The sequence below is a fragment of the Equus przewalskii genome, chromosome 17, assembly GCF_037783145.1.
Source record: "Equus przewalskii isolate Varuska chromosome 17, EquPr2, whole genome shotgun sequence".
NCBI classification, from domain to species: Eukaryota; Metazoa; Chordata; class Mammalia; order Perissodactyla; family Equidae; genus Equus; species Equus przewalskii.
Window position 1 is genome coordinate 48,322,376 of NC_091847.1, and position 875,973 is coordinate 49,198,348.

General features: G+C 37.9%; 12 protein-coding genes, 2 long non-coding RNA genes and 2 other non-coding genes across 47 annotated transcripts; 8 read left to right on the forward strand and 8 right to left on the reverse strand.

The window, feature by feature from the left end:
* Positions 1-5,465: 5,465 nt before the first annotated feature.
* Positions 5,466-203,062, reverse strand: LRP2 (LDL receptor related protein 2). Its single transcript, XM_070580081.1, has 79 exons — positions 202,745-203,062; positions 166,809-166,916; positions 164,912-165,031; positions 161,276-161,392; positions 149,666-149,776; positions 149,221-149,334; positions 147,918-148,034; positions 146,252-146,404; positions 144,548-144,667; positions 138,613-138,741; positions 136,764-136,933; positions 135,267-135,490; positions 133,654-133,860; positions 130,085-130,287; positions 128,229-128,369; positions 126,315-126,518; positions 119,789-119,981; positions 117,758-117,883; positions 116,770-116,900; positions 113,787-113,924; positions 113,148-113,429; positions 111,717-111,959; positions 110,452-110,571; positions 110,235-110,351; positions 107,394-107,771; positions 105,966-106,214; positions 104,515-104,726; positions 103,534-103,718; positions 102,285-102,513; positions 101,140-101,317; positions 98,917-99,045; positions 93,427-93,593; positions 92,309-92,452; positions 88,349-88,458; positions 86,647-86,824; positions 84,018-84,231; positions 82,749-82,988; positions 80,279-80,467; positions 77,446-78,366; positions 77,147-77,312; positions 76,607-76,765; positions 74,758-75,047; positions 73,802-74,005; positions 72,615-72,857; positions 68,744-68,869; positions 67,252-67,371; positions 65,618-65,749; positions 64,191-64,392; positions 59,594-59,889; positions 57,773-58,289; positions 54,687-54,839; positions 54,002-54,172; positions 50,479-50,702; positions 49,096-49,273; positions 47,876-48,072; positions 46,913-47,158; positions 45,797-45,925; positions 44,696-44,815; positions 43,441-43,557; positions 42,595-42,711; positions 41,623-41,760; positions 39,068-39,190; positions 35,203-35,331; positions 30,445-30,576; positions 29,202-29,333; positions 27,319-27,462; positions 25,141-25,306; positions 23,349-23,477; positions 22,027-22,247; positions 21,086-21,262; positions 18,204-18,323; positions 15,911-16,001; positions 14,994-15,061; positions 14,686-14,803; positions 14,044-14,173; positions 12,917-13,024; positions 10,181-10,288; positions 7,227-7,298; positions 5,466-7,049 (listed from the first exon to the last, which is right to left on the reverse strand). The coding sequence occupies exons 1-79, from the start codon at positions 202,821-202,823 to the stop codon at positions 6,882-6,884; spliced, it is 13,971 nt and encodes a 4,656-aa protein (XP_070436182.1). The 5' UTR covers positions 202,824-203,062; the 3' UTR covers positions 5,466-6,881.
* A 79,706-nt stretch (positions 203,063-282,768) lies between these two features.
* LOC139076626 (uncharacterized) lies at positions 282,769-286,739 on the reverse strand. 2 transcript variants are annotated; one of them, XR_011528398.1, is made up of 3 exons: positions 286,246-286,739; positions 285,908-286,108; positions 282,769-285,404 (listed from the first exon to the last, which is right to left on the reverse strand). It is a non-coding gene; the product is annotated as an uncharacterized lncRNA (long non-coding RNA). The 2 variants fall into 2 exon arrangements; XR_011528399.1 differs by having other exon boundaries at positions 286,393-286,697.
* On the forward strand, positions 286,704-313,803 carry BBS5 (Bardet-Biedl syndrome 5). 2 transcript variants are annotated; one of them, XM_008525182.2, is made up of 12 exons: positions 286,704-286,918; positions 289,060-289,142; positions 291,525-291,590; positions 292,286-292,335; positions 300,084-300,211; positions 302,457-302,592; positions 305,582-305,677; positions 308,483-308,545; positions 310,290-310,424; positions 312,192-312,275; positions 313,218-313,241; positions 313,392-313,803. In XM_008525182.2, the coding sequence occupies exons 1-12, from the start codon at positions 286,704-286,706 to the stop codon at positions 313,491-313,493; spliced, it is 1,182 nt and encodes a 393-aa protein (XP_008523404.2). In that variant the 3' UTR covers positions 313,494-313,803. The 2 variants fall into 2 exon arrangements, with proteins under 2 accessions (XP_008523404.2, XP_070436192.1); XM_070580091.1 differs by lacking the exon at positions 308,483-308,545 and having other exon boundaries at positions 286,762-286,918.
* KLHL41 (kelch like family member 41) lies at positions 313,423-331,536 on the forward strand. The gene is made up of 6 exons (XM_008525185.2): positions 313,423-317,473; positions 320,863-321,020; positions 321,144-321,251; positions 324,927-325,112; positions 326,997-327,143; positions 330,897-331,536. Exons 1-6 carry the CDS (start codon positions 316,364-316,366, stop codon positions 331,006-331,008), a joined length of 1,821 nt encoding a protein of 606 aa, XP_008523407.1. The 5' UTR covers positions 313,423-316,363; the 3' UTR covers positions 331,009-331,536.
* Positions 331,537-332,335: 799 nt separating this feature from the next.
* On the reverse strand, positions 332,336-368,727 carry FASTKD1 (FAST kinase domains 1). Of its 9 annotated transcripts, XM_008525180.2 has the most exons (16): positions 368,145-368,682; positions 367,392-367,461; positions 365,866-366,382; positions 363,231-363,299; positions 359,510-359,635; positions 356,415-356,813; positions 354,552-354,662; positions 353,458-353,589; positions 349,352-349,838; positions 348,146-348,260; positions 343,436-343,564; positions 342,490-342,621; positions 342,005-342,118; positions 337,081-337,219; positions 336,396-336,510; positions 332,336-335,577 (listed from the first exon to the last, which is right to left on the reverse strand). In XM_008525180.2, the coding sequence occupies exons 3-16, from the start codon at positions 366,198-366,200 to the stop codon at positions 335,482-335,484; spliced, it is 2,499 nt and encodes an 832-aa protein (XP_008523402.2). In that variant the 5' UTR covers positions 366,201-366,382; positions 367,392-367,461; positions 368,145-368,682; the 3' UTR covers positions 332,336-335,481. The 9 variants fall into 9 exon arrangements, with proteins under 9 accessions (XP_008523402.2, XP_008523400.2, XP_070436189.1 ...); XM_008525178.2 differs by lacking the exon at positions 367,392-367,461 and having other exon boundaries at positions 368,600-368,727; XM_070580088.1 differs by lacking the exon at positions 367,392-367,461 and having other exon boundaries at positions 349,445-349,838; positions 368,600-368,716.
* LOC139076901 (small nucleolar RNA U13) lies at positions 351,063-351,165 on the reverse strand. Its single transcript, XR_011528934.1, has one exon. It is a non-coding gene; the product is annotated as a small nucleolar RNA U13 (small nucleolar RNA).
* An 11,141-nt stretch (positions 368,728-379,868) lies between the features above and the next one.
* On the forward strand, positions 379,869-420,234 carry PPIG (peptidylprolyl isomerase G). Of its 2 annotated transcripts, none has more exons than XM_008525175.2 (14): positions 379,869-380,167; positions 395,303-395,350; positions 395,663-395,740; positions 395,835-395,909; positions 396,320-396,427; positions 397,074-397,118; positions 399,089-399,176; positions 404,242-404,271; positions 404,363-404,502; positions 411,624-411,831; positions 412,624-412,791; positions 414,456-414,543; positions 418,562-418,698; positions 418,897-420,234. In XM_008525175.2, the coding sequence occupies exons 3-14, from the start codon at positions 395,680-395,682 to the stop codon at positions 420,005-420,007; spliced, it is 2,259 nt and encodes a 752-aa protein (XP_008523397.1). In that variant the 5' UTR covers positions 379,869-380,167; positions 395,303-395,350; positions 395,663-395,679; the 3' UTR covers positions 420,008-420,234. The 2 variants fall into 2 exon arrangements, with proteins under 2 accessions (XP_008523397.1, XP_008523398.1); XM_008525176.2 differs by lacking the exon at positions 379,869-380,167 and adding an exon at positions 380,209-380,531.
* Positions 420,235-428,003: 7,769 nt separating this feature from the next.
* On the reverse strand, positions 428,004-468,619 carry CFAP210 (cilia and flagella associated protein 210). 6 transcript variants are annotated; one of them, XM_070580095.1, is made up of 10 exons: positions 468,395-468,537; positions 453,093-453,319; positions 449,618-449,801; positions 447,639-447,812; positions 447,348-447,541; positions 437,392-437,548; positions 432,929-433,068; positions 430,693-430,885; positions 429,828-429,992; positions 428,004-428,484 (listed from the first exon to the last, which is right to left on the reverse strand). In XM_070580095.1, exons 4-10 carry the CDS (start codon positions 447,807-447,809, stop codon positions 428,140-428,142), a joined length of 1,365 nt encoding a protein of 454 aa, XP_070436196.1. In that variant the 5' UTR covers positions 447,810-447,812; positions 449,618-449,801; positions 453,093-453,319; positions 468,395-468,537; the 3' UTR covers positions 428,004-428,139. The 6 variants fall into 6 exon arrangements, with proteins under 6 accessions (XP_070436196.1, XP_070436194.1, XP_070436198.1 ...); XM_070580093.1 differs by lacking the exon at positions 449,618-449,801 and adding an exon at positions 462,323-462,351; XM_070580097.1 differs by having other exon boundaries at positions 453,093-453,267; positions 468,395-468,516.
* On the forward strand, positions 468,557-485,621 carry PHOSPHO2 (phosphatase, orphan 2). 5 transcript variants are annotated; one of them, XR_011528401.1, is made up of 6 exons: positions 468,557-468,871; positions 469,348-469,381; positions 473,357-474,235; positions 480,816-480,866; positions 484,456-484,649; positions 485,442-485,621. XR_011528401.1 is itself a non-coding variant. In XM_008525170.2 (3 exons), the coding sequence occupies exon 3, from the start codon at positions 473,383-473,385 to the stop codon at positions 474,106-474,108; it is 726 nt and encodes a 241-aa protein (XP_008523392.1). In that variant the 5' UTR covers positions 468,626-468,871; positions 469,348-469,381; positions 473,357-473,382; the 3' UTR covers positions 474,109-474,119. The 5 variants fall into 5 exon arrangements, 4 of the variants coding, with proteins under 4 accessions (XP_008523392.1, XP_008523393.1, XP_008523395.1 ...); XM_008525170.2 differs by lacking the exons at positions 480,816-480,866; positions 484,456-484,649; positions 485,442-485,621 and having other exon boundaries at positions 468,626-468,871; positions 473,357-474,119; XM_008525171.2 differs by lacking the exons at positions 480,816-480,866; positions 484,456-484,649; positions 485,442-485,621 and having other exon boundaries at positions 468,649-468,750; positions 473,357-474,119.
* Positions 485,622-488,635: 3,014 nt separating this feature from the next.
* Positions 488,636-503,738, forward strand: KLHL23 (kelch like family member 23). Of its 2 annotated transcripts, none has more exons than XM_070580092.1 (4): positions 488,636-489,294; positions 490,225-491,439; positions 494,528-494,680; positions 501,639-503,738. In XM_070580092.1, the coding sequence occupies exons 2-4, from the start codon at positions 490,227-490,229 to the stop codon at positions 501,947-501,949; spliced, it is 1,677 nt and encodes a 558-aa protein (XP_070436193.1). In that variant the 5' UTR covers positions 488,636-489,294; positions 490,225-490,226; the 3' UTR covers positions 501,950-503,738. The 2 variants fall into 2 exon arrangements, with proteins under 2 accessions (XP_070436193.1, XP_008523391.1); XM_008525169.2 differs by lacking the exon at positions 488,636-489,294 and adding an exon at positions 489,621-489,943.
* A 10,594-nt stretch (positions 503,739-514,332) lies between these two features.
* On the reverse strand, positions 514,333-539,229 carry LOC103554214 (uncharacterized). Its single transcript, XM_070579465.1, has 5 exons — positions 538,491-539,229; positions 537,704-537,871; positions 529,686-529,762; positions 519,996-520,123; positions 514,333-515,956 (listed from the first exon to the last, which is right to left on the reverse strand). The coding sequence occupies exon 1, from the start codon at positions 539,227-539,229 to the stop codon at positions 538,492-538,494; it is 738 nt and encodes a 245-aa protein (XP_070435566.1). The 3' UTR covers positions 514,333-515,956; positions 519,996-520,123; positions 529,686-529,762; positions 537,704-537,871; position 538,491.
* Positions 538,629-548,669, forward strand: SSB (small RNA binding exonuclease protection factor La). Its single transcript, XM_070580098.1, has 12 exons — positions 538,629-538,771; positions 540,482-540,556; positions 542,988-543,091; positions 543,179-543,353; positions 543,998-544,105; positions 544,193-544,293; positions 545,743-545,814; positions 546,382-546,424; positions 547,013-547,153; positions 547,504-547,690; positions 547,826-547,957; positions 548,277-548,669. The coding sequence occupies exons 2-12, from the start codon at positions 540,491-540,493 to the stop codon at positions 548,363-548,365; spliced, it is 1,218 nt and encodes a 405-aa protein (XP_070436199.1). The 5' UTR covers positions 538,629-538,771; positions 540,482-540,490; the 3' UTR covers positions 548,366-548,669.
* METTL5 (methyltransferase 5, N6-adenosine) lies at positions 548,366-559,566 on the reverse strand. Of its 2 annotated transcripts, XM_008530807.2 has the most exons (7): positions 558,887-559,566; positions 556,871-556,985; positions 556,329-556,510; positions 555,471-555,553; positions 550,476-550,527; positions 548,894-548,943; positions 548,366-548,468 (listed from the first exon to the last, which is right to left on the reverse strand). In XM_008530807.2, the coding sequence occupies exons 1-7, from the start codon at positions 558,993-558,995 to the stop codon at positions 548,430-548,432; spliced, it is 630 nt and encodes a 209-aa protein (XP_008529029.1). In that variant the 5' UTR covers positions 558,996-559,566; the 3' UTR covers positions 548,366-548,429. The 2 variants fall into 2 exon arrangements, with proteins under 2 accessions (XP_008529029.1, XP_070436201.1); XM_070580100.1 differs by lacking the exons at positions 548,366-548,468; positions 548,894-548,943; positions 550,476-550,527 and adding an exon at positions 554,102-554,332 and having other exon boundaries at positions 558,887-559,385.
* A 17,430-nt stretch (positions 559,567-576,996) lies between these two features.
* UBR3 (ubiquitin protein ligase E3 component n-recognin 3) lies at positions 576,997-796,532 on the forward strand. Of its 9 annotated transcripts, none has more exons than XM_070580101.1 (40): positions 576,997-577,606; positions 615,794-615,933; positions 618,686-618,844; positions 621,063-621,206; positions 621,775-621,824; positions 633,576-633,642; positions 637,687-637,817; positions 638,994-639,222; positions 645,237-645,416; positions 646,266-646,399; positions 656,945-657,031; positions 660,429-660,494; positions 660,591-660,680; positions 661,820-661,948; positions 662,597-662,649; positions 662,751-662,884; positions 663,254-663,339; positions 664,899-665,040; positions 667,671-667,767; positions 679,707-679,848; positions 683,472-683,576; positions 684,629-684,802; positions 684,978-685,010; positions 686,622-687,082; positions 695,646-695,734; positions 708,982-709,131; positions 716,455-716,588; positions 718,529-718,639; positions 728,831-729,043; positions 730,251-730,387; positions 736,835-736,920; positions 749,206-749,311; positions 759,812-759,915; positions 768,724-768,848; positions 774,999-775,106; positions 775,235-775,360; positions 787,971-788,150; positions 792,903-793,112; positions 793,688-793,827; positions 794,135-796,532. In XM_070580101.1, exons 1-40 carry the CDS (start codon positions 577,059-577,061, stop codon positions 794,250-794,252), a joined length of 5,718 nt encoding a protein of 1,905 aa, XP_070436202.1. In that variant the 5' UTR covers positions 576,997-577,058; the 3' UTR covers positions 794,253-796,532. The 9 variants fall into 9 exon arrangements, with proteins under 9 accessions (XP_070436202.1, XP_070436204.1, XP_070436205.1 ...); XM_070580103.1 differs by having other exon boundaries at positions 728,831-729,031; XM_070580102.1 differs by having other exon boundaries at positions 577,007-577,606; positions 618,689-618,844.
* A 31,415-nt stretch (positions 796,533-827,947) lies between these two features.
* Positions 827,948-860,873, forward strand: LOC139076627 (uncharacterized). Of its 2 annotated transcripts, XR_011528402.1 has the most exons (3): positions 827,948-828,121; positions 840,613-840,658; positions 860,707-860,873. It is a non-coding gene; the product is annotated as an uncharacterized lncRNA (long non-coding RNA). The 2 variants fall into 2 exon arrangements; XR_011528403.1 differs by lacking the exons at positions 827,948-828,121; positions 840,613-840,658 and adding an exon at positions 856,315-856,980.
* LOC139076886 (U6 spliceosomal RNA) lies at positions 829,343-829,445 on the reverse strand. Its single transcript, XR_011528922.1, has one exon. It is a non-coding gene; the product is annotated as a U6 spliceosomal RNA (small nuclear RNA).
* Positions 860,874-875,973: the final 15,100 nt, after the last annotated feature.

The window sequence follows — 875,973 nt, forward strand, 5'->3', positions numbered from 1 at the left end:
GGCCTTGAAAGGTGACTGGGGCATTTCCTGCTGGGTGGGGCTGAGTTGAGTTGTGGTTCCTGCCATCTTTTCATGGGGATTAGAAGGAAATACCATGCCTCAGGGATTTTCAAAGCCATTACCGGCAGCCTTCTAAAGCCATCTTGGAAAAACAAAAAACAAAAAAAGCCCCAGATGTCAGGTTGATGATTAAAAATTCACGTTTAAAATTTTATATGTGTTTTACCACAATTAAAAAATAAATTCAAGTTTAACTTTCCAAGAATGGAAAATCATGATTCATTTATTTTCCCTCTAGGTTCATTTGTTCTTTAATCAGAGACCACTCACGGGCCTGGCACGTATCACAAGTCAGCAGGACACCATTTGTTCTTCACAGGTGACTGCCTGCTCCTCCAGCCAGCCTCACTCTCTGGCGAGGGGCCCTTCATGTGCCTCAGGAAATTCAGTGCGGGCTCGGGGCCCCGTGAAAGTCTCCTGCAGCCCTGGATCTGTAGACGATCCCCCAACGGCAACTTTCAGCCCTGAAATTGACAGGCAGCCTTTCAGATACTTCAATAAAAGGATTTTCTAAAACACTTCTCTCTGATACTCACCTAGAGAGGACAGCATTTGAGAATAAAAATTATGATGCTATAACTGAATCTGCCTTCTTTGAAGCTGCTATAATGAGCTTAGAACTTACTGAAACAGCTGCCGTGAGTTTCAAATGAACTAAATTCCAGATGAAGACTGAAGTAGAGGTAAATCATTGAACCACAGCACTTAAAAGCTAGAGGAGAACTTAGAGATAACCTTTTCTGGCCCCTTCACTTTCCAGATAAAGCTGCTAATCTGGAGGAAGGTGAAACGACTTACCCACAGTCACATGGCCAGTTAGAGCTCCGCTTGCTCTGGGAGAAGCGGCACCAGCCGTTTACACAAGGCCATTGGTGAGGGCCAAAGACAGACACATGGACTCCCTGCCCGAAGCCTTGGTACTACCGCCATAATGTGAGCAACCGTTTTCTGTGCTGCCAGCAAAGCCTCCATTGCCTCCACCGAATGTATCTGGTCCCTTTAAGGTTTGGAAAATATCAGCCAGGCACTTTGCCAAGAACAGCTCAAGGTTACTTATCTTCTAAAATGGAAGTACGGCTCTCAAATGCTTTATTCTTAGAAGTTTCCCCAAAATAAAAACATAAAAACTCAACAAATGAAGATGTAGAAGCAATACATACACAATTGCATGCTTGCAAATGGATCGCATCCTACCCGTCTTGCAGTAAAAGTCTCTTTAGTGTCAGGAAGCCTTGGGACTTTCCAAAGTCTACTATTCCCCTGGCCGCCGAAAGGCTTCCTGAGGTAACGACAGCCACAATGGGGCTAAGGAGAACTAACAAATAGAGCATAATGAAAGAGAAGTCCCACGGAGTTGAGTCTGGAAACACGGGAAGGGACTGAAGAAGAAATTCCTACATCAACTTGTTCTTTGTCAATGAAGGTCTGGGTGCTAGACACTGGGAATTTTGTGGACGGCCCTAGCCCTGGCTTGTTGAAATGTGGATCTGTCCCCCATGCTGGGACCTGAATATGTACTTTACCTTTCTCCGCCTTGGTTTCCCATCTTTCGTGTTCAGGGCTATTTATTGCTTTCCCATCGCCCTTAAAGGACAATAAAATGAGACTCAATATTTTATCATCTCTACTCTAGCCTCACTACAGGCAAGGTACGTGCATTCTCCCAAAGGGCTGGATAAAATCTTGACTACCCCCATAACATCTTTCACTAAAAAAAAATAAAATAAAAGATTAGGCACTTCTATTTAGATTTGTAGTTCCAACCCTGGCTGTACATTAAAATCACGTGAGGAGCTTTTAAAAACATGTTTCCTCTTTTTAAAAACACGTTTCCTCTTTTTAAAAACCTCTTCCCTTCCCCTCCACTTAATAATCACAGCTACCACGGATTGAAGGCTTGCTTTGAGCCAGGCATTGGGCTGCATCCGCTCTTTATATACCTTTCCACATTGGACTCACACAGCCAACCTCCCTGTTTTATAGAAGCAGCAGCTGAGGCTCAGAGATTAACGGCAGGAGGATGGTCTAGCCCCCGTGATGAAAGTAATTGGTTGCATAGTTGTTTTTGTTGACCTAAATAAAGAGGTAAACTAAGGCAAGCTCAAAAAGATAAGTTTATTTGGGAATAGCAGAAGAATTGCAATTCAGGACAAGCAAACTGTAGCAAGCTACAGGCAAGTCCGTTGAGGGTTTGGGGCAGGTTGTATTTATGGGCAGGGAATGTAAAGAGGTGAGAGCCCAGTTAGAGTCAGTTAAAAGTAAAAACAAACGGAGACCAGCCTCAAAAACTTTCCCAGCAGACGAAATCAGTCCAGTCACACAAACAAAGCTCCATTCAGCCCACTTTGTGAGACTAACCCGACCTAGGGCATCTCCCGTCCATGCCTCTGGCAAAACTTCACAAGTTGATATGAGGCAACGTCTGATCAACTCCCCATCATCCAAGAAAATTCCAACACTATCAGTTTTCTGTAAATCAGGCATTTACAGGAAATCCTTAAATTTTGTCATTCCGAGGGCACGTGCAAGAGATTCTTCATTTTATATCCTCCGGTTCCATTTTAGATTGAAATTCTTTCACATCATCTTCGCAAATGACTATCATTAGGCAACACTAGTTATCAGAGGAACAGGAATATGTGCCCTTTTCTCTGGTCTGCGTAAGCCAGGGACAGCATTCAATGACCGGCCATATTGTAGCTCAATGGGGCTCAATCTAATAGTTTCTAGAGACCTATATGATTTGTTTCCTATCACTTATTCCAGAATATCATGGACACAAACAAAGTAAATGCAGACGATTATTGATTTTCAAAGAAAATGTTCTGGATTTACTTCCCAGAAGGAGTGGTCCAGAATTGGTGTGACCAAAAGCACTTAAAACGACAAGGGGTCAGCAAGGCTGGTAACTTTCCAGAATTGACACTCCCAGGCACTTTTTTTTTGTGATCCACCCCTTGCAGTGGCTGTGGTGAGGGTCACTGGTGGTGCGAAGCAAGACTCTCCCACGCTGGCCTTCCTCCCCGGAGCGTTAGAGATCTTTCACAATACCAGCACATCCTGCTGCCTTTTAAGCTACATTTGTGGCCACCACATCCTGTCCTCTATGCTTTCAAGCCAAGTAGTATCCCATCTATCAACTTTAGACTGCTTGCTCTCCCCAAACACCTGTGTCTTTTCCTACCATCCCGTTTTTGCTGAGGCTGCCTCCCCTCGTCCTTGAACTCCTTTGCTGGCAAAATTCATCTTTCCAGGTCGAATCTGAAGATCTGTGATGAGCGTTGCTTGGTCTTCTGTTCTCCCACACCACATCTTAATGGGGTTGGTTTCCTCCACTAGACTATGGGCTCCCTGAGAGAATTGGCCACAGTAGTGGGTTGAAAAGCACCAGGTGGGTTTAAATTCTAGCCCTACCACTTACTAGCTGTGCGACTTTGGGAAAGGTATGAAACCACTCGGTGCCTCAACTGTAAAATGGGGATAATGGTACTTACCTCATAGGATTCTCATGAGGAGAAAAAGAGAAAAAACACAGGAAGAGCACAGAACTGAACCCGGCATGAGGTAAACATGCCACTATTATTATTTGTATCCCTGGTGCCTAGAAGACAGGGAAATAGGAATATTGAACTGAGTGTGATGGTGGCAATTTGTGAATGTGGATTATTTGGGTCCTGGGGGAAGAGATTCATGTGTGATGACTGGACAAGTACAATTGAAGGATCTGAGTATTTAACTTATTCAGGAAATTTTCAAACATACATGAGAAGAGGGAGAATAGTATAATGAACTTGTGTACGCAATGTCTAGCTTCAACGATTACTGATTGTGGCCGATCTTTCTGTACCTATATCCTGCTCCTCGCCCTTTCCCCAACACACACACACTGGGTTATTTCAAAGCAAATCACATATGTAAAGAAAGCAATTTATACTTTTAAAGGAGCTTTCAAACAGGAAAAACATAATCATATATTTTCATTACTACTTGTGGCTTATGACCGAGATGAATGCAAAGGGGAAGGTTGAAGAGAGGCTGTGAGGTCGAGGGCAGCCCAGGGCTCCAAGCTGCAAGTCAAGGCTCTTTCCAGGACATCTGGGAAAGCTTGTGCATCTCCAACAGCTTCCCCAGAGCCCTCCCTCACCGAGAGCCTAACTAGTTCTTAAACATCTTTGAGCTAGCCCGAGATATTCCACCTCAAAAAGCAAATAATAGTGGTTTTTTCCCAATTCAGAGAAAGAATCAAGTTAATGGATGGAATTCCCAATTGAAAGTCTCACATATTTTCCTGAAACCCATGGCCTCTGCATCCATTTGTCTGCAACCGAGTGCTGGGAGACCACAGTGAATAAACAAATCAATAGTAAGAAAAAAAAAGATCAATGGGAAACCCCAGAAACAGCAACCAGTGTGATTTGACAGCTTGCTGTGGACACATCTGCCTGTGGTTGTGACTGCGTATTGTGCGGAATAATACATGCTCTACTAGTAAAACTGCTCTGCTTTATGTGATGAAATGATGAGCACCATCAGCTTTTCAGTCCTGTAATTAGCGACCCGTCTCTTGGGTGCTCCTCCACCTGGCAGAACTCCCCAACAGCTGCTCCAGCTGTAGAGAGCGAGGCAGGGACAGAACTGGGGCTGGCAGAGCCCACCAGGAGGGGCGACGTGTGTCTCTCACGCTCCAGTGCCCAAGTGCCAGCATATGGGAGAGGACGGGACACAGCAGCAGGCTTTCTGGTTCCTTTCTGGGGTAGACTCAGAAATGAAGCTAAGCAGGAAACTAATTCTCATAAAAGAAACTCCCCAGAATAATTTCTTATTGAGCTTAAGACCCAAGACAAATATCACAGCTGGAAATTACAACCCTTTCCAAGCACAGGTGATCTTGGCTCGCTTTTACTCCTGGTATTCACACTTTCTCTTGGCTCACATATCCCAGAGTTAGGACATCAGATACACCCCAGTAAAGCTCAAATCCCAGTTCTGAACAAAACCCTCTCCCGCTGTGACCATTCTTGCCGTCTTCAGTCTCAGCATGAGCAGCAGTGTGATCCCTCAGCAGTGGGTACTTATGCTAAACTCTGAAACACAATTAGATCCAAAATGGGGAACTGGGCTCAGGGCCTAGGATGTAAGGAAGGAAAAGGGGAAGTGGAAATTGACTTTGAAAGGCAATTAAGGGGGCTTCCTGCCCAGAGTTCAGGTGGGAACCTAAAGGAGCTTACTCTTCTCTCTGAGATCACCCCACTGGGTCAGTCAGGGCTGGGTGTGCTGTAAGTTCCTCCCCACCTCCCCGAACCCTGGGTATCCTTGGTACCCAGGTTGCCTTACATTCAAAGCCCCAAGCTCCGCACAGCAATATACAACTTATTCGTGACCTGGGCTTCAAAAGCACACAGAAGTCTGATAAAATACACATTTATTAGAAATTTTTCAGCAGCATCATTTCCATTTGCTTTTCTAATCAAAGTACATTTCAAAGTAATTACAATAAGCCTCAAAATATGAGCAAGAAATATTTTGAGAACTCAGGAATAAAATAATCAGTAGTATATGTTTCATCCATCCATCCATCCATTCATCCATTCATTCATTGTTTTAAAAATGTGCAATATTAGCACTGAGAGCCAGGAATGCTACTTAGCATGGAAACTGTATATTCCTGCCATGGTTCCCGTGGAGACTATACTGACTATTCAAGATAAGAGCTAGGCTCTACAGTATATTCTGATACAAATGTACAGATCTAGCCAAAAGACATAAAAAAGGCTCAATAAGAATGGTTTCCCTTTCTATTCATGTTCAACTTAGGAAATAAATAGTCATAATAACGATATTTTCACATACAGAAACAAAACTTAGTTGAGGCTTTCCTTAACCAGTGTTTGTTTTGCACCTTACTTTATGAAGACACAGATTTGGTTTTAGTAATTCAGCTACCGAGCTCCAGTTTCTAGGATAGGTGACCACCCGAGATGCCAAGGCAAGGAAGTAAATTGCCCTACAGCCCATCAAGCGAAAGGGTTCATTCGATTAAATACAAACTCTTTGCAGGATACTTGCACTTAATGACAGGGTATGTTCTCACAGACATTGCAAATAGCTATGTTGACTTGACAGCTAGAGAGAGAACACACAGGAAGCAGAGTGTAGTGTTTAGACAACACAAACATGCAGAAGAGTGAGACTGAATTGCTTTTCTACCTTCTGCATTATCTGAGGCATCTACAGTCAAATCCCAAAGTCTGTACAACACACAGTGCTCTCTATCAATATGCCTATTAACCGGGTTACATGAAAGAGTGAACATTAATTAAGTGCTGATGCGTAAAAATGGACCCAAGAGTGGGGCCTGGATCCCTTTCCTGGATAATTCTATAGGAGACATGAGTGGTGCCTCTTCTTCAGACACGGCTAAAGGCCCCAAGTCAACTCCTTTCCTCACTGGATCATTTACTGCAATGATCACCAACCAATTCAGCAGATTCTTTTATTAGCAAATTTAATGATGTGATAATCTTTCCAAAATTTACAAATGTACAATATATTTATAGCCTTACCTTCAGATAGCTTCAGTGCAAAGATATACATATAGTACATGGTGATAATTATTTGTAAAAATATGAGACGGCATAATTAAAAAAAATAAAAAAGACACGCAAGGCATAGTTTCCACAGGCAGTTCCAGCTACAGGTGAACAGGGGAAAAATATTCTTTTTTTATTATAAAGTACTGAATGTTAACTTTTTTCCATCTGTTTGTAAAAAACATATGTGCAAAAGTGTGTTTCTAATTGTTCCCTAGCTTGCTGGCGTGGCTATACCTCAGAGTCTTCTCTAACAAGGTTTGCAGTGTCTTTAAAAGTGTCTTCCGTTGCAGTGTAGGTTGGAGCTGAGCTTCTTTTGGAAGGGATTTCGGCAGCGGGAGAAGGTGATGGCAGTGGGACGACAGCGGTGGGACCACTTTCTTTTTGGTCGTCGTCCATCTAGGACCACAACAAAACATGAATCAGCCATTTATTCCCCCAACAGGAATAGTTTTGCGTGAAGAAGACACATCTTTGCCACTTTGCTCAGAATAATCTGAGTGTATGTCCAATTTAACCAGGGAAGTTATTTCTAAGAAAGGATGCTGATGTCAAGAAAAAAATGTGAAAAATTACCTCTGCATAGATTGGATTTTCGAAATTGGTAGTTTGTTTTGGTTTTCGTTTGAAGATATTCCATTTTGTTGCCTAGATGAAAAAGGAGAAATAGAACACCTTCAGGAATGGAACTTTTTTTTTTTTCTGGTGAGGAAGATTTGCCCTGAGCTAACATCTGTTGCCAATCTTCCTCTTTTTGCTTGAGGAAGATTGTCTCTGAGCTAACATCTGTGCCAATCTTCCTCTATTTTGTATGTAGGATGCCGCCACAGCATGGCTTGATGAGTGGTGTATGGGTCCACACCTGGGATCCAAACCTGCGAACCCCAGGCTGCTGAAGCAGAGCACACAAACTTAACCACTACACCACCTGGCCAGCCCCCTACAGTTTTCTGATTTAATCTTCCCAACAATTCTGTGAGGGAGATGCTCTTATTATCTCTATTTTACAGATGAAGAAACTGAGTCACAGCAAAATTTTTATAACTAAATTGTAGGTAGAAGAGTAGGCAATGACTATAGGACTCAGGGGACGTAAACTGAAAAGTCCAAAGAGAAATCAACCTAGACTATGGTGGGTGGCTCCTCTCTTGCTGAAAAGTTGCTCATGGTGGCAGTGCTGGCCACAGCTCGGGCTGCCGCATGGAAACCTTGCAGGAGACAAAGGCATACACAGTCTGCTCTAGCAGGTAGCTGAGAGAGCCCACATGTCTTCTGGGGTATCTCTTGCTCTGTGAGTAGGAGGCCAAGATGTAAAGGAGAGGGGAGTACACGCCTATAGGAGAAGTAGAAGAGGCCATTCTCTTTAACCTCTATTTAAGTGAGCACCGACTCTGTACATGGCCACCACCAAGAGGGCGATGAAGACATTCAGGTCAGAGCCCGGCCTCTGGAAGCTTATACTTGAATGGGAAAGGCCAAAACTCTTCAAAGTCATTGCTTCAGTATAGAATGACTACTTGCGGTTAAGCAGTTATTACTAAGAGAAATGGTGGTGACTCATCTTCTTGGGAAACCCAATGCATTTCAATGAGACTTTCGGAAAATGACAGAACTGAGTCACAGGAGTTTATCTTTTCACTTTGAGTCCTTTGAGTAGATTGACTGATGAAAGATACATTTGTGAGACTCCTTGGCACAGTAATGTCAACCAAGGGTGATCCTCACCGAGTGCGTCCACTGCTGTCAGCCACTCCTGCCGTTATCTCACTGCCCAGGAGGCAACAGACACAGCAAGATCCCTGGGTATCCAGGGAGGACAAACCTTAAGAAAGTCTCAGCCTTGAATGATTAAAAAAAGTAAGAACAAGAACCAACGTACTGCAAAGATGGAGGTGAGAAAGAAAGGGACTCTAAGTGGTGCAGATCTGCTCCCCTTTGAAAGTCTTTCAGCGTGCAGTTTGTTCCTGATGACTGCTGTTCAGGTCAGAGGTTGTGGCATCCCCACCACACTCCTCTTCCTGCTCAGCTGGGAGAGAGCCCTGTCTAGGCAAGAGCATCACTAGACTCCAGATGGACCAAGAAAAAAATGTCGAGAATATAAAATAAATCTGGCACTGCCTTGGAGTTGAGTCAGACTTGGGGAACCACAGACCTGACATTCAAGTATTCTAGTGTCTGTGGAAAATCAATCCTCAAGATCCATTTTCTAATGTAGCTTAAATTAAAAAAATTCAGTCCCTTGAAAAATATGAAAGTGAAAATCCTTTCTAAGACAATATTCGTGTGTGTGCACGCACTCGTATGCATGATGGGAGAAGGGCTTACTAAATGGAATATGAAAGGTGGACAAAGAGACCTTTGGTATAAGATCTTCTCATTAGCATCTATTTAGTTCAACTTTTATTTTGACCCAAAAGAGCAGAACAGGAGGCCCTGAAAATCCAATATGACTTCCAAGGTAACTTTGCAGATGCCAATTCTGCTTATAGATTAGCAATGTGAGAAATGAGGATTGTATAGATGGTAAGATTTCTAACTACCCTTAGACATTTGTTGCTTTACATTACTTCACAGAAGGAGTCAAAGAACCCTAAACTGAGACATCTCAGATCCTACTGTTCTCAGCTGGGAGTGTGTGAGTGTGCAGGGGGATGGTTTCTGGGATCACAGTGCATCGGAGGAGACATTCCTGAATATTAACATGTGCTGCAATGCACAGGATACTTCTATACCACAAAGAACCGCCCTACCCAGTCTAGCACCCAGAGGTAAAATAGTTTTCCCAGAAGCAAACAGCTAGATCTGGAATAGCTTCATATGTGTCCATTAAAACTAGCTGTATATTATCCATCAATACAGTTTTATATCAATTTATTGAATTTCTCTCTGTAGACCAAATAGCCTACAAATTGCAAAGGGCCTGCAGTCATGGTAGAGAAGCTCCATCCAGTGGCCCTTTTTTCTTTTAATCTCCATTGTTAAACACTCTGCCTGGCACAATGAGGGCAACAACGGTTAAACGGTTAGATGGATGATGAACACACGGATTGATGGACAGAGGAAGAGCATATGAATTAGTGCCATCTAGTGGTGAACATAGGTAGCAACATTACAGCTAAGAAAAACATTAAGGGAACAATGATGTACACAGTACAGAAATCACATTACACAGGGAAGGGAAAGGTCTTCTATGTGTATTCTTGACACAGTAAGCTCTTTATTCACATAAAATCATTCTTTCAAAGTAAACGCCTCTGGTGTGAAGAGGCTGCAGAAATCTGTTGCCCTTCTATTCCTCATGGTCCCCCATGTCACAAAGGACATCATTCCCATCACAATCTTAGAATGTAGCTTTGCTTTGTGGAAAGTTTTTCAATTTGTGATTTTTTTAAATTATCTTTATTAACTGCCTATGTATCTGGGGATCTGTGAGCCTATCAGGGTCTTTCCTAGTTTGCCGAGGATTAACAAACCCAGCAACTCCAAAGTCCTTTCCAAATCCCCTATCATTTCAGCAGTCAGCCAGTTACCTGAGTTCCATCAGCAGTTGGAGAAGCTGGCTGTGTGTCTGGAACTATCTCAGAAGGGTTTATGGGACTTCCATAGTTCCTGTTATCCACATTTCCGGATACAGTTACCTGTGCGCATATTGAAGGCTGTTATCCAGTTTTGAAATGATTTGGTAATAAATAAATTTGCTACAAAGTTTCTTATCAACTCTTTGGTCCTATTTACCACCTCGCTGTCTCACAGACATGGTCAGGCACCATTTTTACTGTAGGAGACCCACCTGGTGGCCCAGGACTAAACACCACTCCCATTTCCCCAAAATCAGGAGCACCAACCACTAAGTCATCTTTCTCATGCCTGAATCCTGGGAGGCAAAGGCAACCCCACTGGTCACACTCTCACTTAGTAATAGCACATTCCACTGTGTTCTCTATTTCCCCTTACTCCCACTGTTGACCATATTTTTGGATAAAAGATACTCTGGTTGTATAGTGGCAGCCAAATCCTAGAACAGCATGAGTTATTCCTAAACTCACTGGCAAATTGAGAATCTTACCTCTGGATATTTAGAATAAAATTAGCAATTTCAGAGGACTGCTTAAAAGAGGTTGAATTTTTGAAAAAACAGGCGTAATGGAATAAATACTCTTCTAGACATTTTCTGTAACATTCATAGGATTCCAAGGTTCCCACTCGAGCCCAAATTACAATGGATATATAATTAATAAATTACAGAGTAGAAATTCACTCTTTTTCCTATATATCCTGAGAAATGCATCGTTAGGTGATTTCATCATTGTATGAACATCATAGAGTGTATTGAAGAAGAACAAAATTTGCCAGCCCCAAAACATATGTCTTTAACATGAAGATTATTTTAGGCTGATTATTTTTAAGAAACAAAAGACTCAGGAAGTTTTTCTTGTTACCTCCCCCTTAAGTGCCTAAAAGAATTAAGATAAAAACACCTGTCTCAGGAAGTAAGCTATCACCTTAGCACAACATGAACTAGATGGTGGACAGGGAGGAACCCAGACAGCTTGCTTATTGAGCTCCCTTCTGTGTTCTTCTGTTTCTGTGTGGCCAAACACTTGTTTTCCAAACATTTGCTCCTTTTCACCTACCTGTGAATTGCCTTCCTTTCCCTTTGAAGTCCCTGGCTCTCCCCACCCCCAACATCTTCTTTTCTCTTTAGCGGAGGACAGTATTTTTTTTTTTTGAGGAAGATTAGCACTGAGCTAACTACTGTCAATCCTTCTCTTTTCACTGAGGAAGACTGGCCCTGAGCTAACATCCACGCCCATCTTCCTCTACATTATACGTGGGATGCATACCACAGCATGGCTTTTGCCAAGCGGTGCCATGTCCACACGCGGGATCTGAATCGGCGAACCCCAGGCTGCCGAGAAGCAGAACATGTGAACTTAACTGCTGTGCCACCAGACTGGCCCCTGAGGATAGTATTTAAGGTGAGACTTTTGGCCATTTTGGTGAGTTATTCAATTTTCCTGAGTTTCTCCCATGTACACGTGTTATTAAACTTTTGTTTGTTTTTCTCCTGTTAATCTGTCTCATGTCAGTTTAATTCTTAGACCAGCCAAAAGAACCTAGAAGGGTAGAGGAAAATTTCTTCCTCTCCTGCAGGACTTACAGAAATCTAGACGGTACTGCCTACTACACATCTCGGCTATATGGTACTAATCTTATGAGACCAACATCATATCTGCGGTCCATCATTGACCAAAAGGTCATTATGCAGCACATGACTGTATTTTTACCATTCACCACTTCATTTCTTCTAGAACTTGGACATGTGTTTATATATATGGCCTCATTTTATTTCAAGTGAAAATGCCAAATAAAATGTCATATCTATTTCATCATGTGATTAAAGTTTTGCTATCTGAATATCAAAGGATCAGGCAAAATGCTTTCACGATTCAAATATTTCTGGTCCTAAGAAAGCCATTCATAAAATAAACACTTCTATCATATATTAAAATATGCCTTAGCATGTGAGTTCAAAGGAAGTTTAGGTGTTAGCAATGAAAGCGAATTTCAGTGAGGCTGTAGTTATTCCGGCAAAGGAAGTACAGGCCAACAGGTGACAGGCATGGGGAGTGGTGTTGGAGCTATTGATCCAGACCTAATGAAAGCTCTTTCCCTTCATCCCTTCTCCTCCTCATCTTCACGCTCCTCTCAAAGATGAGTGAGTAATAGGGCCGTACCAAAGGAAATACAGGTAACTGCCTATCAACTTCGGAGAACTTTCTACTTTTCTGAACAGTATGGGAAAGACTAGCATAGGGAGGTCACCTCAGATCACACCCTTATGATACCAACAAGAACCCAGAGAGTAGACCCACTCCCAAAAGTCTCTGCAGAATGACCTGATGATCATTTGCTCATTCATTTCACAAAGGTTTATGGAAAGCTTGTGCATACCAGGCACTGTGTTTGCCAAGCCTCTGAATGGACTCCTACCTCTTGCTCTGACCACTCGGAAGGAAAAGGCTCTTGGTCAGTGCCCCCAGAATGGTTGTCAAACCTCAACAACTGTGCAACAAAACAGGATTCTGATCATCTTCACGTCTCTTTTTCTTGGGTCTGTTACTGCAGAGAGTGAAGCTGAGGAATGGACCACTGTGTTTCCTTCCATTTGAGGGAAGGTGAGGAGGACCCTGAGAGGACATTATTCAATGGAACAAGATCCAGCAACAGCAGTACTTGAAGGAAAGGACTGCGTGATTCCTCACCTGAGTTGGCTGAACGACTTTGACAGCACTGTCCTTCTCCTTGGCTGTATACATTGGGTTTTCAAATATTATGGGCTGCTTCCCCATCTCCATAGCAAAGTGTTCACTCTGATGGGGAAAAAAAAGATCATAATGTACTGACCTGGTTCACACACAGAGCAACTTACCCCCCTCACACCTGGAGGTAAGCTAGGCACTATGCTAAATTTACCCAGAAAGAACGTGCAACAAAAAAAGCCAGCAGAGACCCAAGGCCTCCATATGGCAAACCATCATGTAAAATAACATGAATGCCCTCGTTCACTAGCACAAGAAAAGAGAAACACTCTTCCTATATTTGAGTTCTCCAAAATAAGTCACCTGGGGACTGGGGTTGGACAGAGAAAAGGATGTGATGGAAGAAGAGCAAAGAGAACAGGGAGAGGGGGAAAGAAGAAAAAATGGATATTATTGTATTTTCAGGCAGGGGAAAAATGAAAGATTTGAGGGAAAAGCAAAATACTGAAAGCGATTCCCCAATACTGATTATAGAGACTATACATGTCTCCTCATAAGGTATCAATTTGGTCCTCACAGGAGGTATTATTATACCCACATTACAGATGGGAACAGTAGGGTCAGAGAGACCAAGCTCCATGCCTATTACTACATAATTAGAAGGTGCCAGAGTTGCTATTTGAACCAACCACTAACTCTAAAATCACTGTTTATTCCATCACTATCCATCAGGGGGAAAATAGATGAGACTAGTAAACACTTATTTTCATCCTCCTCCCTTTAAATATACAAAAAGTCACCAAATAAAAGCAGAATATTATGCACTCTCTCTCCTACTCCCTAAAAAAATAAGACTAATTTAAGATTCCAGTTAAACTTAAGACTGTTTATGATTCTAATTCAACAGTGTGGCTTCAAGCAGAGACAAATTTTAATTTTACTACTAATATTTTTAGATACGTTTCTGCAACAAATCTAATGTTTTCTAACTTTGTCTGTATAGTGAAGACTATTCTGAGAGGCATACAGTCTTTCGCTTTTTTTCTAGGTTAATTTTATTCTTAAAGTGTTTCTTTTATAAAACAGTAAAAATGGTAACGTTCAAATAGTCATTTTGAAGCCACACTCACCATCACCATTGATCTGTCAATAGCAGATTCAGGCCCAAAACCAGACACTCCAATATCCATGTTAACATCCGCCCCTGATCTGAAGGTCACTCCATTTCCATTTTCCGAGGATTTGACAAGACTGCTTAAGCTGCAAAGAAGTAAATGAAAGTCATTATTTTTTTAATAATCTTTTGCAATAGTACTCTTTCCTCCATATCGCTAAATCTTACTTAAATGAAATGCTCAATTCACACTCTGAATTTACACATCAAATATGGTGGTAAGTTCTCTTAGCCACCTGGAAGTGTTAAAGCACGTTCCCAAATGCTTGAGATCTAAGACAGGGCCAGTTTGGGACTTGCAGGAATAAAGTCTGGTCCATCCCACAGCCAGCTCTGTTCTCCAGTCTAACCTGAATGCCCACCAATAGGCACCAACCATTTGGACTATCAAACGTGCTTTGCACTCAGGCTTCAAAGAAGCACTTGATTAAGAAGTTGTGATTTGAAGGGACTGCTTTCAGTTCACTACTTTTTGTGTCTGCAGAATAGGTGAACTGTGTAGTGTGCTTTTTTTTTAACTTAAAAAAAAAAACTAAGTTATTCACATGGGCACATTACACAGGTTGCTAAAATCAATATTCTACATAATGAAACTGACCTTGGCAGCTTGGGCAGAGCAGGCAAAAGGGAGCCGGTTCTCCTATAGTGGAAAAAGGCTAACATTGCCAAAGCTCCAATTATGATGATCAGGATGACTGTCAACAGCACGGCCACCGCTGCCATTGAAGAGGGGGGGAAAAGCGAACATATCAACATGCAGAGAAGGAAAAGAGCCAACCGACTTAGCAGTAGAGGCTGGGGTCCACAACCATTCATTCTTCAAAGACTGGGTTAAACAGAACACAAACAGCATTCAATTTAGAGGCTATGAAGTATTTTCAGGTTGCTTATGTTCTCAAAACTTACTTGTTCCTGGAGGGACGCCTTTTGAAAGCCCTGCTTCACAATATTTTCCCATGTAGCCACTCAGACACCTGAAAATAAAAGAAGACTTGTTCACGAGCTGTCGCCTTCTGAGGCTTCTACTGCAATTTTGTAAGCACACCTTGAAGGAGAGAGAGGTTCGACTGAGTAAATTACACGTTGAACAGACAATGTATCCTGTATGACTTTTGTTTATTCCACCAAGAAATAAACAAGCAGAAAGAACAGTAATTTGACTTTGTGGAAATTCACTTTCAGTGGAGTAGCTGTGACGCCTACAGGGTCAGCCTCATCAAAGAAAACCTATTGATGTGTTCTCTAATCTATGGAATTCTGCCTTAGAGAGTAAAAATGGAAACCATGATTGTGTTCTTTCCTTTGATATGTTTTCATTAAATTTTTAAAAGACCTCCATTCATCTTGCTCTGTGATAAAGCTTTCTCAATAATTCTTTTCTTTCCAAATCGTAGGCCCAGTCTCTGCTCATCATGAGTGCCTCGTACTGAAGCAGCTCTGCTGCCAGCTGCTCTCCCACAATCCCATTGTAATTAACCATGCCAGGTGTGTAGGAAAATGCAGGTGCCGTTTCTCTAACTCCTTGCTCCCCAAAGCGTGGCCCACAATTCTGTGGCATCTCCCGGGACCTTGTCAGAAATGCAGAATCCCTGTGCGTGAGGTGGGCATTTGACCCAGATCTCAGGAGGTTCTTAGGCACATTATAGTTTGGGAAGTACTGCTTTAGTTCTCTATGGACTCCCCCAAGGGAGGGCAAGCTGGTTAAGATGTGAAAATTAGTGAACAGGCAAGGTTCCTGTACTTGTTTTTCTAGCTACTTTAAGGTCTTGAATTCCCCCAGAAGAGGCAAGGGCTACAGCTTGGACCTCAACATTTAGACTTACTTGCATTTGGGGAGGTCATTCTCATCAAAATAGCAATTTCCTCCGTGCATACACCTGCATGGGGGGGGCATCATGATGGGACTTTCGATGGCTGCAGAAAGGGAAAGCCATGCATGCGTTAGTCAGCCATACTCAGCAAAGCACCCATACCATGCAAACCTGCTTCAGACCCAGGGGAGTGGGGGAGGGGGTGGACGGGGAAAGGCCAGCTAATTAGTCTTCCTATCAAAACATTATCTTCCCCTTAAGTCAGATGAATTTCCTTATCAATAAGGTCTTGGAGAGTAACATCCATTTGGTGGAAAGATCGAGACAGTTTATAGCATCCCCCACCCCCAAAACAGTGGAGAGATGCTAGACTCTAGAACATACGTTAATAGTTAAAAGAAACTTGTGGTAAAGGAATCTCTTAGGACATTCACGTCCTCATTTGAAGCTGTCAGAATTCTCCGCTGTGAATCCAGTTAACATCAAGAATTCAATTTAGATGCACCTCAAACCTCAATTAAAGGCTCTGAAGCATCAGCGATCCCTCCATCAACAGACAGACACATAGATGCAGATACACAGATGCTTAGTGGACAGTCGGGTAGAGATCGCCTCATTTTTAAGTCCTACAAAACTGTGCTTGCTCTGGGTCCCTGCTCCAGCTCAGCCCCCACATACTCTCTGGATGTGCCTGAAGGGTCATTCGTGTTTCCATGTCTTACACCTAGAAGATGCTCAAAAAGTATTTATCCCGCCTGTGTTTATTCAAGGTGTTCGGATACGCTTCTAGCTCAGTCCCTCAATTTGAGTCTCTACTCAAAGTTCACTTGATCAAGGGGCCTTCCAGGAAATGTCTGTCTAAAAAGGCAACCGACTCCCACCCCACCCTCATCCCTCTTACCTGCTGTAGGTTTCTCCTCTTATTTTTACCACCTAATGTTATATATTTATTGGGTTCTCTATTTATTGTGCTACTAGAATATAAAAGCCCCACAAGAGCAGGGTATTTGTCTGTTTGCTCCCTTCTGTTATCTCCAGCACTTAGAACAGTGCCTAGCACATAGCAGGCACTTAATAAATACTTATCAAATTAATTGATTAATTGATATACCAAACCGAGACCGTATATGGAATGATTACCATCATTAACGTGCTTACTTTGGTTAATGTCTTTTTAAACAGAAATCTTAATATGATCCACTTGGCAAAAAATGTAAATGAGGAAGTAGATTAGATGACAACTTGCACAACACGTCTCCTTCAACATGAAATTGTAAACAAACGTCAGAACGATCCATCTACAGCACAGAACGAATCTCAAAAGCTTGAAATTGTCCTTTTGTTCAAAATATCGCTAGGTATTGTCATCTTGCCAATATTTCCCCCGTGGCGCTAGGATGAGAGTGGGGATAGGGGAAGGGAGGCGGAGGAAACAGTTTTTTATCCCCGATTTCATTCTCTAAACCTCCCAACTTTTCAGGCTGCCTGGGAAGTCAGAAAGTGGTGCCTTGTTTAACCACTTGCTCCACCTGGTGGTAGAAGGTGGTTAAGCCTCTTCATTTCTCTGTTAACTAAAACTGGGGGAAGGCTGCTAGTGAACCACAGGATGATTTTTTTTTTTTTTTAACGTGCTTATCAAGCATCGGATCCTAGTTAGGGACACTATTTATTCCCCATGGCTTATTAACTCCTTAATTTAAGAGTCACTGAAGAAAGGTCTTGCCAAGAATAGATCATCCACAGCATTTGGGATGAGAATTAAACCACTGCTTCCTTATTCCAGACCTCATCTCCCAACAGCATAAGGCACCTCCTGAAATGTGGCCCTTCTTCAGTTGTCAAAACTTTGAAATGAGCATGTGAGGAAAACATGAACTCCTCTAGCCCTCCCCTCTGTACTTCATAAGCCCCCCACCTCAGGAACCTGGTTCTCACCTCGAGGAACTCCTGATAAGGCTGAATGGATTCTGGGGTGACAGGAATCCAGTATGGGGAAGAGAAAGGAGGAAGAGCCCTTATAGAAAACTCATTCTTCAAAATGTCTTTACAAAACAACATAACAGATCTTAGCAAATAATTCCCAGAAAGCCCTGGAACACAAGATCTGTTTGGCCCCTCACTCAGCTCTGTGCATATTTCCCACATCTCTCCTCTCTCCTTCTAGCCATCCCCACTCTATTCTGTAAAGAACCCAGCAGGCAGGGCTCCTCAGGCTCCTGAAGAATGGGAAGCACAGGTAGGGAACTGACTGCAGAAGGCAGAGTAGCTCTCCCAGGCCCCGTGGCTGCCCAGGCAGTGCTCCTACCTGCATTACACTCGGTGATGCTCCCCGCTATAAAGGTGGAGCCTTGGGGACAGGCACAGCTGTAGCCTCCAGGTCTCAGGAGGCAGAGGTGGCTGCAGACCTTTTTACAGCGGTTGGGTACTGGAAAGCAGATAAGAACAGTGGTTAGGTGCTGAGGAGGAAATGAAAACCCCCAACCAAGGATATGCCCATCAACTGAGCTGTGCACCGGCCAGGTGATAGGAGAGACCAGGCAGCATCCCAACACTCCTAAGCCATGTGCAGCTTGGACCTGGCTACTCACCCTCATTTAAACTACCGTCCCCTGCCACCCCACCAAGTGGCACAGTCTCTCCCTGTGCCTTCCATGCCACTCATTTTCTACTGGCATCGCTTATTTCCTCTATTGCCCTGGCAGGTTTGGAAGGTAGGTGTGTGTATGATTCACTGAATGACCTCAAAAACTAATCAGTGCTAAGCAATCTGAGATGGTTCAAAATACCAGCAAGAGCCCATTATTACATCAAGATTTGTCATTGCCCAAATTCGGATAGCTCATAATGTGTGGTCCCTCCAAAGCATACATTGGACGTGATTTCCAGTCCCACCTTCCAAGGAGAACTTTTCCTGGGCTTCAGTTTCCTAATTTTCAAGATAAGGGAATTTAGAGCTATGATTATCAGAATCACCTGGGAGCTATTCACAACTATTGATGCCCAGTCACAGAAATTCAGATTTAAATTGGCCTGGGATGAAGCTCAAGTATTACTGTTAAAAGCTCCTTAGGTAATTCTAGAGTCTTCTGAATTCTACCTTAGCATATATTATGATTTATCCAAGGAATAAATGATCTCTAAATTGCTTCCCACACTAACATTCTGTGATCCTGATACTCTGTCATCCAAAATATAACCATAGGCAAGGCATGGCTATAAAATAACGACAGATTCCAAAAGCCTCACTCCAAATCTGTGCCATTAACATTTCTTCAGCTCTCTAGAGCAGAGCTTTTCAAACTTCAATGTAATAAAAATCACCTGGGGAATCTGATTCAAAGGGCTAGGGTGGGGCCTGAGGGTCTGCATTTCTACCCATCTCCCATAGGATACTAGTGCTACTGGTCCACACTCTGAGTAGGACCTGGAGCAGGGATTCTCAAAATGTGGTCCCTGAACCAGCAACGTCAGCATCACCTGGGAAATTGTTGGAAGTGCAAATTCTTAGGCCACCTCAGGCCTGTTAAGGCAGAAGCCCTTCAGGTGGGAGCCAGCCATTTGTGTTCAACAAGCTCCTAGATGATTCTGATGTATCCTAAAAATTGAGAACTATTCGTCCAGAGTAAATGCTAATCTGCCACAGCTGGGCTGGGTCTAGGGCCTACACGGCATTCAGTACTTTCCAAAGGGGGCCCAGAGCATCAGCTGGCTGAGATGCTTTTCAGGGGATGTCTCCAGATCTTCCTCTGCCTGACTCCTAACCTGCTCTCTCTCCAGGGGCCAGAGGGGGCTCACCCGGTGTATTGTGCTCTCCCCTCCTGCCTTTAAAACTGCCAAGCATGAGAGCCACAGGAGCATTTAGGACACAAGACCTATTATATTGTGGAGTCCCGAGTGTTTTGGAGAGGGGGCTGGAGAATGGCAATCACTACCAGCAACATAAGGGAGAGAGGACCTAGAAAAGGTGTTTGCCGCCAGTATAACCCCCTGGGAATCTCAGCTCTGGGTTCCAACTAGCCAAGGCTGATCAGGGTCTCCGAGTATCAGTGGACTCAAGGGGACCTCAGGCTCCACCTTGGTTTCACAGAACAGGGATAGAAATGGAGGTGACTTGTCACACACGGCCAAAGAATTCAGTCTGGAACTAGGTATAATGATGATTGGAACAGAACAGAAAGACCCTGAGATTTGGGGTTGAATGGAATTAAATTTAAAAATCATGTCTGAGTTTAAAACTCATCCTGTGGTTGTGTGACTTAGGCACACGGGTTACTAAATCTCTCCTATCCACAGTTTCCTTATTTGTGAGAAGAGAACAAAACCTCTTTAAATAGTTTTGGAGAAGATTAATTGAAGTAACAGATGTCTGGGTTAACACTGAAGAGAGAACCTGACACAGAGGACTTAGTCCATTTCCTTCCCTCACTTCAAAAACTTCCCTTCCCTTTCAGCTTACTCCACACAACGGTGAAGGATGACTTAGAACACAGTTAACCTGATGAAGGAGGACTCAGAACTAAGAAAACGAGAAAGAAGGGAGGGGGCAGAAATGCATCTGACTGACAATTTTAAACTAAGGCTCACGTAGCTCAGGATAACTTGACGAGCCTGGGCCTTGCAAATGCAAGAGTGGGTAAGACTTCTGATGTCCATGAAACCCATTTTGTGACCTGTTAACCCAACTCACATTTTGCAGAGGTCTGATGACTGCTGGATTCTGGAGCCTAGAAGTACGTACCCATAACTCCAAACCCAATGAAGACTGAATTTTTTTTTTTGGCTGAGGAAGATTTGCCCTGAGCTAACATCTGTTGCCAATCTTCTTCTTTTTGTATGTGAGCTGCCACCACAGCATGGCCACTGACAGACAAGTGGTGTAGGTCCACGCCTGGAAACCGAACCTGGGCCACCAAAGTAGTGTGCACCAAACTTAACCACTAGGCCACTGGGGCTGGCCCAGGATTGAAATATTTTTACTTCATATCTGCTGGTACTGCACACAATTTCATTCACCCTCCAGTTTTATCTTTCTTTGGTCAAAATGGTTTAAATACACACACACCTCTTTCATGCACTGAGAGATCAGCAGATTATTATCCACTACCATTTTCCAACAATAGAGCCATTAATTTGAAAGAAGTTTTCCCCAGATAATAAGGAACATTGTCTTCCAAGGTTGGCGATTACCTGATTGATTATATCTGTACTGCTGAAAGATTCGAACTTGAGTGAGCCAAGGATTCACTACCAGCATTTTCTCTTTCTCATCTCGCCCAAATTTATCCTGCTTCCATACTTCTCCTTTATCCTTAGATATCCAGTATAACTCGCCCTCGAAGATATCCAGACTATAAGGGTTCACTGCTGCTTACCCCCAGGGGAAAAACAAAACAAAACAAGGTTATTGAAAAGAAAATACCCTAGCCCCACTTTTATGTCAAATGTCACTCTGCTTGAATTAATCCCTAATGCAACGCCTTGAAATCCCAGAAACATTCAGGAAGACTTTCTGTACATGTGACTGCGAAAGTGTCCTGCCTGGGAGATCAGGATGACAGAAATTACACTACTGGCTGACCTCAATTATAGTGGACTTCCTCAATTTCAAGTTGCTGATTTTATTTTATTTTTCATAAACAATTTGTATGGCAGAGATTTTGTTTTTTTCTTTGAACATAAGACACCACTTAGGAAACCTGCTATGTGCTGGATTGTTGCAGTTCTGCAGAGTCTAGATGAGAAAACAAAATGCTTCTCTCCTTCTAGACATTTCCAGTTGGACAAAATAAACTATCTAGCATATTAAAGACTAATGTGTCTAGAAGTGGCTAGACATGGATTACCATTGGCACACACGAGCGCCATCTCTGTCCAGGCAACCTCACAGGAAACTCAGTTATTTCAATATCTGCTGCTGAGAGCACTTAAAAAAAAAATTATGTAAAAAGAACAAAAAGGACTTAATTATTGCTAATGGGTCCATTTTAATTTAAATCAGCAGCTAGGAGTCCAGCAGAGTGGTTTCTAACAATATAAACCATTTTCTAAGATCAGGGATCCTTCTTGAGAAAATGGGCAAAGAGAATGGGAAATATATTAATCGATCATTTAATATATTAAATTCTAACCTGCATTTACAACGGTTCTCCTATCAGTCCCATCATGTTTCATGGTTTCAATAACGTTCTCCTTGAAGTCACTCCAGTAGATCTGGTCATTGTTCAAATAATCAATAGAAAGGCCAGTTGGCCAACCAAGGTCCTCTTTAACCAGGATGATCCGATGCTGCCCATCCATCCAGGCAGACTCGATTTTAGGCTCTTTGCCCCAGTCAGTCCAGTACATAAGCCTGTAACAGAAGGTTTTCCCATTGCAGCTTCATCTAGTGGAGCTTCTCCACTAAAGCAGAGCACGGACTTCCAACAGGGAAATCAGCTGGTTTTCACGGAGTCCTGGGTACTAAGTGATGCTGTTTTTACACTTTACAGAAGACAGGGAAAGAAAATGGGGAGCTGGTGCATCTGTGGTCTACCCTTTCTGAAAACTAGACTTCCTCAATAGAAATTGGCCAGCCCTGTCCAAGGATATACATTCAGACCCTTTAAAACATATAATTACAATTATTGAATGCCAATGTGTGGGAGGCAGTGTCCTGTGTTTGGGATGTAACAGAGAACAAAACAAAAATTCCTACTCTCGTAGAGGTAACATTCTAACTTTTTAAAAATGTATTATTTTTCACCCAGTTAATACTTATGTGTAGAAGAATCAAGTAGACCAAGGATTGCACCACTTCAAATACCTAGAAAGGACCAGGCAGGCAAGATAAACGAGTGGAGCAGAGCAGTTATGAACGTCGAGTGACGGGGAGAGCAAGGCTCTGTCTGAAAGGTCCAGGCAATAGTGCATCAAGGAAGGCATCCCTACCCAGTGTTATCAGTTCTCCTGATTTTTCAAGCCAAAAACACAGATATTTTTAAAAAAATTTTAAATGTTAGCAACTAAGTAAAAAAAAAAATTTAAATAACTTAAAGCTCTGTATAGTTCAAGTCAAATATGTCTATGGGCCATTTTAGTCCACTAGCCACCACTTTATAGCCTCTAGTCCTAATCAGATATAGACCTAGACCTGATAGACCAAGAGGTCTATCCCTAAATTCCTAAATAGAATCCTTAAATTCTATTGAAAAAATGCGTGAATTTTAGACAAGCTGGACTGTGGAAAAAATGTAGCCAGAGGACTTCCCCTCACACAGCATTGGTCTGAAGCCTAGTTGCTCCTAAATGATCTTTAGAGTATATTACAATTCTTAAAAATAGTCACAGAAACCACCCAAAAACAGTCCAAGAACAATTTGAGTAGAATGGGGAGAAAATAATGAAAGACATGTAATTTTTTGAGAATCCAGTGGAAAATATCTAGAACATTAAGATCCCTTCAAGTACTTACCCTAGTTTGGGATTCACAACCACTGCCGCTGGTTGATCCAGTTGGGTGGAAATCAGCCACTTTCTGTACCTTCCATCAAGTTTAGCCACCTCAATCCGTTGACTCTTGGCATCTGACCAGTAAATATGCCTGAATTTAGAGAGACAAAAATGTCTGAAAAGTCTGGACTGGTCACTTCTGGGAAGGAGGTTTGAAGATGAGAGCAGATACTTTGGCAGTTCTGGCCGGCAAGACAGCTACTCAAATACCAGTGATTGGAGCACAATCTCCCTCGCTCAGAAATGCCCCATGCCAAGGGGACATCTTTGGAAGGTTACAAGTGGAGGAATGAGGAATGGAGGAGACTCCTGCCTGATCAGGAAAAGCAGCTGAATCATCCAGGATCAGTAATGACGGTGGACCTCACATCTGGCATTATTATATGACACAGCCCTCCAAGTAGAAGTCTTAAGGCACTATTGGGTCAGCCCTTTAAATTCTGAATGCCCGTGAGTTGGCTTCCTCCTCAGCCAAGAGCCCCGTTGGAATCAACAGGAAGCTGGCATCCGTTCCAAGAATGAGTAGAAATAGCCTTTCAAAATAACAAGCTCAGCCAGGCCATCCTGCCCTTATTCCATCCCTAAGGCTGCAGGTCTCAGTCTCTCCCAAGCGGAAAGAGTTCCATCAGTTTCTAAATTCACTCATTCGTGAAGGCTGGGAGAGAGGTAAAACTTCAAACAAGAAGACAGATCTGCCATCGCCTGGTTGGTTTTCAGGAAGGAAGTGTTCAAGTCTAGAGTTTCAAGTTCTTGACTCTCTGAGGCCTTGTTTCCTGACAGAAAATGCTAAAATGAGTCTCCTGTTAGCCTGCGGGCACAGTGGGGACCTAATTAACTTCTTCAGAGATGCTCAAGTTTTCCAGGAACACCAAACAAGTTTGTTAAAAGGTGAAAATTGATTTATACTGCCAAGACTCTGCATTCTCCCAGGGGGCAGCAGGCCCCTGAGCCTTCCCTCTCAAATGTTTTTCTATTATTAATTCATTTTCAAGGACATAGGCGATTCTATGAATGCTTGAGCTCTGATTCCAACCTAATGTAATCACTTTCTACAAATGTGACTCCAATGCAAGGCTCTTCCTTGAAGAAGGAGCTTACTGACTTTTCCTCATCAGTTTGTATTTCATGCATCTACTGATAAACCTACTTACGGTTCTTACTTAGGAATCATCCAAAATGTGTGGCTCTGGTCCCTGGGGATCTAGAAGGTCTAAAAAGAGCAGAATAGAGCCAACACCTCTACTAACAAAAAACCCGAAGATTAAACAGGAAAGTCAAATTTCCAATCGGTTCAGATGACATAGCCTGCTAAAAACACAAGATGTGGATTATTTCTCCCTGAAATAATTATCAGAGAGAAAATATTTCATCTCAACTGCTTTGCTGGGAGAACTGTGAGGCTGGCCCATTTCTTCACAAAATGAACAGTGCCACCATACTGAAAGTTAATTTTGGAATCCAGAACTCTGTTGGCAAAAATGCTCTCCTAGATATAACATAGATTCTTGACCTTGGTGCTTTCCCAAACTTTTCCATGGCACACAGAGAATATAGGAAATGATCATGTTTATATGACATGCTGGGGTAAGCAGAGATGGTTGCTGGGGCTAGAGCAAGACCAGGCAACACTCAGCTGCATCAGTGGCTGAGTATACCCATATCCAGGTCCAGCTTAATGCATATGCCCAAGCAAGCAGTAGGGAGCTCCAGCCAGGAAAATAGAACAGGCAAGAGGGGAATATGGCTAAACTAACCTTCCAACCCAGTCCACTGCTAATCCATCTGGCTGCGCTATGTATTTCAGGTCCAAGTTAACTTCCTGCACGATATTATTGTTTTCAGATTCGAAGTTGGGGATGTAGGCACGTTTGATAGCACCAAAATTAGAGCCATGTCCTAGCACAGTGTAATATACGACACCTGCAGAGACAAGAAACGCAGGTTAGCTTCACATCAAGAACATCAGGTAAGGGGGGAAGCGGGGTCTAATCAGGTGAAGTGCTGTACACATCTCTACCTTCTTATTGTTCCTATAATACTAATAATTCAATTACACCAATATGATCAAACTTCAAAACCAATCACACTTAAGCTATTAGCTACAAATGCTTCAATTTATAACTAATTGATACTGACTTAGTTGTCTCTATTTGAAGGTAATTTATTAAAATATATTTCAGCCAAGAGCCTATTTACTCTGTTTGGGATCAAGTTCTGGTTTCCAGCAATTCTACTTTTAGGAATTTATGCTTCAAGTACACTCAACTTGTGCAAAATGATACATACACGATGCCCACTACAGCAGTTTTTAAAAACCGAAACGTTATTAACAATGAAATGCCCATCCATAAGAAATAAGTTAAAGAAATAAACTGTGGCATATCCATGCAGTATAATACAGTGCAGTGCAAAAAGAATGAGGAAGCTCTTTACATCCTAACATAAAAATGTCTTCAATATATTGGTGAGAGAAAAAACGAGGATGCAGAACAGCGTGTATGGCATACTCCACTTTGTGTCTGAAAAGGGAGGGAGAATATATTTGTATGAACAGAATATGTATATATTTCCTTATAAATGAATAAACTATCTCTGGATAGTAACTGAATGGCTGGGTTCAGCAATGGGAAGGAGATGTTTCACTGTATATCCTGTTTTGTTTTTTTTAATATTGGACTATGTGAAGTATTATCTACTAAACCTTTTAAAAATGGAAACTAATTAGCCAAAAATTACAAAATAAAAAACTTTATAAAACAAACAAACAAACAAAAAGTTTTGGTTTCCGAAACAAAATGTATAGATAAACTAGGGGCAGGCTGTTGAGAATTTGAAACCATACACAATAACTGGCAATAAAGAAGCCAGAAGGATGAGAAGTCCTATTTTATGTACAGACTAAAGAATAGTGGACAGCAGGCATTTTTAAAAGCATAGGAAGACTGTGACTTTTAAGTAGTATACTTTCTTAGGTATATACCATTCTTGAAAAGCTTATTGTATTACATAACTAAGTGTGAAAACATAATAATAAATCTTACATTGCATAGTTATTGATAGTTTGCAAAAGCATTTTCACATCTTTTCTCTCTTTTGATCTTCAAAACAACTCTCAGAGGTAGGCAAGCAGAAAAAGATTACTGCTCCTATTTTCAGATAAGAAATGGAGATCCAGAGAATTGCTACAATTATTTAAGGTCATAAAGCTAGTGGATGAGGGAGACAGGCATAGAAGACAAGTTTTCTGATTCCTGCTCACTACCATCTTCTACATACCATTCAGAGCCATGAGATACTCAACGGCAAGCATTACTCAATTTTTCATTCATTGAACTAAATTTTTTGAGCACCCACCACATACACTGTACTAGATGTTGGGTCAGGTGCTGGGCACAAAGTCATAAATTAGACAGTCTCTAGTTCCAAAAAGCACATGGTTATGGGTAGGGAGAAAAATATGTGGACAACTAGCTGTAACTCAATGTAACACGTGCTTTAGTAAAAGCATGTATAAAGTGCTACAGGATCATGAGTGAGCAATCATGGGACTGTGCTGGGAGGCATTAAAGAAGATGTCACAGAGGAGGTGACATTTGAACTGGGTCTTTGAAGTTTGAGTAGAAATTTTCCAAGTGTACAATGGTGGCGATGAACAAGATGTGCATGAGCAAAGACAAGGAGATGAGCAAAAACAAAGGGAGAGGAGGTGGTCCCAAAAGGATAACCCCCGGAGACGGAAAAAGGTTTGGTGAGAAGTCAGGAAAGGTTGGCTGGAATCCATAGCCATGCTAAGGTGTCTGAAGCATGGTAGATAGGAGGGACTTCCTCTTCCACTCATGCAACAAAATTTACTCATTACAAAATAAATTCCCAAAGTTCAATATCTTATAATTCAATTAATATCAATGACAGATGCCAAAGTTCATACTCACTGAGATCTATGCCGTCGGGATCCCAGTCATAATCAATAGCCTGAATATGCTCCTCATCTTCAAGATAATCTGCGTACTTCTCAGATGAGAGATTATATTTTCGAATTCGCACATTTTCAGCCAGCAGGAACAAAGGAGGATTACCTGGAAACAAACAAAGGGAAGCTTTACTGTTTGAATTCTGGCTGAATTTTTTTTTTTTTTGGTATACAGTAGGATATAAAATAGCAGGAATCCTCTCCCTCTTTAAACAAAAATGAGTTTTTATAGGAGTCTGACAATCTCTGCTAATGAAGAGAGCTAACTATCCAACTGGGTTGCAAAATCCATAACTGTGGACATTCTCATCTCCATTTCAGGTGGAAAGCTAACATTTCTCTTAGGGATCTTCTCAGTTCTTTATTCTCTGTTGTCAGTGGGAAAAAGTTTAGAGCAAGGAAATGCTGAGACCCCTAGATAGCATCCTCTTTTCCGTTGATTTTTCTCTTTATTCACTGACAATAAAATAGACACGATTGTAGACATTCGGTCTCACAGTAGAAATGCAATATGTATAAGCTTACTAAAAGTATTCCAGAAAGTCTACATTCTTTACTCTGTCTTAATGACAGATTTTATGATTCTTAGAGCAGGTAATCAGCACCACGACCCAATTTAGCTTCTAGCTAATAACAAAAAACAGCTTGCTCTTGGTTTTTTAAAAATTTTTTTACTTAAAGCAGCTATGTAAATGGTGACTCATCCTGGGATGCATTATCTAGAATTATTTAAATTTAATTTACTTTCATAATGTCAATCAAATCCAATTTAAGTAGCTTTTGAAAGTTCATTTTATACATTTCTTCTATCTTGACATTATGTTTTATATGAATATTCTAATTTATTTCAGTTATCTTAGTTAAAAGATTTAAACCATTTTTAATTTGCGGCTTAATCACCAAGCCAACTGTTCAAATGCCTTTACCCTAGTTTTCACTCAGTGTCAAAAATGTTTGGACAGTAAAATATTTAAGTATGCCAATCAAATGTATGCTTTAAAAGTCCAATTTGTATGAAGAAACTGAACAGCTTTTTTACTCTTAATTTGAAAAATAAAATGCTATTTTCTTATCAAGTTCCTTAAACTCTAATACAAACTTAAAATTCAAATCTGTAAGATCATTAAGACCTATACATTTTAACTGAGATATGCTGGTTTAGGTTAGACCTCTGGAAATTTGGACTGTAAGACTTCTAATTTATAGTCTTTCTCTTTTGTCATTTCTATCTAATGCTAACTACTGCTTTCTATCAGGCCTGATTCTCAGATACTGGCATTAACTTAAAATGTAGAGCTAATGACTGAAGTTACGAATAAGCCAAGCTCTTTCTGTCTGTCATCAGTAGTCCATAAATGATATAAAGGGATATGTCAACAGCATCTTTGATTTGGCCCAATTGAGTGTGACTGTTGTTTGTGGCCCACCTTGGATTAGAGGGCCTCACACCTTGATGGCAGTGCAGTGGGAGCCAGAGGGATTCATCAACTGCCTTCCATTGACAACCAAACTATAGGCAAGTTTTCTTGTTTGAATCTTCTGGAGAGTGTCGTCTTGTCCACTTTCTGAAGTTTTTACCAAGGTGGACAAGAGGCTAAGGCCAGAATAATAAGCTCTATAACATCTAACTCTTGTTTTAATTCATATGTATTTGTTGGGGGATTGTAGTTATTGTTTTAATCTACCAGAGGAAGAGAAAGAGGAGACTGGATGAGTGTTGAAAGAAAAGTAACTGGTGAATTAAAAATAAGACTCTGAGAGTCTAAAGTTTGTTTTCCGGTATATTGTACTCCTCAGCATTTATTTCTCCGAAAGTCAATTAATCACGACATGAACCCATCATACCATCAGCTGCGCACCGTTTTCCATAGTCATCACCCATAGACTTGAAGCCTTGGGCACAGGAACATTCATAACTTCCTTTGGTATTGTGGCAGTTCTGGGGACAAACCCCAAATTGCTCACATTCGTTGATGTCTGTAGGCAAAATAAAACCAAATATGCAACATCTGCTTCCATCCATTCCTTAGAGACCCTGCTTCTATTTAAATCCACATTCATAAGCAATTAGGACCGAGAAGATTGCAGATGAAAATAAGCAATGATACCAACATTTGTGGAACACTTACCAACTTTCAGATACTGTTTCACATGCTTTTCATGTCTTTTCCTCATTTATTCTTCCAAAAAGATCCTATAAGGTATGGACTACTATTAAACCCTAAGTCCCAAAGCTGGTAAGCGATGAAGACAGAGTTTACACTGAAATAGTTTGACTCTGTACAACAGCAGAACAAGATTGCCCCTTTCAGGAAGCAGCTGTTGTGTTGTTGTTTGAAACCAATTCCCTTCTGCTAACTAGCTTCAGGAAGGGGAGTCATTGCTCTGGTTTTTCAACTGAGTTCTAAAGCTTCAGCTTCCAAAAGAACTGTTCCAGTCATCCGAGTATAGCACATAATGAGTTAGAAACAGTAAATTCAAATAATAAAAGACACTGAAAAGCATACTCATCACTTGCTCTCTTGATTAGATACCTTCTGACTCCATACCTTAGAACGCACTTACGTCTGACATAAGTAGATGCGTAATAAATATGTGTTGTTTAGCTTCAGATGAAGAAAGTTAGACTCGTGTTTGTTAAAAAAAAAATTCCATCTCACACATTGATACAATAAGCAGCCATCAGCACCGAGACCTTCATAAATCATATCAATTCCACAGACATTACAGATGATGGGCTATCTGCCCATTGCTCTGGGAGGCAGTGGTAACATAGCATGGAAAATAAGCAATTGGCATCCAAGTGTTTTGGTTTTTTTCATGACCCAAGAATTTAATGAGGAAAATAGATCTTGATACTTGCCATCATTGGTTATAGACATCAGGAATGTATAGCTAACAACCTCATTCAGAACTGATCATCACCCTCTAACATTAAATTATTGGTGTACCTGAGTATTTTAATGAACTAGAACCATGAGTTTAGCCCCATTAAGAGAATTAAACAGTGGTTTAATAAAAGCGAATGAGTGGAGAACCTAAAAAGTACAAGGTTCTCCTAACAGAAATTGGAGGAAATGTACTCTACCATCACAAGAGTTTCTGTCCAAAGTACTGGCTTTGAATCCAGGTCTACAGGTGCAGATAAATCCTCCTTCCTTTAATTGGGTACAATTATGTTCACATAGATTCTCAGCACATGATCTTTCTTTTCCTGTATCTGAAAAACAAAATTCCAGCATTACAAATGAAAGGTATAAACCAAGTCAGCCAAAAATACAGTCAGGTGGTGTATCAGAAGGAACACCTACCCACAGCCAACTATAGGAATTCTTGAGATGACCCCTTTCCATAACCCTATGTAGAGGATCAGGGGCCTCTCTATTCAGATATCTGGTAATGGCCTGAACGCCATTTACACAACTGTATGTAATGTTAGATCTTTAAGGCAATTTTCTCATTATACTCAGCACTGTCAGGCTCACCCTCAGAACATCCAATTCTGGACTCCAGGACTATGAAGCCAGAGGCTCTGTACAGCTGTCATCATCTGCTCCACTATCTTTAATACTAATCCTATTGTGTGTGTGTGTGTATGTGTGTGTGTGTGTGTGTGTGCACATAAAGGACAGTGATACAGGTTAGAACAAAGTAACAAATACGAGGAGACTATAAAGTTAAAGAAGAGTATAATTTGTCTGACACTGACCAACTGAGATGGATAGATAGATAGAGATAGAGATATAATCAAGTGTTGGCCACGTAATCGTAAGTCATACAACTGCTATTAGAACCATAAACTGGCATACCTGGAAAGGAATTTTGCAACAAGTACGTATCAAGGACTTTGAAAATATTCATACTCTTTTACCCAGTTATTCCGCGTTAATAAATTTTCCCTCAAGAAGGAATAAAAACTGTATGTTATGATTTATGTTTAAGGTATAACATTATTAATAATGAGAAAATTTTTGAAACATCTTGAATGTACATTTAACAATAGGAAATAAATTATGGTATACTGTATTTTATCAAATCTAAGATGCCACTGATGTACTATTTTTATGTAACACTAAAATAGAAAAACTTTAGGACTTACATACAACACGTTATCAATTGTAAGATGCATCCTGATTTCAGAGATGTTAAAATGTGAAAATAAATATGTATCTTAGAATCAATGTTATGATTATCTACATAATTAATTGCTGTGTAATCATTAAATTCATGGTCTCAAACAATACTTTAACATGGGAAATATCTAAAGTAAAAACGGAGAAAAAAGATTGTAACACTATTTAGTATAGAATATTTCTTTAAAATTTTTTTAAATATTAAGAAATATTTTTGCACATTTATGTGCAAAAAATACAACAGAAGTACACCAAACTTTAAGATTAGTTTTCACTTAGTGATGTGATTCAAGTGATTTTTACTTTTGAGTATTAATATATTTCCTGGATTTTATAACTTTTCTCATAAAAAAAATAATTCAACCAATAGTTTATTTTCGCAGAGCCCATATGAATGACCCTTGTTATCTCTGTTGTTCTGGTGTCCAGATGCTCCAGGGCAGACTTTTAATAGCTCAGACTCCACCCAGACACTTCATTTGCTCATCATTGCCCCAAGTTCTTGTCTCTGCCAATATCTGTCCAAACCATCTGCCTTTCATTCTTGTCATTCTTGTCAGTTTTCTTCTTTTATCCTGAGTCTCCATCTACCCCTAAACCTAGGTCTTACAGGAAAGCTGACAAAGATGAACATAGATAGCGAGTGATAATGGGGGTAGCGTTGGGGGTGGTGGTTATCTCCGTAAGGAATTCAAGCTTCATCTATCTCTCAAATGAAATATCCCTTGGTCACAGCCTTCTGAATATTTTAGCTAAAGAGACTGTGGTATCTCCTGGCTCAATTCTTTCAAATAAAAATATATTTATATCTATCTGTCTTCTACAGTAGGCAATGAGGTGAACTTAGTCACTTTTCAGGGTCTCTTAGGGTACAATGATGACAAAAGTATATGTAGTTTGGACTAAAAACACTGAGTTTCGAAAAAGAAAAATAACCACAAAATAAAGCACAATGACATTCAATGGAATGCTCCCCTTGCAGTTCATACTTCAAAGCCATATATGGCCCCATGGCCGAGTGGTTAAGTTCGCGCACTCCACTGCGGTGGCCCAGGGTTTCGCTGGTTCGGATCCTGGGCATGGACATGGTGCCACTCATCAGGCCACGTTGAGGCGGTGTCCCACGCACCACAGCTAGAAGGACCCACAACTAAAATATACAACTATATACTGGGGGGATTTAGGGAGAGAAAGCAGAAAGAAAAAAAAAGAAGATTGGCAAGAGTTGTTAGCTCAGGTGCCAATCTTTAAAAAAAAAAAAAAAATCCATATACGTAAAAGCCTTATAATAAAGGTTTAGTCTGAGCTCTTAACAAGGACATATTGCTAAATAAGTCTATTAAGATTTTCTATTTCTTCTTGAGCCAGTTTCAGCATTTTGTCTTTCTAAGAATTTGACTATTTCACCTAAAGTGTCTAATTTGTTGGCATAAAGTTTCTCATAGCATTCTCTATCATCTTCTAACTTTCTGTAAGGTTGGTAATGACGTCTCCTATCATTACTCAATAAATGTGAACTATTTTTATTAACCTGAATAGCCTTGAGCCAGTCAAATAACCTCTCTGAGTCTCATGTGCGTAGTTAGGCTCTGTAATCTCCTCCCAGCTCTAAAATCTATAATATGATTAGAGGTCTCAGGAGGTAAAAATTTCTGGACCAAGTGCTCTGCTGAGTGAGGTGTACTCTTGTAAAGCAAGAGTCCTTAACAAGAGCAGAAACCACACAGTATTACGAGCTTCTTCCTCAAATTTGAGGACTTCTTTCGTTTGAAAACAATCAGCATTTTAATCCATATAACATCAGATTCCCTCAACCCAGAGATACTCTATTTATAAAAGAGACACTTTATATTCATTTTACGAAGAAAGAATAAGAACTACCAGAGAAACAGCAAGTCAATCACCTTTATAATCACATAAATCATATTTGCAATCTGAAGTTAACTTCTTTCCTTTATACCTCAATGCTGCTAGAAAAACAGTTAATATCTTTCCTTTCCTGATTTTAAAATATTTTTTAAAAAGCAAACATTTTTTAAAAAACAAACAACCTCAGTGATCCTGTTTAAAAGAAAAAGGAGAAGAAGGAGGAGGAAAAGGAAAAGAAAAGAAAGGCAAGTGGATTAGCAGCACCCAAGAATTGGTATTTTAAGTAAGAATTCTATGTCTCGGCCAAATTATTAGCCCACTGCAGTAAGACTGAAGTCCATATCACATTTCCACTTATCTGAAATGTGAATATCTGAAAAGAAATGCTGCTTCCATACCTAAATTAATGTCTGTGCTACTTGTTTCCTTTAAATAAACCCTGCTTTTAATTAAATGTAATTTGAATTAAAAAGCACTATAGTCAATTTTAAGCCTTTTAATTGGCATGGGCAGCTAAAAGACAAACCAATGTTTGACCCGAGCCCAACTTGGAAACACTCCAGACACCTGGAACCAATCATATATTAGTCTCTGGGCATCAGGACCCAAATCCACCATCCAGTTTTGCAAATCCTGTCATGTTCAAGCTTTTTAAATATTTAATTAACTCACTTTATTATGTCAAAAACTCCAAGCCTTGCTGAGAAAGTGTGTGAAATAAATGGCAAATCAATTCAATATGGCTGGGTATTCATCTTCCTTTGTAACCCACAGGAGAAAAGTTGCCAGGAAATCCCTGGGATGCCTCAGAAAAAAAGTGATTAAAGCCCAAGAAGTTGAAAGCACATGGAGCTAACTAAAGCAACTAAGTCACAGGCTCCTCGAGGTAGAAGAACTCCCTCCTTTTTCCTGTGAAGAGACTGAGGGCTAAAGACATCAGTACGCACCCAAAGTGGCACAGCTCGTGGCAGAGGAACTAGAGGCCAGCTCTCCCAGCCTGGAGTCACAGGACTGTTCAAATTCTGCCTCTGCCACTCTGTGTGACCTCAAGCAAGTTACTTGAGCTCTCTAAGATTTATTATTATAAAGATAGGCATAATAACAGTGATCCACTGGGGCTAAGCTGGGTGACAAATCAGATAACGTATGTGAAAGCATTTCATAGGAGCTATAAAGGACTATAAAGGTGTGAATTTTTAGCATGTCATTCCAACACTTCCATCACAGAATTGAGCTAGAATCATCCCTTGGTTATGTTCATCATCCTTTTCCTACACAAAGTCCCCCCTCTACTTTAAACATAAAAATAAATGTTCCTTCCAAGGTCCACTGTGACATTTCCATCCCTTAGACGCTCTTCCCCTAAGTGCCAAGGATACTGCATTTTGCTTAAGATGAAAAAATGTGCAGACTAATAGACAAAATACATAGCTTTAAGGTCCCAAGAGGCACCTAGTAAACTGAGAAGGGGATGTGCTCTGCAGCGAGGTAGGTGAGAGCTCAAATCCCGACTCAACCTCTTAATGGCAGAAAGACATGGCCAATATATTTAACCTCTAAGCCGGCTTCCTCACGTGTTTAAGAGAGAGCATGCATGCGAGAGAAAGAATACCTAACTCATAGGATCATTACAAGGATGAAATGAGATACCTTATGTAGTGTTTAGCACAACTTCTGGTATAGAATAAGTGCTCAATAACAGGTAGTTATTGGCTGGACTGCACTTCAGAGCACAAAATAAATTAAAGAGAAATATGTCATTATCAACTACGTTATGTTATTGCGTGCTGTCATTAGGTAAATCTGAGTCACTACAACAAAGTATGAACAAAGCATTTACTTACTGCAACCTGTTTCATCAAAATGGTCACCACAGTCATCAAAATCATCACACACCAGGTGCTGTGAAATGCAATGTCCATTGCTACACTTAAATTCATCTTCTTTACAAGGTCTAGGGGTCGGATCTGCACCTATAATTTAAGAACAAGTTAAAGTCAAACTTATTCTTCTGTGAAACAAGATGCTTCGCTCTGTGGCAGAGACACTTATTTCTCCCAAATAAGCCTGTGTTTCCCTGCATTATCCAGTCTCCCTTGCAGTTAGGTTGGGACCACGTGACTAGTTCTGTACAATGCATTATGAGTTGGAAGTGATATCGCAGGCTGAAGCAATTAAAAACCCACGTGCCTTCCTGCTTTGGCAACCTTGGAAGCCATGTGTTCAGGTGGCTGAGCTACAAGACGAAGGAGAGCTGTGCAAGCTGCATTGGCCTTCACATGAGTGATAAATAAGTCTCTGTTACATCACATCGCTGAGAGTTTGGAATTTGTTGGCAGCTAATATTAATTACCCTGGGTAATATATAAGTAGGGCACTTCCATAAGAAAACCTAAAACATTTGGCACTGGTTTCACAGTGAGGAGGCAAGTAATAAGGAAAGCGCTATTGGAGGCAGGAAAGACAGAGACCTGTGTTATGTAATGGCAAAGCATCTGGCAAAGCTTGGAAAAATTGGAAAGTAGACCACTTGCTTACCGAACTTCCAATCTAGGGAAAGAGACTGGAAAACAGAATGTTAGTAAGTGTGCATTGCTTGCCATTACCTGAGTTTGGCAAGATCTATAAGAAAGAGATAAGCTCAGGGAAGAACTGGTTGATTTACAAGTAGAAATTAAAGAAAATAAAGTCCATAAATTTGCAGCATGGGAAAAGCCAGTTGCATTTAGATCCCAAACAGTAAGAGTCGTGAGTTTAAAAGGCTTTGAGACACAAAGGCCCAGTAAAACCTCTTATTTGGATGAAATGACTGCCCATCAATTTTTCTAGATAGCCTGAATGTAACTGACAATCAGTTGAGACAAAGGTGCATGACGAACCGCCAGTCAGTATGCTTTTGAGAGTGAAAGCAGTACTATTAATAAAGCCACCAGGGCAACGGACATAAATCAGGACTGTCCTGGGACAACCTGTGTCACCTTATCCCAGTGGCATTTCAGAATTGCTGCAGACTGGTGATTGCAATGTCTCTAATTCTTTCTTCCCCCACGAGAATTATGCTTCCCCAGTTCTACCAATGTCTCCTGGGGTCAGGGGGCATAAATAAAGCTAGTCTATTAGTTTATGGGTCTCCAGACCAAGAGGAACCACATCTGGAACGGATGGCATGACTAATGCCTATGATCCAGAGTTCCAGATTTCAGTTACTGAATGGGACTATTAGTTACGTCCCTTGGGAAGGGGTTAAGGGTCTTCTAAGGATGGGAAGATAAGTGTAAGGAGATGTTTAGTGACACAAGGGTAAATTGTGGTAGAAATAATTGGTATTCACTATGTTTCCCAGTCTCCCTTACAGTTAGATTGGGGCCATGTGACTAGTTCCAACCAAAGGACTGTGACCTGGCGCAGCGTCTGTCACTTCCAGGCCCAGGAAGTTAAGAACCTGTGTGCCTTCTCCATTTCTCTCTTCTCCTGTCCCGGCAACCTTGAAGACTACGTGTTCCAGATGGCATAATTACAGGACAGAGGAGGGCTACCTGACCTTGATCAAACTTTACGTGAAGGAGAAATCAACCTCTGCTGTCTTAAGCCATTGAAATGTTACAGTTTGTCCATTGTGATGGCTAGGAGTGCTTTCTCTAACTAACATCCCGCTCCTTGGGAAGAATAAAAGTGTACTACCCCTTCTTTCCACTCTCAGATTTGACCACATGCTACAATTGTCTTGCTCCATAAAAAAGATGAAATCTTGACATTTGTGACGACATGGACGGACCTTGACGGTATTATGCTAAGCAAAGTAAGTCAGACAGAGAAAGCCAAATGCCATCTGATTTCACTCATATGTGGAAGATAAACAAACAAACAAACACAGAGACGCAGAGAACAGACTAGTGGTTACCAGAGGGGAAGGGGACAGGGGGAGGGCAAAAGGGGTAAACCGCACATGTGTATGGAGAAAGACGGCAACTAGACTTTTGGTGGTGAACATGATGTAGTCTATGCAGAAGTCAAAATATAATGATTTACACCTGAAATTTATATAATGTTACAAGCCAGTGCTACCTCAATAAGAAAAACAAATACAAAAACAAAAAAATGGGTATTAAAAATGACAAATGCAATTCTATGCAACTTAAATTTTTTTTAAATATGTTTACAAGGCAATATGTATAATAGATTCCATATATACATATATCCCTAAATTGATATCATACACATGAAGATTTAAGGATGTAAATGTTAGCAGTATTTTCTCCAGGTGGTGAGATTTCAAATCAGTTTTTTATGTCTATCTGTATCACCTTCGTGTGTGTGTGTGTAAGCACATACAACCTTTTTCTAAATTTTTTTTTTTAAGATTGGCACCTCAGCTAATATCTATCGCCAATCTTCTTCTTTTTTAATTTTCTTTTTCTCCCCAAAGTCCCCCAGCACACGGGTGTATATTCTGATGTAGGTCCTTCTGGTTGTGCTGTGTGGGACACAGCCTCAGCATGGCCTGATGAGAGATGCCATGTCCCCGCCCAGGAACCGAATTGGTGAAACCCTGGGCCGTGGAAGCTGAGTGCGCAAACTTAACCGCTCGCCATGGGGCCAGAACCCTACCCTTTTTTAAATTAAAGAAAATTGTGTTTAAAAAATGGCATTAGTAACAGGGGAAATGGAAAGAGAGGAGGGGAAGGAGAAACCTGCTCAAATTTTTTTTTGAGGCTTTATTTCTGGGTTTTCATCCTTTTGTGCTATGCCTCAAATAAACCTATTAACAATGTTATATGAACTACAGTTTCATCTCCGACAAAAAGAAGGGGAGAGGGGTACAAACGTGAACACTGCAATAGTGTCAAAGACCTCCTGACACACAGCCCCCTCAGAGATGAGAGTTGGCCTTGAGCAGTCTAAGGCCACAACAATACAAGAGATGGAAAAGAGAAGATTCAGACATTTATCTAAATTTTCCCAGATAATATCCTTATGGGAAAAAAACGGGAATTGGAGTCAGGGAAAATAATTTTCCTAACAGACTCTTTCTGGGTAAATTCAATTGTCCAGAAAATTAATCAACTCTCTCCTTCAATGGACAGATTATAAAACATTCTCAAAATGGAAAAGCACAGATTTTTCAATATCTAAAACATTAAATGCAGCCTGTTTGAAACTTCTATCTTAAAATAATCCATCATTTTTCTCTTCTAGGAAATGAAAGTTCATTTTGAAGAAGGATATTAGACAAGCTCTGCTAACACCAGTGCTGCCTTACTTAGTGTGATCTTTTCATCTGGGCATTGAGAAGTTGACATCCCTAGGTTAACAATTAGTAACTCTAGGCTGAAGAGGGACCAAACCCCATCTTTGAAAATAAATAAACCATTAATTTGTAGAGTGACTCAACCAGTATGTAGTGTTTGTTTTCATTTTCTTAAGAGAAAAGAGGAAAGAAAAGCTTATTGAATGCTTAAACCAAGACTAAAAATGGAGGAACCTGCCAACATCTGGCTCAAGTGAGATAGGAATAAGCAGGGAAGGGTTGCATCTGAGTCAATGTGTGTGTTTATAGAGTCTTGTAAAGAATTATGTCAGCAGAGATCTGCAGCCACAGGTACAGTGTGAGCCTCTATAGAACAAACTGTAATCCCAGAGGTCCATTTTGCAAACAGCAAACAATTTGGGGCCCTTAGTTTTCCCTTCTCCCTTTTGACTTTCGCTTACAGTTCTCCTTTTTCTCATCACTTCCATCTCCACAGTCATCGATTTGGTTACAGAGCTCATGACTATAAATACAGCGATTGTTGTCACACCGGAAACGGTTTGGTGATACACAGGTAACATTCACTGAAAGGAAAGATGGAAAAACAAAAGCACAAGTTAAGAGGAGAACATAAGTGTCAATATCTAAAACACTCACAAGCCAGTGCTAGGCTTGCTTCATTCATCCTTTCATTTGCTCATTTGATTAACCAATCCACAAATACATCTTGAGTATCTAGTACACACCACGGCACTGTGCTAGGCACCAGGTACAATGCAGAACAGGAAAGGTACAGTCCTTGTCCCCAGGGAACTTTCATTCTAGCAGAGAGGCAGACTTTGCAAATCAACCATTCAGTTACAACAGTAATATGAGCCACAAAGGAGATGTGCTATGAAAGCATCCACTGGGGGAGCCTGATGAAGATCTGGGGGAGGAGGGGTCAGAAGAGGCTTCACATGGGAAGATTCTGAGTCAGGAAGGAACATGGCAGGCATTTGGACCCAAATAAAGGTCTCTGTGGCTGACCACGGAATGAGGACAATGATGGCCATGAGGCTAGAGAGGATCATGAAGCTGGAGAAGCTGGCAGGACCACACATGGACTCTTATCCTAATAGCCAAAAGACCATTGTTTGTCCCTCTGACTGCAGTTGTCACTAAACCTCTAGAGCATAAGGTTTTACACCATGATGGACTTTCATTCCTGAATTCCCTCACCTCTTACATTTAAAGTTGATTTCTCACAATCAAACCCTGACTTACCTGTTGTCCAGAGTTAGATCTCTAGCTGATGCTTGTGCACCTGCAAGGAACCCAAGGGTAGAACCCAGCTCCCTTACTAGTTTGGTTCAGGGACCTGGTCCTCTATGCGTGTACCATGAATTTGGTAAACTGAACACACATACGTGTTCTTTCTTCTTCCACGTGGAGAACTTTAGCTGTTTGATTTTCCTTCTGCCTTTGCACCACACACAGGGAGCAAGAGGAGAGACTTGTAATGAGGTTGGTTGGAGTAAAAAAGTTAGATCCAAGAGCTGGTTGTTCAAAGTATTGTTTATAGGACTACTGCAAGAATTATTTGCTGTGAAAGGCAAGTGCAACATTATGAAACCGTGTTGGTCACTTTCTAATGTGGCTGTGTCTCTGCCTCTCCAAAGTTTAATTTTATTAGCTATGGGCACTTTGTCTTAGAGAGGGAAGCAACTTCCTGAGGACTTCTTTGAAAGTTACACTTGCTTAAGATATTTTTCAAGATGCCTCAAGTTAAGAACAAGACAAAACACGGTTAGTTCCTAACAAGAAAAGAGGTGGCAAGAAAAAGGTTGGGATGCCACTGTGAAAATATAATGTACGCTAATTAAAGTTCTCTGAAAGGAAGAAAATACTCTGATACAGTATTTTCTAGAGTCAAACCCCCAGGCTAAAAATGAGTAGCGATGAATCTAAGAAACAACGGAATAGGCGACGTGAACTTCAGAAGCAAATTGCAGCTGAGTCAGACTGAGAGATAATCAAGAGCTCCAGCAGGGATGGTTCTGGGGGTGATTTCTCCTGTGTTGAGGGCTTTTACTTACACAAAATTCTTAACCTTTAGCTTGCATCAGGACCACTTGGAGGACTTGTTAACACAGAGATTTCTGGGCCCCACTGCGAGAGATTCAGATTGGATAGGTCTGGGGTAGGCTCATGAATTTGCATTTCTAACAAGTTCTCAAGTGATACAGATTCAACCAGTAGAGCAATGACACTTTGAGAACTACATCCTAGTGTCTCTCCAATGACTCAAAGCATGTGGCTTTGATCAGGATCGAAACAAAACCCAATCAGTAGTTCTCAACCGGGAGACTAAATTGAAGCTAAGGAGCTTTTCCAATATATGTTTGTCCAGGTCCCATCCCTGGGGATTCTGGCTCATCACGTCTAAGCCTAGGGTGGGGCCAGGGCATGTGATTTGAAACACCTCTCCCCAAGTGGTTCTGATATATACCCAAATTGAGATTCACTGGTTAAAAAAAATAAACATGCATCATACAACAGAAGGGAATTAGATGGCCTTGAATTACAATGTAAAGGGAAGTGACTTTATAGATTAACTACTCTTGAAATTTCCTAAAGGTGTTCTAAGAAGCTGTAGGGGTTTGGAGGAGGTGCTTTGAGGAGCACGGAAAGTAGACCGGAGCAGGAGAAGTGCAACAGCTCTACCCCAGTCAGACCTCAACCACGACAGATCTGCCTCTATGCATGCACGTTGGATTTCCAAATAAGAGTTCTTTTGAACAAATTGTTTTCTAAGGCCATAAAATGTTTAAAACCATGGATGTTTGCCCAACTTTCCCATGTTCCAAAGAAAGAACTAAGCTAGAAGGCCAAGTAAAATCACAGTCATGCAGATCATGTGTCCAGTACTCAAAAAGTATACAACTGCCCTACAGGATCACACGCTCCACATAAGAAACACTGAGATTTTGCCAGACAACGCTATTCCCATTCACTCTCTCTCTCTCCCACTTACAGCACAGATGAAGTTCTTCATCAGAGCCATCACCACAGTCGTCGTCCCCATCACATTTCCAAGATAACTGGACACAGACATGATTTTTACATTCAAATTCAGTAGCCGGGCAGTAGGCACCATTGGGAAAGCGAGTGGCTGTTGGTGGGGAGAAAACATATTCAAATTATTAGAAAAAGTTACTAGTTTTGGAAAGCTAGCTAGCTTTCCATTTCTCCTTTATCACCTGCTCTTCCTTATTCATTCAGATGTAGTGTGGCCTTAAACTGTCTGAAATTCCGATGGAATATTTCTTAAGACAGTGGTCCAAGCTCAGTTTTCAATGACGTGAGTCATTCTGTGGATAGCACTGGACTTCCTCTTTATAGGCAAGTGCAACTCTTCAGCTGTATCAGCACTGGTTTTACCCATCATCCATTTATATAGACTCTTTAAAACCAGGTTTTAAGATGTGGCAACCATATCATCAATGATATCTGCCATGGATAATCATCAACAGTTAATATTTATTGAGTGATTCATAAAGATTAAAATGTGAATGATCATGTTGACTTTACATTTTTAAATAACTTTTCATATGCAATGATGCAATTCAGAAAACTTCTAATGCTGTAAATTCAGTACGTTCTAATACCCCATCCAAGTTCTTCATATCCCTATATTCATTGCTCAAATATCCTTCTTTTATCCACAATGTTTTTATCCAATTAATGATTTGCATAATAACTGATAATATACAAATACTTTGGTTAGTCCATATACTTAATATATTCTCTATGCACAATATTGTTAACGAAAAGCGCTTGAATGACTATTGTGAAATATATGGACATGGTGACTCAAATCTCGGGTGAACTGGTCATTATCAATGAATGCTGAAGAGAAAATACCTATGGCCTTTTAATCGAAGAAGTGGTGGCTGATGGGGGAGGTGGTTCAGATAAACAGTGCCACAGGTATCTAGCAACTTACGACAAGCGGCTTCATCAGAAGAATCAAAACAGTCGGCGAATCCATCACATTTCAGCTGATCAGGCATGCAGTGTCCACTATTACACTGAAAATACCCAGGATGGCAGGTTCTCATGTCTGAAGAGAAAAGATTGGCATTCTCAGAAGGCCTTTCCATTCTCAGACAGGCATTAGCTCCATGGAGTGTTGTAAGTACTCCATCACATTCCTGTCCACACCCCGTGACTGGCTCACAGCAAACCCACAACTTGTCGTTAGCGAGTAAATGAACTCTCAAAATTCACACCTTCCCTGTTAAGATATGGAGATGGAAGTACCTATTTCTCCACTATTAAATAATCTTTAGCTCTTAAGTTTTTCCTCAGAAATCTCAATCCCCCAACTTTGAATGTTTGCTGATTTTTCTCAGATCCAACCCTTAATCAGTCAAGAGTTATAAAAATTACTTGGAGTTTATGATTACTATTCTAATCCTGTGACCTCTACACCAGGGAGCTACTAGGGCCACTTTCTGGGGAATAGTAGGAAGAGCAATGTTTTTACTTTCTTTTGAAGGGCAATGCAGATTAAAGTCTGCTCCTAGGAAATCTTTAAGTTCAAATGAGATTTTTTAAAAATCTCTTGCTATTTTCCACTATTACTATTGATCTAGACTGCTATGAGTTAAAGATAAAGCATAGAAAATACAGAGCAGAAGGTACTGTTTAATGCTATGGTTTATATATTAAACAAATTACACAAAAATCACGTTACTCTAGAAAACCTTACAAACACAATTGAAGTACAAATATGCTGATCCTAGTACATGACTCTATGGAAAGCCTCTCAAAAAACTTCGACAGTTACCGCAATCCCGCTCATCTGAGTTGTCCCCACAGTCATCAAAATGGTCACAGATCTGTCGAGAGGGAATGCAGCTCTGATCACCACATCGAAACTCACTCTCTGTGCACTCTCGGGGGACTGAAAAGGAAAGCCACGTGGCCATCAGTGGGCACCAGGAATCATACACAGGAGACAGGCTTGTGAGTTAGCTTAAGTGCCCTCAGCACCCAATGCCCTCTTGTATCCCAGAGACCTGCTTGGGCAGGCTCTCCATCCTCCAAAAATAGACCTTCCACCTCAACTTTAAGTCTGTAAAGAATGGCCTTTATTAAGAGGTTTGTCCAAAGGTGATTTAATCTCAAGATAACTTGATTTCATGAAACTCTAGATAACCTCCTATAGGATTCAACATAAACTTTCTTATAAGCAATAAACTGCCAATTAGATTGCCCTTTTGTATAAGAAGTTTTTAGGTGATATTGGCAGGTGTAATCAGCATCCTGATTCTCTCAATTTTCTATTCTCTCATTTTTTACATCCAAAAGCTGACTAAAGTTAGAATGTATTTCTTTTCAGTCCCTCTGAATTTGACATATATCATGAGTCAATGATGTATGTTCAGGCCTAGGCCTCATTAAAGTTGTTTTCAAAATACACTCAATTATTCAGGACTAAGTATCTAACCTTTGACTGTCTTTCCAAGACCTCCCTGTCCAATTCCTTGTAGTCAGCACCTTCACTGGGAGAGAAGAACTAAAACCTGACCTGTCATTTGACCATTAGACCTCTTAAAATAGTCAGCTATTCCAGGAAGGATGACAATCCAAAATACAAGTTCTCTTTCATCTGCTATTAAGGCCATTTTGGGGCAAGAGCTTAAAAAGCAGGGTCTTTGGGTTAGCACCTTTCCTTTCTGTACTTCTCTTGGTCCTGATTTTCTGCTTCTATTCTATTTATTTTACTATATTTGCCCTTTATTGTAAGTCAGCTCAAGTTCTTTTTGGAAAAAAAAGTTGGGTGTAAACAAATTCAACAGACAAAAGACATACTTGGGCAAACATCTTCCTCCCAAAGCTTGATTATAAACATCTCAGAAGGAGATGCTTATGTCTTTAGTTAAAGAAAAAGTAGAAATGTACCAGTCAGCAGAAAGCAAGATGTCAAGTAGCTGTCGCCGTACCCTTTGAGGATGAATGGCATAGACAGTTGAACTAAGGACAAAGAGCAGACATCACAGCTCTGGGAGCACATAAGGATGAGAGAATCCTGAACTCACCACAGTCTTCCTCATCTGAGTGATCTCCACAGTCATTGTGCCCGTCACATTTCCAGCGAAGAGGGATGCAGCGGTGATTTTTACAGCGGAAATCTCCCACAGGGTTACACGTCATCTCCTCTGCAGAGTAGTCATTGCAAAGACTTCAGAAGCCAATGGTCAAGAAATACCAAAGTAGTACTGGCTTCCTTGTAAGACAGTCTGAGAATTATGCTACCGTATTCTCAAAACTCCCAGAAAGAGGAATGCCAGCACTATTCACTGCCAAATTCCTCTTTTTGCTAACCTGAACCTATCCTAATGCTTGAAACTAGACCCACTCTCTTTTGTAGAAACTGTTCAAAAAATGAATTGGTATCTGGCTTGTAATTCACAACAAAGGCATAGAAAGGAAGTTAAGTGATGCCACCAGCGAATACAACATTTCCAACACATTGTCTTTAGCTGATTAGATTCAGTGTTATTATTAAAATAACATTATTTTCCTTACCTCTCTCCCAACTAAATCTAACACACATATTCATAGACGTTTTGATTTCAAGTTAGCGTATGCCTAATCTTGACAAATTCCATTAATTTGTTTGGCCTTTTATCCATAAATTCTTTCCTAGTTGCCAGAATGACTACAGCTGTCCAATAGATGATATGGAAAGTCAGAGAGACATTCAGAATATGAAAGTCTCCAAATAAAAAAATTCTGATTTTGAAATATTCTCTTTAGCAACAGACACCAAATCTTTTCTCTACTCCTCCTATCAATTTCTATCAGTCTATAAGATCAGACAAACAATTTAAACTTGTCAAGTATAAATAAGATTCTACCTTCGGGAGAAATTACACGTTCCTAATATCTTAATAATGTCTTCCCCACTATAGTATCCTTTGGGATGAGATTTTGGGTAAGATGATATAAATTAAACTCCCACAATAACGTGTAAAACGCTATAAAAATATAGCATAGTATTAGAAGAATCAATAGATGGCCCTTTTTCAGAGGTAAACAAAGAAAGATGACATGCAAATCCACTCTCATCCTCTAATAATGGCACTTGACACTTAAGTTTTCTTGTCCCTTCCCAACTCCCCTGCAGCCTCTCCTACCACAGCCTTGCTCATCACTGTTGTCCCTGCAGTCATTGAAACCATTGCACACAGCCCACTGTGGGATGCAGCGGTAGTTCGTTCTACAGCTGAATTCCGTATAGTTGTCACAGCGATGGGCAGCGCTCACTGAAAAGAGAAGAAGTAGCAAAGTCAGGACTAAAGCCTCAGTCCTCCCAGGAAATGCCACCAAAAGACATCTTTCCATTGTCATATTTAGCATGTGGTGCTGAGTAACAATTACCCTGTCACCAGCTAAATTGATTTTGGCAACATGTGTCTGTTTTAGGTGTGATCTGTTCACCAAGAGCAGAAAGATAGAGTCCTAAGTACTTTTCCTGGAAGATTGGCCCTGAGCTAACATCTATTGCCTCCTCCCTTTTTTTTTTTTTCCTTTTGTCCCCAAAGCCCCAGCACACAGTTGTATATCCTAGTTGCAGGTCATTCCAGTTTCTCTATGTGAGATGCTGCCACATCATGGCTTGATGAGCAGTGCATAGGTCTGCAACCAGGGTCCAAACTGGTGAACCCTGGGCCACCAAAATGTAGCATGTGAACTTAACACTCAATCACTGGGCTGGCTCCAATAGAGTCCTAAATTTTCTCACTATATCAGTACCACTCACTCATGTCGCAGTACAAAATTGGGGTGGGGGGTGCTGGGGGAGACTAGGTTTGAAGTAAAAAAAAACCTGGGTTGAAGTATCCGCTCTGCCACTAAACAGAAATGTGACCATGCACTTAAGGTGAGCCTCAGTTTTCTCATCTGTAAAATGGGAATTGGTAACACTCACCTTCCCTACCTGATAATGTTTCTCTGAGGCTCAAATGAGAAAGTACTAGATATACAAAATGTAAGTTCTTGTTGGCATATTCTGGACAGTTAGACATTCAATGTATCAAGAAAAGGAATCACCCATTTCAGAAAAAGGGTCTGGTTCAACCTACAAGCCATATAGCTATATGTTGCCTGCAGTGCCAGAGTTAGGAGGGAGAATCAAGAAGGAGTACCCCGTGGGGCTGAAGCAGAGGACTCCACATCCTCTCTCAGTCCACACAGAGGTTCTTTTTGTTTCCTGCTCCTGGTGAGGCCACGCTCCTCCCACAGGAACTTACTGCATTCCTGGATGGGCTCATCTGAGTAGTCTCCACAGTCGTTGTCTACATCACACTTCCAGTTCTGAGGGATGCAGCGGCCATTGGCACACATAAAATAGCCCGGCTGGCAGATCCTCCTGGCACAGTGGGAACTGTCTTCATCTGAGTTATCCTCACAGTCGTTCTCTGAGTCACACTGCCAGGCTTCTGGGATGCAACGTTTGTTGGCACACTGCCATTCATTGGACTCACACTGGTGATGCTCTGCAAGCAGGGTCATTTGGTTATCAGCCTCGAAGTTGTCAGGAACAGAAGCTCCTAATTTACACCAATCAATCCTGGAGAACTCGATGGTAATTTCTTTTTGGAGGATTTATGTCCTAATGCACTTTTATCGGCTAGTTAGCACATGGGCACTTATTCCTTTGACTATTACTGTCTCCTAAATTCTTAAATATCTTTTTCTTGCATGCAGTACTAGAGGATAAAAATTGAATCACTGATGGCCTACTAAATTCACCTTCTCCTGTCCCTTTTCTTCTAATGGACAATAGTTTCCAAACTTTGGTTTGTTGCTGTTGTTGATATGTTGTTTTTAGTTTGGAGGGTTTTTGGAGGGGAAGCTTTTTAAAAGTGGAAAAATAAGTAAATGCTACAAGAGAGAGTCTTTATTTAAAATGAGGGTGGGAAACCCTCATTTTGCCCTCAGCATTAGCTCTCAAGGAGGGTTCTATGTATCACATATGGTAAAGAACCACCAATATAGACAACTTATGATTTACCTCAACCATTTTCCTTGTAGAGACCTTAGAATTTCAAAAAATACTTTATAAAAATAGATATAGGATGAATTCTGAGTTTTCTCCTAGGACTTTGGATGGGTTTTTGGTTTACGATATTCAGGAATATACCCACAAAATAATGATTGTACACAATCAACTATAGAGGTGGGCAAAGAAGGCATAAAGCAATTCAACACACCACAAAGAATATGGTCTTCATCAGACCCATCAGGGCAGTCTTCGTGAGCATTGCACAGGAAGTGGGGGCTGGTACAGTTGCCATCCTTGCACTGGAACTGTCCTAACCGGCAGTAGCGCGGTGGGCAAATGGTGGGTTCATCAGAGCCATCTGAGCAATCTCTCTGCCCATCACATTTCCACCAGATAGGAATACACCTGCACAGAGAAAATAGAGCACTTCTCTTAGCGAAGCACTACGGGTAGAGAAGCAGGCAACAGCCATCTGGAAAGATGTCAAAACCGAACTCCAAGTAATGACATGCATGAGCTCTTTCACGGCCCTAGAAGAGGATCAATTAACCTTGGTTCCTGTGGTGTATTTTCAGAGAAAACATTAATAGATGAGACAGAACAAGTCTGTTAAGACCCAAATACATGCTGAAAAAATGCTTTGAATATGATGATAAAATTCCTGCCACAACAAACAGCGGCGTGTGTGTTTGGAGCCGTGGTTCTGGAAGCAGAGATTGGTTGGGACTGTCTGCTAAGGTGATATAAAAGAAACACTCATGTATTAGCTGGGAAGCAGAGGACACTCATGTTTGTTGAGAGCCTATGTGATAAGTGTATGCTAGATTCTTAATCTAAGATATCTATTTAATCATCAAAATAATCTGCCATTGAATCTTAGATGCTATGATTTGCATTAATGCCTCTCCCCACTCCACTCTGTGATTCATTCCCCTTAGTCATCAATGGCCTATGGCCATTGTTAGGGAAATAACCTGTGGCCATGTTTCATAGCAAACACAAATGATCAAAAGTAGATTTGAATGTGTACCTGGATCTCTGACATAGTAAGGAGCTATGCCAATATATGTGCGGAAAAGACAGAGAAATTCTATCACTCTTGAGGGCTATTTTTCAGTATACACTTACATACACTCTGGCCCTGACACTTAGAACAATTTGTTAAAAATTAAAAAAACACATGGTTTGCTTCCTCTCTAGAGATATAAAAACTTGCATACATAAGCATAACCATTTGGTTAACAAATTCCACCTATTCATGAAAAAATTATCTGAAGCTGGAGACTGAGAGTCTTGCTACATTCCAAATGAACCAAATTAATTAGCCAAAATCTTGGTTCATTGGAAAGCTCCCACCTCCTGAAGCCTTGAAGGTCTGTATGTCCAAGGGACAGAGAGGAATTGTGGAGAGAGAAGAGAGAACCTTACTTTTCATTGTTAGCACACAGGAATTGGGTACTAGAGCACAGGGGCAGGCAGTGGGTTCTGTCATCCAGCCTGAGGGCTTGGAAGCTATCTGGACACTCACAGGTGAATCCCTTTCCTCCTGCTTTGATGAGGCAGAGATGCGAACAGCCACCATTGTTGGTACCACAAGGATTGTTCACTAGTGAAAGGAGAAGAAACAGATATGTTTATTCAGGTTACTAAGCACAAATGAGCTGATCACCCACCTCATCAAACTTATCACCTCTTTAAGAGTAAGAAAAATCCTAGTTTCATGCTTCTTCCAAGTCATAAATAGGACAGATGGTAGAGCTGTATAAGCAATCCTGTGCTTTGAGAAAACAGATGTATGTGCTGCCAGAAGTGAGGCATACCCACTTGTGTTTAGGGCTAAAAAAATAGCTGTTTCTCAAAGTCCTTAGAGAGGAGGTTGGAAACTTAGCTTACGTTCACGTGCCCAGAACCCAAGTTAAAGTTTTAATTTCCAGCAGATACTATATTCACTCATTTTAAGGATACAGGCAACAAAAGTATGGCCAAGAATGAGGAGGATGGACAAACTGAGCAATTCTCTGGGCTGCCACTTGGAGGGGAGGATTAATTGAATCCATCCTCTCCCCAAAGTGTACTCCAGACCTTTGCTAGATTACCTATAAATCATAAAATGGCTTTAATTGCATGAAAGGAAATAAAAGTTCACAAGCAAAAAAACACATTTCCTAACTTATGAAACACTGAAATGTGATCCTCTCAACATTATTACCTTCTAGAAAATGAAAATAACATATATTTAATATACAACACAATATCATATGCAAATAACATTTAATAAATCTTATACTGATTGTAATCTTCTTTTAAACATTTCTTTTAAATCAATCATTTCAATAGATTAATCTTAACATTAAGGAATGATCGTCAATCTCTTAGGTGTTATAATTTATTGTGGTTGTATAGGAAATCTCCTTATTTTTCAAAAGAGCTTTCTTATTTAGGGCTGAAATGTCATGATATTTTTAACTCACTTTAATATACTTCAGTCCTCCCACTAAAATAGATGAAGTAAATATAGAAACATGACAATTGTTAATTCTTATCAAAAAATAAAAATAAAAAACCCAGACTGGTCTTTAAGAATAGAGCAAGCTTTAAGAAAAAGAAGAGTTATAAGCAGCCTTTCCCAGGAGTAGGAGAATGAACTCTAAAGATACTTCCATACCCTCAACTCTCAGCATATGTTTTGTAGAAAATATCAACAAGTAAAACCAATCCCTTTATAAATAATGACATTTATGCTTAAAAACACAAGAAAGGCATACGGAGAACCTAAAGCAACTGTGCCAAACTTCTGAATCGCCTACTCACCAATTGGCTGCCTATATGGATGATACACATGGATGTCAAATGGTTTATGTGTTGTGTTCACCAGCACCATCCTATCTGATCCATCATATTTGTTTCCCTTTTCAACTGTCCTTGTATTCCAATCTGTCCAATAAATAGTGTCTTCAAAAATGGTAATAGCAAAAGGGTGAGGCAGCATCCCATCATACACAGTGTGCCGATGGTTGCCCTCCAAATCAGAATACCTGAGGTAAGAGGAAGAAAGAGTTACTCAATGAAGATAATGCCTCTCCCCTAATGCCTTTAACGACAGATGAACTGACAAATCAATTAATACCATTCCACCTTCCAAAGGAAACTGAAGTTCAGATCCTCCCCAAAGTTCCTAGTCTTTAAATAAAATAAAAGCTAAACTTAACGTATATTTTGACTGAACAAAAGAAGTAAAAGTTTGCTTTAAAAAAGCGATGCTTAAAAGATAGGAATAGCCACAGGAGTTTAAACAATCACTAATTCCTAACCACAGCTGCTTTCCTGCAGATGGTTCAGCTGTCATAGGCTTATAACCTTTTACAACGATGTTTTCCATTCATCATCTTTTTGATATACTGGGATGAATCCCAAGTTACTGGAAGAAATCAGAGAATCACAATATAAAGCTGGAATTCTGCCTTCTCCTGAACACTTCTCAGAGGAGAAGCTGTTCTAGGAGATAGCTGAATTCTCAGTATAATCTGAGAGGAATATACTAGATGAGTCAAATTATAGGCCCGCAGGCTTAACTTTGCATACACTGGCAGCACATTTATTATTAATCATGCCCTGGGCACTATTGATGAATACTTCTCCAGGTGAATAAACCTCCAGAGGAAGTTCTCTGATTTCAAGATGGTACAAAGCATCCACAGCCAAATTTCCAGGTCCTCCTAGTTCCAACGTGTCATTCATTACTATGAGTCTATGTCAAATAATTGATATTTTAATATTTTTAAGTTTTGGAGCAGCCCCTAAAATTCAAACAGGAGGTAGAAGGAGCTAGCAACTAAGAAACTTGGTAATGTTAGCCATGCAATATTAAAAATATTTTCCAAAATATTATAATTTACAGTAACTTATAGAAGTCAGGAAAACCTGAAGACCTTCTTGGCCTCTGTTGATAAAACTGCAGGTAAATGACCAGAACTTAGTCACTATCTGCTTCTTTAAAAAAGTCATAGACCAGAAAGTAGTCTCGAGATCTTCCTTTTTGGTTCTTGCGTGATCCCGGTATAAAGATCTCAGACACACTTATTTTTGGTCAAGTGTAGAATCACAGGGCATAGCTACAAGGATTTATTTGCACATCCCAACAAGTACAAGAAATGGATTGGATGCTCTATAAAAATGTATTGCTTTACATAGTCTATGAAATCTATTTCTGAACATAGGCATTGCTACCCCTCCAACAGCTGATCAAGTCAACATGGCTACATGAAAATTAAAGTTTCATTCATTCTCAGATCACAGTGCCTGATACTATGCTTGGATTTTTATATGGTAACTTATTGCCTGAATTTTAAAATCCAGCTACACAAATAATCTATAACAGATTTTATCAAAAAGTGAACAGAATATTAACTAGCTAGAAAATTCCTTTTTGCTTCTAATGTGCCTTAAAACATTATCAATGCTGCCTATTTCATCAAACCTACTAAGCTTTCAAGACCAAGAACAATCTATAAGTCCTGAAGGACAACAAAAGTCCGACAAGAAAGTTGTTGAAGCTTCTTTGAATTCTTTGATGCGTCTATGAATTCAAAATAGGATTTTATGGAAAGCTAACTAAGCTCTATGATGTCCCTTCAAAGAGGGGATACATACACTGTAGGAAGGGCCAAGGATGTCACCACCTGAATATTACATTAAAATGGTACAAATAATCTGGAAGTAATATTCTACTTCTTCTGACCAAAGTTGGTCTCTACCTAAGAGTGAGTTAGCATCTGCTATGGTAAATTCTGCAAAGAGAACACTAAAGGATTGCCTTAGTATGTCAAATGAACCAGGACAAGTAAGTATTCCCAAAGCATCACATGCCAAAATCCTTATAACCTTCAATTTTCCAAAGTCTTCTTTCCTACTTACCCTAAACATATCTTAAAACTAACATCATACAACATGGTAACTATAGTTAATAATACTGTATTGTATATTTGAAAGTTGCTAAGAGAGTAGATCTTAAAAGCTCACATCACAAGAAAAAAATTGCAGCTGTGTGGTGATGGATGTTAACTAGACATACCGTGGTGATCATTTTGCAATATATATATATTAAATCATTACACTGTAAACCTGAAACTAATGCAATGTTATATGTCAATCATATCTCAATTTAAAAAGAAAAAAAAAAAACAACACTAAGATCATGAGGTAATTCCAAAAGGCTGAGCTCAAAACAGACGTTGGAGAGTAGCAGAGGCTGATGGCATAGCCGGGAGAAACAACCCAGTATCTTCTGCTTTCCAGGCCAGGGGTGGGAAGGAGTCCTCATCACATGTGTTAACTGGAAAGGATTCCGGGGAAGCGTCAGTTCAACAGAATAGGGCTCTGGGATTGATTAACAATGTCTGCCATGAGCATAGGAGGAGAGAGCACTAGCATGTGTGCCCAGTATTCCTTCTTTCTCAGTGGCATGTTCCCAAGAGAGCATAAGATTAGAGAACTTCAAAAATTTCTACACTGACTTTGGCAGCAAAATAAATTTAACAGAATGAAAGAAATTTCAAAGGCCTTTGAAATAGCTTTGCTGAATTAATGGCAATTCCATGCTTTTGAATGCAACAGGTTGTATATCTGGGTATTTTTTCATAAATAATTTCTTAGAAGACCTTACTGCAGACCAACTAGGCCATAACTAGCAGTGCCCCAAAATAAACATGTTCTAGTTGGTTAGTAATGTGTATTATCTTTTTTACAATGAGTATTTTTCATTGAACAGTATAATTTTTAACACACTTTTAAAAAATTATCCTATTACTAGAATGATTTAAATGCATTATCATATGAATAAATGTTAATACACTCTACTGCTACATAAAACGCTTCATTGTACTTATCAATAAATGCACCAAAGTATTTTAGGGAAAACCTTTTCAACACTTTTGCTCTTTTTCTTTTTTCAAATTCTAAAATCAATTAATCATATATTTGGGAGGGATGGGAAAAGTAAAGGGATAAAGAAATTAAGATGAGTTGAGCACTAAGCTGACTACCACAGGGGAGAGATTACTAGCTCCATTTTTGAGACCAAAAAAACAATAAGAAGTGAAAGTACCTGGATAAAAACCTAATCTGTATGATTTCAAAGTTCACGCTCTTTCTACTGCACCATACTATAGACCTCAGCGAACTGCCTATAAGCAGTGTCAGATAGAAGTGATCTTAGAGTGACTTCCAATACATAGGCCAGTTAGAAGCTGCATGGGAATAAAACACTGGCAACACAAGCCCTGGTGTTTGGAATCAACAGTTACCCAGTTTGTTTCATTCTTTTCTAGGTACGTACTCAATGTAACCCAGGTGAGCATCTGCCCAGTAGAGTAGATCATTGGTGTAATCAATAGTGATGCCATTGGGCCACACTATCTTGGTAGAGATAATCACAGACTTGTTGGTTCCATCCATGCCTACTCTCCCAATGTACGCTCGGCTAGCCCAGTCTGCCCAGTAGACATACCTGTTGGAGCAAACACAAAGGGTCAGTTCCTAAAGCCAAGAGAAGTCAGTAGCCAAAAGACATAATTCTTCTCCAATTAGAGAAACAGAGTTTACATTCTACAGAGACTCTGGGAAAGAAAAAAGAACTAATAGAAAATAATCTAAAAGAAGATGAGGTACAAGAAATCCTCAAGAATAAACATGATTAACTGGGGATTTCAGTAGATTTGACATGGAGAGTCCAGTAAAGGTGGGTTATTTTTTTTTAACCGTAATATTCTTTACATGCAGCCAAAACATGTGACTTGAAAGTGAAATGGTGTGTCATGGCAAAGAAAATAGAATAGCTGATGAATATCATTTGAACAAGCCATGTTTCTACCCATTATACTAAACCATTTAGCAGGTAGGAAAAGCAGAAGACAAATCCCAGCAAAATACTGGCCTTGAGATAACTACGTGAACAGCCTATTTGGTAACAAATGCAGAATTAGGGCAGTATAGAAGAGCCCAAGATTACAGGGAGACAATACCCATATTGAGGGTGAAGGACAATTCCTCTGGGATTTTCAAAGCACAAGGTGTTGTTGGCATCCACACAGTGCTCAGCCAGCTTGCGGCGGTATTGACCATTCAGCTCAGAGACAGACAGGCATTTCAGGTAGGTATCTAACCAATAAAGCTTTCTGAAATGGAGAACCAGAAGTTACCGATACAACCATTTTGCTTGTGAAATTGCATTTTTAGCCACCCAATTTCCTATGCAAGTTACTTTGGAATCACACCAACAGCTGTTAGAAGGTACTTCTCCCCAAGCAAACAAGGACAAGGGAAAATAGTTGACCTTCCTGCAATGGAAGATGCAAGAATGTGTGCTATAATTCCTACTTGAAAGTGATGCCACATAGGGAATTCTGGGGCCACACCTCACACAGGATTCTGGCTTTACTTTCTTCATGCAGCATAAGGCATCCTCCCTAGGCAATGCAAAGGCTTAGAGGAGCAGGGAAGGGGGAGTGAGAGCAATGAGTGTCATGAACTAGAGTTTAAATGGTCGAGTTGAGGAAACAGACTTGTCTGAATGTATCAGTGAGACTGCACAAAGAAACTGAATCACGGCATCCTTAGGATAGAGAAATCTTACTCCTCCCTGGCTCCACCAGACTAGGCTGGCAAAATGAGTTTCTTATCCTGTGCTAGGTTTTATTTAGTCAAACTTAAAAAGCTATAAAAATGTGTTAGAATCTCTCAGAAATTCCTACCTCAAGGATATTTCAGTTCTAAATATATTGCTAGTCAATAGGAGCCATTTATTTTCTCTAAGGCAGGGGTTCTTAATTGGGGTCCCTAACCTGACATCAGGGTAGCTTGGGCTTTGGGAGGTCTGTGAATCCTCTAAAACTGATGCAAAATTGTGTGAGCATAAAATGTGTTAAGTACTTTTATCCAGCAAGGGGTCCACAACTTTCACCAGAGACCTAAAGTGTCCATAACCTTCCAAAGAGTTCAATGCCTCTAGAATCTGAGTGTCATTTAGGCTCTGATAGTCAATTCCAACTGGAAGGAGAATGATTTCCCTTCCAAAAGGACCAAATGTCTCCTTGCGAAAGGTAAGCACTGATCCAACCATCCTGGGTGTCAGAATATTTAGCTTAGGACAGCAGCATCCTTATTAGGCTTGAGGATGAGGGAATGAGTATGCATAAATGTACAAGCCTTGCCAGTTCATTCAGCTGAGTAAATCCTGATGAATGAGATGGCCACAGTCTTGGATTCCATCAATGCAGAAGCAAAGAATAGCAATAATAATAGCAGCTATTTGTTGAATACTTACTAAATCTCAGACCCTAGGCTAAGGACTTTTTAAAACATTATATTATTTAAGATCACAACAAGTCTAGGAGCGGGTGCTATTATCATCCCTATTTTCCTGATGAAGCTGCTCAGGTCCTGAGGTTGTACAATTAGCAAGCAGGTAGAGCAGGAATTCAAGGTTGGCTACACCATAGGGCACGTCACTCTATTGAGCTTACTGCCAACTCATTAATTTCTCTTCATTCCACAGTCGAAAGACTGGCCTTGTCAGCAGACTCTTTTTAAGAGACACTCCATCCCCACTAATGGAAAAATTAAGAGGACTAAGAGTCAGCACAATCTTCCAACGTACATAACGGTGCTTTTAAAAACTAGTGTATCAAGAGTAAGGACTTTGGAAACAAAACACCCTTAGGTTAGCAGTGGCTATCTTTATTGATGTTGGGGAAATGTTTCCAATTTCAATGAAGTTAATATCTTAGAAATCTCCCCTACGCACTTAAATGTAACTGGGTGCTATTCTTCCTCTGTGTTTTAAGGAATGTTTAGCCTAGTTTTGCTCCTTCTTGAACATCTGAGAAAATACTTTGGTCATAGGATATTTTATCCTACCCTCAGCCTAGAGTTTCTTGCTCTAGCTTCCCTGCTACCACACATGTACCTAGTTCTCTCCTGTGGTCAAGAACATGCCTACATGGAGAGGAAAGTAGCTAAAATCCAGGGGAAAATATCATCCTACCAGTTTGAGGGAGAGAGGGCTGAATGACAATATCTCAGGGTTAAAATATTTTTTTCCCTGCATTGGAGCAAAGGATGGGGCAGGAACAGTACCATATTTAGTTCTCTTCCTGTAAATCATTAATCACTATGCTTTTTTACACCCAGTAGAGCCACTATAAATAAAATGCTCATATTCTCATAGTCAATATTTTATTCACTACTCAGCAGGCACTTATTGAGTCCCAGGGCAGGCCAGCTACTATTCAGGCAGAACTAGGAAGCAAACTTTCCACCTCCCCATTTTTGGATCTTTACTCTTAAGATGGTCAAATAGGGAAGCTGTGGAAGAGTCCTCTGTAGGTCTGGGCCGACTGCAGCAATAATATGTGGAGCACAAGTGCCTGCAGCTTCATGTCCTTTAACCACAAAGCCAACTACTTTATGCTGCCAAGTATCTGATAGATTCAATATTCAACAGCGATGTTAAGAGGTGTTGTTGATCTGGTAAAGTTCAATTAAAACACCACCTGCCACCTTAAAGACCCTCAGCTTCTAGAAGAACTATCTCAAAATAAAACAGCTTCAGTTTGGCTGTCCTTTATTGTATGACCAGCCCAGGCTGGGAATGACTAGCGTTGTAAGCAAGGCTGTGAACTCCAGGAAAGCAGGGGCTGAGTCTGTCTTGCTTACCTCTAGCCCCCACGTGCCTGGCACAGCCTGTAGGAGGCACTTAGCAAGCAGTTTTAAATGACTGAATGCACCAACGAATTCATGAATCACCCTTAAAATCATCTCTAGTTCACTGAATGGCCAGCAATAGCAGAGCTCTTTCCTCCTTTGTGATGCCCCCTCCCATAAAAATTATACCGTAAATTCTTAAAATCGCTAGATTTTAGATTCTGTGGTATCCTATTTGAATATTAGGTACACAGCAGGAAAAAAACATGCAGAAGCATTAAATATATCCACATATTAACTCAGGTTGAAAAGATCAATTCCCTGTTAAGAAGAAAACATGGTTAGAATATTTTTTAAAAAACAGAAAACTTTTTAACTTTTAAAAAGCTCTTTGGTGTTTTCTTACCTAGTAACCCAGTCTACAGCCAGACTTTCAGCAGCTGGTAGTCTATGGTTTATGACTGTCTCTCTGTTTGTTTTATTCAGAAACATTCTCTCAATGACTTTATTCTCTCTATCAATCCAGTACAGTCTCTTTTCTACTCGGTCAAAATCCAGGGCCACAGCATTGCCCAGTCCTTGCAAAATGAGGGAGTAATAATGGCCATCTGTAGTTAGATTTCTCAAATAGTAACGGTTGCTAAAAATGAGATAGGGCTCGATGTCACTGTTCTGCCGGCAGTTCTTTCCATTTGGTTCTCGAATGTAGCCCGGGGCACACTTACAGATGTAGGAGCCTATTACATTCTCACACTTCTGGCTACAGACAAAGGGTGTCTCTTCGCATTCATCAATATCATTACAAGTCCGCTTGTCAGACATAAGCTTGTAACCAGGATGACAAGAACAATAGAAACTGGTTAAAGTATCTGTGCAGTTTTGGTCGCAGCCACTGAGTGAAGCGTCATTGCACTCATTAATACCTGTAAGTTAAAGACAAGTATTAGAGAACCTAAAATGGCAGCAATGGCAGTCAGCCCCGTGGCATAGTGGTAAAGTTCATGTGCTCTGCTTCGGCAGGCCAGGTTTTGCAGGTCCAGATCCTGGGCATGGACCTAGTGCTGCTTGTCAAGCCATGCTGTGGCAGCATCCCACATGAAATAGAGGAGGATTGGCACAGATGTTAGCTCAGTGACAATCTTCCTCAAGCAAAAAGAAGAAGATTGGCAACAGATGTTAGCTCAGGGCCAATCTTCCTCATAAAAAAAACAAAAGCACTGAAAAACTAAAATGGCAGCAATGGATCCACGATAATGATCTATAGTCAGCACTTCCACTCTACATCATCAATCCTTAATGAATCATGCTGAAAGTAGACAGACAATAAGGGATTTCTAAAGGCCATAGATTACTCAAAAGTCACTGTTTTTCAAACTTTCTCCTCAACTTACTCTTTCACCAGTGGTTTGAATATCTAATAGAACTAACAAGCTTAAGTTTGACTTTGAATCCTATACCAGCCAATCTTCTTTTAAACAATAATTTAAAAAGTAAAATGGCAGGAGAGAGAAGGAAGAGCAGTACAAAGAGCGTGGCCAGTAATGTGCTGGTAAAACTGGTCTCTGGGGGAACAAAATGCTCTCACTGGTAGCATCTTCCATTTCAGTGGTGCAAATACACCATGACCAATTTCAGACTACCAGTGTGACATCACTGATCACAGATATACATTTGGCTCTCACAAAGTGGGATGAGCCATCCAGCACTCTACCTCTGGCTGGTTCTGTGACACATGGCCAAGCTCACCCAAAAACTATACACAGAGAGAAGAGAACACATTCTTACTAATTGTGTGTATTATAAATTCTACACTGGTTTGCTTGTGGAGGTTGGGGTGAGGGGGAGGTTAAAACTGTCCCCTTCAAACACCTGAGGATGAAAATGAAGAACAGGCGAAGGAATTCTAGCAGACGGACAGTCCAGGTAACAAGTCATTCCAAGCGTTCAAAGAGAATCAGCATTGTTTGCCTTGTTTAACAATGTTGTTGGGTACTGATGGCCTGAATATGCTCATCCTCCGTTCTCTGTAATGAACTGCCTAACTGACGAATTAGTCCAAAAATGTTTGTGTACTAACCTCATATACCAAGAAATCCTTGTCCTTTGGTAGACAAACAATAGTAATCTGGTAATTTTCTACTCAGAGGACAAACTGGAAAGTCATACAGAGTTGAGAATCCACAAGCAGTCTCCCGTTTTCCTTCTCCCAAATCTTCCGCATACTCACCACATCCTTTCTCGTCACTGTTGTCTAAACAGTCATCTAGGTGGTTGCAGACTTTCACCATCTCAATGCAGTTCCCGTTGTCACACTTGAACTGATGGGGGTGGCACGTGGTTTCTGGGGTGTGGCACAGGTGCTCCAGCTCATCAGAGTCATCTCCACAGTCATTTTCCCCATCGCAGGTGTAGACCTTATAAATGCAGATCCCATTCTGACAGGTAAACTGGTTCTCATTGCAGGTGGGGTAGGAGCATTCCCTCTCATCACTGTAGTCACCACAGTCATTGCGCCAGTCACATCTGTGTTAGGAGACCGAGTATCACTCTTGGAGAGGTTGACAACAAGTCTCAACTATCACCCACTTGGGGCTTTGCTTCCTCCTCCATCTACCTGAATGCCAGGTCGACTATTTCAATACCAAGATCATCACTGTCCTTAAGTCCTCTCTCCCCCAGAATCCTCTTCCACCCCACCAATCTCTAGCTCTAGATGAATCTAATATTTAGCATTCCATGCAACTTCCCCAGGTGTTGGTTGATACCATGGAAATGTGGGTCTAGAGCTATTAAAAATAATTGCATTCCTTTTTTTCCCCAGTTGATAAATTAATTAAATACAGCTTTTATAATTTTGTTGTTCATCAGATCTATTCATCGGATAATGAGACAGTTTATCAACACTGGCAATATCTTTGGTAGCCATATGATAGAAGTGCCCATACTCAAGTGGAAATTCATAGGGTAAGTACTATATATTATAAATGATAAGATTATTAGATGTGTCCTCCATGAACACATATCTTCCAATTGGAGTAATGTTTGCAGTAGCAGTCCTGTTCCTTCCCTTTTTCATTATAACACTCCTGCTACCTACCATGACATGTGAATGGTTACAGTGTTGAAAAGGATGGAAAACTAGTAGATTAGCATGGACAATCGGCAAAGGAAGGAGGCATTTCATAGTTCTAGGAGGTATTTGGGGACCTAACGTTCCCAGGCATCCTGAGGACATTCCTGAAATTGTGTGAGCCAGACTAGTCTTTCTTCTCTACATTATTCCAAGATCCCATGAAAGTCATGATTACTGAAGGGAGGGGGGGAGGGCGGTCCTGCTAACAGTAACAGTACTCATCCTAAGTATAAAGGAGTCTTGGATGGGAACAACTAATGTTTGACAATTCGTAAAATAATTCACTACGGAAGGCATGGGAACTAGAGGCAGAGAATTAAAAAAACATTAAGATTTCAAAGTTGAATGTGGTCAATTTTACAACTGACCTGTGGTCAGTTCTTCTAATCAGCACTCCCACCCACAAACCTAGGGTACTTCCAATGTGATTTATACCAAAATGCATGCAAGTAACTGTAAAGAGAGCTGTGATCAAAGCAAGCTGGCTCAGCCCCATTTGGTCTCCAGATCATTTCCAAATGATTTGAGATACCAATGCTTTCTTTCCTCTAGTTTAGATTCAATCCAAGAGGAAAAAAAAGTCAATTAGGCAAGCAAATCACTAGGTTTTTAGACACAATTGCACGTCAGTATTCCAGCGAGCTGCTCACAACTCAGTCTTATCCAGGTTCTTCAGGAGCGTCAGTAATAAGCCCAGAGAGAAAAAGTCAATAGGAAAAATGACTCCTTGTACCATTCTATGAAATACAGGAGCACACATTCTGCCAAGCAAGCAAGAGGGTGCACATTAACAGCGCACTTAGTGGTGGCTACTGGCACTCCGGGCAAACAGAATTTGGAGTTATTTTAGACCCCATACCAGAAAAACAGTAATTTTTTCTCCTCTGTCATAAACCCTTGGCAAAAGCAATTCAGAAAGCTCACCGAAAAAAAGAAGAAGAGAGAGAAAGGAAATAAGGAAGGAAGAAAGGAAGGACAAGATGAATGAAATCCGTAAAAGTCTGGCAGGGCTGCAAGATCATAGTAATAATGTAGGCAGAGCTCAGAAAGCTCAGAAAGCTCAGAAAGGGAGTGAGATAACCTAGAGTCTGATCAAAATCAAGACCTGATATAATTCTATTCCCTAGATCCTATGTCTAGGTTTTCAGAATAAATCCGACTGATGGTATTAAATATTTACGTAATTCAGAAGAACCAAATTGCAGTACAAAGTAATAGAACTCTTGAGCAAGTAGGGAGAAAATACAGATAAAGATTTATTCCCTTCCACTTACAGAGAATAAAAATCTACAGATCACATCCATATCAGGTAAATATAGACTAAGCATATTTAAATGCAAGTTCACCACAAAAGGAGACAGCTCGGTCTCCCGAATGTCTTCAGGTTGTCAATACTCAAGCTACCACCTCTCATCAATGTCTACTTGGGCTTCATCAGGGGACGACTCATCCCACAGCAGTATATTTTCTAGACAATATTTATCTACTTCTTTAATCACTACTATTTTTTGGCCATAATGCCACATCCCTGCTCCTTTTGTAGCCTTCACAGGACATGATCTAGCCTTCTCTGACTTCCTCAGGACCACCGTCATGAACACATAGTTCTGTACCACACTATATGCCACCAGGACCTCAGGGCCTGTTGAGGAGCTGCCTGCCCCTAAGCAAATGGCCCCAGAAGCTCTGCTGGCTGCTCTTGTGACGTCTTCCTATATCTTTTCCATCTCCTTCCCTAGCAGACTGTAAACTAACAGTTCTTGTTCTCTCCATATGTGTGTATGCCCTTTAACAGTCCTCGGCACATGCAATATCTCTTCTTATCTCCAGTTCCATGTATCCAAATGCCTCATACATATTAGGCATACCAAGAAGTCCTACTACATCAAACTCACCCTCCATCTTGAGCAGACTCCCTCCTGGACTCACTATTTGTGTTAATGTCCTCCTACTCTCCTATTCCATCAGGATTGAAACTTACATGTCATTTTCCTTCTCTATGGTCCCGAAATCCAAATTTGCTAAGTAGGGATAGTGAGAAGTTGGGGCACTAAAAAAGTATAAACTTTTTGAAATACTGCATGTGGAGAAAGTAATAAGAAATCAAACATACGAACAGACATTTTTCCAAAGAAGATATACAGATGGACAACAGGCACACGCAAAGATGTTCAACGTCACTAATTTATTAGGGAAATGCAAATCAAAACTACAATGAGATATCACCTCACATCCATCAGGATGGCTATAATTAACAGGATGAGAAACAATAAGTGTTGCACAGGATGTGGAGAAAAGGGAACCCTCATACACTGCTGATGAGAATGCAAACTGCTGCAGCCACTATGGAAAACAGTATGGAGATTTCTCAAAAAATTGAAAGTAGAAATACCACATGACCCAGCCAGCTGTCTCACTACTGGGTATTTATCCAAAGAACATGAAATCAACAGTACAAAGAGATCTATGCACTATGTTCACTGCAGCATTATTCACAGTAGCCAAGTCGTGGAAGCAACCCAAGTGCCCATCAACTGATGAATGGATGAAGAAGATGTGATATATATATATATATATATATATACAATGGAATACTACCCAGCCATAAAAGAGACAAAATTGTCCCATTTGGAACAACATGGATGGACCTTGAGGGTATTATGTTAAGTGAAATAAGCCAGAAAGAGAAAGATAAACACCATATGATTTCTCTCATATGTGGAAGATAAACAAACACATGGATAAAGAGAACAGATTAGTGGTTACCAGAGAGGAAGAGGTGGGGGGGGGGGTTGGGGGGGAAGGGGTAAAGAGGCATGTATGTATGGTGATTGATAAAAACCAGATTATTGGTGGTGAGCATGATGCAGTCTATACAGAAACTGATACATAATAATGTACACCTGAAATTACACAGTGGGAAACAAAAAAAAAGAAATCAAACAGAATATCACAGGAGAGGTCCCCCAAAACTGGCAAGGTGTGAACTGAATCTGTTTGACCAATCAGTGTTCTTAGAATTTTAAAATTTGTTTCCAGCATTTAAAATCAGAATATTTCATATGAAAATCCAGATTTCCAATATCTCTCAAAAAAAGAACACTCTTGCATGATGCTGAGCAGCATTTGCATTTCTTATCTGGAGCATGCACTCTCAGTTCACCTGCCTTTCCTTGTGTCTCACTGACTCTGAGCCTAAGTGCCAAGCTCCATTTATCATCATCAAGTATGACGCTTGTTATTTTTCTTATAGCAGAGAGAAGTGAAGGATTTCTTGTACCCATGCCTCTACTCCAAGTGGAAAACTGAAAACTAAGAGGATCACTTGCTTCAACAAAGAATTTTCTTATATAATAAGCCCACTTCATTCATCTCCCTGGCCTTTTACGCAAGGTCACATTGTGCCTTTCATAAGTCCAAGGCACTTTTGCCTTCATGGGCCCCTTCCTCCATAAAAATATTTAAAACTATATTTAATGACTACACTGGTATAAAGGCAAATATATTAATATTAAATACTTTCTTTACCCTGAAGTTTCTTTTTCTTATTTAAAAAAAATCTAAACATTTTCATAAGCCACTAAAAGTACCATGGCACTAGGCACTGTGACCACCATGCCTAACAGATAAGTCCGCCCTGCCCCCATGGATATTTGAGGTTTTCTGGGAAATTTTTAAATCCCCAATTCACCTGTAAGAGTGTGGGACACACAGTCCATTGCTACAGGTGAACTCATTTTCAGAGCAAGACCTCCTGGTGCAATTCTGATGCTCATCATAGCCATCAGCACAATCTGCGTCGCCATCACAGACCCAAGATTGGGGTATGCACCTCCTGGATGGAGGTGTGCTATGTACACAGTGAAACTGAGAGCCGGAGCAGCTGCGATTCTCTGAAAGCAAAGCACACAAGAATCAGAAACATGAGAGCTCATCTACAGTCAAATTCATTCTGAACCATTATTTCTCTTGCTTTATGCTACTTAACAAAATGAGGGGAAAACAGGTAGACAAATTATGTTGCTATGGTAACAATAGATCATAATAAAAACACCAAAATTCCATTTCAATTGCTTTAGACCTTAGATTTTTTTTTCAAAAGGAAGAGATAAGCATTTTTGTTCACAAAGTATAATCACACAAACAATGTAAGATAGGCATTTTTATGCCAGTTCTACAGATGAGAAAATTGAAGCTCAAAATGGTTAACTAGACAGCTCAAAGTCATAGAAATTTCTAAAGAGCTAGGGCTTCAAATCTAGGGTTTTTTTCCTCCAAATTTAGTGCTTTTTCAACTACATTATAGCTATCACTTCAAGTAGAATTAGGGTATACAAGAGTTGTCAGAAACCATGACACTGTTAGGAAAGAGATGAGATGCTAATACATAACCATTAATGCCCGCAGAATAACAGAACAGATGTATTATTCAATCTCACTGTGAGTGTATGGGAGACAAAAGGAGGGAGGTCCTGGCGAGGGCCGGTGGGAGAAAGTACATGCTACAGTTCATGTTTGTGCAGCTGCCAACAACCCATTTTAAGGAATAGAGTATGTGTGGAGCTATGGCCCATCACCAAAGTCACAGATATATGAGATTAGATCAAATGCAAACATCAGGGAGCCATTGTTTTTTATTGTTCCACCATGGAAAGACGCTTCTAAGACACCTTAGCTAAGAGTTCCATGCTCTGTTGGTCTGTTTGTTCCATAATCCAATGAAAAGGCATAACCCTCCTCTCACCCCCTCCCCCAAATTAGGGGCCTAAAGTATTAGATGAAACTATGGGCACAGTTAATTACTACTCTGTTAAAGCTGCTATTAAGAGTGGCCAACTGAGATCTCGTCGTCTGCTCTGGAAAAGTAGAACATTATTTCCATTAGCTAAATGCAAGAGAAAAAGAATAAACATTAAAATCATTTCTTATCATTTTAAAGCATTTAAGCAAATGATAGCAAACAATTCCAGAGTGGAAAAATAAAGGTAGCATTCTATCCGTGTGCATTCAATTAAAGAGGAATCTGCCTGATAATCATACTCTCCAAAGGCAGAAAAGTAAATCGACTGAGTTTCCCCGGAATGTGACTCTGCTGAGGAATTAACTGGTTTCACTCACCACACTGGTGCCTTTCATCTTCATCACTCATGTCCCCACAGTCATTATCACCATCACAGATCCATTCTCTTTGGATGCACCTCCCACTGTCACACTTGAACTCATCGCTTAAGCATGTTGGTTCATCGTGCACTGAAAAAAAATTAAAAGCACTCTTGGTGAAGAGTGGTTTGCAGTCCAGAAATCTTGAGAGAGGCCTGCCATACATAGCCTGGGCTGTCTAGCAGACTGATTCAAATTCTTCAATCATATCCCTACATGTCCCTATTCAACTAATCAAGTTTTCTTAGGCCCACAAACCCAGGGACTCCTCAAAATTAGCCTAGGGGGAAAAGAAAATTTAACTATTAAAAATACAGCACAATGATATCAGTAAGGAGAAGCAGTACCTCTCATAAGCTGGTAAGAAAAGAGTATATATTGATACAGCCTTTTGAAGAGACATAGCCCCTTTGACACAGCAACACCATTTCTAGAAATCTAGTTCACAAGAATCTTCCCACACGTGCACAAAGAGTTTGTAAAAGGATGTTCATCCCTGTGTTATTTTGCGTAGTGAAACAACGGAAACAATCTAAATGTCCATCAGTTAGGAAAGGGATAAAAACACATGGAACATCCACACTTTAGAGTAATATTCAGTAATATTCAAAGGAATGAGGTAGATCTGTATTTGCTAACATGCTGACAAGACATTGTTAAGCTAAAAAAGAAGGGGGGTGGAGGGCAAATTGCAGGAAAAAATATATATATAGTAAGGTGTTTTAAAATCTACGTATCAGGATGTATAGATAAAGGTAAGAAGAATTCAAACCCACCCTTAATAGTGATTATCTCTGGGGAAGAGGAGATTGGAGAAAGGGCGAAGAAATAGGAATTATGCTTTTTTGTATATGTCTCATTATTTCTTTAAAACAATACATCTGCATTTTAAGAGAATGTATTCATATGTAGATTCTGTTTGTTTTTATTTAAATATGTCAGGCAGTTGGAACTAATTGCTCTCACTATGACTTTGGTTCCCATGGAAATCTTCATATTTTTAAAATTATGTAAAATAATGTGCATGGATATAGATTACAATTAGCAAAGGTAAATAGCAGCCTTCAAATACAAACAAGCACAACTGCCTCCAGGAACTGGAAGGTCCCGGGAAGTTTTTAGGAAACTCGGATGGCCATGGGACCTTACTTCAAAAGCTGGCACACAGACACAACAAGAAGAGGATGTGTGTCCATAATATGCCCCTCTTCCCCATGTCTATGATGATTCCAATCACTTTTGGATCCTCCTACAATGTTACGAGTTTGAACTCAGCCAAATTCAGAAATTCCAATTCAGAGTCAGTTAAAATTGAGTTCTACAAGCCAGGTACAGTATTAGGTGCATCACCAACATAATCTCATTTTATCAGCATCAATCAGCAACCTCCCTATCCTGGTCAGCAACCCACACAGTGCCCTGCACTAAGAGGTTCTTAATGAATGTCTGCTGAGTTGTTTCAGCATCTCAGCTGAAAGAAGGAGCAGGGAGAGGAAACACGCAGCAGTCATGACCCTAGTCTGTATCTGAAGTAGTTGGAAGAGGCTGTCTAGTTGCATCATAATGCTTTTCACGCTTGCTTACTCTCTTACCACAAGTAGAAGGTTCATCAGAGCCATCAGAACAATCTCTTTCTTGATCACAATACCAATGGATAGGAATACAGCGCCCAGAAGTGCACTGGAACTCAGTGCTGCTGCACGTCTGAGAGGCTGGAGGAGAGAAAGAACAAAAGCCATGAGCAAAGCACAAGCTGCTTCCCATCAGTATTAACAATCTGCCTATCTCTCTGAACTGTGTAATAGTTGCCAAGAAAGAAAGACTGAGCCTGGGACATGGGCTTATGTACAAGCTTTCCATAAGAGTATGGTAGAGAAAGAAGGCAGGCGATACTGCTCTAGTTTTCCAGAAGTTTTTTCTAGATTCCAGAAATCCAAAAATAAATTCTATTTGTTAGAAATGCCAAAGAAACATTTTTTGATGCATAAAATCACAAATTATGTGAAAGAAGACTTGGTTCTATGTTTTCTGCTATAACACAAAATTAAACAAATTCCATTGAAATAATAATTAAAAGCAAAAACAACAATATGGTCTGAGTTCACCCTATATACAACCTTTTAGCCATGCTACACCATAATTCTAGAGAGTTAGCAAAGTTCTGCTCTTATTTGTCCTTGTAATATATATGGGATCTTTATTTGAGTAAACGACTCTGCCTATGTGTGAACATTGATTCTTTTCTCACATAACCTTAAGAAGCTCTGGTCAGATGTGTTTTCTAAATTGTTATGTGGGTACAAACCAGAATCAAGTCTCTTAATTCTTCTGGTCTGCTAGGATCCCTTGCTTTGGCCCATGATATCTGACGACTTACCAGGGAAAATCTGGTAAGGAAGCAGAGGTGCCTGAAAGGTTCGCACTAGTTCCAATCTGCCTGTCCCTAGCTAATGGCTGTGTCCTGAATTCTGCTTCCTCTTGTTGCTGTTATTTCAACCAACTCCTGCCCTTGGACTGTAGCCTCACCTGGTGACAATTACTAAACTCTTAAATTACGCATCTATTTACACTAACAGTCTGAAAGTTATCAAGCTTAAGAAAGGCCTTTTAATTTCGATTATAATACAGGAAATAGTTTGATTGAACCAAATTGCTAAATATGAAATAAAAGTTTCTGAAATTCAAACAGACTAAAAAGATACAAAAATTCTTTCAGTTACTAACGGCTACCATAACCCTACTAAGAGTAAATATAAGGGCTTAATGTGCAAATTCTGCCTGGAGTTCCTGAAGACAAAAGGCCTTCAACTCTGAGAGAAATGGCTCTGCCATTGTGGAAGGTTAGGTATCAGAGCTGGTCTCTGGAAGAAATATTTGGATTCGGACATCCAGCCAAGGAACAGAGAAAAGGGGCTTCTTATGCCCCTTCAACCACATCCTAAATTAATGGCCTTCTCCATTTACTTACAAGGTCAACTTGAGATGACGAACTGAAATTAGCCCAAACACCCAGGCTGTATATCTTTGTATTAGCTCAAGACATGCAACCCTGGAACCACAGAAAGAGAGGTAGATTTATCTTACCACAGAAAATGGGACTTTCATCACTCATATCTCCACAGTCATTGTCTCCATCACACAAGTAAAGACGGGGAATACAAATATTTGTAGTCTGACATTTTATGTATCCAGGACGGCAAGTGCGATCAGCTTGAAAAAGACAACCAGATAAACATTGGGAACATACCCACCACATATATATCATAAAGAATGTCCATGCTAACAGATCTATTGCAGAACACAAACCACCAGAAGGAAGGCATTTTCAAAGCTATCACAGAAGCATGATCCATGACACTTATGTTACACCATAGATTCTATAGTAAAGAGATATTTCCAGCTAATACTGGGGGATGAAGGAGGGGAGTGAGGTTACTTTACGTTTAAATCACCTGTTTTCATTATTTAATAGTATCGACAAGAGTCCGACTCTTGGTTAAATAATCTATGACATATCCACACAATGGAGTAATATGTAGCTGTAAAAAGTAACGAAGAAGATCCCTATATGTTGATAAGGAAGAATGGTATGATCTCCAAGATATATTGTTAACAGCAGGAAAGCAAGATTCAAAACAGTAGGCTATCTTATGTGTAAGAAAAATGATGATATGAGTGTGTGTGTGTAGCAAGAGAGATGCTTATATCAAAAACAACAACTACAATGAAAAGATAAACTACTGAAAATTGTCACCCCTATGGGTAGATTCAGAATAGTATGGACAGAGCAGGGTGGAAAGGACAAGGATGAAAGACTTCTGTGACTGTACCTTGTCGCATAATTTTGACTATGGAACCATGTACATTATTTCATAGAAATAAAAACGGAAAAAGGAAAGTCATTCTAAAATTTGGAAATAGTAACAAATAAAGGTAACAGTAAATCAAGTTGATAACATAACCATACAGAGAAAAAAATTCAAATAATTCTAAAAACCAGTATTTTGACTGCCTATTCTTAGCAGGACATAATCCAAGAACAAGAAGGACCTAAAATCTTAAATTACATTTAGTAGATGTATCCGGGGCAGTACTATTTGTGTGGTTATTTTGAAATTATTATGGGCATTCTGAATTCACTGTAGAATAAAGCCAATAAGTAAATATGTCAACATCATTAGAAACCAAGATTTTAAGTATAACAGAAGAGACATGATTATAAAATCTAAGAAGCAAAAAACCTGTCATCTTAAATTAAAATGGGAAATACGACGTAATTTTTTTTTCCTTAAAAATTGTATTTCCTAGGTCTATCCTCTAAAAAGGCCTAGAAGCAACAAAAACCATGTAGGAATGGTCACCCCAATACTGTGGTAATTTCTAAATATCACAAAAGGAATGAGGTTTCCTTGGATAAGTGGCTAATTCCAGGCCTGAGATAGGAAATATACAAGTCTGCACTATGGAAGACTAACCAGGGCCATGTTAGAATAACAGAAGAGCCAACTTAGCAGGGCAGCCACTGACCTAAGATAGGACAACTGAACACAAAAAAGAATAAATGACTTCACTGCATTAAAACACATCACATGTAAAAATCCATGGGTTTAATACAATTGTAAAAACAAAACAAAACAAAAACTTAGTGCTCATTGGTCACCAACGCATTACTCTGAAAACTGACAAAGGGAAAGTATCAAGCATTTATCCTGTAGAATTGTACTTCAGTGTAACAAATAGTTGATAAGGAAAATTTCTTCTTTATGGAACCTCAGCTAATAAATGTGGAAGGAATAACAGAATTTTAAAATGCCTATTTTGTAACCCTTAAAGAAATAATGGATTTATGAAACAACCATCCATGGATGCAAAAACCATTGCATTAAAGGTTGGTGGGGACCTCCTAAGGGAAGATTCAGGCTAACCTCTAAATGCAGTGATTAATTTCATCGTCACTTCAAGTGGAACAAACAAGCATAAGGTGCCTCATGTGCGATGTAACAAGAAACACACAGCTCCACCTATACTGTGCTCTCACCCAAAGAACTGAACCTAATGTAATCAAAACTCTACATCCAAATTCCAGTTAATAGGAAATAAGAGGAATAAAATAACAAATCAAATGGCTCAACTATGCAATTCGTCAAATCCAGAATGTGGGACATTCCACAGGACAAATCAATGGCATTAAAAATAAATAGTGAGGGGGCCGGCCCGGTGGCACAGCAGTTAAGTGTGCACGTTCCACTTCGGTGGCCCGGGGCGCTCGCCAGCTAGGATCCCGGGTGTGGACATGGCACCACTCAGCAAGCCATGCTGTAGTAGGCATCCCACATATAAAGTAGAGGAAGATGGGCACAGATGTTAGCTCAGGGCCAGTCTTCCTCAGCAAAAAGAGGATGATTGACAGCAGATGTTAGCTCAGGGCTGATCTTCCTCAAAATAAATAAATAAATAAATTAGTGAGGGGCCAGCTCAGTGGCACAGCAGTTAAGTGCACACATTCCACTTCGGCAGCCCAGGGTTCACTGGTTCAGATCCCAGGTGCGGACACTGCACCACTCAGCAAGCCATTCTGTGGCAGGCATCCCACGTATAAAGTAGAGGAAGATGGGCATGGATGTCAGCTCAGGGGAAGTCTTCCTCAACAAAAAGAGGAGGATTGGCAGCAGATGTTAGCTCGGGGCTGATCTTCCTCAAATAAATAAATAGTGAGGGGGGGCCAGCCCTGAGGCTTAGTGGTTAAGTTCAGTGTGCTCCACTTTGGCAGCCCAGGTTCAGTTCCCAGGTGCAGATCTATACCACTTGGTGGTGGCCATGCTGTGGTGGTGACCTACATACAAATAAAGGAAAATTAGCACATATGTTAACTCAGGGTGAATTTTCCTCAACTGAAAGAGGAAGATTGGCAACAGATATTACCTCAGGGCGAATCTGCCTCAGGAAGAAAAAAAAAGTGGGCACTGTTGTGGCATCAAAAAGGTTACAGAGTTTTAACAACCAAAATCAGTGTATAGACCTTGTCTGAATCCTAATTTGAACAGACAACTGTAAAATGACATTTTGGGGATAAGTGAGAAAATTTGAATAGGGACTGAGTAGTCAAGGATATCAAATATGTATTGTTGATTTTGCTAGACATTATAATGACATGGTAGTTGTTTTTCAAAATGTCTTTATTGGTGATATGCATGTCTGGGAGTTGCTTTAAAATCCTCAGAAAAAAAGTTGAGGGAAATGGGTGAAACAGATTGACCACTTGTTGATAAATGTTGAGGCTGGGTGATGGATATAGTAAACTATTCTTTCTACTTTGGTGTATGTTTGAAATTTTCCATAAGAAATACTTCTTTTAAAAAGCATACCTAAATAAATATTGTGTATAACTCTACCTACAAAAGTGGCAGAGCAGGTAGATACATCCAAACTGAAAATATATTTGTACTTACGTTCTGCCCTTTTGTTTTCCCAAGATGCTAAAGTGCAAATGCCAGAAATTTTGGAAAAACAAATTAACTACAGGGCAATTTACCAGAAAAACTAAAGAGACAAATCTTTTCAGTCAACATTGTACTGTATAGCTTTTTGCACAACAAAGATTAACCACAACACATCTATGAAATAATTTTTGTCTGCAACTATTGTTAGAGCTTTAAAACAATTGAAAATTTTGTCAAATGAATTTTTAGTCTGGCAGATATATAAACCAAGGATAAAATATTTAAGGTTAAAATAGTCAATGGTTGTATGCATCCATAAATTCAGGTAAATAATTCAAATATTAGGTACAGTTGTTTTTAAAAATCATTTTGTAGAATGTATTAAAACAAAATTTATGTTTTAGATGAATACTTAGTTCTTTTTTCAGAAAGCCTTTCTTTCATATAAAAATTTCATCTCCCATGGTCTAAGACTTCCGACCCGAAAGCACAACAAATACTTAAGGTGAACTTACGGCAGTTTTTCTCGTCTGAGGTATCGTTATCGTGGCAGTTGTTTATGCCATTGCAGACAAACTGAAGAGGTATGCACCTTCTGTTACTGCAAGTAAATTCCGTGGTGGCGTTACAGTCCCTGAACAGGCACCCTGCCTCATCACTGTTGTCACCACAGTCATTGTAGTGATCACAGCGATAATGATATCGGACACATCGCCCATTGTCACAGGTGAAGGCTGTCAGAGGGCAGGTGTGAAACGCTAAGAAGAGGAAAGAACAGTGAAGAAACCTCTTGACTAAAGGATCACTCTAATTGCTAAAAAGATACAATCAAATAAAGTAGACACTTTGAGTTTACCTTCCAAGGCAAAAACAGCTGCAAAACGGACTGCTTGCAAAGTGAGACAACACTAAATTAGTTAGATTAAGCAAATATGTTGGATGCTTTTTTTGCAAATGAAGCATTTTAAGCAAATGAAAATGTCACTCCACTTCTCTATCATCTCAACCTAAAAGTTTACCTCAATCACAGAAAAGCATGAAAATATAATTTATTTGGGAAAAATAAAACTCTTAGCCCCTACACACTGTACTAGAAAAAGGTAACTAACCTCAGAACTTCCTGAGAAATGTCAGTATTTTACTCACCCTATTCTGATGGAAGCTGAATATTCGGAGAGATTTCAATAAAATTATTGAATTAATGATCCTTGAGCTATGAAGATTAATAAAATGCTAACAATCACTGATTGCAACCCCTAGCTCCATGCTAAGTCATACTTAGCATCACCAAGTGCCATGCTGTGTTTTTTATGTATTGTTTTCTCTTACTCCTCACAAGAATCCTAGTAATAGCTCCATTTTACATATGAGGTGTTTGAGGCTCAGAGAAGTTAAGTAACTTTCCCAGAGCTATACAGATTGTAAATGCCATAGCCAGGATTTGAATCCAGCACCTTTACTCTTAACCACTACAGAAGGGCTTCCTAATAAAGTATCATATGCTACTCCACAGCATATACATCAGCTTATATGTGATTTAACAGAAACGCAGTCTGGATTCTCAGAGTAAATGTTTTTCAGTTCTAACAAGATGCTTAGGAACAAATTTCAAACTTATTCATACACAGCAGGATTCTGTACCAAATACTCGGCATAAAGACATTGTTAGCTCCTAACAAAAAGCTCCAAGAGTCCAACTCACCACAGACACTTTCCAGCTCATCACTGCCATCACCACAGTCATTGTCGTTGTCGCATTTCCACTGCTCTGAGATGCAGTGCCCGTTGAGGCAGGTGAACTTGGAACTATCGCACCGCGTACCATTGTCCACGATGCAGTGCTTATTGTCGTTGGCCAGATACCACCGGCCCTCATGTGGACACTGGCACTCAGCACCATTTGGACCTGAAGAAGGGTAGGTCCAGAAAAAGGAAAAGATTTGTGGAGTGAACATTTTCTCCTCTAAAATAGCACTGGCAACAGCTCTGTATTAAATGTGCCATAAGACAAGCCATAGAAACTCTTCCCATCAACCTTTCAACTATATTCTGAGTCATTTTTCCATCAAAAAGAATAACCACCAATTTCTAATAAATGTGTCTAATTCACCCTAATCTTTAAACAACCGCCTCTCATCTACACGGAAACAATAGCCATGATTCTCCCTTCTCAGCAAAATCTGCAAAGCAATGATATCATATCAAAAGGCATATCTTCCTATGAACTTGTTGTTCTCTATAAAACACACTATGAAGCACATACTACATTCTAAAATATCATCAGAAATCTTTCAAGCTATAAATTGTACCTTCCAAGTGGAAGAATGAGATCCTTTTATAAGGAAGGTAAGCTCATTGACGGAATTTGTATTCAAGTCGTAAAGTGCGGTAGACAAACCCTCAACTTTCTTTCTACCTCCATCAAGCTTGAATTAAAAACGCCTTCATAAAAGGGCTCCATGTTGAATAGGAAATAAACCTGTCAGTCTTTCTCTCACTAGACAAACCCCCAAATCTATTTTATGAATTACTCTGAAATCAAGGAGAATTTGGATTCTTTTTTCTCCAGTTAGAGCTGAATATTCTTTCACCTTTTCCTAGCAGTTGTCATCATTATTGCTACTCTGCACGATTGTATCTTCATGGGCAATGCCTTACCTGGTGCACAAATATGGCTGCAGCCCCCATTAAACTCATCACAAGGATTACTGCACTGCCGTTGCTGGTCCTTCACAACAACACGAATACCCTCAGGCTCGAAGCTAAAACGTGTGGTCATTGCCATCTGACCTGACCCATCATATTTGTTAGCTCGGTAAACTTTTTTTGCAGAGAAGTCAGTCCAGTAAATATACTGGCCATAGAGAGTCAAGCCAAAAGGATGAAAGGTTGCGCTGACAATGACCTCACGTTCCAAGCCCGTTAGAGTGCTGCGTTCAATCTTCAGCCTAAAATGAAGTTAAAAAAAAAATTGCTAGAATCCAGAAAGATTGAGTTCCTCAACTGGCAGCCCAATGCCTAGGCCTAACCATTGCTTTACATAAGCCCCCAACTTTCTTTTCAAGTGGAGCATATGACAGCAAAAACCAATATCTGGTTGGTGTAGTCACTGTAATAAACTCTTCTATTGATCCAGTCAAAGGCAATGCCATCAACAGCCCCTATATCTGGACATATGCCAACAAACACACATACAAAGCTGTTAGAGTCTCAATATGCATTTTAGAACCACTGGTGATGGGAGGTCTAACTTTGCTTATCAAACAATGGCCTATATAAATCATAGATTTCCAAATAGTAATATAGCCTATGAGTAATCCTACAAAAGAAACCAGGCTATCATTAGAAACAGGAGAGGGGCTGGCCCAGTGGTGCAGCGGTTAACTTTGCATGTTCCACTTCAGCGGCCCAGGGTTCGCCAGTTTGGATCCCAGGTGAGGACACAGTACTGCTTGGCAAGCCATGCTGTGGTAGGTGTCCCACATATAAAAAAAGTAGAGGAACATAGGCACAGATGTTAGCTCAGGGCCAGTCTTCCTCAGCAAAAAGAGGATGACTGACAGCAGATGTTAGCTCAGGGCTAATCTTCCTCAAAAAGAAAAAGAAAGAAAGAAACAGGAGAATATTATGAAATAATACATATAATGCATAGAACTCGGTCTTTAGAAAATGGTAGTTACTCAACAAAATATGAATTACTTTTCCCTTCCCATTTTCTTCATGACTTTTTTGGTTAGTAATTTACCAAGTACCTTGAGAAATTTACCTAAAATGATCCAAATTTAGACACAAAACATCATCGCTTTGTTTCAAATGAGAAAATAAAGAAAAGATGAGCTTCTTGGGTGCTCAGTGTCACAAGACCAAAATCATAAGATAATAAGCAAGAAAAGTTAAGATTCCTGACATGTAGACACCAGCCATAGCAAACAAAATCATTTCATCTCTTCAACTATTCCATTAGGATGATTGGAATGCGAGTAATTTCAGGGGTACTTGAATTAATATAAAACTAGAGTTGACAAAAATTTATAAGGAAAACATTATGAAATTGGCTGAGACCAAGCTGGCAGGAGAAAAAAGAATCTATTTGAGAAGATGACCAAAAGTCAAAGACTAAAAGAAAATGTTTTTACAAGACACTGAATACTTAAGTCCAGAGAAACCTTAACATCAGTGTACATTTAAAAGTCATTCACATTTTATGGTAGTTACATAGGGCCCACGGATTATAAATTGAATGATTATATTTGTAATTATAGTTGACATTAATTTATGTAGTAAAGCGTATTTAGATGCCCTTTAGTTTACAATTATTCAATTTCATGTTATAGATCAATTTTCACAGGTACATTCACCAAGCTAGAATATAGTTCCCAAAACTGTGATTCTACATTGTGGCCACATCTATATAGCATATTATATTTTTATGGCATTACGCAAATCCTTCTTTTTTGGAAGTGGGAAGAACTCTTCAACACCCACACGAATAACCAAAGACACATACAGACTGGCATCCGCCCAGTAGAGAAGGTCTTCCTCAGTGTCCAGAGCGAGTCCATTGGGCCAGACCAGGCTGCTGTTCACAATAGGTACCCGGAAGTTTCCTCCCAGTGTGGCTCTCTCAATTTTGGCATTAGTATCCCAGTCAGTCCAGTACATGTACCTAGTTATCCAAAAGGAGTCATAATTAATTCAGCACAAGGAACTTCATAATCCTTTTTACTTAAAGAAGAATGGCAGCATTCTTTAACTGCAAATTGACATTAACATGGCAGATGAAAGCCTACTCCATTCCTACCCACACAACTTGCCCATAAGGGATGTACTGAGTCAGAGCATTGATTCCCTAGTATGCTGCCAATCTTTCTAGCACCAACGGGAGTTCCTTCCCAGGTAAAGTCATTCATGCTCTTTCACCTTGAATCTGTAGCTACAGTGTTACAAGTCCATAAAACGTTGGCTCTCTATGAACATAAAATAATTTCCGGCCCCACTCCCTCCAGAAATAAGCAGACAGAAATATGATGAAAAGACCATTGCATACCCACGGCAAGGGTCTAACACAATTGCTCCTGGCTTTGAAACATGGGCTATCACGGTGCGCTTAGACCCATCCTCGGCCACAGAGTTAATTGTCTGGTTGGTGTAGTCACTGTAATAAATTCTTCTATTGATCCAGTCAAAGGCAATGCCATCAGCAGCCCCTATATCTGGACATATATCAACAAACACACATACAAAGGTGTTAGAGTCTCAATATGCATTTCAGAACCACTGGTTATCCACATGTGTTGATCCCTTTGTGTCTATTTCCAAGATAAACTGCACCTGGAGTGCACTTACCTGAAACAATGACAGTGGGAGAAACAATTCCTGAATTCAGGTTGACATAGGAAATCTGACTATGTCTAGGTGATAAGGAATGTGTGAAGTAGATTCTGTTATGTATGCTGTCATAATCCAGGTCCACAGCAATTCCTTCCACACTTATTGCTTGGAAAGGTGGGTTATGGTTTTCAGGGTCCAAGTATAAGCTTCTCAAGGAATCATCCATGGCAAACACAAGGAAATGTTCTGTTGGAATGGCACAGCTCTTGCCATCACTTTCCAGGGTCCCAAAGGCACAGCCACATTTTGGGGTGTGCAATTCAGGCAAAGCAAAGCAGAGATGGGAGCATCCACCATTATTTTCCAAGCAAGGGTTGTTGTTGACTGCTTCTGGTGACCGGGGCTGGACTCGCTTGTCAAAGATGGTCACATCTCTTAGCCAATTGATATTGTCCCTTATCACTGTTGGTAGCTCTGTGTTATCTGGTTCCTTGCTAGCTTTGAAGATTTTTTTTAAATTCCTGTCTACCCATATGATAGAATCTTCAAAAACAGTGATGGCATAAGGAGTTGGGTAACGACTGCCATAACGAATTACTTCAGATTCCTCTCCCTCAATATTGATCCTTGCAATCATATCTAAAGAATCATCAACCCAATAAATGTAGCCATTGTTATGGTCTACTGCCAAGCCCCGTGGTGTGACAATGCCCTCTGACACAAGCACAGTTCGATTGGTACAGTCAAGAAAAGAACGTTCAATCTTTGGGTTTTGTCCATAGTCAGCCCAGAATAGGTATCTGTTCTTGGGGTCTACAACAATATCCCTGGGCATATCCACTATGACTTTAAGGAGAACACGGCGGTAGGTGGTATTGATCCGCAGAACTTCTATCAGCGTTTCAGACAAAAAAGCATTGGTGAAATAAAGATTTCCTGCAGGAAAATGAAAGAGCATGCTGATGAGTGGAAAACCAAGAAGAAAAGAGAGGATGCCTTTTCAAATTCATAACAAAATATGTAAAGGTGGAAGTTTGGGTCAGTATATGTTGTCTTTTCCAAGATGATAAACAAATGTCTCAGTTTAGACTTATAAAAATATATATTTACTCTTAGGAACCAAAGAAATTGTTTCTTCAAATTTAAAGACAATATGCCTTTCTTCAGTCTCTAAAGCAGATTAGAATTCATAGCAAACATTTTACTGAAAGGTCTATTTTCCAGAATGTCCTTCCTCTCCTACCTGAATGTTTACCATCTAAATCTTCAAAAGACTCTAAATACACATTATCATGACATAACTTCTACTCCAACATGAGGAAAGGAGCAAAGAGGGAGAACTAGCAGCATCTCAGGTTATCGACATCATCAAATGCTCCTTGTGATTCGTATTAACATGAGGTCCTTCCCTAGTCTTTCTAATTAGTGTAGAGGTTTTCATCCCATGAACATTGTAAAGCCACTGAAACAGAAGTCCATTTGCCTTCGGGCATTAAAGAACAATGTAAATACTAGAATAAAAAGACCACAGTGCGAGGAGAAAATATTGAAAAGAGAATGATCCCATATTGATTCCATGTAGTCGAAAATCTGTTGTCAAACTATCAATGTACATCTATCAAGGTACATCTGTTTTGTTCCTATATCTAACTCAAAACTGCCTTAGAGAAATCAGGTCAACATGCAATACGTTACTGATCTCTTTTCATTACCTATCTCTAATTGCAACATATGTATATTCCAATCCTACAATCCAGGATTGGCAAACTTTTTCTGTAAAGGGCCAGATAGTAAATATTTTAGGCTTTGTAGAGCATACGGTTTCTTTCACAAGTACTCAACTCTGCCATTGTAACATGAAAACAATCATAGACAATACACAAACAAACGGGCATAGCTATGCACCAGTAGTACTCTACTCACAAAAACAGGCAGTAGGCTGCATTTGACCTAGGCCATAGACTGCTGACCCTGCTTTACCTACACCCTCAGAAATAATGTAGTAAATTTGTTAACGGGGATGGGATTTAGGGACCCAGTTAAAGCCTTATCTAACTATACTACCATACATACTATTTGCAATAAAATCTTATTATAGTACCGAGACTTTCATAATATAATTTAATATTTATATAATATTTACAAGTGATATCTACTTACCAAACTTGATAACACACAATGAAACCTATTTTTATATAATGGGATTATATTCTGAACTTTATAATATATTTAATACATTTGTTTCTCAGCATATCATCAAAAATGAGTGGTAATTCAAAATTAAGTGTGTGAATCAATATAACTAAATTAACGTAATATTGGATCAGGTCAAGCATTTCGATATAACTACAATAGAGAAAGTACCTAACACTCAAAAGTGATTTAGACATTAACAAGAGGAAGCAATTAAGAATTTAGCAACTAAAATTGCTCAGCTTGAAAATAAATGATTATCGCTTCATGGTTTACGTTATACTTTAATATCTCTTTCTCTTTGAAAATTTAGACATTTCCAATTTAGAAATTAGGTGCTAATCTAAGTGTGAAAAAGAACAACTCCATATAATTTAATGTTTCTAGTCATTTTGCCTACAGTTCTATGTTAATAATGGAAGAAAATAAGATAATCTATTATAAATCTGTCAACTGAAAATTTTATCATTAACTTAATAGACATATAGCTTAGTCTAAAAGCACAATTCAATTTATCTTAAATCTCAATATCTGTCTAGAAAAACAGATCTGTAGCATATATAATGTTATGCTAAACTTTCTGGCATAAAAATAAGATGATAGAGATGCAAACAAGAAAAAGCTTTTCAGTAAAATCACTCTACAGCTCACCTACCTGCCACCCAGTCCAGGGCAATACCCCGCACTCCATTTTCTCCTATCCCATGTGTAACGATGTTCATAAAAGCAGACCCATCTGGTTTGATTCTACGGATGGCATTATAATCTGCCACAGAGCTGCTAAAATCACACCAATAAATAAAACCAGAAGATACATCAACATCCACATGCAGTGCATTTCGTCCTGAAACATTTAAGAAAAGATCATTAAACAATGCTCTAGATGGAACTAGAACTTTTAAATGTCTGCCCTTCCTCTCAAACCTTCATTCTCAACCCCCTGCTCTGACCATGACTTCACTACAAAATAAAAATATTTGTTTCCCAGTTGAAACGAAAACACCTGCCCAGGAGAAATGGTTGATTATAGGTTTGGGGAGGGAAGATACGAGGTGAGCCTGGAACATTTTATTATACCAAAAAGCAAGAAAGCATTCAAACACTAACAGGATCGTGTCAAAAGAATAAAGGCAGCCATTTCAAAAAGTTCTTTCTGGCCAAAATGGGTCAACCAGATTACCAAAAGAGTAATTATGGTAAATGGTTACAACACATTGAATTAAAAAATAAAAACTTGAGTTCATGTGATAATAAATTATTTTTAAAGATAAACTTGGAAAGAAAGACAGCTCTCCTTTATAGAAGAATATTATCAATAAATGTAGAAGGAATGATAGAAGAAAATCACCATATTGCAATCCCCGATTAAATAATCATTTTAGACAAGGATCATCACTGGCTGCTCAAACCAATGGGTAAAAGGTATTTGGGGAACAAGATATTCACAGGGGGCCAAAGTGTGACCCCAAAGATTTCATACAAATTACAAAAAGAAAAATATACTGTTAAAAAGCAGAGATTTCACGGTGACCACCTTAACCAAGTGATCAAACTTAAACATCACTAAGACAGGGACAAGCTGACATTATGTCCTTCCTAATGAGATTCTGCATCAAGGACACAGCTTCATCCATGAAGTATTCTTGCCAAGTATGTTCAACCCCAATCCAATCAAGCAGTTAGACCTAACTTTCATTTTATGGGAAATTCAGGGTATAAACGGAATGACAGGTTAAATGACACCATAAGGAAATAATCAGACAAAATCCTCAATGTGAGATTCTGAAAGACCACAGTTGTGTCTCTTCAAAAATCAATATCATAACAAAAAACTGGGGCAACTACTACAGATTAAAAGAAACTAAAGAGACATTCCAAATACAATGCATGAATCTTGATTACATCTTGGACAGAACAAAACAATAGCTATAAAAAATATCCTGAGGCCAAGTGGAGAAATATGAATATATGTATTAGATGATAATACCCTTAGGAGCTGCATGCTAAAGTATATAGGGGTGAAGTGTCATGATATCTGCAATATATTTTCAAAAAGTTCATTAAAAATGTATGTATATACACACAAATACACTCCGAGAGATTGAGAGCTCAGATGTAGCAAAATGTTAACAATTGTTGAATCTAGGTGAAAGGTGTAAGGATGTTCCCTGTACCTTTCTTTGACCTTTTCTGCATTCGAAATTTTCCAAATGAAAGGGTGGGAGAAAAAAATTATTGACTTTATAATATCTTTACAAGATGGTAGCTTAGATCTTTCACTTTTTAAGATCAGAGAAGACAAAGACAATTCATGAGTACATGTGAATATGGTCATCAAGGAGGAGGGTGTGCGGTGCCAGAAGCACGCTCCTTTCACCATATGCAGCCCTGTCTCTTCCAACCATCTCTCCCACTCCTTCATTCCCTTCATCCTTTTTTCTCCCTTTTATTTCTGTCATCAACCTATGATACACTCCTTGTGATGCTAGTAAATGCTTAGTTCCTCCCATGGTTACACACACCTAGAAACCCCTTGGTTCATCCAGAAAGCAAGTGATCATTTTATATGTTCACAGTAGGCAAGCATAAAGTGCTGTAAAAATGTAGTTATTAAGGAGAGACTAATACCGTCAACTTATTTATTTTAACTCATCAAATATCTGTGAAAAAATCAGACTGTGGACTATTTCATTATTATTCTAAATAGTATACCCTCTACCCTACATCTCCATTAACTACTCTTTTGAACACCAACTCTGTAACACTTAGTGCAATCTCATGCTACACTCTATGTTGCTCTAGGCCTCTCATTCTCAATGTGGTCCATGCACCAGCAACAGCAGCATGACCTGGGAACTTGTTAGGAACGCAGATTTTCAAGACCTACTCCAGACTACTACATCAGAAAATGTGAGGACAGGGTCCAGATCTGTGTGTTAACAAGCCCTCCAATTCTGATACACACCAAAGTTTGACAACCACACAAGGCTGAGACACATTATTTAAAGGGAAAGACAAGCTTCATTATGTGCTGAATCCAAACATAGAGAAATGCTTTACAGCACCAAGGATTTCAACATGGCACCAGGTGGAGTCGAATCTTACTTATATTGGAGTTGACGTACCTTGGCCTGCCACTGGCACCATGGCTTCTGAATGATCTGACAAATCCAAGTTAAAGCCTCTGATTGCAGACAGCATCGAAACAACAATGAAAGACTCATATGGAGAGCAGGTCTGCTGATCAGGATTGAGTTTAAATCCAGTGGCACAGGCGCATGAGAACAGTCCTCCTGGTACAGGCAGGCAAATCTGCTGACAGGCATTTACGTTGTTGCTACAGCCATTTGAGGATTCGGCAGCATCTAAATGAAATCAAAATTAGTTTGCAATTTTTTCACTCCACCTACTTGCCACTCAGTCTCAAAGTTTTAAAATTGGGTCACCAAACAATTCATTGTAAAAATTAATCATAAAATATGGTATGTGAGTTAATAACCAAAAAACAATATTGAAGCAACTAGAGCTTATACTGTTAACACCATAAAGGTATTAAAATAGGACCACAACTATCATATAGCAATTAGAGAATGGAGCATCACTTGCTTTTATTCCATAAATCATGCAAGAATTAGAAGAATGAGGGAGGTCAGTATACAAACACTAATATATTTTTTTGCCCTCTTGACCTAAGTTCTGGCATTTAAAATTATATCAGTTTAAACACATGATCAACAACATGATGGACATTTGATTTAAGGTATGTTAAATAAGAATATGTAAAAGTTTTTTTCACAAGCAATAAAAATAAATACCAAATGACAAACCTAGGTTATAGGACAGCAAACAATATTCTTGATAATCTTTGTTTAGAAATTAAAAGCTATAAAATATGTCAAAACTATAAAAAATAAACTCTAGATCATAATGCTAACTTAAAGGGGCAAACCAAAAATTAGATTATCTCTGAAAAAACATGTGGAAAAAGGCAACACCTAAAAATATTCCTTTTAAGATTAAAAATTCTATCTGGCAAAATGCCTGTCCTTATGGAGATTACATTCTAATAAGCAATACAGACAATAAACAGCTAGATATGTCAGGAAGTACTGGGAAGCAAAAGCAAAGGAAAGAGTTTAAAGTGATGAGGAAAAAATGGGAATAAACTCACAGTGAAGTCAATCTGGCTTTTCAGATGCCAGGTTAGTCTTTGACACTCAGCCATGCTTCAGACATGGTTATTATTTTAAACATATTTTGGATAATTTCAATTTGCATGCAGTATATGTACATGGGTTTGTGTGTGGGCATGTGTTTATACACGTAAGTGTATAGACCTGAGAATATACATTGTAACAGCCATGAATGTGTATGTTTCAGTCGTAAACACTTACCACGTTTGTAATAAACTCGAAGTCCCCTCAGATGTGGAATATTATCTCTCAAGACTACTTTGTTGGCCCCAGTGTTCTTGTCAACTCTTTCAATGACCTCGTAGTGTTCATCAGTATAATAAAGAAAGGAACCATGGACAGCAATTCCCCAGGGGTGGGAAAGATAGTTAACCAGGATTGTTCGATCTGTACCATCCACATTTCCTCTTTCAATCTAAAAGATCAGAATGTTCGTTATTGACTGATTCATGGTAAAATAAGAGAAACATTTAAAACTAATATTCTCTCAATAATACTATTTCACATTTATATAGCATTCTATCATTTACAGAGATTTTTTTATATCTATTTTCTGATTTGACAGTCACAACTACATGGAGCTGTAGGTCAGGCAATGTTCACTGATAATGAAGCTGGAGCTCAAATAAGTCAGTTAACTTCCTCAGGTAGCATGGTGAAGAAAAAGGGACTAAACCTCTTTAGTTCCTGCATGCGATATTCTGGTCCAAGGTACACATTTAATGCCTAACTGTGGGCAATTACACAGGAATTGACTGACCATGCCTGTAATATCATCCCCAACAATTTCTGCAATGGGGTTGGAAATGTGCTCCATACAAGCACAGAAGACAGGAAGACTGGACGGGGCAGAAGGTAGTTCTGCTCTATCAGAACAGGTAGTAAGCCTTACTCAAAATGACTGATAAACTGGAAAAGAACTCACAAGAATGAAGGTCCTAATGAAAAATGACAAGTCTACTTCTGGAAGAAAAACAAAATGTAGACACAGCTGGTTTGATTTCATTTCAAGAACTTGTCCCAAGTGCCTCCTCTGTGCCAGGATCTGAGCTGAATACAGAAGAGGTCTGACTCTCTGCCTCACTGGACAAGAGATCCCAGCAGGTATAACAGCAGGTTATGCCCTAGAAACTGACAGAAGTCCCAGAAGGCTAGAGCATAGGGAAGATAAGCTTGAGGGGAGCTGCTGAGGGAGTAAACAGGATCAGATTAGCTGACCAGGCTCAGCTGAAGTGTTTGGAGCTACTCCTCTAGGCTAGGGTTCTGGGGTGAGCAGTGATCAGACCTATTCGTTATAGTTTTATGAAGACAACATGTCTCTCTCATGAAAGCAGGGTTCAGTATCGAGGGCCATGGTCTAGTCAAGGCTAGAGAGAAGTGGCTCAGAACAGTAGAGGCAGCAGAAAAAGGCTGGGCCTGAGAAAAGAGGTAGAGGATGAAAGGCCAGGATTTTGTGATAATTAAAGAAGGACATAGTTACCAGAGCGAAGCAGAAATATGAGAGTTCTAGCCTAGGAGAAATCATAGAGGGTCACTCGGCTAACAAGCTCACAGATTCAGGAAGGCAGAGTAGATGTAGAAATAAGAAGGGAGGGAGATGGAGAGTACTGTCTGGGACATGCTAAAGTGTATGGAGAAATGATACCGTGTGGCAAGAGCTTCCCCATCATTGCACACATGCATCAAAGTCTGCAAAGTGCTTTCACACATGTCACCACTTCAAAGTTTATCACCACTATAAGTACATATTAGGAGCGAAATCAGAACTTGTCGAGCTGATAATGAACTGAAAACCAAACCTACTGCACAATATTACAGAGAGCATCAATATCAAAGACAGATCTGAAATCACTACTGTTTAAAAATCAAGGAAGAGACTAGCACACATTCAATGCAACATCCAAAGCAATATTTTAATTGATGAATAATTATTATTGAGCACCTTCTTTGTGCCTAGTTCCAGCTTAGCTGCATAAGCACAGCGGTGAAGATAAATATTTCTGCAAATGAATGAAATTATATAGTTTCTGCTTCTTATTGCAGAATATGGTGAACTCAACCTTGGAGTTTAAAATCACCAGGAAAGGTAGTTTTCACGTACGCATCTACCATGTTAGGACATTAGAGAGTAATATGTAGCTACGAAGGGATGCTGAGCTCAGAAGCTTGCTATATAGAGGTTTTTTTAATCTCTACAATTGAGGAACCTAATGACCTTTTAAAGAAAAGCATTGAAATCATTAAAACATGAAAGAAATGGCTCTTAAAGGACAAATAAGAAATGAGGAAAGGAATTATTTTATCTTAAAGAAAAACAAAAGATAAAAAAAGTAATAAACAGTATTCTATTAGGAAGTATACATGTACTATAAAGAACTTGACTTCCACTCGGGCAAGATTTGCTCAAGGGAAAGAAGTTATTGGGAGAAAGGGCAATAAAACACTGAGACAAATTGCCAAGTAAGATTGTTCAAGAACCAATGCCAGATAACTCAAAACGATCAGCATCAGCTACACAAGCCCAGCAGTGAAGACCAATACACTAAAAGAATGCTCACAGGAGCCAGCCCAGTGGTGTAGTAGTTAAGTTCATGTGCTCTGCTTCGGCAGCCTGGGGTTCCCAGGTTCAGATCCCAGGTGCAGACCTAACACCACTCGTCAAGCCACACTGTGGTGGCATCTCACATAAAATAGAGGAAGACTGGCACAGATGTTAGCTTAGTGACAATCTTCCTCAAGCAAAAAGAGGAAGATTGGCAACAAATGTTAGCTCAGGGCCAATCTTCCACAAAAAAAATAAAAACACAACAAAAAAAAGAGTGCTCCATACCACTCCCCTGCTGGTAACCGCCCAGTAGATTTTCTGTTCCTGGAGGTCAAGGGTGATAAACTCCACATGTTCAAGGTTCCCAGTGAAGAGAGTTTTTGAAGATGTGCCATCCATGTTCGCACTTGCAATCTTGGCAGGAACACCACTGTCAGTTCCTTGGTCTGACCAGTACAGTTTCCTACAACCATGAAAAACACGAGTATTTAATGAAACAGAAGATTTCATTCAATATTTAAAAGAAAAATGTGTATTTCTTGTCCTTCAGATGTGCACAATTCAATGGAGGAAGTCTGACATATCAATATCTTTCTACATACAATGTGGAGGAGTACTTAACCAGTGATCTATCAATGTCTGTATATTTCCTAGTTATTATTGGGGTAGAGGCCACTTAAAATAGTATCTAAAACACGAGGCTAGCATCTTCCATAGGTGGGTGCTCCTTTAGCTATCTCACCTCCTGCTACAGCCTCAATAGACAATCCTCTTAAACTCTTTTCCCCCAAGTCTTCAAACCCCTTAATTCCAAACATCTTTTTTTTGCACACCTCTCCCCCACCAATCCAATATACCCACCCCATGAACCTCACCTCCAACTCTAAACTTCTCTACCTCTAAGTTCTCAAACTCAGAAATTCTCTGCTTCAACCGAACTCTCCCATCTCTTCCCTGCTCCTATTTTATTTCTCCTATTGACCCTGTTCTTTGCCCTCAAAACTTGCCTGAGCTCCCAAACCTCCAGTCTCTCTAAGCCTGGACCTCATATCTAGCCATTTTGACAATATTGTTTATTCTCTTGACCTCCCATTGCACCTACCTTGCTAATTGCTAACGCTAAGTTCCTGCCGTTATTTTCTTTCTCCACTTCCATTCCAGGCTACGAAAAGTTTCTGGACAAAGTCACAAAACTCTTGTGAACTCTAAGTTCACTAAAAATTCATGCTACCTAACCTTAGCTGGGAAGTCTCATCCCTAGCTGAACCTGTTCTCCTAACCAGCCTCCCTGCCCCTGGCCTCTTCCCCTCCAATCCTGGCCAATCTTTCCGAAACACGGATTCGGTTCTATCACTTTCTCCCTCCAAATTCCCTATTGGCTCTTTATTTCTCAAAAGAATAAAGTACAATTCCTTAGCATGACATTGAAGTCCCTCCATGATTTGACAACAAATGACTTTAGCTGTCGTGTCTCCCACGTGGTCATCTGTCCCCTCCTCTAAGCCTCTGGTTCTAGCCGTCTACACAATCATGCTAAACACTGCCATGATTCTGCACATTCACTGCTCACTTGACCCCAAGTGCCACTCCCAGTTGTGACCCATTCTGCACCTACTGGAAGTCTTCTCATACCCTCAAGGTCCATCTCAAATGTTGTCTACCCCCTTAAAGCTTCCCACATTCACTCAAAGTCAGAATGTATTGTTCATTCTTATAATGCTGTTTTAAAATGCCTGAGATTCTTGTTTGTAATTAATTTTAAGTGCAGTGTTATTAATTTGAAGAACATAGAACAAAACACAAATTATATCCTTCACATTAAATATAACTCAGAGTTATTTCTCTTTCTCACTGAGATCTATATTTTTCAAGTGTTGGCATATGAAATCAGAAAAGGTCCCAAGTTTGAAATCTTCCATTTTATCAGACCATAACATTGACAAGAATGGTGCTGGATAGAAGATGTCTGCCACGTATGAACACTCACCCATTAGCAGGATCAACAGTTATGCCAATTGGAAACCCAACTCCAAAAGCTGTCCCATCATTGGTAATCAGTGTTTTTCTGTATCTGACATTTCCTCGGAGTGTCAAAACCTATAGCATAAAATCACTTATTAGAACTGAGTTTTATAAGGGGAAAACGAAGAAAGCTGAGATGAAAAAGAACTTAAATACACAACAAATCAGGGATGAACTGGAAGGTTTGCGTGAAATTCAGATAATCCCTAATTGCACCTCAGGGCTATGAGGCAATCAGCTCAAGAGAAAAGGAGAATAAGAAAAGCAAAATCATCTCTCAAATTCCTATTTTCAATTCACCTAAGTTGCAAGAGAGGAAATTTATATGAATAAAAGAAAGATTCAAATGAGTGAACATAGAGAACCATTGCCTGAGAGAAATCACAAAAATGTCTTCAGAAAAAGATAAAAGAAAACTTCAGAAGACAAATGGGAGCCCCACAGCTTTCCTGCACTCCAGTGACTGGACCATAGCACCCAGTGGCCCATCAGTGAAAACCCAGTGGATCAAATGGTCCAAATTTACTCAAGAGTTACAGTGAGTTCTGTGCCAAGTTAACAGCCTGAATTAAAACACGTGAGTTCAAGTCCCTGCCTTGCCAGGTCTGACTGTGTGACCTGAGGCAAGTAAATTAACCTCTCTGAACTTAGTTTCTTTCTCAGTAAAATGTGGATGATAATGGCACCATCTGCACAGAGCTCACGGGACTGTGAGATAATACATGTAAAGCCTTCTGCACAATTGTGTTCAATAGATGTTTCCTTTTTCTTATTGATCCATTTATTGGGCACTTAGTATGTAGCAGGCATTATACTAAGCTTTATTGGATTTAATCCTCACAATAATTCTGTGAAATAGATACCATTATTATGCCCATATTACAGATAATGAAAAAGAGGTCTAGAGAGGTTTAGTGGCTTTCCCAATGTTATCCATTTTTAATTATTATTGCCATAATTGTTATAACCACAATGTTAACAGAAACCCTGAAACATCAAAGAGAAATATGGAATATTGGACTAGAAGCAGTTTCTCATAGGAACAAAGCTATTTTAACATGACCTTGAGACAATCAGAGGAGAAACTAGTAAAGAATTAGAAAATGCCTGTTGGTTTGAACAAAGGTTTTTCTATAAAGTTGCTTTTCAAAACAAATAGATTATTGTGTATCTGTGTTTATGTTTCCAACTCTGCCCCTCTCTCTGTCTCTATATGTGTTTTCTCTCTCTCTCTCTCACTTACACAGATAGACATACACAATACACACACACATACCCCACACCCTTCTTTTCTCCCTTACTCTCCTCTCTAAACTTTTCTCTCTCCTATCTGATATCTTTCTCTCCTACTCAGACTGGGATAATTTTTCTCTTTTCAATTTGCCTCTTTCTGCTGCAATTTCTCCCCTTTTCCTAGGCCTAAGGAACTCTTTGGTTCAAAGGAAAGTTCCTTTTCTTGTTTTTTAGAATATATCAGATTCTCTCTCACATAGCCATTCTGTGGGCTTCACTTTTCAGTTATAAAGTTGCTTTCAGTGAATGGGCACACAGCTACCCCTAGTGGAAAACCATTTCTTCAATGATCCTCTTTTATTTTCAAGTTGGAATTAAATGTGAGTTACTCTTATGCTGGAAGGGAGATTGCACAGGTAAACAGTAAGTGAACACTATTCCTGTGTTCTTAAGCAATCTAACATTCACCGGGAAGGGTCACAATTGGTGTCACCAAAGGAGAAAACCAATAAAAAACACTAAAAGGGCAGTTTATCTTTGGATGATTATTCTCACAGGTCCTTTATGGATATTCTAACTATATTGATGATTTGAGGGAAACAGGACTCTGTATTAACAGGATACCTCAGTGTCAAGAAGCGCTTTCACTTACTGAGCTATTAACCCCATTTTACAGATATGGGAGCAGAGGCTCAGAGAAGTCAAATAATTTGTCCAAGTTCAAACACCCTGGAGTAGAGGAAATACAGTGCTGTCCCCAGTCGCAAAATACATTTTCAGATCTTAGGGTCTTTATTCAAGCGTTTTTCTCTGTCTGAGATGCCTTTTCCCTATTTCTTCATTTGGCAGAAATAAATATTGGTCATCCCTCAAGACGCAGCTCACAAATCCCTGCATATAAGAAGCCAGCCATTCTCCCTCCCGCCATTTTACCTCTGCCCCCAATCCCAAGGCACTTTATAGTCACTGCTTGTGTCACACTTATTATACTGGAGCAAAGATATTTATGTTTCTAGCTCTCAGATGTGTGAGCTTCTTAAAAGCATAAAAAATGGATATTTTTATGAATAATATTCTTCTTTAAATATCCAGGAGTAACCGTGAGACTGATTCATAGAAAGCATTTACTAGCGTTTGTTGAATGAATGAATAAATGAGCAAACAAGCCAGACTCAAAGCCAGGTCTTTGGACTCCAAAGCAAATTATCTTTCCTTTGTACCTCACTACATTGGGGCGCAATGACAAACGTTAGGTTTATGTGATTAAAGTGGCCTGACCAACACACACATATGCACACGCACACACTCAGTTACTCTTCAAGTGAAGTCTTTCCATTGTACTTGACACTGATGGAGGAGCATGTTTTCTGCTTTTGGAAAACTATCGGTCTAAAGGGAAGACCCCCATCTACAAAGCGAGAGACCAAGAGACGGAGCAGGAGCATCTAACGGTCATGTGGAATTAGGACAGCTCAGTTAGCGGGTGTGCATACTGGCAACATGCCTCTCATGAATGTTACCACTCCTGCCTGCCCTTGGGGATGTTGTGAGGACTGAAGGAGATGATGTTTGTGGAAGACCTTTGTAAACTGTAAAGCACCGTTCTGATGTTGGAATAAGCACCCCTCCTGTCGAATCTGCTCTAAATTTGCCACGTGACTGCTGTGTGCCTTTCTCATCTTCAGCATCTATCTTTCTGAATGCCCCAAAGAGAACCAACTTACTAGCTGCATGCCTCACCCTGAGCAGTGGATTGTCACTCTACAATCCCTCTCACAAGACCCTCCTTTTGCTTTAGGAATTTTCACTTTCCAAATTATTATCAATTAATAACCCCTTACATGTTTCAACCTTGTTGCAGAGTGGAGCAAACCAATACCAGTCAAGTTACTTCTGATTTACTTCATGTGATTTCATACCTGCACCCCATCTCAAATTTCTTCCGGGAATTAGAGTCAAAAGAACACTTATCACAAAGAGGAGATTATCAAAGGAATTAGACGCAAGTTTGTACTTTCTATTTCACTGTTAGAAAAACTACATTGGAGGGGTCAGCCCCGTGGCCGAGTGGTTAAATTCGCGCACTCCGCTTTGGCGGCCCAGGGTTTCGCTGGTTCAGATCCTGGCGTGGACATGGCACTGCTCATCAGGCCATGCGGAGGCGGCGTCCCACATGCCACAGCTAGAGGGACCCATAACTGAAATATACAACTACGTACTGGGGGGACAAACAGAAATAAAAAAAGGAAAAGAAAAACTGCATTGGAGCCATAGAAATATTTCCATCTTAGAACAGACGTAACCTATAAATTAGGTTTAGAACTGAAATAGCATTGAAGATTTGATGAGGAAAGATAGTGAAAATTCCCACTATAATCTTCCCTTTAAGCTGAATTTCTTACATAATTTTTTATTTGTGTTTTTATATCTTTTTATAAATTACCTATAATTATTTTATATGCATATGTTAGTATTGATAGTTAGAAGGAAACAAAATAGGGCAATAGAAAGTTCCAATAGTTTATAAGTTGGTTTTCTTCCTTAGCTTTAGAGATTTTGATACTTCTAATAAGTCTTCCTTTTGGCTTCCTGCTTAAAAATAATTTCAAAATCCATGAGAGCATTTCCTGAGAATAGATTTCGCATGAATCAGAAACCAGTGCTTGTGTAAATAGTATTATAGAATCATTACCTCAATTGATTGAGCTCCAGGATTGGTATAATATAAGTTTCTTGATATCCAGTCTAAAGCCAGGCTCATAGAAGACCCCAGCCTGGATAGAGGAACGAAGATTGTCCTGTTGGTACCATCTGTTTTCACTCTGTGAATTTCACCCTGGAAAGAAACACAAGGACAGGTGAGCTGTTTCAAGGCTTCTGTGTGAAAACACTTTCTTCACTGCAGCTACTGCCAGTTGCTGTGTTTCTTTAACACTCTTCACCTTTGGAGAAAAGGCAAAGGTTTGGCGCCATTGGGTGGGCTCATTGCGTATAATGGTAATGCCAGCAGCACTTTGAAAACACTGATAAGTGTGTCACAGGAGGACACAAGGATTTCCATTCAGGTTACCTCTGATATTGGCTACAGAGATTTCTTTCTTAACTACCACAGGGCAAAGAGTCATAAAATAACCTAAGTCACAGGTGTGAATCAAGAGGCCAGGAGTATATTTTACATAGACGTGGCAAGCAGTAAACACACAGACCTCTCCTCTCTTCCTCATTTGCATTCTCTTTGCCCCTTCCCCATCCTCACAGGTTTCTTCCCTAAAGGGTGAAGAAAGGGGCCCAATGCGAAGGCAGTTGGTGGAGTGTTCTTTTTATTCTGGAGGCAAAGATTCTGAATGAAGGCCCCAGTAGCCACATCAAATGCTTTCCTAAAAATTCCTTAGGGAACTACTGATTTTTGTCTTGAGTTATGATCATTTTTATGTTAGTCTAATATCTTCTACTAGTTTAAAACTCCTTAAGATCAAGCCTTGTTATTGTTTCTTCATGGCGTATATTCTGCAGTTGAAAGTAGCTAGTTCAGTGTAGGGCAAACAGCAAGCACTTAATAAATACTTGCTGAATGAATACCCAATAGCTTAAATGTGCTTATTATTCTAAAGCTTAAGAGTTTTCTGATCTTTGTTCCAGGCCAACCTCCCATTTATATCCCCCACTGAATCAAAAAACGTGATGGTAAATTAATTTCTGGACGATTTCTCTTTTATCCACCCAGCAAAAGTTTACCTATAAAAAGACAGCAGCATAGATAGGCTCTTGGAGAACAAGTCATATACTTTCAATGTTATTCAAAAAACTTACTGGATTCTCGACCCAATAGATGAATTGCTCTGAGTCATCAAATTCAACATCATAACCATTCATTATCCCTGCTATGGGAATCATAGCATCATTGCTCTTCACCTCAGGATTAAGGGAGATTCCAAAAATTATACTGTGTCTTACAACTATTAAGAAAGGTTCATCATCTGTGAAAATAGCAGAATATCAGTCAAAATCATATCCCACTATTCCCAGACATGGAAAGTAATGGAAGGCAGTGGATTATTACCATCTTATGGGATAAAATGCCACTGCAGCATTGCAGCAACAATATTTCAAACAATCCAGGGCCTTCTATGGGGTTTCAAGGAGTTGCTGGGTCATCAGACCTCCAACTCCACACACAATGATTCTGGGCTTTCCTAGGGCAGATTAGTATTTACCTTACTCTTCCTTAATTCCTTACTTACACCGATAAACCATCCATGTGCTAAGAGTCACAGTCAAGAAGTTCTTCCATTTCTACATGCAGACAAACCTCACTAACACTGAATAACTCACGGGGAGGAAAGTTGGATTTTGCAAAAGATATGAAAGAAAAATTATAGATTATTCTTGGTGAATGGCAGTTTTAAGTATGTTAAGAAAATAAAACAGCATTTCAAGGTATTGCCTAGTGTTTATTAGAGACTATAATATCTAAATAAATCCAATTTATAATCCCACCAATTGTTTTTTGACTAACGTCTGTCTTCCATACAAGATTCCAATTCCCAGAAGACAACGATTGTGTCTGATTTACTATTATGTCCCTAGAGTCTGGCATATAATAGTTGCCTAATAAATATTTGCTAACTAAATGAATGACCACATAAACGAATAAACAAATGGAAATATGTAAATAGTGTCTTCTAAATCTCACAAAGGTATCTGTACAATGTGACTTAAACATCCTCATAATATCTTGTTCAAACTATTAGTTCATTTAATAAGAGGTCCTTTTTCAAAGATAATCTTTACGCTAGCTTTTGTCCCCTTAACAAAAAAATCTAAAATAATGAAATTCAAAAGTGGGGATTTATTTTATAATTCCTCTCTGAGAAAAGGAAAACTTCCGAATGTGAGTTTTCTGTTATTAAGACACACATATGTAACATCTTAAGACAGAATATAAAACGATAAATCATTGCATAATTTTCACGAGCTTTCCATCACCAGCAGGATTATTTTGACACATTTTTCTTTACTTATTTTCACATCTCATTAGCTTTTCTTTATACCTGACATTTCTATTACTGAGAAATAACTCAGCATTTATTTACCTAGTACAAATTTGAAGTAAATTTTGCAACAATTAATGGTTTATATTTTACAAAATTCTACAATATATAGAATTTAGTCTTTCACAACAAGCCTGCAAAATTACTTTCAACTGAGGCCAACGAGATTTGCAGGGATTCCGTGACTTATGTGCCACACAGGATGCACCAGGCAAATATCACTTCACCTCATTTATCTCCTTGAAGTCTCATAACCCAGTTTGTTAGATACTTATCCCCCCTCCCCGCCCCACCAACTTTCAAATGAGGAAAGAAAAAATTAAGCAATTTGACCAAGATCACACAGCCAGGCCTCTTGGACACCAAAACCTATATTCTTTTTTTTTTTTCCTTTTTTTTATAAAGTTTTTTTGTTGTTGTTGTTGTTTTTTAAGATTTTATTTTTTCCTTTTTCTCCCCAAAGCCCCCGGTACATAGTTGTATATTCTTAGTTGTGGGTTCTTCTAGTTGTGGTATGTGGGACGCTGCCTCAGCGTGGTCTGATGAGCAGTGCCATGTCCGCGCCCAGGATTCGAACCAACGAAACACTGGGCCGCCTGCAGCGCAGTGCGAGAACTTAACCACTCGGCCACGGGGCCAGCCCCGCAAAACCTATATTCTTAATCACTACTCTGCAACAAGTGTAGGCTGGGTACTACTGACTGAATATCAACCTACCACCCAATTCATTTGCTTTAACTGCACTAATAAAAACTGAAAACTATATTACGAGTTTCAGATGTACCTTGAAATTATATTGATATTTAATTATTTATTGATTATATGTTATAAATGCTCATTGGTTCCATAAAAACAAGAAATATTTCCTAGTTTCACAAGGGAAATTTTAAATTTTACTTACTCAAAACCTGATACTGCTCATTTTAATAGGTAATTTCCCTTTTGCTTAATTGGAGGAATTCTCAATCAAAGAACTGTTCAGGGCCTAAAAATCTCTGCATTTCTCATCTATCAAACAAGAGCCTTGGGGCCGGCCCCGTGGCCGAGTGGTTAAGTTTGCGCACTCCGCTTCAGTGGCCCAGGGTTTTGCCGGTTCCGATCCTGGGCGTGGACGTGGCAACGCTCATCAGGCCATGCTGAGGCGGCAGCCCACATGCCATAACTAGAAGGACCCACAACTAAAAATACACAACTATGTACCAGGGGGCTTTGGGGAGAAAAAGGAAAAATAAAATCTTAAAAACAACATGAGCTGATTCCTCCAAGGAGCTCTTCTCCTAAGCACTACTCAGCTCTACTCCTTCTCCAGCCATTACTCCTTCCTGGAGTTGTGTCACAGACCCTTTATCTGATCACCACCGGCATATCTGAGAGGGCTGACCACCAACGAATATTCGCGGGCAATGGACCAGAGGGTGGGGCATCATTTAATGCTGCACTGGCAGAAAAATGAGAGAGCCGAGGTGAAGGATGATGCGAGAAAAGCACTAGAAAGCACTAATAGGAGGGTGCATGAAAAGTTCTCTGTGAGAAACAAAAGAAGAAAAGTGATTTTATGACACTATAGACCTATAAATGAGCAAATGAGTGAAAAACACAGGCCTAGAGGAGCAAAAAAGGATATGGGAGGGCTTGTCATTCACTCAGCATTTACTGAGTGCCACTATGTGCCACAGGTAATAAGCATACATCAGTGAAGCCAGTGGAGCCTTTATCCAGTGGAACTTAGAGTCTAGAGGGCAAGACAAAATATCTGGGCCCTTAGGATTCCCGATGATAACAGCCGTAAAGGAGTAGGCACAGAAGCACCTGGGGTTGGATGGAAAGGAGTGCAGGAGGAGGTGGTAATTAAGCTGTCCTAAGTCAGTATGTCTCAGTCTTTTGAAATGAAAGATCATTACTTCATTTTTATTTTTCATGTCATGATCCCATTAAGATTAGTGTTAGCTGAGCAGAGCAGGGAAGAGATGACAGTCAGAAATTGGAAACACATCATAATTCAAGGGCGACATTTATGACTCCCAAACCTAGGTCCTCCTTAAGTTAGAACTTGAACAAACTGATCATCACTGCAAACTTGCTGAGAGTATGGGCAACGAGTGTTTTCTTCTTATATTTTTGTTTTTGAGGAAGATTAGCACTGAGCTAACTGCTGCCAATCCTCCTCTTTTTGCTGAGGAAGACTGGCACTGAGCTAACATCTGTGCCCATCTTCCTCTACTTTATATGTGGGATGCCTACCACAGCATGGCTTGCCAAGCAGTGCCATGTCCACATCCGGGATCCGAACCAGTGAACCCCAGGCCGCGGAGGCAGAACGTGCACACTTAACCTCTGTGCCACCGGGCTGGGGCCTGTTTTCTTCTTATTTTGCAGATAACCACTGAAGCAATTGCCTTGTGTCCCTCAGACTGAGTCCAAAACCTATTTTGGATTTGAGGTTTCTTATTTTAGGGGGTGCTGGGAAGATGGTTTGGTTTGAGTTTAGTTTGTTTATCTATTTGTTTTTGGCATGGTTGGGAACATATTTTCTAAAGGAAAAAAAATCCTACTTCATACAGAGAAAGCTCCCACTTTAAAATTTTATAATATAAAATTAGGAAAAATAGAAATATCCCATAATTCCCCTACTCAGCTGTAACCACTCTTGGCACTCGTGTGTGTTATCTTCCAGAATCTTTTAATGCATGGTTTTACATGGCTGATATTAGACTGTATCAGCTTTTTCACTTAACCTTGTCACATACATGCTTCCAAAGTTATTCCAGACACTTAGTAAACACTATTTTAAAGGCTACTGAACATGTAAATCAAGTAAAAAGTTTTCATCTATAAATGTTCACAAGTCTTCTAAGCTTCTTGTTGAAAGAAAATGTGCAACTATTTTTTAGTTCATATATATTGGCACTCAGTTACTCAACTGATGCTCAGAAACCAGTTGGGAAATACTGTAAAAGTTCCACCTCAGGAAAGTCAGCCCATGGAAAAATCACTATTGGAATTATTTGTGACACATCAAAAGGCACTATTTAGAATTAACTCTTATCAATCACCACCAGATAGTAATATTGATTACACCAATCCCCAATGCACAGTCCAACAGTCTTTGTGTGGTGAAAGAATGCTTTGTATCCAAAATGTCTATAGCCCAGTTTAATCTTCTGCTGAAAGACTCTGAGGACACACTAAATTAAACAATGTCAACAAGGATTAGGTCCGTAATAAGTCTCTGAAGAAAAATGGTAAATGCCAATCCTTTTGTAAACATTACCAAATAATTAAAATCTTTCATCATGAAAGTATCATTGCAAAATATTACATGCTGAAGGAATTCAATTTTCAGTAAACCTTTATCTACATAATCTGTAAACACCGTAAATTTCCTGGATTGAGCATCTATTTTCCATTTGAAAACTAAATTTCCTTCTAAATCAAGACTCTACTTTCTCTTACTTTAGGAATTATTTTATCATTAAACATTTAATTTTAACTTGTCTACAGCAATTTTTATCAGTATCAGAATACATTTACTCCACTGAGAAATGAAAGAAACTTGGGAGTTTAGAATAATTCATTAGATTTTTAAGCACAGGCGAGTGATTTTTTGGGTTTATTATACACCAAGTACATACTCCAGAAGAAATCTCTTTTTGGACTGACTACATCTTTTCCTCCCTTTCTTACTCCCTAACGTACTTAGTGTAACCCTCCATATACTCTTCAATCAACCCAGTAAAATATCTAGGATGAGATGAAGATTAAATTGCTCAAATTATCACTTATAATATTTCACACAGAGAAAACTTTCATTTTGAAAGTATCAGAACACTAAAGGTACTGAAATTGGAGTCAGAAGACCTAAGCTAGAACACTCATGGACTATTGGTTATGAGAATAAAACTTAGATAAGGAACCTGTTAAATGAAGCCATATACTAAGGTCAAGAATTTTTACTCCTTATGTGCAAAATTTGGAACATCCTATTATCATAGCTTGTCTAACTATAACGAGGTAAGAGAAAATGTGAGGTTAAAGATTATTGAATCACATGCATACATAATGTTAACTCCATATACAGAAAATATGTAACTGAAGTGCTCAATTAAATCAGCCCATAGAGCATGCACTCCACAGACACCTGCTGAATCAGAAAGAACACAGCACACAGTCAGCAAGTGCTTTAGAGCTTACATTGCTTCTCACAAACTATGGCAAGCTCCATAGGGCACACTTAAGGGGCACACTGTACCTCTCACGCATGTCGCAGAATCCTGAGAGAGACTCCATCCTGAAGGACAAACACAGGAGTAGAAGTGCGGCCCCTCTGAGGAAAGCAGACATAGATGGCTGCAGGGGGCAAAGGTACATGAATTTTCACCTGTAATAGAAAGAGAAGAAAACATTTGTGAATGGACAACCTCCCACATGAAACTGCACAGGAGGAAAGTATAAGGAAAATGTGGAATATTATTCAGCCATAACAAAGAAGGAATTCTTGCCATTTGCAACATGGGTGGACCTTGAGGGCATTATGCTAAGTGAAATAAGTCAGACAGAGAATGACAAACACAATATGATCTCACTTATGGGTGGAATTTTTTAAAAAATGAAGTCATAGAGAGAACAGATTGCTGGCTGCCAGAGGTGGAGGCTGGGGGTTAGGCGAAATGGATAAAAGTGGTCAAAAGGCTTGTACTTCCAATTACAAGAAACGTAATTTGTGGGGATGTAATGTACAGCATAGTGACATTAGTTAACAGCAACTGTGTTATATATCCGAAAGTTGCTAAGAGAATAGATCTTAAAATTTCTCAACACAAAAAAACGAAAAGAAATTTGTAACTGTCTGTGGTAATTGGATGTTCACTAAACTTATTGTGGTAACCATTTCACAATATATACATATATCAAATCATTATGTTGTACATCTAAAACTAATACAATGTTATATGTCAATTACATCTCAATTTAAATAAATAAATAAATTTTTAGATGTGTAGTCATGCTGTTATTGTCCTCCCAGAGGCCCCTGGTATTTGGAAAGACAGTACGTAAAGTTACCTCTGTTGGTTTGGGGTTTTCCCTAAACTCCTTTACCCTTCTCTAGCATCATGCTTTCAACATAAAATTCATAAGAGGCATAAGGGGGAGGAGTGACTTGCCCAAGGTCACAGATTAATCCAGTCTATAACCGGATTATGAACAAACAGTCACTGAGTAATCTAGAGCTTAGTAATGGAAATACGATGCTAAATAAGATGTGTCTCCTTGCCTGACCTAAAAGAGATCTTTTTACATTAAATGAAACCAAGGTGTGTGTCCCCTATGTGACCTTGACATTTACCCACTGGTGTCCAAGTTTTGGATAGATGATAATCTTTCATTTTGCTGTTAATGACACCTTTGTGTGTCTCTGCTCCTTGAAAAAAGGGATCCTGTGTGTATACCAAGCTCACAGGACGTTCTACGGATCTGATACGTGCTTATTACATATACCTTGCTCGATTCATTAATCCTCTCATTCACTCAAAAAATATTAAGCCTTCACAATATACCAAATATCATTCTAAGCACTTGGAATACTGTATACACGAGGCAGATATTCTAACAAAAGGAGACAAAACTAAACTCATAAATTGTGTGATTTCACAATGTGATGGTAAAAAGCAAAAGAATTATGAGGGGGGAAGCTATTTTAAATGGAGTAGTCAAGGGCCACCCAGAAGCATTTGAGCAGAATTCAAAATGACATAAAGGAGCAACTCATGCAGACGTCTGGAGGAAGGATGTTCCAGGCAGAGGGAAGAGCTAGTGCAAAAGCTCAGAGGTGAGACATAGCCAGGTGTGCTTCTGGACCATAATGAAGGCCAATGTGGAAAGAGTAAGTGGGAGAACAGACCAGGGAGATAGCAGGGGCAGATTCTGAGGTGTGATGAGAAACCATTGCAGGGTTCTGAGAAGAGAAGATTAAGTGACTTATTTCCCCCTCCCACCAGAAAGAACACTACCAAGGCCAAATTTTTAAACCATCTAGCCACCCACACCATATATTCCAAGATGACTTGGAGTGGCCACAGCAGAGCACCTATAGGGCAATGGTGCTGTAATAAATGAGTCCTAAAAATAAGCTGCTTTAAACCTCAGAGTGGTAGTGGTAAAAGGATCTAAGGGACTACCCGGTCTATGCTATATTTGTCAGCTGAGGAAACTGAGACTCAGAGAAAAGTCACAGAGGCAGTAGCCAATTGCGGAATAAAATGACACACTTTAGGTCTGCTGTTGTTACATACGAGGTTTGAGTTTTCCATGGTAAATAAAAGAAATGGAAATGTTAAGACTGGGAATGGTTAGTAAAGAGGTAAGGAACATTTATTGCCCAAACAAACTGGTCCACAACAGTGTACATTTAGCATTCCCAGAATAAGTGTTTTCGAAGCTATTCCCAGGTAGGATGACTCTCTGTGTCACTTACTATGTGGTTGTTTCACTGGATGAACAGCAACAATCCCAAGGGGCTGGTAAACATTGTACATTATGACTGACTGGTTCCATCCATGCCACTTGTTGGCTTGAATAACCTGATGAGTAGCGCGGTCAGTCCAGTACACAGAATCTTCAAAGACAGTCAGGGCATAGGGGTGCCGCAGAATCTGTGAAGCAGGAGAGAACAATGAGACCTCGCCCAGAAATAAAAGCCAAGGTGACCAAAGTAGAAAAGGATATCTGCCCAAGGACATGGTTTCCTTTAGCATCTAATTATCTAATAAAGACTTAGGGAAGTCATTGTTCAAGAGGCATACAGAAAATATACTACTTGACCTGTACCCCACTCTACCACTCAGAATACTTTCACATACATGAATCATTTAGTCTTCATTTTTCCTCTGGAAAATTACACTGAGCATCCATTTTACAAATGAAGGGAAAACTGAAGCACAGAAAGTAAGGTGACTTATCTGGATCACCTATCTAGTTACAGGTTCCTCATCCCCTACTCCCAAACCCTAGCCCTCAGCCCATTATCACCACTCCTTATCCAGTGCTATTTCCGCCATCTTATTCTGCCACTCACTGATCCACATAAATCAATACAGCTTAGATGTCTATTTCCTGAAGGTAGGCAGGGCCTCCCAGAGTCTCTTCAAGCCACACAACCTTACACAACAGTAACAGCTCTTTGGTAAAAATACATATTTTCTATATTTTCCCATTTCACTTGTGAAAATAAACTCACCAGAATTTCCTGCATAAAAATACAAAATATATAACAGGCTATGATTTAATTGAGAAACGTAAATGTAACTAAATTTTCAATTTTTGCTTAACCTACTTTTTAAAGGTAGAGAAGCAAGAGATTAGCACATACAGATCAACTAAATCATACAAGCTATTAATCCTTCCTGGATGTGGCACAATCTGACCACAAACTAGAATAAAAATATTTATATTCTCTTAGTAATAAAAGATGGATTGGCCCTCACTCCTGTTAATATTTCCTGGATTGGCCTTATAATGTCTATCACACAAAAATTAATTTCTTAGTTTTCTTGTTACTCTATCTGCTTTCTACTAACTACTATCGTGCTTTTAGTTTAGTTTTCCTCACTACCAACTTACCAAATCACTGGCGATCACCTGCCTCCGATGCTGTCCATCATAATCACAAAAGTCTATGTAGTCAAGATAGGCATCCATGAAGTAGAGCAGTCTGTTGGGGTAGTCAATTGTTAAGCCATTGGGCCAGAAAATCTTGTCCTGGACAATGACAGTGCGCAGACTGCCATCCATGCTGGCTCGCTCAATGCGAGGGTGATGTCCCCAGTCAGACCAGAACATCAGATGTTCACTGTGAAAAGAAACTAGTTAGAAATTGGAGGGGACATATTTCAATGTGGAAAATAACTGTCATTTTAAGTAATAGAACATCATGTTTATGCTCTGCTTAAGTAAATCATCTCCATTTCAGAATATATACACAGAGCTGATTAGTTCCTCTGTGTGTCACAAAATCAAACTGTAATCATAATGCAAACACAAGCCATCTGGGTGTTTTTATAATGTGCATAAAACATGTAGTACATTATGACATGGAAATGTCTCAACACAAATTCACATTTCTGTATGATCCACAAGAGCTGATCTAGAAAAAATCCATCTGCCCTTGTTTGTCTGCCCTATCATATTTAAGATAAGAGAGTCAATTTATTCATCATCAGAGATTCATCAAAAATTTCTCTGATGTTTAATACCCTACCACGTCTAGGAAGTCTGCATTGCATTGAACATAATTTCCCTAACTCACCATCCTGCAGGAAAGAATCTGTTAGAGAATCTAAATAAATTCAAGGAAAGAAGCCCTCAAAGCTTTCTAAGCACATAGGAGAATTTCTCTTTCTTCCTTTGAAGATCAGCAGGCAAAAGTTTTCTTCCTCACATGACGTAAAAGGGAGCTTTACTAAACAACACGAAATGAAGCAGGAAAATCTGGCTTTTTTGATGTATAACCATGAGGTATTCAAAGTTACAGCAAACTAGCCCATCTATGGAATATTACTCTATGTATTCATTAGAAGCTTAACTATATAATTCCAAAACAATCACTTCAATAATTGTATTGCCAAGCTAATAAATCCATGTGGTCTTAAAATAAAGTAAAAAATCAATTGCTTTTGTGTACTTTATGAAGAAGACTATTCAGAGAAAGGAAGGATAGCAACAACCGGTTGGATTCTTACCACTTTTAGAGAGATGTTTAAACAAGAGATCATTTCAAACTTTGTCACATGTGTATCAGCCACATAATGTTACCGTTATTTTTCCCTCATTATAACCGTGTCAAGGCAACATTAAAAAAAAAAGGTCATACCTAATTCTGGGATCTAATGCTAGTCCCCTTGGATTGGTTACGTTTTCACTAATCAGCACAGTCCTGTGGCTCCCATCCAGTTTACAGACCTCAATTGTTTCCAGAGCATAGTTTGTCCAGTAAAGATGGCGACCCACCCAATCTACCACAATGCTTTCAGTCATGGTGACACCACTGTCAAGAACCTAAGGACAAAAGTGAATAAGGAGTGAATTCTAAAGGGAATAGATGAAGGCAAACATGGAAATTATATGAAAATTTAGAATAAAGCATCTAACTTGTCCTATTATTGCTTGTGAGGATTAGAAAATGTTGTCTTCCCATGTGACTAACCACCAAATCAACAGTAGCGTTTTCCAGGAAAAATATGCAAGATTTAATAAAATTGAATACTCTAGGATAACTCTACAATTGGGTTAGTGTGTAGTTTCATTTTGGTTTCAAAGTTTTGCAATTAAGCAAAAGCTTTACCCATTTGTTAAGCTGGCAACCCTATGAAAATTTATAATGTTCACATGCCAAAATTACTATCTTTATTGGTCAAGCAGCAACAATTACAAAATAAAGTTCTAAAGGGCAGAGGAAACATAACCATCGAGAGTCAAGAAACTGACTCTGGGAGATAGACTGAGAAACATAACTAAGTTAAAGCTAAGAAAAGCAACTCCTTAACTCCCCTGCACTTTTCCCTGCTCTCATCCACTAGAAAAAAAAAAATGAAAAAGGGACCTCAGAGATTTTGTGAAGTCTCTGCATCATGTGACCAGGAATTCAGAATCATGGATCTGCCTTCAGAGGCCACATTTTTATCTGAAACACTCAGATTAGGAGTTATGAATATCCAGGCTTCTTCGGTGTGACGTGGCCAAGAGGGGAATATGAAACCACCGAGGACAGGGCCTTCTCTCACTGGTGAGGAATAGCAAATAGGCCCAAGACAGGGGAACAAGTCAAGCCAAAGGTCAGGAGAAATGTACTTACTACTTTTTTGTCTGTTCCATTTTGAAATGCACTCCAGATTTTACCCTGAGTTCCATCTGACCAGAAGACACGACCACTGACAGAATCAAAATCAATAGCTACAATATGAGAACCATCCTGGATAAGTGAATAGATATTGTGGACCTGGGAGGTGATATTGTCAGCAACAATTTGGTTCCGACTTGCCACAAGTAACAGCAGACTTTCGGATGCTGTCCAAGACGAAAATGCAAAAATGTCAATGATTTTGGGAGAAAACACAATTAAAGAGTCTCCTAAATATTTGATGTAATACTTTTGGTAATAGAATGAAGATGTAATTCCAAACTATAGTAATGGCAAAAACAAACAAAAATCTCTATAAGAACAATTTTAATCATTTCTTTGTTTATCATAACAGTTATCTGATTTTCATCAGTCTTTAAATTAAGCTTTGTCCAAAATATCTTTCCTCCTTGAATTATACTTCAGTGTTTGTCTAAATATTAATCTGGAGTGAACCATACTTGCATTCTTCCTGTTACTAGAGTTACTTTTATACCTTTGTTTATCTTCCTTCCTAGATTGTAGGTGTCTTTATAGCAGAAATCATGTCTTAAATATTTTTCTTTTCCCCCAGGCATCCAGCTGTGGCAGAGACTTCTAATTGTCCCCCAGGATCTCCTCTCCTCTTCTTCCTTTTTAATAATAAGCCATGCCAAGTTTTAACTTGGCACACAGCCATCCAGCTAGAGACATTTCTCTGCCTCCATTTCTGCCTGGAGTAACCATACGACTAAGTTCCAACCAACAGGCCGTGCGTAGAAATGACGTATCAAATTCCAGGTCCCATCCTTAAAAAGAAGCTTGCCTTCCACTTTCCCTTTCCCTTTCTTACTTTCTGAGGGAGGGCAAAGACTGGAGCAATAGCATTGGATCCCTACATGGAAGCTACACAATGAGGATAACAGATCAGCTTTACCCCCCGAATTATCTACCATCCAGACTCTTACTTGAAAAAACAGAAACTGTCTATTTTGTTTTAGCCTCCTTTATTTGGTCACTTTTAAAGCAGCTAAATCAATATCCTAATACACAGTAAAGTCACTTTCACATAGTAGAAACTGGATTAATATCAGTTGAATTGAATTCATTAAACATTATATAATGATTCTCAAATACAATATAGAAATTCTTTTTAAAATAATATAAAAACCATTTTGATATTATTTTAAATAATTTAAAAAATCATCTACCACCTGTATTTTTTAACCTCTATATTTATGTATATTAACTCATTTAATCCTCACAAGAAACTGAGATTTAAGGAGGTTACATAACCTATCCATGATTTGAGTCCATTTGACTCTTAACCAACATTGTCAAATGCCTACATGTGACATCTGATCTTAACCTCTAGGGTGTTCTGTTAAATTAGCTGGAGTTAGTTCACTTTCAAGTTCAGTCATTACCTGTAACTTTGCAGGTTCTCCCATCAGTGTCTAACATATATTCTTTATCACACCAGCACCGGAAAGAACCTCTCATATTGTAACAGTGCTGGCTACAATAGCCTGGAATCTCGCATTCATCTATGTCTTCACAGGTCTTAGAATCATTGGCAAGCAGGAATCCCAATGGACACAGGCATTGAGCCCCAAAGGGCCCTTGAATACACTGGTGTGTACAGCCAGCATTGGAATCTGAGCAGCTCTCCTGGTCTAGAATAAAGAAAGAGAATCATGGAAAAGTAAGGAATCTTTGCTTTTTTGGTTCACTCCATTGTGATATTTGTCAAACAGTCTCAGGCCACCTTGCACATAATTAATACCCAGGTAAGAGCTAAGAGCAACATCCACTTGGATGAGCTCTACAAGCTGTTCAGTGTCTGCTCTGATTTGCCTGAGGATCTCCTATCCTTCATATCCACAGGACTTGGACCACTTTTTTCACTGCATTCCTCTATTATAACTCCATTTAGTGAGATGAGAGAAACTTGGGGAAGTATTGTTGACATCAAGAAACATGACTGTCATTGATAAAACATACAAAAAGACCTAAATTACTTCGCACTTGCTTCCTGTCATTCTTCTACCTACACAGCAACAGAATATATGACTTTAACATTTAAGAGCAAGGGCTGGAAGGTCTATGAAAGTGAATAAATGGAAAGGGAAAGGCAATTGGAACATGAGACGGCATTGATCCACTAGAACGCCATCCTTCCTTACGTCAGGGACAAAACGGCAATGCCAGCTCATACGCCTGAGGATGTCTATTTCTACATTTGCTCTAAATTATTTACGAGAGTCATGATACAAAACATGCACTAGAAGGGGAAGTAAGTCAAAATGATTAGGACATTTTTGGCACAAACATAACACATATAAAATCGTAAGGATCTAAAATACTTTGCAATCATACCTGGCTGGGGTTCATCTGAGAGTGAGCATTGATTAAAAAGGAAAGAAAGAAAGGACAGTAATTAGGATTACATGCCAATCACAAGATTTTAATCACAGCACACACAAATCCCCGGACTTCATTTGTTTTGTGGCAAGTTCTGATTGAAATTAGAAAATATTAAAGTTAGAAAAACTTATGAGCACATTACCAACAGAACCAAATTTAATTTGACAATCTAACAGCCTCAAATTTTCTAAACAATGACATAAAAAGAAGTAAAAACACAGAACCAAGTGCAAAGGATTTAATGAGAAATATTATCCAGTGATGATTTATTTGAATTCCAGGATGATTATTCCTACACAGATTTGAATTCAGAGAGGAATTGAAATCCCTTCCTCAAAAGCTACATGGTGACTGTGACAATGGTGAGGCATAGCAGGCCACTGCTCAGAATGAATTTATGGCCAATAAACTGTGATCAGGAAACTTACTGCAAAGTGGGGACTCATCTGTCCCATTGGGGCAGTCAGAGATGCCATTACACACCGCACTCAGATTCACACAGACGCTATGTCCAGGGCACTGCCATTGCCCAACGGGACAGTGAAAGGCCTGAGTAGGGCAGTCCTTCTCATCACTCATATCCCTGCAGTCATTGTCCCCATCACAGAGCCACTCCTTGTAGACGCAGTTCCCATTGTCACAGAGGAAATGAGATGGAGGACAGGTTCTGGGGGAACAGCCCTGGTGCTCATCAGATCCAGAGATGCAGTCTCGGTGCCCATCACACTCCCAGCTCCCCGGGATGCAGGTACCGTCTGCTTGGCACTGAAATTCATCTGGGTGGCACATACCAGAAGGCCTGGTTGCTAAAAGAAAAGCATGCGGAAAATGGGCTTGCGAATGCAATTCATAATCTCTTTTATATAATTCCTCGGTTCAGAGGAAATGATTTTGGATCAATGGTAGATTTATAATAATGACTAGGACAAATACAATATTAAAATATAAAATGCAATAAGGTCTTCTCTATGTGGTACATAGAAATTTCAATATTTGTCTGATTTGTGGATATGACAACAAAGAAAACAGTACGCAAGACTCCTAAATAGAAGATAAGTTCCTGAGTCAAAAGAAAATTGTTTCCTGCATTTCTAATGTTCATTCTATTACAGATTAAATAATAAAATCTGTCTGTCTTTTTATTAAGAATCACCAGTGCAGGGCTGGCTCAGTGGCATAGTGGTTAAGTTCTCATGCTCTGCTTCAGTGGCCCGGGGTTTGCAGGTTCGGACCCCAGGCGCAGACCTAGCACCGGTCATCAAGCCACACTGTGGCGACATCCCACATAAAATAGAGGAAGACTGGCACAGAGGTTAGCTCAGGGCCAATCTTCCTCAAACAAAAAGAGAAAGACTGGCAACAGACGTTAGCTCAGGGCCAATCTTCCTCCACCACACACACACACACACACACACACACACACACACACAAAAGAATCACCATAGCATTTCAACACAGCTTAAACAGCTTTGGTTACTTTGAATTAACGTGATTAACATCATCTGTTTGGATGTTACAATTTTCCCTCAAATGAATATACCCAATGAAACTCGCACACATTAAATAAACAAAAGTGAAAATAAATCTTTAAATCATTGCAAACTTTCCACTACTCATTGAGCAATACTTGAGAAATACATAAGAATCCTTCCCTATTTCACAGGGGTAAACCCAAACTGCCGCCCAGAAACCTCATCAGGCAACAGCAAGTTAGTGGCCATTGGCAGTGTAACTCCAGATCATCGCAGCAGCATTCCATGTTTTCAATGTGAAACAGGAAAATCAGTGATTAAGAATTTCTGAGTGCGGGGCCGGCTCCGTGGCCGAGTGGTTAAGTTCCATGGCCGAGTGATTAAGTTCACGCACTCCGCTGCAGCGGCCCAGGGTTCGGATCCTGGGCACGGACGTGGCACCGCTTGTCAGGCCACATTGAGGTGGCGTCCCACATCCCACAACTAGAAGGACCTGCAACTAAGATATACAACTGTGTACAGGGGCAGTTTGGGGAGATAAAGAAGAAAAAAAAAAAAAAAAGATTGGCAACAGTTGTTAGCCCAGGTGCCAATCTTTGAAAAAGAGGGAAAAAAAAGAATTTCTGAGTGCTGTATAAACCTATAAAGTATGTAAGCATTTTATTTAACTTTTCTTTTTATGCATAGATTTAAACACTTCTGATTGGGGAGCAAAATTGATAGAAACCTACTTTTTATGATTCAAATATCATTATTCAAACAAATGACCACCTCTTGACATTTTTTACAAGTCTAAAATCTATTTAACACAAAAAGTGGGCAAGAATAAATCATACCCATTATAGACCTCCAGCCTGTGGAGATTATGGGTTCATCAGATTTATATCCTCCTTGAATCCTCAAGCTAGAAGGAATTTCTTTGCTCTGAACCTCCAAGAATTTTATCTGTATCATTTTTAAGGTCCTTGTAACTGTCTACCTTGCTTTAATTGTCTCCTACCTTCTCTAATTCTCTTACCAGACTCTAAGCACAAAAACCATGTATAGCATCTTAGCAGACGTTCAATAAATAATAACTAAAAAAATGAATTCATTAGTATCAATATCAAACACCATTCCATACCATAGCTATATTATGATTTGACCTCCCTACTTAGATTTTAAAGAAACCAGGGGCCGGCCCGGTGGCACAGTGGTTAGGTGCACACGCTCTGCTTCAGCGACCCGGGGTTCGCCAGTTCGGTGGATCCTGGGTGAGGACATGGCACCACTTGTCAAGCCATGCTGTGGCAGGCATCCCACATATAAAGTAGATGAAGGTGGACACTGAGATTAGCCAGGGCCAGTCTTCCTCAGCAAAAAAGAGGAGGTTTGGCAGTGGATACTGGCTTAGAGCTAATCTTCCTCAAAATAAACACATAAATAAAATTAAAAAGTAAAGAAACCATTAAAGTATCTTTATTATGGTAAGCCTCAAAAATGTGAAACCCACTAATTTGAAATGTCCCAGGAAAAACTAGTAGGGAGAACAAAAATATCTAAGAAATATTTAATCTACCTAAGAGACTATTTGAAAGTGCCCATGTATCCAATCACTTATTTCACATATTATAAATCATTATGTAGTAATAGCTGGTCAACTTTATTGCATGTTCCATACTGCATTCTTTTGAGAATACTTTGTAATTTAGGCTGTCTTCCTTCCAGTTTGAGTTAGAGAAAATTTGTGGTAATATCAATCCTAGTAAAAATGAAATGATTCCTTTACCTGAAACACGCTGGGTATATGGTACTTACAACAGTCTGTCTCATCAGAGTGATCAGTGCAGTCAAAAACACCATCACAGTGATACACGTTGCTAATACACCGATTCTCACTGGCACATTTGAACTGAGAAGCAGTACAATTAATAACTAAGAATGAAAGAGAAAAACATTAGAAGTTAGCTCAAGGAGAAAATGACTAAAACCAAGATTTTTCTAAATATGAATAAAAATAAAGCAATCCACTTACAACAAGCCTGCTCATCAGATCCATCAACACAGTCACTGTCCCCATCACAGACGAAAGATAGGTCAATACATCGATGCCCAGGGCAACGAAACTGGGTAGGTAGGCATGTCTCTGGAAGTTCTAATGTCACCCAAAAACAAAACCAAATAACAGTTTATTTCTTGTTCAACGTGTACCAGAGTTAAACTGAAAAATGCTAAGGAAATACGTAAGTTATCTCAGTTGTGCACGTGTTCAAAATTCCTTCAAATCAGCCACATTGCCAAAGTCAGCCAAGCAAGAGCACTCAAAGCTAGGACAGTTTTGGGAAACGGGAATAAAAAGATTACAGGGCAGAGTCAGAAACTGTAATACACCTTGAAAAATACACCACACTTAGAAAGTGAGCCTCACGGGCTTGGACAGGACTACACCACATAAATTCTATTAAGTCCATGACTCTACGCCAGAGCGAAGCAATGGAGCCCAACTAGGCAGCATGGTTGGCACGAGCCACATGCCTGGTAGCAGCAGTGTAGACAGAGATCATGATAACTGGATTTAATCCAAAGTCTAAGCAGAACAATTCTAAAATCCAGGGTCCTACCTTGCTCAAGAGATACAGCTTTAGAGCCAGATGTGTTGGCTGCCCCATCCACAACATGAAGTTATATTAAATACGGACTCATAGAATGTGAAAGCTTGAAGGAATCTTAAAGCTCATCTAATTCCAGAAGAAAAGTGACTTGCCTAGTCATGCAACTGAGATTAGAACTTAGTTCAGGGAACTTTCCTCCACCTTAAACTATTATTGCAGACATGAAAACAAACAACCTACAGGAAATCAGAACTGGCAAGATGAAAAGCAGGTGGGTAAGATTAACGGAAATTTAAGTGTTCTGTGCCTCTTTATTCTATTGCCTTTGTGCCTGTATAATAGGAAAAGAAAAACCAATAGCCATATGTCTAGATGTGTTTATATGATTTAGAAAAAAAAACAAATTTGTTTTAAATATCTGCATAGTTAGTTAAAGCATCTTTTTAAGTTTCTATCTGGATGTTAGACATCAGAGACAGTCTCTGTTTTGCTTCGACAAAACTCATTATTTAGGAGGACTCTAAGTTCCCCTGTCTTTGCTCTTATAGCATATTGATATAGGGATTGATAGACAGAATAGAAGTGGCTAAGATACGATGAAAATTGTGTAAGCCTTAGTGAGCAAGCCCTACTGATTGTTCAAATCTATTTAATAGGCTGACTTAGGAGAAATCAGTTCAAAACTTACCACAATCCTTTTCATCAGATCCATCCCCACAATCATTATCTGTGTCGCAGACCCAGTTCCTTGAGATACAGTGGTGGTTATCACAGGTGAAGGAGGATGCAGGGCAGGAAGTGGGGGTTTGGGTGGGGCAGTTCTGCTCATCACTGCCATCCACACAGTCAGCGTGTCTGTCACAGCGCCAGTGTCCAGGGATGCACTCTCCTCCGTGGCCACAGGTGAATGCTGAAGGTGAACAGGTGTTATCTACAACAGAAACAAATTGGTCATGAAGACACTTGTTTTTACAGCCTTTTAAATGAGTTCTTACTTTGTAAAGGCCTGATTCTTCTCCTTTTTCAATGGGAGCATTATACAAAATGGAAATGTGCAAGTCATTACATCATCATCATCATCATTGACTGGTATTTATTTAACAATTATCATAAAACAGGCAGTTTTCTGAGTGTTTTATATATTTCCTTCTCTCTTGCCCCTCCTAAGAATCCTGTTATGTACATACAATTATCTGCATTTTACAGACAAGGAAACCGAGGCTTTGAGAGTTTTAGGAATCTGCCCAAGATTCAAGCTCTCGTTGGTGTGATTCTAAGGCCCATCCTTTACTTCTAAGCTGTACTTCCTCCAATCACAATTTCAAACTCAGTTTACAGAAATCCTGAAAATACGTCATTTGAAAAATGCAAGTTGATAAAATATTCAGGCAAAAATCTGCACTTTTAGAAACAGAAAGATAATATTCAAAAGGAAGAAAATTTTAGAAATTTCAAAAAAAATGTACAAGTGGGCATTTCTATTTTCAAATCTATCACTCTTCTTTCTCTTCAAAAAGACAGGTTATTATTACTATTAATCTCATTTTAATAGAGATTTCTGAGATTTCAACTGTCCTCTATCTTTTTTTTTTAATGGAATACTTTTTTCTTCTGCAGTAGAATTGATTAAGCTCCAAACTTTACAGACTGGACTACCATCAAAAGAAAAATGTAAAGGTTAAAACCACCATTTCACCCCTAGTTCATTTCACACCAAAGAGGGAAAAAGGAATTTAGTCCACGAGATTTTGAAAAGGTGTTATTGCAAATATCTATTCTGTGATACTATTCTCTCAGATACTAAAGACTATATCCAGTTTATTTTGATTTGACTTTTTCAGGGACTTGACAAGATGTAATGACTGCATTGGTCCAAACAGACAATGTCAGAAAGAAATTTTATTGAAGATAGTCCAAATCAACACTAGAAATCCTTTGTAACATTATCTATGAATGGTATTTATTGTCTAGCTTTCTAACAGCCTTTGGAGTACGCAAACATCTGAAATTTTAAAAGATATTTTTTCCCATCGAGATAACCCAAGATTTTTTTTTTTAAAGCCCACCTCTCCCTGTTCTAGTCATCCCAGGAAGTATCTCCAGTGTATAAGCTACTTACTAGATGTGCCACATAGATGCTCATCACTGTTATCATGGCAGTCATCAACTCCATCACAGCGGTAGTAAGTAGGTACACATCTGCCATTGTTACAGGTAAAAGAAAAAGAGCCACAGTGCTCTATGGGTGGTTCATGGGAGGGGTCTTCCACACATGTCAAGTGATTAGAAGTCAGAGTCATTCCATAGGGGCAACCACAGACCCGCTGGAGATTTGGCACTGGGAAGCAGAAGTGGCTGCAGTCGCCATTCGGATGGGTGGGTCGATTACAGTAGTTAGAACCTGAAAAAGCAACGCCCTGAAATGGTGAGCTACGCATATTTCCATTAGGTTGATCACAGGTTTGGTTTGTGAAGAAAAATAAATGGAAAGGACATATTTCAGACCCAATACTAAAAGATAGCTTCCTCTTGGAAACCAACATGCCAAATATAACATTCGATTTAAATACAGAGAAGTGCTACAATGTGTTTTTCCCAACAACAGTTTTAGAGTTAGCAGAATTTAAGTCTTACACTATTAAACTATCTGAGTGACAGGAATATAAAATTTTCAGGAGCAATATATACTTAAAGGAGAAAAGGAGCCACCATATTAAATAAATACCTCCACGTAAAAGAACTTGGCAATCTCACTCACCAGTCTGGGTGTTAGCATCATATGATTTCACTTGCATTATCTTACTGATGCCACTTCGAATAACTGTCCTGTCTCCACCATCCGTTTTCCTGACTCGAACAATAGCACCCAATCTCCAGTCAGTAAAAAATAAGTAATCTATGAAGAAACACAGGTGATTAGTATTTTTCTCACAGCTCGCTTTTAAATCACTTGGGAAAATGCAATAGATTCGTAATGCTTCTTGCAAATGTGAGAAGCTTCTTCCATCAATATCTGTAATAGGTTTCTGCAATCATTTTCCATGACTTGTTACTCTCTAGAAATGACTCTTTAGAAGCCTATATATTTAATAATACTTGGTTCAGGCAAGCGTGTATGGAGTACTGTGATGGCATTTAATAGCAATTAGGTTTAGACTTTAGTGGTAAAAATAAAAATTTTAAAAATCTCAGGATTCTTCTGTAGAGCATTAGATGGTGTCTCATAAGACTGTGTTCTTATCCCAGCTAAAGCACTAACCTGCTGAAGTGCTCTTAGCCAAACACTTAACTGTGTGGGGGCTCATTTTTATAGTAAAATTAAGGAAATACACTAAATTACCTTTAAGTTCCCTTCCAGGTCAAACATTCCATATATGATCTCTTAATGAGAACCTTAAAAAAATTTTTATACTCAACTTTAATAAGAAGCTGTTGAGAAGGAAAAGTACAGATCCAGTCCAGAAAGGAACTTTCAGTATATGTTTGAGGATCAGGAAAACTATCCTCAGAAGTGTGCCTACACCTACAACCACAGCAATGTTCCATGAAGCTCAAAATAGTAAGATAGTTAAACAGTAAGATAGTTAGAATGAAAGATAGTTAGAATGTAAGAATCTAGACATTAAAAATTTAATCATGGTCCCTTTATACTAGCTACTGGAGCAGGAATGAAGACATATACAGAGTTTTCAAAAGAAAGAATTGAATCAAAGTAGATTATCTCTTTAACAACAGCTTAACTAACTAAAAATTCCAACTAACCAGAAAATGCCTAAGATGTCACACATTTTATCATTGGGCCAGTTTTCCTTATCTATGGTCTAATCAATGACTAATCAGTCACTCACTGAATCTTATCTAGACTGACTGGCAATCTCACTCTCACCACTCACGAAGATATCTTACTAACCTTAAATAGATAAGGAGTTTAATAAACCTTTTAGTCCTGGGTGGTATGCAGACAGCCAAGCAGATGTAGCCTTTCATTAAGAAGATACATAATTTCCACGGTGTTGTGCAATAAAACAACTTTCCATAAGAAATTCATCATGAAGGGCAGTGTTGGAAGAAACAATTATTATTATTTTTGGAAGGTTGTGTTGCTCTCATGGGTGTGCGCTCAAATTTTTTTCATACTGATGAAACCAAAGATACTGAAACTGCATTTTTACCCAATCCCAAAACAGTCCAGCAAAGAGCAGAGAAAATTTAACATTCTTCTAATGTTCCAATGTGACAGCAAATAGTATGTGTCTGACATCATTAGTGAAAAGGGAGTGAATGAATTGGGGGAGGGGGATGAGTATAATTGACTCATCAAAAATCTCACAAGAGCATTTTTAAAATATTTTAAAATACCATGCACTCCTCCACAGATAAACAGAGAGCGGGATGAAATATGCACTATATTTACTAGCTATTCATTCCACACTATAAGCGTGTGAGAAAGTCTTTGATTTATAGTTAGTATCTAGTTTTTTAAAGCACTATGCTAATTATTCAGGGTAGGAGGTCTCAACCAGGGACACAACTATCACATGCACAGAGCCTTTGATGGATCACAAAATGGCAGCCCTCTAACTGGATTAACTATGGTTTGTCAAGGAGAACTGGGGTGGATTTCAGCCTCCCCTCATCCTCTTGGCCTGGCACTTTTATGCAGTGCACAAGCTATACAATCATTCACAGACACCCTGTTTTCAAGAATAAACAAACCACCTGTTTCATGGTGCCAGACTACATTCTTAATTCCAGTAACTCCACTGACAACAGCACGCTTACAGTCAAGAGGGGAGTTGAGAGAAGGAAAACTGATATATTGGTGTGACGGTTGTTGCTGTAGTTTCCCAGAATTCCATGCTCCCAGCAATCTTTACTAGTAGCATTAAATTATTTGGAAAGGTTGATGAAAAAACAACTACATCTTGCTAGTCTTCATAAGCCATATCCTAACATTTCTATATAACAAAGATGATGTCAGTTACCCAACATTGTGACTAAAAAGTTTCAGAGACATCCAGTGAGTATAGAGTTGATGAATATGTATAATAGTTTTTCCACAAGGATTCTAACTAGGTTCTTGCAAACATCAGAGAACAAAACTCTGGGGCTGGCCAATGGCATAGTAGTTAAGTTCACATGCTCTGCTTCAGCAGCCCAGGGTCCACAGGTTTGGATCCCGGGTGCAGACCTAGCACTGCTTGTCAAGCCACGCTGTGGTGGCATCCCACATAAAATAGAGTAAGATTGGCACAGATGTTAGCTCAGCGACAATCTTCCTCAAGCAAAGAGAGGAGGATTGGCAAAAGATGTTAGCTGAGGGCCAATCTTCCTCACAAAAAAAAAAAAAAGTTACAATAGTTACTGGAAACAGCTCTTGCTGTTTTATTCTTGAAAATGATGAAGGCAGTAACTTACTATTTCTTCCTGTGATATTTATATAACAGAAAATTTGGCATGTTCAATTGTATAATATGTGTAATCTACAAAGTACTATACCCATATAAGTTATTGATATTATTATTTAAAAATGTCTAAAACAAAAAAAATATTCTAATGGTCAAATATTCAGTCAACAAACCAAATGTTTTGCCTATACATAATAGCACCGTTTTAATTTTTTGTCTTCTAAAGTGACCAGCTTTTCTGGAATTGTGAGATTGCCAAATGAGGATGAATCTTTACTGTTACAACTTGCAAAGTATAAAAACAACACACACTTTTATTGCTTCAAAACATACCTTGAAAGACAGTAAGTCCAAATGGATGTGCCATCTGCGGTATATGGCCCAGGGCTCTTCTTTCTGAACCATCAAAGGTGCTGTGCTCAATTTTATCAAAAAAGGCATCTACCCAGTACAATCGTAAAGCACTAAAGTAATAAAATAGGGATCTGTTATTCAGAAACTAGCAAATTACCATTTACACTGAGGGCATTCAAAAAACAGTATGTTCAATGACACTTATTAAACAATGTTTTTAAAACTTAAATTATACTCATGAAAAAGTTTAAAGTTTGATGATCCCCCCCAGAAAGATATAGCTACTTTCAAGAAGTAATTTTCAATTAATTGTCTTAGAAAACTCGAAATGTTACCTTCAAGTTAGGAATTTTATTTTTCTCCCTATTAAATGAACATGTTCAGAATAATAGATAGTAATCTATGTTTAAAAAGTTAAATATATTTCTTCCTTTTATCTATCCTATAAACTACAAGGTTATCTACCCCGTTACCTTTTCCTATATTCCTAGATAGATAATCAATTTCTCGAGAACAATATCTTATACTTCAAAAATTCTCCCAGAGTGCACATAGACAACTATACATTTGTTGGTTAATTGACAAGGGCTTTCTATCCTCAACATGCCCCATGTAAAAATGACACATAACCTGCACTTCACCAATCCCTAGCCTACTTCTACTGGAGTTTGGGTCTTGCCTCCTCCATCTTGACCTTCCACGAGGTCCTACCATTCTACTTCTTCTAGCAATTTCCTCAGAATGTTCATGAATCCATTAGTTTTCATCCCAGTGGAAGCTAGCCAACCATGTTTGTGTTCTTTGTGTTCTTGTATCATTCTACATCCTTCTCCCATTGCCAACCAACAATGTAAAAATATCTGAAGGCAAGCAGTACCAGTTTCCTCACTCCTTCCTATTTCCACATATTGCCTCATGTCTTCCACAGTAAGTGGGAACTCAACAATTTGGGATGATTCCTACTTACCCCCAATCAATGGCCAACCCATTGGGCCATCCAAGAGTAGTATTTACTATAGGTACAACGTTAGATCCATCACTCCAGGCTCTCAGAATTTTAGCAGGACGGTACCAATCAGAAAAGAATATATACCTAGAAAAAGAGGTAATAAATCAAAGATGTTAACACTGAGACAAACAACACGACTCAGAGAGGTTTAGCACAAACACAGATTCTCCAGAGACTTGCTGGAACTAATTTCATTTTCTGTATATGTTATTGGGCTTATACAGGAGAAAAAAAACCTGCTTATTAAGGAGATTTAGTGTACAACTGACATAATTTTTATTTATTTATTTTTTTGTGTGAGGAAGATTGGCCCTGAGCTAAGATCTGTTGCCAATCTTCCTCTATTTTGCACATGGGATGCCACCACAGCATGGCTTGATGAGTGGTGTGCAGGTCCGTGCCCAGGATCCAACCTGTGAACCTGGGGCCACCCAAGTGGAGCGCAAGAATTTAACCACTGGGCAGGCCCTGATATAATTTTTAACTAAAAGTTCAGTTATCAACATATAACCAAAGCAATAAATACAAATGCCATTAAAATGGGCATCCAAACCACAGGACCATCGTGTTGAACTTAGGACCTAAAACTATTGTCATCAAGTAGATTCATTAAAAAGACTCAGTTCAGGTTACATTTTAAATACTCCATGTTGTTCAAAGGAAATAATAAACTGTGAACAAGGAAACAGATTTTAATCCCTCTCTTTTTCTCTGGATCCACCAGATTGCTCTTTATTCATCTTCCACAAGGAGCTGAAAAATTTGCACTCAGCTTTACATCTTTGATGAAGAATGCATCCAAATCAACATAACTCTTAAACAATATCTTACCCGAGGCATCTTTTTTATTCTGAGGAGTGACAAAAAGATAAGTCTAGGAAGAAAAAAAACTTCTCTTTCATATAAGCCTTAGGAACTAAAATTAGTCTTTTCCAAAAGGTAACTTTCTGAAATGTGACTTCATATTACTTTAAATGAAGGAGTCATTAGGAAACGAATTTTATGGCTTTTTAAAACCAAATCCCAAAGATTTAGCTTAAGATAAATTCATTAGAAAATCAACTATTTAACTGTCTATAGGGCAATAAAATTTCCTATCAATAATATCGTCAGTTTTAAAATGTTTCTTATATTATTTCACAAGGAGAAAAATAAAATATAAAATAAACACTCCAGAGGTAGCACACAGAGTTGTTAGACACACAGGCTTTGCAGTCAGACAGGCCCGGAATTCGAATACTAACTGTTGTTTAATAGCTGTGTGTCCTTGGGCAAGTTACTTTATCTCTCTGAGCCTCAGATTCATTATCTCTAAAACAGGTATTATATATACCTGGGTCACAAACTAACTTTTGGATTAGATGAGATTATATCTGTAAAGTGCTTACTATGTGTCCTCAGTGAATTGTTTTAGTGAATTACCAGTCATCTTTTTTTAATTACTATTCCATTCAAATACAACTACCTAGCTCAGACTTGTTCTAAATAAACATATTAGCTATTAAACATATTTAAATAAGGAAGGTAAGAACCTGAAAGGAACAGTGTGAACCATTCTGTCTCTTCTTGTCCAACGCTACCAATTATGGAACAGTTAAACAGAAAACTTTGTCTATGGTCTGAAAGACTTTTTATTCTGAAAACTACTGAACAAATTTGCTAAGCTTTATATCAACGTATTAAATCAAGGAAAGAATCTGAGTCTCTCCTGACAATTCTGCTGCGTATTCATTCCTTCCCCACTGAATCTGTAGCACATGCTTTGGTCCTCTGCGATTGTGGAAAAAACCACACCCAGTGAAGACAGGGAAAGCTGAAACTAAGGAGAAAATTTTTTTTGAAGGAGAGAAAGTGGTTACTCAATCTTATGCTAAAGGGATAAAATTTAAGGTGATTTCAATTTGTGTAGTTCAATCTTCTATTTGCTGAACTTGCCAAATCCCTACGGCATTACTTTTCAATAATTTTAAAAGACGTGAACATACTCACCCAGCAATAGGATGAACCACGATTGATCGTGGGTTATTTACATTCTTGATTATTTCACGCCTCGATTTATCAGCCAGCCTCATGACACTGACACTCTTGTAGGAAGCCTCTGTCCAATAAAGATTCTTTGAAATCCAGTCAAAACTCAAACTTTCGACACCTTCCACCATGGACGCTGTGACAACTTCTCTTCCTATGAGTTAAAATATGGACACGGTTTAAACTCAGCTCACTTTATGAGACATACATTTTCCTGATACTACATATTTACATTTTGTGTCAGAATTAGAGCATATTTCATTAATACATGTGGAATTCTTTAAAAAATAAAACAACTGTAAACTGCTCAGCAACAACATCAGATAAACTTAGAATCTATCCATCCCCGCCAAAGTTTGGATCTCAAAGAATAGATATGATGCTGATAAATAGAACCAGGAGTGGTATGGCCTGGATTTACTCCCTTGTTCAACCTTCCAGAAAAAATTCTTATTGCAGAACATCTGAAGAAAAGATACCTGAGTTCACATACTCACAAACACCACCCACAGACAGCCCTGATAAGCTGACACCGCCAGGTACGACTAGGGGGTAGCTCTGAGCTCTGAGCTATTACGCCCAACCCTCTCAGCAGTCTTTCAGAGCCACAAAGTTGCCAAGTTTGGAAAAGACCAGCAAAGATGCTAGAAAGAAAATCAGAACTGGTACAGGAGAAAAAAAGATTACTTTCCTCGTTCTGAAATTTTTATGCCTTTTCGCCTCTTTTTTCTTTTTTCACTAAAGAAAATCTGAATCAGAGTATACAATCACACCTCTTTCTTTTGAAGTAAGAAAAACAATCCTAGTACTTTTTCCAGTCATTTATTCAGCAGATTGTAAAAATAAAGTCCTCTATGTGCTGGATATCATACTAGATATTTAGGAAACATAACATTGCTAATAGTATTAACAATAATAGCTTATATTGAGCCCTTACTATGAGCCAGAAACTGGCCCAAGTACTTTCCATGGATTCGTCCATCCCCATGACAGCTCAACAAGTAGGTACTATTATCCTTATTTTACAGAGGAGGAAACTGAGTCATAGAGAGGTGAAGCATCTTGAAAGAAGTGTGGACACTGCCTTCAAGGTATTTATAATGAAGTAGGAAAAAGAGGAGGAGGTAATTAGGCCAAGAGTCAAAAATAAAAGAGTAATGGGTGCTGTGATGGAGGTATGCACAGGATGGGATGCGAGCAGATTCCGAATGGAGCATATGGCAAGTTTGAGCTGTGGAGAGGTTTCCCAAAGGAGGTAACAAATTGGGGGCTGTAGGAGAGCAAAGACTTGGAAGTGAGAGCAAGAGAGATTAAGAATTCTACATGTTCCAGAGCTTGGCTGAAGATTAATGAGTTAATGACAGAGGGTAAAAGAGTGGGAGAAGTTCAGGGGACCACTAGATTTCTGGGGGTGACGGGAGGGAGAGGAGGAAGAGGTGAGTGGTCATGCTAAGGCAAGACGTCTGTGAGAAATGGTATAAAGGTGTCCATTTAGACATATTGGTTTTGAGGTGGTTGTGGGATATCCAGGTGAGAGATCCAAAAAGCACTTGGCACTATGGGTCTGAACCTCAGAGGGAGAGCTTGGATAGAGATTTTTTTTTTTTTTTTTTTGAGGAAAATTAGCCCTGAGCTAACTACTGCCAGTCCTCCTCTTTTTTGCTGAGGAAGCCTGGCCCTGAGATAACATCCGTCCGTGCCCATCTTCCTCTACTTTATATGTGGGATGCCTACCACAGCATGGTGTGCCAAGTGGTGCCATGTCCACTCCCAGGATCCGAACCCGTGAACCCTGGGCCGCCGAGAAGCGAAACATGCGAACTTAACCGCTGCGTCACCAGGCCGGCCCCTGGATGAAGACTTTTATCATCACCTGCAAGAAGCCTTCCCTGATCTTTCCCTCATCCCCCTGGCTGAGAGGAAAACATTCAGGAAACGCTCTAAGTCTCCCCACACTAACATATAATTGCTATATAGATGGTAACCGAAGACATGGAAGGTACAAAATTATGTAGAATAAGAAAAGAGGACAATGTGGAACACTAGAGATGACAGTTATGTACAGGACAGGCAAATAAGAAAAGACCTCTTGGACCGGCCAGGTGGCGCAGCAGTTAAGTGCACACATTCCACTTTGGCAGCCCGGGGTTCACCGGTTCGGATCCCGGGTGCGGACATGGCCCCACTTGGCAAGCCATGCTGTGGTGGGCATCCCACATATAAAGTAGAGGAAGATGGGCACGGATGTTAGCTCAGGGCCAGTCTTCCTCAGCAAAAAGAGGAGTATTGGCAGCAGATGTTAGCTCAGGGCTAATCTTCCTCAAAAAAATAATAAATAAATAAACAAATAATAAAAAAAATAATAAAGTTTCCCTAATACAAATAAAAAAAATGAAATTTAAAAAAAAAAAAAAGAAAAGACCTCCAAGGAACACTAGAAAGAAACGTTAAGAAATAGAAGGAAATCCAAAGGAGTGTGTTGTTATGGAAGAAAGCATTTAACAAGATGATCAAAGTGCCAAAGATAAGGACTAAAAGTTTATAACAAAGAGATTGGAGGTGACCAGGTGAGAGGTGTTCCATGTGACGTGGGCTGATTGCGTTGAGGTGAGGAATAAGTGAGAATGTGGAAGAAGGGACAGGAAAGTGCTGACCAACCTTTCAAGATGCTTGTCCATGAAATCAAGGAGAGAGGGCTGTAACTAGAGATGGACATGGAACGGAGGGTGGGTTGAATGTCTTTTAGGATGGGAGAGACTTGAGCATATCTGATGGGGAATATTCAGTAGAAATAGAGAAGTAGGAGAACAGAAAGGATAGAGCGAGTTCCCTGAGGAATTTTGACTTTAATTTGGTTTCTGACAACTCATTTTTTGCACAAGTATGCATTGACACAATATTCTCCCTCAAAAAACAGAGCAATGTAATACATTCCTCGCCAAAGCATAGAGTTTACCCACTGACAAGAAGAATTTATTAAAAGGCAACTTGCCCAGCATGTGGACGTGAAATTGACTAAAAGAACACGATGAGAGGGCTGGCCCCGTGGCCAACTGGTTAAGTTCACATGCTCCACTGCAGGCGGCCCAGTGTTTCGTTGGTTTGAATCCTGGGCGCAGACATGGCACTGCTCATCAAGCCACGCTGAGGCGGTGTCCCACATGCCACAACTAGAAGGACCCACAACAAAGAATATACAACTATGTACTGGGGGCTTTGGGGAGAAAAAGGTAAAAAATAAAATCTTTAAAAGAAAAGAAGAACATGATGAGAATTCCAGTTGCCAAAGCAGAAGGAAGCTGACCTGTGGAGGCGCCCACAGGAGACAGCCTGCATGTGGCTTAGAAACCCAATACTGCCTTTTGTGAGAGCGAAGACTGACTGGAGTTCTCCAAGCTCAGTGGACCTAATTCTAGACCTCAGAAAAGATGCACTCTGCAAAACAGCAGCTTGACCACACGTTTATCTCCTCTTCCCTCCAAACTCTATTAAAATGACAGTAAAAGAACAGCAGATGAGAGATTTCCACAAAGTTTGGAAGAGAAAGGGATGAGAAAAGCGGCAACTCTCTGAGGAGAGGGGAAGAGAAAGCTGCAAACTAAGTGCTGACAGAGGGGAGACCCACACCCACACATGCAGAAGCCTCAGCATATTTGCACACAGGCACCAGGCTCTGAAAAAGGCAGGGGCAAGGGACTAAGGGGTTTAGTTAGTTGTTATCAGGAGGGATTAGACTCCCAGGTCCCTCCCAGATCCTGAGCATCCCGGCCACTCCCCTCTATCTCCCTCCTCAAAGAGAGGAGAGATTTTCTTCTCTGGAGGAACTGAAGCAGACTGACTGTGGCCTCAGGACAAAATGCACAACTCAGGGGTAGGATGGACACAGAACTAAGTACAGGGGCATTCTGTGAATACTGATCTGGAGGGTTCTCCCTGTCCTCTGTTCAGCTCCCAGAATACAGACAACCAGCTACTCCCCTCTTATTCCCCACCCCAAGAAGGAGAATGGAAGCATCTATTAAGGAGATGTTGACTATCTCGAGAAAACATTTACTAATACTGACGTTTGGGAGCTCCCCAACAAAAAGGCTGCCTCATCCACTAAAATCCACCAGCTGACGAGATCCATTCATATCTACGGACGTTCAGCTTTTTATAGCTTTGCCCTTAATATCAAACAAGGGCCAGAGAAATTTGAAGAAAGCTTCCTTCATGAAAAAGAAAGTTGAAAACAAACCAAAAGTAAAAAGAAACCCAAAGGAAATGGAAACAGAGGAAGATTAATTTTTTAATGTAATTTATATCTTCATAGAAACAAGAAAAGATATTGAATTTATGAATCAAGAACAGGTTTTATGAAAAAAGAAATAATCATAGAACAAAGAAAGAGCTCTTCAAAATTGAATATATTACAAATAAAATAAAAAATTCAATAGAAAAGCAGAAAACTAAAATGACAAAAAATCTCACAAGAAAGTAGAACAAAATGATAGAGATGAAAACGAGGAAAGAAAAGATAAGAAAAAAATAGGTGATTAATCTAACATTTTACTGTTAAGAATTACAGAGAGAAGAGAAAAAACAGAGGCAAGAAAATCTCCCAGAATAGAAGGACATAAATCTCAAGATTAAAGGGATAACAAAAAGATTCTAAAAGTTTCCAGAAAGGAATGAACACAAAATAACATCAATAGCAACCAAAAAAAAGTCATATACATTGAAATGGTTCTCTGAAGGGCATAGCACTCTCAAAACTGGATACTAGAAGACAGTGGAGCAGTGTCTCCAAATTTCCAGAGTAAAATTACTTTCACCCTATACCCAGCCAAACAGTTAAGATGGAGGGCAAAATAAAAAGACTTTCCGACATTCCAAGACTCAAAAAATACACCCTCCTACTCCTTCTTCTTAAGCCACTATATAATGTGTTTCACCAAAATGAGGAAATAAATCTGGAAAGAGAAATAAACAATGTGCCAGAAAGTGGAGATCCAGCACAGGAAACAGGGAAAGGGAAGTCAAAAGACAAGGGCTGTGCACCAGATCTAGAGAGAAATGAGTCCCAACTGGAGCAGGAGACAGAAGTCTCCAGAGAAGAAACAAATTACAGAGTGTTTGCATTTGATAGATAGATAGATAGACAGGCATTTGATAGATCTGTTGGATCATTTGGGAAAAATATATAATAGCTATATAGAAAACTAAGCAAATGAAGATGGGGCAATTACTAACTCCAGAAGTAAATCAAAAATTACTCAAAAAATGTCATCGCAGAATAGTATTTGGCTTAGCAGTGAACAATATTTATATTTATATTAGGTTAATAATATATACACCTACTATTAATTTAATAAAAAAATTACAGTCTAGCTTTTTAGGGAGAATATGGGGAGAGAAGTTGGAGGAAAGGAATGTCAGAGAGCTAAATCTTTATCTATAACAAGGAAAAAAATGTCTAAAATGACAAATTGAGAAATAGTAATAGAAACAAAGTGTTTAGAAATATGAAGACAAATAATGGAAGAAACAGCTGAAAGAATGGAAGCAATTACCTTGGAGAGCAGGTCTGGGTTGGGGGCAGGGTGGAGCAGAGTAATATGGTTTTGCATTGATAACAGCTAAAATCATAGCTAACATTTACTGAATAGTTACTATTTTCCAGGCATTTTACATGTATTAACTTAAAATTCTCCCAACAACCTTATGAGCTATGTAGTACTTGTATTATTATTCCTATTTTACAGATTTAGGAACTGAGGGATAAAGAAATTAGGTAACTTCCCCAAGATTACAGAACTAGGAAATGGGAGAAGCCACGATTCAAAACTAGGCAGGCTAGCTCCTGAGCTGGACCTCTTAGTTGCTGTGTTATATTGGCTGCCAATATTTTTACAACTGCAGACTAGTCGGTTGTAAAAGGAAAGTACTGGATTATGCCATCATCCAATAAAGTACCCAATGGTAAAGTGTGACTGGCTATAATTTATCTTCCTGTGATGATTATGAAGATTTTAAAGGAATTCCAATCAATTAAAAACTTACAGTAAATGCATATTTACATGTAATTCATGTCTTTTAAAAAATTATTATTCTTCCAAGTCTAGCATTTAGGTATTCCAGCAACCCTAAAGAGAGGTCTTCCATTGGATCAATCTGGCTGCTTGAATATGAGGAACAGGCTCTAGTCAATTAATCCATTAAAGGCTTTCATACACTTGACACTCCTTTTATGGAGTGTTGACTCCTTGTATATGAATATTTGTCATTGTTAAAAACGCACTCTCATTTATAACTTATTTTGAAAATAAAGGAAAAGCATTTGCTTTAACTCAACTCATAAGAAAAGCAATAGATTTCTTTTCTCAATCTAAAAGTATTTAGCAAGCTTAGTAAAGGAGTCTGCTTACGAAGTGAATGCCAAGTTTTACTGAGCAAATTCTTACTATTATTATTGAAAACAGACAAAACATGCAAAAGCCATTCTTACCTGTGCCATCAATCTTTTGTTTAAAAATCATGTCTTTTGATGTATCTGAAAAAAAGATAGTGCTCTCCTGGGCATCAAAATCAATCCCAACAAAGGAAGAAGGATTTCCCGTCATCGGAACCATGACATCCTCCTGGGTGGAGAGGGTGAAGGGGATGCCACGAACAGCCACTTCCGATGAAAAGATCAGGAACTGCTTAACAGCTGGGGGAAAATTACACAGCACAGTCAGCACAGCAGGGTTCTTGCCCTGTTTGAATTCCATCCATAAAGCACATTTGATAATTCTGAAATAGAATTAAATCTGAAATAAATCTGTGGAAAACATAGTTAGAAATAATAGGAGGAAAGATAAACAGTTATGAAGGTGATTCAAGTATTACAATCTTACTTCTTCCTGAGAAGCTTAACCTTAAGACTGATTTATATAAAAGACAGTGTCCATATACTTAATTTCTTTTTTCTTTTTTTAAAGATTGGCACCTGAGCTAACAACTGTTGCCAATCTTGTTTTTTTAATATATTTTTACTTTTTCCCTCTTCTTCTCTCCAAAGTCCCCCAGTACATAGTTGTATATTCTAGTTGTGAGGGCCTCTGGTTGTGCTATGTGGGACGCTGCCTCAGCATGGCTTGTTGAGCGGTGCCATGTCTGCACCCAGGATCCAAACTGGCGAAACCCTGGGCCGCTGAAGTGGGGTGTGCGAACTTAACCACTCAGCCACGGAGCCGGCCCCAATAAACTTAATTTCTAAAGCAGTATTAACTGGACTGCATAGTAATTGCATCAAAATTCTCAAGTTGGATTAACTTTTGTATAGAGATCTATACAGAGAATCCTACTGCAGTTTTTGAAGTATTAAGATCAGTAAAAGAGAAGAATTAACAGCAACCAGTAAATTATTTAGGAAGACATAAAGAAGGGAAAAAAGGAAGGAAACAGGAAAGGAGTGATGTTTAAAATCAAAGAAGGAGACAGTGACAATGTGTCAAAAAGGGAAAGATGAAGGAGTTATACCCAAGACAAAGATAAAAATTGCAGAAGGAGTTTAAAAGTGAAATTATTTGATAACGTAGTGTTAATTTTTTAAGTGAGGGTGATTTTTATCCGAATCTAGGATGACCCACAAAGTTAACAATTCATCTGAGTTAGAATAAGACAATTTACATAGTAAGACAGAAGCAGCCAGAATTTGTCAAAAGTATTAAAAAGGAGAGTTGTCAATGTGAAAATAAGAGAAACAAATATCGTAGGAGTGGATTTCATCAGCGGCTGAGGCTGAGGCAATAGCCTACTGATGAGTAGATGTGTAGGCAATCGAAGAGGAACAGGGGAAAAGTTTACGGTAAAGAATGAAACTCAGACCATAGAGGCAGAAATAAAGAGAAAGTCTGAACTGAAAAGAGAAAAACTAGACAAGGAAATGAGCCATGCCAATGCTTAGGAGTTTACTTTGGAGTATAGCAATACAGACAAGTGGGATCGAGATGTAATTATATGACTCAAAGGGCAAAAGTGGCAGTTTAGGAGAGGTCAATAAAAGTGATGGGAAGTGTTTCCTGGTAACATTAAGGCTTACATCTAAAGAGGAAAAGGTAAACACAGCACAAAAAAGAACTCAAAATTAAACTCTATGGAATTTCAAGAACACAGTTGGAAAAGGAGACACAGATTTCAGGAAGGAGACAAAGGGGAAAGGGAGACCAATTAAACAAAGTCCCAAAGGAGAGAAATTTATGTCTTCAAACACACCTCTGTATAAAGGCAGGGAGTGGTGCCTACTGATGAGGGCAGCTAGTGGGCTACCAAAAGCTTATTCCCAGTGAAGAAGCCAGACAGGCAGCTGGCCCCATCCAAGAACAGCACATACCCCTGTGCTGCCCGCCACAAAGTCAGTCCCAAACCAATTCCTTACCAACGCAGTGGCGTTCATCTGCATCCATGTCAAAGCCGAGTGAGCACTTGCAGCGGTAACCCAAACCATCATTATCTGTTCTGTGGCTGAGGACACAGATCTGTTCACAGCCCCCATTGTTATCTCCACATGGATTTCTAACTGGAGGAAAAAATGAACACGGTTCAATCTCAATTAGAAATGTTTAATCATCTAAGACGTGAAGCCACTTTGAGCCCTGTAGGGGTAATAGAATAATGGGTTTGAAACTCAGAGACATCATTACCAGTTGTTACTGTATAGGTCCACATCTGGCTGCACTGGCTCTCCCAATTTCATTGCAGCTCTCCCATCTACTCTCAAACTGGTGGTGGCAAAAAATAAGATGCCCACAACTGGATAATTTGGGGGGTTCCTTTTCCCCATAAATTATGCCAGACTCTGTCTGCTAACCTCAGTGATTAGAAAATAACCGAAAAACACTTTAGTGCTATTTTACCATTCGTAAGGTATAATAATTAATTATAACTCACTGGATGCTTACTATGCAAGTAAGCCAAATTATAATCAGTGACTCTAAGAGGTAAGTAATATTATCTCAATTTTGCAGAAGAGGAAACCCAGTCTCCTAAAAAGGAGACAACTTGCCCAACATTATTCAGCGGCTAAACAGCTAAACTAGGATTCAGATGCCACTCTGATTCCAAAACCCTACGTCTGCAATACAAACCAGTTTATACTTCCAAAAACCACCCTTGAAGCAGGGACCTCAGGAAACTCACTGGATACAAGGCTGCCACAGCCAAAAACGTTATATCCACTTTTGAAATTGTCTTCTTAGCCTTTGACTTACTCTTTTTTGTTTGTTTTTGTTTTTGCGGAAGATCAGCCGTGTAAAATAGTATTTTTACCTTCTCAGGTGGACTGATTTTGGGAAACAACAGCGAGATGTCATTCTCAGATAAATAATAGAAATAATTTGGATGATAAAATTGGGCAATATTTTTGGTCAAGGGCAGATGTGGATTTAGTAGCTCATGAACTGACTATTCCAAATAGAGATTTCCAAAATGTTTTCAGATACAGTATTCATTTTCGGATACAGTATGTTTCCCAAGGATGACTACATTGAAGGATATTCATCTGAACGTATCAGTTCTAGTGGTTGGGTTTTTTTTCTTGAAAAGTCAACCTAATTACTCTATCGTCTTTCTACATCCTAAAGTCACACCCATCACTTAACATGACAGTTTTAAAGTGAAATCTGTCTTTCTCTGAATTACTGTTCACTAACAGTAAGCTTTCTACCAACATAGTCTAGTTTGCTGTATTTCTTTGATGCACAAGCAAATACAGAAAAGAGCCATACACAGTCCAGATAGTCATACAAACCAATAACAGGTGCCATACATATACAACAGAGATGAAGAAAAACATGGCTATGACACTACCTAAAATGAGCACTTAGGCATGTCATTTTCTTCTGGGCCTCAGTTTCCTCAACTATATTACAGGGTTGAATTAGGAGATTTTTTTCCCAGTAGAATGAGGATAGGTGCTTTGGTCTGGTTTCTTTGCCGTTCTAAACTTAGCATCTAGACAGGTTGGCACATCACAGATGCCAATAAATATCTGGTAAATACGTCTCTAAGTGCCCTGAAGATTTGGTATTTTAACTCTGAAATACATCAACTTCTCCAGAACGCCCATGATCTCCAGAGCCAATTTCAGAGGGTTTAACCCTCTAGATAATTCATCATACATTGGAGAATGCCACCAGATCTCATGAGATCTGTCATCACTAACTTCCTTAACTTTGAGAAAAGCTTTCGACCAAGGCCAGCACCAAGTAGGGTTTCCACTGCTCTGGGGCATACCATAGGGCTGCCTGAGAGGATGGTAAACGGTCACTCCAAAGGGCCTCAGGGAAGTCCGGTAGTAGGTTTCTGGGTTGGTCTCCGTGAACTTGTTTGCCTTCATTACAGCCATCTTTGTCCAATCGGTAAAGAACACATTGTCTTCAAACAAGCTTATTCCGAAGGGATGAGGAACAAGTGAGCCTCCATGAACTACTGTCTTCCTGTTACAAAAGATAAACAATATACAAATTTTTGCTTTACTTTAATTAAAGGTGGAATTTGTTCAAGTAAATGCCTGAAGAGGTAAGTAACTTCTTATTACAAACATAAAATATATAGAATACATTATAAGATGCAGGTATATTTTTATCTACATTTGATAAGAGGATTTTCATGTTGTCTCTTGGAAAAGATCCTTGAAACCTAAATTCCAGTCCCAGTCCTAGATTTTTTTGAAAATTACTGTCTCGCCTACTCCTCATTCTTTTCAGGTTCCCCAACATACAAAAGGGCTAAGGTGTGACATCTCATTTTGAAATCCATAGGCGAAAGAATGTAACAAGGGAGTGGCAGTCTGGTGGAAGATGGCTCCAACACTTACCTCACACTGAACCACTGAGTATTTCTCAACAATTAGGGAGCAGGACAGTGAGTGATAGAGTTCAACCCACAGCAAACACACAGACCTATTCCCAACGTCACTCTAGGGAGAGCAAAAAGCAGTGCTACACCACTATGGCTCTGCTTGATAAAATCGTCAAGCACCAACCCAATTACAAAATGGGCAGGGGACATGAACAGACATTTCTCCAAAGAAGATATACGGATGGCCAATAGACACATGAAAAGATGCTCATCATCACTAATCATCAGGGAAATGCAAATCAAAACTACACTAAGATATCACCTTACACCTGTTAGAATGGCAAAAATATCCAAAACCAAGAGTGACAAATGTTGGAGAGGCTGTGGAGAAGAAGGAACCCTCATACACTGTTGGTGGGAATGCAAACTGGTGCATCCACTATGGAAAACAGTATGGAGATTTCTCAAAAAGTTAAGAATAGAAATACCTTACGACCCAGCCATCCCACTACTGGGTATCTATCCTAAGAACCTGAAATCAGCACTTCCAAAAGTCCCATGCACCCCTATGTTCATCGCAGCATTATTCACAATAGCCAAGTCATGGAACCAACCTAAGTGCCCAGCAACTGATGATTGGATAAAGAAGATATGGTACATATATACAATGGAATACTACTTAGCCGTAAAAAAGGACAAAGTCGTCCCATTCACAACAACATGGATAGACCTTGAGGGTATTATGTTGAGTGAAATAAGCCAGACAGAGAAAGACGAACTCTGTATGACTCCACTCATAGGTGGTAATTAACATACGGACAAAGAGAACTGATCGGTGGTTACCAGGGGAAATGGGGGTGGGGGGAGGGCACTAGGGGTGAAGTGGTGTACCTACAACATGACTAATAATGATGTACAACTGTAATTTCACAAGGTTGTTAACTATCATAACCTTAATTTAAAAAAAAAAATCATCAAGCAAGCACAGCAGTCAAGTGCTCACGTTCTGCTGTGGCGGCCCAGGATTCGTCGGTTCTGATCCTGGGTGCGGACATGGCACCACTTTGCATGCCATGCTGTGGTAGGCGTCCCATGTATAAAGTAGAGGAAGATGGGCATGGATGTTAGCTCAGGGCCAGTCTTCCTCAGCAAAAAGAGGAGGATTGGCAGCAGTTAGCTCAGGGCTAATCTTCCTTAAAATAATTAATTAATTAATTAATTAATTAAATAAAGGGGGCTGGCCCTGTGGCCAAGTGGTCAAGTTCACATGCTCTGCTGCAGTGACCCAGGGTTTCGCCAGTTCAAATCCTGGGTGTGGACGTGGTACCACTCATAAAGCCATGCTGAGGCAGCGTCCCACATGCCACAACTAGAAGGACCCACAAATGAAAATACACAACTATGTACTGGGGGACTTGAGGGAGAAAAAGGAAAAATAAAATCTTTAAAAAAAAAATCGCCAAGTGATCATACTTGTAGTGGTGGCACAGAGTGCCCAGAGTTGCTTAAACAGAAGAAAACAGAAGTAGAAGATGCTAAGCAGGGAGAAGAAGTCAACTGTGACTGCCATGACGACATCTACATAAACAATAGGCCACATGAAAAAAGTGAGGTGGAGCATGGTTCATAAGACAAAATTCATTTTTTTCTTTTGGTATAATAGAAAGACCTCAAAGAAAAATCTTAGTAGCCCCTGAAAACTAAAAAATACAATAGATCTGTAAGCTCTAAGAAAATACTTGAAGATACTAAAGCTTGAAACACACTAACGGTGAAAAAAACAAACAAACCTAAGGTGGCAAGTTAGCACACAATTTGACACTCAATAATGACATGGTACATTAAGATTAGAGAATGGTTTTCATTTTCAGTTAGCAAATTCCAGAACCCTGAATGCCGCCTGCTGCAAAGCAAGAGGCAATGACTTTATTTCAGCTATAATCATGAGCTTTAATATCTCTGACGTTTCTTCACAGCCAGCGAACCACTCACAGACTTTCCGAAATTCCATTTGTTTTTATCTTTTACATCCTACTTGAACTTTAGCATAAAAATATTTACACTATGTAATACAATGCCAAAACACCTGTGAAAGAGAAAAACATCCAGGCATTTATTTTCATTAAATTAATTCATATTCTCACTATGGGAACCAGTTTCAGTGGTAAAAAGTCATAGTCTTAATACCCAATCACTTCATTTAACCGAGGAGTGATTGTTATAAGAATATTGGGAGAAAGTTAAAAAGCTAAAAGAACGTGTTCTTTGGAAATGAACCATAAGGGATCCAGAGAAAAACAGAATCAGAAGTGAATGAAAATATGTGAATCATCTGGGAGTGGGGAAGGGGTTGGAGAATCTAAATCAAAGAACAAATGCTCTAGGTAATATTAATGAGTGTTATTATGGAACACAAGAAAAGTTAACAGAACTCAGAGCAGGTCACTTCACACACACATTAGGGCAAAAGTCATTCAATCTATAATGTCAACCAACAAAGCACCACTTTAATTCTGGTCCTTCGGTATCCCTCTCCGTAAATTTTATGTACTTTCCCTTAAATTATAAAGTTATAAAAAAAATACTTCTGGGGGCCAGCCTAGTGGCATAGCAGTTAAGTTTGCACATTCTGGTTCAGCGGCCTGGGGTTCACCGGTTCGGATCCCTGGTGTGGACCTACATATGCACTGCTTGTCGAGCCATGCTGTGGCAGGCGTCCCACATACAAAAAAGTAGAGAAGATGGGCACGGGTGTTAGCTCAGAACTAATCTTTCTCAAAAAAAAAAAAAAAAATACTTCTGGGGCTAGCCTCTTGGCGAAGTAGTGCTTCACTTCCGTGGCCTGGGGTTCGCACAGCATCCCACATACAAGAACTAGAATGACCTAAATCTAGGATATACAGCTATGTACTGCGGCTTTGGGGAGAAAAAAGAAGAGGAAAATTGGCAACAGACGTTAGCCCCACCAATCTTCCTCACCAAAAAAAAGAAATACTTCTTACCTTTGAATCCCATCATAAGTAACAGTCTCAATGTAATCAAAACGGCAGTCAACCCAGTAAACACGCTTTGATACCATATCCAGAGTTATCCCAGCAGGCCATCCCAGCTTCGTTTTTACCAAGTCTTTACGGTTGGTGCCATCCATGAAAGCCCTTTCCACCTTAGGTCCCCCAGAAAGGCTCTCCCAATCTGAGAAAAATAAATAACTACAAAAGAAAAACAAAAGACAAAAGAGTCAGTTTTTCACAAGTTTACCTAGAAAATATTTTTTTAGATTGTGTGTTTGGATCAATGGAAATTTCCTCCAGTTCATTAGAGAACCATGGGGTATAAAAAAACAGAGAAATGAAAAAGTATTAAAAATCAGAGAGTGTGAGGGCCAATCATGAGAGTCAACAATTCCAAATAGCAACTATTAAAATGTACTAATATGGCAGCCTAAAAATTCATATCTACCTTCTTAACTTTCTCCCCTGTTCCTTGGCTCTGTCGTTTGCTTCTCTTTTTTACACCCAGGAAAACTTAACAAATACATTTTAAAACAAGCTACCAAGCCATCTCCCTCCTTAACTCCCTCATTCTAAGGCACTGTCTGGAGAACATAACCATCATTTTCAAAGATGGGCAGCTGATATCATGAAATAGAAATGAATAATCCCCATTCACCAATACTTAAATAGCCTCAGGTACATCCAATAGTCCTAAGACCCAACTGTGAAAATCTAGGAGAAAGCTGGTCTTCTGTAACTGTTCTCAAATGTGGAAATCAGGAAAATTTGAATTTACACCTGGAGAAAAGTTAGCTTATCAATCATGTTGGGTTGATTCACTCTGAACAACTCGTAATGAGGTATTAGCATTGACATCTCAATCCCAGTCTATAAAAAGAAATCGCTAAAAAGGATAGTTCCAATCTTCTTTCCCCTCTTTAAAAAACTTTACAGCTAATTTATGTTAGAGTAATCATCTTAATAATGGTGAAACAGAAGTAATGTTTAGTTGTAACAATATTATTAGATTGAGTCAGAACACAGAGTCCAATCTCTCAGCCAGGCAAATCTGGCAAACGCTAAGAATAAAATTCATATCCCAAAACACCACATATTCTTATACACCCATAGGTGTGTTTGGATTATATATCCTCAAATGGGATTATATTTAGCCAACTCCTTTAAGCGTCTGTGAATAGAGACATAAAATAAACATGAGTTCCAGGGGCCAGCCCAGCAGTGCAGTGGTTAAGTTCACACGTTCCGCTTCGGCGGGCCAGGGTTCACCAGTTCAGATCCCAGGTGTCGATCTACACATCACTTGTCAAGCTGTGCTGTGGCAGACGTCCCACATATAAAGTAGAGGAAAATGGGCACGGATATTAGCTCAGGGCCAGCCTTCCTCAGCAAAAAAAGAGAGGAAGATTTGTGGCAGACATTAGCTCAGGGCTAATCTTCCTCAAAAAAAAAAAGAAAGAAAAAATAAATAAACATGAGTTCCAGAGTATAGATCCTAAAAGAAATCAGGATTAACCTTCAATTAATCCCATTGATGTTTTATGTATAAGGGGAGAGATAAAACTCCAAAAATACTGGAATCAGTATGTTTTCACATCACTTACCCAACAGTTGGGTCCAGGGCAATTCCTCTAGGATGCCCCAAGTTTTCAGTGATAAGGATAACCCGCTGGCTTCCATCCAAATTTACCATTTCTATGCAGTTGACCCTGGTCTCCACCAAATAAAGTTTATTATTAACCCAGTCCACAGCTAGATTCTCTGGATCATCGACAGAAACGTTAAGAACTTCTTGGATATGTAAACCATTAACGTCAACTGAGAAAACCTGAAAGAAAAACAAAAATGTTATACTTAAGCATAACTAACTGGGGCACTGTTTTCTTATGCTTCATTCAGTGTACCTATCTGTGCTGTATAAATCAGTCATCTGGACTAAAAAAAGAATTTCACTAAAGATTTGCTCTTTTTACATCTTGGGTTACTGGGAAAAAATGTTTCTTTAAAAGCATGTTAGGCAAATATAAAAAATTAGCTTTAAAAAAAGCCTGTAGTTTTAATTCTTAGTATTATCTAAAGTTTAATTTTAAAATGTGGATTTTTTTGGTGAAGGAGGTGGTGGTGGTTTGTTTTGATTTTTAGCTGTAATTAAATCAGAATTGCTGGGGCCAGCTCTGTGACCAAGTGGTTAAGTTTGCACGCTCCACTTCACTAGGCCAGGGTTTTGCTGGTTCGGATCCTGGGCGCAGACATGGCACTACTCGTCAGGCCACGTTGAGGCAGCGTCCCACATGCCACAACTAGAAGGACCCACAAGTAAAATATACAACTATGTACTGAGGGATTTGGGAAGAAAAAGCAGAAAAAAAAAAAGAAGAAGATTGGCAATAGTTGTTAGCTCAGGTGCCAATCTTTAAAAAAAAAAAATCACAATTGCTAATAATACAAACTCTCAATTTTTAAAAATTTTATGCATTATCACTTAACTGAATTAGAATTTTATCATGGTACAAGGAAATGCAAAAGGAAGAAATAAAACTCCATAACTGCTTAGGAGTCTCCAAAATGTGTTTTAAAAATCTCCATTGCATTACTCAAAGTCAAAATTAAATCCATCACACTTTCCAAATAAGACAGCATAATGAAATTTTGGCTGTTAAACAAAATACTGTCAATATTTGTTATCCAATCCTCAATTATGGTTCCACTTAGAAGATGCAGGTAAAATCTGATTTTTATCATCCAGGAAAGCAAAGTACTTTTTACATTTAAATGATCAAGTTTCAAAAATTACTAGCAAATATCTATCCAGTTTTGAAGGAATGTCTACTATTTCTTTTAATTAGGCTTTTGGACTCCATTTCGAATAAAATTAACATTTACTCAAGGCTAATCCATATAATAGACTGCTTTGTTTAATAGGGCACATGTAATAGTATAGCATGGAAAAGGTGCTGATTAACATACAATATCTCAAGGGCCTTTTTTGTTAGAAAACAAAGGAACTTTCCCCTCTACTCCCCCCAAAATGGAAAGCTATCAACACTTTGTGCTTGGGGTTCTATCAGCTCCCAAGCTACACTACTGAAATTTCTATTTACCTTATCTTGCACGGTGTCAGTCCAAAAGACTCTGTGCAGGTGATAGTGAAAATCCACACCCACAGCCACTCCATGATTTTGAGACTGTACTAGCATCTCAAAGGTCCTTCCATGAATATCACCAATTAGCAAATCCCGACCATTGGAGAAGATAACGGAGGCCTCCCCAGCTAAAGGTGAAGAAGGAAGGTATTATCACTCCTTCAAGTGAACAAAGATGATGAAATAGCTTATAGCTGATACACTTTCTGCTTTTTCAAATACTTCTTTCTATGTTTTCTTATTTGATTCTAAAATAAACTTCTGAGGCAGACATATAGCTGCCATTCTACTCATTTTACAGGTGGCCAAATTGATGCCCAAAGATTCTGAATGACGTAGCCAAAATCACAGTAACTTAGGAACAGAGTCTGCCAAGAATTAAGTGTCCTGACTGCTAGTCCAATGCACTTTCAATGGCACCGAGGAGAATATATCAGGTATTTTCAAGAATCCTTGATGATATGGGCACCTTATCCAAGAGGCAATTTTATATTGTGTAAAACACAGATCACACTTTAAGGATTACTGGGAAATAAGTCTGGGAAAAACATCGCAATGGTGGATCCAAATCTGCTATACATATATAGTTACAAGCACACAAAATGAATAAGATTATTCATCACAGTCTTGTTTGCAATAGCAAAAGATAAGAAATGATATTAAAGTCCAACAGTAAGGGACTACTTAAATAAATTATATACACCCAAAAAATGGAATACTATGCCACTAAAAAAATAAAAAGAATGAGGAAGAGCTCTCTGCATTGACACAGACAGCTCTTGAAAATACACTATGTAACATTAGCAAGATGCAGAACTATGTGTATAGTTTACTACCATATATGTAAAAAAGAGTTGAATAATTGTATATTCTTATTTATGCATTTAACAACTGCTAGAATTGAAATAAACCATGATTACCCAAGGGAGAGGGGAAACGGAAACTGGGCAGAGACAGAGGGAGACATTTCACTATGTATCTTCTTGTCACTTAAAATTTTGAATATATGTATTATCTATTCAAAGATCAATAAATTTAATTGTTAAAAATCAGCTGTACCTAAAAGTTAGTACACAGCAAATCAGGTATTTCCACACGAAAACAACTAGAAAATGAGCCATTCATCAACCAGTGATCAGATAAGTTTCAGAAGGCCAGCAAAAGCACTTCAAAATCAAGTGTGCAAAAAACAATTGGAAAAAGGAATAAACTTGAGACCTTCTTACCCAGAAATGAATGGTGAGAAAAATGCTTTGGGGGGGCCCATCTTTTTTCACATATTTTCTCCATGACTTTTCTCTACTACAGTATTCTCAGATTAATTCCACAAAGCATCCCAGAATGAGGGCATTCTCACAAATTGTAACACAAATTTAGTAGGTCCATTTTGAACCATCCCTAAACTTTGCATAAATGATGCCAAAATTATTTCTATCGATTCTTGTCACCTATGTTTACGGTAGGCAAATTAATTAAAAGTTAAATACCCAAATAGGTCAAATTAGGCATAACATTTATTCCATGATTAAATGTGGTAGATGACAAAATAGCCCAGGCCCAAAGTGAACAAGCAACCAATAAAAGAAAACTATTAATAATGGTCATCATTAATACACATATTGGTCCCTAATAAAGCATAAAATTAACGTTGACCCATTCTTCCAGCAGCAGGTGCTCCTCCTGATTTGTTATGATAAAACCCTGCTATCTGCATAAATGCTGATATTTCTTTTATTATCTGCTATGGAAGGAGAATATTAGTCAGAAGCTTACAATTCAGAGATACAAGGGTCATTAATTTACTCACAAGAAGTGTTAGCTTTGCAATGCCGCTGATGCTCCAAGATATAGCCTTCTGCACAATGGCACTGGTGATGGCCAACTCGGTCTTCACACATCTGGTCACAAATTCCCCATATCTCGCAATCATCAAAATCTGCCCCATGGAAAAAAAAAATAACTGTAATCATGTTTACCAGCATTTCTTGAGCACTCTCTGAAAAAAATCTTGGACAAGCTGCACAGGAATATGGTGATGCCCATGTCTAAACAAGCACAGATTCTAAGCATACAATAAAAAATTCAGAACAGGCATCTTCACACCAGGAAAACCTAAGAGCACTTAAGCAGCTTTATAAAAATCGACATGAGGGATAACTTTAAAGAAGATGCACAAAACGGCTTCAATTCATAGCCCTGTGGTATTGCATCTCATTTATTACTGTTGATTTACAACAGATCTGAATTTTCGTGTAAACACTTCCCTCTAAAACTGTGCTTTCCCATACGGTAGCCACTAGCCCTCTGTGGCTTCTTAGATTTATATTTATATTAACTAAAATGAAATAAAATTAATAATTCAATTTCTCAGTCACATTTGCCACGTTTCAAGTACTCAATTGCCACATATGATTAGTGGTTACCATACTGGAGAGGGCAGAGACAGAACATTTCCATCACTGCAGAAAGTTCTGTTGGATAGTGCTACTTCAGAATAAAGTAGGACCTGCCAGAAGACACAAATCTGTGACGACAAGAAAGTATTTGGGAAGATCTATTTACCCAGCTGCCTTTCCTCTGATGTCAAAAAGTCATAACCAAAATTAAATTAAAATTATTTTTAAGACATGAAAAATGTCTTCTCTTCTGCTTATTCATTCACTTATTACTCATTCATTTAATGTGTTTATTCAAAGTCCAATACATTCAATACAATTGATGTATAAATAATACAATACTGGGAGAAAAGAACAACATAAGATATAGTCTTTCTTAAAGATTGTAAAGTTTAAGAGGTACAGAAATTGTCTTATCCTTGGTAGATTGGTACCAAATATTTTGTTTGACCCTCCAAGTTCACATCCATTCTTCACCTCCTTCACCCTGCTCTCTTCCCTGGGAAGAGGACCTCCACAGCCTATACTGACAGGATTCCCATGACTTCAGGCTAGCAAATTCCCAAGTAAATTATAATGCCTGAAACCACTGTACCCTCAGGTCTAGAATTCTCCAGAGATCTAGGATCTGATTACATTTGCAGCAAATGTAGGAGTTGTAAATTGGGTTCTACCACAACTGCTGGATGGCCCACCATCTCATGACTCCCCAACTAAAGAGTGCAAGAAAATCCTGGGATCAAGCTAATGGTTCCAGTTTTCCTCCAGACCAAGTATAACAACATGGGCCAGCATAACTTTCTTTCGAAGGACTGTGACTAGCCAAAGAAAAAAACCAATCAAATTTGGACATAAAAAGATAAAAGGACATGTGGGTGAAAATAAAAGGACTTCATTGATCTATCTCTTCCACGCCCTCACCTCACCTCAGCCTTGAGAAAGTGCCAACTAAGGCTTCGCCTCAGCAGGAATGAAAGTACAGGACATTCGCCCTCAAACTCCCAGAATGTCATGACCTCATTTTGAATGCAAGACCAATAAAACTACGCCTAAGGGTCTGGAGCCACCCTGGGAGCAGTAGTTCTGATGTTAAACAGAAGAAAACCAAAGGTGGGGAAGTCATAACTAGGAATTCTGGGGTGCAAATGCCCTTCCTATCACCTGGGCTACAAGTACTTTCAAGGTTTGAATGGGTGTATAAAATCACTGCCACTTTTAAGGACTGAATAAAATTATACTCTCCATTATGGGGAAAAATGAAGGCTAATTAATATCCATCATCAACCAAAGTGAAGACTAGAAAAAAGAAAGAAGACTTGAGGCTCTTCATGACGGTAGGAAAGGTAGAGGAAACTGTCTAACACACTGCTTTACAATACCCCCTCCCACTCCATTACCTTTTTCTGTTTTTCTTTCTTTTTTAATCTTTGTCCCCTCCTACCAACAACACTGCTTTGAAAATAATTCAAAAACCACTTTTTAGCTTAGACCCCCTCGGACTCCCTCTGAAGCATCTGGCTATGTGAAATCCCACCATGCTGAATGACCTTCCTGCCCTAACTCTGCACCACAATGTCATTCCGTCAACAAACAGCATGTCCTGTCAATCAGAAACAATAACCCCAGTAAACTGCTTCAGCATGCCACAGAGGCTCCACAGCCAGGTCAAGACTACCAGGGGCACATGAATGGTAGAAAGACACAAGATTTCGTGTCAGAATTATTCAGTTTTATTCTTGATTACCACTGAGGCATTCACTGGGGAGCCATGTCTAAGATGATAAATGTTGCGTAGGTTTCCAACACCTGAAGCCTCTGAAATGAGTCAGTCATGCAGAGGATTAGAGCCATACAGAGAGTATTGGTTGAATTGAAATGCCTGAGAGAGCAAACCAAAACAATTCCCCTAAAAGCTCAGCTGAAACAAGTGTAACTGGTTTTATAATGTCATGTATTGAAATGGAGTTCTCCTTAGAAAAAGAGCAAAATCTAGCCTTCTTTGAAATCAGTGTGAAATAAATGTTAACCCGGCTTCAAAACTCAGGAGCGAATGATAGATTCTTGAAGGACAGAGAAGGTCACAGAAAAGGTCTCTGCAGATGTCAGGGGGCCTCACATTCACAAAGGCCCTCAAACATAGACTTTTGAGCTTATCTCTAAATGAGGTTATCTGTACTAAAGTCCCAAGCACATACCAAAGGGATTGAAAGATGCTCCTAATGGAACCAAAAACTAGTGTCCCAGTATCAGACCACACTACTTCCAGTGTGCTATGAAGTGAATGTGTTCTATAAATTCTGAAATTATCTCGTGCACAGAATAATACTGTAATTTTCTATATTACAATCACTAACAGGTTAAATGTAAAAACTTGTTATGATAGGGCTGGCCCCGTGGCTGAGTGGTTAAGTTCGCGCGCTCCGCTGCAGGCGGCCCAGTGTTTCGTTGGTTCGAATCCTGGGCGCGGACATGACACTGCTCATCAAACCACGCTGAGGCGGCGTCCCACATACCACAACTAGAAGGACCCACAAGGAAGAATATACAACTATGTACCGGGGGGGCTTTGGGGAGAAAAAGGAAAAAATAAAATCTTTAAAAAAATAAAAAATAAAAATAAAAATAAAAAAACTTGTTATGACAGTTTTTCATTTCTTATGGGCTGCAAAAAAATTTAAGTGGCCTAGACCTCTGACATATAAGAAGCTCTAGACACTTGGAAATATAACCCAAACCTCATCACAGATTTAGATATTAGAAAAGATGTTGGAAAATGTGCTACCTGGATTCCAGAGTGAAAAAAAAAAAGACTGAGACCAGGTTATGGGGCATCACAAGACTGAACTAGGGATTCTGAAAGAGTAAATCACTTTTACTGAAAAGACTTCATGGCCTATGGAGTTCCAGTGGCCAGGCAGCCCAGCCCCACCTCTTCTTTGGAGATTGAGAGAGAGAAAAAGAGAAAGCTGAGGTAATACTGAGAATGTGGCTTCTGGTATTTCTATGGGAATTCCTTTTCTACTAAAAGAAAGGGAAAATGCCTAGAGAACTAAAAGACTGGAAAAGGGATTGGCAGCAGGGTGGCAGTAAAAGGGAGTGGAGAAAGAAGGCTGACATTTGCCAAAGACAAAGGAGCAGCCTCACACCCACAGATGAGCACCGATCTGAGAAAAATGGGATGCTGCCCTTGCAGCGATGCCAGGAAGCACAGGCAGGGCTTTCAAAGTCAGAAAGCCACCTAACAAATGAAGACATTCATGTGAAAAGTGTTTTTAAATTACCTGAATCTATTCCCAGTGTTATGATGATGATGATGACAATGATGATAAAACACAAAAAGTGTCCTGTAATCTCATTTAATGCCAGTTTCAGATCATAATGTTTTATTTCTAAAATGTTTTGAAATTTGGGGGCGTTCTTTTTTTATTAAAGGTTGGCTGACCTGAGCTAACATCTGTTGCCAATCTTCTTTTTTTCTCCTCCTCCTCCTCCCCCTCCTCCTTCTTCTCCCCAAAGCCCCCCAGTACATAGTTGTACATCTAGTTGTGAGTGCCTCTGGTTGTGCCATGTGGGACGCCACCTCAGCATTGCCTGACGAGCAGTACCATGTCCACATCCAGGATCCGAACCAGGAAACCCTGGGCCACCCAAGCAGAGTGTGCAAACTTAACCACTCTGCCATGCGGGCGGCCCCCAGGGGCGTTCTTAAATAATTCAGAGTTCTCTCTGAGTCTTTAGGATCTCTTGGGTTGACTTGCATAGAGCACTTGATCTTAACATGTCCTGTTGAATGTAGTTACTTAAGAGGAGCAATCTGATCATAGGCAAACGTTGGGACATGGTCATGATGTTAGAAACCTAAAATTACATACTTTGAACACCACAAAGACAACCTCAATTGGATCGCTTTACCAGGTAGAAAAATCCCGTTTTTCTTGGCATGTGACACATAAATGAGCCCCATTATTATAATTCTCAGTAACACTGAGATATAGACTTTCTCAAGAGATCCAAGTTTAATTCATAAACCAGAATTGATTTCTGGGATTAAAAGATTTACTGTCTATGGGTAGTAGCTATTAAGATAGACTATATTTAATGAAGTATAGTTAAGTTGAAAAGCATGAGCTCAGACTAAAGACTAAATAACTTCATTAGGTTTATCCAAATTCAATATTTGGGTCCAAATTATAATAATATTTTATAAATAATTTCAGAAGAAACACTTTTCTAAAACTATTTCTTATGTATGCCATGTTTACTTTTTTATCCAGAAAGCCCTGAAGAATCTCAAATTTCTAAGGATATCAAAAGAACACATATACACTGAGAAAATTCTGAATCATCTATCTTTTAGAGATCCATAAATGACCACCAAACTTAATTTTAATGAATCATTTCAGTTGCCTTCCAGATGCCTTTTCCCAACACAAGTAAAAGCAAAGTTTTTTTTTAAACCTCTATGGTCACTTCCTGTTAATATGTCTGTTGTTCACCTATCAAAAATTAGAAAGAAGGAAAAAGAAATCAGAGAATTAAAAATTCATTGTTCAAATCATGAAAACCTGAAAATTGATGCTACTTGGCTATGTCTAATTGTTCCATCATAAGACCCCATCGTAATCATAGTGGGATGCAAAGCTGGCTCACATCAGAATCATATATTCCCCAGTGGGAGAAATAATTCTTACAATTCAGATAGGAGAGATGTGGGAAATATTTGGTGCGCTAGTGTCTAGTTCAAGTCCAGCCACTAGCTGGAAGCAACATGATAAGCTTTCGTTCTTCTTGAATATTAGCTTTACGTAGAGGTGAAAATCAGTGGGATTAACAACCAGCACAGCATAGCCACTAACTAGCCAATGTAGTCAGCTGAGCAGTGACCTGGTGATCCTCTGCTGTGTCAGGTTAGTTAATTGCTGGATCCTGGGGAGATTTGAACATCCTGGAGAAGAGCCAGGGTAGCAGGATAGGGTACTTGATGGGTTCAATAGCCGCATGGAAGTATTTCAGTATTTAACAACTAGTATGGGCATACCAACCCTGCTTCCAAATACTTAAAAAGAAAACACAAAAGACTACCCTCCATCATCGGGTAGTAGACAGGTATACATGTAGCTAGTAAACTCACTCATCACAGAACTCCTTTGCCTTGTGAATCTCACAAAAGCTTCTCAGAGTTAAAATTTTATATTGTCCAGGTTTTCTGTGAGGACTGTGTTGCTTCTTGTTACACAGACCGTCACTCCTATCCACAAGTACAAAGTCCTTGATGTCAGAGATCATGGAACCCTTCAGTGCCACAAGCATGTGATGAAAGACCAGGCGCTCCGACCTGTCACTTACCGACACAGTTACGAGTGCTGTTTTGGTCGACAATAAAACCTGAGGGACAATAACACATCCCTCCATGCGGTGACATGTGGCATTGGTACTCACAGCCCAAGAGAGGACACAAATTCACATCTAAACAAAGAAAAACACTTTGTTGAATGAATGGTGACCTGTAGATACGAGTGATTTACCTATAAAGTAAGAGCTTCTTTTTTCAAAAGTGAAAGCTAAGTAAACAGAGTAGAACCCCAGGAAGTTTGTCACCATTCAAGCCATACTGCAATATTATGCAATAAAAGCTCAACTCATATTTAAAAAAAGAAGTACTTCTAAAGTTATAACTGTACGCAAGCTGAAGTCATCCTAAGTGCTGTTTATGGAAAACTCAGGTCATAAGCCTATCTTTGTGTCTACCCAGTAGAAGGTGCCAAGAATTCCCAAGTGACTGGATTAAGAATAACACTAAAACTGTTAACCATGGCTAGCTTCAAGTGGTAGAATTTTCAGGTAACTATATTTTTTTCTTTCTGTTAATTTTTATTTTCTAACATTGTACTATGACTATATAGCTCTTGTTAATCTTTAAAGCTTTTTTGAAAGGGCTCCCAAATGAAATGGCAAAAGAAAAGTCATAGAAGTCTCTGCATATTTCAATATTGTAAGTTTTTCCAGAAAAAAAAAATCTTAGGGTTACAGTTACATGGCCACTTCTCGAGAACTACTACCTAACTTAGAGAGGGCACTATTGATGGAATCAAGGGCATAAACTGTATTCTCTTGCAGGATAGTCAGCTATCCACAGAGTTGATGGGTTGATGGTGGGAGAACATTCTACAGCCACAGAAAAAGGGGAAAAAAAGAAAAACTAACTCAAAGTATATATCATAGGAACTAGAATCTTCTTTTTTGAGTATAGGCAGACAAAGCCTTTTTCCCTAAGTATAAGGCAGGGAATAAAATCTCCCGAACACCTTTAGAGTCATCAAAATTGCCATTATTTCCATTAAAACCATTCTCCCTGGGAAGGGAGGGAGGAAGCCACAAAAATTTTGAAGCTCCTCTCATCATGAGATGAAGTCCATTTCCTCAGTCCATCGATTCTGGGCATGGACAAGTGACGTGTTTTGACCAATAAGAGAGTAAGCAAACATGAAATAAGCAGAGGCTTAAAAGAGCTTGTGCACTAGAGTTTGCCCTTTCTACCACTGTGTAAGCAAGCCTGGACCAGCCACAGCTTTTATTGCAACATCCTGACATGTGAGTGAGCCGGTCTAGACCAGAAGAACTACCTAGCCAACCCACAGAACTATGAGAAATAATACGTGTTTATTGGTTTAAATGGACTGTCTTGGTATAGTTCATTATGCAAACATCAACTGATACTCTCTGTATTTGAGAATCTGTTATAGAAAAACAGAAACTTTTTTTTTTCTTTTTGAGGAAGATTAGCCCAGAGCTAACATCTGACACCAATCCTCCTCTTTTCGCTGAGGAAGACTGGCCCTGAGAACATCTATGCCCATCTTCCTCTACTTTATATGTGGGACGCCTACCACAGCATGGCTTGCCAAGTGGTGCACAGATCCGCACCCGGGATCCGAACCCGCAAACCCCGGGCCGCTGAAGTGGAACATGTGCATTTAACCACTGCGCCACCAGGCTGGGCCCCAGAATCATCTTTATCTGAATGCTATCCAGATAAATTTCCATACTCACCACAATTTTGTCCTTGAGTGATGTTGCTTTCATCTTCTCCTGCTGGACAATCCAGAGTCGCATCACAAACTTTTCCAATTGGGATGCATTTTCCAGACCCTGGACAAGCCCATTCACCAGGGTAACATTTATGAATATGATGAGTACTGCTTTCTATGGGGAAAAACAAAAGAGAGAGTTACAGGCCATATGAGAGGTAGAGCCAGCTCTTTTTCAATCAACGGTTAAGAGAGGATATAGATCAGGTAGACAAGAGAAGTCTACAAATGACCTATAATTTACAATAAAATTGTGGTTTCTAACTCTATCATTGGCCTTTTATTGAGATTCCAAGGAGTGGCAAAATGGAATTATTTAAGTTCCACTCTTTGTAGGGCAGGCAATCCTCAGCCAGGTAATAAGAGTAAGATGCAGAAATGGGCTTGAATTTGATCAACAAACTAGATTCATAACTCCTAGGAGAAGACTCAGTTATTTAAATCATGAATGATATAACTAGGACTATCAAGGTCACGTCAAGATTCCTGAGTTTTTACTTTGTTTTTGTATTTTTTGGTTGTTTAATTCATTTTGTTTGTTTACTAAAACGTCAACAGTGTAAGAAAACCTATAACCCAAATGTAAGAAGAATACTTCCTGGAAGACGAAAACGTGACACCAGGGGATCTTCCCAGAACAAGTATCACTCTTATTATACCTGGGGCTGGAACAGTACAGGGAACTTGTTTTATGGTGTGGGTGTTAGTAATTTCTGAACTGTTGGAGGTACTGTTAATGATAACAGCAGAGTGAAGGGGATGGATATCATTGGCAATTTCCTTCTCACAGAATCTTTAAATACTTCCCTGCATAGCAGCCTCTCTTCTGACTACCCATCCCTAGCTCCCTCTCACATGTTCCCATGTGGCCTGTCTTCCACCTCTGGATGTCAGTGACTCATTTGGAAACCAGAATTTCAAAACAGAATGAAACTGAAATGTTACCAAAGTTCCAAATCATTTTTAAAGGTTATAAAGTCTAAGACAAATTATGTTTTTCCCTATTTTTCCTCCTTCCCAGCCTACTTCTTTCATAAGATAAATCTACTTAAAGTAAACAATCTTAAAGGGAAAAAGTCAGAGTGGGCTATAGAAGGGGGAGAGACTGTCCTACCTATTTGCCTTAATGATAGGAGGGAAGGGATTATAATTTATGCTATATTTGAGTTCTAGGTCTTTTTAGAAAAAGCTAGCGGAGTCATTTGCTTCTTCTCCACCCACTAAGTCCCTTAAAACCCAGCCAATTCTGAGACTTGCTTGTCACACAGATAATTTCTTTTCTTTTTTTTTTTTTTTTTTGAGGAAGGTTAGCCCTGAGCTAACAGCTGCCACCAATCCTCCTCTTTTTGCTGAGGAAGACTGGCCCTGAGCTAACATCCATGCCCATCTTCCTCTACTTTATACGTGGGAAGCCTACCACAGCATGTCTTGCCAAGCGGTGCCATGTCCGCACCCGGGATCCAAACCAGCGAACCCCAGGCCACAGCAGTGGAATGTGCAAACTTAACTACTGCACCACTGGGCTGGCCCCTCACACAGATAATTTCTAACAAGAAAAGTAGGAAAAACAAGTTCTGGCAGATACTTTAAGAAAATGCTTTTCAATCAGAATCTCTTCTCCTCCTTACCACATCCATCTTCATCTCCATTATCTGTACAGTCATCCTCTCCATCACAAACCCAGTCTTGACTAATGCAGTAGCCACTGGGGCAAGTGAACTCGTTGCCTCTGCAGGTCTGATAGGCTGGAAGAAAACAAGAGCTGCACTCCAAAGACACAAATCACTTGGAAAAAAACAAAGTGCTCACCTCACTGGCTAAACTGAGATTCTAGAAACTGAAATTTCTATGTCAATTTATCCCTTCAGTATATTGACAAAAGTGATAAAAAGGAGGAAGTGAAAGAAAAAGAACAGGAGAAGAAACAGAAGATAAAAGCAGCTTTGGGTCCTGGAAACAAACTCAGGTGCCAGGCTGTGTTTCTCAAGATTAAAAATAATACAGTATTGCTATAGGTTGACACAGAACAGAGAATGCAGACTGATAATGCCAACGTCCGACATTCTCTTACTTTACCACAAACACTGTAATTGCTATCTAGAACCAAATGATTCTCAGTCACCTATTCCATGATGTCACACTCTCTTTAAATATGGCCACTGAAATAAGCCCAGGTGCCAGAAAGGAAATCAGGCATGGCTCATAGAAAATTAGGGTGATATTGAAAATATTTAACAATCCCTAAGGCATGGGGAACAACCAATCAAAAGAGGTGTGGAGAAAAATCATACATTCTAGTAAATAAATGACCACAAAAACCTGCCAACTTATTGGAATTAGCCTCTCACAGAGACTTCAAACTACATATTCCACCAAAGTGAGTCCAGAGGTGGCAACAACAAGAGAGAGGTGGTTGCACTGCAGACGACAGCATGGAAGGAAAATTAGAGTCAGAGTGAAAAAAAGTGGAGGCAACAAAAGGCACCTGCACCACACTGAAACTCTCTTGACCCTCCAATTTTAACATGCTAAGAATTTCAAAATAAAGAGGAGAGTTAGGACCACTGCTATTAGGGACCTTCTTATCCCTTTCAAGTCCTTCTCTCACTCTACTATCGAGGGTATCAGACTCATTCCCGAGGTACGGGTAATTTGAGAGTCCAATGATACAGTACACCCTGTATCCTTGTAGCCTAAGGAAAGAATGCAAACTGTCCATCAGCAACCCTTCAACGCTACACAGATCCTCAGGAGATAAAGGAGCCCAGGTCCAGCAACACTGCTGAGGTTCATGCCACGGGCCCTAAATAATCTTCTGGCTCCATCTGCCATCAGATAGTAACCCCTTTGTTTGAAAAGAGTGGTACATTGGTAGGAAAGGAAAAAAAAGCACTCCTAACAACATGACTCAGCATAAGGAAATCACCGTACTGCAAGAATTTTCATCACTGCCGTCTTCACAATCATGGTCATGGTCACAGAGGTAAGCATGAGGGATGCACTCCCCACTGCCACATTGAAACTCGTTCTGCGAGCATATCTTAGCTGGGACACAAGGTTAAGAAGAGAAAGAAAAGAGAGAATTTCAATTCCACTATAGCCATTTAATCTCATAAGAAGATTCTGTCTCAAGTTTAAAAAGAGATTCTGATTATGCAGTAGTATGCTGGTAAATGTTTAACAACCAGTTTTCCAGGAACAAAAAGGCCCTAACTTACAGTGTTTGCCAATTTCCATGGTGTAATTACTCCCACCATGACTGACTTCAAGCTACCCACATGAATTCACTGAACACAAACTTAAGAAGAACTGTGCATAATTGGCCATTATAAGCCAGCTTCAGCCCACCACTGCACATCCTGTGCACATTACTTACTGCAATTGTTCTCGTCAGAGGAGTCTCTGCAATCAGCTTTCCCATCACATACTTGACTAATGTTGTAGCAGGCTCCATTGGCACAAGTAAGCTGCGTACACGTTGGGTAATCTGAAAGAATGGAAATAGTACACAAACCTTAAATTAAGAGATTCCTTCAACAAATATTTCTTGAGTGACTACTAGACACTAGACACTAAATGCTGAGCGTATACTGGTAAACAAAAAAGAGACCTGGTCCCTGGCCTCATAGAGATTACAGTTGGATAGGGGAACGAAACATTAATCAAATAATGACACAAATAGCAAATAACAAACTGGATTGTGTGCCAATGGGGGAAGTATAGCGCACTGTAAGAGTGCATAGCAGGGGGGTCTGGGAGCCCAGGGAGGTCTCCCCTGAACAAGTGACCTGTGAGCTCAGAGCTGAAGAATGAGAAGGAATTTAACTTAGTTCAAAATGGAACCTTCTTTTACACAATACATACAACATCGCAGGAAACTAGTGTCCCACCACACATGCTTTGGGAAATGAAGGGCCATTTGCTAGTGAGTTATCACAGGTGAACTTTTTAGTTAAAAAGCTTTTTAAAATATTTTGAGGGGCCAGGCCTGTGGCCTAGTGGTTAAGTTCAGGGCACTTTGCTTTGGTGGCCTGGGTCTGGTTCCTGGGCATGGACCTACACCACTCATCAGTGGCCATGCTGTGTTGGCAACCCACATACAAAATAGAGGAAGACTGCCACGGTTATTACCTCAGAGCAAATCTTCCTCAGAAAAAAAAAAAAACTGAACTTCTCTTTTATGGTCTCTTAATACCCTTTTTCTCACAAGTGTGATATCTTTCTTGGTCTGACTATTTCTTTTCATTAAAGATTGTTTTCATAATGATTCTCAGATTGTCTTCAGATTTCTTTTTTTTAAAGGTATGTCTTAGCTAAGATCTCAAAGACCAGACAGCACAGTCCCACTTGGAGGCTCAATTCTGCATTTAAGAACCTAATTTGAGCTTTTACAGACATAGATACTTCAGATAAGTCTTTGGATAGTCCCAACGTTTCTTTCAAGGAGGAGCAGTGCACAAAATTCTGTGCTGAAACTGTATTAAACTTGTCCCATGTTAGCAACTTGCACTTTAAAAGAAGAGGAATTCTCAAATGATCTTTTTCCATTTTTTGTATAGTGAAGGAATAAGCACAAATATTCTCATCTCCAGCAGTTCAAAACTAGTCTATTAAGTGTCTTTAAATATCTAAATTGCCAAAGTTACATATAGGCAATCATATATTAAAATGGAAGGCATTTTAAAATTGCTGATTAAAATTTTTAATTTCTTCTTAATTTGATTTTATTTTTTAATGGTCTGAGAACCAGCCACTGCTTAGGGTTACTGCTGTCTTTTCATCATTGAGATGGTATGCATCGTAAATGTGCCTTGAAAGGCTCACACAAGTCTGTTTATTAATTCTCCTTTCAAGAGATGCAAGAGGCCAGTTGAGTCCGGTAAGCAGTTCCCTTCTGCTTGTGTGCAGGATAGCACCTAGAGTCAGTATGTTATCCAGCCTTTTAAGAGCATCAGCAAGCAGGAGAGAAATCTTAGAAAACTCAGCTCTTTGCAATAGATACCTGTCAGGAGGAAAATTTATTTGGGCTTAGACTGTGACTACCTCATTCAAGATGATTAATGTAGATATGAAGGATCTGGGGCAAATATGCTGGGTGGATCTTTTGCTGTCCCTGCAGTGCTTTTTTTTTTTTTTTTTTTTTTGAGGAAGATTAGCCCTGAGCTAACATCCACCACCAATCCTCCTCTTTTTGCTGAAGTAGACTGGCCCTGAGCTAACATCTGTGCCCATCTTCCTCTATTTTTTTGTATGTAGGACGCCTGCCACAGCACAGCTTATCAAGCTGCACATAGGTCCGTGCCCAGATTTGGGCCAGTGGACCCCGGCCACCGAAGTAGAGCGTGCGAACTTAACCCCTATGCCATGGGGTCGCCTGGACTCCATCCTGCTTTTTGAGAGCCAGTGCCATAAAACTGAAATGGGAAGAACTAAAACAGTATCTACTGACCTAACTAAAAGTTTACTGACACGGCTCATTCTCCCAAGAAACAACAAGGCCAGCTTGATGTCGTCAGGGAGAGTATTGGAATGGTCAGAGGTCAGCAGTTTGACACTCAGAATGAGGAACGAACAGCTTTCTTGTCTTCATCCACGTGATAATGAATCTCTCTCAGTCACCCCAGGACCTGCCTCAACCCTTGCACACTTTCTGGTCTCTTCTGTGCACAGCTAACCAGAGGCATACGCCCATAGGAACAACTGCACACAGAGCTCCCTGACTCCACTAAATACTGAAAATATTTGGAAATCTGTTTCCAAAAGTTTTTCCCCCTTTGTAGACCCACATAGAGGGAATGGGTCCAAATTGTTCATACTGAGCAAAGTAAGAAACGAGCAGATTCTATTTCCCTTAAAGATTTTAATTGTTAAAGATGTTAATTAATGAGTTTCAATCTACCCTAGGAAATAGGAAGTCACAATACTTTGAGATTCAGGGATATCTAAAATCTTATTTTTTCGTTTATTTGTGTAACCTTGTAAACTTTCTCCCATGGAGCAAATCCATCATGCAGCTAAAATGTCCTGCAGGATCTAAGTAAAGGGAAAGTATAATAAGAGAGGAGACAATACACAAGAACACCAGAGAAATTCATCCTTCTAAGTTTTGTCTTAGTGGAAAGATTGATGAGTAACTATTCACTAAGTCCCAGACCTCTAAAGTTTACCTGACAACAAAAATGAGAGAACACCTTGGCTCACACCACCTCTCCTCTCTCCCTTCCTTACTTTCTCCAAATTGCAAATGATACATGCACAGTTTTGTTACCCCCAAACTGGGAGTTTCCCCCAAATATACATATTAGATTGGTGCTCGAATATTTAAAAAAGGGGTCGGCTCTGTGGCCGAGTGGTTAAGTTGACACGCTCCGCTGCAGCGGCCCAGGGTTCGGATCCTGGGTGCGGACATGGCACCGCTCGTCAGGCCACGTTGAGGTGGTGTCCCACATCCCACAGCTAGAAGGACCTGCAACTAAGATATACAGCTATGTACAGGGGAGTTTGAGGAGATAAGGCAGAAAAAAAAAAAAGAAGATTGGCAACAGTTGTTAGCTCAGGTGCCAATCTCTAAGGAAAAAAAAAGAAAGAAAAGGAAGATTGGCAACAGTTGTTAGCTCAGGTGCCAATCTTTAAAAAAAAAAAAAATTTTTTTCTCTGCTAATGATTTGGTTTGGAGCAAGAAAGTTCCATGCTTTGTTTACATGATCAAGGAGGATGTGGTTTGAGGACCTCGTAGACCTCCCAGAATGAAAATCATTCACAGCAGAGTAAGATACAAATAGTAGACACTACTCTTTATCATCGTGACAGGAAGGCCATTTTCAGAATTTGACAAAACAGCCAAAAGAACACAGAAAAGAAAAACTAGCTGATTATAAAGAAAGAAAAGTCATCTTAAAGGTAGATTATGAAACTTAAGCCAAGATTTAAAGGAAAGCAAGAAGTTTCTGATACAAGTCCTGCCCAAACACCTGGAACTTTCCCAGGTCCCAGAGCCATCCTTTCCAAGTTAATCTATGTGACTCTGGTTCCAAGGTAGGCTAATCCAGTCAAAGGAAGGATTTACCAGAAAAAGCTTACTAGTTTGGACACAAGCACTTAGTTGCAAGTACTACCCATAAAGTTAAATAAGCAATAACAATAATAATCATCAATGACATGTATTGAAAACTTTGTGCCAGAAACTTGTCTAAGTTACTCAGTATGTATGAACTCATTTCATCCTCTTAACAACCCTATGAGCTGGATACTACTATTACTCCCATTTTATAGATTTATATTTTCTAGATTTTATATATGTGCCTCTCAGAGGCACAGAGAGGTTAAGTAATTTGAACGAGGTCATACAACTGGTGAGGTGAAGAGCCAGAATTCAAATTCAAGCAATCTGGCTCCACAAAGCATGTTTCTAACTACTACAACAGATACAGCTACTGCTTATAGGCTTCAGATAAGTAATAAAAAGCAGCAAAAAAATTACAGAAGAAAGAATGAAATTGAATGAAAGGAAACAGAAAATTTTTAAAAGATAATATGAAAAGAAAGAGAACAAGTAACCCAGGGGAAAAAAAGGTTTCCTTTCTTCTATTCAGTTTCCTCTTCCACTTTGGGAAGTCTAGAGAAGTGAGGCCAACTTTAGATTTCAGTAATTTATGGCATATTCTACTAAGGACTTCAATCTGATACAATCTAGGAATTCCAGGAACCCTATGCTAGGAAACAGCTTTCCAGGACTCCCAGGACAACAAGAGAGTCAGCATCAAAAAAAAAAAAACAAAACCAGACCACAAGTAGCAGGGGATCCACCACCTACACCTCAGTCAAACTCAAGTCCGTGAAAAGACTGCCACCAAGGGAATATACAGGGGGACATCGGAGAAGCATTTTCTGCCTCTTTCCAAAAATAATTTGAAGTACCTTTAACTAAAAAACATATACATAAGATTTATAAAATGAAAATAGCAATTCAGCACCTTGGAAAGAGAAAGTAAATATGGTCATCCCAGGAGCTGGGAGAATCAGACTAACGTCCAGTTTAGTCTGAGCAGGCTTTCAGGAAACTGCAGCCAAAAAAGGAAACATGTTAAGTTATTTAGTTTTTCTTATCGTGCTCTCTTTGAACTACTGGGTCTTAAGTCCCAAATCCCCATCCATGGTGACCTGATCTTAGACCTAAATTAGAAACGCGCCTGAGATGCCTGCTCCAAAGAATGTGGATCTCTAAGCCCTCCTTCTTGCCATACTCAGAAGTATCACCAAAATCTGCAAAGGAGGTAAAGACTGACGTAGCTTTAAATTCTTAAAAAATAATGAAAATCTCACATTAGCTCCACTATAGAAGTAATTGGGCAAGAAGATGGAAAATTGTGCATCAAACGCTCCGAGGAACAGTGCGAAGAAGGAAGATGGCTTCTCATGGGTGAACAAACTTCTGTGACGTGCACCAGACTTAGTGGTACTGGTTCTATATAGAAGGAGTTATGGCGCTCTATGTTTTTATTTAGGGCCACAGCACCTTGGTCTCATACTTGTCTCTTCCTTTTGGCTATCCCTAGTGACTCATCTGGGCAGAACAAACAGGCAATGTCCCATGGAGGAGACAGGAAGACTAGCTGCAGCCCAGAATCATGAGAGGGACGACCTTCGAATCACAACTAGAAATGGTGTGGCTCAGTCCCCCTGCTGGGAACCTGCCCCCAGATAATCGCGCACTCATCAGCAAACCACGGCTGGATGAATGCGAGTGTCCTAGAAGCCAGTTATTCTATAGAGCGCTGCCTTCCTCTTCTATTCAACATACATTTTTTGAAATCCACCTTCTTAGACACTGCGCTAAGAATTGGATAAAGTGATAAAATTACAAGTGAAGTAGAAATTCCCGGAGCTTTTTAATATTTTATTCAGCAAATAATTATTGCACACCTATAGGAGTGCAAGGTACTAGAGATAAGGTGATGAACTTCATGAAATCCCTGCTCTCGTGGAACTTACTTTATTTGGGATAGTGGAAGGATAGACATTAAAATAAATGTCACCTAGAAAAAAAATGTTATGGAAATATAGCAGGGTAGAATGCTAAAGAGTGACAGTGAGGAGTAACTCTTTGATAAGGTGACATTTGAACAAGAACTATTAGGTGTAGCAAAACCTAATGGTGGCATTGACAAACATTTCTTTCCAGAGATTGGTGGAGATGAAGGACTCTTTTCACTGAGTTCAAGAAAGAAAGAGAGGGAATGGAGACAGGAATTAAAGACAATTCTAAGTGACTTTGTTGTGAAAGGGAGCAGAGAAATTGGGCAATAGCTGAGAGGGCTCTTAGGGTCTTTGAAAAGATGAGAGATAGAATGTACTCGTATGATGGAGACTAAATAAGAAAGTTTTCTCTTTCCTCGAGGTTTCAGGGCTCTGAATCCTACCTTAATTGTAAGAATGCTAAAAAGGTATGTCTGTGATGTGATACGGAAGATGCAGCCAGTCTCTCTGCTTCTTTCTTACCTGAAGTAGAAAAAGGATAATAAGATCAAGCCTCACAGGGCAGCTTAAATGCGGAACCGAGTTTGAAGAACAATGTGTTCTCCATGTTTGACATGAGTCCAGAGAACAGTTTTTGCCAGCATGTTTATTTCCCTCCAACTGTTCCCTGGTTGGAGTTTCAGCAGTTAGACATATAAAGGAAAACGTGTAAATTCTAAAGTAAAGAAAGTCTGTAGAAATAAAACTTCAGGACAAAGCAGCCCCAGTTACAGGCAGACCAAATACTGCTGATTACCAGCAAGAAAGCCTTCATTGTAACAAGGATTTTACCCTTTCTGTGGCATTCCTAAGGAACAAAAGAGAAGTGCTGCAAACCAATCACAATTAGCAATAGTTTTACTCACACTAAAATCATTCTAATGTGGTATTTGATAAAAACAAAATAATCTGTTTACTTAACCGGGAAGAAAACGTACTATTTTTGAGCAACTGAAAGTCACTGCAATATATTAATTGAATGGCTCATAATTACTGCATTGTTCTGATGTTTATCTTAGACTCTGCATGAGTGGGTTTTCCTTGATGCTAATCCCATTAGAAGTAAAATGGACCGCAGTTTTGAATCTCTCTGTTCCTTAAAATAAGTTAAGTGACAACGTGTTTAATTACAGGTGCCGTTTTACTGATGTCCAGATTAAAGAGTAAAATAACTTAGAGAAAATGAGTTTTCACCTTTTTCACAGCTTTTAATATATATATTCAGAAATAGTTCTCAAATAGTAGAATAACTGAAAATAACTTATGCATATAGGAACACAGCAGACAAAAAGATAAAACATTAAGAAACATTCGTACTACACCAAATTTATTTCAAGGATAACCTTTTTATTGAGACCTTAGTACCCTTGCCTTTCCACCATCTCACCCGTTCTCTTCCCTCCCCTTTCTCTGTCCCCCCAGGAGGACTCTTACATATTATTCTTTGTTCTATAAAAGGAATGTCTGGAATGGACACAAGGTGCTCTATCTGGGAGCTCAACGTCTTGATCTTAGAAGCTTGAAAGGGCAGGGACTATAACATAGGAAGGGATCTGATCTGACAGGCAGGACTATGAAGTACAGAGTCAAGCTTCCTGCTCCTTTTGAATATTTGAGGAAAAGAATCAAGTCCTTGTTTGGAGCTTTTCCAACATCCATTACTATATTTAAGTGGTTTCTAGATGCTTCATGCATTAAGACCTGTACCTACAGACAATCTTATTTCTGAGAAATAGAAAAATAAAAGTCATATTCATAGGCTGATTCTAAGTTTGCCCATAAATAATGATTCCTATGCATCAGGACTGCAGAAATAATGGAATAATGAGTCATGTCTCATGAAAATGATTTCTGGGCAAGCCTTACTTAATCCTTCATCATGTGGGAACACTGTCACTTAAAACAACTAATAAACAGTTGCTATAGATCTGAAGTGACATGTAAAATAGTGAAGTACCTCTATGGCTAAATGGACCTCACTAACAATCTTCAATGGCTGCTAACATCACAAACAGAGAGACGGTTAAACATTGTGTGCCTCCTAATGCAAATACATACCTTTATATACAAAGTGTTGTTGCCCCTCTCCCCCACCCCCACATACAAATCCTTGCATCTGTTCAAGCCAGTAGACTAGTGCTATTCTCAGCTGGAGCAGGGGAGGGAGATTGTGCTCCTGGAGGACATTTGACATTGTGTGGAGACATTTTTGGTTGTCACAACTGGGAGGTGTTGCTGGCTTCTAATGGATAGAGACCAGGGATACTGTTGGATACTCTACAAAGCACCAGACAGCTCTCCACAATAAAGAATTATCTGGCCCCAAATGTCATTAGTACCAAGGTTGAGAAACCTTGCTCTAGATCTAGCTACCAATTTCCAGGAAATACAGGAAACAGGAGAACATGTTAAAGGACATCAGGGGATGCAATGAGCAAAACCCACACTGTAGGAAACTCCAGACAAGTGATGGTTCTTTCAACCAATAAATTGCAAGGGGTAAAAAAAAGAAATGGAAGGCAAACCTACACATTGAAAGACAGCAACCAATTCCAATGTATACATTTTATTTGGATTTTGATTTAAATGACACTAAAAATCCATAACAAGACAATTGGGGAATTTTTAAAACTGACACTATCTGATTATTTTAAATAACAGCTGTTGACTTTTTGGTGTGATCATGATATTCATATGTTATGTTATGTTTTAGTCCTTATATTTTAAGATAAATACTGAATTATTCAAAGGCAAAATTATATGATGTCTGGGATCTGCTTCAAAATAATGGGGAGAAGAATAAAAAGATATAGGTAAGACGAAATTAGCTAGGAAATGATAATTGCTATAACTGAGTGATGAATACAAAGGGATTCATTATACAATTCACTGTGCTTCTGCTTATGTTTAAAGCCTTCCATAATAAAAAGCTTTAAACAATAATTTTTAAAAATAACAAAATAGTTAAGTAAGTTTCAGGCAAAAATAATTTGTAAACTTCCATTACTAAAGAAAGTATTCTGAGGGCATGGGCATAGGGTTTAGGCCTGTGTTAAAACCCTGGCTCCTCCAACCTTGCCTCTTGACAATCTTTATAATCTCTGGAAAGTGGAGAGAGTCATCATACCCACCTTGTAGTATTGATGTAAAAATTGCATGAGATACTGATGGGTGCCCCATGAATGGCAATTCCCTTCCCCACTTCTCACAAGAGCACCAAACAAAGAAGGAAAACAAAATGAGTGCAATCCTGCCCCCACCCCAACTACTTTGATCTAGGCCATTCATTTCTTTCTTGTATGAATTTGGCTGTGGCCAGGAGATCAAAGCACTAACAAGGAAGGATGAAGATTCTTTTCTTAACTTCCCCTGACTTATTAGATTTTTTCACTCTCCTCCATAAACAACACATAGCAATAAATAAACAAGGTAGTGACAAATAGGAAAGAATACTTCATTGTAAAACCCCCTTACATGTGTGAGATTCACTTTAGGGCCATGAACCCTGAAGGATTCATGACTTGTATGATTCCAGAAACAATGAGCTATAAATGTGGTTCTCTTTCCTAAACAAATCCTTGTTTCACCAATTACTTGTACTTAAAAAAAACAAAACCAAAAAAACACTTGATTAAAAATTCCTGCCCAGATATTTCATAAAGCTCACTTCCTTTCCTTCATTCCTTTCTATAACAGCTGCTTGCATGCTCATACCCTGCCAGCTTTTTTCCAGAAGTTCCACTGGCAGTCATGAGGCAGTTGTACTGGTGACTTTAGACTTGGCTGCAGAATGTTCACATGGAATAAATCCAAACAGTCTGTTTTGGCTGCCTTCTATTTTCCCAAAAGTAGCATTTCCTTCAGTCTCATTGCATTTGCAATAAAGCACTCATTTTTATCCACTTGTAAATTAGGAATAAAGACACAGGCTGTTGGCTGGTGGCACAGGCCTTTGGGTCTCTCTTAAACTTGTACAAGGTAAAACTTTCTCCTTCTGTAAATAAAGTCCTTCATGAAGACCAATCACTACACTTGGAACCAGAAAACAGGTTGAGCCCTGGCTCTGCCACACATTACACAACCTCTACCTTTTGCAGTTTTAGTTTCTTTATTCATAAGAAAGTATAATAACACCTGCTCTATGTCCTAATTGAGGAACCTAATGAGAATAACAACTGAAATTTATATAAGGCTTTGAAGTTTACAAAATATTGCAAAATATAATATATGATTTACCAGTATTATTAATCAAAAATATTTTCTTCACTTGCCACAATGAAGTATCTATTGTTTGCTTTACAAAGTACTGAAAGGAGAGTCCTTGAGTCATGGACCTTCTATTTTGTGACATCCAGACCCATAAGACCATCTCTAAAATTGACAGTACTAAGTCCAAATTATCTGCAAAATTTCCAAAGTGAAAGGAGATCCAAAACAGAGGCAACATAATCTCTCTCAAAAGAGAATATTTAAGTCAAAAATTATACCACAACAGAACTGTACCAGGAACTCTGCTAGGAAATGGAGCTACAAAGACAAATAGCACGGAATCCTCTCAAAGAAAAATAACATCCAAGGGAAGAAAGCACTGGAGAAGTGTAGTTTTTTAAAATAGACCATGTGATCATGGTGTGGATGCAGCATGAATCTGGACAAGTCTGGGCCCAGGTCTTTCCTGTTCACATAGACAAGCATTTCTTCCATTAAGAGTACAGTGTGAACAGGACAGTGAACAGAGTACAGTTTGAGCAGGACAGTACTGGAACAATTTGCTCATAACCAGTTTGTGTTAGCTCCCACACTAGGCATGGCACTATATTGCGAAGTGTAGCAAAGTACACAGAAGATGGCTCTTTCATCAAGAAGCATAAAATACATCATTTGGACCAAAGGAAGGAATTTGGAAACAGTCCAGAGAACTAAAACTAAATCAAAATGATCAAACAATAGGCAAAGTGTCCCATGAGAATAAGCCAAAATTTCAATCTTTAGTTGAGGACATAATAACTAAGAAATTTATGATCAAGACTTCTAAGGTATACGAAATCTGTCTACCGATTATTGGAATACTGGAATACTAAAATAACTCCTTGAAGTTTAAGAGCAAAGGAAAAGAAGTACCATTACTTAGCTCACAGGACACTTATGAAATGCAGTATACCAAAACAAACGTCAGGAAAAATGCATAAAAACTCAAGGGAGTTCTGGATAAATTCATAAATGATAGACTTATAAAGACTTTTAAGAGAAACTGGATTTTGGGGCATGTCTGAGACTTAAGACAGAGTTAGATGGACATTAGGACTGACACAGTAGAATAATTTCTTTATTCTTGTATTCTAACAATTTTATATAAATCTCAAGAGAGGCAGATTACTCTTTACTAATTTTTAAGAAGTACATCACACACCATAATTGCACTCTCTTTTTTGGTTATGGCAATACTTAAACATTATACATAGAATACTGTGATTTGTATGCCTTATCATGTGGTAATCAGGTACAAACTGATGTAGCATGCTGCCACTGTAGAGAAAGCCATTTTCAAAATGTAACAGTTTCCCAAAGGTAATCTGGAAAATATAGAGTCCATAAGAGCAGAAAAAATAATGAGACATTTGATCTACAAACTTAGCATAATAATGTAATAAAAGCTAAAATTGACCAAACTGGATTTTGTACTCAATGTATTCAATGACCTTTCAGGATTCTATGTTAATGTTAAAAGTTTCCTACTTCAAAAAATACAGAAACTTGATGTGCTAAGGCAGGACACAGTTAGTATGCCTTGCTGAAAATAGACTCCTATCAGAACATCACCTCTAATCCACAAAAGAATCTGCCAAGTGATTTCAATAACAAGAGGCATATTGTAAGCGTTTCTGTCCATCAACAAATCTAACAAATTGATTAAAATGCCAAAGGGACAAAGGTGAAACCAAATACAGTGCAAAGACTGAAAGGGACTCACGGCAGTCTCTCTCGTCAGTTCCGTCTGAGCAGTCTCTCGTGTGGTCACATCTGAATTCATTCGGGATACATTCACCACTGGAGCATGTGATCTGATCGCTTGAGCAGGTTGTCCCACCTGTGAAGGGGAAAAAATATGACTTTATAATTACTGCCAAGTGCAGACCAATCCACTGACATTTACCAAATATGAATGAAGAAATTTGAAAGCAAAGGCAGGTAGAGCATATATTGAATATAACGTTTACAGGGTCACAAGGTAGAGTACCCAGCTACCCCAAGGTGGAGAGCTTACAATGCAAAAGTAAAGGTATTATTATCAGGGTACTGTCAAAATGCCCATAGAATCATATCAACACTCAAGCACGTTAGTGTACACAATTATATCATCAACATGTGTTGAGAATATAATATAGATTGAAAACCTATATGGTAAAGAGAATGGATGAAATAAGAATTTTGCAGATACAGGTATTAATCAAGGATTGGTAAGGTCCCCTTCACTGAAATCTTTGTTTAAACAAGAAGAAAATATGCCAAAGGGTTAACAATGGTTATTTCTGAGTGGTAGGAATATGGGTGATTTTATTTTTTTCTTTAGAGTTTTCTCTATTATATAAACTTTCTATGTTGAACACTTGTCAATTTCATAAACAGAAAGAAAAAAATTTAAGCTAGCTTGATTTTATCCTATGTTGATTAGGGTAGGTGAAAGCAAGGCATCAGTAGTTTATCAAATTCGCCTCTGGATAAAACAGCTAAAATCAAATGAATTGATGTCACAAGCATCACATGAATGCTATTCTGTAAGTCTGAGACCGGAATTACCATGGGATTTTTTAATTGTCCACATAAAAAGAGAAGCAGTTGGGGAAAATTTGATCCACTAAAAAGTAATATAATCATCAAATGGAAGATGAAATTTTCCCCTGAATTTTTACGGAGTTTCCTAACTTTCACCACTTAGGTTCAGCAAAATTTGGCTTTCTGATGAAATTACATATCTGTTAAGGGATGTGCCATCTAAACTTAACAAGAAAAACTTTTCTAAAAGAAAAGTGGACAATGACAGCAATAGAGTTAGCAATTGAAATTTCAAACATAGAAAGAATACCATACGATAAGATGTAAAAAATTAACCATAATTACTACGCTTTTCCATGTTTAATTGACTACATCTTTCTTGTCACCTTGTTCCTTCTTCCTGTTTAACTAATAAAATGGTTTCATTATGAATGTGTCATGTAATTCTTGAATAGCAAATAAAATTTTCCCAGTCAGCCTATGTCTGACACTTTCAAAGTATGATTTCATATTTTCTCCCAGTACCTTATATCTGTGGGTTAAATTTTACTTCTATTAATAAACTTAGAATAGATCAACTTTTCTAAAAGTCACTTAAACATCTGAATTCTTCCCAAAGCAGAGACAGTATCTGAATAAAGTTAAAAAGATTACTACTTCCTCATTAAATTCCCATATAATTTATTAAGTATGTATTGCCAATTTCCACTTAAAATTAAAGAGCTTTCTTTTATTACTGAAGAGGCAAGTCATGAATAGTCCTAAACAAAGTATGAAAAGAAACTAAATCAAGTGACAATATTATTTTAATTATCTTGGCTTTCTTCTTAAATTCAAGCCCAAATCAATTCTATATATGTACTTAAGATTTCAAAGGGTGTATGAAGAAGCAATTAAAAGCTCATTCAAACATAGAGAAATGACAAATTAAAATTATATAGTTCCACCAACCAATCTAATGCTGGAATTCACTTATTCCTTTGATGCATAAACACCTATTATGGGCCTATCATGTGTCACAAAGTACACCAATGATGAGATTATAAAGATGAATAAGGCACAATCTTTACTTTCAAGGAGCACATATTTTTCTGAGGGAGACTTTAAGAAATAATGGAAAACGATAATGAAAGTGAATTGTAGGCACACAAGGAATTATAGAGGCATCAGGGAGAGGTGCCTAAGTCACTCTGGGATGAGAGTACGGACAAGGATAGCTTCCTTAAGGAGGTAACATCTCACTTGGGTCTTAAAGGAGAAGCAGCCATTAGCTAGGTCAAGAGGAAAGAAGGACTGTCTACCAACAAGCATTCAGGCAGCATGCACAGAGGTGAAAGGCTGGACACAGCATGGTATGCCCAAGGGATCTACAAGCACTGCTGTGGCCCCAAATGGACATCAAGGCGGGAATGGCAAGTGATAGACAAGGAAAAATAAGCACCAGTCACACCTTAGAAGCCACTGTAAACCATGTTAAGGAATCTGAACTTTCTCCCTCAAGTGGTGAGCTACCAAAGGGTTTTAGTTAGATCTTTCCAGCATCAGTGTCAGGGAGAAGCTGAGAAGGCACAAAACTAGATGCAGGGAGGCTAGCCCAGAGGCTGGTGCAGTCACCGGATGAGAGATGTTGGTAGTGATGGCATACATGGGAAAGAGATGAACTTTAGAGATGTTAGGCTGGAGTTTTGGTGATTTAACGTGGGCTGCAAAAGAGAGGAAAGAATCAAAAGAAACTTCCATCTTTCTAGCTTGGGTGCCTAGGGGATTGTGGTATCATTTTCATGCTACTTGAGTACATCTTTAACGTCACCTACAGCCAGCTTTTTTTCCATCCAATAAAATGCTTTCACTCTGAAATATGTTTCATGAAATTCTAAATTAACAGGGAAAACAGCCTCAATCTGCCTATTTCTGATAGTTTGAGACTGATTTTGTACTTTCTGCTAGTACTTTATAGTGGGTTAATTTTATTCCTATAATAAAGATAATACATGTAGACCAGCAAATATAGAAGAAAAAGGTCTATATTTTCCCCAATTCAAGGGGGAATATGATTAACTCCACTTGGGACACCTTGAGTTTGAGGAGTCTTGGAGTATCCAACAGGCAGTTGAATATACGAGACTGAAGTGTAGACAAGATGAATGAAGTCACTGCTCTTCACAGATTCACAGTCTAGCCCCATCCTGTTCCCACTGAGTATCCACTACCTGCAGGTCACCCCTCATTCCCCTGGGACCTTTGAGAGGCCAGCCAGAGAACGCCGTAGCCTAGACAGATTTCCTGTCAACAAGGATTTCTTCTTGCACCCTACTATGCCTAGCACTTTTCCTTCCTCCCTTTAGGACTTTCGAGCCACCATCCCCCATCTCCCTCTTTCAGATCTAGTGGTCTCCTTTTGCCACTCCACCTCAAATCCTGACACATAACTGGACCTTATTGGATATGTCAGCCTCCTGATTGGCTTTGAGTAGCTCCTGTCCATGCCTTCCTCAGGACTGCCATTTGTCACCATCACCACCCTCCACAGCCCTACATGGTGCTCAAAGATACCAACAAATGTTTTCTTTCTTTCTTGAGTGTCACATAATCTGAATTAAATACTGAGAACCTATCCCCTTTCCAAATCGCTGGGGTATATTTCTAATTCTTCAGCACATTCACTCTTTCAGTATCGTCCGACCCCTGAGTGAGATTGCTGGCATACGCTCCCTTGTCATTTAAGGCCCAACTCAGCATTTCTAAGGAATCATTACATTGTGTTTTGCAATTGTAACAGGTTATATGTTAGGTGTCCAAAGAGCCAAAAGAAAATTCCTCCATAAACACTCACGGCAATGCTGTTCGTCTGAGCCATCCTCACAGTCGTGCTCATCGTCACACACCCAGGAGTGGGGGATGCATAGCCCTTCACTCTGACACTTGAACTGGCCTGACTGGCAGGAGGAGGGAGCTAAAACAAACCAGAAAAGCACTCATGTCAAACATCCATCCTATGACATCAATAAGAAATGCTTAATTCAAAGGAATGTACATCAGCTCCTGCTCAATACATTTGATAGCAAATAGTAAACAACCCTATACCAGAGTCTGTGGACTCTAACCAGTGTTCACCATCAAATAATCTGAGTGATGTCATCACAACAAACTGATAATACATACAAAGTTATGACAAAAAGGTATTAAATTAAATTTATTTAAATAAAAATTAACTATGAGTTTTATTAAATTAGTTTAAATGTTTTGTAGTAACTAATCATAAAGCATCTTGATGAATTGGAAAACCCATGAGATCTGGAAAAGAAGGCCCAGAATCAAATAATTATTATTTCCACAATTTACTTGCTTTAGGATCTTTGGCAGGTTCTCCGAGCCTCAGTATGTGCATCATAAAATAGGGATTGTATTTATCTCATGGTTTGCTATAAAAAATAAGTTAAATAATGCATGTGAAGGTGCCATGTAATATTAGTTGCTATCACTATTGTCATTGGTATTGTTGTTATTATCATTGTTACAGGACATTGAAATGTAATAACAATCTCTGAAGAGTTGTTGGTATAACTGTTCATTTATTCCTTCATCCCAGAATACATTGTTCTTGGCTTTCTGGTCCTGGTATTTAATCTAAAATGAACTCAGTAAGCCCAGAGGAGGCAAATACATAGCACATGACCATGTCTCTACACATAGAACTACTCCCTTGCTTAAAGCGTGGTTCATAGACTAGCAGCATCAGCACCAGCTGGGAGCTTGTAGAAATGCAGAATCTCAAGTCCACCTCAAACATATGGAATCAAAATCTGCACTTTAACAAGCTCCCCAGGTGATCCATTTGTGCACAAAAGTTTGAGAAGCACTGTATAGGACCTATTCCCCATACATCATTATCCAAACAATACACCAAAGTTTGTTCTGTTGTGCCATAGGATGGTCAACAATTCAAAACAAAATTAATTTTTCACCTGCTTTCTTGGTTTTTGGATGATAACCCTTGTCTGTTCACCTATCGGAATGAATGACATGGGGTAGTGTGATCGATCACCTACAGCAAGCTGGGAAGGCCATGTACGCAAGGGTTTAGATTCATGCACCAACTGGGAGGCCTTTAATAAATGACAACTTCTCCACACTTCCCAGTTTCCTAATCTGAAACCTACCTCAGAACTTTGTTCAGAGAATTAAATGAAGAAATATCTGTGAAATTGATTTTATAATTAGTTAAATTTGTGGTTGACAATATTATCATGTTTTTAACTATAACTTTTTTTAACATAAAACCACACTAGCCACTTCTCTGATCTCTTTATGGTAATTCACGCAAGTTCCACTACAGCCTTCGCATAAAAACAGACTCCTCCTTCATTTACAAATCACAGAAGTTCAGATAACATTACTTTTGTTTGCTCTTGTTGGTGCACAAAATTTCCGGAGTGAATAATTTGAAATAGTCCCTTACCAGCTTCAGAAAACTTCTCACAAATGTTTCCATATCAAAGTCATGGGGTAAGAGTAAGACAGAAACTGATGTGAGTTGAACCCTTCCTCAAAAGGGGCTGAAACAATTATTAATGCCATCAGTTCTCTATTCAACTGCAGAGATCTCAAAAGACTTAAGCCCAGCCCTGAATCTATCACTAACTGCACCACTCTTTCTCTTTGTGACAGCTGAAATCACCATGAAGCACTCATATTACTCAAAACAGACCTTTGCCTGGCCCCTCACTTACGGCAGCCAGTTTCATCCGAGTCATCCAGGCAGTCTTTCGTTCCATCACACCTCCAAGACGCAGGGATGCAATGTCCATTTTCACAGCGGAAATGCTCACTGTCGCATTCTGCAATCCCACGAGCAAAGAAAATCAGTTTAAAAACTCACCCATACAGATGTTTCACCAAAGAAATACAAATTTTTGATAAAAATAAAAACTTAATTAATTAGTAATCAAAGGAATGTAAATTATAAAATTAGGAAAATGTCTTTATAATGATTATATTCTCTGTTTTGGGGTTTGCAGGAAGAAGGTCATTTTCATACACAGCTGACTAGAGTGTACCTTGATGTAATCAACCTGGAAAGCAACTTCACAGCACATATATTGCCTTTTTTTTTTTTTGTTAGATCAAGCGCCCTGGGTTTGTTTCCTGGTTAAGGAACCACACCATCAAGTCAGTTGACATACTGAAGTAGTTGCATGTTGCTGTGATGCTGAAAGCTATGTCACTGCTATTCAACTACCAGCAGGGTGACCCATGGTGGACAGGTTTCTGCGGAGCTTCCGGACTAAGACAGACCAGAAAGGACCCAGCCTCCTACATCCAAAAAAATGGGCATGAAGACCCCATGAATAGCAGCAGAGTGTTGTCTGATACAGCACCAGAAGGTGAGAGGATGGCACAAAAATCTCAGGCAGGATTCCACTCTGCTATACACAGGGTCACTAAGAGCCATAATCGACTCCATGGCACTAACAAATCTTGCTTCTTGAAAGTGCTTATTCTTTAACTTGGTACTTTTACTTCTAGGTATTTGTTCTCTGAGGAACTAACCAAAGAATTAGACAAAGATTTGTGCATTGAGATTTTCATCACAACATTATCTCTACTAAAGGAAATTGCAAAGCTCCTGGATGTCCAATAATAGGAAAAGGATTAAATTTTCTTATATCTATGTATTGACATATTAGGAACTCATTAAAATGATTATGAAGAACCTCTAAATGATTTGGAGAAATATTTATAATATAATGTAACAAAGACAAGAATGCAAAAGTTTACCTATAACAAAGTCATATATGGAGGGAAAAAAGCGTAGGAAAAAACCAGAATGTTAACAGTGATTATCTCTGATTGATAACATCATGAGTAACTTTTCACTTGTTTGTGCTTTTTTCAGTTCCCCACATTATATTGTTTTAAAGTGCCTTTTTATTCCTAAGTCATATACAGCAATTTATGGTCCCTCATTCTTAGATTCGGACCAATATTTTAGCTTTCTGTTTTTTAACTAATTTGTAAGATGCCAGGTCTGCAAGCTCATCTCTGCAAACAAATTTTTTTTAAAAAAAGTCAAAACAAACCAAAAAAAATCTCTACAGCTAAGCAGAGTGCACAAACTTGCCACATTCCCAAGCAGCAGTGACATGCCCTAGTGATGCCAGACAGAGAATATAACAAACAAGTTCATTTCATTCAACTAATATACCCTGCAATTTCCCTGAGTCTCCCCAAGGGACAAATTCAGCAGTTGGTTCCTCTGAGTTTCCCCAAATATCTGACCAGTGACCTCTCCATGCATTATGTGCCAAGTAGAAAATTTTTTTAAAGAGAGCAGCCAATGCCAGCCCAACTTGGAGAAGACTCAAAATTATTCTTTCACAAACTCAGAGTGGTAGAGGAGTAATTTGGGGGGATGGAAGAATAATTGAATTTTCCCCATGAATTTAAGTAATCATGCTAAATTACCCATTTCAATTTTGGGCTAATTAACCCAAAACTAGGTAAATATACAGATCAATTACCTACTTCTAAAATAAATAAACAATGTGCTATCCTGACTTGTGTAAATGCAGGCATATCACCAGCATGACATAAACATAGTTAAGTGATCTATTCCTAGGGGATATAGGCTACTTTGTTCATGGAATGTTCAAATCTGATTGTCTGGTAGTGACATCCTGATTTATAATGTATGCTGCAAATGGTCAGAAACTTCCCTTGGCTAAATGGTGGTACCGAGTGGTACAGGAATACGTACACCCAAATACCTTCTATAGACTAATGCATGATGGTGGTTGGTGGTGCAGGTCTGGGGTTGGTGGTGCAGGTCTCTTATCAACTACCTTTAAAACACAACAACCTCCCTTGCAAAAATGCCCCTAAGGAATGTACAAATTCACTCTGGAATCCCAGAACTTCTCATTGGATTTTGTTCTACAAAGCAATATTTCCATGGGAGATTAGGGGCTTTGGAGGTTTAGCTATTAACACAACATATATTAAATCACTTTTATCAATTAGGTCTATTGTTAGTAATCCAACATAAAACATTTGTAGGTTCAGTACATTTGTCTCCCTTAGTATCTAATAATTTCTAGTTGAAAAATTATAACAATCTAAAGGTCAGTCTACTTACAAAGAGTTTCATATTGCTATGGGAAAAAGGAAAGCATAAACTTAGAAACTGAGTATACAGAAGAAAATTTTTAGAACAATATGTTGCCTGTTTTTAATGCACATAATTAGTGCCATTTCTTAAGCAACTTTTACGACAAGTCAGATTTTGAGGTGGGTTTTTATTTTTGCTAAAATATGAAGTTAAACACATCATGAAAAGAACACAAAATAGACACCCAAAAGTCCCTGTTTAAAGCACTTCAAAGCCAATTATTTAAAATCACACACACACAAAATGAAACTGAGAGCGGAAATTTTGAAATTAACTTGCTAATTAGCATTTTTCACATTTGATCTCCCAAATACTCAGTTATCTAAAGTAATCTACCAAACCCAGTTTATTCAATTTATCAACAGATCCAGGATAATTCATTTGTCAAATTCACCTTTTCAATTTGAACTTCCATGCCTGTTATAACTCCCAAATGACTATTGTTTGGAAATATCTCTCCAGAAAAAACAAACTGGTACTCTATCATTGCTGGGTGGCCTTCTAGAAATCAATCAAAATGCTCCACTGGTTCCAGAAGCCTGTCAGTCATTCTATTATAAAGGCAATATGTGCTATTTAAAAACAAACTGCTAGTGAAAAGGTCTAGATAAGGTCTGATAACAATTGCAGGTGTCTCTGATTTCAATTGGTCTATATGCACTTTATTTTCTGTGTTCTGTTTTAAACAAGTAGCTTTCACTCACAACCCCTCCAAAGGTTACTAGATATTATCTACTCTTTATTGTTTAATAATTTAACGTTAAAAAAAGGGAGGGTGGATTTCACTGGAGCAAACCACAGAGTTTAAAGAAGAAAAAACATCTAAGTAGAGCAAAAGTTAACACTTTCTTCAACAAACGGTCTCTAAACATCCATATTCAACCAATCCAGTTTTAACCAAGAGGTAATTTTGCAAACAATAACTTTCAAAACTTTAAAATATTTTCCCTCTAATAAAAAACCAAGGAGGAAAACATTGTAATCCACACTGAAATAAAAACCTTTTGTTAAGAACCAGGCAGCCATTGACAAGGAACCACTAGAACCAAATGGATACCCGACCTCCCCAGCACTATCTCCTGCCATTCCCAAGAACCAAAATAGATGGTACCAAGATGAAAAAAAATACTCATATGGTGCTTGAATGACATGCACCATTCTAAGCACTTCCTCAACTTCAAGTCATTTAATCCTCGTAACAACCCTACGAGATAGATGCCATTAGTATGAACATTTTACAAATAAAGAAACTGAGGTACAAAGCAGTTCAGTAACTTGCCCAAGATCAAATAGCAAATATGAACAAAGCAATGATTTGAACCTGACAGTTCTGGTTCCAGCATCTGTGCTATATTGGCTATTGTTCTATGTTCCCTTTCACCAAAAAGAAAATTTTATTCCAATAAACTCAGGAATGAATGTAAAAATTTGATTTTTTTTCCAAAGTTGCTATCAACACTAAGTGAACTCATTGATTGGGCTGGTGTGGAATCCATACCACACCATAAACTCATAGAATTCAATTGGAGAAGAAGAGTAATCTACTTAGCAACAAACAGTACACATAAAAACTCATGGGCTAAGGAGAATTTGCAACAATCAAAAGCAACACAAGGAAATGAAAAAAAGTTTTGATCTCTTCAAGAAAATTTATGTTAGACGTAGGGATAAACCTGTTTTCCAACCTTAGAGAGCCCCAAGCTGGAGAAAAACAAGAGTAATCCTTTCTTCATAAATAGCCATATCCCAAGCTTCCTGGTCTAAGCGGTGGACTAAGAATGTGTTAAGATAAGATATTAGAGCAACAGATAATGCCTAGAGAAGAAGTTGTTTGTTTGTTTTTCCAGGGCAGGGAACAGCACTGGATTGAGAACACCACTTCTGTGTCCTTTACAGCCTCTAGCACAGTACTGGGCACACGTGGGATAGTCAACACATATTCGTCAGATAATGAAGACTCCTCTTGGGGGCCGGCCCCGTGCCTGAGTGGTTAAGGTCACGCACTCCACTTTGGCAGCCCAGGGTTTTACTGGTTAGGAGCCTGGGCACAGACATGGCACTGCTCATCAGGCCATGGTGAGGTGGCATCCCAAATGCCACAACTAGAAGGACCCACAACTAAAATATACAACTAGGTACTGGGGGGATTTGGGGAGAAAAATCAATAATAATAATAATAATACAAAGACTCCTCTTTGTACAATTCAGTTTGTTGGGAACATTATATATCAGAGATATATAAAACCATCAAGGCAAACAATGAGACTTTAGAGTTTACTATCTTAAATCCATAGAAAGAAAAATAAAATCTGGAATAATTTGAAATAAAAGGACTATCCAGAAGTTTAATAAAAGAAAAATATTGAGTTATATTAATAGCAGTTTTATTATTTTACCCTCTCCTTATAAAAGTTTCTTTTCCTGCTCATGAATTCTCTTCTAAGAAGAGAAAGGCAAGTCTTAGTCAATGGAACATTGTCCAAAGTCAACAGAGTAAGGTAATTTCTATGGCAAACCCTATTTCCTGCTGGATCTTAACATGTGCTGGTCCTTCCAGACACTTGGTCTTCCTGAGGAGCTCCATGCTCTCTTGTTAAAAACTTGTAAAACTATGCGACATTTTAATAGTTCTACCTTTGCTGATCTCAAACAAACAAATAAATTTAAGAGGCAATTCCTTAATACAGTCATAATTTTTACTTCACTTTTTCTGTACTTTATTTTTACCCCCTTGTATCAATAGACATACTCCTGATGTTTATACGTTGGGTGATGGTTCACAACAATTCTCATACCTTATCCACACGAGCAAGGCCATTCACCTTCTGAAGATTTAGAATCACTTGCTTCTTTCCAAAACTTTACACTGCAGCCATGACAGCCAAGCGTAACAAATTGTGTGGAAGACACTGCCCTGCCTAATGTCAACTGGTGGAATAGCCAAGGACTCAACTGATGGAACTGAAACAAGACATGCACAGCAAACCAACCTACTAGTCTCTTTCTGTGCAATATTTTAGCTGCCTGTTTTCACAACACATCACCAGATAGGTGGCAGGAATTCTTCTTTTTTCAACCCAGTTTTACAAGCCACTAAATCAACTGCTTTTTCCAAATTATTGTTTCAGAGCCCTGATGTTTTGATAGAGCAAAACAACATTAAGAGGACATTTCAAGAAATCAAAGACTTTGAGGCTTTTTTTAAGATTTTTTTAAGAATCTTTTTTTTTTAAGATTTTATTTTTCCTTTTTCTCCCCAAAGCCCCCTGGTATATAGTTGTATATTTTTAGTTGTGGGTCCGTCTAGTTGTGGCAAGTGGGATGCTGCCTCAGCGTGGCCTGACAAGCGGTGCCATGTCTGTGCCCAGGATTTGAACCGGCAAAACCCAAGGCCGCCAAAGCGGAGCACACGAACTTAACCACTCAGCCACGGGGCCAGTCCCTACAAAGCCAGTTGATGAGTGATCATGTATACACATCAGTAAGTATAATTAAAAAGTAAAAATGACCAAAAGAATATGTCAGATTCACTAAAGCCACAAAAAAATCATATCTACTATGTGCAAAACATCATTCTGGGGTTCATGAAAGAAACAAAGGAAGATAAGATATGGTCCTTTTTTTACAGAGCTTACAAACTTATTGGGGGAAATTTATCTATACATCACTATAAATTAGTCATGCAACAACAATAGCTGCTATTTATTGAGTATCTAATATGTGTCAGACAATATATAGATCTTTATATACATCCATTGGATCCCCTTAGAAAGGTATGAAGTGAGATTTATACCTATTTAATAGAAAGGGAAATTGAACCTCAGGGACATTGCTCAACTTCCCCAAGGCCACAGAGGCAGAATATGTCAAAGTCTGATTCCAAACCAGGACCCTGTTATAATTCCAGAGTCTATGCTCTTTTTCATCCCACTTCCCACAAAACAAACGACAGCTTTCATTTATCCAGAATTGACTATGTGCCAGCAGTATTTTCAATGTTTCCCATAGATTATCTCACTTGTCCTCACAACCACCCTGTGAGATGGTATTAATAGCTCCATGTCATAGATGAGGAACCTGAGTCTTGACCTACTCTCACAGCTAGTAGGTGGCGGATCAGGGATTCACGCCTGGGTAGTCTGACACCAAAGCTGTGCTATGTGACAGTAGATGATTTGGTTCCAAATAAGCAGCAGAGAGGATAAGAACCAACTAGTCTCAGGGAGAAAAAAATTAATACCACAGGCTGGAGCAATCAGAGAAGCCTTTGTGAAGGAGAACAAGACTGCACTGGGCCTTTGTGAATGAGCAGGATTAGGGTCCGTGAAGAGGAGGCACCAGACTTTGTGTAGGCCCCAAGCAATCTGAGAGAAGCCCAGCATGGGTGAGGGCCTAATGATCGGGCCTCCATGGCCCAAGCACAGGGAACCTCTCCTAAAGAGGTGGACAACAAAGCTGTGGAAATAGAGAATAAAGAGCCTTGAATGCCAGGCAAAGTGTGACATGATCAAATGGGTTGAGAGTGAGAAAACTTAGAGAACACTAGTACCGGTAACTGTGTTAAAACTCAAGATCGCTCTGGGTGGATGCAAGCCTGGGCTAGGATATTGACTTTGGCCATGAGAATGGCTGAGGGCTCCACTTTATTCTGCAGAACCCTGCCCAGAGCATGAGCTTGGTAAGCAGGCTGGTGGCTGGTTCACCAAAATGCTGCTAGCCGAGATGGGTCCCACTTTATAGCCCCTCCAGCTGCCCCAGAACTGATCCAAAGCAGCTCCACTTGCATGGCAAATGGCCAACAGGTTCCACAGGTGCCACCAAAAGGTATCCTACTGTATTTTCCCCATCGTCCTCTTCCAGCTGAATGTGTCTGAGCACCCAGACTTTAGAATTCAGTTAGCCCTCAAGATCGTCAGCTGATCTCAAAGATTGCTTAAGTATTTGCTTAATCATTTTTTAAACTGCCTTTTCAGTGATCAAAAGCCAGCAGAATCACGTGATGCACCAATTCTGAGAAGTGGGAAATTAAGGTTCCACCTTTTCTAACCGAGCTACTCCTCTCCATTTTCATTCAAACCCTAGTTACCTGCCTCTTCCCTTCCCCCAATCTCTTATATCCCACTTATTTTTCACTGACCCCCTCCTACCCCTAAAACGAGAGTGCCAATGAGCGCTGCAGAGCATTATAAATAAAACTACACTTCTCAGGGGTTCTCGAAGGACATGACTGGTATTTAGGGTGGGACCTCTTACCACCCCACTTATTTTTCATTGAGGACCTCCTACCCCAACAACCAGAGTGCCAATCAGCATGCAGAACATTATAAATAAAACCACACTTCTCGGGGGTTCCCAAGAGGACACAATTGGCATTTAGGGTGGGACAGTTATTCAACTGCCCTGGGCAAAGCAGAATGTATAGTGTTCCTGGCCCCCATATGTGGAATGCCAGTAGTGCCCATCCCCCAATCACTGTGACAACAAAAAAACACCCTCATACATGTCCAAACACCCCTTGAGAGTGGCGGTACCACCCCCAGTTGAGAGCAACTTAGAATCTCTAAGCAGCTTGGACATTCAGAGCTCAAAAAGTCTTAACCCACATGAAAGAGATCATCTAAGAAAACCCCTATAATAAATTCTTCCCTTCTAAAGATAATAAAATTTCTTAAACAGCAATCCCACTCCCTCCCACTCATCAATAAGAGGGCCTGGGATTGGGCAATATCACGCTGCAGCTGCTAGTACCAGCAACTTGAAATGAACTCCCCTGGGAGGGCGATAAAGAATCTAAGATCCAGGGAGGCCTGCTTTACCCTGGAATGCTCCCCGGTGCGTCCACGGGCTCACCCGTTCAAGGGTGGGGGGAGTCACACAGAAAAGAATAAGCCGAAAATCTGAAATCTTCACGCAGTTCTTCATGAACGTAAAGGATGGTTGCTATGAAAAATCAAGTCATAAACACACCTGATGTATGGTGCGACCTTTTCCCATCTGTATAATTCTCAGAACAAAAAGTAATTTCTTCAAACGTCCTCTCCCCACCCCTGCCAAGTACACTCAAACAAAATAAAAATATAAATTGACAATCACATAAGAGGCTGAAACACTCAAAAGAATCTCCAAGTTTTACCAAGAGCACTCAGCAACGAAAACTTCCTGCCAGCAGGTACCAAACATTGAAACTGTATTTGTATTAGTCTCTTCTGTGCTTCCCCAAATAATTCCTGCAGTGCTTTCTGTATCAGCTAAGTCACCGAGGTTCCTGCAGACGGACTCGCCCTCCACGTGGGAGAAAACTAAGCTCACAACCTTTGTCCCCACTCTCCCCAAGGGACTAGCTAGTTATCCACCTCTTTAATGGCCAAAGAGCTACACGTAGAGGATGCTGAAAAGAACACCAGCCAAACAGAAGAAAATTTAAGATGGTCCGCCCGCTCAGGTAAATAAGGACCCAGTGAATCAAACTACACAAGAAAAAAGTAAAACGCCCTTCAGCACTTAATGATTTAATATGCCTTGTCCAAAAACTATAAATCACCCTCATTTAGGAGCAGATTTCCAACCCCAACTGCCCAAAGTATTTCTTTATGGCTTATTGATTAGCAATATAAATCATCGGAAAATGGTTGAATGGAATCAAACAGTAAAAACGAAAATAGACACTTGTGAGAAATAAGTGACTATACACTTCTCCAGGCAGCTTTCCTGCCTACGGCTTAGAAATGGCGTGATAGGCCCGCTCTCAACCCCAACGCAGTGTTTGTAGACAGCATCAAACCAGGGTTTTTCTGATTCAGTAGGTCCAAGTGTTGAACCATAAATCAAATTGATAGAGATGTGTTAAAGCTGCAAGCATCTCTACTATTTAGGCCATCCTTTTCTGGGAGGGTGTTGTGTTTTTTTTGCAGTAACATTGGTTTATAACATTATATAAATTTCTATGTGGGTCCTCTTAACAAGAAGATTAGATCACTAGGTCATCAACTGAACAATGGCTTGATACTGGAAATTATGACAATAGCAGCAACAGGAGAAGAAATTGACTCCCACCTGGTGGATTTGGTGATTCTCTATACTCATAGGCTAAATCATTTGAAACTACTTCGTGGCTGAACCATACAAATGCCTTGCTGTATTCTTTCTCCTTTACTCCATGTTATTTAGTTCTTGACTATCATAACACTTACACCAACAAGTTCTAAAGACATGAAAAGGGAAAGAAGAGGCAGAAATAGAGTAGAAGAAAGAGAAAGTGAGAGAGAGGAAAGGAGAGATGTCAAGGTTAAAAATCAGTGTCCAGATACCAAATTAATAAGACCCAGCATCTTGCACTCTAACCTCAGTTTGGTACACAATGGTAAATTATTCTTATTTAGCTAAACATGTACATTTTCAGAAAGTAGAGATCAGGTATTTTATATATATTATATATTTTATATATTATATAACCTTATATAATATATACTTACATATTATATATAAACTAACTAATTATATATAATATACAAACATAATTTACTGTGAGGAAACCAATGCTTCCACATCAACAAGCAAGCCTGATGACAACTCTGATCAGGAATGTTGATGCCAATAATGGGCTCATTACATTGTTATTTACACAAATACTGAGCTGTATAAATAGTTCATTTGTTAGGAGACTCACTGAGGTGCACACATGCATGACTCAACCTTGATGATTTCACTATGGGCATGTATGCTTTCTGCCAACAAAGAATTTTCTTAAACTGTTAAGAAATATTGTGCAGCAAGAATGTGAAAAGATTTCCACCAGTAAGTTTAAAGCCTTTTTTGGGTAATAAGTACTGATAATTAATCATCTGGTAAACTGAAGTCAACACACTTAATAAAAATGGATTACGTCATTACCTTTTTCAAAGACTGGTTTTGCTGATGTTTTACACAGTGTGTTTGTATTTTTTTCCTTCTAGTGACAATAATAGCTCAGGATTTTATAGCAGAAGCTCAAAATTCTCCCACCATGATGTGATATACGGAAAATAAAGAACAGTAGGAAGCAGATGAGATTAAGTGAAGAAGAAGAGTGATAAATACCATCATGATAATCTCTACCATGAATAGAGCATTATTCTAAACTGTGAGCTCCTAAGGCAGGAATAAATACCTCTGTAATCCCAGTGCCTAGCAGAGTACCTCCTAAAACTCAGATGACCCTCAATAAATGAACAATATAGATGCATTAAAAATATGGGTGAAGCCAAGATGATTTCCAAAAGATGGTAAAGTCTTCAGATCTTCATGATTTGTGAACTTTATAATGGATCCTACTGCTTAGCGTCACTGTTTCTTCCAATCTAATTAACAGCTCAAGAATCACCTTCCACGCTGACCTGGATGAGAGGCCAGGAAGACTCAAGAAGTCAACCCCAAATCCTTGGGAGCCTCTTTATATGTTCAGATCATTCTCTACTAAATCAACAAAGGATGAGACCTCCCCATGTTATACAAAACATTACATTTATATGCAGCACTATTCTGGAGTGGAGAGAGTACTCTGTACCTCACTCCCCCCAAAAAAGGTTACAAGAAAACGTCTGAGTCCACAAATCAAAATTTGTAATTTTAATTAAAAGCAATTTGCTAACACACTATAATCATGATTTTAGTTTCCCTATACAGAGTCAAAGGTAAAGTTGATTTTGTTAACTTGGGAATCTATAAAATAGGATCTATTACATCTGCAAAGACTTTCATGGTAGAATGACACTAAACTTCCAGTGTCTCCTCTCCCATATTGATTCTAACAGATTGAGCAAAAGAACTTCAGAACATGCCTCACCAGCAGGTTATCTGTTACACAGGGAGTCCTTTGGCCCTGGTTTGTTGTGCCCGGGCTTCAACAGAATTTATAGGTCTCCAAATCACTTCCAGGCTCTGTAAATGTCATTATCTTATGTTATAATGTGAGTATGATGACTTGGAGCAACTCATTAGCTTTCTGACACATAGTCCCAACAACACTGTATTGTTACCAACAGATATCCATGTGTAATGAAATGGTATTTGGGTTTCTGACTATAGATGGTGAATGTACAACATCCCAACATTAAGAGAAGCTCAAATAAAATTACAAATGTATCTGCAATGAAACAGAGACTGTACCACCCTCCTAAGCCTGCTTAGGTTTCCTATTTTCTTCTTTATGCATTTTCTATTTTCCTACAATAAGTATTTTTATTATTTTGTCTATTTTACATCATTCTATCTCAGGTGATCCTCTGGAGTTTTTATGTAGAATAAGTCTATAATTTTAGGGTCTGGCGCCCTGGTGTAGTGGTTGAGGTTAGCACACTCCATTCGGCAACCTGGGTTTATGGGTTCAGATCCCAGGCGTGGACCTACACCACCTGTCAGCCATGCTGTGGCAGCATCCCACATACAAAGTAGAGGAGGATTGGCACAGATGTAAGCTTAGGGCTAATCTTCTTCAAGCCAAAAAAGAGGAGGGTTGGCAACAGATGTTAGCTCAGGGAAAATCTTCCTCAGCAAGGAAAAAGGAAGAAAAATGAGTATAATTTCAATACCAAAAAAAAATTGATGGTAAATATAAAAGCTTTCCCCAAGTTGACCTTAAATCATTATACTGAGACATGGTTACCTTTTTCAGTCATAAAAGCATTCATAGTGACCTCAGCTCATGCTTCAACAGACGGCATAGAATTAGGGACATAAAGAAATTCAGGATTTTAATCAACTGAAACTGAGCTAAAAAGCTTTCCATTTAGAAAATTCAGTAATTCTCCAGGTCCCAGGTTCAAAAGAACGAAATTTCAAATTCTCCTTAAAAATGCTAAGATATTCATTATTTCAGGTCTCTAAAATTTCTCTTACAGAAAAATGCTACAAATGCAAACATCTTCTTTGACCAAAATAATTTGTGATAATGCATTTACAATACATTCAAAGGAAAACTTTATATCTTTTCTGGATGAATGAGAATAGGATTTATTTAAACCTAGACATTCAACCTCTCCGCAAGGAGGAATAAAATATCCCATTGCCATGACCCCAGCCCCAGGCTTCCCTGGTAACGAAACAGAGACCTCACCACCCTCCTAAGTATTCTCCAGCTCACAGAGCAGATGTTCCAAACTCATTCAATCCAACAAAGACGTATTGAAGCTCTGACGGCCCATTTATCTGTGTGCTCTTAAGGAGGCAGAAGAACAAGTGTCAGGTCACTACTGTAAAGAGAACAAGCCCACAACAATTTGGCTGTCTTCAATCAAGCCAGTACACCATCCTCTCTCCTGCCAGAAACTACGTGAAGCCATTCTTCCCCGAGGAGGGTAACGTTCGCTCTGTTTCCTAAGAGCACGCAACACTCCACTAGGTTTGGTGGGCAAAGTTACAAAGAACTTAAAAAAAGGGAAAAGCAACTTAAACTTAAAAGGCTCTTCTGATAGTCCAGGAATGAGGCGATTCCAGCCTTATCTAGTTAAATGTCCCCACCTCTGCCTCATTTTCCCCACTCTGATCTAAAAATCCTTTCCTTCTCTCTCTCTGGGATCCGCACATTGCAGAGTTTTCATGGGCTCTCAACTCTGGCCCCTAAAATCTGCCCCCAAGTGAATTTACTCACACCAAAGTTTAAGTGATTTTCAAAGCCTTCCATGGGTATTCACACTTTCAGCAGAAAATAGGAAGTCCTCAAAGGAACAAGTTTTCTAATTGTGGCGTGTTAGGCATGCTCTAATGCCCACATACCTTCCTCATCAGCTTGATGAGGCAGATCTTAGCGGGACAGAGTATCTTATCAGGGTTCCTAATACCCTACTACATAGGCTGTGGTACACGTACAAGGCCATCCTTGCTGATGCAGAAACCTCATGGGCAGTCAGGTAGCATTTTTCCATAAAAGCACAGGCCAGTTAAAATACAGTCAAAGGGTTTCTCAGGAGAATTGGTGACATCTCTGGATCGGTGTAATGTGTCTTAGATTAATCCAGGCTGAAGAAAAATGCACTAACAAAATATTGCAACAGCAATGACTCCAAAGACCTCAAGAGAATCAAGTAAAGAATGAAAGTGATTTATTGAAACACTGTACTTTTGGTTCTTTTGTAAACTGAAACCACTTTCTCCTACTTTTTGTAACTCAAAAAGACCCTTTCACTGGGAACATGAGTCACCAACTCTACCCCACGTGGAATATATGTGTATATATGCTTGTAACACACACACGCATACCCATAAGGAAGACCAATGTTACAAAGCTTGCTGATCAAGAAATGGATTGCGATGTATTTCTAAAGGTGCACCTCAAATCAATGCATATCAAGTATAGACATCTTTATTTCCCTTCTTCCACACAGCCGAGTATGTCTAAAATCCAACAGCTTTTCCACAGAAGGTTAAGAGACGAAGTCTGAATAACCAGACAGCTCTATGCTCGATATACTACTTTAAAACTTGGGGAGGGGACGGGAGGCAGTGAGGAAGGTGAGGGAGGAAGGGAAGACTGCTTAGAAGCCAAGTAACTTTCCAGAGGTGAGCCCTGGAGTCACACGGCCTGGTTCAAACCCCCACTCCATCTCTTACTAACACTGTGGCGGGCGTGTTACTTAATTTCTATGCCTCAGTTTCCTCATCTAAAAGCGGGGATAATAAGGGTTCCTACTCATAAGGTTAAAATGAAGATAGAATAAGGAGTATGGGCCTGGCACACAGTAAGTGTTCAACAAATGTTAGTATTGTTACTATTTTTAGACAGGTGTTTTCTGATCCTTTAAACTGTATATATTATCTCCCTTTGAATTTTTCAATTTTTTTGGTTTCATATGTATTTGCTTATACTCTAGCATTCTATATTCATAATCTGCAACCCAGTCTGAGAATCGTTTTATTTTTTTTATTTCTTTTGTTTTTTTGAGGAAGATCAGCCCTGAGCTAACATCCTCCTCCTTTTGCTGAGGAAGACTGGCCCTGAGCTAACATCCATGCCCATCTTCTTCTACTTTATATGTGGGACGCCTGCCACAGCATGGTTTGATGAGCGGTGCCATGTCCGCACCCGGGATCCAAACCCACAGACCCCAGGCCACCAAAGCGGAATGTGCAAACTTAACTGCTCTGCCACCGGACCAGCCCTGAGAATCTTTTAAAATTAACCTATTTATATTGATAGCTTGCTTCCCAAAGAGTATACTTAATACAGAAATTTTAGTATTATCTTATTACTATTATCACTTTTATTTTAAATTATACTCTCTCCTTAACTATTTCTTATATTTGAGGTTCACAAGAAAAAAAAGTATATTCAAAATAAAACTGAACTAGAAAAATAGAACTTAATTCACAAAGATAGGCAAGTTTTCAGGCACACACCTATTCTATGCACTTTCAAAAATACACCACTACTTGGTGAAATAATTAACTCTTTGCCAGCTTATTTGTCTGGTTGATAATATCTCTGTTTTTAAGACATTTCAACAATTATATTCAGAGGTGTTTAAAACATTTCATAATAAAAAAGAATTCATGTTTAACTAAATAACATTAACCCATTGCCTAAACACAGATATCTTAGCCCAAAGAAGTTGACAGTGACAGTATTTGCTGAATTACTGAGTTAGATAATATGGAATTACTAAACTCTGATATTAGTGTCTGCAATCTAAGAATTCTCCTCACTTCACCCTAAGTGTGGAAAGTGCTTCTGACTCGATGACATTTTGAAAAAGGTCAAGCACGAAGGAAATAGAGGCCACATCTCACAAAAGGAAAAGTCCTGAACTTTTCAAAATGTAAACTGCTAACGGTATCACTATAGCAGCCATTAATTAAGCAAAGGAGATTCTGCTATAAAGAAACCAGAGAACAAGTAGTATTTCTAACCTCAAAATCAGAGATTCGTGGATGCATAATATGGTATCCATCTCTCCTATATAAGGTCAAAGGTTAAGAGAGAACTTAGAGTCAAATTCCAACATTCTTTTGGTGCATGCTACGTGCCTACGACTTCCTTCCTATCCCTTAGAGTCATTAAAAATAGGCTTTATCCTTCTATATGATGGTCCTCTGAATGTTTGGAGAGCTAGCCTTTGTTCCCCTGGTTCTTCTCTTCTCCAAAAGAAACATCGCCAGTTTTTCCATCATTCCTCCCATAACATGCTTTCCAGTTCTCTCATCCTCCTTGTTTCTCTCCTCCAAATTCAGTTCAAATTAACTGTCTCTCCCAAAACGTGGTCCTCAAAGCTGAACAAATGCTCAGAGTCACCTGACCATCTATGGCCAGGACCACAGTAGTCCACCTCAATATTCATTCCCCCATCCTCTTCAGAAAGAGAATCCCAATTTCATTCAGTGAGCAATGTGTTCAGCTAAAAGGCTACATTTCTCAGACTTCAGCTAAGTGTAGTCATGGGACTAAGTCTTGATCAGTGAGACAAAATGCAAACAGTAATGTGTAGGACTTCTCAGAAGTCTCCTTTAAAGAGAGAAGGCACCCCCTTCTTTTTCCTCCTCCATTCCCACTACCTAGCCGGGCACAGAGATGGGTCTGGCTCTAGCAACCGTTTTGGACAATGACATGAAGTTAGGGATGGAAACCATCAGCAGAGGATGGCGGAGCAGGAAGATAGGTGCCCAGATCCCTAATAATACCATGGAAATAACAAACCAGCCTTCTGCTGCTGGTTATGTAAAAGGAAAACAGACATTTATCTTGTCCAAGCCAAACAAAATCCTCTCTGCAAAGCAGTCCAGAGTAGACCACGCCTGTCACCTCCCCTAGGTGATGGAGTTGCTTCACTACCACTCATGGAGTTCTTTTAAGTTTCCACAAAACAAAGATTTTTGGAGTTCCTCCTTACACATGGCTCTATGCCAGACACAGGATACCAGAGGAGGCAGGCATAACGCTGACGTCAGGGGTCCTATTCTAGAGGAGGAGATAAAATGCATACATAAGTAATTATAATTCACGGCATGATGATAGCTGCTGTAGAGAGGTTCAGATAACATTCAGTGGAGATCAAGAAAGGCCCTGTGGAGGAAGGCACATTTAAGCTACGATATACAAGTCTGAGGGGAGGGTATGCCTGGCAGAGGGAACAAACTGGAACTGGCACAGAGGTGGGAAAGTGTAAGGCCTGTCCAAGAAAGAGCCACATTCTTCATCCAGTGTCAGTGACATGCCTATAAATTACAAAGATCTTGCTTGAGGCAGATTCCCTTTTATTGGAAGCAAAAAACAAATCTGCAAGATCACGGCATCTTCTATGGAGCACCAATTGTTTTGCCATCAAATGAGAGTCTCTCCCAATCCGTAAAGCCACTCTAATTCTAAACAAATGTCAAACATTTTCCATATTTTAAAAAACACTTGGAGGTGATACTTTGCCAATATTCTACCAAACTGTAAGAAATGTTTCCAAGAGGTAGATTGTAAGATTTAATAAACTATAAGTACACGGTGCAAAAGTTTTTCTCCTTTTCCTCTTATAATTGATTAATTTATTTTAGTAAATTGAGTATATGTTCAATAAAAGTTACAGAATCAAGGGAGTAAAGCATGTGGAAATAATAGAGCATTAGAGTTAAGCTTGCAAGATCCAGAACGAAACCCCCTATCCTGCCTCAGTTTGCTCATTTGTAAAATGGGGATAGTAATGGTATTTACCTCCCTGGACTTTCCTAAGGACTAAATGCTATAGCTATGGTGACTATATCCCAGGCATATAGTAAGTTTCAGTAAATGTCATCTCTTACTACCAGTATTATTTATTTTTGCCTCTTTGCTCACTCCCTATTAACCAAGAAGGGCCCTCAACAGAAAAACTATTGGCATTTGGTACTTGACAACTCCTTGTAGTGTGGAACTGTCCTGTGTATTGCAGCTGGCTTAGTATCCCTGTCCTCTTCCCTCCAAATGCTAGCAGTGACACTCAGGCATTGTGATAACCAAAAATATGCTCCTACACATTTCCAGATGCTCCCTAAGGGAGCTGTACCAAGTAGGAATCAATGAGCTAAACCAAAGAAAACATCATACGCCATGCCCAGATGATCAATAAGCTAGAACTTTTTCTGACAAGGGGATTCAAGAAAATACCATCAAGTATTTATTCTTGTAAGTAACATACATTACACTGAACAGACATATCTAATTTTCCCATAAATAAAACATAACTTACAAAACAAATAATGGGAATTATCAAAAATTGCAACAAGGAAATCCTTCCTCTACATTCCATGGTGACTCTCCCCCCTTCTCGTCACCTCCAGGTCCACAAGTTTATTTCGACCCTCGTCATCTGTCACTCAGATAATTACAGTAATTCTCTAATATAACTGGTTGATCTGCTTTTCATCATTGCAGCAAGCATTATCTTTATAAAATGGAAGTTTGGTCATTGCACTTCCCAGCTTATATTTCTTCAAAGGCACCAAACTGCTTAGCTTGACATGCAAAGTCCTCCACAGTCTCACCAGAGACCCCTCTCCCAACTCCGCCTCCTGCTGACACACCTGCCCTCGACACTCAGCTCAAATGGCAAATCAGGGCAGCTTTCTTTGGCTCTTGGCTCCCTCAGGCCTACTTGACTTCCTTACTCCCTTTCCTGTGCTCCTAAACCTCTATTATACACCTGGCACTTTGTAGCGCAATTGTTATTCATCTCTGTCTCCATTTCCGGGAACAATAGGCTCTCAATAAATGTTTGTAGAATAAATACATTAATGATAATATTAACCTCAGTTATTAACCAAATCTGGCTTGACAGCTTTCTCACCTGTTGAGCATCTCACAGACCTTTCTCTAGTTTCCTGAAATATTAGGAAACAATTATAAGAGGAAAAAAACACATTCTTGACTGTTATTCTTACATGTTCTGCCTAAAACCTCTCAAAAAGCTAAGTGTTCACCTTTGAATATACTCTTCCCTCTGGAAATCCTTCTTCTTGACCAGAGGACACACCTGACCTCTACCTGGACCCATGCTTCCATCATTCTTGTTCTCAGAGTCACAGAGATGTTATCAGTAAACTCTGCATAGGACCAAGTTTATAGGAAGCATGTAGAGGACACATGAAATGGAAACACTGGGTCCATCAAGAAGTTTGAAATTCCCTGTAACATGACATTTGGATCTATGCTTTCAAGACCCAAGAGGTGAAGGACCAAACACTCTTGGCTGTAGAAAGGCAAGTTACAAGGCCTGTCTTCTAATGCTTCTTTGTCTGATAGTTTTACCTCCTTAAAAAAGCTATATTTTGGGTCCAGCCTGGTGGCATAGTGGTTAAGTTCGCATGCTCCACTTTGGCAGCCCAGGGTTCATGAGTTCAGATCCTGGACGCAGACCTACACATCAAGCCACGCTGTGGTGGCATCCCACATACGAAATAGAGGAAGATTGCCACAGATGTTAGCTCAGCAACAATCTTCCTCAAGCAAAAAGAGGAAGATTGGCAACAAATGTTAGCTCAGGGCCAATCTTCCTCACCAACAAAAAAGCTATATTTTTTCCCCAGCAAAGTCTATGGATAGAGAACTTGACAAGTGGTTTCTTTATTTCAAAAGACCACAGCATGGTGGCTGCCCTGCTGCATTGACCTAACTGAGAACTGGTCAACTATGAATAACTTAGCAACAATTTCCCTGTGGGGCCAATGTTTACTGAACGCTCACCAAGTGCCAGGACCTTGCAAGTTCACAGTGTCCTTTAAATATTCCCAGAAACCTCTAGGGTAGAAATTACTAACACTCATTGTATATTGCAGGAAACTGAAGGTCAGATGGGTAAGCGGCCCAAGGATACACATCTAGAAAGTGACCGAGCTCAGTCTCCAAGCTCCAACACTAGGAAGTGTCCTAGCAGCAGACAGGGTTTGGCCACAGGTTAACTATGTCCAGGGAAGACCCTGGAGAAGGGGCAGTGCGGGCATGGCCAGAGAGCTTCAATAATAGGCAGAGCCCCAAGTTCTGCTTGGCAGCCAGACCTTTAAATTTATAGCACTGGCTTCAGCTCATTCCCACAATTTAGACTCCCTTCTATACCTTCAAGGAAACTGCAGGAATTTTCTCTTTATAAAATGTGAGTGAATTTAGCATAGAGTTTTTGCAAATATGTAAATATGCACTAACTCCTCGAAAGTTATTCAAGATGCCAAATATTCCTTCTTGAAGCAATCCTGAACAACCCCATATCGTTTGTACTACAATGCAAATCCCCTGAGTGTCCAGTGCCTTTCAGAAAATGCAATGACACATTTGAGAGCACGGGAGATGGTTTTGTAATGTTCTGGCTCACATGTTTCATTAGAGACCAAGACATAATAATAAACTCATGTAAGCAGGAGAGTATAAGGATTTTCGAGTATAAGGATTCTAAAAAGTAGCATTTTAGTTGTATACTTGTACGGTATTTTAAAATGGCAATCAACCTTTACACTCTAATGCAATCAATATTCCCCAACATTTTTATACATTCCCTCTAAATAGAGCCCCTAAAGTTTCCATTAAAGTTTACTTCTAGCTAAAAGCCAAATTCTGTTTCATTTTAGTATATCCTTCACTCAGTTTTAACTGAGAAAAATGAAAGAAAATAAAACATATTAAAATTGATAGTAAAAGCTTATCCTAGAGTGTTTCATCATTGCTTGCCACTCTCATTCTCCCTTAATGTTTTCATGGACACACTTACTTTTAAGTTTCATTTCAGTAAATCGTTCTTTCAAAATGTGCTGAGATGAAGGAGCAAAGGTGTCCTTCAGCCTGACTTTTCCTTAAAACCACATGTTAAAAGTTACCGCAATTTGTTCCTCTCAACCTGTGGCTAGCTTAAGAGTTCTCATTTGTAAGAGTAAGGTTGGCAGGGAGGGAATAAGATGAGAAGGAGAAAATCTCTAATTTGTCATCAATAAAATAAATCAGGAAATAGCCTTTAATCTTAAGAGTACGATTTACTGATTTAGTCATTTATTTACAAAATTGATGGAAATTGTTAACAAGGAGTAAATTGATTTAAGTCACCTGATTACCACAGTTAATTAACCACACTGACTTAATCTTCTTTGAAAACATCAACTAATCATTTCCCAGGTGTCAAGGGGTAAATCGTTAAATAAAAAATAAACCTCTGTCCTCCTCTTAAGGGAGATTTCTCAAGTGTGTTTTCTTTGCAGATTCCGATCTAGCAAAGCCAAGTTTAGGGAACTTTTTTCTTATATGGCTATACTGAAAGAGCTGCCATCTTTCCAGAGTTTATTTTCTCCATTATAAAAAAGGAAAACCAGCCTTGCGAGCTTACCATCTGTGTCATTTTGAATTACTTCAAAAATGAGCTAGGAACACTTCTTGAATAAAAATGAACAAATGAAAGGCAATTGAGACTTTCATATGGGAAAGTGAGTTTTAAAAAAAAAGAATTTAAAAACTTTATTTGGAGGGTGTGACTACAAAAGAATAGCATGAGGGAATTTGGGGGTGGGGGTTGGTGATTGAACTATTTTAATCCTGATTGTGGTGGTAGTTACACAAATATAAACAGGTATTAAAATTTGTAGAACTATACACACCACAAAGTCAATATTAGCCTATGTTAATTTTTAAATAAAATAAAGTACTTCCTTAAAGCCAATACTCAAAGTCTGCCCTTATGAGAATTGTGAAATCTTACTCCCTTTTTTACAGATAGAAAAATTAAGACCAACCATTTGCCCTCCCCCACCTCAAAAAGGGGGAAAGAAGGCCTAAGAAAACCAGCACTGTAAGAGAAAATCAGAAAGAAGACATCCTACATGTCTCGTGTTGATCCAGTTCTCAATTAGTAGATGCACTGCTTCTTTGCAAGAAAAACAGAGCTAATTGTCTTTGATCTACTGGTGCACCCACAGTGCGAGAAGGTTCTGGAGGGAACCAAAGTCCCAGGTCACTGTGACAAATCACACTTAGACCTTCTGAAGGAAAGAGTGCTGGGGCCTTAATAAAACACCATGCCTCTTCCCTTTACTTTCTCATTCCCTCAATCACAGCAAAACGCTTGAAAATAAACCTGGATTAGAGTGGGATTTTGTTGCACATACTCACAATCAGCAACAACTATTAAAGACCTCTTTGATTTCCCCTACAGGGAAGTGAGAGCATTCAACACAAGATGCATCCTTCTTAGCTCAAGTCCCACCTAGCTCAAGTCCCATGTTTTCTCTTGTCTGCCCTGCTGAGTTTAATTATTTATAGTGAGAAGCATCCAACTGACACTATCTCCCAGTTAGTACATTCAATTTTTAAACTGTGCATTTTGTTTTTCACTAGAATCTCAGCTTCCAATGATTACTTAGCAAATTCTTTCAACACCTCACTGCACCAAATACTTGGGAAGAAGTAAATTTTTAGGTCAGAAGTGCACTGGAAAAGTAATTCAGAGTTTTGGTACATAAAAATTAACCATTTAGCAACTGAATTGGGAAATGTATGTATTTTACTTTATTCATTTGCAAATTTGTTTTTTATTACACGGTAACTAGGAAAAAAATACGATTTCCTATTAATAGTCATCATTATATAAGGTCTAGAAAAATTATAACTGCCATGTACATTAAATCCAAAAGCCTCCTCTCAGTCTTACCTGGCACAGATGGATCCACTAAGGAATGATTGATAGAGTCTTGCAACTTTGTTGTTTTTAGGGTTAACCTCTCCTTTGTTCTAACAATCCTATTTCAATCCAACTAACTAGAGGGAGGAGAGCCAGACTAGAAGGTAAGTTCTTTCTTTGAGGTCCATGACAGATTCACAACAGAAATTCTCCATAAAGCCAACCAAAGAAAAAGCACAAGCAAAATATCTTTTTTCCCCAGAAAAGCTAATTTAAGCAAAACAATTAAAGAGACGAAGTTGGCCCCCTTTCAAGACTACCTCTCACCTTCTGGTACCTTCTTCTCTTCTTTTGCCCCCATCAAAATATACCAGCTTGGGGTCTCATTCTCTCTGAACCTTGCTCTGAAAAAGGTTTACTGTGCATTACTATCTCAACTAACTACTTATCCTATAGGGTTAAACATTTCTGCACTTTAACCAGAGTTTCAGGGGAAAGCAATGTCATACTCTAAAGAATTGGCCCCACTGGTGACAGAGCAGACATATTTGGCTAGGGTGAGAGATGCTTTGAGCCCAAGAGACATTTCAGCACTTCCAACCCATAGGCAAATGACTCCCCCATCTCCAGAAGAGCAGCCCCCTCAGACGTAAGAGAAATTCAGTTCCACTTGATTGTTCATTACTTTCTTCTAGGACTCGGAATAAGAGAACTTAGTAGGAATTTTTCCATCAATATTAAACAACTACAGCCTTTAAAAATCTGTACATCACTGCCATCCCTAACGGGAAGTTAGAATAGAACTCTCTGATTGGGTAAGTGTCTTTTGAATTAAAAGACATGCAATTATAGAGAAGAGGACATTTCTGGATAATGGAATGGTAGAACAGGAGAAAGCCAGAAGGCAGAAATCATTCAGTAGCTAAAGAGTACAGAGGGAAAACTAGGTCAAAAGAGAAATGTACTCTTCTCAAGAGTATGCTGTTTTGGATAGGCCTATGTTGCAGGAATATCTCTATTCTTGGTTGTACCTAATTACATCATACCGGAGCACAAGGTCTCGATCAACATGTATTGAATGAATGAATGAATGAATGACTGCCAAAAGCAGCACAAAAATATCCAAGAGTTGGGTTGCAAAGGGACCACCTTCTGAAATGAGGTCACCTTATCATAATATGAGCCATTAAATGAGGCTTTGCTCGATTGTGTACAGAGGCACTATCTTCCACTTGCTTCTACTTATCCATGATAAGAACATGTAGGAATAGGGCTCTGGGTTCAAATCTTGGTCCCACCACATAGTAATTGGATGGATTTGGCAAATTACCTCACCTGTCTTTGCCATGGTCCTTTATCCATAAAATTGGGACTGTTAATGAAGAAGTAGGTAAACTAACACCTGTAGAACACTTAGGACAGTGTCAGGCACGTACAAAGCACTCCAAAAAAGTTTAGCCGTAATTATTTTAGTTCATTCTGACTTCTCTACCCATGTAACTGAGTCATTTCTCTGCTTCTAACTTATTTGGTCATGGTTGTGTATGGAGTCCTCAAAAGAATGGGATTTGAAATGAGAAAGATTGTGCCCAGGAGACAAGCGGCCAGGGGCATTTTTCAGCAGTCTGGGGCCCTCTTTGGTTGGGCCCATTTTTCCTCCATTCATCAGGAACAAGACCCATGAATGTCCTGACTTGACATGCGATGTTCTTTCCACCATAGTCCATGCTGCCTCCCTGAGTCGGGAAACCACTCCCCTTTTCAAAGAGGGGCTTTTGTCTGATCAAGGCTGTTTTCACTGTGCAGTGGTCTCAGACAGCTTTCTTTTGTGTTCTGTTTAAACAGAGAATGACAGTCCACCAACATAACGTCTAAAAACTTTGGCTTATCTTTTTGTAAAAGCTACTGTATCAAATCTGTCCTAGAAATAGCAGAATGACCCATTCTCCACGTACAGGGGATTCTCACAGGGTAACCAAGTGTCTGGGATACAAGTTAAAAAGACTGATATAGAATCAGCTACTCTCAAATGCATTGGGAATCACCAGCAGTTGGGGGGCATGGTGGGAGGGGTGGGCAGCCAGCAGAGGAAAAGGGAGAGTCAAATGGAGAGAAACAGTGTTGCTAAGCCACTTGTTTTGATAGAGACAGCAATTTTCTTTTTTCTCCATCAGGGCCTTGAAAGGGCCTCCAGGAGCCTGGGGGAATTAAGGGCTGGCAATCCCAGTGACATGGTGATGAGCTGGGGATGCCCCTTCCTAGCTTTAGCATCCATGGTGGCATCTATCCAACTATTCATTCAACTTTATATTTATTTATTTAGCCCTATTCTGGACACTAGGGATAAAGCAATGAAGAAAAGAGATTTTAAATCCCTGCCCTCGTGGAATTTACATCTTAGGGAAGAGAAGACACAGTAAATAAATAAGCAAACGAGTTATATACATTATGTCGGATGGTGATAAGTGCAATGGAGAAAGTAAATCAGGAAAGAATCAGAGAAGGCAACACTGAGAAGGCGACCTACAAACAAAGACCTGAGGCAGGAGAGGAAGCAAGTTAGGCACAATCCAGGGCAAGAGCATTCAGGAAGAGAGAAAACAAGCACAAACACCTTAAGGGGCTCACTATGTTGGGAAAAAAGCACGGATATCACAGAGCCTAGAGCACTGTGAATGGGGGAGAAGAGAAGATGTCAGGGAGGTGATGTGGAGGCCAGATGATTGAGATCTTGTAGACTATTATAAGGACTTGGACTACGACTCTATAAGATGGGAAGTGATGGTAGACCCAGAGATGGGCCACCTAGGTCCCCTTCAAGTAAGGACCAGCTGCAGAAAAGGACTTTTTACCTACACTCAGCTCTTTTGGGTTCCACTTCAGTTGTAGAAAGGCACCTTGCCCAAGGTCATGCCCTTCCCAGGGCAGGCTACATCTAATAACAGAGGAAGGCCATTTCAGCCTCACACAGAACACTCTCATGGACAACTCTTGCTCCAGAGTCCCCCACTAGGTTGACTGAGGCCTTATCAAAGTTCAACTTCTTCCTCTGTCCATTCCTGCTTCCTCCCCTTTCCTTTACAGACACTGATCTTAATAGATATTTTGCAGGCCAAACTCCATCTCAGTGTCTGTTTCTGAACAACCCAACTTGTGTGTGACAGAGCCACTGGTGTTTTTGAGCAGAGGAGTGACATGATCTGACTGATGTTCTAAAAGATTATTGAGAGTAGGCAGAAGGGAAGCAAGGTGATCAGTAAGGAAGCTATTGTAATAATCCAGGTAAGAGGTGATTGTGACTTGGATCAGTGTGGTAGCAGTGAAGATGGTGAAAAGTGATTGGATTCTAGATATACTTTGAAGATTAAAACAACGGAATTTTGTGATGGATTGGATGTAATGTATAAAAGAAAAACAAGAGTCAAAGCAGAGTCCAAGGTTTGGAGTCTGAGAAAAGATGGAGCAGCCATTTACTAAGATGGGGACGCCTATGTGGAAAGCAGATTTGGGGCATTGGTGGAGATCAGGAGCTCAGTTTTGGACATAAGTCTGAGATGACTATTGGACAGCCAGGTGGATATGTCAAATAAGCATTGGGTGTACGGGTCTGGAGTTTAGGGTATTGGTATAGATTAGATTCATAAATTTGGAAGTTGTCAGCATAGCCATGAGACAGAATGAGGATACCAAAGAAGTAGTGACATAGATGAAAAAAATCAGGTGGATAGACAGGAACAAGCATGAGTACCAAGGAGACGCCAGCAAAGAAGGAAGGAAACCAGGAGAATGTGGTTTTTTGGAAGCTAAATTAAGTGTTTCATGGAGGAAGGCAGGCTACACTATGTCCGATACTGGTGATCAGTTAAATAAGATGATAGCTTAGAATGGATCATTGGATTTAACAATGTGGAGGTCATCAGTGACCTTGGCAAAAGAAGTTATCTGCCAAGGGTGAAGGAAAAAACTTGAAAAGTGCAGATTCAACAAAAATTGGAGAAGAGTAATTACAGTGGATATAGATAAATCTTCCAAGGAATTTTGCTGTAGAGACGAATAGAGAAAACAGGTGATAGCTCAGAAGGAAATGTGGGAAAAGACAGGATTTTGTAAGAAAGGAGACAATCGGTGAAAGGGGAAAGAGAATGCAATCTAGAACATGAATGAACTTGTTGGACTAAAGAGCACGAAAAGTCCATCCAGAGTAAAAGAGCTGAGGCGCAGGTGATGATGGCTGAGTTACGGGAGTTTGTGCAGTTCTCTCCTGATTGCTTCTATTTTCACATTCATAAGAAATGTCACCTGAGCAGGTGGTGTTGGAGGTTTGAGGAAAAAGAAGATGTAAGGAAGTGGGAGAGTAAAGAGCCTGGCCAGGCAGTAGGTCCTACTCTTGAGATTAGTTTCATGAATTTAAAGTGAGTCCAGTCAGCATAGTTTTGTGTTTTTCTCCTGCCACATTTAGCACAGCAATGCAGATGTGGAGAATTAGATTTAACTAGGACTGAGGTTTTGCAGAGCACAACAGAGCAAGATAAAGCGGTCAGACTGCTGAGGGTGTAGGCAAGGAAGTGACATTAATGATGGGCCATAAAATATAAACTGAGGAAGTAAATAAATGAGGGATTTGAGGAACAGTGAAGAAGTTGTAGGTCCCACCGGGGTCAACAAAGAGTTAGGCTTAGGATATAAGGAAATGAGCTATAAGGTTTTCCAATACTCCCATTCCAACCATGGAATAGATGGCTGCTTTAGATGCCAGGAGGCTCTTTCAGGGATGCTCTGACATGAATCCCTGACTTGGGTGAGAAAGGATTAGAAGACTTCCAACAGTTGTTCAGTTCAAAGAATCTAAGGTTCTTAGAATGGGAGGAAGGTCTTCAAGGGTGTCCAGGGAAAGAGCAAATACAATTAAAACACAAACAGTGGCTATCGGGAGGGACTGTCACATTGTCCAGGAAAGGAGATGGCCAGAAATGGGGGCAGTACTTCACAGTACTCTCAGATGTAAAAGAGAGTTTTCCTCATTACTGTAGCTACCTTGCAGCATCCCCACCCAAATGAGAGAATAGATTTAACAGAGCATACTTAACTGCCACTGGAGGGAATTTGCAGTGGCAAGTTAGCTCATTTCTAGGTTTACACAACTAAAAACTGAGAGAGCTTACCCAGATCAGTTGTTCCCAAATTGTCCAACCCTCAGAATCACCTAGAAATTGTTTAAAAAAAAAAAAAAAACAGATTCCTATAACTCTTGATTTAGTAAGTGTGGATTATTGGCTTAAGAATCTGTATACTTTTTACAGCTCCCCGGGTGTCTTGATGGTATGCCATGTTGGGAGAGCTGGCTGACTTCTATCTAGGGTTCTTAAAATTATAGCATTCTATAAGTTGTGAAGAACTAATGCTTTTGAGAACATAAGTGAAATCTTCTCAAAGTTGAATTGTCCCTAGATATGATCAAGAAAACGTGTAGCCCCATTTGCCCTGGCAGCTATAACATAACAATATGGGAAGCCAGACTGAAAACAAAATTGAAACCTAGAGGGGAGCAGAGTCAAGGAAAACACAAAGAAAGAGAACTGGAGCCCTGACTGCACCTCACCTGAACCCCATTCTGCCTCAGAAGATTTTATTTACATGAGCCAATAAATACCCTTCATTGTTTAAGCCAGTCTGAGGTGGGTTTTCTGTTTCTTTTTTCTTGCAAGAAAAAGTATCCTCCACACTCTCCCCCACAGAAAAACTAAACTAGTGTGGGGCCAGCCCCAATGGCCTAGTGGTTAAGTTCAGCATGCTCTGCTTCAGCGGCCTGGGTTCGGTTCCAGGGTGCTGATCTACACCACTCGTCAATGGCCATGCTGCCATAGCAACCCACAGACAAAAAGATAGCTCAGGGCAAATCTTCCTCAGCAAAAAAAAACACTAAACTAGTATGGAAGTACATGCCAGCATTTTCTCCTCTCCCTTAGTGAGATTAAAATGTGAGTGAGATTGACATATTTCAGATAAAAATACTTCTATTTTTAAATTCAACCTTACTTGAGGATTTCCCTATGAAATAATTGATTTTAATTTTTCAGCCTTTGCTCAGAAAAGCTTCTCCTTGTTGATGAGATAAAAACCAAATAATTTGGCCCAAAGTGACAAGCAAATCTCTGACACTGTAAGACAGGATATTTTTATATGGGAATCCAAAAAAGTTTAGTATAACAGAATTGTAGCTACCGTCTTCCTCCCCTTCTTTAGGTTTCCACAACACTTATTGGACACTCAAATGTAGATACGTTGTTATTTAATGTGAATCAGTAGATCAGTGAATAAAGGCTTATTTTCAAAGTTACAAAGAATCTTCGTGCGTTATTGGCTGATGGTACATAAACTTAAGGAGACCTCTGGTATTGCTTACAAACTTGGATCTCAAGATCTGGACAATAAACAAGCCATTGTATCCATGGCAACAGTGGCTTAACTTTTCAACGCACAGAATGGTAATGACATTTCCTCCTTTCATTCATTTCTCACTGTTTCCAATAACCTTCAAGGTCAGGCCTGACTGAGGGGAATTACCAAAAGCCCGAGATTTCAACATGAATCTTCACATTGTCCAACCTGTCATTTTCTCAGAGAGACTTACATTTCCTTGTGTTATGTGTCAGCCCTGTCCTAAGTCAGAAATACCCTAATATAAAAGTTAACCATCTTACTTTCGGAACAATAATGTTTCCAGTTTCTCAGCACATCCTATTGGAAATAACACTTAAATTAGAGACCAGCAAAATAACCATCAGCATAGGGTGTATACATTTGGCATTTCTGAATTAATCCTGTGAGGAGTAAAAGACACCTGTTCTACTATTTATGGAAGAAGTCCCTCAGTTAAACACTAGGACTGTTAGATTTGCACCGAGATGCATTCTGTCTCCATAGAAGCATCTTAACGTCTCCAAACCCTTCTTCTCTCTTCTTTCTCTCAACCCCAATCTCACAGCCAAGGTCTAGTGCCTGAAAAAGGGACAAAGTCTTAGGAATATAAACAAGAGAGCACAGTTGTTGGAAAAGGAGCAAGGGCCTAGGATTCACAAAAAAATGAAATCATACAGTGCACTCAAGAGCTCCCGTACTCTTATCTCTAAGCTAATTTCCAGAACTTTCCTGTCCATCACAAAAGTCTGCTCCAAATAAGAATCCTTTAGGCTACAAACAAACCTTCTAGCAGTCCTTCTTTCTCCTATTCTGCTTCTAAACTTTAATTTGCAACATGATCACATGAACACCACGCACCATGTCTTTTGCGGTAATGTCTCCAATACTTTTCCCCTTCAATTCATTGAGCTATCCCAAGACTGCGTGCTCTTGAGAAACTTCTACAGTTTTTCCAAGTCTGTCTTCATATATAAAATGAACATAACATTGGTTGGTTTTATCTGATAAGGTGTTCTAGACAACAACCCAGCATCTGTTCACCATTACCCTGGTAGCCTTACCCCAACTCCCCTCTGGGGTTCATCCTCAGTCCATGACTGCTGGGACTGAGAATGTGACCCAAGTGGAAGACATGGGCACACTTCATGACCCTGGATACAGTGACTGGTTCTCCAGTGAGCTTATGATCTAAGCAGAGCCCCTGAGATGCAGCTGAGACTTTTGCAGGGAACAATTAAGACAAAACCTCTTGCTTTTTCCAGTGGACATGACATGAAAGCATGTGGCTCCAGGAGCCACTAACTGCCATCTTATAACACCAGAGGAGAATACATCTGAGAACAAAGTCATGTCAGTGCCAGGAGATACAGAGAGAAACCAGATCAGCATGACACAGGCTGAACTCCCATTTTATATTAGGCTGAACCAAGTGAAATTGCCAATAGTTGATTATTTATGACCTAGAAAAATGGCAATTCCATATGGTTCAACTTAATAGCCGTATCTTTTCAATTATGTATTTCAATAAACTTCCTTTTTGGCGTTACGCAGTTTAACTTAGGGTTCTGTCATTCACAAACAGGAGTCCAGACCAATATGTAAGGTTGTTGTAGACACTAAAATGACATATCATCATGCACAGGTGCATCATTCAAAGGACCACTTGTAAAAAAAGAGATAAAGATACTGCAATATCTTCTCCTAAATTTCTAAAGAGTTAAATTCTTAAAGAGAGTAATAAAAATGGATAGAAATATATGAGACTTCACAGTCTATAAAACACTTCATACTCACCTAGTTTAATTGGCATAACTACCCCATGGGGTAGATATGTGCCCCTTTTATGGATAAAAAACTGATCCAGAACAGTTGAGTGTGTTGTACCGAATTTCCCAAAGAGTAAAGGGCAGAGCCAGGATTCAAAACCAGATCCTCTAAACCCAAAATCTCACACTCTTCCTACTTCGTGGCACAATGCTGAGATTATTAAAAAATTTCTTAGGAAACATTTGCACAGACCCGTAAGGAACACACAAAGCATCAAAGAAATGTCACCAACATTTCAAAACAACTACCAATCTGATCATCTTAAAGAAGTAGCCCAAAACCCTGAGGGTGAAACATGTGAAAGCTTTCTAATGTTGGTGAGATCCTGGACACAGTTACCAGGAACTGGAGAATGACTATGTCAGAATCTGAAATGCAAAGTTGCAGTTCATTTTAATTGTGAAATCTAGACTTCCCTTTTCAGTTCTCATCCTCCTTAACCTTCCTGTAATATTGATACTGACTCACCAGCACACCGTAGACACTTAATATTAGTAAATGTTTGTAGAATATGCCACAGTAGTGACAATTTTTAAGAACTCTTCAAGATCACAAAGTTAATACGATATGATATAACCATATGACATAACCCCCAAAGGCTCCATCAAACTCATTTTCCCCCTATTAGAACAGGGCTTCACAATTAGTACCGTGTTGGTAGTTCTACATCATGCAGTCAACCTTGAAAATCCCTTTCCTTTCCATTCAATAAACTTTTGTCAGCACCCTCTCTCTACTTTCTACATACCTTGTTCTAGCTACTAGAACTTAACAGAAACCTCAATGCCAATATTACAGTGTGTTTCTAGTCACACAGGAACTACATCTAGGTTCTGGATATCATTTCTAAAAGATGACGATGAAAATTTTTAATTAAACATTTTTTAAAACCTGACAGTGTTCTCAGAGTAGCTGCCTAGAGAAGACAGACAATGATTAACCATGACCTAATAATTACCTTGAATAAGACTAAAAACCTAGTCATGTAGCAGCCTACATTACAAAACCCAGAGATCTTCAGGAATGTGCTTTGATGGCCCAAAATTTTGAAAAATGAAGCCAGAGGGATGGTCTTTGGGAGATGGAGCACTGACATGGCATAAGCTCTGGACCAAGCAGAAAGCATATGGCACATGTTCTTATTAATCTATCATAGCATTACTCTTAGGCAGTCCTGGGACAACTGACGCATCCAATTTTTTAAGAAAATTCACCAAGGTCATCTGTTCATTATACTTTGCCTCATCTGATAAGTCAGGATCAACAGAAAAGGAATCTAGAACTCTCCTCAACCAAAAATGCTGGGGACATTCAAAGGACATTTATCTAAAAATGGTCACGTAGAAAGACTGGAGGAGGAGACTTTAGATTTTAGCTTTATCACAGGCCACAAGCCCTTAAGCAAGGCACTTAACCCCCCTTCCCAGTCACTCCTTCAGTCCCCCCACCCCTGCCTCCAGGCTTTAGTTACTTATCTATAAAATAATGCAAGTAGACCAGTTGATATCTAAAGTTTCCTCCAGCTGTAAAAGTCTAAGTTTCTGTTAAAACAGAACAGGCACATGATTGAGGGAGTTTAAGCAGAAGCCATAAAAACTGGTAAGGAAGACCTTCAAGCAGAGAAAGAGAAGTCAACTGCTGTGAAATAGAAGCAGAAGTGAGGTATCAGATGTGTGAAGGAACCATGTGTTGCATGTTTGCTGTTGGCCCCACAATCCTTTTAAACATATAAATTTCACTGGAAGATGTAATTGTCATAAAAGCTGACACTAAACCAAACTTTTATTGGATGAAAGACTATAAATTTGTTTAAGATCAATACCCTTTTCTCAAAAAACTTCAAATCACATCCTGGGATCTGGGAATTCCTCAAAGAAATGTTAGTGAAAATGCTTTAAGACTTTCCTATGTGCATTTGGAAATTGGAAATATGAATAGTAAGCCAAAGAATATGTTACTTTAAGTGTTGGTCAATATAATAAAAACAGCTACTAGTTTATAATCATTGTCTATATGCCTTACACCATGCTAAGCACTTTTATCTCTTTATGTTCATAAAATGCCATGGAATAGATTCTCTTATTACCATGTCAATTTTGCATATAAGTAATCTGAGCCATGCAAAGTTAAGTGACTTCCCCAAGGTCACACACCTAGAAAGTGGTAAAGACAATGCTGGAACCCAGACAGCTTGACTCTAGAGTTCAGACCCGGGGCCAGCCCAGTGGCACAGCGGTTAAGTGCACACATTCCACTTCAGTGGCCCAGGGTTCACTGGTCCAGATCCCAGGGGTGGACACGGCACCACTTGGCAAGCCATGCTGTGGCAGGCATCCCACGTATAAAGTAGAGGAAGATGGGAATGGATGTTAGCTCAGGGCCAGTCTTCCTCAGCTAAAAGAGGAGGATTGACAGCAGTTAGCTCAGGGCTAATCTTCCTAAAGAAAAAACAAAATAGAGTTCAGGCTCTCCCAAATTTTTTCTTAAAAAGCATTATACAAAATATGAGGAAAAAGCAAATAATTTTTAGCTATAGATATGCTATAATTTTTTTTAAAGACTAACCGTAAAACACTCAAAGTTCTTTTCCAATTTCTAATCATGCAAAGTTTGCAGTAAGATCTTACCTAAAATGTGGTGCTAAAATAAGGACATTTAAATTGTAATCATACTTACTTCATCAGTTAAGTCAGAATCAATATGACAGGAATCTAGAAATCTCCTTAACCTTCCAGCTGAGGATATTCCGAGGACACGTAGGTAAAAATGATCAAGAAGGAAGACGGGGAGTGAGAATACTTGGATTCAGGTCATAGAAACCTGAAGAGTTTCTGAAAAAGTATCCGCAGTTATGGAGCAGCAAGCAGATTTTACCTTATGTGGCAAAGACTTGCAAAATGCCCCTCAGCTTCTGTAGTAACCTCACGCATGCGTGGTAACTTAGGGAGCGTGACATTTTTAGTAGAAAAGAAAAGAGACAGAGAAACAGACAGAGAGAGAGCCACACACTACAGTGGTGATATTATAGCCTCTGGAGTCAGAATGTCGGATCTGCCTCCTAGCGCTGCCATTTTCTAGCAGTATAACCTTGGCAAGTTACTTAATTGCTCTGTGCCTTCATTTCCCGTTTGCAAAACAGGCAGAACAAGAGTACTTTCTGGGTCTGCCCGGAGGCCCAGCGGTTAAGTTCGCACGTTCAGCTTCCTCGGCCCAGGGTTCACCGGTTTGGATCCTGGGTGCTGACACGGCACCGCTTGGCAAGCCATGCTGTGGTAGGCGTCCCACATAGAAAGTAGAGGAAGATGGGCACGGATGTTAGCTCAGGGCCAGTCTTCCTCAGCAAAAAGAGGAGGGCTGGCAGCAGATGTTGGCTCAGGGCTAATCTTCCTAAAATAAATAAATAAAGTCATAAAAAAAAAAGAGTACTTTCTCCTTTTTTTCTGCTTTATTTCCCAAACCCCCCAGTACATAGTTGTATATCTTAGTTGCAGGTCCTTCTAGTTGTGGGATGTGGGACGCCACCTGAACGTGGCCTGATGAGCGGTGCCATGTCCGCGCCCAGGATCCGAACCCTGGGCCACTGCAGCAGATCGCGCGAACTTAACCACTCGGCCACGGAGCCAGCCCCAAGAGTACTTTCTTGAAAAGGAAATTATGAAGATTAGATGAGTTAATAAGTGTCAAGTACTTAGAAGAGGGCCTGCCACGTGTACAAATGTATGGTATGCTACAATTACTATACATGCTATTACTATGTATTATCAGAATGGAAGATGGATGGATGTGAACTACCGAGAAGATTAAGTACAGGTCATTCGGTGACTAAACCATCAATCCAGGGGAGAGAACACCTGTTTTGGTTGTATGGGGACAACCCAGGTCTGTCCCAGTTGAATCTGGACAAGATTTCCTTTTGCCAGGCACAGACAGGAACATATAGTAAATCCTGCGGCTATATTTAGGACACAAGATATATATAACCCTAAACGCTGGGGCAAACCCTCCACAATAATAATAAATCCTCTTTCTGTGTTACCAACACTGAGAAAAGGCGTTCAAAGGAAGAATTATTAATGGTCTCCCCCGCCCTCCCTCTCTTTCCAAAGATTTTTACAAGACCAGTGGGGTATGTTGGCGTTTCCGAACTTCTTCCCAGGAAGTCTGAAATGGGTACTGCTAGGAGTTGCAGTATAATTACTTAGCTGATTCCCTCTAAGGAGCTTACGCTAAGAACTGAGGAAAGAAGGCAGATTAACCATTTGAATACATGCCACGGCCCATCCACAAGCCCTCCTCTCTCTCCACCATAAATGGGGGCTTCTACAGTCCCCACCCGTCAACCCCAATATGTGATCCACGGAAATCAATGTATTGCTTTGGCTAATCCTTCAACAATAGGGGTTTCATTTTCATTGTAGGGCAATTAAGTTGTCCGACGAGAAGGAAGGAGCAGGAGGGGAAGGGGGGAGGCGGGACTCTTCCATCCCCACAGACAGATTAGTCCCTGTGGAGGCAGCAGCGTCCGCTCTGTCTGTCTGGTGGTCGGTCACACGCAGCTCCCGGCTGTTACCTAGCAACGCAAAGCCAGGGAGAGAGCTCGCCGGTTCCCCTGCCTCCTTCTCGCCCTTCCCATTCATCCCTGGTTTCTCGCGCTCTCTCTCTCTCTCTCTCCTCTCTCTCTCTCTCTCTCTCTCTCTCTCTCTGTTTCTCTCTCTCTCTCCCCCACTACTTCTCCCCCCCCACGCGCTGCTGTCTTCAAGCTCTCTCCCCTCTCCTCTCCTTTTCTGCCTTTTCCTCTCTACTTGCTCGTCGTCTTCTCTCTCCTCTTTCCCTCTTCTTGTTTTTACTCTCTCCACTTCTTCCTCCCTCTCCTTCTCTACCTCTGTTTCTGTAAAGACGTAAACTCTCCGACAACTTGAGACAAGTTTAAAGAGCTTAATACCAGAAACTTTCTTCATCCGAGCCCTCAAAACTCTGGCCGCGCAGACGGGCTCCATTCATCAACACAAAAGCCCCCACCTCTCCGTTGGAAAAGAAAACCCTTCAAGAAAAGGCTCCACGACATCAGCCTCTCTCCCAGCCAATCCCACCTCCTAGCCTTATCTTGGCTCGTAAATGATCTGTACCAAGATGCGGTCTCTTGAGGGTCACCGCGGGACCAAGTTTCGCCGCTGAAGGGGGTGAGGGGGGTCGGGGGCTCCAGCCGGCAGTCCAGGGCGCGCGCCGGGATCTCCCCAGCTGGGCGCTGCAGGTGGAAAACTGCGCGCCGCGCCGAGGACCGCTCAGCCCCGGAGAGAAGAAAGCAGTGGGGGAACCCGGCTGCGCGCTCGCAGGGGAGAACCTCATTCTCCGGGTTCGAACTGCAAAGTTTTTCCGGAAGAGCCGGACAAACTGCCGTGGGAACAAAGACGGGGTCCCCGTAGTGTGCGCTGTCACCGAAACCGGAGGGGCTGCTTTCTCAAGTTTGCGGCTGCTTAGTTCCCGGGCGGACGAAGGAGGGGCGCTCCCGCTCGCTGGGCAACTTGAGCGCCCCAGGGGGAGCCGCTCCGGCGCTGCCGCCCTGCCCTGGCCCCTGCCGCGCCGCGCTCCCCTCCACCCGCCTGTGGACTCGACCCTGCCGCGGCGGAGAAGTCAGGCGCTCCGCGCGGAGTTCGGGCCGGCGGGCGCTTACCTTGGCCACTGGCCGGCGCCAGGCAGGCGGCGAAAGCCAGCAGCAGCGTGCACGCCGCCGCCGCCGCCCCGCGCTCCATCCCCGCGACGGTCCCGGGCCTCGGCCTCGCCGTTCCTTCCCCGGGAGGTGGGCGCGCGCCACACACACACCCGCAGCGCCTCTGCTCGCGAGCGCTCCTTTCGGCTCGCACCTCGCCGGGCTGCTAGTGGCAGAAAGCCGGGCCCGGCGCCCGAGGCATCCCGTTTTCTACCCGAGCCAGTCCCCACCCTCCAGACAGTGCATAAAGCCCTTTAGACCCGACCGCCCCGGAACTAGCATGCGGGAATCCAGCGGGGCAGGCCCCCTGCCGCCCGGCCCGCCCTCTGCACTTTGCAGCGAGGGAGGAGTGGGGACTCGAACACACCGCGCTCACACATGCACATTCCACACGCGCGCGCACCTACAGTCGTACTCACTCAGTCTCACACAGTCGCACACACTCTTCACTGTCACACAAACCGACACGCACAGTCTCACACGCTCGCTCACGTGCGCGCACACACAATCCTCAGTCACACGCGTGCGCGCCCTCCACAGTCACACTCACAGACACTGACACACACGTGCACGCACACTTCACAGTGACACAGTCATTCATAAGCGCACGCACACTTCTCATGGGCACACACTCACATGCTAACACTCACACGCGGGCACGCGCTGCCCCAGCCTCCCTGCAGGACTTGCCGCCTCATAGAAGTCGGCTAGGAGGTTCACAGAGAAATCAGACTTAGAAAAGAAAAATAAGAGAAGGAAGAGAAGGGGAGAAGTTAAGAGCCTGCTGGAGAGAGTTGTGACCATTCTCTAGTCTGAAACCCCTAGGCTCCCTCAGACACTCTGGTTTCCCCCCATAGAGTCGAGGCGCTGAGATGGGGTGCTCCATTTTCACAAGTTATGGAGAGAGTTGGGTCAACGTGGGGAGAGGGGGTTGGATCCTTGTTTAGCTTTTCTTAAGTACCACATCTACAGGTGGCACGGCCAGATTGCGCTTCTTACAAGTCTGTTCATTCCGAAGCAAAATGGAAAAGAATGAACGTCGTCTTGGTCTTGCTGGCGCCCCGTTACATGAAGGAGAAACGGACGGGGTTCAGAGAACCCCGCGGCTCCCTTCCTTGGGGCAGTGTTAAGCAGGCTGGCGGGGGGCTGGCCCCCAAAAGCACTGCAAGTGAACCTTACACTCACCCTCAGAGATTCGTCCTCAGCCGGTACGTGACACCAGAGCCAACAGAAAAAAAAAAAAGACAGGGATGGTGCAACCTGTTCCCCGACCTTAGGAGCCCTGTGGCGAGGAGGGGATGTTTCTGGGCCTGGAGTCGCCCCAGAATCTCCTGTCCCGGGCCCTGGACTAACTCGGCACCGGCACCCCAGGCGCCAGGTCCTGGTCCACGAAGTCGGGCGCCCTTTCCCTCAGTCAGAGGGGCCAGCCCTGAATCCACGAAGTCCCCGGGCACGGTCCCTCCGCCTCGCCCGCCCTAGGGGCGAGAACCTGCCGGCTAATGTCACCCCTTCTCTCCACAGCACGGGTCGTCTCGGGCTCTGCTGAACCCCAACAATCTGGATCGCGTACCTTCGGTGGGCTTTAGCGGTTGGTGAAGCTTTGCGGGGGGCCAGAGCGGGATAGGTATTACTTTTAAAAGACAAAAAGAGAGAGACAGAAATAGACACAGGAAAAGAAAACGACTTAAAAAGAGTAGGGCTGCGAGGAAGGGCGGCAGAGATTTCGTGACTTTCTTTTCGAGATTTCTGCATTTGGAAATCCAGAATTCTCTGCTCTGATCAAAGTCACTGAAACGCGATTTGCCTCCCCGCAGGGTTTGGAGCTGTGCGGCGCGGAGGAGGAGGCAGGATTGGGGACCTGAGGGGCACGGGGGCTGGGAAGTGAGAGGGACGAGCCGGGTGGGAGGAGGGAAGCGGCGAGGGGGCGAGAAGCTGCACTTTAGTCTCCGCGGGTGATTTATGCCGGTTCCGGGCGGCCGGGGTGATGGTACGAGACCGCGCCGGGGTCAGGCCGTTCCGCCGCCGGCTGGGGCCGCGCTGCATAGTCAATGAGCGTCCCCGCACCGCCGAGTTACAAAGAGCCCCGGCCGGCGCAGGGGAGGCGCGCGGGGGGACCGCGTGCGCGGGAGGGGCTGCGTCCCTCCCAGTGCGCGCGTGGCGCGTGGAGATGCGGGAGGGTGAGCGCGGCCGGGTGTATTTGTGTGTGCGCGTGCGTGCGTGTGTGTCCTTTCACTGTAGCAGCCGGGGCTCCAAACATTCCTTTCTGCACTGAAGGGTTTTCCTCATTGTTGTTGTCTTTGTGCTCCAGTGTTGCCAACTTACTGGAATTCCTGACGTGGTTGCACAGCAGGGCTCAGGCTGACCGTAAGAGCCAGCTGCGTTTGTGTATGGGGCCGACCCTGCAGTTAATCCCAGAATAACGCCGGAGAAGGCAGAAAGAATGGAGGGAGAACGGGAGGGAGGGGAGCAGAGAGAGGGTGGGGACGGGGCATGAGGGACCACTAACGGAGCACAGTCCATCATTCCCAGCACTCTGTGTGTGAACTCACACATCCACACTTTTCCACCAGAAAACCTCATTTTCTCAATGCAGCTCCAACTCGTGCCGCTTCAAAACAGTCATCTTTTTCAGCCTGCCCCAAGCTCGTGTTTATCTCCCATATCTATACCTGAGAATTCTCGTTGCTAGATTTGGAGGATTGGATCTAAGGACCAGCATCTGGGAAAGCCCAGGTTAATGGAGTTGTGATTTAAGGCAGCATTGTTTCTATATAATGCAAAAGTGTAATTTCTTTATTTTCTACATTTCTCTCTGCATATATGCATATAAGACTTTACAGAGTAGTTAACCAAAAGAGACAGGAAAGTGCTGAAATTTATTCTAGTAAATTTATGTTAATTCACTTCCTTGATATATTTTTGACTTGTCTATATTATTTTACTTATGCATCTCAACACCAAATTACTGGAAATATTTTCAGAGCATTTGTTCCTGTCCTGAGCCAACTTCTGCTTCCTGCAGTGGGCATGAAGTTGTAAAATCTCCTTGAGTAAAATCCAACTTCAGTTTGCTATGAATCCGGGCCAGATTTGCCTCCTGAGTGCCATGGAGCCAACTGTTCACTGGACAGCTCTGATCCAATGTCCCTCAGACCACAAACTCAACATGATGGAACCTGAACCATAAAACCTCCGTGTTCTGTATCTCAGTAAGAGGCACCATCCACCCCAGAGGCCGGGGCCATAATTGTCCTTCTTGACTTATCCCCTGTAAGCAATCAATCATGAAATTCTGTTAAATCAGGTTCCTCAATTCACTCACTTCTCTCTCAAACCCACCCACTTCTCTCAACCTCATTGCCAGTAGCCACCAACCTCTCCCATCTGAATTATGGCAAGAGCCTTACAATGGGCTCCTTGCTGTCAGTGTTACCCTCTCCCATCTATCCACCTATTTTCTATTCTGCAAGCAGATGATCCAAAGTGATATTTCCATGAGACTAGTGCTTTCAAACAAAGGTCATTACCCATTGGAGGGTTATGAAATCAATTTAGTAGGTCAGACAGAATTATTTTGATATGAAATAGAACAGAATAGAAACTACAATAACGTTTATATGGAAAAGATATGCATTGTTTCACAAAACTTTTGTTTCAAATATAGATAGGTTGATATGCTGTCTCACCATGTAAAATATATTTCTTATTATGCATCTTGGGCAAAAAAGTTTGAGATCTCTCCCCGCAATCACTTATTAATTAAAAAGAGAAAATAGTAACTATAAGTGGAGACCCTGGCAGATGTTTTAATAGGACTTATTATTATTTAGGTATGTAAGGTCAACAGATGAGGAGACGACTGTCATTGAACAGATAGTTTATTATATTCACAGGTCCCAAGAGAGGGAATACAGGTCACACCTTTGGGGGCCACACAGAGAACCACTGGATTCTTCACTCAGAAAGAGAACGGGGGGATTGTGGGCAAGTGCCTTCTCTGTGATTTCTCTTGAAAGGAGCAGGCAGGCAGGGTAAACAGGCTGAGGATTGGCTAGTCTGCGTTTGAAAAGCACTCGCTGGGGAGAACTCCTGAGGAGGGAGGCAAGAGGTCAAAGCAAGGTGACTGAGGTATATTATCAGGTTGTCCAGAACAAGGTGTGTCCAGCATATGCATGAAGGGCAGATGTTAAAGCATCAAGATCACGGAAGATAGAAACATGGCAAAAACAGCAGATACCACCTGGTATTATGACAAAAATGCCTAACCTGAATCTAATCATGACAAAGCATCAAACAAACCCAAAGTGAAGGTCATTCTATAAAAGAATCAACTTGTATTCTTCAAAAAATGGCAAGGTCATGAAAGATAAAGAAAGGCTGAGGAACTTTTTAGAGATATGATGACTAAATTCAACAGTAGGGCCTTGGGTTGGACTGAGACGGGAAAAAATAGCTCTAAAGGACAATATTGGGAAAATCAGAGGCATTTCAATATGGACTATAGATTGGATAATAGTATCCTATAATGTTAAATCATCTGATATTGGTCAGGAAAGAGAATGTCCTTGTTCTTAGGAAACACATCCTGAAGTATTTAGGGGTATAGGAACATGATTTTGCAATTTATTCTCAAATTTTTTTTATTATTATTTTTTTCCTTTTTGTCCCCAAAGCCCTCCAGTACATAGTTGTATATTCTTCGTTGTGGGTCCTTCTAGTTGTGGCATGTGGGACGCTTGCCTCAGCATGGTTTCATGAGCAGTGCCATGTCCACGCCCAGGATTCGAACCAACGAAACACTGGGCCGCCTGCAGTGGAGCGTGCGAACTTAACCACTCAGCCACGGGGCCAGCCCCTCTCAAATATTGCAGAAAAAAAAATATGTACGTGTGTTTGTATTAGGAAGAGAGAGAGCAAATAAGCAAAGAGTATGTGGGAGTTTCTTGCACTTTTCAGTGAACTTGAAATTATGTTAAAATAAAATGATTCTTTTTTTGTTTGAGAAATTTTGCATTAAATCATAAGTTCCACAAGGATAGTTTCTCTCTTTTCTCTCAGTGTTTGCTCCTATTATTCCCTCTGTCTAGAACATTCTTCCCCTCCCAGTCCTTCATTTGGTTAACTCCTATTCAACTTTCCTGACTCATCTAAAATATCTCTTCTTCCAGGAAGCCTTCCTGAGACCCCATACTGACTTAGGAGGCCCGTCTATATGCCTTCATAGCTCTCTCTATTTCCTTCAGCCCAACTCTGTCACACTTGTTGTTTTCTCATGGCCTCCTCAAAGCTTCTCCCTCTGCTACCAGAATAATTGGGGCAGTCATGCTGACCATGTCAATCACTTGGTTATAACACTTCAATAGTTATCCCATTATTCCTGGAATAAAATGCAAAATTTTTAGCTTGGTCTACAAGCTCTTGCATGATGTAGTCCCTGGCCATCTCTTGAACCTCATGTGACAGTCCAGACACACTGGCCACTGCTTGGTTCCTCAAACATACTATTTGCTTCGCCAGTCTTGAAGATGAGATTCAAAGACCTAGGGGAGAGATAGGCAGAAGTTCATCTTGCTGCCTAAATTCCTGACTGTGCTCCAGGTCTAGTTCCTACTAGTGTATCCTTACAATAATCCTCCTTTGGCTTGAGCGAGCTTGAGCGGATCTCTGCCACTTGCAAAACAGAGCCAGACAGAAACTATTGAAAAAGTACCAAAAAGACATCATAAAGTATCTGACCTTCCAGGCAGGCCCAGTATGCCTCTAATGTAATAATGACTGCAATCTACAAGGGAACTTTATATTTAAGAATGCTCCTCCCCGCCTCCGTTTTTTTTTTTTTTTTTTTTTACAACATTTTGACTTGCCAGCCTCCGAACCAGGTCCTGAGCCATGAGTCAGCTGCATGTTCCTGGTAGTTAGCCAGGGCCAGGAAAGCCACAGCAAGACCTAAAGGGACAACTAGGGCAGCAGCCATGTTTTCCAAACCAAAACTGGAGATGCCAGGTATAATATGACAAGGGAATCCTCCTGATTTGCAAATATAGTCACATGCAAAGTCTCAGCAGAGGTTTAAAGAAACAGTAGGGAATCTAACAAGTGTCACTGATTGAAAACAAGTTCAATAAAATTAGGACTTCCCTGAAAAATTTAGGACTTAAACACATGATGACAGGAAGCCCTGGGAGTCAGACGAGCCTAAGGCAGGCACAAATGTTCTGATCAGGCCAGTATCACAAGCGCCAGGGTGAAGAACCTGTGCAGGGGTACTTCACAGTGCACTGTGAGGAAAGCTAGGAGGACGTAGCAGGGTCAAAGTGGTCAGCCCCATTGCTTTTAAATTCTCCCTTAGGAGCAATTTCAGCAAGCAAAGGTCAGTGAAAACATCTGCCTGGATAATGACTCTTGAGAGCCAGAAGACCAATACAATTCCATCAGTCCCACAGTCCATCTCTTATCTCAGGGATTGTGAAAGGCTGGAGGTTGAAGAAAGGTATGTGATAAGGAGTAGTATATGCATGAAGAAAAGGCCTATATAAAGTCAGGAGCCATATATGATCTTTCAGGTGAAATCAATTAGGACAGTTATCTCAATATCACCATCTCATGTAAATCGAGTCTTCAATGTCCAAAAGTTTGGGGACCTGCTCCAGAATTCAACCAGCCTCCCCGTCAAAGGAGCTGCATCTGTCTTGTTCACTACCAAATCCCCAGAACCTGGCAGAGATCCTGATACATGAGAGGCCCTCAATAAATGTTTGGTGAATGAAGGAATGAAATAAAACAGCATAAACTCTGCATTTGGTTTCTGGCATTTCACCCAAATCAGACCTTACAAAATGCAGTTTATTCTGAAGAGATCTGGAGATCTTGTATACTATGAGAAGCATCCTCAGGGTATTTCAGAGTTTTAGCTTCTCCTTGCCTTGAGGGCCTATAATTAACTTTGCAATCTGAGTCAAAAGGAGCAGTATTTCTCTAAGGTCCTGCAGGGACATGTGGCACTATTTGGAGACTTTTTTGGTTGTTGAGACTGGGGCATTCTACTGTCGTCTAGTGGGTAGAGACCGGGGATGCTGCTAAACATCCTACAATTAACATGACAACCCCTCACAACAAAGAATCATCCGCCCTCAAATTTCACTAGTTCAAGTTGAAGAAACCCTGAAATAGCACAATCAAATGGTTTGTGACAACAAAATCTTTAAGGATTTCAGACCTTTAGATCAAGAACAGAATCATAAAATCTATTTAAATACCACTTCTGCTAGCTTCGTCTTCCTATTAAGCAGACGATCCAGTGGGCAAAGGACTATAATGCCATAGATCAGAGTCCAGTGAAGAGAAACGGAAGTTAAGATGGGGCATGCCAAGAAGAATTTCAAAATGGAGAAGACGCACATCCATTCCTATGCTTGAGCGATGTTTAAGTAAAAGCAAACTAAACAGGAAAAGTACTTACTTCCCCTCTTCTCTCTGGTTGACCAACTGCTATTTTTCCCTCAAGCCTCAGCTCAAATATTTTCTCCTTTGTGGTAAAATCTCCTCCACCCCTCCCAGAGGGCCTCTTTCTCTTCTGTAATCCCATCCCCCATACGCTTACTTTCATTAGGGTTTTCACCGCATGGCATAAATTCTTTGATTACATTCCTATCTCCTCCAGTAAACTTGGTACTCCTCACAGTCTCTTTTTTCAGTAAACTTTGTAATTGTAGAATAAATTTACATAAAAATTGCAAAGAGAGTACCGAGAGCTCCCATATATCCCACACCCATTTTAGCAAATCATTAGCAACTTACATTAGTATGGTACCTTTGTAACAATTAATGAGCCATTACTGACATATTATATAAACTAAAGTCTATACCTTATTCAGATATCCTTGATTTTTACCTAATGTCCTTTTTCTGTTCCAGGATCCCATTCAGGATACCACATTACATTTTTTTTTTTTTTTTTTTTTTGAGGAAGATTAGCCCTGAGCTAACATCTGCTGCCAATCCTCCTCTTTTGGCTGAGGAAGACTGGCCCTGAGCTAACATCTGTGCCCTTCTTCCTCTACTTTATACGTGGGACGCCTGCCACAGCATGGCTTGATGAGTGGTGCTAGGTCCGCACCCAGGATCCCAACTGGTGAAACCCCAGTCTGCCAAAGCATAGCACGCAAACTAACCACTCAGTCATGGGGCCAGCCCTAAGTTATGGTCTTTTAAAGGTTAATTACAGGGGCCAGCCCGGTGGCACAGTGGTTAAGTGTGCACATTCTGCTTCGGCGGCCCGGGGTTCACCAGTCCAGATCCCGGGTGTGGACATGGCACCGCTTGGCAAGCCATGCTGTGGTAGGCGTCCCACATATAAAGTAGAGGAAGATGGGCACAGATGTTAGCTCAGGGCCAGTCTTCCTCAGCAAAATGTGGAGGATTTTTTTTTTTTGAGGAAGATGAACCCTGAGCTAACTGCTGCCAATCCTCCTCTTTTTGCTGAGGAAGACTGGCCCTGAGCTAACATCTGTGCCCATCTTCCTCTACTTTATATATGGGATGCCTACCACAGCATGGCGTCCCAAGCGGTGCCATGTCCACACCTGGGATCCGAACCAACGAACCCCAGGCCACCGAGAAGCGGACCGTGTGAACTTAACCACTGCGCCACCGGGCCAGCCCCAAATGTGGAGGATTGGCAGCAGATGTTAGCTCAGGGCTAATCTTCCTCAAAAAAAATTAAAAAGTAAGTAAATATAAAAGTTAATTGCAAAATGGAATCTGAAACCATGTCAATAAACTTTTCATCCTCAGTTATATTAAAGTCCATTGGTCTATCTTTCATTTTGAATGGATTTTGTAACGTCTTGCACTGGTCACTTGGAAAATATTAGTTCACTGTTATGCAGTTCTTCTAAAAGTTGATATATTTCACTATAGAATTTTTTTAAATCACATTGGTTAATATCAACACAAAATTCATCTAAAAAAAGTCTTTAGGTATTCCTAAGCTATCAAGCTCCCAGCGGCAGATATAAGTTTTCCAACATTCTAATTTTTAAATTGAAAGCATAATATGTTCTGTCTAATGATTGCAGGGCTCTCTATTGTTACAGGAACCTCTTTAGTAACAAATACATCACAAAAAGAATAACTCACGGGGGTGGCCAGTGGCATAGTGGTTAAGTCCTGGCACTCGGCTTCGGCAGCCCGGGGTTTGCTGGTTCAGATCGTAGGCACGATTATCAAGCCATGCTGTAACAGGCGTCCCACATGTAAAATAGAGGAAGATGGGCATGGATATTATTTCAGGGCCAATCTTCCTCAGCAAAAAGAGGAAGATCGGCAGCAGATGTTAGCTCAGGGCTAACCTTCCTGAAAAAAAAAAAAGAATAACTCACTATGTTTGAATATATTGCAAGACAACATTTGGATGATATATCATAAATGGTATGAATAAAAATGTACCTAATTCTCTTCAGAATTTGTCCATTCTATTGACACAAAGATGATAACTTTAGGGGCCGGCTCTGTGGCCGAGTGGTTAAGTTCGCTAGCTCGCTGCGGCGGCCCAGGGTTGGGATCCTGGGTGCGGACATGGCACCGCTCGTCTGGCCACGTTGAGGCGGCGTCCTGCATCCCACAACTAGAAGGACCTGCAACTAAGATATACAACTATGTACGGGGGGTGGGGTTTGGGAAATAAAGCAGAAAAAGATTGGCAACAGTTTTTAGCCCAGGTGCCAATCCTTAAAAAAAAAAAAAGAAGATTGGCAACAGTTGTTAGCCTAGGTGCTAATCTTTAAAAAAAAAAAAAAAAGATAACTTTATAAAACAATATTTAAGCCTAGAAATACAGTACCTCAACCTGAAAGGCAAATTAATCTAAATAGAACAAGTTTGTTAAATTACAGTAAAAATAAAAATACAACCTACCATTAATATGTTTGGGAAGGTGAGTATCAGAGGGACATTGACCCTGCTGCCATCTGGTTTCACTGACCAGGGTAATTGTAGATAAATAGAAAACTTTTTGACCAAGTAGCTCCAAGTAGCAGTCATTCTTTAAAACTAATTTACTATTTATGTGACTCTTTATAATCAAAATCCTTATTATTTCTCAAATTGGGAACGTAGGAGGTGCTTTTCAACACAGGTTTTAGAAGAGAGATCTGAAAATTCTTTTCTTCCAACGCAGCACCTTCCAGGGGCAGATAAAGATAAGGGTATTTTCCATACCTGAGTGCCTTCGCCTCTGTTGCCTCAGAGTTGGCTGATTTTCATCTGGCTTCCTGTCTTCTCTTACCTGTCATGGGAAGGTTTCTCTCTCTTGTCCTTTCCTGTTCATATAGTTGTTTCAACCAATAATTAGATAATTACCTCAGTTATAATAGGAGAGAAAGGGTGTTAGAACTAGGACTTTACAAATTAAAATTAAAAGAACAACTTTAGGGGCCAGCTCTGTGGCCAAGCGGTTAAGTTCGCGCACTCCGCTACAGCAGCCCAGGGTTCGGATCCTGGGCGCAGACATGGCACTGCTCGTCAGGCCACGTTGAGGCAGCGTCCCACATCCCACAACTAGAAGGACCTGCAACTAAGATATACAACTATGTACCGGCTGTTAGCCCAGGTGTCAATCCTTAAAAAAAAAACAAAACAACTTTACGTGCCTTCTTAAAACCCCTTACTTGTAAATTGACTCTAACTTAATTGCCATGTTACTTCAGTTATGAAAAACTTAAAGGATTAGCTTACTATAAATGTTAAATATTATTTTTATCTTTATAAAAATGTTTAAGAGATCAGTTTGCAGAGTAACATTTATTATATGCACTGTTCTGTTAAGCTGCATACGTGTGTGTATGTGTGTGTTGTGTTTATTGAGAAAGAGAGAGAAGACAGATGCATGAGATCAAGAGCAAGCTTGAACTCTGCTCCAAAAGAATGGTCACTGAAGCAGTAAGAGTGTCTACCTTCAAATGGTGGAATTTGGGATGATATTTGTTAACTTTTCTATATTGTTTAAAATATCTACAATGAACACATATTTATGAAAAGAGAAAAAAAATCAAGTTACTTTTATTGGCCATAGTATAGTTTCTGAAGTTTATTTGATTACCTATCTTACTCTTCGTAGCTTAAAAACATTAAGGAAACTTCCTAAAGTCACCAACCAACAAGTCACACAGCTAGAATCCAAATTCAGGTATACTGACTGCTAAACTGGGATCTTAGTATGTACTTACTGGGTTTTTGCTTCTTAGTTTTTTGTTTTCCTTTACACTGGAAGAGAAAATGCAGCAGAAATTGACTTTGCCAGGACTCTTAAGGAAGCTGAAGTAAGCTCTTTCTGCAAAGTCCCTGGGTTGGCATTTTATGATACCACGGATCTTCTCTTGAAAGACTCATAGAATTGACATTTTCTCCTTGAGATAATATCCTGTTTACCAATTTTCTGTCATTTTCCATAAGCCACAAGACCCTTCATTTGAATCCACCACTGAATCCGTCCACTGAATAGGATGCAAAATAGGGTACCTTAATGGAGGGAAAGGGTGAGAATATTCATTCTTTTTGTCACTGGCTAACAGATTGGCACTAGTCATCAGCAATAGTGAATGTAAAAATTGTGAATGGCAAAAATATGGGTTCTCAGTTTAGTTCTCATCAGGCTACAACTAGTCTTGGCACTGAAGTTCCTTTCCCCTCTTCACCTACTTTATGACTGATACGTGGCAGGCCCTCGTATTCTGACTCCGAAATTCATAGCAATAGCAAATGATAGTCACCAAGGGCCCTCACCAGCATGATCTGACTAGTGATCCTTCAGAAACATACTGCTAATCAGGAGAACAATGATTGTTTGCATTGGTGATGTCAGAATGAGTAAAGAATCTGAGGTTTTTAGTAAGTTTGCTCAAGTGTTTTGTCTTGCATTCTACCTGTGTGTGCATTTTATATATTTTCCTGTGGTATAATTTATTTCTTTCAGGAAAAAAAAACCTTAACGATATCTTTATAGACACAAAGACATAGTTTTTCACAGAATACATAAATAAATCCTTAAAGCAAGCCGTGAAGGACTTTTCAGATGGTTAAAGTTGTTATGTCCCGCATTTAGCCTGTATACATTTACCAAATTCCTATATGCCAGGCACTGAAGTTAGAGAAATGAATAAAACTTTGTCCTCTTTTTTTAAGGAATTTAAGATCCAGAAAAGCAATACAACCTGATAAATATTATAATCAATGTATTCACAGAGTGTTATGACAGCACAAAGAAGGGCACACCAACAGTCCTTTGGGCAGGGTAGGGAGAGAATAAGGGTTGGAGAATAAAATAATCTATAAGCTGAATAGAAAAAGATAAGTAATTCATATGGTTGACAATGAGGAATAAGGAATGTAATAACAATCCTTTATTTAGGACATTATAGTTCTCAACAACCTTATGTGATAGGTATTTTTATCTACCCAAGTTTTCCTTATCATGTATTATTTTTATCCAAGTTCTTTCCAAATTGGAAAGGAAGAAGCAAAATTATCTCTATTCAAAGATGGCATGATCTTGTATGTGGAAAACCCTAAAGAATACACACACACACACACACACACACACACACATACACACACAAACTATTAGAGCTAATAAATAAATTCAGGAAAGTTGCAAGATACAAAATCAACACACAAAAATCACTTGTATTTCTGTATACTAGTAATGAACAATCCAAAAAGGAAATTAAGAAAAAATTCCACTTACAATAGCATCAAAAAGAATAAAGTACTTAGGAATAACTTTAAACAAGGGGACAAAAGACTTGTACATTGAAAACTACAAAATATTACTGAAACAAATTTAAAAAGACATGAATAAATGGAAAGCCATCCCATGTTCATGGATTGGAAGACTTAATATTGTTAAGATGGCGATATTCCCCAAAGTGATCCTCAGATTCCATGTTATCCTATCAAAATCCCAATGGCATTTTTTGCAGCAATGGAAAATTCAATTCTAACATTCATATGGAATTGCAATGGACCCCAAATAGCCAAAACAATCTTGAAAAAGAAGATCAAAGTTAGACAATTCAACTTCCTGACTTCAAAATGTACTACAAAGCCGCAGGAATCAAAACAGTGCACTGCTGGCATAAATAAAGACATACAGATCCATGGAAGATAATTGAGAGTCTACAAATAAACCCATACAGCTATGGTCAATTGGTTTTTGACAAGCACACCATAGCCATTCAAAGGGGAAAGAATAGTCTTTTCAACAAATGGTACTGGAACAACAGTGCATCTACATGAAAAATAATGAAGTTGAATCCCTGCCTCACACCACAAATAAAAATTAACTCTAAATGGAGCAAAGACTTAAGCTAAAACTATAAGACTGTTAGAAGAGAATATACGGCAAATCTCCACGACCTTGGATTTGGCAACGGTTTCTAAAATATGACACCAAGAGCACAAGCAACAAAGGAAAAGTTAGATAGGGGCCGGCCCAGTGGCGCAGTGGTTAAGTGCACACATTCCGCTTCTCGGCAGCCCGAGGTTCACTAGTTTGAATCCCAGGTGCGGACATGGCACCGCTTGGCAAGCCATGCTGTAGTAGGCGTCCCACATATAAAGTAGAGGAAGATGGGCACAGATGTTAGCTCAGGGCCAGGCTTCCTCAGCAAAAAGAGGAGGACTGGCAGTAGTTAGCTCAGGGCTAATCTTCCTCAAAAAAAAAGAAAAAGAAAAAGAAAAGTTAGATAAATTGGACTTCATCAAAATTAAAAAACTTTCTGCATTAGAAAATGCAGTCAAGAGAGTAAAGAGACAGTCCACAGAATGGGAGAAAATATTTGCAAGTCATATGTCTGGTAAAACTTTCATATCCAGAATATATAAAGATTTCCTACAACTCAACAACAAAAAGACTAACAACTCAATTTAAAAATAAGCAAAGAATTGAATAGACATTTCTCCAAAGAAGATATTAAAATATCCAAAAACACATGAAAAGATGTCATTAGTCATTAGGATAATACAAATCAAAACTACAATGAGATACCACTTCGCCCACATTAGGATGGTCATAGTAATAAAAACCAGAAAATAGGAATGTAGAGAAAGCAGAACCTATATGCATTGATGGTTGGAAGGTAAAACAGTGTAGCTGCTGTGGAAAACAGTTTGGTGTTTTCTCAAAATGTTAAACATAGAGTTATAATATGACTCAACAATTCCACTCCTGGGTATATAACCAAAATAACTGAAAATAGGGACTCAAACAAACGCTTGTAGTCCAATGTTCACTTTAGGGTTATTCACAACAGCCAAAAGGTGGAAATAACCCAAGTGTCCATCAACAGATGAATGGATAAACAAAATGTGGTATATCCATACAATGGAATAGTTTTCAGCCATAAAAAGGAATGCAGTTTTGATATATGCTACAATATGGATGAACCTTGAAAACATTATGCTTAGTGAAATAAATCAGACACAAAAGGATAAATATTGTATGATTCCGCTTATATGAGGTACCTACAGTAGTCAAATTCATAGAGACAAAAGATACAATGGTGATTAGTAGGGTCTGTGGGGAGAGAGAAATGGAGAGTTATTTCTTAGTGGGTACAGAGTTTCTATTTGGAATGATGAAAAAATCTGGATAATGGTGATGGTTGAGTAATACTGTGAATGTATTTAACGCCACTAAATTGCACAATTAAAATTATGAAAATGGTAAATATTATGTTAAATGTATTTTACCACAATCAAAAAAATTCAAACAATAGGAGAAAAAGAAATGAAAGTCAACAATAGAAAGCCAGCTTTACCCTACCTTCTTTTTGTAGAAAATCTACTTGGTAATCAACATCAATTGAAAAGTACTTTCGGATCTTCTCATGTTTTTGTCCTCCTTAGGGGCTTCAGAATTTCTTGCTCTCTTTCTGCATACTGATACAAACCCTTACCCACTTTTCAAAAGCAAATGTGTAATGTAAAACATTTATACTCCAGATGAACTCAGGAGTTTTTGTAAACTTCCAGGTGAAGGGATTGCTACATTACTCCTTAGGCTCTTCAAGCGGCAACAGTATTTCAGTGGGTTGACTCTGCTCATGTAAAGTTGCACATCGAAATCTATCACTTTTTCATTGGTTCTCCAAACTTTCTTGTAGCTGAAAGAATAAAAGGATAAATGAAATGATCATAAACCACTCAAGTTTTCTGACTTTTTTCAGTGATGCAGGTGTGTCTTCCTTTTATTCCACATCAATTCAACAAATAACAATTAACTTGGCTATTGAAAGATTTTGTGGCAGGCGTTGAATGAGAGAGACACAAAGTTGTCTAACATGTGGTTCTTGTCCTCCAGGGACTAGCAATCTTGAATCTTGAGTTCAGCAAACTTCAGGTCAAATCCACCAGCTGCCTGTTTTTGTACAACTCACAAGCTAAGGATAGTATTTCACAATTTTATATGGTTAAAAAAATAAAAACAGGGCCAGCTCCATGGCCAAGTGGTTGAGTCCGCGCACTCCACTTTCATGGCCCAGGGTATCGCCGGTTCAGATCCTGGGTGTGGACATGGCACCACTCATCAGGCCGTGCTGAGGCGGCATCCTACATAGCACAACTAGAAGGACCCACAACTAAAAATACAAGTTATGTACCAGGGGCCTTTGGGGAGAAAAAGGAAAAATAAAATCTTTAAAAATCTTTAAAAAAAAAAAAAAGAAGAAGAAGAAGAAAAAGAAGAGTATTTTGTGAAGTGAAAATTATGTGAAATTCTAATTTCAGTGTTCAAAAGTCAAGTTTCACTAGAATATGGCTATACTAATTCATTTGTGGATTGATTATGACTGCTTTCATGCTGCAACAGCAGAGCTGAGTAGTTATGACAGAGACCAGATAGTCCACACAGCCTAAATTATTTACTCTCTGACCATTTACAGAAAAGTTTGCCATCCTCTGATGGAGAAAGTGAAGTGAAATGCATATGGAAATAAGAGCAAACTGAGGCGGGATGGGGTAAACCCCATGTGAGTGGCACCCACCCAGCGTGGAGTGCCGCCAGACTGCAATGGAGAGCTGGGTGATCAAAGAAGGCATCATGAAAGAAGCTGCTTCCAGACTGGTCCTTGAAGGACAGCAAGGGTTTCAATAAGCAACAATTCAGAAAATTCTAAGCAAAGGAAAGAGTTTGCACAGAGAAAGGAGAAGGAAAAGTATAAGCCAGAAAAGACTTTGGGGATAAAACACCCCAACTTTATAATCAAGTAATTATTGGGAGCAAAGACTGTGAATAGCCAGTAGTTGCTCCCTCTTTATTACATGCTACAAATCATTAATGATCACAGACATCAAATTTTAAATATGGTAGCATTTTAATTCTTACTCAACTCTCTCATCTGGAATTCAGTGCATTGCAAGAACTGTTAAAGCAAAGTGTGTTAAAAAATTGTGTAATCTGAGAGAGAAGATTCATTTGGATTGGACTGGTCAATAGCCACACTACTGGTGATTTGAATAAGATGGACATGAACTTGTATGATTCTATTCTTCAGATGTGTCACTCTACCCAAAAAATGCCCCAGCATTTTGTAACTGTATTTTAATATGTCAAGTCTACATCTGCATGTCTGGTGGCTTAAAAGTCAGTTAATCAAAATGTGCTAGTCCCCAGAATTCCTGTACGATTGCCAAAGTAGATGAACTGTGTCAGTAATCCAAAGGTCCTGAGCCCGCTGGATTGATGGTCACTAAGTAGTGAATTTTTTACCCCTTTGCCAATGTGTTTTCTTACTTAGGAATCTTTCCAGAACATCATCTCTTAGGAAAAAGCAAAGTTCCAACCTTCGGACCTTAAGATGATTCAGGTAACTGTTTTACTTGATAAACCATGGGGAAGGTTAGAAAAGGAAATGTTTAGCTCTTGCTGCTGCCTTTGTACACATTCGAAGTGTAAGCGGCTTCATGGACAAGCTTGGCTGGGAAGCACTGCCAACCCCGGGGCTAGTAGCACTTCTCAGGGAAGCCTTGCTGGTGTTACAGAAAGAGGTTATTTTCAGCAAGTTCCCCTAGATGGTCCCAATAATAAAATAAAGCCAATAAGCCTATTACAGGCAACTTTCACCACAAAGGCTATATTGCCTGAGTTGAAATCTCAACTCTATTCAGTTCTTATTGACGGCTCCAGTATATGAGTCCTCTAGAAAATTGAGATGCCTGCTCTTCTCTTCCTGTCAAGGAGTCCTGGGTCCACTCTGTTAATGGCCGCATATTTTTCACTGTATAGCATAAACTTCCGTTTCCATGAACCCTCTTTTCTTACCACCATTCATCAGACCCCACTGAGATCCTTTACGAGATGTTAATGACTTCATCCTCAGAAAAGGCCTTCTCTTAATTTGCAAGAAGGATAAAAAGGCTAGAACTCTATTATCAGAGGTATCTATCTATTACTGGATAGTCAAGCTGGAGACCACCTGAACTGTATTATATTTACAACTGAGGTCCCCACAGCTGAGAGTGGGGCCACAGATAACCTTAGATCTTCGAAGGGTCCCCAAAGATCTGAAAGCCCTTGTTGACTAAAGATATTCCTCTAACTCAAGAACTGGGTATATGACTATTAGCATAAGAATCAGTGACAAAAGCCATTAACATTTACTACTCAAGAAGTCTCATAAAAACAAAGTTAAACGGGCAGGGAGTGGTGGCCGGAGCTTGTTGTTGAAGAATTATCTGTGAAAAGTCAGCTCTTTCAAAGGAGCTTCATTAAAGACTGAAGTTTTGTGCTATCAAAGATCTGATATAGTGTCTAATTTCAAACATCTTCAGTGAAATGGTTTGTTTTGTTTTTTGACTTACGAAATGTCGAGATCAACTGGGGTCAATGGATTCATTTCAATGATAAGAGAAGCTCCTGAAAAGCAGTCTCACTTGCTTTGAAAGCTTTCTAGTACTGCACCAGAGTCAATTACAAATGACTAATTTGTGTCTTTTGGGCTGCTGTGGATTCATTAAGAAAAAGGATGCTATATTCTCTTTTTCCATTCAAGATATACAGCCAGGTCTTCATGTTTGAGTTTTGGGTTCCTTTGCCCCAGGAGAGATCGAAGTGTTTTGTGTGTTTTGTAAACTTTGTTTTGGGAAGGCTTAGTCCATGGAAGAAAATGATATGAAAGCTTCTACACTTTCAAGGAAAGGAGAGGGCTCCCTTGGACTCCCAAGTATTGTTGGATCCCTGCAAGACTGGGAGAAGAGAGGGGCAGGGCTCTATTAGGAAGGCTAGCCTCCACTAGGTTCCCTCCAGTGCCCTGGATTTGACAGAGGGGCTGGGCACAGGGATGCCTGTGGAGGACAAGAGCCTTGGGAATAATTATGAGGCTCTCCATGACCAAGCCTGCAGAAATTAGAGAGGACCTCTGTGAAGGATTTCTCTGTGTTCTATCTGGAGCCAAACACTGAAGGACCAGTATGTGACAGGGACATCACAGAGCAAGAGGAGTGGATTAATAACGGTGACCACTGTAGTTCAAAGTCCCAGCCCTCTCCATCCTGTCCATAAGGCCAGGGTTCTTGTGCATTCCAATGGCAGGTGAGTGATTTATATTCAATTGTTTATTGACCTTGGCAAACAGGAATTCAGAAATAGATTCAATTTTATTTCAAAAATCAAAACAATATGACAAGTTGCTATGGAAAAATTCATATCTGTTATGGATTCATTTACTCACCCATAAAGTAGGAATAATAATAACATCCATCTCAGAAGTTATTGGCTGACCAAATGAGATATACTGTGTAAGGTATGAAGTGCACTTCAAATGTTTCTTGCACTGTTACAGCTATCCGTGGACATGTTTAGCATAGACTTTTCTTCCCTTGCTGGAGAATTGAGAGAGTTGACTAACCACTTGCCCTGTCACCTCTCTCCTTTGTACTTAAATAAGTGAACCGGTTCATTGCAACTAGCAGAAATAGTTCTATGAATGTCAGGAATAGGAGATTAGTACTCCAGAGATAGACCTATGGCCAGGTTCTGCTCTTTTGAGAGTTATCTTCCTTTCTACCTTCTAACACCCAGTGCTAACAGAAGGCCATGGAGCAGAAGCTCATACTGATGTCCAGGCTCCACCCCAGACCAATTAAATCAGTCTCTGGGAGTAGAGACCGGGCACTGCTAATTTTTAAAATCTCCCAAGTGATTCTAATGTGCAGCCAGATGGGGAACCCTGACCTTGGGGATGCTATTGCTTAGACAATATTAAGAACTTTATAGATCTGTGCAGACAAGATAATTAAAGGAAGGGTTTGAAGGAGGTTGAATTTTTGGTCAATTATTGTAAGATTCCTGCTGGCCTTGTTAGGACTGTCTTTTGTAAAGTATGTACCTATGAAAGGGTTTTCTAGGTCAAGTCTATTTTTCCAGGCAAGGGAAATTGATTTAACCCTTTTCTGCACACAAAAAAGAAAAGATTCTTAATCCTTCTCTGTGTTTTTCTTCTCTTTTTTTTTTTTTTTTTTTTTAACATTTCTCTTCTTATCCACTCTAGAAACGACGTCTGAAGTTACAGTGACTTTTAAGCATGTCTATGGTGAACACAGAAATCTGGCCAAACAAGGTAGGAAACTTTGTTCAGCTTGAAAGTCACCACTGGGACTCTCTTGGAAGAATTCTATTGAAGGGGAAATGGTTTAAAATTCTGACTTGGAGGGACTGGCCCTGTGGCTAAGTGGTTAAAGTTCCATGTGCTCCGCTTCAGCTGCCTCGGTTCGAGTTTTCGGATCCCGGGTGTGGACCTACTCCACTCATTAGCCATGCTTGGAGGCATCCCACACACAAAAAGTAGAGGAAGATTGGTGCAAATGTTAGCTCAGGGCTAATCTTTCTCAAGCCAAAACAGAGGAGGATTGGCAAGGAATGTTAGCTCAGGGCAAATCTGCCTCACAAAAATAAATAAATAAATAAAATTCTGACTTGGAGACTAAGGGGGTAATCAGACAATATAGATCATATTTAGATGAGTGTCTAAAATATGCAAATGTACCACTCTTCTTGGAATTTTAGTAAATGTTCTGTAAACGATTTCTTAAAAGTAGCTAGGGGATTTCTTGATTCGCAAAACTTTTTGTATGGGAATAATCACTCTCTAATATCCCCTGCAACAACCCTGTGAGGGAGATGTTCTTAGCTCCACTTAACACAAAAGAAAGCAGCTTAAGAACATTTAAGCAATTTGCCCCAAGTTCCAAGATCTAGGAAATGGCAGAGCAGGGATTGGAGCCCATATCTGTCTGAACATAGTCAAGAGTCTAGTCTACGAAGCTCTAGCTGGGGTCATTCTAGCTTTCTGTACAACAGCACCAAAAATCTTTTGCTTCCTTCAAAGTCTTATCTAGCCCAACCCAATTCCTCCCTCAAACAGGGGTCCCAAACTCAAAGGCCTATAGAGCCCAGGCTGGTAAGGCAAATGAGTTAATATGGGTGTTATTTAAGAAAAAACCCAGGGGCCAGCCCACTGGCACAGTGGTTAAGTTCGCACGTTCCACTTTGGCAGCCCAGGGTTCACCGGCTCGGATCCCGGGGGTGGACATGGCACTGCTTGGCAAACCATGCTGCAGCAGGCGTCCCACATATAAAGTAGAGGAAGGTGGGCACGGATGTTAGCTCAGGGTCAGTCTTCCTCAGCAAAAAGAGGAGGATTGGCAGCAGATGTTAGCTCAGGGCTAATCTCCCTCAAAAAAAAAAAAAAAGAAAAGAAAAACCCCACACGTTCTACAGCGTATAACTTAGCTACTGCTCAGCTTCAGCCAATTATTGTCCTGAGAGAAGTGAGTCCTAGTATTACCGACCCCTCATTTTGTAACAGAAACAAGAAATCTGGATTTTTGTGAGAAACACCCCAATTTTCAAATGTTGACAATAAACGTACTTGTTTTTAAAAGAACACTACATGGGACAACACTGAGCAGGCTAAACTAAGTGAGCCACAGTTTGGGGAGAAAAGGGAGACTCAATATTCTTGTCTTTTGATCACTGTTAAACATTAGTTGACTTAGGTACAAATAAATGACTTCCTAGACAACACAATAAGAGAAAGGAATATTGGGCTGGCCCTGTGGCCGAGTGGTTAAGTTCGCGCGCTCCGCTGCAGGCGGCCCAGTGTTTCGTTGGTTCGAATCCTGGGCGCGGACATGGCACTGCTCGTCAGACCACGCTGAGGCAGCGTCCCACATGCCACAACTAGAAGAACCCACAACGAAGAATACACAACTATGTACCGGGGGGCTTTGGGGAGAAAAAGGAAAAAAATAAAAAAATATTTAAAAAAAAAAAAAAAAAAAGAGAAAGGAATAATACCCACAAGTCAGTGGTAGGAAAAAAATAGTCAGCTCATTAGTTAATCAAAGTCTCACTTATACATATACCATGACAATAAGCTTTGGTGAACTTAAATCAGATTTCATTCCTTGACAACATGGGTAAATGTATAAACATGCTGTGTACCAACTACTGAAAATATACATGTTATATGAAATTTATGCATATCTCCTCTGACAGAAAATTCATTGGAGTAAATTTAAACTAAATCAAAATCAACTAATTCCTTTATGGCAAAAGCTCTCTTATCTGCAGCCAGCCAGGGAAGCGTTATCAGGTTTGGAGGTGGTTTTTGTTTTCCCCAAGGAGTGACAACTTAAATGAGAAGCCCTCAGGTTGAATTACAGCAAAAAGAAAAAAAATTCCTATTTTCTAAAATCTTTCTTTCACACTGACTCTCAGATCTCTGAACTAGAGATAGTGCTGGAATGTGGATGCAGACGGGAGTAGTGGTGCCGGACTCTTTTCAATGAATGTGCTTCTGAGCACACTGCTTTTTAAAGAAGTTTCCCAACATCACTCAGAGGAAAAAAATATTTATTTAATCTCTGGGCCTCAAAATAAGTATTGAACCAATATTTGTTGCTCCATTTCATTTACACCAGACATTCACATTAGTAACTATAGCATTTTCATTTGTCTCTTTGTTTTTGTTTTCTCCTCTTAGCTACACACAATTTTTTTTTTAAGATTTTTTTTTTAATTTTTTTCCTTTTCCTCCCCAAAGCCCCCGGGTACATAGTTGTATATTCTTAGTTGTGGGTCCTTCTAGTTGTGGTACACACAATTTTTTAAATAGTGGCTGTGTTTGAAGCTTTGTAATTTGAATTATTTTGAATGCATCATTGCATTTGTAAAGACACAGCTTCCAAATAACATGTACTGCAAGATTGAAAGATCAAAACAGTGAAAGTACAGAACAAAATAAGTCTCAGAGACCCATTTTCTCTTTGAGTTTACATCTAGTACAATGATTTCATTCTCAAGTTGAGGAAGAATCACACCCCTTCTATCCAAATGCAACTTTGAAAGTCATTATTTCTTGTAATGCCCAACATGCAGCTTGATACATAATAAGTAGACCATACGTGGAATTGCTGAACTATAGGGGAAAGATTTTGTAAAATAAATGTTAAACAGCATTAAGTCAAAATGTTTGCTGTTTGAAATTCTGTCTGTTTTTGTTTACTCATGGGTGTCTTTGGTATAGCTTGAGATGCACAGGGCTGAGACCTAGGAGTTTCAACACACCTTTAGGAGGGAGCCAGAGAGTATGCTAAGTGAGATAAGCCAGACAGAGAAAGACAAATATTGCATGGTATCACTTATATGTGGAATCTAAAAAAAAGAGGCGAACTCACAAAAACAGAGAGTAGAAAAGTGGTTGCCAGGGGCTGCAGGGGTGGGGGAAATAGGGAGAAGTTGGTAAAAGAGTACAAACTTTCAGTTATAAGATTAATAAGGTCTGAGGATCTAATGTAAAGCATGGTGACCATAGTTGATAACACTGTATTGTGTAATTGAAATTTGCTAAGAGAATAGAATTTAAATGTTCTCACCAAAAAACAAAAAAAGAAATACGTGAGGTGATGGATTGTTTAATTACCTTGATGGTAGGCATCCTTTCACAATGTATGCGTATATCAAATCATCACATTGTACAGTTTAAATATCTTGCAATTTTACTTGTCAATTACACCTCAATAAAGCTGGGGGAAAAAGATTGGGAGCCAAAGGTAGTAAATGACTATATGAATGAAATTAAAATGTTGACAAGGGGGACTGGCCCCATGGCCAAGTAATTAAGTTCACGTGCTCTGCTTCAGGGGCCGGGGTTTCGCCGGTTAGGATCCTGGGCGCGGACACAGCACCGCTCATTAGGCCAGGCTGAGGCAGCGTCCCACATGTCACAACCAGAAGGACCCACAACTAGAACATACAACTATGTACTGGGGGGACTTTGGAGAGAAGAAAAAGAAGAAAAAATGTTGACAAGGATCTTGCCATTTCTGAATGTTTCAAACTATGTAAGGAGAGCATTTTTCATTGCTAAATATGATATATGTATTTTAAAAATTAACATTCTGGGGCCGGTGGCACAGCGGTTAAGTGTGCACATTCTGCTTTGGCAGCCCAGGGTTTGCTGGTTCGGATCCCGGGGATGGACATGGCAGTGCTTGGCAAGCCATGCTGTGGCAGATGTCCCACATATAAAGTAGAGGAAGATGGGCAAAGATGTTAGCTCAGGGCCAGTCTTCCTCAGCAAAAAGAGGAGGACTGGCAGCAGATGTTAGCTCAGGGCTAATCTTCCTCAAAAAAAAAAAAAAAATTAACATTTTTCTTATTTCAACCAGAAAAGGGAAAGCGAAATTGAAGGAATTTCCCCTACACTTCAAAAGGATTTTTTAGCAACTTTGGATACAAAGAAAAAGAGCAGCTTCATATGATGAGTTATCATATTAAAAAAAAAAAGTAGCTAATGAATGGGAATACAGAGACAACTATCACTATATTTCTAGAAAGCTGATAGTTATTTTACATAGAAAATGGTCTAGGTTTTCTACAATTAATTTAGATTTAAGAAGTCCAGAAAGCTGCAAGAATTGCACTTACTCTGGTGGGCCTATAAGAATGCCGTATTTTCCACAGTGATGCCTTAATTAGAACTTTTAAAGGCGAAAATCGTGGCAAAAGATCAAAGAATGAGAAATAGGTGGCAGGCCATAGCCAGTTCTACATCAACAGCTCTCAGCCACCTCCTCCTCCTATTTCTTGATAAAAACCCATTAATTCCCACTCCCTTCTGTGCTAACATTCATTTCAAGAGAAATATGCTTGGACCTGACTTGCACATGCCTTTCACACAGAGGAGCAGAAGTGTAGAAACAGGCAGAACATCTGAAATAGCTCTGCTCCACTCATGGCTGCGCATCTGGCCCTCTGCCCCTCCTCCACCCACGGACAGTGTCCTTGCAGGGCCGGGAGGAGGAATTATCAGCCCCTTTACTGCCTGAGGTGGAAAGATCAGATAAGGGCACATGAAAAGGTTATACAGTGGCCAAACAGCAGACAAGCATTTCTAACTCTGGGCTCATAGCAGTAATCAGAAACCTACAAACCCCTATATTTTTCCATACAATTTGGGCAAAAGAGGCCCATGGGGTAGATTTTTATCTGTGACATTTCTTAAATAAATTAGCTTATTTTGGTGAAACTGGACTTCCAGGAAATAAGGAAAGGACAAAGGTGGAGGGCTAAATATGAGCATTCTAAAATGTGAACCTCTGCCCTATCACTACCTGTTTCAATTCTTACTTTAATGTGGGTAAAACATAGTCCCTCAAACTCTTAATGTATAGATGGCACCTAGCCAATCTATATCCTTCTAAGTAAACTTTTTAAGTTAAAGAATAAAATATATAATCAATATACAAATCATTAAGTATGTAGTTAGATGAATTTTTCATAAATTAATCCATGTAGCCAGCACCAGATCAGGAAAGAAAACCTTACCGACATCCTGGAAACTCCCCCTCACGACCCTTTGGGTGACTCTCTTCCCCTAAGGGTAACTGCTATACTGACATCTAACGAGATAGGTTCATTTTAGGAAGTATCTATTTTAATGCCATTGAACTGGGTCTTTTTAAATAGTACTTGGCTCCAGATAAAATCTGCAGATATGTATTGGACCAACCCAGCTATCCCAAGCACCCATTGTTTGACTACGCAGCTATGCTGAGTACTACACAATAAACATCATTTTGGAACAAAAGACCCCAGATTTAGTCCCTGCTCTGCCACTAATTAGTTGTAAGATCTAGAGGAAGTAACATCTCCATTTAACATTTCCTTAAATCTCTTTTTCTAAAGTAAGTACATTTAACTAGAAAAGGTATAAGTTCTCTTCTGAAAGAATATGCTTATCAAAATGGAAATATTAAGAATATATACTTTCAACTATGTATCATTTTCAAGTATATATATAATTGTATTTCAAATATAATTTCATATTCATATGAATATATTCAATCATATATAAATACATCATTCAATTATATATATAATTTATAGTTTTATACTGTATAAATACATAGAGAGTTTTATGAAATATTGTGCCTATTTACCTTCCTTCAAAGACAAATATTTATTACAGCATTATGACATTATGTATGCAGTAATAAGAGCATATCTGGGGTCCCTGCCTTCCTACTGTTTTCAGTCTTGCTCTGTCTAACTTAAAGAAATTAAATAGTGATTAATAGTGGAGAGAAAGAACCATGGGACTAAATACATATGGGTCATTAGATGACATTTCTTCCCGAAGAGACACAGAATTCAAGGAAATAGAGGATCTCTATGTAGAACTCTAACGTAGAGGAAGGTTTATCTGTAGCGTCCCAAGCCTGAACAATCTTTGCTTTTCCTCTACTCAGTGGGAACTCTTTCTCTTCCCCAAAGTGCCCTTCTCGCTCCCTATCAAAATCTGTTATTAAGATTAGTTTATTCTCCTTAATGTGTAAATGGTTGCCAAGGCTGAATGTTCTCTTTCACAGAAGTTTTTACACTTACGAAGACATTTTGATTTTAAGGAGCGAATTTCTAGCTACAGAATTTCATGTATCAGAATGTCAGGAGGACAAGATCTCTTTTAGACAAGGAACAACTAAAATCACCCTATTCATGTAACCACTAAAGCAACCTTGTCTCCTAATGTTAGTGGCCACTATTTATTGAGTGCTTACAATGGGCCAACATTGTGCCAAGCTCTTTACATAGATCATCTCTTTTATTTCCACAGGTAGTACCCTTATTATCAGTTTTATTTCACAGATGAAAAAACTATTAGTCCTTAGCCCAAGGGCATACAAGAGATGGCACTAAATCCCCTATTTGCCTTTCTGAAAGGCTAGTCAGACCCTGGGTTTGGCACCAGTTACCAGGCAAAGGCAAAAGTAGAAACTGGAGGCCAAAGTCTTCCAGAGCAGCTCCAGGAAGGGAACTCATTCTTCCGGAACATTGGTGGTGGAGGCCTGAGAGGCAAGGAAACACAACTATTCTTTTTTGTGCTGCTGGCACCTCCTGCCCTCCTCCTTTGCGTTGGACGCTTTCAGAAGCTGCATTAACGCTTTCAAGGCCCTGATAAGTTAAACAGCAGCAAGGTTCTAAAGGTGCATTGAAATACTGCTCCAGAAATCCTACAGATCAACCTACCGGGCTGCCCTAACTTAAAGTCATTCCTGACCAAGGTGTTATGGTAGCTTCTGAGGCCAAAGGGACATCAGCACAAATCAACAGCAGCGTCTGAACATGCTAACAGGGCATAATACATCCAACACTCGCCTCTAGACACAAGCGTCAACTGTTTCTCCTACCTCTCAGAAGGCAGTGCTGCAGAGTCACTCCAAAGGGGCCTGCTTTATACAATTTGTAGAATTATAAAGGGCCATTTACTAACCAAAGGGTCTAAATACTGCACTGACAAGGAGAACACAGCTTAGTAACAGGTATCCCCCAGCACTGAACCCACAGGGTATCTCTAATGATTTCAAGGGATAGGAAGAAATACTCTAAAAGTGCTCAAAACCAAATAAACTCAAAACCTAGATAGACAGCTTCCCATAGTGCTTGGGATGGGAGTGGATGTTGAAACTCAGCAGCAGAGTCCAGCAACTCCAAAAGGTTAGGAATCATTGGCAACCCGTTGAAGCTATATCTCAACACATGATGATTGCATTGGTTTTAGAAAGATTACTGGCATTTTCCCAGAATGGTTTCAATGTCAGTGCAACATAATGGAAGGGTAAATTTGGGGCCACAGCAACCCAAAATCAGAGACTCATTTGGGGCAGCCTTGTTTATAGGATGACATTTAAGTCTCAAACTACTAAATTCGAAGAAATGAAAATATGCTCAATCCAGTTCAATAGCTCAGAAAGTAATGAAATAAAGCTGCATTATTTTAACCCAAATGACAGGTTTTTAAAAAATGTTATTTGCAAATATCCAGTTTTATCTAATTTTATGGTATGCTCTCTTATGGACCCTTACAATGCTATGGTGTGTCTTAGGGGCCATGTTATGGTTGTGGCTTGGCTTAAGTGGACCACCAACTTCTAAGGAGATTTATCAGGGAGTGTAAGATAAACAGAAGTCAGAGGTATGTTCAGGATTGTTGGAGGGGTTTGGAAGGAGGAGGAGGAAAAAGGGCATCAAAGACTTGCAGACCATCAGAGGTGAGCATGTCCAACTTCTCTGCGTTCCATTTCCCCTAATCTAGATTGGCATGTCTGACCAAATTCTTGCCTCCGGTGCCACTTTTAAAATCCTAAGAGATGAGAACATCAGAGCACTATTTATTATCTTCAAAAACAGATGGTCTCAACTCAGTCTAAGGCAGATCTGTATTGACTGACATGAAGCAACTTCCAAAATATATTATTAAATGTAAAAAAAAAAAACAAACGTTTAAGAATGGCATGCATACTGTGCCATTTGTATATAAAAAAGGGAGAAGATATGTATACATAAGTGTTTGTATATACATAGAGTTTATCTAGATTCTAGAAGGATACATTAGAAAGAGGTAAAGATAAAGGTATCATGGAGCTGAGATGTCCCCCTACACTACACACCTTTTGTATTTGTACCTTTTTCTCAGTTTCAAAGGTAATCATGAAATAAAATGCACCATTTCACTAAGAGAGCCATATTTTCCAGGCCAATATTTGACTCCTGGGACCTTGAAATTTTACATAGTCAGAGAGTACTGTGCAGAAATGAAATCATCCAGTGATGTCTTTACGCAGCCACTCAAGCTTCACCCAAGAAGAATGTAAAAGTGCAAATGTCAGTCCATTTTTGTTAAAGCTGCTTCTTTTGCTGCTGTTTTTAGTCCTTCTTTTTCTCCTCAGATTTTCTGAAGATGAAAATCTTCACGGTGCTGAAAGAGAAATCACAAAGACTTTAAAAGAGCAAATGAGTTATTATGTTAGCTGTTAAATAAAATCGTTCCCCTAACTCTCCGGAGAGAGAATTACAAAGAAAAGCTGAAGTCATTTAAGATTTATTTCCCTTTCCTTAACTACTTGTGAATATGGATCAAGATTGACACCCAGTGGCCAAATTCAATCCTTTTTTTCACTGAAATTCCCTTTCTGTGTGATTAGCTATTTTCTAAAATTTCCCTTCATCTGTTTTAGATTGAAAATATTACTTAAATTTATGACTTGTTTACTGAAAGTGAATTGTATCTTATAAAGCCAGGTTAAATTAGTAAGTCTCGTTTCATACATAAGTGATGGGTTTATTTCTACATCCTCTTTGTCTGCATTTTTTACCTAAAATTAAAAAGTAATTTGCCTTCGGTTAACAAAACAATGTATTCAATTTCTAGTAAAACTAATGGAACAAATTGGAATTATGTAGCAAACCTAATTAGACAACAAAATATATCGTTAATTTCTCCTATTTCAAATAGCAAAATTACCTATTTCTGATAAGTTACTTCTAATAATTTAACATTTAATAATTTTGAAAACTTGAGGGTGATATAATTGTTCATGAAATATGCTAATTAGAGAACCCTATCAGAGTTTAATTTTACCTCTATTTAAAGAGAAGGAGGAAAAAAGGCACAAAATGTATAATTTTGTCGAATGACCTCTTATATGAGCACATTGGAAGTTTTGTGATGAGGTTCAAATGAAATATATTGTGGCATCCATTTTAATGGTTCTAAAGAAGAGAAAGAAATCTTTTGATGAAATTAATATTTTGGCAAATACATCTGATAAGTTTAACACAGATTACCAAACAAGAAAGTAGTGAATTTAAGAGCCGGAAAGATCAAAGTCCAAATTCTAACTAGATAATCTTGGGCAAGCCTCAGCATTTTACTAAATTTCAATTCCCTTGTCTATAAAATGGAGCTATTAAGCCTGCCTTGCAGGGCCATTGTGAGGATTTAATAAGATGCAAACTTAACATGCTTATCATGGTACCTGGCACATAATGATATAAACAGTAGCTATTATTATTATCAGAACACCAGAAAAAGCAAAGTTATGAAAGTCAACCCACATGAAGCAGACATCTCTTCTTTTTTTTTTTTTTTTTTTTGAGGAAGACTGGCCCTGAGCTAACATCCGTGCCCATCTTCCTCTACTTTATATGTGGGACGCCTATCACAGCATGGCTTGCCAAGCGGTGCCGTGTCCACCCTTGGGATCCAGGCCGCTGAAGTGGAACGTGTGCACTTAACCACTGCACCACCAGGCCGGCCCCAGACATCTCCTCTTGAATCAACTTTCTAGTATCTGCTTTGATGTAAGAGAACAGTGGCCCCCGACAATCAAAAGTACAAATAGTCTAAGAAATCCAATAATCCAAATAAAACCTTTTACAACTGGGTTTCTATCATACAATATTTTTTATGGCTTCTTTACTTTCACAATCATTCTTTAATCAAAAAATTAAAATTAAATTGAAAATCAGGGCTCTCCAAATGTTTTGCTTTTTAGGAAAAAAACAAGATTAGTGCTTACCCCACAAATCTCCATATATGATGTATAGCAATTAATTTATTCATAAATCATATACATACTATTACACTATTTATTATAAAATACGCCCCCAAAATAGAAATTTTTAAAGTCTGAGATAAATATAAATCCAAGTGGAGACATTCTTTTCTGTTCCCCAGTGAAGTATCTTGCCCATGCCTGAGGGGGTACCCCTCACTCTGGAGGCCAACACCCTAACAGTTCTCTGACTTCTCACCAAGAAGAGGAAGAGAGACAAACTCACTAGTGATCTGGGAGCAGTGGAACCAGCAAGGGCTTTGAGGACCCCAATCCTGCATTGAAAACGCTCTCCCATTTATGGCTGGTGTAGCCTCAGGCAAGTCTCTGCATCTCTGAGCCTCAGGGTCTTCTTTCAAAGGAGAGTGATTATACCTACAAATGATACTGTCTGGAAAACACAGTGCTTGGAGCACAGTATCGTGATTACTCAGAGCTGAAAGAAGCTTTCTAAGGTCACTTAGGACACTAGGCTAGAATGACGCGGTCTCCCAGATTTTTTAAAAGGCCAGGAGACTTATCAACAGCCACATAGCTGGCTGCAGACAAATCCATAGTACATCCTGTTCTCTTTACTGAGCTCAGGCTACCTCAAAAAGGGCACTGTCGGGCCAGGTTTCCCTAGGACTGGGTATTTAAATTTTGCCATAAAATTTCCCATAAATTTTATTCCATGTGTAATCTACATAGAGATATAATGAAAAGTTACCCATATATTGTTATTATTATACAGCTTAAAAAAAATCCCACAAGTCACAGAGGAAAATATATCCTATTACCAGCACTAAAAATCCCTTCAATACATTTTATTTTTACATCTGTACAATGGGAAAAACTCCGGTCTGGAAGAAATGCTACGTAGATCCTAGTCCCAACTGTGACATAGACCATTCACTTGATTACACTATGCCTTGTTTTCCTTCTGTATTAAGCGGAAATGATAACACTCACACGTGTTACAACAATAGCATACAGTAATATAGGACAGTGAAAGGATTCTCGGTATAACAATCATTATTGCTAATGTCCTCTCTTCCCACAACAGTAAAATTGCCACACACACACACAAACACCCATTTGATAATTCAGTATCCTCCCAGACAAAAAGATCACTCCACCAGCCCACAAGTAAGTCCTACCAAGAAAAAGCACTGACATTTTCTGCCTTCTCTGGTTGCTCTTTTTGTCTTCTGATCCGTCTAGGGGCTGGCCTCAGTCCAAGGCCCGTTCTGAGCCATGCCTTATCAGCAACCCCAGGTCTTCCAGCCTGTAGACAAGGTTTACAGTTTGCTATGGATGAGCTTTTCATTCCACGTATCCAGGTCACAGCCTTTCCTACCTGACCTCTCCCGGACCAAGACATCTCAGCCCTTAAGACCAAGCATCTGCCTTGGCTCACCTGTTTGGAGCTCCCGTCCTTTACTAGGTCTGATGTCCTAACCAATGAAGAATAGATGTCGTATTACAGGCCTACTCCCATGCTGGGTATCTACATACAGTGTTTCTAATCCTTACAACAACCTATGAAGGTTTCACTTTACAGTTATGGAAACCGATTCAGAGAGGTTAAGTAACTTGCTGAAGTTACACAACTAGGAAAGGGAAATGTCCAGATAACCATTTCAGTCTCGCTTCAGATCACATGCTCTTTCTAAAATATTTCACATCCTGATTCCCTACCTAGTTCCTGCCTAATCTACCCCTAGATTCTAGATCCTGTTCCCATGCCCTTGCAGGGGTCCTACCAGAAATCACTGGACTAGCATACGCCACCATCTCCTGCTTTTAGACTTACCTACTCACTGGAGCACATATTGGAGCCCACAGAAGCATTCTCTTACGCATGTTATTTACTAATTGCCTGACAAGCTCATATTGCTACACCCTTTAGGCCCAGAGTATTGTGTTGCATGGCTTCCCACCTGCACACTTTCATTTCACTCAACTCAGTCGCAGCTTCCTTCTGTTTCATGCCAGCTGATGTTCCTGAGGTCCCAACATGCTTCACATCTGAACCTGCCTTACTTTTTTTTTTTTTTTTTGAGGAAGATTAGCCCTGAGCTAACATCTGCTGCCAATCCTCCTCTTTTGGCTGAGGAAGACTGGCCCTGAGCTAACATCCATGCCCATCTTCCTCTACTTTATATGTGGGACACCTGCCACAGCATGGCTTGCCAAGCAGTGCTATGTCTGCACCCGGAATCCAAACCAGAACCCTGGGCCACCAAAGCGGAACATGTGCACTTAACCGCTGCACCACCAGGCCGGCCCCCTGAGCCTGCCTTACTTACAACACATACAGCAACTTATTATCTCCCTAGAATGACGACTTAAGGAACTGACAAATTATTCACTACTTTGGAAAATACCATATTTCATTTGGATGAATAATTGTGATTCACTATTAAAAAGAAAAAAACAGCGGACATTTAGACTTGTCTTTTAAATACAAAACAGTCATTTGAATTGAAAACATCTGTGAGTATTGAGAAAGCAAAAATCTTTTTAATCTCTATAGATACACAGGGATTAGAGTGGGATGGCACCCCCCCCCCTTTTTAAAACTCAGGGACATTGACATAAAGCCTTAGTAGAGGCAATAATCCACGTGAAATTTTAATGAGCTCTCCCTAACTCTCCAAGTTCCGAGAAATAGAAAAAGCACTAAAATCACATTTTTATAGGTATTTGAAAAAGATATTTAGAAAGCATAAACGAACTATGATGTTCTGTGAGCCTTGCAGTCTTACCGATGAGGATGATGCCTAACGTTTGCTGCTGGTCATTTTACTGTAGAGTTAACGCCCTGATTCACAGGAAACATCCTGCACTTCTCACACTGCGGTGAACGAAGCTAGCTCCGAAGTTGGGGCTTTAGCCCTGATCCCAATTACATAAATTTAGGAATCAGTTTGCAAAATACAGACCAATAAGCAGAAGGTAGGCACGGGGCTCTTAACAAAGTGGCTTCAACTACTAGATCAAAAAATAAGGGGCCAGCCCCGTGGCTGAGTGGTTAAGTTCGTGGGCTCCGCTTCGGTGGCCCAGGGTTTCACCAGTTCGGATCCTGGGCGCAGACATGGCACCGCTCATCAGGCCATGCTGGCGCGGCGTCCCACATGCCACAACTAGAAGGATCCACAACTAATAATACACAACTATGTACTGGGGGGCTGTGGGGAGAAAAAGGAAAACTAAAATCTTTAAAATAAATAAATAAAATCTGAATGTGTTTCATATGAGGCAACTGTGCAAGAAATATTTAAACAACTATTATCAAGATTAGATGGGGTAACTCTGTTCCCACCACCAAGAACGTGTCCTGAGAAATGTGCCAGGCCCATATGACACCTTTGCTCTAGTTAGACTTCGGGGTGATTGCACACACAGCACTTTCTCTCTTCCTGTCTGGGGACCAAACAAGTATCAAAAGTTGGAATCTGTATGAGGCAGAAGGATTCAGTGAGGCCAGGTGGATGGGGAACCTTAGAACATGTTTATACTTCAACAAGTGACTGGGCTTCACTTTGGTTGGCATCGTTTTCTTCTGCATCAGAAACTGTAATGCCAAGTACTCTACCATATTTGTGAGGAATGGTAGCACATGACCCTGGCAGCACTTGTACAGCAGCCAAATTGCTAAGAGAATCTTAAAGGGTAGAGGTCAGAACTAATCAGTGTCAGGGGCCTAGCAAAGCAGCTAGAGTCTATTCAAAACTTCAGACTTCAAAGAAGACAAAGTTGGTTTCCACACAAGTTCCCATCAACGTTGACAAGGTCATGGATGTCAACCTGTGTCAGAACTTTTTCATGACTTGCTGCTATAATAATATTGTGTGTTTAGAGAAGATTTTCATGCCAAGGAACCACTCTGATTCTTTTAAATTTGCTACCAAAAACATCAGAAGTCTTGTAGTTAAATATAGAATTGATCTTTACATTTTCCTAAGCCTCTAACAGAGATATCTTGGCCAATGTCATCAGAAATGAATTCATTTTGGCTGCCCTGGAGCACAGGGAGGTACAAGTGGCCTTGCATATTATAATTTGATGTTGATGTTTTGGGTTTTTTGTGCTCCTATTGCCCCCTGGTTCATAAAGGGAAGGTGAGTAGAGGAAGTTGCTGAAGGATCCCATATTAGTTTTGATGTCATAGGTCTTGCCCCAGACACCTGCACATTCCTTGCCTTTTTATCTGTTGCCCACAGATAAGCAGCTACACAGCATAATCACCAAAACCACGGATTTTCCAAAGCAAATAACTAAGAAATTCTGATTAAAAACTCATAGTTCCATATCAAACCTCTACTACAATAATCACAGCTTCATGTCATTGGTTAACATCACACGGATTGCCAGACACTAATATTTTGACAACACACTGTTAAAAGATAATTTTCAGGGGCCCGGCCTAGTGGTGCAGTTGTTAAGTGAACACCTTCCACTTCAGGGCCTGGGGTTCCACAGTTTGGATCCTGGGTGCAGACATGGTACGTCTTGGTGAGCCATGCTGTGTTAGGCGTCCCACATATAAAGTAGAGGAAGATGGGGATGGATGTTAGCTCAGGGCCAGTCTTCTTCAGAAAAAAAAAGAAGAAGAAGATTGGCAGCAGATGTTAGTTCAGAGCTGATCTTCCTCAAAAAAAAAAGATAATTTTCAACAAAAGATAAAATCGTGATTCTCACACAGATATAAAAATGAATGTATGTTAAAGATTTTACTTAACTCAGTGAGGAAACTGAGGAGGTGTTAACAACCAATTCAAGGGAGAAGTCAAAAAAACAAATTTACATGAAGTAAAGAAATGTTGAAATGAATGTGCAAATGGAGGCAAAACTAGCTTCTTCTATGGTGGGGGAGGGTAGTCAATTGAGCCTCTACTAGACAGGACAGAATTTGCATGTCTATAGACAAGCATTGTTTTATATTGCCATTAGTATCTACTGTTTTTAGAATTGTAAAAAGCTCCATAGAATCAGAGTCAGATAACATGGAAGTGTGTCCTCTAGATAGTACATAGTTTTTCATTGAAACACAAAATTGTCCTGACAACATCTATATTTATACCAAGGTGAGATTAAGGAATTAATGGATAGGTAACTTTTGTCCAAGTAAATAGTCTGGAAGAATAGTACAAATTATCAAAGATATTTCAAGGTGTGTGGCCAATAACACTTTCCTGGTTTCATATCATTAAAATGTCACTCCATGTTCAACAATAGTAATAAATACTGCTATGTGTCTAATGCTACATATAGTTGGTTCCAGAATGCTGATTGAACCATTTTATTCCATGTTCCTTGAGGAGCTATAGCCCAAAGCTATTTATTTGAGATGTTGTTCTATCTGCACCTAAACTTCACTCACTGTTTTTAACACCAGAGTAGGATCTGTAGAAATGAAAACAAAAAGATCTCCTGGTACCCTAATTGAGAGAATGATGGCTCTTACATACAATGCTCCAAGTTCATACGTGCACTTAGAACTGCCATGTTGATCAATAATGAAGGTCTTCCTATACTACCTCCTCTAGTACCATTTGGCTTTGATTTTACTTATTTTTATTTTATTTTATTTGGCTCCAACAATTGAGATCTCACAAGTCCACAAAGTGAAGCAAATAATAACTCCTCCCTAGTCACCACAATTGCTGAAAGGGAGTCAACCGATATTCCCACACCTGCTTGTATAACCCAGAGACAACCTTATAAATGGCACTCTCTCCCTTGGTACATTATAAGCCAAATGGAGACCAGCGGAAATATATGCCATGAGCCTGCCGAATATTGGGGTGAGGCAGAATAATACTTTTAAAAAATTAAACTGAGGCAGTTTTGGTCTCAAACCACCTAGTAATTCCTAGTTTCCTTGAGGTTTCCTACCTACCCAGCCTAGAACAAAGAAGCCAATCAAGTTGCTTCATCAGCTCACAGAAGATGCAGCAGCTTGAAAGCGAAAGCGAAGGGACTGAGTTGCAAATGCTTGAAAAAGTACAGCCATGGTTTTGTTCTGAATTGCAAGAGGATTTGACTTACAAGATCTCAGCCAAAGCATAAAGGACTATGCATAGAATTTTATATTAGCCATGGCAACAATACCATACTGAAAGCAAGGGCAGTTTTTAACCCCACAAGGAGGATAAAGACTGTCTAAATTGGGAGAAGGAGGGAAGTTCATATGCAAGTGAAGGATCAGCTCCTTGGTTCCCTCCTCCTTTCACCCTGGATGAAATTCAAGCAGTCCCGGACTTTTCCAGTCGTTCTCAGAAAATAAAAAGCCCAAATGGTCACATTGAGTTGCAAAGTCTCAATTCAGGAAAATGAAATTGTGCAATCTCAAATAATTATCAAAAAGTTGAATTTGATTTAACAGTTAAACTTCTTCACTCTTTCAACTGGGGTGTTTGTAGGTAAGTCAACCAACGAGTGGAACAGGATCCTGTTTCCCCACCCTAGGCTCCTATCCCTTCTCTCCTATCTCACTATCTCGCTAGCTGTGTTTTCTGACTCCTCAAAGTCAAAGCAGGAGGAAGAGAGAAGGGACAGGGGAGCAGGAGGGGAATAGGACAATAATTACTTGATTGGGTCTGTCATAAAACTGGCCTTGCCCTCTGGTCTGACAGATGTTTAAAGTTGGCTGTTTAACTTATAGTCCCTCTTGTGGGTCCCTTCAGAAATCCTCACTGGGAACCATTTTGTTTCTAATCCTCGTGGATGCATTTTCCTCTGCCTAGCTGCTCCATCTCAGCATTCCACAGTACATTCTCTCATCACTCAGTCCAGGCTTGGACAAGATTTAACAGAGCCCCAGGCCTGTTCTTTCTCCCAGTGACCACATCTGATAGAGGAAACACGCACATATCATTTGCTCCCATCTTGGATCAGCTGAATAGTCCACATTCCTGCTTTTTACATTTTCAGTCAAAAGTCAGACACCAGGCCGCACTGCCACCCTCTGTCCTGCAACTTCAGGAACCACATATCAAGATTTCTGAGGAACTCTTTTCACCAGGCTTGTGATGAGGGAAAAGGAGACAGCGAGAGCTCACAACAGAGCTCTCTTCAAAGACATCCTGTGTCCAATCCTCTCTTCCCATTTCCAGTCCTACCTTTAGAACTTTCATACGAGAAAGGTTTAGAAACTTCCCTTGAAATTTTACACATCTTCCTGAATGATCTCACAATCCTTTCTGCCATCTGGCATTTGTCATCTTGGGATGTCAGCCTAAACTTCCATTTACAGATCTTGCTACAAGTGTTTCTACTATTAGAGGAAAAAAGGACTCATGAATAAGGTAGACTCAGTTATAGAGACTAAAAGAAAGTTAAATGTTAACACACTAAGTTATGACTAAATGTTGGCCCAGCTTGATTCTTGTTTACCCTCACATGATACATGCATTTAATAGGAGAGAGTCCTAGAAAACTGGGGTCCCTGAAAAACCCAGTAGAAACAGAAAGCAGCTCTCTGGCCAAGAGAGGAAAAGCAATAGAGTGAAGAGGTAAACAAGTTGGCAATCACCTACAAAAAGGTCAAGTTTTCCCCTCCCTCATCAACATCAAAAACATTTGTGTAGGGTCTGGCCCAGTGGAGTAGTGGTTAAGTTTTCATGCTTCACTTCAGCAGCCCGGGGTTCGTAGGTTTGGATCTAGGGTGCAGACATAGCATTGCTTATCAAGCCACACTGTGGCAGCATCCCACATAAAACAGAGGAAGATTGGCATAGATGTTAGCTCAGCAACAATCTTCCTCAAGCAGAAAGAGGAAGATTGGCAATAGATGTTAGCTCAGGGCCAAGCTTCCTCATACACACAAAAACGTTTGTGTACCCATAGCTCTGCAACCCCTGAAAGATGTACATAGAGAGAATAATTTAGTCAGTTGATGGCTACTTGCTCAGTCTGTATCTTCAATGGATGCAAGAGATAAAAATGCTCACAGCCAAAGAGCAAAGACAGCAGAATCAGAAGCAACAGTGGAGAGAGACAATAGTTTGACTGGAGTGAACTTGAATGAAAATTCTGACTTACTAGATTAGCTGCTTGTTGGACATCTCAGGAAATGCTGGGTGACTGAGCACAAACTGAGTGTGCCCAAGGGCTTAAATACCCACCTATAAGAGGAGTTCAGTGGTATTATTTGCAAATTAGATAAATGAGTTGTATAGCTTGGAGTCACACAAGTTCTATGTGAAGTTAGCAGTATAATTGTTTGATATGGTTCCGTTTACTAATCTTCTTAACATAGCTTCCTGTCAGTATTACAAACACTGTTTCAGATGTCACCAAGAGTGCTAAGAAAGGGGAACAATGTCACCCAGCCAATATTCCATGAAAGCTGGGGAAACTCATGAAAGACTGTACAGAATAAGAGAATATTAGTATTTTCATTCTTTCACGTTCTTGTGGTTGTCTGTTAGAGTAACATACATGAAAGACAACTCCCAGGAAAGTATCAGAACGATAAGGACTGTCACAGGACGGCTTACTCATGACCTACCTATGTGTTTAAAAATTTTGCTTCTGCTCAACATAATCATCTCCCAGCCCAGCTTTCTTCCCCTAGAATCTGATAAATCTACTCTCTTTGATCCCTTCTATTTTTAGTTACTATCGCCATGCAGCAAATCACTCCAAAACTTAGCAGCTTAGAACAACCATTTTATTATGCTCATGAATTCTGTGGGTCAGGAATTTCAACAGGGTACAGCAAATATGACTCGCCTCTGTTCCATGATATTTGAGGCCTCAGATGGGAAGACTCAACAGCTGGGATTGACTCTACGGCAGAGGAGAAAAAGATGTGCTGGAACCATCAGGAGGTATATTTACTGATACGTCTTTAGGTAATGCTGCCTGTGAGCTGGGACCTTAGCTGAGGCTGAGCACCTGCATGTGGCATCTTGTGTGACCTGGATTTTCTCACAGCATGGCAACGTGGGAATTTTTTTTAATAGTCTATTAGCATTTTTTATTTAATTTTTTTTTTTTGAGGAAGCTCAGCCCAGAGCTAACATCTGCCAATCCTCCTCTTTTTGCTGAGGAAGACTAGCCCTGAGCTAACATCTGTGCCCACCTTCCTCTACTTTTTATATGTGGGACGCCTGCCACAGCATGGCATGACAAGCAGTGCCATGTCCGCACCTGGGATCCGAACCAGCAAACCCTGGGCTGCCAAAGCAGAACGTGCACACTTAACTGCTACACCACCAGGCCGGCCCTTTTATTATTATTTTGCTGAGGAAGATTCACCCTGAGCTAATGTCTGTTGCCAAACTTCCTCTTTTTTATGTGTGAGTTGCCACCACAGCATGGCTGCCAATGAGTGGTGTAGGTACACGCCCAGGAACTGAACCTGGGCCACCGAAGCAGAACACGCCAAACTTAACCACTAGGCCACAGGGCTGGCCCGAGCATGGGAACTTACATGGTGGCTCAGGGTTTCAAAAGCTGAATCTACATCACCTGTCTGATCTAGCCTCAGAAGTCACACAGCATCACTTCTGCTGTATCTATTGGTCATTAAGTGAGTCACAAGCCAGCTGAGATTCAAAAGGAGAAGATATCTACCTCATCTCTTGATGGAAGTAGTGTCAAAGAAATTGCAGCCAATTTTTTTTTTTTTTTTTTGAGGAAGATTAGCCCTGAGCTAACTACTGCCAGTCCTCCTCTTTTTTGCTGAGGAAGTCTGGCCCTGAGCTAACATCTGTGCCCATCTTCCTCTACTTTATATGTGGGATGCCTACTACAGCATGGCGTGGCAAGCAGTCCCATATCTGTCCCCGGGATTCGAACTGGCAAACCCCGGGCTGTTGAGAAGTGGAACGTGCGAACTTAACCACTGTGCCACTGGGCCGGCCCCAACAGCCAATTTTTTAAAACATAAATATAACAATGTCCTACAGGCATATCTCCCTTTTTGGTCATCCTTCCCCCATTTTGAGTTATCAAGCAATGTGAGGTAAGGCTTCTCTGAGATCTAGCACTCTGCTTTCTCCCCTTCTACCACCTCACCCGGCCAAGTACACACACAAGCTCATGAACATACATACACACCACAGTTATCAAGGAATTAATTATGCAAACAAATTTTCTTTGTTGTGTTTAAGATTCAGGAAAACTGTCAGAGTCAGTTTTAATTTTGGCTGCAAAATTTGCAAGAAAATCTTGAATTGCTCACCATCCACCTAAATTTAGCTTTCATTTTCACCTTTCAGAAAATATTAGTAAGCTTTCTATCAACTCTTTTACACCCATTGATTCAATTTTTTTAAACATAATTAACTTTCACTCTAGCCATTGTTTCATGATATACAATTATATAAGCAATGTTTCAAGGTAAATGTTCTTTCTGGTCCATAACAGAGAAATAAAATATTTAACCTATTAGCATTAAAATAATTCTTATCTTTTTTAAAAAGATAAATTCTTAATAGCCAAGCAAACAATGACTATTGCTAAGGAAGTTGAGAAAAACGTATTCACTTTGAAACATTTTTTCCTTAATCACAACTGTTGATAGAAAGCACTATATTGCTTAGAAACTCTACCATCCTTAAAGGAAAATTTCTTTTTCTGATCATGTTTTTGTTCCAGTTGAGAAACATTTATTCTACATCACACTTTGATACAATGGATGCATACAAATCATTCCAGTTTTCAGCAAGCCTTGTTTTGTGGCCTCTGGGCATATCATTTGCTGCTCCCTGATTATCAGCAGACCCAACACATTGGAGAATACCTACTCTGCCCACAAATCCACGAAAATGCAAAAAGAAAATATCTATAATTTATTTAGTAAATTCACCAAACTATTCTATGGTTGTTGTTACCAGATTATGCAAGGATAATCAAGGAATTTCAACAATGTTTCAGATTAATGAGATTTGACAGTGATAAACAGCATTGACAATAAAATGGAAGAAAGATAAAACGCTCCAGGGTTATCCAGGCTGACTTAGCCCAAGAGAATAAATCCATATCTCATAGGAGAGTTTACATTTATCAGGTTAGTTTAGAGGTAACTGATATAAAGCAGAATGTGAAGGCCATAAGAGAGATTCAGAGTGCTTTGGGGATTAAACGGCTAAAAGCACACAGGTTGGAGGAATCACGAAAGACCTCATAGAAGAAGTGGCTACACACAGACTTCCAAGAAACTGCTTAGGGTTCCACCCTTAAATATAAATGAATGTTCAAGATTTATTAGATATTTCTGGAAGACAACAACATGGAAGAGAGAGAGCAAAACAAGCAAACAATATGAAAAGAAAGGGAGAAAGAAAACTAAAAAATTCAAGGGGAGGGGAGGGAAAAGGAGTAACACATGACAGGAAAGAGAGAAAAATTTACAAACAAACAAAGAATAGCCTCAGAGAAACAAGAGAAGATGTACTCTGAAAAAAAGAATAGGTGCTATGAAAACAGATAATCCAAGAAGAGGAAAGAGCTCTTGGAAATTAACAATTTATGCATTAAAGTTTTTAAAAATTAAATAGAAGAGTTGGAAAATAAAGTCTTCCCAGAAAGTAGGAAAAAGGAGAGCAGGGGAATCAGGGGAAGATAAAAAATACAAAAAATAAGAAAATCAGATAATCTGTTCTGGTTATGGAATATCTGATAGTTCTGAGTGCCAGAAAGAGAAAAAAGACAAAATGAAAGAGTGATACTCTAAGAAATCATTCAAGAAAACCAGTGGAGCTGAAGGACACAAGTCTGTAGCCTGAAAGGACTCACCAGGTGACCCACTCCAAGGACATTAATTTCAAAAGTCCCACTGCAAAAGCACCATTATACGATTAGAGTATTAAGGATAATGTGAAAATCCTTTAAGTCTTCAGAAGACAGAATAAAAGATCACATAGAAATGAGACACACAGAAATGAAAATGGCCTTGAACTTCTCAATAATGACTCTAGGTGAAAGAGAAAAAAGATCAGAAGTCTTAAAAATTTTGAAAGATGGACATCAACATCATGGTGAAATGAGTTGTTCCACTTGTCTCTCCCCTCTATGTTATAATCAGTAGGACACTCATTGACCAACGAAAGATTCCCTACACAGCACACCAGAATGCCTGAGAGATCCAGAAATCTAACCATCTAAAGGTGGTGGGCTGGGCCACCAGGAAGCAGTGGAACTGGGGGAGCAGCCCCCTCCCCCTTCCATGGTAGAGGTGACTCCAACACCAGACTTCCCAGCAGCGGTGGCTGAACCCAAAATGCAGATATCTCCAGCAATTGCAGTGGTGCCCTGACCTGAGATTCCAAAAAGCACACCGTTGCCAGAGACTACAGGCTGCAGGATCAATAGCAGTGTTCATGGCTCAGTCTATCCCTCCCCTGAGCAACGGCAGAGGGCACCAGCAATCTAAGCCTTCTGGAAATGCAGCAGCATTCGTAGCTTAGCAGATACCACTCTTCCAGCAGTGGCAGGTAGCACCTGCAATCTGAGGCTTCAGGAGCCACAGCTGTACCCATGACCCAGCTCCCAGTGGCAGCACCCCCAACACCAGCTCTACCAGCAGCAGGGGATGCATACAACACCCCAGGCCCCTGGTAGAAGCACCAACAACATGTGAACCCAGCACCCCCAGCAGCAGTGCTACCAACACCCCCAGAAAACCTGGGAGCAGCAGCAGAGGTTGTGCACATGGCAGCAGCACCCAAGACTGTGAAGAGCCAGTGGAGGAACATGAGACCAGGGACACAGGGATGGTTCAACAGCTACAAATCAATCAATGTGATACCCCACGTCAACAAAATGAAGAATAAAAATCACATGATCATCTCAATAGATGCAGAGAAAGCATTTGACAAAATACAGCATCCATTTACGATAAATACTCTGAATAAAATGGGTATAGAAGGAAAGTACCTCAACATAATAGAGGCCATATATGAAAAACCCACAGCCAACATCATACTCAATGGTGAAAACTAAAAGCTATTTTTGCAAGAACAGGAACAAGGCAAGGATGCCCACTCTCACCACTCTTATTCAACATAGTATTGGAAGTCCTAGCCAGAGCAATTAGGCAAGAAAATGAAATAAAAGGGATCCAAATTGGAAAGGAAGAAGTAAAACTATCACTATTTGTGGATGAAGTGATTCTATTTATAGGAAATCTTAAAGAATCCACCAAAAAACTATTAGAAATAATTAACAAATACAGAAAAGTTTCAGGACACAAAATCAACATACAAAAACCAGTTGCATTTTTATATACTAACAATGAACTAGCAGAAAAAGAAATCAATGGGGCCGGCCCTGTGGCTGAGCGGTTAAGTTTAAGCACTCCACTTTCAGTGGCCCAGGGTTTCACCAGTTTGGATCCTGGGCATGGACACAGCACTGCTCATCAGGCCACGTTGAGGCGGTGTCCCACATGCCACAACTAGAAGGACGCGCAACTAAAAATATGCAACTATGTTCTGAGGGGATTGGGGGAGAAAAAGCAGGGGGAAAAAAAGAAGATTGGCAAGAGTTGTTAGCTCAGGTGCCAATCTTTAAAAAAAGAAAAAGAAAAGAAAAAGAAATCAACCAAGAATACAATCTCATTTATAATCACAACAAAAAGAATAAAATACGTAGGAATAAATTTAACCAAAGAGGTGAAAGAGCTGTGCACTGAAAACTATAACATATTACTGAAGGGAACTGAAGAAGACATAAAGAAGTGGAAAGATATTTCATGCTCACGGATTGGAAGAATTAACATAGTTAAAATGTCCACATTACCTAAAGCAATCTACAGATTCAATGTAATCCCAATCAGAATTCCAATGATGTTTTTCACAGAAATAGAACAAAGAATCCTAAAATTTATATGGAACAACAAAAGACCCTGAATAGCCAAGAGCAATCCTGAGACAAAAGGACAGAGCTGGAGGTATTACACTTCCTGATTTCAAAATATACTACAAAACTATAGTAATCAAAACGGCATGGTACTGGCACAAAAACAGACACGCAGATCAATGGAAGAGAATCGAGAGCCCAGAAATAAACCCACACATCTACAACAGCTAATTTTGACAAAAGAGCCAAGAATATACAATGAAGAAAGGAAAGTCTCTTCAATAAATGGTGTTGGAGAAACTGGACAGCTGCATGCAAAAAAATAAAAGTCGATCATTATCTTACACCATATACAAAAAATTAACTGAAAATGGACTAAAGACTTGCATGGAAGACCTGAAACCATATAACTCCTAAAAGAAAACGTAAGCAGTATCAATCTTAGCAGTATTTTTGAACATCATGTCTCCTCAGGCAAGGGAAACAAAAGAAAATATAAACAAATGGGACTACATCAAACTAAACAGACATTTTCCAAAGAAGACGTACAGATGGCCAATAGGCACATGAAAAGATGATCAACATGACTAATTAGGGAAATGTAAATCAAAAGTGCAATGAGATCTCACCTCACACTCAGAATGGCTATTACTATAAGGACAAGAAACAATACGTGTTAGAGAGGATGTGGAGAAAAAGGAACCCTCATATACTGCTGATGGAAATGTAAATTGGTGCAGCTTCTATGGAAAACATTACGGAGATTTCTCAAAAAATTAAAACTAGAAATGTCAGAGGCCAGCCCAGTGACACAGCAGTCAAGTTTGCATGTTCCACTTTGGCGGCCTGGGGTTTGCCAGTTCAGATCCTGGGTGCGGACCTAACACCACTTGTCCAGCCATGCTGTGGCAGGCATCCCACATAAAATAGAGGAAGATGGGCACAGATGCTAGCTCAGGGCAAATCTTCCTCAAAAAAAAAAAAAAAATAGAAATGCCATACAATCCAGCTATTCTAGGTATTTATCCAAAGAACATGAAAACACTAATTTGAAAAGGTATATACACCCCTATGTTCATCACAGCATTATTCATAATAGCCAAGACTTGGAAGCAACCTAAATGCCCACCAGTGGGTGAATGGATAAAGAAGATGTGGTATTTATACAATGGAATACTACTCAGCCACAAAAAAGGTGAAATTGTGCCATTTGTGACAACTTGGATGGACCTTGAGGATATTATGCTAAGTGAAATAAGTCAGACGGAGAAAGAGATAAGTATGACTTCATTCATATGTGGAAGATAAACAAACACACACATAGATATGGAGACCAGATCTGTGGTTACCAGAGGGGAAGGGAGTGGGAGGGGGTCAAAAGTGGTAAAACAGCACATGTGTACGGTGAGAGATGGCAACTAGACTTTTGGTAGTGAACACAATGCAGTCTATACAGAAATCAAAATATGATGTGCACCTGAAATTTATATAATGTTACAAAGCAATGTGACTTCAATAAAGTACATACATTTTAAAAAATCTTTGAAAGATAATGACTTTCAACCTAGAATTTCAACCTAGAAAATTATACCTGGTCAAGCTTTAGAGTAGACTAAAAGCATTTGCAGACACACAAAAGCTAAACAAATTTACTTCGTTTCTTAGAAAGCTAATGTGCATCCAGCAAAATAAACAAATGGATCAAGAAAAAGAGAAATCATGGATTCAAAAAAAACAGTGTGTCTAATTTAAGAATAAGTCAAATAGTCGCAGGATGACAGCTGACCTAGAGAATAACCAGCCTAGAGTGATCCCAGAGGGCTCTGGGAGGAAAGCTCCCAGAAAAATGAATGAAGTTAATAAACTATCTAACTTGCTCAGCATTTGAGAAACTACTGAGAGGAGTTTGTCAAGTCTCATGGAAAAAATTAAGGATAAGTACTGAAAAGTATGCAAGTAAAACAAATGTGGCAATCATCAGTTCCAGGAAAAGCAAGCACAAGACTTATAAAAGCAAGGAAATTAGATCATAATACACTATTTGGCTCATGAGTGAACAATATTTATACAGTATGATGTTATCCATAACTACCAAGTGAACCAAAAATTATGATATAATTCTATTATGAGGCTGGAGTGTTGTTGCCTACCCCACATTCCTTCCCTCCCTCTCCCACTTTCCGCTACCTGGATTTTGTTCAGGTATTTACCATTTTCGGTCTGGCAATGTGCTTTGGGGGAGGCTGATACCAACACAGCGCCAGAGGTTAAATCTAATTAGTCCCAATCATGACAATCCCATTCTCTTTAGTTGTGGTAGTTCTAGGAAGAGGCATAGATGCAAGTCTGTTGAGGGCTTCTTACACAGAAATACAAGGAAGAATCAGTCTCCTCTTCTTCCTCTGGATATGTGGAAAAGACAACTAAATTTGCTGCCATCATCTAGCAATCATGAGGGCAGTCAACCTGAAGACAAAGTCAACACCCCAAGGATAGCTGCTCAAAGATCAAAAGTACCCAGGTTTTGATGATGCCACAGAATTATGCAACCTTGAGAGATACTATTTCAGATGTATGTTAAATAAAGATAGTAAATTTCCTTCTTAGGCCAGTAGAGTCAAGGTTTTCTGTAATCCTCACTTGAAAGCATTCTGTTTTGGAGGTCTTTTCGGTGGAGGGTTGGCGGGGGTGGGGGTGGGGGTGAGGGCGTAGCCTAGCAGTCAGAGTGGTAAATTGTTAAATCCACATCTACCATAACAGAGCATATGTAACTTACTCTCTAAAATTGCTAAATCAAGATAGAGCAGTATAAATCCCAAATTTAAAAACATAGAAATGACGTTTTTCACAGAAATAGAACAAAGAATCCTAAAATTTATACGAAACAACAAAAGACCCTGAATAGCCAAGAGCAATCCTGAGAAAAAAGACCAAAGCTGGAGGTATCACATTCCCCGATTCCAAAATATACTGAAAAGCTATAGTAATCAAAACAGCATGGTACTGGCAGAAAACAAACACCTAGATCAATGGAAAAGAATTGAGAGCCCCAGAAATAAACCCACACATCTATGGACAGCTAATTTTTGACAAGGGAGCCAAGAACATACAAGGGAGAAAGGAAAGTTTCTTCAATAAATGGTGCTGGGAAAACTGGACAGCCACATGCAAAGGAATGAAAGTAGACCATTATCTTACACCACACATAAAAATCAACTGAAAATGGATTAAAGATTTGCATGGAAGACCCTGAAACCATGAAACTTCCAGAAGAAAACATAGGCAGTATGCTCTTCAACATCAGTCTTAGCAGCATATTTTCAAACACCATATCTGACCAGGAAAGGAAAACAAAAGAAAAAACAAACAAATGGACTACATCAAACTAAAAAGCTTCTGCACAGCAAAGGAAACCATCAACAAAACGAAAGACAACCTAACAATTGGGAGAAGATATTTCCAAACCGTACATCTGATAAGGGGTTAATATCCAAAATATATGAAGAACTCATACATCTCAACACCAAAGAAACAAACAACCCAATTGAAAAATGGGCAAAAGATCTGAACAGACATTTTTCCAAAGAAGATACATAGATGGCCAACAGGCACCTGGATAGATGTTCAACATTACTAACTATTAGGGAAATGCAAATCAAAACTACAACGAGATATCACCTTACACCTGTCAGAATGGCTATAATTAACAAGACAAGAAATAACAAGTGTTGGAGAGGATATGAAAGAAAGGGAACCCTCGTGCACTGCTGGTGGAAGTGTAAACTGCTAAAGCCACTATGGAAGACAGTGGGGAGATTCCTCAAAAAATTAAGAATAGAACTACCATATAATGCAGTTATTCCACTGCTGGGTATTTAGCCAATGAACATGAAAACAAGAATACATAAAGAGGTATGCATTCCTATGTTCACTGTGGCATTAGTCACCATAGCGAAGACTTGGAAACAACCTAAGTGCCCATCAAGGGACAAATGGATGAAGAATATACGGTATATATACACAATGGAATACTACTCAGCCATAAAAAAGATGAAATCGTGCCATTTGTGACAACATAGATGGACCTTGAGGGTATTATGCTAATTGAAATAAACCAGAGGGAGAAAGTCAAACCCCATATGAGCTCACTCCTAGACTCGGATAAACACCCTGTTACACATCTTTATAACACTCTACCCTTATCACGACAGTTATCAAATAATTATTTCTGAAATGAATTATTTCATGTCTGTCTCTCCCACTAGATAATAAGTACCAGGAGTCACACATTGTGTGTATTTTGTTCAGTTTTACAGTATCCAGCACGATGCATGGCATATTGTACATGGTCAATAAATATTTGATGAATAATTGAAAAAAAAGGAAAACGATTTGTAAACATGTTAAAAGATGTTCGGCCTCATTGATAGATAAAGAAATAAAAATGAAAACATCAATGAAATATTATTTTATTCTTATCAAGTTGAAAAGTTCAAAAAATGTGATAACACACTGTGTTGTTGCCAAGAGTGAAGTATGATAGGTGGTCCCTAGTGGGTGTGCTGTTGGTTGGCAGGCTCTTTGAAACAAACTTAGGAAAATATTTCAAGACTTAAATGTTAATTTGACCAACGTTAATTTGTCAAAAATCCTTCCACCCAACAATTTCACATCTAAAATTTATTCTACTCTTATACTCTCATTTATATTCAGACACATGTACAAGGATGTTCATGATTTTGCTTAAAAAGAAAAAGAATCCTAGAATCATACAATAAAGAAAAAGTTAAATAAATTATTGGTACAGCCATATAATAAACTACAACACAGCAGTAAAAGAATGAGTTAGAGATATATACATATACTGATTTAAAAAAATATGCAAGAGAAATAAGAGAAGAAAATAAAATACAACATAATGTTTATATTATATTCACCTTTATAGTTGTTGCAGTTTTTAAAGGGTATATACATGCCTATAGGGCATATCTGGGAACATATATAAGAAACAGGGAACAGAAGTTGCTTCCAGTGGGGGAAGATGGGAAAATTGGAATCTGGGACAGAAGAAAGACTTTCTTTTTACTCTATACCTTTTGTACTGTTCAAATTTTTTAGCATATGCATTAACACATTTTTTAATAGAACAGCTTGTTTAAAAATCTAATTCTTGAAGGAATATTTTTCTAGACCAGATGAATAGACTTTCTGCTTAGATTTTTTTCTTTTAATCAATTTGCAATTGTAAATATGTAAGATGACTAAATTCTGATTCAGATTATTTTGGAGATGCTCTCCTTAATGTACATTTATTATATGTCTCTGCTTAGAATAAAAGTCTCCCTTATATAGCTAATAATTTTTTCTAAACAGAGAAAGGTAATAAATGTCTACTAAGGAGAGTCTCTCTAAAGTAGCTATAACATATATATATATAGCATATATATACACATATATATAGTATATATATTATATAGCATATAAGTACTTTCATTGAATGTACAAGGTACATTTCTCTTCTGAAGTGGCAGCCATATTCATTCATTCATTCATAAGAATAAATCTAATTTAATTTCTATGGCCATGCATGTTATGAGAATTATATATTTTATGAAATAAATTCCAATGAGTTTTACCCTTAACGTTATTAAGAAAAATAAGACTTATGTGAGACAGTTGCAACTATTGGCTAGTTGATGCCCTGTCATAGCTGAGGATGTAATTTTACCCGACTACAAGTCAAAACATGCATAGCATGGGAGAGCATATCTCACATGCCTGGAATCCTAGTGAGAGAACTGCCAAACATCATATGCATTCACTAAAATCCTGCCACCTTGAATGGGGCGCTCAGAGTCTAAGTACACCTGAGTCAGAGAACTGTCCTGAAGAATATGGAAACTTGTTATCAAAATAACATAACCTGGCATCACAAGTTTGCTATCAAGTAAGAAAACGGCAACTCATTGAGACATTTCTGGCTACCTCCACTTTGAGTAATTAGTTTTGAAATAGAAGTTAAAAGGTCAACGATATTTTAATAAGATCACTAATTTTGCAAGAAGAATGCTTTTATCTAGTTTGACTAATGTATAAAGTGCTGTAGCAGTTTATTTTTAGGTTGTAATATATCACCTAAATAATAATAACATTATAATTCCAATATAAATGACTATTAACCTAATTATAACTTTATATTGACATTAGTTGTAAAAAATATAATTTTTTAAACATTTTTTAAATGCTTAGAAATTTAGAAACTTTCGACCAGGCTGAAAAGGCACAGAGCAAAGGTTGATTCTGCCATAATGTCAGTCTGCTCAAAAATGAAAAACAAGTACCTTAAATTAAAATGTCTTTGGGGAGCAGAGTGATGAGATAAATTTTGTTTAAGGGTACAAACTTGCAAAGAGTGGTAAATAAGCCATAGAAATCTAATGCAGAGTATAATGAATAGTGTACTACAATCATCAAACTTGCTAAGAGACTAAAACTTAATTATCCCAACCACTAAAAAGAAAGAATAATTATGTAATGTGATACAGGTGCTAAATATCACTACAACAGCAATCGTATTACGATACCTAAGTGTATCAAATTAACACACTGTACACCTTAAATTTACACAATGCTATATGTCAAATATATTCAATAAAAAATAAATTCTAAAAAATTCAGAAAAGTCAGTAATCATTTTGCAGTACACACATATATTTTTTAAAAGTCTTACTATGTCTACAGTTAACTCATTTTAGACAGACAAATTTTTTAAGTGGAACTGAAACAATGATATTCATGTAAATAAATGGATAAATATTAACGTGCTAGGAAATTCAATTATCTTCTTAAGTAAGTAGGGTTAAAAAAAATCTACTTCCTTAAAAATATCCACCTTCTTTCTGAAAATTATTAAGGCATGAATAGTCTTACAATTTCTTCAACTCAAATCGAATACTTTTAAAAGTAAATCTTAGATCAGAGGAGATAAATTAAAAGGCCACAGTATATATTCTGTCCTACACAACTGTTCTCAGTCACACAACCAGGAACCTGGTACTGGAACAAGCCAGTGGCCAGCAGAGGCTGCTAAAAGCCGTCACACGATCACGTGACATAATATTTTACAGATTTTCAAGTAGACTCCAATGGTGGCCACACATATAAATCCAGTGAAAAATGACCTACGCTGTCACCAGTGTGGGGCTGCAGGGCCTGTGAGTGTGAAGTAAACCACAGACGGAAGCTCGTTGGTGAGTTGGTGAGTTTGTGGAGTGACACAGACCAGGCAGAGCATAAGTATCCTGCCTGATAAATAGTGTCCTGAAATACTTGGAGCAAACGCTGTTCCTGGCCTTAGGCTCCTCGAGGGACGAACTCTTTCCCAGCCTTCTCACCCCTAGCCTCCGGCAGGAGAAGTGGTATCTGATGACATTTCAGAAGCCACACTTTTTTCTGGATAGTCAACCAAGAAAGAGTTTCTTATGAAAACATGATCGGGGCTCTGCCCCTGCCTCAGGGCTCTAGTGGTCCCCCAGCCCTTTCTCAGTCTGCGAACTGCCCACCCAACTCCAGTGTGTCTCCCGACCCTATCCTGCCACTTCCCAGGTTCTTCACTCCAGAAGGGTAGGGTTTGCTGAAAGGCTTGGCAGCACCTCCACATCTCCAGGCTGGCCCTGGATCCCCCTCTGGGGCTGAGAGAAAGGGCTTCCCATGGAAGCTGTGGAAATCAGGGAAAGCTGAGGCACGTCTTCCAGGCCACCATGGCATGGTGAGGCATGGGACAGAATGGAAGGGCTGGGGAAGAAACCTGGAGCAACCCCCAGAGGGAGGGAGAAGGGGCCAAGAAAGGCCCCTTTAGGAGATTTCCTTCTGTGCCTAAAAGGAGTGGAGTTGCCAGATGATACTCCTGGAGCTGGAGGTGGAGACCCTGCCAAGGTTCCTGAGGTTCCTGGATCCTCATCCTAGATATCCTTCTACAGCTGCTGGGTCAGTGCTGGGGGTTCTAGGCTGTGCATGGGGGATGGGGGGGGGGGGAGGTAGGCACTCCTAGAAGAAAGTCCTAAAGTTGTGTGCTTCCCTAATGCACCGAGACATCCCTCCGTGTTAGGTTTCTCTGTGCGGTATAGACAATAATTTTGGTTATCAGGGATGCCTGAAATAGCATACTCCTCCAGAAAAGCTGTTTACTCTGTCACACGTGCTGCAGCAAGCCTTTGGCTCTGGAAAAACTAGGCCACTCTTCTCTATTTAGTGATGAGTATGTAACCTAAACCCTTTTACAACATTACAAGCCAGGGAGTCGGAATAGCCTCTGGAGGTTGGTTAGAGAGGGATGTGGCTGCAGGAATGGGAGGAGAGGATCAGAGACAGTGTTGTGCATGAACAGAAACATCAGGGTGAAGCTGCTGAGGATCCCTAGCAAGGTCCAGGAGCCTGTTTATCAAAACTTACATATTTTTCCAAGGGTCCAAGAGAAAGTTCTGCATACTAAGAATCTCATTGGCTCTTCAAGGATACAACCATTTGAAAGACACTTCCAAATGCTAGATCGCATGGGATTATCAGTCAATGAGGACGGGCGCTAGCAAATGACCAGTGTCCAGAATCTCGTTTGTCAGGTCTTAGGCTCATAACTGCAAAACTGGGACAGGCCAAGGCCAGAATTTTTCTTGGTCAGGGAGACTTTCAGGTCCTTTTGAGGAATGTCTTCTTCACAACAGATGCTGTGATAAACCTATGTTGAAAGCGGGGTTCTATCCTTTCTGTGCTTATTTCATTCCAAGCAAAACCATTTCTGGTGCTTGATAAGGGCTTAATACTGAGTAACACATCAGACATTGACATTCTTTATTTTAAGGTGCTTTCCTGTCCAAAATAAATTAAAAGAGATGTGTTTTATTTTAGCCAGCAAGAGGAATATAGCCATTAACTGACTTTTTGTGAAAAACTACTGGACTAAAGCTACAGGCTTAGCCCAGCAGAAGCTAAATTAGAATCTTTTTTTTTTTTTTTTTGAGGAAAATTAGCCCTGAGCTATCATCTGCTGCCAATCCTCCTCTTTTTGCTGAGGAAGACTGGACTGAGCTAACATCCATGCCCATCTTCCTCTACTTTATATGTGGGACGCTTGCCATAGCATGGCTTGACAAGCAGTGCGTAGGTCCACACCTAGGATCCAAACTGGTAAACCCTGGGTCATCGAAGTAAAACGTGCCAACTTAACCACTGCGCCACTGGGCCAGCCCCTAGAATCTTGAATTAGAGTTGGAGAATAATAAATTTAGACAATTATATCACTCAGGGAACCAGAAACCACACCAGGTGTTTCAACAGAGAATTTAATATAGGGAATTGGTTCAACAGATCTTGGAAGACTGAAAAAGCAAAAAGGGAAGTCTGAAGCAATATAGAGACAGTAACTGTCAGGAAGCAGCTGTCACCCCTAAGGCTGGGGGAACAAAGGGAAGAGGCTGGAGTCATTAAAACTTAAAAACTCAAAGGAGGGGCCCCATAGATCTGGACTCACATCTCTGAGGAGAAGGTACTACTTACCTGGTACTGGTGCCTTTGAAGTTCTGGGAATGTGATAAAATGCTGAAAACTGGAACCAACTGCTATTCTTTGTATAAGATCCAAAATAATACACCAATTATGGTTTGACTGGTCAATTCACCACAAGAAAGGAATGGATTCAGAAGCAATATCTGTAAGAGGACAACCATTTTTTGCACAAAAGTAAAGCCTGCAAAAATGGCAGGAGACTTAAAACTCTACAATAAAAAGACAAATAACCCAAGAAAAAATGGATTCACATAGACGTTCCTTTGAAAGGAGATATACAAATGGACAATAAGCACATGAAAAGATGCTCAAAATCATTGCCATCAAGGAAATACAAATCAAAACCACAATGACATACCACCGTACCCACTAAGATGGCTGTAATAAAAATTTTTCTGGAAAAAGGACAGGAACAAGCATTGGTGAGGATGTGGAGAAATCGAAATCATCATGTATTGCTGGTGGGAATGTAAAATAGTGCAGCTGCTATAGAAAACAGTTTGGCAATTCCTCAATAAGTTAGACACAGAGTTACCTTATGATCCAGCCATTGGGATCCTGAAAACATTTGGGAATTAGTGGTGATCACTGCATAACTCTGTGAATATACCAAAAGTCACTAAACTGTATACTTTTAAAGGGTGAATTTTATGGGATGTGGACTAAGTCTCAACTTAAAATTTTTTAAAAAATAACTGGAGAGAGAAAAGACAAGAAAAATCGTAGAAAAAAAATAGGGGCAGTTTTTTGAGCAAGATAATACTAGACCATGTATATAAATTTGTCTCCTGTTTCTGGAACATTCTATTCAATACCCTCCCTGATCAAAGTGCATTTTGACTTTGGCATTTGCCATTAAAATCTGACTGACTAATCAAGCCCTCAAAAGAAACAGTAAAACAGTACATAGAGTACTTTCACGATTCACCTCTGGCTCACCCATGCAAGAATGCAAGGACAGAAACCTGTAAACCTTTGTGTCCCAGTGTTCTCCAACCTGTGATCGTGGCTCCTGTGATCTGTGGTCCCTGCTGGTTGGAAAGGGGCACCCAACTTTCCATCAGATTCCTCCTATACCCTACCTGGCACTTGCGCACCAATCCTGGACTCCTACAAGACTCCCACCAGGCCCAGGAAAGACCCCAGTAGCAGATGAATTAGTAACTACTCAACTACCCTACTTGGTGCCCACATTCTACTCCCATCACTCCATAGAATCCTTATCACATATCCTGCCTTGGCTAGAAGAGGACCAGAAACCCAGAGGAGGTAGTGACATCTCAAATGTAGATTTGGCATATTTTAGACACCAATTAGTCTTGCAAACGCTTTCGTCTCAGGGTTTTCCCCCATCCATCTCTTCTCTTCTTTTACCACTGCTTCTTCCAAGTTTATGCCTAGATTGTTGTAATTGTCCCTAGTTTTCTGCTTATAATCTCTCTCATTTCTCATTATCCTGCACACAAATATCAAATAACTTTCCTGAAACATTTTCTCCTTGTCACTTCTCTGAAATCCTTCAATGCCTCCCCACTGTCAATTGAATATTAATGAAATTTAACTTGCGAACCTGGTTTTAGAGGCCTTTATATCTAGTTCCAATCTCTCTTTCCAGATTTACACAAACTCCCAATTTGATTACACACAGCTCTCTACACTCACCCTAAGATAGCCCATTTCCATGTTTTTATATATGCCTTCTCCTCAGTTTCTAATTCTCTCTCCATCACCATCTATAAAAATTCTTCAAGGTCTTCAAGACCTATTCTTCAAGGCTTAGGTCAAATCTTAGCTTTTCCAAGAAGCCTTGATTAACTAGCTGAGTTTAACCTCTCTCCCTGAAACCATCATTATTTTCCCTACCATTTGGCCCTCACCACCCACTACATTGTAACGTCATCACTTCTGACCTCCCCAGCTCCAGGCTAAACTTCAGGAGGACAATGGAGGTTTGGATGCCCTGAAGCGCTGGTCAAATTCAGACTACAGATCCATTCTACACAGTGATTTTAAAACATTCAGATAGTTGTCAACATTTAAAAATTGAGAGATTTCTCATAAAAAGCTGGGTTTCCTGCTTCTCTTGAAAATTCAGTTCACATTGGACTGAATTCAATTCGCACTGGACATGTACTCCTGCTTAGAAGATGCTGAGGCTGAGTGGCGGTCAACTCTTTAAGATGGGGCCTGTGTTCTCCAGTACACCCAAATTCTCATCTTTTATAATTTAAACCTCTTTCATACCCTGGAGGCATTTGAGTTTATGGTCTCTGCTTCTAACATCTCTACAAAGTAAGGGATGCATGGATGGATGGATGGATGGATGGATGATGGATGGATGGACGGAAGGAAGGAAGGATAAACAAAGAAACTACTCTAATGTGTCAAAATTCACATCCTCCACATATCATCCTGCTGTCAAGGGAGCTCGACACTGAATTGTCACAGCTGCCCACTCTCTCACTCTGCTCTTTTCTTGTCCCAGATCATGTTCAGAAAAATTCTGCTCGAAGCCTGAGTGGAGAAAAGAGGTATTTCTTTTTAATAAAAACTTTCTATTTTCCCCTCTCAGAACTTATAATGAGGGGCCAGTCCAGTGGCGCAGCTGTTAATTGGCAAGTTCCACTTCGGAGGCCCAGGCTTCGCTGGTTTGGATCCCGGGTGCAGACCTACGTACTGCTTGGCAAGCCATGCTGTGGCAGGCGTCCCATATATACAATAGAGGAAGATGACCACGGGTGTTAGCTCAGGGCCAGTCTTCCTCAGCAAAAAGAGGAGGATTGGCAGCAGATGTTAACTCAGGGCTAATCTTCCTCAAAAAAAGAAAGGAAGAACTTATAATAAGTGTGAGGCGGCAATCAAGATTTAAAAAAAAAAATCGTTCCTATACCTCTGTGTCTGAAACTGGGAAAGTAAAAACTCAAGAGAGATCCATGCAAGTCACAGCCTTTGCTTTGATGTGCCCCTTGGTGACCCACACTGAGGCAACACATGGCTGTGGGTCCCTATTGTTAGAGTAAATGTGACCTTCCTTACACAGGGGGATTGTGGTTTTGATAGATTGAAAGGACCCCATGGGCAGCCAGGGATCAGCATAAAGGGTGAAAAGGTGAACAATAAATATGCCAGTGCATTAACACAATTAGGTTTATAAAAAAGGCACTGGAGCAAAATGGAACATCGGGGGTTTACAAAAGCAGCTGATGTGTTCTGTGTTTCAGAGATGGATTTATGGCTAATTAACTGTCCAGGACCATTCTAACTCCTGTACATAGGAAAACATGAGCTGAGACAAAGAGTGATTGATTTTAGTGGGAAAGTCCTGTATTGTGAAACGAGAGAGAAAGGGAGGACAGTGTAAGGCAATTATCTGGAAGTATTGAGTTTGCACAGCTTCGATGTGGACTCAGGATTTGTCAAGAGACTGGGTTTTGTTGCTGCTGCTATTGTTCTTATTACTGTTGTTTTAAAGTATCTTGTAGTAAGGTAACAGTTATATCTGTCATGGAAAGATGGCTATCACATGATTTACCAGAACCTTTTGAAGTTACTGGCATTGTAACCCAATAAGAGAAGGTATTAATCAACTCTCATTGTATAGAGATTATCACGCTATCACTACAAGAGAGAAAAGAAGAGCTTTTGGCTTTAACAGTAATTACTTTTTCCACATTTAGAGTTTCATCTGGATTTCAGGGGCACTGAGAAAGTGCCCATAATAGGAATGGTTACTATGATATTTTGAAAATATAAATAATTTCTGTTCAAACATTCTGTGTCCTGAAATAAATCCTTTCCATATGCATCCACTTTCCTAGCCTTGAAACACATTCAAACCAAGAGTGTGTATACTACTAATGAATATCAGTCTAATACCAAATATCTACATTTAAAGTCAGACCTAAGCACAGACAATAACAACAGGAGTGGTCATCTCTCTGGTTCTCTCTTTCCTCCACTCTCTCCAAAGACCAATTGCTCTGACTTTGGTCACCCACTACCTCCTTCCAGAAAAGCTTCTAAGAGAGGTGAGTTCTCTGAGAATATAACCAGAGGAAAACGAGGAGCTAAAGTCTAATAACAGAGAAGACATAGAAAATAGAACATAGAGGGGGCAGTCTATCAAGAGGGAAAACGGGTTGCATGAAGTTTAAATTGGTAGAGAATAGTTAAGATTAAAGATAAACAAATAGCTTGATTTTTGGAAAGGGAAAAACTGGATTCTAGATTCTGTTGATTAGCTGATATCAAGCTCTAGAAAATATAAAGTGCCTTAAACATACAGTTGGTTAGTCCTTAGAAAAGAACCTGGATTAACTCAGAGCAAGTTTCACAAATGAACCTCTTCTTCGTTTCTGATAGGATGTCTACATTGATACATCACTGATGTAAGTTAGGGATTTCTTTTTTTTTTTAAGATTTTATTTTTCCTTTTTCTCCCCAAAGCCCCCCAGTACATGGTTGTATATTTTAGTTGTGAGTCCTTCTAGTTGTGGCATGTGGGACACCACCTCAGCGTGGTCTGATGAGCAGTGCCATGCCTGTGCCCAGGATTCAAACCGGTGAAACCCTGGGCCACCAAAGCAGAGCACGCGAACTTAACCACTTGGCCACGGGGCCAGCCCTAAGTTAGGGATTTCAAAAAGTCATGTGACAAAGTCTTTCATGATAGCCTGGTAGGCAAAATGGAGAAACCAAGGCAATATGATAGCACAGATAAGACTGACAACCTTATGATGACAGGAATTGTCATTGACTTGTTCATTGTTATATCTTCTCTATGCATCACAGCGCCTGACCCAGGCTCAAAAAATTTGTGTTGATTTAGTAAAGTTAGGCATATTCACTGATGATTGAAGAGCAATACCCAAAGCACATTGTTTTCCGGACCTCTGTCAACAGATTTTATTTTATTTGCCTCCATATTTCCAGAGCATTAGAAAGTACCTGGCATATAGTAGGCACTTAATAAAATGTGATGAATGAATGAATAAACTGACAGGTCTTTTATAACATTCTTACAAGGTTCTTTTCTTAGTCTTAACCTAGTCAATATTTTAATCAAATGACTTGGTTGAAGACATATTAAAAAAAAAGATTAACAGTTATTGCAATTATACACATTAAAACAATGAATAGATGAAATACAATGAAAGGAACATAGGTCAATACTAATATGACAAAATTTAATATCACTAAATGTACATTCAAAAAGTGTACAAATGAAGGATGGGAGGGTTCCAAGCATAAAATAATTTCTTTTTATAAAGATATGACAGTCATCAAGACCTGAGCCACACAGCTATAAAATCTAGACAGAACACATGGAGCGCTTATTTGAGAACACTGAGAAGGAAGAGATAGCAGGAAGATTTGGGAAGAAGATCAGAATTGGAAGTATCACCAAACCAGCACTGAGTTTCCCCTTCTATTCCCTCGTATCTCTGGCTTGGACTCCAGGCAGCCTGAAACTGAGAAACAGCACTCAGAAGTGGAAAGAGAGTGCTCCAGAAGAAGTCCTCCAGGTCTGGCTCAAGGAGTAAAAAGGAGATTCCTAACACTCAGCAAGAAAAAAGAAATTCACCACTTTCCTTTGTTCACTGTTCTGTCATGCCCCAGAACCCAGACAATCCCATGGCAACAGTGGCAGCAATGACAGTGGTGGCAGCAGAGGTGGCAGGTGCCTAAAACTATGAGGTATCAAACGTTTCCCTCCTATCAGAGGAAGTGTGTTCCCCCAAAGTAAGGCAAACTCCCATTGTTTTTTTCCCTCTCTCTCCTCCTGCCCCTTGATCCTGGACACACATGCAATCATAGGAAGTGTGAAACTAAAGACCCAACTTTTTGGCTGGAAGATCAGAAAGGGGAGCTCCAGGGAACTGGGAAATTCTGTAGCGATCACAGAGAGAGAGGAGCTAGGAGAAGCAACCCAGTAAAGTAATTGATGGACGTCTGGGCTCATCCTTGAGTGGCACATGCATGATCTGACACTGAACAGCATACCATAGACTGAAAATTGAAATATGGATAGACTACTGCTCAGCTCCTCAGCTGGCCCTTGGGTGACACAGACACGAGACAGATCCAAATAGCACGACTAAGACTTTACGAATTGAACTGACATTGGAATCACAACCCACAGTGGGTTAGTGAGGAATTACAACCTGCATCCAACTGGGTACTCAAAGTTAATGATATGTCTACTTGTTCTATTGATTACTGAAAGGGAGGGATTGAAGTCTCCACCTATAGTTGTGAATTTGTCTATTGCTCCTTCCAATTTTGTCCGTTTTTACTTCATGTATTTTAAAGCTTTGTTGTTAGGCATGTACACGTTTAAGATTGTTATGTGTTCTTGGTGAATTGACTCCTTTTCTTTATGTAATGTTCTTCCTTTCTGTTAGAATGGATGAAAACCAAGATTCAACTATATGTAATCTGTCTACAAGACACTCATTTCAAATATCAGACATATGTAGGTTAACAGTAAAAGGATGGATAAAGATAGACCATGAAAGCACTAACACACACACACACACAAAAAGTAAGAGTGGCTACCTAATAGCAAAGTAGAATTCAGAGCAAAGATGACCATCAGGAAAAAAAGGGGCCTTCCGGGGCAGGCCCGGTGGTGCAGTGGTTAAGTGCGCATGTTCCTCTTTGGCGGCCTGGGGTTCGCCATTTCGGATCCCAGGTGCGGACATGGCACCGCTTGGCAAGCTATGCTGTGGTAGGCATCCCACATATAACATAGAGGAAGATGGGCACGGATATTAGGTCAGGGCCAGTCTTCCTCAGCAAAAAAGAGGAGGATTGGCAGCAGATGTTAGCTCAGGGCTAATCTTCCTTAAAAAAAGAAAGAGATCTCTCATAAAGAAAAACGGATCTCCAAGAACATGTAACAATCCTAAATGAGTATATACCTAACAAAAAAGTTTTAAAATTTATGCAGCAAAAACTGATAAAACTGAAGGAGAAATGAAAAAATCCACAGTTACAGTTGGAAATTTCAACTCACCTCTTTCAGTAATCAATAGAATAAGTAGACAGAAAATCAGCAAGGATATGGAACTGAACAACACCATCAAAGAACTGGATCTAATTGACATTTATAGAACATTCCACTCAACGATATAATACATGCTTTTCATATGCACATGGAATATTCATTAAGAAAGTGCATATACTGGGTTATAAAATAAACCACACCAAATGTAAAAGAATTGAAATCATACACAGTTCTCTGACCACAAAGGAATTAAACTAAAAATCAGTAACAGCAAGAAAAAAAAGTTTCAAACACATGGAAATTAAACAATACACTTCTAAATAATCCATGAATCAAAGAGGAAGTCTCAAGGGAAATCAGAAAATATTTTGAACTGAGCAAAAATTTAAATATAACATACAGGGGCCGACCCCATGGCCGAGTGGTTAAGTTCTCATGCTCCACTTCACGGCTCAGGGTTTCACCGGTTCAGATCCTGGGCGTGGACATGGCACTGCTCATCAGGCCATGCTGAGGAGGCGTCCCACATGCCACAACTGGAAGGACCCACAACTAAAATATGCAACTGTGTACTGGGGGGATTTGAGGATAAAAAGCAAAAAAAAAAAAAAAACAAGATCGGCAACAGTTGTTAGCTCAGGTGCCAATCTTTAAAAAAAAAAAAGAGTCCAGAATTAAAATCACATCTTAATTTTGACAAAGATGCAAAGGCATTTCAATGGAGAAAGGATAGTTTTTTTCTACAAATGGTGTTGGACCAATTGGGTTACATTTGCAAAAAAAATGCATTTCACCCATATCCTGAACCATATACAAAAATTACCTCAAGGGGCTGCCCCGTGGCCGAGTGGTTGAGTTCGCTCGCTCCGCTGCAGGCGGCCCAGTGTTTCGTTGGTTCGAATCCTGGGCGCGGACATGGCACTGCTCATCAAACCACGCTGAGGCAGCGTCCCACGTGCCACAACTAGAAGGACCCACAACAAAGAATATACAACTATGTACCACGGGGCTTTGGGGAGAAAAAGGAAAAAAATAAAATCTTTAAAAAAAAAAATTACCTCAAAACAGGTTATAGCTGTAAATGAAAAACATAAAACTATACAATGTTTAGAAGGAGAAATACAAAAAGAGATTTATGGCCTGGGGTTAAGCAAAGTTCTTGGACATAACACCAAAAACACAATCAACAAAAGAAAAAATTGATAAATTGGACTTCATCCCAGTAAAACTTTTACTCTATAAAAGATATTCACTGTTAAGAGACTAAAAGACAAGCTACCGACTGGGAGAAATTATTTGCAAATCACATGTCTGATAAAAGACTTGTATCCAGAATATATTTTTTTTAATTCTCAAAACTCATTAATAAGAAAACTATTTAATGAAAAAATGAGAAAAAAAACTCAAGCAGACATTTCAACAAAGAGGATATATGGAAGGCAAATTAGTGTGGTCCAACATCGTTAGCCATTAGGAAAACGTAAACATTAAAACCAGGATGAAATATCACTAAATACCTATTAGAATGGCTAAAATAAAAAATATTGACAATACCAGCTGCCAACAAGGATGCAGAACAACTATAACTCTCAAGTGTTGATGGTGCAAATGCAAAATGGTACAGCTACTCTGGAAAGCCATTTGGAAGTTTTTTACAAAGTTAGATGCATCTCAACAATTCCATCCTAAGTACTTAGGAGAAACGAAGACTATGTTCACACAAAAACTGGTACATGACTGGTTACAGTAGCTCTAGCAAAATTGCCAAAAACTGAAGCAACCAAATGCTCTTAAACTGGTGAATGGATAAACAAACTATGGGACATCCATACAATGGAATACTTCTCAGCAATAAAAAGTAATTACCTTTTTTTTTTTTGGTGAGGAAGATTGGCCCTGAACTAACATCTGTTGCCAATCTTCCTCTTTTTTTTTTCCCTCCCCAAAGTCCCAGTACATAATTTTTAAGTCATTCTAGTTCTTCTATGTGGGACGCTGCCACAGCATGGCTTGATGAGTAGTGTGTAGGTCTGCACCTAGGATCCAAACCAGCAAACCCCAGGCCACCACAGCAGATCACACCAACTTAACCACATGGCCACGGGGCCGGCCCCAGGAATTAACTATTAATACATGCAACAGCTTGAATGAATCACAAAGGCACTATGCTGAGTGAAAAAGCCAGTCTCGAAAAAGTTATATACTGAATGATTCCACTTATACAACGTTCTTGAAAAGACAACACTATAGTGATGGAAAACAGACTAGTAATTTCCACAGTTTAGGAGTCAGAGGAATGTGTGATTACAAAGGTGTAATAGGAGGGAACTTTGCAGGGGTGACGACCTGTTCTGTACCCCGATTGTGGTGGTGGTTACACAAATCTATACATGTGTTGAGACGCGTAGGACTGTACACTAAAAAGTGCTAATTTTACTGTATGTTAATTTTTTAAAACTATATAAATTTTTATAGTAAGATATGATACTTTTTGGTGAACACAGCTCAATATATGCCAAAAGTTTGACTTAATTACCAAAAAAAACCCCAGCTTGGGCTGCAATATCAGAAGAATTAAATTCAAATCAAATGAAGTTATAGACCCATTGGAACCTAAACCGATCAGACCACATTTATAGTATTCTGTTCTATTCGGACATTGATAAAATCAACTATCTAGAGGAAGGAGACCAGAATGGTTAGAGGATGGTAGAAATAATTGAGATATTTAGCCTGGAAAAGAGAAGGAATGACATGCTAACTCTCATACCATACTAGAAAATGGCCCAATAGTTTTCTAGGTCTTATTCTATATTGCTCCTGAGGAGAATTGAGTTCCTGGGAAGTAGTTGCAAGAAGGCAGACCTCAAATCACTCTAAAGAAAAGCTTTCTGATAATCCGAGTTGGGAATAAATAAAATGACCTGCCTAGATAAGCAATGAGCTCCTCATCATTGGGAATCATTGAAAATGTTTAAGCAGATGTTAAATAACCATCTATCAAGGTTATTGTCAAAGGGATTACATCACTGAGTAGGAGACTGATCTCTTTAACCTCTAAGGTCTCTTCTACCTCCACTTCCTGTAGTCTAAATTATATAGGATGTTGTAAATCACCCTCACTGTGTGTCTCTCCAACTCCCTACAACTCATTAGCTTGTACATTATATACAGAGGCTCACAAAATCCCCACGGACTCCTTCTAACACTGACGCCTCCAAGTCAGACTTCCAGGCTGTTTTAATGATTTCCAACCAGCAACAGAGAAGATGTGCAGAAGAACAAGGGAAAAATTAAACTTGTGCAGAGAATGGATAGATAACTTCTTCTTTTTTAGTTTTTAAATCTCAACTTTTGCTCTTTGTTTTTGTTTTTTTCCTTTTTCTCCCAAAGCTCCCCAGGTGCATAGTTGTATATTCTTCATGTGGGACGCTGCCTCAGCGTGGTTTGATGAGCAGTGCCATGTCCGTGCCCAGGATTCGAACCAATGAAACACTGGGCCGCCTGCAGCAGAGTGCGAGAACTTAACCACTCGGCCACAGGGCCAGCACCTAGATAGATAACTTCTAACAAGAATGTATAGAGAATGTCTGACCCTGCTCTATGTATGTTTGATAAGTTCTTGTACCATTCTAAAAATGGACTAAAATGAGGTTTGAGACCTATTTTGACTTCCCTGATCTGTTCTTTGCTCTAGTTTAGAAAAGGAAACTGGAAAGTTCCACGTCTTAAAATTTACCAAAAGGCAAAAAGAAATACCTCTATTCTTTCCTGTCCTTTTCAATTCTTTTAATCTTACTCTTTACATTTTACTCTCTGGTTTTCTCAGTCTGAATTATCTAGGCCTACACCTTTCCAAAGTCTGGCTAGGGGCTGGTCCCATGGCTGAGTGGTTAAGTTCACGTGTTCCACTTTGGCGGCCTGGGGTTGGATCTTGGGCATGGACCTAGCACTACTCATCAGGCCATGCTGAGGCAGAGTCCCACACAGAGGAGCTAGAAGAACCTACAATTAAAATATATAACTATGTACTGGGTGGCTTTCAGGAGAGGAAAAAAAGAGGAAGATTGGTAACAGATGTTAGCTCAGGGCCAATCTTCAAAAAGAAAGAAAAAAGTTGAATTTTTTTAAAAAAAGAAGTCTACCTACAAATTAGGAGCAAGAGTGCCTAGTTAAGGTCACAGGCAGCAGGAGTAGCAGACATCAAGCTGACAAGGATTGGAACAAGGAGAAGGCTATAGAGATTACTTTTGTCACAGGACATGAGTCGAGGCAACTGATCAGTATTGGTATATCTGTGTTTGGAAGCATAAGATTTAAGGCAGAGATCAGGCACAAGTTAGACAGGACTTCAATCAGAGGTCAGGTGCCACCCCAATGACTCCAGGAAAGCCAGTTGTGCTGCCCAGGTCCAAAGCCGTAATGATGCCTTCCCACATCAGAGTCCACAAGCCTACCTGGTTGGCCTCATCCCCTTCCTGAAACCCTGGTTGCAAATTCCTTATAACAGCTTTACTCTTTTCAGAGTGCTCATGAAGGTACAATAGTTCCCTTTACAAGTCCATTATAGAATTAAAAAGTCTGTTCGGCAGACAATAATCTATGGTATTAGAAATCAGGTCACTCAATGGAGCAAGTAATCACTGGAAGGGAGCATAGTAGGGGGTTCTGAAGTGCTGGTAATAGTTCTTTTTTTATCTTTTTTAAAGATTGGCACCTGAGCTAACATCTGTTGCCAATCTTCTTCCTCTTTTTTCCTTCTTCTTCTCCCCAAATCCCCTTAGTCCACAGTTGTATATTCTAGTTGTGGGTCCTTCTAGTTATGGCATGTGGGACGCCACCTCAGCATGGCCTGATGAGTGGTGCCATGTCCGCACCCGGGATCCGAACCGGTGAAACCCTGGGCTGGCGAAGCAGAGTGCCCAAACTTAACCACTCGGCCAAGGGACCAGCCCCAGGTAATAGTTCTTGATGTAGGTGCGTTCAGCTTGAAAATTCTAGTTGTATACTTACGATTTGCATACTTTTCTGTATTTATGCTATACTTCAATAAAAATGTTCCAAAATTTAGGAGAAAACCCTGGGCAGTGGCTTCCTGAGGCCATTCTGGCTAGTGGGCAGCCGGCAACGCAATCACTAAGCCTCAGGACTAAGTCTGGACTCTCAGCCCTCTTTCTTTCTTTCCCTGTGTGTGTGCCTGCTAGCATAAGCTCACTCATACATGTGCACACACCCAAACAAACAAGATCTGTTCAGAGGCAGCAAGCACACTCCAGAGGAATGCATTGACCTTACCTCCCCAACCCTGACCCAGGTGTGGCTTCAGGGCTTGGCTGCTCTTACTCTGCACACCAGGGTTTGACATTCTACACCTCAGTGTTGGAAAAGGGGTCCTCCTTCGCTCAGCAGAAATCCAGACCCCCTGAGGTGGAAGAAATAGGATAACTTTAAACCTCAGTTAAATAATGACACCATATGCGTATATTTATGTATGTTTAGCACAAAAGGAAATAGATCAAAATGTTAACAATTATTATTGATGACCTATGGGATGAGTTGGATTTTTTTCTTTATCCTTTTCTCCCATTTCTAAGTTTTCTATGTTGATTGTGTACTACTTTCCAATCAAGAAAAAACGTACTATAAATAAAAATTTGTTTGTATAGTGCATTATCACTTTTGAGTTTATAAGCATAAGTTTTCTCAGTGGATTCTCTGTGTATTTTGAATATAAGTCTTTTATCAGACATGTGCTTTGCAAATATTTTCTCTAGGTCTGTGGCTTGTCTTTTCATTCTCTTAACAGTCTCTTTTGCATAGCAGGAGTTTTTAATTTTAATAAAGTCCAACATCACTTTTTTTCTTTCATGGATTGTACTTTTGGTTGTACCTGAAAACGGATCCCCATCAGTTGTTCTTATAATAATTCTCTGATATTATTATCTCCATTTTGCAGACGAGGAAATGAAGATTCAGAGATTAACTTGACTAAGCTCAGACGGGCAGAAGGAATGGATTTTGGGACTGACATATTCCAATGCTCTTTCCACCACACGGTGTCGCAGTGCTATCTAACCCTATTCTTCTTGCCTTTTTGTTTTCTTTGCCTTTCTTTTGAAGTCTTTTGAAGTTTGTTCTTTTTTTTTTAACTTAGAGTGAACATAGTTTGCCAGAAGAAATGGCAACTTCCAGAGAAAAAGAGATTGATGAAGTTAGTCCTAAGTATATCATAATGGCATTGTTAGAAACATGCTCTAAGGCAGCAATGTCAAGTGTTGTGGGAGCACGGAACCCATGGGAGCATATTATGAAGGTTAAGAGCCCATTTCCCTAGAAACACACATACACACATCGTGCATGCAGTTTTAGGGGTTTTGATGCCATAGCTGCTCTACAACATAGATATATGCAGCATTAGTTGAGCCCCTAGTCATCTGGGAGAAATATAAAATAATACAAAGAAATAATATCTATGAAAGCACTAGCATAGCTCCTGTGCATAGTAGGCACTCAATAAATTCTCTTTTAATCTGAAGTCTGACTAATTTGGTTAACAGGACTTTTGGCCTTCAAGTAGGGAATTCACAGTTTAATATAGTCTATTATAAGAATTTGCCACAGGGTGTCACTATTGTTCTAGAGAAAAGCTTAAACAGAATCCACCTACACCCCCACTCCCATTCCCACCCCACCCCCAACCGGCCCCCCCCCACCCCCCCCACCCCCGGCTGCTTAATTTAGAAAAACTAAGTAACGCCTTTGTGGTAAGGAGGGGGCAGGGGAGGGCATTACTTTTTGTATGTCAATTTTTTTTTTTTTAATAAATGTAATATTAACATAACCCATTGCATTTGAATGTTATAAAAATATTGCATCAACATCATATTTTAGAGTACTGTACAGTTGTCCCAGGTATAAAAAAATGAAAAAGTGTTATTTGGGTTCAGAGACTTTACTCCAACCCAGAGGATCTATGGGGAGTCTCAATCACTCAGTTACCAAGTCATCAAAGATTTATTAAGTATCTGCTATGTGATAGGCATCATGTAAACCACGATTTGCACGAAGCCTATCACGGTGTGCCAAAGGTTTAGGCATATCTGATCACTCTCACAATAGCTCTGGGTAATTAGCCCCCTGCTTAGGATAGCAATAAAATAGAGACTTGGTTCAGGATCCCTATAGAGAACTTGGTCACCCCAAACGGCCTCTCATAGTTACTCAACCCAGAAAATGTCATAATCCTCCTGCATCCTCTAGTGCTGTCTGGTGTAATATTCATCCATCACTCCTAAGGTGAGCAGCGAACAATCATCTGTAAAATATCCACCTGGCCCTTGCCTTCCTCCTGGGCACCATTGAAGGCACAAGAGGCAAAGTCAACAACATTCACATGAGTGGTTTTGTGTTATAACAGCATGTTTGAGATACACATGTACTATAAAATTCATTCATTTAAAGTGTACAAGTCAGTGATTTTTGGCATATTCAGAATTGTGCAATCATCACAACTATCTAATTCCAGAGCATAGCAGTCACTCCCTATTCTCACCTTTTCCTCAGGCCCTGGCACCCACTAATCTACTTTCTGTCTCTGTGGATTCACTTATTTTGGACATTTCATATAAATGGAGTCATAACACAAGAACTGCTTTTAAATGGCAAAGGAAAGCAATTCTTCCATCCCTACTCCACTCACTATGGCTTGATTGGGTGGGTGTCTGCTTCCAGAAGAGTGCTTCAGAGCAGTGCCCAATGTATAAATTTATGAATCTTTATAACATACATTATAAACTCCCTTGGGGGAATTTCTTAACGTCGCTAAACAATACAGCCAAATTGAAGTGAAGTTGGTTTTACTCAAGATAACAGTGGCTGAAATGAATCATCTTCTGAAGTCATTACTTTCTAAGTATGGTCTGCGAGAATGTGAAATCTGTTTGGACACAAGACTTGTATTTATTATCTTATATTCTGAAAGAGGAGACAAGAAAAATTAACTACAAGGCTCTGCTAGTCTCTCTTAATTAATCATTAAATAAACATCCAAGTCCTCCACGCAGGCCCCTAGGAGAGAATGAGCTGACCACAACTTGCCTGGTGGTGGAGAATATCATCCACAGTAAGAAAATCGTGCCGGGGCGTTGTCCTAGCCATTTTCCTCCCACCAATCCTGCAAGATAAGTACTACCAAAAGGAGAAAATGATACTCAGTGAGCTTCAATAACATACAAAAGGAGGTTGCATCCCTGGTATGTGGAAGGGTTGAGTTATGGATGAATCACCAAATCAGGAGCCAAGCTTTCTGGGTTCAAATCCTGAGCACATTATAAGTGTGACCTTGGGCAAGTTCCTTAACCTCCCTCTGTTCAGGTGGCCTCTGTAATGAAGGGACGCTAAAAACACCTACCTTACAGGAGGTTATAAGGTTCAATGAGTTAATACCTAAAGCACTTGGAACAGGGCTGGCATATGGAAAGCCCTACATAAGTATTAAGTATTACTATCATTAGAATCCACATTTAGCTGGATTTAAAGTCCTTGACCTTGATGAAAAAACATGCCTCTCCACACTCAGCTTATATTCTTGCAGGTTAAAAATGGTGGCCTGGGAGCCAGCCCTGATGGCCTAGTGGCTAAAGTTCACGCTAGGCAGCCCCAGGCAGGTTCCCCGATGGACCCCCACCACTCGCCTCTCAGCAGCCATGCTGTGGTGGCAGGGCTCACTTTGAAGAACTAGAAGAATTCACAACTATACACAACTATGTACTCGGGCTTTGGAGAGGGGAAAGGAAGGGAAAATGAGGAAGATTGGCAACAGGTGTTAGCTTAGGGCGAAACTTCCCTGCAAACAAACAAACAAAAAATGGTGGCTTGGGAGGCCTGTGGCCTGAGCTGAACTGGCAGTGCTGCATGATGCGGCCTCTCAGTCAGTATGCGAGCCTGGGACAGTGAATGCTGGGTAGCGCCGTCCCGTTCACACTCCAGACAATGTCTGCTGCATCTTATTCCCTCCACCCATTATACACAAATACCACAGCTCTTGCCTGCATTGCAATACTATGCATTATAAGGATGCAGGCAAAGGTTGTAAAAGGCTGCTGCCTCCTGCAACAGCTCTTTACATCACTGGAGAAACAGACGAATAAAGCTTCACTGACATTTTCCAGAAAAGGGAAGCAAAACCAGACCAATGAAGTGATAACAAGAACTAATGACCGGGAATGTATTTTCCTGCCCGTGTCCCAAAGGAAAGAGGCAAATAAGCGGATTTACGGCAAAAAAATGGGTTACCATTACTGGCTTTGTCAGCAGGTGTCTTTATTTTAAGAGGACTAGGTCCTTTAGTCCTACAAGTCTGCTTAGATTTCCAGGAGAAGGAACTCCAGGAAGAAAAGCTGTTCCCCAAGACATAAGTAAAGAGGGTAAACTTGAATCTTAAGTTTTCTTAATAAAATGTATTCTCTCTTTATCTGTAAAATTGCCTGCTTGCCTCTCTGGAATCATTCTGGAGAAGAATTAGTAGTCAGGAAATAAATAAATCCCTGCTGTTTGCAACCTTGGTGCTGCTGCACAGGGTTGATCAGTAGAAGAATCAGAATCTAAGTAGAAGCTCATTAACAATCCAATACCCACAATTTGGACCACCTGCCACTGCAACTGTGCATTTGAAACCCGTTCCATTATTCTCTAAATACCTAGGTATTCTGTAAATACCTAGGGCATCTTTCTATCAGAGGAATTCTCAACCTTGGTTATATATTGGAATCACACGAAGAGCTTAGAAACCACTGATGATGCTGTGCGCTCAGAGATTCTGATTCCATTGGTCCAGGGTGCAGCCTGGGCATCAGGAATTTCAAAGGCTTCCAAGTCGTGGAGAGCCAAGTTTTAGAACCAGTGCTCGGTTGGTAATCACACAGCCTCTAGTTCTGTCTCAGCTTCAGCTGTTCTGGAGCTACCTATATTTTCAAGTCTCCCTAGAGATTCTCCCACTACCAAGTGAATTTTAATTTTCTATATGCCCCATGATCCGTATATTATGTCAGACCATCCCAACCCAAGCCTTCAGGGCACGTCTCCTAAGTGGGCATGAATTAGTGAGAATTAACTTTCTTACAATCTCCACTGAAATGAACCTGATAGTTACCCAAGTCCAGAGATAAGCTGAGGGGAGAGGTTGACTATAAACTTTGGAAAAGAACCTTAGTTCTGATAATGAGTGTGGATTGTTTAAAAATTATATTCATAAGTTCAATTCTGTTGCTTTTCTTCTTTATAAGCTAGAATTATAGTACTTCAGTATAGGGTGCACTATAAATATGTAGCGTGATTAAAATTTGTAATTTAACTGTAAAGCAGTGTGTTTCCTTTTTTGCTGTCATAGGAAGATGGAAATCAAATGGAAACTACTGAGAAAAACCAGAACATCTCATGAGATGATTGGGCCAAGGAGAATGAATACTGAGTTGAGTATTGAATTATTTCCTTCCACAACAAACATATATAAAGCTTATATAAATGGCTGGCACTGTGCTAGGTACTCAGGATTTTAAAATTCCCCTTGTGAGGCTGACCATCTAGTGAGGGAACAGATAACGTCAATAGACTGTGGTCAATGCTCCCCTAGAAACACAGAGAAGGAGCCCTGAAGTCAAAGAGGAGAATGGGGGTGGGGTAAGGAAACCTGGCAGAGGTGATGCTTTAGCTAAGTTTTAAAAGATAAGTGTTATCCAAGTGAAGCGAAGTATTTGGGTTGAGGGGTAGGGCCTCACTCAATCATATTCCAGCTCCCCCTGGGTTCTGAACCAACTGAGAAATTGACCCATAAGTCAACTACAGATGAAATCCTGGCTTTATCACTGCTACTTTGCATTACTCTAAGAACAACCATGACTTTGCCAGAGAGAGAGTAGGAAACAGCAATAAAAGGAATCCTATGATTTTCAGCCCCTTACACAGTGTGGTTTCTAGTCATATTGCCCAGAATCTATGGTTATATAAACAGGGCAGTTTGTTAAATATGTTCAGATTATTCCTTATCATTCACTAAGCAAAGCAACTTCATCAGCATTCTTAAAGACCTATGAGGAGAACATATTTTTTTTATCACAAATAGTAATTGAAGAAAAACAAATCTTTTTTGTTTTTATTTGAACTCATTCCAGAGTCAATTCTAAACTGTACAGTCTACTTGGCACATGCTCATTTATGGACATTCATTATTTATTATCACACTTGATCCTAAAAACTAAATGCGAAAAATCAAGACTAGCTTCTTGTAGAGCCCAGAGGCCACACAACTGCATAATAAATTTTTTTTTAAGATTGGTACCTGAGCTAACAACTGTAGCCAATCTTCTCCTTCTCTTCCTCCTCCTCCTTCTTCTCCTTCTTCTTCTTCTTTTAGTTGTGAGTCTTTCTGGTTGTGCTATGTGGGATGCCACCCCAGCATGGCCTGATGAGCGGTGCCATGTCTGTGCCCAGGATCCAAACCGGCAAAACCCCAGGCTGCTGAAGGGAAGTGCATGAACTCAACCACTTGGCCGAGTGGCCACCCCTGCAATAAAATTTTAAGAACTATTGCTGCAGCATTTTTTTTAATTTGCATATGTGTGCGTGCATGTGTGTGTGCGTGTGCATAGAGCAAAATTAGACCCAAAGTGATCAAAGTCACAATAAAACCACCTCTACTGGAGTAGGTAAAATTATGTGAGATGTTGAGGAATTCTAATTTTTTGGCTTGTGCTTTTCATCCTTCCTATCCTTTTTTTCTTCTACTTTATTTCCATCTTCCCTAGGTTAAATTTTATGGTTGTCCGCTAATCCTAAAATTACACTAAAGATATATAAAATATAGCACTGCTTAATATTTGGAAAACTTTCATTTAATTTTTTAAAACTATAGCAATTCAATTTTGTAGAAATTGCAGGGGAGGAAGAATACTCCTCTACCCTCTAGGTTCTTCTGGCTGCTCTAACAATTAAATTGACATGAAACAGAATAACAGGAGAAAATCAAACAAATTTAATAACACGGATACATGGGAGAAACCCAGGAAAATTAAGTGACTTGTCAAAGTGGCTAAAGCCACCACCTTAAATACTATCTCCATCTAAAGACAAAGAAGGATGTTGGGGGTTAATGGTTTGAGATTTCAAAGGGGAGGAAGGCAATTCACATGGAGATGGAAAAACAAATGTTTGGTAGACAAATGTTTGTTGGGTCATCTACAGACAATGGGACCCAGAGAGAACTTTGATAAAAACGGGGCCTTGCTAGGTGCCTTCTTATCTGCCACACCTAGAGTTATCTGCAGTGATAGCTCCTTCCTGGGACAGGTCTATTTTAAATTCTTTCAGGCAGTTAGAGGGAAGAGCAAAGTTTCTTTCTGAATCTTTTGTTCTTAAAAATAATAAAGCCAAAGAGACACATTTTGGAGTGGCAAATTCGGATTCCCCACAAAATTCATTTTGATTCACTTAATTGATAAAATGTCCACTAATTTAATTTTTAATTTTAATATTAACATTGCTCATTGGCATGGTGAAATAACAACTGCTATAGCTACTATATTTAAAGCTCCTTACTGTGAATTCAATAGTTGTCTGAAATACATTCCTGCATGTAGATTCAGTTACAAATATAGTTTTGAAAAGCAATGAAAAAATTTCATTTAAAAAAATGAGATACTGGGGCCAGCCCAGTGGCGCAGCAGTTAAGTTCACACATTCCACTTCTCGGTGGCCCGGGGTTCGCCAGTTCGGATCCCAGGTGTGGACGTAGCACCACATGGCAATGCTGTGGTAGGTGTCCCACATATAAAGCAGAGGAAGATGGGCATGGATGTGAGCTCAGGGCCAGTCTTCCTCAGCAAAAAGAGGAGGATTGGCAGTAGTCAGCTCAGTGCTAATCTTCCTCAAAAAAAAAAAAAAGAAGATACTGAAAAAGGCTTTTCTTATCTAAGATAAACTTGTACATTTGTAGCTGAAAAAAAATTATAATCATTTGATCATGTAAAGATTAAACATGGCCAGGGGTCATCAAATGATAAAATTTGTTTCTTTAAAAAAATGCTTTTAAAACAGAAAGTATAATTAGTCTAATTAAAGAAACATGGTAATTTTTGACAAAAGTTGTAGATTCTTTTTTAGCCAATTATTTTTTAGGCAATTTTTCACTTTCATCCAAACCAGTAAAAACATATAGCTCACTGGTTACTTGGGTCCAGCGCTTGAGAGAGGAAGGTTTCATAAACTAGTCCCAGTTTATTATGGGCACCTGGTTAAGTTATTTCTGGGACTTTCGATCAGGATTGGAGAATATTGAAGGGTCAAAAAGTCACTGATATTGTCAATAATAGGTGTTTGGCGTGGGCTGGTGAGGAGCATATAGAGCTCCAACCGCTTGCCCCAAACCCATCTCCAGAGTGCTTAGATTGTGCCTGATACACAGCTCCACCTGACTCTCATTCCATCAGAAGGCAGATGTTAAAAACCAGTGACTCAGTGAAAGAGGAATGAGTAAGGAGCTGAACACATAAATAGAATCCTATTATGCCTGCTCCTCTTTCACATGTGCTTTGGAGTGAGTGAGTAAGTGAGCAAGTTAAAAAGCATTTGAGTTTGAACGACAAAATAAATAACTATAGTATTAGATTATAACCCAAAGAATAAATTAAATATCCATGAGTCCATACTGACATAAATAAATGATTGAATAAATAATGGAAGAGAAGGGAAAATCTTTCTGACAGAATTCCAAATAATATATGTAGATATTTCTCCCTCCAGGATATGGAACTTAATTCTCCTCCCTTTAAGTTTGGGTTGGACTTAGTAACTCACTTCCAAAGAATAGAGCATGGAAAGAGAAAATAGCAACTTTGCTGTGGAGAAACCTGGGGCAGACACCACCTTAACCAAGTGATCAGGTTGACATTATCAGTAATAAGTCATGTTCATACCATGTACCCCCTGATTTGATACCAAATTGCACAATATATATAATACGATCCCTTTACTTCCTTTATACACTTGCCTCAGTTTAGGGATGTGTATGCATGTGTGAGTATGTTCAGGAATATATACAAGAGGTTTGGGAGGAAATAGACCAAACTATTAGCAATACTTAACTTGTGGGGAGAAAAGTGCTATTGAAGAAAGGAGGCAGATGACGGAGGACTTTCATTCTTGATTCTATGTATTTCTTTGTTGTTTTAAAATTTTGTGGCAATCACTTTTGTAATTTTTATTAATTAAAAAAATGTAAATAATCTAAACAAGAGAGAGAGAGAATTCTGGGGAAGATTTGCAACTTTCCACTCCAAAGCTCTGGTCTCCTCCCAAATATGAAGAAGTCTTCTCAAAAGGCATCTTTTGAAGACCTTTTCTGATTAGTCATTGTCTACTTTCACTTATTTTCAAAATACTTGATTCACACCAATATAATTTAATGCTACTCTTAAATTTGAATTCTCATTTCTCATCTCTAAACTTTAGCATCTTTTCCAGCAGGACTGTTAAGACTTAGCTGGGTGGCGAGTGCCTATATGTCTCAACTACTCCACAGGCAAATCCAGGATGAAGTATTGATATATATCAGATGTTGGAGTGTATGTAAGATCTAAATGATGTCAGATGAAAGAAAAGTGAAATATAAATGTAACACTGGCACGTGTGATTATATAACACCAAATTCTATCAATGTGGAGATGGTTAAGTGTAAATTAATGTTTTCCCCTGATGTCATGCAGATATAATCTTTGACTTTCTTCACAAAGCTGAATAAATATTTGTTAATTAATTGAAGAATGATACCACACTGAGTGCAAGATAGTGTTATGCGGCAAACGCAATTGGAAAAGATAAAGAGTAGCTCCCATGGCTCTAGGAAGGAGTCCAAGTCCTAATCTTTGCCCATCTCCAGCTGAGGCAAGTGGCAAGTGTGTGAATAAGAGAATACATGTTTTACAGACCAAAGAATCACTGGAGTTAGAATATGAAGCTGATGAGAATGACTATAAGAAGAAAGAACATTCTATATTCTCATTGAATCTCCAAGATATCATTATTTTCATATGTGAAAATAGGTATTAATGGATAGGAACCTCAGATGTCAGCAGTATCACGTTGCCTCTAACAATAAGATAAGATTGGCTAAAACATCCATTCCACATTCTACGCAACATCCAATAATGTCCCCAAGATGTCAGTGATATCCCAGGGGATTTATCTTCTCATAGTTACCTACAGCTCCAAGCTTTGACTTCCTCTGAATTAACTAGTTCTGATTATGGATGGCTCCATCTTCACAAACCCCCATCCCTGTTCTGAGCCATGAAATTTAGCACCTCTTTCTGATTTCTATAGAGGGGAAAATACTCACACAAAACCTTGTGTTTTAACAGATTTTGCTTAAAGTTTTGTGAGATAAATGGGTTTTACAGCACAATTCTATGGATAACGTAAAATCCAGAGTTAGAAATCCATGCCATTCAAATGACCTTCCACCATTATGTTGACATTGCAATTTCTACTTCAGGTTCCCTCTGGACTCCTTGCCTCTCCTCTCCCTTGTTTCTCCCCTCCCTTCACATTATGAGTATCCTGAAGTATATAAGCTGAGAGCCTTCTGGAAAGCATTTTTCACACTGTTTACTTTTTAGTACAGATAATATTATAGCTTACAAAATGGATTTTCTAAGATTTACTAGTTATGTTACGAGTAGATAATAGAAATTCTAAGAAATAGACAATTTTTTTCTTCTTTCTATAATCTCTTTAATCTTTAAAATTTAACCTGATGGGTAACGTACCGTAAATAGTTCCAACATCATCAGATTGTTTTTGTGTTTTGGATTTGCACGAAAGAATAACAACGATTAAACCCAGTCCATTGATAATGTTTATGTTTAATGCTGTGAGGAGGTGCAATTTTATCAGCCCATTGAACATTGAAGCTCAATTTGAGTGTAAAAATCACATTGTAAAGCAAAATAATAACTTTCTAAATGTGTTACTATGTACTATTAACAGCATACTATTAAAATAACTTTGGGCACCATCGTAATATACTTTGGAGGTATGAGTTGAAAATGTTTTATAAAAGTTATTGATAATGAAATATAAGTAATTATATTTCCCTTGTTCTTTTTTATACAGAAGATACACAGGAGCTATGACATAGTTCAACTTAGATCAAGGCCATGTAATGTGTGTAATACTACAATTGTACTACAATATGGATATAAATGACTGAACTTAGTTTTGGTAGGGTGGCTGCCACAGAAATGTCTATCATTTTGTCAATGATGGTTAATATATAAAGGCTTGCCCATTTTTTAGTGGAGGTTAGGGTAACACAAATATTAATTTAGGAGTATAACTTGACAGTGTGATAGGTTTAGATTGGGGAAGAGGATGTATCCAGGCAGAGAACAGTATAAAAAAAAAAAGCAGCACAGGCACATACTGGGCTGAATCAGGAGTTCAATAGTTCAGAATTCCTAGCCATTGGTAAATAGTGAGACGTAACGCTAGAATTTTGGGGTAATCTGGTTTGATAATGATAATGATAGAGGATTCAGCCTTTTAAAGGTTAGAGAAGAGACACCGAAGTATGGCAAATGGAACTAGGTGATTCAGCTAGGAGTCATTGGTTTGTTTCCAAGTGGACCAGATTGCAGGTCAATAGGGCTGTTAACACTGGGAAGAGAAGAGGCCTGATTCCTATCATTACTAGTAGCACCAAAACACAGGGGCTGCAGCTATTACAAAGAGAACCATGTATCTTGGTAGGAAGATCTGAGGTGATGGGTACACAGCCTTCTTCTCTTCCCCACCCGACACTTCACTGTTCCCATCAAAGCTGGGATTCGCCTCCTCCGCACAATTCACTGCCTACCATATACACTAAAATGTCAACTGAATCTACCTAAGTGAGAACACATTGACTTTGGATGTGGTACATTAAGAAAATGAACCTGTTTTTAAGCACGGTATACTGTTCTTAACAGCATATCTTAATTGCTGACAAGTTTAGTCCAAATTGAGAATTCTTGTGTTTCACCTAGTTGCATAAGCAGCATGTTCCTTTGCAGCGATATAAGAAAACATCATGTTTTTCAAGGATGTCAAAGAAAACATCCCATAGAACATCTTGCACATAAACCATAAAGTTTCATTTTATTTTGCATAAACTTGAAATCTTAAATGGATTCTACAACTTCCTTATAGTAAGAAAATCTCTGTTCAACAAAATACCAAAAAGTTCTATAAATTCAACATTTCAGTACACAGGTTAAGTATTATAAAATAAAATTTTTATAATAACATTAAAACCCTCTAGTAGCTCTTTTATATTTTAAAATAGTTTGCAATAAACCCTACTCAGGAACTTTTGACATTTAATGATTGTCTTCACATAGAAGTTAAGGAATAGATCAAATACTTGGAATAGTACACATATAATTACTTCTCCCCTTAAAGACTTTTTGCTTAGTATCAGTTTTCTAATAGTTTGACTTGGAAAGTTGTTTCTAAGTACAATAATTTTGTTTTAAGATACAAATATATTTCAATCAATATTGACTGCCAAATTGGACAAAGAGTAAAATATTTGCACTGAAGCATATTTTCTTATGTAAATCTAGATTTTAGATTTTTTTTTTTAATCTTAAGGTTATAAAATGCATTTTGGCTTCCTGAATGTCTTCTTAGTAAGATGTATCTTCTTGGCAGAAAGAATAGCAACCAGAGGGACATCCATCATATTGTGGACACTCAATGAAAGGCGAAAGCTGACATCTTGGAGGAAAGATTCTCATTCTTACCTGTGAATGCTCAACATTAATAAAGAAGGTGATCATTTTAAAAAGGAGATGGATAGAGTAGGGAGAAGAAGAAATGACTCAGTGATATAATGATAGCCAGTTTGTATTCTTGTTTTGACTTTACTGCGCTTCTTTGCAATCCAGCCCACGCACTGCCTTTCACTGGGCTCTAAGGTCATCACACATTTCCCTCCTTAAGCCCTTAACTTTGCTTTTAGGGATAAGTATAAATAGGTGTTCTTTTTTTTTTTATTGAGGTGTAATTGACATATAACATTATATTAAAATAGGTGCTCTTGAAAGAAGCAAGCAAGTGAGAACACCACCAACAAATGGTGCTAGAACAACTAAATATTCATATAGAAAATACAGGAACCTCACAGAGGACAAAAATGAACCTCAACCTTCCCTCACACCATCTATAAAAATTAACCTGAAACAGATCATAAACTTAAGTGAAAATCTATAACTGTAAAACTTCTAGAAGAAAATCTTTGTGATCTTGGGTTGGGAAAGATTTCTTAAACAGGACACACACACACAAAAAAACACATATTAAATAGAAAAGAAAAAAAGTGATAAATTAAACTTCATTAACATTAAAAATTTAAAACTTCTGCTCTTTGAAAGACAAAAATTAAGAAATGAAAAGGCAAGCCAGAGACTGAGAGCAAATATTCACAATACATATATCTAACAAAGGACTTTACTCTTACAAAATTCAAGAAAACAACTCCATTAAAAATGTGAAATGACATAAACAGATACTTTACAAAAGTGATTTACAAATGGCAATGAGCACATGAAAAGATGCTCAACAGCATTAGTCATTAGAGAAATACAAGTTAAAACCACAATGAGATATTACACACCCACCAGAACCGCTAAAGTTAAAAAGATTGATGGGGTGGGGCGGGGCCAGCCCCATGGCCAAGTGGTTAAGTTCACATGCTCCACTTTGGTGGCCCAGGGTTTCGCTGGTTCGGATCCTGGGCGCAGACATGGCACTGCTTGTCAGGCTATGCTGAGGTGGTGTCCCACATGCCACAACTAGAAGGATCCACAACTAGAGTATACAACTAAGTACTGGGGGAACTTGGGGAGAAAAAGCAGGAAAAAAAAAAGAAGATTGGCAACAGTTGTTAGCTCAGGTGCCAATATTTAAAAAAAAAAAAAGATTGACAAATGATGGAGATACATTGCTGGTAGGAATGTAAAATGTAAAATGGTACAACTATTATGGAAAACAGTTAGCAGTTTTTTAAAAAGTTAAACATACACCCACCATATGACCCAGCAAGTCCACTCCTCGGTACTTACCCAAAATAAATGAAAATTTACATGCACAAAAAACTTGTGCATGAATGTTCTTGGCAACTTTATTAATGATAAAAACTGGAAATGGGGCCTGGCCCCATGGCCTAGTGGTTCGGCATGCTCTGCTTCAGCGGGCTAGGTTCGCAGATTCAGATCCCAGGTGCAGACCTACTCCACTCACCAGCTGTGCTGTGACATTGTACTGCATGCAAAATAACAGAGGAGGATTGGCACAGATGTTAGCTCAGGGCTAATCTTCCTCAAGCAAAAAAAAAAGAGGAGAATTGGCAATGGATGTTAGCTCAGGGTGAATCTTTCTCAGTAAAAAAACAAAGCAAAACAAAACAAAAAACTGGAAACAACCTAAATGTCCAACAGGTGAAACAACCTGCAATACATCCACAGAATGCAATACAAGACAGCAATAAAAAGGCATGAACTACTGATACACGTAACGATATGGAGGAACCTCAAAACATTGTGCCAAATGAAAGACACCAGATACAAAAGAGTATATATAGTACTTAATTTATTACACAATTTATATGAAATTCTAGAACACTCAAAAATAATTTACAGTATGGCAAATTTTATGTTGTAAATATTTTACCACAATAAAATAATGAACAAGAAAAACAATCTACAGTGATAGAGAGCAAATAAGTGGTTTCCTGGGACCTAGAGTTGACTGCAAAGGGGCACAAGGAAACTTCTTGGGGTGACAGAAATGTTCTATAGCTTCCTTATGGTAGTGATTACATGGATGCATATCCTTGTCAAAATTCATCGAAAAGTACACCTAAAATAGGCACATTTTATTGTTTGTAAATTATACCTCAATAAAATTGATTTAAAAAGTAAAAACACAAACACACACAAACTCTTTACTTGTGAAGGCAGGAGAAAAAAAACGTCTGGGAAACAAAGCATATGAAGGCCCACTTATACACACATTGAAAAATAGGTCTTGAAGTGGCCGGCCCCATGGCCGAGTGGTTGAGTTCTTGCGCTCCACTTTGGTGGCCCAGGGTTTCACCAGTTCAGATCCTGGAGGTGGACATGGCACCACTCATCAAGCCACACTGAGGTGGCGTCCCGCCTAGCACAGCCAGAGGCACTCACAACTAGAAAATACAACCATGTACTGGGGGAGGTTTGGGGAGAAGAAGGAAAAAGAAAGATTGGCAACAGATGTTAGCTCAGGTGCCAATCTTAAAAAGAAAAACAGGTCTTCATTTTAGTCTTCATTTGAAAGGTCCTACTGTGATATCAGTGTATTAATTTAATATTGCTACACAATAAAAGATCACAACATTAGAAGTTTAAAAACAACACATTTATTGTCTCACAGTTTCTGTGGGTCACGAGTCTGGGCTGAGTTCTTTTTCTTTTTAAAGATTTTATTTTTCCTTTTTCTCCCCAAAGCCCTCTGGTACACAGTTGTATATTTTTAGTTGTGGGTCCTTCTACTCGTGGCATGTGGGATGACACCTCAGCATGGCTTGATGAGTGGTGCCATGTCTGCACCCAGGATCCGAACCAGAGAAACCCTGGGCCACTGAAGCAGAATGCACGAACTTAACCACTCGGCCACGGGGCCGGTCCCATAGGGTGAGTTCTTTCCTCACGGTCTCACCTGAAATCAAGGTGTCAGCCAGGATGTGATCTCATCTGAGGCTTGGGGTCCTCTCCCAGGCTCATTCAGGTTGTTGACAGAATTTGGTTCCTTGTGATTGGATGAGTGGAGTTCCTGTTTTCTTGCTGGCTCTCAGCTCCTAGAGGCTGCCCTCAGTTCCTAGCCATGTGACTCTCTCACAACTTGGCTATTATTTCACCAAAGTCAGCAGGAAAATCTCTTTTAAGGGCTCACCTGATAAGGTCAGGCCCACCAAGGATAGTCTCCCTTTTGATTAATTCAAAGGACATTAATCACATCTGCAAAATGCCATCTTTGCCACATAACATAACCTAATCACAGGACTGACATCCTATCATATTCAGATTCTTCCACACTTAAGGGGAGAGAATTATGTAAAGTATGTACAGAATTACGTAAAAGATGCAATTATGTAAAGGATGGGGGAACCTTAGAGGCCATTTAAAATTCCGCCTACCACAGTCTGCCCTCAACAATTTATGCCCCTTCCGGAAGAAAAAAAAATTCACTCCCTCCCAAGGTTCCCTGCTCCTCCCGTTACAGCATCAGCTCAAAATCCAAGACCTCATCATTTAAATCATCCATATCCAGTGCAAACGAGGCTCCTGAATGTATAGTCCCCCCTTATCCATGGGGGATAAGTTCCAAGACCCCCAGTGGATGTCTGAAACTACAGATAGTACTGAACTTAATATATACTGTTTTTTACTATACATACCTATGATAAAGTTTAATTTATAAATTATGCACGGTAAGAGATTAGCAACAACTAACGATAAAATAGAACAATTTTTATAACAACATACTGTAATAAATTGACAGCCTCACTACTCTTGCACTTTGGGGCCCTTATTAAGTAAAATAAGGGTTACTTGAACACAAGCACTGCGGTAACTCGACAGTCCATCTGACAATCAAGATGGCTACTGACTAACAGGCTGGTAGTGTATACAGTGTGGATATGCTGGACAAAGGGATGGTTCATGACCCCAGGTGGGACAGAACAGGATGACACAAGATTTCATCACACTGCTCAGAATGGTGCACAATTTAAATCTTATGAATTGTTTATTTCTGGATCTGTCCATTTATTTTATTTTATTATTTTGTGTGTGTGCATGAGGAAGATTGGCCCTGAGTTAACATCTGTTGCCAATCTTCCTCTTTTTGCTTGAAGAAGATTGTCGCTGAGCTAACATCTGTGTCAGTCTTCCTCCGTCTTATATGTGGGATGCCACCACAGCATGGCCCGATGAGCAGTGGGTAGGTCTGCACCCAGGATCTGAACCTGCAAACCCTGGGGCCACTGAAGTGGAGTACACAAACTTAACCACTACACCACAGGGCCAGCCCATGTAATTTTCCATTTAATATTTTCAATCACAGTTGACAGTGGGTAACTGAAATCGCAGAAAGCAAAACCATGGATAAGGGGAGATTACCTCAATTCATTAAACACTGTTCCTTGAAGTACAATTCCTCTTGGCAGACCTATGAAACGACAAAGACCAGTTGTCTGTTCCCAACACTCCCATCATACAATGGCGGGATAGGCATAGGAGAATAGTTAGAGACATTGCAATTCAAAAAGGGAGAAATGGAAAAAAAATGAGTCACTGGCATAAAACAATTCTGATATCCATCTGGGCAAATGTTGGATTTTTCTTAAGTTTTAAGATCTGAGAATAATGTTCTATGGCTCTCAGCTCTGCCCTTGGGGCTCTTGGTTCTACCCTCAGAGTCATCCTTGCTTTTTCATGAAAGGTAGCACATGTTTGCAGGTGAGTAATTTTATCAGCCTGCTTCCTGACAGCAGAATTTTGCTGGGTCTAACAGCCTCGGCTATTTGTTAAGAGTAGCACACCACCCCGATACCAAAATCTTTATTAGTTTTCAATTGCTGCATATGACAAATTACCACAAATTTAGCAGTTTAAAAACAGACATTTACTATCTCCCCGTTTCTGTAGATCAGAAGTCCAAGCATGGCTTACCTGGGTTTTCTGCTTAGGATCACACCAGTCTGCAATTCAGATATTTCCTGGGGCTAAGGGCTCATCAGAAGTTTTGGTGAGGGCCGGCCGGTGGCGCAGCAGTTAAGTCCGCATGTTCTGCTCGGAGGGCCCAGGGTTTGCTGGTTCGGATCCCGGGTGTGGACATGGCACTTCTTGGCCAGCCGCGCTGTGGTAGGCATCCTGCATATAAAGTAGAGGAAGATGGGCACAGATGTGAGCTCAGGGCCAGTCTTCCTCAGCAAAAAGAGGATTGGCAGCAGATGTTAGCTCAGGGCTAATCTTCCTGAAAAAAAAAAAGGTATTTACTGAGTACCCACTCTGTGGTAGGCACCATTCAAAGCGAACTAGGTAGATGAGGCCCTGTCCTCAGAGTGCCCACAGGACGGCGACAGAAAGATCGGGGACCGCCTCAGTTGACATTTGAGCTAGGACTTAAGTGACAAAGCGCGGGCCATGCAAGAGACCTGGGAAAACAGCATTCCAGAGAAAGGGGGCGCTCCAAAGGCTCTGAGCCCTGCCCGGCTACAATGTAGGCAGAAGGAGAGGGCAGCACGAGGCTGGAGAGGAGGGCAGGGCCAGATCAGGCGGGGCCAGACATGGAATTCAGAGTTTTAAGTCTAAATTTCTTGTCAACGTAGAAAAATGGGGACAGGGTGTGGAACTGCTTAAGGATGTGTGTTTGGAGGTCAGAAAGGTCACTCAGAGGTCAAGGACACGCTCCTGGGGCGGGGCCAGCGAGGCTTCCCCTTGAGCCTCAAATCCGCTTAACGACGCGATGGGGCCGGGGAAGCGCGCACCCTACCTCGAGGAAGCTTGGATCTCGGCGCGCGCCGTAGACGTCGTGACAGAGGAGGCCCGTTGCCTTGGAGCCGGCGAGACGCCGCTCGGCCTCTGCCTCTGGGAAGCGCGCGGCCCGCGGGCCCTGGTCATCATGTCTGTGCTGGACGCGCTTTGGGAGGACCGGGATATCCGCTTCGACGTGTCATCGCAGTGAGTCGCCGGGATCCCGAGGGGCCTGGTGCCTGTAGAGGGCGCCGCAGCGCGATTTCGCGGCCCGCGGGCCGAGCCTGCGCCCCACAGCTCAGGGCCCTCGCGAGGGTGGGAGGCGGTTTGCGCCTGTGGTCCACAATTTGGGGGACCCCCAGACTGGCGCCGGGGCTGCGGCCCTTCTGAGGCCGGCGCCACAGCCCGAACGCGGTTAGATTACGCGGTTTTCGTCCCGTGCGTTTCCTGGCCCTGGGGACCAAGAGGAAGCTGAGCCCAGACACGGCGAGGACCACCCAGGGCTTGGGCGTCTAGTACACCCAAGTGAGACTGGGGCGCCAGTTTGCGGTGGAAGGAACACAGAGCAGGGACTCAGGAAACCGGGGTTTTAAAACTAGCTCTGCAATAGCGACAGACATTGTAGGCCCCTAGACTTCACCATTCTAAGCTTGGATGTCTGTAAAATGAGGGAGGTGGGAGTAAGCATTCTCCAGAATTCCTGACTACACAAGCTTTATTTCCATGATAAGCTTCCATCTAGTTATTCATCTAAATCACCAATAGGAAGAAGGAGCTGCCTTTTGGAGCCTCTCAAACAGAAACCCTGCTTTTGGAAAATTTCATGCTTTAAAGAGAGAATAATTAGAATCCTCCTACCCAAAAGTCCAGGAAAAAAATGCCCATTGGGATGTTAAGTGTTGGAAAACAGTAAAGCTAAGGTTCTTGGGTTAATGGTATGCAGCTTCTTAGCCACTCTTATGATTCCTTATCATGAACAGAACCTTCTTAGGTAGAAAATGAAATATTAATTTCCTAGGTTTAGTTGCGGCTAGGTATCTAATACCAACATGGCCTTAGATCCTTTAAGAAGTTGTGAGGGAAGGGGATTTATAAAATTATAAACCATATTTACATATTGCACATATTCTGTAACTTTCTATTACCCTTGGAGGGTTCTTAATCCAAGCAAAAGTCCATTTCATGAACATTTTCAGTTTATTAAACATTTATCCAATGCTCACTGTGTGCTGATTACTGTGTTGATAGCTAGAGATACGGAAATAATAGGAAATGATCCCCCCCCCTTGTAGTACAGGAGATACACATAGACAAGTAACTATAAAAAATGTAGTTAATACCATCCTGAATAAAATAAAAGCTGAGGGACTATATAAACAGAATAGTTCATTCTGCCCTTGATTTGAGCCCTGAAGAATGGGCAGGGCCTTGTCAGGGTAAGCAGGAGGAGATTATTCCAGAAAAAAGAAGAAATATGTTAGAAGCAGACTCTCGGAAATATAAACCTCATTGGCTGGAAGGCAGAGTCTGGCAAGTAGAGGATGGAGATACAAATAGAAAGGTAGATTAGCCAGATTTTGAGATGTTCAGCTGAGGATTGTGGACTTCATTTTCTGGACAGGGAGATTAAATGGAAGACTTTTAAGCAGGGAAGTGATATGATCACATCTGTATTTTCAGCGGGTAATTGAGTTGGCTCTATGGAAAATGTGTTAGAAGGCTCTACCACGTATTCTGCTAAGGCTTTTTTGACACTCTAGAATACATTCTATCAGCAAACTATTCTTCCTTCTGTAGTCTCCTTTGTCTATCAGTTCACTAGGTCCTGATGATGCTTTGCTTTAACCTGTTCCTCCCATAACTGCCTGACCTCCTCTTCTCTACTCAGATACCTCTGGGGATTCTCCACTGTCCACAGAATAAGGCCTGTACCTATCCGACTGGCATTCAAGGTTCTTCATAATCTGGTTCCTTCTTACATATCCAACTATATTTCCCTCTACCTCTCAATACCCACCTTCTTCTCCAACCACGCCAGTCTTCCCACATTCCCTTATCATTTCTCATTTATGACCTTTAATCATGGACTCCTCTCTCGCTCTTTTACTTTTCCAAATCCTACCTCTCCTTCTAGTTCTGGCTTCTCTTCACGTCTCTGATCACTACAGGTCCCACTGATCTCCGGTTCTTGAAGTTCTTGAAGACCTTATTTTCAAATGCATGAGCATTTGGTGCTGTATCATTTATACTGTTGGCTGTTTTGTATGCTTATGTCTCTTCTCTCCCTAACTAGATTGTAAGCAGGTGTAGTTGTAGCTATAAAATTAAAGCTTTTATATTTATTTTAGACAAATGAAAACAAGACCTGGAGAAGTTCTTATTGATTGTTTAGATTCAATTGAAGACACCAAAGGAAATAATGGGGATAGAGGTGAGTACATTTTCTAATATATTTTATATTTCTGGTTTAATTTACAAATGTTAAATCATATTAGCTAGAGAATAAGATATGGAATAGCATTATATGTAAATGTAGTTGTGAGAGTGGGAGAGTTAAATCTACGTAAGACTTTTCTCAGATTTAAACGGAAGAAAGGCTCAGTATAAACCAGTAGCCAGAGAATACAGGTTCTCCCTCAGAACTTTGGTCCTTCACTAAGTCCTGGTTCTGACATCAGCTTTACGCATTGTAACTGTTAAAACTCCAGGAGCCCTGTTTGCAAGTGGCATGACATAGTTCAGACTTTAGGATCTGCCTCCCCACAAAAAGAATGTGGGGTAGTGGAACATAAGTAGGTCATACCTGGGGCCATGCTTCCTTTTAAGAAATCCAAGAGTAATGCACAATCCCGTAAGACTGACACCTAGAGATGGACATGTGGAGAGCAAATTTAGTGCCGTTTTGTGAAGTCTATTTGTAGGTTAAGTATTGGAAAATCCTGTGAGATGTCTCTGAATGTCACTGAGGAGCAGCCAGGGCTGGACTCTAGAGTCCCTCCCAAACCAAATTTCCCAAGGCTGGAACTTTAAAAAGTCCAGGCTGCATACTGCAACTGTCCTTGGAGCCAGTGTCCAGTGATCAGCGGGTCTTGAGAGCATCACTGCTGTTATTCAAGTAAAAAATTGGGGATGAGTGGGTAGCTTAGTGTATCTAAAAAGGTTTTTTAGGAGAGAGGAGGTTTAGGAGGGTGGGACATAAACCTCTTATTGAAGAGAGGAGTAAGTGGGGAAAAGGAGCAGACTTCATTCAAGTACCAGGATCAGTAAATCCTGGAGAAGGAACAGTAACCGTTATTGGCAGAACATACTCATGCAGCCTTTTAAGTAGCCACTTGCTTAGATCACATTTCTGAAATGCTTCCTAGTGTCAGCCAGGCCCAGGTGACAGTGAGGTATGAAGATCTAGCAGCAAACAAGAAGTCTTAGTTTGTGCCTGTGAGGGTGGAATAATAATCTCTCAGTAGCCACATCTTGACGAAACCTGAGTTAACTTGAGGAAGCCGGGACAAAGTTTGGTTCTCATATGGATTGGCAGGAACTCTTGTGTGACAGTCCGTCCACCAGTCCAAACAAAGACTGTGGGTAAGAGAACATTTTTCAATTCATTAAGTACTCACTGAGTGCAGAATCCTATACCAGCACTTCGGAGTAGGGAGGACAAAACACCTCCCTGGCCAGAAATCTCCATCACGTTGCCTGAAATCTTACTATTAATAAAAATAACTGTGTGCGCAGACACCTCAGAAACAATTCCTGAGCTGAGAGATGTGATGTCTGCTCTTCTCCGATCTTGTGTGAACCTTCCACTCTAGCCATGCTGGGTAACTTATTTTAGTCAAACATACCATGTAATGTTCCTCAGTTTCCCTTGAGAATGCCTTTCTTTATTTTTGGAACCTCCTATCCCATCTCACTCCGGCATTCATACAGGCTTAGTTTCTCTGATTTTAGATACTGCAGGGATTTTCAGGGAGGAAGGAGTATGACCTGGCTGTGGATTACTCATCAAAAGAATTCTATGGTTATAATTTTTTTGAAGAAAAGTTGTGTAAAGCAAAGTTAAGCAAGTTTTATTGTTTAAGGATATCTCAAAGATATCCTAATATGGTAATTGTGTTATAAATCTCTAAGACTCAGTTTACCATGCTCAGATTTACTTGACTTTTTTTTTCTTGGAGCATCTCTAGGAACCACTTATTCCACAACACATGCTTTGAGAAATGAAGTTTATCTAACTTTGTATTTCAGTGTAAGAACATCAATCTGAGGCTAAGAATGAAAAGCATAAAGCTTTAAACAGACTTCAGCCTGGCCATAACTTCATATAAGTAAAAAAGTGCTCACAGCAAAAAAATTGGGTATATAAGTGTATCTGGCTCATTTAAATGAGAACTGCTTAAGAAAGCACTTATTATGGCAGAGATTAGCTTATATATGAGAGTTGTTTGAGAAGTTTGATTTCATTGAATGGCTTTGTAAATGCCGTCCCATACTCATTCTCATTGTATGCATATGACCTGCTGGGTCCCTAGAACAGCTCTCTTCTGTCAGTTTGAGTCAAACTAAGCTGTTGACAGTGAATACCTTCTCCCTTCTATACCTGTCAGATTTTGTTTCTCTGAGATTGTGAATCATACCTTGTATACCTTACACAGGATAGTTATGTGCAATGAATATTTTCAATTAATAAATGTATGAAAAATATCTATGGATGTCGCTGCTGATACTGGACAGAAGTTCCATGTCGACCTCTTTCTTTACTGCAAAAATGAGTCCTTACTTAAGGTAACCTATTTTGTTGGTTTGCTTTCAGGTAGACTCTTAGTAACAAATTTAAGAATTATTTGGCACTCTTTGGCAATATCCAGAATCAATCTTTGTAAGTATCTTTATTAGATAACACTAAAGAAAAGAAACCCTTTGTCAAGTGAACTTACACAGTGGCTTTTGATACCAAACAAGCTATACCATGAAATATGTGGAAAACTTGAATTGATAAAAACTTCAGAAATCCTAGACTAACCACAGACTGCATCATAATGCAAAAAAATGTTTTTCTGTCTGTCCATTTTGTCTCTCATAAGAGAAAGACATATATAAGATTAGTGCTTTTACATTGAATGATATTTGTTTTTGGTTTTTGCTTATTTTTGACAACGTGCTATAACCTGTTTCAAGTACTCCCAAAGAAGGGAGATCTCAATTCTAATGAACGTACAGCCTTTCATTGTGTTAAATTCTGTTTGACTTATTTTTTAAAACTATTTAGATTATCCAGTTAGACTTTTTCTCTTGATGTAATGGTGCTAAGATTTTCAGTAAGTAATAGGTTTTAGAGAAGTAAACTTCCTTTTCCCATGTTATGAATGTTTTTGTTTGTTCAAAGAAACAGAATTGACTTTCTAGTTCTTCTAATTATTTAACTTAAATTTGTAGTTATTTCATAAAAATTTTTAAAAGTTGTATTTTTATATATATTTAATTTTTTAAATTGTTAAAAGTTCTGTATATAGAGTTTTTTTTTTCTCAGTTCATTGTATCATGTTCTTTAAATTCTTTGCTTTTGAATTTTAGCTGTCGGTTACAACTGCATACTAAATATCACAACAAGGACTGCCAACTCTGTGAGTCTGAAAAATCTTATCAAATATGTATATAATGAAGAAACAGATATTTGAGATTGATGTTTGTTTTCACTGTAAATGAGAAATTGCTCTTAAAATTTTACCTTTTTTTTCCCCTCAAAGCATGACATGTTTTTTATTTAGTTAAAATATTGTATGGATACAGAATCATAGAAAGGGACACTCACATGGCTTAGAATTCAAAATATCTCATGTTTGAGATTTTTTTTCCCGATTTTTTAAAAAATCTATTTATTGAGGTCATATTAGCTTGTAACATTGTGTGAATTTCAGGTGTACATTGTTATATTTCACTGTAGACTGTATCACTATAGACTGTATCTGTGTTCACCACCAACAGTCCAGTTTTTATCTGTCACATACACATGTGCCCCTTTACCCCTTTCACCCTCCCCCACTCCCTTTTCCTCTGGTAACCATTAATCTGTTCTCCTTATCTATGAGTTTGTTTATCTTCTCCGTATGAGTGAAATCATAGTGTATTTGTCTTTCTCTGTCTGACTTATTTGGCTTAGCATAATACCCTCAAGGTCCATCCATGTTGTTGTGAATGACACAATTTTGTCTTTTTTTATGGCTGAGTGGTATATCAATGTGTGTGTGTGTATATATATATATATATATATATATATATATATATATATACCACATCTTTATCGCTTCGTCCATTGATGGGCACTTGGGTTGCTTCCAAGTCTTGGCTGTTGTGAATAGTGTTGCAGTAAACACATGGGTGCATAAATCTTTTTCACTTGTTGATTTCATATTCTTTGAATAAATATCCAGCAGTGGAAGACCTGGGTCATATGATATTTCTATTTTTAGTTTTTTGAGAAATCTCCATAGTGTTTTCCGTAGTGACTGCACCAGTTGGCATTCCCACCAGCAGTGTATGAGGGTTCCCTTTTCTCCACATCCTCTCCAACACTTGTTATTTTTTGTCTCATTAATTATAGCCAGGTGTGACAGTGTGTGAGGTGATATCTCATTGTAGTCTTGATTTGTATTTCTCTGACGGTTAGTGATGTTGAACATCTTTTCATCTGCCTATTGGGCATCTGTATATCTTCTTTGGAAAAATGTCTTTGGAAAAATGTCTGTCCATATCCTCTGCCCATTTTTTGATCAGATTGTTCATTTTTTTGTTGTTAAGTTGTGTGAATTCTTTATATATTTTGGAGATTAACCCCTTGTTGGATATATGATTTGCAAATATTTTCTCCCAGTTGATGGATTTTCTTTTCATTTTGTTGATGGTTTCCTTTGCTTTGCAGATGCCTTTTAATCTGATATAGTCCCATTTGTTTGTTTTTTCTTTTGTTTCCCGTGCCTGAGTAGACATGGTATTTAAAAAGATACTGCTGGGGCTGGCCCCGTGGCTGAGTGGTTAAGTTCTCGCACTCTGCTGCAGGCGGCCCAGTGTTTCGTTGGTTTGAATCCTGGGCACGGACATGGCACTGCTCATCAAACCATGCTGAGGCAGCATCCCACATGCCACAACTAGAAGGACCCACAACGAAGAACATACAACTATGTACTGGGGGGCTTTGGGGAGGAAAAGGAAAAAATAAAATCTTTAAAAAAAAAAAAGATACTGCTAAGATCAATATCAAAGAGTGTACTGTTTATATTTTCTTCTAAGAGTTTTATGATTTCAGGTTTTACATCCAGTCTTTAAACCACTTTGAGTTAATTTTTGTGGGTGGTCTACTTTCATTCTTTTCTATGTGACTGTCTAGTTTCCCCAACACCATTTATTGAAGAGACTTTCCTTTCTCCATTGTTATGTTCTTAGTTCCTTTGTCCAAGATTAACTATCTGTAGATGTGTGGTTTTATTTCTGGGCTCTCAATTCTCTTCCATTGATCTCTGTGTCTCTTTTTGTGCCAGTACCATGCTGTTTTGATTACTATAGCTTTGTAGTATATTTTGAAATCAGATATTATGATGGCTTTTGTTCTTTTTTGCCAGGATTGCTTTTGCTATTCAGAATCTTTTGTTGTTCCATATAAATTTTAGGATTCTTTGTTCTGTTTCCATGAAGAATGTCATTGAGATTCTGGTTGGGATTGCATTGAATCTGTAGATTGCTTTAGGTAATATGGATATTTTAACTATATTAATTCTTCCAATCCATGAGCATGAAATATTTTTCTATTTCTTTATGTCTTTGATTTCTTTCAATTAATGTGTTATAGTTTTCAGTGTATAGGTCTTTCACCTCCGTGGTTAAATTTATTCCCAGATATTTTATTGTTTTTGTCGCAATTGTAGATGGGATTGTATTCTGGACTTCTCTTTCTGCTAGTTTGTTATTAGTGTATAGAAATGCAACCGAGGGGCTAGCACAGTGGCATAGTGGTTAAGTTCGCAAGCTCCACTTCTGCAGCCCAGGGTTCATGGCTTCGAATCCCGGGTGCGGACCTACACACTGCTCATCAAGCCATGCTGTGGTGGCATCCCGCATACAAAAATAGAGGAAGATTGGCATGGATATTAGCTTAGCAACAACCTTCCTCTAGCAAAAAGAGGAAGGTAGGTAACAGATGTTAACTTAGGGCCATTCTTCCTCACAGAAAAAACAAAACGCAACTGATTTTTGTGTGTTGATTTTGTATCCTACAACTTTACTGTATTTGTTGATTATTTCTAATAATTTTTTAGTGGATTCTTTAGGGTTTTCTATATATAGAATCAGATCATCCGCATGTAGTGAGAGTTTCACTTCTTCCTTCCGATTTGGATCCCTTTTATTTTTTTTCTTGCCTAATTACTTTGGCTAAAACTTCCAGTACTAGGTTGAATAAGAGTGATGAGAGTGGGCACCTTTGTCTTGTTCCTGTTCTCAGAGGAATGGCTTTCACTTTTCTCCGTTGAGTATGATGTTGGCTGTGGGTTTGTCATATATGGACTTCATTATGTTGAGTTACTTTCTCTCTATACCTATTTTGTTTAGAGTTTTTGTGATACATGGATGTTGGATCTTGTCAGATGCTTTCTCTGCATCTACTGTGATTATCATGTGATTTTTATCCTTCATTTTGTTAATGTGGTATATCACATTGATTGATTTGTGAATGTTGGACCATCTCTTCATCCCTGGAATAAATCCCACTTGATCATGGTGAATGATTCTTTTAATGTATTGTTGTATTCAATTATCTAATATTTTGTTGAGGATTTTTACATCTATGTTCACCAACGATATTGGCTTGTAATTTTCCTTTTTTGTGTTGTCCTTGTCTGGTTTTAGTATCAGGGTAACATTGGCCTCATAAAATGAGTTAGGAAGTATCTCATCCTCTTCAGTTTTTCAGAGTAATTTGAGAAGGATAAGAATTAGATCTTCTTTGAATGCTTGGTAGAATTCACCAGAGAAGCTGTCTGATCATGGACTTTTGTTTTAGGGGAGGTTTTTGATTACTGTTTCAATCTCTTTAATTGTGATTGATCTATTCAGATTCTCTAATTATTCCTGATTCAGTTTGGGGAGATTGTAGCATTCTAAGAATTTATCCATTTCTTCTAGGTTATTGAGTTTGTTTGCATTCAGCTTTTCATAGCATTCTCTTATAATCCTTTGTATTTCTGTGGTGTCCATTGTCATTTCTCCTCTTTCATTTCCTTTTTTTTTTTTCTGAGGAAGATTAGCCCTGAGCTAACATCCATTGCCCATCCTCCTCTTTTTTTTTTCCACTTGAGGAAGATTAGCCATGCACTAATATCTGTGCCAATTCTCTGTTTTTTTGTATGTGGGACACCACCACAGTATGGCTGGTGAGTGGAGTAGGTCTGTGCCCAGGATCTGAACCTGGGCCGCCATGTGAACCTTAACCACTCAGCCATGGGGCTGGGCCCTCATTTCTGATTTTATTTTTCTTCTCTCTCTCTCTCTCTTTTTTTTTTTAGGTAATTTTTTTTTCTCCCCAAAGCCCCCAGTACATAGTTGTATATATTTTAGTTGTGGGTCCTTCTAGTTGTGGCGTATGGGATGCTGCCTCAGTGTGGCCCAACGAGCGGTGCCATGTCTGCACCCAGGATCCAAACCAGGAAACTCTGGGCCGCCAAAGCAGAGCAGACAAACTTAACCACTCAGCCATGGGGCCAGCCCCTGTCTTCTCTCTTTGTTAGTGAGTCTGGCTAAGTTTGTCAATTTTGTTTATCTTCTCCAAGAACCAGCTCTTAGTTTCATTGATCCCTTCTGTTGTTTTTTTAGTCTCTATTTCATTTATTTCTGCTCTGCTTTTTTATTGCTCCCTTCCTTCTGGTGACTTTGGGCTTTGTTTGGTCTTCTTTTTCTAATTCTTTTAGGTATATGTTTATTTGATAAGTTTCTTGTTTCTTGAAGTAGGCCTATATTGCTATATATTTTCCTCTTAGTACCACATTTGCTGCATCCCATAAGTTTTGGTATGTTGTGTTTTCATTTTCATTTGTCACTAGGTATTTTTTAATTTCTCCTTTGATTTCTTCATTCATCCAGTAGGTGTTCAGTAGCAGATTGCTTAGTCTCCAGATATCTGTGACTTTCCCAGCTTTTTTCTTGTAGTCGATTTCTAGTTTCATAGCATTGTGGTCAGAAAAGATGCTTGATATGATTTCAGTCTTCTTAGATTTATTGAGGCTTGCTTTGTTTCCCAGCATATGGTCTATCTTTGAGAATGTTCCATATGCACTTGAGGAGAATGTGTATTCTGCTCTTTTTGGATGGAATGTTCTATATATGTCTGCTGAGTCCATCTAGTCTAGTGTTTCATTTAAGGCCACTGTTTCCTTGTTGACTTTCTGTCTGGATGGTCTATCCATTGATGTAAGTGGGGTGTTAAGGTCCCCTACTGTTATCATGTTGCTGTAAATTACCCCCCTTAAGGTCTGTTAATAGTTGCTTTATATACTTTGGTGTTCCTATGTTAGGTGCATATATATTCATAAGTGTTATGTGTTCTTGGTGGAATGTCCCCTTTATCATTATATAATAGTCTTCTTTGTTTCTCATTATCTTTTTTATCTTGAAGTCTGCTTTGTCTGCCATAAGTGTGGCTGCACCCACTTTCTTTTGCTTGCCATTTGCCTGGAGTATCATCTTCCATCCCTTCATTCTGAGCCTGTGTCTTTAGAGCTGAGATGGGTCTCTGGGAGACAGAGTATTTTGGGAATTTTAATTTTTTTATTTGTGTGTGAGGTTGTGACTAAATATTTGTTTGTGAGGTTGTGACTAAATTGAAGTGGTTATAGTTATTTTTGATGCTTTCTTTCCCCTTATCCTTTTTTATAATTGTTTGCTAACCTGTTCTGATATAGAGCTGAAATTTTCTGATTTTGTCCATCTATTTATCTCCCTGGTCAAAGCTTCATATACTTTTGTCTTTTTGTTCAAGTAGGAGAGCTCCCTTCATCGTTTCTTGTAAGGCAGGTCTGGTGGTGATGAACTCCCTCAACTTTTGTTTGTCTGGGAAAGCTTTTATTTCTCTGTCATATCTGATGGATAATTTTGCTGGATAGAATATCCCTGGCTGATAGTTTTTGTCTTTCAGTATGTTGGATATATCATTCCACTCTCTCCTAGCCTGTAAGGTTTCTGCTGAGAAATCTCCTTAAAGCCTGATAGGGGTTCCTTTGTAGGTTATTTTCTTCTGTCTTGCTGCCCTTAATATTTTTTCTTTGTCATTGACTTTTGACAGTTTTAATTTTATATGCCTTGGAGAAGGTATTTTTTTGCATTGATGTAATTAGGAATTCTCTTAGCTTCATATACCTTCATGTCCAGCTCTAGCCCCAGGTTTGGGAAGTTCTCAGCTATTACTTCTTTGAATAAGCAGTCTGCTCCTTTATCCCTCACTTCTCGCTCTGGGAGACCTGTAATCCTTATATTACTTTTCCCAATTGAGTCAGATATTTCTTGAAGAATTTCTTCATTTTTTTTTTTTAATCCTAGTTCTGTCTCCTCTTCCACCTGGATCATTTCTAGGTTTCTGTCTTCAGGCTCACTGATTCTCTTCTCCATAAGGTCTGCTCTATTTTTTATGCTTTCTCCATTATTTTTTACCTCATTAATTGTGTTCTTCATATCCAGCATTTCTGTTCAGTTTTTTTTTGGACTTCAGTCTCTTTGGTGCAGTATACCTTCTGTTCATTAATTTTAACCCTGAGCTCATTGAACTGTCTTTCTGAGTTTTCTTGTAACTCGTTGAGTTTCTTTATGACTGCTATTTTGAATTCTCTGTCAGTCAGATTGTAATCTTCTGTGACTTCTAGTTGGGTTTCTGGAGAGCTGTCATTCTCCTTCTCTTCTGCTGTGTTACTGTAGTTCTTCATGGTATTTGATGAATTGATCCTCTGCCCCTGCATTTGTGGTAATAAACATCTTTCTTAGTTGAGTACAGCTTTGATTACTTTGGTTCTGAGCTGCTTCTGGTTGTATTTCAGAGACTGTACTTTTGACCCTCCACTGCCTCTGCCAGAGGCATTGTCATTGCCCTTATTATGCTGCTTGTGCCTCTGAGGTTGCTGGTGCCTTGCTGCTTTCGATGTCACCACAGTCTCAGGTGTTGCCTCTGGGGTCACCAGACTGTGAGCACTTCTGCTGCTTTTGGGGTCGCCTGGGTCTCAAGTTCCCACACTTGCTGTCTGCAGAGTCTCCACAGTTTCTGGGTGCTGCTGCCCCATGCACCTCCTGCACTACTGCCCCAGGATTATCTGTGGGTGTTGGCAGCACCACTGCCAGGGGTGCTGGATTCACAGGTGTTGCTGTTGCTATCAGGGGCCTGGGTTCTTGTATGCAGCCCCTGCTGGTGGTAGAGCCAGTGTCAGGTGCCCCACCACTAGGGGCTGGATCTCAGGTTCTGCTGTGTTTCCTGAAGCCTCAGGTTTCAGGTGCCACCTGCTACTGCGGGTGGAGGTGTAGGGGCTAAACCACAAGTGTTGTTGCTGGCTCTGCAGTCTGGTCACGGGTGCCCACCAGTATGCTTTTTGAGACCTCGGGTCAGGGCAGCCTGCTTCTGCTGATGAAATCCACATTTTGCTTACTGTCCCCACTGCTGGAGGGACCAGTGCCATTGCCAGGGGAAGGGGAGGGGGCTGAGTCTCTGGCTTCTCTGTGTCCTGAAGCCTCAGGACATGTGTGCCATCTGCCACAGTTGGGAGGGGCAGGAGCCACAGCCTCTGGTCACTAGTGCTGGTGCTCACACTGATGTCTGCCCTGAAACCTCGGATGAGGGCACCCTGCCCGTGTCAGGCAAATTCACGCCTTGGGTGTAGTTCCCACTGCTGGAAAGACTGGTGCCGCTGTAGGGGGTGGGGGGGGCGGGGTTCGGGTCCCCAATTCCACTCTGTGTCCTGAAGCCTCAGGACATGTGTGCCACCCACCATTGCTGGGGGCAGGGGACAGGGGCCAAGCCACAAGTCCTGTTTGTCCTTGCAGCCTGTGATCACCGGCATGCATGCCGGTGTGAGGATCCATGTTTTAGATCACCACCACTGGGGGGTAGAGAGGGCTGCTCCCCTAGTTCCACTGCTTCCTGGAGATCTAGTCCCCTCACCTTCAGATAGATAGATGCATCTTGGGTCACTCAGGTGTTCTGGTGTGCTGTGCAGGAAATCCTTTGTTGGTCACTGGATGTATGACTGGTTGTAACTTAGAGGGGAGAGACAAAAGGAACGACTCACTCCACCATGATACTGACATCACTCCTTAAAATCTGAACTTTTAAATAAATTTGTTCTTACAGAAATTACGAGGCCAAACTGAAGCTCTTTATATACTAACAAAATGTAACAATACTCGTTTTGAGTTTATATTTACAAATTTGGTTCCTGGAAGTCCTAGACTTTTTACTTCTGTGATTGCAGTACACAGGTATGGTAATACTTTATAGATTATTGACTATTTTTAAGGTAATTCCATGATATAAAGATTTAGAGGATAAAGTTTAGAAATGTGGTGCTATCTTCCTCAAAGCTGTATTGCAAATATCCTGAAGCTGTATTGACACACTGCATTATCATTTAATAGACACTTTGAAGGTAATTATAAAACACACAAGTCTACTAAAGATTCATAAAAATTTCTACTGATTCCATTAAATTAGCTACCAAGATGGTTACAGTGAAATAGAGAATTCATTCAGTGTAGTAACCAAGTTGGATAATTAAATTAATGAATTTAAAAGATTATTTTTCTAACAGTAGAAGGTATATTTGGGTGTTTACTCCAGAGTTTTGTGGTGGTTTTGTTTTTTGTTTGCTAAATTCTTCTCTTTTCACTACTTCAGCTCATTTTTTTAACCATCCCTAAGTACTATGATTTTTTTAAAACCTTGGCTAAGATGACAGGCAAAATATATATATATACACAAATTTATACACACAGAGAGAGAGATATATAATACATATACCATTGTTTTAATCTGCATTTATTTTATTACTAATGATGTTGAAATATTTCATATTTTTTTGGCTATTTATGGTTTTCTACTGTAAATTTCTTAATTATGTCCCCACCTGTAATATATGTTGCAAATGTATTTTAGTTTCCTAGTTTGTTGATTTTTTATTTTGTTGGTGATTTTTTAATCTACATAATGGTTTGATTTTTTTAAGATATAATTCATATAACATAAAATTTACCATTTTAAAGTTTACAGTTTGGTAGTTTTAGGACATTCACAAGGTTGTGCAACTATTGCCACTAGCCGATTCCGGAATATTTCCATCACCCCAAAAAGAAACTCCCACAACAGTCACTCCCCATTTCCTCCTCCCCATAGCCTCTGCAACCCCTGATTTACTTTCTGTCTCTATGGATTTGCCTGTTCTGAACATTTCATATACATGGAATTATACAATACAGTGGCCTTTTATGTCTGGCTTCTTTCACTTACATAGTGTTTTCAAGGTCCATCCATGTTGTAGTATGTATCAGTACTTCATTCCTCTTTACGGGTGAATAATATTCCATTGTATAGATACATATTTTGTTTATACACTAGTTAGTTGATAGACATTTGAGTCGTTTCCAGTTTTTAGCTGTTATGAATAATGCTTCTATGTACATTTATGTACAAGTTTTTTGTGAAAACATTTTTCCATTCTCTTGGGCATATACCTAAACCTTAGCTCTTTATTTCACTTTACTTAGAGAAGTAACATGAAATGGAGTGTGAAGGGAGGATGGAAGCTGCTTTTCTTTAACAGTATAAAAATGTTTTAAGTCTTCCCCCCAAAATAATTTACAGCATAAATGGTTTCCATTTTTTCCACTGGTTAAATATTAATGATTATAGCACAAAAGGAAATTAACATTTATTGGCAAATACTTGAATCCTGCTCTCTCACAATTTATATATTAGAAGATTAATTAGAGTAAAAATCAGAAATTTAGCAATGAACATTGTAATTTCTGTAAATGACTTCTGATGTTACTCAGGCTAAGAAAACCCTTTAGTTTCATTAAGTGGGTAAATTAGCCTATATTTTTGTGGAGTAAAATTAGAATTAACTAACAAAAGTTAAGAATTTTCTTTGTATTTATTACTTATCAATAGGGAGACCTGGAAAGAAAAAGTTATAGGGATTTTGTGTATGTACACACACACAGATACACACACTGTCCTGGGGTCCCTTTTGGAGTTGGTACAGATTCATTCTTATTTTCCATGTAGATGTGAGCATAATGTTTTCAGGTTGCAGTGAGAAAAGTAATTGAACTCCTGTTTGACAAAACAGAGAAATGAAGGGAAGCATTTTGATAGAAAAAATGATTTCCATGTCTATTATATGCAAGCATTATTTGTCAGCTTAGAGAGAAAATCTGTTTTCCTCTCATTTGTGCTAGATGATATATATTGCCTTAAAAATTAGACATCTAAAAAATAGATTAGTGAGACAAACTGTGTAAATATTACACTAAAATGACAAACAAAGTCTACAAAAGACTAATCACCAAAACTTATTGAAAAGCAAAATTTTTTAATTTACTGTAATAATTATTTGAGCGATGTACATAAGTGCTAACAACTGTATATTTTAGTAGATAAGTAAACATAACCTAAGAAAACTGCATTTTCAGTTTGGCTTAATGTTTCGTTTATTCTTTTTTATAGAGCATATGAAACTTCTAAAATGTATCGTGATTTTAAATTGAGAAGTGCACTAATTCAAAATAAGCAACTAAGATTATTACCACAAGAACATGTATATGATAAAATCAGTGGAGTGTGGAATTTATCCAGTGATCAGGTATGGTGCAGAAAACAATGAACCTTTGGGGGCAGTGCTTTGGTAATCATTTTTCCAGTTATCATTGGGTTTGTATAGTCATTTAACTCTGTTAAAATTAGCATTATACCTCTTGATAAATTTAGCATTATAGCTTTTGATATAAAATAATATTCTCATTTGTATAGTTTTCTGCTCTTTTAGCAACATTTCTTCTACATAGAATTTAGAGCCGGCATGGACTTTAGTTATCATCTAGTTCAGTCCCTATTCACTTACAGATGAGAAACTCAAGCCCCAAAGAATTTAGTGGCCTCGCGTGTCTAATTCATCCCAGAGCCATGCTCTTCTGCCTGGACTACAGTACCCTCCATCTTGATAATTTATGCTCAGGGGGGAGAGCCATGGGGTGGACAGTCATGGAAGCCTTTTAAACTGGTTTTTATGGAATTAAACATATACTTCATTTGGTGACTCCTGTATTCATTATTGTAACTTTCTATTTGCCCTTGAAATTATGACCAGTTCACACATGTAAGCAACTAATAGTTGGAACAAGTAACACATCAATTTCTAGAGAAAAATTTGTGTCTAACTAAGAATAGTTTCCAGCCTTTCTGTGTGTTACAACCGAGATTAGAGTGATAATCACTGTGGTAAAGCTATAGCATTTGAATGAAGAGCTGCTTGCTAAACATTAAATCATAAATTGTAAATAAACTTTGCTTATTTGAAAAGTTCTAAATTATGATAAAGCTTCTATAGGATATAGATGGCTCCCCATCTGAATGACTTCTCATCAGGAGTCAGCAAACTCTTTCCTGTAAAGGGCCAGATGGTAAATATTTTATAGTTTGCAGGCAATATAGTTTCTGTCCTAACTTCTCAGTCCTGCCATATAGTTTGAAACCAGCCATAGACAATAAGCAAGTGAGCATGGCTCTATTTAAATAAAACTTTATTATGAATACTGAAGTTTGAATTTCATACAGTATTCATGTGTCATGAAATATTGTTCCTTTGACTTTTCTCCAACTATTTAAAAATATAAAAATTTTCCTGGAGCTGGCCTGGTGGTGTAGTGGTTAAGTTTGTGCACTCCACTTCGGGAGACCAGAGTTTGCAGGTTCGGATCCCCGGTACCGATCTACACACCACTCATCAAGCCATGCTGTGGTGGTGTCCCACATACAAAATGGAGGGAGAGTGGTACAGGTGTTAGCTCAGGGACAATCTTCCTCAAGCAAAAAGAGGAAGATTGGCAGCAGATGTTTGCTCAGGGCCAATCCTCCTCACCAAAAAAAAAAAAAGAAAGAAAAAAAACAATTTTCCTGAGCTTGTAGGGCATACAAAATGAGGTGGCAGGCCAGATTTGGCTCATGGAACATAGTTTACCAACTCCTGCTTTAAAAGCTTCCTTCTGTGTATTCCTTATGTAGCCTGAACTTAATTAGCACTCTATTCCTACTCTAAAATATAGAGCTTGTCTGTACACCCACATTAGATTGCAGGCTTTATAAGGATAGGGGTTTTCATAGTTAGATCCTTACCATGTAGCATGACACCTGGCATTTTTAATTAATTAATTAAGATGTTCCAGGATCATCTGATAAATTATTTTATTGAAAATAGGGATGTTATTGTCAACCTAATTTATGTTTATTGAAAAATAATAAAACAAATAAAATATGCCCTCTTATTTTTAAAAGTCTTTAGGAGTTTTGCAAGTTGTTTTCTTTTTCTAAAATAAGAAGAACAATGACGTAAAGAATTATTTCTTATAAAATTAGTATTGTTTAATTGGACTTAGGCTAGAAATAATGGGGGTAAAATTTTTTGTATAACAATTTCTTGCAAGATGAGAGTGGAGGGGAGAAATATATATACTTAGACATATATTTATTAGTTTAATTATTAATTGGGAAATAGGTGATCTTTTCTGATGTTTCAAACCTGGTCATCCCAGAAGAGGGCTTTTTCGGTTTTGGGTTTGCAAGTTAATGTTTTTCCACAACCTCAAAGTATAAAATAAATTCCTCTGAGTACAAGTGGTGGGGAAGAGGTGGAGAGGAGGTGGAGAATGACAGATAAATGGTAGAGGCAGATAATTTTGGTGCCATCTTATTAGGTCTTGAAGATATTTTTAGACCACTTAGCTATCATCTGGGAGAATTTCTTTCTTCTTCTTCTTCTTCTTCTTCTTTTTTTTTTTTTTGCTGAGGAAGATTCACCCTGAGCTAACATGCATTGTCAATCCTCCTCTTTTTTTTGCTTGAGGAAGATTCGCCCTGAGCTAATATCCATTGCCAGTCTTCCTCTATTTTTTTGCATGTGGGACACCACCACAGCATGGCTGGTGAGTGGAACAGATCTGTGCTTGCAATCTGAACTCACAAACCTGGGCCACCAAAGTGGAACACACAGAACTTTAACCACTTGGCCACAGGGCAGGGCCCTTCTGGGTAATTTTGAGTAGATGTTGTGGAGCCATGTGACTGGAGAACAGTTTTGATCTGTAGTTAGTTTTGAAGAGCCATAAAATCTCTCTTGTGGACCAGTGGGACTTATCACATGTGTTTTGTCATGCTCTTACCACAACTCCGTTGCCTTCACTTATCCCAGGTTTTGAATAATAGTCATAATAAGATCTAACACTTGTAGACTTCTTCCTATGTGCTAGATACTGTGCTAAGGGCTTTATTTACATGGGTTACGTAATCAAATCTCCATTTTATGTTTAATACAACGCACCAAGAAGAAATTTGCCCCTGGTCAGACAACTGGTAAGTACTTATGGTGTAATGATTAGCGTCCAACCCCAGAGTCCAGGCTCTCCATCATCTACTTGTACTGCCTCCAGTGAATGATGAAGTCATCAATAACTCCATAATACTCAATTCTGGTATTTGCTGCTGCTGTGGTAATCAGAATTATTCTGGTGTTTACAAAATAAAGAATAAGGATTAAAACAAATGATCATTGATGTCTCTCTCACTACTCTCTTTCACAGGGAAATTTAGGAACCTTTTTTATTACCAATGTGAGAATTGTGTGGCATGCAAATATGAATGACAGTTTTAATGTCAGTATACCATATCTGCAAATTGTAAGTGCATGCATTTTGGTGACCTTATTTTAATGTGGAATAAATCATTTCTGTTCAAGGGTTAAGACTTTTGGGTTTAGAGGAATGCTCTTTCTCCCTTTTTAAGTGGCAGCAGTTTACCTGAGAGCATACTTTTAAAGTGTTGGTAATTTACTATTTCAATATAGAAAAGCCCCAAATATACTTGCACTCAAGGGAAACAGCACCATTATCAACCTGCTATTAAGACAGAAATATACTGGGTTCTAAAAATTTAAATGGTTATCATACAGATTAAGATGTGTCTTTCTTAGATTCTATTCAGTGGACTTTAGCTACTAGTTTTCCATAACCTTTCCACTAGGCGGTTCCCTGGCATGGCTTTTAGCACACTGATCCACACACTTTATCTTAGTTCTCCTGCCACTTTCTCCTGAAACCCTTTTAGAGCCAGAATTAACTCACCAATTCTGTGAATTAACTGTTTTCATTGTATTCAGATAAAGCATGTAATTGCTTTATTGTTATAGGCTTGGCAAAAGAAATTAAGATGATTTTTAGTGATAATGGTTTTAGTTTAAGTTAAATTAAAGCTGTTAAAATTCAGAATAAGAGACAGATTTGTTTTGGGAGTAGATAAAGGTGGTTCTTTTTACTGTCTGCTGCTGCTATGATAAGAATGTGATTCAGTGAAACAAATAGTAAACTCCAATAAACTAAGGAATTTCATTTTGTATTAAAAGAAACTACTTAGAGGGCTCTAGTGCAAATTAGATGTAACATAAAAATATTAATGAAAATTCTGTGAGATTATTCTATGATAATCACTTAGGATAGTAGTCTTAAGACTAAGCAGTTTCATTAATAAATATTTATTGAGTGGATACAATGTATATGATATCTGGAAAATGTCATTTCTTCAAGAGACTTCCTGGCCTATGGGAAGGATAATTCTTTGCACAATATTCCCAAGCCTATCTTTTACCGAATTGTTTGATTTCTGAATTGCTTTAAAATATCTGATCATTCATTTACCAAATGTTGAGCACCTACTCTATGTTAGGTGCTAGAGATACATCAGGAAAATCACGAACCAGTACACAGTTCCTGCCATCAGGGAGCTTTGTCTGGTGGAGAAAAGCAACACATTAAACAGAAAATCATAGACTCTGATAAGAAGAAAATTCTTTCTGGCTGACTAAAGAAACATAAGAATTTATAATCATGGGGCCGGCCCAGTGGTGCAGTGGTTAAGGTCGCACGTTCCACTTCTCGGCAGCCTGGGGTTCACTGGTTCAGATCCCGGGTGTGGACATGGCACTGCTTGGCAAAAGCCATGTTGTGGTAGGCATCCTACGTATAAAGTAGAGGAAGATGGGCATGGATGTTAGCTCAGGGCCAGGTTTCCTAAGCAAAAAGAGGAGGATTGGCAATAGTTAGCTCAGGGCTAATCTTCCTCAAAAAAATAATTTATAATCATGGGTGGGAAGATGTATGTGGCACAGTTTACACAAGTATTTGATAAATTAGTGTTTGTATTGTTCATTGTTGTTTTATACTGCATTTGCATATGTTATAGCTTGCCTAACTTAACCTCTATTATGCTGAATAATTACTGAATAGTAAACAGCCTTGTGCTTTCTGTTCTTCAAATAGGATACTTTTTGTTATTTAAGAATGCAGTTGCCATATATGGCCTCTGGAATGAATTCAGCCTGGCCCAAACCACTTGCAATCTGATATCATCACAGTCTGTCACTGTGTAGTCATATTCTAACTTCAGCTCTCCGCCTCAGCCATCGCCCTGACCCTACTCCTATAGATATATATCTGTATGTTTCTTCTTGCCAGTTTCTATCTTACCAGCCTGTGTCACCCACAGTCACCTGGCTAGATTACCTGTTGACAACCAGGATGCCAGTGTTCTATGGTTCTTAACCAGGACTGTGTGTAATCCTGGTGAGGTGTGAAGTAGTTCAGATGGAAGGCCAGGTTTTCATAACAATTACCATTTAGTCTCTCTCTGTCTTCTTTCCTCTCTCTCTCCTCATTCTCTTTCTCAACTTCCAGTGCCTATCTGAAAGTGTGATATGCCATCACCCACAGATTACCCTTCTTGGGCTTCTGTCTGCTGGTCATAACATTAGATCCTCCATGGTTCTCTCTAATGCCACCAGCAAACATATTTTGTGTCACTTTCTACAGGTACTACCTGTCATTGTGCTTCAACCCTTCTTCCCTTCTCCAACGCTACTGGTATCGCTGCTCATCTCCTGCTAGCCAAGCTTAATTCTCATGTCACACTTACCTGTTGTTAATTACATTTGACCTATCCCAGACTTCCTTGATAGCCAGTGAGGAATGCTCATAACTTTTTTTTTTAATAAATGGAATAGAGGTTCTTTAATAATTTAGCCCCCTATGATGTAAGAAACAGAAGGCACACATGACTTTTTCAAACTAACCCAGCCTTAAGTGCTACAAAAGACACTGGCTCTCCAGTAACCAGAAGATTACTAGTTATTGGTTTAAAATATTCAGAGAAGTTCTGGACTCCCTGGGGCTAGGGTATATTTGAGTCAGAGAATTTTGTACATATTTCAGAGATGTCTTCTTCCTACTGCCTTAGAACTTTGCTACCTATATCCAGTATGAAAATTTTCATTTACTTGATCTCTGTGGGAGTAAAATAAAGGAAAGAGAGAATTCCGTTCTTTAGACTATGAAAGGCAGTTTCTGTGTAAAAGTTGAAAAACCTTTGTTAAAGAGTCACTACTATCAGATAATAAAATCATGAATTTTTTTTCTTTTTCATTTTATATCTAGCGTTCAATAAAGATTAGAGATTCAAAATTTGGTTTAGCTCTTGTCATAGAAAGCTCTCAGCAGGTAAGACACCTTATATTTTTATTAATCCTTAATAGATTTTTAAAACTATGTGACAGTCTATGTTTTTAATTTATATAGTAACCAGCTTACATCCAAGAAGAATATTAGCCATTACGTGAAGTTATATTGAGTTTGGAGTCATATAGAAATTGTCCCCATAGGAAGAATCCTGCTTATGTTTCTTTGTTGGACAGATGTAATCATTATTATCATTATGATTATCATTTTTAATGACAGAATCAAGCCAGTGTACTTTTCATGCATTATCTCAATCTTTACACAACCCTATGATACAGTTACTATTTCTTCCCCATTTCACAGTGAAAGAAACAGACTTTTAGAAGTTAGGAACCTTGCCCGTGGTCTCACAACTAGTAAGTGTTGGGGCTAGGTTCTTATTCCACATCTGACTGGTGCAGAAGACTGTCTTTGAGAAACACAGATATATACAGATACACACACATCCTCTATTTGAGACTTTATACTCTCTCATCTAATTATAAACTGCTATGTCCCATTATGCCAAGTTTTTGTAGAAATATGTTTAAATAAAAAATTTACTTATGTACAAAATCACTTCTCTTCTAAATTCTAAATTTAAACATGAGTATCTACTTACTCCTTTCCCCTGGCCTATAGATTAGTAGCTGCCATTTATTGAGTACTTATTACATTGCAGGAACTGTACCAGATGTCTTATGTATTTTATTTAATACAACTTGACAGTCATTTTATGGTGAGAAAACTGAGGCTTAGAAAGATAAAGAAAGTTTGTTTCCCAGCATCATACAGCTAGTAAATTTGTTGTAAAGCCAGAATTTGAACTCAAAAGTGTCTGCTCTCAACTGAAAGCATATGCTCTCACTTATTACAGCATGCTACTTAATATTTAACACTCTTCTCCAACCATCTGTCATGGTCAAGTTTCTTTCCTAATTCTTCAAGGAGATAACTTCAGGTAGACCATTCCTTTTCTTCTTTTAATATATAGTCTACCTCAGAGATATTGCAGTTTCAGTTCCAGACCACTGCAGTAAAGTGAACATCACAATAAAGCAAGTCACATGAATTTTTTGGTTTCCCAGTGCATATAAAAGTTATGTTTACACTATACTGTAGTCTATTACACGTGCAATAGTATCATGTCTAAAAAAACCGTGTATGTACCTTAATTAAAAAACTACTTTATTGCTCAAAAATGGTAACCATCATCTGAGCCTTGAGCAAGTCGTCATCTTTTTGCTGGTGGAGGGTCTTATAAAAAACGCAGTACCTGCAAAGTGCAGTAAAGCAAAACGCAATAAAATGAGGCATGCCTGTGTCCCGTTTCAAGGTCTAGCTCACGAAAAACTTAGTTCCCTTGGCCTTCACAATCTACAGTGTATTTCTTTTTTAATTTTAAAATATCAGGTTTGACATTAACAGATGAAATGGTATGATATCTGGATATGCTTCAAAATAATTCTGAGTGGGTGAGGGGAGGAGATTTGAGGGAGGGGGAAGTTACAGATGGAACAGAGTTGGCATGTACTGTTATCTGTCCAAGCTGGATGATGGCTATGCGGACACTTATTGCACTTTTCTTTCTATTTTTGCAGACGCTTGAAGTTTTTCATAACAAAAATTTTAATTAAAAAATCATCGTACATGTTACACTCTGAAATAAGGACAGAGCTATGGATTATCATGTACTGTAAATACCATTCCTCAGGCTTGTTTTTTGTTTTTTCGTTTTTTCTTGCAGAGTGGCGGATATGTTCTTGGCTTTAAAATAGATCCTTTGGAAAAACTACAAGAATCAGTTAAGGAAATCAATTCACTTCACAAAGTCTATTCTGCCAATCCTATATTTGGAGTGGATTATGAGATGGAAGAAAAGGTAATTTGTTCAGTATGTGAAATACAGAGTTTGCTGAATTGCTTTTACACAATCTATCAAATTCAGATATAAACACATTGTGTACCATTTAATTTTAAACTATCTTCTCACTGGCTGCTTAATCATTCATTCCTGCCTTCCTAGGTGAGCAGCCTGTCCAGACAAGCCTCCATATGCAAGGCTCCTCTGATGTAGACAGACTTTAGTCTCTCACTCTGTCAGCTTTATTTTTATTCTACTTCACCCTCCCACTGGCATTTTGGAAAACCTTACAGGCCTCATGGAAACCACTCTCTTCCTCCAGTGCCCCCAGTATAGCAACTCCAGGAGTCTGCTCCGTCAGTATGTCCTGTGTCCATTCCTATTCACCTGTGCCTCTGCAATACCACTTATGGAATATTTTGAATATCACACCCACATGTCTGCTCTTTGCCTTGCTCTTGACTTCTGGTTCCTGCCCCAGTCCATGCTCTCCAGGTACATCAGCTTTTTTTTTTTTTTTTTTAAGATTTTATTTTTCCTTTTTCTCCCCAAAGCCCCCCGTACATAGTTGTGTGTTTTTAGTTATGGGTCCTTCTAGTTGTGGCATGTGGGACGCCACCTCAGCATGGCCTGATGAGCGGTGCCATGTCCGCGCCCAGGATCAGAGCTGGCGAAACCCTGGGCTGCCAAAGCAGAGGGCGCGAACTTAACCACTCAGCCACAGGGCTGGCCCCCATCAGCTCTCTTTTAGCTTTACTCTTCAGCCTCTCCAGCTGGGACCCTTGTCATCTGGTCTATCACTGGTGTCCCTACTAGCCACTCCATTAGAGATGTCCTCATTCTCTGCTCTATCAGCGGTACCTTGCCAGAGTCTCTCTCTCTGGTGCCCTCACTGACCACTCTTATCACATGTTCTCTTGCTGTCTGTTCTTTTGCTGGGGCCCTCTCTGGACACTCTTTTGCTGGTGCCCTTGCCATCCACTTTCTCATCAGTGTCCCTGCTGTTACTCAGCATGTTGAGCCACATCACATCTCACAGAGATTATGTATATCTCTCCTCCTGCTCTTGGACTACAGCATGTGACTAGAGACGATCAGGAAGTAGAGCTGGGCAGCTAAGTGCAAATTCACACTTTCTGACTTCAGCGAGGTCCTTGTTGCATGGTAGTGCTCCTTGTACTTAATTTTTTTTTCTCTGTCAAATTCCATATATATCCCCTAGATTATAAACTTTGTGTGGGTAAGGGCAAGGTCTTTATACCCTGTGCCTAATACCTAATACACCCAAGATATTCAAATATTTGAAAAATGAATTAATAAATATCAGCACTATATTTTATTCTGCTTTACCTTTAGAATATTCCATAGAAATCTTAGTTTTTTACTTTTCACAAATTGTATTTAATGACTATTTTGAGGAAAATTGAAAATTTGCTATTATGCAAGACCTAGTTTTTTTTTAACTATGTGAAAGAAAGACAAAATCCAATAAGAGTTTTTTCTTTAAAGATATATCTAAGTATCATGTTAAGTATGTGTTAATTGGTCATTTTAGTTCTTTTCATGATAGTGACTTCAGATTTAAAAGCTTAGGTTTAAGTGACTCACTTTATTAGTCAAGTTAGTTTTAATAGTGTATAAATTATGCAGTGATTTTTATAAGACTTTAGTTTGTAATTGTGTGATCACAATAAGTATTTACAATTCTCGCAACATATTTTACTAAAATTATTTGTTTAATTAATATTGTCTCTTTGATGCATTTTAACATCTACTGATTTTCAGCCACAGTCCCTTGAAGCTCTGACGGTTGAACAAATTCAAGATGACGTAGAAATAGACTCTGATGATCACACAGACGCTTTTGTGGTGAGCATCACAAAGAAGAGCTACTAAATTTCTTGTGATTTTTTTTTATCTTGTGATTTAATTATCTTGTGAGTCAAGTTTAATTAAGTAATGATTTAAGTGTAAAACATCATAGAAGTTGAGACTTTTGAGTATTTTAAACATTGTTGGAGAGTAATTTTTTTTTAAGTTAGGAATTTTTGTGTGTGTGAGAAAATACTTTTAAATTAACAAATTGGGAAATAGTTTGAGAACACAATTATTCAGAGGATTTCAGACATGAAAAATAGGACATGTTAAATATTATAGTTAATTAAATTAATTTAAAATCTATACTTTACATGCTTAATCTTTATGAGATGGGCCACCCTTCAATTTACAGGTGTATTACCTTTAAAAGGATATCTATTTGAACAATAAACTTTCTTGTTTTTCCAAATTTGTATTATTTAGTTAATAGCCGAAATAATAATAATGCTTTCTGTATGCTGTAGTCTATGAGTCTGACCAGAATACCTCTCAGGAACAAATATTTTTAAACATAAGTGTGAAGTTAGTTTGAAATATTTCATTCTAAACTGCTACTGCCTCAAATTACATTGCTTTGTTTTGTTTTGCCAGCATCTTCTTCTAAACCAAAAGTAGGGATGAAATTTTATAGCTTCTAAGTCATTCTTTTTATCTCCTTTCAAGTAAACAATGCTAGTTATACACTAATTACAAAGTACATTTTTTAGAGCTTAAAGCATAACTCTTGTAGACATTAATAATGATTGTCAGAAGAAGTGAATTCTACCAACGTTGTAAAGATAGGTGAGAAAACCGTTAGACACACAGTAACAGAATGTCAAATTCATTTAGTTACAGAATTGTTCTGTAAATTAATTACCTGTTCCTTAGCCTGCTGACCTATTATAATATTATATGTTGAGTATGTGAAATGTAATTTTTTTTGTTTTATAGGCTTATTTTGCTGATGGCAATAAGGTAAGGACATTTTGCTTATATTATATGAAAATAACTTTCTGTATTCCAACATTTAGTATTCACAAACTTATGTGAAACATATTTTTTGTTTTTTTCTTCTTCCTTGCCCACCTTCTCTATTCCCATCTCATCTGCTTATCTCCCAAAAAGCAACAAGATCGTGAACCTGTATTTTCAGAAGAACTGGGGCTTGCAATAGAGAAATTGAAGGATGGATTCACCCTACAGGGACTTTGGGAAGTAATGAGTTGATCTTGAGTTGAGCTGGATTTCTTTTTAAAGATACGTCAAGATTAAAGATACTAGTCGCCTGCTATAAGGCGTGGAATAGTTTTTACATTTACAGAAAAAGCTTTTAAGAAAGAATTTTTTAATGATTAAGGAAAACCTCATTTATCTAAGATTTACTGCCAGTTTTCTAAAAATTATATTTAAAATTGTAATTGAAATGTATCCAGTTTGTAAATATTTTTATTTTGTACCTAATACTTGTAAATTATTAGTCTGCAGATATTACATGACTGTATCATGTTGGGTTTAATAAAGAATTTATGCAGCACCATTTAACGTTTTGAAAGTATTATTTAAAAGAATAAGACTATTCTTATGGAGTAATTGAAATCCTGCTTTTTTAATTGTAAAAATCTGGTTTAAATATATTATCACATCACTCCAAATGTAAGCCAACTCTAAAAAAATTACAATCCTTAAATTTGTCATTTTTGGGTGATCATTTCTGTGAAAACTAAAAATTATAGCTAACTCTGGAGTATATCAACCACTATGTGAAGTTTTAAGCACTATTTTAAAAATAATTTCAATATAGTTTTGGCAAGAATACATTTATTTTGTAAGGAAATAGTTTTATGTAGTTTGTAAATAAATAGTTTGCTTATTGACCTTCTCCTTGTTTGAATTCATTGAGACTTCTTTGAAGTTTTCAAAAGTAGGATATATTTTCTCATTTCTTGGTTAAATAAGATTTGGTGACATCTCTGGCATCTGTGTTTTTTGCCACTGGTTCAGTATAAAGAAGCATTGTAAGGAACCTGTGTCAAGGCACTGAAATTAGCCAAAGGAGCCCTCTTTCTCCAGAGGGAAGGGAGTGAGTGTGTAAAAACACTTAAAGTAGGATACAACTGTCTGTATAACCAGAGACACATAGTACAACCAAGCGCTAACCTGAATTTAATAAAAATCAAAGAACAAAAGCTATACATTGGTTTCTTCATTTAAATAGGAAAGGATTTCTACATTTCTAAGGGATGAGGTTATAATAACTTATATTAGAAGAAGAAAAGGTTATTTGAAAAATTTATACAGGTCATAAAATGCTGCCAAGAATATTGTCTAAATAGATTTCCAAGCAAAAGAAACTTTATAAAATTGATGACTAGTAAGAATAATCTCAAATGTCATTTCACGGTATTGCATCTGACTCATTAATCTTTTCAAATGTTAGGTGTTACGTGAGAGAGAAATGAGTCATTTATTGTTTAAACAAGGGAGCAGCTGGTGGTTTTTTCTAGTGTGTTAAACCTTTAGTGGCATCTATAAATGGAAAAAGAGTCAATGAGCTCTTCTTTCAGCTGTTGTTTCAGCAGCTGACAGTACCATTGACTTCACCGTGAGGTAAATTAAGAGGAAAAACTTTACTCATGGATAGAGACCTTGAAGTTTAAAAGTACATAATTCCCTGATCTAGGGGCATTCATTCATTCGACAAATATTTATGGAGCACCCACGAGACTATAACACTGAACAAAACCAAAAAAGCAATCCCTGTCTTCATGTAGCGTATGTTCTTTGAGGCATGTTTAAGAATACCAACCTTTAAACTGACAGTATTCCCACAGCCGTGCTGCATTCAGAAAATGTGACAATATAATTTTGTAATAAAATATTTCATGAAGAGGTATACAATGCCATCTGTATATAAACAAAGGATCGATTTTCTTTCAAATCATGCCTTCTACATTCCATAATTAATATGGTGTTCTAGTATAATCAACTTAAATTATGATTCCAGTTATATATTCTCTTTTTGTATATATAAGGCCTGTTTTCCAAATTCTACAGGTGATATAGCATTTCATCCTGATTTTGCTATATTCTGTTGGTAATATTGTTCTCATGAGGTTGCATCTGTTCTATTTTTAACTTTTTATTTAATAAAGATCATCTTCAACACTTAAAATCACAGAATATCTTTAGTGATCATATTGTATACGTGTGGGTTTTTTTCTTTCCCTAGTGTTGACTTTTAACTGTTTTTTTCTGGTCTTGATGATTCCTTTTAATCTTTTGCCTTTATTTTGCTTGTTTTATTATCGTTTGCCACATCCAGTCCTTTGTAGAGCAAGAGAGGGAGTGAATAAATTAAATAATTTTATAATTTAATACTAAGTACACTTTTTCCACCAAGAATAAAGATAATTTAGAATGTCTTAGAAAATTAGCAGTTTCTTTGCATTTATTATTTCAATTATGATGGGGGTATTATTATTATAAAGGTTTCTTTAAAAAAACTATAATTATAGTCCATAAGTAAAAGTCTTTAAGTGTCCTACTTCTAAGAGAAAATTATATATCCCACTGTTTTAAGTAGAAAATAAAAATTTATGTGTAACAGTTACCAGAAAGGGGATCTTAGGAGTATTTAAATGAACTCACCTCATATTCTTGACCTTTGAATCATTAATTCAGACAGTCAAGTAGCTTGCCACTAGACCATTTTTAGCGGACTGATTCATTTTTATGATTCAGTTTTCTGTTTGATAAACATTTTCTTGCGGTAGCCTTTATTAGCGTATCTTCTAATGCTTTATGTATGTTAAGGCTTTCCACTTCATTTAAATCTCTTGTTTCTTAGCTGTTTCCTTAGTGATTAAAAGTTCCAGTTGTTCCTTTCAATCTGTAACAGCTGCAAGAACAACTCTTTCCAAACTGGCTCTCCTAAATTCCCGTTGTTAGAGTTGGTATCTATATATAGCTGGTGGGATTAAATTGCAAAGGCTTCAAGCTGGGCAAAGCACGCTGATCTGCCTTTTTACAGCTAGACCTGTGTGCTGCGAGGAGCTAAGGCCTTCAGTGTCCCCTTCCTTACCCAGGTTGCTCACAAAATGGATTCCCAGCGGGAACTCGCAGAGGAACTGCGGCTTTACCAATCCACCCTTCTTCAGGATGGTTTAAAAGATCTCCTGGATGAGAAAAAATTCATCGATTGCACACTAAAAGCAGGTGACAAAAGTCTTCCTTGCCACAGATTGATTTTGTCAGCTTGTAGTCCTTACTTCCGTGAGTATTTTTTATCTGAAATTGATGAAGCGAAAAAAAAGGAGGTAGTACTAGATAATGTGGATCCTGCTGTCCTGGATTTAATCATCAAGTACCTGTACTCTGCCACTATTGATCTCAACGATGCAAACGTGCAAGATATTTTTGCGTTGGCCAGCCGCTTTCAGATCCCCTCAGTGTTCACTGTCTGCGTTTCTTATCTTCAGAAGAGACTTGCTCCTGGTAACTGTCTAGCCATCCTAAGATTAGGACTTCTTCTTGACTGCCCGAGACTCGCCATCTCTGCCCGTGAATTTGTGTCTGATCGCTTTGTACAGATTTGTAAGGAAGAGGACTTTATGCAACTGTCTCCACAGGAACTGATCTCAGTCATTTCAAATGACAGCCTCAACGTGGAAAAGGAAGAAGCAGTATTTGAGGCAGTGATGAAATGGGTGCGAACAGACAAAGAAAACAGGGTTAAAAACCTTAGCGAAGTGTTTGATTGTATCCGTTTTCGCCTTATGACAGAAAAATATTTTAAAGATCACGTTGAGAAAGATGATATAATTAAAAGCAACCCAGAACTCCAGAAAAAAATCAAAGTTCTCAAAGATGCCTTCGCAGGCAAACTCCCAGAACCTAGCAAAAATGCAGAGAAGGCTGGGGCTGGTGAGGTGAATGGTGATGTTGGTGATGAAGATTTACTTCCTGGTTACCTGAATGACATTCCCAGGCACGGAATGTTTGTCAAAGACCTCATCCTCTTGGTTAATGACACAGCTGCCGTGGCTTATGATCCCACAGAAAATGAATGCTACCTTACTGCACTGGCTGAGCAGATTCCCAGAAATCATTCCAGCATCGTTACCCAACAAAATCAGGTGTACGTGGTTGGAGGACTGTATGTGGATGAAGAAAATAAGGATCAACCTCTACAGTCGTACTTCTTCCAGGTAAGGAAGGCTATTTTTATATAAGTACAGGCATAAAGCGAAGGCTGGCACTCACTATCCAGTTAGCTATTTGTGAATTATTCAGGCTGCTTGCATTTTCTCCTAACTGATGTCCTGTTCCAGTCCTTTGCACTTTCACTCCTTAGAGGGCTGACAGAAATACTTAGATCGGTTAATTTAACTGTTTATTAATATTTAATAAAAGGTTTGGTGAAGAATGAGGTTCTAATTAATGTTTCACTGATGACTCAAGATTTTCTTTACACTCTTTTACCCAAAATGTCATGTTTATAGTTGATGATGACTGTAATCCTTCAAAGCCCAGTATTTTAGTAAAAACTAAATCTTGTCTCCTCTTTCTGGAAAAATAGCCTTAATATAGCTCCCTAAATCAAAGTACTTTACACATTACAAAAAAGTTATGATTGATCAGACTTTCTACCTTTTTCCAAGTTTCCTTGAACTGATTTGAAGTTCTTGGAGGTAGCATTTCATCTCTTATTTATGGCTACTGCCTACAATATAATTTTGTTGAAAATGGAAGAACTTGTGTACATATTTTACACACTTTGGATTAACTTCTAGGAAAAACTATGTACACACGTGTCACTAATTTGAGTTGATTCATTATATTTAGAAATGTTTGTGATAAATTTTTTACTTATGATAAATAAACACATTTATTTGGATCAGAGTTGTACTTCGACATTGTCACAACTTAATCTGTTTTGTGAAACCACAGAAGTTTTCAAGAAAATGAATCCCCCTAATCGATTCTGTTTGAAGGGAGTTTATTTCATATTATCAACACATTATACTCTATCAGTTTATGAAGGAATTAACCTTTGTCTTTAATAAAGCCAATACCAGACTTGTAGCTTACAGTTAGCTCAGAAGAGTTTGTTTAGGTCATAGCTGCTCATGGCCTGGGGTTTATGGACACTCGAGTTGGAAAGGCCAAAGATAAGTAAGTGTTGCATGTCATACCACAGTCACTGTGTTCTCTCAAAGTGTGACATAGTGTGCATTTACAAAATACTACCTTTAACCAGTTTTTCCAATCTTGAAAAATGTAATAATACATGTGAATCATGCATCTCAGTTTTCAAAGTTCCATTGAAGAATGTTAACTATGAAATATAAAAATAAAATAGCTGTAATCACAAGTATTTGAATGTGGGCCAGAAAATTTCCTAAGCCCTAATTTTAAATTCAGATAAATTTCAGAAAGGGCGAATTCAATTAAAAAGGCAATAATTATATCTAGGAAGTAAAAATGACATTAAATCACAGACAGACAGATACCTAGAAATCATAGATCCAAGGAATATTTACAGTCTTATCTTTATTCTGCAGAGGTACTACCCTTACTTTTATTGACATGGCCTCTTATTTCTGGTTCAAGAAACCTGCTTGATGTTCTTTATAGCTACAAAAACAGTTATATAAAGTTAAAAGGGTCAACTCTCTGTCATTGCCCTTGCTCCTTTTAAAAGGCACAAATAGCGGAACAAGATGCCAGGATGAAAACACCTGACTGTAAGAGAGGGTTAGGACTCACGAGAAAATATATGTATGAGAATTTCAGGTTTTGTATTTTCTGCTTGGTCACATCTGTTTAAAATGTATAAAGTTAGGAGTAATATGACCTTTGATTGTATACTATAAATAGATTATGAGAATTTTTTACCTAGGTAAGAGAGGGTTTTTTCATAGAATTAATAGATTCATCAAATCTTTGAACAGCACAGCATCTTAATGTAATCTAAGTCCAAACCTTAATTTTAAGGATGAGGAAACTGGAGCCAGAGAGGTTAAACAGCTTGACAGCTCATCTATAAAAGAGCCGGCAGGCAGGTTTCTATTTCATCTGCTGTAGGAAGTGCCCTGCTGGGGCTGGTGGGGGGATGTAGACAGTACTGTGCAGTGTGGGCAGTTAGCCCTCGGGCTTGGGATTATGACAGCCACTGTTCCCATTTTAAAAAAGAAATTGTGGATTTATAGCTTGCATTTGAATATCACCTAAAAGCTCTGTGAGCTTGGGCAAATTATTTAACCCTTCTGTGCCTCAGTTTCCTCATCTGCAAAATGGAGATGATAATAGTGCCTATCCTGGAGGACTAAAAGAGATGGCCTGTGTAAAACGTTCAGTAAAGCCTATCACAAAGTCAAGACTCCATAAATGTTCATTATTATCTTTACTGTACTACACACTACTTTCTTGATCAAAGGACTTTTTTTTCAAAAATGAAAACATTAGTGATCACAATCTAGCTATTGAAATTAGTGAATGCAAAGCACATGTGGGTATTAAACCACTCATCTCGGTTAGTCTTAACTAGTGCTTTGTTTTAATCAAGGTTACAGATATAGATAGGCTTCCAGAGAGGCCCCTCCCCAGACCACAGCCTTTAATGTCTGCATCTGTTCTTGGTATCCAAATAGTCTTGAGTTTTATTCCCTTTTTTTGTGGCTACATAGAAGTAGCACTAGAGACAACAACAAATCTGTCACTGCACTCCCTCAGAAAGCAGCTTTCTTGTGCCTTGGTGTCCTAAAATGTGAAGTGGAAAATCTTAAAATTACCAGTAGTAAGTGCTGAAACTGATGCCAGTGCTGCCAGAATCCCCTACCCCAGAGCACGGGCACTAGGAGGGCTGTCCTAGGCTTGCAGAAGAAGCAGTAGCAAAAACAAGCAAAGTTACTTCCTAATATAAATTTTAAAAAGAAGAAGTAAGAAGGATATTTCAAATGACTCCAAACAAAAATCTGGGAAATTCACATTAACACCAGCCTATATCAGGTAATAAAGCAAACCATAGAGAACCTAGAAATTTTTGAAGGAAAGAAAAAAGATATTGCCTAACCTCCCAGTTGTCTGTGGCCTGAGTGACAGGTCCAGCTGTCCCAGTGCCGGCTTGGGGAGAGTGTTAAATATAGCATGCGGGGGTCACTCACATGCTGTAACCCTCCCTGCAGTGACAACTTCTCTTTCCACAGTGTCCTGAAAGTATTAAGAGTTCTTGTTAAACATGAACAAGGCAACATAGGAAGAAAATTTGGCAGGAAACCTCACTCACTAAGCTTTGCTGACTCTATTTTATTCTCTCTTTCCTTTGTTGAAGTCCTGCAGATTTTGGTACGTTAGCTATTTTGGTAAGCCAAGTAGATTCTCTCATTTTTCTTGTTAATTCACAGGTAAAATATACTTTTGGATGGTAGTTTTATTTTACTTGCAAGATCTTTGACTATTTCAATGAATTCTAAACAACACATAAAGTATATATTATATGTCAACTATACTTCAAAAAATAAAGTATAGCATATTTTCTGGTACACCTGTAACTTTTTCCTGACAACCTCCACAATTCATATATTTTTTCTTTCAGCTTGATAATGTAGCATCTGAGTGGGTTGGACTTCCACCTCTGCCTTCAGCCAGGTGTCTGTTTGGTCTAGGAGAGGTAGATGACAAAATCTATGTAGTTGCAGGCAAAGACCTTCAAACAGAGGCTTCGCTGGATTCAGTGTTATGCTATGATCCTGTGTAAGTTGGCATGACATTCCCATTTCCTAAGCATTCGGGGATATGAATGCCTATAAAATGTTCATATTTTTAGAACCTGGAATTTACTGACAGCATATAAATTCTATCATCTTCTGATTTTAGGGCTGCAAAATGGAATGAAGTTAAAAAACTTCCTATCAAAGTCTATGGCCATAATGTGATTTCACATAAGGGGATGATATATTGTCTAGGAGGAAAGACAGATGACAAGTAAGTACCCTGAAATATCCTTGTGGTTTATATCCAAATGATTGGTTATTACAAAGTTTCTTTCCTCTTTCATTTGAATCTACATATTGAAATGGGACTTAGTTCTCACCCATATTTTGGAAGTAAAGTTTTAAAATAAAAATTTAAAAAGCTATTGGAGGATATTATGAATGATTTCTGAAGGAAAACTAAATACAATTTAAAAGTTGCTAAAATAAATTTGTAGATGCCCAGCATACTGCTAGGAATGAAAATACCTCCAACATAGGTATTCTTACAGTGGAAAAGCAGCACTTTGGAGCAAAATCAAGTATTTTATTTAGCTAATTTATATTTTACTACATTAAAACCAATGTGCTTTCTTATTCATTTAGCCGTAAGTAGATAAAAATTAAGTGTATCTCTTTAATAAAATACTATTTAAAATATAACTACTAACAATAGCGCACAAAAAATCACATGGATTTGTACTTTAGGTTCACAAGAGAGAATTTAGATAGGTGAGTTTGAAACTGAAAAGTACGGTCAGTGAAAATGGGGCAGTTATTTCCTCAGTAATGTCTCACTTATTTACTCCTGGACAGGGGTGTGGTATTCCAAATATTTAACAAGTGGTCATGAATGGGCACTGATCAGACAGAAGAGATATACCCTGGTATACCCACTAGCATCCAATCTCTTGTGAGAAAAAACAGGATAAAGTTTCATATATAAAGCTAACTTGATTTCTAGGCATTTCTCAAAGGATAGGTAATTAGGAAAGAGATCTTATAATTCAAAGGGAGAAATGAGTTCAGAATACTCCAGAAATCAGTCAGTTAAGCCAGTAGCCTGTCTGGTAAAATGAAGATTTTCAGGTTAAATAGTGAGAACTAATTTCCTGCTCCTGAAAACTCTACCTAATTTGGCTGATCATCATTTGCCCAGGTTGTTTAGTTTATAGAGATGTCCAGTCCTGGAAAGGGAGTCAGAATTAACTTCAAGGGCAAAGTAGGAAAGCAGAGTAAAATGTGGAAATGTGCTAGAAGTAAAGAACTTTATGTTCTGGAGTTGATAATTAATGGTTATTATTCAATTAAAATGACTAATATAGCACAGAAAATGCGGTTTTAAAAGCAACGAGTAGGGGCCAGCCCCACGGCCAAGTGGTTAAGTTCATGTGCTCCACTTTGGCGGCCCAGGGTTTCATCGATTTGGATCCTGGACGCAGACATGGCACTGCTCATCAGGCCATGTTGAGGCGGTGTCCCACATGCCACAACTAGAAGGACCCACAACTAAAAATACACAACTATGTACTGGGGAACTTTGGGGGAAACGGAAAAATAAAATCTTAAAAAATAAAATAAAATAAAATCAACAAGTTTTGGGGTTTTGGGTGTTTTTTTTTGCCTAGGAAGATTCGCCCTGAGCCCACATCTGCCACCAATCTTCCTCCTTCTTTGCTTGAGGAAGATTAGCCCTGAGCTAACATCTCTGCCAGTCTTCCTCTATTTTGGTATTTGGGTCTCTACCACAGCATGGCTATCAAGTGGTGTAGGTCTGGGCCCAGGATCCAAACCCCCGAACCCGGGCTGCCGAAGCATGCCAAACTTAAGCACTATGCCACAGGGCCAGCCCTAGCAATAATTTTTTATGCAATCTTATCTGTATTCAAAGATAACATATTCTGACATTTTGATATCCTCCTTAATCCAAGCTATTACTGTCAAATGAATATTTAAAGGAAAGCTATATTATAAACCCACACAGTGCAAAATCTTATTTTGAGCATTTTTCCCGAGTAAATGGAATGGAAAATCTATTAAGCGGTTTCTGACTTTGGGAACACAGTGACCCTGCCAAATGATTTAAATTGTTTCCTTCAAGTAGTATTAGTGACTAGGAAATTGATATGTCCGTAAGAAGCATACAGGTCTGTCAGTAAGAAAATATTAATCTTCTTGAACACGAATAACCAAGACCACACTGCTTGACAAATGCCAAAGTCAGGGACTTTGAAATGAGTCATTATCTATTTTTTCTTTTTTTGTTGTTTTCTTTTCTTTCTTTGTTCTTTTTTATTTTTTTGTGAGATGTCATTCTGTAAAACTTAACACTGAATTTCACTAGTTATCACCACTGAATTTGCAGAACATGATTTTGTATCATGCCCTTATCAGGAAGTTTTAAAGTAATACTCATAGTCAAATTAAAGGAAATGCTTCTACTCTAGATATCTGGAGGCTTTTATAGAATTAAAACAATTGCCCTCACAAAAACTTGGGTTTTGGTTTGTTTGCTTTTTAGCTTTACCAAATATACCCAGTTAATCAATATTTGGAATTCTGAACTCCCATCAGTAAATTATGGACAACTTTAAGGAGAAGGAACATACTAAGGAGAATAATTCAGATGAGTCCAGGTTTTTCTGGTAGCATTTAGCATATAAGACTGTTCTCATTACTAATCAGCTCAGATGACTAGTTGTCTAATCTATAGTCCCAGATTTCTTGTTTGTTTTTTATTGCAGTGACATTGGTTTATAACATATAAATTTCAGGTATACATCTTTGATAGGGATTGCATTGAATCTGTAGGCTGCTTTAGGAAGTATAGACATTCTAACTATGTTAATTCTTCCAATCCAGGAGCATGGAATATATTTCCATTTCTTTGTGTCTGCTTCGATTTCTTTCAACAAAGTTTTATGGTTTTCAATGTACAGGTTAAATTTATTCCTAGGTATTTTATTCTTTTGTTGCAATTGTAAATGGGATTGTATTCTTAAATTCTTCCTGCTACTTCATTGTTAGTGTATAGAAATGCAACTGATTTTTGTATGTTGATTTTGTATCCTGCAACTTTACCATATTCATTTATTATTTCTAAAAGTTTTTTGATGGATTCTTTAGGGTTTTCTATATACAAAATCGTGTCATCTGCAAATAGTGACTGTTTCACTTCTTCCTTTCCAATTTGGATCCTTTTTATTTCTTTCTCTTGCCTGATTGCTCTGGCTAAGACTTCCAATACTATGTTAAATAAGAGTGGTGAAAGTGGGTATCCTTGTCTGGTTCCTATTCTTAAAGGGATAGCTTTCAGTTTTTCTCCATTGAGAATGATATTAACTGTGGGTTCATCATATATCGCCTTTATTATGTTGAGGTATAAGTCCCCAGATTTCTTAAAATGCATTGGTTTATTAGTGGTAGATTAAAATGAAATGAGCCATCATGTTACATAGGTAAATTTAAAATAGGTACATTCACACCTAATTATTTTTTAAGTTAACTGACTCATTCCTAGGATTTTCAGATAATGAAATAAATGAACTTAACACTTTTGTTACTGAAGCACAATATATTTTTCTTTTACTCTATTCATATCTTCCATTGAATTTAGTGGCAGATAAGAATAAAATCTTCTCTTCCTGGGCTTCTAGGCAGTTGGCAAAAGTAAAGGTACTCTACCTTCCAGTAGTATAATTAAGTTATAAAATAGTTTTGGTCCTCACATTTGGAATTGTCCTTTGCTTGGTGGCATATGTTCAGATTAAGAATACTTCGGAGTTTTTCTGATCCTCTGCTATACTACATATTTCATCTGAGAAGCAAAGCTAAATGATCAGTGAAGTTGCTTCTTTTAAAGAAGGAAGGTTCTAAAAGGACGATTTTGTTCTTTTAATGTTTACAGAAAGTGTACAAACAGAGTGTTTGTCTACAACCCCAAAAAAGGAGACTGGAAAGATCTAGCTCCAATGAAAACCCCTCGGTCGATGTTTGGAGTGGCAATCCATAAAGGCAGGATTGTGATTGCTGGAGGTGTCACTGAAGACGGTCTTTCAGCTTCAGTTGAAGCTTTTGACCTCATAACCAACAAGTGAGTTGCTATATCTTACTACAGCATATGAATCACTATACTTTTTCATTTTCAACTTTGGATAAAAATTAAGCTTTCTAATTAGGACATGGGGAAAGGAAGGCAGCGAGGTAAGGATTAAAGAGGAAATATCTTCATCAAGGTTTCTTTTGTTGTTATTAGGAGTGAAATGACAAACATTTTGATGCATTACATGTGTTTGTAATTTGGAATACATGACCCTCAAGTTAATGTTGGAGTGCCCAATTTGTCCTTATTTGTTATTAACTTTGTGAATTTAGTCATACAAAGGTAATACTTATGAATAATTGTATACACATAGATGGGTATACGTCTCTATAATCTTACTTAATCTGAAATACAGTCATGCACTGCAATAACAACATTTCAGTCAAGAATGGACCACAAATACAATGGTGGTCCCAGATGATTAGTACCATATAGCCTAGGTGTGTAGTAGACTATACTATGTAGGTTTGTATAAGTACACTTTATGATGTTCACACAGCAACAAGATCACACAATGACATATTTCTCATGATGTATTCCCATCATTAAGTGACCCAAGTCTATCAGTTTCTTTAAGGATGAAAAGACCTCCACTTAGCTTGATATTTGTAAGGCATGAATGCTTCAGAAGATTAATTCTTCTATGCTCTTTATAATTTTCTTAAAATTTCCACTTTTAAGCTTTTATTGGCTTAAAGTTAATGTGAAAAGATATTTTATAGCTATTATTTATATAAAATTAGTCTTCTTCAAATTTTTTAGCTCACACATCTGAATGAGAATATTATTTTTATACTCCTAGTTTAGCAATGAAGAAAAAATCAGAGCACTGTTATTACTTTTTTAAGGAACCATGAATGCCTGATTACCAAATAGTCTTTAATATCTGAAAATCACAAGGAACTTTTATGGAATAGGATTTAAATGATCATTAAAAATCATGTTTTTGAAGACCATATAATATGGGTAAACACTTATAAGAAGTTAAAGCAGCAGCACACAAAATTATAAATACTCTGTTTTTAGTTTTGTTCATATGTAGAGATGGAGTAAATGTTTATATTTAAATTTATATGCTTTTTTAAAAATGACAAAATTACACCAAAATATTGCTTATGATTATGTCTGGACGGTATGATCATGGGTGATATGTTTTCTTCTATACCTTTCTTTATTTTCCAGATTTTCTACACTGTACATATATTATTTTTATAATTAGAAAATCAGATAATATATTTAGAGACAAATTATGAGGTCCACTTTTAATGCCAGAGTAATGGAATAGAGAGCTACCAAAATGACTCATTCTAGACTCTTGATGTTTCCAACGAATTTAATTGATTTTATCTTTAGTTGTTCTATTTCATATGGCTGTTAACATTATAAAGTCCCCTTAAATCCTTTATTAAAAAAGATGAAATGTAAATCATTAAAAAGAAAATTTCCAACCCTAGTTTCTAAACCATCCTTATTACATGCCTTCATCGCAGAGGATTTGGAGACTTCTTGAGAAATGATGGAGAACAGAGTTTTTGAAAATTTGTATTAGCATTCAAATGAAATCCAACACAGTAGGGCCTAGGAGCCCTGGAACTGCAAAAACCCCACTGTTTATGGCACTTTGATAACCACTGCTGAAGGTGCTGATGAAGATGAAGGATTCCAGGATGGACATATTGAAGGCTGTATCTCTAATCTGGTTACATCTTTCAAATAATGGAATATTTAGATATTTTTCAGAAGCAAACTTAATCTTCTAATTTTGGATGCCTATGCTACTTGACTTTTTAAATTATAATTTCCTATAATTGTTTCAGTAAATACATTTGGCATTTCTTTAAGTTTTACATTGACTATATTTTCAATAATTCCTAGATGGGAAGTCATGACCGAATTTCCCCAAGAAAGAAGTTCCATTAGTTTGGTCAGCCTGGCTGGATCCCTGTATGCCATCGGTGGTTTTGCCATGATTCAACTAGAGTCTAAAGAATTTGCACCAACTGAAGTCAATGACATATGGAAGTAAGTTTTCTTCACTCCAATTTTCTGAACCAAATATTAAATCAAATAACTGATAAACAAGTTTGAAGTGAACAGTAAGCCAGACTTTCCCAACACGTATGCTACTTCTTGGTAGTAAACACTCTTTGAACCTAATTGAACTTTTGTGCATGCCACTTACTTGATCAAGTACTACTTCTAATTTAGCTGTGAGCTTGGGAAAGAACTTATCTGGGCCTGTTTCTTAATCAATAAAATGAGAGTTGGACTGTTGATCCTTTAAGCTCCATTTCAGCTCTAAAAGTGTAATGCTGTAGGCATCCAGGAGGGAAAGGCTACTTACTTACCTTTCTACCAAAGAGTGCTTTAGTTCCTAAGAAAACAGAGTTCTGAAGAAACATTTAACCTCTTGAGTTTTCTATGAATTCGTTAATTCTATTTTGAATCTAATTTAAATAGTTTTCCAATATTTTGAGGATTCAGTTACAAAAGGTTTTTAAAAAAGAAAAAACTGAAAGGTAGCAGTTCCTTTTACCTCCCAGATAGGTGCCAAATAGGTCTCCCAAGTATGATACTTGCAGTTATTACTCAATTGAACTATTTTAGTTAGGCTTAAAATGAATGTATTTAAAAAGAAGTGGGGGTGGATTTTACCATAGTTCCTAAAGCAGTGAATGCCATATGGAGACCAAGGTGTATCCAGGAAGTCTGAGAACAGAAGTGTAAGTTGTGTCATAGAGAGTCACACGGTCGAGGCAGCCTCCACTCCCAAGGCTGGATGCCCTTACCTGGCCTGTCACCAGATTATCCAGAACCTTGGTACTCAAAGTGCGGTGTGTGGACCAGCAGTGTTGGCACCTCCCGGGAGCACCTTAGAAATTCAAAATCCTAGGCCCCACCCCAGACCTACTCAATTAGAATCTTCATTTTAACAAGATTCCCAGGGGATTTGCTTGTACATTTAAGTTTACAGGTACAGCATTGGAAGAGTGATCAGCGAAGGCATATCACTAAGCCTCACAGTGAAAAGGGAATAGTATTTGTCCTATACCTGAACCAGCACATGCCTTATTCCCAGCTGGTGAACTGGAAGGCTGAAAGGCTAGCAGCTTGACCAAACAATTATCTTGTGCATCAGACATCATTTCCTTAGGTTGTTGTAATAGTAATTAGCTGTGTAAAAGGCAAGAAAAAAGTGGCTATAAAATGTAGTTAATATTACCCCTCTCCCCCTCAAAAAAGAAGAAAGGGAAACAAACTGGAGATTTCCAGGGAGGAAAGAGGACAGGCTTAGCAAGAGGGTGAGATGGGGAAAGGCTGGAAGCAGTAGGAAAAAAAGGATGAAGTAATGGAGGGCTGGGAATGTTACAGTTTTTGGAAAACAGGGATAGGTACCAGGAGTGAATAGGCAGTGATTCTCATCCCTGGCTGCACATTAAAATTGCCTGGGATGCTTAAAATATACCAGTGCCTGGGCCTTAATACAGACCAATTAAATCAGAATTTCTGGAGGCAGGGCCTAGGCATCACTAGGTCCTAAAACCTTCCCAGGTGATTCTACTTTGCAGCCAGGGTTGAGAAACACTGATATTAAGGAATGGTGCTGTCAATCAGCTAAAGCCCACACGAGCCACTCTTGTTCCTAATGGTGGTCAAAAGCTAAGTTGCTTCAGCAGGAGGAAAAGTATAGCATCTCCTGCTAAAAATAGCCCTTATATGATCCTCTCTGATCATGGTTTCTTTTGCAATTAGGGCAGTGGCTCCCAGGCTTGCTTGCTCATTGGCATCACTAGGGAACTTCAGAAAGTACTGACACCTCTATCCCACCTCTATTGATTGTGTTTAATTGGCCTGAGGTATGCTTTGGGCTTTGGAACTTTCAAAAGAGCTCCAGATGATTCTAATGTGCAGACAAGTTTGGGAACCACTGGACTGGGAAAAGGCCAGAGGGGGCATTCATCACTATCTGCTTGGCTGTAAGATTTTAAATTTAGGTTCTGTTTTCCATTTGGGTAATAAAATCTGGAGCAGTAATTCACAAACCTTGCTGCGTATTAGAATCACTTTGAGAACTTTAAAAAATCCTCATGCTCAGGCCATACTCCATACCAATTAAGTCAATCTCTGGGGGAGGGACCCAGGCATCAATATTTTTAATGTCTCCAGGTGGTTCCAATGTGCAAGTCAAATTTGAGAACCAATGATCCACAGTGGTTCCCAAGGCAGCATCAGCAGCACCTGGGGAGTTGTTAGATATGCAAATTCTCAGGCCTCACCTCAGACCTACTGAAACTCTGCGGTTGGGGCCCACCAATCTGTGTTCTGATAAGCCCTCCAGGTAACTCAGGTGTGCCACAGAGCTGAAAGCCACTGATCCATAGAAAGGTGGCTGCCTACTTGCCTTCAACTTCCTAGTGAATCTCTATTCACACATGCAGAGATGAAAATAAGATGAAAATTATCAGTGTACCACATTCTAAACCTATAGACCCTCTTACCATGATGTGTAAAAAAAATTTCCATTCTTGTATTTTTTCTTGAAATCATTCCATTATTTGGATTGGCCAAGCTGAAAGTAAAAATACAACTGCCAGGAAGCAAATGCTTTTAATTTAAGCCTCATTTAACCTCAACCTCCTAATGCTTAAATGTGGTCACTTTTTCATTAGCTCATTTAAAACCCTTCTTTATCTTTTAATTTGTTGCCTCAAGTTTTGTATAGATAATTAAGGTCTTTCCCTTTATGAGTGGTAAAATATTTTTTCTCTACATAAAAATCACTCAGTGCACAGTACAACTCTTAAGACCCATTAATGAAATTAAGTCAGATATTATACAAGTATCAGCTAATTTTAAAAATTATTATTTTAAATCTCATTCATTCATTGTAGAATGGTTTGGCATATTTCCTATGTGCCAAGTATTGATAGCTTCCAGAGGAGGGAAGATGCTAAGGTGAATAAGATATATTATTTGCCCTCAAATACCTTTGAGTTTGTTGAAGACATAAATATAGGGAAAAAATCAGAATAATTGCTACAATAGATACTATATAAAGAACAATGTGAGAAATGAAGAAAAAGTAACGAACTATGCTTGAGGAAGACGAGAAAGGCTTCAGAGAGAAGGCAGCATTTAGGAGTTTCTCATGCAGAGAGGGCATTCCAGGCACCAAGCAGAGGAGAGGCGCACGTTTCAAAGGAATTCAGGTTGTCTTTATCTTTATAACCTTGAATATTGAGAGAGGGTGACCAGTTCTTACCTAACATCAAGTGCAGAGTCTACGAGTCGTACTCATACAGGACGATAAAGGGATGGAAAATATATTCTTATGGAATGACCACTAGTGTCAGGCGCCATGCTGGGAACAACTGAAAGCATATTCAAGGCAACTAGTCCCTGCTCTTCCCAGTTCTTACTCTTAAGGTAAGAGTCTGCTGACCTTGGCTCATAGAGACCAGGCATCTTTATCAGTCCAAAGCTGAATGATTAATTGCTCAACTGTCTATTATTCCTCATCTCTGGACAGCCTTTGATTCCTAGAGAAGGCTTAACTGCCTAAGCATCCAGATTAAATACCATGGCAGTAGTTTGGACATCTGCTCATTCAGAGAATGCATATTTTGGGAGGAATTCAAGCGTTATTCTACTAGTCAGATGCATCCTCATCTGTGTAAGAGCTAGTAGGGTTTTCTTAAAGCTCCCCATTTGAATATTTAACACAGGGAAATCTATTTAAAAACTGCTTATTGATTACTTTTTTTTCTCCATCAGGTATGAAGATGATAAAAAAGAATGGGCTGGGATGTTGAAGGAAATACGTTATGCTTCAGGAGCTAGTTGCCTAGCAACACGTTTAAATCTCTTCAAACTGTCTAAATTATAAACAAGAAGGTGAAAAAATGTAATAGATTGGGAGGTAATTTGTTTGGACAACAGGGCTTTAATTTATCCTGTTTTTTAAAAGCATATACAGAAATTCATGTAGAAATTATTCACTAAGTTATTGTCCAAGAGATTAGCAGTGGGTATCAAAATCTCAAAATCATGGAATCTTCAGTGTAATGATCAGAGCTGAAAACCATTTTCTAATAAGAAATTAAATATTAAGTTGAATAGATAACTTCTTTTGTTAATGTCTCAATTGATTGTAAGGGAGGTTCCTAATTTGAGTTGTTTACTTATCGTTTTATTTGCATTGTCAGGGTACTTTAGACTTGTTTTCTATTACAAATGAAATTGGAGAATGAAATATGTATGTCTATTTTTAAATGTTTAAAATATCAAAAACCTTCCCTCGTGCTTCAAGATATGTCAATAATCCTGTGCATTATGTTAAAGATTTCATGCCTTGAGAAAATTTTGGAAATGCTATTTAAGAAGTTGAATAAATGGGTCTCATTTAAAGGGGAAAGTCTCTAAGTAGTCAAATTCAAGTGGTCCTGCTTTTTTTCTTCTTCTTCTTCTCCCCAGAGCCCCCCAGTACATAGTTGTATAGTTATAGGTCCTTCTGGCTGTGCTATGTGGGATGCCACCTCAGCATGGCCTGATGAGGGGTGCCATGTCCATGCCCAGGATCCAAACCGGCGAAATCCTAGGCCTCCGAAGCGGAGCACATGAACTTAAGCACTCGGCCACAGGGCTGGCCCCACAAGTGGTCTTTCTTTTTTCTCCATTCTTTTTGCAACACTGGTATGTTGTGATTTAAATCAAATTGAAAATTTTTAAAATTTAAAACCAGTAAATCACAGTCTTCAAGCCATTAACTACAGTGTCTGTGGTAGGAGAGTGGGGGAACGTCCATAGGAAACGGACTAATTGTTTAAACTGCTGGGGCAGAAGTTGGGGCCAGTGGGTGGTATGGTGAGGGTGTGTATTCATTGTTTTTTTAATCTATACTTTCCATGAAAGAGGTACCTATTTGCAAATTCCTGATAGGTGACTATACTATTCCATTTTCTGGGATGTGAAACCCTGCATTCAAGCTCTTTGTTCTTAGTGTACACAGTAAGTTGAGGCTTCAGTCTGTCCACAGCCATCACATTCAGCTCACTGCAAGACATCAACTAATCATCACTTCCTTAGAAGTGTCATGTGCTTTCACAGACATGTTTAGCATCTATCCTTACACATGTTATTTTCTGAGAAACCTGACTTGGAACTAATTTGAAATATTCTATTATTACTTGTCAAGCAGTTACATAAAGAACAGATGAATGTTGATACAACTTTATTTTCTCTACCATAAATATGGAAACATACTCAACTAAATTCCGTTTTACCTTGGATCTTTGAAGTAGAATCCTGAGTACTTTTCTATATCGAGAAATACCGCTCTGAACTATACCAGGAGGACACAATCAACAGATCAAGAAGGTGGGAAACTCTACAGGTTGTTCAGCACATAAATTGTTAGAAAGAGAAAGGGATGGGGGGACACTTCTAGACTAACACAGACTTAAAAGGGTGAGGGGGGACAAATTATATTGTCTGAAAATGCACTGCATGATCTGTAAACTGTAAAAGGTAATAAAATTGTAAAAAAGGAAGCGCTTACTATAAGAGCAAGAGAGTGGTTGCTTTGGGGAATAGAGTGCTGAACTATGCAGACATGAAATTAAGTTGTAAAAATAATTCTTTGGGATGATAAAAAGGTTCTGGTATTAGATAGTGGTGATGGTTGCACAGCCTCATGAATATACTAAAAACCACTGAATTGTATATTTTAAAAGGGTGGATTTTATGGCATGTAAGTTAAATCTCAATGAAAAAAAACACTTTTGTTTATAACAACCCAAGTTATTTAGAAAAATCATCAAACAAAAATACAAGAATATATATAAAGAAAACCATTTGAATCAGACAGCCTAGAAAAAGGAGAGAAAGAGATGTGGTACATGAGAAGTCAGATTATGTGTAACAATAAGTGAAAGGTACATCAGGGTCATTTAATCAAGATTTCCATGTATCTAAAGTATACAATAACTGGGTTTTTTCATTTATATACAAAGGAAACAATTTTATAACCCTAATCATCAGCCTAATCGTTTTATTCTAAAAGTTGCATAATAAAATATTTTACCCTATTCAGGGGTTTAATTCTTGGAATCATTTGCTTGGGAAGTAGAACACATTCATGAAAATAGATAAACACTTGGAATTTGGCATTTCAGCCAATACAAATGAATATCATGAGGAAATTCAGAATGAGGGAGACTGGTTACAAGGAGACATCTTTCATTTGCTTACTGTTAGGATTCTGTTTTTCACAAAAGCTTCTGTGAAGTTCACATTTTGGAGCTCAAGTCATGCAAAATAATTTGATATATTAAACAAGTACTTCAACTAAGCCTAAATCAGATATCAATGGACCCAAATACATGCAGGACACACATTTTAAAGCTATTCTTAAGATTCAAGGCACTCTGGCTACCAGCTTATTTTGGAACAGAGTGAACTGAGAGTCATGAAGTCAGAAGATAGCAAGTTTCAGATGGCCAATTAGCTGCACCCAACAGATGCCTGACGGTAGTCACAATATGGCTATCTGCTGAGCACAAATATATCATTCTTGGAAGAAGGGCTGGGGATTATATCACATAGTAGGCCCTCAGTAACTATTTTATTGAATAAATATATTGTAGGACAGAGAGAAAATCATTATTCCCTCAGCATGTGTAGGATCAGACCAGGTCAAGATTGGTCCACTGCCCCCTTAGTTAGCATTTCTTTGCTTCCATTTATAAGAAAACTCCTATCTCCCCACACTTTCTCTTGAACCAGTCAGGTTTTCACACCCACCACTGCACAAAACTACTCTTTTCAAGGTTACAAATGATTTTCACATTACTAAATTTAATGGACATTTCCCAGGCCTCGTCCCACCTGACCCATCAGCAGCATCTGCTCCAACTGCTTACCTCCTCCTCCTCGAAATGCTTTCCCCACTTGGCTTCTAGGAAGGGTTACTGCCTATGACTATTCCTCCCACCTCATTGGCCAGCCCTGCCCAGTCTCCTTTTTGGTTCCTTCTCTTTTTCTAGACCTCATGTTGGGGCACCTGGAGCTCAGTCTTCAGACCTCTCCTCCATTCACACTCTCCTCTAATCACATTTTAGTGATTTCATCTACTCTCATCACAGTAAATACAGCTAATAACTTCCAAATTTATATCTACGGCCTGGACCTCTCCCCTGACATCCAAACTCATTTATTGAATTGCCTGTTTGATGTCTCCACTTAGATGTTTAAAAGGCATCACAATCTCAACATGTCTCAAACCAAACTCGTGATCCTCTCCCCCACCCCCACCTCCCTCTTCCCATGGACTTCCCCGTTTCAGTCAATGCCAGTGACATCCTTTTAGTTGCTCAGGACAAAACTTAGGAGTATCTTTGATTCCTTTCTTTCTCTCATACTTCATATCCAATCAGTGAACAAATACTATTGCCTCTGCCTTCGAAATACATAAAAAAATCTGACCAGTTCTCATTACCTCCACTGCCACTACTCTCCAATCCACCATCCATTTCTTGTCTGGATTATTGCAATGACCTTCTAATGGGTTTCCCTGCTTAAACACCTGCCCCCTGCAGTCTTTTCTCATCTTGATAGAGCAGCAAAAGTGATCCTGTTAAACCAAGAGTTCTTATGCCTTTGCTAGAAACTCCCCAACAGCCTCTCATTTCACTCAGGATAGCCATGAGGTCATATATATCTGACTCTGTTATCTGTCTTACTTTTTATTATACTTCCACCCCCACGTCCCACTTGTTCTGCTCCAGCCACACTGGATTCCTAGTTATTTTCAACATGCCAGGACTATTCCCACCTCAGGACCTTTGCACCTATTGGTCCTTCTGCCTGGAGTATTCTACCCCCAGATAGCTCCTTAAGTCTTTACTCAACTATCACCTCAGTCAGCCACTCCCAGATCACCCTATGTAAAATTACACCCTCCCACAATATTCCTATTCCACCTTCCTCCAAATTTTTCCCCATAGCACTTAATATCATCTAAGGTATAATACATTTTATTCATTTATTTTGTTTGACTCCACTCATGGATGTATCCCCAGCATCTAAAACAGCTGCTGACACATAGTATGCACTCAAACAATGAACTGTAAACTATTTAATTTTCTTAAAAGCTACATGTCTTTTAAGAATTTTAAACAATTTCCCAAGTAGATAGTAGAGAAAGTATTCAATTGTAAAATGTCTGTTTAGTTTAATAGGTATTCAATAGACCTTAAAATCAATCAATTCTACACTATTATTTTTTAATCGAGGTGGGCCACAAGTGAAATAAGTTCAAATAGGACACACCATGATAAATAGTTTTAAATAAAAACTACGATCATGATTTGCCTTCTCCAAATATGTGTTCTCTCAGGTAGTCCATCCGAGCATCCTTTGTCGACAGTGCCATAGAGTTCCACTCAAAGAGTGGGATCTGGAAAACAAGTAATGCAGTCTGAATGAAAGTTTTAAAGCAACAGCAAAAATCATCAGGGCAGACTTCCGAGCATACTGAGCAGAGCTGTAAGAACACTATGAAATTAGTTTACATAAGCACAGCCTTTGAACCCTTTTTGGGAGCCAAGTGGGTCCTTCTTCATGACAAGGCCTAAAAGACCTTTGCCTCTGAGCTCCTCTCAGCTCCTTTCATTCTTCTGTTCACACAGTACCAACAATGGACACTTTTTCCTATGTGCCCACCCTACATGCATGCCCCACCTTTTTCTCTTACAACTCTATCCATCTCCACAGTGCCTCTCTCATAAGATAAATAGAAAAATCAACAGATCTTCTAGAGACAATAAAAAAATGACGATTTTTATTTACTATTCTTCAAAAAGAAAAACAAGGAAGATGTCCTGTTTCAGAGATATTTTAATCCAACCTTTTTTTAATGTTAAAACAAAAAGATGGGCTGGCCCAGTGGCGCAGCGGTCAGGTGTGCACATTCCACTTCAGCGGCCCGGGGTTCACTGGTTCAGATCCCAGGTGCGGACATGGCAGCACTTCGCACACCATGCTGTGGTAGGCGTCCCACATATAAAGTGGAGGAAGATGGGGACGGATGTTAGCTCAGGGCCAGTCTTCCTCAGCAAAGAGAGGACTGGCAGCAGTTAGCTCAGGGCCATCTTCCTCAAAAAAAAAACACAAAAAAACAAAAAGATAATTCTAGAACTTTCAAATTAAAAAGAAACATGTTCAGCCAGTGTCACTGGGTTTTTTTAGAGCCTGAATTACATGAGTATTTCATACCTGAATTACACGATAGCCCAAAATTTCCAAATGTCGTTTTTTCATAGCAGATTTTCCTTTTAAGTGAGGGATGTTTCTACAAAAAGCTCTTGGATCTAAAAACTCCAAAGCAATCCTACATAAGATAAAAATAGATATTTACTTCTGAAATTAAAATGAGAAACTAAATAATTACAAGCCTTTCAAGAACAAGGTTGCATCTTTATAAACTAAAAAAGGCCAAATGAATAAATGAGTATACAAGTCATTTTTCTACTTAAACTAGTAATTATAATGAGTAGACAAATAAGCCTACTCATTAGAATTTATACCAAATTATAGTAAATATCTTCATGCTTTCATCCATTTGTTTCTTTCTTCAATATATATATATATATATGGGCTGGCCCGGTGTCATAGTGGTGAAGTTTGTGTACTCTGCTTCAGGAGCCCGGGGTTCACAGGTTTGGATCCCAGGCATGGACCTAGCACTGCTCATCAAGCTACACTGTAGTGGCAGCCCACATAAAATAGAGGAAGATTAGCACGAACATTAAGGCAGAAGAAACAAGAAAAGCAAAGGTACCAAGGTAGAATGCATGAGATACATGAGGAGCAGATTCTACTACCATCAATCCTTGATAACTGAGTTCATTATGCCAAACAATGTTTACATAACAAAATCTGAAACTAAGAAATACATTACCTTTCAGCTCCTGGTGGCAGCCTTGATCCAACTATTTGGGTATTTGATTCCCAGTGCATTTCTGGCAGTTTTCCCAAAGTTATATTATGGCTTTCATAAGGAAGAGGTTTTTTTCTTTTATCCAAGATACACTCAAAACCTATAAGGAAGTATATCAATCAACAGTATGAATTAGATAAATTCTTACAGGCAAAAGTTTAAGATATATTTTAAATATATATACATAAATATGCAGACATATACATACACACACCTACAGAAAAGAATGATGTACCTCCCTAATTATCCAACTAATTTTATATGATCTGGCCCAATGGCACCTCTCTTTGAAAATCGATCAATAGAAACCAACCAGCAAGTATCACTATAGTACTTAACATGGAGCTATATTTAGCACTGCCAGTAGGCCAGATCACATTAGTTTTATTTTAATTTCCTTAAATCTCTTGGTCACATTTGGAGGACTCTAAACCAACTCATCTGAAACCCAGTAAAGACAAAGATTGAAGCATATATTCTGTCTTTCCTGTATGAAGTGTACATAAGGGTAACTAGTTGATCTGGGAAAGTTCTTTTTAGATAAATTCCAGCAAATGAATGCAAGAGGAATGATAAATGTAGATCACTACTTTGCCACTCCTAATGAATGATGGATTTGGGCAATAAATTTTTTTTTCTGCTTTTTCTCCCCAAATCCCCCCAGTACATAGTTGTGTATTTTTAGTTGTGGGTCCTTCTAGTTGTGGCATGTGGGATGCCGCCTCAACGTGGCCTGACGAGTGGTGCCATGTCCGCGCCCAGGATCCAAACCAGGGAAACCCTGGGCCGCTGAAGCAGAGCGCATGGACTTAACCACTCAGCCACAGGGCTGGCCCCCGGGCAATAATTTTAATGGCTAAAATCAGTAGGTGAAGAGCTGATGGGAGAACTTTCTAATGCATGAGCTAATGATACACAAACCTACTGATGAATCTTAATATAATAAAAAGAAGACAACCAGCATTGTGTGTCTTCTGATACGATGCAATAAGAAGTAGACACCACCTATGAAATAGTCTGGCCAAAAAAAACACTAACCTGAATCTAATCAAGCCTCTAGATTTAACTCCTGGTTTACAGGATAAACAAGGAATGCAGGAACTGTTAAATGACACCACAGGGTTGCAATTGGAAAAGACCAGAATGAAAAAACAATTTTTTTTCAATAAACAAATTGTAAGGGGGAAAAAGAGAGAAAGGTGAAAATTAAAAAGACAAATCAAACAAATGTAATATTTGGAACCCAATTTTAACAAACAGTAAAATAAAACATATAAAAGACAATTGGGATCTGAACATTGACAAGCTATGTGATCTTAAGAAATTACTACGACTGGTTGTAGGGGTGATGATGGTAATGTGGTTATGTATCCTTTTAGATATACATTCTGAAATGATATATTATCTGTGATTTGCTTGAAAAGGATCAGGTAGGACTCTGGTGAGTGAGTATTGATAACTATCGATACAGGATGGGGGGGTTCATTATACTATTCTATCTTTGTGTATGGTTGAAATTCTTTCATAATAAAACAATCATAAAAGTATTTAAACCAAGAAAAAAGAAAAGAAATGAAAAAAGAAACAATGAATAAAAAAAGAGTAGATTTAATTATCTCCTTTTTACATATGAGGGAAACTGGGGCACTGAAGCATTTTCAAGTTAATTATCAAATGTGAAATATAGTTCTCATTAATAGAATGAATTCTGGAGCGAGAATGCCTAGGTCAAATCCTGGCTCTACATTTGCCAACTACAAAACCTTGGGCAAACAATGTCTCTGGGCCTCAGTTTCCTTATCTGTAAAATACAATAATTTACGTACCTTGTAGGGGCAAAATAAATAAATGTATTATATATAAAACCCTTAAAACAGTGTCTAACACATAATAGCAATATATAAGTGTATAAATTAATAGTTATATGAAATTGCAGCATTGTTTGACAGATGCACATACCAGCAAAAAATCTTAAGGACTGATTAAATAAACCATAGCACATTCATTCAATGAAATATTACACTCACTAAAAATAATGTATAATTATATTTGTTGACATAGAAAAATGTTCATAATATATAAACTAAGTTACAAACACTATAAAATAAGCCATTTTTGGTTTTTAAAAAGTCAGTTAGAAATAGAAAAACAGACTCCAAAAGTAAACAGTGGCTGTATCATGGGTGATTTTTCTTTTTTATTATCTATCTTTTCTGGTTTTTCTATAAGCATGAATCCTGACTTTTTAAGTGTTTTTTAATTGCCTTAAGCAATGCTTCCAATCCACAGTTCTTAATCATATTATTATATTCTCTTAATTATACCATATCCTTATATACAAATATTACCAATTAAATCTTATTTTAACGATTTATATACATTTTCACACATAAATAAGTCTCAACAATTGGAGGTACAAATATGAATTGGAAATACAATGGGCTTGGGATATAATAATCCTAGTTTCAATGCTAATTATGTGTTATGCGTAATTTTTTTTTCTTCTTTTTATTTTTTTGTGTCTTCCAACTGTTTTACTATGGATAAGTACTATTTCTACTTTGAAAGAAATGTTAATAAAACAAACAAAAAGAAAAAATTCGGTAGCAGGAATAAAGAACCAGCCATAGCGCCCGTCACAAAGTTGGTGCTCAATAATATTGAATTATATGAGATGAGATTACAGATCATTTTCACATTCACATTTTAGCGCATTTCCTTCTGTGAGCATTACTTTTACAGGAGTATATCTATTTTTTAAACAGTAAAGGTAAACAGGAGTGTATCTATCTTTTAAAACAACCCTCTGGCAGAGACTGCAAGTTGTCCCCCAATACCTAACACTTCCCTTCATTTTTAATAATATGAGTCCCTAAATTCTAGCTGGGTACATGGCCACCCAGAATAAAAACCACATTGTCTAAACTCACTTGCAGCCAAGTGTGGCCATGACATATAATTAAAAACAGTTATGTGCAACTTCAGGGAACTGCACTTAAAGGGACACCCTTCCTTTTCCTTCCCTCCTCCTCCTGCTTGGGTTGTAGATGTGCTGGCTAGAGCAGGAGCAGCCATCTTGGACCATGAAGTGGAAGCTACATGTAGAGGATGGCAGATCATAATAAGATAGATCCTGGATCTTTAATATTGGTGGAACTGGCATCCCAGCCCTGGATACCTCGTGTGTACGGGAGAAGGAAACAAACTTGGTTAAGTTCCTGTTATTTGTGGATTTTTGTCACTCAGAGCCAAACCTAATCCTGACTAAAACAATCAAACCACTGACAGTATGTGTTCTGTAGTGCTAGAGGAGAGTATTCATGACTATCTGGTTCAGCCTCCTGCCAAAATCACTCACTCGCGCACACGCACAAACACACACACACCAACATCATCTGATCATCCAGCCTCTGCCTGAACGTTTCTTCTTCACAAGGCAGCCTATTATATCATTTTTCAACAAGTCTTTCATAAAATTCTCCTTATACTGAGTTAAAATCTGCTTAAATTTTTACCATTTTTTTATCTCTGATAGAGACAGCCAATCTTCTTTCACGTAACAATCCTTCAAACATTTTTAAAGTTATGCTACCCATAAGACTTCTAGTTTTCAGAATGAACATTCCTAGCTTTTTTTTTTTAATAAAATTTATCAAGCACTTACTACATCCAAAGATAGTGCTAAATGCTTTTCATGCAACATGTCAGTTAATCCCATTAAGCAGGCATTATTATCCCTATTTTACAGATAAAGAAACTAATAAGGTTCAGAGGTTTAGGAATTTACTCAAGGATTGAAATCCATGCAGTCCCAGTCCTCTCTAGTTCTTTCTAAGACATGATTTCTAGATCCTTTCTTTCTAGGCCCTATTTGTCATGGTCTCTCATAAAATGCAACACTCAAAAAAAGAATACAAGGGCTGGCCCCGTGGCCTAGTGGTTAAGTTCAAGATGCTCTTCTTCAGCAGCACGGGTTCACGGGTTCAGATCCCGGGTGCAGACCTATACCACTCATCAGCCATGCTGTGGTGGAAACCCACATATAAAATAGAGGAAGACTGGCACAGATGTTAGCTCATGGCTAATCTTCCTCAGGAAAGAAAAAAGAGAATACAATACTAAGATGTGTCTGAAGGACAGAATGCTGTGGGACTACCAACTTTCTTGTTATTAATAATAATATAGTTTATGTTAGTATTTGACTTTTGGCACCCACTTAACATTATTTATATCAAGCTTATAATCCTTTAAAACGTCCTGTATGTATGCAGATGTTTTCTAAATCTAAATTTAGAAAGTTTATGTTAATCCTCTTAATATTTCATCTCTTCATTTAAGTTGAATTTAGCAATTTTTAAAAAATTTTATACTGCCATCCAACATATCAGCTAGCTCACCAGCTTTATATCATCAACAACTAAATCAGAATGCCTTCTCCAACTAGACCACTGAGAAACAAGGTTAACTAGATTTGGGTTGAGCATACACCTATGGAAATCTTTGTCCAGGTTGATAATCCAACTTAACTTAAAACGATGAAACTGAAATAAGAAGTCATTTCCCTGACTTTAGTGCACGGAGTGGAGTGGAAACTTTTGAAGATCCAGAAACGTTCAATGAATTTGAATCTGGGTTTTACTCAGAATCAGTGAAAGGCTAAACTTAAAAAAATTTTTTGAAGAACAGCAAACTGCTGATAGTTATCAAAGCTGGCCCTGGGAACTTGAGGATTCATTGTACCATTCTTTCTACTTTTGTCTGAAAATTTTCAAGATAACTTGAAAAAATTCAAAAAAATTTCTTTTTTAAATTCCAGGTGATGAGATGATTCCATTTAAATTAGCCTAGCCTTCTGGAAGTAGCTAAGAACCTAGCAAAGACTTACCTATTGTGTGGTAATAAGGTGTGAGAACCGAGGCTTTTACAAAATTGATTCCTCCTAGTACCTCTGCTAACATTTTATAAATCTGCTGTTGTGCTCCATTCATGCTGCTGATATCTTTAGGAAAATAAAAATAATTAGTTCACTTAAAATAAGTTAATCAGTTTTTGAATGAAAATCATCCCAAGCCTACAAACTGAAAAATAAAGATTAATGTTTCCAACAAGAGCTCAAATGTAATACTATATGCAATGACATTAAATTCGGTACAAGTTCTTTGCTCTCTACCAAAAGAAGTTTGGTGTCTTAAATATTAAGAAATTCTTATAACACAAATGTCATCTAAAAAGTAGTTCCATTAAACAGGTTATGGCACTCTTGTGAACTCTGGCATCATGATTAGGTTTACCAATAATAACAATGTACGACCTAGTAATTTACTTTAGAATTAAACTTCACTATCTGACTGACCCAAAGAAAACTCACACCTTTACTATACTGTTGTTGACAGAAGCGGTCATGAAACCATGGAATCTGATACTCAGGGCATTCCAAGCAGACTGCTCTATTTAATTCCATAAGACGAAACTGGACCCTCATGTTTAGAGATGAACATAAAACTGGAATTAAAAAGAAAAATAATGGATTTTGATAACTTGGACCTAGCAGAGATGATCCATTTTGTTCACATTCATTTATCCCCACTGCTGGTTGATACTTTTATTCTCATAAAATCATTTCATTTGCACACACATGCTTTGTATTTTTAAATTATTACATTCAGTGGCATGATTAGGACCAACACCAATGTTGTTTTCACTAATTATGAATGTTACAACTACATTTTTAAAAACACTACCAAAGAATTTTCATTCACTTAGTAGTCCACATTTAGGAATCTATCCTAAGGAAACAAAGATGAGATCAATGATTCATGGATAATAATCATTAGTTCTACAAAAGAAGAATTGGAAATGACCTAAAAGATAAATTTTATTACATCCGTATAATGACAGGTTATGTAGACACTAAAAGAATCGTGACATCAAAAAATATTTAACGGCATGGAAAATCGTTAAAAATATAATTCAATGACAAAAGGCAACATATAAAAGCAAATATATAAATAATCCAAAATTTGTTTTAAAATATATGTAGTAATATAAACATAAGAGCAAGAGAGAGACAGAAAAGAAAGAAATACTCCAAAACATTAAAAGTGGTAGTTTTACTTGGTGGTAAGATTATGAGTAATCTTTTATTTTCTATTTTATACTGTTCTGTGTTGTCCAAATTTTCTATGATAAGCAGGAAATACTTTTTTAAACAGAAAAAAACACATTATTATCATTTAAATGCTTCAATATAGGTAGAGCTAAAACTTGAACATAAAGTACAAGTGATAATTTCTTAAATTAAAATGTAGATACATACGTTCAAGTTGAGAATCTAATCTGGCTAAGAATTTGATGTTAAAAATTGCTTTTAGCAGATCTTCTGGAAAATACTGAAGAGTGGCCAAAGAGAAACCAAGAAACACTAATTTGAGAGGATCCAATAAACCTAAAACAAAATTAAGATTTTTTTTTAAAAAAAATTATAATGCACAGCCATCTCACATATACATAGCTCACACTTAGTTCAGGTAAACCCAGGTTTTTAAAAAACAGTACAGGGGCCTGCCCAGTGGCATAGTGGTTAAGTCTGCATGCTCTGCCTCAGTGGGCTGGGGTTTGCAGGTTCAGATCCTGGGCATGACCCTACATACCATTCACCAAGCCATGCTGTGGCAACATCCCACATACAAAACAGAGGAAGATTAACACAGACATTAGCTCAGGGACAGTCTTCCTCAAGCAAAAAGAGGAAGATTGGCAACAGATGTTAGCTCAGAGCCAATCTTCCTCACAAAAAAAAAAAAAAAAGTATAAACACAGCCTTGACAAAATGTATCTATACCATTATAAGTCAGGATAGTAGTAAAGTGGTTACCTTTGGGTGGGGGTGAAGAGGAAAGAGGGACAGGGGAGAAGAGTCCTTGGTAACATTCTGTTTCCTGATCAGGGTACAGATTCTTTGGGTGATTATATCTGTATAAATTCATACTATATACTAAGAATATATGGATGTTTCTATATTATTATTAGTACACTTCCATTAGAAGTTGTTTAACTTGCCTTCAAAAGAGAAAAGAATTCAAAACAAAGGTCAGTTGTGTATGTAAAAAGGAGAAGTGATCCCAGTCTCTATGTACTGATGATAATAATAGTGCTCAAAGTTTGTTAGGTATCATGCTATGCACTTTACAAATATTAACTCATTTAAACCTCACTTCAATATACAGTAGTAACAATTATTATCTCTTCTTTATAAATCAGTGTACTGAGGCACAGAGAAGTTAAATGACTTGCCCAAAGTCTCATGTGAGCAAGTGGAGGGTGAGACTTAACCCACAGATTCTAGCTCCGGAGCCTGGACCACTATACCGTGCTGCCTCTAAGGATCTCAGATTAGCAGGCTGAGTGGAGATATGCATGAAGCTCAGGTTTCCCCTGGCACCTCCCCCCTCACCTGTCACTCAGCAGCATGGCGCACGTCCCAGAGTATAAGGCTTAAGGTTATCTACCTGATTTGCCTCATCCAAGAGACATTTCTATGAGAGGGAAGTGGTCATCTGAAATGCCTGATTGGCAGCAATATTCTTACAAAGGACAAAAAAAGACAATAAATCTTTTCTTTTGGATTTTTTGCTGTGCTTATTTAGTAAAGCAAGATTAAGTCATAAACAAGGTTAATAGTGACGGTCTCTCCCAGCAAAACTGTTCTATCAAAACTAATACTTATTCAAAATAAAATTATTATTCCATTAGTTATTTAAAATTTTACTTATAAAGGTCTCCAAGAATTTTCCAAATAATCTCTCAGTAAGTCTTACAAAATCAAAGCTGTGAGCCAGCCCTGATGGCCTAGTGGTTAAAGTTCGGTACCCTCACTGCTTAGGCAGCCCAGGTTTGGTTCCCAGGCGTGGAACCACACCACCTATCTGTCAGTAGCCATGCTGTGGCAGCAGCTCATATAGAAGGACTAGAAGGACTTACAACGGGATATACAACCATGTACTGGGGCTTTGGGGAGAGGGGAAAAAAAAGAAAATCAAAGCTGTACTTCTTAACCTTTCTTTTCTTACCAAAAAAAGAATGTACTTTCATTTCCTTCTGGTGGCTGACACAACTGAACCACCAGGAGAGCATACTCTAAGTCTCATCATTCTACATATACTTGTGTTACTAACAAGGAGTATATATGAATGCCATACACTCATACATAAATAAATATACATATGTTATATGAATATGTGTATGTTTATTTACATAGGAATGCCACACATGCATGCACCCATACACAAATAAACATACATGTTATATGAATACGTGTATATTTATTTATATAGGAATGCCACACATGCATACGCCCATAAATAAATAAACATATACATATCACAGTCCCATTTTACTTGTCTATTAGAGACAATTAGAGACATGTCTATTAGAGTAATAGACATGGTCAGATACCATCTGGCCCATAGATCCCAAAAAATGTAGCAAAGTCCATGAACATAATAGTGACATAATTAATGTATTTATACCAGTCTCTCACCAGCCTAACTAGAGGTCAATAGGTCTAGAGAAACATACCCTAATATAGAGCCTAACACCTTCTGCCGGATGTGGAAGCTCTCAGTTAAGTATCTTGGTGGATAGCAGATGGTATTTCTTACTCTCCAGACACAGAAAAAAGCTCTGAGGAAACTAGTCTCTGGCTGTCTCTCTAACCTCTTCTCTGACCTACTCAGTCTCCTGCCACTCCTGCCACAATGAATCTGCTGTTCCTGGAAGAAATCAAGCATGTTGTCACCTCAGTGCCTTTGCACTTGCTTTTCTTTGTCCTGGGATCCTCTTCCCCATCCATTGCCATGCATCACTCTCACTTCATTCAATCCATGGTCAAATGACATCTCCTCAGAGGCAGTCCCTCACACCCCTATCTAAAATGGCACTTCATCTCCCCTACCCCTCTATGCTCCATCCTACACACTTACTCTGCTCCAGTGTTCTTGAACACTTTTCACCACCTGATGTTATATATTTATTTACTGTTTATGTTTGTCTCCTCCCACCAGAAAGTAAACTCAGTGATGGTAGAGTCCGTTTTTATTGTCTCCACATCTCCAGTGACTAGAAGACTGCCTGACAATAAGTACTTGGTGAATGTTGACTGAAAAGCAGTAACTACTGGGCTAGATATTTCACTTCTAAAACTTCCACATCACATTGACAAGTAAGAGGTGTGAGTCTGAGAAGAGAGACCCCATAAATCCCTACTCCTTGAAGGCCAAACAGTCCCAAACACAATTCAGGACCCAAAATAAACAATGAAAAGCAAAAAAAGTACTTTCCTACCTCTGCTACCCTCACATACTGCTTCTGCTAAGGCCAACAGTAAGAAGGATTATTTCTGTTGTACTTTTTTCCAGGACTGAAACACTATTTAAAGACTTTTTTAGGAGACACATAATAATCAGCACCAGAGCAGCAATCTTTCTGACAAGAAATATCTACTAAGACCCTTAAGAAATATTTGTTTTCTATTTTAGAAAAACTCAAACTATTAAAATTGACAGAAGCAATCAGATGCTATATGTCTCCAGATGTGACACAAATTTCAAGTACACTGCACCGCATACAAGGCATTTTTGCTGAAAATATTTTATCTGAATCTAATCAAGCGTCTATACCTAACTTTTTTTTTCCTGCTTCTTCTCCCCAAATCCCCCCAGTACATAGTTGTGTATTTTAGTTGTGGGTCCTTCTAGTTGTGGTATGTGGGACGCCGCCTCAACATAGCCTAATGAGCGGTGCCATGTCCGCGCCCAGGATCCAAACCGGGAAAACCCTCGGGTCACTGAAGCGGAGCACACGAACTTGACCACTCAGCCACGGAGCCAGCCCCTATACCTAACTTCTAACGTACTAGAAATACAGGAGATGGAGAAGAAAGTTAAAAGAAAGCACTCAGACAAATCTAGAATGTTGCACAATTAACAATAAATGGCCAATTTCTTGTATAAAAAATAGATATCAAGAAAAAGAAGATAGGGAGAAAGGGACATAATAAATCAACATTGGTTGCCTAAAAAAAATTATAAAAGACACTTTGGTGACAATTGACAAATCTGATTATGGACTGAGTAGGCAGTAGATGGCACTGTTCATTTTCTTAAGTGTGGTACTGGTATTGTGCTAATCTAGGAGAATGTCCTTATAACCTGAAGTATTTAGGGCTGACACTTCAAACGGTTCATCATACATACACACACAGCAAACTGACAAACATTAATCATGACTCCAAAGCTAGACTTTGAGTATCCACTACACAGATGTTTGTTATATTGTTCTTTCAATTTTCCTGTGTATTTGATAACTTAGATAACAAAAAGTTAGAAAAAAACAAAAATCGTTCCCCTAAGTCAATGCCAAGCAAAAAAAACAAAAAACAGAGACTATTCTAGACTACAAGAAACTAACTTGTAAGAAGTAACAACCTAATGCAGTGAGTGAACCTTGATTGGATCCTGAGTCCAAAATAACCACTCTGAAAGGCACTGTGGGAATAACGAGGGAGATGTAAACATGGATGGTGTGTTAGATATTCGGGGGCTATGAATTTTCTTAGGTGTGATAATAGTATTGCAGTGGTACAGGAGAAGGTCGTAACTCTTAGGAGGCGTCTGCCTAAGCAATTACGGGTCAAGGATCACAATGCCTGCAACTTACTGTGAAATGGCTTAGAGAAAAATAAGAGAGCAAAAGAGACAAAGAGTAAAGCAAATATGATAAAATGGCAACAATTACTGAATCTATCCAGTGAGTATATAGGTGCTACCTGTTGGATTCTTTCAATTTTTTCTGCAAGTTTGACATTTTTTGTCAGAAAAAAGTTTCAAAAATGTATCGAAAACGGTTTTTTAAGGTATAGAACTCATGGCTATCGTGGTTACCCTTTAAATGAGGGATATCGCTCAGAGTAGCAGCAACGGTATCCTCCAACCAACTCATTCGACATAATACCAAACAATATACCTACCTAAGTAAGAATTAAGGTGTTGAATGCAAGTTCCGAAAAATTCATCTCTTTGAGGCGGATCATAGTTCAAGATGCTGAATGGAAGAATAACAGCAAGAACTGCAAAAGGATGGATCTGTATACCAGAACAAAAATGTTACTGTTTAAACAGCAGTAAAACAAAACACAACTTAACCTAATTATTATTTTAGGTAGAAGTCTTTATCTAATACGCCTATAGCAACAAACATGCACATAGTTAAATGATAAATCTATCACTCTGTTTATTAAGTTTTCCACCCTGCTATAATCTATCTAATCCCACCACTAATTTCTGGTAACTCGAAGTGTTAATGCAGAAAAAATAAATCATAAAATCTCCAAATTTATTTTTTTAGGCATAAAATTCTGTTCCAGAATTCATTAGTCACTAAAATCACTAGGAATTAGTATCACTGATTTCCAAGATATCAGTGCATTTTATAGATTCATGATACAATAAAATCAAGGAAGTTTCTTTGTTTACAAGGATTAGAATTCATTTTTCTTTCATTCATTCATTTTCTTATTTTATTATTCATTCATTCACCTAAAACTTAACTGTCGGGCACTATGCTAAGCAAAGAAGACAGACGTTTATTTTCATTTGTGAGAAATATTGTCTTCTAACTAAAAGCCTTATCCTGACACATATAATAGATTTTGTAAGTGAGCATCTTCTCACATAATGCAAAAGCAGCATTTTACAAGTTCCAGAAATAAATACATAAAAATACACACTAATAATTTAAAAATACTAAAATACTCATAATTTTCTCAGTTTTCACACTTACCTCACACTTTTGAATATAGTTGTTTTTAAATAGTAAAAGTACTATCACAGGATTATAGAAAACAAGAAAAAAGAAAAACAAAAATCATTCACACTCTACTATCCTAATACAACTAGTATTGTTTAGTATTAAGTATTTCCTTCTAGTCAATGAATTTTGACTATTGATCTTAACAATATTGTAATGAACCAAAGGATGACTGCTTATCTCCCCAAATCCGCACCGCTGGAGGGAGAGGCTTTAAGGGGAGGAAGAACAAATTGCTGAATCAGAAACTAGAGTTTCGTTTTTAAACTTCATATCCCAATCAAGTTCTCAAAGGACTTATGATAAACACTGATGCTTCTAGATGTTGACAACTATATAAAACTAATGGGTGACATTTTCATTTCACCTTTTCAATCTGCTGAATGACCACTGAGGCTATCCTATCAAGTAGCAAAGTACTGAGGTAGTTAGTTCTAGAAATAAAAGATGCAATCCTTGCCACATTTATGTAATTAATTTCATCCATCAAACGCTGTAAAGTAGCAACTGTTTCTTCAAGGAGTGAATCCGCAAACCAGTCTCCTTTTAAAGATCTAAGCTCTTCCCATAACAGATTCAAATCGCTGCAATTTTGCAGTCTCTGATGAGCATAGTGATCTAATTTTTGAAGCAATTTCAGCTGTTTCCCAGTATTACTATCCAGATACATGTGATCATACTCAATCCATCTTAAAACAGATGTGGCAAAACTGTTCAGGTCACTTAGGTCACACTGCGGCAAAACTGCTTCGATTCGAGATATCCCTGCTTCATCTAGGTGAGGAGAAGGAAGCATCGAAATGGCACAAACCAGGATGCAAATCTCACTAGGTATGACACTAATTTTCAAATAACTATAAAGAAAGAGGGAAAAAAGAACAAAATTAATAAATCAGCAACAAAACCCAAAATAGATGTATTAAAATATGAATATATAATTATTATTACACTTAACAGGTGTGATAGGCTTAAAATATATGTTATTTAAGAAGGGTTAGATAAATTCAAAGATGACAGGTCCATAAAGAGTTACTAAGGGAAGCCTTAAGCACATCCTAAATTTTTTTATGCAAAAATAAAAGTATAGTCCCTGGCAAACAAAAGGTCAGTGTCAGAACAATGTTTGCAGTGCTGTTGCTGGAGACAGAATTTGAACTAAATTTCTGATACGACCTGTCAGGAGCTGCTTTGACCCAGTACAGGCCCCGGCAGACAGTGATCACTCAATAATATTGGTTCCCTTCTTACTTCTGCTATTTAAAAAGTCTAACCTTTAAAAAAACCCAAAAAACACAGCACATACAATTGACTCCATTCTCTACTCCTCCTTTCCCAAACCTCTGTGGTAAGAGTCACACCACCAGGGCAGCAATTGTGAAAATACAAATAAAAAACTGGGAGCTTTGAAAGAAGCTTCAGGTTTACAAGCACTGGAAGAGATAATCAAATGAAAACTAAAACAAAATTGAGTTACTTTCTAAAATATTAAATTAGCATACTAAAATAATCATAATATTCGACATTAGCAAGGGTGCATTGATACAGGCATTCTCACTCATTAATAGTAAACCTAAAAAGTTGGTGTAACCTTTGTGGAAAGTAATTTAGCAGTATGGCTCAAGAACTTCACAAGTAATTATATCATTTGATATGATCAATCCCTGTCTAGAAAACTAGCCCAAGAAAATAATCTAAAGTGCCTGCAAAGATTTGTGTTAGTTATTCATTAGAATTTTAATGTGGCTAAAATCTGAAAAAAAATCTAAATACCCAATGATGGGAAATAATTAAGTGAATTACGGTACAGTCATATGATGGGTGATATCCAGTCATTAAAAACATTTACAAATAGTTCTAAATGATGTGGGAAAATGCTGATACAGGTAAGTGGGGAAAAAGAAAACCAAAACTGCTTGTTCATGATTCTCAATTATGAAATAAAAATATACATATATATCTACATATATACATACGTAAGTATGTACCAAAAGGAAATAAACCAAATTGTTGACAGTAGATGAATGGGTTTATTTTCTTCTTTATACTTTTTTCTGTTTTCAAAATGATTTTTTTTTCCATGTCAGATCAGTAATGTGCCAACGTCATAACAGGTCTGAGGGAGGCACAGCCCACACAATAGTGTGAACACCCAATCATCATGCTTATGCACCACAGAAGGATCTCAAAATTGTTTTTATATAACATTTGGCCCATTGTCTGACACAAAGCAGGTACTCAATAAGTACTAAATGAATATTTTATTCTGATAAAAACAAAAAATTAATACACTATTTTATACAAAGAAAAGAAAGCCCCTCAAAGCTGTATCTGTTTGCAGAACTGACCCAAGGGATAGAACTCTCAAAATTTGCCAATCTTGTGATACTTGTCTAAAAATAAACCCCCAACCACACAATTTCTCCAGTCTCCACTTGATGTTTTCCCATCTGACGCTTCCTAAAATTCCAAAACTTACATATGCATGTGTGTTTATTTACAATACCACTATCATGGCTAAAATTAGAAAATAAAAAAATACCAAGTGTTGGCAAGGACGTGGACAACAGGATTGTTCACATTCTGCTCGTGGGAATATAAACTGGTACAGCCACTTTAGAAAACTGTTTTGTGGATCTACTGAAGATGAATATATGTATAACCTATGAACCAACAATCATACTCCTTGGTAAATACCCACAGGAATGCATACATATTTTCCCTAAAAGATATGCACAAGGATATTCATAATAGCCAAAAATTGGAAATAAATCAAATATCCCTCAATAGTAGAATGGATAAAAAAAACTTTGTTGTATTCTTACAAAAGAATACTATACAGCAAAAACATGGGTAAATCTCATAAACATAATATTGAACAAAAGAAGCCAGACACAAAACAGCCAACACTAATCCACGCAGTCAGAAATAGGAATAGTAATTAACCTAGGCGGGGGACGGAGAGGGGAACAGGGTAATGAGGAGGGGATGTATATACTTTACACAGATTATATTTCAATATGTTAAAAAAAAACCAAACCATATTATTCCAGTACATGAACTTGCTGGGTTTCCCAAATGGTTTCAGTAGCTATTTATATCAACACTTATGTGAACTAGTTTAACTAGATCCTGTTCCTTCACACAATCTGCACTAAAGCAGGGGAAAGTGAGTACTCTGAAGCATAAGCACCTATGATTTTATATAACATTTCTCAACTAATTTTGATAAAATTTTAAGCCACAGAGACATGTAAGGGCTGTTGCTACTCAGAATTACTAAACTTCAACATTGTCACGTTTGCTTCAAGTCTTTCTATAAAGGAAGTAAAACATTACAGGTGAAGTGAAATCCCCTTTGATGCTCTCACTTGGGTTTTATTTTTCCATTAGCATAACTATAGGTAAACAGTATTGCACAACTTAATTTTTTAAAAAACACTGTGCAGACCAAATAAATCATTACACTGGGTCGGTTTATAATATCTAATTTAGAATATAAAATTTTTAATTCAGAGGCTATGTGAAAGTCTACACTAAATATGGAAAGGGTAAAGAAACAATAATCCTACATATAAGCACCTTGATAAGAAGGAAGTTCTTTTGTCAAGAAAAGGGTGAACTTTCTTATACCATACCTCACATGCTAAATCGTCATCTGATAAAGTGCCACCTCTTATTCTTCTCTTCACATCCTTCCTTAATTATAACAGTATATCACTTTATTATAATAAAAGTCATTTTTAACTATGTGCCAATCTTTTGATTACAGCATAGAGCCCCATGCCTGGTCTTTCAGAAATCAAAATAAGAAATCAAACTAGCATGAAAAAATGGAGGGTAAAAAAATTAATCTGGCTTTAATTTCATCAAGTCATTATTCTGACCTTTAAAATAAAAATTTCTAATGGAAAACTCCATGTTAGGGTAATGAAAATCAATGGGAAACTGAATAACTTCTTAGCTGAAATATGAATGGTATATCCACAGAAAAGCAGAGAATTTTAACATATAAAGGGGAAATTTTATATGAAAAGACTTTTTCACTCTTATCGTCATATATTTTATTTTAAAAATTACAAATTAAAAAATTTAATATGCCTTAAAACAGGCAAGTAAGTAGACTGAAGATCCCTTAATATGAGCACTCCCAAATGGAGTTTTGCCTGCTTCAGCAGCTCCAATCACTTCCTGGTTATTCTATTCCTGTAGAAAAGGAGAATGGCTTGGCTTTTACTGTTACTCATGCCCTAGGGAACTCACCACCCCACTGCCTCATTTCCATTTCAAAATATACCAAGTATAAGCATTGGCAGAATGGGTATGGGGAGGGATAACCCTCTTGATATTTTCAATAAGAAGCTACCCAATTCTGCCTCCAAAAGTTTCAACAACTCTATACATAATTAAACAAAACAAATATTGAGGCTAGATTATAAAATGAAAGACTAAACCGAACTTCTATTTTAATCTTACCTAAGCAGTAATTCTTGGAGTTTCACAAAAAGCTCTTTACTTCGAAAATGTAGAAAAATCAATGCTTGAGTTATCTTCAGTAACTCTACTGGTTTATAGTTATCCAAATTTTTATGGAGAATTGAAGCAATTCTAAAAAGAATGACAAAACATATATTATAACCAGTTCATTCAATTATTTATTAAACATTTACTCAGGAGCTCTTTCATGCCAGACACGCTCTGTGCTGCAGAAACAGCGATGAATGAGAAAAGGTTTTCTTTTCTTGAAGAACTGTCTCAAGATGGTGATAGAAATGTAAACAATTAAAATAGAATGAGGCAAGAGCTATCAATGAAGTGTGAATGAAATAATATTTAATTATCAATAGTAAGAGGAGAGAGAAGCATATAGTTTTACTTTCTAAATAGAAAAATCTCACAGAACAGCCATCAAATTCCATATCCTCCCCCTCAAAAAATCTTTCCCAAGAATTACTAACAATTAGCAAAACTAATTGTTAGTTTTTTGATTAAATTGTTGATTTAATTTCCTTCCTTAAATCCACTGGCCTTCCACTGGAGATGCTTAAAAGCAATGGGAAATACTAAGAGGCAGAAGTTGGAAGAATTAGGGCAGAAGGAATACTAAAAATATATATAATAGATATATATAACAGATAATGAAAAATAAAGTATGTAATAATCTGAACCATGTATTTTTTGCTTCTTAAATCTCCAGTTAACAAAAAAGCCAATCCATGGTAGTATGACTTCAAGGTAACAACTGTGGTGTGAAACAATTCAAATTCACATAGATGTTAACTGTTCTGCAGAAAATCTGCTTTTTGAAAAACAGGGTCCTGCTCTACACTCTCCACTTTCCTAGACTATGATGCTCTGCTCGAGAACAAGAGCAGCAGCAAATGAAAACTGCTGTAAACAATTTTTAAATTTCTATTTGAAAAGCAAACTATTTAGAAAATAATACCTTAAGTGTTAATTCTTTATTTCTTCAAAACCAACAGCTAGATTATAGAAAAAAACAATTTTTCCTCAAAAACATAACTACTTATGAATGACAACTAGACAACCATAAGTTTCAGGAAAACTACCTTTTAATCAGATGTGAATTTCGGCTTTCCATCTCCTCCATTGCTCCCATCACTGCCAGGGCTTGCTGGCTGGTCAGCTCCTCTGACATCAATAATATAGTTGACTTAAGTCTAAAAGCAAAGAAAAATAATCTTACGTCAAAAAACTGATGATTAGCTTATAAAAATATTTTTAAGAATAGTTCTTAGGTAGCAAATAGAAAATAAATAATATAAACAAAAACTGAATTCAATATATAATTCCAATTTCCTCCCCACATAATTAGGTATAAAATACTGAATTAAGAAAAATACATTGTCTTCTTCAAAGCAATTAAGATATTAGTATAATCTAATCTTAAACTGTCTCAAAAAATATAGACAAAAGGTTTTTTAATTCATTTCCAAATAAGATAAGGTTACAATGGTTATAAAATACAATGACTCAGTAAAATTATTCAGTACTAGAGAGCTAAAGAACTAATAACTGACATTCTAACAATATCCCAATTTTTAAAAATTGAGTAAGATCTGATCAGGAAGTCAATATACCTTCATATTAACAGAAATTTTATATACCAAGTACTTGCTCTAACACTATAAACTGAAAATCTACATTTTGAAACCATCCAAAGTAGTGCAGCAATAAAAGTATCTAAATACGTGTGTCTTTTAGAATAATTTAGAAGGCAAGACCATGACATGAAATCTGGAGATAGCAGCATAAACTAATTTTCTATTCATACTAGACAGTTCCACACCATCTTTTTCACCAGCCTTAACAAACATTTCAAACCCAGCTTCTCTTTTTCCCAACCTCTTACTTCCAAATTTTTCTCTCACTTTCTGGTCTGCGCACAGAATTCACTACCTACATCAGTAATTTGACTACTTATTCCTAAACTATACTGCAATGTCACGGTATCTACATATTTCATTTATATATTTCTATCTTCCCAATTGGAATATAAATTTCCTGAAGGCAGATATCCAGTTAAATCCAACTTTTGTACTGCTTTAGCATACGAGATTTTAACAGTACTTAGTGACAAAAAAAAGAGAAAGATTCCAATAAAAGTTTTCTTAATAATCATCTGGTTCCCACCTTGATACAGTCTCTTAAAATGTACCCTTAAATTTCTTCATATAATTCAAAGGACTCAAAAATAAAACTCTCCATGAAGTTTTTATCAATAGAGTAATGTCAGAGATACCTCTACTATGCAACTCCAGGAACGCTTGCTTAACTGAACCTACTAATCCTACTTATCTGTTTCCTCATACTTAGGAATCATGTATTAATTTAATATTTGCTCATCTTCAATGTCCCAGATATTTCTGTCCACCTCAATACTGGCAAAACTAGAAATTCTTAAAAGATAGGAGACAAATCAAATTCACTCAAACCTGATATATACCATTGGGAATATATATACTGAGAACACATACCAATGTGCATAATAAACGCTTTTGATGATGAATATGAAGACAACAGGGCATAAAATGGTCCACTGTTAGGACTACTATAATTCTGAATATTCCACACCCCATTCCCGGGTCGGGGATCTTCACCCTGTGTAAAACCAGTCACATGGCCTAGGAAGGGAGAATAACAGCACTCCAGTGGTGTTCTCCTTCATCCACTGCTGTGCTGGTCACCACCAGGGGATTACTGGCCCCTTTAGGAACACAGCAGTAGAGTAAGAGTTTGAGATGTAAATTAGAATAGTCATAGAAAAAGTCAAGGAGCAGACCAGGAGATTACTTCCTCTTCCATGGGTGAATGGGGTGATTTTTGTGCCTTCCAGAACTGCAAGGAGATCTAAGCTTGAACGTACCATATATGCTCAACAAGAAAAGTAAAGCATTTTTAGCTAAACTTACTGTTTCTTTTCTTCAGGTCCTGCCAAGGGTCCCAAAGCTACAAACAATTTTACAAAGCTAGCAGGCTGGCTAAACAGAGGAATCATTTCAGTTAGCCTCTTTTTAGCCATTATAATAAATTCAAAACTATGAAACTGTAGAGAGTGGTATAGCGTAAGTATTTTACTGATGGACTCCAAATCAAGGTGGTTCGCATTGCTTAAAAACACTTTATTGCACCTTTCTAATAGTGGGTAATAACTATATTTAATATTTCGAAGAAATTGCACTATTCTTCTTGCAATGATGACCTGGGAAGAATCTATGCTGTCAAAAAGAAGTTCTGTTTTGTTCACTAATTGTTCTTGAAAACGCTGTGATATTAAAGAAGATATGCTGACCATCAAAACAGACAAGGACCTGAAAAGAGAAAAGATGCAAACATTTTTACATTATTTAAGAATAATGAACAATTCTAACACTAAAGGGTTAGATATGGAAAGGAACTGGTAAAAATATTATAGGTTTTATAGCACTAAATTTTTCTTGTTAACACTAGCGGGACTTGAACTCAGATCTCCTAGTAATTGATCTCCTTTAGACAAAAAAAGCTTTGAAATAATACCTTTTATTGAGTGTTTATAATATCTCATTTTATAGATAACTGCTTTGGAGGAAAATATTTTAGTGATGTTTACTCAGAAATCAATTTGGACCAATAGCCCATTAATGCAACATTAGAAGCCTCATTTTATATTTTTGGAAGTAGACTTCACTTTGTTACTCCTTTCTCTGTATATCTATAATTTACGAATAAAAATCTTAGCAAAATATTTCCCACTAGTGAATAATTTCATATATTTTAATGCTTTGTGCTAGATTGATATTAATATATGACAGTAAGATGATAATAAACATGAGGTAGCATTTAATATTTCTTCACTCAATAAACACTTTTAAGGAAGAAAAATCACTTTTATAGGCACTGTGGAGGACATTAACATTACAAAGGTGAGGGTCTTGCTTTCAAAAGACAGTTCTTATATAAAATTTAGAAAACCACAAACACAAGAATGCATCTATAATGAATAAAGAATGCAAACAATCTACAAAATAAAAATAAAAATATAAAACTATCTCAACCATTAGGATAGTGGGACTGTTTGCATTCTTTTGTTCCCAAATTTCTTTAGTCTTTTCAAAAAACATATATATATGTTTTAAAGATTTTATTTTTTATTTTTCCTTCTTCTCCCCAAAGTCCCCTAGTACATAGTTGCATATTTTGGTTGTGGGTCCTTCTAGTTGTGCTCCATGGGACGCCACCTCAGCATGGCCTGATGAGCGATGCTAGGTCTGCGCCCAGGATCCGAACTGGCAAAAACCCTAGGCCACCAAAGCAGAGCGCACTAACTTAAAACACTCAGCCGCAGGGCTGGCCCCTTAAAAAATATTTTTTAAAAAACCCAGCTATACAAGAGTTTGGCTTCTCTAATCAAAATGTTTAGTGTTAATATTAATTAACATTAATTAGTAATCTAACATTGCTACTTAGTTTAACCATAAACCCCCGAAATGATTTTTAAAAATTGTACATGGGCCGGCCCTGTTGCCAAGCGGTTAACCTCAGGGTGCTCTGCTTTGGGGACCCAGGTTTGGTTCCTGGGCATGGATGTGCACCATTCATCAGTGGCTGTGCTGTGGCAGTGACCCACATACAGAATGGAGGAAGACTGGCATGGGTGTTAGCTCAGGGGGAATCTTTCTCAGGCAAAAGAAGAAGATGGGCAACAGATGTTAGCTCAGGTCGAATCTTCCTCAGCAAAAAAAAAAAATTATATTAATATACACACACATATGTATATATTTGTAACTGCAGTGCGGAGTGGGGAAATGTTCAAAGATTTCATTAGATTCTCAAAGGGGTCTATAAGAACTTTTAAAAGTTAAAAAAATTTACTTGAGTGATTTTTATTGTCTCTCCTTTTACAAGCTACTTTCATGTATGTGTGAAAAAATATACACAATGTAAAATTTGCTATTCTAAACATTTTTAAGTGTACAGTTCAGTGGTATTAAGTACATTCACATTGTTGTGCAACCATCTGCAGAACTTTTTCATCTTCTCAAACTAAAACTCCTTACCCATTAAACAATAACTCCCCATTCTCCCCTCCTCCCAGCCCCTAGCAACGACCATTCTACTTTCGGTTTCTATGAATTTGACTGCTCTAGGTACCTCATATAAGTGTAATCATACAGTATTTGTCCTTTTGTGTCTGGCTTCCCACTTAGTATACTGTCTTCAAGGTTCATCTATGCTGCAGCATGTGTCAAAAGCTTTCCTTTTTAAGGTTGAATAATATTCCATTGTAGGTACACACCACATTTTGACCATCCATTCATCTGTCGATGGACATTTAGGTTGTTTCCACCTTTGGGCTATTGTGACTACTGCTGCTATGAACACCGGTATATGTTATAAAGTGAATTGTGTTCCCTCAAAATTCATACTTTTTTTTTTTGAAGATTGGTCCTGAGCTAACATCCGTTACCAATCTTCCTCTTTTTTTTTCCTCCTCCCCAAAGCTCCAGTACATAGTTGTATATCCTAGTTTTAAGTCATTCTAGTTCTTCTACGTGGGATGCTGCCACAGCATGGCTTGATGAGCAGTGTGTAGGTCCACGCCCAGGATCTGAACCCATGAACCCCAGGCCACCAAAGCAGAATGCACAAACTTAACCACTCAGCCATGGGGCTGGCCCCTCAAAACTCATATGTTAAAGCCCTAGTCCCCAGCGTGACTACATGTGGAGACAGGGCCTTCAGGGAAGTAATTAAGGTTAAATGAGGTCATAAGGGTGGCAGGCAAACTTGTTAGCTTGCAAGTAAGGTAAAATCTCAAACCTTTCACGGGTCTCAACAATTCTGTGTTAGACACCATATACTTTACCTCTAATTTCCACAGTAACATTGCAAAATAGCTACTACTATCCCTATTTTATAGATGAGGATAGTGAACTTCCAAAAGTTTAAAGTCACATAGCTGGGAAGTGATGTGCATACAAAGCCCAGAATCTTCCCACCACAACGCAAGGCCCCTAGATAAATTTACCTTAAGTCCTGTATGGCTTCCAAGTTCCTATTTACAATATCAGCTATTTTTCCCATTAATGGACTAAAATATAAGTGTTGATCTGCTAGGCAAGACGAAAATTTTGACAGTACATCGATATCAAACCTGTTAAAGGAAATATACAAAGGAGATCATTAGTATTTATTTCACTTGAAATGGGTATACACAGTTATAAAATAAAAAGCAATCAAAAATACTAAAATATCACTAACATAAAAGGAATTTTTCTAAAATATTGATATTTATTATCATAAAAGTAACTCATGCTAACAGTGAAAAAGTCAGATACTATTGGAAGATTTTTAAAAATGAAAAACCACTCAAAATTATCTGAATCATTTACTTATTTTTTGAGGTGACAGAACAATTTCAATTCAAGGTTATACATTAATAAAATATACAAATAAAATAACCACTACTACAATCAAGCCGTGAAAAAACTTTAGAATTCTATAGGAAAAATGACCAATTTCTTCAATAAGTAAACGGCAAGAAAAAAGAGAGGGAAGGAGAATTGTCATAGATTTTAAAAGGCTTTGAATTCATTAAAAGACAAGCATAAGGAAGTTCACAGCAGCAAAATATATAAAAGCAAAAAACTGCAAACAATCTACATGTCCATCAAGACTACAATGGGTAACTCGCACATATTCACAGATTACCACCCAGTAATCATCGTAGATCAAACTTCAAAACATATTCAACAAACTAAACTAGACATAAGAGTATATACTACAGGATTCCATTTCTATGAAAACAAAACTAATAGATGAGAAGTCAAGATAGTGGTTACTCTCAGGGTGAGGGGCTGTGACTGGAAGAGAGCATGAAGGGAACTTCTGGGAATCAATGATGCTCTGCTTCTTGATCTTGGCGCTAATACGCAGAGGTGATCAGCATGTGAAAATCCATCAAGCTGTACACCTATGATTAGTGTAATTTTGTATCCTTTTCTTCAATCAAATGTTTACTTACAAAAAGAGAGAGAGAACCTTGAGACATAGCTACCAATGTAACATAAACATTGTTTGGATACTGACAAACTGCCTATAAAAAGACATTTAGAGAGTAATCAAGGAAATTTGAACACAGACTGGGTATTAGGTGATATTAAAGAATTACTTTTCACTTTCATAGGTATAATAATGGCATTGTGATTATATATTTTTAAAAGAGTGGATATCTCTCAGAAATACATACTGAGATATTTACAGATGAGATTATATAACAAATTAAAACATATTGAGCGGTAGAAGAAGGGAATGGAGGTGATTTAGATAAAACAAGACTGCTATATAATGGTAATTGTTGAAGCTGGATGATGGGTACACGAGAATTCATTATACTAATCTCTCTACTTTTCTAAAATACTCTATTTGAATTTCAAATATATGTTAATTATCCTTGCCAAGATCCATGGTATAGTGCTAATCCATAATAATCTATCCTATTTGAATCATTACATATTATATGACATAAATTCATAGATATTTTAGCAAAATCATTGATTAACAGCTATTGAACAAAAAATTAACATCAGAGGCCACAACTATAAAAAAAAATCAGAAATTAATGCTTATTCCATGACTTTATTAGAAATACTACATATGGAATACAAATTAGGTTTTTAAAATTTTTTATAATTTGGTATTATAAAAAAATAAAAGTACTGCTACAAATAAAAACCATCACACAGAACAAAGTCATTATCTTCTGAGCTATTTTGAAATGAAGAAAAATTAAAATGAAATGTCTGATTCACTGGGAAGTACAACTGTACATTTGTAATTTAGTAGCTTAACTAGTATACAGTAAAGCCAAAATTTTAAAAAAGCATGTATTTTACAACTAATTTGTTCAAGCCATTCAATGCACATAATACTTAATGCTGCTTTGAAGAAAAATAAAAAGTTTTCAGCTATTATCAACAATGACCAAATTTAACCCCAAAGATCCAGTAGTTTGGATCAGGTAGAGATCCAAAAGGTAGAGAGAGTGCAAAAACAGAAAGGATGAAAAGACAAATGGGTTTAGATAATGAGATGAACTAAAATTACAATTTAGTAAATGAATGTAGAATTTCCAAGCCCAGAGAACTGTTGGGTTCCCAGTTTAATTTAATCCAGCACACATAACAAAGGTCTACAGAGCTCACCCATATATGACTACAATTCTAGGAATTTATTATGGTTTATGTTTAAGAAGCAATATGCTAAGAAAGCTTAACATGGGAATGCCTGCTTCTCTCTATCTACAAATAAATAGCCTGTTGTTTCTTCTTTATGTTAGTCAATCCTTTCCTTTCTGCGCTAGGTCACTATGTGATTTAGAGGGGACCCGCACCGTGGCCGAGTGGTTAAGTTCGTGCACTCCGCTTCAGTGGCCCAGGGTTTTGCCAGTTTGGATCCTGAGAGAAGACATGGCATCGCTTGTCAAGCCATGCTGAAGCGGCGTCCCACATTACACAGCCAGAAGGACCTAGAACTAGAATATACAACTATGTACTGGGGGGCTTGGGGGAAAGAAGAAGAAGGACAAAAAAAGATTGGCAACAGATGTTAGCTCAGGTGCCAATCTTTTAAAAAAAGCTATTTGGTTTAGAGGGAGAGTTGTTCTACGGTTTTTTAAATACCCCTGTTTCTTTCCCACCTTGATTTTCCCTTTCCTCACTACCATTTGCTTTATTCCACTAAGAATGGACCCTGGCTATCCAGAATCCCTAGGTTTAAAAATTTAACATTTCCAGGGGCTGGCCCCGTGGCCGAGCGTTTAAGTTCGTGCGCTCCGTTGCAGGCGGCCCAGTGTTTCGTTGGTTCGAATCCTCATGACACCGCTCATCAAACCACGCTGAGGCAGCGTCCCACATGCCACAACTAGAAGGACCCACAACAAAGAATACACAACTATGTACCGGGGGGCTTTGGGGAGAAAAAGGAAAAAATAAAATCTTTAAAAAAAAAAAAAATTTAACATTTTCAGAAATAGCTGGAGATTCGCCAAAATGAGCTCTGTTATTATCTCAGCTCTTTTCTAAAAGAAGAGCTTCTCACATATTGTTATAAGTATAAATAGTATATTGTAGCACAGACTAGACTTCTCAATACTCATAAGAAGAATCCATCCCCTCAACAAATTTCACATTTTCCTAGATGATTATGGATTATCACAACATGCTGAAAATATAGGTGTATATAGTGTAGGAAATAGATATGCATTGATACTATTCACAGCAGTGGACCTGAAAGTTTCTAAGTCACCTATGAGCTCTGTTCATTGCCACTCCATATAGATGGAGTGAAAGGTAAGTACCTACAGATGCTGCTAAACAGTGTTACACAGCTTTCCTTTCTACTAAACTGGTATCGTCTTTTTCCTCTCTTTATGGCTCCTGAACTTCTAGGTTTTAACTGACAGCCTTTTCCTCCAAGAATCTTTTCTTTCTGAAGCAGAAGTCTTCCAGAAAAGAAGACTCAAAAACTCTGGTCCATGAATAGCTGTGACTCTACCTTATTTATATTTTGATTAATTATATATGTGGAAAAACATACTACGTTCCCTGCTCTTAAAGAAGGAACATTTGAAATGTTGTTCTTTCTCTCTTAAGGAAAAAGCACACTCCCCATTCTTTCCCTATAAGATTTCACTGTGCTAACCGTGAAAAAGACAACCCCAATCTCAGATGAAGATCCAGAGTACTTGCCTTTCCATCCTTCTCCATGCTTCTGTAACTAGTGCTTCAACTAGCGGGTCATGGGCCTCAACTGCAAACCTCAATAAAAACAAGAGAAAATAATTTTTAATAATTAAAAAATGTATGTGTGTGGAAAACATTTGTAGTAAGAATTATAATGCAAAAGTGAACCTTCAGTTAACATACTATTACACAGTCAGTCCTCATTTCTGGTCCACTTCCATTTCAGTATTGATTTCTCAGTACAATCTAATAAACACCCATATGCTATCTCACACCCCTCTCATCCTTTTATCTGTTCATTCAATGCCCTCCACTGAACAATTAAAATGTTTAAAGATATATTTCATGTTAAACATACACATAACATGTATTACTTTGCTCTGATTATAAAAATATTTTCGTAAGAGAAAGTTTGTAAAATAAAAAATTTTAATATGGTAATAAAAATCATTTATAGCTCTGCTACTCATAAACAGCCACCATCATTAATTTAGAGCATTTCTTTCCAGTTATTTTTTCTACACACATATGAAATATGCATATTTCTTTTACATTTCTATATCCTGCCTTTTTCAGTAAGTTAACATTACATTGTGGGCATTTGCCCAAGTCATTATATATTCTTCAAAACATGATTTTTAATGATTGTATATTATTCTATTAAGTGAACATGGTATCATTTAGTTAAACATTCACCTACTATTCAAATTTTAGTTTTTCAATATTATAAACATTGCTGGGATGAATATCCATGTATCCATGTACAAGAATCTTTACATGTATCTCAGATTACTCTCTTGGGATAAATCTTGGCAAAATTATTGGGTCCAAGGATATTTTTAAATTTCTTAATACATACTGTACCACCATCAGCATATAAGAAGAGTTCCTGTTCTGGTATACCTTCACTAACAATGGATATTTATATATATAATTAAGCCACATATATTGCATACTGTATGTATAAAAATCTCTCTTTTTAACCGATTTCATCATCTTTATAAGATTCAGGCTATACTGTTTCATCTCCTAAAAGTCAAAGACTTTCAGGTTGAATCATGAAGCAACATCAAACTACATTCTGTTTAAAAAACTTGAAAACAGGAGCTGGCCCCGTGGCCGAGTGGTTAAGTTTGCGCGCTCCGCTGCAGGCGGCCCACTGTTTCGTTGGTTTGAATCCTGGGTGCGGACATGGCACTGGGGATCAAACCACGCTGAGGCAGCATCCCACATACCACAACCAGAAGGACCCACAAAGAAGAATATACAACTATGTACCGGGGGGCTTTGGGGAGAAAGAGGAAAAAATAAAATCTTAAAAAAAAAAAAAAACTTGAAAACAAAATTACATTCTACTCTTGAAATCCTTTCCTTATTAAAATACGATTTAGAAGGGCAACACAGAAATGCAGTTTTTAAGCAAATCATTACCAAGCAGCCTTTCTCCATCTGTGCCTGACACATATCAGATAACACAATATCTTGTTGTCAAATAAGTTTGGAAAATGCCCCCACTTAGAGATTCACAATATATATTGGCATATTAAAAGGCTCTGAAGAGTTCTGCAATATGGATCTGTTTAATTTTGTCTAATTCAGCATTTTCCAAACACGACCACTGAGAAAGCAAACCTCCTATCTTGCCTGTCATCATTACGTATTCTCTTCATGCACCCCAGAGAAAAAACTGCAATCTGAGAAAGACCACCAAAAAGGGGGAGCCACTCTCTTTTATATAATTATTTTTTAAAATTATTTTACTGAGGTCATACTGGCTTATAACATTGTGTAATTTCAGGTGTATATTATATATCAGTTTCTGTAGACTGCATCGTGTTCACCACCAACAGTCTATCCATCACCATACATATGTGCCCCTTCACCCCTTTCACCTTCCCCCATCCCCTTTCCCTCTATTAACCCTAATCTGTTTTCCTTATCCATGTGTGTATTTGTTTATCTTCCACATATGAGTGAAATCATCCAGTATTTGTCTTTGACTTGTTTCACTTAGCATAATACCCTCAAGGTCCATCCATGTTGTTGCAAATGGAGCCACTCTTTTTTGGTCTAACATCATCCCCAAAATAAGCCTTAAGCCCCATTCCTGAATATGCTGACTCCCTAATAAAAACAACTGTCTCCCACCTTTGTGCAATGCTGACATCTACAGCTACTTAAACAGCCCTCTCAGGTTGGATAATTGCGTGAGAAAACTGCTGTTTTTCCCACAATTAGACTAGTAAACAGACTAATTGTAACTTTTATGTGCTTTTTTCCTTTATATACCTGTCAAATCTTCTATTTAGGGAATCGAGTTCTTCTGAAGGCTGGATTCCCTTGCAAACAATGCAAAATTTCTTTCCTTTTAAATTTTTTCCCAGCTTTATTATGATTAACAAATAAAAACTGTATATATTTAAGTTGTACACCATGATGTCTTGATATTCATATACAATGTGAAATGATTACCATAATCAAAGAATATCCTCTAAACATCTTAAAGATATGAGACGATCAAGAAAATTATTATTTACAGGGAAAAAACCCACAGTTTTTCATTTTAAAGAGATTTTTAGAAAATTAAAATATAAAAATAAACTACAATCATTTCTATAAAACCTAAACATACATTACTTACTTTTGTGTGATGTACAACACATTTACCAGGGTAGAATCTTTCAAGAATTCCATTTTACTTGTAGTTAAATTAAGAAGAGTAAGAAATTGGGGATGGTTTCTGATACATTCAACATTTTTCAATGAGCTGGTCTTCTGCTTTTGAAACTGCCAAAGTATATTAAATCCACATCCCAATTGCTTTTCTGAAAGGATGGCTTTATTTTTTTCAATAAGATCAAATAATTGCTCTTCATCTGTACACTTATTCATTTGGCTAATTAATGGTTCGCAACTGTAGGGTCGAAATTGAAACATTCTCCAGGAGAATGGACAAACAGCCCTTAGGCGAAGCATATTTGTAACAATGAGTCTAGAAAAAAGCTATCTTTTCATTTACATCACAAATGTTCTTAGGTAAAGAAAACCATTTGCAACTAGCAGTCAGGGGCAATATGCTGGTATAAAAAAAACTGTTTTTCCTTCATGTACTTTGCTTCCATTCTGATGACTCCAAATCCCATTCCAATATTCAGCTTCTGTAAAACAATTGGTTTAACATGGTTATGCTTATATTATTAATATCAAATTAATTCAAAAATTCAAATTAAAGTAAGTTTTTTCTGCATTAACTAAAGACTTTGTTCTTAGTTTTGAACCAGATAGCAGGATTTGATCTAAAACTAAATGTTTCTTTCTGACTCCACTTAAAAAATGTTTGTTGGGGCCAGCCCTGTGGCCGAATGGTTAAGTTTGCCCGCTCCGCTTCAGCGGCCCAGGGATTGCTGGTTCAGATCCTGGGCACAAACCTACGTACCACTCCTCAAGCCATGCTGTGGAGGCATACCACACAGAAGAACTAGAAGGACTTACAACTAAGATATACAACTATGTACTGGAGCTTCGGGGAGGAAAAAAAAAAGAAAAGAAAAAAAGAGGAAGATTGGCAACAGACGTCAGCTCAGGGCCAATCTTCCTCACTAAAAAAAAAAGTTTGTTAAATCTGACATTTACATAAAGTTTTCAAATTTGACCACAAAACCAGAAAGGAAAAATATCCCAAACTCAGAAGCGTCTTTTCAAACAAAAGAGTATAACTGTTTGCAATAAATAAATATATTGCGTTTAAAATTTCTACAGGGGCTAGCCCAGTGGCACAGCAGTTAAGTGTGCATGTTCCGCTTCATCAGCCCAGGGTTCACAGGTTTGGATCCCAGGTGTGGACACAGCACCACGTTGCAAGCCATGCTGTGGTAGGTGTCTCACATATAAAGTAGAGGAAGATGGACACGCGATGTTAGCTCAGGGCCAGTTCTCCTCAGCAAAAAGAGGAGGATTGGCAGATTAGCTCAGGGCTAATCTTCCTCAGAAAAAAAATAATAAAATAAAATAAAATTTCTACAAAGAGTAGCCATTAATTCAGAGCCGTAATAAAAATAACATTTCTTTTTCAGAAGGATAGTCTCTGGTATATTTGTTTTCAAGATAATTTCTTGCTCCTTTCTCCTTGTACTCTAAAAGAACTCAAATAACTTAGCCACTACTGACCTTAGATAGGTTTTAACCAATAAGCGAGATGATTTAAAGCTCCAAGCAGGAAAGAGGAAGAAATCAAATACTGTATTAAGACATAATGAGGCAATATAAGAACCAAAGATAATTACAAAAAAGAATAATTTGTTTTAAAAATATATTATTTTATATTTATAGTTGAGAAACAATGGTTAGAAAAGCTGGGGCTAAAATCATATCCTCTAACACTTTTGCAACATTCTACAAAGCACTTTTAAAATATATTATCTCGTTACATTCTCTCAACTAACCTGCCAGGTAGACATTATCATTTGCACTTTACAGATAAGAAAAACTAATTTCAAAAAGGTTAAAACACTACTCTAGTATTAGTGAAGCTGGGACAACCATCCAGTTCTTTCCACTCTTTCAACTTGCACAGCCTCATGACATCAACAAATTAACACCGAAAGCACATCTCAGACTCCTCTCTACGGCTATGCCAAGGTGTCTGTTTACAAGAAAAAGCGATGAGACAGTATTGGCTACTATGTGGCAAAGAAAACAGCATTCTGACCCAAGCAGACCTGGATCACACGCATACTCAAAAAACCCCGCACAAAGCAAAGGCATCTTCAAGATCCTTCTGTCTATCCACAGTTGAAAGTGGAAGCAGTTCACTGGTTAGAATACTAAAGTGTCAAGTCCCCAACTCTGCCCCAGCTAAGTGACCTTGGGGGAAGTCCAACCAAAAGAGGGGCCTTGAGACTTTAAATGAAAAACGTGTACCAGCCGTGAACAGTGCACGGTAATGCACAGTAAACAGAGACATCCTTTGCAAATGTCAGGCATCCTCCGCGCCGGGGACACAGTCGCGCTGAAGGAATGAACGTGGTCTCCCGGTCCCGGCTAGGAGTGAGCTCAGCCCTGCCCTCGTCTTCCGCTCTCCAGACAATCCAACGCCCGGAAGGAGCCTCTGTTCGTCAGCCGAACCCTGTATCCCGGGCCCGAAGATGTGCTGGGTGGAAAAAGAAAACCTGCCGCCGGCACGAGGCCCTGCCTTGCGGGCAGGTTCTTCCCTCAACGCCCGGCAACTTTTCAGGAAGATCCTAGGAAGGCCGGTTACCAGGGCTCAGAAGTCAAGGGTATTCCTGGTCCCCAAGAAGGGACGCACCTGGCTCGGTATTATCGCTCACCCCTCCCTCATATCCCAGAGTTTTTAGCCTTTCCTCGAGAGACATCACCTTTCCTCTGGTGCTGTCCGGCCCCAAAGCAGGAAAAAAGGAGGGACAAGCGCAGCATGCACGGCGGAAGGCACGCACTACATGGTCCAGAAGACGTCGCGGCCAGCTCTGCGGAATAGACGTCGCATACGCATTTGAAGGGAATTCTGGGCATTGTAGTTCTTCAGTGAGGCATACTCTGGAGCAGCACGTATTAAACTAAGTTACAGGTCCTTTAGGTCAGTGTTTCTCAGCTACCTGAGGTTTTCTCCCAGTCCATGGAAGACAGATACTTTTATAAAATACAATAATAATGAATATTTAGAAAAATTAAATTTGAAAATGTAAACACGAAAAAGGCAGGTTTCTGTTACTTACGATATTCAACATATAGGAAATACCTGTCAAATGGCTATAAAAGTATCTAAACTCTTACCTTCAATTTCTGCACTTGCGCCATGGCGGGCAGGTAACAGCACTTAGACCACACTTTTTTTTTTTTTAAGATTTTATTTTTCCTTTTTTTCTCCCAAAGCCCCCCAGTACATAGTTGTGTACTTAGTTGTGGGTCCTAGTTGTGGCATGCGGGATGCCGCCTCAGCATGGCTTGATGAGCGGTGCCCTGTCTGCGCCCAGATTCGAACTGGCGAAACCCTGGGCCGCAGGAGCAGAGCTCAGGAACTTAACCACCCGGCCACCGGCCGGCCCTCGACAACACTTTTTTTTTTTAACAGCTTTATTAAGAAATAATTTACACACCATACAATTCACCCATTTACAGTGTATAATTCAATGGCTTTTCTTAATTCAGAGTTGTGGAACATCACCACAATCAACTTTAGAATATTTTTTATAACTCCAAAAAGAAATCCTGTAACCATCAGCAGTCACTCCCCATCTTCCACCCTCAACACCTTAGGCAACCAATTATCGGAAAGCAACTTTGAGGAGCACTGATTTAGGTTGTTTGGAACTAGATCAACTCATAATAAATTTGAACATTGAGGTTCATCTGAATGCACACAATAGAAGGAGTTTCAGAACAAATGTGAGAAAAAGCGTAGGGATAAAACTGAGCATGACTTGTGTCAATGCCCTTCAGTCAAAGACCACCAGGAATACATCTATAGTTAAACAAAATTGGGATTACTAACTGGTAGGAATGAAGCAGAACACACCCTGAGGAGTGTCAAATTAAGAAGGTGTTAGAAAGAATTTATAGCATTCAGCCTTGAGTTAAGTGATTTGGGGGAGGTTGAAGAGGGACTTTTCTCTAGATTGGATGCTGTCAGGAAGCAGAGGTAATTCCATCATTGGGTATCTTAAACCTTATCTAGGATGCAGAAGGAATGAAGTGAGGTTAAAGCTGTAATTGGTAAAGAAGCAGAAGTCACTCCGATTACCAGGATAGGTGGACATTTGGTCATTTTTTGTGATTTGGACAATGTTCTGTTTTTGTCTGAGTTCAGATATGATTATGGAATGGTCTTGTTTTTGTCTTGATCTATCACAGTCAGAGACTGGCCTTTTCTCATGTCAGTGTTCTGAGCAATTGTTATGTTCAACAGAATACTAAGGCTGAGCTACGTGTGCCAGACCAGCTCCTGGCAACAATAAGTCCTAAATGATACTGCCAGGACAGTTTCTTCACTGCTGGGGGCTGTTTGTTTCCTTCTCACCCTTTTGTGGAATTATAAGGAGGCTGGCCTGAGTAACAAATGCCAGCAGCTTGCCTTCCTCTGGGATCGTCGTTTGTGTAAGAAAAGGAAACCCTTTTTGTTTAGTCACTATTAGAGACTTTTTTCTTTACTTGCGGTCTAGAGCATTCATAAGATATATATTTATATACAAATCACACCTGAGAACAAAATTAAGGTAATAATTTACATCCACAGCCATAAAATTGTATTTTAGCTAATGATGTCAATCATAAGGAAGCATCTTTTAGAAGGGCTAACAAGTGGTTAACAAAGGGTGGCTCTTAATTTCCTTTTAGCAAATGTCAATGCAATTTCAGCCCAAAACCACAAGAAACCTGCAGTTGAGGTTTACTATTTGTTGCAGCTCAGAAACTGAACACCGTAGGGAACCACTGGGCAGCTCAGTGAAAGAGTACTAGAAAGAACCTATTACTGTCATCCCTCAGTATCCACAGGGGATTGGTTCCAGGACCCCCAAAGATACCAAAATCCCAGGATGCTCAAGTCCCTTATATAAAATGGCATAGGATTTGCATATAACCTACACACATCCTCCCCTATACTTTAAATCACCTCTAGATTACTTATAATAATACAATGTAAACACTATGTAAATAGTTGCTATATTGCATTGTTTAGGGAATAATTACAAGAAAGAAAGTCTGCACATGTTCAGTACATGCGCAGCCATTGTAGGCCTTTCAATCCAAGGTTAGTTGAATCCGTAGATGGGGAACCTGTGGACACTGAAGGCCAACAGTACAGGATTTGGGCTTTGATTGGGTAATTTTGGGGGAGGGTCTAAGGAAGAGGTTTGCTCTACCTTGGGTGCTGTCAGGAAGCACAGCAATCTTAATAAATCTTAACTATAGGGAAGGCAGCCTACAGTGGGATAAAGCTGAAATTGGTAAATTAGTAGCATTCACTCAATTAGTGAAAGGGGAATCTTTACTATTTTGTGTTTCACAGTGACCTTATCTGATCCTGATGTTCTGGGAGATAGCTTATGTCCAACAGGAGGAAAGTATGCTTCATGTTGTGTCAGATTAGTTTGAAATAATTGAGGCTTAGCTATGAGCATCAGATCAGTTTTCCCAACATGAAGGACTGCTTTTTTTTTTCCCCTCACAAATTAACTTGAATGCTTTTTCTCCTGGAGTAATTCTACCAGTAAAAAAATGTGTTTGTTGAATATTATACCAAAAGCACAGGCAACAAAAGAAAAAGTAGGTAAATTAGACTTCATCAAAATTAAAAACTTTTGTGCATCAAAGGACACTACCAACAGAGTGAAAAGGCACCCCACAGAATGGGAGAAAATATTTCCAAATGATATATCTGATAATGGATTAATACCCAGACTGTATAAAGAACTCCTACAACTCAATGACGAAAAAAAATTTTTAATGGGCAAAGGACTTGAATAGACATTTCTCCATGGTGCTGGGAACATGAAAAAATGCTCAACATCACTAATCATTAGGGAAACGCAAATCAAAACTACAATGAGATGCCACTTCAAACCCAATAGAATGGCTATTATCAAAATATCAGAAAATAATATGTGTTGGCAAGGATGTGGAGAAATTGGAAGCTTTCTGTATTGCTGATGGAATGCAAAATGGTGCAGCCACTGTGGAAAACAGTGGTCATTCCCCCCAAAATTAGAGAATTATCATGTAATCTAGCAATTCTACTTCTGGGTATATACACAAAAGAATTGAAAGGAGTAACTTGAATAGATAGTTGTACAGCAATGCTTATAGCAGCATTATTTTCAATAGCCAAAAGGTGGAAGCAACCCAAGTGTCCATCAATAGATGAATGGATAAGGAAAATGTCATCTATAGATACAATGGAATTTTATTCAGCCTTAAAAAGGAAAGAAATTCTGACACATGCTACAACATGGATGAACCTTGAAGATACTACACTTAGTGAAATAAGGCAGACGCAAAAGAATAAATACTGCATGATTCCACTTATATGAGGTACCCAGAGTAGTCAAATCCATAGAAACAGGAAGTAGAATAGCGGCTGCCAGAGGATGGAGGGATGGGGTAATGGAGAGTTGTTTAATGGGTATACAGTTGCAGTTTTGCAAGATGAAAAGAATTTTGGAGATTGGTTGCACAGCAATGTGAATGTACTTAAGACTACTGAATGGTAACTTAAAAATGGTTAAGATGGTAAATTTTATGTTACGTGTATTTTACTGCAATACAAAAAAAAAAAGGATTCAAGTCCAGCCCACTCTGCTTCCATGGTCCAGGTTCACAGGTTCAGGTCCAAGGTGTGGACCTACACCACTTGTCAGCCACGCTGTGGCAATGACCCACATACAAAACAGAGGAAGACTGGCACAGACGTTAGCTCAGAGCGAATCTTCCTCAAGCAAAAAGAGGAAGATTGGGGCTGGCCCGGTGGCACAGCAGTTAAGTGTGCACGTTCCATTTCTGCAGCCCGGGGTTCGCCGGTTTGGATCCCGGATGCGGACATGGCACCGCTTGCCACGCCATGCTGTGGCAGGCGTCCCACATATAAAGGAGAGGAAGATGGGCATGGATGTTAGCTCAGGGCCAGTCTTCCTCAGCGAACAGAGGAGGACTGGCAGCAGTTAGTTCAGGGCTAATCTTCCTCAAAACAAAAAGAGGAAGATTGGCAACAGATATTAGCTCAGGGAGAATTTTCCTCAACAACAACAAAAGGATTCAAAAGAAAAATGGCCAACCTCACTGGTAATCAGGAAATTACAAAATAAGATGACACCATTCTCTCACCCATTAAATTGGCAAAGACTAAAAAGTGAAAACAACTTCCATGGGGGAAAACAGCCACATTCATACAACTTGAAGTGCTGCAACCTTTCAGAACACTAATTTGACACTATATGTAACAATTAAAAGTGTATGTATTCTGTGACCCAATAATCTCACTTCTGGCTATCTTTCCTGCAGACTCATAAGCATCAATATATAAGGATATATGTAAAAGGATGTTTATTACAATATTGTTTGTATTAATCAAAATGTTAAACAACTGAAATGTCCAATAAGAGAATGGCTGGATAAATTATGGTGTATCCATACTATGGAATGGTATATAGATATCAAAAAGAGATGTTCATAATATATTTTTATGCAAACAAAAGCAAATTTCAGAGTAATATGTGTGATGTGATTTCATTTTTATTACAGGAAGGGAGGGAGGGATACTAAATGAGGATTTGTTTTTTTGAGGAAGATTAGCCCTGAGCTAACTGCTGCCAATCCTCCTCTTTTTGCTGGGGAAGACTGGTATCTTCCTCTACTTTATATGTGGGACGCCTGGCACAGCATGACTTGCCAAGCAGTGCCATGTCCACACCCGGGATCCTAACCGGCGAACTCCGGGCTGCCAAAGCAGAACGTGCACGCTTAGCCGCTGCGCCACCAGGCTGGCCCCTAAATGAGGATTTTTAATGTTAGTATAGGATTAGAAAAGAGTATATTGGATATCTCAAGGGAATGGAATTGGAAAGCGTTAGGGGTAATTATTAAATTTTAAACCTCTATGGAATGTTCACATTTTTACAATAGCTTATATTACTGTGAAATATGTGTGACAACAGGCTTGCATTTTTATAAAGTTAAACGTATTATTGGTGATATAGTAGAAAATTAGATCAAACAATACTTGTTATTTATCTACGGGTAGAAACAAAAATTTTCATTATTGTAAAGTAAAGGTAAGTTAATCGTAGTATCCCAGACCACCTACTTCCCCTCTTTTGGTATCAGACTCCATTCCTCACACTACAAAGACTGAATTGAGCCAGGCTAGGCCAAACTTAGTACTTCAGGCCCACGGCCTATTAGATGGGTAATGCTATCGGCTATAATGAATAAAGGCAAACGTCAGTGGTTTAACCTATAGAATTTGATTTCTCAATCATATCACATTCCAATGTGGGTATCCCTGGTCAGTGGAGGACTTTTCTCCACACAGAGATTCAGGGAATTAGGCTCCTTCCATAATCCCCAGGGCGTTAAATCCAGCTGGATTTAACTGACAAAAATAGGAAGCGAGGACATGGAGAAGGCATAGCCCTTCATAAACATCTGGCCTAGATGTAATACATGTAATACGCATTATTTTCACTCACTTTCTACTGATGAGAAGAATTCACATATCATTACTTAGACGCAAGGGGACAGCTAGAACAGACATTTCCCAGTGACACCCCTCACTATGTTAGTGGGAGCACGAATTTTGGGGCTGTCACTGCAACGTTCACCAAAGACTTCTCTGGCATTTTATAATTGGAGCTGGCAGAAACTCAGATCATTAAGATGCAAGGTAACCTCTTAAGGAAGTCAGTCTAAAGAATGAAGCCAAAAAACAGATAAGTAGAATTAGATGAGAGAAGAAGTTCCATGACATTCTATTTTTTCTTCTCTGTATTAGTTATCCATTGCTGTGTAATAAATCATCTCCAGACTTAGTTGATGCGGGGTCGGTGAGCCGAGGAGTCGAAAGAAAGATTTCTTAGACTCTCAAGATCTGGCAGTAGTGCTCTTTTATTTAGAGAGTAGAATAGTGTGGAATAGCATGGGGACAGGACCCATGGGCAGTCAGAGCTTCTGCTGCTGCCGCTTCTGCTGCCCCCACTGGCATGGGGACAGAGCCCATGGGCAGGCAGAGCTGCTGCTGCTGCCCCCGCTGGCATGGGGACAGGACCCATGGGCAGGCAGAGCTGGTGCGAGGGGACAGGACCCACGGGCAGTCAGAGCTCCTGCTGCTGCCCCGAGTTGAGGGTTAGGGCTAAATTTAAGGCATAGGTATATGATTCATCTCTTTACAAGACAAAGGAAAGAACATGAGAAAAAAGTTAAAATGGTATCAGTGCAGGTGGGGTCTGGTCATTGGGTGATCCCATGACTTTTAGACAAGAATCAAATCGGATTAAGTAAAGGTTAGAAAGGTTAGATGCCACCACCCTAAACCAGTTACATGAGATTGCCAGACAGCAACCAACTTAAGTTCTTGCCTCTGGCATTGACCAAGAGCCTCTAGAGATAAGACCATCCCCCCCTCTTCCTGGCACAGAGAGGGAGGCATCTTCACAGATAGAGGTTTCCCTTAGAAATGTAAATGTTTCCCAACAAAGGGGCAAACAAATTCCACTCCTTGGAGCCTGAATCTCATCTGTAGTTTTAAAACTAACCAGCCTAAAAATCCTCATCATAAGCCATTTTAAAATTAAGCAGCCTAAAAATCCTCATCATTAGTGACTTAAAACAACATTTATTATCCCACAGTTTCTGTGGATCAAAAATTTGGAAGTAGCTTAGCTGAGTGATTCTAGCTCACAATTCTCATGTAGTTGAAGTTAGATGTCAACAAGGACTGTAGTCATCCGAAGGCTTGACTGGGGCTGGAGGATTGCTTCCAAATGGCTCCATCAGAAAGCTGCAGGTAGGAGGCCTCAGTTCCTCTCTGACTTTTGTCAGGAAGCTTGTTTCTTGCCACTTGGGCCTCTCCATAGTCTGCTTGAGGGTCTTCATGACATGGCAGCTGATTTTCCCTAGAGTGAGTGATCCAAGAGACATGGCAAGGTGGAAATCAAAATGCCTTTTATGACCTAATCTCCCCAAATCACACACTGTCATTCTGCATTATTCTATTCATTAGAAGAAAGTCACATAAAGAATTTATGGACCTATTTTAAAACTACAAAACTGTCCAACAGTTTTGTTTCATAAAACAATACATACCCTATTTTACCTATGCGAGTTCAAACTGGGTTTCTCTTATTTGCAAATCAGACCTTTTACTAACACCGGAATCGAAAGGCATATACAGTAAGAGTATTGTCAGTATCTACCAAAGCTGGTCCTATCTATACCCTAAGATCTAGCAATTCCAAAACCAGGCTGTTTCTACTGAAACTGTGCTAGCCTTTGGTCCAACTTTTGGGCTGTTTCACTGGAACTTGCCTGCCCAGCCTTCGGCCTGACTCCCTTGGGAAAAGCCTGTTCCTTGGCACTGCACTGATCAACCTTCGGTCCAATTCCCTTTGGAACTGAACTGTTCTTTGGAACTGTGCTGATTCAACCTTCAGTCCACTTACTGAAATGGGACTGTTCCATCGTAACTGGCTGGTATTAAGCCTGCAAGCTGTTTAAGCTGTTCAAGCTTTTGAGTTGCAAGCTGTTTGAGCTGTTTAGGCTGTTTGAGAATTATTCTTTTGCTCTAGAAAATAACCTCTAAGAAATGGGATCTCAATTATCTAAATATTTTGAGGGTGCTCCCCCTACAGGGACCCTGGCTGATTTCATGTTTAAAAACCGAGGCCATTCCTCTCGCGCTTTTCTAACCAAATGGACCGATTTAACCAAGAGTAATTTAGAATACCAATGGCCATTATGCGGAACTTTTGAACTCCCCAAACTTACTTTTCTTAAAACCAAATTGGACAACCATAGTTCTAAAATTTCCAAAACTGAACGGAATAACTATTTCAGTTGGTATTTTGAGGCTTCCAAACGTTACCAGGAGTCTAAAATTGCTTCTTTGCAAAATAAGATTTTCAGATTAACTGAGGCAAACAAACAATAAAAGAAACATAATGGCTTCCAAAGCTTCATATTCCTCTTCCCCAGCTTCTTTGTCTCAGGCTTAATTTCCCAAAGATATACTCCAATATTACAAAAACTTAAGATGCTTTCAGAGGAAGCTCTTGATCAAAAGAGGAAAATATGGAAATGAATAAATAGAAACTCATTAAAATGGGATTGGGAGGCCAACAGTGGGAGCTCTTTCACTCTACTTCAATAGCAGAAAACAATAGGAAGAAGAAAGACCTCTTCTTGATCAGCAAGAAGCTCAGCCAATGAAAGACTATCACAACTCAGTTAATGAAAAGCCAGTACACTTTGAACTCTTTGTTTACAATACCCTCCCAACTTCCTCTTCCCCTTAGTGCTTGGAGACTTGCTTGTGGCTCCTCAGGTTTGCAGAGCCTGAATTGCAATTCTTTGCTGATCCCAAATGAACCCATTGCTGCTGGAGGGGAAATAACTGGCTATTTGTTTAAGGTCAACAAAAGCATACCAATTTTTCATTTGTCCAAGTATGGGCATCTAGAGAAAGAAAACAACTACCACATTCTATAATGATCATTTCATAAAAGGATATTTTAACATTAAGAAAAGGTGGCAAACAATTTTTAAAAAGCAAACAATTCTTCCTAGAAAAGAGCAGTGAAAACTTTGACACGGCTCAGGCCCAGCCACCAGTCCCTGAACAGACATTTGTAATGCTGCTTCAAAACTTTTTTCAAGAATCTCCTAAAATCTGACTATTTATAATGCACACTATATCTAATAAGTACTTATTAATATTTTACTATTAAGTAATTCTTTAGTCACCTCATAAACACGTCTATTTCTCTAGGAAGATGGTATATCCTAGAACAAGATTAGTAATGTTAACTTTGTGCAGCTCAGAATGTTAATTATGGCACAATAATCTGTAATAGATCCTCAAAAACGTCTCTGAATAGGTGAGAAAGAGGTAGAAAATACAAATGTTAAGAGTAATGTCACATATTACCTCTACTAGTAAGTAGAAATCTAAGAAACTAATCTGTATATCATAGTTAAATAAAAACAGATTCTGAAGGAAGCTCAACAAACAAAATTCAAACAAACCAAGCTTAAAGAAATCTATCTTAATATAGTGTTTAACATAAATCAGATTTTTTAAGGTATCACAGAATTGCCCTCCTCACTGCAAAGTGTAAATCCACATAACCTCTGAACTGTTCAAAGATCAATGCACTGCTGCTCTCGGGCAATAAAAGCAACGGCTTAAAAGAACCGAATGCGGGTGGTGGGGGGGGGGTGAGAGGTGGGGTGGAGGGATGAGAGATGGGGTGGGGGGGGTGGTGGATTTTCCTCCCAGTTTTGTAACTATGTAAAATTGGTCAAGGCCCTTACATGTAGTGCATGCTCAACTGTTGTTGATGATTAATTTACCTAATGTAAATAAACGAAGAATTACATGATCGAAACTTCCATTCTTTTTATGCAATAATAAAATCTAAGTCCCCTTAGCTAGTTCCTTTAAAACACACTCACCCCACATCTCCACGAGGATTGCCACTGGCTCCCTTTCTCCCAAATAGCAGTGGGCATTTATTTCTAACATAATCTACGCACTCTTACCTCTTAAAACAACTAAATAACAATATATGTCCTATTTTCCCTGGAGAGCACTGGACTTGGAGTCAAAGACCTGCTTTGGTGTTTAGGAACACTATTTGGGAGCGAGGCACTTATCCTCATTGAGCTTCAATTACTTTACTTGCAAAACAAGGATAATAACCTATATCATGAAGTTGCCGTGATAACATTAAAAAAAGAGCGTCAATACCCTTTGCAATTTCCTCCTTTCCTCAAACAGCACTTTGTTCATTTCTGTTTCTTAAAACTTGTCGCGGGGGTGGGGGGGGGGGTGGCCAGTGGTCGAGTTGGTTAAGTTCGCGGCCTCGCTTTAGCTCCACTTCAGCGACCCAGGGTTTCGCGGGTTGGAATCCTGGGCGCAGACATGGAACCACTCATCCAGCCATGCTGAGGCGTGTAGGGGAGGAGGACATTTCCTCTCCCCAAATGGGGGTTCGTCTGGCCGGAGAACGAATTAAATTCACATGAGACAGAATAGCAAGAGAAAATTAAAGCTTTATGAGGAACCATGGCCCGGGGCCTTTCTTCCTGAAGGAAGAAAGGGCACCGAAGAAGTGGGGTGCACAAAGTGGTTATATACCCCCAAACGGGGTGTTTCACATGTGATTGAAATGTCCCTTTTACAACAGTCATGAGGCTGCTCTGTCAGCACAGCGCTTGATGGAAACGGCAGATAGGTCTGCTGTCTCAGTGAGCTTCGCAGGGTGGCAGGTGTGTTGCCTCGGGCTGGGGGGGGGGGGTGTCACAGATGAGCGCTGCAATCGGTTCCCAGCCTAAAGAAAGATGCTTAATCTTTAAGGAGATGCCAACGTTGGGAGGGGGAGGGAAGTCAGTTACAGGAGGTTACCAGACTAGCACAATAAAATGCAGATTTTAAGTCCTTGCCTTTGGTATTGATTACGAGTTTTTAGAGAGAAGGTCATCTCCTTTCTTCTTCCTGGTACAGAGAGGGAGGCAGCTTTTACAGATAGAGATTTACCTTACAAATGTAAATGTGTCCTAAGGAAGGGCACGTTCCATTCCTCAGAGCCTCCTTCCCTGTCCCAGTTTATCAAAAGCAATCAGCCTTAAATAATCCTGATGCCAAAGAGACATATCTTGGGGTGGCCAATTTCAGGTCCCCACAGGCGGCATCCCACATGCCCCAACTAGAAGGACCCACAACTAAAAATACACAGCTGTGTACTAGGGGGCTTTGGGGAGAAAAAGGAAAAATAAAATCTTAAAAAAAAAAAACAAACTTGTGTCATAGCCTTAACTGGAAGCTCCTAGAAAGTAGGGCTCCCTTCCCAACACCCAGGCGGAAGATCAATACATGTTTACTAAATGGAGCACTTCACTTCACCAACGATATGGAATTCTGACGGGTACAAACGTTCCCAATCAACTCACACATAAAGCATAAAGATACTTATAAACTAGGTATCGACCCCCAAATCCTAGATCTCCCTGGAGGGCCGAGGTGACGCAAGCAAGGGAACACCAGGAGATGACGTGAACCAACCCGTGATGTGTTTCCGGCGCGACGCTTTCCCTCCACGCCGGGACTGGGTTGTGGGGGAGGGAGGCGGTTAGTGGGCTTTAGCGCCTTTTTTGGCGGCGGTAGATTTGAAGCGGTTTAAAGGACCGGACCCCAAGAAGAGGAGACCGTACTGGTGCGGGTAGGTGGCGCGAGGCCAGCGTTGTTTCGGTGGCGTCCTTTGCGGCAGTCCCGGGGTACGAGAGCGGGAAGGGCCCGCGAAGAGGGGCGGAGCCGGCGCGATAGGCCGTGCCAGTTAACCGTTTTCCCCTCGAGGTATCGCGGCTGCCTGGTCCCAGAGGGGGCCCCCAAGGACCGCGGCGCAGCCTTTGCAGCTGTTGCAGCTGGAGAACGCTTCCACCCGCGCCTCCGGGGCCTGGGAAACAGTCCTCCCTCTACCAGCCCCCGCCCTCTCCGCTCGGGCGCACACCTCCCTCCCTGACGCATTTTGCCGCACAAGCTGTAATATGGCGGCAGCGACGGCGGCCTGAACTCTGGGGAGCCAGGTGATTTTTGATGCTTCAAAATCGTAGGGCTAAGCACTAATGCGGAGTAGGTGGGAGGATTGGTGGGGAAGGAGGAAGTGTAACCTGACGTCCTGTCAGGTTAGGGTTGGATCCAGTGGCGGGCGAGGAGCCTGGATCACAGGGGTTAAGATTAGACTGAAGACAGGCTTTTCTCCTACTCCGACCTTCTCTCGCAGACGGCGGCGATCGTGCATAGTCAAGTGGCACAGGCCACTTAGTTAAAGCGTTCTGCTAAAACTCAAATTTAGGCCCTTCCTTTCTCATCCCGGAGCTGTCTCCAAGTTCTCTCATGTTTTCGAGGAGTTGCGAGCTGCGCGGGCCTTTTAGGAGGAGGCAATTACTCTTTAGGAGGAAGGTGATGGCTTCGGAGCTCCATATGCCTTGGGGGAAGTGTGCGAATTTGGCTCATCTTTAGTCTCTTAAGAAGCTAAGGCGAGGTCTACGGGAATGGAGAACTCTTAGTCGTTTTGGAAATGTTATAAAAGCGCCGTTTTGTGCATTGATTTTAATTTCTTCCCACAACAGTACTGTCTGTGCAAGACCAGGTTGTTGCAATAGTGATTACAAATACGTCGAAGGAACAACTAAATGTTTTGGAAATTTGGGGGTACGTTAACTTTCAGTAGCTAAAACGAGATAGGGGGGAAATATGTGTGTGTCCGTATGTATTCACGTTTGGCAACGAATGGCCAGTAATTTGCCGGTTCGTAACGGTGATGGGGAGGAGGTGTGTGAACATTTTTGAAATCGTGCCATAAAATCCAGAAAAGGCATAGATATCTACAATGGCTGTCGCTTTCATTCATAGTTTTTCTGTACCCGAAAATTTACCCGTTTTGCCACCACCCTCCTTTTTTTAATTTTAACCATTTGAAATGGGATTATTTCTGTAACAAATTACATACTTCTGTCTTAAACGGAGTTCATTTTACATTGTTTAACATTTTCTTTATGACTCAGGATAATCGGTGCCCTGAGATCCTAGTAGGTCTTCTCTTGTAGTAGGAGTCTGTGCTTTTTGTTTGAATTGCGTTTGCTTTTTAAGATTTTTGTCTTTGCAGGCTGTTGTCAGGGTTGTCTTCCCCTGCTGTCAAGTGTACAAGTATGCAGACATCCTAGGTTAGAAAATTTGGATTTGTTTCTGGCTCAACCATCTTTCTGAACCTCAGTTTCTTCGTCTATAAAATGACATTTTGATTCCAAACTGTCATCAGCTGTGGGCTTCAAAAATAGATATTCAGGTTTGTTAAAATTCTTTGTAAAATCTACTTTAAGTAAGAACTCAGCCGTTACTCCTATGAGTGAAGTGAAGAGCGTATATTACATTTATTGTGACTTATTCAAGTCTGTTAGTTTCTGGTGCTTGTTATTGCGGTCTTGCCAAATAGGTGGTCTCTAAGTAAAGTCTTTGTCCTCTTGATTTTTTGCATATTTTAAATTAGATTTTCAGTCAAGCAGCATCCATTCTTTATTCAAAGGGAAATTGGTAGCCATTTGTGATAGGATGAATTAGTTCTGTTGGTTATCAGGACACCATCTGCAACTTTTTCATTGTTGCTCTTTTAAGAAATACGTATTGATGGTTTTCCTTTATTTTACTAGTAGTATATTTCAACACAATTATAATGTATTATCTATATTTAGTATCCTAATGTACTAAGGTGTCTTACTTATATGCAATAGGAATCCATAGATAATTCATTCAAGTGGTTGGAACGGTTTGTCACAAATCTCTCTGCCACGTTGTGGTATTGCACTTTTTTTTTTTTTGGCTTTAACGTTAGCACCAAGTTTCAGTTTTCATTTGATTTAAGTGTCAATGGTTTTCCCTGGTTTGATGCATATACAGTCTCTATAAGAACACAGTGTGTTTTTATTTCTGTAGGGCAAATCTTGCATCTTGAAATTTATTACAGGCAGTATTATAAATACTTAGAGAAAACTGCTAAAACTGGGACTTTACTGTTAGTGCCAGGCAGGAAATCTTTTGAACTTTGTTTTAGTTTGAGTGCTGATTTAAAATGATCACCAGCCTCTTCTTGAAGTTTAACTACGTCATACTTATGTATAAATATAGGCATCAATTTTTCTATTAAAATGGTTATTTTTGAAACATGAATGATTTCTTAACTCAGTGATTTTTTTTTTTAACTTTTTATTAAGCTTATGATAGTTTTGGGGCTGGCCCCGTGGCCGAGTGGTTAACTTCATGGGCTCCGCTGCAGGCGGCCCAGTGTTTCGTTGGTTCGAATCCTGGGCGTGGACATGGCACTGCTCGTCAAACCACACTGAGGCAGCATCCCACATGCCACAACTAGAAGGACCTACAATGAAGAATATGCAACTGTGTGCTGGGGGGCTTTGGGGAGAAAAAGGAAAAAAATTTTAAAAAATCTTTTAAAAAAAATTGTGATAGTTTACAACCTTGTGAAATTTCAGTTGTACGTTATTGTTAGTCATGTTGTAGGTGCACCACTTCACCCTTTTTGCCCTCCCTGCATCCCCCCTTTCCCCTGGTAACCACCAATCAGTTCTCTTTGTCTGTATGTTTAACTTCCACCTATGAGTGGAGTCATCTGCTTATTTCACTTAACATAATACCTTCAAGGTCTGAACTCATTGCTTTTTTAAAAACGGGGCCAGCCTGGTGGTGCAGTGGTTAAGTTTGCACATTCCACTTCAGTGGCCCAGGGTTTGCTGGTTCTGATCCTGGGTGCTTGTCAAGCCATGCTGTGGCAGGTGTCCCACATATAAATTAGAAGAAGGTAGGCATGGATGTTAGCTCAGGACCAGTCTTCCTCAGCAAAAAAAAAGAAAGAGAGAAGGATTGGCATCAGATGTTAGCTCAGGGCTAATCTTCCTCAAAAAAAAAAAGTGACGCATGTTTGTTTTACATATTATGCTACTGTTAATTACATGTAAACTTTAGTTTAAGGTTTATTCATAATTAAATCATTGCATTTTCGTCAAATGGTGGAAAGTAAAATTAAATAAGCCATTATCAGGAATATTTGTGAATAAGCTAGTTTCTACAGTGAAGCTGTAGCATTCTTTACCAAAAAACTTGCCTTTTTTTCTCTTGTGACCTTGAGCTAGTCACTTCAGCTCTCCAGTCCTCTTGTTCTCAAACTGTAAAATCAGAAGAATGGACTAGATTATCTCTAAGGTTCCTTCAAATTTTAAAAGTCTATAATTGTTTATAATAGTAATTACTGCATTGAATAACATGTTGCTAGGATGGTGTAGGTATATCTCTGGAGACAGTGGGATAAATTATCAGTGTAAGAACTTAGGTAATTGCAGGTACAACATTAAGAATATTAGCAGAGATTTCCCAGTTAGTATATGCCTTTTTAATTCGGTACTAACATAATTGTACTATATTTTTATGTCTCAGATTGTATATGTAAAAAGTATATAATATCCTTATTTAACACTGGACTTGGCAACATGATGGCTTTTCTCTTTTTAAGTATTTTAAAGGATTTAAGAATTTAGAAAGTGCCTATACACTGTTAATCGTGTTTCCACTAGTGCAGTAGTTTATGACTGTAAGAGAACACTAAGGACCTCAGAATGTTAACTTGTTTCTGCTTAGTTCATTAGCAGTCTGGCATTCATAAATGTCTTTAAATGTTTTTGGAGCAATCCATTTTCATTTCTCATTTGATCTCTGTGAACTGCGTTAGGGGATCTGGTGAAGAGGCTGGTGTGAATGTTAGATTGCTTTCTCTGAAAGTAATCTTCAAGATCTGCTATAGTTTTAATTAGTTTAACTTAATATGATTGCACTTAGAAGTGGAAATCTTATGTGAAAATTGTCACCTGTTTTATTAAACTTAAGCACATGAGAACTTCCCATCTTTGTTTCTTGGTCCTGAACTGAAGATGCTCCCTCTTTTAGTGGATTCTGTTTTAGAAAAGACAGAAATGAAAAGAAACACTTTGTTTCTAGAATGCACCCCGACTAGGCAGATCTAGGGAATAGGCTCTGTTTTAGTTGTGGAATGGGCTGAGGTATGTTCACTGGTAGGCTGTGGGAGAATTTACTGACTACAGATACATATTAGCAATACCCCATGTGAGAAGCACACATATAGGGGGAAAGGCACTGAATTGTAATAGAAGAGTCTAGTTCTGCTCATGCCTTGATTAACTAGAATTTTTTTTTTTTTAAAGATTGACACCTGAGCTAACATCTATTGTCAATCTTTTTTTTCCTTCTTCTTTTCTTCTTCTTCTTCCCAAAGCCCCCAGTACATAGTTGTGTATTCTAGTTATAGGTCCTTCTGGTTGTGCTGTGTGGGACCACTGCCCCAGCATGGCCTGATGAGTAGTGCCGTGTCCGTGCCCAGGATCTGAACCAGCGAAACCCTGGGCCACCGATGCGGAGTGTGGGAACTTAACCACTTGGCCATGGGGCTGGCCCCTAATATTTTAAAATTTTATTACATTATATATCTATTACTGACATAGAAAAGTGCCTGTGATATTGTTGATAAACATTTAAAACAACATATTTTAATTGTCTGCTTAGAAAAAAGTAGAATATACACAAAAATATTGGAAGTTATAGCTAAGTGTCAGGATTTAATGCATTTTTGTATGATCTAACTTTTTCAGTGAGTTTATTAGCCTTATTGATTACTTGTTTAAAAAGTATGTCCGTTGTGAATAAAGTAGATGAAATTAAGTGTTGTATACTCAAATTTCTGAAGTGACTCAGGCAAGTGAGATGAGTGCATGAGGTCATGTAGATAACCAATGGTAACAACTGATAGGCAGTAGTGGAAACTAGGTCAAACTGGAACACGTATATATACCTCATCTAATGGAGGCAGACTATACTGAATGTTGAACAGGAATGGGGTATGTTGCTAGATACGGTAATTTTTTTTAAAGAAAAATTCATATTTGGATTTTATAGAAATAGCTGCAACTCATTCAGATGAAACAAATTTGCAGCAGACTACTACTCTGAAAGCTTTCATTAGATACTATTCTTGGAAAATTCGTGAATTATTGAAAATTGCATAGGCTTGATTTATCTCTGACTTTTATTTTTGGTATCTGTTAGCATTGTTTTCTCTTTACTTTTTCTTGAGAAAATGAAATATTGACCAGCTGTTTGTCTTGTGTTTGATTTTAGTATTATTGAGCAATATCAGGAAATCATAATTATGGAGGAAATACTACGTCCCATTTCTGATGAGATAAAATTTGATTTCAGTAATGTTAGAGACATAGTATTGAGCCATCTTTTGTGTCAGCATTGTTGTTCATTAGCTATTAATGTTATTGCATTTACATACTCAAGATTTGCATAGTACTTTTAATAATAATTTGCTGTCTTTTATCTTTCTTGAATTTAAGGCATATTTGATTTGTCATTTCAGGAAAACTAATCTATTTCTATGAAAAGTATCCTTTTCAGGTATACGTTGTATAACCTAAATATAGATAGTAACCACTTAACACACATGTACGTTATCATCTTAGAAGATTGTATGTACATTTTCTTTTTATTATGAAATTTTTCTTTATATAGCAATTCTATTTATGAAAGAAAAGTGGAAGTAGTACAGTGAGGCAAAAACCCTCTTCTGTCTTACAACCAAACACAATAAATGATTATTTCCTTTCAGTCTTTTTTTTTCTTTTTGTAAATCCTTGAATTTGAGGGTTAGTAGTTTATATGATTATAATGATATAGCATATACTGTTTACTTTTACTTTTAACAAATTATGAGCATTTTTCAAATTATTGATCTTTGTAAGCATTGCTTTAACAGCTGTAACATTTTTTTGTTCAACCAGAGGCCATAATTTAACCATTTTTTGTTTTATTGACTAGTTTGCTTTTGATTATGTGTTACTAAAAATATATATATGTATCTAAATGATCATCACAGTAAGTCTAGTCAACATACATCACCTCACATTGTTACAGTTTTTTTTCTTTTGATGAGAACTTTTAAGATTTTCTGTCTTAGCAACTTCAAATATACAGTACAGTATTATGAACTAGTCACCATGATGTACATTACATCCTCAGGACTTTATGAGTTCAGGGTGTTTGTTTTTTAAGATTCCACATGTAAGTGATATCATATGGTATTTGTCTTTCTCTGACTTATTTCACTTAGCATAATGCCCCCAAGGTCCATCCATGTTGTCACAAGTAGTAGGATATCCTCCTTTTTTATGGCTGAATAATATTCCATTTTGTGATATGTGGTGGGCTGTGTGTGTGTGTATGTCAGTCACATTTTCTTTATCCATTCATCCATTGATGGACATTTAGATTGTTTCCATGTCTTGACTGTTGTAAATAATGCTGCATAATTTATAATCAATGTTAATGTTTTGGTGTAAATCCTACCTTTTTTCTTTCTGTTTTATTGAGATATAATTGACATACAGCACTGCATACATCTCAAGTGTACAGCTTAATGATTTGACTTACATACATCGTGAAATGATTACCACAATAAGTTTAGTTAACATCCATCATCTCATATAGATGTCAGGGAAAATAATGTTTTTTTCCCTGTGATGAAAACTTTTAGGATGTATTCTCTTAGCAACTTTCAGATATACCATATGGCAATGTTAACTATAGTCATCTCGTTGTGCGTTACATCCCCTGTACTTATTTATCTTATAACTGGAGGTTTATGCCTTTTGACTACCTTCATTCAATTCCTCCTCCCCCTAACCTCAGCCTCTGGTAACCATGAGTCTGATCTCTTTTTTTTTTTTTTTTTTTTTAAAGATTTTATTTTTTTCTTTTTCTCCCCAAAGCCCTCCGGTACATAGTTGTGTATTCTTCGTTGGTCTTCTAGTTGTGGCATGTGGGACGCTGCCTCAGCGTGGTCTGATGAGCAGTGCCATGTCCGCGCCCAGGATTCGAACCAACGAAACACTGGGCCGCCTGCAGCGGAGCGCGCGAACTTAACCACTCGGCCACGGGGCCAGCCCCCGAGTCTGATCTCTTTCTATGAGTTAGGGTTTTTTTTTTTTTAGATTGCACATATAACTGAGATCATACAGTATTTGTCTTTCTCTGTCTGACTTATTTCACTTAGCTTAATGCCACAACCTCCATTGATATTGTCACAAATGGCAGGATTTCCTTCCTTTTTTTGGCTGAATAGTATTCCATTGTGTATGTGTGTATCTATCTATCTATCTATCTATCTATATGTATGTCACATTTTCTCTGTCCATTCGTCTATTGTTAGACTCTTAGATTGTCTCCATATCTTGGCTATTGTAAATAATACTACAACAAACATAGTACAGTTATCTCTTCAACATAGTGAGTTAATTTCCTATCTTTTTATTTATTTATTTTTAATTTTTTTATTCTTTTTTTTTTTTTTTTTTTTGAGGAATATCAGCCCTGAGCTATCATCTGCCACCAATCCTCCTCTGTTTTTGCTGAGGAAGACTGGCCCTGAGCTAACATCTGTGCCCATCTTCCTCTACTTTATATGTGGGACACCTGCCACAGCATGGCTTGGCAAGCAGTGTGTAGATCCGCACCCGGGATCCAAACTGGCGAAACTCAGGCTGCTGAAGCAGAACTGGCAAACTTAACTGCTGTGACACCAGGCTGGCCCCTCATTTCCTATCTTTTTAAAATGTGCATCTGATTTGTAAAATTGGGATCTTATAGACAGTACTTACCAATGTGCTTTTTTCGTTGAGTATATTATGAATATCCTTTTCATCCATGAGTAGTCTTTGATAATTTTTCTTTTTCAGTTTTATTAATTTTTAGAATTTTTAATAATAATGTAGTCATGTGGTATAAAACTGAAAAGTGTAGAAGGTTATACAGTAAACAAATCTTCTTACGCAACTTCCCCAGCTACCCATTTCTTCTCCCGCCAGATGCCTCTGTATTAGACAAGCAAACACATGCTCTTTTTACTTTTCACATCTTTTAAAAATATACAAAAAGGGGCCGGCCAGGTGGCGCAGTGGTTAAGTTCGCACATTCCGCTTCGGCAGCCTGGGCTTCACCGGTTCGGATCCCAAGTGTAGACATGGCACTGCTTGTCAAGCTGTGCTGTCATAGGTGTCTTACATATAAAGTAGAGGAAGATGGGCAGGGATGTTAGCTCAGGGCCAGTCTTCCTCACCAAAAAGAGGATTGGCGGCAGATGTTAGCTCAGGGCTAATCTTCCTCAAAAAAGAAAAAGAAAGAAAGAAAGCATATCATACACATTTCTATATCTTGCCCTTTTTTTCAACTTAATGAAGTGTTTTAGAAATAGTAGTACATGAACCGCTTCCTTATTCTTTTTTGTACATTGTATGGATGTAATATGTAACCTAGCCCTCCTTTATGGACATTTAGGTTTACAGTCTTCTAACTACTATAAACAATGGTGCCTTGAATAACCTTCTACATACCTTATTTTGCAAATGGATAAGATATATATAAAATAAATTCCTACAAGAGGGGTTACTGAGTCCAAGAGTATTTAATGCATTTGTAATATTGTGTGTTGTCAGATTGACAAAGGATTGCATCAGTTTACCCTTTTACTAGCAACAACAGTGTATGAGAAGATCAATATGTATATATATTTTTTGTCAATATAATAGGGAAAAAATGTTATCTTTGTAATTTTAACATGTAAGAATATGATTTCCAATGGCTAGATGAATACCAACCATTTCATGAGAGTATCACTTAATCAATTTCTATTACTGTATGGCTGTTTTTTTATTTACTGTTATAAAAACTGCTGTAGTGACAGTATATATGAACTTTTTATACTTAAAATCCTTTTAACCATATAATAGTGGTATCTTTTTTCATTTAACAAACATTTTTTTCCATGTTACATATAAAAATCTGTATTTTCCTAGGCAGTGTAATAGTCCATCATATGAACATTTCCTAATTTACTTAACTGTTGTTTTGAACACCTAGGTTGTCTCTAATTACTCACTATTATAAAACCAAAACCAAATAATATTTTATTTAAAATGGTTACTTTTAGAGAGATTCCAAGAGATGAATTACTAAAGTGTTAAGGGTTAGAATGAATATGAATATATTCAGAGTTCTTGGTCTGTAATGCCAAGTTGCTTAGCAAAATTGTTCATGCTGTTTATATTTTTAATTTTACTTTTTGTGAATTGTCTATATTCCTTTGGGTGGCCTTTGTGCTTTTAGTTGTTAGGTACATGGACCCTATAGTAGTGGCTCCCAAAGGTAGGGGTGGAGGGACAGTGAGATGTTTTTTTGGTTGTCACATGGACTGATACAGTCAGGACCAAGGGTGCTTAATGTTCTGCAAAGAGTATGGCGGTCCTATTCAGCAAAGAATTGTCCTAGTGCACCCATGCCTAAGCACTATACTGCAGTAAGAAAATGTATACATCATGTTTGTTGAAAATATTTTCTTCAATTTCCTGCTTTCTAATTTCTCTTTGATAAATAGAAATAATAAATTCTTTCATGAGGAGATCAAAATTGTTTATCTCCATTATTTATTTAATTATTAGTGAACATGAAAAGTTTACTGATATCTAGAGGGTAGATAGATATTCACAGGTGTTTCCTGTTTTCCAGTTGTAGGGGTGCACAGTTTTGTGAGAAGAAAAATGATTCTCTAAGATCTTCTCAACTTAAATGTTAAACAGCAGTAGTTATCATGAAAGTGAGACACTTAAAAAATATATTAAGGGCCGGCCCGGTGGCACAGGGGTTAAGTTTGCACGTTGCACTTCTCAGCGACCCAGGGTTCACCGGTTTGGATCCTGGGTGTGGACATGGCATCGCTTGGCAAAAGCCATGCTGTAGTAGGCGTCCCACATATAAAGTAGAGGAAGATGGTTATGGATGTTAGCTCAGGGCCAGTCTTCCTCAGCAAAAAGAGGAGGATTGGCAGTAGTAAGCTCAGGGCTAATATTCCCAAAAAAAAAAAAAATATAGATTGACTTGTGTGCTCTTTTGAAGAGTTTCTTTTACAGGTCTGTATTTGTTGTAGACAACTTGGGAAATGAAAAAACTAAAATCAAAAATCACCCATGAGGCCTGGCCCCGTGGCTGAGTGGTTAAGTTCTCTTGCTCCACTGCAGGCGGCCCAGGGTTTTGTCGGTTCAAATCCTGGGCACGGACATGGCACCACTCATCGAGTCATGCTGAGATGGTGTCTCACATACCACAACTGGAAGGACCCACAACTAAGAATATACAACTATGTACCTGGGGGCTTTGGTGAGAAAAAGGAAAAAAATAAAATCTTTGAAAAAAAACTCACCCATGAGCTGGGCTTGATGGCGTAGTGGTTAAAGTTTGGACAGTCTGCTTTGGCAGCCCAGGTTCAGTTCCTGGGCATGGAACCACACCACCCGTCTGTCAGTAGCCATGCTGTGGTGGCAGCTCACATAGAAGAATTAGAAGGACTTATAGCTAGAATATACAACTATGTACTGTGGCTTTGGGGAGACAAAAAAAAAAGTCACCTGTCACCCTTTCACTTAGAGATAGACTTTTAACATTTTTGTGTATTTCCTACTACTTTATTTTACTATGCAGGTATAGCTTTAAATTTTATTAATTTTCAATTGAGAAACTAATACATGAATATATTCTCATTGCAAAAATTCAAACTTTATAGTAAAACTAAAGACCCCCATTGACTTCCATCCCTACTCCCAGTCTCCTCTGCAGAGTACCATTAGGAATTTTTGTATGGATCTCTTAAGACCTTTCTCTTTATCTGTAGAAACAAAGTATTATTTTAGGGTGTAAATAGAATACTTAATGTGCAACTGTCTTTTTTTTTTTTTTTTTTTTTGAGGAAGATTAGCTCTGAACTAACATCTGCTGCCAATGCTCCTCTTTTTGCTGAGGGAGACTGGCCCTGAGCTAACATCCATGCCCATCTTCCTCTACTTTATATGTGGGACGCCTACCACAGCGTGGCTTGCCAGGCGGGACCATGTCTGCACCCAGGAGCCCAGCCAGTGAACTGCGGGCCTCCAAAGTGGAACGTGTGAACTTAACCACTGCACCACCAGGCCAGCCTATACAACTGGCTTTTTAAAAAAGTTTTTCAACAAAATAGATTTTTCGGATAGTGTATGTAAAGACTTTTCAAACTGCTGTATAATATTAAATAGCATGTATATACCATAATTTGTTCAGCTGTTCTTTCATCATGGGACATTTTGGGTGTTTCCTTTTTGTTGTTGTTATTACAGTGTTGCAAAAAAGTATTCTCACGCATGCCTATCCTTTCGTGTATAATTAATTCATTTATTAAAATTGGTTTCCTGCCATAGCCAAGCACTGGTTGAGGCACTAAGAATTAAGAGGGAAGCAAGAAGATCTGTCCTATCATGGAGCTTATCCTCTAGAAAAAGGAATAGATAGAAAAACTTGAATTTATAATAAAATAACAAGTAGCAGTAGATGCTGGGAAGAAAAATAAAGCAGTGTAAGGGGATATAAGTGTTGGAGGACAGGGGCTGCTCCTTTCAATATACTAGTGAGGGATGGTTTCTGTGAGGAGGTGATACTTGAGCAGTGATTTAAATTAAGTGAGGGAATGAACCATGTGAAGATCTGAGGTGAGAGCATTCGATACAGAGGGAGCAGCAAATTTAAAAGACCTAACAAGGGAATAGGCCTCGGGATGTTTGAAGAGCAGGAACACCAGTGTGGCTGAAGCAAAGTTGAGGAGAATGTGAAATGAAGTTGTAGAAGTCAGCGGGCGCTAAAGTATTTAGAGCCATGCTGTTCAGTACAATAGCCATGAGCCACAGATGGTTATTTATTGAGCACTTGGAATATGACTAGTCTGATTTGATAAACACTGGATTTCTAAAACTTAGTACCAAAAAAAGAATGTGAAATAGCTCATTAATAACATTTTTTGTTGATTATATGTTGAAATAATATTTTGGACATACTGAGTTAAATAACAGATATTATTAAAATTAACCTATTTTTATTTTTTAAAATGTGGCTACTAAAAAACTTAAAACTACGTATGTGTCTCATTTCTATTGGACCGTGCTAGTTTACAATCTTAAAATCCATGGTAAGACATTTTGATTAAATGTGATAGTAAGACATTGGAAAATACTAGGCAGAGGAATGATGTGATAAGGTTTGAGCTCTTTTTTTTTCTTTTCCCCAAAGATTGGCACCTGGGCTAACAATAGTTGCCAATCTTTTTTTTTTCTTTTTCTGCTTTATCTCCCCAAACCCCCCCTGTACACAGTTGTATATCTTAGTTGCACGTCCTTCTAGTTGTGGAATGTGGGACACCGCCTCAAGGTGGCCTGATGAGCGGTGCCATGTCTGTGCCCAGGATCCGAACCCTGGGCCACAGCAGCGAAGCGCGCGAACTTAACCACTCGGCCACAGAGCCGGCCCCTGAGCTCTTAAAGAATCACTCCATTCTGATTGTTCTGTGAGGAATAGACAGTACAGCGGCCAGTCAGTGGCATAGTGGTTGGGTTCACACGCTCTGCTTCGGCAGCCTGGGGTTTACAGGTTTGCATCCTGGCTGTGGACCTACACATCTCTCATCAAGCCATGATGAGGCGCCATCCCGTATACAAAAGGGAGGAAGATTGGCACAGATGTTAGCTCAGTGACAATCTTCCTCAAGCAAAAAGAGGAAGATTGGCAGGAGATGTTAGCTCAGGGCCAATCCTCCTCACCAAAAAAAAAAGTACAGGACTAAGAGTAAAAGAAGAGAAACCAGCTAGGAGCCTATTGCAGTGGTCCAGATAAGAAATGATAGGGGTAAAGATAGAGCATTTGGGATAATTTTTGAAAGTAGTATAAAACTAACTTTCTAATGGCTTGGATAATGGGCTATAAAGGAGAGTGGACCCAAAGGTGGACTCCAAGTTTTCTGCCTTAGCTGCTGGGTTGGACAGTGATAATGTTTACTGAGTTTTGAGAGATTTGGGGTAGAGAAATAGAGTTTTGTTTTAGTTATTACTTTTAATACAGTAAACTTTTATTGAAATATAACATAGCATACCAAAAAGTACAGTAGTCCCCCCTTATCCGTGGGGGATACATTCCAAGACTCCCACTGGATGCCTGAAATCTCAGATAATACCAACCTCTGTATATACTTTTTTCCTATACGTACATACGTATGATAAAGTTTAATTTATAAATTAGGCACAGTAAGAGATTAACAGCAATAACTAATAATAAATTTGGCTTTGGGGCCATTATTAACTAAAATAAGGGTTACTTGAACACAGACACTGTGATACTGCAACAGTTGATCTGGTAACCAAGAGGGCTACTAAGTGACTAATGGGCAAATAGACACTGCGGATATGCTGGACAGTGAAACGATTCACATCCTGGGTGGAACAAAGAGGGATGGCTGAGATTTCATTACTCAGAATGGCGCCCAATTTAAAACTTATAAAGTGTTTATTTCTGGAATTTTCCATTTTATATTTTTGGACCACGATTGACCTCAGGTAACTGAAACCACAGAAAGCAGACCTGGGAGTCAGTGGGGACTACTGTAGACAAATTCTAAGTGTAGCTTGACGTTTTCCCAAAGTGGACTTACTCATGTAAGCAGTGCTCAGATCAAAAAACAACCTCTATCCTAATAGCTCCCACTTGTGCTCCTAATGGCATAAATTAATGGTGGTGTTCATTGCAATTTCAAAGTCCCAGACTATAGGATTGTTTACATTGTCCCTTAGAATTGAGAAAGTTGGAAATTCGTCAGATTGTGTCTGAAAGTTGAAGAGTAATTAGGGACTTTTCTGAGCTCATAACTTTTGCTTGGTCTTCAAATTTAGGTTGTTTTCAAGACACTGTATGTAGGAAATTAACTGTGATCCTAAACAGTTGGGTATGTTTGAGGCAATACCATACTCATTTGTAAAAATAGAAATCTCCACCTGGGATATTGTAGTTAAACAAATAGCTGTAGAAGTTTTTTGGAGGAAAATAAATCATTAAACTTCCTCTATTCCAAAAAGTAGAGAATTTAAGAGGGCCTACAAAAATTATTTAAGAGATAAAGGATAATATCTGAGGTACTGAGGAGTAATTTAATGTTTTTCTTAAGATTGGATAGTTCCCTCAGATTTATGGATTTCACGTATTCTCAGTTTCACATGTGTAGGAATTGGAATTCTATACAAGTAAAAATGCAACAAACTTAGCAGGATATGAAAATTGCTGAATTTTTTGTTTGTTTGTTTTTAGGGCGTTTAACTTCCTAAAGTTATAGTCTACTGAAGGATTGAAAATACCTTTTTTGCTTTGTTTCATGTGAAACAAATTCTAATATCCATTATATCTGTTAGAAATAAAAAAATGGAGGAAGATATGAGAAAATGGTATTTTTCAAATTATTGGTAATTTGGGCAAAGGAGTTGGTAATTTGGGCAGAGTCTTCCTTTATTTTGTTGAGTGTTCTGATTTGTGGTTTGTGGGGTGTCTAAAATTGATAAGGGCTGGTGATAGATACATGAACCCACATGTGTGATAAAATTGTGTAGAACTAAATAAATGCACAGAAATGAGTCGAGTAAAACTGGAGGAAGGTGAATAGGATGAGTGGATTGTATCAGCATTGTTAGCCTTTTTTATGCTATGGGTGTGCTATTATGCTACAGTTTTTTAAAATGTTACCATTGGAGGAAACTGGGTAAAGTGTACACATTTTTCTTTTTAAAATTCCACCATTTTAATCAAAACTCTCATTTTTGTTTTCTAGGAGTGAAAGGATTGGATCAATTTGTCCCTGATTTTTTTGTCTTTAAAGGTAATCTTCCTGTTGAGTTCACCAGTCGTACAGACTTAATGCAGTTTTCTGTTTGGGGTGGCAATCTACATTTAGTTGTTAAAAGAGAAATTTTATTGTATGATGGCTGAGCCTTTTCTTTTTGAATTACCTCACAAAATGCAGTCTAATCTCTAAAAGAAAATAATTTGATTTATGTCATGGAAGTATATATCACAGCAAATTCAAACTACATTTCTGGTTTATGCTCCACAGAATTTTTTTTTTTTTCCAGAAATTTATGAAAATCTCTGCTCTTTTAGGTGTTTGTCTGAAACTGTGTTTTACTCCTAGGTTGAAGTATTGGAGCCATGGGAATAAAGGTTCAGCGTCCAAGATGTTTTTTTGACATCGCCATTAATAATCAACCTGGTAAGAAAATTAATGTTCCTATTTAACATTTATAAATGAGTACTTAATATTTTGAATTAGTAGAGAAGTTTAAACCAACTACCTTCTTTTTCAGCTGGAAGAGTTGTGTTTGAATTATTTTCTGATGTGTGCCCCAAAACATGCGAGAACTTCCGTTGTCTTTGTACAGGTTTGTTGACATTTTCAGTTGCCCTAATTGTAGTCTCATTTAACTATGGCTTGCTTTAATTTTTTATTTAACATATTTTAGATTTCTTCATGCATATTACTTCCTTCTCTTAACATGCAGATTATGCAGCATTGACTACAATGTGAAAGTAATTCTTAGAAATATTAGTTGTAATGAGACTTTTATCTGAGATTGATGTCTACATTTCTACACTCTCCAGAAAACTATGGGTGATTTTAAAATTAATTTTTAAAAAAATTCCTGAGGGGAGTGAAAATTTTATTTAAAGAAGTCTTTACAGTTCAAGAGAGGTATATTTTACAAAGCAAAAGCTTTCATTAATTTTGCTTTAATAGTACTTCCTGGATTTCCTTTCTACTAAATGGCCTACTAATTTTTCTTCTCTGTAGGTGAAAAGGGGACAGGGAAATCAACTCAGAAGCCATTACATTATAAGAGTTGTCTCTTTCACAGAGTTGTCAAAGATTTTATGGTTCAAGGTGGTGACTTCAGTGAAGGTAAGACTTTGATTCCCACAAAAGAAAATCGTATATTTCTATTCTTTGTTAAATATCATAGATCTCAGAGTTAAACAAATCTTTACGAATGCTAGTCTAGTTTTCTTCTCACTCCGCTTAGTCTTCGGTCAAGCGATTAGGAGTTCTCATGGAAACAGATTAAAGAAAGAAGCACAAAGGAAATAATTCCACCTTCGATGCATGAATTAATTTCGGAAATTTGCTTCTGAATAAAAAACAAAAAAACACTGTATTCATCTCTTAGCAGTGTATGTGTTTGATTTTCTCTCAATTGGTAATCCTTAACTATGATATAGTTTTTACCCATCCTTTTTTATTGTAAAAACTTCAAAACTATTATCAAAGACGCTTTGAAAAAATAACAGTAATTTTTGTCTTCTACCTGCATGATCATTAGAATCTGAACATTCTTTTTTACACCCTTTGCTGCATTCTTACTATTCTATCACGGGGGAAAGAAAGTAATTTGACTTTAAATTAATATATTTATGAAGTGCTGTGACCCTTTGAGTATTGATTTGTAGTCATTCGAGCACCTACCTTGTTACAAGCATTTTGTTTAGGTAGCACCTTAAAGGAGCTTACTGTCTTGAGAGTTCTAAGAGTCCATGTTTTTCATTCTTAGGAAATGGTCGAGGAGGGGAATCTATTTATGGAGGATTTTTTGAAGGTAAGAATGTTCGCATTTAAATTGTGTTTTTAATGTTTTCTATTTTATTCATTTGATTTTTCTCTGTTGAACAGATAAGGCTATTCATTAAACAGTATACTAATATCCAACTACCTTCAGCTAATCGGGAGGTTAATTTTTTTGTGAAAGATTTTATGTGATAGACTTTATAGAGGTAGGATTTTTTTGTGTTTAGGACACTTGTACATCATATATGAAGAGTTTCAATGATCTATAATAAACTCTTAGCATTATAGTACTAGAATAGGAACTTCCATAGCTTGATCTTAATCTTTATTAAAAGAGATTCAGCAGTATTTCTTAGTAACGGTATCCACAGTTTTAGTCCATTTTTCTATGAGGATTTTTTAAAAATCTCTTTGATACTCTGTTTGGCTATAGTAATGTTTTTCCCAAATTTAAGTTTTTTCTCTGGAATTTTTTTTTTTTTGAGAAAGATTAGCTGTGAGCTAACATCTGCTGCCAGTCCTTCTCTTTTTGCTGAGCAAGACTGGCCCTGAGCTAACATCCATGCCCATCTTCCTCTGCTTTATATGTGGGACGCCTACCACAGCATGGCTTGACAAGCGGTGCCTAGGTCCACACCTGGGATCCAAACTGGCAAACCCTGGGCTGCTGAAGCGGAATGTGCAAACTTAACTGCTGCACCACCAGGCTGGCCCCTCTCTGGAATTTTTTATTGATGTGAAGATTATTTGAAAGACCATAAACATATGAATGTCGACATAATTTCGTATTTCCCACCTTTTACTTTTGGGATTCAGTGAAATTTTGTCTCACATTCCACTTGCTTTGTTCTCATATTCGAATCCAAGATTGGAAGGCAAGCTGCTCTCTTTGCAGTAAGTGACACTGTGATCAAGATTGTTAACGAGTGCCTCTCTGTGCTCAGAAGATTATATGTGCTTTTTTTGTGGTCAGAAATGAAACACATGAAATATTTGGATGCTTTCTCCTGCTTTTTTTTTTTCAGTTGAGTTCATAATAGTTTACATCATTGTGAGATTTCAGTTGTACATTATTTCTTGACTGCAATCATATAAGTGCTCCCCTTCACCCCCTCTCCTCACCCCCCACTCCCCTTCCCCTGGTAACCACTGAACTGTTCTCTTTGTCCATGTGTTTGTTTATATTCCACATAGGAGTGAAATCATACAGTGTTTGTCTTTCTCAGTCTGCTTTATTTCGCTTAGCATAATTCCCTCTAGGTCCATCCATGTTCTGGCAGATGGGATGATTTTTGTCTTTTTTTTTTTTTTTAAGATTTTATTTTTTCCTTTTTCTCCCCAAAGCCCCCCAGTACATAGTTGTATATTCTTCGTTGTGGATCCTTCTAGTTGTAGCATGTGGGACGCTGCCTCAGCGTGGTTTGATGAGCAGTGCCATGTCCGTGCCCAGGATTCGAACCAACAAAACACTGGGCCGCCTGCAGCGGAGCGCACAGACTTAACCACTCGGCCACGGGGCCAGCCCCTGATTTTTGTCTTTTTTTATGGCTGAATAGTATTCCATTGTGTATATATATACCACATCTTCTTTATTCAGTCATCGGTCGATGGGCACTTGGGTTGTTTCCATGTCTTGGCTATTGTGAATAGTGCTGCATCTTTCTCTTGCTTTTTAAGGAGAGTTTCATCTTTTGTTTAAATAAGCAAGCAAAGTTGTATTGTCTTTTCCCCAAAAAAACCATGTAAATGACAAACGGAAATGGAAAGAAAGGAGGTTAGATTTTATAGCAAAGGATTGAAAATTAGAAATATTTTAACCCAAAACGATAGGAGACGGAATTCGTTAATATTTGATTCTCTATTCTTGTAACTTGAATTTTATCTAAATTTTGCCTGGACCTAAAGAACACTTGACATAAACACAAGATCTGAAGAGGAGTAAAAATGAATTTTTTGGGAGGTTATGCCTATAATGTAACTAAAAACTTTGCTTCTCTGCAGATGAGAGTTTTGCTGTTAAACACAACAAAGAATTTCTCTTGTCAATGGCCAACAGGGGGAAGGATACAAATGGTTCACAGTTCTTCATGTAAGTAGTTATGATCTGATGATTTAAAATGTCCCTTTTTTGGTGTGTGGTTTCTCTTTTTGCCTGCCATTAATCACTGACAAGTAGGAGAGGGATCTGTAAGGGGGAGAATTTTTGAAGGAGGGAGAACAAAGAATTGCTGGAGGGGGAAATTTTTGAAAGGGGAGTTGAACTGTACTGCTGAAGTTTTCAAATTATGAAGACTTGTCAAGAGGGCACAGGAGCCCACTTGAAGGGGTGGGGTTCCCACTCCCCACATTAGGACAATTTGAGCATCAAAATAAATAATGATAGTATCAGATTATCACATAAAATAGAAATCCAGGATTCCACGGAGATATAAATACTAAATTAATCAATAATGAGAGAAGGAGAAGCTGTTCCTGAGTAGAATGTCAACTAATAAATGTAAAAGGAATAATAGAGTTAAAAAAGTCACCATTTTGCAGTCATCTCAGTAATAATTGATTCAGGAAAGATTTACTCATGGATTGTAAATTTGGAGGGCAAGTTTAAGAAGGAACAGGATATTTACATAGAGTTTCTCTCCATAAATTACTTAATTACAAAGAGTAAAATACAATTGATCCTCCTTATTCAAGGATTCTGTATTTGTGAATTTGCCTAGTGATTAGAATTTGTTTATAACCCCCAAAGTCAATACTGCTAATGTTTTCCAGTTTTGACTACAAAAGAATTATGACCAGGGGCTCTTGTTAGCAGTGCACGTTTTTTTATCATGTCCCATGGGGGTATAGATTTACCCTTCTCTTCAATAGCCTTAAACTCTCTTGGTCTCAGAAGAACTTAATCGGTCAGCACCTTGTGGATTATTCTAGTGTTTTCCTATTCCATGTTTGTAACTCCCTTCTTTAACAGTGAGAAATTTGGTGCTCCCATTATCTTTAAAATTTGTACTCATTTGCTGAATCTTAGAATAAAAAGTGCTGTCCTCTACCACTGTGAAAAATAACCTACTAACTGGAGTTCACTGATTGTTTATAGCTATTTGTGTTTTTAGACTGAGGATATGTAGTTAAAATACCACATTTAAAGTGACTTGGATTAGTACTTATTGGTGTGAATTTTGTGACTCAAAATATGTTAGGTTCATATGTTTTGATTATATTTCATTTGTTCTCCTCACCGTATTGTTTTGATTTGTTTTTGCTTTTTTTAAGTTTATAAAACATTAACATGATTCCACAGTCAAAGCAAAAGGAATACCCTTGAAGTATCACTCCTGCCTAACCCTTCACTCCATCCCCATTCCCCTATCTTTCCCCCCATTCCCACCCATCCATATTAGTAACCATCCCTATTAGTTTCTGGTTTATCTTCCTGTATTTCTTTTTGCAAACATAGGCACAGATAGATGTATATTTCCTTATTCTCCCTGTTATCTTACACAATAGATAGCATACTATGTATAATGTTTTTCTCTCCACTTAATATGGAGTGATAGAAATCACTCCATATCAGTTCATAAAGATCTTTCTCATTCTTTTTTAATGCTACATAGTACTCTATTGTGTGTATATATTTTATTCAACTGATTACCTATATATGGATCTTTCTGATTTTTTAAATGAAAACAACTTAGATCATGTGTGTTGTCGGAAAATTAGAGCACACAGATAAAAAGAAGAAAAACAATGCCATCTCAAAGCATCTTTGTATGCAGTAAAAATGTAGGTAGAGTGTTGCATATATTCTATAATCAACTTTTAGATATATAAATCTCTTTGCACGTCACAAATATCAACATTTTAATAGCTGCATGTTAATACATTGTTTGAATGTACTATGCTTTATTTATTTAATCTCATTTTTGAACATTTGGTTTGCTTCCTGTTTTTCAAACTGCTGCAGTGAAGATTTTTGTACCTATTGTTTGATGCACTGTTATTTCTTTCTTTCATATTAGTTGCTAGAAGTTTATTTAGTGAAATTTTTACACATTTTTAAACCTTTCCATATATATTGCCACATTGACTTCCAAAAGGAAGTATAGGTTTACTCTAGTATCAGCAGTATTTAAGTACCAATTTCACCAGATCCTCAACAACACTGAGTATTATCATTTATTTTCTCTTTTTTAAGTAAAATCCTTCTATACTAACCAAAACCCCTATGTTAAGTTCATGTAATCCTTGATGTATATTCTTAGAAACTTCCCTCTAAGTATTGATTTCTCCTTACCTCTTTCCGTTTCTAGATAAGTGCTCTTTACTTCTTCTGTGTTCTATTGTTTTTTAAAGGGCACAACCTCAGTTTTTAATCTTTAAAAACATTTTTTTTATCCTGGTAACATATAATAGAAAATTTACCATCTTAAGCATTTGTTAGTGTACAGTCAATGGTATTAATTATATTCACAATGCTATGCAACTATTACTACTATTTCCAAAACTATTTCATTATCCCAGGGACTAACCACTTCAGCCTCTGGTAAACCCTGTTCTACTTTCTGTCTCTATGAATTTACTTATATAAATAGAATCATACAATATTTGTCCTTTTGTGTCTGCCTTATTTCACTTCACACATTTTCAAGGTTCATCTGTGTTGTAGCATGTATCAGAACTTCATTCCTTTTTATGGCTGAATATCGCTCCATTATATGTACTTACCACATTTTGTTTATCTGTATTCATCTGTTGGTGGACATTTGGGTTGCTCCAATCTTTTGGCCAGTGTGAATAATGCTGCAATGAACGTTGTTGAGTCTCTGTTTTCACTTCTTTTGGGTATATACCTAGGTGGAGTATATTGCTGGATCATATGGTAATTGTATGGTTAGCTCTTTGAGGAACCACCAAACTGTTTTCCACAGCGGCTGCATCATTTTACATTCTCACCAGCACTGTACAAAAGTTCCAGTTTTTCCACATCCTCATCAATACACTTTTTCACCAATCTGAAAATGACCATGAAAGCACTGCAAGTATTGGTTTAGGCGTTACAAGTAAATTCTAGTGAGCAAGCAAACTTGCAAATATGAAATCTGAAGTGAGTATCTGGATACAGTATACACTGAATGTAACATATAATACAAATACATATATGGAGTAAGCCTAGGTTTTTACATTTCTAGGTGCTTTTAGCAAGTTCAAGTGAACATAGCTGTTACAGTGAGAGAACAATTACGAGTTGTTAGGGGCTTTTTTGTTTTTTCTTTTTAGGATCGGCACCTGAGCTAACAACTGTTGCCAATCTTTTTTTTTTTCTGCTTTTTCGCCCCAAATCCCCCTGGTACATAGTTGTATACTTTAGTTGTGAGTCCTTCTAGTTGTGGCATGTGGGATGCCGCCTCACCGTGGCCTGGTGAGTGGTGCGTTGTCCATGCCCAGGACCCAAACCGGTGAAACCCTGAGCTGACAAAGCAGAGCGCGTGAACTTAACCCCTCGCCACGGGGCTGGCCCCAGGTTGTTAGTTTTTTAAAGTCAAGTGAACTTTTAAAAGTACATGTAAATGTTAGAATTTTTTTCAGTCATATTGTATGTGCTTTAACCAAAGGTTGCTTAAGTTGTGTCCCTTCTTCCAAATTTCTAATGCCTTTTTTGATAAGATTTTTTAAAAATAATAAATCTTATACAATGCCTATCTTCAGTCTGTTGTACCAGTACGTCTTCATTGCTATTCAAATAAGCAGCCTTCTTTTTTTTTTCTTTAGATTTTATTTTTTTCCTTTTTCTCCCCAAAGCCCCCCAGTACATAGTTGTATATTCTTCGTTGTGGGTCCTCCTAGTTGTGGCATGTGGGATGCCGCCTCAGCGTGGTTTGATGAGCAGTGCCATGTCCGCGCCCAGGACTCGAACCAACGAAACACTGGGCCGCCTGCAGTGGAGCGCGCAAACTTAACCACTCGGCCATGGGGCCAGCCCCCTAGCGGCCTTCTTAACTACAAAGCTTTAAGGTTGAAATGGAGGGGGGAAAATGGATTTTTAAAAATTGCTTCATTTGCAAAAAATGACTTGTTGCTTATTTTGGGCTTTGTCCAAAGTTTTAATCTAGATCTCTTTCTTCAACCTGGAGTTTACTTTTTGTCAGGGGTAACAAACTCAAAGGCTTACAAGTCTTAAGCAAGTAACCTAAGCAAGAAAGCCTGCTAGGACAAGAAACTAAACTATTAATCCCAGTATTAAAAAAGACAGGAATACTCAGCCTGAGCAATTATTGATACATGCAATGTATCACATCTTCCAGGGTTCTTAAAAGGTCTGAAATCTGGATTTTTATGTAAAAGTATCCAAAATTTTAAATGTTGGTAGCTAATTAAAAAATTTATAAACACTATATGAACCATTTCTGTTCAGGTTCAACAAAACATGTGTTAGAGCTATCGGAATATAACCTGTGCTTTAACTGTTGAAAATGTTAAGATTCAAAAGCACTATTGTGGGGGCTGGCCTGGTGGCATAGTGATTAAGTTTGCATGCTCCGCTTTGGCAGCCCAGGGTTCGTGGTTTAGGATCCTGGGCACAGACATAGCACCACAAATCAAGCCATGCTGTGGTGGCATCCCACATAAAACAGAGGAAGACTGGCACAGGTGTTCACTCAGCAACAATCTTCCTCAAGCAAAAAGAGGAAGATTGACGACGGATGTTAGTTCCCTCACCAAAAATTAACTAATTTAGAAAGAGAAGCACTAGTGTTAAACCTATGAACTGTGGAATGGTTTGATAAATTATGCTGTGTCCATACAGTAGAACGTTATACAACCATGAATATTCAATAAGAGTCCGGTCACATGCAAGAAATATGGTTGGATAGAAATAACACCAAAATGTCAACTTTAGTTACATGTAGTTTTCAACAATGAGTAGGTATTACTTTTATTATAATAAGAACAATTTTTTGAAAATACATTGTGTGGAAAACATCTTGCATTCTGTTCTACTTAAAGTTAATGTAATAAGATTTCTGTTATGTTAAGATAGCATATGATTTCTTTGCAACTTTGTTTCCAATGCAGTTATTTTCTTTTCCTTTTTAGAGATGCTAACTTTGTTTTTCTCTGACTTTGTTTTTATTCTTCTATCTGATGACTTCCAAAAGAACAACGAAACCAACTCCTCATTTAGATGGGTAAAGATTATTTTAATTTATTTTATGACCTACTTTAAATTAGTATTAAAATAAGAAGCTTTTATTTAATCATCTTTACTTGACTCTTTAGCCATCATGTTGTTTTTGGGCAAGTGATTTCTGGTCAAGAAGTTGTGAGAGAGATAGAAAACCAGAAAACAGATGCAGCTAGCAAACCATTTGCTGAGGTGCGGATACTCAGTTGTGGAGAGCTAATTCCCAAATCTAAAGGTAAGAACAAGTACATATTTCTGTAATTCTTAGGTGTACAAAACAAGTGGAGACACTCTAAATAGTTGACATGAAATTCACACTAAAGTAAATATAGATATGAAATTCTCGTGTTTTTAAAATGTGTTTTATCGTACTTCATACTTTGTGCATTTACCATGGAATTGCTTATCTTTTCCTTGTTATTAATTTGTGGTAATTTGCCCTTCAGCTTCCACTTTTTTGTTTTATTTTTTTTTTAATTGTAATTGTCTAAATAGAATGGTAAATGATCACTTTTCTAGTAGGAAAAGAGACAGTGGGAGGAAGATGACAATTGAAGAGAATAATATAGACTAAGAAACTTTAGGGGAATAAATTATTTCTCTTTCATGAGCTGCTTAGATGCAGAAGTATTGGCATGTTTGAGAAAGTTCTTTTACTTAGATCAGAACATTTAACGTTAACATGACTAATAGTTTGATATGATATCTGAAATGGGTGAGAACTTTAAGTAAATATTTTAAGTCCTTATATATGCAGTTTTAACTACCACCATTTATTATGGATATTTGGTCTGACACTCTAAATGTAATGGGGGCAATTACCTTCAAACATGTATAGAAGGCGATAAAATATTAAACTGACTTTATTCTTACTAGTGTAGGGAATAACACTAGCAGTACTTAGTTTTTGATGGTTAACAAATGTGAGAATCATCTGTAATCTTTTCTGATCCTCACAATAACCCTACAATATTATTTCCTCCATTTTACAAATGTAGGTAGTCTAGGAGATTGTTATTCATCACATCAGACAACTACGCCTCAAACTCAAGTTTGGTGGCTTCAGATCTAGAGATTTTTCCATTATATGTTGCTAACTCATTAAAGTCTTTAACGTTCTTTTTAGAATTGCCCTATGTAGAATATTCTGTTCTCAAGTTTTAGGCATGCTGATTTGTGTACAAATCTGTAACATTTAGAAATATGCACATTTTGTTTTGTTTTAATTTAGAAACACCCAAGATGTTATAGAGAAGGCTTATTTTTAATTTTCTTTCTCTGCATTCCACTTTGATTCTGATGATTTTATTTTCTTCTGTGTCATATCAAATATATACCTTGTAAACTATTGCAGGAATATGCTACAGCTCATAATGGGACTGTTTATATAACTTCTTAGTGTTCGTGAATCTGGCTATCCATTCTTATTTACAGACGAGATATAATGTATGCCTTGTGTTAATGAAGATTCAGTAAAGAATGAGGTATTGTTGAGTATCTCACTTTTTATTTTAAATAAAAACTAAAAGGCGATCTGTATATTAATGTTTGCAAATTTTAGACCCTGAACCCACTATTTAATTCTTCAGAGTGTTGTTGGTACAATTGGAATATTTTGGTTTAAAGCATTATTTCTTCCCACATCATCTAGAAGGTCTTCATCTTTTATTCTCTAATTAACAATTAGGTTTTTTGGGTTGTTTTTCTTATATTTTGTGGTTTTTAAGGTCTCTTGTGTTAGAATCTATTCTCTGCTTGTAGGACTTAAGGATACTCTGTGATTGATATATTTAGAAAGAGATCAAAGTAATAAAAAAGCTTACATTTTAAACCATAAATGGTTATCATAGACTCTGATAATTTGATGTAAAGATTCTTTTGGTACTAAAAGGTCAGTGTTGGAATAATTGCTTTAAGGATGAGAAAGTGAATGAATGTTACTCTTTATGCATTATTATTTATGTCTTTATAATGTATTTCACCTGAAGAGATAAATGGTGATTTTGCCCAGGCCATTGTAGCTAGGAAGTTCTGCTGAAAGTTGATATAGCGTCCTAGTGTGTATTCCTCAAAGTCATGCTAAGGAAGCATACCTTGCCCTCATCAGTTTCACCAGTTGGGGAAGATTTGGCTCTTTATTAGTACCTGTCCAGGAGTTCCTGAGAAGGTCAGATTTGTTTCTAGCCATACTTCCTATGCCTACTCTGTTCTGCATCACATGGTGGAAGAAGAAAAGATCTTTATGTTTGAGATCACACAGTTCAGCACCTGTTACCCTGCAGTCCTTCAGTTACCATTCAGAACATTGATCAGAATTTTGTCATGCATTTATATAACCACTTTTTAGGCAAAGGTGTGTCTTAGATCCAATCCAATTTATAAGTTTCATGGCCTCCTTACAGTTTTAAATTGGAAACAGTCAAAAAGCTTTGTGCAACACTGTGGTGTTCATCATCATCATATTTAAAATTTTGTTTGAGAGATTTACACCTCAGTTTAAAAAGAAATAAATACAGAATCTTTTTTTTCTTTTTCTAACTTCCTGAAAGAAAACAAAAAGACTTCTGAAGAAATCTGACTGTCTGGGCCCACCTGTATATGGTCTTGGTGAGTCTGGGCAATCTTCTTGGGCCTCTCTCCATTTGCTGTTGTGAGATTGGAAATTCTGCTTTTTGTGGCTATTTGAATGTACCTGAGGAGGTTCAGAGTCAGAGAAAAGAACCTTCCAACAGATGCAGACATGAAACAGTGGAGGCTAATAAAAACTGCGTTCCTTAGTGGCTGTGAAGGGGCAGAGTGGAGGATAGAACACAGACCACCAGAGTGAAACCACTACCTTAATTAAGGTACTTCTTGGTTTTTCAAGAGTTGTCATGACCTCAGGTTATGCTGATCTCTTCAGAGTTCACTGCATTTGTCAGAGGTCTGTCCACCTTGCCCATGCAACAAGAGATAGGGCCATTGCTATATTACAGAGTATACAGAAACACAAGTGCTGACTTGTGGCAATATGGCAATAAGTAAAGAGTTATATGGGCAGAAATTTTGCATATATGTGGGAGGAAACAGATTGCCTGGCCATACAGAAAGAGGAGCACAGTAGAGGAAAGTAGCTCGTGAATCTTATATTCAGGAGACAGTGGAGAAGAACACCAGAGGCTCATTTCTGTGGTGACAGTGTCCCATTTCAGTGTCCTTATTCTAGAATTAAGAATTGTGTTGACACTTTTACTGGAAAATAATGGGCTACTCAACTTAGAAACTGTTTAGAAGAGACCAATAATATGAGATGAAAATATCTAAAGGAGACTTATTTTAGGAATAGTTCTATTCTTTATTTCAGAAAAATATTATTTTGGTGATGACCCAGAAGTTTCCTTCAATATAAAGGGTTCATGTGAAATTCATTGGTCTAAAGTATGTATATCTCAAAAAGCTATTAAGGCAGCATTTTTTTACCTTAAATTTTTACAAGTAAAATGTTCTGGAGTTTGTTGTTTAACCTTAATGTGATACTAGTAAAGTCAATACCTAATTAGTAGGATTACACCAGACCCTACCCACTCCCCAGAACAGGTCAGTGAACTGGTTGGGAACTTCTTTTACATTGTGATAAGCAAACTGCATAATCTAAAATAAACTAACCAGAAATGGCCCAAGAGTTGACAGTGTTCCTCTTTGTAATTCCTTTTCGTCCATTATGATTCTTAATTTATTGTGGTTTCGCTTTTAGTACTGTTTTATTTATCTTAAGGATACATGCTTGCAAAAGATACTTTGAAATAGATTTTGTATAAGTGGTTAAGCAGGAAGTACAGTTTTTTGGAAGATGGAGTAAAACTCTGAGGGAAGGGTGCACGTCTTATGAGGTTTCCTATGGAACTTCCCTATTACTCTACAGTTCTTTTCTCTCCATGTCTGGCATCATGTAGAGTATATATTTACATACTGTTCGTATATATACTTGTTGACTGAGAAGAATAAAACTTCAGTCAGATTCACAGTGTGCCTAAATCATATTTTTAAATTTAGGTTAACGCAGATTTTAAACTCAAGCTACATCCTGCTAGAACTAATTTTGATATTGTCGTGTCTCTATTTTTTGCCTTTTTACTCTTTAACTGCCTTTTCTCAATTATTTTCTCTTGTTTTCCTGAGCAGATTCATAGGAAACAGGCACACAGATTAAATTTCACTCATAAAATTATATTAACAAATATCAAAAGAGGGAACCTTTTCAAACTTACAGCTTAGAAAGCTCTCTTCCAAGGCATCTTTCCTAAAACAGCTTATTTTCCTTTTAGAGTTGATGTTATCTGATACTCAGGCAGATTATATTACTATAAAAAATAGTTATAAATCTCTTTCTGGCCTTCCATATTGTTGTGATACCTTGCTTCATTCAAATGTTTTCTTGAAAGTGATGCGTAAACTAACTAATGGTCATTTGAAATATATTTAATACATTCGATGAGGAAAGTGGGCTTGCTTTTTAAAGAAACCAGCTGCAGTATATTTCTCATAGGAAAGAATCCCAGTGCAAAATAAACAGCAATATTTTGTGCTTATGTGGAATACTTTTTACTTGCATATTATGTGGTCTCAGATATTTTTATTTGGAGTTACTCATATGAGTTTATTTTCTTCCTTATGTTTCTTTAAGTTTGATCCTCCCCCGGCTCCCTCCTGCCCACATATCCCTCAGGTTTTTACTGCATATATGTAGATTTTTCAGTTTGTATGTGTTTGCATACCCACTCTGCCTCACCACAACCGTGGTCTTGGGTTCAGGTTAACAACTGGACTCGTGAGACAAGATAGGCTTCACTTGGCACTGTTTATTTACCTTTAAGAAAGGATACAGGATGGGACAATACTGTACAGCACAACTTGGACAGCAACAGCATAGTAGAGATCTCATGATTTCCAGGCAGAGCTTGCATACGTCCCAGACATCGCACACTTAGATGTTCATGGTCCTGAGGAGCATGACCAGGTGAGGAAGGACTACCTTAGTTCAATGAAGCCATTACCTCTGGGATCCCTTCAGTTTTTATACGTTGTTCCCATTCTCCAGCGCAGCAGCATCTCATTCATACTGGAAAAGTAATCTTGACAGTGAACTGCAAGTCTTTGGTCAAGTACATAGTGACTTCAGCCAGATTCTCATTTATCTTAGATGTAATACACTCCTATAAATTCTGAGTTAGGAGTTTCAGGAATGATTTGGCCAAGTGCCAAATCTTCAGGTGTTCGTGAGGCTAAAGGAAACGGTACAGACCAGCTGTTAACCTTTTCAGTTAAGGTCAGTATATAGCCAACCTTCAGTCCAAAGATATATTGTCTTTGTCCTCTTGATTTTTCTTATTATGGAAAATATTAACACGCACAAAAATGATTGAAATTGCGTAACAGAACACCCATGTTCATTATCCAGCTTCAACAATTAATACATGGCCAATCTCATTTTACCTATCCATGGCCAGTTCTCCATTTCCTGTTTTTTTGAAGCAAATTCTAGGCATAACATTTTATTGGTAAATATTTCATTATTTATTGCTAAAAGATGACTCTTTAAAAAAATAACCAATACCATAATCATATGCGCACATATAGACACACATACATATATATTCCTAAATAGCAGAAATCCTGACAATGTTCAGATTTCTAATTGTTTGATTAATGTTAATTTTTTGATATTTGAATGTGAATCCAAATGAGGTTCAAACGTTGGGGTTGGTCTTTGTAAGTTGTTTTTGTGTTTGTTTTTAATGGATTCCCCCACCATCTCCTTTTATGTTTCCTTGAGATTTATTTGTTGAACAGCCTAGGTCATTTGTCATATTTATTATTGCATACACTGGATTTTACTGATTGTGTCCTTGTATTATGTAATGTGTTTGTTCTGAGCTTCTATTTTATATAACTTTGTAGTTAGGTCTAGAAAATTGTTCAGATGCTGTTTTGATTTTTTTTTTTAATTTCTCTTTTCTTTTTTGAGGAGGATTAGCCCTGAGCTACCTACTGCCAACCCTCCTCTTTTTGCTGAGGAAGACTGGCCCTGAGCTAACATGCATGCCCGTCCTCCTCTGCTTTATACATGGGATGGCTACCACAGCATGGCTCTTGCCAAGTGGTACCATGTCCTACCTGGGATCCGAACCAGCAAATCCCAGGCTGCCGAGAAGCGGAACATGCGAACTTACCTGCTGCACCACCGGGCCAGCCCCTTAATTTCTTTTGATGGGAGCACAAGTCACATAGTCTTTGTGCTCTGCAATCGCCATGGTGGCCAGTGCCTCATTAGAAATTTGCAAAATGATGATATTCTAACTCTAATTCTTTCTTCATTTATTCCTGGAATACTTTTGATAAAAAGCACCCTCCCTTCATTTACTATTTGGTTAGGCAGTGGTACAGTTCATATAGGAAAAGCAGGATAGATACTTTCTATCTTATTTACCAATATCATTATGAACCTGATAAATTCTAATATATTTGATGTGTTTCAGTTTATTGATAGTTTTTTGTATATCACTCTTATCCACAACATCTTTGGCCTGAATTTGCTTCTGCAATTCCACCATGGTTTGAGTTAGAATCACCTGTAGATGAGCCAAGTTCTATCTGGTTTGTCATATCTTCCCCCAATTCCTGTTGTATTACATCTGATTAACTTCACTTATTTATGTTAGTTGCCTAGTCCTTAAACCATTTAAGTTTTTGAACCTCTTTTAAAGTTACTTCCTTAACCCAAAATAAAATTTCAATTTGAAATTACTTTTTGTATAGACCCCAAAACATAATTATTAATCATTGGCAAATGACTACCCTCTTTTGTAAGTCTGCTCTTTAACTAAAGCTAAGTTTCTTAGTCATTAGAGGAATGCTCAGGCATTGAAACATAAGCCTATGCCAATGGAATCATGTTTCTTTTCACATTCATGCAAAGTATTTATTCTGTTATTTTTCTCCTCTATTTTTACCTCCAATCTTGATGATAAGAGAACAAGTCAAAAACTACGAGAAGAATAGAATCTGGACTCTTAAATGTTACTTCTATGCTTTTTGAAAACTATGTAATTGAAATGTTTCCTAAAATTCACTTAATTTAATGTTTTAGACTTACCTATTTTCTGGATTCTTTTGCTTAATAGATTCAACTCTGACCCATGAATCTGGAGATTTGGATCCTAATCCTGCCTCTTGACTCCTTTCCTGTATCCCTCAGTTCAGATAACTGGATGCGCTAAGTGTTGCATACTGGACTTAGAATCTGCAGAAAGTCTAAATTTCCACTTAGAAAGTTCGTCTAAAAAGTGTTGACCAAAACCTTTTTGTTTTTTATTAAAGCTAAGAAAGAAGAAAAGAAAAGGCATAAATCATCATCCTCATCATCATCCAGTGATTCAGATAGCTCAAGTGACTCTCAGTCCTCTTCCGATTCTTCTGATTCTGAAAGTGCTTCTGAAGAGAAATCAAAAAAAAGAAAAAAGAAACATAGGAAAAATTCCCGAAAACACAAGAAAGAAAAGAAGAAGCGAAAGAAAAGCAAGAAAAGGTCTTAATTTTACTTTTATTAATACTAGCTTTATATTCTATTTTCCTTCTGTTTATAAATAAATCTATTGGGATTTTGGATCAATTATGTGGTAACATTAAAATAGAAACATTTCATAGCATGAAATGTTAGACTTTTGATATTCTATAGTCAATGGATTAAATTTAGGTACATTCATCTCCATTTTTCAACAAAACCATTCAGTTCATTTTGTTTGAATTCAGTGAAATGATGCTTTTGGTTTTATGGGTTTGTATTTTATAGGAGGAGTATAGGATTAATGAGAATTATAGGAAACAGTTGTTTCCCTTATTTTCTGTAGCAGTCTCTTGCTTTATTGTCCTTTATTTCCTTTGCTCGTATGATAGCATAAACGTAGAAAACAGTACTTTCTCTTAGGTTTTGTCTGAAATAATTTGTTTGTACTAAAACTTGTCTTAATATATCTGTTGCCTCTAAAGCAACTAATTTTTTACCTACATTTTTTTTTAAACCAGTATTTTAAATTTATCAGAGTACATTGCCCACGGAGTTTCATGTTTTAGATCCATTTTTTTGGAAAATATTTTTTGAGAATGTGATAATGGAAGTATTTGGTTTTGGGTTTTGGGTGGTTAGCTGGTTTGTCAGAAGAATGAAGAAAGATTTTCTCCATGTAATCACATCTTTTGGGAGGGACGGGATGGTGTATATATATTGTGACATCTTACAAAGGAAAGAAATAGAACATTTGGAAATTTGAAGTAGGTACATAATAACCAAATGGAACTTGTTTTGTGTGTTTCTCTTAAGCGCATCTAGTGAAAGTGAGGCTGAAAATCTTGATGCCCAACCGCAGTCTACTGTCCGTCCAGAAGAGATCCCTCCTATCCCTGAAAATCGATTCCTAATGAGGAAAAGTCCTCCTAAAGCTGATGAAAAGGAAAGGAAAACCAGAGAGAGGGAGAGAGAGAGAGAGTGGTATGTGAATGTGTCTGTCTCGTAGAGTGTCCTACACTCCTCACCATAGAACTTTTCTCTTTTTAAAAAAGTTTTTACTTATTTTAAGCAAGATTTAATTGGTGACTTTGTCCCAAGATTGAAATCTTCTTTATAGGATAATGTTAGCAAAGCTCCTTTTTGTTACCCACATAGCTAAAAAGATAAGTTGACTGAATTCAAACAGATTTTGAATAAAAATTATTTTAAGAAAATAAGCACTGCTAAAAAGATATGTTAAGTAACATTCCAAACCAATTCCGTTCAAAATGAGATCAGTGTTTTACTATGTTATTTGTATACATTAAACTTTTAAGTGAGAACCTTGGTTTTTCAACTTGTCCAATAGGAAAAAAAAATACTGTTTTCCTTGCCTGACTTATAATATTGTGGTAATGAAAATTGATACCATGTTCAAGTACTTTGGAAATTTTTCTACATAAATACACATTATTAGTATTAGTTCTGTTAGTTCTTAATGAATCATTAATAATTATGTCCAAAAATAGAGAAAAGATTGAAGTCTTTCTCTTATGATCAGAAATATGTTGTTATAACATAAAACTAATAAAATTGTGAGCAGTCCCCCAGTACTTTCACAATACAGTAAAAATATAAAACTAAGTCTTAATTATTTGAAACTTGGGGGTAATTTTGATGGATTGGATTGAGTTTATTTTTCCATAAATATTAGGAAAGGATGTTTCTAAGGAAATAAATATTAAAGACAAAATGTTTGAACTACTTTTCAAATACCCTTTACATGGATATTGTTGGTGCTAATTAAAGATTAACTCATATTATTATTATTGGTGCGGTTTTTTTGGTGGGGAAGAGTCACCCTGAGCAAACATCTGTTGCCAGGCTTCCTTTTTTTTTTTTTTTTTTCTTAGCTTGAGGAAGATTAGCCCTGAGTTAACATCCATGCCAGTCTTCCTCTATGTTTTGTATTTGGGACACCTCCACAGCATGGCTGATGAGTGGAGTAGGTCCACGCCTGGGATCCGAACCCATCAACCCAGGCAGCCAAAGCGGGGCACACAGAACTTTAACCCCTCAGCCATGGGGCCACCCTCATATTTTTTGAAAACAAATAGTTTCCCTTTTTGGTATAAACCAGGATGTAAATGTATTCCTAATTCAGACCAGCTTATCTCTGCTTTAATTCACATTAATTACATTTCTCTGTAGTTTTATTACCAATGAAAGCTGCTTTTAGGATAATAAGGTACTTTGGAATAAGATAGTTTTAAAATTGTTCTCTCAACAGCATATAGCCTACTCTGAGCTCTTCGGTGTTGATTTTCCTTAGCACTATCAAGTTAACTTTGTTGTTGTAATGATTATATAACATTATTTCTCAGCAGGACACAATTGGTATTTTGGGGAAGAATTGTCCTTCATCCTCACGCATTACAAAATTTTCACATTCCTGACTTGTGGGCACTAAGCACCACTAGCACCCTCTAGTCATTGATAGTTGAAAAAAATGCTCCCATATTTTTCCAGATACCTACTGTGATTTGATGACATTCCTGCTTGAGAACCACTGATATGTAAGATTTTAAATTTACCAGCAAAGCTATATTCTCCACATTAATTTTTGAAAAATAACATGTTTTAATTTTCCCTTTAATTCCTTCTAGTAATCCACCTAATTCCCAGCCTGCTTCATACCAGAGGCGACTTTTAGTTACTCGGTCTGGCAGGAAAATTAAAGGAAGAGGACCAAGGGTAGGTGATTCTTTTTTCCAGAAATCTTAATGGTATTACATTGATCTCAGTGTTTCTTAAATATTCTTTTACATATAAGTAACTAAAATTTAGAGTAGATATGGATGTTGAATTATAAGTTCTCTTTTTATAGTAACTTTTTTGTATTGGTACTTCAAACTGAAAATCCGTGACTGTTAGTGGATTTTATATGTACGTGGTATAAAATGAGGTCAAGGTCTTTCTTGTGTTCCCTTGTTACTTCCTGACCACTATATCTCTACTCTTGTTAAAAATTAATAAATAAAAATTAACCCTATTCTTATCTTTCATTCTCTTTATTGGATTCTCCCCGACAGAATTTAAATATCTTCTTGTGTTTTCAAAACTTCTTAGAAACTTGGCTATGCTTAAGTTTATTATTTCTTCACTTCCTGTTCATTCCTCAATGATTTCAGTTTGTCTTCTACCATTCTGCTGAAAACAGCACTTGCCACATGGTCAACTCCATGTCGCAAAATCCAGAGGATCCTTTCGATCCTTGTCTCACTTAATCCCCTTCCTTTAGTACTCCTTCCCCTTTGCTTCCATCATATTTTCTTCCTATCTGTCTGGCTTGTCTCTCGTGAATTTCCAATGACAATTCATTCTTCTGGGTGACCTTTTTTTTTAATTGAAGTCATAATAGTTTATAACCTTGTGAAATTTCAGTTGTACATTATTATTTGTCCGTCACCGTATTTATATGCCCCTTTTTACCCCTTATGCCCACCTCCCAACCTCCTTCCCCTCTGGTAACCACTAGTCTGATCTCTTTGTGTGTTTGTTTATCTTCCGCATGAGTGAAATCATACAGTGTTTGTCTTTCTCTGTCTTATCTCGCTTGCCCAAGTAGACATAGTAGAGTAGCTCGCGGTGTTCAAAAAGATCCTTCTAAGACTGATGTCAAAGAGTGTACTGCCTATAATTTTTTCTAGGAGTATTATGGTTTCATGTCTTGTATTCAAGTCTTTAATCCATTTTGAGTTAATTTTTGTGGATGATGAAAGATAATGGTCTATTTTCATTCTTTTGCATGTGGCTGTCTGGTTTTTAACTATGGTTCTTCTTCCAATCCATGTGCATGGAATATCTTTCCATTTCTTTATCTCATCATCAGTTTCTTTCAATAATGTCTTATAATTTTCATTGTATAGGTCTTTCACCTCCTTGGTTAAATTTGTTCCTAGATATTTTATTCTTCTTGTGGTTGTAAATGGAATTGTATTCTTGAGTTCTCTTTTTGTTAGTTTGTTATTAGAGTATAGAAATGCAATGGATTTTTGTAAGTTTTCCCCTTTGCTTAACATAATACCCTCAAATTCCATCCATGTTATTGCAAATGGGACTGTTTTGTCCTTTTTTGTGGCTGAGTAGTATTCCATTGTGTATATATACATCTTCCTTATCCATTCATCAGTCGATGGGCACTTGGGTTGCTTCCACGTCTTGGCTGTTGTGAATAATGCTGCAGTGAGTATAGGGGTGCATAAGTCTCTTTGAATTGTTGATTTCAAGCTCTTTGGATAAATAGCCCATAGTGGAATAGCTGGGTCATATAGTATTTCGATTTTTAATTTTTTGAGAAATCTCCATACTGTTTTCCATAGTGGCTGCACCAGTTTGCATTCCCACCAGCAATGTATGAAGGTTCCCTTTTCTCCACATCCTCTCCAACATTTGTTATTTTTTGTCTTGGTAATTACAGCCATTCTAACAGGTATAAGGTGATATCTCGTTGTAGTTTTGATTTGCGTTTCCCTGATGATTAGTGATGTTGAACTTCTGTTCTTTCAAGCCCCATTCCCACCATCTTACTGCAGTTTACCATTGTATATTCTCTGAAGTATAAATGGCTTCTTAACTGTTCTCATGGCTGTTTTCAAACTTTTTTGTCTTAGGATCTCTTTATACTCTTAAAAATTGAGAACCCAAAAGAGCTTTTGTTTGTGTGGTTTGTGAGTTATAGCTATTAATATGTACTTAATATTTTAGATTTTAAAACTGAAAAATATTTAAAACACAAGAATATATAAGCACACATTCCATTAGCTGTGAAAGCAAAGACATTAAAACATATCATGTAGTCTCTGAAAAATTCCACTGTACACTAATGAAAGAATGAAAGTGAAAAAGGCAAATAATGTGATATTATGAAAATAGTTTTGACCTCACAGATCCCCTGAGTCTTGGGATCCCTAGACTACACTTTGAGAGTCTCTGATCTAATTCTTTCTCTAAACAGTCTCCAGAATGGTCATTTAAAAATGAAAATCTGATTATGTCACTCTTTTGCCATTGATCTTAGGATAAATCCAAAATTATTACCATGGCCTACAAGACCTCACAAAATCTAGTTCCTGCTTACCTCATCAGTATTATCTAGTACTACTTTCTCTTGCAGTTTGTTTTTTGGGGGGTTTTTTTGGCTGAGGAAGATTCACCCTGAGCTAACATTCGCTGCCAGTCTTCCTGTTTCTTTGTATGTGAGCTGCCACCACAGCATGACCACTGACAGACAAGTGGTGTAGGTCTGTACCCAGGAACTGAACCCAGGCCACCAAAGCCTGCCTAACTTAACCACTATGCCACTGGGGCTGGCCCTTCTTGCACTTTTTATCTTTAGTCATACTGATCTGTCTTCTGATCATTTCTAAAACATGCTGTTTCTTTCTGTTTCGGGGCTTTCAAACATGGTGGGTTGTTTTTTTTTTTTTTTTTAGATTTTATTTTTTCCTTTTTCTCCCCAAAGACCCCCGGTACATAGTTGTGTATTCTTCGTTGTGGGTTCTTCTAGTTGTGGCATGTGGGACGCTGCCTCAGCGTGGTCTGATGAGCAGTGCCATGTCCGCGCCCAGGATTCGAACTAACGAAACACTGGGCCGCCTGCAGCGGAGCGCGCGAACTTAACCACTCGGCCACGGGGCCAGCCCCAAACATGGTGGTTTTTTATGCCTCACATGTTCTTCCTTACCCCCCTTTTACCTCCTTTTTCTCATGCTTGCCTAGGTAACTCTTAATACATATTCTTTAGTTCTTAGCTTTTAATTGTCGTTTAACTGTTTTACCCCTTTCCACATACTAGGTCAGACCTCTTTATATTCTCTGAGCACCTTTTACTTCTCCTTTTGCATTCATTCTAATGATAGCTGCATATATGCTTAATATCTGTGATTACACGTCTGTCGATATGTTCTCCTAGCCCTGTAGAATATAAGTTCCAAGAAAGCAAAATCAGATACGTCTTGGCTCTCTAAATGTTTCCTCAGTTTGTGGTAGAGTGGTTGGACATCCTAAGCTGAGTAAATATTGGTTGAATAAATAAACATCAATACATTTACTCAGTTTGTCTTATAATATGGGAAATGTTTGCTTTGAAACATCAAGAATACATACTTCCAAATTGGAACTTGGCAACTTGAAAGGGTTCCTGTACCTGTTTGCTCTAGCATCACTTAAATAGAACACTTCCATGAAGAAGACATGGGTAGGCTAGAGTTTCTGTAGTTAATGTTTCTTTTTTTCTTGTTTTCATTAAAGATTGGCACCTGAGCTAACAACTGTTGCCAATCTTTTTTTCCCCCCCCTGCTTTTTCTCCCCGAATTCCCTCAGTACATAGCTATATATTTTTAGTTGTGGGTCCTCCTAGTTGTGGCACGTGAGACGCTACCTCAGCGTGGCCTGATGAGCGGTGCCATGTCTGCGCCCAGGATCTGAACGGGTGAAACCCTCGGCCACCGCAGCAGAGCGCATGAACTTAACCACTTGGCCACGTGGCCGGCCCCTGTAGTTAATGTTTCTTATTTGGCACTTAAAGTATAACTGTTTAAAGTATTTCTTCTTCCTCATTGATTTCTTACCTGAAAATTGGAAAATTTTAGTTATTTTAGAGGGCATAGAAATGTCAGACATTTTATTTGAACCTAGAAATATATATTCGTTAGCCATTGTTGTAATATTTTTATATGTTGATTTTTTTTCTCTTTTTATTTTCTTAAGCGTTATCGGACTCCTTCCAGATCCAGATCAAGGGATCGTTTCAGACGTAGTGAGACTCCTCCACATTGGAGGCAAGAGATGCAGAGAGCTCAAAGAATGAGAGTATCAAGTGGTGAAAGATGGATCAAAGGGGATAAGTAAGATTTAACTATATTATTTCAAATGTAGTGATAAGTATTTTGTTTTACTATTGTACATAAAGTTATTTTATTTATAGCCATTTCAAGTGTTTTGAATATCTTAAGGAAAATAGAATACCATTTTAGTTAATAATGGACACCATCCTGTTCCTAATAATATTTCCCAAAATCTTTTTTGTTTTCCTTATTTTTTAGGAGTGAGTTAAATGAAATAAAAGAAAATCAAAGAAGCCCAGTTAGAGTAAAAGAGAAAAAAATAACTGATTACAGGCATGTGTCTGAGAGTCCAAACAGAAACAGTGAAAAGGAAAAGAAAGTTAAAGACCATAAATCTAACAGCAAAGAGAGAGACATCAGAAGAAATTCAGAAAAAGATGATAAATATAATAAAAACAAGGTGAAGAAAAGGGCCAAATCTAAAAGCAGGAGTAAGAGCAAAGAGAAATCCAAGAGTAAGGAAAGAGATACAAAGCATAATAGACATGAAGAAAAGAGGGTGAGGTCAAGGAGTAAAGAAAGGGATCATGAGAATGTTAAAGAAAAAGAAAAGTCTGATTCTAAAGGAAAAGATCAGGAAAGGAGTAGAAGTAAAGAGAAGTCTAAACAGTTAGAATCAAAAAGTAATGAGCACGATCATAATAAAAATAAGGAAAAGGATAGACGCGCACAGTCTAGGAGTAGAGAACGTGATATAACTAAAGGCAAACACAGTTACAATAGTAGAACAAGGGAACGGAGCAGAAGTAGGGACAGGAGCAGAAGAGTGCGATCTAGAAGCCATGACCGAGATCGCAGCAGGAGCAAGGAGTACCATAGGTACAGAGAACAGGAGTACAGGAGAAGAGGAAGGTCACGAAGCCGAGAGAGAAGAGCAACACCAGGAAGATCCAGAAGTAAAGATAGGAGGAGGAGGAGGAGAGATTCACCGAGCTCAGAGAGAGAAGAAAGTCAAAGCAGAAACAAAGAAAAATATAGAAACCAAGAAAGTAAGAGTTCACACAGAAAAGAAAATTCTGAGAGTGAAAAGAGAATGTACTCCAAAAATCGTGATCATAGTAGCTCAAATAATAACAGGGAAAAAAAGGCTGATAGAGATCAAAGTCCATTCTCAAAAATAAAACAAAGTAGTCAGGACAATGAATTAAAGTTCTCCACATTGAAAAATAAGGAGGATGAGAAGACCAGATCCTCAGTGGAAAAAGAAAACCAAAAATCAAAGGGTCAAGAAAATGACCACGTACATGATAAAAATAAAAAATTTGATCATGAATCAAGCCCTGGAACAGATGAAGACAAAAGTGGATGAGTGAATTGTGTAAACTTCTTATTTCCATTCTGTCTCAAATTTTAAGTTTTAGAGACTTGCTCATGAATCTCCTTTTTGTTGTTTTCCTCTTTTCATTGTTTTTGGGTTGTTTTATGTTTGTCCCTTTTTTTTTTTAACGTGAACTTTATTGAGTTGATCTTTTGATAATCTGCAACCTGGATAATTTGTACTGCTAAAGTTTTAATAAACTTGAAATGAGAAAAACACTTTGGTGTAATACTGTGTGCTGTGTTTAACTATTTCATGTATGAATTTTTGTGTTGCAACAATCAGCCAATAGCACATGTGCTGTTTTGCACCCTAATTTGTGTGATTGGCCTGTAAGAAACAAGCATAACTGATTGTTGGAATACATTGTTACAAAAAACTTGTGTTTCTCATAATTAAAGTAACTTTAGAAGCCACTAGATAGAAAAAATCTTGTATAGATTTTCTGATTGCATTTATAATAGAGGCTGGCAGCAGTAGCTTTTAATTACACAGAAGCAGGATCCTAATAACTTGAGATCTTAAATCATCACTTTTGATTTTATAGTAATTTGTGCTTTAAAATAGATCAGTATTTAGTTATTTATATTGCACTTCATATGTTATACTTTATAGTTCCACTGTAGCTTGTTTCATACTAATATTTTTCCTGTCTGGTTTTGTTTTACTTAACTCTATAAAAATAGTTGAGTATTTTTTTCAGTTGATGTACTGATTGAGCTTGACTTGCTGTTATACAGCATCTGACAAGAACTATACCTTGGAAGATCAGATTGTAATTCTCAATTCTGTATCACTTTTGGTCTGAAGAAATGAAACTTTTGCTTTTTGGGAACATTGTTTTTATTATTATCATTATTACCCTTCTCTAAAGTGAAATAAAATATACCACTTGTGCAGGTCTTTAAGTTAGACAGATTCTAAACAAATTGTCAGTATTGACACATTAGCTTCCAGAATTTCTCTTTTTTGGCCACTGACCTATATAGAGTTGAGTGTTAACTCAGCATAGTTGTTGTTTTGTTTTTTAACTTAAACTGACTTCTCTCTCATAGCTGTGAATTTCAAATGGCAAGAAAAATGCATCTTTTCTATATATGTATCACAATAAGCTATAGCATGTTTATGACTCTAGTTTCTTTCTATTCAGGTGGCTTTATACCATTACTGTTGACATTATTTTAACTTGGCATGTATAACATTGCCACATGGAGTAAAAAGTTGCAAAATTTGACAGCTTACAGAGTTAAACACTAAAGGTATCCAAAATCCATTTAGAATTCTGTGTTGTATATTGCTATTTTTGTGATGTGTGGCCTTTTATTCTGTAATTTCTCTTCTAAATAAAAATTGAACATCCAGCAAACACAAAACCTGCCTCATTTGAAAAGAAATTTCAGAATTCCAATGAATAATAGCCTCTAGAGTGTTTTTGTACTTTAATATTTGTGAATATAATGTCAACTCTATTACCAAGGTAGCTTCTTGGTAAACCCAGTAGCTGTTTACTGCTGTTTGTACTGAACAAAGCAATGCTTAACATAATACTTCCCATTATTGATTAATACAGTAATGATTAATTTCGCATTGTGGAAGCTGTTTGTATAATGAATAGGGTGATGATTATAAGACTGTTTGGAATATCTTGAAACAAATATCCACAGTGGGGTCTTTCCAAATTTTTTTTCCTTATGATAAAGGTAATAGATATTTATTATAATCAAGGGTGATTGATTCCTTAGAGACTTTGACCACAAACCCCCCTTAGGGATAATTGAGTCTTGAGTGCCCAAGCTGTATAATTTGTCATGTATTTTAAGTTAGTCATGTTTGTCTTAAATTCAGTAAATTGCATTTTAAAAATCTTTGTTATAAAGTATTTGAGCTTCTAGAAAGGTGCTATTTAAGAAAGGATTTCTAATAACAGTTATATTTTAAAAACAAAACCCATGATAAGGAAAAATATTTCTATGTTGTCTGATCCCAAAGCTTTATCTACTAAGGATTATAAACAAGTAACCATAGGGAAAAAAATTTTGCGATTTCTATAAATAGTATTCTCCTGTTATGGTTACAAAAGAGCAACTCTATGCTAAGCATTATTTATAGGCCCTTTTTTTAAAAAAAGACCTTTGTTAGCTATGTTTACAGTAGAACGGATATAGTAAAGGAGTTGAGGTGAGAGATGGCAATCAGCTAGATTTTATTTTCAGAATATAAAGAACATTTAGAAAATAATTAAACAGCATTAACTGTACCTCAGATCTGCCTTTGCATCTGAATAGCACATAGCTCAAAAGGTCCTTTGATTACCTTTTTAATAGTTTTTCCACCCTTAGTTTTTACTTTGAGCATATTGTTTTCCTAAATATCAGCTATTTCTTTCCTATCATATTGACTTTATAGTTATATCTGAGCTAACAGTTTACTTCAAAGTATATTGGACTTAATATCCTCTTAAAGATACGTAAATTGGTTTTTATTGCTTGATTGGCAGTATCTGAGAAACTTTTATGATTATTTCATGTGAATTCTTTTTCTGGGTAAACCATCTGCCACAGAAATGGACACTACAGAGAGATTACTGTTAATGAGCAGTCGAGAAGCTCCTGGGTCGCTTTAAAACATTTTTAATTCTATAGTTAGTGGGTTCATAGAGTATTGTAATTTCTAAGTTCCTTAATCAAAGCCCTCACCAAAGTTTCAAAGAATTTGTCTGCCAAATCTATCTTTGCACAAGTGTGATACTGATTCATATCGGCTTTGCTGAATGGCCTTTGATACTTGGACCCAGTGGAAGATATGAAACTGATGAGTAAAAAATTGTTAATATTATGGACAAGAACACATTGGGTTTCTGGTATTTTGGATAGTGGTATTAACTGACAATTCTAATTTGTTTTCAAGTTAATATATGGAAAAAGTATTTTTAGTAGTTCATTGTGCTTCACTCTGGGTGGCAGTTTTTTCCATCACACTTTGAACCTTTTATAGTAAATTTCTATAGAAACTTGTTCCCTTTACTGTCACCAGATGATACTTTAAATATACACCATGTAGTTGATTGTTATAAAGAAACATAAAATGGGTATTTTGCTGTCTCCTTTTGGTTGTGTTTACTGTAATTATTCAGTTTGGTATTCTACATTTATGGTTGAGTAAACCCTCCAAGGATTGTAGGTTTATAACCTGTTTATTGTAAAAAGATGTAGTTAGTTATAAATACTTGTTTAAAAACTTAATAAACTTGAGGAAGTGCAGCATTGGCTGACGCCTGCCCATAGTGGGCTTCCCAACTGCCTTTAAAGGATTCAGGTAAATGCAAACTCTGACCTGTGGTGTGACGCAAGAAATAAATATTAGAGGAAAAGAAAAATCATATAAATAAAAAAATTCCATCAGCAAGGTTGGAGAAGGGAGCTTTTGAGGGGTTTTCTTAGTTTTTAGGTACAGGAGGGAGTGGTGGGGTTAATTTGTGTTTCTGCTTTTTATTTTTTTTTTTTTAAGCAAATTCCTATGTTAACAAAAGCACATGCTGTATATTTTGTTCCCCTTTTGTGTGTTTAGTATTTTGAAGGATTGATAAATGAATTGGGTATTTGTATGTGGGGATGTTAAAAGTTGTGGCTGCTCTCTTTGTGGAAGGGAAAAGCAAATGAAGTTAATGCACTTCTCTTCCTAGCTCTGAAGTCACTGTGATGTATATTTTTTTAATGAAATTTAGGAATAAAGCTATTGTCGCAATTGTATAATTAGTTTCAAAATGCTGCTTCTCTTATCATTAGTCTAGTAACTGTTAAACTGTTTTCTGCAAACTGCATTTTACAGAATTTAAACTTGGAAACTGTATCAACTTTTATAGTTAAACATTGTATTAAATAAACTATACTATAATAAACAGTTTGTTTTTGTATTTTTTAAATTGTATTAGTTATTCAAATCTTTATTTTTATTAAAAGCTAAAATAATGAAGATAAATCAACTGAAATATACTTTTATTTTACCCATGGGGATATGGAATTTGTATTAGGAATAAACTGAGCAGAGTTTAACAATAGAGTTTAAGAATTTGGCAGGCAGTGACAATTTCTAGAAGGTTTAGAAATAAGTTCTGGTGTAAATGTTTAATCACGGTCTTCAGATGGCAGTGTGTCTTCTGCCTCAGCAGACCTTTAAGGTTACACTTGGAATTTGCATTACTATCTACTGGAATGCTACCGTTTGCTTTTTAATTCCGCCAAATTTCTCAGCATTGGGAACATGGATTATATCCTGTGCTTGCCAGTTTTAATATAACACTTGTAAAGCCATATATATGTTAATTGACTTTTGTAAAACAAATTGGGTTTTGTGTTCCTGTTTGGTTTTGTTTTTATTTAAATTAGACATATTTAGGGAAAATGCACCTACTTGAGTTAGTCACTGAAAAAATATATGCTTGGGTAAAAACAGTGTGGCCATTCAGTGATTTGCATGTGTTAACAGGTGAACATTATTAATTATTAACTCAAATTCTGGAGTGTTTTTAAATGCTTTAGCCAGGAGAATATATAAAATGTGAGTATTTCATATGGACTTTGCAAATTGTGTATTAAAATACTTTTAGTATCAGTTTGCTTTTTCTATTTTCATTGCTTTCTAGGTTTCTTTCCTAGAGATATTTCCTAACCTAATACTGTATTTATTTATTTATTTATTTTTTGCAGGGAAAGATTCGCCCTGAGCTAACATCTGTTGCCAATCTTCCTTTTTTTCCCCTCCCCAAAGCCCCAGTGTATGGTTGCATATCGTAGTTGTAAGTCGTTCTAGTTCTATGTGCAGTAGCACGGCTAATGGCAGACAGGTGTGGTTCTGTGACCAGGAAGTGAGCCCAGGCTGCGGAAGCAGTAGGAGTGCTGAACTTGAACCACTAGGCCATCAGGGCTGGCTCCCTTTTTAAGTGCTCATTCATATATATATATTTTTTTTAAGATTTTATTTTTTTCCTTTTTCTCCCCAAAGCCCCCCGGTACATAGTTGTATATTCTTCAGTGTGGGTCCTTCTAGTTGTGGCATGTGGGACGCTGCCTCAGCGTGGTTTGATGAGCACTGCCATGTCCGTGCCCAGGATTCGAACCGAAGAAACACTGGGCCGCCTGCAGCGGAGCGCGTGAACTTAACCACTCGGCCACGGGGCCAGCCCCTCATTCATATTTTTTACACTTTTTTTTTTCCCCTCAAAGTCCTCTCAGTGCCTGAAATGTCTTGGTTCCAGTTTACATCTTTGCCATCAATTTTAACCATGGGTTTCTTTTATAAAATTAGCAGAGATTTAGAGCAGTTGTGTGCTTTGCCCACTCAGGTCTTTCCACTGAATTGTTTGTTTGGTGATTCATTTTAAAACTTTGTGTCATCTTTTTGTTTTTAATGTGCTCTTGTAGAAAGCCCAGCCCAACTGAAAGTAAAACAATCAAATTTATATGTAAGGGAGAAAAACTTGTATTTGGTGGCTTATGTTAACCTTCACCTGACTAAGTTGGTTACAAAACATTTGTATAATTAACCATTTTGTAGAAACTCATTTCCTGTTTTACATAACATGGAGATAGCTTTATCCAAAAGTAGTAATCACCCCTACCTAAATAGTATACTACTTAAAACTGAATTTAAAGGAAAGTATATATGGCAGAGTTTCCCAGACTTAGTTCATTGTGCCTTTGCAGCTCAGTAATTTTAATGTGGTGGTAACCCTAGGCCAAAAGAAATGTTCAAATAGCTAAAGTATATCCTACAACTTAGTAGCCACATGAAAAATTTAAAAGAAAATATTTTTTATTTCATTCTTTACCTCAATTAATTACTAATGGGATATGTGTGATTTAGTCATTGCACAACTCAAACCTTGGAACAGATTGACCACCGTCACCCTCTTTTCTTGTACATTGATTTTTTTTTAAAAAAAAAGATTTTTCCTTTTTCTCCCAAAGACCCCCGTACATAGTTGTATATTCTAATTGTGGGTCCTCCTAGTTGTGGCATGTGAGACGCCGCCACAGCACAACTTGATGAGCAGTGCCATGTCTGTGCCCAGGATCTGAACCGGCAAAACACCAGGCCACCGAAGCTGTGCGAACCTAACCACTCAGCCCTAGGGCTGGCCCTTGTATATTGATTTTTGTGCAGTGCTTGCATTTTACCCCAGCAACTGCTGAAAATCCAGGTTTACAAAGATAGCATGTCATCAAAAGGAAGGGCACATTTAATACATTGAACTGAACTAATCTTGAACTAGTAATACCTGTGATGTCATAGATGTCAAACATTGTGTTTCCCTCCAAAGTTTCTACACATCCTACCAGCTATTAGCCCTTTGTGAGTTCACGACAGTTCCACAGAACACCTTGGCACACGATTTTGAAGTCAGTATCTGTAGTGTTCTTTTTATTAATCAGCTACATCACTCCTTTAAAGCAGGGTGAGTGGGTTGGTTGGTTGGTTTAACCTAGGATTCATAAACCCCAAAATAGTAATTCAGAGTGATGGCTTGCTTACCAAATCATCGATGCCATTTTTAAAAAGTATAGGTGGCCAGCCTCATCCCAGATACACTTAATCAAAATCTTGGATATGGGTGAGAGTACTATCCTGGGTCACTTATGAGGGGATGTTGTGGAAGTCCTGAAATTATATACAGAATATAGTGTGTGTGTGTGTGTGTACACCTTACTGCTGAAGGAGCTATATGTTTTTTCATTCTCAGAGAGGATCATGACATCAAAAATTTTTGCTATAAGACTTTGTCCCTGAGAGCGAAACCTATACCCAGCATTCCCATTTGTAGGAACCTATCTATCTCAAAGTTGCAGTGATGAAAACATGAAATGCATAAACCTGTTAACTGCAGGAGTTTTTAACAGCAAAGGACTGGAAACCACTTTATCTGTTGGAATGCCACTGGTTGAATAAACTGGTACATACATGCAGCAGAATACTATGCCAGTTGGAAAAGGAAAGAGGATCTTCAGATACTCCTGTGAAAAAAATGATGCTTCTGTATGATTCTGCTCAATGCGGTATCTAGAGTGGTCAAATTCACAGAAACAGAAGGTAGAATGGGAGGTCCAGGAGTTGAAGGGAGGGGGAAGTGGAGCGTTGTTTAATGGGCGTAGAGTTTGAGTTTTACAAGATGACAAAATTCTGGAGATTGGCTGCACAACAATATGAATATACTAACTGTACACTTAGAAATGGCTAAGATGGTAAAATTTATGTTGTGCATTTTCTACCACAATAAAAAATTTTTTAATTAAAGGAGCAGGGGAATACAATTCATAAAAAGCCACTGAACCTATGTATCAAGTTGGTCGCAAAACCACAGGTAGAAGAATTATTTCAAGTGACTTTAATACATGGTAATTTGCACACGTCTAGTGAGATACACTACAAAATAAACCACAAAGAAGTCATAAACTGTATTCAGTAGTATGTTAGTAATAATATTGGTAGGGTTATTTGAAACTAAATATTGAAGGATAAACCAAATAAGTACATAAATTTATGCTGAAGAGAAAAGAAATACTTCCAATGGAATATTAGTCGCCTGTAAAAAGGAATGAAGTACTGATGATACAAAATGGATGAACCTTGAAACTACACTCAACGAAACAGGCCAGGCACAAAAGGCTACAGTATAATTCTATTCATATGAAATATCCAAAACAGGCAAATCCATAGAGACAAAGCAGGTTAGTGGTTTGCCAGGCGCTATGCAGAGGGGGAACGGGGAGTGACTGCTTAATAGGTGCAAGGTTCCCATTTGGAGCATTGAAAAAGTTCTGGAACTAGATAATGGCAATGGTTGCACAATATTATGAATATACTTAATGCCACTGAATATTTTTAAATGGCTAAAATGATACATTTTATGTTGTATATGTATTTTATCAAAATAAAAGGAATATGAATTAATTAACCTTGGGTGGTGAAAAATCAATTAGATCAGACAAAATTGTACTCAGATGAAGAGCAGCTTTATTATCAAATTATAAGCATATAATTGACTACATTTGTAGTTCATATTTGCTACAACTTAGCATAATATTAGCTACAGCTTAGTCTTCTCAATCTTAAAAATAAACTTTTTTCTACCATGTAAAACCTAGCCTTTTCTTAGACTTTTGGAAATTATTATATTTTGATCCCTGAGAGTTATAAAAAGGGAGCTGGACTCCAGTGGTATCATTTGCCTGATAGCTGGGTCTTACTCCACCTCTGTCCACAAAAACTGGTCCACGGCCACCTCCAGGTCCTTCCTGTGCAGCTTTTACGAGAGGAGACAGATATTTATTTGTTGATTCAGACTCAAGTTCAATTACTTCTCTGGCATAATCCTGAAATTCTTTCTCCTTTTCAGCCACAAGAGCTTCAGTAAGTCTGCAATACTCTAATTCTGCTTGTTTTGCTTGCTTTGCGTTAAACTTATTTTTGGCCTATTTGGGACAGAAAGAAAATACAATTTCATACTGGTAAACAGGATCAATTTTCTAAATATATGTAGCATTTGAAGTTGTAGATATAATTTTCTAACTCATTGATATTTGACAAATTCTGACTTAACAAATATATACTATAATTTATTTCAGAAACTCTCCCATGCTTCTCACAATAGTATCGTGCTCAAAATGTGGTTCAATGAGACTTACCTTAATAGCCTATGTGATGATACATCTTCAAACAAACAATACAGCAAAATAATTGAAAGCATGAAGTTTAGATAAAAATCAAATAGCCAAGTTTAGAATCTCATTTCTACCATTTATGAGATGTATACTTCAGCAGGTGTGGAACACACACCAATCACTGCAGCCTCTCATTCATTCTTCTGAAGGAACTCACTCAAACGCACTGCTCTACATCAGCCCAATAACGCATGTGACCTAGCCACAAAGATTGCATCGGCAATGACTATCTGAGCTAAGGCAAACCAATTACATTCTCTGTTCTCCAAGAATTTGAAGTTGGAACGAGTGACGTTTATCTATGTAGGTTGATCAGGAGCTGGGTGGAATAAGTAATCTACCAAAAGCCGATTTACCAATAATTCATAAAATTTTTTTCTTTTAACTTTATATTTACAAAAGCCTTGTTCTCTTACCTGTATATATGAGGTAATTTTAATGTCTTTTTAAAGATTTCTATGAAGTTTTGGTTGACAACTTTTCATTTCATAAACCTTGCCCACAGTATTGGTTAACTGGCAAACAAGGCAAATACACTGAGGAACCCTAGGGAGCCAGGCTTTAAAAAAGTAAAAGTGAGCAGAGACATTAGAGGCTTCCTATTGTGGTGAAGATGATTTCATAGCTTGAGCCCAGGGAAAGGAATTCTCTATTAAAACAAAAAGTAGGGGCCGGCCCAGTGGTTAAGTTCACGCACTCTTCTTCAGTGGCCTGGGGTTCACAGGTTCGGATCCCAGGCACGGACCTATACAACATTCATCAAGCCATGCTGTAGCGTCATCCCACATATAAAACAGAGGAAGACTGGCACAGATGTTAGCTCAGGGCAAATCTTCCTCAGGAAAAAAAAAAAATTAAAGCACAATTGACACTAAAGAAGGATAAATATTTGTGCAAAAGACAAATACAGTAAGGGAACTTCAATAAAGATAAAAAACTAACTCTGCATTTTTAATATATTTTATTGTGTCATAACCATAATGACCATCTGATCTTATTCAACAAAGGGAACTGCTTGGGAAACAGAAAAACAGCATGAACTCTATATTAAATATTTATTGCTAAACTAAGCATAAATATTTAGGAATAATTACCATTTGCTGAATATTGGTGTCTTGAACTTCTCGCTGTTCTTTATCAGCCTTGCGTTTTTTCTCCTTTTCATGCTCGAAGAAAATCTGATCTGCTTTCATCATAGCCAGCAAATGTTCTTTAGCCTCTATTTTGCTTTGTCTTTTTTCTTCTTCTTTATCTTTCATCTACATGTTAAAAGGCAAAGGAAAAAATTAAAACCATTTTTAGCAACCAGTGCTCTCCAATGAGACATGGAGTTAGAAGGCTCCAGGCAGGTCAGCCAGGAGCAATGCAATGGCATAAAAGTGTATGCACCTGGGCTGATTCCCATGTGGTCAGCTTACTTTGGTTTTGTTCTGTTTCCCGAATATCAGGAAACACACAATGAAAACTTAAGTAGAGTGATACTGGTTTAAAAAAGAAAATACAGGAACAGAAAAGCAAGAGCTTCTCAAGATAGGGAAATATTTGTAGGTAAAAAATTAATTGCTGCAATGTTTATAAATTATCTAATTTAAATGTTATGACAGTCATGCAAGAGATAAATTCTGAAGGATTAAGAAATACAGAAATGCAATAGGGTAATTTTTACTTGGTTCGTCTTAAAAACATTCAAATGAAAAGTATATTCAATGAATAACAATTTTTGCATTTCAGATGGTTCTGAAACAGAAGAGATTATCACTTTGCATCTATAAATACCTTATTTGTAATTGATTGTCATGTCATCTTCTGTTAGAAAGTAAACATAGTTTGATTTCAAGAATACAGGAAGATAATTCATACATTGTTTTTCAAATCTGTGCTAGTTTTTTGTCAGAGAGGCAGAGTGGAAAGGGCTTAAATTTGTTTTTTTATTTTTACTTTCATAATTGAATTGCTTACCACAAGAGTTCTATATTCTGCAATTGCTTTTAATTCTGCTTTGTTTTTTTCATATTTTTCCCTTTCTCTTTTTTCCCATTCAGCCTCAGCTTCTGCAATATCTCTAGCAATAATCAAATCTTCATTGTCAAGTTTCTCTTTCATTAGTTCACTCAGGAAGTTATTTATTCTTTCTCTCCGTTCCTCCATTAGCCTATAACAAAATAACCACTACTCGTCAAATCTTTATGAATAGATTTGTTATGGAGCCAATGTAATTTAAATGGTCAGATATTTTATAATCTTTTACAAGTCTAAAAGGAGCCCCATTGCTCCTTCTATATAGTTACTGTTTTAAGTGGAAATTATTTTTTAACACTTTTTATACTTTATTTTTAGAATGAAACATATTCTAAAAATCCAAAGGGAGTAATGCATATACTATGATCTTCTGTGTGTGTGTGTGTGTGTGTGTGTAGGAAATAAAGTGCTAAAATTCTCCAAAATGAAAAATATTTTAAAATACTTTATCAGACTACCTTACTTACTCTAACATTGGAAGCTTAGGGTATAAACTAAACCAAAGGCCTTTCTTTAAATAAAACCTGAAAGTATCTAGTAATTTTATCAAGATCCTCAGTAAATCCATTCTTTTACTATACTGTCTGCAATTTATTCATAGCACTTTATTGACTTCATCTGTTTATATGAAGATAAATAACTCTCCCTTTACACTGTGAGATTCCTGAGTCAGAGACAGGGTAAGTCCTCTCTAGTTCAGGGCCAAGCACTGTGCCTGGAACATCATCAACAATAACTATTTATTGTTAAAGGAATGGGGCATTTTCATTTAGGAAACTGAGAAAAAAGTACTTTTAAATTTAGTGTGACAAATTCACTAATTTATTGAGTGAATTAGCAAAGCAACATGGGAGAAACAATGAAAAGGACACAGTGCATGCCCCAAGGAAATGACAATCTAAAGTGGAGAAAAGACATTTATGCATATAACTACACAAGGCAAAGGGTAATAAATGCCACGCAAAAGCTAGAAAGTGATAAGGGCAAATGAGAAAAAAAGGACGGCTTCCTGGAAAAGGTGATACTTCATCTAGGCTTTCAAAAACAGTATTTTAAACACTTTTATTGATTGCCTACTATACGCCAGGCACTACTCCAGGTGCTGGGGACATAACAGTAAACAGACACAGTAAAAATCTCTGCCCTCATGGAGCTTTCATTATGGCTGAGGTAGAGGGACAGTAAACAAAATAAATAATTAAAATCATGCTATATCATGCAAGGAGGAAAAAGAAAGCAGTTAAAGAGCTGAGCGCTGTGGAGGGTGCGGTGGTCATTTTAAACAGGGCAGTCAGCGAAGGCCTCAACGAGAAGGCAGTATTTGCGTAACGATGTGAAAGAGTTAAGGGATGTAAGCATTCCCCAGAGAGGGTACAGCAGAAGTCCAGTGTGAGTGACAAAGAGGGAAAGGAGAGAAGAGGAGTGAGGTCTGAGAGACGAGGCTGGGGTCGGCGGGGAATCTGGACGGGTGCAGAGACTTACGGGCTGTAGGAAGATTCTAAGTGCGATGCAAAGCCATCAGAGGACTGTGCCCAGAACAGAGAGGAACACAGTCCAGACAGAAACACGACGTACTGCACTGGCCTCCTACTCTGCTCCCTCACTCCATCCAAAACCGCTCACTCAAGTACGCCAAGACCTACAAATCTGACGGACGCTTCATTTTGAAAAAGCTCATTTAATCCCTCTATTGATCTAACACTGATGACTGCTCTCTTCTTATTGAAATTCTTCTGTGCTGTTTCTCTCATTTTTCTCATCTCTGGAAACTATTCTTTGGTCTTTGCATTACCTTCTTGCTGCATCTGACCCTTAAATATGGACTTCCCTAGGGACTGTGCCACCTGCATCTCTTACCTACTCACCAGAGGTGAGCTTACCTGTGTCCACAGTTCCAACTACCGCTTATATATCAACGGCTCACAAAGCCATCTCCAGCTCACATCCCTCTTCAGAGCAGAGATTTCCAGTGTTGAAAACCATCTACCAGAGAGACGTCCTCAGTATTCCAAGAGAACCCCAACTCACATGCCCCAAACCGAAATCATGTCACCAAACGCCCTAGTCATATATAAAATGAGACCTTTATTCCTAAAGACTACTCTCATATCACAACTTCTGATTTATCATAAATTTCAGATAGTATTTTATTAGGTAAATTATTTTAAAAGCTCACCTGTGTGTTTCAGCTTCTTTTTCTTTCCCCATTTGTGCAAGACGCTTTTTTGCTTTGATAAATTTTCTAATCTTTTCATCTTCCTCCTCTTGCTGCTGCCGTTCTACAGCTTTGATGATATTTTTATCATTCATATGTTCCTTGGTGGAAGAAAACTGTGTATTATCCTATCACAAAGAAAAATCTTTCCGGCCAGCCCCGATGGCCTAGCAGTTCAAGTTCAGCAGGTTCCACGTCGGCGGCCGGGGTTTGGCTCCTGGGCGTGGAGCCACACCACTGGTCTGTCAGTAGCCACGCTGTGGCAGTGGCTCACATGGAAGGACTTACAACCAGAATATACAACTATGTACTGGGGCTTTGAGGAGGGAAAAAAGGAGAGAGAGGAAGATTGGCAACAGATGTTAGCTCAGGGCAAAACCTTCCAACCCAAAAAAAAGGAATCTTGCAGGGTCACTGCTTATTTAAAAAAAAAAAAAATCCTTCAACGTACAAATATCTAAGAAGAATCTATCAAATAGTACAGCTGCTGACTCAGTTAATTCTCTCTTGGAAATTTATCACAAAGAGATAATCAGAGATGTGCATTAAGTTTTAAGTACCATGTACTTCATCTCAAAGCTATTCGTAAGAGCAAAAACTTGTAAACAACCTCTAAATAATTCAATAATGGAAAAACGGTTAGAAATATTATACTCTCAATGACATGAGAAGATACAAATAACATAATTGGTAAGGGGGGGGAAGCATTGCATATTTCAGTTTTGCAAATATATGTAAGTACAAGTTTACAATGTTTATATAACTGGAAGAAATGTATCAAATGTTAACAGTAGTTATCTCTGGGACATGGGATAGGTGACTTTTACACCTAATGCTTTTCTTTAAGAAAATATGTCTTAATGTATTTCTTTTCAAATATCTCATTTTCTTTAAAAATAATTAAAATAATAATTCTATAGTCAGAAAAAAATACATTAAATATATACAATTTTCATTTAGTGTTTGAATAGTTAATATAGTCACATGGTACACAAACTGAAAATATTTAAAAGATACACAGTGTAAAGTGTCCTTCCTACCACATCCACTATCTATCTGCCGATTCCTAACTCCCCCCACCAGACCCAATCACTGGGAAACTAGCTTCTTGTCCAGACTTTCTTTTTGCATATACACAAGAAAACATACAGATGTATACTCTAACAAAACTTTTTAAAATAGGTCATTATTTTTTTTAAACAAAAAATAAAAATCTGTTCATATCAGCATTCATTCCATGATCCAACCCGAGTTAGCCATCATAAAAATAGGTGCCTTTGAACACAATAGCCTGGATATTTAGCTATATTAGTGTACTCTGTTACTATAAGTAGAAACCAATTCAAGGCAAAAATTATTAGATGCAATATTAAATTTCCAATATATTTACAACTCAGGGTCTATTATGTGTCTAATATTCTTAAGTACTCTTCTGGGGTTTTTTTTTTTTTTTAAAGATTTTATTTTTTCCTTTTTCTCCCCAAAGTCCCCCGGTACATAGTTGTATATTCTTCGTTGTGGGTCCTTCTAGTTGTGGCATGTGGGATGCTGCCTCAGCGTGGTTTGATGAGCAGTGCCATGTCCGCACCCAGGATTCGAACCAACGAAATACTGGGCCGCCTGCAGCGGAGCGCGCGAACTTAACCACTCGGCCACGGGGCCAGCCCCAGTACTCTTCTCTTTGATAGCCTATTACTTTTAAAAGCCTGTATTCTGGTTAGGAGATACATTAATCAACATGAAAAGCTAAGGAAAATACCAAGTGTTAAAAGTGATTGTTCTGAATAATTTCTTAAAAGTTTTATTTTGCTGTTTTGTCCCTAAGTTTATTGTAATGTTCATACAGATTTTTTTATAATAGGAAAAGTATAGAGTTAACTAACACAAAGTTAATTCTCATTTTTAAAACTTGAAAGCCTCAGGTCAAGGTCACATAGCTGGTTAAGTGGTGGAGTTAGCATTCAAAACAAGGTCTGGCCCATTCAAAGTGACTTGCAGAGAGCAAAATGCTGCATCCATGAACCAAGACAAAGATTTTATTCAAAAGGAACAAGAAGATCACAAGTAAAACTCTTAGAAATTAAAAGTTTGATGGCTAAAATTAAAAATTCAGGGCCAGCCCCAGTGGCCCAGTGGGTAAGTTCAGTGCGCTCGGTGTCAGTTGCCTGGGTTCAGTTCCCAGGTGAGACCTATACCACTCTGTAAGTGGCCATGCTGAGCTGGCAGCCCACATACTAAAAACAGAGGAAGACTGTATGGATGTTAGCTCAGGGTGAATCTTCCTCAGAAAAAAACAAAAATTCAATAGAAGGCTTAGAAGACAAAGTTGAGGCTAACTCTCAAAATCAAACAAACCCAAAAATGGCAGGAACAATTAATTACCTCCCTCAGATTCTTTCTTCTCTTCAGCATTAATAGCAGGACCCAGATTTTGTTCAGAATGGCAATATGCTGACCTAAAAGACTATATTTTCAAGCTTTCTTTTCAGCTAGGTGTGACTAAATTATAACCAATAAGATTTAATGGAAATTGTTAAGTGGGCCTTCTGGAAAAGTTCTTTAAAAATAGAACAGACACAGCACTAGTTTTGTCCTTCATTCTTTCTCTCTTCTTGCTGCCTGGAATGTGGACATGAGGGTGGGAGTTCCAGCAGCCATTCTGGGCCATGAGGCAACCTCGAGGACAGAAGCCGTTTATGTTCCAAGAAAAGCAAAGCAAAGAAAAGGGAAGCTGTCTCAGTCCGTGTTGATTCCGGAGGTTACCACATCAGCCTTGGAAGGACTACTTCTACACATCACACAAAATTTTAATTTGTTTAAGGTACTAGTATTTTCCGCTTCCTGTTATATGCTTTTGAGCCTTCTCCTAACTAATAAAATGAGAAAAGGTTTTTTTAAATTAGAGCATCAATTCAGAAAGTCCAATATCTACCAGAGGAGTTCTAGAACAGAAGAGAGAAAATGGAAAGGGACAAAATTATACAAGAAATAAAACAAGAGAAGTTTCCAGGATGAAAGGAATACGCATTTCCAGACTGAAAGTATCACTGAGTGCTCAGCAAAATGAACGAGAAACACCTCTACCAGGGTAGGTCACCATGCGACTGTGGAGCTGCAGAGAGAGACAATAAATGGCATCATACTTCCACAGCAACCGTCTTGGAAGCTAGATGATTATGAAACTATGAATACAAAATTCTGAATTCTCAACCCAGAATTCTATATCTACTCAAACTATAAAGCAAGGATGGCTTTAGACGATAACCTTTTCAGACAAGAACTCAAAAATTTTACCTTTTGTGTATCCTCTCTTAGGAAGCTACTCGAAGATGTATTTCAGCGAGATGAAGGAGTAAACCAAGAAAGAGGAACGCATGAGATTCAGGAAATAGGAGCTGTGACCCAGCAAAGTGGCACGGGGAAGTCCTAGGAGGACAGTGGAACAGCAGGCCTAGAGAGCAAGCCATCCAGAAGGAAGAGAGGGATGGAGGACTCCAAGGAAACCAATAACACAGATCATTTACTATTACTATCAATATACGCTTGACAGAACTTATGGAACACACAGAAAAACTGAGGGATATGGTCATCAGAGCAAACGAAAACAAAGAATTATTTTAATCACAGAAAAACATGTATGCAAGCAAAGAAATAGGATCATAGTATATTATTTGGCTCTTCAGAGAACAAAACTTATATAATCATAATAATGATTGAACTAAAATTGTGACATCATTATCTGGGGGGGGGGGGAAATTATTGAAAAAGAGCTAAATCCTCAACTACCAGGGCAGAAGAGACAGAAAATGTCTAAAATTAACAAATCAAGATATGTATCTTTAGAACTTAATATACATTTTTAAAATACATAGATTACTTAGAATATAACTTTATACCTGAAGAAACAGCTAAAAGAACTTGGAACTGGTTGCCTCCGAAAAGCAGAAGGGGGAGGCAAGGAGCCGCTGCTCCTCTTTTAAACCTTTCGGTGTTGTTTGATGTTTTAACTCTGTGCATTTATTACTTAAGGAAAAAACTAACTTTGAAGAAAAGAATGTAAAAAATTACAAAATAAAATAAATTGCAACAGCCATAAAATAACTACTACCATTTACTGAGTGCATATCAACACTGTAGCAGACACTGAATATATATCACCCCATTCATCCTTCACAACAACTCTCATTTTAAGGATAAGAAAATAAATTCATCAGGACAAAATTCTCATTCTCTTCTCTCTTTCTTGTTCATGCGTGAAAGCACATCCACATAAAACCATAGCAAATATAGCTCCCTCAAAAGTATACTTAGAAACTCAACTTAATAGCAACTAGTATTCTACTCCACTGTTATTTATAAAAAATATATCAAAAGCTAGGCATTGGACTTAGTACATTTTTTGAAAAGATGTATTTTCAACTTACAAAAAACAGTCTCCTGCTCTCATTTCTCTCTTCTTTTTTCTTTTCTAGTTTTTTTCTCATTTCTATTTCATACAATAAATTCTGTCGCTTTATTTCCTCAGCATCCTTTTCCTCATGTCTTCTCCTTCTTTCTTCTTCCTCTTCATGTTCCTTTATTCTAAAGCAGAAATAATTATAATTGAGAGCAAAGCAGAAAAATAGATTCTATTTTAAAGAAATGAATTAGATTCTAACCTGGGATGATTTGAAGGTGTAAGGGAGAACGTGTGGATTTCTTTGGGGACAAGAAGAGATACATAAAGAGCAGTGATTAAAACCAAATCCAATCTGGGTTAGCCCAGAATTGTCAATATTTTCCTCTCTTTGAAATCTGTTTCACTCCTCACCAAAATTAAGTCCCACATTAGATTCAAATGTTCCTTTCCTTTAGAAAAGCACCAGTTAACTGAGTGACAGTGTGGTGGAATGGTGACATCATTTCACAGGGAAGTCCCTCATCCCTGGTGCTTCTCAGCACTAGATGAGATCCTACCTCAGCATGGGTCTAGCCCTCAGGAGATGAGGTCTGCTGAAGGAGAGGAACAAAGGTTTCCTGGCCACAGTGGTTGTCATTCTTCCTCCAGCCAACATTGATTAGCTATTCATGCCTTCTGAGCAGTAAGCCACCACATGCTGGTTCTCCCACAGGGCTCACGTGCGCGTTCCTGAGATCCCTGAGCAGAGTTCTGATCTGGGAGATTTAGCTCCAGCTTTACCTCTTCAATCACACCACCCCACCCCGAGCCCTACCCTGTGGCCAACCCCACCAGCATCCCCACCAGGAGCTTCCACTATCAGTAGTCTACTGCAGAGTCTGAGTGCCCTCAGCGGGCAGTCAACCCTCTTCATACCGGCAAGACAGCTCAAGCCCAAGATGTCTGCTCACAGCCAATCAACAAGGGTGCGGGCTGCTTCACTGCCACTCTCTATCTGCTGTCTCTAATTTTTTTCCTTCCTGAACAGGCAGGCACACGGTAGACCAACAACTCACTTAAAAAGACAAAAAGACTAAGGAATAAACCTGTCTTTCACATGCACTCAATCAAAAACAATTTTTTTCTTGGAGTCTCCTCACTCAGCTTCAGGGAGGGGGAAGTTCCCTCCCCCCTGCTGTGGAGGACTATAGAGTGAAGCGAGCCCATAAGGTCATTTCGGTGTTACTAAGCCAGTTCAGGGCAGGAGGTTCCTAGCTGATTCCTTCGTCCAGAGTAAGCAGCTTTCGAGTCACAGTCACTCTCTTTAGGAAGAGTTAAGAAAAAAGTCACTGTCAGCCACAGCTAAACCAGGTATATGACTGCCCTAAAAATACGAGGTTTCCACATTTTTATTTATTTGGTTGGTTGTTTAGTTTGTCAGAACTATTTAATACTTCACCAATCTCTTAGAAGCAAATTCATAAGTCAATAATCAAGATTTAAAGGACATTATAAAAAGAGATGCATCCAATTTTGAGAAAGGAAGTTTCTGAAGTTTTAAAATTCCTACTTTAAGGGAAAACAACAAGATATAAAAAATTTGCAATTTTAACATTCCTTAGTGAATCTGGACGTCACCAACAATATACCTATCCATGTATTGGATAATTTATTGCTTTAGCAAAAAAACCTTCCCTATTCTGAGAGTGAATAAGAACAAAAATGTCTCTAGTCTCAGTGAAGAAGTAATATTGTCAGTGACTTATAACTATTAAATAAAATTTAATTACATGTCAAGCAAGACTTTTACCTTAGTTTGGGTAGACTACTCAACTCTCTGCCACTAATTTGGCTTAATACAAAGTTAACATATTGAAGGAAATCTGAAATCCTCTAGTTCCAGGAAGAAATACATAAGATTCATATCTTTACTTCCAACACCCATGTCCACAATGGACATCAATAATCAATGCATGGGACCGGCCCTGTGGTGTAGTGGTTAAGTTCACACTCTGCTTTGGTGGTCTGGGTTCACGGGTTCAGATCCCAGGTGTGGACCGACACACTGCTCATCAAGCCATGCTGTGGCGGTGTCCCACATACAAAATAGAGGAAGACTGGCTCAGATGTTAGCTCAGGGCTAATCTTCCTCAAGCAAAAAAAAAGAAGAGGAAGACTGGCAACAGATGTTAGCTCAGGGTGAATATTCCTCACAAAAAAAAAATTAAAAAATAAATTAAAATAATCAACACAAAACTCTTTCCTGTCATGTCTTGTTCCTTTTCAACGCAATGAACCTGGGCAGCCTTTGCCAAGCCATCAGAGGAGAATTTGTCATGAAACCTCTTTACTATCCCTGATTCATATTCTGAAGTTCCCAAATCTGTATTTATCTAGCCCAGATCTGACTTGAGCTTATATAGCTGTATAGTCCTCCTATAAAAGCAGGAGGGACCCTTGCCCAAAAGTTGATTTAGGTGACACTCCACACACCAAGAGAATTTGAGAGAAAGTATTACTCACACAAGGGACGCCCAGAAGAGCTGTGTAGGCACAAGTGGTCTGGACTCACTTGGGCAAAGAAGAAGGAATGGGTTTGGGCTGTTAATGTAACTAAGGGGTGGCACTGGGGAAAAGTTCCTGTGCATAGGAGATTTAAATTTCCTGCTGGCACCAGCGGTGGAGGCAAGGCAAGCCCAGGGGACTTCTTATCAACCTGTGCAAATGCTTGGCCAAAGGGAAAGGGAAGGAGAGGCCTAAAATGAAGTCAGCAGTCAAACATCAAAAATGAAGTCTGACTCTTTATTACAACAGGCACACTTGATTCTTGTAGAGACAACCCACTAGGCATCACCACCTGACGATTATATTACATAAGCATCTTACACTCATTATGTCTAAAACCAAATTTATCATCCTCCTCTTCTAAATGGATCCTTTTGGTCTCTTGTCCTTATTTTGGTGGAAAGTACCACCTTCTTTTCAGTTGCCTTACACTAGAGACTTAAGAATCATACTTAATTCTTCTGTAATCTTTAGACTTCTCATTCATTTACTTAACAACTATTTATTGATTTCTACTATAATAGTGAAACAGACAAACATGGTTCCTACGCTCAAAAAGCTTACATTTCAGTGGAAAAGATAGGCAAAAACAAACAAAAACAAGAAAATAGGCAAATAATGTAATTACAAATCCAGGTAAGTGTTATAAATAAAATAAGAGACAAAGAAAAAGAATAACAATTGAGTTATTTATTTCACATAACTTTGGATAGAGCTGTTCCCTAAGACAAGGAAGATCTCTGAGCTGGTGAGAAGCCCACAGATGAAGAATGGGAGGGTAAAATTCCAGACAGAAGAAAAAGCATGTGAGAAGGCCCTGAGGCAAGCAAGGATTTGACAGGTGCTTAAGGAGTGGAAGATCAGTGTGACGGATGGGAAGGAGTGGTCGGAAAGAAGGCTGATAAGTAGATGAGGCCAGATCACACAAGGCCTTGCAGGAGATGGTCAAGTTCCCATTGTATTTTAAATGCATGGAAAGCCATTGGAATGTTTTAGGTAGGAAAATATATCAATTTTCATTTTAATAAAATCTCTCTGGATGATGAAAGGAGAAGGGATTAGGATGAGAGAATAAGAGGCCAGTTAAGAGGTTGATGCTATAGTCCATGGGGCGTGAGGGTGGCCTGGACTAAGACGACAGCAGTAAATTCAAGGTTCATTTTGGAGAAAACATGAACATGAATTACTGATAGATTTGATGTAGGAAATAAAGGAAAATGAGGAATCAGGGTGGATTCCTAGGTGTCTGTTTTGAACAACTGAGAGAATAAGGATGCCACTAGAAAGACCACTGTGGAGGTGGAGACTCAATAATTCAGTGCTAGACATTTTAAATTTGAGATATCTATGGGCCATCCAAGTGGAGATGTCTTGGAGGCAGTTAGATATGTGAAGCTGGGACTCAAGGGAGAGGTCTGGACTAGTTACAAATTTGGAGGTTATCAGATTTGGGATGGCTTTTAAATCAATCAGCATGAATGAGATTACTTAAACCTTCTCTCTTCATAATTTTTCCTAGATGATCTTATCCAGGGAAAGTGATACACACTATCCTATGATGATTTTTCCCTTTTTTTGGAAGCTGATGAGATTACTAGTAACTAGGTAAGCTGTTCTTAAGCAAGGTCTATAGGCCCCTTCCTAGAGAAGGACTTACCTACCAATAGAAGGAAACAGAATTATACACTGTCTATAGATACTGCTAAGTTTCTTTTCAATAATTATGTTTAAGGTTCTTGGTCAAAATCGCTCTATTTGGGAATTCTTGTGTCACTAGGGTCAGTCCCTTATTTGCCCCATCCTCACCGAGCCCACTGGGATGAGAGTTATAGGCAGACTCTTATAAAGCTCAAAGCCCAAGAATGGAATAGGCTGCCCAAGTCTGCAGCCTAGAGATTTTTGTAAAAGTGTGTGAAAAATCTCACTGTCAGGCACGGGGCCAGCAGCTGTACAGTGTGTTTTAGTTATTTATTGCTAAGTAATTAATCACCCCAGAATTTAGTGGCTTAAAACAATAAACATTTATCACCTCACACCATTTCTGAGATTCAGGAATCCAGCAGTGGCTTAGCTGGGTGGTTCTCAAGAGGCTGCAGTCAAGATTAGATGACAAGATTAGTTGGAACTATAGGCATCTGAAGGCTTGACTGAGGCTGGAGAACCCATTTTCACATATCTGTTGGGAGGAGGCCTCAACTCACTGCCACATGGACCTCTCCATAGAGCTGCTTGAGTGTCCTTACAAAATGGCAGTTAGCTTCGCCATGAATGAGCAATCCAAGAGAGGTAGCAAGGAGGAAGCCACAATGCCTTTTATATGCTAATCTCAGGATGTCACAGACCATCACTTCTCTCATTCTATCCACTGGAAATGAGTTACTACATATAGCCCACACCCAACAGGGGGAAGGAATTAGGCTCCACCCTCTGAAGGGAGGAGTATCAAAGAATGTGTGGACATATTTCAAACCACCATCAGGTGATACTTGGGTAGCACTTGGTAATACAATTAATAGGGCATGCAATAGTCTTGCCTCTTGGTCCTGCAATTTCCAATTCTTTGTGATTAAAAAAATTAAAATACGGTCTTCTCTCAAAGAGGAGAATCATTTCCAATTTTGGCAGACCTTAAGACACATGGCCTACATGGCACACCATGATCTGGCCCTTGCCTGTATCTCCAGTCTCATCTTTAACATTGCCCTCTTAGTCCTCTATACTACAGCCATCTTGACTACTTGTAGTTACCCAAATCCACCAGACTTTATCTAACCTCTGAGTCTTCACCCATGTTATTTCCTCTGCTTAAAATATCTCTACACTCCCACTCTTTGCATGTCTTATTTCTACACATTCTTCAGAATTAAGTGTGGGAGCTGATCTCTTCTGAAAAGCTTTCTCAAGACTGGATCAGATGCCCATTTTATATGCTTCCACACACCCTGTACGGATATTTGCCAAAATATTTACCATCATATTCTAATTATTCGTTCCACATCTATAGCCTCCTCCCCAGACTGTGATGTTCTTAAGGAAAAAGACTGTATTGTATTCATCTTTGTATTCTCAATGAGCAGAACAGTGGCTGGCAAATGGAGATTGTTCAATAAACGTTAGTAACAATGAGTGGATGATTGAATGAATAAATAGCTTATCTTAAAATTTTGTCCCTAATAAACTCTTATTATTCAAGAAATGGGGGGGAAAACCCTCTCCTTTTTTCTTTTCTACTACATGGTCCTCTATTTCCACTCAGGTCAATGTTAGTGGCACTATTCTAGCTCTATTGTTGGCTTAGGAAGCTTTTTATGGGCTCGTCACCATTCCTAACAGCATTTTAAACTAACATGCATTCTAAGTTGTACAAAACTGACACATGAATCAACGTTCAACAGAACAACACAAACTGGTGATAATTTTGTAAATTCATATACTTAAAATAATTTACAATAACAGATTTACATTTTCCTTCGTTGTCTTCAATTACAGAATTGAATGTTTCTTAGTTAATTTAAGACGTAGGACTTCTAGAACCAAATTGGCAACCCAAGCTCACATGTCAAACACCGCCCCATCCTAATTCCCTAGATGCAACCAATGGAACAGGGGAAATTGTATAGTACTACTGGAAACTAAAGCAAGGTCTTACCCACATACCTGAATTTTCAATAGATTCCGGGGAAAAACAGGGCAGGTGAGAGTGCAGTGAGGATAAGTAATACTTGGCCACCATCCACAAAGACGGAGCCCACTCTGAAGAGTAAGTAAAGGAATTCATGCTGACCTCAGAGCCTGATGAACATCTCCTACACTGGACTGAAGAGAAGTCAAAGAAACAACTAAAACAAATCCTAAACCTGCCTGAACCTCTGAACTGCTGCCAAAGCCCACATGGAAAGGGAATCCTGTGGCCCAAACACAGCCTACATGCAAAGGCTATAGGTGGGCGGAGAGCGTGGAAGGTGTTAGTACTTGCCAGGTAGCTTGCTGAAGATCAGGCTACCTGTAATTATCTCTGAGCTGCAACAGCCAATATAAGAAGAGAGACTTCTCAAAAGTGACTCACTGGTCAAATATTTGCCTCCCTCTGCCAACAGCTCTGTCCCTCACTTGCACAAACCCTTGGATCTCTACACTGCCAAAGAAAAAAACCACAAGAAATTCAAAAGTTTCCCTTCTCTTTTTACTAAGGGTTAAAAGAACTGAAGAACACATGATTTGGCAACATATGTATCCTGAGAATTGATGTCTATGTCACTTAGACATTTGTGATTTTGAGAAATAAACATATATACAAAAACCAAAACCATAATAATGAAAAGAGACAGATTTGAGTACATAAAAATGAATGTCTTCTAAATACTGAAAACCATTCAGAAAAGATGACAAAAATCTGCAATATCTAAATAATTATAATATTCAACATATATTAAAACTGCTTATTAATGAGTTTTTAACGAATTAATCAACAGCAAACATACATATATATAAATATGAAACAACCTATGCAAGAGCAGTGGAGTAACCAATTCATAACAAAAATCAAAACAAATGAATATTTACACAAGAAAGAACGCTCTGCCTCACTAGAAATTAAAAGAAATGTAAATTAAAAGATAAGATTTTTTTGTCCATTAAATTACCAAAAAAAGTACTATCTAGGATTGGTTACAATATAAAGAAAAAGGTATCAGACATCATTGAGAAATGCATAATTAAAGCCTTCTTAAGAGCAACTTGGCAGTATCTCTCTAAATGTAAAATTCAAGTCCATTGCAAGAAATCTATCACATATAAATATATCTTTGCACAAAAGTTACAAAAGATATATGCTCAAGGATGTTCACCAAAGCATTGTTAAAAATGGGAGGGAGGAAAAATATCCAAATTTCCCTCAATAATAATATAGTTAAATAAGTAATGACAAATTCTCAGTATACAACAATTATTTTAAAAGATGTGACGGGCCGGCCCGGTGGCACAGCGGTTAAGTTCACACATTCCCCTTTGGCGGCCTGTGGTTCACCAGCTTGGACCCTGGGTGTAGACCTATGCACCGTTTATCAAGCCATACTATGGCAAGCATCCCATATATAAAGTAGAGGAAGATGGGCAGATGGGCTCAGTGCCAGTCTTCCTCAGCAAAAAGAGGAGGATTGGTGACAGATGTTAGCTCAGGGCTAATCTTCCTCAAAAAAACAAAACAAAACAAAAAAAATGAAGTCACAAAAAATACATTGTATAAAATCTATGGTAAAAAATATATACACACTTAAATATGTCCTGTATATAAATATTAGTAACTGTAATAAAACATTCTGATGGGATAGTTACAAAACTTTTAATAATGGCTACTTGTGAAGAGGAAAATGGGACTTAGACATTGAATATGGTGGATATCAAGAAGAGCTTTTAAATTCTACTCCAAATTTTGCTGTACTGCCTAAATTTTAAACAATAAGCATATATTCACTTATTATTTGCAAAATTGAAAAATTATAATTTTGAAGAGTAGATGAATCTACAGCCAAATGTTAACAGTGTCTTCTCTGGATCACAGAGATTCTGGTGATTTTTTTTTTTTTATAAAGATTTTTATTTTTTTCCTTTTTCTCCCCAAAGCCCCCTGGTACATAGTTGTATATTCTTCGTTGTGGGTCCTTCTAGTTGTGGCATGTGGGACGCTGCCTCAGCGTGGTTTGATGAGCAGTGCCGTGTCCGCGCCCAGGATTCGAATCAAGGAAACACTGGGCCGCCTGCAGTGGAGCGTGCGAACTTAACCACTCGGCCACGGGGCCAGCCCTGATTCTGGTGATTTTTAATTTCTTTTTCATTTTGTTTAATTGCTTTTGTAATTCTATAATGATCATGTACTAATGATATAATATTTAGTGCAAAAATAATTTTTTCTTTAAAGATGGCAAAAATGTCCACTAATAGAGTATTATTTTAACTTTTTTGAGGGATTTATACAATTTATGCACATTTAAACTAGTGTGAAGAAACTGTGAGTCTCACATTGGAGAAACAAGGTGGCTGGTGGACAAGGAGGAGACGTTTCACTGAATCCTCTCTGTGCCTTTTCCTATTTGCACATATCAGCTATTTCAAAAAGTAAGTAGAATTATACACAGATATAATCTCCCCCATATATATAGTAGCAACTTTTAAAAAAAGATCAGGTTTGGGCTGGCCCCGTGGCCGAGTGGTTAAGTTTGTGCGCTCCGCTGCAGGCGGCCCAGTGTTTCGTTGGTTCGAATCCTGGGCGTGGACATGGCACTGTTCATCAGGCCATGCTGAGGCGGCGTCCCACATGCCACAACTAGAAGGACCCACAACGAAGAATATGCAACTGTGTACCAGGGGGCTTTGGGGAGAAAAAGGAAAAATAAAATCTTTAAAAAAAAATTTAAAAAAAAAAAAAAGATCAGGTTTGATTTCTATTTACTGACATGGCCAGAGGTCATGATACACTGGTAAGTGAAAAAAACATTTAATAAAATGATACTGTTGATGTCACTTCGTTTTATAAAATGTGAGTATATATGCTCAGGAAAAAAAGGCTGCCTCAGTGGATCAATGATTGCCAGGAGCTGAGGGTCGGGGATAGAACTTAGTGCAAAGGGGCCTGAGAGAATTTTAGGGGTGACAGAAGTGTTCTAGTCTTGATTTTGGGGTGGTTATACAGCTATATGCTTTTTAAAAGGTGAATTTTACTAAATGTAAATTATACCTCAATGAATCTGACTCCTTCTACCTCCCCCACCAAAAGAAGTCTGCGTGGCTATGTACCAAAACACTCACAGACCATTGTGGCGGACTAGATCATTACCAGAAAAGGTTCACACTCTCTCTCCGCACTTCCATGGGAGTCTATTTCTCTGTTTCACTGTTGTTGGGCTTGGCCATAGGACTTGCTTTAGACTTGCAGTAAGTCAAGTGTATTTTCTTGACCTTGACTTTGGGTTCAGCTATGTTCTTGCAAGCCTGGGCTCATTCTCTTGCATCTCTGTCAATATCACGAGAAAAGTTTCCCCCAGACGGCTGCTGTCCCTTCATCCAGGACCTCAGAATGAACAATACACATGGAGCAAATCAGAGCCCTCCCCATAGCATCAAGCAAACCCAGCCACTCCCGCGGTTTGCAGAAAGGCTGCCCAGCAAGTCCAAGCAATCCACAGGTGCACGAGCAAAAAACGGTTATTGTCAGATGCCATTAGAGTGTGCGGTTGTTCGCTATGCAGAATTATTGTGACAACAGTAACCAATATATTATCCCTGGGTAAGGGAGTAACAGTAATTTTTTACCTCTTTCTTTGTATTTTTTCTACTTACTAGGTATTTTAGCATGTATTACATTCATAATCATGAAAAAAAAGTTATAGCTATTATGAGAAAAAGCGGAAGGTACAAAAAAGGAAATTTATGTATACATACTGTTTTAAATGATCATTGGCAAGAGCCACTCTATCTCTACGTTGTTTTTCTGCTTTTTCTTGTTCTTCTTTAAAAGCTTTTTCAATGTTGAGTTTCAATTGTTCCTCCCATTTTTTATCTGATTTTATTTTATTCTTTTGGGATTCAATCTGTGCATCACGTTCTTTCATAACTCTACTAAGAAGTAGTCCCGACTACAAAAAAAATTTGACAGTATTTTAAGAAAATAAGGTCTAATTATATATAGATATGTTAAATATATATAAAAATACAAGAAAATCCAAGTAGTACATGAAAGTTTTTCACTCTTTCTGTCTGGTAAAATTGACATTGCTTTGCATATTCGATGGCCTTTTTTCTTTCTCCCTGTTTGTGTATCGCTTCTTCCACATCAAGAATTTGTCTTTCTGCCTCGATTTCTTCGTCGCGCTTCTTTTTGGCTTCAAGTTTCTGTTCTTTCATCCCCTGCAAAAAGACGAAAACAGTCTTCTGTTTTCATTTTTCCATTTAGCTTTACAAAATTTAACATTATAATATGATAATCTGAGTTTTCATTATGATTCTATTGTATTTGCATACATCATTAATAAATAAAGTATGAATTTACACTTACAAGCCAATTTTTTTAATTAAAATTTTTAGGTAGGTAACACATTTACATGGCTCAAAACCCCAAAATATTATAAAGGTATAGAGTGAAACTCTCCCTCCAATCCTAACTTCCATCTGCAACCTCTAAGACGACCACTATTATTAGTTTCTTGTGTTTACTTCCAAAGTTCCTTTCTACATTTACATAGCAAATGTATATATTATTACTTTTGTTCCTTTCCAAAATCAGCAGTAGCACATTTTACTTGCTCTTCTACACTTCTGAGGAGTCTACTCAATGTCTTGTGTCAGATGAAATCTTTCTTCTCCTTTATAAGTCATATTTCTATGTCTTAAGACAATCTTAGTTACCCTGAAATCCTGAAGATATTCTATGATTTACTTTAAAATTTCTCCAGTTTTGCTTTTTACATTTAGGTCTTTAATCCAGCTGAAATTCACTTTGTGTATACTCTACCATACGAATATAATTTCATCTTTTTCATATGCATATTATCTCAAAATCAGTTATTAAATTCCCATCCTTTTCCTTCTGATTTGCAATGAAATTTCTGTCATGTGTCAAGTTCCCATATATAACGCAGGATTCTCCCTAGGCTCTGTTTTCTCACCTATTGTTTTGTTCATCTCTGTGCCTATATTGCAGTTTTCACTACCACATTTCTACTACATTTACTACATTTCTTCTTCTTTAATACTCATGGAGATGTACAGTATTATGTATAGTGTGCTACCTCTGCGTCAAAAGAAAAATGAGTGTAGGGGCCGGCCCTGATAAGTGGTTAAGTTCGCCGGCTCCACTTCGGTGGCCCAGGGTTTCACCAGTTTGGATCCTGGGCGTGGACATGGCACCGCTCATCAGGCCATGCTGAGGCGGCGTCCCACATGCCACAATTAGAAGGACCCACAACTGAAAATACACAACTATGTACCAGGGGGCTTTGGGAGAAAAAGGAAAAACAAAACCTTTAAAAAAAATGATGGTATGTTCCAGTCCCCCATCCCTTGATGGACCAAGGGCTTTTTTAAAATCAAGTTTTTTAGAGCATAATTTACATACTCTCTTTTCGAGTATAGTTTTACAAATACATACAATCACTTACAGAACAGTTCCATCCTCCCAAAAAATTCCCTCGTGCCCTGCTATAGTCAACCACTCCCACCACCTGCGGCGCCTGGCAACCAGAGATCTGTCTTCTTTCCCTATAGTGTGCCTTCTTCAGAAAGTCATATATTACATATATGATAGCAGGCATGATATAATTCTTTCCTCTCCCAGAGAAAAAGAGAATTAATAATGATGAACACTGTTCCTAAATCAAAGTACCCCAAGCTTTCTATGTCCCTTCCCAAAGATAAATAATGTATATTGGCAGCAAAGTAAGGAAACATACAGTGTTTAAAAAAAAAAAAAAAAAGGTGAGAACTCTCTGGACAGATATTATGATTGCATGTAGTTTTAATAATTCTACCAGAAAATAGGAAAAAATCCTGCCTCTCAGTGTCTCAAAAGATATAGGAAAGTGCGGTGGGGGATGGGATCATCTTTTCCCAGCATTTTTCCCCAGGTAAGATGATAAAAGGAGTCAGAGGACACTTCCCCACTTTGAAGTAGTTTCCCACTTACACACATGGAACTAAACTACAGGTTCCTATACCTCTTAGGTAGAGAATCCAGCAGAAGCACAGAGAGGAGCACAGCAAAGACACTATGTAGTTCTAGTGACACGGGCAGGAAGACAGACACATAGAGGCAGATGAGAAGGAGCTGCCTTGATTCTTCATAGTTTCAAGTCCTGTCTTTCCGTGCAATCCTTCATCATAATAATAAACAGCCATACCCTGACACCAAAACCAGATAAAGACATTTCAAGAAAACTACAGACCAATAATCTCTTATGAATATACATGCAAAAATTAATAACATTTTAGCAAATTGAATTTATCAAAAGACTAATACATCATGACCAACAGAGGTTTATCCCAGGAATGCAAGCTTGGTTGAATATTTGAAAATCACTCAGTGTTATTCACCATATAACAACATGAAAAATAAAAAAGACCAAATGATTACTTCAATAGATATACACACAAAAAAAAGCACTTTAAAAACTCCAACATCTATTCCTGCTTTAAAAAATATGCAACAATTTAGAGATAGAACACAACTTCTTCATCTTAATTAAGGGCATCTAAAAAAAACCTTTACCTAGCATTATACTTAAAAGTCAAAGAATAAATATTTAGCCCTAATATGAGGAAAAAGGGAAGAATTTCCACTCTGACTACATCTATTCAACATTGCATTGAAGGTTCTATCCAGTGCAATAAGGCAAGAAAAGGAACTAAAAGGCATCCAGATTAGAAAGAAAGAAGTAAAATTGTCTTTAACTTCTGACATCATAATTGTCTATGTAGAAAATCTGACGGAATCTACAAAAAAGCTACTCTAGAAACAAGTGAGGTTAGCAATTTTGCAGGATACAAGATCAACACAGAAAAAGTTAATTGTATTTCTATAGCTAACAAGGAACAACCACAAATTGAAGCTTTAAAAACATCATTTACAATAGCACCACAAATATGAATTACTTTGGGATAAGTATGACAAAAGATAAATAAGACCTATACATTGAAAACTATAAAATATTGCTGACAGAAATTAAATAAGACCTGGGGGGAGTGACGTCAGCATCATGGTGGAGTGAGCTCTCCAAGTGATCTCTCCTCTCCACAATACAATGAAAAAGACATTTATAGTCCAACAGAGGACATCCACACAACACAGAAGTCGTCTGAGAGACCCACACAGCCATACGTTGGAAGGTGGAGGTGCTGGAGCCCCTCTTGGAGGAGGTGGAACAAGGTAAGAGAAAGTGTTGCTCCCTCCCCAAAGACTATGACCCTCAGAATGCCCAGGGCCTCCAAGAGGGAAGGAAGGGAGGAAGAGCACCCATTCATGGGAACATCAAAGATCACCCAAGTTTCCTCACAGCCTAAGGGAAAGCCCCCTACTGGGGTGAAAGCTATTGCAGGGGGTGACTTCATCAAGCCAACATCCCAGGAGATTGGGTATCGAGGGCAGAGTGAGAAAATCCCCCGAGAGGACGCAGAAGAAAACATCCCTCCCCCTACCTACCCAGGGCCAGCTCCAGTGCCTGGGATCCCCATGGAACACAGTTCTTGAACTCCACCCAGTGGTGATAGGTGGTAACTATGACCAAATAATACCACAATGTGCAAATACAGAGCCACACCCTCCAGTAGTATCAAAAATTATATTAAATCTCCAGACCAGAAAGAAAATGACAAGTACCCATAAATCAATACTGAAGACACAGAAATATGTAATCTAAATGACAGAGAATTCAAAAAAGCTATCATCGGAAATTAAATAAGACCTGAATAATTGGAGAGCAATACTATGCTCACGGGTCAGAAGACTCAGTATTGTCAAGATGTAAATTGTCTCCAAATTGATCTAGAAATTCAAGATAATCCCAATCAAAATTCCAGCTGGCTTTTTTGTAGAAATTGACAAGCTGATTCTAAAATTCATATAGAAATGCAAAGGACCGAGAATAGCCAAAACAACTTTGAAAAAGAACAACAAAGCCGAAGGACTAACACTACCTGATTTCAAGACATTAAATTAAACCCACAGTTCTCAAGACAGTGTGTTATTGTAATAAAGATAGATAAATAGATGAATGGAACAGAAAGGATAGTCCAGAAATTCCTCCGGCACATATATGGACAACCGAATTTTCAACAAAGGTGCAAAGGCAATTTAGTGGAGGAAAGAGTAGTCTTTTCAACAAATTGTGCTGAAACAATTGGATATCTATATGCAAAAAAATAAACTTTAATCCATACTTCGCTTCATACAAAATTAACTAAAAGTAGGTGATAGGCCTATATATGAGACATAAAATCTTAAACTTAAACATAGGATAAAATCTTTGCAATCTTGGGTCAGGCAAAGATTTCTTAGATAAGTCACTAAGAACGATCTAGACAACAAAAATTGATAAACTGGACTTCACTAAAATTAAAAACTCTGCTCTTTGAAAGACACTGTAACAGAATAAACAACCAAGCCACAGACTGGGAGAAAATATTCTCAAATCAAATATCCAATAAAGGACTTATATTCACAATATATTTTTTAAAAGGTCTAAACACAATAATAAGAAAACAAACCTAGTTTAAACATGGGCAAAAGATTTGAACAGACACCTCCCCAAAGAAGATATATAGATAAAAAATAAGTTCATAAAAAGATGTTCAATGTCATTGTAATTACAGAAATTCCTATTAAAACTATAATGAGATACTACTACACCTATTAGAATGTCTATAATTAAAAAGACTGACCACAGCAAGTTGGCAAGAATGTGCATGACACAGAACTCTCATACAGTGCTGGTGGGAATGCAAAATTAAAATTACTTTCGAAAACAGTTTGGAAGTTTCTTACAAAGTTAAATGTACACCTATTATATGATTCAGCCATTCTACACCAAGATATTTACCCAAGAGAAATGAAAGTATACGTCCATACATAGACTTATTCATGAATGTTCACAAGCAGCTTTATTTATAAAAGCCAAACACTGGAAACAGTTCAAATGTCAACATTTGGTTAATGTCAAACCATCAACAATCGAACAGATAAACAAACTGTGGTACATCCATGTAAGGGAATACCATTGAGCAATAAAAATGAATGTATAATTGATACAGACTACATGAAAGAATCTCAAAATAATTGTGCTGAGGGAAATTTATAACAGAAAGTAGATCAGTGGTTGCCTGGAGACAGAGGAGGAAGGGCAGGGAAGAGGGAGAGGGAGTAAAATGCTGTATGAGGAAAGTTTTTGGTTTGAATATGTTCATTATCTTAATTATGATGATGATTTCAGGGGTATATAAATATGTCGAAACTTATCAAATTGTACACTTTAAATATGTACAGCTTATTGTATGTCACTTGTACCTAAAGAAAGTTGTTGAAAATGTGTTTCAATGGATTTTTACAATACTTTTCCTGTAAAAAATATTTATAAAAGGGTACTGAGAAACAAGAGTAAGTCTTCAGTGCATGCATACTCCTAGGTGGTCAGTACTTACTGCATATGTATTAGTCCAATGTTTTACCACTTCTTGGGATCGGAAATGCATTTCTTTCTTTGCCCTTCTTTCTGCACGAAGGCATGCTGCTTCTCTTGTCAAACTGTCAAGGCTGTCTCGAATCCTTTCCCACTCACTTTGTGGAATTATGGTGACCTGCCGAAGATCTACTTTGCTAGGTAGAAGAGGTGGATAGACAACTTGATCTTCTTCAGATTTCTTTTTCTCTAATAAATTTTTAAAAATGAATGTTAAAGACTTTCAACAGGAGTTTAAGTGATATTTTTTCCCAGACATTTCTATATTGGCATGATATTTGGAAATTGTTTCAAATATTAATGTTATTCTTAACTTAAGAACAGCTGGAATTAAGTGGAAAGTATACAAGACCTTGAAATCAGAAGACATAGATTTGAGTCCTCACTTGGTCCTTTCCTTACCGTGTAAACTTGGGCAAGTCATTTAACTTCTTGGAACCTTGGTATCAATATCTTTAAAGTTGAGATCAATAATACCCACCAAAACAGGTTGTTACAAAAGCATTTTTCAAAGGTAATCAAGTAGGGGTTTATAAATGGATAACTTTGGGGCCGTTCATCTTCTGGGGTTGTAGACATTGCGACTGACTCTATTCAACTCCTTCCTAATTGAGTAGCAGCAGAGTTTGGAGAACAGACTACAGTCCCAGGGTGGGCCTGATTAGTTTAAGAATATTTGTATCCCCTTTGCCAATAATTATTTCTGTAATAAGCAAATAAACAGGAGAAGAGGTTTATTTGAGACTTAGAAAAGTCCGTTCTTGTTCTTCTGGGAGAGACATCCAAGAGTGACTTTCAGGTCAGCTCTGGTGGCCTAGTGGTTAAGTTCGGCGTATTCTATTTTGGCAGCCCGGGTTTGGTTGCTGAGTGTGGACCTACACCACACATCTGTCAGTGGCCACGCTATGGTGGCGGCTCACATACAAGAAGAGGAAGATTGGTAGTGAATGTTAGCTTAGGGCGAATCTTCCTCAGCAAAAAAAAAAAGTGACCCTCAAGCTAGATACGAACAAGGAAGCATGAAAGTCAGATAGGCAGTCATCCTATGAGCACAAGAGGAAGCAGCCTTAGGATGAAGCTATAACTGTCAACCACAAAGAAGAAATAAAAGAAGAACCTGGGGCAATGAAGATCTCATTATGCTGCTAGATCATTCAGACCTGTTATAGAAAAAATAAATTTCCTTATTTTTTGTTTGTTGCTTTGTTTTTTTGGTGAGGAAGATTCACCCTGAGCTAATATCTGTTGCCAATCTTCCTCTTTTTTCGCTTGAGGAAGAGTAGCCCTGAACTAATGTTTGTGCTGATCTTCCTTTATTTTGTATGTGGGATGCCTCCACAACATGGTTCATAAGTGGAGTAGGTCCACGTCTGGATATGAACTTGTGAACCCTGGCCGCCAAAGCAGAACATGCAGAACTTTAACCACTTGACCATGGGGCTGGCCCCTAAATTTCCCTATTTTCAAATATAATTGAGTTGTGTATTCTGTTCTATAAATTCAAAAGAATCCTAAATGATACAATGGAGCTCACAACAGCTCTTCTCTGAGAAATACTCCTATTCTTTTAATCAATTGAAGTTCTTAATTAAGAACAACCAAATTCACTCTAGCTAGTTGAAGTAGAAAAGGAATTCATTAAGGGATATTAGGCAGCCTTCTGAATTTCTCAGACAGCCAGAAAGTTATCCTTGGAAGCTATACATGCAAAACATCACAAAAACACATCATGAGCTTCCAGTGAAGGCTCATAGCAACCGGCATTGGGTAGATATGTCAACTTCCCCACTTGCAACTTGCCCCACTGGATACTATGTATCTGAACCTTCACCACTATTGCCTCTGAAACTGGCACACTTTTGTTGCCACTCTCCCCAGAAAATGGATTCGACATGCTGTTTACCCCTCATATCACTCTCTTCAGAATATAAACCTAGCACATGTACAATTGACTGGTTGAGTCTTGGTCCCATGCCTGCACCCTTGCTGCAAGGAGGCAGTAAAAATGCATTCTGCCTTCTACTTAAGGAGGAAGAACTTGTAAAGATGAAATTCACCAAAACGGAAAATGCATTTGAAGAATGATGGGTAGCCACAAGCATAACAAAGGTAGTAATGCACACTGAGTGTGTGGACTCTGACTGAAAAAAAAAAAATAGAAAAGATCAATGAAACTAAGAGCTGGTTCTTTGAGAAGATAAACTGACAGACCCTCAGCCAGACTCACTAAGAAAAAAAGAAAGAAAGCTCAAATGAATAAAATCAGAAATAAAAGAGGAGAAATTACAACAGACACCAAAGAAATACAAAGGATTATAAAAGAATACTATGAAAAGCTATATGCCAACAAATCGGATAACCTAAAGGAACGGATAAATTCTTAGAATGATACAACCTCCAAAAACCAAATCAAGAATAGAGAATCTGAACAGACCAATCACAAGTAAGAGATTGAAACAGTAATCAAAAACCTCCCAAAAAATAAAAGTCCAGGATCAGATGGCTTCTCTGGTGAATTCTACCAAACATTCAAAGATTTAATACGTATCCTTCTCAAACTATTCCAATATATTGAAGACCACTAGATGCTTCCTAACTCATTCTCTGAAGCCAACATTACCCTGATACCAAAACTAGACAAGGAAAACTACTGGCCAATATCACTGATGAACACAGATGCAAAAATCCTCAACAAAATATTAGTAAATCAAATATAACAATACATTAAAAGGATCACACACCATGATCAAGTGGGATTTATTCCAGGGATGTAGGAATGGTTCAACATCCGCAAATCAATCAATGTGATACACCACATTAACAAAATAAGGAATAAAAATCACATGATAGGGCTGGCCCAAGGCATAGCGGTTAAGTTCATGTCCTCCACTTCAGCAGCCTCAGCTTCACTGGTTCAGATCCCAGGCGCAGACATATGCACCACTTATCAAGCCATGCTGTGGCAGCATCCCACATACAAAATAGAGGAAGACTGGCACAGATGTTAGCTTAGTGACAATCTTCCCTAAGCAAAAAGAGGAAGATTGGCAATAAATGTTAGCTCAGGCCCAATCTTCCTCACAAAAAAAAAAAAAGAAAAAATCACATGATAATCTCAGCAGATGCAGAGAAAGCATTTGACAAGACCCAACAGCCATTTCTGATAAAAAACTCTGTATAAAATGGGTACAGGTAACTCAACATAATAAAAGCCATATATAACAAATCCACAGCCAACATCATACTCAACAGTGAAAAACTGAGAACCGTTCCTCTGACAACCGGAACAAGACAAGGAGGCCCACTCTTGCCACTCTTATTCAATGTGGTACTGGAAGTTTTAACCAGGGAAATTAGGCAACAAAAAGAAATAAAAGGGATCCAAATTGGAAAGGAGGAAGTGAAGATCTCACTATTATGGATGACATGATTCTACATATAGAAATCTCTAAAGAATCTATAAAAAATCTATAGAAACAATCAATGAATACAGTAAAGTTGGAGGGTACAAAATCAACATAGAAAAATCAGTTGCATTTCTATACACTAACAAGAAACTAGCAGAAAGAGAATTCAAGAATAAAATCCCATTCACAATCACAACGAAAAGAATAAAATATCTAGGAATAAATTTAAGCAAGGAGGTGAAAGACCTATTTACTAAAAGCTATAAGACATCATTAAAAGAAATCAAAGAAGACATAAAGAAATAGAAAGATACTCCATGCTGGTGGATTGGAAGAATAAACATAGTTTAAATGTCCATATTACCTAAAGCAATCTACAGATTCAATGCAATCCCACTCAGAATCCCAATGACATTTTCCATGGAAATAGAACAAAGAATCCTAAAATTTATATGGAACAAAAGGCCCCAGATAGCCAAAGCAATCCTGAGAAAAAAGAACAAAGCTGGAGGCATCACAATCCCTGACTTCAAAAATATATAAAGCTATAGCAATCAAAACAGCATGGTACTGGCAGAAAAACAGACACACAGATCAATGGAACAGAATTGAAAGCCCAGAAATAAAACCACACATCGACGGACAGCTAATCTTTAACAAAGGGGCCAAGAACATACAATGGAGAAAAGAAAGTGTCTTCAATAAATGATGTTGGGAAAACTGGACAGGCACATGCAAAAGAATGAAAGTAGGCCATTATCCTACACCATATATAAAAATTAACTCAAAATGGATTAAAGACTTGAATGTAAGACCTGAAACCATAGAACTCTTAGAAGAAAATATAGGCAGTATACTCTTTGACATTGGTGTTAGCAGTATCTTTTTGAATACCATGCCTACTCAGGCAAGGGAAACAAAAGAAAAAACAAACAAATGGGACTACACCAGACTAAAAAGCTTCTGCACAGCAAAGGAAACCGTCAACAAAATGAAAAGACAACCAACCAACTGGGAGAAAATACTTGCAAATCAAATATCTGACAAGGGGTTAATTTCCAAAATATACAAAGAACTCATACAACTCAACAACAAAAAAATGAACAACCCAATCAAAAAATGGGCAGAGGATATGAACAGATATTTTTCTGAAGAAGATATCACAGATGGCCAATAGGCACATGAAAAGATATTCAACATTACTAATTAATAGGGAAATGCAAATCAAAATTACAATGAGCTATCACTTCACACCTATCAGAATGGCTACAATTAACGAGACAAGAAATAACAAGTGTTGGAGAGGAAATGGAGAAAACGGAACCCTCATACACTGCTGGTGGGAATGCAAACTGGTGAAGCCAACATGGAAAACAGTATGAAGATTTCTCAAAAAACTAAAAATATAAATACCATATGATCCAGCTATTCCACTACTGGGTATTTATCCACAGAATACGAAATCAATAATTCAAAAAGATATATGCACCCCTGTGTTCATCACAGCATTATTCACAATAACCAAGATGTGGAAGCAACCTACATGTCCATAAATGGATGAATGGATAAAGATGTGGTATATATACACAATGGAATACCACTAAGCCATAAAAAAGGCAAAATTGTGGTATTTGCAACAACATGGATGGACCTTGAGGGTATTATGCTGAGCGAAATAAGTCAGACAGAGAAAGACAAATACCATATGATTTCACTCATATGTAGAAAATAAACAAACAAACACATAGACGAGGAGAACAAATTAGTGGTTACCAGAGGAAAAGGGGGTGGGTGGAGGGCAAAAGGGGTAAAGGGGCACATATGTATAGTGACAGATAAAAACTGGACTGTTGGTGGTAAACAAGATGCAGTCTATAGAAACTGAAATATAGCAATGTACACCTGAAATTTACATAACATTGTAAGGCAATAGACCTCAATAAAATAATTAAAAATAAAAAAAGTGTGTGGACTCTGGAGACAGACTACCTGGACTTTTTCTGCACACACCACATGCGAACTATGCTAACCCAGACAAAATTCCTTAACCCTCTGAGTCTAATTCCTTAACTGCAAAATGAAGATATTAATAGTATCTACTTTAAATGGTTGCTATGAGAATTAAATTAATATATGTAAAGAATTTAGAATAGTGCATGGCACACAATATGTTCTCAATAAATATTAGCTATTATTATTTTTACTATTTTTATTAGGAGAAGAATGAAACAGAAGTAGAGAGAAAAGCAGAAGCAAATCACATGGCTCTCGAAAGAGCGAAGGATAACTGAGGGGAAATCTGCCAAGATCCATTAGATTCTTCTAAGGGTTTGTATTAAGACTGATGGGAGTAAGAAGTTGGTTGTTAAGGTAAAGCTGCCTTTAGAACCACAGGCACCATCTCACCTACCACATACCAAGCCTCCACATGCAGAATAAAGCCAAGCAAAGCTGAGAAGTAGAATAGTGTCCTGGATCGAGTTATACGTAATTCCCAAACACATGAGCCAAAATGTTCCCCTTTTGTTTTAACTACTGTGAATTAGATGAGTGACCTATAACCAAAGAGTCCTGATCAATCCTTAGAATCCTTAGAATCTTGTAACAAATTTCCTTTGTTTTGCCTAAACTGACTCAACTTGGTTTGTATTACTTGCAATTAGAGGCTGACTAAACAAAGGCCACTCAGTTAAACCATCTACATTTTGATTAATATATTGTTAGGCAAATTAATATCTTTCTCTGACCCAAGAGTCATTCTAATTCTTTAAGATGTGAAATAAAAGGGAGAAAACTTAACTCACCAAAATACTAACGAGGCTGGGTAGACCCAACAGCCCACACTGGCAGGAGCTGCTGCCTACAAAGTGTACAGTGGTGAGCAGGAGTTGGCAGCAGTGGCAGGAGAGCAGGATGTCAGAAAGCTGTGTGGTGTGCAACGTGATCCCTCATCTATGACACCTCAATCTTCAGTAGAGTAACTGCACCCATGAAATGCTTTGTTCAAGATCACTTCATGGACTCTGACACAGGAAGAGAACCAAGAGAACCAGCACAAAAGCAGCAGAGAGGGCAACCACAAAGAAAGAAGAGAATCTACAGAAAGTCTGGGAAAAGCTTTTTACTATTTCAGGCCACTGAAGTTGAGCCAAGTTCCCCATATCTTTGAGGATCAGGAGAACCCTGATTGCTATCAGAGCTATGGATGATTTCATATATCCGTGCTTTAATCCACCGGGTTGATGTACAGTTCAGTTCTCAGAGGGCAAACTTATTTCCAACGTTCCTACCTCACAGTGGCTTTCATGCAAGCTAATAGTGGCTGTTAGAAGATTTGAACAGGCCATAGTTGAAAGAAAGGGGAAGAAAGACAGATGGACAGAGACAGAAAGAGAATATGAATAGGCAGATTCTCAAGGAGCAGAGAGAGGAGTAAAGCAGTGGCAGGTGATGTAAGCATATCTAAAATCAGTCCATGTGCCTGTCATTGACACATTTTCTATGCTTTACAAAATCTTTTTTTTTAATTGAGATATAATTCACATATCATAAAATTCGTCATTGTAAAAGGTAAAATTCAGTGGTTTTTAGTCTATTCACAAAGCTGGGCAACCATCACCACCATCTAATCCAGAACATTGTCATCACCCCAGAAACGAATCTTGTACCCATTAGGAGTCATTCTCCCCATTCTCTCCTCTCCACAGCCCCTGACAACCACTAATCTATTTTCTGTCTCTATAGATTTGCATATTCTAGACATTTCATAAAATGGAATCATATAATATATGGCCTTTCATGTCTGGCTTCTTTTACGCACATAATGTTTTCAGGGTTCATTCATGTCGTAGCATGTATCAGTACTTAATTTCTTTTTATAGCTGAATAATATTCCACTGTATAGATGTATCACATTTTGTCGGCATTTGGGTTGTTTCTACCTTTTGGCTATTATGAAAAATGCTGCTACGAACACTCATGTATAAGTTTTTGTGTGGAGGTATGTTTTCAATTATGTTAAGTATATACCTAGGAGTAGAATTATAACTCCATGTTTACCATTTTGAGGAAGTGTCAAACTATTTTCCAAAGTGGCTGCATCATTTTAAAATTCCCACCAACAATGTGGGAGGGTTCCAATTTCTCCACATCCTAGGCAACATTTGTGGGGGTTTTTTCAGCCATCCTAGTGTGTATGAAGTGGTACCTCACTGTGGTTTTGCTCTGCACTTCCCTGATGACCAATTATACTGACCATCTTTTCATGCACTTAGTGGCCATTTGCATATGTTCTTTAGAGAAATGTCAGTTCAAATAATTTGTCCATTTTTAAAATGGGCTGTCTTTTTATTACGGAGTTCTAAGAGATCTTTATAATCTGGAAGCTAGATCTTTATCAGATATATGATTTGCAAATATTTTATCTCATTCTGTGGGTCATCTTTCCACTTTCTTGATAACTATATATATAGAATAGATATGTCACATGTTCACATGTTATCTGTGAATATGGATAGTTCTACTTCTTACTTTCCAAGCTGGATGCCTTCTGTTTTGCTTGCCTAATTGCTCTGTCTAGAAGTTCCAGTACAATGTTAAATAAAAGTGGTGAATGTGGGCAACCTTGTCTTGTTCCTGATCTTCAGGGAAAAGCTTTCAGATTTTTGTGATTAAGTATGATATTGGCCATGGGTTTTTTACAGATGCCCTTTGTAAGGTTAAGAAAATTTGTTTCTATACCTAGTTTGTTGTTTTTTATCATAAATGGATGTTATATTTTTGAAATGCTTTTCTGTGTCTATTAAGATGATCATGTGGTTTTGTCCTTTATTCTATTGATATGGTGCATTAAATTAGTTTTCAGATGTCAAACCAACCTTGCATTTCTAGGATAAATCCCATTTGGTCATGGTGTGTAATTCTTTTTATATTTTGCTAGACTTGGTTTGCTAGTATTTTGCTGAGAATTTCTGCATCTATACTCATAAGGATATTGGTCTGTAGTTTTCTTGTGATATCTTTAGCGTTGGTATTGGAATAATATTAGTCTCATTGAATGAGTTGGGAAGTGTTCCCTTCTAACTTTTTTTAAGAGTTTGTGAAGGAGTGGTGTTACTACTTCATTAAACTTTCAGCAGAATTCACCAGATAAGCCGTCTGGGTTTTTCTTTGTGGGAAGTTTTTCAATTACTAATTCAATCACTTGGTAGAGGTCCATTCAAATTTTGTATTTCTTCTGGAGTCAGTCTGAATGGTTTGTGTCATTTTAGGAATTTTCCCACCTCATCTAGGTTACCTAATTTTTTGGCATACAATTGTTCATAATGTTCCCTCATAATCCTTTTTATTTCTGTAAGTCAGTAGTAATGTCCTCTTTCATTCCTGCTTTAAATAATTTGAGCCTTCTCTTTTTCTTAGTCCACCTTATAGCTTGCCAATTTTGTTGATCTTTCCAAATAACCAACTTCAAGCTTGTTGATATTTTCCACTGCCTTTCTATTCTCTAATTCATATTTCCTCTCTAATCTTTATTATTTCCTTCCTTTGCTTGCTTTGGCTTTTCTTTGTTCCTTTTTCTAGTTTCTTAACGTGTAATGTTAGGTTACTGATTTGAGATCTTTCCTTTTAAAAAATATATTGTGATGGTTAATTTTATGTGTAAAATTGGCTGGACTCTGGTGACCAGATGTTCAGTCAAACGCTAGTTGAGACATGGCAGTAAAGGCATTTTTCAGATGTGATTAGTATTTACAATCAGTTGGCTTTAAGTAAAGTACAGGCATACCTTGGAGATATCATGGGTTCAGTTCCATACTGCAATAAAGCAAATATCACAATAAAGTGAGTCACACCAATTTTTTGGTTTCCCAGTACATATAAAAGTTATGTTACACTATACTGTAGTCTATTAAGTGTACAATAGTATTATGTTTAAGAAAACAATGTACATACTTTAATTGAAAAATACCTTATTGCTAAAAAATGTTAACCTTCATCTGAGCATTTAGCAACTCAATCCTTTTTGCTGGTGCAGTGTCTTGTGAAAAATGCAATTATCTCCATAGTGCAATAAAGGGAAGTGGAATAAAATGAAGTATGCCTGTAGATTACTCTCCATAATATGGGTAGGCCTCATTCAATCAGTTGAAGGCCTTAAAAACAAAGACTGAGGTTTCCCAAAGAAGGAATTCTGCCTCCAGATTGCAACACAGAAATTCTGCCTGAGTTTCAGATTCAAGACTGCAACATCAACTCTTCCCTGAATCTCTAGCCTGCAGATGCCCTGTGGATTTTGGACTTGTCAGCCTCCACAATCAAATTTAAAAATTCCCTAAAATAAATCTCAATCTCTCTCCCTCTCCCTCTCTCTCTTTATATATATATATCTCATTGTGGTTTTGATTTGTGTGATTTCTTCTTTGACCCATTTTTTTATCTAAGAGTTTAATTTCTATATATTTGTGAATGTCTTTATTGATTTTTAATTTTATTCCTTGTGTTTAGAGAATATATATGTATGATTTGTATCATTTTAAATTTATAAATGTTTGTTTTATGGCCTATCATATGGTCCATCCTAAAGAACGTCCCACATGCATTTGAGAAGAAAGTATATTATGTTCTTGTTAAGTGTAATATTCTATAGATGTCTATTAGATCTTGTTGGTTTATAGTGTTGTTTAAGTCTTCTATTTCTTTCTCAATCTTCCATCTAGTTGTTCTAAACATTATTGAAAGGGGGGTACTGACATCTCCAACTATTATTTCATTGTCTAATTCTCTCTTCAATTCTGTCAGTTTTTGCTTCATGTGTTGTGGGGCTCTGTTGTCAGATGCATATATGTTTATAATTGTTATATCTTCTTGATGAATTGATTCTTGTATTGGTATAAAATTTTCTTTGTTTCCAGCAACAATTTTTGTCTTAAAGTCTATTCTGTCTAGTATTAATATAGCCTCTCCAGTTCTCATTTTTGGTTACTACTTACATGATATATATATATATATATATATATATATATATATATATATAATTTTTTTTTAACATTTTATTTTTCCTTTTTCTCCCCAAATCCCCCCAGTACATAGTTGTATATTATAGTTGTGGGTTGTCTAGTTGTGGCATGTGGGACGCCACCTCAGCATGGCATGATGAGCAGTGCCATGTCCATGCCCAGAATCCTAACCGGCAAAACCCTGGGCTGCCAAAGCAGAGCACATGAACCCAACCACCTGGCCACGGGGCTGGCTCCCTACACGATATATTTTTATCCATCCTTTTAATTTCAATCTATTTGTGTCCTTGAAAATAAAGTGAGTTTCCTGTAGACAACATACAGTTGAATAATGTTTTTTTTAAATCCATTCTTCTAATCTCTGTCTTTTGACTGGAGTGTTTAATCAATATTTAATGTAATTACTGGTAAAGCAAGATTTATGTCTGCCATTTTGCTGTTTTCTATTTGTTTAATGGCTTTTTTGTTCCTCTGTTCCTCCATTACTTCATCTTTGTGTTAAGTAGATACTTTCTATTGTACCATTTTAATTCCCTTGTCCTTTCTTTTACTATAATTTTTTTAGTTTTTTTATAGCGGTTACCTTGGGGATTAGAATTAACACCTTAGTTTTACAATTTAGTTCAGATTAATACCATATTATTTTCAATAGTTTACAAAAACTTTTCTTCTATGTAGTTCCATTCTCTCACCTTGCCTTTGCACTACTGTCATACAAATCACAACTTTATACAGTGTATGCCCATAAACACAGATTTATAGTTATTTCTTTTACGGTTGTCTTTTAAATCAGAAGAAAAAAAAGTTACAAAAAGAAAATACATTTATACTTTCTTTCATGTTTACTTATGCAGTTACCTTTATTGGTGCTCTTTATTTCTTCATGTGTATTTGAGTTACACTCTAGTGTCCTTTCATTTCAACCTGAAGGATTCCTTTTAGTATTTACTGTTGGGTAGGTCTGCTAGCAATGAATTTTCTCAGTTTTTCTTTATCTGGAAATATCTTAGTTTTGCTGGATGTAAAATTAAGTCTTTTTCTTTCGATACCTTGAATATGTCAACCTGCTGCCTCTAGCCTCCATAGTTTCTTATGAGAAATCAGCTGCTAACCTTATTGAGGCTCACTTGTATGTAGTGAATCATCTCTCTCTTGCTGCTTTCAAGATTTTCTATCTCTGGATTTTGACAGTTTGACCATGATGTGTCTGGTTCTGGATCTCTTTCAGTTTAGCCTGTTTAGAGGATTAATGAACTTCTTGAATACGTAGATTAACGTTTTTCATCAAATTTGGGAAGTTTTTGGCCATTACTTCTTCAAATATTTTCTTCTACCCCTTTCTCTCTTCTCTTTCTAGGACTCAAATTATATTTATGTTGGCATAATTGCTGGTGTCCTATATTTGTCTGAGGATGTGCTCATTTTTATTCATTCTTTTTTCTTTCTGTTCCTCAGATGGGATAATCTCAATTGACATACCTTCCAGTTCACTGACTGTTTCTTCTGCAAGCTCAAATCTACTATTGAGCCCCTCTAGCGAATTTTTCATTTCAATTATTTTGCTTTTCAACTCCAAAATTTCTATTTGGTTTCTTTCTATAACTTCTCTCTCTTTATTGATATGCTCTATTTGGTGAGACAGCATTCTTTGTTTTGTTTTGGGTTTTTTGGGTTCTTGTTTTTTTTGTTTGTTTTTTGTGGGGTTTTGTGGTGAGGAAGATTGACCCTGAGCTAACATCTGTTGCCAATCTTCCTCTTTTTGCTTGAGGAAGATTGCCACTGAGTTAACATCTATGCCAGTCTTCCTCCACTTTGGATGTGGGATGCCGCCATAGCATGGCTTGATGATCGATGTATAGGTTCACACCCAGGATCCAAACCTGCAAACCCTGGCCACCAAAGCAGAGTGTGTGAACTTAACCACTGCACCACCGGGCCAGCCCCTGAGACAGCATTCTTAATACATTCCTTTAGTTCCTTTGACTTCTTTTAGTTCTTTAAACATATTTACAATAGCTATAAATTTACGAAAGCAAATTGTTTAGTAAGTCTAACAACTGGGCTTCCTCAGGGACAGTTTCTATTAAAATCTTTTTCCTGTATTAGAGCCATATTTTCCCTTTGCACGCCTTGTCATTTTTGTTGAAAACTGTACACTTTAAATAATATGTGGCAACTCTGGAAGTCAGATTTCGCCCACAGCCAGAGTTTGCTGTTGTTGTTGCTGTTGCTGTTTGTTTAATGATTTTCCTGAACTAAATCTGTAACGTCTGTATTCTTTGTTGTATGTGGCTATTGGAATCTCAGCTTGGTTAGCTTCATTGTCAGCTAATGATTGGACACAGTTCCCTTAAATTACTTAAATTTGTTTCCTTAAAGAAGTCTCCCACCCTTTGACAAGGAACTCTCTGTGAGTAGTGCAGCATGACTTTAATGCTCACACAAAGTTTAGAACTCTGTCTTGAGCTCTACTTCTTTCTTGCATAGAGCCTGAAAGTCAGCCAGAGGTGAAAGCTTCAGGCATTCTCAGGTCTTTCCTGGGAATGTGCATAGCCCTATGCATACATTTGGCATTTTGGATTCCCAGGAATATGTAGGGAGCTTTTCAAAGCCCACTATGGACATCTCATGTCCCAGGTATTTCTTTCAAGTTTTTTGGTCAGTTTGTTGTTTACACCCAACTGTTATGACTACCTCAGGCAATCGTGATGTTAAAAAATTGACACTGATTGTTTTAACAACATACCCAGTGAGTTCTGAGTCAGGTCAAACAAAGACAAGCCTTGCAAGTGGGTTTTCCAATGAACTGCCAGACAGGTCAAATAATAACAGTTATCTGGGAAATGGGCTGTGAAGGGGGTTCAACCCTGTTCTGTCCCCTCCACAGGTTGCTAAGCCACTGGATTTCACTGTGATTGCAGTGGTTTTCTAGATTACCACAGGGCTGGGAGAAAAGTATCAGACTAGGGCAAGTTAAAATGCCAAAAAATTCAATGCTGTTACCAAGATTCACCTATTTCACTTGCTAAAAAAATCCCCCAATTGTTGCAAGCCTTTGGTTAATTTCCTGAGTTCTCAGAAAGCTGATTTCGACAATTTTTGCTAGTATTCTTTTTGATGTAATGGAGGAGAGGATTTTTGGATACCTGTGACAAATTGAAATGGCAAGCAATAGGATATATTAGAGTATATGAGGAAGCCATTTGGTATAAACCGAAATTCGGCCTGACTTTGTTTTTTCCAAAAGGGCCTGACTGTGGCCATTGAGCATGCATTGTATATCTGCTTAGACATTTTGAGATAAAGGTGCAACTTCCCTCCCCCTCCCAACGTTGGCATCTCCTTAAAGATTAAACATCTTTCCTTAGGCTGGGAACTGATTGCAGCGCTCATCTGTGACCACCCAGCTCAAGGCAACAGACCTGCCACCCTGCTGTGTTCATCGAGACAGCAGACCTATCTGCTGTTTCCATCAATCACTGTGCCGACAGAGCAGCCTCGTGACTATCGTAAAAGGGACATATCAATCATATGTGAAACATCCTCTTTGAGGGTATATAACCACCCTGTATACCCCCACTTCTTGGGAGTGCTCTGTTCCTTTGTGGAAAGACTCTCCCGGGTTATAATCCTCACATTTTAGCTCAGAATAAACCGACCCAAATTTTCATTTATAGATTGGTTATGGATTATTTTCGTCAACACCTGTATTCTACCATTCTGGCTGATGTCACTCCACTAGATCTTTAGATAATTACATGTTTTACAGATAGCTGTCTACATATCTGAACCTCTCTCCTACTTCACCCTCTTCTAAATGGAGATTATAATTTAACAGTGGGATTCAGATGGAAACTTGTGGACCAACTGCCAGAAAACATTATTTAACACCTATCAGGTACATCTAAGTCTTTTAGTGCAGTACTGCATATACAGGAAAGTGAACATGTAAGAGTGATTGTGTTTTTTCAATACATGCCACATGGGTACACTCTCTCTCCTACATGTCAGGACCCTCTGCTGCTGCTTCCTAAATCCTCACTGCATGAACACCTAGTAGTGCCCACTGGTGGGAGAATGTCTGGCTCTCACTCGGCATCTCGCCCAAGGAGCTCTACTGCTAAAGAAGCTCAGGTAAAAACATGAAGATAGTCTAAATTCCTAAGGTTCTAGTTGTCACCATGACAACATTAAAAATTGGGAATTTACAGACTTAAGAAGTTAAAATCACTGGAATCAATAAAGAGCTCTCTAGATATCCCACTAGGCTACTCCTATTCCAAAACCAAATTTTCCTATCAAGTCATCTAAATTACAATACCTTTAGTAGCATTATTTTTTACACTCGATCAAAGCATTTGTCTTAGGGTGAGACCTCACCTTCTCTTTAGAGATGAGGAAATTGAGATACTTCCCTCAGAGACTTTCCTAAGAGCACTCAGTAGGTTCACAGCAGAGCCAAGACTCTAATGAGATCACTGATATTTGCAAAAGATATTCCCATTCACTTAACGAATAACAAGGCTTAAGCGCGAGAGGATTCAGCCAACACCAGACTCTTAGAGCTGCAACCGCGCAACTTGAGGATCGGACCAGCTGGTTGAGAGTCTCTGACTTATCTTTTCTCCACCCCTGTTTTCTGTAAACTTTTCCCATCTACCCATTCACCTAACAAATCTATCTGATTTACGTAGAGCCCAACGACGCCCCCAGGGCTGCTTGCGACTTGGTGGAGCCCATTTCAGAAGGTAACCAAAGTCCTCGCTTGGCTCCGTCGCCTCTCAACCCATGCCCGGGGGCCAGAAACAATCCCTGTGCCGGGATGGGCCCATTTAGCTCACCTGTGCTTTCCCTCGCCTGTCCACAGCGCCTTCCGAACCGCACCAGCATCTCAGACGAGGCGCCCATGGCGCCCTCAGACTCGGAGAGACCACTCCGGCGCCTAGCGCTGCGGCTCCAGCCCGCAGAATGTTTGCCAAACCGCGCAGTTACTAGGCAACGCCGCCGGAAGTGACGGCAGCGGTCGCCGAGGAACGAAGAACGCGCAGCTCCCGGCCGTAGGGGCTGGGGGAGGGCGGCTGCGCCTGCGCAGGAAGCCGAGGCCCGGCGCGCGAGTGGGGCGGCCCTTGCGGGCAGGCGCGGGGACGGAACTGGAGGACAGAGTACGCGGGAGTGGCGCGGGGGCCGGCCGCCCTGGGTCAGTGAGGAGCCCTGGGGACCCGAACCGGCCTGCTGCTCCCGTCCTCATCCAAGGCTCGCCTCCCCGGGGACGACCCCCGTCTAGGTCCCTGCACCTACCTTCGGGGCGGACCCGGCAGGTGTGTGGGAGAGCGAGGCCTAGGCTGGGTGTGTGCGGCCCGCAGACATCCTCGCGGGTGGAAGGTGAAGGGCAAAGCCCTCCGTAACTATAGAAACCCGGGGGTTGATGACAGAAAACGTGTTTTAAGTACTTTGGTTTCTAAGGCATGATCTGAGATAGATGGGGCTTAGTTTTTTAAAAACTGGAATGTTGAAACTTGGACGTTGTCCCAGAACATTCATTGCTTGGCAAATACATTATAGTAAATTGAATGTATTTGGGGGACCAGTCAGACCATTAAGGACTCAAAAATCTGTTAAGAGTGGATGCAGGCTTGGTTTCAGAAGATCCTTTTCTAGCACGTCGAGGTTCAAATGATTTCATTACAAGCTAGATGGCTACGACAGGTACACGTTAGACACCAAATTGGAAATGTTCTAAATGAAAAGTTTAGATTTGTAATCACTAATACGTGGTTGTACTGTTTTTCTTCAGGTTTTCTATGAGGTGTTTTACCATAATAATGCTGGTAAGTATGAAAGGATTAATAAAATGTTTGTTGACAGAAATTAGTTTTTGCGCATAGAACATTGGGGGGCTTTTTGGAAGCATAGTTTTAAAAATGTCAAGACCTGAGATGGGTGAGAGATTTTCCCCTGCTTGCACGCTAACAATTTAGTCTGCCACAGTTTTGTAGAAGACCCAGACCCCTAGGTCAGAGACGAAGTAGTTACAGCAGTAGCAGTAGCCAGATTATCAGCGGTTTTTGCACCAGTTCCCACAGGATGATTCAGAGAGGGCCAGAAGTGACCTGCTTATGGAGTGTGTTGCATTACAGGATAGGAACCCTGAGCTGAAGGAACCCAAATCTTTATTATAATGGACAATAAGCATGCCTTTCAGGGCTGTTCACCATACATACGTTTTTGAGATAATAGTCCAGAGCGAAGGGCAGTGACTGCCTTGCTTGTAAGACATGCAGAACCACTAGAAACCCATGCAGAATTACCTCCCAACAAACATTCTCTGGAATTTTAACTAAATTGATTATGAAAAATATTGACTCCTATAAGATTTGATGGCAATAATTTGCCAACTTGACATGGTGGTTGAATATCGTTTAATTTGTTTAATTAGAACTGAACATCTGAGCTTTTACTGGCTAAGTAAATAGTCCGTTATCTGACTATCACATACATGTCTTATTTAACCAGTCTCCGATTCTTAGATGTCTATGAACTTTCCAGTTTTTGTTACTGTGAAAAGCACATAGGTTATTGTTAGACTATGGAAACATTGCAGACATACTAAATAAATATATACTGCTCATACTTTCGGTGAGAATAGTTAATAACTGTTTTTGGAATTTTAGCAAATTGTTTTCGAAATAAATTTGTATTCTTAAACCCAAATCTTTGTGCACATCCTTAATTTTTGGAGACATTTTTATTTCAAGTACAGCACTAAACCTTTGAAAGTTTATTGACAACAGAATGTGGTATTTCTCTATCATTTAGCAAGTAAAAGGAAAAAATGGAATCTGGAAATCTCAACATAATCAGCCTAACACTTGTGATTTTATCCACTGGACGAAAACTTACATTCACATAACATTCCCTGTTTTATATTTAAGGTTTTTGTTTAATCAAAATTTTCTTTCTTCCATTGCCAGCAAGTGCTTTTCTGATGAAAGAGAAAACAGCATAATTAGAAGACATAAATTTTGAAATGTCTTAAATACTTTTATTAACTTTAGGAGTTAAGTCTCCATTCCTTTGCTCCAAATCAGAAGACTTTGTTCCCCAATATAGAGTAGGAGCATTGTTGGCTAGAAACTGGCTGGTGTTTAAAACTGAAGGTTGTCAGGACTGTTTAACCTAAGCTGTATGCTGAAGTAAGATTAATTGTCTTGGAAATACTTAAGTTAGGTAAGTATTTTCAATAAAGATTTATGTTGGAGGTGAGAAAAAACTAATAGAAAAAGATCTGAAATTAAGAAAAGTACACTTTTAGATAGAAATTAATAGTCAGCAAGGGAACTATGTCAACTTCATGCTTATGATATTTCTTACTATTTTGAGATTAATAGTTTAGGAGTTTCAGTAACTTGTGGTTAATAAAATCTTGGCTTGAGGTAGTTTTCAGCCAACAATGAGTTACATTTGAAAAAGTTTTAGAAATTATTTATAAATTCAGAATGCTAAAAAAGCACGTTTAATTTAAAATGTGCCTAGCTACAGTACTGATGTGATTGCCAGCTATGCCTTATTGCTGTTTATTATATTGTTTCTATGGGAAAGTGAATTGCGCACTTAAATCTCTGGGAGCCAGTCAGAGACACCTGGATTAGACATTTAGAGATACAAGGATCTAGAGTATCAAAATATTATACACTGTCTAAATTCACACAACAGGAGATACCCTTCTAGCTTAGTTGTTCTCCAGAGAGTCTCCATTGAGAGACACAAAATATGTACTCTTCTATGAGCCGCAAGCTCTATTCTCAGTTTCACCCTCTGGATATCTATTGTTACAAACCAGAAAATACATGTGGTTAAATGCCATGTTTTCCATTTTTAATTGACTTCTGCTTTTTCTCATTGGTAGAGTTCTTCACTTTTCTTTTTAGGATTTCTTGCTAAAACCTCACAATAGTTATAAAGTAGATCACAGATGTGGTATCATGGTTAGTGTGTATTTTGAGACTAATGAATGTTTTCGTGTAATTAAGCATCTTTTTGTCAAAGTGACCTACTTAGTGTTTTATTTTTAAACTGATTAATAGTCTTTAAATATTCTATTTCTTAGGCACTAGAGTCTGATACTTAAAAACATGAACTTTGGAGTCAAGCAGACCTGAGTCCAAATTCCAGCTCTGCCACTTAATAAATTACTTAACCAGTTTAACTAGTACTTAAGCTCCAGTTTACATATCTTTAAGATGAGGATAGTAATTCCTACTTAATAGGGCTGTGACAGTTAAATGAGATGATGAGATTGTAAAGTTCTTAGTCCAGTGCCTGGTGTATAGTGATAACTCCAAAAATGTTAATTACTCTTTAAAAAAATTTTTTTTGTTTATACACACTAATTTTAGCTTTTTATGGGTATTCTGTATAATTATCTTTTTTACTTGATAATTTTCATCCATACCATCTGTTGACCAGTTTATTCTTATCTTTTCTCTTGAGATTTATAACTAATGATCTTCATTATCTTTTAATGAAGGCAGAGATTTACGTAATCGTCATATCATAAGCAATGTGGTTGCTCACATATATCCAGATTCTTTGTCACTCCAGAGCTAAACTATCTAGAGAAAATATAAATAAATGTGGAAATCATTAACAAAAGTTACTTCTAGTCTGGAAGAATTGAATTGACCTCCAGTTCAAGTAATTTGTTTAGAATTTCAAGTACAGCATTAAGCAACTGTTTAGTTATGACATTGGCATTGATGGTTTCAAGCTTAACACGTTTTTAGAAAAATCATTTGAATTTTGCAAGTTTCCTATTATGTTAAATTTGGTCAGAATTTTGATTAGTACACAGAGAATCTATATTACACATGAATTCTTATTTAATAGGATTATTATGAATATTTTAAACTAATAAGTTTGATTGTGAATGGTAATTTAAAGACAGTAAGAATGATTAGCCTACATTTTTTTCCTGTTGTAACTTTCCTAAATTAGACTGTAAGAAAATAATTGTTTCATTACTTCTCTCAATGGATTGCTCTGTAGTTTAATTCTGAGTGCTCAAAGAATCATCCCCACAGGAATGTACTAATGTATCCTTTTTTAAAAGATTTTATTTTTCTGGGCCGGCCTGGTGGTGCAGCGGTTAAGTGCACACGTTCTGCTTTGGTGGCCCTGGGTTTGCCGATTTGGATCCCGGGTGCAGACATGGCACTGCTTGTCAAGCCATGCTGTGGTAGGCATCCCACATATAAAGCAGAGGAAGGTGGGCACAGATGTTAGCTCAGGGCCAGTCTTCCTCAGAAAACAGAGGAGGATTGGCAGATCTTAGCTCAGGGCTAACCTTCCTCAAAAAAAAGAAAAAAAGGTTTTATTTTTCCTTTTTCTTCCCAAGGCACCCCTGGTACATAGTTGTGTATTTTAGTTGTGGGTCCTTCTAGTTGTGGCATGTAGCATGCCACCTCAGCATGGCTTAATGAGTGGTGCCATGTCCGAGCTCAGGATTCAAACTGGCAAAACCCTGGGCCGCCAAAGCAGAGTATTCAAACTTAATCACTTTGGCATGGGGCCAACCCCTGAGTATCCTTTTTAAATATTCTCTTTTCCATTCACTTAAAATACTCAAATATGAACTTTCCTTCTTAGGAAAAAGTGCTTAGGTAGTAGTCTTAAATGCTTGATCATTTTTAGCTTGTTTATATTCACCCTTTGTTTTAGCAGATTAACACTCAGTAATGTTTGTTAAATAAGTGTAATAGATATGTAAAACAGTATGTTTAGGAATAATATTTCTTCTTTTTCAGGGTAACCCAAATCTGTTTCTGGAACCATGAAAATTTTGCTGGTTTTTGACTTTGACCATACAATCATAGATGACAATAGTGACACCAGGATTGTACAATGTGCTCCAGAGAAAAAGCTTCCTATCGAACTACAAGACTCTTATGAAAAGGGATTTTGGACAAAATTTATGGGCAGAGTCTTTAAGTATTTGGGAGATGAAGGTGTAACAGAAGATGAAATGAAAAGAGCAGTGACATCAATGCCTCTCACTCCAGGGATGGTGGAACTTTTAAACTTTATAAGAAAGAACAAGGATAAATTTGAGTGCATTATTATTTCAGATTCAAATTCAGTCTTCATAAATTGGGTTTTAGAAGCTACCAATTTTCGAGATGTGTTTGATAAAGTATTTACAAATCCAGCAGCTTTTGATAGCAATGGTCTTCTCACAGTGGAAAATTATCATACTCATTCTTGTAATAGATGCCCAAAAAATCTTTGCAAAAATGTAGTTTTGGTAGAATTTGTAGATAAACAGTTACAGCAGGGAGTGAATTATGCACGAATTGTTTATATAGGTGATGGTGGAAATGACGTCTGTCCAGTAATGTTTTTAAAGAAGAATGATGTTGCCATGCCACGGAAAGGATATACTTTACAGAAAACTCTTTCCAGAATGTCTCAAAATCTTGAGCCTACAGAATCTTCTGTTGTAGTTTGGTCTTCAGGTGTTGAAATAATTTCTCATTTACTATTTCTAATAAAGGAGTAACATGCCAACAACTGAAATGTGTATCAGTTAAGATGAGGTGCAGCAGCATACAACTAAAACCCCAAATACCTGTGGCTCAAAAAAAAGAGAGATTTTTTTTTTCTTCTCACTTAAAAGAATTCCAAAGGTAAGTATCTCAAGGGTACTGTGTTGCTCTACCAACCTCAGCCTTGGCCTCCAACTCGTGATCCAAGATTGCTGTTCAAGCTCCATCCCTCACATCAACATTCTGGCCAGCAAGAAGAAGGGCAGTGAGTGAGAGGGTTGCACCCTCATTTAAATTTCATTGGCCAAAATTTAAGTCACACTGCCCTCATCTAACTGCAAAGAAGGATGAAAATTAGAGGTTTTATTACAGATGGTCATATGCCTGGGAAAAAGAGGAGTACAGAATTGAGGTCAGAGGTAAGTGCAATTAGTGGTCTCTAGCTGCAAAGGTGGTTAATAGGTAGATTATATTTTTAAATTTATTCCCAGAGGGAGTAGTCATATATTTTACTTTCTTTTTTTTCCTTTTTTTTTGAGGAAGATTAGCCCTGAGCTAACTGCTGCCAATCCTCTTTTTGCTGAGGAAGACGCCCTGAGCTAACATCCGTGCCCATCTTCCTCTACTTTGTATATGGGATGCCTACCAGAGCATGGCTTTTGCCAAGGGGTGCCATGTCCCCACCCGCGATCTGAACCAGTGAACCCCAGGCTGCCAAGAAGTGGAACGTGCGAACTTAACCGCTGCACCACCAGGCCGGCCCCTACTTTCTTAGATAGTTATTTCAAAGGCATGTCCAGTAGTGACAGATCTTAAAAATAAGCCTGTTGCTGTATTCACATAAGCACAAAAGGCCCCCAAATGTATATAATGTCCTACTCCTAAATCAGTGTATTTTAAAAATAGGGATACAGTATTTATTGCCCAAAGTTTGGTCAATTTCAGACTTTCCTTTTGAAATGAAATACAAATTAATGTCCTTCAAATATTTTCAATTTATATTAGCATCACAGACTATAACTCCAATATGCTGGTTTAATCAGTATGTTATTTCTATTTGGCAATGCAGTCTTGAGTAATACAATATATAATTTGTAGGAATATTCAACATATAAGAGACTGTTTCATATAGGGATTTTAGCAAAATTTCTACTCATCTAGAAAGTTTTATAATTCCATGCTAATTTCTAGACTCTCATGTTGTAGAGGCATAAATATCCATTATGTAATCATATTAGGATTTCCTTTTCCATTATGGAAAGCTCCAGAAATAGAAATGTTCAGTATAATTTAATGGGAAAAGAATTGGTACTTTCTAATTTTTTTCTAGATTGAAAAAGTAAATCTTTGTTTTGTTTTAAATTAGTAGGTTAGATTATGTTGAAACACATTGACTCTTATTGATTATCGTTTCTCTACATGTTGAGGCTGGTAACAAATTATAAACTATGGAAGTAAAAAAAAAAATAAGACTTTCATTTATGGTAATGGTAGACCAAGTAATTTAGACCACGTCTTCTACACGGTACATCTAGAAAAGCTGATAGCTGAACAAAATTTTTAGAACTGCTTAAAATTTTGAAAAGCTGCTTAAAGACATGAGAGAGCTGATAACAGTGAACAATTGGTAAGGCAGCTCAGAAACCTAGGGAGGTGAGCTGCTTGTCCGTGGAACAGTTGGCCAATTCTGTAAATGGTGTCTAAGATGACTGAGTGGCTATCTTGACAATGTCATGGGACCAGGAGAAAGAGCCATTGGAATATATGGCCTGCGTTGATAAACCCTTCCGCTTACTTTGAGTGAGAATCCCAAAAGGCTGCCCATTAGGAGTGAGAATTCTTCAGAAGTAAACGCATTCAAAGGGATGGCAGCTCAGCTTTGAATACTCTCAGTCCTTGAGATTGGATTGAGGTTATCTGGGGTGTTTAGAGCTCCCGGGTGCTTGGCAGAAGCAAATCTAAATTCTCTCAAGAGGAAGTTAACATCCTAAGTATAGCAGATAGACTCTAAGATTGCACCCATGATCCCTGTATCCTGGTGTTCTGTGTGTATGAAGGGGTGACCTATGACTTGCTTCTAATCAATGGATTACAACAAAGATGATGGGATGTATGTGATTATGTCTACATGGTTACATTACATAAGATTCTAATGCCCATCTTGTTAAGGAACTCTCTCCCTTGTTAATTTTGAAGACTCAAGCTGTGATGTGAATTGACCTTCAGAGATGGCCACAGGGCAAGCAACTGAGGGTGGCCTCTAGCCAACAGCAAGAAGTAGGCCCTTGGTCCAACAGTGTGCAGGTGACAGAATGCTGCAACCATGTGAGCTCGGAAGTGGACCTTTTCCTAGTGGAGCCTCAGCTGAGACCACAGCTCAGCCTGACACCTTGATTTAGCCTTATGGGACCCTGAAACAGACTGTAGTTGAGCTTGGACTCCTGACCCCCAGAACCTGTGAGATAAATGTGTTTTAAGATGCTGTTTATGGTGTTACTGTTAGGCAGCAATAGAAAATTAATGCAGTAGGCCTCAAATCTATAAACAGTTTTGCCAACTACATTGTAGGGCACACAATAAAAAGTAGCCACACCAAGAGGCATGAATAAATACCAGCAGCATTTAAACAGATCTGCAGGACCTCCAGATATTGGAGTTTTCAGACACAAACTAAACGTGAGAATTTTGAGAAAGAATTGAAAATTACATAAACAATATGGAAATACTAGAACTGAAAATTACCATGACTGAAATTAGAATCTTTTTTTTTTTTTTTTGAGGAAGATTAGCCCTGAGCTAACATCTGCTGCCAATCGTCCTCTTTTTTGCTGAGGAAGACTGGCCCTGAGCTAACATCCGTGCCCATCTTCTTGTACTTTATGTGTGGGACGCCTGCCACATCATGGCTTGACAAGCGGTGTGTAGGTCCAAACGGGCGAACACTGGGCCACTGAAGCAGAATGTGAGAACTTAACCACTGCGCCACCCGTCTTGCCCCTGAAATTAGAATCTTGATGGATGAATTTTACAACAGAACAGGCATAGCTGAAGAGAGAATTAGTGAATGAACACAAGTTAGTAGGAAATACCCAGAATGATGCAGAGAGAGAAGACAAAACAGTGAAAATACAGAAGAGAAGTTGAGACATAAAAGATGTAGTAAGATCTAACAGGAAATTGGTGTCCCAGAAGAAAAGGAGAAAGAAAATGAAACATAAGCAATGTTTTAAGAGATAATGACTGAGAACTTTACAAAATTGATGAAAAACATCAAACCACAGGTTCAAAAGCCCTTATGAACCCCAAACAGGATAAATAAAAAGAAAACCATATGAAATCACACCATAGGAAAACTACCGATAATCAAAGGTGGAAAAAGCATTAAGCATTCAGAGGAAAAGAGATGACATTGAAAGGAGCAACAATTAAACTAACGGGTGGTCTTTCTTAAACGTTTTATAGAATTCAGCAATGAAGCCGTCTAAGCCTTGGAGTTTTTGTTGGAAGGTTTTGGGTATTTTTTTAAGGAAGATTAGCCCTGAGCTAATCTGCTCAGGCATCTGCTGCCAATCCTCCTCTTTTTGCTGAGGAAGACTGGCCCTGAGCTAACATCCATGCCCATTTTCCTCCACTTTATGTGTGGGATGCCTGCCACAGCATGGCTTGTCAAGTGGTGCCATGTCCACACCTGGGATCCGAACCGGCGAACCCCAGGCCGCCGAAGCGGAACGTGAACTTAAACACTGCGCCACCAGGCCAGCCCTGTTGGAAGATTTTTAACCACTAATTCAGTTTCTTTAATAGATATATGACTATTCAGGAATGGTTTTTCTTGAGTAAGCTTTGGTAGTTTGTGACTATTTGTTACCTATTGCTGCATAGTAGATTACCTCAAAATTTAACAGCTTAAAACTAAGCATTAATTATCTCAGTTTCTGTGGGTCAGGAATTCAGGAGCACTTAGCTGGGTTGTTCTGGCTTGGGATCTCTAATGGGTCAAGATGTCGGCTAGGGCTGCAGGATCTGCTTGCAAGGCGTCTCACTCACATGGCTTTCGGCAGGAGGACTCAGTTTCTCACTGATTGTTACCAGAAAGGCTCAGCTTACTGCTGGTTGTTGGCAGGAAGCCTCAATTTCCAACCACATGGGCCTCTCCAAAGAGCTCCTTCAGTGTCCTAAAGACATAATTTCCTACCAGGTGAGTGATCCAAGAGAGAGGGCAAGGAGGAAACCATAGTGCCTTTTGTGGCCTAGTCTCAGAATTCAAATGCCTTCACTTCCACATATTCTATTTGTTAATACAGAACACTGAGTCAAGCCCACACTCAAAGGGAGGGAATTAGACTCCACCTTTTAGGGAGAGTTAAAGAATTTTGGACATACTTTAAAACCACCGTGGTGTCTCTTGAAGACTTTGTCCATTTCATGTAAGCTGTGAAATTTATGGACATAAAGTTTTTACTAATATTCCCTTTAATTTTACAGCAAACATCTATATACGTACTATCTAGATTTTATCATTAACATTTTACTCTACTTGTTTTATCACATATCCATCCCGCTACCTATCCATCTTTTTTTTCCTGTGCCTTTTTAACATGAGCATCATTCTTCCCCTTTCCTTCTTTGTTCCCCACTGTGTCAAACCTAGTGCTTCTCTGGGTCTGATGGGAACTCAGGAATCTTTCTGCTCTGTGTGAACTCTGGGAATTGTTTGATTTATAGTTCCTGGGGTCATTCTCTCCCCAGACTTAGAGAGTTCCAGCCTATGCATGTGTGGCTTAGTATCCAAGCATAGACTTAAGGGGAAATCCCCCCTACAGGTTTCTGGAACTCTTTTGCAGTTTAGCTTCTTCCTGTCTGGTACTCTGCCCTGCAATTTGCAGCCACTTTTGCCTCCCTAGACTTACCTTCATCTCCTCAACCCAGAGAGACTACCATGGTCTGCTGGGGATTCCCCCTCCCTGCACCTTGGCCTGGAAAGTGTCTCCAGGCAGAAATAGAGGCAATTATAGGGCTCACTTCATTTGTTTCTCTTCTCTCAGGGATCATGGACTGCACTGCCTGTTGTCCAATGCCTGAAAACTGTTATTTCATGTTTTGTCCAGTTTTCTCATTGTATACAGTGGGAGGTTAGTCCAGTCCCTGTTCCTCCAGAAGCAGAAATTGTAGTGTCTCACTGTTAATTTCTAATGCAACATGGGTGTAAAAGCTCTGCTCTGGATTAGAAAGACCTGAATTTGAATTCTAGCCCTGGAGTGGGTAAATTGTTAGCCTCTCAATACCCCAATTTCCTTATCTATTAAATGGAGATAATAATAGTACCTGCGTCCTAAGATTGTTGTGAAGATTTACTAAATTAGGCATTGTATTAGTTTACTGTGGCTGTAGCGTGGTATACTCCAATGAGATGCACTTTGTTAAAAATTGTAATGATCTCTTTCCTACAACCCTAAGTAGTAGCAATTCAGAGGTGTTGCGGGTGAGGAGGTGTACTCTTTCCAGAAATTCTCCCAGGGCATGCCTAAGTTCTGCATGTCTACTACAAATACTTCAAATATTTAGATGCCTCTTGATTGCCTAACCTGCTGAATCTAGCACCATTTCCTATAAAAACAATAAAAGCCAGAAAGCAACCTTGCCTGGCCTATAAGTCAAGTCTGAGCGCCATAGAAACAATCTGAAAGTCAATTCAACCCCTAAAAGTGAATCCAGCCTGGCCCCTCCAAATAAGTAGCCAAACATGATGATGTGCAAGCTTACCTGCCACAGAGTAACCTACCCCAGCTCCTGTGCACTTGGTCACCAAAGAGGAATTACTAGACACAGAGATAAACTGCTAGAGTGGGACCTGGTATAGTAAGCGACTTAATGCAGGCTTTCTCAACTTTGGTGCTGTGGACATTTTGGGTTGGATAATTTTTTCTTGGGCGTCAGGGGGCGGAGCAGCTGTTTCCTGTGTGTTGTAGGATATTTAGCAGCATCCCTGACCTCTATTCACTAGATGCCAGTGGCACTCCTCCCTCCAAGTTATGACAACCAAAAATATCTCCGGGCATTGCCAAATGTCTCCTGGGGAATAAAATAATCCCTATTTGAGAACTACTAACTTAATGATTAAAAGTCCATATCTTTTATTTGTGGATCATGGGAAGATACAGCAATTGTACGTATTGTACTAAATACTGCTACTCTTAAAGCCACAGATCCAGAATATCTTTCCCCATATAAAAATTTCCTTCTCACCAAGTCCATCGCCTTGTCACAGCACAGCAATCACCATCTGAGTGTTTAATAAATATTTTTGATACTTAATCACTTCATTCTTCTTGTTAGATACATATTAGGCTTCCTTTCCTGTCCAGGTGTTATATGTTTTGTGGCACACATCTATCAGTTTAAATCTACTTTTGTAGTACAAGTTATAATTATATCTTTATTCTACTTTTTAAACATTGTTATCTCTGATGTGCCCATTTATTCATTTACTTTTACAGCATTTGAATTTTTTAGCTTCTGGTTTATATTAGCCTTGAAGGAGAGTTAGAGAAGATTTTCCTTTATGGTATCATAAGCTGCTTCAGGGGACAGCTGATATATCAAACGGGCAACTGCAGGCAGGCACCAGACAGGGTAGACTAGCTCTGTTAAAAGTGTGAATGGGACTGGAATTTCTAGCCGCTTCCCTACTCATATAATCAGATCTGCTTTTTTTCGGAAGGTGAGAGGAAGAGTCCTTCACTGGCCTAGCAACCCCACGGCACATCTTCAGGTGAGACCAGCTATGGGGAATATATTAACAATAATGAGTTGACTGAACTCTTTTACCTAATATCCTGTCATTTGCGCACCCTGTTGGGTTTCTTTTTTTAGGTGGACAGTGTGATAATTCTGTTGTAGACAGATTTTTCAATGTGCTCCATAAGGGCTTATGAAATAATATATTCTAGGCCAAAAGCTAAGTCATTCCTCCTTGTTTATGTCATACAAATTGATGTCTGTGTGATGATGGTTCATATGGAAACAAAATATTAACATAGATGTTTTCTAACACAGAAATTCTTAGAAACTCCCATTGTTTATGGAAGATGTTACTTAACAAAAAATGTTTGTCTTTTATATTTAAATAATAAATTTTCAGTCGTGTATCTAAACAACCAGTAAAAATATTTACAATTAAACTAAATACCGTTTGCCACATAGGTTTTTTTTTTTCTCCCCAAATCCCCCTGGTACATAGTTGTATATTCTAGTTGTGGGTCCTTCTAGTTGTGGCATGTGGGATGCCGCCTCAGCGTGGCCTGATAAGCAGTGCCATGTCCACACCCAGGATCCGAACCTGGCGAAACCCTGGGCCACTGAAGCAGAGTGCGTGAACTTAACCACTTGGCCACGGGGCCAGCCCCACCACATAGGATTTTATAATCAGTGCAAAATGGAAAACTTGCTCGTATACATTTTTTCTACCACTCTGCAGTCATATTCTGGATTTTGTTACATGTCAAAATCACAACTTTTTTCACAACCTGGTCCAAGCAATATTTTATTATCCTCACTTCAGTATGAAAGTATATTCTCTCAGGGATCCAACGACTTAGCCCTTTTCACATTTAAGTCCAGACAAATATCCTATTGTATATTTTGAGGGGCTAAAAATACTTCATTCAACAAATATTTTGGGAGTGCCTACCATGTTCAAAAAACAAAAACAAAAACCTGTGGAAGTATAAGAGGTGTAGGACTATGTCTTAGAAAGAATGATGCACTTCAGAGAATTTACAATTTGATTGAAGAGGTGGGACATGTACATATGTAATTCATAATACCAAAGTATGCTTCATAAAGCTTCTTAGTAATCAGCATAAAGTACTTAGGTCAAAGAAGGACCAGGTGACCATATAGCATTGTGTTTTGTACTCAGTCCATTGATTAATTATGATATAAGAGAAGCTTTATGAAAGAGATAGACTGTGACCCACACCTTAAAGGATGGAAAGTATTTGGAGAGATGGAAAGGTCTTGCTAGAGCTTCCCAGATGGAGGGAATAATGTGAACCAAGATGGGGGCGAGCACAGCATATTCATGAGGTAGTGATGAGGGGGCTGCCCTGATGAAGTTAAGGGTTTAAACTGGGGAGTAGTGGAATAAAGCTTTGTGAGTGAGATTTGGCTAGTTTATGGACAAGTTTGAAAGTTAATCAATGGAGTTTGAATTTTTTCCAGATAGCCCTTAGGAGCAAGTAAAGGGAAGTGATATGAAGAAATCCGTGTTTGGGTAGTGTGCAGGAAAGGGGAGAGACTGACACAGGAAAATCCTGCAGTAAGCCAGGTGAGAAGTGATAAAGACCTGATAGGAGTGATGTCAGAGAGAGAAGGAAGGGATGGATAAACCAGATGCTTTGAATTTGAAAAGGAAAAAAGTACAAAACTTTTAGACCATATGCTGCAGGAAGGCAATGTCTGTAGATTAAGTCATTGATGTAATTTCTCAGAGAACTATGAGCCCTTGATCAAGCTTTTGAAGAAAATTCTGAAAGTCTTATTCTTAGTCCATTCGTGTCTTCATTTATACAACAAATATTTACTGAGCATGTTTTGTGGCAGGCACCGTTCTCGGAATACAGGAATGAATTGGGGATATAACCATGAACAAAACAGGCCAAAATCGCTGCTTTCATGGAGCTTACATTCTAGTGGGAGAAAGCAAACAATAACCAATAAAAAAGAGAAATATATAATATCATAGATGGTAATAAGTACTATGGATTAAAATAAAGCAAAGAAGAAGGATAGAGAATAGCAGGTGGGGTAGGGAGATAATTTTAAATAGGTTGGTAAAAGAAGGCCTCTCTGGGAAGCTGGTATTTGAGCAAAAATGTGGTGGAGGGGAGTTAACGGGTCATGTAGCAGTAGCTGGGAAAAAAGCAGTGCAGACAAAAGGAATACAGTAGCTAAGCCATAGTAAGGCCCTAAGGCAGCGCCATTCCTGGTGGGAACAGAAGCTGGGTGTGGGGGTCCAGGAGTCATTGTAAGCCCTTCAGCTTTCACTGAATGAGATTGGGAGTCCTTGGAGAGTTTTGATGTGACTTATTTAAGAATATTAGTCTGTCTAGAGGTTTATTTGAGCCAATGCTTTTACTTTCATTCTTTTTCTAGTTGGAAGAATTGGGTTTCTGATGCTTGTAATTGAAAAGTCCATAGTTTATTATCCTCTATCTGAAGGAAATTATCTGAAATTTAGCTTTAACTATGGCACCCAAAAACATAATCTCAATAAACTACTATGTGGGTTTTTTTTTTTTCTTTTTTGCAGGTAAAGATTTGCCCTGAGCTAACATCTGTTACCAATCTCCCTCTTTTCTTTTGTTCCTCCCCAAAGCTCCAGTTCATGGTTGTATAGCCTAGTTGTAAGTCCTTCTAATTCTTCAATGTGGGCCACTACCACAGCATGGCAACTGATAGATGGGTGGTGTGGTCCTGCGACCAGGAAACAAACCCAGGCCACCAAAACAGTGAGAGCGCCAAACTTTAATGACTAGGCCGTCAGGGCTGGTTCATAAACTGCTATTTTTCAAATGACCCTACCCCCAAAGAGAAGTAGGCTGGTTCTTGTTTTGAGAATAGACCACTCCTCTTTCATATATTTTTTGAACAAGTACTCCCAAAATAACTTTGAAAACTATGTAGTCATTTTCAGATTGATATTGAAAACTTTTCATCATAAGTTTAAACATTTGCCAAGATTGTAATTTCTAACATTGTAAATAATGACTTTTTAATAAGCTTTTAAATAACTCTTAAATCTGTTTAGTAAAAGCTAACTGTGGTAATTTGAAACCTACCATCATTCATTTAAAAATACGTAAACAAGTTGTTCTTTACCAGTGGGAAATTTTTCTCTCACTCTTTTTCCTTCTTGAGCTCATATTTCCATTCCACTTCTCCCAGAGAATGCTATCCTACTGAAAATACAGGCAGTCTTCACTTTTTACAGTAGTGCAGGACCGTAAAAGTGACTGTGCAAGATTACTGTGCAAAATAATCTTAATAATCAGTAGGAAAAATTATAATTGTCCTGTGACCTTTAAAATTTTTTGTCAGAACATCAAAAACTGTCAGTTATAAATGTATAGGAAAATGAAAAACATCATAAGACCAAAATTAGTACACTTCAATTATAAACATTAGGAATTAAAGTATTTTATTTCTTTGTGAAAAACTTATTGAGAGTAGTTTGAACAATTCTTGCCTTCCTTTTGTCATATAACTTACGATGCAGAGCAACCATCTTTCTGTGCCTTGGTGAATTCTCATACTTCTTTCTAAGTTTGGGTCAGCTTCCAACGTTTTATCCTTTGCAGTTGCAATGTCCTGAAGTGTCTCCAAGTGTTCCTTTAATATGAAGTTTTTTGCCAGCATCACTTCTCCTGGGGTACCTTCATGCTTTTTGTCAGCCATCACTTTCCTCACTTAAGTCACGAAGTTCACCGGCACCAAGTTCCATTGGCTGCATATCCACAGTCTCTCCAATGGTGGCAGTGTCAACATTTCCACGGTGAGCAATTTCTTCAAGAACTTCATTATGTTCAATTCAAATTTCACTTACACATTGTCACTTTTCAATTCTGTGTTACACTTTCATTTTTGTTGACCAATGCCCTGTTACAATGATCTATTTTTGTAAAATATTACATAGATTTATGATTGGCAGTCAAGGAGGTAAGACAACTACAAGCATTGCTGTCTGTGTATGAAATGAATAACAGATGCACAGTGACCAATCACCAATGACTTTGAAAGAAGAGACATGACTGGTCACTGATTATGATGCTCATCTGTTATTTATGTAGTGATTTGTGGACTGAAGGACTAGTGAGGTGAAATTTGTATTTTATGCAATTACAGTTAATATACCATAGTAATTGAAATTTGAACCCTGTTTAGGGGATTGGTGGTATTTGACTAAACTGCTAACTGAAATTTATGCATATTGGAACCATTCAAAGAAAGGATTGTCTGTATATTTTATACTTGACAATCTTTTATCAATCACCTCTTAAACTTCTCTGTGACAAAAATGTACATAAATTAAAATTTTATCTGTTTATGTCCTTGATTCCTAAGTAGTGAAAAATTCTGGGCTGATTAACATTACAATTATTATTATAATTGATCAAAGAACAAATATGTTTAAATCAAAAGTAAAAATTTATCAAAAATTCTTTCAGTCTGATGCATCAGGCCATTTTCTTTTCATCTAGGCCGTATATCTTTGGCTGAGTATTGCATACTGCTGGCAGGAGACAGAGTTTAGGGTCAATGACATTCTTGTTTTTCATTTCCACAGATATGATCCCTGAGGAAATGTGTTCACATGGACAAGTAGATGAGAAGGACAGGAATTTTATGATAGCAATGCCACTCATTTCGTGGATTCTTTCCAAGTTATTTGTCAAAAATGTTCTTTGACTTTTGCTGAAAACAAGAAATTGGAAACTTTCTGACTTGCAAAAGTTCTTGTCACCCAGTCATTAGAATGTCCACTTTCTCGTTTTTCAGGAAGCATACCGAAAAGGCTTTGCCAAGACATATGAACTCCAGGGCAGCCACATACACCTGTGCTGTCGTGTACAGTACATCACCTGAGGATAGTGTTCACACTGCGCTCTACTTGAGTAGAATGAACTGGAATCGTGCATTGCACAACTTACACAGCTGTACGCGGTGGCCTTATAAATTATACCTACTATTTTTTTACTTAGCAGCAACTTAATTCATTATGTAAATGAAGTATTCAAAATTTCTGTATATACCCACCATTTACACAGCAATGTAATACCCACCATTTATTACATCGATGTGATATTGCCAATAATGATATCACAATTAGCATATCATTTAATAACACAGTTGTACTTAGTGGAAAGATGTACTAATAAGGTAAAAACATAAATAAAAATAGTTATATTTAGAAACCAAGAGTCTGGGGCCAGCCCGGTGGCACAGTGGTTAAGTTCACACATTCCACTTCGGCGGCCTGGGTTCGCTGGTTTGGATCCTGTGTGCAGACATGGCACCACTTGGCACGCCATGCTGTAGTAGGCGTCCCACATATAAAAAGTAGAGTAAGGTGGGCTTGAATGTTAGCTCAGGGCCAGTCTTCCTCAGCAAAAAGAGGATGATTGGCAGCAGTTAGCTCAGGGCTAATCTTCCTCAAAAAAAAAAAAGTAGAAACCAAGAGTCTGTTGAAAAGTGAAGCGTGATGTCAAAAAGCATCTAATGCCATGCCAAGCTCAGTATCTGCCAAGAGTCATTTACGTCTCATCTCTGTGGTGGCTCTTTATTCCCTTAAGACTTAGATTCACAGATGGCACATTTGTTTTCTTGAACAGTGTCATTAATTTATTTAACTTATGAATGCTAATTATATGTTTCTGAGTGCATCAAATCTATTAGCATTTGCAGTGGTCTCTTTGATAACGCATGTGGTAAAGAGGAACTGCTCTTGGCAACTTGAAGCAGTCTAATATATACTGATAAACGCTTTGTTTTCGTCTTTTTAAAATTGAGATATAATTGACATATAACTGACATACATTTTTACACAATAATTCACAACCAGAGAATATCAGGCAATGGAAGCAAAAGTTTTAGTTGTCTCTACAGCAATCTGAAATAACTCTGCATAATTGACAATATAGTGAATTCTATTATTCAAGAATCATTTAACACATGCCATTATGATTCTAGAAGCCCCTACTTTGAGTTAGGCAAAGCCTATAATATTTTCTATACATCAAATTTGCTATCATAGCCACAAACAGCCATCTCCTCACTTCACTGACAAACATGGAAAGAATGCCTCATCCTCGATCGGTCACAATTGTGTCCTAGAATGATAATACCAATAATAACAGCACTATCAGTTATGAAGGACAAACTGTCTGTAATTACAATTAACTACAAAGTTCATAATTTTTTTTTTTTTAAAGATTTTATTTTTTCCTTTTTCTCCCCTAAGCCCCCCGGTACATAGTTGTGTATTCTTCGTTGTGGGTCCTTCTAGTTGTGGCATGTGGGACGCTGCCTCAGCGTGGTCTGATGAGCAGTGCCATGTCCGCGCCCAAGATTCGAACTAACGAAACACTGGGCTGCCTGCTGCGGAGCGCGCGAACTTAACCACTTGGCCACGGGGCCAGCCCCTCAAAGTTCATAATTTTTTGAAGAAATGTTAAGATACTAATTTCCGAATTGAGGCTGTGATGGAGAAATGTAAATATCCTTTGCTTATAAAGCTAACTTTTATATACCACATACCAAGTGCTTTCACATTTGTAGTTTTATCTTTCCAATAACCTTATGCTAGGTTGAGAAAGTACTGATATTTTCTGTGTTTTACAGATCAGAAAACTAAGGATCAGAGAAGGTTGTTAGACAAGTGGCAGAGATGAATCTTAAGCCTGAAACTAAATCTCATATACTTTTGTTCCGTGCTGAACTGTTTACCAGATGTTGAGATAGTAAATCTTTAATTTTCCTTCCATTTTGGGTCCAACATACTTTCCTCTGCTGTGCAAAAGAATCACCTAATGCCCTTGGTTACAAATTCCTAGGTCTCCACCCCAGAGAAGTCTGGGCGGTGGTAGTGTTTGAGGGGTGCCGCATAACCAGCATCCCACATAACTCAATTGCGATGGTCTGACGTGGAACTAAACTAAAACCACCCAAATGAGAAAAAACAGATGCTATTTATTCAGATCTTGCTGTTGCGAGCTCACCACCATCGCTTATTGAAGGCAGGCAGGGGAATGGGAAAGCTTTATAAAAGTGAAAAAAAAGGGAAGGTCTCAGGTGCGCTCTGATTGGAGGTTGCTGCCCTGGGAGAGCAGGCAGCAGGCTACGAGAAGCAGCGAGCATTTTATGTGATGGATTTGGGGAGCATATTTGGCTTTCTCTGGTTGGTCCTGAGTTGGAAGTAGGGGTAAAAATAGGGAAGTTGGCAGTCGTTGACCAAGTCCTCATTCTTCCGGTCCAACTGCTGCAGAGGCTGTGGTTTGGCTTCCTGTGCTTCTTACGTGGTTGGGAGTTCTGTTGTCATATATGGTGTGACCATTGTCCATTTGTATATTCTGTCCCTTAGATGACACTCTGAGAGACACACTGGGGCCCTGGTGTTCCTTTCATCCTGGTCTCCTTCCTCCCTTAAGGCGGCTGGACTGAAGCTCCATGAGAGCTGTGGACCATCTTTCACTGCTCTATTACCAGTCCCATCAGGCACTCAATAAAATCTTGCAAATCAATGAATGAATGATAAATGAAAATACTTGATACTGGCTTTTGCTAGAACAAGAAAATGAACTTTATTGTAAGGCACATGGACATCTTTATGTGATCCGACTGGATATCACCATGAAGAAAGACTGGAGTCTGCTCCTTCCATCTACTCTCTTCTAAATACAGTAACCTGAATCCTTGGCCCTGGCTGTTCCCAATTTTTCTCAAAGCTTCTAGGTTAACCCATAGTGTGCAAATCAGCCCCAAGGACTCCCTCCTGAGTGCTCTGCTGGAGGCGGGATGGCGTTCGTGGGAAAGCGGCAGCTACTTCTAGCATTTTGAAGGCAACCTCACCCCCAGACCTCTAGGTTTGCTGCATTCTCTCCACACTTTCCTCTCCAGCTCTCCATTAGGGCCTGGGCTAGTGAGAGCTACTGAAGGAGGCAAAAAAGCGCACCCCCTCCCAGTCTCCGTATAGGTTCCTAATTCAGGACTTAGAGAGTTTGTCCAGAGCGAAAACGCGGGGCGGGGGGTAAGGGGGGCCGGTGGCGGCGAGAGAGAGAGAGAGAGAGAGAGAGAGAGACAGAGCCAAGAAGAGAGGGGCAAGCCAGCGGCGCGGGCGGTCTCCTCGGGGCAGCCGTCCCACCTGCTGCGGGGGAACCGCCGCCCGCCTCGCCCCTGCCCGCAGCGCGGCCCGCCACCCGGGAGTTCCCGCGAGTGGCCCCGGCCCAGGCCGCGCGGGGGGCTGTTCGGCTGGAGGCGGGAGCAGCCGGGCACCAAAATAGGAGCCGCTGTGGGCTGGAGCTGCACTAGCAGGCAGCCTCCGCCGCGCCTCTTCCAAAGATGGTCAGAGGGTCCGGAGGCGCCCCCGCCCCCGCTCGCCGCTAGCCCGCGGGCCACCCCGCGTCCCGAAGCCGCCGCCCGAGGTAGGTGCGGGCCGGAGCCGCCGCTCGAGGCCAGCCAGCGGGGAGCGAGCGGGGCCGGGCGCGGGAGACCGAGGCCGCGCCGCCTCCCGAGGGGGCCGCGGCAGAGGCGCGGAGACAATGGCCGCGCGGGCGCCGGGCCCGGCCGCGCGCAGGGCAGCCAGCGGCGCCCTCCCCACACCTGTGCACGTCCCGGGGCAGAGGGACGCGGGCACCGGGCCGGGCGGGCGGCGCGCGGCGCCCTCGAGGCGAGTCCCCTCGCCAGGCCCCGGGGCGGGGCGGTCTCCGGGCGGGAACCCGAGCCGGGGGCCCGGGCGCGGGGAGCGCGGAAACCCCTGCGGCGACCGCGAGGGAGGGCGCCGGGGATGGAGCGGCCGCGACCGGGCCCCTCTGCTTTCTCTCCTTCCGAAGCAGAAAGGCACGAGGTTTCCCTTTTCCGAGATTTCTTCCTGTGCAGTTCTATTTCGATCGTCCCTTTCTTGGCATCTCCATGCGACTTGAAAGGGAGACAGAGCTAGAGAAAAAGGTTGAATTGGGGCCAAGCCCAGACGGCCAAGGTCCAGCCTCGAGTGGGGTGACCCCTCAGACTCTTGGTTTGCCAAGTGTGGGATCCCTCTCGGACCGCCAGCTCCGGGCGGATTGCAGAGACTGAGTGAGTGGGGTAGCAAATCAGTATTTCTTCTCGAAAGGACTGCTGAAAAATCCGGGGGCCTCGTTTCGCGTCCGAGCTACCCTGAATTTAAATTGAGCGTCATATAAATTACGAAATAGTCTATCCACATTTTGCATTTGTTGCTTAGAATGTTGAACTTGTCTAGTTTTGGAGTATATTCAATGCTGATGAGTCCTTATAATGATTGGAATATTTAGCCTTGGTTATTTGAGGTAATACGCAAAATTGAAAACACGTTTATTGTTTCATATTTATTGCAGCCATGGCTTTAAAAGGACAAGAGGATTATATTTACCTTTTCAAGGATTCAGCGCATCCAGTGGATTTTCTGGATGCATTCAGAACATTTTACTTGGATGGATTATTTACTGATATTACCCTTCAGTGTCCTTCAGGCATAATCTTCCATTGTCACCGAGCTGTTTTAGCTGCTTGTAGCAATTATTTTAAGGCAATGTTCACAGCTGACATGAAAGAAAAATTTAAAAATAAAATAAAGATCTCTGGCATTCACCATGATATTTTGGAAGGCCTTGTAAATTACGCATACACTTCCCAAATTGAAATAACTAAAAGAAATGTTCAAAGCCTGCTTGAAGCAGCAGATCTGCTACAGTTCCTTTCAGTAAAGAAAGCTTGTGAGCAGTTTTTGGTCAGGCACCTAGATATCGATAATTGTATTGGAATGCACTCCTTTGCAGAATTTCACGTGTGTCCAGAACTAGAGAAGGAATCGCGAAGAATTCTGTGTTCAAGGTTTAAGGAAGTATGGCAACAAGAAGAATTTCTGGAAATCAGCCTTGAAAAGTTTCTCTTTATCTTATCCAGAAAGAATCTCAGTGTTTGGAAAGAAGAAGCTATCATAGAGCCAGTTATTAAGTGGACTGCTCATGATGTAGAAAATCGAATTGAATGCCTATATAATCTGCTAAGCTATGTCAACATAGATATAGATCCAGTGTATTTAAAAACAGCTTTAGGCCTTCAAAGAAGCTGCCTCCTAACTGAAAATAAGATACGATCTCTAATATACAATGCTTTGAATCCCATGCATAAAGAGATTTCCCAGAGGTCCACTGCCACAATGTATATCATTGGAGGCTATTACTGGCATCCTTTATCAGAGGTTCACATATGGGATCCTTTGACAAATGTTTGGATTCAGGGAGCAGAAATACCAGATTATACTAGGGAGAGCTATGGTGTTACGTGTTTGGGACCCAACATTTATGTAACCGGGGGTTACAGGACGGATAACATAGAAGCTCTTGACACTGTGTGGATCTATAACAGTGAAAGTGATGAATGGACAGAAGGCTTGCCAATGCTCAATGCCAGGTATTACCACTGTGCAGTCACCTTGGGTGGCTGTGTCTATGCTTTAGGTGGTTACAGAAAGGGAGCTCCAGCAGAAGAGGCTGAGTTCTATGATCCATTAAAAGAGAAATGGATTCCTATTGCAAACATGATTAAAGGTAAGTGCAGATTATCTTTATTCTATATTCTTTAGGTGTTCGAGGTTGGGCCAACGGTCTCACTTCTCTTGCAAATAATTTTTAAAAGAATTTATCACTTTGGAAAGCTATCTAGGAACTGTTGGGGATTCTACAAATAATGTTGCACAGAGTGTTCAGAGTAAAAATATAGTATAGCAGTCCCCAACTTTTCTGAGAGTTATGTAATTAGAGTACATTACTCAGGCTAGAAAAGAAATATCGTTTATATGTGAAAATAGTATAATTCATTCTACTTACTCTACAGCCTGTTTGGGGCCTCAATCTTGCTTCAAGGCTTAAGAATTTATATTTAAGTCAAAGGCTAAATGAAGAGAGAAAGCTGGGTAGTTTTATTAGGTAATGTTTATTTATTTTTTGGCTTGCTCTTGAAATTGAACCCTTTTAAATTCTGCTTTTAAATGTTTAGCTTTTTTTCCCCTCATCATCTGATTCTCTCTCTTTTAAAAGGTCTTTCATTAAAACCTTGAAAGATTTGATCCCATAGGGTGTAACAAATTACTTTCTCTCAAAAACATTCTCTCAGAAACAAATAGCCTTTGCTTTTTTGATTCAAGTCTTGTCTCATAGGGGAGAGGAGAGGGGCAGATCCCGTACTCTCCCTCATGCGGCCCACACAGCCGGGCACACTATTGGGTCTCAATATCTATCTGATAAACACTGTATTTTCTGCTGTTTGGTACTGTTAGCCTTGCTCTCCCTCCCTCCTACGAGAAAAAAAGTTAAGTGGAATCTTATTTAATTACACTTATTCATTCATCCTGGAGAGTTGCACAAAAACTGGTAGGTTACCAGATTTGTGTCATTCTATCCCAAATGTTTCTTCCCAGGCCTTTCTGTTTCTTTTTTCACACTAGTGAGGGTGTGGGAATCTGACCTGGTCTGGGAATCTGACCCAATATGATCCTTGGATGACAAGCAGGAAGCCTGAGAAGCAGCAATGGTCTTGTGATCAGGCACACTGCTTCTGAAGGCAAACTGCCTGGATCCAAATCCTAGCCTTCCACTTACTTGCTAGTGAGTGTGGGCAGATAATCTCCCTGTGCCCCAGTTTTGCCATCTGTACAATGGGGGTGACAAGCTTACGTAGCTTAGGTTTTGAGAGGTCTAAATGAATGTATGCGTGTGAAGTGCTTAGAAAAGTGTCTGGCACAGAGTAAGCACTCAGTAAGTGTTAGGCGTTATTGTCATGACTGTCATTATACAACAACATGGCTTTGATAGGGCAGCCATATCTTTCACATTAAATCACGACCACTCTCCTGCATCCCTGAAGTTTCAGCAGTAGTTGGTAGGGTGGGAGAAAGTGGCTTAAAGCCCGCTGCTGTTGCTGCTTGGCTTTTCCACTCTGCCTGAGCTTGACTCCCACTTACTGATTCCCAGTCCCCTCTCCAGGCTAGTTCAGAATGTCCCATCTGACTCCTCTGCGATGAAAGACACGGGAAAGTTCAAACATTTTAGCAGCTATTGTAAACCTGGATACATTTCTTCCTCTGCTTCTTAATAATGAGATAATAGTTTCAGTGGTTTTGTAGTTTAGAGTATATTTCTTGGAGGAGGGAAGTTTATGACCTTACTAAAAATTTTTAAACTGTATTTGAAACAATGCTTGCTGAAAAAATGCTGCCGTGGTGTAGCCACTGTGAAAGAAAGCCACTTGTGTTCTTGCCTTAACCTCAGTGGATCGGGAGACCCTCATATGCCAAAGTCTTCCCCACCTCCCAGCTGGGTCTGACATTCCGAAGTTTTCTACTTTTAACTTGAAGTTTTGATTCCTGATTATATCTAATCATCCCAGGGGAAGGTGACACTTGGTCAGTTATGTGCAGTTTTGGCTAGTACTGGTTCTGACGGTAGACTCACACTGAACTTTGAGGTTCCCATTTTTCTGTAGAAAGGATAACATTGTGTTTCCCATTTTGTTTTATTCTGTAGTCTTGAAGTGAACTAGCAGCTTTCCCTGTAATGAAAACTTAAACTGAGTAGAGTCAAATTTCAAATTCATTTCCTTTTTTTGGTCTAGGGATGTACAGAGAAGAAATAAATCCTTAGCTGTTTAGGAACTCCTAATTTTTTTTTCCTTCATCATGACTACCCTGCTTATAAACTCACTTTTGTTTTAGGGTAGAAATGAACAAGGAGATTGAACTGTACCCCGCATGTAACAGTGCTAAGTAAAAGTTGGTTGAAAGACTAAACTGATATTTGCAACTAAAATGAGCCTCATGCTCTTTCGTCCTCTCTTCTTCTCCTGCTAAACCCATTTCCTCTTCCTCCTCCTCATTTTTCTATGGCATCAGTGGTTCCCCATTTTCCAAGCTCAGGACCTCAGCTGTCTCTGATGCAGTCGGTCATCAAGCTTGTCTATTCTACTTGTGTCTCTTTCCTCTGCACCCTCCCCTCCATAGCCAAGGCCCCTTCTAAATCAGGCCCTCAACACTTGGCACCTGACCAATTCTACCTTTCCACCTTTGTAGTCCCTCCCTTCCTCTGTTTAAAAACCTTAAAAATCCTGCTGAATTATGTCTAGATTTCTTAGTTGGGCATCAGGATCCTTTGCCATGTGGCTTCAACTTACCATGCCAGCTTTAATTCCCACATGACAGACCCAGGTATGCCACCTTTCCTTCCGGTGTGTCGGAATCAAAATGGACTACTTGGCATGGCCCAGTTAGCCTTTGCATTTGCCTTTCCCTTGCTTAGTATGGCTTCCTTTCACCTCTACCTGCAAAAGTCCTACCTACTAAAGCCCAGGTCAAATTCTGCCACCACCTGCCGTGGTTTCCCTAGTCAAAAGCAATGTCTCCTTGCTCTGAACATTCACAGTAGTTCTGTTCCCTGTGTTCTAATTAGTTGTGTAAATGTCTCACCCTCTTTTAAAAGAGTGCAAGGAGCCTTTCTTTTTCGTTCTTTTATCTCTCATAGCACCTAGCACAATGCCTTGTATCTGCTAACAGTAATGACAAAAACAATAATAAACTTAGCCCAGTATTCATTGCAAAACAGAGTGAAAGATCAATCTGAAGATGTGATTTTAATTAACACACAGGTGTGGGAAATGCTACTGCCTGTGTCTTACATGAAGTTATCTACGTGATTGGTGGCCACTGTGGCTACAGAGGAAGCTGCACCTATGACAAGGTCCAGAGTTACAATTCGGATATCAACGAATGGAGCCTCATCACTTCCAGTCCACATCCAGGTAACAAAATACTGTCTCAAATAGTACATGTTGTGATACAGCTTATCAGTGTAAGAGATGGGTAAAAGGGGCCAGAAATAGAAAATGCTAAATGTATAGTAGACTATACATGGGTTTAATTATTATTATTTATTTATTTTTGAGGAAGATTAGCCCTGAGCTAACATCTGCTGCCAATCCTCCTCTTTTTGCTGAGGAAGACTGGCCCTGAGCTAACATCTGTGCCCTTCTTCCTCCACTTTATCAGTGGGATGCCTACCACAGCATGGCTTGCCAAGCAGTGCCGTGTCCACACCCAGGATGTGAACTGGCGAACCCCTGGCCGCTGAAGTGGAATGTGTGCACTTAACCGCTGCACCACCAGGCTGGCCGCCTACATGGGTGTAATTAAAAGGCTCAGAATATCTATGTCCATCTAACAACTATCACAATTAGATTAGTCTGATTAGATCTTATCTGCAAATACTTTCCCTGGTGTCTTTACACAACACACATTTTAAGCCTGTGGGGTTAAAAGTGGTAGTTTCTTAAATTTTTTTCACTTAGATTCTTTTTTTATGTTTCCTATTCCTTTGTTATGTGCTTTCTTTCATTTGCACACATTATGTAAAACTCTGTTTTTATAGACAGTTAAAAAGCACTATGTCAAGTTGTCGGAAAGGGTACCTGTCGATTCAGTTCTACAGGAGATGGTTTCCTCTTTTAGAAGCGTGTTCTTTCTGGGTTTCAATAACTATTGAGCACTCACTCCTACAATGTGCAGGGCCCTGTGTTGGCCTTACTTTAAGTCATAAAGCCGATGTGTTGTGTGCCCACAGGAATGGCCTGCCTTCTGTGGTGTGTTTTATTCTTTGGCCTGTCTCTTTGTGGAGAGCTCAGGGGGAAGCATGAGCTATAGCCTCTAACGGTTATGCCACATGTTTAAGTTTTCTGCATTAGGAAAGGTTCATATCACCATATCACCATACTACTTTGAGTCATTTTCCATATAGCATCAGGCTCCTGTGTGGGTCATGGAGAGTGTAATTGAAATTCACAAGCTTGAACCATCTGAGAGTAGTAATAATAGCTGACCTTCTTGAGCCCTTTCCATAGGTCGTGTACTGACTAAGCATTTTGCATGAGCTATTACCTTAAATTCTAACTACAACCCTGTGAATAGGTATTGTTTACCCCCGTTTTACATATTTGGAAATGGAGGCTTAGAAAGAATAAGTGGCTTTGCTAAGGTCACACAGTTTGGAAGTGGTAGACCAGGATTCAAATTCAGGCAGTCTGATGCGTAACTTGTGCTAGAACCCGTAAGCGGTCTGCCTTTCCTTACGGGATCAGGCTCTCCTGCTTTGACCAGCGCAGCTCCTTCCAGCCGTACATCGTGTATGTCATCTCACGGTTCAGGCGGGCCACACCTGAATCCAGTGCTGCATCTCCATGTGCCCTGGGCTTTGCATAAGAAGAAACTTCAGCTGCAGGCTGTCCTGGCTCTGAAGACATCATGGAATGGGTAGCCTTCTGTCTCCTAGTAACCCAGATGTATTATCTCAGACTCCCCACCACTTTCTGTTATGACCAATGAAATTATAACAGAGAGTAATAATAACAGCTCATATTGAGTAATAACTCCTATTTATTCAGTAATTATGTGCCAGGCACTGACTATTCCAATAATTTTACATGTATTCATCTAAATCTCACAACAATCCTGTGAGCTGGGTACTACTATGATCTCATTTTACAGGTCACTGAGGCACAGAGAGAGTAAATTAATTGTCCAAGGTCAGCCAGCCAGTGCTTGTTAGAGGTGGGGTTCACATCCAGGCAGTCTGGCTGGGAGGCCATGCTCTTCACAACTACACTGTTATCTCATTTGATCCTCATGTTAACCTTATGAGTTAGATATTACTCTGACTTAGGTTTACGAAGAAAATCCAGTATGTGAAAAGTCAGATTAACAAATGAGAGGGCAGTTATTTACATTACAAATTTTAACATATTTCATAAAGTGGTTCCTTTAGAAATAAATGTCCCCTAACATATTCAAGTTGTGTATAACTTGTTAACTGCTTGAAAAAGAGTCTAAAAGACAGTGAGACTTAAGCCAAAGTTTGAAAAGCCATGGCAAATTGAAAAATCAATCAGAAATAAATATTAAATTACAGTACAAATCAGGGGGAACAGATAATTCCGTTTGTAAAATTTTGATTTACATTGGACTTTTCCCTGACATAATTTAAGAAACAAAGGTATCAAATTAGCACCCTGCATGCTATGTTCTGGTTGGCTCTTACAGTGTTTAAATATTGTTTAACTGGCATGTTACCAATATTTTAAATCCAGGAGATTTCAAATAAAAATCATGATTTCTGGCTTTTAGAAAAATTGGAAGATCTGGCAGCTTTGGATCATACTGCTTCCTGGCAGCAATCACTGTGGCCATGTAGTCGTCCCCTTTAGATGAGTCTGGTATGCTCTGTCTCACCACAGTCTCTCCCATTCCCATCACATCACAGCCCCAGGGGGCCTGTGTTATTGTTTGTCTTACCCCAGCCTGCTTCGTTCAGCTAGTCTATCATCTCCTTAGCCCTGGAAGGCATTTGGATCTATATCCTCTGAATTATAGCAAGGTATGCGCTTCTTATGCTTTTTAGGAACACCTCCAGAGGAACGTAAAATGTCGGTCTTGAGTCTCTCTTATAGATACGTAGCTTAGACTGCAAAGAAATGACTGCTATTATTTTTAAAGGTAACATAAATGTTATCTTTTGTCTTAATGCCTTAAGGGTGGGAGCTTTGTATAGCTGAAAAACAGAGGACTATAATTCCATTAAATTCAATATAACATTTATTGATTCCTTACCTTGGGGGGAAGATACCATTCTAGTTATAATGTAAGACACAGAGATGATTAAGAGCTAGTCTCCACTGCCACAGGAACTCAGGATCTAGTAGCAAATATACATACATAGTGGGAATACAAGACAGTCTCACAAATAAGTGCTATTGAAATTGAGGGCAGAGAGAGCTTGAAGCTAATTAAGGGGAATCTGGCAATCTTAGAAGGCTTCCAGGAGTAGGCTCTTATGATTTAGGCCTGAAAGAATGGCTGCTATTAAGGAAGGTAGTTTTTGAGACAGGCTTTTCTGGCAGAAAGGTAGCCAATAATGGAAGGCAGAAGGGAAAGTTCCAGATTTATTACAGTACCTGGAAGTAGATATGGATGAATGAGAGGTAAGAGGGTAGAATGAGAGATTCGATGGCAGAGTTCGGTTGAGGGCTTTGAATGGCAGTCAGGAGAATTTAAAAAATGGAGAACTATCAAAGGCTTCAGAGCAAGGGGGTGATGTGTGATCAGTTCCAGTTTTAAGAAGAGAGCTCCTTTTAGAATAGATTGGGAGAAAGACGGCAAGGAGATCGGCTGAAACTATTGTAATAAACCAGGTGAGAAATACTGAAAGCCTGAGGTGGTAGGAGTAGAAAATGGGCAGATGTGAGGAATGGTGTAGATTCAACATCGATTGAATTGGTAGTAATTGCTACTGTGGATAGAAGATGAGGGAGAGAAGGGAGTTGACAGTCGACCAGGGTCTCTGGCTGGTTGACTGGGAGGATGGGGAGCATGGAAGGAGCAGCCAGTAGGAAGGGAGAAGAGGAGAGATGATGAGCGCAGTTTTATAGTTCTATTTGAAGGACTAGTTGGATAACCCAGACGAGCTGTCCGGCAAGCAATGGGAGACAGGGGTCCGCAACTCAGGAGGAAGAAGCAGGTGAATATGGAGATCTGAGGTTGTTTGCTTGGAGAGGATGGCTTTGTCTGTGAGGATGAATGAGATGCCTTAGGAAGGTGGGACCAACAGTACAGCCAAGGACAGAATCTTGGGAAACAGCATTAGTTAAGGGATGAGCTGAGGAAGAAGAGTGTGTGAAGAACAGGAAAGCAGCAGTAAGTGACGAAGGAGAAAAAGCCGTGGACAGCTGCGTCAAATGGGGAGAGTTCTTTCCTGGCTCTGCCATTTATTTACTGGCCTGTTCTTGGGCAGTGGCTTAAGCTGCTGGGTCTTACTTTCCAGTAAAGTAAGGAAGTTAGGTTAGATAAACTTTACAGGTCTTTTCAATGAGAAAAAACTTAGGAAAAAAATTTTAAGTCATTTCGGTAGGTATTGAATACCTGAAAATATTACAGTTGTGTCTGAATCCCGACATGGCTTTGTTCCTATCACTCACGTGACGCTGAATCCAGACTGCCATATGTTTATAGTGAATATTTGTGTGTAAACTCTTTGAGCCGTGACAGATGGTGCCGTTCCCATGCTTGCTTTAAAATTGGTCACTCATTCATTTGTCCAACAGATATTTGCTGAGGGCTTCCTGCGTGTGATGCGCAGTGCTAGGAGCTCAATAAACAAGACACAGTCTCTTAGTCTCAGCAGCTTCGCAGAGTGACCAGCAAGAAAAAAGGCAGTTACAGCTGAGGAAGAAAAAGTTGCCATCAACAGTAACAGAAGATTATGTTATATTTGCGTAACGGGGACAAATATCAGGAATCACTTTATTTTAAACTCCTCTCTTAACTAAGACTCCAAATTGGAGGGTTTTTTTGTAAATTTTGAATAATTTAAGGAAAGCCTAGTAAGCTCATTGTTGAATCACTTACACTAATAGGATTTTTGAATCATCATTAATTTTCACAATAACCATTTGATGGAATAACTCATATAATTTATATAAACAATATTTCACAAGTACTTGAAAGAACTAAATCCTATAAAAATTCGACAAATATATAACTGTAAAGTAACGAATGGGTTTTTCAGAGGTGGAAGAATTCCTATTTTCTTGGATGTCAGAAACTTAAGAATAACAGTATGTGAACTCAACAAAAATGCCCATCTTCTGAGACCTTTTCTTAGCCTTCCGAACCTAGATAACAAGAACTTTAATGATAAGAATTTGTCTTCCATACTTAAGGGGAAATCACATTTCTGATTGTACATTATCTCTTTCTAAGGTGAGGCTTAGAAGCTTTTCTTCCACAAAATAATAGGAGCGCACGTTTGGGTGCAGAGGATACAAGGTACAGCTGATTTGTGGATCCAGCATACATTTACTGAGTCCTTACAAGGTGCCAGACACTCGCCATTCTCCAGTTGGGAATGGAGTGATGGGCAGGACACAGTTCCTGCACTGTTAGAAGGGGGAGAGAGACAGTAAACAGGAAACATATCAGATAATGAGAAGTGCCGCAGAGAGAATTAAAATAGGGTGTTGTGGTACAGATGCCTGACTGGCCACTTGAGGTTGAATGGTCAGGGAATGCCCCTCTGAGGAGATGACAGTAAGATGAGACCTGAATGACAAGGAGGAGGCAGCTGTGCAAACACCTGGGAAAAGAAGAGACTTCCAGGCAGAAGGAACAGCTCAGCGATGGCAAGCTAAATCTTCATTTATTAGCTGTAGTATTAGTGCCACTGACAAATCCTGCTCTTCCTTCAGGTCTGCAGCTAGAAGCATTTAAATGTAATCTTTTTGTTTTTTTTTAAGATTTTATTTTTCCTTTTTCTCCCCAAATCCCCCCAGTACATAGTTGTATATTTTAGTTGTGGGTCCTTCTAGTTGTGGCACGCGGGACACCGCCTCAGCATGGCTTGATGAGCATGTGCCATGTCCGCACCCAGGCTCCGAACCAGCGAAACCCTGGGCCGCTGAAGCAGAGCGCGTGAACTTAACCCCTCGGCCAAGGGGCCGGCCCCTAAGTGTAATCTTGTGGTTGATATTTCCAGAGAATGAACTCACAGGCTAGTAGTGATGTTAGAAATGGGGGCATGGAAGAACCAGGGCGGGGACTAGAGTGAGCAAGGGAGCCGCTTGAGGCACAGAATTGGAGTCACTCAGAGCGGGAGAGCCTGCTTCTGTCTGGGACTCTAGACGCCTCACTTGCCTCACGCTAGTCATAGCACTGGGAAGAAGAGAGAGGAAGTGAAGTTGCACACGATCCAGGTGCCTTGAAGAGCCGGCAGGTTTGGATGTGGAGGGGGAGATAGATAAAAAGGGAAAAATTAAAACAGCCTGAAAGGCTGACCCCCTAGAGGCAGACTCCCAGCTGTGGGAGACAGGCCTCACACAGCGGCCCTCTGCCTTTGAGCACCTCTCACGGCTTCTTAAGATCATAGACTGTAGTTTCCCACTAATCTGGTTGTGGGTTTTTCTAACTTCTTGTGTCTTTAACTTGACCAGCGGTGTGAGAGAGACAAGCAAGGTAATCCATGTCGTATCTGTGGCAGCAGACACTACACGTTGCCACTGGTTACCGGGATAGCTGCTAAGACCTGAAGGAACCTACACCAGTCACCTAGTATGTTTGTGTCAGAGGAACTCTACTGCTACCATCTTTTACACATAGGTGTAATATAAAAGATGTCTGTTGGCCTGCCTGGTGGCATAATGGTTAAGTTCATGTGCTCTGCTTCAGCAGCCCAGGGTTCATGGGTTTAGATCCTGGGCACAGACCTACGCACTGCTCATCAAGCCATGCTGCGGCAGCATCCTACATACAAAATGGAGGGAGATTGGCACAGATGTTAGCTCAGGGTCAATCTTCCTCAAGCAGAAAGAGGAAGATTGGCAACAGATGTTAGCTCAGAGCCAATCTTCCTCACCAAAAAAAAAAAAAAAAGTGTTTTGGGAAATTCCCAGAAGGGTAGTGGTCTGAGGATGAGTTCATCCCTGACATTCTGCAAAGCCAGTTTAAGGATGACCTAAGAGAGAATGACGGGACAGGTAATCTGAATCAGGTGAGAAGGAATGGAATTTAAGGCTCAGTTGCAATAGTGTGTGCTGGAATCAAAATGTCACGACTACTCTATTTTCATACGATAAATTGTAAAGGATTATTACATCACTAAACTGAAGTATCTCTTTTGTTTGTTATCTGAAGAAAAATTTGCTTTTTTCTTTTTAATAGAATATGGATTGTGTTCAGTTCCATTTGAAAATAAGCTCTATCTGGTTGGTGGACAAACTACAATCACGGAATGCTATGACCCTGAACAAAATGAATGGAGAGAGATAGCGCCCATGATGGAGAGGAGGATGGAGTGTGGTGCCGTCATCATGAATGGATGTATTTATGTCACTGGAGGATATTCCTACTCGAAGGGAACATATCTTCAGAGCATTGAGAAATATGATCCAGATCTTAATAAGTGGGAAATAGTGGGTAACCTTCCAAGTGCCATGCGGTCCCACGGATGTGTTTGTGTGTATAACGTCTGATTGAATCCATAGAAATGACCAAGTAGTCACTCTTTCAGGGTGTAGTAAAAAAGAATGCAGGGTTTGGAGTCCCTTACTTGCTTTGGGGCCTGGCACATAATAGGTAAATTCTTAGTCTACACCCCAAGCCAGTGATTAATGGTCAAGAAAAATCTTATGTATCTTTACAATTGAATCAGTAGGGTTAACACCTTTAATCTCTGCTTTTCAAAGGTGATATGGAATGTTGGATACTTGGTAAAAGGTAAAATACCTTTGTAGTGAATTTTTTCTCCTGGTAGCATCAACACTGGGTGTAGGTCAGAATCATTCTGTGGAATGAAATGTCTCTTATGACCCTGTAATGTAATAGATAGTGTACAGTAAGGTTCCATTAGCTAGCAAAGAATTTGAAATGTAAGGAGGAAATCTTCTCTACCTCTACAAAATCAACACTTTAAAAACATTTTTTTTCACCTTTAGAGTTATTTAGTGTGTGAACTTACTTTGTTTTTTTCTTTGCAGTATGTATAATTTATTGTTATTCTTTATTTACTGACTACCAGAGATATAGAAGATACTGTGCAGAAGATTATTACTGTTCAGAGTTTACAAAGTAAATTTAAAAGAATGGCAAATCTGAAAAGTTGCAGAGGAAATAGTCAAACATTTGCTGTTGCTGAGAGCTATTTTTAAGTTTTAGCTTTGCTGTAAATTGCTGGTTAAGGAGTCTTTAGCTTAAGCATGTTAGAAAATCCTCTTTATTCTTAAGTATAGATCTATGTCTGCATATACAGTTGAATTTTAGAGCCAGCAAGCATGTAGAAGAGTTGTGATATAGTAGAAAATGCATTGATGAGAAGAAATTTGCATTCATTTCCCAGCTCTGCCACTAACTAGATTTTGTGACTTGGAATGAGTCACTTAGCCTCTCCTCTTGGGCTTCCTGACTCAGGCCGAGGGGCACTTTGGGTCACAGGTATGCCTAGATATGGATCCCCGTGACCCTTGGGGTGGCCAGAGGTGTTCTGGGTGGCTGGAGCTTCTGGGCAAGAAACACCTTTGTCCATTTTCCCCACTGTGCCTACAACATCACTCTCCAGGTGCGCCATAACTTGAGACGAGATGGGAAGCAATGCTTGAGTTAACTCATCTAAATTTTTAGTCACCTGTTAGACCATCTATCCACACTCTTCATTTTTTTCAAGAGAAAGTAATTATTTTTAACTTTAAATATGGAAGTTTAAAACTACCTAACACTTCTGATTTTTAAAAAAAATTTTAGAAAGAAACTGTTTAAATGCATTCATTTCAGATGGCATTTTAAATTGATACAACCCCTTGGGAATGCAGTGTGGTACTACATAGAAGAGCCGTAAAAGTGACCATATCTTTGCCCCATAAATAATATAAAAATAAAACAAACAGAAAGAAGATAAACACATGAGGATGTTTCTGTCTGCATTATATATAACAGCAAAAAATTAGGAATAATCTACGTGTCAAAGAAGAAAGTGGGCTAATAAAAATAGTAAAGTATTATACTGCCATTAAAATAATTATTTGGAAGACTAGAAACTTGGACGTGTCTGTGATATGGTCAGTAAAATAAGCACAGTACAAAATAGTATGCACACTATGATTGTGACTTTGTAAAATCTTTATGCATGTGTAAGGTAATATGCAAAACTGAAATTCGTTGTGTTAGTGTCTGGGATATGGAATGATTTTTAATTTATTTAAATGTTTTTCTTTAATATTACTTTGTATTTTCAATAAAAATAAATAAATCACTGTATATGTGGTAAAACTGCTTGAGTTTGGGACAGTTGAGTTGAAGGACAGTTGAACTAGTGAAACAACTGAATTATAGACTCTTTCAGTCTATAATTGAATTATAGACTATTTTATTGCTCTCAAGAACATTGATCAATTAATGCTGGACCAATAACATGTTGCGTAGTAGTGCTTTAGAGATCTGTTTTATGGAATAGATGAGAACAGTTGCAGTCACTTTCCCCTTTTTTAGCTTTTCTAGGTCCTATAAAATCTTGACTCAAGTCCAACTTCTGGGAATTCTTTCCTGTCTGTTTCAGCCATAGTAAAACTCCCATTGTCACATTTAAGGAATTCATCATTTATATATGTATAGTATGTCTTGGCTGTTTTGAAATCATGGCTCACATCTTATTCTTAGTATTCTCAGGGTCTAGCCTTCATTTGTATATCCAGCATACTTTTTTGAAGGATGATGGTATCAAATATTTTTACAGAAAAGCATTCTGGAGATGCTTGAAGGATCTTGAAAATAGTTTGTGATCTGAGGCATTTAATTTGCAGCTCCTATTTTCTGTAAAATCATTTTTTGCTATTGCCTTGTGCACACAAGAAAGGATTAAGGATGGTAAACATTTCTGTCAGAATTATCCGAAGTTCCAAATCACTGTAGTATGAATGAAATGTATTTTACTATAATTGAATGCAAGCCATTGCTTTAGGTTGGGCAAACAGTATTTTACAAAATAATTAAAATCGTGGGGATGATTTTAAGCATGACTTAATTAAGAGAACTCTTAAGTATCCAAACTTTAAAAGTTGCTATTTCTCACAAGTCTTAGTTGTTAGCTGCAACTGAAATAGGATCAACAACTAGGTACTTGCTTAAAGGCACATTAACCTTTGTCTTCACATTCAATAAATATATGCCTGTTTTATGGACTGGATGCTTGTGTCCCCCAAAATTCGTAGGTTGAAGCCCTTACCCCAATCTGACTGTATTTGAGATAGAACCCATATGGAAGTAATCAGGGTAGAATGAGGTCATAAAGGTAGGGCCTTGATCCTGATAGGATTAGTGTCATAAGAGACACCAGAGAACTTTCTCTTTCTCCCCACCATGTGAGGACACAGTGAGAAGTTGGCCATCCGCAAGCCAGGAAAAGAACTCTCACCAGAACCTGACCATGCTCACACCCTGATGTCAGACTTCCAGGCTCCAGAATTGTGAGAAAATTCCTGTAGTTTAAGCCGTCCAGTCCATGGTGTTTTGTGATGGCAGCCAGCGCTGACTAAAACAGACTGCAAAGGAGATAGCCCTGTACATGATCCAGTTTAAGTGCTAGATCAGCCAGTAGTAGACAGTCTGTTCCCCAGACTGTCTCCCTTTCCTCCCCTTGCCCCACGCAAAGCAACCAAAAATACCTGGTTGATTAGTCTGAAAATGTCTGAAACTATAAATGCAGCTTCATTGCTTAGGTTATAGTAGATGCAGCTGGGGGTTTCTGTCTGCCTAGTTCTCCCAAAGACCGTATGTGTATGATGACCTAACTCTCTCCCTATGGGACGCTTGCAATTGGGCTATCATAGCATCTCACCCCCAAGCACAGTGCTGAGTCCAGAGCTACAGTTGGCCAAGTTCTCTGCTCTGAGGACTAAGCTGGTTTGAGTGAGGAGAACTGATATATAGAAGGCACAGTGACTATGGAGAAGGGATGACATTGACATCTTTGTTCTAAGCCTTCTCGATGCAATCCCACTCCTGTCTTTTCCAGAGTTTAATTACATGAACCAGTAGGTCCTTTTTTGTTGTGATTGCATTTGTATCTCTTGCAACCAAAAGATCTCTGACCGATATCAAGCAAAGGTAAAAATGTAAATACTTCTTAGATAGCGTATTAGTTTTCTATTGCTGATGTAACACATTACCACAAACTTAGTTGTCTAAAACAATATGAATTTATTGTTTTATTCTGTAGGATAGAAGTCCAACACAGGTCTCACTGTATTGGTTTTAGCAACCTTGATTCCATGTGCAGCCTTTGCCACATAACCTAACATATTCACAGGTTCTGGGAATTAGGACCTGGACATCTTTAGGGGACCATTATTCTCCCTACCACAGAGAGTAATATATTAAGTCTTATTTCAACTTTTGCAATTCCACGTGGTTGAACTTATTCTTTTCTGAGAAGACGTTCTGATAGAAGGAAAAAGAATAAAACATGATGGGTTCCAGGGACCCTTGAGGACAGGAAGGTAGGTGCTAGATTAAAAAAAAAGTTGGTGACAGGGTCATTGACCATTAGACCATTCTACAAACGGCTGGCCTTTCTAGCCTGAAAACAAAATATAATGCAAAAAAAATCACTGTAATTGTGTCAAAGATGTGGATAAGCAACCCTACAGCCTTTCTTTGCAGGCAGAGAAGAGCTCCAGCTCTTTGTATATTAGGATGACATGGACCTTGAATCTTAATTAGTCTAAGCCAATTATAGCTATTCCATCCTATTATAGCCAATTATGGCTATTCCAGTGTTTGGTTTAGGAATATGTTGGAAGCAATTCTAACCTTTAAGACATGAGAAGTCTGCTGGGGGTCTTACAATGGGGGGAGGGTTTGGGGTTTTTTTTTGCCTCTAGGAGATGAATAGGAAGACTCAACATGGTACTTATCTTTCTTGAGGTTAACATACAAAGTCTTTTCTTACAATTTGTTCACTAATTATTATTAACTGTCAGTGTGTATAGGGCAGTCCCAAAGTTCTTCATAATATCAAGTATTTCATAGGTTCTTTAGCTCTAGCAGTGACAGTTAGACAACTAAGAAATAGAGCAGTGTCAGACAAGAACATTATTTTTATAAAATTACAGAATATCAATACTGAAATTAAAGCCTCATTAATTATCACAATAGTTGAGCACATAGCTTACCAATACTTCATGTCCGAAGGGCTCAATATGGAACTAATTCCATTGTCAAGAAGTTAAATAAAAGGATTTTGATTCTTATTGAAGGTGATAAATACAGTGTCACCTAACAATATGTAGTAGGCCAGTAAAATCAGGGATACATAAATTGTAAAAATTCAAGAAATGAGAAAGCAATTTATGACACATTTCATGGAATATGTAGCAATAAATATAAAATTATTATCAGTGGAACTATCTTCTCATAACCCAAGGGCATTATCACACAGTCTTTAACTCTGAGTTCCATGGTATTTTGAAATGGTGAGTTATAAACTGTTAACGCTTACCTTAGCCCTCTGAGTTGATAATATTCTCTTTGGGGTTCACTGGAGTAGTGTTGAGCCTCTTGCTCAAGCCCCCAGTGAATATTCTAGATTCCAATTAGCTGCAATTTAGGGATGTTCTGTGCTGGCTTAGGAAGAGTCATCGCAGATTGTGTCCTGTTGTACACACAAGATTGCCAATATTTTAACTCTTACCTTTGAAATTCAAAGCAGACTACAAGAGTTTACCTCTGGATACCTAAAGTGCCTACAGAGGTTCTTGTTGGGGAATCTGGAATGTCAGCACTGTGTACAGCAGCACTAATAGGAAGAGGCAGAGCCAGCTGTTGCCCACACTACCCGCCCCTCACCTCACCGCCTTTGTTCACCAACATTTATGAGGTCATTGGACATGTGTGATCTATGGATGCTCTTAGCGAAGCCTGCTAGACACTGAAACTTGCTAAATATATCTTTCATTATACGTCTAGAAATGCTGTTTCTAGTTCTTTCCTGTACAAATGTATAAACAAAAGTGGCATTTGTCATTTCCCAAATGTATATTTCTACAGCCCTCTTTTATCCGTTAGATTTTTCCTCCTCACACCCTCCTCACTGAGGAAATGTGACACACTTTCTTGACTTGTGACGCACCTTCCCAGTCAAGAGATTACAGGACCTTACGCACAGGCAGACATTTGAGATTAGAGCTTCACTGGTTTGGGTATGAGTTTTTTAAACTTTATTTTTAACTGTCAAGTATAATACAAATACGGAAAGCCACGTGAAACAAATGTACCGCTTAATGAGTTATTAAAAGGCAAACCCTCTTGTAACTGGCGTCTATGTCAGGAGAGAACCTGCCAGCCACCCCAGACACTCCCCACAGGCACCTCCCACACACAGCCTCCCACCCTGTGAATAACGTCTATCCTACCCATGGTAATTATTTTCCTTCTCCTTTTGGGTAGTATCACCTGTATTACCAGTTTCCTGTGGCTGCTATTAAAAAATTGCCACAAACTGGGTGGCTTAAGACAACAGAAATTCATTCTCTCAAAGTTCTGGAGGCCAGAGGTCTGAAATCCAGGCATCCGCAGGGCTGCTCTCCCCCTGGAGTCTGAAGGGGAGAATTCATCCGCTTCCGGCTTCTGGTGGCTGTCTGTATTCTTTAACTTGGAGCCACAACTGCCCAATCTCTGCCTCCCTGGTCAGAGTGTCCCCTCCTCTTCTGTCTGTGTCAAATGCTCTTTGTGCAACTCTTATAAGGACAGTTGTCATTGGACTTAGGACCCACTTGGATAATTCAGGATGATTTCCTCATCTCAAAATCCTTAATTACATCTGCAAAGACCGTTTTTCCAGTTAAAGTAACATTCATCAGTTCCAGAGAGTAGGATGTGGACGTATTTTTGGAGGGGCCACCATTCCATCCGCTATATCACCCCAGTGTAAATCCCTGCACACTGTACTTAGCGTTGCCTTTATTTTGTCTTTTAGCCCTCTTAATCTGTAGGTTCCCCATCTGTCTCTTCTTTTTTTTTAACCCCTTACAATTTATTTGTTAAGAAGCTGGGTCCTTTATCCTGCTTTCCCAAAGTCAGGATTATACTGATTGCATTCCTGTTGTGCAATTTAGCATGTTGGTCTGTCCTCTGTGTTTCCTATAAGTTGGTAGCTACATCCAGAAACTTAATTAGATTCAGGTTTAATTTTTCTTTTTTGGTCAAAGCTATTCATAGATGGTGGCGTATTGGTCAAAAGACACATAATTGTCTTTCTGATATTAGCAGCCATAAATGCTCAATACCTAGATCCTTAATTCATTAGGGATTGCAAAATGGTGATTCCCAATCCTAGCATGTCTTCTTGATGTATTTGTTGAAATACTTCTAAAGAGAGAAACTTTCCTTCATTTACTAGTTGCTTACCAAGAGGTATGGTTTGTATAAGAAAGGCAGGACAAATGCTTGATTCTTACCTTTGTGTACCAGTTTGCAAAATAAACAGTTGTTAGCGTCCTTCAAAGGTAACTTATTAGGTTTACTGGGTTTTTTAAAATCATTATGAACTCATGGATTTAAATATACTTGGTATTTTTCAGTCCATCACAGCTACTCATTGATGCTCAATTTATTCCATCTTGAGCCAGTGGAAGCCTCTGCAGATTGTTTTGATGACTTGATTGCTATCCCGTGTGACAAGGTGCTCCTGGCTCATCTTGTACATTTCCTGCCTCACACCTGAAATCACCCATTTCTGCAAGCAGCCCTGGTGTCTTTTAGGAGGAATGCTATTTCAAGACTGTAGTCTGGGCACTGGGGATGCTTATTGCTACTATATTTCTAGGCTTGACATTAAAACACATAATAATAATCACACAAAAGACGGGAGAATGGTTAAATTTTTCTAAGGTCCTAGAATTGTCAGGGAAGTGGTAAAAGCACCATAGGGTGTTTACCTAACCTCTTCTATCCTAACATCTGTATCCCCCTTTCCCACAGAAAATATTTTGGTCACCTGGGATAACAGAATTAGAATATCACATTATAACTCATTTGCTTTATCTCACATCTCTCTCTCACACACACACCCCACTCTCAGAATAACAATACCAACATGCAGTTTGGGCATGAATTTTCAATAATTTTGGACTTCTTCAAAATTCCAAACAGAAAGCAGATGGGAAGGTGAGGTTGAAACTGGCTAACTCCCACCTGACACTTGGGTTTTTAGTCAGACAGAAGGAAAGAATGGTAAAGAATTCCAGCCAGGAACTCTAAACTTACGTAAAAAGTAGGAAAGTTTTAGAGGATTACTCCATAATTTTTGGTCTTTAAAACTCAGTCTTTGTTAAAGCTTCCTTTTGCTTTTCCATCTTCCAATTTCTAGCATAAGGCATTTATTCTTGGAGGCTCAGCTAAGATCTTATAAGAGGACTCTTCCAAATAACATTTCCCCCGTCGACATATTAGGAGACCCAATGAACACAAAAGACACATAAAATTATTCTCCAGTGTTTTAAACTAAATACAGAAACTCAAAATTGGTTTAAAAGTGTATTCTCTCTCTTGCCTCTGCTTTTAAAAGAAGTTAGGAAGGCAAGGTAACGGAGTCTATAACCTTCGTCTCCTTGAACAAGAAGAAACTTCTCTAAGAAGGTTTGGGGCAGGAATTGCACACAGTTCAGGAGCTCCATGAGTCCAGACATTTACCCAGTTTCACCAAAATCACAGCACACACCTGGTTTATGAAATTACTGTAAAGTTTAAACCAAAATTGTGCCCAATATAAATTATGATTATTCTCTTCACTGGACACAACTTCAGTCTTCAAGTGCATTTTGTGGCATGTATTCCTTTTTTGAGATTTTCATTTTGCATACCTATAAATATTTTGAAAAGTAGTTCTAACTGGGCGTCTTTCCATAGTGACATCCGCCTTCTGTGAACCTCTGTGTTTTTATTCCATAAGTTATAAACAAAGATGTTCTTGGCCATTGCAATGCATGAGCTGAAGCTTTGAAATCTTTTTCCAATGAGGAAGCTCAAAGTTTTATGAGAAAACAACTGCAAAAATATAACAAACATCTTTGGAAGTAGCACAGCATCCTGTCTCATAAATTCAGGATCAGAAACTTTCTCATCAGGCTCCTTCCCTTTTCTTTCTCCTTCCCTGTTTGTGAAAACAAAACACTTAGAAGAGTTTAAGATGAGGGAAAGGAGAGTCACCCACCCGGTTCGCCAGTGTCCTGGTCTTCTCCACTTGTTAGAGCAGCTTTAGTTCTGGTCTTGGAGGACAGTTTGCAGTCAATTCTTTGATTGGAGAAATGCCTTGCCTTGCACTTTACCAGGCTTTCCTGGTGAGCAAATAAATCCCTGAGGACAGGAGTAACAATAAAGTCTACAAGACGCTGTGATCATGTCACTCTTCTGTTCAAACCCCTGTGATGACTCCCCATTTCATTCAGAGTTAAAGTCAAAGTCCTTACAGCGGGATGCATGTGTGCTATCATAGACTGACGTGAAGATGGACAGCCATATGCTCAGGTAAAACCTCAGCGTCTTGTTACGAACAGGAAGACAGGGTTAATGGATCCTGGGACCATTGACAATCTCTGTCAGATATTAAAATGCTACAAAGCTACTATAATTAAAATTCTGGCGTGTTATATTTCAAAATAAAGAAGGAAGGTTAAAGAAAAACTTGTGAGGTACTGAGATGTTACTAGACAAACAGATAATTGGAAAACCTTTATCTTATATTGCATTTTCATATGTGTTTGAGTCTATATTCACACTCAGCTCACCTGAAAAGAGTTTAAATTGGTACGTTTCTGAGGGCAACAGAGAAAAATTACAAAACTTATCAAAATTACAAATGAGAAATTCTTTTGAAGCAGAAGAGTAGGGTTAGGGTGCGAATGCAGCTCTACTGATTTAACACTCCTGGCTTCTGTTGTTTCTCCCTAGGAAAGGGATGACTTTTCCAATTATTAAATTTGTAAAGAATAAACTGGGAAGTCTCCACTCAGCCCCTCCACTTCCTAAAACCTGTGTGGAGAGGCCTATAGTTGACCAGCATTGCCAAGATTCATGGAAAAAGATTCAGGGCCAGCCCCGGTGGCCTAGTGGTTAAGTTCAGTGCACTCTGCTTTGGTGACCTGGGCTCGGTTCCCAGTCATGGACCTACACTGCTCTGTTAGCAGCCATGCTGTTCTGGCAGCCTACACCCTAAAAAATAGAGGAAGATTGGCATGGACATTAGCTAAGGGCAAATCTTCCTCAGCAAAAAAAAAAAAAAAAGAAAGAAAGGAAAGAGATGCAGAATTAGGAACCTTTCTTATGTGCAAACGAAGTCACATTCTTCAACATCAGCTTTTATCAGTAATAAAGGTTATATTTTGATCACTTATCTGCCTAAGTCTGTTGTCTTATTTCCCAATTGGCTCAGAAGATGGGTGAGGATGAGGAGTGTTATTTACTGCTCTAAGATCCAAACACACATCTAGGAATTTACCCTACAGATATATTTACATATGTGAAAATGACATGTGTACACAGTTACTTATTGCAGCATTGTTTGTAATAACAAAAGACTGAAAACAATCTAAACGTCCATGTAGAAGTATTTAAGTAAATTAAGATACTGCTGCATAATGGAGTACTTTACAGCCATAAAACTTGAGTGAGCTCCAAGATATTTAAGTGAAAAAACCAAACCACAAAACAAAAACAAATTACAGAACTGTGAGTTTAGTGTACTACTAATTGTGTAGGAAAAGGAAAAATACATAAATATATGCCTACATTTATAGAATATTTCAGGAAGTGTGTAGAAGAAACTACTTTATTTTCTTATGTTATTTTGCCTTCGGGGGAAAGGACCTCGGTAGCCAGGTGTATTTTATATTTGTTGCTCCTTAAAGTCACAGAAATAATAGATGAGTGCAAATTCAAAACAGAAATCATACATCTCAAAGTAGCATTAAGTACCTATATCTTTCAAACCTTATTTGTTAGTAAATGGATGATAAATTAATCACTGAATCACTCAATCAGTCAAAATGCACTCATACTTATTTAGACATGTAACTTGAGGCAATTGTTCTAATTTTGCTTTTTAAAAAACTTAATTTAGGGGCTGGCCCCGTGGCCGAGTGGTTAAGTTCGCGCGCTCCGCTGCAGGCGGCCCAGTGTTTCGTTGGTTCGAATCCTGGGCGCGGACATGGCACTGCTCATCAGACCATGCTGAGGCAGCGTCCCACATGCCACAACTAGAAGGACCCACAACGAAGAATATACAACTGTGTACTGAGGGGCTTCGGGGAGAAAAAGGAAAAAAATAAAATCTTTAAAAAAAAAAACAAACTAATTTACGTTTGAATAAATCAGCATGTAATTGAGTGCCTAAATGAAATTTTCAAATAAATGGAATAAAAACACAGGTATATGAAGAGTTGCACTAAATGGCAAGTTTCATCATGAAAAGCTTTCTGCTTATTTTCATTTATTCAGAAACTCCTTATGGAGAGCCTCCTCTGTGGCAGGAAAACGGGAGGCAAGACACTGTCCCTGTTCTTAGTAGAGCCTCCTCTAACAGGGCACACAGGCAATAAACAAGTAAAGCAGAAAATTTGAAAAAGTGATAGAACTAAAAGAAAACAAAATAGGGGCTGACCCCAGTGGCACAGCGGTTAAGTGTGCACATTCTGCTTTGGTGGCCCGGGGTTCGCTGGTTCGGATCCCGGGTGTGGACATGGCACCGCTTGGCAAGCCATGCTGTGGTAGGCGTCCCACATATAAAGTAGAGGAAGATGGGCACAGATGGTAGCTCAGGGCCAGTCTTCCTCAGCAAAAAGAGGAGGATTGGCAGCAGTTAGCTCAGGGCTAATCTTCCTCAAAATAAATAAATAAAAAGAAAACAAAACAGAGTTAAGAGGAGAGAGTGGCTAAAGTGGGAGAGGAAGAGGGATTATTTTTCCCAAGTCAATTTGGAGGGGAGTTAAAATTTATTAAACACATATAGTATGCCCCTCTGTGCCAACTACCATTTGGGAACACTGGGCATAAAGCAGTTAACACAGAAGACACTGTTGCTGCTCTCAAAAAGCTTACGAAAAAAGCTTACGAAAATTGAACATTTACATGTAAAAGGATGAAACTAGACCCCTATCTTAGACCACTCACAAAAATTAACCTAAAATAGATTAAAGACTTAAATCTAAGATCTGAAACCATAAAACTCCTAGAAGAAAACAGGAAAAATCTTGACATGGGTCTTGGTAATGAAATTTTGGAAATCACACTTAAAGCACAAGGAACAAAATAAAAAATAAGTAAGTGGGATACATCAAACTAAAAAGCTTCTGTACAGCAAAAGAAACCATCAACAAAATGAAAAGACAACCTACGGAATGAGAAAAAAAAATTGCAAACCATATATCTGATAAGGGGTTAATGTCCAAAAATACAGGAAACTCATACAACTCAATAGCAAAAAAAACAAAGGCATAATCCAATTGAAAAGTAGGCAAAGGATCTGAATAAACATTTGTCCAAAGAAGAAATACAAATAGCCAACAGGTACATGAAAAGATGGTCAACATCATTAGTCAGCAGGGAAATGCAAATCAAAACCACTATGAAATATCGCTTCATGCCTGTTAGAATGGCCATCATCAAAAGGACAAGAGATGAAAAATGCTGGCAAGGGTGTGGAGAAAAGGGAAACCTTGTTCCTCGGTGGTGGGACTGTAAACTATTACAGCCACTATGGAAAATAGTATGGAGGTTCCTCAAAAAATTAAAAATGCAACTACCATATGATCCAGCAATCCTACTTATAGGAATGTATCTGAAAGAAATGAAAACACTATGTCACAGAGATATCTGCACCATGTTCATTGCAGCTTTATTTATAATAGCCAAAACATGGAAACAGCCTAAGCGTCCATCGAGGGATGAATGGATAAAGAAGTTATGTGAAGGATAAAGAAGGTATGTGTGTGTGTATATATATATGTGTGTTTATATGTGTTATATATATATATAAAACACATATATATATAAAATGGAATATTATTCAGTCATTAAAAAAAACAAGGAAATCCTGCTATTTGTGATAACATGCATGGACCTTGAGGGTATTATGCTAAGTGAAACAAGTCAGACAGAGAAGGCCAAATACTGTATGATCTCACTTATATGTGGAACCTAAAAATAAAAATTAAAAAGACTTCTAGTTATAAGATAAGTAAGTACTAGAGATGTAATGTATAACATGATGACTATAGTTAACACTGCTGTATGACATGTAGGAAAGCTGTTGAAAGAGTAAATCCTAAGAGTTCTCATCACAAGGGAAGAAAGGTATATTTTTTTCTTTTATTTTGTACCTATATGAGATGAAGGATGTTAATTAAACTTATTGTGGTAATTAAACTTATTGTGTCATTTCATGACATATATAAGTCAAATCATTATGGTGTACACCTTAAACTCACACAGTGCTGTATGTTAATTACATCTCAATAAAACTGCAAAAAATAATGTGCCAGATGGTGATAAGTGTTATGAAAAAAAATGAATTAGGATGAAGAAGATGGAGTGAGATCATTGTGAGAGGTACTATTTATAAAGGGTAGTCAGCAAAGGCCTCTCTGATAAGACGACATTGGTGCTGAGGCCTGAAGGAAGAAAGACTAGAACCTTGGAGACATCAAGTGCAAAGGTCCTGAGGCACATGTACCATGAGATCTCTGTACACTTGTTATCCAAAAAGATTTATCCTAGGTTTAATTAATTCTATTAGAATATTTTACATCTACAAAAACAAGGAACAATTATATTAAAATATGTATGTACTCATTAAGCAATCAATTCATCAGAAACGAAAAGGGTGAATTTTCATGAAAGCAAGTTCATTTTCTTCAGATGAATCTGGAATTTAGGATTGTACAAAGTCTATAAGCTGACTCACACGTCCATACTTGGTCTTCACCGTGACACTCCTGATATCCTAAAACGATCAGTTCTCTCTATTTCTATCAGTGGTTCTTTCTAGCGGTCTGACTGTAAGAACCAGAACAAACCTCTTTGCGTCTAATGTGAGTCTCCCAAAGTTTGCCTTGTCCAGAGACGAAGGGGGAAGAGTCCTTTGAGTCGGTAACTCTCAGCTCTGTTTTTAGAGTAAACATATCCATTTAATGAAAACACAATGTGTGTGCACTGAATGCTATTTTAAGGGAAACAGCAGAGGAGGGAGGGATGGGGGAAAATCCAAAACAGATCAAAAGGTTATTTAAAAACGTGGAATTAACAATAATAAGCTTTTTAAAAAGTTTCAAACCAGTGTATCCTGTTTGTTTCCTGTCCACCTTCAATAAAGAAATGGTCGTCAGAGAGAGGCATGGTGAATGTAACTAGACTCCAGACTTTCCTGAGGCAGAAGGCAAAGTCTCTTATTTACTTTTGTATCTTCAGGGCCAAGCACATGGTAGGCACGTCATGTTTATCTGTGGAATTAATAAGTAATGTTAAACTGAGCAATAGCAACATAATTCTTCTACACTGCCCGGTGATACTTGCGTTCAGTTTTATACATGGGTTTTGTATTGTTTTTCCAAGGCCTGCCCATGAAAAACCCAAGAGGATGAAACAGAGAACTCCCAGGCCTTGCCCTGTAGTCACAGAGAACGGGAGACTGCCTGACTGTGGGCATCACAAGAATTTCAAGGCCCAGAACTTGGAAGTTAGGCCTGAAGGGAATGGCTCACAGCATCTCAGAGTGATCACCTTCTACGGTAGGCAAAGTTGTTTCTGAGCTGATGTAATTGGAACTATAGTAGCAGGGAGTCTGTCATTCTATCCTCCTTTGACTTGGGGGAGATCCTGCTCTGCAGAATTGTCAAGAAATGCGAACTTTGGGTGCACTCTGAAAGATATAAGTGCAGCAGTGGGAAGCCACATTCACCCTCCTACATCTGTATCTTCTTTATATCCTTTGCTAGCTTGTTAGCTCATCCAGAACTATACCAAAGTAATATCAACTTGAATGGAAGCCAAGACTTTCTTCTCTCCAGTCCCCAAACCCAGACCAAATTCCGTGGTCTAGTTTTCAGCTTACATTATATGATCCAGCTCCATTCTTACAGTAAGCACATTCAATAAAAGACGACAAATAATTAAAATGCAAAAAAGATGACGATTTGTGCACAGTGAGAATTATTTTAAGAGAAGCCACAGGAATATGCTCCTGCCCTCAAAGAGCTGATTTTCTAGTGAGGGGAACAAAAAGTATAAAAACTATTCCTGTCAAAAGCAATGTCAAGGGGCCGGCCCGGTGGTGCAGCAGTTAAATGAGCACGTTCTGCTTCGGAGGCCTGGGGTTCACCGGTTTGGATCCCGGGTGCAGACATGGCATTACTTGGCAAGCCATGCTGTGGCAGACGTCCCACATATAAAGTAGAGGAAGATGGGCACGGATGTTAGCTCAGGGCCACTCTTCCTCAGCAAAAGAAAGAGGGGGATTGGCAGCAGTTAGCTCAGGGCTAATCTTTCTAAAAAAAAAAAATGGCAATGTCAAAGCTATGGGGTCTAAGACCTATAGTGAACCACAGGATATTTACTTCATTTGATGTAATAGCATGGAAACCTGCCTTTTCAAATTACTTTTTTTTAATAGAATTTTAAAACATAATAAAAGATTATCCAGTATGGAATTATTTAATCTGTCTGAACTAGACCTTCTTTATTAGTACATGATGATACCATACATATTTCTTTGGGATTGGGGTAGAAGGCCACAGTACTTAATTCCTCAGTGGTGTCTTCAGGGGCTCATTAGTCACGTTATAGGCATGGATTCTTTCTCTTTCCCTAGCAGCAACCTAAAATGTCACTGTGGCTTGGATGTGGTATGAGCAATCTCATGGAAACAATGCCCAGAGCCTCTGGTCAGAGTCTTGCTCTTCCAGAGTTAGGAGAGTGGAGAGATAGTGTGCACTTCTGCACTGGGAGCAAGCGTCATCGAGCCATGAAAGCTCAGGGGTTTATACTGAGTGGACGCTGATGTGTTGGTCCTAGAAATGACATCATGCCCTTCAATGGATGGAGGAAGCACTTACGTTTTAGTTCTGATAAGATACAAAGGCCAGAACTAGGACTTGGAGTCTTAATTCACATTCAAAAACAGTAAGAAGTGTTATAATTGTGAAGTATGGGGTACTATGGCAGCATAGAAGAGGGGCAGCTTCCCCAAAAAATGAAATCTGAACTAAGACCTGACAATTACCCATCCAGTAATCCCGTCGTACCTCACCTCCCTCTTTTCTAGTCACCGGAAGCTCAAGCTTCTCTAATCACCTCCTTCGTAAGGTCATTTTCCTTCTGTTTATAGCACAGCTTCCAGTCTAACGAGATCCCCCACCCTTCCAAGCCCTCCAAAACCCTCTCTAGGTGCCTCCTACAACCCTTGAGTTCCAAATATGCTCCCTTTATTCTTAACCTCTTTCATCAAGGTTTTCTCTGACTCCTCGACCTCACTGTGTGTGATCTGTTGATAGGACGCTGGCTCCTCTATAGCCTTGTCAAGTAAGTATTCCTCTCACATCCTGTATACTTCCAGGCCAGAATGAGGGATGCTTGTTTTTTCTCCTTGCTACCCATTGTCACTCAAACTATTCTTCCTTTCTTTCTTCCTTCTTTCTTTCTTCAGCCCCTTATTTCTACAATTGAATAATCTCCCAGTACTCCTCCTCATTCACTGAAGACTTAATACCTAGCTCATTATCTTCCTCTTCATCTATACTCTCATCATCATTTTTGTCCATACAGTCTCCCATCCAACACCCTGCATTCTCCAATTCATTGACCCCACTACATTTTAAAAACTACCCATTATGTTTGTTCTGTCTTCATTCTCCCCCTGATCTATCTTTGATTCCTGGTCTATCATCATGAAAAGCAACTCTACTTCGTTTATACACACCTGCCCTGCTGAGTATAACTCCAGACCTTCTTTGGGCCTGCAGCAGAGTAGCTGAACATTGGAACAGTACCTCAAATATATGACCACAAAATTGAAACGAGCACTCAGTATCTGCTCCATAATCCTCAGATGTTTTCCTAGTAAGGTCAATATTTCACTCTCAGAGTTAACTATTTTATTTTTTTTCTAAAAATTTCAACCCTCCCTATCAGATAATGACCTACCACATACCTTACTGAAAAAACATAGCACTAAACAGGGACTCTATTCCTCTAACCACCAACTCTTCCAGTATCTTTACCAATATTTTCTATCTTCTTGTTACAATACAAGTGCCATCACCCTATTGAAGGCCAGTCCCTTCATGCTCTGGAGTCAATCTTCCCTTGCTTTCTCAAGGACATCATTCTTGCAATTATCTCCTCTCCCATGGACCACTAATTTCTCCTTTTGTTATTATGGAATTTACCATCCTTAAACTATCATCTTTTTAAAAAATCTCATTGTTAAAAAAGTCCTTGGGGGCTGACCCCGTGGCCGAGTGGTTGAAGTCACACACTCTGCTTTGATGGCCCAGGGTTTCACTGATTCAAATCCTGGGTGCAGACATGGCACCACTCATCAAGCCATGCTGAGGCAGCATCCCACATGCCACAACTGGAAGGACCCACAACTAAAAATACACAACTTTGTACTGGGGGGCTTTGGGAGAAAAAGGAAAAATAAAAGCTTAAAAAAAAAAAAAAAAGTCCTCACTTGACCCTAGATCTCCTCCCAGGAGCAGCGTGTTTCTTTGTTCCCTTTCACAGCCAAACTGCTCAAAAGAGTTGTCAACCCTTCTCTGTTTCTGATTCCTCAACTCTCATTCACTGTTTCAACCCACTCAGGGGTGCTTTTCCAATCACATCACTGAAACTACTATCATCAAGTCACCTATGACTTTTATTTTGCCAGATTCAGTAGAAACTTCTCTTTCCTCATTTTACCTGAAGTCTTGTGCAAACTGATCTAAGGCAGTTTGACCTTCTCAATTATTAGGTTCTTTTGTAGGTATCAGTAGCCTCCAATAGATGAAGGTAGATAAGGGCTATAGCTCTCTCCTGATTCTGAACTAGGTACTTTACAGAGGAAATTCTAGCAAACTATTATTTAGCCTCCCCTATAATCATAAAATCTTGAACTTTTATTCCTCTCAATGTAAAAAACTTTCCCCCAAAGCATTGATTCCAATGATTCATTCTGAGGTCCTGGCTATTGCCACCCAAAGTGACCTGGTTGGTCCCTTAACTGTTTCCAGTGTTGCCTTACTTCTCACCGCAGGTCTAGATGTGTTACACCTTGGATTTCTATCTTGGTTCCTCTAAAAATTTTGGGTTTCCCAGAAGAGTTATCACTTGAAATCTATTGTCTATTAATGATGATTCTTTTTGATAATTTTTCAAAAATCAGTGAATTGTTAGGATAGTATATGAGAGATTGTCTGCTGCCCTCCCTCCTCCACTGGCTGAGAGGTCCACCTGTACCTAGTGGAATTGGTTAGCTCAGCAGGTTCCAGAGCAAGTTACCTTCTCAGCTGGTGCTGTTGAGTGCCATCCTCAGCATTGTTGGACTTGCATACAGGAATCTAATCTCAAAACTTGCAGCCAAACTAATTGGTTACTCTTGAAGAATATTAAGAAACCAATTCATTGTTCTGAAAATTGATGAAGAGAAGAAAAATCAAGCATATATTCTGCTTTTCCTGTATGAGCTGTACCACAAGGAAACCAAACTGTGAATGTGGTCAACTTTTTTTTTTAATAAAAGAATCCAAGCTAATGAATGCAGAAGGAATGATAGACTATCACCATTTTGCCACCTTGATAAAGGAATGGATCTTGCCAATGATCATCAACAGCTGCTAAAATCTTTAGATGACAGGCTGATGAGGAAATTTATAATGATAGCTCAGACTGACAACTCTTGAACCCACTGATTGATTTTAAAATTCCAACAAGAGAGACAAACAGACATCACACGCCTCCTGATGTGAAGCAATAAGAACACGGCATCACCTATGAAGTATTTCTCCCAAAATATGGAGCCTGAATCGTACCAAGCCGCTAGACCTAATTTTCAGTTTATAGGAAATGCATCGAACAGAAGAACACTTTAAATAACATCCACGATATAATCAGCCAAATCCAGAATGTAACAAATTCTGCAGGGAAAATGACTTGATTTCATCAACAAATAAATGGTAAGAAAAACAAAAGAAAAGAAACTATAGATTGAAAGAAATTTAAGAGCCATATCAACAATACAATATGTGAATAGCATTTGGATCCTGATTTGAATAAAGAAATGAAAAATATTTATGTGACAACCATGGAAATTTGAATATTGACTGGATATTGATGATATTAAATAATGTTTGTTAAATTTTATTTTTTGAGTATGATAATGGTAAAGATGGCTATAGATTTTTTAAAAGAGTCTTTTTTCTTAAAGATACAGACACAAGACTTTACGGATGACATCATGATGTCTGTCATTTGCTCTAAAATAGTCCGGTGAGGGCTTTGGGGAAGTGGGTGGCATGAAGATAAAACAAAATTGGTCATATGCTGATAAATGTAGAAACTGGGTGATGGATATTTGGGGAGGTATAGTATTCTTTCTACTTTTGCAGTATGCTTGAAAATTTCTAAAATAGAAATGAAAACAAACCAACCAAAACCAAAACCAAATAACTTGCACCCCTCCGAGCTCTTGTCTTAAGAATTTTTGCCAAAGTCTATGAATGGTTTATTAGTAATATCTTTACAATACTTCATCTGATTTCTCTCCTTTGGGGCCCCTGATTCTCTCAAAATTCCCCATGGCTCTTTTGAGTTAATTTATTGCTTCATATCTGTTTTTGAATGAGTAGGATAGAATTCTTTCCCCTGGGATTTTTCTACTAATTGTGGTTTTGCTCCCCATTGTGTGGATTAGAGTCCTCCCAGTAGGAGGAGCTGCGTTCAAAGGATGGTTTCAGCTTGCGCGTGAGAGAAGAGCTCCCAAGCCTTCCCATGACGCTCCAGTCTCCATGAGAGTTTTCCTGGGAGATCTCTGCACGATAGTGAATTTCTTAAAAGTAGCTTTGATTCTAGAATAATTTCCCACCACTTTGCTGCCAAAGTTCTGTGGGTCAGCATTTCCTCCAGAATACAACTTACCCATCTCAGCTGGTTTTGGTTTTTTTCCCCCTTCCTTCCTTAATGAGGTTCCTAGGCTCTTTTACATATATGCCTGTCATCCATCCAGGGGAGAGTGCTTCGTGTTCTAATATAACTTCTGTTGTTATTGTTGAAGTTAGCCTAGTGCCTGCTTCTTTTGTGTGTATTCTGAGCAGGGTCATATCAGAATTTGTGCAGCATGATGCTAAATGCAATTTGGGGGCCCACTTTAAGAAAAAGAATACAAATTAGGTAGGAAAATGAACATCTACTTCAACAGATAAATAAATCACAACAAAGACAAATACCACAAAATCCAGAAAAAAATAACGTTTTAAATTAGTTAACTTCCAGAAACATCTCTATAATACTTTTTTCCTACATGTTTTGGCTGCATAGACTTAGATCACTCTTTATATAATAATAATTCTGTAATATTTTCTCCAGGGAGGATATTTTCTACAGAAAAGGTATAAAGATAATTCAGTTTTTTCTCTAGAATAGTTAGAATTCCTCTAGAATGGTTTTTATTATTGGTTGCTTAGAAAAGTGTCAGCCTATTCTTACTGGTGATGTCATAAATATTTAAGAGTATTATCAAATTTGGGAAAACATCTCATCAGTCTTTTTCACATATGGGCTGTAAGATTTCAGGGTGTGTAAATGTACTTGACAGTTCTCATTAAAACAGTTGGTCATCAATGTCGTTATAATGGTGTATTATAATTTTAGTTGTATTTGTTATTGTCACTATTTTCAAATCAGAAAAAATTTAATTTTTTCCAATGTATTCTTATGATCCTCTCCTCTTTGTTAATTGGATTATAAACAATCCAAGAAGCTTATTCATTTCTATTTTGAAATATATTTCTTTTTCTTAATGGATCACTGGTTATTCATATGATCTGAAAACTTCTTTGTTATAATTTGTTTCTTTTTTTTTCCTGCTTTTTCTCCCCAAATCCCCCCAGTACATAGCTGTACACCTTAGTTGTGGGTCCTTCCAGTTGTGGCACGTGGGACACCACCTCAGCGTGGCCCAACGAGTGGTGCCATGTCTGTGCCCAGGATCCGAACCAGCGAAACCCTGGGCCACCTGAAGTGGAGCGAGCAAACAACCATTTGCCACAGGCCAGCCCCATAATTTGTTTCTTGAAATCAAAATAATTTCCATTGTTTTTGTGATTCTCTTTATCACTTTAGCTTCATACTTCAGTAACCTTACCTGAATTTTTCTCAGTTCTTTAATAAATAAATCAGGAATCTATAATTTCCTCACAAGTTTTATTGAAATGTTCTAAAATGTCTGCTAAAATTATAGTTATAATGGCTTATATTCAATTCAACTTCTCTTTAAACAGATACCAAAAATGCCCCTATCACTCCAGCACCACCTGACAGTAGTGGAAATGGGATGGAGGGAAATTTAAAATGGAGACAACAGCAGTTTTAATGATTTTGGCTAAATTATATTACTTTTGCAAATTTAACAAAAACATATGGTCTTGTGAACATGTTGCTAGGGTTCCTCCCAGGGTCTTGGGAAGGCCCATGCAATTGAGGGGGCCTGAAGCTTAAACTTCATTAGCTTCACTGTAAATCTGTTTCTGATCTTGAGTAATCAATATAGATCTCCTCTTCCTCCTGGAGAGGAGGAAGAATTTTCCTCTACTCTTCTAGGTTCTTCTCACTGGCCTAAGAATTAAATTGACATGAGACAGATTAACAGGAGAAAGTCAAACAAAGTTTAATAACATGTGTATGTGGGAGAGACCCAGGAAAACTGAATAACTCGCCAAAATGGCAGAAGCCCTCACCTTAAATGCCATCCTCAGCTAAAGACAAAAGATGTTGGGGTTAGGGAGAGTCAGGGACATCAAAGGAAAAGAAGGCAATTCACAGGTAAGTGAAAAGGAGAAAACATTTGGAAAACAAGTGTTTGGCCACAGAGAAACAGAAGAACACAGAGAGGAGCCCAAAAAACAGACATTTCTAGGTTTCTCCCTGTTTGCCACCTAGTTCGTGTTATGCTAAGGAGACAGCTCACTGCCTGAGACAAATTTTTTTAATCTGAATTCTTTTAGGAAGTTAAGGGGGAGGTAAAAAGAAAAACTTTCTGGGTTTTTTGTTTCTTAAAAATAATCAGCCTAAAATAATCCTTATGTTAAAGAGACACATTTTAGGGTGGCAAATTTTGTTCCCCTTCACTCCTCTTGGACAAAGTATGTTCCTGTGTTTTGTGTGCTGAATCTTCTGTTTGCCCCTCCAGACCCACTCTCCACCAGCTTCTTTTCTATCCAGGAGGCTAAGCTATATGGACAACATCAATAACTTCTGGTTGGGTTCAGCTGAAGGGGAACACTGACAAAAGATTGGAGGGAGAGGGGCAATTTGCTCGGACCTTTATTCCCCTGGCTCCATCTCTGCAGGTTGGCATAAATTGGATGCATCTTTTGATGGCCCTCTCCCTAAAGTCCTCTTTGTCACCAGTGACCACTCCCTTCTTTTACTTGGTGAGCCCTTCAGATGGTAATAGAGCCCTCAATATTACTAACCCTGAGATACTGCAGTATCCCTCAGGGTTTATATATGCCCTGCCCACACCCTTGTAGAAAGCAGTTTATTAAAGTCTCTTCAAATTACCCAATTTCAGTATATCACTTTTTCTTGCTGGGCCTCTGATACAGTTTGTAACATCAGCTTTGTGTAGGCAGCAAATTCTTCACTTTACATTTAACTTCCTCTCTAAAATCACTCTTTATAAACGTCTTTATTTTCAGGCAATTAGCATAGTCACACTCCCAAGGTGGGTGATCAAAAGAGAATTATCTACCTTTTAGCTGCTTATTACCTGTGTTTTCATGTGTGTGTGTGGTGGTGGGGGGGGGGGGAAGGTAAACTACATATGATACAAAATTTACCATTTTAACCCTTTTAAGTGTACAGTTCAGTGGTGTTAAAGACAAAACCACAGCCCCAAAATGGCATCACTTTTGCTGAATCCCATGACACCAAACCTAGATTTAAGACCTACCCTAATTGCCATTTTGACCTTCCCCAGGAATGTAATCTTAATCAACCAGTCTGGATTCTTCTGGTCAGTATCAATGAGGTAATGTGTCATGTGGGCCCTCTCCATCCCTCCCCCAAGAAGAAGAAGAGGCAATCTGCATGGTAAAACTCTTGCTGTTCCATTCCCCAAAGAGATGTCCTGGCCCAAAACAATCTTTTCTTTTCTTTTCCTAATAACTTCCTTCCCACCCTCCTTCCTATACAAACCTTCCATTTTGTATAACTCCTGGAGTATCTCTCTATTTGCTAGAAGAGATGCTGCCCAATTCTTGAATCATTGAATAAAGCCAATTAGATCTTCAAATTTATTTGGTGGAATTTGCTTTTAACAGTGCTATTAAATACATTCATTCACCCTGTTGTAAAACCATCACCACCATCCATTCTCATAAGTGTTTTCATCTTATGAAACTGAAACTCTATACCCATTAAACAAAAACTCCCCACTCTCCTCTCCCCACAGCCCCTGCCAACCACCATTACACTTCCTGTCTTTCTGATTTTGACTACTCTAAGTATCTCATATAAATGGAGTCATATAGTACTTGTCTTTGTGACTGGTTTATTTCACTTAGCATAATGTCCTCAAGTTTCATCTATGCTGTAGCATATTGCAGAATTTCCCTCCTTTTTAAGGCTGAATTCCATTATATGTCTTCCATCATATGTATTAAATTCCATTCCATTGTATGTATATACCACGTTTTGTTTATTCATTCATCGGTCAATGGACACTTGGGTTGCCTTCTCATTTTAGGTATTACGAATAATGCTGCTGTGAACCTGGGTGTACTACTTGGGTTTTTTAAGTGGCTAGTTTCACTTCTTGTATTTTAAAAAATCTCTTTCTAAATGTGGATAACTGAGCCAGCCCTGATGGTCTAGTGGTTAAAGTTCAGCATGCTCCTCTTTGGCGGCCCAGGTTAAGTTCCTGGGCACAGAACCACACCACTTGTCTGTCAGTAGCTATGCTGTGACAGCAGCTCACACGGAAGAGCTAGGAGGACTTACAACTAGAATATTCAACTATGTACTGGGGCTTCAGGGATGGAAAAATAGACAGAGGAAGATTGGCAACAAATGTTAGCTCAGGGTGAATCTTTCCCAGCAAAAAAAAAAGAATCATCTTTAAAAAATAAATAAATTTGGGGGCTGGCCCCGTGGCTGAGTGGTTAAGTTCACATGCTCCACTTCGGTGGCCTAGAGTTTTGCCATTTCGGATCCTGGGTGCCGACATGGCACTGCTCATTGAGTTGTGCTGAGGCAGCATCCCACATGCCACAACTAGAAGGACCCACAACTCAAAATATACAACTATGTACCAGGAGCTTTGGGGAGAAAAAGGAAAAATAAAATCTTTAAAAAAATAAATAAATTTGGATAACCATTCTAGAACTAGTCATGGTAATAATCTTTTCAATAAATGGTACTGGAGCAATTAATTTTCTATCCATATAGAAAAAAAGGAACTTTATAATCTATCTTATACTGTACCCCAAAATTAATTTGAGATGAATCATAAAGCTAAACATGAAAATAAAACAATAGAGCTTCTAAAAGAAATGAGGGGAGAATATATTCATGACTTTGCAGTAGGCAATGTTTATTTCTTAAACACAATATAAAAAGTAATAATCATCCAAAGACACCAATAGAAGTGTGAAAAAGTAAGTCATAGACTGCGGAAGATATTTACAATACATATATCTGACACAGGATTTGTATCTAGATCATGTAAAGAACTCCTAAAAATCAATTTTTTAAAAGGACACAACAGGGGGCCAGCCCCACGGCCAAGTGGTTAAGTTTGTGCGCTCTGCTTCGGCAGCCCAGGGTTTCGCCAGTTCAAATCCTGGGTGCACACATGGTACCACTCGTCAGGCCATGCTGAGGCGGTGTCCCACATGCCACAGTTAGAAGGACCCACAACTAAAAATACACAACTATGTACCAGGGGGCTTTGGGAGAAAAAGGAAAAATAAAATCTTAAAAAAAAAAAGGACACAACACACAATTTAAAAATGGACAAAACAATTGAATATGTGCTTCACAAAGGAGGATGTCCAAATGGAAAGTAAGCATATAAAAAGGTGCTCAACATTATAAATCATCAAGGAAATGCAAATTAAAGACAAAGGGGATACTGCCACACTATCGTTAGAAGGGCGAAAATTAAAAAGAACGACAGCATGTTGTGCAAGATGTTTAGCAGATTCATTGCTGGTGCAAGTGAAAAATGATATGACCACTTTGGAAAGCTATTTGGCAGTGCATATCAAAGCGAAACACATGCCTGCCCTGTGACCCAGTAATTTCCCTCTCAGCTATACACTTAGCAGAAATGAGAGCAAACATCTACTGAAAGACATGCACGGGAATGTTCAGAGCAGCTTTATTCATAACAGCTAAATGTCCATCAACAGAGGAATGGATAAATAAATTGTGGTATACTCACATACCATATATATATGATTGCATGATTAGCATGATAACAAGATTCCAGTTCTATGACCTTCTAGAACAGGCAAAGCTAATCTATGATAGTTACTTTAAGGAGTATACTGACTGGAAGGGGAGCAAGGGAGAATTTTCTGCAGTGCTGAAAATATTCTATATCTCAATTGGGGATTGACTACAAGGTAGGGTTCATTTGTGAAACTTCATTGAGCCATACACTTAAAATGTGTGCACTTTACTGTTTCTATATTATAATTCAATTTTTTAAAAGTTTACTCCCCCTCTCCCCAAAAAAGGCCCTTTCATTTTGGTTTATGTGTTACAGATATTTCATTTTAGACAAAAGTCTTCGTAAAAAACCGGTGCTGTTTTGTCAACTTCCATGTGTTGTCTCCTATAGAATGTCTGCGTATAATTCATGTACATATCAACCTGTTCACCATCAAATGTAGCAAATTGACCTAAGAAAATTTGGTTATTCCCATTATTAAATAACTTGGGGGGATACTGGAGGCCTCCAATTGTGAGACATAGGGGTAGGCTCTAGGTCTCCCCCCAACAACCTCACACTCAAGTGACCTGTTACAATGAAGGCAGGTCTCACACAAGATTCTCTCATACATTCAAACATCTATCAGCAAGAAGACAAAACACCAGTCCTACAACCTATTTCCAAAGCTCAGGGAAGCACCAGATTTCTGGCTTGTAGGCGCTCTGACATTCATCTTATACACAAAAAAGTAGAAAAGTCTAGCACAGCACAGCAGCCTTCAGAGTGGTGCCCTTGGCCCGGAGCTTTGATTTATTTGAGTATTCTGCCACTTAGTGACAGATCTGTTGCCTAACCCTGACTGAAATGCTAGAATATTGATGTATCTGCCTTGAATAAGCTTTTCAGGCTCTTTTTTTTTCTCTCATTAAAGTCAACTTGGAATGGTAAATCCACACTCTGAGGCCTGGCATGGTGCTCCAAGCAGTCAGGGACTCAGAGTCCTTCCAGCGCTGTTTTGCCACATCCATGGGGTGGCCTTCATTTGCTTGGTCTAATTTTGCTCATGACCACATCCAGACCCAGCTAGTGGCATGAGAACAAACTCATTCTCTTTAAGAATGACCTGGAAGTTGCACATGTCACCTGCAGATCTCATTCGCCAGATATGGTGTTATTGTAAGGGAAGCAAGAAAAATGTAGTTTTTATGTCTGATTGGCCATGCACTTGACTAAAAATCAGGGGTGATTTTATTATTATAGAGGAAGGGGAGAACCAATATTGAGGGATGAGTAACAGTCTCTACCATGATGACAAAATTGGTTTACCAAGGCTGAAACCGTTTTCAGCAGAATTTACTCAGTTGATCATTCCTTCCTTGAAACATTCTCAGTTTTTAGCTTCTATGGCACCCTAATTTCCCAATACCTCTTAGGTTGTGCTTATTCTAGCTCCTGTATAGGCTTCTTTTCCTTTATCTATTATCAAAAAAGTTGGAATACCAGAGGGTTCAGTCTAGCCCCTCTTATCTTCACTGTCTGTACTCTCTCTAGGAGAGCTCATCTAACACCTTGACTTTAAATGTCTCCCATATGCTAATAACTCCAAAATTTGTATCTCCAACCCTGACTTATACCTTAAGTTACCAATTGTCTACTTGACATCTCTATCTGGATGTCTAATAAGTATTTCAAAATAAATGTCCAAAATAGAATAATGCCCTTATCCTAGACTAATAGTTCTTAATATGGGGGGAGGGGCAGGGGTGGAACAATAACCACCTCTTAGTGTTTAGACACGTGGGTGGGATTTTTCATTGCCACAATGGCTGGGGGTGCTACTTGTATTTCTTCTAAAACTTCTTTTTTTTTACTCAACATTATGTTTGTTAATTTCATCAATGTCAATGCATGCAGATTTGGTTTACTCGTTTTTACCACCATATAGTTTATTATTTCATTGTTTAATTACACCAAAATTTACTTACCCATTCTTTTTTGGTGGACATTTAATTGATTCCCAATTCTTTGCATTTATATACCATGCTCGCATAAACATTCTTGAACATGTTTTCCTGTGCACAGGTGTGAAAATTTCCCTAGAATCTATTTTTAGGAGTAGACTTTGGGACCATCAGCTATGCACATCTTAAACCTTAGCGGATACTGCTAAGTTGCTCTCTAAAATTATTATACTAAATTTACACCCAGAGAGATAGGCTTTAGTATATTATCCTACAAAGTTATGCTATGAGAGAGACTGATATCAGAATAAGAGTCCTTGGGCCGGCCTGAGGCCGAGTGGTGAGGTTCGCGCACTCTGCTTCGGCGGCCTGGGGTTTCGTCAGTTCGAAATCCTGGGCATGGACATGGTACCGCTCAACCAGCCATGCTGAGGTGGCATCCCACACGCCACAACTAGAAGGACCCACAACTAAAAATACACAACTATGTACCAGGGGACTTTGGGAGAAAAAGGAAAAATTTTTTAAAATCTTTAAAAATAAAAAAAAGAATAAGTCTTCTTGGTGCTTTACCTGAAAGAATGAAGCTTCCTGGTGTGCAGCCAGGAATGCATTTTCCCAGAGGACAGTGGCTGCATGGAGCTTGGCCCCTGGAGGAGAGAGAAGAAAAGAACACAGGGAGAGTGAAGGACCAGGGACCTGATGGGAACACCAAATAAATGTTTTGCAGTAAGTGTGGTTTCCGGTCATAGACTGTGTCTGCAGTTCCACCCAGACATTGTGGGGCATAAAGGGGCAGTTACATTTGTTTAGGTGCCACTGTCTTAGGCAGAGTCTTGGTCTTGTTATTTCCAGTGCTAAGCTCCAGACCAGGATATTAGTAGTCATGTAATAAATAGTTTGGTTAATGGATGAGTGGGGATACACTGATAGTCATATGACTTGTTCTCTTAAATACCTATATTCTCATTAAATGGTCAAAAAGAAAAGTAAGTTTTTAATTATGTCTGGCATAGAGACTAGATAAGTGTTTGTTGAGTGGATTAAAGAGAACCTGATTAATTTGAATTTAAACTACCTGAGCACAACTCTATTAATTTCTTCTCATTGGCTTGATGCAATGTCTGGATTGACTCTATAACTACATCTTTTCCCAAAATGCTTTCCCTTTCCTTGATCTGTTTTGGGACTGCCAAAAAGCCCTGAGATCACTTAACAGGCTATTTCATCAATATCATTTCAAATTTTCAAGAAAACTGAGGGGAAAATAAAAGATTGCCTCACCACAAGAAAAACTGCTTTAAATTAAGTGAGTAAAATTATTGTGCAAAAAGTATACTAATGGCAAATGGCTCTAGCGAAGGCAATAGGTTTCTGGATTAAATGGCATTTTGTTCTCCTGAAAATCATGTTTTTTATTTGTTTTAAATTAAAATATGCTGGTCCTCTTACTATCTGCTGGTACAGTTCCCACCAAGGTATAAACTGTATCATGTTTAATGCTCACAACAACTGTAAAAAGTAGATGATTTATCATTGGCCCCATTTTACACATAAGGAATAGAGAAGTTGAGTAACCTGCCCAAGGTCACGCAGTCTGTAAAAAGGAGAGCTGCCTGATTCCAGAGTCCCAGCTCTTAAACACTCTACTCTATTGTTTTCTCAACTCTAAGATTCCATGAATCTTTGATTTTTCAAAATTTCACTTGTCATTTTTTCTGAGAACTATTACAACATGATGTAGTTTAGATATATATGGATAGGTGTCAAGATGGAGCTGTAGGTGAACTCTGAACTCACTTCCTCCCACAGACACAACAAACTTACAACTACTCTTGGAACAATTACCCTAAGAGAGAACTGAAAACTGGATTAAAAAAACCCCACAACAAAACAAGGGAGAGTGCTGACTGAGGTGGAAGAGGCAGAAATTCCTTTCTGGAGAGAAAAAGCCACCTGCTAGCTGTGGCCCTTCACAGCCAGGAGTAATCTTAAGGTATGAAGCCTTCCCTGGAGGAGTGGGGGTCTGAGTGGGAGAGCTTTACCACAATAAGCAACTTTTGGACTCAGCACAACCAAAACAAGTGTCATAATATCTGGCTTGCTGGCTATTAAAAACAACAGGGAATACCCCCAGGAAAGCTATCAAACATAAGGGAATGAAAGGCCTGCACTTAAAGGGCCCACACAGAAATCCGCCCATTTCAGAAAGCAACCTAAATCACAAGAAAGAAAGGTGCAGTCCTTTGGTGAAATGTGACTCACTTGATTGGCTCTGGGCACATCTTGGTGAGAGGTGAGACCTCCTCAGGCCGGGAACACCTCCCCAGGGACTGAGGCATTGGCAGCAGCCATTATTGTGACCTAGTACAGGCTTACTGACTCAGAAGCTGGCAGATGCCATTGGAATTCTTCCCCTGGCCTGTCCTACCCACTAGAGCACCCATTTAATCCAGCTCAGCCAGGGCAGACAGCCTACCCTAGGGACTGGCCCCACCCAACAGCAAGCCCTTGGGCAACTTGTAGAACTGCATAGGCCAGGTGTGTGGGACTTCTGCAGTGGGGTGAGCAGGTCTGCTTCAGTGGGTTGGGGTGTGCACGTGGGGCAGGACTGTGTTGACAAGGTGCTTGGGCCTGCAAGTGGTGTGGCTTGTCAGCTGCAGCAGACTTGTGCTTGTCAGCCACATATGGGATCAGCCTTACCTCCCAATGCCTGAAACAATTGGGTGCTCCCATGCCTGGGGCCAGACCCACCCAGCTGCACTACTGAGAGCTGACAACAGCCTTGTAGGCCAGAGGCCTACAGCAACTGTAAGGCCCTGAGCCTAGCAACTGGCAACACTGGGGGACTACTCACTTAACAGAAAAACTGCAGCAGGAATTTGCTATTAGACCTTGCAACCAACTGTGCTGGGGCTCCCCACACCCAATAAAGTGACTGAAGGGACCATAGCAGCCACACACAGCTGAATATTAAAACCAGATGGCTAGGGGGACAGCCTAGCCTCCTGGGGCACCTACAGCAAGAGCAACCCTGCCACAACAGAAGGACACACATAGTCCACACAGGGGACACTCCTGGAACATTTGGAACTGGTGACGAGAGGAAAACACACTGCTGGGCCTCATAAGGCATCTCTTTCATAAGGCCACTTCTCCAAGATGGGAAAGCATAGCTGATCTATCTACTACATAGATATAAGCACAGAGAAAGAGGCAAAATGAGGTGACAAAGGAATACATCCCAAATAAGGGAAAAGGAGAAATCCTCAGAAAAAGAACAAAACAAAACAGAGATAAACAATCTACCTGAGAGAGTACAAACTACTAGTCATAAGGATGCTCACTGATCTTGGGAGAAGAATGGATGAACTCTGTGAGAATTTCAACAAAGGATTGGAAAATATAAAAAAAAAAAAAAATTAGAAATGAAGAATACAATAATGGAAATGAAAAAATCATTAGAGGGACTCAATAGCAGAGTAGATGATACAAAAGAATGGATCAGCAAGCTGGATGAAAGACTAGATGAAATCACCCAAACTGAACAAAGAAAAAAGAATTAAAAAGAAGGAGATCATCACAACTAAAATGTACAACTATGTACTGGGGGATTTGGGGAGAAAAAGCAGAAAAAAACTAAAGATGATCTTTAAAAAAAAAGAATGAGAACAGTCTAAGGGACCTCTGGGACAATATCAAGCATGCTAACATCTGCATTACAGTTGTCCCAGAAGGAGAAGAGAGAGACAAAGGAGCAGAGAATCTACTTGATGAAATAATAGCTGAAAAGTTTCCTAACCTAAAGAAGTAAACAGACATCCAGGTACAGGAAGCAAAGAGCGCACCAAACAAGATGAACCCAAAGAGGCCCACACCAAGACATATTATAATTAAAATATCACGAATTAAAGATAAAGAGAGAATCCTAAAAGCAGAAAAGCAACAAGTTACATACAAAGGAAACCCCATAAGGCTATCAGCTGCCTTCTCAGCAGAAACCTTACAGGCTAGAAGGGAGTGGCACAATATATGTAAAGTGCTAAAAGGAAAAAACCTACAGCCAAGAATACTCTACCTAGCAAAGTTATCCTTCAGAATAGAAGGAGAGATAAAGAGTTTTCCAGACAAGCAAAAACTAAAGGAGTTTGTCAACAAGAAACAAGCCTTACAAGAAATGCTAAAGGGACTTATTTAAGCGGAAAAGAAAAGGCCACAAATAGAAATAAGAAAATTATCAAAAAAAAAAAAGACCCAATAAAATCACAGGTAAAGGCAAATATACAGTAAAGGCAGCAGATCAACCACCTATGAAGCTAATATGAAGGTCAAAAGACAAAAGTACTAAAATTATCTATTTCCATGATAAGAGGGTAACAGATACATGCACAGTCAAAAGAGGTTAGATACGATAGCGAAAACATAAAATGTGGGAGGAAGGGAGTAAAAGAGTAGAGCTTTTAGCAAGAGGTCAAACTTAAGAGACCATCAACTTAATATAGATTGTTATATATGTAGGTTAATTATAAATGAACCTCATGATAATCACAAACCGGAAACCTATAGCAAATACACAAAAATTAAGAGAAAGAAACCCAAACATAGTACTATAGAAAGCCATCAAACCACAAGGAAAGAGAGCATGAAAAGAAGAAAGGAACAGAGAACTACTAAAACACCCAGAAAAAAAAGTAACAAAATGGCAATAAGTACATTCTTATCAATAGTTACTTTAAATGTCAATGGACTAAATGCTGCAATCAAAAGGCATAGGGCTGGGGCCAGCTCCATGGCTGAGTGGTTAAGTTCACCCACACTGCTTCAGCGGCCCAGCGTTTCACTGGTTTGGATTCTAGCCATGGACATGGCACTGCTCATCAAGCCATGCTGAGATGGCATCCCACATGCCACAACTAGAAGGACCCACAACTAAAAATACACAACTATGTACTGGAGGGCTTTGGGGAGAAAAAGGAAAAATAAAAAATCTCAAAAAAAAGGCATAGGGTGGCTGCCTGGATAAAAAACCAAGACCCATATATATGCTGCATAAAAGAGACACACTTCAGACCTAAAGACACTCACAAACTGGAAGTGTAGGGATGGAAAAAGATACTCCATGCAAATGGCAATGAAAAGAAAGTTGGGGTAGCAATACTTATATCAGACAAAATAGACTTTAAAACAAAAACTGTAATCAGAGACAAAGATGGGCACTACATAATGATAAAGGGAACAATCCAACAAGAGGATGTAACACCTGTAAATATCTGTGCATCCAACATAGGAGCAACTAAACATATAAAGCAATTATTAAGAGACATAAAAGAAGAAATAGACAGCAACACAATAATAGTATGGGACTTTAGCATTCCATTTACACCAGTGGATAGATCATCCAAACAGAAGATCAATAAGGAAATATTGGCCTTAAGGACACATTAGACCAGATGGACTTAGTAGATATACATAGAACATTCCATCCAAAAACCACAGAATACACATGGAACATTCTCCAGGATAGATCACATATTAGGCCACAAAACAAGTCTCAATAAATTTAAGAAGATTGAAATAATACCAAACATCTTTTCTGACCACAATGGTATGAAACTAGAAATCACCTACAGGAAGAAAATAGGAAAAGCCATGAATATGTGGAGATTAAACAAAATGCCACTGAACAGTGATTGGGTCAGAGAAGAAATAAAAAAATACCTGGAGACAAAGGAAAATGAAAATACAACATGCCAAAATTTATGGGATACAGTAAAAGTGGTTCTAAGAGGGAAGTTTATAGCAATACAGGCCTACCTCAACAAACAGGAAAGATCTCAAATAAACAATCTAACAGGCACCTAAAGGAACTGGAAAAAAGAAGAACAAAGCACCAAATCCATAGAGGGGGAAATAATAAAAATCAGAGAAGAAATAAATGAAATAGAGACTAAAAAAACAATAGAAAAAAAAAACAATGACACCAAAAGCTAGTTCTTTGAAAAGATAAACAGAATTAACAAATCTTTAGCTAGACTCACCAAGAAAAAAAGAGAGAAGCCTCAAATAAATAAAACCAGAAATGAAAGAGGAGAAATTACAACAGACACCTCAGAAATACAAATAACTATAAGAGAATACTATGAAAAGCTATATGCCAACAAATTGGATAATCTAGAAGAAACTGATAAATTCTTAAAATCACACAATCTTCCAAAACTGAATCAAGAAGAAACAGTGAATTTGAATAGACCAATCACCAGTAAGGAGATTGAAACATTAATCAAAAACCTACCAAAAAACAAAAGTCAAGGTCCAGGCAGCTTCCCTGGTGAATTCTACCAAGCAGTCAAAGAAGACCTAATGCCTGTCCTCAGACTCTTCCAAAGAATTGAAGAGGAGGGGAAGCTTCCTAACTCATTCTATGAAGACAACACTACCCTAACACCAAAACCAGACAAGGACAACACAAAAAAAGAAAATTACAGGCCAATATCACTGATGAACATCGATGCAAAATCCTCAACAATACATTAGAAAGATCACACACCATGATCAAGTTAGATTTATTCCAGGGATGCAGGGATGGTTCAACATCTGCAAATCAATCAGTGTGATACACCACATTAACAAAATGAAGAATAAAAATCACACGATCATCTCAATAGATGCAGAGAAAGTATTTGACAAGATATAGCATCCCTTTATGATAAAAACCCTGAATAAAATGGGTATAGAAGGAAAGTCCCTCAAGATAACAAAGGCCATATATGACAAACCCACAGGTAACGTCACACTCAATGGAGAAAAACTGAAAGCTATTCCTCTAAGAACAGGAACCAGACAAGGATGCCCATTTTCGCCACTCTTATTTAACATATTATTGGAAGTCCTAGCCAGAGCAATCAGGTAAGAAAAAGAAATAAAAGACATCCAAATTGGAAAGGAAGAAGTGAAACTGTCACTGTTTGCATATGACATGATTTTATATATAGAAAACCCTAAAGAATCCAACAATAAATTTTTTACAATAATAAATGAGTACAGTAAAGTTGTGGGACACAAAATCAACACACAAAAATCAGTTGCATTTCTGTACACTAACAACAAAGTAGCAGAAAGAGAAATTAAAAATACAATCCCACTTACAATTGCAACAAAAAGAATAAAATACCTAGGAATAAATTTAGCCAAAGAGGTGAAAGACCTGTACATTGAAAACTATGAAATGTTGTTGAAAGAAATTGAAGAATACACAAAGAAATGGAAAGATATTCCATGCTCTTGGATTGGAAGAATCAACATAGTTAAAATGTCCATACTTCCTAAAGCAGTCTACAGATTCAATGCAATCTCTATCAAAGTTCCAATGACATTTTTCACAGAAATAGAACAAAGAATCTTAAAATTTATATGGAACAACAAAAGACCTCGAACATCCAAAGGAATACTGAGAAAAAAGAACAAAGCTGGAGGTATCACACTCCCTGATTTCAAAATGTACTACAAAGCTACAGTAAACAAAACAGCATGTTACTGGCACAAAAACAGACACACACATCCATGGAACGGAATCGAGAGCCCAGAAATCCAAAATACATAAGGAACTCATACATCTCAACAACAAAAAAACCAACAACCCAATTGAAAAAAGGGCAAAAGATCTGAACAGACATTTTTTCAAAGAAGATACACAAATGGCCAACAGGCACATGAAAAGACATTCAACATCACTATTATTAGGCAAATACAAATCAAAACTACAATGAGATATCACCTCACACCTGTCAGAATGGCTATAATTAACAAGACAAGAAATAAGTGACGGAGAGGATGTGGAGAAAAGGACACCCTCATCCACTGCTGGTCAGAGTGCAAACTGATTCAGCCACTATGGAAAACAGTACGGAGATTCCCCAAAAAGTTAAGAATAGAACCACCATATGGGGGGCCAGGCCGGTGGCCAAGTGGTTAAGTTCGTGCACTCTGCTTTGGCAGCCCAGGGTTTCGCTGGCTTGGATCCTGGGCATGGACCAAGCACTGCTCGTCAAGCCATGCTGAGGTGACGTCCCACGTGGCACAACTAGAGAGACTTGCAACTAGAATACACAGCTAGGTACTGGGGGTGCTTTGGGGAGGAGGAGGAGAGAAGAAGAAGAAGGAGAGTGAAAGTCAAAGGGAGAGGGAGAAGGAGAAGAAAAGACTGGCAACAAATGTTAGCTCAGGTGCCAATCTTGGAAAAAAAAAATTAAGAACTACCATAGGATCTGGCTATTCCACTGCTGGGTATCTAGCCAAAGAACATGAAAACATAGAGATATATGCACCCCTATGTTCATGGCAGCATTATTCACGATACTGAAGACTTGGAAGCAACAGACATGCCCATTAAGGGACGAATGTTAAAGAAGATGTGGTATATATACACAATGGAATACTACTCAGTCATAAAAAACCACGAAATCTTGCCACTTGCAACAACATGGATGGACCTTGAGAGTATTATGCTAAATGAAATAAGTCAGAGGGAGAAAGTCAAATACCGTATGATCTCACTCATAAATAAAAGATAAAAACAACAATAAAAGAGGCACCTGCCCGATGGTGCAGCAGGTAAATTTGCACGTTCCACTTCAGTGGCCTGGGGTTCACCAGTTCAATCCCGGGTGCGGACCTTCTCACGGCTTGCCAAGTCATGCTGTGGCAGGCGTCCCACACATAAAGCAGAGGAAGATGGCCACGGATGTTGGCTCAGGGCCAGTCTTCCTCAACAAAAAGAAGAGGATTGGCAGCAGTTAGCTCAGGGCTAATCTTCCTCAAAAAATAAATTAATGAACAACAACAAAGGAATACAGAGAGACAGAGGTTGGATTGGTGGTTACTAGCATGCAAGGGGGAGGGAGGAGGTTGAAAGGGGTGATTAGGCACATGTGTGTGCTGATGGATTGTAATTAGTCTTTGGGTGCTGAACATGATGTCATCTACACAGAAATCGAAATATGATGTACACCTGAAATTTATATAATGTTACAAACTAATGTTACCTCAATAAAGAAAAATTTAAAAAAGTGAAAAAAAGTTGAGAATTCTTCCTCATAACCACTTAAAATACCTAAAACAAGAAAAACCCAAAACAACAAATTGCTTTCAAGTATTATGTAATTTTTATGAAAACAATGTAATAATTACGAAAATACATATGTTAAATTTTGTAGACATTAAATATTTACCGTTAAAAAAAGATATACATGGATAATTAAAACACTTTTTCTGAAAAGCATAATCTGCAATAAAAGGCCAAACACTTCATTTAAATGGAGAGTCTAAGGAAGAGCTGGAGATACCAATGCTGTCCAAAACTACGTAAAAATAAATATTTACCCTAACACGGTCTAACACCCTGCTGCACTTTGTCACCCAATTTTCTCAGAGCGAGGGCGGGACTCCGCGAGCCGTGGGAGCCCGGGGCCGGCGCGCATGCTCGTAGCGCGGCGCCGGCTTCTGCGTGCTCGAAGCCCCGCCCACTAGTGCCGCAAGGGCTGCCGGGAGGGCCCCCATCTTCTTTACACGCGTGAGGCAAGCCGGCGGCGCTGGGAAGTCTGGACATTGCCGTCGCTGTTAGTGATCCTGTGGCGCGGCTCTGCGGGACCAGGACCTTAAAGGTGAGCGCCTCGTGGTGGCTAATGAGACGAAGGTACAGAAGGGTCTGCTTTGCGTGGTGCGCGTCGGCGCGTTCCCTTTCCTTGCTGCCTGGCGCTGGGTACGTCGGCTCCACGCCTTCCTCACAGTCGGGGCGAGCGCCGCGTGGGCCGCAGCCCGAGGCGGCGCGCTGCGCAGGGAGCGGAGGGGCGCGGGCCGTGGCAATCGCGGACCGGCCTCTGCGAGAACGCGGGAGCTGGGGGTTCCCCGCCCGGGGCTGGGCCCAGGCGCGCCAGTAGTTGCTTTGGGACCAGGCTTTGGCGGGGGTCTGGACGTAGGCTGCCCGCGTCCCCACGGTGTCTTTAAGGTTTCCTCCCTCCACCGCTTTCCAGTGCCTCCGATCGCGGACTTTTCGGGCTACCCCAGTAAGTTTCTGGGGGAGGTTACCACTGGCTAAACGTTGGAGGGTTCCTTGGATCATGCGGGGCAGACTGGAGGCCGGAAAATTGGGGCCTCAGGTGTTCCCTCGCGTCATTCTTGGGTTTTTAGGGTCCTCATTCACTCACATCAAGGCTTCTGTGCGGAATGAGAAAGTGTAAGTAATATTTCACTTCTAGGTGTACGTTCTGGGAAAGTATCTGATGAAACGAAGTTCCAAAATTGGATAGGCCAGTGTCTTGTCGAGACTAAATAGTTCTTTTTCTCACCCTTTGGTTTATAAGGGGCCCTAAATCATGGTAATAATTTAATTATGTAGATCGTGGTCCACAAACCAATGCATAATATTGAGCTAACTTTTAGTGCGAGGTGCACCATAGAAATCCCTATTGGAAGAGCTTCCAGTGTGTGTCCAGGTCATCGTAATCCAGCAATTACAGTGTATAAAGCGGTGCCTCCGAGGAGCGTACCAATGAGAATTCACCGCTAGAGTCAGCTCTTGGCAGATAGGCTTGATGAGTTCTTGGAAATACACTTTGTACAATATGGAGGTGACTAGGTGGTTTAATAGAGCACTGTAGGCAAGTAATTTGAAGTCAGAAGACTTGGTTTGTGATGCCTGCAAACCAGCCTCACAGTCTCATTTTTTTCTGCAGTGTTTATGTCAGGGATGTGAAACAGGAAACTGGCTGTTAGGTTGACCAATGTATTAGTGAATTACTACCCATACCCCCAGTTTAACTTTGTTTCAGTGTCCTCAGGCTCTCAAATTATCATTTTCATATGTTACTTAACATAGGATACCTAATCTGACTGTAATATTTCAATTTTTTCGCCTTAAAGTTATGTTACTTAATCTTTGCTAAGTTTTTGATAAGTCAGCTGTGACTAATTTTAAAAGAAATGAGACCCACACAAAACAATTAGAACTGAGGTCCATAATATACTGACAGATGGTGATCTGCTTAAAGCTGGAAATGGTTGTTAAGTGGTTGAATGGAATTTTTTTCCCCAAAGCTTTCTTGGCCAGCTGAATAAAGATAACCACTCGCTCTGTTATAGAAGATGGAACACTGATTTACTGAAAGGGGTGTAGATTATCGATAGTGTGTCAATTTTCTATCACTTACTCCTAAGTTTTCTTTTGTTGAAATTTGAGAAATGAATAAATTAGAAATTCTTGATTTTTAAGAAAATAATGGGATAGCGATAATTTTAAAACATTCTTTTTCTAGTCTTCAGCTTCATGTGAAAAAAATAATAACCTCTTTATGCCAATTTGGGAAAATTCACAGATAGCCACAATGGCCGAAAATGGTGATAATGAAAAAATGGCTGCTCTGGAGGCTAAAATCTGTCATCAAATTGAGGTATGATTCGTGTTCTATTAAACTGCAAAAACAAGCTCTTTGAAAGGATATTTAAGACCTCAAAACAAATACAGAAAGAACATTTAATTTCAGTATATTGTCCTATTCAACATTTGGTTTGTCTTTGATTCTTGGAATTAGATGAACATAGAATAGTATATAGTTTTATATTGGTGGAGCCAGTTTATGAAATCCAAGGACTGCAGACATTTCAAGAGGTAACACTATAGTGTTGCTTTTGTATTTGCTTTGGTTTCCTAGTCTATCAAGTAAGGATAATAGTAGTACCCTCTTCATACGGTGGTTGTGAGGATTACGCTAGTTAATAAAATGTAGAAGAGTGCCTGGCACATAATAAGATAACATAAAAATCCTTTGGAAAGTCCCTTCTGTATTAAATAATACTTTACGTTCTTGAACATCCTAGTTGTTTTCTCTGCCCAATTAGTTCTTTTCAGCTATTGTAACTTTTACCGGTATATCTGTTTTCAAAGTCTTAAGCGTTTTTTTGAACCTAGGTATTATATTTAAGTTGAAGCTTAACAGTGTCAATAATGGTGGCATGGAAAATTATTCCTTAATGATTCCTTATTTTATATTCTTACTGAGGACCTTCAGATCATGTTATTTGGTGTGTTTTTTTTTATAATTCTCAGAACTGTTTTTTTTTTAAAGTTGTACTTCTCTGTCATTTAAAATTTCCTGTGTTACAACTTTTTGTACTAATTTCTTTGTAATTGTGAAGAAAAATTACAAATTAGTTATTCTGTGCTTAATATTTAGAACAATACAAAGATGTATATAGAAAAAGTTAATGTCCCTTCCACACCTATCAAATCCCACCCTCCTGAGATAGTCAAGGTTAAAAGCCTGTTGAATACTCTTTCACACTTTGGTCACTGCTCATGCTATCATAATTTTTATTTTCTTCTCTTCCCCCCATCAAACATGGGGTGCATTTTAGGGGAGTAAAGTTTTGTGTCGTTAATAATTTACCCAATCCCCTATTTAATATGTAGGATATTACCAGATCTTTTAGCTGTAGCAGTTCTGTGATGAATATCTTTTTACAGTCAAGTGCCACGTAATGATGTTTCAGTCAGTGATGGACTGCATATACAATGGTGGTCCCTTAAGATTAGTACCATGTAGCCTGGGTGTGCAGTAGGCTGTACCATCTAGCTTTGTGTAAGTACACTCTTATGATGTTCACACAATATCAAAATCGCCTAACAATGGATTTCTCAGACTGTGTCCTTGCTGTTAAGTGACATGTGATTGTATATAAATCTTAGTAGACATGTTGACTGATTTCTTTAAAATAAAATTCCTAGAAGGAGATGCACTGGCTCAAGGGCTATGCACATTTTTTAAAACTTTTGATGCTTATTGCCAGTTTACATCTCTACCTACTTTACCATTTCCCTTTGTTCAGGCCAATACTAGTAGGTACTCTTCTTTTTAGAATTTTGGCCAATTTGTTGATGAAAAATGCTATTTCATTGCTTTAAATTGCATTTCTTTTATTAATAATGAGGTTGAACTTTTTTATGTTTATAGTGTGTTTTTATTTTTAGTAATTTCTTTTTAATGACCTTTACCCATTTTTCTTTTCTTTTTTTTTGTTTGCTTTTTTCCCTCCCCAAAGTCCCTGGGTACATAGTTGCATATTTTTTAGCCATGGGTCATTCTAGTTGTGGCATGTGGGATGCTGCCTCAGCATGGCCTTATGAGCGCTGCCATGTCCGCGCCCAGGATCTGAACCAGTGAAACCCTGGGCCACCGAAGTGGAGCACACAAACTTAACCATTCAGCCATGGGGCTGGCCCCTACCCATTTTTCTTTTAGGATTTTAAGGTTTTTCCCTTCCACTTTGATTCATAAGAATTATTAACAAACTTCCATGTTTGTCTTTTACTTTTTATGCTACTTTTGGCATTCTTAAGTAGTCACACCTGGGTCTTTTCATGTATAGTTTTTTCTTTGCTTTTATACTGAGAAAGAGTGCCTCTATGCTTAAATTAGATCAATGCTCACCAGTTTTTTTTAACTTTTAAAAATTAGAGTGGTTAACTAGTTCATTCTAGATCTTTTTATTTAACAATCTATTCTTTTCACACTGATTTGAAACAAGAGGCTTTTCGTATACTAAATCCTTAAATATGTTTTTGTTTTAAGGCTTCTAGTCTATAGACATATCTTTTAATTATATCGTTTCACTAATCAATTTTTAGTGTTATCTTTTTGTTAATTTGTACTGTAAATATTTTATTATAGTATGTTTAGGAGAAAATGTTTATTGCCTCTTAAGTTATGTCCTATATTTTTAAAGAATAGAGCTAGGTGATATAATGGTGGTAAAAAAAAAAAAAAGCCAGGATTGGAGTCAGTATTATATAGTGCTCTGAAATATTTTGTAATTATGTTGCAGTATTATTTTGGTGACTTCAATTTGCCACGAGACAAATTTTTAAAGGAACAGATCAAACTGGATGAAGGCTGGGTACCTTTGGAGATAATGATAAAATTCAATAGGTAAAAACTTTTTAAAAATCATCTTTAGATTTTCTGTTAACAAGTGCTACTACTAAGTCTTACAGTGCTTTTATATATATTCTTCAGATTAAACCGTCTAACAACTGACTTTAATGTAATAGTAGAAGCGTTGAGCAAATCAAAGGCAGAACTCATGGAAATAAGTGAAGATAAAACTAAAATCAGAAGATCTCCAAGCAAACCCCTCCCTGAAGTGACTGATGAGTATAAAAATGATGTAAAAAACAGATCTGTTTATATTGTAAGTGGGCCTTTAATATGCATTTAATTAAATCTTACACTTATTTAGAAAGTACATACGGTAGAGTGGATAAGACTAAGGGCTCAGAAATCATAGCTTCACCACTTACTATTTGTCCTCGGGCAATGTTCTTAACCTCTCTTAAGCCTTTTCTTCAGAAATGGGGATGATAATTTTTACCTAATAGAACTGTTGTGAAAATTAAATGAAAAAACTCATACGCTGTTGGGCAAAATCTTTGGCATATTATAAGCACCCAGTGCATGTCAACTGTTCTTATTCATCAACAGCTAAACTTGATAGAAATTTTCTTTAGTTAATTTTTAAATAGATTTTTTTTTATTCTGGAAAATTTCAGACATACAAAAGGAGATTGAATGTATAATGTACTGTTTATCCCACTTCAACAGCTATTAACAAGTGATTAATCTTGTTTTATTTCTGCCCCAAATGGATTATTTTGGAGTGGAATCCCAGATAAACGAGTCACTTTTATTGCATTGGAGAACAGTGGCTCTTAACCAGAGCTGTTAAACATTTAAGAGCGAGACATCCTGGCTTCATTTCAAGACAAAATGAATCAGAATTTCTGGCAAATTGTTTACCTGAGAAGTCATTTGTACACTTCTTTCTTCCCTTTACAGAAAGGCTTCCCAACTGATGCAACCCTTGATGACATAAAAGAATGGTTAGAAGATAAAGGTCAAGTATTGAATATTCAAATGAGAAGAACATTGCACAAAGCGTTTAAGGTATGGTTGTATGACATTACGGTCTTTTTTATTTGGAAAAGATATGGGACGTAACTTTTGAAAAGACTTTTCTTCTCCTTTTAATAGGGATCAATATTTGCTGTGTTTGATAGCATTGAATCTGCTAAGAAGTTTGTTGAGACCCCTGGCCAGAAGTACAAAGACACAGACCTTCTAATACTTTTCAAGTAAGTCTTTTTGTTGATGTTTCTTCTGGCCACTTAAGTTAAAAGGAATTGCCACATCGGGGTAAGGAGTATGGAATAGCATGCCCTGCAAGGCCAGTATTTTTAGTGTCATTAGGCCTCCTTTGAGGAATGCTTGAAGTTTGCTCAGTGGAAACTTCTAATCCTTTGAGACTATAAGGAAGTGTTTATTAGTACCTTTTTTCTCTTAGCAATAATAAAGGAGGTAAAGGTTTAGTACTTATGTTGCATTTAAAACTTAAAGTCAGGGTGGATACTAAAATTTGGACTTTTGGTGTGGTTGGAGAATAAATCACTGTATAATTCTTATATTTCTCATTGTCTGTATATGCCTGTATAGTACAAAGGATTATTTAATAGAGATTTGGATCACATTCTTTAATATGTTTTTGTGTATTTATTTATTTATTTATTTATTCATTTTTTAAAGATTGGCACCTAAGCTAACAACTGTTGCCAATCTTCCCTTTTTTTTTTAAGGATTGGCACCTGGGGAAACAACTGTTGCCAATCTTACTTTTTTTTTTTTTAAGGATTGGTACCTGGGCTAACAACTGTTGCCAATCTTTTTTTTTTTTTTCCTTCTGCTTTATTTCCCAAATCCCCCCAGTACATAGTTGTATATCTTAGTTGCAGGTCCTTCTAGTTGTGGGATGTGGGACGCCGCCTCAACGTGGCCTGATGAGTGGTGCCATGTCCACGCCCAGGATCCGAACACTGGGCCGCTGTAGCGGAGCACACGAACTTAACCACTCGGCCACGGAGCTTGCCCTCTGTGTTTTTAAAAATTAGGACAAACCAGAGCATCTTCATGATAAAGTTCATTGTAGAGCCCTAGTTCTCTACTTTTACATTACACAATCTTCTAAATGCTTTGTACTAAGCTTGATGGACTTAGGGATACACTGTGATGAATCATGGTATATGTTAAACCTCAAAAGTATTTTTTAACATGGGATTTTCATGATTGCTCTTATTCTTGGGTCTCAGGGATTTTAGAATTTTCTCCATTTCTGAAATGAACGCCATAGAAAACTATGAAACATTAAAGTATTTACGTGACTTCTGTTTTATTATTTTTTTCCTATATTGAAAACCATGAGATTGTTAATGGATATAGGCTTGCTTTGGGGGATCATGAAAATGTTCTGCAATTAGTTAATAGTAATGGTTATACAATTCTGAATATACTAAAAAACATTGAATTGTATGCTTTAAAAGGGAGAATTTATGGCATGTGAATTATTTGTTAGTAAAGCTGTTACTAAAAAGACCATAAGAGTAACTTCTTCTGCATCTTTTAAGTTTTTAGGTAATTGTGTCAATGGAAAATGTAACATTCCTTCCTATGCCACGTCTTAAATCATTCAAGATAATTTGCAATTTATCTTTGGTCTCATGAACTTAGCCTCTATATTTTGTGTCCTTTAGGGAAGACTACTTTGCAAAAAAAAATGAAGAAAGGAAGCAAAATAAAGTAGAAGCTAAATTACGAGCTAAACAGTAAGTACGTTGAGTAACCATAACATTTTCATTCCTTAGACGTTTGACTAGACTAGGAAGTAGAGCTGACGATACCTCTGAAATGAGTAGCAAGGGGCCTTTCTTTTGTGTAACATTGAGGTCTTAAGCAGCCTTGATAATCTTTGATCCACATTGTGTTGCAGTCGAGCATTGGACAGTCAGAAAACCTAGGGCAGCCAGATTGGTGTCATAGCGGTTAAGTTCATGCGTTCTGCTTTGGTAGCCGCAGGGTTTGCCAGTTTGGATCCTGGGCATGGACCTATGCACTGCTTATCAAGCCATGCTGAGGCAGGGGTCCCATGTATAGAGTAGAGGAAGATGGGCATGGATGTTAGCTCAGGGCCCTTCCTTAGCAAAAAGAGGAGGCTTCGTGGTGGATGTTAGCTCAGGCCTAATCTTCAAAAAAAAAAAGAAAGAAAGAAAGAAAACCTACACACTAGCTTTGGTTATTAAGTAGTTTAGTGATCATGATCAAGGTTAACTTTATTAGGATTTAATTTTCTTATATAGTAAATGGAAATGCTCTAATTATATATTTATTTGTAGGGAGCAAGAAGAAAAACAAAAGTTAGCAGAAAATGCTGAAATGGTAAGTATATATTACTGGTATCTAAGAAATCTATCATTCAAAGTTATGAGACTAAAAAGTCTGAGGACTTTTTAAAAAATATACATAAGTAAGCAAGTCTACGGTTGTTATTGCACTAAAATAATAGCAAATAATATTGCCTAGAATTAACCAGATTTATATAATAACTAAATATATAACTAATTAAATATTATTTTGTTGGAGAAATTAAATGAGATAAAAGCAGAAGCCATTGTAGAACAAAGGAAAATGCACCAACTGTTAAACTACTTCAAAATAGCATTTTAGGGGGCCAGCCCAGTGGCATAGTAGTTAAGTTCGCTTGCTCTGCTTTGGTGGCTTAGGGCTCACAGGTTCGTATCCCAGACATAGACCTAGCGCCGCTCATCGAGCCATGCTCTTGTGGCGTGCCACATAAAATAGAGGAAGACAGGCACAGATGTTAGCTCAGGGCTAATCTTCCTCACACACACACTAAATAGCATTTTAGTTTCTAGCTTTTTCCTTTTATAGGTATAGAGTAGTATAAGCCATTTGATTTGTGGTTGGTTTTAAGAAACTTTTTTATTGCCTTGTATATTTTTATAGAAATCTCTAGAAGAAAAGATTGGCTGCTTGCTGAAATTTTCAGGGGACTTGGATGATCAGACCTGTAGAGAAGATTTGCACATCCTTTTCTCAAATCATGGTGAAATAAAATGGATAGACTTTGTCAGAGGAGCAAAAGAGGTTTGGAAACATTTATATGCTTCTTAGCAATCAGTTTAAAAATTCATAGAAACTTTTCTTTTAGAAGATAAAATCAGTAGAAAGAAAGCACTTTTTTTATTAATGTGTTTATGATAATACTTTCGATTTGGTCATTTACTTTGTGTTTTGTCATTGCCCTCACTGGACATGGTGTCTGATATTTTGTGAATTATGCTATGAATAATGGTATCAGTGACTACAAGTTTTGTAAAATTCATTGAAACTGGTAACAGCATAGAAGATTTGCAGGGTAGGAAAAATTACTTTGAGCAAAGGAATCAACTGTGGGACTAAAAACTTAAGGCTTTCATTTTCTATCTTTGGTGTAGGGAATAATTCTATTTAAAGAAAAAGCTAAGGAAGCACTGGATAAAGCCAAAGATGCAAATAATGGTAACCTACAATTAAGGAACAAAGAAGTGACATGGGAGGTACTAGATGGAGATGTGGAAAAAGAAGCATTGAAAAAAATCATAGAAGATCAACAAGAATCCCTAAACAAATGGAAGTCAAAAGGTCATTAGTTCCAATTTTTCTTTGACAGCTTGGATATTTTAACTCATTTGCTTGAGAATAAGTTTTAATCATTATTGAAGCACACTGACAGATTTAAAACATTTCTTTACTGATTTCTCAATTATGTCTCTACAGGTCGCAGATTTAAAGGAAAAGGAAAGGGAAATAAAGCTGCCCAGAGTGGGTCTGCTAAAGGAAAAGTACAGTTTCAGGGCAAGAAAACTAAATTTGATAGTGATGATGAACATGATGAAAATGGTGCATCTAGTAAGTTTTTCTAAAGTCCTTTAGTACTTTCACGAGAAATTATTTGTGGGGGAGAACAGTGATGTCGTTTTTCAACTTCTCTATGGGTGGCATTCTCAGATTGTGATTTACCCTGGCTATGCTGTTTTACAAGTGAAAAACAAGGATTTTTGGAAGATAAGCTTACAGAGTAGGTCTGTACTAAAGGAAAAGCCTTTTCTCATTGGTGTAGAAGTTGTTGCTAATCTTTTTACACAATTATTTTTGATAATTATGCTCAGTATTAAAATAAGTGATGCTTACAGTGAACTTAACAAAAATTAATTTTCTTATTGTATAGGACCAGTAAAAAGAGCAAGAGAAGAAACAGACAAAGAAGAACCTGCATCAAAGCAACAGAAAACAGAAAATGGTGCCGGAGACCAGTAGTTTAGTAAACAAATTTTTTATTCACTTTAATTAGGTTTTAAGCTGCTTTTGTTTTTGGAGGCTTTTAAAAAGAAAAGCGAATTAGGTCCACTTCAATGTCCACCTGTAAGAAAGGAAAATTTTTTGTTGTTTAACTTGTCTTTTTTTGTTATCCAAAGGAGGATTTTTTTTTAATGTATAGTTCTGTTTGTGTTATTTCAGATGATTCAAATATCGAAAGAAAAATTCTTCCACTAAATTGCCTTTGTAATATGAGAATGTATTAGTACAAACTAATAAAATATATACTATATAAAAAGAGCAACAACTTAGTTTATTTTTCCTTTTTTGTGCCCAAAGCATTTGAGGAAGAATTTATGTTAAACCAGAGTACTGGCTTTTAATTATAGGTCCATCCCACAGTTAATTATCCTGTCTCCTAGGCTGGCTTTCTGTATTTATTCATGCAACTTGATAACATTAGAAATAATTACTTATTGCACAGTTTTTCAGTACTGAATATAGATAAGTGAGAATCAAGAGACTTACTGATTTCTTTCTATGAAATTTGTATGATGCTGGCAGGTCGTATCGCAGCTCTATAAAACAAAAACCACCTAAGGATAAGAACTGTATTTCCAAACATTTAGGAACCTTGACTAAAAAAAAAATCAAGTTCTAAATGCAGGTAAGCCAAACATTTTAGACCTGTTACTTTAACTTAACCAAGAACTGACTTGATATATCCCCAAGATTAGCCATGGCATGTTGAGCTTGGCATTTCTGCTATTTTGGTCATTTATACCAAAATTTGAGGTTATGGGGAAGAGTTTAGGACTAGGAGAACAAGTGGACAAAAAAGCATATACTATGAAAATGATAGTACTTTCCTATTTTTAATTTCCTAGTCTACAGCTAGCAATCTCATAATAATCATGCTTATTTTTAAAATTTCTTGTCTGGATTTTAGTAATGGTAGCTAATTGTTTTCCTACTAAGTTCTCAAATGAAAACCCACTTTTCATACTCTTTCCTTCTAAAGAATAATGTAAGTTCTCCAAACTTAACTACTGATCACTTTTAGAGAGATGGCAATCTACCTATCCTTAATATTTTGTAACATAAACTCTAACTTTGTAGGTCACAGCAGTCAAATTTTAATGTGTAATCAAATCACTGTCAAGTCAAATCAAATCTTGTTGAAATGCAGGTTACAATTCAGTAGATCTGGGTGGAGCCTGAAATTCTGCAAGTCTAACAAGCTCCCAAGAGATGTCAATGCTGATGGTCTGAGGACCACATTTGGAGTAGCAAGGCTTTCGCTTGGTATACTACTGAAACTGTTCTAAGGTGTTCTGTGTTGCGTATTAGACCTTAAACCAGGTAAGGAATGACAATACTGAAATATAATAGGAAGACTGATAGAGCTTTCATACCTCACACTACTATTATGAACAGTAATAGATCTAGTTCTATGGTTAACACCACAGTGCTAATCCATAGTTTATTACGTAAAAAACATTACTCCCTTATTAAACTCTTATTTCCAGCTTTTCAGAATTATTTGGATTAAATGTTAGCTTCTAGTTATATGCTTTCTCCATTTTGATGATTGTGTACGTTATCCAATTTACTAATAAAAATATATCAAACATGATTTACTCATAGTGTAGATGATTATATTGTATCTCCTACTAAAGAAAGAAAAAGCTACATGTTATTTTGACTCTAGGGATAGTTAGAGAATTGAAATAGGTAATCCAGGCATAATCTGGCGGTATTGTCTGAATGGATTTCAAACTGAGGTCTGACCAACTCCGTGCCCAAGGTCTTAAGTCACTGTGATGCTATACATGGTTCCGTCTGAGCCTAGAGGGACCAAATACTTGGGTGCTATTAGAAATTTTCAGTAAAATGCACAAATTGGAACAGTCTTAGGCAAACACTGATAGCCTGCCTTTACTCTTATTTCCAACCCGTTATCAACCACATACATTTTGCCACACTGGAAAACATGATCCACAGTATGTTTTCTCAGCACCTATATAAAAATTCTGTTGGGCTAATGTATGGTGGCCTTCATAGATAATTAGAGTTGAGATTTTTTTTGTGAGAAACTTAATTGTCTTACCTGCAATGATATCTATCTTGATTTTCCATTCTGCAGCTTTCTTTTGAATATGCTGAACATAAATAACATGTTAATGTGAGCTGATTTTTAAATTTTAAAAAAGTTGCTTTTTATTAATACTTGACAGTAAGTTTTTAAGCTTTTAAAATTTCATTAGAATTTAGATTAGACCCTTAAAAATTTTTCAACTGGATGGACAGTATTTTGAAAATAAGAAACTAAGCTGGGGCCGGCCGCGTGGTCAAGTGGTTAAGTTCACATGCTCCACTTTGGCAGCCCAGGGTTTTGCCAGTTTGGATCCTGGGCATGGACATGGCACCGCTCATCAGGCCATGCTGAGGTGACATCCTGCATGCCACAACTAGAAGGACCCACCACTAAAATATACAGCTATGTACCGGGGGGCCTTTGGGGAGAAAAAGAGAAAATAAAATTGTTAAAAAAAAAAGAAAGAAACTAAGCCATTTCAATATATTTAACAATCTGAACCAAATTACATAATTAAATCAAAGAAATAAAGCTATTAGTTCAGAAATACATTGAAGTGCATAATGTACTCACATATTTTTATTTTTTTTTAAGATTTTATTTTTCCTTTTTCTCCCAAAGCCCCCTGGTACACAGTTGTGTATTTTTAGTTGTGGGTCCTTCTAGTTGTGGCATGTGGGATGCCATCTCAGCATGGCTTGATGAGCAGTGCCATGTCTACACCCAGGATTCAAACTGGTGAAACCCCAGGCCGCCGAAGCAGAGGCGCGAACTTAACCACTCGGCCATGGGGCTAGCCCCTCACATAGGGTTTCTACAACGTTATTTCATCAATATATACAACTATCCTGGAAACCATTCAGTAAATATCTGTGTCCACAAGCAATTCAGTGGCAGTATGGTATAGTGGTTAAGAACATCGTCTCTGGAACCAGACAGCATGCATTGAACTGCAACTCTGCAACTTACCAGCTATGTAACCCTGAGCAAATTACTTATTCTTTCTGTGCATGTTTCCTCATCTGTTAAATGAGGATAATAATGGTATCTCTGATCATATTGTTGGGGAATATGAAAAGTGCCTTGCCTATAATCCCCTAATTAAGTTAACATGCATAATTTTCTAGAAATAGAATAGTAGAGATATCAATATTTGGTATTATAAGCATTTTGTTCATGTTGGTAGTGTTCATAGTACTTAATTGGCATCAAGCTGATTGATAATAATAGTTAACTTTCCCTCAATTTTAGGTTCAAATATTTGTTATAATCAATACTGACAATATATTTGTGCTTGTAGTTTTTTCTTGAACTTAATAAATAGTCCCAGTTCTGGGCATATTTTTCCCCTACTTTGAGATCTAGACTTTCTGTATAAGGACACAGACTTTAATGCAAATAATATTATAATTTAATGGACTCTTAGGATTATTGAAAACTTTCTGAGAAATAAATTATGATGACATTTCTTTGCTATCTGAGCCCTAAGGCTAGTGAAAGAGGTTTTAGATGTTAGATTATACAGTGGAATGTGGTTGGTTCTGGCAGAGATGTCAAAGAATGAATGGGCTAAGCTTGGGATAAACACTGAAAGAACAGTGCCTGGCTTACCTACTTTGCTTTAACTATGAGCCAAGAACTAAATTCTCACAATGCCTAATGAAGGAAGATAGCACAAGATAGCTTTGAGAGTCACACTGTTTATTAGTATATCTACCTGGACACATACTTTACCTAAATATTTCTATCAAAATACTACTGTAGGGGGCCAGCCCTGGGGCATACTGGTTAAGTTTGGCACACACTGCTTCAGCAGCCCAGGTTTGCAGGTTCGGATGCCAGGCACAGACCTACACCACTCATCAGCCATGCTTCGGTGGTGACCCACATACAAAAATAGAGATGAGAGGCACAGATGTTAGCTCAGGGCTAATCTTCCTCAGGGGAAAAAAAAATTATATAAAATGCTCCTATATTATGAATAGAGGGTCAAGCACTTTTAAAAGATAAGAGTCTATAGTTAAGGGGTGTGGGGTAAGCTTCACTGACAGTGTTACTAATTATATATAATACTTAAAACCAACAAAATTATCACAAGCTTATAGCAGATACATCTACAGCATATAATAGGGACCATCTTAATATTAGAAGTTAATTTCTCCTCATATCTCCTTCACAGTATGCACAGTACACACCAGATTAATTTCTTAAGTTACTGCACTGTCTAAATAAAAATGCACTTGATAAAATATTTGCTTAAAATTCAACTATTAAGCCTGTTAAAGTAAGGGTGATGATACTGCCTCCTAATGGTGGAACATGGAAATACCAAACAACGAAGATGGGAGTTCCTTGGTGATGTGGCTACAGGAATTCATTGAAATAATTAGACTTTGCTGCTTAATTGCATTTTTTACTGGCATATTTTACTTGGTCTGCATGAACTGTATATGAGTAACAAAATTTATGTTATGCCAAGCTGTGCGGAAAAGTTTATAGCATGATTGACTGCTTATCCTTAGAAAGGCCTACATATAAGGTTAGCCCTTGGTTGGAGTATGAGAACTTACATTTTGGGAGGGTTTCCACTCCCCATCCCCTTAATTGGTAACAGTGGTTCACTGTGCTTAAACTGTTTATGCTGAATACCTGTTTTACTACTGGGAGTCTGGAATTTGGGTATGTGCTAGGCAGGGGGGGTGCCTACATGATCAATTCCCAATAAAAACCCAGGGCACTGAGTCTCTTGAGCGTCCCTGGTTGACAACATTTCACATGCCTTGTCACAAAAATTTGCTGCTGGGAGAATTAAATGCATGCTGTGTGACTCCACTGGGAGGGAACTCTGGAAGCTTGTACCTGGTTTTCCCTTTGCTGATTTTGCTCTGTATCCTTTAGCTGTAATAAATCATACCCATGAGTATGACTATATGCTGAATCCTGTGACACTTCCTTGGGAATCATCAAACCTGAGGATGGTCTCAGGGACCTCCTCAGCACAAGCTTTTTACATACCAGTAATTAACTGGTGTTTGGTTTCACACATCGAATGGGGATTTATTTACCAGCAAAGTTATGCTGTGTTCTACTGCTTACCTACACGTACAACTGCTCATTGTTAGAAGTATATATTTTTTAGCCATGTAATTTTATATTTCTTAAAGACTTATTAGATTACCCTATATCCAGAACTTAATGTTTCCAAATGGATTCCAGTACACTGTATTTACACAAAATATTTTTCCTACAAAACTACTTTAAAATCTCTTAATACATGTATGATTTAAAGTAATATAGCTAATACAGCAATTACATATGCCAGACAATTCTAAGTGCTTTGTAAATATTTACTCATTTAATCTTCACAACAACCCTACAAAATATAAGGCATTCTTAGTTCCTTATACTCAAGTGTACAGGTGAGTACAGTATAGGTATGAAACTGAACTCAAGTACCTTGACCACGGTAACACAGCTGGCAAGCAGCAGAGTTCAGATCTGAACCTAGGCAGTCTGGCTTTCAGTCTCTGTTCTTGATCACTATGTTATACTGACACTAAAAAAAATGTACCACCCCATCACCAATTTTCTAGAATATATCTTATACACCCCCCTGTGTTATATCCTGGCAAGAAGAATAGAAGAGATTGGTTCTGAATTCAGAAGAGTTTAGCTCCAGCTTAGTGTTCTTAAAAAACAGGCCTTACTGCCTCCCTTATGCATCCAGGCCACACAGGGACAGTGGAACTACAGGCATCAACCAGGACTTACCCATGCAAACGAGGACATATTGTAACCCTAGTTATACCATGCTTCTCTGCTCCTGAATTATAAGCTCTTTCCTGGTAACAGTTTCTGCCTGAACAAATCTTTGACAAAAGAAGTTAGATAGGCTGGAAGAAAGCTAATCACAAATGCTAGCTAGTTAAAGGGAAGATTCAGTTTCTAAGTGCGATGTTTAAAAATTTCAGGAGAAATAGATACCCTGGTATCTAGTATTCATGGCAAATCCTTAAAACACTGTCATGAATTTAAAAATAAATGACACAGCAAGAAATAACAAGTGTAGGGGTTGGCCCAGTGGTGTAGTGGTTAAATTCATATGCTCTGCTTCAGCGGCCCAGGGTTTACCCATTTGGATCCCGGGTGTGGACCTATGTACCACTTATCAAGCCATACTGTGGCAGGCATCCAACATATAAAATAGAGGAAGATGGGCACAGATGTTCACTCAGGGCCAATCTTCCTCAGCAAAAAGGGGAGTACTGGCAGAGCATATTAGCTCAGAGATCATTCCTCAAAAAAAAAAAAAAAGAACCAAGTGTTGGTGAGGCTATGAAGAAAACGGAATCCTTCTGCACCGTTGACGGGAATGTAAACTGGTGCAGCCACTACAGAAAATAGTATGAAGTTCCCTCAAAAAATAAAAATAGAACTACCATATGGCTCAGCAATTCTACTTCTGAGTATATATGCAAAGAACAAGAAAACACTAATTCAAAAAGATATATACAACCCTATGTTCACTGAGCATTAATTACGAGAGCCAAGATATGGAAACAAACGAAGTGTCCATCAGTGGATGAATGAATAATGATGTGGTGTATATTTATACACTGGAATACTACTCAGCCATAAAAGAGAATGAAATCGCCATTTTCAGCAACATGGATGGACCTGGAGGATATTATGCTAAATGAAATAAGTCAGAGAAAGTAAAATTCTGTGTGATTTCACTTATTGTGGAATCTCAAAAGACAGAAACAAACGAACAAAATAAAAACAAACTCACAGATACAGAGAACAGATTAGTGGTTACCAGAGGGGAAGAGAGTTGTGGGGTGGATGAAATGTGTGAAGGGAGACAACTGTATGGTGATGGATGGTAATTAGACTGCTGGTGGTGATCATTTAGTAGTGTATACAGGTGTAAAATTATAAAGATGTACACCAGAAACTTATACAATAAAAAATAAATGACACAATATCACAATGATTTGAACTTACTTCTCTAGTTGAGGATTTGTGTAAAGAATATACTGCTGTTCTTGCCATTTCCAAGGCAGTCTTCAGAAATGCCATATCTGTCCCTAAGAGTAGAAAAAGTTCCGATTTACATTATATACCTGTTGTCAAAATAGAAGCTTAAATGATTACCAGGTATTTAGAAACATTTTTTCCAAACTCCAAAACAGCCATTTTGAATTCTTTCTGCAATAAGGTAGTGCACAAATAAGTAAAGTATCTAAATACCTTTTAAGGTTGATAAGCTAAAACCAGAATTATACTGCCTTGGTTAAATAAGGCTAAAGTAAACATTTTAGTATCATATTCCCAATTAACGATTTTCAAAGAGGGGAGAAGGGAAAGGACAGAGTAGTAATCAGAATCAGGCGAGAGGTGGAGGGAGAACTTTTAAACTATGCAGGTCTTTTTCCCCATCCTACTGACTTCCTACCCTCCTTGCCTGCAGCATACAAAAAATAAATAGCCACAGTGAGTCACTGATGGACACATGTTGAAACCTTGGGTGTGCTAATGCATTAAAAATAGGTTCTAAAGTATAAAATCCTTTATAGGATTCATCATCATTCATAAGTATTAGGTAAATCATTCTTGAAACCTGATGGAATATAAATAAGTGAAAAAAAAAGACTTTATTCACTTAGAACAAATTTGTGAAAACAAAGACTGAAAAATTCAATTCCCTATCCATGCATTAAACAAATTGAAATTGTAATAACTGTACAGGTAAGAAATTTGTTTATTTAATAAACTATGATAAAATCACTTAACCCAAGGAAAATGATATTTAAAACTTAGTTTTTTATAAATATACCAGTACACCTGATTCTTGTTACTAACCTTTATTATTTTTGGTCCCAAAGGGAGGATTCATAATTACTGTATCAAATGACTTGGACATTCTGTTAGATAATGAGCACACATCACATTGAATCATGTCAACATTTGTTAACTCAAACTCTTCCACATTCCTATTAAATATCTCCAATGCATCTTCATCTATGTCAAATCCAACACACAACCTATAAATACAAAACGCAGAGTGACTACTTATAGCTCCCAAGTCAAAACAACAAAACTAAAACCGTAAACCTTTTTAATCCAACTGGCAAAGTAAGAGTGAGTGTTGCCTTTCAACAGCATGATTTCCCAACTTGGCAGGGGATGGAAACTCAGGTTTGTATAAAAGGGAGGCATCTGACTACTGCTGTTACCGTTGTTTTTTAGTTTGTTTTGATGATCTGCCCATTCAAGATATACTCAGAGAATCTTGCTCCTCTCATCTCATACTGTAGAATCCCATAAATATAATTCAGTTAATCCTATTTAAGTTTCTTATTAAAGCCACCTCATCCCCAAATAGTATATACTGGGTCACCTACCCTGCTCCTAACATTGCAGTGCCGATGCTGAGCACTCCACAACCACATCCTAGATCTGCAACCACTTTATTTTCAATGTCATCATATGTGTTATGGATTGTATACAGCATACATGCTAAAAGATCAAAAAACATATTAGGGAATAAGTAAGCAAGTTGATGACCAAAATCCAATTTGTGCAAATGACTCTTTCTAAAATAATTTCTTGTCTTGCATTATTTAGTCCTTCTCCAAATATTGTTACAGATTATTTTAAAAACATAAGGTATAGTAACTTGGTATGCAGCAAGAGGCCCCACAAAGGCTAGTAACATTATCAGTGGTTCCCAAAAACTTGTCTCTGCTGCCAATGCCAAGAATGACAAAACTTTTAGGTAAAATGGGAAAAATAAGGTCAAAATATTTTATTTTTCCTCAGCCTATTCAAAACATTGCCATACATACATACATATATATATCAGTTCTTTCTTTGATGTTGGAATATTATTTTTATGAAAGGATGGTAAAGAGTATATAGGTTTTAAGAAATCTTTCCTTGTCAGAATATAAACTTGGCAACCCTATTATCAGTCTCCAAAATTGTTTTGAAATTTTACTGATCTGTGAAATCTGAGAGTCTGGGAAACACTAATATCAAACAAGCGTTAACACTCAAATGGCACAGAACTTTTTTGCAATAAGTTTGTCACTGGAACATAGGTGACGTAAGTTCAAGCTAGAATAGGAAAGAAGACCTACATCCACAATATAGCCTTTAGTCACATATATTCAGACATATATTCATGATCTACAGACACATATATTCATAATATACTAATGAGACCTGATAAGAGAACTATTGAGGAGCAGAGCAGAAGCTGCTGAGATTGGAAAGGGATCTTTCAAATACACAAAGGTCTGGGATATAATGAAGGTTAAGCATGAGTAATACCATTGATACTTCCCTGTGGATATCTGAACCCAGCAAGGAATACCAGCCATCACTTATGCCCCAGGATCCAGAGGTTTTATCAAAAATACAATTACAGGGACATCTCAGGCTGACTGTGCTGTCCTGATTATTGCTGCAGGTGTTAGTGACTTTGAAGCTGGTATCTCAAAGAATTACCACACCCATGTGTATGTTACACACTGGGTGTGAAATCTTTTTTTTTTTTTAATTGGATTCCACTATGAAAACCTACCGTCAGAAGACATTAAAGAAGTCATTATCTAAATTGAGAAAACTGGTTTTAACCCAGACACAGTTTTGTACCAATTTTTGGTTGGAATTACGACAATGTTGGAGTCAGGTGCAGATATGCATGTATTTTCCCTGGCTTTCATCAGCAGCTTAGAAACAGAACTACGTTGGAGCTGGGAGGGATTCTTCCTTGCAGGTGTTCCCAACAAATTAATTTCCCTAAGACTCCCCAATGTCTTGGTAATGTTTGTTAAATATGAATAGTTTTTCCTATGTTCTCTCCAGTATTCCCAGTCTCTCCCCTCAAACAACATGCTGATTCTCAGATCATTTCTTAAAAGTGAAATGCATCCTCATCTTTATATAGCCCCTATTCTGGATTTGTTAAACCCAGTCCTTCAGCTACCAACTCTAGTACTAATTTCTAGGGCAGAGTATAGCAAAGGAACCCTTGCAGTGGCAATTCGTTGCAAGAGGAAATTGATCCTTATATTTATAGAGCTCCTAACTAGCACCAGAAACTCTTCTAGGCACTGGGAATTGTGTGAACAAGACCATGAAATTTCTTGCCCTCGGGGGGTGTACAGTATAATGAAAGATGTCTGACAGGGTTAAGGGGTATGCAGAAACCAAACAGTAAAAGGTTCAAGAGGGTGTTTGTGTTTGTGTCGTGTCTTTAGCTGTGGTGTCAAGGAAGTTCTCTCTAATGTCATATGTAATCTTAGAGCAGAATTCCTCTAGATATTCTTTGTATCCAAATAACTGTTCTATTTTGATTACGGAGTAGACAGGACTAACTCGCGAAGCAAGGGTGTGGTCACCAGCCGCCCTACCTGCAATGTGCGGCCTGGTCGGATACTGTTCTAGAAGTAGCTTGGGCTTTTCGAATCCATCCACTTGTTGCAGGCGACTCTCTAATTCCTTAAGCCTTAATTTCTTCATTTTTTAAAGACAAGTGTGGGCTGTCAGGGTTTAAGGGCACTGGATCTGCAGAGAAACCTATTTAACCTGGCTCTTCATCCCCCTACGCTGACCCCCGCCCCCTTTTCAGCGCCGCAGGCCGGGGACCCGGCAGGGGACGCCGGGCGCAAGGGACACACCCGGCCCAGGCTGTTCCCGCACTCCTCCTTGCGCCAGCGGCGGGCGGACTCTTCCGCCCGCCTCTGACGCGCCCCTAGGTATCCCGAGGGGATCTCGGGCTCCTCGCAGACACGCGTCGGCTCCGCCCTGGAGGCCTCGCAGGATTCCACGCGCCGCGTCCCGGGACTTCAGGAGGTTGCTGTCGCCTCGGCCGGGGCCGGAAGTGCCGCTACGCAGTGGCGCAGGCGTCCCGCTGCCCGGAGTCCCTGCGCCGATCTGCAACCACGGCCGCGCGCACAGGTTCCGCTGGCGACCCAAGCGCCTCGTTCACCTGCACCTGGGCGGGTCCGTACCACCGGTATAGCCCGCCCTTCTCGCAGTCCTCGCGCACACCTGTCGCGAAGGCATTACCCTCTAGCTTTTCTTTGAGTACCTGCAGGCCCTCAAAGGATGGGGGAAGAAAGAGGGTGAAAGTGATGGGGGAAGAGAGGATAAAAGTGAGGGTGAAAGTCACGGTTACTTTGTTTTAAATGCCCAGTGTGGTCCTTTCTACCTCTTGTCTCCCAAATCCCCTCTCAGAAGGTAGCGATCTCCACTCACCTTGCCTCCTTGAACACTTGCTTGTCCTACTTTAATATAACTTTGATTCCCTCTTTTTAGGTTACCTGTGTCACTTACCTCAACTCTCACAGGGTGGTGATGTCAGAGAAGCCCAAAGAAGACAGTTTAAATGAAGAAATAGGTGGTAGTGGTGTCACACGCTGGAAGAGGTCAGGCTTTCATGGAGTAGGAGCAGAAACCAAGTTGTAGTGGATTGTGGACAGAAAGGAAGGTGAGGAAGTAGAAAGAGTAAATGTAGCAGAGCCAGAGGGACCTACAACTAGAATATACAACAGTGTGTGTGTCGGGGGGTGGGGGCTTAGGGGAGAAGAAGAAGAAGAAGGAGAAGAAGAGAGGAAGATTGGCAGCAGATGTTAGCTCAGGTGCCAAGCTTTAAAAAAAAAAAAAGTAAATGTGAACAATTTTTTTTTCTTTCTTTCTTTTTTGCTGAGGAAGACTGGCCCTGAGCCACCATCCATACCCATCTTCCTCTACTTTATGTGGGATGCCTGCCACAGCATGGCTTGACAGGCAGTGTGTAGGTCCACACCCAGGATCTGAACCAGCAAACCCCAGGTTGCTGAAGCAGAAGATGCGAACTTAACCCCTGTGCCATTGGGCTGGCCTCTAAATGTGAACAATTCTTAAGAAACACAGCTACTAAAAGAGGAGCGAGAATGGTTGATGCTTAGTAAGGTTGGGGGAAGTTTCTTGTTTTTTTTTTTAATGATTGGAGAAGATGTGAACATACCTAAATTAAGACAGGATAAAGCTAATAGAAAGACAAGAGTTCAAAATACAATAAAGAGGATATTGGACGGAGTTAGGATCCTGAGAAGGTAGAATCCAGTGTTTAAGTGAAAGGATTGTCCTTAATCTGGGGAATGGTCCCTTCTTTTCATTATTAAAGGAAGAAAAAAAGGAGTGCATGGATGAGAATGAAGCAGAGAGAATGGTGTCTGAGGCTGCCACTTCCCGTGAAAAGTAGAAGTCAAAGTTGTCTGCTATGAAGATTAAATGAGTTAATACACATAAAGTTCTTTGCACATAAAATGCTTTGTCACATAACAAACGCCCAATAAATGTTATTGTTGGTGTTAGTGGTGATATCTGTTGAGAGAGAGGTGGCTGGAGCAAGGAGTTTGATCCAAATGGATGATGGAAACTAGCCAGATGTATGGAAGGACAACTGACCTGTCTGAGGTTGAAAGCTTTCTTTTTCTATTTTTAAAAATTAAATTATAATTTTTATTTTGAGATATAGATACATATGTAATCATAAGAAATAGCACATAGAGATCCTGTATATCTTTTATCCAGTTGCCCCCAATAATAACATTTTGCAAAACTACAGTACAGTATCACAACCAGGATATTGACACATACAGTCAAGACATTGCGTTTCCATCACCTCAAAGATCCTTCATGTTGCAGTTTTGTAGCCAAACCCACTTCACTCCAGCCTCCACCCGCTCCTTAACCCATAGCAGCTACTAATCTGTTCTCCATTTTTAGATTCTTGCCATTTTAAGAACTTTATATAAATGGAGGCATTCAGTATGCCAACTTCTCGGACTGGCTTTTTTTCACTCAGCCTGGAGATCCTTCCAAGTTTTATGTGTCTCGATAGTTTGTTCCTTTTTATTGCTGTGATATGGATGTACCACAGTTTAACTGTTTATTGAAGAACATCTGGGTTGCTTCAAGTTTTTGTCTATTACAAATAAAAGTGCTACGGAAATTTGTGTATAGTTTTTGTGTGAACATAAGTTTTCATTTCTCTGGGATAAATGCTTGGGAGTACAATTACTGGGTCATATGGTAATTACGTTTCGTTTTTTTAAGAAACTGCCAAACTGTTTTCCAGAGCAGCGACATCATTTTACATTCCCATTAGTAATATATGAGTGATCTAGTTTCTCTGCATCCTAGCCAGCATTTGGGGTTACCACTATTTTTCATTTTAGCCATTCAGATAGTTGTGTAGGGGTATCTCATTGTGGCTTTAATTTGCACTTCCTTAATGGCTAATGAGGTTGAACATTTGTTTTATGTGCTTATTTGCCATCTGTATATCCTCTTTGGTGAAATGTCTGTTCATTTCTTTTGCCCGTTTTCTAATTGAATTGTTTGATTTTTTTTTTTTTTTGCTGTTTTTGAGATTTCTTTATATATTCTAGGTACTAGACCTTTGTCAGATACGTGGTTTCCAAATATTTTCCCTCATTTTGTAGCTTGTCTTTTCATCTTCTTAACAGAGTCTTTTGCAAAACAAGTTTTTAATTTTAATGAAGTCCAGTTTATCAAGTTTTCTTTTCATGGATCCTGTTTTTGATGTCGAACTCTTTGTCTAGATCTAGAATTCAAAAAGATTTGCTCATATATCTTTTTGTAAAGGTTTTTATAGTTTTCCATTTTCTTTCTTTTCTTTTTTTATTTTAAGAGTGGCACCTGAGCTAACAACTGTTGCCAATCTTTTTTTTTTTTTCCTGATTTTTCTCCTCAAATCCCCCCAGTTCATAGTTGCGTATTTTTTAGTTGTGGGTCCTTCTAGTTGTGGCATGTGGGACATCACCCCAGCATGGCCTGATGAACGGTGCCATGTCTGTGCCCAGGATCCCAACTGGTGAAACCCTGGGCCACTGAAGCGGAGCGTGTGAACTTAGCCACTCGGCCAAGGGGCCAGCCCCTCAATTTTCTATTTAAGTCTGTGAATCTACTTTCAGTTATTTTTGTATCAAGTGTCATGATCAGATATAGGCTCTTTTTTTTTCCCCCATGAATGTCCATTTGCTTCAGCACCATTTGTTGAAAAGTCTATTCTTTCTCCATTATTGCTTTTGCACCTTTGTAGAAAATCAGTTGAGTGTATTTGTTTGGGTCAATTTCTGGGTCTTCTAATCTGTTCTGTTGATCTATGTATCCATACATCATCTAATACCACACAATCTTGATTACTAAAACTAAATAAATCTTGAAGTTGGATAGGCTGATTCCTCCCACTATATTCTTTTTAAAAATTGTTTTAGCAAGGCCAGGCTGTTGGTGCAGCAGTTTAGTGTGCACGTTCTGCTTTGGCAGCCCAGGGTTCACCAGTTCGGATCCCGAGTGCGGACATGGCACTGCTTGGCTAAGTCATGCTATGGTAGGCATCCCACATGTAAAGTAGAGGAAGATGGGCATAGATGTGAGCTCAGGGCCCATCTTCCTCAGTAAAAAGAGGAGGATTGGCAGCAGATGTTAGCTCAGGGCTAATCTTCCTCAAAAAGAAAAAAATTGTTTTAGCTATTCTAATTCCTTTGCTTTTCTGGATAGATTCTAGGGTAATATTGTCTATATAACAGAAAATTTTCTGTTTTTAATATTTTAGTATTTTAATAGAAATTAGGTTAAACCTGTATATCGTTTATGAAGAGTAGACATCTTACTTACATTGAGTCTTCCAATCCATGAGCACAGTGACTTTCCATTTATGTAGACCTCCTTTGACTTCTTTCATCAGTGTTGTGTAGTTTTCTGCATTTAAGTCCTGTACATATTTTGTTAGACTTACACTTAAGTATTTAGTTTTTATTTCGCACAAGAGTTAAGTGGTATTGCATTTAAGATTTTGGTGTCCACATGTTCCTTGAAATACATTTTTGTGTGTTTATCTTGTATCCTGAAATCTTACTAAATGTACTTATTAGTTCTAGAAAGTTTTTTTGTTTTTGGTAGATTCCTTGGAATTTTCTATGTAGAAAATCATGTTTTCTTCGACTAGGAACAAATTTGCTTCTCATCTCCTTGCCTTTTATTTCCTTCACTTGCCTTACTGTATTGACTTGCACTTCTAGTGCTGTGTTGAATAACGTGGTGAGAGTGGACAGCTTTGCCTTGCCTCCAGTTTTAGGGGAAGAGCATTCATTCTTTCACCATTAAGTATAGTGTCAGCTACAGTTTTTTGTAGACATACATCATCAAGTTCAGGAAGTCTCTATTCCTAGTTTTCTGAGAGTTTTGATCATGAATTTTGTGAAAGACTTTTTTTTTACATCAATTGATATCACATTGATATGATCATGTGATTTTTCACCCTCAGCCTTTTAATATGGTGGATTACACTGACTGATTTCCAAATATTGAACCAGCCTTTCATTCCTGGAATCCTATTTGGTCAGGATATATAATTCTTTTTATACATTGTTGAATTCTACTTGCTAAAGTTTTATTAAAGATATTTGCATCTATATTTTGATGGCTATTTGCCTGTACTTTTGTTTTTTTGTTCTGCCTTTGTCTGGTTTTGGTATTAGAGTAATGCTAGTTTCATAAAATGGATTAGAATATGTTCCCTTCTCTTCCATTTTCTGGGAGAGATTGTATAGAATTGGTGTTAATTCTTCTTCAGACATTTGGTAAAATTCTCAAGTAAAACCATCTGGGCCTGGAAATTTTGGAAGGAGGAGTTTTTAAATTATGAATTTAATTTTCTTCTTAGTTATAGGGTTATTCAAATTATCTATTTCATATTGGATGATTTGTAGTAATTTTTATTTTTCAAGGAATTGGTCCATTTCATCCAAATTGTGAAGTTTACGTGTGTAGAGTTGTTTGTAGTATTTCCTTGTTATCCTCTAGGGTCTATAATGATATCCTCTGTTATATTCCTTATTATTGTCAGATGAGAGTGGAAATGTAGGCTCCCTATGTGGTCTCCACTGACATCTAGGGGTGGGAGGAGTGGAGGGTGGGGCGGGGCCCTTAGTTCAACCTGAAGAACGTGGAAGTCTAGGCTCCCCACTGGGACTTTGCTAATATGGATGTAGGTGGGACCACAGTGTTTTCTGTGGTGTTTGACTGGAGTAGAGCAGTTATTGTCTAAAAGTTTTCTATCTTGTTAGGCTGCACTTTCCTTTTTTGTCTGCACCTGTTGGCACTTATAAATTGCTGGCTTCTTAACTCCAAGTCAGGGTTATATGAGGCAAAAGGAAAACCAAGGGAACTTACCCACTGTGTTCTCCCTTTGATCTCAAGGTCTCTAGCCAGTCTGCCTTCTCTCCCTTTTCAGAGTCTTTTTATGTTTGTTTTATATATAATGTCCAGGTTTTCAGTTCTACCCGGGGATAAATAAGGAAAAATATATCTACTTTATCTTCCTGTAAGCAGAAGTACTATAGGCCGCATACGTATTTTTTAATTGAGGTAAAATTTGTCATTTGAAAGTATAGAATTCAGTAATTTTTAAGTATATTTACAAGGTTGTACAACCAACAGCACTATCTAATTCTAGAACATTTTCATCACTCGAGAAAGAAACTCCATACCCATCAGCAGTCACTCTCTTTTCCTCCTCTTTCCCTAGCACTTGGCAATCACTAATCTGCTTTCTGTTTTTATGAATTTGCCTATTCCAAACATTTCATATAAATGAAGTAATATGTGTCCTTTTGTGTCTAACTTCTTTATTTAGCATGTCTTCAAGGTTCTTCCATGTTGTAGCATGTATCAGAATTTTGTTCCTTTTTATGGCTGCATAATATTTCATTGTATGGTTATACCACTTTTGTGTATCCATTCATCAGTTGATGGACAATTAAGTTGCTTTGACTTTTGACTATTATGAATAATGCTGATGTAAACATTCATGCACAAGTTTTTGTGTGAATATGTTTTCAATTCTCTTGAGTATATATCTAGGAGTGGAATTGCTGGATCATATGGTAATTCTATGTTTAACTTTTCGAGGAATACCAAACTATTTTCCACAGTGGCTGCACCATTTTACCTTCCTACAAGAAATGTATGAGAGTTCCTGTTTCTCCATATCCTCACTAACACTTATTTTTCATTTTTTAAATTATAGCCATCCTAGCAGGTGTGAAGTAGTAATTCATTATGGTTTTCTTTTTCATTTCCCTGATGGCTAGTGATGTTGAACATCTTTTCATATGCTTATTGGCTATTTGTATATCTTCCTCAGATAAATGACAATCCAAAATCTTGCCCATTTTTAACTTGTATTATTAGTATTTTTATTATTGAGTTGTGAGAGTTCTTTATATATTCTGGATACTAGATCCTTATCAGATATATGGTTTGCAAATGTTTTCTCCCATTCTCTGGAATTTTTTTTTACTTTCTTGATAGTGTCCCTTAACATCCAAAAGTTAATCTTTTTTTTTCTGAGGAAGATTGGCCCTGGGCTAACATCTATGCCAATCTTCCTCCACTTTATATGCAGGTTGCTACCACAGCATGGCTGATGAGTGGTGTAGGTCCGCACCGAGGATCCAAACCCACAAACCCAGGCTGCTGAAGTGGAGTGTGCTGCATTTAACCACTACGCCATAGGGCCAGCCCCAGAAGTTTTTAATTTTTGATGATGGTCAAATCTGTCTTTTAGATATTATATCTGAGTAACTGTTGGCTAATTGAAGGTCACAAAAGTTTATACCTATGTGTTCTTCTAAGAGCTTTCTAGTTCTGGTTCTTACACTTAGATCTTTGATCCATGTTGGGTAAATTTTTGTATATGGTATGAGGTAGAGGTACAAACTGATTCTTTTGCATGTGGATATCCAGATGTCTCAACACAACTTATTGGAAAGATTATGCTTTCTCCCATTGGACGGTCTTGACATCCTTGTAGAAATCAACTGAGCATAGATGTATGAGTTTATTTCTGGACTCCCAATTCTATTTCATGATCTATATGTCTGTCCTTATGCTATCTTGATTACTATATCACACTGTCGTGATGACTATAGCTTTGCAGTGAGTTTTGAAATAAGCATGAGTCCCTTCAACTTTGTTCTTCCTTTTCAAAATAGTTTTGGCTCTCTGAGTTGCTTGCATTTCCTTATGAATTCTGGATCAACTGGTAAATTTCTGCAAAAAAAAAGCAGTTGGAATTTTGTTAGGGGTTACAATGAATCTTAGATCAATTTGGGAGTATTGCCTTCTTAATGTATTGTCTTCCAAACTGTGAATATGGGATGCCTTTCAATTTATGGGATGCCTTTCAAAATTTAGGTTTTCTTTAATTTCTTCAACAATGTTTTATAGCTTTTAGTGTACAACTCTTGCTCCTCTTTTGTTAAATTTATTACCAAGTATTTTATTCTTTTTGTAAATAAAATTGTTTTCTTAATTTTATTTTCAGATCGTTCATTGCTAGTGTACAGAAATGCAATTGATTTTTGTTATTGATCTTGTATCCTGCAATTTTCTGAACTCATTAGCTCTAATTGTGTGTGTGTAGGTTTCTTAGTATTTTCTGTTTATAATGTCATGTCATCTGCACATAAAAATACTTTACTTTTTTCTTGTTAATATGGATTCTTTTTTTTCTTTTTCTAATTGCTCTGGGTAGAACCTCTAGTACAATATTAAATAACAGTCATGAAAGTAGTCATCCTTGTCTTGTTCCTGATCTTAGAAGGAAAGCTTTCAGCGTTTCACCATTAAGCATGGTGTTAGCTGTGGATTTTCCATAGATGTCCTTTTCATCTTCAAAGGCAATAATTCTAACTCACCATTCTGCAAAGTTGCATTTTTTTTCTCCTGAAATATTGAGGCAGGACCAAGGAAGGGCTGACAGTTGAATAGATTCAAGATAGTAATTTTGACAGAGGGATACAATAGAAGCATGAGAGATAAGAGTAAGGGTGATATTGGCAAGAGAACGGTGAAGTGATGGGCCAGGAAGTCTGTGGCTACATGGAGAAAGAACTGAAAAGGAATGGTGAGATTGAGGGGGACGATGGTATAAGGGTGAGGATTTGATGATGTCAATAATAGGTTTAATGGAAGAAAAGGATGGAGAGATCTAGAAGGATAGAAGTTGAGTTCAAATAATGGGATATTGAGGCTTAAGATTTGTATGTAGTGCACTGGGCTGGAGGTGGGAGCAGTGAAGTGATTGATTGCAAAGAGCACAAGGGATCTTTTTTAAGGTGATAGAAATGTTCTAAAACTGAAATTTGGTGATGTATGCGCATCTCTTTAAACTTACTTAAAATCATTCGTATGCTTAAAAAAAGTTGGTCACTAAAATGTTGTAAAATGGGTACAAAAAATACATTAGTATAGGGATCAGTTCTAAGAGATGATAAGGCTGAGGGTGAGGTCATGAGAATGAGTGGCTGCAGTGGAGCAGGGGGAGGAGAGGATCAATATCTGGTGGATTATCCACATAGACACTGAAATCTCCGAAATGGTGGTAAGAACTTAGGATGTAGAGGAAGGCGACTTTTCTACTGCCAAGTTTTTAAAACAGTGTAGGGACAAGATTGATTTGTAGAAGACATTGATAAAGAGAATTAAAGAATGATTTCAATGAATACCACAAGACTGATAGGCAAGTACTTTCCCCACATCCCCAGGAGACCTGTTTGCTTGACCTTTAGTTGATGGTTTAGTAAAATTTGATATTAGTTCTATGTAATAATTGTAATGTATGCAATACTGTTCTAATGGTAAGTGGGAACTACATAAGATGTGTAATCCCTTCCAGTAGATAGTTGACAATCTACTTGGGAAAACCAAAGATACACATTTGAAAAGTTTAGTAACAACCACTAGCATCTATTGGAGTGGCTATAATAAAACAGGGAAAAAAAGAATAAATTCACAATACCAAGTGCTGGAGAGGATGTGGAGCACCTGGAATTCTCACACATTGCTTGTGGGAATGCAAAATGGTTCAGCCTCCTTGGAGAATAGTTTGGCAGTTTCTTATAAAGTTAAACATACACTTATCATATGACAGAGCAATCTCACTTACAGGTATTTACCCAAGAGAAATGAAGACATATGTCCATATGGAAACTTGAATACAGATGTTTGTAACAGCTTTATTCAAAATTTGTCCAAATGTCCACTGACTGGTAAATAGATAAATTGTGGTACATTCATACATACCATAGAATACTACTCAGCCAAAAATAAAATAAAAGAACTGATAAATGCAACAACATGGATGAATACCAAAAGCATTATGTGAAGTAAAAGAAGGCAAACTCAAAAAGCTACTCATTGTATAATTTCATTTATATGACACTCTGAAAAGACAAAACTATCAGAAGTGAATACAGATCAGTGGATGCCAGGGACTGGGTTGGGGGAGGGATAGACTGTAAAGGGGCATGGAGAAGCTTTTTGGGATGATGGACTGCGGTGATTAGATGTCTATGTGTTTGCCGAAATTTGTAGAATGTACCTAAAAAGGGTAAATTCTACTGCATGTAAATTATACCTTAATAAACATGATTTTACGAAAAAGTTTAATAACCATATCAAACCAGTCATTTCTACATTAATTGTACAGTTTCCAAACTTTTTGGTGTCAGGATAGTTTTATACTCTTTAAAATTAGTAAGGACCTCAAAAAATGTTTGTTTGTGTGGGTTATATCTACTGATACATTTATATGCTGATATATTTATTTTACTGGAAATTAACACTGAGAAAATTTTTTTGAATTCATCTATTAATTCATTTAAAGTAATAATAATTCAATTACATGTTAACACAGAACATATTTTATATGAAAAATAATGCTGTTTTCCAAAACAAAAAACACTAGTGGGAAGAGTAACATTGCTTTATATTTTTGTAAATCTCTTTAAGGTCTGGCTTAATAGCAGACAGTTGGATTCTCAGACCTGCTTTGGCATTTAATTTGTTGTGATATGTTGTTTTGGTTAAAGTATTTGAAGGAAATCCAGGCTGACACAGATATTTAGTTGGAGAAGCAAGGAATATTTTCATTGCCTATTCAGATGGTTGTGGGTATTCTTCTTTGCTGTGACACCACAAGATGAAAGAGGTAATTTCATGAAGTTTAGTTGCAATGTGAAATCTTAAGCCAAATCGGTGAACTTCTTATACTGTTAAACTACAATCCATTAGTCTATCTGGGATTTTGAATAGATTTTTTACCCATACATGATTTTGTAACATTATGTATCGATCATTTGGAAAATATTGATTCATTGAATTTTCCAAGCCTTCTGATGTTTTATCATACAATATCAAAGAATCACATTTGTTGATATCATCACTGATCTCCCCAGAAAAGTATTTTAAGTATTGGAAAGACTGTCAAGCTCACAGTGGCAGATACAAAGTTTCCAAAATATTAATTTTTGCTTGAAAATGTAAACTTTTTTCATTGGCAAAAAATACTGCCAAGTGTTTTCCATGAAATGACAGGCTTCCTTCATTCACTTATCAGAAAATTGCTGCCAAATACCAAGTCTGAATAGCCACAGTTTGTCTGTCAGTCATACTTACAAGTAAAATTGTATGATTAATATCCAAAATATGCAAAGAATTCCTACAACTCAATAACAAAAGGGCAAACAAACCAATTCAAAGGTGAGAAAGGACTTGAGCCTGGCCCAGTGGTGTAGTGGTTAAGTTCGTGTGCTCTGCTTCAGCAGCCCAATATTTGCAGTTTCAGATCCTGAGTGCAGACCTAGCACTGCTTGTTGAGCCATGCTGTGGCAGCGTCTCACATAAAATAGAGAAAGATCAGCACAGATGTTAGCTCAGGGCCAGTCTTCCTCACACATATACAAAAAAAGTCTTTTTTCACTCCACGATCAGAAGTAATAAGAGGCAGCCCTGATCGCCTAGTAGTTAAAGTTTGGTGTGCTCTGCTTCAGTGGCCTGGATTTGGTTCCCTGGTGCAGAACCTCACCACTTGTCTGTCAGTAGCCATGCTGTGGCAGCGTCTCACATAGAAGAACTAGAAGGGCTTACAAATCGAATATACAACTGTGTATTGGGGCTGTGTATTGGGGCAAAAACAAAAGAGAGTAAAATTGGCAACACATGTTAGCTCAGGGCAATCCAGGAAAAAAAAAGGAAGTAATAAGAATCATACTGGGGCCGGCCCGGTGGCGCAGTGGTTAAGTTTGCACGTTCTGCTTTGGTGGTCTGGGATTTGCTGGTTTAGATATTGAGTGTCAACATGGCACAGCTTGGCAAGCCATGCTAATCTTCCAAAAAAAAAACCCCTAAAAAAACCTACCCCCGCCTTCCCCCGAAAAAAGAATCATACCAACAGTAATAGTGTATTTGTGGATTAGGTTACAATTTATAATATGCTTCCATCAGTCTATAAGCTACATGTCAGGACCATTGTATTCTGAATACAATGAATATTGATTGGTGCCCCCTAGGGTTGCACCACACCCAGCCATGCCATGGACCATGTCTGTTTGCTCCACAGTACTGTTCAGCTCTTGTAGAGAGCAACTAACAGGGGCTCAATAAACTTGTTGAAATACTTTATTGCGTGAATAAGGCAGTAAGTGGAAATATTTTGGTCTTTAATGGAGAGGCAGTGAAGGAAACTTTCCTTGGGTTAAAAAAAAGAGAAGGGAAAGAAAATTAGGGCAACTTGTAATCGTATCAAATGATAATAAAAAGATCCCAGCAGGATGTTAAGCATCTATAACCTTGGAAAAGTTGCTCCTATAGAGGAGTTAATATAGGTCAAACCCTTAATGCACTGTCATGCTTTTTTCCCAAAAATATTTCTAAAGCATGAGTTGAGAAACTCACTAAAAATGTCTTTGCTTCAATATTAAACAAATGAGAGAATCACAGTAAGTATAGTTGCAAAATTTTAAAGGATTCAGTTATCAAGGTAGGAAGGAAGGAAAGGTGGGGAGGGGAGAAAGACAAGCACATGCACGAATAATGAATGATTTCTCATCCCAGGTCTTTCTTATGTTTTGAAGACTATGAAATGAAGGGTATCACTGCTGCTTGTGAAATGGTGATAACAATAATTACCTCTCAGGGTTGTTGTGAATCTTAAATATGATCACCAGCAGAATTCCTTGTACACAGCAGGCACAATGTTTCTTATGGTGTGAATTTTAACAGTTGCCATAGAACTGGTGAACTTGCTGTGCACATAGAGAAGGTCTCCTGTGTATCTGGAGGCTAGGCAGAAGTTTAGAAGTTAATACTGTTGTTGGTATCTTGATGTTTATATTCCCAGCAGGTATCTCCTCCTCTCCTTTCTGGTAATAAGGGTGGCATAGACCATCAGCTGGTCAGTCAGAGTTCCTCTCTAGGGTTTTAAATGGATCTGGCAGAGAAGAGACCCTTTTTCTCCATTGTGAAGTTGGGGCGATGTGACCTAGAACTGGGGGTATCCACCAGCAGATAAGCTGTTGGAGACAGTGGAGCCGATGCTGGAAGCAAAGATGGAGATGCATCCAGGTTCATCTCCTCCTTCCCTCCATCGTTCATATGATCTAATATGGGCTTCTTTTCGGCTTAAGCTAGTTCAAGTCGGGTTTTTGTCTCTTGCAACCATGAGAGTCCTGATAAATGCAAAAACAACTTTGCAGTGTTTACATTAATTTTTAAGTTCTCTGTTAAGGGTCTCTAATTTTGGAAGCAATTGTGTTATCTGTCACTTATAGCTTTTACCTTATCTGTGTGATTTATTTTAATTTGAAAAGCCAATTTAGAAATATCACAAGATACTTCTTAACATTAATTAAGATACAATACATAAAAACACACAGCTTTTTAGATACTATTTTGTAGCTTTCTGTAACATCAGTATGTTGCATTATTTATTCAATGTTTTCAGTAGAGTAACAGTAGTATGCTTAAATGTAATTTTATGAGGTATGAGCATTTAAGTGACTGCAGAGTTTTCAGTTGGATTTCAATCTGGCATTCCCTCATGGAAATATGATTGTTGTAGGCATTCCTCATGACACAGCACAGTGATTTGAGAGGTAATTTAGAAGAGTTTTTATATTACACTAAAGAGTTGAAAGAGAAAAATGTCAGACTTCCTGGATCCAAATGATAGAAGACCTGGACATCCTAGGAGAAGCAAAGATTTGAGAGCCTGTCATATTGATTTTGTAAGCTAAAGCAGTAAAATAGTTTCTACCTGGACAGAACTTAATTATTAATTTTAATAATATTTATATTATTAATTATAATAATATTTACAGAATAAATATATAGAATAATACTTATAGAATAATTATAGAATTATTTCATTCAACTCAATAAGTAATATTACTGATCATTGTTATTAACTGTTTTATTCAGATATGCTTTCATACCATAAATTCACCTGTTTTTAGAGTAGAATTCAATGATTTTTAGTCAATTTACATAGTTGTGCAACCATCACCACAGTCCAAATTTAGCACATTTCTATCATCCTGAAAAGACCCCTTGTGCCCGTTCACAGTCACTCCCTGTCCCTACTCTAGCTCCAGATAACCACTAATCTATGTGCTTCTATAAATTTGCCTTTTCTGGAAAGTTGATGTAAATGGAATCATACAATATGCGTTTTTTGTGTCTGACTTCTTTCACTGACAACGTTTTTGAAGTCATCCATGTTATAACATGTATCAGTACTTCATTTCTTTTTATTGTTAAATAGTATACCATTATATGAATGTGACAGATTTCCTTCTCCATTTACAAATTGATAGACCTTTGGACCATTTCTGGGTTTTTTAGGTTATTATGAATAATACTGCTCTGAATACTCACCTACAAGTTTTTGTGTGGAAATATGTTTTAAATTCTCTTGGGTAGCTTCCGAGGAGTGGAATTGCATGACTTTATGGTAAATTTGTGTTTAACTTTTTAAGTAACTGCCAAACTGTTTTCCCAAGAGGCTGTAACATTTTACATTCCCATCAGTGAAGTATGAGTTTCCTCATACTTTGTTACAGTCTCCACTTGTTATTGTCTGTCTTTTTGATTATTGCCCTTCTACTGGGTGTGTATAGTGGTATCTCAGTTTTAATCTAATTTCCTTAATAACTAATGAAGCTGAGCACCTTTTTTGTGTCTATTGGCCATTTATGTATCTTCTCTGGTAAGACGTCTATTGACATTTTTTTGCCCATTTTTAAATTGGGTTGTTTGTACTCTTGTTATTACTGGTTATTATTAATGGTTCTCTGATTGGGACAGGTCTGATATGATCATGAGCAGAATAAGTTTCCTACCTATTCTGGAAATCTGACAAATGTCCAGATTTCTGTACATGTACTGCAATGTCTATGCAACTGAAATAGCGTGTGGCATTTTTTTTTTTTTAAGATTTCATTTTTTCCTTCTTCTTCCCAAAGCCCCCACGTACGTAGTTGTATAATTTTAGTTGTGGGTCCTTCTAGTTGTGGCATGTGGGATGCCGCCTCAGCATGGCTTGATGAGTGCTGCTATGTCTGCACCCAGGATCCGAACCAGTGAAACCCTCGGCTACCAAAGTGGAGCGCATGAACTTTACCACTTGGCCACAGGGCCGCCCGCATGTGGCATTTAAACTTTTCTTTGTTGTTATTACAGAATAAAAGAGGCACTGGTGACAAGTGGTGGAATTTTGTAGAAATTTATAGAAATTTAGGCGTGTATGGAGACCACTGAAGAATGCTGAACAAGGCGGCGTTTGCCAGCATGCATCATCATGGTCAAGCAGGGCAGCCGCCATTGTTATTCTCCACAGGAAAGCACTCCTGGAGAGACACCAGCACACTTTCCCAGCTGCCTTAACCCGTAAACACTGATTAGTGAATACTCACTAGTTCTACCTTAGTTTGAGATATTCCTGAATTTTATTTCGCTTATCATTTGGTGATTCATAAAAAGGATTATTGAGCAACTTTTGAATTACTTATAACTATTAAATGATGATTATTAAATGCTTTATTAATGTAAAGGATCTGGAATGTGAAATAGTGTGTTTTGGTTATGTTCAATTCACACTGGGTTATAGATTGGAAAGACTCTTATTTTACTTCCTTGAATTGCTCCTTCTATAGTTTTTTCATTCTTGGTTGTCCTCTATCATGTGTCACTAAGTGTTTGTATACACATCCAGCTCTCAAAGGTGATCTATGGGGGCAGCCCTGTGGCAGAGTAGTTAAGTCCATGGGCTCTGCTTTGGTAGCCCAGGGTTTCACTGGTTCGGATCCTGGGCGTGGACATGGCACTGCTCATCAGGCCATGCTGAGGCGGCGTCCCATATGTCACAGCTAGAAGGACCCACAAGTGCAATATACAACTATGTACCAGGGGGCTTTGGGGAGAAAAAGCAATTAAAAAAAAAGAAAAAAGATTGGCAATAGTTGTTAGCTCAGGTGCCAATCTTTAAAAAAAAAGTGAGCTACAGAAACTTAATAAATTATAAACTTTTAGTTTTGGAAGGATCATTAATCATTCAAGATTCAGATGTACTAGACAGGGAAGTATAACGTGTGGAGATTTTGATTCCTTAGGTCTGAGATGGGGCCTGGGGTCTGTTTGTATGAGCAGAGTTTGAAGTGAGTCTTAGTATCAGACAAGTGTCGGAACCAGTGGTGTGGTAGACACAGCAGGTCTTTAGGTATCAGTTGGACCTGGGTTCTAGTCACATCTCATTTAATTGCTAGTTGTGTGTTTTTGGGCATATAAACCACCTTCTTAAGTCTTAGTTTTCTCTAATAAGAGTACTTACTTCATAGAATTGAGAGGATTAAAAGAAATTACATACATAAAGAGTGGGCCCCGGGGGCCAGCCCTGTGGCATAGTGGTTGGGTTTGTGTGCTCTGCTTCAGTGGCCTGGGGTCTGCCGGTTTGGATCCTGGGCACAGACCTACACACCACTCGTCAAGCCAGGCTGTAGTGGCATCCCACATGGAAGAACTAGAAGGACTCACAACTAGGATATATAACTACATACTGGAGCTTTGGGGAGAAAAAAATATAAAGAGTGGCCCCATAATAAATATGCAACAAACGTTATCTATTGTAATTATGTTCCATTTAACAACAATAAGCAGACAAATATTTGAAGACTTATGGGCAATGATAAAGAAGACTCGTTCTTTGCCCTTAAGAAATTTACTGATTAGTAATGGGGTAGGGATGAGATTTTTAAAGTGAAGGCACTAAGTTATATCATCAAATAAATTAAGAGCCATTTTTTTGAAGAAAGGCAATGACATGAGCAGACATTGCTAGAATTGGGGTGTTAAGTGAATGTATGGGGTGGAGTAGGGTGTGAACCAGGAAGAATAAAGACCTAGAGGTAAGAAATGATAAATCATCTTCAGCAAACAGTGAACAGTCTCATTGGTCTCTTTCATATGGCAAACTTGGAGTAGTATCAGGAGATAAGGAAAGAAAAATAGGTTGGGTTTTGAGAAAAGATTTAAGGAGTTTTGCTTTTGTTTCTGTTACAGCCCAAGGTGGGGGCATGGGTGGTTGTCTGCCTGCTTCAAGACATGCCAATAGTCAAGAGGCAAGGTGGTAGGAGAGAAAGGACTTTATTACGGATTGCTAGCAAGAGGGAAGATGGCTGACTACTGTCTGAAAGAACCATCTTACACAACAAAGACTACAGGCCAGACATATAGGGAGCTGGTCTCTGAGTGGGGGAGGCACCTGGTCTCCTGGTTCCGGCATTCGTCTGATTTCCGGGTACTGTCAGACATCTGCTCTTAGTTCCTGATAGTCTTTTGTTTTACTAGATGTGCATCAGAGACTGGAGTAAGGCCCTTACACCCTGCTCTTTCAGTTGTCATTGACGATGGCTATCAGTATAGACTCTGCCCAGAGTCATCACATTCCTAAGGAACTCAAAAGAACAAAGGTAGTAATTTATAGCATCTGGGAGGGGCCATAACATGTACAGAACACGTCTGCGTTACTTAATCAGAAGTCATTCAAAGCTGCAATATAATTTCTCTTCTACAACGACTTCCCTTCTGTCAACCTTGTGTTGAGCTGGTATCATTTCCACTAAAGCTTTTGAACAGGAGAATGTTAGTGAGAATATACTTCAATCTTCTAAAAAATGTACTTTATAAGATTAACCTGGTAATAGTGTGAGGGTAAGAACTGATTCAGGGGGAAAATTAGTGCCTCAATAATAACAGTATTTTAATAATAATTAAGGGTTGATAACACTGGCAATCTACATCTCAAAACGAAATGCAGATGCTTAAAGTGCATCTGAAAGAAGCCGTGTACAATTCCTACATTCCGGGTAAATGAAGAAAAAATTGTCCAAATTAAAAATTTTCTAAGGCGAGTCTGTTAAATCCGTAGCTCTCAACTTTGAGGGCCAAAAGGTGGGGGTAGGGAACAGAGGAGCGCCCCAGGCAAGACAGACAAGGAACGGGCACCCCAGCCAGCGGGGGCGTGTGCAGGGGAGGGGACACGGATGGAGGTGCGCGGCAGCTCCGGGGTATCGCGAGAGTTGGGCGGGCCGAGCAATCGCAGCAGTCAATTCCCCCACCCTCCCGGGAGGAGCCGCCGGCCCTGGACTCTCCAAATTCTGAGCTCTCATCATGGCGGCGGCGGCGGCCGCCGCGGCCGTCGGGGGGTCGCAGTCGTCCCAAGCCGAGCTGCCCGCGCCCGGGCTGGCCCTGGACAAGGCGGCCACCGCCGCGCACCTGAAGGCGGCCCTCAGCCGGCCGGACAACCGGGCAGGTGCTGAGGAGCTGCAGGCGCTGCTGGAGCGGGTGCTGAGCGCCGAGCGGCCGCTGGCTGCGGCTGCGGACGGCGAGGAGGCAGCGGCGGCCGGCGGCGGGGGCGGTCCGGGGGCGGCCGAAGAGGAGGCCCTGGAGTGGTGTAAGTGCCTTCTGGCGGGCGGCGGCGGCTACGACGAGTTCTGCGCGGCGGTGCGGGCCTACGACCCCGCGGCGCTCTGCGGCCTGGTCTGGACAGCCAACTTCGTGGCCTACCGCTGCCGGACGTGCGGCATCTCCCCCTGCATGTCGCTGTGCGCCGAGTGCTTCCACCAGGGCGACCACACCGGGCACGACTTCAACATGTTCCGCAGCCAGGCCGGGGGCGCCTGTGACTGCGGGGACAGCAACGTGATGCGGGAGAGTGGGTGAGTGAAGCCCTCCCCCGGGGCGCGGTGCACCGCGGGCAGCGCAAGCCGGGGTCTGGGGAGACTGGGGGTGGGACTGGGAGCCGACCCTGAGCTGTCAAGGGAAAGGAGTGGGGGAGGGTGCAGCCACATGGGGATGGAGGTGACTGAGCTGTCAGCGGTGGAAAGGGGGTGGGGAGGAGGGGAGATCGAAGAGCATGTTTAGAGAACGGGGCTGTGAATTGCAGGGAAGCCAGGGCGAGTGAGTGATAGCGAGAGGAGTGCCAGTGCGTGGGGTAGGACGGCAGGGGGGGGAAAAGGATACTTGAGGAATCTGGTGTCGAGCTGTCAATTGTGTACTTGTTGGGAAAGGCTGTAAAGCTGCCTGATTCTTGGGAAGAAGCTGATGATGTGATTTGGATTGTCTGGGGAGAGGATGGTACTGGACACCGAATTGGGTCGCGGGATGGTGAGAGTCGAGGAGGTGGTCTTGCGACTGCAGGGAGGACAGCTTGGGGAAAAGGACTTCTGAGCTGTCAGTGTGTGTCAGTATGAGGGAAGGAGCTCTTGAGCTGAAGGGAGTTGAGGGAGGAGGGAAGGGGAGGGGCCTGCATGAAAAGTGACTGTTGAGCTGTCAGTGGAGTATTTGGTGTGCTGGAACGACATCTAGAATTGGGCTACTGAGCAGTCAGTTATAGAATACCCTCCATACCAGAAGAACAAACAAAACACTGAGCGAATTAGGAATCAAGTGTTGGGTCTCCAGTTAAAAGGGCACTTTATTCACGGACTTACTATGTGAACGTCAGTCTAAAGGAGACACTCAACAAATGCTTTTTTGATAGGAGTGATGTACCACGGTATTGGGATTCAGGACAAAAGACATTTCAGTGGTTGGAATGAGTTATAGAGTTGGTACGTGTAGTGTCTTGGCTTCGGACATGATGTCAGTGTCTGGGGAAGTCCTGGGAAAAGAAAAATCTTACTGAAAGAGAGGAGATTTTAGCTGGGCAGTAGTTGAAAGAATGTTAGCAAATCCAGTTATTCAAGTTTTTCAACTTTAAAGTCTTATAATTAATAATAGAGTATAACCCCTTTAAAAATGGTCACTATCTTCTTCTTTGGAGTACTTGCAGCTTACTCTTACTCTGGAATGTTTGTATCTACTAGGTGCAAGCAAGGCACCAAGTTCCTAGGATATTAAAAATGAACAAGACATTGACCTACCCCTTAAGCCACTTACACTAGAGTAGAAAATGATAGATTCCTTAAGTAGTCTGGAAGTTAGAGAATGCATCTGCACTGGGAGTAAGAAAAAGGCTTCAGAAAGGAGATATTTTGGGCTTGTTAATAACAACAACAACAACAAACAGTAGTAATTGCAGCTAACATTTGAGATCTTAAAGTGAATGCCTGGCACTTAAAAGTATGTTTTAAAAATTAGTGTTTGAATAGGTAAAATACTGATATAGCTAAAGCAAAAAAATAAAAGATTGTTTGAAGTTTCCCTCCCATCTGCCCAGTTCCTTCCTGCCATGATTAGTTTCTCTTAGTGCAGAAAAGCAAGGATGAATATGTATTTTGACTCTTTTAGTCTCTTTTTATGCAAAAGGTAACATATCATATGCACTGTTCTACACATCTTGCATTTTTCACTTATCTAGGAGGTCTTTCCATGTCAGTGAATCAGTGTATTCCTTCTATTTTTTTTAAACTGCTGCATAGTGTTCCATGTCATGAATTTGCCATTCTTCATTTAATCATCACTTTTGATGGACATTTGGGTTTCTAGTATGAAATAAAAAACCTAGTATAACTGTCTTTTCACACCTGTGCAAGAATATCAGTGGGATAAATTCTCACAAGTGGTATTTCCAAATTGCCCTCCATAAGGCTTAGCACTAAGCAGAATATGAGACTGCTTGTTTTCCAACAGCCTTATCAACAGAGCATTATTAAAACTTTAGACTTCAAATATTAACTGCTTTACATGTTTTGACTTATGTAATCTTCAGTAACTCTGAGATTGTTACTGTTATTATTCCCATTGCACAGAAGAGGAGAGTAGGGCACAGAGTTTTGAAAAACTTGCTCAGGATTACACAGGTTGTAAGCTAGACATGCTGGCTCCAGAGCCTGGCTGCTCAACACTTTTCTCTCCTGAGTCTACAAATAGCATTCTTATTGGTACTTCCGTTCAGTACTGTTTTTTCTTTTTTCTTTTTCTTTTAATATGCCATTCTTACTTGGACCTTTTTTTCTTTTTACAAACTTCTTTTAAATTTAGCAGGGATTTTAGAACATAGAGGAGGTGAAACAATCCTTTACTGATACGGAGACATTTTTGTTTCTTAGCCTTTAGGAGATCCTCAAAGAACATGAAAGTAGGAAATAATATTGATTCTCTTCTGAATTTTGGAACACAGTGGTAGTTATCGGTTGATCTAGATAAGATGTAAATCTAATCTCTAACTGTGATGCTTCAGTGCAGAAGCGGATATATGTCAGTGAGTTTCTCTGAAGTTACTTGTATAGGCTTAGGGCGTCCGGGCTGTAGAAAGCCCACATCCTAATCTCCTAGCATTTGCCTTTACTGACTTCTTCTAGATACTTATTTCCACCCTCAGTCTGACAACCCTCTATGAGTTGATACATAGTACTTAAAGATTTATTATTGTCTTTTTGAAAGGTAGAGCTATTGCCTGTGTGTGCCAGCAGTTTCCATGTCCAATTTCATAAAGGGTAAGAATGAACAATAACAATATTGTGGCCATGTGATTATTCTGAAGGTTTTACAGCTCTTTGGGTTGAATAGAATAATTTTTCTGGGCTGCACACCTAATCTACTGCCTCCAGAGACATGAGTGATGTTAGTCAGCAGTGCAGGTTAAAAGGCTGCCTCTGGAACCTTTTTAAACGAAATCATCAACAACTTAGAGCAATGTTCCTGGTGCGCAAAGCTGGACTACGCTGGCATATATATTTAACTTAAATATATTTAACTTTTCTCAGTTTTTGATATTTCTTAAAATCTTTTTAGGTTGCTAAAGATTGAAGACGTGTTGATTTTGGGGTTGTTATTCTAACTGCCTTAGAAGTTTGTAAGTCCTGTTGTTCAGTCAGTTTTTAAGGAAGGATTCCATTTTTCTCTGTATCTGTATTCTTAGTAAAAGAAGAAATCCTAATGTGCCTTAATTTTTTTCCAAGTGTCTGCCTATTGTGGGTAGGATGTTGTATGATTGGAGATGGAGAGGAATCTTGGATCCATCATGACCTGTATTACTATTTAATTTTCAAATTTGTAATCATAGAAATATGGGGAGAAGATTCAGTGATTTTTGATTAGTAGTATCAGATATAATAAATGTGGCAATATTAGCAGGTATACAAACCAAAGGAAGAAAACTGAATTCATTTGTGGGATGAAATCACAAAGGCTATGGAAACTATATATTAATAACTGTATGTATAACAGCATAGTTTTGCTACTAATGAATAAGTACAGTCGTCACAAATGGTTGATGGATGGATGAACTTAAAAAAAAAGGTAATGAATAATCTAAAATAATGTCTGTGTGGTTTTGGGTTCTGATGGTACTAACCAGGAATTGGAATTTTAAACATTTGGTTCTCAAATTTTCTTGGAGAGGATGACTGTTTTCATGTTTTATCCTGTATTATAGATATTTTTGCCTCCTTGCTTATTCTTTTTCATGGATTCTAAGCTCTTTAAAAAACAGGAACTTCATCTTGCTATTAATAAGAGGCCAGCACAGTCGCTTGTACTTAGTAGGTGCTTAGTAAATGTTGAATTAAATTGGGTAATATAATGGCTGTTATACATGAAAATTTCCCCTAAGACTATATTGCTTTAGTTATTCAGGAGGCAGCATTAATTATTAAATCCATAGCAGCTTTTTTCAGAGAGCTTCAGGGATGATTTCTTTCTTTTTCAATTTCAGAAGTAATACATTTTGGTTATAATATAAAATTAAGTAGATAAAGTAAAAAGTAAAGGTTCTTCTTCCTCTGTCCCCCTACTCAGTGAGAGATTTCCCTTACTTTTTTTTTTTTTTTGCTGAGGAAGATTGTCCCTGAGGTAACGTGTGTGCCAGTCCTCCTCTACTTTCACGTGGGGTACTGCCACAGCATGGCTTGATGAACGATGTGCAGGGCCACGCCTGGGATCTGAACCCATGAACCCTGGGCCTCTGAAGCGGAGTGCGTGGACTTGACCACAACACGGCTCCTCCTTTAACTTTCTTTTGAGCTTAGTTATACATTTAAAAGATGTTAGTTACAAATTTACCCAGACTTTCTAGATGTTTTGTTGTGGAAAGTGTTTATGTTATTTGGTCTGTGGCAATGCCAGAAATGGAAGCAGTGACTGACTGGTTGAATATTGTCATACTCTTCTGTACCTTGCTTTATTCCCCTTAACATATTTATTGAACACAGTCTCTTATTAACATAGAACTGTTTTGTTTTCTTTTTAAAAGTTAAATAATATTCCATTGCATTTTCATATTTTTGTATTTTACTGTTTTTTTATGCAGTCAGTTCCCTACTGGTAGGCATTTAAATTTTGTCTAGTCTGGGGCTATTATAAACATTGTTGCAGTCAGTATGCTTGGATACTCTTCTTTGTGTATGTGTGTGAGCATAATTGTGAGGATAAATTGCCTGAAGTTATATCTTGGTTAAAGGAAATGTACATTTTAAACTTTAATAGAGCCCTCCAAAGAAATTAATTTACACTCCTACCAACAATGTACAAAAAAGTATGTTTCCCCTCATTTTGGCTAATAGTTGTGTTGTTACCAGTATTTCTGATCTTTGTTAATTTGTTAAGTGAAAAGTGTTACTGGGGCCAGCTCCGCGGCCGAGTGGTTAAGTTCGCGCGCTCCGCTGCAGCGGCCCGGGGTTCGGATCCTGGGGGCGGACATGGCACCGCTTGTCAGGCCACTTTGAGGCGGCGTCCCACATCCCACAACTAGAAGGACCTGCAACTAAGATATACAACTATGTATCGGGGGAGGGGGGTGGGGGGTTTAGGAAATAAAGCAGAAAAAAAAAAAGATTGGCAACAGTTGTTAGCTCAGGTGCCAATCTTTAAAAAAAAAAAAAAAAAAGAGGAAGATTGACAACAGTTGTCAGCCTAGGTGCCAATCTTTAAAAAAAAAAAGTTATTTTGTTTCATCTATTACCCTCTCTCCCCAGTGCCCTTTCCTTCCAAACTGGAGTATTTTGAAGCAAATTTTAGGTATCTTATAATTTAATTTATAAATATTTGAGTACATATCTCGGTAAAGAGATGTGAACTCTTAAAAATAAAACATAACCCAATGTCCATTGACCGATGAATGGATAAAGAAAATATGGTATATACATAAGATGGAATATTATTCAGCCTTTAAAAGGAATGAAATTCAAGCACATGCTACCATATGGATGAACCTTGAAGACGTTATGCTAAGTGAAATAAGCCAGACACAAAGGGACAGATACTGTATGATATTTATATGAGGAACCTACAAAAGTCTAATTCATAGAGACAGAAAGTACAATAGTGATTGCCAGGGGCTGGGGTGGGGGTGGGGGAATGGAAGGTTATTGTTTAATGAGTACAGAGTTTCAGTTTGGGAAAATAAAATTCTTGACATGGATGGTAGTGCTGGTTGCACAAGAATGTGAATATACTTAAAGCCATTGAACTGTGCACTTAATAGTGGTTAAAATGATCAGTTTTGTGTTATGTATGTTTTACTACAATTAAAAGAACAACCACAGTACCCTTACCACACCTAAAATAGTCACAATGATTTCTTAATGTCTTCAAACATCCAGTGAGAGTTCAGACTTTTCTAGTTGTTTCATAAATGATTTCTGAGAGTTGATTTAGAATTAGGATCCAGGGGCCAGCCCCGTGGCCAGGTTCACGTGCTCCGCTTTGGGTGGCCCAGGGTTTCACCGGTTTGGATCTTGGGTGCGGACCTAGCACTACTCATCAGGCCATGCTGAGGCAGCATCCCATATAGTACAACCAGCAGGACCTGCAACTACAATATACAACTATGTACTGGGGGGCTTTGGGGGAGAAGAAGAAGAAAAAAAGATGATTGGCAACTGATGTTAGCTCAGGTGTCAATCTTTAAAAAAAAAACCCAAAAAACCCTTAGAATTAGGATCCAAACAAGGTTGTCATATTGTGATATTGTGTTTGGTTGTTATAGCTTTTAGGTCTCTTTTAATTTATAGTCCCCCTCCCCGTTCTTTTCTTCTCTGCAATTTATTAGTTGAAGAAATCCACATTCTGGGTTTTACTGATTGCATCTCTGTGATGTTTAACTTGTTCCTCTGCCCATTATTTCCTGTAAACCAGTACTTGGATCTAGAGTCTTGATCAAATTTTAGGTTGTGTTTTCTTTTTTTTCTTTTTTTTTGGCAAGAAAACTTTATAATGGTATTTTATACTTCCTGTTGCATCATATCAGGAGCCACAGAATGTCTCCTTGTCTCTTCTTTAGTTAATGTTAGGATTGATCAGTGAGTTCAGGTTTGTCACCCTGATCTATTTATTATAAAGATCCCTATCATGTTAAAGATTTGAGTGGCTCTTCATTTTCATTGTCCAGATCCATTATTTTATTAGGGGTTGCAAAATGGTGATCTTCTAATTGTATTATCCTTTCATATTTTAGTGAGAGTTCTCTCTAAAGTGCTCTACTCGTAAAGTTTCAAGGATCTGCCATGCCCACATCTGTATCTCTAGACACGTTTTGCAGAGATCTTCTACTGAAGGGGTGCACTGTGGTCAAGTAAGCTTGGAAAGTACTACACACTCTATCTTCTTGGCTATCTGCAATGCATAACATTTTAAAGAAATCCTATAATAAAGAAATCTGTAACTTTGAAAAATCTGAGGTTCATTGGTTAAATCCAGGAAACTGTTATTTTTGAGTCATACCAATCTGGGAAATTTTGTCCACTTGAACATCCTGCTGTTACCTTAATGTCACACGTCTAAAATTGAATCAATTATATATGTCCCCAAACTAGTTCCAGGTAGATTTGATTTTCCTCTTCCTTATTTATTTACTCATTTTATTAGTATCTTTTTTTCCCCCAGAATCAGAAATCCCAGCTATTACTGGCTTAAACCTTGAAAACATTTACTGTTTTGCAGCTCAGGATTAGTTCAGCAGCTTATTAATGTCATTGGGGATAGGCTTTTTATGACTTTTTGTTCCATCACTTGGTTTGTGTACTTTTGGTCTTTGTTGTCTCATGGTCGGTGGAAAAACAGAGGAATGAATTTGGGTTACATATCTAACAGTGTCTCCTAATGTTGTTTTTGATTCTTCCCTTTCTCTCTGCTTGCGTGTTTGGTACCAAGACCTGTTCTTTTGTTTTGTCTCAGATTTGTCATTTTCATTCTGTTATCACCTTAGCCCACCCTTCATCACATCGTAACCTATTCCATGATGATAATTTACTGTTTTCCTGCCTGTAATAATTTCACAGTCCAGTCTAACCTTCACTCATCTAAAATTCTGCTTTACATGTGTCACTCCTTTGCTTAAAATGGCTTTCCATTGTTTATATAGGCTAAAGTCTAGAGCCCTTAGCCTGATGTCGAAGTTTATCACAACATGGCCTCTACCTACATTGCCACCCTTATCATCTCCATTGCAGTGGAATTCTCTCCATTATTTTTTAGCTCATTGTCTCATTATATATTACTGTCCTTGAAGTCTTATGTTGTACCTTGTCCTCCAAAGTCCAGTGGCAAGTATTAATTTCACTATCAAGCTCTTCTGTAAGAGTAGCACTCCTATAGCATAAGTACAGTGTGAAACCTTTGTACAGGATTGATATTCTGCATTAAGACAATATTCTTCATTTCTAGTTTATATCTGTAGAAATGACAAACTTTCAATAAAGATTTGATGACAAAGACCTGTGCCATGTCTGATTCTTTTATATATATCCTTTTCACATGTATTCAGATATTTAGTGAATTGGTTAATTGTATCATATTTTGTGTTTATTGGCTTTGTAGGGAGGGTGTTAGAGCTAATCTCTTAAAATTATGTATGTATGTAAGTATTTACATGGATTACTTGTGAAATTTGCTCCCCTATGAATCTAAGACTATCTAATTCTCAAGTTACAAGTTCAAATAAAGGAATACAACACTCATGATCTAAGAACTTGGAGGAAAAAGAAAAGTTGAAGAAATTTTTTGTTCCCTTTTCTGTGTTCAGTGTACTTTGTGTTATTGCTAATTTGTTAGAAATAGTGTGGACGTTCTACTTAGTGTAGAAGATTCTACTTCAGCTGGAAGTGTAATTTCTAGTCATCTTCATTGTAACAAAGTTTAACTAGAATAGAGCAATTTGGAAGTCTTGTTATGGTAATTATTTTTTCTAATCATTTTTGTGTTATAAACTCTTTAAAACTATTTTCAGGTATGAAATGTTTCAATATACAGCAAAATACAAGGATGATATAACAGATACCTTTGTACTCACCACTGAGATTAATAGATGTTAACCTTTTGCCATATTTACTTTACAGCTTTTTTGAATCACAAAACCAGAGGCCTTGCTCTTCTCCTTTCCTTTCTCTTTCCCTCCTCAGAGGTTACCATTATCCTGAAATTCCTCTGTCATATCCTGTGTCATATATGACTGCATAACTTTATATATAACTATAAATATACAATTTTTCTACTGTTAAATTTTTATGTAAATGATTTTATATTGTATGACTCATTTTGCAGCTTAGCTTTTTCACTGGTGTTGCCAATATAGACTAATTCATTCATTTCTAACTACTGTTAAGCCTTCTATAGTATGGTTAAACCACAGTTTGCTTATCTAGTTCTTTGCTGATGGACAATTAGATGCTTTATATTTTTTCCTGTTTCCAAAAGGGCTGCAGTGAACATTTTTGCGTGTATCTCTTTGTATAGCTATACTAGAATTTCTTTAGGATAGACTCCTAGGAGAGGAATTGCTGGGTTTTAGACGGTGCTGTTCTTTAGCATTACTAGATAGGTAAGAATCGCCTTCTGATGGTTTATCCCGGTTTACTTCCAATTATACTTCAACCAGAAATTTGAGTTCCTCTTTTTCTACTTATTAAAACTTGGTGAGATATATAGGTATAAATTTTTGCCAATCTGTTGGATATAAACATATTTTTAAAATTTGCATTTTCCTGACTACTAGTAAAGTTGAACATCTTTTCATATGTTTTTAGGTCATTTGTTTTCTTCCTTTGTGAACTGCGGGGTTATATTCTTTGCCGTTTTGTATTTGGGATTTATTTAGTCCATTTGGAATTTATTTTTACATATAATGTGAGCTTGAGATCTAATTTTATTTTTTTCAGTATGAGGATCCAGTTGTTCTAGCACTATTTATTGAAGAGTCCTCTTTTTTCTCCGTTGATCATAGTGCCACCTCTGTCACATACCAACTTCTACTTGTGTCCTAAGCTCTCTGTTGTATTGATGTGTCTCTTGAAACAGTATCATACTACTTAATTATTATAGCACTAGAATAAATCTTAATATGGCAGGGTTTCCCTTATTATTGCTCTTTAAAAGAATCTTGGCTATTCTTGGTCCCTGACTCTTTCATTTGAAAGAGGGTCAGCTTGTCAGGTTCTGTGGAAAATTCCTGTTAGATACTGATTGAAATCATGTTAAATTTGAGCACATTGTAGAAGGAGACATGTACAAGATATTCATTGTAATACTGTTTGAAATAGGCAAAAATTAGAAAAAAGTGAGATTAGTAAATTGTGGTTTAATCATTCAGTGGCATACTTTACAATAGAACACATATACTGTCATCTTTATAGATTAAATCTGCCTATCCATGCGAGTAGTGTAAGTTGTTTTCTCTTTCAATAAAGTAATTTACTCTGTAAATTCCATATCTTTTGTTAGATTTGTTCCTGGGTACCTTATCATTTTTGTTTCTACTATAAATGGTATCATTTTAAAAGTAACTTTTTCTAATTCCTTGTTTATTGATTTTTTCCAGTATTTTATATTATAAAAAATTTCAAATGCTATTGATTTTATGTTGATGGAGCAACCTTCTGAAGTCTCTTTTAGTAGTCTGTAGATTTTCTAATTAGTGAGTGCTTATTATATGTCAGGATTTATATATATCTCACTTAACATTCTCAAAAAGCCCTGGGAATTGATATTATCATCTCTGTAAGTAAAATGTAGTCTCAGGGAAGCAACATGACCAAAGTTACACAGCTGTTATTTTCACCCGTTTCTGTCCACATCCAAAGCCTGTGTTCTTGACCCTTATTGCCTCTGTTGATACTGCATACTAGTAAAGTTAAGGAAATCTTTACAAAGAATTTGTGTTGGATCTGGAAGGAGATTGGGAGTTGAAGGTAGATGTAATGGATAGAGGGAACAGAAAACACACAGCTTCACAGGCTTGAAGGAACATGATGTAATCAAGCAAGAGTAGTTTTCACCCTCACTCTTGAATAATATTTTAACTGGGTAGAGAATTTGAATTGACATTTATTTTGCCTTGCACTTTGAAAATGCTATTCTCTTGTCTTCCAGACTCTGTTGTTGAGAAGTTGTTTGCAATTTAATTGTTCCTTTATAACTAATCTGCTTTTTATTCATTGGTTGTTCTTAAGATTTACTTTTTGGTTATCTGCAGTTCACTATGATGTGTCTAGGTGTGGCTCTATTTGTTGGGCTGGTTCTAGATGAGGACTTGTGTCTCTCATCACTTCTGGAAACTGTCAGCCATTGTTCCTTTGAATTTTAAGTCTCTCCCATTCTTTATTTTCTGTTTTAGAACTACTATAACATAATTGTTGGATCTTTTCATTCGATCTTCTCAATAGAGCTCACTCACTTTCTATCCATTTATCTTTTCTTTTCCCTCCTGAATTGGGGATGATTTCCTCAGATCTGTCTTCTAGATAATTCCTTCTTCAGCTCTGTCTAATCTGCTGTCCAGTTTGTCTATTGAGTTTTTAATTTGAGCGAATGTGTTTTTCATTTCTAGAGAAATCTTTTAAAATTGTCCTGCCGCTTAAACAAAAAAGTCTTGTTCTTTTGTTAGGATTTCAATTCCTTTTATACCTTTAGTAATTTTAAAAATAGTTTTTTGTCTTTTCAGAATTTTTTTGTTCTGTTTTTTGAAGTTTTTTGGAAATGAGCCTGTTATTGTGCCTGCTAACACTCTTGATGGATTATTTCTTTGTGTATTTTGAAATTTTGGAATGTAAGCTCTTTAGTGTTTGTATCTGAGTCCAGGATCAGAGTGGAGTAGGAATGTTTTCTCTGTGAGAATGCCTAGTGGTTTGGGTTTGAAGTGGCCTCTTCAGAGTGATTTTCTGCCAGCAGTCATAGACATCATTGACCCAGTGCCAATTTTAAAAATTAATTTCTGTCTTGAGGAGTTCCAGTACAAGATGAGTAATGTAAATTTAAACCTTGAAGTTGCATGAAACCTAGATTTGGGTTTTGACTTCGCATGGGAATTTTGACCCTTATCCATTGCTCGGGTATAGATGCCCTGCCTGTAGGTGATTTTATTGGGAGGGGTGGGGACAGTTTAATGGAACGTATTCTTGAAAGTATCTCTGGAAATCTAACCTATAATAATGGGAAGAATGTTCTAGAATATGGGTTTATAAGAATATATTAGTATAGTTTTGATTTATTAATTATGATATTTTCATCATCACAAAACTGTTAGCTTATGTCATCAATAGAAAACATCCATTTTTTTTATTGAGTTCATAATAGTTTACAACATTGTGAAATTTCAGTTGTGCATTATTACATGTCCGTCACCGTATAAGCGCTCCCTTTCACCCCGTGCCCACCTCCCAGCCCCCTTCCCCTGGTAACCACTGAACTGTTCTCTTTGTCCTTGTGTTTGTTTATATTCCACACGTGAATGAAATCGTATGGTGTTTGTCGTTCTCTGTCTGGCTTATTTTGCTTAACATAATACCCTCCAGGTCCATCCATGTTGCTGCGAATAGGACGATTTTGACTTTTTTTTATGGCTGAGTAGTATTCCATTGTATGTACATATACCACATCTTCTTTATCCACTGATCAGTCTGTGGGCACTTGGGGCTTCTATGTTTTGGCTATTGTGAATAATGCTGCAATGAACATAGGGTTGCATAAGTCACTTTGAATTGTTGATTTCAAGTATTTTTGGATAGATACCCAGTAGTAGGATAGCTGGGTCATATGGTATTTCTATTTTTATTTTTTTGAGAAATCTCCATACTGTTTTCCACAGTGGCTGCACCAGTTTGCATTCCCACCGGCAGTGTATGAGGATTTTCTTTTCTCCACAACCTCTCCAACACTTTTTTATTTTTTATTTTATTTTATTTTATTTTTTATTAATGTTATGATAGATTACAATCTTGTGAGATTTCAGTTGTACATTTTTGTTAGTCATGTTGTGGGTACACCACTTCCCCCTTTGTGCCCTCCCCCCACCCCCCCTTTTCCCTGGTAACCACCGATCAGATCTCCTTATCAATATACTAACTTCCACCTATGAGTGGAGTCATATAGAGTTCGTCTTTCTCTGACTGGCTTATTTTGCTTAACATAATACCCTCGAGGTCCATCCACGTTGCTGTGAATGGGCCAATTTTGTCTTTTTTTTATGGCTGAGTAGTATTCCGTTGTGTATATATACCACATCTTCTTTATCCAATCATCAGTTTCTGGGCATGTAGGTTGGTTCCACGTCTTGGCTATTGTAAATAATGCTGCGATGAACATAGGGGTTCAACGGACTCTTGAGATTTCTGATTTCAGGTTCTTAGGATAGATACCCAGTAATGGGATGGCTGGGTCATAGGGTATTTCTATTTTTAACTTTTTGAGAAATGTCCATACTGTTTTCTACAGTGGCTGCACCAGTTTGCATTCCCACCGGCAGAGTATGAGGATTTTCTTTTCTCCACAACCTCTCCAACACTTTGTTATTTTTTATTTTAGTGATTATAGCCTTTTTAACAGGTGTAAGGTGCTATCTTAGTGTAGTTTTGATTTGCATTTCCCTGATGATTAGTGGTGTTGAACATCTTTTCATGCGCCTATTGGCCATCTGTATATCTTCTTTGAAGAATGTCTGTTCATATCCTCTGCCCATTTTTTGATTGGGTTGTTTCTTTTTTTGTTGTTCAGTTGTGTGAGTTCTTTGCATATTTTGGAGATTAATCCCTTGTCGGATATATGATTTGCAAATATTTTCTCCCAATTGATGGGTTGTCTTTTTGTTTTGATCCTGGTTTCCTTTGTCTTGCAGAAGCTCTTTAGTGCAGAAGTCCCACTTGTTTATTTTTTCTTTTGTTTTCCTTGTCCGAGAAGACATGGTATTTGAAAAGATCCTTTTAAGATTGATGTCAGAGAGTGTACTACCTATATTTTCTTCTAGAATTTTTATGGTTTCAGGTCTCGCTTTCAAGTCTTTGATCCATTTTGAGTTTATTTTTGTGTGTGGCCCAAGATAGTGGTCTACGTTCATTCTTTTGCACGTGGCTGTCCAGTAGAAAACACCCATTTTTCCCAAGGCACTTTTGAAATTGGTTTTGGTAATTTTCCATTTAGACTTTGTGAGACTATATCTTCCTATAAGGCCATGTTTTGGTGACACCTCAAACATTTGTTATCTATTTCTCCTTGGGTAAATCACTTAATTTTCCTTGGCTTTAGTTTTTCTCACATGTAAAATGGGAATGGTATTTGACTTGCCTGCTTCAATTTTTTTAAAATAAAATGAGACACCACATACAAATATAGAATCGTATTATTCCCACTTACGCGATTGATTGCCCAGGACTATGAAACACATTGGAACATCATATTAATATTCCATTATACTGATGGTCTTGTCTTATTAGAGCATTGGTTTGGAATGCTTGACTAAGGCGATTGTGTATGATTTTGAAGGCAGTTTTTGGAACCACTTTATTGAGGCATAGTTGATTTAAAGTAAGTTGCACACATTTAAAGTGCAGTGTTTAATAAGTTTTTGCTTATGTTTACACCTGTAAAACTATCACCACAATCAAGGTAGTAAACATAGCAACCATCCCCCCAAAGTGTCCTTGCACTTTTTTGTAATCTCAACCTCCTTCCTTTTCCTGTGCCCCTTCCCCCAGCAACCATGGGTCTACATTCCTTTGCTATAGATTAATTTGCATTTCTACAGTTTTATATAAATGGAATTATCAAATATTTTTTAAAAATCTAGTGGCTTTCACTCAACGTAATTATTTTTGAGATTCATTCATGTTGTTGTGTGTATTAGTAGTTCATTCTTTTATTATTAAGTAGTATTCCACTGTATAGATATACCACAATTTGTTTATCCCTTCATCTGTTAATGAACATTTGAGTTGTTTCCGGTTTTTGGCTTTTACAAATACAGCTGCTATGAACATTCATATACAGGTCTTCATGTGGATATTAACAAGTTTTTGTATGGATACTTTCATTTCTGTTGGATGAGTACCTAGGTGTGTAATGAGTGAATCATATGATAGATGTATGTTTAACTTTTAAAAATTAAAATTATTTTTATTGTGTTTATGTTATAAACTTTGACATTTTAATCATTTTTAACTGTACAATTCAGTTCCGTTAATTACATAATGTTTAACTTTTTAAGAAACTTTCAAAATGTTTTCCCATGTGGGTGTTCCATTCTACATTCTTACCAGCAGCGTGTGAGAGTTTCAGTTCCTCTGCATCCTTGTCTGCATTTGCTGTGCTCAACCTTTTAATTTTAGCAGTTCTAATAGGTGTTTAGTGGTATCTCATTATAGTATTAATGTGTATTTCCTTAATGACTAATGATGTTGAGTATCTTTTCATGTGCTTATTTGCCATCTATATTTCTTCTTTGATGAAGTATTGGTTCAAATCTTTTGCCTATTTTTTTATTGGTTTGTTTATTTCCTTTGTTTCTAATTATTAAGTTTTGATAGTTCCTTATCTATTGTGAATACGAGTTTTTCCTCAGATGTATGATTTGCAAATATTTTCTCCTGGTCTGTGGCTTATCTATTAACAATATCTTTTGGAAACCAGAGGTTGTTAATTTTGGTGGAGTCCAGTATATCAATGTATTCTCTTTTGGATGCTGCTTTTAGTGTTAGAGTTAAGATGTATTCCACATCAAGATTTTTTTCCAGAAGTTTTGTAAGTTAGGTCTTACATTTAGGTCTATGATCTATTTTTTTTTTTAAAGATTTTATTTTTTCCTTTTTCTCCCCAAAGCCCCCCAGTGCATAGTTGTACATTTTTCGTTGTGGGTCCCTCCAGTTGTGGCCTGTGGGACACCGCCTCAGCGTGGTTTGACGAGCAGTGCCATGTCGGCGCCCAGGATTCGAACCAACGAAACACTGGGCCGCCTGCAGTGGAGCGCGCGAACCTAACCACTCAGCCACGGGGCCAGCCCCTCTATGATCTGTTTTGAATTAATTTTTATATATGATAGGTATGGATCGAAGTTAATTTTTTTGTATATGGGTTGTTGAAAAGACTATCCTTTCTTCATTGAGTAGCTTTGGCACCTTCATCAAAAATTAGTTGTCCATTTCTGGACTTTCTGTCTTTATACCAATGCCAAACTGTCTTGATTACTGTAGCTTTATAGTATGTTTTGAAATCAGATAGTGTTAGTGTTTTGAAATCAGATAGTGTTAGCCTTCCAACTGTTACTTTTATTTCAAAGTTATTGTGGATATTCTAGGTCCTTTGCATTTATATTTGAATTTTAGAATAAGCTTATCAATTTCTACAAGAAAGCCTACTGGTATTTTGACTGGGACTGAGTTGAATCTGTAGATCAATTTGGGGATAATTGACATCTTAACATTCCTGAGTCTTCCAACCTATAAACATGGTAAATCTATTAATTTATTTAAGTCTTCTTTAATTTCTCTTGGTAGTGTTTTGTAGTTTTCAATGAAGGTCTTGAACATTTTTTTAATGCCCAAGTATTTCCATAGGCTATGCTATTATAAATGGTAGTTTAAAATATTTCAATTTCTGGTTGTTTGTTGCTGGTATTTAGAAGTACAGTTGAGTTTTGTGTATTGATCTTGCAACCTTGCTAAACTTATTCATTCTAGTAGCTTTTTGTAGATTCCATTAGGTTTTCTATGTGTATGAGCATGTAGATTGTGAATAAAGATAGTTTTACTTCTTCCTTTCAAATTTTCTTACTGCCTTTTCTTTCTTTTTTTTCCTTTTGTGCCCGATTGCATGAGGCAGAACCTCCAGTACAGTGCTGAGTGGAAGTGGTGAATGAGGATCTCCTTGCTTGTTCTTGATGTTAAGGGAAAATAAGTCTTTTATCATTAAGTATATTAGCTATGGGTTTTTTGTAGATGCCCTTTATCAGGTTGAGGAATTTCTCTTCTATTCCTAGTTTGCTGAGAGTTTTTTTTTTAGTTTAAATCAGGGATGGGTTGTTGGATTTTGTCAGATGTTTTTCTGCATCTATTAAGATAATAGTGTAATTTTTCTATTTTAATCTGTAGATATGGTGAATTACATGGAATAATTTTGAATACTGAACCAATCTTGCATTCCTGGGATAAACTCTATTTGGCTATCTTTTTTTTTTTTTTGAGGAAGATTAGCCTTGACTAACATCCACCACCAATCCTCTTTTTTTGCTGAGGAATATTGGCCCTGATCTAATATCTGTGCCCATATTCCTCTACTTTATATGGGGGACGCCTGCCACACTTTATATGTGGGACAAGCACTGCATAGGTCCACACCCAGGATCCTAACCAGCAAACTCTGGACCTCCAAAGCAGAGCACGCGAACTTAACCACTGTGTCACCAAGCCGCCCCCAGGCCATCTTTTTCATGTGTTGCTGGATTCAAGTTGCTAGTATTTTGATATGAGAATTTTGATACCTATATTTAAGAGGGATATTGGATTGTAGTTTTCTTCTTTTGTAGTATCTTCTTCTGATGTTGCTATCAGGGTGAAGCTACCTTCATAATTTAGGAAGGAGTCCTTCCTCTTCTGTATTCTTTAAGAGTTTATAGAATATAATTTTTTTTCCTTAAATGTTTGGTAGAGTTTGGCAGTGAAACAATCTAGGTTTGGAGTATTTATTGTTGGAAAGTTTTTAAGTACAAATTCGGTTTCTTTAATGATGTAGTGCTTATTCAGGTTAGCTTTTTTTCTTGTGTGAGCTGTGGCAGTTTTAATCTTTCAAGGAATTTGTCCATTTTATCTAAGTTGGTGAATTTATGGGCAAAACATTGTTTGGAATATTTATTGTTCTTCATTGTCTGTACAGTATGCAGTGATATATTCATTTTCATTCCTTTATCACTGTTGTTGCTCTTTTCAAGGAACCAGCTTTTGGTTTTATTGATTTTTCTGTTATTTTTTCTCTTCCTGCTCTTAATTTCGTTGTTATATGCTTTTTGTTATTTTCTTCCTTCTTCTTGCTTTGGGTTTAATTTTGTCATCTCTTTCTGGTTTCTTAAGGCAGCATTTTAGATAATTGATTTGTGACCTTTTTCTAATGTTAAGTGTTTAATGCTATACGTTTCCCTCTAAGCACAGTTTTAGAGGCATCCCACAAATTTTGATATATTTTCACTTTTATTCAATTCAAAATATTTTCTGTTTTCTGTGATTGCCTCTTTGGCCCATGGTTTGTTTACAAGTTTTGAGGCTTTTCCAGATTATGTATTAGTAATCTCTGGTTTAATTTTGCTATGATTGAGAATGTACTTAGATGACATCAATTCATTTAAAGTTGTTAAGGTTTCTTTTTTTCTTTTTTAAGGTTTCTTTCATAGTCCAAATATGCTCTGTCTTGGTGAATGTTCCGTGTGCACTTGAAAAAAGTATGTATTTTTCTGTTGTTGGCTGTAGTGTTCTATAAATGTCAATTTGGTCAAATTGGTTGATAGTGTTGTCAAGGTTCTCTACATTATTACTGATTTTCTGTCTACTTTGTTCTGTTCATTACTGAGAGAGGAGTGTTGAAGTCTCCAAGTATAATTGTGGATTTGTCTCTTTTTCCTTGCACTTGACAGTTTTTGGTTCTTATATTTTGAATTTCTGTTGTTAGCTGTACACTTAGGATTGTTATGTCTTCTTAGTGAATTGACTGCTTTATCATAATATACTGTCCTCTCTATCCTTGGTCATATTCCTTGTTCCGAAGTCTACTTTGTTGTTACACATATTTTTTTTGGTTAGTATCAGCATGGTATATATTTTTTAAAATCTTTTTTCTTTTAAACTGTTTATGTCTTTTTATTTAAAGCCCATTTCCTGTAACCAGTTGATCTTGTTGGGCCTTGCTTTTTTATCCAGTCTGATAATTTCTGACAGTGGTATGTAGACCACTTACATTTGATATCGTTATTGTTATGGTTGGATTAAATTCTGTCACCTTGCTGTTTTTTTTCTGTTTATCCCATCTATCCTTTGTTTGCTTTTTTCCCTCTTTTCTGCCTTCTTTTGGTCTGAGTATTTTTCATGTTTCCATTTTATCTCCTTTGTTGTTGTTGTTTTCTGCTGAAGAAGATTGCCCTGAGCTAACATCCGTTGCCATTCCTCCTATTATTTTGCTTGAGGAAGATTGGTCCTGAGCTAACATCTGTCCAATCTTCCTCTATTTTTTTTGTATGTGGGACACCTCCACAGCGTGGCTAGTACGTGGAGTAGGTCCACACCTGGGATCTGAACCTGCGAACCCAGGCCGCGGAATCAGAGCACACAGAACTTTAACCACTTGGCCACCGGACAGGGCTCTCCTTTGTTGTTTGATTATCTTGTTATTTTACTGATTGATTTATGGTTTATGGTATGCCTTTAACTTATCACAATCTACCTTCAGTTATGTTGTACTACTTCATGTATAGTGTAAGAACCTTGTAATTGTTTATTCTCTTCCAGCTTTTATCCTGTTGTCATACATTGTATTTTTACGTATTTCATAAACCCCTGAATACATTGTTGTTATTTTTATTTACACAATCAGTAATTCTAAAAGAGATTCAAAAGATTAAAAAAAAAATCTTACCCTTCTAGTTACCATTTCCAGTGTTCTTTATTCTTTTGTGTAGGTGCATGTTTCCATCTGGTATAATTTTCTTTCTGCCTGAGTGACTTCCTTTAACGCATATTGTAGTGTGGGTTTGCTAGTGATAGATTCTTTCATTTTTTTCTGTGTCTAAAAATATCTTTATTTTGCTTCTTTTTTTGCCTTTGGTTTTGAAAGATAACTTCTTGGTATAGGATTCTAGTACTTTAAAGATGTTGTTCCAGTGTCGTCTTGTCTGCATTATTTCCAAGGAGAAATCTGTCATCATTCTTTTCTTTGCCTCTCTGTACCTAACCTGTCTTTCTCTGTGGCTGCTTTTCAGATGGTCTCTTTAACCCTGTTTTTGATCAGTTTGATTATGATGTCCATTAGTGTCATCTTTTCCTGTTTTTCGTACTTGGGTTAGTTGAGCTTCTTGGACCTATGGGTGTATAATTTTAACCAAATTTGGAAAAAATTTGAACATTGTTTCTTCAAATATTTTTCTACCTTCCTTACTTTTGGGGACTCTAATTACTTTCATATTAGGCTCCTTGAGGCATAGCTCACTGATGCTGTTTTCATTTTTTAGAGTCTTTTATTTTTGTTGTTTTATTTTATTTTTTTTTAAAGATTGGCACCTGCACTAGCATCTGTTGCCAATCTTTTTTTTTCTTCTTCTCCCCAAAGCCCCCTGGTACATAGTTGCATATTATAGTTGTGAGTGCCTCTGATTGTGCTACATGGGACGCCACCTCAACACGGCCTGATGTGCGGTGCCACGTCTGCGCCCAGGATCCGAACTGGCGAAACCCTGGGCTGCTGAAGCAGAGCCCACGAACTTAACCACTCGGCTACAGGGCTGGCCCCCATTTTTGTTATTTCTATTTCTATATCTTCAGGCTCACTAATTTTTTCTTCTGCATTGTCTAATCAGTTAATTCAATCCATTGTATTTTTTATGTCAGATGTAGTTTAATTCCTAGAAGTTCAACTTTTTTATGTCTTCCATAGCTCTACTTAACTTTGGAACATGTGGAATACTGTTATTTATAACTTTTAATGTTCTTTTCTGCTAATTCTAACATCTGTGTTAATTCTGGATCACTTTTGATTATTATTCTCCTCAATACAGATTTTTTTCCCTGCTTCTTTGTATTCACATATTGGATGCCTGACACTGTGACTTTTACCTTGTTGTGTGCTTGATATTTTTTCTGTTTATGAATACTTTTGAGCTTTGTTTTGGTATACAGTTAATTTTCTTGGAAACAGTTTGATTTTTTCAGGTCTTGCTTTTATGATTCATTAAGTGGATCTGGAGAAGTGTTCACTCTAGGGCTAATTATTTCCAATTACCAAAGAAAGACTCTTCTGAGTCACATGAGTAGTGTCTCATGAATTATGAGTTTTTCCAGTCTGGCTGATGGGAACAGATACCATTCTTGATCCTCTATGTGTGCGTGTACTAATCCTTTCAGATGTTTTTTGCCTGGCTTTGGGTAGTTTCTTCATACTTATGTGCTGTTCTTCACTCTGGTGAATACTCTGGGGCACCCTGTGTAGATTTCTGGGATTATTTCTCTGTGCAATTCTTTTCTCTTTGGAACTCTGTCCTACCAGCTTTAGTTGCGTAGATTTTCATGGACTCTATGTTCTGTCTCCTCAACTCAGGAAGTTTGCCTGCCTCCATTTGATTCCCCTTCATTGTGTTTTGGCCTTGAAACTCTCTCAAGTCATTAAGCTGTGACACTTATAGGGCTCACATCACTTGCTTCCCATCTATCAGAGATCATTATCAACTTCATTGACTGATGTCCAGCATCTTGAAAACTATTGATTCAGGGCCAGCCCCAGTGGCCTAGTGGTTAAGTTTGGCACGTTCCTCTTCAGCTTCCCGGGTTTGCTTCCCTGGCGTGACCTACACTACTCGCTTGTCAATAGGCATGCTGTGGTGGCAGCTCACATAGAAAAAGAGGAAGATTGGCAGTGATGTTAGCTCAGGGTGAATCTTCCTCAGGAAAAAAAAAAAAAAAAAAAGAGGGGCCAGTCCCATGGCACAGCAGTTAAGTTCGCGTGTTCTGCTTCAGCAGCCCAGGGTTTGCCGTTTCAGATCCTGGGTGCGGACCTGTGTACTGCTTGTCAAGTCATGCTGTGGCTGATGTCCCACATAAAATAGAGGAAGGTGGGCACGGATGTTAGCTCAGGGCCAGTCTTCCTCAGCAGAAAGAGGAGGATAGGTGGCAGATGTTAGCTCAGGGCTAATCTTTCTCAGAGAGAAAAAAGAAAAAAACCCTCAAAACCATTGATTCATATATTTTATCTGGTTTTTGGTTGTTTTGGATAAGGGGGTAAATCCAGTGCCTGTTACCCTATGTTGGGCTGAAGTGCAAAAGCACTGAAGTGCAAGTTTTTTTTTAAAAGCTTTTATTTTGATACAGGTTTTAGTTAATTCACTTTTAATTAATATAGTTTTGGAGTAAAGAATAGTATCATAATAGTGTTTTTTTTCCTTCTTTAGTGTTAAGTAGTACTTTGATTATAACAGATTGAGGAGAAAGTGGTATTACACATCCTCCCTTTTTGAGAGCAAATATATTTTTCAATGAGACGCTTAACTCAGTTACTTATGCACATATTTATAGGACAGTATTATATGCTATATTCTCATAGCTCTATTTGCCTTGGTCAGTCATCCAAATGGACTTTCTTCTGTATATGTGCTCCCCCCAAATCTGTTGCTTTTACCTCTAATTTTGGGAGATTGCTATTTCCTTTTAGAGAAGGAGGACCACACCTGTCAGAACTCTGCTGTCATCTGCTTTCATGGGTAGTTTTTCCTGAAAATGTGTAATGTCAAGATTCTTAGTTTTCAGTTAGGCACTTTTAGTTTGTTATTTATAAGGTTGTTCAGACATTCATAAGTTAGATAGAATATGTATGGTATGTCTCTTTCCATTCTTTTACTTTTAACTTAAATATATCTTTATATCTAAAGTGCATTTTCTTAGCTAGAATTATTGTGGAGATCATTTTGTAATATATACAAATATCTATTATGTTGTATACCTGAAACTAACATAATGCTGTATGTCATTTATGTATCAATTAAAAAAATAGTGTATTTCTCATAGAGAGGATATATTTGGATTTTGCTGTTTTCCAATCCAGTCTGACAATCTGTCTTTTAATTGACATGCTTAGACTATTCACATTTATTGTCCTTCTTGGTAGGGTTTTATTAACATCCCTCATCTTGCTAGTTTCCTATTTTGCATTATGTTTTTTACCCCTCTCCCCCACACAATTTCTGAGGTAGACAGTATTTTCCTCATTTTGTGGAGGAGGAAGTTAAGGGTATGAGTGAGTCTTACTCAGTGAGTAGCAGCTGGCATAGCTGGGATCCAAGTCTTCTGAGTTGGAGTCTGTTGAATAAATATTGGTTTGAAATGTGAACCGCTCTTTTGCTGGGTGGTTAACCATCTACACCAAGACACCTTTTCACAGGTGCTTGTATTGCCTGTAATTTGCCCTATGTAGTTATTTTTTCCTGGAAATTATTTATGTAGATGACAGTGTAGTTTAATGTCTTCAGTATTTAGGCTGCCTATTTGTAAATGCGCATGTAGAATTTTAATGCTAGAATGTACCTTGGAAATTATATACTCCCAACTCTTCATTTTGTAGTTGAGATATACCTTAGATCTTTGAAGCAGTGATTCTGATTTCCGTATTTTAAGTACTTTCCTCACAATCTAAGAGCAGTGACCTCATTTGATTAATAGGTCAATGGATTAATGGATTGATTTGATTAGTGGATTAGGTAGACTTTTGTGTTTTCTATTCTATGGCTGTACATCCTTTGGATCCTTCTAGAATGTGGAGTTAGCAAACTATGCCCAGGAATTGGCTGCTTGTTTTTGTAAATAAAATTTTATTGGAACACAACATATTTATTTACATACTGTTTATGACTACTTTCACTCTACAAAGGTAGAGTTGAGTAGCACCACATAGACCGTATGGCTCTCAAAGCCTAAAATATTTACTGTCTGGCTCATTAAGAAAAATTTTTGGCTCCTATAATAGAACTATGGATTTTTGTGGATTTAGAAATGCCCTTTCTTTCCCAACTAATTAAAATTATTAGCAAACCTGTGAATAATTATTAAATTAAATAATTTGAGATCTCATCTGAACCAAAATACCATGAAAGAATGCAAACTGTCGCTAGATGTGTTTTGGGCTTTCATATTGTCTTTTTTCTGAACATATACTGGTGTATGCATAACTAGCAATCACTTAACCATTTGAAGTCTAGTTCAAAAGGTGAGAGGGAGGAGTTACGAATGAATGCCTGAGAAAATGGTGCCACCATTAGCTGAAATTAGGAACCCAGGAGGGGGAACAGATTAGGTGAACAGAGATCATACAGAACTTGAGCTGGGTCAGAGGCAGACAATTTTTGAGCACTTTCCATTTTATTTAGCAATGACTCATTTATCTGTTGCTGATTAGGGTTTATTATAAACTATGAGCAGGATATTTTTGTGAGGTAATTACAAAGATGTGCTGGTTCTTAAAATGAAACAACTTTTTTTCCCTATAAAGGGACTTAATTTCTTTGAAATCTGCATGAATTTATGTGTTGTTTCTGTGTATATGTATATATGTGTAGGCGGGAGTGATGAAAAGAAAAAATAAAAAGAGAAACCTGTTAAATAATTCTAGTCAAAACGTCCTCTGAATATATAATTTTTTTTAACAATAATATGAAAAAATCTCTAAAGTAAGTGTTCTTCATCTCTGAAATTATTGATTTAATGTGTTATAGTTTTGCTAATTATATTTCTCATCATCTACTCAATTATCCATCTTGTAATGAGATGCTCTAAAAGAAAAGAGGTTTAAGTTTTTATAAACCTGAACTTTAGCACTGGTAGTTAGGGTTAACCCTTCTCATTGAGAAGGTGGGAAGTGAGGCCTTGCCTTAGATTTATTTGGAGTAATATTGAGTAGGGGTTTTAAGTGAGGTTATGAGTTTCTGTATTAGTAAATCCTAAGTGTTTTTATGTTATCAAACTTACATACACAGGAAAGAGTATATAAAGTGTATATGTACAGTTTAAAGAATTTTAGTAAAATGGACATTCATGCACCACTACTCACTTTAGTAGATCATTAGTGATAAATATTGATAGATATTTTATATTATCTTAATCCTTATATAAAATGAATTCAAGCTAATGTAAAATCTTAAGGTGATGAAGGTTTTTTTTTTTTTAAAGACTAAAGAAAGCTTTGGAGAATATTAAGAGATTATGTATTGACATTAGAGAGGTTTAGCTATAATGTTGGTATTAAAAATACTATGTATAATAGATTCTTAAACCCAGATAATTTTTCATTGTCATTTAGTTAGAAGGACTATGCAGCTTGGTTTTCCCCCCCAGCCTTTATTGAGGTCTAATTGACAAATAAAATTGTATAACTGTAAGGTGTACAACATGATGATTTGATATATTTATATGTTATGAAATGATTACCACAAGAAGGTTAGTTAACGCATCCATCACCTCAGATAGTTACCTTTTTTCCCCTTGTGATAAGAACTTTTAACATCTACTTTCTTAGCAAATTTCAAGTATATAATATAATATTGTTAACTGTAGTCACCATGCTGTACATTAGATTCTAAGAATGTATTCATCTTTTAATTGGAAGTTTGTACCCTATGACTTACAACTCCCCATTTCTTCCCCCCGACTCCCCTGCCACCCCCAGCCTCTGACAACCACCATTCTACTCTATTTCTGTGAGTTTGACTTTTTAGATTCCACATATAAGTGAGGTCATATGGTATTTGTCTTTCTCTGTCTGATTTATTTCACTTGGCGTAATGCCCTCCAGGCTCATCCATGTCACAAATGGCAGGATCTCCTTCCTTTTCTATGGCTGAATAATATTCCATTGCATATATATTCCACATTTTCTTTATGCATTTGTCTGTCAGCTAACACTTAGTTTCCATGTCGTGGCTATTGTGTTAATGCTGCAGTTAATATGGGGGTGGAGATATCTCTTTGAGATAGTGATTTAATTTCCTTCAGATGTATACCCAGAAGTGGGATTGCTGGATCATGTGCTAGTTCTATTTTTAATTTTTTTTTTTTTTGTGGAAGATTAGCCCTGAGCTAACATCTGCTGCCAATCCTCCTCTTTTTGCTGAGGAAGACTGGCCCTGAGCTAACATCCATGCCCATCTTCCTCTACTTTATATGTGGGATGCCTGCCACAGCATGACTTGACAAGCAGTGTGTAGGTCCACACCTGGGATCTGAACCAGTGAACCCCGGGCCACTGAAGCAGAATGTACAGACTTAACCGCTGTGCCACTAGGCTAGCCCCCTCTACTTTTAATTTTTTGAAGGCTCTCTATATTGTTTTCCATAATGCTGTACCAATTTACATTTTCACCTACAGTGAACAATAGTTCTCTTTATTCCATATCCTTGTCAACACTTAACTCTTCTCTTTTTCATAAAAGCCATTCTAACAGATATGAGGTGATACCTCATTGTGGTTTTGATTTACCTTTCTCTGATGATCAGTGGTGTTGATCTTTTCAGGTGCCTGTTGGCCATTTATGTGTCATCTTTGGAAACATTTCTCTTCAGGTTTCTGCCCATTTTTTAACCAGATTATTCTTATTTTTTTGCTATTAAGTTGTGTGAGTTCTTTATATATTTTGGATATTAACCCCTTATCAGGTAAGTGGTTTGCAGATATTTTCTGCTGTGTCTTCAGTTGCCTTTTCATTTTGTTGATGGTTTCCTTTGCTGTGCAGAAACTTTTTAGTTTGATGTTGTCCCTCTTGTTTATTTTGCCTTTGTTTTGGATATGGTGTCATATCCAGAAACCACTGCCAAGACCAAGGTCAAGGAACTTTTTCCCTGTGTTTTCTTCTGGGAGTTTTATGGTTTCAGGTCTTAGATGTAAGTCTTTAATCTATTTTGAGCTAATTTTTGTGCATGGTATAAGATAGAGATCCACTTTCCTTCTTTTGACGTGAATATCCAGTTTTCTCAACACCATTTATTGAAGAAATTATCCTTTCCTTATTGTGTATTCTTGATACTCTTGTCAAATATTAATTGACCATATATGTTTGAATTTATTTCTGGGCTCTCTATTTTGTTCCATTGATCTGTGTGTTTTCATGCCAGTATCATTCTGTTTTGATTACTATGGCTTGTCGTAGTTGGAAATCAGAAGTGTGATGCCTCCAGCTTTGCTCTTCTTTCTCTAAGATTGCTTTGGCTATTCAGGGTCTTTTGTGGTTCCACATGAGTTTTAGGATTGTTTTTTCTATTTCTGTGAAAAATGCCATTGGAATTTTGTTATGGATTGCATTGAATCTGTAGATTGCTTTGGGTAGTATGGACATTTTAACAATATTATTTCTTCTTATCTGTGAACATGGGATATCTTTTCATTTATTTGTGTCTTCAGTTTCTTTTGTCAGTGTCTTATAGTTTTTAGTGCACAGACCTTTCACCTCCTTGGTTAAATTTATTCCTGCATATTTTGTTGTTTTTGATGCTATTGTAAATGAGATTGCTTTCTTAATTTCTTTTTCAGGTACTTTATTGTTAATATATAAAAATGCAACTGATTGTATGTTGATTTTATATTCTGCAACTAGTAATATTCGTTCTAACAGTTTTTTGGGGGAGTCTTTAGGGTTTTCTGTATATAAGATCATGTCATCTGTGAGCAGAGACAATTTTACTTCTTTCTTTTTGATCAGGATGCCTTTTTTTTTTTTTTTTCCTTTTTCTTGCCTGTTTGCTCCGGCTAGAACTTCCAGTGCTGTGTTGGATAGAAGTAGTGAGAGTGGACACCCTTCTCTTGTTCCTGATCTTAGAGGAAAAGCTTTCAGCTTTTTACTGTTGAGTATGATGTTAGCAGTGGGCTTGTCATATAGTGTTTATTATGTTGATGTACGCTCTCTCTATACCCAGTTTGTTGAAAGTTTTTATCATGAATCGATGTTGAATTTTGTCAAATACTTTTTATGCATCTGTGGAGATTATCATATGATTTTAATGCTTCATTATGTTAATGTGGTGTGTCACATTGGTTGATTTGCATGTGTTGAACCATCCTTGCATCCCAGAGGTAAATCCCACTTGATCGTGGTGTATGATCTTTTAATGTGCTCTTTAATTTGGTTTGCCAGTATTTTGTTGAGAATTTTTGCATCAGTATGCATCAGGCCTATTGGTTTGTAGTTTTCTTTTCTTCTAGTATCCTTACCTCACTTTGGTATCAGGGTAATGCTGGCCTTGTAAAATGGGTTTGGGAGCATTCCCTTCTCTTCAGTATTTTGGAAGAGCTGGAGAAGGGTTGGTGTTAATTCTTCTTTAAATGTTTGGTAGAATTTACCGGTGAAGCTCCCTAGTCCTTGGCTTTTCTTGGTTGGGACGTTTTTGATTACTTATTCAATTTCCTTGCTTGCTTTTAGTCTGTTCAGATTTTCTGTTTCTTCATTGATTCAGTCTTCGTAGATTGTGTCTTTCAAGGAATTTATCCATTTCTTCTAGGTTGTCCAATTTGTTGGCATATAATTTTTCCTGGTAGTCTCTTCTGATTCTTTGTATTTCTGTGGTATCAATTCTTATTTCTACTCTTTCATTTATAATTCCATTAATTTGAATCCTCATTCTTTTTCTTTTGGTTAGTTTAGCTAAAAATTTGTTAATTTTGTTTATCTTTTGAAAAAACCAACTCAGTTTTCTTGCTGTTTTCTATTGTTTTCCCATTCTCTATATATTTCTGCTCTGTTCTTTATTTCCTTTTTTCTGGCTGAGTAGTATTCCATTGTGTATATATGCCACATCTTTGTCCATTCATCCATTAATGGGCACTTAGGTTGTATCCAAGTCTTGACTATTGTGACTTAAAATATTTTGTAGTTGTAACAACCTTTTTTAAGGTGTTAACAGCCTAAAACTCTGTAGTTTTACTCCCCCCTCACTTTTTAGGTTATTTTTCATCTTTTTTATATTCTGTATATGTTAACAAATTATTGTAGTTATAGTTACTATTAATGTGTTTGTTTTTTAACTTTTATATGAGAATTGAAAGTGATTTACATACCATCTTTACAATATTAGAGAATCTGACTTTGACTATATGTTTACCTTTACTGGTGAGTTTTATAAATTCCTGTTTTTATGTTGTTAATTAGTGTCCTTTCATTTCAGCTTGAAGAATTCCTTGTAGCATTAATTATAAGTCACGTCTAGGGGCTGGCCTGGTGGCGCAGCGGTTAAGTGAACATGTTCTGCTTTGGTGGTCTGGGGTCCGCTGGTTCAGATCCCAGGTGCGGACATGGCACCGCTTGGCATGCCTTGCTGTGGTAGGCGTCCCACATATAAAGTAGAGGAAGATGGGCACGGATGTTAGCTCCGGGCCAGTGTTCCTCAGCAAAAAAGAGGAGGATTGGCAGATGTCAGCTCAGGGCTGATCTTCCTCGAAAAAAAAAGAAAGTCATGTGTAGGGGTCATGAACTTCCTCAGCTTTTTTTGTTTGGGAAAATCTTTATCTCTCCTTCATTTCTGTAGGGCAGCTTTGCCGGTATAGTATTCTTGGTTGACAGATTTTTCTTTCAATGTTTTGAATATGTCATTCCACTCTCCCCTGGCTTGCATGATTTCTGCTGAGAAATCTGCTTAAAGACTTATGGAGGCTCCCTTGTGTAATGATTTGATTTTCTCTTGCTGCTTTCAAATTTCTCTCTGTCTTTGTTAATTTAATCTTAATGTGTCTCAGTGTATCCCTTTTTGAGTTCATCCTATTTATGGACTTTAGGATTCATGTATCTGGATGCCAATTACTTTCCCCAAATTTGGGGAAATTTCCCTGGGCCACTGAAGTGGAGCACACAAACTTAACCACTATGTCACTGGGCCAGCCCCCAGCCATTATTTCTTTAAATAGACTTTCTATCCCCTTCTCTTGCTTCTCCTTTTGTAATTCCCATAATGCATATATGTTTCTTTGAATGGTGTCCCATAAATCCTGTAGGCTTTCTTCACTATTTCTCATTCTTTTTTCTTTTTCCTCTTCTGACTAGATAATTTCAAATGACTTGGCTTTGAGTTCACCTTCTTTTTTCTGCATAGTGAAGTCTGATGTTGAAGTTTTCTATTGAATTTTTTGGTGCAGTCATTGTATTCTTCAGCTCTAGGATTTCTGTTTTTTTTTTTTTTTTAATGGTTTCTTTCTTTATTGAACTGATTTTGTTCATGTATTTTTTTGTATTTTTGCTTATTGAGTGAGATGATATCTATGTTTTCTCATAGTTCACAGAGCTTCTTTAAGATGATTATTCTGAATTCTTTGTCAGTCAGTTCATAGATCTCTGTTTCTTCAGTGTCAGATACTGGAGCTTTGTTAGTTTCCTTTGATGATGTCATATTTACCTGATTCTTCATGATCCTTCTATCCTTGGGTTAGTATATGTGTATTTGAGAAAGTGGTCTCCTCTTCCAGTCTTTGCAGGTTCATTTTGACAGAGAAAGACCTTCTTTAGACAGCCCAGCCTGCGATTCTGGATGGGCCAGCTGGTAGCATCCTCTGACAGACAGCACTTGCTGTCAGGGTGTCTAGTTGGGCAAAGACTGCTTGTGCTCTGAGGTCAATATGGACCTGCTGGTTGAGTTCCATGGTTGAGTCAGTCTGCTGGCTGAGCTCTACATTCAGGTGGGGCTGGTGGCTGGGCTCCAGGGTCAGGCAGGGCCACTGACTCGGCTCTGCAGTCACCTCTGGTTGGCTGGGGTCAGAGGCTGTGTTCCCTGGCTGCGTGGTGCAGCTGGTTGGACTTTGTGATTGAGTGGGGCCACAGACTAGGTCCTTAATCATGCCCAGTCAGGTGGGTCTCTAGGCTGTCCTCCCTGGCCGGGTGCCAGGCTGTGCTTCCCACTGGGTGGGATTATTTGAATTAGCCCTGACTTTAGTATTCCTTTTGATTGTTTCTTGTACCATTGAAAACTATAGAAATTACAATATTTTATTAATTTGGCTAGGCTACATCTTCTACCTTCTCTCTTTCACCTGGACACAATATGCAGCTTCTTTCTTTGGTTTGAGAAATTGCCTTCATAGGTATAGTGGAAAAAGAGTTCTAGATTAGAAATTAGGCAATCATGATTCTAATCTCCCTTGAATTATTGGGTCAAATGGATGTGCATTTATATTTTTGATAGATTTTTGCCAAATTGTCCTCATATATGTTATGTTAGTTTACACTATCTCCATCAGTACAGTAAGACTATGAGACAGTGAGCAGTGGCTTTACTACTTGGCCAGGCCAGGACAGTATATCATCAAACTTTTGGTCTTGGAAAGTATGGTAGGTACAAAAAAGTCTCAATGTAGTTTTATGTCTTCTTTGGTCTGTGCATTGTTTATACATGTTTTATTTAATTTCCAAATTTGGGGAAATTTTTTATATCTGATTATTGATTTCCAATTTAATTCCTTTTGGTCTGAGAACATACTTTGTATAATGTCAATTTAAAAAAATTTTTTGAGATATATTTTGTGAACAATGGAATGAGTATCCAGCTGTTGTAGGGTGTAATGTTCTGTTATTATAAAGTAAGTCTAGTTGGTTGGTAGTGTTTTTTAGTTATTTATTGCTGTGTAACAAATCGCTCCCAAATGTAGCAGCTTAAAGCAACAAACATTTATAATCTCATAGTTTCCATGGATCAGGGATTTGGAAATGTGTAGGAGGGGGTCCTGGCATCGCATCTCCTACAAAGTTGTCGTCAAGATCTTGGCTGGGGTTACAGTCTTCTGAAGGCTTGCTGGGATTGGATGATCCACTTTCAAAATGGTCACTTACATGACTGTTGATGGGAGGGTCAGTTTCTTGCCATGTGTACTTATCATAGGGCTGCTTGAAAAATTTACTGTAATATTTCTTACAGTGCAGGTATGATGGCAATGAATTCTACCAGATGTTGTTTGAAAAGTTTTTATTTATCCTCAGTTTTGATGGGTGTTTTCTCTGTGATAAGAATTCTAGATTCACAGGTTGCTTATTTTCTTCTAGCACTTGGCTGGTTACTCAATTATCTCAATACCTTTTCTCTGAATGAGCCACATTTTCCTCATAGGTTTGAATTCTGCCTTTGTCATAAGTTAAATTCCACACTTATTTGATTCTCTTTCTGGACTCACAATAATTAATTTGTCAATTGATCTGTCTTTTCATGTACTATTACCACATTATTTTCTTTATGCCTTTAAACATTCAATTTATAATTTGTTTATTTTAATAATTTAATACATGTGTATCTCTGTTTTTACTTTCAAGCCTTTTGATTTTATAGGCACTCTGTAATTGAATTTAGAACTTTTAGTTTTCATAAGTATTTAACTTTTGCTCTGCTAGTACTTTAGATACCATCAAATAATCTTAAACCTGTGTAGCTGGAATTTGAAGTTTTCCTTTTATTTCTTAACTATTCATGTAATGTAACAATTTTAAACTTGAGATGAATCTACACCTTAATGCAGCCATTTATATTAGAGATGTAGAAATGTATATCTAGAGAAATGGCACCAGAACACATATTGGTGAATTTGGAACTGACTTCCCCTTTCTTTGCTCTATAGTTTATTTAATTGTATTTATCATTATTGTCTATCTCTGCCTTCTAGAATGTAAGCTCCCTAAAGGCTGGATACAACACTGTTTTGATTATTTCAACTTCAAAATTAATTTTATTTTGAGAAGGTTTTATACTTAATAAAGCAACTCCACTTTCATTATTCTTTCTTTTCAGAATTTTCGTAGCTATTCTTATTCTTCTGTGTACACTTTGGAATCAGCTTCTTTATTCCTTATTGATATTTTTAATAAGGTCATATTAAATACATAGGTTAGTTTAGGTAGATACCATATATCTTTATGATCTCCTTTTGTGATCTCCAGGAGTTTTTTTTAACAATTTTATTAGTTAGGTATGTCATTTAGTGTTTCTGAGATTTCCCTATCTGTAAAATGAAGGAAATAGATTATTTCAGAGGCTTTTAATCTGGGGTCCATGACTCTCCAGGGATCTCCAGGGATAAAATTGTAGGCAGGATGGTTAAGTGTGTAATTTGTGATAAGCTGGAAATAGGATGTACATACCAAGGGGTAATTTGTAGGGAAGCTTCTCTCACATGCTTTTCTAACTTTTGAAATATGTCGTTGAGTTATTTGAGTCGGCCTCTCCTTGTCCTCCTATCCCCCAGCAAGTCCCAGTAGTTTGCAAGTGGGACCACCAGATTCCCTGTCTGTTTTTCTTTCCTCCTCTCCTCCCCTCCTGTTTCTTCCCCGCCCTTCCCTTCTCTTTCAGAGTTCAGGAATTCTGCTTTTAGCCTTTTAAGTTCAGTATCACTAGAGTCACAAGGAGGGTTTCCTGGATACTGGTAGTGTTTTGTTTCTTAATCTGGTTGGTGGTTGCATGGGTGTGTGTACTTTGTGATACTTCATTGAGCTGCACACTTATCTTTTGGGCGGTTTTCTGTCAGTTGTATTCAAAATTTTAAAAAATTGAGGTGAATAAAATTTGGAGTGGTCGTTTTATCAACTGTTTCTATAGTTCTATTTGACTGTTCTATTATTGTCATAACATCTACTAAGGAATCTCTATTAAGGAATATTTAAACTCCTTAATTATTCAAAACCATTGGGTTCCTTGAAGAAAGTGTCCGTGACCTGTGAACTGCTAATGCGAATTCATTACTTCCTGCTTCATTTTTCCTTTGGAACCATACTAGTTGTCTAGTTCACTTGGTGAAAGATCTTTAGTACCTGTTTATGTGCAGTTCCATTTGTCAGGCCTCTTGACAGTGTGGTCTACCTACAGAGCTTTGCATGCCTAGCCTAGCTCCTTCATGTCATTGGGCCTGTAGCCTAAATATCACCTCTTTAGAAAGGCCTTGCCTGACAAACTGATTTAAAGGAGCCTAATGGACACTTTCTATAAATCATGTTGTCAAGTTATTTTAATAGAGCTTATTATTCATATTTATTTGTTTCTCTCTCTCTCCTTTATCTGCCCGCCCCCTGTCCCCCCCACCGCCACCCCCTTGGAAAGTTAGCTCCATGAGAGCAAGGCCCCTGTATTCCTAGGGCCTAAGTGCCAGGCATATAGTAGTTCTCCAAAAAAATATTTGAAAAGCTGGGATTATTAAGTGGGTTCCTGGTTATTCTTTAATTGGATGCCCTTGAAATAATTTTTGGTGTTCTACTATTAGATTAATTAAGTCTTTATTTTATCAAGCCTTTATTAAACACTTCTATATAAGGTGTGTTAGTTCTTATGGTATGTTACATCTGTATTGGACAGTCCTACATTATTTAAATTGGTTCACAGAGCTTGTTCTTTCATCTTTTGGCTATGATGTTTTTCAGTCTATAGCCATCTGATACACTCCTGTATCCCCAGTCCCTCGGTTGCTTAGACCATTCTTGCTCTTCCTTGGGTTTAATTCCAGGGTGAAATTTCACTCCTTGAAGCCACTTGAAACTCTGTTCAAATTGTTTTTCACTCTTTGCCCAGTTGCTCTTTTGAATTGGTTTCTTTCCTTGACAGAAAGTAAGAGAATTTACTGTGCCTTCCTTTATCTAATCCTTTATCTCTTCTTGCTTTTCAGCTGTCACTCCTTTCATTACATCCTTTAGTCTTTGTGCCTCAGTATGTTTTCCCATTCTTCTCTTTTGGCTTTCCTTTCATCTGTTTTCTCTCCTTCACATTTATGCTTGTAGGTACTTTAATTAAATCATCTTAGGTCACTGGTTCTCTAACCTGTCACACAGGCCAGACTCTGTTATCTACAAAGGCTTTTAAAGTGGTAGCATTTTAAAAGTTGGTTTGATTTTACTTAGATTTTGTGTACCCCACCTGAAAGAAGTCCTTAAATTTGTATTTCCCTTTAAATCAAGGTTTGGACCTTAAGGTGTAATATTTCCTAACCTTTTTCATAATACAGCAGATGTGGAAAATGACATTTGGATGGGCCACAGAGGCAACTGGGGAGGCTGCTCAGACTCTGCCCATCTGTCTGCCTTGAGGACTGAGGAAATCCAAAGCTCTATGCCGTAATCTACTGACCTAAAAATTGAAGCTCTGCCTTAAGGGTGGATAGACTTCAGCAGGGTGTGAACAACACTCTGTATATTTATTTTGTGTGTATGTATATATTTTTCTTAAGAAAGAGTTCAAACTTCCATTAGATCCTCAAGGGAGTCCATGGAGCAAAAAAGGTCAAGAATTAATGCTTTAAATAGTGGAAGTAAAACCAAATGAATGGCATAGCTTTCTGTTATTTGTTTGTTTTTAGTTTAAATTTTTTCCTTTTGATTACAAAGTTATACATGTTTATTATGTAAAATTCAAACATTACAGGTAGAATTAATGTAGAAAAATAAAGTATGCTGTATCTCACTCCCAGCTAATTTCCACCAGATTTGATATACATTTCTTTGAATATTTTTCTTTCTCCAAAATTTTATTTATAAAAGAGATTATAATATGTATACTACTATGGAATCTTTTCTCTCTTAATCTGTCTTAAATATGATTCTACTTCAGAACTTGTTGATCCATCTCATTCTTTTTAACAAATGCAAAATATTTTATGGAACTACCACAATTTGGTTAACTTATATTCTGTTACTGAACACAAGTCGTTTCTAACTTTTTTTGTAGTGCCAGCTGTGGTACAGTGAACATCTTTGTAGATAATATTCTTGCAAACTTAAGAGTATTTCTATATAATACATTTCTAGAAATGGAAATGCTGAACTGTGATTATTAACATTTATAATTTTAATGGATATTGTCAAAATGTTACCAAAAACTGGACCTATTTACACTTCTGTGTGTATGGTCACAAAAATTTCTGAACGTGCTTTCCAACAATGAATTAGTAAAGTGAATCTTCCCTATCTGCAAGATGAAAAAAATTTTTGTACTATCAAAATTTTCAAACATACACAAAAGTAAAGGCAAAGAACGTTGAACCTCCATGTACCCATCACTAGACTCAACATTTATCAAGATTTTTACCATATTTGCTTCCTTTGCTCTTTTTTCTCATTTGCTGAAGTATTTTGAAGCAAATCCCAAACATCGTGTCACCTCACCCTGATATACTTTAGTATTCATCTTTAAAAAATATGAATATTTTTTCTTTTAAAAAATTTTTAGCTTTTCAAGTACAGAGAATTTAAAACATATAGAAAAGCAATGAGCATAATGAACCCAACTAGTGTGATCTTTTATTAGGAAAAAACTCACTCAGTGACTTTTTTTATTTAAAGACTAGTTAAAAGTACATTCTTTTCACTTGGTACCTTAAAAATCTGAAAGGAGTAGTTTACTGGCTTTGATGTTGGCCCACATTCTGTTTAATGAGGAAAACATAATGAAATCTCATGTATCTATCTCCCAGTTTCAACAACTAACAACTCATAGCTGGTCTTGGTATACTGCCTTTTATCCCACCAGATGATTTTGAAGCAAGTGCCGTACATTATAGCATTTTATCTGTAAATATTTGTAAAGATATGAAAGACAAGACTTCTCTTTTCAGTGATACCCACAATGCTACTATTGTCACACTCACACAAAATAATTCCTTAATATCAAATATCTATGAATATTTTCTTACATAACCAGAATGCCATTATCACACCTAATTAAATTATCTAATGAACCACTACTACCAGTTCATAATCAGACTTCCCTGATTGTCAAAAAAATGCGTTTTTATAGTTGGTTTATTAGAATCAGTGCACACCTTGCATGTCGTCATTGGGTCTCTCAAGCCTCTTTTAACCCAGAGTGGTCCTTCTACCTCCTTTTTTCCCTGCTAGTGAAAGGTTGCAGAAACTGAGTTCAGTTATCCCATATAATGTTCATATTCATGCTTTGTCTATTTGTTTTTTTTGTGTGGTGTCCCTTAATTTGTTCCTTTATCCTCCTATACTTCTTGTAAATGGAAGTAAGCTCTAGAGACTTGGTGTCATTCAAGTGCAATTTGTTTGATAAGAACACTTCATAAATGGTGCTGTGTGCTTCACATGCACAGTGTCAAATTTTTTTTCACTTCTGGTGATAGTAAGATTGATAAGGATGTAACAGTCTGATCTCTAAGTGGAAAATTTCCCTTCAAGCCTTCCTCTAATGGCTCATGGCATGGGTCACTTATTTCAGTAGGTATCATAAATGGGCATTTTCTAGTTACTCATTTTTTATTTTAAGAAAATTCATTGCTTTGATTATTAGAGAACTTGAGCATCTTTCATACGTTTATTGGCTATTCACCAGCACTTTTGTGAATTGTTCATGACCTTGGCTGATTTTTCTATTGAATTGTTTTCTTTTTCTTATCCATTTTTGAGAGTTTATAGATGATAGATATTAATCTTTTATCTGTTTTACCTATTGTAAATGTTTTTTTCCAGATTGTAATTGTCTTCTGCGTAGAAGCTTTTGATTTATGTAGCCAATTTTTATCTTACTTTTTATGGCTTTTGGTTTCAAGTCCTACATAGTTAGGTTTTCTGTACCCTAAGATAATATAGAGGAAGAGTTAATATTTTTCCTGGTAGCTGTTTTCACTTTTGATTTTTGATCTGTATGGAATATATTTTGTATGTGGTGTAAGAAAAGAATCAGATTTACTTCCTTCATTTAAATAATCAATTGTCCTAAAGCAATTTATTGAAAGTCTTTCCCCCACCACATTGAATTGAAATACCACATTATTATATTAAATTCACAAATTTATGTAGTCTGTTTCTAGACTCCATTGTGAACCATTGATATTATCACATTACCATAAATTTTTAATTATAATAGCTTTGTACTATGTTTTAGCACCTAGTTCACTAAAATTAATCATTTTTTTCAAGTTTTACTGATTTTTTTTTTTTTTTACACGTATGCTCTTCCATTTGAACTTGAGAATTGGTTTATGATGAATCCCATTGGGATTTAAATTTAATGGCATTAAGTTTGGCAGTACTAACTTTACAAAATAAAATAAAATTGGTTTTTACATTTGGGAATGTAGTTTTTCTTTATTCAGATTTTTTTTTAAGATTTCATTTTTCGTTTTTCTCTCCAAAGCCCCCAGGTACATAGTTGTGTATTTTTAGTTGTGGGTTCTTCTAGTTGTGGCATGTGGGACGCCACCTCAGCGTGGCTTGATGAGCGGTGCCGTGCCCACGCCCAGGATCCGAACTGGCAAAACCCTGGACCACTGAAGCAGAGCACGCGAACCTAATCACTCGGCTATGGGGCCGGCCCCTCTATTCAGATTTTTTATGTTTTTCAGCTAAAATAGTTTCTGCACACTTCCCAATAAGTTTATTTCTAGGCATTTTGTATGTTTAATATCGTTATTTTGTGTTTGGTCACAAAATATCTTATTTGTCATTGTTTGGATTGTGAATATAGAATAGTTGACTTCATTTTTGCTCAGTATGATTGATACCAATCATACTTTAAAATAAGTATAGACAAAATTAGAAGGAATGTATATACTTAAGTGTATACACTTTTCAAATAAACTTCAGTTATTTATATCACTTATCCATTAATGCAATAAATTAGAAATAGTTGAGTTAAGGAATGGAAAATGCAAATTCTGGGGAAATGATCAATTTGTACTTAATGATTTACAGAGGGTGGAAGTAATAAAGTAGTACTTGAAAGCAATAAATTGTAGGTAAAAAATATAAATACTGTAATGAAATTTTCTTTTTGTGTTCTAGTTGGAACCTAACTAGAATTGTCTTTGGTTAGGAAGAAATCTCCCTCAGCACCATTTTTGATTTAAAGACTGATTAAAGCTATATTCTTTTAACATGGTGCCTTAAAAATCATAAAAGAGTAATACACTGGCTTTGATATTGGCCTGCATTCTGTTTATGGATATTGTAAATAAAAGTAATATATTCTTGGCAGATTAGACATCACTGTTAATTTTTTTTCTTTTTCATGTTACAGGTTTTGCAAAAGGCATCAAATTAAATCAAGTTCAAATATTCCCTGTGTCCCCAAAGACTTACTGATGATGTCTGAATTTGTTCTTCCAAGATTTATTTTTTGTCTTATTCAGTACTTAAGAGAAGGCTATAATGAACCAGGTATGTTTAATCCACTCTTTGTTAGTAATCTTTTTAAGTTCCCAGTTAACAAAGTTTAGCATTAATAATGAGGTGTATTTTTTCAGATACCATTTTTTTGCTTAACATTTTTTATGAGATGACTATAAAATACAGAGAGTAAATAAAAACACACTAAGTATCACTTATATAATCTCATAGATACCTTGCAGTAGGCACAGTTTGGCACGCTCTTCCCCTCGACTCACATGTTTTTGATCAAACTTACTTGGCCTTTTGCAGATGAGGAAATAATCATTTGATAGAGTGAAAGTGATTTTATTTGCAATTATATTATGATAGAGCAGAATTAAGAAGTCCTGGAAATATTTACATTTAACTTAGATTTTTAGAAGATAAACTACTATTTCACCCATCTCTCTCTCCTTTTTTTTGGGTAGAGGTCTCTGTATATTTTTATTCCCTTCCATATACAATAATTTATTAGAAGGTCAGATTGCTTACTCTCATGTTACTGGTAGAATGTATGGGTGTAAGCATTTTGTTGGTATTGAAAAGAGAAAAGAAACATGCAAATTACAGATATTATTCTTAGCTTTTAAGATTTAGTCACAATGTTGATTAATATAATTTTGTTTAATATTTGGATTTAGATATCTATTAAAGTTCTCAGTCTGACATTGTGAATTATAAATATCAATTAGTGGTATGAAACAAATTTATTAACTTTTTATGATGTCTTTTACTTTTCTAAGAATACTTCCATTTTTATCATATAAGGGACTGCATTTAGTATTACTTTTGGAGGTTTTAAATTATTTAATACTATAAATAATCCTAAATCCAATTTGAAACTATGACACATGTTTTTATCTTATATCTCTAATCCTTAAAGTGTGAGGAAATATTATACAGCATCTTCTTCATTTTTAAAACTTTCATATTATCTTCATTGTGAGCAATGGCGCTATACTTCCTTATTTCTACATTTCAAGCAAAATATACAATCCTTTATTAAGTACTTCTACTCTTTTCAGAGTATATGTCTTAAAATACAAAAAGAAATATTATTTTGATTTAGTCCCAAAATACTCATCCCAAAATACGAAGGAAGCAGAGACCAGCTGGGTTATTGAATGTGCCTTTGGTATTATTTCTCATATAGTAGTTAACAGACTTTTTGGGAATTTACATTTTGTATTACAAGTGTCCTGTGTTAGAAAAGTGATAGGTAGAAATCATTTATTATGAGAATCTTGAAACTGACCATTAGTTTAATCAAAGAGTAATTTGCACAAAAGAGTATTTTATCCATTTTTTCCTTTGGTGACATTTAGTAACAGTTATAAAAGGTAGACGACATAGGTACATATCTTTGATAATTATCTGTTACCATTATCTGAAAACATAAAGGAATGAATGGAAACACTTTTTGTCTTAAGATAAACTTCATGAACTTTAAGTTCATGAATTTTTCCTCTCTATATTACCACTTGTGCTCAGCATTAATTTCTTCTGTCTGTGCAAAAAAAAAAAAAAAAAAATTGCTGCATTTGTCTAGCGATCACTGTTTAAAATTAAAGAAAGAACTTGAAACCATCTAATCGGAGGTAATGGAAGCTCAGTTTGCCTTGAGTGGTTTGACAGTTGCCTTGATTTCCATTTCTCATTTCACCCTACAATCCTCAGACCCGGGTCAGAGCACTTGGAAACCAAGAACAAATATTAATTAAATACTTATTATGTTACTACGTAAGTCATTGGGGAGAATATAGAGATGAATAATATACACTGTTAGCTTTCTACTGAGAAAGTATAGTTTTTTGGTATTGGTCCCAGGACTCAGAGTTATATGGAATTTCATTCACAGATTATCTTTGAACTACGTTGTGAGTTCCTTGTGGGTAGGAACTATGTCTGTCTTAGCTTTGTGTCTCAGTGCCAATCATGTAGTAGATGCTGAATAAATGTTGAGTGAAATTGAAGTCCTCTTTCCTGGACACACAGGCTCACTGTTAACTCCCTTATATGCATTCTTCTTTTAACCAGTATGGTTAAGCTGTAAATCTCTCTATTCACTTCTTACCTTTAGACTTCAGTTTCTCTAAAACATCTTTTTCTTTTCCTCTTAAATATTCTCTTTCAGTTGCTGTCCAAATTTCTTCTCTTTCCCTCCAGCTCTACTAGGCATATCTTGCCTGCTATTTTTAAATTGTTTTAGTAAAAACATTTTTGTTTATGCAAACAGTTATTTTTCATTTTAGTTGCTTTGATCTTCAGCTAACATGAGTCTGTATTTTTGGAATATAATAGAGGATGGGCTATTTGCTACACAGGGTTAAATTTAGAGCTGACTTAATTTGTCCTAATATTCTCACAATACTCTCAATATATTTGAGTTCTGTCTTGTTTTATTTTAGAGAATGATCTTAACTTTTTCTTAAACACTAATTTTGAAATGCTCTTATGATTATGTTTCTATATCTGGAAGGATAGGACCCTCAAACTGAATTCTCCTTACACAAATTAAATGATTCATACCTTATGAAGTCATCTCTTTGCCCCATCAGCCTTTTCTCAGTGGACTGAGTTCCTGAGCAGGTCTGCCCTAGGCTGCATGCTGGGGAGATACCTTTACTTTCTAAACAGAGTTCTTATGTTAACTTTTCTGATTATGAAATACTGTTATCTAAGTCATTATAATTTTAAAATAATAAAATATTGTTATTCTTAGCAAAATGTTTTAAAGAAAGTTAATTATATGTTTTTTTAGCAGCTGATGTACCATCAGAAAAAGACCTTAACAAAGTCCTTCAGCTTTTGGAACCTCAAATTTCCTTTTTAGAAGATCTAACTAAAATGGGAGGAGCAATGAGGTCTGTTCTTACTCAGGTTTTGACAAACCAACAAAACTACAAAGATCTGACTTCTGGTAAGTAAAATGTTAGAAAAGAAGAAAGTTAAAATTTACTTATATTACTATAATCATAAGTTGTGTATTTTAGAACTTAAAAGTCAAATGTAGATTTTTTCATAGGATGCTAAAGCTGGAAGTTATTAAGAGTACTTCTTATTTTATGGATGAGGCAACTGAGCCCAGAAAAATTAAGTGACCTGTTCAAGACCTCACTACTAACTTATTTTTGAATTGGGCTTAGAACTCACATCTCCTAACTGTTGGTGTGACTTATTCATAATTATACTTCACCTTCCCTTCTCCAAACAATAACAGCCAGCACGTCTATGTCTTCATTTTTGGTGTTCTATATGTTTGGGCTTGTATGGCCTAGGATTTATAATAATATAAAGTTTAAGTTATAAAACTTGGAATTGTTGAGGGTTTGTTCATGATATACTGTTACATAAAATTTTAGCTTTTACACCTTTAGTTTAGCTCAAATTTATAGTATAATAAATGATTTGTGGTAATTGTCTTCTTTTATTTCTACAATTCTTTTTAATTCTTAGTTCTTGAAATTAAAAAACAAAGCAACAGGGGCCGGCCCCATGGTCGAGTGGTGAAGTTCGCGCACTCTGCTTCGGCGGCCCAGGCTTTTGCTGGTTCGAATCCTGGGCGTGGACATGGCGCTGCTCATCAAGCCATACTGAGGTGGCATGCCACATGCCACAACTAGAAGGACCCACAACTAAAAATATACAACTATGTACCAAGGGGCTTTGGAGAGAAAAAGGAAAAATAAAATCTTAAAAAAAAAAAAACAAAAAACCAAAGCAACAGAAATCCTTACCTAACTTTTAGTGATGGAGGTCACAGTAGGTTTTGATTCAAAGTTTAAAATTTGTAGTTTGTCTTCACTTCTAGTCGCTGCATGCTTACTCACTGGTTAGCTGTATTATGTTTGCAAGCTTCAGTTTCTTCAGTTATAAAAATGGTGATTATACATTCTGTTTTCTTAGGCTTGTTGTGAGGGGTTGATGAAATACATTTTGTTAATTAAAAAGTATTACAAAAATTTCATTTATTGTTATTGAGATAAATCCATGGCTTTTATTATTCAGGAGACATTTAGTCATTTCTAATATAGGACCTTAGAGGTTCTTTATTTATAGACTAATTGTGGTTGTTTTTAATATTGGACTTGAATTGAAGGATGGATATATTCATATCTGTTTAATTTGTGTTGGTGTTTTTTTTTTTATACCAGTCCAGACAGAGTTTTGACAGAGATTTAAAAAACAGAACAAAACTGTTCTATTGCAGTTATTGAGGCTAGCAAAGGGAAGAAATACAGAAAAGCTCAGCAAATACTAAAGAAACTCATTTATATATTTATAATGAGGAGATTGAGACCTTAATTAAAGGTATATAATCTGCCTAAGAGGTGGCAAATGCTGTGATAATTTGGCTTTCAGACAGAAAATAATTTTTTCTTTTAAAGGACCTCTCAGGTATCAATGTTTTTCTATTACTGTTATTCCATCCTCCATAATATATTAAAAAACAAAAACAAAAAAATTGGCAATAATTAAGCTGAATTCTAAAGTGATAGTTCTAGGATTGTTTAATTCTGGGAATGTTTTTTGGAATAAATTAGTTTTCATTGCTACTTCTGTAGAATTAAAAGCGTAATTCCTTAATTGTGATTAAAACAAGTTTGGTAAAATAGGAATTGAGTAATCTCAGTTATAATATTTGAAAATTACACTCAGGCATTGTCTTCTCCAGAAAGTCTTTCCTAAGTATTCTGCTTTAGGTAAGTCTGGCTACACGGTGTTAACGAGAGCACAGATTGTCAAACCAAATGGTGAAGTCTGCTATGTAATTGTCATTTGCCATATTATCTGCCTTTCTCTACCACTAATTTTCAAGTTCCTTTCAGGCAGGAATCATGACTTATTAATGTTTCCACCTCCAGTGCCTTGCCTATAATCTCTGGCACATTTAAGATGCTCAATTATTTAGTAGATTTCATTATTCGTTATAAACATGCTGTGTATTCTGGGATTGTTAATGCCAAACCTGAGCACAAAAATGTTTTCTGAAGCTATTATATATTATTCTTTTTAGGGTTCCCCCTCCATTAGAATATTCACCTATTTTATATATGTACATGTTAGTTACTGAGATGGCTGTACTTTATTTTGAATGGAATATTTTTTTCTGATTTTAAGTTTGTTTTAAACATTAGGTCTTGGAGAAAATGCTTGTGCAAAGAAAAGTCACGAAAAGTATCTTATAGCTTTGAAGAGCTCTGGACTTACATATCCTGAGGATAAACTCGTGTATGGTATACAGGAGCCATCTGCTGGCACTAGCACTCTGGCAGTTCAAGGTTTGTCTAAATATTTACTTTGAACAATGGTAACTTTTCTGACTTAAAAAAAAACCCCTCAAACCTTACACATTATTGAAGAAATGTAAATAGTGTGTCCTTATTTGTAAGGAAAGTAGTAAAAGTAGTAAAAATTGGAAGCAAGAAAGAATAGATTGGCCAAAGAAGAGAATGCATTTTTCTTAAACGGAATTTGGTTATTTTATTGAAGGTTCTGGTACTCACTCAGCTCACTCAGAATAATGTCGCAGTTACTGTTTAAGAGGAGGCCAAAACTTGAGTAGCTCAGTATTTTAGTTAACCATGGTTTAAAACTAAAAAGAAAGAGATCCTTCTGAGACACCATTTGTGATTATTAAATATGATTTTCACTGGAGATTTCCTGTTGAAGAATAAACTTATTAGCCCCAAATTTATTAAAGATAAATGTTGAACTCTGGCAAGATAATTGTTAGAATGAAGTGTCTTAACAAAACTTAGCCTTTTGGTATTGTTATGCCTCAAAATAATTTTTAAGTGAAGCAATATGTAACAACTGTCAAGGGCAACTTTTTTTTCCTTCCCAAAGGTTTTGCAGGTGCAACAGGAACATTGGGACAACTAGATTCTTCAGATGAGGTGAGATTTAAAATTTAAAACTTTTTTAAAAATAGAATTTTAAAAGTTTTAGAACTATACAGATTTGTGGATATTATCTAGTTTAAATTCTTTGTTTTGTAGACAAGGACACTGAAGCCCAGAATGGAATAACTTAGTTAAGATCATGTAGTTACTTAGTGACAGAACAAGGACTACAACTAGATTTTTCCTTCTTGTTTATAATTCATTTCTCCTTTCACAGTTTAGAAAGGGGAGATAGAGAGAGATTTCTTCTAGGAAGATATTCCCAAATTTATCGAAATTATTGTACAAATATGTATAATGAAATTGTTTTTTAAAAATTAGCTAAGTTTAGAATAATTTATTAAAAGAATATGAAATGTAATTGCTTTTCTAATCTCATAATAAAGTTACATCTTATATGTTAAGGATTATTAAAAACAATGTACTGGTAAATAGGCTGTCAATTTGAAATGTCAATTTTTATAGTGTTTATTAATAATAAATATTTCTAATAAATCCTTTATAACATGCCTGTATTTTATTAGTATACAGTTTATAAGAGACAATTGCTTTTTTACATATATTCATTTATAATCTTGATAGTCTTATAACATTTAAATTTCATATTTTATCAAATTATGCATTTAATGATTGAAATTTTAAAAACTAAGTTGTGTTACATTTAAACATACACATTTTTTTCTTTGAAAACCCATTTTGATTTGATAATATCATATGAACTAAGCCAAATATTTTCCTTTTGAAAACATGATTTCTGGTTATGGGAGTCTTATAAATGACTTACGCCTTATAATTTAAACTTTGTAGTACTGTTGTCTGCCCTAAACAGGCTCCCACAAAATGCAGCATTTTGCAGTCTCATTTTGGACAAACAGTTTTAAAAAGTTTCAACAAATTAGAGAGGCAGTTTAGTATGCTGCGTAGGAGTTTGACTCTGGAATTAGAATGTCTGCCTTTGAATCTGACTCCTGTACCAATTAGTAGTGTGATGTTGGGCAAGTGTCTTTAACTTCTCCATGCCTACATTCCCTCACCTGTAAAATGGAAGTAATAATAGTACTTATTGCCTGGGGTTATTATGAGTATTCAATGAGTTAGTATATGTAAGCACTTAGAGCAGTAGTGTCTGCTGTAGTCTGAACACTATATGTGTATTTGTTAAATAAATTAAAATAAAATCATGTAAAAAATTGGTATAAATGGTTAGCTATAATTTTTTCTTTTTTTCTTTTTAGCTTTAAAGTGTTACTAATAAGAACAATGTTGCTATAATGACAAATGGGGAAAACTTGCTGATATTTAAAATACACTTTCAAAAATATATAAACATTATTTCAACTAAAACAGTAATAATTTCATTTTGAAGCTAGGGGAGGGGAGTGATGGGGGTGAGAATGCTAGTTCTTCATATGTTAAAGAAGGAAGTGATTAGGTAGTAGACATGTGGTTTTAAGCTGCTTATTCTGCTTTGTTTAAGGGCATTTTGTGGAGAGGTGAATGGCCTCTCAAAGGCTGAGATCTGGGAATCCTGGGAGTTGAATATGAATGGATTCATGGGCACTTTCTTGGCTAAAGCCGGCCAGGCAGGAAAGGAGCCTGTGTCTATTGTCAGTAGAAGCTTTTGAAAACTATTACATACTGAAATGGTTTAGTGATGTTACAGAACACTTTATTAAAAATAACCTAAACATCCTGATGTGATCTAGAACCATAAAAGTCTATAGGTTTATGTTTGTTTGTATTTATATGGCAGATTAAAACCTTCATATTATTTTGGTGTACCTGGCATTATACAACCAAAAGCCTTGCCAACAGTTCTACTTTATTTTGATGAATTGAATTTGATTTCTGGGCATGTAGAAAGCTGATCTTCAACGTGGATACTTTCTCCTCTGTCTAGGAAAGAAGTCACAGTCATTTTTGTCTTGGCCTGAGTTCTCCAGATTAGCTTTTAAATTGTTAGTGGAAACTTTAATTATACATAACTGCATTGCAATAATGCTGTATTTTATGGTAGGCTGCTAAGAAGGAGACTCTTTTGTCTGTATGAGTGGTGAAGGGTGCTTTGAATTTGCTCTAGGAGTAATTTCTTGGGGGATAACAGAGGATTTGAAATATGGCCTTTCTTTGTTTATTACCGTTGGTTCTAGTCTGCCCTTCTTAGGTCCTCTTTGCTCTTCTTTCTGTTCATTCCTTTTGGATTCTTTGTTTTGGCAGCTTCTGTATGTAATATGTTTTGTATAATCATTTGTTCCTTAATTATGGTTATGTCCCAGTGTGAAAATCATAGTAAATACTTTTTGATGGTGACTTTAAAATACTTCGTTTCAGCCCCTATCCTCATAATACACTATTTTTGTGATAGTAGCTGAGAAGAGTTACTTCTGGAGCATGTGATGTATAATTATCTTATATGTTTAAAAGTAGCTTAATCTTAAATCATATTTTATAATTAAACTTTTAGTCTATTTAAAAGTACTTTTTATAATTTATTATTTGTCATATTGTTGAATTGGGATAAAGATGGGATCATTTGGGCATTTGAAGGCTTAAGAATTTGAGGTAGAGTTGTTTAGCTGGAAGTGAATTGAGGGAATATCTACTTTAGTTTTTCTGTAAGAGAAATTTGAGCTTTAGATAGGCAGACCTAAGTTTGAATCTTGCCTCATAACATCACTATGGTTTTTCCCTGGTTAAGTTCTGAACATCAATTTCTTCATGAGAAAAGGGAGATAATTCTAATGTTAGGATTAAATGGGATAACACATAAAGTACCTATCATGGACCAGACACAAATTAGGCTCTTGATAAATGTTTTCTGTCCTAGTGCTTTATGTGTAGAAGAGATTCAACTATTTGAAATTTTGAGCTGTTGTGGGTCATATTATAGACATTTCTGCTCATCTTTCCAGAGGAAATGGTTTACTAACGTGTGCTTTAAAAGTAATGAAGTTCATCTTTAGAAATTTAATTAGAAGATTACCTAAGTAACGCTTGAGTACTTTGTAGTTGTTTTGCCAGATAATTCGGATAAAATCAGTCTCCTCTCTGCCCTTTCTAATACTAGCCCCTCCTCTGGGTAACTGCAGTTAGTAGTTTGGATGTTCTTGACAGACCTTTTTCTATGTAATCTATGTGTGTGTATGAGTAAATAAAAAATGTTATACTATTTTTTGTCCTTTTATTTACTTTGTATTGTAAATACAAATCCATCTTTCTCAGTACTCTTTTCCAAACTACAGTTTATCCAATAATTTCCTTATTTTCCAGTTTTTTATTGCAAGATGCAGTGCTTACATTTCTTCTTGTGCAGATATGCAAATAATTTTCTAAGATGTGGAATTTCTAGGTCACAGGGTATGCATATCTTAAATTTTAATGGATTATATTTCTTTCTGATTATAAGTGTGGAAAAGCACAAAGATAAGACTATTTCCCAGGGCCAGTCATAGAAGGGTTTTAGTGATAAAGTCAGGAAATTTTCTAAGTTTGTCATCATAATTTTTTATACAGAAATGTATTTATTTACATTTTATTGATTTATATATTACCAAGTCAAATCTTGAGTTAGGAAAGTCAGGTAATGTAACAAAAATAAAAATAAGAATTAGGAAGAATCAATTTGAAGATTATGAAAGTTAAAAATGCTAGAGTTAAAAGAGACTTTGAAGTTCATCTTGCCTAACTTTCTTAATAAATGAGGAAGCTGAATTCCAGACTTAAGTGATTCACTCAGGCTAGTGAATTTCATCTAGTTAGTGGTGGAGTTGGAAATGGATACTAGGTCTCCTCTTGGTCTAGAGTTCTTTCTGTAAAGTGGAAGCCACTGTTCTTATTACTATTGCTGTGCAGCAGATTTGTCGTAAACATTGTAGCTTAAAATTACCATTTTTTAAACTTACAATTTTATGACTCAGGAATTTGGGAAGGACAACTGGGCAGTTCTCACTGGAGTTATCTCATGCAATTCCAGTTAGTTGTTGGCTGCAACTGCAGTCATCTGAAGTCTTGGCTGAGATGGAGATATAAGATGGCTCACTGACAGGGCTGGCAGTTGATGCTGACTGTCCACAGGGAGCTCAGCTGGCTGTTGACCAGAGTGCCTACATGCGGCTTCTCCAGGGTGGTGGTCTCAAGTTGTTGGACTTCTTACATACTTACTGGCTGTTCCCAGGATGAGCAACCCAAGAGCAGAAGCTTTAGAGCCTTTTCTGAGTTAGCCTTGGAAGTTACATAGTGTCGCTTCCACTGTATCCTATTGTAAGTGAATTGCTAAGATGGGCCCGGATTCAATAGGAGGGGACATAGATTCTACCTCTCAATGGGAGGAATGTCAAAGAATTTGTAAACAGGTTTTAAAACTTCCACAACCAGGATGTGACATTAGTTATTCTTTTCCCTGGGTTCTCTTAATATCCAATAATGACTAGTACTTATTTCTAAATAAAATACCAACAATTGATGATATATTTTTCCATCTATTTCAATGGTACTTGTCTGTTGGGGAAAGCTATAACATGATAATGAGATACCACTGTAGCCAGAAATGTCTATTGTAGGGTTTTAATTAAAACTAAAATTTTCCTTAAGTATAATAGTTATTGTAAACAAAAGAATGAAAGCTTATATTTAAGATTATAAGATATTTTTTAAAAAGCTGATCTTTACCTTTGTAAAGCAAAAGAAAATACATTAAAATTTTACTAGCATTCATTGCTGCTTAAGGAACAAAATATACTTTTTTAATTTAATTAATAATGAAATTATAAAATTATTGTAACTTCTGCTAGTCTCTTCTTGGAGTTTTCTATTTTATTCTGCTTTTATTTCTTAATGGGAAATATTATTTTATTAGGACCAATGACCTACATGGAAAAAAAATTCTGTTTGGGGCTATGCATTGTAAATAAGAAGCAAGTTAACTGAGTTTTAGTGTGATTTATTTAGAGAGACAATATAAGAATTTCTACCCACTTAAAACTAACGACATTAATATTTTAAATTTGTATTGTGTTTTTATTCTTATCAAAGCATTTTTTACCTATATTACTTAAAATGATTAAAAGTGCAAGAAATAGGGGCTGGCCCCATGGCAGAGTGGTTAAGTTTGTGTGCTCTGCTTCGGCGGCCCAGGGTTCCGCCAGTTCGAATCCTGGGTGCGGATGTGGCACCACTTGTCAGGCCGTGCTGAGGCGGCATCTCACCTGCTACAACTGGAAGGAGCCACCACTAAAAATACACAACTATGTACCCGGGAGCTTTGGGGAGAAAAAGGTGTAGGGGAGGAAGACTTTTCCTCTACCTAATGGGGGTTCTTCTGGCCGGAGAATGAATTAAATTCACATGAGACACAATAGCAAGAGAAAATTAAACAAAGCTTTGTGAGGACCATGGCCCGGGGCCATGGAAGTGGGGTGCACAGAGTGGTTATATACCCCCAAACAGGATATTTCACATATGATTGAAATGTCCCTCCCACAATAGTCACAAGATTGCCCTGTCGGCACAGTGCTTGATGGACACAGCAGGTAGTGGTCTGCTGTCTCGGTGGGCACAGCAGGAGGCAAGTCTATTGTCTTGAGCTGGGCGGTCACAGGTGAGCGCAGCAATCAGTTCCTAGCCTAAGGAAAGATGCTTAATCCTTAAATGCCAACGTTGGGAGGGGGAGGGAAGTCAGTTACAGGAGGTTACCAGACAAGCACAATAAAATGCAGATTTAAGTCCTTGCCTTTGGCATTGATTAAGAGTTTCTAGAGAGAAGGTCATCTCCTTTCTTCTTCCTGGTACAGAGAGGGAGGCAGCTTTTACAGATAGAGATTTACCTTACAAATGTAAATGTCTCCTAACAAAGAGCAAGCAAGTTCCACTCCTCAGAGCCTCCTTCCCTGTCCCAGTTTATCAAAAGCAATCAATCTCAAACAATCCTCATGCCAAAGAGACATATCTTGGGGTGGCCAATTCCAGTCCCCACAAAGGAAAAATAAAATATCTTTAAGAATGTGAGCAATAATTTAATAAAGGGTGCAATAGATAAAGGAGAAAGTAGATGAAGGAATAAGATAGATGGAAAGAGTATGATAGAAGAAGAGAACCCAGATACAGACGTTCTTGAGCAAATACTTATTTTATGCCATTTCAAATTTCATTAAGGCTTTTAAAGCCATATTGCATTTTTATTTTTTGCAACTGTAGTACAAATGACATATTAACTCTTAGGATTTATGTTTGAAATTTAATGGAGAGCTGTATATGGCTTAAGAATTGGAATTTCTACACCCGTACCCTACAGGCCCATAGGATTATTGAGCAAACCCTTTTTGTGATTTCATTCTTGTAATTTAACAAATCATATAAAAAGGAAGACAGGATGAGAAGAGGGCAGTGACATCTCAATTACTACTATGGAGAGGGAATTATACCAATTGAAAAAATGTTGTAAGTTAGAATTTATAATTGCAAGAGACCCTAGAGGTAATCTAATCCTACCATTTCATTTTAAAAACAAAGAAACAGATTTGAAACTATAATAGCAGCAAGGTTTCTTTCTATTTCTACAGAGTTTTGTTTGAATGAGCATACGTATTACAGTGTAATTTTTTTCATGCAAGTGTCAGCTATTTGTCCCCACTGTCCCTAGACTAACAGAACATTAGGTACTCACCAGTGCTATTTATACACATGACATTCTTCATACTACTACTTCTTATTTTTTTTGTGTATAGCTCATATGAAATAAGAGTAGAAAATGTTGCTTGTGTTGTATGGAACCAAAAGGAGAATAGAATATGAGCACAATTTAATTTTATGAAATATTTTTAAACTTAAATTTATATTTATTTAAAATTTTTTGTTTAAGTTTATTTATAATCATCAGATAATTCAGTTGAAAAGAAAATTATCTCTAGTCTTATATGTACATGGGTCTAATTAGAGAGTTTCTCAGAGAAAACAAGATCTTTTAGAACAAGATAACTTTTCAAGGAAAGATTGTATTCACTGTGGCCATTACTGTAAGCAGTGTCCATTTATGTGGATGCAATGACCAGATCACTAATGTCTGTGACTTTGAAGTACTTAGCTGTTAATACAAATGAAATCATTTAAAGCACTTTTCCCCCTGTGAAACTATAAAAATATGAATCTCCATTATGGAAGAATTGAGACACAGAAGAAAGTGTAAAAAGGAAGACATTTACCTTCAGCTGATAACCATTATTTATTAATTTTGCTTGTTTACTTTGTCTTTTTTCCTGCATACTCTTACATACTTGAGAAGTAATCACTTAACAAAATAAGTTACTATGTAGAAATGCTCACAGTATTCTTACCTTTATTTAAGGCAGAATCCAAATGAACGGTTAAAACTAATTTTTCAAAATTTGTAGCAAAAGCAGGGTTATTGAAATTGAAAGTCAGAATTGCTTTTCATAAATGAATAGGTAAAAGGAAAAAGTAATTTTATTTTGGAGGTATAAGGTTTACTTTTAATTTATCATAAATTACATTAGTGGTTAAGATGAGGAATTACAGAAACTTTTGGTGGGAGGGCCTTAGAAATATCTAATGTATTTCTTTCCCAGTGCAGGAATTGATTTTACAACATTGTTGACAATTGGTAAGCCTCTCCATAAACACTTTCAGTGGTAGGGAGCTTACCTAGTTTATGAGGTAACTTGTTCCTTTGCTTGATAGCTCTAATTATTAGGAAGTTCTTCTCAATACTGTGATAATATTGTAATTTTCACACATTTCTTATTTTCCCTTATAGAAAGATTTTTATTTTTACTTCCATAAGACACCCTTTTAAATGTTTAGCTTTAGTTATTTAATGTTCTCTGCTGTGTGTACCTCTTTCACCTGTTCAGTCTTAAAATCTGTGCTCTGATTCAGTGCAGAGCGATGAGACATATTTTGATAAAGCGTATTGTGCCTTCGTTAAGGTCCAAGGTTTTTTGTTAGCCTTTTAGCAGCTATGCTAGACTTTTGGCAGGAGCCCCAGTGGTCAAGTGAAACGCCTAGATTCCCTCCACCCGCCCTCAGATTTACAGCTGACAAGTTAGAGCTCCGTCTCTGCTTTGTGCTTGTAGAGTTGATTTAAAGCAAACAATCTCAGATTACAGTGGCTTATATAAATCTTTGTTTCATCTTATTGTTCTAGTCTCTCAAGATTTCTTTCGGATTTTATATAACCTACTATGTTAAATATTCCTTTTGACCTTGTGTATTCTGTATTAACATTCTTTGAGTATTGTTTTAACCAGCTGTGAATTTACTTGGCTTCTTTTTATGGAGCTCACATTCTTTTCATCTGTCTAGTAAGTCTATCAAAGAAAGAAAGAAAGGTTAATTCGAGTTGAGAAACCATCTGTAAATTTTACAGGCTGGGAGTTTGAATCTGTTTTTCTTGAGTCTTCTTATCTCATTTTGGACCTGTATACATATTTTTGTGCCTGAAACACATGTAGCAGTGTTATCTCCTTCTTAGTTTCTGAGGGCTGCGCAAATGCTCTCTGGGTTGAGATTGTACTTGCTTGTCCTTTGTCCATCATTTTCTCCTAGGGTTCTATACGGCTTCCTCGTGGATAAATGGGGAAGAACTATAATGCCCCATTATGAGTTTGGGGTGGGGTGAGGTCTTGTGGTCATGATAACTGTATTGTTTTCATCTTCCTTAATGCCTGAAATTCTCATCACTGAAAGTTATTCCTGTTCATTAAAAATACTATTCTTTCTCAAAATAAGTTATGGAACTTACAATAGGTAACACAGGTTACCCGTGTAACAGGTAACACAGATCTGTTATCTTGAGCAGATTGTTGAAGTTAGGATTGGAAATCAGAAGTAGTATTTAAAACATTTATTAACTTAAAGCTACAATCTATATTCATTGAATAAATAGAAAATAAATATTAACTAAAATAATAAAATTACTACTCTGTCCGTTGGAGGTGAATTACTGTAAATATCTGTATTCTAACAGATTTTATATATAGTATATTTTAATGGTTTCATGCTATATGTGCTATTCTGTAACCTGTTTTTTTCACTAATGGTTATTCTGAACATCTATAACAAGGAGTATATTTTAACAGATTTTATTTGTGTATATTATCAGTGCTTAAAATGGTTTCATACTCCATATGCTACTCTACATAGCATGCTTTTCTCACTTATAGTAGTAGTTTTTGAACATCTGTCTGGTCACAATGAATGGAGAGCTCTAGCGTTGTTTTTCTGCATAGAGTACAGGTGAGCTATAATTTACCTACTTAATCTTCTGCTGTGGAAGCCAAAGATTTTTTTTTCTATTTTAAGTAACATTTATATTATTGATGTGATGAACAGTTATGCATATAGTCCCTTTTCACTTGTCTGATTATTTCTTTAGAATAGATTCCTAGAACTGGAATTTCTGTTTCAATGATAAATATGCTTTCAAGACTTTTGACATGTGTATTGCCAAATTACCATTCAGGAAAGTTGTACTACTATATACTCTTACCAGTGATGTCCAAGAGTACCCATTTTCCCCACAGTTTAGATGGAGATAATCTCCCATCCTAGCTGTGTTTGATATCTATCAAGAAGTCAAGCCCAACTCACTGGTCTGTGTTTCTAGACTTTGTCATTGTACCTTTGCTCATGCTGCCTTCTCTTCTTTGCTTAGCTAATTTTACTGTCCTTTAGAATATAATCTTGGGAAATTTGTAGAACTGTGTATTGCCATCACCATTGTTTGATCAAGGATACTCTTTTCATAGGAAGTTTATATTTGAAATTATGAAGTAATCCTAACATGAGATACAACATATTTTTTCCAAATTTGTCTTTCTCTCAGGGCTGAGAGAACAGTTTCATAAATGGCTATTAGTTAAAATCTCAAACTTTAGAACCCTCTGGGTCCTGTGGCATGATTTTACCTTCTTGTGTCTGTTTTTTGTCTTCTAAGCCTCTAAATTTCATTCTGGCTGAGTTTCTCCAAGGGCAAGGTGAAGGTGGCAGAGGAGGAGGAGAATGTAGGTTGACTGTCAATACTGCTGCTAGGTAGATGGCCATAGAGGCCTGGCAAAAGTGGGGATTACTGTGGAGGGCGTGTTGAAGTGCTCAGTAAATGCTGAATGACTGAGCTAAGTGGTATCTCTAGAAAATGCCAGACTGGCCTTGAGGACTGAAGCTAGACTTGGCAGAAACCTGAAGTTAAGGCTGTGGTATGTAGTCCAAGGAAGCTACATCAGTAGATGAAGCAGCAACATGAAGCTGAGGCTGCTTTTCTGCTTTGGGGATTTGATTGCCTCCAATTGATAGAGTATCTGGGAATTTGTACCGTGGTTCTAACCTGCCACCAACACTGTTGTTAGCATAACAGACTGTATGTCAAAATACTACCACACGTCTTCTTTTTTTTGGTGAGGAAGATTGTCACTGAGCTAACATCTGTGCCAGTCTTCCTCTATTTTGTATGTGGGACAGTGCTACAGCATGGCTTGATGAGTGGTATGTAGATCCATACCAGCAAAGCATGTGAACTTAACCACTGTGCCACCCAGCTGTGCCCCCCCCCGCCCCCCCCCCCCGGCACATGTCTTTTTAATACCAGTTGGCTCGTATGTTTGGAAAATAGGAAATAGATAGCAGTATAACATGAAGTTTGGGATTCCTATGGAATCTTTCCTAGTTTAGGAGAGCTGGGATAATGGAGTAGAAACATATCCTTTAGCTGGAGGGGAAAACCCCTTGAACTCTGCTGTGAAGGCAGCGGGAACCTTTTCAGCATCATTTAAAGAAAATTAGAACTGTGCACCTGCACCCAGGGATCCCTCCTCAAGGGCTAGACCCCTAACCTCACATTGGTTTCACTAGTGGCAGGCTGCTTCCTCTGCTCCTCTTCCCTCTGTGTTGTCTCAGCTGGCTAGCTTCCCACTCTGTTGTCTTGGTGCACTGTTAACATCTCCTGAGACAGCCTCACAGCACTCCAAGATATTTGCCTGGGCATCCAGATGATCTCCCCAGGTACCGATTACTGTTTTTGTTACTTCTTTGCAAACTTGGGTAGGTTGTGAATGGTCTGACCCTCACCCTCTTTTCCCCATAAGTCTTATTATTTTTAATGTGAGGTTTTTTTTCAGGGATGAATATATCACATGTGAGCAGAAATGCCTGTATTTCCTTCTTGGATTTTTTTCCTAAGCATGTTTTAATTTGTTTTTATTATTATTTAACTGTTAATTCCAGCTTCTAAAATGCTGCACTTATTTTTCAAAACTTGGTTTCTTGAACTTGTTTCGTTTGTCTCAGACTCTTCAAAGCCTTTCCTCTATTCGTTGTTTTAGCTCTCTTGCCCTTCTCTCCTTTCTTCCTTTGCTAATTTTCTCTCCCCCTCCCCTTTAGCTTCTTTGTGCATTTGGTATTCTGTTTATGAGGTTAGGAAAATTTTTAATTTTGCATTGGAGGCGGTTTAAGAGTGTTCCATTAGAAGCACAGATTAAGTTTAAGAGCTCTTATATTTTAATACTAAGGATTTTCATTACGTATTTTAATTATAATATTAATTTTAAATTAAAAATTTTAAATTAGAGCCTTTAAAATACGTTATAGCAATACATCGAAGTAAAATGTATTGATGAATAATGTGTAAGCATGCCTATATTATATATTTAATATAATTTATAAGCATATTTAAATTTATGTAAAATATATAAATTCATATATAGAACTATATATAATGCTAATTTTGTTTTCCTCCAGGAGGATCAGGATGGGAGTCAAGGTCTGGGCAAGAGAAAGAGGGTCAAACTAAGCAGTAACACCAAAGGTATTTATATTTTTATTTCCTCATAGAAAAAGCTCCTAAAAAGGTTTAAGCACTAGGAACACTTGATCGGGTAGCCATATTGACATCAAGGCTCTTGGGAGTTATGTTATTAGATTTGTCTGATGATGGAGAGAGTGTTGTTAGGGGGTGATTGTGGGAGACTTCAAAAGCAAGTAAAACCCTTACTATTGGGGCCTGGTTTATTGTTTTCTTCATAAAATGTGCGTTATTATCTTTGAGCCAGAAAAAAAGTCAGTCTTTTCATTGATTCTTTGATTTGGATCCATTGTTTGTGGTATAAAGTTTTAATTTGGTTTACATCTTTTTATAATGTAGGGCCTACGGTTTCTAGAGTGAAAAAGGACAAGCCAAGGAGAGAGAGTGTGTGAGAGGGAGAGATACAGAGCGAGGGAATGAGATGAATGGCGCTTAACATGTGTTAAGGTGACAACAAGGATTCAACACATGTTTTCTCAAAGGAAGCAGTAGATATGCCTATGAGAGAATAGATTAGTCATAATAACAAATAATATTTATTGAACGTTTTGTATGTGCTAGACATTGTGCTAAGTGCTTCATGTGCGTTGTTTCATTTAATTTTGAAAGTAACTGTATGAAGCAGGGTTTATCATTATTACTATTTTATAAATGAGGACATGGAGGCTTGTTAGAGATCACAGCTAATGAGAGGCAGATCCTTGATTCAAATCTCAGAGCCTAAGCTCTTAACCGCTATGTTTTCTTGACCCTCACTAGAAGCTTTTCTAGAGTTCTTGTTATTAGCTGGTCTGGATTTTTGCCGTGGATTTCCAAATCTTAACATGATCTATTTTGTGGGTTAGTGTGGTCTGTTAGAGTCTCCAGAGGTTAAAATATTATTTTGATGAAAAGAAGCTTCTTACTTCTGGTTCCAAATGTATCTTGTGGAATGTTTAGGACTGCTTGGAAAGGGGGAGCAAGCAGGCAGTTTCAGTTGAGGCTCATTAGTAAGTCTGTTCTTAGTTATGCTGCTGCATTTGACTTGTGGGCTGCTAGCAAAGGGCATGAAATTTGATTTGTGGTCCAGGATGCACACATGCTCCCCTTCTTCCTGGCTCAGCAGGGAACTTGTGATGCCTGAAGGAAATTAGAAACCCATATGGCTACCTGGCCCTTTGACCTACCAGAGTTGTCTGTGTGTTTACCTGAGTCCTTAAGATACATCTGAGTTGGAGCAGATTGTTAGGCACACACTTGAGTTTAAGCTTTTGGGATGCCCAGAAAGTACCTGTTATGGTGTAAGAGGTTATTGTTTTCATTCAGCCCAGTCAAACTCTGGCTGAAGATACTTTTTATGCAGATTTGAAGTTTATTTTGTTTTACACCTGAACTTTTTCACATTTGAGATTAGATTGGTTGTGTTTCTTCCTTCCTTCCTTCTTTACTGGTAAGAAGTAGAACAGAGATTTACGACGACTTAATCAGTTATCATTTTTGGTTTAACTATGTACATGGAAGAAATGACTTCCTGAATTAGTAGAACCCCTGTTTTCAAAAAATGCTTGTTGCTTTGAAGATATATGAAGTCCAGGGAGTGGTTTAGTTTTTGTAAGAATTTGGTTCAACAGTTTGAAAGTGAGCTGAAACTGAAATATGTAGTGATAGGCAAGAGGCGAGGCACTGTGCTAAACACACCACTGCCTATTCTCAAAACCTGAATTTTAAAGGTGTAGAAACTGAGGCTTTCGCTAACATGGCCAAGATTATTGAGCTTGTGAGTTGCAGAGCCTGGACTCTGCTGTCTTATTAAAACCTCTACCTTACTCATGCATTTGTACCACATACTGATTCTTTAGAAATCTCTTTTTACAATTTGGCTTAAGGTGGTTTAGGCATTGTAAAATCAAGACGATTTAATCAAAGTTTTAAAGGTAAATAGTCATACTTAACTACTGGAAGCATTGCTAACCACATTTCCATAACATTACACATAAAGCACATAAAATGTGCTTTAAATATCTTGGGAAACTGAAATAACCTATTTTAAGAATAACAGCAATGAAGACATTGTGGGTTCTTTTTTTTTTTTTCTGAAGATGAAAAAATTGAATTGTACATTACTGCAGCTATTTCCATTTTAGTAGATGCCACAGCTTTTCTGGTATCTCCACATTTTTTATTTATTTGAAACAAAGTTAATGTATCTTTCTTTTTAAATGCTTAACATACGTAGCTTCAGGTTTTTCATTTGGCTAATGCAGACTTGCAGAGTCATAGCTATGAATTCTAGGATTAATGCTGCTAGTTTTGTTCAGCTTTGTAAATACTTTCAGAAGCATTTATCTGTGAGGGTTTTATTTTATTTTTTGGTAGTCTGTGAAACTTTCAGTCATGTTAGTGCCAAGTGAATTGTGAGAATTAAATTGACTTCAGGAGTCTGCTGTGGATTATATTCTAATTTTTAATTATAATTCTTATATTCTTGTCACCTAATGCACTTAAGCCCTAATTTTTACTACTTTTTGACTTTGAATCTGTTGGTGTGTGCCTTTGAGTATATCTTCCCTCGTTTCTTGCAAGACTGGTTTATTTCTGTTTTAAATCATTGCCATCCCCTGGGAATGATCTTTTTCAGGAGGAAGAGGTTTCTGTTTTACAAGTAGAAAATTCTGAGATTTGGAAAATAAAGAATTATTTAGTTTTCAATAAGGGGATGTATAGTGTAATTGGATTTATATTTTTACCCTTATTTCATATTGCTTGTGCTGAAGACAGCACTGAAAGGGAGTTAGGTAGGGGATTGGAAAAATTGGGTTAAAGTTATATCTTATTAAAACTGATTCAAGCTTTATTAAACTCAGAATGTTTTATAGAAGAATCGAGAGAGCGATAACATAGTGAACTTATTGTTACTCTTTTAGACCCATTGCCTGAGGAGATGTGGTATGAACACGTTACTCAATAATAGAAGAACTGTGAAACTGGGGTAGGGTTAATTGAAAAAACTCTACAAGGTTACCCTGCAAGGCGAGTTGAACTGTAGTGTAGTTAGGGCTGTACCTGAGTATTTTGGTGCATGTGATACTGTTTGTTCAAATTCTCTCCTCTAACTCTAGTCCCTGCTTAAGCTTTGTCACTGAATCAGTCCATTCACAGTTGACACTTGCTATATCCTCTCTATGTCGTTATATAGAGCTGATGATCCAGAGCAGTAGCCCAAGATCATTTGCTGCAAGAAAGGTTACCAGTCGGAATTTTCTAGTTCATTTTTAGGGCGAAAAATTAGAGAAAGTGAGAGAAAGACATAGGCAGAGTATTAAAAATATTCAGTTCATCATACACACATTGAGACCTTTCTGTTGACTAAGTGTGGCAAGAATGCAGAGATTAGCAAGAGACAGCCTAGTCCTGAAGGAATAGCACTTGGCCGTAGAAATAGTCTCTTCAGAATACCTTTATTCGAAAGGGGCATCCATTTCCTGTTTCCTTTATGCATGAAGAGGGCATCTCGAGTCCATGCAAGTAACTACATCTAACCCTCCGTATAGTTTTCTTCGTATATTCTTACTAGAAAAAGTAAATGCTTCTGTATATTGGAGTAAGCAATGCATTAGTGATTATTTTCTCTAGTGAAGTTAGTATTTCATTTATGAAGGATAATTTTAAAGAAATAGGTAAATTATTGAATGCTATGAAAATTTCTCCCCTGTTTTCTAAAAATGAAAAACTTAGAAAACTTTGGACTTTATGTCCTAATAGTATGTTTTCAGTAGAAATTTTAGATAAATGGCTTGTGTTTAAGAACAAGTAATTACTTATTTTTCTAGTAACTGCTTTATGTTAAAATATAAGGATTGACTATTTTTTTATTTATATACTGTGGAGACTATAGAAACCTAGCTTGATGTCAGTATTATCATTGAGTTATTGAAAGGGTATCCTTAATTTTTAGGCACATTCAGGTGTTTGAGGTTTATGGGTTATTAATTATAGTAATAGATTATAGGTTTAAATGAGATGAGCAACTTATATCATTAGGTGATAAATTTTCTTTTTCTTATGCAGATCAATCTATAATGGATGTTTTGAAACATAAAAGTTTCCTAGAAGAACTATTGTTTTGGACTATCAAGTATGAATTCCCCCAGAAGATGGTAACTTTCTTACTCAACATGCTTCCAGATCAAGAGTATAAGGTATCTACATTTTTTTCCCCTTCCTTTCTGAACCTTGCTCCCCTTTCTTTGCCTTTTCATTAGTAAACCTTTTGTTATATTTCTCGGCTGTGGCTTATTGTGTTGTGGCTCTGAGGACTGATATAACACAATGAAAGAGCATTAGGTTCTTCTTTTGCCAACGCAAGGTCTGCACGAAAAGCATAGTATCATAGAGGCAAAAGCAAACTGAGGCCGAGCACCATTACAGAGCAGAATTCCTTAAGTGTGTTGCCTTTCTGCATGGAACTTGGTCCAAAAGGATTGCTGTGGGACAAACAAAATCACAACTGCACAAATAAATATATAGTTACAAATTGTACTACATTCTCTAAAGGTGAGGTGCAAGGTGCTATGAGAATGTTCAATGGTGGCAACTGAGTTTAGATGAGGGATTAGCCATGGGAAAAGCATGGGGTTAGTAGCTGCTGACCATAACTGTTAGAGAGACACAATAGTTATTGGCTCATGTACATGTGGAGATAGGTGAAGTCTCTAGTTCCTGTTACCACCATATGGTTATGGCAAAGTGACACAGCCTAGTTTATGAAAAGAAGATAAATCATGCTCTAGTTCTTCTTATAGTTTACGTAATAAGGCCTCCTTAGGAGTGACACTTCAATAATGCCGTTCTTTTGTGCCTTTATACCTGCTTAAAAAAACAACAGAGGAAATGTACATGTTACACAGAAAGAGTATTTAGTCAGATTGGTGGTCAGCTTCCAGATCCAATAGGAGAAGGTATTTCTTTCCGAGTCATTACATTGACTCACTTGTTTAGTTATATTAGATCCTCTGTGATAGTTTTTAGCTGAGACTTTAGATTTTGTTGTCAAAGTAGGTAGCACAGAACAAATACACATACTTTGACATTAGAAAATGGATATATTTGTGAGCAAAGTGAAAATTTATATTTTAAAACATTAATAATTTAAAATGCTTATTAAAATTTTTAACCATCAAAGTATTTTGCTGATGTTCCAAAAAAGTGAAAGTATGACTTAAGACAACTGTGATCATTGAAATTACTTTTTCAATTACCTTGGACATCATCACTAATAATAGCTTTAAAGTGCTAATATAATATGTTGGAAAATGTGTTATAAAACTCAAAGTTAAACTAATATTTTTTTTCTTCTTATTTAAAAAATTTTACAGGTTGCTTTTACAAAAACTTTTGTTCAGCATTATGCTTTCATTATGAAAACACTGAAGAAAAGTCATGAATCAGACACTATGTCTAACAGAATTGTGCATATTAGTGTTCAGTTGTTCAGCAATGAGGAGCTAGCCAGACAGGTAACAGAAGAATGTCAGCTGCTGGATATTATGGTAACTGTGCTATTATACATGATGGAAAGTTGCCTTATTAAAAGTGAGCTACAAGGTAAACTCAGAATTATTTTCACTAGTTTTGTTGTTTGTATACTTTGTATAACTAGTGTTAAAAACTCCTTATATGCTTAAAGATAGCTTTAAAAAATTATAAAATAATATGTATTTGTTACAGAAACTTTTGAAAATTTTTAGCAAAATTTAAAGAAAAACTTTAAAATCACCTATAGTTTTGTTGTTTACAAATAATTGTTATTAACATTTTGGGTTATTTCTTTTTGTGTGATATGAATATATTTATGGATAAAAATACATACTTTGAAAATACACTACTATAGTATACATGTGAAGAATATCTTTTTTATGATTGCAGCTATTAATATCATATGGCTTTACCATAATTAATCATTTCCTTATTAGACACGTTCCTGTTTTTTAAATCATGAATTAGTTACTATCAGCCTTAGACATTTCATATGCCTAAACTTTTATAATTTAAAAGTTGGAATAAATCTTGCCTTTTATGTGTTCTCTTAGTGAGATCTTTAATTTTCTTCTTTTGTGCCCGCTATATGCTTGATGCTCCTCAAACTGCCATAATATTTCTAGGACCTCTCCCATTCTCATTTCTCTGTGGTCCTTCATCTTAGCTTTACTTCCTTGTAATAATTTTTATTATTTGAGTATTTGCTATGTACTAGGCACTGTGTTAAAACTATTTATATGTTGTCTCAGTTAAGCTTCTGAACAGCTCTCTGAGATTGGTATTATTATTATCTCCACTTTAAAGATGAGTAAATTGAGACTTAGAGAAGTTAAGTCATTTACCATGGATTATATAGCTAGTAAATGACAGAGTCAAGAAGGACTTCGTATCTCCTGATGTCAGAATCTTTGTTCTTAACCATGACACAGCCATGTCAACATTGATAAGACTGCGTCTTCACCTGTTGGCACATGGAGCTATACTTTAAATATAACAACAAGCAGTACCTCAAATTAAATCTTAAGACCTTTTGATTCTCTGTGGAGGAGTTTGTAGTTGAGACTTGCCTTGTTCCACTGTTGCCTCCATTTGTATATCAGCTCCTATTTTCTCTTTATGCTCATAGTCTGTCTATTCTCACATGTGATACCGTAGCCTGAAAATTGATATATGCTCAGTGCAGGGCATGATGACTTGAATATAATAATAGCTAGCTAATAGTTGTGATAGCTACCATCTTTTGAGCACTCGCTATCTGCCGTACTCTTTTCCCAGTACTTTATATGTATTGTCTCATTTAACCATTGGTAATTCTGTGGAGTAGATATTGTTTTTTCCATTTTATAGATGGGGCAGTTGTAGCTTGGAGTTGAAGTCAGTGATCCATGGTTTTATAGCTATAAGTGGTAAGGCTGGGTGTCTGACTTCAAAACCTGTAATCTTGCCCACTACATGACTCTGCCTTCCCATTGTAGGTATAGTGGGAGCATGATACATTATTTACGTTAAGCAATATACCTCTTTGCTTTTTAAAAGGAAAATTTAAAAGCTGCTTTGTATCTTCGTGTTTTCTGTCTTCATGTAAAATGACCTTTTCTTTCTTAGAGATTTAGCTACATATATTGCTTTTTATTTTCTTTTTTGAAATAGTATGTATCATCATTCAGTTGTATCAATGATAGTCTCATATACAATTATATATTTAGAGAAGGACTTTTCACAAAAATAGTATTTTTAATTTATAAACTAGAAAATTTTTTAAATTTAGAAGTATCTACTCTTCTGAAAAGAATCTGAAGCCTATTTTCTTGACTCAGTGGTTTAGTTAGGCTTATTACATATGGTTTACATTTGGTCTTCAAGGAAGAATATTTGGGAAGAAGATGTATAGTCATGCGCCAGATAACGACGTTTCAGTCAACAATGGACTGCGTATATGATGGTGGCACCATAAGATTATTACCATATAGCCTAAGTGTTAGTAGGCTATATCATCTAGGTTTGTCTAAGATCACTCTATGATGTTCACACAATGACGAAATAGCCTAATGATGCATTTCTCAGAATGTGTCCCTGTTGTTAAGCGACGCATGGCTGTATTTGAATCTGCCTCCCATTTTTTATACAGCCAGCTTTTCTGAGGGAGTTTTTATATTTGTTTCCTTACCTTCCAACCACTCATTAACCCACCAATCTAGTGTCTGCTTCCATCATTCTGTTGCTGTCTCCAAAACTGTCCATGACTCCAGTGTCCACATGTTCTACTTTCCCCAGAACAGCTCCAAGTTATGCCTTTTGTTCTGACAGTTATTAATACAATCCCTTTTACTCTCAAACGTGTCCCAGTTTATACGGTAAATTATCTGGTCACCCTTCCTATGACCTACATGAGGAGGAAACCAGTGGCCACAATTTGGACCTTTTCTTGTGTGATTTTCAGTAGCATTTTACTCTGCTGATTCTCTGCTCTTTCTGTGGCCCAAAACTCTTTTCTACTTATCTTATCAGTGTTTGTGTTTCTTGGCACTTGGTCCTGGTGTCGCTGCTCTTCTCACTTTTCCCATTTTTTGTGAAATCATATTGCATGGTCTTAGTTGCTTTCTACATATACTTCCCTTCTAATGCAGTTAGTCTGTCCTGGAAATTCTTAACACAAATTGAATTTTCCAGAAGCTAAATAGCTATAAGTAGCATTGCTAAGATCTTTAAATAAAAATATATTTTTTCTGGCAGTGAGTTTACATTATTTCTAAGCCAAGGTCTAAGACTGTCCTTAGCTGCTATGGTGTTTTTTTGGTCTTTCAAAAGCAGCATAATATTTTATGATACGTATTTACTGATTTTCTAAAAGCACCATAAGCTTTCTCCATTTTCACATGAAGATTATTGGAATGAGCTTTAAACAGATTGAATTACCCATAACTAGCTACAGATATTACAACAGGATCTCTGTACTTTCTTTTAATATTTTAACACCCTCTGTCTGACCTTTGTATAAATCGTTCATTAGACAATACTTGAAAATTTTGTCTGCACTGTTAGTAGATACAGGAGCTGATACAGTGAGAATTCGCATGGCCACAAGAGTAGCTGAAGATTAAAAGGAAAAAGCATCTAGTGGTAGATGGTCCCTACCTTACACTTTTTCTTTGTTGTATTCGTTTCTACACCATGCTACTTTGTGGTTCCAAACTAATTCGTGACTTTGCATATCCCTGAAATTTTACAATTTATCTTATGAAACAGTCTGTGTAAAATGGAACTTAAAACAACGTGGTGCATAACCATAAGAATGTCTGTAGTTGCTAATAATCCTAGAGTGATCTTCTGTCTTGCATATCAAGCTGTTTATTTAACTATATTCTTTGGATGTCTATAAGCACCACAGACACATAATGTCCATGCCAAAAACTCATTATCTCTCTATCAAGTTTCCTTCTATTCTTTTATTATGTGTGTGCATCTCTGTGTGTGAATGTGCATATGAGCATACCAGTGTGTGTTTTGGTATCACTGTCTAACCATCTGCACAGCTGCCCAACCTAAACACTTAGCAGTCATTTTTGACTTCTTCTTACTCCTTGTAGGTATAGTGGACATCACCAAGACTCTCATTTAAACCTTCTAAACATCTTAAAATAGCCTCTTCTATTCATGTCTGCATCTTCATGCCACCATCATAGTTCAAGCCATTGTTATCTGTTGGCCTCTTACCACTGGTCATCACACTCTCCGTCAGTCACTCTCTACTACACGTTGGTTCATGTCCCCTGTCTTAAATCTTCCCACCCCCAGTGGCTTGCCATTCTCTTCACATAAACTTCAAACTCCTGAAGCTGATTTACAAGGCCCTGTAGCCTCATTTGTGTCACCTGTCCTCTGCGTTCTTTGTCCCAGTGATTCCATTCTTTTTCACACTGTTTCCTCTACCTAGAACACCATTTCCTTCCCATCCCTAGTTTATTTGGCTAATCCTAATTCCTACTTCATTTTGTAGATCTCAGTTTAAACATCACTGCCTAAGGAGAGTCTTCCTAAATTGGAGACTAGTTTTATCGGTTCTTATTGGTTCTTCCTGTACTTTTCCTACTGTAACCTGTTATTTCCTATTATAGCCCTTATCACACTTTATCTTCTTAGATATTAATCTTGGTGGAGAGATAGACTATATAAATCTTGATTTATTTATCAGCGTATTCTCAGAGCTTACAGGACTACCTGACCCTTAGTCGGTGCTCAATAAATACTTGTTGAGAGTGAATATCATTTAACATTGAATCATTGCTCTTTATGTCTGTAGTGAGGAAAGTACCAGTTGGGTAAAAATAGAGATCCACATAATTCTATTTCATTAAAGATTCCAAGGTGTTTTTTGCAAGAACAGTAGTATTTAAAGCAGTGTCAGGAAAATAGTGATTTTGATTAATTATATTCTGCTTATTCATTCTCTGGTTTCAGTTAAATAGAATAGTGATTCTCAATGTTTAAAAAACTTCTAAAATTCCAGCATTCCTAAGCACTGTCCCATCATTATCAATGGCTCACCAGCTCAGAGTGGTGGTAGTTGTCAGGGAGGGCTTTTCTGAATCTCAGGTGTTGGTAATTTGTAAAAGGCCTCTACTGCCACTCCCTCATTGAGTTATACCACTTGTATCCTATAGAGAAGCACTGAAAGAGAGCACACTTAACTTTGTGGGTCCTGTTCTTATATATTGTAAAATTTAAAAGTTGGGTAAAATAATTTCATGGACTGAAACCTAAATTTAATATATGCAAATGGAGAAGTGCTATAGAATCCCTCCTCACTGATGAGTTTGACAAGTAGGTGGTTAGTTGAAAAAGTTGGTTAAAGTGAGGAATCGTTAAAAAATGTATCTTAAACATTGCATTTTAACTTAAAACACAGAAATGCATGTTCATTCTCTAGTCTTTTAGGCGAAGCATTTTTAAGGTATGGTTTTCTTGACTGGAGTTCTCCCTCGTCTTTCTTTTATATACCAAATCTGTAAAGCATCATTTGTGATTTCTAGTTGCATTTTCTTTAGGGTTAGAACTTAAAGGTCTTTGTGAAGCAGTCTGAGTATAAAATCCTTCTAGGCTTTTATGATTTTTCTCCTCTAAGACTTTTTGGCTTTTTCTTAGGCCCTTTTATTCTCTCTCAAAAGTTTATGATCCAGTTTTTGTAATACCTCTCTTTATTTATTCATGTTTTATCAGTTTAAGTACTTTTAATTTAAATTTTATAATTAAAATAACAGGAATAATTAGCATAAACAAATAAAAACTGACTCTGGATAAGCATATACTTCGCCTTATGTGCTAGGGAATAGGCTGCTAGCTTTGAGCATTCTGTGTATTATGGGTATAATTTATTTTACAGCAGAAACGGCAGGGCTCGTTTGTCCAGTGACTCAGTTAAGTTGAACTAGGTTAAGAGAGCTAATGCATATATGCTATGACTTTTAATAGTGAAGATTTTGTACAAGCCTAACTACTCCCCCCGCCATCCTGCCAGATGTATGTAAACTTTGGGTTTTTTTTAAGGCTTAAGAAGTTTATGTGTGTTTTTGTTCTTTCATTTTTGAAATACTGTGTTTGCTAAAAAATTGTGTTTACATATTTGACTAGAAGAAAGCAATTAAAAATATAGATTGCTTAAATCATACAGATTTGATTGATAGGATAGAATGAGATTAATCTAGGGATAAAAATGTTTTATTGATTGGAACTGAAAATACTCCATTATGTCATTAGAATCAAGCAATTAATAAGGTTTTATAAACATATAGCTAGCTCAATATCATGTAATATTGTTAGACATGTGGTAATAATTACTATAATGTGTGCTAAGAGTTATGTGAATGTTTCATTTAATTCCCTTAAGATATGTCTTTTTCCATTTTACAGATGGGAAAATTGATTTGGAGTCTAAGCAACACACCTAAAGCCATATGGGTATTAAATGACAGGCTAGGGTTTGAATTTAGGTGTGTCTGATTCCAAAGTGTATATAGTCTGTATCGTTGGTAAAGTTTTCTTTTTCAGCTTACTTATTTTGGGGCTGTGTGTATTTGTTTTAGATGAAGAAAATAGTTTACATGTTGTAGTGAACTGTGGAGAAGCATTACTGAAGAATAACACTTATTGGCCTCTCGTCAGTGATTTTATTAATATCCTTTCTCATCAAAGTGTGGCTAAGAGATTTTTGGAGGACCATGGTTTGTTAGTTACATGGATGAACTTTGTATCTTTCTTTCAAGGTAAGAATTTTACTTTTTTTTAGTTTCATTTTTAGTATTAGTTTTTTTAGTTTACAAAATGTCTAATGTTAAACTATCAAATACTAATTAAAAGATAATAGCACATCATTCAGGTTATGTGTGACATGTCTCATTTTAATTAATTGATATTTGTAAGTAGTTTTATAAAGTATTTATGAAAACAGAGAGTTATGAAAAATGTCAAACTATTAAAAAGGCAACAGGAGTATAATTTTTTTAGCATTTTAAATCATTAATCTAGAAATTTCTAATCTATTCTCCAAGAGAGATTCATAACACTTTCATAAAAATTTCAACTAGCACCAGTTAAAATAGTTTTGACTTTCTTATTTAATATATTCAATTGTGTTCTATAAGGAAGAGACAATTCACCAGGTGTTTCCAGTTTGTAAAGAATTTCGAAAGGACTAGATTATTTTATTTTTATTTATTTATTTTTAAAAGATTGGCACCTGAGCTAACAATTGTTGCCAATCTTTTTTTTTTTCATTCTTCTCCCCAAAGCCCCTCAGTACATAGTTGTAGATTCTAGTTGTGAGTGCCTCTGGTTGTGCTATGTAGGACGCCACCTCAGCATGGCTTGATGAGCAGTGCCATGTCCGCACCCAGGATTTGAACTGGCGAACCCTGGGCTGCCAAAGTGGATGTGCGAACTTAACCACTCAGCCATGGGGCTGGCCCCTATTTTATTTTTAATAATTTACTTATTTCTAAATGTGTCATTTTTGCCACTTGTGTGCATTACAGTGTGTTTGGGAGTATTTTATTTAATTTTTAATATGAATACTTGCATTTGACAAGGTTTATGTCTATTTTAATTTTTGCAAGGTATGAACTTAAATAAGCGAGAACTAAATGAGCATGTGGAATTTGAGTCTCAGACCTACTATGCTGCCTTTGCTGCTGAACTTGAGGCCTGTGCACAGCCAATGTGGGGGCTCTTATCACATTGCAAAGTTAGGGTATGTTAAAAATATTTTTGTTAATTTCTATATTTACCTTTAAAATAATTTAAGAAAAAGATTTGTGAAAACATTCATTTGTTTACTCACATATAGTAGTGTGCAATATTTGATTCTGAATTCAGCTCTGTGAAAGCTGACCTGAGACAGTAATTATTATTCTTAGGCAGGTTGGAATTCATTTATATTATCAGATCTTTCTAGCCTTCCCTTATTATGAATAGTCTTTGGAACTTTATATGTCTCCACATTCATCTTTATTGTTTCATTTTACCCATTATCGGTTAGTTGCCTAATGCCTCTTGCCTTTCAATGGATGAGAATAGTTCTGAATAAAATCTACACTTTTAACATTCCAGGCATAAAATCAGTATACATTTTATAAAACTTCCAGTTATCTATAAAAAGAATCTAAGAGTAGCATAGCAGCAACATAAATTATTATAATTGGATAATAAAATACTCACTTGTAATTGCATGTATTTATGTCTTTCTATACAAATATATATTTTACTTTCACATTTTTTTTTTTTTTGAGGAAGATTAGCCCTGAGCTAACTACTGCCTGTCTTCCTCTTTATGCTGGGAAGGTCTGGCCCTGAGCTAACATCGTTAGCGTGCCCATCTTCCTCTACTTTATATGTGGGACGCCTACCACAGCATGGCGTGCCAAGCAGTGCCATGTCCGCACCCGGGATCTGAACCGGCGAACCCCGGGCTGCCGAGAAGCAGAACGTGTGAACTTAACCGCTGCGCCACCGGGCTGGCCCCTTACTTTTGCATTTTAAAGTATTGGTTTGATGGATCTCCGGTATCCTTGGACTGTCCAAGAAAATGGAACTGCCTGACCCCACTAAACTAAAGTCTTGACTAAGATTTTGCTGTATGGATCCCGTGCAGCCCAGCCTGCTAGCTTGTACCAATAAGCATGCTGGATAAGATTTGTAGTGGAAATATCTTGAAGCCCTGGATTCTGGTCTTGGCTCTGCCTCTTTCTACTTAGGTGACTTGGTTAACTCATTTAAAACTATTTGAACTTCTCAGTCTTTTTCCTTGTCTTTTAAAAAAGAAAAGGAAACAAAATGGAAATGGGACAGCAAAACCTGCCCTTCCTCACAGGGTCATTATGAGGCTCTCTTCCAGGTACTCTTTAAATGTGTGTGTTCCTTTAAGCAGATTTATATTTTCTCTCATGACTTCAGCCTTCTCCAAGTGCAGATGACTCACAACTTTGTTACAGTCTAGTCAGGTTCAGATTTCTGACAGCTCTGGTTATTCATGCAGATCTCCTTATAGGTACATGAATTTTATCAGATCCCTAACTGACTTTTAAAAGTTGTCTATCCATACTGTGTCCTCTATGCCATTTAATGGTATCTTAAATGACGCAATTATTCAACGTAGAAACCGTCTCGCCTTGATATACCAGCTGTGTTCAACCTGTAATCAGATACCATGAATTCCCTCCTCCGTTCCAGAAATGTCTCCCTACCACTTCTTTCCTCTATCTTAATTTATTTCTTTATATTTTAAAAATCTGGGTTGTTATGGTAATTTCTTAACTGGTTTTCTTGCCTCTAGATTCTTCCTACTCTAAACTGTCCCAATACTTAAGTTACTTTTCTAAGCTCTGTGCATATCTCTCCTTTGCTTAAAAATCATTCAAGTTCTCATCTGTCTACAGGGTAATGTCTGTATTTCCTAAGAGGCATTTAAGATCCTCCACAATTTGCCCTCAGCTTGTCTCTCAGAACTATATCCTCTCTACCTCCGTGCTTTCATTGGATTGATTACCATTTCTTAACATGCAGTGTCCTTTCTTGGTTCCTGTGCTTTTGTTCAAGCTAATCCCTTTTTTGACACATGCTCTCTCTCTCTGTTGTCCAGTGCTTCTCTTACTTGAGGATCATTTGGGAAGCTTTAAAAATATATGTGCCTAAGCCCCACTGTCAGAGATTTTGATTTGTTTGATGTGCAATAGGACCTCAGCAGTGATTCTAACCAGAGTGAAGAACCATTAGCGTTAGCTCTTCAAAAATTCTGCTCATAAGACTCAGCTGATATGTAATCTGCTCATTTAAGTTCTTTCAGTCAGATTTATGATTCCAGTCTCAGTATTTTCATAGTACCTTGTTTAGTCTTCTCTGTAGTGTTTACCAAAAAACTGTCATGTAAAATGAAGTTAGTTTGTTCATTCATAGAATGCTATTCTATGCCAGACACTATCTAGATGCTTGGATTTTTGGTGTTGAAACAAATAGACGTGGTTCTTGCTCTCTTGGAGCTATCTGATAGGGTAGATAGACATTAAGTAAGTAAACACATAGATTTATTTTGTAAGCTTTTGTAAGCATTCTATAGGAAAATATCAAGTTGCTATGAGAGTAATGAGTGTGGAGACTGATTAGATTTGAGGATCAGGGAAGGTGTTTCTGAAGAAAGAATATGAGGGAGTCAGCTATGTTAAGAATAAAAGTGGGGTTAGTGCTGGTAGGGGAGATAGAATGAAATAGACTACCTCTAGTAGGAAAGTGGTTGATCCTTTTAAGGAATTTGTGGCTGGAGCCACAGAATGGAACAAGATGGAGTTAGAGAGAGAGACAGGAATCAGATTATTAATGCAGGTCATTATAGATCATGTTAATGAGCTTTAGATTTAATTTTAAGGAGAAGGCAGTAAAGATTTTTAAGCAGGGTTTAATGTGTTCATATTTACATTTAAAAGATCATTCTGGTTGCTGAAAAGACTGGATTGAGGGAAGCCTGGGGGGCATTAAGAGTAGAAGCAAAATTAAGATGCTGTGACAATAGTCTAAATAAGAAATTCAGGTGTGCAATTAAAGATGCATTCAAGATGCGCTTTGGATATTGAAGATGTATTTTCAAAATAATCAGCAGGTTTAGTGATGGATTGTGTTATTGAGAAGTGAGTGAGAAGGACTTTTGGGTAACTATGTATGGAGGTAATATTTACAGAGGTGGAAAAGATGGATAGCAAAACATGTTTAGAGAGATCAGAGTTAGTTTTAGATATAAGTTTGATATGCCTGTGAAATATCCAAGTGGAAAGAGTGAATAGGCAATTGGATAGATGAGTCTCGTGCTCAAAAGAGAAGTCTGCACCAAGGTTATAAATTTTAGACCTTTGGGAATATAGTTGGTATTATCACCATCTATATGGCAGTGTGGTGAGGTGAAGTAGAGAGAGAAGAGAAATGGACCCTGAAGAAAGAACTAACATTTAGAGGTCAGAGAAAGAGGGAGGAGGAAAACAAGAATGTGGTATCATATAAGCCAACGGAAGACAGTGATTCAGGAGGGAGGATTGATGTGATGTTGATATGAAAAGATCAATATTTTAGGAATATTATTCTGACAAGTATGTTTAGGATGAATTTGGATTGTGAGGCTGGGCTTATGTTTATCCCTGTGACAATGAGAAATCACTGTTTCCAGGCATTAGTTTAATTTTCAGCTTTGAAGGCTAGGGTTGCACTATGTTATGGTTCCTGTAACCATAAGAAGTGAAGAGAACCAGAGAGAAAACAAGCTCATATGGTCCTGGTGGTACCTCAGAGAGTAGTTTCTCAGTTGAAGGATCATCTGGTTCTAAGACAAGACGTTCTCTTGATGAGCACCTGCACTATGCCAAACATTGTTCTCATACTATATTCTTATCTCATCCTCATAGCATCTCTTGTAAAGTAGATAGTATCATCCCTTTCTTTCAGAGGTTAAACAACTTGCTGAAGTTCACATGCCTACAAGTGGAAGCTGAGTTTGGAAACAAATCCATCTGATTTCAGAACCAGTGCTCTTTGCTACTTTGCTATCATTATCTAATAAGCAAGAATGTCTAGAGCTTTTTTAGCACCTGTGTTGTCAGCTTCAGAAATTTAAACTAGAAAAAAAGCTTATTTGAAGTAAAAACAAGCTATTTATATTTATGTTCTCTAATTATAAAATATAAAACTAAAGGGAACTTCACCTGACAGCTTGCTTTCTTTGTATGATTGTCCTGAATGCTGTTTGGTTCTGGAAAATTCTAAGGGCTAGTTAAAGAAGTAATGCTAGATTGGTAAGAGATTAATAGATAGATTGGATAGATTTGATTAAGGGGTGGCACGTTTCTAAAATCTTGTTAATTTTTGTTTTCTGAACAGAACAGATAAGCTCTAAAATGTCCATCTAGTGGCAACTTTAGGTTACTGCAGACTTGACGGAAGTTGTGTCTGACCATGACTCTTTGGAGCACTTAACCACTTGTCAGAGTGCTAGAATATGACATGGAACATTTTACGTACTTTATTTCATTTACTTCTTCGTAACAGTACTAGGGGGTAGGTAGTATTATGCCCATTTTTACACGTGGAGAAATTGAGGCTCATAAAATTTAAGTAATTTGCTCAAGGTCATAAAACTAGTAAGTATTAAGTCAGCATACATACTGAATTTTTTGGAGTGGGTGTGTTGGTGGTGGAGAGAAGGGAAAGAGATGATCTGAACATAATTAATATGCTGTATTTAGGAATGGAATTACCTGGTCAGCTTTTTAAAAACTCTTGATGCCTACTTTTCAGATGGTTCTCCAGAAAGGTTGTATCAGTTTACATTTGTGCCGAGAGGGTATAATGGTACCCCTTTACCCAAACTCTTGATAAAATGGGAGAAGATTTGGTTTTAGGTGTTTCTTTATTCATGAATTATGTGCCACTTTAGCTTGGTTCTGACACATTATTTATGGGAACTTATAAGTGCGATTAAATTTTTTTTAGTAAGAGATAGGGGACAGAATGTGCAAAATAATATTTTTGTAAAGATAACTCTCATAGGATAGATTAAAACAGGATGAGACTGTTGGCAAGGGAACTAGATAAGTAATATTTAGTTTGGATGGTAGCAGAACTAGGAGTGAACCTACATGATAACGAGAAAGACTAGGACATGGAGACTGAGCTGGGTGAAGGAGAAGTCAGCAATGAATGTGAGACTTGTAGCTTTCTTTAAAGGCGCAGAGTAATTTATATATGTAGTTGAAGAGTTTAATCTGTTGGACTTTGATGGTACCTACCCTTTTATTATACATGATGTCCCCAAATGTCTTTTTTTAAAAACTTTTTTATTGAAATAAAATTCACATAATGTAAAATTCACCATTTTAACCATTTTAAAGTGTACAATTCAGTATATTATAGTATATTCACAAAGTTGTGCAACCATTACCACTAATTCCACAACGTTTCCATCACCTCCTAAAGAAACCTTATACCTCCCAATTCCAGCCTCTTCTTGTCCCCTGGAAACTGCTGATTTCCCTTCTGTCTCTATGAATGTAGCTAATCTGGACATTTCATATAAATGGAATCATAAAATACCTCGTCTTTTGTGTCTGGTTTCTTTCACTTAGCATAATGTTTTCATGGTTCAACTATGTTGCAGCATATATTAGTACTTCATTCCTTTTTATGGCTGAATAGTATTCCATTGCATAGATATTCCACATTTTACTTGTCCATTTTTGAGTTGATTCTATTTTTTGGCTACTATGGATAATGCTCCTGTGAACATTTGTATACAAGTTTTTGTGTGAACATATGTTTTTAATTCTATTGGGTACATGAGGATAGAATTGCTTGGTCATATGGTGACTGTATGTTTGTCTTCAAAGTGGCTGCACCGTTTTACATTTTTACCAGCAATGTGTGAGAGTTCCAATTTCTCCACATCTTTGCCAACATTTTTTATTTTACATTTTTAAAATTGTAGCCATCCTAGTAGGTGTGAAATGGTATCTCATTGTGGCTTTCATTTGCACTTTTCTAATGACTGATAGTGTTGAGCATCTTCTGCTTACTAGCCATTTGTAGATCTTCTTTGGAGAAATGTCTCTTCAAATCCTTTGCCCTTTTTTTGGGTAAAGAATTTATTTTTCCTTTTTTTCCCCAAAGCCCCCCAGTATATAGTTGTGTGTTTTTAGTTGTGGGTCCGGCCTGACGAGTGGTGTCATATCCATGCCCAGGATCCGAACTGGCGAAACCCTGGGCTGCCGAATTGGAGTGCACAAACTCAACCACTCGGCCATGGGCCGGCCCCTGCCCTTTTTTTTTTTTTTAAAGATTGGCACCTGAGCTAACAACTGTTGCCAATCTTTTTTTTTTTTTCTGCTGCTTCTCCCCAAATCCTCCCAGTACATAGTTGTATATTTTAGTTGTGGGTCCTTCCAGCTGTGGCATGTGGGACGCCACTTCAGCGCAGCCCAATGAGTGGTGCCATGTCCATGCCCAGGATCCGAACCAGCGAAACCCTTGGCCGCTCAAGCGGAGCATGCGAACTTAACCACTTGGCCACGGGGCCGGCCCCCTGCCCATGTTTTTTTAAGAGATGCTATCATGATTTATTTTTCCATTTAACTTAATACTTGCCCGTCTATTTCTCCATAAAACATTATAATTTTCTTTCACAATACCCTTATTTTGAGTGGCACACACTTAACCTCTCTTCTTGTAAATCCTGTTGCAAGCTAAGATATTCACAGGCTTCTTGTAGTACTGATATGTTCTGCCCTCCTTTTTTTATTTTTTATTGTGGCAAAATATCATAACATAAAATTTACCACTTCAACCATTTCTTGTTTGTTAAGGTGAACCTGTATTGCGCTGTATTTCCCTCTTAGCACTACTTTTGCTGCATCTCATATGCGTTGGTGTGGTATGTTTCCATTTTCATTTGTCTCCAGATATTTTTTTATTTCTCCTTTAATTTCTTCAATGATCTATTGGTTGGTCAGTAGCATGTTGTTTAGTCTCCACCTCTTTGTCCCTTTCTTAGCTTTTTTCTTGTAATTAATTTCTAGTTTCATGGCATTATGGTCAGAAAAGATACTTATTATTATTTTCAATCTTGTTAAGTTTATTGAGGCTTCCCTTGTTTCTCAGCATATGGTCTATGCTTGAAAATGTTCCATGCACACTTGAGAAGAATGTGTATTCTGCTGTTTTTGGATAGAGTGTTCTATATCTATCTATCAAGTTCATCTGGTCTAGTTTTTCATTTAATTCCACTGTTTCCTTGTTGACTTTCTTTCTGTTTTTTTTTTTTTTTTTAAAGGTTGCCCCTGTGCTAACATCTGTTGCCAACCTTTTGTTTTCCTTCTTCTTCTTCTCCCCAAAGTCCCCCAGTACATAGTTGTATATTCTAGTTGTAGGTCCTTCTAGTTGTGCTGTGTGGGATGCTGCCTCAGCCTGGCTTGATGAGCCGTGCTAGGTCCGCACCCAGTATCTAAACTAGTGAAACCCTGGGCTGCTGAAGCAGAGCACACAAACTTTAACCACTCAGCCACCGGGCTGGCCCCTCTTTATTGACTTTCTGTCTGGATGATCTATCCATTGATGTGAGTGGAGTGCTGAGGTCCCCTCCTATTATTGCCTTGTTGTTAATGTCTCCTTTAAGGTTTGTTAATAGTTGCTTTATGTATTTTGGTGCGCCTATGTTGGGTGCATAGATGTTTGTAAGTGTTATATCTTCTTGGTGGAGTGTCCCTTTGATCATTACATACTGCCCCTCTTTGTCTCTCTTTACCTGTCTTATCTTGAAGTTTACTTTGTCTGATATAAGTATTACGACATCTGCTTTCTTTTGTTTTCCATTAGCTTAGAGTATCGTCTTCCAAACCTTCACTCTGAGCCTGTGTTTGTTGTTGGAGCTGAGATGTGTTTCCTGGGGGCAGCTTATTGTTGCATCTTGTTCTTTAATGCATCTCACCACTGTTGTGTCTTTTTATTGGAGAATTCAATCCATTTACATTTAGAGTGATTATTGATATATGAGGGCTTAATGCTGCCATTTTTTCACTTGTTTTCTGGTTCTCCTACATTTCCTTTCTCTTTCATCCTGTATATTTTGGACTACCAATTCTGTTAGGTAGTTTTTTTGTGCTGATTTTCATATTTTTCTCCTTGTTTATTATTTGTGTCTCTGTTCTGCTTTTTTGTTTAGTGATTACCAAGAGGTTTGTATGCAAAATCTCATAGATGAGATAGTTCATTTTCTGATGGCCTCTTATTTCCCTGGACTAAGTTGATTCAGTCCCCTGCCTCTTCCCCTCCTGAGTTGTTTTTCTCACATCTTATTCCATCTTGTGTTTTGAGTTTGTGGTTAAAATGACAAGATTATCTTTGTTTTTGGTGTTTTCCTTCCCTTTATCTTTAATGTTCTACTTGAGTATTTGCTAACCTGTTCTGATAGCTACAATTTTCTGATTTTGTCCACCTGTTTATCTCCTTACTCTGGCCTTTGTAACCTCTTTATTCTTTTTTTTCAGGTATGAGGGCCTTCTTGAGGAGTTCTTGTAGAGGGTGTCTTGTGGCAATGAATTCCCTTAGCTTTTGTTTATCTGGGAAAGTTTTATTTCTCTATCTTATCTGAAGTATATTTTTGCTGGATAGAATATTCTTGGCTGAAAGTTTTTGTCTTTCAAAGATTTGAATGTCATTCCAGTCTCTCCTAGCCTGTAAGATTTCTGCTGAGAAATTGCTGAAAGCCTGTTGGGGTTCCTTTGTAGGTTATTTTCTTCTGCCTTGCTGCCCTTAGTATTTTTCCTTTGTCGTTGACTTTTGCCAGCTTCACTACTATATGCCTTGCAGTAGGTCATTTTACATTGATATATTAGGACTCTGTTGACTTCTTTCATATGGATTTCCATCTCCTTCTCCAGGTTTGGAAAGTTCTCTGCTATTATTTCTTTGAACAAGCTTTCTGCTCCATTTTCCTTCTCTTCTCCCTCTGGAATGCCTATAATCCTTATGTTGCATTTCCTAATTGAGTTGGATATTTCTCGGAGACTTCTTTATTCCTTTTTTTTATTTTTAAAAGATTGGCACCTGAGCTAACAACTGTTGCCAATCTTTTTTTTTTCTGCTTTTTTCTCCCCAAATACCCCAGTACACAGGTGTATATTTTAGTTGTGAGTCCTTCTAGTTGTGGCATGTGGGGCTTCACCTCATCATGGCCTGATGAGTGGTGCCATGTCTGTGCCCAAGATCTGAACCAGTGAAACCCTGGGCTGCTGAAGCAGAGTGTGTGAACTTCACTGCTCAGCCATGGAGCTGGCCCCTTTTCATTTCTTTTTAGTCTTAGTTCCCTTTCCTCTCCTCGTCCATCTGACGCATTTCTATATTTCTGTCCTCGATGTTGCTGATTCATTCCTCTATGATATCAGCTCTGTTTTTTCAGGGAATCCATGTTCTTTTTATCTTATCCATTGTGTTTTTCATTTCTGATATTTCTCATTGGTTCTTCTTTATAGTTTCAGTCTCTTTTGTGACATAGCTCCTGAATTCATTGAACTATCTGCATTCTCTTAACTCGTTGAGTTTTTTAATGATAGCTATTTTAAATTCTCTTTCATTTAGGTTATAGATTTCTGTGTCTTCAGGATTGATTTCTGGATACTTGTCATTTTCCTTCTGGTCTGGAGATTAAATATATTTTTCATTCTGCTAGAGGGCATGGATTTGTGCTCCCAAATTGTGGTGGTATTTGATCACCACTTCCACCTGTCGCCACTGGGTGGGGGTCAAGAGCTGCATATTCTGACCCTGCTGCACTCTGAGGAACAGCTCCCCCATGCTGGGCAGGGGGAGGTGCACTTTCTCTTTCCTGTGGGATCTCGGGGGCTTCTTGCTCTACCCTTGCTATCCTGGAGTATTGGCTTGATGAAGACACCCCTGCAATAGCTAGTCACCTCTGTGTGGGGCTTTCTACTGGGCTGTGAGCAACCTAGGTGAGCTATGGTGTTCCTGCAGAGGGCTCCTGCTCCCTCCCCCCTTTCCTCTCAGTATCCATGTGCTATCCCTGGGTTGCTGCCCTCTGGGGAGGAAGAGAAGCTTTCTCTTACCTTGTTCCACTTCCTCGGGGTTGGGGGCGTGCTCCAGCACCACCACCTTCTGACGTATGGCTGCATGGGTCTCTCAGACATCTTTTGTGTTGGCTGGATGTCCTCTGTTGGAATATGAATGTCCTTTTCATTATATCTTAGAGGGGAGAGTTTACAGAGAGAGCTCACTCCTCCACGATGCTGATGTCACTCTTCCCACTTCAACCATTTTTAGGGGTGCAATTCATGACATTAAATTGATTCTCAGTGTTGTCCAACCATTACTGCTATCCATTTCCACAACTTTGTCATCATCCCAAAAGAAACTGTACCCAATAGTCAGTAACATTAGGGAACTTAAATATTTTTGAGATCTCTTGAAATGGAACTCCCTTTACATCTCAAATCTATTTCAGCTTTAATTCATTTTCAGGAATATATTGAATAAATGGTAGCATATTGTGTTCTTTAATTTTCATAGTTGTCAGTCTTTGTTACTATTTGTGAAGGGATGATTTCTTAAAATGGCAATATGGTTATTTTGAAAATACATATGTATTTTACCAGTATATATACAATGCATATAACTTATTTCTATGTATTAAATATAATTTGAGGTTGGAAATATACATATTTATATACTGTAAAATTTATAAAACTTATTCTTTTAGGAGACTCAAGAATATACCCGAAATGTTGTTAGATATTGCCTTGAAGCTCTTCAAGACTGGTTTGATGCTATTAACTTCGTAGATGAGGTATGTTTATTTTTGATGTATGTAAAGCATTTAAGAAAAGAAGTGTTAGATCTTATTTAACATTGAAAATAATGTATATCATTTCATGGGATAAGGGAAAGAAGTCAGAATGAACATAATATCATTAGACTTTAAAAAGGAGAAGTGGGAGATCAATTCTTTGACATTTAGGAAATTCTACAGTGCACTTATCATATTTGTTTATTTCCTAGGGAATGGCATAATTTCTTTTTCTATTATTAAATGTATATGTGTCAGTATGTCTCAGGAGTGAAAATTAGTTTCATCTGAAGAGGTAAAAGTGACAGTGCAAATGTGAATAGATAGAGGAGTTTAATGGAAAGACTATCATAACTTTATTAATTGGTCAGTGTTCTCTTATAGGCTTGAACAAAGGTAGTTGGTAATAATAATGAGCTGAGAAGCATTGGCACAGAACATGCTCTGTATGAATTAAACAAGGGCTTGCTTTTAATTTGTCAGCCAAGTTTCCTATCTGAAGCCCCTTTTATTCCTCTTATGAATTGGGGTCAAAATATTCCATATGCAGAAGGAAGAGCATGTTTCAGACAGCTGTAGGCCCCCATCTGATTTCTGAACCCTGGACAGATGGAACCTCTGCTGTCTTTTTTGGGGGAGGGGGGAGGACTTTTCTTTCTTTCTTTTTTTTAAAATTTTGATACATTCACAAACTTACTGAAAAGTTGGAAGTAGAGTGCAAAGAACTTTTTTTTCTTAAATCATTTGAGAGTTAAGCTGTTAACTTGATGCTGCCTACCTCTTTCTAGATGCCCTCCTCATCCTGCCTTGGCTCTTATGCCCCATGTTGGGTCCTTTGCACATGTGGCTAATCTCCTCTTCTTGCTTGAATTTTGATTTCCTGTTCCAGGCTGCCTCCCTCTGTCATTGTCCTCTTTACCTTTGTCAGACTAACTCGTCATCCCAGGTCAGCCCCCACATGGATACCCTCCTCATCCTGATTGGCTCTGACATACTATGCTGGGCTGCCCTGCTGTGTGGATGCCATTTTGGCTCTGCTCAGATCTAACTCCCTATGCCAGGCCACACCCCCCTTTGTTAAGCCACACACCCCTTTCTGTGTAGATACTCTTTTCACCCTGAAAAACCACTGGCATCTCATACCACCCCCTGCACACCGTTGCCTTCCTCACCCTGGTCTCTGACATCCCTTTTTGGTCTTCTCACCTGTAGATGCCTATTTTGCTCTATTTCTTCCCTTACTCCGCACCTCCCCCCGCCCCCACCATGGCTTTAGCTCTGAATTGTTCATGAAGAGAGGAGCCCCCTGCTATCTTTAACTCTAATCTTTCATTCCTTAAACTAATTTATGTTCCATCCCTGATCACCTGTCCTTCAACATTTGTGTCTGCTTTTAGCCTTTAATCTGGCTATTTTGTCCATTTGGATTCTGATTCTACCTTTATCAAATCACCGTGATTCTTATCTTGTCTAAATGTTAGTCTTTAAGCTTAAACTTTGTTTATTTAAATGGTGATGAGGCAGTCTTCAGAGAAAACATTCTCCAGCCTTCACAGAGCTCTATCCTACTTTCAACCTGCTTTCCTCCTCCTTCACCACGTCTAGGATTAGTCCCTCCTCTGCAGCTTCAGCTGGAGCTTCTCTTCGATCCAGTTCTCATTTGTATTTAAAACTTGAGGAATTATTGTTGAAATGGTAGCATCACTAAGTTAACAGAAAGGCTGAAGTAGGGGAAAATTATTATTACACACAGAAGGTTGTGCCGTAAGTGTTTGGCATGAAATTAATCCATGGTTGAACTCAGGGGTGGAGTTAAGGACAGTTAGAATCATATATATTATACAGAGCAGCTGAACTCAAGGAAATAGTACCTTTGTTTTTCACACAGAAATATCTTAGGACGATATGGAATGTTGTAAAGAATTTAAATAGGTTTTTTAATAGAAAAGAAAATAAATATAGAACTTAAGGAATCAAGCAATATGGTATGTTTTCTATGGTGTTTAAAAGTACTTTGTTTCTTAAAGTGCTTTGACATATTTGTTCCTCAAAACAACCCTGTGAAGTAGAGAAGATGTTATTATCTCCCCTTTTTTGTAGATGTAAAATGGAGATGCAGAGATATTAAATGACTTGACTATAGTTATATAGCAGATTACTGGTAGTTCTGGGTCCCACGTCTCTCAGCTCCTTATCTGTAGCATTTCAACTACACTGCCTCTTGACAGTGGAAAGAGCTTTAGAGTCAGTCAGACCTGAGTGTAAATTGTGGCTCTTTTACGAACCAACTAGCTATATGATCTTGGACAATTTTTTTTCTAATAACCTTCACAAGGGTGCTAAGGTCCTTGACATATACTATACAGGCATATCTCACTCATTTTATTGTGGTTCGCTTTATTGCACTTTACAGATATTGTGTTTTTTACAGATTGAAGGTTTTTGGCAACCCTGTGTTGAGCAAGTCTGTTGGCGCCATTTTTCTAACAGCTTTTGTTCACTTTGTGTCTCAGTCACACTTTGGTAATTCTCAGATTACTTTAAACTTTTTCATTATTATTATATCTCTTATGGTGATGTGTGATCAGTGCTCTTTGATGTTACTGTTATAATTGTTCTGGGGTGCCACAGACTACACCCATATAGGATATCGAACTTCATCAATAAATGTTGTGTGCGTTCTGACTGCTCAACCAACCAGCCATTTCCCTGTCTCTCTCCCTCTCTCTGGACCTCCCTATTCCCTGAGATGCAACACTATTGAAATTAGGCCAGTTAATAACCCTACACCTGTACTTCAGCTTAGGGCTGTAGTCAGAGCCTCTTATCACCCTGAATATAACAGTAGAGTCCAGACTAGCTCCTCAGTTCACTACTTGTCAACTTTAGAAAGTCACTTAAGTTTTCTAAGCTTGAATTTCCCTATTTATAAAAAGGAATATTAATAGTTCCTACTCTGTAGGGTTCTTGTGAGGATTAAATGAAGTAATGTGAATAAAGTGCTTAACATCGTGAGTTGCACATACTAAGTGCCCAATGAATATTAGCTGTGAGTATTGCTGTTATTACTATTCTCATGTTTGGTGTGCATGCATTTGAAGATTCCCAGTTGGCTTACTGTGAGGGGAATTCTATTCCATCCTTTGTTCTGTGCTAGATGCTTCAGAGGATTCAAAGTTGAGTGGTATACTATTTCTGTCTTCAACGAACTTGCATTTAGGTGCTTAAAATGGAATAATTTTATCTACAGTGATTTTCTTAAGTTATATCTTCTAAAATTTTAAGTTTTGATAAATATAGAAGTAAATCAAGGTCAAAGTGTGGTTTTAGCGTTTTAAAACTTTCTTTGAATTTCTGTAAAACATTTTGACTTGTGGATTTTGTTTTTTCATTCCAGCCAGCACCTAACCAAGTCACTTTTCACCTGCCACTACATCGTTACTATGCTATGTTTTTGAGTAAGGTAAGACTATCGCTAAACAATTCTGGGTTTTTTTTTTTTTTTTGCTTATTGGGAAATAAGTATAGAATAAGTAACTTTTTTGGTCATAATTTTTAGGCTGTGAAATGTCAAGAACTAGATTTGGATTCTGTTTTACCAGATCAGGAAATGTTAATGAAGCTAATGATTCACCCACTCCAAATTCAAGTATGTATTCAGGCTTTTAAAAAATTTTGAATTGAATTCCTTGTTTGAGATGTTCTTTATTTGTATGCCTTTATTATTGTTATTATAGCCAAAATGTTTGAAAAATTGCTTATTTTTAAACTTAGTTCTTATATTTTTGCCAGATTACATTTGGGTATTTTTTGTTCTGTGAGACTTACATTTAGTTATAACTTCCCCAGGAATTCTTTTCACTATATTTGTTTATAGGGGAGTTTTAACATACTACAGCACTGTTTTGGGAGTCAGGAGACCCATCAGATTCTAGCCTTGATGCTACCACTATTTTATTATCTGTGTTGCTTGGGGTAATTCACCTGCTTGATTCTCAGTTCCCCATCTGTAAAATGAGAGAAGAGAAGAGAGAGAAGAATTAGCCTGCACACTAACCACATTGTGGTTTTGTTCAGTTCCAAAACTGTGATTTTGTGGGCCAACCTGTTAGTGTACATTAGAGGGGCTTGCACTTCACTGTCTTTTTCCTGGTGATTTTAGATTTGTTAATCATTATTGAACTTCAACTCTGGGGATTAGGAACAAGTAAGAGATGAAGTTTTATGACTATGCTTAGTTTTGGTTGATACAGGACATAAATACATTGAAGAATTAAATCTTAATATAGTAAGATTTATTCTACTCTGACCCTCTCTTACCTGCCAGTTATTTGGAAAATGACTAGTTTAAACTGAAGGTTCAGTTAGGGTGAATTAAAGATTTAGATTATATTCATTGCTTTGAACAATTAGCTTTGTTTTATGCTTATTCCTGTGTTTCCTTAAGCATTATGGATGGTTTTTCTTGAGGAGGAAAGAATTAATTATGGGTCAGCGATTCCTCAAGAAAGATTTCAATGAAAATTATTATAAATATAATCGAGTCATCATGGAAAACTAACCCGTGTATAAACTCCAAAAGAAGAGACTATATAAAGCATAATCATCATTTTAAAATGTAAAATTATGTATTTGAATTGAGTATCTTTAACATCAGGCAGATTGTCAGGCTTATTCTATGATTAAGTTGTAAAATATTTTGAAATGATTGTTCAGTATAACATGATTTTATGAAGATTGCATTTAGATGACTTCTTTGTCCAAGTCACTTAATTTTTATTTTACTAGGCAAGTCTTGCTGAAATCCACAGCAACATGTGGGTAAGAAACGGTCTGCAAATCAAAGGACAGGCCATGACCTATGTTCAGTCTCATTTCTGTAATTCCATGATTGATCCTGACATTTACCTGTTACAGGTAAGCCAACTTGATAATGCAGAAGTTATACTGTAGAAGTGTCTCATTTGTACCTCTGGGATTTTAATTTATAGAAGTGCCTAAATGATGACCCAGAGAGGTCAATGCTATTGAAAGAAGAATTTATTACTTATAATTCCCAAGAGAAGGGGGCATGCCATGTCACACAGGACCATAGGGGAAGCATTAGACTTTGGTAAGGAGGCAGAAGCAGGAGAGAAGGGAAAGCCTAGAGCAGGACCTTTATTGGGGTTTCCATAGGAAAGGCAAGGCAGAGCAGGGGAAATAGTTTAGGACTGGCTCCTTTGAATAATTCTGGTGGGCTTTGGGGGCATAGGAGCTGTCCCCAGCGATCTGGTACCTGGCCCTGGGTTGATTTAGGGCAGGGGGAATATTGGCTTGGTGTGTGAGAATTAGTTAAAGTAGGTGATTGACTTGTTTGTAAGAGGCTTGCACCCAAGTAAGTTGTTTATTATCCTTAGGAATTAGCTAGCTCTGAGAGGGATAGTCTCTGCCCAGGTCTGTAAGGCCCTCCGAGATGTCAAAACATTATAAGATACAGAAAATAAATAACATGATTAATACAAGAAGTAAACCTGAGTATTGAGAAGTAAAATTCGGTGTTTTTTTGGTTTGCTTTTTTTTAAGGTTTGTGCTTCTAGACTTGACCCAGATTATTTTATTTCATCTGTCTTTGAAAGGTAAGCATAATTTTATTAAGACAGGTATTAGGAAGTGATTGCCATTTAAGTTAATTTTGTTTTAACTTGAAAAAATTTGTCTCAAATATTTCTTATCATAGATTTAAGGTAGTGGATTTGTTGACAATGGCTTCACAACATCAAAACACAGTACTTGATGCAGAGCATGAGAGATCCATGTTAGAAGGCGCTCTTACATTTCTTGTGATTCTTTTGAGTCTTCGTTTACATTTAGGTAAAAAACACTAATCCTAATACTTGGGTGTTAACTATCCTCCTCCTTTTTCTCCCCTCTCCCTGTGGTAGTAACTGGCTTATGGGAAAAAGGAAAGGATGTGGATATATTTAAACATTGTTTCAAGCTCTTGATGTGTTGTACAGTTGACACTCCTTTTAGAATATCTTTAAAAAAACCCTTTACTTAAGGGAACAACAAACAGCACGATTGTTAAACTACATTTATATTTGGGGCTTTGCATTCTTTGCTCTTTAATTTTTGAAGCATCTCATTTTTGGTAAAACAGCTGAATAAAATATGTGGTAAGTTGTTTCTTTCTAATATGTATTTATTCAGATTTATTAATTTTGTTTTGAATTATTTTAGGAATGTCCGATGATGAAATTCTCAGGGCAGAGATGGTAGCCCAGCTGTGTATGAATGACAGAACACATAGTTCATTGCTGGACCTCATATCCTTTTAAAAGTTTAATTTTCTCTTAGTTGCAGGATCTAAATAATAAGTAATTTCTGTGGAATAAAGATATATCACTTTTTTGATTAAAATTTTTTTTTCCTTAAGATTGGCACCTGAGCTAACAACTGTTGCCAATCTTTTTTTCCCCCTCTGCTTTTTCTCCCCAAATACCCCCAGTATATAGTTGTATATTTTAGTTGTGGGTCCTTCTAGTTGTGACATGTGGGACACCACCTTAACGTGGCCTGACGAGTGGTGCCATGTCCGTGCCTGGGATCTGAACCAGCGAAGCCCTGGGCTGCCGAAGTGGAGTGCAGCAACTTAACCACTCGGCCACAGGGCCGGCCCTAAAATTTTTTTCTGAAGTTTTTTTGAAGTTGTTTGTTTAAGTGTGTGTTCAGAGCTAGGGAGATGTTTTTGCCTCTAATTGTTTCCTCTCAGGGAGCTCTTGTTAGACCTCGGTTAGACTTCAAGACTGATGGCTCAGGGTACCCCAGGATCTGACTTCTAGGTCAGCATTAGTGAGAGGAAGCTTGACACTTTGTAAAAGGCAGCGAGGTCTACTTTATCTGTGTAGCCAGGCTGGATGGAATTCATGGTTAAAATTTAGAAGTATATCTTATAATTATTATTACCAGGGTTTTAAACATTCTGAGGATTTTTTCTTAGAGTTCACTCTTGAACCAAGAGGTCTTTAAGAGCAAAGACTGTTATCTACAAACTTTGAAAACTTAGGGTCATTTGTATAGGACTGAGCATACAATGGACACTTTATTATTTTTAAAATTATTCTTAATAAAATTTTAGGCAAAGCGTGTTATTTTATGATAAAAATTTACTTTGACTAAATTTACGTTCTATGTTATGAATGTTTGGAATAACATCTATTGAAATGCCTGTTTGATAACCTTGAAGATTTTCATAAGCAACATCAATTTGATACTGTTTGATGATTTCATTCAATTGTTATACACTGTGTATCAGAGTTGTAACAGAACAGAACTATTCTCTGTAACTTTGAATTTAAAAAGAATTACATACCTTAATGTGAAACCAATGGGAAAGAATCTTTGTGGTTTTCTGGTTTCCTTCTTTGCTTAAATTTGTTTAGCATCTTTTCCTTTTTTCTTTGACGATGACATTTTATGTTTTTTGAACAATAATCTTTGCTCATAAAAATCCTGGCTGATTTTTAGCTTACTCTCCTTGACTTACATTATGTGCAAAATGATGAAAATGGAGATCAGTTTAAGAAAAGTTTTTTTTTTCATTTCCTGAAATTTGATTAATTTGTTTTGGGGAAAATATACTTGCAAACTACTTAAGCATACTATTTATTAGTAGGCTTCTAGATTTAAAAATATTTAAAAATGTCACAAGTAAGAAGTTATTGAACTGTTGTATTATATAGCCCTCTTGTGGCCAACTTTATATCTTACAGCCAATTACTATTTGTGTATCTTAGCAAAAGCAGTTAGAAGCTAGAGTACCTTGGTAAGGTTATAAAGCTGGCTTTTAGTCATTAATATCTTTTTTTCTTGACACACACATCATATTCCAGAAAATCCAAATCCAAAAAGTGGCATTATTCCAGGCAGTTATAGCTTTGAATCAGTTTTATCAGCTGTAGCTGATTTTAAGGCTCCTGTGTTTGAACCTGGAGGTTCTATGCAACAAGGCATGTATACTCCCAAAGGTACGTTTATATGCATAAATATATTCTTTCAAATATTGGTTTTCTGAAGGTGAGTTGTTGTGTATACTGAAAGAAGATGTTTTGCGTTTTGTTTATTCAGCTTGTTATTTTTCCCCTCAGCTTTCTTATAGATGTATGTCTTCTTTTATGGTACACAGTGATATTACTTCCATTTATCTGCAAGTCTATGGTTTTATGTTATAATAAGCCCTCTTATATGACTCTAAATTATGAAAGGAACTTCACATATGAGCTCTAGTTCATTTTTATAAGTAAATGAACTATAAATGAACCCGAAATTATAAAACAAAATATATGCTTAAAAACATCTTGAATGTATTTGCTCTTTAAATTCGATTTTGAAATAGTTCTCACTACCCAGATTTTAACTTAAACAGTTAAAATTAAAATCTATATAGAATCCTGATAACACTTTCTTACACTTTGAACCTATGTAAATACATAGAAACCTTTTCCTTAAGTGGTTGGTTTTCTAAGGTTTTCCCCCTAGATTCATAGATGGTATTCTTGACAAGAGCCCGAAGTAGGTGAAGTCTTGATTCACAGTCTTTTCTTTTTCACTTTCACATTTTCACTATTCTAAGTTAAAATCTTGAAGGAAGTAGCAGTTACATGATTCTTGACTTCTTCAACACTCGTTGTTTAAATGGCAAACTGATGCCCACTTTGAAGTTATAAATAGCATATACTGTGTTTGGCAAGAAACAGCAGAATAAGCCTTATCATTTAGGATTTTTCAGGGAGTTCGCCAAGGTAGGAAGAACAATCCAGAGTTTCTGGTTGGAATGTATTCAATTAAAGGAAAAGCACAGTATTTCTTTATTGCAAAGAACACTTTGTATCTAAAATTTAGGTAAGCTTTGAAGTAGAATGGCGTTCTGGTATAGTGCAGGGCTTATTAAAGTGTGATGTGAGGATTGCTCTGTCAGACTCACTCGCAGTCCTTGTTAAAAACAAAGGTTCCAGTGCCTTAACCCCAATCTGTTCTTATCAGGATCTCTGGGGGTGGATTCTGGGAATCTGCTTTTTTATTTAACAAGATCTATAGATGATTGTCCTACACAATAAAGTTTGAGACACTGAGATGGAGCCCTGGGCATTTGAAGATCAGAGTCAAGAAATTGGGTGTCATCTTCAAATACAGTACTAAATTATATTAGCTAGTTGTGTGATGTTGAAAAAAACAGTTTTTTATCTTTGGATTTGACTTCTTATTTGTAAAATGACAGACTTGGAATAGATGAGCGGCTTTCAAGATTTTTCACAGTGATTGAAATAAGCCGTTAACTTTGGGGAACTGAGCCTTAGGTGAATCTGTTATCCGAAACTGGTCGGAGCAGACCTACTCTTGTTAAAGTGGGTGTGGGTAGTAGACATAGCTTCTCCTCTGTTTTGCCTTCTCCTTCATCCTGAAGTGACCCCTGTTAAATCTCTATGGAAATCCAGTCCCGTGAAACATTGTTTGAAGCCTGCCAGACTAATTAATCACTGAAGTTTTCTTCCATTGCTATGGTTTTATAATTGTAATAAAAACATTGGCATTTTAATTGTACAAATTAGTAGATTTAAAAGTGAAAGACAATAAATGACAGAAATAATAGCAAAGATCTTTGTCTTTGTGTAGGCCTATCTTAAGTCATACTTTTGATAATTTAAGATGAATAACCCTGTACGTGAAAATAGGGAGAATTGTTAATAGTTTCTTATGCCAGAAAGTTGAAATTAGAGTAGAAGTGTAGGAAGAAGTATAAGCTTCTTACCATGTTTTCAAATGTTAAGAATTCTGCAAGAGAGAATGAGACGGGAAAAACCTTAATCTAGGACAGAGACACTCTTAAGGCAATAGTTTCTAAAATTGTTATTCTCAGGCCATGTTGTAGATTTTTGCCACATCTAACTACCATCTCTACTATTATGCACTTAGTCTACTATATTTTTTTAAATGAATTCACTTTTTTAAACTTCGCCTCATCCTAAGCATGATTATTACTTGCAATGCAGAATTTTCTGATACATATTAAAATAATTACATAATTATTAAAATAAAAAGCTTTGTGCATTTAATATTTACAATCATCTTGTATACCACGAATTGTACAAATACCACACATGGGATAGTGATTCCTAATTATGGAGAAGGTAAGGAGATCAATTACCAATTTTAGCAAAAGAGCATAAAATCTTTTATAAACAAGAAATGGTTATAAAGTGAGACTCTTCACAATCAATAGGTCATTAATTTTTGAATCTAGTTTTTGTGTTTTTCTCTTTGAATGCTATTAAAAGTGTTAATACATTGTATTTCTTAACTTTCTAATTGGCACTTTGCCAAGATGTACAATGAACTAAACTTTTATGATGAGGCATTATCCCATTTTAAAGCTTTTTGCTCACTAGTTCTTGCTGAACTTAAGGGAACATTCATAATGATGAAATGACTTTTAATGTAGAAAAGTAGTCACGCCATCAAACTTATTAGGGCAAATAAAGAATCAATTAAACTATCCCATCTTTTAAATTTAAAATATACTTAAATATAATTAGTCATTAGAGATTGACTTTATTCCTAAGAAGTCAGTGTTTTGTTTCTACTTTCTTTTGAATAATAGCTGAAGTCTGGGATCAGGAGTTTGACCCCGTCATGGTCATTCTTCGAACAGTTTACCGTAGAGACGTGCAGTCTGCAATGGACAGATATACAGCATTGTAAGTCTGTTATATTGATTAGTATAATAATGGATATTTTGTATTTATATAGAAAAATTCCAGTTATAACACAGATGTGATATGCTCTGATTAAAGTGTACTCTCAATCTTTAGAGGAGAAAATAATATTTTAAGATTAAAAAAAAATCTGGCTGAGATTTATGTTCTCAAGATCTTGATCCAAAATCTGATGTTAGTCTGATAAAAATAAATTTTATAAAACATGATCACAAATAAACATGTCAAAAAATGAACTTATTTAGTTGCTATTGACCAATGGAATTCAAAGCTTGGTTTTGTGGTGTTCTACTTTTAAACCAGTAGAGGAGGCACAAGTTAAGAGAATAAAATTGACTGACATCAGAGATGATGAGTATCTACAAAAAATGTGGTAATATTTCTATGTTCTTGACACCTGGGGAAATAGCCAAAGCAAAAGGAATTTTATTTGTAACTACTTAACAAGGTAGTTTAAAATGTTGATGATTGCAGAAAATAAAAGTTTTGAAGGATATCTTTTTAATGAAGAATTCAATTTTCTGTTATTGTTGTTGCAGACTATTTTTTAATGTTATTATTTCCAGCTATTTTTAAACCTTAATAGTTAATATTATATTGCTGAACATCATAAGATATCATCTTTTATTTGTGCTTTTCTAAAGCTTAAACATTTTAAAAAACAAGTTTAAAATGATGCAGATGTCTTTGATCTTGAGAAAATTTTTGTCTAAATAACTATCAAAGTATAAACATAGATGGAAACTTCTCTTTTGCCAAGACTTTGCAGTAATAGACTTATGTTGAGTTTAAGATCCATCACAGACGTATCTGAAGAGTTTGTGGTGTAGAATTGTAGCATTACCCACTGCTCCTCCTGCCGCGGCACCGCCCCCCTCACCCCCGTGCCCTGCCCCAAGAGAAAAACCAAAAACCAAAACCAAAACCTAGTACAGCCATCAGCATCTCTCTCTACCTTTCTCTAAAACCCTTGGGGAAATAGTCTGAGGTTTTCTTTTCTCTTTCTTAGCAGTCTCTTTTTGTTACGTTCATGTGCTTTTGTAACTATTTGTTTGCTTGTAGGCTTTTACTAGACTTTTAGCTCCTTGAGGGAAGATGTTTTTGTCTCTATATCTCTTTTACATCTTCAGTATATACATCAGTGCTGGCAAATAGTAGGCATTCAGAATATATTTGTTGAATAAATAAATTTCAGTAGTTCAAGTTGAAAAATGAAAAGATGGGTGGGAGGAAGCATTTGCATGGAAAACCTAATGTGGCCTTTATAAACACTGTTATCTTAAATGGCTCTGCCTTTTTTCAGGGAGTTTTGGTGGTGGTTAGTCATTTGAATACGTAAGAATTAAATATATAGTAAATTTTATTATTCTCTTTTACTTTGTAATTAATAGAAATTTGGATTGGAATTGGGCTGAAACTTTCAAACCTTTGAAGGAGTCATTAAATACCCAATGTAATCAGTTTTAAAGGGAAAATTTTATTTAATAATACACATTTATTGAGTGCTTGTTATATGCCAGGCATTCTGTAAGGCAAACCGAATTGTTCTCCTTTATTTTTTACTTAGCTGACTTTTAGTTGAGCTCCAAGCAGTTTATTTCCTTTGTTTAGACCAGTGGTTTCCACGCAGGGGTGATTTTTGTCCTTCAGGGGACATTTGGCATTGTCTGAAGACTGGGAGTGTTGCTACTGACATCAAGTAGAGGCTAGGTCTGCCCCCTACAACAAAGAATTATCTGGCCCCAAATGTCATTAGTGTCAAGGTTGAGAAACCTGGTTTAGACCTATACTGACATACAGGTAATATTTTCTGTTTGCAGGTATATTGTGTTTTCTAATCAATTCTGTGTTATTAGTTGTTTAGATCTATATCGTATTTTGACTTATAACTACTTCATGTAGTCAGAGAAAACCATTTCCTCAGAGCTATTTTTTATTAGTTTTTCTTCTTTCCTGTTTTGCTCTCCATTTTTCCTAATTCTCTCATTCCCTCCATTTGCTTTTGAGTTGCTGTACAATTTCTTTGTAGTTTCTTAAAAATATTTCTGAAGTGCTGTGATGTTTCTTGGCAGTTTGAAAACTATATTTTAAAAGAAATGTGTATTTAAATAAAGTAATAATGACATGACAAATAAATATACTCTTTAGTTCCAGACTAAAACTTTTTAATCATTTTCTTTAATCTTTGAAATTTTATGTGCAAACTATTACATTCATCTAATAACATTTTGTGTACTTAAAATAAATATCATACCTATGAAGAAATGTGTTTGTTCTTTGTGAGACTTAATTTTTTTGAAATTTATTTTGTATGTGAAATGTAGCATCTGCTTCCTTTATGTGTTATCTTCTATTTGCTGTATATTTGACCATAATTGACTGTTTCCGTCCTTATAAGATTACGACTGGAAAGAAAACCCTAAACTGTAGGACTTACTGGCTTTGGTCATTTTCATTTTCTTTTAGTTTTAAGGGACAAAAAGTGGCTTAACTGAGCCAGCCCTAATGGCCTAGTCATTAAGTTCGGCCCTCACGGCCTCGGCGGCCTGGGTTCACTTCCCAGTCGTGGAACCACAGCACCTGTTTGTCAGTTGCCGTGCTGTGGCGGCAGCTCACATAGAAGAACTAGAAGGACTTACAACTAGGATATACAACCATGCACTGGGGCTTGGAGGAGGGAAGAAAACCCGAGGAAGATGGGCAGCAAATGTTAGCTCAGGGCAAATCTTTCCCTGAAAGAACAAAGTGGCTTAACTAGTTTTAGTGAGTATGATCCATTTCTATTTGCAAGAAGGTAATAGAAAGGCCCTTTGAATAACAGTAGTGAAAAATGGTTGGATAAATTAAAACTGTTGTGTCCTCAGAGTCTAGCTTGGTGCTAGGCACTTTGTAGGCAATCAGTAATAGCTAAAGGAATGAAAAGTAAGTTTCTTTAAATTTTTGAGCTGTGAGTTTAAGTGAAAATAAAACACTTGCTTTTTGTGATGTTTAGATGTTTAGAATCTTTGGATCTTATTGCTGGAAAAGGCCTTCAAGCTCTCCTATCCAGGTTCTATAAAAGTGTCTCAGGGGCCACCACTGGAAGAAGGGGCTGGGCAACAGCAAGAGGCCTGACAGAGTGGAGGGGGCTCATCCTGCTTCCCTCTCCCTCTCACGTACCTCTTAATGAGCAGTTCAGCTTTTAAAAAGAAAACGGAAACAAGACAGCAACAAAAAAGCAAACTAACAGTCAGAAAGCCATTTATTCAATTCAGTGTTGTGTTTTACATTGAGGACATTGTAGCCCAGAGAAGCTCAGTGAAATATGTGTGTTAATGGCAGTGTTGGAACTATAGTCTAGGCCATTTCCAAAAGACTAGTGTGATTTTATACAGTGGCTGTTTTAAATTCAATAGGAAAGCAAATTTTCTTATACTATAATTTCTGGTATTTTTTGTTTCCCATCCCCCACCTTGAAGGTTAATGGCTGCTGCCCCGTGTTTGAAAGTGTGATATATGAGTTTATGTATATCATTTTTGTCTCAAACTAGTCAATAATTAGGTGTCGGTTTGACTCACATAAAAAAATTTTTCTGTCATGTGGCTTTTCATTTGCATTATTCCATTAATGCTTTTGAAAAGAGCAGTCAGAAATGATGTATTACCTGCTGTCTTGAACAAATATGTAACCTTTATTTTGGAATTCTTTATTAATCTAGGTGCTGCATATTTAGGGGCTAGTGCTTAAAGCAAAGAAACAAAATAAAAACTAAAAATTACTTTTCTATGCTAAATGAATTAGAATAGCTGAAATATTTTTTCATGAGCTATTGGGATTGTTTTGAAAATTATGCTTCTATGTAACCACTGTAGTATGATATAGAAACCAATTTTTTTTTAATGCAAACTTTATTTTATGGCATCTTCTTCTTGAATCATAGATGCACCTCATTTCTCTGGTATATCAAGGGTAATTTTTTTTATTTTTAGGATTTTTTTTCCCCTACCTACATAATATGTTTCCTCTAAGTTCAGTTTTCTATTGTTCAGTCTCTAGCTTCCGTGTTAGAGGTGTTCTTTGAATGTCTGATAATTCTGGCTGCTTGTGATTAAGAACTCTTAGTGTGTTGGTGGAGCTTGTAGAGTCTGAGCTTTAATGTAGGGTGATGTGGGCAGGCAGATTTGTTGAGAAGTCCTTATTTTAGTCTCTTTAAAACTCTTCTTTTTGGTCTGATCGGATTCCTCAGAGAAGTATCTTCAAATATTGCCTAGAAAGTAATGGTCTGGCTGCCATTATTCTGTCAATTGAATGGGAGACAAGGCCTAGGGGCTCTGAATCAAAAATGCGTACGACGACTTTAGTCCTCCATCCTTCTCCCCTTACCTATGCTTGTGTTTCACGTTCTCCAGAGATGAATTCTCCAGCCAGAATTCTGTTGGAATGGGGGTGAAGTTTTCATCCTGTCTTCGTTTTAGCTTTCTGCCTCCTCACCTCCAGTTATTGAGGTACCAGGTGCTGCCAGTTTCTGAATCTTTTGAGGATTCTGCAGTATAATTTGGATTGTTTTTCAGCTTTCCCCATTACCTTCTTATGATTTGACTTTCTTAGGTGTACTAGATGAGTTGCTACAAGTCCATTTGCTTTCCAACTGGCAAAATTTTGGGTTTTTCCCCCTTCTTTTCTGATTTTCCCCATTCTTGTGGTTTTTATCCTTTTAAAAATACCATTACTGTAGTTTTATTGGAGTTTTGGATGGAAGTAAAATTAAATACTTATGTTCATTCTGTCATTTGAACTTCCAGTGCTAAATGTATAACTCCTTTTAATTTCCATTTTCTGGATTACTAGGTGAGATGGAGCCTGTAAAAAAATCTATTAGTTTCTCTTCATGTTTCTTACTGTGAGAACTATGTATGGATTATTCCTTGTTGATTTTTCTATTAGATTGTTTAAAGTTTATTAGTTCTGAAGTTTTACTTTTTATATTTAGATCTTTAACCCACCTGGAGTTGATTTATTTGTTTTCTCCCTATTGAAAACCCGTTGTTCCAGGACCATTTATTGAACAATCCATCGTATCTCACTGATGTGTAATGCTCATTCTGTCATATATGGTCGATCCTCATCATTTGCAAATTTTTTTATTTATTTATTTATTTATTGCAGTACCATTGGATTATAACATTATATAGCTTTCAGATGTACATCATAATGTATTTCGAATTCTGTGTAGATTACATCATATTCACCACCCAAAAACTAATTGTAGTCCATCCCCTCACATGTGAGCCTAATCACCCCTTTTGCCCTCCCCCCACTTCTGCCATGGTAACCACCAATCCGTTCTCTGTTGCTATGTGTTTGTTTGTCATTGTTTTTATCTCCTACTTATGAGTGAGATCATACAGTATTTGACTTTCTCGCTCTGACTCATTTCACTCAGCATAATGCCCTCAAGGTCCATCCATGTTGTCACAAATGGCCTGATTTCATAATTTCTTATGGCTGAGTAGTAGTTCATCATCTATAAATACCACATTTTCTTTATCCATTTGTCCCTTGATGGGCACTTAGGTTGCTTCCAAGTCTTGGCTATGGTGTGTAATGCTGTAATGAACATAGGGGTGCAAGTATCTATGCCTTTGTGTTTTCAAGTTCTTTGGATAAATACCCAGCAGTGGGATAGATGGATCATATGGTAGATCTATCCTTAATTTTCTGAGGATACTCCATACTGCTTTCCATAGTGGCTGCACCAGTTTGCACTCCTACCAGCAGTGTACAAGGGTTCCCTTCTCTCCACACCCTCTCCAACATTTGTCGTTTCCTGTCTTGTTAATTATAGCCATTCTGACTGGAGTGAAGTGATACCTCATTGTAGTTTTGATTTGCATTTCCCTGATAGCTAATGATGTTGAGCATCTTTTCATATGCCTGTTGGCCATTCATATATCTTCTTTGGAGAAATCTCTGTTCAGATCTTTTGCCCAGTTTTTAATTGGGTTGTTGGTTTTTTTGTTGTTGAGCTGTATGAGTTCTTTGTATATTTTGGATAGTAACCCCTTATCTGATACATAGTTTGCAAATATCTTCTCCCAATATTTGCAAATTCTTTGTTTGCAAATTTGGCTACTCACTAAAATTTATTTTTAAATCCCAAATCAGTACTCTCCTGGTTATTCAAAATTATGTGTGGACATGCATGGGGTGCATCCAGCTGAGGCTGAACAAAGCAGTGTTCTGCCCTCTTGTTGCAGCTCTCATACTGTAAACAAGTGTTTTTTTCGTGGTCTATTTAGTGCCACATTTTAAAAAATAGTGCAAATGAGTAAAAAATGTTGAGCTTTAGAATGAGATCAAACTTGTTGTTATCAATTTAAAATAGACATTTAGAGATACAAGTTGTTATATGTGAGTTCATGGTGTTTTTGTCCTTTTTGTTGGAGATTTCGCTGTTTAAAATGGCCCCCAAATGTGGTGCTGAGGTGCTCTCTAGTATTCCTAAGGGCAAGAAGGCTCTGATGTGCCTTACAGAGAAAATTTGTTGTTAGATAAAGCTGTGTTCAGGCATGAGTTTCAGTGCTGTTGACTGTAAGTTCAGTGGTAGTGAATCAATAATATGATACCTGCAGAAACAGATAGAGAAAATTCACTGATCTGTTCTTGAGGCCACTCCAAAAAGTGCTGAAGTAACATCTATAATGTGTGATGAAGTTATGGAAAAGGTGAAAAGCTAAGTTTGTGGACTCGTGAGATTACGATTGATAAAAAAGAACAGCATTGTTTTGAGGCTGAAAGTTGAAGAAATTTACTGTTGCGTTACCCAGGGTCAGGAAAACGTTAAACCCTTCTTGGCTAGCGCTGGCTGGCTTGCATGTTTCGAAAAGTAATAAGGTGTGAAAAATGTTCAACTTGCAGGCAAGGCAGGTTCTGCAGATTAGGAGGCTGCAGAAGAATTTAAAAAACACTTGCTAAGTGTTGTACTGGAAAAGGGTTATGTGGAAGAGCAAGTTTTCAATGCTGTTGGGACTGGCTTGTCCTAACAAGGCTTTCAAAAAAGGTTTTCTATGTGGAAAGTTAAATTATCTAGGAATAATGATGGTTTTGTTTTTTTTCTTCACGTATGCACACAAACATTCTTGTCCATCTTTGCCGGTAGGGTCTCTAGTATAGTATTGAAAACGAACCTGTATAATTTTAATGCAAATGGCATTTTGATTCACAAAAATGTTGTGACCCTAGACTTGCAGGAACTTAGCCCTGTATTTCCCCAGGAGCAATAACTCAGCATCTCTGGCGACTTTATAGAACATAACTACTGTGAATAAAGACAATTGACTGTATCAAGTATCTGTATGTGTATAGGTCTATTTCTCTTCTGTTCATTCTGTAGACTAGTACCATACTGTCATGAATATTGTGTCCTTTTTCTCCTCTTCTCCTTCTCCCTTCTCCTACTCCTTCTCTGTCTTCTCTCTTTTGTTTATGAGTTATTTATTATTGGCTCTTTGCCTAGAATTTTATGATGACCATATCAGATTTAACAATAAAACGTGGGATTTTGATTGAAATTGTATTGAATTAATAATTTGTTAGAAATGCCATCAGTAATGTGTTTTCCCATCCATGAACATGGTATATCTCTCCATTTATTTAGGTCATCTTTAATTTCTTGCAATAAAATTAAAAAAAAATTTAATAAAGATTTTAGATATCTTTGTTAGATTTATTCAAAATTATTTTATAATATTTATAGATATTATATGTAGTATATTTCCTAAAATTGTAGTTTCTTTTGTTTTAGTGAACAGAAATGTAGTTGATTTTTGTTGTTGATCTTATGTTCAGCTGGACTGTTATTAGTTGTAGCAATTTGTGGGTTTTTGAAAAGATTTCTTATGTGGAAAGTTAAATTATCTAGGAATAATGATGGTTTTGGTTTTTTTCTTCATGTATACACACACACATTCTTGTCTGTCTTTGCTGGTAGGGTCTCTAGTATAGTATTGAATAATAGCAGTGATGAGAAGCATTCTTGTCTTGTTCCTAATGCTTTCCCACCACTAGATATAATATTTGCTTTAGTGTTTTTGTAGTTACTCTTTCAGGTCTAGGAAGTTCTTTTCTGTTGCATGCTTACCATAGAATTTTTATTATGAATAAGTTTTTGATTTTCTCAAGTGCTCTTCCTTCATTTGTGTGGACGATGGTATACAATCCCAACGTCCTTGCATTATCGGGAAAACCTCAATCTGATCATGATATACTCTTTTTAAAAAAACTATAAGTATTGCTTGATATGGCTTACTAATTTGTTTTAAGAATTTTTTTCCATTATATGCCTGAAAGTGATAGTCGTGTAAATTTTTAAAATCATTCTATCTGTGTATTGGTAACAAGGTTATATTAGCATTATAGAATTATCTGTGTATCTTTTCTCCTTTTGCTGCTCTCTAAAATTATATGTCAGGAGATGGAGATTATCTGTTTCTTGAAGTTTTTTTTTTTAACAGTTTTATTGAGAGATAATTCACATACCGTACACTTCACCTCTTTAAAGTGTACTATTGAATGGTTTTTAGTGTATTCACAGAGTTGTGCCACTATCACCACAATCAATTGTAGAACATTTTCATCACTCTAAAAAGAAACCCTGTATTTGTTAACAGCCATTACCCATTTCCACTCAATACCGCAGCCCTAGACAACCACTAATCTACTTTCTGCTTCTATAGATTTGCCTGTTTTGGACATTTCATATAAATGGAATCAAACGTGGTCTTTTGTGACTGACTTCTGTCACTTAGCTTAATGTTTTCAAGGTTCATCTATGTTGTACCATGTGTCAGTATTTTACTTCTTTTCATTGCCAGGTAATATTCTGTTGTAGGAGTATCTCACTTTTATTTATCCATTCACCAACTTGTTCTTTCTACTTTAGGACTATTATGAATAATGCTACTATGAACATGTGTATATAAGTTTTTGTGTGGACGTATGTGTGCATTTCTCTTGTGTATATCTATAGATGAGTGGAACTGCTGGATCATAATGGTAACTCCATGTTTAATTGTTTGAGGGACTGCCAGTCTGTTTACTAAAATGGCTTCACCATTTTATATATATATGTATTTTTTTTTTGTCTTTTTTTTTTTTTTGAGGAAGATTAGCCCTGAGCTAACATTCACTGCCAATCCTCCTCTTTTTCCTGAGGAAGACTGGCCCTGAGCTAACATCTGTGCCCATCTTCCTCTACTTTATATGTGGGATGCCTGCCACAGCATGGTTTAATAAGTGGTGCATAGGTCTGCACTTGGGATCCGAACTGGCGAACCCTGTGCTGCTGAAGTGGAGCATGCAAACTTAACCACTACGCCACCAGGCCAGCTCCAGTTTTTATATTTTTATCAACAGTGTATGAGGGTTCTGATTTTGCCACATCCTCACAAACACTTGTTATCTGTCTTCTGATCATAGCCATTCTTATAGGTATGAAGTGACATCTTATTGTAGTTCTGATTTGCATTTCCCTGATGGCTAATGATGTTAAATACCTTTTCATGTCCTTATTTGCCTTTTATATATCTTCTTTGGAGAACTATCTAGATCCTTTGCTCACTTTTTAATTGGGTTTTCTTTTAATTATTGCATTTTAAGAGCTGTTTGTTTTGAATACTAGAGTTATCAGGTATATGATTTGCAAATATTTTCTACCATTCTGTGGGTTATCTTTGCACTTTCTTGAGAGTGTCCTTTGAAGCACAAAAGTTTTTAATTTTGATGAAGTCCAATTTATCTGTTTCTTTCTTTTGTTGCTTGTGCTTTTGGTGTCATATCTGTTGCATAATCCAAGGTCACAAAGACTTACACCTTTGTTTTCCTCTAAAAGATTTATAATTTTAGCTCTTACATTTAAGTCTTTGATCAATTTTCAATTACTTTTTGTATATCATGTAAGGTAGAAGAACTTTATTCTTTTTTCATGTGGATGCTTCTTGAAGTTTTGGTAGAATCTGCCTATTCAACCACCTGGGCCTCATGTATTTTTTTGTGTGTGAGTAATTTAAAACTACTGGTGCCATTCTTTAAAGGTTATAGTCTTGCTTAGGATTTTTATTTCTTCTTGAGAGGGATTGCCAAGTTATATTTTTCTAAGAAATCTTCTATTTTGTCTTAAGTTATATACTTATAATGATTTAAAAAATCCCATCTTGGGGCCAACCCAGTGGCATAGTGGTTAAGTTCACATGCTCTGCTTCAGCGGCCCAGGGTTCGCAGGTTTGGATCCCAGGGCTGGACCTAGCACCACTCGTCAAGCCACACTGTGGTGGCATTCCATCGAATGTCAGAGGAAGAGGAAAATTGGCATAGATGTTAGCTCAGTGATAATCTTTCTCAAAGAAAAAGAGGAAGATTGGCAATAGATGTTCTCACAGGGCTGATCTTCTCTCACACATACACACACAAAATCCCATCTTCCTTTTTATTCCTATTATTTATTTGTTTTTACTATTTCTTATTCTTGATTAGTCTTATCAGGGGATTGCCAGTTTTACTGTTTTTTTTAAGAACCAACTTTTGATTTTGTTTTTCTTGTTTTCTATTTCATTCTTTTTTCCCTTTATTATTTGTTATTATCTTCTTTCAACTTAGTTTGGATTTTCTCCCTTTTCTTCGGTGCTTAGTTTTTGATTTTTTAAAAAACATATGCATTTAAGGCTATGAATTTTCTTCCAAGTACTGCTTTCGTTGTATCCCCAAATTTTTTCTACTTGGTTTAAGTTCTAAATGTTTAAAAGTTTCTATTAAGATTATAATGACCTCTGAATTTCTGAGAACACAGTGTTTAAAAATATCTACATGTCTGGAGTTTGGGTTATCTTCTTAGTTGATTTCTAGTTTTATTTGCTTTGTGGTAAGTGGTTGTGGTCTGTATATCAGTTCTTTTGGTATTTGTTAAGATTTACTTTGCATTGTAATATTTCATCACGTTTTATATATGTTCTGAGTGCACTTTAAATTATGTGTATTCTCCAATTACTGAATGTTCTTTGTTTTTGATTCAAGCTTGTTAATTGTGTTGTTAAAGATCTTCAAAATTCTTATCAATTTTTTTTTTTTGGGCTTTCTATTATACAGAAGTATGTTAATATTCTCTGTTAGGGTTGTGGATTTGTCTGTTTGTCTGTGTAATTCTCTCATATTTTGCCTTTTGTGTTTTGAGTTTGCTGTTATTTACACACAAGTTCATAATTAATATCTTCTTGAGGAGCCTTTTGTTCTTCCATTGTTGAAGAGACAGACAAGCTTTCTTATTTCTCCTTGTTGAGTTATCCGTTCATTGAGGGTAAAGCCTTTCAAAGGTGTCAGTTTTATGTGAGATCTCAGTTCCGTCTCTGAGCCTTGTTTGAGCCCAACACCGTGAGATCTGCCTGCTCCAGGACTTTAAAACCATTGGCAAACACAGTTTAGTGCTTGATGTTAATTCCTTCTTTTTTTCTGGTACCTGGGAGAACTCCACTTTGTTTTTGTGTGAGTTTAAATATGCATTCAAAAAATATTTTATCTAGCTTTTCCAGGTGTTGGTAGTGGGAGCATTTTTAGGTTATCTATTTTGTTCAGTTGTTACAACTGGAAATTTCTTTGTTTAGCACTTTATTTTGTATTCTTTTTGTTTATTTCCCTTTGTTAACATCTTCCTATTCATATTTCTTTCTAGTTTTCAGCTTAGCTCTTTCTATTCATTTTTGTTGAATGGGAAGGGAAATAGTAATGTTTATTTTGGAGAGAATAGATATCCATTTGGCATTTTTGAGCAATTTGATTGAAAATAGTACTGCATAGAAAAATGTGACAAAAATTGATAGCTATAAATCACTATTTAAACCACAGTTTAATTTTGAGTCTATAATCTAATTTTAGTTTTGTTTTATTTTTGCAGTTTAAAACAAAGCGGAAAATTCCCTGGAAATCCCTGGCCCCCCTATAAGAAAAGAACGCCACTCCATCCCAGCTATAAAGGTCTCATGAGACTTTTGCACTGTAAAACTTTACACATTGTGCTATTCACTCTGCTTTACAAGGTACAGTAGCAATTTGAGTAGAAAGACTCAGATTAGAATTTATTTTCATAATTTTCAAATGAAAGTTATAAAGGATAATATTTACATAAAAGTACCACTTATAAAGCAAAGTGTATTTATACATTTAAGATGTGAGAGGATATGTCATAATCACATATATGTAAAGTGTAAGTTGAAAATAATGGAATATCTACATCATTCTTTATGGGAAGCTATTCATCCTATTCAGTTTCAGATAGGAATATTTATTTATGGTTTCTGTAGATCAAGAACTGAAATGTTGTAGAACCACAGGAGGAATAGAATGAACAACAGAGACCAAACAACCACCAGAATCCATTAAAATGACGAAACTAAGATGGCAGCCATAGGGGCCAGTGACCCTTGGATTAGGGTTGTTCTCTTGGCTTTTTCCCTCTGATCAGGCATGTGACATGGATGGATTCAAATGGGTTCCTATGTAGCAGCATGAAGAATTTGCTTTTGATAAACACCCTAGAAACTCAAAAGAAGATGTTTCTGTTTTCTTGTTACCTATAATTTGTTTTATTCTTGTGTCATCTCACACAGAACTGACTTGTTTATTTGGCTAACATAAATTGTGTACTCAAAAGTTGTGTACATAATATTGTGGAATCTGTGTGTGTATATATATATATATAACAAGCATATTTATGATTTAATCTGGATAAGAGGTCAAAGGTAAAAGAACTATACTGATAGATAAAATAACTATAGATATCTATAAAATAACTATAGACATGATATTATAAAATTAGATACAAAGAAAATCTGTTGTTTCTTCCTCTTCCTAATTAGAATTTTAAAAATTAAAAAGTAAATGAAAAGAAAAGCCAGTGTATTTGTTATGCAAATTTCCAATACTGCGTACAAATTTTTAAAAATTACTTAACCTATATATTAAATTTTGTTAAGTAGACGTTTTAGTTTTTTTCTTAATGTTTGCTATGTAATGAAATAATGCTTTTAGATTTCTCTGCCCCCCCATCCTTTTCAACTCTATTCCATGACCAGTTTTTCATTTTACTTGTAAAAGTTACTCCTGTTAAAATTTTAGACATTTGCCTCAAAAAAATCTTGAATGGTTTATTTTCATTAATTTCCAAGAGGGTTACTCAGTAAAGTGACTTAAAATGTTCTTTTTCTTCATTAAAAATAGAATTTTTTCTTACTAAAAAGATATTTGTATTTATTTTACAAATAACAGACATTTTTCAATGTTTACTTAATGCCTGATTTTGTTTCAAATGCTTTACATACACTTATATACAATACTTTAATTTTAGCAAAAATCCTCACGAGTGAAAGTTGTGTTATTTTCATTTTCCAGCTATGATTATTGAGTTTTAGAGGTTAAATAACTAGATCAGGTGGTGAAGCTGAGTACTGTTATAATAGTAAGTAATAAGTGAATCATAATCTAAAAATTAAAGAAGGCTTACTGCAAATGATTTGTGTTCTTTTTTTTGAGGAAGATTAGCCCTGAGCTAACATCTGCTGCCAATCCTCCATATTTTTGCTGAGGAAGACTGTCCCTGAGCTAACATCCATGCCCATCTTCCTCTACTTTATATGTGGGATGCCTACCACAGCATGGCTTGCCAAGCGGCGCGTATCTGCACCCGGGACCCGAACTGGTGAACCCTGGGCAGCTGAAGTGGAATGTGCACACTTAACCGCTGCGCCACTGGGCCAGCCCGTGATTTGTGTTCTTTATGTTATATTTTTTCCACCTTTTCCTTTGCTTAATGTAAAAATAGTGTTTTATCAAAAGTAGAAAGACAATGTTTTAGTTGTTAAAGGTTATTATGGACAAATTTTCTAAAATTTCAACTTTATAATAGCTTTTCTGACTTTAATAACAGGAAAAACTTCTCTAATTGACATTGCATTGGCAAGTCAACTTTCTAAAAATCAATTGCAGTAAACCACTTCATCTCTTGCCATGTTTAATGTTAAAAAACATTAATATAGAACATGTTAACAAAACTCTCCAGAAAAATCATTTTTATTTCTTTTTTGCAGCACCTAATTAGGTGACTTTTTTTCTTTAGTTTTTAAAGTAAGTTGTCTAAAGCTATAAGCTGTAACATCACAGGATTTCAAGCCAGAATTTACTTGAATTTAGCTCATAATGTATTTATCAAGAGAAGGCAGTGTGTATTGAGGATAGGCAGTCACTGGGAGTCTGAACCCTGTGTTCTAGTATTGCTTATGCTAGCTGGGTGTGTGGCTGAGCCTTGGTTTCCTCTCTGTAAAGTAGTGGATTAGAAAGGATGACCTCTCTTGCCTCCCAGCCTGCAGCCCCCTCCGACTGCTGCTCCTGCTCCTCACACCATCCATACCACCTACCTACTATTTATTGAACACCAATTGCTAGCAAATTACCGATATTAACTCACAGAACCCTCACAACAATTTCGGACCATTAATTCCACTTTTAAAGATGACAAAACTAAGGCCAGAGTCTGTTGCTGAAGATCAAATATCTAGGTATAGACAGAATTTGTATTAAAAAACCAGGTTTTTAAAAGATTTTGAAAGTCTATGCTCCTCATCACTGTGCCACACAAAAGATGAATGGAAAAGGCCTTTCAGTGGTCAAAGTAAACATTAGAAGATGAGGGAATTGAAGTCCATTCTTTGGTCACAATAGATTGCAGATTTTAAGTGACAAGGTCCTCCTTCCAAACCCCCTCAGCCATTGGGGCAGTTGCTGTGAGGCTCAGCCTAGCCTGTCCTCTTTTCCCCGTTCTGCAATGTCATCCACAAAGCCTCTCCCCTCTTAACCTTTTCATCATTTGGCCAGATGGCTTTTTGTAATGAGGACAACATGATAGCTGCCAGGCCCTTTTTTCCTTATGGTATTTTAGGTATCTTCTGCTTGGTAGTTTGTTGCATTGTATTGAGTGAGTGATGGTGTAGATAGCCCCGAAATCCTATGTTTGATGTGTAAGGCTTGCATTGTATAATCTATGTATAAGGTCAGAGTTATCAGTTTGCTCAGAGAAGCCTGTCTCCTAACCACTTGCATCTTTTTTTTCCTTTCTCACTCATATAAACCACACATTTACACAACTGCAAATACTGAGGCTTAGAACTTTAATTTTAGAGACAGATTTTAAAACATTAATGTTCCATAAACATTGTTGTGTTCCTGGTATGCCAGGTGCTGTGCTAAACACATTTGCATGAATTATCCTATTTGACAAACTTATTTATCTGATATCCTTGTCATCAGGAGAAGAGTGTCAGCAAATTAGGATGTAAAATATTATTTTATTAGATACTAGTGTATTTATATTAATAATTTTAGTGGACTGTTTAATGTGTTAACCTTTTGAAGATCCGCAAACTAGTATTTCTAGATATTCCCTAAAATACTATGTGATCTTGAGAGGGAGCTTCTTTTTTTTGGTTTTAGTTTGTCTTTTCAGCAAGATGTAGCTTTACTTACATATCTGATCATACTATAAATGTTTATATTTATATATACATGATCGTGTTATTTTCATCTGTAACTTCAAAATGTTTTTGGATATTTAAATGAAATATATTTTGTGGAAAAAAGTAATTATGAGGCATTTCTTCCCTTTTTAAAGATTTTGATGGATCATCAAAATCTGTCAGAACATGTACTCTGCATGGTTTTATATCTGATTGAATTAGGACTTGAAAATTCAGCTGAAGAGGAATCAGATGAAGAGGTAAGTAGTTTCTTATATTTTTAAATGTTAAAGTTATGAAATGCCTTAATAAAGGTAGTGTGTCATTTTGAAATTATTTATGGATTCATCATACTCATATAAGATCTTCTTAAGAACAACTGGAAAGAACCCTTTTTGATCTTCAAATACGTATGTTCTTTTAGAGGTTTCACTAATAGATAAAGCTCTATTTCTGGAATTATTGAATTGGAAATCTGTAGTTCATAACATACCGATCTAAGAAAAGTGGTTAATGCATTTTTGGTGTTATGCTGATAACACCAGTTACTGGTAAATAATCGTTGTTATGACTTCAACCTAGAAATTCTAATAATTTGGAGTTTATTTTTGAGTAGCAAATTCTTTCTGTAAAGATTTGAAGTTAATGGAGTACATTTGGTTATATGGGAGAATGTTTAAAGTACTTAAGAATACAAATTGTTAGTATGTTTCAGGGCTTTAGAAGTATCATTTCTGTAAAGCAATTGTTACTACAAATTCCTTCTACAAACGTGAGATTCTCTTCATCCCTTTCTCCAAAAAGACAAAAAACAACATACTATAATAACAGCAAAAAACAAACAAGTAAAAATACTAGGCAGTACTTTGTAGTCTGAGTTGAATCAACATATATTCTTTCATATGTATTAACAGATCATTAAGATTCATCTAATAGTAGGTCATACTTTTGGATGATTTTCAGATTCTCTTCCACAGTTAGTTCAAACTAGCATTGTTTGACTATATTATGTGTTATTACTAATGAGTGATGGAAAAGACTCTGAACTGCTAAATATTTCCCGGTTGAAAAATCTATTTTTCAGGAGACATTTAGCTGATTTCCATTGGACTTACCCATATTAGTTTTGAGAAATTTATTCCTATATTTTGTGTTTGAATTTGGTTTTATTAGTACTTTATGATTTGTAGATGAGCCTATAAGGGCTTCAGGAATATGACAGGTGATAGATGATTATTTGAGCTTGTTACATCTTCATTGTACCTGAGACCTGACTTGGCAAGGTTTGATATTCATTATGTTTATGTTTTAGGCATCAGTGTGTGGACCAGAACGTTGTCATGACAGTTGGTTTCCTGGAAGTAACTTAGTATCGAACATGCGGCACTTTATAAACTATGTTAGAGTGAGAGTTCCAGAGACTGCTCCAGAAGTGAAGAGAGACTCACCAGCAAGTACCAGCTCTGATAGCTTGGGTTCTTTACAAGTAAGTGTAAAAGAGAGAGAGAAAAAAAGGAAGAACTTGGTTATTGTTTAGATCATCGTATGAGATCCAAAAGAAAAATAAATGTGGTTGTAGATAACTTTAAGTTGTCTTTTATTTTCTGTGATATATCTAAGGCAGAAGTTGCCTCACCAGTCTTTTTCCTTTAATCTGCCAGAGTTCACGACGGCCTAAAGTTCTTCAAAGAGAGGTAGATGTGTATGATAATTTGCATTAACTAGCAACATGGCTTTAACTGGAAATGGGGAAAAACCCTGACGTATTTGTGTGAGAATGTGTGTTTAATTAATATGGTTAAAATAAAAAAAAGTGTTTATGTGTGTTTTTTGATATAGTGATTTAGGCTTAATTAAAAAAAATTCATATTGTTGAACTTAATACTGAGTACTTTAATGGTGGGTTTTTGTTATTAGTGTTGGAAGTATTTTGGACCAATTATAAACGACCCATTTGGATCTGTTTACATTTAGCATTGTTACTAACATCTTAAAAATGAATGACTGTTTCCTAAATCTAAATAAATTTAACTTTTAATAGCTGGCAGCATGCTCATTTACAGATTTTTTTTTTTTTTGCTTCTATGGCAATTATTAACTTTGATAAAATAAGCCCTCAAAAATCTTAAAACTCCATATATTGTGTATTTGGACTAGTTCTGAAAATCAGCTCTCTTATTGCATGTAGCTTAATTAACTAATTTTTAGAAAGCAGAAATGAAAAATCTTGAAATGACGTGCCAAGTAACTAAACTTAAGCACCTCTAATGCCTACAATCTAGATTTTTGTGAGTAGAGAACATTGAATCAGATAGTTCTCATAGTAGAGTCCAGTTGTAGGAGCTTTCTTTGCCTTTGACAATATGTTTTTCCTGGGAACACCATAAAAAATTTTGATTAAAACTTTGAAATTTTTGTAAGAGGCAACTTTTGCCTCTATTGCTGGTAGAGAGTACTTTGGGAAACAGCTTGGATGTTAAAAAATAGTGTATACTATAATGTAGTTCATAAAAACTCAACTGATCTTAGAGCATCCTTTCTATGCTTGCTTAAAGAAATTAATGAAATACATTAAGCCTACTTGTATCTTAATTAAAAGATGATTTCTAAGAGCCCTAATGCAGTTTGACTGCTTAGCAAAAAGGCTATTTAGAAGATAAATTATTGAGAAAAATACTTAGTTAAAAAAACTCTGTTCAAATAGCAAATCTCAGTGATATTCATATATGAAACATGTCAATCGGATTTTTCATCTTTATATTTCATGTAGGTAACTAAGTATTTATGATAGTAATTTTGAAACTTTTGAAGTTCCTTAAAAATGAAATTCATTAGCAGTTCAGATGTATTAATTTAGAAAAGAATTTATAAATTTCTCAACTGGAAAATGTAGCAGTCTTCCAGAAGTTAATAAAGTGTAATAGTATTCTTGATGCATGTTGAATAGAACAGCTTTTCTTCCTTTAAATTGTTGAGGAACTTACTTTATGATTCCTCTTTAATATGGCTAGAGACACTCCTCAGACTTTGTCTATTTTCCCTGGTGGATAGGCCCAGGAGGTTGCAGAAGAGGTATTATTGTGGATAATCTCCTTTCTCCTCATTGTTTCCAGATTGAATGAGACTAAGTATATTTGAGAAAGAGAGGTGAAGGGACAGATTTACTTAAAGAGCAAATCTATTGAATAAATCTTTGGATGAAATTTTTTAACATTCCCTTTGGAAAATGTAGTACTAATATGTTTTTAAAGTTGATACTGAATAACTTCTCTTGATTTTTCTTTCTTTCTCTTTTTTAATGGTAGAATTCGGGTACAGCTCAAGTTTTCAGCTTAGTAGCAGAGCGTAGAAAGAAGTTTCAGGAGATCATCAATCGTAGTAGCAGTGAAGCAAATCAGGTGGTTCGTCCCAAAACTTCAAATAAATGGTCTGCTCCTGGTTCAGCTCCACAGTTAACCACAGCCATTTTGGAAATTAAAGAAAGCATATTGTCTTTGCTAATTAAACTTCACCACAAACTCTCAGGAAAACAGAACTCCTACTATCCTGCTTGGCTTGATGACATAGAAATTTTAATCCAACCAGAAATTCCTAAATATAGTCATGGAGATGGTATAACTGCAGTAGAAAGAATTTTACTGAAGGCTGCATTGCAAAGCAGAATGAACAAACGCATCATTGAAGAGATCTGTAGAAAAGTGACCCCTCCTGTACCACCCAAAAAAGTCACTGCAGCAGAGAAGAAAACATTGGACAAAGAAGAAAGGTAATTTTTATTTTTAATGTTTTAAACATGTATGGTACAGTTGAAGATTTAATATTTCCCCCTGTTTTGGCCATCTGAGGCTAGTGACCTGGATGTTTAGCAGCTATAAATCGTAGCTGATTAATTTGTAAGATGAATGGAACCAAACATAGTCAATGCTTGTGTGTGTGTATTAGGCTTGAGTTAGCTGGGGGTGAGAAGACAAGAGTTTCTGACCCAAACATTAAGTTGCTCCCCTAAATTTATAGATACCTTTAGAAAAATAGCTACTTCTGTTATTTCTGTAGAGATCTAATAATTCTCTTGCCATTTTAAAAACTTTTATCAATTTAACTTTAAATGAGACTAGAAAATTTTAAAAAATATTTTAAATATTTGTCAAAATAAAAATTTGACTGTTTTAGTTCCTCTTGGTCTTTTTCAATCTTTCCAACATATGATTACTAATTATTAAACAAGTTATCTTCTTAAACATACTCTAACTTATGGCCCTAGCTTTTGGAACTTTAGGTTGCTTTTAACTTGTTAAATCATAATATTTATAAATTCAAGAAATTTTTTTGACTTTCTTTCTTGGGATGATATTTTTTATAAATAAGATTTGTGAGTCAAGGGCTATGAACATGGTATGGTTTTAGTACACATTGCTTGTCAGAAGAATTATATTACTGTGCTTTGTCACCAGCTGTTTCCCAACAGCCTTGTCAGCATTGCCTATCTTGCTATCACGGATGAGACAAGATGAATCTTGAGAGATTGAAACTCAGCATAGGTGTCAAACCCTTGGAAAGGGTTCAGTGTTTATTTAAAGAAGAGCATACCTTCTAATGAATGTACGTAAGGCTGAAAGACTCAGGACATTGAAAAAACAAAATTATTTCAGATAAAATTCAAGATAGTCATTGTTCAGTTCTCTGAGGTTATAAATAATGTTCATTGGTTTGATTTCTTTAACATTTAAAACAAATTTATCTACTAAAGCAACAATTATGTGATAAGGGTATGTACTTCCAAAGGCATCGTCTCAATATTGTCATAAATTAAGAACCTTGGACTTTATCGTCTCATTCTTTTCCGTGTAGGTAACTCATTGTTGTCTGGACTACTCTTATAAGCAGTATGAGTAGTGCATCATTTAATAGTTAGCTCTGAAGTGTACTTTAGAGATATTTTCTGGAGTGACTTCATCTTCTTAGTTACTTTTAAAATTATGTATAGACAGGCTTATGGATTAAATGATCAGTAGAAGCAAGCCTAAGATGGATCCCACTCTGTTTTATTTATCCAGTCCCCATCCATTGGGCACCAATCACGCAGTTCTCTAGACATAGATTACAAAGAGCTTTTTTTTTAAAGAGAACAAAAATTTAATAAAAAAATAAAAATGGTCAGCAGCAAAATAGTATTCAGATACATAAACTATAGTATCTAGTTTATTTCAAATATTATGTGAACCAACCAATAATAAATATATAACTTTGACCTATTATTCTGTGTGACTGATGTGTTTAAATAAGGAAGAATATAACTTCATTAAATTAATGGTCATTAAATGTATCTAATAAGTGTCAGTGTTGTGGCCAGGAACATATAATCTTTGCTTCAACAATAGACCTAAGCATAGAGAAATGTTTTCTTTCAATCAGATTATTTCCAGTTATTAGGGGAAAACAAAAATTTACATTTCTAAAAGTCAGAATTTTTTCTGAGTTACTTAGAGAAAAAACCCAACTGTGCTAACACCTAAAATAATAACAAAAAAATGATAAATTCTCTTTAAAATAATTATAGTTTGCTGTGTATTTTCCCATCTAATATAAAATTTGATCTTCAGAACAATGCTGTGAAGTAAGTAGGCCAGTTTTATTATCACCAGTCCCCCCCCAACTTTATTGACATATAATTGACAAATAAGATTGTAAGATATTTAAAGTGTACAATGTGATGATTTGATATACATTGTGAAAGGATTCCCCTCATTGAGTTAATTGACACATCCATCACCTCACATATTTACCCCCTTTTCTTTTTTTGGTGAGAGCATTTAAGTTCTACTCTCAGAAAACTTCAATTCTGTAATACGATCCTATCAGCTATAGCCACAATGTTATACATTATATCCTCAGACCTTCTTCATCTTATAGATGAAAGTTTGTACCCTTTTAACCAACTTCTCCCTATTTCTCCACCCCCCCAGCCACTGGCAACCACTTTTCTACTCTCTGTTTCTGCAAGTTTGACTTTTTTTTTAAAGATTTTACAGATAAGTGATAACATGCAGTATTTGTCTTTCTCTGCCTGGCTCATTTTGCTTAGCATAATGCCCTCCAGGTTTATCCGTGCTGTCACAAGTGACAAGATTTCCTCCTTTTTAAAGGCTGAATAGTATTCTATTGTTTATATATACACCACGTTTTCTTAATCCGTCATCAGTTGGTGGACACTTGGGTTGTTTCTACACTTTGGCATAGAACTTTGTCTAACGCTGGACTCCCTGATCTTGAGGAATTGATACTATAGAGGGGATACAGGCTATTAAACACATAGTTGTTAGTGTAATAAATACTATGTTAGGTGCACAGGGTGTTATTGGGAGTAGCAGTAGATAAGGCTAAGATGGTAATCAAATATCATTAACTAGTACTTAGCATATGATGGCTGTAGGGAAGCCACTGAAAGATTTTAGTTGGGGGAACAATATGCAGCGTAATCATATATAGATGGATTAGAGTAGAGTAAGACCGGAAATTGGGAGACTGGGCTAATCAGGAATCAAGGTGGGGGCAGATGTGGTGAGAGTGTAAGTTAAGACAGTGATAATAAAGAGATGAGGAGATGTATATGAGATATTTAGCAGGTACAAAGTATCACGACCTGGTGAGCAATTTGATGTGGGGGGTGAAGGAGAAGTCCTGAATGGTTCCTAGTTTTCGGATTTGGATGATGTTCCTGTTTACCAAGATAAAGGAGTATAGGAGGAAGCTCAGGCTTAGCGGTAGAATTGATCTGCTCAGTTTTGTACATTACTGAGTTTAAGGAGGACATCCAGATGAAGGTGTCCAGCCAGGTACTGGGTTGGAGACTTAGGGGAGAATTCTGAGTTAGAGCTACCGATTTGGGCAAATAGAGAATAGTTAAAGACTTGTATGTGGAAAAGTGTTTACAATGAGAAGATGAGAAGTTTGAACATAGAACTCAAGAAAAAAACACTAAAGGGAATGACTGAGGAAGGAGTACCTACAAGGGTCACTGAAAAGAGGTGGCTAGAGTAGAATAGGAGGAAAACTGCAAAGAGTGGGATTAGAGAAGGCATAAGGGCAGGAGGTTCAGAAAGGAATCTTCTCAAGGTTGTTAATACTGCAAGAGTTCAGAAGGGGTTGGCAGCCACATTTGATTTGCTGGTTAGGAGGTCGTCTTTTGGTCGCTGCGTCGGGAGCGATTTTAGTCACATCTGCAGGTGTACTTCATTTCTGATGTGATTAAGTTTGTTACAGACAGTTTATATTAAAAGTATACACAAAAGCCTTTAGCGTATTAAGAATTTAGGACAGTTCTTATTTCTCATAATACTTTATAAATAGTTATCAATGACATATAATTAGGATGACAGTTCAATAATTTCGCATTAGTAACTGCTGAGAATTTAATACATCTACTGATAAAATTAGAAGGTTGAAAATGAGGTAAAATTTTTATTTTTGTTAACTTCTTCTAAATTGGTGATCTTTCCTTGTGGTTATAGAATGATTTTTTTTAAGGAAGATAAAATTCAGTGAATCAAAGTTTATTTTATTTGGTTAAAGGTATTTTGTAATTATTACTAATAGTAGACGTGATACTGGAGGACGTAGTTCAGATGCTATTTTTACAAAGACTCTAATGCTGTTGTAGTAAATAATATTCCAAAAATTTTTAGAGTCTTTGTGTTGAGCTTTGTTTCCTTTGAGCAGTGATGATATTGACAAGGGTTTGAATCTAATTCTGTAGCAGATAGCTGTGAATTAAGATGTATTTATTTGAATCCCATTGTGCTTCTCACATTGTCTTTTCTCAGTTTATTTTGGATTTTGGATTAAATTTCATGATAAAGGCAGAACAGTTCATAAACGCGTAATAATGATTATTTCCAAGTACTTCACCTATAGGCAAACTTGGCATCACTTTCATAACAGATTAACTCCATAGAAACAAGAAATAGTGGCATCACTTTCATAATAGATTAACTTCCATAGAAAACAAGATACAAACCGGAAACCTTAGATGGTTGTAACAATATGCAACCTCAATGTGTTCACCTCTCTGGTAGTAATGAAAAATTCCGGAGTTGTACTGAATCTGCCAGAACTTGTTTGTCTTTTTGTTAATGGTCTTTATTCACATTTATGCCTAGTTTTAGAAAGGAATAACCTAAATTGAGAATTAATTCATAAGGGAAAAATAACAGTGACAGTCCTTTTCTGGAAATCATAGAAAGCTAGTATAGAAATGCATTTTGTTTTCTTTTTAGCAGCTTAAAACAACACCCATTTATTTACTCACCATTTCTGTATGTTGAAGTCTGTGCATGGTGTGACTGGGTTCTCTGCTCAGAGTCTCTCAAGGCTAAAATCAAGGTGACAACCATAATTATCTGGAGTCTTCCAGGCTCATGTGGTTGTGGTAGAATAGAAATGTATTTTGATACTTGCCAATCAGTTACATTTGAGGGTTTTTTTTTTTAAAGATTTCATTTTTTTCCTTTTTCTCCCCAAAGCCCCCCAGTACATAGTTGTATATTCTTCATTGTGGGTCCTTCTAGTTGTGGCATGTGGGACGCTGCCTCAGCGTGGTTTGATGAGCAGTGCCATGTCCACGCCCAGGATTCGAACCAACGAAACACTGGGCCACCTGCAGCGGAGCACGCGAACTTAACCACTAGGCCACGGGGCCAGCCCCATTTGAGGTTTTTTTATGTTTGACATATGGATTTGTTATTGGAAATATTCCCTTATGAACATATTTATTCTAAATGTAAAAGTAGATGTACATGTTTAAAGGTGTGCTGTAGAGTGGCATAACTGATTGTTTTAATTAAAGGAACATACCAAAGCTTATAAATTTACAAAGTAGTGATATCGGAGACCAAACATGTATTCTATCAATGCTGTTATTGTTTATAGCAGTTTTGGAGGTCTCCTAGAATGCTTTGAGCATCTGTAACACATTTTTGTTTCTTTTCATTTCTTCCATAGTAGCAAATTTTTGTCCTTTGAGGATGGATTTAATTTTTAAAAATTTTTATTTTGAAGAAATCTCTAACTTATAGAAATGTTTCAAGGACAGGACAAAGAACTTCCTGAACCATGTCAGAGTAAGTTGCCTTACCCTGGAATACTTTAGTGTGTATGTCCTAGAAATAAGGGCATTTTCTTACATAATCACAATACAGCTTTCAAAATAAGGATATTAACATTGTATTTGAATGTGATGAAATCCTTAGATCCCAAGTTTTGACAGTTGTCCCCATAATGTTTCTCACAACAAGAAGATCCAGTTCAGAGTCACTCATTGCATTTAGTTGTCATATCTCTTTGGTCTCCTTCAATATGGAATTGTTTCCTCAGTCTTGCCTTTATTTTCTTGACCTTGGCACTTTTGAAGATTACAGGGCAGTAACACTGTAGGATCTCCCTTAATTTGTGTTTGTCTCCTGTCCCTTTGTGTTTACATTCAGGTTATGCATTGTTGGCAGGAATATCAAGGAAGTGTTGCGGTCTTCTTTTGATTGCATTCTATCAGGTGTCACATGATTTCAGTTTGTTTCATTACTGGTGATGAACTTCAATCACTTGATTAAGAAGGTGTCTGCCAGACTTCTTCAGTATCTAGTTATCCTTTTTTTCCCGTTTGTAATTAATGCATAATTTGTGGAGAGATACTTTTGAGATGCCTGCAATGTCTTGTTCCTCATCAACTTTCAGTTTATTCATTTATTTATTAGTGTCAGTATGGACTCATGGATTCCTATTTCATTTTATGGGTTATAATCTCATATGCTGAGAGTCTCAAAAGGCTCTGTGAGACTCTGAGAGAGAGTCTAATTATTCATTTTGATGCTCAGATTGTTCTAGATTTCACCAGTGGGAATCCCTTCAAGCTGGTTTCTGTGTTCTTTTGATTTGTCCCCATGATGCTTTGAGCATTTTCTTATTTTCTGGGCAAGATTATATTCCAGGTTCACCTTGTACTTGGAATTACCCATTTCTCCAAGGAGTCCTGGTTACTTATAGTAGAGTATGGTATTTATAAACCACAATCCATGAGCTCCTTCTAATGAAGTGTATTCTCAGGCTCTCTTAGTGTACAGAGCTAGGGAAAATTTTGTGGATGTGTTTGTGTGTGTCAGCGGGCCAGTAAGGGGAGGAGGAGGGAGGTATTAAAAACTATGAGTTTTTTAAACTCATCAAAAAACTATGAGTTCACCCTGATAATTCCAATTCCAATCCAACACCATAATAGTCACTCATGTTTTCTTTCTTTCTGTGTTTGTAACTCTCTACTTCCACAGTGAGAAACCTGGCACCCATAATTCTCAATCTGTATTACTTTTTTGGTCAGTTGCCTTGCGGGTAACTAACTTTTGTAACCTTGCCCCACTCCTGTGCCAGGCTATTAAGTCTTGACAGTCTGTGCTAGGCCACTGTTGCCACCCCATGTGCATGTTCAGGAAAGGAAGAAAGGGGAAGGGTGGATTTAATTTTTTTGAAATGGCCAATGTAATTGAGAGTTAAATTTGATGAGTAAGGTGAGTGATCAATCTGGATAATAATATTTTGGCTCAAAAACAATATAAAAAATGAGTTGGAGTTTTTTTTGTTTTTGTTGTTTTGGTGAGAAAGATTCACCCTGAGCTAACATCCGTTGGCAATCTTCCTCTTTTTTTTTTCTTTAGGAAGATTAGCCCTGAGCTAATGTCTGTGCCAATCCTTCTCTGTTTCTTGTGTGTGGGATGCCTCCACAGGATGGCTGATGAGTGGAATAGGTCCACGCCCAGGATCCGAACCTGCAAATCCTGGGCTGCTGAAGTGGAGCACATGGAACTTTAACCACTCAGCCATGGGGCCAGCCCCTTAAGTTGCAGGTTTAAAATAATAAAGCGAGTATTCTTAATTAAATCCCAAATTATATTTAATGTTAGAAAAGTAGTATTGAAAATCTTTTGAACATTATTGGCAAAACTACGTAACTTCTGGTAAGGTGGATCATAGTACTTGACTTAATAGATGTTCACGATTATCTCCACTAATTGGATGGGAACAGATGTGTGAATAATCTAAAAATTATATTAGTGTTCCGTTCTTCTAAATTCTATATTCTTGAATCATTTCAGACTAATAGAAAAATAGTTTTAGGTTTCCCAAAGAAATGACTTCATAGAATCTCAGTTTAAGAAAATGCTTTGACTTTTATAGTGTGTAAATATAATAAATGGTCATTAAAAGAAACTGCTGTCTTTAAATAAATAAAATAAATAAATTTATTTAAATAAATATCCCCTTCCATTGCTGGGGGTAAAATTTTATGGTCACTAGCCTATCTCCTTTCTTTATTAGTTTACTTTTTTTCTTTTTTTTGATGAGGAAGATTCTCTCTGAGCTAACATCTGTGTCAGACTTCCTCTATTTTATATGTGGATCACCACCACAGTGTGGCTTGACAAGTGGTGTAGGTCCAGGCCCAGGATCTGAACCCGCAAACCCAGGCTGCCAAAGAGGAGTACACTGGGCTTAACCACTACGCCATGGGACTGGCCCCTTTATTAGTTTTCTTTTCTTTTTCTTATGTTATTGTCCTGATGTATTTGTTTTCTTTTTAATTGGCAACCAGCCTAAAGTTAAAATACTCTTTGGAAGTAGATAAGGGATAAATAATAAATAGAATATAGTGAATTAATCCAAAGGAATATTTATGCTTAGATTTGGAATATAGTTTTATTCTTTTTGTTGCATTTGAGACTTTTTCACATTCTTTTACTTTATGCAAAATAAACCAAACTTGGAATATCTGTTCATAGAAACAGGGAAACTTCCTGGCTTCTGCTTAGGAAAGATCTATTTTTAAGATAACAGTAAAGCTGCCTATTTTTATCTTTTAGATTCTGTTCTTATCTAAGCGTCATAACTTCTTCTAGCAACCAATTTGCTATTATTTGTGCATGGGGGTAAATTTTGAGTTCCTTGCTATAAAGACTTTCTTTTTGCTCTTGCTACCAACTGACGTATACTTAGGAAATTGTGTTGTTGGAAATCCAAATTTTCTATCTACTTTAATTTTTTTTTCACATTTTAAAGTAAATCTTGGCTTTTATTTTTACCTATTTAAGCAAATGATTTTCAAACTTTTTTAAAGCAATGGAATCCTTTTAAGGACAGTCAAATCTTACATTGAATTTAATGCATAGTATAGAAAATAGGTTGTTCTCATCTGTGTGCCAGGGGCTTTTCATACATTATGTATTCCTGAAAGACAGTGGGTAAATCTTAAGCATGTCTGGTACTTATCGCTTTATTTCTGTTTAATCTAGGCGACAAAAGGCTAGAGAGAGGCAGCAGAAATTGCTTGCAGAGTTTGCTTCACGACAGAAAAGCTTCATGGAAACTGCAATGGATGTTGGTAAGTCAAACTTTATTAGTTTAGAACTCTCATAATTACAGTTATTACCTTAGGGGTTAGCTAGTCCAATCTCCCACCAGTTTTAAACATTTCAGACAGATGGCTTTATTCTTTATTTAAACAGAAAAGTGATGGAAGATCAGACCTTTATTATAAGCAATCCATTCTGTTGTTGAGTAGCTTCAGTTGTTAGAAAGTTCTTCCTGATGGTAGCAATACAACGCCCTCCCTCTGTTCTCTTCTGTTAAACTGTCTTTCAGATTGGTGAGGTCCACCAACATGCATTTACTTATTCTGATCTTTTCCTGTGAATTGTCCTAAGATCCTTAAAATAGTTTTCAAATACTTTTAGTACCTCCTTCTTCTGCCACTTCCTTCAGTATTTATTAAAATCAGGTGCACTTCTCACTTTCATTAGGATTTGTACAATGAGAGGGGATACCATTTTCGTGTATGATGGTAGATTGTTAAGAGTAATCTTTTACAAACATGGGAGAAATAGATTAAATCTCAGTCTCAGTCTTCAGTTAGCCAGGATACTCCCTTCCCTGACTGCTTCCTGCATTCCAGTGAAATTTTTTTGCTTTATTTTTTTGACTTGCCTTTTATCAGTTGTTTACTTTTAAATTGTGAAGGTTGCTAACATTTTATTTTGCAGTTGTAATCAAGTTTTCCATCCAAAAGTGACTCTAACAGTTGAAAAGCAATTAATATGACTTTCTGAATGCTGTTGAGTAGAGGACTAAGTAGTGTGCTGAGATTCATTTACTGTTTTTGAGTCTTGTGGCCTGACTCTTAGACCACCTTAACATGACCATGTTTAGTATGTAGCCTTTTTTCTTATAGTCTCTTAGTTGCTGAGAACCGTACCACCCTTTGTTCATTTCTGTTTGGGCCATGACTTTCTTATATTGTCTTTTGTTTTTCCTGAAGTTTCCAACTGCCTTTTTTCTTAATTATTGTGCCTTTGTGCTACCCAGTCATACATACCCAGTACTCAATCATACTGTCCTTTGCATGGAATTTTGTTCCATTCTGGTCCATTTGCTCTGTGGGCATGCTGTGCAGTCATTACCTTGGGATTTTCCTCTTGTTCATTGGTCTGGGGTTTCCTGCGTCTTACCTCATCTGGTTTTTTGGTTTTGTTTTGTTGCAATGCAGTCTCAAGTATATTCCTAACATGCTTATGTGGAGGCTAAACTTTCTGATTCTTTATGTTTCTGGATGGGACTCTAGTCTCCTCTCATGCTTGATTGTACGATTGTACATTTGGATGAATGCAGAATTCCAGATTGATGCACATTTTCTGTCACAACTGTGAAGGCAATACTCCCTTGTCTTTTAGCATTCATCTGATGAGAAGTCTAGTTGTAGTCTGATTCTTATTGCTTTGTAGGTGAGCATTTTTTCCCTTTCCTATGACACTTTTATAATTGTCTGATCCTTAGAGATCTGAAATTTTATGATTTATACCTAGGTGGATCTTTTTTCATTCTCCTTAGTACTTAATGGGCCTTTTCTGTCTGAAGATTCCTATATCTGAAGCTCTGAGAATTTTTTTCCTGATTTCCTTGATAACTAGTGTAGTCATTCTCCACTGTGACCCTCAATGATCCATGCCTTCTGGTATTTATGCCCTGTGTAGCCTCCTCCTATATTGCATTGGAATTGGTGTGTATGAGCACTGGAATATGGCAGAAGTGATGATATGTCATTTCTGCGATTAGGTAATGAAAGGCACTGTGGCTCCTGTCTTGCTTGTTTTCTCTCTCTCTTGGATTACTCATTCCGGGGAAAGCCAGCTGCCATGTTGTGAGCAGCCCCTATGGAGAGGCCTATATGGTGAGGGACTTAAGCTACTGAGTGAGCTTAAATGTGAAACTTCCAGCCTCAGTCAAGCCTTTAGATGGCTGCAGCCCAGCTGTTAGTTTGAAAGTAATCTCATAAGAGATTCTGAGCCAGAACCATACAGCTAAAGTGCTCCCAGATTCCTGACTCTCAGAAACTGTGTGAGATAATAAATGTTGGTTTAAGCCACTGAGTTTTGGGGTAATTTGTTATACAGCAGTAGAGAACCGTTACAACACTTTTCTCCTTATATTTTCTTCATTCTCTTTTTGTGAGACTTTTACTAGTTGGATGTGGGATCTCCTGGACTGATCTTCTAGTTTTTTGTCTTTATCTTTTATGTCATGTGTTTTTTTGCTTTACATGCTTAGAAATTTCCTCTTTAGTATTTTATTTTATTTTATTTTTTGATGAGGAAGATTGTCCCTGAGCTAACATCTGTGCCAGTCTTCCTCTGTTTTATATGTGGGGTGCTGCCACAGCATGGCTTGATGAGTAATGTGTAGGTCCGTGCCTGGCATCTGAACCCATGAACCCTGGGCTACTGAAGCAGAGCGCACGAACTTAACCACTATGCCCCCAGGCTGGCCCCTTATTCTTACCTTCCTTATAGTATTTTTTCTCAAGTCTTTCTGAATGTGTTAGAGGTCTCTCTGTCTCTAAATTATCCTTTACCCTTCTGAATTGCTTTTTAAATTTATGTTGGTCTTTCATGTTTTTAGTTTTCCTCATTTGCGTGATGATCCTTGATTGTCTTAGAAAGATGGTCTGGGTAGCTACTTTTGGTTTACTGGGGTGTAAATAGGTTTAATCCTAGTAATTCTCTCCAGTCTGTGTATGCGGGTGAGATGTGTCAACTGTCAGACTTAGGTTAGAGTGGGAGGACAGCAGACTGCTCTGTTTGGGTCCCCAGATGTTAACGTTCATACTAGAAACCCAAGTGTTCTTCAAGCGACTTGTTCAGTTTCTTTGGAGAAGAATAGACTTTTATTTTCTTCCCCTGAGGTAAATGCCAAGCCATCTGTGTACTCTGTTCAGTCAAGGTTGGGGAGGGAATTGGGGTGCTGAGTAGTGAAGTTCTGCATATAGTCCTTCAATCAACTGTTCTGTTTTCAGAGCCACTTCATACAACTTCTGTCCTTTACCTCACTGGCTGATTCTGAGCCCAGAATTGACATTCTAATGGACAGATCAATTCTTCCTTTTCTGTACCTTTCTCATAATACATAAGTGGTTGCAGCTTTTATAGCTTTCTTTCATCTGTCAGCGTGTCTCCATCTCCTCCAATCTTTCAGAATTTTTTTTGTTTCCTGAGGAAGATTTTCCCTGAGCTAACGTCTGTGCCAATCCTTCTCTGTTTTGTATGTGGGTCACCACCAATGCCTGGCTGCCAAGGAGTGGTGTAGGTCCACGCCCAGGAACTGAACTTAGGCCTCTGAAGTGGAGCACACCAAATTTAGCCACTAGGCCGTGGGGCTGGCCCCCAATCTTTCAGAAATTTTACTGATATTTCTTACTTGTTGGTTGGTGAAATTTTCTTCCACAACTCCATCCTTTTTCTATAATTTTTTTTGAAATATTTCTTCATGTATTCTTTTCACTTGCATTTCAGTGGTTTTTTAGAAGGAATGAGAGACAAAAGTGTGTGTTCAGTCTACAATCTTGAGGTAGATACTTATTAATAATTTATTATTATAACATATCAAGTTAAAATTTCTGTTATTACCAAAGCATTAAATTTTTATTATAGAAACTGAGGAAACACATATAATCAAAAATAAAATATTCTTTTATTTTTACTACCAGATTTCCTAATCTAGGCTGTATCCTTACAAATCTTTTTCTAAGTATATATGTATATAAATATATTTTTTACCAAAATGAGGTAATTTTGCACATGCTATTTTTTCTTATGAAAAATTTCAAACATAAAGAACAACTAAAGGAATAGTATTATCAATTCCTGTATCTCAATATAACCTTCACCTGGTTAACATTTTTCTTTGTTCTCTTGCTCTCTCTCATAAATGAAGTAAGTTACAGACATCTTGGTGTTTACTACTAAATATTTCAGTATGCATGTCTTAGGATTGAGAATATTCTCCTGCTCAACCATAATATCTCATATGTAAGAAAATTACTTTTTCCTACAGAATAAAGAAAATAGCTTCAAAATACCAAACTTGATATTATGTTAAACAATGAAATTACTGAGTTAAAAAATTTAAAATTATTTACAGATCGTTTTCTCGTTCAGTATATGTCACTAAGGTTATATAGTCAGAGTTCTGTGTTCTAAAGTCACTTCAGAACAGTCCTTTTTTTGGGAGGTAGCGTAACCAGTTTGATGTACAGTTCAGTTTGTTTGCAACTTTAGGAACTAAGAAAAAAAGCTAGAAATACTTCTAGAAATTGTTTTTATCTGCTGCCTCCAGCTCCCAAGTGAGATTAGACAGAAGCAGTTTTCTGAGGCATTGATCAGGCAAAGGACCCAGAGGAGGTTAGGTGGTATTGTCTTGACTAGGAGAATGGTCACGTCATCTTCAGAGGAGAGTGGAGGAGAGGAGGAAAGAGTGGATGGAGATAGAGGTAGGTTCCACTGGGGGTAAGGGAAATAGGAAGTTAAGAAAATCACTCGGTAGCTTCAGTTTTCGGGGTTCAGTAAAAGGTGAGTTCTGCTGAGTGAAAAGAATGGCACCTGAGGCTTGGCATAGTTGCTGAGCAGAGTGGGAGATGTTGCTTACTGAGGCTAAGGATAAAGATTGATAAGCAATGCTTAGGGACCAGTTATATTCAAGATCACAAATTTGAATGTTACTAGTCTGCAAAGTTATTGGCTCCCTCTTCTAAATCTTACTACTTTTTGGAAGGTTTGACCTTTTTTGGCAGTAGCCGGGGCACAGGAAGAACAATTGAGGGATCAGGCAGACATGATTGCCAGCAAGCAGGCAGTTCACAGAAGCCATCAGGACAATGAGCTCCACTCTCTCAGTCTTGGTTCTTGCATGCTGCAGTGGTGACAGATGAGGTAATATAGATTCATGAGTACTTGGTTTACTTATGTTGGTCATGGCCATGCCTGTAGGATTCTGGACCATTCAGATTTGTATATTCCTTTTGTTTATAACTCGAGTAGTCCCTTCCCAAAGATTCAACCCTGAAAATCCATTAGAGACCCTATTTTCATCCATTGCCCAAGATAAAAATTGCAAAATCACCTGTTGATCTGCCTCCAATTACTATTTGCTTCATTTGCATATGACATTATGTGTTATAATATTAGCACACAAGGCAGGGCCACACCTGAGGTACCATCTGGCAGTAGTACAGATACAATTTAATCTTAGTCCAGTCCTCTGCTTCATTTGTCAGATACCTTTCGTCTTCTTTCTTTATTTCCCAGCTATGCTGTAAGAATGTAAACAATCTGTAGTTCTGTCTTTCTTATTTTACCTTTATCTTTGTGTATGAGAGATATTCTCCTGAGATGTCTAGTCTAGTATCATAACATACAGAATATTTCAGATTTCTAACACACAGTACTTTACAAATCCTCTAATCAAATATAGTGCGTTACTAGGTAGAAATTAAGAACAAAAGCTTTCTCTCCGAATGTACCAGATCTCTGTGATTAGTACTCTTACTTATCTGTTGTTTAATGCCTTTCTGTAGTATCGGGTTCCTATATGAAGAGACTCACCTCTGCGTTTCCTTCCATCCTACTTTCCTGATCATTATCCCCCATTGTTTATTTTTATTAGCCATCTAGGTGTAGGAATCAAGATGTTAGATTATAACCTTGAACCGTTAAGGTTTATCAGATAGATATGGCTGAAATGCAGCAGAATTGAGTTCCAAGTGAGAATTCCGATGCTTAATATAGAGTAAGAATTTATTTTGGAAATTATTTTCTGATCTTAAACATACTACAGCGCCGGCTCCGTGGCCGAGTGGTTAAGTTTGCACGCTCCGCTGTGGTGGCCCAGGGTTCGGATCCTGGGCGCAGACATGGCATCGCTCGTCAGGCCATGTTGAGGCGGTGTCCCACATCCCTCAACTAGAAGGACCTGCAACTAAGATATACAACTGTGTACAGGGGGGGTTTGGGGAGATAAAGCAGGAAAAAAAAAAAAGATTGGCAACAGTTGTTAGCTCAGGTGCCAATCTTTAAAAAAAAAAAATACTACATTTTTTCATTGAGTTATAATTGACTTTATAACATTATATTAGCTTCAAGTGTACAAGATATGATTGGACATTTGTATATATTGCAAAATGATCACCACAATAAATCTAGTTAACATCCATCACCACACATAATTGCAAATTGTTTTTCTTGTGATGAGAATTTTTAAGATTTACTCTCTTAACAACTTTCAAATATATAATACACTATTAACCGTAGTCACCAGGCTGTTCGTTACATCCCTAAGACTTATTTACTTTATAACTGGAAGTTTGTACCTTTTGACCACCTTCACCCATTTCGCCCAATCCCTGCCTCCTACCTCTGGCAACGTCCAGTCTGTTCTCTGTATCTGAGTGTGTTTTTTAATTAAAGATTAAAGTTATAAGTTAGATCATACAGTATTTGTCCTCATGGTCCATCCATCCAAGGTTGTCACAAATGGCAAGATTTCCTTCTTTTTTATGGCTGAACAATATTCTATTATATATATGTACACCACATTTTCTTTATTCATCCATTGATGGACACTTAGGTTGCTTCTGTGTCTTGGCTATTGTAAATAATGCTGCAGTGAATATGGCGGTGCCACATCTTTTGAGTTAGTAAATACCCAGAAGTAGAATTTCTGGGTCATATGGTAGTTCTCTTTTTAATTTTTTGAGGAACCTCCATGCCATTTTCCATAGTGGCCACACCATTTTCTAGTCCTACCAACAGTACGGAAGGGTTCCCTTTTCTCCATGACCTAGCCAAAACTTGTTATTTTCTGTATTTTCTGAGTTTTTCATAATAGCCATCCTAACAGATGTGAGGTGGTATCTCATTGTGGTTTTGATTTGCATTTCCCTGATGATTAGTGAGACTGAGCAACTTTTCATGTATGTCTGTATGTCTTCTTTGAAAAAAATGTCTATTCAGATCCTCTGCCCACTTTTTAATGAGATTGTTTGGATTTTTAAACTATTGAATTGTGTGAGATCTTGGCAGATATATGATTTGCAAATATTTTCTCCCATTCAGTAGGTTGCCTTTTCATTTTATTGATGGTTTCCTTTGCTGAGCAGAAGCTTTTTAGTTTGATATAGTTCTAGCTGTTTACTTTTGCCTTTGTTGCCTTTGCTTTTGGTGTCAAACTTATTCCTTTTTAATCATAGAAATTGTATGGTACGGGAAAGCATAAAGAAGGACAAATTTTATCCCTAATTCCACCATCTAAAAGGCATGTTCATTACTGATGATACTGTATAGTACAGTTTTGTATCATACCTTTTAATATTTTAGCATAAAAATATCCCTATATTATTACTAAAACTCCTGGTATTTTTAAAGGCTGTACTTCATTGGAGAGGTAGCATAGTGTAGTGGTTGAGCAGGGACTCTGGAGCCTGACTGCCTGAGTTTATATCTGAGCCGCACCATTGCCTGGAGTAATTTAATTAACCTCTCTCTGCATTGGTTTGCCCATAGTTAAAAAGGGATTATTATACGACCTATTTCATAGGCTTGTTGTTAGTATTGAATGTATTAGTATATTTAAAACAGAGTACTTGGCAAATAATAGGTGTTTATAAGCATTGGCTGTTACTGTTATTATTTTTTTTCTACAATTTACTTAGTAATTCCCTCATAATTGGATTTCACTTTTTTTCTAATTTTAATTATTATAAAGGTTGTGTACACAAAACTTTTTCTGTATTTTGGGTCTAGGTGTAAGAGTATGAATTTCAGGGGATGATGATGATGATGATGATATATATTTTTGTATGTTAACTGTGTACCCAGCACTATGCTAAACACGTTCTGTATATTGGCTTATTTGTCCTGACATACGCATGCGATAAGTGGTATTCTCCCAGTTGAAGATGCCTAGACTTAGATTAAGTAATTTCTTTGAGGTTATACAGTAAATGGTAGTGCCTGGGCTATAACTCAACAAAGTTTGTCTGCTCCTTACTATTTCTTCATATTTGAAGCAAATTAAGGGGAGTTAAGTCATCACCTCCCCACCAAGTTGGTAGCCTGGAGATATGAAGGGACAGACATGAGAATAGTTGTGAAGTAAGAATTAATAGACCTGATGATTGATTGATTCAGACAGAAAGCACAAGAAAGAAGGGATATTCAACGTGTTGGGAATGTTTTATTTATTTTTTAGAAAACCAGAATGAAGCACAACCAGAGGCACTCACAACTAGAATATACAACTATGCACTGGGGGGCTTTGGGGAGAAAAAGAAAAAATTTAAAAAAAAAGAAAGATTGGCAGCAGTTGTTAGCTCAGGTGCCAATCTTTAAAAAAAGAAAACCAGAATGAAAAGAATACTGCTTTTCTAATAGCTGAAGCAAAAATTCTTGATGTGCCTCTCTTAGTTAGCTCCCCCCAAAACACGTGAATTAAAAGCAAATGGTGAGGGAGGGGATCATCCTAAACAAAAACTGAGGCCTGTTGTTAGCAGAAGGAGCAAGAGATACTAGGAGAAATGGGATCTGTCCACAGTACCCATCCTGTAAGATTTCTTTTGAAAAGTGGGATAGTCCAAGCAAGAGCTGGCATAGATCAGGATTTGGTTGACTTTTATTGTTAGTTGTGGAGGCAGCTGTTTATTTTGTTATTTAATTATACAGTTCAACTTGAGGTTTATCCCTTTATTTTTTAACAGCATGAACAAATATGCATATATTTACTTATCTGTGCTACCATTTATGTAAGAAGGGGGATTGGGGATATAAATATGTTTATATATTTTATACTGAGATATGAAAATATTTATATTTCCAGTGTCCCCTTCTTAGGTAATTGATAACATTATGTACTCTTTCTCTACCTTGCTCTTTTTTACTTAACATTATATCCTGGAGATCCCACCGTGCAGTGTATAGAGATATTCTTCGTCCCTTATTCTAGCTGTATAGTCTTGCATTTTGTAGATTTTCTGTAGTTTATTCAGATGAGATTGGGCACGTTCAGGGTGGTATGGCCAAGTCTTCCATAGTTTATTCAAATTGTCTTCTATTTCTGGACAATTGGGTTATTTTCAGTCTTTTGCTATATCAATAGTACTGCAGCAAATATCTTTGTGCATATATCTTTCTTTTTTTGGATAATGTATCTGTATGATAGGTTTTTGGAAGTGGGATTGCTGGGTCAAAGAGTAAATGCTTTTTTAATTTTGCTAGATATAGCCAAATTCCCTTCATAGCATTTGTACCACTTTACATTCTCTCCGAGTATGTCAGAGTATCAATTTCCCTGTATCCTTGTCATTAGAATATTTTATCAAATTTTGTATTTTTGTTACTCTAGTAGGTAAAAAGAAAAGGTATTGTGGTCTAGTAGGTTACCAGTAAGTACTTCTCAGTTGTAGGTAAAAATTAAAGTGGCTTAGTGTTCTTAAAACCAAATAAAACACTTATAATTTTGGATCAATTTATTCAATAAAGAAAATTCTCGGTGCTTGCACTGGGCTGCAGACCACACCTTACCCTGTGATATTTGTGTTTTGCAGTTGACTGTTCCCCAGGGGAGGCCTAATGTTTTCAAACAAAAATATATTTCATATGGTTTTGAGAGAATTAAATATATCATCCCTGTCATTATCTATTCTTTCCTCTGTTCATCCACAAAATGCCATAAACACAAAAGCAAAACATGCAGCAAGAAGATATTTGATTGTTTTCCAAATACTTGCTTTAGTTTAAATTAATCCAGTGAATTCATAAATGTAAAAGTTAAAAGTAAAGGCAGATGCTAGTTTGTAATTAACGATTAATTTTATGTGAAAAATAGACTTTAAGCAATTTTAACCAATATTAGAATAAGAAATTTTATGTAATAATGTAAACTCGTGAAGTAGAATTGTAATATTTATGAATGCTGAAGCTTTTCCTTCTGATGATAATTAAAATGCTATTGTTGGAAAATGACTTTTTCCCTTAAACTAAAAATACTCTGAATGGAAACACCTTTATCACTTTGAATGTTAGCTTTCAAGACTCACATAGTAAGGCAGAGTTCTGCAATTCTTTTGGAAGATTACATATTGTAATTAACATACGGTCGAAACATTGTTAGTTAGCAATTGCTATGTGACAAATCACCCCAAAATTTAGTGATATAAAACGATAATCATTTGTTATCTCATGAGTCAGTGGATTGACTGGTAGTTCTGCTGATTTGGACCAAACTTTTCTGCAAGGGGCTTAGCTGATCTCATCTGGGCTTACTCATGGATTTGTGGTCTGCTGGTTGGTTAACTGAGGGCTGGCCTGAGCTGGGGGGACGACTTGGCTCTGTTCCATGTGGGCTCTCTTTCTCCAGGAGGCTAGTCCAGACTTACTCTCCTGTAGGTGGCAGAGTTGTGAGAGAGAGGGAGAGAAAGAGAGAAAGCATGCAAGATCACTTGAGGCCTAGTCTTAGAAAGACATACTGTTATTTCTGCCACATTCTCTTGATTAAAGCAGTGAAGGCCAGCCCATATATAAAGAGCAGGGAAAATAAATTGTACCTCTTGATGGGAGGAGTTGCGAAGTCACATTGCAAAGATCATGGATACAGAAAGAAGTGGAGAATTGGAGCTATTTTGTAGTCATTCTAACACAGTGATTGTAAACAGAACTTTGGCAGATTGAATAGCTTTCAAAAGAATCACCTGCTTAATTCAGATAGATTCTTTTCTGTTCATGTAAAACTACATAGATGAGTTAACTATTGCTTTATTCATCTTTTTTGCCTATTGTGTAATAATATTAATTATGATGATTAAAAATAGGCACTTTTGTTTTAAAAGGGCAAGTGTCAATTTTACACAGAGACACATTAAATTTTAATTGTTTTGAAAGACAAAGTAGGATTTAAGAAATGAAGGGTTATTTATAAGTGTTTTCATTATTAGTATGGTTTCTGGTAGCACTTGAATTTCCCGTCTTTGACTATTACTCTCTCAGTTTTGCATCTGTCTTCATTTAGTTTACCTAGAGAAAATCATTGTAGTCTCTTCATTGCATCAATTTGCAGGACATAACCCTTTTAGATTTTTTTGGTGTGGAAAATGTGTACAGATGTTGATGTGTGCATACAGTTGACAGAATTAAGTATCTTATAATACTGCAGAAAATATCTAGTTGAACTGTTCATTTAATATGCATTAACATTTTTTAATTGAAATATACACAAAGAAAAGTACATTTATCATGATTGTAGAGCTGTTTGAGTTTTTAAAAACTGGCTATCACTGTGTAACCAGCTTCCAGATTGAGAAACAAAACATTACCAGCATCCCATAAATCCCCTTCATGTTCTCTGTCACTGCCTCTTCCCGAAGTAACCAGTATCCTTACTTCTAATAGGATATATTAATTTTGCCTGTTTTTGTTCTTTATGTAACCATTTACATACAATATGTACTCTTTGAGCCTGGCTTCTTTTAGAACAGAGTGTTGTTAATTAATATTTTCCCATATCTTTATGTATAGCTGAGAAACAATAATAGCATTTAAATATAAGCATTTAATTTGGTCATAGGTCCTTTTTAAATCTTAACTAAAATTTCAAAATTGAGTACCAGAATGACAGAATCAATCATAAGTTGCCAATAATATATTTTAATTCATTATAGAATATACAGAAGCGGTGATTTTCCTCATCTTTAAAGAATTAAACCATGATCTTTTTAGTTTCTTGAAGAAAAACAAGGAAGGGACATTAGTGTCTGTAATTATTAAAGTCAGAATTCAAATAAAAATCACTTTGCATGAAAAAGAGGTCATCTATTTTATTTTTGTGCCTTAACCACTGTATCACCATAGAAAATTGTCAAGCCTTTCTTTTCAAAACTCTGGAAAAGGTGACTTAGCAGCCTCTTTGATAATGCGTTTTGGTATTAGGATTTCCTTGGAGTGTTCAAGTTGATTCTACCAAGACCTAAAAAAAGGAAAATGATCTTTGCGTGTGAGATAGAGTTAATGAATTCTAGTTCTTTGGTACTTAAGATGAGACTGTATTATTTTATGACACTTTGTCAGGTGATTTCCGTATTCTCATTTGAACTTGAGAGTAATCAGACACACTCCCTCTTTTCTCTACTAAAGTTTTCTCCCTAAAAAGCAAAGTAATCATATGTCAGATCTTAATGACCTCTGGTACTTTCTTTCTTTTGAAATGTTCTTTTCAGTTTGACCCATTAATCTTATTTTCATAGACATTGAGTTTTCTCGTTCGGATTCCATTCATGTATTGTTTTTTTCTCTGATTTCTTTATTGGCTTCTTTTTTATTTCCATTAATACTGGGCATTATCCAAAGTTTTATTTTAGGTCTCTGCCCCTTTTCCTGTCACTTCTCTTAATAAATATTAAATATATGTTTATCTTTATGAATTATTAAAATATATCTAAACTGTATATCTTTCTTTCCCTATTTCTATGATGTACTTATATATATGCCTCTATCTTTCAAGCATGTCATTAATCACTTCTCCTTCCCTGGTCTTACCAATCCCCTCTACTCGTTTCTTTGCCACTATGAACAACATCACAGCTTCATGAATTTAAAAGTCTATAGGAAAATCATTATTGACTCAATATTTTATTTCTTGCTGTTAATGACATTATATTGCCAGAAGATTACTGTTACTTTCTGTAGTAGTTCTGTTTTATTAATATATATGGTCATATCTAAATGATTTCCTTACATAAATAAATATGTATTGATTATTATTGCTAAGATAAATCACTAGAATTGAAAGTAAAGGAGAAGTAGTTTGTTCCTCTTTTATCTCCTAAGAAATACTGCCATTTCTTTCCAAGGGCTGCCATGTTATTATAAATTTCCCCTATGAGGTACCTCAAAGAAAACTAGAACAAATAATCTCCCCTGTTTCCTTGAATTATAGTATTTTAAAGTTTCCTGTTTTGATACAAATATGTTTGTCTCTGTATTTTTGGTTTCAATTTTATATGTGAATAATACAACATCAGAAGTATGTTTGACCATATATTATTTAAAATCTTTCATTATATCAACTATTTGCATTTTTGTGTCTCTTTCTTAGTAAACATTTTACTTTAGAAAGGTAATTTTTCCATAGTTTTTTTTACTGAATAACTTTATTATTATTGAAGCTCAAAATTATTTGTACTTGTTTTTTTTTCACATTTTCATTGAAGAGAGATTTTCCTCCTTAGGAATTAAGTGCTGTAACTTTTTTCCTCAGATTCTCCTGAGAATGATATTCCCATGGAGATAACCGCAGCAGAACCACAAATTTCTGAGGCAGTATATGATTGTGTTATTTGTGGACAGAGTGGCCCCTCCTCTGAAGACCGACCTACGGGATTGGTTGTATTGTTGCAAGCATCCTCAGGTAAAATCAAAGTAATTTTTCATTGGGAACATTTTAGAGCCAAAGTATGTACAACAGATTAATAAATATCTGTATTAAATGAAAGTTATATCTTTGTCTAGATATAATTATCAATCTATACAAGCATACTTCATTTTATTGCACTTTGCAGATATTGAGTTTTTTACAAATTGAAGATTTGTGGCAAGCCAGTGTTGAGCTAGTCTATTAGCACCATTTTTCAAATAACATTTGCTCAGGTTGTGTCTGTATGTCACGTTTTGGTAATTCTTGCAGTATTTCAAACTTTTTGTTATTATATTTCTTATGGTGATCTGTGATGAGTGATCATTGATGTTGCCGTTGTAATTGTTTTGGGGCACCATGAAGCTCGCCCATATGACAGTGAACTTAATCGATAAATGTTGTGTGTGTTCTGACTGCTCCACCGACATCCCCCGCCATGCCCTTATTTCTTGAACTATTAGAAGCAATTATTCTTGAAACAGGCTGTTGATTGATATGTTTACCAATCCATAGTTAAAAAATATTTTTTAAAGTTGAAGGATTTGTCTGAATGCTCTCCATCCTCTCTCATACTGAAGTATTTTGAGGTTCTGATAACTCTTACACACTCTAGTCTCTATGAATTCAATCTTTTTCAACAGAAGTATGTATGAAGCAAAGAGAAAATAAAATTCTTACATATTTCTTCAGAGCACTTTTTTCCCGGGGTGTTTACTCCCTAATTTAGCATGGTAAATGGAAAGAGATATAAAAGACTCCCTGAGTTCAAATATAGGTATTGCTTGACATAATCTGGCCAAGTTGGTTGCCTTCTTTTAAACATAGAGATAATATTGCCTTCAGAGGATTATGTTGGTTAAGTAATGTGATATAGGCAAAAAGATCTAATATGGTGCCTGGGAAATTAGTGTCTCCTCCTGTTACTCTTCTTGTTTGAAAATGAAATTGATCTGGGAAACCCCAGTGGAGTAGGACATTGGAGTAGAGCTGCCAAGACCAGAAATGCCTACTAAAAAGGAAATGTGTGGGAGTATTGACTACTTTTGCAGCTACTTCTCTGTTTTACTACTGTGACAAAACCAGCTTATTAGATTATTGCTGCTTGACTATCCATAACTTCTTCACCAAATACTTTATAATCATCAACTTAATGTTTTATTTATTCATTCATTCCACAAATATTTATTGAGCACCTAGATGCCAGATACTATTCTAATAAGAAACAAAACAAAATCCCTGCCCTAATGAAGCATATGTTCTTATTGTTTTAAACTTTTATTTGTTCATTATTTTATAGTTTTTAAGTTGCTTTGACTTGTTACTTCATTTAATCCCTTTTTAATAATTTTGTACACTATAAAACTAATTAGTATTGATAATTCCACTCTACCGTAGCTCTTTTATTTTTTAAAGATAGAAGGAAAGGAATAAGAAACTAACATTAAAAAGCATTAAATCTCGAGTGATTTTTATTTTATTTTTTTGAGGAAGATTAGCCCTGAGCTAACATCTGCCACCAATCCTCCTCTTTTTTGCTGAGGAAGGTTGGCTCTGAGCTAACATTCACGCCCATCTTCCTCTACTTTATGTGTGGGATGCCTGCCACTGCATGGCTTGATAAGCAGTGTGTAGGTCCATGCCCAGGATCCAGACGGGTGAACTCTGGGCTGCTGAAGCAGAGCGTGCAAACTTAACTGCTATGCCACTGGCCCAGCCCCTCGAGTGATTTTAATTGGAAACTTTGGGTGTTTCCTTGCTTTCTTTCTGAGCCTCAGTCGGTCACTGATATCCTCCCGCCTTTTACCACTCTTTACTTTTTCCTTACTTCTGACTTCTTTATTTAGATCTCTTCTCTTTTTCTTTTTACGTTTGAATATGGAAAATTTTAATTATATGCTAAAGTAAAGAGACTAATAAAATGAACTTCCACGTCCCCATCAGTCTTAACGGTGATTAACTTGTGGTTAATCTTACGTATTCCCTCTCTCTAGAATTATTTTGAAACAGATTCTAGACATCGTGTAATGTCATCTGTAAATACTTCACTGTTTCTGTTAAAAAGACAGGACTTGTTTTTAAACATAACCACAGTCACCCCTAAGTGATTACTTCCTCAGAACCATCAAACACCTGGTCAGTGTTCAAAATTCCCCGATCATTTCTAATTTACTTTGTTTAATTAATTTATTTATAATTGTAGGGTCCCCGTGTACTCTTTTAATTAATAGATTCCCTTTTTATCTCCCTTGTCGTCGCCCCCCCCCCCCCCCCAATGCATCTTACTTTTTGAAGAAGTTGGGTTATTGAAGAGCATTTTTGGATGTTGCTGAACGTATCCGCTGATGTTTAACATGTTCCTCTCTGTCCACCCTGTTTTCTCTCTGAGATATTAGCCGTGCACGATGATTAGTGCCTAGATTCACCAGTTCATCAAGGATCACAAAATCTCTTTCATGTTTCTTTATTAGCTGAAATGCTTCTATAAAAGAAATTTCACCTCATCAACTATTTGGTTACTCTGAGGTATAGATTGTACATGAAAGGCAGAATACAGAGTGTATTCTTTCCCGTTATTTACTAGTCCTCAAAATATTGAGGTAGTGGTTCTTTAGCACTTTCCAAAAATAATTAATTAGTACTTTTTGTATCATTAAGAACTCTGTTGCAGTTAATTCTTGTTCAGCTCACGTTCTTCCATCTTTGTTCAGTGAGAGCCTCTTCAAGTTATCTCCTGAGTCCTTTTGACATAAACCTTGTAGACTTGAGATTTTACATTTTCTGGTATGGCATGTTATACCATATTTGTCTGATACATTTCCTGCCCTGAAATCAGCCATTTCTCTAAGAGTCTTATTTTTTTTTTTAGTAGAAAATGGTATTTAGAGACCACAGTCTGGGTGCGAGGTGTGATTGTTGCTCTAGATCCTTTTTGTATCCACAGATTCTTTGTTGGCTTGTTCTTGAAACCATGTAGCAAGGAAAAGTCCCATGCTTTCTCCCCTTAGTCTAACATTTGACTTGTGCTGAGTTACAGACCTTAGATTAGGAACCCTTCAGAACAGTGCTTAAATCAAGAGCCTTTATAGCAGTTGTGATAAGGTCTAAAGGTGTTGATTTATATCCCGTCTCACTATTGTGCAGAATGCCTGTTGTAAATATTCGTCATTTTGGGAGCTTCAGTTCTCCATAGGAGAAGAATACAATATTAGTAATCTTTCCATTCTATTAATCCTCATAATCTTTGCAAAATTTAAAGTCCAAAGTTAAAGTCAGTGTTTTTATCTTCATAGTTCTTTAAAAAATAGATGTAGGGGCTGGCCCTGTGGCTGAGTGGTTGGGTCCGCGCGCTCTGCTGCAGGCGGCCCAGTGTTTCGTTGGTTCGAATCCTGGGCGCAGACATGGCACTGCTCATCAAGCCACGCTGAGGCAGCGTCCCACATGCCACAACTAGAAGGACCCACAACGAAGAATATACAACTATGTACCAGGGGGCTTTGGAAAGAAAAAGGAAAAAAATAAAATCTTAAAAAAAAAAAAAAAATATATATATATATATATATATATATATATGTAGTAAGAAGGAACTAAATCTGAAAGAACTGCAGATTGAGATTTTTAAATCAAGTACCAATGTTCTCATCTGTAGAAAAATGCAGTCATTTAGATAAAAACATAAAGGGTGGAGAGGGGAGGGGAGGTGTAGCTATAAAGGAGCAGAGATTTTTGTATACTATTGAAACTAACTTGATGTTAATTCAAACTTGATTGTTAGAAAGTGAAGGTGTTAATTATAATCCCCAAGGTAACCACTTAAGAAAAAATTAAAAAAGAAAAGAAAATGAAAAGAAAAAGAGACAAGCAAGGAATCAAAATGGTATGCTAGAAAATTCAATTAATCACAAAAGAAGGCAGTAATGGACAAATTGAGGAACATATAGAAAATAAATAGCAAAATGACAGAAATAAGGCCTTGTAAATTAGTAATTACTTGAAATATAAATTCATTAAACTCTCCAATTAAAAGGCAGAGATTGACAGAATGGATAAAGAATACTTGAATAGACTCTCTGTAGGAGACATTTTAGGTCCAAAAACACAAATAGGTTGAAAGTGAAAGGATGAGAAAAGATATTCCATGCAAATAGTAACAAAAGAAAGCTGGAGTGGCTATACTAATAGCAGACACAGTAGATTTTAAGTCAAAAATTTTTACAAGAGACAAGAAGGATATTAGTTTATGTTGATAAATGTGTCAATCCTTCAAGAAAATATGACAATTAGAGACATACACACCAGACAGAAGAGACCCAAAATATATGAAGCAAAAATTGACAGAATTGAAGGGAGAAATTGATAGTTTTATAATAATAGGTCGAGACTTCAGTGCCCTACTTTTATTATTAGATAGAAAACTAGACAGAAAGAAGATCAAAAAAAGAAATAAAACACTTGAGCAATACTGTAAATCAATTAGATCTAACAAACTTTTATAGACCACTCTATCCAACAATAGTAGAGTACATATTTTTCTCAATTGTGCATGGAACATTCTCCAAGATAGCCCATATATTAGGCCACAAAACAAGTCTCCATACATTTAAAGAGATTAAAATCATCTCACATATCTTCTTCAACCACAATAGAATGAAACTAGAAATCAATAACAGAAGGAAGACTGGAAAGTTCACAAAGATGTGGAAATTAAGGAACACATTCTTAAACAACCAATGAGTCAAAGAAGAAATTACAAGTGAAATTAGAAAATACTTTGAGATAAATGAAAATGAAAACACAACATACCAAAACCTATGGCATGCAGTGATGACAGTGCGCAGAGGGAAATTTATAGCTGTAAATGCTTACATTATAAAAGAAGTCCAGGCCAGCCCGGTGGTGTAGTGATTAAGTTTGCATACTCTGCTTGGCAGCCTGGGGTTCATGGGTTCACATCCTGGGCTTAGACCTACACACTGCTTGTCAAGCCATGCTGTGGTGGCATCCCACATACAAAATAGAGGAAGACTGGCACAGATGTTAGCTCAGGGTCAGTCTTCCTCAAGCTGAAAGAGGAAGATTAGTGAGAGATGTTAGCTTAGGGCCAGTTTTCCTCATCAAAAAGAGAAGATCCCAAATCAATAACCCAACTTTACACTTGAAGGAACTGGAAAAGAAAGAGCAAGCTGAACCCAAAGCTAGCAGAAGGAAAGAAATAATAAAGATTAAAGCAGAGGTAAATGAAATAGAAAACAGGAAAACAATAGAGAGAATCAGCTAAACCAAAAGTTGACTCCTTGAAAATATCAACAAAATTGACCAATTTTTTAGCTAGACTGACTAAGAAAGAAAGAGACCACACAAATAACTAAAATCAGAAATGACAGTAGGGACATTACTACAGACCTTAACAAATAAAAAAGACTAAGAGAATGTTACAGACAATTTTGCACCAGCAACTTTGATGTCCTAGGTGAAATGGATAAGTTCCTAGAAACACACAGACTACCAAAAATTACTCACAAAGAAATAGGAAATTTGAACAGACTTTAAGTAAGTAAAGAGATTGAATCAGTAATCAAGAACTTCTCAACAAATAAAAGCCCATTACTAGGTAGCTTCATTGGTGATGCTACCAAACATTTAAAGAATTAACTCCAGTCTTTCTCAAACTTGTTAGGAAGTATTCCCTCTCTTTTTTTTTTTTTTCTAATTCATACTGTGAGGCCAGCATTATCGTTATACCAAAGCCAGGTAAAGACATCATGAGAAAAGAAAATGAATGACCAATATCCCTTATGAATACAGATGTAAAAATCTTCAAGAAAATCCTGGCAAACCAAATCCAGCAGCATATTAAAAGGATTATACATCGTAACTAATTATATTTTAGTTGCTAGCATCTACCTGCTTCTGTCTCTTCTTTCTGCTGCTGCTGCTATAAGTCTCTTCAAAAGTTGGGGCCCCCAGTGATCCACCTGATAGTCCCTTCCCTAAGAATGGCTTTTCCCATGCATATTGAGTCTTATAGTAATGTGTGGCACTGTATGTTTATATCCCCACTCCCTTTTTTGTGCTTTGATATTTTACAGTTATAAAATCTTAGGTTTTTATCCCCTTTTGCTGTATACTTTTCCCCCTAGCTTTTCGTTTTGAAAAGTTTTATATATACAGAAAAGTTGAATGCTCTTCACCTACACTCACTTATTGTTAATGAATTGCCCTGTTTGTTTTTCTCTCTCTCATCTACACACACACACACACACACACACACACACACATACTTTTCAGAAGAAAATTGCAGACAGCATGACATTTTGTCCCTAAATACTTCAGAATGTATCTCCTAAGAACAAGGATATTCTTTTATATTGCCACAGTAAATTATCATACCCAAGAAATTTAATATTAAAAGCATCTAATGTTCTATGTTCAAATTCTCCCAATTGTCCCAGTATTTTTTAAAGCAGGTGTTTTCTTTTCTTGATCTAAGAAGCAACCAAAGATCACGTATTGCATTTAGTCATTTCTTGTTGGTCTCCTTTAATCTAGAACAGTTTCTCCAGCTGCTTTTTAAAATTTTGAAGAGTCCAGCTCAGTTTTTCTGTAGAATGTCTCATTTTCTGGATTTGTGTGATTATTTCCTTATTATTAGATTCAAGTTAAACATTTTTGTCAATGGCATTATACAGATGATGTTCCTTTGCATTGCATCACATCAGGAGGCTCATAGAGACAGCTTGTCCCATTATTGGTGATGCCAGCCAAGTTTGATCGCTTGGTTGAGGTGGTAGGTAACCTTTGGGATGATACATTGAGACTCTAACAATTTACTCTTTTACGTGATGTTCATTGCTTGAATGAATGTGTTATCTGTAACTCCTTTAGGTCCTTATGACCTGCTTCCTCAGTGTTTGAATACCTCCTTGCTCTTTATTACACACAGTTCCAGGCTCACCGTGCACTTTTTCCAACCCTGGACTCAGCTTTTTATCCAAGTATCTGTTTCCTTTAAGTAAAAAATAATATATTTAGAAATAAAGTTTATTGATACTGGAGAGTCATACCTTCTAGGCTTTTTTAGTGGACAGATTTTGGAAATCATTCGACATCCATCCATGAGTTTATAGTCATATTTTAGTGTTTTTTTAAAAAATAAATATTGGCGTATTTGAAGCTTTATCTATTCTGTAGGAGAAAACTGGAATACCGTTTTAGTTTTTAGGTCTTTAAAAATATTCTAATAGTGGAAAACTTAATGAAGCTTTGCGAATCGGATATATATGTTGGTTTAATGAGCCCTTCTCTCTGTTGTGAATGTAGTTTTGGGGCAGTGCCGTGACAACATTGAACCAAAAAAGTTGCCTATCACTGAAGAAGAGCAGATTTACCCTTGGGATACATGTGCAGCAGTTCATGACGTGAGGCTTTCATTATTGCAGCGTTATTTTAAGGACGTAAGTACTCTTTTTATTGAATAGTATTTTTGTCTGCAAAACTGAGGATTATTTCCCTTTGGAGTGTTACTTTATATATTTTTTTTCCTGCCAGATATCATTCTGATTTGGAATCTGCAAGTCTATTAGGAAAAAAATTAATATGTAGATAGTAAATAAATGGAAATCTGTTAATAAATACAAATTTCAGGTTATAAATGTAATACCTTTGTTTTAAATGGTGAATATCGTGAGGTATACAAATTCAATTCAATGGAATAATAAGTATTAACTCTATAAAAACTTTTAGATGTGGCATGAATATTTTATGAAGATTTTTGCCTCCTTTTTTAACGTCTTTAAAGATATACAATAAAATCTCATGATGCTTTTTAAGTGTAAATTAAGGGCAGATTTAATTTATGACTTCCGTGGTTTCTTGTGAACTTGATAGATTTTTTTTTTCCAGCTCTTTGCATCTAGGAGCTCTAGCACTCTAGTGTTAAAAGTGTTGGGAAGATCAACTTTATTTATTTAGTAGCAGCAGCATTAGCTTGTTTGTATAATTTCTGTACCGCTTTTAATGTTTCCTGAGTGGATTATCAAATGGGATCTGTTGGGTTTGGATCTACTGTATCTTGAATTAAGTAAACATATGTTAATAACTTAAAATTCTCAAAAAATAAATAAAGCTTTATTTTTAGTTAGCTATATGAGATGATTTTCTTGACAGATTCCCAAATGTAATTCTTGCTTGCCCACAATGCACTGGTTTAAATGGAAGAAACTAGTGGGATAGGTGGAAGACAGAATATTTAATTAGAATAAACAGTAACTGACCTAGTAATAAGAGTCAGAGTAGAGTGTAGTTCAATGGTCTGGACTGAGGATTCTGGAGGAGCTGATGGCTCTAGTTAGGGGGGTGTTGTGTGGAGTAGGAAGAATCCCAGAACAGAAAAACTGGGGTTTGGTCCTGATTCTGCCATTTCTTAGCAATATGAGCTTGGCCAAATAAATAAGCTAAGACTCAATTTCCTCATCTGGAAAATAGGGCTTGTAATGGTCTTTCATGCAATAACCCACCAGGCTAGAAATTTCTTTAGATCTCTTTGTATATAATAAAGGTCAGTGTATATGTAAATTGGTGTTTTTAATATTTAAACTAGCCCATTTAGGAGGGCTCAGGTTAGGCCTTATTAGCCAATTTGGGTTAGGTGATGAGAACTATGCTTCCATATATTTTCAGAGGCTTTACAATGAAATTATAATTATTTGGAGAAAGAAGCCTGTGTGTGTGTGTGTACGTGTACATATGTATGCACATATACACTTTCACACTTTTTTCTTTATTCTTTATTGTTCAAATTTTTTGCAGCATATATATATATTACTTTATTAATTACGTACCAATAAGTATTTTCATTTTGAAGAAAATCATTAAATTATGTGCTAAGTTCTGCTTTTGCAGAAACTTGCTATTACTTTTACTTAGAATTTTTTCTTGCCATAATCCTTTTAATTTTATCATTTTGAATCACTTTAGAGTAAATGATTGATCAAAAAGATGAATCTCAAAGCCAAATAGAAAAGAAAAATAACTTAATCAAAATATAACTCAGACTTAAGAGCAAAATAATTTTGAGGGAAGGTGAGATCTAATAAAGGAGAGAAACAGTGAGGTATCTCTTTCTTGCAGTCAGAATAATATTTCATTTCTAGAAAAAAAATCTTCTTTGTAAAAAGGCTCTGAACTGGACTGAATCTCTGTCGTGTTTTTGTTAGTGATTGTGAGATTTTATTTCTACATTAATACTTTTGTGTACAGTCATGTGTCACTTGATGAGGATATATTCTGAGAAATGCAACATAAAGTGAACATCATGTAGAACTTTATGTGAATATATTTAAATTTGTTTATACTTCTTTAAAATTAATTGTATTTTGTCTTTTTTTTTTTTAAGAGTTCTTGTCTCTTGGCAGTATCAATTGGCTGGGAAGGAGGTGTTTATGTGCAGACCTGTGGCCACACATTACATATAGATTGTCATAAATCTTACATGGAATCATTACGGGTAAGTTGACTGAAACATTTTCATGAAAGTGTACGTATCTTTCCAGGTAGTAAATGTTTTTACAGTGTATACATGCCAGTTCATCTTGGGTGACTTTGATTGTCATTTGAGCTATCGAGCCTCATAATTCCTTGGCCTCTTCAACTTCAAGGATTTAATTTCTTTTTAAATTTATTTTATTTCAGTAACATTGAATTATAACATTATATAACTTTCAGATGTACATTGTAATATATTTCAAATTCTGTGTAGATTACATCATGTTCACCACCCAAAGACTAATTAAAATCCATCACCACACCAGTGTGCTTAATCACCCTTTCACCCTCCCCCCTCCCCTCTGGTAACCACCAATCCAGTCTCTGTTGCTATGTGTTTGTTTGTCGTTGTTTTTGTCTTCTACTTATGAGTGAGATCATATGGTATTTGACTTTCTCCCTCTGACTTACTTCACTTAGCATAATACCCTCAACGTCCATCTGTGTTTTCATAAATGGCGGGACTTCATCATTTCTTATGACTGAGTAGTAGTCCATTATGTATATACCACATCTTCTTTATCCATTCGTCCCTTGGTGGGCACCTAGGTTGCTTCCAAGTCTTGGCTATTGTGTATAATGCTGCAGTGAACATAGGGGTGCATGTATCTTTATGCATTAGTGTTTTCTAGTTCTTTGAATAAATATCCAGCAGTGGAATAGCTGGATCATATGGTAGATCTATTCTTAATTTTCTGAGGAAACTCCATACTGTTTTTCATAGTGGCTGCACCAGTTTACACTCCCACCAGCAGTTTACAAGGGTTGCCTTCTCTCCACGTCCTCTTCAACACTTATTTCCTGTCTTGTTAATTATAGCTATTCTGACCAGAGTGAGGTGATATCTCATTGTAGTTTTGATTTGCATTTCCCTGATAGTTAATGATGTTGAACATGTTTTCATGGGCCTGTTGGCCATCTGTATATCTTCTTTGGAGAAATCTCTGTTCAGATTGTTTGCCCATTTGTTAATTGGGTTGATGGTTTTTTTGTTGTTGAGATGTATGTGCTCTTTATGTATTTTGGATATTAACCCCTTATCTGATATATGGTTTGCAAATATCTTCTTCCAATTGTTAGGCTGTCTTTTTCATTTTGTTGATGGTTTCCTTTGCTGTGCAGAAGCTCTTTAGTTTGACGTAGTGCCATTTGTTTCTTTTTTCTTTTGTTTCCCTTGCCCAGTCACACATGGTACTTGAAAATATGCTTCTAAGACTGATGTCAAAGAATGTACTGCCTATGTTTTCTTCTAGAAGTTTCATGGTTTCAGGTCTTACATTCAAGTCTTTAATCCATTTTGAGTTGATTTTTGTGGATGGTGTAAGGTAATGGTCTACTTTCATTCTTTTACATGTGGCTGTCCACTTTTCCCAACACCATTTATTAAGAGACTCTTCTTTCTCCATTGTATGCTCTTGGCTCTCTTGCCGAAAATTAGCTGTCCATATATGTGTGGGTTTATTTCTGGGCTCTCAATTCTGTCCCATTGATCTGTGTGTCTGTTTTTGTGCCAGTACTGTACTGTTTTGGTTACTATAGATTTGTAGTATATTTTGAAATCAGGGAGTGTGACACCTCCAGCTTTGTTCTTTTTCCTCAGGATTCCTTTGGCTATTTGGAATCTTTTCTTGTTCCATATAAATTTTAGGATTCTTTGTTGTATTTCTGTGAAAAATGTTGTTGGGACTTCGATCGGGATTGCATTGAATCTATAGATTTCTTTAGGAAGTATGGACATTTTAACTATGTTAATTCTTCCAATCCAAGAGCACAGAATATCTTTCCATTTCTTTCTGTCTTCTTCAATTTCTTTAAACAATGTTTTATAGTTTTTGGTGTACAGATCTTTCACCTCTTTGGTTAAGTTTATCCCCAGGCATTTTATTCTTTTTATTGCAGTTGTAAATGGGATTGTATTCTTAATTTCTCTTTCTGCTACTTTGTTGTTAGTATGTAGAAACACAGCTGATTTTTATATGTTGATTTTGTATCCTGTGACTTGACTGTATTCATTTATTATTTCTAAAAGTTTTTTAGCGTCTTCTTTAGGGTTTTCTATATATAAAATCATGTTGTCTGCACATAGTGACAGTTTCACTTCTTCTTTTCCAATTTAGATCCCTCTTATTTCTTTTTCTTGCCTGATTGCACTGGCTAGGACTTCCAATATTATGTTAAATAAGAGTGGTGAAAGTGGGCATCCTTGTCTGGTTCCTGTTCTTAGAGGGATAGCTTTCAGTTTTTCTCCACTGAGAATGATGTTAGCTGTGGGTTTGTCATATATTGCCTTTATTATGTTGAGGTATTTTCCTTCTATACCCATTTTATTTAGAGTTTTTATCATAAATGGTTGCTGTATCTTGTCAGATGCTTTCTCTGTATCTATTGAGATGATCATGTGATTTTTATTCTTCATTTTGTTAATGTGGTGTATCATGTTGATTGATTTGTGGATGTTGAACCATCCCTGCATCCCTGGAATAAAACCCACTTGATCATCATGTGTGATCTTTTTAATGTGTTGTTGTATTCTATTTGCTAGTATTTTGTTGAGGATTTTTGCATCCTCGTTCATCAGTAATACTGACCTGTTATTTTCTTTTTTTGTGTTGCCCTTGTCTGGTTTGGGTATCAGGATAATGTTGGCTTTGTAGAAGGAGTTAGGAAGCTTCCCTTCCTCTTCAGTTTTTTGGAAGAATTTGAGAAGGATAGGTATTAACTCTTCTTTGAATGTTGGGTAGAATTCACCAGGGAAGCCATCTGGTCCTGGACTTTTATTTTTTGGGAGGTTTTTGATTACTGTTTCGATCTCTTTACTGGTGATTGGTCTATTCAAATTCTCTACATCTTCTTGATCCAGTTTTGGAAGGTTGTCTGGTTCTAAGTATTTATCCATTTTTTCTAGATTATCAAATTTGTTGGCATATAGCTTTTCATAGTATTCTCTTTAATCTTTTGTATTTCTGAGGTGTCCATTCTTATTTCCCCTCTTTCATTCTGATTTTATTTGTTTGAGCCTTCTCTCTTTTTTTCTTGGTGAGTCTAGCCAAAGGTTTGCCAATTTTCTTTATGTTTTCAAAGAACCAGTGTTTGGTTTCATTAATTTTTCTTTTTTTTTTTTTAGTGTCTATTTTGTTTATTTCTGCTCTGATTTTTATTATTTCTTTCCTTCTGCTGATTTGGGGCTTTGTTTGTTCTTTTTTTGTTCCAGTTCCTTTAGGTGCATTAAAGTCCCCTATTATTATTGTGTTACTATTTCTCCTTTTACGTCTGTTAATAATTGCTTTATATATTTAGGTGCTCCTATTTTGGGTGCATAGATACTTATAAGTGTTATATCCTCTTGTTGGATCGTTCCCTTTATCATTCTGTAGTGCCCTTCTTTGTCTCGTTACAGTTTTTGTTTTAAAGTCTATTTTGTCTGATACAAGTATTGCAACCCCTGCTTCCTGTTCTTTGCCATTTGCATGGAGTATCTTTTTCCATCCTTTCACTTTCAGTTTGTGAGTGTCTTTAGGTCTGAAGTGTGTCTCTTGTATGCAGCATATATATGGGTCTTATTTTTTTTATCCAATTGGCCACCCTATGCCTTTTGATTGGAGCGTTTAGTCCATTGACATTTAAAGTAGCCATTGACAAAAATGTATTTATTGCCATTTTGTTACTTTTTTTGCATGTTTTAGTAGTTCTTCTCTGAATCTTTATTCTTCTCTTGCTCTCTTTATTTGTGGTTTGATGGCTTTCTTTAGTAATATGTTTGATTTCTTTCCTCTTACTCATTAGTTTACTTATCATAGGTTTCTGGTTTGTGGTTATCACGAGGTTCCTATATAATATTCTATATATCTAGCAACCTATATTGAGTTGATAGTCTCTTTAGCTTGACCTCTTTCTAAAAGCTCTACTCTTTTACTACCCTCTTCCCACATTTTATTTTATTTTTCAAAGATTGGCACCTGAGCTAGCATCTGTTGCCAATTTTCTTTTTTTTTTCTTTTTCCCCGAAGCTCCCCAGTACATAGTTGTATATTCTACTTGTAGGTCCTTCTGGTTGTGCTATGTGGGATGCTGCCTCAGTGTGGCCTGATGAATGGTGCCATGTCTGTGCCCAGGATCCGAACCAGCAAAACCCTGGGGCCGGCTCCACATTGTATCTTTTTGAAATCATATCTGATCTCTTGTTTTGTGTGTGTCTATCCATTACCCTCTTATCATTGAAACAGGTAGTTTTAGTACTTTTGTCTTTTAACCTTCATATTATCTTCATAGGTGGTTGATCTGCTACCTTTACTGTATTTTTGCCTTTACCAGGGATTTTATTGCTTGCTTTTTTTAGGTAATTTTCTTATTCCTATTTGTGGTCTTCTCTTTCCCACTTAAATAAGTCCCTTTAGCATTTCTTGTATAACTGGTTTCTTGGTGATAAACTTTAATTTTTGCTTCTCTGGGAAGCTCTTTATCTCTCCTTCCATTTTGAATGATAACCTTGCTGGATAAAGTATTCTTGGCTGTAGGTTTTTTCCTTTTGGCACTTTAAATATGTTGTGCCACTCTCTTCTAGCCTGTTGGGTTTTGGCTGAGAAGTCCACCGATAGCCTTATGTGCTTTCCTTTGTATGTCACTTGTTGCCTTTCTCTTGCCGCTCTTAGGATTCTCTCTTTATCTTTAATTTTGGATGTTTCAATTATAATGTGTCTCTGTGTGGGCATTTTGGTGTTCATCTTGTTTGGTGCTTTCTGTGCTTCCTCTACTTGGATGTCTGTTTCCTTCCTTAGGTTAGGAAAGTTTTCAGCTATTATTTCTTCAAATGGATTCTCTGCCCTTTGTCTCTCTCTTCTCCTTCTGGGACACCTATAATACGAATGTTAGTGCACTTGATATTGTCCCAGATTTCCCTTAGACTGTTCTCATTCTGTCTAATTCTTTTTTCTTTTATCTGTTCAACTTGGGTGATTTCCTCTAGCCTTTCTTTCAGCTCACTGATCCATTCTTCTGTATCATCTACTCTGCTATTGAGTCCCTGTAGTGAATTTTTCATTTCCAATATTGTATTATTCATTTCTCATTGGTTCTTTTTTATATTTTCCAATTCTTTTTTCTCACTGTGTTCATCCAGTCTTCTCCCAATATCAGTGAGTATCCTTACGAGTTTTTGTTTGAACTCTTTGTCAGGTAAGTCACTTATTTCTATTTCACATAGTTCTTTTTCTGGGGTTTTGTCCTCTTCCCTTGCTTGGAATGTATCCCTTTGCCTCCTCATTATGCCTCTTTCTCTTTGCTTATATCTGTCTATTAGGTGAGTTAGCCATGTCTCCTGATCTTGGAGAAGTGGCCTTATGTAAGAGATGCCTTTTGAGGCCCAGCGGTGTGCTTCCCTCTTGTCATCAGTTCAGATGATCCAGGAGTGACCCCTGTGTGGGCTACTTGTGTCCTTCTGCTGTGGCAGGGTCTCTCTTACTGCAGGTACCCAGGAAGTCTAGTCTTTCCCTCCCTGGCCAGCTGTTTGTATATCGGGTTTGGGGAACCCCAGCACCGTTGGCTACAAGGTCTAACAGCCCACTCCTGTGGCAGTTTTCCTGATAATTGAATAGGTACCCAGTGTTGCTCGTTGCTAGGCTCAGGGGTTTACAATTGCTGTAGGCCTCAAGCCTGCAAGGCTGTTGTCAGCTCTCTTAGGATTGCAGCTGACTGAGGCTGGCCCTAGGCATGGGAGTACCCAGTTGTTGCAGGCTTTGGAAGGTGGTGCCCCGATCCTCTTTGTGGCTATTTATGAAGCACAGGTCTTCTACTACTGATAAGTCCCACCCTCACAGGTCCACACACACTGTCAACACAGCCCTGGTCTGTTCACGCTTCCCAACCCCCTGGAGTATACCCAGTCGCCCCACTGCAGAGGCCCCCACCTCTCCACCCATGCCCCACACAGTTCACCTAGTCCTCACACAGGCCCTGCCCCACAGAGGCAGACACACTCGCCTGCCTGCAGAACATCAATCCACCCAGTCTTGGCAGGCCAACAAGTAGCCTGAGGGCTTGCTGTTTCGTGGGGCCGGTCCCTAGGGCGCTGGCTACCCTGGCTAAACTGGATTAAATCTTCACTCTAGTGGGTGTGGAGACCCCTGGTCTCTCAGGCCAGGGGAAGAACTTCAATTGTGTCTGCCAGTACTAGGTCACAACAGTGGCCGCCACCAGTGTCTCAGTTTCTGAAGAGGTCTCACCTCTCACTGAGATGCACCCAGAACCTACCAGGTGAGTCTCTTTTCACCAGAGGAAAAGAACCTTCTTTCTGGTGATTTTAGGTTGCTCTCTGAGATGGGTGAATTTGTGCATGGGCCCTTTAGGAGCTGGGTATTTTCAACTTTCGTCTGATAGCTTTTCTGGGGTTATCCCTGTTGCAGTTAATAGCCAGTGAAGCCAAATATTAGGACACTCATCTCAGTTGTGCTGAGTCTGAAGGATGCTTATAGTGGTAATGTCCCCCTGCTAAGGTCCCCAGTTCTCCAGGGAGGGCTGCATACCTTAGGGTGGCTCCTGCCTGGCCAGCTGTGAAGGTCTGCAGCTCGCAAAGGTGGCTTCTTTCTTTCCAGAAGGAATTTCTCCCTCTTCCACCTCAGTCAGGACTGTTCCTTATTGTGGGGCTTCTTTTTATCCAGTTTTCAGTTTTCAGTCTGCTTATACTGCCATCTGGACGAGATCTCCAGGGATTTAATTTCTTTACTTCGCATCAGCAACTGACTTCTGTGGCTGTAATTTTAGACATTGCTCCTCTAGCTCTGAAATAGTAGCTTTAATATCCTCTCATATCATCTCTTTTATATGATTATTCTTCATATTCTCTTATTTTCATTCTCATTAGTGTGTTTTGCTTCTGATGTTAAGATCGCTAATCCTTTAACCCCTTAGCATTTTTCCTAGTGCATTAGCACTTCCTAGCCGCACCTTCTTGTACTATGCCCATTCTACTTTTAATACCAGTCTTTCTTTTTGGTGAGGAAGATTCACCCTTGGCCTAACATCCATTGCTGATCTTTCTCTTTTTTTGCTTGAGGAAGATTAGCCCTGAGCTAATATCTGTGTTAGTCTTCCTCTGTTTTGTATGTGGGTCGCTGTCTCAGCATGACTGACGAGTGGTGTAGGTTCTCACCTGGGATCCGAACCCATGAACCTGGGCTGCGAAAGCAGAGCACACCAAACTCAACTGCTGTGCCACAGGGCCGGCCCCAATACCAGTCATTTAATTTTAGACCCAGGCAGCTGACCTTGCTAGAAAAATCATACAACTAAGTGAACTGGTGGTTCCACAAATTTTTGGTTTCCTATAATAGTGGCTTAGACTAGGGTTGTGGACTGTAGATATTACTTATCAATTCATACAACTGTCTTTGATCATTTTCTACTTTTTGAGGGAGTATTCCTCTTGTTTAGAAATAATTTTTGCAGCTCTACTCTAGTATTCTTTTTCTCCCATCACCTCAGGGGCCTTGATCTGTCAGTAAATAACCTCTTTTTCTTCTGTATCTTCAGTTTTTCTGCCTGTTCTGTCCCTTCTTTTCAGTTCTTAAAGATGCTCAAGTATCTGCCGTTCAAAATTCCTTCCCTTGACCTTCCATTCCCCTGTAGCTGCAGTCTTTCCCTTTCTCTCGGCTCAACATGATAGCATCGTCTACTCTCTATTCCCAAATTCCTAACTCAGAAGTGGTGGATCTCTCTCTCTTCCTTTTCCTTACTCTCACATCCAGTCACTTCCTAAATTCTGTTGAGTCCATCTCCTAAATCTCACTTGAATATGTTCTGCCTTTATTATTCCCACTTCTCCTTCTTTCTGTATGCCTTCATCTCTCATCTTGACTACTGTAGTTTCTTTCTTATCAATTTCCTTACTCCAAGTCTAGTTTATTTACTGTATTGATCCTTCTAAAATGTAAATCTGATCACATATATTATTGGCTTAAAAATCCTTTACTGACTTTTTCCTGGTGGGGTAAAGTTTATTCTTTTCAGAATGGTATTCAAGGCATTCCATGATCTGGGCTCACCTGTTGCTTTAGCTTTATCTTCCATCAATTCAGCATTAATAGGCTAATTAATAGTTCCTTAAGCACATTATACAATTTTTATACTTCTGTATTCAGTCATTCTTTCAACAAATATGTTTTCAGTGCTACAGTGTTCCAGATACTGTGATAGACGTTGAGGACACAACAGTGAATAAGGCGCAGTTCCTTTCCTCAAGGAGCTTATTGTGCATTGCGTGAGATAGAGAAATAAATAAACAGTTGCAGTAAATGTGCTAAGTGTTATGAGGTATATGCAGGGTCTTATTGGAGCATCTGCCAAATGCCAGAACATTTGATGAAGTAAGGTGCTTGAATGATCAGAGATAAGACTGGAGAAGTAATTAGGGGTCATATCATAAAGGGCCTGATGGGGAATTTGGGCTTGAGACAGATTAGTCCATTAAAACCATTAAAGAGTCTTAAGCAAAGATGTGTGACATGTTCAGAAAGGTCATTGTGGCAGTTGTGTAGATTGTAAGGGATTGTTGTGGGATTGCAAGAAAGTAAGAAAGAATGGGATGATATTATTTAGGAGGTAAGAGATGATAGTGGCTTGGGCTTAGTGATGGCAGTGGAGATGGAGAAGAAGTTAGAGATCTGAAATAGATTCAGAAGAAGGGTCTTCTGGACTTGTGAGAGATTGCGTGTGGAGCATGGTGGGGAGGAAGGAATCAAGGTGGGGGATGATGGTGATCTCTGAAAGATTTTGATTGGGAGTAAGAGTATTACATTAGGTAGCAACAGTTTAGTTGGGAGACTAGTTAGGAGATATTAGCAAAGAGGGAGAAGGAAGAAAGTGGATGGAAGGACTGATGGGACTTCTTAATTAGATATTTGGGATGGGAGAAGGCAGGAAGCTGAAGGAGCTGCCATGACTGTCTTTTTTTCTGAGCCAGGAGGTGTAACTTTATGTTCCTAGAGTAAAGGAGGCAGGGCTGGGGTAGGTGAAGGGACTTGACAGCTGGGGAGGTGGTTTGGAATTGGGTGAGAGAGTGCTTCATAAGATGTTGGAGAAAGATTGCCAGGCAGTATCGAGGGCTCAGTTGAGGTTGGAAACAGTCTGTAGCAAGAAGTTATTTTAGTTTTCTCGAACAGCACTCAGTTTGAGTGCAGAATTGGAGAAGTCATGCGTTAGATTAATTTAGTATGAAGGTTTTGTTAGGTGTGTATGATGGAAGGACATATGGAGGGGAATGAGAAGTATTGGCTTGAGAGTTTTTGAACTGGTAAATCATGATGTGTAGTCAGGATAGGAAAGGCGTGATAAACTGGGAGAAAAAGAAGGGAGTAAAGGAGATGGGAGTTTGTAGTCACCATGTAAGATGTTTGACAGTTTTCAGATATGTACAATTTTGGGTCATTACACAAGGATGTAGTCATGGTTACAGATGCTGGAGTAGAGTGGAGGTCAAAGCCATGGGAGCTGATGAGGTCAAGGAGCTGCGGGACTAAGATATAACATTGGTTGTCCACATGCATACTGAAGTTGCGTAGGAGGATGGCAGGACTTGGAGCAATGAGGAAAGCTGATCTAGGTACCAAAATCTTCAGTGACTCTAACTAAATCTTTCCCTTATCCATTAAACCTAAACAAACCCAATGCATAAACTCCAATCAGTTGTGTTCAGCAGTTAGACACCTTAAAAAGACACAGCACATTTTTTAGGCTTAATTTACTCTCAAAAAGCTATCTTTCGGACATTAAAGAACATGGACCCTGGGAGAATCTTCCCAGTAGTCACTCACAGATTATGAAAAGAGGAGCATGGGGTAAGAGGAAGGTGACCCATTGTAACATGGCCTGCTTTTTGAGTTGTGCTTTGTCTTAAATCCACATTTCAAATTGGTTACATCATTTGAATGTTTCACTTAAGCAATTCGTTGGTGATGGCAAGTGTTGCATGATTGCCATGACATAAGAAGTGATTTGATAAGCTTCAACAGTTAAATTAGAGATTTTCTTTATGCTTTTATGACGTTTATTAGAGATGTCTTTTTTTATATGGCTCATTTATTTACTGTAAAATGTACTGGTGTAAATTTTTTCTTCTGTAAAGATGTGCATCATACATCTGTATGTTTATTTCATCTTTTAGAATGACCAGGTTCTTCAGGGCTTCTCAGTGGACAAAGGAGAATTCACGTGTCCTCTCTGTAGGCAGTTTGCTAACAGTGTTCTTCCTTGTTATCCTGGAAGCAATGTGGAAAATAACCTTTGGCAACGTCCTAGTAACAAAAACATACAAGATCTCATAAAGGAAGTGGAGGAGCTGCAGGGACGACCGGGAGCTTTCCCAGTAAGCATCAGTGTAAGGCAGCAATATCCTGGCTAACTCAGCTCTGCTTTTCAGCTTTCATTTTTGTTCTGTTTCTAAATTACTCTGGACCTTTATACGTTTAGTAGAAATTGCTTTTGGAGGTTTTTCTCTTCTGTTTGTGGTTATTAAAAACAAAAATGAGAGTAATAGAACAAATTATGCCAAAGGCTATACTTTTCCTTAGTCTAAATTGTCATAGTTTTAATATATATCTTCCAGATCATGAAATCTTGTAAAGTTAGATATGATTAGACTCTTTTAAGATGTTAAATATTTAAAAACAAAGCCAAACAAACAAATTATATATATGTCTCTTGCAACATAAAGTCCAATCTAATCATTAAAAAATATGCCCATCAGGTATATTAGAATTAAGAAGATATATTTACACATACACACACAAATGTGTGTGTAAATATTTAATTACACATACATAAAATGTGTATTAGAGAAAGAAAATATTGTATACTTGATTGAACCATTCATCAATAAGTCAGTCTGTTTTACTGTGGGATTTTGGTGTCCGTGAACCCATCTTTTATCCCATCCAGTAGAATTTATTTGATTTAAATTCTTAAATATTTCACCTTCATTGTAGATTTAATGATATGGTCCCAAAGGGAAGTGACAGCTGTGCCTAGTTTATGCAGTAAATTTATGATGAATATGAATATTTGACTTTTGAAACAGAAATTCATAGTTTAAACCTGCTCAGAAAGATTTTCTAGTTGAAGACTAATTTTAGAATCTATGTGTTTTTTTCTTTGTAAATTCAAATTTTTATGTGTTTAAAATTTGCTGAAAGTAAGGGACATCAATATTAGTCTTTGAAAAAAATGAACTTAAATGAAGGTCAGGTTTTTAGTCAACATGGAAAGTATTCTAAAATATTATTTTAATGATATCCAGTCATTTGTTTAGAATATAGTTTGTGTGGTTAATTCATGGTTGGATTATAGTATTACCAATCACAATATAGAATTAGAATAAAAGATCCCTAAAATAAGAGAAAATATTTTTTGATCTGTTTTATCTTTGTGCACTAAGTATATTTATAGTGGATAGCTAATGTACATCTGTTTTGACTTTGTAACTTTAATTTCCCAGTGTGTTCATGTGATAAACATTGTAGTGTTAGACTATTATTAGAGGAAATGAATATAAATAAACTTTATAGGTATGTTTGCATTTTTTACAGTCAGAAACCAACTTAAGTAAAGAAATGGAATCTGTAATGAAAGATATAAAAAATACCACTCAGAAGAAATATAGAGACTATAGCAAGACTCCGGGCTCACCAGACAATGATTTTCTCTTTATGTATTCTGTTGCTAGGTAGGTATATATGATATATACTTTTATATTTACTTATCATTAATGGTTCTATTTTATTTATTGTCATTTGTATTTATTTGAACTAAGGCTGCATATTTTTAATGTTGATTGAAATTATAGCTAGTCTTAGAACCTCCTAGAAGGCTATAAATGTGTAGTTTTTCTTTGTTTTCTGTAGAGTTTTCTTTTTAATGAAATATTTGGATAACTGTCACTAAGCATTATAGGATATGTGGGGAAAGTATATTATTAACATTTTGGGACAGATAGGTACCTCAAAGCATGTATTATATATGAAGGTTCTTAAGAAATCACTGTTCAAGTTCTGTCAAAAAGTGATAATACCGAGAACTAAAACATTGTAATACGTTAAACACTTTTAATTTATAGAAAAAAACAGTAAGAAGAATTTGTTTTGTGAAAGATCTAGTAATATCCTATAAGAATACAGAAGGTTTAGAAAATCAGATAAGAGAGAGGAAGCAAGAGATCAGGCATGCTCTAAGTCTCTGTTACTAGCTAGCAGGGGGCTCAAGAAAACAGTTACAGGTAAATATCTCTCATCTTACACATTAGCTGGGGTTAGTCTAATTGACTGAGTAGGTGTCCAATACCTAAGGAATAGTTCCAAATAGGAACTTCAGAAAACTTAATTGAATGAAAATGGAGAACGATAAAACAAGTAACTAGAGGAGAAGCAGGCACAGTTAGAAACTTGTCAGCACATTCTGGCCAGCCCTGGTGGTCTAGTGGTTAAGACTCAGCACTCTCACTGCTGCTGCCCTGGTTGTTTCCTGGTCAGGGAACCATACCACCTGTCTGTCGGTTGTCGTACTATAGTAGCTGCCTGTTGCTGTGATGCTGAAAGCTAGGCTGCCAGTATTTCAAATACCAACAAATGTCACCCATGGTGGACGGGTTTCAGCAGAGCTTCCAAACTAAGGCAAACTAGGAAGAAGGACCTGGTCACCCACTTCTGAAAAAATTGGCTATGAAAACCCTGTGAATAGCAGCAGAGCATTGTCTGCCATAGTGCCAGAAGGTGCGAAGATGGAAAAAAAAGACCAGGCAGGGTTCTGCTCTGCTGTGCATAGGGTCGCTAGGAGTTCGAATTGACTCCATAGCACCAACAACAAAAACACATTCTACCAGAACTAGTACTGTAGACCCCTGGATATTTCTAGAAGCATACTTAGTATTTTATCCAAATAGTATTGTAATAGATAAGATTTTGAGAGATAATGTGACTTGAAGTCATGCACATTAGTGGCAGAGTAGAGCTAGAACTCAGACCTCTTGAGTCAAGTTCTAGTGTTCTTTCAATTACTAGTCTCCTTTTCCTTTCCTATGTTCAACTTTCATAGGTATATGTATATGTACATGCATGCAGTTCATTATGGCCATTCTCTGCCCTGTTCCTGGAGCAGAGCAGAGCAAAAGAGTAAATGAATTATATGTAGTGTTTAGAACAGAAAAAGAGCCAGATAGAAAGTTGCAGCGAGCATGTTAGAGCTTAAGATAAGGAAACATTAGTCTTTGGTCTGAGACTGCAGTTGCTGGACCTGGATTGATGTAAAAGGATCTAATGGATTGGGAAGTAACTTTCTAGTCTGTACCTTCCTAGACTATTTCTGTTATTTATCCAGAATGCTTTGGGGGAAAGATATAACAGTTAATTTAACATTTTGTTTCTGGAGAGTTGCCAGTTGTTCCATATTTGCAGTAGAATATGCTTTATGTGAAAACTAAATTGAACATAATTTAATTTTGCCAAAGTTTCAAGTTTTACAAAACTTCTGTACAATATCGTGATAGTAATGTTGTAGAAGATTGTAGAAGGGATGAATTTAGACCAATTCAGTTATACACATGCACACACATGCGTATATTTATGTTGCTTATATATTTATGTCTTTGATTTTATTAGGGTTGACTTTATAAGAGAATCCTGGTTGAATGGGGATGATTTATACATAGAATTTTGCTGTACTCTGATAAATCAAATAATTTGACTTAAATTTAGTTTAGTGGAAGTTTTAGATTTCTGTTTACTGGTTTAAATATATAAATAACTTATAGAATAAATAAGTGAGATGGGATACTCCCATGAAAATGGAAAACTTTTTGGATAAACGTATTTTGGTTTTTCTTTTTGTAAAGAAGAGACAGATGTCAAATGTTATTTACTAAGAACATACACAGAGAAACAGAAAATATGCTCTGCCCTCCTCCCATCCTTCTCTAATCCCTAATGATAAACTCTGAAGCAGGAAGATAATGATGATGAAAGTGAAAGTATATAACCCTTAAAAACCACATTATCCTTTGGTTAAAAGTACCTGGGCCATTGCAAAATTCTCAGAGTGAGATTGCATGCTTTCTGTAAGTTTTACTTAGTCATTAAAAAGAAAACAAACTGACTCAAAAATTAACAAAAACATGAAGGAAAAAAGTATGTTGTTTCCTATTTAAATAGGATGTAGTTTTCTCAAGGTAGGAAGCTAGGACCTTATAATTATCTTATGCCCAGTATATAACCTTATTTCATAAATACTTATTATTACAGAGTATGATTTTTATGCCTAAAAGGTAGTCATTAAAATATAGGGCAATATTTAAAGTGCTTAAATATTTAAGTAAAATATATAGAAATAAACTTAATTTGAGTTATTTAACTTTTGAATTCAATGTTGTGATTCTTAAATGTATAATTCATTAGAATGTGCAAATTTATTTGTATTTGACATTAGTAATTTGAATGGAATACAATCCTAGTTTCCCAGAGCTGAATTTCTCCCAGCTGAAGGAAGTAATTATGTTTGCTCTTTGGGGGAGCTTAAAGGTTTTGCTTAGAAACAAAATATTTCTAGTGGGTAACTAGCCTATAAAGCTGTTTCCTTTAATAATTGTTTTAGAGCTTTTTTTTTTTTTTGTAGGACAATGTGTATCACTTTGTTTTTCATTTTATTTGCGTGGTGAAGCCTTGGAGGATTTTCTGAGGGCAGCAGAGGAGAAATTGTTGGAATGATATCTTTTTGTTGCATTAAAATTAAGCAAAATCACTATATTCAAGTTTTAATGTATTTCCCAAAAAAATTCTGTTGCAAATATCAGTCATTCAGATGGATTATGGAAAGTTAATTTAGGGGAAGAAGTCTTTCTTCACTTAATACCAATTCATCATTTCATTATTGAAACAAGGAGTGACACTAATTTTAGTAACTTTTTCCAAGGATTTTGGACCCAGATTACATACAACCTAGAGGTATTGGTGAGTAGTGCTTGGTATATAGTGAGAAACGTGGAAATGGAAAGAAGGTGAAGCATGAGAAACTGAGATGCAGGTGGAGGGACATCTCTAAATCACAAGTGGGTATACTACTCAGTGGAGTCGATGAACCTTCCTCTATACGTTAGTTGCTTTATAAGTTTAAACTTTATAAGCTAATTATGTTTGAAGCAAAAGGAATGTTTGCTAAAATACCAAATTATGAATTTTTTTAAACTAAAAAATTATTTTATAAAGCAAATAATCTCCCTCCACCTCCCTTTTTTTGGGTTCACTGCTGGGTTTAAGGGAATGGAAGGAAGGATCAGCAAAAGAAAGGGAATAAACTGCAGGAACTGAAGAGAATCTCATCATTGTTACATATCAAAACAAAAAGATTGTCAGTTCCTAAAAATTTTTGAGCGCTTTGCTAGGTGCCATGAAGGATTTAGAAGCTGTATCTGAAATGGGCCCTGCTCTCCAAGAATTTACAATTTAGTTGTAGAGACAAAACTAATATATACATCAATCTGTATAAAACAGAATATAGTTTGTTTAAAAAAATCACATTGAGAAAGTTCTGAAGAACTTTAAAAGGGAAGATGAGAAAATTGAAATTTAAAGTATGTGGAAGTTCTTCTTTCCTGCCCAAGAAAAGGGAGTTCATTCTCCCTGACTCCTGCAGGAATCAGAGCTTGAGCTCAGTCTTGTCTAATATAAGCTGTGGTATGGATGAAGATGTTTTTACCTCTGAGAAGTTGAGTAGCTCGCTCAACAAGTAAAGGTGGTAGGCTCAGGCACTGAACCCACACTCTACCGGTGTGTGTTTATTTCCTTGTGTGTGTGCGTGTGTGTATACATATTTGCTTTTCAAATTATAGCTCTAAAAATAGTAGTGCCAAAATGGGTATAGATGGGAAAGTAGACTTTGGTCATGTAAAAAGAAGCTGTAGCATAGTTGAAAGAGCTGTTATATGGGTATAATCTAGGTGGCCACCATGATAGGGTTTAAGAAATCTTTTCTCATTCTTTCAAATGTAGAAATTTTCTCTTTTTTTTCCTTCTACTTTGAATGTATTTGTCTTAGAAAATATAGAAGGCAGAGTGTGCTTTTCTCCGAGAACAAAAAGGCTCAGAAAACTGCTCCCAGCACATCTTTGTATTTACATCATCCATTCAGAAAGGCAGAAGACTACTATGATTTTCAACAGTGAGGGAAGATCAGACATGGGGAACACGATGCATTTGTGTGTTCTTTTCTCTAGCAAGACTCAAATTAAAGGGCCGATTTTGATGCAAATGAAACAAGGAAAAGCTGATAGTTAGGGCCTCTGACATATTGATCTTTGAAGTCCTAGATATTATTACTTGATACTAACCCTTTGGATGGGTAGTTTTTGTTTTTTTAACTCAGAAGGAATGTTGTGCAGGAGATGTTCTAACCAAGATCTGAAATAATTTATTACATTTAGTAGTTTTCTTTCAAGTATTTTTAAAAATCACATTCCTGGTAACAGGTTTGTCATCCTTTAAAGAATCTTATTTGATGATTGAATAAAAAGAATTGTTCTTATATTTTGATGAATATTTTTGAAAATTATGCTGAAATAGAAGTCGACATTCTGGTTCTGACATTCATTTGTAAGAATTGATTGTGTGTCTGGTTAGCTCATTTAAAAATACTATCTAGGAAATCTTAGTTTTTATAAGAGAATATAGCCATTAATTTTTTTCTACAGATTAGGCAACAGAAGATTTGTGAAAACAAAATGTATTGATCTCATTTATATTCCCTTGATGAAGGAACACATGCTGGTCTCCGCTCGCTTTCTGTCCACTAATATGAAATCCTTGTCCCTGCTTCCTTGCTGGTAGGTTTTTAGAAGTTCAGTGAGCAATGCAAATCGCCGGAATGGTGGAAAATTCCCTTGTCACACAGATGCCCTTATCAGCAACAACCAGATGGAGCTCTGAGCAGGAACATTATCAGTGTTAAATTGCTTTTTTCTCCCCCCTGAGTAGAGAGGATTAAAGCATTCCTTTAGAAATGGGTGGCAAATGTACAGACTTAGGAATATTAATATTTTTAACAGTTTGCATTTATAAGTGAATATATGAAAATAACTTTCAAAGCATTCTGTCTTCAAAGTACAACCCAAACCAGTTCAAAATGCTTTGTTTTAAATAAAATAGGACATTTTTCTTTCTGGAATTCACCCGCAAAGAGTAAGCTTGAAACTTGGCCTTTTTATTTAAGACAGGGATATCTCACCATTAGTGTCAAATGCATAATTTGGATATAAATTACTTTATTCAGTTTTAGTTGTGGCAAATAAAGGTGTGTGTAAGTTTATTACTACTGTTGAAGTAAAAAATACACACAATTTAAATTATCACTCAGAATTTTCATTTTTTATTTTGGCAAAATTGGCTATTTTACTGTTACTGTTTTTGAGTAAATCTTTAGATTCTGCATCAATTTGATTTTTGAAATGTCAATTTACTAATTATCATTATTCTGTAAGCTAATAATTGCTACATATATTATAATTTCAGATCTGTATGAACAATACTGATGTTTCGCAATGTCAGTAGTTACACAATGTGTTTTAATAAACTTTAGAAGTGTGTAAAAGAGGTTGCTGTTAATTATATGTGTTGCTCATAACCACTTTGATGTTAGTGATTTTGTTTCTTAATATTGATTTCTAGATGCCATCTAAGCTCCAATGAGTGATAACCATTTCTCTGATAGAAAAATTGGTATGCCCTTGTGTTTTCTATGACAGTAACCACCTACTTAGTGGCTAATGGTTTCAGTGCAAATTCTTTTGTCAGATTCGTATGCAGGTTTATGAAATATGTTACAGTTTTTTTCCTTAAGGCCTAGTTTTTAGTATTTGCCAACAATTGGGACTTTGCAACACTTACACCGTGATACGTGCACTGTTTTGCAGGTATAAATATGAACATATAAGTAAAGATAGATAAACTCTTCCACTTTTTATTTCTAAATATCAGATAAAATATAATTATTACTGATATTGCGTAAACTATACTTTTGCAATAATAAAGTTGAAGCACTTTATTCTTTAGATTGATTCTGACATATCAATAAAACTTTAAAGAGTATTGCTTCAGTCTAATGACTGAAATATGTTTTAATGCTTTACTTACAGAACCAATTTGGAACTTGAATTAATTCATCGAGGAGGCAATTTGTGTTCAGGTGGTGCAAGCACAGCTGGCAAAAGGTCTTGTTTAAGTAAGTATTAAACAATGATGAATTTTTAAACATTTCTAATTATGTAATTTTTGAAAGCATTTACAGGTGAAGTGATCTTTTGGTGTATTTTCAAATTCTTTTCATGTTACATATAAATAGTTGTAATACTGATTATATGCTTTAAATGGTTAATCTTGTACTTAGAAGAATCGTATGAATATTTAGCTTTTTCTCTACTATGATTACTCAGTAAATAAATGTCATACATTCGTCAGTTTATCAGTTTGTCATAAATTGATCCGATTTACATTGGTTTAAAATTAAAACAATTATTGTTCTCAGCTATAAAAAATTGTTCTCAAACTTAAATTCTTTTAAAGAATTTTTACATTGTCTATATTTAAGAAAAATCTCTTTGTAAAGACTATTTGTATTGCCTACAGATTTCTATATATAGCTGCTATTAATCAGTGAAAGTATTTGTACTATACTTTGATGTGCACATTAAAAAGTATTAAAATTGTAGATATTTGCTTTTATTTATGAATATACTTTATATTGTAAAATGAACATGATTCTTCAGTACTTTTTGTAAGGGTATATTTAGGTTGATTGATAAAGATACAGTTGAGAGAAGTGTAATTTGGAACTTAGAGAAGATTTTTCATGAGCGTGATTTTGATGCTATCACTATTTAATCATTGTTTAGATAATTAACATGAATACTAGGATTGATATTATTTAATATCATGTACAGCTAATTATTGGTCCCAAATCACTGGAGTCAAGATATTACCTAATGTGATTGGTATGGGAAATAAAAATTGTTTAAAACGCATAGTGTATTCTTTTGAAAAATGAAAGTATTTTCTTAAATGCTAAAAATATTAGTAATTATTAAAAATTGTCAATAAATTCTGGCTTTTCAAAAATATATGTATATTATTTTTAAAAGTATATATGTAATTTTGGATTGGTTTCAAAGCAAAGGAATGATCAAAAACACCTTGCAATTTCTAACATAAAAATACAAACTTATGTGAAATTTCAACTGAGTTACTTTTAAAATTCTTACTAGTTGTGTTAGATTTTGATATTTTAGGTTCTCACTTCCTAGAAGTTTAAGGTTTTGGAATTTATTTTTTACTGGGTATTTATTGTCCCCTTGATATATATGTATTTCAACCCTATTTATACCCAGTGATTTAGTATTATGTTCTAAAGGGGAAGTTGTTGATATATAGGAGTTTTAGCTTCTAGTCTATTTGAATTAGCAGATACTATAATTTCACTTATATAAATTATACTTTCTTGTTAATTTATTCTTAATTGATGTTTGGCATTGGCTGATAATATTCCAGAAACTGTTATATTAGAAAACATTTTCTAATAAAGGAATTTCTAATAAGTAGGGAATTTGTTTTATGTTAAAAAACTACTTCATTTTTTTCTCTCTGAGGTACTTAAATTTATCCAGAGGCTTGTAAATGATGAGTTTATCCAGATTCTAAAAATAGTAGTAAAATTCTACCAGTAGCCACTTCAATTATCCACCTCAATTTTAATTTAAATTATTAGATAGCTACTTTCATTTCTTTTATTTCCCCCTTAAGTGAGTAAGAGATTACAATATGCCAGTGTAGAAAAGGTCATGATGAAGTTCATCCTAAATATAAGTTAATACTGTTTTTAGTTTTCTTTTTTTCTTTGTCAATTGTGTTAGTTCTTTTTTTCCCAGCTTTATTGAGCTTTGATTGATAAGTAAACATCGTATATATTTAGGTTGTACAATGCGATGTTTTTTGATTTTAGTTTTCATATGATTTATTATTTAATTGCTTTTGCATTATTTATTCTAATACTTATAAAAGCGACTGTATAAGACTTAAATGTAGAATATATTGTATGTTGTATAAAGTCCCAATTTTTGCTAGTGTATGAACTTAATGTCTGTTATTTGCTCAAGCTTAACTCAAATCTAATTTAAGTTGAACGTCAGAACTTAAATTGATGGTGTTTTATAAGATCTTAGATCAAATATCTTATTTTTTTCATCTTCTAGTAGAACTTTTATGGTATTATTAAACAAAAATTGTATCTTTTGTCTAGGGACTCCTCATAAGTCAGTATTTTCCTTTTCCCGTTCATTGCTCTCTATTACCTCTTAAATATCTCATTTTGAAAGTGTCCCCTTTTTCGTTCATAGTATTTTACAGAAAGAGTGAGAAAATACTAATTAAACAAATGATGGAGAACTTTCATTTTTATCATTCTAAAAATACCACACTTTTGGATTAATATTCTCACAACTTCTTGGTGAAAGTGAAGGTTAGTTTAGTCAGGAAAAGATTTATAAATTTTGTCTAGATCAAGTTGAATAATGCCTAACAGATAATTACGGGGACACACACACACATGCACACACACACACACACAGAAACACACACACATGCAGAGTTGGGGGAGGGGGAGAAGATTATTCTTTCCACAACAATGAAAGCAGAAAATATTACTGGCCAAATTTATACTGAGAAATCAAATAAAACTGTAGTGGAACAATGCCATTCAACACTTACATATTCAAACAAATTTTTAAAGTATTGAGGTGAAATGACCAGTGTCCGATCAAAATAAAAGTTATGTCTGGGATATTTTCCACAGTGAAAAATGAGCAAAATTAATTCACATAGCAACGTTCTATGGTATTTTAATAATACCTTACATTTGTAGTTTTAAAGTTGGTAAAATACATTCACATAAATTATTTAATCTTTAGAATGACCATGTGAAATAGATGTTATCCCTTTTTCATAGAAAAGGAAACTGAAGTTCAGAGTGATTACCTTGCCAAGTCATTCAGCTGGAAAATGTCAGAGCTTGCACTTGAACCCAGCTCTTCTGACTCTAAATTCAGTTGTGTAAGACATGTCTCTTGCCCTCAAGGGTCTCAAAGGATGCAGAACCTTTAAGAACTTTCACCCATAGGCTTAGTCAAGGACATCCTCCTGCACACTGTGGCATTGAGATCTTTCCAGGCTCTGCCATGCAAACCCTGCTGTTATCTTGTATGTTTTCTTTTGCCAACCTTTCACTGTGAATCTTAATTTTGTTTTGGGCCATCTCTTTAGCTATTTTCTCAAGTCCTGATTCCTTCTTCCTTCGATACCAGTTGGTTCTCCTTTATTTTTCACCAGTTTGCTGGCTGGCTCCCCTTTGCTCCTGGTGTGAGCCGTCAGCATCAGCTCCCACACACAGTTCTGTCCTGATTCCTGGGTCAGAGCGCTAGACTTCCTATTTATCCACCGGAATGTCAGGCATTAAGGACCTTGTGTTCAGCAGATAAGACCAGTTTGAGATAATTTATTGTAAGATAGAAAGTCTTAAGTTCTGAAAGGGGTATGAATAAAATTCTAGGAAATTTGGGGGTTTGGGATCACATCTAGCTGATAGAATCAGTGAAACTTTTGGTGGACATGGCATTCGAGCAAGACTTTGAAACATAGGTGAATTTAGACTTTTTTGTTACAAATTGTTATATACACTGATAAGTATCACCAACTTGATTAACAACAGTATAGGACAAAGCAGATGTAAAAATTAGAGGCATAACTTTTTATAAGAATAATATTTTATTAAGATTACTCAATTTCTTCATTCAAGTGATTTGAAAGTATATATGAAACTCCATAGATTTCAGTGAAGTTAATAGGCTTTCAACACTTTTTTGCCTTGATATTCTTAGTGCATTTCTCAATTAGAGATTATTGAGACCAGCGGCAGGGGCATGTTGGAGAAGAGGTGTCGTTTGATAAATTATTAGTTTTGGAGCATAAATTTTTTAAAATATTTATATTTAGGGAGAACAGCATCTTTCCATATCTTTGAGTTTGAGACTTTCTACTTATTACTGTAATTTGAGAAGCCACAGCTCGTGTCACAAATGGATTTCATGATTTTATAGAGAGACTAATTAAAAATTAAACTTTCTTCAGAGAAGTTAAGGCAAACCCTTGCTTTGACATTTTAATTTAGGGAGTCTTAACTTAATTGTGATGTGATTTATGCTCTTATCAGGAAATGATATATACAGTGAATAACTGCCCCTTTTGTTTGTTATTTATAGGAAGTAATCCAGCTTAGATGTGTGTAGGCAACTTAAAATAGTTTTATTTGCTCAAAGAATGGATTTTGGTAAATTCAAAGTTACAGAAAATTATTTTGATGTTAATTTCATCCTGCAGCAAGGCTGCATAAAGGTATTGTTGAATAAGACCACAAAATTGCTCTTAAGTAGACTGACCTCATTTTTAACAGTGGTAAAATTCTGTATCTATGGCTTACTGAAGCCGTTTTTCAGATTTAAAAATTATGAATTCTGCAAATAGATTGAATCACAACTTTTATTCTATTCTCTTTATTATCATATAAAAAGAGGAAAATTTGGCTATGAAATTATTATAACTTCAAAGTACGTAAATAAATATAAAAATGTGGAAATTGCCCCTTGACTCCATTTTTTATGAGTAGGCAGATGGTTTAGGGGCAAGCCTTTTAACCTCTGTACCTCATAATATGCAACCAGAGGATTGTTGTAATAATTCAATTTTACAATATTTGTTCAAGTCTTCATAGATTGTAAATCTTGACATCACTATTTCTACTACCTCAACACGACCATTGTCCAGTTGGGGATGTGTGAATAAGGAGACCAGAAACAAGATTAAAGTTCATTCTTAGCTCTTTTTTTTTTTTTAAAGCACTTAACACACATTCTATTGACCTGTTAAGAGATGAGGTTAGAAGGACAGAATGAGATTTATTCCTAAAGACTGATACAGCTTATTATCTATTGGGAACAAGGCACATTGTTAATTTGGGAAGGTCTGAGTTAGAGGGGTAAGGATGTGGCATGAAAATTTGAGCTAAGAGTAGTGGCTTTAACTATTCTTCAAAGTCTGGTCTGAAAGTCCTGTGCTTTGTGGCCCGGTAGCCAGGCCTTTTTGCATTTAAGATTTGCGTATTTCAGGAACTAAGTACCACAGATAATAATTTCCACTATTAGGGCATAGGGTCCTGAGATTTTTCTTGGCTTAGGCTAGGGCAGCTAGCTCCTTTCTTCTATAGTGGGGTTAGGCCCCCTCCCCTGCCCCTCAGTTTTAAATGAGGTGCTCAAATTAGGCCTACATTCATGGAGTGTCCCCTCTTGGTAAGGAAGAAAGTAGGAGTTTTAAGAACTGAACTTTTTCTTTACCCTTCCTAAGACTACCTAAATGAAGAAGCAAAATTGTGCCCCTCTCTACCCCATATTATTGTCTCATGCTATGTTGTAAAGGTGAAAGGAAAGGCTGCTAGTCATTTAACCCTTAAAATAGAAGGAGAGTAATTCCATTAATACTAATACTATAATATATGAGGTAACCAGAGACAGTGGCATAGTGTGCCCGGGAGTGGAGGCATAGAAACTCCAGGAGGCAAGAGAGGAACACAGTATGGAAAGTAGGAAAGTACTAAAGACAGCCTCTTCCTTCAGCATTTTTCCATTCTCAGATGGGGGAATAAAACCTCTCCTAAGTAAGCAAAGCTCTGCCACTTTACCCCCAAACTTATAGGTCCTTTATTGACTAGCAGCATAGAATACAGGCATACCTTGTTTTATTGTGCTTTGCTTTATTGCACTTCGCAGATACTGTGTTTTTTACAAATTGAAGCTTTGTGGCAACCCTGTTGAGCAAGTCTATTGGCGCCATTTTTCCAACAGCATTTGTTAAGAAATGTGTTTCATAAGGCTATAGCTGCCATAGATAGTGATTCCTTTGATGGATCTGGGCAAAGTAAATTGAAAACCTTCTGGAAAGGATTCACCATTCTAGATGCCATTGAGAACAACTGTGATTCATAGGGAGAGGCGAAAATATTAACATTAGCAGGAATTTGGAAGAAGTTGATTCTAGCCCTCATGGATGACTTTGAGGGATTTAAGACTTCAGTGGAGGAAGTAACTGCAGATGTGGTAGAAATACCAGGAGAACTAGAATCAGAAGTGGAGCCTGAAGATGTGACTGGATTGCTGCCATCTCATGATAAAACTTGAATGGATGAGGAATTGCTTCTTATGGATAAGCAAAGAAAGTGGTTTCCTGAGATAGAATTGACTCCTCGTGAAAATGTGAAGATTGTTGAAATGACAACAAAGGATTTAGAATATTACATAAACTTAGTTGATAAAGCAGTGGCTGGGTTTGAGCGGAGTGGCTCTGGTTTAGAAAAAAGTACTGTTGTGGGTAAAATGCTACCAAACAGCATCACATGCTACAGAGAAATCGTTTATGAAAGAAAGAGTTAATCGATGTGGCAAACTTCATTGTTGTCTTATTTTAAGACATTGCCACAGCCACCCCAACCTTCAGCACCCACCACCGTGATCAGTCAACATCAACATTGAGGCAAGACTCTCCACCAGCAAAAAGATTATGACTTGCTGAAGGCTCAGATGATGGTTAGCATTTTTTAGCAACAAAGTGTTCTTAAATTAAGGCATGTACACTATTCTTTTAGACATAGTGCTATTGCATACTTAATAGACTACAGTACAGTGTAAACATAACTTTTATGTGCACCGAGAAACCAAAAAAATTCATGTGACTTGCTTTATTGCAATGTTTGCTTTATTATGGTGGTCTAGAACCAAACCTGCAATGTCTCCTAGGTTTGCCTGTACATACCTGGAAGGAGCACTGGGTTGGAGTTAGAATATCTCAATACTGTTGGTGCCGACTACCTAACATATCTATCATGTTTAATGTAAGAATCAGATGGTATTAGACATATGAACTAAAGTATTTTATATGTTATTGTTAGTAAGTTTTTTCTTAACCCTTTAAAATTCCTACCATGACTGCCACTTTATTCCCTGCCCTGTCTTGCCTGGCGTAGTGAGGAATGGGATAGGGAAAGATAAGTCAGCTCCTGTCACACTATGGCTAGTGGAGGTTTTTTTCATTGACAGTTTTTAACTAGTGATAACTAGACTGATAGGACTAAAATCTTGAATGATCTGGAAATACAGGCCCAGTTAAGTTTACCTTAGGTAAATTTTAACAGTGATACAACTTAAGATGGAACCAATTTATAATATTTTTAGGATAACTCTTCTCTTATATATATATGTATGTATGTCTTAATGTCTAGTATGAGTTATCCTAAGAAAATAAGGTACCAGTTTTAGATTTCTTATATGTTTAGAAATAACTGACAGAGACACCGAATTTCTACTCTGGTGCTGAGCTCAAAGAACATCTGTTGCAAAAGCATTTTTGACAGATTTTAACATATGACAACATTGGGTTCAGTTTCCTTAAGTGGATATTCCTGAAGTCATAAAAATTGGCACAATAGCGTTTCATGTGTGTGTATGGTATTTATAGTCATACATGTAAAACTCTTGATTTTATGATAAAGTTGGAGTTATGTTTTTATTTTATGGATTCTTTTTTTGAAAATAGTCTTACTAATATTGATAAAGATAAAAGGGATTGTTAAATCTTACGTTTGTTCCACCTGAGGGTTCTTATAATTAAACCTTACGCTTTTTTGAGGACAAACCAGTCGATGTTTTCTGTTTTAGTGATATGTCTGTCTTGTGATTAAGCACATTATAATACCTTAGACTTGTCACAGTTGTAAAGAATTTGATTAGGTATTGTAGAAAATACAATTCTTTGTCCCAGGTGAGTTGTCACAGCAACCAGCATGGGGAAGAAGATAGTGGGAGCAAGCAGGTCAAGCTATACTTTAATAGTTAGAGTTAAGAGGTCAGTCTCTTTTGAGGCAGTGAAATTAGGGCTGATTAATTGACCTACTTCTTAGTACTGAGCCAGTATGTGATTATGACAGAAAAGGAAGAGTGTAAATCTATGATGAAGTTTATGCAGAGATTTATGATTTTTTTTTTACAAGATTGTTGATTTATTCATATTATATTCAGCCTACTTAAAAAAAATCCTATTATATATCAACCATTTTGCTAGCCTAGGAAATACAAAGAGGAAAAGACAATTGTCTCCTTCAGGGAGCTCTCACCATCTGATAGGAGAGGAAAGCATATGAAAAATAATTACAAGACTGTTTAAGAAGTGCTAAAATAGAATTAACTCGAGGTATAGAGAATGCTTAAAGCCAAAGATGATCAGATCTGTCTCAGGTATGATATTAGAGAAAACGTCATAGAGGAGCACGTGAACTGGCTCTTGAAAGATCAGTCAAGTTTGCCTGGAGAACAAGAAGGCACTGTTCTAGGCTGAGAGAACAGCTTGCAAAGACAGAGTGAGACACTGTGACACATTGGGAAATACTTGGGAAGGGAAGGGAAGAAAGAAGATGAAGAAATAAACCTGAAAAAGAAATACTGGTTAGCTCATGAAGGGCTTTCTATGCCTGTTTCTTCAGTGGTTCACCAACCAATTATGAGATAATGTGAATAGATTTATTGTTTATTGGGGCTGGAAGGGGGTGGAACAAAAGACAGAAAGCTGAATGAGCACTCTGTTGAGTAATCCAGTTGAGAAATGATGTAGCAATGGAGTGGAGCCTAAGAGGATGGATCATAGGAGGCAGAACCAATAGAGTTTGTAATCAATTGGCTATGGAGGGCAAGGACGTGGGAGGTGACGCCCAAATTTTTCCTTGGATGTTTGCGTGGGCAGTAGTGTCATTCACTCAAATAGGGATTATAAGAGGAAATGAACATTGGGGCTGGGCTGGGCTGTATCATCAGTTTAGTTTTGGATATATTGATTTTTTGATGCCTCTGGAACATGTGAAGTGCTAGAGAAATTTGTGGATTGTAAACTTATGGGGAGGAGTGAAAGTTGAGCTTAGGTGAAGTAGTGTGTGAGGGAAAGAGGCCTAAGAAGGGATCTCTTTTCCTTTCTTATGGAGAATGTCTTTTTTTAGGGTTCAGTAGAGGAGGAAGAGCATGTAAACATAACTGAGAAGAACTGGGGGAGAACCAGGGAAGAATGGTACCAAAAGTTCAGGGGAGGAGAGAGAAGAGAGTTAAAAATGTATGTCACTATTTTTTGCAGTGGTAGTTTTATGTGGAGACCTGATGTTTCTAATGTAATCATCATCTCTAATTTTAGTCATAAAATCTCGTTTGTAAATATTAAATTTAGTGTTTAGAATTTACTTTTAGAAACCATGTATGTATATGCATCTATGTAAGCACACCTATCTGCACACTACAGATGTATGCTATTACTCTAACTACCATCACTATATAACAGCCTGGTAAGGTAGTATTATCCCCATTTCACAGATGATAGACTAATTTGTCCAAGGAACATGGACAGTACAGAGCTTGGATTCAACTCCAGGACTTCCTGGCTCCTACTAGACAGTGGTGCCTCCTCTACATATGTTGAAATCACAGCACACCTATAAGTTAATTTAATAATGCTTCTCATTTCCAAACCCTTTTATAACTGTAGACCTAACTTTAGAACCTTAAAATGTGTCATTCCAGAAAAGGAGTTATCTGTTCTTTTTGCTGTTGTTTTTCAGAACTTTAGTAATATGCTTTCTTGACATAGCTGTATTTCAGCTTTTTAAATACCATGCACACAGTTAGTGTTTAATAAATTTTTCCATTATTTTTTAGTTTTTACCTTTTGGTTATGATCATAGGTTCTCCTTACCCTACATCTACTACTGTCAACAGTTGTTTAGTATAAGAGATATTTTTGCTGCTAAATGAATATTAGAGTTTATTGTTACTGATAGGTCTGAGACCAAATTGTGAAAACACACAGTGAATTGTGTAAACATAGTAAAAGGGGGCTGGCCCCGTGGCCGAGTGGTTAAGTTCGCGCGCTCCGCTGCAGGCGGCCCAGTGTTTCGTCGGTTCGAATCCTGGGAGCGGACATGGCACTGCTCATCAAACCACGCTGAGGCAGCGTCCCACATGCCACAACTAGAAGGACCCACAGCTAAGAATATACAACTATGTACTGGGGGGCTTTGGGGAGAAAAAGGAAAAAAATAAAATCTTAAAAAAAAATAGTAAAAGGTATTGATTGTTTTTTGAGCAATTCTCTGTTTCCTACTGAAGTTATCTGCAAGGATTGTTTTTGAAAGGTAGATATACCTCATTAGATATATTATTCTTAAGTTCTAGTAAAGCCAATATCAAAGACTCTTGTTATATATTTTATTAATAGCTTTAGAAAATGCCTCAGGGTTATAATCTCAATTTTTCATAGGAATGAAAAGTCGAGAGAGTGAGTGAGTGTGTGTGTGTGTGTGTGTGTGTAGAGTGACCTGGCAAGGTGTACATCCTTTCTCTGGGCCTGTTTCTTCATCTACAGAATGAGGAAATAAAGGAAGATGAAAAAGATTCCTTCTAACGTTTGTATTTCTTGAATTATGGCAGAGGCTAGGAAAATAGGCAAATTGCAACATTATTTCTCTCCTGGCCTGGTTAAGTTATTAAAAGCTCAACTTCTGTGCCTTTGATTAAATCAGATAAACTTTAAGAGAATTGACTTTCATCTTGAAAGGAATTATTGAAAAGAGCTGTTTGATTCACTTAACACATGTAAAAAGAATTCGAAACTCCCCACCTTGCAATTTGAGTTAATCTTAATATTTTTCTGCTGGGAGAATTTAGTTTTTTAACATTTTTATGGTTTTAGGCACTTTTAAAAAATTGCAAATTATGTACTTGGAAAAAACAATCTCTTATGTGTAGTTGAGTTGAAATGAAATAAAAATGACTGATATATCTTTCATCACATTATTTCTTTGCTCAAAATGTCCTGTGCTCTCAGTGTTATTAATGGAACTAGGTTACTGGAAAAACTGGAAATTCAGGAAACTTAGTTGTCTCAAAACTTGGGATAATAATATTTCCTACCTGGTAGAATTTTTGTGAAAATTGAGATAATCTATGTAAAGTGATTATTAACATAGTGCTTGACATGTAATAAATACTCAGCTAGCGTTAGCTACTAATAGGATGAAGAAATTTTAAGAGAGGATTTAGACTATACATTGACTTATAAACAGGAGGTGAGGCAGGGTAAGATATTTAGATTCTTCTGTTTGTTATAGAGAGATCAGACTGCAACTTGACAGAAATGGATGTGCAGAGCATTGGGATTCAGCTCCCCTGCTCACCTCCATTTCCTCTACCCTGCCCCACAGAGTGGAGCAGTTATCTTGTTCATCTTATAACTCTCATGTCTGAGACTAGCTTCCCAAAACAACTGCAACTACTGCTACTACACAAACACACACACACAAGATAATGATGGATCTTAAGTTAATCTAAAATATAGTTGATTGCTAAGTCAGTTCCTCAGAGACAAAATCTTGTTTAGTTTTGATTAATTTAGAGAATAAATGACAACATATGTTTGTGTCATTTGGCTAACTTATCTTTCTGGTTTTAAGGATTAATTTCCACTTTGTAGTGTATAATATGTTAAATTATAATGTTGTACACCTGAAACTTATGTAATAATAAAAGGAATTTCAATCGTATGTCAAGAAGTGTTATCTGACTTTCCAGAAAGTAAGTTTTGAGTCACAACTATTTTTGAGTATTTGTGACAGAATAATTTAATCCAGTCCTTGTCGTTTATACCAAAAAAAGGACTTGTGATATGAAAGCAAAAGTTAAGATTGTTTTCTGAATAATTTTAAACAAAAATTTTTCTTTTAAATGTCATGAGCAGAATTTTGTCGAAAGCTAAGATTGGTAGATTATTGTTATGGTTTATATAGAGGAAATGAAAACAGCTAGAATAGTCCTTCTAAATAATACTCTGATTTCATTGGGTTTTTCGCATGTTGATTCAAAAGACAGTGATGTCACAACTCAATCTAAAGAGGCTTTAGAGGAAAATATTAGGTGAAGAGAGAATTTCACTTAACAGTGATTTTATATGGATGTTATCATCCATATTACCCAGGGTCAGATATAGTCAATTTTGGTAGGAGACCACGATAGTGAAAAGTACAGGTTGGCAAAGCTGAAGCATAAAGCTGAGGAAAAGTACATCTGTGACAGGAGATGAAGAAAACGAGCCATTCCTGTATTAAGATTGAGCATAATGACAGTCCAGAATCTGTTAGAAATTATTTGGATTTATGTTTCCGAGTTTACTTTAAAAGACAGCATGAAGTAGTTGGTACTTAAACTTGGTGAATTATAATGATAAGGATAGGAAACATTTCCTTATGAATTAACTAGAAATTTTGTATGAATTTTGTTCTGGAAGAATTGTGTGAACTTTCTAATTACCTTTTCTTCCATCTGTTTAGATCAGCTGTTCCATGTGTTAGCCTTGCACATGCGGCTTTATAGCATTGATTCTGAGTATAATCCCTGGAGAAAGCTCACACAGTTAGTAGAAGAGGTGAATTCACAGTAAGTATTATTGAAAGATTAAAGTCAATTAAAACTGTTTTTGAAAAATAGTTGAGTAAAAAGTAGGATTGGAATTCTTTATGAATATGGGAATTTTCCTTATGAAATGCAGAAAAAAGATAAAAACTGAAAACAGTTTACCATCATACTCTTTGTAAAAATTGAATAAAAGTTCCAACCAAGTCAGAAAATCTTTTAAAGAATCCCTTTGGTTTTTATGCAGATAAAACATTCAAATAGAGGCACGTAATGCCTGGTTGTCCCTCTTGTTATGTCAGGAGTAATTAGTGGGTTCCGGTGGCCTTAGTTTGATCCCCCCCTTGTGGAGTTCACCATCGGCCTTTCACCCGATGGTGTTAGCAACCCTTGATGTTTCTAACTGATATCCTAGTAACTTCCAGGTGACCAATAAGTTGTGGTTGTTTATTTGTTGTATAGTCTCATGGATTTTTATATATTTGATGTATTTCACTCCATTTCAGGCATTCTTCCTTTCAATGCAAATTGCTCCCTTGTAGGTCAGTGAGAATCTGTTTTTAGGTTGGCTGTTGTACTTTGATATGATCCAAGTAGTCTTTGATAGTATCCTTAGTTTCTGGCACAATTAGTTGACCCAGGTTTATTTTGTGTATTTTGTACTCTATACCTGGAATTAGCCATTTCTCCATGTAGTTCCTTTTAATGGGAAATGGTATTTAGAGATCACAATCTGGATACTTATGGATATACAAAGCTACTACTGGGTTATCGTTGCTCCTAAGCCATTCCAGTGGACAGAGTTAGGAAATGAAAAAGATCTTGAGTACTTACTGGTATTTGTAATTCAAACATAAGATTGCAAGATTATGTTTTATTTCTTAGTTTTTATATTATTTGCATCTTTTTTCTCTTATTCTGAAAACCTTGGTTTCTAATGATATTAACATCATTACTATTTGCATAACCTACAGTATAACTACAATTATTTTTAAAAAAACAATATTACTACTAACCATAAATTCTTTTTTGTCCTTAGAATATATACCACTAGAGTTATACGGTCAAAATACTATGTTTTTAAGTCATTCGAAGTAACTTTTTCCTTGTGTGGTTATGCTATTGCTTGATTTATGGTTAGGCTCATTTGTTTGAGTTCTATTATTTTTTCCATATTTAAAGACTGCCATTTTTCCCTTGATTTATTTACTTTTATTATATAAAACATATTTTCCCAAAGTAAAAACTATGTAATGAAATAAATTCAGAGACATCTATCTTCCAATCCTGCGCATTTGCGTTTGTATTTGTGAACTCTAATTTGTTGCCCGTTTCTAAAAATTGGGTTGTTGGTCTTTTTTCTCTTCATTTTAAAGATGTGTTCATAGATTATAGATATTAGCCCTTTGTGTTATAAGTTGCAAATATATTTCACCAAATTGTCAAATGTCTTTTTACTTTATGATATTTTTTGCCATGTAATAGTTTTTTTTTAATGTAGTTATTTATTAATCTTTTCATTTAGTAATTCTGGATTTTGACTCAGGCCTTTTCCTGCTCCCTGGTTATCAAAAAGTTCACCCAGATTTTCTTCTAATTATTTCTTTATTTTTTTAAATTGAGATATAATTGACATATTAGTTTCAGGTGTACAGTATAATGATCGGACATTTGTATATATTGTGGAATGATTACCACAGTAAGTCTAAGTTAACATCCATCACCACATGCAGTCATAAATTTTTTTTCTTGTGATGAGAACTTTTAAGACCTACTACTCTCTTAACAACTTTCAAATATCAATACTATATTATTAACTGTAGTCACCATGCTGTACGTTACATCCTCAGGACTAATTTGTTTTATGACTGGAAATTTGGAGCTTTTGACCACCTTCACTCGTTTTGCCCATGCCCCACCCCCTGCCTCTGGCAACCACCAATCTGTTCTTTGTATCTCTGAGTTCCTTTCTCTTTTTGAAGATTCACATATAAGTGAGATCATATGGTATTTATCTTTCTCTGTCTATTTCACTTAGGATAAATGCTCTCAAGCTCCATCCATCTTGTCACAAATGGCAAGATTTCCTCCTTTTTAATGAATATATATATATACATATTCTCACAGTGTATATGTATCTCTCTTACATTTTCTTTATTCATTCATCCATTGATGGACACTTAGGTTGGTTCCATGTCTTGGCAACTATTGTAAATAATGCTACAATGAACATGAGGGTGCATATATCTTTTCAAGTTAATGTTTTTGTTTTCTTCGTATAAATATCCAGAAGTCCAAACACTTGTTGTTTCTTTTCTTTTTGATAATAGCTGTTCTGACAGGTGTGAGGTGATACCTCGTGGTTTTGATTTGCATTTCCCTGATGATAGTGATGTTGAGCACCTTTTTTTCATGTACCTCTTGGCCATCTGTGTGTCTTTTTTGGAAAAATGTCTTTTTGGATCCTCTGCCCATTTTTTTAATTGAATTATTTCGGGGTTTTTTTTTTTTTTTTTTTTTTTTAAGATTTTTTTTTCCTTTTTCTCCCCCAAAGCTCCCCGGTACATAGTTGTTATGTTCTTAGTTGTGGGTCCTTCTAGTTGTGGCATGTGGGATACTGCCTCAGCATGGCTTGACGAGCGGTGTCATGTCCACACCTGGGATTCAAATCGGCGAAACCCTGGGCCGCCGCAGCGGAGCACGCAAACTTAACCACTCAGCCATGGGGCCGACCCCTGGATTGTTTGTTCTTTTGCTGTTGAGTCGTATGAGTTCTTTATATACCCCTTATTAGATATATGATTCTTCTAATATTTCTCTTGCTTCAGTTTTTATATTTAGATCTCTATTTGAAATTTATCATATGTGGTGTAAAAATGGGTCCAATTTTATTCTTTTCATATAGCTGTCAAATGTCCTGCTGCTTTGCCTTCCCTACAATAGTAAATTAAAACAGACCTACAAAAACAAAAGAAAGGTGAGAAAGCACTCTGTTTACTGATATGGGAATATCTCCACCAAGATACAATGTTAAGAGAAAAATAAATCCGGGAGTAGAAAACATGTACTTTATGCCACCACTTGTGTAGTCAAGGCAGAGGGATGAGAAAATAAATTTGTATTTGCTTGTTAAAACAAAACAAACCAGACCCACACATATCTGGACATTGTATTTATAGCACAGATGGCACTTAGGAGCAGTGGGGGAAGCATAGTCTTTATAATAAATGGTGCTGGGTTAACTGGATATTTATATGAGAAATAATTAATATTGACCCCTACCTCATGCAGAATCTATTCAGATTTTGCCAGTTCTTTTAGTAATGTCCTGGGAAATGCAAATGCAATGCAAAGACAACTCAAGATCTTGATTGCATTTTGTTATAATTTCTCTTTTTTTTCCTGTAATCTGAAATTGTTCCTGACTTGTTTTCTTTTTTCTATTTCATGACATTAACGTTTTGTTTTGAAGAACTCTGGCCAATTATTTTGTAGAATCCCTCAGTTTATTTTTGTCTGATATTTCCTTGTTGTTAGATTCAAGTTACACTTTTGGCAGATATACCACAGAAATGATATTGTGTTCTTTTTAGTGCATCGTATCAAGAGGCTCGCGCTTTTCATTTGTCTCATTACTGATGATAATAACTCTGATCATTTGGCTATAGGGTATCTGTCAGGTTTTTCCACTGCAAAGTTACTATTTTACCCTTTGTAATTAGTAAGTATCTTGTGGGAAGATACTTTGAGGTTATGAATATATCCTGCTACTTCTCAAAACCCCCCCCCCCCAAAAAAACAGAATAAAACTGTATTTGTGGGATTTTTGTGTTTATAAACAAAATTAACAAGGTCTGAGTATTTTGCATGTTTATATTAAGGAAAATCAGTTTTCGTGATATTAGCTAGTAATTTTCTTTCCTACCTAGACTTGCATATTCAAAGACAAGAATGGTATGCAAATAAGGTATTAAAATGCTTAACTCTCTAATTTTAAAGATGTTTCTTAAGTGTAGTATTGGTGAATTAAGTTTAGAGAACAGACATAGGTACTATGCTTTCCATGATACTGATTGCTGAGTTGTATTCTTTTCATGCCCTAAGATTTAATACCCATTAGGATAGGAGTAAATGCTGTGACGCTTATCCAGTGCTTACTTGATGCTAGGCATTTTTGTGCTTTGCATATATAATCTCACTTAATCATCACTATAGCTGTATGCACTAGATACCATTGTTATCCCAATTTTTACATATGAGGAACTTGAGGCTTAGGAAAATTAATTAACATGTTCTTTTTAAAATATAGTTATTTTTATTGTAGTAACATTGGTTTCTAACATAAGATAAACTTTGGGTGTACATCATATGTCGATTTCTGTGTAGATTACATTGACATGTTCTTTTTTTCTTTTTGGTGAGGAAAATTGGCCCTGAACTAACATCTGTTGCCAATCTCCCTCTTTTTGCTTGAGGAAGATTATCCCTGAGCTAACGTCTGTGCCAGCCTTCCTCTCTTTTTTGTATTTGGGATGCCACCACAGCCTGTCTTGATAGGCAGTGTATAAGTCCACACCCAGGATCCGAACCTGTGAACCCCAGACCACCGGAGTAGAGCATGTGCCTAACCACTATGCCACTGGGCCAGCCCCCGACATTGACATGTTCTTTAAGGGCACAAAGCTGTTATGGAATAGAGCTGGCATTTGAACCCAAATCTTTCTGGTTCCAGAGGCTAAGTTCTTAAATATTACTCTATGCTTCTTTTCCTAGTACTGAGAGCTCTGAGGAATTTCTGGAAAATCTGATTGATTTCCCTCCCCAGTATTTGCTCTCGTTTTTATGATTCATTAGTTCACTAACTTATAATATTAGAGTTGATTATAGTATGTCATCTTTGTTTCATGTCTGTATATTAGATTTTTTTGTGTGTGTGTGTGTAAGATTAGCCCTGAGCTAACATCTGCTGCCAATCCTCCTCTTTTTGCTGAGGCAGACTGGCCCTGAGCTAACATGCGTGCCCATCTTCCTCTACTTTATATTTGGGACACCTACCACAGCATGGCTTGCCAAGCGGTGCCATGTCCGCACTGGGATCTGAACCGACGAACCCTAGACCACCCAAGCGGAACATGCAAACTTAACCGCTGCACCACCGGGCCGGCCCCAGATTTTTTTTAATTAAACTAGTTTTTATGTTTTCTCACTTTTACTTTAATACTTTTCCAACATAAAATTTTATGTCTAATGGTATAGGTTTCTCATAATATACTTTTTTCTATAAGCGTCATGAAAATTGCTTCCTTATTTCCTTTTAGTTTCATTGTTTTGACGATTACTTTGCTTTAAAAAAAAAGGGGAGGGGAAATTAGGCCTGTGAACTCTAACCCACCCATTTCCTCTTATCCACAGAGTAATAGTAGTGTATGGGTTTTATAATCTGGATTTTAGAGATTATCTAAAAACTTTAGGAGATGGAAACAATTACATATTTAAAAATATTAAGCATTTAAAGGATCGTTATCAAAATAATGGTATTAAACCCCACAGTCAAAATCTGTGGTTCTCTTTTCTACAGTGGGGTGCATCCTTTCATTCCTTTATTCATTCTGATTATGTGCCTACTGTGTACCAGGAAAGATCCATTTCTATGTCCTCAGAATGGTTGTTTTTATCTTGGTAGCTAACAAGCTCCAGATTATTGTTTTTGTAAATTTTTTTCTGCTTATAAAAATTTTATTTATTGTGCAATGTTTAGAATGTACCAAAATATTGAGGAAGAAAATGAAATAATCTAAAATCTTATAATCTATGTGTTATATATAGTTTTTACAATTTAATGAACTAATGAGCCATAAAAGTGAGAGCAAATATGGGGAGAAAAATCAATCATATTTTCCGGAAATTCCTCTAATGCTGTTAACATTTTGAGATGTTTCTTTCCAGTCTCTTTTTTTTTCTGTATATATATTATGAACTTTTAAGTATTATTTGAATCAGTTTTAGAATCTGCTTTTTAATGTTAACACATAACCAAATTCTGACATCATTAAAAATTCTTTACATGCCTAATTTATTTATTCATTCCTGTTGTTAATCATTTAAGTGGTTTCTCCTTTCCCACCATATCAGATGATGCATTAAGCAGTTCTTGACATGTCAGATATAATCCTAGAACTATAGAATAACATGAAAGCATATAAATAGTTTACATTTTCAGTCATTTATTTGATAAATATTCACTGAATCTCAGGCACTGTGTTACATAGTGCAACGTGGCTTTTCGGAAAGATTGTACCTATATAAACTTTCACTGGCAGTGTAAGAATGTCCCCATTTCTGTCAGTCTTAAGTATTATCACTTAAAAACATTTTGGGGGGGCTGATTTGATAGATTAAAAAATGGGGGCTGGCCGAGTGGTTAAGTTCGCGCGTTCCCCTTCAACGACCCAGGGTTTCGCTGGTTCAGATCCTGGGGGTGGACATGGCACCGCTCCTCAGGCCATGATGAGGTGGCGTCCCACGTGCCGCAACTATAAGGACCCACAACTAAAATATACTACTATATACTGGGAGGATTTGGGGAGAAAAAGCAGAAGAAAAAAAAAGATTGGCAACAATTGTTAGCTCAGGTGCCAATCTTAAGGAAAAAAAAAATGGGATCTCAAAGTAATAGAAATGTATTAAATTATAGGTGAAGTTAACTTCATATAAATATTTCATATTTATTAGCTATTTCTTCAGACTCTGTGAATTATATATTCAAGACATCTGTCCATTTTTCTATTGGCCTCTTATTTTTAAAAAATTATCTGAACGGTTCTTTATGACTTAAAATATTTAACCTTATTTTGTCATAGATGTTGAAACTTTTTTTCCAAAATATGTTTGCCTTTTAATTTTATAATTACTTTTCTTGACATATTAAAGTTTTAAATTTTCACGTAGCCAAACCAGTCAGACCTTATATTTCTTATTTTTTTCAATTACTTTCATACTTAAAGTGCCTGCCTCTCCCATCCAAGATCTCATGTTTACTTTTATAACCAGTAATACAATGTGTTTCCTGTCTTAGGATTTGCAGTATCTACGTGTATATTCTTCATAGGGTTTTCTTACGGGATAATTTTTTAAAAATATACAGTCTATTGGAATTTATTTTTATCAGTAATATTGGGTGAAGATTTAAAATTTATTTTCAAATAACTAATTTTTTTGCCCATTTTACATCCCATTTATTATATACTAAGTGTTTGTATATTGTGGTCCTGATTAGGAACTTCCCCTTTGTTCTATTGACCTTGAAGCCTATTTCTGTGACAATACCATCCAGTTTACTTACTGTGGAGGTATGTGTATATCTGGTTGGATTAAGTTCCTCTCATTTCTCCCCTTCGCCTCCCAGTTTTTCTTTACTGTTCTCACCTATTTATTCTTCCAGATGAACTTTAGAACCATTTTCTAAACCCTTCCCTTCATTTGTGATTTGATTGGAATTATTTTAAACTCATAAATTAACCTGGGAAAAATAGTTATCTTTATAATAGACAGTTTCCTCAACTAGGAACATTCTCTATTCTTTTAATTCATTTTTGTATCGTTCTAATTTTGAAATGTTTATTAAGTATACATTCTTAATTGCGTTTAATATAAAAGTTGCTAAGTTTTTAACAAGGTATATATGAATAATCATAATAGAGGGTATAATCTTCTTAGGTAGAGAGTTTTCCATGCATGTGGAAATTTAGACTGATTTTAAACAATATTTGAAGGTCACTGATAATAATAAGCAAAAAAATAATTCACCTCTAATTTTGAGAAAGGTTGCTTTTATTACAAAAACATTTGTTGACATAATGTAATAAAATAAATGAGAATCTAAAATTCTGTTAGCCCTTTAAGTTTTTAAGTTGCAATATCCTTCTTTTAACAAACTATATTTAAGTTACTCATTTGGGAATGCTTTTTCTTTTCTATACCTAAAAGTTCTGTAATTTGTTGGTCTTTATATTATGCTGCAAGAAGTTCTTAAGCCTACTGATTTTTGTGCAGTAAAGTGGTTCTTTGTGTAGAGGTGAGATTGGGAGAGTTTAAATGGATCCATGAAGTTCCCTCTAATTCTGAGTGTTTTAATCAGCTGTTAGATTTAATGCAGCATTTTGATAATCCAAAGTCATTTTTATTCTGAGTAGTTTTTAAAGGACCTGTTTCTTACCACTTTCTTTTTTATTAATAGGTCAGCAAGGATTTTTCAGTGTTACTTTCCTTTTGCTCTTTGTTCCCTTTTGTTTGGGTCTGGTTTCACCCTTTTTCCGTACTTCCTTTTTGCGTCATTTAATTCATTTCATTAAAGGACTGTGATAAAACCACAGACATACAAAAATATATAGGACCTTTTGGCCCTAATGTCAATCAGTTTGTAATTTACTCTGTTTCATTTTATCTGTCTCTTTATGCTCTGCAGCCTTCGCTGTCTAGTCTTTGTCTCTTTTGCCACCTGTTTCTTCATCCATCCATTCATTTTTCATTTATTTGTTTACTCAGCTAGTTTTTATTAACTATTTTAATCCAGAAATTGGGGAAATAATGGTAAACAAGATACAGTTCCCGTGGAAGCCTCTTTTCAGGGCACTAACAGTGTAGAGGATGAATTACAGGGACGTAAACTTAGAGGAGATTGAATAGTTAGAAGACAGTGACCATAGGGATGGCAAAGAGGGAATAAAGGTAGAGTTGTTAGGACTTACTGCCAATTAAATGTGGGGTCAGTAAGAATATAGGGTTTGGGATGCTTATTTATTCAGTATTCTTTCATCATGTGTGTATTATGTTTTGGGTATTTTGCTAAATGTTAGAGGATATAATAAACCACATCAAGTCTAAGACTATAGAAGAGAGAGCAGATTGGTCATGACTAGCATGGGAGTGTGTGTGTGTGGAGTAGAGTGGAATGATCATGAGTTGAGTTTCAGGCATGTTGAAGTTGAGCTGCCTGTCAATATGCAAGTGGAGATGGTGGATGTTCGGATAGAGGGTTCAAGCGAGTCATGGCTAGAAATGCAGCCTTGGGAGTCATCAATATATAGCTGGCAATTGAAGTCATGGGTTAGGGGGTTTTCAAAAAGAGTCATTAATATGAAAAGAGAGCGAGAATTGGAGGCTTTGGGTCAGCACTATTTCTAGGTGGTTAGAGGAAGAAGAACCTGTCAAGAAGACTAAAGTGGAGTAATCAGAGAGATAAAAGGGAACCTGAAAGAATGTTTCACAAAAGCCAAGAGAATTTTCCAGACAAGACTGTTGAGCTGTATCCAAAGTTGAGGGTCAGTAAGATAAGGATTGAAAAATGCCCACTAAATTTTGTAATTAGGAAATCATTGTTGACCATGTGGGAAACCTTTATTGTGGGGATTTGAATAATAGGTGAGGAAATGGTAGCCTGCCTCTGATTTTCTTTTTCTTTTTGCAATTAACTTTGGGCTTGTAAAGAAGAGACGCTAGAGAGACAAGAAATAGTAGGATTCATAGCATTATTGGAGAATTAGTTTTTGAGAGGAGGACAAGGATATTTGTGGAGAATGGAGACGTTCAAAGAGCGGTCTTCCTCTGGCAGTTACAAACTTCACAGCAGCAGGGATTGGCTTACTCCCTGGTGTGTCCAGTGCCTGGCATATGGTATAGAAATAAGTAAATGTTGGTTGAGTGATGGAGCCTAATAAAAGAGAGGAGCAGTTTTTGTTCATCTCAAGTCTAGTCTGAAGTGTAGCTTCAGAATTTGTCCAATTCTGGAAACTTAAGATTTACATTTGTTCTCTGACCTTAAAAATTAAACCTATGGTAAAAAATTTAACCTTCTAAAGAAGTTTTAAAAATTCTTTAAGAATAAGATCTGCTTTATAAGTCTGTGTTTTTCATAGTACTGTACATTCCTAAGATTTATTACTTTGTCTTTTATAGTGTATTTTAAGTTCTGCTTTGGTTATTATTATCTTTTTTTGAGACTAAAATGTTGAAGATTTTATCTGAATTTTGTTAGTCATAAAGTTGAAACAAATTTTTGACAAGAGATATTAATCATGCCTTTTCAATGTAGTTTGTTTGACTTGTACCTGTTCTTTCTTTATAATGTGAACATTTACTTTTTAGTGCTAAGTTTGTGATTCCTATTTGCCACCTCATTTGTAGTGAAACTTATTGTTTTAACTTCCATTTAATGCTTCATTTGATTTCCGTAATCTAAGACATCAAAAGACTCATAACCGAGTTAATGTATCCCAATTATTTACTTTAGTAAGATCTAATAAATTTTCTATGTAATTTTTTTCATCTTAGGCAGAGTCAAGGAAATATATGAGTCTAAAAGATTATATTTTTAGACCAAATATGGTCTCTAACTTTTTCTTTTGAGATTTCTCAGTTGCTTATGAAAGTTTGATTTCTGTTCCATAGACACATATGTGAAGTATAAAATGAACTAGAAAGAAGAGATTACATTAGTGTCTAAAGTGATTATGCATTTTCTTTCAGGCTGGGAAATGAAGAACAGCAGCCTGAGGTTCCGATTCTTTATCATGATGTTACATCCCTTTTGCTCATCCAGATCTTAATGATGCCACAACCCTTACGCAAAGGTATGTCTTTATAATTCAGATTCTTAGATTATATAGTTTATATAATGAACATTCTCAAAACTGTGCAGACAAATACAGCATTCAGTGTGATGGAACTCTTTTGAGGTAAATAACAATTTTTCTATTATTAGATAGTAATCATATATATCTAAAGAAGATGACAGTGAAATAAAGGGTTTCTTTTTCTTTCTTGTGAGTCTATTCTTTTCAGCTTTTTACTCAATAATAAGGTAAAGACATGGGAAATCATTCGTAAAACCATTGTTTTTTAAAAAAGTGATAATATAAAAATGTGAAAAATAGATCAAACTGTCAGCTTTAATGCCTCCACTCTATCTACTTGCATATATATTTTGATATAGTAGTATCATGAAGTTATTAAAATGTGATGTCTCATCATTTTAAATTAGTGTTAATATCATACTACTATGATATTAATAGCATTAATATTATATTAGCAACATTTTAATTATTGCTTCGTAGTCTGTAGTTTTCATTTGAAGATATATAAAATATTCTATCAAATAACCATTCTCCTTTGGTGGAAAGCTAGATTTCTCTTTTGTTTTGTTTTGATTTTGTATTATTAGTTATAATGGAAAGAACACCTGTGGCTGTCTAGAAAGGCCCCATCTCACTTGTGAAGATATTCCTTGTGTGTACTTCCACTTGATCTTTTGATAAAACCTTTTACCTAAGGGTCTTTTAAATATAGTCAGATTGATATTTCATGCAAATTTGGATACTTTATAAAGAGTTAAATAATGTCATTAATAAACAAGCACAATATTTTATTTATACTAGCACTGTGAATTTTGGATTAATGTTTTTAATTATAAAATTCTTGTAACATAAAATTCACCATTTTAACAATTTTAAAGTGTACAATTCAGTACATTCGCTATGTTGTGCAACTATCACCATTATCTAGCTCCAGAATATTTTCGTCAGCCCAAAAAGAAACTTTGTATCCATTAAGCAATCACTCTTCATTCCTTTCTTACCCCAACCCCTGGAAACCACTAATCTGCTTTCTGTCTCTATGGATTTGCCTATACTGGATATTTCATATTAATGAAATTATGCAATATATGATTTTTTTGTGTCTGGCTTTTTTCACTTAGCATAACGTTTTCAGGGTTCATTCATGTGTACTGTGTGTTGTACTTCACTCCTCTTTATGTATTGATATACAATATTTTGTTAATTTGTTCATCAGTTGATGGACATTTGGCTTGTTTCTACCTTTTTGCTATTGTGAATGGTGCTGCTATGACATTTGTGTACAAGTTTTCGTTTGAACATCTATTTTCAGTTCTTTTGGGTACATAACTGAGAGTGGATTACTGGGTCATGGTAATTGTATGTTTAACTTCTTGAGGAACTGCCATACTTCAGATATTTTTGAATATTACTTTTTTGGGCTTTGGTTACATGTATGAATTTCGTCCTTCATTTTGCAGACTGTAAAATATAAACCTGTGAAATGGCCTTACTGAAGCCGGTCTCTTTGCGAAACTGGTTACAAATTGTTAGGTTTTTTTGTGTTGTTTGGTTAGTTTTCCTTGGTTTAGGGAGACAGTTGCTTTGGAGTTATGCTGGTTTACCCCGACTGTACTCTCCTAATTATGCTAGTAGTATTACACTTTGAAATAAAACAATATTACTTTGTTTTATAATGTCTTCAAAATAGTTAAACATTTTATTTAAATATACATTTTACTTATAAGCATAATTATTCCATAAACCTGAAAAGCTAAAAGTGAAGGAAACCTGATATATAGAAATAGTTTTATCTCTATAACCAATATCTATCTAAAGAGAAAAGTATTTCAGTTAATAGTAAAGGACCTATTACATCAGTGTCTTGAGAGCTATAGCTGGTGCATCTTCCTCCTCCTCATCAGATGATAAGTGTTGGCACTAGCTTTCAGTAGAAGGGAAGTTAATGCCAAAGAGGATGTAGTACATTGAATTAATTTAAACCTAGTAAATTTAATTCAGTAGAAACGTATCCTAAAATTGTTTATTAAAATCTGAGAGAGATAAGAAAGTTGATTGGCTTACTTTAATAATAGTTAAATGAATAGGATAGATTCAGGAAAACATCTATATAAAAATTTATAATACTGTTAGTAACTATACCTCAAAGTAGTATCATTTGAGTGTTGTTTGGTGGACACATTTAATCAAGAAATGTTTATTTAGTACTCAGTTGTAAGAAACATTGCCTAACTGAGTTCAAGAAATACTTAGTGTGTACCTGCTATGTGCCAGGTTGCTATGCTTCTTTGCCAAATGCTGGAGATACAAAGATGAATAAAACATGGACTTTGCCCTTGGGGAACCAGAGAGCTAAGTATTTAGCAGTCATTAACTTTAGTTAGAATTACTTTTAAAAACCTGTGATTTATACTATTTCTTAAAACTTCATAGTAATTCAAGATTGGATTATCTGTATTGTTTTTATAGAGCAGCTTCAAACACGTTGTCTAATATATTGCTCGCTGTCATTGTAATAATGAGTTCCTCTTAGAATTTAGGGCCAGAAAAAAATTGCCATGTTTCGTTAAATTTTTTTAGTCCGTTACACATTGAGAACTGAATAGAGACCTTTATTTGAACTTTATATTTAATTACTGGGAAAGGCAGAGCTTAATTATGTTACTTTAATTTTCCTTAGACAGCTTTTTTTGGAAGATGGAAGGTTGTAGATTAGGGGAGGTAGAATTGTTAATATAAGTTTTCCTTTTCTACCCCTGTTGACATAAGGGTTAACGATTGGTGGTCTTTATTGTATCTATCTTTTTAATGTAAACTGTTTTTAGTGTAAGAATATGTATTTGTGTACCTATTTGGTTATTGATTGTTATTAGAAGAGGAAAGGAAAGTGAAGGAAATATTACTGTTTGTATGCGCCAGAATGTTAAATGCTTCCCATGGTTTTATCTGAAGGTACCTTCAAAAAACCTACTATAAGCTTTTTAATGTTCAGCACTGTTTTTAGCTTAAAAGACCTTTGTTATACCAATTCTCTCATCAGAAGCTTGAATTAATATATTAAAAGACAAGTGTTTATTTTTCTTTGATCTCTTTTCATGTCCTTGTATCCTATCTATTATAATACCCGTCACTGGTCTCCAAAGAATAAGCTTGAAAGGAACTTCTGATACGTCACTGTTTTCAGGTATTCATGTTTGGTTCTTTTATAACTTAGGATCATGTTTGGCTGTATATAACAGAGAAGAAATCCCAAATAACACAGTAAGGCAGAAGTTTATTTTTTTTTCATGTAGAAAGAAGTCTGAAGGTAGGGAGGTCAGGTCCTCCTATTTCACAGCACCATGTTAATATCCTTCTGGTGTGGTTCTCATCTTCATGTTCCAAAGTAGTTCCTAGACTTCCAGCCATCATAGTCTTGTTTAAGGCAGCAGGCTGGAGAGTTGAGGGAGGAACTTCACTCTCTTCCAAGAAACCCTGTTGGAAGTTCCGCACAAAACTTACACTTATATTTCTTTGGCTAAAATTCTTCCTTCTTTTTGAACATCCAAGATTTAAAACATAAGATCATCATGTTTTTTAGGAAGAGTCAATTACTCAGGTTTGGATCGCTATTGCTGTTCCTTCCCACCTCTCTGTCGTTGAGGAGCGTCACAATTCTGTTCAGTCATGCTGTATAGGATAGAAATTCCAGGAGTCTCTGGACCATCGGGTACTCGTGATTTTAGACCGTTTTCTGCTGTCAGGATCCTATAAGCAGGACCCATGAAAGAGAGAGAGAATGGTGCTTATTATTTCTCATTCACTTTAAAAAAGGAAATATCTCAATTTTGCTTTATTACAAACCAAGACTTTAAAAAGAAATAGTTTAGTTTAGAATATCTCAAATATATATAACAGTAAGGAGCAGAGTTTAACGCACCCCCATGTACCCACCACTTATCGACTCATGGTCAGTCTTGTTTTGCTTGTACCCTCACCTGTTCCACCCTGCCTCCCATCTTGGTTTACTTTGAAGCAAATCCCAGACATTAAGTCATTTTATCCGTATAGTCTTTAGTATGTATCTAAAAGTTAAAGATTCTTTGAATAAACATAACCACAATACTATTAATTCATTTCAACATGGACAGTTTTGCCCTAATATTCTTAACTAGCCAGCCAGGTTTCAGATTTCTGTAGTTGCTTTTTGCAAATGCTTTGTTACAATTCGATGTTTGACTTAGGATCCAAACAAGATCCACACGTTGGATTTCGTTATTTCTCTTTTAAATCTATGGGTTCAATCCGTCCACCTCTCCCTGCCCCCTTACATTTTATTTGTTGAAGAATCTGGGACTTCTGTCTGTATTTTGCTAATTGTATTCTCACTGTATCGTTTAATAACGTGTTCTTCTTTTCTCGTGTGTTTCCTATAGATAGATCTAGACACCTGGATTCAATTTCTTATTTCTTTTTGCAAAAATTATTCATGGATGGTGTTACATACTTTCATCAGGATCCAATTTTCAGTTGTCTCTTTTTGTGACATTAGAGGCTGTTGACGATTGCCTAGATTTATTCTTTAGTGATTTCTTTTTTTTTTTTGAGGAAGGTTAGCCCTGAGCTAACTACTGCCAATCCTCCTCTTTTTGCTGAGGAAGCCTGGCTCTGAGCTAACATCCATGCCCATCTTCCTCTACTTTATACATAGGACACCTATCACAGCATGACTTTTGCCAAGCGGTGCTGTGTCCGCACCCAGGATCCGAACTGGAGAACCCTGGGCTGCCGAGAAGCGGAACGTGCAAACTTAACTGCTGTTTTGTGTTTGTTTAATTTGCGTAACTGGTATTGTGCTATAAATCTTGTATCTTTCTTACTTTTTTTCTACTAAATAGTATGCCATTTAGACCTAATCATGTATCTCTAAATGATGATTCATTCTTATTGCTGCATAGCAGTATTCCAGTATAAGTATATTCCACATTTTACTTACTCTTCATTGATGAACATCTAGGCTGCCTCCAAATTTTTGCCACCATGGGAAAAATAAACTGCTGTGAAAACCTAAAGTCTTACGTACTTTAAACTTTCTCTGGGTTCTATACCTAGTTATGGGATTGCTGGATCCGTAGGACACCTTCTGCCTCTTTGCTTTCTAAATGGCTGCTCACGGTTCACATTCCCATTTGCAGTGCGTGAGGGTTCTTGTTTTCCACCCTACACTTGCAGCACTTCTTTCTATCCAGTGTTCTAATATTTGCCAGAGGGTTGCAAAGTATATGCTTTTGATTAATTTAATTTGCGTTTCTCTAATTATAAATGCAATTGATCATTTGTTCATATACTTATTAGACATTTCAATTTTTCTCTGTATATTTCCTATTCCTATACTTTGACTATTTTTAAAAATTGGACTTTCTGTTGTTATCTTCCTGCTGCTTTGTCACTTTTACTCATCACAGATATCTTTTGACAGACTTTTGTTTGACTGTATTGCCCTTTGTGGAACAGAAATATTTAATTTTAATGTTGTAGACCTATCACTTTTTTCATCATGACTTATGTTTTGGAATCTTATTTTAAAAATCCTTCTCCAATTTGAGATTATAAAGTTATTTTATCCTTTCTTCTTTTATTTTCATAGTTTTATCTTTACATTTGTGATTCTAAGGAAAAATTCACTTAAGAGCCCCAGGCTAACATTTCTACCTTACCAAACTCTCGTATCTTGTGTGATCAGTAGGAGCAAGCTTTTATTATTGAGCAGCCTTGAAAATACCGTGTCTCTCCACCTCCCTTTTTCCTATCACGCAATAGCACTATAAAATCTGTGCCATTGTTTAGAGTCTGTTTGTTTCTAAGATATTCCAAATAAGTATTGATCTTCCTTTGTTCACTCTCAGGTGTTTTGATAGTGGATTTTTTTTTTTTTAAAAAAAAAAAAGCATTGACTCATAGTAGATGTCCAATCCTGTTTCTCCTTTTTAAATTTTGATAATTGTGTTTGAAGGGCTTTGCTCTCTTTTCAACCTTGGAAGATAGCAACCTGTTGACTTAACATACACCTCATATGAGTGACTCCTTGTTTTTTTCTAAGTCCCAAAAAGACATTGATTTCACACATGGTAAGCATTCAGTAAATAAATATTTGTTAAATGAATAAATGAACGTGAAAACTTAAGCATAAGCTGTGACTTTAAACTCCCAGCTTAAATGTTTAAAAAATGATGATAATCAAGACAGACCACACAGAAATTAGTACTTTGCTACAACACAAAGCTAAAATTATGCTTACAGTAGCTGTCATTTTCTCCTTAGAAGCAGCAGTGAATATTTTAAAATGCAAATCTAATGTCATCACTACCCTGCTGAAAATGCTTCAGCGGCTTCTCATTGCCTAGTCTAGGTGCTATAAACCAAATGTATATAGATATCAAGCAAGTGACATAAATAGTAATATTAATAACAATAGATATTTACTGATTGTCACTGCCAATCACTGGTTTAAGGATTTAAGTGTTTAAAGCTTATTTCACTTAATTCTTTTAAGGTAGGTGATATTATTGTTCCTATTTAAAAGATGAAGAAATAAAAGCACAGAGTGTTTAACTAACTTGCCTAAGATTGGAAGAGTCAGAATTTAAATCTAGACAATTTGGCTTCATAGCCTAAATTTATTCTTAACAGTAGTGTTATATACTGACTCCTTGTGAAATAGTCTTTGGTTTGATGTAATTGGGAGTAGGGAACTGTGACACACTGGAGAATATATGCTTGGCCAAAGAGGATAATTACTACTCAGCACCGGATAATTGTTGACATGTAAGAATTTGGGCCCAGTATTGTCAGATCTTCCTGTTTTTCAAGATTAAATGGAATTCTGGACTTTTGCAAGAAATATCCTATTTTTAGATGTCAGTAACTAAAAACAACACAGGGTAAAGGCAAACCAAACATCCCTGCAGGCTGCATTCAGACGGGTAGTCTATAGTTTGCAACCTTTGATCTTCAGCATAAAGATTACTTTTCTAGCTTCATCTCTGAAAAATCACTACCCGTAGTCTAGTTACACTGGACAATTTACAGTTCTTGTAAGTTTTAGGCTCTTTTTGTGATCCTTTACAAATGGCTTCCTCTGTCTGGAATCCCCATTCCCTTACCTCGTCCCATTCCTGCCTTCCTTATTATGGCTTATTTCTCTTCATCATTCAAGACTAACTCTCCTGATTTGGGCAGGAGGTTTTATTTTTTCCTTGCCTTGTCCATAGTCTACATTAGTTCCTCCTTCTATTTGCCTCCATTACACCCTGGACTTGCTTGTAGCTATCTGTCTCTTAATGAGCTTCCCTGGTATATATTTCACACATGCTGTCACAACTCTTTGCTGGGGAAATTAACATGCCCTGTGTGACTTTACTGGGAGAGGACTTTGAAAGTTTCCTCTGGACTCACCCAATCTGCCTTTTCCCTTTGCTGATTTCTACTTATATCCTTCTGCTATAATAAATCATAGGACTGTATGCTGAGTCTTGTGAGTCCTCCTAGTGAGTCATCAAACCTGGAAGAGGTGTTGGTGAGCCCCAACATGTCTACTTAGGCTGGGATTACAGACCTGTGCAAGAAAAGATGGAAGCCTGGTCCAGGGTGTTGGAACTGACTTGAGAAATTTTTAAAAAGTAGAACTGACAGAATTTGGTGATTGTTTTAATGTGGGGAGAAAGAGACAGGAAAATATCAAGGATGTCTACAAGTTTCTGAATTTAGCAACTGATTAAATGATAGTACTCATTTACTAGGGAGGCAAAATAATATAATGGAAGGAATACTGAATCTGAATGATCTGCATGGACTCAAGTTCAGACCTGGGTGCTTATTAGCTTTATTATCACAGGCACATCCTTTTGAGCTCCATTGTCCAATCGAGACTGTTATGAGGATTGGTGAGATATTTGAAGACATTTTCTAAGTTATTAGGTGTATATATAAATGTTTATTGTTCAGCTACCATTATTAAGTACCTAATATGTGCCAGAAGTTACCAGGCAGTTTACATATTGTTACTGTTGTTTTGCATTGTTATAGTTTTCATTGAGTTTTAAAACTCAAGTAGAGTACCTAAAATACTGGAATGTCTTTTTATTTTTTACTTTAGAAGTTCTATATTGTATTATATTATTCTTTAGAAGATCTGTATCATATTAGAAGTATATGAACTGTTGGGTTTTTTGTTTTCTGGGGGTTTTTTTGGTGAGGAGGATTGTCCCTGAGCTAACATCTGTGCCGATATTCCTCTATTTTGTACATGGGATGCCACCACAGCGTACCTTGATGATACACACATAGCGGTGTATAGGTCTGCACCCAGGATCTGAGACTGCAAACCGTGGGCTGCCAAAGCAGAGCACGTGCACATACCAATCATGCCACCATGCCGACCCCTGAACTGTTGGTTTTAAACAGACACCCAGATGTTGTTATTAAACACCTGATGTCCAGTAAGGGGGTCTGCCAAGGTTACATAGCTATTCCAAGGTTGAGTGGTGTTAGCACTCCTGTCTTCTAACAATAGAGCATACTTTCTACTATGCTAAATACCTCTCATTTACATATTCTGTAGATGAATAAAGAAACTTTGCTTTCATAATTTTCAGATCCGTTGGGTAGGAAATATAATATCACATTATAATCTCATTTTATTAACTACTTAAGTGTTGAACAAAAACCAGTTAACTGTGCAAGGAAAGGCAAATATTTGTGAAATTATCTTTAGTACAGAATGTTTAGATTCCAAAGAAATAATGATGTTTTCTCTCTCTCTCATAGACCACTTCACCTGCATTGTAAAGGTGCTTTTTACCCTACTGTACACACAAGCTCTTGTGGCACTTTCAGTTAAATGCAGTGAGGAAGATAGGTCAGCCTGGAAACACACAGGCGCTCTCAAAAAGGTTAGTATCTTGTCTGAATTTGTCATTTAGTAGTTTGATAAACTCATTAAAGTTGGGGATATGAGTGAATGAGATTAGGTGTTTGAAAGGCAAAATGAGTTATTAACAGTATTCTAATTGGAAATGGAATGCCTTCAGGCTAAAAAAGTTAAAGTTTTTCTTGCACAATGAGGTCTTCTGTATCTGTGTCTAAACTTTGACCTTTATCTCTTTATATTTGGGCAGTTTTGTTTTGCTTTTGCTACAAGCTTTAAACTTAGAAAAGTTATAAAAAACTGTGTTAATACAGTGAGTAAGTAATAAAATGTCTGCAGACTTACCAATTTTACTTATCTGTCATCTTTTCTTCTTCTTGTCACTATCCCCCAATCACAATCCAATGATGGCTTTTGACTAACCCCTGCTAAATTTAAAATTCTAGCCTTTTCTTAATTATGCCTCTTTAAATGCTACTTTTCCCCCACATTAGAATATATGTAAGTTCTCAGCAAATTTAAAGGAGTTCTCTTTAAGTTAAAATTATATAAACAATTTAGAAAAATTGTGCAAATTTAGTTAAATGTAAGTATTTTCGATGGCTTGAGAACAAATGGGATACTGTAGAACCAAAGAACTGACTGAGTGGTTTGGCTTAGAGATAGGTAAACTAAGAAAATTACTTCAGTGTTTTTTGGGAAATTTGATAGGAAAACTAATAGGTGTAGTGTAAATTAAACCTTTTGATTGGCTTATAGACTCTTGAGATTATAAACCTCACTAGAAAGTTTCTGTTAAAATCATGGCTACTTGTATCAAAGAAGAGAAAACCAGTATAAATACATGAAATATATTCACATAACCTTCACTTTTATCACTAGTTTACTCTCAAATCGTGATTACGTGTACAAAAGTTTAGTATAGTATCATCACAAAGTTTGTTATGTCTTCGTTAGGGATGTTGCTTGATTGGCAATTGAACCTGAGTACTAGGGTTAGCTCCTGCCACTACATGGAGATATAACTATTTTGATCAAGACATAGAAACCCTCTGAACCTCAGCTTCTCAATGGTAAATGAGAGGTTTGGAACATATGATTTATAATGGCCCCTCTCTTTTTAAAATTCTGTTATTCTAAGTTCTCAGAATGGATTTTTGTCTTTTCTTTGAATGATTTTTCCTCCTTGTTCCTGGTTGATTCTTGGATAATTTTGCCTTCTGCATTTATCTTTCTTTTTTCTAAATATTCTTTCAGTTTATCTGAGTGTACTCTAATGTAATATTTGGATGTTTAGTATTCAAATCAAGTGTATTCGATTTCTATGCTGTGCCATTGTTTAGATGTTTCCTTAGTAAGCTAATCATGAAAAATTACACATTTAAAACATTTTCTGAGATAATTTGGGTCTAAATCTATTCATCTGACAGTTTGCTACAGTGAGTTGTTAATGACAGAAAATTAGACAATCTATAAATTGTAAATTGTAAATCTATAATGGAAGGACCATGAACCAATTTAGGTAACTATTCTGTCAATGTTCTTTCTCAATTTGCTAATTTTTAGCTATTTTTTAAAATACCTAATAAAACATTTAATATGAGGCAGATTCTTATCATAGCATAAATTAGAAGTTTATAACCATATAAATTGCTTCAGTGAATGAAAACAAAAATTATGATATTCTGTAGGTTAGTTTGCCACGTTTTTAGCTTTTCTACAATAGATCTAAACATTTAGATATATAGCAGGTTATAATTAATAGCAACAACTGTATTTATGAATAATGAAATATATCTTGACTTCTGTAACTGCTTAGATTTCTGCATCATTCATTTCTCCTTCTTGTTTTCATTTGCTTTTTCCTTTACTTCTTCCCTCCTTCTCTCACTCCTTTCCTTCTTTTCTTTCTTCACTGAGTCTTATTCCATCCCTATAATTCCTTATCCTTAGGTATGATAATTACATGGAAAACAGATTTTTGCCTAGGCCAGTCTGGCCTAGGGCAATACAAATATAGGTATTATGTATTTTTGGAAGGAATATTAGAGTTAATTTGATAATGAGGTTTATTTGTGCTGGAAAAATGATCATTACAGTTAGCATAAATTTTTTCCTTTTGGTTCTTTGGAATATTAAAAAGATTAAAAAGAATGTCAAAAGATTCTATTTATTTAATTGAGGTAATGTTGGTTCATAACATTATATAGATTTCAGGTGTACATCATTATAATTTGACTTCTGTATACATTATTTCAGGATTTCTTAATCTGGGGTACTTTCCCTTTATTTGTCTTGTTTTGTTTTGCTGGGGAGTAGGACCATAGCATTAAGCATATACTCAAAGGGCCTGTCACCCCAAAAAGTTGAAGAAGAGCTATAATTTAGACAGAGCATCTACCCAACACAGCATCTGTTGCATCTCTCAACCTTTGATCCTTTTTTTTTATTTAACCCACGTACCTTTTACTACCTCTCCTATAGGATTCTTTTGATTTTGATTCTAAGTCTTTCATCCATAGTCTCAGATAAGTTTTATAAGCCTACTCTTTGCCTACTATAAAATATGCTTTCCTAAGACTACTTATGTAGGAAGTTAAATTATTTTCTTACTTAATACTCTTGATGAAGAGAGTTCTTCACACAAAGCAGTGAATATTACATTATATTTGACTTTTTCATCTGATATAGTACCTGCTGTGTGTAAAAGAAATGCTTAAAATATATTTGATATTAACGATTTAAAAGATAATTATCACTCAATAACTTTCTTGGTTAAAGTTACAAGATTGTCTTTGTTTTTGGTGTTTTCCTTCCCTTTAGCCTAATGCTATAGTTGGATATTTGCTATCCTATTCTGATTCTGTCTACCTGCTTATCTCCTTACACTGTGTTTTGTGACCCCTTTCTCCCTGTTTTTCTTTTTTCAGGTATGAGGGCCTTCTTGAGGATTTCTTGGGGGTGGGGCTGGGGTCCTGTGGCTACGAAGTCCCTCAGCTTTTCTTTGTCTGGGAAAGATTTAATTTCTCCCTCATAGCTGAAGGATATTTTTGCTGGATAGAGTATTCTTGGCTGAAGATTCTTGTCTTTTAAAGATTTAAATATGTCGTTCCATTCTGTCCTAGCTTGTAAGATTTCTGCAGAGAAAGCTGCTGAAAGCCTGGTAGGGGTTCCTTTGTAGGTTATTTTCTTCTGCTTTGCTGCCCTTAGTATTCTTTCTTTGTCATTCATTTTTGCCAGTTTTACTACTATATGCCTTGCAGTAGGTCTTTTTACATTGACAAATCTAGGAGATCTGGAAGCCTCTTCAACCTGTATTTCCCTCTGTTTCCCTAGATTTGGGAAGTCCTCTGCTGTTATTTCTTTGAACACGCTTTCTGCTCCATTCTCCTTCTCTTCTCCTTCTTGAATACCTATAATTCTTATGTTGCATTCCCTCATTGAATCAGATAATTCTCGGAGGCTTTCTTCATTTCTTTTTAGTCTTAGCTCTCCCTCCTCCTCTGTCTGGAGCATTTCAGCATGTCTATCTTCGATTATGCTAATACGCTCCTCTACGATGTCCACTCGAGCGTTCAGGGAATCCGTATTTTGTTTCATCTCTAATATTTCCGATTGATTCTTCTTTATAGTTTCAGTCTCTTTTGTGAAGTAGCTCCTGAACTCGTTGAATTGTTTCTCTACATTCTCTTTTACCTCGTTGAGTTTTTTGATGATAGCTATTTTTAATTCATTGTCATTTAGCTTACATATTTCTGTGTCCTCAGGACTGAGTTCTAGGCCCTTGTCGCTTTCTCTCTGGTTTGGAGATTTAATATAGTGTCTGATGTTAGAAGGTTGGGTCTTTCTCTGTCTGATATTATTTGATTGTAGTTACAACCTATTGCCACTGGGTGGGGGTCGAGAGCCATGTATTCTGAGCCCTCCGCCTGCAGCTGAGATGGCATGGGGTGAGTAGGGGGAGGGGCACTTTCTCCTGCGTGCACTCCAGACTTTCTCAATCAGCTCTCCCTATGTGATCTCTTGGGGTGTTGGCTTGATGAGGTCACCCCCCACCCCACCCCCCACCCCTCAAAAGCTTTCGCCCCATTAGAGAGCTTCCTTCTAGGCTGCAGGGGCCCTAGGGAGTCCTTGGCGATCCTGCTAACCAGTGTCACCTCCACCGCCCCTTCCCTCATGGATCCTCCCACGGTGGTGATCACAAGAGGAGGGAGGGAAGATCTCTCTTACCCCGGTCCAGCTCCTGGGAGGGGGGGCTCCAGCCTCTCCGCTCTCCATCATGTGGCTGCATGTCTCTCTAAGGTTTTTGTATTATGTTAGGGTGTCCTCTGTTGGAATATGGCTGTCCCTTTTTGTTGTATGTTGGAGGAGAGAGAGTCATGGGCAAGTTCACCCGCTGTGATACTGACATCACTCCTCAGTAACTTTCTTGGGTGATCTGAACATCATTTATTTTTATTGGAGGGTATTTTTCCCATAAGTCAGAAAGTAGTATTCTTTGAAATACTTTTCTGTTGTTATACTCTGAAGAATATATTGAAGAATATACTCAGAAGAATATATTGAATTCAGAAAGCTTTTAGACTGAATTGTATATCTTCAGAACCTTATATATGTCATATTGATTATTAAGTAGAAAATCCGTGGTAATAGTTTTTTTTGAGTTTTCTACATTTGAGTTTAAATGAACTCTGCCTATTTAAGAACTACTCTGATTTATTCAATTTTATAACATGTTGCTGTTTTGATATTCTGTGGAATACTTACAAATTATATGTAACCTATAGGTCAACATATTTGGCAAGTGATCATCCTGTTGATTAAATAGGCAAGAGTGAGGTGGATAAGGAGAGCAGTTGCAGAGTCAGATATTTAAAATCAGGACACGATCACACTGCATGATTGAGTGAATATGGCAGAAAGGAGAGGAGTGATTTAAAGATATTGCAAAGAATTGATTATCAGGCAGGTTCCAAGATCAAAAACTTCAGTATTACTGATATAAATTTCATCACTTAGCCAGCTGGTGTTTATTGCTTAGATTTTTGTTATGCAAAGGGATACATGCAAAATACAGACACAGTTCCTGACACTCTGGAATTCGCAGTGTAGTTGAAGAGAGCGCAATAACATGTGTAAACAATGAGGGCATATAGAAAAACTGAGTGTCATTAAATAGCAAACTCTGTTGTCCAGACTATCAATGCCTTAAAAATTCTGGGTAGTTATATTCCTCAGTGTTTACTTGATTCTTATATTTTGCTATTTAAAAAGTATAGTTAATTAGAGTAAATGGCATCAAAGCAAAGTTATTACTTTATCCCATTTTACACTTGGCTATACTTTGCAGCAACCTCTAGTATCTTATGAATATAAAAAGAGTTGCATTTCTTTATGTATAAAGATCTTATTGAAATAAATTTGAATTTATAAATAGCCATTATTTTTCCTTTCTTATAAAAAGTCTAGAGTCATTAAGCTTAATTAATTTTAGACTGTTATTTAATATAATTATCTGTACATTCTGTGATAAATATTTGTCCAATTTTATTTTATATTAAATTATTTCAATAAATCCTATTCAAGGAATTTAAGGGTTAATTGTAAGAGAAAAAATTTGTGGTCTATATTTTCTTCTATTTCATGCATACATGATTTGTATATAATGAGTGTACACAGACTTCTGTTGGCTTTTTTCACATTTTAATGTTTTCATACCACTCAAATTTGTCATATTCACTGCCTATAAAATATTCTGTTGAGTTGACATGTCATAATTTAGGTAACTACCTCGCTTTTGGTGCTCATTTTAATTTTTCACTACTCTGCAATGAATGTCTTCAGCATATAGGTTTTTTTTTTTTTTGGATTATTTCTTTAGGAAGAATTCCCAAGAGTGGGAATTACTGGGTCAAACGATATGATGTACATATATTCATGTACACATATGTTATGTAATTTATATGCTGTCTTTTAAAGAAGTATTTAATCATCTACTCAATTTTACTGTGCATCCAGAAGTGCACTGTTGTACACAGGTTTTGAGGAATTGGAGTTTACATGCTTGAAAAATAATGTAATCACAACTATAATCTTTAAAAAGTGTTTTTCTTCCAATGTAAATTTTTCATAATTTTCAATTGAAAATGAAACTAATATTTTAAATTTTTTCCAGAATACATGTGATGCAGAAAAGTCTCATGAAGTGTTATTGAGCTTTGTGATAAGTGAACTGTCTAAAGGAAAGTTATACCATGAAGAAGGAACTCAGGAGTGTGCAATGGTATGCTCTCTCTAAGACCAGATGTAGTGGTTATTTAGTTAAAAATTTAGATTTTGTTGCCATTCTGAAATTTTTTAAGCTGTATCTATTATAGAATGAATTGTTCAGATCTTCTTTTTTAACTTCAGGTTAGCCCTATTGCTTGGTCTTCCGAATCCATGGAAAAGTACTTACAGGACTTCTGCTTGCCTTTCCTCAGAATCACCAGCCTTCTTCAGCACCACCTTTTTGGGGAAGATTTACCTAGCTGCCAGGTATAATCGGGTAGAGAGTAGGGAGCCTTGTTTTTATAATTAGCTAATTTTTAAAAATATACTCATGTATAGTATAATACTTATATCTATATACAGAGCTGTCATACAAGTATATGTTAGTCTAACTCAAAGGAATAAATATTTAGAGTATTTGCTATTATTATTATTTTTTTATTTGTTAGCATCCACCCATTTTTATGATAGTATTACTAATATTTGATATTTGAGCAGTTTTGGATTAGATCAGTGATAATAATGCTCAGTATTTGAACAGAATCATATTATTCATATTAACATTTATCAGTATTTTTATCATATTGATATATTTCTCACTGTCCCCATTGATATATTATCACTTTTCATCTGCTTTTAATATCCTTTTAAAAGTTATGTTGGTCATAAAGCTGGTTGTTTGAAGATGTGATGGCATGTATGTAATTTTGGAACAGCAAAATGTTTGATTTGTAGCCAATTATATTAAAACTTGGATGAATGAATTAAATCACTGGGTTAATCTATATCACAAAACTGTGGGCCAGTGTGACTAGGCAAGAAAGTGACAGGGTGAGAAACCGGAAGGTGAGTCAACCAACCTGCTTCTAGGATTATGAGCCTGACATCTGCCATTCATTTCCAGGGAATTTGATGTGGGAATTAATACATTTATCATGTTTATGGTCTTTGAAGCATATCAGAATTAAGCAGTAGATTATTCCTTCTCTCTTAAGTAATTGACCATTGCATTAAATTGTTTGGGTTCTTTGGTTTTTATCAAATGATTTGAGATAAACTCTGCACATTTGTTCCCAAAACGTTTTATTTAGTTATAAGATATTGAACAAATTAAAAGTATTCATCAATGAGATATTTTATTTCATGGTTGTTCATTTTAAATTTTAACTTAAAAGAAAAGTGTGTTTCCTTCTGGCATATGACATCCGTAAGCATGGAGATTAACCAAACAAAATCTGCTTCATCCTTCATCAACTTTGCTTTGTTCACATTTAAAGGCCATAGGCTGTGGTTCTTTATGTTCTTGTTACCTTATGGTTTGTTTTGTCACCTGTTTTTATTGGAGAGTATTTTTCTCCCATAAGTTGGAAAGTACCTGGAGGCAGAAGCTCTTGAACTGGGCATTGAAAGTTGGTCTGGGGTTTGGGTCTACAGTGATTCCTGTGGTAAAGCATCAGGCGTGTACTTAGACCAAGGAAGAAATGCGTTGATTAGGATGCATGAAAAGAAATAGTGCAATGTAGTGTCAGAAAGATAGATCAAGGTGAAGTTGTAGTGGATCTTGAATTTCACATGAGGGAATTTGGACCATTGAAAGATTTTGGACAAAAATGTGACATGATTCAAATTTTATTTCAGGATAAAGCCTTATTCTAATATAAGATTGTGGGGTGTGAGGAATGGGGGGACCGGGAATAGAAAAGCCAGTTGGTGAAGGACGTATTAGAAATAAAAGAGGGAAGGGAGTGATTAGAGATTTCATAGATGGACTAGTCGGGATTTGACACTTGAACACATGGGAGTAAAGGGAGAAGAAGAAAGAGTCATACTGTACTTAGGTTTTAAGCCTGGGAAACTTGAATCTTTATAGTACAGTTAATAGAAGGAAGAAGTGTTTCTGTTTCAGCAGGTTTGTGGGGGCCCAAATGAAAATATTTTGCATATATTCAAACTGAAGGGTCATTTAGACCATTTAAGTAAATATATTCAACTGAAGTGAGAGAAGTAGGATTAGAACTTTAGATAGTTTGCTCTCTCTTGTTTAGACTTCTGTTATCTGTGTTATCTTTTTTTTGCTTTTACACATGTATATAATATATAAATATATATGTAATATGTAAATATATATAGATATTTGCTTGTTCGTACACTTTGTTCTCTGGCCTTTTGTTTCATTTAGTCATGGTATGGTATAGAAGGGTTAATGTTACGCATACTTTAACTTTTGTGGATTTGGCTTTTTTTTCTTTGTGTTGCTTTCTTTCATTTAGAGGATTTTGTTTCACCCATTCATATCTCATGCTTTTATCCAAAAGACATTTTATTAAATTTTGTTCTTTTGTTTCTTTGATTCTAATTGCACATCTATTCATTCAGCAGTTTTCACTTAATGTTTTCTTTTGTATTTCTCAAAGTTAACTGGAGTCATTCATTTATAGCCCTTTGTTTCATTTAGAAGGGAAAGGACTAAATATTTATCTGTTCATAGGTATTTACAAAGCAGGTTATAATGACTAGCTCTTTATGAACCAGTTTATAAAATAGGTTCTCATTTTACAATGAAGAAATTGAAGATGAAAACATGTATAAGCTAATAAATCAGTTAGCAGGAGAGTTTACCTCATTCATCTGATAGTATTTATGTTGGTCCCCTTGTTCATTTCTTTACCTTTTATCTTTTCATTTTTGAGAGGAAGGATGGAGGTGCAGATACATGGAATTCAGTTGATCACACTCCCCAGCTCATGGCATACCATGATATTGCCTCATTATTCCTCCTTTGTTTCCCACATGATACCTCATCCATTACTTGTCTATGTCATACGTCAATGTCAACATAAACTGCAAATAGTGTTGTTTTGTGTTTGTTTAATTTGCATAACTGGTATTGTGCTATAAACCTTGTATCTTTCTTACTTTTTTCCTACTAAATATTATACCATTTAGACCTAATCATGTATCTCTAAATGATGATTCATTCTTATTGCTGCATAGCAGTATTCCAGTATAAGTATATTCCACATTTTACTTACTCTTCATTGATGAACATCTAGGCTGCCTCCAAATTTTTGCCACCATGGGAAAAATAAACTGCTGTGAAAACCTAAAGTCTTACGTACTTTAAACTTTCTCTGGGTTCTATACCTAGTTATGGGATTGCTGGATCCGTAGGACACCTTCTGCCTCTTTGCTTTCTAAATGGCTGCTCACGGTTCACATTCCCATTTGCAGTGCGTGAGGGTTCTTGTTTTCCACCCTACACTTGCAGCACTTCTTTCTATCCAGTGTTCTAATATTTGCCAGAGGGTTGCAAAGTATATGCTTTTGATTAATTTAATTTGCGTTTCTCTAATTATAAATGCAACTGATCATTTGTTCATATACTTATTAGACATTTCAATTTTTCTCTGTATATTTCCTATTCCTATACTTTGACTATTTTTAAAAATTGGACTTTCTGTTGTTATCTTCCTGCTGCTTTGTCACTTTTACTCATCACAGATATCTTTTGACAGACTTTTGTTTGACTGTATTGCCCTTTGTGGAACAGAAATATTTAATTTTAATGTTGTAGACCTATCACTTTTTTCATCATGACTTATGTTTTGGAATCTTATTTTAAAAATCCTTCTCCAATTTGAGATTATAAAGTTATTTTATCCTTTCTTCTATTTTCATAGTTTTATCTTTACATTTAGATTTCATTCAATCTGGAATTTATTTTGTAGTAAAGTATGAAGTAAAGATCTAATTTTTTTCTCCATCTGATCAGACAGTCTTCCTGACACTATTTACAATATAACCTCTTTATAAAATAACCTTTTCCTTACTGACTTTTGATGGTAACAAGTTTCTGTGTTTCTGGGTTTTGTATTGTGTACTATTGAGCTATTTGTTCCTGTACTAGTAGCAGACTGTTCTAATTACTCTGGTTTTATTGTAGACGTTGTATCTGGTAGGACAAGTGTCCCTTCCTTTTTTTCTTGTAACTTCTTTTTACTAAATTCTTTTTTTCTGATTTTCTTTTCTTGTTAGCTTTATATAGACCTTTATTCTTGTATATAATTTTATAATCAATTTCTAATTTTTTTCCTAAAATCCTATAAGATAAGAATTGCTTTAAATTTATAGTTTTAAGACATTGAACATAGTTTATATTTCCATTTATTCAGGTCTTCTTTTAATACTTTTCATAGAATTTTTAAATTGTCATCTTAAAGTCTGAAGCATTATTTATAAAGCTAATTCTAGAGGATTTATGGTTTTAGTTTCTATTTAAATGATATCTTATTTTCTGTAACATTCTTTGATTACTTCTTGCTGATACAGAATAATGCTGTTAATTTTTATATGTTCTTGTGACTGGCCACTTGCTGAACTCTTTTTCTAAGAGTTTTCCTGCTGGTTCTTTTAGGTTTTCTGTGTAATTCTGATCATATCATCTGAAAATAATGACAATGTTGTCCCTTCCCTTCAAACCTTTATTACTTTTGTTATCTTAATACATGTCCAGTACTATTTTGAGCAATGGAAGTAATAGTCAGCATCCTTTTTTTGTGCCCTACCCCAAAGAGAATGCTTCTAAAGTTTTCTGTGCATGTCTTTTTGTTTGTTGTTTTTACTGTAAATGGAATTGTTTAAAATTTTATGTTTTCTAATATATTGCTGAAATGTGGAAATCCAATTGAAATTTTTTTTCCTTCTCCCCAAAGCCCCAGTACCTGGTTGTATATCCTAGTTGTAAGTCCTTCTACTTCTTCTATGTGAGCCACCACCACAGCATGGCAACTGACAGACGCGTGTTGTGGTTCCACAACTGGGAAACGAACCTGGGCTGCCGAAAGAGTGAGACTACCAAACTTTAACCATTAGACCGTCAGGATTGGCCCCTAATTGGAATTTTTGAACATTAATCCTCTACAGTTAGCCACCTTGCTAATAAATTCAGTGATTATTTCTAATCCAGGAGGCTCTTGAGTTTAACAGTACTTTTTTTTTCCTGAGGAAGATTCACCCTGAGCTAACATCCATTGCCAGTCTTCCTCTTTTTTTGCCTGAGGAAGATTAGCCCTGAGCTCACATCTGTGCCAATCTTCCTCTGTTTGTATGTGGGTTGCCACCACAGCATGGCTTGATGAGAGGAGACACTGCACCTGGTACCAAACCTGTGAACTCAGGCTGCCAAAGCAGAGCCTACCAAACTTAACCACTACGCCATGGGGCCAGCCCCTAACAATACATTTCTTAGTCATACATTTTGTTAAGTGTGGCAAATCAAGAAGAGTAACCGAGTACATGCTCTGCCACAGGAAACCTGCTCTCCACAGTAATCTATTAGCCTTCCTGATTTAGTTAAACGTCTTAGTCTAACACCGTTTCCACTACCATTTTAGAGATGTTTATAGTAACCTATATGATTCTCTTATCTTTTCTCCTGCTTAAATACATCTGCTCTTATTTATCCTTTACCTCTGGAATTCTAAACAGGGGGACTTCAGGTAATTTTTGAATTCCATAGCATTGTTTGTAGAATGTTTGTGTATGTGTATTTTTCTTGGAAGAAAATAGTTATCAGATTCTTATAGGGGACGATGATTATCCACCTGCCCTCCAAAGTTGAAAACCACTGCTCTAATATATCTCCTTTAATTCTTTTTTTCTTTCATCTATCTGTCAAAAATAATTTCCCTACAAATAATAATAATGATAGCCAGCATTTATTGTACACTGACTACATGCTAAGTGCATTGCATTTAAATTCATTTAAGCTTCACAACAACTATGAGGTAGCCTTTATAATATTTACTTTACAGACAAGGAAACAGGCACAGAGAGGTGACTAACATGCTCAAGACTCACAGTTAGTAAGTAAAGCAGCCAGGATTTGAACACATTTAGTCTAGAAGCCAAACTTGCGCTATTAACGTCTGAGCTATGCTGCCGCTTGCTACACAAAATGTTTTTTGAGGATTACAGGTAATTTTCTTTTAGTATTAAGTCTGTAAAAACCATTATAATATTGCATATTGTACTCTCTGATCTCAATATTACTATAAATACTCCACCTATAGACATTTCTTGTAGTATAATTAATATGGTGATTGATTTATTGATAGCTGAATAGACATATAGCAAAAAATTGAAAATATCTCAAGTATCCATCAATGGGAAACTGGTTAAATAAATTGTGGTTTATTCATACAGTGGAATACTGTGCAGAAAAGAAAAGACTAGAAAGTTTTCTATGTGCTAATATGGAAAAATCTTAAAAAATATGTTCAGTAACCAAAGGCAAGGTGTGCTTATATTAAATGCAGATGAGAGAGAAATAATAGTATTCATATTTGCTTGTGTGTGTGTATATATATATTACACACACACATACTCTGGAAAAATACGTTAAAAATTACAGTGAGTTCTTACCTAGGAGTTGGGATACTGAGTCGTTGATTTGGCTAGAATGAGAACAAGGATGATGGAGAGACTTTTTTAAAAAATGATATCTTTTCATACTTTCTAGTTTTTAAATAGTGTAAATATATTACTGCAATAATTAAGTTTACAGAAGAGAAAAAATGTATGTACTTTTTAAATAGGTAGTATATTTACATTTTTCAAAATTCAAATGTGCGGAAAGATATTCTATGAAAAAAAATCTGTTTAACCCCTTTCCCTAGCCACTCAGTTGCTATCAAGTGCTGTCAGTTTCCTCTGTATTATTCCAGACATATTTTATGCATATACAGAAAATATATGTATATCGGAGTGTATTTTTTTTTTTTACTTTAGCCCCTTTTTACACATTGTTGTACAGCTTGCATTTTTTCACTTTAGAGTTTCCTTGTCATTTTATGTTCAACACATTTGTGTTCAACACATGAAGATCTTTCTCATTTTGTTTTATAGGTTCAGAATATTTTGTTATGTGATCTACCAGGACATATTTAATCAGTCCTCTGTTAATAAACATTTGGGTTATTTCTAGTCCTTTCCTGTTTGTAAATGATACCACAATAAATAATAGTCTATGCAAGTTATTTGCAAGCTTTCAATTGTATTTCTAGGGTGAATTTTTAGAGGGGATTGACTGTGTCAGCACTTACATACATTTGTAGTTTTGATGGTTGTTACCAAACTGCTCTTCACTGAAGTTATACCAAGTACGTGAACACCAGTAATGTGTCAGAGTTTCCTTATACTATGTCTGCTTAGTGTGTCATCAAACTATTTGATCCTTGCCTCTAGGTCTTTTGTCTAGGTAAAATTTACCTCAGTGTAGTTTTAGCTTGCATTTATCCTAAAGTTAAGCATTTTCCATATTTAAGAGCCATTTTGTTTTCTTTACTATGACCTACTTGTTACATAATGATTCTTTTGAAAATAATTAGAACATGAAAACAATTAGAAAAACAATTTACTATCCCTTAAAAAAAACTCTTGAATTTTTCTTTGTTTAGAATTACCTTGTCTATTTTGTTGAAGTCAAATGGTAGGTAGGAATGAGAAACATTTCTTTCATTTTTCAATTCTTTCATATGAATGTTTTCCTCAGATTCTTCATTTTAGTGACCCACATTTGGACTCACATCTGCTTCATAAGAGAGGCCAAATAATCTTGAAATAGCCTATGAATCCAGGGAAAAAATACATTTATGTAGATCTTTGTTAATATTTATCCATTATTGGATTTCTTATCATGAAAATGAATAAATATTACTGTTTTTCTGCCATAGTAGTTCCTATCTTTTCGTTGTGTTTGTGCCTTACATGAGAAGATAAATGCCCTCTCTTAATAAAGCAGGAAAATATAACAGTTGTAAATATATATGTGCAAAACAACAAAACCCCAAATTACGTAGAGCAGAAATTGACAGAATTGAAAGAAGAAATAGAGAAATCCACAATTATAGCTAGAGACTTCAGTGTTGTTTCTTAGTAGTTAATGGCAAGTAGACAGAAAATCAGCTAGGATAAATGGGACCTGAACAGTACCATCAATCAACTTGATATAATTGACATTTACAGAATACTTCATCAAACAATAGCAGAATGCATACTTTTTACAAGTATGCATGGAACATTCACTAGAATATACCATATGCCAAGCCATAAAACAAGTATCAATAAATTCAAAAGAATTGAAATCATACATATTTTCCGACAACATGGAATTAAATTAGAAATCAGTAACAGAAAGAAATATAGAAACCCCTAGATGTGTGGGAATTAAACAACACACTTCTAAGTAACTTGTGTGTCAAAGCAGAAATCACAAAGAAATTAGAAAATATTTAAACTGAGTGAAACTGAAAATGCTAAGTAGCAAAATTGCAGGATGCAGCTAAAGAAGTTCTTGGAGAATATCTTCAAATGCTTATATTTAAATAGAAGCAGGTCTAAAATCATTTGTTTAAATTTCTGCTTTTTGAAGCTAAAAATAGAATAATTTGGACTCAAAGCAAGTAAAAGAAAGGAAATTACAAAAACCAGAGCAGAAATCAATGAAGTATTAATGGAGAAACAGTAGAGAAACCAGTGAGTCCAAAATCTGGTTCTTCGCAAAGATCAATAAACTGGAAAAAGCTAAATGTCAGGAGCTCAGCTGAGCTGGAAGAGAGAACTGAGCTGAAAGATGTTGGAGTAACTGATTAAAGCAACAAAACAAAAATGAAGGAGTTAAACGTTTAATCACTTACTGATGATAGTATAAGCTAGAGGCTAAGACCAGAGAAAACACCAGTTCCCCCTGTTCCATTTATACTCATGGAATGAAATGGCATACTTGTCAAGGATCAAGTGAATCAGTATAGATGTGGCGGTCTATTGAGGGAGCCCCGAACAAAAAACTCTGGCAGTTTTATGGACTCTGAGGTAGAGAATGGGTGAGGGAGGAGAGATAGGAGTGGAAAAGTACTGACTAGTGAGTCAGAATGGGGAAAAATGTCTTCAGGTTTTCCCCTTCTTTCTTCCATAATGTGGCCTTGGCAGAGGCACTGAAGAGACCCCTGCCCAAGGCCTTAGATAAAGAGGCATAGGAATAAAGGCATCAAGGCTAGGAATGTAAATATGTAAAAGAGCATGACTGGCCAGGGGGACCTGAGACCTTGACTGCAAATACCTTCAGAGACTGCAATGCATTGGTTGTGTACCCAGTCTGGTGTAGGAAGGCAATTTTCATCCCTGAGGCCTGCAAAGTAAAACCTTTGCCATTGCCTATAGTTAAGCCTGAAAAGTCACACATCACACACACATTTACTCCAGTAGTTTTACCCCAATACCCAAACTATGCATCACAAGAAGAGAAAAATACAAACCCATATCTCATGAACTAGAAGCAAAAACCTTAACAAAATATTAACGATAGAAAGGATAATATACCATGACCAAATGGGTTTATCCTAGGAATGAACAATTTGTTCAACAGTGAGAAACCAGTTAATTTAATTCACCATATTAGTAGAACAGATTTTTCCAAAGCATGTGACCATTTCAGTAGTCAAAGAAAAAGTGTTTGAAAAAATCCAGCACCCTTTCATGGTAAAAACACTAAGCAAAACAAGGAATAGAAGAGAATTTCTTCAGCCTGATAAAGGGCACCTATGAAAAACCCATAGCTAATGTCCTACTTAATAGTGAAAGATAGAAAGCCTGCCGCCTTAGATCAGGAGCAAGACAAGGATGTCTGCCCTCATCACTTCTTTTCAGCATTGTATTGGAGGTTCTAGAAAGACTAGTTAGGTAAGAAGAAGAAATAAAAGGCATCTAGATTGGAAAGGAAGAGGTTAAGTAATCTGTTTGCAGATCTGATGATCTTGTATTTGGAAAATCATATGGAATCTCCAAAAGAACTATTAGAGCTAATAAATGAGTTCATCAAAATTATAAGATACATGAGAAATGTACAAAAAAATTAATGGTATTTTTGTGCACTAGCAATGAACAATCTGAAAATGAAATTAAGAAAGAAATCCCATTTACAATAGAGTGATGAAAATATTCTGGAATTAGATAGTAGTGACAGTTGCACAATTTTGTGAATATACTAAAACTAAATTGTATACTTTAAAAGGGTGAATTTTATGGTGTACAAATGATATCTTGATTTAAGAAAATATATTGAGAAAGGACTTGTATAAAGAACATATCAAGAACTCTTATAGCTTAGTAATAAGAAAACAAAAATACTAACAAGGTGGGCAAAAGATTTGAAAAAATACTTTGCATGAGAATATATATGATTGAACAAGTACATGAAAAAAGGTTCCACATCATTGTGATTAGAGGAGTACAAATTAACGTCAGAAGTGTTGGTGAAGATTTGGAGTACCTGGAATTCTCATTCATTGCTGGTGGGAAAACAGTATAGTCAAATTTGGAACAAGTTTCTTTAAAAAGTTAAACATCAACTTACTGTACAGTACAAGAGTTCTACTCCTAGGTATGTACCGAAAGAAATGAAAGCATATGTCCATATAAAGACTTTTAAATGAATATTCGTAACAGCCTAATTTATAGTAGTCAAAAACTGGAGGGCCGGCCGGCCCGGTGGCGCAGCGGTTAAGTGTGCGTGTTCCGCTTCAGCAGCCTGGGGTTCGCCAGTTTGGATCCCGAGTGCACACATGGCACCGCTTGGCAAGTCATGCTGTGGTAAGCATCCCACGTATAAAGTAGAGGAAGCTGGGCATGGATGTTAGCTCAGGGCCAGTCTTCCTCAGCAAAAAGAGGAAGATTGGCAGCAGATGTTAGCTTAGGGCTGATCTTCCTCAAAAAAAAACAACAAAAAAAACTGGAAACAACCCAGAAGTCTATCAACAAGTGAATGCATGAACAAATGTGGTATATCCATACAGCAGAATACTACTCAACAATAAAAAGGAATGGACTACTGATATACACAATAATATGAATGAATTTCAAAATATCATGCTAAGGAAAAGAGGCCAGGCTCAAAAGACTGTATGATTCTATTCATATGAAATTTTTTACAAATCCAAAACTATAAGGGCAGAAAGCAGATCAGTGGCTCCTTGGGGCCAGGAGAAGGGGCTGGAATTGATTGCATGGGGGCACAAGGGAATTTTTTAGTGGGGTGAATGGAATTGTTCTAAAATTTTATTGTAGCAATGATTGCATGACTATACATGTACCAAAATTCATCAAGCCACATGTAAAGTGGGTGAATTTTATACCTCAATAAAATTGCTTTTAAAAATACCTTCTTTAGGGGCCAGCCCTGTGGCTGAGTGGTTAAGTTTGCATGCTCCACTTTGGCGGCCCAGGGTTTCGACAGTTCAGATCCTGGGTGCGGGCATGGCACTGCTTGTCAGGCCATGTTGAGGCAGCGTCCCACATGCCACGACTAGAAGGACCCACAGCTAGAATATACCACTATGTAATGGGGGGATTTGGGGAGAAAAAGAAAAAGAAGAAGAAGAAGATTGGTAACAGTTGTTAGCTCAGGTGCCAATCTTTAAAAAAAAAATACTCTCTTTATAAATGGGGGATTTGTGGCCCCTCATTTCTACAGATTTTTAAATTATCATCTTTTTCAGCCTGTATATCACTATATTTTTTCATCTTTATTTCTTCTTTGAGGCAAATCTCAGAATTTTGTACTTAATCTACATAATTCAGTTTTGGAAACAGATGTTTGTTGTGTATCTACTATGTGCCAAGCACTAGGAGGACAGAGCTCCTACTCCCAAGGACTACTCCCACAGTCTTATAGGCAAAAGGCTAATTTATTTTTAAAGTAGTTAACGAAAAATATAAATGCAGGAACAGAAGTAGGTATAAGCTATGGAAGGATTAATTTTATCTGAGTGGAGCAAGATAGTCTAAGGTCTCATTAAGTGGGGTCAGGGAAGGCTTCCCTGGGCAGCTGGAATTTGAAGGATAGAGTTGATTCAGTGGACAGGGAAAGTAGACATACTAGTCTCCTAAATGATTTTTTCAGTTAAATCAAGTGGGATTGGGGAGTATTTTTTGGTGTTTATAAGACTAACAGCTCCTTTAAAAATCAACTTTCAGGATGAGTCCTTGGATCACTGATTTCCCTGGTTCTGTTATGATTGAATAGAGCTTCAGGTTGCCTGGCACTTAGATGGCTCAAGTTTTTAAAAACTCTACCCTCTTTTTAAAACTGACTTTGTTTCAAACTCTTTCATGGTCTGGGCAAGTTATTTAGCACTGTCTCTTGTGAAGTCCATGTTTTTACTATTGTTCTTCGTCCACACTGGCAGCCTGCGTCTTTTTAACCAAAGTTTTCCCTCTGCCCCAAATTAACATCTGCTTTCATAGAGTATCTAGGTTCAGTAGATTGTATTCATCAGATATATAACAACACTATTTAAAAAGTAAATGTATAGAGCCAGCCCTGAGGGCCTGAAGGTTAAAGTTTGGCACCCCCTGCTTCAGCGACTCCAATTTGGTTACTGGGTGTAGAACCACCCACCACTCGTCTGTCAGTAGCCATGCTGTGGCGGTGGCTCACATAAAACTGAAAGGACTACAACTGAAAATATACAACTGTGTACTGGCGCTTTGGGGAGAAAAATTAAAGACAGGAAGATTGGCAACAGAGGTTAGCTCAGAGCAAATCTTTAAAAAAAAAAGTGTATAAAAGAGGCAGATGCTGTGGCACTTAGGAGTTAAATTTCAAGGAGAAATATTATGGGGATACTTGGATATAACAGCTAAGAACCTTTTTCACTCTCATTTGGTCCTCTTACTCCTTTCACTTTTCTTTAGTTAACTTAGTTAAGGAAGTTTTCTTACTGTCCGGGAGTAATTGATGAGAATTACACTTAAAATATCTATAAAATGGGAAATGTTCTTGATGAAATATCTTGAGAATTTTCTATTTCATGTCTAAAAGGAAGAAGAAGAATTTTCAGTTCTTTCCAGCTGCCTGGGACTTCTGCCAACATTTTACCAAACAGAACATCCATTCATCAGTGCCTCCTGTCTGGATTGGCCAGTTCCAGCATTTGATATTATATCTCAGTGGTGTTTCGAGATAAATGGATTTACTGAAAGACATGCAGAACAAGGAAAGGTATGCAGAAGAGTAGTACTTACCTGCCCTGGTGGTGATATGCTAATAGATGACAGAATAATGAAGAATTTAAAATTTCAGGCCATCTGTTCTTGGCAGCATTTATTAAAGTAATTATATTGAAAAAATGGTTTAACATATTCATTTGTGAGTATAAAAGCAGAACTATTTCAGTTAACAAAGCGAAGGTATCAGTATGTTACTTTTAGTCTGTTTTAGGTCATCAGGTTTTTATTGAATACCTTAAATAATTGTAATACTAAATTTGAAAGATACAAAGGAGTTTTGAGATAGACAAGAAACTGCAAGCTTATTGGAAAGAGAAGTGTCACATAAAAATCAAAGATTTGGACTAGGAGATCTAAAAGGTCATGTCTCTTAACTTTAAAATTTGCTGGGCCTACGCTGCCAACTCAGCTGGTAAATGCTTTGTGTTGGAGATGAGGGAATTGGAAAGGTTGAGTGTGGGCAGTGGTGGGTAGCTGTGAATGCCGTGGTTTGGTGCTCAGACTTTCTTCTATAGCTAGAACTACAGTTTCTGAGAAGTGGAATAATATGATGCAAGTAGTGTTTTAGTAGGTTCTGATAGTAGAAATTCGACAGAATGTAACCAATGCAAGAGATATTTGGGAAAAATATATAGAACTTGGTGACCCAGATGTACATGACTTTTAAGATCTTGAACTCAAATCATTAGAAGAGTAGTAACTAGAGTACATCGTTCTGATAGGAACCTGCTTCTCCTTAAACCCCATCGATGATGTCCCATTGCCTACAGAGGAAGATAGGGACTCCTTGCATGGCATTCAAGGATTTTCACCATCTTGCTTGCCTTTCTAACCACTTTCTATACCACTCCCCTGCCACCAGCTTGCTCAAACCGCAAAAGAATGTTTCTTAAATGTGCCATATATTTTCAAACATCTGTGCTATGCCTATTGCTGTTACTTTTATCTAAAGCAACCCTCCTACCTTTCTCCTGTTGAATTAATCACCTGTCAAGGCTTTGCTAAGATAAACGTTAACTCCTCTATGAAGCTTTGTGTGATAGTCTGTCTTCCTATAACCCTCCCTCTGTTGTGCTGAATGACAGTACTTTTGCTATTGTCTAACAGTTGCCGTATTTATCACTTTTGTTTATTTAATATGTCTGAATGGGGGCTCCACAAAGCAAAAATTGTTTCTGATTTATCCTGAAATCCCTAGTTCCTAGGAAGTGCCTGATATAGTCTAGTCACTTAATAAATATTTGTGGAATAATTAAATGGTAGGATGTCGTCATTGGCAGAAGTAGATGAAAGGGGAGCCAAGTTTCGGGGAAAATGAGAATTTTATTATTAGCATCAAAAGGATAGTAAAAAATTAGTATTTCAGATGGAGATGTCAGACTAGACCTTATTTTTAAAACATTGAAGTGAATAATAAAGGCAAGGTAAGCATAGATGAGAAATGTCTCTGCTTTTGTTCATTTCCATTTTTTGTTGAAATCCTTAAAGAGGTATCTCATTTTATACCCTTTTTTTTAAAGGAAAAGGAAATTCAAGATTTGAACCTTATATATCATGTATAAAAATCTTTTTCCTGTCTAATAATGTCTTTATTCACAGAATATAGCTAGAATCTGAAGTTCTGTTTTGATCTCTGAAAACCTATGAGGAATGACTTGAAGTAAGAGATGTGTATTATTGTAGAACCAGGACAGGAGAAAAAGCGATGAACACAGTTAATGTGTTTTGTTTTCATATGAGCCATGGGTTAAGCAATAGATAAAAATCAACTCATTTGATAGTATGAGAGCAAGCCTGTGTTTTAGATGAATGGTTATTGGTGTGGACATTAATGGAAAATAAGAATTTATCATTTAAAAATATTTCATCTTTTTGTAAAATTGAGTCATAGTTATTTGTTTTTGTGTCAGGATAGTAGACATTTATTTCTACTTATGCAGAATTTTTACCAGTTATTTGAATGCACCCCCCATCTGACCTACATCCCCTGTCTGTGCTCTCCACTCTGTTCTATATCTAACCCTGACTCAGACCCAAGATCAATCAGATTTTCTTTACCAAGAATTTTAAATTTGAATAGAGAGACTAAGCAAAATAAACAGTGACTGGAGCTGAATAGTCCAGCAGTAGTACCTTTTAAAGATGTCTTGACTTACTGCTCCTAATTTTTTGTATCAGCTAATTCTTTGGTTGCAAACAAAGAGCTTGGTTGCAACTCTCTGGTCTGTTTTCTCTGAACTGCTACCACTGGATGACTTAGGCCTCAAGCACTTTCCTTCCTTCCATCTGTGTGCTCAAGATTCAGATTCCTGGGAGAGGGAATTTGCTTAGCCTAATTTGCATCGGATATACACCCCTGTGATGGGCAGAACCTTGTGATGGGGCAACCCCATCAGACTATATGAAGCAGGAAAAGAAGTTATTTTCCAAAAGAACTTGTAATGCTGTTAGTATAAGAAGGTAGATAAGGATGCTAGACCAATTGAAAAAAGCAAACAGTGGTGGCCCACTGCCTTCACATCTTACCTTCCTGACATATAGGCATCCTTCTTCTCTTTCCTAGAGTTTTACTTCTTGTTCTGTTCAGAATGATGTGACCATCCCACTTAAAACCGCAGGTGCAGCCACCTCTTTCCCAAATACACAACCTGAAGTCATATCCAATAGTTATATCATCGAGCCTCCCTGAATCTAGAAGCTCTGGGAGATGTCCATTCCTTTTGTGACTTGTCCTCACACCCCAGTGGCCTGGAATTAGCACCTACTCACCCGGAATTCAATGAAAGGAAAGGAAAGAGAATGAACAATGTTGTAAAAATATATGCCACGGCAAGCAAGAAAACTTGCAATTAGTCATAAAGCTGAAGCTAATATACAATCAAATATAAGACTTCTTCTTTTACCTTTTTTGAATAGCACCTTGACTGTTTGGAATTGTTTGACCAAGGATGTGACCCAAATTTTATTCTGAGAGGTCTGAGTTTTTGGTGGTTAGTGCCATCTTGCTTATGTAAAGCTATAATAGTTTTGTGTTAAATTTTTACCTTTCGAGCTTGGGACGTGGTGGGGGTATGAGAATGGAGGAATCTCCAAGTTCCAAACAGACTGCTACCAATTGTGTAGCGATAATTCTATTCCTCTTGATAGTCAGGATCAGTCCCTCCAAATAACACTGTAAGCCATTCCCTTTCTTTTCCTAGTGGTGTAGGGAACCTAGAATGGTCAGATGACATTTAGTTTCTAAATCAGCAGAACTCTTATTATATTCCCTGATGGAGGATAGTGCACACTTCCCTAGGATGGTACTAAAATCACAGAAGAATCCAGAATAGCAAGGAAACGGAAATTAAACACTGAATTCTCGGTGTAATCATGAGAGAGGCCACAACCACTTTCCACCCCCTGGTTCCCAAACCCGTGCATTGCAGCTGAGAGAACGATTACCCATATATACTTGTTGCTTGTTTAGACCATATACCTCATTCTTTAGTAGCATATACTTCATTCTATAGGTGTTTTCTTCCAGCTAGTGCCATCTGAAAGTTCATCAGCAAAGTAGTTCATCATTTAAAAAACCAGTAATTTTTTTCAGATCCTTGAGTATGTGTTAAGATCACTTAATTCCATACACATCCATCTATTGCTTTATATCTCTTTTTATTAAGAAAATTCTTTGATTAGAGGCTACTAGATAATTTACAACTTAATCTAGATAAGTGTGAAGTTCAGTGAGGACAAATTGCTCTTCCTTCCACTGATGGAAGGGTTCCAATATAATCAACCCATTACAGAATATGCAATCTTTGGAGCCCAGGGTTGGACACTGAGTACTGGCGAATAGCATATTGTAGCCCAAATGTTGTCCTTATCCTTGTTTCCATGGCCGCTTTATCCGTCAATTTATTGATAAACACCAAGCTAGCTACTTAAGCACTGATTTAGTTGGATTATGGCTGTAGGTAATTTGAGATGATTGCCATAGGAATTGCCTGCCATCTATATGATTTCTTAAAATAATAGATTCATACTACATTTTATCTATTTTAAATGTTAGTGAATAGCATCTAGAAAAAAATTAGTGCTATTACCAGTATTTTTATACAACTGCAAATAATGGATAAAATATACCCTTCAGGGAAATTGAACTAATTTGGTATTTTTTTCTTACTTACCACAGAAAATTTATGAAAAGAGTTGTAGCCCCAACACTTATGGATACAAAAGATTTTAGCTTGAGGTACAGGAAGATTTTATGTCTTCTAGGAAGGAGACTCTAAAGTATTGAAATAGAAATAATGAGTTATAATTATGACCTTTCCTAAAGAAAAAGCCAATGAATTGTTTATCTGAGGAAGATCAAAACTTGGTTTTTAAAAATATGTAACCATTTAAAATTTGATGTTAAACATATTTTAAAACATATTTTAAAAGGACATCTATATATATTTTTCTTGCATGCTTAGTTATATTTAATATTTTTCTTTTAAAGTAATAACTTTAAATGTTTTGGGATGCTTAATCTAAAAACTAACATCATATTGTGATTGGAAGCTACGTTAAAATAGAGAATAGAAATTGTTGAAATACTATTTTAGTCATTTGCAGAATGGAAATGAGAAGAGTGTTAATAAAGAAAATAAGCCACATTCTTGGAGACAGATAAAAAGACCATTTAAAAAATAAGTATTTTGTGTTAGTCACTTAAATACACAGGACTAATGAATATTTTTGGATAATGTTTTAGGCCTTGCTTATCCAAGAGTCAAGATGGAAATTACCACACCTACTACAGTTGCCTGAGAATTATAACACCATTTTTCAGTACTACCATAGAAAAACCTGTAGTGTCTGCACCAAGGTTCCTAAAGATCCTGCCGTTTGCCTTGTTTGTGGTACTTTCGTATGCCTGAAAGGACTTTGCTGCAAGCAACAAAGTTACTGTGAATGTGTATTGGTAAGCAATAGTATATAATATAAGATTTATGAAAACTCAAATTTCATATCACATGGAAATGTGGTATATATGGTCAAGCCAGCTCTTCAAATTTAACTGCTCTTTGAATTAAATACACAATACATGTAAGAATTTTATTCGTGGTTTTTGTTGTTGTTGTTAATCCAAAAGAAGGGAAAAAGAAAAAAACACCTGAGACTTTCAGTGAGTTAACCTTTCTTAATTACAATTCCAGTTCCTCTGCCTACTGTCACTGCCGTTTGATGGTACATACTTTCAGTTAAATGTTGTGCTGTGAAACCACAGTCATGTATGCTGTTGTGGATGCTAGCCTCTGAATTAGGTTTAGGTTGGCTCTTCATTGCTTTCTTAGATAATCCTTACCCAAATTCCTCCTAATGTATTATTAATAAAGTGTTGGGAATGAGATTATGAGTTTAACTTAGGTGAAATCTTATTACACATTAAAAATATATTTCTGTGTTATTTAGAAGACATTTAACTAAGGCATCCTTGATTTCCTTATAAAGTCTATTTGATTATGAAAGTCATTGATATATTTTTAATTTTTTTAGCATTCTCAGAACTGTGGTGCTGGAACAGGGATTTTCCTCTTGATCAATGCTTCAGTGATTATCATCATTCGAGGCCACCGCTTCTGTCTCTGGGGTTCTGTCTATTTGGATGCTCATGGAGAGGAAGACCGGGATCTTAGGTTAGATATGCATGGTTATATCTGGTTGTTTCATTAAAGTTTGGTCAGTAAGAACAATATGCCATTCCTAGCTTTGTACTTGTAAGCATTATTATTTTTTATATTAAGAAACTCTGACGGTCATTAATTTAGAGCTATTTCTAGTTTTTGAGATATCTTCCCCATCAACATGCTAAGGGAACATGAAATAAACCAAATTACTATGTGAGCTTTTTGCCATAAACAATCCATTAAAAAAAAAATGTGTGTGTGAAATCTTCATTGCATTGTATTCCGTTTAATGCTTTTTTTTTCCTTTTTATTCCAGGCGAGGCAAGCCTCTCTACATTTGTAAGGAAAGATACAAAGTTCTTGAACAACAGTGGATTTCTCATACTTTTGATCACATCAATAAAAGATGGGGTCCACATTACAATGGGCTGTGACTCACCACCTCAGCATTGCATTATATCATCATTTCATTAAGAATTTATCAAGAATAAGCTTTAACTTAATTTGAGGATTAACGCTTTTGCTGAGGGAAAAAGAGAAAACGTACATTATAAAGCCTTTCCAAAATTAGGTGCTTGGTAATCACATTAATGGTATAATAATTTTTTTAAAAAGTATCTGGAGAACATAACAAGTTAAATCATTCTTTAGTGGTCATTTTTTTTAAGTCCACAATTAATAAGAAGCACAACTTGTTCACAAAATCCTTTAAAAATTATTCTCCCAGCAACGCATATCGGCTATTCATTGATACTTAGAGTGGGTGTGATTTATTTAAAATTTTACTGCTTCTTTATGTTTGTGTGTTTTAATTTGCATCTGCTAAACACAGTGCATCTTTTCCCTCTGCCATTCTTGTGTTGATTTGAGATTTTTGCTGTATGTAATTAGAAAAAAATGTAAAACATGATTTATGTGAAATATTGTATAGTAAAAGTTGGTCTAATGGTAGAACTTTAAAATTTTTTCTTATTATGAGGAATCTGTTAAAAGTTTAAGGCTTTGCTGAAAGCTTAATTCATTCTCAGGAATTTCATAAATATTCTCCCCAGGTAAATAATTGAAATAGTTGTAAAATAAATAGATAGCTGCTGTTGATATAATACAGTACATTTTGGAGGACATATGTGTGGTTGGGAGGGAGTCCTTAAAAATCAAAATTTGCCATTTCAGTTGGATGAATTAATAGAGGTAGCAACAAATAGATTTTACTATAAAATCAGAAGTTTTAAGAGCATACATGTGGCGGATTCTGATTCTGTGCATGCCCCCTTTGATTACGAGCTAAGTTTTTGTTTAAATGATTGGATTGAAAATGCTCAGACTTCCCCAAAATGAAGCATAGTTTTGGAACTTTCTTATCAGCTCAAGAGGTTCATCTATATTGTATTTGTGCAGTGTAATCACTGCTATTTCTGCTTGATTTCCTCAAAGAAGAAAAAAGGGCTCAGTGGTGATGACCCTTATGAATGAGCCGTGCATCTGCATTCTTTTTAGAAGCTGCTGAGAAAAGTAATTTATGTTCATAAGGTTTTTAAATCAGTAAGAATGGGAATGATTGAGCTAAAACCCACTCTATAAGTAGGAAGATTACAGAAAAGCATGTTGTATATTGCTACCAAGATTTTTCTTCAAATGACTCAGTAATTTGGTGATTATTTCATATAGAGTGCTATCAAGCAATTCCTGGTACTTTGGACTTCCATGGCTTGTTATTATAAAATTACATTTTTACATGTAAAAATAAACTAAAAAACATCTAATGATAAAATATAAAAATAAAGTCAGATATATGTTCTAAAAATTATTGAATGACATGACATTACAGAATATGAAAATGGACATTAAATGATGGCCTTGCATTAAAATAGAACAGAACAGTACATATTCAAATGTGTTCAAAAGTTAAAAAAATTACCTATAGCTCTACAATAAAATACATGGAAATAGCTTGCTATTTTTCTATACATTTCCAAAATATTAGGATAACTTTCTGAAAGACTAGAATGATTCAGTTTAACTAAATAGCTGTCCTTTCCAACACATGGCTACTTTTTTAAATACTGTATCATAAGTTCAGCCTGTTATATTTTTTGCATTGGTCATTATGAATACCAGACCATTTGTAAGTGTGGTTGAAGAGCAAAATGCTAATTTACGTCTCTAGTAAGTACCGTTACAGGATTCATGAACTTGAATAATTCTACAGTTTGAAACTCTGATGCTATATATACATGGTATAATGTATTCAGACTTTGATTACTACATATTTAAAATGGAATGTTTTATGGTTGTGCATATGGATGTGAAGTGAAAATATTAGCCTTAAAATTAAAATTTGGGTATTTGATAGTGTTTATTTTGATATTGGTGAATTAGTCACCAGTAAATTTTTAAAAAGCACTTGGTTGAAAATTGTACTTGAATACATACATGCATGCTGCTAAACTAGAACTTTAATTTTCCCCCCATAACTTTTATAAGTCCCATTTATAAACCCACTTTTAAAAATAACAGGTCCAAGTTAGAGTGATGTGTGTATATTATTCAAAAAAATGTACTGGTGTGATATCTTGTATGAATGATCATTTAAATACAGTACATTACTGTAGAAGCTAAATCAATCTTTATAATTAAGCAGAAATTACAAAACTAGGAATAATCAACATTGTAAGATATGTTAATAAAAACCTGCTGTCATTTGGTTTGTGAAAGGTCCTTAAAATGTTTAATGCTCACATTTTTCCTTTTTTTCAAAGATGTTGACAGTAATATATGTAAGTGAGCATAGCTGAAAAGATGAAAGCGTAACGTAACTAATAGTTGCTTTAAGGTGGAGTTGAGTATGAAGAGTTTGCTTTTTCTTTTACCTTTTATGTGCAGAGCTAGTTCCTATTTCTTCTATCCTTGTCTCAGAATTAATGCGAAGCCTAAATGCTAAGTCTGTGTGCTTTTGGAAGTGGGGGAAAAGGAAACGGGTGTGCAGTTCTGAGGAACACTGCCATGGTCCTTGTTGCTTTCTGAAAATTTCCAGGTAAACTTTGGAAATCTAAAGTGCATTAAGATAATGTTTATGTTGGTGGTCTGCAGTTTGTTTGAGTTGACAGTCCTTGCCCCCACCCCTCCATCCTCTTGCTCACCAGCCAGTTAGCAGCTAGGAATCCATTTGTGTTCACAAACCTTTCTTTCTGTTTTATGTGTTTTAATATTTATTGATTTCTGTAACTGAGAAAAGATGCTGACTAAAAGCACTGAAGGCTTGGAGGTAACAACAGTATGACAGGAGATATGGCCCAAGAATCTCTGTACCATCTCCAGGGTTGTAATTGCTATCTCTGAATTTCCTGTTGTTGACTTACATTTGAGGTCATGTTGAACGACAACAACAGAAAAACAAAACAAAACAACATGATTTTAACCGCTAGAATCAAATCACCAAGACAAGATACATTCACTGGTGGTTATGCCTGACACTTGATGGTTAGTGGGAAAGCGAACAAGTTATGACTGTCTCAGTCCCCGCACGTAGCTCTTTCCTTTAACTTTATGATCTGGCTGGGTGATATCAAGCACTGCTTAATTCATCAGGGATACACTGGATTAGGCAGAAGGATGGCAACCTCTGCCATCCTCTCTATTTATGACCCTTCAAGCTCCCTTGATAATGAAGCACATCAAGTATGGAAGAGCTATTACCTACCATCCCAGTGTACAGTAATCAACTAGCAGTGCAATGAATGTGACTCCAGCTTATGCAAAACAATGAAAAGGCATAATGGGGTTATGTAGAGCTGTCTTTGTGTGCGTTAAATTAATGTAACGTGGCGATACCAAAATTGATGTGGCGGAGCCCAAGAGCAGGCCAGAGGAATAGGGTCAAGAGCACAAATAAAGGCTTTAGCTTGGGGGGAAGGAAAAGGGACAAAAGAAAAGAAAGAAAGTCTGGAGCAAAGTAAGAGGATTCATATCTGATTCCCTCTTGATGACAGGATCAAGAGCATCTGTTGAGAGTGAGCAGGCATGGTATATCTGGCGGCTTGAGGTAAGCGGTAAAAGTTTAGATATATGATAGGAGAGAATAGGCCAGAAATAAGGAGAAACATCGCAGAAGTCATATTGAGAGCCCAATAGGGTTAGAAGCCATAGCATTTTAATGGAGTCAATTAGAAAGGTTCCATGACTTTATGGGGCCCCTGAGATCAGCAGTCTAGGACCTGAGGATAGATATTAAGATGCTAAGTTAATTCATGATTTGGGGATTAGAGAAGTGGATACAGTGTAAGATGGTAAGAGAGTTACGGGTGCTGGTTGAAATGAATTGGGGGTCCATGCTGGGTAAATTGAGGGATATGGGATTGGAAGTTACAGTAAGATTTAATGAGCATATTTAATGCAAGCTTTCAAAGTTTTCTTGTGACATTATGAAATAGTGCCTTAGTGTTGAAGCACTTGAATTCATTTATTCAGCAAGTATTTGTTGAGCTCCTCCTATGCACCACCCACTGAGCTAAATACTGGAAATACAATGGAAAAGAAGCCAGATAGTCCCTTCTCTCACATAGTTTTTTGCGTGATTAATGCTACAAATGGTGTGTTGGGGGTGAGGTGGGGGAATGGAGTGTAAGGTACTGTAGAAGGGACATCTAAGTTAGACTTGGGAGGTATGAGGAGGCTTCTAGGGGTAGAGATGTCTAAGATGACCCCCCGAATACTGTCTAGGAGATATCTGGGTGAAAGAAGAGATGTGAGTAGTGTTTCAGGCAGGTGAAGGGAATACCATTTGCACAGATTGAGAGTTGAAAGAGAACTTGTAGTTACAGGCTCTCAAAAGAGAATCATTCTGACTTTAACATAGGTGCTTTTGAGAAGTAAGTAAAATCTAAAGTACAAAGGGTTTTGTAAATCTTCTAAGGGTTCTAGACTTTGTTCAGAGAGCAGTGGGAAGCCATTTTAGGGCTTTAGACAGTAGAGTGACATAATCAGATTTGCATCTTTAAAAAGTCAATCTAGCTGCACTGTGGAGGAAAATTCAGAGTGGGAAGACCTGCTAGGTGTCTACTGAAAGAGTCCAAACACAGCATGATAGTTGGCTCAAGTAGGCAAGTTGTAGTGGAGACACACAGAAGTTGCCAGTATTAGAAGAGATTGGACAGAATTCAGTAGGGTGACGGAGAACAAGGAATATTTATTAACTTCCTCTTAAGTGCCAGATACTAAGTTAAATGCTGAGGATACCACACTGACCAAGACAGCAAGAATTAGTGTCTGCCTAGAGTCTGGTGGAAAACAACACTATGTAACTACAAGTAAATGGATCTTATCAGCAAGTTAGACAGAGGGCCATGGGAACCAATGGACTCATTTAGTTGGAGGAGTTCATGCAAGGCTACATGGAGGAGGTGATGTTTTAAGCTGAGACTTGAAAAAAGGGTAGAAGCAAGTTAAGTGAAGGAGGGAATGGGGGAGGGCATTCTAAAGGGTATAGCACCTAGGCCCTGAAATAAGCGTGAGCAGGGTACACTCAAGAAACTGAAAGAAATACAGTACAGTTGAAGCATTGCAACCAGAAAGGAGTTGGGTGTGTGACAAGAAATGATGCAGAGAAGATAAGCATGAATCAGATCATGGCCTCTTGAGTCCTCGTGTTACGGATTTTGGTCTTTATCTGAAGGGCAATAGGAAGTCATTGTAAGAGATTAAGTTGGGCAGTAAATGATCAGATTACAATGTTTAATAGATCAGTAAAGCCTCAGTTTAGAGCAGAAGTCAGTAAACATTTTCTATAAAGGGCCAGATGGTTTCTGTCACAACTATTCAACTCTCCATTGTAATTCAAAAGCATCCATAGATAAGTGAATGGGCAGGCTGTGTTCCAGTAAAGCTTAGGCTTACAGAAACAGGCTGTGGGCCATAGTTTGCCAACCCTTGCTGTAGAGAATGAGAGGAGAGGAACAGGAAGATTTGAAAAAAACAAACAAAAATCATTCGGGAAGGTAATTCAGCAGCCAGAGGAGAAATGAAGATGGCTTGTACTAGGAGAATTACAGAAGCCGCTTACGTTCTGGCCTGATGGTTGGTAGTGTTACTTCATGAGTTAGGAAATGGTGGAGGAGGATCAGGTATAAAGTTAAGTGTGATGTGTACAGATTTTGACATGTTGAGTGTGAGGCTTCTATAGCTCATCCAGATGGGTTGTCTTAATTCACAGTTGGATTTGAAGGCTGAGCTCTCAGGATAAAGTTCTGGAATGAAGATCTAGATTGAGGAGTCATCACCTGCAAATTGTAATTGAAGCTATGGGAATGAATATCATCCAGAGAGAAGAGAATCTGTGACAATACCCTAAAGAGCATCTTCATTTAGAGGACAGGCAGAAGATGCCGAGCCTAAGGACAAGATTGAGAAGGAGAAGAGTGGCTGATAGGGAGGAAGAAAAAAGAAGGATATTTTGAGGAAAAGTAGTAAACAAAAATCAAGTGCTGCGGTGAGGTTAAGTAAGGTAAGAGCTAAAAAGGTATTCATTGGATTTTGTGACAAAGGAAGTGATATCCTTGATGAGGATAGTTTTGGTGAAGTGGTAGATGTAGAAGCCAGAGTATAGCCTCTGGAGGTGAGAAAGTAGAAAATTGACAATGAAGTGAAGGGGTAGAACACAATTTTATAACTCTCCCTAGCATGGCTGGGACTTAGCCCTGTCTGCAGGACACCTGGACATGTTTTCATTGAATCCTACATCCAGTTAGTTTTTGCTTTTATTCAGATGGTATGTTTACCATCTGAGTCTAGGGTATGAAGTCAGCAGACCTGGGTTTGAATTACCTCTCTTCACCTCAGTATGTTAGTTAGGAGTGTGCTCTGTTTCAAACATCAAAAAAACTGATTATGTAATAGCTTGAAGAAGTGTAGGGTTTATTAGTTTCAAGCAAAAGGAAGTCTGAAAGTAGGCAGACTAGGAAGGGGCAGCTGTGCAAGGAAATCATTATGGATCTACACTCCTGTTTTCCTTTTCTATACTGTTAGATTATAGCTTTCATCCTCGTGGCTGCAAGATGGCTGCCAAGAGGATGAAAGCGAGATGGCTGCAAACCTTATTTTCTAGGCGGGAAAATAAAACAAAAGCTTCTTCCTAAGGCCTTGTCCTTTCTTCAGCAAGAGAAGCTCTTTCTCAGCACACTTTGACATACATCTGATTAGTCAGTACTGTCAGGTGACCACTACTAAATACAAAGAAGTCTGGGAAGGTAAGTGTTTAACTTTTGATCCTCTATACTAGAGGAACACAAGGGGAAAAAAGGATTGTGAGTAGCTTTTAGATAGCTAGTTGGATATCTACCACATTTTGGTTTCTCACCTGTGCAGTGGAGATAAAAGCTAGAGTGATGGTTAAATGAACATAGACACATCTGGCTTCTAGTGATGGCAGATTAAGTGATTCAGACTATATTAGTTACCTAGTACTGTGTAATGAATTATCCTAAAGTTAATGCAGTGAAACAATATTCATTACATCACCATTTCTGTGGATCAGGAATCCAGGAGTAGTTTAGCTGGGTAGTTCCGGCTCAGAGTCTCTTACAAGGCTATAATTGTGTTAGCCAGGGTAGCCCTCATCTGAGGCTTGACTCGGGTTGGAGAATCTGCACCCAAATTCATTCAGGTGGCGATTAGCTAGAGACTTTAGTTTCTTGCCACGTGGGCCTCTCCTAGGGCTGCTAACAACACAGCAGCTGACTTCCCCCAGAACAAGTGATGCAAGAAACGGAGAGGGAGAGACCGAGAACACAAAAAAGCATGCCCAAGATAAAAGCCCCAATGTCTTTTATAACCTAGTCTTGGAAGTGGCATATAATCACTTCTGTGACACATACCAACCCTGGTACAGTGTGGGAGCGATTTACACAAAAGTTTAAGTACCAGGAGATGGAGATCTTTAGGGACCCATCTTACTGAAGAAAACTTAAAAAGCAAAATGAGTGGCAAAAGTTGAAACAGTATTTTCATAGTTTCAAAGAATGTCCCCCAAGACATTTATTAACTACAAAGGGAAAGATCATAACTTTACAGTAGAGAAACCTGGTAGACACTACTTTAAAGTTAATATCATGAGTAATAAAGTATATTGACTTCATGAATTCCTTAATATGACTTACTGAGAAATATATGACATCATTTCTGTAATAAAAATGCAAAAAGTACTTAACTTCATTCCAGTTGTGAAAATATCAGGTAAACCTAACTGAAGGACATTCTACAAAATAACTCATCAGTACTGTTCAGAAGTATCAAGGTGAAAGATGAGGAAAAGCTGAAGAATTGTTACAGACTGGAGGAGGCTAAGGAGAAATAACTAAATGCAATGTGGAATCTTGGACAAGATCTTGGCACCAAAAGTGAACATTAGTGAGAAAATTGGTAAAATTCACATGAAGTCTAGAGTTTAGTTAACGGTATTAAATGAATGTTAATTTCTGATTTTGATAATTTTGCTCTGGTTATATGAGTTGTTAATGTTGGAAGAAGCACAGTGAGGAAAACATAGGAACTGTCTGCACTATTCATGTAGCTCTTCTGTAAACCTAAAATTTTTTCAAAACGAAAAGTTTAAAAAAAAGACATAGTCTAAGAAAACCCACAGAGTACAAGAAAAATTTACCCTCAACAATCAACTCCAAGACATACCCTACAAACACTATTAAACTCTAGAGACAAAAGTTCTCAGGGACTACAGACAAAAAGGATGAAATAACTGAAAAGAGCAAAAGAATTAGACTAATGTCAGACTGCACAAACAACATGCGAAGCAAGACAACATGCAAAGCAGAACTCTGGAAAACCTCAAGGAAAGAAAGTGTAACCCAATGATTTTGCTTAAGGTCAAGCTGTCCTTTCGAGTATCAAAACCATAGAAAAACAGTTTGAAGCATGCAAATGTGAACCTTTCTTGAAAAAAAAATCTACTGAAAGATTGACTTTATCCAACCACAAGTTGACTGGGGAAACTTCAACAAAAAGTTGGAGAGTGGAGGTATTAATTGTACTCCAGCTCTAGAAAAAAACTCAAATCTTGGTCATGGACTGCTAATACTTTCCAGGGCCTGCAGAAAGGAAGAAAAGCATCTTTTCTGGAGGATGATCATGCAATTTCTCAAAATATCTCTGAAAGTATTTCAAATAAATTGAAGGAACCTAACGAGATAATACACATAAGCCAGAATCAATAGAAAAATAATAGAAACAGACCACAGGGATTCCAGATATTAAAAATTGTGAATTTTTTTATTTGAAAAAGAACCAATTAGAAATTCTAGTACTGAAAAAATAATCCAAATTAAGAACTCAAAATGGAGCTATTTAATACCAGATGAGATACAGCTAAATAAAGACTTGGTAAACTGGATTATAAGTCAGAAGAGACTGAAAAATGGAGAATGAGTAAGAGAGGTAAAAGATATAGAGGACATTGTGAGAATGTCAAATACACTTACAATTGGAGTTCGAGAAAGTGGCGGAAACAATATTGAAAGAGAGAATAGCTGAGAATTTTCCATAAGTGATAAAAGACATTGAGTCATAGATTCAAGGTCTTCAGTAGATCTCAAGTAGGATAAATAGAAAGGAATTCATACGCAGACACATCATGGTGAAACTGCAAAAAATTTTTAAAATTAAAAAAATAAAAATCTTAAAAGCTGCTCAGTGGAAGAATGAATTACCCTCAAAAGACTTTTGTTTTCTCAATAATAACATTGGAAACAAGAATACAATAGAAAAGTATCTTCAAAGTGTTGCAAGAAAATCCTCAACCAAGGATTCCCTACACAACAGAAATATTCTTCAAGAATGAAGGCAAAATAAAAACAAAATAAAAATTGGGAGAATTTAATATCAGTAGATCCTCACTAAGGAAAGAAAATCCAAAAAAAGTTCTTCGGGCAGAGGAAAATAAGCCCTAATGGAAGATTGAATTTCAGTAAGAGATGAAAACAAAAATTGTGGTAAATGTGTAAGTATAGCTAAATGAACATTTACTGCATAAAATGATTATCATAATTCATTATATGGGATTTCAAAATATATGTATATGAGTATTTGACAAAAATAGAATTTAAGCTAAGGGATAAATGAAATATTCCAGAGTTCTTGCATTGTCTCAGAAGAGGGTAAAGGTAATATTTTCTTAGACGAAAATATAATTGTAAATGGTTGTGACCTCGGATTAGGCAATAGTTTCTTAGATATGACACCCAAAGCACAAGCAACCCTCTGCCCCTCAAAAAAAAAGAAAAATTGGACTGCATCAAAATTGAAAACTTCTCCTTCAAGGGACACTGTCAAGAAAGTGAAAAGACAACTCACAGAATGGAAGAAAATATTTGTAGGGGCCAGCCCTGTGGCCGAGTGGTTAAGTTCCTGCACTCCGCTTCAGCGCCCAGGGTTTCACCAGTTCAGATCCTGGGTGTGGACATGGCACTGCTCGTCAGGCCATGCTGAGGCGGCATCCCACATGCCACAACTAGAAGGACCACAACTAAAATATACAACTATGTACTGGGGGGATTGGGGGAGAAAAAGCAGGTTAAAATAAAAAAGATTGGCAACAGTTGTTAGCTCAGGTGCCAATCTTTAAGAAAAAATAATTCGTAAATCATATCTACGATAAGGCTTAATCTGCAGAATATATTAAAAACTCCTACAATTAAACAACAAAAAGGCAACCCAATTAAAAAATGGACCAGGGACTTGAATAAATTTCTCCAAAGCTACAAAAAGGACAAATAAGCACTTAAAAAGATGCTCAACATCATTAGTCATTAGGGAAATGCAAATCAAAACCACAGTGTGATATATGCCCACTAAGATGGCTATAATAAAAAAGATTAACAATAACAAGTGTTGATGATGTGGAGAGATTGGAACCCTCATACTTTGCTGGTGGGAATGTAAAATGGATGACGTTGTGTTTCACAGTTCCTTGTAAAATAAAACATATAGTTAGCACATGACCCAGCACTTACACTCCTAGGTGTATACCTAAGAGAACACAAAAAATTGTACACAAATGTTTACAGCAGCGTTATCCAAATAGCCAAATATGTCCATCAGCCAATGAACGGATAAACAAAAAGTGGTATAGCCATACAATGGAATATTATTCAACCATAAAAGAAGTGAAGTACTGATACATGTTACAATATGGATGAATCTTGAAAACATTATGCTAAGTGAAAGAAGCCAGAAACAAAACCTATACAAAAAGGCTAAGATATCCAGGATAGGAAAACCCATAGAGACAGAGAGTAGATTAGTGGTTGCCAACGTCCTGGAGAGGGAGAAATGGGGAGTGACTGCTAATAGAGACAAGGTTTCTTTTGGGGGAGATGAAAATATTCTGGAATTAGGTAGTGGCGATGGTTGTACAACCTTGTAAATATAATAAAAACCACTGAATTGTACACTTTAAAAAGACAAATTTTATGGTATGTGAATTACATGTCAAAAAAAGTCGTGACAGTCATGTACTCTTATTAAAGTATTAATATACATTAAAATTTCTCTAGCCCACATTTTGGCAAGTCCTGTCATGTAACATGGTGGAAAAAAATATAAGCATTAGAGAAAGGCAGATATGGGTTTGAATCTACCCCACCACTTACTAGCCATGTGATCCTGGGAAAATCACTTAATCTCACTGAAGTCGGTTTCCTCATCTGTACACTGGAGATAATACTTCACTTTAAGGTTGTTGTGAGGATAAGTGTAATGTGTAGAAAGATACTTGTAAAGATCCAGAGTGGCTGGATCCTCTGAAATGATGAATGAAAACCGAAAAATCAACATGTGAAAAAGATTGATATAATGGCCTGCTTGCTGACAATCTCTACAAAAAGCTTATAAAATATTTAGTTCTTTTTATAAACACATTATATTTTCATAATGAAAAAAAGTAGTAATCTGAACTTGGGAGACCTAGAGATTCTTCAAAAGAAAAATAAAGGGATTGGTTTGGACTAAACTTCCTCAAGGACCAAAGACTGTGTGACTCATCTTCTTATCTCTGTTGCTTTTTACTTCACCTGAAATATGGAGATACTCAATACATGTTTGGTAAATGAAAATAGATTAATGTAATACTTTGGAAAGTAAATTTCTAGGGTAAGTTTAAAAAACTTTTCAAATAGAATAAAAAGAGGGTAAAACTTCCAAACCAATGTGGGAGTGGAGAATGGAATAATAAAAACCAAGCCAAAATAAGATAAGAAAGGAATGAAAAAGAAATGTAGCCAGTAGAGAGAAAATTACATTAAAAAGTGGTAATTTAAATCCATACTCACAGTAATGGCATTAAAGGCAAATGTTCTAAAGTATTTAAGACAAAGGTTGTCAGACTAAATTAAACAGAAAACCAACATTTGCTGTTTACAAGAGACACATCTAAAACAATTATGGCCATATGTTGAAAAAGAGTTCTAGAGAGACACACTGAAGCATATATGGAAATAATGATATCTGGGCTTTGCTGTAAAGTAATCTGGAGTAAGGGTGGGAAATGGGAATATAGAGAAAAGAAAGTTAATCATATACTGTTAATTATGGAAGTTGGAAGATGGGTACATAGGAGTGTTTATATTATTCTCTCAACTTTTACAAGTATTTGAAAATTTCCGTAAAAAATTATGACCAAGTTGGGATTATCTCTCAAATAATGGAAATATTGTTTAACACTAAAGTATCAGTCAATGTAATTTGCCACATTAACATATAAAGGAGCAAAATGTTAGGGTCATTCAATATATGCAAAAAAATGCATGTGACAAAAATTTAGCATGCATTTACAGTTAAAATTGTTAAGAAATTAGAAATAGAAGATAATTTCCTTAATCTGATAAAGGTTAGCTACCCAAAAAAAGCTATAGTGAGAATTGTATTTAATGCTGAAACATTGAAAGCTTTCTTTTCGAGATTGGGAACAAAGCAAGATGTCCTGTACTACTGCTCTGTTCAGCATTGTACTAGATGTCCTAATCAGTTCGATAAGGCAAGCTAAAGAAATAAAAACTATAATGATTGAAGAGGAAGAAATAAAGATGTCATTATTCAGCAATGATATGATTGTGTACACAGAAAATCCAAAAGAATCTACAGATAAATTGTTCCAATTAGAGTTTAGATAGGTTACTGGAAATAAGGTCAATATACAATTGTGCATCGCTTAACAACAGGGATACATTCTGAAAAATATGTCGTTAGATGATTTCATCATTGTGCAAACACTGTAGGGTGTACTTAGACAAACCTAGATGGTACAGTACAGCCTACTACACACCTAGGCTGTATGGTACTAATCTTATGGGACCACCATTGTATATGTGGTCCATCGTAGGCAGAAACATCTTTATGTGGTGCAAGACTGTATGAAAATCAATTGTTCTATTTACCAAAAAGTGAAATTTAAAAAGTACCATTTACAAAGGCATACAAGTGTCAAATACCTATGAGCTAATCTAATAAAAGATTTGCAAGACTTCTTGAGATAAAACAAGATATTAATGAGAAGAATCAAATATACTAATAAGAATCTAAACAAATTTACATGTTATAAATTGGTAGATTCATTATTTGTAAAGATGTTGTTTTTCCTTAAATTGTCAATGCAATCAAAATTCAAAGATAAGCTGATTTTAAATTTTATGTGGAAATGCAGAGGTCCAAGTTAAGTGAGGACATTCTTAGAGAAGAACAAGGTGGGAAGACTCATTTTATCTGTTATCAATATTTATAATAATTCAATAGCAATTAAGATAATGTGCACTTGGTGTAAGGATAGATAAATAGACCAAAGGAACAGAGTAGAGAGCTCAGACATATAACAGAGCCATGCATATGTGAACACTTGATTTATAACGAGAGTACCACTGCATAGCAGTGGGAAGAGAATGGACTGTTCAATAAATGATGCTGGTAGCCATATTGGATCCCATCACACCATGCAAAAATCCATTCCGGGTAGATACTAGCCCTAAATGTGAAGAACAAAGCAACAATGATATTGGAGGATGTGGTAATCATTAATGCTGTCCACCAAATATTTCTTGTTCCCTTTCAGGTTCATGTTAGGATTATAATTCCCTACACCCTTGAACTAGGTACAGCCGTATAACTTGCTTTAGTCAATGTAATGTGACTAGAAGTGATGTGTGCTTCTTTGTGGAATCTTTAAGTCAGTGAATGATTCACCCTGTTCTTTTTCCCACTGTCATGGCAACTAGTGATGCTTCAGGTGGTGGCTAGTCTGTCTCAGAGTACTGCTGAGTCCCAGTTTGAGGACAAGCCTACCCTGTGCCAGATAAGCAAAACAAACATGAGCAAAAATAAGCCGTGTTTTAATTCAATGAGATTCTTGTAGTTGTTTATTATTGTAATATATCCTAGATTATCACTACTGATAGAGAAATTACTATGATGAGTGGGATGTTTTGTAACAAAAAATGATAAAATATGTGTCAACGGTTTAAGAGTTAATGGTAGATGGTAAGAAAGCTGATATTGAAGGATAAAAGGGAAATTGATGTTATCTAGGGGCAAAATATTTGTTAAGCTGTGGTCTGTGATAATTTGTAAGATGAGTAACACACTAATGAATTTGTAGGTATGGGGGAAGGGTTGGAAAACAGAACATGTTGCCTGCTGTTGGCTGCTTTGTAGAAAGTATTACAAGAAAGAGATGAGCTCAGAAAAGAACTGGCCATTTTGTAGCAGGAATAAAAAAGAATACAGTCTAGAAATTGGGGAATTGAAGAGTTGGAAAACACAACTGCTCTCAGCCACAACCGCTAGAAGATAAAAGTGACAGAGCTTTGAGTAACAAAGAGTAAACAACCTTGTGGCAAAGATTAAATGAGATTATGGTCTTGACACCATTGTTAAAACCTCTGAAAAGCCTTTGTGAAAGTACTTTTCTCAGAGTAAAGATCAAACTAAGGGTGTAGTGTGCAATACATCCTTTCAATTGGACAAAATAGTTTAGAGAAAAGAGACTAAAAATATGGCTCTCCCACTGAAGTCTGAGAAGCTCAATTTACCTTCAAATAAGTGGAAAGAGAGCCATGGAAGCTGGAAAGCAATGAATAAAGCAAGTCTAAGAAGGATGTCTAGAAAAGAACTGTTGGGAGAGCTTTTGGAACATGGAACTTGACTGGACACCAATAGATTAAAAAGCCAAGCATGTTTTTAAGAGAGTTGTATTGTTAAGGAAACCATGAATCTGGATATTAAAAGTCTGTGACTCTTTAGGACCTAAAATGACTTTGTACTGCCAACCATATGTGGAAAAGTAGACTGTGAGAGGGCTAGGCAACTCCCAAGGATGCATATTCTCAAATGCCCGCTTCAGATGTGGACAAGTAGTATAATGGAAAGGGAACATATGCCCAGAGCATGAAGCCACAGGCCACAAAGAACAGTGGACAAAGGAGCTCCTCCTAAGGAGCAGATCTGAACCTAATCGAAAAATATTACACACACAAGCTGGAGAGTCTTCAGAATATCTTCCCAGCCAGATTTCAAAATTGCTGTGAAGTCAGTGACTGCTGTATTTCTTTATTTTTTCCATTTTCTAAATGAAAGCGTTTATTGTGGTTATTTAGTTTCTTTTCCCTTATTATATATTCACATTTTGTGTTTTTCTATGTAATTAGGCATTTTCATTAAAATTAACATTTTTCTCTGTAACAGATTTTTAAGAAATATGAATTCTTGAAATGTATATGCAGTCACTTTTTATTTCTGTTTTTAAAGTGTTCTAAGGAAAACTACTCATTAAAATAAAATCCCCAGAGATTACAGACTTTAGATGGAAAGGAGAAAATGTCAAAGCTAAGTAGAATAGTTTGTCTAAAAGGTTGTGACAGTTGTAAGTAAAATATATATAAACAAGTAATAAAGATCAATGAGAAAATTTGGATGAAATGAAATTAAATGCTTTTGGCCTAAAATATTTGAGAATTTCTATCTGAGGTCAAATAGTTTATTTTAATGTTATTTTGTTGTTTATATTGGTCCTTATATTGGTCCATGTACTCCAGCTTGTTTCCTTTAAAAAATAATTATATTTCTTTTGCCATCCACTTGGTAGTACATTTTCTAAGTTGTCCAAACTGGTTGTATCATGTGGATGCTTTAAAAGAATCGTAATTATATAGATTTATCTCCTCACTTCCCTTTTCTTGTATGACATTTGGGTTTTTTAAGCTTATGTTTTTTTCAGTAATCTTTGTGTTTCTTCAGATCAATGCCCTTTGCTTTAGTTTTTTCAAAGGGGATATCCATGATGAATGATTATGTAGAGATGATTCCATCACCTTGGAGACCCAGATCTACACAGATTGTTTGCTTGCTTGAAATGAACATTATAGTCAAGCAATTTCTCCTAAATATTCTTGATTATTTAAAGGAGAACTTTTATTACTTAAAAGTTTATTTAAATAATAATACTTTTAATAATAATACTTTAATAATAAAACTTTAATTTTACCAACTCCACTAGAGAGTTCAGTAAAGAGAGAGTGCAAGATCAAGACCCTAAGTTGCTGGAGGAGGAAGGCTAAGCCTTTGAACTAATTATCCCTGTGACTGAGAAAAGCATTTGTGAAAGTACCTGTTCTCATTGTAAATAATCTGAAATGGATGAATAAAGAGAATTGAGTGGAACGTCCCACTGCTCAGCATTTTGGGCTAGATAGATGAGAGAACATTTGAGCATATGGACACAATTTGAACAGATGCTTCAAAGGTGAAGTTGACTGTTATTACTATGGGTGTTCACTAGGAAGTTAAATAAAGACACCCACACATAATATCCTCCTCTCCGCCAGGAATCCCTGTTTATCAGTCTACTTCCTAAAGCTCATCCTTTTTTTCTCTCTCTTTAAAATTTTTTCCTCCTGATCTCGTCCCAGTTTTTGGTCAATTTGTGGCTTAGGCTCTCTTGATACAATCTTCTCCCATAAATATTATCAATTTTATCAAAGAAACATTTTTTCACAGCCTGCTGTTCATAAAGCTTTGCCTATGTCACACAATAAAGGAGTTGGAATTCAAACCCTAGTTTAACTCTGAAACCATTGTGTTTCTTCAATATTTTGTTCTTATCAGCCACTAAGGCGGCTGTAATGTTAGAAATGTACATGCACCATATTTCCAGGCAGACTTAAATGATTGTTAGAATGAAGTGCCGTGGGAGTGCCAAGAAGGATTAATTCTATCTGGTGATCAGAGGAGGCTAAACAAAGAAGATGGCTTTGAAAGTGTCCTTGAAGGATGCTTAGGATTTCATTAAACAGGTGAAAGGGATAGGGGTCTTATGGGCTGATGAAAGAGCAGCAGAAGCAAAGGCAGCTTGGCTCTAGGGCACAGTCTGTATCTGGGGAATGGGAATGTTTAGATGCCAAAAGAAAGAATTTCGACTATATAAGCAGTGAGCCATCCCAGGTGTTGGAGCAGGGGAGTGGTGTTCTCCATTCTGAGTTTTGAGGGAAAGAATGCTGTGGCACTGTGAAGGAGGGATTAAATTACTGCTTTAGTGGTCCACTTGAGAAATAATCAGGATCTGAGAGATGGAGAAAAAACTAGGGAACTGCAAAAAGATGTTCAGAAGCCCAATCTACTAGATACTGTAGGTGAGGGATATGGGGGAATCAAGAGTTACTGAGGCTTCTAAACTGGGTGACTGAGCGAGTAATGATTCTAGTCACTACAAAGGGAGCACAGTGGGGGGAAATTTTTGTTAGAATATAGAGTTTGGGAAGGTTCTGGGGTGCTAATGACATACATGCGGAGTACCTCACAGTAAATTGTCTAGAGCTGGAGATGCAAGCCTGGGATGTTTTCCATGAGGCCATGGGGAAAAGACACAATGAGAGAGGGCAGAGGACAGAGTCTGGGGAATACCTCATTTTATGAGTAAATATGAAATAGGGTTACCATGGAGTAGATGGTGGCACTGGTTAGATTAGGCTGGTCAATGTCGCTGATTAAAGAACTTGAGGATGGGGTGCAATTTGTCTCTTAGTGAATAAGAGGCCAGAGAATGAGTGAATGGGCCAGGTTGGGAGAGACTCAGGGCAAGAGATGAGGCAGGTTGTGCAGAAGAACTGGGGGCAATGTAGCAGGAATCATTTTAATTTCTTTCTGCTTAAAGAGTATTGCCTCTCAAAGGAGCCACCAGAATGGTGGGAGGTCCCCACCAAGATTCCCTACACACTGCAAAGTCTGGCTTAGTGACAGTTAAGGGACAGTTTTCTCTTCCCATTTACTTTCTCCATACCCACCAAGCCTGAATGTGCTCCCAGGCTGGGCTATTAATTCGCCCTCTATTTACTGTACTCTTCCTGTAAAGCAAATTCTGGACTATAAAGGGTAGCAAGAGGGAGAGCATTGTGGTGATGAGATAGTCCTGTATTTGATTTCAGTAGTGGTTTCACAAGTCCTCATGTGATGAAAAGACAGAACCACACACACACATTTTACCAATGCTAGTTTCCTAGTTTTGATATTGTACTGTAATCAGGTAAGATGTAAACATTGGAGGAAACTGGGTGAAGGACATAGGGCCATCTCTGTACTATCTTTGCAACTTCCTGTAAATCTATAATTATTTCAAAATAAAAAGTTTTTAAAAAGTCAGGTAATTCTGTGGAGTCCATCTCTCTTTCATATCTTTGTTTTTGATGTGTTTACTGACAACAAATTTGGAGCCTTTCTCAATACCCTTTAATTGTGTTTAACCATCAACCTTGACGTTTTTTCTTCCTTGGTTCCAGTTCTGCTTACTTCTAGATCTGACTGACTTGCTTCCAATTCCAATAATACTTTGCTCCCACCATTATACTTACCTCTCCATTTTGAAAAAGATAGAAAGATATACGATAGAAAAGATATACCTACATATGTCCACATGTATAGATTTATAGGACAGAGATTCATCAGTTAAGTGTTTAACGATGACCATATGTGCTTTTATTATTTTTTACTCACCCATCCACCATGTTTACGTAGGCTCTATGTTCTTGTTATTTTTTGCAAAAGACTCTAAAGCATACAATCTTACACATTTTACCAATAAGAAAACTAAAACAGTAACAGAAATAACTGCTCTAAATGATTCAACCAGTGAATGATCAGGCTGAAGGTAGAACTAAATCTTTCCACTGTTACCATTTACAAAATTAGCCACTTGAAAAAAAAAAAAGAGCCTTACTAATACTACGACAAGGACCAAATGGAAACCAGGAAGTGTGCCTAAAAGAAATATCAAAAATTTCTGCTATTATCTGTGGAAATTGATGAGAGGAAGTAGAATAGAAGCATGTGGAAGTGTTCTATGTATTTATGTATTTGAAAGCAACATGTATATATTCAGGGCCTTAAGTTCAAGACCCTACGTTGGTTGTTCCCGGGAATACAAGGAAGTAAAATGTCCATGTTCAAGGGGCTTTTGTTATAGTTTGTGAAACATTAATTTACCTATAAAAAGTAATTACTAATACAATTATGGTGTGAAGCACAAATGACTGATATAGTAAAAAAACACACACAGAAAACTATAAACTTAGTATAGTGTTCTCAATCTGCTAGAAGGAAACAAAAGGTAGTTGTTAAAGAATAGGCTTTTCTTCTGCTTACTTTGGGCTTAATTTGTTCTTCCTTTTTTAGTTTCCTAAGGTGGCAACTTTGATTATTAATTTTGGATCTTTCTTCTTTTCCAATAGTTGCATTCAATGCTATAAATTTCCCTCTAAGCACTACTTTTGCTGCATCTCACAGATTTTGATAAGTTGTGTTTTCATTTTCATTTAGTTCAAAATATTTTTAAATTTCTCTTGAGAGTTCTTTGACCCACGTGTTATTTTGAAGTGTGTTGTTTAATCTGCGTGTATTTTGGGATTTTCCAGTGATCTTTCTGTTATTGATTTCTAGTTTAATTACCTGTGGTCTGAGAGAAAACACTGTATGATTTCTGTTCTTTTAAATATGTTAATGGGTGCTTTGTGGCCCAGAATGTGGTCTATCTTGGTGAATGTTCCATGTGAGTTTGAGAAAAATGTATATTCTGCTGTGCTTGGATGAAGCAGTCTACAGATGTTAGTAATATCCAGTTGATTGATGGTGTTCTTGAGTTCAACTATGTCCTTACTGATTTTCTGCCTGCTAGATCTGTTGATTCCTGAGAGGGAGTAGTAATGTCTTCAACTATGATAGTGGATCCATCTATTTCTAGGTTGGTGGGTTTGTTTGTTTGTTTGTTTTTGACACTTTAAATATTTTACTCCACTCTCTCCTTGCTTGAATGATTTCTGAAGAGAAGTCAGATGTAATTCTTATCTTTGTTCCTCTATAAGTAAGGGTCTTTTCCCCTCTGGCTTCTCTTGGAAATTTTTCTTTATCTTTGATTTTCTGTAGTTTGAAGATGATATGCCTAGTTGTAGATTTTTTTGGCATTTATCCTGCTTGGTGTTCTTGAGCCTCCTGGCTCTGTGTTTTGGTGTTTGATGTTAATTTGGGGAAATTCTCAGTTATTATTGTTTCAGATATTTCCTCCATTCTTTTCTCTCTTTCTTCTCCTTCTTGTATTCCCATTGACCTCATCAAGCTTCTGGAGGTAAATCTTACCATATTGTGGGGCCTGCCTATGACCAGTTCCCCCTGGAGTTTTAAACTCTCGGAATTGTTGTTTGCACTGAATCTTGAGCAACTCATCAATCGCAGTTCAGGTTTTCCTACCACACACACTCATTCCCACAGCTGTGTCACACATGAGTCTCTGCTTCAGTGTCAGTAAGCTGCAGCTCCCCATATTCACCTGTCTCTCCAGTCTTCGGGGTAGTGGTTTGCCCTGTGTTTTCCCCTCTATTATGGATCCAAGAAGAGTTGTTGATTTTTCAGTCTGTTCAGCTTTTTACTTGTTAGGACGAAAAGGCAACTTCCAAGCTCCTTATTTATGGAAACAGAAACCAGAAGTCCCAGAGCATATATTTTTAAATCAGATAATCTTCGAATGAGCTTTTTGGTCACGGGTAAGTTATTTAGCCTCTCTGGCCTCAGTTTTCTCATCTGGAATATGGGAGTAATAAGGGTACTGACTTCTGGGGCCACTGGGAGGATTAAATAAGGTAGAATGGAGACTCTCTTGATGTTTCAGATCCTGCAGATGTCTTCCCTCATTTGGTTGTCTGTTTACTTTGATTTTTGCCTATAGTGGTACTCATAGAAGAGAAATGCTTAATTTTGATGTCAAATTCATCAATTCTTACATTGTAGTTTGTGCTTTTGGGAGGACTTGTTTAAATCAATAAAAAGTACCTAGAAGCCTAGTAGAAAAACGGGCAAAGGATACGAATAGGCAATTCACAGAACCAGAAATCTAAATGATTCATATGTCTGTGAAAGAAAGGCTCAACCTCACTGACAATCAGGGATTACAAATAAAAGCATAATGAGATACTATTCTAGAGAGCAGTATTCTGGCAGTACCTAGCAAAGATAAATAGACATACTTTATGACCCAGCTATCCCAAGCCTGGATGTATACTCCAGAGAAAGTTTTTGCACAGGGGATGGGCAGGAGGTTTGCAGGGTTTTTGTTATTCACCACAGAAGAAAAAGACAAAGTAGTAGATACACATTGAATAATCTCTGCAGCAGTCAGAAATAATGAACTGGATGTGTACATAACCACAGAGATAATTGTTCAAAACCACGGTGCAGGGTGAAAAAAGAGAAAAGAATAACATCTATATTACAAACCTATGTAAATTAAAAATTAATACAAATAAAAACTATATAATTTTTTCCAGATTTATTGATAATTGACAAACAAAAAGTATATATATTTACGGTGTACAACGTGATATTTTGATACACCTATACATTGTGAAATGATTACCGCAATCAAACTAACGTGTTCATCACCTCACATAGTTATTTTTGTGTGTGTGGTGAGAACATTTAAAATCTACCCTCTTAGCAAAGCTCAAGTACACAATACAGTATTAGTAGAGTCAACATGCTGTACATTAGATCTCCAGAACTTATTCATCCTGCATAACTGAAACTTCATACGCTTTATAATTTTAAAGAATACATTAATGGGCTGGCCCTGAGGCCCAGTGGTTAAGTTCCTGCATTCCGCTTTGGCGGCCCAGGGTTTCACTGGTTTGGATCCTGGGTCCTGACATGGCACCGCTCATCAGGCCTTGCTGAGGCGGCATCCCACATAGCACAACTCAAAGGACTTATAGCTAGAATATGCAGCTGTGTACTGGGGGGCTTTGGGGAGAAGAAGAAGGAAAAAAAGGAAGATTGGAAACAGATGTTAGCTCAGGTGCCAATCTTTAAAAAAAAAAAAAGCATACATTAACATCCAAGGATAATCTGAAGGACGTTATCTAGGTACCTATGTTTGGGAGCAGGAGGAGGACAGAGAGGGAAATAGAGGAATTGGGGATGCTGGAAACAAAATAAAAGATGGACCTTGTGTAGGTGAGGAATGATTATCCCAACTCTCTGACCCTAAGACCACCCGCCACCCAAATGAAAGCATCCTCCAGCTTTGTAAGGACAATTAGTGTTAGCCACTGTAGTAACAGTTACTGTCGCTGATAGGTAATAATGATGAGGAAAATATGGGTGAGGATGATGCAAATTTTATGAGGCAAAGATTTTATGGTGATCTAGTGGTCTTTGTAAGTTAGTGAAGTTAAACCAAACCAACATATTTCTGAAATCATTCTGCTAATGTTTAGTTGGTTAATGCCAAATGCAAACTGCAATATCAAAAGGCAATTTTACAAATGTTTCAAGACATGACAGCACTCTGTATTTTCTTTCTATGTTTATCATTATTATTTAGAAAATTTTTATGTGGAACATATATTCAGAAAAGTACACAATTTATAGTTGTTTACTCTAGTGAATTATCACAAAGTAAATATCATCACTCAAGTCAAGAAATGGAACACTGCCAGAACAACCAGAAGTGCCCCCATGCCCTACCACAAGTGCTACACCCTTTTTCCTCCCCAGAGACCTTACTGTCTTCCAACACCATAGCTTAGTTTTGTCTGGTTTAGAACTCTTAATTGCTAGTACAGTAGGAGTTTGAAAAACAATCTCAGGCTGAATATTAGATTTACACTTGAGATTTCATTTTGTAAGTGGTATTAAAATTTATTTTTAGTTTTCAATTGTTCATTGCTAATATATAGAAATCTAATTTTTTATGTGTGTTGGCCTTGTATCTTGCAACCTTATCAAACTCACTTATTAGTTCTAGGAGTTTTTTGTGGCTTTCTTTGGATCTTCCATAAGGACAATCATGTTTTTGTGAGTGGGGACAGTTTTTTTCGTGTCTAATTTGTTTGCCTTTTATTACTTTTTATTGCCTCATGGAACTAGCTAGGATGTTGAGTATGATATTGAATAGAAGTGGTAAAAGCAGACATTCTTCCCTTCTTCCCAATCTTAGGAGGAAAATATTCAGTCTTTCACCATTAAGTATGTTGTTAGTCACAGGTTTTTTGTAGATGTCCTTTAATATAATTTCCTTTCTCCTTCAGGTTTGCTGAGAGTTTTAATCCCGAATATGTGTGTTGAATTTTGTCAATTTTTTTGTCCATCAATTGGTGCAGTCTTTAGACTGTTGATAGGGCAGATTACATTGATTGATTTTTTTTTTTTTTTTTTTTGCAAGGAAGACTGGCCCTGAGCTAACATCTGTTGCCAATCTTCCTCTTTTTGCTTGAGGAAGATTGACCCTGAACTAACATCTGTGCCAGTCTCCCTCTATTTTGTATGTGCGATGCTGTCATCAGCATGGCTTGATGAGCAGTGTATAGGTCCACACCCAGCATGGGAACCTGTGAACATATACTTCATCAAGTGGTAATAAGTGCTGAGAAGAAAGCAAATCAGAGCAAGAGGGTTGAAAAGTGTTGGTGAGGTGTCTGTAAAATGGCCAGGGAACACTTCTCTGATAAGTGGAAATTTGAGTGACTGGAAGTGAGGGATCAAGCCACACAGATATTTTGGAGAACATTCTAGCAGAGGGAGATTCAAGTGTAAAGACCATGAGGTGGGAGTATCCTTAGTGAGTATGAGGGATTGCCAAAGACATGAAGAGTTCTGTGTCTAGTTTTAATTGATATACTTCTAGCATGTTTGGAATGAGAGTTGCCAGATTAAATACAGGATTCTCTATTAAATTTAAATTTCAGATAAGCAAATTTTTTTAGTATAAGCATGTCTCAAATATTGCATGGAGAATATTTGCTAAAAATTATTAATTGTTTATCTGAAATTTAAATTTAACTAGGCATCCTGAATTGTTTTTTTCCCCTGAAATGTTTTAAATCAAATAATTTTTTTCTTTGTTTCTTTTTATTGAGTTCATAATAGTTTACATTGATGTGAGATTTCAGTTGTACATTATTTCTTGTCTGTTGCCACGTAAGTGCTCCCCTCCACCCCCTGTGCCCAGCCCCCACCCACCTTCCCCAGTAATCACTGAACTGTTTTCTTTGTCTGTGTGTTTGTTTATGTTCCACATATGAGTGAAATCATCTGGTGTTTGTCTTTCTCAGACTGCCTTATTTCACTTAGCATAATTCCCTCCAGGTCCTTCCACGTTATTGCAAAGGGGATGACTTTGTCTTTTTTATGGCTGAGTAGTATTTCATTGTATATATATATACCACATCTTCTTTATCCAATCATCAGTTGATGGGCTCTTGTGTTATTTCCACGTCTTGGCTATTGTGAATAGTGCTGCAATGAACATGGGGGTACATATGTTACTTTGGATTGTTGATTTCAAGTTCTTTGGGTAGATACCCAGTAGTGGGATAGCTGGGTCATATGGTATTTCTATTTTTAGTTCTTTGAGGAATCTCCATACTTTTTTCCCGTAGCGGCTGCATTCCCACCAGCAGTGTATGAGAGTTCCCTTTTCCCCACAACCTCTCCAACATTTGTTATTTTTAGTCTTAGTGATTATAGCCCTTTTAACAGGTGTAAGGTGGTATATTAGTGTGGTTTTGATTTGCATTTCCCTGATGATTAGTGATGTTGAACATCTTTTCCTGTGTTTATTGGCTATCTCTATATCTTCTTTGGAAAAATGTCTGTTCATATCCTCTGCCAATTTTTTGATCGAGTTGTTTATTTTCTTATTGTTCAGTTGTGTGAGTACCTGATATATTATGGAGATTAACCCCTTGTCAGATATATGATTTGAAAAAATTTTCTCCTAGTTGTTGGGTTGTCTCTTTGTTTTGATTCTAGTTTCTTTTGCCTTGCAGAAGCTCTTTAGTCTGATGAACTCCCACCTGTTTATTTTTTGTTTTGTTTCCCTTGTCTGAGAAGACATGGTATTCAAGAAGATCCTTTTTAGTTCAATGTCAAAGAGTGTATTACCTATATTATCTTCCAGGAGTTTTATGGTTTCAGGACTTATCTTCAAGTCTTTGATCCAATTTGAGTTTATTTTTGTGTGTGGCATGAGATAATGGTCTCTATTCATTCTTTTGCATGTGGCTGTCCAGTTTTCCCAACGCCATTTATTGAAGAGACTATCTTTTCTCCACTGTATGTTCTTGGCACCTTTGTCAAAGATCAGCTGTCCAGAGATGTGCGATTTTACTTCTCGGCTTTCAGTTCTGTACCATTGATCTGTGTGCCTGTTTTTGTACCAGTACCATGCTGTTTTGATCACTATGGCTTTGTAGGACATTTTGAAGTCAGGGATTGTGATACCTCAAGCTTTGTTCTTTTTTTCTCAGGATTGCCTTAGCAATTTGGGGTCTTTGGTTGCCCCATATGAATTTTAGGATTCTTTGCTCTATTTCTATGAAGAATGTCATTGAGATTCTTATTGGGATTGCACTGAATTTGTAGATTGCTTTGGGTAGTATGGACATTTTAACTATATTTATTCTTCCAATCCATGTGCATGGAATCTCTTTTCATTTCTTTATGTCATTATCAGTTTCTTTTAGTAATGTCTTATAGTTTTCATTGTATAAGTCCTTCACCTCCTTGGTTAAATTTATTCCTAGGTACTTTATTCTTTTAGTTGTGATTGCAAATGGAATTGTATTCTTGAGTTCTCTTTCTGTAAGTTCATTATTGGAGTATAGAAAAGTAACTGATTTTTATAAGTTGATTTGTACCCTGCAACTTTACTGTAGTTGTTAATTATTTCTATTAGTTTTCCAATGGATTCTTTGGGGTTTTCTATAAATAAGATTGTGTCGTCTGCAAACAGAGTTTCACTTCTTCCCTCCCTATTTGGATTCCTTTTATTCCTTTATCTTGCCTAATGGCTCTGGCCCAAACCTCCAGTACTATGTTGAATAAGAGTGGTGATAGTGGGCGTCCTTGTCTTGTTCCTGTTCTCAGGGGGATGGCATTCAGTTCTTGCCCATTGAGTATGATGTTGGCTGTGGGTTTGTCATATATGGCCTTTATTATGTTGAGGTAATTGCCTTCTATTCCTATTTTGTTGAGTTTTTTTAAATCATAAAAATGGATCTTGTCAAATGCTTTCTCTGCATCTATTGAGATGGTCGTATGGTGCTTATTCCCCAATTTGTTGATGTGGCATATCACATTGATTGATTTGGAGATATTGAACCATCCCTGTGTCTCTGGTATAAATCCCACTTGATCATGCTGTATGATCCTTTTGATGTATTGATGAATTTGGGGTGTGAAAATTTTGCTGACGATTTTTGCATCTATGTTCAGCAACAATATTGGCCTGTAGTTTTCCCTTTTTGTGCTGTCCTTGTTAGGCTTTGTTATCAGAGTGATGTTGACTTTGTAGAGTGTGTTAGGAAGTGTTCCATCTTCCCTAATTTTTTGGAATAGCTTGAGAAGGAGAGGTATTAAATCCTCTCTGAAAGTTTGGTAGAATTCCCCAGGGAAGCCATCTGGTCCTGGGCTTTTATTCTTTGGGATACTTTTCATTACTGTTTCAATCTCTTTCCTTGTGATTGGTCTATTCAGATTGTCTGTTTCTTGTTGATTCAGCTTTGGGAGGTTGTAAGAGTCTAAGAATGTATCCATTTCCTCTAGATTATCCGTTTTGTTGGTGTATAGTTTTTCATAGTATTCTCTTATAATCCGTTGTATTTCTGTGGTGTCTGTTGTTATTTCTCCTCTTTCATTTCTGATTTTGTTTATCTGAGCTTTCTCTCTTTTTTTCTTTGTAAGTCTGGCTAGGAGTTTGTCAATTTTATTTATCTTCTCAAAGAACCAGCTGTTTGTTTCATTGATCCTTTCTACTTCCTTTTTTGTTTCAATAGCATTTATTTCTGCTCTGATTTGTATTATTTCTCTCCTTCTGCTGACTTTGGGCTTTGTTTGTTCTTCTTTTTCTAGTTCAGTCAGGTGTAACTTGAGATTGCTTATTTGGGATTTTTCTTGTTTGTTAAGATGTGCCTGTATTGCAGTGAATTTCCCTCTTAATATGGCTTTTGCTGCATCCCACATGAGTTGGTGTGGTATGTTATTTTCATTTGTCTCCAGATTTTTTTTTATTTTTCCTTTAATTTCTTCACTGATCCATTGCTTGTTCAATAACATGTTGTTTAGTCTCAACATCTTTGTCCCTTTCTCAGTTTTTTTCTTGTAACTAATTTCTATCTTTATAGCACTATGATCAGAAAAGATGCTTGTTATTATTTCAATTTTCTTAAATTTATTGAGGCTTGCCTTGTTTCCCAACATGTGGTCTATCCTTGAGAATGTTCCATGCATGCTTGAGAAGAATGTGTATCCTGCTGTTTTTGGATGGAGTGATCTATATATGTCTATTAAGTCCATCTTGTTTAGCTTTTCATTTAATTCCACTGTTTCCTTGTTGATTTTCTGTCTGCATGATCTATCCATTGATGTCAGTAGAGTTTTGAGATCCCCTACTATTATTGTGTTATTATCAATATCTCCTTTTAGGTTTGTTAATAGTTGCTTTATGAACTTTGGTGCTCCTGTGTTGGGTGCATAGATACTTATAAGCATTATTTCTTCTTGATGGAGCATCCCTTTGATCATTATATACTGCCCCTCTTTGTCTCTCTTTACCTGTCTTATCTTGAAGTCTACTTTGTCTGATATAAGTATTGTGAGACCTGCTTTCTTTTGTTTGCCATTAGCTTGGTGTATCATCTTCCACCCCTTCACTCTGAGCCTGTGTTTGTCATTGGAGCTGACATGTGTTTCCTGGAGGCAGCATATTGTTGGGTCTTGTTCTTTAATCCATATTACCACTCTGTGTCTTTTTATTGGAGAATTCAATCCATTCATGTTTAGGGTGATTATTGATGTATGAGGGCTTAATGTTGTCATTTTATCTCTTGTTTTCCGGTTTTCCTGCATTTCCTCTTTCCCGTCCTGTGTGTTTTGGTCTACCCATTGAATTATGTAGTTTTTTTATGAGGTGTTTCTTTGTTTTCTCCTTATTTATTATTTGTGTTTTTGTTCTGCTTTCTTTTTAGTGTTTACCCTGAGGATTGTGTTCAGAATCTCATGTATAAGATAGTCCATTTTCTGATGGTCTCTTATTTCCTTAGTCTAAACTGATTCAGGCCCTTTCCTCTTCCCCTCCTAAGTTGTTTTTCTCATATCTTATTCCATCTTGTGTTGTGAGTTTGTGGTTAAAATGACAGGATATATTTGGTTTTGGTGTTTTTCCTTCCCTTTAGCCTAATGTTATAGTTGAATATTTGCTATCCTATTCTGATTCTGTCTACCTATTTATCTCCTTACTCTGTGTTTTGTGACCCCTTTCTCCCTTTTTTTCTTTTTTCAGGTATGAGGGCCTTCTTGAGGATTTCTTGTAGGGAGGGTCTCGTGGCTACGAAGTCCCTTAGCTTTTGTTTGTCTGGGAAAGTTTTAATTTCTCCCTCATAGCTGAAGGATATTTTTGCTGGATAGAGTATTCTTGGCTGAAGATTTTTGTCTTTTAAAGATTCGAATATGTTGCTCCATTCTCTCCTAGCTTATAAAGTTTCTGTAGCGAAATCCTCTGAAAGCCTGATAGTGGTTCCTTTGTAGGTTATTTTCTTCTGTCTTGCTGCCCCGAGTATTCTTTCTTTGTTATTCATTTTTGCCAGTTTTACTTCTATATGTCTTGCAGTAGGTCTTTTTACACTGACAAATCTAGGAGATCTGGAAGCCTCTTCCACACAGATTTCCCTTTCTTTCCATAAGTTTGGGAAGGTCTCTGCTATCATTCCTTTAAACACACTTTCTGCTCCATTCTCTTTCTCTTCTCCTTCTTGAATACTTATAATTGTTATGTTGCATTTCCTCATTGAGTCGGATATTTCTCGGAGACTTTCTTCATTTTTTTTTTAGTCTTAGTTCTCTCTCCTTCTCTGTCTGGAGCATTTCAACATGTCTATCTTCGATTATAGGCATGCTGAATTTTTATTTGCTGTATCTGGCAACCCTATTTGGAGCAAAGGCAAGTCTGAAGGCAAGCAGCTAAAATTATTATAAGAATGGAAAATATGTCTTTTGAGAGGAATGATGAAGGAATTCATATGAAACTCTGAGACAGAGAAGGCTAAGAGGATGCTCCTATTCCCACCCCCAAATTAAGGCAACACAGTAGAATAGAAAATGCACAGTATGGGGGCACTAGTATAGCTAACTACCTCCTGGACACCTTCTCCCAGATGTTTTGTAGGCACTGGAGACTAAAATCCACTGAAAATGTTATGTCTTTGTACAAGCATCCTCATAGATAGAATAAAGGGATAGTGCCAGATAATATCCGCAATCCCTTTTGACTTCAACACTCTGTGAGTCAATGAAGGGTTAGAAATTGCATACTAACTTGTTTTTCCATTTCCACAGAGAACAGAGCAAGAGTTGATGAGTCTTGCAATGAGAGAATTGATTAAATGTAAGGAAGAACTTCTTCACTGAAGGGCGATTAAACACTGGAATGGCTTTGCATGGGAGGCTGTGGAAGCTTGCTCCCTTGTGATCTTTAAAAGGAGGCAGCAGCACTTGTGGGTAACACAGACCCACAGAGTGCCATCTTGGAGTGGGAGGATTGAACCAGGTGGACTCTTGAGGCTCCAGATCCTGGGGATGACTTCTTTTTGGTCTAGAGAATTGGAGGGAAATAAGCCTTTACTCCTCTTAGGTGCTGGCACAGGTTGTCTAAGATTGTCATTATGTTGATGTAGCCCTAAAACAGGCTTTCAAAATTGTCTTCTTTCTATCCGAATTGAAATTACCTACAATGACTGAAAATGCAGATTCCAGAGCCCTATACTAGACCTTCTGAATCTGGAAGAAGAGTCCCAAAATATCCATTTTAAAAAGTTCCTCAAATGGTCCATATCCATAATACAGTTTGAGAGCCCCAGTCATTGGAAAATGGGAGGCTTTCTTTCTCTGCCTAGGAATGGACCTTTAATGACCTATGTAGTCTTACATGCGGTGACTGAGGCCCCAGCCTACGCTTATCTCCTGGAGGGGAGATACATGTGTTAAGCATGGAACTGGAGAATGGGATGCTGAAGGATTGAAAGTGGATTTTGGTCAGGATGTTCTAGGCCAAGTGGAGGAGTGAAGGAAAGGGCAAGAAACTGGGGTTCACTGGATCCTAACTTGTGCCAAAACTCCCATTACAATAAAAAACTATATCCTGATACTGTTTCTGTCCCTCTTTGTTTTATCTTTTTAAAGTTTTCTACCAATTTTTTTTAAGAAAAAAATTGAATGGCACCTTTTTTAAGCCAAAAAGAAGGATTTTCCCCCTCATTGCATAGTCAGAATATATTGGGGACCCAGAATATCCCAAGCAGCAAGCAGCTGTGGGGTGAACAACCATCCTTTCTCAAACCAACAGGGCTGGTGAAAATATAGTAGAGGAAGAGCTTAGGACTAGCTAGCAGACAATTCAATGCAATTTAATATTGTAAAAGGAATCTAAAGGCACCCAGCATTCCAAAGTTCCACTTTGACCCTGTATTTCGAGATTTGTTCTTGTAAAAGTCCTTGATGAGGAAGAACTACAAAGGAAGGACTAATAGGTAGAACATTCCAGATATCCCCCAAAGGTCCCTGGAGAATCTACTGGAGCAGTTCCCTCCAGCCAACTGTGGGCTACACTTCAGCCCCAGGTTACTTCTGGAATCCTCTTCAGCCTTTTGCTAAGCTCTGAGTTGCTTATCCCTCTTCTTCAATCTGCATTTACATGTATCTCTGTTTCAAGTTTGGCTGTCTTCAAATGCCCTCCTGCTGGTGGATGACCCTATCATTACTAATGTGCCCCATGCCTCAAACTTCTCTTACCTTCCCAAGCTCTTGTGCCTCCTTTCTAGGTCAATGCAGGACAAGTAACTGGCTTCATTGGATCTCGTCTCCCCTGCCTTAGACACAAAACCCTGACCCTGTCTATGCGTGGCAGTCAACTTGGAGTCAGGGGACTAGCCTGCTTCTTGCAGACTGTGAGCTCTGAAACATGCCAGTGCTTACTGTTTGCACATCTCAACAAGCCATTCCAGACCAAATGGAGTAAACTTACCTCTTGTCCAGGGCCACGAAACTTGCCCAAGAGCAGGCTGCAGCTTGTTGTTGACTATGGTGATTCTAAAAGTTTATTCCGGTACATTCACACAGAATAAATAATTCTCCTGGCAGAGCAGCTTGGTTTGATTTGGGTTATTTGACTACAAAAGCCCAGGGGCCAAGCATTTATTTAGAAATATTAGGAATCAGTAGCACAAATGAGATTGAGTTTTTGTGATAAAGATTTCTCATTTAGGGAGAGTTCACGAAAGACCCCATTAGCCAAGCCTCACCAGCAATTAGTCTGATTTCTCAGGCAAGAGGCAGGCTAATTGTCTTCCATCCATTCCAGAAGGCCTAGAGACACTTTAAAACCTACCACCCATTGAAAAACATCTTTGGAAAATTTCCTGCTGTGTCTAAAGTCTTTTCTATTAACTGAATGTTCAAACTGAGATCACTATGTGAAAATATGAACAAAATGGCTGATTATAAGTATTTCTTTTCAAATGGCAAATCATGGGCCTATTACTTATGACACTCAACCGTATAGAAGTGGAAAGGGGCTGATACTTATTAAGCGATACTGTGAGATATGTAGTATTATCCAAGTTTAATAGAAGAGGCAACTGAAACTCAAAAAAGGTAAATAACTTTCCCAAAGTTACATATGAGTTTGTGGCAGAGCTGGGATTCAACGGATTAAAGCGAATGTGGTTTCCACAACCCAATGTAGAGGTTAGGAAAAAAGCAGCATTGAGTTAGGGGTGTTGAAGGCTGGCTGGCTGGCTCTCAAGAGATCTGCAGGATGGTCTAACTGTAACCACATGATCTCTCAGGGACAGAATCCATTCACCAAGTGTATACGATGAGGCCAATGATGAAGCCAGTGTAGATGACCTGGATTGGGTCTAATGTGCTCACCTGAGAATTTGTACTTGTCTCACCAGTGGCCCTTCTGGGATATACATATATGTATTCTGTATATATATATACACACAAAAGCTCACAGCATGTGGATCTATAACAGAGTCCTTGGGGGAAGAGGCTACAGTCAAACTCCATGTGCATGAAGCCTGCAGCAGCATTGGTGCCTGACACTTCAGAAAAACCAGAGAGGTTTTTCTCCATGTAGACAACTTGGGACATTGGCAGCTTTGGTGTAGACAACTCACCCACTTCCTCACCCCCTACAAATTCTTCTTGATGCATTCAGAGGTCCCCAGGTTGCAGCAGAGCTGTGCTAGACAGACAGTCTTGACCTCTTGGTTGCTTCCTTCTCTTCTGACACCAGAGGATGGCACCGTCAGCCCCACGTTGCCTGCTTGAATTTCTGCTCCTGCTCCTCCATTCCAGTGCATAATGGCCTCTGTCACTTCCTCCCACACCGCACCCCGAAGTCTCCCAGCATCACAATGCTAGGGTGGGGTGAATCCCCTTCACCTCCTCTTGTGTTCCGAAAGCTCCAGGCCTCCCATTTCTTAAAGAGTTTTCATGCATTGTGCTATTTTATTGATACCTCCTCCAATCCTGTGGGCTCCTAGAAACCCCATAAGTAGACCCCTAATGGCCCTTCAGAAATACCCAGATGTGTCTCAATTTGTACCAGGGTATAGGGCAGGTCTGTGAGTATTAAACTTTGGAGTGTCTAGGACTCCATTGTTAAAATGCTGCTTTCAAGGCCTTACCCCAGAGACTCTGATCTGGTAGGTCTGGTGTTTGAGACCTGGATGCTGCTTTCAATAAGCTGCTTAGGGATTCTGGTACAGAAGGTGGGTTGAGAAACACTGGGGTTTGAGCTGCAACTCTATCCTGCATTGGTTACCTGTGTTCACCTGTCCGGCTGGATGCGGAGCTCCTGATGGGCAGGGATGATGGCTCATTCATCTCCACACCTTAGTGTCTAGCCCAGTGCCTGCACACAGTGGGGCATCGGTAAACATCTGGGACATGAATGAGCAGAGGGACTCTGTGAGGAGGCTTGTCTTTACCAAGTTAAAGAACTGGCTAACCAATCATCCTGTCCTTAGTGCACTGTGCTCTCAGCAGGCCACCCTCGTTCCCACATGCTGAGAGTAGAATGTAGACAGAGGGCAATGGGAAAAGAATTTCAGGAACCCAAAGAACAAGCTCCCAATATGCAAACAACGTCCAGGCAACATTTAGGGCTTATATTAGCATCCATCTGTGGCTCAGGTAAGTGGCTCTGGAATTACAATAGAGAGGCCATCAGGCAGCTCCAAAGATGGGCAACAGAGCAAGGCTGGGTGATGACCACACTGCAAAAAGAGGGGTGTTGTCCCCCGCAGCCCAACCCAGACTCTGGTTTCTTCGTGCCTTCTAGATGTCTTAGAAGGAAATTAGGATTTTTTTTTTAAACTTTTTAAAGTATTTGCTGGAGGCCAAAACATTTGACCTAAGTGGAGAAATTTGGTAACTTCTTAGAGCAGAGACTAGGCTTTCGCGGTAAAATTGTCCAATATGCACAGCCCTTTGATCCAATGAAGCACGTGTGCGCATGCGTCGTGTCCCTGTTAAACGGCGAATAGGGCCCTGAGCAGACCGTGCCTTTAGTCCGGGGAAGCTCCGGGTTTAGGTGGGTCTCTCGGTTGGGCTTTCCCCCACCAAGGACCCCTTTTTCCCCTGCAGAAGCCACGTTTGCAGCACCACATCCCCCGGATGACCGTGCCCGCTGACTCACCGGAGGCTTCATAACTCGGTAAACCTGCACCTGCAGCATCAGAGTCTTTATAGTAACAGACGCTATAGATTTTATAAAGACACTGCCTTGATAGTAGTAATACCTAGTGGTTGCAGAGCTCTTACCGTGCCTGAACTGCATCCACGCCGAGCGCTTCATGTGCGCTGCCTCTGTTTATCCTCATAACACCCCCTTGAGGACTGTTCCTCCACAGAGAAGGAAAGTGAGGCTCGGGGGTTGGGGAGGAGAAAAACTTGCCCCAGGTGTCATATCTGGTAGCGGCAGAGCCAGGATTTAGACCTAGATCCACTGGACCCCCAAGTTACACTCAATCTCTATGTTATGCTCCATCTTTACGGCTTTGCTCAAAAAATGGAATTTAAAATCAATCTGTTTTTGTTGATCGGTGTTTAATGACAGGAGGACGTTGTTTGTTTTCTGAACTGGCCTTGGGATGGAATTGTGTCTGCCTTAGACCATTTTAATGCATTTCCCCATGGAGGCCCAGTGTCCCCCAAAGTGGTTGCCATTATAAAAAACTTGCTCCAGAATTATAGGTAAGTCCAAAATACTTCCCAGTTCATGAGACTCTATAAGCCTGAGTGGCTTCACAGACATGTGGCCTCATGTCCTCTTTACCCTGGTTTGGACTCTAAGAATATACCAGAATCAGAATAACTCCAGCTATATTTTGGAACTTTTTATTTGGGAACAATTTCAAACTTACAAAAAGTCATAAAAAAAAATATTAAAAAATCTATATTGTCTTCATTTTACTCCACTTGCTTTATAATTTGCACGTTTCTCCCCCACTCCATATATATGCATTTTTATAAAATGGTTCAGAAAAAATTATGTATATAATATAAATGTATATATATCTATTTTTATCTGTGAATCTATATATACATGTAAAATGTAATTTTTTCCTGAACAATCTGGGAATAAGTTACATGATTCATGGCCCTTTACTCCTAAAAATTTCAGTGTGCATTTCATAAGAATAGGAATAGTCTATTACATAACCACAATACTTAACAAAGTACTTTTATCTAATCTACCCTCCATATATCAGTTTTGTTAGTTGACTTACCAGTGTCCTTTAGAGCATATTCTCTCCCCTCCCCACCCCCCCAGTACAGGATCCTGTTTAGGGTCAGGCATTGCATTTTGTCATGATGTCTTTGTAGCCTCTTTAACCTGGCTTTTATGACTTGATTCCCATGTGCCTCCCACATACCATTTCTTTTTTTTTTCATGAATTTGTGTGTTATCTTTTTGCAGGGGCAATGCTAATCTTCCTAGTATCGTTCCAATCTTACTATATCTACTGCCAAAGCGAGGACCACTTGCCATTTTGTTTTAATAGCATGTTCCTCATTGTATGTTTGGTGTTTTCTCATGGTTAGATTGAGGCTATGCAATCTCAGCCCAAATACTGCCCAGGTGAGGTGTGTTCTATGCAGGTTATCACATCTGGAGTCACACGATGTCATCCATCTCATGGAGATGATAATTTGGAGCAACTGGTCAAAGTGTTGTACAATTTCTCCATTGTCTGGTTGCTGTTGTTTTTCTCCCTTGACGCTAATAAGCAATATGTGGGGAGTCACTTTAAGATGACGCAATAATATCCGCACAGTAAATACTGTAAGAGCAGTTTTCCCGTGGCCAGCACTGCAAGTTACAAACGTGGCCTCTTTTCATCCTAGGGAGGCTCTGTCCATTTCTCACATCCACAAGTCCATCTTCTCTTGGCTCAAAGCTCTCCCTTGGGTACACTGTATCAGGAATGGGATAAGATCTGCGGTTAATACTGTGATCAGGAAGCTGCAAATGGAACTGGAGCAGAGAAAAAGAGGAAAGAAGAAGTGTTAATTAGGGGGTCCTGTTAAAAGGGGGAAACTGCCTCCAGAAGCCTGGCTCAGCTCCAGGCAAGAGAGAAACAGACTGGGGGAGCTGGCAGATCAGGGAAGTTACAGTCACTGAGTCATTCTGGTGAAGTTTGGCCTGGTTCTGTGAAACTGAGCCACCGGCCTCCAACTCTGGGATCAGTAGCCCCAGGCCCTTGTCTTTGCAGAGTTCTTAGTGGTTGGCAGCATCCTGGAACATCCAAGGAAGGATACGCTCTAGAGTGGGGCTAGCAGCTGCCAAGGCTTCTAAAAAGACCTCAAAATCCACCAGCCTCATGGCAAAGAAGAACAAGTCCCAACTTTTCTTGCTTCAGAGCCCTGGAGGAGCTATTTGAACTGCTGTCCAGACCCCCAGCTGTGCACAGCCATTCCAGGACCAAGTGGATGCCAAGGTGCCTGACAGAGCTGAGTTGTGCTGGAAACACAAAACCGTCCAACCATTCACTGAGAAATTCTACCCAGGACCCAGGGAACCAGGTTTTCATCCAGCTCTTCTGCAAAACAAAGAAGTAAATAAATGTGTCTTCATTATTAAATTTTATTGTATGAACCCCAAATAGGCTTAAGAGAGGCCCCTTTGATTGGTGGGTCCTGTCAAAACCCAAACTCTGCATCCTGAATAAAACAAAGCCGAAGGATGAGTTCATTGTAAGCCTTTTGACCTGCAAGCCAGGGAACTCAAGGCTATGGGAGCAATGTGTTCTAAGTTGCTCACAGATTAAGGGATTTTTATGAGGTAAATGCAGAAGTTATTTGGCTTTTTCAGCTGATTGGTTTCCTAGTGGTCTTTCTTATTTGGACCAGGAGAACAAGGAAGTCCAGAGATGGTGTGAACAGATGGCATTTGGGGATTGGCTAGTGTCCTCTGCCAATTTCTGCGAAGAACTGTAAATTCCTGTAAGGTTAGGTTAAGTTTCCTTTATGCGCCTGTGTTGACCATCTCCATTTTGTCCTTGACATAAGTGACTCCACTTCGGTTTGGTTCTATAGTCCCTGAAGAAAAGCTACCAAGAAGCATTGTGAGGATTTCCTACCAAGTTGGGGGGGGGGGGGGTGCCCTGAAAGATGACAATGCAGAGACATTTCTCTATCCATCCATTCATTCATTCTTTCAACTAACGACTATTTCTTGAGTAGCTAATATGTACCTAGAGACCCCAGACACTGAGCTGGAGATGGAGAGGGGAGAAAATCCCTAATAACAAAAGGAGAAATAGTTCTGTCCTGATTGGGTGAATAGAGGAAATCTTTACTTTTTCTATCATTAACAAAATATTTAGCTTCGAATGATATTTATAAATACAGAATCTAGAATCTACTAAAAGAAAAGAACTTTTTTCTGTTACTCTAGTCAAAGAAATAGAGAGAAACATAAGCTGATCGTTACTTAGAATTGACTACTAAATCTGTGAGATGTGGGGCTGCTAAAAGGCGATATTTCACCTTGACATTGGGCTTTATAACTGGAGACAACACGGAACCTAGAGTGATTCGGCACTTTTCTAGGCCCTCTGTCTCAAGCTTGTAGAAAATAGGTCAAGTAACCCAGAAGGTGCCCAGAAGGAAGAGGCTGGAAAGAAGCTCACAAACCAGACTGTCTGGGGAGCAGAGGGTGGGAATGTGGGACACAGGTTCCAGGACATGAGATCCTGCCTTTCCAGGGGACCTACCACAGGCTTGGTGCTAAGGGATGACCAGGTGCCTCAGCTGTTCTGTGCCAGGGGTTTTGGGGGGAATGGAAGCAGCAGGGTTTTTTCTGAGCCAATGCGCAGACTCCTGGGAACAGCTGAGATTTCTGCTGTTAAGGAATTAAATGGTTGGAAGCTTACTCACCCATTGAAAACGTGCCCCAAGACTATACTGAAATGTTGGGCAGGGGTTTCTCCCGGTACAGAGAGATTCTGGGGCCAGATGGTGCACTGCAGGGAGAGGCGCCAGAGAAGAAGCCCTGCTTGGGAGCCATTTCTGCAGGATGGGAGTGTGATGTCTGACAGCCCAATGTCCCACTGTGGGGAATCGGCTCACTCAAAGCCAAACGTAGGCAATGAAGTTTCTTCTTCCAATTGGGCCCCAGGGCTGGGGCAAGACTTCATGCTTTTAGTAATTCTTTGTAAGGAATGAGGAAGTCGTTGCAAGGGCAGCTTCTTCTGGCTGTCCCTGGCCTTTCTGTCTCTGGCCACAATCATTGACAAGGCTTTCCCTGAGGTATTTCAATTATTTGCTGATCCAAGGGGCTGGTTATGTTTCCAATTAAGTTGATGGCTGTGATGATATCGATATGGAGAGAATGAAGCCCACTTGAAGCCTGGTCTTTGTTATGGGAAACCTACCATCCCTCATCTTTACCAATACAGGACAAGGCCAAGAACCACAAAGTAAGAGAAATGAAATCAACCAACAAAACCTCTGAGAAGCCAGAGTTGGTGTCACAAGATATTCCTTTAATTTTATTGGTTTATACCCTACCTATTTTCAAACAGAGCATCAGAGCAACATTAGATTGTTCACTTGTAAAATTCAGGATCTATTTACATTAACCTTATATATAATTCTCGCAAGTCGTCTAAGCTTTCAGATATAAAAAGCAACAAATAATTAAATGTGGAAGAAGCTACTAGAGATAGGTAAACTCATTAACAGCAAGAAATGCCAGGTGCCAACAACAGGGGAGATAGAAAAACTATTATGATAGTGCCAAGAACTCAAAACCAACCATCCGGGCCCATTTAGTGTAGAGTTAAATAAACCTTGGAGTCTTAAATCTCTTCTAGACTGGGCCATTTATTGATATTTTTATGGGTGACTCTGACTCTCTAAGATAAGGTAAAAGTGTGCTCGCTTTGCCTTGTTGAGGAAGTTGAAGTATATTTGTTTAGGAAAATTTTTGTCTCACATCATTAAAATTCTAAAGTTTTCTGTTTAGATGATTAAACTTTTGAGTGTTGGAAGACTTAGTCATCTAGAATGACTCATGGTACAAGGTTTGGAGAAGCCCAGGTAGCAGAGTTTCAGCTTGAACACAGGTGTGTTTGGGGTTTAAATCAGTTGACTGGGTACAAATTATACTTCTCATCTTGAAAGGTGTAATTTGGGACTTCACACAGACCTTTGCAAATAACATTAATATGATTCAAACAGCAATGAATCAGAACCACAGGACCAATTTTTCACTTGGGATCCATGTGGGCTTAGAAACAGATTTAATTTTGATGCCTCTAAATTAAAAAGAAAATTTAGAAATATAATTCAAGATGTTTGATCTGCTAAAACCATGTATCATTTTGGCTTGGTTGGTTATGTCCTGGATCCCTGGAATTGGCTGCATGTGGGGTGCACTGGCCATTCGTCTTTGGTTGCTAAGAGTCCATTCCCCTTCTTACTTGGAGGGCATCCTGGTGGAAAGCTGGGCTCTACCGCTCATGTAGAAGCCAGAAGGGCCCGAGCATGTCTCCTAGCCTCAAAAGGGTGTGGTTATGTGACCAGGATTGGCCTTGCCCTTTGAGTCCACAGGGAGTACTAATAATTGGTGAAGTCTACACTATTTTAATAAGATAGGGAGGGGTATCATGGGGGAAAAGACTGCCCTTGGAAAAAAGCAAGGTAACTTGTAGGATCATTGTGATGTGTGTATGTCTGTGTGGGATATGGGTGATGATGAGACAAGGAAAATGGAGACAGTAGTGCCAAAGGGAGACTCTGAATCTGCCCTAACATTTGTATACTAGGGTGAGATATGGGCTGGATCCAGTGATGCAAAAGATAAACATAATTTTGATGACAATAGTGATACAAATATCTTATATTTTTTGAAAGCTTAATATGTGCTAAGTGCTGTGCTAAGGAAGTAGTGTGCATTTCTCATTTAATACTCATTATTAACATGTGTGGTAAGGCCTGTTCATATCCCCATTTTACTATAGTAATCATGACTGCTATGTTGCCAAATCCAGGGGTCATTTTTAGATCCTCATTTTGATATTTAGTGACATAGAGCAGATTAATCTCTCCCTTCTTTGGAAGATTACCTACTTTGTTTTCTAGGATACTATATTTTTTGGCTATCCCATTCTCTGGTCACTACTCTATTTCTTCTGTGGTCTACTCTTCCTCTGCTCTCATCACTTATGTAGCGGTCTTCCATCCTAAGCCTTCAACTCTCTATGGGTGATCCCATAATTTATAATACCACCTATACAGTGATAATGAAGTTCAAATAATAACAAGAATAACTAGATTTATCGAGTGATTTCTATGTTCTAAGTTCTTTTCTAAGTGGTTTACATGTAATAACTCATTTAATGCTCAAACCCGTAAAATAGGTTCTTTTATCATCCTGGTTTTATAGATGAATAAACAGAGGTCCAGAGGCTGTTCAAGGTCACAATGCTAGTAGGAGATGGTGGCAGAATTTCCACCCATGTGGTTGAGCTCAAGAGCCTGAGTACAGGGCTAAAGGTTATACAATAATGGAGGCCCTCTTTAAGAAAAACAATACAAATTACAAATAAAAATTAAGTAGAAAAATGAACAATTATTTAGAATTAGAAAAAGAAATCATAACAGATTGAAAATTTTAAAGAGCTGACAGAGGCTTTCACTTTTGGCTAAGATGGAATAATGGGCACCACATTTATTTCCTACCTGATACAACCAACACCATCCCCCCAAAAGTGGACAAAATAGATGAGACAATAATTTTTCAAGACACTGGATATCAAGCAGCAAAGGACAATGATGCCTAAGAAATGGGAAACAAATGAAATAAACCTTACAATTGCCCTAACTTACTTCATTGAGTTTCCAGGCTGTAGTGCAAAGAAGGGAAATCCAGGTGGACTCCTTGAATTAGCATGCTGACCTGAGGGTCTGAGGCAAGGCAGTTAGAGTTCACAGACACAGTACTGGAGAGGAAACAGTTGCACAGAGAGAGAATTCCAGAAATCTGCAGAGGGTTCTACTTAAGTATTTGGCAGAGCACTCATCAGTATGTGTGTGAGGAAACTACAAAAGGCCAGGGGAAAGAACCATCAAAAGATCAGAAAGAATGATATAGTGTTCGCACAAGGCCAAGAATAGTACCTCTTCCCACCGGTCAGACTAGAAACCCTCATAATTCTCAAAACATTAGGTAGGCTACTCAGAAGTGTATTGCCTCAGTTGTTGGAAATAATTAGCTCTGAAGACTGGACTGCTCTCACCTAAAAAATCTTAAAAACAAGATGAAAATGAATCAAACTGTTTCCTAGTAACTTAACTGCATTCCAGAACAAATCTGAGAATATTTATAGCAATACAAAAGTACCCAGCAGCCAACAAGAAAAATTTGTAATGAATAGCATCCAATAAAAAATTGCCAGGTTTGCAAAGAAGCAGAAAAATATGACATATAATAAGGAGAAAAATCAATAGAAATCAACTTACAATTCACACACAGATGTTAGAATTGGTAGGCAGGGACATAAGGACAGTTATTATAACTGTGTTACATATGTTTAAAAGGTAAATAGAGATATGAAAGTTATAAAAAAGATCCAAGTTAAATCCCACGGGACAAAAACTATAATGAAGTGAAAAATACACTAGAGAGAATTCATGGTAGATTATACGTTGCAGAAGAAACGAGTAGTGAACTTGAAGTGATAGCGATGTGTAGCAATTCTAAAATGAAGCAAAGAGAGGAAGAAATATTTTTTAAAAAATGAACAAAGCATCCATACGCTGAGGGACATCTTCAAGTCACCTAATAAAAGAGCAATTAGAGTTCCTCAAAAGGAAATATGCAAAGAAAAATTATTTGAATAATAATGGCCCCAAATTTTCTAATTCTCATTAAAACTACATGAAGCATAATGAATCCCAAGCACACACACACACACACACACACAAAAGAAAAAAACTACATAAGACACATCATAATCAAATTGCTGAGAAAATCTTAAAAGCAGCTTAGAGGAGAAACGACAGGTTACACTCAAAGGTACAAAGATAATAATGACAGCAGGTTTCTCATTAGGAAAAAAAGAAAAACAAGCAAAACGCAAGATAGCGGAACAACACGTTTAAAGAACTAAAAGAAAGAAAAACTGTCAACACATCAACGCAAGATTTTATACCCAGCAAAATATCTTTCCAAAAATGAAGGCAAAATAAAGACTTTACAGACATACAAATGCCAACTGAATTTATCACAAACAGACTCACAGGACAGGAAATATTAGAGAAAGTCTGTCAGGCAGAAGAAAAATGATACTAGATGAAACTATGGATCTACAAAAAGGACTGAAGAGGATTGGAAGTAATAACTACATGGGTAAATATATAAGAGTTTTATCTTATATTTAAATCTATCTAACTAAAAGATAATTGATCGTTAGTCATCAGGGAAATGCAAATCAAAACCACAGGGAAATACCAGTAGGATGGCTATAGTCAAAAAGACAAATAGTATTGTGTGTTGGTGAGGATGTGGAGAAATTGCAACCCTCCTACACTGATGGTGGGAACATAAAATGGTGCAGCTGCTCTGGAAAACAGTGTAGCAGCTCAACAAATGGTTAAACATAGAGTTACCATATAACTCAGAAATTCTGCTCCCAGGACTATACCCAGGTGAAACGAAAACACATGTTCACACCAAAACAAGTATGTAATGTTCATATCAACATTATTCATAATAGCCCCAAACTGGAAACAACACAAATGTCCAGCTGATGAGTAGAAAAAAAAAAGTGGTATATTTATATTCAACAATAAAAAGGAATAAAATATTGATACATATTACAACATGAATGAACCTTGAAAACATTATGCTAAGTGAAAGGAGCCAGGCATAAAAGACCACGTATTGTATGCCTCTATTTATATGAAATGCCCAGGATAGGCAAATCTGTAGAGACAGAAGATAAATTTGTGGTTACCTAGGGCTGGGAGGGATGGGTGATTTGGGAGGTACTGGCTAAAGGGTACAGGATTTTCTTTTGGGGTGATAAAAATGTTCTGGCATTAGATAGTAGTGATGGTTGCACAATCTTGTGAATATACTAAAAAGCATTAAACTGGACACTTTCAAAGGGTGAATTGTATAGTATGTGAAGTATATCTCAGTGAAACTGTTACCAAAAGAAATTGACTGTTTCAACAAAAATAATAACAATTGTGAGTTTTATAACATATGTATAATTAGGATGCATGAAAAAAATGTAATTAAAGGCCTAGAGGGAAGAATTGGAGATATACTATTGTCAGGTTCTTATACTCTACATAAAGTGATACATCACTTGAAAGTACACCATAATATGTTAAATATGTATAATATAATGCCACAAAGCAACCACTAAAATAAGAAAACAAAGATTTGTGGTTCATAAGACAATGAAAGAGATAAAATGAAATTGTAAAAAAAAATTGTGCGTGCCATTTTTAGTGCTGCTCTAAGATTGGGCCCTATCAACACGGGAATTTTGATATGTTCTCTTTTGTGCAATTCCCAGTGTATATACTGCATTTTAAAGTATAATTACTGAGGCCTGTAGTTAGCAGGAACTATTCTAAGTGCTTCAGGTATAGCACTGAATGAGTTTGGAAAAAAAAAACAGCTCCTTGTCCTCATAGAGCTTACATTTTAATGGCAGGAGACAGAAAATAAAGTAATAAAATTAAAAATTTACATCCTGCTATATTGTTAGTGCTAGGGCAAAAATAAAGTAGACATGGGGCTGGCCCAGTGGCACAGCAGTTCAGTTCACATGCTTCGGCATCCCAGGATTCGCTGGTTGGGATGGGGGGTGGGGGCAGACCTAGGCACCATGTATCAAGTTGTGCTGTGGCAGGCATCTCACATATGAAATGGAGGAAGATGGGCACACATGTTAGGTCAGGGCCCTTCCTCAGCAAAAGGAGGATTGGTGGTGAATGTTAGCTCAGGGCTAATCTTCCTCAAAAATAAATTAATTAAATAATTAATTAAAAGAAATAAAGTAGAAAATGAGGCTGAGGGTTCAGTTTTATACAGCATGGTTAGGAAAAGCCTCATCGAGAAGGTGACTTTTAAGAAAGGATTTGAAGAATCTAAGGGAGAGAGTTTCCATATGGAGAGACAGCGTGTGCCGAGACCCGAGGCTGGCGCGTGTGTGGAGGGTGGAGGAACAGGGTAGCTTCTGCCAGGTGAGGAAGGTGAGCAGCAGGAGAGGCAGTCTGAGAGGTGAAGTGTCCCGATTGTGTAGAGGTGCGGTGTTTACTCAGGGTAGCGTGGGAACCTTTGGAGCGTTTTGAGCAGAGGGCTGACACGATCTGATCTGTGTTTTAACATGATCACTGTAGGGAGTTAGATGGTGGCCTCTAAACGATTTTTCTGAGTCTCAATCCCCAGTAGCTGTGAATGAGAATTTCTGTGGAAAAAGAGTCTTTCCAGATGTAATGAAGTTAAGGATCTCAAGATGATGGCATACTGAATTTTGGATGGGCCCTAAATCCAATGACGGTGTCCTTCTGAGAAGAGGAGTGGACACAGAAACACCCAGAGACACGGAGAAGAACATGTGAAGATAGAAGCAGAGCTTGGCATGATGTGTCTAGAAGACCAAGGGAGGGTGAGCATTGCCAGCAACCATCAGAAGCTAGCAGAGAGGTGTGGAACATTTTAGATTTTCTCTCAAGAAGCCGAAGAAGTAAGCAACCCTGCTGACATCTTGATTCAGACTTGTGGCCCCCAGAACTGTGAGAGAGGACATTTCTGTTGTTTTAATCCACAAAGTTTGTGGTAATTTGTTACAGCAGCCCTGGCTAACTAGTACAGTCACGTTGGCTTCTGTGTGGAGGACTGACTCTAGGGAAAGTAAAGAAAACCTCTTACGAGGCTGCTGTGATAATCCAGGTGAGACTGGTGGTGCTTAGTCCAGAATGGTGGCAGTGGAGTGGTGAGAAGCAGTAAAATCCTGGAGCTGTTTTAAAGGTAGAGCTGAGAGGATTTGTTGGTAGGTTGGAGGTGAGGTATGAAAGAGAGAAGTTTGGTGTGGAGGTTAAGTAGCCAAAGAGGTGGACTGTGCCAGTTCCTAAGCTCGTGTTTCTCAGCAGGCCACCCTTCAGCTTTGCCAGCTAGCTCCATGTTAAGCTTTGCTGAAAGGAGGAGCATTAGGGAGATACAAAGCATAGGAGGGAGAAGGGATATGCTCCATTGTGTTGACGACTTCTTGTTCCTGTCAGTGACACTGCAACAGCAGCTGATTCCAATTTCTGGCTTTTCCTCACACCCCCAGAGCCAGCCTCACTGGGTCCCCTCTGAGGTATCAGCACCTGCTGGCCATGGTTCCCTCCTGAGACATCTAGTTCTGTGGGCCCCTCATCTCAGACTGCAGATTCAGGTGACCCCAACTCTTCTCTCTGATCCCCCCGCCTGAGGGTGGTGGTTGCGTGCTGCACTGACCACCTCTGTGCGACCTCAGTGGCCCCCTTTTGCCTGCCTTTTTGCTTCTCTAGGACATGGTTAACAATTATTTATATTTATGTTAAACTCTCTCTGTTAAAATAACTGTTGTGGGTTCTAGTTCCCAAACACATGCTAACTGACACAGAAAGCATAGATGACTCCAAGAAAAACCTGAACAGGAGGATTGGAGTTGCCTTAATTGAGATAGACAAGGCTGTAGGAGGAGCAGGGTTGGAGTCTGGATGTGGACATGTTCCGTTTAGATGCCTATTAGACGGCCTGAGTTACCCAAGAGGGATGTTGTGTGTGCTAGTGGCTCTGTGAGTTCTGAGTCAGGAGAGAAGTCTGGGCTGGAGAGAGAAATGTGGAGGTCACCAACACAGACAGGCATACGAAACCATAGACTGCAAGCCTGTCTGAAGACTCTCTGGGTCTTATTTTTCTTTTTGACCACAGTGTCTTAGTACAGATCTTGGCATAGAGAGAGACATTACAAATATTTGTTGAATGAAGGACATGTGGATAAAAGAATCTGCAAATGGCATGAGTTGAGTCATCGTGGTTGCAATAGTACATGTTCTGAAAATGAAAAGGAAGTTTCGTAGGAAGAGGAATGAATATGACATGAGCGGACACGGATGGGCTCCTCAGAAGCCACTTGCATGTTGAGCCAGATGCAAAAACTAGGGTGACCAGGCTCGAAAGAGGGCATTTTCCCTTGACAGCAAGTGTCCCCTTGGAATTTTTTGGACCCCAAGTCTTATTTTTCCCAGTCCAAAACTAATATTTGGAAAAAAAGGCTGTGGTCCCCAGCATTTGCTCATGAACCTCCCCTCTCTGAGCTTCCTTATGAATAAAACTTGGCCTTTTCATTTAGTGTTTCTGTCTTTTGTTCACCCTGGCCTCACAGCCTGGCTTCAAGTTCTGGTGAATTATTAATTGTGCATCTCTTCTAGTCCTTTACCTTGGGAGCAAGACTTCCTCAGGGTTAGTCTCACCTTTGGTAGGGTCCAACAATGGCAGGTAAGGCCCTTTCTCCTCTGGCCAGGAGCTGAGTGAAAAACAATGCCCGGACCCCAGCGTCCCGGGCAGCCACAGAGGGCTCGCGCAGGCTGAGGGCCACAGGTGTCGGGTAGCTGTCACGACTCTGCTTTTTTGCTTGTTTGTTGCAGCAGCATCGGAGGTGAGCAGTGAAAGCACCGAAGGAAACAAAACAGGGTAAGAGAAAGAGTTCCCGAAGCCACGTCCTGCCACCTTGGACGACTAGATTGTAGGCCTGGCTGACGTGCAGAAGTTGGACTTGATCTTTCTGGCATGTGTTATTTGTTTTCATCCCAAAGAAGAATTTCCCTTTGTAAAAATAATGTGGCTACATCTGCGAATCACCTGATCATGATTATGTCAGCTGTAGCGTAAGAAGAGGTAAAATCAGTGAGGTTTAAGTAAATTTGATTTAAAATACAGTTGAAAACTCCTTGCTTTGCGCCTCCCCAAACACATATCTTTGTTTAACGTGTTCTTGTCAGAAAAATGTTAAGCAACAGCTGTGAATTTTAGTGCAACTATGTATGCAAAGGAAATATGAAATTTTTGCCTTCTCATGAGGTCCTTGGGTAAAACAGGGTGTGATGTTCTCTCTCCATATGCCTCTCCTGCTCTCCCTCTGGGGAGTCATGCAGTTGGGCCTTTCCTCCAGAGGAGCCCAGGCCAAGAGGGAGTCAGTGGGGACCCCAGACTAGTCCTGCTGAGGGGTTGCTGTGGATGCAGGCGGGCTGCTGAGTTGATCAGACTTTCTTCTCGCTCTCTTTCTCAGGGCCTAGAGGAAATAACCTACCTGGTTTTCCCCATCTAGTCCAAAGATTTTAGCATGCAATCAGTCCTGTGACATTCTGGGAAAGCTTCTGAGTGCCGAGCACGGGTCGGCGGTGGAAGGAAGGGGGTCCTGTCTCCTTTTCTACCCTCAATTGGCTGAGCACCTCTCCCTTCTTCCCCGTCTCCCAGCGCCGGCCTCCACAGCGCAGAGGGACAGCCGGCTGACGGAAGGCCACGTCAGTGTTATCGGGAGATGATGATAAGATTACAAGGCTCAGGTTGGTGCAGAGAGACCAGAGAGGCATGTGGCTTTCCTTCCTCTCATTATAATCACTGCTCTAAAATTGATTTATGCCGTTCCCCGGCCGCAAAGCGGGGCCGGGAGCACCTTCACTGGCAGTGTGTCTTCAGACGGAGGGAGATAAGGGAGATCCGGAGAGCGGGTAATCAGGAAGCAGTTAAGGAAAATTGCTTGCCCTCCCAGTGTAATGTTTTAAGGCTAACAGCCCACTGACAGACACTGTTTGCCTTTTTTGAGAATTATGTTGTGATTTTTAAGTGACTACAGAGCGTGGCGTATGATCACAGATGCATCAAGAACTCAGTGTGTTCACCTTCCGTAATGCTTAACAGAAAAGCTGATAGTTGGACTCATCTCCCTTCCTCATGACGAGGCAGAATGGGTTGAGTGAGCACATTTCCTTCGGAGGCAATGGGCTTGGTGAGAGCTTAGGAGTGGTGCTGGCTCGTCTGCTGCGGGGCGTCGCCTGGAACAGTCTGTGCAGTTTGCCAGGAGTGGGTGTTCCAAGCAGATGCTCCTTCGTGGGCAGAGGAACCGAATGCTTTTGTCATCTCGTCCCCACTGCCCTAGAGGATCCCCAGACCCTCAGTGGTGGTTACTTCTGCTTTGGGAGTAGTTACTTGGTGTTGTCAAGCCCTTGGTTGAAAACATGAACACTTTCTGGGAGGTTATCTGGGCAGGCAGGGGACACCTGGATGAGGATCATCAGACTTTGCTTCCCTTTTCTAACCAGAATGAAAACAGTCATTCTCCACGTGACATCAAAACCCCCACATAAAAAGTGAGAAATGAGCTCAGTTGTCATAAGGCAGTTTTGCCTGGGCAAGACTATGCATTTAGGTATCTTGGCTCAGACACATGGCTTGGGTGTATTTTTTAATCAAAAACCATTTGCTCTAGTACATTTGAATACCTTCAATCTGCTTTTCTTCAGTAATGACCTTGGGCTCAGCCAGAATATTTGGCCAGATTACAAATAGACATTTTCTTCGCCTTTTTTTCCCAATAAACCCTTTTAATGTCAAAATAGGAAGTGATGTGACAAGTTAATCAGAAATTGAGATATAAGCATAAAGAAAAGCAAAAAAAGTGTCAAAAATTCATAATAGAAATCATTAATATTTCCCCAATTTTCTATGTACTGCTTAACCCCTAATTCTTTAAAAACTAAAAAAACCCTGTTTTTTAAACCAGTAGTCAGGAAACAGCAGTGCTTTTTACTATTAATAGCCTCAGTGTAAATTTTCAGTGGCCTTGGGCTTGTGGGCAGGAGGTTACTGCAGGATTGGCTTAGTTTATAGGTACAGTGTGCTCAGAAAGAGACATCAGAGAAAGGCTTTGGGCTCATTAATTGGCTGGCCCAGGACCCTGAGACTGGTTAATCTTCCTGACGAGGAAGGGGACCTAAACTGATAAGGGGACCTGCCAGCTCGCTCTCTGTCTGTCTCCCCACAGCCCACAGCCTCTGTCTCTTTGCTTCAGTCACTCTATCTCTGTTTCTTTCTGTTTCTCTCTCTCTCTTCTTTGTTTTCTCTTGTACCATCTCTTCTATCAATAAACTTTCCTAAATAGTGTATATAATTGCACACATGCACACACATATACACGGTGTCAAAATGACTGACTACTGGTTTAAAAAACAGGGTTTTTTTAGTTTTTAAAGAATTAGGGGTTAAGCAGTACATAGAAAATTGGGGAAATATTAATGATTTCTATTATGAATTTTTGACACTTTTTTTGCTTTTCTTTATGCTTATATCTCAATTTCTGATTAACTTGTCACATCACTTCCTATTTTGTCATTAACCCACACACTGAAAAAGATCTGGAAAGACATGCCCCCCTGATGTCTTAACAGTTATCTCTGAGTGAAAGGATTAGGCATGAGTTTACTTTTTCCTTCATACATGTCAATATTTTTCAATTTTTTTAGCGAGTATGTATATCTTTCATCATCAGAAAGTTTTGATAAAACTGAGAAGTAGTATCCTGAGTAACAGTCTCCCATAAAATGAAGGTAGAAGGCAACTTTCCCTGGAATGTGAAAAGGCAGTTTGCACAAGATTATCCCCCCCTCAACTGTAATATCTGTTGGGAGCGGGGACAATGTTTTGTTTACTGTCATATCCCTGGGCGCCTGGCATAGTGGTTTTCACAGGGTGGGTTTTGATACATGTTTGTGGAATGAATAATTAGAGAAGGATCTCTTGTGAAAAGAAGGTGATTTTAGAGGAGGCAGCTGGTCAGTGTTCAAATGATGCTATCAAAGATTCAGTCTATTTGACATTAAGTACAAAGGACAATGGATTGGAACTAAAATGCTTTGACTGGATATAATTTAGGCAGAATCTCATAAAACTCTCATTTTAAACCCTAGTGATCTTTTATTAGAGAGAGTATTATAGACAGGGCTCCAGAAGTGGTGGTCTCTATGGAAAAATAAATCTGGTATATATTTTTTAACCAAGAGGGTCCTTTGTGGGAATTCTAAATACTGGCATTTGGTCACTTGCTAAAAATATCTGTAGCAGCAGTTGTGGGATGTGGAGGAAGCTCCATCCTCTCTGTGTTTGACAAGGCTGTTTCTTTCAAGGGGAAATATTAATGGATTTATCTGGTGCCAAATCTGCCTGTGGAAGGAGGAATCTGACCTTACAGTCTCCCCATTCCACATAATCTGGGTGTTCAGCCAGCCGGGACTCGAGGTGTCTGCCCGCCTCAGCAAAGTGCCCTTGTAGGCAGCTTCCAAACTCTCTGGAAGCCATCACCTACGAGTATCTGGTCTGAAAACAACAAAATTTAGCAAGTTAGGAAACACTAAGCTGCTTCAAACAGGAGATTCAGCCTGGCTGTGCTTTGATGGGAGAAGATAAAGTTCTGCCAGAGGAATCTTTCTAGAAACTCCAATTCTAAAGCAGAAAAGTCTGGGACTTTAGCAGTGGAGAATCCACACCCATAGTCTTTCTCCCCAGATCACTTACCTAGTTTAATGCCTCCTCAGGACTGAGTTCTATCACTCTGGTGTTTTTAGAATATTTTCTGCTGAGTGAGTTGCTTTGAGAAAAAAGCAGCAAGCAGCAATAGCGAACAGAGCTTGTATTGGTGATGGTTGTTTAAGGACTTGAGGTGCCTTTTCTGCTTATCGAGAAGTCACTTTATTTACTTGGCAGGATGAAAACTATCTTGTGAGCAAATAATTTTATTTATTTTAGTCCTATAAAAAGACCTTTTTTTTGTTCCAGAGTGAGGCCAAAGCAAATATATTTTTTAATGTCAAAATAATATGAAAGAAGACTGAAAAATTTCAACAAAGGGATTTCTCAAGAACATTTTATGCTCCCCATCAACTAAACTGTGTTTCCTTTGATGTGAGCAGTCTATGGATTGCTCTAAGTCTATAAGCTGTTGTGTCTAAGATCTCACTAGTGCTCATGGAAATAAAACTGTTTGAGAATAGCCTTTTTTCTAAAGATGGATACCTGCCTGGTACGGATGGGTGTCCCTGTGTGTCTCTGCTGCCATCCCCGTGTGCCCACCATATCCTTCACTTCAGTCTTTCAGGTCCATTTGAAAACTAGAGACCTCAGAGTAGAGACAGATGACTCCTGGAATGCCCTGACCTTCCAGAGTCTTTGTGGCCACTCCTGGCCAGCTGCGAACTGTGAAAGGACATCTATTCATCTTCGTTGCCTCCCACACTCTCCTTGTCTCTCCTCATTCAGATATAAGTTTGCTAAAATGGCTAAAGAGTAAGTAAGTAAATACAGTACTGCTTCCTATGCAGAAATTACAAGCTTATGTTGATGAGGATCATTTATTTATTAGAAGCTTTGTTGCATGTTACATTATCTTTCAGTCTGCTGAGCCACCTCGATTGGATACTGGGAGGAAATGATTTCTTAATGTAATTTTATGCTTAATGTATAGATTTGATGCCTGTGTTTTTATAATTATTTCTGCTAGCTTTTAAAACTCTATTAATACTTTAATTATGAATTTTCTTTGTTTTTATAGTCTAAGGCTATTTGATGGGTAGGCAGAGTTTTATAAATTAAATAAGTAGATATTATTCACTTACGGAGAAAAAGAAGAAAATAATCAGAGAAAGTAAACTCTTTGGGGGAGTGACTATAATTAGTTCCCTAATTTAAATGAAACTCTGCCCACAGCATAGAACTTTAGAGACTTGACAAGACCATGGCTTCTGAAATAATGGCACCTTCTGCACTGCCCCCTCCCCTACCTTGTGCCTCAGACGCAAGAAAGCTTTCAACCATCATGTGTGTTTGATGTGAAAAGGGAATAAAATAGTACAGAAACCTGAAGGCCTGTGGATGCCAGTCTTTACTCTTGCTGATGGGTTATGTGAACTTGGGCAAATTATTTACTTTCTCTGAACCTCATCTCTGAAAGTGTAGATAATAATTTCTATTTTTCCTGTCATTATAGGGTCTTTATAAGGGAGAAATGACATAATGGATGAAAAATTACGTGCTAAACTGTAAGGTATTGTGCAAATATGAGATAGCAGCCATATGCTGGCAGCTCATGGGCCGAATACCACACACGTATTTTATTTGGCCTGTACTATATTTTTTAAAATAGAGCTAACCTTTAAAACTAGAATGATTTACATAAAATTTTGGATTTCTGACTCCTCTTGAAAAACCAAGCCATGTAGCAACCTGGGCACCATTTCTGTGGGGCAACAGTTGGTCTGAGTTGAATTATGGTAGCCCCTTAGGTGGGCCACAGTTTCCAGTTCCTTCAATCTCTACCCTTCCCTGACAACTCTCTGACAATGTGAGTGGTCCCTTTGGCTGTTCGTGTAGCCTGCCTGGCTCCTGTGTACATTGGGGTTCATTATGTCTACTTGAAGAAGATATTAGAAAGGCTGCTTTGATTTTGTGGCAAAACCCACTGAACTTGGAGTGTGAAGATTAGAGCCCCAGCTCTGGTGTTTTTCAGTTGGGGCAACTTGGACAACTCACTTTCTTGGACAACTCACTTTACCTGTTTTTGTGTGTGTGTTTTTTGAGGAAGATTAGCCCTGAGCTAACATCTGCTGCCAATTCTCCTCTTTTTGCTGAGGAAGACTGACCCTGAGCTAACATCCATGCCCATCTTCCTCTACTTTATACGTGGGACGCCTACCACAGCATGGCTTGCCAAGCGGTGCTATGTCTGCACTCGGGATCCGAACCTGTGAACTCCAGGCCACCGAAGCAGAACGTGCGCATTTAATTGCTGCGCCACCAGGCAGGCCCCAACAGTTTACCTTTTTGAGTCTTTTTCCTCATATGTAAAGTGGAAATGTGATAACTGCCTCATAAGGTTTTGGAAAAGTTTTACACAAAGTAAAGACCTCAGCTTATAAGTAAGAATGAGCAACACGTGTATGTACGTATGTATTAGTAGGTATACAGTTATGTGTTACCACAATGATGCATCGTGTAACAAACAACCACAAAAATCTCAGTGGCTTATAGCAATAAACACTTAATTTTGCTGATGAGCTTATAGATTGGATTGGTGGGTCTGCTGATCTTGGCTGGGCTCGCTCATGTCTGGGGGCCTTGGCTGAGACAGCTGTGCCAACTCAGCTCTGTTCCGTATGTCTCATCCTCCACAGGCTAGCCTGGACTTGTTCATGTGGCAAAGTCAGAGGAGCAAGAGAGAGAAAGCAAAAATGTGCTTTTTCAAGCCTTTGCTTGTGTTATATTTGCTAACATCCCATTGTTCACACGTGGCTGAACCCAGAGTCAAGGGTTGGGGCGGAAAACCCCATCCACAGTGGGAAGGTGCTGCAACATTATACGGAAAAGAAATTGAGGTAGGAGTGAGGATTTGACATCATTTTTGCCATCGATCTGCCACAGTAGGGAAAGCTAAACTGTTGAAACAAATAAATTTCCAAAGCATCTAATGGCTCAAATACAGTAGAAATTCATTTCTCTTTCATTTAACAGTGTAAGTCCTGGTTGGTGAGTGGCTATCCTCACACAGCAATTCAGGGACCCAGGCACCTTCCATTCTCTAGCTCCATCATCCCATCATTGTCTCCATCACTGATTGACAAACTTCCTCCTAGAGGGCCAGGTAGTAAATATTTTAGGCTTTGGGGGCATGTGATCTCTCTTGCAGCTACTCAGCACTTCCCTTATATTGCAAAAGCAGCCATAGATGATATGTGAAAGAATGGACATGACTGTGTTCCAGGAAAACTTTGCTTACAAAAATAGACAATAGCTGAATTTGGCCCATAAATCAAAGTTTGCTAATCCCTGCCCTGGAGCTACAGGCCTAATAGATATTGGGTTAATCTTATAAGTTAATACAGAGGACACTTTTAGCAAATATTTTGCCATGAGATAAGAGGAATTTCCAGCTTTCCAGCCTGCTATATCTATTTCTTTGCCATCTGGTGCCAAACCACTAAGCTCATTCTCATATACACATTTTTCAAACAGCAGCTCCCCATCAAGATACCAACTTCTGTGTCAGGGCAACTTAACTGCTAAAAAAGAAAAAAGTCCCCAAGATATGTAATGGCACAAACATAATAGAAAAGTATGTCTATAAACTTAAGGCAGGTGTTCCTGGCCGATCAATGGCTCTCCTTCACATGGAGATTCAGGAGTGTGAATCTGCTTCATTTCCTTATTGGGGCCTTGCCATCCTCTCATTTTGGCTTCACCTAATGCATAGAAGAGGAAAGAGTGTGGAGGAAATACATCTACTTCTAAAACTTTGGTCATAAATGGCACACATTACTTCTCATTTTCCATTGCAGATAACGTAGACACGTGGTCACACAAAACTGCAATAGAGGCTGGGAAATCAGTCTAACCATGTACCCAGCTAAAACCACATTACTATGCAAAAAAAGAATAGCTTAGGATGGACAGTAGCATTCATTAACTCTTACAGCATGATTCTTAGACCACAGACATCCCAGTGCCTAACACAGTGCCGGATATAGAGTGAATATTTGATAAATGTTTATTGAAGGAAGGAAAGAAGGATAGAAGGAAAGAAGGAAGATTCCAGTCCATGTATATGCCAGGCAATTTACAGACAGGGCTCTCTGTAAAAGTTCATGCTTCCCCGTCTTGGCATCTGCGGTTTAGTATTCTCAGTACTAGGCAATTATTTGTGTCATTGGATTCTGTAAGTGGTATACCACAACTGTACACATTTCCTCTTTGACTTTTATAGAGCTAGGGGAAGTGAACTAAACGTTAGTCGTTTTACTTGTTATTAACTCATTCATCGTGTCACTTAAGTATAAGCCAACGGGAAAGAATGAGGGAGAAATAACGTGAGAGCAACTGGAACACAACCTCCCTATGCATTTAGGGTCAGAGTCGTCAGAGTTCACAGAACAGTGAAAGAGCGTGCCCACACCTCCCTCCTCCCACCCTTAAAGTGTATCTAAATGGACTTTGTTAAGTCTCCTTTATCGCAGGACTCTGAAGTAATCCAAATGGCCTTTGTCTGGCTGAGGCTGAGGCCTCAGAGCAGTTCTCTGTCTGGCTGCACATACGTGACTTCTCCATTCAGTCACGTCTCACCACCTTCTGCTGTTTTGGTGACTGTGCGGGGCTATTCTGTGTTAGAATCTCAAGAAATCCTGGCATCTTCACCGTTGAGGACAGTGCTAAGAATCCAGGGACTGAGGGAGAGATCCTTGGCACAGCGCTGAACACAATTAATGCAGGGAGGGAAGAAAGGCTGAAAATCATGCTACTACCTTACCTCACTCCAGATGAAGGAGAAAGGATGAGTAGAGAGGTCTACTGGTGGAACTCAAAATGATGGGGAATGGGCTGGAATCTGCTTTGGGGCCTTGTGGGGCTGTCGGGCTGGTTCAAGCCTGCTCCAGTATACCTACCAGACTGAAGGTCTGAACTACCATGTTGGCCTGACTTTCTCTCATGGAGTTGACTTCCAGTAGTAGGTATGTATGATCTGCTAGACATGGTGAGGACCAACCATTGGTGAAAAATGTTTGGCTGGTGCTCCCAGCTCTGAACTGTTATCACTTTTTTAAACAGTGCCACAGGCCCCACAGGCCCCAGCTCTATGCAGGGTATGGGAGTCCACAGAGGAAAGGAAAATAAACATTAAAAAACCCAATAGTAGTTTTGATAGTAGACATAAATCCAGACTTATCAATAATTATATTAACTGTAAATGATCTAAGTACACCAATTATATTCTGTCTATAAGAAACTCACTTCAAACACAGTCATATAGGTAAAGGATGGGAAAAGATTGTGTATTAGCTTTCTATGCTGTGCAGCAGATTATTACAAACTTAGTGGTATAAAACAACACACAATTGTTATCTCACAGTTTCTTTAGTCAGAATTCTGAGCATGTCCTATCTGTGTTCTCTACTTCAGGATCTCACTAGGTTGCATCTGGGGCTGTGGCCTCATCAGAAACTCAGCCAGGGAAACGCTTCCTCAGCTTGTTTGGCAGAATTCTTTTGCTAGTGACTATAGGACTGAGGCTTCGATTTCTTATTTACGTAAATTTGTCAACTGAGGTGAAATGGACCAGTTCCTCATAAAACCAGAAACTACCAACACTAGCCAAAGATGAAACAGATAACCTGAATAGTCTTATAACTATCAAAAGTAATTGAATCTATAGTCAAAAACTTTCCAAAAATTTGATTTCACTGGCTAAGTCCACCAAATATTTAAAGAAGAAATCAATTCTACACATCTCTTTCAGAAAACAGAAGAGGAAGAATATGTGTGAGGGGATGATTTAAGCTGGGGTCTGGGATTCATTTGGTCATTTTTTTTCAATAAATAATTATTGAACACCTTAAAAAAAAAGAAGAAGAAACACTTCTCATTTTATGAGGTCAACACAACACTGATACCAAAACTAGATAAAGGCCATACAAGAAAAGAAAACTCCACACTAAAATCCTCATGGACACAAAACTCCCCCGCAAAATATTAGCAAGTCAAATCCAGCAATATGAAAAAAAGAATACTACACCACAACGCAGTGGAGTCTATCCTGGGAATGCAAAGCTAGTTCAATGTTTGGAAATCAATCAATATAATCCACCCTATTGACAATCTAAAGAAGGAAAAGGACATGATCATATCAATTGATGCAACATTATCATTTGAAAAAAAATTCAACATTGATTCATGACAAACACTTGCAGCAAACTAGGAACAGAGGGAAAGTTGACTTGATAAAGGGCATCTACAAAAGGCTCCAATGTGGCAAAACCAGTGAAGACTACTTAGATCCCAGGAAACGTTGTATGACAATTGCTCTCCTTGTCCCAGCATGGTCCCCCAGCAATAAAATCCCAGGCAACACCATTTCCCAAATTGTGCTTATGAGTTCTGACAGTCCATAGACCAGCAGTTGGTGAGAGCATAAATGCAGCAAAAGTGAGCTCTGCTTCTTGTATGGTGTGACACTGGCCCCAGAGCTGTGCACTGGTGTTTTACCATGACAACATCATGCAGGACAACAGGTGAAAAGAACATTAGGTTGGTGGAGAAGCAGTGTGCTGAACAAGGATAGAGGCACTGAGAACAAGGCTATGTGGCATGAAGCTGGCGGTTCAGCTGAGCCAGGGCGCCTCCAGGGAACCAGAGCCGGCAATCAGCCTCACGCAAGAACACCGCAGGGACCTGGAAATGAGATTTCTGAAAGTCAGGAAGTGGTTGGCAGTTGAGTGAGAGCTGCAGAACCAGCTGGAACGAGAACCTTTAGCTATCAGCACCAGGCAACAAAGCAGCAAGAAAGGGCTCACTAAAGAGACCAGGGAGAATTTGTTTTGTTTTCTTTTAAGGGACTCAGAAATAAAAAGTTTTGCTTAATTAATGTTACAGCCTGCCAGAGATTCCAAACAGCAGAGTCATAAAGTGCAATGTCTCATGAAGGTTATTCTCTCGTGCAGATGGATGCCCTCGAATCTGCAGTCAGGCCCTTCTGCTTTTGAGCTTATTTCTGTCGACCAGACTTCCCATACTTTCTTCTTAATGACCTGGAACTTCTGACTCTCAAACTCTTCCATGAGAGTCAATCTGTTCAGGCAGAAAAAAATGAAAAGTTCAACAACGAGGCAACGTTGGAAGTATAATTTGGGGGGATCTAATATTCAGCACACCCTTAATGATGTGTATGTGATATCTTTTTCTGTCCTGGCCCTACTGGAATTGCTAATGCAATACGTCAGTTTAATTGCTCAACGGTTGTGTCAGTTAAAGCTAAGCTTACCTACAGCTCTGAAATTGAGCTCCTCCGGTTCTCAAGATGCTCTAAGCAAAGAGAAGTGTAGAATGTTGCAGAGGAAACGAAGTGGTGTGGGAAAGCCTCTGAAACAAGCCAGCTCTTCCCAGAAAGAAAAATCACTGGACTTCTCAGTGGCCAACAGAAGAACCCCAAGTCCTCACTTGGGAATCCCAGGCTTCAAGGCAGTGCTGTGTGGTGAAGAGCGTCCCCGTTGGGGAGTCAGATGGCCTGGGATCCGACCCACATCTTCCCCTTCGGGTAATGTTTATGGTGGGCTCTGGAGTCAGGTAGAGTGAGTCCAAAGGCTAGGTCTGATATTTTCTCATTGTGTGACCTTGGGCAACTTAGTTCGCCTCTCTGTGCCTCTGTTTCCTCACCTACAAAAAGATGATACTCATATCTACCTTGTAGAGTTGTCGTGAGGATTAAAGGAGTTACTACTGCATGTGGAAAACATCTGGAGCTGTACCTGCTCGTAATGAATGCTATATAAGTGTTTGCTGTTATTTTGTACTGCCTGGGGCTTGGGGTAATTACCTCTGTGGTTGCAGTTTCCTCGACTGTAAAGCTAGAGGGCCAGATTAGTCCACATGTCTCAAACTGCTGTCTGAAGACTTGTAACATTGAAATAACCTAGGCTAGCAATTTGAATAAAATCTCTTAGGGTGGAACCTGGAAAAGGGCTTTTAAAAATGCTCCCAGAGTGATCCTTAGGCATTTTATTTCATTGTAGCAGTATGTATGTCATTAAATGAGCCGCAGTTGGCATTGGGCTGCTTTGGGAGGAAGGGAGGAGTTACGCGCAGCGAGGCACAGGCACCAACCCTCTGCCCACTGAACCGAAGTGAGTCAGAGCCAGATGCAGGCCGTGCTGGTCCCTGCAGTGAGTGGGAATTACAACTGGAGATGGAGTTGCTGCTTCTTCACCAATGTCCAGACTGGTCATGCAATTACCCATTAAAAGTCCCCTTCCCAGTTGTATGGCTTCAGGGTGAGCCCTTGAATCTTTGTGACAATAAGCATTTTAAAAAGTCATTTGTTGGAAATCAGAACTAATGTTTCCATCTTCTGTGCCTCCATTTGTATTATTTCTATCCCGTTGTAATCCCCATTCTACAGTATTACAGTGAGTACCATGTGTGTCTCCCTTGGAAATGACCAGCTTCTGAAATTCAGAGCGAGTGCCTTTTTCATCCTGGTATTCCCCTCCCCTCCTCCTTTGCCCAACATTTAGCACAGTGATTTGCATGTGGTCATCTTTCTACAAAAGTGTTTGTTGAATGAATCAGCAGAGGATCCAGTTTGAACTGAGTCGCTGGGATGGAGTTCACAAGTCTGTGATCCCAGAGGGTGTACACTGTAACCAATGAGACCCATGGACACAAAAGCAATGGAAAAACCCTGCCTCCATCACAAAGGCCTTTGCAATATTAAAAAGTAGAAGATATAAATCTTAATTAGTAGCAGGAAAAAGTGATGATGTATCAAGGATCTCAAAATGTCAGCTGGTGGATGGGCAATCAACTCATTTATAGCCACTAACTATTGCACTGTGATACTGAAACCAATACTGCTAATGAAAGGTGTAATGACAATCAGCTAGATTACTTTAATTGATTCTTAATACTTCAATTACTTGTTTTTATGCCAGTCGAATTTAATCAAAAGAGGTCAGAGAGTACTACGAGGCTTATAATTTTTAAAAGATTTGCATATGTTAGCTTTTATGTGCATCATTTTCAAAATCCAAGTGAAAGAGTATCTGTATTTGTATATACTTTATGTGCTCGTTAAAGCTTTTGGAAGACGAGATGAATTCTTGATGATAAATAGATACAAATATTTCCTCAACAAAAGAGAAATTTTATTGCACCTTAGACTTAGGTTCCACATTCTATTTCTTTGTCCCTTGCTGAAAAATAACCCTAGGTTTTTTTCTAACTTGAGAAGAACTTACGGTTGATCATGAGGACCCCTTTCTTTATCATCGTATTTCTTTCTTCCTGTCATTGACCAGTTTTGGGGTAAAAATGGTTTACAGCTCCTCTGTTCTTTACCCCTGCAATGTGGCTTCTGCCTCCATTGCTTGGCATCTTTGAAAACCTACTTTACCCTCATTAGCTAAGCCAAATGGCTTTTTTCTGGTTCTTAGTCTTCTGGTAGCCTTTAACACTACTGACCACTCTTTGAAACTCTGGCCTCTTTGCCTGGGATCCCCACTAACCTCTCTGCCAGAAATATTTTCTGGAAGAGGGTTGACAGCCTGCAAGACAGGCAGGGAATATGGGTGTAGGGGCCTACTGGGTTTACGAGGGTAAGGAAATCCATGGGGCAGAAGTGGTAGGACCTTCCAAGGAAAAAACCAATGGCTAGAAAGTGAGAACACTCAGGCCAAAAGGCAATGGAAAATTTCAATCCAATTCTGGGCCCATGTCAATATTTAAGGGGGCAGGATGGGAATATGTCTCTGAGAGGGTGGTGAGATTTTAGATGAGAACCAAGTTGTGTTTAGTCAAGTCTTCAGAGATGAAGAGAGGATCATCAGGAACTGAGCCCAGCCTTGGAAACAGAATTGGCAGGAAGAAGAGAAAGCAGGCCTCCAGCAGTGCTGCTGAAGTACAGCACTGGGCTTTTCCTGGGGACCAGACATGGGACCTGGCCCCCATGTGGAGTTGATTGGAGAGCCCTCTTGTGGGGTAGTGACTAGGAAAAACTGTCTGTTTCTCCTTTAGTCTTGCACTACTACCACATTCACAGTTCTGACACCAGATGTTGTGGGTTTTCTACACCAAGCAATTCTGACACTAGTTTCCTGGAGTTCGGTTAAGGGCCCAGTCCCAGAAAACTGCCCCCCACTTCAGACACGAATTACAAGTAGTGAGTCTCCAGGTTACAATTTCTGTCTGACTTGGTTACAAATCTGAGGTTCTTATGAACTTCCTCCTTGGATTAGATCATTTGCTAGAATAGCTCACAGAACCCAGGGTAACACTTACATATGTTTACTGGTTTATTATATAATAAAGGACATAGATGAACAGCCAGATGAAGAGATACATAGGAATAGATCTGAAAGGGTTGCAAGTGCAGTAGCTTCTGTCTTTGGAGTTGAGGTGCACCAACCTCTCGGCACGTAGATCTGTTCACCAACCTGGAAGCTCTCCAAAACTCATACTTTTGGGCTTTTTATGGAGGCTTCATCATGTAGGCATGATTAGTCATTAACTTAATCTCCAGAACCTCTCCCCATCCCAGGGGGATGGGGATTGGGGCTGAAAGTTCCAAGCTTCCAATCATTCCTTGATCTTTCTGGTGACCAGGCCCCAACCAGGAGCTATCCAAGAGCTCAACAAGAGTTGCCTCTTTAGAATAAAAGATACTCCTATCACCTAGGAAATTCCAAGGGATTTAGGAGCTCTGTGTCAGGAACCAGGGCAAAGATCAAATATTAGAACAAAAGATGCTCCTAATGCTCTGAGGATCTGGGAAATTACAAGGTTTTAGGAGCCCTGTGCCAAGAACCAGGGGCAGAGACCAATATATAGATTTTCTATTATTTCATAGGTAGGCTCTGTGGACAAGGCCATTGCTGCCCAAGAATCTGCTCCTCTTTTGACTTTTGGATGTTTGAAGAACAAACTTGCTTGCCAGCTTACACCTACAGTTTCAGATGGCAGCCATGACTACAAGATGTTGGGGCAGGGCAGACACTCCTATGGCTCCATCTTGGTCTCCTTTCCTCAATGTTCAGTACTCCTCCCTCCTCCCATCTCTGATATTCCCTAACTTGGTGATCTCATCTGTCCACAGGTCCGCTTGGGGAGGCAGCAAGCTGTGGGATTGAGGGCTTTGGAGTTCAGGCAGACTCAAGCTGGGAAAACTGCCTCCTACTCATTTTCCTAAGTCACAGTTTCCTCATCTGTAAATGGCCTTGTTGGGCTGTTGTGAGAATTACATACTGAGAATTACATACAATCAGGCATTTGAAGAGCCCAGCACAGCGGCAGTCATATTGCTGGTCCCTGCTTATTTTAAGCTCTTCCTCTCCATCCCCGTATCCATATTCTCCAGCCATGAACTCATCCCCAAGCTCTTGGTTCTACACCTCCAGCAGCAGGGCATCAAATGGAAGGCCTTCTCCTTGTTAGATGTTGTGCTAAACCCCTGATTTACATCATCTCAGTTACTGGAATTGTTCCCATTACAAATGAAGAAGGAGAAGCACAGAGTGATTTTGTAACTTGCCTGAAGTCACACAGTTAGATTCAAATCCAGGTTTGTTTGACTTCAAGGAGCTTATACTTGCATGTCTATATTTTTACTTATCTTCCCCAACCATACCTGCTCCTCTCCAAGGGAAGCATAAAAATAAAAAATTCTGAGTTCTCTTCGACTTTGCCTTTCTTATCACCTTTAACCCCACCCCCTTACCTTCCATTCCTGCCTGTATTCAAGTAGTCATTATGTTGGGTTCATTATTCTTCCACAGCGTCCCTTCTCCTCCTCTCCTTCCGCTATGACCCTGACTCAGTGCTCAGCCCCGGAGTGGGGATTCCTGATCTGCTTCCAAGAGGACATCCCTTCCTGGTTGCTCTTTGCAGAGCACAGCACAGTGGTTCGCAGCACAGACTATGGAGCCAGACTGTAGGCTATGAATATTAAGTCCACTCCTTACTAGCTGTGTGGTCACAGGCAAGGGACTGTAAACGCTCTACGCTTAGCTTCCTAGTATCTACCTCAAAGGGTTGTCACGAGGATTGAGTCAGTATTCATATAGCACACAGAACTGTATCCACCACACAGTAAGCAGCATGTAAAAATAAATAAATCGTGACGAGACCAATGGTCCTAAAATGCTGATTTTAGAATTCTCTTAAGAAATTTCTTAACCCTGAAGAATTCATGGTCAGGTTTATCACAAAATATTTACCCAGCCTGACCCTGCTGCTCCCCCAAAGAAACCCTATGCTGGCTCTCATCTGATCACACATACCTCGTGCTTGCCAGATCTCAGCTTCGCACACCTGATTCTCAGCCTCTGCTGTGCTCTTGCTGTGCTCTTACCTGTCTTCCAGGTCCGCTTCTGGATTCTCCTCTTCATGCAATCTCTCTAGCCCACAGCAGTGGCCCCTGCCTGGGACTTAGGGTTTGTTGCACTCATTTTGTAATTAATTGTGATATTTCTTATATGGCATTCTTGTGCATTTTTAACTTGTCGCAATACTTATGCTTTGTCTACACAACATAATTATTTGTTTCATGGGGGTAGACATCCTACCTTTTGCTTCTTTGTATTCTACCCTGTGTCTGGGATAATATCTCACACATTATAGATGTCCTGTAAACATTTGTTGATTGGATCATAAACCAGTTTAAACAAAAATAGCTAATATGAGGTTAAATACAACAAATTAAGTGTTACTTGATTTTTTAAAGTTGTGAAGTCTTTAATTAGCAATGCGTTTATCCTATTTGGTACCTTGAAACAAAAGATATTAGAATTACACCACTCTGTTTTCTTGCAATGTTAAGTGGTGTATAAATAGAATATTGTTTGACTAAATTATTTACATTTGGATATTTTAATGTATAAGGGGAGGATTTTTTAACGTTTTTTGAAATGTGGCCAAAAGTCAGGTGAAAAGAATATAAATTATCACCTAATTTAATTTTAAGATTAGATAGAAGTTCAAGAACCCTTAGCATCATTAGTTCTCCTTGCCTTTGTAAAGAACTAGCAATCTTGAACCTATCTGTAGAATCTATGGGCTTCTTTCGTTCTTTCTTATGCTCAGCTTACTCTAGTAGCTATTCTAATTTCCAATACATTTTCACTACTAGGATTTTATCTATCATTTTCAGATACCCCAAATTCTTCTTGTCAAAAGGCAGAGTGGGAAGAGAGGAGGAAGAGGGGAAGAAGCAAATACAGTTATTCCTACATCTAATACAACTCTGTGATATTGCGGATGGGGGCAAGTCACCTTCCTGGTACAAGCTGTTTGTTTAATCTTCTTAATCTTTTCTTTGTGCTGCAAAATTCTAGATTCTTGAGCTTTTTCAGGAGCTTATTCTCTATGACTTTAATTTTGTGGCTTTCTTTTAAACCTTTTCTAGTTTCACAATAAACATAAATGGAGTTCAATACTTTGTGCTTTTTCTAAAGGGAGCTTGCTTCACTGGAATCTATCCTCCTCCCCTTTCTTTTAGTGTAAAGATGAATTGTAAGAGAACTAAAGAGGTCATCAGGTTCTATTCATTATTCCTCATCAGCACATATCCTTTCGTGTATGCGTGTGTGTTTAGTCTTCTCTCAAAAGACCAAACTTTGGCCAATATCAGAAGACCAAACTTTAGCCAACGGTAATCTCTCCTCCTGGACTGAGGCTTGGGGCACTGTGAGCCTGGTCTGATGGAGAAGGGGAATAGGATTATGCGAAAACATGGCTTACAGCATGGGAAACTTAAAGACCATTTGGTCCAATCTCTTCTAGTGGAGATCTGTTATTTTTGCCCACTCAGCATCTTTTTTCCTTTCATCTGAGAATAGAAGTCTCATTTCCTATGGGGAACCCATTCTACGTGGCTTGAGTGGGGCAGACCCTGCCCCAATCTCACAAGAATGAGTATTGACTCAGGCCTGGCCGATCAGAGAGCTCCATTTCCTGATTCATGGTGATCGGTTCAAGGCTGGACACACGAACCAAGCCAGACCGGTCAGAGTCTTCCCTGGGACATTTCTGTTGGAGCTGTTAGTCCACTGGGGGGACTATAGATTGTACACTGTGAGTGGCTGGTGACCATCTGGTTTTTTGTGTAGAGAGATCCTGATGAAAAGATGGAGAGAGAGAACTCTGATTAAATCCTTTGAGTGATGCCTGAAATCAATCTGTTCCTGGACATTTCTGGAATGTGAGCCAGGAAACTACCTTTTTAAAAAAGCTAGTTTAAAAAAACCTAGTTGAAGTTATGCTTCTGTCACTTATAAACGGTATCCTGACTCACATACTCATCATTTTGTACATGAAGATACCGAGAGCCAGAGAGGTGAAGTGATTGCTGTAGACCCTTAATCAGAATTCTAGCCACCAGGTTGGGATAGCTCCCCTTCCCCCACTTTCCCTCTCCCTTTCTCTCTGATGCCAGAGTGATCTTTCTAAACCACATATATGATTGTGTTATTGCATTCTTTACGGTGACTCTTCAATGATTCTCAAGTTGCCTATGCTAAATACAGCTGAAGCCTCCTAGCATGGCACACAAGAGCCTTCAATAACAAGTCTGCCTGTGTCCCCACACTCCTGCCTCTGCTTCTCCTTGATATTTATGCTCCAGTTATGCTAAAGTACTTGTAATTCCCCAAGCATGTCATGCCATTTTATGCTTCTTTCTTTTGCCACCAAGAATTCCCTCTGTCTAGAATGCTCTTTATGTCCTATGCAAAATCTGAGCTTTTGCTTGTCCTTCAGAAATAACCCAATTAAAAAAAAAATCAGCCCAGTCATCATCCCTTTCCCTGAAGGGGCTTACCTAATTTGAATCAAGTGACTTCCCTGAGAAGACTCTGCAGGCAGCCAGGAGTAGAACCCAAGTCCTGACATCCAGTCCAGCACTTTGCTTCTGCTCCACAATGATTTTGACCTGGAAAAGGTTCGGTGGACACTTAATTCTGCACTGTTTACAAAAGCACATCAATCACATTGGATCTGCACCACAATCATTCCCCACCCTGGCCTCTGGGGCGGGAGCAGCAGACTTCATCCACTGGATTTTTAATGTGCCACCAATTATGTGCTGTCTTTCAGGTTATGCTAATAGCATAAAATGCATGATGCTGCCTGTGTAGTGGTAGCTCCCGGCTCTAAGCATCTGGTCTGCTAACTGCACAGTAAACAATAGTAAATATGCTGCAAGTCTTAATGAACTACTTGAATAAAATTGTTTCCATATAATCAAGATACTATTGTTGTTGTTAATAATATCAGCCATTGTGGACAGGTGCCTGGGCCCCACTCTGGCCCAGTTAAATAAGAATTGCTGAGGCCGAAGCCAGGTCTTGTGTTTTTAAAGCTCCTTTGGTGATTCCAACATGCAGCCAGGATTGAGAACCACTGGACGTGTCAGTTTTTCTTTGAGGGGAGGTCTGAGCAGGATTTAGAAAAGTTTAGAGCTATGGATAAAAATAAGGTTATTAGGAGAAGATTTGACTTATTCTAAAAGAGTTATAAAAAATATTTACTTTTTAATTGCTAAGGCTGAATGTTGTCTCCACCCCTAAACACTGTTTTCTTCATTTTCATAGTTTTTTCTCATTAAAATGTCATCACAAAGTGCTGCCTTCTTGCCACGGTGACATGGAGGGGTTCACGTAGTTAGTTCAGCCTCCCTGAAGGCTTTGTTCTACCTGATCACTCTTTGTGTTCTTGGCTCTCCTCATTTCTGTAGTGAGAAGAATAAAAAAAGTCTACCAAAAGGTCTCTTGGCTTCTTGCTCTTCTCAGTGTCTCTCCAGGGTCTCACTGGCCTGTACATTCTTATCTAAATGAATCCATTTTGTTTCTACATCTAACTCCTAAATAATAGATTTCTCCTTCTGGTTAAGGCAGCCCATACAGTGATATGTAAAATTAAAAAACAGTTAAAAGATCACCCTCGTTTGGTTCTCCTTTGTGCCTGGTGTGCCCAGGCTCAGGCTCAGAGTGTTCAGAGTCTCTCTCTGTCTTGGCAGTGGCAGGAGGGCTTTCCCTGCTTTGGGATCACACGTGGAGAAGCAGACTCCTCGAGCTGCCCCTGTGCTTCTGAATGCTGTTCTGTATTTACCCTTCCTCTGGTTCGGAGTTCCTTGTTTCCATCTCTCTGTTTTTTTCTTGCAGTAGAGAAGTGGATGCATGTTCGATTCCTGCACTCCCCGCCTACAGACCATAGAGCCCAGGCCATGGCAGTATTGCAAAGGGACAACAAACCCATGGGTCCCTCCAGAATGGACTGTAAATGAAATATGTTCTAGTGTCTTTAAAGAATAAAATAGAAATTTATTTAAAAGTGTTGCAAAATTCATAGTAGCTCATGAATATGTATTTCTCCAACACCAGATAGTGAAGGTACAGTGTCTGCTTTGGTAGGAGATGGGGTGAAAAAATTTGTGAAACTTTTTAGCTTTGGAAAATGAGTCTCTATCTGGAAATGGTGGAAACCGTTGTTGTGCATCAAGACGCTTGCACAATGGTACTCCTCTTACTCTTGCTTTGCCCTGCTGTCTGCCCACTCATTGACACTCTACAATCATCGAATTGGTGAGTTCAGAGCAAAGTTTCTGAATTCAAGGGACACAACATACTCTCCTCAAAGACAAAAGTTTATCGCCTCAGTGATCCTCAATAAGGCGTCCGTGCTCTCCTAGGGAGAGCAATTGGAATCTGGGGTGGCATGGGACAGAGGGGTAGGCATATATGACTTGAAAAGAGACACAATGGTGATTCTCATATCTCTACTCCAGCTCAGATGGTTGGGGAATTTGATTTGAGAGTGGAAGGATAATTGCTACTTGATGGCAGGATAAAAGATGGTAAAACAGTTTGGGTGCTGTTTAGTTCCAGCTCTCTTTTTTGCCTCGCCCACCATTCATTCCTTCATTTGTTCACCAAAATTTTACTGAGTGGCTCTCATGTGCCAGCATAGCAATGGGGTTATAAAGGGAGCAAGACAGACAAGTAAATATAACCAAAAACAAAATATCAACAACTCCATCTTGTGGACTTGTTTGAGGGGAGAATGGCTATGAATTCTCAAAGGCCTGAGAAAGCCCTTTGAACAGGGGAGTTCCTTATCTGCAGCTCTGGGAGCCAGGTCAACAACATAGGTTTTCAAGAACTATTACAGCTTCCTCCAATGGCTTTGTTTTATAGATTTCCACCCAACTCCAGCTATCTCTTTTTTTTCTTTGAAAAGGGAATTTTACTTGCGATGGTAATTAAAAAAAAAGAAGTTCTTGGGGTTATTTCTATTTCAGAATTTGCTCTACCAATTACAAAATTTAAAAATGTTAAATTATAAAATACTTCAAGCTTATAGAAAAGAGCATAAAGTTTAAATTAACAATGAAAGGAAATCCTATGACCCATCCATTCTACTCTCAGGTATTTATCCAAGAAAAACAAAAACACATGTCCACAAGAAAGCTTTGTACAAGATTGTTCATAGCAGCTCTGTTCATAATAGCTCCAAACTAGAACAACCCACATGCCCATCAGCAGGAAAAGGGGTAAGCTGTGATATATCCAGAAAAGGAGCACTATTGAGCAAACCAAGCAGCAAAGGAACTACTGATAAATGCAACAATGTGGATCAACACAAAAACAAAATATGCTGAATGAAAAGAAGCCTAACACAAAAAAGCACATACTGTATGATTTCATTTATATGAAATTTTAGAACTGGCAAAACTAACCTATGATTAGAGGAATTTGATCAGTTGTTGCTTAAGAAAGGAGTGGGAACTGACTGGGAATGGGCACAGGGAACTCTCTGGGGTGGTGAAAATGCTTTGTCTCTTCATATGCCCTTGCTAAGATTAGATTGAATGACGCAAGTAAGAGCTGAGCATTTCACTCTAAATTATACTTCAACTAAAAAATAACAAAATTAAAGGAGGAATTTTATATAAACAATATGTTTCTCTCCCTTTCCCCATTAGCTTGAGACATGCTTGAGGGTAGGTAACAGACTCGTACTCATTTTTTATTCACTTTTGACTTCAGCATCTACCACAGTGTAAAGATAAAATAAATGTTGAATAAATAAAGAATAACAGTGTCCAATACTCATATAGTGGTTTCACATTCATAATCTTAATTAATTCCCATAGTAATCCTATGAGTTTATAGATGAGGCCCAGAGAGGTAATGTGAACCACCTGAGGTCACACAGCAGGGAGTGGTATAGGTAGAACTTGGACATGGGTTTCCTGATAATCATAATCATCTAACTCCAAATCTGACGCTATATCCTTGACATCCCAATTTATGACATTGGAATAACTATTGCAGTTTTTTCTTTGGTCAATCTTGTTGACTCAACATATATTATGCATATATAACTTCTAAATTAAAAAAAGTATAATAGAAACTCTTTAGAAACTTGGCATTGTTTACTTGACCTTTAATATGAATTCGATCATAATGTATCATTTTCCATAGATTTCAAACATGATTTGGTAACTCCCAGCTATAGGTGTCTCACCCAAGGGGTAATTGAGAATCAGAGATAAAGAGAAATCCTTTCCATTGTCTTAAATCAGGTTGACATTTAAGCTACTGAGTAGAGCAGGCTTGCAGGCATCGCTGCTGATGTGAACAGTGTTGGCTAACAAAGAAAGCCTATAATCGACTGTCCATCCTTAAGTTTCTGGGCCGGAGACATCCTCTCCACACTGAATTTAATAGTAATCAACCTCAGGTCAATATAATAAAAATCAGTGTGTAGTTGGCTTTAATCCTGCTATGCTGTTTTAAGTGGTAGGCTAGAGGAATCAACTCACATTTATTCAACACCTACTGTGGATTGCGAGCCAGATGCTTTATATTTGTTTCTCTTTAATCCTTACAACAACAAATCAAAGTAGGTGCTGTGGCCCCATTTTACAAGTAAAAAACCTGAGGCTCAGAGGATTTGAGTGTATTGGTCAAGGCCATACAGCTGGTAAGTGACCAAAGCCAGGATTCAAATATTGGTCTCCTTCACTCCCAAATGTGTTCCATTTGTCACTTCTATGCTGCCTCTCCAGGATACTGCTCAATGATAAATGCCAACCACAGTTTTAGAAGGACTGGTAGACAAAATAATGGCTCCCCAAAGATGTCTGTATCCTAACGCCCAGAATCTGTGAACATGCTACCTTACGTGACAAAAGAGACTTTGCAGATGGATTAAGTTAATTAATCTTCCTTGAGATAGGAAGATTACCCTAGATTATCTGAGGGGGCCTAATGTAAATGCAAGGGTCCTTATAAGGATAAGAGGCAGGCGGGACAGTCAGGGGTCAGAGTCAGAGAGAGATTTGAAGGTGTTATGCTGCTGGCTTTGAAGATGGAGAAGGAGTCACAAGCCAAAGGATGCAGGCAGCCTCTAGAAGCTGGAAAAGGCAAGGAAACAGCTTCTCCAGTAGAGCCTGCAGAAGGAACACAGCCCCACTGACACCTTGAATTCAGCCCAGTAATGCTTATTTCAGACTTCTGACTTCCGGGACTATGAGGTAATAATTTTGTGTTATTTTAAGCTACTAGGTTTGTGTTAATTTACAGCAGCAATAGGAAACTAATACAGAAAGGCAGAACAGTTAAGCAACACATAAATTATCTTCCTTTGACACTTTAAAGGAGCAATTTTAATTTTCCCTTTTAATGGCTTGTATCTTGACTAGGAATCCTATGCTGATAACAAATTACGATATGCTAGTATTATAAGAGTCTTAGTACTATAGGAGAAATCCAACATTGTCAAGCCTGTTCTATAGAAATGGCAATAACAAACAAGGCGGGTTGCATTAAAATTCATAGAATACTGAAATAATTTGGTAATCTATTACTTTCTCTACTATTGTGGACATTATCTGACCTGCCATTTTAATTCACAGTATTTATTACACTTCTTCATCACTCATTTAACAATGATCAGGTGCCTAGTACGCAGTAATAATCACACAGGTATATGTGTAGGGATGTAGGTGAGCAGATAGAGAAACAGACACACACAAATTCTCTAGTGCCCTGTGTTCTGACAGGCAGATTTTCATTTTCAGTATTAGTTTACTTGCTATCTTTGAATTAGGTGCATATATAAATGTTTAAAAGTTTATCAGATATCTGATTACAAGAGAACATAAATAATTCAGTATAGAAAATTACCCCTGTAATTTCAACTGTAAAGTTGATAGAAGTGGCAAGTAATATAAATTTAATATAATATAAATGAGGAACTTCAATTTTATGCTAAGTTGCTTTGATGATTAATCATTTAAAAAAAATAGAACTCCTGCCAGAGAAAGAACACTCTGACATCTATTAGATCTTATAAAAGTTTGATTTATTTCTTTTCTATCAGAGTTCATTTTGAAAGTTAGGAGAATATCTTGACGTTAAGTGATATGAGAAATCATTTGCGCAATAGAACCACCCAGTTGGAATTCTATGCTCCAATCAAATTGCAAAGCTTTTCACTTATCATTAGACTTGCTCAGCTAGGGAGCAAAGGGTTGGTCTTGCTGGGTGTGAGGGTCTGTTTAGGGCCTAGATTAATGGAGAATTTAATTTATATCTGACTTGGCCTAAGAGTGCTATTCTAAGAGTCTGATACTCTAGATGACCTCTCTGAGCCTCTTTTTTCCTATTAAATGAGAAGGATATGTTTTCTGAATTCTCTCCAATTTCTAAAATGGTATTTGATCCCAAATGAGTGAACCATATTTCTGCTGGGATTCTTGCCCCCCTCAGAGAAGTCTCAATAAAATTATCAATTATCAATTAACGATGTACTTCCTCAATCAGGTTGATGTATATTGATGGCACACCTGCCATATTTAAGGACTTTTCTAAATGCAGTGAGGAATATGAATAAATATAAGACAAAGAAGACCCATCCAGTGCTCTTGTGTGAATTATGAAATGCTGCACAACTTGGTGAACGACTGTGCCTTTGTGATCATTAGAAAAAATTTCCCTTTTATCTAGGTAGATGAAGCTCCATACCAGGGCACATGTGTTGGTGAGCAGAGCATGGGCTAGATTTCAGCTACTGCTTGTCTCCATGGCTGGGTGACTTTGGGCAGTGTACAACTTCCCCAACCATACGTAGCAGCCGTGGTAAGACCAGTCTCCACTTCGTAATCCAGTTGGGGAAATAGCACATGGACTCTGTATTCAGTTCTTTCAAGTTACTTCTGATGGGTGTGTTGCTGATTCAGTTCAGATCAAATTCAAGGAACTAAGATATTTTCATTCTTAACAATTCTTGTGAGGGATACCAACAAATGGCTGTTTGCAAACTGTTTTGCTTTGTCAAGTTTGTTTTTAAAGATTCAAAGTGCTTATGAATTTCACAAGTCTTGCATACAAAAGGGAGGTTGCTGAATCTCCTCTATCCATTTAGAAAATATGTTTTGAGAACTATGCCAGGCCCTGGGAGAACAGCAGTTGATGGTAAACAGGAAAGCTACCATTCCTGTTCACATGGAGGAACACGCCGGGGGAAAAAGTAGTAAAATAGAGACACTCGAGATCCCAAGAAAGAGTCTTGTTCTTTGCTAATATCAGGGACTTGCTGAGCAGAAAGGTTGGGGCAGTGATGGAGATGGTTGCCAAGGAGACCTTTCCGGTTGAAAAAAATAACAGGTGTAGGGCTGTGTGCAGACATGTGTATCATCATGCTTAGCCTTTCTATTCCGACTTTGAAAGGAAAGGAAGCTGAAGGCTTCCCCTTGAAGAGACTGGATAGGCAATTAGAGAGTGCCAGAGGTACTTGGGAGGATCAGAAAGGCTAATTAATTGGTCTTCCTGAGAAGACATAAGCAGACAGTTAAGACTTCAGTGGCTGAAGCGTCTCTGAAGTCACAGTGAAGGTAGATGCGACAGCTTGTGTGGGAGCTGTATGCATGCATGAAACCTGGAGTGTTCTGACACCTAAGTAAGAAAAGAAATGTCCATGATTGTCTTTAACTTAGAAGAAGAACGAATGATTGAAAACAACTCATTTAGTATAAGAAATATTGTTAATATATTTAAATGTTTCCCTTTCTTTTGATCATTCTCTAGTCTATACTGTATCTTTTTCCAAAAAGTTATGAATAAACTTTATAAATATTCAATTGATCCGGCAATCTTACATTCAGGACTTAAACCTAGAATCAACAGGTATGTATACAAGGATTTGTACAAGAATGTTAAGATGTTGCTTGTGGTAGTTTTTAAATATGGAAAAACTGGAAACAAGAAAATGTTCACGGGGGTTGCTTAACTTGTTTTGGCAGAGCCACATAATGGAAAGAGGAACAGTCAGTAACAATCACGCTGTGGACTGGCGGTTCTCATATGACAGGGACGCGATGTTCTCACTCCTCTGAATAGCACTAATTCACCAGGAAGTCTTAATTTGAGGGTGGGGTTGGGTTGGAACGTAGCTTGGGAAGGAAGGTATAATTTGAAAAGAGCCTTCCCAGTTGATTCTGATACCCTGAGAGTGGGCATATCTCCTTTTAAGAATAACTATTGTAGTTAAATGATGTGGAAACCTACTAGTGTTATACTTTTTAAAAATCAAGTGTCAAACAGTAGATAGTCAACATTGGTAAACACACAGACACACACACATATGCATTTAAAAAAATGTCTGAAGGGAGGATACCAGAATATTGATAGTGATTAGTTCTGGGGGAAGATTATGGGTGATTTTATTTTCATTTGTGTCCTTTCCTGTATGTTCCAACATCTTGCCTACAAATATGTGCTACTTTATAATCAGAGAGAAGGGAATAAGACATTCTTAAATTTTAAAAAGATGCAAAAGTTAAAGTAGGAGTCAATCTTTTCTTAAAAGTATTAATTTGGAGAGAAAAAAAACATAAAAATCAGTCCCTGAATTGCTTATTATACTCATGCAGTCTGTCAGTTATCCATAGATTAGGAAAGCCCTGCTTTTTGGCTTATGGTAGAACCAAACTCAAACATTACAGCCCCCTCACGGTAGCTACCCAGATTTCATGACCAGTGCCTAAGAAAGTCACCTAGAAGGTGATGACAAACACCTTAGTTCTTTCTTTTTTTTAGGTATGCTTTTCTTTTTTTTGGTGAGGAAGATTGGTCCTGAGCTAACATCTGTTGCCAATCTGCCTCTTTTTTTTCCCCCTCCCCAAAGCCCCAGTACATAGTTGCATATCCTAGTTGTAAGTCACTCTAGCTCTTCTATGTGGGATGCCTCCACAGCATGGCTTGATGAGCACTGTGTAGGTCTGTGGCCACGATCTGAATCAGTGAACTCTGGGCCACTGAAGCAGAGTGCATGAGCTTAACTACTTGGCCATGGGGCCACCCATGTTAGCTCTCTTCCAAATCAACTTTACATCTGACTGAGTTTTGGGAGAGTCAAATAGTTGTTCAAACATAACCAGGGCCCTCTGGAATGTTCTATGGTGACATTCCAAATATATATGTTCCAGAACATACAAATGCTACAGGCAGGTGTCTATGTTACCATCTATGTGAAGAGCTGGTTTTTCCCCTACCTCTCTCTTTTTCTCTCAGCACCTTGAAGACAATTTTCCTAGAGGATGAGAGTTTTTCTCTTGGGAGTAGGATTAAAAGTCGGAGGGTAATGAGTTGTAGATCATTGGAGCAGGAGGCTGAATGCTTGGGTTCTGGACTTGGCCCCACTATTTAATTTCTTTTTCCTTGTCAGCAAAATGAAGACAGGAGTGCCAGCTCTTCTGGCCTTGCAGGATTTCTGTAAGAATTGGATGAGATAACATTTGCAAAAGTGTCATGAGAGCCATAAAATGTTATATCTGAATAGGGTATTATTACTTCTTTAATGATAAACCAGCCTGGACTTTTAATAATCTGAGACTTAGGGGCCTATTGATTGTACAACTGCTGTGGCCAGTGCCCGTGAAGAGCAGCAGCCTCTTTGGCCTCGTGGAGTCATTTCCTCCTCAGTCAAAACCACAGATGGCAGGACCGGGGGTTGTGCCCACCTACTTCTTGGCTTTCACCTGTGTGACTCTCTCCCTGCTTCCTAAACACTGGTCATACCACAAATCTTTCAGTTCCTGGAATGTGTGTTTGGGCTTATGCTCTCTCCTCTCTGGGTCTTCACACTGTGCTTCGCTCTGCCAGGAACACTCGCTTCCTCCCCCATCCCTTCTTCTCACCTCCTCACCTGAACCCCTAGAACAGTGCTTCTCAAAGTGTGGTCCCTGGTCAGCAGTGCATCACCTGTGGATTTGTCATAAATGCACATTCTGGGACTCTTCCTCCCAAGTAATGTCTGAAACTCTGCGTTTGCACCCAGAAATCTGTGTTTTACAAGCCCTCCAGGGGATTCTGATGCACTCGATGTTTGAGAACCACTGCCCTGCAGCTATGATTCTCAAGCTTTTATGTACATTAGACTCATCTGGGAAGCTTTTAAAACTGCTGGTGCTCAGAGCCACACTCTGGAACAATTAAATCAGAATCTTTAGGGTTGGGACCTAGGAATCAGTATTTTAAAATCTCCCCAGGAGATTCCAATGTGCAACCACGTCAGAGAAACACCTCCTGGGCTGGATTAGCTCTGTCTGTCTTAGGCTCCCATAGCACCTTGTACTTATCTTCTAGTAACACTCATGAGCACAAGCAGTCTATTTTACGTCACCAGGACCTGTCACACCAAGGCACCACTGAATGGTGATAGAATGAATCCAACTGTGCTTTGATTAGATGATGAGTTAGAAGGATTAATTAAAAAATATTAATACCAAAGGAGTTCAACATGGTTTATCCAAAATATGATTGGGGCAATATCATAGTAGTTCCACAGAATTCATGATGAAGGAAGATAGTCTTTTACATAGACAGAAGTATCAAGGTATGGGATCCCTCCTCCCAACCCCGGAACATGATCCACATCAAAACCACAGGCCTGGGGCCGGCCCTGTGGCTGAGTGGTTAAGTTCGTGCACTCCGCTTCAGCGGCCCAGGGTTTCGCTGGTTCAGATCCTGGGCGCCGACATGGCACTGCTCGTCAGGCCACTCTGAGGTGGCGTCCCACATGCCACAACAATAAGGACTCACAACTAAAAAAAAATATACAACTGTGTACTGGGGGGATTTGGGGAGAAAAAGCAGAAAAAAAAAAGATTGGCAACAGTTGTTAGCTCAGGTGCCAATCTTAAAAAACAAAAAACATAGTTCTGTTTTTGTCTCTTTCCCTTCCGGCATTCTTTCTTTCATGTCCTTTCAGACACAGGTGAGCTCTGTGTGTGCCTGATGTGTGTGTTTGTGTTTGTGTGTCATAAATCAGGTGAACTCCAGACCCCCACGTTTTTAAAACCTCAACTTGAACACAGTGTTTGCCCTGTTTTTCAGTGGTTGCTCCATTCAGGACACACTTTAGATCTGGAGATGCTATCTCCTTTTACCATTAAGATCAATTTTTCTAAAAAAGTACCAGATGATGACTTTGGTTAAGTTCTAATTTGACTTAGAATGTCACTTGGAACTGAGGGATAAAACACATGAAATGAAAATGTGGATATTAAAATAGAGCAGAAAATGGATTATTTGGTCCTGCCAAAAATGCATCTGTTTAGAGTAAAACTTAACAGGATGTTCTTTGGAAAAATTATCCAGGGGCAGAAACCCAAAAGTTAGCTCTTTTTTTCCTTTCCTTTGCAATTCTTCAGCCATCAAATGCGGTGCCTGGCACTTTATAAATGGATGGAGGAGACTAAAAGGTTAACTTGCAGTAATTCATTTTAAAATGTTATAAAATGCTTTGCTAGTTTTGAAATGTTTCTGCTGTCTAAAGAATTTAAAAATTCAAGTCTCTCTTTTTGATGTACTTACCTGCTGAAAGTGTTTTTACTTAAAGTGTGGGTGTCAACTTGTGCACACACTTGGGTGGGTACATATGCTTATGAGTGAACATGATGAAATTCTTGCTATTTCTAACTCCTTGGAAAAATAAATGTGTAAATTTCTTAATTGCCTTTGTTATGTAAATAAATCACATTTATTCTTCATTCATTCATTTGAATGTTCATTCATCCAGTTGGTCATTTCTTTCAATGTTATATGTCCTGCTATATGTCCACATACCAGGCCCTTTGTTAGGCCTAGGGTATGTGACCTGATAGGCATGCTCCCTGTCCTTGTGTTGCTGACTGTGTAATCATGTCAGCACCTGCAAAAGTCATCTATGACATTCTTCTGCTTCCAGGTTCTTGAGTCATTGCTGATGTAATGTGCATATATCTTATTCTTGATACCATATTATTATTGATACCTTTATTATTATCCTGATACCATTATTCTTTATTATCATTCTTGATACCATTTTTTTCCCTGCCACTCTTAGATGAACTTTCTAAACAAGCTACCTTCCAACCTTATGAGTATATCCCAGAACAAGTGGACATCCCAGAATCAGCTGGTGATTCTATAGAAACACAAATTAAGTGTCCATTCCACAATGTGTTTCCTTGGAGAGAACAAATGATGCACTACATAATTCGTGGATGTAAAATCTTTGTGGTGCTTTAGTAGTTACCTCCATTAAAGACAGCAGCTCAAGCCAATTTAAAATTAATAGATTCTATCTAGTTTGCCTATTGTTATTTTTGAAGCCTGTTACAGAAGACAAGTTATGCAAATGGCTGTCAGGCTACTGAAAGTTGCTACTGCACTTATACTGGGAATGTGTTATAACTCGTTTCTTAGATGGAAATGCTTATCTGGAGCAGGTCAGGCTCTCAGCCAGTTGCAGGAGCATGTCCCTTCCTTCAAATTGTCCATTTTGAGCTAAGTATTGTCAGGGGTGAGGCGTAGGGGCTAAGGAGGTGGGGAAGGAAGGCAGGATAAATTACTGGGACCCTATCATCTGGAAGGGCCCGGGGCAAATCCCTGGTAAAGATGTTTTAGGCAATCCTCCTTTGCTAGGGCCTGAGCAGGCTGTCAATGACCTTCGAGACTATAACTTTCTAGCCTTACTGGTCTGCTATTTCCTGCAAAAAACTGCCAGGACAATCTCTCTAAAAGAAAATCTCCAATTTCTTTCCACTACTTAAGAACCTAGTGTTGCTCCCTATCAACTCTGGGATCAAATTTTAACCCTCTAGGCTGCCTGAAAGTTCTGCCATCAACTAACTCCCATATGCCAATTCAACTTCATCCCTCGATTATGATTATGGTACTTCTACTGGAACCTGCTTTTTTTGTATCCTGTTCATTCATTCATTCATTCAGCAGATAGATGGGATAATCAATAAGTTCAGTCCAACTATAAGATGCTATGATTCCATGAGCTATAATGTGAGTATCTGTTATGCGCAAATACTGTGGGGAATACAAGAACATAGAACACATTATCCCTATTTCTCAAGATTCTTATGACAGTAAATGGAAACAAAAAAGGCCATGTTGACCAGGAGAGGTGAGATCTTCGTTCTCTAAGCCACATTCTTATATCTGCACATCCTCTGAGTGCCGTTCTTGGCTGTGGACTTCCCTCCTGCCTCATCTACACTAACCCTTTTCACTTCTTCCTTCAAAACTGTACCTAAATTTACCAGCTCCAGGAAGCACTCCCAGGAGCCTTGGTCCTGGGTTGACTAGACTCTTATTTAGAATTTATGGATGCAGCTAATCCAAGGTTATTTGGCTCTTGCTGCCTGCTGTGCTGCAGTCTTCAGCTTATTTCACACGGGCCTGTGTGCCACCCCAGCTGACCAAAAAAGAAGCTCAGTGCAGGCAGGCAGGCCCTGCCTTCCTATTCTTGGTGCCCCCTCTGTCCTCTTAGCCCGGTGTTCTGCACACAACCCAGGGCATGCTGCTGAATGCTGTTGGATAGTCATTTTTCTTCCCTCAGGAATTCAGATCAGAAACTCATGTGCATCTGCAGCACAAAAAAGCAAATCTGCCTACAGGCCTTGACTGAGCCTTTGGTTCAGAAAAAGATGATTAGTTTGACAGTGCAATGTCTAGAATGAAGGAGCAATGCAACCAAAAGCTGGGGGAGTACAAAATCAGAAGTATTAAATGACATGCATATGGGACCTGGGAAGATGTTTTTGATTCTGGTGCTTGTGCTAGTGGGAGACACTAAATAGATCAGGTTCACTACCAATTAGCATCATGTTAATCTTTGCTAATAGTGAAGCAAAGCCAGCAAGGATTTGGTAGATTTATCAGCCCCTCCCACCGCAGCTGTCTGAGGCTAACACCACTTGGAATCTGGGCTGGAAGAAAGCAGTCTGGTGACGATATATCATACATTCTGGTCCACGCACTCTTCAGAGACACCATTTTCTGAGCCTGAAGTGTTCTGCTGTTTTTTGGAGGAATGAGATCCAATCTCAGATAAGCCGGATTCAGAAAATAGGTCATCGATGTGAGTTGCAGTTATTTTCCTTCCAGCTTTCTTCTGTGCTTGCTTTAGGTTGCTTTTCTGCAAAGGGCAGGCACAGCTGCCCTGGCTGGTGGGCAGTAGAGGGAGGGTGACAGCCACTCCAGCCCCAGGCCCTTGTCAGGCACCACTCAGATTCCTGGGTCCTCCCAGCTAGCATCTGCCTTTCATCTGGGCTGTTAAATTCCCATTAAAGGAGTGCAGAAATACCCTCCTTGAGTATTGATTTTTCACACACATGCACACATACAGCAAAGTTCATAGCCACTTGATTTGCCACCTGCAGTTTATAATAGAACGGACCTGTGGGATTATAAACCACTTTATTTCTGCACAGAATTTCTCAGCTTGAGGCCAAATTGAAGGGCATTCATCATCAGTAATTTGCAGTTGTTTTTAATGTATTTCACTCAGAGAGGTTTAAAGCAGCTAAGGCTAAGATAAATTTCCACATACTTTGCTAAGAAAGTGAAAAATCTGATCATTTAATCATTTGTCATAGCTATGGGCTTGTATTGTTCCTTCGTGACTGCAATATAGTGACTGATTTGTGATTTGATAACATGGCAATTTGAATGAAATTAGATAAATTCAATTATGCCATCCTTCTTTTTCTCCCCCCCCCCACAGTATTTGTACAGGTTTAAGGTTTAAAACTCAAAGAATGCTACAGAAGGGGACGTAGAGATAAACCTAGGGATCACTGGAATCACTCGGGGAGCTCTGTCAAATGCCAATGTCTCGTCTCCCCCCTGGAGAGTCGCTCAGCAGCTCTTGGTTTGAACAAGTACAGTGAGGGGTGCCTGGAGCAGACTCGGAGAAACAGTGATTAGTTCAACGGTCTTATTTTTCAGATGAGGAAATGAAGGCCCAAAGAGGTGAAGAGACTTTAGAGTTTCCCAGGAGCACAGGAACACAAGTCTGCTGCTCCAGACCAGGTCTCCTGGTTTCTGGTTCAGTGCATTTTCCACCACCCAAGAGAAGAAATCCCTTGTTCTTTGCTCTAGAATTAGCCTGGCCCCGTGGTTATCAGCCCTTGGCAGCATCAGAGCTCTGGTTCTCCTTCCGGGATCCCTGTGGGAGCAGGGAGACCTTCTGGGTAGGATTGCAGCTGCTTCGGGGCATCCTTGTCTCCCTCATGGGAGGGGATCCCTTAGAGCTGCTCCCTGTTCTCTCGCCCCAACAGGGTGCCCTTCTGCCCACCCGGAGGTCTCAGGTAAGACACAACAAGTGAAAAGCAAACAAACTGATATTTTACTTTCTTTTCGGCTGCTTGGTACGCTCTCGGAAGTGCCCCTCTGCCCAGGGGTTCCTCACAGGAATGGTCTCCGTCCTCAGGCAGCCATCCTCCTCTCACCTATTCCAACCCCATCCTTGTACTTCTGACGGTGAATCCTCACCAGACCCCACCCCACCCCACCCCGCACACTCCTGGTCACGCCCTCGGCATCCACAATAAACAGGATGGTTCCAGAAGTTTCCTCTGAGGACGAGATACGTAAGCAGAGCCTTGAATGGTGAGAAGGAGGTTGCTGCAAAGCTCAGGCGGCGGGAAGGGAGTAGGGGAACGTTTCTGGCCGAGGGAGCAGCGAGAGTAACCCGCCTCAGGCCCGCCCGAGCGCGGCGTGCTGTGGGGACAGCAAGATGGCGGCGGCCGCGCGGGAGAGACGACGAGGTCGAGGGGGAAGGTGGTGCAGGGCCTTGTGGGCCGTGGTGGGTGAGGGTTGGATCGTGTTCTAAACGCCATGGCATTTGATATAACTTCTGAAACGATCCCTCTTGTAGCTGTGTGGGGAGTGAGTGTTGGGGGCGGGGGAAAAGACCACACGCCCGACATGGGCACGAGGCGGCGGCTGAGGCAGGGAGGCGGCGGCCGCCTGGGGTGCCCTGACCGGGCGGCCCCACTGAGGCAGTGAGGGGTCCTTTTTCTAATTTGCCCAAAAGGCTTCTTGGGGGCTTGCGGTGGCCCTAGGTGGCAGTGGTGACAGGTATCCGGATGCAGGAATGTATTTTTAGAGTAGAGCTGACAGGATTTATTGTCCACAGGAGGGCTAACTAATTACTTACACATTTGTGAAGTAGTTTGGAACTTGTTAGAAGAAGAAAGCTTTTAAATTGGAAAGATTTCTTTCCCATCACGTACAGCCTTCAATGATCCAATCATACAGTTTTCTGTTTTCATCTGTGATACAGCTTGGTGGCTGTCTTGGTTGGTTTGGGCTACTGTGACAGAACACTATGGACCGGGGGGCTTAAACACAGAAGTTTGTTTCTCACAGTTTTGGAGGCTGGAAGTCCAAGTTCAAGGTACCAGCGTGGTCAGGTTCTGTTGATGGCCCCCGTCCTAGGTTGCTGTGTCTTCACCTGGCAGGGAGAGAGCTATCATCTCCCTGCTGTCTCTTCTTACAAGGGCACTAACCCCATTGGTGAAGCCACCACCTTCATGACCTAATTATCTCCCGAAGGCCCCACCTCCAAATATCATCACGTGAGGGGTTAGGGCTCAACATAGGAGTTTGGAGGGGACACATTCACTCAGTCCATAGCAGTGATTTTTCACCTTGGAGCATAAGATTTCAACACAGAATAGAATTATTTCTCTAAGTAAAAGCAAGGATTTTACAGAATGTATTCTATTAATTCTTTTCGAGTTACTCATGGTTTTTGTAAAGTATGATCACTTCCAGAAATGAAATACATTTTTAGGCAGTTAAATGAGACTTTTTCATCGACAGGAGCTATTTTGCAAAAGTTAGACATCAAAGTGACAAATGGCTTTATCACCGGCTCATAAAAACTATGGCTTTTGCTTAATTTTTTTGAAGTCTTTTACAAAAGTGACCCATACCCATCATCTTTCCCTGCCAGCTCTGTGAGCACAGGGGGCCCTGCAGCTCAGAGCCATTCTCCAGGCTGAGCGACTATGTGCTGGGCCTGACTGCCCGGTGGGGTACAGTTCTGTGGACGCGGCTGACCATGCCTCCCAGGTG

Bases quoted from the DNA above. Each gene is read 5' to 3' on its own strand.
- LRP2 (XM_070580081.1), bottom strand. From the start codon at position 202,823: ATGGAGCGCGGGGCGGCGGCGGCGGCGTGCACGCTGCTGCTGGCTTTC. The intron at 136,934-138,612 runs GTGAGTAAATTA...CTTCACCTTTAG, and splicing joins TTGCAAAGCTAACACTTCTT to CTGGGGAGGCCTCCGTTATC. The intron at 116,901-117,757 runs GTAAGTAGGAAT...TTATTACTTTAG, and splicing joins GGGTTGGCCATTGATTGGGG to TGCTTTACGATTGTACTGGG.
- BBS5 (XM_008525182.2), top strand. From the start codon at position 286,704: ATGGGGCCGGGGAAGCGCGCACCCTACCTCGAGGAAGCTTGGATCTCG. The intron at 292,336-300,083 runs GTGAGTCTGAAA...TTGTTCTTACAG, and splicing joins CAACAAGGACTGCCAACTCT to AAATTACGAGGCCAAACTGA. The intron at 310,425-312,191 runs GTAATTTGTTCA...ACTGATTTTCAG, and splicing joins ATTATGAGATGGAAGAAAAG to CCACAGTCCCTTGAAGCTCT.
- KLHL41 (XM_008525185.2), top strand. From the start codon at position 316,364: ATGGATTCCCAGCGGGAACTCGCAGAGGAACTGCGGCTTTACCAATCC. The intron at 321,021-321,143 runs GTAAGTTGGCAT...TTCTGATTTTAG, and splicing joins GTGTTATGCTATGATCCTGT to GGCTGCAAAATGGAATGAAG. The intron at 325,113-326,996 runs GTGAGTTGCTAT...AATAATTCCTAG, and splicing joins TTTGACCTCATAACCAACAA to ATGGGAAGTCATGACCGAAT.
- FASTKD1 (XM_008525178.2), bottom strand. From the start codon at position 366,200: ATGCTTCGCCTAAGGGCTGTTTGTCCATTCTCCTGGAGAATGTTTCAA. The intron at 356,814-359,509 runs GTAAATTTATCT...TTCTCTTTTCAG, and splicing joins GAAGCCATACAGGACTTAAG to GTCCTTGTCTGTTTTGATGG. The intron at 337,220-342,004 runs GTAAGTCTTTGC...ACTTCCTTATAG, and splicing joins ACCTTATTACCACACAATAG to GTTTTGAGTGTATCTTGGAT.
- PPIG (XM_008525175.2), top strand. From the start codon at position 395,680: ATGGGAATAAAGGTTCAGCGTCCAAGATGTTTTTTTGACATCGCCATT. The intron at 397,119-399,088 runs GTAAGAATGTTC...GCTTCTCTGCAG, and splicing joins TTATGGAGGATTTTTTGAAG to ATGAGAGTTTTGCTGTTAAA. The intron at 404,272-404,362 runs GTAAAGATTATT...TTGACTCTTTAG, and splicing joins CCAACTCCTCATTTAGATGG to CCATCATGTTGTTTTTGGGC.
- CFAP210 (XM_008525174.2), bottom strand. From the start codon at position 468,461: ATGGGCGCCTCGTCTGAGATGCTGGTGCGGTTCGGAAGGCGCTGTGGA. The intron at 430,886-432,928 runs GTGAGCTTTTAA...ATTTTGTTATAG, and splicing joins AAAGAAGCTGAAACACACAG to GCTAATGGAGGAACGGAGAG. The intron at 429,993-430,692 runs GTAAGCAATTCA...TTTAACATGTAG, and splicing joins CAGAATATAGAACTCTTGTG to ATGAAAGATAAAGAAGAAGA.
- PHOSPHO2 (XM_008525170.2), top strand. From the start codon at position 473,383: ATGAAAATTTTGCTGGTTTTTGACTTTGACCATACAATCATAGATGAC.
- KLHL23 (XM_070580092.1), top strand. From the start codon at position 490,227: ATGGCTTTAAAAGGACAAGAGGATTATATTTACCTTTTCAAGGATTCA. The intron at 491,440-494,527 runs GTAAGTGCAGAT...ATTAACACACAG, and splicing joins TATTGCAAACATGATTAAAG to GTGTGGGAAATGCTACTGCC. The intron at 494,681-501,638 runs GTAACAAAATAC...TCTTTTTAATAG, and splicing joins CACTTCCAGTCCACATCCAG to AATATGGATTGTGTTCAGTT.
- LOC103554214 (XM_070579465.1), bottom strand. From the start codon at position 539,229: ATGATCCAAGGAACCCTCCAACGTTTAGCCAGTGGTAACCTCCCCCAG.
- SSB (XM_070580098.1), top strand. From the start codon at position 540,491: ATGGCCGAAAATGGTGATAATGAAAAAATGGCTGCTCTGGAGGCTAAA. The intron at 540,557-542,987 runs GTATGATTCGTG...ATTATGTTGCAG, and splicing joins AAATCTGTCATCAAATTGAG to TATTATTTTGGTGACTTCAA. The intron at 544,294-545,742 runs GTAAGTCTTTTT...TGTGTCCTTTAG, and splicing joins GACCTTCTAATACTTTTCAA to GGAAGACTACTTTGCAAAAA.
- METTL5 (XM_008530807.2), bottom strand. From the start codon at position 558,995: ATGAAGAAATTAAGGCTTAAGGAATTAGAGAGTCGCCTGCAACAAGTG. The intron at 556,986-558,886 runs GTAGGGCGGCTG...TTGATCTTTTAG, and splicing joins GACCAGGCCGCACATTGCAG to CATGTATGCTGTATACAATC. The intron at 548,944-550,475 runs GTAAGACAATTA...TTTGTTTTATAG, and splicing joins CAAGATAGATATCATTGCAG to AGCTGCGATACGACCTGCCA.
- UBR3 (XM_070580101.1), top strand. From the start codon at position 577,059: ATGGCGGCGGCGGCGGCCGCCGCGGCCGTCGGGGGGTCGCAGTCGTCC. The intron at 683,577-684,628 runs GTAAGTAGTTTC...TTTATGTTTTAG, and splicing joins AAGAGGAATCAGATGAAGAG to GCATCAGTGTGTGGACCAGA. The intron at 729,044-730,250 runs GTAAGGCAGCAA...CATTTTTTACAG, and splicing joins CTTTCCCAGTAAGCATCAGT to TCAGAAACCAACTTAAGTAA.